Source organism: Onthophagus taurus, chromosome 10, assembly GCF_036711975.1.
Source record: "Onthophagus taurus isolate NC chromosome 10, IU_Otau_3.0, whole genome shotgun sequence".
NCBI classification, from domain to species: Eukaryota; Metazoa; Arthropoda; class Insecta; order Coleoptera; family Scarabaeidae; genus Onthophagus; species Onthophagus taurus.
This window is the reverse complement of record NC_091975.1, coordinates 7,434,576-8,357,645: the sequence shown is the minus strand read 5'-3', so window position 1 is coordinate 8,357,645 and position 923,070 is coordinate 7,434,576. Positions and strand designations below refer to the sequence as shown.

The 923,070-nt window shown below is 30.0% G+C and overlaps 6 protein-coding genes and 5 long non-coding RNA genes across 40 annotated transcripts; 8 read left to right on the top strand and 3 right to left on the bottom strand.

Annotated features, from left to right (window-relative positions):
• The first annotated feature begins 8,809 nt into the window (after positions 1–8,809).
• On the top strand, positions 8,810–535,032 carry LOC111419106 (homeotic protein ultrabithorax-like). Of its 12 annotated transcripts, XR_011641566.1 has the most exons (8): positions 8,810–9,101; positions 38,761–39,007; positions 90,743–90,785; positions 165,457–165,479; positions 234,445–234,526; positions 337,038–337,339; positions 427,184–427,198; positions 495,607–495,675. XR_011641566.1 is itself a non-coding variant. In XM_023051867.2 (4 exons), exons 1-3 carry the CDS (start codon positions 359,862–359,864, stop codon positions 495,903–495,905), a joined length of 963 nt encoding a protein of 320 aa, XP_022907635.1. In that variant the 5' UTR covers positions 359,417–359,861; the 3' UTR covers positions 495,906–495,967; positions 533,464–535,032. The 12 variants fall into 12 exon arrangements, 3 of the variants coding, with proteins under 3 accessions (XP_022907635.1, XP_022907634.1, XP_022907637.1); XR_011641569.1 differs by lacking the exon at positions 337,038–337,339 and having other exon boundaries at positions 495,607–495,650; XR_011641561.1 differs by lacking the exon at positions 427,184–427,198 and having other exon boundaries at positions 8,811–9,101; positions 495,607–495,684.
• Positions 58,951–85,237, bottom strand: LOC111419114 (uncharacterized). 3 transcript variants are annotated; one of them, XR_011641572.1, is made up of 6 exons: positions 81,244–85,237; positions 81,088–81,185; positions 71,372–71,545; positions 66,928–67,100; positions 59,457–59,677; positions 58,951–59,335 (listed from the first exon to the last, which is right to left on the bottom strand). It is a non-coding gene; the product is annotated as an uncharacterized lncRNA (long non-coding RNA). The 3 variants fall into 3 exon arrangements; XR_011641570.1 differs by having other exon boundaries at positions 81,088–85,237; XR_011641571.1 differs by having other exon boundaries at positions 59,496–59,677; positions 81,088–85,237.
• On the top strand, positions 170,825–194,632 carry LOC111419116 (homeobox protein abdominal-A homolog). 4 transcript variants are annotated; one of them, XM_071199329.1, is made up of 3 exons: positions 170,825–171,871; positions 172,677–172,716; positions 193,517–194,632. In XM_071199329.1, exons 1-3 carry the CDS (start codon positions 171,206–171,208, stop codon positions 193,906–193,908), a joined length of 1,098 nt encoding a protein of 365 aa, XP_071055430.1. In that variant the 5' UTR covers positions 170,825–171,205; the 3' UTR covers positions 193,909–194,632. The 4 variants fall into 4 exon arrangements, with proteins under 4 accessions (XP_071055430.1, XP_071055429.1, XP_022907651.1 ...); XM_071199328.1 differs by having other exon boundaries at positions 170,828–171,871; positions 172,677–172,728; XM_023051883.2 differs by having other exon boundaries at positions 170,829–171,869; positions 172,684–172,716.
• Positions 350,062–578,851, bottom strand: LOC111419107 (uncharacterized). 3 transcript variants are annotated; one of them, XR_011641573.1, is made up of 9 exons: positions 578,787–578,851; positions 578,246–578,384; positions 578,127–578,193; positions 574,700–574,805; positions 564,069–564,110; positions 406,119–406,315; positions 351,149–351,328; positions 350,602–351,081; positions 350,062–350,543 (listed from the first exon to the last, which is right to left on the bottom strand). It is a non-coding gene; the product is annotated as an uncharacterized lncRNA (long non-coding RNA). The 3 variants fall into 3 exon arrangements; XR_011641574.1 differs by having other exon boundaries at positions 350,678–351,081; XR_002706897.2 differs by lacking the exons at positions 564,069–564,110; positions 574,700–574,805; positions 578,127–578,193; positions 578,246–578,384; positions 578,787–578,851 and adding an exon at positions 446,194–446,312.
• Positions 578,852–580,323: 1,472 nt separating this feature from the next.
• LOC111419112 (homeotic protein antennapedia) lies at positions 580,324–747,079 on the top strand. 10 transcript variants are annotated; one of them, XM_071199181.1, is made up of 5 exons: positions 580,324–580,688; positions 666,831–666,882; positions 693,710–693,881; positions 738,986–740,036; positions 746,415–747,079. In XM_071199181.1, exons 4-5 carry the CDS (start codon positions 739,289–739,291, stop codon positions 746,663–746,665), a joined length of 999 nt encoding a protein of 332 aa, XP_071055282.1. In that variant the 5' UTR covers positions 580,324–580,688; positions 666,831–666,882; positions 693,710–693,881; positions 738,986–739,288; the 3' UTR covers positions 746,666–747,079. The 10 variants fall into 10 exon arrangements, with proteins under 10 accessions (XP_071055282.1, XP_022907641.1, XP_071055281.1 ...); XM_071199180.1 differs by lacking the exon at positions 580,324–580,688 and adding an exon at positions 595,759–596,558; XM_071199177.1 differs by lacking the exon at positions 580,324–580,688 and adding an exon at positions 633,549–633,727.
• LOC111419110 (retinoid-inducible serine carboxypeptidase-like) lies at positions 660,460–662,110 on the bottom strand. Its single transcript, XM_023051872.2, has 4 exons — positions 662,019–662,110; positions 661,391–661,962; positions 660,966–661,329; positions 660,460–660,814 (listed from the first exon to the last, which is right to left on the bottom strand). The coding sequence occupies exons 1-4, from the start codon at positions 662,074–662,076 to the stop codon at positions 660,498–660,500; spliced, it is 1,311 nt and encodes a 436-aa protein (XP_022907640.2). The 5' UTR covers positions 662,077–662,110; the 3' UTR covers positions 660,460–660,497.
• Positions 747,080–751,472: 4,393 nt separating the features above from the next.
• LOC139431541 (uncharacterized) lies at positions 751,473–753,653 on the top strand. The gene is made up of 3 exons (XR_011641621.1): positions 751,473–752,089; positions 752,148–752,231; positions 752,486–753,653. It is a non-coding gene; the product is annotated as an uncharacterized lncRNA (long non-coding RNA).
• A 7,406-nt stretch (positions 753,654–761,059) lies between these two features.
• On the top strand, positions 761,060–762,196 carry LOC139431547 (uncharacterized). The gene is made up of 2 exons (XR_011641629.1): positions 761,060–761,846; positions 761,922–762,196. It is a non-coding gene; the product is annotated as an uncharacterized lncRNA (long non-coding RNA).
• Positions 762,197–824,923: 62,727 nt separating this feature from the next.
• LOC111419118 (uncharacterized) lies at positions 824,924–840,573 on the top strand. The gene is made up of 3 exons (XR_002706902.2): positions 824,924–825,098; positions 825,151–825,203; positions 840,091–840,573. It is a non-coding gene; the product is annotated as an uncharacterized lncRNA (long non-coding RNA).
• A 24,456-nt stretch (positions 840,574–865,029) lies between these two features.
• LOC111419113 (homeobox protein Hox-C9-like) lies at positions 865,030–865,662 on the top strand. The gene has a single exon (XM_023051879.2). The coding sequence runs from the start codon at positions 865,030–865,032 to the stop codon at positions 865,660–865,662; it is 633 nt and encodes a 210-aa protein (XP_022907647.1).
• Positions 865,663–882,573: 16,911 nt separating this feature from the next.
• Positions 882,574–922,634, top strand: LOC111419103 (Sex combs reduced). Of its 3 annotated transcripts, none has more exons than XM_023051860.2 (3): positions 882,574–883,575; positions 920,210–920,422; positions 921,151–922,634. In XM_023051860.2, exons 1-3 carry the CDS (start codon positions 882,888–882,890, stop codon positions 921,264–921,266), a joined length of 1,017 nt encoding a protein of 338 aa, XP_022907628.1. In that variant the 5' UTR covers positions 882,574–882,887; the 3' UTR covers positions 921,267–922,634. The 3 variants fall into 3 exon arrangements, with proteins under 3 accessions (XP_022907628.1, XP_022907629.1, XP_022907631.1); XM_023051861.2 differs by having other exon boundaries at positions 920,210–920,559; positions 921,151–921,239; XM_023051863.2 differs by lacking the exon at positions 921,151–922,634 and adding an exon at positions 920,642–921,144 and having other exon boundaries at positions 920,210–920,559.
• Positions 922,635–923,070: the final 436 nt, after the last annotated feature.

Sequence of the window (923,070 nt, the reverse complement as noted above, 5' to 3'; positions counted from 1 at the left end):
GAGAAATATCAAATTAAAACTTAATGTTTAAACATTCATGCCAGCCATATTTATTGGAAATAAGCAACGATTTATATATCATATTAAAGTTTAAAGTCTACTTTTTAATTTGGTATAAGGATTATTTCATAGTTCTTATAAATTCAAAAATTACAACTTTTTAACGTTACATTGATTTACAAGAGAAATTTTACCCATAACTTTAAAAATCTATACAAACTGTATTTGTTGGAAATAAGAAACAATTTACATATCATATTAAAGTTTAAAGTCTCCTTTTTAATTTGGTATAAGAATTATTTCATAATTCATATAAATTCAAAAGTTACAACTTTTTAAAGTTTCATTGATTTTTCAGAGAAATATCAAATTAAAACTTAATGTTTAAACATTCGTGCCAGCCGTATTTATTGGAAATAAGCAACGATTTATATATCATATTAAAGTTTAAAGTCTACTTTTTAATTTGGTATAAGGATTATTTCATAGTTCTTATAAATTCAAAAATTACAACTTTTTAACGTTACATTGATTTACAAGAGAAATTTCAAATTCACCCTTAACTTTAAAAATCTATACAAACTGTATTTGTTGGAAATAAGAAACAATTTATATATCATATTAAAGTTTAAAGTCTCCTTTTTAATTTGGTATAAAAATTATTTCATAGTTCATATAAATTCAAAAGTTACAACTTTTTAAAGTTTCATTGATTTTTCAGAGAAATATCAAATTAAAACTTAATGTTTAAACATTCGTGCCAGCCGTATTTATTGGAATTAAGAAACGATTTATATATCATATTAAAGTTTAAAGTCTACTTTTTAATTTGGAATAAGAATTATTTCATAGTTCATATAAATTCAAAAGTTACAACTTTTTAAAGTTTCATTGATTTTTCAGAGAAATATCAAATTAAAACTTAATGTTTAAACATTTGTGTCAGCCGTATTTATTGAAAATAAGAAATGATTTATATATCATATTAAAGTTTAAAGTCTCCTTTTTAATTTGGTATAAAAATTATTTCATAGTTCATATAAATTCAAAAGTTACAACTTTTTAACTTTACATTGATTTACAAGGGAAATTTCCAATTTCACCCTTAACTTTAAAAATCTATACAAACTGTATTTGCTGGAATTAAGAAACGATTTATATATCATATTAAAGTTTAAAGTCTCCTTTTTAATTTGGTATAAGAATTATTGCATATTTCATATAAATTCAAAAGTTACAACTTTTTAAAGTTTCATTGATTTTTCAGAGAAATATCAAATTAAAACTTAATGTTTAAACATTTGTGCCAGCCGTATTTATTGAAAATAGGAAATGATTTATATATCATATTAAAGTTTAAAGTATCCTTTTTAATTTGGTATAAGAATTATTTCATAGTTCATATACATTCAAAAGTTATAACTTTTTAACGTTACATTGATTTACAAGGGAAATTTCAACTTTCACCCTTAACTTTAAAAATCTGTACAAACTGTATTTGTTGGAATTAAGAAACGATTTATACATCATATTAAAGTTTAAAGTCTCCTTTTTAATTTGGTGTAAGAATTACTTCATAGTTTATATAAAGTCAAAAGTTACAACATTTTAAAGTTACATTGATTCTCAAGAGAAATATCAAATTAAAATTCAAAGTTTAAAAATCCATACAAGTGGTATTTAGTGGAATTAAGAAACGATTTGTATATCATATTAAAGTTTAAAGTCTACTTTTTAATTTGGTATAAGAATTATTTCATAATTCTTATAAATTCCAAAGTTACAACTTTTTAACGTTACATTGATTTACAAGAGAAATTTCAAATTTCACCCTTAACTTTAAAAATCTATACAAACTGTATTTGTTGAAATTAAGAAACGATTTATATATCATATTAAAGTTTAAAGTCTCCTTTTTAATTTGGTATAAGAATTATTTCATAGTTTATATAAATTCTAAAGTTACAACTTTTTAAAGTTGCATTGATTTTTAAAAGAAATATCAAATTTCACTATTAACTTTAAAAATGTGTACTAGCTGTATTTTTTGGAAATAAGAAACAATTTATATATGATATTAAAGTTTAAAGTCTCCTTTCTAATTTGTTATAAGTATTATTTAATAGTTCATATAAATTCATGAGTTACAATCTTTTAAAGATTATATTGATTTTCAAGAGAAATATCAAATTTTAACCCAAACTTTAAAAATGTGTACAAGTCGTGTTTGTTGGAAATAAGAAACGATTTATGTACCACATTAATGTATAAAGCCCCTTTCTTAATTGATTATAACAGTCGTTTCATAAAATTTTATGAATAATATTTAAAGTTCTCATCAATTTTCGTCAACAAATTGTGGATGACGCTTTTAATGAATTTAATGCACTTTACATGTTATAAGATAGCTGCGCCATCTCTTAATCGTAGAGCTAACTATCAAGTGCTTGTAATATATTTGTGAATATTCTTGAATTTTGCTTTAATCAGTTATTTTGAATTATGGTGAGTTTTTTAATTTGTTACATGTCAACATTGATACAAAAATATTTTTTGGTGTTTATCAAAATAGCTTCATCTTACTTTCCAGAGATAAGAAAAATTAATAAAATTAAAAGGGGCAATTGCCAAAATATTCAACAACTTTGGAATATGAGATATATATGAGAATTGAGTCACAAGAGAATTGACCGATAAACTGTTATGTGAAAGAGTTTAGGCATAATGATCCTGGGAAATATGAGAGGTTATCTAAAGACTTGATATTTAGGAACTATTTAGGAACCGGTTTCGATCTATTACAATCATCCTCAGGAGTTAAGATAAAAATTTTTTGAAACAAATATTTATATATTATAAAATAATTATTTTAAGAAACATATTTTCTTCTAAAAATATTTTGCTGTGTTAAAAGAAATCTTGATACACCCAAAAAAATAAAAATTACTATTTTGGTTTACGCACAATGTGCCTTTACGATCGACGTTTTTCGCCTATCTTTTCTTATTTGTCATACCTCATCCTTTCCACCCTCTAAAAAAAAAAACATCACCACCCCCGCGATACGAAATCTTCTTCTGCGCCGAGTTTCGCGTCGGCAACGTGCTCTGCAATACTTTTTCCAGATGAAATAAAACAAATGGGGCATAATACGGAGCCAGAGATACGCGAAACCGGGATTTTCCCGGAATGAATGGGGGCGGGGGAGGTTGGAGAGGGTTCTAAGGAAAGCTTGTACGCTGGATAATCCGTTTAGGTTGTTATGTTTTTCAAAGAGGGGTGAAAACTCCACCCAAGTAATTTTTTTTGTTTATTATTAATAAGAAAATGTATGAATAATTTATAAGAAATTAAGGGGGAAATAAAATGGTATTATATCGATGAGGGTTATTACAAGAAATAGTAACATTGTAAAAGTAAAAGATTGCGTCTATAAATAAATGTGTGTCACAAATCGAGAAAGAAAATTAACGAAAATTATCATATTAACGCGGAAAAAGAAGAATTTGTCACGGTAAATGCATGTAACCCGCAATTATTAGCAATAACATCAGTTTTAAATGTACGACACACGCGAGTTTGTTTAAATTTACGACACAATTAGCGGTGTATAAAAATATTCGTTAACACATCGATATTATAATTATTTTTTTGATGTAATCAAAATCTCCGACAAGAACAAACTTAATTTAACGAGTTGTAAAGTAAATAAATTCTTCGGTAAAAATAGATACTTCAACGTAAGCATTTGCTAAAAGCCCACTTTGGTTGATTGGGTTTTGTCTGGAGATTCAAATAAAATCAAATAAATTTAAGGTGTTCCCCAATTTCTTTAAGTTGTACTTGCAAAGAATTAAATCCATTTCATTTCTTATTTTTATCGTTGAAAGAGACCACTCGAAATTTTCATCATTAATCTCCAATCATATTTATATATATATATATATACAGGGTGTCTCACGTAACTGGTTCGTTAGAACTTTTTAAGGTTCCACTATTCGTAGTGGTTTGAAATTTTGGTAGCATGGGTTGTTCATTCTAAACTTTCGATCTAAAATATTTTCAAGATGGCCACCCCTTCCGGTCTACCGGAAGTAGACCACAAGTAACAACAACAATAACACAAATATGGAACAAAACCTGTCAAAATTCCATGGCCTTCTAATAAAAAATCAAACGTTTTCCCGCATTCCGTGCATGCTTTGATTAATTTCCCAATATCAGGGAAACTACAATAAATAGGTATACTAATCTTTATAGATAATTTGTAGAGAATTAAATTCCCTTTCTGATAGGCTAAAAAAATACGGGGCATTCCATTTAAAATTTTCGACTTTCTAGCCATTGAATATGGAGAAACGGTAATTCAATTTTTGACCAACCTGTATAAGATACTCTGATACAAGAAATGACAATCTATTTGACAACATCTGAAGAGTAATCGTGCCAATTTAGAGGTTTTTTTAATGAACGTTAACTGAGATATGGGCTTTTAAAGAGCATGGTGAAATTTGCCAAAAAAAGCTTCAAATCAAAATAACTTGAAAACAAAAAATGCTAGGTACCAACAACTTTTATCAAAGTCAACATATTTTTTTACGTATAACTGAAAGGTGTAATAAAAACTATAGCATTCCATTTAAAATAACGAAGTTGTGGTCTACTTCCGGTAGATCGGAAGTGGTGGCCATCTTGAAAATATTTTAGATTGAAAGTTTAGAATGAACAACCCATACTACCAAAATTTCAAACCTCTACGAATAGTGGAACCTAAAAAAGTTCTAACGAACCAGTTACGTGAGACACCCTGTATATAAATATAAATAATCCTATATTTTTATTGGATTATTGAATAAACAAAAAAAAAGTTGTAATTATGAATTTATTTATATAGAACACATATTCATTGATCATAGTAGGTCGGGTATGTTTGTGACAGTAGAAATTTAAACCACCTTTATACAGGATGTCTCAGCGACACCGGTCATTAGACGTTTCTGGGGTTTTGGCTACACAAAAAATTTTAGAATGCAGACTTAAGTATTATCAATTACGTTCTCATCTAAAATATTTTTAGATTTCTAGCACTTCCGGTTATACCGGAAGTCGCCACCTACTTTATTTTTTTGAATGGAACACCCTGTATATTTTTACATATTTGGATTTGTCTGTTTTGAAGGTTTATAAATAACTTTACTTTTTGCAATTTGAACCAGCAATTCTCGAGTTATTCGAATTTTTCTAGAAAAATTTGCTCCAGCGGACATTTGTTCAAAAAATCATAGAACACTCAATTTTTGAGACATCAAGTTAGGATTGAGAACATGCTTAAACAACATGATGGAGTATGTTTTGGTGCGGAGAACGGCTGTCTAGATCGTTTGGTCACTTTACTATGACACGTTAACTTTTCGAAATTTGGAAGCACCATAACTTCATTTTTTTAAATGGCACCCCCCATATTTTATTACTTAGTCGTCTTCGGCGTCTCATTTTACATCTTTTATATTCCATATGTCCTATGCCTAACATTAATAGTTTGAGAAATAATTAGGGTTTTTTGAAAAATGCTCACATATCATATCGATATTAACTTAGTGTGCCATGAAAAACAAGCCTTCTCAATGAGTTCTTGTCAAAGACTCACTTGTTTACGTCACTTGATGCATGTGAGCTAATAATTATCTGTTATGTCCAGTACTGAAACGAGTTAAAATCGATAACAATAACGAAAGTAATATTTACACAAAAGCGCATAAAATAATACTTATTTTATGCTTAATTGACAATACTTAAGTTTGAATTCTCAAATTTTTATTTTCGCCAGAACCCCAGAAACGTCTAATGACCGGTCTCGCTGAGACACCCTGTATATTCTCCGCCAAGTATAAAAATTGAAAAAAATCATGTCAGAAAATATACGAAATTAAGCAACGAGCAGCGATTTACAATATCTGCTGAAGAACGTAAGCAATGAAAAGCTGAAACAAGCAGTGCAGCACCAAATTCAACGTTTGTACGCGGACAATAAACTCTTGTACAGCTAACGTCGTCCCAAAGAAAAAAGGAAATTCTGGAAGGAAACGTAAAGACAGAGAAGGTATAAAAAAGAAAATCTCGGAAGTTTTAACCATCCGCAGTCTTTGTAACAATATTAACGAGTCATTGGCAACAGTGCACAGAATTTTGAAGCGTCGATTAGAATTTGCACTTTGTATGTTACAAGAACCTAGCCTATATTTTCAAGAAATGTTAGAGTTTGTTCATATTGATGAAAAATAGGTTTTATCTACGACTGCTTGGATAAGTCATCATTACCGCACTCATTTGAGGTAATTTGAGTTACGTAATGAAGTTCATTACCGCACTGGTTTCATTACGTAACGCATTTTTAGCATAATCAGAACAGACTTAATTTATTGAAACGAGCAACAAAGAAAAGAAAAAGTGCTATCTACTTACAGAGAAACAATACTATTTATTATAAACATTAATTGTTATGTTTTTTACATTTCTAAACACTTATTCCTGATGAGTAAACATGTTGAAACTGACAATTCAAAATTGTCAACAAACATTGTCAAATAGACTTTTTTAAAGAAATTGATTTTTTAGTAATTTTTAGCAGTCGTAGATAAAATGCTGTATATCACACGTGGGCTAGAGCATAATTGCAGTATTTCGTAGTACCTCGTCGTGCAATTCTCCACACTCGTACAGTAATTATGTTTCTAGCCCACTTGTAATATAAATAACTATTACATAACCAAAACTAACAATAAGACAAACTACTTCTTCCCGAAGAAGAAACACCTCATCGAACATGTAAGAGTAAAAGATTCTTAACAAAACTCATGTTTCTAGCTGCAATGGCTCGTCCAAGATATGATTACAACAAAAAGTCTGAATTTAATGGTAAAATAGGCTTTTTGTAACTTAAGAACCAGCAAATCGAAATTCTAAAAATCGTGTACGTGGGACATTAGTGACAACACCTGTTGAAGTTACTCGCCAAATTTATGTGGACATGATTACCAAAAAAGTTATTCCAGCTATAAAAGGGTAGCAAAAAGATACCCATCAAAATTCAACAAGATAATGCCCGACCACATTGTAGTATAGATGATGGTGAAGTAATTCGGGCCGGAACAGCAGATGCCCTGACTTTAATGTTCGTGATTTAGGCATTTTTAATGCAATTCAGTCTATACAGCATAAAAGCTCGATGCATAATATAGATGAATTAATTGCTGCTGTTTTGAAGGCATGGGATGATACACTTGCATATAAATTAGACAATGTTTTTATGACACTGCAGAAATGTATGCTGCAGAAAGGAGGTAACAATTACCAAATTCCTCACACAGAGAAAGAAAAATTACCGTCTACTGGACAATTACAAAGAAATGTAATTTGTTCAAAAGAAGCTGTTGAAACTGCACGGATGGCATTAAATAGTTTGTCCACGACTACCTTATAATATATACCTTATGAATGAGTTTTCTAAAACAAAATGGTAGTCATTTTTCACGGAGTGAATAATAGCGGTGAATAATAATCATTATTCACGGGCATTCACGGGTAGCCAACTTGACAGACTAATAAATATGATTTGAAACGTTAAAATTTCAAAAAACGTCAATTTAATTCAATTTTTTAGGAGTTTCTAAAGGTTTGACATTAAAAAAACCTAAACAAATTCCTACTACTCAGGTTAATTATGCCACTCGCTACGCTCGTGACATAAACTTAACCTTCGTGAATAATAGCTCTCATTATATGCTCATATAATAATATACTATTATAATTTTTATTTAAATTATGCTATAAAAAAAAATTGGTTCAATTATAATTTAATACAGTTCTGTTAATAAATTAAAATATAGTATAGTTCATTTTTTTTCTATAATACCTGTCAAATTGTTGTAAAGTTAGCAAAATTAACAGGGAGTTTTGTTATAACATGTTTTTAAAATTAATATGTCACAATGACGTTTGAGCTTTCGTTATTCAAAAAGAAAACGTGCATAAAAAATGTTATGGTGTGTTTATTTGCCATTTATTTACCTAGAAAACGTATTTTGTTCTATTTAATTACTTTGTAGCACTCTTTTACAACAAATATGTACTTCGTTAAAATCGTATTTATCTAAAAATTTATTAGTGTTTTAACTTGAACTATTTAGTTACTGAAAATGTTACTAAAAATCAGGAAAACAACATAAATTTTATAAGGGTCCTAGATAATACCAACAGAAACCCTAAAAAATTTACATTGACAAGTATTATAGAAAAAAAGCGAAGTATACGTACTTATATTTCTTTTTTTAAAAGTTGACACTTATTTTGGAACAGAGGTAGTATCATTTTTTACGTCACTTTTTTATAACTAGTGATGTAATGATTTCATTATATCCCTAGTGATGTAATGAATGGAGTTCCTAACTACAAATTGACATCTGTCACTAAAAAATTGCTTCTTTTTCAATGGAATTATATAAAATTTTGTACTTAACACTTTATGAAAGTGCTAATTTTGTCTTTTCATAACTGTCACATATATATATATATATATATATATATATATATATATATATAAATGTGAATAAGTTGAATAAGAGACGAAGAGGAGGAATGGGGGGAAGTTAGGGGTTCGAGGTTTTCGGGGACGTTGGGGGGTTTGGCGGGACGAAGTCCTAAAACTTTTACAATCGAGGGCGGCCGGTACACCGGCGACGCCGGCTCGCTTGATGGCCCATCTTCCAATGTGAGTTCCCATGGCATAACGCTAAGATGTATACGGCTGCGCTACCAATCCCCCTTCATCCCGCACCACGTCCCTGTGCTCTCCCCGCGGTACGGACGACGCCTGTCGAACGCCCCGGTTCCTATGCAATCCCGCTATCGCATACTCCATACCTCCATATACCTTCTCTTAAGGTAAACGTAAATGGGGAAAAAGTGTCTATGAAGAGAAGAGAAAAGAAGATAATTTTTGTGACAAAAAGAATTGAGTTGATTAGAAAGATAAGATTTTAAAACCAAGGGGTGCTCCATAACCAGTTGAAAATTGAAGATTTAAGAATTACAATTGAATGAAGGTAAGTTAAAAAATTTAATTATTTCCTTATTTATTTAATTCATTTCAATTTTAAAACAAATTTTGTTACATATATATTAATATAATATTTTTTTAAAAATTTAATTTAAAAAATGTAACTCAACATTGTTTAATTGTTATTCATGGACATTGTAAAACGTGGAGACTACATTCGTGTCTGGGTAAAGAGAGATCAAGATGTCTGGGTGTGGGTGTCGACCTCGGTTATGAATTATGTATGTTTGGGTGGCCCCGCTTCTCCTCGTACTTGTACTCGGTTTGGGGGGAAACGTTCCAGGGGGGAAACCGTCTAGAAGGGGTCTTTAAATCACTGTTAAGGACTTCGAATTTAGGTTACTAAGAAACTTTTCGAAACTCCTATTCTTCGTTTATCATTAAAATTAATTTAATAAAAAATATTATTAATACATTTATAAGTAATTATTATATTAATGTACTACCGGTTTCGGATTTTTCTATCATCAGGAGAATCAATAATTTTTTTAAATATTTTGGTTAAATTTTTTAAACCAAAATGTTAATGTTAATAAAAAACCAGAGTTTAATATTCAATTTAATCAAAAAATCGCTTCTTTATTTCTAAAAATAAAGTTAGGACGATTTTTTTTTAATTTTAACCATTTTTGTTAATTCTAATCAAAAAACACACTTCAACATTTTTAACGTTTTCGATCAAAATTTCTTAAGGAGTATATTGATTATTATATACCACCTTAAAATATAGACTTTTAGCTTCAATTTAATCCAAAAATCGTTTCTTTATTCCTACAAATAAAGTCAAAATGATTGTTTGAACTTTAAGAATTTTTTTAATGTTGTCAAAAATAAAGACTTAAATATCATTAAGGATTTGAGATGGAATTTAAATGATGTTAACGGTATGTATATAGCATCTTAAAATATGGACTTTTAGCTTCAATTTAATTCAAAAATCGCTTCTTTATTCCTAAAAATAAAGTAAGGACGATTTTTTCAAATTTTAACTATTTTTGTTAATTCTAATCAAAAAACAGACGTCAACATTTTTGGAGTTTTCGATCAAAATGTCATAATTAATATACAAATTATTATATACCATTTTAAAATATAGACATTTAGCTTCAGTTTAATCCAAAAATCGTTTCTTTATTCCTAAAAATAAAGATAATACGATTTTTTTTAATTTTTACCATTTTTGTCAATTCTAACCAAAAAACATACTTTAATATTTTCAGGATTTTCGATCAAAATTTCATAATTAATATATAGATTATTATATACCATTTAAAAATATAGACTTTTAGCTTCAATTTAATCCAAAAATCGTTTCTTTATTCCTATAAATAAAGATAATACGATTTTTTAAAATTTTTACAATTTGTGTTAATTCTAACCAAAAAACAGACTTCAATATTTTTGGGGTTTTCGATCAAAATTTCATAATTAATATATAGATTATTATATACCATTTTAAAATATAGACTTTTAGCTTCAATTTAAACCAAAAATCGTTTCTTTATTCCTAAAAATAAAGATAATACGAATTTTTTAAATTTTAACCATTTTTGTTAATTCAACCAAAAAACAGACCTCAATATTTATGGGGTTTTCGATCAAAATTTCATAATTAATATATAGATTATTATATACCATTTTAAAATATAGACTTTTAACTTCAATTTAAACCAAAAATCGTTTCTTTATCCCTAAAAATAAAGTTAAGACGATTTTTTTTTTAATTTTAATCATTTTGTTAATTCTAACCAAAAAACAGACTTCAATATTTTTGGGGTTTTCGATCAAAATTTCATAATTAATATATAGATTATTATATACCATTTTAAAATATAGACTTTTAGCTTCAATTTAATCCAAAAATCGTTTCTTTATTCCTAAAAATAAAGATAATACGATTTTTTTTAATTATTACCATTTTTGTTAATTCTAACCAAAAAACAGACTTCAATATTTTTGGGGTTTTCGATCAAAATTTCATAATTAATATATAGATTCTTATATACCATTTTAAAATATAGACCCTTAGCTTCAATTTGAACCAAAAATCGTTTCTTTATTCCTAAAAATAAAGATAATACGATTTTTTAAAATTTTTACCATTTTTGTTAATTCTAACCAAAAAACAGACTTCAATATTTTCAGGATTTTCGATCAAAATTTCATAATTAATGTATAGATTTTTATATACCATTTTAAAATATAGGCTTTTAGCTTCAATTTAATCTAAAAATCATTTCTTTATTCCTAAAAATAAAGTTAGGGTGATTTTTTTTAATTTTTACATTTTTTGTTAATTCTAACCAAAAAATAGACTTTAATATTTTTAGGGTTTTCGATCAAAATTTCATAATTAATATATAGATTATTATATACCATTTTAAAATATAGACTTTTAGCTTCAATTTAATCCAAAAATCGTTTCTTTATTCCTAAAAATGAAGATAATACGATTTTTTTAAATTTTTACATTTTTGTTAATTCTAACCAAAAAAGATACTTCAATATTTTCAGGATTTTCGATCAAAATTTCATAATTAATATATAGATTATTATATATAATTTTAAAATATAGACTTTTAGCTTCAATTTAATCCAAAAATCGCTTCTTTATTTCTAAAAATAAAGTAAGGACGTTTTTTTTTTAATTTTAACCATTTTTGTTAATTCTAACCAAAAAACATACTTCAATATTTTTAGGATTTTCGATCAAAATTTCATAATTAATATATAGATTATTATATACCATTTTAAAATATAGACTTTTAGCTTCAATTTAATCCAAAAATCGTTTCTCTATTCCTAAAAATAAAGATAATACGAATTTTTTTAATTTTAACCATTTTTGTTAATTCAACCAAAAAACATACTTCAATATTTTTAGGATTTTCGATCAAAATTTCATAATTAATATATAGATTATTATATACCATTTTAAAATATAGACTTTTAGCTTCAATTTAATCCAAAAATCGTTTCTTTATTCCTAAAAATAAAGATAATACGATTTTTTTTAATTTTTACCATTTTTGTTAATTCTAACCAAAAAACACACTTCAATATTTTTAGGATTTTTGATCAAAATTTCATAATTAATATATAGATTATTATATACCATTTTAAAATATAGACTTTTAGCTTCAATTTAAACCAAAAATAATTTCTTTATTCCTAAAAATAAAGTTAAGACGATTTTTTAAAATTTTTACAATTTGTGTTAATTCTAACCAAAAAACAGACTTCAACATTTTTGGGGTTTTCGATCAAAATTTCATAATTAATATATAAATTATTATATACCATTTTAAAATATAGACTTTTAGCTTCAATTTAATCCAAAAATAGTTTCTTAATTCTTAAAAATAAAGTGAAGATAGACTCTTAGCTTTGATTTAACAAAAAAGTTATTTTTATCTTACTGTAAATAATGTCGGTGGACCATAAATTTGTCAAAGGAAAATAAAAGCAACCCTTTTATCTCCACCGGAAAATCAATGAAGACTTAATTTTCCGCCCGTTTTCCCGATAACGAAACGAACCCCCTTCCCCCTCCCAAAGGGATCCATAACTATTAGCTTGTTGCTCCCCTTCAACAACCTAATTGCTATTCGAAATCAAATTCCTTTTTATTTAATTATTATTAATTTATTTTTCAACACGGTTAAGTTAAAAAAACTCTTACAACGGTGAAGATCGATGACCAACCCCCTTCTTTCGTCGTCGTAATACAGAACGAGACATCACACTCGCACTCCTTTTACTCCCCTCACCCAGAGTTTCTCTGGATCTGAAATCAACCCTCCCACCCTGAAAACCGTGTACAGGCGGCCATCTTGATGTTATATGTGAAACCCGGATGAGGGGATGAAATTTTTAGAGGGTGTGGGTAATTGTTGGTTAAAGAGACTTTTTTATGAATGGGGGAAAGATCATTAATTATTTTTAATTATTTTTTTATTATAAGGTTACAAACTTGATTAGGTGATAAAATCGATAATAAATAATAATTAAATAAGACCTTATTGAATACTTTACCATCATTAATTTTCGTTTCTTTTGATTTTCCACTTTCGATATTTATTTTGATCAAGACACGACACTCAATTTAATTAACAAAAATTTCGAAACCGCAAAAACCTCTCGATTTAACCGCGAAAATCGTTACCGGCGGTTCAGATTGGATTTAATAGAGACGAACAAGTTAAAGGTGGTTTGGGAAACCGAACCTAACTTCGCCCCGAACCATGACCTACTGAATAAATTCCCGTTTAACAAAACGGGTCGCCCCCACGATTCCCGCAGTAATACTCTCTCTCTACGAGCCCTTCATTCTCCACAACCGTTTCTGAACAACCATTTCTTTTTTTTTTTTCGATGTGGTTGGGTTGTTAGAAAGTTTTACCCCGGGAGCAAAAAAAAGGAGAAAGCTGAAAGGGGTTGTTTGCATAATAAGATTCAAAGATAACCTGAAAAGGGACAACTTTCACAATTTTTTTTTTTCTTGAGGTTTGTTTTGTGACAAAAAGTTGGGGAAGATAACGGGAGATTTAGTAACGGCAAAAATACTAAATCTTTTTTTATTTTTGATATATTAGTACTACAGATTGTCATCAGATGCCGAAGAGAAACTTGCTATGGTTTGATGACCAATGAAGACGCTAAATAGATCTAAGAGAATTATTAAACTTATTGGCAGTATCTCAGAGTTTCTGTTCTTTATCAAAGAGTCTTCCAACTTGTTGGCAGCATGAGCTACTACATCTAAAAAGTTATAACTTCTCTTATAGGCTGTCAACTTATTGGCAGCATGAGCTATTGCATCTCAGAGTTTTTGTTCTCTATCGAAGAGTCTACCAACTTGTTGGCGGCATGAGCTACTACATCTAGATGGTTGTAACTTCCCTTATAGACTGCCAAATTGTTAGCAGCATGAGCTATTGCATCTCTGAGTTTTTGTTCTCTATCGAAGAGTCTACCAACTTGTTGGCGGCATGAGCTACTACATCTAGATGGTTGTAAATTCCCTTATAGACTGCCAAATTGTTGGCAGCATGAGCTATTGCATCTCAGAGTTTTTGTTCTCTATCGAAGAGTCTACCAACTTGTTGGCGGCATGAGCTACTACATCTAGATGGTTGTAAATTCCCTTATAGACTGCCAAATTGTTGGCAGCATGAGCTATTGCATCTCAGAGTTTTTATTCTCTATCGAAGAGTCTACCAACTTGTTGGCGGCATGAGCTACTACATCTAGATGGTTGTAAATTCCCTTATAGACTGCCAAATTGTTGGCAGCATGAGCTATTGCATCTCAGAGTTTTTGTTCTCTATCGAAGAGTCTACCAACTTGTTGGCGGCATGAGCTACTACATTTAGATGGTTGTAACTTCCCTTATAGACTGCCAAATTGTTGGCAGCATGAGCTATTGCATCTCTGAGTTTCTATTCTACAGGTGTCCGTAAATGACGTGCATAAAAAGTTGCTTAGTAAAAATTCAGGATGAATCAAAGATTTTTCAATGAAAAAGACAAGAAAGCAGTTGGTTCCAAAAATTTCGACAGGAAATGTTTCAACCTGATGAGATCATCTTCAAAAGTGTGATGATCTCATAATCTTAGAGGTGTTGAGAAAAAAAATGAAAGAATTTTTGTAGGTAATAGATCTTAATAGATGGCGCTACTAAAACCAAAAGAATTAAGTAACGATTTTCATTTTATTTAAAACTAATGAGTTTGAAATGTTTATCTTGTTAAGAATAAAGTTAATTTTTTTTGTTAAATCTTGAAACCGGTAGTTTTAAAAACGAAAAGGTGTAAAATAAATGCATAAATGCAAATTTGTTGTTTTCGAATACGAAAATGCAAAGAATAACAGCAGCGGTTTAAGAGGCGGTTCCAAAAACCTCGAAAGCAATTAAAATCGAGGGTCTTCCCTCCGCGTGAAACCGTGGAGGGGTGGTTTATGGTTTTTCTTCGTCCTAAAACCCACCATATTTCAAACGAATCAGTAAATGTGTGATCGCTAAATAGAAACGGTTCGTTTCTCTTTAACATTTTTCTTTGAAAATCCTTAATTTGAATTTCTTTTTGAACGTTTTATGTAATCAATGTAAATTGGTGAAATCCACTTCTAAATTAACGTATTTTTAATGAGTTGTAACGCGTGTTGGTTTGCAAAAGTGCATATGATTATGATAAAAGGTGAATTCTTGCGGTAATCATGAAAAATGGTTTTCGAATTGATGGAGGTATGTTAATTGGGTTGGGAATGATAATTTTAAAACGCAACTTACAACTAAAGCGTGTTTGTCGTGTATATTTTTAGATATCGTGTTTGTTTAAGTACGTAAAAAAATAAATAATAATCAGGAATTTTTATTAGATAACTTTTAAATTTTTCTTTAAGTGGAACGTGATATTTATGAGTATTTAAAAAAATTTTTCTTTACAAGGTTGAAATAAACCGTAAATTCGAAATGTTCTTTTTATATTTATAAAGCAGAAAAATTTGTGTACGTACAAGAAAACGTTTCCCGGATAGTTTCTTTTCCTTTTCAATGCCTTATCGTGTAAAACAATGTAACCTCCTTCGTTTTATTACAAAGACTACACATTTCCATTACTGCAACAATATAAAGTGGAAATTTTTGACATTTTATTTTTACACCAAAGTATTTTTACGGAACTAAGTAAGTAACTTGAAATGATACAATTTATAACAAAAACCCAAAGTTGGGTTGGTACCTTGACTTTATACCATCTCATTTAAATAATAATAAGAGCGCATCTACACTACATATAATAATTATGGAGAGAAGAAGTATTTATGTCAGAAATTTTCATTCAAAATCATTTTCAAGAATTTATACATATCTCAAAAACTAAAAGATATTTTTAAAATCGATTGGGTGCACTCAAAAGTAGATTCTTTTGTTTATATGCTACATAAATTCGAAACCATTTCTCCATGAAATCAATTTTCCATGAATTTTTAAGTAAGATTGTACAAAATAAAACTAATAGTCACATTTCGGTCCATTTCAAAAATTCTTATCTCATAAACCAAGAAAGATTGTTAGAATCTGGTTGTTTTTCTAAAAAGTAGATACTTTACTTTATATTTTATGGAAATTTCGGACAAATTTTCCATGAAATCTTCGTCTTAGTAATTTTTAAGTACAGTTGGAGAAAATTTGTTACATTAAAAAAATGGTACAAATTTCGGTCAACTTCAAAAATTCATATCTAAATAACCAAGATAGATTTTTTGAATCGGTTTATTGCACTAAAAAGAAAATTCTTTTCTTTATATGCTGTGTAAATTTTAGAGAAATTGTCCAAGAGGTCAATTTTTTAGAAATTTTTATATAAAATTGGACAAAATTGGATTGATTCAAAAATCGACGAATTTCAAAACTTTATATCTAAATAATCAAGATAGATTTTTGGAATCCGTTTATTGCATTAAAAAGGACATTCTTTTCTTTATATGCTATGTAAATTTTAGAGAAATTGTCCAAGAGGTCGATTTTTTAGAAATTTTTATATAAAGTTTGACAAAATTGGATTGATTCAAAAATCGACCAATTTCAAAAATTTATGTCTCAATAACCAAGATAGATTTTTTGAATTGGTCTATTGCACTAAAAAGCACATACTTTTCTTTATATGCTTTGTAAATTTCAGAGATATTGCCAATGAGATCGATTTGTCAGACACTTTTAAATAAAGTATGACAAAATTGTTTACTTTAGTAATTTCGACCAATTTCAAAAATTATGAAGTATTTCTAGAATCGGGTTGCTCTTCTGGAAAGAAGATACTTTTCTTTATATTCTATGAAAGTTTTTGATAAATTTTCCATGAAATCTATTTATGTCAGAAATAAATAAAGTTTGACAAAATAGATCTAAAATCATTTTCAAGAATTTATACATATCTCAAAAACTAAAAGATATTTTTAAAATCGATTGGGTGCACTCAAAAGTAGATTCTTTTGTTTATATGCTACATAAATTCGAAACCATTTCTCCATGAAATCGATTTTCCATGAATTTTTAAGTAAGATTGTACAAAATAAAAATAATGGTCAAATTTCGGTCCATTTCAAAAATTCTTATCTCATAAACCAAAAAAGATTGTTAGAATCTGGTTGATTTTCTAAAAAGTAGATACTTTACTCTATATTTTATGGAAATTTCGGACAAATTTTCCATGAAATCTTCGTCTTAGTAATTTTTAACTACAGTTGGAGAAAATTTGTTACATTAAAAAAATGGTACAAATTTCGGTCAACTTCAAAAATTCATATCTAAATAAGCAAGATAGATTTTTTGAAATGGTCTATTGCACTAAAAAGGACATTCTTTTCATTATATGCTAGGTAAATTTCAGAGAAATTGTCCAAGAGGTCGATTTTTTAGAAATTTTTATATAAAGTTTGACAAAATTGGCTATTTAAGGATTGATTCTAAAATCGACCAATTTCAAAACATTATATCTAAATAACCAAGATAGTTTTTTTGAATCGGTTTGTTGCACTAAAACGGACATTCTTTTCTTTATATGCTATATAAATTTCAGAGGAATTGTTCATGAGGTCGATTTTTTAGAAATTTTTATATAAAGTTAGACAAAATTGGATTAATTAAAAAATCGACCAAATTCAATAATTTATATCTCAATAACCAAGATAGATTTTTTGAATTGGTCTATTGCACTAAAAAGGACATTCTTTTCTTTGTATGCTAGGTAAATTTCAGAGAAATTGTCCAAGAGGTCGATTTTTTAGAAATTTTTATATAAAGTTTGACAAAATTGGACTATTTAAGGATTGATTCTAAAATCGACCAATTTCAAAACATGATATCTAAATAACCAAGATAGCTTTTTTGAATCGGTTTGTTGCACTAAAACGGACATTCTTTTCTCTATATGCTATATAAATTTCAGAGGAATTATTCAAACGGTTGATTTTTTAGAAATTTGTATATAAAGTTAGACAAAATTAGATTAATTAAAAAATCGACCAAATTCAAATGTTTATATCTCAATAACCAAGATAGATTTTTTGAAATGGTCTATTGCACTAAAAAGGACATTCTTTTCTTTATATGCTAGGTAAATTTCAGAGAAATTGTTCAAGAGGTCGATTTTTTAGAAATTTTTATATAAAGTTTGACAAAATTGGCTATTTAAGGATTGATTGTAAAATCGACCAATTTCAAAACATTATATCTAAATAACCAAGATAGATTTTTTGAATCGGTTTATTGCACTAAAACGGACATTCTTTTCTTTATATGCTAGGTAAATTTCAGAGAAATTGTCCAAGAGGTCGATTTTTTAGAAATTTTTATATAAAGTTAGACAAAATTGGATTAATTAAAAAATCGACCAAATTCAAAAATTTATATCTCAATAACCAAGATAGATTTTTTGAAATGGTCTATTGCACTAAAAAGGACATTCTTTTCTTTATATGCTAGGTAAATTTCAGAGAAATTGTCCAAGAGGTCGATTTTTTAGAAATTTTTATATAAAGTTTGACAAAATTGGACTATTTAAGGATTAATTAAAAAATCGACCAAATTCAAAAATTTATATCTCAATAACCAAGATAGCTTTTTTGAATCGGTTTATTGCACTAAAAAGGACATTCTTTTCTTTATATGCTATGCAAATGTTAGAGAAATTGTCCAAGAGGTCGATTTTTTAGAAATTTTTATATAAAGTTAGACAAAATTGGATTGATTAAAAAATCGACCAATTTCAAAAATTTATATCTCAATAACCAAGATAGATTTTTTGAATTGGTCTATTGCACTAAAAAGGACATTCTTTTCTTTATATGCTAGGGAAATTTCAGAGAAATTGTCCAAGAGGTCGATTTTTTAGAAATTTTTGTATAAAGTTTGACAAAATTGGACTATTTAAGGATTGATTCTAAAATCGACCAAATTCAAAAATTTATATCTTAATAACCAAGATAGATTTTTTGAAATGGTCTATTGTACTAAAAAGTACATACTTTTCTTTATATGCTTTGTAAATTTCAGAGATATTGCCGATATGATCGATTTGTCAGACACTTTTAAGCAAAGTTTGACAAAATTGTTATTCCGATATCTTTTGGTAACTTAATAAAATTGAAAACGACTCACCGAATGATAAATTAATTTATTGTGACAAAAAAAATAAATTAATACGATACCTTTTAACATCCATAAAATAGCAATCCGATGATCTCAACTATATCACATCACTAATATCACTTAACACTAAATATTGCACTACGCGTATTGCAATACACATACTGTGATATTGGTTGCATACTTTCAATGATGACGTCGGGTACGATAATTAATTAACACACTGTATATAGAAAACAACATCATTTGATTGTTGAGTTTCAGATCATTTCAAGATTTGATCTTGAAATGCACTAACTTGGTTGAGGGACAATGTAAAGATTATTTTCTATAAACTATTCTTTTTAAATAAGTAAATATATCATGAAAACATATGCAAAAGATTAAATTGAAATACCACATAATTTGGCAGTAAAAAAATCCCAAAGATATCATTTAATTTAATACAGAAAAGGAGACTCCCCCCCTTAAAAAGCTTGAATTAGATTATACTAGTATTATTTGGAGTGGTTTACACTCAATTTCAAATTATTTCATGTTTTGATAATAATAATTAAAGCTTTATAATTTTTTAAGCACAAATCCCATAAGACGGTTTTTATCTGGCAACATTAAACCGTTCAAATCGCGAATTATTCCGATATGTTTTGGTAAATTAATAAAATTGAAAACGACTCACCGAATGGATGTTGCTTCCCTTGGATTGTATTTCGAAGCTCAGCTGGAAAGAAAAGATAAATTAATTTATTGTGACATAAAAAGTGAATCAATACGATACCTTTTAACATCCATAACATAGCAATCCGATGATCTCAACTATATCACATCACTAATATCACCTATTTATCACATAATTGAAGTAATAAGTTTTATTTTTGAAAACTATTTTATCACTTTTAAATGCCCGCACATCAACTAAAATGGGTTCTTAGCGAATCAACTTCCTTAGATTTTACTTTGAAGGTCAGCTGGAAAGAAAAGATAAATTAATTTATTGTGACAAAAAAAAAATGAATAAATACGATACTTTTTAACATCTATAAAATAGTAATCCGATGATCCCAACTATATCACATCACTAATATCACCTAACACTTGGCGTAAATATAGCACGTATTTATCACTTAATTCACGTAGTAAGTTTTATTTTTCAAAACTACTTTATCACCCTTAAATGTCCGCACATCAACTAAAATGCGTTCTTAGCGAATCAACTTCCAAACATCCCCTCCTTAATTTATTGTGTCAAGAAGGAATACTGGAGGTGAATAAACAAAAAATGTAAAGACGACGGGGCGAAGCGGTTTTCAATAAAAAAATTACTCGTTTTCTCGAAACATTTCAACTAAAACTTACGTCATTTTCCTAAAATAAAACGCACTAATCCAATTTCAATGTTTAATATTTCCTGCAAAAGAATCAGCCCAACAAATAATTAAAACGAAGCAGCCAAGACGTTGGATTATGCATCATCCCTTATTTTTTGTGTCATGAAATATAAATTTAAAAAATAATCATATCTCAAAAACGAATTGAGATACCATCATGAAATATAATAAAAGATAGACATATTAAAACCAAAAAATAATATTATTCACCGTGGATCATACTTTCAATGGATATGTTGACGACTAAAATTGGTCAATTAATAAAGGAGATAATTAACTTATTTGATTAAGTAGTTTTTTGTGTTCTAATCCAAATCCTTATATATATATCGAATCGGGCATTTCGACATAATTATTCAGCCAAACGCAAGCTTTCGTTTGAGATATAAAACATTAAAATCGGTCAAACTGTTCTTTAGTTATAGCGAATTTAATCAAAATTAATTTTTTCTTATTAGATACAAAATATAAAAAAAAATATAAAACTGTTTCATAAATCTATATCTCATAAATTAAGAAAGATTTTTAAAATCGGTTGGGTGCACTCAAAAGTAGATACTTTGGTTTAGATGCTACATAAATTCATTTCTCCATGAAATCGATTTTCCATGAAATATTTAAGTAAGATTGTACAAAATGAAAATATTGGTCAAATTTCGGTCCATTTCAAAAATTCTTATCTCATAAACCAAGAAAGATTTTTAGAATCTGATTGTTTTTCTAAAAAGTAGATACTTTACTTTATATTTTATGAAAATTTTGGACAAATTTTCCATGAAATCTTCTTCTTAGTAATTTTTAACTACAGTTGGAGAAAATTGGTTACATTAAAAAAATGGTACAAATTTCCATTAACTTCAAAAATTTATATCTAAATAACCAAGATAGATTTTTTGAATCGGTTTATTGCACTAAAAAGGGCATTCTTTTCTTTATATCCTAGGTAAATTTCAGAGAAATTGTCGAAAAGGTCAATTTTTTAGAAATTTTTATATAAAGTTTGACAAAATTGGTCTATTTAAGGATGGATTCTAAAATCAACCAATTTCAAAACTTTATATCTAAATAACCAAGATGGTTTTTTTGAATCGGTTTATTGCACTAAAAAGGACATTCTTTTCTTTATATGCTATGCAAATTTTAGGGAAATTGTCCAAGAGGTCGATTTTTTAGAAATTTTTATATAAAGTTAGACAAAATTGGATTGATTAAAAAATCGACCAATTTCAAAAATTTATATCTAAATAACCAAGATAGATTTTTTGAATCGGTTTATTGCACTAAAAAGGACATTCTTTTCTTTATATGCTAGGTAAATTTTAAAGAAATTGTCCAAGTGGTCGATTTTTTAGAAATTTTTATATAAAGTTAGACAAAATTGCATTGATTCAAAAAACGACCAATTTCAAAACTTTTTATCTAAATAACCAAGATAGATTTTTTGAATCGGTTTATTGCACTAAAAAGGGCATTCTTTTCTTTATATCCTAGGTAAATTTCAGAGAAATTATCGAAAAGGTCGATTTTTTAGAAATTTTTATATAAAGTTTGACAAAATTGGTCTATTTAAGGATGGATTCTAAAATCAGCCAATTTCAAAACTTTATATCTAAATAACCAACATAGATTTTTTGAATCGGTTTATTGCACTAAAAAGGACATTCTTTTCTTTATATGCTATGTAAATTTTAGAGAAATTGTCCAAGAGGTCGATTTTTTAGAAATTTTTATATAAAGTTAGGCAAAATTGGATTGATTAAAAAATCGACCAATTTCAAAAATTTATATCTAAATAACCAACATAGATTTTTTGAATCGGCTTATTGTACTAAAAAGGACATTCTTTTCTTTATATGCTAGGTAAATTTCAGAGAAATTGTCCAAGAGGTCGATTTTTTAGAAATTTTTATATAAAGTTTGACAATATTGGACTATTTAAGGATTAATTCTAAAATCCACCAATTTCAAAACTTTATATCTAAATAACCAAGATAGATTTTTTGAATCGGTTTATTGCACTAAAAAGGACATTCTTTTCTTTATATGCTATGCAAATTTTAGAGAAATTGTCCAAGAGGTCGATTTTTTTAGAAATTTTTATATAAAGTTAGACAAAATTGGATTGATTCAAAAATCGACCAATTTCAAAAATTTATATCTAAATAACCAAGATAGGTTTTTTGAATCGGTTTATTGCACTAAAAAGGACTTCTTTTCTTTATATGCTGTGTAAATTTCAAAGAAATTACCGATGAGATCGATTTGTCAGAAACTTTTATTTACATTTTTGAAATTGGTCGAAAGTTCAGACCAATTTCAAAAATTTATATCTCAAAATCTATGAAATATTTCTAGAATCGGGTTGCTCTTCTGGAAAGAAGATACTTTTCTTTATATTCTGTGAAAGTTTTTGATAAATTTTCCATGAAATCTATTTATATCAGAAATTTTTAGATAAAGTTTGACAAAATTGAATCAAAATCATTTTCAAGAATTTATACATACCTCAAAATCTAAAAGATATTTTTAAACTCCGTTTGTTCTACTAAAAAATAAACACTTTCCATGAAATAGATTCCATACATTGATGATAAAAACATATATTGACTTAAACCACGATTTTAACACTAAAGATAATTTAACAAACAAAATAAGAGCTTCAAAAATAACTATATTAGAACGTTATTAAATTTCAATAGGATTTTAATTTGTCGTTATTAATCGTTCTCGAAGGATCATGCGCATTGATGGGGGTGTCTGGATAAAAACCTGTTATACTCCTCAAACGAGTTCTTCTTTTGTTTTACATTATGCGCAGTTTGATTTAACGTGTTTTAAGATGTGTTTGGTGCATTTTAGTGCTAACTTAATTTCATTTTTAAATTAAAAAGAGGTAGTTTTAGTGTTAAATAATGGAGTTGAATACGTTTGATGTCTTAATTTTTAAAAGTAAGTATTCTTGATTACTTTAAAAATTGTTTCATATCTCATAAATTAAGAAATATCTTAAAAATCGGTTGGGTGCACTCAAAAGTAGATACTTTTCCCCCATGAAATCGATTTTCCATGAATTTTTAAGTAAGGTTGTACAAAATTGTTTATTTTAATTAAATTCTAACTAAATAGGGTTTTCATTTACCTTATTGTTCTCGAATATTCATGCGCGTCGAATCGAGTCTCTGGGCAAAAACCTGTTTTACCCCTCAAACGAGTTCTTCTTTTGTTTTGCAATATACGCAGTTTGATTTAACGTGTTTTAAGACGTGTTTGGTACATTTTAATGTTAAATTAATCTAATTTTTAAATTAAAAGAGTCAGTTTTAGTGTTAAATAATGGAGTTGAATACGTTTGATATGTTAGTTTTTAAAAGTAAGTATTTTTGATTATTTTAAAAATTGTTTCATCTATCTACAGGGTGTATCTGAATGACTGCAACAAACTTCAAGGGGTGATTCTTTAGTGAATTTTAAGGGTACTTTGATATATGAACAAGTACAAATAGGGTCAAAACGTGCCCTATTATGAGTTAAACATATTCCCAAAATTTCATTTTCCTAGCGTATATGGTTTTTGAGAAAAAAAATTAAACCAAAATTTTCCGCCATTTTTAGAGGGATGTAGGGGAGCCGAAGTCGCCCATGGTCATTCAGATACACCTGTATATCTCATAAATTAAGAATGATTTTTAAAATCGGTTGGGTGCACTCAAAAGTAGATACTTTTCTTTATATGCTACATAAATTCATTTCTCCATGAAATCGATTTTCCATGAATATTTAAGTAAGATTGTACAAAATGAAAATAATGGTCAAATTTCGGTCTATTTCAAAAATTCTTATCTCATAAATCAAGAAAGATTGTTAGAATCTAGTTGTTTTTCTAAAAAGTAGATACTTTACTTTATATTTTACGGAAATTTCGGATAAATTTTCCATGAAATCTTCTTCTTAGTAATTTTTAACTACAGTTGGAGAAAATTTGTTACATTAAAAAAAATGGTGTAAATTTCGGTCAACTTCAAAAATTTATATCTAAATAACCAAGATAGCTTTTTTGAATCGGTTTATTGCACTAAAAAGGACATTCTTTTCTTTATATGCTATGTAAATTTCAAAGAAGTTGTCCAAGAGGTCGATTTTTTAGAAATTTTTATATAAAGTTATACAAAATTGGATTGATTCAAAAAAACGACCAATTTCAAAACTTTTTGTCTAAATAACCAAGATAGATTATTTAAATCGGTTTATTGCACTAAAAAGGACATTCTTTTCTTTATATGCTAGGTAAATTTCAGAGAAATTGTCCAAGAGGTCGATTTTTTAGAAATTTTTATATAAAGTTTGACAATATTGGGCTATTTAAGGATTGATTCTAACATCGACCAATTTCAAAACTTTATATCTAAATAACCAAGATAGATTTTTTTGAATCGGTTTATTGCACTAAAAAGGACTTACTTTTCTTTATATGCTATGTAAATTTTAAAGAAATTGTCCAATAGGTCAATTTTTGAAAAATTTTTATATAAAGTTTGACAAAATTGGTCTATTTAAGGATTGATTCTAAAATCGACCAATTTCAAAACTATATATCTAAATAACCAAGATAGATTTTTTGAATCGGTTTGTTGCACTAAAAAGGACATTCTTTTCTTTATATGCTATATAAATTTCAGAGAAATTGTTCAAGAGGTCGATTTTTTAGAAATTTTTATATAAAGTTAGACAAAATTGGATTAATTAAAAAATCGACCAAATTCAAAACTTCATATCTAAATAACCAAGATAGATTTTTTGAATCGGTTTATTGCACTAAAAAGGACTTACTTTTCTTTATATGCTATGTAAATTTTAAAGAAATTGTCCAATAGGTCGATTTTTTAGAAATTTTTATATAAAGTTTGACAATATTGGATTGATTAAAAAATCGACCAATTTCAAAAATTTATATCTAAATAACCAAGACAGATTTTTTGAATCGGTTTGTTGCACTAAAAAGGACATTCTTTTCTTTATATACTATGTAAATTTTAAAGAAATTGTCCAATAGGTCAATTTTTTAAAAATGTTTATATAAAGTTTGACAAAATTGGTCTATTTAAGGATTGATTCTAATATCGACCAAATTCAAAACTTTATATCTAAATAACCAAGATAGATTTTTTGAATCGGTTTATTGCACTAAAAAGGACTTACTTTTCTTTATATGCTATGTAAATTTTAAAGAAATTGTCCAATAGGTCAATTTTTGAAAAATTTTTATATAAAGTTTGACAAAATTGGTCTATTTAAGGATTGATTCTAAAATCGACCAATTTCAAAACTATATATCTAAATAACCAAGATAGATTTTTTGAATCGGTTTGTTGCACTAAAAAGGACATTCTTTTCTTTATATGCTATATAAATTTCAGAGAAATTGTTCAAGAGGTCGATTTTTTAGAAATTTTTATATAAAGTTAGACAAAATTGGATTAATTAAAAAATCGACCAAATTCAAAACTTCATATCTAAATAACCAAGATAGATTTTTTGAATCGGTTTATTGCACTAAAAAGGACTTACTTTTCTTTATATGCTATGTAAATTTTAAAGAAATTGTCCAATAGGTCGATTTTTTAGAAATTTTTATATAAAGTTTGACAATATTGGATTGATTAAAAAATCGACCAATTTCAAAAATTTATATCTAAATAACCAAGACAGATTTTTTGAATCGGTTTGTTGCACTAAAAAGGACATTCTTTTCTTTATATACTATGTAAATTTTAAAGAAATTGTCCAATACATCAATTTTTTAAAAATGTTTATATAAAGTTTGACAAAATTGGTCTATTTAAGGATTGATTCTAATATCGACCAAATTCAAAACTTTATATCTAAATAACCAAGATAGATTTTTTGAATCGGTTTATTGCACTAAAAAGGACTTACTTTTCTTTATATGCTATGTAAATTTTAAAGAAATTGTCCAATAGGTCAATTTTTGAAAAATTTTTATATAAAGTTTGACAAAATTGGTCTATTTAAGAATTGATTCTAAAATCGACCAATTTCAAAACTTTATATCTAAATAACCAAGATAGATTTTTTGAATCGGTTTATTGCACTAAAAAGGACATTCTTTTCTTTATATGCTAGGTAAATTTCAGAGAAATTGTCGAAAAGGTCGATTTTTTAGAAATTTTTATATAAAGTTTGACAAAATTGGTCTATTTAAGGATTGATTCTTAAATCGACCAATTTCAAAACTTTATATCTAAATAACCAAGATAGATTTTTTGAATCGGTTTATTGCACTAAAAAGGACATTCTTTTCTTTATATGTTATGTAAATTTTAGAGAAATTGTCCAAGAGGTCGATTTTTTAGAAATTTTTGTATAAAGTTAGACAAAATAGAATTGATTTAAAAATCGATCAATTTCAAAAATTTATATCTCAATAACCAAGATAGAGTTTTTGAATTGGTCTTTTGCACTAAAAAGCACATACTTTTCTTTTTATGCTGTGTAAATTTCAGAGAAATTGCCGATGAGATCGATTTATCAGAAACTTTGAAATAAAGTTTGACGAAATTGATTAAAATTTCGACCAATTTAAAAAATTTATATCTCAAAAATTATGAAATATTCCTAGAATCGGGTTGCTCTTCTGGACAGAAGATACTTTTCTTTATATTTTATGAAAATTTCAAATAAATGTTTCATGAAATTTACAAAAATTGTGCAAATCTCGGTCAACTTCAAAAATTTATATCTCAACAACCAAGATAAATTTTTTGAATCGGTTTGTTGCACTAAAAAGCACATACTTTTCTTTTTATGCTATGTAAATTTCAGAGAAACTGCTGATGAGATCGATTTGTCAGAAACTTTTAAGTAAATTTTATAAAAAATTTATATTTCAAAAGATGTGAAATATTTTTAGAATCGAGTTGCTCGTCTGGAAAGAAGATACTTTTCTTTATATTCCGTAAAAATTTCTGATTAATTATCCATGAAATCTATTTTCCATGAATTTTTAAATACAAATGGGCTAAATTGATTGAAATGAAAGTTCCAGCTTTTCCAATTATTACAAGCCTCTACAGCCAGAACTAATATTTATGAGCATTTTTCATTGTTGACATGAATCCATTAATTCATTTAAAAGGGTAAAAAAACCATACCATAAGATGTTTAAGAATTGAACTTGATTAAGTAAATTTCTTAAATGTTATAAATAAAAGCAAAATACATACTTTTAGACTTTATTAAAAATCTAATATCCCCAAAAAACATCCCTTCAGCTACATCTATTAACAATCCAACGAACTAGAAATCATACATCCCAACAAAAAACACTAAAAACCGGTTCTACAATCTCTTCGATATTTGCATCTCGCTTTTCTCCATTCATTGTACTCCTTTTCTCTGTCTTTAGTGGGCGTGTCGATGCGGTTGCCATGACTGCACGTTCACAACACGTAAAGCTATTGGTTGAAAGTGTCACGTGACGTGCTCGTTACTATACTGTGCATCATGGCAGGCGTCGACTATAGCATCCGTCACGGTTCTGTTACAAGAAAAGACGTACTTTTCGATAGGTTATCTTTGTCTTATTCTGTAATGTAGTTGTTTAGTGTTTGGGATGTGCGAAAGAGATGGAATGTGTACGGACGTAGCGGCGATGCGCGATACGGAAACTGAGTGAATGCTTTCGCCGGCGCCGCGGTTGATCGAAGAAGGTTTTGACAATCGAAATCCTAACCTCTCCAATCGCGGGGGGCCGTTATAAAATGTTGGTTGGCCGGATGATCATTAAAAACAATATTACCCGTTCGCATAAAGCGCGGGCCTAATGGTCATGTATAATAAAAAAAAAGTTACGGCGGAATGAAATTGGGGACGGATTCTATAGACAGTCTATCTCCGGGAGCCGAATACAAAACTCAAACCTTTTTAACCTCTCCTACCGAAAGTGTTGTTAGAGAAAATAAAAACATCCAGATGTAGAAATATTAAAGGTGCGTTGCGTTGTTTATTTAAAAAACTAAGTAGTAAATTAAACGATTGATTTTTTTATTTGGCAAAAGTGATTTTGTGAAAAACATAGTGTTATTAAAAAAAAGCATAACCTATAATATTGTTGGTGGAGTTTTGATGTCTCCAACCAACCACTCAGAGCCACCTATGTAATTTCAAACCAACTATTAACGTTTCTCCTCGTCGTATATACGTAGTTCAAAGATTCGCCGTTATTCTTTGTCGGGGGCGCCACTCACCAATCGATAAGCCCCAACGCATGCGATGTCGTCTTTCCAGCTTCAGGTATTTTTCCTTTTATTTCATTCCCATCTTTACCCTTTAAGAGGTACATTATGTTTTAATTGTAATTTTTTTGTAAGGTTATGTTTGCGTTATGTTGATCTCAAATAAAAACAAAACTTATCTACATTCCAAGTAATACTCAGTTGATTATTTAGGTGCTTTCGGAGAGGAAGTGTGAAATGATACAACAAGTAAAAAAAGATTTTTATTTCCTTTGAATAACTTTTACTACTACTTTATAAAGTACATTGTTATTTTTGTGATGCAGTTATTTCTGTAAATCGTCAGATATTTTAGCCATGGCCTACTAAAGACGTTGTTACTTCGCCACGAGATCTTCTTCGATTAAAATAAATAAAGCCCGAAACGGCTGGTGCTCGTAAATTCTCGACAGCTCAAAAGGCGAAAGAGGCTGCCAAATATTTGTTCGACCCGGATTAAATCTAAAAAGGAATAAAGAAATGTTTTAAGAAATTAAATTTAATAACAATATTGATAACGTAGGTCATTCTTCGTGTATCTTTGGCACCTACAACAAAAAAAATATTTTAATTATTTGTTTATACAGAATCTGTTATTCTAGAATTAATCCATAAAGATGTACTAAAAGTGTAACAACAAAATCAATTTGAACTTTCTGTATAGAAAAATGAAGCTTTTAGGCAAATACAATGAAGAGCAAAAGAGTTCAGAGTCTGAACTGGGATGATGAACTTCAACTTTCTTATCACCTCTTTGGGGGACATCTGGTTCCATATAGTTTTCCCACTCTCGCAATTTTTAACGTTCTGTCTTGCATTTCCCGTCAAGATCTATTTATTTTCTCCGTTTGCCGCTCGTCCATCTGACTATAGCCTTATTTTTTGGTTATAAGCATTTGTTCTTCCATATTACATCTAGTAGACACCTCAACAAAATCGTTATTTTTGTAATTTGTGTTTTGACTCTTTCTGATTCCATTCTAGTCATCAATTTGTAGGACGTTGTTAGTCACCACGTCTGCTTGAGGAGTTTCTGTGTTTTTCTGCCATCTTTTTGAAACGCCATTAAGTTATATTGCTCCGTTTATTATACAGGGTGTACTATATTGAAAGACTACTGGATTGATATAACATCCTATATTAGATCTAATATCCTGTATATATACATAGTTTTCTTAATTATGAGGTTGGGTTGGATTTAGAAGTTGACTTTGGAAGTCAGTCTCACTAGAGGACTCAAAATGAATGTAAATGCATGCAGATTAGTGGTAGCAATTATGGTGGTAAGAACTTCAATTACATGCATGTTTCTGAATATATCCTAAATAAGCAAGAATTAGGAAATCCATAAAGACCATAAAAATACCCATAATGAAAAAAAAGTTTAGGGGGTTTGGTTCCATGTAGTCTTGCATTTTTCGACAAGATGTACCCAACCCATTTGACTATGTTCTACACCGCACATTTTTCATTGATGTTTTTTCTTATGCAATTGCTCGAAGAATTTTTATCTATGTGGTTGGGAGAAATCTTACTTTTTGGTTGTAAGCATTTGTTCTTCCATTTTATATCTCGTAGGCACCCCAATAAAATCGTTATTTTTGTGGTTTGACTTCTTCTGATTCCATTCTAGTCATCAATTTGTGGATAGAACTCAAAATTCTAATTCCCCTTCTTGAAGATTGATATCAATAAGCTGCACTAGCATTGAGATTAAGTATTCTTTTGACAATTATGTTAAATAGGTAGTGTATTTCATATTTCAAAAGATGACCATTAGTCACCACGTCTGCTTGAGGAGTTTCTATGTTTTTCTGCCATGTTTTTGAAACGCCATTAAGTTATATTGCTCCGTTTATTATACAGGGTGTTCAAAATTGTAATTACCGTTTTATCAAATTTAATTGCAAAAAACTCAAAAATTTTAAATATAACATCCTATATTTGATTAGGTTATTAGATGCAGGATTTTATTCTCTACAAATTTATACTATACGTTCTTCTAATTATCTATTGAACTTTTTGAGATATTCTGGAGTTTGTCAAAATAGTCCATTATTAGTTAAATGGTGGTCTAAAGTTGTTTATCAACAAATAAACACCGTATTCAAAGACTACTGGGTTGATATAACATCCTACATTAGATCTAATATCCTGTATACATACATAGCTTTCTTAATTATGAGATTGGGTTGGATTTAGAAGTTGACTTTGGAAGTCAGTCTCACTAGAGGACTCAAAATGAATGTAAATGCATGCAGATTAGTGGTAGCAATTATGGTGGTAAGAACTTCCATTACATGTATGTTTCTGAATATATCCTAAATAAGCAAGAATTAGGAAATCCATAAAAACCATAGAGATACCCATAATGAAAAAAAAAGTTTAGGGGGTCTGGTTCCATGTAGTCTTGCATTTTTCGACAAGATGTACCCAACCCATTTGACTATGTTCTACACCGCACATTTTTCATTGATGTTTTTGCTTCTTATGCAATTGCTCGAAGAATTTTTATCTATGTGGTTGGGAGAAATCTTACTTTTTGGTTGTAAGCATTTGTTCTTCCATTTTATATCTCGTAGGCACCCCAATAAAATCGTTATTTTTATGGTTTGACTTCTTCTGATTACATTCGTCATCAATTTGTGGATAGAACTCAAAATTCTAATTCCCCTTCTTGATATCAATATGCTGCACTAGCATTGAGATTAAGTATCCTTTTGACAATTATGTTAAACAGGTAGTGTATTTCATATTTCAAAAGATGACCATTAGTCACCACGTCTGCTTGAGGAGTTTCTGTGTTTTTCTGCCATCTTTTTGAAACGCCATTAAGTTATATTGCTCCGTTTATTATACAGGGTGTTCAATTTTTTTTTATCATATTTAATTGTAAAAAGCTCAAAAATTTTAAATATAACATCCTATATTTGATTAGGTTATTAGATGCAGGATTTTATTCTCTACAAATTTATACTATACGTTCTTTTACTTATCTATTGAACTTTTTGAGATATTCGGGAGTTTGTCAAAATAGTCCGTTATTAGTTAAATGGTGGTCTAAAGTGTCTAAAGTTGTTTATCAATAAATAAACACTATATTCAAAGATTACTGGGTTGATATAACACCCTATATTAGATTTAATATCCTGTATATATACATAGTTTTCTTAATTATGAGGTTGGTAGCAATTATGGTGGTAAGACAGGAGAACTTCCATTACATATATGATTTTGGCTATTTCCCAAATAAGCAAGAATTAGGAAATCCATAAAGACCATAAAGATACCCATAATGAAAAGAAGTTTATTAAGTTCTCATTTAATCCGAACATAAATAAACTACACACTAAAATGAAATTCCTTTCATTTTTCTTAAATTTGTAACTAATTTCTGTGGGAACCTTAAAAACTGAATGAAGCAGAACTAATTTAAAAATTCCAAAACTGGAAAAAAACATAAATTTAAAAACTTTATGGGTTCGATATTTTTTGTTCCCCTTCTATTGGAATTGGGTCGCGTAAACGAGGGTTTTTCTTGAAGTGTTTTTTGCGCGGTCGTCCGTCGGAACCGAAAGTACGACGAAAGTTTAAAGGCGTCGCGACGCCCTCGCCATATACACCTATGGCTGTGTCGTCGGCGCCCATTTCCAGGGTTACTGCCGTTCCGGATAGGGTCCTAAAAGCAACGTCCCGGGTTCCTAGCCCACCGCCTCTGCCTCTACACACATTGACGCTAAACTGTTGTAAAATGAACGCGCCAGTATAAAGCGACGGCCTCCGACTGTCTATCAGACAGACGTACACCGTTCGTAACATCCAAAACACGTACAAACAAGTTCCTCAACATCCAACCGATATCAAATATCAAATCGTTAAGTTTTACGAAAATAACAAAACTAAAAAGTAAAATAAAGCTGCTAGAATATGGTATGAACTACAATAAGAATTTTATTTTGTAATTCGCATGCCAATGTTTGCATGGATTGTGATTTTATTTCATTCTTTCTTGTTTTTATAAATAATATACAGGATGGTCCGTTTTTCTCAATAGTAATGGACCACCCTGTATATATAAATTTATATTTATATATATAAGTATAAAATAAAATTATTTTTGACATTAATAATCAATAAATAATACATAAATACAACTTTATTTCAATTATAATAGTATTTTTAGTTACGATCGTACTTTATTCTTGTTTAAAACAAGTTGCGGCAAGTTTATGTCGTCATCAATTAACCCCCCCTCCAAAAAGTTTGCAGTAGTGTACTGAAATTGCTTGGATCTTTTAATATACGGGCCTGATTAATAAATAAATTAGTCTCGTATGTTTCCGTCGGACTTTCGTCCACTACGTTTTATGTTGATCCATAAAAGTTCAACTGAGTTAATTTTCACCGAACGAACCCCAACGCGGTTCTACGAAATTCACGAATGACTTCATTTTAGTTTTAGCAACTTCAAGTTGTACTCATTTAATTGACTTAAATTGGGTCAAATTTTGAATTAAAGTTGAAATTTATTATAAAGCTATAAGAAACATTCTCGTGTGCGTATCTTTATGGTTTTTCTTAAATCGAGTTTTACCATATGGCACGCGGGGACGATGATGACGGTGAAGATTATGTTGAAGAGATAAAGTTGGGCGGGGAGTTAATTTAACCATACTCGAAGTCGCCAAGATCGTAAAACGTAAAATTGCAAGAAGCAAAACGAAGACGTCGAAAAATCTGGTTTTCAATTATTCGGTCGTTAATTAATACTTCTTAAAATAGAGGATGAAGAATTTATTTTTAAAAAAATTGATAAACGTTATCCAATTTTCCCAAGGAACATAAACCGAGGAAAACGGGGAATAGTAAAAAAATCCATATCCTCACTATACCAGTGAGATTTTACTCTTGGTCGGGTGGAAAACCCCGTTTCAACGTCATCGAACGAAAAGCGAACACGTCTTTATTGAATTTCTAGCTGTAAAATATTTATTGTGATAAAAAAATTTCGTTAAAAAACCAGATGGCGTTTACAATTAATTAATTAATGTTATAATTAAGAAAACCGAATTGATTGAGTCCTACGGCTTTATTGGGTGCATTAAAACGCAATTAACTTCATCGATTGGAAAAAAGCACAAAAGAATGTCAATTAGAGGGACTATAAAATAATTTGTGGCAATTACTCAAACGCGTAAAGTTATCGTATGGATTTATATATCGATAAAATTAATTTTCCAACGGGTTTAAAGTGACTAGTAACGATTTATACACACTTTTAATTGCTTGGAAATAATTAAAAATTAGTATTTTTTTTAAAATGCATTTTTATAAACGGTCTTTTTTATTGAAAAGCTTACTGTTTATTTTATAATTAAGGATAATTTCATAAAGATATCTTAAGAAAATAATTTTTTACGATTTTTTTAAAAACATAGAAGAAAATTATTTATTTGATAAAACTGGTAAATTTCAACAATTATTTTCTTAAGAACTAAAATGAATTCTTACAAACGGAGTTTTTCATTGAAAAGCTCATTGTTTATTTTATAATTGAGGATTATTTCATAACGATATCTTAAGAAACCAATTTTTTATGATTTTTTTAAAAATATAGAAGAAAATTATTTAGTTGATAAAATTGGTAAATTTCAAAAATTATTTTCTCAAGAACTAAAATGAATTCTTACAAACGGGTTTTTTCATTGAAAAGCTCATTGTTTATTGTATAATTAAGGATAATTACATAACGATATTTTAAGAAACTAATTTTTTATGATTTTTTTTAAATATAGAAGAAAATTATATATTTGATAAAATTGATAAATTTCAACAATTATTTTCTCAAGAACTAACATGAATTCTTATAAGCGGCGTTTTTCATTGAAAAGCTCATTGTTTATTTTATAATTGACGATAATTGCATAACGATATCTTAAGAAACTAATTTTTTATGATTTTTTTTTAAATATAGAAGAAAATTATATATTTGATAAAATTAATAAATTTCAACAATTAGTTTCTTAAGAACTAAAATGAATTCTTATAAACGGAGTTGTTCATTAGAAAGCTCATTGTTTATTTTATAATTAAGTATAATTTCATAACGATATCTTAAAAAACAAATTTACTATGATTTTTTTAAAAATATAAAAGAAAATTATATATTTAATAAAACTGGTAAATTTGAAAAAATATTTTCTCAAGAGTTAAAATGAATTCTTGGAAACGGTTTTTTTCATTGAAAAGCTCATTGTTTATTGTATAATTAAGGATAATTTCATAACGATATCTTAAGAAACTACTTTTTTATGATTTTTTTGAAAATATAGAAGAAAATTATTTATTTGATAAAACTGGTAAATTTCAAAAATTATTTTCTCAAGAACTAAATAAAATTTTTAGTAACGGCGTTTTTCATTGAAAAGCTCATTGTTTATTTTATAATTAAGGATAATTTTATAAAGATATCTTAAGAAATTAATTTTATACGATTTTTTTAAGAACATAGAAGAAAATTATTTATTTGATAAAACTGATAAATTTCAACAATTATTTTCTCAAGAACTAAATAAAATTTTTAGGAACGGTCTTTTTCATTGAAAAGCTCATTGTTTATTTTATAATTAAGGATAATTTCATAAAGGTATCTTAAGAAATTAATTTTTTATGATTTTTTTAAAAACATAGAAGAAAATTATTTATTTGATAAAACTGATAAATTTCAACAATTATTTTCTCAAGAACTAAATAAAATTTTTAGAAACGGCGTTTTTCATTGAAAAGCTCATCGTTTATTTTATAATTAAGGATAATTTTATAAAGATATCTTAAGAAATTAATTTTTTATGATTTTTTTAAAAATATAGAAGAAAATTATTTATTTGATAAAACTGATAAATTTCAACAATTATTTTCTCAAGAACTTACTAAAATTTTTAGTAACGGCGTTTTTCATTGAAAAGCTCATTGTTTATTTTATAATTAAGGATAATTTTATAAAGATATCTTAAGAAATTAATTTTTTATGATTTTTTTAAGAACATAGAAGAAAACTACTTATTTGATAAAACTGATAAATTTAAAAAATTATTTTCTCAAGAACTAAAATGAATTCTTATAAACGAAGTTTTTCATTGAAAAGCTCATTGTTTATTTTATAATTAAGGATAATTTCATAACGATATCTTAAGAAATTAATTTTTTATGATTTTTTTAAGAACATAGAAGAAAATTATTTATTTGATAAAACTGATAAATTTCAACAATTATTTTCTCAAGAACTAAATAAAATTTTTAGAAACGGCGTTTTTCATTGAAAAGCTCATTGTTTATTATATAATTAAGGATAATTTCATAACGATATCTTAAGAAACTAATTTTTTATGATTTTTTGAAAAACAGGAGGAAATTACTTATTTGTTAAAACTGGTAAATTTAAAAAACTATTTTCTCAAGAACTAAAACGAATTTATAAAAACGGTTTTCTTCATCAAATTATATATATATTTATATATATTTATATATATATTTATATACAGGGTGTCTCAGCGAGACCGGTCATTAGACGTTTCTAGGGTTCTGGCCAAACAAAAAATTTGAGAATGCAGACTTAAGTATTATCAATTACGTTCTCTTCATCTAAAATATTTTCAGATTTCTAGCAGTTCCGGTTATACCGGAAGTCGCCACCTACTTTATTTTTTTAAATGGAACACCCTGTATATTTTTACATATTTGGATTTGTCTGTTTTGAAGGTTTATAAATAACTTTACTTTTTGCAATTTGAACCAGCAATTCTCGAGTTATTCGAATTTTTCTAGAAAAATTTGCTCCAGCGGACATTTGTTCAAAAAATCATAGAACACTCAATTTTTAAGATATCAAGTTAGGATTGAGAAGTATGTTTTGGTGCCGAGAACGGCTGTCTAGATCGTTTGGTCACTTTACTATGATACGTTAACTTTTCGAAATTTGGAAGCACCATAACTTCATTTTTTTAAATGGTAACCCCCATATTTTATTACTTAGTCGTCTTCGGCGTCTCATTTTACAACTTTTATATTCCATATGTCCTATGCCTAACATTAATAGTTTGAGAAATAATTAGGGTTTTTTGAAAAATGCTCACATATCATATGGATATTAACCTAGTGTGCCATGGAAAACAAATGTTTAATGACTTATTGATAAACGTCAAAGTCTAATTTAGGTTGTTTGATGCTTGTGGGTCTAAAACCAGTTAAAATGGATATTAATAACGCAAATAATGTTAATACTTAAGTTTGAATTCTCAAATTTTTATTTTCGCCAAAACCCCAGAAACGTCTAATGACCGGTCTCGCTGAGACACCCTGTATATTTATATATATTTATATATATTTTTATATATTTTTATATATTTTTATATATTTATATATATTTATATATATTTATATATATTTATATATATTTATATATATTTATATATATATTTACATATATTTATATAGGGTAAACCTACCAGTTGTTGGACACCTGCGAGCTATTGGACATCCCAATTATTTCAGCTGAAAATAAGAATTCTGTATTCAGTAGTTTGCTTAGTTTTGTTGAGATGGTCCCATTGTACTATTAGTATCGATATTGACATAAAAATAATTACCTATCATGTGATAGCTGCAAGAAAAGAATTCACCGACGATGTGTTCCGAAAAAATATAATGAACATGTTCCTGAAGAAGGTGATGAGGATTTATTCTTGTGTCAGATGTGTTTCAATGAGGAAAGTGATGATGATGATATTTCAGAAATAGAAAGTGAAGGAGGAATCAAAACAGACGATCAAATAAAACCTGACAGCAAAATGTGTGAGGAACCAAAAATGGGAAGTGAAGAAGATTCGGAAGACTATGGAACAGAACATGACGACTTGGAAGTCGAAGAACTAAAGTTTTGAACACTGATTTCAATTTTTTATTTGTTTTTAATCATTACTTTGCCAGTGTCCAATAACTGAAAATATTGTGTCTAGTAATTGAATTTTTTGTCCAATAACTAACTTTTTGGAACCCTTTCAAGTTTTTTAAAATTTTCTGAAAGAACTGTAATATTAGAAATATTTAAAACCCGTTAGCTTAAAATAGGATATATGTACTAAGATCTGGCATAGGCAGAATAATATCCGTTGAAAAATAATCCAGTGGTAGCGACCTGAAATTGAAAAAAAGCTTAACTGTCCAATAACTGGTATGTTTACCCTATATATTTTCTCAAGAACTAAAACGAATTTCTAAAAATGGTCTTTTCGATCGATATATTTATTTTGTAATTAGGATTTAATTGTATAAAGATATCTCGAGAATTTTCAAGGTGAAAAACAAATTGTTAAAAAATCATCAAATGGATAATAATTCAAGAATTAAAATCTCTGGAGAACAACTTTATGTATAAAAATTATTCATAATGACTCAAAAATTTATAATTTATAACCTATATAAACCTGCTTGTCACCATTTTTTTCGAATCATGGGAAAAATCCCAGAAAAGTCAAAATGAATGATTATTCTAAAAATCTCAATAACTCAAAAATTAAAACATGTGGAGAAAAACTTCGTTAATAAAAATTGTGCATAATAAATCGAGACATGTAGTTAATAATTAAATGTACCTTAATTATTTGCGATTTCTTCGGGATGGATTCAAAAGTCAAGGTGATCTAAAAATGGCAACTTTAGTTATAAAAATTGATTCAAATTAACATCTAATTGTAAATTTTACGCATAAATGTTTCATTATATTGTTTATAATGTTAATGATTCTATTTTTTGTTACAGGTGCTGATTTTTTTGTTGGTAGTTTCGTTCGTACGCAAAGTGTTTCGAGTTTTTTTAGTGCCGTAGCTCGAGTTCCGTTCCGTTTCGTTGCTTCTCAGTGTGCCGTGTGTGACTCGCGTCGCGACGCCTTCGGAGCGCAGTGCGTCGGGCGCGCTTCCATAGCAACGACGCCGTCGTCGCGACGCCGTTTTTGTATAAACCGGGAGAAGTAGGAGATGGAGGAGAACCCCCGGAACAAACAGCTCAGGTACGTTGTCCCATTTTTAAACACAAATTTTGCGCAAGCGCCAAATAATTCCTCAAAAAATTCATTATCATTATATATATAAATTATATGTAAAAAAGTTTTATCTTAACTTTAAAATTACGTAATGATCTCATTCGGAGCTATTACAATGTAAAAAGCTGTTTGGTTAAGTTTATTATCATACTTTTTTAACACCAAGATAACAAGATGTTATGATGACGTGTGAAATCGTTTCGCCGAGCTTACATCTTTTTAAATTTGATATGTATCTCAATTTTTCAAAATGTTATATACAAAGTATTAATCTTAAAATGAAAACAAAGAATTCCTTTTCGAATTAAAACCATTCATTTTATTACCGACTCCTACAATTTTGTTTGCTTTTAAATGCAGACGGTGTTGTTGTTAGGGCTTTTATAAAGCTCCCCGGTAATAATCTAGCCCCGCGGTATTAAACTACTACAAACAAGCTTCGTGGAGTTTTAGAAGCCACCGCCCCAGAAATTCAATTCTAGTCGGATTGCACTGCACCCAGCCTTGAGGCGATTGCACTCCCTTATTGAGACGACTACTACGACGTCGACGGGACTGCTAGATAAGAAAAGCTCGTAAAAGCTCGCACCAATTCCGCGACCTAATAAATAAAAATTACGTTACGTTAGGTAGACGTACGTATTACAGTGGGAATAGAGTAAAATTGTTTACTTAAACTTCTTGAATAAAGAAAATATTTCTTTTCGCTTCAAAAATAGGAGATTAATCTTGGCCAACAACCGACATCGATCTCATTTTCTCAATGGCGATAATCCGACAGAGCTTTCAAACCAACTTTCTTTATCGTTCGTAATCAACTTTACCAGAAGGACTTAAGAATCTAAAACTTTTTCATTTAATAGAAAACTTCGTCAAAATACATTCAGAGTATTTGACGGTTTATGTATATAAATCGTTTTATTAAAAGTCATATATGCTATATAACTAGAGAAGTAACGAAATCTAACAAAAAAGCTTGTTGTTATATGCTGTCGATTGTAGCCCCTCGGCCGAAAAATACCTTGGCTTAAACATAAAGTTTCTTGTCCTTGAGATATAAATAATCCCGTTTCATCTTTATGGTGTGAATTCTAAAGTTGAAATTTTTCAGTTTATGTATAACCCGTTGATTATAAGGATAAATAAATAAATTTGTAGGAACGAAGAAACAATTTTGAATTCATGAAATATTAATTAAATTTGCTTTAATTAAAATGAGATTTATTTCATGATGATATCTCAATCCGTTCTTGAGATACAACTTTTAAATTACTTAATTCAAAGTTATATTAAAAAAATCGTTTCACCGGGATAAATAGATTAAATTAATTAAATAGATAAAACTAGATTAAATTTGCTATAAAATGGTTTTTACATCGTAATGATATCTCATTTTTTTTTGAGATATGATTTTTTCAAAATAAGTAGTTATAAAGTTGTCATAAACTAAAATTGTTTATAACTCAAAAATAAAAAGTTGTGGATGAGAATGATATTAATAAAAATTGTTCATAATGAATCACGAAAACATAATCCATAAACGATTTTTTTGTAATTGTTAAAATTTTTTAGATATTCACCGTAAAATCCAAAAATGTTTAAATTGACGTTTTTGGACGAAAAAGTTTAATATAGCTCAAAATCCAGAAATGGTAGGAGAAAATTTTTTGGATGAAAATTATTTGTAATGAACCAAAAAATTGGTATCAACAAGAGATTATAACCTAAGTTTGCTTATTACCAACCTAACGGATTTAAAACACTAAAGATATCGAGGTTGACGCTTTTAACAACGAAATAATCTTTAACTCAAAAATTAAAAGTTGTGGATGAGAATGATATTAATAAAAATTGTTCATAATAAATCACAAAAACATAATCCATAAACGATTTTTTTGTAATTGTTACGAATTTTTAGTTCTTGACTGTAAAATACAAAAATGTTTAAATCGACGTTTTTGGACAAAAAATGTGATATAATTCAAAAACCAGAAATGGTAGGAGAAAATTATTTGGATGAAAATTATTTGTAATGAATCAAAAAATTGGTATCCACAAGAGATTACAACCTAAGTTTGCTTATTACCAACTTAACGGATTTAAAATACCAAACATATCGAATTTGGCGCATTTAACAACAAAATAATCTTTAACTCAAAAATGAAAAGTTGTGGATGAGAATGATATTAATAAAAATTGTTCATAATAAATCACAAAAACATAATCCATAAACGATTTTTTTGTAATTGTTACAAATTTGTAGTTCTTGACTGTAAAATACAAAAATGTTTAAATCGACGTTTTTGGACAAAAAATGTGATATAATTCAAAAACCAGAAATGGTAGGAGAAAATTATTTGGATGAAAATTATTTGTAATGAACCAAATAATTGGTGTCCACAAGAGATTATAACCTAAGTTTGCTTATTACCAACCTAACGGGTTTAAAACACTAAAGATATCGAGTTTGATGCTTTTAACAACGAAATAATATTTAAATCAAAAATTAAAAGTTGTGGATGAGAATGATATTAATAAAAATTAATCATAATAAATCACAAAAACATAATCCATAAACGATTTTTTTGTAATTGTTACAAATTTTTAGTTCTTGAGTGTAAAATCCAAAAATGTTTAAATTAACGATTTTGGACAAAAAAATGTGATATAATTCAAAAACCAGAAATGGTAGGAGAAAATTTTTTAGATGAAAATTATTTGTAATGAACCAAAAAATTGGTATCCACAAGAGATTATAACCTAAGTTTGCTTATTACCAAGCTAACGGGTTTAAAACACTAAAGATATCGAGTTTGACGCTTTTAACAACGAAATAATATTTAAATCAAAAATTAAAAGTTGTGGATGAGAAAGACATTAATAAAAATTGTTCGTAATAAATCACAAAAACATAATCCATAAACGATCTTTTTGTAATTGTTACAAATTTTTAGTTCTTGAGTGTAAAATCCAAAAATGTTTAAATTAACGATTTTGGACAAAAAATGTGATATAATTCAAAAACCAGAAACGGTAGGAGAAAATTTTTTGGATGAAAATTATTTGTAATGATCCAAAAAGATGGTATCCACAAGAGATTATAACCTAAGTTTGCTTATTACCAACCTAACGGGTTTAAAACACTAAAGATATCGAGTTTGATGCTTTTAACAACGAAATAATATTTAAATCAAAAATTAAAAGTTGTGGATGAGAAAGACAGTAATAAAAATTGTTCGTAATAAATCACAAAAACATAATCCATAAACGATTTTTTTGTAATTGTTACAAATTTTTAGTTCTTGAGTGTAAAATCCAAAAATGTTTAAATTAACGATTTTGGACAAAAAAATGTGATATAATTCAAAAACCAGAAACGGTAGGAGACAATCTTTTGGATGAAAATTATTTGTAATGAACCAAAAAATTGGTATCTACAAGAGATTACAACCTAAGTATGCTTATTACCAACTTAACGGACTTAAAACATTAAAGATGTCGAGTATGACGCTTTTAACAACAAAATAATCTTTAACTCAATAATTAAAAGTTGTGGATGAGAATGATATTAATAAAAATTGTTCGTAATAAATCACAAAAACATAATCCATAAATGATTTTTTTGTAATTGTTACAAATTTTTAGTTCTTGACTTTAAAATCCAAAAATGTTTAAATCGACGTTTTTGCACAAAAAAATGTGATATAATTCAAAAACCAGAAACGGTAGGAGAAAATTTTTTGGATGAAAATTATTTGTAATGATCCAAAAAGATGGTATCCACAAGAGATTATAACCTAAGTTTGCTTATTACCAACCTAACGGGTTTAAAACACTAAAGATATCGAGTTTGATGCTTTTAACAACGAAATAATATTTAAATCAAAAATTAAAAGTTGTGGATGAGAAAGGCAGTAATAAAAATTGTTCGTAATAAATCACAAAAACATAATCCATAAACGATTTTTTTGTAATTGTTACAAATTTTTAGTTCTTGAGTGTAAAATCCAAAAATGTTTAAATTAACGATTTTGGACAAAAAAATGTGATATAATTCAAAAACCAGAAATGGTAGGACAAAATTTTTTGGATGAAAATTATTTGTAATGATCCAAAAAGATGGTATCCACAAGTGATTATAACCTAAGTTTGCTTATTACCAACCTAACGGGTTTAAAACACTAAAGATATCGAGTTTGACGCTTTTAACAACGAAATAATATTTAAATCAAAAATTAAAAGTTGTGGATGAGAATGATATTAATAAAAATTGTTCATAATAAATCACAAAAACATAATCCATACACGATTTTTTTGTAATTGTTACAAATTTTTAGTTCTTGACTGTAAAATCCAAAAATATTTAAATTGACGTTTTTGGACAAAAAATGTGATATAATTCAAAAACCAGAAATGGTAGGACAAAATTTTTTGGATGAAAATTATTTGTAATGATCCAAAAAAATGGTATCCGCAAGAGATTGTAACCTAAATTTGCTTATTACCAACCTAACGGTTTTAAAACACTAAAAATATCGAATTTGGCGCATTTAATAACGAAATAATATTTAAATCAAAAATTAAAAGTTGTGGATGAGAATGATATTAATAAAAATTGTTCATAATAAATCACAAAAACATAATCCATAAACGATTTTTTTGTAATTGTTACAAATTTTTAGTTCTTGACTGTAAAATCCAAAAATGTATAAATTGACGTTTTTGAACAAAAAAATGTGATATAATTCAAAAACCAGAAATGGTAGGAGAAAATTATTTGGATGAAAATTATTTGTAATGAACCAAAAAATTGGTATCTACAAGAGATTATAATCTAAGTTTGCTTATTACCAATCTAACGGGTTTAAAACACTAAAGATATCGAATTTGGCGCATTTAACAACGAAATAATATTTAAATCAAAAATTAAAAGTTGTGGATGAGAATGATATTAATAAAAATTGTTCATAATAAATCACAAAAACATAATCCATAAACATTTTTTTTGTAATTGTTACAAATTTTTAGTTCTTGACTTTAAAATCCAAAAATGTTTAAATCGACGTTTTTGGACAAAAAATGTGATATAATTCAAAAACCAGAAACGATAGGAGACAATCTTTTGGATGAAAATTATTTGTAATGAACCAAAAAATTGGTATTTACAAGAGATTACAACCTAAGTATGCTTATTACCAACCTAACGGCTAATACATGCCATTCAACCAATGAAGGATTGAAGTCTAACAACAGAGCTAGTTGTTTTATTAAAAAATATTCATCAAAGACTTGTATGATTGAGCTCGTTTATCTTTGACGGTTCGTGTTGTAATGCTTCGGTTGCAAGCGACCTTGATATAAAGTTACATTAAAAAATATATGCATCCCATGTTATCTATCTCGTATTATAGTTTAATGTTCAGATTTGAATAAGAATTTAAGATTAGAACAAAGAAATCTAAAATTTACTTAATGCATCATCTCATAACAAGATATAACTTGCTTTTCTTACACCAACAACGTACAACCATCGTAAACTTCGACCTTATTTGTCGAATCACGTCCCTTTTTCTCTCTTCGTCCCCATGTTGTCCCATTCTCTTCCTAGCAAACACATGAAAGATTAAACGTACATATACCGGGGGGTGAATTCCCGTAACCCCACCCCCTAAAAGTCTTCTGGTTTCACGTGCCGAAGTCTTGTAAGAATTTATACGTTTTCTCCGAGTATGACACGAGACTACAAAGAATGTTGTTTTCTGCGACGACAAAAAAAAAGGGAAAAAAAGTGTTGGAGGAAAATGGTGCGAGAAAAAAGCTCGTTATTAGACGATCGTAAGGGAAACGAAATCCCTGTTTACAGTTCCCGATGGTCGTGTTCGTTTTGGGATCGGAATTAAGGGGGGGAAAGTACGTCTAGAAAAATTAGGGCACTACAAGACATTTTTTTTCTTTTACATCTCTTTTTCGTTTATACCTTTTTTACCCTTTTTTCGTTTTCTTTCGGGGAGGATGAAAGTATAAAGAGGTTTTTACGAATTCACGATAAGGGTAGGTGTAAAAATTGTGCGTGATCCGAATTTAATGAATCAAAATCTTTACCGAAAAAAAATTTTTTGGTGAAGAAAAAAGAAAGAAAATAGGAAGAGTTTATTTACAATAAATTTGGGTTTGATTATATTTCGGGTAACTCCCAAAGCGTTTGGGGAAAACGCTTTTTTTTCTTAACTAAACGAAACCGGGGAGTTATTACCAAAACATTTTAGAACAAGATGACGGATTTATATGGCTGTTGGCCCCCATCGAGGCAGGTAAACGTTTATAAACTAGCGAAAAAAATAACAAGACGTCTGCTTTCTTTTCCTGCTGGTCATATCGAAAATTTGTTTATAAGAAAAAACTTGGAGGATGACGCAAAACGAAAATAAAACGAATAACTGAATAAATTTGTAAAAATGGATTAAGATCCAATCGAATTTTTTATTCGAGAAAACTCAATCCAATCCAACCAGATTCCTTCTTCTCCTATCTCTCTCTCTCACTCCGAGTAAATTGGCGATATATATGCGGGTCAAGACCCTAAGTCTATTTACCCTTTGCGTTTGGTCATTTGTACACTTAGTTTCGACCCTCCCCACCTTATCTCCGAAGTGGTTTCTCCATTTTCTAGAGAACCTTGTGGATATATAAAGACGTTTTTTTCCATCCTACTCGTTCGGACGAACCGGCCGTCATTTGCATCTAAATAAACCTTTTAATTCCGCTTATCTACTCGGGCATTGTCCCCGAAGTGGGGATTTGTTTTCTTTCCCTGCCTCCGCCAACGTTTTTCCCCGCTTCACAAGCCACACACGTTAATGGAATCCGTCGATAAACATTTCCAACTTAAAATGAACGACTATGAAATGAAAGGAGTTTAAGAAAACGACTCTTTTTTTTCATAAAAGAGTATTTGTTAAAAGATTGAACAGCTGCGTTTTAATTTTTATAAATCATTGAAGAGTTTCAAGTATGATTAAGGAACACTTTTTCTGGTCACTCTATTTTATGTCTAACCGGTTTCAACTTGCGCCATCATCAGGGACTCATCTAATTATAAATCTTTGACCTCACTAACTTTACGAAATCGACGAAGACAAGGAGGATGACGACGTTGCGGCTTGGGGTGTGGCAACATCCCCTAGATTAGGTTTGCCCCGAGCTAGGAGTTTACGAGAGGATCGAAACTCTCTGCTGGCGAACCGACGTCGGCGATTCACCATCTTGAATAATAAAAAACTTTGATTAAGTTTTCAAAACTAGAAGAACCCCGTTTTTTAATGATTATTACCATTGGGTTCTAAGTTTTAACGTTTCTATTCCACCTATCAGAAAAAAGGGTCAAAAAAAGTTTAATAGAAATTAATCATGAAATCGAAATTGAAGTTTAATGAAAAAATAAAAGGGGACGATTACTGTTGTTACTCCCCGATTTACAAGGGTTTGGAATCACACAAACCCAACCCAATTCCCATAAAGTTTCGCAACGAGAAGAGGATTGATTTGAACTAAACGGAATTGGATCTATTTGGATTAGTTTTAATCAAAAAACTTTCTAATTTGATTTTTTTCCCATGCTTTTGAATTAACATTCACCTCACCTTCGAGATTGATTGTGTGGAATTTCTAATTCCGTGATTCGACTTTTGTAACCATCTGGTTACGATTAAAAAAGTTAAAGCTTGTTAGGAAATGTAATGATGCAGAAACTTCGATTGAGGGGGTGAAACGGTGGGAATAGAGAGCGTGGCGAGGGGGGACAGTTAAATTTTTACGCCAAAATATCCCCGGTTCGACTGTAAAAACGAACGTAAAGTTTTGCTCGCTATACACATTTTGTCTAGACTGTAAAAAAGACCGTAACCCGTTGACTATCTATAAGGACAAAACTAGTTTTTGTTGATTTTCAAAAAAAGAATATTTTATAGGAATGAAAGAATTATTTTTGACATACTAAAACTAATCAACTTAATAGTTATAAACTTCACTTGTAGGGATAAAAAAAATCATAACGACGAAATTTGCTTTAAAATGAAATTTATTTCATGGTGATATCTCAATTCGTTCTTGAGATACAACTTTTTAAGTTACTTATATTAAAGCGATGTCTATAATTACACGGAGTTAAATAAAAAAAATCGTTTCACTAGGATAAATAGAAATGGAAGAATTACGTTTTGTGTGATAAAACTAGATTAAATTTGCTATAAAATGGTTTTTACGTCGTATTGATATCTCATTTATTTTTTGAGATATGATTTTTTCAAAATAAGTAACTATAAAGTTGTCATAAATTAAAATTGTTTATCACTCAAAAATTAAATGTTGTGGATGAGAATGATGTTAATAAAAATTGCTCATAATAAATCACAAAAACATAATCCATAAACGATTTTTTTGTAATTGTTACGATTTTTTAGTTCTTGACTGTAAAATCCAAAAATGTTTAAATTGATGTTTTTGGGCAAAAAAATGTGATATAATTCAAAAACCAAAAATGGTAGGGGGAAATTTTTTGGATAAAAATTATTTGTAATGAACCAACAAAATGGTATTTACAAGAGATTATAACCTAAGTATGCTTATTACCAACCTAACGGGTTTAAAATACTTAACATATCGAGTTTGACGCTTTTAACAACAAAATAATCTTTAACTCAAAAATTTAAAGTTGTGGATGAGAATGATATTAATAAAAATTGTTCATAATAAATCACAAAAACATAATGCATAAACGATTTTTTTGTAGTTATTATGAATTTTTTGTTCTTGACTGTAAAATCCAAAAATGTTTAAATTGACGTTTTTGGACAAAGAATGTGATATAATTCAAAAACCAGAAATGGTAGGAGAAAATTTTTTGGATGAAAATTATTTGTAATGAACCAAAAAATGGGTATCCACAAGAGATTACAACCTAAGTATGCTTATTACCAACCTAACTGATTTAAAATACCAAACATATCGAATTTGGCGCATTTAACAACGAAATAATATTTAACTCAAAAATTTTAAGTTGTGGTTGAGAATGATATTAATAAAAATTGTTTATAATTAATCACAAAAACATAATCCATAAACGATTCTTTTGTAATTGTTACGAATTTTTAGTTATTAACCGTAAAATCAAAAAATGTTTAAATTGACGTTTTTAAACGAAAAATTGTGATATACATAACTCAAAAACTAGAAAAGGTAGGGGAAATTTTTTGGATGTAAATTATTGGTAATGAACCAACAAAATGGTATTTACCAAAGATTATAACCTACGCATGCTTATTACTTATTACCAACCTAACGGATTTAAAATACAAAACATATCGAATTTGGTGCGTTTAACAATGAAATAATCTTTAACTCAGAAATTAAAAGTTGTGGATGAGAATGGTATTAATAAAAATTGTTCATAATAAATCACAAAAACATAATCCATAAACGATTTTTTTGTAATTGTTACGAATTTTTAGTTCTTGACTGTAAAATCTAAAAATGTTTAAATTGATGTTTTTGGACAAAAAAATGTGATATAATTCAAAAACCAAAAATGGTAGGGGAAAATTTTTTGGATAAAAATTATTTGTAATGAACCAACAAAATGGTATTTACAAGAGATTATAACCTAAGTATGCTTATTACCAACCTAACGGGTTTAAAATACTTAACATATCGTGTTTGACGCTTTAAACAACAAAATAATCTTTAACTCAAAAATTAAAAGTTGTGCATGAGATTTATATTAATAAAAATTGTTCATAATAAATCACAAAAACATAATCCATAAGCGATTTTTTTGTAATTGTTACGAATTTTTTGTTCTTGACTGTAAAATCCAAAAATGTTTAAATTGATGTTTTTGGACAAAAAAATGTGATATAATTCAAAAACCAAAAATGGTAGGGGAAAATTTTTTGGATAAAAATTATTTGTAATGAACCAACAAAATGGTATTTACAAGAGATTATAACCTAAGTATGCTTATTACCAACCTAACGGGTTTAAAATACTTAACATATCGAGTTTGACGCTTTTAACAACAAAATAATCTTTAACTCAAAAATTAATAGTTGTGCATGAGATTTATATTAATAAAAATTGTTCATAATAAATCACAAAAACGTAATACATAAACGATTTTTTCGTAGTTATTATGAATTTTTTGTTCTTGACTGTAAAATCCAAAAATGTTTAAATTGATGTTTTTGGACAAAAAAATGTGATATAATTCAAAAACCAAAAATGGTAGCAGAAAATTTTTTGGTTATAAATTATTTGTAATGAACCAACAAAATGGTATTTACAAGAGATTATAACCTAAGTATGCTTATTACCAACCTAACGGGTTTAAAATACTTAACATATCGAGTTTGACGCTTTTAACAACAAAATAATCTTTAACTCAAAAATTAAAAGTTGTGCATGAGATTTATATTAATAAAAATTGTTCATAATAAATCACAAAAACATAATCCATAAACGATTTTTTTGTAATTGTTACGAATTTTTTGTTCTTGACTGTAAAATCCAAAAATGTTTAAATTGACATTTTTGGACAAAAAATGTGATATAATTCAAAAACCAGAAATGGTAGGAGAAAATTTTTTGGATGAAAATTATTTGTAATGAACCAAAAAATGGGTATCCACAAGAGATTACAACCTAAGTATGCTTATTACCAACCTAACGGATTTAAAATACTTAACATATCGAGTTTGACGCTTTTAACAACAAAATAATCTTTAACTCAAAAATTAAAAGTTGTGCATGAGATTTATATTAATAAAAATTGTTCATAATAAATCACAAAAACATAATCCATAAACGATTTTTTTGTAATTGTTACGAATTTTTTGTTCTTGACTGTAAAATCCAAAAATGTTTAAATTGATGTTTTTGGACAAAAAAATGTGATATAATTCAAAAACCAAAAATGGTAGCAGAAAATTTTTTGGTTATAAATTATTTGTAATGAACCAACAAAATGGTATTTACAAGAGATTATAACCTAAGTATGCTTATTACCAACCTAACGGGTTTAAAATACTTAACATATCGAGTTTGACGCTTTTAACAACAAAATAATCTTTAACTCAAAAATTAAAAGTTGTGCATGAGATTTATATTAATAAAAATTGTTCATAATAAATCACAAAAACATAATCCATAAACGATTTTTTTGTAATTGTTACGAATTTTTTGTTCTTGACTGTAAAATCCAAAAATGTTTAAATTGACGTTTTTGGACAAAAAATGTGATATAATTCAAAAACCAGAAATGGTAGGAGAAAATTTTTTGGTTATAAATTATTTGTAATGAACCAACAAAATGGTATTTACAAAAGATTATAACCTAAGTATGCTTATTACCAACCTAACGGATTTAAAATACCAAACATATCGAATTTGGCGCTTTTAACAACGAAATAATATTTAAATCAAAAATTAAAAGTTGTAGATGAGAATGGTATTGATAAAAATTGTTCATAATAAATCACAAAAACATAATCCATAAACTATTTTTTTGTAATTGTTACGAATTTTTAGTTCTTGACTGTAAAATCCAAAAATGTTTAAATCGACGTTTTTGAACGAAAAATTGTGATATAACTCAAAAACTAGAAAAGGTAGGAGAAAATTTTTTGGATGAAAATTATTTTTAATGAACCAAAAAATGGGTATCCACAAGAGATTACAACCTAAGTATGCTTATTACCAACCTAACTGATTTAAAATACCAAACATATCGAATTTGGCGCTTTTAACAACAAAATAATTTTTAACTTAAAGATTAAAAGTTGTAGATGAGAATGGTATTAATAAAAATTGTTTATAATAAATCACAAAAACATAATCCATAAACGATTTTTTTGTAATTGTTACGAATTTTTAATTCTTGACTGTAATATCCAAAAATGTTTAAATCGACGTTTTTGGACAAAAAATGTGATATAATTCAAAAACCAGAAACGGTAGGAGAATTTTTTTTGGATGAAAATTATTTGTAATGAACCAAAAAATGGGTATCCACAAGAGATTACAACCTAAGTATGCTTATTAGCAACCTAACTGATTTAAAACACCAAACATATCGAATTTGGCGCTTTTAACAACAAAATAATTTTTAACTCAAAGATTAAAAGTTGTAGATGAGAATGGTATTAATAAAAATTGTTTATAATAAATCACAAAAACATAATCCATAAACGATTTTTTTGTAATTGTTACGAATTTTTAGTTCTTGACTGTAAAATCCAAAAATGTTTAAATCGACGTTTTTGGACAAAAAAATGTGATATAATTCAAAAACTAGAAATGGTAGGAGAAAACTTTTTGGATAAAAATTATTTATAATGAAGCAACAAAATGGTATCCACAAGATATTATAACTTAAATATGCTTATTACCGAATTTAAAATACCAAACATATCGAATTAGACGCATTTAACAACGAAATAATATTTAACTCAAAAATTTTAAGTTGTGGTTGAGAATGATATTAATAAAAATTGTTCATAATAAAGCACAAAAACATAATCCATAAACGATTTCTTTCCAATTGTTTCGAATTTTTAGATATACACTTATACATCACTCAAATCGAATTGGTCTTTGTGTCAAATTTTGAATAATAATTTTTAATTTTTTATAGTTGCTATTGGGTGGTCTAAACCAGGTTTCATTTTAGCATAATTCCCGGTGAATTTCTTCGGTTAACCAAAGATAAATTCCGGAGTTAATTACAGAGAGAGAGAGATATTATCATATGTATCTCTTGGGGTCGAGTGCATCGCTCCTTTTACTCTTAACCTCGAGTAAAATGTAATTTATTTCAACCGATTTGACCTTCTTTATTTATTCTTTTTTAATTAACTTTAAAAAACAGTCTCTTGTTTTTGTATTTTTTCAATTAGTTATCTTTGTATTCGTATTTTTCCCTTTATTTGTACCCATAAAAGACGGAAAATTAATTTAACTTCTCATAACGTATTATGCAGTTACTTCATTATTACGACTTTACTTTATTGTGGGTTATTTCCCGAAATAAACTAAATTAACCAGAAAAGTTAATTTAACCAATTTCGAAAAACACTCTTTCCATTTTCTACCCCACCTTTTAAGCTTTAAACAAAACATTCTCCATCTCCCTAATACTCCCAACCATTTAGGTTTTATTTACCTTGTTAATACGTCTCGATGTTTATTCAAACCCAACCCCTCCAAAAATACATAAAACTAAAAATACATAAAACGAAAAATACATAATATTACTTACGTTTTTCTTATTATTCCACTTAATTACTCAAATAACTTAGTTTTTTTTGAAATTTTTAATACTAAGCTTGATTATTTTAACTGTTACTTGGGGTGGTGATAGTTGAAAACTGAAGTCGAAGAGAGTGGCGGGGTCAAAAGCGGCGCGTAAACGGTCATAACGGGGCCCATAACGTGCCATTGTAGAGCGCGTAACGACTTACAAAAGCAAACCCTTTATTGCTTCGGTTTATTGCCTCTTCTTTCTCTGTTTCACTTTACGACTGGTTCGTTCATGCAAAAGGCAAAAAAAAACCTAACTCAAACGCCTTGAAAACTGTTACGTCAACCTGTGCAACCCAAAAAAATCAGAAAAAAAATAAACTAAAGAAATAGGAAAAAAATATAGACCTTGAAGTGTCGCTTGAAAACGTAACGGAACTTTTAGCTTTTAAAATCTTCAACTCTTTTTTTTCCCTATTCTTAAAACTTTTTTTTTGGTCGAAGCGTAGGCGATAATTCTGTTTGTAAATAGTAGTTAAAGAGATGGTTTGGGGTGGAGGCGTGTTAAAAAAATTTCTTACAGAACGAATAGGAACATGGAATGCTTCTTAGAAAAGTTTTAAGCTTCGTGGGGACTTTTTGACATTAGTTTAACTTTGATCGTGGTTGGTATGGTTTCTTTTGTAGTTGCCTCCTGAATAGATGTTGAAATTGTAATGAAAATTGATTTGATGAGGTATGTATTAAAAAAAAAACAGTATGATGAATTCTTAGGAATTGAATGATAATTATTGTATTAACTTAAAGCTTATAGTCTAAAATTTAAAAGTATTGAAAAATATTCATGTGTAAATTATGAAATATTGGATTATTTTCTTAATCTAAAGTTAAAGCTAAAAGTCTAAAGTTTAAGAATGTTGAAAAATATTTATATGTAAATTATAAAATTTTGGAGATAATTCCAGAAAGGTTAAGACTAATTTTGTTATAAATTGACGTTTAAGGTTAAATGATAATTTTCAAAAAATCATCTTGGGCTTAATTATAGGAATTAAATGATTATTTTTGTATCAAATTAAAGCTAAAAGTCTATATTTTACGAATATTAACGATATCAATTTGTTGAATGATAAAATTTTTAAGATAATTCTTGAAATGAAGTACTACTTTTTTTTAATCTAAGATTTAGAGAAAAATAAAAAAAATTTTTTTAACCTTATTCGTATGGATTTAATGATAATTTTTATATCAACTTAAAGCTAAAAGTCTAAAGTTTAAGAATATTGAAAAATATTCATATGTAAATTAGCAAATTTTGGAAAAAATTCCATAAAGTTTAAGACTAATTTTGTTATAAATTGACGTTTAAGGTTGAATGATAATTTAAAAAAAATCATCTTGGGCTTAATTATAGGAATTTAATGATTATTTTTGTATCAAATTAAAGCTAAAAGTCTATATTTTACGAATATTAAAGAAATTAATTTGTTGAATGATAAAATTTTTGAGATAATTCCGGAAATTAAGTACTACTTTTTTTCTTAATCTAAGATTTAGAGAAAAATAAAAAAAAAATTTTAACCTTATTCGTATGGATTTAATGATAATTTTTATATCAACTTAAAGCTAAAAGTCTAAAATTTAAGAATATTGAAAAATATTCATATGTAAATTAGCAAATTTTGGAAAAAATTCCAGAAAGTTTAAGACTAATTTTGTTATAAATTGACGTTTAAGGTTGAATGATAATTTTCAAAAAATCATCTTGGGCTTAATTATAGGAATTAAATGATTATTTTTGTATCAAATTAAAGCTAAAAGTCTATATTTTACGAATATTAAAGATATCAATTTGTTGAATGATAAAATTTTTGAGATAATTCCGGAAATTAAGTACTACTTTTTTTCTTAATCTGATTTAGAGAAAAATAAAAAAAAATTTTTTAACCTTATTCTTAGGGATTTAATGATAATTTTTATATCAACTTAAAGCTAAAAGTTTAAAGTTTAAGAATATTGAAAAATATTCATATGTAAATTAGCAAATTTTGGAAAAAATTCCATAAAGTTAAAGACTAATTTTGTTATAAATTGACGTTTAAGGTTGAATGATAATTTTCAAAAAATCATCTTGGGCTTAATTATAGGAATTAAATGATTATTTTTGTATCAAATTAAAGCTAAAAGTCTATATTTTACGAATATTAAAGCAATTAATTTGTTGAATGATAAAATTATTGAGATAATTCCTGAAATTAAGTACTACTTTTTTTCTTAATCTAAGATTTAGAGAAAAATAAAAAATTTTTTTTTAACCTTATTCGTATGGATTTAATGATAATTTTTATATCAACTTAAAGCTAAAAGTCTAAAGTTTAAGACTATTGAAAAATATTCATATGTAAATTATAAAATTTTGGAGAAAATTCCAAAAAGGTTAAGACTAATTTTGTTATAAATTGACGTTTAAGGTTGAATAATAATTTTCAAAAAATCATCTTGGGCTTAATTATAGGAATTAAATGATTATTTTTGTATCAAATTAAAGCTAAAAGTCTATACTTTACGAATATTAAAGATATCAATTTGTTGAATGATAAAATTTTTGAGATAATTCCTGAAATTAAGTACTACTTTTTTTTAATCTAAGATTTAGAGAAAAATTTAAAAAAAATTTTTAACCTTATTCTTAGAGATTTAATGATAATTTTTATATCAACTTAAAGCTAAAAGTCTAAAGTTTAAGAATATTGAAAAATATTTATATGTAAATTAGCAAATTTTTGAGAAAATTCCATAAAGTTTAAGACTAATTATGTCATAAATTGATGTTTAAGGTTGAATGATAATTTTCAAAAAATCATCGTGGGCTTAATTATAGGAATTATATGATAATTTTTGTATCAAATTAAAGCTAAAAGTCTATATTTTACGAATATTAAAGATATCAATTTGTTGAATGATAAAATTTTTGAGATAATTCCTGAAATTAAGTACTACTTTTTTTTTAATCTAAGATTAGAGAAAAATAAAAAATTTTTTTTTAACCTTATTCATAGGAATTTAATGATAATTTTTATATCAACTTAAAGCTAAAAGTCTAAAGTTTAAGAATATTGAAAAATATTTATATGTAAATTAGCAAATTTTTGAGAAAATTCCAGAAAGGTTACGACTAATTTTGTTATAAATTGACGTTTAAGGTTGAGTGATAATTTTCAAAAAATCATCGTGGCCTTAATTATAAGAATTTAATGATTATTTTTGTATCAAATTAAAGCTAAAAGTCTATATTTTAGGAATATTAAAGATATCAATTTGTTGAATGATAAAATTTTTGAGATAATTCCAGAAATTAAGTACTACTTTTTTTCTTAATCTAAGATTTAGAGAAAAATTAAAAAAAATTTTTTAACTTTATTCATAGGAATTTAATGATAATTTTTATATCAACTTAAAGGTAAAAGTCTAAAGTTTAAGAATATTGACAAATATTTATATGTAAATTAGCAAATTTTGGAGAAAATTCCATAAAATTTAAGACTAATTTTGTTATAAATTGACGTTTAAGGTTGAATGATAATTTTCAAAAAATCATCTTGGGCTTAATTATAGGAATTAGATGATTATTTTTGTATCAAATTAAAGCTAAAAGTCTATATTTTACGAATATTAAAGATATCAATTTGTTGAATGATAAAATTTTTGAGATAATTCCTGAAATTAAGTACTACTTTTTTTTTAATCTAAGATTAGAGAAAAATAAAAAATTTTTTTTTAACCTTATTCATAGGAATTTAATGATAATTTTTATATCAACTTAAAGCTAAAAGTCTAAAGTTTAAGAATATTGAAAAATATTTATATGTAAATTAGCAAATTTTTGAGAAAATTCCATAAAGTTTAAGACTAATTATGTCATAAATTGACGTTTAAGGTTGAATGATAATTTTCAAAAAATCATCTTGGACTTAATTATAGGAATTAAATGAATATTTTTGTATCAAATTAAAGCTAAAAGTCTATATTTTACGAATATTAAAGATATCAATTTGTTGAATGATAAAATTTTTGAGATAATTCCAGAAATTAAGTACTACTTTTTTTCTTAATCTAAGATTTAGAGAAAAATAAAAAATTTTTTTTTAACCTTATTCATAGGAATTTAATGATAATTTTTATATCAACTTAAAGCTAAAAGTCTAAAGTTTAAGAATATTGAAAAATATTTATATGTAAATTATAAAATTTTGGAGAAAATTCGAGAAAGGTTAAGACTAATTTTGTTATAAATTGACGTTTAAGGTTAGTAATAATTTTCAAAAAATCATCTTGGACTTAATTATAGGTATTTAATGATAATTTTTGTATCAAATTAAAGCTAAAAGTCTATATTTTACGAATATTAAAGATATCAATTTGTTGAATGATAAAATTTTTGAAATAATTCCTGAAATTAAATACTACTTTTTTTTTAATCTAAGATTTAGAGAAAAATAAAAAATTTTTTTTTTAACCTTATTCGTATGGATTTAATGATAATTTTTATATGAAATTAAAGCTAAAAGTCTAAAGTTTAAGAATATTGAAAAATATTTATATGTAAATCATAAAATTTTGGAGAAAATTCCAGAAAGGTTAAGACTAATTTTGTTATAAATTGACGTTTAAGGTTGAGTGATAATTTTCAAAAAATCATCTTGGACTTAATAATAGAAATTAAATGATTATTTTTGTATCAAATTAAAGCTAAAAGTCTATATTTTACGAATATTAAAGAAATTAATTTGTTGAATTATAAAATTTTTGAGATAATTCCAAAAATTAAGTACTACTTTTTTTTTAATCTAAGATTTAGAGTAAAATAAAAAAAAATTTTTTTAACCTTATTCATAGGAATTTAATGATAATTTTTATATGAAATTAAAGCTAAAAGTCTAAACTTTAAGAATATTGAAAAATATTTATATGTAAATTATAAAATTTTGGAGAAAATTCGAGAAAGGTTAAGACTAATTTTGTTATAAATTGACGTTTAAGTTAAATTTTCAAAAAATCATCCTGGGCTTAATTATTGAAATTAAATGATAATTCTTATATCAAATTAAAGCTAAAAGTCTAAAGTTTAAGAATATTGAAAAATATTTATATGTAAATTATAACATTTTTTAAATTAAAGACAACTTTTTGTCTTAACTTAACATTTAGAAAAAAATCAAAAAATCATTCATTCCTTATTCATGGGAATTAAAGAATTATTTTTATATCAAATTAAAGCTAACAGTCTGCAACAAATGTAGTTGAACAGAATTTCTGATCAATTTAGTTTAATCTGCATTGTATTTTTCAATATTTGTGAAATAGAAAATATGGGAAAAAATGTTTTTGCCATTTATAATTCGTTTCTGTAATCTTATTGATATTATTTTGGTTTTCTCTGTCATCTTTCGCACAACTATTTCATATCTCAGGATACAAAACATTTATGAATATATCTATTCCAAGCCCATACAACGTTAAATCCAACAATAAGTTAATTACAAATAAAATATTTTAACACTTTTATAATTTAGCTTAGTAACATTTCTTAGTCATTCGACACAATCAAACTAATTCATATTCAAAGAACGTGATTGCACATAAGTATTCATATTAGCTCCTTGAAAACTCCCAACGTTTTCCTCGAGTATCCCAAGTAGCAATTTGCAATTTGCATACATATTGCGTTAATTAATTAATTCATTTAACAAATGGATTTTTTTATTATCATAATTTTCTTATGTAATAACTTAAAATAAAAAACGAAACCCAGAACGAATTTTTGTAAAGAAATTGTTTCTTTCTATCATTTTTCTGTATCGATCGTCTGAATGCGTAGTTCATCGTCTCTCCGCTCCAGGCGAGAACGTCGCCACCTACCAAGACTCCTCTTTCTTTTTAAAATCTCACAAAAAGAAATTGATTTTAAACGATTCCTGTGGGATAATCCCAAATCGGTCCAACCCAAAGCAAAGATGGCTTTACGATAACCTTCATTTCTGATTGGTCGAAATGTCGTAGTTAATTACCTGGTTTTAAATTCTACCTGATAATGGGACCGCGAATGACAGAAACAGGTATATATATATATTGTTATCCTTTTTTGCTTTAAAAGAAACCAGTAGCAAAAGAACTTACCTTAATTAGTAAATTTGTATTAAAAAAAAATGGTTAAAAAAGAAATGAGTTTAAATGAGAAAACAAGAGTAATAAAAGTGTTAAACGTGTCTCTAAATAGAGTGTTACAATAACAATAAACGGTAATTAATCGTCGGTAAAAACGGTTAATTTGTTAAAACGGAATATTGTTAATCGTCATTGTGTTCGCGCGCGAGACAATGAAGTGTTATTTTACGGGCTGGCGGTTTTTACGGTGGGTTATAAAAATTAATTATCATCTATGGGATAAGATTTTTCGTTATAAAATAGCCACCGATTGCGTTTCAGCTTTATTTGCAGTAACGATGTCAAAAAATTTGCACAGAAATCGATTTCTCAAGATAAAAGTGAGTTTATTATATTGGTGAGTAAGATTTTTTAACTTTTAACATATATATTAATAAGAAATAATACAACGAAAATAAAAAACTCATCTTTATTACTTTTAATTTACATAATTAATTTTTTCTTATTTTCGATAACAAAATTAAATAAAATTCCATCTGGTAGATGGAACAGCGTCATTTTCAACTCTAATTTATTCAAATTCCGTACCATATCCGCCCGTATAGGTCGAAAATACTTTCTTTATCTTCATTTTCTCTTCATCGTTATATCTTCGACTTATTCTACGTGTTCGTTTTCACGTTCTGCTTCGAGTTCTTCTTTGAGTTCTTCTTCGATTTCTTCTGAGATTATCGAAATTAAGATGTGAATTTCATTAAAAGGAGAAAACTCGTCCCGCTTAAAATCCCATGTTTATCGTTTCTCTCTTCTCCTTGATGGTCTCCGAGTTTAAATGAAATCCTAAAAGGAAAAATATACAAAAAAGAAAGTTAAAGTTTTAGTTAAAGTATACATATTTTTTTTAAGTTTGATTTTTTTGTCTATAACAAATTTATATCCCGTAGTTTCGGGGGTGTATTACCTACAGTGATCTTTGAGGGGGAGTCTGAATCCTGATTACCTTTCATCCCCGAATACCTTTTCCCCCTTAAATCGGATAAAGGTGGGAAAGGTGTCTCTGGAAAATCCCTGCTCGAGAGAAAAAGAGAGAGAACTTGGAATCAAAGGGATTGATTTACGGGTTGACCGAACCCGGTGTCACGTCTCGGGCTAACACATCTCTGATTAACCTTGTTACAACCCCTGGAAAAAAAAAACACAAAAAAGTGTTAAATTTTTTTGTAATAATAATATTTTTCTATATTTCTCGATAAATTTTTTTATATTATTCATCTCCATGAAAATACCTTTAAAATGAGCCCAAACTCGATATATCCAAGTATTACAACACACGAGATATTCGTATTTTTATAAAATCTAGATGGCCGACATTGAAACTATTCTAGCGCCATCTGTAATTATAAATTTTTATGATCTATATGTAGTGTGGTACATCAAATTAGGTTAAAATTTTCTGATTTTTACAAAACTTTTAAATTTTATGATGTTTTATGTATATTTTATATATATATATATATATATTTATTTTATATATATATATATTTATTTTATATATATATTGTATTTTGTATAAATATATAATATATAAAAGTTAAAATGTAATAATTAATGATTTTCGTTATAAAAGTTCATCATAACTTGAAAACTGAACAAGATGGAGAAAAATGTTTCAAATATAAATTGTTTATAATGTATCAAAAAGACATAATTTTTAACCAGATCTAGTTCAAAATTTGTTGTATTTTGGTTAGAAAGTGAAAATTCCCAAAATGCCAAAATTGTTGATTTTTGTTATTAAACCCGATTATATCTCGAAAATTAAAAATGATGGAGGAAAATATCTTGTATAGAAATTGTTTATAATAAACCAAAAAGACTTTATGCATAACCAGAATTAGCTCAAATATTATTGTATTCTGGTTAGAAAGTGAAAATCCCCAAAATTGTTGATTTTTGTTATTAAACCCGATCATATCTCAAAAATTAAAAATGATGGAGGAAAATATCTTGTATAGAAATTGTTTATAATGAACCAAAATGACATAATCCATAACCAGATATTATTTAATTATAACCATGTTGTAGAGAGAAAGTGAAAATCTCCACAACGTCAAAATTGTTGATTTTTGTGATTAAATTCGATTATATCTCGAAAATTAAAAATGATGGAGGAAAATATCTTATATAGAAATTGTTTATAATGAATCAAAATGACATAATCCATAACCAGATATTATTTAATTACAACCATGTTATAGAGAGAAAGTGAAAATTTCCAAAATGTCAAAAATTAATGGTTTTGGCCATTAAAGTTCATCATAACTCAAAAATTAAAAAAGATAGAGAAAAATGTTTTAAATACAAATTGTTTATAATAAACCAGTAAAAGATAATCCATAAAGAAATCTTTCTCAAATATGGCTACGTTCCGATAAGGTAGTAAAAATCACCAAACTGGAAAAATTGTTGATTTTTGTGATTAAACCCGATGATATCTCAAAAATTAAAAATGATGGAGGAAAATATCTTGTATAGAAATTGTTTATAATGAACCAAAATGACATAATCCATAACCAGATATTATTTAATTATAACCATATTGTAGAAAGAAAGTAAAAATTTTCAAAATGTCAAAATTGATGGTTTTAGCCATTAAAGTTCATCATAACTCAAAAATTAAAAAGGATGGAGAAAAATGTTTTAGATACAAATTGTTTATAATAAACCAGTAAAACATAATCCATAAAGAAATCTTTCTCAAATGTGACTACGTTCCGGTAAGGTAGGAAAAATCACCAAACTGTCAAAATTGTTGATTTTTGTGATTAAACCCGATCATATCTCAAAAATTAAAAATGATGGAAGAAAATATCTTATATAGAAATTGTTTATAATCAACCAAAATGACATAATCCATAACCAGATATTATTTAATTATAACCATGTTGTAGAGAGAAAGTGAAAATTTCCAAAATGTCTAAAATTGATGGTTTTGGCCATTAAAGTTCATCATAACTCAAAAATTAAAAGAGGTGGAGAAAAATGTTTTAGATACAAATTGTTTATAATAAACCAGTAAAACATAATCCATAAAGAAATCTTTCTCAAACATGACTACGTTCCGGTAAGGTAGGAAAAATCTCCGAAATGTCAAAATTGTTGATTTTTGTGATTAAACTCGATCATATCTCGAAAATTAAAAATGATGGAGGAAAATGTCTTATATAGAAATTGTTTATAATGAACCAAAATGACATAATCCATAACCAGATATTATTTAATTATAACCATGTTGTAGAGAGAAAGTGAAAATTTACAAAATGTCCAAAATTGATGGTTTTGGCCATTAAAGTTCATCATAACTCAAAAATTAAAAGAGATGGAGAAAAATGTTTTAGATACAAATTGTTTATAATAAACCAGAAAAACATAATCCATAAAGAAATCTTTCTCAAATATGACTACGTTCCGGTAAGATAGGAAAAGTCTCCAAACTGGCAAAATTGTTGATTTTTGTGGTTAAACCCGATGATATCTCAAAAATTAAACATGATGGAGGAACATATCTTGTATAGAAATTGTTTATAATGAACCAAAATGACATAATCCATAACCAGATATTATTTAATTACAACCATGTTATAGAGAGAAAGTGAAAATTTCCAAAATGTCAAAAATTAATGGTTTTGGCCATTAAAGTTTATCATAACTCAAAAATTAAAAAAGATAGAGAAAAATGTTTTAAATACAAATTGTTTATAATAAACCAGTAAAAGATAATCCATAAAGAAATCTTTCTCAAATATGGCTACGTTCCGATAAGGTAGTAAAAATCACCAAACTGGAAAAATTGTTGATTTTTGTGATTAAACCCGATGATATCTCAAAAATTAAAAATGATGGAGGAAAATATCTTGTATAGAAATTGTTTATAATGAACCAAAATGAAATAATCCATAACCAGATATTATTTAATTATAACCATATTGTAGAAAGAAAGTAAAAATTTTCAAAATGTCAAAATTGATGGTTTTAGCCATTAAAGTTCATCATAACTCAAAAATTAAAAAGGATGGAGAAAAATGTTTTAGATACAAATTGTTTATAATAAACCAGTAAAACATAATCCATAAAGAAATCTTTCTCAAATGTGACTACGTTCCGGTAAGGTAGGAAAAATCACCAAACTGTCAAAATTGTTGATTTTTGTGATTAAACCCGATCATATCTCAAAAATTAAAAATGATGGAAGAAAATATCTTATATAGAAATTGTTTATAATCAACCAAAATGACATAATCCATAACCAAATATTATTTAATTATAACCATGTTGTAGAGAGAAAGTGAAAATTTCCAAAATGTCTAAAATTGATGGTTTTGGCCATTAAAGTTCATCATAACTCAAAAATTAAAAGAGGTGGAGAAAAATGTTTTAGATACAAATTGTTTATAATAAACCAGTAAAACATAATCCATAAAGAAATCTTTCTCAAACATGACTACGTTCCGGTAAGGTAGGAAAAATCTCCGAAATGTCAAAATTGTTGATTTTTGTGATTAAACTCGATCATATCTCGAAAATTAAAAATGATGGAGGAAAATGTCTTATATAGAAATTGTTTATAATGAACCAAAATGACATAATCCATAACCAGATATTATTTAATTATAACCATGTTGTAGAGAGAAAGTGAAAATTTACAAAATGTCCAAAATTGATGGTTTTGGCCATTAAAGTTCATCATAACTCAAAAATTAAAAGAGATGGAGAAAAATGTTTTAGATACAAATTGTTTATAATAAACCAGAAAAACATAATCCATAAAGAAATCTTTCTCAAATATGACTACGTTCCGGTAAGATAGGAAAAGTCTCCAAACTGGCAAAATTGTTGATTTTTGTGGTTAAACCCGATGATATCTCAAAAATTAAACATGATGGAGGAACATATCTTGTATAGAAATTGTTTATAATGAACCAAAATGACATAATCCATAACCAGATATTATTTAATTACAACCATGTTATAGAGAGAAAGTGAAAATTTCCAAAATGTCAAAAATTAATGGTTTTGGCCATTAAAGTTTATCATAACTCAAAAATTAAAAAAGATAGAGAAAAATGTTTTAAATACAAATTGTTTATAATAAACCAGTAAAAGATAATCCATAAAGAAATCTTTCTCAAATATGGCTACGTTCCGATAAGGTAGTAAAAATCACCAAACTGGAAAAATTGTTGATTTTTGTGATTAAACCCGATCATATCTCGAAAATTAAAAATGATGGAGGAAAATATCTTATATAGAAATTGTTTATAATGAACCAAAATGATATAATCCATAACCAAATATTATTTAATTATAACCATGTTGTAGAGAGAAAGTGAAAATTTCCAAAATCTCCAAAATTGATGGTTTTGGCTATTAAACTTCATCATAACTCAAAAATTAAAAAAGATGGAGAAAAATGTTTTAAATACAAATTGTTTATAATAAACCAGTAAAACATAATCCATAAAGAAATCTTTCTCAAATATGACTACGTTCCGGTAAGATAGGAAAAATCTCCAAAATGTCAAAATTGTTGATTTTTGTGGTTAAACTTGATGATATCTCAAAAATTAAAAATGATGGAGGAAAATGTCTTATATAGAAATTGTTTATAATGAACCAAAATGACATAATCCATAACCAGATATTATTTAATTATAATCATGTTGTAGAGAGAAAGTAAAAATTTCCAAAATCTCCAAAATTGATGGTTTTGGCAATTAAAGTTCATCATAACTCAAAAATTAAAAAAGATGGAGAAAAATGTTTTACATACAAATTGTTCATAATTAACCAGTAAAACATAATCCATTAAGAAATCTTTCTCAAATATGACTACGTTCCGGTAAGATAGGAAAAATCTCCAAAATGTCAAAATTGTTGATTTTTGTGATTAAACTCGATCATATCTCAAAAATTAAAAATGATGGAGGAAAATGTCTTATATAGAAATTGTTTATAATGAACCAAAATGGCATAATCCATAACCAAATATTATTTAATTATAACCATGTTGTAGAGAGAAAGTGAAAATTTCCAAAATCTCCAAAATTGATGGTTTTTGCAATTAAAATTCATCATAACTCAAAAATTAAAAAAGATGGAGAAAAATGTTTTGTATACAAATTGTTTATAATAAACCAGTAAAACATAATCCATAAAGAAATCTTTCTCAAACATGACTACGTTCCTGTAAGATAGGAAAAATTCGAAAAAAATCAAAATTCACGATTTTCTTTATTAAAATTGGAGATGGAGTGAAATTTTTTGTTTATAATGATATAAAAAAAGATATATTACATAATTAGTTTCAGATACATACAATTTTTCTGTTATATGATAATCATTTATTTAAATTTTAGGGCATTATTTAATCTTTCTTTATACAATCTATAATTCTTTCTTTTTATATACTTAGTACTTTACTTTACATTACTAACAGTTTTTAATTTTACAAAATGTGCTAATTAAAATTTTTGAAAAAGAATTTATATATATCATAATTAAAATAGTTGAAATATCTAGATTAAAACTATAACACAAAGAATTTATTTACATTTTAGCTTATTCATCGTGAAACGTATACATTTTAAACGTTTTTTATATTTCATTTTAATTTTGTATCGACCCGGCTTCGTTCTAACTATAAAAATGCCACGCTTTCAGCGTGCTCCGCGTCCTTTAGAATAAATAACCACTTAGCGACTCGGTTGGTGGTCCAAATGCGTCCTACTTGGCACAAAAAAGAATCGCGCGATTATCATTAACAACGATCGGGTTTTAATTTTCATTCGAAATGTCACAGAAAATAAGCGAACGTTGCAACAACAAACTAAAACTTCAATTACACTAAAAGATGCTGTGAGCTTTCAAGTTTCCTCCTCCGCGTTCTCTCCATTTTCGCGATATGCACTTTATATAGGACCCGGTTTGCTGATTATACTAAAAGCTTTTGAATATCAGTGATGTAGAAAAAATTATTTTGAGGATTTAAGAATAAGAATGAGTTGAGTTAATTAACTTTTTCTTGTTAGCAAAAACGACGCAACGTTGCACGTTTCTTGAATTTACAAATAAGACGAGAAAGCGAGGTTAAAAGAAAGAAAACGCATTTCCTTGGTACACGTTGGAAAATCTCGTATTCAAAAGGGAGTGATGCAGAGAGTACGAAATAAAACTTTACAATCCACGGAAGCGAGTTGAAAATAAATTTAATTAAACTAACAGATAGCGAACGTGGAATTACAACTAGTTTCGTGGTGGTGTTGTGATATCGTTTTAGTTTTCATTTTAGTTTTTGAACACGAAAACTAAAATCGTATAGATAAGATTCATACATATATATATATAACCGGAAATACGACCGAAATCACCGAGCGGAGTCAATTTCTCCACGAAATTAGTCGTCCGACTTCCGGAATACTGGACGTGAAATTGCTGATTTCGTGTCCCTTGGTCGTACGAACTGCACGTATCTTCCTTGCTATATAAATTCGCTTTTAACCTCAGGTATACAACTCCTTTTAAACCTTGCTATTTTCAGAGGTTTTATTTTTTTAAATTATTTATTTGGATAAGAAGTAAGAAAGGGGTTTCAAGAAAATAATTGGATTATATTTAAGTCTTTTCAATTTCCACATGCCATTAATTTCTTGAAACGCAACGTTATCGGGTCGTTTATGTTATACGATTAAGTCAAGGGGCGATTATCACCTTGTAACGATCGTAAAATCGATGTATAATATTTTCAATTCGAACGATAACATTATAATCGAGAGTTCGCCTATTGTTTCAACACTCAATTTATTTTCGATACATTGTTCTCTTGTTACTTTTAATTTTCTTACACCAACGTAATCTTAGATTTCTTTATTTTTTTTTTAGTTATAAAAGAGATGTTGAATTTAGACAAAGTTAAAGTTTGCTGAGTACGCGGAGAATATTTTAATAACACCCGAAGCTAAAGGAAAAGAAAGTTGGTCGTCTTCTGGCAGGATTTTGAGTAATCCTCCGATTTTATCCCTTAATCTTGGAAGTTACTGCAAAAACTTTCGAGAGATTGCCGAATTAAATTAGATTAAGTTCCGTCGCTTCTTCTCGATATGAAAATCAGCGTCCTTTTTATCCCCGAAATGGCTCGGGGATCAATACTTTAAAGGAATTTATTAAAACTCCTAATTCATCATAAAAAAAATAATAATAAAAAGCTTTAACTCTTAAGTTATTATTAAAACGTGTCTTGATCCGAATCTTTTCACATCAAATATAAAATTAATGAAATTTTAAAAAAAGTATCCGATTTCAACCAAAAAATAATTAATTTTAACATCATGCATTTTCTACTCATTATTGTTATTTAAATTATTTAATTTATTTACCTAGTTCGATATCTTCTTCTTGATATGTTGTTGATGTTATGGCGTAGAGTTCTATGGCAATTAACTTGTATTATCTACTAAGATGGCGCTCTGTTATTGTCAGAGGCTAGTATGGATTGCTTCTTAAGCGCATGCGTTTCAAATTCACGCAGGCGTTTTCACACAAATATCCCCTAAAAAAACTTATATATAAGATACACCCTTTAAAAAAAATTATATAAATTTAAAAAAAAACAATTTATATATATATATATATTTTATATATTTTTGCCGTAAAAAATTGTATTTCCTTGTTTACCTTGGTAGGGGTAAGTTTTATATTCTTGTTTTTTTATTCTTTTATTAGCCTCCGCAAACAAGATTTTTTCGTTTTGCTTTTTGCCCCAATATTTTAAATTATTTTTACATCTTCAATAACAAAAATTGACACAAAAACGGAAAAAATAACACAGAAAAAAAATGGATCTCCTTCGAAAACATCTTTGATATTTTACGTCTCGACAGTAAATTTCCAATATAGATAATGCATCTGGACGATCAAAAATTGATCCAGTAATTTTATTGTAAAGGTACACATACAGGGCGACTCGTAAAAACGTGGAGATATTTTATTAATATTACCAATATATATATATTTCGTTTCTTCGTGTTTAATCACCACTTTTAATCATTTCAATCACAACCTCAATGTATGGCTGCAACACAAAAGCTCCAACTTCTATTCTTGCATTATATTTCATCTCATTTTCATGTTTTTTAAAGTATTGAAAGAGAAATGACTTCATTCCATGAAAGTTAATGTTGTCCAGAAAATTCAATGTCGTCAAAATCTAATTGGTGTTAATTAAAATGATTCTGATCGACTAAAAGCATCTCTAGCATTTCAGAAGTAATTTCTTTAAAAATATTAATTATAACTTTGGTATGCAAATAACTATTTAAGTTTGTGATAATTTGAAGTCATGGCTTCATCAAGTTGTCTCATAATATTAAAAACATCATTTTTTTCTGCTTAATATTAAGCCCAAAAACATTGATATAAAGATATTTCTATAAAACCTTAATTAATTGATGGACTTTAAAAATTGATATCTCAAAAATTAAAAGACATTTTTGCTGGGAATTTTTTCTATAATTTCTAATAGTTGTGCAACAATATCTTAAGAAACCGATTTTTTTAAACCGGCGGAAGATTTATTTAACTTATGAAGCAAAAAGAAATTGATTGATTAATATCTCAAAAACTAAAAGAGATTTTTAGAAGCGGTCTTTTTCATTTAAAAGTATATTAAAATTCGCTTTAAAAAGCTTCGTATTTTGTCATTACATCTCAATTAGTTCTTGAGATACGATTTTTTAAATTTGTATTCTTAAAATCTATAACCAGCAAATACGCAGAGTTAGGTTTAAAAAATCGTAATGACGAAGTTTATGGAAATTAAAGAATTATTTATGGCATACTAAAACTATATTAAATTAGCTTTAAATTGTTTCTTATTTTATTATTATATCTCAATTCGTTCTCGAGATACGATTTTTTAAGTTTCTACTTAAAATAAATATAAATTAAATCAGGGTTGAATCGTAACGAGGAAATTTATGAAAATCCAAAAATTATTTATGCTACACCAAATCTATATTAAATTTGCTATAAATTGTTTCTTACTTCATTATTATATCTCAATTCGTTCTCGAGATACGATTTTTTTAGTTTTTATTTACAAAAATATATACATTAAAACATGATTGATTTTAAAAAATCGTAACAACGAAGTTTATGATAATCAAAAAATTATTTATGGCATACCAAATCTATACTAAATTAGCTATAAATTGTTTCTTATTTCATTATTATATCTCAATTCGTTTTCGAGATACGAGTTTTTAAGTTTCTACTAAAATAAATATAAATTAAATCAGGGTTGAGTTTAAAAAATCATAACAACGAAGTTTAGGGAAATCAAAAAATTATTTATGGCATACCAAATCTACATTAAATTATCTTTAAATTGTTTCTTATTTCATTATTACATCTCAATTCGTTTTCGAGATATCATTTATTAAGTTTTTACTTAAAAAAGATATATACAGTAAAACATGATTGATTTTAAAAAATCGTAACAACGAAGTTTATTATAATCAAAAAATTATTTATGGCATACCAAATCTATACTAAATTAGCTATAAATTGTTTCTTATTTTATTCTTATATCTCAATTCGTTCTCGAGATACGATTTTTTAAGTTTTTACTTACAAAAATATATATATTAAAATAGGATTGAGTTTAAAAAATCGTAACAACGAAGTTTAAGGAAATCAAAAAATTATTTATAGCATACCAAATCTACATTTAATTAGCTTTAAAATGTTTCTTATTTCATTATTACATCTCAATTCGTTCTCGAGATACGATTTGTTAAGTTTTTACTTAAAAAAATATATACATTAAAACATGATTGATTTTAAAAAATCGTAACGAGGAAGTTTATGATAATCAAAAAATTATTTATGGCATACCAAATCTATACTAAATTAGCTATAAATTGCTTCTTATTTTATTATTACATCTCAATTCGTTTTCGAGATACGATTTTTTAAGTTTTTACTTGCAAAAATATATATATTAAAACAGGATTGAGTTTAAAAAATCGTAACTACGAAGTTTATGGAAATCAAAAAATTATTTATGGCATACCAAATCTATATTAAATTAGCTTTAAAATGTTTTTTTATTTCATTATTACATCTCAATTCGTTCTCGAGATACAATTTTTTAAGTTTTTACTTACAAAAACATATATATTAAAACATGATTTAGTTTAAAAAATCGTAACGAGCAAATTTATGAAAATCAAAAAATTATTTATGCTACATCAAATCTATATTAAATTTGCTATAAATTGTTTCTTATTTCATTATTACATCTCAATTCGTTTTCGAGATATCATTTATTAAGTTTTTACTTAAAAAAGATATATACAGTAAAACATAATTGATTTTAAAAAATCGTGACAACGAAGTTTATGATAATCAAAAAATTATTTATGGCATACCGAATCTATATTAAATTTGCTATAAATTGTTTCTTATTTCATTATTACATCTCAATTCGTTCTCGAGATACGATTTGTTAAGTTTTTACTTAAAAAAATATATACATTAAAACATGATTGATTTTAAAAAATCGTAACAACGAAGTTTATGATAATCAAAAAATTATTTATGGCATACTAAAACTATATTATATTTGCTATAAATTGTTTCTTATTTCATTATTACATCTCAATTCGTTTTCGAGATACGATTTGTTAAGTTTTTACTTACAAAAATATATACATTAAAACATGATCGATTTTAAAAAATCGTAACAACGAAGTTTATGATAATCAAAAAATTATTTATGGTATACCAAATCTATATTAAATTTGCTATAAATTGTTTCTTATTTCATTATTATATCTCAATTCGTTTTCGAGATACGATTTTTTAAGTTTTTACTTACAAAAATATATACATTAAAACAGAATTGAGGTTAAAAAATCGTAACTACGAAGTTTATGGAAATCAAAAAATTATTTATGGTATACCAAATCTATATTAAATTAGCTTTAAAATGTTTTTTATTTCATTATTACATCTCACTTCGTTATGGAGATACGATTTTTTAAGTTTTTACTTAAAAAAATATATACATTAAAACATGATTGATTTTAAAAATCGTAACAACGAAGTTTATGATAATCAAAAAATTATTTATGGTATACCAAATCTATATTATATTAGCTTTAAAATGTTTTTTATTTCATTATTACATCTCAATTCGTTTTCGAGATACGATTTTTTAAGTTTTTACTTGAAAAAATATATATTATATTAAAACATGATTTAGTTTAAAAAATCGTAACGAGGAAATTTATGAAAATCAAAAAATTATTTATGCTACACCAAATCTATATTAATTTTGCTATAAATTGTTTCTTACTTCATTATTACATCTCAATTCGTTCTCGAGATACGATTTTTTAAGTTTTTATTTACAAAAATATATATATTAAAACATGATTTAGTTTAAAAAATCGTAACGAGGAAATTTATGAAAATCAAAAAATTATTTATGCTACACCAAATCTATATTAAATTTGCTATAAATTATTTCTTATTTCATTATTACATCTCAATTCGTTTTCGAGATACGATTTTTTAAGTTTTTACTTACAAAAATATATATATTAAAACAGGATTGAGGTTAAAAAATCATAACTACGAAATTTATAGAAATGAAAAAATTATTTATGGCATACCGAATCTATATTAAATTTCCTTTAAAATGCTTGTTATTTTATCACGATATCTCAATTCGTTCTTGAGATATAAACTTTTAGTTTAATTTGATTTTTTTAAGATATTGTTGTGGACATTTTTTTATATATTTTTACGACTCACCTTGTATACATAGAGACATATGTAATGTTAGAGGTGAATCATAAATTTTGATGTACGCGATTTTCCCCCCAAAGTATTCGTGACGTTTGGAGAGCACTTTGGGAACCGTCCAGACGAAAAGGCCTAAGTAATTCAGTGAATTCACGTAGTTTTCTTGCATTTCTTGTTCTCTAACTAAAAAAGAAAAAAGAAATACGTTTTAGTTAAGAGGAGTTCCAAAATGTTATTATTTGTCGAAACTTTTTATACTTTCAGATAATAAATTTGTTATTTAGGTCAGGCTCTTACGTTCGGGTCGAATTCGTCAATTTTGCTTGATGGATCGCGAAACTAGAACGCGGGGCTTGTTTAATTCAGTTTAATTCAACTGAAATGGCGTACAAGGAGTTTTTATATTTTTCGGTATAAAATTTATTTTGAAACACTTGGTTCTAATTAAAACCGTTCAATATTCTTGTGTATTTAAATGTTGTATTTAAGGCCTCTACTAATTAGCGAGAGGTTATGTTCGCCAGACGCTCGCTGGTTTTAAAAGCTCCAGCAGCAGCTTGTGACCACCGAAGCGTGTACTTTAAGTAAAGCCGTTCATTAAGTCGAAAAGAACCCGAGGAGAATTGATGAGATGAGCTTTCTTGTTTCGTTCGGAGCGAGATAAAACCAACGAAGATATACTTATTACACGTTTTAAAGATTTTTTTTTGGCTTTAAATTGAAAACGGAAACTTTCCATTTTTTTTCAACCATTTTTTTTTTTGGTTAGCTTTCTAAAACGAGATAAAGGATTTGTTTTACACAAAGAAACTTCAATACAAAAGATTTGGCTTGAATGGGAAGAGAAATTTGTTCTTCTTCCTTATTGGTGTTTAACATCTTTTGGTTTTTGCCGCCATCTTCAGGGATTTTGGAGATGTTTTCAATCTCATTATTTCGAGAACTATTTCGTTGCAAAAAAACTCCCCATCCAATTATGAGAACTATTCCGTTTTCCCGGGAAAATAACGAAAGTTGGAGAACTTCCTCGGGGTGGTTTCGCCAGAAAAAGGAAACTTTGCTACTAGAAAGGAAAGGAGGAATATTGGCCCCCGGAGAGGGTGCTCCCGGAAAAATGGGGATGAGAACATCCCACCAACCTCCATTTGTTACGTGTGCACGTGGGGTTGTACTTGAGCTTACGTGATATATGTACCCCCTAAAGTTTTTCTACCTGTAAGGTATACCTTTATTTTTTATATAAGTGTATGTATTTGACATTTAAATTTTTATTTATCTTAATATCATTATAAATAAATTTAAAAATATATATGTATTATATCATGTTGATATTAATATATTGATCAAGTTAGTTTTGATACATGTGTCGCCATCTATGGTTGCGATGCCAAACTAAAATTTAAAAGATTGTTCGTAAGGGAGCGCGCAAACTCAAATCTTAACGTTGTTATGTGTTCTTTACATAAAGTTGATTTTCGTTTAAATAGGATAAAAAGAGAAAAATGCAAAAGCTAATCGCAGCGGGACATTTGTTTACGGAAAGATCGTTTCGAAAATGTTATTTTCGGTGTTTTAAACTTTGTTTATCTGAAAACCTGGTCTATCTAGGCGCAGGTTTATTATTAGACGTTGAGGTTTTTGTTTCTTTGTAAACAAACTCGAAACGAAGAAAAATTAAAATGATAAAAATAAAGATGTGTTATTGATTGGTCATCCCCCCTTGGGAAATATGCCTCTCTCAGCAAAGACAAGCAACAGCATTCCCCTTTTACTCGAAGAGATGTATTTTCTTCCCTTTTGTAGAGTCCCAGTTGAATTATTCAGTTGCGAATACACACACACGCGAAACGTTCATATTTCATCCCTTTTTGTGCTTGGGTGGGGAAAAACTCCCCTCAGTTTTCTGGGGGGAGCAGATGTCCGGAAAACTTTCCGAAAAGAGAAACAAAAACCCAAAGTTTTAGAAAAAGGAACGCTTCTTTTCCTTGGACGGGGTTTTAAACTTCGATGAAATGAGATTGGGGAGCTCGGAGGAAATATCTCGAGCAAATTGGAAGCGATTTGGGGGTGGTGGGTCGTGAGGAAGGGCAAATGGGGGGTGGTGGAGACGAGGTTGGTGCTTAGCACGCGAGTTTTCGAGAACCTTTTGATTGGGCACTTAATTTTTTTAACTTGGAATTAAGTGGCGGGTGAGAAGAAAATTGTAAAAAGGGGAGGATGGAAATTAAGTGGAAATTGATCTTGTTTGTAATAAAAACAAAAAAAAAATCGAGTGGGGTTGTTTATTGATTATAGTTTAACAACCCATTAATAGATGGCGACACTTTTTTAAATTAACTTAAACATTATTTATTTTTTTTATAAAAAGAAAGTTATAAAATGGAAGAAAAAAATTTAAGCCTGCAGGGGAAAGTTTACATAATAATTTAAGGTAGTGGGCGTCTCTTGTCAATTGACGGTAACCATATGGCGGACGCCACTGGGTTCATCTCATAGGCTTCACGATTCGATTTTAAAAATATTTTCGTGCAACGAACAAACAAATACGGAAGCTCCGATTTTATAAACAGAATCAGTTGAAATTCCTGCAATTATTAATATTTACTGGACCATAAAATCACGGTTAAGTGGAATACGTAAAGTTTTATTAACGTTCTAGTGTAAATAATGTTTTATACAGACACACGATCACAGAAAACTGTCAGGCATTAAAATATAGAGATCTAAAGATTTCAACCGACGTTTATAGACCAAACTTTTAATATTTACAACTTTATTCCTTGTTATCTTTGAAATTTATTTAATGTTATAAAATTCTTTTTTGCTTAAATGTGTCGATCATCGTCGAATTATTAAATTTGTCCGGATCTCGTCGACGACGTTTTCCCGCCCATTAAAACGGCGTAAAACGAACTGGCAACAATTCTCGGGATTAATTAAACCCAACCTAACCCCGACTACATCCCTAAAAACACATCTCATTTTGTTGTGTTTATTGAATTAATTTCTTTTTATTAAATTAATTTTAGTTTTCTTAAAAATGTTTCTTGTCGCAAAGAAATAAGGCTAACAAATTTAATAGGGTCATTTTATTTTCGCGAACCGAGAGCTTCTAGATTACACCGACAGATGGAGCGCATTGTCGCTGAACGTCGCCTCTTGCAATTTATTTTAGTCGCTGCTGTTGCTGCACCAACCCCGAATGTTATTTATTTTTTGTAATTTCGTAAAAATTAGAAAATAGAATTTTTCCTGAATGCATTCAAGCTTTTCCGGTAAATACATGAACGTGTATGTATACTTTAAGGTAAAATTCCCGCGGGATACGTTCTTTCAACCCTATCCTGGACTAGGATGGGATAACTCGAGGCAAATCCCATGAGTATCGCGTATACACGAACCTTTTTCCGACGTCCGCTTTTCCTGTTTTCGTGATCTTCAATATTAAAAAGGTCGGAAAACATATTTTTCTCGAGCTACCAACGGACCCGTCGGTCCACAAGGACCTATTATCCTTTATTTATGTCCCGAGACGGATATATTTTCAAAAGGCACAATCCCAGTTTGCGTGCAAAAAAATATTCAAAACAAGAATTTCTCGGAATCATTCATTTTCTTTTCCTTTTTATTCAACTTGAATTTAAATCCGAGTTATTTTTACTGTCATGGTGCGTTGTCACGCGAAATAATAAATAAAAACCAAAATTGATGATATTTTAAGACAAACTTAAATAAACTCTAATAACATACCCGAACTGATTTCTGTGTCATATGATTTTGATTAATAATTTTTCTCATTAAATCTTCTTTTACCGATATTTTAGGTTAGGAACATGATATCGAGACGATTTTTTTATATAAAAAAAAAGTAATATTAATAGATTTAACTTTTCTAAAAAAACTCACTATTTCTATTGTGTTATCGAAAATGCCCTCTAGTGGCAACATATCAAATTACAATCAATACAAGTAAGGTAGAATTTGTAGTCCAAGAAATGCTCTTTTCAACGTTACCAAACTTATTAAATTCCGTTCAGCCATTCTGAAATTATTGGCATTTGTTTACAAACATTTTCGAACCCCACTTCTTTGTTATGTTAATTCAGCATAATTCCAAGAAAAACAACATTTTTTAATTCAAGATGGCGGTTTAGAAACTTGAAAATAATTTCCAGGATTTTCTCTTAGCCACTTTAGTCGTTAAATTTTTTATCGCAAGTCTTTAGAAGTAGTTTCCGAGATACACCTTGCACGCTTATTTGGCCACCCTGTACATAGATATACAGGGTGATTCACATAAGAACCGACAGAGAGCAGGAACATGTAGAGGACAATAAATTAAGATGATTTAACGCAACTTATCTCTATACCAAGTTGTATCCCTGAAGAGTTATAGGCCTTCAAAGTTTAGTGTTAAATTTTTAAAACATTCAATATCTTCGTAATACAGTAAGCTAGAAATACCAAATTTGGTATACGTTATGAGTGTACCAAGGGTATTAATTGGTAGCAAGTTGAGATCAATTGAGGCATTTCAAAGGGTTGATTATGGGTGATGGTACCCTAAATTTTGACAGATCTTTTTAGCCTTTTAACGGATTTAATACATTATTACCTCATTTCGTGTGGAATTTAATTCTAAAACTTTTCTTACTCTTATTATTTTTTAAAAAACTTTGTCGTTTTCATAAAAAACTTAAATAACTAAAGACACTTATTTTGTAATGTTACTTAAAATAAACGAAAATTCAGTAGTCGGCTATGAAATTATACGTCAAACTTGACAAATAGGTTATAAAATTATTTGACAACAAGGTTTTATAACCTATTTGTCAAGTTTGACGTACAATTTCACAGCCGACTACTGAATTTTCGATGATTTTAAGTAGCATTAACGATATACGTGTCTTTAGTTATTTGAATTTTTTATGAAAACGACAAAGTTTTTTAAAAAATAATAAAAGTAAAAAAAGTTTTAGAATTAAATTCCACATGAAATGACGTAATAATGTATTAAATCCACCAAAAGGTTAAAAAAATCTGTCAACATTTAGGGGACATCTTAAATCATCTTAATTTATTGTTCTCTACATGTCCCTGCTCTGTGCCGGTTCTTATGTGAATCACCCTGTATAGCACCGACTTAATATTTTCAAAAATGCTAGTCGGATCAACATGAAATTTGAATTTGATTAAAGAAAAAGTTGTTCTTTTTTCAATTCTTAACAAGTTTTATTAGAAAAATATTTTGATACAAACAATAATTAGGAAGATAATCTTGAATTTGATTTTTGTACTGTTCACAGGGAAATTAAAAAATTGATAATATTAAAAAATGGTGCGAATAAAAGTTGTTCCTTGTTTCATTCTTAACAAGTTTTATTAGAAGAATATTTTGATACAAACAAAAATTAGGAAAATATTCATGAATTCGATTTTTGTACTGTTCACAGGGAAATTAAAAAATTGATAATTTTAAAAAATGGTGCTAATGAAAGTTGTTGCTTATTTAATTCTTAACAAGTTTTATTAAAAAAATATTTTGATACAAAGAAAAATTAGGAAGATATTCTTGAATTCGATTTCTATACTGTTCACAGGGAAATTAAAAAATTGATAATTTAAAAAAATGTTGCTAATAAAAGTTGTTCCTTGTTGCATTCTTAACAAGTTTTATTAAAAAAATATTTTGATACGAAGAAAAATTAGGAAGATATTCTTGAATTCGATTTTTATACTGTTCACAGGGAAATTAAAAAATTGATAATTTTAAAAAATGGTGCCAATAAAAGTTGTTCCTTGTTTAATTCTTAACAAGTTTTATTTGAAAAATATTTTGATACAAACAAAAATTAATAAGATAATCTTCAATTACATTACTATACTATTCACAGGGAAAATAAAAAATTGATAATTTTAAAAAATGGTGCCAATAAAAGTTGTTTCTTGTTTAATTCTTAACAAGTTTTATTAGAAGAATATTTTGATACAAACAAAAATTGGGAAGATATTCTTGAATTCGATTTCTATACTGTTCACAGGGAAATTAAAAAATTGATAATTTTAAAAAATGGTGCCAATAAAAGTTGTTCCTTGTTTAATTCTTAACAAGTCTTATTAGAAAAATATTTTGATGTAAACAAAAATTAGGAAGATATTCTTGAATTCGATTTCTATACTGTTCACAGGGAAATTAAAAAATTGATAATTTTAAAAAATGGTGCCAATAAAAGTTGTTCCTTGTTTAATTCTTAACAAGTCTTATTAGAAAAATATTTTGATGTAAACAAAAATTAGGAAGATATTCTTGAATTCGATTTCTATACTGTTCACAGGGAAATTAAAAAATTGATAATTTTAAAAAATGGTGCCAATAAAAGTTGTTCCTTGTTTAATTCTTAACAAGTCTTATTAGAAAAATATTTTGATGTAAACAAAAATTAGGAAGATATTCTTGAATTCGATTTTTGTACTCTTCACAGGGAAATTAAAAAATTGATAATTTTAAAAAATGGTGCGAATAAAAGTTGCTCCTTGTTTCATTCTTAACAAGTTTTATTTGAAAAATATTTTCATACAAACAAGAATTATGAAGATATTCTTGAATTCGATTTTTATATTGTTCACAGGGAAATTAAAAAATTGATAATTTTAAAAAATGGTGCCAATAAATGTTGTTCCTTGTTTAATTCTTAACAAGTTTTGTATGAAAAATATTTTGATACAAACTACAATTAGGAAGATAATCTTGAATTTAATTTTTATACTATTCACAGGGAAATTAAAAAATTGATAATTTTAAAAAATGTTGCCAATAAAAGTTGTTCCTTTTTTAATTCTCAACAGGTTTTATTTGAAAAATATTTTGATACAAACAATAATTAGGAAGATAATTTTGAATTTAATTTCTGTACTATTCACAGGGAAATTAAAAAATTGATAATTTTAAAAAATAGTGTCAATAAAAGTTGTTCATTGTTTAATTCTTAACAAGTTTTATTTGAAAAATATTTTGATACAAGTAATAATTAGGAAGATAATCTTCAATAACATTACTATACTATTCACAGGGAAATTCAAAAATTGATAATTTAAAAAAATGGTGTCAATAAAAATTGTTCCTTGTTTAATTCTTAACAAGTTTTATTTGAAAAATATTTTGATGCAAACAATAATTAGGAAGATAATCTTCAATTACATTACTATACTATTCACAGGGAAATTAAAAAATTGATAATTTTAAAAAATGTTGCCAATAAAAGTTGTTCCTTTTTTAATTCTGAACAGGTTTTATTTGAAAAATATTTTGATACAAACAATAATTAGGAAGATAATTTTGAATTTAATTTCTATACTATTCACAGGGAAATTAAAAAATTGATAATTTAAAAAAATCGTACTAATAAAAGTTGTTCCTTGTTTAATTCTTAACAAGTTTTATTTGAAAAATATTTTGATACAAGTAATAATTAGGAAGATAATCTTCAATAACATTACTATACTATTCACAGGGAAATTCAAAAATTGATAATTTAAAAAAATGGTGCCAATAAAAATTGTTCCTTGTTTAATTCTTAACAAGTTTTATTTGAAAAATATTTTGATGCAAACAATAATTAGGAAGATAATCTTGAATTTAATTTTTATACTATTCACAGGGAAATTAAAAAATTGATAATTTTAAAAAATGTTGCCAATAAAAGTTGTTCCTTTTTTAATTCTGAACAGGTTTTATTTGAAAAATATTTTGATACAAACAATAATTAGGAAGATAATTTTGAATTTAATTTCTATACTATTCACAGGGGAATTAAAAAAATGATAATTTTAAAAAATAGTGCCAATAAAAGTTGTTCATTGTTTAATTCTTAACAGGGTTTGTATGAAAAATATTTTGATACAAACAATAATTAATAAGATAATCTTCAATTACATTACTATACTATTCACAGGGAAATTCAAAAATTGGTAATTTTCAAAAATGGTGCCAATAAAATTTATTCCTTATTTAATTCTTAACAAGTTTTATTTGAAAAATATTTTGATACAAACAATAATTAGGAAGATAGGTCGGTTCCATACTTAATGAACACCTTGTAAATATTTCAATCATAATGTAGAACCTCGGCCGCAAGCGACCTCGGCTTTGTCATAAACTTAGCCAAAATCGCTTGTGACTTAATTAGTTGAAGTTTCTTTAAACAAAAAAATAGAATCTAAAAATGTAGAATGTATAAATATATATATATATATATATATATATATATATATATATTATATATAGAATATAAATATATACTAAAAATGTATAATCTCGGCCGCAAACGACCTTGGCTCTATATCGCTGAATAAGATATTGTATATATAAAATCAAGTATATATAAATTCAATTAGATTACATTTAAAATTTGATTCCTTTTCACGTTTAGCCATATGAGAAAATAAACTTGAAAATCGTAGTCGTTCAAGGAGACGAGCGCGTTAATTGTATGCAAATTTTGGTTCTGCACCGCATTGACAACGTTCCCATCTTTAGAGCGGCGACGAAACCGTAAGCAGCACACGTCTCGTGTATACGGCCACTTGAAATTTAATTTCCTGTCTGGTGCATTTTGACGTGTTCGTCTCGATCTAACCACCTCCGAGGGGAGGAAAACGACGAAAGTTTGCATAGAACGCGAACGAGGTTTACATGGAAATGATATGTTAAATTAGATTTAGTCAATTTGGTATTTTTTTGAAATGTCTACATTTTCTTGCTCGAATCAAGTTGGGATGGTGAAAATATGAAGTGCGATTCGTAAATTTTCGCTTGATTACTTTCGAAGGGAGTCACGTTTCGTCGGGGGGCGGCGAAACAGACGTGACCTGTGTTTTTCCAGGCAATTTTCTCGCCCACTCCCCATTTTCCTCATATAGATATAGAAAACTTATCAACTCAACAAATATTTATGTTCAATACAATTCTTAGATTGTATTCAACTCAAAAAATGTAACATTTTTTTTATTTTAAATTAAAAAAAATTTTTAGTTTATGCAAAACTTGTCTTGTTTCCGTCGGGAAATTTTCCTACTGGTCGGGTAACTTTCGGGGTTGGTTTTCCCGGGGGAAAATTGAACGGGGTTTTAGGGTGCGATTAGGGCGAAGTGCAGCGATGCCGGCGACGCCCGGAAACGTTCTAGTTGAGCGCCGCGCCACCCGATGGCGTTCCGAGCACGCGAATTGACCCGTTTCGCGAAATTGCGCTTTGCATAACTACTGTTGTTACCGCCTCGCTTCCGGTTCTGCTTCTACGAAAGCCGAAACTCTGTGGGTAGATAGAATGGGAAAACCGGAGAGCGCAGATAAAACGGGTTGATTTTGGGTTGTTTAATTAAATTGTTTGCTTTTGAATTTAAATTTAAAAAGGATAATTGTACTCATAAATCTTTGGGTATTCATTTTAAACTGCTTTCTTGACACATCGAACCCGTTTCTTATCAAAGCGCGACCTTTAACCGTTTAAATATTAAAAAAAATAAAAAAATTAAAAATAAGTGCTGCGTTTTATTGCAGCAAAGTTCAAAGTGTTTACATTATTCACGTTGTTATTAAACATCTCGCGTGTTTTTACAAGAAAAAAATTCACATAAACATTTTTGCGAGAACTACGTTAAGAACGAGTTTTGGTCTTGATTCCCAAAAATTGATAACGAATTTTTTTTCTGAGAAACTTTTTATTTACCTTTTTGGTCATTAATCCTTCCTTTTAACCTTGCACATCACTCGCACTTTTTTCTTGAATAATACCTTGACCTCCACTCGCGGTTTTCTGGTTCGTGACTGAAAAGGGTTGGACCTTGAAGTTAAAACTTACATCATCTCGTTACCTGTATTTTACCTTCTTTTCTTCTTGTTCAAAGAACTTTCGCTTTTTTTAGGGGGTTAATTTTTATGTCTTTTATCGGATGAGTTTAGGAGGTGGGTTTAGGTATGGGGTAGTTAAGTTTTTTTTTTTTTCGGTAGACACCCCATTGTGAAGTTCCCCGAGTGTAGTTTTAACTCAGTATGGTTCCGGACGTAATCCATTTCGAGTTGATGCTTTAGTGAAGTTTATAAATATTTGCCGGAGGATATTTTTTGAATAATTAAGGTAAAAATTATTTTTATTTCTAAGTAAAACACAACTTTTTATGTAAATATATTCTCGAAGGATTAAGGATTACCTCCTTGGTTTATGTAAATGGCGCCACAACCTCGGTTTTCTTTGCCTCCTCCTTCACCTCCTTCTCCGACATTCGATGGCGACTCCTGCGCTAAGGACGTGTTTACTCTGCATACAAATTACCCCGGTCTACGAAAACTGGAGTCTTTACGTTCCCATTTACTTGGGGGGAACGAGAGAGGGGAAGTGATCCCCGCGAGAGCAGAACAACGATGGCCTCAAATTACGTTTTCCGGTGGGTTTGGATTTTTTCTCCGGGTGAGGAAAAAGAATCGAGAAAGACATCTGAGTTTAGAGTGTGGATCTATGTTAATTTTTTTCCTCTTTTTTTCCTTATTTTATTTTTCGATATGGTGACCACTCTCTTTTCCGTGCTCTCTTGCATTATTCATGATGCTCTTTAACAAATCTCTTTAGAGATGGAGAACTTTTAAACATTTCTTTAACATTCTTTTACTTTTAGTTTTATTGCAATTGAGGTTCATTAGAAAATTATATATAAATATATATATCTTTTTTATTTTCAAATATTATCGGTGATGCACTGATTAAAAATGAGTTGCTTTCTAGAAATAAATCTAACAAGTATTACGGATTTGACTTGCTTTTGTTATATTCTGAAATGTTTCGCTGAAAAAGTAACATTATTTAAATTTTATTAATATGTACTCGGGACTAGTTTCGGATTAAAATCTATCTTCAGCCGAAACATATTTATTATAATTAATAAAAAAGATAGAATGCACAACGAGATGTAGCTCAGATATAATCATATTCTAGTTAGAATGTGAAAATCCCCAAAATGTCTAAAATTGTTGATTTTTGTTATTAAAGCGGATCATATCTCGAAAATTAAAAATGATGGAGGAAAATATTTTATATAAAAATTGTTTATAATGAACCAAAAAGTCAAAATTTATTACCAGATCTAGTTCAAATATTGCTATATTCTAGTTAGATTGTGAAAATCCCCAAAATGTCGAAATTCTTGATTTTTGTTATTAAATCGGATGATATCTCGAAAATGAAAAATGGTGGAATAAAATATTGCGTATATAAATTGTTTATAATGAACGAAAGAAACATAATTTATAACCAGATTTAATTCAAATGTTATTATGTTCTAGTTAGAAAGTGAAAATGCCCGAAACCTCAAAATTGTTGATTTTGTTTATTAAATCTGATCATATCTTGTAAATTAAAAATGATGGAGGAAAATATTTTGGATTGAAATTGTTTATAATGAACCAAAAAGATAAATTTCATAACCAAATATGATTCAAATATGGTTATATTGTAGTTAGATAGTGAAAATCATCAAAATGACGAAATTATTGGTTTTTGTTATTAAAGCAGATGATATTTCGAAAATGAAAAATGATGCAATAAAATATTGTGTATAGAAATTGTTTATAATGAACGAAAGAAACATAATTTATAACCAGATTTAATTCAAATGTTATTATGTTTTAGTTAGAAAGTGAAAATCCCCAAAATGCCAAAATTGTTAATTTTTGTGATTAAACCCGATTATATCTCGAAAATTAAAAATGATGGAGGAAAATATTTTATATAAAAATTGTTTATAATGAACTAAAAAGTCTAAATTTATTACCAGATCTAATTCAAATATTGTTATATTCTAGTTAGAATGTGAAAATCCCCAAAATGTCTAAAATTGTTGATTTTTGTTATTAAAGCGGATAATATCTCGAAAATAAAAAATGGTGGAATAAAATATTGCGTATATAAATTGTTTATAATGAACGAAAGAAACATAATTTATAACCAGATTTAGCTCAAATGTTATTATGTTCTAGTTAGAAAGTGAAAATCCCCGAAACCTCAAAATTGTTGATTTTGTTTATTAAATCTGATCATATCTCGTAAATTAAAAATGATGGAGGGAAATATTTTGGATTTAAATTGTTTATAATGAACCAAAAAGATACATTTCATAACCAAATATGACTCAAATATGGTTATATTGTAGTTAGATAGTGAAAATCATCAAAATGTCGAAATTATTGGTTTTTGTTGTTAAAACGGATGATATCTCGAAAATGAAAAATGGTTGAATAAAATATTGCGTATATAAATTGTTTATAATGAACGAAACAAACATAATTTATAACCAGATTTAACTCAAATGTTATTATGTTTTAGTTAGAAAGTGAAAATCCCCAAAATGCCAAAATTGTTAATTTTTGTGATTAAACCCGATTATATCTCGAAAATTAAAAATGATGGAGGAAAATATTTTACATAGAAATTGTTTATAATGAACCAAAATGACATAATCCATAACCAGATATTATTCAATTATAACCATGTTGTAGAGAGAAAGTGAAAATCCCCGAAATGTCAAAATTGTTGATTTTGTTGATTAAACCTGAACATATCTCGTCAATTTAAAATGATGGAGGGAAATATTTTACATTGAAATTGTTTATAATTAACCAAAAAGATAAAATTCATAACTAGATCTATCTCAAGTATTATTATATTCTAGTTAGATACTGAAAATCCTCAAAATGTCGAAATTGTCGATGTTTGTTGTTATATCCGAATATATCTCGAAAATGAAAAATGATGGAGTGAAATATTTTGTATAGAAATTGTTTATAATGAACGAAAGAAACATAATTAACAACCAGATTTAGCTTAAATGTTATTATGTTTTAGTTAGAAAGTGAAAATCCCCAAAATGCCAAAATTGTTAATTTTTGTGATTAAACCCGATTATATCTCGAAAATTAAAAATGATGGAGGAAAATATTTTACATAGAAATTGTTTATAATGAACCAAAATGACATAATCCATAACCAGATATTATTTAATTATAACCATGTTGTAGAGAGAAAGTGAAAATCCCCGAAATGTCAAAATTGTTGATTTTGTTGATTAAACCTGATCATATCTCGTCAATTTAAAATGATGGAGGGAAATATTTTACATTGAAATTGTTTATAATTAACCAAAAAAATAAAATTCATAACTAGATCTATCTCAAGTATTATTATATTGTAGTTAGATAATGAAAATCCTCAAAATGTCGAAATTGTCGATGTTTGTTGTTATATCCGAATATATCTCGAAAATGAAAAATGATGGAGTGAAATATTTTGTATAGAAATTGTTTATAATGAACGAAAGAAACATAATTAACAACCAGATTTAGCTTAAATGTTATTATGTTTTAGTTAGAAAGTGAAAATCCTCGAAATGTCAAAATTGTTGATTTTGTTTATTAAACCTGATCATATCTCGTCAATTTAAAATGATGGAGGTAAATATTTTACATTGAAATTGTTTATAATGAAACAAAAAGACAAAATTCATAACCAGATCTAACTCAAATATTATTATATCGTAGTTAGATAGCGAAAATCTTTAAAATGTCGAAATTGTTGATTTTTTTTGTTAAATCTTAATATATCTCGAAAATGAAAATGATGGAGTGAAATATTTTCTATAGAAATTGTTTATAATGAACGAAAGAAACATAATTAACAACCAGATTTAGTTTAAATGTTATTATGTTCTAGTTAGAAAGTGAAAATCCCCAAAATGCCAAAATTGTTAATTTTTGTGATTAAACCCGATTATATCTCGAAAATATTGTAGGTTGAAATTGTTCATAATAAACCAAAAAGACAAAATTCATAACCAGATATACTTCAAAGATTATTAATATTGGAGTTAGATAATGAAAATTCTCAAAATGTCGAAATTATTGACTTTTGATGTTAAATACGAATATATCTCGAAAATGAAAAATGATGGAATAAAATATTTTATATAGAAATTGTTTATAATGAACGAAATAAACATAATTTATAATCAGATTTAGCTCAAATGTTATTATGTTCTAATTAGAAAGTGAAAATCCCCGAAATGTCAAAATTATTGATTTTGATTATTAAATCTGATCATATCTTGTAAATTTAAAATGATGGAGGAAAATATTTTGGATTAAAATTGTTTGTAATTAACGAAAAAGACTACATTTATAACCAGATCTAGCTCAAACATTGTTATATACTAGCTAGAAAACGAAAATCTCCAAAATATCAAAATTGTTGATTTTGTTTAAACCCGACTAAGTATATTTTGTAAATTAAAAATGATGGAGGAAAATATTTTACATAAAAATTGTTTATAATGAACCAAAAAGAAAAAATTCATAATCAGATCTACCTTAAATATTATTATATTCTAGTTAGAAAATGATAATTTCCAAAATATCAAAATTGTGGATTTTTTATTAAAGTCAATCATAACTTGAAAACTAAAATTGTTAGAGCGTATTAATTTACATATAATTTGTTTATGATGAACCAAATCGACATAATTTATAATCAGATCTAGCTTTGATATAACCATATTTTAGTTAGAAAGCGAAAACCCCAAATACATCGAAATTGCAGATTTTCGTTGTTAAAGTCGATCATAACTCAAAAACTTTAAACGATGGATGAAAATATATTGCATAGAAATTGTATATATATATAATATATATAATATAATAATATAATAATATAATATATATATAATAATATAATATATATATATAATATAATATATATATATAATATATATATATATATATATATATATATATATATATATAATATATATATATATATATATATATATATATATATAATATAATATATATATATATATATATATATATTATATTATATATGTATATTATATATATAAATAACTAAATAATTTATATATATATATATATATATTATATATATAAATAACTAAATACTTTATATATATATATATATATTATAAAATATAGCGATATATATGAAGTTTTTAAATTATAAAAATTAGATGAAACTTGTATTAAAATTGAATTTTCCAACATCAAATTGTAGTTCAAATCCTCGGAGTTGCATCGTCCAGTGCAATACCCTTTTTTACCCCTCTACGTCACACCATCCCTTTCCATTGGTTTTTGGGGTGGTAATATGCGCACGCAGCTCATCAATACTGCATCCCCTGGCAAGGACATCCCCGGTTTTCCGGTCGCAAGGAGGTTGTTGCATTTCAGAGCCCCACCCTTCCATCTTACTCTATCACGTTTGAAAGATGATGGAGAACGAAGAAAAGTATTTTTTTTTCGAAGGGCGCGTGAAAATTCGCTAAAGTTTTGTCGAGACGACGACGACGACGTCACTATATGGGTCATGGCAGTAAAACGCGTGACGTAAGGAGGCCATAAAGCATGATTTTATGGTCGTGGACGTTAGAGGCTTGTTTATGTCTCTGTTTTTACCCCTGCAACACTACTACCGTTTGATGATGCAAGCCAAGGTCGTTCATTGACAATGAAAATTCACGTCGTCAACAAAAATTCTTTAAAATTTTGATTTTATTTTTTATTCCACCCTCTCCCTCCTTCTAAAAAAAGCTTTCTCTTTTCTGTTCCAAAATGTTCATAATTCACAATTCATCGTGAAAACAACATTCACGATTTTTGAGAGGAGAGAAAGGTTGAGCTGTAAAAAAGAAAAAATTGTTAAGTATATTTTCAAGTTGAGATATTGCAGCCTAGATATAATTAGGGGGTTTATAAGCTGGCAGTCCCGCGAAGTGGCGCAGTGGCGTGCCCGTAAATGGACGCCGTTAATTACCGGGTTTTATAGACGCTCCTTTTGCAGGTGACGTTTCGCAACAGTAATTAAAAGAATTAAAAGAAAACGTGTGGTGCGTGACTGCATTAGCTTTGGCTCGAGTACCGGGTGTAATAAAGTTATGAAAATATTTCTCGTAATGACGTTTTAAAAACGAAAAATAAGTTAATTGGATTTTAGAATTTTAAGAAAAAAAAATTTTAACCATAAAAAATTTAAAACAATAAGAACAATAAGATGAATAGGAAACCAAAAAAAATAAAAAAAAGGGTTTCACCCCCGTTGTGTTATTGCATAACCCTAACACAATTCTTTTTTATTCTTGTAACTCTTTTTGTTAATACCACTTTTTGTACTTTTCCTTTCTTTTTTTTCTGTAGGTTTCTTTTCGTCCTTGTAACTTCTAACTTTGCGTAACTTTATTTATGACCGCGTCCTAAAAATAACCGGACTACTCCTGTATTGGATTTCTTGGAAAGTTGGACTCGACCCAGAAGGATTATATACGAAAAAAAAAAAACGTAACTAGATAGTATACGAAAAAAGACCACCTCAGTCTTGAATCTAACATGTCACGTTTTTCATTAGTCCTTAATTCCTTCGGACTTAGTTTCTCGTTATAATATATTTCTCGTACGTGAGAAACGTTTTGATTACAAGATTTTTTGATTATAACCAGGTATTAAAAAAAATCATCTCAAACTATTTAGGATTTAAATAACATGCGATTTAAGGTAACAAAATAAACGTACATTTCTCCTCAATAATTTATCGAGTTTACGAGCAAAACGTTTTGGGTCATGTCCTCCTGTTTGCTCTTCTTTTCCTGTGGGGGAAAACGTTATTAGATCGATTTCTCGGGGTTCTTTGACGCTCTAACATACATCGGCGCAAGGTAAATAATCTTTGAGAACTCGTATGTATAAAGGAAACGCAAAGATAAATAGACTAAAGATGTGATTGGTGTGGTCTAGAAATAAAATGAGAATAGACGAGAAAAATTAAATTAACTTATTTTCGTTTTAAAAGAATTTTCACCTAAAATAATAATTAATGATTAGATACTGAGTTCTGGTGTGCAGAACAGAAGACTACATCTTATTGGTTGATGCCTCACAGTAATCAGATATGGGTATATATTCGTTATACATGGGTTGGATTGGCTTGGGTTGGGGAGATACTGCCCAACATATCCAGGAATTTGTTAATGGGAGACAAAATTCTTCATATAAAAGACTAGATACTGCTCTTTAAGAACTAGCCACTACTTATATAGCCTGATTATAGAAGAGCTGATACTTTTAGCGGAAAACTAGATTACTAAAGACTCGATACTACTAATGGAAGGCTAGATATCCTTTATAGAAGACTAGATACTGCTTGGTGATGAATAGATATTGCCCAAACAGACTAACTACTACTTATGGAAAACTAAATAATCTATATAGAAGAATAGATACTGCTAACTTATGACTAAGTGAATTAATACGTCCTCGAGACCCATGTAGCTGTTATATTTGCTAAAAATTTACTGTTTATTTCTAAACCGAGCTCTAATAGTAACTGATAGTAGCTTCAATATCATACGCGGATCCAGAAACACCAGCTAAAGACTTTCACTCGCTTTTCTCCTTGGATTATGATGTAATTTGGACTGCACTTATTACATTTAGAAGACATTGAATACTAATTATTAATATTGAGGTACTATCGTCTGTTGTAATATTATATCGAGTGATTCCACATCTACAAGGTGTGAACAGTATAAAAATCGAATTCAAGATTATCTTCTTAATTATTGTTTGTATCGAAATATTTTTCATACAAAACTTGTTAAGAATTAAATAAGGAACAACTTTTATTGGCACCATTTTTTAAAATTCTCAATTTTTTAATTTCCCTATGAATAGTATAAAAATCGAATTCAAGAATATCTTCCTAATTTTTGTTTGTATCAAAATATTTTTCAAATAAAACTTGTTAAGAATTAAACAAGGAACAACTTTTATTCGCACCATTTTTAAAAATTCTCAATTTTTTAATTTCCCTCTGAACAGTATAAAAATCGAATTCAAGCATATCTTCTTAATTTTTGTTTGTATCAAAATATTTTTCTAATAAAACTTGTTAAGAATTAAATAAGGAACAACTTTTATTCGCACCATTTTTAAAAATTCTCAATTTTTTAATTTCCCTCTGAACAGTATAAAAATTGAATTCAAGCATATCTTCCTAATTTTTGTTTGTATCAAAATATTTTTCTAATGAAACTTGTTAAGAATTAAACAAGGAACAACTTTTATTCGCACCATTTTTAAAAATTCTCAATTTTTTAATTTCCCTCTGAATAGTATAAAAATCGAATTCAAGAATATCTTCCTAATTTTTGTTTGTATCAAAATATTTTTCTAATAAAACTTGTTAAGAATTAAACAAGGAACAACTTTTATTAGCACCATTTTTTTAAATTATCAATTTTTTAATTTCCCACTGAATAGTATAAAAATCGAATTCAAGAATATTTTCCTAATTTTTGTTTATATCCAAATATTTTTCTAATAAAACTTGTTAAGAATTAAACAAGGAACAACTTTTATTCGCACCATTTTTAAAAATTCTCAATTTTTTAATTTCCCTCTGAACAGTATAAAAATTGAATTCAAGCATATCTTCCTAATTTTTGTTTGTATCAAAATATTTTTCTAATGAAACTTGTTAAGAATTAAACAAGGAACAACTTTTATTCGCACCATTTTTAAAAATTCTCAATTTTTTAATTTCCCTCTGAACAGTATAAAAATCGAATTCAAGCATATCTTCTTAATTTTTGTTTGTATCAAAATATTTTTCTAATATAATTTGTTAAGAATTAAACAAGGAACAACTTTTATTGACACCATTTTTTAAAATTAAGAATTTTTTAATTTCCCTGTGAACAGTACAAAAATCGAATTCAAAAATATCTTCTTAATTTTTGTTTGTATCAAAATATTTTTCTAATAAAACTTGTTAAGAATTAAACAAGGAACAACTTTTATTGGCACCAATTTTTAAAATTATCAATTTTTTTAATTTCCCTGTGAACACTATAAAAATAGAATTCAATATTGTTCTTAATTATTGTTTGTATCAAAATATTTCTCTCTCTTTGTTAAGAATTCAAAAAAGAACAACTTTTCTCAATATTGCATGCTAGATGAATCGATTTTAAGAAAACTGCCATACAAAATCTTTAAAATAACTTTAAAGTATTTTCTATTTTAATTTAATTCATTTTTCATCTTATATGTATATAAAGTCATGCATAATTTAAACTGTATTTTAATATTTGTTAGCTTCTGTTTATTTGTAAATAAGCAAAACCGGTGTTCGCATCCGGTTATTTTATAAGCTGGAGCCGCCACTATTTATACTTGTTTATACATTAAGTTAAAGTAGAGATTTCAAGTTTTAATTTGATTAATAGGTAGAGTTTTTTATCAAAAATTTTTAATATATTTTTCTAATTTCTCCCCAGGTTTATGGATTATCCAAGTAGTCATTCAACCCAAGGGAAAAAGGTAAGATTTTCTTAATCCATTTGATTCATCTTTCTGATCATGATTCAATAGATTCTTGTAAACAAAAAAAAACGTCTAAATTGGTCGTTTCTTTTTACGCGTCCGGAAGCCAGTAAAAAGGCAATAAACGCGAGTAAAACGGTTTGCGGCAGGTCATGGTGTCATAAAACGACGTCGAGCACCACCACCACCACCACCGACGTCGTCGTCGTCGGTTTTCTTCTTACTACGTATACTAAACGCACGTTTTCCTAAACGCGAAGTACGCCAATGAAGGAAAGTGACAAAAACGCACACCAACAACGTCCTTGAACTCAGAATACAGTCATAAAACCTCGTCGGAGATGTTTATGGCTCACTAATCGACCCACTCTTTTCATGTAAACACAATTTTTTTATTATTACTAAAATTCGGACAAGATTTTGTGTCAAAATCAAATATTATTGCATAAAAACAACGCAATAACAAATTATTTTAAAATTAAATTATTAAAATGTGTTACATAAGAAGTTTTTACCTTAAAATTTTTTTTTTAAAGAATTTTTAGAAATTCTAATCCCACTAGCGCCATCTCTCGACAACTCATCCAACTCTACACTTATATATAAAATTCTTTTTACTTCTTATAACAAGTTAAGCTATACACTATGCAGTATTGTATTGAATTTTTTTCTTTTTCAATTTATTTTCTTAGTAAGTTCCGATATCGCGCCGACAAAGCGCTTTATTGTTTCCATTTTTATCTCGTAGCGGCGTAAATAAGATTACGAAGACGTAGAAAAAGAAGAAAAAGAAATGAGCTAGTAATACAGGAAAACTTTTCTAATCTTAGTTCTTATTTATTTATTATTATTATTACTTTTTTTTGAGTGTGAGGAAACTGGGTCGAAGTTCTTTGCTTATATATAGATTTTAACTTAATATTCTATGTATATATAGAATAGAAAAAATATATAAATATAAATAATAATATATATAAAATAATACATATAATAATAATACATAAAATATAAAGATAGAAAAAAATGTATATATTTATAGTATATATTTAGTATATGTATATAGTAGTATATACAGTAAAACCTCGAAAACTAGAACTATCACTAGACCTAGAACTAGAAAGTTTCTAATAGATTAGGTCCTTCTTACATAAAACTAGATACTGCTTGGTGATGAATAGATATTGCCCAAACAGACTAATTACTACTAATGGAAAACTAAATACTCTATATCGAAGACTAGATATTAGTAGCTGAAGAATAGATACTGCTAATTTATGACTAAGTTATATTTGCTAAAAATTTACCGTTTATTTCTAAACCAAGTTGTAATAGTAACTGTATCAATTTTGAACAACTTTTATTGACACTATTTTTTAAAATTATCAATTTTTTAATTTCCCTGTGAATCGAATTCAAGAATATCTTCCTAATTTTTGTTTGTATCAAAATATTTTTATATATAATTATATATATAGAATTGAAAAAAATATATAAATATAAATAATAATATATATAATATAATTAATAATATATATAATATAATACATATAATAATAATATATATAAATATAAATAATATATAAAATATAAAGATAGAAATATATATATATATATATATAGTATATATTATACAGTAGTATATACAGTAAAACCTCGACAATTAAAACTAGAACTATCACTAGACCTAGAACTAGAAAGTTTCGGGTTTAGCGTCTGAAGACGCACGGCTATACCCGAATGTTTCTAGTTCTAGGTCTAGTGATAGTTCTAGTTTTACACTATCATTAGAACTAACACTAGACCTAGAACTAGAATCATTCGGGGTTAGCCGTCTTAAGAGACGTACGGCTAATCCCAAATGATTCTAGTTCGAGGTTTAGTGTTAGTTCTAGTGATAGTGTAAAACTAGAACTATCATCGTCTTAAGAGACGTACGGCTAATCCCAAATGATTCTAGTTCGAGGTTTAGTGGTAGTTCTAGTGATAGTGTAAAACTAGAACTATCACTACACCTACAACTAGAATCATTCGGGGTTAGCCATCTTAAGAGACGTACGGCTAATCCCAAATGATTCTAGTTCGAGGTTTAGTGTTAGTTCTAGTGATAGTGTAAAACTAGAACAATCACTAGACCTACAACTAGAATTATTCGGGGTTAGCCGTCTTAAGAGACGTACGGCTAATCCCGAATGATTCTAGTTCGAGGTTTAGTGTTAGTTCTAGTGATAGTGTAAAACTAGAACTATCACTAGACATAGAACTAGAATCATTCGGGGTTAGCCGTCTTAAGAGACGTACGGCTAATCCCGAATGATTCTAGTTCGAGGTTTAGTGTTAGTTTAATAAAAATATACAACTAGAACTAGAAACTAGAATTACCGCCCTTGATTTTTACATCATATAGACAATTCGAGGAATACCCCGAGTTTATCTATGAGAAATGGGGTTGGATATAATATATTTTGTCTATCTTATATATATATACGTTTTTTTTTACATTTTTTTTTCTATCTTAATCGTAAGTGAACTCACACACACACACGGTTCGTTAAATTCTATTCCCGGTGCCCACTTTATCTGTCCTGTTTAGGAGCTGAGTTATTTCGGCCTTAATGAGACGAGTTCTTCCTCTCTCTTTCTTTCTTTATTCTTATTCTTCTTTAAAACATTCTCTTTCTTTTTATTTTATTTCTTTTTTTGGTGTGTTATGTATGGGTCGGGGTCTAATAGGTCCCGGTTGGGGCGCTATTTTGATTAAGTAAATCGTAACCTATGTTAATTATGATACAATGATGAAGACGTTTTTAGATTTCCTTAAAATCTAAATTTCTATGTTAATTCCTTTTTCCTCTTTGAGTAATGCTTATTATTATATATATATATATATATATATATCGAAAAATTTTGTTGATATTAATTGTAATTTTTTGGGGTTTAGCATTGTTGAACATATTTTCAATTTTTAAAAAACAAATAAGTTGACAGTGAAAGAAAAACTTTTTTTGTGGCAGGTAAAGTACCTTTTTTGTTTACAGTACGTGAAAGTGTTACTAAGAACTTTTGTTCAGAATGAAAAATTATGGCCATATGCAAATTTTCGGAATGATCGGCCTACTTTGATAAAAATCAATATCAACAATTTTATTTCTAAAAAGACTGCCATGGAAAAACAAAATTGCTTTCATGTCAATGTTAATCTGCCAAATTGTAATTTAGTAAACTTAAGGTGTTTTTTAAATACAATGTTAACATTAGAGGAAAAAGTTTACGATAAATATGGCTATTTTCAAATACTGGCATTAAAAGAAGTACTTGTTGGCGTATATATATATATATATATATATATATATAATGCTTCGTTATTTGAAATAGAAATTTTTTTTTATACTTTGGAATCTATCTGTTATTATAAATATAGTTAATGACGTAATGATAGTTGCAGCCAAACGCTCTACGTGACTTATAGCACGAATTACTTTATGTAATAATAAACTTTACTGAGTCGTACTTAATTATTTTTTATTATTATTTTTTTTTTATTTTATGGTCATTTACAGTTGTAACATCAATTATTTAACGGTTGTAACTCATACTGTTAGTAGTCGCGTGTGCGCCACCTTTTAACGACCCTGGTTATCAACAACCTGTTAAAGCACGGTTTTAAACGTGGTGGAGTCACCCGCGAAACGGCTCTTAAAACTTTACCGCCCATAAAAGAAACCGTTTACGGCCCCACAAAACCTCCAGTAGTAGAACAATCAATCCAAATCACTACTTTGAATAAAACCACTTCATCAATCAAATTAATTCATTAATTTTGTTTTAATTTTGTTTATAAACATTTTTAATTTCATTTATTTTTTTTTTTGTTTCGATTCAATTTTTTAATTTTAATTTTAATTAAAAAAAATTTTTTTTGGGGCGTAACAGGGCGTTTTTCACCCCGCCTAAATCGCTATGGAGTCACCTAAAGTTCCCCTTTATTCCGCCTCTTTAAGCGAACCATTGGAGCCCTACCCCATAAGGGGGCGCAACCGTTCGGTCTTAAATTACCAGGGCCGCAATGGCCGTAGCAAAGCTCACCAATCGCCGTGCGCCCTTTCAATCTCGTCGGCCATTACGGCCTTAGTTCGAAAAAGTTCCGCTACCCCCCAATAGATGACACTACGCGATTATTCAAATTTATCAAAAAAAAAACTTTTTTCCTTTAATATTCTTATAATAATTCTTAATTTTACTCACCTTAATTACTTATTATTAACTTTTTAATAAATATTTTTTGATCACAAATGATTTTGACCGTTTCGTAGAACATTTCAACACATAATGATCATAACGCGAAGTGTTTGTGAACGAATGTGTAAGGTTTTTTCCTCTCTCCAATTTTTTTTTGTTTTAATTTTATGTAGGTCGTGCCCGCGGTTCTTTGTTTACGCAATAAAACGTTGGCGTAATGCGTTATACGTTCACGTTTTACGGCCCTCAATTGCCGACAAGGTCGTCAAATTTGATTTATGGGAAATGAACGTGACTGAAATGTACGATTTCGTTTTTTTTTTTGGCAATAAAACAAAACGCAAAATTATAATTAATTTTATTGTCAAATTGTGAATTAAATTATAACAAAAAATGGAATTTTTAAAGGGGATTAAAAGTTTCTTTTTCTTGATCTTTCCTCCGTCGGTGTCGGTTTCGGTCGAGTTTCGTTATTTACGCGCATGTCGGCTGTAAACCGTTTATGTTTATTGAATTACGCCATTACGGCCCTGCCAAGCCCGTATCTCTTCCATAAATCGAACGTTTTATCGTCGACTAACGTCCGCCGCAATTAGCGTTAAGTTCCCGAGTCCGTCCCTGGGTTTCAAAACGCGCGCTTTTAACCCCGGATAACGAGACCGACTTTGTAAGATTTGTAGTTTTTATTCTGTTCTGTGTTCGATTTTTTTACCATTGAAATAATCCTTTTTTTTAACCTGCAACAAAATAAAAATTATCTTATGAATTACTACTCTTGTGTAGGAGTGTTTGTTTGCTCTGGAATATATTCCAGTAAGTTTTTGTCGAACAACTCATAGAAAAAGTTAACTGATGTTTGTACACTAAATTTTGCAGGCAAAATGGATGGGTTTAATTTCCTCACTGCAAATGCAAACCATCACCTACTGCCACTTCAAACATTTTCTGCACCAAATTTATGCAAAATTGTAAGAGTATATATATTGCAATATATAGATATAGAGTCAATAGAGAGGTTAAAAAATTGTGGAAACTCGAATTCGTGGAGTATTATTATAAATTTTTCAAGACTCTGAAAAAATCTAGATTATTTTGGGAGATATAAATGAAGAAAAGTTTTTCTGCCTAAAGCTAGTTTATGCATTAAATTAGATTTTGCCAAATATCTCAAAATTTTTTATATTCAATCAATACTTATCCATTGTAGATTTCAAACTACACAGGTTTAGCTTTAATTTGATCCATACCTCATCTTTTAACTCCTCCTAACAAAATCAGAATCATTTTTTGAATCACCAAAATTTCTGCCTAAAGCTACTTTATGCAAAAAAAGCATTAAATTAGATTTTGACGAATATCTCAAAATTTTTTATATTCAATCTGTGATTATCTATTATAGAGTTCAAACTATACACTTTTAGCTTTAATTTGATCCAAACCTCAACTTCCAACTCCTTTAAATGAAGTCAGGATGATTGTTTAAAGTTCCATAATTTTTTCATAAAACTTGGTTATGTCAAAAAATAACTATCTCGATTTTTACAATTATCTCAAATTTTTTTACATCATACTTATTATTAATTATTATAGATTTCAAACTACATACTTTTAGCTTTAATTTGATTCATAAATCATCTCTTAACTCCTCCAAACAAAATCAGAATGATTTTTTGAATCACCAAAATTTCTCCTTAAAGCTACTTTATGCAAAAAAAGCATTAAATTAGATTTTGACGAATATCTCAAAATTTTTTATATTCAATCTATGATTATCTATAATAGAGTTCAAACTGTACACTTTTAGCTTTAATTTGATCCATACCTCATCTTCCAACTCCTTTAAATGAAGTCAGAATGATTGTTTAAAGTTCCATAATTTTTTCATCAAACTTGGTTATGTCAAAAAATAACTATCTCGATTTTTACAATTATCTCAAAATTTTTTACATCATACCTATCATTAATTATTATAGATTTCAAACTATATACTTTTAGCTTTAATTTGATTCATAAATCATCTCTTAACTCCTCCTAATAAAACCAGAATCATTTTTTGAATCACCAAAGTTCTGCCTAAAGCTACTTTATGCAAAAAAGCATTAAATTAGATTTTGACGAATATCTCAAAATTTTTTATATTCAATCTATGATTATCTATTATAGAGTTCAAACTATACACTTTTAGCTTTAATTTGATCCAAACCTCAACTTCCAACTCCTTTAAATGAAGTCAGGATGATTGTTTAAAGTTCCATAATTTTTTCATAAAACTTGGTTATGTCAAAAAATAACTATCTCGATTTTTACAATTATCTCAAAATTTTTTACATCATACCTATCATTAATTTTTATAGATTTCAAACTATATACTTTTAGCTTTAATTTGATCCATAAATCATTTCTTAACTCCTCCAAACAAAATCAGAAAGATTTTTTTAAATCACCTAAATTTCTCCTTAAAGCTACTTTATGCAAAAAAAAGCATTAAATTAGATTTTGACGAATATCTCAAAATTTTTTATATTCAATCTATGATTATCTATTATAGAGTTCAAACTATACAGGTTTAGGTTTAATTTGATCCAAACCTCATTTTCCAACTCCTTTAAATGAAGTCAGAATGATTGTTAAAGTTCCATAATTTTTTCATAAAACTTGGTTATGTCAAAAAATAACTATCTCGATTTTTACAATTATCTCAAAATTTTTTACATCATACCTATCATTAATTATTATAGATTTTAAACTATATACTTTTAGCTTTAATTTGATTCATAAATCATCTCTTAACTCCTCCTAATAAAATCAGAATCATTTTTTGAATCACCAAAGTTCTGCCTAAAGCTAGTTTATGTAAAAAAAGCATTAAATTAGATTTTGCTAAATATCTCAAAATTTTTTATATTCAATCAATACTTATCCATTGTAGATTTCAAACTATACAGGTTTAGGTTTAATTTGACCCAAACCTCATCTTCCAACTCCTTTAAATGAAGTCAGAATGATTGTTTAAAGTTCCATAATTTTTTCATAAAACTTCGTTATGTCAAAAAATAACTATCTCGATTTTTACAATTATCTCAAAATTTTCTACATCATACTTATCATTAATTATTATAGATTTCAAACTATATACTTTTAACTTTAATTTGATTCATAAATCATCTCTTAACTCCTCCAAACAAAATCAGAATGATTTTTTGAATCACCGAAGTTCTGCCTAAAGCTAGTTTATGCAAAAAAAGCATTAAATTAGATTTTGCCAAATATCTCAAAATTTTTTATATTCAATCAATGATTATCCATTGTAGATTTCAAACTATACAGGTTTAGGTTTAATTTGATCCAAACCTCATTTTCCAACTCCTTTAAATGAAGTCAGGATGATTGTTTAAAGTTCCATAATTTTTTCATAAAACTTGGTTATGTCAAAAAATAACTATCTCGATTTTTACAATTATCTCAAAATTTTTTACATCATACCTATCATTAATTATTATAGATTTCAAACTATATACTTTTAGCTTTAATTTGATTCATAAATCATCTCTTAACTCCTCCAAACAAAATCAGAATGATTTTTTGAATCACCAAAGTTCTGCGTAAGGCTAGTTTATGAAAAAAAAAAGCATTAAAGTAGATTTTGCCAGATATCTCAAAAAATTTTATACTAAATCTATGATTATCTATTATAGAGTTCAAACTATACACTTTTAGCTTTAATTTGATCCAAACCTCAACTTCCAACTCCTTTAAATGAAGTCAGGATGATTGTTTAAAGTTCCATAATTTTTTCATAAAACTTGGTTATGTCAAAAAATAACTATCTCAATTATTACAATTATCTCAAAATTTTTTACATCATACCTATCATTAATTATAATAGATTTTAAACTATATACTTTTAGCTTTAATTTGATTCATAAATCATCTCTTAACTCCTCCTAACAAAATCAGAATGATTTTTTGAATCACCAAAGTTCTGCTTAAAGCTACTTTATGCAAAAAAAGCATTATATTAGATTTTGACGAATATCTCAAACTTTTTTATATTCAATCTATGATTATCTATAATAGAGTTCAAACTATACACTTTTAGCTTTAATTTGATCCATACCTCATTTTCCAACTCCTTTAAATGAAGTCAGAATGATTGTTTAAAGTTCCATAATTTTTTCATAAAACTTGGTTATATCAAAAAAACAACAATCTCGATTTTCACAATTATCTCAAAATTTTCTACATCATACCTATCATTAATTATTATTAATTTGTAACTACACAGTTTTAGCTTTAATTTGATTCATAAATCATCTCTTAACTCCTCCTAACAAGAATGATTTTTTGAAGCTACTTTAAAAGCTACTTTATGCAAAAAATCATTAAATTAGATTTTGGCAAATATCTCAAATTTTTGCATATTTAATCTATGATTATCCATTATAGATTTCAAACTATACACTTTTAGCTTTAATTTGAATCATCTCTTAACTCCTTGAAATGAAATCAAAATGATTTTTTGAATCACCAAAATTTCTCCTTAAAACTAGTTTTATGCAAAAAACGCATTAAATGAGATTTTGGCAAAAATCTCAAAATTTTTTATATTCAATCTGTCATTATCTATTATAGATTTTAGAACTATAAACTTTTAACTTTAATTTGATCCATACATCATCTTCTAACTCCTTTAAATAAAGTTAGCATGATTGTTTAAAGTTTCCTAATTTTTTCTTAAAACTTGGCTCCTTTCAAATCCACCTTTATGGATGAGCGACTAAACCAATGTTGCTGGTCTTTCAGTTTTGGCGTCCTTCCACACATCTTTTTTGCATGGTGGGCTGAGTGTCCAGCTTTCTGATCCATACTATAATATTGAAAATATTTAACATCTCTGTACACAGATTCGTAGCTTTAGATTACGATTTTTGGATCATTCGGATCAGGCTTGTTTGGCTTTATTTTGCTTTGGCTTCGTCAAGTACTCTTTTGCAGTAGATGTTGAACAGGAGAGGGCACAGGAAGCATCGCTGTCTTGCTCCCTTGAGGATTCTAATTGGGTCAGTTGTTCTGCCATCTAATCGAACCTCGGCTGTTAGGTTCTAATATAGATTTTCTATGGTCTGTAGATTTTGATTTTCGTGTTCATGGTTCTCGTTTTTTGTGTTAGCTTTTACACCATCTTTTTCAGCTATGAATTTTAAAGTTTTTGCATGAATTTCATCTTAATGGCATGCCACACTTCGTCTTTGGTAATCTTAGGACTTGACTAGTGTGGAAAGTTGTGGTAGTCTCCATAGATCGATTGGACACTTGTTTTTGGGCAAATTCTGCTTGATAGATGGTTTTTAAATAAACTGTACTTAGGAATTGTTTTCAGTGTCAATTTATTTACTTGATTCTTTAAAATTTTAAGATTAATTTTTTTTTTAACTTTGATCGTTTGTAGTTTACGAAATTTTCTTGAATTTGTTTATAAGTTTAAAACTTTCAAAAACTTCGTTTCGCCATCTATTCCTTCGCACCTCATTCTATAACATGGAGGTTCCGTGTAATAATAATATTTGAACTTTTTTTTCGTTCGATTTTTTCCTCATCCGTGAAACGTTTAGATTTCAAACGAGATGGGCGAAAAACGTTTTAAAGGTGGATCTATGCGCGTTGTGTGTATTTTGTGTCGGAAAGTTTGTTTTTCTTTATAACGTTTCGAATTCGAGCCAGCGAGGAGAGAAGAATATGGGCGGAGTCGACGGGCGCGAAGGATGACGGTAATAATGGTAATAAATTGTTGGGTTTATTATCGTCGGGACGATGCGCGATGGTCGGCGGAAAGACGTCGACCGGTTTCTCTCCATCGGAAAACCAATTTCGCTAATAACACACCAAGGACCAACAGTAAAATCGACGAGTTTAAGAGTTTAAGGGGAATCAGACGGTTGCTAAAGCTCGATTTTTATCCTTTTTTTTATTTTTTCGGGTTTAAAATCGATTTTAAAGGCAATTTTTAAGGTTTAAAGTTGAGTTTAGACTTTGGATTGGTTCAAAAATGGAACATCACGATGCGCTTTGATGTGGGTTTAATTTGTTGTTAAAAAAATGTTTCTTTTTACATTTAAATCGCTTCTTTTCTACGAAACAGCACACGTGGCGAATTGATGTCCCAGATCATGTTTAGAAATGTCTCTCGATCCTTTATTTACATGTAATTTGTATTTATTGAGTTTCACCTCTTGGGAATAGCACGAAAAAAAGAAAAAGGCAGAAAAAGTATCCTTGATTTTTAAATTAAACCATTTCCTCTGCAGACAACAACAAAGTCTGCGTGGCGGATCATAAATTTCTTACTAAAAAACATTGGGGAATAAGAAAAAAGTGAGAGTGGATTTATGACTTCTATTGTACAACTTTTTTGTTGACCACCTTAACTTATCTTGTTGTTTTCTTTTTTTTTTTTGTACTTAAAGGGAAAAGGCAAAAAGTAAAGGGTTAAAAAACTTTCACTAACAACGGGGGTGTAAAAATGAGATGAAATAATTGAAAAAGCAAAACTTGACTTATTCTATTAGTGACAGATGTCAATTTATCAATTTGTAGTTAAATAATGGAATTCATTACATCACTAGTGATGTAATGAAATCATTACATCACTAGTTCTAAAAAAGTGACTTTACATAACGTCAAAAAGACTTAATTTTCATAATGAAATTAGGTAAATAAGAATTAAATAAAAAAAGAAATTGAGAAAGAAGAAGGAAACAAGAAAAAGAGGTTCAAGTTCCTTGATTTGACATTTACGATCTCCTCGGGGTAATCTCCACGATTTGGTAGAGTTTATTTACGATATCGTTGAACCTAAAGCAAGAGCTTACAACGTACAGTATCTTCTGGGTATTGAAGAAAATCCCGTTTACATCCCACCAAAAAAGGAGATAGAAAAGAAATTCTTATTAGTCTTCTTTATGCATTCCGTAATCTTTTTAAATTTTTTTTCGATTTCAAAACTATTCTAGTAATCTAAAATCTAAACTTTTTTTTAAGTGGAGAAAAAAGTAAAATTGTGAAAAGAGGTAAAGTGAGTAATTTATAGCTTCCATATAGATAAGGTATCAATCGATGTGGGTAATATATTATTTTTCCTAACGGGGTAATCCAAATATTTTTCGGGAAGCGGTCGACGTTTTACGGGCGCCGGTTTGGTCGATGGACGGCGACTTCTGCTCCCGAAATATAGACGCCCACATAAAATCGAGTGAATTATTGTAAATAATCGGATCGTCTGGTATCGGTTGTAATTAATAGGGGAACGGGTAACGTTCTGAAAGCGTCGATTGATGGACGGCTTAAATAAACATTCGATGTGATAAAGGGGAAAACTTTAACTCTCCTCTTCTCCACATCCCGTTTTTTTCTCATCTTCAACTTTTCGTCGTCGTCGTTTTCTATAAATATAAACGTGTTATGAAATATATCACATTCGATTATAAAAAAAAATTAAACAACATTTTTTTGGATTCATAACTTTTTTCTTACCTCCTACTGGTAATGGAAAAATCTTCTTTAATCAAATTCTGCCACAAGATCTCCCATTTTCTCTATATACCAACATTTTGTATGATATTGCGACTCTTGTATTCCTTGTATTGATTATCCACTGCTAACTGTTTTTCATTATTTACACCAGTCATAGACAGAGCTCCGCCTGTTACAACGAAACACAGTTTTGACAAATCTAAATTGTACTTTTGAAGTCCATAAACGGCATTATAAATATCCTTCCCAGTTGTTGTATCATGCAATGTAACGAATTCCAGTAATTTTTCATAAACGTTGGTATCTTTAGCAACAGCACGAAGAAAAACAGCGAGTTGCGCCACACCACACACATATGTACTGATTTTGTTTTTATCTCATCACTTATATTGGTAGCCAACTCTTTCAGAAACAGTATTCTGGGACAAGACTATATTTTGCTCCCGAGACTTACAATTTCTGAGACATTTAGCTTTAATTTGATGCATAAATCATCTCTTAATTCCTCCAAACAAAATCGGAATGATTTTTTGAATCACTTCAATGCTAATTTATGCAAAAAAAAAGCATTAAATAAGATTTTGGCAAATATCTCAAAATTTTTTATATCCAATCAATGATTATCCATTATAAATTTCAACCAATACACTTTTAGCTTTAATTTGATCCATACATCATCTTCTAACTCCTTTAAATAAAGTCAGGATGATTGTTTAAAATTCACCAATTTTTCCTCAAAAAAACAACCATCTCGATTTTCCTAATTATCTCAATATTTTTTACATCATACCTATAGCTAATTATTATTTATTTTAAACTACACACTTTTAGCTTTAATTTGATGCATAAATCATCTCTTAATTCCTTCAAATACAATCAGAACGATTTTTTGAATCACCTCAATGCTAGTTTATGCAAAAAAAAGCATTAAATAAGATTTTGACAAATATCTCAAAATTTTTTATATCCAATCAATGATTATCCATTATATATTTCAAACTACACACTTTTAACTTCAATTTGATCCATATATCATCTTCTAACTCCTTTAAATAAAGTGAGGATTATTGTTTAAAATTCCCCAATTTTTCCTCAAAAAAACAACGATCTCGATTTTCCTAATTATCTCAATATTTTTTACATCATACCTATAGCTAATTATTATTTATTTTAAACTACACACTTTTAGCTTTAATTTGATGCATAAAACATCTCTTAATTCCTTCAAATAAAATTAGAACGATTTTTTGAATCACCTCAATGCTAGTTTATGCAAATAGCATTAAATTAGATTTTGACAAATAACTCAAAATTTTTTATATCCAATCAATGATTATCCATTATAAATTTCAACCAATACACTTTTAGCTTTAATTTGATCCATACATCATCTTCCAACTGCTTTAAATAAAGTTAGGATGATTGTTTAAAATTCACCAATTTTTCCTCAAAAAATCAACAATCTCGATTTTCCTAATTATCTCAATATTTTTTACAGCATACCTATAGCTAATTATTATTTATTTTAAACAACACACTTTTAGCTTTCATTTGATGCATAAAATATCTCTTAATTCCTCAAAATAAAACTAGAACGATTTTTTGAATCACCTCAATGCTAGTTTATGCAAATAGCATTAAATAAGATTTTGGCAAATATCTCAAAATTTTTTATATCCAATCAATGATTATCCATTATAAATTTCAACCAATACACTTTTAGCTTTAATTTGATCCATACATCATCTTCTAATTCCTTTAAATAAAGTCAGAATTATTGTTTAAAATTCCCCAATTTTTCCTCAAAAAAACAACGATCTCGATTTTCCTAATTATCTCAATATTTTTTACATCATACCTATAGCTAATTATTATTTATTTTAAACTACACACTTTTAGCTTTAATTTGATGCATAAAACATCTCTTAATTCCTTCAAATAAAATTAGAACGATTTTTTGAATCACCTCAATGCTAGTTTATGCAAAAAAAGCATTAAATAAGATTTTGCCAAATAACTCATTTTTTTTTATATCCAATCAATGATTATCCATTATAAATTTCAACCAATACACTTTTAGCTTTAATTTGATCCATACATCATCTTCTAACTTCTTTAAATAAAGTAAGGATGATTGTTTAAAATTCCCCAATTTTTCCTTAAAAAAACAACGATCTCGATTTTCCTAATTATCTCAATATTTTTTACATCATACCTATAGCTAATTATTATTTATTTTAAACTACACACTTTTAGCTTTAATTTGATGCATAAAACATCTCTTAATTCCTTCAAATAAAATCAGAACGATTTTTTGAATCACCTCAATGCTAATTTATGCAAAAAAAGCATTAAATAAGATTTTGGCAAATATCTCAAAATTTTTTATATCCAATCAATGATTATCCATTATAAATTTCACCCAATACACTTTTAGCTTTAATTTGATCCATACATCATCTTCTAATTCCTTTAAATAAAGTCAGAATTATTGTTTAAAATTCCCCAATTTTTCCTAAAAAAATCAACGATCTCGATTTTCCTAATTATCTCAATATTTTTTACATCATACCTATAGCTAATTATTATTTATTTTAAACTACACACTTTTAGCTTTAATTTGATGCATAAATCATCTCTTAATTCCTTCAAATAAAATCAGAACGATTTTTTGAATGACCTCAATGCTAGTTTATGCAAATAGCATTAAATAAGATTTTGGCAAATATCTCAAAATTTTTTATATCCAATCAATGATTATCCATTATAAATTTCAACCAATACACTTTTAGCTTTAATTTGATCCATACATCATCTTCTAACTCCTTTAAATAAAGTCAGGATTATTGTTTAAAATTCCCCAATTTTTCCTCAAAAAAACAACAATTTCGATTTTCCTAATTATCTCAAAAATGTTTACATCATACCTATAACTAATTATTATTTATTTTAAACTACACACTTTTAGCTTTAATTTGATGCATAAATCATCTCTTAATTCCTTCAAATAAAATCAGAACGATTTTTTGAATCACCTCAATGCTAATTTATGCAAATAGCATTAAATTAGATTTTGGCAAATATCTCAAAATTTTTTATAACCAATCAATGATTATGCATTATAAATTTCAACCAATACACTTTTAGCTTTAATTTGATCCATACATCATCTTCTAATTCCTTTAAATAAAGTTAGGATGATCGTTTAAAATTCCCCAATTTTTCCTCAAAAAAACAACGATCTCGATTTTCCTAATTATCTCAATATTTTTTACATCATACCTATAACTAATTATTATTTATTTTAAACTACACACTTTTAGCTTTAATTTGATGCATAAAATATCTCTTAATTCCTCCAAATAAAATCAGAACGATTTTTTGAATCACCTCAATGCTAATTTATGCAAAAAAAAATTAAATAAGATTTTTGCAAATAACTCAAAATTTTTTATATTCAATCTATGACTATCCATTATAGATTTCAAACTACACACTTTTAACTTTAATTTGATCCATACATCATCTTCTAACTCCTTTAAATAAAGTTAGGATGATTGTTTAAAATTCCCCAATTTTTCCTCAAAAAAACAACGATCTCGATTTTCCTAATTATCTCAATATTTTTTACATCATACCTATAGCTAATTATTATTTATTTTCAACAACACACTTTTAGCTTTAATTTGATGCATAAAACATCTCTTAATTCCTTCAAATAAAATCAGAACGATTTTTTGAATCACCTCTTGAGCTGGTTTATGCAAATAGCATTAAATTAGATTTTGGAAAATAACTCATAATTTTTTATATTCAATCTATGATTATCCATTATAAATTTCAACCAATACACTTTTAGCTTTAATTTGATCCATACATCATCTTCTAATTCCTTTAAATAAAGTTAGGATGATCGTTTAAAATTCCCCAATTTTTCCTCAAAAAAACAACGATCTCGATTTTCCTAATTATCTCAATATTTTTTACATCATACCTATAGCTAATTATTATTTATTTTAAACTACACACTTTTAGCTTTAATTTGATGCATAAATCATCTCTTAATTCCTCCAAATAAAACCAGAACGATTTTTTGAATCACCTCAATGCTAGTTTATGCAAAAAAAGCATTAAATAAGATTTTGGCAAATATCTCAAAATTTTTTATATTCAATCAATGATTATCCATTATAGATTTCAAATTACACACTTTTAGCTTTAATTTGATCCATACATCATCTTCTAACTCCTTTAAATAAAGTCAGGATTATTGTTTAAAATTCCCCAATTTTTCCTCAAAAAAACAACGATCTCGATTTTCCTAATTATCTCAATATTTTTTACATCATACCTATAGCTAATTATTATTTATTTTAAACTACACACTTTTAGCTTTAATTTGATGCATAAATCATCTCTTAATTCCTCCAAATAAAATCAGAATGATTTTTTGAATCACCTCAATGCTAATTTATGCAAAAAAAGCATTAAATAAGATTTTGGCAAATATCTCAAAATTTTTTATATCCAATCAATGATTATCCATTATAAATTTCAACCAATACACTTTTAGCTTTAATTTGATCCATACATCATCTTCTAATTCCTTTAAATAAAGTCAGAATTATTGTTTAAAATTCCCCAATTTTTCCTAAAAAAATCAACGATCTCGATTTTCCTAATTATCTCAATATTTTTTAGATCATACCTATAGCTAATTATTATTTATTTTAAACTACACACTTTTAGCTTTAACTTGATGCATAAATCATCTCTTAATTCCTCCAAATAAAATCAGAATGATTTTTTGAATCACCTCAATGCTAATTTATGCAAAAAAAGCATTAAATAAGATTTTGGCAAATATCTCAAAATTTTTTATATTCAATCTATGATTATTTATTATAGATTTCAAACTATACACTTTTAGCTTTAATTTGATCATCTCTTAAGTCGTTAAAATGAAATAAGAAAAACATTTCTTTTCATTTAAAATTAATTTTTCTCATATAAAATGAATGCGATTACTAAAACTAAAATAAACACAGTAGTGAAAAATTTTACACGTGGAGAGGTGTCCATGAGACACAAGTTTTAGTGTTCCCTTCGTGTTTTCAACCCTTGGGAGAAGCAGTCCCAGTTAACCAGAACGCCAAAGGTACTATACTCGGAAATTTGTAGCATTTCTCCACCCTCCACTTTCATCCCTTTCGACTTCCTTACTTTTTTTTTTTTTCTTTTTTTAACATCTCCGCCCTTTTTTTCATCTTTGTCAGGTTCTCTCCACCGGATTCGCTAAGAGTAAAAAACCGGTCTTATCTTAAGACATCCTTACCGAAGAAAAAAATTTGTTTGTGGTTGTTTTTCGTCAACCTGTTCTTTTTTCCTAAATGTTACCTAAATTTATAAGGTCAGAAGATTTTTTTTTGGGACCAGTTCAGACGTGACTTTTTTCTAGATCGTAATTTTAATTTTTGTTGGTGTGATTTTTTTTGTGTGTTAAAAATGCGCGTAAAAAACGATTGTTATTAGCGTTGCGTCTGGTTTTATGCATCCTCTTATCGCCCATCTTTACATACGTACTCCATTTTACGGTCTTCAAGATGCCCGAAGAAATTGAACGACCCGGTGCTAAAGTGTGCGATTTTAAACGGTTTAAACCTAAATAATGATTCATTTAATTTTTTCTTATTCTTGAATAAGTTTTGAGTGGGAATTTAAATTTTTGTAAGTATTTTTTTATCTATTTTTTTTTATTTAACGTCTTTTTTCAATAATCATAAATAAAATTAATCTTTTTAATTTCAAAATCGACTCAAAAAAAATTATCACTTCCAGTTAATTTGAGTTCTTAATTCTAAATCATAATAAAACTGATAAAAACCAAAACAAATATTCCTAAGAAGTCAAAGTCGAATTGCTTTTAGATAAAAATAATAAGAAACTTTTGGACTTCTTAAAGATATCAATCCCACGATAATTTAGTGGATTTAGAAAAAGAAACTTTTTAAGAGATGGTTTATCTTGAATAAATTTCGATAAGGTAATTGATGAAGCTACGAATAAGAGTTGGGCTTAATGGTAAAAGAAAAATGGACGAAAACAATTTCCCCCCCTAATCAAATTCACGTGGGATAACAATACCTATTGGTCCCTTGGAATTACCACAATTACCCAACAATCAACGTTGAAACGCATCCTGTTAATTCTTTCGTGCAGGAACGAAAATTACCCTCTATTTTCCTTGTCTTGTATTCGAATAATTTATGGGAGAAGGAGCAAATTGCTTTTCGAACTAAGTTTGGAGGCTTTTATTTATTTTTTTCGTTTTCTTTTGGATTGATATTGATCCTCGATTTTATCTAGATTGGGTTTCTGAGTAAACTTCGTTAATTTCGAAAATAAGCCGAGATCTAATTAAGATAAAGTTAATTCGGATTTGGTATTTAGAAAATGACTGTTTAAAAAGAAACTTATTCCGTTTAGAATCGTCTCCATAAACTCCATAGACTTTAAGAGAATAATGGCTTTCGTGACGTCACAGACTATTTCGGCCATGCGACGTGATTCACGAGACGCTTCTGTCAACCAAAGGCGTTTTGAGATAGGTCATGCACGTCATAACGTCTCTCCCCAGGTTACATTATGACAAAATCAACATTCCCCCCTTTTAGAACCACCGCAATAAAGTTTCTCTTCGAATTGCCTTTAATGGTTAGTTACTCAAACCTTTTTACGTTGTTTTGTAACTGCAAGAAAAACGCAAAGAGGAAGACAAAAACAGATTGCGAAGTGGAGATTTATTTTTTTTTGAGAGAGAGCAATTTTGGAGGGTTTCCAAGAGAGATTCCGGGGGACGAACGGTTGCGTATTGATCCGGTTGCTGGTAACCAGCAGAGGTGGTTTTGTAGCAAGTCTACGTCAGCTGAGTCTGTAATTGCCATGGCAACCGAGTCTCCTGTCTGGATGGCAAACGAATTTATGGGGCAACTTTTATCCAAGTTCCAATCCAGTTGGCCGTTCTCGACCGAAAAGAAAAAATCAACACAAAACAAAAGAAATAAAAAAAAATGAAGTAAAAAAACAAATATTGCATTGAAAAACCCGTCAAATATTTAAATATCCTTCCTGTTCTAACCGGAGATATTTATTCGTCTCGAATATCCATACATCCATACAAATTCAAGTCGCGTGACGCGAATAATTCAACACAATTCATGGCATCCACACCGCCTCCGTGTATTCGTGTAAATCGGGTCGTAAATTCCAAACGAGTTGGTGTAAATTGTCTTTTTTTGGTCATGACGAAGATTCCTATTTTGATGATTTAACATAAACAAGTTTAAGAAATCGCTGAAGGGTTATTTTTGAAACTTAAAACGTTTTCTTATCATCAAATGAAAGATGAAGATTTCACCTTTAAAACGGTGTATAACACGTATTGGGTTGTATTATAAAAATTTTTAGAAAAAAAGTTACCAATAATTTGTGAAAATATTGAAATGACGTATAAAAGTTAAAAAATCCTGCAAGGTTTATTAATGAGAATTAAGAAGTGATTTTAGTGTTAAATTGAAGCTCAAACTCCTTTTTTATAATAATGTATAAAACATGTTGGGGTTGGTTCATAAAAAATTTCTCTTTACGTTTTTATCTAAATCTCAAATTATCAGAACGCAATCCGAAACTTAAAAAATCGCTGAAGGGTTATTTTTGAAACTTAAAACGTTTTTTTATCATCAAATGAAAGCTGAAGATGTCTTCTTTAAAACGGTGTATCACACGAATTGGGTTGTATTAATAAAATTTTTAGAAAAAGAAGCACGAATAAATTGTCTTTTTTTTAAATTTTGAAATGAATTATAAAATTTAAAAAATCGTGTTAGGTTTATTAATGGGAATTAAGAAGTGATTTTGGTGTTAAATTGAAGCTCAAACTCCCTTTTTATAATAATGTATAAAACATGTTGGGGTTGGTTCATAAAAATTTCTCTTTACGTTTTTATCTAAATCACAAATTAATATAACGCAATACGAAACTTAAAAAATCGCTGAAGGGTTATTTTTGAAACTTAAAACGTCTTCTTATCATCAAATGAAAGCTGAAGATGTCTTCTTTAAAACGGTGTATAACACGAATTGGGTTGTATTAATAAAATTTTTAGAAAAAGAAGCACGAATAAATTGTCTTTTTTTTTAATTTTGAAATGAAGTATAAAATTTAAAAAATCGTGCAAGGTTTATTAATGGGAGTTAAGAAGTGATCTTGATCTTAAATTGAAGCTCAAACTTCTTTTTTATAATAATGTATAAAACATGTTGAGGTTGGTTCATAAAAAATTTCTCTTACGTTTTTATCTAAATCTCAAATTAATATAATGCAATCCGAAACTTAAAAAATCGCTGAAGGGTTATTTTTGAAACTTAAAACGTCTTCTTACCATCAAATGAAAGCTGAAGATGTCTTCTTTAAAACGGTGTATAACACGAATTGGGTTGTATTAATAAAATTTTTAGAAAAAGGAACACGAATAAATTGTCTTTTTTGAAAATATTGAAATGAAGTATAAAATTTAAAAAATCGTGCAAGGTTTATTAATGGGAATTAAGAAGTGATTTGGGTCTTAAATTGAAGCTAAAAACTCCTTTTTTATAATAATGTATAAAACATGTTGAGGTTGGTTCGTAAAAAATTTCTCTTTACGTTTTTATCTAAATCACAAATTAATAAAACGCAATACGAAACTTAAAAAATCGCTGAAGGGTTATTTTTGAAACTTAAAACGTTTTTTTATCATCAAATGAAAGCTGAAGATGTCTTCTTTAAAACGGTGTATAACACGAATTGGGTTGTATTAATAAAATTTTTAGAAAAAGAAGCACGAATAAATTGTCTTTTTTGAAAATATTGAAATGAAGTATAAAATTAAAAAAATCGTGTTAGGTTTATTAATGGGAGTTAAGAAGTGATTTTGGTCTTAAATTGAAGCTAAAAACTCCTTTTTTATAATAATGTATAAAGCATGTTGGGTTGCTCCATAAAAAATTTAGAAAAATAATCGCGAATTTCTTTTTACTTTTTTATTTAAATCTCAAATTAATATAACGCAATCTGAAACTTAAAAAATCGCTGAAGGGTTATTTTTGAAACTTAAAACGTTTTTTTATCATCAAATGAAAGCTGAAGATGTCTTCTTTAAAACGGTGTATAACACGAATTGGGTTGTATTAATAAAATTTTTAGAAAAAGAAGCACAAATAAATTGTCTTTTTTGAAAATATTGAAATGAAGTATAAAATTAAAAAAATCGTGTTAGGTTTATTAATTTGAATTAAGAAGTGATTTTGGTCTTAAATTGAAGCTAAAAACTCCTTTTTTATAATAATGTATAAAACACGTTGCGGTTGGTTCATAAAAAATTTCTCTTTACGTTTTTATCTAAATCACAAATTAATATAACGCAATGCGAAACTTAAAAAATCGTTGAAGGGTTATTTTTGAAACTTAAAACGTTTTCTTATCATCAAATGAAAGCTAAAGATGTCTTCTTTAAAACGGTGTATAACACAAATTGGGTTGTATTAATAAAATTTTTAGAAAAAAAAGCACGAATAAATTGTCTTTTTTTTAAATTTTGAAATGAAGTATAAAATTTAAAAAATCGTGCAAGGTTTATTAATGGGAATTAAGAAGTGATTTTGGTCTTAAATTGAAGCTAAAAACTCCTTTTTTATAATAATGTATAAAACATGTTGAGGTTGGTTCATAAAAAATTTCTCTTACGTTTTTATCTAAATATCAAATTAATATAACCCAATCCGAAACTTAAAAAATCGCTGAAGGATTATTTTTGAAACTTAAAACGTTTTTTTATCATCAAATGAAAGCTGAAGATGTCTTCTTTAAAACGGTGTATAACACGAATTGGGTTGTATTAATAAAATTTTTAGAAAAAGAAGCACGAATAAATTGTCTTTTTTTAAAATTTTGAAATGAAGTATAAAATTTAAAAAATCGTGCATGGTTTATTAATGGGAATTAAGAGGTGATTTTGGTCTTAAATTGAAGCTAAAAACTCCTTTTTTATAATAATGTATAAAACATGTTGGGGTTGGTTCATAAAAAATTTCTCTTTACGTTTTTATCTAAATCTCAAATTAATATAACGCAATGCGAAACTTAAAAAATCGCTGAAGGGTTATTTTTGAAACTTAAAACGTTTTTTTATCATCAAATGAAAGCTGAAGATGTCTTCTTTAAAACGGTGTATAACACGAATTGGGTTGTATTAATAAAATTTTTAGAAAAAGAAGCACGAATAAATTGTCTTTTTTGAAAATATTGAAATGACGTATAAAATTAAAAAAATCGTGTTAGGTTTATTAATGGGAATTAAGAAGTGATTTTGGTCTTAAATTGAAGCTAAAAACTCCTATTTTATAATAATGTATAAAACATGTTGAGGTTGGTCCATAAAAAATTTCTCTTTACGTTTTTATCTAAATCTCAAATTATCAGAACTCAATCCGAAACTTAAAAAATCGCTGAAGGGTTATTTTTGAAACTTAAAACGTTTTCTTATCATCAAATGAAAGCTGAAAATGTCTTCTTTAAAACGGTGTATAACACGAATTGGGTTGTATTAATAAAATTTTTAGAAAAAGTAGCACGAATAAATTGTCTTTTTTGAAAATGTTGAAATGAAGTATAAAATTAAAAAAATCGTGTTAGGTTTATTAATGGGAGTTAAGAAGTGATTTTGGTCTTAAATTGAAGCTAAAAACTCCTTTTTTATAATAATGTATAAAACATGTTGGGGTTGGTTCATAAAAAATTTCTCTTTACGTTTTTATCTAAATCACAAATTAATATAACGCAATGTGAAACTTAAAAAATCGCTGAAGGGTTATTTTTGAAACTTAAAACGTTTTCTTATCATCAAATGAAAGCTGAAGATGTCTTCTTTAAAACAGTATACAACACGAATTGGGTTGTATTAATAAAATTTTTAGAAAAAGAAGCACGAATAAATTGTTTTTTTTGAAAATATTGAAATGAAGTATAAAATTAAAAAAATCGTGTTAGGTTTATTAATTTGAATTAAGAAATGATTTTGGTGTTAAATTGAAGCTCAAACTCCTTTTTTATAATAATGTGTAAAACATGTTGAGGTTGGTTCATAAAAAATTTCTCTTACGTTTTTATCTAAATCTCAAATTAATATAACGCAATCCGAAACTTAAAAAATCGCTGAAGGGTTATTTTTGAAACTTAAAACGTTTTCTTATCATCAAATGAAAGCTGAAGATGTCTTCTTTAAAACGGTGTATAACACGTATTGAGTTGTATTAATAAAATTTTTAGATAAAGAATCACGAATAAATTGTCTTTTTTGAAAATATTGAAATGAAGTATAAAATTAAAAGAATCGTGTTAGGTTTATTAATGGGAATTAAGAAATGATTTTGGTCTTAAATTGAAGCTAAAAACTCCTTTTTTATAATAATGTATAAAACATGTTGGGGTTGGTTCATAAAAAATTTCTCTTTACGTTTTTATCTAAATCTCAAAAATTATCAGAACGCAATCCGAAACTTAAAAAATCGCTGAAGGGTTATTTTTGAAACTTAAAACGTTTTCTTATCATCAAATTAAAGCTGAAGATGTCTTCTTTAAAACGGCGTATAACACATATGGAGTTATATGATAAAAATTTTTAGAAAAACCGTTACGAATAAATCCCTTTTTGTGAAAATATTGCAATGACGTATAAAAGTTAAAAAATCCTGCAAGGTTTATTAATGGGAATTAAGAAATGATTTTAGTCTTAAATTGAAGCTAAAAACTCCTATTTTATAATAATGTATAAAACATGTTGGGGTTGGTTCATAAAAAATTTAGAAACATTTCTATTTATGTTACCTACTAAATTTCAAGTATTCAAAACGCTGTTCATCGAGAAACTTAATATTTAGTAAAATCTAATCACAAACATTCTTTTATAACCCCAAAAAGTATCTTTTATGAATGAGAACCGTTTATTTTTCCTTAATTTTAATATCAAAATGCGTGTAATTTAAACCGAGAATATACATGGCGAAGAGAATATACATGGCGAGAATATATATATGACGTTGGAAAAAATTTATTTGTAACATAAATCATAGTATTTATAAAACCATTTCATTTGATACCTGGGTCATGAAAATCGGAATGTAAATAACAGAGTTACAGGTTGGGACGTTTTTTGTGTAACACCCTGTATATAATTTTTTATAAAAAAACTGTTTAATCTGGAAACTTTAAATTTGGTGCAACCGAACCTCAAATACTCTTTTATAACCCCAAAATGGTTTTACATTTTAATTCTAATCCATTTCAGAGAAAAGTGTTTTTCTTTAATCATGCTTTAAATCAATGATTTATTAAACTTTTTTATAAAAAATTTATTGATTCAAATAAATTAATATTTGGTACAATCTAACCTCAAACGTTATTTACAATTTGTGTTTACTTTAACGATGAAAAAGTTTATTTATGTTTCTCAGTTCCTACCGGTTTCGGCATGATAATGCCATCCTCAGGAAACCACGTTATACGATTTCTTCTTCTAAAAGTTTCAAAAACAAATTTTTTTTAAATATATTTAAGAACGGTACGATTTTAATGTAATTTTCTATTTACTATAATCTTTATGTAATCACCGATTAAGATAAGATGTGTTTAAAATAAATTGGCGGTGTGTTTCTCTTTGCTAATGGAACTTAACGATTTAAGTTTTTATAAAAAATGTAAACGCTCTTTAAAGAACTTCAAGTTCCCCTTTATCTATAATAGCAAAACATTAAATGCCTACATTCCGTTAAACAGTTTTTTATTTCTAAATTTACTAAACCAAAAAAAAAAAAGAATCACTTTATTTATTTATATTATTTCTGTTGCTACAATTTTTTCTTGTAAAGAACACATGCACGGTTTTTATTTAGAAATTTCACATTTTGTTTGGTTTACCCTCATTGAAACCGACCTAATTGTATTCAAGGAGCGATTTGTTTGTTTATTGTGTTCATAAAAACGAAACGTTTTTTTTAAAGCTACCGAAATCATCTTACTTCTGTTTCATTTGTGGTCAGATTTCAGGTTGTAAACGAATAATTTTATTACCAATGGGCGATAAAACGATAATAAAATGTGTCGTAAACACGCCATTAAATCACCTTCGCGTTTCTACTATAGTCAAGTCAAGTCTCTTCAAGAATCTCTTCAGAAATTAAAACTTTTTTGTTTGTTTTTATTTTAAATGGTTTTTAAGTTTTTAACGTTTTTAAGGTGGTGCCATATTTCTTTGCATCGTTTCGAAAAGAGAAGAGTTTTGGGACCCCACCCAAAAGTTCTCGGTACAAAGCTCGTCGCCATGACGACCGACGGCTCCAATCCAAGCGGAGCTTTCAGGTTTCCCCCGAAAGCTAGCGTCCGTCGATGGCTTCCACATTTTCTTTCTCTCTCACACTAACACTTTGGTTGCTCGCTAAGGGTTTTATGCACGTCGAAATATGCACATGCGTTCTTCCGACGGGATCCCAGTTTGCGGTAATAAGAAATCAATAATGCTAAATTCCAGGTCTGCACATCGCTTCTATTATAACGGAGAGGTCATCGGCATTTGCGTTCAAATCAAAAAACGGATAAGTTCTATTCAAAGTTATGACTTCATTGACTTCAGCGAGAATGATAAAGTTAAGGGTTGAGTTACCTTTTTTTTTGATGGTTGAAATGTAGGAAACTTCATTGGAGGTTGAAAACTTAGCTGAAGTAATCTTAATTCATTTGGTTTGAAACTAAACTTTTCATATTTATAACACTAATAAAATTTAATTTAACACTGATTATATTTGTTCTTAGCTTTTGATTTAATATTTTTTGAGTTAACGTTTGGATATCTTGGTGGTTAAAATGGAACTGACGCTGAAATTTTTTAAGGGTAAATGTTACGTTAAAACTGAAATAGAAAGTGACTACCTTAAAAAAAAGAATAATAGAAAAAAAAAACTTTTTGAAGGATCGATTTCTCTTATGGAATCTATTGTTGTTCATGTTTTAGGTAAAAACTTTCTCTTTTAAACATGACTCCACCCTAAATGGTCTCTGAACACTATTTAAGATAAATTTGGTCTTAAATAACTCGAATATCAATTAGAAATTAATTAAAAATAATCGCATTTTTTAAACATATGGTTTATTATAAACAATTTGCAAAAAATCGTAAAGAAAATGAAAAATCCTTTAATTTGATACCCAACAACATATATTTTTGGTGAAATAATAAATCATAACCTCTAAAAATGACAGTTGACATCCGCCATCTTTAATTTATTTTGCGTAAAAATGTTTGCTCAATATTTTGTATTCATATAATGATCGTTTTAATACATTCAGCTTAATATACAATGTTAAATTAAGTAATTTTGAACATTTCAAGAATTTTGGAATTGCTGAGTAGGATACTTGATGTTTTCTTTTGATGTTTTGATAAGATTTGGGTGAGCTATGTAGCCTCTGGGCTGTATTTATTATTTTTGTTCTATCATTAACCCAGGTTGGGTCAGATTTTATGAGGTATTTTAATCAAAGTCGTAACTTTGAGATGTTTTTGACATATTCAAAACCAAGTTAGAACCGAAAAGCTTTAATATATTCGAGTTAGCATACAATGTCAAATTCAGTGATTTTGAACAATTCAAGAATTTAGGTTGAGGTATATTCTGGACTCTTGTTTGATACTTGATTGTATGGTATGAAGTGTAATTGGGAGTGTAATTTGGTTAAGTTTGTAGCCTCTGGGTTGTATTTATTATTTCTGCTCAACCGAGGTTGCGTCAGATTTTATGAGGTAATCCTTCTGCTAACTGATTATTAAACTAAAACTTACATTTAGACACTTGATTGGTTTCCAAACCCTTTTGGAACTGAGTTCCAAATATTTTTCCAAAATAAAAATAAATTTCTTTGCAATCAGATATTGAACCTCAGATTTTTTAATCTTTCTGCAAATTGATTTTCAAGTCAAAACTTAAAATTTGATGCTTTTAGACACTTGAGCTACTCTTAAAACTTATTTTATTATGTGCTTGACTTGTTCTGCTAACTGGTTTCGATACTTTTCTCTAAACTACAACAACTTAACAACTTAAATGTGTTTATAATTGTGTACCATGTTCCCAAATTCATCTCAGTATGGCCTTGTGGATTCTAAGTTTATCTCATCTGCAATATTTTCATCCATATATTTGCTGTATATGGTTCAAATATAATCATAAGTATCTGAAATGAGAGATCATAGATGGATTTATCCCTCGATGGATTATTGACAAATATCTTCCATGTCGACCAGATGGTACTGAAGATATTGGGTAGTCATTAATAACAATGTAATTAGACACTTGGATCATCATCCAAAATGATTCTCAAAATTTTTCTGCAGATTAATTTTTAAACTGAAACCTAAATTTTTATGCATTTAGAATGTTGAAATACTCTTCAAACTAATTTCTAGACATTCTTTTCAAAGAAAACTTACATCTCTTTGGATCTATTTGCCAAAATTGTAGCTTAAAGTATTGGTGAGAATATTTGAATGAAATAGTTGTAGTTGCAAAAGTTTTATTTTATCATATTTGTGTACCATGTTCCCAGATTCACCTCAGTATGGCATTGTCGATTCTAAGTTTATCCCATCTGCAATTTTTTCATCCATATACTTGACATGTGAGACGATGATTTGAGTAGCCAATTTTAATTCTTTCCATAAAAATAATTTTATGAGTTTCTTCAATTCTTTCTTGTTGGTTATCGCCAATTCTTAGCTTTCTATAATTTGTACCAGACAAATTTTCATCGTAATATTACAGAATAACCAGACAGTGGCAAAAATGACGCCATATTATCGCGAGTTACTAAGGTATGTTGCTATTTGTGATAAAGATTTAGCTGCACTAGTGTCACGTCTGGTTCACGTTGGCTAAACACAAATAATTCTAGTTCTACTATATAATCTAAAATACGTACTTTTCTAATACGTATATTTAATCTTTCAATAAACTTCAATAAAAATATACAACAATCTAGCGCTTAATAACAATTAAAACTAGAATTAACACTAGATCTAGAACTAGAATCATTTGGGTTTAGCCACACGTCTCTAAAGACGGCTAAACCCGAATGATTCTAGCTCTAGGTCTAGTGTTAATTCCAGTTTTACATTTGCACTGTCGCTAGAACTAACAGTAGATCTAGAACTAGAAACATTTGGGTTTAGCCACACGTCTCTTAAGACGGCTAAACCCGAATGATTCTAGTTCTAGATCTAGTGTTAGTTCTAATTTTACACTAGCACTGTTACTATGTAGAATTAACACTAGACCTAGAACTAGAATCATTTGGGTTTAGCCACACGTCTCTACCCAAATGATTCTAGTTCTAGGTCTAGTGTTAGTTCTACATAGTAACAGTGCTAGTATAAAATTAGAACTAACACTAGATCTAGAACTAGAATCATTCGGGTTTTACACTTGCACTGTCACTAGAGGTAACATTAGATCTAGAACTAGAAACATTTGGGTTTAGCCGTACGTCTCTTAAGACAGCTAAACCCTAATGATTCTTGTTCTAGATCTGGCACTGCATAACAATTAAAACTACAACTAACACTAGACCTAGAACTAGAATCATTTGGGTTTAGCCACACGTCTCTAAAGATGGCTAAACCCGAATAATTCTAGTTCTAGGTATAGTGTTAGTTCTAGTTTTATACTTGCACTGTCACTAGAACTAACATTAGACCTAGAACTAGAAATATTTGGGTTTAGCCGTACGTCTCTTAAGACGGCTAAACCCAAATGATTCTAGTTCTAGGTCTAGTGTTAGTTGTAGTTTTAATTGTTATACAGTGTTAGACCTAGAACTAGAATCATTCCGGTTTAGCCATCTTTAGAGACGTGTGGCTAAACCCAAATGATTCTAGTTCTAGGTCTAGTGTTAGTTGTAGTTTTAATTGTTATGCAGTGTTAGACCTAGAACTAGAAACATTTGGATTTAGCCGTACGTCTCTTAAGACAGCAAAACCCGAATGATTCTAGTTCTAGGTCTACCACTGCATAACAATTAAAACTAGAACTAACACTAGACTTAGAACTAGAAACATTCGGGTTTAGCCGCACGTCTCTAAAGACGGCTAAACCCGAATGATTCTAGTTCTAGGTATAGTGTTAGTTCTAGTTTTATACTTGCACTGTCCCTAGAACTAACATTAGACCTAGAACTAGAAACATTCGGGTTTAGCCGTACGTCTCTTAAGACGGCTAAACCCGAATGATTCTAGTTCTAGGTCTAGTGTTAGTTCTAGTTTTACACTAGCACTGTTACTATGTAGAATTAGCACTATACCTAGAACTAGAATCATTTGGGTTTAGCCTCACGTCTCTAAAGACGGCTAAACCCAAATGATTCTAGTTCTAAGTATAGTGTTAATTCTAGTTTTACACTAGTACGATCACTAAAAGTAACACTATACCTAGAACTAGAATTGCACGTCTCTAAACACGGATACATTCATAACAACAGCGTTCATAGGGAGTTGGATAACTTTATACAGTATATTTACTCAATGAACCTTGATTCTGTGCTTTTGGTAACTCGTGATAAGATGGCGGATTTTAAATCGAGGTCACAAGTGTCATTTCTGGTTATTCTGTGGTAATACTGAGCCTATTCGAGTTGTGGAGTTTTCGCAAATTACAAACTTGAGTTTTGATAAATCGATTGGAAGTTATCTTCATGGCATCTTTATCATCGCATAACTTAAAGTTAAATAATTTCAAGACTAATTCAATTTAAGATAGGCAACCAACTTTAAATGTTTTATTTTATACTTTAATAATAAGCAAACAATAATATAAAATTTTTTATTAAATCTTGTATATCATACAGCATATTGTACCTAAGGGCTAACAACTTCCTTATAAAATACTACATTAAATCGACACTAATAATAATCTTTAAAAAAACAATAACATACAATAAAAAGTCTTTATCTTTTCATTGTAACAAATCGTAAATCTGTCAGTGCGGAAGACTCGTAAAGCAATTTGATTTACAACCACGATAAGTGTCGGAAGCTCATAAAACTCCGATAAAAACCGACAGATAAATAGTTTATAAAATCGTTTCCTTTTTTTTCTTTTATTATGACCACTTTTTTTATTATGATTTGTTGTTATTAAAAAATAATATAATTTTTGTTATAATTGTATTTAATGATAAATAAAAATAACATTAAATAATAACATCTTTTTGTAGTAAAATCCATTGATGACACACTTCGAGGTGAAGAATCTCTTGGTATTAATGGATGGGTCAGTTGAAAATGTTGCCTCCTGTTACGTATACTGAAGGTATACCGGACAGAATACACTCAGGATACATTCAGTATACGTACAGGGGGTTGTCATTCCAGCAACAATCGAAGAATAATTCCAAGGAGAAGAAATCCGGCGGTTTTGAAACAATAAATAAAAATTAAAAATTAGAAAAAATCGAGTTAAAACCTTACCTTGAGCAAATCCCTTTCAGTCTCCACACCCCTTCATATTTTTGTATCAACGATTAAAGTGAGTACACACTTGATGTGACTTCTTTATTTATTAGTTTTGGTTGTTGGTGTCGATGATGTGATGGAGAAGACTTCTTTGGATGTCGTCTTTCCGGTGGTGGTCGACTGGTTCGCACAACGGCAGGTTCGAATATGCTACTTGAAGCGTCGCGGCGTTGAACACGTCGAGGAGGACGATATCGACGCCGACGCGTAGGGGAGGTTGCCCCACTCGACTCGAAAACGACGTCGCAACTCCGACTGTGACTCAAACTTGACTTGGTTTACTCGAACGATCACAGTCTAAACAAGATAGGGGTGCTTTGACGGTGTGGGAGGGACCTGTATTCATTTGTATAAAAAAAGGCGTGGCCAAAAACTTTTCTGTGTATACAGTCTGTCTCATAGCTTTGGATATGATGGTATGTCGGTGATTGTTTCGGAATTAGTTTGATGATGTTCCACTAGAGGGATGATTTTTTTGCAGAATCTAAAATTTAAAAATATAATTTATTTCTATAAATAAATCGTTTCGAATAAATAATGGTTTTTGTAGGGGGTCGTTAATCGACTCAAATTTTCCAAGAGGGCATTAGAACGGGTACTTATCAGATCCGGGCTCTTATAAATATTTTATTTATCGCCCGGTTTCTAAAAGCATATGGTAATTATAACGCGGCATAATTTTACGATTAACACGAACACCCGGATTTTTTTTATTTTTATTATAATTATAATGTTGACAGGATTAAATCATTAATTTATAAAATAATTAAATAAATCTTTCCTCGAATTAAATTTATTCCAAATTTATCCAAATTAAAAAAGCTTCCTTCTTTATAATCATAAAGAAGATTAATAAACATAAACTTACCAAAAAAAAACAAAAAAAAAATCAAAGTTGGCGGCCATTATTGATTTAAAAACTTCGAGGTTGTCCCGATAGATGGCTCCGCTAGCATCTTCCACAATTTTTGGACTCATCCTTTCTATCGTACAATTAATCCACAAAAATTAACTCACCCAAACGATTATTTAAGCAATTTAACCAATTTCATAAAAAAAATGATTTTATCAAAAAAAAATTTTTAATATTTAAAAATTTTCCGTCGGAACTTGAAACACAACCATCTTGATTCCGGGCCACTCAACGAATACTGTCACCGAAAAAATAAATCCCCTTCTTCCTCAACTCCTTTGTGCATGACTTGAAAACAAAATCAAAACAAAATTAAAACAAAACGAGACACGTTTAACGCAACTAGCTTCGAAACTATCTGAGATGGGACTGAAAAGGGAGAGTTTTACGACCCCTATTTTTGTGAAATAAAAAAGCTCCCTTTTTTATTCTCTATATGGTGATTGGTTGAGACCGTTCTATTTTATATTCGCAATTTTTTTATTTAATTTCGTTATTCCTTTCTAATTAAGGAGTTGAACCTAAAAGAAAGAAGATAAAACTTCTTCAAACCATAGAATAGCGTTAAAAGCGTTTTTAAGGAAAAAAAAATAGTAATCTTAAGTGTCTCTTTTTTTTCTTTGCCGCTTTTTCTTATTCGTTATCTGTTATTTATTGGAATTGCTTTTTTCCTTCGTTTTATCTCTAATCTGGATTTCATTAATCCGGGCTTCGTTGTCGTCACGTTGAAAACGAACAACTATTTTCGAAAAAAAGAACCAAACGGTTCTTTAATATCTATATTTCCTTTTCGTTTAAAGCTTATTCTCGTAACGCTATCTTTGTCTGATAAACGTGGTCTGGCTTTGAACATTTTCGGAGGGGTATGATGGCCGCCTTTGATTCTGTACCCGCCCTAATTTCAAGGTCAACATCGTTCTGCATCACGACAAAAGGCCAAACCAGACGACGACTACTAAAAGTTGTTGCTTATTACGGTTGTAATTCAGCGACGTCTCGTATTTTTATTTAATTTATTACAGCACTTAATGACGATTGAATTATTTTTTAAATAATTACGTCTACTTATACTTAGCCACTACAACTTTCGTTAAGTCTCAGTTCTCAATGTTATATCGGAGCTAATATGGTATAATTGCATCTTGCGTCGGGAAGTAAGTGGAGTTCAATATAATACTCTTTGAATACTCTCTGGTTAGGCATGTTTCATTAAATGTTTTATGTTTCACCCAATTCTCGGATCATTACTGTTCCTTTATCAACGACATCACTGAAATTTTGGAGTTAATGCAGCAAATTCTTTAAAATCACCTATTTATTGCAGATACCGCTTGGATGAGCTGTACTTGATTTCCCACCCTGACAGTTTGCTTACTTAACTTTTGGATTTACAACTTGGATGAGATAGACTGTTATTTATGTTTTTAGACCGCTGTTACAATTGTACAAAATTACAAAGACTTCATCGAACTGGACCTCAAATATTCCTTTACAACCTCAATAAGTTTCAATTCTGAAATCTTAACAATTATGGAGAAACCAATTTTTTTCGTTAATCTTATTTTTAACAAATGTCAAATTGAATAGGTGACTTTTAAAAAATTATATAAAATGAATCGATTACCGTGGAATTTTAAAATTTGGTATAACTTGACCTCAAACGTTCCTTTATAACCTCAAGAAGTTTCATTTCTTAATTCCTAACAGTTTTGGAGAAAACTATTTTTTTCTTTAACCTATTTTCGCCAAATGAAATGGCTGGTTTTTAAAAATTAATATAAAATAACTCGATGACTGTAGAAACTTAAAATTTGGTATAACCCAACCTCAAACATTTCTTTACAACCTCAATAAGTTACAATTCTGAAATGTTAACAGTTATGGAGAAACTAGTTATTATGGCGTGAACCTCATTTTTAATAAACGTCAAATTGAATGGGTGATTTTAAAAAATTTATATAAAATGAATCGATTTCCGCGGAAACTTAAAATTTGGTATAATCCAACCTCAATCACTTCTTTACAACCTCAATAAGTTACAATTCTGAAATCTTAGCAGTTATGGAGAAACTAGTTATTATGTCATTAATCTCATTTTTAACAGCCGTCAAATTGAATAGGTGATTTTTAATAATTTATATAAAATGAATTGATTTCCGCGGAAACTTAAAATTTGGTATAACCTGACCTCAAACGTTCCTTTATGACCTCAAGAAGTTTCATTTCTTAATTCCTAACAGTTTTAGAGAAAACTATTTTTTTCTTTAACCTATCTTTTAAAAATCGCCAAATGAAATGGCTGGTTTTTAAAAATTAATATAAAATAACTCGATGACTGTAGAAACTTAAAATTTGGTATAACCCAACCTCAAACATTCCTTTACAACCTCAATAAGTTACAATTCTGAAATCTTTGAAGTTATGGAGAAATCAGTTATTATGTCATTAACCTCATTTTTAACAGACGTCAAATTGAATAGGTGAATTTTAATAATTTATATAAAATGAATTGATTTCCGCGGAAACTTAAAATTTGGTAAAACATAACCTCAAACGTTCCTTTATAACCTCAAGAAGTTTCATTTCTTAATTCCTAACAGTTTTAGAGAAAACTATTTTTTTCTTTAAACTATTTTTAAAAATCGCCAAATGAAATGGCTGGTCTTTAAAAATTAATATAAAATAACTCGATTACTGCGGAAACTTAAAATTTGGTATAACCCAACCTCAAACATTCCTTTACAACCTCAATAAGTTACAATTCTGAAATGTTAACAGTTATGGAGAAACTAGTTATTATGTCGTGAACCTCATTTTTAATAAACGTCAAATTGAATGGGTGATTTTAAAGAATTTATATAAAATGAATCGATTACCACGGAAACTTAAAATTTGGTATAACCCAACCTCAATCACTTCTTTACAACCTCAATAAATTACAATTCTGAAATCTTAGCAGTTATGGAGAAATCAGTTATTATGTCATTAACCTCATTTTTAAAAGACGTCAAATTGAATAGGTGATTTTTAATAATTTATATAAAATGAATCGATTACCGCGGAAAGTTAAAATTTGGTACAACCTAACCTCAAACGTTCCTTTATAACCTCAAGAAGTTTCATTTCTTAATTTCTAACAGTTTTAGAGAAAACTATTTTTTTCTTTAACCTATCTTTTAAAAATCGCCAAATGAAATGGCTGGTTTTTAAAAATTAATATAAAATAACTCGATTACTGTAGAAACTTAAAATTTGGTATAACCCAACCTCAAACATTCCTTTACAACCTCAATAAGTTACAATTCTGAAATCTTAGCAGTTATGGAGAAATCAGTTATTATGTCATTAACCTCATTTTTAATAAACGTCAAATTGAATGGGTGATTTTCAAAAATTTATATGAAATGAATCGATTACCGCGGAAAGTTAAAATTTGGTATAACCTAACCTGAAACGTTCCTTTATAACCTTAAGAAGTTTCATTTCTTAATTCCTAACAGTTTTGGAGAAAACAATTTTTTTCTTTAATCTCTCTTTTAAAAATCGCCAAATGAAATGGCTGATTTTTAAAAATTAATATAAAATAACTCGATTATTGTAGAAACTTAAAATTTGGTATAACCCAACCTCAAATATTCCTTTACAACCTCAATAAGTTTCAATTCTGAAATCTTAACAATTATGGAGAAACCAATTTATTTCGTTAATCTTATTTTTAACAAATGTCAAATTGAATAGTTGATTTTTAAAAAATTATATAAAATGAATCGATTTCAGCGGAAACTTAAAATTTGGTATAACCCAACCTCAAACATTCCTTTACAACCTCAATAAGTTACAATTCTGAAATGTTAACAGTTATGGAGAAACTAATTATTATGCCGTGAACCTCATTTTTAATAAACGTCAAATTGAATGGGTGATTTTTAAAAATTTATATAAAATGAATCGATTTCCGCGGAAAGTTAAAATTTGGTATAACCTGACCTCAAACGTTCCTTTATGACCTCACGAAGTTTCATTTCTTAACTCCTAACAGTTTTAGAGAAAACTATTGTTTTCTTTAATCTATCTTTTAAAAATCGCCAAATGAAATGGCTGGTTTTTAAAATTAATATAAAATAAATCGATTACTGTAGAAACTTAAAATTTGGTATAACCCAACCTCAAACATTCCTTTACAACCTCAATAAGTTTCAATTCTGAAATCTTAACAATTATGGAAAAACCAATTTTTTTCATTAATCTCAATTTCAACAAATGTCAAATTGAATAGGTGATTTTAAAAAAATTATATAAAATGAATCGATTACTGCAGAAACTTAAAATTTGGTATAACCCAACCTCAAACATTCCTTTACAACCTCAATAAGTTACTATTCTGAAATGTTAACATTTATGGAGAAACTAGTTATTATGTCATGAATCTCATTTTTAATAAACGTCAAATTGAATAGGTGATTTTTAAAAATTTATATAAAATGAATCGATTATTGTGGAAACTTAAAATTTGGTATAACCCAACCTCAAACATTCCTTTACAACCTCAATAAGTTTCAATTCTGAAATCTTAACAATTATGGAAAAACCAATTTTTTTTCATTAATCTCATTTTCAACAAATGTCACATTGAATAGATGATTTTTAAAAAATTATATAAAATAAATCGATTACTGTAGAAACTTAAAATTTGGTATAACCTAACCTCAAATGTTCCTTTATAACCTCAAAAAGTTTCATTTCTTAATTCCTAACAGTTTTAGAGAAATCAATTTTTTTCTTTAACCTCTCTTTTAAAAATCGTCAAATGAAATAGGTGATTTTTAAAAATTTATATGAAATGAATCGATTATTGTGGAAACTTAAAATTTGGTATAACCCAACCTCAAACATTCCCTTACAACCTCAATAAGTTTCAATTCTGAAATCTTAACAATTATGGAAAAACCAATTTTTTTCGTTAATCTCATTTTCAACAAATGTCAAATTGAATAGGTGAGTTTTAAAAATTAATATAAACTAAATCGATTACTGTAAAAACTTAAAATTTGGTATAACCCAACCTCAAACATTCTTCTACAACCTCAATAAGTTACAATTCTGAAATCTCAACAGTTTTGAAGAAATTAGTTATTATGTCATTAACCTCATTTTTAACACACGTCAAATGCAATAGGTGATTTTAAAGAATTTGTATAAAATGAATTGATTATTGTGGAAATTTAAAATTTGGTATAACCTAACCTGAAACGTTCCTTTATAACCTAAAGAAGTTTCATTTATTAATTCCTAACAGTTTTGGAGAAAACAATTTTTTTCTTTAACCTTTCTTTTAAAAATAGTCAAATGAAATAGGTTATTTTCAAAAATTTGTATAAAATGAATCGATTACTGCAGAAACTTAAAATTTGGTATAACCCAACCTCAAACATTCCTTTACAACCTCAATAAGTTTCAATTCTGAAATCTTAACAATTATGGAAAAACCTATTTTTGTCATTAATCTCAATTTCAACAAATGTCAAATTGAATAGGTGATTTAAAAAAAAATTATATAAAATAAATCGATTACTGTAGAAACTTAAAATTTGGTGTAACCTAACCTCAAATGTTCCTTTATAACCTCAAAAAGTTTCATTTCTTAATTCCTAACAGTTTTTGAGAAAACAATTTTTTCTTTAACCTCTCTTTTAAAAATCGTCAAATGAAATAGGTGATTTTTAAAAATTTATATAAAATGAATCGATTACTGTAGAAACTTAAAATTTGGTATAACCCAACCTCAAACATTCCTTTACAACCTCAATAAGTTTCAATTCTGAAATCTTAACAATTATGGAAAAACCAATTTTTTTCATTAATCTCAATTTCAACAAATCTCAAATTGAATAGGTGATTTTAAAAAATTTATATAAAATGAATCGATTACTGCAGAAACTTAAAATTTGGTATAACCCAACCTCAAACATCCCTTTACAACCTCAATAAGTTACAATTCTGAAATGTTAACATTTATGGAGAAACTAACTATTATGTCATGAACCTCATTTTTAATAAACGTCAAATTGAATAGGTGATTTTTAAAAATTTATATAAAATGAATCGATTATTATGGAAACTTAAAATTTGGTATAACCTAACCTTAAATGTTCCTTTATAACCTCAAAAAGTTTCATTTATTAATTCCTAACAGTTTTGGAGAAAACAATTTTTCCTTTAATCTCTCTTTTAAAAATCGTCGAATGAAATAGGTGATCTTTAAAAATTTATATAAAATGAATCGATTATTGCAGAAACTTAAAATTTGGTATAACCCAACAACCTCAAACATTCCTTTACAACCTCAATAAGTTTCAATTCTGAAATCTTAACAATTATGGAAAAACCAATTTTTTTCATTAATCTCAATTTCAACAAATGTCAAATTGAATAGGTGATTTTAAAAAATTTATATAAAATGAATCGATTACTGTAGGAACTTAAAATTTGGTATAACCCAACCTCAAACGTTCTTTTATAACCTCAAATAGTCATATTTATTAAATCTTAATCATTTTAGAAAAAACAACAAATATTAAGTTAAAACTTTACTTTTAAAATTTTATTTATTTAAAATAAAGCAAGCAGTCCAACTGTGATACTTATAACTCGGTATAAATTAACCGCAAACTTTCCTTTATAACCTCAAATAGTTTTATTTCTTAATTTCTGCTTAGAAGAAAAGATTTATTTCATCAAATTTCTTAGTGAATAATTAATGATGTTTTTAATTTAATTTTTCCTAATAACTTGTAAGACTAAATTGCTCTATTTTTCTATGAAACTTTTTTACGAGCCAATCGTTTCTGAATTACTATATAGAAAAGAGGAAAACTAACGGAGATTTGGAACCTAATTTCTACGAGGTCGTAAAACTGCCGTAAAAACGGTTCTTTCCGACAGTTTTTATTGCCCGTCTTAGTCTTTTCCGTCTCCTCTACTCTCACGCACTCAATTCCGCGACATCAAAAATCGACTATAATTCTTATAAATGAGGCAAAAAAAGTGTTGTTTAAAATTTTTCCGCATTGCATATGTAATGCAATCGAGTTTAGGCAAGTTTAGCTTAGGTTGGGCGAAGCTTGAACTTTTCGTAGACGTTGAGGGGGTGTTGAGATCCCTCCTTTATCCCCCTACTTTAATTAAGAACTTACGGAAACCTGGTTGGAGATGCAATAAAAGTTCAAAAGCCACCCTTCTCCGTCGAGCTGAAAACTCTCCCGAAAGTTGGAAGCCGAGCACTTTTGCGAGTTTTAAATTGATCCCACGCCCCTTTCTTTAAAAAGGGGGAAAACTCTTTTTGAAAATGGATGTAATTGTAACAAGAGGAAGAAGAAAAAAAATGTTTTTGTAAGATCTCTTTGGAGGTTTCATCCTTTCGGCCATTTTTATGTACGAAGAACGGTCGAAGGCGTACGTTCCGAGTCTTTAGTGGTTCCGTGGGCCGGTTGTTTGGCACGCCGCGGCCGAAGAGATGCGATTTGAATATCTCACGGCGGTTTACAGTGCGATAAACTCCAGGAATTTATCGTGAGGGAGTGAGAGCGACCTTTACAAGAGTGCTTTTGCAGGCCTCGAAACATCTCAAAGCCATAAAAATTTTCTAATTAGTAAAACCACTTAATGATTTACCTCAAGAAAAAAAAAAATATTCAAAAGTTAATATTTTTAATAAATTTAAGTCTTTAATTACAACAAAAAATTTTTTAGAGCAAAATGAGTACGATTTTGAATCACCCTGTATATCGCCTTGAACGAAAAAAGAGGTCGGGCAAAGTGCAGACGTGTCGAATTTATTCTTAATTAAGATAATAATGTGAAACTTGCATCGAGACGATGTTCAATCCGAAAGAGGGACCACCCAGTGTTCCACGAAGAATTTAATTTTGAAATAGTTATATCGTCGAGTTTACGAGAGATTATTTCGTTTTAATTTCAACTCTGCATCGGATTTAGTTTAATCAAGACTTAAATTATATTTAATATTTTCCAATTATTTTCTTCGTTCGTTAATCACCTCGTTTTGCAAGCAAAATACCCTTGGATATTCGCAGAAATACAACCGAGTTATACAGAAACTTCCCTTATTGCATCGTTATGTGCTGAAACGTGTTGAAATTTCACAATGCGCGAAACTTAACGGGTATTTTATTCAAATAATATGCAACAGACTGTCAATTTTTGTATTTTAAAAAATCGCCCAAAAAATATCTTTGAAAGCTTAGAAATGATTTTTGCGCTAAATTAATTCTTCTTCTTTTAGGAAATATAAAAGTTATTATTTTAGGATTAAAAAGGATTTTGTAAAAAAAATTTAAAGGAAATATGTATTTTTTGGCTTTGAAAATTATCAAAGAAAAGTGATAAATTTCAAAAAATCGTGGAAGCTTTATTCTTGAAAATTAAAAAATTATTTTTATATCAAATTGAAGCTTGAACTTTCATCTTTAAGAAGATATATGATTCGTTGTTTTAACTTGAAAAATATTTTAGTTAACAACTTTTAAAGATAACCATGTCAATTTGGGTTGAACCCGAAATAATTACAAAATGATAAATTCGAAAAATTAAAGTTAAAAAGCTTTAAAATTAAGTAATATAGTAAATTAAGATTTTATATTAAAAATTTGTTTAAAAATTTGATTATTGATGTATATTTAAGATTAAAATACAGAAAAAAAGTCCCAATTTTAAAAAATCATCCAAGTCATCTTTTTGAAATCTAAGAAATGATTTTTGCGCAAAATTAAAGCTTAATTCTTCTTCTTTTAAGAAATATAAAAGTTATTATTTCAGGATTAAAAAGGATTTTATAAAAAAATGTTAAAGGAAACATGTATTTTTTGGCTTTGAAAATCACCAAAGAAAAATGATAAATTTCAAAAAATCGTGGAATCTTTATTTTTGAAAATTAAAAAATCATTTTTGTATCAAATTGAAGCTTGAACTTTCATCTTTAAGAAAATATATAATTCGTTGTTTCAATTTTAAACATATTTTATCCAACAAATTTTAAAGACAACCATGTAAATTTGGGTTGAACCCAAAATAACTAAAAAATGATAAATTCGAAAAAAGAAGTTTTTGGAAACTTAGAAACGATAAATTAAAGTTAAAATTTCTTTTTTTAAATAAATATGAAAGATTTTATATTAAAAATTTATTTAAAAATATGATTATTGATACATATTTAAGATTAAAATACAGAAAAAAGTCTCAGTTTAAAAAAATCGTCCAAGTTATATTATTGAAAGCTAAGAAATGATTTTTACGTCAAATTAAAGCTTAATTCTTCTTCTTTTAGGAAATATAAAGGTCATTTTTGTAGGATTAAAAAGGATTTTGTAAAAAAGTGTTAAAGGAAACATGTATTTTTTGGCTTTGAAAATCACCAAAGAAAAGTGATAAATTTCAAAAAATCGTGGATGCTTTATTTTTGAAAATTAAAAAAATATTTTTATGTCAAATTGAAGCTTGAACTTTCCTCTTTAAGAAAATATATAATTCGTTGTTTCAATTTTAAACATATTTTATCCAACAAATTTTAAAGACAACCATGTAAATTTGGGTTGAACCCAAAATAACTAAAAAATGATAAATTCGAAAAAAGAAGTTTTTGGAAACTTAGAAACGATAAATTAAAGTTAAAATTTCTTTTTTTAAATAAATATGAAAGATTTTATATTAATAATTTATTTAAAAATATGATTATTGATACATATTTAAGATTAAAATACAGAAAAAAGTCTCAGTTTAAAAAAATCGTCCAAGTTATATTATTGAAAGCTAAGAAATGATTTTTACGTCAAATTAAAGCTTAATTCTTCTTCTTTTAGGAAATATAAAGGTCATTTTTGTAGGATTAAAAAGGATTTTGTAAAAAAGTGTTAAAGGAAACATGTATTTTTTGGCTTTGAAAATCACCAAAGAAAAGTGATAAATTTCAAAAAATCGTAGATGCTTTATTTTTGAAAATTAAAAAATTATTTTTATATCAAATTGAAGCTTGACCTTTCATCTTTAAGAAAATATATAATTCGTTGTTTCAATTTCGAACATATTTTATCCAACAAATTTTAAAGACAACCATGTAAATTTGGGTTGAACCCAAAATAACTAAAAAATGATAAATTCGAAAAAAGAAGTTTTTGGAAACTTAGAAACGATAAATTAAGGTTAAAATTTCTTTTTTTTTATAAATATGAAAGATTTTATATTAAAAATTTATTTAAAAATATGATTATTGATGCATATTTAAAATTAAAATACAGAAAAAAAGTCCCAATTTTAAAAAATCATCCAAGTCATATCTTTGAAATCTAAGAAATGATTTTTGCGCAAAATTAAAGCTTAATTCTTTTTATTTTAAGAAATATAAAAGTTATTATTTTAGGATTAAAATGGATTTTGTAAAGAAAGCATGTATTTTTTGGCTTTGAATATCACCAAAAAAAAGTGATAAATTTCAAAAAATCGTGGAAGCTTTATTTTTGAAAATTAAAAAATTATTTTTATATCAAATTGAAGCTTGACCTTTCATCTTTAAGAAAATATATAATTCGTTGTTACAATTTTAAACATATTTTATCCAAAACATTTTAAAAACAACCATGTAAATTTGGGTTAGTTTAAATTATATAACTTTACTTCTATTTAATTCAAACAACATGCAACAGACTGTCAATTTTCGTAGAAAGGGAGAAAATAAACTTAAATAAACGAGAGTTAAATGTTTAAAAGGAATTAGACACCCTTGAAATGAATTGGAACAAGAAAATGAAAGAAGAAAACAGGAGCTAATCTCTATTTATATTATGCATCAGGAATTCGCATCACAAGGGTTGCTTTTAGGGGAATTGTTTTTGTTTTTGTCAGCGAACGATAAGGGTTCAAGCTGATAAATGAGCATCTATTAAAGGAAACGAGTCCTGAAACACCTGACACCTTTTAACTAAAGAGAAAAGTGAGTTTAGTTTTAGATTAGTTTTCGAAATAAATTAACGAGAGAAGTTGTTAAAGACATTTCTGAAATGTCATCATCGTTAATAATGAAATCGTCAGTGTTCGTAGAAGGTCGCATATTAATGCGTAATATGCTTTGTTTTACTGCCATATCCGTAAAAGATTATGGGGCAAGCGATGATAATAGCCGTTACGGTCCTGTTATTAAACCGGGTCGTTTAACTTTATATGCGTTAGTTAGATTAAGGGACAAGATGATGTTTAAAAAAAGTTAACACCTCAAGATCATCTATTTTTATCTCTAGGTCAAAAACAGTAATAAATTTTTAAATTTGATGGTTGAATTGCCCACAGAAATCAAAGGCTTCCAACTTCAAATACAATTTGAACTCCACCCATATTTTTTAGAACTCTCTCTTCACACTAAACAACTCCACCTCTTCCCTTTCTCGGTGAAAATATTATTGCGCAATCCGGTAAACATGTCGCCCATCGATGGGGTCATAAGAAACCATTAACGCCACTTTAGAGCTCAATAAAAAAGGCGGCTGCCCAACGAAAAAAAAAGAAAAAAATCTCGATCGAAAGATACCAAGTTTGTTTAATTTCTGGGCGTGGGGCTGTTTATTTTTCCCGCCGCCTTCGGATACGTTCCATGCGCTGTTACACCCAGCCACCTCTTTGATCTTTCCACTCTTGATCGTAAATTCTTGTTTCCGGGAATTTTTTTTTTCTTTTTTTGTCCAAGCAAAAAGAAAAACTGATAAAATGTGGAAGACACAAAAAGAGGAGTAATTTAAAAGTTTTGTACGGCACCGTTTATGTTTTGGGGGCGCAGCAGAACGACACCTGAGGGCGTTTTTCCGACGCCAAGTGTGAAAACCCCGGTCTCTTAAAAGATTGCTTTGGGATTAAATAAGAAACTCCTTCGTTTCTTTCCCCTACTATAGAATTTGTCTTTCATAAAGCTTGATTTTTCATGCATTTATATTTATTATGTATATTTTTTAGTGCAACAATTAAAACTAGAACTAACACTAGACTTAGAACTAGAAACATTCGGGTTTAGCCGCACGTCTCTTAAGACGGCTAAACCCGAATGATTCTAGTTCTAGGTCTTGTATTAGTTCTAGTGGTAGTGCTAGTGTAAAACTAAAACTAACTCAAGACCTAGAACTAGAAGCATTCGGGTTTAGCCGCACGTCTTTTAAGACGGCTAAACCCGAATGATTCTAGTTCTAGGTTTTGTGTTAGTTCTAGTGAGAGTGCTAGTGTAAAACTAGAACTATCACTAGAACTATCAGTTCTAGTGAAAGTGCTAGTGTAAAACTAGAACTATCACTAGAACTAGAACTAGAAGCATTCGGGTTTAGCCTCACGTCTTTTAAGACGGCTAAACCTGAATGATTCTAGTTCTAGGTTTTGTGTTAGTTCTAGTGAGAGTGCTAGTGTAAAACTAGAACTAACACAAAACCTAGAACTAGAATCATTTGGGTTTAGCCGTCTTAAGAGACGTGCGGCTAAACCCGAATGCTTCTAGTTCTAGGTTTTGTGTTAGTTCTAGTGAGAGTGCTAGTGTAAAACTAGAACTATCACTAGAACTATCAGTTCTAGTGAAAGTGCTAGTGTAAAACTAAAACTATCACAAGACCTAGAACTAGAAGCATTCGGGTTTAGCCGCACGTCTTTTAAGACGGCTAAACCCGAATGATTCTAGTTCTAGGTTTTGTGTTAGTTCTAGTGAGAGTGCTAGTGTAAAACTAGAACTAACACAAGACCTAGAACTAGAAGCATTCGGGTTTAGCCGCACGTCTCTTAAGACGGCTAAACCCAAATGATTCTAGTTCTAGGTTTTGTGTTAGTTCTAGTGAGAGTGCTAGTGTAAAACTAGAACTATCACTAGAACTATCAGTTCTAGTGAAAGTGCTAGTGTAAAACTAGAACTATCACTAGACCTAGAACTAGAAACATTCTAGTTCTAGGTCTAGTGATAGTTCTAGTTTTAATTATTATTCAGTGCTATCCCCGTATTAATCCATATATATAATATATTATATATATATATATATATATATATATATATATATATAAAATACTTAATATTCTGTGTATATATATATATATATAAAATACTTTTTATTCTTATAATATATATACAATATATATATATATATATACAGAATATTAAGTATTATATATATATATATATATAATATATTATATATATGGATTAATACGGGGATAGCACTGAATAATAATTAAAACTAGAACGAACTATCACTAGACCTAGAATGTTATATATATATATATATATATATAAAATACTTTTTATTCTTATATTATAATACATAATATAAATACTTATGTTATATATATTATATATACACTATATATATATATATATATATATATATATATATATATATAAAATACTTAATATTCTTATATTATAATACATAATATAAATACTTATGTTATATATAATATATATATATATACAGAATATTAAGTTAAAATAAAAAAAAAAATAGGAAGAAATAAACTAAACAAACACAATGTAACCTTTCTGAAATTCTGTCTGCATTCTAACGAGTTAAAACGACTTCTTAAAAAAAAACTTACAATGTATAATCTATACTAAGTTCGTTTCAAGAATATAAATTAATAAACCAGTAATCGTGTTCAAGAAAAATAAATGTTTTTTATCGATTTCACAAATTTTACAACCAATTTGAATCATAACTCAGATTGGATTCTCGTTCCACTATCGTAATGGTTGAAAAACGTTCTGAGGCTTTTACTTCTCTGTCTCGTTTCTTTTTTGGTTTATTTTTTAAGGGATGAAAAATAGAAATCGACGAATCGGCTCGGTTCTTTCCTCTACCTGCGTGACTTGTTACCATATCTATCGGCCTCTTAACTTATCACCCCTTAACAACCTCTAAATCAAGCGTTTTACTGCTTAGAACTCGGCCGAAGAAGAGCGTATAGAGCGGCCATATTGTACGGAAGGGACCCTGGCGTGTCTTTCGCGAGGATACCAACGATAAAATCGCGAATTATATTGCATAAGCTCCGTATACAAGGATTACCGGTTCTTTTCGAAACGATAATCCACCTCGTTCTGCTGCATTTTTCCCTCTTTCTTTTATTAAATATCTTTCTATATATAAAATTCCAAACCTTCCCCTCTTTTATTTATAACTTAGTTTTGTTTTCTTTCTATTTATAGAAAAAAGTACTTAAACTAAAAGGAATTTATTTATTTAATTTCTTTTTTCGTGTTCAACACAAATGGCAATAATGTTTTTGTCCTTGTATTAAAAAAAACGATCTGCACCATAGTTGAACGTCCCATTCGAATAAATCAAGCCTTCAAATGCTTCATTTAACCGTCTGATATTATACATTGTACAGTGGGATAATAATAGCTCACGTTTGAACGTGACCACACTCAAATTGCAGGGTTGGATGCGCAACAAAGAAAATAGTTTAAAATATGTTAATAAATAATCAAAAAAAATTGTTGATAAAATTAGTTATATATTTTCTTAAAGATGAGCTTTAATTTGATATAAAAATAATTTTTTAATTTTCAAAATTAAGCTTCCACGATTTTTTTAAATTTATTATTTTCTTTGCTGATTTTCAAAGCCAACAAATAAACATTTTTTTACAAAATCCATTTTAATCCTAAAATAATAACTTTTATATTTCCTAAAAGAATTAATTTAATTTGGCGCAAAAATCGTTTATGGGCTTTCAAAAATACGACTTGGATGATTTTTTAAAATTGTGACTTTTTTGTATTTTAATCTTAAATATGCATCAATAATCAAATTTTTTAAACATTTTTAATATAAAACCTTTTATATTTATTAAAAAAAGAAATTTTAACTTTAATTTATCGTTTCTAAGTTTCCAAAAACTTCTTTTTTCGAATTTATCATTTTTTAGTTATTTTGGGTTCAACCCAAATTTACATGGTTGTCTTTAAAATTTGTAGGATAAAATATGTTTAAAATTGAAAGAACGAATTATATATTTTCTTAAAGATGAAAGTTCAAGCTTCAATTTGATACAAAAATATTTTTTTAATTTTCAAAAATAAAGCATCCACGATTTTTTGAAATTTATCACTTTTCTTTGGTGATTTTCAAAGCCAAAAAATACATGTTTCCTTTAACATTTTTTTACAAAATCCATTTTAATCCTAAAATAATAACATTTATATTTCTTAAAAGAAGAAGAATTAAGCTTTAATTTTGCGCAAAAATCATTTCTTAGATTTCAAGAATATGACTTGGATGATTTTTTAAAATTAGGACTTTTTTCTGTATTTTAATCTTAAATATGCATCAATAATCATATTTTTAAATAAATTTTTAATATAAAATCTTTTATATTTATTTAAAAAAAGAAATTTTAACTTTAATTTATCGTTTCTAAATTTCCAAAAACTTCTTTTTTCAAATTTATCATTTTTTAGTAATTTCGGGTTCAACCCAAATTTACACGATTGTCTTTAAAATTTGTTGGAAAAAATATGTTTAAAATTGAAACAACGAATTATATATTTTCTTAAAGAGGAAGGTTCAAGCTTTAATTTGTTATAAAAATAATTTATTAATTTTCAAAAATAAGGATTCTACGATTTTTTGAAATTTTACATCATTCTTTGGTGATTTTCAAATCCAAAAAATACATGTTTCCTTTAATATTTTTTTACAAAATCCTTTTTAATGCTAAAATAATAACTTTTATATTTCTTAAAAGAAGAAGAATTAAGCTTTAATTTTGCGCAAAAATCATTTCTTAGATTTCAAGAATATGACTTGGATGATTTTTTAAAATTGTTACTTTTTTGTATTTTAATCTTAAATATGCATCAATAATCAAATTTTTAAATACATTTTTAATATAAAATCTTTTATATTTATTAAAGAAAGAAATTTTAACTTTAATTTATCGTTTCTAAGTTTCCAAAAACTTCTTTTTTCGAATTTATCATTTTTTAGCCATTTCGGGTTCAACCCAAATTTACATGGTTGTTTTTAAAAGTTTTTGGAGAAAATATGTTTAAAATTGAAACAATGAATTATATATTTTCTTAAAGAGGAAAGTTCAAGCTTTAATTTGATACAAAAATATTTTTTTAATTTTCAAAAATAAAGCATCCACGATTTTTTGAAATTTATCACTTTTCTTTGGTGATTTTCAAAGCCAAAAAATACATGTTTCCTTTAAAATTTTTTTACAAAATACATTTTAATCCTAAAATAATAACTTTTATATTTCTTAAAAGAAGAAGAATTAAGCTTTAATTTTGCGCAAAAATCATTTCTTAGATTTCAAAAATATGACGTGGATGATTTTTTAAAAGTAGGACTTTTTTCTGTATTTTAGTCTTAAATATACATCAATAATCAAATTTTTAAATATAAAATCTTTTATATTTATTTAAAAAAAGAAATTTTAAGTTTAATTTATCGTTTCTAAATTTCCAAAAACTTCATTTTTCGAATTTATCGTTTTTTAATTATTTCGGGTTCAACCCAAATTTACAAGGTTGTCTTAAAAAATTTTTGGATAAAATATGTTTAAAATTGAAACAACGAATTATATATTTTCTTAAAGAAGAAGGTTCAAGCTTCAATTTGATATAAAAATAATTTCTTAATTTTCAAAAATAAGACTTTTACGATTTTTTTACATTTATCATTTTTTTTTGTTGATTTTCAAATCCAAAAAATACACGTTATCTTTAACATTTTTTTACAAAATCCTTTTTAATGCTAAAATAATAACTTTTATATTTACTAAAAGAAGAAGATTTAAGCTTTAATTACTTAACTTTAAGGAAAATACTAAAGAGACAAAAAACTACCACTAAAGAATGAGCTTTACATCTCATATTTTTTTATGTTAATATTCCATAGCGTTAAAAAGTTTTTATAAAAAAAATTAAGGGGGTTTTGAATTTTATCTCCTTAGAGAACTTTAAAATAAGGTTCAATACAATACAAAATTATTAATTTCAAACTGAACCACCCTGTATATAAATTGTTAAATATATTTTTAATTTTTACTGTAAAACTTTTTAACGATAACTTGAACGATTAAAATAAACTTAAACAAAATACTTCTGTCGGGGACGATTATGTTTAATGTTAAAAGCTTGAGGTGCTCATAATACGACCAGGTAATTACCCCTATGGAAGAGTTAGCAGTGTTTTCGTACTATAAACAGAGGTTTGTAATGGCCAAGTTAGCACCAATAACAATTTCAAACTAAAATTGTCGTCGTAATTTATATTTTAAACTTCAAATAGGCGTTATAACCGTTTGTATTCATTCCTGCGTACAAAAATCATAAATTATTGTGTTTTATCGCTTCGTTTTATTTATTTTTTTGTTTGTTATTTCCTTCCCTATTTATTTTCGTCGCAGTTTTCCCCTTGGTTTTGAAACACAACCCGGAGCTCGCAAAATTACTTTTTGCTACGTGCATTCAGGGCTCTTTACCCAGACGGGAATTATCCCGATAAGCGTGCGGCTTTCCCGAGGGATACGAAAATTTTAAAACCCCACCCTCACTTCACCATCATCCTCCCAGTTTCATGTAAATGAAAACCATCCAGGTAAAAAAAATAAAATAAAATGAAAAGGTGCAAAAGTTTCTATTCATTATTTACGTATCAAAATTGGGTATCTAATATCGCATTATCCAAGGGGATTTGCTGAAAATGACCCCAAAATTTGTACCTCATTTGTTACTTTGTTATTAGGGGGAATGTGGGATTAAATGTATTTAGAGATGTAATTTAGATGTCGTTTATGATTATTGTTGTGTTAACAATAAAAGCATTAAAAATACTAAAAAAAACGAGGTTAAAAGAAATTATATTATATAAAAATTAGAAACGGGCCGTCTAGTTCAATTCGAATACCTCGTAAATCCATTTAATAATAAAACTAGCTAAGTTTAAGAATTCGAGGAGTCATAAAACGGGTGATAAACGTCAGATTTTTCGCGGTTTACGGCGACTTTCCCGACACCTAAATGTTTCAACACGCCACTGATTGCAACAATAAATTCCTGTTGGTTTTAAACGACTTGTGGTGTTATATTTTACAATTACTCTTATACATGGAAATAATTTATTAGGTAAGTAAGATAAATTTAATTTGAACCCCCAGGTAGGAATAATCATGAAAAACCCCTCATAATTCCATCTACATTCCCTTTGGATCAATCCCTTTGGATCCTACACAATATCGTACAATACGATCCCATTTATCCCCGATATGAATATGATGGCCAGTGAATCATAAAAGCATTCGCTGGACGATGAGGACTTATTGTTATGGCCGCCGTTAGATGTGTCCCAGGGGTGGTGCTGCTGTTGGTGGTGGTGGTTGTTAGAAAAGGACCGTTGAGAGTAGGAACGTACTCCTGCAGGAGCGCCGGGACGCTGTATTGATTGGATTAGAGAGGCGGCTTTTGGAGAGGAGAAAGGTTTGATGCTGCTGCTGCTGTGGACCTCGTCAGTATGCATGCATTCGAATATCCCCATTTCATCCTACTCTTTAGTTCTTTTTTTCCACTTGATTCTTTTTCTTTTCATTTCGTTGCTTTCAAAAAAGGAGGAGAGGCGTTGTGTGGAAAAAGAAGAGACCATCGACCGGTTTTTTTTGAGTCTATTTCGTTTTGTTCGGGCGTGTGTGCACGTGCCCGGGGCAAAACCGGTCACCGACGCCAACCACCGCAGCCTTAGATTGGATGGTCTTTGGAATTTCGCCCTGGGAATATATTCGAAATCATGACCTCTTCGATCGACGAACAAAAAACCCAAAACGATCTAAACGATCATAACGTTTATTTATTTATTTATTTCGAAAACTTTTCTTTTAGGCCCACTTTTACCACCTCTTGATAAATTTAACCGATAGATAATTACCATGGTTACAGCGGTTTTAAGCGTTGTCATTGGCTAAGAATTTATCTATCGGATAAATTTATCAAGAGGTGGTAAAAGTGGGCCTTAATCTTTTAATATTAAAAATTCTTATAGAACAAGAAAAGTCTTGAGTAATATAGACGTCTAAATCGCCCAGGTTTAAGCTCACTTCATCCCCCTTTCTTTAGATAAGGGCTCGAATTATGCGCGTATCGATTTGCAACACCAACAAAAAAAAATTAAAAAATTCGTATTAGGGTAAAATTTAAAACTCTTCGTTCGTCGCCGGGTGTTGGAAATGTCTAGGCACGTTCAGTTTCTGTTGAAATTCCGTTTAATAAGCTCGTGATATATTCTGGGCAACAGCTGTGCTCGTTTAAGTAAAGGGTCTCTATTTACGGGCTTCGATTCGATTAATTAATTCATTAATTTAACTAAAACTTAAATAAATCTTCTTTACTATTCTATAAATACATTTAACACAAAAACGAAACGCATAAAATCTTTTTTATCTCAACAAGTTCTAACGCAGAATACCTTTTTTATATAAAATACTGCGAGGAATTCAAAAACGTACCCAAAGTTATAATTTAGCCACTATCTTGAAAGTTAGAGGGTTCAAATTAAAGAAATAACACATTTTTAGGGATCTTAGTATTTGTTAATACAAAATTTTGTTTATCTCAAAAACGGTTGGCGATACAACTTTTAACAATGAGTACCTTTTTTGTTTAAAATACTCCAAAGAATTCAAAAATGTACTCAAAATTAAAATTTTGTCTCTATTATCGATTTTATAGGGTGCAGAACTACGATATCTTCAATGTTACATTTTTAACAAAAAAACCTTCATATTTTTGGAACGGTTACGGTTAAAATTTTTGATAAAGAGTACTTTTTAGCCAAAAATACTTGGAGGAATTCGAAAACGTATTCAAAGTTATAATTTATCCACCATCTTGAAAATTAGAGGGCGCAAATTAAAATATATTTAATTTTTGGGGTTCTTAGTGTTTGTTAACACAAAATCTGTTTTATCTCAAGAACGATTGACGATATAACTTTTAACAAAGAGTACCTTTTTTGTTTAAAATACTCCAAAGAATTCAAAAATGTACTCAAAATTATAATTTTATCTCTATTATCGATTGTATAGGGTGCAGAGAACTACGATATCTTCAATGTTACATTTTTAACAAAAAATCCTTCATATCTTTGGAACGGTTAGGGTTAAAATTTTTGATAAAGAGTACTTTTTAGCCAAAAATACTTGGAGGAATTCAAAAACGTACTCATTATTATAATTCATTCAATATCTTGAAAGTTAGAGGGCGCAAATTAAAGATATATTAAATTTTTGTGGTTTTTAGTGTTTGTTAACACAAAATCTGTTTTATCTCAAAAACGATTAACGATATAACTTGTAACAAAGAGTACCTTTTTTGTTTAAAATACTCCAAAGAATTCAAAAATGTACTCAAAATTATAATTTTGTCTCTATTATCGATTTTATAGGGTGCAGAACTACGATATCTTTAATATTACATTTTTACCAAAAAATCCTTCACATCTTTGGAACGGTTAGAGTTAGAATTTTTATTAAAGAGTACTTTTTAGCTTAAAATACTTGGAGGATCTCAAAAATGTACTCAAAATTATAATTTATTCGGTATCTTGAAAGTTAGAGGGTGCAAATTAAAATATATTAAATTTTTGGGGTTCTTAGTGTTTGTTAACACAAAATTTTGTTTATCTCAAAAACGGTTGGCGATACAACTTTTAACAATGAGTACCTTTTTTGTTTAAAATACTCCAAAGAATTCAAAAATGTACTCAAAATTATAATTTTGTCTCTATTATCGATTTTATAGGGTGCAGAACTACGATATCTTCAATGTTACATTTTTAACAAAAAATCCTTCACATCTTTGGAACGGTTAGAGTTACAATTTTTAATAGAGAGTACTTTCTAGCTTAAAATACTTGGAGGAATTCGAAAACGTACTCAAAGTTATAATTTATTCACCATCTTGAAAATTAGAGGGCGCAAATTAAAGATATATTAAATTTTTGGGGTTCTTAGTGTTTGTAAACACAAAATCTGTTTTATTTCAAAAACGATTGACGATATAACTTTTAACAAAGAGTACCTTTTTTGTTTAAAATACTCCAAAGAATTCAAAAATGTACTCAAAACTATAATTTGATTACTGTGGTCGATGTTACAGGGTGTAGAAGTACGATATCTTCAATGTTGCATTTTTAAACAAAAAATCCTTCACATCTTACATCTTTGGAACGGTTGGTTAAAATGTACTCTTTATAAAAAATTCGAACCCCAATCGTTCCAAAGATGTGCCATTTTCAATGAACAAGTCCATTTTGAAATATTTCTCTTTGTTCTTAAGATATTACGTATTGAAGGTAATATAAGTATTTTTGAGTAACAAATTTCTAAAAAATCGAGTTCTTGGAAAATATTTATAAAATTTTCACCAATTATTGCACCCCCTTTCCAATGATCAAGTCTATTTTGAAATATGTTTGATAGTTCTTAAGATATTAAGTGTTTAAGTTAATATAAACATTTACGTTTCTCGTTAAATTCCTGAAAAATCGACTTCTTAGAAAATTGTTATGAAATTTTCACCAATTGTTAATTAAATCATCCCCTTTCTAATGATTAAGTTTGCTTTGAAATATCTCTCTTAGATCTTAAGATATTAAGTGTTGAAGTTAATATAAATATAGACGTTTTTTGAGTAATTTTAAAAAATCCTGAAAAATCGACTTCTTGGAAAATTGTTATAAAATTTTCACCAATCATTAATTAAAGCATCTACTTTGCAATGAACAAGTCTATTTTGAAATATCTCTCTTAGTTCTTAAGATATTGGGTATTGAAGTTGATATAAATATTTATGTTTTTTGAGTAACTTTAAAAAATCCTGAAAAATCAATTTCTTAGAAAATTGTTTTGAAATTTTCATCAATTATTAATTAAAGCATCTGCTTTCTAATGAGCAAGTCCGTTTTGAAATATCTGTCTTAGTTCTTAAGATATTAACTATTTAAGTTAATATAAATATTTATGTTTTTTGAGTATCTTTAAAAAATCCTGAAAAATCAATTTCTTAGAAAATTGTTTTGTAATTTTCATCAATTATTAATTAAAGCATCTACTTTCTAATGATCAAGTCCGTTTTGAAATATCTCTCTTAGATCTTAAGATACTAAGTGTTGAAGTTAATATAAATATTGACGTTTTTTGAGTAATTTTAAAAAATCCTGAAAAATCGACTTCTTGGAAAATTGTTATAAAATTTTCACCAATCATTAATTAAAGCATCTACTTTGCAATGAACAAGTCTATTTTGAAATATCTCTCTTAGTTCTTAAGATATTGGGTATTGAAGTTGATATAAATATTTATGTTTTTTGAGTAACTTTAAAAAATCCTGAAAAATCAATTTCTTAGAAAATTGTTTTGAAATTTTCATCAATTATTAATTAAAGCATCTGCTTTCTAATGATCAAGTCCGTTTTGAAATATCTATCTTAGTTCTTAAGATATTAACTATTTAAGTTAATATAAATTTTTATTTTTTTTGAGTAACTTTAAAAAATCGTGAAAAATCGATTTCTTAGAAAATTGTTTTGAAATCTTCACCAATTATTAATTAAAGCATCTACTTTGCAATGAACAAGTCTATTTTGAAATATCTCTCTTAATTCTTAAGATATTGGGTATTGAAGTTGATATAAATATTGATGTTTTTTGAGTAACTTTAAAAAATCCTGAAAAATCAATTTCTTAGAAAATTATTATGAAATTTTCATAAATTATTAATTAAAGCATCTGCTTTCCAATGATCAAGTCCGTTTTGAAATATCTATCTTAGTTGTTAAGATATTAACTATTTAAGTTAATATAAATTTTTATGTTTTTTGAGTAACTTTAAAAAATCCTGAAAAATCAATTTCTTAGAAAATTGTTATGAAATTTTCATCAATTATTAATTAAAGCATCTGCTTTCTAATGATCAAGTCCGTTTTGAAATATCTATCTTAGTTCTTAAGATATTAACTATTTAAGTTAATATAAATTTTTATTTTTTTTGAGTAACTTTAAAAAATCGTCAAAAACCGATTTCTTAGAAAATTGTTATGAAATTTTCACTAATTATTAATTAAAGCACCCTCTTGTCAATGAATAAGTCCGTTTTGAAATATTTCTCTTAGTTCTTGAGATATTAAGTATTGAAGTTAATATCAATATTTACGTATTATTAGTAACATTAAAAAATTCCCCAAAAATCAATTTTTTTCGGAAAATTTTTATGAAATTTTCACCAATCATTAATTAAAGCATCCCCTTTCCAATGATCAAGTGCGTTTTGAAATACCTCGCTTAGTTCTTAAGATATTAAGTATTGAAGCTAATATAAATATTTGCGTTTTTAAGTAACTTTAAAAATTCGTGAAAAATCGGTTGCTTGTAAAATTGTTATGAAATCTTCACTAATTATTAATTAAAGCATCCCCTTGTCAATGAAAAAGTTGTGAAATATTTCTCTTAGTTCTTGAGATATTAAGTATTGAAGTTAATATCAATATTTACGTTTTTTTGAGTAACATTAAATAATTCCCCAAAAATCGATACTTTAGGAATTCAAAAACAAGATTCCACTTTTAACAAAGAGTATCTTTTTTATTTAAAACACTTCAAAATATTCATAAATGTACTCAAAATTATAATTAAATCACCGATTTGGATGTTACAGGATTAAGAATTACGATATCATTTTTTTTAAGTAAACAAATATTTTAAATAAAATAAATATTCTATAAATTTACCATTATGATCTTGGATTTAACACATACACCTAAACGAACTTAACAGTTTGCTAGCACGAAATGCACTAAAAACTTTAAGTTTACTTTTTTCATTTACCTTTTTTTAACAAGGTCACCGTGTTTTATTCTTTTTTAACAAAATTTACAACCCTTTTTCTGTTTTTTCTTCGTAGAAGCAATAATCTAATGGGTTTACGGACAGAAACATAGGAAAGGGTTGTAAAGTCCAGGCAGTGACCTCGCATTTTCAATAGACACCCCTTTTTTATTTTTATTTTATTTTCCTCTTCAAAGAAAAAAGTGTCCCGCATTCTTTTTTTAACCCTTGCCCGAACCTTGAAGGTCGTTTTTGGTCGTAAATGACACATAAAAATCCGCAATAACCATCTGTATGTTTCGTTTACTTCCTAAAAAGATAAAAAAGGATCTTTCCTTCCTTTTTCTGTTTGGTGTTTTTGGGGTTTTTGGTTAGTTTCTTACGCGGTTTGCTCCGGGGTGTTTTGCGTTTTCTGCTCTTTATTTTTTTGGCTTTCTATTTTCGTTAAGAGCAGGGGTGTTTTTGCGAAAACCGTTCTCGTTACGCCCCTCTTGATGGAAAGCACATGGTGCTTGCGGAAACGGATCGTGTAAATATTGCGGCTTCGAAGCAAAAGAAAAGAGGAAGTTATTGCGGCTTTATTTATGTATGGTACGTGGCCTCTTTGAATTTTTATTGGGATTTAAAAATAGAAAGTTTTTTTTTGCGTGAATTGAATTTTGAACAACGAAAAAACGAGATCTTATTAAGATTGAATTTATTTTTATTATTTAAAATAAGTTGGTGCAATCGGAAAATGTATATCTTATTCAACCATTTCCCAACAAACATATCGCCATAGTGTTAAACACCACGACTATTCCCATTCGGCGCGGTTTATTTTTCGAGGCAGAGGCGGTCGATCGGCCCAAAAAATCGTAAACATATCAAACCCAGTTCATAATGAGCACGTTTTATCTCCTCGGCTAGCCTTTATCCGACCGTAACTCTACCATTGTTTTAGCGATCTACCAAAGGACGTTATTTACCGATTTACGTCCATCCATCCGATAAATATTTACTCTCAGGAAACGATATTTTATGATGTGCCAAACGTTAGATATCAGGTTTTTTTTCGATTTCTTCTGATGATGCTTTTGTGATTCATCAAACGTCGATTGGTGTCGTTTTTCCGGTTATAATCGTGATCGTCACGCGAAATAATTTACAAACGAGCTGAGCATCGCGAGAATGTTAACTGTCAATTAAACATTATCGCGAGCCTTATACCACGGGTGCGCTTATCTTGGGCGTTAATACGCATAAATTAGCGGTCCCGGAGGCTCCGGTAATGGCCCCGGATCGGGTACAAAATGGTCGGCTGGAACGATCGCCGAGAACCGTTCTTCCTTTTCAAGACTATCTCGACATGTTACTCCACTCTAAACTGACCGATACGCATCCTACCATTCAAATAAATTAGTAGTTACAAAAGAAATGTTATTAGTAGGATTAATAAAAATGTTTTTTCTTCATAATTTAATAAATTTTATAACTTAAAGTGGTGTATAACAATAGAAATGTCTATTATAATTGTTAATAAATTGGCGTAAAAACATTTTCATTTATTCATTATTAGTGTTTGTTAACACAAAAGTCTTTTTATCTCAAGAACGGTCGGTGATACAACTTTTAACAAAGAGTACCTTTTTTGTTTAAAATACTCCAAAGAATTCAAAAATGTACTCCAAATTTTAATTTGATCACTGTGGTGGATGTTACAGGATACAGAACTATGATATCTTCAATTTTTGCATTTTTGACAAAAAATCCTTCACATCTTTGAAACGATTTGGGTTAGAATTTTTAATAAAGAGTACTTTTTGGCTTAAAATACTTGGAGGATCTCAAAAATGTACTCAAAATTATAATTTATTCGGTATCTTCAAAATTAGAGGGCGCTAATTAAAAATATGTTAATTTTTTGGGGTTCTTAGTGTTTGTTCTCACAAAAGCTTCTTTATCTCAAGAATTATTAGTGATACAACTTTTAATAAAGAGTACCTTTTTTGTTTAAAACACTCCAAAGAATTCAAAAATGTTCTCAAAATTATAATTTGATCACTGTGGTAGATGTTACATGGTGTAGAATTACCATATCTTCAATTTTTGCATTTTTAACAAAAAATCCTTCTCATCTTTGAAACGGTTGGGGTTAGAGTTTTTAATAAAGAGTACTTTTTAGTTTAAAATACTTGGAGGATTTCAAAAATGTACTCAAAATTATAATTTATTCACTATCTTCAAAATTAGAGGGAGCTAATTAAAAATATGTTAATTTTTTGGGGTTCTTAGTGTTTATTAACACAAAAGCTTCTTTATCTCAAGAACGGTCGGTGATACAACTTTTAACAAAGAGTACCTTTTTTGTTTAAAATACTCCAAAGAATTCAAAAATGTACTCCAAATTTTAATTTGATCACTGTGGTGGATGTTACAGGGTACAGAACTACGATATCTTCAATTTTTGCATTTTTGATAAAAAATCCTTCACATCTTTGAAACGATTGGGGTTAGAATTTTTAGTAAAGAGTACTTTTTAGCTTAAAATACTTGGAGGATTTCAAAAATGTACTCAAAATTATAATTTATTCACTATCTTCAAAATTAGAGGGAGCTAATTAAAAATATGTTAATTTTTTGGGGTTCTTAGTGTTTGTAAACACAAAATCTTTTTTATCTCAAGAATGATCAGTGATACAACTTTTAACAAAGAGTACTTTTTTTGTTTAAAATACTCCAAAGAATTCAAAAATGTACTCCAAATTTTAATTTGATCACTGTGGTGGATGTTACAGGGTACAGAACTACGATATCTTCAATTTTTGCATTTTTCATAAAAGATCCTTCACATCTTTGAAACGATTTGGGTTAGAATTTTTAATAAAGAGTACTTTTTGGCTTAAAATACTTGGAGGATCTCAAAAATGTACTCAAAATTATAATTTATTCGGTACCTTCAAAATTAGAGGGCGCTAATTAAAAATATATTAATTTTTTAGGGTTCTTAGTGCTTGTTAACACAAAATGTGTTTTATCTCAAGAACGATCAGTGATACAACTTTTAACAATAAGTACCTTTTTTGTTTAAAATACTCCAAAGAATTCAAAAATGTACTCAAAATTATAATTTGATCACTGTAGTAGATGTTACATAGTGTAGAATTACCATATCTTCAATTTTTGCATTTTTAACAAAAAATCCTTCTCATCTTTGAAACGGTTGGGGTTAGAGTTTTTAATAAAGAGTACTTTTTAGTTTAAAATACTTGGAGGATTTCAAAAATGTACTCAAAATTATAATTTATTCACTATCTTCAAAATTAGAGGGAGCTAATTAAAAATATGTTAATTTTTTGGGGTTCTTAGTGTTTGTTAACACAAAATCTTTTTTATCTCAAGAATGATCAGTGATACAACTTTTAACAAAGAGTACCTTTTTTGTTTAAAATACTCCAAAGAATTCAAAAATGTTCTCAAAATTATAATTTGATCACTGTGGTAGATGTTACATGGTGTAGAATTACCATATCTTCAATTTTTGCATTTTTAACAAAAAATCCTTCTCATCTTTGAAACGGTTGGGGTTAGAGTTTTTAATAAAGAGTACTTTTTAGTTTAAAATACTTGGAGGATTTCAAAAATGTACTCAAAATTATAATTTATTCACTATCTTCAAAATTAGAGGGAGCTAATTAAAAATATGTTAATTTTTTGGGGTTCTTAGTGTTTGTTCTCACAAAAGCTTCTTTATCTCAAGAATTATTAGTGATACAACTTTTAATAAAGAGTACCTTTTTTGTTTAAAATACTCCAAAGAATTCAAAAATGTTCTCAAAATTATAATTTGATCACTGTGGTAGATGTTACATGGTGTAGAATTACCATATCTTCAATTTTTGCATTTTTAACAAAAAATTCTTCACATCTTTGAAACGATAGGGGTTAGAATTTTTAATAAAGAGTACTTTTTAGCTTAAAATACTTGGAGGATCTCACAAATGTTTTGATTTAGTTTTTTTTAGTTCTTTGGAGTATTTTTTAAAATACTCCAAAGACTTCAAAGATATATTCAAAATTATAATTTGATCACTGTGGTAGATGTTACAAGGTGCAGAACTACGATATCTTCAATTTTTGCATTTTTGACAAAAAATCCTTCACATCTTTGAAACGATTGAGGTTACAATTTTTAATAAAGAGTACTTTTTAGCTTAAAATACTTGGAGGATTTCAAAAATGTACTCAAAATTATAATTTATTCGGTATCTTGAAAGTTAGAGGCCGCAAATTGAAATATATTAAATTTTTGGGGTTCTTAGTGTTTGTTAACGCAAAATGTGTTTTATCTCAAGAACGATCACTGATACAACTTTTAACAAAGAGTACCTTTTTGTTTAAAATACTCCAAAGAATTCAAAAATGTACTCAAAATTATAATTCGATTATTGTGATAAATGTTACAAGGTGCAGAACTACGATATCGTCAATTTTTACATTTTTGCCAAAAAATCCTTCTCATCTTTGAAACGGTTGGGGTTAGAATTTTTAATAAAGAGTACTTTTCAGTTTAAAATACTTGGAGGATCTCAAAAATGTACTCAAAATTATAATTTATTCGGTATCTTGAAAGTTAGAGGGCGCAAATCAAAATATATTAAATTTTTAGGGTTCTTAGTGTTTGTAAACACAAAATCTGTTTTATCTCCAAAACGATTAACGATATAACTTTTAACAAAGAGTACCTTTTTTGTTTAAAATACTCCAAAGAATTCAAAAATGTACTCAAATTTATAATTTGATCACTGTGGTAGATGTTACATGGTGTAGAATTACCATATCTTCAATTTTTACATTTTTAACAAAAATTCCTTCTCATCTTTGAAACGATTGAGGTTACAATTTTTAATAAAGAGTACTTTTCAGCTTAAAATACTTCGAGGATTTCAAAAATGTACTCAAAATTATGATTTATTCACTATCTTCAAAGTTAGAGGGCGCTAATTAAAAATATATTAATTTTTTAGGGTTCTTAGTGTTTGTTAGCACAAAATGTGTTTTATCTCAAGAACGGTTTGTGAAGAATTCTCACTGTGGTAGATGTTATAGAAGTTTTTAACAAAAAATAGTTAGAATTTTTAATTATTGATTTAAAATTTCATAAATATATTAAAAATTTGATTTGAATTTCTAAGATAATCTATTTTTATTTATAATTTTTTGAACCCTTCTCTAACAAGTTTATGACTTTCCACCACATGGATTCCTGATGAGAGGTTCTTGGCCTGTTCTTCTCAACGAGCCGCCTAATTTTAGCGGTTTAATGCTCAAGGTGATTCTCCTAATAAATTCTAATTTCTTCACTGACTTAATCGTATTGTTAATTCGGTATTTGTCTGATTTTTTTTTGTTTATGACAGCTAATTATTTCTTCTCCACTTCTCATATAAAACGTAGTCCAAGCAGTAAAAACGTTTATGTTCGGCAGGCGGTGTGATAACGACGCCATAAAGTTAACTATAAAATTAATCTCGCCTCACGTCCGTCATTGATTTATCGTTCCCAAATTATCATCATCGGCGAAAGAGATTTTCTCCTTATCTTTTCGACAATGTTTTAAAGCGAAATATTGTAACGTTGCGTTTATAGAAATAACTATTATGACTCTCGTTCGTGGAAAAACGTTTAAAACGGCACCTATTCGCAAAGTTATTTTCTACTGGTGAAATAACCGTTAGTGGTTACAATGTAGTTTTAGAACCTTCTGGAGATCACAGAAATTTGAGTCTCTGTCTTTGGTGTCATAAAATAAAATACATCCGCAATAGATGACGATGTCATGGTTAAAGTGCGCATGTTCGAACATGTTAAGTCAAGTGGCCGACGCAGTTTTGGTAGTAAAACGTAACGCGGAAATTTACGGTGTCGTAAAACGACTGGATTATATTACAATTAAGATGGCGGATTTACTTTCGGGAGGTGATTTTTTTATTCGGAATTGTTATTTAAAATTATTCATAAATAAGTTAAAGTTAAAGTTACTGAAAAGGTGGGTAGATATTTGTGTTTTCGTTTGCTTTGAGTGTTACTAAAGTAGTTTTGGATATTCTTGGTGTCACATAAATTTTAAACCAACTCACTGTTATGTAAAAGCTCTTTTCGTTTGAGGAGTGGGAGCAGGTTCAAAGACTTCATCTTGACAGATAAAAGCTTCGATAAATTTCATGTTAATTCATAAATTTTCTTACGAGCAATAAAAATGATATTGTCTCAAAATGTAGACAATTTCATCTCTTAATTTATTTATGAAATGTGTCGTTTTACAATCGCCGAGTGAATACTAAAGCATGTATTAAAATTTCAGGAAGCAAACTTACAAATCAGATTTAAAGTGTAATTTAGACTTTTATTGTTTATATCGACTCGAATAATAATTTATTTGAAATGTTAATGTTGCGGTTAAAATTTTTAATAAAGAGCACTTGAGGGAATTCAAAAACGTACTCAAAATTATAATTTATTCAGTATTTTAAAAGTTAGAGGGCACAAACTAAAGATATATTAAATTTTTGGGATTCTTAGTGTTTGTTAGCACAAAATCTTTTTTATCTCAAGAACGATCGGTGATACAACTTTTAACAATGAGTACCTTTTTTGTTTAAAATGCTTCAAAGAATTCAAAAATGCACTCAAAATTATAATTTGATCACTGTGGTAGATGTTACAGGGTGTAGAACTACGATATCTCCAATTTTTGCATTTTTAACAAAAAATCCTTCACATCTTTGAAACGGTTGAGGTTAGAATTTTTAATAAGGAGTACTTTTTAGCTTAAAATACTTGGAGGATTTCAAAAATGTACTCAAAATTATAATTTATGCACTATCTTGAAAGTTAGAGGGCGCAAATTAACGATATATTAAATGTTTGGGGTTGTCATTGTTTGTTAACACAAAATCTTTTTTATCTCAAGAATGGTTGGTGATACAACATTTAACAATGACTACCTTTTTTGTTTAAAATACTCCAAGGAATTCAAAAATGTACTCAAAATTATAATTTGATCACTGTGATAGATGTTACAGGGTGTGAACTACGACATCTTCAATTTTGGTATTTTTAACAAAAATCCTTCACATCTTTGAAACGCTTGGGGTTAGAATTTTTAATAAGGAGTACTTTTTAGCTTAAAATACTTGGAGGATTTCAAAAATGTACTCAAGATTATAATTTATTCACTATCTTGAAAGTTAGAGTGCGCAAACTAAAGATATCTTAAATTTTTGGGTTCTTAGTGTTTGTTAACAGAAAATCTTTTCTATCTCCAAAACGGTTGGTGATACAACTTTTAACAATGAGTACCTCTTTTGTTTAAAATACTCCAAGGAATTCAAAAATGTACTCAAAATTATAATTTGATCACTGTGATAGATGTTACAGGGTGTAGAACTGCGATATCTCCAATTTTTGCAGTTTTAACAAAAAATCCTTCATATCTTTGAAACGGTTGAGGTTAGAATTTTTAATAAAGAGTACTTTTTAGCTTAAAATACTTGGGGGATTTAAAAAATGTACTCAAGATTATAATTTATTCACTATCTTGAAAGTTAGAGGGCGCAAATTAACGATATATTAAATTTTTGGGGTTCTTAGTGTTTGTTAACACAAAATCTTTTTTATCTCAAGAACGGTCGGTGATACAACTTTTAACAATGAGTACCTTTTTTGTTTAAAATACTCCAAGGAATTCAAAAATGTACTCAAAATTATAATTTGATCACTGTAATAGATGTTACAGGGTGTAGAACTACGATATCTTCAATTTTTGCATTTTTAACAAAAAATCCTTCATATCTTTGAATCGGTTGGGGTTAGAATTTTTAATAAAAAGTACTTTTTAGCTTAAAATACTTGGAGGATTTCAAAAATGTACTCAAGATTATAATTTATTCACTATCTTGAAAGTTAGAGTGCGCAAACTAAAGATGTATTAAATTTTTGGATTCTTAGTGTTTGTTAGCACAAAATCTTTTTTATCTCCAAAACGGTTGGTGATACAACTTTTAACAATGAGTACCTTTTTTGTTTAAAATACTCCAAAGAATTCAAAAATGTACTCAAAATTATAATTTGATCACTGTGGTAGATGTTACAGTGTGTAGAACTACGATATCTTCAATTTTTGCATTTTTAACAAAAAATCCTTCATATCTTTGGAACGGTTGAGGTTAAAATTTTTAATAAAGAGTACTTTTTAGCTTAAAATACTTGGAGGATTTCAAAAATGTACTCAAAATTATAATTTATTCACTATCTTGAAAATTAGAGGGCGCAAATTAACGATATATTAAATTTTTGGGGTTCTTAGTGTTTGTTAGCACAAAATCTTTTTTATCTCAAGAACGGTCGGTGATACAACTTTTAACAATGAGTACCTTTTTTGTTTAAAATACTCCAAAGAATTCAAAAATGTACTCAAAATTATAATTTGATCACTGTGGTAGATGTTACAGGGTGTAGAACTACGATATCTCCAATTTTTGCAGTTTTAACAAAAATCCTTCACATCTTTGAAACGCTTGGGGTTAGAATTTTTAATAAGGAGTACTTTTTAGCTTAAAATACTTGGAGTATTTCAAAAATGTACTCAAAATTAGAATTTATTCGTTATCTTGAAAATTAGAGGGCGCAAATTAAAATATATTAAATTTTTGGAGTTCTTACTGTTTGTTAACAGAAAATCTTTTTTATTTCAAAAACGGTTGGTGATACAACTTTTAACAATGAGTACCTTTTTTGTTTAAAATACTCCAAGGAATTCAAAAATGTACTCAAAATTATAATTTGATCACTGTGGTAGATGTTACAGGGTGTAGAACTACGATATCTTCAATTTTTGCATTTTTAACAAAAAATCCTTCATATCTTTGGAACGGTTGAGGTTAAAATTTTTAATAAAGAGTACTTTTTAGCTTAACACACTTGAGGGAATTCAAAAACGTACTCAAAATTATAATTTATTCAGTATTTTAAAAGTTAGAGGGCGCAAACTAAAGATGTATTAAATTTTTGGATTCTTAGTGTTTGTTAGCACAAAATCTTTTTTATCTCAAGAATGGTTGGTGATACAACTTTTAACAAGGAGTATCTTTTTTGTTTAAAATACGCCAAAGAATTCAAAAATGCACTCAAAATTATAATTTGATCACTGTGATAGATGTTACAGGGTGTAGAATTACCATATCTTCAATTTTTGCATTTTTAACAAAAAATCCTTCACATCTTTGAAACGATTGAGGTTACAATTTTTAATAAAGAGTACTTTTTAGCTTAAAATACTTGGAGGATTTCAAAAATGTACTCAAAATTATAATTTATGCACTATCTTGAAAGTTAGAGGGCGCAAATTAACGATATATTAAATTTTTGGGATTCTTAGTGTTTGTTAACACAAAATCTTTTTTATCTCAAGAATGGTTGGTGATACAACTTTTAACAATGAGTACCTTTTTTGTTTAAAATGCTTCAAAGAATTCAAAAATGCACTCAAAATTATAATTTGATCACTGTGATAGATGTTACAGGGTGTAGAATTACCATATCTTCAATTTTTGCATTTTTAACAAAAAATCCTTCACATCTTTGAAACGATTGAGGTTACAATTTTTAATAAAGAGTACTTTTTAGCTTAAAATACTTGGAGGATTTCAAAAATGTACTCAAAATTATAATTTATGCACTATCTTGAAAGTTAGAGGGCGCAAATTAACGATATATTAAATTTTTGGGATTCTTAGTGTTTGTTAACACAAAATCTTTTTTATCTCAAGAACGGTCGGTGATACAACTTTTAACAATGAGTACCTTTTTTGGTTAAAATACTCCAAGGAATTCAAAAATGTACTCAAAATTATAATTTGATCACTGTGATAGATGATACAAGGTGTAGAACTATGATATCTCCAATTTTTACATTTTTAAGAAAAAATCCTTCACATTTTTAAAACGGTTGGGGTTAAAATTTTTAATAAAGAGTACTTTTGAGCTTAAAATACTTGGAGGATTTCAAAAATGTACTCAAAATTATAATTTATGCACTATCTTGAAAGTTAGAGGGCGCAAATTAACGATATATTAAATTTTTGGGATTCTTAGTGTTTGTTAACACAAAATCTTTTTTATCTCAAGAATGGTTGGTGATACAACTTTTAACAATGAGTACCTTTTTTGTTTAAAATGCTTCAAAGAATTCAAAAATGCACTCAAAATTATAATTTGATCACTGTGATAGATGTTACAGGGTGTAGAATTACCATATCTTCAATTTTTGCATTTTTAACAAAAAATCCTTCACATCTTTGAAACGATTGAGGTTACAATTTTTAATAAAGAGTACTTTTTAGCTTAAAATACTTGGAGGATTTCAAAAATGTACTCAAAATTATAATTTATGCACTATCTTGAAAGTTAGAGGGCGCAAATTAACGATATATTAAATTTTTGGGATTCTTAGTGTTTGTTAACACAAAATCTTTTTTATCTCAAGAACGGTCGGTGATACAACTTTTAACAATGAGTACCTTTTTTGGTTAAAATACTCCAAGGAATTCAAAAATGTACTCAAAATTATAATTTGATCACTGTGATAGATGATACAAGGTGTAGAACTATGATATCTCCAATTTTTACATTTTTAAGAAAAAATCCTTCACATTTTTAAAACGGTTGGGGTTAAAATTTTTAATAAAGAGTACTTTTGAGCTTAAAATACTTGGAGGATTTCAAAAATGTACTCAAAATTATAATTTATGCACTATCTTGAAAGTTAGAGGGCGCAAATTAACGATATATTAAATTTTTGGGATTCTTAGTGTTTGTTAACACAAAATCTTTTTTATCTCAAGAATGGTTGGTGATACAACTTTTAACAATGAGTACCTTTTTTGTTTAAAATACTCCAAAGAATTCAAAAATGTACTCAAAATTATCATTTAATCACTGTGGTAGATGTTGCAGGGTGTAGAACTACGATATCTTAAATTTTTGCATTTTTAACAAAAAATCCTTCACATCTTTGAATCGGTTGAGGTTAAAAATTTTAATAAAGAGTACTTTTTAGCTTAAAATACTTGGAGGATTTCAAAAATGTACTCAAAATTATAATTTATGCACTATCTTGAAAGTTAGAGGGCGCAAATTAACGATATATTAAATTTTTGGGATTCTTAGTGTTTGTTAACACAAAATCTTTTTTATCTCAAGAATGGTTGGTGATACAACTTTTAACAATGAGTACCTTTTTTGTTTAAAATGCTTCAAAGAATTCAAAAATGTACTAAAAATTATAATTTGATCATTGTGGTAGATGTTACAGGGTGTAGAACTACGATATCTCCAATTTTTGCATTTTTAACAAAAATCCTTCACATCTTTGAAACGCTTGGGGTTAGAATTTTTAATAAGGAGTACTTTTTAGCTTAAAATACTTGGAAGATTTAAAAAATGTACCCAAAATTATAATTTGTTCAGTAAATCAGATTTAAAGTGTTATTTAAGCTATATATTGACTCGAATAATAATTTATTAGAAATGTTAATGTTGGTGTTGAAATTTGGAATTAAAATTTTAAGTTTGTTCTTGTGTTGTTGGGGTTGGGGTTGGGGATGGCGTTATACGTGAGGACGTCGTCGTCGGGGAACGTCAGTTGTAAAAAGGATAGGGCGTCGGCGTCGTCTCTAACGTCGTAAAACCGAACATTGGCCGTGCCGCCGCAGTAAGAAGGGGTAATCGCTCTCTAAATATTTGAGCGGACTAACGCCGGATGAATTTTACAGCGTGGCAAAAGCTCGACCGAGCCGAGCTTCCGACCGAAAGCAAAAAAGAAAAAATATCTAGAGCTCGAACAGCACCGGATCAATAATCTCGCGCAGTACTAAAAATCCAGCGTCGACAAAATAAATATTACAACAAGAACGAATATCATCCTCCTCCTCCCTCATCCATTTCAAAAACGATCCACACACACAAATTTTACTCACCTCATTCTTTAAAACATAAAAGTAAAATTAATACACCACCTTATTAAAAAAAATATGTATACTATATAATTTATTTCATTAATTTATTAAAATCACCTTCACCTCTTCTTCACTTCTCTGCCATCTTTGAAAACTGTTAACGCAACAGCAGCCATGTTTTTCGAGATATCGACCCGCTTCAGCTTAACAGAAGGGATACGCCCTTTTGGCCATTGTTCGGGTTTGCCCCTCTTGAAAGCCGTCATCGAAAAGAGCGGGATGTGCATTGTTAGAGCAGAATGCAGGATGCATCCAAGTTCAAAACGACCGATTTGGGTCCTCGATTTTGCACCCTCCCAACCGTTGGATAGTGTTAGGGTAGGTTTTGTCGATTTCAAAACCCTTCTCGTATAAATAAGCGATCTATTTTTAACGAAAAGAAAATATGTTCTTCATATATATTTATTTATATATAAATTATATATATTAAATTAATTAATTAAATTATAATTATATAATTAAATAGATATCTGTAATTTTTGAAAATAAACCCACCCTTAATTTAGTATAGTCAAACGGTCAACAGATGGAAGCATTGTCCCTTAAACATCTTACCCCGATCCGTATTGACCTTATTTCGTTTCTCTTCGTCGTCGTCGTAGCCGGTTGCAGTTTCTTTTACGTTCCTGGTTTTACGATCCATTTTTACCCATTATTCGTAGTCGTAAAAATGAACGACCTAACAAGTATTCTCGGCAAGGAACGAAATGCAACAACGACAAGTTTCATTCTTTAATTTTTTTTTTTAAATATCGTTTTAAAATAATCAATGATATTTTTGATTGCGATTTTTTTGTTTGTTTTGATTCAAAAAAGACTGAATAGGCAACCACTTTTACATTTTGAGGTTGTTGATGGTAAAAAAGGTGCTCAAAAATGATTTTTCAAGGTTATCGAGAGAGGGCGTCGAGATTGTCGAAGGTTTCTAGTGGAATCCCTTTTCAAGGGCTGCCCGGAGGGTTGTTTTAACGAACCGTCCTTCCGGTGGGGTTGGGAATTACCACCAGAAATGCAACTATTGCATAAAAGGTGGCACTGCAGTTGTTGGGATTCGTTCTCGAAAGTTTCGTTGAGCTTTTTTTTATAGTTATTGGTTTCGTGCTATTTTTTATGGTTCTTTGTAAAATAAATCTTGGCGACTCCGCGTCTGAGTAATTTTGAATGAAAATAACGTAATGTTATATATAAAATAAGGGGTGAAAAAGGTGATATTTCCATAACTGTTTAGTCAGCGATTTTTCGATGAAAACTTGTGTTCGGTCGAAAAATCCCGATGTATTAATATTAAATTTTACCCCGCAGTAAAAATTTTACGACTTTGAAAAATGACGGGTTGGATTTTTACGGATTTATTATTTATCACCCACGAATTGAGTCGGGTTTATAAAAATATGTTCCCAACAAATTATTTTATACAAACTTCTCATAAAAACACCTCTACAATTATTATTTATTTACATAATCTCTCAATTAATTTTTAATTAAGTCACTTTTTCTGCCATAAAAATATTTAATTAAGTGAGAAACTTTAATTTTATTACTTACTCAACTTATTCTTATACTTATAACGATAATAATCGTAATAACCCTTTCTAAAATGTTATATATAAAATCTTTAATAGGATTTTTGTTGGTTCTGGTGGCAAATCGTGTGAAACGACCGTAAACGCTGCTTTCAATTACCTCGGGGCTCCGCAAAGGACCCCTAAAAAGCGCGGCCACGGCACTTATAAAGCAATAAAGAGCCGATAAAGCGCCGCTTTGGACGCCTAAATACACAAATTAACATGTGTAGAGAAGTAAAAGAGGACTTCCGTCACTTTCAAAAAAAACTAAAACTTTTATCGTCGATCGTAAATTTTTTATTGACTCGTAGAAGAGGCGGTTCATGACCGCCCCTAACTTTTAAATCCAAAACTTAGCTATTTTTAAACCAACTCAGTTTTTTCAATAAATCATCTCGTTTATTTATAAGGTTAAGAAGTCTTTATGTTTTTGTATAAGTTAACTTCCTTGGGTGGTTTTTTTAAGTTTCTTTATTTTCTGACATGTTTAGCATTGAATAAAACTCTCAATGGTTTAAAGATAGAAAAGGTTAAATTTTTAAAGAACTTGATTATTTGGAATATAAACACAAGACGGTAATAATCCAGAAAGGATAAGTCGAGAAAATGCAAAAATGTCAGAAGAAAACAAAAAAAGGATTCAAAATAATGTCTCTAATAATCATCATTTCAAAGAGTACTCGTTGCAGGATTTTTTAGCACTTTAGAATAGGACATAACATTTTGGCCAAGCTCCTCGAGCTGACATAACCCCTCGTGCAGAGTGACTTCAATAACGATTTTGAGATGACTTCATCATATCAGCTTCTTATAAGTTTTTATAACACTGGAGTGTTTGACCTGGTGCTCTAGATAAGTGTTAACACCATTTTCTCGAAAGATGATTCGATCACCTTGGACCATTCAATTTAGGAACCAAGTAATCAAGTTCAATGTTCATCTGATGACCCTCCAAGTCATCAGGGAAATCAACAAACAATCTGATTATGTCACTATTTTTCCGATTTTTAGAATTACCTGGAAGGCAACTCATCCCTAGCGACGTTGAAATTAATTGTGTGATGAAAAAGTCGATTAGATGGTAATTTTCCCTTTTGACTTCGGTATCAAAGTCTACGTGGTTCTTGAATAGCCCACGATGTTCTTGATTGGGATTAAAGCTAGAATAATGTGTGTGGTGTTTTATTGGTCATTCTTTTTAATTAACAGTTCCTTAATTCTGGCCACCAATTTCTTGTCTTCTTCTTAGTTTAGGATTTCTGTTCTTTTGGCTGTTCTATTAGATCTGCGGGACTTTATCTCTCCCGTTCTTAGTTTTTGCTTTGTTCTCTGTACGTCTGCGAACATCGCCTTGTATATTATGACTTTACTCTCTACTAGTGATGGAACGGATAGTGATTTTGCGAAAATCCGGATATCGGATATTCGGCATCCCCTTCGGCCGGATATCCGGTTATCTGGCATATCTATCCAGCCATTATGGTTATAATTTCTGGTGCATTTCTGAAGTGATACCCTATATTGCCACATTATTGCGATATTTGAATAAAAATGAAATTAATAAGAAAGCTTATTTGGATCCAAGATACAAAATAAACTTTTTTGATGCTGATTTAACTAACCAAGCAACTCTAAAAAAAGGATACTTTAATTAATAATTGGCGATATTGCCATAAGGATCCTAATTTTATAGCGAATTTTGAAAATTAGCGATGAAAATTGCAACATTGAAAATTTTATCAGAACTTCATTTGTTTTCTTAAAAACTAAAAGTTATTTTTCAAAACGGGTTGGTTCATTGGAAAGAGGACACTTTAATTAACACTTTGGGGAATTTTCATACTCATATTCCAAGAAATCGATTTTATACGAATTTTTAAAACTTAATCTGCGAAAAATGCAAAATTCGAAAAAATTGTCGATTATTTCAAAAATTTATTTCTCAAGAACTAAAAGAGATTTTTCAAAACGGCTTTTTGCATTAAAAAGAGGATACTTTAATTAATAATTGGTAATGTTTCCACAAGGATCCTTCAAGAAATTAATTTTATGCCGAATTTTGAACATTATCGATGAAAATTGCAACATCGAAAATTTTATCAAAACTTCAAATATTGTTTTCTCAAAAACTAAAAGTTATTTTTCAAAACGGGTTGGTTCATTGCAAAGGGGACACTTTTATTAACACTTTGGGAAATTTTCATACTCATATTCCAAGAAATCGATTTTGTACGAATTTTTAAAACTTAATCGGCGAAAAAAGCAAAATTCGAAAAAATTGTCGATTATTTCAAAAATTTATTTCTCAAGAACTAAAAGCGATTTTTCAAAACGGCTTGTTGCATTAAAAAGAGGACACTTTAATTAATAATTGGTGATATTTCCACAAGGATCCTTCAATAAATTAATTTTATAGCGAATTTTGAAAGTTATCGATGAAAATTGCAACATAAAACTTCAATTATTGTTTTCTCAAAAACTAAAAGTTATTGTTCCAAACGGGTTGGTTCATTGAAAAGAGGACACTTTAATTACCACTTTGGGAAATTTTCATACTCATATTCCTAGAAATCGATTTTATACGAATTTTTAAAACTTAATCTGCGAAAAATGCAAAATTCGAAAAAATTGTCGATTATTTCAAACATTTTTTCTCAAGAACTAAAAGTGATTTTCCAAAACGGCTTTTTGCATTAAAAAGAGGATACTTTAATTAATAATTGATAATATTTCCACAAGGATCTTTCAAGAAATTAATTTTATAGCGAATTTTGAAAATTATCGATGAAAATTGCAACATCAAAAATTTTATCAAAACTTCAAATATTGTTTTTTCAAAAACTAAAAGTTATTTTTCAAAACGGGTTGGTTCATTGGAAAGGGGACACTTTAATTAACACTTTGGGGAATTTTTATACTCATATTCCAAGAAATCGATTTTATACGAATTTTTAAAACTTAATCTGCGAAAATTACAAAATTCGCAAAAATTGTCGATTATTTCAAAAATTTATTTCTCAAGAACTATAAGTGATTTTTCAAAACGGCTCGTTGCATTAAAAAGAGGATACTTTAATTAATATTAATTGGTGATATTTCCACAAGGATCCTTCAATAAATTAATTTTATAGCGAATTTTGAAAATTATCGATGAAAATTGCAACATCGAAAATTTTATCAAAACTTCAAATATTGTTTTCTCAAAAACTAAAAGTTATTTTTCAAAACGGGTTGGTTCATTGGAAAGAGGACACTTTAATTAACACTTTGGGGAATTTTCATACTCATATTCCCAGAAATCGATTTTATACGAATTATTAAAATTTGATGTGCGAAAAATGCAAAATTCGAAAAAATTGTCGATTATTTCAACAATTTATTTCTTAAGAACTAAAAATGATTATTCAAAACGGCTTTTTGCATTAAAAAGAAGATACTTTGATTAATAATTGGTGATATTTCCACAAAGATCCTTCAAGAAATTAATTTTATTGCGAATTTTGAAAATAATCGATGAAAATTGCAACATCTAAAATTTTATCAAAACTTCAAATATTGTTTTTTCAAAAACTAAATGTTATTTTTCAAAACGGGTTGGTTCATTGGAAAGAGGACACTTTAATTAACACTTTGGGGAATTTTCATACTCATATTCCAAGAAATCGATTTTATACGAATTTTTAAAACTTAATCTGCGAAAATTACAAAATTCGCAAAAATTGTCGATTATTTCAAAAATTTATTTCTCAAGAACTAAAAGAGATTTTCCAAAACAGCTTGTTGCATTAAAAAGAGGATACTTTCATTAATAATTGGTGATATTTCCACAAGGATCCTTCAAGAAATTAATTTTATAGCGATTTTAAAAGTTATCGATGAAAATTGCAACATCGAAAATTTTATCAAAACTTTAAATATTGTTTTCTCAAAAACTAAAAGTTGTTTTTCAAAACGGGTTGGTTCATTGGAAAGAGGACACTTTAATTAACACTTTGGGAAATTTTCATACTCATATTCCAAGAAATCGATTTTATAGGAATTTTTAAAACTTAATCGGCGAAAAATGCAAAATCGATTATTTCAAAAATTTATTTCTGAAGAACTAAAAGTGATTTTTCGAAACGGTTTTGTGCATTAAAAAGAGGATACTTTAATTAATAATTGATAATATTTCCACAAGAATCCTTCAAGAAATTAATTTTATAGCGAATTTTGAAAATTATCGATGAAAATTGCAACATCTAAAATTTTATCAAAACTTCAAATATTGTTTTCTCAAAAACTAAAAGTTATTTTTCAAAACGGGTTGGTTCATTGGAAAGAGGACACTTTCATTAACACTTTGGGAAATTTAGATACTTTAATTAATAATCGAAAGTGATAACAGCGACAGTTCTGTTAGTAATGAATGTGATGATGAACAAGCGAAGAGAAGAAAATTAGACGAAACTGCAACAAGAGATTTTATATATCGTATTGGGATTGTTACAATGAGGTTGCTAATGATAATAAAGTTGTATTAAATGAAAAAAGTCCTATTTGAGTTGAACTTGATTGTTATCTATAGTGTCCAATACCTAGAAGAGATACTACTTCTCTTCTTTCTCATCTTTAATACTTGTATTGTTACCAGGTAGTTGAAGATTTTGCCAACTCCAGCTTGCATCTTAGACTCCCTAGATGTCACTAATGTTCTGATCATTTCTGTTAAATCCTCATATTGTATTGTTTTGATGTTTCGCAAAATTTTTGAAGGAGTCTTTTGAAACTATCTTCGTTTTCTGATGCAAATCTACTTACTAGAGTGTTACTTATCATTAACAAGATCACAATGACTTCATTATATAGATTAAAAGTTCTTGGCCTTGAATATATGTTATAGATATACATAGAATATATGCCTTTTTAATTTTTTGCTAAATAAATTTGAAAAGTTGATTGTTTATTTATTTTCTTAATAGTTTTCAAGTAGTATTCTGTTTCTTGTTGAGAGTCCAAAGATCCCAGACGTCCGCAAAGTGACCTAATGATCAGCTTAACGAGGTACAAACCGACTAGACATGCCGTAAATTGGCTTTTTCCTTGAGCATCTCAGACCGCCTCGAACATATAACTAGTAAGAGACACACCCCGGGTTTTTTCGTCTCTGTGCCGACGACGACGACGTCTTAAAACGGTGCTTTCCCTTTGTGCCCCCTTTTGTAACACGAGGGTGTGTCGTAAAAATGGTTGACGGACGGGAAACGATGGGCGGGTAAAAGCAAGGGTAAAAGAATCAGAAACTTACTGTGTGCAGGTGAAATAGATTTATTTCGTTTTCACTTTGGGATTCCTAAGATTTTTTTTTTCATGCCGCTTTTGAACCACTTTTTTTAACCTTTAAGCAGTTTTTATTTAAGTTGTTGAGATGATTCATCTATGCCGTTAACCTATCGATACCTATCGTGTTGTTCTGCTTGTTTCAATCTTTTATTGGGTCACTTCGCGAACGTTCCGTTTCTAATTTACACCGTATACTTGGTCGTAAAGATCGGGTTTGCAAGTGACGTGTAAATAAACGGAAAACCACGTCTAAGTGGTATCTAAATAAATTCAGTTGAGGCGATTGTTAACGAAAACATGGATCAGATTTTCAAATGTTATAAATAGGTAAAGGAAGAAATTAAATATAATTAAGAAAAAAAAATAGAATCGATAAATTATCTGGCGAATATTAAAGTTTTGGGTTCAGAGTCGTAAAGATATCTCAGAATTTACGATTTTAATTTCGATAATTTATACGGTTTTTTTTTGTTTCAGAGTTTCCCGGAGGTTTCGTCTCGGTAAGTCACTTGCTTCTTTAGAGATGAGGCCCCTCATGGGCTCTCCTATACAAAGTTTATGATGATAAATAGAAAAAATCGTAAAAAACTATGCGAACAGGTTTTTCTAATAGGTTTAAACGTTGCGATTTTATTGGATTTTTATTGATATTTTTATACTAGATAATCGACGATAATTGTCCAAATCAATTTATTTGTTTTTATTTCCGAAAAGTTACTTTTTAAATTTATTAATGAAAACAAATTTATTACATTTTTATTTTTATTATGTTTCATTAAAATATTCATTGTGCTTGTTATACTAACAGTTAGTATTTAAATTGAAAAACCACAAGAAACTAATTATGGATTATACTTTTATGGCTCATTAACAACAATTTTCATATAATATTAATAATTTTTATATATTATTTATTTTTTTATATGATACTTTAAAAATTAAAATCATTCATTTCGATTTTATCGAGATTTATATCTTTAAAATCATCACATCTAAGAAGGATATTCTTATGGATTATGTCTTCTTGGTTCATTATAAACAATTTATATTTAACATATTTTTCTCTATCATCTTTAATCTTTGAGTTAAATTAATTTTAATAATGAAAATCGACAAATTTCATATCTTGAGATTTCTCAACTGCTAACTAACTTATGGATGTAATTAAACAAGATATGATTACGAATTATGCATTTTTGGTTCATTTTAAACAATTTATTTCAAATACATATTTCTCTATCATTTTTAGTTTTTGAGTTATAAATGATTTTACAATCAAATATGTAACAATTTTGATATTTTAGACCTTTCACTTCTCAGCTTGAATAGAATAATAATTTCACAAGATCTGGTTATGGATTATGTCTTCTTGGTTCATAATAAACAATTTATATTTAACATATTTTTCTCCATCATCTTTAATCTTTGAGTTAAATTGTCTTTTATAGTGAAAATCGACATATTTCATATCTTGAGATTTCTCACCTTCTAACTAACTTATGGATGTAATTAAACAATTTCTGATTATGGATAATGTATTTCCGATTCATTCTAAACAATTTATTTCTAATACATTTTTCTCCATCATTTTTAGTTTTTGAGTTATGAACGTTTTAATCCACGAATATGTAAAAATTTTGATATTTTGAGACTTCCTATATTTTAGCTTCTAACTAACTTATGGATGTAATTAAACAAGATATGATTATGAATTATGTATTTTTGGTTCATTCTAATCAATTTATTTCAAATACATTTTTCCCCATCATTTTTAGTTTTTGAGTTATAAATGATTTTACAATCAAATATGTAACAATTTTGATATTTTAAGACCTTTCACTTCTTAGCTTGCATATAATATTAATTTAACAAGATCTGGTTATGGATTATGTCCTTGTGGTTCATAATAAACAATTTATATTCAACATATTTTTCTCCATCATCTTCAATCTTTGAGTTATAATCTTTAATCTGTTATAGTGAAAATCGACATATTTCATATCTTGAGATTTCCCACTTTCTAACTAACTTATGGATGTAATTAAACAAGATCTAATTATGGATAATGTATTTTCGATTCATTTTAAACAATTTATCTCTAACACATTTTTCTCCATCATTTTTAGTTTTTGAGTTATGAACGATTTCATCAAAAAATGTGTAAAAATTTGGATATTTTGAGACCTTTCACTTCTCAGCTTGCATATAATATTAATTTAACAATATCTGGTTATGGATTATGTCCTTATGGTTCATAATAAACAATTTATGATTAACATATTTTTCTCCATCATCTTAAATCTTTGAGTTAAACTTACTTTTATGGTGAAAATCAACATATTTCATATTTTGAGATTTCTCACCTTCTAACTAACTTATGGATGTAATTAAACAAGATATGATTATGGATTATGTATTTTTGGTTCATTTTAAACAATTTATTTCATATACATTTTTCTCTATAATTTTTAGTTTTTGAATTAATAACGATTTCATAAATGAATATGTAACAATTTTGATATTTTGAGACTTTCCACTTTTTATCTTAAATATGGTAATAGTTGAGCAAGATCTGGTTATGGATTATGTTTTTTTGATTAATAATAAACAATTTATGATTAATATATTTTTCTCCATCATCTTTAATCTTTGAGTTAAACTTACTTTTATAGTGAAAATCAACGTATTTCATATTTTGAGATTTCCCACCTTCCAACTGACTTATGGATATAATTAAACAAGATCTGATTATGGATAATGTATTTTCGATTCATTTTAAACAATTTATCTCTAACACATTTTCCTCCATCATTTTTAATTTTTGAGTTATGAACGATTTCATCAAAGAATGTGTAAAAATTTTGATATTTTGAGACCTTTCACTTCTCAGCTTGCATATAATATTAATTTAACAAGATGTTGTTATGGATTATGTCCTTGTGGTTCATAATAAACAATTTATGGTTAACATATTTTTCTCCATCATCTTAAATTTTTGAGTTAAACTTACTTTTATAGTGAAAATCAACATATTTCATATTTTGAGATTTCTCACCTTCTAACTGACTTATGGATGTAATTAAATAAGATATGATTATGGATTATGTATTTTCGATTCATTTTAAACAATTTATCTCTAACACATTTTTCTCCATCATTTTTAGTTTTTGAGTTATGAACGATTTCATCAAAGAATGTGTAAAAATTTTGATATTTTGAGACCTTTCACTTCTCAGCTTGCATATAATATTCATTTAACAAGATGTTGTTATGGATTATGTCCTTGTGGTTCATAATAAACAATTTATGATTAACATATTTTTCTCCATCATCTTTAATCTTTGAGTTAAACTTACTTTTATAGTGAAAATCGACATATTTCATATCTTGAGATTTCTCACCTTCTAACTAACTTATGGATGTAATTAAACAAGATCTGATTAGGGATAATGTATTTTTAATTCATTTTAAACAATTTATCTCTAATACATTTTTCTCCATCATTTTTAATTTTTGAGTTATGAACGATTTCATCAAAGAATGTGTTAAAATTTTGATATTTTGAGACCTTTCACTTCTCCGCTTGCATATAATATTAATTTAACAAGATGTTGTTATGGATTATGTCCTTGTGGTTCATAATAAACAATTTATGATTAACATATTTTTCTCCATCATCTTTAATCTTTGAGTTAAACTTACTTTTATAGTGAAAATCAACATATTTCATATTTTGAGATTTCTCACCTTCTAACTAACTTATGGATGTAATTAAACAAGATCTGAGTATGGATAATGTATTTTTAATTCATTTTAAACAATTTATCTCTAATACATTTTTCTCCATCATTTTTAATTTTTGAGTTATGAACGATTTCATCAAAGAATGTGTTAAAATTTTGATATTTTGAGACCTTTCACTTCTCCGCTTGCATATAATATTAATTTAACAAGATGTTGTTATGGATTATGTCCTTGTGGTTCATAATAAACAATTTATGATTAACATATTTTTCTCCATCATCTTTAATCTTTGAGTTAAACTTACTTTTGTGGTGAAAATCAACGTATTTCATGTTTTGAGATTTCTCACCTTCTAACTAACTTTTGGATGTAACTAAATAAGATATGATTATGGATTATGTATTTTCGGTTCATTTTAAACAATTTATTTTATATACATTTTTCTCCATCATTTTTAGTTTTTGAATTAATAACGATTTCATAAATGAATATGTAACAATTTTGATATTTTGAGACTTTCCACTTTTTATCTTAAATATGGTAATAGTTGAGCAAGATCTGGTTATGGATTATGTTTTTTTGATTCATAATAAACAATTTATATTTAACATATTTTTCTCTATCATCTTTAATCTTTGAGTTAAATTGGATTTTATAATGAAAATCGACATATTTCATATCTTGAGGTTTCTCACCTTCTAACTAACTTATGGATGTAATTAAATCAGATCTGATTATGGATAATGTATTTTCGATTCATTTTAAACAATTTATTTCTAATACATTTTTCCCCATCATTTTTAGTTTTTGAGTTATGAACAATTTCGTCAACGAATATGTACAAATTTTGATATTTTGAGACTTTCTACATTTTAACTTCTAACTAACTTATGGATGTAATTAAACAAGATATTATTATGGATTATGTTTTTTTGATTCATAATAAACAATTTATATTCAACATATTTTTCTCCATCATCTTTGAGTTATAATCTTTTAAAGTGAAAATCGACATATTTCATATCTTGAGATTTCTAACTAACTTATGGATGTAATTAAACAAGATATGATTATGGATTATGTATTTTTGGTTCATTTTAAACAATTTATTATTAATACATTTTCCCCCATCGCTTTTAGTTTTTGAATTATGAATGATTATATAATCAAATAATTTTGATACTTTGAGACTTTTCACTTCTCAACTTGAATATGACAATTATTTAACAAAATCTGATTATGGATTACGTTTTTCTGTTTCATAATAAACAATTTACATCTAACACATTTTTATCCATCATTTTTAGTTTTTGAGTTATGAATGATTTCATGTGTAACAATTTTGTAATTTTGAGAGGTCATAATAAACAAATTAGGTCAAATTATTCCCAACTAATCCATTATTTCTCAAAAATGTTGAGTTTAAGCAACTCCAATTAGATTAAATTTGCTTTAGGATGTATTTTAGCTCATTCAGATATCTCAATTACTTTTTGAGATGTAACCTATCATATATCAAAAATTTGTTTAGGTTGGGTTGATTTCATATCACAAAAATCAAAAACACCGTGCTTCAAGGTTGGAAACTCGATTGGGATAGAGAAAGATGAGAAATGAAAGATAACCGGTTTCGGTGCTAAACCATCTTCAGACGTGTATTTTTGAATTTTTTAATTAAAAAATTAAATTATTTTTGATAAATATTAAGTGATACAAATTATAGTTGGTGCATTACTAAATGTTTATTGAATCAAAAAAGAATTGTACACAAACTTGTATGTTTATGAAGGTCACGGTGTGCACTTTTAGTTTTGATTACGAGATGGCGCCACGCTGTCCACCACGGCCTTTTATGATTGAATCATCGCACTTCGTTTATGGTTGTTTCCCCAAATTCAGGAGTAATTTCAGTATTAACCTGAAACGGTTATTTTGAAGGCGTTTGATGATGGTTTTGTTGGTTTATGATGTTAGAGGTATTTTTTTTGAAGTTTTTTATTTTCCGACAACGTCGACGTCCGCGGTGTCGGCGTTTTCGGATCGAAAGTCGAGAAGCGTCGCGTGGCAGACGCTGAAACCGTCGCTTTGCGATTGGTCGGTTCGGCACCTGCTCGGATTGGCGGGACCGTGGTGGGGCGCCATAACCGCTTCTAGTGTCGCGGATAAGGCATAGAGGGCCATAGACTGCACATACATGGGTCATAAAGGATTCGAAGAAGTGGCTGTGCTCGGACCGGTACCATCGGAACGATCCTCCCGGGCCTAGAATCAAAAGAACGAATAATAAAAGGGAGTTCCGAGAATAAAGGGGTTGCGCGACACGTTTCCGTTTTTTTCGGGGTTTCAAATCTCGCCGGATACCAGTAGTAGTTTTTTTTGTTTAAATTAATTTTCGATCGAAAGATCTAATTATGACGCGGCGGTGTGCGGTGCAGTGAAAAAAGAGACCCCAAAGGGTGAGAGCATCAAGACCGCTGGGACTATGAGTTCCAAGTTTATCATCGATAGCATGCTCCCGAAGTACCATCAACAGTTCCAGCACCATAATCAACTTTTCCACAGTCCAACAACTACAACGGTTTCGTCGTTAGAAGCCGGATTAGCATCCGTCGTTAATTATTCTTCCTCAACTTCACCGAGTGGATCTTCACCACAACACAGCAACTCTTCGGCGTCTTCAACATCCCCAGCCTCAAGAATGTATCCGTATGTTTCAGCGGCTACGGCCGCTGCCCACCATCATCATCAACAACAAGCCGTTGCTGCAGCAGCTTTTGGCGCTGCAGCTACCGGAACGATGGTTCCGGGAGCTTTTTCTTCATCGGCAAGTACCGCAGCTTTAGCAGCCGCCGTAGATGCTGCAACTGCGGATAAATCCTGCAGGTATACAACTGGATTAACGGGAAACGTTGGCGCAACGGATTCTATGGTAAATTATGCTCTTGGACACCATCACCAGAATGGTGTTTCAGTATCCGCTGCGAGTTCAGTATCAGCCGCTTCAGCTTCTATGGCTGCTGCTGCACAGTTTTATCATCAAGCAGCTAGTGCTGTTGTTGATCCATTAGGAACATCTTGTGCACAACCATCAGCTGGTGGTCAACCAATACCAGATATACCCAGATATCCATGGATGTCAATAACTGGTAAGTGTTGAGATTTGCCATTTATTTATTTAATTACTTTTTTTTAATTAAATCGTTAAAACTTACATAAAAATAATAATAATTGTTTTTATTGGCCTATTTTTAATTATTATTAATAATTATAATAATCGTTAATGACCCGTAATAAACAATAATCGTATCGTTAATTTAATCGATCAATTAATTACAGTTAATTAACGATAAAATTAAATTTTATTTATTTAAAATACAAATAAATAAATTAAATTAAAATAAATTCTTATTTCCATGGAGATTTTTGATTATTGCCGACGGAAACGCGTGCCAAAGCGATACAAAATGGGTCTCCAAAGAGAGATTGCTGCCGATAGATTTTTAATGGCGTGTGTTTTTATTGCGGTCGTAACAATAAAAGCTGGCCGTAAAAACAACAATGAACATAAGGTCGAGTTTTTTTTTCAACAACTACCGAAAAGGCTCCCTTTTTAAATAATCAACAAAACAAATTTATTGTAACAAAATCAACATTAATACAATTACCTAATGATTTCTCGGATTAACTTTTTTGTTTTGATTAATTCATTTCTTTGTAACGACCTGTATATGGAAATTAAATGGATTTTAATTCATAATGGAAAATTAAAAAGGTTATTTTCTTTTACGTAAACGTCCAATAAAAAACATTAAGTGAAATGTAAATGTTTAATGTTAATTAAAGTGATATAAACAAGTAAAATCTATTAAACACTTTTTTTTTTTTAATTTTTTTTAATTTATAGGATTCTTTGTGTGAACATACATGATTATTTTTTAATTTCTCTCACTGGTTTTGCAGATTGGATGAGCCCTTTCGACCGTGTGGTATGCGGTGAGTACAATGGTACATATTAATTTTTATTTTATTTATTTACCACTTAAGTTTCTTAATTTTACCAATTAAAGAAATAATGTGGATTATAGAAATCACCCCATTTAAAAAATTAACTTAAGAAAACGATTTCTCTTCGGAGAAATCTCCAACCCTTTTATATTTATCTCGAATTGTGAAAGTTTTTTTGCAAACCCACCTTTTCTAACCCTTTCAAAAAACCTTTTTTCGCAATTTTTTACGCTTTTATTTCTTAAAAGCACTTTAAAAAAGGGGAAAAATAAATAAAAGCTCGTTTTTAGAAAGTTACCATCTCGATGTGGGTCTCTCTTTTTCACTACCCACGGCGATGAGAAGAGTTCAGCGACACTTCTTCTCTTTCTGAATGCATTTTATGTAGGCTCAAGGTCGTCTTTATTATTAGTACCCAACCCAATGAAAATGTTAGATGAAACAGAGTTAAATTCTTTTATATTATACAGCAAGAATTAGTAACAAAATCAGAGAGTATGTATAGATCAAATTTTTTATTGAATTTGCCGATTATAAATCGGATTTGAGACATTTTTCGATTAAATCAAAAATTTGTTTTAACGTACTATTCACAGGGAAATTCTTGTATAAGAGTGTACAGCGCTTCATATCGAGAATTATAAAAAATTATTTTAACAAAAATTATTGCTGATTTAATTCTAAATAAATATTATTCGAAAAATTTTTCGATACAAAACATAATTGTTGAGATAACCTCAAAAATTTAATTTTCTATATCAGTATGGAGCGCCACCTAGTGAATATATCAATTTTTTTGTTGGATTTTTTGATTATAAATCGGATTTTAAGAAGATATTATACGAAACATTTTTCGATTAAATCAAAAATGCTTTTAACGTACTATTCACAGGGAAATTCTTTTATAAGAGTATACAGCGCCCCCTATCGAGAATAACAAAAAATTGTTTTAACAAAAATTATTGCTGATTTAATTTTAAATAAATATTATTCGAAAAACTTTTCGATACTAAGCATAATTATTAAGATAACCTCAAAAATTTAATTTTTTATACCAGTATGGAGCGCCACCTAGTGAATATATCAAATTTTTTATTGAATTTATCGATTATAAATGTGATTTTAAGGAAATATTTTACGAAACATTTTTCGATTAAATCAAAAATTGCTTTTAACGTACTATTCACAGGGAAATTCTTGTATAAGAGTACACAGCGCCTCCTATCGAGAATTATAAAAAACTGTTTTAACAAAAATTATTGCTGATTTAATTCTAAATAAATATTATTCGAAAAACTTTTCGATACAAAACATAATTGTTAAGATAACCTCAAAAATTTCATTTTTTATATCAGTATGGAGCGCCACCTAGTGAATATATCAAAATTTTTATTGAATTTATAGATTATAAATGTGATTTTAAGAAAGTATTGTACGAAACATTTTTCGATTAAATCAAAAATTGCTTTTAACGTACTATTCACAGGGAAATTCTTTTATAGGAGTATACAGCGCCTCCTATCGAGAATAACAAAAAATTGTTTTAACAAAAATTATTGCTGATTTAATTTTAAATAAATATTATTCGAAAAACTTTTCGATACTAAGCATAATTATTAAGATAACCTCAAAAATTTAATTTTTTATACCAGTATGGAGCGCCACCTAGTGAATATATCAATTTTTTTATTAAAATTATCGATTATAAATGTGATTTTAAGAAAGTGTTGTACGAAACATTTTTCCATTAAATCAAAAATTGCTTTTAACGTACTATTCACAGGGAAATTCTTGTATAAGAGTACACAGCGCCTCCTATCGAGAATTACAAAAAAATGTTTTAACAAAAATTATTGTTGATTTAATTTTAAATAAATATTATTCGAAAAACTTTTCGATACAAAACACAATTATTAAGTTAACCTCAAAAATTTAATTTTTTATATCAGTATGGAGCGCCACCTAGTAACTATATCAAAATTTGTATTGAATTTATCGATTATAAATGAGATTTTAAGAAAGTATTGTACGAAACATTTTTCGATTAAATCAAAAATGCTTTTAGCGTACTATTCACAGGGAAATTCTTGTATAAGAGTACACAGCTCCTCCTATCGAGAATTATAAAAAATTGTTTTAACAAAAATTATTGCTGATTTAATTCTAAATAAATATTATTCGAAAAATTTTTCGATACTAAACATAATTGTTAAGATAACCTCAAAAATTTAATTTTTTATATCAATATGGAGCGTCACCTAGTAAATATATCAAAATTTTTATTGAATTTATCGATTATAAATGTGATTTTAAGAAAGTATTGTACGAAACATTTTTCGATTAACTCAAAAATTGCTTTTAACGTACTATTCAGAGGGAAATTCTTTTATAAGAGTATACAGCGCCTCCTATCGAGAATTATAAAAAATTGTTTTAACAAAAATTATTGCTGATTTAATTCTAAATAAATATTATTCGAAAAATTTTTCGATACTAAACATAATTGTTAAGATAACCTCAAAAATTTAATTTTTTATATCAATATGGAGCGTCACCTAGTAAATATATCAAAATTTTTATTGAATTTATCGATTATAAATGTGATTTTAAGAAAGTATTGTACGAAACATTTTTCGATTAAATCAAAAATTGCTTTTAACGTACTATTCAGAGGGAAATTCTTTTATAAGAGTATACAGCGCCTCCTATCGAGAATTATAAAAAATTGTTTTAACAAAAATTATTGTTGATTCAATTTTAAATAAATATTATTCGAAAAACTTTTCGATACAAAACATAATTGTTAAGATAACCTCAAAAATTTAATTTTTTATATCAGTATGGAGCGCCACCTAGTGAATATATCAAATTTTTTATTAAAATTATCGATTATAAATGTGATTTTAAGAAAGTATTGTACGAAACATTTTTCGATTAAATCAAAAATTGCTTTTAACGTACTATTCACAGGGAAATTCTTTTATAAGAGTATACAGCGCCTCCTATCGAGAATTATAAAAAATTGTTTTAACAAAAATTATTGCTGATTTAATTTTAAATAAATATTATTCGAAAAATTTTTCGATACAAAACATAATTGTTAAGATAACCTCAAAAATTAAATTTTTTATATCAGTATAGAGCGCCACCTAGTAAATATATCAAATTTTTTATTAAAATTATCGATTATAAATGTGATTTTAAGAAAGTGTTGTACGAAACATTTTTCGATTAAATCAAAAATTGCTTTTAACGTACTATTCACAGGGAAATTCTTTTATAAGAGTATACAGCGCCTCCTATCGAGAATTATAAAAAGTTGTTTTAACAAAAATTATTGCTGATTTAATTTTAAATAAATATTATTCGAAAAATTTTTCGATACTAAACATAATTGTTAAGATAACCTCAAAAATTTAATTTTTTATATCAGTATGGAGCGCCACCTAGCAAATATATCAACATTTTTATTAAAATTATCGGTAATAAAACATATTTTAAGTAAAAATCATACCAAACATTTTTTGATTAAACCAATAATTCTTTGATTGAGTTGTACTATTCATAGGGAAATTAAAATGATTTAACATATTTAGTTATTACCCACTACTGAGGTTTCTATTTTCAATATATATATCATGTAAACTAAAACCAAGTTATATATTAGCAGCTCGTAGTCACATGGCGTAGTTCTGGAGAAATAAACTCTAAAAACTTTTTAATTTCTACCACTTCTTTGCCTCATTTAATAAACTGTAGAGATAAAAGAAATTTACTACCACACTTTTTGCTGCTTCATTAACTTGGTCTTAATTTACAATTTTTCTGCCACTTCATTTTTATTTTCTGGATTATGCTGGTTTGAAAAGATATTCTTCAAGAATCAGGCTAAAATTACTTCTTAACTATTACATCAGCTCATATTTGGTGTTTTCCCAACCAATGCTTTGATGATACTTTTGATGCTTTAGATATCATTGAATATTCATCGAGGTCATCTGCGTTTGCAAAATTTAAACAAATTAAATAAGTTGTTGTTTAAGCCAAGAAATGTATCAACGAGAAGTAGCAATTTTTGAGAAGGCGAGAAATTTAAAATTATAATTGGAAATTTCCAGAATTTGTCTAAACTTATTTGGTATCAAAAAGTAAACTAAAAACTTCCAGGTTTTGAACTGCATTGATTTCTGATTCATTGAGGATGGTATAAATTGATGATTAAATTACAAAGATCTTTATACTTGCCATAACCTGTGTTTCCAAGAGTTGGTTTCTGAAATTGTTATTTCCAGCTTAAATAAGTAGATGAGAAAACTTAACAAATCATGGAATGATTTCAACATGAGTAAGCTAAGTCTCTACAACTACCATGTCTTCAAATTCTATGTGTTGTTGCAGTTAAACCAACTTAAGATATTTGAAATTTCTGGAATTTATATGTTATGTATGCAATAATTTTGGAATCGGTCTTAGAAAACACCAAAAATGATATGGCACAAAATTGTGCCATAAAAACATATATTTCCAAATTACATCCATGTTCTTTTTTTTTGTAAAAAATTTAATTTATTGTTTCTTCGATAACCGCTTCCATTATAAGTAATATACGAGAGTTGTTCCATTTAGTTGGAGCCCCCGTTATGGTTATTCAATCGGTCCCATTAACGTTCAAGATCTCGTTATCTCCACGTTTGGAATTCACATTACTTTACGGTTTCTTATATCGAGTTCTTGTTATTAAGTTGATTTACCGAAAGCAATTATTGTAATTTATTTTCTTTAATTTATTAATTTTATCAATCTTTGCCATTTAAACCCGATTTATAAACACACAACGTTTTATTTAATGGACGTTGAAAAGCGGTGTTTGAAATAATTGCTTATTTTCTTTGTTATCCGAAAGGTCAAATCGGTTCGACCTTTTTGAGAGGGAATTAAAAAGAATAAGAAAAAGAAAATGTTGTGAAAGAAAAATAAAAAGTGGATGGAATAAAAAATGGAGAGCTTGAGTTGAGTCTCGATCGGACATAAATTTGGCACCCCCGCAGTTTTCCCTCCCGGGGCCCGGTCGCCCCCCTTTTCGCTCTTTGCCCTTCCCAGAGGCCCCAACGCTTGATTCATTCCCGGGAACCTGCCATGTTTCACGTCTATCTAAATTGGGATTTGTATCTACCTTCGCGTCCGTCTGTAATTTATACGAATCCCCGGAGTTTTTTTTTATTCTTCTCCTCCTCCAGAAGAAAGAGGATATCTTCCTTCCTTTTACTTGATTCTTTTTTGAAGTTTTAACCGTGCGCCATTCGAGATGGTTTATCCTTATTTTTTCTCTTTTATTAGTTGTTTACTGGCTTGGGGTATAATAAATCGAGATGAATCATTTTTTCGAATTATATTATGTTAAATTTGTTACTTTAATTAACAAAGTAACAATTTAAAGCGGAATTCTCGTACACAACATGGATATTTGTTGGTTTACGAGATCCTGTTTTCAATATCAACAATCGTCTCGTTCATAACATTTTAACAAGTAACTCTTGTTAAAATTTATTTTGATTGAGCTTTTATTAGTAAGTTAACGTTTATATATAAAATTCTTATTTATTATATCCTTGTAATTTATAAAATTAAACTGCTTTTTAGGTTGTAAATTTAACTCGCGGAATTGTTAATAATAAAAATAATAGGGGGCGGGAAAGAAAATAATGACCCCATAACTAACATTTAAGATCCTCGCAGTTTTCGTCGTTGCGGAGGTCGTGCAAACATTGTAAATTTGAAGTCCTGAAAATGGGCGAGATTACGCCAGCGCCGTCGACGTCGTCTTTTCCGACGGCAACGTCTCGAACTGCGCAATTTTCGTTATCGCGAAAAGCTTCTTTCGATCTTGAAAAAAATCAAACTAAAAAAAATTCGATGCAACTTTCTGTCGACTGTAATAAAAGCTCTTCGCCATGGCTTTTCGAAATGGATGGTTTTGGTTCTATCTATTATATATTATTAATATTATATGGCACATTTTTCGATTAAATCAAAAATTGCTTTTAACGTACTATTCACAGGGAAATTCTTGTATAAGAGTATACAGCGCCCCCTAATTATAAAAAAATGTTTTAACAAAAATTATTGCTGATTCAATTTTAAATAAATATTATTCGAAAAATTTTTCGATACAAAACATAATTGTTAAGATAACCTCAAAAATTTAATTTTTTATATCAGTATGGAGCGCCACCTAGTGAATATATCAAAATTTTGATTGAATTTATCGATTATAAATGTGATTTTAAGAAAGTATTGTACGAAACATTTTTCGATTAAATCAAAAATTGCTTTTAACGTACTATTCACAGGGAAATTCTGCTATAAGAGTATACAGCGCCCCCTATCGAGAATTGTAAAAAATTGTTTTAACAAAAATTGTTGCTGATTTAATTTTAAATAAATATTATTCGAAAAATTTTTCGGTACAAACCATAATTGTTAAGATAACCTCAAAAATTTAATTTTTTATATCAGTAGAGAGCGCCACCTAGTGAATATATCAAATTTTTTATTGAATTTATCGATTATAAATGTGATTTTAAGAAATTATTGTACGAAACATTTTTCGATTAAATCAAAAATTGCTTTTAACGTACTATTCACAGGGAAATTCATGTATAAGAGTATACAGCGCCCCCTATCGAGAATTATAAAAAATTGTTTTAACAAAAATTATTGCTGATTTAATTTTAAATAAATATTATTCGAAAAACTTTTCGATACAAAATATAATTGTTAAGATAACTTCAAAAATTAAATTTTTTATATCAGTATGGAGCGCCACCTAGTGAATATATCAAATTTTTTATTGAATTTATCGATTATAAATCGGATTTTAAGAAAATATTGTACGAAACATTTATCGATTAAATCAAAAATTGCTTTTAACGTACTATTCACAGGGAAATTCTTGTATAAGAGTATACAGCGCCCCCTATCGAGAATTATAAAAAATTGTTTTAACAAAAATTATTACTGATTTAATTTTAAATAAATATTATTCGAAAAATTTTTCGATACAAGACATAATTATTAAGATAACCTCAAAAATTTAATTTTTTATATCTGTATGGAGCGCCACCTAGTAACTATATCAAAATTTTGATTGAATTTATCGATTATAAATGTGATTTTAAGAAAGTATTGTACGAAACATTTTTCGATTAAATTAAAAATTGCTTTTAACGTACTATTCACAGGGAAATTCTTTTATAAGAGTATACAGCGCCTCCTATCGAGAATTATAAAAAATTGTTTTAACAAAAATTGTTGCTGATTTAATTTTAAATAAATATTATTCGAAAAACTTTTCGATACTAAACATAATTATTAAGATAACCTCAAAAATTTAATTTTTTATATCAGTATGGAGCTCCACCTAGTAAACATATCAAAATTTTTATTGAATTTATCGATTATAAATGTGATTTTAAGAAAGTATTGTACGAAACATTTTTCGATTAAATCAAAAATTGCTTTTAACGTACTATTCACAGGGAAATTCTTGTATAAGAGTATACAGCGCCTCCTATCGAGAATTATAAAAAATTGTTTTAACAAAAATTATTGCTGATTTAATTCTAAATAAATATTATTCGAAAAATTTTTCGATACAAAACATAATTATTAAGTTAACGTCAAAAATTTAATTTTTTATATCAGTATGGAGCGCCACCTAGTTAATATATCAAAATTTTTATTGAATTTATCGATTATAAATGTGATTTTAAGAAAGTATTGTACGAAACATTTTTCGATTAAATCAAAAATTGCTTTTAACGTACTATTCACAGGGAAATTCTTGTATAAGAGTATACAGCGCCCCCTATCGAGAATAACACAAAATTGTTTTAACAAAAATTATTGCTGATTTAATTCTAAATAAATATTATTCGAAAAACTTTTTGATACAAAACACAATTATTAAGATAACTTCAAAAATTTGATTTTTTATATCAATATGGAGCGCCACCTAGTAAATATATCAAAATTTTTATTGAATTTATCGATTATAAATGTGATTTTAAGAAAGTATTGTACGAAACATTTTTCGATTAAATCAAAAATTGCTTTTAACGTACTATTCACAGGGAAATTCTTTTATAGGAGTATACAGCGCCTCCTATCGAGAATTATAAAAAATTGTTTTAACAAAAATTATTGCTGATTTAATTCTAAATAAATATTATTCGAAAAATTTTTCGATACAAAACATAATTGTTAAGATAACCGCAAAAATTTAATTTTTTATATCAGTATGGAGCGCCACCTAGTAAATATATCAAAATTTTTATTGAATTTATCGATTATAAATGTGATTATAAGAAAGTATTGTACGAAACATTTTTCGATTAAATCAAAAATTGCTTTTAACGTACTATTCACAGGGAAATTCTTGTATAAGAGTATACAGCGCCTCCTATCGAGAATTATAAAAAATTGTTTTAACAAAAATTATTGCTGATTTAATTTTAAATAAATATTATTCGAAAAACTTTTCGATACAAAACATAATTATTAAGATAACCTCAAAAATTAAATTTTTTATATCAATATGGAGCGCCACCCAGTATATATATCAAAATTTTTATTGAAATGATCGATTATAAAACATATTTTAATTAAAAATTATACGAAATGATTTTTGATTAAATCAGTAATTCTTTGATTGAATTATACTGTTCGTAGGGAAATTAAAATGAGTTAACATATTATATAATATACCATATACAGTGTGTTAATTAATTATCGTACCCGAGTTAAATATCGCGATTTGCGTGTTGCAATACCAATACTGTGACATTGGTTGCATACTTGCAATGGTGACGTCGGGTACGATAATTAATTAACACACTGTATGTCGTGAAAATTAAAACCAAGTTAAATATAAGCAGCTCGTCTTTTCGATCTTTTCTCTGGTAGAAGCTTTGACTTCACATGGCGTACTTCTGGAGAAATAATCTTGTTAATTTCTACCACATCCTTGTCGTTATCGCGAAAAAAGCTTCTTTTCGATCTTGAAAAAGATCGAACTAAAAAAAAAAATTGATGTAAGTTTCTGTCGACTATGTAATAAAAGCTCTTCGCGATGGCTTTTCGAAATGGATGGTTTGGAGAGTTTTCGAAAAGCGTATCGCGATGACGTATAAGTCCTAAAGGGTACCTAAACCATTTCGAGGAGGTCGTTGACTCGTTTTCGTGCGACGACGAAAAAGACGTGAAACGTGCGTCTTGAAAACGAAACGTATGGGGAGGATTATTTTCGATGAGAAGGATTTTTCGGTATCTCGAAAACATCCAAAGCGATGATGTATTTAGAACGGTACAAGCCGTAAACAATTGGGGAGCTCTCGCGTAAATATATAATCGGCTTGTTTGGAAAAGAAAAAGAACAAAAAAATCTAAAAGAATAAAGAGAATTTTCTTCTAACTAAAAATAAACAATAATAGATTTGTAAAAATGTTGCAACTAGGAAATGAGGGTGAAAAGTATCTAAAGTTGTTATTCGAGATATAAAAAGACCTAGGGGTCGTTTTCATGGCGGACTTGAACGTTTACCTCGTCGATAAAAGCGGATTCTGGCTGTTTGTGTATGCGCGCGATGTTACTTTCCAAACTTAAATCCAAAAAGAAATGTTAAAAAAATCTTTTTACCTATTATTTCATGTAAAACTTAAAAGCAATTTATCTTAAAAGCTAAGACAAAGAATAAATAATTTACGACGGTAATAATTTAAACGTGTTAAACAATTCTTATCGCTTTTTAAACAATACCGAAAATATTAAAAAAAGAAACGTGACTAAAATTAAATTACGAAAATTTTTTAATATATTATGCACTTTGAAGACTCTGAAGATGCACGGATTAATCCGAAACTTTCTAGTTCTAATTTGTCTTTGATTAATACATCGTATCACAACTCGAGAAATACCCCGAATATATAAAAATGTTTCATAATCATGGATGTCCCAAAGGAAATCTACACCTCACATTTTTTCGATGAAAGTCATTTTCGGTGATCATTTTTATCGTTTTGTTGAATTCCCGAATAGAACCAGAAGGGTCGCGGACCTTCCTCTTTCTCTTTCTATTTCTATTTCGCCCCCCTTCTAGTTTTCTCGTTTAGCCGCTCCATAACCGTTCCCAAAATTAATTTCGAACCCCTTCAGAGCCATACGCAGATGAGTAATGGCCGACGGTTTAAGCAATTAGAGGGTTGTATTGGAAGGGGTTGTAATTAGAAATGAAGTCGGATACGTTTAAAGGAACCGCCTAAAAATATGGGATTATTTTTGGATGTAATTAAAAAGAAATGTTTTTGCTTAATTTAGTTCAAGCTTTATTTATGCAACCTCATTATCATTCCGATGTTTAAAAGAACTTAACAAGATTATACATTTATTTATTTAGCTAAGGATATCTTATTCGACGTATATAGTTGCTTTTTTGATGTATTTGGGCTAATATTTTTGTTACAAGACTTTTTAGATACTTCGAGCCAATATTATTGATGTTGCGTCAATGGGAAGTGTTAGGTTTAATAAAGATAGGAGGTTCTAGGTTTGATTTGGGCATGGTTTAATTCAGCTTTACTAGAGTGTGGAAAGATTGGGGTTGACATGCTTGTGGGTAAGTTAGCTTTATGCTGAATTTGAGTTTAGTTTGAGTGTGAAGACTCAGAATTAAGAATTATTACTTCAATGCGGTTTCAGTTGGATTGGGTTGTAGTAGTAGAAAAGTTATGATGTAGTTGTTTATGAGTTAGGTGACTTTTTCTCGTTGAAGGAATTTTAAGTATACTCCTCTGAGGGATGAAGTTTGAGATGTGGCCGACGGTAAAGTGCCGCGTCTTCGACATCCATCGTCCGTGTTTGTTAAACAGCCACGATCCGCCTTCATTTCAGGGAGGGTGGAAATAAGAGAGTGCTAACGCGTATTCAGTCCAAGATTATTCAAATCTTTATAGTAGATGTGTGATAACGATAACCAGAGGTGGGTGAGACGCAACGTGCTTTCTCTATTGTATATACTCATTTCCTATCTAATCTCTTGCAATGAATTACCTATATAAATATATAAATATTGTTTTGGTACGATTGTTAGAACTAGGTCTTATAGCACCAGGAATATGATACCACGATAAGCTATCTTATATATAAAATGAACATTGTCGCCTGATTATGACTTTGCCCACGAAACCGGTGTTTAATAATTCCTTTTAGACGATCATAATGACCTTGTCGTGAGTTTCGCAACAATATGATGAGTACTTTAAAATTTTTTGATTTTATATGATGTTCATCTTTCAATCTGAAATACTTTCAAGATGGCCGCCACTTCCGGTCTATAAATCGTTAATTGAAATGGAATATTGTTAAATTTATAAATCAAAAATAACGCAATTTTCAAAAAATCATATCGGCTGTATTTTTAATAATTTTGATATGATATGTATGTTAAATTGTTGTTTATATATTGTAGTTTATGATATGATATAAAAATTATATGATGATATTATTGAAATATCCAGGAAAAAATTATTAAAGACGAAATTGTCAAATTTATAAATCAAATGTTATATGAAATTTTCTAAAAATCATATCAACCGTATTTTTAAGAATTTTGATATGATATGTATGTTATATTGAAGCCTAAAGATTCTAGTTTATGATATGATATAAAAATTATATAATGATATTATTGAAATTTCCAGAAAAAAATGATTAAAGAAGTAATTGTCAAATTTATAAATCAAAAATTATATATAATTTTCAAAAAATCATATCGGCCGTATTTTTAAGAATTTTGATATGATATGTATGTTATATTGAAGCTTAAAGATTCTAGTTTATGATATGATATAAAAATTATATGATGATATTATTGAAATATCCAGGAAAAAATTATTATAGAAGAAATTGTCAAATTAAAAAATATCTAAAGTAATGCAAAATTTTCAAAAAATGTTATCTGCCGTGTTTTTAAGAATTTTGATATGATATCCATGTTATATTGAAGCTTAAAGATTTTAGTTTATGATATGATATAAAAACTATAAGACAATATTATTGAAATTTCCAGGAAAAAGTGATTAAAGAAGAAATTGTCAAATTTATAATTCAAAAATAATCAGAAAATTTCAAAAAATCATATCTACCGTATTTTTAAGAATTTTGATATGATATCTATGTTATATTGATGCTTAAAGATTCTAGTTTATAATATGATATAAAAATTATATGATGATATTATTGAAATTCCCAGGAAAAAATTATTAAAGAAGAAATTATCAAATTAAAAAATATCTAAAGTAATGCCAAATTTTCAAAAAATGTTATCTGCCGTGGTTTTAAGAATTTTGATATGATTTGTATATTAAATTGAAGCTTAAAGATTCTAGTTTATGATATGATATAAAAACTATAAGACTATAAGACTAACTATAAGATTATTGAAATTTCCAGGAAAAAGTGATTAAAGAAGAAATTGTCAAATTTATAAATCAAAAATGATCAGAAAATTTCAAAAAATCATATCTACCGTATTTTTCAGAATTTTGATATGATATCTATGTTATATTGATGCTTAAAGATTCTAGTTTATGATATGACATAAAAATTATATGATGATATTATTAAAATATCCGGGAAAAAAAAATTAAAGAAGAAATTGTCAAATTAAAAAACATCTAAAATAATGCAAAATTTTCAAAAAATATTATCTGCCGTGTTTTTAAGAATTTTGATATGATTTGTATGTTAAATTGAAGCTTAAAGATTCTAGTTTATGATATGATATAAAAACTATAAGACAATATTATTGAAATTTCCAGAAAAAAGTGATTAAAGAAGAAATTGTTAAATTTATAATTCAAAAATAATCAGAAAATTTAAAAAATCATATCTACCGTATTTTTAAGAATTTTGATATGATATCTATGTTATATTGAAGCTTAAAGATTCTAGTTTATGATATGATATAAAAACTATAAGACAATATTATTGAAATTTCCAGGAAAAAATGATTAAAGAAGTAATTGTCAAATTTATAAATCAAAAATGATATATAATTTTCAAAAAATCATGTCGGCCATATTTTTGAGAATTTTGATATGATCTGTATGTTAAATTGAAGCTTAAAGGTTCCAGTTTATGATATGATATAAAAACTATAAGACAATATTATTGAAATTTCCAGGAAAAAGTGATTAAAGAAGAAATTGTCAAATTTATAATTCAAAAATAATCAGAAAATTTCAAAAAATCATATCTACCGTATTTTTAAGAATTTTGATATGATATCTATGTTACATTGATGCTTAAAGATTCTAGTTTATGATATGATATAAAAATTATATGATGACATTATTGAAATATCCAGGAAAAAATTATTAAAGAAGGAATTGTCAAATTAAAAAATATCTAAAATAATGCAAAATTTTCTAAAAATCATCGATCGTATTTTTAAGAATTTTGATATGCTATGTATGTTACATTGAAGCTTAAACGTTCTAATTTATGATATGATATAAAAATTATATGATGTTATTATTGAAATTCCCAGGAAAAAATTATTAAAGAAGAAATCGTCAAATTTATAAATCAAAAATAACGACATTTTTAAAAAATCATATCAACCGTATTTTTAATAATTTTGATATGATATGTGTGTTAAATTGAAGCTTAAAGATTCTAGTTTATGATATGATATAAAAACTATAAGACAATATTATGGAAATTTCCAGGAAAAAGTGATTAAAGAAGAAATTGTCAAATTTATAAATCAAAAATAATATGAAATTTTCAAAAAATCATATCGACAGTATTTTTAAGAATTTTGATATGATATACATATTAAATTGTAGCTTAAAGGTTCTAATTTATGAGATCATATAAAAATTATATGATAATATTATTGAAATTCTCAGGAAAAAATTATTAAAGAAGAAATAGTCAAATTTATAAATCAAAAATAACGAAATTTTTAAAAAATCATATCAACCGTATTTTTAAGAATTTTGATATGATATGTATGTTAAATTGAAGCTTAAAGATTCTAGTTTATGATATGATACAAAAACTATAAGACAATATTATTAAAATTTCTAGGAAAAAATGATTAAATAAGAAATTGTCAAATTTATAAATCATAAAGAATATGGAATTTTCAAACAATTATATTGGCTGTATTTTTAAGGATAATAGATAATGATATAGTATATTTCTTAAATTGAAGGTTAAAGGTTCTTGTTTATGATATGATATGAAAACTATAAAGTAATATTATTAAAAATTTAAAAAAATTTTAAAATTTAAAAATAAAAATTAATAAATTTAAAAATTTAACATTTAAAATAACGATTTTGTGGTCTACTTCCGGTGGACTTGAAAGATCAGAAATACATTCCTATATAAACAAAATGATATATTTTTAAATGACTTCACTTTGTATAATAATTTTTTTGATTAATATTACATAGCTATTATCTATATGTATAATTATGAAATTATTAATGGCTCATTATTAGAAAAAAACAAGGAAAAATTTTTTTAAACACATTGTAGGGACATTCTATATGGTATACGTTTGTATACGCGTGCGTTTTAATAGGGTACTAACCCGGGTCGTAAAGCAGAGTAATGTGGTAGTAAAAACGCACGAACAGTCATGGAGTTAAGCGGAATATGTGTTAATCGCGTAACGTTACCGTTTTGTTGCGAATAGAAAATTTGGGTTATGAACGAATTGTACTTAAATGATTAATAATTTTCTTTAGCAAAAATTTTCTGTTGTTAAAGATAGCGTGTTCAAAACGATTTCATTCCCGTCCACACATTATTATGCAAATCAACCATCATCTGAGTTCAACTCATTCCAATATTATGCTTTGTTTACGTGCGTGCATTTTAACTAACGACCGTTTTCAAAAGAAAAAGAAAAGAATCGACCCCTGTAAAAACAGTCGTCAGTTCGTAAATCAACCACTTTTATTTTATTTTTAAAGTGGATTAAAAACCACGCAATAATGTAACTACCCTTATACACAATCAAAAAAAAAATTTAATTATATAAATAAAATTCCACATTTAAATCGTGAATATCTCTAAAACGATCTTAGGAGAAAACGTTGGAATATATTTACTTTGCGTGCGTGGGTAGACAAGAAGAGAAGAGATAGAGTGAAGAAAATCCGGGAGACATGAGCCATACACGCATGTGTGTGTGTCCCTGGGTAATATATGAAAACGTCGGCCATAAAATTAACAACATAATCGCGGGGGCCGTTGGCATTTTTGCGAAAAGAAAAACGTTCGTTTTGTTTACTTTGGGCATTCGAGAGCGTAAAAAACGCGTTTATTTGGTATAGATGGGCCACGTTTTTCATCTGAATTGTTCACAAGAAATATTTATATATATTTTAAACTTTTAATTAATAATTTTTTTCCTATTAACGTAAAAAAACACCAGATGACGGTTCAAAAGAGAATCGTTCCCCTTTATTTTGGTTATGCGTAGAGGGTAATTCCTGGGTAGTAAAAGGGTGCGTAGAAGATAGCGAACGCAATTAAGAGACGAGATGACGACCGCAAACGCTCGTGTCCCCTTTGTTTTAAACTCCCCCCACGCTCCGATCGTTAGATAATTTTGGGGATGTGTGTCGTATACACCACCTCCCATCACCGTTATAAACCCCAATTTATGTACCCAATTACAATTTACTTTTACAACCCATTCGAATAAATAATTCTTTTTTAATTTTTTAAATTAAAAAACACTTTTATTTAACAAACGTTTTCATCGTAAAGTTCACAATTCGTTTACCATCCCCCCAACCCACCAAAAATCCTCCCCAAAAGGGATATTGCAACGTCGGCTCGTTGTACTATACGCGAACGTTATCTTCATTTGCGCATACCGCACCCCAGTAGAGTGTGACTGTTTTTGGGGGGAAAGGGGGTTGCCTATGTAACGTGGGGGAAACCGAACGAGGACGCAAAACAGAGGTCCTGAATCCTGGGAACTAAAATGAGACTGAAACTGGTTGAAAAGGGGTAGATGGTGGGTTGAAAATGGCGGGGAGCTTAAAGGGGTTGGTGGAAAAGGGGGCGGCACTGCACATGTCGACCCATTACGTTACCGGCGGTGTGCAATCCCCCAGTCCGGCCCTGCAGGTCCGAACGGCAATTATGGCAGCAACTGCCGCAACAGCGCCCCCTATTAATTGCACTACCCCTGATTAAAACCGGTAAATTACATTTTGGAGGAACGTTTGGGGAGGAGGGGGATTGAACTAACCACCGAGGTGGTGGTTGGGGAGGGAGGCACGTTGACGAGAGATGTGAGCTGTGCATTTTCAGGTTACATTTTAAATGAGACCATTTTTTTTTTAATTTTTTGACACAACGCATTTTGACTTACAAAAAAAATTATGAAACATATTCAATGGTGGTGAAGTTTTAAACCGAGCTTTTTATTATTTCTAACAAACCCAACTTCTCATACCTCAACACATCTTACCATCGATGTGTTGAGGTTTTTTTTGCATTAATTGTACTTGGAAGACAGAAAATTATCTTTTATCGTTTATGCCATCAAGTAACTGTACATCAAGCAAAGTGTGATAGAAAAAAACAAGGTCTTGCTGCTATTCTGCCAAATACATATATTCCTTCATTGGTCATGTATTTGATCATCGGCGAAACAAAATGTTTTAGATGAAATGTTTTAATACTTGCTTTAGATATATTTTGAACAAAATCCTGGATAAGCAACACCACTTCTTGAGTGAATTAGTGATGTGGAAGCCATTCGAAACTCCATCCTATCGTGATTTTAGCTGTTGCTTGTTGGCATAAATTTTTCTGCCTTTATTATGGTCGCCCTGATGTTAGTTCGTTTTTAGGTCTATAAACATTAAATGAGATTCTTGATTACATACTACTCCTTATAATGCATCTCTATAATTTAGGTCTCTTTTGTTGGCCGGGATCTCACCACATGCTTTATATAACGTGTTTTATAATATCGTTTTTTTAATAACGCAGTTCTAGAATAGTGTCTCAGCTCCACATTTTATAAGCAACCCAACTCGACCTACTCCAACCCAAATCAAGTCAACCCAAAGGCGAACCTTCTCATTACAAAATATAGCTATGAAATAATAAATTTTGTTGATTGCTGAATTATAGAGTTGATTATAAGAGTTGTCAAACACCGCATTGCTGGAAGATAATGTAGAGTCTTCCGACGATCTTGAAGACCTCTAGAGTTCTTTTTGCCTTCATCTATATCCAAATTAAACTTACCGACGCATCATCGAAGTATTCTATTGGCTGTGATGCTAATTTTGATTCGTCTTTGGGTGAAAATCGTGCTTAATCATTGTCCAGCTTGATTTTGATCTGTTATAAATGTCACTGAGTGTCTTCTGAGTCAAGTATATTTTAAAAATCTTGTATTTCCTAACTAATTGTATCATTATTAATTAGACATCGATGACTTTCTCGTAGTTGAATTTTTCCTCAACTTTAGGTACAGAATTGTTAGATGATTTTGTGTTGGCCTTAGCAGTAACATTTTCTTGCTATCTCGATCTTTGAGATCTTTATTTTGGGCACCATGATACCAAGTTGGTGAGTTTTCGTTAAAACTGCATTACCGAACTTGATGCTTAGTCATCATGTTCGCTATGTTGGCTGATGATTTGTTACGCAGATCACTTGGGCAAGTTTTTGAGATAGCTGAGTGCTATCTTAAATTCTGACATTGTGATATCAAATTTCCTGCAAATGGTGATTTTGCAAAAATTTTGTTCCTTGATTCCTTGAATATCAGAAATGATTAACAAAACCTCAATCTTTTTAATGAAAATAACCGTTTTTTAATATTACACTTATGTTAGTTTTTGAGAAAATTATTTGTGAGGTTGGGAAAAATTTTTGTTGATTTTTATTTATACCACTTTGAAATTCTACAAAAGATCTATTTGTATGACTATTTTTATAACTATTTCAAATATTATTAACAAAACCATAATCTTTTTAATGAAAGTAACCGTTTTTCAAAATTGCTTTTAGTTTTTGAGAAAAAAATGTTTGAATTTGAGTGAAATTTTTGCTAATTTTTAAACTACTACTTTCATTAAAAATTTGTGAAAAATTAGTGTTTCTGAATATTTTTATGGAAGTATCAGAAATGATAAACAAACCCTCAATCTTTTTAATAAAAGTAACCATTTTTTAAAATTACACTTCGTTTTTGAGAAAATAATTTGTGAGGTTGAGAAAAATTTTTGTTGATTTTTAAGGATTACATTTTATACCATTTACTTTGAAATTGTACGAAAAATCTATTTGTATGAATATTTTTATAACTATTTCAGATATTATTAACAAAACCATAATCTTTTTAATGAAAGTAACCGTTTTTCAAAATTGCTTTTAGTTTTTGAGAAAAAAATGTTTGAATTTGAGTGAAATTTTTGCTGATTTTTAAACTACTACTTTCTTTAAAAATTTGTGAAAAATTGATGTTTCTGAATATTTTTATGAAAATATCAGAAATGATAAACAAAGCCTCAATCTTTTTAATAAAAGTAACCATTTTTTAAAATCACACTGCGTTTTTGAGAAAATAATTTGTGAGGTTGAGAAAAATTTGTGTTGATTTTTAAGGATTACATTTTATACCATTTACTTTGAAATTGTACGAAAAATCTATTTGTATGAATATTTTTATAACTATTTCAAATATTATTAACAAATCCGTAATCTTTTTAATGAAAGTAACCGTTTTTCAAAATTGCTTTTAGTTTTTGAGAAAAAAATGTTTGAATTTGAGTGAAATTTTTGCTGATTTTTAAACTACTACTTTCTTTAAAAATTTGTGAAAAATTGGTGTTTCTAAATATTTTTATGAAAATATCAGAAATGATAAACAAACCCTCAATCTTTTTAATAAAAGTAACGATTTTTTAAAATCACACTGCGTTTTTGAGAAAACAATTTGTGAGGTTGTGAAAAATTTTTGTTGATTTTTAAAGATTACAATTTTATACCACTTACTTTGAAATTCTACAAAAGATCTATTTCTATGACTATTTTTATGGCTATTTCAAATATTATTAACAAAACCATAATCTTTTTAATGAAAGTAACCGTTTTTTGAAATTGCTTTTAGTTTTTGAGAAAAAAATGTTTGAATTTGAGTGAAATTTTTGCTGATTTTTATATTCTTTAAAAATTTGTGAAAAATTTGTGTGTTTAAATATTTTTATGAAAATATTAGAAATGGTAAACAAACCCTCAATCTTTTTAATAAAAATAACCATTTTTTAAAATCACACTGCGTTTTTGAGAAAATAATTTGTGAGTTTGACCAAAATTGTTGTTGATTTTAAAAAATTACAATTTTATACAACTTTCTTTAAAAATCTAGGAAAAATCGATTGGTATGAATATTTTTATGACTACTTCAAATATTATTAACAAAACCATAATCTTTTTAATGAAAGAAACCGATTTTTGAAATTGCTTTTAGTTTTTGAGGAAAAACATTTTGTAAATTTTGGACAGAGCATTTTGCGTTGGAACATTTTCTTGCTATCTCGAACTTCGAGATCTTTATTTTGGGTTGGGTTGGGTTTCACTTGGGCAAGTTTTTGAGATTGCTGAGTCCAAGTTTTTGAGTTTCTGACATTCTGATATCAAATTTCATGCAAATGGTGATTTTTCCAAAAAGATTTTGTTCCTTGATTCGTCCTACATCAACTAATAATAGAGCTTATTGTTGATTATATATGTATATAATATATATAGTATTATTTTCAAATTAGTTTTTGGATTATAAGAGGGAAGTTAATTTGGGTTGTTTTGGAGGGGTGTTGTACTTGATATTTTTATCCCCGGTTTTCCGTCGCATTTGGGAACGATGGAATAAAATATAAGTTACGGGTTTTAATCTGGAGTCGGTAGGGCGAACGCCCTTTAATATCATAAACAAAAAGTGGGGTTAACGAAAAAGGGGGACGAGGTTAAAATAAAGGTGGAAAAAAAATTTTATTTTGTATCTTCTAGATTCTCAACATCCGTAATAATAAAGATTTCATTTAGTAAAACATATGCAAATGGAAATCACCTCGATCCGTATTTATGGTAGACGCAAAACGGTTCAAAGCGGCCATATCACCACTTAAAACCATTCCCATTTCCATTATTTAAATAATTTGCAACTGCGATTATTTAAATAATCACCTGGTTTTCAGGTTTCGAGCACTCCGAATTGAATTGCGCAACCTAATACGTTCGTTAAAACTTTATAAATTATAAAAAAAACTCCATAACGTTTGTGTGGGCCCATTTTTTGTTACCCACAGTCATTACAACACTTTAAAAGTAATTTAACCCAGATATTTTCAATTCGAACGAGCTTTCCATTCTCGGACAACATTTATAACGAGAAAATCTTGATATTAAGTTTCGAAACGATTTCCAACTTTCAATTTAATTTTTATAATAAATCTTTCTCTTTCTAGCACAAAAGACTTCTTCCTCCGTTCCGTTTGATTTACGACCACCCTCTGTATAGGGGAGAACCTCCACTTCCCTTTACCCCCTTTGTCGTCATGACAACGGCCCTTTTTGCGGCCATGTTGAAACTTCATCTAAAAAAAGAAAAGAAAATCCACATTATTTTTTTAAAAATTATTTGTGAAAGTAATTATTGTGATTAAAACATTATTTTAGGTCCAAATGGTTGTCCAAGACGAAGAGGTCGACAAACGTACACGCGTTTTCAAACGTTGGAATTGGAGAAAGAGTTTCATTTTAATCATTACTTAACCAGGCGAAGACGAATCGAAATAGCACACGCTCTTTGTTTAACGGAAAGACAGATAAAGATTTGGTTTCAAAATCGACGGATGAAATTAAAAAAGGAGTTGAGAGCGGTGAAAGAAATAAACGAGCAGGCCCGTCGCGAACGCGAAGAACAAGAACGACAAAAACAACAACAACAAGAAAAACAACAAGCAAAGCTCGACCAACAGAGTCATTCGTCGATACACCATCACGATCCAATGAAGATGTCTTTGGATAAATCTGGATCGTCGGATCTGCTCAAACCGAAAATAACATAAATTAATCGTTGAAGAAATCGACGAGGAATATTTTTTTGGGTTTAAGTTTTTTTAAAGTATGATAAGAATTAATAAGAATAAATAGTCCTGGTGTTACATTTAAAAAGAAAATAATAAATGAGAGTGTGGTGACTCAGTTTTTGGAAAAGTGAAAAATAAAGCAAAGTGTTGTATCCATTAGTTTTTATATGTCTCTTAAAAAAAAGTGTCGTAGGACAAAAAGTTTTGAATGAAACGAGCTTTTTTGAATTTTTTGAACCGAGAAGAACTTATTAGTGTTTTAGTTGTTAAAAGGACTCTTAAAATGGTTTTTAAAAATTATTTTTTATTAATTATTATTATTATTATTAATTATTTTTGTTCCGTGTAAATATTGTTTATTTCTTTTTTTATTATTTCGATTGTGTTCAAATTTGTCGTCTCGTGTACTACTTAAAAAAAAATTAAGAAGATAAAAATTTTATTGACTATTGATATTATTAATTAATTAATTATATTAAGTTTTCGGACTTGTTGTGATCTTCCCTATATTTTTTTTTTTTTTCTTGAAAACGTTTGAGTTTTATTTTTGTTGTTTCGATGATGTGTATTGTGCCAACCGATTTCGTTTTTAGTTTTTTTTTTTAATGATCTTTAATAAGATAAACCGCCCCAAATCGATTTTTAAAAAATCGATGGAGACAAAAAAATACCCAACCCAAAACAGCAAAGTAAATTTAGTAGATTGTAACAAAAAAGAATACCGATATTCACCTTAAATAGTTCATATATACGTAATTTTGGTGTCAGGGTAGAACAAAATAACAAGATTAAAAAAACGATAAACAGCCGACGTCTTATAAACGTTTTAAGAAAGAAAAACCAAAAAGTATTTTAGAAACAAACAGAAAAAAATTAAATTAAAAAAATGTTCATTTTTAATAATTAAAATGATCAAACTCTCTTAATCTTTCTTCCGTATTAAAGGCGAAAATTTAATAGATTCGATGTCGTACTGTCACGTAGATTATATTTAAAATAAATAAAAAAAAAGAGAAATTAGTAAGATTTTTTTAAAAAAGGAATATGAGGAAGGACCGGATCGATAAAAATTTTAAACATCATCAGATTTGGAAAATTACGTCTAGTTTTTGAGATAAAATTTGTTCAATTTGAGCGAAATTTTTGTGTTTCTAAATATTATTAGAAATGACAAACAAAGCCATAATCTTTTTAATGTTTTTTAAAATCACACTTCGTTTTTGATAAAAAAATTGTGAGTTGACTAAAATTTTTGTTGATTTTTAAAAATTACAATTTTATACCACGAAAAATAGATTTGTTTGAATATTTCTATGGCTACTTCAAATATTATTAACAAAACCATAATCTTTTTAATGAAAGTAACCGATTTTTAAAATTGCTTTTAGTTTTTGAGAAAAAAATGTTTGAATTTGAGCCAAATTTGGGTTGCTTTTTAACCTACTACTTTCTTTAAAAATTTGTGAAAAATTGGTGTTTCTGAATATTTTTATGAAAATATCAGAAATGATAAACAAAGCCTCAATCTTTTTAATGAAAATAACCGTTTTTTAAAATTACTCTTAGTTTTTGAGAAAATAATTTGAGAAGTTCAGCAAAATTTTTGTTGATTTTTGAAGATTACAATTTTATACAACTTTCTTTAAAAATCTAGAAAATATCGGTTTGTTTAAATATTTTTATGGCTACTTCAAATGTTATTAACAAAACCTTAACCTTTATAATGAAAGTAACCGATTTTTAAAATTGCTTTTAGTTTTTGAGAAAAAAATGTTTGAATTTGAGCCAAATTTGGGTTGCTTTTTAACCTACTACTTTCTTTAAAAATTTGTGAAAAATTGGTGTTTCTGAATATTTTTATGAAAATATCAGAAATGATAAACAAAGCGTCAATCTTTTTAATGAAAATTACCGTTTTTTAAAATTACTCTTAGTTTTTGAGAAAATTATTTGTGAGGTTGAGACAAATTTTTGTTGATTTTTAAAAATTACAATATTATACAACTTTCTTTAAAAATGTTAGGAAAAATCGATTTTTGTGAATATTTTTATGGCTACTTCAAATGTTATTAACAAAACCTTAATCTTTTAAATGAGAGTAACCGATTTTTGAAAGTGCTTTTAGTTTTTGAGACAAATACGTTTGAATTTGTACGAAATTTTTGTTGATTTTTAACCTACTACTTTCTTTGAAAATTTGTGAAAAATTGGTGTTTCTGAATATTTTTATGAAAATATCACAAATGATTAACAAAACCTCAATCTTTTTAATGGAAGTAACCGTTTTTTAAAATTACTCTTAGTTTTTGAGAAAATCATCTGTGAGGTTGAAAAAAACATTTCTTGATTTTTAGAATTACAATTTTATGCAATTCTATTTAAAATTCTACGAAAACTCGATTTGTTTGAATATTTTTATGGCTACTTCAAATATTATTAACAAAACCATAACCTTTATAATGAAAGTAACCGATTTTTAAAATTGCTTTTAGTTTTTGAGAAAAAAATTTTCAAATTTGAGCCAAATTTGTGTTGATTTTTAACCTACTACTTTCTTTAAAAATTTGTGAAAAATTGGTGTTTCTGAATATTTTTATGAAAATATCAGAAATGATAAACAAAGCCTCAATCTTTTTAATAAAAATAACCGTTTTTTAAAATTACTCTTAGTTTTTGAGAAAATAATTTGTTAGGTTGAGAAAAATTTCTGTGGATTTTTAAAAATTACAACCTTCTTTAAAAATTTTAGGAAAAATCAATTTTTGTGAATATTTTTATGGCTACTTCAAATGTTATTAACAAAACCTTACTCTTTTAAATGAGAGTAACCGATTTTTGAAATTGCTATTAGTTTTTGAGACAAATACGTTTGAATTTGTACGAAATTTTTGTTGATTTTTAAACTACTACTTTCTTTAAAAACTTTTAAGAAATTAGTGTTTTTAAATATTTTTGTGAAAATATCAGAAATGATAAACAAAACCTCGATCTTTTTGATGAAAATAACCGTTTTTTAAAATTACTCTTAGTTTTTGAGAAAATCATCTGTGAGGTTGAAAAAAACTTTTCTTGATTTTTAGAATTACAATTTTATGCAATTCTATTTAAAATTCTACGAAAAATCGATTTGTTTGAATATTTTTATGGCTACTTCAAATATTATTAACAAAACCTTACTCTTTTAAATGAGAGTAACCGATTTTTGAAATTGGTATTAGTTTTTGAGACAAATACGTTTGAATTTGTATGAAATTTTTGTTGATTTTTAAACTACTACTTTCTTTAAAAAATTTTAAAAAATTGGTGTATTTAAATATTTTTGTGAAAATATCAGAAATGATTAACAAAACCTCAATCTTTTTAATGAAAGTAACCATTTTTTAAAATTACTCTTAGTTTTTGAGAAAATAATTTGTGAGGTTGAGCAAAATTTTTGTTGATTTTTAAAGATTACAATTTTATACAACTTTCTTTAAAAATCTAGGAAATATCGATTGGTTTGAATATTTTTATGGCTACTTCAAATATTATTAACAAAACTTTAATCTTTTAAATGAGAGTAACCGATTTTTGAAATTTCTTTTAGTTTTTGAGACAAATACGTTTGAATTTGTACGAAATTTTTGTTGATTTTTAAACTACTACTTTCTTTAAAAAATTTTAAAAAATTGGTGTATTTAAATATTTTTGTGAAAATATCAGAAATGATTAACAAAACCTCAATCTTTTTAATAAAAATAACCGTTTTTTAAAATTACTCTTAGTTTTTGAGAAAATAATTTGTGAGGTTGAGAAAAATTTTTGTTGATTTTTAAGAATTACAATATTATACAACTTTCTTTAAAAATGTTAGGAAAAATCGATTTTTCTGAATATTTTTATGGCTACTTCAAATATTATTAACAAAACCTTAATCTTTTAAATGAGAGTAACCGATTTTTGAAATTGCTTTTAGTTTTTGAGACAAATACGTTTGAATTGATACGAAATTTTTGTTGATTTTTAAACTACTACTTTCTTTAAACATTTTTAAAAAATTGGTGTTTTTAAATATTTTTGTGAAAATATCAGAAATAATTAACAAAACCTCAATCTTTTTGATGAAAGTAACCGTTTTTTAAAATTACTCATAGTTTTTGAGAAAATAATTTGTGAGGTTGAAAAAAATTTTTGTTGATTTTTAAGAATTACAATTTTATGCAAATTTATTTAAAATTCTACGAAAAATAGATTTGTTTGAATATTTTTATGGCTACTTCAAATATTATTAATAAAACCATAATCTTTTAATGAAAGTAACCGATTTTGAAAATTGCTTTTAGTTTTTGAGAAAAAAATTTTTAAATTTGAGCCAAATTTGTGTTGATTTTTAACCTACTACTTTCTTTAAAAATTTGTGAAAAATTGGTGTTTCTGAATATTTTTACGAAAATATCAGAAATGATAAACAAAGCCTCAATCTTTTTAATGAAAATAACCGTTTTTTAAAATTGCTCATAGTTTTTGAGAAAATAATTTGTGAGGTTGAGAAAAATTTTTGTTGATTTTTAAAAATTACAATTTTATGCAATTCTATTTAAAATTCTACGAAAAATCGATTTGTTTGAATATTTTTATGGCTACTTCAAATATTATTAACAAAACCATAATCTTTTTAATGAAAGTAACCGATTTTTAAAATTGCTTTTAGTTTTTGAGAAAAAAATTTTTAAATTTGAGCCAAATTTGTGTTGATTTTTAACCTACTACTTTCTTTAAAAATTTGTGAAAAATTGGTGTTTCTGAATATTTTTATGAAAATATCAGAAATGATAAACAAAGCCTCAATCTTTTTAATAAAAATAACCGTTTTTTAAAATTACTCTTAGTTTTTGAGAAAATAATTTGTGAGGTTGAGAAAAATTTCTGTGGATTTTTAAAAATTACAATATTATACAACTTTCTTTAGAAATGTTAGGAAAAATCGATTTTTGTGAATATTTTTATGGCTACTTCAAATATTATTAACAAAACCTTAATCTTTTAAATGAGAGTAACCGATTTTTGAAATTTCTTTTAGTTTTTGAGACAAATACGTTTGAATTTGTACGAAATTTTTGTTGATTTTTAAACTACTACTTTCTTTAAAAATGTTTAAAAAATTGGTGTTTTTAAATATTTTTGTGAAAATATCAGAAATGATTAACAAAACCTCAATCTTTTTAATGAAAGTAACCATTTTTTAAAATTACTCTTAGTTTTTGAGAAAATAATTTGTGAGGTTGAGCAAAATTTTTGTTGATTTTTAAAAATTACAATTTTATTCAATTTTCTTTAAAAATTTTAGGAAAAATCGATTTTTGTGAATATTTTTATGGCTACTTCAAATATTATTAACAAAACCATAATCTTTTAAATGACAGTAACCGATTTTTGAAATTTCTTTTAGTTTTTGAGACAAATACGTTTGAATTTGTACAAAATTTTGGTTGATTTTTAAACTACTACTTTCTTTAAAAATGTTTAAAAAATTGGTGTTTTTAAATATTTTTATGATAATATCAGAAATGATAAACAAAACCTCAATCTTTTTGATGAAAGTAACCGTTTTTTAAAATTACTCTTAGTTTTTGAGAAAATAATTTGTGAGGTTGAGAAAAATTTTTGTTGATTTTAAGAATTACAATTTTATGCAATTCTATTTAAAATTCTACGAAAAATCGATTTGTTTGAATATTTTTATGGCTACTTCAAAAATTATTAACAAAACCATAATCTTTTTAATGAAAGTAACCGATTTTTAAAATTACTTTTAGTTTTTGAGAAAATAATGTTTGAATTTGAACCAAATTTGTGTTGCTTTTTAAAGTACTACTTTCTTTAAAAATTTGTGAAAAATTGGTGTTTCTGAATATTTTTATGAAAATATCAGAAATGATTAACAAAACCTCAATCTTTTTGATGAAAGTAACCGTTTTTTAAAATTACTCTTAGTTTTTGAGAAAATAATTTGTGAGGTTGAGAAAAATTTTTGTTGATTTTTAAAAATTACAATATTATACAACTTTCTTTAAAAATTTTAGTAAAAATCGATTTTTGTGAATATTTTTATGGCTACTTCAAATGTTATTAACAAAACCTTAATCTTTTAAATGAGAGTAACCGATTTTTGAAATTGCTTTTAGTTTTTGAGATAAATACGTTTGAATTTGTACGAAATTTTTGTTGATTTTGAAACTACTACTTTCTTTAAAAACTTTTAAAAAATTGGTGTTCTTAAATATTTTTGTGAAAAGATCAGAAATGATAAACAAAACCTCAATCTTTTTAATGAAAGTAACCGTTTTTTAGAATTACTCTTAGTTTTTGAGAAAATCATCTGTGAGGTTGAAAAAAACTTTTTTTGATTTTTAGAATTACAATTTTATGCAATTCTATTTAAAATTCTACGAAAAATCGATTTGTTTGAATATTTTTATGGCTACTTCAAATATTATTAACAAAACCTTAATCTTTTAAATGAGAGTAACCGATTTTTAAAATTTCTTTTAGTTTTTGAGACAAATACGTTTGAATTTGTACGAAATTTTTGTTGATTTTTAAACTACTACTTTCTTTAAAAATGTTTAAAAAATTGGTGTTTTTAAATATTTTTATGATGATATCAGAAATGATAAACAAAACCTCAATCTTTTTAATAAAAATAACCGTTTTTTAAAATCACACTTCGTTATTGAGAAAAAAAATGCGCAGTTGAGCAAATTTTTTTTGATTTTTTAAAATTACAATTTTATTCAACTTTCTTTAAAAATTCTAGGAAAAATCGATTTCTGTGAATATTTTTATGGCTACTTCAAATATTATTAACAAAACCATAATCTTTTTAATGAAAGTAACCGATTTTTAAAATTGGTTTTAGTTTTTGAGAAAAAAGTTTGTGATGTTGAGCAAAATTTTTGTTAATTTTTAAACATTACGATTTTCTTCAAAAATCTGTGAAAAATCGACTTCAATGGATATATTTATGGCTATTTCAGAAATTATTAACAAAACCATAATCTTTTTAATAAAAATAGCCTCTTATTAAAGTTACTTTTAGTTATAAAGAAAAACATTTTTGTATTATTAATGATTAAATGATCCGGTCCTGATAAGATGATAAAATTACTAAAAAAATTTCAGTATGAAAGAGAATGATGCTTTAAAAAGAAAAAAAAATAATAAAAAATAAAATAACCAACACGAAAACCAACAATGAATTAAAATACGTAAATTGTACAATATTTGCTGGAATTCAAAAAAAAAAAAATGAAAATAAAATAACTCCGACATGATGTATGTGTGGAAATTTTGTATACGCTATATATTTCTATAATGAAACTTTGATTTTCGCCCCCTACAATTTTTGATAATTAGAACAAAATCATTTTTAGTAACAGTGAAAAAAAGTTAAATCAAACATAATTTTCGGTGTAAAAGTGTGATGAGTGGAAAACCAATAAATTAATCTCACAAAAAATTTTTTGTTTTACCCATAAAATCTTAAAAATAAACGTATTTATTTAAAACAAAAAAGTATTGTACATGGACCCCTTTGTACATAATATTTAACCCCCAGCCGTTCTTAAGCTTAACCTAGTATATTTAGGGTAAATGTTGTTTTTTTTTTAAATTCCTTGACTGAAAACTAAGAATTGCTTCGCATTTTCAGATTAGCTGAAACATTAATCGTATCATTTTGACTTGCCTTACTATAATTATTACGTTTTATTTTTTTAGTTTTTATTTTTCTATAACAAGAACTATTCTTAATCAAATCGAAAATAAAGATTTGATAAAGAGTGATTCTAAAAAATCTCCGCCCAATCCCTTTATTTTAAATCGTTGTCGAATGAGAAAAAAGAAAAAAAAACCTGATACGTAATTATTGTGTATTTTATTTTTTCAGTTATTACTTTTTTTGTCAATTAAAAAATTATTTATTAACAACCTGTGATAGAGTTAGTTTCTTTTCGGTCCCGAATGTCTAAATAGTTTACATTGATCGCCAGTGCAATACAATAAAATTAAGATGTTGTTAACTCTTGTTTAAAAAAATTTAAAACAAATCCTTTTTTTTATTTTGATAAATTTGGGAACCCGGTGCAATTTTCCCCACATTTTTAAATAAAATAAAAAAGTGTTTTGGGACAGAGCATGAATTGGTACAACTTTTTATCCCTCTCTTGTTATTAAAAAATTATTAGATTAGAGTTCAATGTAAACTAAGAACCCCCAACATCTTATATTAAATTAAAATAAATTAAAACCTCCTTTTATTTTTTTTCGTGTAAAAAAATTATTTTCTAAAGACGTGCTTACTTGCGAATGAAGAAAAAAAAGAGAGGATTAAAAAAATTTAATATTAAGAGCGAATGGTTAATTTATATTTAAACAAAAAAAGGAATTAAATAGTATGTAAAAGATACATAGTGGTATAAGTGTAACTTTTTTTTGTTGAAAAATCTTTGTTAAACCATTTCGGGAGAATTGTAAAAAAATTAAATCCCGATTGGAAATCTCTCAAACCGAATTAATGTATTATATTTAAAAAAAGGAGAAATTTAAAGGTAATTAAAAAAATAATAAGTAGATTGAAAAAGAAAATTAAAACGTTGAAACATTTTAAAACAAAAAAATACTTTTTAATTACTTAAAAAATAAAAATAATCTCATTTTTTACCATATTTTCTCTTTATACCACGTCTCAAACATATAAACTACCGTATAACTCTATCTTAGGTAACGTAATATTATTATTACTGTATGTACAGATGTGAACTGAAATAAATATTTCTTTGAAGAATAATTATATTGTTTGAATTATTGTTATTAAACATCCAATTCCTTTTCCAGTTTTCCAATCTTTATTTTTAAATCATTCTTTTGGAATTATGAGGAGTTATTAAGTAAAGTATCATCTTTCCATTAAAACAAACCATTTTTTAAGTTAGTTGAGATTTCGAAACAAATCTAAAATTGACTTTTCTTTAAAAATCTGTGAAAAATTGAATACTTTTATGATGTTTCTGAAATTCATAGAGATAATTAAATGAAATGTCTTCTTTCCAATAAAATAAACCGTTTTTCAAAATCTTTTCTACTTTGGGAGATATTCATTTTTGAACTTGATCGAAATTACTTGCTATCTTCAAAATTAATGGATCAACTTCAAAAATGTCTATAAAATCGATGTCTGCAACAATTGTTAAATGAAGTATCGTCTTTCCATCAATATAAACCGTTTTGAAAAATCACTTCTCGTTTTTGAGATACACATTTTTTAAGTTGGTTGAAATTTCTTTACAAATCTAAAATTGACAATTTTTTAAAAATCTTTGAAAAATCGAATACTTTTACGATGTTTTTGAAATTCATAGAGATAATTAAATAAAATCTCTTCTTTCCAATAAAATAAACCGCTTTGCAAAATCTTTTCTACTTTCGGAGATATTTATTGTTGAACTGGATCGATATTATTTGCAATCTTCATAATTAATAATTGGCATTCAAAAATTGGTGTAAAATCGATATCTAAAACAATTTTTCTGAAATTTTGAGGAACTATTATATGAAGTACCGTCTTTCCACTAAAACAAACCGTTTTGAAAAATCACTTTTTGTTTTTGAGATATATATATTTTAAGTTAGTTGAAATTTCGAAACAAATCTAAAATTGACTTTTTTTTTAAATCTGTGAAAAATTGAATACTTTTATGATGTTTCTGAAATTCATAGAGATAATTAAATAAAATGTCTTCTTTCCAATAAAATAAACCGTTTTTCAAAATCTTTTCTACTTTGGGAGATATTCATTTTTGAACTTGATCGAAATTACTTGCTATCTTCAAAATTAATGGATCAATTTCAAAAATGTCTGTAAAATCGATCTCTGAAACAATTGTTCCGAAATTTTGAGCAACTGTTAAATGAAGTATCGTCTTTCCATCAATATAAACCGTTTTGAAAAATCACTTCTCGTTTTTGAGACACACATTTTTTAAGTTGGTTGAAATTTCGAAACAAATCTAAAATTGACTTTTTTTTTTAAATCTGCGAAAAATCGAATACTTTTACGATGTTTCTGAAATTCATAGAGATGATTAAATAAAATCTCTTCTTTTCAATAAAATAAACCGCTTTGCAAAATCTTTTCTACTTTCGGAGATATTCATTTTTGAACTGGATCGAAATTATTTGCAATCTTCATAATTAATAATTGGCATTCAAAAATCTGTGTAAAATTGATATCTAAAACAATTTTTCTGAAATTTTGAGCAACTATTATATGAAGTATCGTCTTTCTTTCAAAACAAACCGTTTTGAGAAATCACTTTTTGTTTCCGAGATACCTATTTTTTAAGTTGGTTGAAATTTCTAAACATTTCTAAAATTGACTTTTTTTCAAAAATCTGTAAAAAATCAATTTCTTTTACAATATTTCTGAAATTCATACTGATAATTAAATAAAATGTCTTCTTTCCAACAAAATAAACCGTTTTGCAAAATCATTTCTACTTTCGGAGATATTCATTTTTGAACTTGATCGAAATTATTTGCAATCTTCGTAATTAATAATTGGCATTCAAAAATCTGTGTAAAATCGATATCTAAAACAATTTTTCTGAAATTTTGAGGAACTATTATATGAAGTACCGTCTTTCCACTAAAACAAACCGTTTTGAAAAATCACTTTTTGTTTTTGAGATATATATATTTTAAGTTAGTTGAGATTTCGAAACAAATCTAAAATTGACTTTTCTTTAAAAATCTGTGAAAAATTGAATACTTTTATGATGTTTCTGAAATTCATAGAGATAATTAAATGAAATGTCTTCTTTCCAATAAAATAAACCGTTTTTCAAAATCTTTTCTACTTTGGGAGATATTCATTTTTGAACTTGATCGAAATTACTTGCTATCTTCAAAATTAATGGATCAACTTCAAAAATGTCTATAAAATCGATGTCTGAAACAATTGTTCCGAAATTTTGAGCAACTGTTAAATGAAGCATCGTCTTTCCATCAATATAAACCGTTTTCAAAAATCACTTCTCGTTTTTGAGATACACCTTTTTTAGTTGGTTAAAATTTTTATACAAATCTGAAATTGACAATTTTTTAAAAATCGGCGAAAATTCGATTTCTTTTAAAATTTTTCTGAAATTCACAGGAATCATTAAATGAAATGTGTTCTTTCCAATAAAATAAACCGCTTTATAAAATCTTTTATAGTTTCGGAGATATTCGTTGTTGAACTTGATCAAAATTATTTGCAATCTTCATAATTAATAATTGGCATTCAAAAACCTGTGTAAAATCGATATCTAAAACAATTTTTCTGAAATTTTGAGCAACTATTATATGGAATATCGTCTTTCCATCAATATAAACCGTTTTGAAAAATCACTTCTCGTTTTTGAGATACACATTTTTTAAGTTAGTTGAAATTTCTATACAAATCTAAAATTGACAATTTTTTAAAAATCTGCGAAAAATCGATTTCTTTCACAATTTTTCTGAAATTTACTGGAATAATTAAATAAAATGTCTTCTTTCCAATAAAATAAACCGTTTTGCAAAATCATTTCTACTTTCGGAAATATTCGTTTTTGAACTTGATCGAAATTATTTGCAATTTTAAAATTAATAGCTAACATGGATCAACTTCAAAAATCTGTGTAAAATCGATATCTAAAGCAATTTTTCTGAAATTTTGAGGAACTATTATATGAAGTACCGTCTTTCCATTAAAATAAACCGTTTTGAAAAATCACTTTTTGTTTTTGAGATATATATATTTTAAGTTAGTTGAAATTTCGAAACAAATCTAAAATTGACTTTTCTTTAAAAATCTGTGAAAAATTGAATACTTTTATGACGTTTCTGAAATTCATAGAGATAATTAAATGAAATGTCTTCTTTCCAATAAAATAAACCGTTTTTCAAAATCTTTTCTACTTTGGGAGATATTCATTTTTGAACTTGATCGAAATTACTTGCTATCTTCAAAATTACTGGATCAACTTCAAAAACGTCTGTAAAATCGATGTCTGAAACAATTGTTCCGAAATTTTGAGCAACTGTTAAATGAAGTATCGTCTTTCCATCAATATAAACCGTTTTGAAAAATCACTTCTCGTTTTTAAGATACACATTTTTTAAGTTGGTTGAAATTTCGAAACAAATCTAAAATTGACTTTTTTTTAAAAATCTGCGAAAAATCGAATACTTTTACGATGTTTCTGAAATTCATAGAGATGATTAAATAAAATCTCTTCTTTCCAATAAAATAAACCGCTTTGGAAAATCTTTTCTACTTTCGGAGATATCTATTGTTGAACTGGATCGAAATTATTTGCAATCTTCATAATTAATAATTGGCATTCAAAAATTGGTGTAAAATCGATATCTAAAACAATTTTTCTGAAATTTTGAGGAACTATATTATATGAAGTACCGTCTTTCCATTAAAACAAACCGTTTTGAAAAATCACTTTTTGTTTTTGAGATATATATATTTTAAGTTAGTTAAAATTTCTAAACAAATCTAAAATTGACTTTTTTTTTTAAATCTGTGAAAAATTGAATACTTTTATGATGTTTCTGAAATTCATAGAGATAATTAAATAAAATGTCTTCTTTCCAATAAAATAAACCGCTTTGCAAAATCTTTTCTACTTTGGGAAATATTCATTTTTGAACTTGATCGAAATTACTTGCTATCTTCAAAATTAATGGATCAATTTCAAAAATGTCTGTAAAATCGATATCTGAAACAATTGTTCCGAAATTTTGAGCAACTGTTAAATGAAGTATCGTCTTTCTATCAAAACAAACCGTTTTGAAAAATCACTTCTCGTTTTTGAGATACACATTTTTTAAGTTGGTTGAAATTTCTATACAAATCTAAAATTGCCAATTTTTTAAAAATCTGCTAAAAATCGATTTCTTTCACAATTTTTCTGAAATTTACAGGAATCATTAGATGAAATGTCTTCTTTCCAATAAAATAAACCGTTTTGTAAAATTTTTTCTACTTTCGGAAATATTCGTTTTTGAACTTGATCGAAATTATTTGCAATCTTAAAATTAATAGATAACATGGAACAACTTCAAAAATCTGTGTAAAATCGATATCTAAAGCAATTTTTCTGAAATTTTTAGGAACTATTATATGAAGTACCGTCTTTCCATTAAAATAAACCGTTTTGAAAAATCACTTTTTGTTTTTGAAATATATATATTTTAAGTTAGTTGAAATTTCGAAACAAATCTAAAATTGACAATTTTTTAAAAATCTGCGAAAAATCTATTTCTTTCACAATTTTTCTGAAATGTACAGGAATAATTAAATAAAATGTCTTCTTTCCAATGAAATAAACCATTTTGTAAAATCTTTTCTACATTCGGAAATATTCGTTTTTGAACTTGATCGAAATTATTTGCAATCTTAAAATTAATAATTAACATGGATCAACTTCAAAAATCTGTGTAAAATCGATATCTAAAGCAATTTTTCTGAAATTTTGAGCAACTGTTAAATGAAGTATCGTCTTTCCATCAATATAAACCGTTTTGAAAAATCACTTCTCGTTTTTGAGATACACACTTTTTAAGTTAATTGAAATTTCTATACAAATCTAAAATTGCCAATTTTTTAAAAATCTACTAAAAATCGATTTCTTTCACAATTTTTCTGAAATTTACAGGAATCATTAGATGAAATGTCTTCTTTCTTTGTAAAATCTTTTCTACTTTCGGAAATATTCGTTTTTGAACTTGATCGAAATTATTTGCAATCTTAAAATTAATAGTTAACATGGATCAACTTCAAAAATCTGTATAAAATCGATATCTAAAGCAATTTTTCTGAAATTTTGAGGAACTATTATAAGAAGTACCGTCTTTCCATTAAAACAAACCGTTTTGAAAAATCACTTCTCGTTTTTGAGATACACATTTTTTAAGTTAGTTGAAATTTGTATACAAATCTAAAATTGACAATTTTTTAAAAATCTGCGAAAAATCTATTTCTTTCACAATTTTTCTGAAATTTACAGGAATAATTAAATAAAATGTCTTCTTTCCAATAAAATAAACCGTTTTGTAAAATCTTTTCTACTTTCGGAAATATTCGTTTTTGAACTTGATCGAAATTAATTGCAATCTTAAAATTAATAGTTAACATGCAACAACTTCAAAAATCTGTGTAAAATCGATACCTAAAGCAATTTTTCTGAAATTTTGAGGAACTATTATATGAAGTACCGTCTTTCCACTAAAATAAACCGATTTGAAAAATCACTTTTTGTTTTTGAGATATATATATTTTAAGTTAGTTGAAATTTCGAAACAAATCTAAAATTGACTTTTTTTTAAAAATCTGTGATAAATTGAATATTTTTATGATGTTTCTGAAATTCACAGAGACAATTAAATAAAATCTCTTCTTTTCAATAAAATAAACCGCTTTGCAAAATCTTCTCTACTTTCGGAGATATTCATTTTTGAACTTGATCGAGATTATGTGCAATCTTCATAATTAATAATTGGCATTCAAAAATCTGTGTAAAATCGATATCTAAAACAATTTTTCTGAAATTTTGAGCAACTGTTATATGAAATATCGTCTTTCCATCAATATAAACCGTTTTGAAAAATCACTTCTCGTTTTTGAGATACACATTTTTTAAGATGCTTGAAATTTCTTTACAAATCTAAAATTGACAATTCTTTAAAAATCTTTGAAAAATCGAATACTTTTACGATGTTTCTGAAATTCATAGAGATAATTAAATAAAATGTCTTCTTTCCAATAAAATAAACCGCTTTGCAAAATCTTTTCTACTTTCGGAGATATTCATTTTTGAACTTGATCGAAATTATTTGCAATCTTCATAATTAATAATTGGCATTCAAAAATTGGTGTAAAATCCTTATCTAAAACAATTTTTCTGAAATTTTGAGCAACTGTTATATGAAATATCGTCTTTCCATCAATATAAACCGTTTTGAAAAATCACTTCTCGTTTTTGAGATACACATTTTTTAAGTTGGTTGAAATTTCTTTACAAATCTAAAATTGACAATTCTTTAAAAATCTTTGAAAAATCGAATACTTTTACCATGTTTCTGAAATTCATAGAGATAATTAAATAAAATCTCTTCTTTCCAATAAAATAAACCGCTTTGCAAAATCTTTTCTACTTTCGGAGATATTCATTTTTGAACTGGATCGAAATTATTTGCAATCTTCATAATTAATAATTGGCATTCAAAAATCTGTGTAAAATCCTTATCTAAAACAATTTTTCTGAAATTTTGAGCAACCATTATATGGAATATTGCCTTTCCATTAATATAAACCGTTTTGAAAAATCACTTCTCGTTTTTTTTAACTTGGAATATGGATCTATCTTGGTTTTAAATACATTGGTATCTTAGGTTGTCTTCTGGCAGCAATACCCAATCTTCTGCTAGCAATATCCAGCCTTTAGTAGTTTTCTGCAAGTTGTCGCATCTGATCATCACATTTTTGCATCTCATCTGTACGTCTCATCTAGTCGTCATTTTCCAGTATTTTATCTTCCTTTAGGAGTATCTGGTTTGTTGCCAGTAGTAACAAGAATTGATGAAGAACATAGAGTCAAGCCGTTCTGCAGCTTCTAGATGTATTAAAAAGTATATCACTTGGGTTGGTAGCTATAAAAGAACATGAAATACACTGAAAAATAGAAAATGGATCCTCCTTAGAGAACTTGTCACTGTTGGCAGAATGTTAGATGCTAAAAAGAAAGATTGCAGAAGACTTCTATTAAAATTTTTCAAATTCATTTATACAAGATTACCAAAAATTTGTTGTTTCATTTTGATTGAGGATGGTCGACGAATTTTTTTTTTGTAATATGGTAAATAGGGGCCCCCCTAAAGCGTCGGAATGGGGCATCGGAGGCGAAACGAGCGTCACCACGGGGGGGCGTCGTTCCGCATCGGAATTATGCACCTAGAAGGGCCATAACAATTTGGAAACACGGGCCGAAACGCGATTATTCGAACCCCGGCCATTCGAGGGAGGAGAAAGCTCGCGCCCCCTTTCGTCGACTACAACTTACGTTGACGGAGTTGATGGTCTTCGGGGGCGACAATCCCATTTTCACGCCGATCTACCCCCCAGACACAACATCACGTTATACAATTTTACAGACGAATTATTTTTATGCGAAAAAGAAAAAGATTTCTTTAATCTACTTATAACGGTTTTGTTATTTTTGGGATACAATTTTCTTTTTTTATATTTTTGGTAAAATGAAAATATGATGTTGAGAGTGAGTTTAATTTTTTACGAATGTTTACGAGGTCGTTTCTCAAATTATAACGACGTCGTTGACGGTTTTGATGCGTTTTATGTGAGATTTTTAGTATCTATTGCATGACATGAAAGCATTTCATTCAAAAACGAAAAATAATTTAGTAAAATTCGTTTCTTAGAAAATACGTGCTTTCTATACCTATATTATAATAGTCCGTTAAGACTTTGTAATATTTCTAATTTTAATAATGAATTGAATTATTATTGGGTTATTTAATATTTAATAAACTCGGAGCGAGCGAATGGTTTCCATTTTGTTAAAAGTTTATAGAAAACAACACGTAACTGGTTCGCGAACGGTAACAAAGCAATTAACCAGGGACGTAATTGGCTATTATAAGCAGAATTGTTCCTCGATTCGAACGTCGTCTTGAGTGTGATTTAAAGCGATCATAAATCGCTCAAACTCGCCGATTGTTTGAAAATGAAAACTAATATAGAAAAGAAATAATAAGAACTAGTGGGGTTATATTAATATAATAGATGTGTAAAATTTAAGGCGAAATTGTTGGGTTGAGTATAAAGGTAGACTTGTAAGGGGGTTGTTCTGAGGGGGTTTCTAAATTGATCAATTCAATAACCGCAACGGCCCACTAAGTTTCGGCCTACGCGACCCGGTTATGTTTATAAGACGCCGGATGGTGGCGTTTCGGTCGCGGTTATAGCAACCCCCGGCGGCGAGGAAATGTATAAGAAGGCGACAATTGCTTATTCCCCGGTCGGGGGGTCAATTTCCGGGGGCGCCTGTTTCATCGGGCATGAACACAACCCCAAAACGATCTTACCCCATCTATTTGATCTTAACTCAAATGTTGACTTCGATTTTTATAAATGTCTAAGATAATAATAGTTCCATCAAGTGAAACATATACTTGTCTAAGATCCATTACTACCATCTTTTAGTTAAATTTATCTTATAGATAAACCCATCTACTAGCCAATCAGAGCGCGTGAAATAGCCGTAACCGTGGTAATAATCCCTTAGATAGCTTAGCCAGAAGATGGTAGTAACGAGCCTTAGGCCCACTTTTACCATCCTCCTGATAAACTATCTAGAGGATAGTTGCCATGGTTACGGCGGTTTTAAGCGCTCTCATTGGCTAAGGTTACTGCCATTTTCTGGTTAAGCTATCTAAGGGATTATTACTATGGTTACGGCTATTTCATTAGATGGGTTTATCTATAAGATAAATTTAACTAAAAGATGGTAGTAATGGACCTAAAAGCAGGATTTATCTATCGGATAAATTTATCAAGATGTGGTAAAAGTACACCTTTTAAATTCTGATGTCATCAGTGACATTTCATTCATCGTCCTACGTCTGGTAATATTATTATATTGCATGAATTAAATTATAGATAGAGTTATAATATACTGTTTCCTTCTGGTGAATGGCCTTGTGTCAATTCAATACATATTTACAGTTATCTTTCTTTCCTCTGGTTTGTTTTTCCGATTGTTGTATATATCTGAAGCAAAAAGTGATATTCCAAAACTGCAATCTTAAAATTAATAATTAACAAGGATCAACCTCAAAAAATCTGTGCAAAATCGATATCTAAAACAATTTTTCTGAAATTTTGATCAAATATTATATGAATATTATCGTCTTTCTATCAAAACAAACCGTTTTGAAAAATCACCTTTCGTTTCCGAGCTATACATTTTTTAAGTTGCTTGAAATTTCTAAACAATTCTAAAATTGACTTTTTTTCAAAAATCTGTAAAAAATCGATTTCTTTTACAATATTTCTGAAATTCGTAGGAATCATTAAATAAAATGTCTTCTTTCCAATAAAATAAACCGTTTTGCAAAATCATTTCTACTTTCGGAGATATTCATTTTTGAACTTGATCGAAATTATTTGCAATCTTAAAATTAATAGTTAGCATGAATCAACTTTAAAAATCTGTGTAAAATCGATACCTGAAACAATTTTTCTGAAATTTTGATCAACTATTATATGAAGTATCGTCTTTCTTTCAAAACAAACCGTTTTGAGAAATCACTTTTTGTTTCCGAGATACCTATTTTTTAAGTTGGTTGAAATTTCTAAACATTTCTAAAATTGACTTTTTTTCAAAAATCTGTAAAAAATCGATTTCTTTTACAATATTTCTGAAATTCATAGTAATAATTAAATAAAATGTCTTCTTTCCAACAAAATAAACCGTTTTGCAAAATCATTTCTACTTTCGGAGATATTCATTTTTGAACTTGATCGAAATTATTTGCAATCTTAAAATTAATAGTTAGCATGAATCAACTTTAAAAATCTGTGTAAAATCGATACCTGAAACAATTTTTCTGAAATTTTGATCAACTATTATATGAAGTATCGTCTTTCTTTCAAAACAAACCGTTTTGAGAAATCACTTTTTGTTTCCGAGATACCTATTTTTTAAGTTGGTTGAAATTTCTAAACATTTCTAAAATTGACTTTTTTTCAAAAATCTGTAAAAAATCGATTTCTTTTACAATATTTCTGAAATTCATAGTAATAATTAAATAAAATGTCTTCTTTCCAACAAAATAAACCGTTTTGCAAAATCATTTCTACTTTCGGAGATATTCATTTTTGAACTTGATCGAAATTATTTGCAATCTCAAAATTAATAGTTAGCATGGATCAACTTCAAAAATCTGTGTAAAATCGATATCTAAAACAATTTTTCTGAAATTTTAAGCAACTGTTATCTGAAGGATCGTCTTTCCATTAAAACAAACCGTTTTGAAAAATCACCTTTCGTTTCCGAGATATACACTTTTTAATTTGCTTGAAATTTCTAAACAATTCTAAAATTGCCTTTTTTTCAAAAATCTGTAAAAAATCGATTTCTTTTACAATATTTCTGAAATTCTCAGGAACCATTAAATAAAATGTCTTTTTTCCAACAAAATAAACCGTTTTGCAAAATCATTTCTACTTTCGGAGATATTCATTTTTGAACTTGATCGAAATTATTTGCAATCTACAAAATTAATAGTTAGCATGGATCAAATTCAAAAATCTGTATAAAATCGATATCTAAAACAATTTTTCTGAAATTTTAAGCAACTGTTATCTGAAGGATCGTCTTTCCATTAAAACAAACCGTTTTGAAAAATCACCTTTCGTTTCCGAGATATACACTTTTTAATTTGCTTGAAATTTCTAAACAATTCTAAAATTGCCTTTTTTTCAAAAATCTGTAAAAAATCGATTTCTTTTACAATATTTCTGAAATTCTCAGGAACCATTAAATAAAATGTCTTTTTTCCAACAAAATAAACCGTTTTGCAAAATCATTTCTACTTTCGGAGATATTCATTTTTGAACTTGATCGAAATTATTTGCAATCTACAAAATTAATAGTTAGCATGGATCAAATTCAAAAATCTGTATAAAATCGATATCTAAAACAATTTTTCTGAAATTTTAAGCAACTGTTATCTGAAGGATCGTCTTTCCATTAAAACAAACCGTTTTGAAAAATCACCTTTCGTTTCCGAGATATACACTTTTTAATTTGCTTGAAATTTCTAAACAATTCTAAAATTGCCTTTTTTTCAAAAATCTGTAAAAAATCGATTTCTTTTACAATATTTCTGAAATTCTCAGGAACCATTAAATAAAATGTCTTTTTTCTAACAAAATAAACCGTTTTGCAAAATCATTTCTACTTTCGGAGATATTCATTTTTGAACTTGATCGAAATTATTTGCAATCTACAAAATTAATAGTTAGCATGGATCAAATTCAAAAATCTGTATAAAATCGATATCTAAAACAATTTTTCTGAAATTTTAAGCAACTATTATATGAAGTATCGTCTTTCTTTCAAAACAAACCGTTTTGAGAAATCACTTTTTGTTTCCGAGATACCTATTTTTTAAGTTGGTTGAAATTTCTAAACATTTCTAAAATTGACTTTTTTTCAAAAATCTGTAAAAAATCGATTTCTTTTACTATATTTCTGAAATTTATAGTAATAATTAAATAAAATGTCTTCTTTCCAACAAAATAAACCGTTTTGCAAAATCATTTCTACTTTCGGAGATATTCATTTTTGAACTTGATCGAAATTATTTGCAATCTACAAAATTAATAGTTAGCATGGATCAAATTCAAAAATCTGTATAAAATCGATATCTAAAACAATTTTTCTGAAATTTTAAGCAACTGTTATCTGAAGTATCGTCTTTCCATTAAAACAAACCGTTTTGAAAAATCACCTTTCGTTTCCGAGATATACATTTTTTAAATTAGTTGAAATTTCTAAACAATTCTAAAATTGACTTTTTTTCAAAAATCTGTAAAAAATCGATTTCTTTTACAATATTTCTGAAATTTATAGTAATAATTAAATAAAATGTCTTCTTTCCAACAAAATAAACCGTTTTGCAAAATCATTTCTACTTTCGGAGATATTCATTTTTGAACTTGATCGAAATTATTTGCAATCTTCAAAATTAATAGTTAGCATGGATCAACTTCAAAAATCTGTGTAAAATCGATATCTAAAACAATTTTTCTGAAATGTTGAGCAACTATTATATAAAGTATCGTCTTTCCATCAAAATAAACCGTTTTGAGAAATCACTTTTTGTTTCCGAGATACCCATTTTGTAAGTTGGTTGAAATTTCTAAACATTTCTAAAATTGACTTTTTTTCAAAAATCTGTAAAAAATCGATTTCTTTTACAATATTTCTGCAATTCTCAGGAATCATTAAATAAAATGTCTTCTTTCCAACAAAATAAACCGTTTTGCAAAATCATTTCTACTTTCGGAGATATTCATTTTTGAACTTGATCGAAATTATTTGCAGTCTTCGTAATTAATAATTGGCATTCAAAAATCTGTGTAAAATTGATATCTAAAACAATTTTTCCGAAATTTTGAGCAAATATTATATGAAGTATCGTCTTTCCATCGAAATAAACGATTTTGAAAAATCTCTTCTTGTTTTTGAGTTTTCGTCGGAAGACAAGATACCAATATAAGCATAGCCGAAGGTGCATGTAATGGAGGCGCAGCATTATGGTGCTATTAATTAAAGACTGCCCCTCATCCTTATATAGAACTTATCACTGCTGGCAGAAACCTAGATACTGATGGCAGAGGATTAGATACGTATCTAGAAATGGATGATGAATACGATGTTGTTACTGTTGAGAGAAAACTATAACTAGACACCACTAAAAAGTATTACATACTGCTTGCAAAAGATGCAAAAGCCTAAATACGGCTTGCAGAAAACTGCTTTGATTACTAGATGGTCAAAACACCTCAAAACAGAAAATAATATGTCAAAACAAATATTGAGCAATTAAAAAGTTATAAACCAATTTAAGTCATAAATTGTCAAAAAGGGGTTTTCCTGAATATGCTTCCTTGAATATTAATGTTATCCGCAACGTTGTACCTAATTCTTTTTAACATAATAAGAATGAAATTTTTTTTAATTTCACTGTAGTACAAGAATACAACTTGTATATATGACTCATAACACATATAAAAGATTAGTATTGTACATTTATTAGCAAGAACGGAAACTGCTGTCAGCTTCAAGGTTTTTCGAACAACTTCATTTTCTTGTCAAGTACATCATCCGAATTTAGATATATTATTTTAAAATGTCTTTTTTGCTACCGTCCTGAAAATCATAAAAACTCGAAACTGATCGCCCGTCAACGATCAATTAAGCTCCATTTGGAAGACGATTTAATTAGCGCATTTGTAGTCAGTTGCGGGACCCGTGCTGTACAACTCGAAATATTGAAAATGCAAATGAAACAAAACTGCCGTCGGGCAGATGCAAGATGCGATAAGTTTTAATTAACGTTTTCCTCCTCTTCCCCGTTTATCTTCTCGTTATTTTATCCCCACCCAGTTATTCCTCTATATATACATAGCATACACGTTAGAAATTACAAAAGGGCTTAATTAGATTTAAGAAAAATCGAATTCGAAAAAAAAAATTCAAGGTTGAAATATTCGTAATGGTCAAAATACGATATAGTTAGGTACAATAGTTAAGTCCCCCCGTGTTTTTTGTACGTGCTTAAAGTGTAAACAACCGGATACGCTTGAGTTGTGACGTTCTGTACAATCTTTCATTCCGAGCTGCTGCTACTTGCTGCTGCAGTTGCTGTTACTGGTGTTGAAGAGTGCCAAGAAAAAAATTATTACATAAAAAAAGGTGCGCGCGTCACTTTTCTTACTTAGAATATGAATGAAACGGAGGGGATACTATATTATATATATATATATATATATATATATATATATATATATATGTGTGTAGAGCAAATTTTAGGTTGGTAAAGAAAGTAGATGGAATTCCTCATGATAGAGATAGATGCAGATTTAACGTTGGATAAATACCCAAAGCTTGTTCAACACGCCCTTCTTAGAAAGGTAAATAAGCGAGGTTGATTTTCCTTTTTTTAAAATTCTTGTGAAAACTTAAAAATAAAATTTAATATAAACGTAAGTCTTTTTTGCGAAATTGTTTGTTTTGAGATTTTTTTGGATTAAGAAAAGATTGTTGTTGATGCTTAGTGATCTGCTTAAACATATACGGGCTAAACAAGAAGAAGAAACAGGGAAATGCAATTTTAACGCCCGTAGGCACAGCGCCGGCCAATTCAATTATTTACCAGGACCGGACCCCCGCGAAGGCCCTGTTAATTAAAGGACCTCGATCGATACTGTTCCCCGGGCGGCAAAACGGCCATGCCACACACAGACTATCGCCGTCTCTCTTTTCACGTTTTACGAATCACTAAAATTCTGTGCGATTCGCAAATAACTTTAAACGTTTTGGATTATTCAAAAAAGATTTAACTTAATAGATAGCTTTGGTTTAAAAAACAATTTATTTATATACAAGGTGTCCCGAAACTCAACGTCAAGCGGGCACAGAGTGAGAGGCCAACCCATACCTGTTCTGGTAAAAATGAGAAAAAAAATCCATGTCTCTTAGTTAAGTGGTAATAGACATATTTTTGAAAACATTAAAAATCTTTTTAATAATGTATTCCTTGTGAACCATACTACTGTAGAAGTCACAAATCAAACAATAAAAATCGTTAATTTTGCAAAAAGATATTAATTTGATTGAGTTAAGGTTGAAAGAATTTATGTCTATCAAGTTTGACACACGATTTCTAAAAAAAGGAGTAATACAACACCCTTGGCAAGTAATTTTAAAAGATGGCCTGTTTAGTCAAGTTTCCAAAATGGTACAACACTTGCCATTTTTTTTGTCATAAAAGTTTTTCTACAAAAAACACATTATTTAAAAAATTCATACTTTTGTATGTTATTTGTATTTACTTTTTATTTCCTCTTAACTTTGTTAGAAGATGTGCCAGTCAACATCTACGAACTACAAAATGTGGTTTGAATAAGATGGTTGCCCTTATGTCTTGCAAAAAAAACTCTTTCAAATAAGATTAACCTAAAGACAAAATTAAACAAACATATTTATTTATTATTAATTTTATAGCATTATTTTCTTAAAACTAAGGCAAATGCTCTAATTATTTATTGTTTGCACTAATACAAGCTCTGCATCGTCACAGAAAAGATCTTTTTACTAGATCTCTTTGCATTTATTTCTTCTGCTGCTGTATAAATATTATGGCACTGTTCGGCAAGATTTTCAATCAGTTTTTAATACACTGTTTCTTTAATTCTTAATCGAACCACGACGCCCAATCCATCTTTGTGGGTATTCTGTATACAATCCCGTACAGGACAAGCATAATGAGCTGGGCAACCATCTTGTTGAAACCACATTTTGTCTGTAGATATTGAGTGGCACATCTTCTAACAAAGTTGTTAAATCATTTTGGAGGAAATACAAATAACATATGAAAGAATGAATTTTTTAAATAACTCGTTTTTGGCAAAAAAAAGAAAAGAAAAATGGTAAGTGTTATACCATTTTGGAATCTTAACTAAACAGGTCATCTTTTAAAATAACTTGCCAAGGGTGTTGTACTAGTCCTTTGTTTAGAAATCGTGTGTCAAACTTAATAGACATAAATTCTTTCAACCTTAACTCAATCTAACAAATACTTTTTCTTGCAAAAATCGTTAGTTTTGCTAACTAAGAGACATGGAATTTTTTTCTCATTTTTACCAGAACAGGTATGGGTTGGCGTCTCACCCGGTACCCGCTTGACGTTGAGTTTCGGGACACGCTGTATATAAATAACAATTTATATATTTTACTTTTTCTGAAGGCAAAATTTAGTCTTTTCCAAGCATTACTCTTCTGCAAGCCGTATTTAGGATTCTATAATGAAAATCTGTTTTTTTGCTAGCAATATATACTTTTCTTCGAGCAATATGTAGTTTTCATCAAGTGTCAAAAACTATTCAGTAGTCTTAAATTTATCTCTAGTCTTTCTAAAAGTAGTATCTATTTTTTTGCTATCAATATCTAGTCTTTTGCAATCATTATTTATTTATTTATTCATTTATTTAGTCTTCTTGATGCAGAGTTTATGTCATTACATTGAAAATCTGGTCTTCTGCAAGCACTCCTCTAATAGCAATATCTAGTTTTGCAAAATCATTTCTACTTTCGGATATATTCATTTTTGAACTCGATCAAAATTATTTGCAATTTTAAAATTAATAGTTAGCATGAATCAACTTCAAAAATCTGTGTAAAATCGATACCTGAAACAATTTTTCTGAAATTTTGAGCAACTATTATATGAAGTGTGGTCTTTCCATTAAAACAAACCGTTTTGAAAAATCACCTTTTATTTCCGAGATATACGTCTTTTAAGATCGATGAAATTTTTAAACAATTCTAAAATTGACAATTTTTCAAAAATCTGTAAAAAAGCGATTTCTTTTACAATATTTCTGAAATTCATAGTGATAATTAAATAAAATGTCTTCTTTCCAACAAAATAAACCGTTTTGCAAAATCATTTGTACTTTCGGAGATATTCATTTTTGAACTCGATTGAAATTATTTGCAATCTTAAAATTAATAATTAGCATAAATCAACTTTAAAAATCTGTGTAAAATCGATATCTAAAACAATTTTTCAGAAATTTTGAGCAACTGTTATATGAAGTGTCGTCTTTCCATTAAAACAAACCGTTTTGAAAAACTACTTTTTGTTTCTGAGATATACATTTTTTAAGTTTAATGACATTTCTAAACAACTCTAAAATTGACAATTTTTTAAAAATCTGCGAAAAATTGATTTCTTTTACAATTTTTCTGAAATTCACAGGAATCATTAAATAAAATGTCTTCTTTCCAATAAAATAAATCGTTTTGCAAAATCATTTCTACTTTCGGAGATATTCATTTTTGAACTTGATCGAAATTATTTGCAATCTTAAAATTAATAGATAACATGGATCAAAATCAAAAATCTGTGTAAAATCGATATCTAAAACAATTTTTCTGAAATTTTGAGCAACTATTATATGAAGTATCGTCTTTCCATTAAAATAAACCGTTTTGAAAAATCATTTTTTATTTCCGAGATATACATTTTTTAAATTCGATGAAATTTCTAAATAATTCTAAAATTGACTTTTTTTCAAAAATCTGTAAAAAATCGATTTCTTTTACAATATTTCTGAAATTCATAGTGATGATTAAATAAAATGTCTTCTTTCCAACAAAATAAACCGTTTTGCAAAATCATTTCTACTTTCGGAGATATTCATTTTTAAACTTGATCGAAATTATTTGCAATCTTAAAATTAATAGTTAGCGTGGAGCAACTTCAAAAATCTGTGTAAAATCGATATCTAAAACAATTTTTCTGAAATTTTTAGCAAGTGTTATATGAAGTATCGTCTTTCCATTAAAACAAACCGTTTTGAAAAATCGCTTTTTATTTCCGAGATATACGTCTTTTAAGTTCGATGAAATTTCTAAACAATTTTAAAATTGACAATTTTTTAAAAATCTGCGAAAAATTGATTTCTTTTACAATATTTCTGAAATTCATAGTGGTAATTAAATAAAATGTCTTCTTTCCAATAAAATAAACCGTTTTGCAAAGTCATTTCTACTTTCGGAGATATTCATTTTTGAACTTGATCGAAATTATTTGCAATCTTAAAATTAATAGTTAGCATGAATCAACTTCAAAAATCTGTGTAAAATCGATACCTGAAACAATTTTTCTGAAATTTTGAGCAACTATTATATGAAGTGTCGTCTTTCCATTAAAACAAACCGTTTTGAAAAATTACTTTTTATTTCCGAGATATACATTTTTTAAGTTCGATGAAATTTCTAAACAATTTCAAAATTGACTTTTTTTCAAAAATCTGTAAAAAATCGATTTCTTTTACAATTTTTCTGAAATTCATAGGAATCATTAAATAAAGTGTCTTCTTTCCAATAAAATAAATCGTTTTGCAAAATCATTTCTACTTCCGGAGATATTCATTTTTGAACTCGATTGAAATTATTTGCAATCTTAAAATTAATAATTAGCCTAAATCAACTTTAAAAATCTGTGTAAAATCGATATCTAAAACAATTTTTCAGAAATTTTGAGCAACTGTTATATGAAGTGTCGTCTTTCCATTAAAACAAACCGTTTTGAAAAATCACTTTTTGTTTCCGAGATATACATTTTTTAAGTTCGATGAAATTTTTAAACAATTCTAAAATTGACAATTTTTTAAAAATCTGCAAAAAATCGATTTCTTTTACAATTTTTCTGAAATTCACGAGAATCATTAAATAAAATGTCTTCTTTCCAATAAAATAAACCGCTTTGCAAAATCATTTCTACTTTCGGAGATATTCATTTTTGAACTCGATCGAAATTATTTGCAATCTTCAAAATTAATAATTAGCATGGATTAACTTCAAAAATCTGTATAAAATCGATATCAAAAACAATTTTTCTGAAATTTTGAGCACATATTATATGAAGTATCGTCTTTCTATCAAAACAAACCGTTTTGAAAAGTCACCTTTCGTTTCCGAGATATACATTTTTTAAGTTGCTTGAAATTTCTAAACAATTCTAAAATTGACTTTTTTTCAAAAATCTGTAAAAAATCGATTTCTTTTACAATATTTCTGAAATTCATACTGATAATTAAGTAAAATGTCTTCTTTCCAACAAAATAAACCGTTTTGCAAAATCATTTCTACTTTCGGAGATATTCATTTTTGAACTTAATCGAAATTATTTGCAATCTACAAAATTAATAGATAACATGGATCAAAATCAAAAATCTGTGTAAAATCGATATCTAAAACAATTTTTCTGAAATTTTGAGCAAGTATTATATGAAGTATCGTCTTTCCATTAAAACAAACCATTTTGAAAAATCGCTTTTTATTTCCGAGATATACATTTTTTAAGTTCGATGAAATTTCTAAACAATTCTAAAATTGACAATTTTTTAAAAATTTGCGAAAAATCGATTTCTTTTACAATTTTTCTGAAATTTACAGGAACCATTAAATAAAATGTCTCCTTTCCAATAAAATAAACCGTTTTGCAAAATCATTTCTACTTTGGGAGATCTTAAAATTAATAGAACCTTAGAAATATTTAAATAGATTTATATGGACATAAATTTAGTTTTGTAATTCTAATAATGTTAATGAAAATGAATTGGAGAATAAGTTTCGTGGAGGTAAAATGTTTGAAGTCTGAGTTGAGCTGAATTTTGGGGTTGGGTTGTAGCGGTAGAGAAAACGTTCGGGGAAGGAGAGGAGAGGAACCGGATCGATAGCAGTTTCCGGGAAAGAGATGGCCCGGAGCCCGAATCGGCATACCTCACAGGAAATTCGCGATAAAACGTCCGTGGCGCATGTGAGATATGATCGAAAGTGGTCGCAGATGGAATCCGAATCGGTGGATTACCAACGACGACGCCCAAAAAAGGAAATGGTTTCATCTATTTTTTTTTCTAAGAAATCGTTTTCTTATAAATCTGGACACTCAATGTCCAAAAAAAGAATTTAATCAAATCCGTTTCAAAAAATCCCATATAGAATCAACTGGCACTTATAAGAAAAATAAAAAGTGATTCTTAAAGTAGCCAACGAGGGTAACGTTGAGAACCGAACCAGTTTTTGAAATGAAAAAAGAAACCCCAACACACAGTGGATGTGTCTCGAATAGCATAACCGTCGCTTTGTTTTCGTTTATAAATATTTCAGTTTCGACCGCCGACAAAACATAAACATTTCTTATGATCACATTACAATAACATATTAATCAAAATAACATTATTAACGAATCAATATTTCTTAATCAGGATTAAAATGATAATTAAAAAATCAATGTTGATTAAAAGAACCAAAAAATAAATAAATAAAATAAATTTTTCGTTTATCAAAAATAATAAAAATGATAAAACGACGTAATTTATGTAAAACGTACATTCGCAAAATCGTTGTCGGTAATAGTATTATCATTTGGACAGCGATTTCAGTGCGGCAATTGCGAGGAAATAATCGAAATATAAAAAGTACACGCAAAGCTCGAGTTGCGCGCACGCGAGATTTTCTTGGGAGAGTCTAGAAAGAGAGGACGATGCGAGTCGAAACAAGCGGTTAACTTAACGTTTCCATTCGGCTTATCAGCGCTCCTTTATCGGCACGCTTATAACCGTAAATAAATTAGGAAGGTCCGCGTCACCAGGACAAGTAACCGGCCGTAAAGTCCGCGACTTTACCGTGTACGAACCTTTCGGAGAGAACTTGTACACTGTGTCTTGTAATTTTTTTTTCTTTTGGGTATCCCAATCTTCACACCTTTTAACCAAAAAAAAATTGTTCTACAATGTTAGGTGTTATTATTAGGCAATTTATAAACAACTTTATCAATATTTGGTGTTATGCCAATAGTAAGTAGTCTTTTGCAATCAATATTTAATCTTTTGAAATAGGTATCATGTCCAAATATGTTGCAAGTAATATTTAATCTTCTTGATGCAGAGTTTATGTCATTACAATGAGAATCTGATCTTCTGCCAGCAGAATTTAGTCTTCTACAAGTAGTATTTAGGCTTCTATAATGAAAATCTAGTCGTTTGCTAGCATTTCGTCTTTATCATTCACTATCTAATCTTTCTAGAAGTAATATCTAACGTTTTGACAGTAGTATCTAACTTTTTGTTATCAATATTTTGTCTTTTGCAACCAGTATCTAGTTTTTTGAAATTGATACAAGTAATATTTATTCTTGTTGATGCAAAGTTTATGTCACTACAATGAGAATCAGGTCATCTGCAAGCAAAATCTAGTCTTCTCACTATTCTTAATCACTAAGGGAGCGGAAGAAAACTTCGAGTTATGGAGAATTCGACTTAGAGAAAAATTAGTAGAATTTCAGCTCTAAAGATTAATAATAAGTATTTCATTTTCAAGATTATCATCACCCTCATCTGATTCTGAAACAATAAGAACAATAGGTTTGTTTTGGTTCAAGAGCCTGTAGTTTCTAAGCCAGAGTCTATGTGGTTTTGATTCTGTAGTCAAAATTACTTACACAGCGTTTTCGAATATTTTATTCTTTGGTAAATTCGAGTTACAGAGAAATTCGAGTTAGGGAAATTCGACTTAGAGAGATAAAAACACATTTGAAACCTAGTCAAACGCTTGAGCTTACGAAAATTATTCGACTTAGAGGATAATTCGAGATAGAGAAGTTCGAGTTAGGGGAATTTCACTGTATCTAGATTTCTGAAGGCAAAATTTAGTATTTAGGCTTCTATAATGAAAATCTAGTCTTTTGCTAGCAATATATACTTTGCTTCAAACAATATGTGATCTTCATCATGTGTCAAAAACTATTCAGTAGTCTTAAATTTATATCTAGTCTTTTTAGACGTAGTATCTAACTTTTTGACAGTAGTGGTTAGTTTTTTGCAATCAATATCTAGTGTTTTTAAATAAGTATTTGTTGCAAGTAATATTTAGTCTTCTGGATGTAGAGTTTATGTCAGTACAATGAGAATCTAGTTTTTTGCAAGCAAAATCTGGTCTTCTAATAGCAATATCTAGCTATCTAAAGGCAGAATTTAGTCTTTTCCAAGCATTACTCTTCTGCATTATCTGCATTTAGTCTTCTACAAGCAGTATTTAAGCTTCTATAATGAAAATGTGGTCTTTTACTAGCAATATATACGTTTCTTCAAGCAATATGTGGTCCTTATTATGTGTAAAAAATGATTTAATAGTCTTAAATTTATATCTAATCTTTCTAGAAATAATATCTAACTTTTTGACAGAAACATCTACCTATTTGTTATCAATATCTTGTCTTTTGCAACCAGTATCTAGTTTTTTGAAATAAGTATTTATGGCAAGTAATATTTAATCTTCTGAATGCAGAGTTTATGCCATTACAATGAAAATCTAGTCATCTGCAAGCAAAATCTAATCTTCTAATAGTAATATCTAGCTTTCTGAAGGCAAAATTTAGTCTTTTTCAAACATTACTCTTTTTCAACTAATATCTACTCTATTACAAGCAGTATTTAGACTTCTATAATGAAAATCTGGTCTTTCGCTAGCAATATATACTTTTCTTCAAACAATATGTGATCTTCATCATGTGTCAAAAACTATTCAGTAGTCTTAAAGTTATATCTAGTCTTTTTAGACGTAGTATCTAACTTTTTGACAGTAGTGCTTAGTCTTTTGCAATCAATATCTGGTGTTTTTAAATAAGTATTTCTTGCAAGTAATATTTAGTCTTCTGGATGTAGAGTTTATGTCAGTACAATAAGAATCTAGTTTTTTGCAAGCAAAATCTGGTCTTCTAATAGCAATATCTAGCTATCTAAAGGCAGAATTTAGTCTTTTCCAAGCATTACTCTTCTGCATTAGCTGCATTTAGTCTTCTACAAGCAGTATTTAAGCTTCTATAATGAAAATGTGGTCTTTTACTAGCAATATATACGTTTCTTCAAGCAATATGTGGTCCTTATTATGTGTAAAAAATGATTTAATAGTCTTAAATTTATATCTAATCTTTCTAGAAATAATATCTAACTTTTTGACAGAAACATCTACCTATTTGTTATCAATATCTTGTCTTTTGCAACCAGTATCTAGTTTTTTGAAATAAGTATTTATGGCAAGTAATATTTAATCTTCTGGATGCAGAGTTTATGTCATTACAATGAAAATCTAGTCATCTGCAAGCAAAATCTTGTCTTCTAATAGTAATATCTAGCTTTCTGAAGGCCAAATTTAGCCTTTTTCAAACATTACTCTTTTTCAACCAATACCTACTCTATTACAAGCAGTATTTAGACTTCTATAATGAAAATCTGGTCTTTTGCTAGCAATATATACTTTTCTTCAAACAATATGTGATCTTCATCATGTGTCAAAAACTATTCAGTAGTCTTAAATTTATATCTAGTCTTTTTAGACGTAGTATCTAACTTTTTGACTGTAATGCTTAATCTTTTGCAATCAATATCTAGTGTTTTTAAATAAGTATTTGTTGCAAGTAATATTTAATCTTCTGGATGTAGAGTTTATGTCAGTACAACGAGAATCTAGTTTTTTGCAAGCAAAATCTGGTCTTCTATTAGCAATATCTAGCTATCTAAAGGCAGAATTTAGTCTTTTCCAAACATTGCTCTTCTTCAACCAATATCTGCTTTATTACAAGCAGTATTTAGGCTTCTATATTGAATGCTAACAATATATACTTTTCTTCAAGCAATATGTGGTCTTTATCATATGTAAAAAACGATTGAGTAGTCTTAAATTTATATCTAGTCTTTCTAGAAGTAATATTAAGTAATACTATATGGCCCTTGTATTGATAATATTCACAAGGTAAGAATTCAAAAAGTTCAGAAAGCGTGCTTACGTTTTATTTATGGCATTAGGAAATATGTCCACCATATTTATACAGCAAAATTTAATTTCGAACAGACGTTCATAATATTAATATTAGGCACAGACATACGTTAACAATACCCCAGAACCGACTGGAAATTTTTAAAAGATCTTTCACGTATTGTCTGCCTAATTTGTTAAATAACTGTCCACTTTTGGTCTTGCAGGAAACAGAGCAGGTTTTCAGGGTGATGTATAGGTCTAAGTTGTTGAATGAACAGAATTGTGATGACTGATTTTTTTCTTTCTTTTATTGTCTTTTCGTGTTTCTTCTCCTTTCTTGTCTTAGCTCTTCTTAATTACTAGATGGCTTGTCTTACTGATATGTATAATTACTATTAGTTTTAAGTTTTTGGTAACTTTCTATTTCCGTCTGCCGTCAAGAAGTTTTAGTTTATATATACAAAATGTAGAAAAAGGACCAATGAAAAACAGCTGACCCACTGGGAATGCTGACTTGGTCCTTTTTAACTCATGGAAATCAAATTTTTGTTTTATTTTAGTTTTTAAATGGGTTAATAAACATTATTATTATTATATCTAACTTTTTGACAGTAGTATCTACCTTTTTGTTGTCAATGTCTTGTCTTTTGCAACCTGTATCTACTTTTTTGAAATAAATATTTATTGCAAGTAATATTTAGTCTTGTTGATGCAGAGTTTATGTCATTACAATGAAAATCTGATCTTCTGCAAGCAGAATCTAGTCTTCTCACAGGAATATTTAGGCAAAATTTAGTTTTTTTTTCAAATATTACTCTTCTTCAACCAATATGTACTCTATTACAAGCTGTATTTAGGCTTCTATAATGAAAATATGGTTTTTTGCTAACAATATATACTTTTTTTCAAGCAATATGTGCTGTTTATCATGTGATAGAATGTGAAAGACGATTCAGTAGTCTTAAATTTATATCTAGTCTTTCTAGAGATTGTATCTAATTTTTTGACAGTAATATCTAGTTTTTTGCTATCAATATCTAGTCCGGTATCTAGTTTTTTTAAATAAGTTTTTGTTGTAAGTAATATTTAGTCTTCTTAATGCAGAATTTATGTCATTGCAATGAAAATTTGGTCTTCTGCAAGCAGAATCTAGTCCTCTAATAGCAATATCTAGCTTTCTGTAGGCAGAATTTAGTCTTTTCCAATCATAACTCTTCTGCAACCAATATCTACTCTTCTCCAAACAGTATTTAGGCTTCTATAATGAAAATCTGGTCTTTTGCTAGCAATATACACTTTTCTTCAAACAATATGTGATCTTCATCATGTGTCAAAAACTATTCAGTAGTCTTAAATTTATATCTACTCTTTGCAGAACTAATATCTAACTTTTTGACAGTAGCATCTACCGTTTTGTTATCAATATCTTGTGTTTTGCAACCAATATCTCGTTTTTTGAAATAAGTATTTGTTGCAAGTAATAGTTCGTCTTCTTGATGCAGAGTTTATATCATTACAATGAGAATCTGGTCTTCTGCAAGCAGAATCTAATCTTCTAACAGTAATATCTAGCTTTCTGAAGGCAAAATTTAGTTTTTTTCAAACATTACTCTTCTTCAACCAATATCTATTCTATTACAAGCAATATTTAGGCTTCTATAATGAAAATCTGGTTTTTTGCTAACAATATACACTTTTTTTCAAGCTAAGTGTGGTCTTTATCATGTGTAAAAAACAATTCAGTAGTCTTAAATTTATATCTAATCTTTCTAGAAGTAATTTCTAACTTTTTGACAGTAACATCTACCTTCTTGTTATCAATATCTTATCTTTTGCAACCAGTATCTAGTTTTTTGAAATAAGTATTTATTTCAAGTAATATTTAATCTTCTTTATGCGGAATTTATGTCATTACAATGAAAATCTGGTCTTCTGCAAGCAAAATATAGCCTTCTAATACGAATATCTTGCTTTCTGAAGGCAAAATTTAGTCTTTTCCGAACATTACTCTTCTTCAACCAATATCTACTCTCAAATAACAATTTAAAGAAGACAATTACGAAGGCAGAAACATTATTAGTCACGAAAATGATCAGATGTAACATGGTATGCAGAATTACAACAGGAACTATTGTCTAAGGTTGGTTTTGCACACCATTTCCAGGCAAAGAATGATGGGCAAGGTAACACAACATTGAGTACATTGGAAATTATTAAGAGTCAAAAACTATTCAGTAGTCTTAAATTTATATCTAGTCTTTCTAGAGGTTGTATCTAACTTTTTGACAGTACTATCTAGACTTTTGCAACCAGTATCTAGTTTTTTGAAATAAGTATTTGTTGCAAGTAATATTTAGTCTTCTTGATGCAGAATTTATGTCATTGCAATGAAAATTTGGTCTTCTGCAAGCAGAATCTAGTCCTCTAATAGCAATATCTAGCTTTCTGTAGGCAGAATTTAGTCTTTTCCAAACATAACTCTTCTGCAGCCAATATCTACTCTCCTCCAAGCAGTATTTAGGCTTCTATAATGAAAATCTTGTCTTTTACTAGTAGTATATACTTTTTTTCAAGCAATATGTGGTCTTTCTTTTATTAACAATACCTCATTGTAAAACATAAATTAATTAAAACCACCTCTTTTGGCAGTAAATTTGTATACATTAATTAATTTTGATAAACGCTGAAGTGAACAGAATTAGGACAAATTACTGAAGAATTTCAACACATTTCTTAAAAATTTAGATATCAAGAGGTTGTTATTGTTTGATTTGTTAAAAAATCGGCACGTTTTGAGTTTGTAGATTTGTCGATTTAAAATGCAACCGACCAAACCTCTTGCCGATTTCGAATTCAAGTCGTCCTCTTTTCACATCCCTTCTTCTTCGTATTTTACATATTTCCAATTTCTCACCGTGTCTTCTTCTTCTTCGTTTAGAGGTAGGGTCGGTGCCGTCGCCACAAAGCGCTCGTAAAAACAATGAATTTACGACCGCCCCGGAGGAGTCCCCCTTCGTCCCTCGTCGACCCCTTCGCCCTCCTCAGGACACACGAACCATTCGTCGTCGTTCCTCTTCGACGCCATCAGAAGGGGCTTCCCGAAGAACGGGCGTCCTTATTTTGCGGTTTTTCCTATAAAGGAGTTTCGCACCCCATATCGTTCCATAAGATGACCCCACAACGTCCATTCTCTATAATTTCTTTTTCCCCTTCTTGTTTTTTAAGAGAATAAAAGGGATGATGACCAGTTTTAGATCTTTTTATTTTGTGTTACTTATTTTTTTGTTCTTTAGGAAGGGTGTGATAAAATAAAATAAAACTATTGGGGTCGTATTAAGGTCGTTTTAAATTATAAATAATTCTTTATGATTTATAGGTCATGTAACGGAATTTTAACAACAAAACATAAATCTAGTCCCTAAAAAAAATCTCATTGTGATAGCAAATTCCCTCGAGTGCCATAAACGCCGATTAAATATCGATAATTCAATATTTCCATTTCAATATTTCCCTTCAGGCAATTTTTCACACACCACTCATCCGTTTTGAGTTGAAAATTTCGATGTCGCCGACCGATGAAAGAAGGGAGAAATCGTTCGAAAACTTGGGTTCGAACCCACCCCGAACTTATTGCTTAATACATATTCCCCGGAGGCATCCCCTTTATTGGACCGTATATTTTTCCTTCTTCGTCCCCGAACCCGTCCGAGGGGGTGCGCGGAACGAAAGGGGGGAAAACAAAAAGATGAAGAACACCCCGCTCGCTGCATCTGACGTAAACGTTCTCGCAAATCGTAATTTGCGAAGCGCCCCCTTCCGAGAAGGGGGATCCCGTACCTGCCCTGACGCCTCGAGTTTGATTAGAAGTTATTTTTTATTACATTTTTGTAATTTATTTGCATAAAAAGTATAATTTTTCGAAAATTTATAATAAATTTTAAATTGAAGTGAGTTGTAATAAATATTCTTGGGACTCCTCCCTCGAAACGACGTAGTCGTCGACTGGATGGGTTGAGGGGGCCGGGGGAAGACACCGTGTCGGTCCTAATTTCATGCTCCAACACCGACCCCCTCTTTCCCAATTCCCGAACCCCCGTGTCTAATTACAGTATTTTACCTCTCCTCCTACGCGCCATTCCGAAACGAATCTAACCAATCTTTATCTTTGTATTTTTCTTACATCTTTATGTCTCTCTATACTTTAATGCCTTGAAATTAATTGTTGGGCGAAACTGCAGAAAAATAACACAAAGAGGCAATGCCAAAAAAGACGTTAATCTCAAATAACAATTTAAACAAGACAATTACGAAGGCAGAAAAGAAAATTGTTCTACAATATTAGGTATTAGATTATATAGGCAATTTATAAACAACTTTATCAATATTTGGTGTTATGTCACAGTATCTAGTTTTCTGCCAATAGCCAATATTTAATCTTTTGAAATAGGTATCATTTCCAAGCATGTTGCAAGTATTATTTAGTCTTCTAGATGCAGAGTTTATGTCATTACAATGAGAATCTGGTCATTGCAAGCAAAATCTAATCTTCTAATAGCAATAACTAGTTTTCTGAAGGCAAAATTTAGTCTTTTTCAAACATTACTCTTCTTCAACCTCTATTACAAGCAGTATTTAGGCTTCTATAATAAAAATCTGCTTTTTTTTCTAACAATATATACTTTTTTCAAGCAAAATGTGGTCTTTAACATGTGTAAAAAACGATTCAGTAGTCTTAAATTTATATCTAATCTTTCTAGAAGTAATATCTACCTTTTTGACAGTAGTATCTAGTCTTTTGCTATCAATATCTAGTCCGTTATCTAGTTTTTTGAAATAAGTATTTGTTGCAATATTTAGTCTTCTTGATGCAGAATTTATGTCATTGCAATGAAAATTTGGTCTTCTGCAAGCAGAATCTAGTTCTCTAATAGCAATATCTAGCTTTCTGTAGGCAGAATTTAGTCTTTTTCAAACATAACTCTTCTGCAGCCAATATCTACTCTTCTCCAAGCAGTATTTAGGCTTCTATAATGAAAATCTTGTCTTTTACTTGTAGTATATACTTTGTTTCAAGCAATATGTGGTCTTTATCAAGTGTCAAAAACTATTCAGTAGTGTTAAATTTGTATCTAGTCTTCTAATAGTAATATCTAGCTTTCTGAAGGCAGAATTTAGTTTTTTCATTACTCTTCTTCAACCAATATCTGTTCTTCTATAAGTAATATTTCGGCTTCTATAATGAAAATACGATTTTTTGGTAATCTTTATCATGTGTAAAAAACTATTCAGTAGTCTTAAATCATATCTATTCTTTGTGATAGTATATTAAAAAACAAGTTTCGTAAGACACGCTTGAAATGCACGAATTCAAGTTGAATGAGTGCTTTGAAACGTGTTTTTTATGCAATTTTTTGTAATTCGCGTTTTTATCCTTTTTTTTTAACAAAAATAAAATAAATTTTGACAATGTAGGGAAATAGGTATGCAGCAGTTGGTAACACCAACTTGACCCAATGTCACCAACTTGAACTGGTTCCATAAAATGTTACTAAAATCTCATTACAGCATCGGATGCTGTAAGGAGTCTCATTACAGCACTTTTTTTGGTACTTTTTTGCTATCAATAAGTATTTGTTGCAAGTAATATTTAGTCTTCTGGATGCAAAGTTTATGTTATTACAATGAGAATCTAGTCTTCTAATACGAATATCTTGCTTTCTGGAGGTAAAATTTAGTCTTCTTCAACCAATATCTACTCTCAAATAACAATTTAAAGAAGACGATTACGAACGCAGAAACATTATTAGCCACGAAAATGAACAGATGTAGCATTGTACGCAGAATTACAACAGGAACTATTGTCTAAGATTGGTTTTGTACATTATTTCCAGGCAAAGAATTATGGGCAAGGTAACACAACATGGAGTACATTGGAAAAGACCAGTTAAATTTACCTGCTAAGGATTATTGCATCTAGGTTAGGACGTTGTGCAACCTCAAAAACATTGGGAAAGATCAGTTGTGTATGATAAGGGCCATCAACTTGTTGGGAATGTTGAGTAAGGTTAATTTTGTTTACGAACCTCAATCAAGTTGGAAAAGAATGTTGAATAAGAGTACGTGGACTACCAAATGAATGCTTTACACGCAAGAACTACGTTATGAATGATAGAATGCACCATTTAATTTTTGAGGAATCGTGTTTCGTTCAAAAAATATGGAGGATTCAGATTATCAAGTGTCAAAATACAAGTTAGGCCGCTCTTAGACGAAACTTTCGAAAATTTTGTTTCTGACTTGATTTTCAGCTTGTTCAATGTTGAATACATAGTAATTTAAAGTCAAGAAACCTGAAAGCAACCTTAGGTCTACTAATTACCTGTTTTAGGTGACGTTTTTGGTGTCCATATCCAGGTTGTAGTCACCATACAGTAACTTCATTGCCCTTGGCAGGTTTTTTTAGGTAGTTTTTTGACAAGTGCGGATTTACACGTGTAGATCTGAATTGGCTTTAACCCAAGTATCCATAAAGATATTTATCGATGCCCTTTTTCATCCCTTTTCAAGATTCAAAACAGTGCAGAAGTTTATGGCAAGAACTTTAGCTTGAGAAATGGTGTTTATAGCCTTTGGGGTATAACTGTATGATTATAAAGACGAAGTTTTTAAAATTGAAAATTATTTTCAGAGATTGAAACAAATTTTTAAGCCTTTTTGATAAAAATTAATAAAATAACCTTCTAATATAAGAAATACAAGTCTTTATGTATAAATGCCTTTTTTGAGTTTTGATGAGACGTCATGGGCGGTCTAAGATTTGCAAATGTTTCTCGTAAATTAATCAGTAAAGGATAAGTATCAATACTACTATATGATTTGCTAAAAAAATCACCTGTGAGTCGTAATGGTTGACCAAAAACTTCTTTTAAACAAGATCTGAGTGCAAGAGTAAATAACATATAGCTTCCTCTAGCAATAAGTGCGATTTTCAAAGTTCTGTGGATCCTTTCCAAAATACCATTGCTTTCCGGATGGTATGAATTTGTATGGCAAGTGATTTAGACATGGGATTTCGAGATGTTTTCTGAGGTTGGGTTGGATTGAACAAATCCTCAGTATTAAGGCACTTAAAACTTACTTTTCTATATAGGACTTTAAAAGTATCCGTCGGCTAGCTGCTGGATTTGTGTCAGAAGACATTGCATAAAACAACAAAGTCGATTTTGTTTTTTAACACTGAGTTTGAGTTACATTTGGCACTAAAAATGATCTCGACATACAATTTTAGAAACTAATTTTCTAAAAAAAAAGTTGTTAATTTAAATCCAGATAAAATCCTTTCTCGTTGATATTTATTGAGGTGAACAGACGTTGATTACCCCAAAAAAAGCTTAAAGATAAGATAACCCGGGAGAAATCTGATATGTTAGACATTGTCGAGGGAAAACGAAAACTCAAACTGAAGGGGGAAAAAAGAAAGTGTAAACGTTAATTGATGACGGTTTTATTTTAAAGTTTGAAAAAAGAGTTGCTTTTTTATTCACAATTTCTTTCACAACGACGATGATTAAAGGAAATTTTAAACAGGATTTTTTTAAAGCCAATCGACGTACGTTACAGACACTCACGCCCATAGAGAGTTTTCGAAAGGGTTCCCTTTTACGCAGTAACAACTTTTACGACCTACACCATAACTCAAACGATCGTAAATCTGTCAGACTTTACCAGCCATTAATCAACATTGTTTCTCTGTGAGCACGCAACGCGATGTCTTTTTGCAAAAGCAGCTCCCTCTTAAACACTTATAACTAACTTCATTGTATTTTAAAAGAAAATTATTTTAAAATTAAATAATAACATCTTTAATAGGTAATAAAGTTGGAATAATGATGTTTATTACATTTTTTGCATGGTGGTATCTATTTTAATTTTATGACCCTTATGTTGTTATAAACGATTGGGTCATAACAATCGCAATTACATCAACATTACATTGTAATATTTTTGTCATTTATGTAACACGTTTGTTGATGTAATCACCATGTATGCGTGACTTTAATAATTTTTATCTACAACTGCTTGGATAAGTCATCATTACCGCACTCTTTTGAGGTGATTTGAGTTACGTAATGAAGTTCATTACCGCACTGGTTTCATTACGTAACGCATTTTTAGCAGTCGTAGATAAAATGCTGTATATCACACACGTGGGCTAGAGCATAATTACAGTACTCGTGTGATTATGCTTCTAGCCCACTTGTAATATAAATAACTATTATTTCATAAAGGTATCTTTTTGTTTCAGATGGATTTCAAGCGGAGATTATAGTGATTTAGTGTTGTTTTAATAAAATAAAGTTATCTAAGAAGAGGATTACAAAAATAAGGTAAGAATGTTGATTTTTTTTTGTTGAATAATCTAATAATGTTAGCGAAAATGTTAGTTTTATCATCTCTTTTACACGAAGCGAGGTAAAATATCGTTTTTAATTTTACTAAAGTGTAAGCTCGGTTTTAGCATAGCACGTGAATTCCAACGGTAATTGATTAAATTCTCAGACTGACCTTTGTGTCTCTTAACTGTTTCTATTTCACTCATTCAACTTAAACAAAAAGTTTAAAAAAAATTTTATCTTACTAACAATTTTAATAAAAAAAAAATAATTATACGCCAGGTCCGTATTCGGGATAATCAAAAAAATATATTTAAAAACAAAAGAATTGCGATGTGCGCAAGGGTGGGGCGAAAGGTTAGTGACGTCACACGTTACGCCGCCTGCCGGGCGAAATGGGCGGGAAGTTACGACAATTTACGAGGTGCCGTTTAGCCTGGTATCCTGGCTATGGAGTAGGGAGAACGTGGCCATTACCGTTACGCTATTGGCTGACGAAGATCAAGCTCGAACATAACCTAAAAGTTTCTATCCTTTTCTAACCCGTTAAACGATTAGCTTTTAACGGTTACGACGTCGCGTCTTTGATTGATACACACAGTCTCGAAACCTTCTAAAATCAATCTTGGTAGCATACTTTACCAAAAAAAAGCTTCGTACCTTTATATCATTTAAAAAAAAGTTTTTTAGCACAATTTTGTTTATTTAGTTTGATAAAATTAAAATGTTATGCATTTTAATATCATAAAAATGGAATTATATAATATAAATTTGTGGGATTACCCCATCTATTAACGAGATTTCAAACTAAACATAAATATGTATTATAGCGACCTATTTAAAAAAAAACATTATTATTTAATTTTTTAATTTTCGTTTTGATTTATTCATTTTTGGTCCAAAACGATATCATTTTTGATCGAAAAGTATTTTTATTCCGATGAAAACGACATCTGGTGGAGTAGCGTTTTACGAGCGAGTTTAAGCAATCGCCGATAGATGACGACGGTTTAGCGTAGTCGTAAAACTTTTTACTGTGGCCGTTAGGTGTCAGTTTTATGTAGATTTCTTTGAGCTTTACAGATTCCCGTGATAATAATATAATAAAAAAATATAGCATTTTTTATTATTACCTTTTTTTTTACACTTTTTCATCACTTTTTAATTATTTTAATCACTTGTATTATTAGTATTTTTTTATTTGTTTACTTTTTTACTATTTACACAAAGTTTTTTCAGAGATAAACGTTTTGCTAAACGTTTGGAAGCAGACTAACTTTTTAGACAAATTTTAGAAAGTTGTAGTTTCACCACCAACCCTTTTTTACAATCTCTAAAACTCTTTTTTTCGAAGAATTACGTGTAAACTTTCTTTTTTATTGTCCACCGTTCAGACTTCGAAGATTTTATTGCTTTCAGGTTGCTACTGACTCCTTTTTCTTTAGGGGGTAATAAAATACAAGTCCATTGAAAGAATATTGTCATTCCCATACAATTTTAGACTCTTTTACAACTCTTTGAATATTTCTGCTTCAATTACAAAATAGTATTGAGTTATTTTATAACTATTAAGTTTATTAGCTTTAAAATAATTTGTGGGCAATGTTATAAAATTACATCAAGAACGTGTAGAAATCTTTTGATCAAACTTGGCATTAACCCAATCATTAAAATGATGGGTTTATTACACATTCCAGTCTTTTTGTGGCATCTATTCCAGAAAATGGTCGATTTCATCTTGAGTTCTTCGCAACCTGTAATTCAAACTCCAGAGTCTGCCGGGGATGCAACAAGATCATTAATATCTCCTCCCTATAATGTCCCAAACATGCTTGATGGGGAGCATGTTGAAATAGGAATAGGAATACCTGTTCACCTCAGATACCTAGCAATAGAAAATTCTGCCATATGATAATTTATGAACAAACCCAACCCAACCCAAAATAAACCCAACCTGATGTTGGTGTTAAGTGTTTTGTGGTAACACAAAATTGCAAGCCAAAAGCTCTGCTTCTGTTTTAAACCATTAGAAGGCTCTCAAAATGAACTTTGTTACTATTGATCACCAATTAATCTACTATTGGAATGAACGAAACTTTGGATGGTTCATAAAGTTTCGTTTAACAACTTAATGAAGTTTGAATAAAACATTACACTACAAAAATTGCTTAAGAATATACTTGAATTTGCTTTTGTAGTACTTCTTTAGCTGTTTTCGCATTGCTGGATAAAATGTAATTACTCGGGATGGACTTATCGACTTGATTTCTATCACTACTTGTGGCTCCATCATCCTGTTTTCACCTTTTGTGCCTACCATAACAACCAAAATATTACGATTTGTACTCATACATCTTTTTATGTTATTAATTTTCAACTTGCTCTTTCCAAATATGGAAAAGATGGCACGTCACTATAGTTTTGCAAAGATTTTCTGCCAAATTTTATCTACACTGATGGTTCTTTCTGACGTTGAGTTGGGTTGCGTTTGGTCGGAATGGTTTTAGTGTGTAAATAATTACTTCATAATGTCGATGGTGATCATGAAGTGTTTTTCCAAAAAATTGTTTAATTGCCAAATAATTAAAATAAAAGTTGGGTTAGGTTAGGTTCGTTTCTACTGAGCAAATAATTACTATATCGAGTCCTAGGTATTCTGGCTTTGACTTGGGTTGGGTCAGAATGGTTTTACTATTTAAATAAAAAAAATTGTTGAGTTTATTTTTTAATAGCAAAATAATTAAAATAAGAGTTAGGTTGGGTTGGGTTCCAGTTTAGTGGGCAAATAACCTTAACCTCAAGTACATGGTGCCCATAAAATGTTATCTCCAATAAAAAGAAAGAGCTGGCTTCAGCTGGCTTGTATTTATTAAGTAAGTTTAAGTCAAAAAAAACTGTTAGGTACATAAATAATTAATATAATAGTTGATAGATACACACTGAGATACTCAGATAGTTTTAACATCTTAATCCACAGTGAAGATACCAGTAGTTCTAAAATCAATTTTTTCTAAATTTATCTTTCACTTCAAAGCACTTACACTTCCAGAAAGATACTTGGGTATCTTTCACAGATATCTCTGGCAATTAGGTTACTTATCTACGCAGCTCTATAGAGATACTTGGAAAGCTCTGATATCTGTCAAAAATCATAAGCGCACTTCTAGGTTCATACAAATACGCAAGACACTTCATAGAGAATCTTTGACAACTCTCTAAAGAGGATTTTTAGTGTTAAAACACTTCTAAACATCCATAGAGATACTATGCAAATTCTAATTTATATCTTTTTGTTATTCATATTTAGTCTAAAAGTATCTTCAGCTCTTTTATACTGATACTTGGGTTTAGTCTCAAAACATCTTCTATATATCATTGTGATGCTATATATATCATAGATGCTTTGTTACTTTAGATACTCTCTGTAGATTCATCTGACACCTCTCTATGGAGTGTGTTTGAACAACAACAATTTAGCGATGAACGACAATTAAAAGTTTGAATTAAACGTCTGAAGACGCACGGCTTAACCCGAAACTTTCTAGTTCTAGGTCTAGTGTTAGTTCTAATTTTACACCAGCGTTATTACTAGAACTAACTCTAGTTCTAGGTCTAGTGTTAGTTCTAGTTTTACACCAGAATTGTTACTAGAACTAACTCTAGACCTGGAACTAGAAACATTCGGGTTTAGCCGTCTTGAGAGACGTGCGGCTAAACCCGTATGTGTCTAGTTCTAGGTCTAATGTTAGTTCTAGTAACAATTCTGGTGTAAAGCTAGAACTAACTCTAGACCTGGAACTAGAAACATTCGGGTTTAGCCGTCTTGAGAGACGTGCGGCTAAACCCGTATGTGTCTAGTTCTAGGTCTAGTGTTAGTTCTAGTAACAATTCTTGTGTAAAGCTAGAACTAACTCTAGACCTGGAACTAGAAACATTCGGGTTTAGCCGTCTTGAGAGACGTGCGGCTAAACCCGTATGTGTCTAGTTCTAGGTGTTGTGTTTGTTCTAGTAACAATGCTAGTGTAAAGCTAGAACTGACTCTAGACCTGGAACTAGAAACATTCGGGTTTAGCCGTCTTGAGAGACGTGCGGCTAAACCCGTATGTGTCTAGTTCTAGGTCTTGTGTTTGTTCTAGTAACAATGCTAGTGTAAAGCTAGAACTGACTCTAGAGCTGGAACTAGAAACATTCGGGTTTAGCCGTCTTGAGAGACGTGCGGCTAAACCCGTATGTTTCTAGTTCTAGGTCTAATGTTAGTTCTAGTAACAATTCTGGTGTAAAGCTAGAACTAACTCTAGACCTGGAACTAGAAACATTCGGGTTTAGCCGTCTTGAGAGACGTGCGGCTAAACCCGTATGTGTCTAGTTCTAGGTGTTGTGTTTGTTCTAGTAACAATGCTAGTGTAAAGCTAGAACTGACTCTAGACCTGGAACTAGAAACATTCGCGTTTAGCCGTCTTGAGAGACGTGCGGCTAAACCCGTATGTGTCTAGTTCTAGGTCTTGTGTTTGTTCTAGTAACAATGCTAGTGTAAAGCTAGAACTGACTCTAGAGCTGGAACTAGAAACATTCGGGTTTAGCCGTCTTGAGAGACGTGCGGCTAAACCCGTATGTTTCTAGTTCTAGGTCTAATGTTAGTTCTAGTAACAATTCTGGTGTAAAGCTAGAACTAACTCTAGACCTGGAACTAGAAACATTCGGGTTTAGCCGTCTTGAGAGACGTGCGGCTAAACCCGTATGTGTCTAGTTCTAGGTCTAGTGTTAGTTCTAGTAACAATTCTTGTGTAAAGCTAGAACTAACTCTAGACCTGGAACTAGAAACATTCGGGTTTAGCCGTCTTGAGAGACGTGCGGCTAAACCCGTATGTGTGTAGTTCTAGGTCTAGTGTTAGTTCTAGTAACAATGCTAGTGTAAAGCTAGAACTAACTCTAGCTTAGGAACTAGAAACATTCGGGTTTAGCCGTCTTGAGAGACGTGCGGCTAAACCCGTATGTGTCTAGTTCTAGGTCTTGTGTTTGTTCTAGTAACAATGCTAGTGTAAAGCTAGAACTGACTCTAGACCTGGAACTAGAAACATTCGGGTTTAGCCGTCTTGAGAGACGTGCGGCTAAACCCGTATGTTTCTAGTTCTAGGTCTAGTGTTAGTTCTAGTTTTACACTAACATTGTTACTAGAACTAACTCTAGACCTGGAACTAGAAACATTCGGGTTTTAGCCGTCTTGAGAGACGTGTGGCTGAACCCGTATGTGTCTAGCTCTAGTGTTAATTCTAGTTTTACACTAGCATTGTTACTGGAACTAGAATTAGAACTAACACTAGAGCTAGAACTAGAAAGTTTCGAGTTTAGCGTGTATTTTTAAAGTAAATTTCTTTAATGAATTAAAATAATTTCTATGAATTTGATTTTTATTTATACAATTTTTGTTTAAAATACAAGGTTTTGCATGGTAAGTGGTCGTCCAGTAAACGTTTCCCAGGCGATGAAGATAGCGTTTACCTTGCGTTGGACGCGAATAAATAAACCCTTATCTCGGGTTTGATGTCGCCTCGGGGAGAGTTGCATTAAAAGAGGAATGCACTCGGTGTTATTTACGCTGTCGGCACATCGTCAGCTCAGGCAGTAGCAATTACCATTAATTAAAATGTTTACGTCCTTCTGAGGATTTCGTAAGATTTAAATAAATTCGAATTAATTCAAATAAATTTATTTTTGTTTTTTACATCGAATTTTTAGGTCAACAAAGTATATCTCAACAAATCAACAAATAATAGTTATTTATATTACAAGTGGGCTAGAAACATAATCACACGAGTACTGTAATTATGCTTTAGCCCACGTGTGATATACAACATTTTATCTACGACTGCTAGAAATTACTTAAAAATATTATAAAATATAATATATTGTTGCTCGTTTTACTAAATTCTGATTGGGCTAAAAATGCGTTACGTAATAAAACCAGTGCGGTAATGAACTTCATTACGTAATTCAAATGAGTGTGGTAATAACGACTTATCCAAGCAGGCATAGATAAAGTGTTTTAATTAACTAACAAAGAAATAACTTAATCTAACAACACAACTCTCGATTGCCTTCTGTTCGTTTTTCGGTTATTTTCTTTTACGGGTTTCGCCGCCGAGGACGATTCTTCAACATTTCAACGACATTTTTATCGTCTTTAATTACCAGGGCCAAAAGAATTATCTCTACGGTGGTCTTTATTTCTTCTTGTTTTTTTTTGTGTTTCTTGTTCTCTTCACGGTCATCTTCTAAACCATCAAAAACGGTTTTGTAAATCAGCCAATTGGGAATTCGATAACGAAGGAGGTGGAGTCCTTTTAAATTCCAAAAGCGGTACCCTCTTTCTACCTGAAACCAGCAAAAAAGAAGACGTCTTAAGGTATGGTTCTTTTTTTTTGGAGGGGTAATAAAATTTTATTACAACGATAAAGACGATTTAAGCACGTATTTAAGTATGTACGAAACGGTCGTTTAAGGTGATTAAGTTGATTTGTTGATTTTAACTTCGTTGGGATAAAAATCTTAATTAGTTGTTTCTTAATAATCAATTTTAACCGGCTCCTCCACCAATTAATTAATTAATTTATATTTAAATAAAATTCTTTTATAAAATATGTTTTCTTGTATATTTTCTTTTGGGTTTCTCAAGGTGGTAATGAATCAGTTGAACTGCGAACGGCCCCCGCGTTTTCGTATCCATGGGAACGGCCAATGGCTGGTGCTCGGTGGGCGGAATCGAGAGGCTTCGGAGCCGCCGCCGAAGAACCCAGCCCTCCAAGAATGTGTCCCTCGGGGGCCATTCGCGGCCCCCCAACGTTGCTTTATGTAGGTCACATCCGGGGGAAAAGCGCGAAACGATTTCGATTAATCACCAAAATTGAAAAATTAATTAATATAGATATATATATAGTGTGTTAATTAATTATTGTACCCCACGTCATCATTGCAAGTATGCAACCAATATTACAGTATTGGTATTGCAATACGCGATTTGCAATATTGGTTGCATACTTCCAATGATGGCGTCGGGTACGATAATTAATTAACACACTGTATATATATATATATATATATATATATTAGTTAATTATTTCTTCGGGTTTAGCCGTCTTAACAGACGTTTTAAAAAAGACATTTCAACCTTTAATTTATGATATATATCGTTTCTTAATTCCCAAAAATACACGAGATATTAATTTTTTTAACCGATGTTTATGATTTTATTTATTTTTTGCAACTTTAGCTTAAATCATTGTTTTCTTCCAAAATGTTATTATTAACATATTAATTGTTATACATCATTTTAAAGAAGACATTTCAACCTTTAACTTAAGATATATATCATTTCTCATTTCCCAAAAATAAATGAGATATAATTTTTTTTAAAATCGATGATTATGATTTTATTTATTTTTTGCAATTTTAGCTTAAAACATGGTTTTCTTCCAAAATTTTATTATTAACATATTAATTGTTATACATCATTTTAAAGAAGAGATTTCAATCTTTAATTTGAGATATAAATCATTTCTCAATTCCCAAAAATAAATGAGATATGATTTTTTTGTAAATCGATGTTTATGATATTATTTTTTTTTTGCTTAATAACCCTTTTTCTCCAAAAATGTTATCATTAACGTATTAATTATTCAACACCATTTTAAAGAATACATTTTAGCCTTTAACTTAAGATATATATCATTTCTTCATTCCTAAAAGTAAATAAGATATGATTTTTTTTTAAATCGATATTTATGATTTTATTTATTTTTTGCAATTTTAGCTTAAAACATGGTTTTCTTCCAAAATCTTTTTATTAACATATTAATTATTATACATCATTTTAAAGAAGACATTTCAACCTTTAATTTGGGATATAAATCATTTCTCATTTCCCAAAAATAAATGAGATATGATTTTTTTTAAAATCGATGATTATGATTTTATTTATTTTTTGCAATTTTAGATTAAAACACTGTTTTCTTCCAAAATGTTATTATTAACATATTAATTGTTACACATCATTTTAAAGAAGACATTTCAATCTTTAATTTGAGATATAAATCATTTCTCAATTCCCAAAAATAAATGAGACATGATTTTTTTTTAAATCGATGTTTATGATATTATTTTTTTTTGCATAAAAAACCTTTTTTCACCAAAAATGTTATCATTAACGTATTAATTATTATACACCATTTTAAAGAATACATTTTAGCCTTTAACTTAAGATATATATCATTTCTTCATTCCTAAAAGTAAATAAAATATGATTTTTTTTAAATCGATATTTATGATTTTATTTATTTTTTGCAATTTTAGCTTAAAACACTGTTTTCTTCCAAAATATTATTATTAACATATTAATTGTTATATATCATTTTAAAGAAGACATTTCCACCTTTAATTTAAGATATATATCATTTCTCAATTCCCAAAAATAAATGAGATATGATTTTTTTTAAAATCGATGTTTATGATTTTATTTATTTTTTGCAATTTTAGCTTAAAACATTGGTTTCTTCCAAAATGTTATTATTAACATATTAATTGTTATACGTCATTTTAAAGAAGACATTTCAACCTTTAATTTGAGATATATATCATTTCTTTATTCCTAAAAATAAAAGAGATATGATTGTTTTAAAATCGATGTTTATGATTTTATTTTTGTTTAGCTTAAAAAACTTTTTTCTCAAAAAATATTATCATTAACGTATTAATTATTATACATCATTTTAAAGAATACATTTTAACCTTTAATTTAAGATATAAATCATATCTTCATTCCAAAAAATAAATAAGATATGATTTTTTTTAAAATCGATGTTTATCATTTTATTTATTTTTGCAATTTTAGCTTAAAACACTGTTTTCTTTCAAAATGTTACTATTAACATATTAATTGTTATACATCATTTCAAAGAAGACATTTCAACCTTTAATTTGAGATATAAATCATTTCTCAATTCCCAAAAATAAATGAGATATGATTTTGTTTTTTAAATCGATGTTTATGATATTATTTTCTTTTTGCTTAAAAAACCTTTTTTCTCCAAAAATGTTATCATTAACGTATTAATTATTATACATCATTTTAAAGAATACATTTTAACCTTTAATTTGAGATATAAATCATATCTTCATTCCCAAAAGTAAATAAGATATAATTTTTTTTTAAATCGATGTTTATGACTTTATTTATTTTTTGCAATTTTAGCTTAAGACATTGTTTTCTTCCAAAATGTTATTATTAACATATTAATTGTTATACATCATTTCAAAGAAGACATTTCAATCTTTAATTTGAGATATAAATCATTTCTCAATTCCCAAAAATAAATGAGATATGATTTTTTTTTTAAATCGATGTTTATGATTTTATTTTTTTTTAGCTTAAAAATCTTTTTTCTCCAAAAATGTTATCATTAACGAATTAATTATTATACATCATTTTAAAGAACACATTTTAACCGTTAATTTAAGATCTAAATCATATCTTCATTCCAAAAAATAAATGAGTTATGATTTTTTTTAAAATCGATGTTTATAATTTTATTTATTTTTTGCAATTAGCTTAAAACATTGTTTTCTTCCAAAATGTTATTATTAACATATTAATTGCTATACATCATTTTAAAGAAGACATTTCAACCTTTAACTTAAGATATATATCATTTCTTCATTCCCATAAATAAACGAGATATTACTTTTTAAAATCGATCTTTATAATTTTAATATTTTTTTGCAATTGTTGTATACTTTTAAAGTCCTTCTCCATCAGTTTTAATACTTACGTAATAGATGATTTTATTATATATATATATATATATATCCTTGACCTCTTCATTTGTAGGAAGAAGAGAAGGGTTTCTAAAACGTTAAAATCTTTTGAATCTAGAAGTGATGTAAAATCCAAAGGGGACTTTGAATTCTAAAGTTAGGACAAAGAGATTGAGATATCCTCTTTTGGACGTCTTAAAAGAAACCGGTTGGAGATTTTTTTCTTTTTGGGATTAATGAGCATACGTGAAAAATGGGTCTGGTTCGTTTGTGTTAAGAAGATTTTAAGCATTCTTTAAGAAACCGACTAAAATTAAAAAAATAATTTAAAATTTTTTTTATATATATTTAATATGATTCAAAACATACAATCAATTATAATACAATATAAAAGAGGAAGTTTTTACGAGTTGGCACGTCGTTAAACCGTCCGGCGAATGAATTGTTGTAAAATAAACACTTAACCTAATCACTTACAAGCCGCCAGGGCGATTCGGTGGCGCAGTAAAAGCTCTTTTTACGATCGCATCAAAACATCTCCGGCTGATTTAACGGCCCCCCGAACTTTGGTTCCGTTACGGGAATAAAAAGCGAACAGGCTCGTGGCTAGCAAGCCACTTTAAGTGGCGGCCGTAGGTACAAAAGCCACCCCAACGATTTTACTGCCAGTAAACTCGCTCGTAAATGTTAATAACTATTGCCCCGTTAAACTGATAGCCGCGTGTTTGTACACTTCGAGACGAGAGCCTCCTACTTGTTTACACTTTTTTTTATTACAAACGGATTAGCAATAAAAAAATTTATTGCTGTCGTAAATTAAATTTGTCTTTGAATTAAAAATAAAATTTTAATTTATGGACTGTTTTATTATTATAATATCTTTAAACATACTAAACTTGTACAATTAAACTATAATAATGTTTTAAACTATCCACTTTAAGCTTTAATTTAATATAAAAGTCGCTTGTTAACTCTTATAAATACAAAAGATACGATTATTTGAAGTTTTACTTTCAGTTTAGTGCAATATATGAAATAATCTATTACTCCTCAAAAACTACAAATGATACAGCACCATGGTTTATATGAAAATGGTTCGTATTGAACCCAAATAGCATAATCTATAAGCAATTGTATACTAGTTATTACTATTTAGTAAAAATTAAGTGGAAATCACTAAAAGCTCCAATATGCATGGTATATATTAAATAATCTATCACTTCTCAAAAACTATAAATGATACAGTACCATGGTTTATATGAAAATTGTTCGTACTAAACCAAAATAGCATAATCCATAGGCAATTGTATACTAGTTTTTACCATTTAGTAAAAATTAAGTGGAAATCACCAAACGCTCCAATATGCATGGTATATATTAAATAATCTATCACATCTCAAAAACTACAAATGATACAGTATCATGATTTATATAGAAATGGTTCGTATTGAACCCAAATGGCACAATCCATAAGCAATTGTATACTAGTTGTTACCATTTAGTAAAAATTAAGTGGAAATCACCAAAAGCTCCAATATGCATGGTATATATTAAATAATCTATCACATCTCAAAAACTACAAATGATACAGTACCATGGTTTATATGAAAATGGTTCGTATTGAACCTAAATAGCATAATCCATAAGCAATTGTATACTAGTTATTACCATTTAGTAAAAATTAAGTGGAAATCACCAAAAGCTCCCATATGCATGATATATATTAAATAATCTATCACATCTCAAAAACTACAAATGATACAGTACCATGGTTTATATGAAAATTGTTCGTATTGAACCAAAATTGCATAATCCATAAGCAGTTGTATAGTAGTAATTACTATTTAGTAGAAATAAGTCAGAAATCAGCATAACCTCCAATATGCTAAATATATACCTATAAAATTATCTTCAACTTATCAAAAACTATAAATGATAGAGTGCCATAGTTTATATGAAAATTGTGCATATTGAACCAAATAAGGATAATCCATAACCAGTTGTAGGTTAGATATCACCATTTAGTAGAAATGAGGCGGAAATCACCAAAACCTCCAATATGCCAGGTATATATTGAATAATCCATCACATCTCAAAAACTACAAATGATACAGTACCATGGTTTGTATGAAAATGGTTCGTATTGAACCAAAATAGCATAATCTATAAGCAATTGTATACTAGTTATTACCATTTAGTAAAAATTAAGTGGAAATCATCAAAAGCTCCCATATGCATGATATATATTAAAGAATCTATCACATCTCAAAAACTACAAATGATACAGTACCATGGTTTATATGAAAATGGTCAAAATTGCATAATCCATAAGCAGTTGTATACTAATAATTACTATTTAGTAGAAATAAGGCAGAAATCAGCATAACCTCCAATATGCTAAATATACACCTATAAAATTATCTTCAACTTATCAAAAACTATAAATGATAGAGTGCCATAGTTTATATGAAAATTGTTCATATTGAACCAAATAAGGATAATCCATAACCAGTTGTAGGTTAGATATCACCATTTAGTAGAAATGAGGCGAAAATCACCAAAACCTCCAATATGCCTGGTATATGTATATTAAATAATCTATCACATCTCAAAAACTACAAATGATACAGTATCATGGTTTATATGAAAATGGTTCGTATTGAACCCAAATAGCATAATCCATAAGCAATTGTATACTAGTTATTACCAGTTAGTAAAAATTAAATGGAAATCACCAAATGCTCCAATATGTATGATATATATTAAATAATCTATCACTTCTCAAAAACTACAAATGATACAGTACCATGGTTTATATGAAAATGGTTCGTATTGAACCAAAATTGCATAATCCATAAGCAGTTGTATACTAGTAATTACTATTTAGTAGAAATAAGGCAGAAATCAGCATAACCTCCAATATGCTAAATATATATCTATAAAATTATCTTCAACTTATCAAAAACTATAAATGATAGAGTGCCATAGTTTATATGAAAATTGTTCATATTGAACCAAATAAGGATAATCCACAACCAGTTGTAGGTTAGATATCACCATTTAGTAGAAATGAGGCGGAAATCGCCAAAATCTCCAATATGCCAGGTATATATTAAATAATCTATCACATCTCAAAAACTACAAATGATACAGTATCATGATTTATATGAAAATGGTTCGTATTGAACCCAAATGGCATAATCCATAAGCAATTGTATACTAGTTATTACTATTTAGTAAAAATTAAGTGAAAATCACCAAAAACTCCAATATGCATGATATATATTAAATAATCTATCACTTCTCAAAAACTATAAATGATACAGTACCATGGTTTATATGAAAATGGTTCGTATTGAACCAAAATTGCATAATCCATAAGCAGTTGTATACTAGTAATTACTATTTAGTAGAAATAAGGCAGAAATCAGCATAACCTCCAATATGCTAAATATATACCTATAAAATTATCTTCAACTTATCAAAAACTATAAATGATAGAGTGACATAGTTTATATGAAAATTGTTCATATTGAACCAAATAAGGATAATCCATAACCAGTTGTAGGTTAGATATCACCATTTAGTAGAAATGAGGCGGAAATCACCAAAACCTCCAATATGCCAGGTATATGTTAAATATCTATTAATTCTCAAAAACTACAAATGATAGAGTATCATTGCTTATATGAAAATTGTTCGTATTGAACCAAATAAGCATAATCCATAATCAGTTGCAGACTATAATTAACATTATGTGAATTATCAATCCATATAATTGGCAGTTTTATTTGATTGCTTAAGTGCCTATTTTTTTCACCGATATTTCTTTTAAGTAATTTAAATCTGAAATCCTCACACCAAAAAAGTAATTTTGAAAGTTCGTTATTAAATTTCCAATCCCCCCTCCTCTTAGCGTCGTCCCCTTTCGTCTCGTCTTCTCCTGAAGAGAATCTAATCCGTCCGACGGTTGGTAATATCCGCCAGACGCGCGCAACGCCGCAATAACAATAGACCTAATTTAAAAAGGGGCCGTAAAAGTTAAGAACGAGGCTTTCGGCGCGCCGCCGTCTTCGTAAAGGAACGGGATGGGGGGAAACCCGGAGAGAATTTTCCATTAAAATCGGAAATTTAGTGGCCGAGATAAAGCGAAAAGAAACGCCCCGAGTCGCGCGTATAACTGTCCGGCGAAATGAGATTCTAAACCTTCCCCCCCAACAGTTTTAAAGTTTTTCTGTAAAAAGTAGATTGGTTTTTTTTTAAACTTTATATGTCTCATTGTCGGAGTGAAGTGAAGTCCGATAAATTGGGCCCTCCACGTACTCACCCTGTAAATTAAAATTCAAATTGGGGACGCTCCGTAATCCGGCGTCCAATCTTCGACGATATACGATTATGCCCCAGGTTCCGGTCGGGACTTCCCACCCCGATTCGCGCTCTCTATCCCCCGGGGCACCCCTTTATGTGCCGACATATCCGTCCATCAGCCTTTATCGCGTGTACAAATACGGACCTGGGTCGGATGTGTTCCTCTTCCCTCGGGCGGCGGTTTCAACCCCCTTTCACTACCACCCCCCTTTTTGGACTCAACGAACGCCTCTGGTCATTGTAATATTCCACTCTCTTCTTTGTATTAGAAATTTATCTCGATGAATGTTGTTTTGATGTTTCTCCATTTCTTAGAGAAAAAAATTTAAATTGGTTAAAAAATTTAGATTCCTTTTTTGGTTATAAATAAAGATAAGGTCTCGACGGAAATACTAACCCGACCATAAACAGTAATTCGCGTGGACATAAATGTCCCGATTTGCATTTAATTTCGAGTCGGGTGGAATTAATGAAATATAATGAAAATTAATGGAAATCACCTAACACCATTAATTTTTTTTTTTTTAGCTAAGCGTAGAGGAGTTTTTGCGAAACGAAAACGTAGATAGTGGCTTTGTACAAGCGCCATATTTTCTGGTAAATTTACACGGACAGCTTCAACACAATTTAGTGGCGGCTTCGCAATCGGACTCGTTGTAAATCACCGCGATACATAATGAATTTCGGTTTTGCATAATGGACCCAGATACATTTATCAAAATTACAATTCAAACCGAATTGAATTTAACCAAAAATAAGAAATTTCAGATAAACCTCATGCGAAACGGTTATAATGGTAAGAACAAATATTACAAGTCGCCCTCGTGAGTTGAGTTCCTTACGTGAGCGGAATGGGGTTGCGGGGGGGTGGTGGGTGCAAGATGGAAAGCGCAATTCCGCCGGGCCATTAACCTAACTCCAAGCCTGGCATAGCTGAGCAGACTAGTTTTCTTCCGGAGATCCGGAGGCGGAGGAAAACTGCCGGAGAAGGCGGTGCCAACCCCCTTAAAAGATTCGATTTTCTTATTTCAAACCTCCCTCCTAAAGAAAAACTTTTCCAAAAAAAAAAATAATTAAAAAAACCGTTTTTTTCGTTCAAACCCAATTCATTTGATGTATTAAAATTCTTGAAAATTGCGAATTCTAGTCTTGCAATCCGGGGATTTCGGAACCCCTTTTCACCCTTCCCCGAAACCCTCCGCCGTTAAATCCGTGGACGTAACAGACAATACCGTGCAATAAGAAAGATCATCACGTAATACAGTAACGTGCTGGAATTGCGTCATTTGCATTTTCCTCCCCGAGCTGAATGCATAAATATTTAATCCTGCCCCGGCGAACACTTTTTCCCCACCCTTTCTCGCCTTTCTTCTTAACATAGTCTCGTTCTTTTCTCCCTTTTCCTTTTTTTTACGCCAACCTTCCTCTCTTGCTGAGATTTAAACGATAATAAAGGGTGCAATTTAAATGATATTGCTTCTATAAATTTCAAAGTTATAAATTAAAAACGATTCTGATTTAAAAAAAAATCTAAAAGTAATCAACAAAAGATGTTTCTCCCCTTTAAGATTTCTTCTAACATATGTTACATAAACCACCCCTCTTTATTTATATTTTATTATTTAATTTTTAAACCAACAAGAATTAATTTTGAGAACTATAACGACTTATGCTATTGTTACCATTGGGGTACATCTTATTTTAGTTTTTATATATTTATATTTAATTATTATGTTATGTATACTATATTATATTATTATACTATATATTATGTATTATTATAATACATGATACTATATATTATATATATACTGTATATACTATAATTATCGTACCTCACGTCATTATTGCGAGTATGCAACCAAATACACAAATCGTGTATTGCAATACCAATACTGTGATATTGGTTGCATACATTTTAAAGAAAACTTTTGATTTTTTTTTTAAATCGATGTTATGATATTATTTTTTTTTTGCTTAAAAAATTTTTTTCTCTAAAAATGTTATCATTAACGTATTAATTATTATACATCATTTTAAAGAAGACATTTCAACTTTTAATTTGAGATATAAATCATTTCTCAATTCTCAAAATTAAATGAGATATGATTTTTCTTTAAATCAATGTTTCTGATATTATTTTTGTTTAGCTTAAAAAACTTTTTTCCTTATAAATGTTATCATTAACGTATTAATTATTATACATCATTTTAAAGAACACATTTTCACCTTTAATTTAAGATATAAATCATATCTTCATTCCGAAAAATAAATGAGATATGATTTTTTTTAAAATCGATGTTTATGATTTTATTTATTTTTTGCAATTTTAGCTAAAACATTGTTTTCTTCCAAAATGTTGTTATTAACATATTAATTGTTATACATCATTTTAAAGAAGACGTTTCAACCTTTAATTTGAGATATAAATCATTTCTCAATTCCCAAAAATAAATGAGATATGATTTTTTAAAAATCGATGGTTATGATTTTATTTTTTTTAGCTTAAAAAACTTTTTCTCCAAAAATGTTATCATTAACGTATTAATTATTATACATCATTTTAAAGAATACATTTCAACCTTTAATTTAAGATATATATCATTTCTTCATTCCCAAAAATAAAAGAGATATGATTGTTTTAAAATCGATGTTTATGATTTTATTTTTTTTAGCTTAAAAAACTTTTTCTCCAAAAATTTTTTCATTAACGTATTAATTATGATACATCATTTTAAAGAATACATTTTCACCTTTTATTTAAGATATAAATCATATCTTCATTCCGAAAAATAAATGAGATATGATATTTTTTAAAATCGATGTTTATGATTTTATTCATTTTTTGGAATTTTAGCTTAAAACATTGTTTTCTTCCAAAATGTTGTTATTAACATATTAATTGTTATACATCATTTTAAAGAAGACATTTCAACCTTTAATTTACGATATATATCATTTCTTCATTCCCAAAAATAAATGAGATATGATTTTTTTAAAATCGATGTTTATGATTTTATTTTTTTTAGCTTAAAAAATTTTTCTCTCCAAAAATGTTATCATTAACGTATTAATTATTATACATCATTTTAAAGAATACATTTTAATCTTTAATTCAAGATATAAATCATATCTTCATTCCGAAAAATAAATGAGATATGATTTTTTTTAAAATCGATGTTTATGATTTTATTTATTTTTTGCAATTTTAGCTTAAAACATTGTTTTCTTCCAAAATGTTGTCATTAACATATTATCATTTTACATATCATTTTAAAGAAGACATTTCAACCTTTAATTTGAGATATAAATTATTTCTCAATTCCCAACAATTAATGAGATATGATTTTTTTTAAATCGATATTTATGATTTTATTTTTTTTAGCTTAAAAAACTTTTTTCTCCAAAAATGTTATCATTAACGTATTAATTATTATACATCATATTAAAGAATACATTTTTACCTTTAATTTAAGATATAAATCATATCTTCATTCCAAAAAATAAATAAGATATGATTTTTTTTAATCGATGTTTATCATTTTATTTATTTTTTGCAATTTTAGCTTAAAACATTGTTTTCTTCCAAAATGTTGTTATTAACATACTAATTGTTATACATCATTTTAAAGAAGACATTTCAACCTTTAATTTACGATATATATCATTTCTTCATTCCCAAAAATAAATGATATATGATTTTTTTAAAATCGATGTTTATGATTTTATTTTTTTTTAGCTTAAAAAACTTTTTTCTCCAAAAATGTTATCATTAACGTATTAATTATTATACATCATTTTAAAGAATATGTTTTCACCTTTAATTTAAGATATAAATCATATCTTCATTCCGAAAAATAAATGAGATATGATTTTTTTTAAAATCGATGTTTATGATTTTATTTATTTATTAGCAATTTTAGCTTAAAACATTGTTTTCTTCCAAAATGTTGTTATTTACATATTAATTGTTATACATCATTTTAAAGAAGACATTTCAACCTTTAATTTGAGATATAAATTATTTCTCAATTCTCAAAATTAAATGAGATATGATTTTTTTTTAAATCGATGTTTCTGATATTATTTTTTTTTAGCTTAAAAACCTTTTTTCTCCAAAAATGTTATCATTAACGTATTAATTATTATACATCATTTTAAAGAACACATTTTCACCTATAATTTAAGATATAAATCATATCTTCATTCCGAAAAATAAATGAGATATGATTTTTTTTAAAATCGATGTTTATGATTTTATTTATTTTTTACAATTTTAGCTTAAAACATTGTTTTCTTCCAAAATGTTATTATTAACATATTAATTGTTATACATCATTTTAAAGAAGACATTTCAATCTTTAACTTAAGATATATATCATTTCTTCATTCCCAAAAATAAAAGAGATATGATTTTTTTTAAATCGATATTTATGATTTTATTTTTTTTTAGCTTAAAATACTTTTTTCTCCAAAAATGTTATCATTAACGTATTAATTATTATACATCATTTTAAAGAATACATTTTCACCTTTAATTTAAGATATAAATCATATCTTCATTCCGAAAAATAAATAAGATATGATTTTTTTTAAAGTCGATGTTTATGATTTTATTTATTTATTAGCAATTTTAGCTTTAAACATTGTTTTCTTCCAAAATGTTATTATTAACATATTAATTGTTATACATCATTTTAAAGAAGACATTTCTGTCTTTAATTTAAGATATATATCATTTCTTCATTCCCAAAAATAAATGAGATATGATTGTTTTAAAATCGATGTTTATGATTTTATTTTTTTGGCTTAAAAAAACTTTTTTCTCCAAAAATGTTATCATTAACGTATTAATTATTATACATCATTTTAAAGAATACATTTTCACCTTTAATTTAAGATATAAATCATATCTTCATTCCGAAAAATAAATGAGATATGATTTTTTTTTAAAATCGATGTTTATGATTTTATTTATTTATTAGCAATTTTAGCTTAAAACATTGTTTTCTTCCAAAATGTTATTATTAACATATTAATTGTTATACATCATTTTAAAGAAGACATTTCAACCTTTAATTTGAGATATAAATTATTTCTCAATTCCCAAAAATAAATGAGATATGATTTTTTTTAAAATCGATGTTTATGATATTATTTTTTTTAGATTAAAAAACTTTTTCTCCAAAAATGTTATCATTAACGTATTAATTATTATACATCATTTTAAAGAATACATTTTCACCTTTAATTTAAGATATAAATCATATCTTCATTCCGAAAAATAAATGAGATATGATATTTTTTAAAATCGATGTTTATGATTTTATTCATTTTTTGGAATTTTAGCTTAAAACATTGTTTTCTTCCAAAATGTTGTTATTAACATATTAATTGTTATACATCATTTTAAAGAAGACATTTCAACCTTTAATTTGAGATATATATCATTTCTTCATTCCCAAAAATAAAGGAGATATGATTTTTTTTAAATTGATGTTTATAATTTTAATTTTTTCTTTTACTTTTAACATCTTTCTCCATCAGTGTTAATACTTACCTATATAATATATCTATATATTACATTTTATTATTTAATTTTTAAACCAAGAAGGATTAATTTCTAGAACTATAACGACTTAGGCAATTGTAACCATTGCGGTACATCTTATACGAGATACCCATCCCCATGGCTAGAAATTCAAAAGGGCGGGTTAGAAGCACCACCATCCAACTTTGCAACCGCCTTTGCACCCCCGAGGGTGGAATTTACATTTAGAGTAGGTACAAAGTTTCGCCGAGCAACAAATACTGAAGTTCTTGTGGCCGTAAATCACCCCCCGCCACCATAGAACAGAATCCCACCGCCAACCCCATCCCCCCAGGACGTAACGGGCGTAATGAATTTAATTAAAACACCCCCGCGTCTCCCGTTTTAAACTCCCCGCCCCCGGAAAAGGGTAGATAAGTCGGACGGTTTAATTAATTTTGTTTCTCGCCGGAGATGGTTTCAAGTTTTTTTAAGGAAAAAAAAGGAACGTTGGAAATGGGTGCTTAAAATGGGTGCTTAAAATAGGTGTTAGATTAGAAAGAAGAGAGGTGTTCAGGATGGGAGTTATGACGTGTTAATCCCCGGGTTGTTTTGGAGGGGCGTTTTCGAAACTATAAATTTTGGGATTCGCGTAAGCCTTAGTGGGTTCTCCTAAGCCTCGAAATGCCGGCCAGAATTTCCATATTATCACCCGGTTAATGGCCATGAAGAGATTATCCTTCCATATATACATAAACGTGCGGGGATATTTAACTCTTATAAGATATGAAAATTATATTCAAATTATTAATCGTTGTATTTAAAACTTTCTTTTTTACTATTCCTTCTGCAATTAATATTTAATTTTAAATGTTATAATACCAACATGCTTAAGCTGTAAGATAAAATCATGTTATTCTTGTACATTCATACTCATGTACTAAACTCTTATTCTGAACATGGAAAAATATTGCTATTTAGTACTACCTGCTATTTAGTTCAGAAGATGAAGCTTTGGAACACTTAATTCAAAGAGTGATACTTGATCAAAAGAAAAAAGTTGTAATAATTTAGTTCTGCTTTTTTTTGGCAATGGTTTTCCAGGTTGGACTCGATCGTCTTTGATAGTAGGCCATCTTTCCAGAAGGAGTTGCAAAAGTCTTTTAGACATCAAATAGGTTCTCAGTAATTTAGAATCTTTTCTTCTGGGCAAGATTCAACTCAAATTGATTCTTTCTGCGTAAGTTTCCATAAACCCATCAGTGAACAAATGAGTACCTTGTTTCTGGATTTTAGTATATTTTTTTCTACTTTTGAAATTTTTAGCACCATCGTTTTTTCCATCATTCTGCATTCCCTGCAGAATTTTTCCTTCAGAACCAGTCTTCAATGTAGTCAAGTTCTAATATTGAGACTTTATTGCCTTTGATATCTAAAATTAAATCTTTTTAATTAAATGTCTATACATAACATTAAAATTGTTCTAAATTTTCATTTGGATGCCATAAAAATCTAAACTAAAAGTTTTCAAACTAAAGGAATTGAAGGATCAGGTGTACAACTCCGATAAAATCCAACATTTTACCCTCCCGACGACGCACAGTTTATACACAGAGAACCTACCCATATATTTCCAAGGTCGTAAAGATGACATTTACGAACGTCTCGGTCGTAGAAATGTCACCGAAGCGGTCCGATACCGAAACTCGAGGAGAACGTCTTTATTTAGGAACTTCCACTCATCCTCCTTTTTTTTTTATTTGAAAAACCATTACAGTGTATTAGATTTCTACCCTTTTCTGTGTTATTCTTTTTGTGTAAACAACAAGAACGCTTTTGGTTTTCGGTTTTCGTTTTTCTCTCGCGTTATCTTATCTCGTTCATTTTGATTTCGAGATAATTTCCTTCGGTTTTGGGGTGGCGAAATTCTCACACGCATTTCAGGGGATGCTGCGTGACTATTGCCTTTTGAAGCCATCTGTTCCACCCTTGCAAGGTGGGCAGGAAGGTCGTTAGGGGAGGTCGTTATCTGTGTTAAATGAAGTGTACGCGGTGATACGATTCCACAAATGTGGAAAGCTTTTTTTGCTTTTATATACCGGGTGTCCAATTAGTGCGATATCGGACTATATCTCCTTACAGGGTGTCGCTAGAAGAAAATGTTTATATATAAAGTTGTTTGGTGCTCGAAGGTGCATAACCTAAACATATTTTTGTTTATACAGGCTGTTCCAAAAACAAAGTACAAGGTACTACTTCGTACATTTAAATAGACCATCCCATATTTTATTATATTTTTGAATTACCCTTAAAATTCGACATACTTTTTGTTAAGTGTTTAATATTCAACATTTTGTGAAAAAATCTCCGTCTGCACGTGTCTATAAAAGAAAGCATACCCAATTTATTTAAGACCCTACAAAGCAAATCTGTTGTAGATTATTAATGCATAGTTACAGTAACTTCATGCCCCTATAAAAATCTGGTAACGTTCTACAGGGTGTTCGTAATATTGTACTCAATACCAGAAACTTGAAATAGCCATATCTCATTTTTTTTAAATGGAATGCCTCATATTTTTTTATCTTAAATTAATCACCAAGTAATAAGGTTTCTTTTTTATAAAGCATGTCCTATACCTATTTGCAATAGTTACCAAGTTATTTATAGGACAATAGGTACGAAGTTGCGAATATTACGAAGTTCTACCTTGTACTTTGTTTTTGCAACACCCTGTATAAATAACTTTATATATAAACATTTTATTCTAGCGACACCCTGTAAGGAAATATCGTCCGATATCGCACTAATTGGACACCCTGTATATATACAGGGTGTCTCACGTAACTGGTTCGTTAGAACTTTTTCTACTATTCGTAGAGCTTTAAAATTTTGGTAGCATGGGTTGTTCATTCGGAACTTTCGATCTAAAATATTTTCAAGATGGCCGCCACTTCCGGTCTACCGGAAGTAGACCATAACTTCGCTATTTTAAATGGAATGTTATAGTTTTTATTACACAATTTAATTGTACGTAAAAAAATAGGTTGACTTTGATAAATGTTATTGGTACCTAGCGTTTTTCGTTTTCGAGTTATTTTGGTTTTAAACTTTTTTTGGTAAATTTCAACATGCTCTTTAAAACCTTATATCCCAGCCAACGTTTATTCAAAAAAGCTCTAAATTGGCACGATTACTCTTCAGATGCTCTCAAATAAATTGTCATATATTGTATCAGAGTATCTTATACAGGATGGTCAAAAATTGAATTACCGTTTCTTCATATTCAATGGGGAGAAAGTCGAAAATTTTAAATGGAACGCCCCATATTTTATTAGCCTACACGAAAGGGAATTTAATTCTCTACAATTTATCTATATAGATATTTATGATTTTATTTTTTTTTAGCTTAAAAAACTTTTTTCTCCAAAAATGTTATCATTAACATATTAATTATTATACATCATTTTAAAGAATACATTTTAACCTTTAATTTAAGATATAAATCATATCTTCATTCCGAAAAATAAATGAGATATGATTTTTTTTAAATCGATGTTTATGATTTTATTTATTTTTTGGAATTTTAGCTTAAAACATTGTTTTCTTCCAAAATGATAGTATTAACATATTAATTGTTATACATCATTTTAAAGAAGACATTTCAACCTTTAATTTGAGATATAAATCATTTCTCAATTCTCAAAATTAAATGAGATATGATTTTTTTTTAAATTGATGTTTCTGATATTATTTTTTTTTAGCTTAAAAAATTTTTTTCTCCAAAAATGTTATCATTAACGTATTAATTATTATACATCATTTTAAAGAATACATTTTCACCTTTAATTTAAGATATAAATCATATCTTCATTCCGAAAAATAAATGAGATATGATTTTTTTAAAAATCGATGTTTATGATTTTATTTATTTATTAGCAATTTTAGCTTAAAACATTGTTTTCTTCCAAAATGTTGTTATTAACATATTAATTGTTATACATCATTTTAAAGAAGTCATTTCAACCTTTAATTTGAGATATAAATTATTTCTCAATTCCCAAAAATAAATGAGATATGATTTTTTAAATATCGATGGTTATGATTTTATTTTTTTAGCTTAAAAAACTTGTTTCTCCAAAAATGTTATCATTAACGTATTAATTATTATACATCATTTTAAAGAATACATTTTAACCTTTAATTTAAGATATAAATCATATCTTCATTCCGAAAAATAAATGAGACATGATTTTTTTTAAATCGATGTTTATGATTTTATTTATTTTTTGGAATTTTAGCTTAAAACATTGTTTTCTTCCAAAATGATATTATTAACATATTAATTGTTATACATCGTTTTAAAGAAGACATTTCAACCTTTAATTTGAGATATATATCATTTCTACAATAAATAAATATAGGAATGTTTATAGATAAATTGTAGAGAATTAAATTCCCTTTCTAATAAAATATGTAATTTTTGACCATCCTGTATAAGATACTCTGATACAATATATGACAATTTATTTGAGAGCATGTGAAGAGTAATCGTGCCAATTTAGAGCTTTTTTGAATGAACGTTGGCTGGGATATAAGGTTTTAAAGAGCATGGTGAAATTTGCCAAAAAAACCTTAAAATCAAAATAACTCGAAAACGAAAAACGATAGGTACCAATAACTTTTATGAAAGTCAACATATTTTTTTACGTACAATTAAAAGGTGCAATAAAAACTATAGCATTCCGTTTAAAATAATGAAGTTATGGTCTATTTCCGGTAGACCGGAAGTGGCAGCCATCTTGAAAATATTTTAGATCGAAAGTTCCGACTGAACAACCCATACTACCAAAATTTCAAAACTGTACGAATACTGGAACCTAAAAAAGTTCTAACGAACCAGTTACGTGAGACACCCTGTATATATCCAGTATATAGTAATATCCAGAGCTCATTTTTTTTTTAAGATATTTTCAAGTACCCATTTTTTGTTATACAGATAATATACACTTTAAGGCGTGTGTGAAGCATTTTTAATCTTGGTCTGTTCTATATCTTCGTAAGTTCTGGCGATGAAGGTCGTTTTCGTTTGAAATACAACGGTCATAATTGGTATTTATGTGGAAAGGAACGAACTAATATTAACTGAGTACGTGAAAACGAGTCGAGCACGTTCCAAACCTCCATTCAATAATTTCCGGGATCTTTCTTCTTCATTTTTCACTTTACCGACCCCATTATCGACGAACGTGAGCTGGGTGTGTTTTTGTCCAATTGAAAAATAATCAATTTTTTTTATATAATTTTTTGCTTAAACATTTCTTTTATTCTGCAAGTTGAGTTATGCGCGTTTTTCACACCGTTACCTGGGTTTCTTTAAATGGTAATTTAGATTACGAATAATGGTCGTAATCGGCCATTTCGTAAAGGAACTCGGTTCCCCTTTTTTTGTTCTCTCTCTCTTTCAACCATGTTCGTTGCGGGACCTTCCAAGAAGGGAACTAACTCGTAAACTAAAACGCGAGCCGCACGCCCGGAGTTTCATGTGAATAAGCCATTAATATACAGGGATATCTTTATATACGGCCGTCCCCATAGTAAACATGTCCAGAACCCTATTCTCTATCACATTTTTGTTTTTTACGGGACATTTCGTTTTTATCTTTCTTTGTACAAATGCTTCTTTTAAGAGAACAAATTAATTTCGATAATTAATTAAAAACTTTTTTTTGGTTTTTTATGAAACCCTTTTTTGGGGGTCTCGAACAAAAGACGCTGTAGAGATGAAAATGGCGAAACGCGACCCTCGAGGGTCGTTCTAGAGGAACGACAATGCGTCTTTGGAACGACTTCCCGACGTTCCGGAGTCCATGAATACATTTTCTTTGTCCGCTCGCCCCCTCAGCTGCTTTAAATGCATTGAGTTCCGTATAATTTGAATACTATCTTTCAGCTCAAACACAAAAAAATAATAATTTCATATTTTTTTGATACAAAAACCCTGTTTCTACATCCAAGACGACAACCTAAGTTATGTATGATCCATTTACCAAGATCAATTTCTCAAAAACTAAAAAAGATTTTCTAAAACAGGTTTGTTTATTTTAAAGAGCACACTTTAATTGATAATTGGTGAATATTTCATAAAAATTTTCGAAGAAATCGATTTTTCACTATTTTTTTTACGTTCTAAAAAATTTCCAATAAGAACAAAAACGTTAGATAGAGTTATAAAACTTATACCTCAAAAAGTAAACGTGATACTCCAAAACGGGTTTGTTTATTAGAAAGAGCATACATTCATTGATAATTGGTGGAATTTCCATTAAAATATACCAAGAAATCGATTTTTTAAGTTTTTAATGATTTTCAATAAGAAGAAAAAATTTCAATTAAGTTAAAAAATGTATACCTCAAGAACTAAAAGAGATACTTCAAAACGGGTTTGTTTATCGGAAAGAGCATACATTCAGTGATAATTAGTGATAATTTCATAAACATTTTCCAAGAAATCGATTTTTCACGATTTTTTATGTTTCAAAGAATATCCAGTAAAAACAAAAAAGTTGGATGGGATTATAAAACTTATATCTCAAAAACTAAAAGGGATACTCCAAAACGGGTTTGTTTATTGGAAAGAACACACTTTCATTAATAACTAGTGATAATTTTATAAACATTTACCAAGAAATCGATTTTTTACGATTTTTTTAAGATTCAAAGCATCCCCAATAAGAAAGAAAAGTTTGGTTGAGTTAAAAAGGTTATATCTCAAAAACTAACTGTGATACTCAAAAACGGGTTTGTTTATTGGAAAGAATATACTTTCATTAATAACTAATAATAATAAACATTTTCCAAGAAAACAATTTTTCACGATTTTTGTTATGTTTCAAAACATCCTCAATAAGAAAAAGAAGTTCGGTTGAGTTAAAAAGCTTATATCTCAAAAACTAAAAGAGATACTCCAAAACGGATTTGTTCATTGGAAAGAACATACTTTCATTAATAATTAGTGGTAATTTCATAAACATTTTCTAAGAAATCAATTTTTCACGATTTTTTTATGTTTTAAAGGATAAAAAAAAGTTCGGTTGAGTTAAAAAGTTTGTATCTCAAAAACTAAAACTGATACTCTAAAACGGGTTTGTTTATTGGAAAGAACATACTTTCATTAATAAGTAGTGGTAATTTCATAAACATTTTCCAAGAAATCAATTTTTTATGATTTTTTATGTTTCAAAGAATAAGAAAAAAAAGTTCGGTTGAGTTAAAAAGTTTATATCTCAAAAACTAAAGGTGATACTCCAAAAAGGATTTGTTCATTGAAAAGAACACACTTTCATTAATAATTAGTGATAATTTTATAAACATTATCCAGGGAATCAATTTTTCACGAATTTTTAATGTTTCTAAGGATCCCCAATAAGAAAAAAAGTTCGGTTGAGTTAAAAAGTTTATATCTCAAAAACTAAAAGTAATACTCCAAAAAGGATTTGTTTATTGGAAAGAACATACTTTCATTAATAATTAGTGATAATTTTATAAACATTTACCAAGAAATCGATTTTTCACGATTTTTTTATATTTCAAGGAATAAGAAAAAAAAAGTTCGGTTGAGTTAAAAAGTTTATATCTCAAAAACTAAAAGTGATACTCCAAAAAGGATTTGTTTATTGAAAAGAACATACTTTCATTAATGAGTAGTGGTAATTTGATAAACATTTTCCAAGAAATCAATTTTTCACGATTTTTTTATGTTTCAAAGAATAAGAAAAAAAGGTTCGGTTGAGTTAAAAAGTTTATATCTCAAAAACTAAAGGTGATACTCCAAAAAGGATTTGTTCATTGAAAAGAACACACTTTCATTAATAATTAGTGATAATTTTATAAACATTATCCAGGGAATCAATTTTTCACGAATTTTTAATGTTTCTAAGGATCCCCAATAAGAAAAAAAGTTCGGTTGAGTTAAAAAGTTTATATCTCAAAAACTAAAAGTAATACTCCAAAAAGGATTTGTTTATTGGAAAGAACACACTTTCATTAATAATTAGTGATAATTTTATAAACATTTACCAAGAAATCGATTTTTCACGATTTTTTTATATTTCAAAGAATAAGAAAAAAAAGTTCGGTTGAGTTAAAAAGTTTATATCTCAAAAACTAAAAGTGATACTCCAAAAAGGATTTGTTTATTGAAAAGAACATATTTTCATTAATGAGTAGTGGTAATTTGATAAACATTTTCCAAGAAATCAATTTTTCACGATTTTTTTATATTTCAAAGAATAAGAAAAGAGAGTTCGGTTGAGTTAAAAAGTTTATATCTCAAAAACTAAAAGTGATAATCCAAAACGGATTTGTTTATTGGAAAGAACACACTTTCATTAATAATTAGTGATAATTTTATAAACATTATCCAGGGAATCAATTTTTCACGAATTTTTAATGTTTTTAAGGATCCCCAATAAGAAAAAAAGTTCGGTTGAGTTAAAAAGTTTATATCTCAAAAACTAAAAGTAATACTCCAAAAAGGATTTGTTTATTGGAAAGAACACACTTTCATTAATAATTAGTGATAATTTTATAAACATTTACCAAGAAATCGATTTTTCACGATTTTTTTATATTTCAAAGAATAGGAAAAAAAAAGTTCGGTTGAGTTAAAAAGTTTATATCTCAAAAACTAAAAGTGATAATTCAAAACGGATTTGTTTATTGGAAAGAACATACTTTCATTAATAATTAGTGATAATTTTATAAACATTATCCAGGGAATCAATTTTTCACGAATTTTTAATGTTTTTAAGGATCCCCAATAAGAAAAAAAGTTCGGTTGAGTTAAAAAGTTTATATCTCAAAAACTAAAAGTAATACTCCAAAAAGGATTTGTTTATTGGAAAGAACACACTTTCATTAATAATTAGTGATAATTTTATAAACATTTACCAAGAAATCGATTTTTCACGATTTTTTTATATTTCAAAGAATAAGAAAAAAAAAGTTCGGTTGAGTTAAAAAGTTTATATCTTAAAAACTAAAAGTGATAATTCAAAACGGATTTGTTTATTGGAAAGAACATACTTTCATTAATAAGTAGTGGTAATTTGATAAACATTTTCCAAGAAATCAATTTTTCACGATTTTATTATGTTTCAAAGAATAAGAAAAAAAAGTTCGGTTGAGTTAAAAAGTTTATATCTCAAAAACTAAAAGTGATAATCCAAAACGGATTTGTTTATTGAAAAGAACACACTTTCATTAATAATTAGTGATAATTTTATAAACATTATCCAGGAAATCAATTTTTCACGATTTTTTAATGTTTCTAAGGATCCCCAATAAGAAAAAAAGTTCGGTTGAGTTAAAAAGTTTATATCTCAAAAACTAAAAGTGATACTCCAAAAAGGATTTGTGTATGGGAAAGAACACACTTTCATTAATAATTAGTAATAATTTTATAAACATTTACCAAGAAATCGTTTTTTTTTGTATTTCAAAGAATAAGAAAAAAATTTCGGTTGAGTTAAAAAGTTTATATCTCAAAAACTAAAAGTGATAACCCAAAACGGATTTGTTTATTGGAAAGAACATACTTTCATTAATAAGTAGTGGTAATTTCATAAACATTTTCCAAGAAATCAATTTTTTATGATTTTTTATGTTTCAAAGAATAAGAAAAAAAAGTTCGGTTGAGTTAAAAAGTTTATATCTCGAAAACTAAAAGTGATACTCGAAAAAGAATTTGTTTATTGAAAAGAACATACTTTCATTAATGAGTAGTGGTAATTTGATAAACATTTTCCAAGAAATCAATTTTTCACGATTTTATTATGTTTCAAAGAATAAGAAAAAAAAGTTCCGTTGAGCTAAAACGTTTATATCTCAAAAACTAAAAGTGATAATCCAAAACGGATTTGTTTATTGGAAAGAACACACTTTCATTAACAATTAGTGATAATTTTATAAACATTATCCAGGAAATCAATTTTTCACGATTTTTTTATGTTTCTAAGGATCCCCAATAAGAAAAAAAGTTCGGTTGAGTTAAAAAGTTTATATCTCAAAAACTAAAAGTGATACTCCAAAAAGGATTTGTTTATTGGAAAAAACACACTTTCATTAATAATTAGTGATAATTTGATAAACATTTTCCAAGAAATCGATTTTTCACGATTTTGTTAAGTTTAAAAGAATTCTCGAATGACAAAAAAAATCGATTAAGTTAAAAAATTTACTAAATGTGACATTCCCAATTAGATTTATTTATTTATAACAATATATAAAACCTCTTTAATATTTTAATAGTTCCTCTAATAACTCTCTTTTTTTCTAATAATAATTTTTTTGTCCGCCTTCTTCCACCCAGACGACAGCCAAAGCAGTTATCCACGGTCCATTTACCAAGAGCAATTCTGCAAGGATCGTAAATACGACGACGAAGGCGCCCCCAAAAACTGGGGGAACCAAGAGAAAGGGGGAATTCGGGGGGAACGAAGGGGAGAGTTGTTCTTTTCGTTTCTCAACCCTCCCTCCTATCCCGAAGGCGATTTTTCCCGGGAAACGGACCGAAAAGATACCGGCGAAACGGCGGAAGTGAAACAAGTTAATGGACGGGAAAGGACCGTTGGATAGTTGGTTTTTGGGAGGCTCCGACGGCCCCCGATCGATCGCCCCTTTATAAAGGGGGGACTTAATGAGGACCAGAACGATCCTGATGGACATTTGAAATGAGCGGGTCGCTATAAACTCTCTCGGTAAATGGTCTAGGCCCATAGGGTTGTTATTTCACCCCATCTTTTCCAAAAAAAAGGGTGTAAATCTTTCGTTAAGTCTTCATGAAAATAGGGATTCGACTTTTTTATTCATTTATTTTATTCTTAAGTTAAAAAAAATTTTAAGGAAAAAATTTTCCCTCAAGATTTTTTTTTTATTATATCACCCTTATATGCGAAATAGCGCATGAGCACATCATCGAGACCATTTCAGATCTCCCTGGAAAAACTCATCCCGTTCTTTTCCCCGGAGTATTTGTATTCGGCGTTCAAAAAAAGATCGAATCTTCCGACGTGGGGTCCGTTTAAGCTTGGACCAGAAAACGGTTTTATTGATTTCAGTAGCGCATAACAGTGAAAGCGCTCAGGACGTGATCTCTTCGAAGCCCCAAACGACCTAAAACGATCACATTCTAACGGTTGAAATGGCCGACCGGAATGGAGCGGTAGCGTGGGGCAAAGTTGGGTTGGGTAAAGTGTGTCTGATGGAGAGAAGGTTGAATAGAGAGAAAATGAAAATAAGGGAGAGAGAAGAGGATGGGGTATTCGCTTCCATTTACCGACGACGACGATGACGTTTAGAAGCTTCTTCGAGAAGGAGAAGATGCTGGGGGAGACAAAGAGGTGGGTTTGAGAAGTAGGAGGAGGTTTTTGGAATGTTCCTCCGGACGACCGAGACAGTTTAATTTAGAGATCTCAAGCGGCTTCTTTAATTTAAACGGTAATTGGTAGCCGGAGTACGTCATTCGATGGATGGAAATTAAATTCTAAAGGCGACACTAACGATTTGACGATCTTTCGGGTATTCCCCGGAACAAAAGCGACTCTCTCGTTTTAATTTAAAGAAAAAGTTCAATCCAAATCCTTTTTATTCTTAGCATGACGTCGGAAATCATCTGTTAACACCACTTTCAGTAAACACACCATCGTCCAAGTGTCGCATTTGGTGTTTGTCACAGTCGAGGGTACTAAAACCAGCATACAGGGGTTATTGTATACACATACATCCACTGTAAACGCACGTCGGCAGTCATCTAAACGTCGCCGGGTAATTTGTGCCCTATTTAATTAACATTGCAATCACGTGTTGACGCCCCGGAACTGTTAAATGCCGTTAAACCAACCCACCCTCTTACTCCACTACACTTCTCTACACTTGCGGTTTACGGTTTGTTTCACAGCACGTGCTTTTGTAAATCATATATATCAATAAAATCGTAAACGAAGTCGTAAACTAAATTTGTTAATCAAACTTGAAAATCAAACAGATATTTTATTTAAATCTACCGGAAAGGGTAAATTAGTTTCCGATTCAAATTTAAATTGTTTGCAATCATTTATTTGATTTTAATCATTTGATTGCGTTTCCGGGTAGATTTATTTTTACTAAAATTGTGGGTCGTTAAATGTAAATGTGGGGTATAAAATTTTTGGATAAATTTTAAGTTTAAACTTTTATTAAAAATTTTATCGTTAAAAAATGTTTTATTAGATTGGTTGATCTCGATAAAATCATTTTGCCTCTGTTTCATTTCATTTTGGAATTTATTTCTCGAAAACCAAATGTGATATTACAAAACAAATTTGGTTATTAGAAAGAACATACTTTTATTGATAATTAAGGAGTGTTTCATGGACATTCTCCTAGAATTCAAATTTTTAAAACGATTTTTTTAAAAACATATCTATAAAAAAATCATATCTCAAAAACTAAAAGAGATTTTCCAAAACCGCTTTGTTTATTAGAAAGAGCATGCATTCATTAATAATCGGCGAAAATTTTATAAGTATTTTCTAAGAAGTCCATTTTTCACGATTTTTTCAGTTTCAACAAATTTTTAATAAGGATAAAAAATTCGATGGAGTTAAAAACTTAATATCTCAAAAACTATAAGAGATTTTATAAAACGGTTTAGTTTATTGGAAAGAGCATACTTCAATTGATAATTGGTGAAAATTTCATAAAGATTTTCCAAGAAATCAATTTTTTTATGATTTTTTAAGTTTCAAGGAATGTTTAATAGTGCGATAAAAATCGATTGAGTTCAAAACTTAATATCTCAAAAACTAAAAAAAATTTTCTAAAATTGTTTTGTTTATTGGAAAGAGCATACTTTAGTGAATAATTGGTGAACATTTCATAAAGATTTTCCAAGAAATCGATTTTTCACGATTTTTTAAGTTCCAAAGAATTTTTAATAATGATAAAAAATTCGACGGACCTAAAATCATAATATCTCAAAAACCAAAAGACATTTTCTAAAACGGTTTAGTTTATTGGAAAGAGCATACATTAATTGATATATGGTGAGAATTTCATAAAGATTTTCCAGGAACTCAATTTTTCATGATTTTTTAAGTTCCAACGAATTTTTAATAGTGCAATAAAAATCGATTGAGTTAAAAACTTAATATCTCAAAAACTAAAAGAGGTTTTCTAAAACGGTTTTGTTTATTGGAAAGAGCATACTTTAATAAATAATTGGTGCATATTTCATAAATATATTCCAAGAAATCAATTTTTCATGATTTTTTAAGTTCCAACGTATTTGTAATAGTGCGATAAAAATCGATTGAGTTAAAAACTTAATATCTCAAAAACTAAAAGTGATTTTCTAAAACGGTTTTGTTTATTGGAAAGAGCATACTTTAATAAATAATTGGTGAATATTTCATAAATATATTCCAAGAAATCAATTGTTCATGATTCCTTAAGTTCCAATGAATTTTTAATAGTGCGACAAAAATCGATTGAGGTAAAAACTTAATATCTCAAAAACTAAAAGAAATTTTCTAAAACCGTTAGATTTATTGAAAAAAGCATACATTAATTGATAAATGGTGAAAATTTCATAAAGATTTTCCAAGAAATCGATTTTTCACGATTTTTTAAGTTCCAAAGAATTGTTAATAATGATAAAAAATTCGATGGACTTAAAACCTTAATATCTCAAAAACTAAAAGAGATTTTTTAAAACAGTTTATTTTATTGGAAAGACCATACATTAATTGATAAATGGTAAAAATTTCATAAAGATTTTCCTAGAAATTAATTTTTCACGATTTTTTAAGTTCCAACGTATTTTTAATAGTGCGATGAAACCGACGTAGTTAAAAACTTAATATCTCAAGAACTAAAAGAGATTTTCTAAAACGGTTTTGTTTATTGGAAAGAGCATACTTTAATAAATAATTGGTGAATATTTCATAAAGATTTTCCAGGAAATCAATTTTTCATGATTTTTTAAGTTCCAACGTATTTTTAATAGTGCGATAAAAATCGATTGAGTTAAAAACTTAATATCTCAAAAACTAAAAGAGATTTTCTAAAACGGTTTAGTTTATTGGAAAGAGCATACTTTAATAAATAATTGGTGAATGTTTCATAAATATATTCCAAGAAATCAATTTTTCATGATTTTTTAAGTTCCAACGTATTTTTAATAGTGCGATAAAAATCGATTGAGTTAAAAACTTAATATCTCAAAAACTAAAAGAGATTTTCTAAAACGGTTTAGTTTATTGGAGAGAGCATACATTAGTTGATAAATGGTAAAAATTTCATAAAGATTTTCGTAGAAATCAATTTTTCATGATTTTTTTAAGTTCCAACGTATTTTTAATAGTGCGATAAAAATCGATTGAGTTAAAAACTTAATATCTCAAAAACTAAAAGAGATTTTCTAAAACGGTTTAGTTTAATGGAGAGAGCATACTTTAATTGATAATTGGTGAAAATTTCATAAATATTTTCCAAGAAATCGATTTTTGACAATTTTTTAAGTTTCAACGAATTTTTAATAACGATAAAAAATTCGATGGAGTTAAAATCTTAATATCTCAAAAACTAAAAGACATTTTCCAAAACGGTTTAGTTTATTGGAAAGAGCATACATTAGTTGATATATGGTGAAAATTTCATAAAGATTTTCCTATAAATGAATTTTTCACGATTTTTTAAGTTTCAACCAATTTTTAATAAAGATAAAAAATTCGATGGACTTAAAACCTTAATATCTCAAAATCTAAAAGACATTTTCTAAAATGGTTTAGTTTATTGGAAAGAGCATACACTAGTTGATAATTTCATAAATATTTTCTAAGAAATCATTTAAACATGTGATTATTATGATTTTATAATAAAATATCAAAATCCGTCGGGATTTGAAAGCAGTGCTTAAAGTATTTATTATTTACAATATTTTTCTCATCTAAATTTTATAACCACCACAAATACTCGAAATATCCATTATACACCGAATGAACTCGAGGATAATCTTAAAATTACAACCCCTCCATCCATGGGTTAAAACGTAGATCTCGTATTTCGAGTCGACGACGCCCCATAGAGTTAACTGCCGTTACAACCACTCTGGAACCTCTCTAAATTAAGCGGTTCAGAACACAAAACCGGGCCGACCAATCCACCACTTAAATCATCGTCCATTCTTGAGACTTAAATTAAGTTTTCATACTGCGCCAGGTATAATTATAACCCTCGAAAAAAGGGACAAAAAAATTTTAACCTATCCTTGACTCTCACTTTGAAATTGAATAAAAGAACCGCAACGTCCCTCTTTCTATACTTTGAGACGTGAGAAGATTTTCGCAAGGGTGGTGTGGAAAGAAGGAACCTCCTTCTCTTTCTCATTATACAGAAACATCATCTTTTTTTTCGTTCAAGTTGAAGCGGTTCTTTGTTCGGTCAGATTTACGACCATCATGGCATGAATCTCTTCTCGTCGTTATAATGGCTGTTTATTCGCGAGTCACATTCCTTTACGAGTGTCGAATGAATACCGAAACTCTTAAATTATTTTTTTTTCTCGTTCCTTTGCTGCTGCTGCAATTTAAAATGGGAGATTGCGGATGGTTAATGGTGGTTTTATGCAGATTGACTTAATAAAGAGGGAATGATTTTCATTTTGAGTGGAGTGAAATTAGGATATCTACCATTAGATTAAATAAAACTAAAATTCTGTCTCAAATCTCTACTTTATGATGATGTAATAGTTATGTGTGACCAGTTATGAAAAGACTCAAAATTAATCGTTTCATAAGGTGTTAAGTATAAAATTTTATCTAATTCCATTGAAAAATCAATTTTGTTTAAAACTTAACTTATTCTTTAGTGAGAGGTGTCAATTTATCGATTTGGAGTTAGATAATGGAGTTTATTATATCACTAGTGGTGTAATGAAATTATTATTATGTAATGATTTCATTACATCACTAGTTATAAAAAAAGTGACTTTACATAACGTAAAAAAGACATAATAATGGAATTAGGTAAAAAATTTTAATCCGAATTATTTTTCTCTGTAAATATTTGCTTTAAGGTGATTTTAAAAGCAATAAAAGGGAGAGATCCCCCTAAGATTTATTTTTTTATTTACATAATCACTTTAACGAGATTATTGTTAAATTTATGGTTATTTTCTGTTAGAATAAAGGAGAAACTCATCAGAAAAAGTGGTCACAAGTAAAATGGGTCAGAAAAATAGGGAAAACTGAAAAAATACTTTCTAGTGAAACTAACAAGATAAATATTCGATAGAAAAGTTTTAAAAACTCTTGTTCAAGTTAACATAAAGAAGAAGTAGAAGCACACTCGGCAGCCAGTTCGTTTTAGTGTTATAACCCACGGAAACGGGAGATATGAAAAGACAAAGAACGAGACTTGCTCAACCGTAATTCACTCTTTACGCCCTGTTTGTGTATCCGCGCGATTTTATATCGTCGAAACGGAGCGTCGCGACGCCTCCATCTCGACCCCGGTGCACCGTACGAGACGTACGCCTCTTGCGAAATTAGACTCCTACATCTTCCGGAATTGGCCAAGTTTAACGTCGGGATGGCTTTCGCCTATCTTACGACCGACTCGCGATCTGAATAATAAAAAGGCCAAACGACCTCTTTCCTCTTGTATATCGCCCACGGAGGCGGTGTTTATTTTAAAGTTTTCTTATAAAACCGTTGTTGCTATTTATACTTGTAAATAAGAAAAAAGACTAATTATAATTAGTAATAAAGAACGTTTCAGCTTTAAGCACAGTTTAATTATCGTAAATGTTTCATCGAGATCGAACCAGTTTCCGGCCAAATCGCTATTTTACGACACCGATAGTTCATATATAATCCGATCCGGGGGGCAGTTACACTAAATCCGGACCGAATCCGGTGGCTATTGGCCTGAGGCCGTTACTGCAGATCGATATTGTGTGCGGACACGCGCGCTCTTGACGTTGGGCCCCCGAAATGGCAATTGGACCCGTGGGGGTCTCTCGTTGATATTTTGCCCCCTTGTTATGGCGTCGAATAATCACAACTTCCCCCCGGGAATTCTATTCCTTACTTCTCTTTAATTTTTTCAAGAACCCCATCTACGGTGGTAAATCTTAGGTTTTACTAGTAAATCTTAAGATTCACCAACATGAGTTGGTAAATGTGAATATTTTTTAAACAAGAGATAATTTGTTTTGGTTTTTACCAATACAGTTTGGTACATGCTACGTTTTACTAATAACTAGTGATTAAACGGATAGTGATTTTGCGAAAAGCCGAATACCGGATATCCGGCATATCAATCCGGCCATTATGCACTGAGAGAAATGTATTGTACTATGCACTAAAAATATACTATAAGGTATAATACTTTTCTACGAAAAGTGACAGCGAGACGAGATTGTATCCAGTACAATAAATATAACCAATATAGTACAATGAATTGTTGCATGTATAATATTTTTTTTATAATACGATTCGTACAATCTATTTCTTTCAGTGTGGTTATAATTTCTGGTGCATTTCTGAAGTGATTCCCTATATTGTCACATTATTGCGATATTTAAATAAAAATGAAATTAATAAGAAAGTTGATAAGATTATTTGGATCCAAGATACAAAATGAACTTTTTTGATACTGATTTAACTAACGAAACAACTCTAAAAAGAGGATACTTTAATTAATAATTGGTGATATTCCACAAGGATCCTTCAAGAAATGAATTTTATAGCGCATTTTGTAAGTTATCGAAAATTTTATCAAAACCTCAAATATTGTTTTCTCAAAAACTAAAAGTTATTTTTCAAAACGGGTTGGTTCATTGGAAAGAGGACACTTTTATTGCCAGTTTGGGAAATTTTCATACTCATATTCCAAGAAATGGATTTTATACGAATTTTTAAAACTTAATCGGTGGAAATTGCAAAATTCGATAAAATTGTCGATCACTTCAAAAATTTATTTCTCAAGAACTAAAAGTGATTTTTCAAAACGGCTTGTTGCATTAAAAAGAGGATACTTTAATTCATAATTGGTGATATTTCCACAAGGATTTTTCAAGAGATTAATTTTATAGCGAATTTTGAAAATTATCGATGAAAATTACAACATCGAAAATTTTATCAAAACTTCAAATATTGTTTTTTCAAAAACTAAAAGTTATTTTTCAAAACGGGTTGGTTCATTGGAAAGAGGACACTTTTATTAACACTTTGGGAAATTTTCGTACTCATATTCCAAGAAATGGATTTTATACGAATTTTTAAAACTTAATCGGTGAAAGTTGCAAATTTCGATAAAATTGTCGATTATTTCAAAAATTTTTTTCTCAAGAACTAAAAGTAATTTTTTAATATGGCTTTTTGCATTAAAAAGGGGATACTTTAATTCATAATTGGTGATATTTCCACAAGGATCCTTCAAGAAATTAATTTTATAGCGAATTTTGAAAATTATCGATGAAAATTGCAACATCGAAAATTTTATCAAAACTTCAAATATTGTTTTCTCAAAAACTAAAAGTTATTTTTCAAAACGGGTTGGTTCATTGGAAAGAGGACACTTTTATTAACACTTTTGGAAATTTTCATACTCATATTCCAAGAAATGGATTTTATACGAATTTTTAAAACTTAATCGGTGGAAATTGAAAAATTCGAAAAAATTGTCAATCATTTCAAAAATTTATTTCTCAAGCACTAAAAACGATTTTTCAAAACGGCTTTTTGCATTAAAAAGAGGATACTTTAATTCATAATTGATGATGTTTCCACAAGGATCCTTAAAGAAATTAATTTTATAGCGAATTTTGAATGTTATCGATGAAAATTACAAGATCGAAAATTTGATCAAAACTTCAAATATTGTTTTCTCAAAAACTAAAAGTTATTTTTCAAAACCGGGTGGTTCATGGGAAAGAGGACACTTTTATTAACACTTTGGGAAATTTTCATACTCATATTCCAAGAAATGGATTTTATACGAATTTTTAAAACTTAATCGGTGAAAGTTGCAAATTTCGATAAAATTGTCGATTATTTCAAAAATTTTTTTCTCAAGAACTAAAAGTGATTTTTCAATATGGCTTGTTGCATTAAAAAGAGGATACTTTAATTAATAATTGATGATATTTCCACAAGGATTCTTCAAGAGATTAATTTTATAGCGAATTTTGAAAATTATCGATGAAAATTACAACATCGAAAATTTTTTCAAAACTTCAAATATTGTTTTCTCGAAAACTAAAAGTTATTTTTCAAAACGGGTTGGTTCATTGGAAAGAGGACACTTTTATTGCCAGTTTGGGAAATTTTCATACTCATATTCCAAGAAATGGATTTTATACGAATTTTTAAAACTTAATCGGTGGAAATTGCAAAATTCGATAAAATTGTCGATCACTTCAAAAATTTATTTCTCAAGAACTAAAAGTGATTTTTCAAAACGGCTTGTTGCATTAAAAAGAGGATACTTTAATTCATAATTGGTGATATTTCCACAAGGATCCTTGAAGAAATGAATTTTATAGCGAATTTTGAAAATTATCGATGAAAATGGCAACATCGAAAATTTTATCAAAACTTCAAATATTGTTTTCTCAAAAACTAAAAGTTATTTTGTAAAACGTGTAAGTTCATTGGAAAGAGGACACTTTTATTAACACTTTTGGAAATTTTCATACTCATATTCCAAGAAATGGATTTTATACGAATTTTTAAAACTTAATCGGGGAAAATTAAAAAGGGGATACTTTAATTCATAATTGGTAATATTTACACAAGGATCCTTCAAGAAATTAGTTTTATAGCGAATTTTGCAAATATCCAACAGCAACAGGCAATACTTCAAGAATGTTGAGTAAGTCGTCGTAACAAACGTAATACTTGATTTCTTTGAGGTGAATTTCTTTGAACACGCCTATACGTGTCTATTCTGCAATATTTACCGTGTCTCTGCGGTAAAACCTAAGATTTACCAAGTGAATCGTGGTAAAAGATCGAAATGAACGATAATCACAGAACATTTCGGACTTTTACCGTTCAGAGTTGGTAAATGTTAGGCTTCACTGGATATATATATATATTGAGCTAGCTACAACTAAGCGTAGTCTACAAGGATATGGGTGGCCATCCTTTGGAATGAAACCATTCTAATCATCACTGATCATCTTTTGGCAAAATTAACATATGTCTGGTTCTGAATAAGTAAATATCACGTCTATCTATCGTTCGGGGCAAGATTCAGACTTCTGTCTTGATTTTGTCGGGAGTTATACGTTATAATATGTTCAGTGTCTTGTTATTGCGCAGTATGCCGTATATTTTATCGTTCGGTGTAAGAACAAGACATTTGGCTTGCCCAGGTTGTGATTCTAAAACATGAACATGTCACAGTTAAGTGATGCTACTAAATCCGATCCATACGCGACTGATACCGATAGTAATGATGATCCAAATGATAGTGAACGTGTAGAAGAAAGTGCTTCTTCAAGTGAGGGTAAATCGTGCAAAAATCTTCAAGATTCTTATTTGGCTGGACTTATTACAACAGTACCAGTAAAACGTAAGAAAGTCAATCAGGCAGCCGTGGAAGTAGTAAACCAAAGATTGCAAATTTCGGATACGTGGTTAGTTTTTAATTTCATTTAGGCAGAAATTTAACCCACTGATTTATTCATTAAACACATAGGTAAGAGATGGTGGCGCAATACTTTCAATGTTTGTAAACGTGGTTTTATGTCCATCCATTGCATTACCAAAAATCGTGTGGAACGTATTGCCAATCACTTAAAAACACATTCTGCTGCACCCCTGGATCAACGTGGGAAACATTCAACAATAAAATTGATACCCACATTAGGAGGTTTCCAAAATACCAAAGACGAAAACAAACACATGTCAAACTTGCGAAGAATATGACGTAAAAATTGACACTGCTGATATAAAAACACAGTTAGAGACAGAAAAGAAATTACATCTCCTTAAAGCTGGACCATTTTATAAAGACATAAAAGAAAAAACTGCACTTGCTATTGATTAAAACAATTTCAATGGATTTTCAACAAAATTTTCTACTGCCTTCTCTGGCAGCTGGTGATGTTTTCTATAAGCGATAGTTATGTGTGCATAATTTCTGCCAGCTTAAATACAAGCTTTTGTTATTTGTATGACGAGTTGACTGGTTTAAAGGGTCAGAATCTACAACATTTGATTTAGTTTGCTAAATCATTTTATTGCAACTAAACTAGATGCAAAAGTCACAGAGTTGTAACGAGATTTAAATTGTAAGATTTAAAGTAATAATTCACAGACTACCGGAGCCAGGCCACTGTTTTCTCCCCTATGATCGAGCTTTTGGGAGGATAACGCAAGAAAAGAAAAAACATGAGAAAATTTATTTGCCCCAAAAATCATTAACTTGGCCTCGAGTAATTTTCAAACTATTACTGTCGATCAAGAAATGTTACTAGACTATAAAAGTCATTTTATTCATAAGTTTAAAAAAACGACTACATCACGTGGAGATAAATTCACAATTTCTAAATATCGCCTCTTTCGATGCGATAGACAAAAGATTCCGGTGATTCAAGCGTTAGTGTCAGCTCTCTCATATTTTTAGATTATATTCTTGAAAAACCTAACCAACAAGCGACATTGCCAAATCCTGATCAGAAACTGTATAAGGAAAAACGTAATGTAATATAATGTTTTGGTGTGTTTTTTAAATTTAAGCAATAAATAATGTCTAAAATCTATGGTATTAATTTTTTGTGCAAGAACGAGATACCTGAAAATTTGGTGCAAAAACCTCTTCTTGTTGAAAAACTGTTTTTTTTTTAATACAAATCATCATCTGCCTCTTCTAAAGTTTAAAGCATGAAAAGTATAAGGCTGTGACATACAAATTTAGAAAAGTTTTGTATGCAGACAAAAAATAAAAAATAATTAGTAATTAAAATTTATCTAAAACAAACATCTATATGCCTATCGACTATGGAGATATCACAAAAACTGTCAAAATCATAATAAAAAAGAATAAACAGTTTTTCCAACACTTTTAGTCTGGTTTTTGCACTGGAGTGTTCAATTTTATTCCCTATATCCGCTTTTAATTTATTTTGCAGAATTTTTCCAAAAAGTCTACTTATTCTGCTTATTATACTAAGACCTCTATAGTTATTAGTAGAATGTATTAGTAGAATATATGAGTTGTCTGGTTTCAATATCCCCTAAATCCATTTTTGGGCAAAAATGAGATATATACGCCATCTGTTAGAAAAAGTTGTTTTCTATAAAATACTCAATGATTTGTATTAAAAAACGCAAATATTAAAGAGAGCTACTTTCGATTTATTTTTAATACTTCCTTCAACATCGGCTTTGGATCTCCTAGCACCGATGTTTGCTCTAAGTATCTTGAACTCCGGGAAAAAATTAAAAATGAAAAGGTTGCATCTATTAAAACAGTGCTAACTACAGAATACCGAATACATAAGCTCAGGGCCAAAGCATTTTTTGAACAGCTAAAAGAGAAACGGGACGGCCTTCTGACAATTTCTTTTGATTGTCAGAAAAACTTGGTATTGCCCAAAATACCAGATCAAAGTACCTATTATAGTAGACAACTGTACATTTACAACTTCACTACTGTAGTGGGGCACTCACATGCTCCGTTAACAAAAGATAATGTTAAAATTTTCACGTGGACTGAACATGAACATGCCAAGGGCGCCAACGAAATCGCAAGCTGCGTCTTTTACACTTTAAACAATAGTAACTTAGAGGGAATAGATACACTTCGATTGGTCGCCGATGGATGCGGCGGCCAAAATAAAAATACCATTATGATATGTATGTTGTTCAAATGGCTAAGCAGTATAAGCAGTTCTATTAGAACAATCGAGCTGGTATTCCCAGTGGTTGGGCACTCCTATATTCCACCTGACAGGGTTTTGCTACTATCGAAAAAAAAAAAATAAGAAAGAAAGAAGAAATTGTAATGCCAGAAAAATACATAAATATTTTTCAAGAACATGCTACTGTTTTTAAACTTGGAAAAGATGTTCCCGATAGTGATTGGAAAGGTGCTGGTCAAAAAATCCTCAAGCCAGTGTCGCAATGGCATTTTAAATTTAACCAATGTAAGAGATATATTATACGACGTGGCAACAAAAACGCCATCACCATTCGAGGTGAGTTATCTTACCGTTCAGACACCGGAACATTCAAAGGAGTTTTTAGAAAAAACCAAACCGCCATGAATATCCAGCCAAAAGAAATTCCTACCGGAGTGAAACCAAAAGATCTGAAAATGAAAGATGTAAATAACTTATTAAGCAAACATTATGCCAAAATCATCCCAAAATACTTTTTTGCCGTTTTCTCAAAATCGAAAAATTTGGACTTAAGGGTATTTGAAACCAAACAACTCATATGTAGTATATGTACTTGTCGCAAACTACAGCAGTAATTCATTAAGGCCCACTTTTACCACCTCTTGATAAATTTATCCGATAGATAAATCCAGCTCTTAACCAATGAGAGTGCTTAAAACCGCCGTAACCATGGCAACTATCCTCTAGAAGTCTAGATAGTTTATCAGGAGGATGGTAAAAGTGGGCCTAATTGCGTCAATCTATTGATGTGAATCTTAATGTGATTATTTAAAAAAAAATCTTGTATAGAAACGAAATGGTTAAACGTTAAATGTAAGAGCGAGAGGAGATGAGAAGAGAGAACGGGCTTAAATCGCAATTACAGTTGCAACTTTTAATCTACATAAGTCTCGGTAATGGCGTCGTAAAAGTCTGGCGAGCGGGAATGGCGTCGGCGGAGAAGGGGGGGGGTTCGGCACGGACTCCGGAACGGAAGGGGGCAAAAGGAAAAAGTGCGACTATACCGTTCTCGGATCTGAATACGGGGCGGTAATGGAATTTGGGAAAATGTAAAATAGGTGAATTTCTTTTTCGCCGATCGTTAAAAAGAAAGACGCCTTCTTCTTGGAGAAAAAGAAAACCTTCCGCGATTTATATTAATAGAAAATTTGAATAGAATTTAAAAAAAAGCTCAAGTATGGATAAAACTTTTTTTTGTTCATAAAAAGCAAAGCGCAATACCCGACAAGCCGTTTATATCTCGTAGGATACGCGTTCCGCATAGTAGATAGAGGGGGGTTCAGGTCCGGCTTTGGGGGGTGTTTCGGGGTTAGCCAATTTCGAGGTCCGGGGATCCGACAGTTATCTCTTGAGTTACAACACGGCGTCGACGGCCAGAATCGCCATCATGAATCCGAGTTGGATTACCTATTGTTTCGCAGCGAGCAGTTATCGGGATTAGTGCCGTCCCGTTTCGGCGTCACCCCCATTAATGACTTTTTAAACGACACACAGGACCGGAGTTACGGTTATTAATAAACTGGTCCAGGTTGTATTGTGTGTTGTCCTATACGAACCGCGCAGCCACCGGTTTTCGGAGAGTTGAAACCGAAAATTACGTTCATGACCAAACGTAAATCTCGATTGCTATCAGGTTTCAGTGTATATCGAGAACCATAAAAGTTTATATAACCGGCGTTATTTAGATTTAGATTTTTAGTTTTTTTTATTTATTATGTTTTTTAATTCGATTAAAACTCGTTTAAAACGTAAAATACCCACAGTTCAGCAACAAGTTGACATAAAAATCCTCACCGACCCTAATTACGCCAATCACTATCGAATGAAACGAGCGGGCTCTTTCTCTTTATGATCAACTCATAACATAATCCTGAAAGTGGCAGTTGAGCGCCCTTCTAGTGCCTCTCAGCGCCGAACTCGGCCTCACCGGCTTCGCCCCCGGGAAACGAAACCACCCCCACACCCCTAATTATATCTCTCCCGCGGGACGCTTCCGCCTAAAGAAAATACCCACCCAAACCCCTCGCGGTTTTGTATTTTTTAACAACTATTACCAACAAGTATACCAGAAAGTATACCGACTTTTTATTGACATTTACCTTCTTTTTCTCACATTTTCTCCCTCTTTTTTAGGTTCATTTCGCCTTATTTTTGTATCAGTATCAACCCTCGCATCAAACCAAACGATTTTTACGATTATTTTTCTTTAAACTGCTATAAAACTATTTACAACAATGTTCCAACTTTCTCAATAGGTGATTTTAATACTAAATTTGACTACTAGAATTTGGTAAAAAAGTTCATATCATAATATTATGGTTTTTATCCTAAAAGTATATAATTTAAGATTATTTAAAAATATTTATATATTAATATGATGGTTTTTGAGAAAATATCAAAAATTAAAAAAATTACTTTTTGGGTCAACAAGAAATTGTAAAGGAATTAAAAAATTTTACAAAAATGTCATGACTTTATTTTTACGAATTAGGAGATAATTTTTTTATCAAATTGATCCTCAAAGTGTGTAATTTAAGAATATTGTAAAATATCCATATGGCAATATTATGGTTTTTGAGAAAATGTTAAAAATTGAAAAGTCTATTTTTTGGTTAAAAATGAAATTGCTATAAAATAGTAAAATTTTAATAAAATATAATGACGATAAAGAATGCTTTTATATCAAATTAATCCTAAAAGTGTGTAATTTAAGATTATTGAAAAATATTTATATATTAATATGATGGTTTTTGAGAAAATATCAAAAATGAAAAAGATTACTTTTTGGGTAAACATGAAATAGCGAAGAAATTGAAAAATTTTACAAAAATGTTGTGGCTTTATCTTTATGAATTAGGAGATATTTTTTTTATCAAATTGATCCTCAAAGTGTGTAATTTAATAATATTGTAAAATATCCATATGTCAATATTAGGGTTTTTGAGAAAATGTTAAAAATTGAAAAGTCTATTTCTTGGTTAAAAATGAAATTGCTATAAAATAGTAAAATTTTAATAAAATGTCCTGATTTTATTTTAAGGAGTTAAAGAATAATTTTTATATCAAATTAATCCTAAAAGTATGTAATTTAAGATTATTTAAAAATATTTATATATTAATATGATGGTTTTTGAGAAAATATCAAAAATGGAAAAATATTACTTTTTGGGTAAACAAGAAATTGCAAAGAAATTGAAAAATTTTACAAAAATATCATTACTTTATTTTTACGAATTAGGAGATAATTTTTTTATCAAATTGATCCTCAAAGTGTGTAACTTAAGAATTTTATAAAATATCCATATGTCAATATCATGGTTTTTGAGAAAATGTTAAAAATTGCAAAGTCTATTTCTTGGTTAAAAATGAAATTGCTATAAAATAGTAAAATTTTAATAAAATGTCCTGATTTTATTTTAAGGAGTTAAAGAATAATTTTTATATCAAATTAATCCTAAAAGTGTGTAATTTAAGATTATTTAAAAATATTTATATATTAATATCATGGTTTTTGAGAAAATATCAAAAATGGAAAAGATTACTTTTTGGGTAAACATGAAATTGCAAAGAAATTGAAAAATTTTACAAAAATGTCATGACTTTATTTTTTTGAATTAGGAGATAATTTTTTTATCAAATTGATCCTCAAAGTGTGTAATTTAAGAATTTTATAAAATATCCATATGTCAATATTATGGTTTTTGAGAAAATGTTAAAAATTGAAAAATCTATTTCTTGGTTAAAAATGAAATTGCTATAAAATAGTAAAATTTTAATAAAACGTCCTGATTTTATTTTAAGGAGTTAAAGAATAATTTTTATATCAAATTAATCCTAAAAGTGTGTAATTTAAGATTATTTAAAAATATTTATATATTAATATCATGGTTTTTGAGAAAATATCAAAAATGGAAAAGATTACTTTTTGGGTAAACATGAAATTGCAAAGAAATTGAAAAATTTTACAAAAATGTCATGACTTTATTTTTTTGAATTAGGAGATAATTTTTTTATCAAATTGATCCTCAAAGTGTGTAATTTAAGAATTTTATAAAATATTCATATGTCAATATCATGGTTTTTGAGAAAATGCTAAAAATTGCAGTCTATTTTTTGGTTAAAAATGAAATTGCTATAAAATAGTAAAATTTTAATAAAATGTCCTGACTTTATTTTAAGGAGTTAAAAAACGATTTTTATATCAAATTAATCCTAAAAGTGTGTAATTTAAGACTATTTAAAAATATTTATATATTAATTTGATGGTTTTTGAGAAAATGTTAAACATATTATATATGAAGGTCTTTTTATTAAAAAGAATTATTATGAAGTGATTTTTCTTCTTTTAATTCTTTTTCTTTTCCAGTAAGTTAGCTATAATATGTTAAGATTAAGGGTTGTAGGTTATATTTCGTGACTGTCGCCCATTATTTCTTATACACCACGGTGAAGACTTACGGTTTGAAACCGAAGGCATACACAGCGGGGTCGTGGACCATTAAGTAAATTACACGGAGGAGGAGAGCCGAGAAGCGCAGGAACCGAAAGAACCGAAGAAAAACAGCTTGGGTACGGCGGCGGAGGAGGTGAAGTAGAAGAAGAAAAGGGGGAGCTGTTGGAAATTGATGACTGGTCTCAGGTGCGCGGCAGAAGTTCGGAAACAAGTCGCCGCTCCGGGTGGAAGATGTATGGAGATTGGAACCGCCCCTTGTACGGCACCTCTGCCCCCGGGGAGGCCGTTCCTTTTTTTTAATGGCTTCATATACGGCCATCGTATACAACACCCTTGTCTTGTCTTCGGACAGTTTTAGATCTCCTTTTGTTTCAACCAAACGAGACCGAAAAAGAAAAATCTTGATGGATCACTTAATTTATACATCACGTTTTCCTCTTTATCTCTATATCGAAGAGATATTGAACATTCTTTATCGTTATGTGGATCGTTCGGAATCTCTTAACGAATCCGCAGTCCATAAACGAGGTCGTATTTCCGGAAACGTCCTTCGGAAAATACACGCGGTCACATACTCACCCCCATCTAGTTCATTATTGCGCAATAACTTGCCTCGGAATGTCCTTGCAGAGTCCACCGCAACGGACCTTGCGGCACATTCCACCCCCGGTTCGGGGTTTAATAAACTATGTCTCGTGGGGAATTTTAAAACTAAACTGTCCCTCAAGAGGAATGAGCACAAACTGACTTTAGGAAACAAGTAGAAAAAATAAAATAATAAAACGGGGCTAAAAAAGGATTCAAGGTAGTTTAAAAAAAGGGATTCTTCTCCAAAGAATGATTTTTCTAAGAACTTATTCCCTAGCAACCACCTTGAATAACACCAAAGAAAAGAAGGGGTTGTAAAAAACCTTTTTGTTTCCTTAAAAAAGGACTCAAGGTTGAATTTGTGGATTTTTTAGTTTACGTGGATATTTGTGCATAGTCAAAGTCGAAAAATTGTGGTGAATCGAAGCTAACGTTTTTAGGGGGTGGTTTTAACTACGTCGGTGGTATATAGTGCCGTCAGTGGTTGTTTCGAAAAAAAATAAACATACGTTTTTATCGTTATTAGGGGTCGTAGGTTTTTACTGGCTTTATGGTGTGTTTTGTGCGTTCCACTACCCCCAATCACCCATCATAGAGCAAATTATTATTGAGTGTGCACCAGAAAAACAAATTTTCATGTATGAGGTAAATTCTTTTATTTTGTTCTGTTTTTGTAACGTTTCTATTAGTGTTAGAAATATTTATTGTTAAAAGTTAATGAATTCGACTTTTATACTGTTCACAGGGAAATTAAAAAATTGATAATTTTAAAAAATGGTGCTAAGAAAAGTTGTTCCTTGTTTAATTCTTAACAAGTTTTATTAGAAAAATATTTTGATACAAATAAAAATTAGTAAGATATTCTTTTATTCCTATACTATTCACAGGAAAATCAAAAAATTGATAATTTATATTATTATATCATAATATATATAAATTTTTATATATTATATGTAAATTTATATATTATATATAAAGTTGTGTATATTATGTCATAATATGTATAAATTTTTATATATTATATGTAAATTTATATATTATACATAAATTTGTGTATATTGCATCATAATATATATAAATTTTTATATATTGTATGTAAATTTATATGTTATACATAAATTTGTGTACATTATATCATAATATATATAAATTTTTATATATTATATGTAAATTTACATATATTATATATAAATTTATATATATTATATCATAATATATATAAATTTGTGTATATTACATCATGATATATACATTTTTATATATTATATATAAATTTGTGTATATTTTATCATAATATATATAAGTTTTTATATATTATATGTAAATTTATATATTATATATAAATTTGTGTATATTATATCATACTATATATAAAATTTTTATATATTATATGTAAATTTATATATTATATATAAATTTGTGTATATTACATCATAATATATATAAATTTTTATATGTTATATGTAAATTTATATATTACACATAAATTTACAAATAAAAATTAGTAAGATATTCTTTCATTCCTATACTATTCACAGGAAAATCAAAAAATTGATCATTTTAAAAAATTGTGCCAATAAACGTTGTTCCTTATTTAATTCTTAACAAGTTTTATTAGAAAAATGTTTTGATACAAACAAAAATTAGTAAGATATTCTTAAATTTAATTCCTATACTATTCACAGGGAAATTAAAAAATTGATAATTTTCAAAAATTACTTAATTACATAATTTTGATTAGTGGTACTATCTAAAGAACATCAAGTTGACGCTGCATCTTCAAAAATTTGAAGTACCACCTTGTAGTTTAATCCCAAGGTCGCTTGCAGCCGAGGCGCTACAACTTTTACCTTTGATGATAAACAATGACTGAGATGCATTATTACTGATACCGAAAGATTAAAGTCTTTCAATTTATCTTTCAACAATTTCATTTCTTCTGCGTGCAATTCCGTTTATTGCTGAAATTGTCCTTTAACTTTTCTTACATTCTCTCAATTCGAATCCAACTCAACTCTTTCGAATCGAAACAAGCCATCGTATCGTATCGTATCGTTCGTCCATTGCTGCCGTTCGTTCGGTGCGCGACTATATAAATGGCACATTCGGTTTTATAACGTTCGTAAACCAACGGTTAACGTTACCGGGGAGGGTGGGCGACGGCGGAAAGAGTAAGGGCGAAACGTCGCGCGTTCTCGGTTCCCGCGAGGTTCCGAAACGTTAATAAACAACTCCCGGTACTCGTTGTTGTATCAGTAGCAGGGGCGGTAGTAACCGGACCGAGTAAGCCATAAAGATCGATTTGTTTCTGTTTTAATCGTCCGCGGACGCCGCCCCGACGACAACGTGCTCGAACCCGTTTTATCTCACTAAAACCAGATTTATCGTTGCGATAACTGCACGTGGGCAAATTTACCCTGCGTATATTTTCAAATAGTCTATGCAAACAATTAGTTTTCCAAATTTTTATTGCTTCGGTTATCTTAGTTGGAAAGGGGTTAAACGAGATGGCAGGGTGAGGGGTTTTAATGATCGTCGACAAATCACGCAGAACGTTCAAGTTAGATTCTCCCAACTTTCCTGCGCCAAATTAACAAACTTCGGCGAGAACCGCGCTTTGCCTCGGGACAGAAACTCTTGGGGCATTAAGGGATGAACGGATTATCAGTGGAATATCGTCCGGAATTACGCAGATAATGCTCGTAATCCTGATTTAAAACTAACTTCTTGGTATAAAATTTATATATATGTATATATAAATAAAAATATATAATAAATTTTTATATATTATGTATAAATTTATGTATATTATGACATAATATGTATAAATTTTTATATATGTAAATTTATATATTATATATAAATTTGTGTATATTACATCATAATATATATAAATTTTTATATATTATATGTAAATTTATATATTATACATAAATTTGTGTATATTATATCATAATATATATAAATTTTTATATATTATATGTAAATTTATGTATATTATATATAAATTTATATATATTATATCATAATATATATATTTATTAATTATTATTATATCATAATATATATAAATTTGTGTATATTACATCATAATATATATAAATTTTTATATATTATATGTAAATTTATATATTATACATAAATTTGTGTATATTATATCATAATATATATAAATTTTTATCTATTATATGTAAATTTATGTATATTATATATAAATTTATATATATTATATCATAATATATATAAATTTTTATATATTATATGTAAATTTATATATTATATATAAATTTGTGCATATTATATCATAATATATATAAATTTTTATATATTATATGTAAATTTATATATTATATATAAATTTGTGTATATTATGTCATAATATATATAAATTTTTATATATTATATGTAAATTTATGTATATTATATATAAATTTATATATATTATATCATAATATATATAAATTTGTGTATATTACATCATAATATATATAAATTTTTATATATTATATGTAAATTTATATATTATATATAAATTTGTGCATATTATATCATAATATATATAAATTTTTATATATTATATGTAAATTTATATATTATACATAAATTTGTGTATATTATATCATAATATATATAAATTTTTATCTATTATATGTAAATTTATGTATATTATATATAAATTTATATATATTATATCATAATATATATAAATTTGTGTATATTACATCATAATATATATAAATTTTTATATATTATATGTAAATTTATATATTATATATAAATTTGTGCATATTATATCATAATATATATAAATTTTTATATATTATATGTAAATTTATATATTATATATAAATTTGTGTATATTATGTCATAATATATATAAATTTTTATATATTATATGTAAATTTATGTATATTATATATAAATTTATATATATTATATCATAATATATATAAATTTGTGTATATTACATCATAATATATATAAATTTTTATATATTATATGTAAATTTATATATTATATATAAATTTGTGTATATTATATCATGATATATATAAATTTTTATATATTATATATAAATTTATATATTATATATAAATTTGTGTATATTATATCATAATATATATAAATTTTTATATATTACATGTAAATTTATATATTATATATAAATTTGTGTATATTATATCATAATATATATAAATTTTTATATATTATATATAAATTTATATATATTATTTATAAATTTATATATATTATATATATATAGTTAATAATTAATTATGAAAGTTAAACCGCAGGTGTTCTGAAAACATTTGGTTTCATTATAGCACCTCGTTTTTATTAAATATCTATCCCCCGGTTACGAACTGAACGCGTTTGCGGATAAACTGGGAGTAATGGATATTGGAATGCATAATAGTGCTGATTATGATTCCATTTGCTAATTGGGGGAGAGCGCATTTATTGCTTTCAGCAAATGCGCAAACTGTGTATCTAGGTACTTTATGGTTATGAGCCACTCGATTTTGAAAATGAGTGTAGACTTTAATTACTTTACAATGTCGAAACGACTGAAAAATATTATTTATTCGATGTGTATAGACTCAAAATGCGCCTTTAAAAAAATAATCTTCTCACACAAAAGAATGATAAATCACACGATCTTCTAAGCACCTTCGCTTTGTGTATTTAGAAGGAAAAAAATTCTCTGGGTTCAGTGGGTTTTTAGATTTACGGCCTCGACGAGCGATTTACAACTGCGGAGTGTTTAAAATCGTTCACGTCCGAGTTTCCTATCGCTTCATAACACACGAAGAGTGTGTTATAAAAGAAAAATATATCTAAAAAAATTTTTTTTTATTAAATTTTTTAAATGTAGTTACAAATGAAATAGTTTTTGAAATTGGACGAGCGAGTCAGAGATGGCGCATCAAGGTAAAGCAAAAGCTACCTTTTGGTACCTGTTCAATCGATACTTTCAACTTCTACCGCTAGAGTTCAGCTCAAGTTTCACATTAATTTATTAAAAAGAAAATTATTATTAGGTTTAAAAATATAAATTTTTATGGTGATCTCAAGAGATTTGACCAACCCTAGTTGTAGGTTTGGGGACACCCTGATTAACGCACGAGAGTTAAATGGGATTATGTTATAACTCAGAATATTTTTTGCGCTGCCACGTAGTTTCATGGAAGGGTTACACCCTTTTGTGTCCCTCCGGTATATAATTGGACCATCTCGTTTTGGACTGGACGAGATCATAACTCTCGTCTAGAAGGGGTGTAAATGAGAAGAGAGCATTTTCACCCCTCTTGTGTAAAATTTCTTATAAACTAAAAATATTATTACAAATTTATTTTTAATTTTATCTTAATCCTCTTATTATAATTTAGTATACAACCCCATTCGTATTTTGCTGATAATGACCAATCCCATCCCACCCCTTAGGGTTGGTCCAAATAATCCCTAGCGGCGGCCATCGAAAATCGGCTTACTACTATAATTGTAACGACTTTATCTTCCCCCCATAGTCTTCTCTACATAAACGGTGGTTTCTGTAAAGATCTTTGGAAAAGGGAGGAATATAAACCGAAGATGCAAGCTGCATTTTCAGTGGATACCCGTTATTTTTAACGGCTCCTGGCGGCCGCTCACTGTAAATAATACCCGTTTGTATGGAAAGGATATCGCCGTTTTCAGAGAGAGAGAAGATCCTTCGGCGCCGTATTTGTCGTTTGCGCTTTGCAATTCTAATGTGGCTTTCGAATGCGGATGCGTATGAAACGAAAATGTTGTCTCTATACGTATATGATAAGAAAGCAAAAAATAAATGATGCCGAAAATATAGCTGATATCGCAAGATATCGTCTTATATCGTTTCACCGGAAGTCTTGTTTATTTTAACTAATAAAAAGTGTTCGTTGTGTATTTTCTGTTTCGGTTTGCGTAGCACGTTTTGATCGTACATTGTTGCTTTCGCGTTAGTATGTGTATTTTGGATACAAAATGTGATTAATTCGCAAGAAAGATGTGTAACATTTCAAAGTTGCTTACGTGGAGAAGTAACCGACAATAAATTATTTAAAATTTGAACAAAAATTCGTATCCTTTTTAAAAACGGAGTTGGAATTACGAAATTTCTAAGAAATTTGAAATTGATTTGAAATTTGATTTGAATTTGAGACTAATAAGGTGTTGATTTTTTTGAAGTTTCCCCAAGGAGGATACTCAAATTCTGCAAATATATTAAGGTTGCAGATTTGTACTGCAATTGTCTAAACAGTTATTTGAAAAAAATTTCTCCCAGATTCTGGTCATCCTAGATTCTGTTCCCACTTAACATCCACATGTTGAAGAAATTGGCAACATTCGCGTTATGTTTTATACAGTATGCATTTTTAACAAGATTTTTCAAAACGGATTGTTTTATTAGGACACATTTAACAACTTGTATCTCAAGAACTAAACAAGATTTTTCAAAGCGGACAGTTTTATTAAAAAGATCACACTTTTATTGACAATATATATAAATTTTTATATATTATATGTAAATTTATATATTATATATAAATTTGTGTATATTATGTCATAATATATATAAATTTTTATATATTATATGTAAATTTATATATTATATATAAATTTGTGCATATTATATCATAATATATATAAATTTTTATATACTATATGTAAATTTATATATTATACTTAAATTTGTGTACATTATATCATAATATATATAAATTTTTATATATTATATGTAAATTTATGTATATTATATATAAATTTATATATATTATATCATAATATATATAAATTTGTGTATATTACATCATAATATATATAAATTTTTATATATTATATGTAAATTTATATATTATATATAAATTTGTGCATATTATATCATAATATATATACATTTTTATATACTATATGTAAATTTATATATTATACATAAATTTGTGTATATTATATCATAATATATATAAATTTTTATATATTCTATATAAATTTATGTATATTATATATAAATTTATATATATTATATCATAATATATATAAATTTGTGTATATTACATCATAATAGATATAAATATTTATATATTATATGTAAATTTATATATTATATATAAATTTGTGCATATTATATCATAATATATATAAATTTTTATATATTATATGTAAATTTATATACTACATATAAATTTGTGCATATTATATCATAATATATATAAATTTTTATATATTATATGTAAATTTATATATTATATATAAATTTGTCTATATTATATTTTAATATATATAAATTTTTATATATTACATGTAAATTTATAAAAATTCGTATCCTTTTTAAAAACGGAGTTGGAATTACGAAATTTCTAAGAAATTTGAAATTGATTTGAAATTTGATTTGAATTTGAGACTAATAAGGTGTTGATTTTTTTGAAGTTTCCCCAAGGAGGATACTCAAATTCTGCAAATATATAAAGGTTGCAGATTTGTACTGCAGTTGTCTAAACAGTTATTTGAAAAAAATTTCTCCCAGATTCTGGTCATCCTAGATTCTGTTCCCACTTAACATCCACATGTTGAAGAAATTGGCTTTTAACAAGATTTTTCAAAACGGATTGTTTTATTAGGACACATTTAACAACTTGTATCTCAAGAACTAAACAAGATTTTTCAAAGCGGACAGTTTTATTGAAAAGATCACACTTTTATTGACAATGTGGATACATTCCACAAAATTTTTTACTGCAGTTGTCTAAACGGTTATTTGAACAGAATTTTTCATTGATGGAGGTGTTATTGGTTCTAGATCTCTTCTGATTTTGTGGGCCAAATCCACATATTTCCTCATCTAAACTACATCAAAGTGGTTTACTGCGATATCGGTTAAGCCTACAGCTAAACTTGATAGCTTATCTCAATATATAAGTATGGTCTTTTAATAATTTCATGTTTCGCTCTACACTGATCTTGTTCATTAATAATTGATACGGAAGAATAGAAATTTTTCTCAGGAAGGGAATATTTAGGTATTTATTCCGCGAAAAATATCTTTTAGAACGTAGACGGTCTCCGGACTTGAAACATCAATAATGCAACAGCCTCCGGAATGCCCGGACTCCTGCTTCGTCCTCGTCCACGTCTTCCCCCTCGTGGTACGGGGGTCGCAGGAGGGCAGGTTTAAACCAGTTTTCACGGCCCGTTTTTGTCCGCAAAAGCGAACTTTGCCGCCGCCGCCGGACCCAGATAGGGACGTCCCTCGTAAATACCTGTTTATGTTTTATTTACCATCGCCAACCGCAACTCTCCACTTTTTTAGTTGTTCTTTTTTGGTTTTCAGTAAAAGATAGAAAAAAACATCACAAAAAAAGGAGATATATATATAAAAGTAAAGAAAGAAAATGGAGAATAAAAGATGGTTTATTTTTATCCGTAATGGTAACCGGAAGAAGGGTGAAGTTCGTGTCTATAAAAGGGAGGGCAAAAATATTTTCTATTATTTATTCATATCCTGTGACGATTTTTGGATGATCACCGAGCTGGAAACGGGAAATAAAAGCTCATCCAACCGCGGAAATCAAATAGATATGGGAATGATGAGGGGTTGATCACGTCATTTTCGTCGATTTATTTACTTCACATGAATATAACATCCCTTTCCTCCCCATAAAATTAATTTTTTCAACATATATTTTTAAAAAAATGATTCGTGCAAATTCTTGTACGGTATATTTTAACGGAACGTTAAAGAAGTTGAATTTGGTGTTGGATGGTGGAGATGAAGAGGAGGAGGAGATCTTCTTCGTTAAACTTCTCTTTGGTTCGCGATCCGGTTCGTAAACCATTCGAGGCACGTACAGGGCATAAGTAACCCGGCGAAGTGACTTCGGCAATAAATATCTATTATAAAGCAGTAAATACCGTACTTATGACGCTTACAAGGAACCCGATTCCGATTTACCGTCGATCCGCGTCGTATTTTAGCAATTAATAAAGTGGAAAACGTTTCTCTAAAATTAAACGTTTTCTCTTCTACGAAAAGTTATAAGGTAATGCAAAAAATAGAGTTTAAAAAGAACTTTGATAACTTGTATCTCAAAAAGTAAACGAGATTTTTCAAAATAGATTATTTTCCGTAAAAGATCACACTTTTATTTATAATCAGGATAAATTTCATAAATACTTTCCAAAAAACTGATTTTTCACGATTTTTTAAACATAATCAAAGCAAAATGAACTATCTGAAAAATTGTGACAAATTTGATAACTTATATCTCAAAAACGAAACGAGATTTTTCAAAGCAGATTATTTATCGGAAAAAATCACACTTTTATTGATAATATGGACAAATTTCATAAATATTTTCCAAAAAACTGATTTTTCACGATTTTTTAAAGATAATCAATGAAAAATGAAAAATTTTATAAATTGTGACAACTTTGATAACTTGTATCTCAAAAACGAAACGAGATTTTTCAAAACAGATTGTTTTCCTGAAAAGATCAGACATTTATTGATAATATAGAAAAATTTCATAAATATTTTCCAAAAAACTGATTTTTCACGATTTTTTGAACATAATCAAACCAAAATGAACAATGTGAAAAATTGTGACCACTTTGATAACTTATATCTCAAAAACGAAACGAGATTTTGTAAAGCAGATTGTTTTCCTGAAAAGATCATACTTTTATTGATAATATGGATAAATTTCATAAATATTTTCCATAAAACTGATTTTTTACAATTTTTTAAAAACAATCAAAGCAAAATGAAAAATCTTAAAAATTGTGACAACTTTAACAAGTTGTATCTTCAAAACTACACGAGATTTTTCAAAACAGATTGTTTCCCTGAAAAGATCAGACATTTATTGATAATATAGAAAAATTTCATAAATATTTTCCAAAAAACTGATTTTTCACGATTTTTTGAACATAATCAAAGCAAAATGAACAATCTGAAAACTTGTGACAACTTTAATAACTTATATCTCAAAAACGAAACGAGATTTTTCAAAGCAGATTATTTATCTGAAGAGATCGCACTTTTATTGATAATATGGACAAATTTCATAAATATTTTCCAAAAAACTGATTTTTCACGATTTTTTGATCATAATCAAAACAAAATGAACAATCTGAAAAATTGTGACAATTTTGACAAGTTATATCTAAAAAACTATACGAGATTTTTCAAAGCTGATTGTTTCCCTGAAAACATCAGACATTTATTGATAATATAGATAAATTTTATAAATATTTCTCAAGAAACTGTTTTTTTACAATTTTTTTAAATATGATCAAAACGAAATGAAAAATTTAAAAAATTGTGGCAACTTTAATAACTTGTATTTCAAAATCTAAACGAGATTTATCAAAGCAGATTGTTTTCCTGAAAAGATCACTGTGGGTATATATTGTCGACAATATAAATAAATAAATATATTTCAATAAATTAATAATATTTTAATAAATAATAAAATGAACCGTATACTTTCGTTGGATGAAATATAATATAATAATTTGAATGACTTGTATATAATAATAATTGATTTTGTTTAGCAATCGATCAGCTGTAGCATGCTGATTCATATAGCACTAATCCACTAATATTTTACAATTAAATATTATTAATATTATTATATTAAATATTACAATTTTACCACTAATTCATAACTTGTATCTAAAAAACGAAAAGATATATATATTCTTCAAACCAGACTCTTTTCCTGAAATGATCACACTTTTATTGGTAATAATTTCATAAATATTTTCCAAAAAACTGATTTTTCACGATTTTTTAAAGATTATCAATGCAAAGTGAAAAATCTTAAAAATTATGACAACTTTGATAACTTGTATCTCAAAAACTAAAGGAGATTTTTCAAGGCAGATTGTTTCCCTGAAAAGATCACACTTTTCTTGATAATATGGATAAATTACATAAATATTTTCCAAAAAACTGATTTTTTACAATTTTTTAAAAACAATCAAAGCAAAATGAAAAATCTTAAAAATTGTGATAACTTTGACAAGTTGTATCTAAAAAACTACACGAGATTTTTCAAAACAGATTGTTTTCCTGAAAAGATCAGACATTTATTGATAATATAGAAAAATTTCATAAATATTTTCCAAAAAACTGGTTTTTCACGATTTTTTAAAGATTATCAATACAAAGTGAAACATCTTAAAAATTATGACAACTTTGATAACTTGTATCTAAAAAACTAAAGGAGATTTTGCAAAGCAGATTGTTTCCCTGAAAAGATCACACCTTTCTTGATAATATGGATAAATTACATAAATATTTTCCAAAAAACTGATTTTTTACAATTTTTTAAAAACAATCAAAGCAAAATGAAAAATCTTAAAAATTGTGATAACTTTGACAAGTTGTATCTAAAAAACTACACGAGATTTTTCAAAACAGATTGTTTTCCTGAAAAGATCAGACATTTATTGATAATATAGAAAAATTTCATAAATATTTTCCAAAAAACTGGTTTTTCACGATTTTTTAAAGATTATCAATACAAAGTGAAACATCTTAAAAATTATGACAACTTTGATAACTTGTATCTAAAAAACTAAAGGAGATTTTGCAAAGCAGATTGTTTCCCTGAAAAGATCACACCTTTCTTGATAATATGGATAAATTACATAAATATTTTCCAAAAAACTGATTTTTTACAATTTTTTAAAAACAATCAAAGCAAAATGAAAAATCTTAAAAATTGTGACAACTTTGACAAGTTGTATCTAAAAAACTACACGAGATTTTTCAAAAGAGATTGCTTTCCTGAAAAGATCAGACATTTGTTGATAATTTAGATAAATTTCATAAATATTTTCCAAAAAACTGATTTTTCACGATTTTTTAAAGATTATCAATGCAAAGTGAAAAATGTTAAAAATTATGACAACTTTGATAACTTGTATCTCAAAAACTAAAGGAGATTTTTCAAAGCAGATTGTTTCCCTGAAAAGATCACACTTTTCTTGATAATATGGATAAATTACATAAATATTTTCCAAAAAACTGATTTTTTACAATTTTTTAAAAACAATCACAGCAAAATGAAAAATCTTAAAAATTGTGACAACTTTAACAAGTTGTATCTAAAAAACTACACGAGATTTTTCAAAACAGATTGTTTTCCTGAAAAGATCAGACATTTATTGATAATATGGATAAATTTCATAAATATTTTCAAAAAAACTGATTTTTCACGATTTTTTAAAGATTATCAATGCAAAGTGAAAAATCTTAAAAATTATGACAACTTTGATAACTTGTATCTAAAAAACTAAACGAGATTTTTCAAAGCAGATTGTTTCCCTGAAAAGATCACACTTTTCTTGATAATATGGATAAATTACATAAATATTTTTCAAAAAACTGATTTTTTACAATTTTTTAAAAACAATCAAAGCAAAATGAAAAATCTTAAAAATTGTGACAACTTTAACAAGTTGTATCTAAAAAACTACACGAGATTTTCCAAAACAGATTGTATTCCTGAAAAGATCAGACATTTATTGATAATTTAGAAAAATTTCATAAATATTTTCCAAAAAACTGATTTTTCACGATTTTTTAAAGATTATCAATGGAAAGTGAAATATCTTAAAAATTGTGACAATTTTGATAACTTGTATCTCAAAAACTAAAGGAGATTTCTCAAAGCAGATTGTTTCCCTGAAAAGATCACACTTTTCTTGATAATATGGATAAATTACATAAATATTTTCCAAAAAACTGATTTTTTACAATTTTTTAAAAACAATCACAGCAAAATGAAAAATCTTAAAAATTGTGACAACTTTAACAAGTTGTATCTAAAAAACTACACGAGATTTTTCAAAACAGATTGTTTTCCTGAAAAAATCAGACATTTATTGATAATATAGAAAAATTTCATAAATATTTTCCAAAAAACTGATTTTTCACGATTTTTTAAAGATTATCAATGCAAAGTGAAAAATCTTAAAAATTATGACAACTTTGATAACTTGTATCTCAAAATCTAAAGGAGATTTTTCAAAGCAGATTATTTCCCTGAAAAGATCACACTTTCTTGATAATATGGATAAATAACATAAATATTTTCCAAAAAACTGATTTTTCACGATTTTTTAAAGATTATCAATGCAAAGTGAAAAATTTTAAAAATTATGACAACTTTGATAACTTGTATCTCAAAAACTAAAGGAGATTTTTCAAAGCAGATTGTTTCCCTGAAAAGATCACACTTTTCTTGATAATATGGATAAATTACATAAATATATTCCAAAAAACCGATTTTTTACAATTTTTTAAAAACAATCAAAGCAAAGTGAAAAATCTTAAAAATTGTGACAACTTTGACAAGTTGTATCTAAAAAACTAAACGAGATTTTTCAAAACAGATTGTTTACCTGGAAAGATCAGACATTTATTGATAATAAAGAAAAATTTCATAAATATTTTCCAAAAAACTGATTTTTTACGATTTTTTAAAGATTATCAATGCAAAGTGAAAAATCTTAAAAATTATGACAACTTTGATAACTTGTATCTAAAAAACGAAACGAGATTTTTCAAAGGAAATTGTTTTTCTAAAAAGATAACACTTTTATTTATAATATGGATAAATTTTATAACTATTTTCCAAGAAACTGATTGCACGCAATTTTTTTAAGTTAATGAAACGTTTTCTCCTCAACGATAAAAGAACAAAATAAAGAGTTTAAAAAGAATGCAACTGGTTCTTTGGCAAAAAAGGACAATAACTCGTCTCGTGTAAAAGAAATATTGAGAACCGCAGGCATATTTCACAACGCGCAGTCCAGAGGCGTCCGTAAAAATGGTCGCTGTTTCGTTCGACAGACAGCAAGGGTTCTCTTGGTGGGAATCGGGGGGCTTGGAATTTCAGCGAGGACCAAGCCCATTAATGCTTTTAAAGACTTCTTAACACGCGATCTATTTTCTTGAGTAACGAAGAAAGAAAAAAAATTATCTTATATTATATTGAAATAATTTGATTTCTGTTAAAGACAGCATCCCATAAATTTTCTTAAACTCCCTAAGACCATTAAACCGAACAAAAGATCGCTTCCCTAAAAACTAGCTGAGAAAGAAAATTTTCGCCGCAGGAAATCGTCCGGAAAAAACGCATGAACCCCGCAGGGTTCGTAGCACTGTAATTTACAATAAATTCTTGAACGTTTTTTTCGTCAAACGCACCCTTTTCGGTTCTTTGCTCTTTGGTGTTAAACCCGTCTGTGGGTGGGTGTCTTTGGCGTTAAATAAAAATCCGTATTCCAATTGTACCGTGATGAGTTACGGCTTCGGGGTGCGGCCAAAGCAAAACTGCGAGGACGACGTACAACTCCAACAAGAGAAACGCTAAGTAGTTTATATTTACTGGTCTCTTGTATATTGTCGCGACACCTCCGCTTGCGGCCGCAAGAAGTACAACGGGCCATAAAGCAGTTCTGGTCGTTCGTGTACAAAAAAGAAATAAAACCTGATTTGTTGACCACACGCAATGGTAATCAGAAAAAGTGAGTTAGATCTCTTCTTGGATGATAAAAATTAATCCAATTATAACACCGATGGAGCAATTAGCTTAGTTGGTTGTATAAAGGGCGAAACACCTGAGGGACTCGTTTGGCGAAGCAGCATCTAATTGAAAGGAATCGTGGAATGCAAACCGACGAGGAGATGGCGGCCGCTGGAGGGCGCTGCACTCTCTCTCCTCCATGTTTTATGTAAAGGAGCCGGGCGAATCCAGCCGGATTTTAAATCATGTTCAACCGTGGAACCTCGCTTGCGCCTTGTAGAACCTGCCCAAGGTAACACAGTATAAACCAAAACTATCCTTTCCTTTTTCTTCAGAACCTTTATTTTCATTTCAAAAAAATTGACAACTTTTTATCATAAAATAGCACAAGATAATACAAGATAAAGGTCCGATCTTAGGGGCGTTACAAACCAGCGCAATAAAGCTACCGTCTGGTTTATCGTGCAGTTATATCGGTGTTTACGGCTTCCAGACGTCATCTCGGTCGAACGATAGCTTATTAAGCAACGTCACACCGAGAGAAGAAGAACGTTGGTTCTTGCTTTCTTCAATCTTAGTCTTGGCGGTGCGAAAAAGCTCGTTTTAAAAGAGAAGAACAGAGACGGTAAGAGTAAAACGAAATTAAATGCAAATGATCGACGGTTTTAAAGAAGCTCGGTTGAAAATTAATAAGAAAACCGGATCAAGAGACGATCAGTTTTCGTTTACTGAACCGTTTCAGGTTTATGGCCCTTGATTTCTATGCTTCACGCGTTATTTACTTCGAAACGATGTAATGAGGTTGTTATAAAAATTATATTACAGAATAAAAGGGAGGGTTTCAAATGAGTACAAGCTTTTTAAAAGTTTTATGTATCAAAATGAGATACATCAAATCTCAAATACTTAATGATATCTCACTTTTATTGACAATGCCTAAAAATTCCATAAATATTTTCCAAGAAACGGATTTTTGGCAATTTTTTTAAATTAATCAAAACTAATTGAAAATCTAAACAATTAGGACCACTTTAACAACTTGTATCTCAAGAACTATATAAGATTTTTCAAAGCGGATAGCTTTACTGAAAAGATTACACTTTTATTGTCAATGTGGATAAACTTCATAAAAATTTTCCAAGAAACTGATTTTTCATAATTTTTTACAAATTATCGAAACCCATTGAAAATCTTTAAAATTACGATATCTTTAACAAGTTGTATCTCAAAAACTATCCGAGATTTTTCAAAGCGGATAGTTTTACTGAAAAGATCACACTTTCGTTGATAATGTCTATAAATTTCGTAAATATTTTCCAAGAAACTGATTTTTGGCAATTTTTTTTAAATTAATCAAAACTAATTGAAAATCTAAACAATTAGGACTACTTTAACAACTTGTATCTCAAGAACTATATAAGATTTTTCAAAGCGGATAGTTTTCCTGAAAAGATTACACTTTTATTGTCAATGTGGATAAATTTCATAAAAATTTTCCAAGAAACTGATTTTTCATAATTTTTTAAAAATTATCGAAACCCATTGAAAATCTTTAAAATTACGATATCTTTAACAAGTTGTATCTCAAAAACTAACCGAGATTTTTCAAAGCGGGTAGTTTTACTGAAAAGAGTACATTTTCATTAATAATGTCTATAAATTTCGTAAATATTTTCCAAGAAACTGATTTTTGGCAATTTTTTTAAATTAATCAAAACTAATTGAAAATCTAAACATTTAGGACCACTTTATCAACTTGTATCTCAAGAACTATACAAGATTTTTCAAAGCGGACAGTTTTACTGAAAAGACCACACTTTTATTGTCAAGAAACTGATTTTTCATAACTTTTTAAAAATTATCGAAACCCATTGAAAATCTTTAAAATTACGATATCTTTAACAAGTTGTATCTCAAAAACTAACCGAGATTTTTCAAATCGGATAGTTTTACTGAAAAGATCACACTTTCATTGATAATGTCTATAAATTCCAAAAATATTTTCCACGAAACTGATTGTTGGCAATTTTTTAAACACAATCAATACCCACTGAAAATCTTTAAAATTATGATATCTTTAACAAGTTGTATCTCAAAAACTAAACGAGATTTTTCAAAGCGGATAGTTTTACTGAAAAGATCATACTTTTTTTGATAATATCTATAAATTCCAAAAATATTTTTCACGAAATTGATTTTTGGCAATTTTTTTAAATTAATCAAAACTGATTGAAAATCTAAACAATTAGGATAACTTCAACAACTTGTATCTCAAGAACTAAACAAGATTTTTCAAAGCAGACAGTTTTACTGAAAGGATCACACTTTTAATGTCAATGTGGATAAATTTCATAAAAATGTTCCAAGAAACACAATATTTTAAAAATAATCAAAACCCACTGAAAATCTTGAAAATCATAAAAACTTTAACAAGTTGTATCTCAAGAAGTAAACGAGATTTTTCAAAGCGGATGGTTTTACTGAAAAGACTACAGTTTCATTAATAATGTCTATAAATTTCATAAATATTTTTCAAGAAACTGATTTCTGGCAATTTTTTTAAATTAATCAAAACTAATTGAAAATCTAAACAATTAGGATAACTTCAACAACTGGTATCTCAAGAACTAAACAAGATTTTTCAAAGCGGACAGTTTTACTGAAAAGATCACACTTTTAATGTTAATGTAGATACATTTTCATAAAAATGTTCCAAGAAATTCACAATATTTTAAAAATAATCAAAAGCCACTGAAAATCTTGAAAATCATAAAAACTTTAACAAGTTGTATCTCAAAAACTAAACGAGATTTTTCAAAGCGGATAGTTTTACTGAAAAGATCATACTTTCATTGATAATGAATATAAATTCCAAAAATATTTTCCACGAAACTGATGGTTGGCAATTGTTTTACATTAATCAAAACTAATTGAAAATCTAAACAATTAGGATAACTTCAACAATTTGTATCTCAAGAACTAAACAAGATTTTTCAAAGCGGACAGTTTTACTGAAAAGATCATACTTTTAATGTTAATGTGGATAAATTTCATAAAAATTTTCCAAGAAACTGATTTTTCATAATTTTTTAAAAATTATCGAAACCCATTGAAAATCTTTAAAATTACGATATCTTTAACAAGTTGTATCTCAAAAACTAACCGAGATTTTTCAAAGCGGATAGTTTTACTGAAAAGATCACACTTTTAATGTTAATGTGGATAAATTTCATAAAAATGTTACAAGAAATTCACAATATTTTAAAAATAATCAAGACCCACTAAAATTCTTGAAAATCATAAAAACTTTAACAAGTTGTATCTCAAGAACTAAACGAGATTTTTCAAAGCGGATGGTTTTACTGAAAAGACTACAGTTTCATTAATAATGTCTATAAATTTCATAAATATTTTTCAAGAAACTGATTTCTGGCAATTTTTTTAAATTAATCAAAACTAATTGAAAATCTAAACAATTAGGATAACTTCAACAACTTGTATCTCAAGAACTAAACAAGATTTTTCAAAGCGGACAGTTTTACTGAAAAGATCACACTTTTAATGTCAATGTGGATAAATTTCATAAAAATGTTCCAAGAAACACAATATTTTAAAAATAATCAAAACCCACTGAAAATCTTGAAAATCATAAAAACTTTAACAAGTTGTATCTCAAGAACTAAACAAGATTTTTTAAAGCGGACAGTTTTACTGAAAAGATCACACTTTTAATGTTAATGTGGATAAATTTCATAAAAATTTTCCAAGAAACTGATTTTTCATAATTTTTTAAAAATTATCGAATCGCATTGAAAATCTTTAAAATTACGATATCTTTAACAAGTTGTATCTCAAAAACTAACCGAGATTTTTCAAAGTGGATAGTTTCACTGAAAAGATCACACTTTTAATGTTAATGTGGATAAATTTCATAAAAATGTTCCAAGAAATTCACAATATTTTAAAAATAATCAAGACCCACTGAAATTCTTGAAAATCATAAAAACTTTAACAAGTTGTATCTCAAGAATTAAAAGAGGTTTTTCAGAGCGGATAGTTTTATTGAAATGATCACACTTTTATTGATAATAAGGATAAATTCCATAAATATTTTCCAAAAAAGTAACATTTGGCAATTCTTTTAAAATTAATCAAATTTAATTGAAAATCTAAGCAATTAGAACAACTTTAACAACTTGTATCTCAAGAACTGAACAAGATTTTTCAAAGCGGACAGTTTTGCTGCAAAGATCACACTTTTATTATGTGGTGTCAATGTGGATAAATGTTAATTCATTAAAGAAACTGATTTCTCACAGTTCTTTAAAAATAATCCGAACTTAACGAAAAATTTAAAAATTGTATAAACTTTGGTAAGTTGTATATCAAAAACGAAAAGAGATTTTTGAAAATAGATTATTTTCCTGAAAAGATCACACTTTTATTGATAATGTAGATAAATTTCATAAATATTTTCCAAAAAACTAATTTTTCACAATTTTTTAAAGATAATTATAGCAAAATGAAAGCATTTAAAAATTGTAACAACTTTGGTAAGTTGTATCTCAAAAACGAAACGAGATTTTTCAAAATAGATTATTTTCCTGAAAAGATCACACTTTTATTAATAATGAGGATAAATTTCATAAATATTTCTGAAGAAACTGATTTTTTACAATTTTTTAAAGATAATTATAGAAAATAAAAAATTTTAAAATTGTAACAACTTTGGTAAGTTGTATCTCATAAATTAAACGAGATTTTTCAAAATAGATTATTTTCCTGAAAAGATCACACTTTTATTAATAATGTGGATAAATTTCATAAATATTTTTCAAAAAACTGATTTTTCACAATTTTTTAAAGATAAATATAGCAAATTAGTAACATCTTTGATAACTTATATCTCAAAAACTAATTGAGATTTTTCAAAGCAGACAGTTTTGTTGAAAAGATCACACTTTTATTGATAATATCAATGCATTTCAAAAATATTTTCCAAGAAACTGATTTTTCAAGCTAAAAACCTTGAAAAATGATTAATGATTTAAATTTTGCTGGTTTCGGCGAGTGCCTATCATCAGGATATACTTCAGTAATTGATATAATTATATAATTACTACTTACTAACATATTATTACTATATTATATATCATATATATGGATAATATTAAATGTGAAAATATCGGAAAGGTGTGTACGGTTGACAAGTTTCAAATGATACCGATAAAATGTTGAAAATGGGCTACAAAGTGGTAACGGTGCGGAAGATAGTGTCTATGGTAAAAAGAGCGAACGATGATCATCCAGAATCGTGTTCCCGATCCGGTGGTGAATCCCGCCCCAAAATATACATCACCGGTAATGCGACCCTAGGACGGGCAAATACCATGTAAATGAACCGGAAGTTTTCCGCTGGCTTGCGTTGCCTATTCCAACAACGTATCATAAACGTAACTTTAGATTTGCGTTCAATAAAGTTTTCAATAAATTTTTGAAAAACGAATAAAAGATTTCTTTTAATATCAAAAGTTTCAACTTTCCTCCCCTTTTTTTCGAGTAATTTTTTAATATAAAACCGTTCCCTTCCCCATTACTTCCCAAGCGACGATTTATAACACCACTACCACGACCAATAAATCTTCCAAGATTGCAATCTAACCATTCCCCGCCATTGTAACGTTGTATATAACACCTCGAGTTGCTCCCGAACGAAAATCAACGAAGGTTTTACATTAAAAATAATTAATAAATTAAATGGAGAATTCTTTTTCAAGTGAAATACGTTTATAACCAACCACGAGCTGCGCCACACTAAATTCTCGTTGCTGCAATATTGCTGCGGTTTACACTACGTTACGTGCACCCGGATTGTGTGTAAATCTAGGAGGTAGTTTCGGGGGGGTTGGTTGTGGAAATCGAACAAGGCCTATGTACCGGATGTTATGCCGCATTGCATACAATACCCAACACAATTTCACGACTATTCTCACCAAATTAATTATTAAAGCAAAAAATCAAGTTTAATTTTTAGATTAAATTGAGGGATTCTTCATACTTCTTTTCGATGCAAATTCAACGCTCGCCTCCGAAGACCGCCAATGGATTTACGAGCAAGATGGCGCTGAGCTACGACCTATTGTTGGGTGGGTCGGGCCCCGTGCTCGCGACCCACGGGTTACTTTACAAACAACTACACCAAATTTGGCCACTCCGTAAATCGCACTCCGTCCGAATGGCTTCATTTCGTCGACACGAATTTGAAGAGGTCTTCAGAAATGACGTGAAAGAGACGCGAATAAAATTCTTTTTTTTTAAGGAGAAAATGTAAAAGGAGTGAAAAAATGGTTGCTGGGGTTCAAGAAACGCGGCTTCGAGGCACTTTACGTGTCTCGCGAAGTCTTAAATCACTCGCACGTTATCTCCCGTGGCCCACGATTGGACGTGGAGATGGGAAAGGAGACTTGGTGTATGGGTGCATGGAAAGATTTTATGTGTACACTCGATGGTAAAAGAATTACTAACTTTCAATTAAGTCTAAAATTAACATTAAAAGGTTTAAACGTAAACTTTCAATTCCATTTTGGTTTCGTTTGATGATTTTTAACATCTCCCAATTTACATAACACGCCATTATCGTGCCAAGTTCCATGTCTTTTGCCCACATCTGTACAGAAAGACAACAAGGGGGCACTGAGGAGGAGCAGCGTTCAGCGCGCCATACACGAAGACGTGGGTTAGATACCGTGGTCGAGGGATCTGTAGGCCACATCTCAACCAGGGTTTATCTGGCTCCATAATTCAGTCGAGGAGACGTCCCCGTAGAAGTGGGGACCACGCGGGGGGTTCCGCGCAAGGTACCATGGGGTACCGCGTGCAAACGAAAAACATTTAATATCAAAACACGTTGGCAATGTAGCGATGCGCCAGTAAAACACCTACTACGCTAGTCTCCGACTCACTTAATTTATTATTATTAACCGACTTGTAAACCTTATGGCACCGTACTCTTCGTGATTCTTACTCCCCTCACATTAATTTATTTATATATTATAAAGTTGTGACCTCAACAAACGAAAAACAAGAATTATTCTTTTTTATGCAATTTCAGTGTTTACTCCGGAGGGTAACGCCATCCTTCTGCGGAATGGAGCCGCCTTAGAATTGCGTCAGTAAATTCGGCTAAAGTCTCCCCGATGTCCCACAACACATTTCATACCTTATCTATCTCTCTTTCGCTCGTTTCCCCGGACGCGAAGCTTTCCTGGAAACGCCCGCCTCCATGGTGGCGGCGACGTTACTTTAACTGCACTGCGCTACTACTTTTCGATTTTCTTGTTCTATATACCAAGAACCAGTTGGGTTCTTGAAAGACCCTCAACAACGTTTTACAATCTTTGTTGTACTACAAACAAATTTTTATATTTAATTAAATCGATGTTTGTATCTCAAAAATTATAAAAGATATTTCAAAGCGGATATTTTTACCGAAAAGATCACACTTTTATTGATTATATGGATAAATTTCATACATATTTTCCAAAAAACTGATTTTTCACAATTTTTTAAAGATAGTTAAAGCAAAATGAAAAATTTTAAAATTGTAACAACTTTAGTAAGTTGTATCTCAAAAACTAAACGAAATTTTTCAAAACAGATTATTTTCCTGACAAGAGCACACTTTTATTGATAATGTAGATAAATTTCAGAAATATTTTCTAAAAAACTGATTTTTCACAATTTTTTAAAGATAGTTAAAGCAAAATGAAAAATCTTAAAAATTGTGGCAACTTTGACAACTTGTATATCAAAAACTAATTGAGATTTCTGAAAGCAGATTGTTTTCCTGAATAGATCACACTTTTATTGATACTAGGGATAAATTTCATAAACATTTTACAAAAATTTGATTTTTCACAATTTTTTAAAGATAATCAATGCAAAATGAAAAATCTTAAAAATTGTGACCACTTTAATAACTTGTATCTCAAAAACTAAACAAGATTTTTCAAAGCAGATTGTTTTCCCGAAAAGATCACACTTTTATTGATTATATGGATAAATTTCATACATATTTTCCAAAAAACCGATTTCTCACAATTTTTTAAAGATGGGTAAAGCAAAATGAAAATTTTCGAAATTGTAACAATTTTAGTAAGTAGTATTACAAAAACTAAACGAAATTTTTCAAAACAGATTCTTTTCCTGGCAAGAGCACACTCTTATTGATAATGTAGATAAATTTCAGAAATATTTTCCAAAAAACTGATTTTTCACAATTTTTTAAAGATTGTTAAAGCAAAATGAAAAATCTTAAAAATTGTGGCAACTTTGACAACTTGTATATCAAAAACTAATTGAGATTTCTGAAAACAGATTGTTTTCCTGAATAGATCACACTTTTATTGATACTAGGGATAAATTTCATAAACATTTGACAAAAATCTGATTTTTCACAATTTTTTAAAGTTAATTATAGCAAAATGAAAACATTTAAAAATTGTAACAACTTTGATAAGTTATAGCTCAAAAACTAAACGAGATTTTTCAAAACAGATTGTTTTCCTGAAAAGATCACGCTTTTATTGGTAATATGGATAAATTTCATAAATATTTTTCATAAAACTGATTTTTCACAATTTTTTAAAGATTATCAAAACAAAATGAAAAAACCTTAAAAATTGTGACAACTTTGATAACTTGTATCTAAAGAACTAAACGAGATTTTTCAAAGCAGTTTGGTTCCCTGAAAAGATCAGACATTTATTGATAATATAGATAAATTTTATAAATATTTCTCAAGAAACTGATTTTTTACAATTTTTTTAAATATGATCAAAACGAAATATAAACATTTAAAAATTGTAACAACTTTGATAAGTTATAGCTCAAAAACTAAACGCGATTTTTCAAAACAGATTGTTTTCCTGAATAGATCACACTTTTATTGATACTAGGGATAAATTTCATGAACATTTTACAAAAATCTGATTTTTCGTAATTTTTTAAGATTATCAAAACAAAATGAAAAAACCTTAAAAATTGGGACAACTTTGATAACTTATATCTAAAGAACTAAACGAGATTTTTCAAAGCATATCGGTTCCCTGAAAAGATCAGACATTTATTGATAATATAGATAAATTTTATAAATATTTCTCAAGAAACTGATTTTTTACAATTTTTTTAAATATGATTAAAACGAAATATAAACATTTAAAAATTGTAACAACTTTGATAAGTTATAGCTCAAAAACTAAACGAGATTTTTCAAAACAGATTGTTTTCCTGAACAGATCACACTTTTATTGATACTAGGGATAAATTTCATGAACATTTTACAAAAATCTGATTTTTCGCAATTTTTAAAGATAATCAATGCAAAATGAAAAATCTTAAAAATTGTGATCACTTTAATAACTTGTATCTCAAAAACTAAACAAGATTTTTCAAAGCAGATTGTTTTCCCGAAAAGATCACACTTTTATTGATTATATGGAAAAATTTCATATATATTTTCCAAAAAACCGATTTCTCACAATTTTTTAAAGATGGGTAAAGCAAAATAAAAATTTTCGAAATTGTAACAATTTTAGTAAGTAGTATTTCAAAAACTAAACGAAATTTTTCAAAACAGATTATTTTCCTGGCAAGAACACACTTTTATTGATAATGTAGATAAATTTCAGAAATATTTTCCAAAAACTGATTTTTCACAATTTTTTAAAGGTAGTTAAAGCAAAATGAAAAATCTTAAAAATTGTGGCAACTTTGACAACTTGTATATCAAAAACTAATTGAGATTTCTGAAAGCAGATTGTTTTCCTGAATAGATCACACTTTTATTGATACTAGGGATAAATTTCATAAACATTTTACAAAAATCTGATTTTTCACAATTTTTTAAAGATAATCAATGCAAAATGAAAAATCTTAAAAATTGTGACCACTTTAATAACTTGTATCTCAAAAACTAAACAAGATTTTTCAAAGCAGATTGTTTTCCCGAAAAGATCACACTTTTATTGATTATATGGATAAATTTCATACATATTTTCCAAAAAACCGATTTCTCACAATTTTTTAAAGATGGGTAAAGCAAAATGAAAATTTTCGAAATTGTAACAATTTTAGTAAGTAGTATTACAAAAACCAAACGAAATTTTTCAAAACAGATTCTTTTCCTGGCAAGTGCACACTTTTATTGATAATGTAGATAAATTTCAGAAATATTTTCCAAAAAACTGATTTTTCACAATTTTTTAAAGATTGTTAAAGCAAAATGAAAAATCTTAAAAATTGTGGCAACTTTGACAACTTGTATATCAAAAACTAATTGAGATTTCTGAAAGCAGATTGTTTTCCTGAATAGATCACACTTTTATTGATACTAGGGATAAATTTCATAAACATTTGACAAAAATCTGATTTTTCACAATTTTTTAAAGTTAATTATAGCAAAATGAAAACATTTAAAAATTGTAACAACTTTGATAAGTTATAGCTCAAAAACTAAACGAGATTTTTCAAAACAGATTGTTTTCCTGAAAAGATCACGCTTTTATTGGTAATATGGATAAATTTCATAAATATTTTTCATAAAACTGATTTTTCACAATTTTTTAAAGATTATCAAAACAAAATGAAAAAACCTTAAAAATTGTGACAACTTTGATAACTTGTATCTAAAAAACTAAACGAGATTTTTCAAAGCAGATTGGTTCCCTGAAAAGATCAGACATTTATTGATAATATAGATAAATTTTATAAATATTTCGCAAGAAACTGATTTTTTACAATTCTTTTAAATATGATCAAAACGAAATATAAACATTTAAAAATTGTAACAACTTTGATAAGTTATAGCTCAAAAACTAAACGCGATTTTTCAAAACAGATTGTTTTCCTGAATAGATCACACTTTTATTGATACTAGGGATAAATTTCATGAACATTTTACAAAAATCTGATTTTTCGCAATTTTTTAAGATTATCAAAACAAAATGAAAAAACCTTAAAAATTGTGACAACTTTGATAACTTGTATCTAAAAAACTAAACGAGATTTTTCAAAGCAGATTGGTTCCCTGAAAAGATCAGACATTTATTGATAATATAGATAAATTTTATAAATATTTCTCAAGAAACTGATTTTTTACAATTTTTTTAAATACGATTAAAACGAAATATAAACATTTAAAAATTGTAACAACTTTGATAAGTTATAGCTCAAAAACTAAACGAGATTTTTCAAAACAGATTGTTTTCCTGAATAGATCACACTTTTATTGATACTAGGGATAAATTTCATGAACATTTTACAAAAATCTGATTTTTCGCAATTTTTAAAGATAATCAATGCAAAATGAAAAATCTTAAAAATTGTGACCACTTTAATAACTTGTATCTCAAAAACTAAACAAGATTTTTCAAAGCAGATTGTTTTCCCGAAAAGATCACACTTTTATTGATTATATGGATAAATTTCATATATATTTTCCAAAAAACCGATTTCTCACAATTTTTTAAAGATGGGTAAAGCAAAATGAAAATTTTCGAAATTGTAACAATTTTAATAAGTAGTATTTCAAAAACTAAACGAAATTTTTCAAAACGGATTATTTTCCTGGCAAGAGCACACTTTTATTGATAATGTAGATAAATTTCAGAAATATTTTCCAAAAAACTGATTTTTCACAATTTTTTAAAGATAGTTAAAGCAAAATGAAAAATCTTAAAAATTGTGGCAACTTTGACAACTTGTATATCAAAAACTAATTGAGATTTCTGAAAGCAGATTGTTTTCCTGAATAGATCACACTTTTATTGATACTAGGGATAAATTTCATAAACATTTTACAAAAATCTGATTTTTCACAATTTTTTAAAGTTAATTATAGCAAAATGAAAACATTTAAAAATTGTAACAACTTTGATAAGTTATAGCTCAAAAACTAAACGCGATTTTTCAAAACAGATTGTTTTCCTGAATAGATCACACTTTTATTGATACTAGGGATAAATTTCATGAACATTTTACAAAAATCTGATTTTTCGCAATTTTTTAAGATTATCAAAACAAAATGAAAAAACCTTAAAAATTGTGACAACTTTGATAACTTATATCTAAAGAACTAAACGAGATTTTTCAAAGCAGATCGGTTCCCTCAAAAGATCAGACATTTATTGATAATATAGATAAATTTTATAAATATTTCTCAAGAAACTGATTTTTTACAATTTTTTTAAATATGATTAAAACGAAATATAAACATTTAAAAATTGTAACAACTTTGATAAGTTATAGCTCAAAAACTAAACGAGATTTTTCAAAACAGATTATTTTCCTGAATAGATCACACTTTTATTGATACTAGGGATAAATTTCATAAACATTTTACAAAAATCTGATTTTTCACAATTTTTTAAAGATAATCAATGCAAAATGAAAAATCTTAAAAATTGTGACCACTTTAATAACTTGTATCTCAAAAACTAAACAAGATTTTTCAAAACAGATTGTTTTCGTGAAAAGATGACACTTTTATTGATAATGTGGATAAATTTCATAAACATTTGCCAAAAAACTGATTTTTCACAATTTTTTAAAGATAGTTAGAGCAAAATGAAAAATTTCAAAATTGTAACTAAACCAAATTTTTCAAAACAGATTGTTTTCTTGAAAAGATCACACTTTTATTGATAATGTGGATAAATATCATAAATAGAAGAGAGAAATAAATCTTTATTACAGCTATCGACCTAATGGTCTTTCCGCTGGCTATAATTACAACAAAGAATTTAACAATGTTATTATTAATTATCAGATAAGTATTTATGAAAAAAGTTCGAATATTGTTTTCCTCTGATCAACTTCCATATGTGCAGCTTTTCTCTTTAAACATAATTTATGTATTTTTTCATAATTGTTTCTGTTGTTAAAAATTTCTTCCGTAGTCTGTCTAGTCTTAGTCTTATAGGTTTAATACCAGTCATTTTGTATAAGGTCTTGTTTCTTACTCATGTTTAATTTGGAATCGATGTTCATTCCTAATTACTTAACGTTCTGTAATGGTTTTATGTTAACCGTATCCATCTTAATAATTGAAGATATTTGAACTAATCTGTGATGTGGAATAAATAATTAAAATTTAGTTGGGTTATCATAATATTACACATATTTTGGAGCTTGTTGATCGTTTTCTCTAGGTTTTTGTCGTGTAATACTAGGATAGTGTCATCGGCAAACTGTAGTATGTATTGATCTAGTACTATTTCTCTATCGGCTGGACCATGGATATCTGCACAATAGATGTTATACATTAAAGGTGAGATTGGCGAACCTTGTGGAACACCTTGTAATGGAGTAACGATCCTAACTCTAGTTTGCCTGTGAATCAAAAAGTTTTCTACTATTCTTATTAAATGTAAGGGAGCACGCATTTCATGTAATTTATAGATTAATTCCTGATGCTATACTGAATCAAGGGCTTTGTTGATATTCAATAACAGTGCTGCAAGTCGGTTCTTTGTCAAGTGTGATATTTGTATATTGTTTATGAAAATTAATAGAGGGTGTATAGTAGAATTTTTAGCTTTAAACCCAAATTAAAATCGAGGAATATTACTACCTATTACTTTATTAAGTCGATCTTTAAAAATGTCTTCTAAAATCTTAACCAGTACCGGTTAAGTTTTTGGGTTGGCAGTGTTCTAAACCTAAAATGAAAAATCTTAAAAATTGTGACTACTTTAATAACTTGTATCTCAAAAACTAAACAAGATTTTTCAAAACAGATTATTTTTCTGAAAAGATCACACTTTTATTGATAATGTGGATAAATTTCATAAACATTTTCCATGAAACTGATTTTTTACAATTTTTTAAATATGATCAGAAGGATATGAAAAATTTTAAAAATTGTGGCAACTTTAATAAGTTGTGTCTCAAAAACTAAACTAGATTTTTCAAAGCAGATTGTTTTCCTGAAAAGGTCACACGTTTATTGATAATGTGGATAAATTTCATAAACATTTTCCATTAAACTAATTTTTCACAATTTTTTAAAGATAATTAATGCAAAATGAAAAATCTTAAAAATTGTGGCAACTTTGATAACACGTATCTCAAAGACTAAAGGAAATTTTTCAAAACAGATTATTTTTCTGAACAGATCACTCTTTTATTGATAATGTGGATAAATTTCATAAACATTTTCCATGAAACTGATTTTTTACAATTTTTTAAATATGATAAGAAGGATATGAAAAATTTTAAAAATTGTGGCAATTTTAATAAGTTGTGTCTCAAAAACTAAACGAGATTTTTCAAAGCAGATTGTTTTCCTGAAAAGGTCACACGTTTATTGATAATGTGGATAAATTTCATAAACATTTTCCATGAAACTAATTTTTCACAATTTTTTAAAGATAATTAATGCAAAATGAAAAATCTTAAAAATTGTGGCAACTTTGATAACTTGTATCTCAAAGCCTAAACGAGATTTTTCAAAGCAGATTGTTTTCCTGAAAAGGTCACACTTTTATTGATAATGTGGATAAATTTCATAAGCATTTTCCATGAAACTAATTTTTCACAATTTTTTAAAGTTAATTAATGCAAAATGAAAAGTCTTAAAAATTGTGGCAACTTTGATAACATGTATCTCAAAGACTACAGGAGATTTTTTAAAACAGATTATTTTTCTGAAAAGATCACACTTTTATTGATAATGTGGATAAATTTCATAAACATTTTCCATGAAACTGATTTTTTACAATTTTTTAAATATGATCAGAAGGATATGAAAAATTTTAAAAATTGTGGCAACTTTAATAAGTTGTGTCTCAAAAACTAAACTAGATTTTTCAAAGCAGATTGTTTTCCTGAAAAGGTCACACGTTTATTGATAATGTGGATAAATTTCATAAACATTTTCCATGAAACTAATTTTTCACAATTTTTTAAAGATAATTAATGCAAAATGAAAAGTCTTAAAAATTGTGGCAACTTTGATAACATGTATCTCAAAGACTAAAGGAGATTTTTCAAAACAGATTATTTTTCTGAACAGATCACACTTTTATTGATAATGTGGATAAATTTCATAAACATTTTCCATGAAACTGATTTTTTACAATTTTTTAAATATGATCAGAAGGATATGAAAAATTTTAAAAATTGTGGCAACTTTAATAAGTTGTGTCTCAAAAACTAAACTAGATTTTTCAAAACAGATTGTTTTTCTGAAAAGGTCATACGTTTATTGATAATGTGGATAAATTTCATAAACATTTTCCATGAAACTAATTTTTCACAATTTTTTAAAGTTAATTAATGCAAAATGAAAAGTCTTAAAAATTGTGGCAACTTTGATAACATGTATCTCAAAGACTAAAGGAGATTTTTCAAAACAGATTCTTTTTCTGAAAAGATCACACTTTCATTGATAATGTGGATAAATTTCATAAACATTTTCCATGAAACTGATTTTTTACAATTTTTTAAATATGATCAGAAGGATATGAAAAATTTTAAAAATTGTGGCAACTTTAATAAGTTGTGTCTCAAAAACTAAACTAGATTTTTCAAAGCAGATTGTTTTCCTGAAAAGATCACACGTTTATTGATAGTATGGATAAATTTCATAAACATTTTCCATTAAACTAATTTTTCACAATTTTTTAAAGATAATTAATACAAAATGAAAAGTCTTAAAAATTGTGGCAACTTTGATAACATGTATCTCAAAGACTAAAGGAGATTTTTCAAAACAGATTATTTTTCTGAACAGATCACACTTTTATTGATAATGTGGATAAATTTCATAAACATTTTCCATGAAACTAATTTTTTACAATTTTTTAAATATGATCAGAAGGATATGAAAAATTTTAAAAATTGTGGCAAGTTTAATAAGTTGTGTCTCAAAAACTAAACTAGATTTTTCAAAGCAGATTGTTTTCCTGAAAAGGTCACACGTTTATTGATAATGTGGATAAATTTCATAAACATTTTCCATGAAACTACTTTTTCACAATTTTTTAAAGATAATTAATGCAAAATGAAAAGTCTTAAAAATTGTGGCAACTTTAATAACATGTATCTCAAAGACTAAAGGAGATTTTTCAAAACAGATTATTTTTCTGAAAAGATCACACTTTTATTGATAATGTGGATAAATTTCATAAACATTTTCCATGAAACTAATTTTTTACAATTTTTTAAATATGATCAGAAGGATATGAAAAATTTTAAAAATTGTGGCAAGTTTAATAAGTTGTGTCTCAAAAACTAAACTAGATTTTTCAAAGCAGATTGTTTTCCTGAAAAGGTCACACGTTTATTGATAATGTGGATAAATTTCATAAACATTTTCCATGAAACTAATTTTTCACAATTTTTTAAAGATAATTAATGCAAAATGAAAAGTCTTAAAAATTGTGGCAATTTTGATAACTTGTATCTCAAAGACTAAAGGAGATTGTTTTCTTGAAAAGATCATACTTTTATTAATAATTTCACTCACAAATTATTTTTTTAATAATTTTTCACATTTTTTTAAAACATATTTTTTGTTTAATTTTTATATTTAACTGGCAATTTCTTTGAAACTTTGAGTTTAAACATATGGTGAGTGATGTCACCCTTTTCGAGAAGAAACCGAGAGAGAGAAGTTTTTAAAAAACCACAGACGACGACGACAAGATTAAAACATTCCGTAGATAACCGCATAAGAACCGTGGGTCTCTGTAAAGTTAAGGGGCTTTGGAGGGCAAAGGGCTCACCAAGAAGATCGTTAATTGTGCTCCCCGTCGGTAGAAACTTAATCTTTCACTTAAAAGAGCTCTTCGTTTCTCTCTTCTTCGTTTCTTTCTTAATCCTTTTTTTCTCCTGCACCTCCTACTCTTTCACCGTGTACACTTCAAAGACGCGAAAATATCGTTTCTCGCGGTCGTAAGTTCCAGCGACTTCTCTTCGCCTTTGATGCCGAACCGAGAGGCGATTTACTTATACGATTAGTTTTCTTCGTGTAAAATGTACGTGGGTGGGTAACTTTTTTTAACTTCCTTTTGTTAAACCAATTTTAAAAACGTATCATAACCGTTAGAATTTTTCGAGAAAACGGTTTGTTTAGAAAAGGGGGAGGGAACGTTTAAAGCGATAAAACGGCTTGAAATTTGCCTCCGAAAAATTCGGCCCTTTTCGCGTGTAGAGAGGCGGAGAAGAAAGATTGAGAAAAAAAGGAAAGGTTGAGGTTTAATATTAAGCCTCGGCGGGGAGTGACTGAGTTTTAATGGTTAATAAGCGTTATGGCGAAGTTGCCGTAAAGATTGCGATCTTTACGGTAAGTGGCGGCCGTATCAATTTAATGCGGGCTGCCGCTTTCGGCTATGCGCATTATCGGCGTAATTTCACCTCTTGGCGTCGCGACGCAAAATGTTTTCAACAAATTTTTTTCTGTACTATGGAAAATTGCATAAATATCCCTAGAGTATCCAACCTAGATATCCCTAGCTCACTAAATACCTCAAAGAAGTCTTTGGAAAAGCTCAAAAATTATTTTGGCAGTATTTAGACATCCCTAAATACTCTTAGAATCCTTAGAGCATCAATCTAGATGTTCCTAGATCATGAAATATTACGAGGAAATTTTTGGACAAAGTCATAAACTCCTCTGGAAATATTTGCAAGTACTTAGTTATCTCTAAACATGCTTTGGCATTCCTAACTATTCTTGGAATGCCTAAATATGCTTAAAAATATCCTTAGAAACCGTAATAAAGATGAAATTTTTGATAATCCCTAAGTATTGCATAAATATCCCTTAAACATCAAAAATTGACATCCCTAGATCATTAAATACTTTAAAGAAGTCTGTGGAAAAGCTCAGAAATTACTTTTACGTAGTCAGAATTACTTAGTTATCTCTAAAAATGTTTAGACATTCCTAAATACTCTTAGAATCCCTAGAGCATCAATCTAGATGTTCCTAGATCATGAAATATTTCGAGGAAATTTTTGGAAAAGGTCATAAACTCCTCTGGAAACATTTGCAAGTACTTAGTTATCTCTAAACATGCTTTAACATTCCTAACTATTCTTGGAATGCCTAAATCTGCTTAAAAATATCCTTAGAAACCTTTATAAAGATGAAATTTTTGATAATCCCTAAGTATTGCATAAATATCCCTTAAACATCAAAAATTGACATCCCTAGATCATTAAATACTTTAAAGAAGTCTGTGGAAAAGCTCAGAAATTACTTTTACGTAGTCAGAATTACTTAGTTATCTCTAAAAATGTTTAGACATTCCTAAATACTCTTAGAATCCCTAGAGCATCAATCTAGATGTTCCTAGATTATGAAATATTACGAGGAAATTTTTGGACAAAGTCATAAACTCTTCTAGTAATAGTTGCAAGTACTTAGTTATCTCTAAACATGCTTTGGCATTCCTAACTATTCTTAGAGTACCTAAATATGCTTAAAAATATCCTAGAAACCTTTATAAAGATGAAATTTTTGATAATCCCTAAGTATTGCATAAATATCCCTTAAACATCAAAAATTGACATCCCTAGATCATTAAATACTTTAAAGAAATCTGTGGAAAAGCTCAGAAATTACTTTTACGTAGTCAGAATTACTTAGTTATCTCTAAAAATGTTTAGACATTCCTAAATACTCTTAGAATCCCTGGAGCTTCAATCTAGATGTTCCTAGATCATGAAATATTACGAGGAAACTTTTGGACAAAGTCATAAACTCCTCTGGAAATATTTGCAAGTACTTAGTTATCTCTAAACATGCTTTGGCATTCCTAACTATTCATGGAATGCCTAAATATGCTTAAAAATATCCTTAGAAACCTTTATAAAGATGAAATTTTTGATATTCCCTAAGTATTGCATAAATATCCTTTAAACGTCAAAAATTGACATCCCTAGGTCATTAAATACTTTAAAGAAGTCTGTGGAAAAGCTCAGAAATTACTTTTACGTAGTCAGAATTACTTAGTTATCTCTAAAAATGTTTAGACATTCCTAAATACTCTTAGAATCCCTAGAGCATCAATCTAGATGTTCCTAGATCATGAAATATTTCGAGGAAATTTTTGGAAAAGGTAAAATAAAATATTTGCAAGTACTTAGTTATCTCTAAACATGCTTTGGCATTCCTAACTATTCTTGGAATGCCTAAATATGTTTAAAAATATCCTTAGAAACCTTTATAAAGATGAAATTTTTGATAATCCCTAAGTATTGCACAAATATCCTTTAAACATCAAAAATTGACATCCCTAGGTCATTAAATACTTTAAAGAAGTCTATGGAAAAGCTCAGAAATTACTTTTACGTAGTCAGAATTACTTAGTTATCTCTAAAAATGTTTAGACATTCCTAAATACTCTTAGAATCCCTAGAGCATCAATCTAGATGTTCCTAGATCATGAAATATTTCGAGGAAATTTTTGGAAAACGTAAAATAAAATATTTGCAAGTACTTAGTTATCTCTAAACATGCTTTGGCATTCCTAACTATTCTTGGAATGCCTAAATATGCTTAAAAATATCCTTAGAAACCTTTATAAAGATGAAATTTTTGATATTCCCTAAGTATTGCATAAATATCCTTTAAACGTCAAAAATTGACATCCCTAGGTCATTAAATACTTTAAAGAAGTCTGTGGAAAAGCTCAGAAATTACTTTTACGTAGTCAGAATTACTTAGTTATCTCTAAAAATGTTTAGACATTCCTAAATACTCTTAGAATCCCTAGAGCATCAATCTAGATGTTCCTAGATCATGAAATATTGCGAGGAAATTTTTGGACAAAGTCATAAACTCCTCTGGAAATATTTGCAAGTACTTAGTTATCTCTAAACATGCTTTGGCATTCCTAACTATTCTTGGAATGCCTAAATATGTTTAAAAATATCCTTAGAAACCTTTATAAAGATGAAATTTTTGATAATCCCTAAGTATTGCATAAATATCCCTTAAACATCAAAAATTGACATCCCTAGATCATTAAATACTTTAAAGAAGTCTGTGGAAAAGCTCAGAAATTACTTTTACGTAGTCAGAATTACTTAGTTATCTCTAAAAATGTTTAGACATTCCTATATACTCTTAGAAACCCTAGAGCATCAATCTAGATGTTCCTAGATCATGAAATATTTCGAGGAAATTTTTGGAAAAGGTAAAATAAAATATTTGCAAGTACTTATTTATCTCTACACATGCTTTGGCATTCCTAACTATTCTTGGAATGCCTAAATATGTTTAAAAATATCCTTAGAAACCTTTATAAAGATGAAATTTTTGATAATCCCTAAGTATTGCATAAATATCCCTTAAACATCAAAAATTGACATCCCTAGATCATTAAATACTTTAAAGAAGTCTGTGGAAAAGCTCAGAAATTACTTTTACGTAGTCAGAATTACTTAGTTATCTCTAAAAATGTTTAGACATTCCTATATACTCTTAGAAACCCTAGAGCATCAATCTAGATGTTCCTAGATCATGAAATATTTCGAGGAAATTTTTGGAAAAGGTAAAATAAAATATTTGCAAGTACTTAATTATCTCTAAACATGCTTTGGCATTCCTAACTATTCTTAGAATACCTAAATATGCTTAAAAATATCCTTAGAAACCTTTATAAAGATGAAATTTTTGATAATCCCTAAGTATTGCATAAATATCCCTTAAACATCAAAAATTGACATCCCTAGATCATTAAATACTTTAAAGCAGTCTGTGGAAAAGCTCAGAAATTACTTTTACGTAGTCAGAATTACTTAGTTATCTCTAAAAATGTTTAGACATTCCTAAATACTCTTAGAATCCCTAGAGCATCAATCTAGATGTTCCTAGATCATGAAATATTTCGAGGAAATTTTTGGAAAAGGTAAAATTAAATATTTGCAAGTACTTAGTTATCTCTAAACATGCTTTGGCATTCCTAACTATTCTTGGAATGCCTAAATATGCTTAAAAATATCCTTAGAAACCTTAATAAAGATGAAATTTTTGATAATCCCTAAGTATTGCATAAATATCCCTTAAACATCAAAAATTGACATCCCTAGATCTTTAAATACTTTAAAGAAGTCTGTGGAAAAGCTCAGAAATTACTTTTACGTAGTCAGAATTACTTAGTTATCTCTAAAAATGTTTAGACATTCCTAAATACTCTTAGAATCCCTAGAGCATCAATCTAGATGTTCCTAGATCATGAAATATTTCGAGGAAATTTTTGGAAAATTTAAAATAAAATATTTGCAAGTACTTAGTTATCTCTAAACATGCTTTGGCATTCCTAACTATTCTTGGAATGCCTAAATATGCTTAAAAATATCCTTAGAAACCTTAATAAAGATGAAATTTTTGATAATCCCTAAGTATTGCATAAATATCCCTTAAACATCAAAAATTGACATCCCTAGATCATTAAATACTTTAAAGAAGTCTGTGGAAAAGCTCAGAAATTACTTTTACGCAGTCAGAATTACTTAGTTATCTCTAAAAATGTTTAGACATTCCTAAATACTCTTAGAATCCCTAGAGCATCAATCTAGATGTTCCTAGATCATGAAATATTTCGAGGAAATTTTTGGAAAAGGTAAAATAAAATATTTGCAAGTACTTAGTTATCTCTAAACATGCTTTGGCATTCCTAACTATTCTTGGAATGCCAAAATATGCTTAAAAATATCCTTAGAAACCTTAATAAAGATGAAATCTTTGATAATCCCTAAGTATTGCATAAATATCCCGTAAACATCAAAAATTGACATCCCTAGATCATTAAATACTTTAAAACAGTCTGTGGAAAAGCTCAGAAATTACTTTTACGTAGTCAGAATTACTTAGTTATCTCTAAAAATATTTAGACATTCCTAAATACTCTTAGAATCCCTAGAGCATCAATCTAGATGTTCCTAAATCATGAAATATTTCGAGGAAATTTTTGGAAAAGGTAAAATAAAATATTTGCAAGTACTTAATTATCTCTAAACATGCTTTGGCATTCCTAACTATTCTTAGAATACCTAAATATGCTTAAAAATATCCTTAGAAACTTTTATAAAGATGAAATTTTTGATAATCCCTAAGTATTGCATAAATATCCCTTAAACATCAAAAATTGACATCCCTAGATCATTAAATACTTTAAAGCAGTCTGTGGAAAAGCTCAGAAATTACTTTTACGTAGTCAGAATTACTTAGTTATCTCTAAAAATGTTTAGACATTCCTAAATACTCTTAGAATCCCTAGAGCATCAATCTAGATGTTCCTAGATCATGAAATATTTCGAGGAAATTTTTGGAAAAGGTAAAATTAAATATTTGCAAGTACTTAGTTATCTCTAAACATGCTTTGGCATTCCTAACTATTCTTGGAATGCCTAAATATGCTTAAAAATATCCTTAGAAACCTTTATAAAGATGAAATTTTTGATAATCCCTAAGTATTGCATAAATATCCCTTAAACATCAAAAATTGACATCCCTAGATCATTAAATACTTTAAAGCAGTCTGTGGAAAAGCTCAGAAATTACTTTTACGTAGTCAGAATTACTTAGTTATCTCTAAAAATGTTTAGACATTCCTAAATACTCTTAGAATCCCTAGAGCATCAATCTAGATGTTCCTAGATCATGAAATATTTCGAGGAAATTTTTGGAAAAGGTAAAATTAAATATTTGCAAGTACTTAGTTATCTCTAAACATGCTTTGGCATTCCTAACTATTCTTGGAATGCCTAAATATGCTTAAAAATATCCTTAGAAACCTTAATAAAGATGAAATTTTTGATAATCCCTAAGTATTGCATAAATATCCCTTAAACATCAAAAATTGACATCCCTAGATCATTAAATACTTTAAAGAAGTCTGTGGAAAAGCTCAGAAATTACTTTTACGTAGTCAGAATTACTTATTTATCTTTAAAAATATTTAGACATTCCTAAATACTCTTAGAATCATCCCTAAATGCTTAGCTATACATTTTTTTTTCTATATTTTTTTTTAATTGAGACGTCTTTCTTTTCTGGTTTCCGAACCGATTCGAAACCGTCCCCTCCGTGTCATAAAAATAATTCAGGTCCGCCAACGTAACCTTATTTATCTCGTCCCTTTTCCAGTATGGACGTTGTCCCCATGTTTAACATTCGCTCCGATGGCCGGTTAAAACCATTAACAGGTCGCCGTTTTTGGTGTACTTCTTCGCGGATGGAGAACGGAATCTCTCTCGTGACCAGTACGATATAAACGCGTTGTGCGGCAGAGAAAGATAGAGGAGAAATCCGTTTTAGAGAAATTCTAGACTAAACGGTGCCTCGAATCAACGTTATGAAATATTCAGGGAGTCACGACTCCGGTGGGCAACTGTGGTTATTAGGAGATAACGACCTGGAGGATGAAGTTCAAACGTCAGCCTTGACCTTAGTTGCTTGATTACTTGATGAAATATTAAATTGTATTGGTCCACAAATTAGAAATGAAACATTTAAAACATTTAGTAGATTTTATTACCCGTATAATTGGGATCGTAAATTACTCTTTTATAGGGTATTAAACGCCCTTTAAAAACAATTTAAGATTTAAAACAAAGCTTGTGCGAAGATTTATGGTTTTACGACACTTTTTATTAAAGAATCTCGTCCACTTTTAGACTCTTTTCTGGATGACTTCAAAAGAGTTTACCTTTTTTTGCGAAATAAGAACACTAATGGCTCGTAATGACAGCTTTTAACGTGTTTGAAAACACCTTTACAAAGGTGCGTCGACCTTGGGCCAGATAAAAAGTTTAAAAAAACCTTTTTTTCAAAGAGGATATAAAAGAAATTACCTGGGATACTTATTTTTATTTGAAATTTTAACTTTTTTAAAGTCAGCAGATTTTTGCAATTTTATTCTTAACAATACATTCTTTTACACTTTTGCTCTCAGATGCAGAAAAATACGAAAATTTGATGAATTGGATCATATTACCAAAAAACTTTAACAACAAAGGTTGTAGCAAATTTTATTCATAACAATATTGCTCTCTTACACTTTTGCTCTCATAAAATTTGATGAATTTCGTTCTTTTATTAGTAGTCAATGGTAATACTTGGGAATCGGAACATGTTATAAAAAAACTTTTAGAAGAAAAGTTGTAGCAAATTTTAATCTTAACAATATTGCTCTCTTACACTTTTGCTGTCAGATGGATAAATATTTAATGAAAAATACGAAAATATGAGAATTTGATGAATTTCGTTGTTTTACTAGTTATCAATGATAACACTTGGAAATCCGAGTCTATTACAAAAAAACTTTTGGATCGAAAAGTATAACAAATTTTGTTTGTAACAATATTGCACTCTTACACGTTTGCTCTCATATGGATAAAAATCAAGAAAAACAAGAAAATATGAAAATTTTATGAATTTCGCCCTTTTACTAGTAGTCAATGGTAATACTTGGGAATCCGAACATGTTATAAAAAAACTTTTAGAACAAAAGTTATAGCAAATTTTATTCTTAACAATATTGCTCTCTTGCAGTTTTGCTCTCAGATAGATAAATATCATGAAAAATACGAAAATATGAAAATTTAATAAATTTCGTTGTTTTACTAGTTATCAATGGTGACACTTGGGAATCCGAGCCTATTACAAAAAAACTTTTGAAACGAAAGATGTAACAAATTTTGTTCGTAACAATATTGCTCTGTTGCACTTTTGCTCTCAGATGGATAGATATCAAGAAAAACAAGAAAATATGAAAATTTTATGAATTTCGCCCTTTTACTAGTAGTCAATGGTAATACTTGGGAATCCGAACATGTTATAAAAAAACTTTTAGAACAAAAGTTATAGCAAATTTTATTCTTAACAATATTGCTCTCTTGCACTTTTGCTCTCAGATAGATAAATATCATGAAAAATACGAAAATATGAAAATTTTATAAATTTCGTTGTTTTACTAGTTATCAATGGTGACACTTGGGAATCCGAGCCTATTACAAAAAAACTTTTGGAACGAAAGATGTAACAAATTTTGTTCGTAACAATATTGCTCTGTTGCACTTTTGCTCTCAGATGGATAGATATCAAGAAAAATACGAAAATATGAAAATTTGATTAATTTCGCTCTTTTACTAGCAGTCAATGGTAATACTTGGGAATCGGAACATGTTATAAAAAAACTTTTAGAAGAAAAGTTGTAGCAAATTTTATTCTTAACAATATTGCTCTCTTGCACTTTTGCTCTCAGATTGATAGATATCAAGAAAAATACGAAAATATGAAAATTTGATTAATTTCGCTCTTTTACTAGCAGTCAATGGTAATACTTGGGAATCGGAACATGTTATAAAAAAACTTTTAGAAGAAAAGTTGTAGCAAATTTTATTCTTAACAATATTCCTCTCTTGCACTTTTGCTCTCAGATTGATAGATATCAAGAAAAATACGAAAATATGAAAATTTGATTAATTTCGCTCTTTTACTAGCAGTCAATGGTAATACTTGGGAATCGGAACATGTTATAAAAAAACATTTAGAAGAAATGTTGTAGCAAATTTTATTCTTAACAATATTGCTCTCTTGCACTTTTGCTCTCAAATTGATAGATATCAAGAAAAATACGAAAATATGAAAATTTGATTAATTTCGCTCTTTTACTAGCAGTCAATGGTAATACTTGGGAATCGGAACATGTTATAAAAAAACTTTTAGGACAAAAGTTGTCGCATATTTTATTCTTAACAATATTGCTCTTTTGCATTTTTGCTGTACGATGGATATATATCGAGCGAAATACGAAACTATGAAAATTTCATGAATTTATTGCTTTGTCAAATTATTAATGGTAACACTCGGAAATCAAAGTATTTTACAAAAAAGCTGATGGAACAAAGCAGATTGTTTTTCTGAAAAGATCATACTTTTATTGATAATATGGATAAATTTCATAAATATTTTCCAAAAAACTGATTTTTCACAATTTTTTATAAATAATCAAAGCAAAATGAAAGATCTTAAAAATTGTGACAACTTTGACAACTTGTATCTAAAAAACTAAACTAGATTTTTCAAAGCAGATTGTTTTCCCGAAAATATCACACTTTTATTGATAAGCTGGATAAATTTCATAAATATTTTTCAAGAAACTAATTTTTTACAATTTTTTAAATATGATCAAAACGAAATGAAAAATTTTAGAAATTGTTGCATCTTTAATTACTTATATCTCAAAAACTAAACGAGATATTTCAAAGCAGATTGTTTCCCTGAAAAGATCACACTTTTATTAATAATATGGATAAATTTGAAAAATATTTTCCAAAAAACTGATTTTTCACAATTTTTTAAAGATAATTATAGCAAAATGACAACTTTTGGAATATTTTACAATATATGTGACTTTTTAAAGATTTATATATTTATACATTTTGTAAAATATTCCAAAAAAAAACCGCCGTTTCTAATCGAAACCAAACTACAAGAATCTTAAACAATAAGAAAAAAAGGTTTAGAAAGGGTGACAGGACCAATAAAACAGTCAAAAGAGTATTGTTTTGCGAGTTTTTTCTTTTACAGCCGGTCATAAAAAACCCGAACCGACCTTGTATCTTCAAAGAAACCCTTTCTTAAAAAAAATCTTTTTTCTTAAACAACTAAAAGGATTCCGATTTTTGTTTTTGGGGGGTTGAAGGAAAATCCGCGTTTAGTCTTCTTTTAACCTTTAAACGTTGAACGTTTCTTCGTCGGAAACGCGAAGAGATCAAAAGAAATTGTAAATCGAAGATCAAAGAAATCCTTCCTCCGGACGCGCGATCGATAGATTTCGTTACGTCACGCCGCAAAAGGAGAGGAATGTGCGGGAAATTAACAATCATTATTGATTAGTTAGTTAATGGTGGAAAAGAATCAATAAATTTTTTTGTCACGGTGAGTTTATAGAAAATAATTAATGTTTAAGATAAATTAAATAGTCATTGATTTTGCGTATAATAATTGATAAATTTGCATTTCGAAACGAACAGCTAGATTTTAGAGCCTCGGGTTTAGTCTACGTAAGCGTGATTTGTTGCTGTTGAGGCCTGAAGATTGCTGCTTCAGGTTTAAATCAGCACTTCTAACAAGCGGAATTTATTTATGGGATGTGTTAAGAACGTGTAGGATGGCGTTAAAAGAAACAATCCCAAAACTATTTACTTTGTAATCGTATGTTTGAAAAAAACGGTCTTTTATCAGTCGTAAAATGAAAATAAATAATAATCGTGAGGAAGGAGAAATCGATTTATTACACGTAACGAGTTCGTGTACGAGGACGCAGGTCCGGGGTAAGGTGATAAGAAACGCCGTCGAAATAAAAACAATAAAGGTAAAAAAATAACGAGAAAGAGTGGTTTAAAAAACGACGCACTCCGGCGCGACGGATAAGACAAAAAGAGCACAAAAGGCGAAAGTCCGAACGGCAAAAAGTCCAAGTGGAGTAGAGAGAAAAGAGGAACGGCTGATGTTTTATGTCCGCCGAGGGCCCCGCCGTACAAGATAACTGGTTCTCGGAGCAATTTCATGGCGGCCTTTTGGTTTTTCAGACCGGTTCCTCTGAAATACGCGCCCCGTTTTAATTAAAACGGTTAATTATTACAATTAAACGGCGGCGATCGGCCGCGTATTGTTTTTCAAAAACTATTGAGATGTCGCGATTTTATTTCCTCTGCGGTGGTTGTTTCGAGATTATAAGAATACGAAACTTCTTCGAACCGGTGCCGGTGGTGGTGGTGCTTGAGAGAGATCATTTTATGCCGTTGTTGGCCGTTTCGCAACGCTAAGTCCGGAATATTAACGACCGCCGTTGCTCTATTAAGTGCGCAAGTTATTGCATGGCGTGCAATACGGTCTCCGGTCGTAACTTGCGGTTTCGTTTTTTAAACGGCGCTAAAAATTACCATTTACACGATTCCCGTGTTAATATAAATCCAACTTTTATCCAAACCTTTCTTAACATTAATACACTCGTGTACAAAAAATTATATAGTTATACAACTATCTAATTAATTAACACAGCTTTTATTAAATTAAAAATGTTCTTACTTATTTATATATTTACAAGAAACAAGTTTCGGTAGTTATAAGTACATCTTCAGGACATTTCTGGGCTACCATTACTATATTTTATTATTTTGACAATGATGGTAAAAAACCGTAGTTTTTGAGTTATTTTACTTTGAAAGATTTTTACGACAATCACTACATTCATTAAATGTGCATTTCTTAAATATTGATCAAGATGGAATAACAAAAATTGGTACAATGAAATGTCATTCATAAATAGTTTATAAATTTAATTAAAGTTTTACTATACTCAACTGCTCCTAAGTCTCAAAATTGACGTTTTTTGCTAAAATTCTTATGATAACTTATCTCAAAAATTAAAAACTTTGGGTAAGAATAATCTTATTAAAAATTGTTCATAATAAACCACAAAAACATAATCCATAATCAATTTTATTCCAACCATCTCATATTTGTAGTTATAAACCATTAAATCCTCAAATCTTTAAATTGACGTTTTTGAATAAGTGTTCTTTATAACTCGAAAATTAAAAATGCTAAGAGAAAATGTTAAGGATAAATATTATTCGTAATAAGTCAACATAATATTATCCACAAGCGATTATAACTTAATTAGTTTTGTTACCAACCTAACTAATTTAAAATCCGAAAAATTAGCAATTTGTGGCATTAACAACAAATTTGGTTTTAACTTTAAAATTAAAAAGTGTAGAAGGGAGTGATATTAATAAAAATTGTTCATAACAAATCACAAAAAGTTAATCTAACAACAATTTTATTCCAACTATTTCGCATTTCTATTTATAAACGATTAAAATCCTAAATCTCAAAATTGACGTTTTGGGGTGAAATTCTTGTAATAACTGTATCTCAAAAATTAAAAACTTTGGATGAAAATAATCTTATTAAAAATTGTTCATAATAAACCACAAAAACATAATCCATAATCAATTTTATTCCAACCATCTCACATCTGTAGTTATAAACAATTAAATCCTCAAATGTTTAAATTGACGTGTTTGAAAAAGTGTTCTTTATAACTCGAAAATTAAAAATGCTACAAGAAAATGTTAAGGATGAAAATTATTCGCAATAAATCAATATAATATTATCCGCAAGCGATTATAACCTAACTAGTCTTATTACCAACCTAACTAATTTAAAATCCCAAAAATTATCAATTTGTGGCATTTAACAACAAATTTGGTTTTAACTTCAAAATTAAAAAGTGTAGAAGGGAGTGATATTAATAAAAATTGTTCATAACAAATCACAAAAAGTTAATCTAACAACAATTTTATTCCAACTATTTCGCATTTCTATTTATAAACGATTAAAATCCTAAATCTCAAAATTGACGTTTTGGGGTGAAATTCTTGTAATAACTGTATCTCAAAAATTAAAAACTTTGGATGAAAATAATCTTATTAAAAATTGTTCATAATAAACCACAAAAACATAATCCATAATCAATTTTATTCCAACCATCTCACATCTGTAGTTATAAACAATTAAATCCTCAAATGTTTAAATTGACGTGTTTGAAAAAGTGTTCTTTATAACTCGAAAATTAAAAATGCTACAAGAAAATGTTAAGGATGAAAATTATTCGCAATAAATCAATATAATATTATCCGCAAGCGATTATAACCTAACTAGTCTTATTACCAACCTAACTAATTTAAAATCCCAAAAATTATCAATTTGTGGCATTTAACAACAAATTTGGTTTTAACTTCAAAATTAAAAAGTTTAGAAGAGAGTGATATTAATAAAAATTGTTCATAATAAATCACAAAAAGTTAATCTAACAACAATTTTATTCCAACCATTTCGCATTTTGTATTTATAAACTATGAACATCCTTAATCTCAAAATTGACTTTTTTTGCTAAAATTCTTATGATAACTCATTATCTCAAAAATTAAAAACTTTGGTAAGAATAATATTATTAAAAATTGTTTATAATAAATCACAAAAACAATATCCATAATTAATTTTATTCCAACCATCTCATATTTGTAGTTATAAACAATTAAATCCTCAAATCTTTAAATTGGCGTTTTTGAATAAGTGTTCTTTATAACTCGAAAATTAAAAGTGCTAAGAAAAATGTTAAGGATGAAAATTATTCGCAATAAATCAATATAGTATTATTCGCAAGCGATTATAACCTAACTAGTTTTATTACCAACCTAACTAATTTAAAATCCGAAAAATTATCAATTTGTGGCATTTAACAACAAATTTGATTTTAACTCCAAAATTAAAAACTGTAGAAGGGAGTGATATTAACAAAAATTGTTTATAATAAATCACAAAAAGTTAATCTAACAACAATTTTATTCCAACCATTTCACATTTCTATTTATAAACGATGAACATCCTAAATCTCAAAATTGACGTTTTTTGCTAAAATTCTTATGATAACTTATTATCTCAAAAATTAAAAACTTTGGGTAAGAATAATATTATTAAAAATTGTTCACAATGAATCACAAAAACATAGTCCATAATCAATTTTATCCCAACTATCTCATATTTGTAGTTATAAACAATTAAATCCTCAAATCTTTAAATTAACGTTTTTGAGTAATTGTTCTTTATAACTCGAAAATTAAAAATACTAAGAGAAATTGTTAAGGATAAATATTATTCGTAATAAGTCAACATAATATTATCCACAAGCGATTATAACTTAACTAGTTTTATTACCAACCTAACTAATTTAAAATCTATAAAGTTAGCAATTTGTGGCATTTAACAACAAATTTGATTTTAACTCCAAAATTAAAAACTGTAGAAGGGAGTGATATTAACAAAAATTGTTTATAATAAATCACAAAAAGTTAATCTAACAACAATTTTATTCCAACCATTTCGCATTTCTATTTATAAACTATGAACATCCTTAATCTCAAAATTGACGTTTTTTTGCTAAAATTCTTATTATCTCAAAAATTAAAAACTTTTGGTAAGAATAATATTATTAAAAATTGTTTATAATAGACCACAAAAACAATATCCATAATTAATTTTATTCCAACCATCTCACATCTGTAGTTATAAACAATTAAATCCTCAAATCTTTAAATTAACGTTTTTGACTAAGTGTTCTTTATAACTCGAAAATTAAAAATGCTACAAGAAAATGTTAAGGATGAAAATTATTCGTAATAAATCAACATAATATTATCCGCAAACAATTATTACCTAACTAGTCTTATTACCAACCTAACTAATTTAAAATCCAATAAATTATCGATTTGTGGCATTTAACAACAAATTTGATTTTAACTTCAAAATTAAAAAGTGTAGAAGGGAGTGATATTAACAAAAATTGTTCATAATAAATCACAAAAAGTTAATCTATCATCAATTTTATTCCAACTATTTCGCATTTCTATTTATAAACGATGAACATCCTAAATCTCAAAATTGACGTTTTTTGCTAAAATTCTTATGATAACTCATTATCTCAAAAATTAAAAACTTTTGGTAAGAATAATATTATTAAAAATTGTTTATAATAGACCACAAAAACAATTTCCATAATTAATTTTATTCTAACTATCTCACATCTGTAGTTATAAACAATTAAATCCTCAAATCTTTAAATTGGCGTTTTTGAATAAGTGTTCTTTATAATTCGAAAACTAAAAATGTTAAGAGAAAATGTTAAGGATAAAAATTATTCGTAATAAATCAAAATAATATTATCCGCAAGCTATTATTACCTAACTAGTTTTATTACCAACCTAACTAATTTAAAATCCAAAAAATTATCGATTTGTGGAATTTAACAACAAATTTGATTTTAACTTCAAAATTAAAAACTGTAGACGGGAGTGATATTAACAAAAATTGTTCATAACAAATTACAAAAAGTTAATCTAACAACAATTTCATTCCAACTATTTCACATTTCTAGATATAAAGGATGAACATCTTAAACCTCAAAATTGACGTTTTTTGCTAAAATTCCTATGATAACTTATTATCTCAAAAATTAATAACTTTGGGTAAGAATAATATTATTAAAAATTGTTTATAATAAATCACAAAAACATAATTCATAATCAATTTTATTCCAACCATCTCACATCTGTAGTTATAAATTATTAAATCTTCAAATCTTTAAATTGACGTTTTTGAGTAAGTGTTCTTTATAACTCGAAAATTAAAAATGCTAAGAGAAAATGTTAAGGATAAAAATTATTCGTAATAAATCAAAATAATATTATCCGCAATCTATTATTACCTAACTAGTTTTATTACCAACCTAACTAATTTAAAATCTATAAAGTTATCAATTTGTGGTATTTAACAACAAATTTGATTTTAACTTTAAAACTAAATAGTGTAGAAGAGAGTGATATTAATAAAAATTGTTCATAACAAATGACAAAAACTTAATCTATCATCAATTTCATTCCAATCTATCATTATTTCACATTTCTAGTTATCAACGATGAACTATCTCAAAATTGACGTTTTGGGGTAAACTCATTGTTTCAAAAATTAAAAACTTGGGTTGAGAATAATATTATTAAAAATTGTTTATAATATAATAATTCCAACCATCTCGCATGTTTAGTTATAAATCATAAAATTCCGAAATATCTAAATTGACCAATTTGGATAAAAAACTTCGTTATAACGCGAGAAGTAATTAATTTTATATAATTATATAATCATTTATATAATTATTAACTTATTCATAATAATAATTAAATAGGGTCCAAACGATATTTTCAAATTTTTATTCAGAATTTATTTGATATACACAACTTCTCTTTTCGTGTCGAGGTGTATAGTAAATTTTCATCAACCTCGCTCCGTTTTAGCCCCCGAGTTTTCGCCCCCTCTACCCCGTGTCGATGTATTTCCCGGGAATCCGCTTCCACCTTGAATACTTTACGCCTCAGTTTACCGTCGCGTTTTCCCGGTCCAGAACTGCGCAATAATAATCCCGGGGATGGAAACTGCGCCCTTTGCGCATCGCACGGGTTTATAAACGCCCCATTCGGGCGCCCGTAAAGGGGGTCGATACCCCCCGACTCTACTACGAACGCCACTGTTCCGTGCCTACGCGGTCGGGGTCTCGTTGCAGCCCCAGACTACGACAACAAAGAAACTCCAACCTTTTTTTTTTTTTGAAACGAGGACAAAAGATTGAATAGACAAAAGAAAAGGAGACGGAAAGATGTTGCTTCTTTCTTTATTTCTTTGGGATTTAGAGGACATTTTTTTATTATTTTTCAAGATGGGGAATGAGTTTTAAGAGGATCAATTGGGTTTATGAAATCGTCGTTTTGAAGAGGATTGAATTGAAAAATATTACTTTTATAATAGCCATAATTTTCAATTTAACCAATTTTAAAGCAACTTATTTTCTTTTAAAGTGGTTTATTAACACCCCCGCATACAATTTATTTCGAATATTATATTAGGTACTACATTAGCGATTCGAATTTAAAAAAAAATGGCTTTCTCGCGGTAGTTCTGCGCCATTGTTCCGGGGGGAACCGTTCTTGTACTACAAGGTACTTGGAGGGATCGTGAACCACCGCGTTTCCGCGTTATTTCGTGACCGTGGTTCAATTATCTGGGATACGGGAACCATATAAGGTACGACCCTGTCGTGGCCCTCGATAAATCGTTTAATAATCGTGAGTGTGCCCCGCTGGGGGGCTGCTGACCCTCTTGGCCCCCGTTTAACTACAAATGGGATACGAATAGTTTCACCAAAGAAAATGCTTTAAGTAGATTCTTAAAATATTTTCTTTTTAACTTTTTCAATATACTAAATTGAGGTGAATAAAATAGAGCAACGATCGTATAACATCGACCACCAGGAGGAAGATCAAAAAGAAACAGCTCGTTAATTTACAATTTTCGCAGCGGGATAAAATGGTTTCGGAAAAATTTTCTAAAAGAAAAAAAAGTCTTGTTTACTCCGGTTCGTAAACGATTTCAAACGGTTATTTATGTTACCGCCGGTACACTTCATTAAAAACACGCTTTTTCGGTACATAGACTTCGTTCAACCAAAAAAAAATAAAAAGAGAAACGAAAAAATAGCTTGGTCAAGTGTTAATGACGCAACAAACTATCGCCAGATGGCCGTTCGCTATTTTAGAACAATTTAAATACTTGGTGGTGCTTGTAAACGAGCTTTTTCGGAAATCTCGACGCTATCGGAACCTCCTACCAAACAAACCATAAGTCAAACGGTCCCAAAGAAAACCCTTTGTAGTCGATTGATCAACGATCCTCTTTGGATAAATAATTACATTACGTTTTTGTTTTGATCTGAATGCTTTATAACAACGAACTTTTGATTAATCATGTTTAGATAGTTTAAGCTTACAAAAAAAATTCGATTCATTCAATAATTTTTTTTAAATTGTGACGCCATTGCAAGAGACAAAATGACTTCTTCGTCGGATATTTCTGGCTCTCTGCCGAGTAGGGTAAAAATACTTACAGAGGAGAAACCCCGCCGTCGCTGAGTACGTCCGGCCCCCCTCGGCCCCCCAAAGATGCACGCGCGGACTCTTCCTTGCTCGTATATCGTCTGATGGGTGACAGCGACCAGAAATACCCCGGTGAATAACAACGAGAGAGACTCAAAAACGAACGACCGAAACCGCTAAAGGGACTCTAACGTAAGAATAAATAAATATTCGTTTAAAATTTATTATTTTTGAAAAAATTCGGATTTGATGATGAAAAAATGTCACGTAGAAGTGAAGTTTTTTGTTGTGAATCATGGCGTGTGGAAAGATTCGAAGGAAAAGTACGAAGATTAGGATCTTCTTATAAATTATTAAATAGGCGGGATTATCATGGTGTTAGTAATACCTAATAAATTCGTTTCGAAACTATTTAAAAAAGTTTTCTTTTGAAAAAAACTTGGTTCTATCAAGCATCATTTTAACATCAAACATTCAAAATTTGAAATATAAAAAATATATTTGTTATCAAATCATAAACTTATTCAGTCATTTTGTGACTAAACTGTGACTACTTCGTTCTAATAGTTATTTATGTATTTAATGTTGTTAATTTAGTGCGTGTTCAGTTTTTGTGGTGAAATATTTAATGGAAAAACTCTAGAAAGTGGAAATAACAGAGGTATTTTCTGTTGACGACGAAGGAGAAGTAGCCAAAAAGATCTTCCTCCATCCAAATTGTGGGACAAATATGAAAAAGAATACAGAAATTTTATGCACTGGCCTCAAACTAAGAAAATCACAGGCAAGTGTTCCGAAGATGTTCTCCTTGCCTATTTTTTGAAAAACCCAAAAGTATTCAGCAGCTTCTCTGTGGTCATTTTACTCAACGTTGAAAAGTATCCTTGTAATTAAAAATGACATTGATACAGAAATAGAAACCTAAGAAATCGAATGTTTTGTCAAGATGCACTAGATGAAATGTATTTAATGATTAACATAAAGTATTAAATAGCAAATATTTTCCTTCTAACATTTTTAAATATTCAGTTGATTCTCATCGTAGGAATTGCTGGAACATGTCGACGTCAAGAACTTACATTCCCAAAAGTGAACGATGTTAAAGATTTGAATTCGGCAATACTTATTAAATTGAACGAGACTAACACAGAATCATCAGGAATATTTACAACTAGATTATCAACTCTTGGAGTTTTACCATCAAGAATTGCGATTTCTTTAGGACTTCCAAATGCTTCATCGTATACTGGCCATTGTTACCGCAGGTCCTCCACAACACTTTTGGCAAATCATAGAGGCAAGATACTAGATGTTAAGCGCCATAGGGTGGCTTAAAGTTACATTGAAGATTCCGTCCACACCAAAATAGAAACCGCTAAGAAGATTCTTGGAAATAGTTAGAATAAAAATCAGATGCCATTAACATCTACAGCAAGTATGGTCAATAAAGGAAGTAGCAGATTCTTGTTTTGCTGCCAACCTCGTCTTCCAACAACAACAAGAAATTGTAACCAGAAATCTTCTTATTTTGATGTTCAAAAAGATTCTAGCGGCAATAAACTGAATTATGCCCTAAAAATTAGTCTATAAGTAGGCAAAAATCCCCCGAGCCGACATAATAGTATATTAAAAAACAAGTTTCGTAAGACACGTTTAAAATGCACGAATTCAAATTGAAAAACGAGTGGCGAAGCCACGAACTTTTAATGAATGAGTGCTTTAAGTCTTATGAAACGTGTTTTTTATGCTATATTTTGTAATTCGCGTTTTTATCCTTTTTTTTCTCAAAAATAAAATAAATTTTGACAATGTAGGGAAATAGGTATGTAGCAGTTGGTAACACTTGAAAATAGAAATTTGAATTGACAATTAGAAACTGTCAAAACACAAAATGTATTCACCTGACAAAAATGTTTCATGTACACCTCCCAAAATAAGAGAAATTGCTCAGAGTTCAATGTCCTCATCATTGTGGAACTTGTATTCGATGCTAAGAACATGTTTAAACATCCATAGACAAACATTGTCACATTGACAATTAGAGAAATTAATGACCCAATGTCACCAACTTGAACTGATTCCATAAAATGTTACTAAAATCTCATTACAGCATCCGATGGTTTAATGAGTACTGTAATAGCTTTCATTACCATCGCGAATTACAAAAAGTCATTTACCTAACTAGGCTTGTTACCAACCTAACTAATTTAAAATACGAAAAATTATCAATTTGTGGCATTTAACAACAAATTTGACTTTAACTTCAAAATTAAAAAGTTTAGAAAAAAACGATATTAACAAAAATTGTTCATAACAAATCACAAGAAGTTAATATATCATCAATTTCACTCCAACTATTTCAGATTTCTATTTATAAACGATTAAAATCCTAAATCTCAAAATTGACGTTATGAGCTACATTTTTTATGATAACTCATTATCTCAAAAATTAGAAACTTGGGATGAAAATAATATTATTAAAAATTGTTCATAATAAATCACAAAAACATAATCCATAATCAATTTTATTCAAACTCTTTCACATCTGTAGTTATAAACAATTAAATCCTCAAATGTTTAAATTGACGTTTTTGAATAAGTGTTCTTTATAACTCGAAAACTAAAAATGCTACAAGAAAATGTTATTGATGAAAATTATTCGTAATGAATCAATATAATGTTATCCAAAAGCGATTATAACCTAACTAGATTTATTACCAACCTAACTAATTTAAAATCCGAAAAATTATCAATTTGTGGCATTTAATAACAAATTTGATTTTAACTTCAAAATTAAAAACTGTAGAAGGGAGTGATATTAAAAAAAATTGTTCATAATAAATCACAAAAAGTTAATCTATCAACAATTTCATTCCAACAATTTCGGATTTCTATTTATAAATGATTAAAATCCTAAATCTCAAAATTGACGTTTTGAGGTGAAATTCTTGTAATAACTGTATCTGAAAAATTAAAAACTTGGGATGAAAATAATATTATTAAAAATTGTTCATAATAAATCGCAAAAACATAATCCATAATCAATTTTATTCCAACTATTTCACATCTGTAGTTATAAACAATTAAATCCTCAAATGTTTAAATTGACGTTTTTGAATAAGTGTGCTTTATAACTTGAAAACTAAAAATGCTACAAGAAAATGTTAATGATGAAAATTATTCGTAATAAATCAACATAATATTATCCGCAAGCTATTATAACCTAACTAGGTTTATTACCAACCTAACTAATTTAATTAAATCCGAAAAATTATCAATTTGTGGGATTTAACAACAAATTTGACTTTAACTTCAAAATTAAAAAGTGTAGAAAAAAACGATTTTAACAAAAATTGTTCATAACAAATCACAAAAAGTTAATCTATCAACAATTTCATTCCAACTATTTCGGATTGCTATTTATAAACAATAAACATCCTAAATCTCAAGATTGACGTTTTGGGGTGAAATTTTTATAATAAGTGTATTTCAAAAATTAAAAACATTGGATGAAAATAATATTATTAAAAATTGTTCTTAATAAATCACAAAATCATAATCCATAATCAATTTTATTCCAACCATCTCACATCTGTAGTTATAAACAATTAAATCCTCAAATATTTAAATTGACGTTTTTGAATAAGTGTGCTTTATAACTTGAAAACTAAAAATGCTACAAGAAAATGTTATTGATGAAAATTATTCGTAATAAATCAACATAATATTATCCGCAAGCGATTATAACCTAACTAGGTTTATTACCAACCTAACAAATTTAAAATCCGTAAAGTTATCAATTTGTGGGATTTAACAACAAATTTGATTTTAGTTTCAAAATTAAAAAGTGTAGAAGAAAACGATATTAATAAAAATTGTTCATAACATATCACAAAAAGTTAATTTATCATCAATTTCATTCCAACTATTTCGCATTTCTAGTTATAAACGATTAAAGTCCTAAATCTCAAAATTGACGTTTTGGGGTGAAATTCTTATAATAACTGTATCTCAAAAATTAAAAACTTTGGATGAAAATAATATTATTAAAAAATGTTTATAATAAATCACAAAAACATAATCCATAATCAATTTTATTTCAACTATTTCATATCTGTAGTTATAAACAATTAAATCCTCAAATGTTTAAATCGACGTTTTTGAATAAGTGTTCTTTATAACTCGAAAACTAAAAATGCTACAAGAAAATGTTATTGATGAAAATTATTCGTAATAAATCAACATATAAAAATTGTTCATAACAAATCACAATAAGTTAATATGTCATTCCAACTATTTCGCTTTTCTAGTTATAAATTCTTATAATAACAGATTATCTCAAAAATTAAAAACTTTAGATGAGAATAATATTATTAAAAATTGTTCATTCATCTCGCATATGTAATTATAAACCATTAAATATAAAATTAAAGTCACCTTATACATATGACATATTTTTTTTTTTACTTATCTTTTAAAACACCATATAAAAACTCTCATAAAACTCATTATTAAACTACCTGTGGTCTTAAGAACCTGGAACCCTTCCACATTTCCTTGATTTTACTGCTCGTTTTCGGCACGGTTAAAATTCTCTTTTCGTTTACGATTTGTTTATATTATTATTATGCCGGTTTGAGACCACGCCGCCGACCTACGCCAATGACATCCGCCTGAAATCATCAACGTCGTTTTTATCGATCGTTCGATGGCCCGTTTATTATCCACGGATGAAAATCGTTTTATTACGACACCGTAAACACGAGCTTCGTTTAAAATTATCTTTTTATAGCACCTAACTCATTTATTACTGTTTTAATGAATATATTATTTAAAATTTATTATTATCGTTGAAATTGTTGTGAGTGAAAAGAGGAAATCTTAAACTTTCTTGAAATAAATATTCGAGCGTCCTAAAATGGGTTCTGCGGCCATCAGCTCCGAATGAATCAAAGTCGTTGTTGTTTCGGAGAGCTAACCCCGAAGATGCTAACGTATGCGTGGGTTAAGAGTGGCATTAAAGATTGGAGAGTAGCCAAGACGGGAATACAACATCCTAAAGAAAAATTATTATGATCCTCGAAAAGGTTGACGTTGGTGTAATTTTTTCCAACCACAAATACTAATTCCCATAAATTAATTTCTTTTACTTTTAGTAAAATTGAGGAGTATTAAATTTTATTAGAAACGATTTTTGTGAATTTTTCGATTAAAAAACATTCTTTATCGCCGCTAAACGTACCAAATTCGCCCGAAATTACACCTTAAACCCAACCCGAAGTTTTACTTGAACATGAACTTGCACTTTAAAGGTTTTTACTTATTTTGGTGATATTATAGGGTGTATAGAAATGATTGTTTTATACCACAAGACATTATTTATAGTTATATAGGCTTAAATCACAAGGATTAAAAAGATAAATTAACCAAAAAAAGTATCCTTCCCGCATTTAGCACAAGAAAACAACAATAAACTTGAAAGCTTTTAACCTAAAAGCCCACCATTAGACGCAATTGTTTTCAACGGCGAATAAAAAAAGTTAAAGAATTAAGATCATCTATTTTTAAATATTAATTACTCAATCCATGCATAATATATCTACAATACAAATTATTTCAGTTAATTTTCAACACTTACCATAAAAATTCTATTTAAGTATTCTTTTTTTCAGGGAAAAAATAATGAAATAATCCAAAATTAAGAAAACGAAGTGTAAGTTTTTCTTAAAAAACGGACATAAACAAAATAAAACAATCGAAGGACGCCGGATTCGACTGTTTTTAGTTGTAGAGTGGGGGCAACGAAACCCGTCAAAACGGCATCATGGCTGACGCGTCGCGACGTTTGCCGTGTTTTTTCCATAGTTTTCTCGGTTATTTTAAATCGAAATGGTTAAATTTCCGCGTGTGCCTGTTCCGGAAAGACATTGACAACGATTTTCCGGCGAAAATCGATCCGAATCAGCGAAAATCGGTGAGTAACAATCATTATTTTTTTTGTTGAACTTGTAACTCGCCGCTTCGGGATAACCCGCTTTGAGGTTAGAACCTCTTTTGCCCCGCCCATGGCCTACTGCGAAAGGCACGCGTTGCGCTGCCAGCGGCCATTAAACCCAAAACTCACATTGCATTCTGGGTAATCGGCCGAAGGACATGGACGGACACAAAATTAAAAATATTAATTAATTCATTTTCACATTTTCCTTCTAAAAGCATCATCTTTGGGAGAAAATACAAAAAAAATTTATATCTGTATTAATGTTATCGTTAATTAGTGATTTATGACTTTGAGATAAAATTTATTGGATAAACGGGCGGAATTATAAAAGGATAAAAGGAAAAAATGAATGGTGAATTGTTTAGTGTCGGTGGCCTGAAAGATAGGGTTAATTAATCGCGTTCAATTAAATTGTTGCGTGCTTGTTTATGGCGGCGAGGAATTTGTTTTATGTAACTTGAAGTCGTTAGAATAACAAATCTTGTAGCCTGGGTGGTTTTACAACCACTATTTAGTTTATTTAATACAAAGAGACTTTTTTGTGTACGTTGAGCTATTTCGCTTAGTTTAGAAAGTGACAAAATAATTTGAGTCTTTGAATTAATTTCAGACTTTTTCATGAAATTTAGAATCTTTAATTTATTTGACTACTTGATATTGCAGTCAAGGCAACATAGATTACTGAAAAATTTAAAAATTTTAAACTATCTCAACAAATTAATCTCTTTTTATATTCAAGTTTTGAGTTAAACAATCATTTAGATGTTTAAATTGAAAATGATTTCAGTTCCAAAATCTCAGGTTTTTATATGAAACATTTTCTCCCATCATATTTGGTTTTTGAGATAAAAATTTATTTTATTGCCGAAAATGAGAAATCTTTCAATTATACAATTTCGGGTTTGCGCAATTGTCTGGATCAAAGATGGGTTATAAACCTTGATGATAAATTATGTTTAAGTTAATTTTGAATGTTTTTTATATGAAACGTTTTCTCCCATCACATTTGGTTTTTGAAATATACCTTTATTTTAATGCTGAAACTTAGTAATCTTGCAATTCTAAGATTTTAGGTTTGCTTATTTGTATGTATCAAAGATGGGTTATAATCGGTTATGACAAATTATTTTTGAGTTCATTTAGAACATTTTTTATATGAAACATTTTCTCCCATCATGTTTAGTTTCTGAGATAAAAAGCTACTAAATGGGCGAAAATGAGAAATCTTTTAATACTACTATTTCGGGTTTGCCAAGTTTCTGGGCCAAAGATGGGTTATAAACCTTGATGATAAATTATGTTTAAGTTAATTTAGCACGTTTTTTGTATGAAACATTTTCTCCCATCACGTTTAGTTTTTGAGATATACATTTATTTTAATGCTGAAAATGAGTCATCTTGCAAATCTAAGATTTAAAGTTTGCTTATTTGTATGGATCAAAGATGGGTTATAATGGGTTATGAAAAATTATTTTTGAGTTCATTTAGAACATTTTTTATATGAAACATTTTTTCCCATCATGTTTAGTTTTTGAGATAAAAAGCTACAAAATGGGCGAAAATGAGAAATCTTGTAATTCTACTATTTCGGGTTTGCGCAGTTTCTGGATCAAAGATGGGTTATAAACCTTGATGATAAATTATGTTTAAGTTAATTTTGAATGTTTTTTGTATGAAACATTTTCCCCCATCACATTTAGTTTTTGAGATATACATTTATTTTAATGCTGAAAATGAGTAATCTTGCAATTCTAAGATTTTTGATTTGCTTATTTGTATGGATCAAAGATGGGTTATAATCGGTTATGACAAATTATGTTTGAGTTTATTTAGAACGTTTTTTATATGAAACTTTTTCTCCTATCATATTTAGTTTTTGAGATAAAAAGTTGCTATATGACCAAAAATGAGAAATCTTGTAATACTACTATTTCGGGTTTGCGCAGTTTCTGGATCAAAGATGGGTTATAAACCTTGATGATAAATTATGTTTAAGTTAATTTTGAATGTTTTTTGTATGAAACATTTTCCCCCATCACATTTAGTTTTTGAGATATACATTTACTTTAATGCTGAAAATGAGTAATCTTGCAATTCTAAGATTTTTGATTTGCTTATTTGTATGGATCAAAGATGGGTTATAATCGGTTATGACAAATTATGTTTGAGTTTATTTAGAACGTTTTTTATATGAAACTTTTTCTCCTATCATATTTAGTTTTTGAGATAAAAAGTTGCTATATGATCAAAAATGAGAAATCTTGTAATACTACTATTTCGGGTTTGCGCAGTTTCTGGATAAAAGATGGGTTATAAACCTTAATGATAAATTCTGTTTAAGTTAATTTTGAATGTTTTTTGTATGAAACATTTTCCCCCATCACATTTAGATTTTGAAATATACCTTTATTTTAATGCTGAAACTTAGTAATCTTGCAATTCTAAAGTTTCAGGTTTGCTTATTTGTATGTATCAAAGATGGGTTATAATGGGTTATGAAAAATTATTTTTGAGTTCATTTAGAACATTTTTTATATGAAACATTTTTTCCCATCATGTTTAGTTTTTGAGATAAAAAGCTACAAAATGGGCGAAAATGAGAAATCTTGTAATTGTACTATTTCGGGTTTGCGCAGTTGTATGGGTCAATGATGGATTATAAAACATGATGATAAATTGTTTTTAAGTTAATTTTGAATGTTTTTTGTATGAAACATTTTCCCCCATCACATTTAGTTTTTGAGATATACATTTATTTTAATGCTGAAAATGAGTAATCTTGCAATTCTAAGATTTTAGGTTTGCTTATTTGTATGTGTCAAAGATGGGTTATAAACCTTGATGATAAATTATGTTTAAGTTAATTTAGAACGTTTTTTATATGAAACATTTTCTCCCATCATGTTTAGTTTCTGAGATAAAAAGCTACTAAATGGGCGAAAATGAGAAATTTTGTAATTCTACTATTTCGGGTTTGCGCAGTTTCTGGATCAAAGATGGGTTATAAACCTTAATGATAAATTATGTTTAAGTTAATTTAGAATGTTTTTTATATGAAACATTTTCTCCCATCATGTTTAGTTTTTAACATAAAAAGCTACTAAATGGGCGAAAATGAGAAATCTTGTAATTCTACTATTTCGGGTTTGCGCAATTGTATGGGTCAATGATGGGTTATAAACCTTAATGATAAATTATCTTTAAGTTAATTTTGAATGTTTTTTGTATGAAACATTTTCTCCCATCACATTTAGATTTTGAAATATACCTTTATTTTAATGCAGAAACTTAGTAATCTTGCAATTCTAAAATTTCAGGTTTGCTTATTTGTATGTATCAAAGATGGGTTATAATCGGTTATGACAAATTATTTTTGAGTTCATTTAGAACATTTTTTATATGAAACATTTTTTCCCATCATGTTTAGTTTCTGAGATAAAAAGCTACTAAATGGGCGAAAATGAGAAATCTTGTAATTCTACTATTTCGGGTTTGCGCAATTGTATGGGTCAATGATGGGTTATAAACCTTAATGATAAATTATCTTTAAGTTAATTTTGAATGTTTTTTGTATGAAACATTTTCCTCCATCACATTTAGTTTTTGAAATATACCTTTATTTTAATGCTGAAACTTAGTCTTATCTTGCAATTCTAAGATTTTAGGTTTGCTTATTTGTATGGATCAAAGATGAGTTATAATCGGTTATGACAAATTATTTTTGAGTTCATTTAGAACATTTTTTATATGAAACATTTTCTCCCATCATGTTTACTTTTTGAGATAAAAAGCTACTATATGACCGAAAATGAGAAATCTTGTAATACTACTATTTCGGGTTTGCGCAGTTTCTGGATCAAAGATGGGTTATAAACCTTGATGAAAAATTACGTTTAAGTTAATTTTGAATGTTTTTTGTATGAAACATTTTCTCCCATCACATTTGGTTTTTGAGTTATCACCTACTCCAAATTTTAGAAAAACCTGAATTTGAAGAATTTTAGTTATCAGGTTAGGTTTGGGTTAATAAATTATATATATTCACAATATACAAGGTGTATCAGGTATGAGTAGAAAAAATTTGATTAGTTATAGGTCCCCTTTTTGTGAATAAAAAATTCTTATAACACAATGTCCCATTCTTTGTCCTTCTTAAGATATGATACGATAAAGTTAAGGGTTCACAAGTTTGAGTACTACTGGTTAATGAATTATACTGATAAATAAACTTAAATAAAAATAAACTTGTTCTAATTAAAAACAACAAAATTACAAAACTAGACAAATAACAAATTACAAATTTTGTTCAAAATGTATCCCTTCATTTCTACTAAAATATGACGGGGCGCCATCATGCATAAAGATGAAATTCCTTCTGTATTGCAAAGGTACAACATCTGGTATAATATCTTGTAGGTGTTGTAAATATGCATCTCCATTTAAACGGTTTGCTACAAAATACGGACCCAACAAAACGTCACCAATAATAGCTTCCCAAACATTTACAGAAAACTGATGTTGAAACTGCTGTTGTTGTATAGATGTCGATTTTCATCACTCCTTGGCGACTGAAACACGCCTCATCGATCCACATAATTTTATTAATGAGCTGATTATCGACGATATTTTGATCAGTTAACCATTCACAAAACTCAACTCTTGGATTTAAGGTTTTGCTGATTTGCCGGATACTCACAGGATTGTTTTCAATACGTTCCAAAATTTCATCTTCATGAGTGATATCTTTTTGAGAACCGCGATCTTCTATTTTGGGTTGTAACTAACCAATTTCTCGAAGTCTTTGAACTACATTACTAAACGCTTGTACATTTGGCAACCGGCGGTTAGGAAATTGCACAGAATATTGTAATCTTGCAGCATTAGCGCTGAAATCGCATTAACCATACAATGAGGGTGATAATGGACTCAGCATTGTCTTGGCGGTGTCAAATTCAGTCTGTCTGTAGGAAGGTCTATTTTTGTTTTTATTCCTTGCGTAAACTTGGTTGTTTCCTTCCCTTTGCTGTCCGTCGTAATCTTTGTTACTCATTAATACTGCCCCACATAGATTATGCTGATGCGGTGTATCCCGACCTAGCAATTGCCCTCCGTAACAAATTGGAAAGATTGCAGAACAATTGCCTACGCTTTATTTTTGACCTGGGTTGACCTATCGAAATCACCTTCGTATGTTGACTGTCGAAAAGCGCAGATCCTTCCGTATACTGACTACATTATATAAAATACTTTCTTCTCGGACCCCAGTATACTTGTACACGAACTTTCAATTCATGTCGTCTCGTGGTCTGGCTACTAGAGCACAGTCTGATACCTTACTCATATTTCGTATTCATCGCACCGAGAGATATCATCGATCTTTCACGATAAAGCTTTGGAATAGTTTACCCATGAAAATACGCAACACTCGGAGTTTTCTAACATTTAAGGTCTGCTTAAGGGATTATCTATTAACACTGCAATTATCTGAATCTAACTCTTGATGTCACCTGCTTCTCTTCTCTTTTCCTTTTTTTTTTTCTTTTCTCTTTTTTTTCCTCCTCTCTATCAACTGTACTCGTTTTTCCTTTTCCTCTTTTCCTCAACCATTGCTGGTTGGGTCTTTTGGAAGACATCGCTCTTGGCGATCAACTGACCTTTTGTCAACATATACTATTAATTAATTCATTTATGTATACACATGTATTATTGTTCTCCTGTATAAGCTATGTGGCAATAAACTTATTATTATTATTACCATACAGCAGGACCATATCAATGTATTCATTGTTAGTATACAACATTATTAAGAGATAAAATTGTGAATAATTCAATAGTTTTTCAGATTAACGTTTATGTGTCAAATTAAAGCAATACATAAGCACAGCCTGCTTAGTATAATTTATTAACCAGTAGTACTCAAACTTGTGAACCCTTAACTTCATCGTATCATATCTTGAGAAGGACAAAGAATGGGACATTGTGTTATAAGAATTTTTTATTCAGAAGGATGAGACCTATAATCCTTCAAATTTTTTCTACTCATACCCTGTATATCAAAATAAAAAAGTATCGATCACGTTGTCTCTTAATGAAAAGATTAAAATTTGTCATATACCCTGTATATACAGGGTGTCCGCTGAGGTATCCGAGAAACTTCGTATATGAATTGTATGATCAATTTTAAGCATAAATGATTCTAATCACTTTTCTCGAATTCCAAACGGTTGTTGAGATATCGAGATTTGAAGTTACCACATCGTATGGATAGATACTAAACAGTAAATAACATATTGCTAGGTAATTGAATAATTAGCCATTTAATTGATATTAGAATAAAATTGTTGACATTCAGGTCATTAATTGTCATCATTGCTATCAATTGTGCTAAAATCATGCCGAAGAAAAAATGCTACAGAAGTGCTTGAGGCTGTTGAAAATGATGATGGTACTAGTACGAGAAGAATTTCTGTACTTACTGGACAATAAGATAATAGATAGGGACTGCATCCCTATCATTACCAACCAGTACAACAACTTCTTCCCGAGGATCTTCCCCAAAGAGTTCGCCTTTGTGAATGGTGGAGAAATCATCTGGATACTCTTTCAAGAACTCTTTTTTGTGACGAAGCTACATTTACTAGAGATGGAATCAACAATTTTCATAACGAACATGTGTGAAGATTCGAAAACCCTCATACTGTTCGAGAAACCCATTTCCAGAGTAGATTCTCCGTAAACGTTTGGGCTGGAATAATTAATAATGTTGTTATTGGACCGCATTTTTTCGACGGAAATTTGAACAGCGAAATATTCCAGGAGGTTTTTTAGAACTTCTGCAAGCACTTCTGCAGCATTTTTTCTTCGGCATGATTTTAGCACAATTGATAATAATGATACTTGGGAATTCGAGAAAAGTGAATAGAATCATTTGTGCTTAAAATTAATTATAGAATTAATATACAAAGTTTCTCGGATACCTCAGCGGACACCTGTATAATAGAAAAATTCGTTTTTTCAGAATAAAGCAAAAAGAGAAATTTGAATGTTTTCAAATCCTCCATAAATCTCCAACACAAACTCAATCTGTTCGGTAATTTCTTCGTTACGGTCGGTATTTGAAGGCACAAAAACAAAAAAAAAACTTGCAATTAGCCGTAGCAGAGTTGGTTGGTTGCGAGCAGCAGAGAGCAGAGCGTTGATAGCGTCCATAACTCGGAGGGCGTCGCGTTGTTGCGGCACCGCGCCGGGATTAGTTATTCATGGGAAGAGTGCCCGTTCGTTCGCCATAAACTCTCTCCTCTGGCACACTATTTACGATCCGGACCGGCGAACCGGCATTAATCCGCTGCCGCCGCGAGCTCACGTGAAATATTTACCCGTCAGCATCCTGCTTTTTTTCCCTCTTATTTCTTGAGCTTCTCTCCCCATGCCATGATACTAAACTTCTTCATTTTTTTTTGCCAACCAAATAAATTTGCAAAAAAGATCATTTTTTCAATACTACTTAAAGTTAAATTGGTACTTAACGCGTGCTTAGCTAAACTGGTTAGAAAACAACAATCGTTTTGTCACAGTTGGTGTGTTGCCTTTCAAACAAGTTCTTTTTTTGCAAACTTCTTCCGTGCTTTACCCGGTTTAACACGGCATATGTTGGATAAAAAAAGAAACGTGTGCGATTCCTACATGGGACTCTCTTGGTCGATTTGAAATTTTAATCGACCGGACACTCCGTCGTGAAAGCACACCCTGGCGACGTGTAAGGGCCTAATACGGCGTCCTACCATTTGCACCTACCCGATGCTCGACACGTACTTCAGCCTGTTGCAGAGCTTTTTTCCGTAGAACTCTTTGCAATTAGTCCGTAAGGACCTCTTTCTCCTTCGTCGACAGCTTTTCAGAAACGTCGTGAAAACGACTTTATTGCCACCGAGGCGACTCTTAAACAATTCTTTAGAACATTTTAAAAAATAATCTTTTTGTAAATAAACCAAAGAAATCTAAACGACGTATTTATAACGGTTTAAGTGCATCTTTCATCAAGTTAGTTCATATAAACTTAGCCTTATATAGAACAGATGGCGCCTCTTTAGGTTTCGAAAAAAAAGCACAAAAAACTTCTATTCGTGAAATAAAAAAATTAAAAATACCTTTATTATTAAGATGTTCCTTTTACAAAAAGGTACGTTTTAATTATTTTTTTTAAATAATCTTTTATTAAAACGATCTTATTTATATCGATAATAAGAAGTTGTTGAAAAGTGAGGTCGTTAGAGAAATCTAAATTACCGACTCCGGTGAAAAGCTCCTCGATCCCAATTAATAAATGCTCAAACAGGCGGCTGGGTAAACAGTGTGTTAAAAGAGGCAATTGAACCTCGCAATGTTGCTGTGGAGTCGTCGTCGTCGTCGAGGGCGATAAAACGGGCGTTTTAAGGCCTCTTCGTGGCGGCTTATCGAGGCTACTCGTACTACAGGTCGTTCTCCAAGCTCGAAACGGCTCCTTATTGACCATAAAAACCCCCATTGTATTGATTGTAAATGTGCTCGTGCGCGCTTTCGCTCAACACTTTCTGCCGTTGCCTTTCAATTCGGTACGGCTACCGTGCGTTAGGTGGCGCCGTAGGTCGTTTTCCATAACCTACTATACACACAGTGTACCTTTTCAAGTAGCTCAATAAGATCTTTCTTTTGATTACAAATTTAAAGTCAATAAATTTTTTTTTGTATTAAAAAATATTTTTTTGAAACTATTTGATTAAAAATTATAATAAAGAAGGATTAAGATAATGAATATTATTTAATGATAACATTAAAAAATCACTTGATACCAAGAGTTTAAAGTCGAGGTCGTTTGCGGCCGAGATGCTACAACTGAGACATTGAAAGATAAACTATAAAGTATAACTGAGATTTTATTGATACTAAAAATTGATAATTTTAAAAAATGGTGCCAATAAAAGTTGTTCCTTTTTTAATTCTTAACAAGTTTTATTTGAAAAATATTTTGATACAAACAAAAATTAGGAAAATATTCTTAAATTCAGTTTTTATACTATTCACAGGGAAATTAAAAAATTGATAATTTTAAAAAATGGTGCCAATAAAAGTTGTTCCTTGTTTAATTCTTAACAAGTTTTATTAGAAAAATATTTTGATACAAACAAAAATTAGGAAAATATTCTTAAATTCGGTTTTTATACTGTTCAGAGGGAAATTAAAAAATTAATTATTTTAAAAAATGGTGCCAATAAAAGTTGTTGCTTGTTTAATTCTTAACAAGTTTTATTAGAAAAATATTTTGGTACAAACAAAAATTAGGAAGATATTCTTGAATTCCACTACTATAGGTACTATTCACAGGGAAATTAAAAAATTGATAATTTTAAAAAATGGTGCCAATAAAAGTTGTTCCTTGTTTAATTCTTAACAAGTTTTATTAGAATAATATTTTGATACAAACAAAAATTAGGAAGATATTCTTAAATTTAATTTCTATACTATTCATAGGGAAATTAAAAAATTGATAATTTTCAAAAATTGTGCAAATAAAAGTTGTTCCTTGTTTAATTCTTAACAAGTTTTATTAGAAAAATATTTTGATACAAACAAAAATTAGGAAGATATTCTTGAATTCCACTACTATACTATTCACAGGGAAATTAAAAAATTGATAATTTTAAAAAATGGTGCCAATAAAAGTGGTTCCTTGTTTAATTCTTAACAAATTTTATTTAAAAAATATTTTGATACAAACAAAAATTAGGAAGATATTCTTGAATTCCACTACTATACTATTCACAGGGAAATTAAAAAGTTGATAATTTTAAAAAATGGTGTCAATAAAAGTTGTTGCTTGTTTAATTCTTAACAAATTTTATTAGAATAATATTTGGATACAAACAAAAATTAGGAAAATATTCTTGAATTTGATTTTTATACTGTTCACAGGGAAATTAAAAAATTGATAATTTTAAAAAATGGTGCCAATAAAAGTTGTTCCTTGTTTAATTCTCAACAAGTTTTATTAGAAAAATATTTTGATACAAACAAAAATTAGGAAAATATTCTTAAATTCGGTTTTTATACTGTTCAGAGGGAAATTAAAAAAATGATAATTTTAAAAAATGGTGGCAATAAAAGTTGTTCCTTGTTTAATTCTTAACAAGTTTTATTAAAAAAATATTTTGATACAAACAAAAATTAGGAAGATATTCTTGAATTCGATTTTTATACTGTTCAGAGGGAAATTAAAAAATTGATAATTTTAAAAAATGGTGCCAATAAAAGTTGTTCCTTTTTTAATTCTTAACAAGTTTTATTAGAAACATATTTTGATACAAACAAAAATTAGGAAGATATTCTTAAATTCGGTTTTTATACTGTTCAGAGGGAAATTAAAAAATTGATAATTTTAAAAAATGGTGCAAATAAAAGTTGTTCTTTGTTTAATTCTTAACAAGTTTTATTAGAAAAATATTTTGATACAAACAAAAATTAGGAAGATATTCTTAAATTTAATTTCTATACTATTCACAGGGAAATTAAAAAATTGATAATTTTAAAAAATGGTGCCAATAAAAGTTGTTTCTTGTTTAATTCTTAACAAGTTTTATTAGAAAAATATTTTGATACAAATAAAAATTAGGAAGATATTTTTGAATTCGATTTTTATACTGTTCAGAGGGAAATTAAAAAATTGATAATTTTAAAAAATGGTGCCAATAAAAGTTGTTCCTTGTTTAATTCTTAACAAGTTTTATTAGAAAAATATTTTGATACAAACAAAAATTAGGAAAATATTTTTAAATTCGGTTTTTATACTGTTCAGAGGGAAATTAAAAAATTAATTATTTTAAAAAATGGTGCCTACAAAAGTTGTTCCTTGTTTAATTCTTAACAAGTTTTATTAGAAAAATATTTTGATACAAACAAAAATTAGGAAGATATTCTTGAATTCCACTACTATAGGTACTATTCACAGGGAAATTAAAAAATTGGTAATTTTAAAAAATGGCGCCAATAAAAGTTGTTCCTTGTTTAATTCTTAACAAGTTTTATTAGAAAAATATTTTGATACAAATAAAAATTAGGAAGATATTCTTGAATTCGATTTTTATACTGTTCAGAGGGAAATTAAAAAATTGATAATTTTAAAAAATGGTGCCAATAAAAGTTGTTCCTTGTTTAATTCTTAACAAGTTTTATTAGAAAAATATTTTGATACAAACAAAAATTAGGAAAATATTCTTAAATTCGGTTTTTATACTGTTCAGAGGGAAATTAAAAAATTGATAATTTTAAAAAATGGTGCCAATAAAAGTTGTTCCTTGTTTAATTCTTAACAAGTTTTATTAGAAAAATATTTTGATACAAACAAACATTAGGAAGATATTCTTGAATTCGGTTTTTATACTATTCACAGGGAAATTAAAAAATTGATAATTTTAAAAAATGGTGCCAATAAAAGTTGTTCCTTGTTTAATTCTTAACAAGTTTTATTAGAAACAGATTTTAATACGAACAAAAATTAGGAAAATATTCTTGAATTCGATTTTTATACTGTTCAGAGGGAAATTAAAAAATTGATAATTTTAAAAAATGGTGCCAATAAAAGTTGTTCCTTGTTTAATTCTTAACAAGTTTTATTAGAAAAATATTTTGATACAAACAAAAATTAGGAAAATATTCTTAAATTCGGTTTTTATACTGTTCAGAGGGAAATTAAAAAATTAACTATTTTAAAAAATGGTACCTACAAAAGTTGTTCCTTGTTTAATTCTTAACAAGTTTTATTAGAAAAATATTTTGATACAAACAAAACTTAGGAAGATATTCTTGAATTCCACTACTATACTATTCACAGGGAAATTAAAAAATTGATAATTTTAAAAAATGGTGTCAATAAAAGTTGTTGCTTGTTTAATTCTTAACAAATTTTATTAGAATAATATTTGGATACAAACAAAAATTAGGAAAATATTCTTAAATTCGGTTTTTATACTGTTCAGAGGGAAATTAAAAAAATGATAATTTTAAAAAATGGTGGCAATAAAAGTTGTTCCTTTTTTAATTCTTAACAAGTTTTATTAGAAAAATATTTTGATACAAACAAAAATGAGGAAGATATTCTTGAATTCCACTACTATACTATTCACAGGGAAATTAAAAAATTGATAATTTTAAAAAATGGTGCCAATAAAAGTTGTTCCTTGTTTAATTTTTAACAAGTTTTATTAGAAAAATAATTTGATACAAACAAAAATTAGGAAGATATTCTTGAATTCGATTTTTATAGTATTCACAGGGAAATTAAAAAATTGATAATTTTAAAAAATGGCGCCTACAAAAGTTGTTCCTTGTTTAATTCTTAACAAGTTTTATTTAAAAAATATTTTGATACAAACAATAATTTGGAAAATAATCTCGAATTTCATTTCTATACTGTTCACAGGGAAATTAAAGAATTGGTAATTGTCAAAAATGTTTATATATTATATATAGAAATTTTTGTTTTACCGAGATTCAAATATTTCAATCATATATATAAAACACCTATTCTCAGTAGTAAATTGTTTTATTTTTTATACAATTCGTTTCGAGCTTTTAATGCTCATTATCAAGAATTAGTATCATCTTAGCGCAATCTTACATTGTAAAATCTATTCTAACGATAGCACGTGTCACGATAGCAATTTTTTTATATATTTTATTATAAAATTTTTTTCATATTAATTGGTTAATTACATAGGATTAAAAATATTAATGATCATATAGATTTATCGCTGGATTTATACGGTTTAATTAATTAATTAATAACCAGTAATGTTATGGCAATAAATAATATTGAATTTATTAATTTGTGATGACGATTTGGAAAATAATACTTCCCGGGGGCGTTGTTGTTCACGAATAATATCGTTTGTAGTAACTCAGTTCCGGTTCGAAAGTTTATATTTACGGTAATGTTGGATTATTTGTATCTATTTATTTTGTTCCCGTTCAGGTTATTTTAAAAGCTATAAATTAACAATGATCGTAATTTAATACCACGTCGTTAAAAAATTTCATTAAAAATCTTCTTTTTCCAACTTTCTCTCTTAAGATACAGATTCGTTCGCCAAAGGAGCTTTCTAAACTTCATCGCCCGGTGCATAGATGTCGCTCTAACCCGTTCTCGATTCTGCAAGAAAAAAAAATTCGACAATAAATTATTCATAAGGCAATCGTCGACTGCATACGAGCGCTTAATGGCCACCATTTCGATGTTAATCCCTCCCATAAAGTCCACAATTACAATTATATTTAATAACTTACGGATGCCAACTCAGTTTTACGTCGTATTTCTCATTTTTTTGAATATTCATCAACAAATATTTGCAGAAAATTTTTTTCCTTCTTAGATTTTTTATGCAGTTAAATAATCAGCATTGATGATAAATCGTTTTAGTATTCAACTCCGCCTCCCTGTCTCGTTTATTGTAATTCCAATCGTCGAACGGTGTCGTTAATGTCTGGATGAAGCGATAGTGAGAACACATATAAATTAGCTATCGTCTGCCTTCATGTTATTCGTTGCTGCATCATGTGGAGACGTTATGGTTTTGTAAGCGTGCCAATTTGCGTTATGGTCTCGTACTGTCGCCACTCCATCATTATATCCAACTGATGACGATCCGTGCATGTTAATTTGTTAGTTTGTAGTCGATTCAAACGGATTTCTTTTTATAAAAAGACCACCAACAAATACTTAAACACGTTTCAATTAAAAAATATTATATATCTTACCATTAAGAATTCCCTCTTTGGAATGTAATATGATATGGAGAATCTATAAATAGACTTTGGGGGTAAGAATATATCGACCCTTTTTGTTGCCTCTCCTCCTCTTTTCGGTGATAGGTTCAAGCTCGTTCCATCAAAAACATGTGTCTCTCTTCCCAAATGGATTTAGAAATACTTTCCAATCTAAAAAAGAAAAAAAAATAAAAAATCAGTTTAGTTTAAAATAAAATCTTATTGTTGTATCACGAAATGAATTTATTACACGATTTTTCTATAAATTCTTTCTATTTTGCGTTTAATTAACCACAGGAATTGTTTACTTAGATGGTCAAATAAAAAACGAGATTCTTCATCATTCTTAACATTACCATTTCAAAGACATAGCATGTGCGTAAATAGTCATTGTTTTTTTTATTATTAAACATTACTAGTCCCCCCTCATCGTGGGTGTGAAACACGACGTGACATAAATCGGATCGTAAAATTCAAATACGAACAATTTATCAGCTTTTTGTCCCTCTATTATTTATTATTTATGTTCATTTATTTCGAACCGCAATTGTAAAACGACCTCGAATTCGAATTTCATTTAATATCGATTCTAAGGTGACTCCTTTTAAATATAGATTAAAAATTTCCTAATCCCATGAGTTATAATTAAAGCGATAAATCTGATTTTTTCATTTTTATTCGTTTGAAAAGCACGTCTCGTTCGGGAAAACTTTTTTCCACGGTATTTTTTGACATTTTCCAGTTTTTTTGCTAATTTTTTTTTGCAAGGGTCGACAAGACCGCGGGGTTTGCGTGCGATGTTGCGGCCGTGGAATCGATGCATCAAACGTGTTTTACGATGGCCGACATTTTATGGAAAAGCTCGTTGCCAAAAAAAATTCAACACAGTTAAAAAAAGTTTTCTGTAAACTTTTTATTATATTTCTCCATTTTTATTTTCGTTTAACCTTAGGGGGCAGATTTAGATATAGAAGAAATCCAGCCCTTGTTCGGTTTTGTTTACTTTCACGGTAGAGTTAACACCTTTTTTCGAGTGCCATTTGACGTTATTTCACAATAGAATAGTTTTACTTTCAGCTTCCTCAAAAGTACGTCTATTTTTGTTTGTGTATATATAAAGGAATTAAAGGGGAGGGTTTTATTACACACTCAAATGGTTTTGTAACAATACATTATACGTTAAATCGTATTTCAAATTTTGTATATCTTAAAAAAATCGATTTTGAAGTTATTTTTTTCTCAAAAACTAAAAGTTCTATTTAAAAACGGTGTTCTTCATGAAAAAGTACACACTTTCTTCTATAAATCTTGAATATTTCATCGAGATATCTTAAGAATCCAATTTTTTACGATTTTTTTAAAAAACAGAAACAATTTGTGAAATCAAAAAACTCGATTTAATAAAACATTATTATTTCAGGAACGGGTAGGGATTTTCAAGTACGGTTTTGTTCATGAAAAAGTTCACACTTTCTTCTATGAATCGTGAATATTTCATCAAGATATCTTAAGAATTCATTTTTTTACGATTTTTTAAAAAGGATGGAAAAAATCGTTACGATTATGAAGTTATAAAAATTAGGGTTGACTTAAAAAATTATTATCTCAAGAACGGGTGGAGATATTCAAGTACGGGTTTGTTTATGAAAAAGTACTCACTTTCTTCTATAAATCGTGAATATTTCATCAAGATATCTTAAGAATTCATTTTTTTACGATTTTTTAAAAAAGATGAAACAATTCATGAAATCAAAAAATTCTAGTTAATAAAACCTTACTATCTCAAGAACGAGTAGAGATATTCAAGTACGGTTTTGTTCATGAAAAAGTACTCACTTTCTTCTATAAATCGTGAATATTTCATCAAGATATCTTAAGAATCTGATTTTTCACGATTTCTTAAAGATGATGGAAACAATTTATGAATTCAAAAAATTCTAGTTAATAAAACATTATTATCTTAAGAACGAGTAGAGATATTCAAGTACGGTTTTGTTCATGAAAAAGTACACACTTTCCTCTATAAATCGTGAATATTTCATCAAAATATCTTAAGAATCCAATTTTTTAATAAAGATGGAAACAATTCATGAAATCAAAAACTTCAAGTTAACAAAACATTATTATCTCAAGAACGAGTAGAGATTTTCAAGTACGGTTTTGTTCATAAAAAAAGTATTCACTTTCTTCCATAAATCGTGAATATTTCATCAAGATATCTTAAGAATTCAATTTTTTATGATTTTTTAAAAAAGATAGAAACAGTTTATAAAACCAAAAAACTCGAGTTGTTATCTCAAGAACGGGTAATGATTTTCAAATACGGTTTTGTTCATGAAAAAGTACTCACTTTCTTCTATAAATCGTGAATATTTCATCGAGATATCTTAAGAATCCAATTTTTTACGACTTTTTAAAAAAGATAGAAATCATTTATGAAATAAAAAAACTCGATTTAATAAAACATTATTATCTCAAGAACGAGTAGAGATTTTCAAGTACGGTTTTGTTTATAAAAAAGTACTCACTTTCTTCTATAAATCGTGAATATTTTATCTAGATATCTTAAGAATTCAATTTTTTACGATTTTTTAAAAAAGATGCAAAAGAACATAAAAATTAGGGTTGGGTTAAAAAATTATTATCTCAAGAACGGGTAGAGATATTCAAGTACGGTTTTCTTCATGAAAAAGTACTCACTTTCTGCTATAAATCGTGAATATTTCGTCAAAATATCTTAAGAATCCAATTTTTTAAAAAAGATGGAAACAATTTATGAAATCAAAAAATTCTAGTTAATAAAACCTTATTATCTCAAGAACGGGCAGAAATTTTCAAGTACGGTTTTGTTCATGAAAAAGTACTCACTTTCTTCTATAAATCGTGAATATTTCATCAAGATATCTTAAGAATTCAATTTTTTACGATTTTTTAAAAAAGATAGAAACAGTTTATAAAACCAAAAAACTCGAGTTGTTATCTCAAGAACGGGTAATGATTTTCAAATACGGTTTTGTTCATGAAAAAGTATTCACTTTCTTCTATAAATCGTGAATATTTCATCAAGATATCTTAAGAATAAAATCTTTTACGACTTTTTAAAAAGATGGAAAAAAATCATTACGTTTATGAATATAAAAACTAGGGTTGGGTTAAAAAATTATTATCTCAAGAACGGGTAGAGATATTCAAGTACGGTTTTGTTCATGAAAAAGTACTCACTTTCTTCTATAAATCGTGAATATTTCATCAAGATATCTTAAGAATTCAATTTTTTATGATTTTTTAAAAAAGATAGAAACAGTTTATAAAACCAAAAAACTCGAGTTGTTATCTTAAGAACGGGTAATGATTTTCAAATACGGTTTTGTTCATGAAAAAGTACCCATTTTCTTCTATAAATCGTGAATATTTCATCAAGATATCTTAAGAATCCAATTTTTTTACGACTTTTTAAAAAAGAAAGAAACAATTTATGAAATCAAAAAGTTCGAGTTAATAAAACATTATTATCTCAAGAACGAGTAGAGATTTTGAAGTATAGTTTTGTTCATGAAAAAGTACTCACTTTTTTGTATAAATCGTGAATATTTCATCAAGATATCTTAAGAATCCCAATTTTTACGATTTTTTAAAAAAGATAGAGACAATTTATGAAATCAAAAAATTTGAGTTAATAAAACATTATTATCTCAAGAACGGGTAAAGATTTTTACGTACGGTTTTGTTCATGAAAAAGTACTCACTTTCTTCTATAAATCGTGAATATTTCATCAAAATATCTTAAGAATCTGATTTTTCGCGATTTTTTGACAAAGACGGAAACAATTTATGAAATCAAAAAGTTCGAGTTAATAAAATATTATTATCTCAAGAACGAGTAGAGGTATTCAAGTACGGTTTTGTTCATGAAAAAGTACACACTTTCTTCTATAAATCGTGAATATTTCATCAAGATATCTCAAGAATCCAATTTTTTACAATTTTTTAAAAAGGATAGAAACAATTTATGACATCAAAAAATTCTAGTTAATAAAACCTTATTATCTCAAGAACGGGTAGAAATTTTCAAGTACGGTTTTGTTCATGAAAAAGTACATACTTTTTTCTATAAATCGTGAATATTTTATCAAGATATCTTAAGAATTCAATTTTTTATGATTTTTTAAAAAAGATAGAAACTATTTATGAAATCAAAAAGTTCGAGTTAATAAAACATTATTATCTCAAGAACGAGTAGAGATTTTCAAGTACGGTTTTGTTTATAAAAAAGTACTCACTTTCTTCTATAAATCGTGAATATTTTATCTAGATATCTTAAGAATTCAATTTTTTACGATTTTTTAAAAAAGATGCAAAAAAATCATTACGTTTATGAATATAAAAATTAGGGTTGGGTTAAAAAATTATTATCTCAAGAACGGGTAGAGATATTCAAGTACGGTTTTCTTCATGAAAAAGTACTCACTTTCTTCTATAAATCGTGAATATTTCATCAAAATATCTTAAGAATCTGATTTTTCGCGATTTTTTGACAAAGACGGAAACAATTTATGAAATCAAAAAGTTCGAGTTAATAAAATATTATTATCTTAAGAACGAGTAGAGGTATTCAAGTACGGTTTTGTTCATGAAAAAGTACACACTTTCTTCTATAAATCGTGAATATTACATCAAGATATCTCAAGAATCCAATTTTTTACAAGTTTTTAAAAAGGATAGAAACAATTTATGAAATCAAAAAATTCTAGTTAATAAAACCTTATTATCTCAAGAACGGGTAAAGATTTTCAAGTACGGTTTTGTTCATGAAAAAGTACTCACTTTCTTCTATAAATCGTGAATATTTCATCAAGATATCTTAAGAATTCAATTCTTTATGATTTTTAAAAAAAGATAGAAACTATTTATGAAATCAAAAAGTTCGAGTTAATAAAACATTATTATCTCAAGAACGAGTAGAGATTTTCAAGTACGGTTTTGTTCATGAAAAAGTACTCATTTTCTTCTATAAATCGTGAATATTTCATCAAAATATCTTAAGAATCTGATTTTTCACGATTTTTTGACAAAGACGGAAACAATTTATGAAATCAAAAAGTTCGAGTTAATAAAATATTATTATCTCAAGAACGAGTAGAGATATTCAAGTACGGTTTTGTTCATGAAAAAGTACACACTTTCTTCTATAAATCGTGAATATTTCATCAAGATATCTCAAGAATCCAATTTTTTACAATTTTTTAAAAAGGATAGAAACAATTTATGAAATCAAAAAATTCTAGTTAATAAAACCTTATTATCTCAAGAACGAGTAGAGATTTCCAAGTAAGGTTTTGTTCATGAAAAAGTACTCACTTTCTTCTATAAATCGTGAATATTTCATCAAGATATCTTAAGAATTACATTTTTTATGATTTTTAAAAAAAGATAGAAACTATTTATGAAATCAAAAAGTTCGAGTTAATAAAACCTTATTATCTCAAGAACGAGTAGAGATTTCCAAGTATGGTTTTGTTCATGAAAAAGTACTCACTTTCTTCTATAAATCGTGAATATTTCATCAAGATATCTTAAGAATTCAATTTTTTACTAGTTTTTAAAAAAGATAGAAACAATTTATGAAATCAAAAAGTTCGAGTTAATAAAACATTATTATCTCAAAAATGAGTAGAAATTTTCAAGTACGGTTTTGATCACGAAAAAGTACTCACTTTCTTCTATAAATCGTGAATATTTTATGTAGATATCTTATGAATTCATTTTTCTAAAAAAGATAGAAACAATTTATGAAAACAAAAAGTTCGAGTTAATAAAACATTATCTCAAGAACGGGTAGAAATTTTCAAGTATGGTTTTGTTCATGAAAAAGTACTCACTTTCTTCTATAAATCGTGAATATTTCATCAAGATATCTTAAGAATTCATTTTTTTACGATTTTTTAAAAAAGATCAAACAATTTATGAAATCAAAAAATTCTAGTTAATAAAACCTTATTATCTCAAGAACGGGTAGAAATTTTCAAGTACGGTTGTGTTCATGAAAAAGTACTCACTTTCTTCTATAAATCGTGAATATTTCATCAAAATATCTTAAGAATCTGATTTTTCACGATTTTTTAAAGATGATGGAAACAATTTATGAATTCAAAAAATTCGAGTTAATAAAATATTATTATCTTAAGAACGAGTAGAGGTATTCAAGTACGGTTTTGTTCATGAAAAAGTACACACTTTCTTCTATAAATTGTGAATATTTCATCAAGATATCTCAAGAATCTAATTTTTTACAATTTTTTAAAAAGGATAGAAACAATTTATGAAATCAAAAAATTCTAGTTAATAAAACCTTATTATCTCAAGAACGGGTAAAGATTTTCAAGTACGGTTTTGTTCATGAAAAAGTACACACTTTCTTCTATAAATCGTGAATATTTCATCAAGATATCTTAAGAATTACATTTTTTATGATTTTTAAAAAAAGATAGAAACTATTTATGAAATCAAAAAGTTCGAGTTAATAAAACCTTATTATCTCAAGAACGAGTAGAGATTTCCAAGTATGGTTTTGTTCATGAAAGAGTACTCACTTTCTTCTATAAATCGTGAATATTTCATCAAAGTCACAAGTCAAGTCATCAAGTCACAACTCACTTTCTTCTATAAATCGTGAATATTTCATCAAAATATCTTAAGAATCTGATTTTTCACGATTTTTTAAAGATGATGGAAACAATTTATGAATTAAAAAAATTCGAATTAATAAAAAATTATTATGTCAAGAACGGATAAAGATATTCAGGTACAACTCTTTTTATAACAAAGTACATACTTTCCTTTATAAATAGCGAATAAACAACGTGATTAGATTTTTTACAATTTTTTAAATAGAATAGAAAAAGAATTGTAAGTATATAAAGTCATAAGATGTCAGTGAAATGGTGTCGAAATCGGTGAAATAAAATGAAAAGTAAAATAAATATCCATAATTATCTTTAAGAGTCTTAAAAGTTGTTAAAGCCATTAAGATTCTTGAATCTCTTTGTAGGTGTTAACTGATTAGGTCGTAAAACTTTAAAATGGTTTTGTAAACGAGTGGAAGTAGTAGGTGATGGGTCCGGTCGTAAAACTAACCACCGATTGACGTCGTCTTAAGAGGACGTCGGTCTTTGGACGGTTTTAGACAGCACTAAAAGAGCGTTAAATTTATGCCCCCGGACGAGCCGAAAACCTCCGGGCCTGTCGTCCCCGGATCGTAAAAACGCTAACGGTTTGTTTTGGTTGTAAATCGCACGAGGTGGCGGCGGACGGCAAGCGCAAGACTCTTCTTCGTCTGCTACTACCACTACTACACACTCTACGGGTCATAATCGGCGACGTTTACGACAATTTTACTGCCCGTAAAACGGCCATACCGGTAAATTATCGGCGCTTCTATAGTCAAATCGTCACGGTCGTAAAAACTATAAAAAGGTGTCATAAAATCATAAAAATTTTAAATAACACTTAATAACAATAAAAGATAACTTAATTTTAACGTACTAACAAAAAGAAAGTTGGCGCGTGTCGAACAATTTAAAATCGTCGTTGCGGGTCCTACGGCCGCGCCGCCTCTGGTTTGAAACGTTCGCCGCTTCCGCGATCGCCCGGACGAGGGAGCCACCGCTCTCATTTTCAGACAAGGAGCGACGCCATTGGGTGGGGGACTTCAGACCGCACCTCGTTTCAGCTGCGCATTACCTCGAGTGGGCATGACTTCTATTGCCATTGGCGTAGCTATTATACCCCCTACCTATATTGCCCCCTTTTGTTATAGTCTGAAACGTCATCGTTTTCTTTCTCTTTTCAACTGAGCTTACTTGATTTTAAGTTTCATCCCTTTTTAAATTGACGTAATGATCATTAGTTTTTGATTGCACTATACATATTCTTTTATTACATCACTTTGGGTATCAATCTTTCAAAGTACCATGATGATTTTTTTTTTTGAAAATTTAAAATTGAAATTTTTTTTTTGTGAATAAAGTGTGATGTGATGTGATGTTAATTGGGTTGGTCAAATCGATTGGATTGATTTGAGGGGATTAAGGGATTATAGTGATTGAAATGATTCAAATGATTGAAATGATTAAAGTGAGAGAGTTTTTGGGTTTGGAAAATGTATGGAGAATGTTGGTGGAGGGGATGGAGCGCGTGCTGAACGAAGGAGTGAAACAGACGATGGGATGCGTATAGCGTGTGGGTTTGTAGCAGACAGGCTCCAAAGGAGTCAGTGCGGTTCAGAGGCCGCTATTGAAATAGTCGTGGCATTCCCAACTGGGCTACCGCGCTGCGTTGTCGCATCATCTCGATCGTTTTCCCGACCAATATACACACGAGAACCACGACGACCACTTTTACGATTACTACAACTAGCTCTCCCCTTGATAATACAAAAATTTTACGGTTATTACCTTAACGATGCAATAAAAATAATCGCGCGCGAACGTGTATCTTAATAATAAAAGAATTTGTTTAAAAATTTTTTGATAACATACTTATTTAGATTTAGTGTGATTTAAATAATAAAAATTTTTGTGTGTTTTGAGTGTTTTCTAAAAGAAAAATAATCGCGGACTAAGAATTAACTTTTTTAATAACATTAAAAAAGTTTGTGTTTAAACATATTTTTTTAGTTAAGTGTTTTTTTACTTGTTAAAACCCCATGATGAACTCATATTTTGAGCCAAACACCTTTTACGGACACCCTCATCAAAGTGGCTCGGTGACCGGAAGTCACCACCACGATCAAAATAGCGCGTACAGACCGTTTCCGATCGCGCTCGGCATGTCACCTTATGCCTCGAGTCAACACCACCATCATCACTCGCTGCACCAGGCCAGGCCGCCCCAGGACTCACCTTACGACGCCTCAATAACCTCCGCCTGCAAATTATATTCATCATCAACCGAATCCCAACAGAACTCAGTCAATTACAGTTCAAACACGAAACCGGATTGTTCCAAAGGGAATTCAGATCAAAACGGTTACGCTTCCGTCGTAGCCGCCCAAGTTAAAGATGTTTGGCAAAGCACCACTTCTGGTGGAGGAGCTAATTTGAGTAGTTCTTTGGGCGGCCCCGTTAGGCCTTCGGCGTGCACCCCGGACTCAAGGGTCGGCGGTTATGGTTCTTCCGTTGGACTCGTCGGTGGTGATCCCGCTTCGAGTCCGGGGGCGGCAAGTGGCGGTAGAACGAACGCCCTTAGTGCGTGGAATAATCCGTGCTCCCTGAACACATCGACGTCGCAACCTGTAGGAACACAGCTGCACCAGCAATCAAACCATACGTTTTACCCCTGGATGGCCATAGCAGGTTAGTCTTTCTCACTCTAACATCCATGTTAATACGTTTTGTTTCCCTCTCATTCTCTCACCGCCCGCCGGTTAAACGAGGGGTCCCTTTTCTGACCCACTGTTATACTACTCATCAGCTGATTTTCATTTCATTCCATTCCAAATCGTTTTATATATATATATAGATATTTCTTGCCATTAACTTCTTTTTTACCTCTAAAGAGCAATAATAAAATTATATTAATCGACATAATTTATCAATTTATCAACTTTTTTAATATTCTATTTGCCATAATAAGACAGCATTCAATTGTTCTTATTTCAAAAAACAAATGAGCAACGAATAACACTTGAAGTTTTTAAATGGCAATGTACCCTTTTGTTAGGCTCATTTGATAGAGATTTTTTTCTCTTTACTATGACGTAAAATTTTAGTACTCTTATATCAGAAAATTTTAAAAAAAATATATAAAAATTGTTTATTAAGAAAATTTAACTAATAACATTAATCTAAATATCCGAGATCGTCAAGTACCTCGAATTATTGGAGATTTTCTGATATAAGGATACAAAAATTTTACGCCATCGTAAAGAGAAAAGTAATCTCTTTCAAATGAGCCTAAAGAAAGAATACATTGCCATTTAAAAAAATTTAAGTTAATTACTCATTTGTTTTCTGAATTAAAAACAATTGAATGTAGTCTTATTATGGCAAATAAAATATTAAACAAGTTTTGTATAAAACGTTTTTTTTATAAAGTTGACACCACCAAGATATATACTATATTCCATACATAATGGACACCCTGTATATATATATATATATATATATATATTTATATATATAATAATTATTAGCAAGAATGTTTTTGTTGTTACACCACTTATTAATACGAAAACCGGATGCTATTAAGCGCGTTAAATACGGCATTAGATGTAATAATAAATTTAGCAAAACAAACTAATCGAAAGCTAAAAAAAATAATCGATATGATTACATATTAATGTGGTTTTAATTTTAGGTCATGATAAATTTTATTCAATAATTTAAATAATTACTTAATTTATTACATATATATATATCCCGTATATTATAAAAATTAGAAAGAATACGAAACTAAAAGAAAAAAAATAAACACTACCAGTAATAAATCGTTTGTTGATGTATGCAAAGATTGTGCTTTAAATCTCGTCCCCGTCAATTGAATATTTAATGTACGATCAACTCGATTCGATTGCGTAATGTTATTCGAGTTGTGTAACGAAAAAATGTATCAACATATGTACGCCTACCGTTCGTATGAATACAATACAAAAAAGGGTTAGGATATAAATTAAAAAAAATATATATATATATAAGTTATATATAAATTATATATATAACTTCATACTTAATTTTTGATTTAATTTTACTCAAAATTGATTCAATAATATACAGTGTGCGTCAAAATGATTAATAACACATAATTTTGCCGCACACTGTATAACATGATAATAAAAATTACTTTTTAAAATAAAATTTGGCCTAATTTTGGAAAATTCTTCCTTGACAATGACCTGAATACGATTGTGTAGAAAATGTAGGGGGTTAAAAGTATAACTTCCAACACCCCCTGTTGGAAGTAGACGTTGGGGTCGGTCGTAAATAGTAAAAGCCCGCGAAAAGTGGACGAAAACGGGGTCCGGGACCGCCCTCGCACGGACTTTCAACTCGGCCCGGACTTAGTCCGGATGAGCGATGACGTATCGCCCGGAGTAGCTTTGTATTTAGTACCGTTTGCGGAACGGCGTTTACGGCTCGTCCTGAAAATATCCGGTCGTAAATTTCAGTTCACCCGGTACACGCTGAAAAAAGTACTAACAAATCGTAAATTTTTTTTTAATATATCGCAACCGAAATTTAGTTATAAAGTTATTAAACGGGTTAGTAATTTTCAATTAGGTCCGTAAAGAAGACAATGTGACGACACCCACGTAAACTTCTACTGGGGGCCTTCTTTACTCAATGGATAAAGAGGAGCAGAGAGATTAAGATCTCGTCTCCTTATAAGAGGAGGAGTTGACTGCGAATAATTAATTTATTAACAGTTAAATTCTTATTTTTGAACGATAAGAAGGAAGCAACTTTTTTTTATATTATACTAATAAAATAATTACTTTTCTAATTAATTGAATAATTAGGTAACATAATAATAATTAAGCAACACCTCCGTGGTGTGCAAATAATAAATAACGAGAGCGTCTCGTTCTCATGAAAATAACTTTCCTTTATCCACACTTTTTAAAAGTTAATGAATCATTTTTATTTAATATATTCACATAAATTGTATACTAATTCGTATCATTTTTATCATTAAGAAATGATTTTTATGTCAAATTAAAGCTAAATTCTTTATTTTTAAGAAATTTGCTTAAAATAATAATATTTCATAATGTGCTTTTTGTGTGACTGCTTTTTCGTCCATTTAATTAAAATAGCATTGTTTTAAAAAAATCGTATTTTCAAAATTATAGGTGTTTTTGAATTAATGTTTATCACATGTATTCTATGAAGATTAAGTTTTAAAATAAATCTTATTTCACCTTTTAATCATAATTAGAACCAGAGATATGAATTTTTAAAAATTGTAACAATTAATTCAAACTAAAAAAAATGATTAACTTCGAAAAATTGTTGAGACGTTATTTTTGAAGATTAAGAAATGATTTTTATGTTAAATTAAAGCTAAATTTTTTATCTTTAAGAAATTGTCTTAAAATTATGACATTTCATAATTAAATTGTTGAGATATTCTGAGATATCTAAAACTCTGCTTTTTCGTTCATTTAATTAAAATAGCATTGTTTTAAAAAAGCCGTATTTTGAAAATTATAGGTGTTTTTAAATCAATGTTTATCACATGTATTCTATGAAGATTAAGCTTTAAAATAAATCTTATTTCACCTTTTAATCATAATTAGAACCAGAGATATGAATTTTTAAAAATTGTAACAATTAATTCAAACTAAAAAAAATGATTAAATTCGAAAAATTGTTGAGGCGTTATTTTTGATGATTAAGAAATGATTTTTATGTTAAATTAAAGCTAAATTCTTTATCTTTAAGAAAATACCATAAAATAATAATATTTCATGATTAAATTCTTGAGATATTCTGAGATATCAAAAGCTCTGCTTTTTCGTTCATTTTATTGAAATAGCATTGTTTTAAAATAAATCGTATTTTCAAAATTATAGGTGTTTTTAAATTAATGTTTATCACATGTATTCTATGAAGATTAAGCTTTAAAATAAATCTTCTTTCACCTTTTAATCATAATTAGAACCAGAGATATGATTTTTTGAAAATTGTAAAAATTAATTCAAACTAAAAAAAATGATTAAATTCGAAAAATTGTTGAGACGTTATTTTTGAAGATTAAGAAATGATTTTTATGTTAAATTAAAGCTAAATTCTTAATCTTTAAGAAAATGCCATAAAATAATAATATTTCATAATTAAATTCTTGAGATATTCCGAGATATCAAAAACTCTGCTTTTTCGTTCATTTAATTAAAATAGCATTGTTTTAAAAAAATCGTATTTTCAAAATTATAGGTGTTTTTTAAATTAATGTTTATCACATGTATTCTATGAAGATTAAGCTTTAAAATAAATCTTATTTCACCTTTTAATCATAATTAGAACCAGAGATATGAATTTTTAAAAATTGTAACAATTCAAACTACAAAAAAATGATTAAATTCGAAAAATTGGTGAGACGTTATTTTTGAAGATTAAGAAATGATTTTTATGTTAAATTAAAGCTAAATTCTTAATCTTTAAGAAATTGTCTTAAAATTATGACATTTCATAATTAAATTGTTGAGATATTCTGAGATATCTAAAACTCTGCTTTTTTCTTCATTTAATTAAAATAGCATTGTTTTAAAAAAGCCGTATTTTGAAAATTATAGGTGTTTTTAAATTAATGTTTATCACATGTATTCTATGAAGATTAAGCTTTAAAATAAATCTTCTTTCAGCCTTTAATCATAATTAGAATCAGAGATATGAATTTTTAAAAATTGTAACAATTAATTCAAACTACAAAAAAATGATTAAATTCAAAAAATTGTTAAGACGTTATTTTTGATGATTAAGAAATGATTTTTATGTTAAATTAAAGCTAAATTCTTTATCTTTAAGAAAATGACTTAAAATTATAATATTTCATAATTAAATTCTTGAGATATTCTGAGATATCTAAAACTCTGCTTTTTTCTTCATTTAATTAAGATAGCATTGTTTTAAAAAAGCCGTGTTTTGAAAATTATAAGTGCTTTTAAATTAATGTTTATCACATGTATTCTATGAAGATTAAGCTTTAAAATAAATCTTCTTTCACCTTTTAATCATAATTAGAACCAGAGATATGAATTTTTAAAAATTGTAACAATTCAAACTACAAAAAAATGATTAAATTCGAAAAATTGGTGAGACGTTATTTTTGAAGATTAAGAAATGATTTTTATGTTAAATTAAAGCTAAATTCTTAATCTTTAAGAAAATGCCATAAAATAATAATATTTCATAATTAAATTCTTGAGATATTCCGAGATATCAAAAACTCTGCTTTTTTCTTCATTTAATTAAAATAGCATTGTTTTAAAAAAGCCGTATTTTGAAAATTATAGGTGTTTTTAAATTAATGTTTATCACATGTATTCTATGAAGATTAAGCTTTAAAATAAATCTTATTTCACCTTTTAATCATAATTAGAACCAGAGATATGATTTTTTGAAAATTGTAAAAATTAATTCAAACTAAAAAAAATGATTAAATTCGAAAAATTGGTGAGACGTTATTTTCGGAGATTAAGAAATGATTTTTATGTTAAATTAAAGCTAAATTCTTTATCTTTAAGAAAATGCCATAAAATAATAATATTTCATAATTAAATTCTTGAGATATTCTGAGATATCTAAAACTCTGCTTTTTTCTTCATTTAATTAAAATAGCATTGTTTTAAAAAAGCCGTATTTTGAAAATTATAGGTGTTTTTTAAATTAATGTTTATCACATGTATTCTATGAAGATTAAGCTTTAAAATAAATCTTATTTCACCTTTTAATCATAATTAGAAGCAGAGATATGAATTTTTGAAAATTGCGTTTTTCATCGTAAAAATTAATTCAAACTAAAAATATGATTATAAGTTCGAAAACTTGCTGAGACGCTATTTTTGGAGATTAAGAAATAATTTTTATGTTAAATTAAATCTAAATTCTTTATCTTTGAGAAAATGCCATAAAATAATGATATTTCATAATTAAATTCTTGAGATATTCCGAGATATCAAAAACTCGGTTTTTTCTGATTAAAAAATAGCATAATTAATTTATTTTTGAATATTTAGAAATAATTTTTATACCAAAATTGAAACTTAAAGCATCCTCTTTAAAGTGATATATATTATATATCACTTAACTATTTCGTAATAGTATTAGTTAAAAATAAATAACCTTCTTTATGTTTTAACGAGACTCTTTCAACAAAACAATAACTTATAGAATGGTCGGTTTGTTTCCCAAGAAAATACCGAAAATTCTTGAACCGTTTCGTCGTTCGACGACGACGACAGCTTTTTCCGCGACAACTTGTGAGTGATCCGCGAACGCGCGAGGACCTTTAAGGATTTATTACGAATGCGCAAACTATCTTCAGGATTCAGGATAATTGAGCCATAAATCGCCGCATACCGGGGTTGTGCGCCGCTTGATTTACGCCCAAACATAAATTACACTTTCAATTTCCTTTTCGGGGGGGTTAAGATTTTCATTTAAAAATTAAGATTTTTATTCCAACCGATTTTTTGTTTTGAAAATTAAGATTTTTAAGCATTTTTCTAAATAGAGATATCAAAAACGGTTCTGGTTGGGGTCAGTCGTAAATCAACGGTGGAAAGAAGAAGTTAAGGTATAGACGAAGAAGAAGAAGCATTACCTGTGGGTCCTTTTACCTTGATGGGTTTTTTAAACCTCTCTATTGTTTCTATCACGCCGGGATTCTATTTTTTTTTTTTTTACTTTTTTAAACGCGATCATCACCCCCCCAGCTGAACCGAATTCGGTTGACCGAAACCGGGGCGAAGGGGATAAAGGTAATAATAATAGGGGTCCTTTTTAATGGCCGTCCCCTTCTGAACAACGAACAATAGCAGACCATCTTTGTGTGTGTGCTTTTACCACTTCTCGTCTCTTCTGAGTTTAGTTTCGTTTTGTTGCTCGTCTAGAACACACGTTCTTATTATCTGGTTTTTTTAATTTCCAAAAAATGTGTCTAAACAGTTTTGGTGCGAAGTGAAAGTGTTAAATTTAGATTTAGTGTTGTTATAAACATCTATTAGTTTTGAGTTAATAATTTGTTATTTCTCTTGAGTAAATTTGCCAAAATTTAATTCCCCCCTCTATCTGAAAATTTAATAAACGCAATAACGTAAGGAGAGTGTACATAAGGACGCTCGGTGTGTTTATATAAATTAAATGGCGTCGTATCTCATGAAAACGGCGCCGCCGAGCGAACTCGGAGAGCTTTCGTGAGATAGGCACGAACCGGATTATGAAAGCTCAAAGTGATGTACAGGTCGTTTTAAAGTGTTTATGTGGCGGGGTGTATCATTTTTCGGTTTTAGAAATTCGAATAAAAAATAAAATAACGAATCCGTTTAAGTTATAATTTATTAATCTAATTTGATTTTTATTGAGCGTTTTATTTTATAGCTTTTTTATTGCTCCATCAAATCAAAAGATCAAAAGCACTAATATCCATAATAAATCTTTACACAATTTTAATTTCTAAATAAAATCTTTTTCAATTTCCTTTTAAAAAGTAAAAATAAAAAATCGTACTTGTTAAAAAACCAGGTTATAAATCTCGGTTGAATTAACGACCGCTTTTATAACCATTTTATTACTGTTATCAATTCGAAATATAAAAACATTAATAAATTTTACGGCTCGCGTTTTGTTGTTCGAGAGATTGTCACCTATTTTTTCAAAAAAAATTCCCTTGTTCATTGAAGCCTGTAATTTCCCGATTGATATCGTCAAAACATCAGCAAAACAATCAGTTTCATAAATCATCATTACGTTTATCTGCAAAAAAATCGGGAAAACCTAAAATAAATCCAAGGGTAGAAAAAAAAACGGCGATTTTAATCCAATCCGTTCGCGTGTTTATCCATAATAAAATAATTTTTTTAATATAATAAAATAAAAAAATTATAAAATTTAAAAAATCACCGAGGCGTTATTTTTTATGATTAAGAAATCATTTTTATATTAAATTAAAGCTAAATTCTTTATCTTTAAGAAATAATCTTAAAATAATAATATTTTATAATTAAATTCTTGAGATATTCTGAGATATCTAAAACTCTGCTTTTTCGTTCATTTAATTAAAATAGCAATGTTTTAAAAAGTCGTATTTTCAAAATTATAGGTGTTTTTAAATTAATGTTTATCACATGTATTCTATGAAGATTAAGCTTTAAAATAAATCTTATTTCATTTTTTAATCATGATTAGAACCAGAGATATGAATTTTTGAAAATTGTGAAAATTAATTCAAACTAAAATAATGATTAAATTCGAAAAATTGCTAAGACGTTATTTTTGATGATTAAGAAATGATTTTTATGTTAAATTAAAGCTAAATTCTTTATCTTTAAGAAAATGTCTTAAAATTATGACATTTCATAATTAAATTGTTGAGATATTCTGAGATATCTAAAACTCTGCTTTTTTCTTCATTTAATTAAAATAGCGTTGTTTTAAAAAAGCCGTATTTTGAAAATTATAGGTGTTTTTAAATTAATGTTTATCACATGTATTCTATGAAGATTAAGCTTTAAAATAAATCTTATTTCATCCTTTAATCATAATTATAACCAGAGATATGAATTTTTGAAAATTGTAAAAATTAATTCAAACTAAAATAATGATTAAATTCGAAAAATTGCTAAGACGTTATTTTTGATGATTAAGAAATGATTTTTATGTTAAATTAAAGCTAAATTCTTTATCTTTAAGAAATTGTCTTAAAATAATAATATTTCATAATTAAATTTTTGAGATATTTTGAGATATCTAAAACTCTGCTTTTATCTTCATTTAATTAAAATAGCATTGTTTTAAAAATGCCGTATTTTGAAAATTATAGGTGTTTTTAAATTAATGTTTATCACATGTATTCTATGAAGATTAAGCTTTAAAATAAATGTTATTTCATCCTTTAATCATGATTAGAACAAGAGATATGAATTTTTGAAAATTGTGAAAATAATTCAAACTAAAATAATGATTAAATTCTAAAAATTGCTAAGACGTTATTTTTGATGATTAAGAAATGATTTTTATGTTAAATTAAAGCTAAATTCTTTATCTTTAAGAAATTATCTTAAAATAATAATATTTTATAATTAAATTCTTGAGATATTCTGAGATATCTAAAACTCTGCTTTTTTTTTCATTTAATTAAAATAGCATTGTTTTAAAAAAGCCGTATTTTGAAAATTATAGGTGTTTTTAAATTAATGTTTATCACATGTATTCTATGGAGATTAAGCTTTAAAATAAATCTTATTTCATCCTTTAATCATAATTAGAACCAGAGATATGAATTTTTGAAAATTGTGAAAATTAATTCAAACTAAAATAATGATTAAATTCGAAAAATTGCTAAGACGTTATTTTTGAAGATAAAGAAATGATTTTTATGTTAAATTAAAGCTAAATTCTTTATCTTTAAGAAATTATCTTAAAATAATAATATTTTATAATTAAATTCTTGAGATATTCTAAGATATCTAAAACTCTGCTTTTTTTCTTCATTTAATTAAAATAGCATTGTTTTAAAAAAGCCGTATTTTGAAAATTATAGGTGTTTTTAAATTAATGTTTATCACATATATTCTATGGAGATTAAGCTTTAAAATAAATCTTATTTCATCCTTTAATCATAATTAGAAGCAAAGATATGAATTTTTAAAAAGATCGTAAAAATGAATTCAAACTAAAAAAATGATTAAATTCGAAAAATTATTCAGACATTATTTTTGAAGATTAAGAAATGATTTTTATGTTAAATTAAAGCTAAATTCTTTATCTTTAAGAAAATGCCTTAAAATAATAATATTTCATAATTAAATTATTGAGATATTCTGAGATATCTAAAACTCTGCTTTTTGCTTCATTTAATTAAAATAGCAATGTTTTAAAAAGTCGTATTTTCAAAATTATAGGTGTTTTTGAATTAATGTTTATCATATGTATTCTATGAAGATTAAGCTTTAAAATAAATCTTATTTCATTCTTTAATCATAATTAGAACCAGAGATATGAATTTTTGAAAATTGTGAAAATTAATTCAAACTAAAATAATGATTAAATTCGAAAAATTGCTAAGACGTTATTTTTGATGATTAAGAAATGATTTTTATGTTAAATTAAAGCAAAATTCTTCATCTTTAAGAAAATGTCTCAAAATTATGATATTTCATAATTAAATTATTGAGATATTCTGAGATATCTAAAACTCTGCTTTTTTCTTTATTTAATTAAAATAGCATTGTTTTAAAAAAGCCGTATTTTGAAAATTATAGGTGTTTTTAAATTAATGTTTATCACATGTATTCTATGAAGATTAAGCTTTAAAATAAATCTTATTTCATCCTTTAATCATGATTAGAACCAGAGATATGAATTTTTGAAAATTGTGAAAATTAAGTCAAACTAAAATAATGATTAAATTCGAAAAATTGCTAAAACGTTATTTTTGATGATTAAGAAATAATTTTTATGTTAAATTAAAGCTAAATTCTTTATCTTTAAGAAAATGCCCTAAAATAATAATATTTCATAATTAAATTCTTGAGATATTCTGAGATATCTAAAACTCTGCTTTTTTCTTCATTTAATTAAAATAACATTGTTTTAAAAAAGCCGTATTTTCAAAATTATAGATGTTTTTTAAATTAATGTTTATCACATGTATTGTATGAAGATTAAGCTTTAAAATAAATCTTATTTCATTCTTTAATCATAATTAGAAGCAAAGATATGAATTCTTGAAAAGATCGTAAAAATGAATTTAAACTAAAAAAATGATTAAATTCGAAAAATTATTCAGACGTTATTTTTGATGATTAAGAAATGATTTTTATGTTAAATTAAAGCTAAATTCTTTATCTTTAAGAAATTATCTTAAAATAATAATATATTATAATTAAATTTTTGAGATATTTTAAGATATCTAAAACTCTGCTTTTTTTCTTCATTTAATTAAAATAGTATTGTTTCAAAAAAGTCGTATTTTGAAAATTATAGGTGTTTTTAAATTAATGTTTATCACATATATTCTATGAAGATTAAGCTTTAAAATAAATCGTATTTCATCCTTTAATCATAATTAGAACAAGAGATATGAATTTTTGAAAAATGTAAAAATTAAGTCAAACCAAAAAAAATGATTAAGCTCGAAAAATTACTGAAACGTTATTTTTGATGATTAATAAATAATTTTTATGTTAAATTAAAGCTAAATTCTTCATCTTTAAGAAAATGCCCTAAAATTATAATATTTGATAACTAAATTCTCGAGATATTTTAAGATATTAAAAACTCGTGCATTTATCATATTTTATTTTGACTCATAATTAGAATATATAGACAAAAAAATAAATCTTATACATATATTTTCGATAACATTAATAGAACGAATTAAGAAGTACATTTTTATTACATCCCTTAAATTTCAACCTTAAATCTGTCGGATTTAGCGTATTTACGAATGGGTTTAAAGTTCTAAATCGTTTGAAACTCGGCGTTTTCGGTTAATCAATTAAAAACAGATGTTCTTAAGCTTGAGGGTTCGTTCGGAAAATCGAGGGAAGAAGTACTTCTCTAAATCTTCGAGTCTATTTTGCGGGTAACAATCTATTAGAGAACCTCATTTTATTTATTTTTTTTTGTTGCATTACCGTTGTTTTAATTCGCAAAACGGGAAGTGTAACGATAACATCATCACGTAATAAATGTCGTTTAGAAAACAACAGGATCGAGATTTAAATGTCAATAGTGGAATAATGAAAAGTGAAAGGGGGTAAAATTTTTTGTGGTTTTTGTCGTTTATTTTGTCTGGTTGATAAGGAACTCGTTTTCGGAGTGTAACTTAACTTAAAAGCATTTCCCCTTGACATAACTTTAAAACAGGTGGAATTTATGCGTTTCCTTGGTCGATTTTATAGGTAGACCCGAATACTAACTGTTAATTACTAGTTGAGGAGCTTTAAAAATCGAATTTTATGTGACACTCACTATTATTTATGTAACTTTTTAAATTAAAAAGAAAAAAAATCAGAAATAATTTGTAATCGACTCATCACACAAAAAAAAACGTAGTCACAGAAAAAAGCTCGTTTCCTTTTTGGGAAACAATTACAGTAATCATTACGGCTTCTTTTCCTATAGTGTCTTCTTTAAAATTACCCAACAACGACTTCTTGAATTGGTTACGCAACCAGTTCTCAATCTTGAAGTTCATTTTCTTCCATCAAGTTCAATTTAACAACAAAAAAATTCTTTTTCTCTTTTAACCATTAGGTTGGTCGTTCACTAATTGCATCGGTTTTCGTCGGAGAGAGGGTTGTTAGAGAATGGTAAAGGGGGTGGAGACGAGACGAATTTCGGTTAATGGCCGACGGTTTTCGGAGACCCCGAAAAGTGGGGACGACAACTCTCTCTCTTGGAGATGATTTGAATTATGTGGTGACCCCGTTGCCACATGTATATCTTCATTAGATTCTCGAAAAAAAGAGAGACCGAAAACGCCTCTGAAAACTTCATTAAAACGCTCAGCTCGAACAAAAAAAATACTACATACAACCTAGCGACCAACAAAAAAATAAAAAGCAAAAAAAGCGATGGAGAGTCGCGAATTAACAATCCGTGTTGTTGGCGAGAGTAACGCGATTTTTTTTGGGGGGTGGTGGTGGCTGTTTTGTGGGGTTGGGGTAAAAAATTACCGGAAACGAGGTTTACAAAAAAAAAAAACAAAAAGGTGGTTTTCGACTGATTTTTAAGTAAATATTATATACCAATCTATAAAATGAACCCCGGTTTTAATGGCTTCAATGCTATGTGGTGACCCATAAACAATCTCTATTAATAGTGAGTAAGAAAATCAAAAAAAAAATTAAAGATCATTATCAGAAACTTTCACTAATAACGAGACAATAATTAGATACACCTTGAAAAGAACGTTAACCCTATGTGTAACGGTAAAATTTATTTTATAGAATAAAATTATTTCTAATTTTTTTTTTTTCACTTTGGAGGTTGATGACAATAAAAAAAATTAGTAAGAGAAGCTATAGCGTTTAATTACAAGCGGATAATAACGCGGTGGAATGAATAGAGTGCGACGGTTGGAAAATTAATAATAATTAAGAGCGTAATTTAGCGGAGTATCTGCGATCGGTCGCAGGACGACGGGAGAAATAAAGTTCATCTGGACACACTGGGGAATGGCGTATCTCGGTTATCGAGACCGTTGTAAATTTGTAAGCTGTCTTATCGGAACGGGCCTCGTTACTAGATTGATTTAGATTGGTTTTGCGCTCTGGCCACGGAACTTTAATTCAAACCATCGAGTACTTTGAATTAAAAGTTTTTTACAAAAATTTTTTTCATATATTTTGTGTTCTAAACTATTAAAATTATATATATATCGATGTCTTTATATATATATATATATATATATATATATATATATATATATATATATGATGTCTTTATATATATATATATATAAAGATAAATAATGTAATAATAAAAAACATTCTTCAGTAAGTATCTATCTTACTTCAGAAGATAATCGACCGTTTCCGTACATATCAGCCACCCTGTATATATAAATCAATAAGGAAATCTGTTTTTAAATGTCACTTTTAATTTTCTTCGATTTAGTACAAAAATTTCGAAAATCGATGTCTTTATATATATATATATATATATATATCAATGTCTTTATATATATATATATATATATACATATCGATGTCTTTATATATATATATATATATATATATATATATATATATATCGATGTCTTTATATATATATATATAAAGATAAATAATGTAATAATAAAAAACATTCTTCAGTATCTATCTTACTTCAGAAGATAATCGACCGTTTCCGTACATATCAGCCACCCTGTATATATAAATCAATAAGGAAATCTGTTTTTAAATGTCACTTTTAATTTTCTTCGATTTAGTACAAAAATTTGTATAAAATCAAAAAATTAATTATGAAAATTTCCTAAATTTTTGTCTAATAAGGTATCACTTTTACTTTATGAGAAAAAAATTTGTGAGGTAACTTAAATATTTTAAAATTTTTTGTGTAAAATTCATTTTATGGAAAAATGAATATAATAATTTCTTAAATTATCAAGGAAGGTGTCTATTTTTCATTAAACGAATCAGTTTTTAAATATCACTTTTACTTTATAAGAAAAAAGTTTGTGAGGTAACTTTAAATTTTTTTTAATTTTCTTTATTTAGTACAAAAATTTGTGTAAAATTCATTTTATGGAAAAATGATTATAATAATTTCTTAAATTATCAAGGAAGGTGTCTATTTTTCATTAACGAATCAGTTTTTAAATATCATTTTTAGTTTTTGAGAAAAAAGTGTTGAAGCAATTTTTAAGTTTTGTTGAATTATGCATTAAATTATATATAAAATCCATTATTTGGAATATTTCTTTGGAAAGATCACAAATTATACTTTTGAATAAGCAACCTCGTTTTTAAATATCACATCAAATTTTTGAGATAAAAATTTTTTAATTTATACAATTTTTCCAAATTTTTGAACTTTGCATAAAATTATATATAAAATCAATTATTTGAAAAATTTCCCGAAAAGTGTCATAAATTATTAATTAATGTATCTACTTTTCAATAAACGAACCCAATTTTAAATATCACTTAAAATTTTTGAGATACAATGTTTTTAATTAATTCAATTTTCACTGTTTTTTCAATTTTACATAAAATTCTATATAAAATCCATTACTTGGAAAATTTCTATTTTTTTCTTTTTTATATCATAAATTAATAAATTAAAGTATCTACTTTTTAATGAACCAATCGGTTTTCAAATATCACTTCAAATTTTTAAGATACAAATTATTTTAATTTATGCAATTTTTACGAATTTTTAAATTTTGCATAAAATTATATATTTGGAAAATTTCCCTAAAAATATCATAAATTATTAATTAAAGTGTCTACTATTCAATAAACGAACCCATTTTTAAATATAACTAAATTTTTTAGATACAAATTTTTTTAATTCATTCAATTTCACTCTTTTTTACAATTTTACATAAAATTATATATAAAATCCATTATTTGGAAAATTTCCCTAAAAATATCATAAATTATTAATTAAAGTATCTACTTTTGAAAAAGCTAACCCACTTTTAAATATTACGTCAAATTTTTGAGATACAATTCTTTTTAAATTCATTTAATTCTTATAATTTTCATAATATTATATACAGTCTGTCCCAGGATAGATGTTACAATGACTTAAAACTTTTTGATTTTTATTTTAAGGCTGAGGAATTAAGCGCTTTTTAGTGTAGAGAGCATTTTACATGTATTTTCATATTTTAAAAATCAAGGCCTTGATAGTGAAGCGCAAACTATTTTTAGTTCAGATAAAGTAAGCTTTTTGTTTATAATACGGCAAAATGTCATTAAAGAAAATTGTTCAGAATGAAAAATTATGGCACTATGCAAAATTTTTACAAAGATTGATATTTTTTACATATTTTAGATTAGATAAGAGTGAAGAAAAAAAAAATTCAAAAATTTTTAAGTCATATAGCTCTTGTAACATCTATCCTGTGATTTTATAAAGTCAATTAGAAACCACGTTATACGATTCTTTTCTTCTAATCTCTATACTGTTGTTTTAATGTTCAATTCATGTTGATATGATAAAAAAACATAAAATCGTATAACGTGGTTTCCCGAGGATGGCATTAACACGCCGAAACCGGTAAAAACTGAAAAACATAAATAAACTTTTTCATTTACACATTGCTTAACACACACAATGATAAAAAGGAATCAAAACACAAATAACATTCAAGAAATTTCTTTTAAATTTCTTCATTTTCATTTTGATTCGTTATGCATATATTCGATTTTAATCTCTAATCCGACCCGTAAAGATGTCAGAAACGGTTCCACATGACGGTAAGGTTGGGTTGTAAAGTTTTATATACGTCCATAAGATGGAGTAAGGTAAAAACAAAGCGGGGGAATATTTTTTCAAGCGCGTTTCGTCGCGTTATCGCGTTTCCGTTCGCAATTGAAAAAAATTTTCGCGACTCGAACCCAAACGTTTTAGACGTTTTTAGACCTCGCCGGTCTATAAACAGCGAAAATGCAAATATATATCGCTCCCCTCAACGTCCAAACGGATGAATTATACATCTTTTCAAACTTCCGGTCGCCCTTTGCACGTTTTGATTATTACCCCTATGTATTCAAACGTTCGTTTCATTAGATTTTTAAACGAGTTTTTAATGTGTTGTTGGAATACTAAAAATTTTTTAACGTTCATTTCCATTAACCATCCTAAATAACCCGAGGAGGTCGTTTTATAATTTAATTTTTTTAAATTAATTAAATAACGATATGAAAAATAATATATTTAAATTTAAAATAATTTCATTTAAAATCTTTTGACCGATTTTATAACTGCAGTTAGAGTGGGGTGGGTTTTAGCCCAAAACTTACCCTTAGGTTTGGGTAACACGAAGGTGTTCGAAATCGATGTGGTCTCTCTACAAAAGCCAAATCCTCGCTAACGGAAATTCGAGGTCTTCCCGTTACTCCCCTCGATCCCCGAATAATAAGGGGACAGGGGGAGGATCGATAGGCGTTAATCTGACTCCGGTAATTAATATGGGGGAGACCCCAAAACGTATGCACTCTCCCCAAAATTGAATCTAAGATCATTTCTAATTGTAAGTGTTGTTTTTTAAAATTCTGCTATTTTGAAAGGAAACAAAGCAAAAAGAAGTAAGAAGAAGGGGCTAAGTGAACGTGCACACGGCCTCTTTTATGCTAATTCCCGTTCGAGCAACGGCGGCGAAGGAAAATGCCCGAGAGATGGCCCGTCCGATCACGGCGTGGTATTATTAAATTTGTTTATACCATGGGAGGCCGATGGGTAATCACTATAATGAGCGAACGGGTTGCTCTCCGCGACCCGAACTTACCATAATAAATAAGTTCGAACCGCGCGCCATGAGTGTTACAACCAGTTCCGGTTTTTCATTCGACAACTTCGTTTAACCTCGAGGGCAACAAAAAAAATTCGAACAGTTACAAGCATCATCATACTTTCTAAAAAAAAATCAAAAATTACTCAAAAAATTAATATATATATATAATTAAATAAAAATCGCAATTAAATAAGGCCAAAAACTGAAGAAATAGGAAAAAAGTAAGTCTGAAATTACAACGACCATCACATAGCAAAAAAAAACCATTTCACACTCACTCTAACCAGAGTTGAAACTTCAAATTTTATTCCAAGCTCTATTCCAAACTTTAAAGGAAAGACCATTGCATTGATGGATACTTGATTGTAAAATTAAGTCAGAAATGACAATGACCAGATACAACAAAAATAAATATTTGGAATTATTTTGATCAGGTTCGAAATTTGGTCAAAATTGCAAAAAGAAACGAAAAATATACTTACCCTAATCAGCCACAAAAATTTAAAAACAAGTTTGGGGTAACAAAACCAAACAGTACAGAAAACGTAAAATTTTTGGCATTACTCTCTAAAAGTGTTCAAAATAAACCTCTTCGCTCATTATCATTATTAGATTTAGACCCAAACACAAAATTCTTCTCACAGATCGATTCTTTCACTGCAATGATGATTTTGAGAGTATCCACTACTCTTGCAGAACCTTTTAATTTCTTATTTTCCATACTGATATTATGACTTAGATGTCTCTATGTTATCATAAGACAGACTCTGTTAGTTTTAATTTGAGATATATCTGGTTATATAACTTTAAAGAATACGAATGAGGAGATTTTTAAAATTTTATTTAAGATTTTTTTTTATGATAAACTTTATTCCTTTTTATATGTTATCATAAAATAGAGTCTATTAGCTTCAATTTGAGATATATCTCATTGTTTTACTCTTAAAAATATGATTGAGATTAGTTTTTTTGAATTTTTTTAAAATAACCTAATTTTATAACATTTCAGTAAACATTTTTTTCTGGAAATTTTTATAATAAATCCTATTCCTTCTTATATGTTGTTGTTAAATAGAGAGTATTAGCATTAATTTGAGATATATCTCGTTGTTTAACTCTTAAAAATGCATACAGGGGGATTTTTTAAAATTTTTTGAAATATTTTTTATTTTACAGCAATTTATTAAAATTTCTTTTTCGTGAAATTTTTATTATAAATCCTATTCGTTTTTATATGTTATCATAAAATAGAGTTTATTATCTTCAATTTGAGATATATCTCATTGTTTTACTCTTAAAAATATGATTGAGATTAGATTTTTTGAATTTTTTTAAAATAACCTAATTTTATAACATTGCAGTAAACATTTTTTTCTGGAAATTTTTATAATAAATCTTATTCCTTCTTATATGTTCTTGTTAAATAAAGAGTGTTAGCATTAATTTGAGATATATCTCGTTGTTTAACTCTTAAAAATGCATACAGGGTGACTTTTTTAAAATTTTTTGAAATATTGTATTTTACAGCAATTTATTAAAATTTCTTTTTCGGGAAATTTTTATTATAAATCCTATTCGTTTTTATATGTTATCATAAAATAGAGTTTATTAGCTTCAATTTGAGATATATCTCATTGTTTTACTCTTAAAAATATGATTTGAGATTAGTTTTTTTAAATTTTTTTAAAATAACCTAATTTTATAACATTTCAGTAAACATTTTTTTCTGGAAATTTTTATAATAAATCCTATTCCTTCTTATATGTTGTTGTTAAATAGAGAGTATTAGCATTAATTTGAGATATATCTCGTTGTTTAACTCTTAAAAATGCATACAGGTGACTTTTTAAAATTTTTTGAAATATTATATTTTACAGCAATTTATTAAAATTTCTTTTTCAGGAAATTTTTATTATAAATCCTATTCGTTTTTATATGTTATCATAAAATAGAATCTATCAGCTTCAATTTGAGATATATCTCATTGTTTTACTCTTAAAAATATGATTGAGATTAGTTTTTTTGAATTTTTTAAAATAACCTAATTTTATAACATTTCAGTAAACATTTTTTTCTGGAAATTTTTATAATAAATCCTATTCCTTCTTATATGTTCTTGTTAAATAAAGAGTATTAGCATTAAATTGAGATATATCTCGTTGTTTAACTCTTAAAAATGCATACAGGGGGATTTTTTAAAATTTTTTGAAATATTTTTATATTTTACAGCAATTTATTAAAATTTCTTTTTCGGGAAATTTTTATTATAAATCCTATTCGTTTTTATATGTTATCATAAAATAGAGTTTATTAGCTTCAATTTGAGATATACCTCATTGTTTTACTCTTAAAAATATGATTGAGATTAGTTTTTTTGGATTTTTTTAAAATAACCTAATTTTATAACATTTCAGTAAACATTTTTTTCTGGAAATTTTTATAATAAATCCTATTCCTTCTTATATGTTCTTGTTAAATAGAGAGTATTAGCATTAATTTGAGATATATCTCGTTGTTTAACTCTTAAAAATGCATACAGGTGACTTTTTAAAATTTTTTGAAATATTATTATATTTTACAGCAATTTATTAAAATTTCTTTTTCGGGAAATTTTTATTATAAATCCTATTCGTTTTTATATGTTATCATAAAATAGAGTTTATTAGCTTCAATTTGAGATATATCTCATTGTTTTACTCTTAAAAATATGATTGAGATTAGATTTTTTGAATTTTTTTAAAATAACCTAATTTTATAACATTTCAGTAAACATTTTTTTCTGGAAATTTTTATAACAAATCCTATTCCTTCTTATATGTTCTTGTTAAATAGAGTGTATTAGCTTTAATTTGAGATATATCTCGTTGTTTAACTCTTAAAAATGCATACAGGGGGATTTTTTAAAATTTTTTGAAATATTTTTATATTTTACAGCAATTTATTAAAATTTCTTTTTCGGGAAATTTTTATTATAAATCCTATTCGTTTTTATATGTTATCATAAAATAGAGTTTATTAGCTTCAATTTGAGATATATCTCATTGTTTTACTCTTAAAAATATGATTTGAGATTAGTTTTTTTGAATTTTTTTAAAATAACCTAATTTTATAACATTTCAGTAAACATTTTTTTCTGGAAATTTTTATAATAAATCTTATTCCTTCTTATATGTTCTTGTTAAATAGAGAGTATTAGCATTAATTTGAGATATATCTCGTTGTTTAACTCTTAAAAATGCATACAGGGGGATTTTTTAAAATTTTTTGAAATATTTTTATATTTTACAGCAATTTATTAAAATTTCTTTTTCGTGAAATTTTTATTATAAATCCTATTCGTTTTTATATGTTATCATAAAATAGAGTTTATTAGCTTCAATTTGAGATATATCTCATTGTTTTACTCTTAAAAATATGATTGAGATTAGATTTTTTTGAATTTTTTTAAAATAACCTAATTTTATAACATTTCAGTAAACATTTTTTTCTGGAAATTTTTATAACAAATCCTATTCCTTCTTATATGTTCTTGTTAAATAGAGAACATTAGCATTAATTTGAGATATATCTCGTTGTTTAATTCTTAAAAATGCATACAGGGTGACTTTTTAAAATTTTTTGAAATATTATTTTATTTTACAGCAATTTATTAAAATTTCTTTTTCGGGAAATTTTTATTATAAATCCTATTCGTTTTTATATGTTATCATAAAATAGAGTCTATTAGCTTCAATTTGAGATATACCTCTTAAAAATATGGTTTAGGTTATTTTTTTATTCGTAAAAATTTTTTTACATGTTCTTATCAAATAAAGAGTGATAACACTATCATAAGTAAGAATGTGTTATGATAGGGAAGATCTTTGATAAAAAAATATAATTTAAGATAACTTACTGTTGTAATTAAGCTTTTTTCATAGAAATAAACCTCGATTTATAACTCAAAAAAGCAACCCAACCTCCCATTTTTTTTAAATTTTCTCTTTTCAACGCGTTACGATTTTATGAAAACCTAGATTTTAGCACCGCTTTGTTTTGGTCGCTTCTATAAATCATTTGCGCGTGTCGTAAACGCCACGAAAGAACACCGCCAACCAGAAATCATCGACTGGTTTGTATTCGTTGCAGGAGCTATTCATTTCAAACGAACTAAATTCACCTCTCTTTTCTATTTCCTATAATTTTTTTCTTTTCGAATTGTAATAAAAAGTGATTAAAATCTTAACGAATTCGGTTATCGTTTTGATCACGCTGATTATGTAACTAAGGAAAGCTTCGTTAAGCTTCTAAAAAGCTTAACGGGGAGTATCTTCTGTTTCGTTGTAAGCTTTGAAAATAAAATTAAGAAAAGAGTAAACGAGAAGAGAAAAAAACGTAAATCTAACGGTACAAAGGGGACCTCACGGCGCTTTTCCGGAATTGTGTCATTCAAAGGCGCGCTCCGCTTTTTATGACTTTTAAGTCTTTAAGACAGGTAAAAAAAATCAACGTTAGAAAACGTTAAAAAAACACGTAAAAGAATGACAACGTAAACTCTATACACGGCTACAAGGTTGGTGATTGTTACAAGATTGCGGATGTTAACTTCTTACAATTCTTTAAACATAAATTTATTAGTTTTTTTTGGTTTTAAATTTTGTTGTAGAAAATAATAAAGAGTAAAATGTAGATTACCTTGAAGTTAAAAAATTCTCATATTCATAAATAATTATTTAATAAATAATTTCCGAAAATTTTCTTTTTTGATTGATGAAGTGAGAGACTATAAACTTAATGTCTTCGAGGTACTTCATTCGTCGAGGTCAAAAGTCCGGGGTCTCCTCTTGTTAGAAGAAAACATGGGCCGCCATGTCGAGAACCAGTTTATCATAATTATTACTTACGGCCTCTTCTCTCTCTCTCGGTCGTTTTAAAAGATCGCGCCGAACCGGACGAAGGAGGGTTTTCAAAGAGGAACGCGCCCTTCCTAGGAAAAAGACGTCTATCTTGAAAAAAAAAACTCCCTCTCGGTCTCCTCGACCCCGAAAAGAAGCATTGTACCCGATTTGGTTCTATTTATTTATTTTTTAAAATTCGCGTTCGAAAAGACTTGAAACCGTTCGTTGCTCGGGGAGTCGATAATTAATTTTCAATTATCCTACCGTGGAAAAGGGCCGGACGGCGGGTCGACGACGCCGTGGGTCGCACGAACCCGCCGATTTTACACTCCGCTAAAATGCTTATTTATTACACTCGTGAATTAATTTCTAAGGAAGGGTTAAGTTTTGGTTTAAGATAAGAAGTAATCTTTCCAGGGATAGATAGCTACTTCATTTATATATTTAATTGATCTAATTTTTGTCATCAAACAATTATTTGGATTTGCATAATTTAAGTAAAACCTTGAAATTTTACTAAGTGATTTAACAAAACAACGTTGTTTATTAAAAGATAAACATTTAAGTTGATAATTTATGCAATTTTTATAACAATTCTTTGCAAAATTGGTTTTATATATATTTTTAAACTTAATCGATGAAAGCTGTTAACCTCGAAAATTGATAAAAATTTTAGAAAATTATTTGTTGCACGTAATATTAGAATGTGTATGTAATTTAATTTAGAATAACATTATTGTAAGAAAACAAATTCATAATATAAAGGGTTTTAAAGTAGAAAAAACTAAAAATTACAAAAATAATAATAATAAATATAATTTAATTAACAATTTATGTATATAATATGTATATAATTTTATACAAAATTATAAAAATTGAATTGTATCTCAAAAATTTGACGTGATATTTAAAGATTGATTAACTTATTCAAAAGTAGATACTTTAATTTATTAATTTATGATATATCTAAAGAAATATTTCAAGTAATGAATTTTATATATAATTTTATGTAAAATTGAAAAAACTTTTATCTTAAAAATTTAAAGTTATATTTAAAAATGGGTTCGTTTATTGAAAAGTAGATACTTTAATTAATAATTTATGATATTTTTGGGGAAATTGTCTAAATAATGGATTTTATATATAATTTTAAGAAAAATTATTAAAATTGAATGAATTTATAACAAAAAATTGTATCTCATAAATTTGACGTGATATTTAAAAATGGGTTAGCTTATTCAAAAGTAGATACTTCAATTAATAATTTATGATATTTTTAGGGAAATTTTCCAAATAATGGGTTTTATATATAATTTCATGCGAAATTGAAAAATTCGTAAAAAATTGCATACAATAAAATAATTTGTATCTTAAAAATTTGAAGTGATTTTTGAAAACCGATTGGTTCATTAAAAAGTAGATACTTTAATTTATGATATATCGAAAGAAATTTTCCAAGTAATGGATTTTATATATAATTTTATGCAAAACTATAAAAACAGTGAAAATTGAACGAATTAAAAAACTTTTTATCTCAAAAATTTGACGTGATATTAAAAAATGGGTTCATTTATTGAAAAGTAGATACTTTAATTAATAATGTATGATATTTTTAGGGAAATTTTCCAAATAATGGATTTTATATATAAATTTATGCAAAGTTGAAAAATTTTTTTAAATTTTATAAATTAAAATAATTTGTATCTTAAAAATTTGAAGTGGTATTTGAAAACCAATTGGCTCATTAAAAAGTAGATACTTTAATTTATTAATTTATGATATACCCAAAGAAATTTTCCATGTAATGGATTTTATATATGTTTTTATGTATAATTGAATAAACAGTGAAAATTGAATGTATTAAAAAAATTTGTATCTCATAAATTTGACATGATATTCAAAAATGGGTTAGCTTATTCAAAAGTACATACTTTAATTAATAATTTATGATATTTTTAGGGAAATTTTCCAAATAATGGATTTTATATATAATTTTATGAGAAATTAAAAAATTCGTAAAAATGGTATAAATTAAAATAATTTGTATCTTAAAAATTTGAAGTGATATTTGAAAACCGATTGGCTCATTAAAAAGTAGATACTTTAATTTATTAATTTATGATATATCCAAAGAAATTTTCCAAGTAATGGATTTTATATATAATTTTATGCAAAACTATAAAAACAGTGAAAATTGAATGAATTAAAAAATATTTTATCTTAAAAATTGGATGTGATATTTAAAAACGGGATAGTTTATTGAAAAATAGATACTTTAATTAATAATGTATGATATTTTTAGGGAAATTTTCCAAATAACGGATTTTATATATAATTTTATGCAAAGATGAAACATTTTTAAAAATTGGCTAAATTAAAATAATTTGTATCTTAAAAATTTGAAGTGATATTTGAAAACCAATTGGCTCATTAAAAAGTAGATACTTTAATTTATTAAGTTATGATATACCCAAAGAAATTTTCCATGTAATGGATTTTATATATATTTTTATGTATAATTGAATAAACAGTGAAAATTGATGAATTAAAAAATATTTTATCTCAAAAATTGGATGTGATATTTAAAAACGGAATAGCTTATTGTCCAAGTAATGGATATAATATATAATTTTATGAAAAATTATAAAAATTGAATGAATTTAAAAAAAAACTTATTCAAAAGTAGATACTTTAATTAATAATTTATGATATTTTTAGGAAAACTTTCCAAATAATGGATTTTATATATGCGAAATTAAAAAATTCGTAAAAAATGGTATAAATTAAAATAATTTGTATCTCAAAAATTTGAAGTGATACTTGAAAACCGATTGGTTCATTAAAAAATAGTTACTTTAATTTATTAATTTATGATGTATCCAAAAAAATTTTCCCAAGTAATCGATTTTATATATAATTTTATGTAAAATTGAAAAAATACATTGTATCTCAAAAATTTTAAGTAATTTATGATATTTTTGGGGAAATTGTCTAAATAATGGATTTTATATATTATAATTTTATGAAAAATTCTCAAAACCATAAAAATTAAATGAATTTAAAAAAAAATGCATCTCAAAAATTTGAAGTGATATTTAAAAACAGATTAATTTATTGGAAAGTAAATACTTTAATTAATAATTAGTGATGAACATTGAGTTGAACATTGAACCAATAAAATAGAGATTAGAAGAAAAGAAAATAAAATATTATGATAAAAAGGATGGATTTCCTGAGGATGGCATTAACACGCCGAAACCGGTAGAAACATTTCATCCATTTTTGAATGTTGTTGTAAAGTATTGATTTAAAAAAAAAGTTGGTTGTAAAGCGTGTATAATCCTAATTTGAACCCCATTTAAAATGATTACCGGCCATGTCAAGGGAAAGTTAAAACGAGTTATAAGTGGGGTTGAAGGATAAGAACGAAAAGGATGGAAAACGAGGGAAGAAAGAGGAGGTGGTGTATAGATTTTTTTCTCTTTGTTTCTCCTTCGTCGGCAACACTTCAATTTGTCGTTATCGTGCCTTCGATTAATTGAATCGATGGCGGGTTCTGCGCAGAAAAAGGAAGGAAGGGGTAACGAGACGTTGTATTGCGGGTTGTGTTGTGTTGTGTTGTGTGTTGTTGTACGGGTCCAGTCACGAACCTGGCAAATGATACCCTTTTGGCAAAGTGGTGTTTGCGCTTGGTGCGCTATTGAAAAAGCAGCCGCGGTTAGTTGCTCGAATTGAATCGCGTGAACCTTAAAGGTAGCAATTTTGAGAGTTGGGCGCGCAAATCGGGGTTAAAGCCACGTGCAAATTCGCGATCATATCTCCTCTCGAATTTCCCGCGGCCACTTCTTCTTCTGCAGCCCTCTTCTCTTTGGAATTATCTATAACGATCTCTCTCTCGCGAAGACACCTCCTCGGTGGATGTGTTCTTGGGTGCGCAACTGAGAGAAGGCGAATTAAGAAGAAGGACGACGCGACGCGGTTGACGTGCGAATTTTTGATTTAAACGACGATCGTATCGCAAACGGCGAGTCCTTCGGCCCTCTCTCGCCCCTCTTAATAGAATACCGGTCGACGTTGGTGGTCTTCGCGACGGCCTCCGCGGCCGAAGGCCTATTATATTTAATAACACTCGGGAGTTTATTAAAAATGCATTAACCGACGGTTTATTTATCGACTCAAAGACGGTAGGTGGACGGGGTCGCGAGAATTTTAGCGTTATTTATTGGACCCCAAGCACTTCGTGTATATCCCCCTCTTCCAAAACATCGACCTCCCACCAATAACAGGGTTCGCAAATCGCGCATACTTTACGACCTGGCGAATGTTCTTCAACACCATATTACACCCTATTAAAAAAAAACGATTTTTTTTCTTCAAAAATTTATGCATAACAAATAGCCATAATTCAAATAGATTTCTGTATATGAAGTTTAGAGTTGATGATGTACCATTGTGACCCGCGAGATTTTCCCTGAGTCGACAGAACGAGAGAGAAGCCATTACCATCATCCAATGGCTCGTGTAAATATCGCGCTTAATAACTCGCATTAACGGCACCGAGTTGGCACGTTAATTTATTCGACGCCCAGATAAATCGTCCGCAAACTGGAAAATCCGCGAGCGGATCGAAGAGAGATCGCTATCCCGAAAGAGACGAAAAAATCCAAAACGATAATTTGGAGCCTCCTCGGCAGACCGGAGGATCAACTGAGGGTAGCAATTTTTGCTCCGGCTTTACCCACCTCTATAATAACGCTAAATTAGCATAGGCTTCTTTTCTTTCTCGAGATAGCTCGTTTTTCGAAATATGGCCGCGGGATATACTTTTTTGAAATTCTTCGACTAAATTACAAGTAAGAAAGAAAAAGAACATAAAATTGAGCAAATTGAGTAACTTCATTTTTATGGTCACCCTAAAATCCATTAACTCGTCAATAAAATCACTTCCAATTTGGTGTTGGAACGAATTCAACCTCACAAATCGTTAGATCGCATGACATTTCGCAGCAGTTCTTCTGCCGAGCTTCAATCCAACGAATCCAACGACCCTTAACGTTTGCATCGGCAGCAATAAACGGCGGCCTGACATTATGTCGAATTCATTGTCCCCGGACGTTTTTCCATTTATTTCAACACCCTTTCTACTTTTCTAATATACCTTACATTTCGAACCGTTTTAGTATAGGTCTCTCACTACCCGTCCTTCGAAATGATTTATAACGATCGCAAAGAAGTAAAAATAAAAAACGTTTAAAAGAATATCGAGGAACTAATACGTATATAGAGAAGGTTTGGTTGAGCGATGGGGCGGACAACGTTCTGATAGTCTTGACGCAAAGTGCCGGTTACAGGTGGCGTAAATCAGCGCGAAAAACGCGAAATTGCGAGCACAAATTGCGAACCCGTACCCGCCGAGACCAAGGAAGGCCTTATGCAATACAATCTCGCTCCCATGATTTACACGGGTCTCCGGCGATCGTAAATCTATCAAAAGAGTCAGAATCGAGTCGAGCTGCTTTTGCACCAAACCGAACGTTAAACGACTCAAAAGAACAACATAAAGAAAAAAAAAATTAAATCATATCAGATTAATAACTAAAAAGTAACAGATAAAAAGTTAGAAATAAAAAGATACGGAAGAGGAAGAAGAAAAAAAGTTTTATTAAAGGAGCAGGTGGAATTCGAATTGGTTTGAACTGGTTCTCCAATGAAAAAAATTATTTTCAGGAGATTAGTAGTTATCCTAATTGATGACCTCGAGAAGAAACCGTTTTAGAAAGAAGACGAAGAAGAAAAAAGTGGTTGAAACGGACAATCACGAAGAGTTTATTGGATGTGTGTCCTTGGTTGTTGGTGAATGTCTATTGGGTCGAGTCGACTTGAAATGGACACTTTCTCAGCACGTTAGATTTGCGAAATAATTAATTTACAACCAAGTAGAGCTTGTCTCATCAATTTGAGGAAGTAAAACCGATTATGTTTTTATATAAAATTATACAAAATCTTAGTACATTTTCACACAAACTTTAAATATTTATGTACCTACTAGACCACAACAGCATTTATATTGACTTACTTGAATAGATATATTTATTAAATTGAGATATAATTGAAGTATTTATTTCGAAGAAAATTTGTTTTTGACACAAAATGCACTTTTAAAGTGGATTAAAATTGCTGGTAATTATTAAATATTTCTTTGTGAATTTTAAAAATTTATTTCTTTGAAAGTACTTGCGAAATTGTTAATTAAAGTGTCTACTTTCCAATGAAAAAGTCCGTTTTGGAAAATAACTTTTAGTTTTTGAGATATTAAGTTTTAAATACAAACAAAACTTTTTGCTTTTTTTGGATAAACTTTGATAAGTTCTGAAAAATTGATTTCTTGGCAAATTTTCACGAAATTTTTAATAATTGTTAATTAAAGTATTTACTTTCCAATGAAAAAGTCCGTTTTGAAAAATCACTTTTAATTTTTGAGATACAAAGTTTTAAAATGAATCGAAATTTTTAAGCTTTAACGAATAATTTTTGAAATGTTCTAAGAAATTGATTTTACAGAAAATGTTTACTAAATTTTCATCAATTATCAATTAAAGTATTTACTTTTCAATGAAAAAGTCCGTTTTCAAAAATCGCTTTTAATTTTTGAGATACATCGTTTTAATCTCGATCGAATTTTTTCGAATTTTAGATACATTTTAACAATCTCTGGGAAACTGATTATACGGAAATTGTTTACTAAATTTTCGTCAATTATTAATTAAAGCATCTACTTTTTAATAAAGAAATCCATTTTGGAAAATAACTCCTAGTTTTTGAGATATTAAGTTTTAAATGCAATCTAAACTTTTTGTAATTTTTTAGATTTCCTGGATGAACTTTGATAATTCCTGAAAAATTGATTGCTTGACAAATTTTCACGAATTTTTCATTAATTGTTAATTAAAGCATGTACTTTACAAAGAAGAAGTCCGTTTTAAAAAATTACATTTAGTTTTTGAGATACAACGTTTTAATCTCGATCGAATTTTTAACGTTTTTTTTTTATATTTTAAACATTTTTGAAAAATTGATTTTTCTGAAATTATTTACAAAATTTTCATCAATTAGCAATTAAAGCATTTACTTTTCAATGAAGAAATCCATTTTGGAAAATAACTTTTAGATTTTGAGATAAAAAATTTTAAATACAAACAAAATTTTTTGCTTTTTTTTGGATTTCTTAGATAAACTTTGATAAGTTCTGAAAAATTGATTTCTTGGCAAATTTTCATGAAATTTTCAATAATTGTTAATTAAAGTATTTACTTTCCAATGAAGAAGTCCGTTTTGAAAAATCACTTTTAATTTTTGAGATACAAAGTTTTAAAGTGAATCGAAATTTTTAAGCTTTAACGAATAATTTTTGGAAATTTCTAAGAAATTGATTTTACAGAAAATGTTTACTAAATTTTCATCAATTATCAATTAAAGTATTTACTTTTCAATGAAAAAGTCCGTTTTCAAAAATTTTTGAGATACATCGTTTTAATCTTGATCGAATTTTAGATACATTTTAACAATCTCTGGGAAACTGATTATACGGAAATTGATTACTAAATTTTCGTCAATTATTAATTAAAGCATCTACTTTTTAATGAAGAAATCCATTTTGGAAAATAACTCTTAATTTTTGAGATATTAAGTTTTAAATGCAATCTAAACTTTTTGTAATTTTTTAGATTTTTTGGATGAACTTTGATAATTCCTGGAAAATTGATTGCTTGACAAATTTTCACGAATTTTTCATTAATTGTTAATTAAAGCATGTACTTTACAAAGAAGAAGTCCGTTTTAAAAAATTGCATTTAGTTTTTGAGATACAACGTTTTAATCTTTATCGAATTTTTAACGTTTTTTGTTTACATTTTAAAGATTTCTGAGATTTTGATTTTTCTGAAATCTTTTACAAAATTTTGATTAATTAGCAATTAAAGCATCTACTTTTCAATGAAGAAATTCATTTTGGAAAATAACATTTATTTTTTGAGATATAAAGATTTAAATACAATTAATATTTTTTGGAATTTAGATTAAACTGTGATAATTTCCGAAAAATTGATTACTTGTCAAATTTTTCATTAATTATTTATTAATTAAAGCATGTACTTTACAAAAAAGACGTCCGTTTTAAAAAATTACAATTTGCAACAAATCGCAATTTATGATCTTTCTAAGTTAAAGAAGTCGAAGAATAGGTCATCAGATTTCAACATCAATATGAGCAAACCCATATAGATACGCAAATGTCTTATGAATCCACATTTGGCGAGGTTGCTTCTAGGTTTCCATCAACAATGATGAGATTTATCACCATTACGTTCTTGCCCTCCGCATCTTAGCTCTATATATCAATGCAAGCATCAAAATTCGACTTCTTCACCTCCCAACATACACCTCACTCTTTGCTTATTAGCTCATATTCGTACAGTCTTAAGCTCTCTAGATATCCTGATTAAATCGTATCTCACTCTACACAGTATTCTACCACAGCGATCTCTTAGAGATTTATTCTGCTGCTTATGATCTTAAATAATGAAGGCTAACATGCAGAGAAAGACTTTATCAGAGGCAAGTTAGCAACAAAGTCAAGCAGAAATGGACTTGGACATTAAAACATTGCAACGTCTACTTTAAAATCCAAGACGAGATGGAGAAAATAGATTTGAGATATGATTTTAAAATTTTAATGTTATGTTAAATGGTAGAAGAAAAAAAAAGTTAACCTCTGAATCGTGATCGAAAGAAGTACAAAGTCAGTAATTTGCACTGGCGTCATTTCCGTTTAATTTTCAATTTCGCGCAGTTCGAAGCCGACGGCGGCGGCGTGACGTGGTGGCCAAAGCACCAGAGTACCACCGCCGTAGAGAGGAGGCGATTATAAAGCTCTCTTCTCTGCCCGTATTGATTTACGCGCGTATAATTATATTACCGCTCTGAAAGAACAACGCGCGTCTCGTAAATTGCAGGCCAGCCTTTCCGTAATAGCGATTTGCATATCGATCAACCGGGATAATAAGCGCGATATTTTCGGGTTCAAGTACCTCGAGACTTCATCCATTTCATTCTGGTCGAGTTATTCTTAGTAAATATAAAGTGGGATACAAATTATTTTTTTATGGCATTATAATCTCATATTTTTCCTATTTGAGTCTAAAAGCGAATGCGTAGTAGTCGGGGGCAGGTAACAAATCACAATGATGATGGCTGGATGCGGACGAAAAATCAAAATATTGTTTTCACGGCGCGGAGTCGCTGCAGACAGGTATCAACGCCCGGTGAACACGAATAAACGAACTTTTTGATTTATGCGGATAGTTTGATCAATAGTCCGTGCCTCGGACGACTTATTATGGCCTCCAAACCCCGTTGCTTGCTTCCCTCTCTCTTTTCTCATCGTTCACGAACGGGCACCGAGACCCTCTTAAAAATTCTTCGGAACGGATCTACGACGGAAACATGGTCCGGAGGTCGAGGACGAGGAAGGGTTCCATTACGACAACGTATATTCCGGTGACGGGACATGAATCAACTTGTCCTACACCAGTTTATATAGATGTTTCCGTTAATATTCATGTTGCTCTAATAATTAGGTCAAATTCAGGTTAATTAGATGAAGAGAATCGTTTTGAATACCTTGCGATTGGATTAGTGTGTTGTATCGTTGTATGTAGTGTATTTCTTTGGTTCGATCGGAATGCCAGGTAGATACGACTTAATACCTATTACTTTTATTTTGGATATCAACGGTGAAGAAGAAGAAGAAGCTTGGGTTGGTGCCATAGGAAGGAGGTTTGTGTATTATGAATTTTGGTCCACTCGGCGATCTTGTATCGGAGGCGCTCAACGGTAAATTACCGCTAATGATCGGACCACCCGGATTTTCTTGTACCGACGACGACTGGTGGTTGCTGCGTCTTTCGGTTGAGGGTAACAAATCATCTCGGCTCTTCTTTTCTCTGTGACTCATCGCGGCGGAACAACTCGTAAAGTTGTTTATCTGGTCCTCAAATCGATCTTGGAAAAATTTACAAAAAAATTAAGTGATTTTTTCCGAACATTCTTTCTTTTTTTGGCAAATTCAATATGGCAATATGAGTCGTTTTCTCCTCTTGAAAATAACTTTCAGTTTTTGATATATATAAAGTTTTAAATGCTATATAAATTCATCAATTAAAGCATCTACTTTTCAATGAAGAAATCCATTTTGGAAAATAACTTTTAGTTTTTGAGATATAAAGCTTTAAATGCAATCTAAACGTTTTGTAATTTTTCAAGATAAACTTTGATAATTCCTGAAAAATTGATTACTTGGAAAATTTTCACGAATTTTTCATTAATGGTTGATTAAAGCATGTACTTTACAAAGAAGAAGTCCGTTTTAAAAAATTACAGTTCGTTTTTGAGATATAACATTTTAATTTCGATCGAATTTTTTCGAATTCGTTAATTTTAAAAATTTCTGAGAAATTAAGTATTTGGAAATTTTTATAAAATTTTCATCAATTAAAGCATCCACTTTGCAATGAAGAAATCCATTTTGAAAAATAACTTTTAATTTTTGAGATATTAAGCTTTAAATGCAATCTAAACGTTTTGTAATTTTTTAGATTTTCAGGATAAACTTTGATAATTCCTGAAAAATTGATTTCTTGGCAAATTTTCGCGAATTTTTCATTAATTATTAATTAAAGCATGTACTTTACAAAGAAGAAGTCCGTTTTAAAAAATTACATTTCGTTTTTGAGATATAACATTTTAATTTCGATCGAATTTTTTCGAATTCGTTAATTTTAAAAATTTCTGAGAAATTGAGTATTTGGAAATTTTTATAAAATTTTCATCAATTAAAGCATCTACTTTTCAATGAAGAAATCCATTTTGAAAAATAACTTTTAATTTTTGAGATATAAAGCTTTAAATGCAATCTAAACGTTTTGTAATTTTTTAGATTTTCAGGATAAACTTTGATAATTCCTAAAAAATTGATTTCTTGGCAAATTTTCGCCAATTTTTCATTAATTGTTAATTAAAGCATGTACTTTACAAAGAAGAAGTTCGTTTTAAAAAATTACATTTCGTTTTTGAGATACAACGTTTTAATTTCGATCGAATTTTTTCGAATTCGTTAATTTTAAAAATTTCTGAGAAATTGAGTATTTTGAAATTTTTATAAAATTTTCATCAATTAAAGCATCCACTTTGCAATGAAGAAATCCATTTTGAAAAATAACTTTTAATTTTTGAGATATTAAGCTTTAAATGCAATCTAAACGTTTTGTAATTTTTTAGATTTTCAGGATAAACTTTGATAATTCCTAAAAAATTGATTTCTTGGCAAATTTTCGCCAATTTTTCATTAATTGTTAATTAAAGCATGTACTTTACAAAGAAGAAGTCCGTTTTAAAAAATTACATTTCGTTTTTGAGATACAACGTTTTAATTTCGATCGAATTTTTTCGAATTCGTTAATTTTAAAAATTTCTGAGAAATTGAGTATTTTGAAATTTTTATAAAATTTTCATCAATTAAAGCATCCACTTTGCAATGAAGAAATCCATTTTGAAAAATAACTTTTAATTTTTGAGATATTAAGCTTTAAATGCAATCTAAACGTTTTGTAATTTTTTAGATTTTCAGGATAAACTTTGATAATTCCTGAAAAATTGATTTCTTGGCAAATTTTCGCGAATTTTTCATTAATTATTAATTAAAGCATGTACTTTACAAAGAAGAAGTCCGTTTTAAAAAATTACATTTCGTTTTTGAGATATAACATTTTAATTTCGATCGAATTTTTTCGAATTCGTTAATTTTAAAAATTTCTGAGAAATTGAGTATTTGGAAATTTTTATAAAATTTTCATCAATTAAAGCATCTACTTTTCAATGAAGAAATCCATTTTGAAAAATAACTTTTAATTTTTGAGATATAAAGCTTTAAATGCAATCTAAACGTTTTGTAATTTTTTAGATTTTCAGGATAAACTTTGATAATTCCTAAAAAATTGATTTCTTGGCAAATTTTCGCCAATTTTTCATTAATTGTTAATTAAAGCATGTACTTTACAAAGAAGAAGTCCGTTTTAAAAAATTACATTTCGTTTTTGAGATACAACGTTTTAATTTCGATCGAATTTTTTCGAATTCGTTAATTTAAAAAATTTCTGAGAAATTGAGTATTTGGAAAGTTTTATAAAATTTTCATCAATTAAAGCATCTACTTTTCAAGGAAGAAATCCATTTTGGAAAATAACTTTTAATTTTTGAGATATAAAGCTTTAAATGCAATCTAAACGTTTTGTAATTTTTTAGATTTTCAGGATAAACTTTGATAATTCCTAAAAAATTGATTTCTTGGCAAATTTTCACGAATTTTTCATTAATTGTTAATTAAAGCATGTACTTTACAAAGAAGAAGTCCGTTTTAAAAAATTACATTTCGTTTTTGAGATATAACATTTTAATTTCGATCGAATTTCTTCGAATTCTTTAATTTTAAAAATTTCTGAGAAATTGAGTATTTGGAAATTTGTATAAAATTTTCATCAATTAAAGCATCCACTTTTCAATGAAGAAATCCATTTTGGAAAATAACTTTTAGTTTTTGAGATATAAAGCTTTAAATGCAATCTAAACTTTTTAATAAACTTTGATAATTCCTGAAAAATTGATTTCTTGGAAAATTTTCACGAATTTTTCATTAATTGTTAATTAAAGCATGTACTATACAAAGAAAGAGTCCGTTTTAAATAATTGTGTTTTTCGGTTAAGTCATAAGTTAACTCATAAAGTTGTTTATCTGGTCCTGAAATCGATCTTGGAAAAATGTACAAAATAAGAAAAAAAAAGTGATTTTCTCCGAACATTCTCTCTTTTTTTGGTAAATTCACTATGGGAATATGAGTGAAGGAACGTCGTTTTCTCCTCTTGGATTTTTTTGCCACCCACGCCGCTCAAGACATTACGATCGCGCGTGCTGCAATTTTCGCCGTCGCGGAATCCGTGGGAAATCTCTTGTAGATACCGGGAAAGGAAGAAAAATGCCATCGAGTTGCGACGCGATTATTTCTCTAATCGCGTCGCAAAAGAGAACGCTTTCGGACCCGCAACGCGAATGAGATGACAGAGGGGGGTTTTCTGGTTCGTTTTTGGAAGTAAAGTTACACACAGGCGGTCGTCCGGGTACGATTTACGACGTAGTTTTTAGTTCGCCGACAATTAGTGCCCTTAATCAAATTTCCTATTTTTCCGCTCCCCATTCAACAAAACCCATTCGTGATTAATCTTTTCTTTTTTGGCACGAGAAATTTTATCACCAAAAAAATATTTTGTAATTATGATATTTAACGATGAGAGCGTAACCACTTGGTTCTAATATCCATGAAAATTCGCCTATTGAATAGAATTTTCACCCTCCTATATGGCGATCATCATGAATAGGGGATGTTGATGTGGTGTAACCCCGCGATTCTTTGGATCCTCCTCGGTATCTCAGTAAAACACACGCAGCGCGTATTTCACAAGTCCCAACTTGACGTTTATGCCGTTTTTATTAGCAGTTAACCGACACAAGATCATCTGTTAGCGCCCGGTTTTACGCACGCATTATCACCGGATTACGATAATTTAACGACCTTCTTTTACGACCCGAAATGAAATACTTTGTTTGCTTCCGAATCGACACCTAAAAACGAAACCCCGCAGGCGGTAAATTGTTAAAACAACGTTGAGGAGTCTTTCAAATAAACATAAACGTCTTCGGAATAAATGTCGTACTCGGTATACACGAATAGGTTATGAATGTCGTAAGGGCGTCGAAAGATTGACGACCACTTACTTTTCTTTAACGCAACTGAAAATTTACAGATGTGCCTCTTCGTCTTCCAATTATACCCCCTCTCTTGGTGTGTAGGTCAGTTGCCTGGAAGCGGTTTAGGTTCGCGAAGAGTGTATGTTTATGAGCGCTCAGTCATTGTATGCAAATGCCGGCGGCGCGGCGGTCGTTTTGAGGGGGACTCCCTCTTAATCCGGCCTACGATAAGGCGCCATAATGAATGACCGAACCGAGATACCCATCTTCAGCTAATAATTATCGCGATTGACGTGACTGCAAACCCAGCGCGTGTAAACCCGGCTTAACGCACCTGGTTTTTAGTTGATAAAGTGTATGCTGGAAATACGGCTTCATATACATCATCCGCACGACACAAAAAAAATTAATGATTATTATTCATTATTCATCTATGAATTATTCATGCGTTAATTAGAGGAATATAATTCATTATGGAACACTAAACTAAAAACGAATCAAATTTTTCTTTCATAATTTTGTAATAATAAGAGAAAAGGTAATCCACGTGTCTACATATACAGTGTGCGTCAAAACTATGGAATTCTTCTATTTTGGTTTTTCAAAACACACATTTTTAGCATCATCTTTTACATCATTGTACGCATAAAGAAATATTCTTTTATATTCTTTGGTAAAATTATCATATGATGTCATTAAATTGTTGATGACGTCATAACTTAAAAACAAATGACTATCGGGAACTATCTCAGTAGTACTCAGTTATCAATAAACTTTCACGAATTCAACGAGTAGCTGGATTGGTAATCTCTGGTGTGATAAGCACAACGCCAACTCTAGTAAGCTTAAAAATGTTAATATATCTTCTTATTGGTTGCCCTATTACTACGTCACACTATTTGCCACGCCCAATTAACTGTCAATTTTTAGAGGTATCTTTAGAGGCATTTTTCTCAAATTCTTTTTATATATAATTTTTAAACAACATACAGATTTCGAAAGAAGACACCTTCAGCTTCAATTTGAGGCATAAATCGCTTCTTCATTATCATAAATAAAAAAGTTAAGTTTTTTTGAAAATTAACTATTTAAATCAAATTATCTAAGAAAGCTTTTTTCTCAAAATTTTTTTATATAAAGTTTTTAAACAACATACAGATTTCGAAAGAAGACATCTTCAGCTTCAATTTGAGCCATAAATCGCTTCTTCATTATCATAAATAAAAAAGTTATGATTTTTTGAAAATTAACTATTTAAATCAAATTATCTAAGAAAGCTTTTTTCTCAAAATTTTTTTATATAAAGTTTTTAAGCAACATACAGATTTCGAAAGAAGACATCTTCAGCTTCAATTTGAGCCATAAATCGCTTCTTCATTATCATAAATAAAAAAGTTATGATTTTTTGAAAATTAACTATTTAAATCAAATTATCTAAGAAAGCTTTTTTCTCAAATTCTTTTTATATATAATTTTTAAACAACATACAGATTTCGAAAGAAGACACCTTCAGCTTCAATTTGAGGCATAAATCGCTTCTTCATTATCATAAATAAAAAAGTTAAGTTTTTTTGAAAATTAACTATTTAAATCAAATTATCTAAGAAAGCTTTTTTCTCAAAATTTTTTTATATAAAGTTTTTAAACAACATACAGATTTCGAAAGAAGACATCTTCAGCTTCAATTTGAGCCATAAATCGCTTCTTCATTATCATAAATAAAAAAGTTATGATTTTTTGAAAATTAACTATTTAAATCAAATTATCTAAGAAAGCTTTTTTCTCAAAATTTTTTTATATAAAGTTTTTAAGCAACATACAGATTTCGAAAGAAGACATCTTCAGCTTCAATTTGAGCCATAAATCGCTTCTTCATTATCATAAATAAAAAAGTTATGATTTTTTGAAAATTAACTATTTAAATCAAATTATCTAAGAAAGCTTTTTTCTCAAAATTTTTTTATATAAAATTTTTAAACGACATACAGATTTCGAAAGAAGACATCTTCAGCTTCAATTTGAGCCATAAATCGCTTCTTCATTATCATAAATAAAAAAGTTAAGTTTTTTTGAAAATTAACTATTTAAATCAAATTATCTAAGAAAGCTTTTTTCTCAAAATTTTTTTATATAAACTTTTTAAACAACATACAGATTTCGAAAGGAGACGTCTTCAGCTTCAATTTGAGCCATAAATTGCTTCTTCATTATCATAAATAAAAAGGTTATGATTTTTTGAAAATTAACTATTTAAATCAAATTATCTAAGAAAGCTTTTTTCTCAAAATTTTTTTATATAAAATTTTTAAACGACATACAGATTTCGAAAGAAGACATCTTCAGCTTCAATTTGAGGCATAAATCGCTTCTTCATTATCATAAATAAAAAGGTTATGATTTTTTGAAAATTAACTATTTAAATCAAATTATCTAAGAAAGCTTTTTTCTCAAAATTTTTTTATATAAAGTTTTTAAACAACATACAGATTTCGAAAGAAGACACCTTCAGCTTCAATTTGAGGCATAAATCGCTTCTTCATTATCATAAATAAAAAAGTTATGATTTTTTGAAAATTAACTATTTAAATCAAATTATCTAAGAAAACTTTTTTCTCAAAATTTTTTTATATAAACTTTTTAAACAACATACAGATTTCGAAAGGAGACGTCTTCAGCTTCAATTTGAGCCATAAATCGCTTCTTCATTATCATAAATAAAAAAGTTATGATTTTTTGAAAATTAACTATTTAAATCAAATTATCTAAGAAAACTTTTTTCTCAAAATTTTTTTATATAAACTTTTTAAACAACATACAGATTTCGAAAGGAGACGTCTTCAGCTTCAATTTGAGCCATAAATCGCTTCTTCATTATCATAAATAAAAAAGTTATGATTTTTTGAAAATTAACTATTTAAATCAAATTATCTAAGAAAGCTTTTCTCTCAGTAGCAATGGAGGTTCTGCTTGGCCTATCTCCTCTGCATTTGCATATAGAGAAAGTAGCTAGAACAACCATTTACAGATTTAAGTATATGCTCAAAACTGTTCTGACATGTCCTACCAATGCCGACAGATTTGGCGTCACAGAGCTTGAGCGGCAGTCCTGGATCGAAAATGAAAATTCTCTGGTTCAGGCAGACATTTGCTTGTACATAGATGGATCAAAAACTCCTGAAGGATTGCAGGAATATACTGCCAAACACCTCAAATTAAGCAAGCTTACAGCCTGGGTACGTACTGCACTGTATTCCAGGCGGAAGTATTTGCTATTGACATGGGTGCAAAAATCCTTCTTGAAAAAGGGGGAAGAACCAAACAGTACGAATTTTCTCAGACAGTCAAATCGCTCTTCAGGCGCTGGTTAATGATTGTAAGAGAACATTAAACACACTGAGTTGTGATAACAGAGTTTCTCTAATCTGGATCTTGGGTCACTCTGGGGTTGCTGGCAATGAAGCGGCAGATAAGCTAGCACGAGATGGCAACGCTGAAGCGTTTGTGGGGCCGGAACCAGCATTGGTGTATCATTTGCGATGGCCAAATATAGAATTGGACTGTGGGCTGAAGAGAGATTTCGCCTACTGTGGGCCAGTTCTCCTGGAACTCGTCCGGGCACTGCCGATTAAAAGCACACCTCAACTTGTTGGGTTTAGCCGACGATGTTGAATGCCGACTATGTGCGGAAGAAACAGAGACGGTTGAGCATGTTTTATACCACTGATTGATTGATGATTGATTTACTTTCACTAAGAAATTGTTTTCTTGAGAATCAAGAATATTTGTATACTTGCTTTGAGAATATGTGGTTTTTCTTCACTTAACACAATGATCTTCTTGTGGATATACAAGAATATAAAAAGTTTATGTAATAATCTTCGTTCAAGAATATATTTCCCTCAGTGTACGAGTTTAAACTCGCTAAAGTCATTAGATTGTAGGTAGCGAGTTTTTTCCTGAATCAGTTTTTTCTAGTGTTTTGATTCAGACTTGGGCACAGTGCAACAGAATCTTTTATAAAACTTTAGCAGGCCTACGGAGACACTGTTTTGTCAAGGGCCCAGGATTTTCAGTGGTTTAAGACATTTTCAGCAAAATGACGGTTGATTGAAGATGAACCTCGAAGTGGAGGATCTTCATCTTCAAGAACCGCTGAAAATGTCTACATAATCTGCGCAAAAATGATTCAAAAAAACCTAGGAAAGGTACCTTGACTTTTAGAATCGATTGAAAATGATCCAAATCATTACTGGAGACGAGTCTTGGGTGTTTGAGTACGACCCGAAAACCAAGCGCCAGAGCATGAAGTGCCACATTTCAACCTCTTCAAGGCTGAAGAAACCAAGAATGAGCAAATCGAAGATCAAATGCATGCTGATTTGTTTTTTGGATATCCAAGGAATCGTCCACAAACAGTTTGTGCCTTAAGGCCAAACGTTCAATCAACACTTTTACCGAGAGGTTCTAGCAAAATTTTGAAAAAGAGTGATTCGTGTGAGACTATACATCAAGAACAACTCGGTTGCATCACGATAATGTCAATAATTTCAATAAACGAGTTTTTGGCCAGTAAAAACATTCCTGTGGCTCTTTAGCCTTCTTATTCGCCTGGCTTGAGGTTTTGTGATTTTTTCCGAGATTGATAAATTACTTCAAGGGAGCTCATTATAGGACACTCGAAAACATTCAAACGGTTGTAAATGACCAGCTGAAGGTTATTCTAGTATCGGAGTTTCAGCACTGCTATGAGGATTTGAAGACCCGTCACCAGCGCTGTGTGGCTTCAGAAGGAAGTTATTTGGAAATAGACAATATTGTCCTAACCCAACCGTCTCCAGCGCTGTGTGGCTTCAAAAAGAAGTTATTTGGAAGGAGACAATATTGAAGTGTACATCTAATCAAATAAAAAATTGAAAAAAATTACTTAATTTACACACCTCGTATCCGTTTTATTGAATTTATTCCATAATTTTGTCGCACACTGTATATACGCAAATTACATTTATACAGGGTGATTTTCAACATATACGCATAAAGTTGGAGATTTATTCCTCATGTAAAATAATACTTTCAAATCAAAAATACATAATATATAAGATTTTAAAATGACATCAAAGAAGTGTTCCAAGTTGTTTCCAATATTTTCTATACCCAATTGGGCTAAACCACGTTGTTGGCGGATCATTTATATCTGATTTCGCAATACTTGTTGAGTACTAACTTCCTCAGTATTCATTTCATCAGCTGCATTATTAAATGGCTCTGTTTAACACATCCATACATCATTTGTGTAGAAATCTTGCAATCAAAATTTGATTGAGCAAACGATACACTTAAATGTATGCAAATGTCAGTTTTGAACAGATGAGACTGTTTGGTGTTGCTGTGTAAGTTGATTTCTGTAAGCAAAGGTGATATGATAGCGCTGCCTAAACCAGAGTGTTGGCGGATTATCTCAGTAACAGTTTGTATCTGATTTTGCAATCCTTGCTCAGTATTAACTTCGGTGAATAAAAAGACGATTGAGGTTGGGCTTTACTTTGACTGTATTGACCTTATTTAGAAACTATTGAGGAATAAATTCCCAAGTTTATGCGTATAGATTGAGAATCACCCTGTATTTATATATATTTCTTATTATTTTTTTTTAAATTAATAAAAATGATAATGATCAAGAAATGAGAAAATTTTAAAGCTGTTAATTACATAACGAGATATGTGGTTGCGTGCGTTAGATTAGTTTTGGTTCATTAAATCCTCGTGTAAATTGCATCGCTAACACTAAGTCGGCTTGAGCTTTTGAGATAATCTAAAAAGCTTCGGTTATGCTCCGTTACATATCGCCCTGAGTGCGTGTTACTCATTTCATAAATAATACAAAAGTTGTAATAGAAATGTTCGTTTACACGTGGATACACAAAATAAATTTTAAAACAAAAAAAATTGTATAAATCCTCTTATGTATATATATATATAGAGATATACATAGAGTAGAGAGAAATCCATTATTTGGTTGCGTTTCGGAGGCTTTTGCTCTGAAAACCATTTGGAGGCGCCCCTTCGCGACACACTTTTTAATATATAAACCGTAATTTACGGCGTTCGTAAATCATGACGGCGCAGAACCCCGTTCGCCATGGCGCCGTTTCATTTGTCAGGTGCGTCCGTTTTGGCGCCGGTACGCGTGACGTACGTCCATTGTTTTCGCGCCAGTTTTCAAATCCGATCGATAGCCTTCTTCACCAAAACGGGATTTATGACGTTCGATTCTCCACCCCGTTCTCTTCATTCCTACACCCCATTAAACGAATCCATTTCGCCTCGTAATAAAACGGTGTGTTTACGAAAAGACTACTCGCGCGATAAACCCTAATTAATTAATCGACATAAAAATTAACCTCTTATCGTCACCAACGCATATTTAACGGAAACCTTATCTTTGTTTACGTTTAACTGGAAATGAGGATAGATAACGTATATATGGTTGGTTATGACTTATATTTTTTCATTTTACGATTATTTTAACCAATCGTAACACATTTCGGAATTTGTGCAATTTCCTCCGATTATCATTTTTTTATTTAAATTTCGATTTTAAATCGTTAATGGGATCATTGTTATTTTTAGAACTGTAATTGAATAATTAGCGATTGCTTCTAATACTTGATTTACTTATCAGTAGTAAACAAGTCGTAAAATAGTGTTATCATATTTATTTTTTTTTGAAATGAACTGAAATAAGTGAAAAACCGACAAATTAAACTCATTAATAAATATCTTCGTTTATTAACTCAAAATAATACTTTATTGATAGATATTTAAATAAAAACTTTAAATTAATTAAATTTTGTATATATTTTTTGACTGATGATGGTAATAAATTCCCGAAACTAGTCTAATATATAACTATATTATTTCTTATAAAGCTGCGTTAACTCAGATTTAAAAACTCGAAATGGACTGAAAAAGATTCCAATTTAGAATTAGGACAAACCTTCTCTTTTTCCCATCTCAATTTGTTCGTAAGTCCAAAAATATTTGCAAATCCTTATTATGTCTTAATCATACACAAATTGGGTGTCAAAATCATCAAAGACTTCATAATCTTTTCAAAATCTTAGAGAGAACTTAATTTTCTTAGTGAACCTCAAAACAGAAGAATAGAATTTGATACAGAAACATAAAATGCATAAACTGTCGAGACGAGATTTTTGCAAAATAATGTTTATATCCGTTTTATTGAATTTATTCCATAATTTTGCTGCACACTGTAGACTGTACTTGGAATGGAGCAACTTATACGACGTCTTGGTGGTCATCAAAAATCGTACTCGTTTCAATTTCTCCTCTTCATCTTGAATATCGCTGCTTCTACAATGATTCATTGCTAAGTATTATTTTACTTCTACGGTTTTTTTTTGATATCGTTTTAAATTTATTACCTACAATCTTAAATGCCTGTGTTGACCACTGTAGGCCATCTTCAGTATTAGGCAAGAGGATGGCATCATCTGTATAGCACTCAATCTTGATTTTGTAATTTTGTACAGGGTGTCCAAATGGAGCTACTTTTTTTCATAGCCTCAATAGCCTCATCGCCTCATCACTGCTTCTACAATGATTCATTGCTAATTATTATTTTACTTCTACGAGGTTCTTTTGATATCGTCACAATTTATTACCTACAATTTTAAATGCCTGTGTTAACCACTGTAGGTCACCTTCAGTATTAAGCAAGAGGATGGCATCATCTGTATAGCACTCAACCTTGATTTTGTAATTTTGTACAGGGTGTCCAAATTGAGCTACTTTTTTGTGGAGACTTACAATGGCACAAACCAAATTTTCATAGCCCTTTTCGTTTTTGATATACAGGGAGTGTTTGAAATTTACGATTTTCTGACACCTCCTGTATCTCGGCTATCCGGAAACTTAGTAAAAAAGTAAAAACGGTTTCTAATAGATTTTTTCACGTGGAATCCAATGGTGCACGTAGAATTTTTCTAATCATTACGGTTTTTGAGTTATAAACACAACTCAAATACTGAATACTCAACTTCTAAAATACTTAATTCCAGCGAAATTTGGACACCCTGTACAATGCTACAAATGTTATACCTCCATAAAATAATGGATTATATCGGGTTGAGTTGAGGTTGGGTTGGGTTGGATTTGGGTTGAGTTGGGGTTGGTAGAACAAAAGTATGGAATATAGCTAGTAAATACGTCATTTGTGATTTAAATGAAAAATGGAAAATTATGGCGCATATTCTGGCTATATTTGTTTGAAAATAACTACTAAAATAAAATAACTAAATAAAAATTTAGAAGGGGTAGATAAAAATATTCTTCGGTAAAATGGACGAAATACAAGTTGGCAAAAAACTAGATACTGCTTACAAAAGATGAGATACTACCAATGGAAGACTAAATATCGTTAGCAAAAAAATTAATTTCACTTGCAGAAGACCTCATACTGCTGGCAGAAATTAAATGCTACTTGTAGATGAGATAATATACGAGGAAAAACATCACATACTGCTAGTAGCGAATTAAGTACTGATAATGGGAGACTAAACAATGCTGGCAGAAGACATAATATTACTTCCAAATGACTATTTACTACTTATAGATTACCTAATACTGCCGATAATAAACTGGATAATGTATGCAGAAGACTTCATACTGCTTGTAGATGACATGATGAACTAAGTACTAATAATAGAAGACTAAACAGTGCTGGCAGAAGACTAGGTATCGCTTCCTAATGACAAGTAGTAAATTCCCTAATACTGCCGGAAAGACATTAAATGGCAAAAACCTAAATAATGCATGCAGCAGATTACATACCGTAGCTTCGCAACTTTCTATCTTTCATAATAACTGAGATACCCAGCCAACCCATCGAAATTTGGACACCCTGTACATACTTTGCAGAAAATGAAATAAGTTTTTGTTGCTGTGCAGGATGATTTTTGGAAGCAAAGTTTGTACATTTCTCAACACTGCTTTGGCTTCCTTCACTATTATTTTTGATATCGACAAATATAATTCCTAATGCAACATTATCTCCGTTGAAATCTCTTTGAATCAAGCAAAATCAGCGAGATACGAGTTTTTTTCTAATTTAATCCCTGACCAGCAACAAGTTGATGAAGAATTGCTTGTTACACTAGCGTAATCGGGATTGCATTGGGTTATATAATAATTAAAATGTTTTTCTGGTCATTTTTCTATTAGGCATTTTAAAACTTCCTTCCCCCAAATATGTTCAGAAGATATAAATACCATATATATTAATTTGGCAATACTTGCACATTAATTGGAAATACTTTTGATTAATATATTTGATGCCCATCGTCTTATATTCCTTATTACATTATGTAAGACTCTAAATTTATCTGTAATATAGCAATAATACTTAACCCAACCTAATTTCCATTCCATATTCTCGGCTCAACAACCTTTGATACAAACATACAAGTATGAAACTGATTTGATTTTTGACGTATAAATTGTGCTTTAAGTAATATTAGAAAAAAAGATAAGATTAACAAAAAAAATTATTGCATTGTAATTAAATGTTATAACTTAATTAGTAACGAAGAAAAAAATAAATGACTTAAAAATTAATAAATTTCTTTTTGTTTTTATTTTCTCTTTTCACATCCTTCATTATAACCTCGATTATAATTTTAAATGGTAGTTTGGGAAGAATACAAGAGATGGCGAATATTGTATGGTCAATAAAGAATGAGAGAATACAAGATGCATATATGGTGGTTTGGGTGGCAAATTAATAATTTACCTTGCTAATCACTTACCGAGCTACGGCAACCGGCCATCTAAGATTTAATTAAAGCCCGTAAATTACGGATCGCATCGCAAACGCAACGTGCGAAACAGAGAGGGCAAGAAGAGATTTTTTTGATAGATACCCATTTAATGAGTTATTACCGGCCGTACACGTTCGATTATTACCCTTCCCCCTTGCCCTTCGTTCGTCGCGGGCTTTTATTTTTTAATGACCACAAAAATAACCTCGGCGTCGTCGTCGCTATCTCCCCATCAAGAAATTGTAGAGAGCGACGCTAATATCTGTAATGGATATCGGAATAAATGCTCTAAATTGTTCGCTGCTTATAGTGTAGGTAGTATTTTTGAAACGCCCGTCAGCGCCGCGCTCGGTAAACGTCGGAACTAAGCGGTGGTTCGGTTTTTGTAAGCTCGCTCCATCTATCGGTGCGCGCCCAAAGTTTCAAAGCCCCGAATCTGGTGGGGGGCGATTTGTAGGGGAATATCAAAAGAAAAGAGACAAGAACGAACAGAGACGAATGATCAGGGGCGGAGCTAAACGGGGCCCCCATAACACTCCTGAATAACGCATTACGGGCCTGGCTACTATATAGTAAAATACCACGCCTACTATCCGAAAAAAAAGGCACGCGTAATGGTATTTCGCGGTTCGTTAAAATCCTCCTAATCGCAGCATTAAAAAAAATTTTTTATTTTGGTATTATCTAAAATTCGATCTCACCTCGTAAATAATTGTCACAGGTAACCTGGAGGGGTTTTTCGAGTGCTTTTAGGGAGGGGTCTCTAACACCCTGAGCTTCCACTTCTACCATAAATCTCTTTTGGTGCTATGTCTACCTAATTCTCCAGTGGTTACACCACGGGATATCTTCTCCGTGGGTGGTGAACCGACATTTTTTTTTTGGATTGAACAACATGCTGCAAAAAAGAAACAAAATCAAATTTAAAAATACTTCTTAAACATTCATCAAAACCCACAGGGAAGGGGGGAGCTTCCCTAAAAATAACCCGAACTATTTCGAAACTCGCACCAAAATAGCAAAGACTCAACAAGATTCTGAAAGTCTTAAGATTCCTAAAGTAAAATGTCGCCTCTTAAAGACTTAAGCCTTTTTTGTAACTCAAAATTTAAAGAAAAATGTATATATAGTTTTGAACAAAAGTACTCAACAAAAACCTTTGAAAAAGGATAAAATAAGAAGATACTTTAATTAGGCGACATTCCGGGCTACTCATTCCCACGTAGCGAAATAAAAGCAACGAAGAACTCGCGAGAGAGGCGGCAAAAAGAAGGTCCGAAGGACTGAAAACCCGGTCCGGTCGAGACGGCTGGACGAAAAAATGGAACGTCGCCGATATATAAATTATTAATGGCCGGTGCTGCCATCTAAGGCGGGTCTGCTCCCTCTCTTTTTTATATTAAATATAGTTATGGAAACTCGAAACCCCCACCAGCGCTTCTTTACTCAATGTGCCCTTATCAAGAATTGATTCTTTTTAGTATAACTTTTTGAAAAAGTCTTGGGTGGTACTTAATTACCTATTTTCTGATTGAGAAAAAAATGTTGAATGATCTAAAAGAGAACAAACATCATGGCCATAGAAGAGAAGTAGAAGACCTACCTCACAGCGGATTGCAGGAATGCTTCAGATTCTGCGGAAGGCACCAGACGTGCCTTACCGTTAGCGACCGGCGTAATCAGCCTGAATCTTAATTAGCGCGGCCACCCGTGAGAGTGGCAACCAAACCGACCAACAACCCCCCGATTTCCCCTCGTGATTCTTTGTGGCACGAGCTCAGCCACAACGACGACGATCGCGAAGGCTATTTTTAGCGATTTGACCAAATTCGGTTCTTCTGTCGTGGTTGATGGAGTGAAAAGGAAAAAAGAAGCGGCGACAATTAGTCGGTAACGGTTCCGGCGGGATTCGGAACCGTCGTAGTCCATTTCAGGGGGGATGGTGATTTGTATCGCACCATTGTTTTATCCTAATGCGTTCGCTAAGAGGAGATGTCACACATCGCTAATTGGGATCGAAGGAATTTTTAAAGTCTTACTTCTCCTTATGGATTAAACCCAAGGAAACTAATTAATTGTTTACTTATTTGTAATTAAAGTCATTTAAGTTTTATCTCAAGTAATTTTAGAAATAAACGTCTAATTAAATTTGTTTTCAAAACGTTTTAAATAAAATCCTACTTATATGGGGCGGTGATGTGACCTATGTGAAGTTAGCCCCCAATTAGATGTATAGTATTTTGATTATAACAAGAGAACCACTCAACCGATTTCGATAAAAATCAATCCTTGGCCAATACGAAAAATTACCTTTTTTTAAGTGGTGATAACTCGTAAACGATGTACCCGATGATCAAGATCTATACGTCATTCGATTCGTCATAATTTCTTCTATCGAAACCACATAATGCCCGATTTCAATTCTTTCCCATCAACCTTGTACACCCCTCGGAATGACACCGTGTTCGGCTCGTTGTTTATATAAAAATATTAATTTAAACTAAATCGACTATAATTAGTAAGGCACGGAACTTTTGTAACAAAACGATACGATTTCCCCCCTCCAGTCGTTCTCAGCAAAAAAATTCATACAAAAGTTGTTCTAAATTAAATTCTAAAACTATTTTCTCAATAAAAAAAATATATATCAAATTTTTTTTGAGATTATGTTCTTAATTATTGATCTAATCAAAAATTTTTATTAACAAAATTTGTTTAGAATTACTTCAGGAACAGTGTTTGTTAATAAAATTTTTTGCTAACTTGAAATTTTAATTTCCCTCTGAATAGTATGCTATCAAAATTAATTATCTCAACAATTATTGTTTTTATTAAAAAATGTTTTAAATAAAATTTGTTTCAATTTCGATTTTGAATCAATTATCTTAATAAAAAAAATTTACATCTTTATTAATTAAGCATCTAAGTATAATTATATATAAAAACGGAAAAATTATTATTTTGAGTTTATCTCCTTAATTATTGATTAAATCAAAAAAAAATGTTGACAAAGTTTGTTTAGAATTGTTTAAGGAACAATTTTTGTTAACATAATTTTTTTCTAACTTGAAATTTTAATTTCCCACTGAATAGTATGCTACAAAAATTAATATTTTTGAGGTTGTATCCTTATTGTTGATTTATTCACAAAATGTTGTCAACAAAATTTGTTTAGAATTACTTCAGGAACAGTGTTTGTTAATACAATTTTTTTCTAACTTGAAATTTTAATTTCCCTCTGAATAGTACGCTATCAAAAGTAATTATCTCAACAATTATTGTTTTTATTAAAAAATGTTTTAAATAAAATTTGTTTCAATTTCGATTTTGAATCAATTATCTTAATAAAAAAAATTTACATCTTTATTAATTAAGCAGCTAAGTATAATTATGTATAAAAACGGAAAAATTATTATTTTGAGGTTATCTCCTTAATTATTGATTAAATCAAAAAAAAATGTTGACAAAGTTTGTTTAGAATTGTTTCAGGAACAATTTTTGTTAACACAATTTTTTTCTAACTTGAAATTTTAATTTCCCACTGAATAGTATGCTACAAAAATTAATATTTTTGAGGTTATGTCCTTATTGTTGATTTAATCAAAAAATGTTGTTAACAAAATTTGTTTAGAATTACTTCAGGAATAGTGTTTGTTAATACAATTTTTTTCTAACTCTAAATTTTAATTTCCCTCTGAATAGTATGCTATCAAAATTGATTATCTCAACAATTATTGTTGTTATTAAAAAATGTTTTAAATAAAATTTGTTTCAATTTCGATTTTGAATCAATTATCTTAATAAAAAAAATTTACATCTTTATTAATTAAGCATCTAAGTATAATTATGTATAAAAACGGAAAAATTATTATTTCGAGGTTATCTCCTTAATTATTGATTAAATCAAAAAAAAAATGTTGACAAAGTTTGTTTAGAATTATTTCAGGAACAATTTTTGTTAACACAATTTTTTTGTAACTTGAAATTTTAATTTCCCACTGAATAGTATGTTACAAAAATTAATATTTTTGAGGTTATGTCCTTATTGTTGATTTAATCAAAAAATGTTGTCAACAAAATTTGTTTAGAATTACTTCAGGAACAGTGTTTGTTAATACAATTTTTTTCTAACTTGAAATTTTAATTTCCCTCTGAATAGTACGCTATCAAAATTAATTATCTCAACAATTATTGTTTTTATTAAAAAATGTTTTAAATAAAATTTGTTTCAATTTCGATTTTGAATCAATTATCTTAATAAAAAAAATTTACATCTTTATTAATTAAGCATCTAAGTATAATTACGTATAAAAACGGAAAAATAATTATTTTGAGGTTATCTCCTTAATTATTGATTAAATCAAAAAAAAATGTTGACAAAGTTTGTTTAGAATTGTTTCAGGAACAATGTTTGTTAACATAATTTTTTTTTAACTTGAAATTTTAATTTCCCACTGAATAGTATGTTACAAAAATTAATATTTTTGAGGTTATATCCTTATTGTTGATTTAATCAAAAAATGTTGTCAACAAAATTTGTTTAGAATTACTTCAGGAACAGTGTTTGTTAATACAATTTTTTTCTAACTTGAAATTTTAATTTCCCTCTGAATAGTACGCTATCAAAATTAATTATCTCAACAATTATTGTTTTTATTAAAAAATGTTTTAAATAAAATTTGTTTCAATTTCGATTTTGAATCAATTATCTTAATAAAAAAAATTTACATCTTTATTAATTAAGCAGCTAAGTATAATTATGTATAAAAACGGAAAAATTATTATTTTGAGGTTATCTCCTTAATTATTGATTAAATCAAAAAAAAATGTTGACAAAATTTGTTTAGAATTGTTTCAGGAACAATTTTTGTTAACACAATTTTTTTCTAACTTGAAATTTTAATTTCCCACTGAATAGTATGTTACAAAAATTAATATTTTTGAGGTTATATCCTTATTGTTGATTTAATCAAAAAATGTTGTCAACAAAATTTGTTTAGAATTACTTCAGGAACAGTGTTTGTTAATACAATTTTTTTCTAAAAATGTTTCTAAATTTTTCTAAAAAATGTTTTAAATAAAATTTGTTTCAATTTCGGTTTTGAATCAATTATCTTAATAAACAATTTTTACATCTCCATTAATTAAGCATCTAAGTATAATTATGTATAAAAACGGAAAAATTATTATTTTGAGATTCTTTTAATCAAAATTTTTTGAGAACGAGTGGGGGGGGGGAATCGTATCGTTTTGTTACAAAAGTTTCGTGCCCTGATAATTACAGAACGGTTTGACGGATTTTAATGTTTTATATCTCAATCGACAGCTTTCGCCTGGCTGAATGCGCTTGTTGATTAAAACACAAAAAATTTATTAATCAAATGTGTTTTATTCAAAATCCTTAAATATTTCGAATCGGGCATTTTGACATATGCATTCAGGTTTCATTTGAGATACTTCCTCTGTCCGAAAATGTAGAAAAGATGTAGAAAGCAAAACCATATTACTTATTTCAATTGAAAATACAAAAAAACAATAACTTAAACTATTTATTTGTAATACTTAATTACTTCTATTATTTAAATATTCTTGAGCCATTTTAATAGCATTTTCATCGCATTTAATAGACAATAAAGTCGAATTAGAGTGATTGCGTCTTAATTTCATTTTGTTTAGTTGTTTCACTGCTTCAATTAATTCATCGATATTTCTTTGTGGTAGTTGATGCTGAACTGATTGAATAGAATTGAGAAAACCTAAATCCAACACATTCAAATCGGGACTGTTGGGTGGTTGCGGTTTTAATTGAATATCCCAACCGTCTTCAGTGAATGCTTGCGTTAGTGAAGAATCGTTACTGTTTAAATGTGGCTTTGCATTATCTTGTTGAATGTATATTGTGTTTTTCTTAGAACCAACAGGTCACTTGTCCCGTATTGCAAGAATTAAATTATAAAGAATCATTTTCTTTATTTCTTCTTTGTTAACAACTTCCACAGCTTTGGTTACGAAAGTTCCCTTTGGTCGATTTTTGCTGTTTTTCTTAGCTAGAGAAGAAGATGCAAATGGCCTAATTCCTAACTTACCATCAAAATACACTTTTGAAAATCCCAACGTGGACGAGCAACTGTCGCCATAAACATTACCTTGGTAATAAGGCTGTTCTTCTTCGGGAGTTATATAAAAGCTTCTTTTAGCTTTGGTTATATAGAACCATTTTTCGTCAATATGTATATAATTCAGCAAATCTTCGTCAAACATTCAATTCGTCACTTTTTATTTTTTTCAGTTTAACAATGGTTTAACAAAAGTAGTGATTCTTTTTATTTCCTTTCCTTTCTTTAATCTGTCATGCAGAGAGAATTGAAATCTTTTCTAGCGTTTGGTGATTTCGATAGAAGAAACTATGACGAATCGAATGACGCATAGATTTTGATAATCGGGTACATCGTTTATGAGTTATCACCACTTGAAAAAGGTCATTTTTCTGTTATTTTCGTGTACCTTCGCATTATTTTGGTGTTTTACCGGAATTCGAGCATTTCCACAAATCAATTGACTGGTTCTCTTGTTATAATTAAAATACTATATATGTAAAATCGTATCTAATTGGGGGCTAGAAAAATTGGGGGCTAACTTCGCATAGGTGGTGATGTGAGTGTTTGAGTGTTAGTTAAGGGAATAGGGGGGAAGTTGAATAAACGCGCGTATGTGTTGGGAAAGTTTACATGGGGTTCTCATGTAACGGAGTAACCGTGGATAGTATTCATAATCACGTTTCACGTGGTGGTCCGCAGTAATAAGCAACGGAACGCGCTTGCCGCCACCGTTGGTCTACTTGCGTCGGGGGTGTTTGCCGTGTTCACGAAATGAGAAACGGCAACCAACACCGCAGGGTCGTAATTTGGCGTCGTGGGGGAGTATATCAAAGCCGCCCCGCAACGCCGCGCCCGGCTACCACCAGCAGCAGCCGCCCCCACTGAAATACGACCGGCAAACGTTGTGTTTATTTAATCCGGCCGGAAAATTAATCCCGCGCCGCTGGATTTCCGGCGCAAAAATAATACGAAAAAAACGGAATAAAAAAGGAGCCCGAAAGAAAATTGTTTATGGTCGAAAAAGCGGATCAGGCATTAATATAGAATGCGTGTATATCTCGTTGCGGCCGGCGAGAGTAAATCATGCGGAGGCCTGCGCCGCATCGCAATGATATGTATATAGGCTTTGTCCGGCGAGTTATACGCGCGGCATCGCTGCCGCCGCCGCCGCCGCCGGTTCATTCCGCAGCCGTGCACGATGTATGGCTTTATTAAATGCAGATTTATGTACTCCGTTTCTCTAATCAACTTCGTTTTGCTCGTCGCGTCTTGTTCGGACCCGGAGGAGTCCAAGACCCAGGGAACCCGCAGAGAGCAAAACCGCACCGCTCGAAGATCTTCTCTTCACGCGAACCAACCCAACCACAAACAACAACTACTCATAATCCAATAATCAAAAACAAAATAATCATAAAAAACAAAGAACTTAATTCATCAAAAGTATAATCAATCATAAAATGTGTCATTTAATTCATTTTTATCTACCTGTATAATTACGTACTTTATATTTAACGTATAAACGGTATAGTGGCACAACACGGTATTAAAACCTACGTGAAACAACAACATTTAAATTAAAGACGGGTTATAAATACGTTTCGTACCACCTTTTCCCACTAAAACATCCTTATCCTGCTTAAAATAATTTATAATATTCAATGTGATCGGGGTAAAATGCGGGTTTGTTACAAGAAATTCGTTGCAAGTTGAAATCTCACCATATCATATATCTCCTTGATAGTCCGAGCTATTTTTCAAAACTAAATACGTAATCTAATGAGATTTTGAATTTTTGAGTTAAAGAGTTGATTTTAAATGATTTTATAAATAAATATTATATGAAACATTTTTCGGTAAAATCGATGTGCTTCGATGTGCAATGAATTGCTTTGAGTTGCATATACCATACTCTTCAGTGGGAAATTAAAATGTTGGAATTTTGAAAAATTGTAGCTTTCGTAATTCTAAATTAAATTTCCCTAAAGAATTTTTTGGTCAAATTAATAATTATGGAGATAATCTCAAAAATATTACTTTCTATATCAGTGTGCAACCCCATTTAATAGAAATTTTTAATTTTTAAGTTAACAAATTGATTTTAAGTGATTTTATAAATAAATTTTATATGAAACATTTTTCGATAAAATCGATGTGCAATGAGTTGCATTGAGTTGCATACACCAGGGGGTGGCTAAGCTCCTTGATAGTCCGAGCCTTTATTTCAAAAATCATATCTCTAATAATGAAAATATTGAAGAAATGAAATTCACCATAAATATTCTATAAAGAATAATCTTTAATTTGCGCCCAAATTGGTTATTCCATCTTAATTAGAAAGGAAGTTATCAAGTTTTAAAGAATTAGTTGATTTTAACAATCTTAACAAAATCAGATTTATTTAAAAAATCATCTCTCTGGTGATGCAAATATTGAAGAACTGAAATTCACCATAAATATTCTATAAAGAATGATCTTTAATTTGCGCCCAAATTGATTATTCCATCTTAATTAGAAAAGAAGTTATTAACTTTTGAAGAATTAGTTGATTTTAACAATCTTAACAAAATCTGATTTATTTAAAAAGTCATCTTTCTGGTGTTGCAAATATTGAAGAAACAAAATTCACCATAAATATTCTATAAAGAATGATCTTTAATTTGCGCCCAAATTGATTATTCCATCTTGATTAGAAAAGAAGTTATCAACTTTTAAAGAATTAGTTGATTTTAACAATCTTAACCAAATCAGATTTATTTAAAAAATCATCTTTCTGGTGATGCAAATATTAAAGAAATGAAATTCACCATAAATATTCTATAAAGAATGATCTTTAATTTGCGCCCAAATTGATTATTCCATCTTGATTAGAAAAGAAGTTATCAACTTTTAAAGAATTAGTTAATTTTATCAATCTTAACAAAACCAGATTTATTTAAAAAATCATCTTTCTGGTGAAGCAAATATTAAAGAAATGAAATTCACCATAAATATTCTATAAAGAATGATCTTTAATTTGCGCCCAAATTGATTATTCCATCTTGATTAGAAAAGAAGTTATTAACTTTTAAAGAATTAGTTGATTTTAACAATCTTAATAAAATCAGATTTATTTAAAAAATCATCTTTCTGGTGATGCAAATATTAAAGAAATGAAATTCACCATAAATATTCTATAAAGAATGATCTTTAATTTGCGCCCAAATTGATTATTCCATCTTGATTAGAAAAGGAGTTATTAACTTTTAAAGAATTAGTTGATTTTAACAATCTTAACAAAATCAGATTTATTTAAAAAATCATCTTTCTGGTGATGCAAATATTAAAGAAATGAAATTCACCATAAATATTCTATAAAGAATGATCTTTAATTTGCGCCCAAATTGATTACTCCATCTTGATTAGAAAAGAAGTTATTAACTTTTAAAGAATTAGTTGATTTTAACAATCTTAACAAAATCAGATTTATTTAAAAAATCATCTTTCTGGTGATGCAAATATTAAAGAAATGAAATTCACCATAAATATTCTATAAAGAATGATCTTTAATTTGCGCCCAAATTGATTATTCCATCTTGATTAGAAAAGAAGTTATCAACTTTTAAAGAATTAGTTGATTTTAACAATCTTAACAAAATCTGATTTATTTAAAAAGTCATCTTTCTGGTGTTGCAAATATTGAAGAAACAAAATTCACCATAAATATTCTATAAAGAATGATCTTTAATTTGCGCCCAAATTGATTATTCCATCTTGATTAGAAAAGAAGTTATCAACTTTTAAAGAATTAGTTGATTTTAACAATCTTAACCAAATCAGATTTATTTAAAAAATCATCTTTCTGGTGATGCAAATATTAAAGAAATGAAATTCACCATAAATATTCTATAAAGAATGATCTTTAATTTGCGCCCAAATTGATTATTCCATCTTGATTAGAAAAGAAGTTATCAACTTTTAAAGAATTAGTTAATTTTATCAATCTTAACAAAACCAGATTTATTTAAAAAATCATCTTTCTGGTGAAGCAAATATTAAAGAAATGAAATTCACCATAAATATTCTATAAAGAATGATCTTTAATTTGCGCCCAAATTGATTATTCCATCTTGATTAGAAAAGAAGTTATTAACTTTTAAAGAATTAGTTGATTTTAACAATCTTAATAAAATCAGATTTATTTAAAAAATCATCTTTCTGGTGATGCAAATATTAAAGAAATGAAATTCACCATAAATATTCTATAAAGAATGATCTTTAATTTGCGCCCAAATTGATTATTCCATCTTGATTAGAAAAGGAGTTATTAACTTTTAAAGAATTAGTTGATTTTAACAATCTTAACAAAATCAGATTTATTTAAAAAATCATCTTTCTGGTGATGCAAATATTAAAGAAATGAAATTCACCATAAATATTCTATAAAGAATGATCTTTAATTTGCGCCCAAATTGATTACTCCATCTTGATTAGAAAAGAAGTTATTAACTTTTAAAGAATTAGTTGATTTTAACAATCTTAACAAAATCAGATTTATTTAAAAAATCATCTTTCTGGTGATGCAAATATTAAAGAAATGAAATTCACCATAAATATTCTATAAAGAATGATCTTTAATTTGCGCCCAAATTGATTATTCCATCTTGATTAGAAAAGAAGTTATCAACTTTTAAAGAATTAGTTGATTTTAACAATCTTAACAAAATCAGATTTATTTAAAAAATCATCTTTCTGGTGATGCAAATAGTAAAGAAATGAAATTCACCATAAATATTCTATAAAGGATGATCTTTAATTTGCGCCCAAATTGATTATTCCATCTTGATTAGAAAAGAAGTTATCAACTTTTAAAGAATTAGTTGATTTTAACAATCTTAACAAAATCAGATTTATTTAAAAAATCATCTTTCTGGTGATGCAAATAGTAAAGAAATGAAATTCACCATAAATATTCTATAAAGAATCATCTTTAATTTGCGCCCAAATTGATTATTCCATCTTGATTAGAAAAGAAGTTATCAACTTTTAAAGAATTAGTTGATTTTAGCAATCTTAACAAAATCAGATTGGGTTGCCTTTATTTAAAAAATCATCTTTCTGGTGATGCAAATATTAAAGAAATGAAATTGAACTGAACAAAATATCACGAACTAACCTAATGCTGCTCTAAGACAGCTTCAAACTTCAAAATTTATCATAAGCTCAATTCCCATTAAGAATCAAACTGAAAATTTCATAATCCTCAAAGGTTAATCGCTATGTTAGACTTGGGTGTCCAACTACAAATTTTTGATTTGTCCAGTTTTGGCATAAACTTTCTGCTGTTTTAGCTTGGACGTCAGGAAGTTCCATTTTTTGCCAAGAAAAATGCATTTTTTATAGCTCATCAACACATAGCGTTGGATGTTTTGGATCACAACCTAAATGATTTTTTGAAAAATTTTTTATGACTTGAATATCGAAAAGTTTTCAAAATTTATTGCACTCAATAAATTGTCAAGTATATATGAACTCTTTAAAAAGAAAACAGTCTTAATAGAATTTTCTAAACATAAAAAACAACCCTCTATTTCAATTGAATCCTTGTGGAAAGGTTATTTTAATCAGATCCCCGTATTATCTTGTGGAACCCTTCTTTCTCAATTCCTCCCCATCGCTAGTTTATGGTCCATTTCGAAATTTCGTTTTCTTTTATCCCCCTTTTTGTGTTCTGTTTTTTTTCCTCATCGATTTTAACTGTTTACTTTGATTGGAAAAAGGGATGAGATTGTTTTTTTCAACTTTCAAGATTTAGATAATAATAATAATAGTTGTTATGGAGTTCAACTTTAACCTTCCCCATCCCGTTGCAATTTCCGAGCGTAAATAGATAACTTTGAGTTTCCGGGTTATAAACAAAGCGGACGGAAGATGAAGCGAATAAAGATGAAAAAGAATAAATGGAATGAAAAGAAAAAGAAACCAATAAAGATCATATAAATCGCCAACCACGCCCCCATTACGTTATTTAGCTCTTGCCTCTCATCATCATACCTAATGCTATTAAAGCTCCTAAAATTATGAGTTATGGCGAACATAAATCCGGCGGCGGTATCGCCCGACGTGGCGGTGGGGGCAGCACTTTGTCATCATTAGGATTGCGGGGTGGGCGAGCGCGGGGAGGCGAGGAACCGGTCCGCGGAGATAAAGCCCGGCATTTGTTTCCCCCATTTGTTTTTGCCGTTATTGGTTCGCGAAACTTTACTACAATAACTAAGATTTACGCTTAACAACAATTTACTTATTTATTATCATTATTAATGTTTATTTTTTATTTGCAGGTAAGCGATCAACATCATTCCTCTTAAATTTTACTTCGAGTTGTAAGTAAAAAAAATTTTGTATTAATTAATCCATAGACGTGTTATTTATTATACGGTGTAGTTTGGAAAGTTGGTTTGAATTTTCGAATAAGTAATAGTATATTATTCAACAAGCGTATAATGGTGGCTGTTACCCACGAAGAAGAAGTTAATCTGAGTGGGTAACATCCATTATACGCATACTTTATCTACAACTATTTAATTTTGAAAAAAAAATCAAAAAAAAAGCTCTCTTTTCTGTTAATATTTTATTTTTTGATTAGTAGGCCGTGTCAGAAGTGTGGAATAATGGCTTCATTATTCAACACTTTGTCAGTCATGCGTGTCATTACCTGTCAAAAATCAGTTGCATAACGAATAGATAATTCAATAGTTGTAGATAAAAATATTTTTTGTGATAATAATCCCAATCGTGTCGTTTGTTAACCTCCCAATCTATAAATGCAAACTTTTCGAATCGCAATCCATCGTGTCGCTTATCTCCGCGCCACCGTGTGTATCGCCTCGGGGGTGGCGTCGCATTTGAAATTCTCTTCCATCCAAACAAAAGGAACTGCAATTTCCATCTTAGAAAGAGGATTTTATCTCGCGCAGACCAGATTAGGAGCCTTAATTGTGCGAAATCCAGGCGGTGGCGGCGTCGTCGTCGTCGTCGTCCAGAGGCGGAGGCGATAGGGCGTCCGGGGGCTGATTTAGGGGCCGCGGCGACTCGGTCGGGTTCGGTTAGGTAACATCTGAGGGGCCGCGGATGGGGGGCGCGGAGAAACTGCTCCTTCGAAATTATGTACGAGGCTCTGGGAGCAATATATCTGGAAAGGACGTGCCAGACGGAGTGTGGTGGGCATTATACGGGGGAGGGTCCCGGGGGCGGCGGCGGCGGCAGCGCGGGACTCGAGCTCTCCCCGGGCGGTCGTGCCGTGCTCTCTCTGTACCCCTCCTCTTCGTCCCCATCCAACACCGGAAACCGATATTAACCAATAATAATCGATGTTTACTACAATTAAAGTGTTCGGAGAAGTTTATTATTGACTTTCATACAACTTAGGGTTATCTAAAATTTAAAGTAGGTTTAGAAATTTATTTATATATAAATTAGATTGAATGTACAGGGTGGGTTATTATAGGCTATCTCAGAAACTATAAGAGATACGAAAAAAGTAGGTGCCCTCTTTTTTCGAGACTAACCCAATCCCGCAAACACCAAACCTCTATCTTTTTTTGTTTTTAAGTTATAGCCAAAAAATCAAATTTTTGTGATTTCAAAATATTTCGTTTATTTTTGAAATTAGAGAAATGGGGTTGATACGTTCTTAACACACTTTTTTAAGTAGAATATACTGCCGTTGAAAAATTTTAAAAATATTTGATGATTTTTGAGATACAACCCAAAGTTGTATTTTTTTAAATACAAACTACAAGGGGTGCCCATTATGTATGTATTCGTTGCTCGTTTATTTTCCGAAACAAAAACAATTCAATGCTTTCTTATTATGGCAAATAAAATATTAAACAACTTTTATATAAAATGTTTTTTTATGAAGTTGATATTTACCACTATATTCCATACATAATGAGCACCCTGTACAGTAGATTATGGTGTTACTAAAAAGAGCAATTTTTAGCTTTCCAATGATGTATTGTATGGTGTATTTGGGGAAAATAAATTTTTAATTATAAAATATTAAAGATTAATATTCAAAATTATAATTATAGTAGGCGAGGAAAACGTTAAATGTCACTTAGTTACTATGGTAACGTGAGTTTAATTGTTTCTTTTGTGTCTAGCGCTACTTGATATTTGGACAAAAATAACATCGATTGTAAAACATTCATGCGCTACTAGATTAAAATGTTAGGTTGATTTTTGATGGGGAAAGAAATGAATTTTTAAGAAAAACAAAATACTGTCGTAAAAAGAATGTTTTTAGGATCTCAATAATAAAAAAAAATGTTGGCATTCCATTTAAAAAAAAAAGTTGACAGTCGCCATTTTGAAATAATTCGTCCAATTGAAAATCTATTATCACCATCGTGTAGAGAATGTCCTAAAACATATTACTCAAAAATATTTTGAAAGTAGTATCTATAGTGTGGCTAGAAAAAAATAAGGCGCTTACTATGAATCAGGCTGTATATGATGATCACTTTTTAGTTTAATTGATAAATAGAACACAATAGTACATACATACATACATATGACGGGCATGAACAGCCAATGTGTTCTTAGAATTTAATTTTTAATCTAATTTTACCTTTTATATGTTATTTATTCTTTTACAAAAATTGAACAAAATTAATTTTACAAACATATTTATAATAAAGTTTGTGATATCTTCTTTATGGCAAAGAAATGTGAAGTTAACATTATGACATATGACACTGACGTCGATTTCTGGTATACATATTAGTTATTTATATTACAAGTGGGCTAGAAACATAATTACTGTACGAGTACTGTAATTATGCTCTAGCCCACGTGTGATATACAGCATTTTATCTACGACTGCTAAAAATTACTAAAAATCAATTTCTTTAAAAAAGTCTATTTGACATTTATAAAAATGTTTACTCATCTGGAATAAGTGTTTTGAAATGTAAAAACATAACAATTAACGTTTATAATAAATAGTATTGTTTCTCTGTAAGTAGATAACACTTTTTCTTTTGTATTTTTGCTCGTTTCAATAAATTAAGTCTGATTAGGCTAAAAATGCGTTACGTAATGAAACCAGTGCGGTAATGAACTTCATTACGTAACTCAAATCACCTCAAATGAATGCGGTAATGATGACTTATCCAAGCAGTCGTAGATAAAAATAATAACATTTCAAATTGTGTATGGCAGCGCCATCTAATGAATTGTTATAGTAAATAAAATTCCGTCTTTATTTAATACCTATCAAGAAATCATACCTTGCTGATCATTTCATTCATGAATTTTTCTAAACGAATTTCCCGCTTAAAAATTCCTCATTATCTTTAAATACATAAAGCGATAAAATTAAAAAATGATTCTTTAAAAATGATAGATAAGTCCGCTGCCCAGTTTATGATCCCTAATCTTCCTCTATCTCACCCAATTTCAAAAAGGTAACTAATATGAAAAAAATTCAAAATCTCGTGATTGGGGAAAACTGGGAAGATAACTAAAGATAACTATTCAAAGTTTTTATTCGTTGGTACAAAACCAACTTTATCCTGCATAATGGTACAAGACCAACTTTCTGTCATATTCGTGCAAAACCATATAGCAATTATTGCTGCAATCATTATTTCTTTCCATTTTATTTAGAATCAAGTAATAGCATATTATTCAACAAGCGTATAATGGCGGCTGTTACCCACGAAGATGAAGTGTAATCTGAGTGGGTAACATCCATTATACGCAAGTTGAATATTATACTTTATCTACAACTATTTAATTTTGACAAAAAAAATCAAAAAAAGGAAAAAAATAAACTTTGTCCACGACTACCTTATAATATATACCTTATGAATGAGTTTTCTAAAACAAAATGGTAGTCATTTTTCACGGAGTGAATAATAATCATTATTCACGAGTAGCCATCTTGACCAGACCAATAATAATTATTTGAAACGTTAAAAGTTCAAAAAACGTCAATTTAGTTCAATTTTTTAGGAGTTTCTAAATGTTTGACATTAAAAAAACCTAAACAAATTCGTTTTTTTCTGTTTTAAGCCTAAATTAATTAATTTTCGTAAAGAAAACGACGTTTTATAAAACTGACACTTAATTTTGACTTAACTTTTTAATTTATTTAAAAAATAAATTTATGGAATCAATTTCAATAGTCGTGGACAAAGTATAGTATTCTACTCGCATATAATGAACTATTATTCACTCAGGTTAATTATGCCACTCGCAGAAACTTAACCTTCGTGAATAATAGCCCTCATTATATGCTCATATAATAATATACTATTATAGACATTTCAGACATAACCTCAATATAAGAAAGCTGTCATTTCTGTTAATATTTTATTTTTTGATTGGTAGGCCGTGTCAAAACTGTGGAATAATGGCTTCATTATTCAACACTTTGTCAGTCATGAGTAATGCGTGTCATTACCCGTCAAAAATCAAATGTATAATGAATAGATAATTCAATAGTCTATTAAAATTTTATCATAATTCCATCTTGTTCGTTAGTTTAGACTCGATACGCATTTCTAATATTAATAATAACATAGACACTTTTCAATAAAGCGCTTTATAGAGATTTCAAGATGCAAATTGTTACGAGAGCTTTAAAATTGGATTGACGTAATTCGAAAGTTCCTGAAGATGGTTCTATAAAAGGACCGAAACCGGTAGAATTTATAACATTACATCCATTTTAATAAAAGTACAGAAAGATTAAAGTATTTTACTTGATATAGCAATTACTGTCCGCCTACTATAATCAAAATTTTGAATTTAAACTATTTTCGAATTGAAAACGCTTATTTGCCGCAAATACACCATACATGCGATACATCATTGGAAAGCTAAAAATATGCTCTTTTTATTAACATCATAATCAAGTATAGTTTGTATTTAAAAAAATACAACTTCAAATAAAATAAATCAAATATTTTTAAAATTTTTCAACGGCAGTATATTCTACTTAAAAAAGTGTCTTAATAACCCTATTTCTCTAATTTCAAAAATAAACGAAATATTTTGAAATCACGAAAATTTGACTTTTTGGCTATAACTTAAAAACAAAAGAAGACAGAGGTTTGGTAGGTTTTGGTAGAGATTTGGCTTTTTTCGTATCTTTTATAGTTTCTGAGATAGCCTATAATAACACCCACTCACAGTGTGTTAATTAATTATCCTACCCGACGTCAACATTGCAAGTATGCAACCAATATCACAATATTGGTATTGCAATACGCAAATCACGTATTATAAAATAAATACTGTAATATTGGTTGCATACTTGCAATGATAACGTCCCCGACGATTAATTAACACACTGTAAGTACGAAGGCTCTTACAGCCGGTGTTGATTAAACTAAAAGCAGAACTAACACTAGCACTATTACTAGAACTAACACTAGACCTAGAATTAGAAACTTGTAGCTTAACCTGAAAGTTTTTAGTTCTAGATCTAGTTTTAGTTTAATTTATTAGATTTATTGCAAAGTAGAAAATTAGAGGAGTTTTAAATGGTATTTTTGGTTGTACTAGTAACAAACCGCGATTCTCGCATTTCCCACAGGTCGGTTTCGATCGATAAGAGCGCCGGTAACCGAAGTTATCGGCCCCCGCTATCGGATTACCGACTCCAATTACGCGAGCCGCATAAGGTGAATGAAATCCTGGTCAGATATTCGTAGTCGGCCCTTGTCGACGTACAAGAGATTCAGATGGTCGATAGGTTCGCGTAATTACCAGCGTCTATATATACATATATCGTGCGTGTTTGAGAGGGCAAACTGTGTTGTGCGTAAGTAGCTCTCCACCACACAGCTTCAACCAATTTGCCTTCACGTCCGACCTCCCTCTTACCTCTTCTCTGAATACTACTTGTTTCTGTGCTCCTTTTCATTTGGCTAATGGCTGAAGTGAGGTCGCCCGGAGGCCGGATAATTGAATCGAGGTCCATTTTTATTCCGCCGAGGCGGCTTTAATTGTTATTACCCTAATGGGATGTTGCTGCTCCCGGTATAAGGCGAAAATAAGACCTCATCTGTTAATGAACCCAACGTTTCGAAAATAAAAAAAAATTTAATTTATTTTTCTTCTTCATCTTCTTCAATGTTTATCGCCTTAATCCGTCATATCGCGAGTCCGGGGTTCCGTGGGCGAGAGGTTGGTTTTGGGGGGAACTGTGGGGAGCTCGGAATCCGGTCCTTTGCGATGGTCGGACATCGATCATCCTTGTGTAGTGGTGAGAAGAACGGGTTTTCGACTGGGTCGACCGCCGTTTTGGCTTTTTACCCGATCGTGCCGGGATAGAGACGTCTACGGACCGGAGGAGAAAACCGGAGGAGTGCGTTGACCAATGCGCTGCGCGGTCGCCTTAAATCTCGCGCGCATTCCCCATCTTCTCCCCCCGCGAGCACGAGCCACCAAGTGATTTAATATTTCCAGTCGCCAACCGGGGCCTCTTTCGTCCGTGCTTCTTCTTCTTCGAACCCGGCGAATTCCCCGGTAATTTCATCAATGAATACCGAATAAGCGGTAAAAACTGCACCGCGATTTGCCATTCCAAAAACGACCTTTCGGTCCCAATTAAAAAACCCTTCTGGCGCATTCCCCTCATTGTTCTTTTCTTCTTTCAACTTGACAAAAAAAATTTTTCAAATTTTAAAACCCTTTATATTCTTTCCCCCCTCTTCATCATTTTCAAGGTCGAATCAATTCTTCTCTTTCATATACAGGGTGAGTTATTAAATCGTTTGGAAAACAAAAAAATATTTTATACAAAAGTTCTTTGACTCATCACTTTCTATTACGTAAAATTATTTTCACGATATTAGATACACTATGGCTTTATCTTAAGTTTTTTATACGGAACACCCTGTATGTTGTGTACTATTTGAATTGCTCATCAAGTGCCCTTTAATTAATGATAAGTATGTCATATATCTAACTTTAATAATTTTCCTGATATTTAGAATTTAAAGAAAAATGTGTAATAACATGGTCATTATTGTACTTAAAAAAGTGAAAGAATGTAATAAATTCTGTCACTTTTTGTTGTTTTCTCTTTTTTGTTTGTTTGTCATTTGTAAATCCGTAAACTATAAACAATTACTAAACGTTGCTCAACAAGTAGGTATTAATTTAATTAATATTTAGAAGTTGTTCAAAATGCCGCCCATTTTCTATATCTTTTTAAAACTCATAAAGTACCAAGTCGCATTAAAATCGGAGCAAAATTATTTTCCATTATAAAATATTAATCAAATAATAAAAGGAAGAACAAGAAACTGATAAAAATAGATAGAATATAATATTAAGTACAATAACGCATATTTTATTACACGTTATTCTTTAAATTCTAAATACCAGGAAAACCACTAAAGTTTGATATATCACATACTTATCATTAATTAAAGGTAACTGGATGGGCAATAGAACCAGCACACAATATACAGGATGTTCCATTTAAAAAACTTATGAAAAAGCCATTTGAAAAAACATCAAATGTAACTAAGCTTTATGAATACGCTGTATAATAATATCTTTGGATACTATCATTTATATACTGGCTTTGACTATTATCTGACATAGTATCAAAATTGGAAAAATTTCGTTTTTACATCGTTTTTACAAAAATCCCACAAATTGGAAAAACAATTGAATATCTCAGGAACTATGAATGCTATAAGTTAGTAACATATATGGTTGTATAAACAAATTTAATGCTATTCATTATATGATAAAATATATAGGTGTTCCATTTTACAAAATCTCCATACTTTCCGTTACGCCTAAATGGAACACCCTGTATAAGTAAAAATAATTTTACTTAATAAAAAATGGTGAGTCAAACAACTTTTGTATAAAACATTTTTTTCTTTCTCAAACGGTTTAGCAACTATCGTCCGTCAGGCTACTAATAACTCACCCTGTATATACAGGGTGTGTCAAATGTCTGGAATATTGTCAATAATTTCGCCATGTATGATTTTAAAGAAAAATGTTCCAAATAAAAAAGTCTTTATTAATTGTGGCGCATTTTTTGGCGATATCTGCTTGTTTACATTGTTTTTAGTTTCGTTGCTATGGCAACCATTATTATTATTTTAAATGGGATGTATATGTTTTTTTTGCATATTTTGATAGAGGATAAATCCCTCTACGCGATGAACATATCAAATCATATGGTTGTATAAGAAAAAAATCGAGAAAAAATGCGTTCTCTAAAAACATGTGCATCCCATTTAAAATAACAATATTGGTTACCATAGCAACGAAACAAAAAACAATGTAAACAAGTAAATATCGCCAAAAAATGCGTCACGATTAATAAAGAAACTTGTATTTGAAAGATTTTTCTTTAATGGCGATTTTGACATATATATACAGGGTGTATCTAAATTGATGCGAAAGATTTTAATGCGGGCTGATTTTTCAGCGAAAATTAAGTTACAGCCCTCTAAAATTAGGGGAAAAGAATTGTTTTTCTTTAATAAATCCACTATGGAGGAATTTGGAAGGATGAAATTTGGCAGATAACTATTATTAATAAGGTGACACCTTTTGACGATTTTCTAACCATAAAATGTTGTTACAAGGGGCTGAAAAAATCAACCCCTATAATACTTTGCATCAGAACTTTTTAATGCATCTACGTTTTTCTATTTAAAAACTTGATTAGAGATAAATAGATGGATTCAATACGCAAGTTTTTTGTCTCTTGGCATTTTCTCCTAAAATTGTTAGTTTGATCACAAAAAAAATAAAATCATACACAGGCTCAAGTGAATTAATTTAGAGATTAGTTAAAGAATTGATCTTACCATTATTTTATTTTTTGTGATCAAATTAACAATTTGTTAGTTGTAAAATGTCAAGAAATAAGAAAATTTTTTCCCTTAACTTTAGAGGGCTATGACTTTCGCATTAATTTAGATACACCCTGTATATATATAGTTGATTCCTCTTAATTGGGACACCGATTAATGATATATCCGCTTATTTGGGACGATTAAGTAGAATATAAATAAATTTTTATATATAAATGTATTTAGTAATACAATTTAATTTGAAAATCTCCCAATTTCGATATATTGTTCTTAAGCATTGGATGTAGGTGTTTGGTGGCGGTGGTAGAAGCAACGGCTTCAAGTTCCTAACCGCGAAATCCCCTTTGTTTAGAGTGCCCGGGGTCCTCCCCGCAATCTAATGAGGTAGTAATGTGTCAGGCGTTTATATTGCGCCATACATTGCGGCCCCCGGGCCGGATTGCGCTAATCTGATAGAATTACACACGCCGTAACTCGACGGCGGCGACCCGTAAGCCCCCCGAAAATCCCGCCCCCATTGTCTCTTCGCGAACGTGCACTATTTTCCCCCGACGTTAATCTCTGGCGTTTTTTCCACCGCGGGATTTTGTCCGTTTAGAAAAATTTTTTGGTGTTTGTTTATTTTTTAGTTTTGGTTTTATAAATTTTTTTCCCCACTGCCGAGGAATTAGGTTTATAAAAATTTATTAAAGTAGAAGTAAATGGTTTGAAGAAATTTGTAGAAACTTTGTAGAAATTTTAAATGTATTATTTGGGGTGCTGCGTGCTGCGTGAAAAAAATTTTAAAATTTGGTTCGCTTTGAGATAGTTTTTTGTTCGCAGGAGGCGTGTACGGAGGTAAGAAGATGTCAGGGCCGGGGGTTCGGTCTGGTTTCCGGGGCTCGGGGGGAACAGAGGGGGCGGCACGCAGCCACAGAACATATAGAAAATACTCTTCTTGGGCCGCAGAGGACGACTCCACGCCTTTCGTCCTTTGACCGCACGTTCATAAATCACGACTTTTTCTTTTACTTCGTCTCCGGTAATTCGAGGTGGCCATATATCACCCGACTCCGGGAACGTCTTCAAATTCTAATGCGCGTAAACACAACGAGATTCTTCGAAAGAATAGCGCGATATATCATTTCATTTCTTTTTAATCTAAATTTTAAATTTCTTAACATGAAATTTAATGTTATATGATTTAGATAATGTTTGTTGTGCTCGAGTTGATGCTTAAGTCGTAGAGAAGCCATTTTTGCACATAATTAGGTCCTCGCGTCCAATGTAAATGCATCCCAACCTGTTATTGGCTCCAAACGGTTGCCGCCTTAATTTGAATTTTGCACGCTTATTTCCACCAATAACACGTTTGGAAAACTTCAACGATATAAATGCATCCGACTTTTAACAGCTTCAACAAGGTATTCATCACCTCTTCCTGTTATCATTCCGTTAAATCCTTATTAGAATAAAATCTCACTTTTGATATCCATTCGGGAAGTCGCTTTCTGAGTTATTGCTATACCTGGCGGGGGTCGGTTCTTATACGTTGAGGAATATTCGACCCTAATGTATGCTAACTGCGCAACTTTGGGACCATCCGGCTCCCGTTCTTGCACTTTTAGATATAGAGGGGGGGAACATATCTCCTTTTCCTACTTCGCCGTTGCGTCTCGTCTCCTAGTTGGGAAAGTCGTTCGGTCCATCTGACTCCTACGGAAGGGCTTAAGGACCCCTAAAAAGAAACGACGAAAATACAATATTTATTCCGGACTTCACGCAAATACCGCAGTAAATCACCCCCACCACGCGGATTCTTGTAGTTGTGGTGGGGTGTTTTGATCAATATCTTTTATTATAGCCTAAAAAAATTTTCTCCTTGTTTTAAATTTTAATCATTTGATGTTGTTGTATATCATTAAGAGGATATAACGTTTAGTTGTTGCGTAACCGAGGTTTTCCACATGTGATGGATGACCGTGGCGAGTCTCGGAGCATCCTGGGAACAAGAGATCGCTGCGCTGATAGTTGTTCCTATCGCGATTCTGAGTCTTATACCCGCTTTTTGCATCGCGCACGCGGGAAAAAGCAGGGCTACGACATCATCAGACGAAGACCCCGTATAAACCCTGGTATCAGCGTATTGAATCGCCTCGCTTCTTCTTTGCTCTTTACTTTCATCTTCTTTACTCTTCTTCTTTCTTCATCTCTTAGCCACCGAACGACGACGACGTCGAGTTAACAAGCGCGGAAGAAAACGGAGAAGTTGCCAGATCCAGGCGTTTAATGGAGACGTTATCTTTAGCGACGTGTGAGTCGATTTGGAATCGGTCGGTTTTCCCGTAAAATCCCCAAAGAGAGTTGATTAAGTAACTTTTTTGCTTGGAAAGGTTAATTATTAAGAAATTAATTATTCCAATAAATCTTAAAAGAATAATTTCACACACTTGAGTTAATTGGAAATAATTATAGGTTTAATTAATTATTAACATTAATTAAAATTAATTTAATAAGGAAAGAAGTTTTTTTTGAAAAGTGCCTACTTCACGAGGAGTGGTTCGCTTCGTTCTGGTAGCTTATAGGACGTGCGCAAGACATGCGCAGTTCGGTTTTTGCTCGAAGCGGAGATAATTTATGAAAGAATCGCGCACATCGACTAATACGCATTCGCAATAACAATAATAAATATAAAATAGTAAATGACGAAAAAAGAAATGTAACGTCGGCGTAAATCATATAAAAATCTAAGACAAAGGCGACGTCCGCGAGAACGATTTACGATACAGGTTGAGAGGTCCGGGCGTTTTATTGTTGCCGATGTTAACAGGTAATTTATGTGTAGATGCCATTAAAAAGTAGGAGCGCGAGGCCCCGGCAGTCGCCTAGATGTCGGTATTAATAATGCATTAAATGCGCTCGCTTTGCAGGCCACTTAAATTAATTAACGATAAAATATAACGAGGTCCAAGCGGCGGCCGTACGACACGCCGCGGGAAAAAACGACCAGCGAAACGGACACGACTCAACAAAATAAAAAAATACAGCGAAAAATGCGTCGGTGCCGGTGGAAAAACGCACTCTTTATTTAATTAACTTAATGAGATCGAAAACTTATGTAATTTTACTTCACTCGTTTATAATCCACTATCATAAATTTCATTTCAATATTTTTTCTATACAGGGTGTCCCAGCATAGATGTTACAAATGACCAAAAATTTTTGAATTTTATTTTAAGAATGGGAAATTAAGCTCTGCTTGATGTGGAGAGAATTAAGTATATTTTCATATGTTGAAAACAGTGTCGGCCTTGACAGTGACTTTTTGTTCATGATACGGCAAAATTGCATTAAGAAAAGTTGTTAAGACCACCACATTTTAGATTATATCAGAGTAAAGAAAAATAACAATGAAAAATGCCATAAAAAATATATTATCCCTCAGTTTTAGCTCACATTTCAATTACTCTTGCATTATGTTAACATTAAAACAGAAAATTTACGTCGTGCCGTGTTAAGGGCTGCACTAAGAGCAATGGTGCAGCGAGGAGATTTCCTAATACCAATCTTACACGTATGACTGTTATGCGAATAGTTAAGAAATTTCTTACTTCGGGAAGCGTTGTTAACGTTAAGGAAGAGAAAAAAATATAACGACAATAAAAAATTAGGTTTAGAGAATTTAGGCATTGTATAGAAAAGTATGCAACAAAAGATGGATGTTATGTTGAATAAACGACAGTTTTGTTTACGTTAGATTTTTTATAAATAAAATAAAATTATACAATATTTTTTTATGCTATTTAAACTAAAATGTGATAATTCAACCAAAGTAGGTAGATCCTTCTAAAATTTTGTATAGGACCATAATTTCTCATTTTGAACAACTTTTTTTAATAAAATTTTTCCGTATAATGAACAAAAAGGTTACTTAACCTGAACTAAAAACAGTTTTTGATTCACTGTCAAGGCCGACTCTGTTTTCAAAATAAAAAAAGTCATTATACCTCTTGTTACATCTATCCTGGGACATACTGTATATAATATATATGTATAAAATCTATATATTAAGAAAAAAGAACATGAAATTTTGAATACTCTGTATTATATCAGAGATGAAAAAATAATTTTCGGAATTATCCTATAAAAATATCAATAATAAGGAGATAAAAGAATCCTCTTTAATATACAGTATTTCCAAAAAGTAACGCATAAATTCCCACTCCTAATAGCAGTTGCAATGCGTAACCATGACAACCGATTGTTTCAGATATAATAAATCAATTATATATATATGTTATGGCTAAAGGTCGAATTCCAGCTAAACCTAAGTTTAACCGGTTAAAGTTGGGAATTACCCGGGTCTTACGGTTAAAGTCCGAAGAGTTTTCAGCGCTTCGAACTTTAACCGGCTAAACCTAGGTGTAACCAATGGCAGTCGGTTAAGTTACTTTAAGTAAGCTTGTAGAACAATAAATTTTTAGGTAATAAATAAATGAAATCCATAATTAAGAACATTAATTTATTATCTATTTAAAAATAACCATTAACTAGTATATTTCATATTAAACTAACGTAAAGAAATTTTGAAATAGATGCACACTTTCATTTTAAAGAAAAAAAATTAGTGTTTTTTTATTTGTTATTGCAAGATAAACTGGAATGGCACTTAGAGTTGCATAAAACATTTGCAGCTTTGCAAAGGCATTTTTTTGTTCCGCATTTTGTTTTACAATGGCATTTCTTAAATCCTTGACCACCAGAGGTTGACTGATTTGATTTAGAAATGGTCTCTCTCTTCTAAGCTCGAGATAGGGCCGAGACAGGCGGCAGCGAATGTGTTAACCAACTGCCATTGGTTACAACCAGGTTTAGCCGGTTAAAGTTGAAAGCGTTGAAAACTATTTGGACTTTAGCCGTAAGACTTTAATGGGTGATTCTCAACATTAACCGGTTAAACTTAGGTTTACCCGCAATTCGAGCTCTAGCCGTAACATATATATCAAAAAAATTACAAGTTTGTGTCATAACTCAAAAATTATCGCTTAAATAAAAAAATCAGTTAGACTGTTTTATGAAACATGTAATACCCTACAAATTTTTCCTTTACACATTTTTCCTTAAATCAATAATAGCGGAGCCATACGTATTTAACGATATAACAAAAAAAACTGTTTTTTCGAGATATCTAGTTAGCCATGCATTTTATCGAAAAAACAAAAAGCTCATTAAATTGAGTTCATGAAACTGCAATTCTTTCCCTATTTAATCGTCTCTCTATCTCTGCTAGTTTTCAAGATCTCTATACTAAACATGGAAAAAAACCACCCTGTATATATAATCTATATATTAAGAAAAAAATACATCAAATTTTGAATACTCTGTATTATATCAGAGATGAAATGATAACTTACGGAATTATTCTATAAAAATATTAATAATAAGGAGATAAAAGAATCCTCTCTAATGTACAGGGTTTCCCAAAAGTAATAGTAGTTGCAATGTGTAACCATGGCAACCATTTGTTTGTTGTAATAAATTAATTATTGTCTTCAATAAAATATCTGAACCATTTGGTTGCCATGGTTACGCATGGCTATTTTTCTATCTCAACGGAATGTATGCGTTATTTTTGGCAAACACTGTATAATTGAAGAAATCATCCTTATATTTCAAGATAAAAAATTTTAAACTTATCTACTTACTCTATTAAATCCTATAAATTCGTCCAAATACAATTTTTTGAATAATATGTCGTTTTCTAATGTCAGCAAAAACATCAAATTTTAATGAGAATTTTAAAAAATCTTCTAATAAATCGCATTTGTTTATATCAAATTAAAGTTTGAAATTTCTTTTACGTCTTAACATTATATTTTAATTTGATATAGAAAAAAGGGGAAATTTATAGGATATAAAAAACAAGTTATATACCAAATTAAAAAGGATACTTTATACTTTAATTTAATATGTAGGGTCATCCACGACGACCGTCCATTAGAATTATACAGGGTTCTGACCAAAATTTGATTTATGATTTCATACGTACTTTATTTGTTTAAATGGAACACCCTGTATATTATTACATATTTGGATTTGTTTGTTTTCAAGGTTTATGAATAACTTAATTTTTTGCAATTTGATTGGGCCGTTCACGAGTTATTCGAATTTTTCTAGAAAAATCTGATCCAGCAGACATTTGTTCAAAAAATCAGAGAACACTCGATAGTTGGGAGATAATTATATATCATTAAATATCATATAATGATATTTAATCTAGTGTGTCATGAATTAAGTGCCTAGTGTGGCCTAGTAAATAACCAAATGAAGTGGGAGTTTGAAAATTTGCAGACTTGTGATGTTTGATGCCAGCTTTTTAACTAAAATATTTTCAGGCTCCGGGTACTTGTGGTTACACCGGAAGAGGTGACAATTTTCTTATTTCAAATGGAACACCCTGTATTTTATTACAAATTTTTGTTCAATACACTCCTTAAGTCTGACGTCACAGAGATGGGCGGAGCTTATACTGACTCCAAACAATTTTGTTGCTAATGATAAATCGCCAAATCCAAATATGTAAAAATATACAGGATGGTCCATTTACAAAAAAAAGTGACATTCCACAATAAGTTACAATTTTAATTTAATGAATTTATAATTATAAACAAACGAGTTATATACTAAATTAAAAAGAAAATTTATCGTTTAATTTGGTTCATAATTCCATTAAACATTAATCTTTGGCAAAACGTAGAAAGTGACCAATAAAATCTTGTTCTGTGAATGGAGTGGCCGAGAAAATATACGGTTCAACCTCTCTTCTATTCGAAAAGGATGGAAGTTGAAAAGGACAGCGGAAAAAATGGAGGGTAAAAAGGATAACAGACCATAAAAATCATGGCGGTTTGTATTTTGTAAAACGGTCTCGCTAAAAACCCCTTTTTTATTTTCGCTTAAACTCCGACTTTTTTAGAGCAATTTTTTTAGTGGCAATTTAAAACGCGTCACAACTGAATACTTTTTAATTACAACTTTTTTAATTCAAAAAATAGAAATAATCATCTTATCAGGGTAATTATTCTTCTTTATTTATTTCCTTTTTTCGTTTGATTGTAAATCGAGCAGAAAGTCGTGAGCGATAACCCTGCGGGGTTCAGCGACTATTTTACAAAGACCCCGATTGAGACAGATTGAGAGTGATTCATGTAAACAGAAACGATTTTTTAATTCCCGTCGGACGAAGAAAAAAGGCATCTGTAACACTCTTAAGTACGCTTTTTATTTTATTTCTCAAGTGGTTTAAGTGAACTCGAAAAATTATCAAAAATTCTCCTCTAAGCAATAATTGATTAATCTCATAATACATTCTATATAATGAAGAAACGCCCATTTGTATCTTTTGTTAAGATACAATTTAATTTTGCGTTTACCCCGAAGGTGTTATTTTTTTCCCAAGAAACCATATACTTAAAGTCCTTAGAGACTCGTTGTTGATTGGAGGTTAAAGATTTTGTACTCAATAAGAAAAAAAATCGAAAATTACGGTTTACACCGAAAGTAATAGTTTTTTGAGGAACGACGAGAAGAATCGCACGTTTTTTTGAGTAAGATCGGTCGGGCCGGTTGAGATGGTAAAAGGTACACAACCAAAACGAAACGACGAAGACGCCGTGGAAAAAAGGAATTTCGTTCTCACACAGATTGAAACGGCTCGGCCTACATGCAACGCGTCAGACTCGCCGAGGAGATCGTAAATAACCGGCCGACGAGCATAAATCAAAGAACGAGTTAATCATTCGGTTGGGAGAAAATAATTACAAGGCCACGGCGAGTTGGATCCAACACAGAGGAACAGCAGAAACTCCACAACAGAAAGCAAATGGTGAGGTCACGAGTATACTATGTAGTAGTCGACTACTTTTTCAATAAAATAAAATTGTTAAAGAGATATCATTTTCAGTCACAACCTTAAATTATACCAAAATAAAGTCTTCTAGCTGCAAATTTGTTATGGTCATTGAATCATGATATGCACCAACAAATTTAAATCGAACTTTGACACAAAAGATTAGTATTTAAAAATATAGTATTTCTAATAAGAATTTTTTAAGTATGTGTACAGGGTGTTATTATATGCTATCTCAGAAACTATAAGAGATACGAAAATAGTATATTAAAAAACAAGTTTCGTAAGACACGCTTGAAATGCACGAATTCAAGTTGAAAAACGAGTGGCGAAGCCACGATTTTTTAATGAATGAGTGCTTTAAGTCTTATGAAACGTGTTTTTTATGCTATTTTTTGTAATTCGCGTTTTTATACTTTTTTTTAACAAAAATAAAGTAAATTTTGGCAATGTAGGGAAATAGGTATGTAGCAGTTGGTAACACCGGAACACTTGAGAGAGAAACTGTCAAAACACAAAATATATTCACCTGAAAAAATGTTTGATGTACACCTCCCAAAATAAGAGAAATTGCTCAGAGTCAATATCCTCATCATTGTGGACTTTGTATTCGATGCTAAGAACGTGTATAGACAAAAATTGTCACATTGACAACTAGAAAAATTAATGACCCAATGTCACCAACTTGAAATGGTTCCATAAAATGTTACTAAAATCTCATTACAGCATAGGATGCTGTAAAGAGTCTCATTACAGCACCCGTTTGAGTACTGGTAAAGCTTTCATTACCGGCGCGAATTACAAAAAAGTATCTAATCTACTCTATATTCATTTGTTTTTAGGTTTTAGCCAAAAAGGCAAATTTTAGTGATTTCAAAAAATGCTCATATTTCGTTTATTTTTGAAATTAAAGAAATTCGACGCTTTTTAGACACTTTTTTAAGTAGAATATACTGTCGTTGAAAAATTTTAAAGCTAGATAAGATTTTTAAGATATAAAATAAATTTATATTTTTTTAAATACTATATTTTTAGCTTTCTAATGATGTATCGTATACAGCGTGTCCCGTATCTTCCGCATCAGAGCATTATACGGTTGTAGAATACATTATTCTGAAGCGATCTTTCTAATAAATTTTTTTCGAAATGTTTATAATAACCGCACGGGAACTGTTTAACAACGACCAATAACGGACGACTTTGATTCACCGAAAAAGTTTATTTCTCTTTCCGTGACGACTCTATTGGTGAGTACACGTGGGAAACGAGTTATCATCGGCGTAGCGGACCGGCCGAAGGAGGCACCGACTACCTGAGGCTGATTTCCGATCTGCTGATTGGACGAAAAACAGTTCGTTTAAACAGTTCCCGTGCGGTTATTATAAACATTTCGAAAAAATTTTATTAGAAAGATCGCTTCAGAATAATGTATCGTACAATCCTATAATGCTCTGATGCGGAAGATACGGGACACGCTGTATATGGTGTATTTATGGGGATCAAAAAAAGTTAGTTAATAAATAATTTGATATACAGGCTGTACAAAAAGTACACAAATTTTCTACAAATAGCGGCGTCATAGATATCTAACGATATAACAAAAAAACGGTTTTTTCGAGATATCTAGTTAGCCATGCATTTTATCCAAAAAACAAAAAGCTCATTAAATTGAGTTCATGAAACTGCAATTCTTTCCCTATTTAATCGTCTCTCTATCTCTGCTAGTTTTCAAGATCTCTATACTAAACATGGAAAAAAGCTCACCCTGTATATTCTATAATATATATATATAATCCATATATTAAGAAAAAAAGTACATCAAATTTTGAATACTCTGTATTATATCAGAGATGAACTTACGGAATTATTCTATCCTCTCTAATGTACAGTGTTTCCCAAAAATAATAGCAAAATAGCAATTGCAATGTGTAACCATGGCAACCAATTGTTTATTGTAATAAATTAATTATTGTCTTCAATAAAATATCTGTAACAATTGGTTGCCATGGTTACGCATGGCTACTGCTATTTTTCTATCTCAACGGAATGTATGCGTTACTTTTGGCAAACACTGTATAATTGAAGAAATCATCCTTATGTTGATGAAAGTAATAGTTTTTTGAGGAACGACGAGAAGAATCGCACGTTTCAACTTATATTAAAAAAAGTTTTAAATAAATGTAACTTGAAACTAATTTCGGCATATTTTGGCGTAGAAATAAAATAAAAATGATGACGGCAGTCTGAGTTGCGACATGGTGAGTGTGTTTTTTAAATGAAACACCCTGTATATTTTAAGGTTTTTGGATTCCTTTTGACAAGGCGAAATGCCATAAGGTTTTAATGCTTTAAACTTCATAATTTTCGAAATATTGAAACTTTTATTTGAAAAGATTTGACGTAGCGACAACTAAATTATGGAATAGACAACCTAAGCCTTGATGTCACAGGGATGGGCGGAGCTTATATCGACTCCAAACATCTTCGTTGCTAACGAAAAATCCCCATATGCAATTTTTCAATTAGTGTTATAATAAAATAAACTAAGTGACATTTTAAATGACATTTTTATAGCGATTTATCGTTAGCAACGAAAATGTTTACAGTTGGTATAAGCTCCGCCCACCTCTGTGATGTCAGACTTAGGCAGTCTATTGTTATGTGTGTTACTATGGTAACGGAGACAGTTTTCGCTCGAATAGACTGCCTAAGTCTGACGTCACAGAGGTGGGCGGAGCTTATACTGACTCCAAACAATAGACAACCTAAGCCTTGACGTCACAAAGATGGGCGGAGCTTATACCGACTCCAAACATCACCGGTAAATCACCATATGCAATTTTTCATTAGAGTTAAAATAAAATAAACTAAGTGATGACATTTCAAATGACAGTTTTTGGCAATTTATCGTTAGCAACGAAATTGTTTGGAGTCGATATAAGCTCCACCCATCCCTGTGACGTCAAGGCTTAGGTTGTCTATTCCATAATGACACCATAATAGACTGCCTAAGTCACTTAGTTTATTTTATTTAAACACTAATGAAAAATTGCATAGTCGGTATAAGCTCCGCCCATTTCTATGACGTCAAGGCTTTGGTTGTCGCTATGTCAAATCTTTTTAAATAAAAGTTTCAATATCTCGAAAACTATGCAGTTTAAAGCATTAAAACCTTATGGCATTTTGTAACACCTTGTCAAAAAGAATCCAAAAACCTTAAAATATACAGGTGTTCCATTTAAAAAACACACTCACCATGTCGTAACTCAGACTGCCGTCATTATTTTAATTTTATTTCTACGCCAAAATATGCTGAAAATCGTTTCAAGTAACTTTTGTTTAAAACTTTTTTTATATATGTTGAAGTGTTCCATTCTTTTTGTACACCCTGTATATAACTCGTGTCTTAATTCTTATAAATTCGTCAGATATACTTTTTTTTATAAAACACTAACTTTCTAAGTTTTGGTAAAGATTAAAATGAACCGAATTAAACAATAAATTTCTTCTTTTAATCTTATCTAAACGGCGGTAATAAAACTTGACATATCTTAAAGTTTGGGTTTAAGAAGAAAATTAGTTTATGAGAGTCATATCACGGTTATGAACTATGTTCTCGCGGCCTCGGTAATGAATGGTGACTTGTTAATAGCATGTAATAAATAATTTTTATTGCTTCATTACCGCTTATTTACATTACATAATTTATTGGGCGTTTATGAAAATGATTGAATTATTTATTAGGCCGTTTCAAGATTAATTAAAAAGTTTTGATTTTGTTTTATAATTTTAAATATTCTTGTTAAAACTATAAATAAGTTAGCTACGAGGATAAACATAAATTTCGCTTTGCTTGACAGATTTCAAGTTGTACATGAAAATATCAAGGAATTGTTTTGTGTAATACGTCTTTCAGGAATGTTAATGAAGATATAAATTGTGTTATTATTTTGAAGTAAAATCGTGTTTTATTATTCATTTGGGGATTTGTAATTACGAATCGGATAAAAAAATGTCCACAATCCATTTCGCATTTATTACTCATTTAAAACAGGAACTGGCGCGTCGAATTTTGCAACGATAACGGATTATCATTTCCCTCGCGTAAAACAACACGCGTTGGGTTATTTGAATAATTTATTATCTTAAACAAATTCGAACGAAATCGCGGTTTTAATGCATTTTTTATAAACCCGGTTCGAATGTTTTTCGAATTTTGTATACACACACAATCGAGTTTTTGCGTTTTTCGATTTAAATATGATATAAAATTGCTGATATTTTCACCAAAATAAAACTTAAAATTCAAAATAAAGTTTTATTTATTGTTATTACATATTTATAAATGTATATTTTCGATAAAATGATGCAAACGTAATCAAAAATATATCATAGACGAGTTGTTATTTTTTTATTAAATAATAAATTTAATAAAAAGCGAGTTTAAATATAAAAAAAATTTAAATAATAAATAAATAAATAAAATGAAGATAAGAATTTTTTATAAATTACCATTAAACTCGTATTTAGAGCGTTGAGGTTCGTGGTTAATTGGGCTTGTGGCCCCGAAAATTATCCTCGAATCGATGAACCTGCCAAACCGAACCGATCCTTTCACACGTAGCCACCAATAAAACGGATGTAAAGTAAATTTATGCAAATTTGCGGCTAATTATAATTTACGAGACGGGAACAAATTAAAACTCAATTACGCTCACCTTGGAAAATTGACCGATTTTCATATTTATTAAATTATTTATAAATTAACACTTTTTTTCTAAACCCACAATCATACTTTCAAAGTGCAAACCGACAAACTGACTTAAAAAATTCTCTCCGCGTCACGAAGAGGAGGAATCAGGTAGCACTTTCTAATTCTTTTAAAAAAGTTTCTAAAAAAACGGCAACAAAAGGGCTAAAAAAGGGCGATTTCTAATTTTGTTTTGTTGTAGTAAAGAAAGTTGGAGAGTTTCTAAAAAAATTAATATGACTCAACTTAATTGTATTATTAGATTCAACTTTAAAAGTGTACTCCTCCGAAATTAAGCACTTTAGAGGATAATTTTGGGAAAAACTCTGCTATCATTTCATTGATATTTGGGGAGTGCTGCTAGAGCTAGCTAGTTTTGCCAAACTAAGAGTGACTGCCCCTAATCGACTACAACTAAGTGCAATAATGCCATGATAATCATCAACGATATCGCCCCAACATGAATTTTGTGTCCATTTTTCTTTTCGCTTTAATTCAGGAGCAAATTTGGAAAGTTCTGCAACTTGTGTTCAGAAGAGAACTTTTCCAAGTCTGAAAATGCGCAACTCTGGGACGTTAGAGAATGGTTTTGAAATTGATGCCTATTATAATTGAACCTTAATTAATTTGTCCACACTAAACTTCTTTCTGACAGCCCTCAAGGAGAATATTTATTTTCCTATTCTATTCCAATGACCTTGCACAACTCCCAAGACTTTGTGGATGTTGCAGAATTTTAAATGATTGCGATATTTGACTTCCTAATCAAATGATTTGCATGTTTTGAAGCAATTTTCTAAAAAAAATAATTACTAATAAGTTGTTGAATCATTTCGATTTGTCAAGAATATTAAAAATGCTTTAAAATGAGTCTAAACTCGATGGGATTATCTTAAAAATACAATTTTTGGCGATTATACTTGATTTAACCTAACTTTAAAAGTTGGTGTAATGTATAGTTATGAGAATTCTTAGTTCTTATAAACTCAAAGTGACAGTTTTTTAGATTTTTATAGCCTAACTTTAAAAAGTTATGTACTCCGTAATAATGGGAATTCAAAAAAGGTGAATACATCAAATTAAAGCTTAAAGTTTTCTTATTAATTTCGTACCTAAATAGTTTCTTAGCTTCAAGTAATTCATGAGTTACACATTTTTGAAATTAAGCTATTTTTTTCGAAAAACATTAAAATTAATCCCAACTTTAAAACGTCCTCCCATCCAAATTTATTGAGATTAAAAAACGAGTTTTATATGAAATTAAAGTTTGAAATTTCCTTTATTATTTTTCATATATCTCAATTTTTAATCTTTAAGAATTAATTGGTTACAATTTTTTTAAGATTAACTCAAAATCTGATTTGATTAAAAACGTTAGTTTTTAAGCCTAACTTTAAATTTTTGTGTACTCCGTAATGATGGGAGTTCAAAAAAGATTAATACATCAAATTAAAGCTTAAAGTTTTCTTATTAATTTCGTACCTAAATAGTTTCTTAGTTTCAAGTAATTAATGAGTTACACATTTTTGAAATTAAGCTATTTTTTTGAAAAACATTAAAATTAATCCCAACTTTAAAACGTCCTCCCATCCAAATTTATTGAGATTAAAAAACGAGTTTTATATGAAATTAAAGTTTGAAATTTCCTTTATTATTTTTCATATATCTCAATTTTTAATCTTTAAGAATTAATTGGTTACAATTTTTTTAAGATTAACTCAAAATCTGATTTGATTAAAAACGTTAGTTTTTAAGCCTAACTTTAAATTTTTGTGTACTCTGTAATGATGGGAGTTCAAAAATGATGAATACATCAAATTAAAGCTTAAAGTTTTCTTATTAATTTCGTACCAAAATAATTTCTTAGTTTCAAGTAATTCATGAGTTACACATTTTTGAAATTAAGCTATTTTTTTCGAAAAACATTAAAATTAATCCCAACTTTAAAACTTCCTTCCATCCAAATTTATAGAGATTAAAAAACGATTTTTATATGAAATTAAAGTTTGAAATTTCCTTTATTATTTTTCATATATCTCAATTTTTAATCTTTAAGAATTAATTGGTTACAATTTTTTTAAGATTATCTCAAAATCTGATTTGATTAAAAACGTTAGTTTTTAAGCCTAATTTTAAATTTTTGTGTACTCCGTAATGATGGGAGTTCAAAAAAGGTGAATACATCAAATTAAAGCTTAAAGTTTTCTTATTAATTTCGTACCAAAATAGTTTCTTAGTTTCTACAAATTTAAGAGTTACACATTTTTGAAATTAAGCTATTTTTTTTGAAAAATATTAAAATTAATCCCAACTTTAAAACTTCCTCCCATCCAAATTTATTGAGATTAAAAAACGAGTTTAATATGAAATTAAAGTTTGAAATTTCCTTTATTATTTTTCATATATCTCAATTTTTAATCTTTAAGAATTAATTGGTTACAATTTTTTTAAGATTAACTCAAAATCTGATTTGATTAAAAATGTTAGTTTTTAAGCCTAACTTTAAATTATTGTGTACTCCGTAATGATGGGAGTTCAAAAATGATGAATACATCAAATTAAAGCTTAAAGTTTTCTTATTAATTTCGTACCTAAATAGTTTCTTAGTTTCAAGTAATCCATGAGTTACACATTTTTGAAATTAAGCTATTTTTTTCGAAAAACATTAAAATTAATCCCAACTTTAAAACTTCCTCCCATCCAAATTTATAGAGATTAAAAAACGATTTTTATATGAAATTAAAGTTTGGAATTTCCTTTATTATTTTTAATATATCTCATTTTTTAATCTTTAAGAATTACTTGGTTATAATTTTTTTAAGATTAACTCAAAATCTGATTTGATTAAAAATGTTAGTTTTTAAGCCTAACTTTAAATTTTTGTGTACTCCGTAATGATGGGAGTTCAAAAATGATGAATACATCAAATTAAAGCTTAAAGTTTTCTTATTAATTTCGTACCTAAAGAGTTTCTTAGTTTCAAGTAATTTATGAATTACACATTTTTGAAATTAAGCTATTTTTTTCGAAAAACATTAAAATTAATCCCAACTTTAAAATTTCCTCCCATCCAAATTTATAGAGATTAAAAAACGATTTTTATATGAAATTAAAGTTTGAAATTTCCTTTATTATTTTTCATATATCTCAATTTTTAATCTTTAAGAATTAATTGGTTACAATTTTTTTAAGATTATCTCAAAACTTGATTTGATTAAAAATGTTAGTTTTTAAGCCTAACTTTAAATTTTTGTGTACTCCGTAATGATGGGAGTTCAAAAAAGGTGAATACATCAAATTAAAGCTTAAAGTTTTCTTATTAATTTGGTACCAAAATAGTTTCTTAGTTTCAAGTAATTCATGAGTTACACATTTTTGAAATTAAGCTATTTTTTTCGAAAAACATTAAAATTAATCCCAACTTTAAAACTTCCTCCTATCTAAATTTATAGAGATTAAAAAACGATTTTTATATGATATTAAAGTTTGAAATTTCCTTTATTATTTTTAATATATCTCAATTTTTAATCTTTAAGAATTAATTGGTTACAATTTTTTTAAGATTATCTCAAAACTTGATTTGATTAAAAATGTTAGTTTTTAAGCCTAACTTTAAATTCTTGTGTACTCCGTAATGATGGGAGTTCAAAAAAGGTGAATACATCAAATTAAAGCTTAAAGTTTTCTTATTAATTTCGTACCGAAATAGTTTCTTAATTTCAAGTAATTCATGAGTTACACATTTTTGAAATTAAGCTATTTTTTTCGAAAAACATTAAAATTAATCCCAACTTTAAAACTTCCTCCCATCCAAATTTATAGAGATTAAAAAACGATTTTTATATGAAATTAAAGTTTGAAATTTCCTTTATTATTTTTAATATATCTCAATTTTTAATCTTTAAGAATTAATTGGTTACAATTTTTTTAAGATTAACTCAAAATCTGATTTGATTAAAAATGTTAGTTTTTAAGCCTAACTTTAAATTTTTGTGTACTCCGTAATGATGGGAGTTCAAAAATGATGAATACATCAAATTAAAGCTTAAAGTTTTCTTATTAATTTGGTACCAAAATAGTTTCTTAGTTTCAAGTAATTCATGAGTTACACATTTTTGAAATTAAGCTATTTTTTTCGAAAAACATTAAAATTAATCCCAACTTTAAAACTTCCTCCCATCCAAATTTATAGAGATTAAAAAACGATTTTTATATGAAATTAAAGTTTGAAATTTCCTTTATTATTTTTAATATATCTCAATTTTTAATCTTTAAGAATTAATTGGTTACAATTTTTTTAAGATTAACTCAAAATCTGATTTGATTAAAAATGTTAGTTTTTAAGCCTAACTTTAAATTTTTGTGTACTCCGTAATGATGGGAGTTCAAAAATGATGAATACATCAAATTAAAGCTTAAAGTTTTCTTATTAATTTGGTACCAAAATAGTTTCTTAGTTTCAAGTAATTCATGAGTTACACATTTTTGAAATTAAGCTATTTTTTTCGAAAAACATTAAAATTAATCCCAACTTTAAAACTTCCTCCCATCCAAATTTATAGAGATTAAAAAACGATTTTTATATGAAATTAAAGTTTGAAATTTCCTTTATTATTTTTAATATATCTCAATTTTTAATCTTTAAGAATTAATTGGTTACAATTTTTTTAAGATTAACTCAAAATCTGATTTGATTAAAAACGTTAGTTTTTAAGCCTAACTTTAAATTTTTGTGTACTCCGTAATGATAGGAGTTCAAAAAAGGTGAATACATCAAATTAAAGCTTAAAGTTTTCTTATTAATTTCGTACCTAAATAGTTTCTTAGTTTCAAGTAAATAATGAGTTACACATTTTTGAAATTAAGCTATTTTTTTCGAAAAACATTAAAATTAATCCCAACTTTAAAACTTCCTCCCATCCAAATTTATAGAGATTAAAAAACGATTTTTATATGAAATTAAAGTTTGAAATTTCCTTTATTATTTTTCATATATCTCAATTTTTAATCTTTAAGAATTAATTAGTTAAAATTTTTTTAAGATTAACTCAAAATCTGATTTGATTAAAAACGTTAGTTTTTAAGCCTAACTTTAAATTTTTGTGTACTCCGTAATGATGGGAGTTCAAAAAAGATTAATACATCAAATTAAAGCTTAAAGTTTTCTTATTAATTTCGTACCTAAATAGTTTCTTAGTTTCAAGTAATTAATGAGTTACACATTTTTGAAATTAAGCTATTTTTTTGAAAAACATTAAAATTAATCCCAACTTTAAAACTTCCTCCCATCCAAATTTATAGAGATTAAAAAACGATTTTTATATGAAATTAAAGTTTGAAATTTCCTTTATTATTTTTGATATATCTCAATTTTTAATCTTTAAGAATTAATTGGTTACAATTTTTTTAAGATTAACTCAAAATCTGATTTTATTAAAAATGTTAGTTTTTAATTATAACTTTAAATTTTTGTGTACTCCGTAATGATGGGAGTTCAAAAATGATGAATACATCAAATTAAAGCTTAAAGTTTTCTTATTAATTTCGTACCTAAATAATTTCTTAGGTTCAAGTAATCCATGAGTTACACATTTTTGAAATTAAGCTATTTTTTTCGAAAAACATTAAAATTTATCTCAACTTTAAAACGTCCTCCCATCCAAATTTATAGAGATTAAAAAACGATTTTTATATGAAATTAAAGTTTGAAATTTCCTTTATTATTTTTCATATATCTCAATTTTTAATCTTTAAGAATTAATTGGTTACAATTTTTTTAAGATTAACTCAAAATCTGATTTGATTAAAAATGTTACTTTTTAAACCTAACTTTAAATTCTTGTGTACTCCGTATTGATGGGAGTTCAAAAAAGGTGATTACATCAAATTAAAGCTTAAAGTTTTCTTATTAATTTGGTACCAAAATAGTTTCTTAGTTTCAAGTAATTCATGAGTTACACATTTTTGAAATTAAGCTATTTTTTTCGAAAAACATTAAAATTAATCCCAACTTTAAAACTTCCTCCCATCCAAATTTATAGAGATTAAAAAACGATTTTTATATGAAATTAAAGTTTGAAATTTCCTTTATTATTTTTCATATATCTCAATTTTTAATCTTTAAGAATTAATTGGTTACAATTTTTTTAAGATTAACTCAAAATCTGATTTTATTAAAAATGTTAGTTTTTAATTATAGCTTTAAATTTTTGTGTACTCCGTAATGATGGGAGTTCAAAAATGATAAATACATCAAATTAAAGCTTAAAGTTTTCTTATTAATTTCGTACCAAAATAGTTTCTTAGTTTCAACAAATCCATAATTTATCTCAACTTTAAAGTTTCCTCCCAATAACTTGTATTTTATCTTATAACTTTAAAGAATTTTAATAATGTGAACTATTTAGATGGCTATTAGCCGAAACTAGTAAGACTCATGTTTTTGTTTAGTTAAAGACATATTATTTTTCTTTTTTGTTTGTAACAAAAAAGGCAATATTCTTTGTATTTCGTCAAAAAGGAAGGTAATAAATTTAGCGTTTGGATTCTCTACCCCTTCGCGTAAGATCGAATCTAGAGGAACGTTTGCATGTAAATATAACGCGAGATAAGTTTAAAGTTATTGCTCCGAACCGGGCGTAACGTATTATGACAAGTTTATTTGAGACAAAGGAAACGTATACGGGTGTACGGTGCCTGATATTTTACTATATCTCCGACTTGGATCGCCTGAGACTGGTGTTAGAATAAATATTATATAAGAGATAGAGGGGGAGAGAGAACAAATACAAACATAAATTGTAATAAATCATATTTAAAAAAAAATCGTGTGCAAAATAATTTATTAAGTAACTCCAAAAATAGAGTAGGAACCATAAAATCATAAAACCATCAACGTCCGGTCGATTTTCACGATCTAAACACGTCGTCGTCGACGAGATTTTCAAACAAACATTTCACGTAGCCCTTAAATCTCGAACCCAACTTTAATAATACAAAAAATTTTATCGTTATTTTCATCTTTTTAACGAATTAATTTTTATTTTGACATAAAAATATCGCAGTTAACTAAGTTTATCGCGTGGCAGCCATGATGTTGAGCGGCGCTTCGTCGGTCGGCAGCGTCGCGACGCTTTTTTCGCGGTTAGTGCGTCGCGAAAACCTTCAAAATCGGTTTCCGGACGTCGTACATACCTCTGGGTAAGTGAAGATTGCGTTTTTCCTGTTCGATTTTGCGAAATTTCCTCTTAAATTTTCGATTTTTTCCTCACTTAACGATCAATCTCGGACGGTAGGGAGCAGCACAGTCGACGGAAACAAACATGGCCGCTCCCACTACCGCCCGATCGAAGAAGGCCCCGATAGCTTTTAAAGAGTGGGGGATAAAAATTCTGCGCATGACTTTAAAATTAAAGTTTTATTATTATTAAAAATTAAATTATAATTAAAAACTTTATTATTATTGTTTATATTTTTAATAATTTTATATATATATATAAAATATATATATAATCATATATTTTATTTTATAGCAGTACAATTTAACTAAATTCTATTATTTTTTGTGATATCTTGGTGTGATTTTCGATTTATTTATTTATTTATTTTTCTTTTGATTGTCGTCGTCTTCGTGGTTGTCGTCTTCTTCGGTAACCGTTATGGTCCGCCGGTCTCGTTATCGCATGGCCGTCGGGGTTCTGGAGGAGAGCGTCGTCGTTCGATTGGTTGGGCTTTTAATAAGGACCGGTTCCCGTATATGGAACCCCTTCTGGACGGGGGCCTCCGGGCCCCGTTCACTGTCACCGGCATTTCCTTGCTAATGAGATGGAATCGACGGAATACTGGGGTCCGGTCCCGAGCTCCCGTGTTATTCCAACCGGTGGGTGACATGCAGGAGAAGAAAAAAGACGCCGCCACAGTGCCGAAGAGACCCATGGAGATAATAGCCGATTCGAAAACTAACGAGGAGTCACAAGTTCAATACTCCAAATTGTTGGTACTCAAAACTACATTTTTTATATTTTATTAAATTGTGGGAAGTAGTCGTATATTTTCTTGTAGAATAAGGAGTGGACAAATCGCCGAACCCAATTAATCTTCTCCAATTCTAACAGGGTCCGACGTGGAGTGTTTACGATCCGGACAAATGTTGTAAATACGACGTCGTTTGAAGACCTCCGTTTTCTTCGTTGCGACAGCCCACGTTAATGCTTCTTTTTGCTGTTCTCCTCGTTAATGGCCCTCCAATTTATAAAATTCCCCTCGGAGGAAAATCGATTTCAACTTAATAATCCCCTCTCTTAATATCAAACATTTTTCTCATTTTCTCACTTCTTTTCTATATTTATATCATAGTTGAAACAGATTGTATGTGGAGTGGTATAGAAGATATGGAGATATCATACCGTCGAATGGCAGTGACAACTGCGGACGTACGGTTGCGATCTAAATCAAACGCCGAGCTCACCTGTCACCAGAAACAAGAATGCCCGACCGCCACGACTGACTCGTCCCCCCATGTATATGTATATATGTAAATATGGGGGCTCGAAGCCTGCCGCATGCCCTCTGCAGAGAACGGGAGACTCAACGAAACGAAGAGGTAAATGCACGCCGCCGCCCGGTACTGCAGTTTTATTAAGAAGTTATTGTCGCTAATGTTATTATCTTTAAACAAAACATCATCGTAGAAATTTTATCTTAAAACAACGTGTAATTTTCTTTATCTCACCGATTTCGATTTGTAGAGATCATCTTCAGGGGAAACTAATAATTTTTTCTAACTATTAATTAATCATAATCATTAAAACGTTATATTTACCGTTATAATCAAGTCAACTATAACTATAACAACTATAAAACTCAATATAACGGTATTTTTATTCTCAATTCAAAATCGTATTATAACTAAGAAGAATTTTTAAGAACGGTTTCTCTAATTAGAAAGACGACACTTTTTTTGTGTAATTTTTGGCAATTGCAAACAAATATCTTAAGAAATTAATTTGAACCTCAAAACAGTGATAAGAAATTGAGTGACTTTAAAACGTGGTATCTCAAAAACTATAAGATATTTTCAAAAACGATTTTTTTTATTGGAAAATTAAGACTTTTTATTGTAATCTTTAAGAGTTGCAAAACTATATCTTAAAAAATCGATTTTTTACAAATTTTTTAAGTACAGGACTAAATTGTTTACTTTAAAAAACATTAATCTTTTTAAAAATGTTTATCTTAAAAACTAATAGGTATTTCCAAAAACGGTTTGTTTTAATAAAAAGCTAGCACTTTTTTATACAACCTCTGAGAGTTTCAGAGCTATATCTCAAAAAATCTAATTTCTACGATTTTTTTAATTACAATGTATTATTTACCATAAAAATGGTGGAACATCATTAGTCCTATTAAGATTTTTATTCTAAAAAACTAAAAGGAGTTTCTTTTATTGGAAAGTCGAGACTTTTTAGTATAATCTCTGAGAATTGCAAAACTATATCTTAAGAAATCGATTTGTTACGATTTTTTTAAGTATAAAGCAAAATGTTTACTCTAGAAAAACATTATTCCTTTTAAAAATTTTTTTCTTAAAAACGAATAGGAATTATTAAAAACGGCTTCTTTTATTGGAAAGCTGGTACTTTTTTGTATAATCGCTAAAAGTTGCAGAGCTATATCTCAAGACATCAATTTTTTACGATTTTTTAAAGTACAGGACTAAATTGTTTATCTTAAAAAACATTAATCTTTTTAAAAATGTTTATCTTAAAAACTAATAGGTATTTTCAAAAACGGTTTGTTTTAATAAAAAGCTAGCACTTTTTTATACAACCTCTGAGAGTTTCAGAGCTATATCTTAAGAAATCTATTTTTTACGATTTTTTAAATTACAGTGTATTGTTTACCCTAAAAATGGTGGAACATCATTAGTCCTATTAAGATTTTTATTCTAAAAAACTAAAAGGAGTTTCTTTTATTGGAAAGTCGAGACTTTTTAGTATAATCTCTGAGAATTGCAAAACTATATCTTAAGAAATCGATTTGTTACGATTTTTTTAAGTATAAATCTATAGAAAAACATTAGTCCATTTAAAAAATTTTTTTCTTAAAAACTAATAGGAATTTTTAAAAACGGGTTCTTTTATTGGAAAGCTGGTACTTTTTTGTATAATCGCTAAAAGTTGCAGAGCTATATCTCAAGACATCAATTTTTTACGATTTTTTAAAGTACAGGGTAAAATTGTTTACCCCAAAAATGGTGGAGCATCATTATTCTCTTTAACATTTGGTTTCTAAAAAAATAAAAGGAATTTTCAAAAACGGTTTTTTTTATTAGAAAGTTGAGACTTTTTAGTGTAATCTCTAAGAGTTGCAAAATTATATGTTAAGAAATCGATTTTTTACGATTTTTTAAAGTACACGACTAAATTGTTTATCTTAAAAAACATTAATCGTTTTAAAAATGTTTATCTTAAAAACTAATAGGTATTTTCAAAAACGGTTTGTTTTAATAAAAAGCTAGCACTTTTTTTATACAACCTCTGAGAGTTTCAGAGCTATATCTTAAGAAATCTATTTTTTACGATTTTTTTAAATACAACCCTAAAAATGGTGGAACATCATTAGTCTTATTAATATTTTTGTTCTAAAAAACTAAAAGGAGTTTTCAAAAACAGTTTCTTTTGTTGGAAAGTCGAGGCTTTTTAGTATAATCTCTGAGAATTGCAAAACTATATCTTAAGAAATCGATTTGTTACGATTTTTTTAAGTATAAATCTCTAGAAAAACATTATTCCATTTAAAAAATTTTTTTCTTAAAAACTAATAGGAATTTTTAAAAACGGTTTCTTTTATTGGAAAGCTGGTACTTTTTTGTATAATCGCTAAAAGTTGCAGAGCTATATCTCAAGAAATCAATTTTTTACGATTTTTTAAAGTACAGGGTAAAATTGTTTACCCCAAAAATGGTGGAGCATCATTATTCTCTTTAACATTTGGTTTCTAAAAAAATAAAAGGAATTTTCAAAAACGGTTTTTTTTATTAGAAAGTTGAGACTTTTTAGTGTAATCTCTAAGAGTTGCAAAACTATATGTTAAGAAATCGATTTTTTACGATTTTTTAAAGTACACGACTAAATTGTTTATCTTAAAAAACATTAATCTTTTTAAAAATGTTTATCTTAAAAACTAATAGGTATTTTCAAAAACGGTTTGTTTTAATAAAAAGCTAGCACTTTTTTATACAACCTTTGAGAGTTTCAGAGCTATATCTTAAGAAATCTATTTTTTACGATTTTTTTAAATACAACCCTAAAAATGGTGGAACATCATTAGTCTTATTAATATTTTTGTTCTAAAAAACTAAAAGGAGTTTTCAAAAACAGTTTCTTTTGTTGGAAAGTCGAGACTTTTTAGTATAATCTCTGAGAATTGCAAAACTATATCTTAAAAAATCGATTTGTTACCATTTTTTTAACTATAGGGGAAAATATTTAGTCCAGAAAAACATTATTCCTTTTAAAAATTTTTTTCTTAAAAACTAATAGGAATTTTTAAAAACGGTTTCTTTTATTGGAAAGCTGGTACTTTTTTGTATAATCGCTAAAAGTTGCAGAGCTATATCTCAAGACATCAAATTTTTACGATTTTTTAAAGTACAGGGTAAAATTGTTTACGCCATAAATGGTGGAGCATCATTATTCTCTTTAACATTTGGTTTCTAAAAAAAAAAAAGGAATTTTCAAAAACGGTTTTTTTTATTAGAAAGTTGAGACTTTTTAGTGTAATCTCTAAGAGTTGCAAAACTATATGTTAAGAAATCGATTTTTTACGATTTTTTAAAGTACACGACTAAATTGTTTATCTTAAAAAACATTAATCTTTTTAAAAATGTTTATCTTAAAAACTAATAGGTATTTTCAAAAACGGTTTGTTTTAATAAAAAGCTAGCACTTTTTTATACAACCTTTGAGAGTTTCAGAGCTATATCTTAAGAAATCTATTTTTTACGATTTTTTGAAATACAACCCTAAAAATGGTGGAACATCATTAGTCTTATTAATATTTTTGTTCTAAAAAACTAAAAGGAGTTTTCAAAAACAGTTTCTTTTGTTGGAAAGTCGAGACTTTTTAGTATAATCTCTGAGAATTGCAAAACTATATCTTAAGAAATCGATTTGTTACGATTTTTTTAAATATAAATCTCTAGAAAAACATTATTCCATTTAAAAAATGTTTTTCTTAAAAACTAATAGGAATTTTTAAAAACGGTTTCTTTTATTGGAAAGTTGGTATTTTTTTGTATAATCGCTAAAAGTTGCAGAGCTATATCTCAAGACATCAATTTTTTACGATTTTTTAAAGTACAGGGTAAAATTGTTTACCCCAAAAATGGTGGAGCATCATTATTCTCTTTAACATTTGGTTTCTAAAAAAATAAAAGGAATTTTCAAAAACGGTTTTTTTTATTAGAAAGTTGAGACTTTTTAGTGTAATCTCTAAGAGTTGCAAAATTATATGTTAAGAAATCGATTTTTTACGATTTTTTAAAGTACACGACTAAATTGTTTATCTTAAAAAAACATTAATCTTTTTAAAAATGTTTATCTTAAAAACTAATAGGTATTTTCAAAAACGGTTTGTTTTAATAAAAAGCTAGCACTTTTTTTATACAACCTCTGAGAGTTTCAGAGCTATATCTTAAGAAATCTATTTTTTACGATTTTTTTAAATACAACCCTAAAAATGGTGGAACATCATTAGTCTTATTAATATTTTTGTTCTAAAAAACTAAAAGGAGTTTTCAAAAACAGTTTCTTTTGTTGGAAGGTCGAGACTTTTTAGTATAATCTCTGAGAATTGCAAAACTATATCTTAAGAAATCGATTTGTTACGATTTTTTTAAGTATAAATCTCTAGAAAAACGTTATTCCATTTAAAAAATGTTTTTCTTAAAAACTAATAGGAATTTTTAAAAACGGTTTCTTTTATTGGAAAGCTGGTACTTTTTTGTATAATCGCTAAAAGTTGCAGAGCTATATCTCAAGACATCAATTTTTTACGATTTTTTAAAGTACAGGGTAAAATTGTTTACCCCAAAAATGGTGGAGCATCATTATTCTCTTTAACATTTGGTTTCTAAAAAAATAAAAAGAATTTTCAAAAACGTTTTTTTTTATTAGAAAGTAGAGACTTTTTAGTATAATCTCTAAGAGTTGCAAAACTATATCTTAAGAAATCGATTTTTTACGATTTTTTAAAGTACAGGACTAAATTGTTTATCTTAAAAAACATTAATCTTTTTAAAAATGTTTATCTTAAAAACTAATAGGTATTTTCAAAAACAATTTCTTTTGTTAGAAAGTCGAGACTTTTTAGTATAATCTCTGAGAATTGCAAAACTATATCTTAAAAAATCGATTTGTTACCATTTTTTTAAGTATAGGGGAAAATATTTACTCTAAAAAAACATTTTTCCTTTTAAAATTTTTTTTCTTAAAAACGAATAGGAATTATTAAAAACGGTTGCAGAGCTATATCTCAAGACATCAATTTTTTACGATTTTTTAAAGTACAGGTCTAAATTGTTGATCCTAAAACACATTAATCTATTCAATACCTTTTTCTTGAAAACTGATCGGTATTTTCAAAAACGGATTCTTCTATTAGAAAGTTGAGACTTTATTGTATAATCACTGAATATTGCAAAGCTATATCTTAAGAAATCAATTTTTTACGATTTTTTAATAAAATTGTTTATCCTAAAAATCTCGAATGTCTTTAAAAATATTTTTCTTAAAAACTAATAAGTATTTTCAAAAACGGTCTCTTTTATTAGAAAGCTGGCAATTTTTTATATAATCTCTGAGAGTTACAGAGCTATATCTTAAGAAATCAATTTTTTACGATTTTTTTAAAGTACAGGACTAAATTGCTTATTCTAAAAAACATTAATCTCTTTAAAAAATGTTTTCTTAAAAACTAATAGGTATTTTCAAAAACGGTCTCTTTTATTAGAAAGCTGGTAATTTTTTGTATAATCTCTGAGAGTTGCAGAGCTATATCTTAAGAAATCAATTTTTTACGATTTTTTTAAAGTTCAGGTCAAAATTGTTTATCCTAAAAAACATTAATCTCTTTCAAAAATGTTTTCTTAAAAACTAATAGGTATTTTCAAAAACGGTCTCTTTTATTAGAAAGCTGGTAATTTTTTGTATAATCTCTGAGAGTTGCAGAGCTATATCTGAAGAAATCAATTTTTTACGATTTTTTTTAAAGTACAGGACAAAATTGTTTATCCTAAAAAACATTATTTTTTTTTTGAATTTTCAAAAACGGATTTGAACCTTGTTCATTGAAAATCTTATTATTTTATATAAAAATGATTATAATTTCATAACGATTTATTACGAATTTTGAAAATGACCAAAGAAATATATACAGGGTTTCCCAAAAGTAACGAATAAATTCGTTAAAACAATTAAGAACAGTTTAAGCTGAAACTGGTCTAAAGATTAAAATTTTTTGCAATTGTTAGGTTTTAAATTTATTTTTAAACGAGTAATGACGTCATCGATATTTTTTTCAAATAGCAATAGCGCATTTCTATTACGAAATAGCAAATATTTCTGAATCTAGTACAGTCAATATTAATATTGGTTACATAAGAAAATTTTTAGAGTTTCATGATTTTCCATTCAATTGAGATAGCAAAATAGCAGTAACTATGCGTAGCCATGGCAACCAACTGTTTCAGATATCAAAAATTAATCATTGTCTTAGGTTGCCATGGTTACGTATGGCTACTGCTATTTTTCTACTTCAAATGAATGGAAAATCATGAAACTTTAAAGCTCATCTATTTGAAAAAATTATATATATATATATATATATATATAATAAATAATAGCACATTTATAATCCCAATGAAAAATCCTTTGAAACGCGTCCAAACTCAATCTAGTTATCTTTGAAAACAATAAATATGTCATTTTTGACGTTTTGATTTTCAACTGTTTTTACGTTAGCTTTTTGTTTCAAACTTTTTCATTTGTATTGATAATTTAGGAGTGTTCTAAGTTCTTAGACATTTCTATTTAATTTGGTTGTGAAAAATTAGTGCTTATTGTAGTTTCGTAAGAGATTCTAAATAAACTCTACAAGTTCTTCCATTCAGAAGGAAATTCGTTCGCTCGCGGGGTTCGCCCGTGTGATTAACAACGTGCCAACGCGAATTTATACCCCAATAATTGTCGTAACGCGATAGGGTCCGGCTTAATTTACGAGCAGCGCGCGCTTTTGTTTCTGTATTCAAATTAACCATTACTTATAAGTTATAAGGCGTCGCGCGCGGTCCGACTAAAAACTCAACGCACACACACGCCTCCTTTGTGCAAGAGGTGTCTTCCTCTTTTTCTGGCACGTTCAATTTTAACATCGGAGCAAGCGAAATGGAACGATTCTTCGACTCCCAGAAGAGAGCGCGTCGACGCATACAAAGCGCGCGGCATAGCGAGATTTAGTAACCGTTTGTTTATGTTCGGCGGTGAGGTTTGTTTGAACCGGAGCTGTGGCTCGCATAATATACCCGTTACAATTTAATCTCGAGAGAATTGTACTTTGGCAAAAAGAACCCACTCTCAACAATAGATCTCAAAAAATAAAATCATACAGAAACTTTGAATGAGGATCATATGGGATGTTTCCTTTTTTTCTCTTAATCTGGTTGCTTTTCTGTCAGCCTCCTAAATAACTATCGAGAGCCTGAAAACGCTCCCATGGAAACGTCGTCGTGCATGTCTGCTCAGGAAACAGATAACACCAATTCTCGCCTCGGCCGAACCGCACGGAAACGTCCAGATATACGTTTACACGTTGTGTGCCGCGGTAGTAAAAGTTCCCCGTCGAGACCGGCCCATTATTGCGCCTGTAACTTATAACACGACATACGATGAGGATCAAAATCATTCCCAACAATGTTTCAAAAAAAATTTTTTACTAAATTATTAACTACCCTGTATAACTAATATTGCTAAAATTACTTTTTGACATGTTTTGACACATTTGCAGTTTTGGCAAAAAAATAGAAATAAACAAGCTACTCATCTAAGATCAAAACCCAACCAAACCCAACCCAACCAATTTACATCCAATACTTTTATCAACAACAACCTTAAATATAGCATAGCATTTAATACTACGTACTTAGAGATTCAGTTTTTGAGATATGATTTTTTCACTTTTGACATATGGACCGTTTATTTTGAAAGTGGTGTAATATATCTGTAAATTAAAAAATTTAGGCAAATTATATCAAGTTTGGCAATATTTCTACTGTTTTATGAATATATAATTTGATAACCTGATGATAGTTTTACGAAAACGAAACGTCGGAGAAAATTTCTAGTTGTGTCATGACATTTTTCATAAAAAGTTGCCTTAAGATTGTTTTTTCAGATTCACGAAAAAACGAAAAATAAAGAAGTTATAGGCAAAAAACGAAAAAGTAATTTTTTTGTTTTTCGGCCATATTTTAAAAACTAAAAGGGATAGATCCAACAACTTAGTTGAAAAATGATGGACTCTAAGATACGCAACTTTGCCCCCATTTAGCCATTTCTGTATCTCTTATGGTTTTTGAGATCCCAATGGTGGGGGTCGAATTTGAATTACCCTGTATAACTAATATTACTAAAATTACTTTTTGACATGTTTTGACACATTTGCAGTTTTGGCAGAAAAATAGAAATAAACAATATCATTCCTATCAAGTTGCCTCTTGCAAGATTTGTAGCTACTCATCTAAGATCAAAACCCAACCAATTTACATCCAATACTTTTATCAACAACAACCTCAAATTGAGTAACTAAGGATTGCATACGTTATTATCCATAGCATTTAGTACTACGTACTTAGAGATTCAGTTTTTGAGATATGATTTTTTCAATTTTGACATATGGACCGTTTATTTTGAAAGTGGTGTAATATATCTGTAAATTAAAAAATTTATGCAAATTATATCAAGTTTGGCAATATTTCTACTGTTTTATGAATATATAATTTGATAACCTGATGATAGTTTTACGAAAACGAAACGTCGGAGAAAATTTCTAGTTGTGTCATGACATTTTTCATAAAAAGTTGCCTTAAGATTGTTTTTTCAGATTCACGAAAAAACGAAAAATAAAGAAGTTATAGGCAAAAAACGAAAAAGTAATTTTTTTGTTTTCGGCCATATTTTAAAAACTAAAAGGGATAGATCCAACAACTTAGTTGAAAAATGATGGACTCTAAGATACGCAACTTTGCCCCCATTTAGCCATTTCTGTATCTCTTATGGTTTCTAAGATCCCAATGATGGGGGTCGAATTTGAATTACCCTGTATAACTAATATTACTAAAATTACTTTTTGACATGTTTTGACACATTTGCAGTTTTGGCAAAAAACAGAAATAAACAATATCATTCCTATCAAGTTGCCTCTTGCAAGATTTGTAGCTACTCATCTAAGATCAAAACCCAACCAATTTACATCCAATACTTTTATCAACAACAACCTCAAATTGAGTAACTAAGGATTGCATACGTTATTATCCATAGCATTTAGTACTACGTACTTAGAGATTCAGTTTTTGAGATATGATTTTTTCAATTTTGACATATGGACCGTTTATTTTGAAAGTGGTGTAATATATCCATAAATTAAAAAATTTAGGCAAATATATCAAGTTTGGCAATATTTCTACTGTTTTATGAATATATAATTTGATAACCTGATGATAGTTTTACGAAAACGAAACACCGGAAAAAATTTCTAGTTGTCATGACATTTTTCATAAAAAGTTGCCTTAAGAATGTTTTTTCAGATTCACGAAAAAACGGAAAATAAAGAAGTTATAGGTAAAAAACGAAAAAGTAATTTTTTTGTTTTTCGGCCATATTTTAAAAACTAAAAGAGATAGATCCAACAACTTAGTTGAAAAATGATGGACTCTAAGATACGCAACTTTGCCCCCATTTAGCCATTTCTGTATCTCTTATGGTTTTTGAGATCCCAATGGTGGGGGTCGAATTTGAATTACTCTGTATAACTAATATTACTAAAATTACTTTTCGACATGTTTTGACACATTTGCAGTTTTGGCAGATAAATAGAAATAAACAATATCATTCTTATACCTCTTGCAAGATTTGTAGCTACTCATCTATCATAGCATTACTACTTAGAGATTGAGTTGATCTCAATCAGTTTTTGAGATATGATTTTTTCAATTTTAACATACAGGGTGTTTCATTTAAAATGACATATTTGCTTATATCTCGAAAACCAAAACTCGAATCGAAAAAAGTTTCAAGTAAACTATACTATATATGCTTTTAATATACTTTTTTTCTTTCAACGTCTTGAACAACTTGACAAACTAAGTATTTTTTGCTTAATCACCTTAGAACATTGATTAAAATTTATAAAGTTACCTTTATACATCGATTAAATGCTCAAAATGATGACCATGCACTTCTAAACATTTCTGAATTCTCATTGAAAACGTTCTCTGCTCATTACCAAGCATTTGTTCAGGTATTGATTCGCAAGCTGCTCTGATACGGTTTTCCATATCGTTTGGTGTTGCTGGAACCTGGTTGTAAACTTTCTCTTTGAGGTAACCCCAAAGAAAGAAATCAGGTGATCTAGCTGGCCAATTCACCGGTCCATTACGTCTTATCCATTTTTTAGGAAACATTTCGTCTAAAACTTCTCTTTCGGTTAGAGCATAATGAGATGGCCATAGCGCAAGTCTTCGTTCCAGAGTTGTTAAATCGTTCAACAAAAAATCCTGATACTTTACTGGTCCAATTATTAGTGACCAAGATTTTTGATGATCAACTTGTCTTGGCCAACGAAGATTTTCATGTGAGCAGTAGTGCATGTTATGACGATTTACTTGGCCGTGATTGGTGAAAGAGGATTCGTTGGAAAATAGTACATTGAAGAAAAAATTTTCATTCAATCTTAATTTTTCCATAGCCCAAGTAGAAAATTGCACACGATTTTCGAAATCATCGCCATGTAATTGTTGGTGTAGAGAGACATGATACGGATGAAACTTATTAAGTTTCAACGAAATGCCTGAATCTTTTGACAACTGGCGGCAATTTACATGAGGATTAACATCTACAGCTGCTAAAACAGCTATTTGATTCTGATCATTCGTAACTGATCTTGCACGTGTTCGTTTTTTTTCCTCCATGGAATGTAGTAAATTCCAGAAATGTTGTAACTATTCGATATAAAGTTTTAGGACAAGGCGCTCTTTCTCCAGGAAATTTTCGAACATAAATGCGATGGGCCTCAGCGAAATTTTCACGACTTTCACCGTAAGCTAACACCATCTGAATTTTCTTTGGAGTAGAGAAGTGTTCCATTTTTGCTTTGATCACAATGATTTTTTCGCTTGAAATTTTTAACCCACGTTCAAGGTAGCGCACATCCAAACAAGGTTTAGAACAGGATTTGCTCGATTTATAAACATTAAAAAAAAATTTGTAATCAATTTTCAATTTGCAAAAAATAATCAAGTTGTTTAAAACTGAAAGAAAAAGTATATGTGCCATTTGAAAAAATAAAAATGACGTAAGATGGGCCTTTAGGCAACCCTGAAAAATATTCTGTTCATGTGTACAAATGTTTACTTGAAACTTTTTTCAATTTGAGTTTTTGTTTTTGAGATATAAGCATATGTCATTTTAAATGAAACACCCGGTATATAAACCTAATTTGTCATAAATGCAGAGATGAATAAACTAAAAAAATTATTATGACTAAATTTGCATAGATGTAAAGAAAAAAACTTCTGCAAATAGATGTTATGTATGGAAATGAATTTTGTGCAGTTAGAATTTATCAAACTCAAACACGCCATTAGAATGGCTATATATAACTTTTTTATGGCAACATTTCCCAGTGATTTTTTTTGCTGATACATCTTTAGATCTTTATCTTGGAATACTCTTAAGTAATTTTGACACCGATTTCTAAACTTTCTAAAATCCCCTAAATCACTCAAACCTAAAAAAACTTTCAACTTTTGTTTCTCTCAAGAAAAAAGGAATCTACAACCCCTGACTGAGTACTTTTTTTATGATCCTTTAGGTCGTTGTTTCAAAAGGGGAATTCTATAACCCCTTTTTGTCCTTGACGTCGTCGTTGTTTCTCGCCTCCAAGAACGTTAGTAAATTTCTCTCCGAAATTCCTAACGTGAAAGTAGTCGCCCGGTTTTCAGGGGGGTATATTACAGGGCGCGTATGGTTGGAAAGGGGGTGACATTGTTTCGACCCCCGGTTTCGTTCTCTCGAAGAAGAAAAGCGTAGGGGTTGTAGACATTATTAAAGGGGGCAGTTACTCACGGCGCCGCGGTCAGAAGAGTAAGTGGGGCGGTGGCGCGGGGCGGAACGCGTTGGCGCAAGTTTCAAGAGAGAGATGGAGCGGTAAAAGAAAAGAACGGAAAAAAGGCGAAACATCCTCGCTCGTAATTAACTCATAATTCACGGGATGGAAAGAGGACGAAGCGAATTCCGTTTCCGAGAATATCGTCTCTTCAAAAAAACAGTTGAGCTATGCGTCGCCGGTATTCGCTTCATAGGCTGTAATTGGGTGTAATTTTTCTCTTTTTTTGTCGTTGAGATTACCTCCGATGTGTGTAGTACGACAAGATGGCCGAACGCGGAACGATTTGTGTCTTTTTTTATTATTTTCATTTTTGTACGGAAGTTTGGTCGTCCACAATCCCCTGAAGATGGGTGGGGTTGAACCAAGTCCGGAGTCCAGGTGTTGCACACGAACTTCCTTGCTACTCCCAGAGAGTTATAAATCTCCAGTCCAATCCTAATTCCTCTTTGATGGCTACCAGCGTTCTACTTTTTAAGAAAAAAGTAAAAACCCGGGAAAACGGTGAATGATTAATAACGCATCATTTTAAATTTTCTCATAAATTCGTCAAGCCAGCGTACTTAAGTATGGTTTAAATTTTAAAAACCGAGCGAGCGTGAAAAAGAGAAAAAAAGATCTCGTAGACATCCAATAAATCAACGTTAAGCTGTGCGTAAACTGAGAATAACTTTGCTTTCACGTGTGACGACAATTCTAATCACTATTGTTGGCATTCTCAACAGGAAAATCAGATTCTTAAAGGACGAACTTGTGTCGAATACTAAGTTATAAAAACTTTTTAAAAATTCTATAAATATTTCTAAATCTTATTAAATGATGTATTGATGATGACCGTTTGAGCCGAAACCGGTTGAGCTAAAATTATATATAAGATGTTCTCGATGTGGCTTACTAATTGATGGTACTCTCAATTGACTCACAATGTTGTTTAAGTCTCTAAGATCCAAGGCTTCTTTATTGCTACTCATATCCATACATTTGCTTCCATTTTTATACATTGCCACATTATTGCGATATTTGAATAAAAATTAAATTAATAAGAAAGCTGATAAAATATGTCAACTTATTTAGATCCAAGATACAAATGAGCTACTTTAATTAATAATTGGTGATTTTCACAACGATTCAAGAAATTAATTTTATAGCAAAAATTGCAATATCAAAAATTTTATCAAAGCTTCAAATATTGTTTTCTCAAAAACTAAAAGTGATTTTTCAAAACGGCTTTTTGCATTAAAAAGGGGACACTTTAATTAATAATTGGTGATATTTCCACAAAAATCCTTCAAGAAATTAATTTAATAGCGAATTTTGAAAATTATCGATTAAAATTGCATTTAATCAAAACTTCAAATATTGTTTTTTCAAAAACTAAAAATTATTTTTCAAAACGGGTTGGTTCATTGGAAAGAGGACACTTTTATTAACACTTTGAGAAATTTTCAAACTCATATTCCAAGAAATGGATTTTATACGAATTTTTAAAACTTAATCGGCGAAATTGCAAAATTCTCGATCACTTCAAAAATTTATTTCTCAAGAACTAAAAGTGATTTTTCAAAACGGCTTTTTGCATTAAAAAGAGGACACTTTAATTAATAATTGGTGATATTTCCACAAAAATCCTTCAAGAAATTAATTTTATAGCGAATTTTGAAAATTATCGATTAAAATTGCATTTAATCAAAACTTCAAATATTGTTTTTTCAAAAACTAAAAGTTATTTTTCAAAATGGGTTGGTTCATTGGAAAGAGGACACTTTTATTAACACTTTGGGAAATTTTCAACCTCATATTCCAAGAAATGGATTTTATACGAATTTTTAAAACTTAAATTGCAAAATTCTCGATCATTTCAAAAATTTATTTCTCAAGAACTAAAAGTGATTTTTCAAAACGGCTTTTTGCATTAAAAAGGGGATACTTTAATTAATAATTGGTGATATTTCCACAAAAATCCTTCAAGAAATTAATTTAATAGCGAATTTTGAAAATTATCGATTAAAATTGCATTTAATCAAAACTTCAAATGTTGTTTTTTCAAAAACTAAAAGTTATTTTTCAAAACGGGTTGGTTCATTGGAAAGAAGACACTTTTATTAACACTTTGGGGAATTTTCAACCTCATATTCCAAGAAATGGATTTTATACGAATTTTTAAAACTTAATCGACGAAATTGCAAAATTCTCGATCATTTCAAAAATTTATTTCTCAAGAACTAAAAGTGATTTTTCAAAACGGCTTTTTGCATTAAAAAGAGGACACTTTAATTAATAATTGGTGATATTTCCACAAATATCCTTCAAGAAATTAATTTAATGGCGAATTTTGAAAATTATCGATTAAAATTGCATTTAATCAAAACTTCAAATATTGTTTTTTCAAAAACTAAAAGTTATTTTTCAAAATAGGTTGGTTCATTGGAAAGAGGACACTTTTATTAACACTTTGGGAAATTTTCAACCTCATATTCCAAGAAATGGATTTTATACGAATTTTTAAAACTTAAATTGCAAAATTCTCGATCATTTCAAAAATTTATTTCTCAAGAACTAAAAGTGATTTTTCAAAACGGCTTTTTGCATTAAAAAGAGGACACTTTAATTAATAATTGGTGATATTTCCACAAAAATCCTTCAAGAAATTAATTTAATAGCGAATTTTGAAAATTATCGATTAAAATTGCATTTAATCAAAACTTCAAATATTGTTTTTTCAAAAACTAAAAGTTTTTTTTCAAAACGGGTTGGTTCATTGGAAAGAGGACACTTTTATTAACACTTTGGGAAAATTTCAACCTCATATTCCAAGAAATGGATTTTATACGAATTTTTAAAACTTAATCGGCGAAATTGCAAGATTCTCGATCATTTCAAAAATTTATTTCTCAAGAACTAAAAGTGATTTTTCAAAACGGCTGTTTGCATTAAAAAGAGGATACTTTAATTAATAATTGGTGATATTTCCACAAAAATCCTTTAAGAAATTAATTCAATAGCGAATTTTGAAAATTATCGATTAAAATTGCATTTAATCAAAACTTCAAATATTGTTTTTTCAAAAACTAAAAGTTATTTTTCAAAACGGGTTAGTTCATTGGAAAGAAGACACTTTTATTAACACTTTGGGAAATTTTCAACCTCATATTCCAAGAAATGGATTTTATACGAATTTTTAAAACTTAATCGGCGAAAATTGCAAAATTCGAAAAATCATTTCAAAAATTTATTTCTCAAAAACTAAAAGTTATTTTTCAAAACGGGTTGGTTCATTGGAAAGAAGACACTTTTATTAACACTTTGGGAAATTTTCAACCTCATATTCCAAGAAATGGATTTTATACGAATTTTTAAAACTTAAATTGCAAAATTCTCGATCATTTCAAAAATTTATTTCTCAAGAACTAAAAGTGATTTTTCAAAACGGCTTTTTGCATTAAAAAGAGGACACTTTAATTAATAATTGGTGATATTTCCACAAAAATCCTTCAAGAAATTAATTTAATAGCGAATTTTGAAAATTATCGATTAAAATTGCATTTAATCAAAACTTCAAATATTGTTTTTTCAAGAACTAAAAGTGATTTTTCAAAACGGCTTTTTGCATTTAATTAATCATCGAAAGTGATTAATGATGATGAATTACAAGTGAAGATCTTATAATGAGGTTGCTATTGGGGTTGAACTTGATTATTATCTGCAGTGTCCAACACCTAAAAGAGATACTAATTCTTGTGATTGGTGGAGTACTAAGTAATAGATTTACTAGTATCAATATAATAAGTATATATATCTTTTTGGAAATCCAGGTAATACAATTTTTTGGCAACCTCGAACTTTCTTTTCTATTTTTCTTTGCGGTTTGACCCATTTATATTTTTTTAGCAAAATAGGTAGCTCAAACGTTTTTTAAAGGTAAATTTATGAACCCAACTTTCTAAACCCTAAAACTTTCTAAAAAAACTGCCTCTTTGTTCCGTTCTTTTTTTTATAACCTTTCTTGACCATTATCGTTTTTTTTGCCAGTTGTGTTTTTGACTTCGCCCAATAACACTAAACCTTCCCTTCTCATATTTCGTATTTGACCGGTAATTTCGCCACTATACCTCAATTAACCCTCAGGACAGATTGCATGAACGTATAACGTGTGTGTGCCCGGGTGTGCCATTGTAAATTCACGCGAATATTTAGCAGTACGTCACGGATTTGCCATAGTTTATCATCACGGTGTAGTGCAGAAGCTATGCGCCACAACACACAGGTGCATATCAGGTACGATCTCCATCTCTCACTCGCTTTCTCATCGTTTCTCTCTCTTTCTATACGGTCGTTTTCGATACACACCACTTGTGTCTCGCTCGGCAGCTCGCCTCTTTTGTCTCTTTGATACCTATAGCTGTGACGTAATTTTGGGGGCGAAACAACAAAGCTTTTTATCTAGGAACAGTAAACTATGTAGATAACGCCACGTGGATTACAATTTATGCTACAACCACTATTTTAGGTATCAACCTATTTCGCTTAAAGGGACGAGTAAAACTAATTTTTTTCATTCGTTTTTCGTCTCTCTCTATCTCACTTGTTTCAGGTAAGTCCCCCGAGGTCGGCAGTTAATCAGCCCTCGTGTACACCGGGAGGTTAATTATACGCTAATTAAGCAGGACAATACGCCGCGTTGGGTGAGTGCATTAGGTATTATCCGCAGTTTGTGTATATCAAAGGTAAATACTGGACAGAATCGATCAGAGGATCGGGTGGGGTTGAAACCACCTCCCACAAAGTTAGGGTTGTATTTGAGGGTGGTATGAAATGAACGTTTTGTGGTGAATAATGGCTTCTTTTTGATGTTTTAATTTTTTTAAACGACACCCTTGGGAATTCCCTTCGAAATACCGTTTGGTTATGTGGCATAATTAGATTTTTAATTTTTAAATCAACAATTTAGTGTTATCCTCCATTTTGATCCTTTCATTTTTGGTATCACAAAAAGGAGAAAAATTTACAAGAACCTAATCGGTACCCGAATACCTAATGGGGACCGCATGCACTCCGCTTCTTTATTATTCATAAGATTCGGTGGTGATGTTGTAAATTCGGCCCAAGTAATTGAACGGGGGCCCTACCCATCCGGCTCGAGGTGGAAAGGGATGAGGAAGAGACGAGGGGGAACTCGTATCGGCCATGTACGAAATTAAAGAAGATTACAGACGCCCAAGAAAATTACCTTTTCCCCTCCCTTCTCGTGCGCAGTGCTGCGGGGGTCCACACTCCACGTTCGGTAGCCCTAGAGAACATAAAAATGACGTAGAGACGCGATGTGCATAAGTAATAAGTTTAGAGGGGCGAAAAAATTATTTATATAAAAGAAAAAATTTTTGTTCTAAATTGAGTGCAGGAAGTTTGGCCCCCATTTTTTGATTTTTAAATTTTTCATTGTTCTAGATTGTTCTAGAGTTGTTCTAGATTGTTCTAGAGTTGTTCTACATTGTTCCAAACTGATTGCTGATTCAAATTGTACTAGATGTGTTTTACGTTTAAAGAAAAAAAATTTTTTTTCTACACGGATATTAATTTTGCAAAATCATATCTTCTTAAAAATACAGCAAAATACAGACCTAACAAGAAAAATAATAAATCAACAAATGAATACTATACATACAGGGTGATTTATAACATACGAAGCAGACTAAAAGGGTAGGTACTAGGAGCCAAATTGAAGATATTTTTCTAATAAAATTTTGACCACAACTTAATAATCACAAAGATATAGAACGTTAAAGTTGAAGTAATGGCCGAGCATTTCTTACCATATACGGTATTACACTACGCTTAAATTCAAACTGCGAATATTTCGGGGTTACTTAAACAATGCATAATTAATAAAAATAATAAAATTTTTATAACATAGCAGTTACGGCTATTTAAAAATTTGTTAAAACGCTCAAACAGTGGTGTTTGTTTATTGAGAACCGCTGATACCATGTTTTTATTGCTGCCAATCCAGTTGATTTGGTTACTTAGCAACGGACAAGTATTTTAATTATTCTTTACTGAATATCAGCGGTTCTCAAAAATGGACGTTAAATTATTTAAAAAATTAACATGCGATATCTATATAACTATTAAGTTTTTAACAAAACATTATTAAGAAAATCTCTTTCAGTACCTACTCTTTTAGTCTGCTCCGTATGTTATAAATCACCCTGTATATTTATTATACAGGGTGAGTCAGAAAGAATGGGAAATCCGAATACCGGAGATACTAGACACCAAAATATGATGATTTAATGTAACATCTCTTATACAAATGTCAGTGGTTTTCGATGCATAGGGTTGGGTTGGGTTAATTTTGAAGGTTTTTGTACTATTAACATAAAATTTGGTAGTTTTACGTTTTCGAGCATGAGAAATACGTAGAGGGCACTAGATACACGCTGCTCGTTTGATAAATCAAATCATAAGTTTTTTGGCTCAACAGCTACGACCAATAAGAGCTACAAATCACAAAGAGCATTCAATTTTACATAAAAAAGGTACTCTTATTGAAATTGTCTAAGTCTATCGGTTTTCGAATTATTTACTTTTAAATGTTTAAATGTATTTTTTCTTCTAAAATGTTTATTTTTTAAAATAAGCAAGCTTGGGTTATTTTTCCGCTTATATATATTACTGTGTGTTATTGATTTTAAATGTTAACCTTAAAATTACTTTGAAATAATTAAAAGCAGATAACTTCTAAACCAGTAGACTTAGGCAATGTAAGCAAGAGTACCTTTTTTGTGCAGAATTGAAAACTCCTTCAGATTTCTGGTGCTAATTCACCATACCTCAACTGACAAAATAGTCATGACTTGATATCTCAAACGTACAGTGTGTATCTAGCGCCCTCTACGAGTAATCACAAAACAAATATCAAATTCGTATTTCTCTTGCTCGAAAACATCTAACTACCAAATTTTATGTTAATAGTACAAAAACGTTCTAAATTATCAAGAAATTTCGAAATAAAAATTTAACTTTCAACGGTTAAGTCGTCATATTTTGGTGTCTAGTGTCTTCGGTATTCGAATTTCCCATTCTTTCTGACTCACCCTGTATATTTATATACCCTGCTCAAAAAAATTAGGGGAACACTTTTCGAAATCTGTAACTTTTTAAATAATATTTCTAGACAAATCAAATTTGGTTTACTTCAACTGTATATATTTAACTAAAGAAAATTACAAAAACAATATTACAACTCTTAGTTACTTCTAAGTTACACTTAAAAATGTAAATTAATAACGCAAAACAAAGTGGAAAAATGTCAAGTATGCTTTGAATTCGCGAATTAAAGCCTACTAAAGATGACAGTTGGCAATTTTCGTTGATTAGAAGCGTCATGAGGTATCTTAGTAAAGTGCAAGTTGCTCCCTTATTGTTCAACGTTTATGGAATCGGCTTCAGGAGACTGGCCAACATGTTAGAAGAGCTGGACAAGGTCGAAATCGAAAAACTACTCAAAATCAAGACCGATTTCTTGTCATTTCCTGTCTACGTACGCGTACTGCCACAGCACGAGACCTCTTAAACGACCTAAGACGAGCACATGGAATAAAAATTTCTGGTCAAATTGTTAGAAACAAATTAAAAGAAGCTAATTTGAAACCTAGAAGACTTGTCCGCGCACCACGCCTTACGCAGCATTACAAAGCAGCGCGAATGAGGTTTGTACTGGATTACAGAAATTAGCAACTTCGTCACTGGACTCCTGTTTATATACTAGTCCAGATTTCGGTCGAGTACGTGTATATAGACGTCCTGATGAACGCTACGCAGCCGTTACTGTACAGGAAGTGGATAGATTTGGTCGGGAATCTGTTATGGTTTGGGCTGGAATCAGTATAGACAACAGAACTGATCTTGTTATTGTTCCTGGTAGACTAAATGTGGCTTCATATGGGGTTGGTCAAAATTTGCAGGACAATGCAAAGCCACATATCATCGGTATCACCAGTAACTTTTTGCAAGAATGTGGAATTCAGGTCATGGAATGATCGGCGTTAAGTCCTGACCTGAATCGTATTGAACACGACCTATTCAATTGAGATAGCAAAATAGCAGTAGCTAACCATGGCAACCAACAGTTTCCGATATCAAAAATTAATCATTGTCTTAATAAAATATCTGAAACAACTCGTTGCCATGGTTACGTATGGCTACTGCTATTTTTCTACCTCAAATGAATGGAAAATCATGCTATATAATAACTAATTATACAATAACCTTTTAATGAATGATATTAACTAACCCATATAGACAATTCATCGAATATATTTAATTTTTCAAATTACACATTCAACGCATGCACAATTTCAGTTTAATAATATAGTAATCTCGTAATTCAGTCTCCCAAAGTTGATAATACAAAATAGATCACTCAGTTTTCAATTTTAATAAGTCTGTAGATTCAGTAAGTTACAATAATCACAAAATAATCATAAAGTTAGACAAAAAAATGGGATTAATTAAAAAATCGACCAAATTCAAAAATTAATATCTAAATAACCAAGATAGATTTTTTGAATTGGTTTATTGCACTAAAAAGGACCTACTTTTCTTTATATGTTAGGTAAATTTCAGAGAAATTGTCCAATTGATCAATTTTTTAGAAATTTTTATATAAAGATAAATTTACAGTTTTTCATCTTCTTTTACAGATAAATTCTTAATTTAATTCAATAAACCATATTTTTACGTTAAAACCAATAAATCAACTTTTACATTACTTATAAGACACGTGCTCTAATTCCATTTCCTTAGCTTTTCAGAATTTTATTTATCAAGATATAACAAATTATTTTAAATATGACATGCTCTTCAAACCATAAATAACTATTCTCACATTTTTTCACATTTAAGAAATTTCAAATTTGTTCAGAGGATAAATTCCTAAACATATACGCCTAAATTATTGATGAACGTAGAAATGAATTTTAGTTATAAAAAGGATCTTTAGTTAATTTGTTAAATCAATTTGATAATGTCATGGTATTTTCAGTCGTGCTTGAAGAAGGAAAGATATTCCGAAACATATGTAGCACTGAAAAACAAATAAATTTGCTGCATCGTTAAACATAGTTTAATTATTAAATTAAATTTGCGATGAACACCGAATCTACTAGATCTAAACTGTTTAAAAATGGCGAAAAAATTTAAATTCTTAGATTTTCAGTTATTTTTTCATAAACTTGTTGTTTTAACGAATTTATCCGTTAATTTTGGGAAACCCTGTATAATTCTTCATCCGAATTTTAATATTTTATTTTATTAATATATGGGGACAAATATAGTATATATAAATATATCTCTGTGTATCTCATTTGTTGATTTATTATTTTTCTTTTTAGGTCTGCATTTTGCTGTATTTTTAGGATAATTTTGCAAAATTAATGTCCGTGTAACCAAAAAACCCTTTTTTCCCTAATTTAAACGTAAAACACACCTAGAACAATTTGAATCAGTAAAGTTTGAGTTATTTTGGATCGTTATATGTTTTTTAATTGTTATTGTGTAATTTAAAACCACTGACTGAAACTTACAAAAACTTTAACCCTTTGTGTCCCAAGAAGTAAAAAATTTTGAAACTTTGTGACAGAATTAAAACGCTATCAAAATACAACTGAGTAAAGGCCTTTGGAATCAATTTTAGCAAAATATGCAATCTCCCTATTTTCGCATAATTCAAAAATTTCTGGAAGCCGTGTCTATTGCAATTAAGAAATGAAACTTATTTTAAATTGAAGCTTAAAGCTTTCTGTTTACATCGATGTATAATAATCGTTGGGTTAAATTAGAAAAATATTGAGAAAAAGAGTATTGAGTTAAAACTAACATTTTCGTATAACCTAAAAGTGTTAAAAAAGATGCTAATTTAAAGATTCCTGGAAGCCGTATTAATTGAAATTAAGGAATGAAATTTATTCTAAATTAAAGCTCAAAGCTTTCTCTTTAGAATGATATATAATAATCGTCGGGTTGGATTGGAAAAATATTGAGAAAAAAAAAGTTGAAATAAAACTTACATTTTCGTATAACCTAAAAGTGTCAAAAAAGATACTAATTTAAAAATTCCTGGAAGCCGTATTGATTGAAATTAAGGAATAAGACTTATTCTAAATTAAAGCTTAAAGTTTTCTCTTTAAAATGATGTATAATAATTGTTGGGTTGGATTAGAAAAATATTGATAAAAAAAATTTTGAAACAAAACGTACATTTTCGTATAACCTAAAAGTGTCAAAAAAGATGCTAATTTAAAAATTTCTGGAAGCCGTATTGATTGAAATTAAGGAATGAGACTTATTTTAAATTAAAGCTCAAAGCTTTCCTTTTATAATGATGCATAATAATTGTTGGGTTGGATTGGAAAAATATTGACAAAAAAAAAGTTAAAACAAAGCTAAGATTCTCATATAACCTAAAAGTGTCAAAAAAGATGCTAATTTAAAAGTTTCTGGAAGCCGTATTTATTGAAATTAAGGAATGAGACTTATTCTAAATTAAAGCTCAAAGCTTTCCTTTTAAAATGATGTATAATAATTGATGGGTTGGATTGGAAAAATATTAAGAAAAAAAATGTTGAAACATAACTTACATTCTCATATAACTCAAAAGTGTCAAAAAAGATGCTAATTTAAAAATTCCTGGAAGCCGTATTGATTGAAATTAAGGACTGAGACTTATTTTAAATTAAAGCTCAAAGCTTTCCTTTTAAAATGATGTATAATAATTGATGGGTTGAACTGGAAAAATAGTAAGAAAAAAAATGTTGAAATAAAACTTACATTTTCGTATAACCTAAAAGTGTAAAAAAAAGATGCTAATTTAATAGTTCCTGGAAGCCGTATTTATTGAAATTAAGGAATGAGACTTATTCTAAATTAAAGTTCAAAGCTTTCTCTTTAAAATGATGTATAATAATTGTTGGGTTAGATTGGAAAAATATAGAGAAAGAAAATGTTGAAATAAAACTTACATTTTCGTATAACTTAAAAGTGTCAAAAAAGATGCTAATTTAAAAATTTTACAGTTTAAAATGAGTGTTTAAAACTACCGGTACTTTAAAGTACCGTCGGGACACAAAGGGTTAACTTTCAAAGAGTAAAGTGTCCTTTATAGAGTTGTTCTACTGAAAATAAGAGCTGTTCCAGATTGCTTTAAGTATAATAAGTATATATTTGTAATATGGAATTAAAAATAGAAAAACTATGGTCACAGCAATCAACTAGACATTTTGGCAGCCAAACCTATTTTTTAAATAAATTAAAAAACAGCACTTGAACGATGACATTTATTGTAAAAAGCTTAGTTTTCTACCGGTTTCGACTGTGCAACAGTCATCCTCAGGAAAACGACCGGTATAAAACAAGGATTACATTAATATCTTTAAGTGATATATTTGTGGGGTATCTGTGTCTTGTGAATTTGGGTTTCAGATCTTCTTCTAGGCAGGTTCTTAGGAAATTAATGTGTTGAAATTCTTATTGTAGTCTGAGGTCATGTTTTTTATATTCGAAAAGGGTGTGGGCCGTACTAGCCGTGTTATAGTTGGAGTTGTGTATTTTTGAAAAAAAGTACAATTCACACGATGATAAGAAAAGTACACTAAGCCTATTTTTAGTTATAACTTCGTAATGATGTATCCCATAATTTTGATTTTCTGGAACAATAACTAGAACAATCCAGAACAACTAAGAAAATCAGATTTTTCCAAACATGGAGTGCCAGTCAAAAAACAATGTAGAACAACTCTAGAACAACAATGAAAAATTTCAAAATCGAGAAATGGGGGGCACTCTTCTAAATTTCCCAAGCAATTTCATCCTCCCCAAGAAATTAAAAGCCACACGTCGCCGCTTGAAGTTAAATTCGAGGGATTTGGGGATTCGCCACCAGAATCCAAACTTTCGAGGTTAAATCCCTTCTTCTCTCTCTATCCCTTCAAAGTTTAAAGTCCACCGTCTCAATAATCCCCAAAAAAATAAACTACCCCCTCAAAGCTCAATATTTCCCATAGTTTAAAGTTAGTTTAGATTCATGTGACCCCTTCTTTGACCTCCTCTTCTTTCACGAGCATCTGTGCTGCATATTCATTAATACGACTCGACGACCGACTCGTGTTGTTGTTGTGTTGTTGCCCCTGATGATATCATAATACGGGTTTGCATTCGCGATGCGAACGCGCCGCAGTAAATCGCATCGGACGGACGCCGGTTTTTGCAGCAGGCGTCGCGACGCTCCGGGACGACGCGCGTCCCCGACGGGTTCCGGTTCTCTATCAACCGACTTCCGCCTCGCCGAGGCCAAATGACTGCTACAATTGCGACATTAGTTATCTTTTAGGCGATCTAAACCAACCCCACCGAATGAATAATGGAAACTTTATCCCTTTTATGAGACGTTCCCCAACTTTCAAGGAATTTCTCCTTATATTCGCGAAAATCGACGTTTCAAAACTTTTCTTTTATTTTTATGATCTTATTTTGATTTCAGTTTTCATTCTTCCTTCTCTTAGGCCCACTTTTATCACCTCTTGATAAATTTATCTGATAGATAAATCCTACTCTTAGGTCCATTACTACCATCTTTTAGTTAAATTTATCTAATAGATAAACCCATCTACTAGCCAATGAGAGCGCGTAAAATAACCGTAACCATGGTAACTATCCTCTAGGTAGTTTATCAGGAGGATGGTAAAAGTGGGCCTTAGTTATAAGAATAATAATAAAAATAATTCGCCATCTGTTTCGGTTTCTCATAACACAATGGACGAGCGAAAGCGAAGGTATTCGCTCCCTTTCGCTAAAAGAGGGAGAATTGTAAGGGTGATTTATACCCTATCGCGTATTCCAAAAAGGAAGAGGGCATCTGTCCCATTGGAGATAGTCAATAACCAATCATCTATCCGTTATGCGTAATACCAACTATAACTGAGGTGAGTCACGCCTCAGTTGATCCTTTTGCTGGGTCGAAATCAAATGTCATATTGCACAGGGGGGAATCGTAAATTCGATTCGAACGCGACAGGAGTCGAGTGGATTGTTCGAACGCACCCACCCGTGTAAGTATTCCCGGTAAAAACGGGACAACTTTTTGATTTATACCGTGCGGTCACGAAACCTGGCACCAGGACACCTTTTGTACCGCTGGATGATTAAAGAGTCGTGGTAATTTAAGTTTGGATTTTTTTATTTACTGCAAAATGAACGACTCATTTGTAAATGAGTTAATAAATTTTAATTCAAAATTTCGATTAAAATACCATGTTTATGAACATCTTAAAATATAAATAAAAACGCAGAGTAGAGTTTAAAAAAATCATAACATCGATGTTTATGAAAAATAAGAAACTGTTCGTGGCATATTAAATTTGCTTTAAAATGGTTTTTATTTCGTCGTTATATCTCAATTCGTTCCTGAGATACGATGATTTAAATTTAAACTTTCATTTTAATATAAAAATTAAGAGTTGAATTTAAAAAATCTTTAAAATTATTTATGGCACATAAAAACTAGATCAAATTTGTTTGAAATTACTTTTTACCAAATTGTTATATCTCAATTCGTTCTTGAGATACGATATTCTAAACTTCGATCTTAAAATAAAAATAAAAAAGCAGAGTTGGGTTTAAAATATCATAACAACGATGTTTATAGAAACCAAGAAATTATTTATGGCGTATTGAATCTGTATTAAATTTGCTTTTTATTTCATGGTTATATCTCAATTCGTTTTTGAGATATAATTTTTTATTCTTTTAATTTATAGCAATCAAACATGTTGAGTTGACTTTAAAGAATCATAACAATGACGTTTATGGATTATAAAGCAATATTTATGGCACATCAAATCTTTATTAAATTTCCTGTAAAATGTTTTTTATTTCATCGTTACATCTCAATTCGTTCTTGAGATACAATTTCTTAAATTTCTATTCAGTAATAAGCGTTGCCAACTTATGCCGGCCAAATATCGGTAGAATAAATCGGTTAGGGTTACATATAAAGTAAGTAGTTTCTGCTCTTAAATGCATAGATATTGAGAAATATACGAAAATATGAGAATTTGTTGCTATTTCAGTGGCAACATTTAGGAATCGGAGAATGCTATAAAAAAACTTTTAGAACAAAAGTTGTAACAAATTTTATTCTTGGCAGTATTGTTCTCTTGCATTTTTGCTCTCAAATGCATAGCTATTGAGATAAATATTAAAATATGAGAATTTAACGAATTTGTTGCTTTTTCAAGTTATTAATGGTAACATTTGGAAATCGAAGAATGTTATAAAAAAACTTGTATAACAAAAGTTGTAGCAAATTTTATTCTTAACAATATTGCTTTCTTGCGTTTTTGCTCTTAAATGCATAGATATTGAGAAAAATACGAAAATATGAGAATTTAATGAATTTGTTGCTTTTTCAAGTTATTAATGGTAACATTTGAAAATCGAAGAATGTTATAAAAAAACTTTTATAACAAAAGTTGTAGCAAATTTTATTCTTAACAATATTGCTTTCTTGCGTTTTTGCTCTTAAATGCATAGATATTGAGAAAAATACGAAAATATGAGAATTTAATGAATTTGTTCCTTTTTCAAGTTATTAATGGTAACATTTGGAAATCGAAGAATGTTATAAAAAAACTTTTATAACAAAAGTTGTAGCAAATTTTATTCTTAACAATATTGCTTTCTTGCGTTTTTGCTCTTAAATGCATAGATATTGAGAAAAATACGAAAATATGAGAATTTAATGAATTTGTTCCTTTTTCAAGTTATTAATGGTAACATTTGGAAATCGAAGAATGTTATAAAAAAACTTTTATAACAAAAGTTGTAGCAAATTTTATTCTTAACAATATCACTCTCTTGCACCTTTGCTATTAGATGCATACATATTGAGAAAAATACGAAAATATGAGAATTTGTTGCTTTTTCAAGTAATATTTCGTCGCGTGCTTTTAACGGATTCTGGTCTTTTAAGAAATGGGAAATAACTTATTTTATTTATTTGGAATCGATTGAACTTATATCAACATTAAGTTTCTAAATCTTAATCAATTCTTAACCTTACGTTAATCAAATACTAACTCTGGCTTATGGTTGATTAACTTTTTAATTTTGTGTAGGTATTTGGAGATATATCGAAGTTTGAACTTGATATAAAATAACAAAACGTTTTATTCTTAACAATATTGTTTTCTTGCGTTTTTACTCTTAAATGCATAGATATTGAGAAAAATACGAAAATATGAGAATTTGATGAATTTGTTGCTTTTTCAAAATATTAGTGGTAACATTTGAGAATTGGAGAATGTTATAAAAGAACTTTTACAACCTAAGTTGTAGCAAATTTTATTCTTAACAATATTGTTCTATTGCACTTTTGCTGTCAGATGTATAGAAATTGAGAAAAATACGAAAATATGAGAATTTGATGAATTTGTTGCTTTTTCAAGATATTAGTGGTAACATTTAGGAATTGGAGAATGTTATAAAAAAACTTTTAGAACAAAAGTTGTAACAAATTTTATTCTTGGCAGTATTGTTCTCTTGCATTTTTGCTCTTAAATGCATAGATATTGAGATAAATATTAAAATATGAGAATTTAACGAATTTGTTGCTTTTTCAAGTTATTAATGGTAACATTTGGAAATCGAAGAATGTTATAAAAAAACTTTTATAACAAAAGTTGTAGCAAACTTTATTCTTAACAATATTGTTCTATTGCACTTTTGCTGTCAGATGTATAGAAATTGAGAAAAATACGAAAATATGAGAATTTGATGAATTTGTTGCTTTTTCAAGATATTAGTGGTAACATTTAGGAATTGGAGAATGTTATAAAAAAACTTTTAGAACAAAAGTTGTAACAAATTTTATTCTTGGCAGTATTGTTCTCTTGCATTTTTGCTCTTAAATGCATAGATATTGAGATAAATATTAAAATATGAGAATTTAACGAATTTGTTGCTTTTTCAAGTTATTAATGGTAACATTTGGAAATCGAAGAATGTTATAAAAAAACTTTTATAACAAAAGTTGTAGCAAACTTTATTCTTAACAATATTGTTCTATTGCACTTTTGCTGTCAGATGTATAGATATTGAGATAAATATTAAAATATGAGAATTTAACGAATTTGTTGCTTTTTCAAGTTATTAATGGTAACATTTGGGAATTGGAGAATGTTATAAAAAAACTTTTAAAACAAAAGTTGTAACAAATTTTATGCTTAACAATATTGTTCTGTTGCACTTTTGTTCTCAGATGCATAGATATTCAGAAAAATACAAGAATATGAGAATTTGATGAATTTGTTGCTTTTTCAAGATATTAGTGGTAACATTTGGGAATTGGAGAATGTTATAAAAAAACTTTTATAACAAAAGTTGTAGCAAATTTTATTCTTAACAATATTGCTTTCTTGCGTTTTTGCTCTTAAATGCATAGATATTGAGAAAAATACGAAAATATGAGAATTTGGTGAATTTGTTGCTTTTTTAAGATATTAATGGTAACGTTTGGGAATCGGAGAATGTTATAAAAAAACTTTTAGAACAAAAGTTGTAACAAATTTTATTCTTAACAATATTGCTCTATTGCAATTTTGCTGTCAGATGCATACATATTGAGAGAAATACGAAAATATGAGAAATTGATGAATTTGTTGCTTTTTCAAGATATTAGTGGTAACATTTGGTAGTCGGAGCATGTTATAAAAAAACTCTTATAACAGAAGTTGTAATAAATTGTATTTATAACAATACTGCTTTCTTGCGTTTTTGCTCTCAGATACATAGATATTGAGAAAAATATGAGAATTTGATGAATTTGTTGCTTTTTCAAGATATTAATAGTAACATTTGGAGAAATCGAAGAATGTTATAAAAAAACTTTTATAACAAAAGTTGTAGCAAATTTTATTCTTAACAATATTGCTTTATTGCGTTTTTGCTCTTAAATGCATAGATATTGAGAAAAATACGAAAATATGAGAATTTGATGAATTTGTTGCTTTTTTAAGATATTAATGGTAACGTTTGGGAATCGGAGCATGTTATAAAAAAACTTTTAGAACAAAAGTTGTAACAAATTTTATTCTTAACAATATTGTTCTCTTGCATTTTTGCTCTGAGATGCATAGATATTGAGAAAAATACGAAAATATGAGAATTTGTTGCTTTTCCAAGTAATATTTCGTCACGTGCTTTTAACCTGGATTCTGGTCTTTTAAGAAATGGGAAATAACTTATTTTATTTATTTGGAATCGATTGAACTTATTTCAACATTAAGTTTCTAAATCTTAATCAATTCTTAACCTTACGTTAATCAAATACTAACTCTGAGTTATGGTTAATCAACACTTTTATTTTGTGTATTTGGAGATATATCGAAGTTTGAACTTGATATAAAATAACAAAACGTTATAAGAAAATTTTTCTTATCAAACCACATTAATGTTTAAAAAAATCTTATAAAATATGGAACCTCTTCTGTTATTATAATAATGACAGTTTAAAAAGTGGTCAAGTCTCGGCGAAATATCCGCGAGACGTATCCACGTATAATGGCGGCGACGAGCGGTCGCCCCCTTTTTTTTCGTTCTTCAAGAGACTACCTACGTTCCAGGCGACTAAAAAATCCGCACTAATTAAATAATGCGGCCATTGCACAAACGTTGCTGCCGGTCCGTCGTGGACCAGCTGAAGAACTTGCACCTGTCTCCCGTCGACGACGATGCCGGGCTCGATCAGGACCGGGTCCGGTTCATGATGATCTACCGCGGAGATTGATCTTTAATGGACGGGCAATTTTGTTCGCAAAACGCGCAACTTCTTCAAGAAGAACTTTTTGCGTTTGTCCTCATGAATTTATGGAAATTGTAAACGACCCGGCAAGTGCCATTATCGTCGCGTCTGCGTTTCATTTCAAAGGATCATTTTTAAAAATGGCCCGCATAAGAAATGAAATATTTTACATAAACTATCATTTTGAATAATGAAGGAAATTGTTAGTGTTATTGCATTAATGGATCAAAATCAATCAATAAATTATGCGAATACTTTTTTCTAAGTACGGATCTGATTTTAACTAACAATAAGTATGAAGGAGTTGATGGTTTTGTATGTTTGTTGGGGTGTATTTTTTTTTTTTATTTGAAAGTCGACGAAGTTCGAATCCTTGGTTGGGTTCTTCGTTCGGATCTTTCGTCGTGCAGATATTTTAATAATATTAAATAATTCCGAAGAGTCGCCGAGTAGAAGTCCTTCTTCTTCTTCTACTCTACCACGGGGTCGGTCCAGTATGATAAATCGCGCCGGCGACGGCGACGTGCCCGGACTGCCGTCCGAAGAGGTAAAAGGGGAGGACGCGGCGCGGCGGCCACCGCTCCCAATTAAAATTTTCTCGTGTTCGATGGCGCTGCCGCCGGACCCAATTACGGGGGCCCGCGGCCGTGTGCGTGTCCGTGTGTGTTTCTTCGGCGGCGAAGACACGGCCCGAGCGCCAATTTGTGAAAAACTGGTCGTCACCCGCCCTTCACCCCTTCCCTTCCCTTCCTCTTTCGTTTCTGTTCGTTCCCTTCCTTCGCGTCCGTAAGCGTTTTTCTTTTCTCCCATTGTGATCGGGAAGGACACCGAATTCGAATTAAGATTCCGGACCGCACGATTTTGCAATTCAAATCCGCGGCGTTATCGTCGCAACTCGAAGACGATTCGAAACCCACCCTCTTCAAATCGATAAAAAAATTCTTATCTTTGCGCCGAAACGGACGTTTTAGACAGCACCACCTGTCAAACGCGCGTGGTCACGTCAAAAACTCTTTCTTTCTCAACAGGAGAACATTCTCCGTATGTTGTCATCGAAAATTCAGATGCACAACAGGTGAGAGGAAACTCTTCTTTGTTATTCCGATCAGATTCTATCTTGTAAAAAGTTAAATCTAAATAACTGTTGTAAAAAAAGTCAAAATTACTAATCCATTTCTTTGGTGCTTTAACACAACAATAATTATCTTAGTATTAAGAGGAATTCACACTGTTTGATTATTCATCGTTGCCAGAAATTTTTAGGATATTATTGATATTTTGGCAAATATTGCTATGTAAAGTGTTACTATTCAATCTCTTTTTCATCAAAAATACGAAATTTATGAGAATTTGATAAATTTGCTTTTTCAACATATTAATAGTCACATTCGGGAATCGGAGCATGCAATAAACATTTGTAGAGCAAAAGTTGTAGGAAATTTTGCAAAAAAAATGCAAAAATTAAAAAATTTTGTGATTTTGTAGCTTTTTCAAGCTATTAATGATGATACTCGGAAATCGAAGCATGTTATAAGAACACTTTTAGAACAATAATTGTAGCAAATTCTATTCTTAACAATATTGCTCTCTTGCACCTTTGTTCTTATAAATGCATAGATATCAAGAAAAATGCGGAAATTAGAAAATTTGATGAATTTGTTGTCTTTTCATGTTATTAATGGTAACACTGGGGAATCGGAGCAAGCTATAAAACAACTTTTAGAACAAAAGTTGTATCAAATTTTATTCTTAACAATATCACTCTCTTACACCTTTGCTGTTAGATGCATACATATTGAGAAAAATACGAAAATTTAAAAATTTGATGAATTTCCTTGTTTTGCTATCAGCTAATGGTACTATTTGGAAATTGGAGCGTGTTATCAAAAAACTTTTAGAACAAAAGTTGTAGCAAATTTTATTCTTAACAATATTGTTTTCTTGTACTTTTGCTCTCAGATGCACAGATATTGAGAAAAATACGAAAATATAAGAATTAAATAAATTTGTTGGTTTTTCAAAATATTAATGGTAACATTCAGGATCTGAGCATGCTATTAAAAAAATTTTTAGAACAAAAGTTGTAGCAAATTTTATTCTTAACAATATTGCTCTCTTGCACCTTTGTGCTTAAATGCATAGATATCAAGAAAAATGCGGAAATTAGAAAATTTGATGAATTTGTTGTCTTTTCAAGTTATTAATGGTGACACTGGGAAATCGGAGCATGTCATAAAAAAACTTATAGAACAAAAGTTGTAGCAAATTTTATTCTTAACAATATTGCTCTCTTGCACTTTTGCTCATAGCTGCGTCAATATTGAGAAGGATATGAAAATTGAAAATTTGATAAATTTGTTGCTAATGGTAACACTGGGGAATCGGAGCAAGTTATAAAACAACTTTTAGAACAAAAGTTGTTGCAAATTTTATTCTTAACAATATCACTCTCTTGCACCTTTGCTGTTAGATGCATACATATTGAGAAAAATACGAAAATTTAAAAATTTGATTAATTTCCTTGTTTTGCTATTAGCTAATGGTACTATTTGGAAATTGGAGTATGTTATCAAAAAACTTTTAGAACAAAAGTTGTTGCAAATTTTGTTATTAACAATATTGTTTTCTTGTACTTTTGCTCTCAGGTGCACAGATATTGAGAAAAATACGAAAATATAAGAATTTAATAAATTTGTTGGTTTTTCAAAATATTGATGGTAACATTCAGGATCTAAGCATGCTATAAAAAATTTTTAGAACAAAAGTTGTAGCAAATTTGATTCTTAACAATATTGCTCTCTTGCACCTTTGTGCTTAAATGCATAGATATCAAGAAAAATGCGAAAATTAGAAAATTTGATGAAATTGGTGCTTCTTCAACTTATTAATGATGACACTCGGAAATCGGAGCATGTTATAAACAAACTTTTAGAACAATAGTTGTAGAAAATTGTATTCTTAATAATATTGCTTTCTTACATTTTTGCTCTTAGATGCGTCATTATCGAGGAGAATATGAAAATATGAAAATTTGATGAATTTGTTGCTTTTTCAAGTTATTAATGATGACAGTCGAAAATCGGATTATGTTATAAAAAAACTTTTACAACCTAAGTTGTAGCAAATTTTATTCTTAACAATATTGTTCTCTTGCACTTTTGCTCTCAGATGCATAGATATTGAGAAAAATACGAAAGTATGAGAATTTGATGACTTTGTTTCTTTTTCAAGATATTGATGGTAACAATCTGGAATCAGAGCATGCTATAAAAAAACTTTTAAAACAAAAGTTGTAGCAAATTTTATTCTTAACAATATTGCTCTCTTGCACTTTTGCTGTTAGATGCATACATATTGAGAAAAATACGAAAATATGAGAATTTGTTGCTTTTTCAAGTTATTAGTGGTAACATTTGGAAATTGGAGAATGTTATAAAAAAATTTTTAGAACAAAAGTTGTAACCAATTGTATTCTTAACAATATTGCTCTCTTACATTTTTGTTCTTAAATGCATCAATATCGAGAAAAATATGAAAATATGAAAATTTAATAAATTTGTTGCTAATGGTAACATTTGGAAATCGCAGCATGCTATAAAAAAACTTTTAGAACAAAAGTGGTAGCAAATTTTATTCTTAACAATATTACTCTCTTGCACCTCTGCTCTGAAATGCATAGATATCAAGAAAAATTAGAAAATTTGATGTAATTGGTGCTTTTTCAAGTTATTAATGATGACACTCGGAAATCGGAGCATGTTATAAACAAACTTTTATAACAATAGTTGTAGAAAATTGTATTCTTAACAATATTGCTTTCTTACATTTTTGCTCTTAGATGCGTCATTATCGAGGAGAATCTGAAAATATGAAAATTTGACGAATTTGTTGCTTTTTCAAATTATTAATGATGACACTTGGAAGTCGGAGTATGTTATAAAAAAACTTTTGCAACCTAAGTTGTAGCAAATTTTATTCTTAACAATATTGCTCTCTTGTACTTTTGCTGTTAGATGCATACATATTGAGAAAAATACGAAAATATGAGAGTTTGATGAATTTGTTGCTTTTTCAAGTTATTAGTGGTAACATTTGGAAATTGGAGAATGTTATAAAAAAATTTTTAGAACAAAAGTTGTAACCAATTTTATTCTTAACAATATTGCTCTCTTGCATTTTTGTTCTTAAATGCATCAATATCGAGAAAAATATGAAAATATGAAAATTTAATAAATTTGTTGCTAATGGTAACATTTGGAAATCGCAGCATGCTATAAAAGAACTTTTAGAACAATAGTTGTAGAAAATTTTATTGTTAACAATATTGCTCTCTTACATTTTTGCTCTTAAATGCATAGATATCGAAAAAAATACGAAAATATGCACATTTTATGTATTTGTTGCTGTTGCAGAATAATGACAGAAAATAAAAATGTTGCTTCTATGTTCACTACAAATAGCATATTTGCAGAATATGATGGTCCTACTTGAGCAGTAGAAACAAATTTTTCGTTTTTTATATTATCACATTCTTCATTGTTGACAGAAATCTTTAGAATATTATTTATATTTTGGCAAATATTGCTACTTAAAGGTTACTATTCAATTTTATCCAGATAGCGACTCAAATCAATCATGTTTCATCATCAGATTCACTCAATTTTGATTCTATGTTATCTACCTCTCAGCCACTATCAAAAGGTTTGGACCACTCTCTTTGTAATTCAATGTTTTTTTGAAAGACATTTTTATGGACACTACGTAAATACTGGTTTAGGAGTCTATTAATGTACTCCTAGTGACCTTTGAGAATGAGAATTTAATTTAACTAAAAATAATAATGAAAAATGGGTGATAAAATAACGAGACATAAATGTATTCGAGAGATTTGGCAAAGAGTAGATCTCGTTTGTTGGTGCCAAGTTGGTTATTACGCGTTTATTTAGTGGTAGATAAGAATGAAAAGGGGGTAGTTTAGCGGGGATCGTCGTTATAAGAGATATTTCTCGAAATAATTCTCTCGTCGAACTGGTTTCACGCTAAGCGCCTCTCTCTCGAGGATCACGTGGTCGGAATGGCAGCGTTCCGCCCCTCATTGTCTCTAATTGCAGGTTCGGCGAGTCGTACTCGGTTTAATCGCACGCAATTACGCTACCGTAAATTATTTCTAATCGTCCTCGCGATTTTCCCATCAGCAGCGCCGCGAAATGGTTCTTCCCCTTCCAATTCGATGACCACACGCGGGGAATTTTCGTTATAAAATTTGGTTCGAAAAAGAAAATACGTCTTCGAGCTAATTGTTTCTTCTCGGGCTTTGATTGGAGGTCGAGTGGTAGAGTTATTCGACCGGATCCTTAAAAGACCGATGGCGGGACCTCCCAAGTTGCGATCCGGTTCGACCGATTTGCACGCGGAGCAATCAGGACGACCTAAATCATCGTTCCCTCGCGGATGAAATTGAAAAATAATCGCGGTCCGCCAATGAAGTCGTTCGTCCACAAAACAAAATCAAAATAAAGAATAAGAGAACCGTGCTGAAGAAGAGAACAAGAAGGAGGAGGAGGAGGAGGAGGAGAAGAAGAAGCGTCGTCGTGTGGGTGTACAGTATGCAAACGGGGCACCGCAAATTGTGTGCAAAACCTCTCCTACTCTTTCGACGACAATTACAATGCCGAGTGGTGGCGAGGCGAGCGCCCGCCGGTGTTTTTTGATTAAAATTGCATGTAAACCCGGCCGCCGCTTGTTTTACATTCCATTGTTTTCAGTGCCGAACAAAGGGAAGCCTCCAACCCTCCTCTGTCCCCGGTCGCGACTCGCCCGGATTTTTACCCGAAACGCCTTGTCCATAATTCCTAAGCAGCTTGACGACTCACTTTGCATCCGCGAAGTGCGAACCCGCTATCCTGAAAACAATCGGTTTCTCAGGATTCTCCGCGATACTTTTCAGCGTTTTTTGAATAACGCCTCGACCGTAGAGGAATTTTTCCAACGTTTACTGCATTCTAATAGATCCTAAAAAGACGCCAACGACCGCGATGCGATTGATTTATAACGAAACAAATAAATAATTCTTCGGTTTCTTTCCTCTTTTTCTTTTTGTTCCTCCTTCTCCTTTTTTTTGTCTTTCGTTTTTTTTATTCCGCTACAACGTATATCCTTGACGTCTCGCCGATAGACACAGCAACTCCGCACCGGCCGTAATAAATCTCAATGTACTTGAAAAGGAGGAAGTATGCGTGCCCGGTATCCGAGAATGCTCGCCACCGCTGCACCACCCCTCTAGTTTCTCTCTCACTCTCGCCCGATATTGATTTAATGGCCGACCTGGGCTTTTCGTTGGAAAACTTTTCCCGTTTCGTTCCCATTCTCCGGTAACGTCACGACGTCGGACGTCGACGTGACTACGTCACTACATCTACCCTCATAAATAATTCACGTAGTCTCGCTTCGCATTCATTCCTATTAATCCCATTTACTTCATGACCAGAAAAGTATTAACATTCTATCTTGATGAATCATCATTTCAAAAAGATGGTATGTCTCATCATAATATGTAATATCGCTTTCTATGCGAAAGAATGTTGGAACTTTCCTTTTTAGGCATTGTGGCAAAATTTTCTCAAAAATCTAAAAAACCATAAAAAAGAGCACATTTTTCTAGTCTCTCTCTTTGCTTGATTGAGAGATGAACTGGTTATCTCTCCTTCTTCAATCTATCCATCTAAGGTATGATGACGTTTGCTTGATGCCGTTTTCATCTACTGCCATTATTTTTTCCTTGGCACTATCCTTTGTATATTATGATGATTTAGTACTTACTTTTGTTTGAGAACAAACCAACTTCCTGGTTGCGGCTTGATTTCTTGTGATTGTTCTTATTGTAGCTTTATGTAGACGAAAATGTTTTCCCACAGAAAAAATTTCTTTCGTCACATTTTCCCTGGTTTTGCCAATACTTTTGTCCATTAAACGTGAAGACCATCCCAATTCTGTACTTTTTAAATTTGTAAAATTTTTAAGTTGACAAATTGTTTAGGATAAAACATATCTATATCGGGAATTAGAGCATATTATAAAAAAACTTTTAGAACAAAAGATGTAACAAATTTTATTCTTGACTTTTAATATTGCTTTATTGCAATTTTGCTGTCAGATGTATAGATATTGAGAAAAATACGAAAATATGAGAATTTGTTGCTTTTTCAAAATATTAGTGGTAACATTTGGGAATTGGAGAATGTTATAAAAAAACTTTTACAACAAAAGTTGTAACAAATTTTATTCTTAACAATATTGTTCTATTGCACTTTTGCTGTCAGATGTATAGATATTAAGAAAAATACGAAAATATGAGAATTTGATGAATTTGTTGCTTGTTCAAGATATTAGTGGTAACATTTGGGAATTGGAGAATGTTATAAAAAAACTTTGACAACAAAAGTTGTAACAAATTTTATTCTTAACAATATTGTTCTCTTGCACTTTTGCTCTCAGATGTATAGATATTGAGAAAAATACGAAAATATGAGAATTTGATGAATTTGTTGCTTTTTCAAAATATTAGTGGTAACATTTGAGAATTAGAGAATGTTATAAAAAGACTTTTAGAACAAAAGTTGTAACAAATTTTATTCTTGACAGTATTGTTCTATTGCACTTTTGCTGTCAGATGCATAGATATTCAGAAAAATACGAAAATATGAGAATTTGATGAATTTGTTGCTTTTTCAAAATATTCGTGGTAACATTTGAGAATTGGAGAATGTTATAAAAGAACTTTTACAACCTAAGTTGTAGCAACTTTTATTCTTAACAATATTGTTCTATTGCACTTTTGCTCTCAGATGCATAGATATTCAGAAAAATACGAAAATATGAGAATTTGATGAATTTGTTGCTTTTTCAAGATATTTGTGGTAACATTTGGGAATTAGAGAATGTCATAAAAAAACTTTTAAAACAAAAGTTGTAACAAATTGTATGCTTAACAATATTGTTCTCTTGCACTTTTGCTCTCAGATGCATAGATGTTGAGAAAAATATGAAAATATGAGAATTTGATAAATTTGTTGCTTTTTCAAGATATTAGTGGTAACATTTGAGAATTGGAGAATGTTATAAAAGAACTTTTACAACCTAAGTTGTAGCAAATTTTATTCTTAACAATATTGTTCTATTGCACTTTTGCTGTCAGATCTGTAGAAATGGATAAAAATACGAAAATATGAGAATTTGATGAATTTTTTGCTTTTTCAAGATATTTGTGGTAACATTTGGGAATTGGAGAATGTTATAAAAAAACTTTTAGAACAAAAGTTGTAACAAATTTTATTCTTGACAGTATTGTTCTGTTGCACTTTTGCTCTCAGATGCATAGATATTCAGAAAAATACGAAAATATGAGAATTTGATGAATTTGTTGCTTTTTCAAAATATTAGTAGTAACATTTGAGAATTGGAGAATGTTATAAAAGATCTTTTACAACCTAAGTTGTAGCAAATTTTATTCTTAACAATATTGTTCTCTTGCACTTTTGCTCTCAGATGTATAGATATTGAGAAAAATACGAAAATATGAGAATTTGATGAATTTGTTGCTTTTTCAAAATATTAGTGGTAACATTTGAGAATTGGAGAATGTTATAAAACAACTTTTACAACCTAAGTTGTAGCAAATTCTAAGCTTAACAATATTGTTCTCTTGCACTTTTGCTCTCAGATGTATAGATATTCAGAAAAATACGAAAATATGAGAATTTGATGAATTTGTTGCTATTTCAAGATATTAGTGGTAACATTTGGAAATTAGAGATTGTTATAAAAAAACTTTTAGAACAAATGTTATAACAAATTTTATTCTTGACAGTATTGTTCTATTGCACTTTTGCTCTCAGATGCCTAGATATTGAGAGAAATACTAAAATGTGAGAATTTGATAAGTTTGTTGCTTTTTGAAATTATTAACGATAACACTCAGAAACTCGCGAATCAGAGCATGTTATAAAAAAACTTTTAGAACAAAAGTTGTAACAAATTTTATGCTTAACAATATTGTTCTCTTGCACTTTTGCTCTCAGATGTATAGATATTCAGAAAAATACAAAAATATGAGAATTTGATGAATTTGTTGCTTTTTCAAGATATTTGTGGTAACATTTGGCAATTAGAGAATGTTATAAAAAAACTGTTAAAACAAAATTTGTTACAAATTTTATTATTAACAATATTGCTCTTTTATATTTTTGCTCTAAAATGCATAGATATTAAAAAAAAACGAAAATATGTAAATTTTATGAATTTGTTGCTGTTACAAGCCATTTCTTCGATAGCATTAAGAGATATTCACCTTGTACAAATATTGCCTCTGTGCTTACTACAAATAGCATGCTTGCTCTTTTTGCAGTATCGTGGTCCTATTTGGGCAGTAGAAACAAATTGGGCAAAGAAATTTATAAGATATTATTTATATTTTGGCGAATATTGCTACGTAAAGTGATAGCGACTTTGCTTTTTACGCAAATTTTCTCAAAAACTTAATGATAATTTCAAAAATTGATCAACCCATAAAAAAGCACATTTTTGTATCATACAATCTGCACTTTCAGAAAATTTTGTTTCTTTAGTTGATTGAGAGATGAACTGGTTATATTATGATGATCAAGGTTGTGTCTTGATTTCTTTTGATGGTTTTTATGACAGCTTCATGTAGTGCATTAAACGTGAAAACTATAAATCTAGAAGGGAAAACATCAATTTTTTTGCATTATCTCAATATATATATAGTTGATAAATTGTTTAGGATAAAACATATCTATATCTATTTTATTTATTTTTTCGTATCTGCAAGTGTATTGCTATCAGAAAGTAGCAGGTACGGAAGCCGTAAAGTAGAGGGCGCCCTGTAAAGGTGGCTCGGATATAACTCATTGCGGCCGTGCGGACATATTTATTCCTAGCTTTGATATCGGATATGGCGATGTTGGGAAAGCGTTTCGGATCGTAAATAAGTCGGCTCCCGTTGGTGCCGCGGCGTGAAACAAAACGGGCCGACGACGCCGCCGCCACCGCCACCGCGAAACGCCCCCTTTTGGGCGTTTCTAACAAACTCAAGCTGGCCTGCTCGATGCGACTAATTCGGGATAAAAAATTTTTTTTTGGACAATAATCAATTTACAAGGATAACTTGTTGTGGTTATGTTTCGATAGAAATAAATTTTACGGATTTGGACGTTAGTTGCTCAATTTCAAGGCGAGTACACACCGGTTGCGCAATTAACATAGCGGTTGGAGACGTTTCGCAAGTCTTCGTTGGTTGTGAGCGAGAGGTAAAGAGAGGCCAAAACCTTCGACTGTTTGCCGTAGATGGCGGTCGGATAGTGTCGCGGAGAAGGACGGAGAACCGGCAAACGCCGGCCGAGATGTATTTCGCAGATACCATTACGGACGCCTTGTTCGTTAAACCATAATCTGATGGTATATTATAATTAAGGGGCGATTTATGATGCTGGCTGCGCGAAGCCGCGTTTCGCGCGTTCGATTGATAAGTCGGATACGAAGCCCTTCGTGAGATTAGTTCTGCTCAAATTGAATTAAATTGCTCCTGCAGGCGAACGTTGTTGTGGCTAATCATTTTTTTTTGTTGCTAACTTTTAATGATTTGTTTAATTTTAATTTTATTCTTCTTTACGTCTCTTTTTTCCTCCTTCCTCTAAACATGGCAGTTAAAATATGTAAACTGTTATTGTCGCCGTAGACTTTTCCTGCGAATCGTTGGATGGCGTGACGGTGAGCCGCGCATACCCGACAATAAAACGGCCCGTAATTAGGCCCATTTCGTAATTAATAACCGGGAAACAATGGAATCGCCGGAATTTTTCGAATATTCGCTATCGACATGAAAACTAAGAAATTTTTATAACTCGCTAACGGATCTAAAACTACTTTTTTCCTCTCCCATGATCCAATTACTTCACAACACGACTTTAAAAACAACTTTTTTTTATTCGTTATCAATCCCAAGTCGTAATTTTAATTGCTCTTGAATTCCTTCAGTAGGGTTGGTGGGAACGACGCGTTAAATTACTACTAAAAATTAAAGTAACCCCTTTCTTATTTCGAAAGGGTTTTTGTGATTTATGTTAAGCATTAAGGGGCACTTGTCGCAGAGACATTTTAGATAACCTCAAACGTTCGTAAACGTAATTCCGTTCGGTAAAACCTAAAAGAAACGACGACTCCGGGGATAAAAGGTGGTTCGACACGAAATTCCTGAAAAGCGGAATCGAATTTCCAACTAACTTGTCGGCGATAAATCATCCCTTCCAGTTTTCCAAGCCGCTCCTGGAAGAGTGCCTCTAATTACCTCTCCCTCCCGAAGAAAACTAATTAATCGCGCTAATTAAACCCGGAGATTTACCGAGCACCGCCCTGGGATATAATGAAAGCCAAATGCTACTTTACGGTGGGCTGTATATTTACGTGTCGCGAATAATAACTTTACAAGTTCTCCCTAAGTCCTCCCCTGGTTGTAAATACACCCTCCCTGCTATGAAATTACCGATGAGACACCTACTTCTAAGAGATACGATAATAGCACCCACGATGAACTTTTTTCTTTTCGAATTAAATGAATATCGTGTAAAAATGGCAGTTATAGGAAGTAAAATGATTGATGGAGTTGGGGTTGATACCATTAACAAAGTTATTTGGTAAAAATTAGGAGCAGATGCTTCTGTGGTTAATTAGCCACCCCGACACGGGCATCGATCGGAATGCCGAAGGGCATTGAATTATTGCGCTTTGGAGTAGGCGCGTTGGCGGTAGAGACCCGTGCTTCTGTACTCCTGGTGATATACTACCCACATGTGTTGTGCACTCCCGTGCTCGTCTATATTTACTGTGGTGCTTTAAAATAACCAACGGCTGTTGCAATGTCGGCAAAACCCGAGGCGTTAAAGTTAAAATTCGTCAAAAGTTTCTACGAAATGGCCGAAAAGATACTGAGGCGGAGAAAGTTACTCCCTCTACTGGTGCTAATAAATCAAGTGCAAGTCTCACGGTTTAAGGCGCTTTAGGATAGTATAGTGATGGATGTGCTGTCGCTGGTGATCTGTGGGGGTTGTAATTTTAGATTTTCCCGTCGAGATAAATCCTGAAACGGTGGAAAAGCGCGATAGGGGTTGGGATCACGTATTCAACCCGCTACACTACTGCTGCTGCTGCTGCAACAGACCGGACGCGTTGAATCGCCCCGGGGTCCGGGTTTAGCGCTAATGCCGTTATGGCGCAATTATATTTTTCGTTAATTTATAACAGCAGATACATGTGTAATTAAACACCGCTCGTGCGGCCGGAGCCCCGCCATCCAAACCCCGGGGCTATCACCCACCACCCCCTCGCCGGTTTATTTATAATCGCGGCAGCTTCCATGTAAACACGGCCAATAAACAGACAATGCGGATATATGGCTCTTCCCGGCGGACGCATTGATTCTGTAATTGTGTTTACATCAACCCCGTCCGAAACGTCCGTGACGGGGCTGTAACTTACTTCGGGTCGTAAACAGAATTACCAGTCAATTATCTTAACCGGAACTTCGGGGTTTCGACCCGGATTCGATTAAGGGGGATTATATTTTCCCAACAATGTAATTGCTACCAAAGTTAGCCGCACATCTTTTAAGATGGCTAAACCAGAATAATTCTAGTTCTAGATCTTGTATTAGTTCTAGTGATACTGTAAAACTAGAACTAACACTATACCTAGAACTAGAATCATTTGGGTTTAGCCGCACGTCTCTAAAGACGGCTAAAGCCGAATGATTCTAGTTCTAGATATAGTGTTAGTTCTAGTTTTACACTAGCACTGTTACTATGTAGAACTAACACTATACCTAGAACTAGAATCATTTGGGTTTAGCCGTCTTTAGAGACGTGCGGCTAAACCCAAATGATTCTAGTTCTAGGTATAGTGTTAGTTCTAGTTTTACAGTATCACTAGAACTAATACAAGATCTAGAACTAGAATTATTCTGGTTTAGCCATCTTGAAAGATGTGCGGCTAACTTTGGTAGCAATTACATTGTTGAGATCTAGTTTTACACTAGCACTGTTACTATGTAGAACTAACACTATACCTAGAACTAGAATCATTCGGCTTTAGCCGTCTTTAGAGACGTGCGGCTAAACCCGAATGTTTCTAGTTCTAGGTATAGTGTTAGTTCTAGTTTTACACTTGCACTGTCACTAGAACTAACACTATACCTAGAACTAGAATCATTCGGGTTTAGCCTCACGTCTCTCAAGACGACTAAACCTGAATGATTCTAGGTCTAGTGTTAGTTCCTGTTTTATACTATCACTATTATTAGAACTATTCTAGTTCTACGTCTTGTGTTACCATCTATAATAATTCTTCAATTAGCAATGTTTGTAAAAATCAATTATACTTTTTTTTCAAAATATGAACAGCAACATGTTTATGGCCCAAGGGGTATGGAAAATTATTATTTACTGCCACCAAAAACTCAGTATGACAAAGTGCAAAAAAGTACTTTTAATTTTTGTGTTAAAGTATACAACCACATACCTAATAGTATAAAAATTAAATCGGCTATGTGTTTGAAAAAAACTCTGTACACAGTTAACGCATTTTTTGCTGCAAATATACCAATGATGTAATATTGTAAATTTTCCTTTTTGACGTTTTCTATGCTTTCTTGTATTTATAGAAATAAAGTTTATTATTATTATTAATGGCAAGATTCTGTTTGGTCGACAAGACTACCATATCAACCTCGGCGGCTTATATACGCCACAGCTTCTTTGAGGTTCGCTATCTTCGCCAACCCAACTTGATTTTGACCATTACATCGTCATTCGATTCAAATATCACATAAATATCCAGATTTACAGTTTTCGTGTAGAAGTAAAATGTGTCCAGCAGTTCTTTAAACAACTTTACAACTTATAGTTGATGTTATATAGCGATTATTTGCTTATGCACTTAGTACAACAATTTGCAAAAACTTTTTTCTTGCTTGGGTTGTGATCCAAGTTTGTCTCAATACTGTCATAAATGAAATGTGGTCATATCGCACCATAAATCAGTCATACAGTTGTCCCAAAACACATAAAAATGCACTCCAACGCATCGTTACACTTACAGTTGACTTTGTATAGCGATTAATTGCTTCTGCACTTAGCATAACGATTTGCAAAAACTTTTTTCTTGCTTGGGTTGGCATCCAAGTTTGTCTAATCATTGTCGTAAATGAAATGTGGTTATATCGCATCATAAAGCAGTAATATAGTTGTCCCAAAACAGTAGATGTACATAAAAATGCACTCCAACGCATCGTTACACTTACAGTTGACTTTGTATAGCGATTAATTATTTCTGCGATTTGCAAAAACTTTTTTCTTGCTTGGGTTGTGATCCAAATTTGTCTCATCACCGCAACATAAAGCTAAGTAGTAAGTTTTATACTTTTCCTCACTCATGATTATTTTTGAATGATACCCAAAGTTATTTAACGACTTATAAATTATCTTTGTGTAAGAAAATTTTAGTCTTTTCCCCTCGGTAAAAATGTTTTGGGACGATTTAAGGGCGACATCTTGGATACGCGGGGGCGGGATGATTTGTCACCCCATTTTTTCGCTCCTCCGACTAACGTATGGCGCCCGAAGGAGAACGCGACAGACTTCCCAATTAAACTGCGCCAGTAAATTCGGGGTGAGTTACGTTCCCCCCGCCCTCGCCCGTCCAGGTCTTATATAAACTTCCTTTTCCCCTAACTCTACCCGGTTTTTGCTTAATAGTAATACTCGGGTTAAGAGAGAGAAAGAGAGTTCAATGCGGCGTGAATATTTATAATATTGAGGGAAAATTGAAGTAGAAGAAAGGGGTGGAACTCAAATAAATCGGTCGAATAAAAATAAGTTTTTGCGGGAGGGATGGAACGCCCAAGTTGGGGTAGCTACTTTGTTTGATTGGAATTGTACCCGCGGGATTCGGGGGGAAGTTCGAAGAATTGGATAGCCGCCAATAAATCTTTTTGACCCGACTAAGGGAAATTGTAAAACTCTCTTTTAAGATTTTAGCTTTCTTATTTCTTTTTTTATCTAGGTGTAGACACGACATTGTGATGTATCGATTGGTTATCTTAAAAGATATCGCCGATGGTTATTGATAGGTTCTCCTCGGGGTGCAAATCCCCCTTTCCGTTCTGCGCTCCATGCTATCATCTTCATTACCTCGCGCGCCATTTTACATATCTAGATGCACGCAGATTGCTGAGGACGGGCCATGGGGCTCCCTTAATGCGCCACACTCATGCTATTAACGAAATATGCGCGGACGTCGGTCGTAAAATGGGCGGCGGCGGACCAGCGGCCGACGCCGGTTCGCACACGCTCGCTCCCGACGAGTGTATCTCAATCAGGGCAAGGGAAACAGGCACGCAATTATGCCGTTGCTCGTAAATACCAGATCAGCCTTTTTTATCCCCAAGCGGCTATGCTCTCCGTCCAAGAGCGTGTACGAACAAGTGTAAACTTATTAATAACCTTTTACAGTATTGCTTCAAGCTTAAGCTTGAGTCAAGATGATTGTATGTCTTGTAGGGGGAATTGTAGTGGAAATTTCCTTACTTCCTGTGTTAAAATCTCACCGGAGCAGTTTTCAAAACTCAAAGAAGCCGGGAAATTAAAAGTGTGGACTTGCGACAACTGTAAGGAAAATGACCTAACCTTAAATCCACAAATGAAGTTGAACTCTATGGATGATATTGCCGATTTAATCTCACTAAAATTGGAGGCTACAATGGTAAAAGTAGTGTCTGAAATAACAAGTAATTTGAAATTGAATCGTTGAAAGGATTTCTTAAGTTAAAGAATTTTTCTAATAACCCAACGGCAACACCGTTAGATGTCAGCTCTAACCAATTCACAGAGAATATGAGAGATAATCGAGATAATGACTTAGAACAAAATAATTTTGTAGAAGTTAAATATACCAAAGATTCGATTAAAAATTAATTAAATTCTACTGATGATGACTATAAAAAAATAATGGCAAAACGCACTTCCAATACAATAATGGGAGCTGCAATTAATACAACTCTAAAGGTTGCCCAAAAATATCATCATTTCCATGTCTACCGTTTATATCCCAATACAACTTCAGAAGATGTAAGAAATGATTTCAAAACCCAAAGCTGTATGTCGTAGCATAAAATGTGAAAAATGAATGCTAAATACCCTGAGGAGTATGCTTCATTTAAAGTATCTGTATTAGAGGAACAATATGAAAAGATTGAAAATGCTACGACGTGGCCAAGTGGAGTTCGAGTGAACCGGTTTTTATTCCGAGTTCGGATGAATCAAAAACAGACTACTTAATTAACCACTTATACACAACAATATTCAAAGCTTAACAAATAATTGTTGATCTTTTGATCCTTGTTGACAGTCTAGAAGGTGAGGTCAATGCAATTTTACTCTCCGAACATTGGTTAAAATCAACTGAACCTGTATTTATAGATGGTTTCCATGTTGCATCCTTATTTACTAGAACTAAGAAATCCCATGGTGGTTCCTGTATTTTATTGCGGAGGGGAATATAGTATGTTGAGTTACTTCACCTAAAACAAAAAAGTATCGAGCAAGTATCTGCAATTAGAGAGTGTAGTGCAGTAAAATTGAGCAAAATTGAAATGATTGTGATTAACATTTATTCTCCTCCGAACAAATCTAGAACGGAGTTGGATCTATTCTTTCAGTCACTGGAGTCTATTTTGGATTGATTTGAAGAAAACCAGCAAAGAGTCTAAACAGATGTTAGATATATTCAAAGCACACAATCTTGAGGGCACTGTAAATGATCCTACCAGAGTTACTAAAATGACCAGTACACTGATAGATAATGTTTTTACTAATGTACTTTCATGTGGAAGTGACACTAATCATTCAAACTTATCGGATCATTACACTCAAAGAGTAATCATAGAAACCCATACTGCAATAAATGATTCGTAATATATTAAAAAAAGAATATTTACGAAACATAAGCTAGATTTAATAAATCAACATCTGGAAGATTGATTCCACGAAATGTCACAATTTATTTGTTGGGAAACTTAATTTCATAATTCATCAGATTGTGAAAGTAAAAAAGATAAATGTTAGTGAAAATCAAAGTAAGTGGATTACTCAAGAAATAAAAACACTATCAGCAATAAAAGGACAAATGTACGAAAGCCTCAAGAATAAAAAAATTGATAAAGAGTGAAATTGAAACTACTAAAAAACAGTTGAATACAGATTACATTATTAATTCTAATAATAAAATAAGAGCGTCTTGGCAACTAATAAACCGCCTTCAAGGTAAAGCTACCACAAGTGGTATAAAGCCAGCAGATTTTGAACCAATCATATTGATTTCCTTGCTGGCAAGATCACTCATTTCTCCTATGCCATTCGGATTATTTCCAGATCAGCTGGCATTGAGGCAGCATTAAGTGCCTATTATGCATATGTCCATTCCTTGCTAAGATATGGAGTTGTCTTTTGATAAGGTGTTGGTATAGACAGAATCTTCATACTACAGAAGAGGTGTGTAAGAGCAATCTTTGGTCTAAAAAATACTAATAGCTGTAGAAGTTACTTTAAAGACTATAAAATATCTACCTTGTATGGAATTTATGTACTGGAATGTGCCGTATTGGTTAGAATTACTTTGAATTTTTCTGAAAGCTATTATCACGGAAAATCCGATGTATACCATTGACAATGTGTATTATATTACAATGTAATTATTGTTAAATTGACGTACTGTACGCTTTTTTGGTAAAATGGGGGGAATAAAGTATTATATTATTATTATTATTAAGATGAAATTTTTGTTGGTACTTTTTGCAAAATGTGGTGTGGAGGGTTCGAGATAAATACCTCCATAAATAAAAAGCGCCACAGCCAAAACACTTGATTAATTGCCGCTTCTGCCACGGACCATTTTAAAATCCTCCGTGTCCGGAGCCATGACTTACGACCGTCCGGGGACTTACTACCTGGACCCCTCACCTTTATCTCTTATGGCCGATCTCGCGTTTCCATCTTAGAGAAACGCTGCGGGAATCGTCGCCCGAGGACCAATCGCGAATGGGGCACTGCCCTTCCCATCTGGGCCCCATTCGATGGTTCCCTAGACTCAGTCTCGACTTCGACTTGAAACCATCAACCCCCATCTATTCTTATAGAACCATCTTTTTTTTTTTTGCTGCGTGACTAATTCGTTTTAATTCTTTTTAGGCGCAAATGGACTCCGCAGACGAGGAAGACAAACGTACACCAGGTACCAAACGTTGGAATTGGAGAAGGAGTTCCACACGAATCATTACCTGACGAGGAGGCGGCGTATAGAAATGGCACACGCGCTTTGCCTAACGGAACGACAAATCAAAATTTGGTTCCAAAACCGAAGGATGAAATTAAAGAAAGAAATTCAAGCGATCAAAGAACTTAACGAACAAGAAAAACAGGCACAAGCCCAAAAAGCTGCGGCGGCGGCGGCGGCTGCGGCGGCAGCAGCCCAAGTGGACCAGAACTAGTGGAGCGGATATACTTAGACGATCTCGGCGATTGGCTAGCAGTTGCACTTGTAAAAATTAAGGTAAGAATTTTTATTTTTATTTATAAATGTTTTCATTTATCAATTGATACTTAAAAAGAAATAAACAAACGGATACCACAAACCGTATATTATTAACGGTAGCCCCCGTTTCTCGTTCTTCGAAACGATCGTCGGCAATTAGGGCCCTTATAAGTCGGACCGTGGATGAAGTCACGTGCGTGCGTTTTTCGAAATTGCATATCACGACCGCGCGGAGCTGATGTCTTTCTTAAGTCTCCACCGAAGACCGGTCCGTTGCGGTTGACCTCGTAAATAGCACCTTAAATATGCAGCCGACGACGACCGCGAAGAAAAAGGAAAGAACACCAGCCCCGGTTCGGTTTACAGAGAGAGGATCGTTTCGTTCCCCAGACGTAATTAAGAATTTTAGTTAGTGTTGTGGTGTTCCATTTAGTTTCCTCTTCGGCAACATCCAAAACAGGTCCACCGTTTGCTTTTATTGGTCAATCAAATTGGGGATAATTCCCTAGACAACCTTCCGGATAATCCACACACAAGATTTATCCCACCCGAAAAAGGTCTCCTCCCTCTATTCCAAGGGGGAAAACTTGACTCAGGTTAATTACTTTAGGATTTGTTATTTGTTGAGTCAACCAAAACTAGATTAAACCTAAACCATAAAAGAGAAACAATATTATACAGAAAACAATTTTATTCTTTTATGGTGGTCCTGAGGATATTAATTTCTTTACGAGATACCGAGACTCTCGTGTAAATTACAGGGCGGTAATCGACCATAAATCCCCGGGCCAATTGCCGGCCGACGATAATTTTTAAGAACTCGCGGCGGTCTGCGCGCGAAAGATCGGATCTAATTATAATTCAATCAGAAATAATTGCGGAATTATCGCAGGCGCAAAGGAAGGGCGGCAAAATCCCGCCCCTACAACAAAACCCACTCGCAAAGAACTAAAGTGGGGTTACTTTAAATTATTTTGTTTTATCTCAAACCTAATTACAATAAAAAATGTACAGATAGTAGAAGAGTATCTAGTGAAGAGAGTTTTAAAAATAGGGGTTAACTTTAGAGATAACAAAGAAACTTTTTAAGTGGGGTCATAAATCTTCACAACTTAACCTGCTTGGTGGTTATTTTTAGTTATTTAGTTATAATTAGATTAATTTGTGTTGAAAAATTTAAATCTAACATTAATGTTATATATTATACATCGCATTCTATTAGACATATTAAGATTAACCTGTGGAGAAGACAAGGAGAATGTAATTTCCTACGGCGTGATATATTCTCCCATTTGACCCAACTCAGCTTATGAGAATTTCACTTTATCTTTATTATATTGCATAAACAAATATTTTGTGATTAACTATCATTATAATAAACATGGAACAAAATTGTTTATGGATTAAGTTTTAAATTTTTGAATTTGAAATGTTTAGAATTTTAAATTTACTAGATTGGTACTAATCACAGTTGGGTTATATTGTTTATGGATAACGTTTTGATGCTTTATTATGAACAATTTTTATCTAAAATCGTATATTTAGAAATTTCTGGATTTTATGGTTTATAACTAAAATTTCGAAGTAATTGGAATAAAATTATTGATGGATTAAGTTTTTATATTGCATTATGAACAATTTTTATGATAATCATTCTCATTTATAGTCATTAATTTTTGAGTTAAACATTATTATGTTATTAATTATTTGATATGTTTGAGATTTCAAACTTGCTAGGTTGGTACTAATCATAGCTGGGTTATAATTGTTTATGGATAATGTTTTGATGTTTTATTATCAACAATTTTTATTAAAAACGTTTCCTCCTAACATTTTTATTTTTCAAGATACAAAAGCATTTTTATCTAAAATCGTAAATTTAGAAATTTCGATTTTTGTGGTAATAACTAAAATTTCGAAGTAGTTGGAATAAAATTATTGATGGATTAAGTTTTTACATTGTATTATTAACAATTTTTATGATAATCATTCTCATTTACAGTCATTAATTTTTGAATTAAACATTATTTTGTTATTAAGTGCCTCAAATTTGATATGCTTGGAATTTTAAATTTTCTAGGTTGGTACTAATTGTTTATGGATAACGTTTTGATGCTTTATTATGATCAATTTTTATTAAAAACGTTTTCTCCTAATATTGTTATTTTTCAAGTTACAAAAGCATTTTTATCTAAAATCGTAAATTTAGAAATTTCTGGATTTTATGATATATAACTAAAATTTCGAAGTAGTTGGAATAAAATTATTGATGGATTAAGTTTTTATATTGCATTATGAACAATTTTTATGATAATCATTCTCATTTATAGTCATTAATTTTTGAATTAAACATTATTTTGTTATTAAGTGCCTCAAATTTGATATGCTTGGAATTTTAAATTTTCTAGGTTGGTACTAATTACAGTTGGGTTATAATTGTTTATGGATAACGTTTTGATGCTTTATTATGAACAATTTTTATTAAAAACGTTTTCTCCTAACATTTTTATTTTTCAAGTTACAAAAGCATTTTTATCTAAAATCGTAAATTTAGAAATTTCGATTTTTGTGGTAATAACTAAAATTTCGAAGTAGTTGGAATAAAATTATTGATGGATTAAGTTTTTACATTGTATTATGAACAATTTTTATAATAATCATTCTCATCTATAGTCATTAATTTTTGAATTAAACATTATTTTGTTATTAAGTGCCTCAAATTTGATATGCTTGGAATTTTAAATTTTCTAGGTTGGTACTAATTACAGTTGGGTTATAATTGTTTATGGATAACGTTTTGATGCTTTATTAGCAACATTTTTTATTAAAAACGTTTTTTCCTAAAATTTTTATTTTTCAAGTTACAAAAGCAAAATCATAAATTTAGAAATTTCGATTTTTGTGGTAATAACTAAAATTTCGAAGTAGTTGGAATAAAATTATTGATGGATTAAGTTTTTATATTGTATTATGAACAATTTTTATGATAATCATTTTCATCTATAATCATTAATTTTTGAGTTAAACATTATTTTGTTATTAAATACCTCAAATTTGATATGTTTGGGATTTTAAAGTTGCTAGATTGGTACTAATTACAGTTGGGTTATATTTGTTTATGGATAACGTTTTGATGTTTTATTATCAACATTTTTTATTAAAAACGTTTTCTCCTAACATTTTTATTTTTCAAGTTACAAAAGAATTTTTATCTGAAATCGCCAATTTAGAAATTTCAAGATTTTGTGGTAATAACTAAAATTACAAAGTACTTGGAATAAAATTATTGATGGATTAATTTTTTACATTGTATTATGAGCAATTTTTATGATAATCATTCTCATTTATCGTCATTAATTTTTGAATTAAACATGATTATGTTATTAATTATTAAATACCTCAAATTTGATATGTTTGAGATTTCAAACTTGCTAGGTTGGTACTAATCACAGTTGAGTTATAATTGTTTATGGATAACGTTTTGATGCTTTATTATCAACAATTTTTATTAAAAACGTTTTCTCCTAACATTTTTATTTTTCAAGTTACAAAAGCATTTTTATCTAAAATCGTAAATTTAGGATTTTATGGTTTATAACTAAAATTTCGATCTAAAACCATAAATTTCGTTTTTATGGTTTATTATAAACTATTTTTATTACTATTATTCTCATCCATGATTTTTAATTTTTAACTTAAAATCATTTATGTTGTTAAACACCGCAAGTCTGAAATATATACGATTTTAAATTCGTTAGGTTGGTAATAATTATAGTTTGTTTATAATTGTTCTCGGATAATGTTTTTTTGCTTTATTACAAAGAAATTTCATTTACAAACTTTTCTCCCAACAGTTATAATAAAACATTTATCCAAAACCATCACAAAAAACCTAAAATATTCAATAAAATGGGTTTAAACTCAAATTTAAGACTTACTGAGGGGGTAATTGATTTATATTTGGTACGAAAATGTGCAGAATGATGTACTGAATACAATGAGTGTACACAATCCAAATTTGGCAATGGAATAAAAAAGTTACCACTAATTTACATATCTTATTAAAGAAAAATAAGGAATAAATCGTGTTTAATAATATTTTTCATCAACCTGACTTGAAACTAAGTTCTTCATCATTGTGTATTGCAGCAACAGCAATGACAATGTCACCTTCATAGCTGGAAAATCCTATATAAACACATTTTTTGTCTTCATCATCTTCATCATATGCATGATGTCACCAGTTTAAAAAAAAACCTGATAATCAAATCTATTAATGCAAAAAGTTTTATATTTTCAATTACGATTAGCAAAAAAGTTGTTCCATAAAAGAAAATTTTAATATTCTTAAAGTGTAAAACATTAGGTAATAAAATGTAATGTTTGTTGTTAATAACTAATTGCTCGTTCAATTAGTTTAAAGGAGGTGTAAGAATTGCTGCGGGCGTGTCCTTCTTTGACGTGTTTAAACCGGTTTTTGCATATCCGCCGCATTATGGCCGTTTATATCTCGTCGGTTAGATCTCTTCGTCGGCAAGGTTCGCATGTAAATCGTCTGGAGGGGTAATTTTAAATCATTTACGCGCCTCGGTCTTCGCGTTGGCAGCAGTCATCAAAACCCCGTTTTATACCGTCATCCGCATCGCGACTGCCGCGTTACGCCAAACGATTATTGCTCGTAATGTGACGTTTTATGAATCTCGATTAAAACTAATCGACACTTTCGAAAATAATCGCGAACGTAAATTAAATTCAATTGAAATCGATTACTTTTATAATTATATTATTAACTTAAAAAGCGTTTCCTGATGATGATTTTTTTATGTTGAAATCGGCGCCAACATTGCGCGTCGCATTAAAATGTCATTATCCCAAAAATATCCGCTATAAATAACACTCCGGGTTATTTCTCTTTTTCGGCTTCTTTCTGTCTCTTTTTTTAGAATCTTTCCTTCTTCGGGTAAATGTAAGGGGATAAAATATTCAGTCGGACAGGGCACGTTCCGTAGCCACTTACGGTGATTTTATTGCCCTCTCGTTGCGTTAGCCCGAACTATAAACATCAATCGCCATCAAACCGTCCCTTAATCCCATTAATTCCCGCTAGATGGCGACGGAGAACCGCACCCGGAGGTTCGAAAACGCGCTAAGCGCCCATTCCACATGGTTTATAGTGTAGCCGCTCTCTGCTAGGTGGCGGATCGACGATGACCTTGGGTTACCCCCTCCATATACAAAGCGATCCGGCCCGCTCCGGGAGAGACCACTTTGCCGACGACGAGTCGATTGGCTTTTGTGTTAAAATGGGTCGGTAATAACGGTCGCTATTTTATGTTTACGGTTTGTTTTGATGGCCTTTGGGATTTCCCCTTCGTTTCTCTCTCTTTTTAAGTCGTTCGGTTTCGTTTATTGCCTTTATTTTTAGTTTGGAAATTTTATTATTATTTTTTTATTTTTTATTGCTAAACTTTGATTTGAAATTAAAGTGTGATTAAAGTTTATGATTTTATTTTAGTGTTTCTTCTTAGTTGTAGATGGCGCGTTAACTTGCTAATAAAAATTTTATTTGAAACGACCAAACCCTGTTTATATTCCAGGTCATTCATCTGTATATTGATTTTTCTTGGCTATATATATATGGAATTATTTCCATTTCCGATTTTAATGGATATATATTTCTTCAATATAATTCTTAAAATTTATCTTATCTATCGGGGAAAAATGGCCGCTTCGACTTTTTAAAGTTTTTAACTGACATTTTCTTGTGATTTGGGTTGGGTTTCCTACCTGGGGATGATTCCACTTCTATTTTTTGTTAATGTTGAGGAATGTTGTTTCTTTATAATGAGAGTACCTCAAAAAATCCTTTTTAATAAGAATTTTTTTAATACTGACAAATTAAGGAAATCCCCGAAAATAATCCCTCGAAGCGAAATAAATCAACGGTTATTATTTCCTCTCGCTTTTTTCTTTCTTTTCTCGCGTCAGAAACACCTCCTACGGTGTTTTTGGTAGGGTCTAGATAAAAAAACGTTAAGAAATGGTTGGAGCGTATAGAAAAAATCCGACTTCTTCTTCTTCTTCTTCGTCTCGTTCTTTCAAGTTCTCGTCGACAAACAAATTTGACAAAATAAAAGCTGGCCGTAACTCACCTGTGCCGGCCATAAATATTGGCGCTCCAGCCCCGGACATGACTGACCAATAAAGGAGACCTTTGTTCGTATGATAAACGCGTTACGATACTGAAATATGACCGCTGCGCCACGGTCAGGACCGGCGTGTTAAGAAAAAAATCCGAGCAAAGAAGATCGTATCACGATGTTTTTTATAGTGTTTCTTCGAAAAGATGAAAAGAAACGAACGCAAAGATGGCTACTATTTTTAAACGCTTTTTTCTTATTAGAATAGTATAATTGTGGTTTACCGAAAAGGACCCAGGAGAAGAGACAATGGCTGGTACAAACCCAGGAAGTCGTTGAAACACCGAAATGCGGCGTCCGTTTGTCTCCCCGTTTACTTTGCACCCCCTTTCGCCCTTCTCTGTGTATGCAATTTCGGTTGCAGCGGCGGAGGTTCGTCGGATACAAAACCAACCGTTCATAAATCCGCTGGTTTGCCCGCGGCCTCATAAATTAAGAGACTCAGGTCTCTTACCCCTCCCTAAGTCATGGATATAATATACTTGATTCTCAAAATGGTGTTTAAAAAAAATTCTTATATTAAGAATATATAAGTAAAAAGTACTTCATTACGAAGTTCCGAGATTTTAATCGTTTTTAACAAATCGTGGAAATTCGAACTCTTAAGAGTATCTTGATGAAACTTTCATGATTAATAGAGAAATCTATGCATTTATTTATGCTCTAAAACTCTAAACTATACTTGAAAATCTCTATTCGTTTCTGAGATAATAAAGTTTGAACTCATCTCCAATTTATAACTACATTAATTTAATAATTGAAAAAAAAATAGCGAAAATTCGAATTCTTAAGATATTTTGTTGAAACTTTTCCGATATATAGAGGAAAGTATGTACTTTTTCATGAACGAAACCGCATTTAAAAATCTCTATTCGTTTCTGAGATATTAAAGTTTGAACTCAATTCCAATTTTTAACTACGTTAATGTAATTATTAAAAAAAATAGCGAAAATTCGAATTCTTAAGATATTTTGTTGAAACATTCCTAACATATATAGAAAAGTATGTACTTTATTATGGACGAAACCGTACTTAAAAATCTTTATTCGTTTCTGAGATAATAGTGTTTGGAGTCAACCCCAATTTTTAATTATATAAGTTTAAAAACTTTTTTAAAAAATACAAAAATTCGAATTGTTAAGATATTTTGTTGAAACACTCCCATTATATAGAGGAAAGTATGTGCTTTTTCATGAACGAAGCCGCACTTAAAAATTTTTATTCGTTTCTGAGATATTAAAGTTTGAACTCAATTCCAATTTTTAACTAACTTAATTTAACAATTAAAAAAAATCGCGAAAATTCGAATTCTTAAGATATTTTGTTGAAACATATACAGAAAAGTATGTCCTTTATTATGGACGAAACCGTACTTAAAAATCCCTATTCGTTTCTGAGATAATAGTGTTTGGACTCAACCTCAATTTTTAATTATATAAGTTTAAAAACTTTTTTAAAAAACACAAAAATTCGAATTCTTAAGATATTTTGTTGAAACACTCCCATTATATAGAGGAAAGTATATGCTTTTTCATGAACGAAACCACACTTAAAAATCTCTATTCGTTTCTGAGATATTAAAGTTTGAATTCAACTCCAATTTATAACTACATTAATTTAATAATTTAAAAATATCGCGAAAATTCGAATTCTTAAGATATTTTGTTGAAACACTCCCATTATATAGAGGAAAGTAGATGCTTTTTCATGAACGAAACCGCACATAAAAATCTCTATTCGTTTCTGAGATATTAAAGTTTGAACTCAATTCCAATTTTTAACTAACTTAATTTAACAATTAAAAAAAATCGCGAAAATTCGAATTCTTAAGATATTTTGTTGACACACTCTCAATATACAGAGGAAAGTATGTACTTTTTCATGAACGTAACCGCACTTAAAAATCTCTATTCGTTTCTGAGATATTAAAGTTTGAACTCAACTTCAATTTTTAACTACATTAATTTAATAATAAAAAAAAAATCGCGAAAATTCGAATTTTTAAGATATTTTGTTGAAACATTCTCAATATACAGAGGAAAGTATGTGCTTTTTCATGAACAATACCGCATTTAAAAATCTCTATTCGTTTCTGAGATATTAAAGTTTGAACTCCAATTTTTAACTACATTAATTTAGTAATTAAAAAAAATCGGGAAAATTCGAATTCTTAAGATATTTTTTTGAAACATTCTCAATATACAGAGAAAAGTATGTACTTTTTCATGAACGAAACCGCTCTTAACAATCTTTATTCGTTTATGAGATATTAAAGTTTGAACTCAACTCCAATTTATAACCACATTAATTTAATAATTTAAAAAAATCGCGAAAATTTGAATTCTTAAGATATTTTGTTGAAACATTCCTAATATATAGAGGAAAGCATGTGCTTTTTCATGAACGAAACCGCACTTAAAAATCTCTATTCGTTTCTGAGATATTAAAGTTTGAACTCAACTCCAATTTTTAACCACATTAATTTAATAATTTAAAAAAATCGCGAAAATTCAAATTCTTAAGATATTTTGTTGAAACATTCCTAAAATATAGAGGAAAGTATGTACTTTTTCATGAACGAAACCGCATTTAAAAATCTCTATTCGTTTCTAAGATATTAATGTTAGAACTCAACTCCAATTTTCAACCACATTAATTTATTTAATAATTAAAAAAAATGGCGATATTTCGAATTCTTAAGATATCTTGTTGAAACATTCCCAACATATAGAAGAAAGTATGTACTTTTTCATGGACGATACTGCTCTTAAAAATCTCTATTCGTTTCTAAGATAACAATGTTTGAACTTAATCCAAATTTTTAACTATATAAATTTAACGATTTTTGTTTTAAATCGCGAAAAATTAAATTCTTAAGATATTCTAATGAAACATATGTGACTTATAGGGGAAAACATGCGCTTTTTTTATGAGCGATACCGCATTCAAATATCTCTATTCGTTTCTGAGATAACAATGTTTGAAGTCAACCCGAATTTTTAACTACATTTTTTTTTTTTAACTACATAAATTTAACAATTTTATTAAAAAATCGCGAAAATTCGAATTCTTAAGATATTTTGTTGAAACATTCCCAATATATAGAAGAAAGTATGTACTTTTTCATGGACGATACTGCTCTTAAAAATCTCTATTCGTTTCTGAGATAACAATGTTTGAACTTAATCAAAATTTTTAACTTTATAAATTTAACGATTTTTTTTTTATCGCGAAAAGCTAAATTCTTAAGATATTCTAATGAAACATATGTGACTTATAGGGGAAAACATGCACTTTTTTTATGAGCGATACCGCATTCAAATATCTCTATTCGTTTCTGAGATAACAATGTTTGAAGTCAACCCGAATTTTTAACTACATAAATTTAACAATTTTATTTAAAAAAATCGCGAAAATTCGAATTCTTAAGATATATTGTTGAAACATTCCCAATATATAGAAGAAAGTATATACTTTTTCATGGACGATACTGCTCTTAAAAATCTCTATTCGTTTCTGAGATAACAATGTTTAAACTCAACCCAAATTTTTAACTATATAAATTTAACGATTTTTTTTTAAATCGTGAAAAATTAAATTCTTAAGATATTCTAATGAAACATATGTGACTTATAGGAAAAAACATGCACTTTTTTTATGAGCGATACCGCATTCAAATATCTCTATTCGTTTCTGAGATAACAATGTTTGAAGTCAACCCGAATTTTTAACTACATAAATTTAACAATTTTATTTAAAAATCGCGAAAATTCGAATTCTTAAGATATTTTGTTGAAACATTCCCAATATATAGAAGAAAGTATGTACTTTTTCATGGACGATACTGCTCTTAAAAATCTCTATTCGTTTCTGAGAAAACAATGTTTGAACTTAATCCAAATTTTTAACTATATAAATTTAACGATTTTTGTTTTAAATCGCGAAAAATTAAATTCTTAAGATATTCTAATGAAAACTATGTGACTTATAGGAAAAAACATGCACTTTTTTTATGAGCCATACCGCATTCAAATATCTCTATTCGTTTCTGAGATAACAATGTTTGAACTCAACCCAAATTTTTAACTATATAAATTTAACGATTTTTTTTTTAATAGCGAAAAGCTAAATTCTTAAGATATTCTAATGAAACATATGTGACTTATAGGGGAAAACATGCGCTTTTTTATGAGCGATACCGCATTCAAATATCTCTATTCGTTTCTGAGATAATAATGTTTGAACTGTACCCGAATTTTTAACTACATAAATTTAACAATTTTATTTAAAAATCGCGAAAATTCGAATTCTTAAGATATTTTGTTGAAACATTCCCAATATATAGAAGAAAGTATGTACTTTTTCATGGATGATACTGCTCTTAAAAATCTCTATTCGTTTCTGAGATAACAATGTTTGAACTCAACCCAAATTTTTAACTATATAAAAATTTAATAATTTTTTTTTAAATCACGAAAATTTAAATTTTTAAGATATTCTAATGAAACATATAGATAATAATGGGTTATATTAGAGATAATAATGTTTGCCTCTACTCGAATTTTTAACTACATAAGTGTAACAACTTTTTAAAAAATTACGAAAATTCGAATTCTTAAGATATTTTGTTGAAACATTCTGAACAAATTTTAACTCTTTGTAATTGAGATAGTTGCGAGAAATTTATAATTTTATTTCTTTAAAATATAACTTTTTATTTATTTCTTGAGTGTTAGTCCGTTTACAATAAGATTTTCAAGAAAATCTCCGGTGTTTGAAGTAAAGATTACGATTCCACCAGGGGTCGCATAATAAAGCAGATTTCCTTTTATTGCGCCGGAGGGCGCGTCGCAGCTTATTCCGGATTTTCCGCTGAGATATTGCGGATTCCATTTGATTTAAGGTTCCGTTAAATTTTAACATTTCCAGTTTGTATCTCTTGAATGTTGTCGTTATCTAGCTAAAATATTTTTCGTTTTGATTTTTTTTCTAAATTGGCTAAATTAAAACTGGCTGGGTTTAGAGACGTGAAAACCGGGTAAAGTAAAAGAGGGAAGGGTGTAGATCTTGCAGAAGCATTGTGCCGTGGCAACTGTGCGCCATCTGTAAGGGCCGATTTATGTCGGTTCGAGTTTTAAAACGCGCACTTCTTCTTCTCCGCCCTTCTTATCTGCGGCGGTCTCATTTCCCGCTCGGGTGGGTGCGATCGAGTATCTTTTTAAGTTTCTGGAAACTATTGTGTCAAGTTAATCTGATGGGGCGTGGTGCCGATTTATCGTCGTCCCACCAACATTTTTTTTAACAAAACTATTTTTTAACGAAAATTTATTTCTTTGTCTCTCCCCCGCACACCCTGCTATTATTTTAGCGGCTGTTGCGGAAGGTATCAAATTGAAAGCGACCACCCACCTTAGAGTACCGCAATAAAAATGTAAAACAAACCCATATTTCAAAATAACGCTCGGCCCATTTGCGAAGATTAGCATTTTAAAATGCGCCACCACCTCTAACATAGAAAAAAAAACAACCCAGTTGTTTCCGGTGACGAAACTTCTTCCTTTTTCGTATTTTCCATCTCAACAACTATTTGCAAAGAACCCCTCTTACATACACAAAGACACGTTGGTGTGCAGCAGTGTTTTTCATTTTCTTTATATTACCCCCGTCGATCGTAAAGGCATTTGCCGTGACCAAAACTTCTCGACGAACGAGGGGCTTAGATTGTAACTTTCCCATAGGAGTCCTCAATCCGTTACAGTCACCTTCTAAGGAACCATCCACTTCGGGAAAGCCTACATATATCTTTTGAGGCGTTTAGTTTCGATTGTTTCTTCTTCTTCTTCTCTTCGCGTGTCTGTGTCGTCCGATTGCTTTGGGGAATTTGAGAATTCTATAGATCGAGTTGAATTTTTATTATTAATCCATCAACTTGTGCACAAAAAAATTTAATTTCTAAAAAATACTCTTTTCTTATTGTTCCAGGTGACCGTGAAGGGTGTACAACGAGAACCTGTTTTTTTTTTAATTAAATTTTCCCCCCAATTTTTGTTATTATTATAATTTATTTAGATCAAATTCCCAAAAACAAAAATGTATACGAATATTTATTTTCAACGAATTATTAAGATAAAAATAGATTTGTTATTTTTGTAAATAATAAAACATTTTTTTTTTTAATTATTTTTATTTTTTATCTTTCACCTCGTTTTACACCCTTACTTAATCATCGTTAAACCTAGCTAATACATCATCAATTAGGGGGCATTTTGGGTTTCGACCGTTTAAAAACCTCGGTACCGGAAACCGTCCTCGCAAATTAATTTATAACAAAGTGCACTTCATGGACGACCGTAACGGCGATTTGTTTAATTATGCGGGCTTCGATAACCCCCTTTTCGAAAACCCACACCACGCAGTCAACAGCGACCCAAAAACCAACACCATCCCTTCCGAAACACGTGCTCCAGTCGTGCGCTTTTAATTAACGATATTTTACGCGCAAATTGTAATTTGTTGTCCACGCGACACGCGCGAATTCGAATTGATTTTCTAAACTTGAAAATTTTCGCATTATAAAATTTGAAACACTATTACGATTTATATCTAGTAGGATGCTCGGTTTGTTATTGAAATTAAAATAATCAGAAAGAAATATTGAATGGCTGAAGTATTTGTTATTTATTCCAAAAAAAACTGGGTTTTCAAAGGTATAGGAAGTAGCAAAAGTAGTTATTACCATATTTTAGAACAAATTAAATTGATCAGAAATTCTGCTCAACTTAAAATTTGCAAAAATTCAAGGAAAACTGGGTTTATAAAGAAACATGGAGTACAATTTTCCACATTTGCTTTTTTGACATGATGCAGCACAAATTAGATTCATCAGAAATTCTGCTCAACTCAAAATTTGCAAAAATTCAATTAAAACTGAAATTTTAAAGTACAAATGGGAAATGGCTAAAATACTTTTTTATATTTTCTATTTCTTACATGATGAGGAATACGATGCATACCAACTAAAATTTGTAAAAATTCCAAAAAAAACTGGGTTTTCAAAGGTATAGAAAGTAGCAAAAGTAGTTATTACCATATTTTAGAAGAAATTAAATTGATCAAAAATTCTGCTCAACTTAAAATTTACAAAAATTCAAGGATAACTGGGTTTATAAAGAAACATGGAGCACAAATTTCCACATTTACTTTTTTGAGATGATGCAGCACAAATTAGATTCATCAGAAATTGTGCTCAACTCATAATTTGCAAAAATTTTATGAAAACTGAAATTTTAAAGTAAATGGCTAAAATACGTTTTTTATATTTTCTATTTCTTACATGATGAGGAATACGATGCATACCAATAGAATTGACAAGAAACTCTGCTCAACCTTAAATTTACAAAAATTCGAAGAAAACTGGGTTCATACTGAAGCATGGAGCACATTTTTCCATGTGGAATCCGACGCAGCACCAAAGATCTGGCAACGTCGCTCACTTCGCTCCTCTCGGTATAGGCCATAACGTGTTAAATAGTGTCCTATTGATACATACCGAATGTTTGTAAATGTGCTAAACTATTAAATTGTGCTAAAACTAATGAATAAGTAGATAAAGTTATTATTTTGAATTGTGGTTACTTCGTACACGTAAACATAAACACGTCAGAGTTTACAAACATTGTACAAATGAGGAAGGAGGGGGTCGGGGATTACTGTATATGTCTGAGACAAACAGATGTATATAAATGTATAGCGATGGCCTATCCAGAGAGAAACGTAGCGAGTGACATTACCAGATTTGCAAAAATTCAAGGAAAAATGGGTTTATAAAGAAACATAAAGTAGCAAGAGCACATTTTTCCACTTATTCTATGTTTGAGATGATGAGGAATTTGATGCAGAACAAATTAAATTGTTCAGAAATTCTGCTCAACCTAAAATTTCCAAAAATTGTAAGAAAACTGGGTTTGCAAAGAAACAAGGACTAGCAGAGCACAATTTTTCACATATTCTATATTTGAGATGATGAAGAATCTGATACAGAACAAATTAAATTGATCAAAAATTGTGCTCAACTCGAAATTTATAAAAATTAATATTATAATATTTTATATTATCGACATGATGAGGAATCCGATGCATAGTAAATTAAATTGATCAGAAATTCTACTCAACCTAAAATTTGCAAAAGTCCAAGGAAAACTGGGTTTATAAAGAAACATTGAGTACATTTTTCCACTTATTCTATGTTTGAGATGATGAGGAATTTGATGCAGAACAAATTAAATTGTTCAGAAATTCTGCTCAACCTAAAATTTCCAAAAATTCTAAGAAAACTGGGTTTATAAAGAAACATGGACTGGTAGAGCACATTTTTCCTTATATTTTATATTTGAGATGATGAGGAATCCGATGATTCAGATACAGAGCAAATTAAATTGACCAGAAATTGTGCTCAATTCAAAATTTGTAAAAATTCAATAAAAACTGGAATTTTAAAGTAATGGAGAATGGCGCAGATACTTTTTTCATATTTTATATTATTGACATGATGAGGAATCGGATGCATAGTAAATTAAATTGATCAGAACTTGTACTCAACCTAAAATTTGCAAAAGTTCAAGGAAAACTGGGTTTATAAAGAAACATTGAGTACATTTTTCCACTTAATCTATGTTTGAGATGATGAGGAATCTGATGCAGAACAAATTAAATTGTTCAGAAATTCTGCTCAACCTAAAATTTCCAAAAATTCTAAGAAAACTGGGTTTACAAAGAAACATAGACTAGTAGAGCACATTTTTCCTCATATTTTATATTTGAGATGATGAGGAATCCGATGATGCAGATACAGAGCAAATTAAATTGATCAGAAATTGTGCTCAACTCGAAATTTGTAAAAATTCAATGAAAACTGGAATTTTAAAGTAATGGAGAATGGCGCAGATACTTTTTTCATATTTTATATTATTGACATGATGAGAAATCCGATGCATAGTAAATTAAAATGATCAGAAATTCTGCTCAACCTAAAATTTGCAAAAGTTCAAGGAAATCTGGGTTTATAAAGAAACATAGAATACATTTTACCACTTATTCTATATTTAAGATGATGAGGAATTTGATGCAGAACAAATTAAATTGTTCAGAAATTCTGCTCAACCTAAAATTTCCAAAAGTTCAATGAAAACTGGGTTTATAAAGAAACATTGACTAGTAGAGCACATTTTTCCTCATATTTTATATTTGAGATGATGAGGAATCCGATGATGCAGATACAGAGCAAATTAAATTGATCAGAAATTGTGCTAAAATCGAAATTTGTAAAAATTCAATGAAAACTGGAATTTTAAAGTAATGGGGAATGACGCAAATGCTTTTTTAATATTTTATATTATTGACATGATGAGAAATCCGATGCAAAGCAAATTAAATTGATCAGAAATTCTACTCAACCTAAAATTTGCAAAAGTCCAAGGAAAACTGGGTTTATAAAGAAACATTGAGTACATTTTTCCACTTATTCTATGTTTGAGATGATGAGGAATCTGATGCAGAACAAATTAAATTGTTCAGAAATTCTGCTCAACCTAAAATTTCCAAAAATTCAAAGAAAACTGAGGTTACAAAGAAACATGGACTAGTAGACAACATTTTTCCTCATATTTTATATTTGAGATGATGAGGAATCCGATGATTCAGATACAGAGCAAATCAAATTGATCAGAAATTGTGCTCAATTCAAAATTTGTAAAAATTCAATAAAAACTGGAATTTTAAAATAATGGGGAATGGCGCATATGCTTTTTTCATATTTTTTATTATTGACATGATGAGAAATCCGATGCAAAGCAAATTAAATTGATCGGAAATTCTACTCAACCTAAAATTTGCAAAAGTTCAAGGAAAACTGGGTTTATAAAGAAACATAGAGTACATTTTTCCACTTATTCTATGTTTGAGATGATGAGGAATCTGATGCAGAACAAATTAAATTGTTCAGAAATTCTGCTCAAACTAAAATTTTCGAAAATTCCAAGAAAACTGAGGTTACAAAGAAACATGGACTAGCAGAGCACATTTTTCCACATATTTTATATTTGAAATAATAAGGAAATTGTGCTAAAATGGTAATTTGTGAAAATTCAATGAAAACTAAAATCTTAAAGTAATGGGGAATGACGCAAATGCTTTTTTAATATTTTATATTATTGCCATGATGAGGAATCCGATGCATAGTAAATTAAATTGATCAGAAATTCTACTCAACCTAAAATTTGCAAAAGTTCAAGGAAATCTAGGTTTATAAAGGAAAAGAATACATTTTACCACTTATTCTACGTTTAAGATGATGAGGAATTTGATGCAGAACAAATTAAATTGTTCAGAAATTCTGCTCAACCTAAAATTTCAAAAAGTTCTAAGAAAATTGGGTTTACAAAGAAACATGGACTAGTAGAGCACATTTTTCCTCATATTTTATATTTGAGATGATGAGGAATCCGATGATTCAGATACAGAGCAAATTAAATTGATCAGAAATTGTGCTCAACTCGAAATTTGTAACAATTCAATGAAAACAGGAATTTTAAAGTAATGGGGAATGGCGCAAATGCTTTTTTCATATTTTTTATTATTGACATGATGAGGAATCCGATGCATAGTAAATTAAATTGATCAGAAATTGTACACAACCTAAAATTTGCAAAAGTTCAAAGAAAACTGGGTTTATTTATTTATTTATTTTACTTCCGAAATTACAGGGTTGCCCCTAATTACAAATTTCAGAACTTAAGTCTACTAGTACATAATATAACCAACAAAAATAACAAAACAACCAAGATCAAGCATAAATGTTAATTAACCCATCACAGAACGCGCGGAGGATATATTGAACCAAAACTTTAAAAAATGAATAGAATTACATCACAAATTACAGAATTCAATGACAAAAATCAAGTTTGGCTACTGGGTGGCTGCAGCACTTATCAAAGGTGTCAAATGTTGTTTAAACGATCTAATACCAACGCCAAACAGAGGTATGAAGGAAGAAGCCGACAGTGTGTTGTACAGTGAAAGGATTCTAATAAAAGGAGAATTTCGTCTCAGTTCAGTTGAAAACCGAGGAATATAGAAAAGATTCTTTAGCCTACCACAATATGCAGGCGCATAGAAAGCAATATTTTCTAATATTAATGGAGCATTTATACTATTATTCAACATTTTATACAGAAAACAGAGTGATATAATTTTTCTTCTGAGAGACAACCTGGTGTTCTTAAATAATTTGCGTGCAAATTCGTACAATCTAAAACCAATGAAAACACGGAATTTTTTGTAGTAGAGATACCTAATGAATTTATTTTGAATAGTTTCTATTAAATTAGAATAAAGAATTGACCCGGGATACCATATTATTACCGCATATTCCAGCTTAGATCGCACTAAAAAATTGAACAGTAATTGCAGCGTCTGTAAGTTTGAGAAACTGTACCCATTTCTAATGACAAATCCTAAGAGACGCAAAGCTGTGGTTGCTGTGGCTTTAATATGTTCAGCAAAGCATAAACCAGGCGAAAACAACACACCCAAGTCTCTCTTTTTAACTTTATAAAGAAACATAGAGTACATGTTTCCACTTATTTTATGTTTGAGATGATGAGGAATCTGATGAAGAACAAATTAAATTGTTCAGAAATTCTGCTCAACCTAAAATTTCAAAAAATTCTAAGAAAACTGGGTTTACAAAGAAACATGGACTAGCAGAGCACATTTTTCCCCATATTCTATGTTCAGTTAATTGTTCAGAAATTCTGCTCAACCTAAAATTTTCAAACATTCTAGGGAAACTGGGTTTACAAAGAAACAAGGAGTAACAAGAGCACATTAAGAACAAATTAAGTTGATCATAAATTCTGCCAAGCTCGAAATTTTCAAAATTTAATAACAACTGACTTTTTAATGTAATGGGGAATGGCAAAAATACTTGTTCTCATATTTTCTGTATGTGCGATGATGAGGATCATGTGTTAATGATGTCTTTATTATTATATTTAATTTTTTTATTAGAGTGAAATATCAAGGTGGTTCAATATTAAGGGACTATAATTAACGTAACTAATACTGCAGGGAAGAGATTAATATGCAATAATTTACGGGCTCTGAGGTGGTTGGCTTTGGCTTAACTGTGGGTTTCACTACCTAAAACGAAATACGCTTTGTCTGCAGTAGTGAGGGTTCTCTCTCTCTGTCTCTATTTTCAAGCGTGATTAACCGGCTTCATTTCGGCTCGGACGGTCCGTTCGTTTCCACCAAAATGCAAATTTAATAAGTCGGGGCCGCGCGCTTGCAGGATTATTTTTATTTATACGGACGGATGGCGCGGCACCGGCGATAAACACATTATATCATAAACTATAATGCATTGTTCTCCGTGACGCCTGCCCGTGTAGGATCGCGCCGGGCAAAAGGTCATAAGTCCTTTTCTCTCTTCGCGCCGTGTGTTAAAACCGAGTTTCTCGCGTAGTACTTGCGAGGCCGATGTCTTCATACGCGACGCGATGCTCACAGACCTCGTATTTCTTGTATCAGCTTATACTAGGAAACACCCTGCTGTTATGCTGGAGTTATATATGGTCTTCGTAACGATAGGTGGTTCGTTCTTTACGCTATCGTCCTGGGATCTCAGGTGTTTCGGGCCTACATCTCTTCTCCGTCCCTTTCCCCCGCTAGCGTTGTTGGGAACCGGATACTTCTTGCTTAATTCCCATTCCCTAATTGAAACTTCCTCTCCTCCTTCCCACCACCACCACCACTGCGCCACACCAGAAAAGGCAACATCTGCTTTTTTTTTTCGTTCGGCGTAATTCAAAAGGGCGGATTTCAATTAGGGGATGTCCGCACTCCCGAACGATTATGGCTTTAGGGCACGCTACTATCCGGATTAAAATTAAGTGGGTGATGAAAAGAATTTTTTTGAAATAAATTTTTTGATTCTTACTGCATTTGTATTCAAATCCATGGTCGATTTTTACGACCAAGAAAACATATTGAAATATATGTAGCGTATTTATCCGATTTCACTGGAGCGAGAAAAGAAAACTCCGGGAATTTTCCCCATACCCCCCCTCTTCCTCGCGATCCTCCCCACGGTCCACGTCGAGAACGCCCTGCAGTTTCCTATTTATTGAGTTTGAACAGAGATAAGGCACAAGGAGCCCTCCACGTCCGTATATATCTTTCTATCTCGTGTTTGTCTGGGGGATCTTTTCGGGGGATATTTCGGAGGATATTTTGTAGGATGAGAAGAAGGGGGAAGGAAGCGTCGGGACGCCCGACAGCACGGCGACCAACGTCACATTGCTCATTCGAGGCGCACTCAGCACATTTTAAAATGTATCAGTCCCACATAAAATTACAATACGTTTCATTCCCAATTTTTCACTTTTTTAAGTTATTTTCGAAAAACTAAAACGATTTGTTAAATAAGGATGTCAAGTTGTGACAGTTCTTAAAGGAAGTAATTGCTAATTTGTATCGAAGAGATGCAGAATAAACTAAATTGATCAGAAATTCTGCTCAACCTAAAATTTGCAAAAATTCAATGAAAACTGGGGTTTTAATGTAATGGGAAATGGCAAAAAATACTTTCTTCATATTTTCTATTTTTGAGATGAAGAGAATTCCGATGCATACCAAATTAAATTGATCAGAAATTTTGCTCAACCTAAAATTTGCTAATTTCATATTTTGTTATAATAAATGTTGGAAGTTTTGTCCATTTTGATCTAAACATAAGTTCACTCTTCGTTTCATATTGTTGAACACATTTTGCAATGTTTCTGGAGTTGGAACCTTGAACGGCTTCTGTAATTGCTTCACGTAATTCATCTAAATTATGTAATCGATTACAGGATACTTTAGTTTTTAAGTATCCAAACATAAAATAATCACCAATGTCCAATGTCCTTCCTGCAGTATGTGCAGTTGCTCCATCTTGTTGGAAGTAACCCTGCTGCAATTCATCATCGTGAAGTTGCTAAATGGATTTAGAATTATTTCTCGATAATTTGTTGATAATAGGGCAAATAATTCTTCTTCTAGACATTGCCAACCAAACACCAACTTTTTGAGGATGTAAAGGACTTTCAACGAACACATGTGGATTTTCTGCAGCCCATATTCGACAATTTTACATAACCACTCAAGTGAAACCATGCTTCGTCACTGAAAAATGTGAGGTCTAACATGTTATCATTATTTAAAACTTCGTTAAACCAATGACAGTACTGCATGCGACGAGGAAAATCAGGAAGCTGCAGCTGACACTTTTTGCACTTTTTTACAAGCCTTTTGACATGAACCAAGAGATAAATTTGTTTGTGCTGATAAGCATCGTAAAGATTTCTTGGGGCTTGTTTCCATTCTTTCACCAACATCTTCAACGATATCTTCTGTTAGAATTGTGGGCCGGCCAGTAGATTTTCCTTTACAAACTGATGACGTTTCTGTAAATTTTTTAATTATACGGCGCACATGTTGAATAAAGGAATCAGAAATAACGTTGCCTTCAGGAAACTCCTCTTGAAATTGCTGATGGCAGTTTTGGTACGAATACTTCCAAATTCCTTCTTCATTGCGTATTCCCGTGCGGAAATAAGCATCAATAATAAATCGATTGTGTAAATCGGTGAAAGCCATTTCTAACCTATTGTTTACCTATCACAAATACGCGTAATTCAGGTGGTAACAAAAAAAAGCCTTTTATGATAATAAATATCCAATTATAAGAGAAAAATATGAAATGGTGAAACACCTACCACTGGTTGTCAAAAATACGATGCAATACGTCGAAAACACCAGCCGGTACCAACGTTATTTGTCAAATGTTACTAAAAGACAAGCGCGCCAAATTCAAACACCTTACAATCATTGTTGAACGCTCTGTATTAGTGACATGATGAGGAATCTGATGCATCGTAAATTAAATTGATCAGAAATTCTACTCAACCTAAAATTTGCAAATGTTCAAGGAAAACTGGGTTTATAAAGAAACATTGAGTACATTTTTCCACTTATTCTATGTTTGAGATGATGAGGAATCTGATGCAGAACAAATTTAATTGTTCAGAAATTTTGCTCAACCTAAAATTTTCAAACCTTCTAGGGAAACTGGGTATACAAAGAAACATGGAGTAACAAGAGCACATTAAGAACAAATTAAGTTGATCATAAATTCTGCCAAGCTCGAAATTTTCAAAATTTAATAAAAACTGGGTTTTTAATAAATGGCAAAAATACTTGTTCTCATATTTTCTGTATGTGCGATGATGAGGATTGATGTCTTTATTATTATATTTAGTATTATATTTAATTTTTTTATTAAAGTGAAATATCAAGGTGGTTCAATATTAAGTTCAATATTAAATCTGGGTTTATAAAGAAACATAGAGTAGCAAGAGCACATTTTTCCACTTATTCTATGTTTGAGATGATGAGGAATTCGATGCGTACTAAATTAAATTGATCAGAAATTCTGCTCAACCTCAAATTTCACAAAATTCTAAGAAAACTGGGTTTACAAAGACACAAGGACTAGCAGAGCACAACTTTTCACATATTCTATATTTGAGATGATGAGAAATCCGATAATTCAGATACAAAGCAAATTAAATTGATCAGAAATTGTGGTCAAATCGAAATTTGTAAAAATTCAATGAAAACTCTAGTTTTAAAGTAATGGGGAATGGCGGAGATGCTTTTTTTCATATTTTATATTATTGACATCATGAGGAATCTGATGCATGGTAAATTAAATTGATCAGAAATTCTACTCAACCTAAAATTTGGAAAAGTTCAAGGAAAACTGGGTTTACAAAGAAACATAGAGTATCAAGAGCACATTTTTCCATTTATTCTATGTTTGATACGATGAGGAATCCGATGCAGAACAAATTAAATAGATCAGAAATTATGCTCAACCTAAAATTTCCAAAAACTGTAAGAAAACTGAGTTTACAAAGAAACAAAAACTAGCAGAGCACAATTTTCCACATACTCTATATTTGAGATGATGAGGAATCTGATGCAGAACAAATTAAATTGATCAGAAAATGTGCTCAACTCGAAATTTATAAAAATTCAATGAAAACTGGAATTGTAAAGTAATGGGGAATGGACGCAAATGCTTTTTTAATATTTTATATTATTGACATGATGAGGAATCCGATGCATAGTAAATTAAATTGATCAGAAATTGTACTCATCCTAAAATTTACAATAGTTCAATTAAAACTGAGTTTATAAAGAAACATAGAGTACATTTTTCCACTTATTCTATGTTTGAGATGATGAGGAATCTGATGCAGAACAAATTAAATTGTTCAGAAATTTTACTCAACCTAAAATTTCCAAATATTCTAAGAAAACTGGGTTTACAAAGGAACAAGGACTAGCGAGCACAATTTTCCACATATTCTATATTTGAGATGATGAGGAATCCGATGATTCAGATACAGAGCAAATTAAATTGATCAGAAAGTATGGTCAAATCGAAATTTATAAAGAAAACCGGAATTTTAAAGTAATGGGGAATGGCGCAGATGCTTTTTTCGTATTTTATATTATTGACATGATGAGGAATCTGATGCATAGTAAATTAAATTGATCAGAAATACTACTCAACCTAAAATTTGCAAAAATTCAAGGAAAACTGGGTTTATAAAGAAACATAGAGTACATTTTTCCACTTATTCTATGTTTGAGATGTTGAGGAATCTGATGCAGAACAAATTAAATTGATCAGAAATTCTGCTCAACCTAAAATTTCCAAAAATTCTAAAAAAACTGGGTTTGCAAAGAAACAAGGACTAGCAGAGCACAATTTTCCACATATTCTATATTTGAGATGATGAGGAATCTGATACAGAACAAATTAAATTGATCAGGAATTGTGCTCAACTCGAAATTTATAAAAATTTAATGAAAACTGAAATTTTAAAGTAATGGGGAATGGCGCAGATTTCATATTTTATATTATTGACATGATGAAGAATCCGATGCATAGTAAATTAAATTGATCAGAAATTCTGCTCAACCTAAAATTTGCAAAAGTTCAAGAAGAATTGGAATGAGGAATATTTTCGAAAATCTAAAACGATTTGTTAAATAAGGATGTCAAGTTGTGACGGTTCTTAAAGGAAGTAATTGCAAATTTGTACGTGTTTGGGGTCGGGTTCGAAGAGCCGTATGGTACCGTGGGGGCCGCGGGGCGGGTTCCATAGCGGGATTTATGGGCGTCCACCGGCTTGCTTTATGGCTATTTTGCGGAACGGGTTCCGCGCCGGCCGCAAGATGTCTCTATCGTCGCGCGGATAGCTTTATGGCCATTCTGCGGCAATTAGATTACTCGCTTGTAATTCGAGTTTTTGCTTTGGCCGGATGCTCCGACAGATGGCGCGTTTGACTTATTGGCCAACTCGATTTTCCCCGTTTTCTTCAGTAAAGTTCTTTTTTTATGTTACTAAGAAAACTACATGTTGTTAAAAAAGAATCTAATCAATCATTAATTTTTTTTTTTAATTTAAATCGAAAAGTTTTCTAAAATCAACCCCTTGGTCATAAATTAGTCTAGTTTTCGGGATTGTGTATGCATTTTTCGTTGGCTCACGTTCTTATATTTAGACGGTGAATTATTTTGGATATAATAATGGTCTTTGGTCACAGTCTGATCGCAACGGAAGTTCGAGTCTGAGGCGGTCGGGTAAAAGGACGATGGCAGCGCCGCCGCCGCCTCTACCGCCGCCAAAGGGGTGGGAAGGGAAGCAAATATCGCGATTTAGTACGATATTCCGCTTCGCAAACAACTATATAATAATAACGTTATTTATAATGGAGGATTTACAATGAAAAGGGAAGAAATTCGCCAGACAATGTAACAACTTAATTCTTAATAACGATTTTTTTTTAATCCGGCGCTTCCACCAATTATTTAATAAAAAAAATCTTATCTAAACATTTTTAACTAAACTGGCTTTATTTATAAGCAACTTAATTAATGTCTTTTCCATTGAATTAAGATAAACCTCCTTAACGTCTTTATTCGCCGTAAAACCATCGTCAAAGAAGAAGAATCGAAAATCAAGTAAAAAAAGGGAATGAACGGCGGTGACAAGTTGACGTGACCACACTGGCAAAGATCTGGGCTCATTCAATTCAGACCTCGAGATTCCTATCAATGCTAATTCGCCTACATTTTTTTCTTTTAAGATGCAAACAAACAATTTTTTTGTAAATAATTAACGAACTACATAAAAAAAGATGTTGATGTTGAGGAAAATCTTCGTAGTAGCTCTTAGGTCAACAATTTAGTTAATGGTGCGACAAATTCATATGACTAGACAGAGGATAATGTATCTGTAGTCGTGGAAGGACGAGATAGAGAAGGATTTCATGGAGTCTTGAAAAAGGGTGTGAGAGCGAATGCGAGCGATGCGCTTCGACCGAAAGAAGAGGAACGACGGATAAATTTATGACCGGTTGATTTATGACCGGCGGTATTGTCTGCAACGCGGATAATATACTGAACGCTTTTGCCCTCAAAAATTTTAAACCAGAAATATCTATCTGCAGAATTTGTTTTAAACAAAAACTTTTTTTTATTCGTTGACAGAAGCAAATGTAAGGGTTGACGTGGCTAAGCGAAAAGCACTTTATGAAATTTTTAACTGTATGAAGATAAACGGGAAGGGACGTGGCGAAAGATAAACCATAATTAGCGCGGTGTCATTTACACTTGTTTAAATTTAAAGTGGCCGTATTTTTTCGCCCCGAGAGCCCGCCACGCAGGGGAGGGTGCGAGATATACATCTGCAATTTTTACCCTCTCTTCCCCCCGGGCGGCCGCACGAGCTGTTGTACAAAAATAGATTGCTCCCCATTATTCTCCCCAACACCCCTACTCTTCTCTTTCTTTGTCTCTCTCTTTATCCCCAACATTCTAACAGGGTATTCTCATTACCGTCCAAGCAAATTACGTCTACTTATGTCTGCTTAATTATTTTCAAAAAAAATAACATTGAAGATTTATTTATATATGTATACCGAGTAATTATCTCAAAAATAAGGTTAACCAAATTAATTTTCAAAAAATTATAATGAATCGATATCTTAAGATATCGAAATGAAACTTTCGCTAAATTATAGAGTAAAGTATCCGCTTTATAATAAAAAATAAAGTTTTGTTGTATCTCGATTACTTTTTGAGATAAAAATTTTTCAGTTGAATCGTGTTTTTTAACTTTTTAATATTTTTGAGTAAATTTCAAAAAATCGTAACAAATCGACTTTTTAAGATATCGAAATAAAATTCTCACTAAATTATAGAGTAAAGTATCCGCTTTATAATAAAAAATAAAGTTTTGTTGTATCTCGATTACTTTTTGAGATAATAACTTTTCAGTTGAATTGTGTTTTTTAACTTTTTAATATTTTTGAGTTATTTTCAAAAGATCGTAACAAATCGATTTTTTTAGATATCGAAATTAACTTCTCACTAAATTATAGAGTAAAGTATCCGCTTTATAATAAAAAATAAAGTTTTGTTGTATCTCGATTCCTTTTTGAGATAATAACTTTTCAGTTGAATCGTGTTTTTTAACTTTTTAATATTTTTGAGTAATTTTCAAAAAATCGTAACAAATCGATTTTTTAAGATATCGAAATGAAATTCTCACTAAATTATAGAGTAAAGTATCCGCTTTATAATAAAAAATAAAGTTTTGGTGTATCTCGATTACTTTTTGAGATAATAACTTTTCAGTTGAATCGTGTTTTTTAACTTTTTAATATTTTTGTGTAATTTTCAAAAAATCGTAATAAATCGATTTTTTAAGATATCGAAATGAAATTTTCACTAAATTATAAAGTAAAGTATCCGCTTTAGAATAAAAAATAAAGTTTTGTTGTATCTCGATTACTTTTTGAGATAATAACTTTTCAGTTGAATCGTGTTTTTTAACTTTTTAATATTTTTGAGTTATTTTCAAAAAATCGTAACAAATCGATTTTTTAAGATATCGAAATGAAATTCTCACTAAATTATAGAGTAAAGTATCCGCTTTATAATAAAAAATAAAGTTTTGTTGTATCTCGATTACTTTTTGAGATAATAACTTTTCAGTTGAATCGTGTTTTTCAACTTTTTAATATTATTGAGTAATTTTCAAAAAATCGTAACAAATCGATTTTTTAAGATATCGAAATTAAATTCTCACTAAATTATAGAGTAAAGTATCCGCTTTAGAATAAAAAATAAAGTTTTGGTGTATCTCGATTACTTTTTGAGATAATAACTTTTCAGTTGAATCGTGTTTTTTAACTTTTTAATATTTTTGAGTAATTTTCAAAAAATCGTAACAAATCGATTTTTTAAGATATCGAAATTAAATTCTCACTAGATTATAGAGTAAAGTATCCGCTTTATAATAAAAAATAAAGTTTTGTTGTATCTCGATTACTTTTTGAGATAATAACTTTTCAGTTGAATCGTGTTTTTTAACTTTTTAATATTTTTGAGTAAATTTCAAAAAATCGTAACAAATCGATTTTTTAAGATATCGAAATTAAATTCACACTAAATTGTAGAGTAAAGTATCCGCTTTATAATAAAAAATAAAGTTTTGTTGTTTCTCGATTACTTTTTGAGATAATAACTTTTCAGTTGAATCGTGTTTTTTAACTTTTTAATAATTTTGAGTAATTTTCAAAAAATCGTAACAAATCGATTTTTTAAGATATCGAAATAAAATTCTCACTAAATTATAGAGTAAAGTATCCGCTTTATAATAAAAAATAAAGTTTTATTGTATCTCAATTATTTTTTGAGATAATAACTTTTTTTTAATTTCAAAAATCATAACAAATCGATATCTTAAGATATCGAAATTAAATTTTCACTAAATTATAGAGTAAAGTATCCGCTTTAGAATAAAAAATAAAGTTTTGGTGTATCTCGATTACTTTTTGAGATAATAACTTTTCAGTTGAATCGTGCTTTTTAACTTTTTAATATTTTTGAGTTATTTTCAAAAAATCGTAACAAATCGATTTTTTAAGATATCGAAATGAAATTGTCACTAAATTATAGAGTAAAGTATCCGCTTTAGAATAAAAAATAAAGTTTTGGTGTATCTCGATTACTTTTTGAGATAATAACTTTTCACTTGTATCGTGTTATTAACTTTTTAATATTATTGAGTAAATTTCAAAAAATCATAACAAATCGATATCTTAAGATATCGAAATGAAATTTTCACTAAATTATAGAGTAAAGTATCCGCTTTATAATAAAAAATAAAGTTTTGTTGTATCTCGATTACTTTTTGAGATAATAACTTTTCAGTTGAATCGTGTTTTTTAACTTTTTAACATTTTTGAGTAATTTTCAAAAAATCGTAACAAATCGATTTTTTAAGATATCGAAATTAAATTCACACTAAATTATAGAGTAAAGTATCCGCTTTAGAATAAAAAATAAAGTTTTGTTGTATCTCGATTACTTTTTGAGATAATAACTTTTCAGTTGAATCGTGTTTTTTTACTTTTTAATATTTTTGAGTAATTTTCAAAAAATCATAACACATCGATTTTTTAAGATATCGAAATGAAATTCTCACTAAATTATAGAGTAAAGTATCCGCTTTAGAATAAAAAATAAAGTTTTGTTGTAGCTCGATTACTTTTTGAGATAATAACTTTTCAGTTGAATCGTGTTTTTTAACTTTTTAATATTTTTGAGTAAATTTCAAAAAATCGTACAAAATCGATTTTTTAAGATATCGAAATGATATTTTCACTAAATTATAGAGTAAAGTATCCGCTTTATAATAAAAAATAAAGTTTTGGTGTATCTCGATTACTTTTTGAGATAATAACTTTTTAGTTGAATCGTGTTTTTTAACTTTTTAATATTTTTGAGTAAATTTCAAAAAATCGTAACACATCGATTTTTTAAGATATCGAAATGAAATTTTCACTAAATTATAGAGTAAAGTATCCGCTTTATAATAAAAAATAAAGTTTTGTTGTATCTCGATTACTTTTTGAGATAATAACTTTTCAGTTGAATCGTGTTTTTTAACTTTTTAGTATTTTTGGGTAATTTTCAAAAAATCGTAACAAATCGATTTTTTAAGATATCGAAATGAAATTTTCACTAAATTATAGAGTAAAGTATCCGCTTTAGAATAAAAAATAAAGTTTTGTTGTACCTCGATTACTTTTTGAGATAATAACTTTTCAGTTGAATCGTGTTTTTTAACTTTTTAATATTTTTGAGTAATTTTCAAAAAATCGTAATAAATCGATTATTTAAGATATCGAAATTAAATTCTCACTAAATTATAGAGTAAAGTATCCGCTTTATAATAAAAAATAAAGTTTTGTTGTATCTCGATTACTTTTTGAGATAATAACTTTTCAGTTGAATCGTGTTTTTTAACTTTTTAATATTTTTGAGTAATTTTCAAAAAATCGTAACAAATCGATTTTTTAAGATATCGAAATTAAATTCACACTAAATTATAGAGTAAAGTATCCGCTTTATAATAAAAAATAAAGTTTTGTTGTATCTCGATTACTTTTTGAGATAATAACTTTTCAGTTGAATCGTGTTTTTTAACTTTTTAATATTTTTGAGTAATTTTCAAAAAATCGTAACAAATCGATTTTTTAAGATATCGAAATTAAATTCACACTAAATTATAGAGTAAAGTATCCGCTTTATAATAAAAAATAAAGTTTTGTTGTATCTCGATTACTTTTTGAGATAATAACTTTTCAGTTGAATCGTGTTTTTTAACTTTTTAATATTTTTGAGTAAATTTCAAAAAATTGTAACAAATCGATTTTTTAAGATATCGAAATTAAATTCTCACTAAATTATAGAGTAAAGTATCCGCTTTATAATAAAAAATAAAGTTTTGGTGTATCTCGATTACTTTTTGAGATAATAACTTTTCAGTTGAATCGTGTTTTTTAACTTTTTAATATTATTGAGTAATTTTCAAAAAATCGTAACAAATCGATTTTTTAAGATATCGAAATAAAATTCTCACTAAATTATAGAGTAAAGTATCTGCTTTATAATAAAAAATAAAGTTTTGTTGTATCTCGATTACTTTTTGAGATAATAACTTTTCAGTTGAATTGTGTTTTTTAACTTTTTAATATTTTTAAGTAATTTTCAAAAAATCGTAACAAATCGATTTTTTAAGATATCGAAATTAACTTCTCACTAAATTATAGAGTAAAGTATCCGCTTTATAATAAAAAATAAAGTTTTGTTGTATTTCGATTACTTTTTGAGATAATAACTTTTCAGTTGAATCGTGTTTTTTAACTTTGTAATATTTTTGTGTAAATTTCAAAAAATCCTAACAAATCGATTTTTTAAGATATCGAAATAAAATTCTCACTAAATTATAGAGTAAAGTATCCGCTTTAGAATAAAAAATAAAGTTTTGTTGTAACTCGATTACTTTTTGAGATAATAACTTTTCAGTTGAATCGTGTTTTTTAACTTTTTAATATTTTTGAGTAATTTTCAAAAAATCATAACAAATCGATTTTTTAAGATATCGAAATTAAATTCTCACTAAATTATAGAGTAAAGTATCCGCTTTAGAATAAAAAAATAAAGTTTTGGTGTATCTCGATTACTTTTTGAGATAATAACTTTTCAGTTGAATCGTGTTTTTTAACTTTTTAATATTTTTGAGTAAAATTCAAAAAATTATAATAAATCGATATCTTAAGATATTGAAATGAAACTTTTACTAGATTAATCTCTTATATATTATTATAATGGTGATTTTTTCTTAAGTTGTCTCATTTTAAACATTAACGAGATTTCTAGCCTTGTAGAAAATATAAAAAGAAGAATATAAATAATATTGCAAAGTGTTTTAGGAAAAAGTTCTCAAGTTAAGTACCTTAATGATATTGTAGATTTGATTTAATGTACTCTACTTAGAATAACCAGTTTTTAATGATCTTATTCTTGAGTAATACCTTGCGTGTATTAATGTTGTTTACGTAGATTTGCTCTCAAACATTGAAACGGGTGGCTCGTCGACCGTTGAAACGGACGTACGCTTAGAAGGGCAGACGCTAATAATTCATCAACCGGTCCGTAAATCATGACCGAGTATGACGGGCACCTTAATGTATCAAATCACGGCATAATTGATTTATCGGTGAGCCCGGTAGTCACAAGCAATTGATTTGCATTAACATTATGTAAACGGGACGCGGTCGCTCGTATTTCTTCCGATTTGCTTCGCGTGGTCGTCGTCCGGAATATTTTCCTTAAGATTTATTCTACCATTACGACCAATTAATATCCGATACGCTATACTTTATATTCGACTTATAATCCATCGATGTCCTCTTTACCCGTTTCTTATTGTTTGTTAAGAACTGCTTTTTTTGTATTTAATGATCTAATAAACATTCCGATTCGTGTTGGAGTTTGAGATTAGCATGCTTACGCATGTTTTCCGCTCGACGAGGCGATAGAATGGAGTCGACATCCGGTGTGTTGTTGATGAGATCCCAATTGCGAAACAAAATTAGTAATCATGTCGTTTATCAATTGCCACCCAAATAGATAGAACGTGTTATTTTTAGCAAGTTATGTCACGGTTATTTTTACATCTTACAATAATTTGTAAGGTAATTGACAAAACCGACCTGAAATTAGATTAAAGGGTCGAGAGAGAAACGAAAATGGGGGTTTGGTTGGTGTTGGTGGAAGCCCTATTAGAAACAGGGTATGATGGAAGATTTATTTCCATAGCAACGAGAAGGGCGTCAGGTCGTGATAGATTGCCGGTTGCATGGCTGCCTGGGGGTTGTTCAAGCGAGCCAAAAACCCCCGGCTGGAAGAGGCACTGACGAAGAGAAGGGACGAAAGGAAACTGAAGAGGAACGAAGATAAACAAAAAGGAACGAAGAAGAGGGAAGAGGGATAAAGGGAGAGTCTTTCCTGCGCCAGCCGAGACCCGGAATATAGATTACCTTTCGATAAGGGCACTTTAAATTTGGGAAAAGTGCTCGCGACAGAGATTTGTTAGCGTTTTTTTTCCTGTTGCCTGATAAAAAACGTCGCGGTTTTCCCCTAAAAAACGATGGAGGATCCCTAACTAGGTTTTAATGCGTTTCGTCTCGATAAAAACCATAAAACATCTTCTAAAGTAGGTTCTATTTTAAACAATTTTTATATATCTATTCAATAACAGATCATTTTTGAGGTTGCTTATAAATTAGCGTCGCAATCAATTCGAAATCAAAGAGTTTACTATAGTTTTAAAGTTCCTTGGTGATGATAGAGCAAGTTAGAAAACTTAAAAAAATTGATTTTGGTGTCTTTTGAATGCATTTCAAAGTTGGCAGAAAATTGTTTGCAATTTCTTGTATTTTATTACCTTCTTCGTATATTCTGCAACCAATATTTAGTGTTGTTCCATAAGTACCTAGTGTTCTGTCAGCAATATTTCGTCTTGTGCCAACAGCATCTTATCTCTGCAAGCGTTTATTCTTCTATCTACGCAATACCTAGTATTCTGGTAGCAAAATAGCAAAAATCCAATAGTATCCACCCTTCTGCAAAGAATATCTAGCACTCTTATGAGTCTTGTGATTAACAGTACCCATTGTTCTTAAAAATATTGATTTTGGTTTTTTTTGCATACATTTCAAAGTTACCAGAAAGTGGAAAAAGGTGATTGATGTGTGTCAAAATGGCTCAAATAGCTTGATATACTTTTAAGGTTCCTTGGTAATAATACAAGATGTTAGAAACTTAATGTAATGTTTTTCAAAAAAATCAAATTATTTAAAATATGGAAAAAGTTAATTGATGTAAATCAAAACGATTCTAATCAATTAAAAGTGACTCCATGATATATAATAAGGATGATTATATCAAAAAAATTGATTTTGGTGACTTTTGAATGCATTTCAAAGTTGGCAGAAAATTGAAAAAGATGATTGCGATGTGTCAAAATGGCTCAAATAGCTTTTGTTTGTAATTCCTTGTATTTTATTACCTTCTTCGTATCTTCTGCAACTAATATTTAGTGTTGTTCCATCAGTACCTAGTCTTCTGTCAGCAATATCTCGTGTTCTGCGGACAGCATCTCGTCTCTGCTAGCACTTACTCTTCTATCTACGCAATACCTAATATTCTAGTAGCAAAATAACAAAAATCCAATAGTATCCATCCTTCTGCAAGGAATATCTAGCACTCTTATGAGTCTTGTGATTAACAGTATCCATTCTTCTTAAAAAAATTGATTTTGGTTTCTTTTGCATGCACTTCAAAGTTACCAGAAAATTGAAAAAGGTGATTGAGGTGTGTCAAAATGGCTTGATATACTTTTAAGGTTCCTTGGTAATAATACATGATGTTAGAAACTTAATGTAGATGTTTTTCAAAAAAATCAAGTTATTTAAAATATGGAAAAAGTTAATTGGTGTAAATCAAAACGATTCTAATCAATTAAAAGTGACTCCATGATACATAATAAGGATGATTATATCAAAAAAATTGATTTTGGTGTCTTTTGAATACATTTCAAAGTTGGCAGAAAATTGAAAAAGATGATTGGGGTGTGTCAAAATGGCTCAAATAGCTTTTGTTTGCAATTCCTTGTATTTTATTACCTTCTTCGTATCTTCTGCAACCAATATTTAGTATTGTTCCATCAGTACCTAGTGTTCTGTCAGCAATATCTCGTGTTCTGCGGACAGCATCTCGTCTCTGCTAGCACTTACTCTTCTATCTACGCAATACCTAATATTCTAGTAGCAAAATAACAAAAATCCAATAGTATCCATCCTTCTGCAAGGAATATCTAGCACTCTTATGAGTCTTGTGATTAACAGTATCCATTCTTCTTAAAAAAATTGATTTTGGTTTCTTTTGCATGCACTTCAAAGTTACCAGAAAATTGAAAAAGGTGATTGAGGTGTGTCAAAATAGCTTGATATACTTTTAAGGTTCCTTGGTAATAATACATGATGTTAGAAACTTAATGTAGATGTTTTTCAAAAAAATCAAGTTATTTAAAATATAGAAAAAGTTAATTGGTGTAAATCAAAACGATTCTAATCAATTAAAAGTGACTCCATGATACATAATAAGGATGATTATATCAAAAAAATTGATTTTGGTGTCTTTTGAATGCATTTCAAGTGTCAGAATGGCTCAAATAACTTGGAAAAGATGGTTAGAACCTTAATAGAGATGTTTTTCAAAAAATCCAATCTTTCCTGCAAAATCCTAACTAGGTATTTGTGTATTTTAAACAAATTTTTTATATATCTACTCAACAACAGATGATTTTTGTGTCTAATCAAAAGTAAATTGGCCTGGGAGGTTGTTCATAAATCAGCGTCGCGGAAAAAGCAATCAATTCGAAATCGGGAGCCTCAGCGCGATTCCGAATTACAATCCGAAATGCATGAGTTAATTTAGTCGCGGACCGGGGCTCCGATTTATCGACTGATTCGGTGGTGCGAGGGGGGCGTTTCCACCCCCGTTTAGAAATATTAAATGAGTCGAATCCCGGGTTCGAATAACCACGCCATACAGAGCATCCTGTCCGATTGATTCCTGAGTTATGAGCACGACGCCGACGCCACCGACGCCGGTGCAATACCGAATCCGTCATCGGATTACGTTAAATATTGCATAACAATCGATGAACCAAACGAGGAGGATATATTTATGATCAACCCCTTTATACTGAGAAATGACAATGCTTAACCACAGGAAACTAACAATTTAACAACCAAATTTTTTCAAGATTTATGTCTCAAAACACTTTGAATAGAGTTCACTTCACGCAAAATCATGACTCAGGTAAGACTTTGTTTCTTATTTGTAAATTTCATAATCCCTATTTTTAGTAAAAGAAAGGTAAAATGTCTTCTCAGGTGATCTATAACAGTTTCGTCCTTGTTAAAAAAAATCCGGCAAAGAAAGAAAAAAAAAGCAAACTTTAAAATTGGAGCGTAACGAATCCTCTTTTTTTACGGCTTATCTATTATCTTCCGCCGTTTTCATTGTCTTGCGTCCGCATCAACATCACGCCGTGAAGTAGGAAGGGGGAGGATCAGGAAGAGGAGGAGGAGAAAGAGGGTTCTTTTTCTCAGAAACTCCAAGTCCCATCTACACGCGATAAATTTCCCTATCCTTGCAGATTCGCTCGTATATATGCGAGCCGTTTGTCGACTTCCGTTTTTCCGGTTCGCTGCCGGGAGAAGAACGCTTTCGTTTCGCCAATACCCAACTTTTTTTTTACAGTTTTCTTTCTTTCCAGTTCGGATCTCCTAGAAATACAACCTGCATAGTTCAGCGAATGTCTCTTGACATCAAACATGAAAAAAAGTCTGACTCAGAAATGAATTAATTTAATGTAAATAAAACCAGTAGTGAGACACCATCTCGTCTTTTGCAAGCATTTATTCTTCTATTAGCCTTATTCACTCTATCATTATCAGTGTCTAGTCTTTTTTTTTGCGACTCCTAGTGTTTTATTAGCAGTATTTAGCCTTCTGCCATGGTATCTAATCTTCTGCAAGTAATATTTAATGTTGTGCCATCAGTACATAGTGTTCTGTCAGCAATATCTCGTGTTCTGCCAATAACATCTCGTCTCTACAAGCATCTATTCTTCTATCTAATATTCTAATAGCAAAAATCCAATACTATCTATCCTTCTGCAAGCAATATCTAGCACTCTTGTGAGTCTTGTGGTTAATAGTACCTATTGTTCTTAAAAAAAAATTATTTTGGTGTCTTTGCATTTATTTAAAAGTTGGCAGAACATTGAATGCATTTTTTTACATTTCTGAAGTGATACCCTATATTGCCACATTACTGATTTAAGAACAGGAGCAACCCTAAAACCAGGATACTTTAATTAATAATTAGTGATATTTCCACAAGGATCCATCAAGAAATTAATTTTATGCCGAATTTTGAAAATTATCGGTGAAAATTGCAACATCGAAAATTTTATCAAAACTTCAAACATTGTTTTCTCAAAAACTAAAAGTTATTTTTCAAAACGGGTTGGTTCATTGGAAAGAGGACACTATTATTAACACTTTGGGAAATTTGCATACTCATACTCCATGAACTGGATTTTATACGAATTTTTAAAACTTCATCGACGAAAATTGCAAAATTAGAAAAAAATTTCGATTATTTCAAAAATTTGTTTCTCAAGATCTAAAAGTGATTTTTCGAAACGGCTTTTTGCATTAAAAAGAGGATACTTTAATTATTAATTGGTGATATTTCCACAAGGGTCCTTCAAAAAATTAATTTTATGCCGAATTTTAAAAATTATCGATGAAAATTGCAACATCGAAAATTTTATCAAAACTTCAAACATTGTTTTCTCAAAAACTAAAAGTTATTTTTCAAAACGGGTTGGTTCATTGGAAAGAGGACACTTTTATTAACACTTTGGGAAATTTTCATACTCATATTCCAAAAAATGGATTTTATACGAATTTTTAAAACTTAATCTCGACGAAAATTGCAAAACTAGAAAAAATTTTCGATTATTTCAAAAATTTATTTCTCAAGATCTAAAAGTGATTTTTCGAAACGGCTTTTTGCATTAAAAAGAGGATACTTTAATTAATAATTGGTGATATTTCCACAAGGATCCTTCAAGAAATTAATTTTATACCGAATTTTGAAAATTATCGATGAAAATTGCAACATCGAAAATTTTATCAAAACTTCAAACATTGTTTTCTCAAAAACTAAAAGTTATTTTTCAAAAAGGGTTGGTTCATTGGAAAGAGGACACTTTTATTAACACTTTGGGAAATTTTCATACTCATATTCCAAAAAATGGATTTTATACGAATTTTTAAAACTTAATCTCGACGAAAATTGCAAAACTAGAAAAAATTTTCGATTATTTCAAAAATTTATTTCTCAAGATCTAAATGTAATTTTTCGAAACGGCTTTTTGCATTAAAAAGAGGATACTTTTATTATTAATTGGTAATATTTCCACAAGGATCCTTCAAGAAATTAATTTTATAGCGAATTTTGAAAATTATCGATAAAAATTGTAACATCGAAAATTTTATCAAAACTTCAAACATTGTTTTCTCAAAAACTAAAAGTTATTTTTCAAAAAGGGTTGGTTCATTTTAAAGAGGACACTTTTATTAACACTTTGGGAAATTTTCATACTCATATTCCAAAAAATGGATTTTATATGAATTTTTAAAACTTAATTTTGACGAAAATTGCAAAATTAGAAAAAATTTTCGATTTTTTCAAAAATTTATTTCTCAAGATCTAAAAGTGATTTTTCGAAACGGCTTTTTGCATTAAAAAGAGGATACTTTAATTAATAATCAAAAGTGATAACAGCGATAGTTCTGTTAGTAATGAATATGATGATGAATTACAAGCGAAGAGAAGAAAACTAAACGAAATTGTAGCAAAAGATTTTATATAATAATAATAATAATAATCCAACACCTAAAAGAGATACTAATTCCTGTGAATGATTCCACCACTAGTTTTAAGGTTCCTTGGTAATGATAGAAGAAGAATTCAAGTCATTTAGAATATGCAAAAAGCTGATTGGTGTGAACCAAAATGATTCTTATCAATTATATTATATTAATTATATTTAAAAATTGATTTTAGTGTCTTTTGAACGCATTTCAAAGTTGGCAGAAAATTAAAAAAGGTGATTGGTGTGTGTCAAAATGGTTAAAATCAATTGATAATGTATTAAGGATACTTGGTTAAAATGAAAGAAATATTTTTATGCTACATTAATTAATAGTATATATTTTTTTAAATTTAAAGTCTCAAAATGAATTATAATAAATAATTTTGATTTTATGAATAGCGTCGGGGTAAAATCGTTCTAGGTCAAAGGTCGCATGTGGTTTTGAACGTCGCGATATCTGATTATGTTAAATGTTTTATGATCGCTTTGTTTTACGTTCATAAATAACGTGGCGAACGTTACATTATCCGCTTTGCACTATGCACATCCCTTCCATTGTTAGTTTTGGGACCAATTCAAACCCGAAAATAGATTTTTTTTCCGATTTATCGACGAAACAAGAATCATCCCGCGAAATTGAAATAAAAAAAGTAATAAACATTTAACGGAAGCTTGAGGCCACACGAAATAAAGATTTTTAGTTTAATTTAGTGGTTAATTTTAGTTTTAAAAATTAATTTCTCTTCGTCACTTGCAGAACCGATCCGGACCTCACGCTTCCGGTGAATGCAACCGTTTTTGGACCCATTTCGGCCTTTCGCTCGGACCATCTAAGTGTATCAACGCCTCACAGAATACCATGAACAAATTTGGAACAAGGAACCAGATGCACTGATAAATACGTACTGAACACCCTCCAAAATTAATAAATCAAATTTATTAATCAAACGAGAACTATATAATTATTAAATCGAATAATCGAATAAAAAGTTCTTTTGAATGAACAAAACTGTGTATACTATAGCATGTAAGTGTAAAAAAGAAAATTATTATATTCTAGTGTAAGTAATAATTATACGTAATATTAAAGTATAATTACGTCAAATGCCAGACAAAAAGTTAGTACTATTTTTCGATCGAAGAAAATCGATTTTAGGCGACTTCTTTGTGTGCCATAATCACGGTGATGTTAAATAACGTAATACGTAAATGAACACTCCATTTTTGTTGTTTTATTTTTATTATTATTTCCTTTCACACCGGTTATAAAAGCTTCTCTTCTATCCTATTAGAAATTAGAAAATTTAGTCATATAAACAGAAAAAGATTTAGATATCTATGTAAATGTTTAAACGTGTAAATAGTTTGCAGAAATCTCTCGCCTAAAGAATTTATACGTAAATGTGTGAATAAAACTATTAACAAAAAAAATGATAGTGTGTAACGTCTTAGAATTAGATTGGTATTAAAAATGTAGGATTTTCTTTTGGTCCCATTTTTAAGTTAGTTAATTTTATTTAAGGACTGAACGATAGTACAACTCAACACGTATACGGTTTTTCTACTTAATTAAAAGTTAAAATTAAAAATTAACAAAGATTTCAATAAATTGAATTGTAAAAAAGGTCGGAACTTGTACCTTGCAATATTAAGTGTAGTATTTTTTTAATAAATGTAATTAATTAATATAAAAAAACCCGGTGTGATAAGGAACGATTATTTTTTTTATATGCAGCACCTAACTGTGTATAAATTTTATTTTAATTTTTATAATGTTTAAAGTTTAAAAAAATTGTACATAGATTTGTAAAAAAAATTAAAATTAAATCTCTTTTTCCAATAGCTTTTAAGTATAGCTTATATATTATAAATATTATACATAAACGATATACATAGTAATTATTATTTTTTAAATTAATCTTGTTTTATTATGTTTATATTTTTGTTTTTGAAATGTTTTTTTTTAATGTATAAATCAAAAAAAAAGTATAAATTATATTTTATATCGAACGAAGAAAAATGGAAAGAACAAATTTTATTATTACTCATTAATTTCTACCTATTATTATTAATACAAAAATATGATCGGAATAATATTCGTTGCTTGTTGCTCAAAAAAGTAATAAAAAACTTAGGAAGACGAAAATAAAAAAAAAATCAATTGTGTAAATATAGTGTACTATCTTTCTCGCTCTCATCCCGCATAACTTTGTATTTTTCGCCTGTTCCGTCTTTCCTTCTTCCTCTTAATCTAAAAAAACAACAAGTTCTACGTCTTGTACATGTGTGACTGTAATTTATTTTAATAAAAAGGTATTGTTCACTATTTACAATGAGTTTTGCATTTATTACCCCGCAACAAAAATCCCGAACTAAAATTTTATTTATTTATAAAATTAATATTTCGCGCGAAAATAATTCTCGTCCCCTTTCCGCACGATAAATTTGATATTTGTCGATTATATTTACGCTTAACAATCCATTTACTAAACAAAACTCATTTTTTGATTTATTAAATAAAAACGAATACGAAAAGTTTTATAAACGGGAATTTCATGGATTAGATTCATTAAACATTTAAAAATTCGTAAAAAAATCAGTTTCTTAGATAATTCTTTTGAAAGTTTTATTATTAATAAAGAAAAGTGATATCTTTTTAATGTTGAAATCCGATTTTGGAAACATCATTTAGTTTTTGAAAAATTAATGTTTGAATTTAACCGAAAATTGTAACATTTTCTATGATTATTATAAAAATTCGTAAAAAATCGATTTCTTCAACCATCAGCCCGAAACTTACACAATTTATAAAAAGACATGTGCTCTTTTTGATGATGAAATCCGTTTTTGAAAATATCATTTAGTTTTTGAGAAAATAATTTTTAAACTGAATCGAAAATTGTAACATTTTCTATGATTGTTATAAAAATTCGTAAAAATTCGAATTATTATGTCATCGATATGAAACATACACAATGTATAAAGAAAAATGTGCTCTTTTTAATGGTGAAATCCGTTTTTGAAAATATCATTTAGTTTTTGAGAAAATATTTTTTAACCCGAATACAAGGTTTTAGCACTTTGTATAGTTATAAAAATTCCTAAAAAATTGATTTGTTATTAAATTGTTATGAAACTACCACGATGCATAAATAAAAATGTGCTCTTTTTGATGGTAAAATCCGTTTTTGAAAACATCATTTAGTTTTTGAGAAAATAATGTTTGAACTGAATCGAAAATTGTAACATTTTCTATTATTATTATAAAAATTCGTAAAAAAATCGATTTATTAGGTCATTGCTATGAAACATACACAATGTATAAAGAAAAATGTGCTCTTTTTAATGGTGAAATCCGTTTTTGAAAATATCATTTAGTTTTTGAGAAAATATTTTTTAACCCGAATACAAGGTTTTAGCACTTTGTATAGTTATAAAAATTCCTAAAAAATTGATTTGTTATTAAATTGTTATGAAACTACCACGATGCATAAATAAAAATGTGCTCTTTTTGATGGTAAAATCCGTTTTTGAAAACATCATTTAGTTTTTGAGAAAATAATGTTTGAACTGAATCGAAAATTGTAACATTTTCTATTATTATTATAAAAATTCGTAAAAAAATCGATTTATTAGGTCATTGCTATGAAACATACACAATGTATAAAGAAAAATGTGCTCTTTTTAATGGTGAAATCCGTTTTTGAAAATATCATTTAGTTTTTGAGAATATATTTTTTAACCCGAATAGAAGGTTTTAGCACTTTGTATAGTTATAAAAATTCCTAAAAAATAGATTTGTTATTAAATTGTTATGAAACTACCACGATGTATAAATAAAAATGTGCTCTTTTTGATGGTAAAATCCGTTTTTGAAAACATCATTTAGTTTTTGAGAAAATAATGTTTGAACTGAATCGAAAATTGTAACATTTTCTATGATTATTATAAAAATTCGTAAAAAAATCGATTTATTAGGCCATCGATATGAAACTTACACAATTTATAAAAAGAAATGTGCTCTTTTTGATGATGAAATCCGTTTTTGAAAATATCATTTAGTTTTTGAGAAAATAATTTTTAACCTGAATCGAAGGTTTTAGCACTTTCTATTGTTATAAAAATTCCTAAAAAATTGATTTGTTATTAAATTGTTATGAAACTACCACGATGTATAAATAAAAATGTGCTCTTTTTGATGGTAAAATCCGTTTTTGAAAACATCATTTAGTTTTTGAGAAAATAATATTTGAACTGAATCGAAAATTGTAACATTTTCTATAATTATTATAAAAATTCGTAAAAAATCGATTTATTAGGCCATCGCTATGAAACTTACACAATTTATAAAGAAAAATGAGTTCTTTTTAATGTTGAAATCCGTTTTTGAAAATATCATTTAGTTTTTGAGAAAATCATTTTTAAACTGAATCCAAGGTTTTAACACTTTGCATAGTTATAAAAATTCCTAAAAAATTGATTTGTTATTAAATTGTTATGAAACTACCACGATGTATAAATAAAAATGTGCTCTTTTTGATGGTAAAATCCGTTTTTGAAAACATCATTTAGTTTTTGAGAAAATAATGTTTGAACTGAATCGAAAATTGTAACATTTTCTATGATTATTATAAAAATTCATAAAAAATCGATTTATTAGGTCATCGCTATGAAACTTACACAAGGTATAAAGAAAAATGAGTTCTTTTTAATGGTGAAATCCGTTTTTGATAATATCATTTAGTTTTTGAGAAAATCATTTTTAAACTGAATCGAAGGTTTTAGCACATTGTATAGTTATAAAAATTCCTAAAAAATTGATTTGTTATTAAATTGTTATGAAACTACCACGATGTATAAATAAAAATGTGCTCTTTTTGATGGTAAAATCTGTTTTTGAAAACATCATTTAGTTTTTGAGAAAATAATGTTTGAACTGAATCGAAAATTGTAACATTTTCTATAATTATTATATAAATTCGTAAAAAATCGATTTATTAGGCCATCGCTATGAAACTTAAACAATTTATAAAGAAAAATGAGTTCTTTTTAGTGTTGAAATCCGTTTTTGAAAATATCGTTTAGTTTTTGAGAAAATATTTTTTAACCTGAATCGAAGGTTTTAACACTTTGTATAGTTATAAAAATTCCTAAAAAACTGATTTGTTATTAAATTGTTATGAAACTACCACGATGTATAAATAAAAATGTGCTCTTTTTGATGGTAAAATCCGTTTTAGAAAACATCATTTAGTTTTTGAGAAAATAATGTTTGAACTGAATCGAAAATTGTAACATTTTCTATGATTGTTATAAAAATTCGTAAAAATTCGAATTATTATGTCATCGATATGAAACATACACAATGTATAAAGAAAAATGAGTTCTTTTTAATGGTGAAATCTGTTTTTGAAAATATCATTTAGTTTTTGAGAAAATAATTTTTAAACTGAATTGAAGGTTTTAACACTTTGTATAGTTATAAAAATTCCTAAAAAATTGATTTGTTATTAAATTGTTATGAAACTACCACGATGTATAAATAAAAATGTGCTCTTTTTGATGGTAAACTCCGTTTTAGAAAACATCATTTAGTTTTTGAGAAAATAATGTTTGAACTGAATCGAAAATTGTAACATTTTCTATGATTGTTATAAAAATTCGTAAAAATTCGAATTATTATGTCATCGATATGAAACATACACAATGTATAAAGAAAAATGAGTTCTTTTTAATGGTGAAATCCGTTTTTGAAAATATCATTTAGTTTTTGAGAAAATAATTTTTAAACTGAATCGAAGGTTTTAGCACTTTCTATAGTTATAAAATTCGTAAAAAATCGATTTGTTATAAAATTGTTATGAAACTACCACCATGTATAACCAAAAATGTGCTCTTCTTAATAGTGAAAACCGATTTTGAATATATCCTTTAGTTTTTGAGAAAATAAGGTTTGAACTGAATCGAAAATTGTAACATTTTCTATGATTATTATAAAAATTCGTAAAAAATTGATTTATTAGGCCATCAATCTAAAACTTACACAATTTATAAAGAAAAATGTGTTCTTTTTAATGTTGAAATCCGTTTTTGGATATATCATTTAGTTTTTGAGAAAATAAATTATTGTAAGATATAACATTACATAAAATAAATTGTTATGGAACTATCACGATGTATAAACTACAAAAATATTATACATATACAGTAATGTCTCGATAATCCGTATGAGTGGTAATTCGAAGTACTCTGTAATCCGTACCAAAACTCGATACTCGATGATCTGAATATGAGTATCCTACAATCCTCTTCTATGTATTAGAAGATATTTAGAAAGAAGTGCTATCATGGTCCTTGTAATAGAGAAACATTGCATACAGGAGAACTTCAAAAAAAAATGGAAAATGCATTGTATTCATGATTTAAAAAAAAGATTTCGTCTTTGGATTAATTTCTATGAATGTTTGGCTAAGCAAACTAGGGTTGGGTTGGGTTGGGTTACTTTTATGCTTGTGCTTGCTGGATGGCAAAATTTAGAAACAGATATCGCTTGTGAAATTTGATTTGATTTTGCTGGTGAGAATAATTTTCAAGCAATTGCACCGCTTAAAAAAGTTGGCTCAACACATTAGAAAAGAAAACTAAAGCCCTAATTTACTATACAACACAGCCGAGTCAGCTTTATTTTATAAAACTCTTCCAGATAAAACTTTGGTGGGATCTAACAAAAAAATAATATCAGGGTGTAAAAGAATTGATCAGAATACAACCCGCTTAATAAAACTATTTTACCTAAAGACTCTTAGAAGATAAATTTGTACCATGCGGTATGTCTTTCTGCTTCATGAAAAAAATGACATCTTCGTTAATTATGAAATGTTGGAAAAACTTGTACAGCAATGAAGAATTGATGCCAAACAAAACATAATTGCGGCATGATTATCCAAAAAGTCAACAGCCAAAAAAGAATAAGAAAAAAATTTTTAATTAACATTAAATTAGAATTTATTTTAATTATTTATACATAGTTGCATAAATTTGTCAATATTGATAGATTTCCGTCAATTTGAATTTGCATCAATTAATTGCATTTTCTTTTATTTCCCCAAATAAAAAGAATGTTTCCAGTAATCCGAAATATCGTTTAATCCGAATTGCCCTTGTTTTAATTGATTCGGATTATCGAGTCATCACTGTATTATAAAAGTATTGTATCTTGTTGTTAATGAAGTGAAGACCGGTTATAACGAACACGTGATATAACGAGCATGCCTTCAGCTCCCGTCAAAAGTCCTTACAATGTTAAAAATGTCGAGAATCGGCTATAACGAACTAATTTTGTATATTTTATACCACTTATATTGAGCGTATGAGATAAAGTAATTCATAAACTGTAGAACTATATCTACGGAGAAAATCTTTCCAGTTGAACAGAAAAAAATGACCACAAACCACAAACTTACAGTATACAAAAAAAGAGAAAATGAATCTCAAGCACTAAATAGGTCTACGGAGGTCTCAAGGAATTCCCGTATAGAATAGAATCCCTTCTTTAGCAAGAATGTTTTTAACTTCCCAAGCAACTCGTCCGCTGGAAGAGCTCTCACACTATGTGGCAGGTGATTATACAATTTTTGTCCCATGTATATAGGACCTGATTGTGTCTTGCATAACCGCGCAAAGTCTGGGTAGAAGTCTTCTCTCCCACGCGTTTCATACGGGTGAATATCACCGTGCATCCTTAAGGAGTTCATGCTCTCCAAGATGTATCCCACGCAGCGAAGGATGTACAGAGATGGAATGGTGAGTATAGACTGCGCAATAAAAGCATTTCTGCAATCATCACGATAACCTAAACCCGTTACTATTCTTACCGCCCTGCGCTGCAGCCCGAACATGTGAGCAGCTTCAGGGGCTGCTCCCCATGCTAGTGTAGAGTAAAACAGTATGGAATGAACAAATGCAAAATAAGCAAACAGTTACTGCAAGCCGCCTTAGGAGAAATATATTAAGGTTAACTTTTTTGCCCATCTCCACACTATGTTCGTGAAAACGCAACGCAGGAGCGGCGATGTAGAGGCCCAAAAACTTGGTTACATCGGGACAAGGAGCGTCAATCTGCCTCAATGTGAACGGAAGTGTGACAGTTTTATTTTCATTAAGACAAAGCTCGTTCGCAAGGCCCTCGACAGAGCCAACTCAGCCCCACTAGCAGTATCATCCCGATTTCTACCTCTTATTAAGACTGTAGCATCATCAGCATATAGGATGCAATCAGTTATCAAGACCTGCTTTTATGTAATAAGCAAAATCATTGAAGAACAACAGAAATAAGAGAGGGCCCAAGATTGATCCTTGTGGTACCCCTCTCACTATCGGCAAGGAGTCAGATGTAGAGTTATTAACTCTTGTCACCTGCGTCCTCCCGTTTAGATATGAGTGAATGAGACTGATAGAAAGATCATCAAAGTGATATATATTTATTAATTTATGTATTAGAATAGTATGCGATACACAGTGAAAGGCACGAGACAGGTCCAAGAACAAAAAAATACAATACTCGCCATTCTCGAAAGTATCCATGCAAACATTCGTTAACTTTATTATTGCATCCTCCGCACATTTACCCCCCTGAATCCCTGAAATCCAAATTGGTTATCATACAATATATTATATTTTTTTTCGTGAGGCATTATTCGATTATAGATTGCTCGCTCATACACCTTGGAGAACACGGGAAGGATGCTAATCGGTCTATAATTAGTGACCACTTTTAAACACCGGTACAACAGAGGCTTTCTTCAGGCTGTCAGGGAATATTCCCTCCTTAAATGCAGTATTAATTAATGTACATAAAGGAAGAACATAATAAGCTTATGTTATTTTTTATGAAGATATCTCTAGATGGACTATTTTTTAGGCCGCGAAAAATTTCGCGAACCTCATTGTGTGTTACTGCCTGCAAGCTAAACATATTAAAATTACTCGGAATAGTGTAAACACTGATATGATCATTTCGTACTCCAGTTAAGTTTCGAATAGTGATGTAAAGTTTAGTTACTTTTTAGTATTTGTAACTATCAGTTACTTTCAGAAAAAGAATTCGTTACTTTGTACTCGTTACAAGTAATCGTTTACGCTTGAGGTTCCAGTACTAGTTTGAGCTCGAGGTTCGATTACTCGTTTGCGATAGAGTACTCGTTTTAGTTGGACTACATACTTATATGAATTTATTTTGTCCACGACTACCTTATAATATACCTTATGAATGAGTTTTCTAAAACAAAATGGTAGTCATCTTTCACGGAGTGAATAATAGCGGTGAATATTAATCATTATCCACGGGTAGCCATCTTGACCAGACTAATAATAATTATTTGAAACGTTAAAAGTTCAAAAAACGTCAATTTAATTCAATTTTTTAGGAGTTTCTAAATGTTTGACATTAAAAAAACCTAAACAAATTCCTTTTTCTCTCAGGTTAATTATGCTACTCGCTACGCTCGTGACATAAACTTAATCTTCGTGAATAATAGCCCTCATTATATGCTCATATAATAATATACTATTATACTACACTTATTTTTGAAAACATATTATATTGTGTTTGTTACGCTATTATGCACTGTACACTAATATCAAAAAATAGAGTGTAGGTTATGGGATTTACTTTTTCACCGCATATTGAATATAACGAAGAATTTTTCTTAATTATTATTATTTAATTATTAATAACTTACGTTTCACTTATTATAGGTATAACAAAAATATTTGAAAGTAGTAACACATTAACAATGGAAAACAAAACTTATGCTATAAAACAAGCAATAATAAAATAAAATAAAGATATTAAAACAACAATAAAAGATATTACAGCTTATTATTGCAATGTAAAAATAAATTTTGTTGCACATTTCGACTTTTAAGTCGATTACGCCTATCCAACAATACTTGGCCTTTGGAAAAAGTAACTGTTAGATCCAAAGTAACTGGTATCGATGTGATACGGTAACAGTTACTTCGGATCTCGCGGAGTAACGAGTACTCGTGTAACGAATTGTTACTTTTTTTACATCACTAGTTTCGAACAATAGTTACAGGCATGTTCACAAAATAGTATATTAAAAAACAAGTTTCGTAAGACACGCTTGAAATGCACGAATTCAAGTTGAAAACGAGTGGCGAAGCCACGAGTTTTTTAATGAATGAGTGCTTCAAGTCTTATGAAACGTGCTTTTTATGCTATTTTTTGTAATTCGCGTTTTTACACTTTTTTTTAACAAAAATAAAGTAAATTTTGGCAATGTAGGGAAATAGGTATGTAGCAGTTGGTAACACAGGAACACTTGAAAATAGAAACTTTGAATTGACAAAACACAAAATATATTCACCTGAAAAAAATGTTTGATGTACACCTCCCAAAATAAGAGAAATTGCTCAGATTCAATGTCCTCATCATTGTCGACTTTGTATTCGATGCTAAGAACGTGTTTAAACATCCATAGACAAAAATTGTCACATTGACAACTAGAAAAATTAATGACCCAATGTCACCAACTTGAACTGGTTCCATAAAATGTTACTAAAATCTCATTACAACATCGGATGCTGTAAGGAGTCTCATTACAGCACCCGTTTGAGTACCGTTATAGCTTCCATTACCGTAGCGAATTACAAAATAATTATTTACTTCATCTGGATTCAGATCCAAGCACCGACTCTCTCTGTCCCTCCGCTGAGCATTAATCAGTTTCCAAGATTTGTTACTTGAATTTTCGATAAAAGAGCTAGTCGCGTTAATTTTCGCTTCGGATATAGCTTTCCGATAGATAGCTCTTGTACTGTTTCGTAAATGAAGTAAGTTATTTGTTTTATAACGACTATACAATTCACAAAGTAGGTTGTACCTAGCCCTCAAGTCTGATAATGGCTGGTTAAACCATTTTACACTGCCATCAGTGGACCTTGACACTTGACTGCATATGTTGGAAAAACAATTCATATTTATCATTAGCCGAAAGGCGATCATTGGATGGTCGTTATAACCGATTAATAAATTTCTTGGATTAATTATATAAATATTAATTTTATTTGATAACATGTTTATTGTATATATGGTTACTAAAGGGATATAGAGAATGGTTGTTGTTGTGCCTCGTTTCGTAATACGCGTCACTCTGTTTGAACTGTTCGGACGTGCATCAACCGTTGTTTCGAGCCGTTTCACCAAACGGATAGATCCGTACATATTAGTTAAGAAGACACGTACGCAGTCGCGGCATAAATCACCGAAATAAATTACAAATGCACAGTGCAGATCGGGGCCGTGTATTCATTTGTCCGGATTGAGTAATGATATACGTACGTAGCGAGTACGTGGAACGGTTGCATTTTAAGATCTATGTGTCGACCTATAACACACAACGTCCCTACATGTTATATGTAACATATGAGATCCCTGCATATAGCATGCAACAAACAAAGTTTGAAATAAAATTTGAAAACGATTAAAGAAATATTTTATTTGTTGAAATGTAATTTTGCTTAGGTTAGTTCTATTGGATTTAGTGTAGAAAAGCGTTTTCGCCAGGTAAAACGATGGTCGTGTATTTTTCAACGGGATTTATGCTTGCAAAAGGCCTGGCTTCATGAATTTTCAGATTAACGTTTGCAGTTTCGCGCTCCGCCGACTGTGGATTTTTTATTGTTTTTTTTTTGTTCATCTCTCTGCACCGGTTTTTCGCGCGCAACAAAAGGGTTGACAGAGTTTGTATTTTTTTTTGCTGGCGGGTTGGTTACGTGATAAAGCGGGTCCAAAGTTCCAGAAACTTGGAGGATATTTATATAATATGGAGCGAGACGGAGATAGGGGTGGTTTGGTCGGGGGTTTTTGGGAGGTGGTTGGTAGCCGGGGGCTCACTTCATTGGTATGCATTGAGGATTTATACAGGCATGAAGCCAAAAACATTCATCAAGGTGGATTTAACTGAAACTCTGATTCATTGCTAGCTCTAATATATGTTCAGGCTCCAGCGCTAGCGTTCTCGCCTCGGCGATCCCGCCCTTCGTACTACCACCCCCTCGTCCAAAAACCACCCCCACCGAAAACCGTTTCGGCTTCTCGTTGAAAATTATTATTTACTGAAGCTGATTAACGCGTTGAAATAATAAACGCCAAAACTTGGAAAAATCTAAACTTCGAAACTGATAATTTTTTTTTGTTTTTTCGTTGGGGGTTGGAAACGAACTCGACCACCGGAAAATTTATTAAATAAGTTACGGTAAAAACGTGTAATGGAATTAGTTGGGCCCGGACTTTTTTTCGAGCACCCGCGGAAAAAAATATCGGTGTTTTTGGCTGTCCATTCGAATTGTCCGGCTGAATTATGTTCGGGTTTAATAAATCTGGGCTGAAAGCTAAGATTTATCGAGCGAATTTCCACTGTTTTCCCCGAATTTTCCAAGTCATAATTTCAGTTTTATTTGCGCTGTTTTCGATTCAGTCGGAAAATAAAATTCTTTCGCGATAATAGAAACTACGAGTTTGGACACTACTTTATAACAATTCATCTAGCTACTTTTTGAACATTTAGATAATTTACTTCATAGTTCATCCCCAGCATACATTATCAAACATTATTAAAATCACAAAGCTGAAATTTCAAATCTAGAAGTTATAAATCTTCAGGAATTACCCCCACCAAAAAAAAAACGACAAATTCCTTCAAAATCCTCCACCCTCCGCATTGCAGAGTAAGGCCATCCTTAGGTATTAAGTATTCAAACGGAACCCTCCAAATCGTACATCACCGTTTGCGAACCCGACGAGCGCCTCCACCATTTCTCTTCATCAACGTCTCCAAGGTTTCCTGGACGCATTTCCTCTCTATTGGTTTATACCGTCGTTTTATACAAAGACAAACGTCCGAAAAACAGTTCTTAGATTAAGATGACATCTTTCTCGATCAAAATTTGCTTAGAAAGGTTAAAATCCAAGTTTATTTGAAATTCCCAAGAGGTATTTGGGAATAACGTTATTTGGGCTTTAAGGGTTATCTCTGTAGTGGTTGTTTCGGACCCTCGGGTTACCTTTGGAGATTTACTGGTCTGGTCGGCGATCCCATCACGTAAAATCGTCGTTTTACCACTTCTAAGTAAATACATAAAATGAGCTTTTATATACAACAAAATTAAAGAGTTGTGTAGAAGATATCTGAGTTTAATTCCCCATAAATTTATCGTGGATTGTTTCAAACCGCAAATTCACCCCATTTTGAAACTGAAATTCTCCCCTTGTATTGGCTTACTCCCCATAGGGCTCAAGGTTGTCCCTATTAGGCATGCTAATCTTACCGTATTGCGCTTAGATTGCAGATTTCTAAGTAAATTTTCGAAGAGATTACTTTCTTAAATCCAATCGAATTGTTTATAATAATTGATTGTGAAATATTTGAGAAATTACCATGAATAAGATAGGGCTTCACATCTTAATATTTTTCTGTAATAATTCACAAATTAGAAACTTAATCAAAAATATTGTCTCCATTTCTTTAAAAATTGTTTTGAAATTTTTAAGATGTATAAAATTGTGCTTTCTTTGATAGTGTAACCCGTTTTTAAAAACATCCTTTAGTTTTTGAGAGAATGATGTTTGAACTGAATCGAAAATTGTAACATTTTCTATGATTACTATAAAAATTCGTAAAAAATCGATTTCTTAGGCCATCGATCTGAAACTTACATAACTTATAAAAAAAAATGTGCTCTTTTTAATGTTGAACCCCGTTTTTGAAAATACCATTTAGTTTTTGAGAAAATAATATTTAAACTGAATCGAAGGTTTTAGCACTTTCTATAGTTATAAAAATTCGTAATAAATTGATTTGTTATTAGATTGTTATGAAACTACCACGATGTATAAACAAAAATGTGTTCTTCTTAATGCTGAAATCCGCTTTTGTAAACATCATTTAGTTTTTGAGAAAATAATGTTTGAATTGAAACGAAAATTGTAACATTTTCAATGATTATTATAAAAAATCGATTTCTTCAACCATCGGCAAGAAACTTGCAAAATTAATAAAGAAAAATGTGCTCTTTCTAATGTTGAAGTCCGTTTTTGAAAATATCATTTAGTTTTTGAGAAAATAATTTTTAAACTGAATCGAAGGTTTTAGCACTTTCTATAATTATAAAAATTCCTAAGAAATCGATTTGTTGTAAAATTGTTATGAAACTATCACTATGTGTACACAAAAATGTGCTCTTCTTAATGGTGAAATCCGTTTTTGAAAACATCACTTAGTTTTTGAGAAATTAATGTTTGAATTCAACCGAAAATTGTAACATTTTCTATGATTATTATAAAAAATCGTAAAAAATCGATTTCTTCAACCATCAGCCCGAAACTTGCACAATTTATAAAGAAAAATGTGCTCTTTCTAATGTTGAAGTTCGTTTTTGAAAATATCATTTAGTTTTCGAGGAAATAATTTTTAAACCTAATCGAAGGTTTTAGCACTTTCTATAATTATAAAAATTCCTAAGAAATCGATTTGTTGTAAAATTGTTATGAAACTATCACTATGTGTACACAAAAATGTGCTCTTCTTAATGGTGAAATCCGTTTTTGAAAACATTACTTAGTTTTTGAGAAATTAATGTTTGAATTCAACCGAAAATTGTAACATTTTCTATGATTATTATAAAAAATCGTAAAAAATCGATTTCTTCAACCATGAGCCCGAAACTTGCAAAATTAATAAAGAAAAATGTGCTCTTTCTAATGTTGAAGTTCGTTTTTGAAAATATCATTTAGTTTTTGAGAAAATAATTTTTAAACGGAATCGAAGGTTTTAGAACATCCTTTAGTTATAAAAATTCGTAAAAAAATCGATTTGTTATAAAATTGTTATTAAACTATCATTATGTATAAACAAAAATGTGCTCTTCTTAATGGTGAAAAGCGTTTTTGAAAACATCATTTAGTTTTTGAGAAAATAATTTTTAAATTGAATCAATCATTTTAAAAACCATTATATAATTTTTTTTATCTACGACTGCTTGGATAAGTCATCATTACTGCACTCATTTGAGGTGATTTGAGTTACGTAATGAAGTTCATTACCGCACTGGTTTCATTACGTAACGCATTTTTAGCCTAATCAGAACAGACTTAATTTATTGACACGAGCAACAATACAAAAGAAAAAGTGCTATCTACTTACAGAGAAACAATATTATTTATTATAAACATTAATTGTTATGTTTTTACATTTCAAAACACTTATTCCAGATGAGTAAACATGTTGTTGAAACTGACAATTCAAAATTGTCAACAATCATTTTAAAATATTTTTATAAATGTCAAATAGACTTTGTTAAAGAAATGGTTTTTTTAGTAATTTTTATCAGTCGTAGATAAAATGCTGTATATCACACGTGGGCTAGAGCATAATTACAGTACTCGTGTGATTGCACGACTCGGTCTATGACCTCGTCGTGCAATTCTTCACACTCGTACAGTAATTATGTTTCTAACCCACTTGTAATATAAATAACTATTATCTACGACTGCTTGGATAAGTCATCATTACCGCACTCAATTGAGGTGATTTGAGTTACGTAATGAAGTTCATTACCGCACTGGTTGCATTACGTAACGCATTTTTAGCCTAATCAGAACAGATTTAATTTATTGAAACGAGCAACAATATAAAAGAAAAAGTGCTATCTACGTACAGAGAAACAATACTATTTATTATAAACATTAATTGTTATGTTTTTACATTTCAAAACACTTATTCCAGATGAGTAAACATGTTGTTGAAACTGACAATCAATTCAAAATTGTCAACAATCATTTCAAAATATTTTTATAAATGTCAAATAGACTTTTCTAAAGAAATTGATCTTTTAGTAATTTTTAGCAGTCGTAGATAAAATGCTGTATATCACACGTGGGCTAGAGCATAATTACAGTACTCGTGTGATTACACGACTCGGTCTACGACCTCGTCGTGCAATTCTCCACACTCGTACTGTAATTATGTTTCTAGCCCACTTGTAATATAAATAACTATTAATTGTTGTAGGAATCCATGTTGCAAGCTTATTATATATGTAAAAGAAAATATTTAATAAAAAACTTTTTACTGGCTTGTAAAATAATTATTACCGGTTTCGACTATTATTAGTCATCATCAGCCATATTGTCAGAAAAAGAAAATGTTCATCTCATTAATCAAATTAAAACATTAATAAATATTATTAAAACGACGAGACGAGCACTTCATACAAAAATGGAAGACTTTAACCTTAAGATATTAACCCAATTATATAAATGTTTAATGTGGTAAAATTTGTTATAAACTATATATGTAATATGAACTATGTTTTGAAAATTATAACCTTGAGATAATACAGTAAACACCTTTAATAACTCTGAACCCCTTTTTGGAAAATGTCGGGTAAAATTTATGATAGGTATATAAGGGATCCCCTAATACGGTGCCCCCCATTAATGAAGAACAAATTGACATTTTTCGGGGTGCGTGCTGGTTCCGTATGCAAAGTCACGCGCCGGAGTTTCACCCCAAGCTGCGATGAGACCCACCCCCGGAAGTATAACTGCGAAGGTGGGGGGAAAAAAACTTATCATCATTAAAAAAAATAAATAAAAATGTTCGTTTTTAAATTTTTTGTATAAAAAAATCTTTTTTAAAAGAATTTTTTTGAAAATAATAAATGTATATTGTGTTGTGTGGAATTGTTTCGAAAAGTTTTTTGATGGTAATTGCGGAAACGCGACGCTATAATGTTGTCTAGTTTCTTGGAGCGTGTCGGACGAAGACACAGGAATGCGTTCAGGCATCCCCGTTGTGAAATGTTCGTCCGTTCTCCTTCCAGGAATTTACTATATCACTTCGGGCCGGAAGCGGGAATTGTCGGGAGACGAGTGGCAGGAAAGATAGGTGGCGAAATTACTCTAACTTGCGCCAGTTAGTTCTCTTCGCCTAAAGAAAACTCGGGCAGGAATCGTGCGGCTAGACTCACGAAAGAGGAAGTACTTTATATCGTCACAGTTATATAAGTTATAATAAAGTTATAATAAAAAACGAGTTAAACTGATATCGACAAGACAATTACACCGTCGGAAAGTAATTAACAGCCCTCCATCCGTCATCCCCTTATAATTCCGACCGCCCCTAGGTCCAATAAAAAGCTAATCTAGGGCGCGACGCCGGTGGCGGCGGGCGTCGTCCATCCCCCCTTTGGGGGGTAGAGTAGCGCGCAAGAAGGCGGCCGTAGAGAAGGCAGGGAGTGCGGGAAGGAGCCGGCGGAGTCCAATTCTGTTCTCTTGGAGATATTGCACCGGGGCCAGAAATAAATTTCCAGCCAGACTTCATTTCGGGCGGGAGCGGGCCCGTTTATCTTGCGCACAATAACTCACCGGCCGTCCGTTCCTACGTTTTTCCCTTTTTTCCACCGCCTCGGACGCCGCCACCAACCCCCCAGCCTTTCGTCTCACGCGTTTTTCGCGACGACGACCCTCTTCTTATCTCCACTTAAGAAACACCCGCATCTCCGAAAGTTAACCAGGAGGAAAACAACAAGGGATGAAAAATAAAAAGGGTGGAAAAACCAAAAAGAGAAGAAAAAATATGTATTAATTTTTTTTTTATTTTGGTTAGAAAACGTATATTCGTGGCAAGTGTCGACAACGACCATATATCCAGATACACGCGAATGTGTCAATGGCAGCGGTGGTTCGTAAGGGTCATAAATTAAAGGGTGGTGCGAGGGTGTACTTCCTCGAAAAAATGCCGCCCCCGCCCCGATAAAAATGGCGAAGTGAACGGAAATACTTATAATTTATTCACGGTTAGATACGGTGATATCGGTTTGCAGTCTATTTTCGCGACGATAATAGTTATTTATATTACAAGTGGGCTAGAAACATAATCACACCGGTACCAGCGTCGTTTTCTAGATGTTAGTATAAAATTAAAAATTTGTCTTTTATTTTATATAGAATTTAAGTCTAACTAGTTTCGGCCCTTAGTCCATTTTACAAACGACAGCGGTAAGTCAGCTGTAATAATAATTTATTCGTGGTTTTCATACATTATGTATTAAGTTATTATTATATTCGTAATCTTCATTAAAAAACCTTTAAAATGAGTCCAAACTCGACATATTTAACTTTAATATTAATGGAAATACAATCACTTCCGGTTTGAAACGTCAATTTTGACATATTTGTCATCTTCATTAAAAAACCTTTAAAATGAGTCCAAAGATGACGCACTTATCACAAAAAACAAAAAAGTTAGAATAAAAAACATTAAACCCGAAGTTAGCAACAATGAAGATAGCAATTTAATTTTTAAATATTAGTACCAACCTTAATTTTTGATTTTTTCTTATTACACTTTTGTTTTTATGACAAATATTAAGACATTAGGCGTGAAAAAGCTTTCAGTTATCAATGCCAACTTTAATTTTATTATTATATACGTAATCTTCATAAAATAACCTTTAAGGTGAGTCCAAACATGACGCAATTATCTCAAAAAACAAAAAAGTTTGAATAAAAACCATTAAACCCGAAGTTAGCAACAACGAAGATAGCAACTTAATTTTTAAATATTAATACCAACCTTAATTTTTGATTTTTTCTTATTAAATTTTTGTTTTTGTGACAAATTTTAACACATTTTATAAAAATTAAAAATATATCAAAATGACATTGACATTTCAAACCGGAAGTTGCTTATATCTCGAGTAAAATTGGAAATAAACATGTTTGGACTCATTTTAAAAGATTTTTCACGACGATTACAAATATGTTAAAATTGACTTTGACATTCTTAACCGGAAGTTGACCATAACTTCGTTAATATTGAAGATAAATATGTCGTGTTTGTACTCGTTTTAAAGGATTTTTAATGAAGAATAGAAATATGTCAAAATTGAGGTTGACATTTTAAATCTGAAGTTAGTTATCATATAACAGACAACTTCATGGTGTTCTTTCATGATGTATCGTTATTAAAAAACCAAAAAATTCGAACTTTCAACTTCTAATTTTGACATATTTGTTAACTTCATAAAAAATCCTTTAAAATGAGTCCAAACATCACGTATTTATCTCAAAAAACAAAAAAGTTGAAATAAAAACGTTAAACCCGAAGTTAGCAACTAATTTAATTTTGAAATATTAATACCAACCTTAATTTTTGATTTTTTTTATTATATTTCTGTTTTTGTGACAAATTTTAACACATTTTATAAAAATTTAGAATATGTCAAAATGACATTGACATTTCAAATCGGAAGTTGCTTATATCTCGAGTAAAATTGGAATTAAACGTATCATGTTTGGATTCATTTAAAAGGATTTTTCACGACGATTACAAATATGTCAAAATTGACGTTGACATTCTTAACCGGAAGTTGACCATAACTTCATTAACATTGAAGATAAATATGTCGTGTTTGTACTCATTTTAAAGGATTTTTAATGAAGATTATAAATATGTCAAAATTGAGGTTGACATTTTAAACTTGAAGTTAGTTGTCATATAATAGACGTTTTATAACTGAAGTTATAAGAAGTATTGCTCGTTTCAATAAATTAAGTCTGTTAATGTTAAGTAATGAAACTAGTGCGGTAATGAACTTCATTACGTAACTCAAATCGATAAGATAAAAATTTGTACATTTAAACTGAAATTATCACCATCACAGAAAATTTAGAGAAAAAACTTTACTTTTATTGACCCTCATCTGATTTTGTTTCGGGGATAAATATACGATTCCAATGACCGACACGTTATCCCTTTATTGTCTAGAAAAAAAGGGAAGAAATATCCCAAGTAATCTTTTCAATGGACGATTTATTTGATAGATTAGATCCTCGCGTCTTCCGTTAAACGATTTAGGAACACTTTTCTTTTTCTTTTTTTTATTTATTTTCGTACACCCCAGAGACTTTTTTCACCAATCACAAATTTTATTATTTTTCAACTAAAATGTCGCAGTAATGTTATTTTATGTTAGTTTTGCGTGTAAAGAAAATATCTCCGCCAAAAATGGGGCAGTTAATATGAGCAGTACGTCGTTGGTAATACATCCTGAAAGTATATAACACCACCCCATATATATATCTAGTACACACACGCCGAAAATATCGGCGAGAGAAAATGTACCTTAGATAAGAACAAAAAAAGGAGGAGAAAATAGAAAATGTTAGGGATGGAAGCAAGAGGGGGGGACTCTCACCGCGTATAACGTTCGAAAACGCGACACTAGCATGCGATCTGCGCTTTCTATACATCACACCAAGGGCGTATAATACGTCCTCGTATACTTACAGCCCCAGGGCGCCAACGTTAAGATATGAAATATACGTTTTTCCACGAGATACGAATTTCTCTTATTTCGTCCCAAACTCCTCGAACCACCACCCCACCCCTCCCTTACTCTTTTTTTTGCCCGTATTACGACTCCGCCACTGCCGAGATATTGGTTTTCTTGTCCTTCGTCCTTTCTCGCCCTCCTTAGTCCTTTTTTTGTGCTCACCAAGCTGGTGCCATCTGAGCCACAAACTGCCGTGATTCATCTAGACTTTGCAAAAAAAAAACCGATTTTGCTTGCTGCTTAAGCAAAAAGTTTCTTTTTTCTTTCTTTTCTTATTGAGTCAAATTAAGAAATATATATATATATATGCTATAATATATATATATAGTGTTTGAATTTTGAATATTTCGTAGAATCTTTGTTAGTAGAGTTGTTTTGTACTTAAAGAGGATGTTTTGATTAATTAAAATGATGATGGTGTCTTATGAAAGTGTGCCAAAGAATAGAAATAGCTTATTGGTGTGTGTCAAAATAGTTCAAATCAACTAAAAATATTTTATTATTACTTGAAAATGAGGAATAACTTAAAGGAGTTGAAGAGATAACTTTCCAGAAAAATTCCAAAAATTTTGAATATTGACAAAACTGAATGGTGGGAATAAAAATGATTCTAATGAAGTACAAACAGCTCAAAAATACTTAATTACGATGATTGGATTAAATAAAATGAAAAATTTTCAATAATAACTCATCTAAACTCTCATCCTCACACACACAGACGAATACACATATAAAAATACACATATGGAATAAATTCCCGAAAATACACAGTACGGAAAATGCGTCCTTAAAAATTTCAAACAGGGTCTCCCCATTTGTCTTCTGTACCGTAAGAAATAGGAGCGCAGCAATTTCTCATATCCTTGGATATCCCTTACTATTCCCCTCTTCCCCGCCTAGAAAGCGACCCCCAAGTCCCCTTTTGGTACATTTGGGGATTCCGCCCACGCCTCATCCTTTTCGTCGTCCCATTTTATCCTTATTTTTCGTCTCTTTTTATCCTTTTTTTTAATTGCAACTTTTTCTTGTCCCAAATTTCTTTTTTACGCTGTTTAATTAATTCCCAACGCATATTTCTCCAACGCCTTTCCCCTTAACATCATCCGTCAGAACAGTGCATTAAGGAGCAATAAAAATTACTTAATTCTCTTCGCGACTCCGAGTGAATTACGGCATTGTACCGATTAATAAACGTGCCCCAACGTTCTTAGTGAATAAAAGAAAAAGAAAAAAAGAATCGAAGGACGAACGACAAAGGGGGAATTGGAAGGGGACGAACAAGGAAGAACACCGTCTTTAATGGGTAATTCACACGGTGCTGGACATTTGTAAGACTTACCGCTTAATCGATGGCTTGGGAAAGTTTATTTTTGGTTTAAATGACGTGATGAGAATTAACTTTTTTGGTTAATGTGGAAATTTTTTTGGTCTGCACATAGCGAACACTCGTTACATTACACCACCGTTTTATAACAACTATATTCGTATCCTATATACACCTCCCTGTGTATTAATAACTGCGCGCGGTCGATATTTCACTTTTAATTAAAGATATAAAATTTATGGCGAGTGCGAATTGTGTTGCGAACGGGTCCGATGATAGATTAGATCGAATCGTCGGATGGGATGACCAAAAAAAAACAGCCACGCGACAAAAACAGCTATAATAATAAATCGATTTGTAATTTTTTTTCTATTACCTCCATCGGAATTTACAATTTACAATTTACAATTTTTAATCGCAACTTTTTTAAATACAAAAAAATTTATATAGAAAAAATAATTAGAAACCCGCTTTTTTTTGAAAAGTATATTCAAAATTCATTTTACCAGTAGTATTTGTAAATAATTGGGAGAAATGATATGTAGAACTTTTTTGCACTTTCGAAACTGGTCTATAATCAAATAAAAACATGAACCTTACTAGTGTAGGCTAATAGCCATCTTCAAAGACTAGTTTTCAAGATTCAATAAATTAAAAGATCAAATGTCAAGTTCACATTATTAAAATTCAACCGAAAATTGTAACATTTTCTATGATTGAGTTAATTGAACTAAAATTATAACTAAAATTAGAACTAAAACTAGAACTAACACTAGAAACTTTCGTGTTTTGTCGTGCGTCTTTTAAAACAAGGTTTGACGTTTCGGATGCCATGTTGCAACCTTCTTCAGAAACTGGTTCGAAGTGTTAGTTCTAGTTTTAGTTCTGATTTTAGTTCAATTTTCTATGGTTATTATAAAAAAATCGATTTCTCCAACAATCGGCGCTAAACTTGCACAAATTATAAAGAAAAATGTTCTCTTCTTAATGGTGAAATCCGTTTTTGGAAACATCATTTAGTTTTTGAGAAAATTATGTTTAAACTGAATTGAAGGTTTTAGAACTTCCTATAGTTATAAAAATTCATAAAAAATCGATTCGTTACAAAATTGTTATGAAACTATCACTATGTATAAACAAAAATGTGCTTTTCTTAGTGGTGAAATCTGTTTTTGAAAACATTATGTACTTTTTGAGAAAATAGTGTTTGAATTCAACCGAAAATTGTAACATTTTCTATAATTATTATAAAAATTCGTAAAAAATCGATTTCTTAAGCCATCGATCTAAAACTTACACAATTTATAAAGAAAAATGTGTTCTTTTTAATGTTGAAGTCCGTTTTTGAAAATATTATTTAGTTTTTGAGAAAATAATGTTTGAATTTAACCGAAAATTGAAACATTTTCTATGCTTATTATAAAAATTCGTAAAAAATCGATTTCTTAAGCCATCGATCTAAAACTTGCACAATTTATAAAGAAAAATGTGTTCTTTTTAATGTTGAAGTCCGTTTTTGAAAATATTATTTAGTTTTTGAGAAAATAATTTTTAACCTGAATCGAAGGTTTTAGAACTTCCTATAGTTATAAAAATTCGTAAAAAATCGATTTGTTATAAAATTGTTATGAAACCCCCACGATGTATAAACAAAAATGTGCTCTTCTTAATGGTGAAATCCGTTTTTGAAAACATCATTTAGTTTTTGAGAAAATAATGTTTGAATTCAACCGAAAATTGCAACATTTTCTATGATTATTATAAAAATTCGTAAAAAATCGATTTCTTAAGCCATCAATCTAAAACTTACACAATATATGAAGAAAAATGTGTTCCTTTTAATGGTGAAATCCGTTTTTAAAAATATCATTTACTTTTTGAGAAAATTATCTTTAATCTGAATCGAAGGTTTTAGAACTTCCTATAGTTATAAAAATTCGTAAAAAATCGATTTGTTATAAACTTGTTATGAAACTACCACGATGTATAAACAAAAATGTACTCTTCTTAATGGTGAAATCCGTTTTTGAAAACATCATTTAGTTTTTGAGAAAGTAATGTTTGAATTCAACCGAAAATTGAAACATTTTCTATGCTTATTATAAAAATTCGTAAAAAATCGATTTCTTAAGCCATCGATCTAAAACTTGCACAATTTATAAAGAAAAATGTGTCCCTTTTAATGATGAAATCCGTTTTAAAAAATATCATTTACTTTTTGAGAAAATAATTTTTAAACTAAATCGAAAGTTTCAGAACTTCCTATAGTTATAAAAATTCGTAAAAAATCGATTTGTTATAAAATTGTTATGAAACTACCACGATGTATAAACAGAGATGTGCTCTTCTTAATGGTGAAATCCGTTTTTGAAAACATCATTTAGTTTTTGAGAAAATAATGTTTGAATTCAACCGAAAATTGAAACATTTTCTATGATTATTATAAAAATTCGTAAAAAATCGATTTCTTAAGCCATCGATCTAAAACTTGCACAATTTATAAAGAAAAATGTGTTCTTTTTAATGTTGAAGTCCGTTTTTGAAAATATTATTTAGTTTTTGAGAAAATAATTTTTAACCTGAATCGAAGGTTTTAGAACTTCCTATAGTTATAAAAATTCGTAAAAAACCGATTTGTTATAAAATTGTTATGACACTACCACGATGTATAAATAAAAATGTGCTCTTCTTAATGGTGAAATCCGTTTTTGAAAACATCATTTAGTTTTTGAGAAAATAATGTTTGAATTCAACCGAAAATTGCAACATTTTCTATGATTATTATAAAAATTCGTAAAAAATCGATTTCTTAAGGCATCGGTCTAAAACTTGCACAATTTATAAAGAAAAATGTGTCCCTTTTAATGATGAAATCCGTTTTTGAAAATATCATTTACTTTTTGAGAAAATTATTTTTAAACTGAATCGAAGGTTTTAGAACTTCCTATAGTTATAAAAATTCGCAAAAAATCGATTTGTTATAAAATTGTTATGAAACTACCACGATGTATAAACAAAAATGTGCTCTTCTTAATGGTGAAATCCGTTTTTGAAAACATCATGTAGTTTTTGGGAAAATAATGTTTGAATTCAACCGAAAATTGTAACATTTTCTATAATTATTATAAAAATTCGTAAAAAATCGATTTCTTAAGCCATCGATCTAAAACTTGCACAATTTATAAAGAAAAATGTGTCCCTTTTAATGATGAAATCCGTTTTAAAAAATATCATTTACTTTTTGAGAAAATTATCTTTAAACTGAATCGAAAGTTTCAGAACTTCCTATAGTTATAAAAATTCGTAAAAAATCGATTTATTATAAAATTGTTATGAAACTACCACGATGTATAAACAAAAATGTGCTCTTCTTAATGGTGAAATCCGTTTTTGAAATCATCATGTAGTTTTTGGGAAAATAATGTTTGAATTCAACCGAAAATTGTAACATTTTCTATGGTTATTATAAAAATTCGTAAAAAATCGATTTCTTAAGCCATCGATCTAAAACTTGCACAATTTATAAAGAAAAATGTGTCCCTTTTAATGATGAAATCCGTTTTTGAAAATATCATTTAGTTTTTGAGAAAATTATGTTTAAACTGAATCGAAGGTTTTAGAACTTCCTACAGTTATAAAAATTCGTAAAAAATCGATTTGTTATAAAATTGTTATGAAACCACCACGATGTATAAACAAAAATGTGCTCTTCTTAATGGTGAAATCCGTTTTTGAAAACACTATTTAGTTTTTGAGAAAATAATGTTTGAATTCATCCGAAAATTGTAATATTTTCTATGATTATTATAAAAAATCGTAAAAAATTGATTTCTTCAGTCTTCTCAAGACATTTGCACGAGTCACGCATGCTCTTGCGTTTCTCGGCTTTAGCGTGTTTAATAGCAGTGATTTAATTAAATTTTAATTTACTACCTACGTGAACAATTTTCCTATATTTGGGGGTGTGATCACAACTATGGAAACGCAAGGTTCGGGGGCTTCGGCCTCGGAATCCGACCAGGACCCGGACGGTGAGTTCGGACTCCCTAATAAAAAACGCGGCCGCCCGAAAAAATACACACACACGGATCGTCCTCACAAAAAACAAAACACTAGCGGCAGTGATTCCGCATTTAAAGTTCCGCATCCACCTAAAAATAAAAATTCTTATCCACCGCAAACACCAACAATTTTTCGAACTCCACGTGCTCCAGCCGCTAACCGGTTCTCTGATCGCCCGCTTACGTACCAACAACAGACAAAAATCTACAACTCGGTGTTCTTCATAAAAACAAGTCTTCCGCTAAGCAGGATTCAGTTGTCCGAAATTTGGACGAAACACTCACTTAATCCACGCGACATTATAATAAAAACAAAGGAGGGCTTTATTATTAAATCGGAAAACTCCAAACCACAACAAACCATCAATTTAAATCTACTAAAAAATCAAAATATTATCTCAGAGTTTTCTGAATCAAGAAATTTTACACCATCTATTAAAAAAATTCCATCGGCCTCATACTCTGCAGTTATTGCTTCCGTTGATCTTGAAATTACAGATCAAGAAATTAGCGAACATCTGAACTCGCTTAATATATCACACAGATACTGTAAAAGAATTATCTCAAAAGCCACAGATAAGCCCACCTATAAAATTAGGATAATTTCCGGGTGTGTCGACTCCTATCAAAAGCTTCTGCAAGCGGGAGTATTCTTCAAAAACAACCACTTTCCAGTGTTTGAAAGCCGCGCTCCACCGCCAATGCCGATCCCGTGTAGTAGATGCGACGAATTTTCCCATACCTCAGACAAATGCACTGCCACAGTGCAGTGCTCAAAATGCCTCGGCCCACATAGTACCACTAAATGCACCTCACAGCTACCGGAGAAATGCAAATCCTGCGGCCTGGAGGGACACAGTGCCTGGTCACTAAAATGCAAGAACCGCCCCACAGCTCCCATACGAGGAGTCCCTAACGTTCGAATAAAATCGGCTAATAAAAAATCTGACCAAATTTCTACAAAAACAAAAGAAACACGCATACATAAACCAATCACCATTCACGACCACATTATTGATACCTACCTCTCAAAAATTAACTCACCCAAACCACGCGATCGTCAAGAGCTTATCAATTCCCTCAAACGGAAATTTGTAGAAAACTACCAAATCGATACGATTGTCGCATTCTCTGGAAGTTACATGTACGTTATCATGATTGATCTCCAGGACACCTCTAAGCCATCTCCTACAGAACCTATCCACGGCTACCAATCCTCGATTCCGCAAGATCAACAATGACCAGCATAAAATTATTGTACGCAAACATCAACAGCTACCACCCGAAATCACACCTGATCGGAAACTACATCATTGAGAATCACATCCGTTGCGCAATGTTTGTGGAAACAAAATCGAAGTCTTCCATCACATTTAGAAACTGGACGTCAATCCAAAACCACGGCAATGTTATAAATAGAGGAGTCAGAGGAGGAGCGGTGGCTATGGGCCACCCCACGATACAATTGGGAAAATCCAACCCCCCCGCAATCAACTCTCCATTAAATAATGCACTTCATTTTTGCATCACTATCGGGACAGACTTAATACATGTTTTCTTAATTTATATCCACCCGTTTAGTAAAATTGAAGAATCCATATTTAACATGGCCTCACTGCACGACAAATGTCTCATAATTGGTGACTTCAATCCGAATCCAACCAAAAGGAAACACATAAGACATTTCCTGAATATGTCCAATTTCGTACAAATCACGACTCCTCCCACGTACGTTATGGAAAACAATCCGAACTCTACTCCTGATCTACTGTTCTGCACAAGAAACATCCGCGGTCTAATTACACAGGTAGAAGTTGTTCCGGATTTATGCTCCGATCACTTGGGCATTTTAGTTTATGTCAACGTCACAACCAACGTACCTAAACCTGTTCCGACTTTAATTAAAAACTATAAGCTTTGCGACATGGAGACAGTTAACTCAATAATGAAAGACTTCATAGAAGCACATCAGACAATCACAGTTGACACGATCTCAAGGTTTAACAAATGTCTTAAGGAGTCAATAGACAAAGCGAGCCCATCCAGAACCACCAAACACTACAGTTTTCCGCTACCTCCATTTATTATCAGACTCATCAAGGAGAAAAGACGCCTATATCGAGACTTCAGGGTATATGAAGTGCCTGAGTTGAAAAAGAAGTTTAATGAGTTCAACAAAAAGATACAGAAACTAATTCAGCAATACAGAACGGAAAAGTACATGGAAGCCTGTGACAAAATAAAAATGTGTAAAGGAAGAAACTATTGGCACGAAATTCGAAAACTATCAAGATACCAAAAGACACCTGGAACGGAGGAGCTCATTGATCCTACCGATGGCGGTGTGCACTCCAACCCTGAAGAGATTGTCAACATACACGCTGACTATCTAGAAGGTGTATTCACCTTTACCGAGGATGTTTCGTTTTGTTCCCACAATAAAAGCATTATAGATAATTGGTACGAATCCGCATTTTTGACACCGTTCGAGACACCCGAAGATGCTCTCATGTTGGAAGACGAATATTTTACTCTTCTTGGACAGGGAAAAGATACCGCTCCCGGCTATGATAACATCACAAGGAAACTGCTTAGAAGTCTAGATCTTAACATCCATGGCTTTATCAGAAAAATAATTAACTTTTGCCTTACGACTCAGCATTTCCCGCGCGACTGGAAGACGTCAATTATTACGTGTATTCCCAAGAAGGATTCTTCTCTATCTGATCCAGCCAACTATCGCCCCATTTCACTGCTCCCCGTAATTGGAAAACTCTTCGAGACGCACTTGAAGAACAAGCTCCTGGTTGCGGTATCAAAGAAAATTCCGCCTTACCAATTTGGCTTCCAATCCGGCAAATCAACGTCCCAGCCACTAACTATTCTGGTTTCCAACTTCCAGGCGGCACGTTTTGTAAAACTGAAATCTGCAGCAGTGTTTCTGGACGTCCGAAAGGCCTTTGACTCCGTGTGGCACAAAGGATTGCTGTTTAAACTGGATAAGCTAAAAACGCCATACTATCTTCTAACCCTGATAAACCAATTCCTGTCGAATCGCTCCTCCATCGTGAAGTTGAAAAATCACTCCTCCCACAGCTTCTCCGCTCAGCAAGGCCTTCCTCAGGGTTCGCCTATCTCTCCCTCTCTATACAATCTATTCTGCCACGATCTTTACAACGACAACCCTGACGCCTTTAACCTCACTGCATACGCACTACTTTATGCCGATGACACAGCATTGGTCTCGCACAGTAAGGATATCACTTCCTCCGTCCGTAAGCTGCAGACGCTCATAAACGAAACGGAAAATTGGTTCCGAAAATGGCGCATCCTACTCAATCCCACAAAAACACAATTTTTTGTCCCATTCCTTTCACCCCGCGCTCCCTCTCCCACAATTACAATACAATCAACGGCAATCTCTGTCTCACCAACCTGCAAGTATCTTGGCATAACACTTGACAGAACGCTTAAGTTTTCCACTCATGCAACCAAGGTGAAGATGAAAGTAAAGACACGCGCCAAACACTTTAAATCCCTCTCGTTCAGAGGTCGTGGAATCTCTACCTCATGTGCCTCGCACATCTACAAGACCATATGCAGGCCCATCATAGAATATGGATCAATACTGTTAAGCGACGCACCAAGAAAAACGAAGTACCACCTGGAAGTAGCGGAAAGATCTGCACTGAGATCCATCACCCGAATTAGGAACCCCCGTAATCCCCTCTTTAACCCTAGCAATGATCTGCTATACCAACTTACCGATATCCCCCCTATCCATACCCGCCTTCAATCTTTGTCCGATAAATCCATCCTAAATTTTCCTACCAACGCCTTGCAACACACGCTTATATCGCCTCGATTACTCCACCCTCGCAACAATCCACCTCTTCTCTTCCAAAAACTCCTGGCCGTCAGAGAAGACTGAAACAAGCCGCCGACTACAAAAATCACGGGCAGAAAGACCCTGGTCGGTAGCCCTATTCTCACCCCTTCACTTTTTTATTTTTGTTATATACACATATTATAGATATTTATATTGTTATTCTTATTTTTTTTTATGTAGTGGGTACTGAATAAAATTTGTTTTTCTTCTTGATTTCTTCAACTATCGGCCCGAAACTTACACAATTTATACCTAGTTAGCCCTCATTTTTCTAGCCCCCAATTAGATAGAATTTTACATGTATAGTATTTTGATATTAACAAGAGAACCACTCAATCGATTTTGATAAACAATGTCTCATTCGAAAGCTGAATCCTTATTTAGCCAAAAAGTGGAAATGCCCGATTCGAAATCCGCTAAAACTCCAAAATATTGCGAAGGTACACGAAAATAACACAAAAATGACTTTCTCTAAGTAGTCATAACTCGTAAACAATGTACTCGATTATCAAGATACATAGGTCATTCGATTCGCCATAGTTTCTTCTATAGAAATCACCAAATATGCCCGATCTCAATTCTCTCTCCTTAACCTTGTACAGCCTTCGGAATGACACCGTGTTCGTCTCGTTGTTTATGCAAGTATAGACGACCAAAAGTCTAGCCTCCAATAAGAAAAAATTAATTTCTATTGAATTGATTATAACTAAAGAACGGTTTGACGGATTTTAATGTTTTATATCTCAAACGTAAGCTTGCGCTTGGCTAAATGCAGTTGTTGAAATGCCCGATTCGACATATTTAAGGATTTTGATTAAAACACAAAAAACTAACTAATCAAACACATCTCCTTAATTAATTGATTAATTTTAGCCGTCAATGTTTCGATTGAAAGTATGATCCACAATGAATGCGAAGGCGGAAATTCCCGATTTCAAAATTTACTAATTACCTACGTACGGTCATTTAAATGCCTCCACGTATCTAATAAGAAAAAATTAATTTTGATTAAATTTGCTATAACTAAAGAACGGTTTGATCTTAAAATCGATCATGTTATATATCTCAAATGAAAGCTTGCGTCTGGCTGAATGTAGAAGTTATAAAGGTTAAATTAACGCATAACATTGTAGTATATGAAAGTGTAAGTGCATTTTTCTCGAAACATCCTTTTTACATCTGGTTAACACGATTCCTAAAAAACTACTCATTCGATTGACTTGAAATTTGAAATGCACTTTCAAATAGCATCTTTCTATCATATGACTTACAGAGAGAAACTGTTCCGATATATACTTTTTGCAATAAACTGTTTTTTTTTGCTTAGTTCTAATTCAAACGATAATCACAAATATATAGAAAAAAATATCATTTGATTTTTGAGTTTCAGATCATTTCAAGGATAGATATTGTTTCAACCAGCAACTTAGTTTCAACTTAGTTTTAACTCAATTTCAAATTATTTTATGTTTTGACAATGTTAATAATTAAAGCTTTATAATTTTTCAAGCACAAAACGCAAAAATTGATTGAATGATACCGTTTCTCAAGCACAAATCCTATTAGTAGAGTGCAAACGGTTTTTATCTAGCAACATTACACCGTTCAAATCGCGAATTATCCCGATATGTTTTGATAAATTAATAAAATTGAAAACGACTCACCGAATGGATGTTGCTTTCCTTGGATTTTACTTCGAAGCTCAGCTGGAAAGAAAAGATAAATTAATTTATTGTGACATAAAAAGTGAATTAATACCATCCCTTTTAACATCCATAAAATAGCTAATATTGATCTCAACATCACTAATATTGCATCTTAGAAACTAGTCTCTGAAGATGGCTATTAGCCGAAACTAGTAAAACTGATTTTTTTGTCTAATTAAAGACCAGTTTTGAAAGTACATATTATTTCTCCTAACTTTTTTTTAGTTGAACTCAATTCTTCATTAAAACCCGGAGGTGAGGGGATAGGAAGTATCGCTACGAGCAAAACGAGAACGGACGTGTTTTAATTTCGCAAAAGTTTTGAAGTGGAGTTAGTACGAGGTCTCATACTTTATAAAAAAGTGTTATAGCATCAATTTATATATATGTATATATCATAAAAAAATATTTGCTTCGTAGTTAATTAAACACCGAATTGTAGAAAATTTATGTGTCTCTAAGGGATGTAATAAATCGTAAGATGAAGCGCGACCCCGTCCAAATATTGTTATTCATAGTCTGAAGTTTTGATATAAATGTATGACCCAAACCATAACACAGATTCATCTTTATTAAATGATCGAAATTTCTGAATTGAGAGAATTAAGAGTTGAGATGAAGGTTTTAATTCAATATAGGGGAGAGAGGAAAACGTAGGTCCTCTTGTAGGACTTGATTTGTGGTGGTTCGAAGGTCAACCGACACTGATCCTGGTTTCGACACCACTAAAGGCGTGAATTGGTCGCTAATTTACAGTTATTGCCCTAAAATTAATTCGTCTCCGGCACCCTTTTGCGAAGAAATAAAACATGGACACGCCCACATGGGACCGAAGATTTTCTGGTCCGAGGATGAACGACTCTCCTTGCCAACGAATGAACAATTCAATTGATCTCGTGCCAAGTGCCTAAATAATTTTAATCTTATCGATTTCCATGAATGTATAGATAAACCTAGCTGGAAAGAATTAAAGATGTTATAACTCTTGGTGAATCGAACGCATCCTGATTAATTCCCGTGTTTACTTCCGGTAAAAATGCCGTTGGCGGTTTGGAAGCAAACTGAGGGCGGCGGATTTCCGGCGGGACGACCGCCGCCGGTGGAAGGAAGGAAGTTATTTCCAATAATCCTCTTCCCGTTGAATTTATCGGCGGATTTATTGCGGGATATCTAACAAAGTAATTGAACTACTTTCCGGCGCGGGGGCGGCGGACCGACAACGACGGGTCGGGTGGAGGACGCGGCCCCCGCGGGCCACATAGAAAAATAAATTAGATCGATGCCCCCCGAGCTTTCGGTCTATGAAATACGGCGAGGCCGGTGATTCACGGCCGAGAACCGTTCCTCGGCCCGGCCGACGACGCGCGCCGATATTTATGACCGCCTTAAATTTCGAACCATGCCCCCCCTTTTACATCCCCCCTAAAGACGAGAATTATCGACGGCGCATAATTAAGCTGTGTGAACGAAAACAGCTTCAAACTGAATTCAACGAAATTATACAAAAATACCTTTCTCAAGAAGAGAGGACAACTAACTTTTCTTCTCATATATGCGATGATAAAATCGCGCGTTAAGGTCACAAAGTTCCCTTCTCCTTAAAAAATCTCAATTCTTAACATACCAAGTCGACGTCCAGGTATTCAGTCATTTCTTACTTAGATGACAATCTGGATAGACGGCGAGGATTAATTACGCAAACATGCGGCAGCGCGTAAAGCAACGCGTACGATGTACGCCGATAGCGGCGCCCTCTATGTTGTCTCTCTCTCGCGGAAATGCACAATTGTTTTAGATCGTGAGCGTGGATTCGGCACGTGCGCCGCATATCGCGATTAGCCTTCCACTTGATTCCGTAACGCAGAACCGTATTATGCGCAATCTGTCCCCAACGTTCGCAAACGTTTTACCGCAAACGACCTAAACCGGCCCTGTATCAGTCTTTGATGATTTAAACATTGCGGTGATCGAATTCTAATTAGAATCTTGTAATTAGTGAGAATAATCAATTATCAACAACTAAAATTTATGGATTTTTCATCAATTCCAGAATCTTACAACAAATTGAACCCATGTTTTATAACCTATTCTAAATTAGATACTGTAGGTAGAACACAAAGGCTACTAATTGAAGGTGAGTCAATAGAAAACTATAACCTGTAACCAGTCGTAGAAGACTAGATACTGCTGGATACAGAAGGTTAAATACTCATTGTAGAACACTAGGATTATTAGATATCAGCTAGATACTACCGGCAGAAAATTAGATACCTACTACTAGTGGAGCACAAGCTGCTGTTAATAAAAAACGCTCTTAGAACACTTTTTACTGCTGTAAGAGACTAGATACCGTTGATAAAAGATTAGAGATTGTTGGCAGAAGTCCAAATAGTGTTAACAAAAAACAAACTGCCTTTAGAAGACTACTTACTACTTGCAGAAATTACTTATTGCTTACAGAAGAACTTTGCGATTTTTTTCTCGAAAACTATCGTAATGGTGCGTCCCAGACAGGACGTCGCGCCTTATTTCTTTATGTAGGTAAGATAAAGGCGCGACGTCCTGTCTGGGACGCACCATCTGTTCCGATTGGACGGAACCCTCCTCTCCCCGCATAACTTATTTCTGTTTCTCTTTAATTTGTAATTCTATTAAATCGCTCTTAAAAAATTAGGGAGCCTAATTTTGAAAAATTGATAACGGAATCCGCAACCGACATTATTTGACATATCTTACAATAAACTTTACCGCAATTTTTTCCATCGAGCGGTTACGAAGATATCGATCTTGACTTTTTGCACGGATAGTAGACCTAGTGATACTACTGACAGAAAAAAACTGTCCTTGTAAGATTACTTACTGCTGTAAATGACTATACAGGGTGATTTATTAGCTCATTATCAAACTTTGACATATGATAGCTAATCCAATTACCAAAAAAAAATGTTAATGAACTTCAAAGTTTTAATTTTTATATCATAATTAACTGCTAAATTTTTTAAAACACATAAACATTACAAATATTGTTCAAAATAGCCTCCTTCTGCTAGAATACATGCCTCACAACGAGGAATTAAAGAGTTCTTCAGCCGAATTAAAATGTCTGATTGATTTCTTATTTCAGTAGCAGCCATTTGTATTCTGTTTAATAACTGTTCTCGTGTGTTAAGTAGAAATCCAATGGATTAAGGTCGAGGGATCTAGGTGGTCAAGCAAATGGACCATTCCGCGATGAGATGGGGCACCATCGTACCACATATTTTGAATTACGTTAAAAGGTATATCTTCAAGTAAAACAAAAAGTGTATTGTTCAAAAAAAAAATCTGTAATTTACAGCGTTCAAACGTCCATAAAGTACATGCAAACCTAGTAAATTGTTGTTAAATATTCCACCCCAAACGTTGATGCAGAAACGTTGTTGAAATTTCCTTGGTCTAATCGCATGCGGATTTTGTAATGCCGAGATATGTTCATTATGGTAATTATTTATGCCATCTCGTGTAAAACATGAGTCATCTGTCCAGAGAACATTTGAAATGAAGTCATTATTTTGGGCATGTTGTCTCCTGGCTGTAGAGCTTGAACATTCTGTTTACAATACGAATGAAGGACTTCGCGATTCAATACGCGCCATGCAAAATTTTGACTTACAGCATTAATTATAGCTTCTTCGTCCTCTACATTAACTACACGCAGTCGAATAGCTTTGCTGGAGGAGGATTACCTGTATCTGGAAGTCTTCTGAAAGAATCGCTAGAAACTGAATAATATGGCAAATGACGCTGTGGAAATCTTTCTTATATTCTCGTACTGATTGTCGAACATTTCTATTGCAAAAAGCATACACGAAAATTATATCAGCATACTCTTCAGTGCTATTTTTGAGTTTCTTCTTGTATGTAATAATTAAATCTTACAGCAAACTGACATATTACAATGACAACTTTGTTTGATTTTACTGACTATTAATAAATTTGTTGCAGAAAACTTTAAAGTGTTATAATTTCGTAAATAATTGACATAGAACATATGTTCATTAACATTTTTTTTTGGGGTAATTGGATTAACATCATATGTCAAAGTTTGATGGTGAGCTAATAAATAGTGTATTGCTGACAGAAGACAAAAAATTCTCTTGGAAGACTATTTATTATTGGCAGAAGACTAAATACTACTAGCAAATGACTAGATAGATTAAATATTGCTGAGAAAATACTAAATACTTCCAAAGCCTATTATAAGAAGACATTTGTCCTCAAATAGCCGACGATTTTCCAAAGTTGGCGATTTTGTGTTGATTTTTACACGATAACTAATTTTATTTGTTGAGATTAAAATTGGAATGATTTAATTAGTAACGGTTTATACTAAAAAGAATTTGTTTTTACAACCCTTAAGTTGGAATACAAAAGAAAAAAGAAGAAAGCTTTTTTGTGCCTGGATTTAGGGTGTGTTTAAAAAAGTTTTTTACTTTTCTAGGTCACTAAAAAAATACAACAATAAAATAAGGACAGTTGTGTTGAGTCGTTCAAACGTTCCACTTGTGTCGTTTCTTAAAAATTTGTTGTACGAATCCAAGAAAAATGTGAAAAAATTACAAATGTAAGTAACTTAATGATTAATTTAGTGGATATCAAATTTCGTTGAATCTTTTTGAAAGAGAAAATTTTTTTGGGTAGTAACATTATTCGCAGCCAATTTATCCGACAGTAGAAATATTTCTTTCCTAACCTGACGTAAGAGAGAACCGTCCTTCATGGTCATTTAGTATGTACGCGACACCGCGAGGACTCAAAGAAAAAGGCCGGTCGCCTCATTTGTTATTCGCGGAGTTAAAGCGCTGTCATAAAAGCAACCTCGAGAGGAGGAAAAAAAAGGAGGCGAGAAGGCAACAACTAAAAAAAAGTTCCAAAATGAAACGACAAAAAAAAATTGTGCGCGAGTCGCTGGAAGACAAATCTTAATGTCCTCCAGTCCGCGAGGACTTGATCTGGTACATGCATATTTCTTAATCTCGCCGCTTGTTTTCCCACTCTCAGAGCGCCAGCCTTTCTCGCGAACCATTTTTTTAAAACTTATTCTTCGTCTTTTCTTGTTGGTTGTTGTTTAGTTGTACGGCGGCGCGGCGCGCGATGGTGAACTTTTATTTGTTCCAAGTTACACCACCTAGTCAAAAAAATGGATAACAACTAAAAAGTAGAGGTTCTCAAACTAATAACTAAAAAAATGATCTATCCTAAATTATAATCATTAAAATGAAAATGAAAATGGTGTTTCATTTAATTTTAATTCTTTTTATTAAGAAAAAAAATTTTTGGGTTAAATTTAAACTATTTAAGTAATAAGAAGTAATTGTAATTTGGGGTAAAACCCATTGAGAACCGCTGACGTTCTCTCGTTGAGAGGGTGCTGCAGCCCCCCGACGGAGGCGGTGGCACTAGCAGCAGCAGCAGCTTTGGCGGCGGTGGTTGCGGCCGCAACGGATGAGAGAAAGAGCGCGCCGCGCCCGCTGACAGAGACGAATGGATTTCATTTCACGCCGGGCCGTACCCGCCCCGCGAGCCCCGCCACCACCCTTCAAACCCCTCGGCCCGTTCCCCCCGCATGATTTACCGGGCTACAATGTGGTAACCCATGATTTATGGCCGCCGAATGGCGGACTCGCGGCCTGTGCTCAGCTCACTTCGCCTCTTCCTCTCTCTCCTCTATAACCCACCAGTCGAGAACCCCCCTTTCTCATACCCAACTTTCCCCCCCTTTTCAAGTACCAAGAAACCCTCTTAGTTCCTGGGCTACCGCCCTTTCACAACTCCTACAATTATTATCATAATATTTTTATTTCAAAAAATTCATTCATTTTTGAACTCTCCCATAATCCCATCAAAGTATCTAAGTAATTCAATTTCAGGTCGATACTTGGGGGGGTAAATCCAACAAAGATTTTACTATCGCATAAAAGTGTTCTCGCCGAAATTATGTTTATAGTAACGGTTACGTTTAAGGGCACACTTGTTGTGCCCGGGGCGAACATCGGGGCGGTTAGGGGGCGATTCGCCCCGTCTTTTTCTACCGTTCGAATCGTAGTTGTGGTTCCATCCTTGTCGGTGCCATCGAGCGCTCAGGAGTCGGCCGCTTTAGTACTTCATAAAGTACGAGGTGTAGGCGGCAGCACGCGAGCCCCAGAGGTCTTATGGCACAGTAAACGCCGGCGATTTGATTTTATGTCTTTCTGTTAAATATCACTTTGTGCCGCGATCGCTATGTGTTAAGTGTCGACGCGCCTTTAAAAGAAATCGTTGTATTAAGCTTTATAAATGGGAAAAAGGGGTTACTTTCGTGAGTTATTTTTCGAAGAAGACGGTTTCGGTTTCCAATCTGATTTTATTGCAATAATTATTTAGTAATAAATTCACCATTCGAAAGGATCTTAATTGTACTACTGTTGAATATACGATGTAATAAATTTACGATTTACAATTAATGCAGAACCCATCGTATGTATAAATAAATTTCATAAACACAAGATACTCCAAAAGCTTTTTGTTATGTTTTTATACCTCTAAACAATTTAAGATAGCTCTTGGAAATGTATTTTTGATTATTGCCATGCATTTGAGATAATGTTACATAAAGCTCCTCAAACTTGAATTTCTCAAAACAGCTGCTAAAACACTAGATAGTGTTACATGAAGCTTAAATACTAGATACTGCTTACAAAAGACTAGATACTGTTTGGAGAAGACCAGATACTGCTTGCAGATAACTATAAATTGTTTGCAGAAGACTAGGTGGTGTCGGAGGAAGACTAGATAATGTTGCAAGAAGACTAGATACTGTTTGCAGAAGAGTAGATAGTACTAGAAAAAGATTAGATACCACTTCCAGAAGACTAAATATAGATAACAACCTCAGCGAGATATTCAACCTCGGCGAATTGAAGCAAAATTGTTTCTTATACATCTTGGTGAAGATATAAAGTCTCTTATAAAAAGACATTTTCCTTCACACCGCCGAGGTCGCTTGCGGGCGAGGCGCTAGAATCAGCTACCAAAACACTAGGTAGTGATTGCAAAAGACTAGATGGTGCCGGAAGAAGAGTGGATAATGCTTCCAGAAGGCTAAGTACTGGTTGTAAAAGACTTGATAATGCTGTTAAAAGAGTAGATACCACTTGCAGATAACTATAAATTGCTTGCAGAAGACTAGGTGGTGTCGGAGGAAGACTAGATAATGCGGCAAGAAGACTAGATAATGTTTGCAGAAGAGTAGATAATACTAGAAAAAGGTTAGATACCATTTCCAGAAGACTAAATATAGATATATCAAATCCAACGCCTCGCAGGCAAGCAACCTCGGCGAATTGAAGCAAAATCGTTTCTTATACATCTTGGTGAAGATATAAAGTCTCTTATAAAAAGACATTTTCCTTCAAACCGCCGAGGTCGCTTGCGGGCGAAGCGCTAGAATCAGCTGCTAAAACACTAGGTAGTGATTGCAAAAGACTAGATGGTGCCGGAAGAAGAGTGGATAATGCTTCCAGAAGGCTAAGTACTGGTTGTAGAAGACTTGATAATACTGTTAAAAGAGTAGATACTACTTGCAGAAGACCAAATACTGCTTGCAGATAACTAGGTGGTGTCGAAAAAAGACTAGATACTGTTTGCAGAAGAGTAGATAGTACTAAAAGATTAGATACCACTTCCAGAAGACTAAATATTGCTGAAATCCTCCAAAATTGACAATTTCGTGTTGATATATGAAATCCAGCACCTCGTCCACCAGCGACTTCGGTGATTTGAAGCGAAATTGTTCCTCATATGTATATCCTGGTAAAGATAATAAGTCTCTTATAAGACATTTTACCTCAAACCTCCGAGGTCGCTTGCGGGCGAGTCGCTAGAATCCTCCAATATTGACGATTTCGTATAGATATATCAACTCCAGCGCCTCGCCCGCAAGCGACCTCGGCGATTTGTTTAAATAAATTTTATAAACACAATTTACTCTGGAAGTTTTTTGTTCTATTAGTCGTACTATGCTCTATTACTTCAAAAAAGAAAGTTAAATTTGAATACAGAGATTTATAGAAGAGGATAAAGAAGTCGCATGGTACATTAATTGCCATGTATTTGAGATAATGTTGCATAAAGGTTCATAAACTTAAATTTGTGAAAACAACTGCCAAAACACTAGATAGTGATTGCAAAAGACTAAATGGTGCCGGAAGAAGACTGGATAATGCTGCCAGAAGGCTAAGTACCGGTTGTAGAAGACTTGATAATACTGTTAAAAGAGTACATACTACTTGCAGAAGACCAAATACTGTTTGCAGATAAGTATAGATTGCTTGCAGAAAACTAGGTGGTGTCGGAAAAAGACTAGATAATGCTGCAAGAAGACTAGATACTGCTTGCAAAAGAGTAGATAGTACTAGAAGAAGAGTATATACTACTTCTAGAAGACTAAATATTGCTGGAATCCTCCAAAATTGACGATTTCGTGTTGATATATGAAATCCAGCGACCTCGGCGATTTGAAGCAAAATCGTTTCTTATACATCTTGGTGAAGATATAAAGTCTCTTATAAAAAGACATTTTCCTTTAAACCGCCGAGGTCGCTTGCGGGCGAGGCGCTAGAATTCTCCAATGTTGACGATTCCGAATAGATGCATCAAATTCAGCTTTTTGTTCTGTTAGTCCTACAAAAATTAAATTTGAATACAGAAACTTATAGAAGAGGACAAAGAATTTGAATGGTACATTAATTGCCATACATTTAGAATAATGTTGCATAAAGGTTCATAAACTTAAATTTGTGAAAATAGCTGCCAAAACACTAGGTAGTGATTGCAAAAGACTAGATGGTGCCGGAAGAAGACTGGATAATGCTGCCAGAAAGCTAAGTACTGGTTGTAGAAGACTTGATAATGCTATTAAAAGAGTAGATATTACTTGCAGATGACCAAATACTGGTTATAGATGACTATATATAGCTTACAGAAGATTAAATGGTGCCGGAAGAAGAATAGATAATGCTGCAAGAAGACTAGATACTACTTGCAGAAGAGTAGATAGTACTAGAAGAAGATTATATACTACTTCTAGAAGACTAAATATTACTGGAATCTTCCAAAATTGACGATTTCTGTTAATGCAGAAGATCAAATACTGCTCGTAGATGACTATATATTGCTTGCAGAAGACTAGATGTTACCGGAAAAAGAATGGATGACTAGATACTGCTTGCAGAAGACTAGATAGTGCGACAAGAAGATTAGACACCACTTCCAGAACACTAAATATTGCTAGAAGAATACTGGATACTGCTTTCAGAATACTTATTACTAGATACTGCAGAGAGAAAACTGCAAATTAAAGAACGGAAACTATGATTGCACAAAATAAACTTTGAATTTCTAGTAATCTTGATTTATAGTGTAAATTCTCTTAGAACAAAAATGTTCATTCGCCTTTCTTTGAGAGAAAGGTAATCTTGAGTTTGGATCCCTTAACTCGGCGTTAAGTTATCGTCGATAAACGTGTAAAAGTCGTAAGTTCTTGTAGCCGGCGTTCGGCGTCCGACGCTTTTCCCGGACATAAATTAGCGAGATATCGCCGGTTGTGGTGGTTGGGAGGCCCGAACGCTACCGGTGGCGGCGCCCTCACTCCGGGACCATCGTAAACTCCGACGACGTCAACCGGTTGCAACACGCCACTCAACCGGTCGGCGCGGGCGAGCGTGCAAATTGAGATATCTACCCGTTTTCATGTTCCTGAAACGAACGAACCGAACAAACGAGTACTGTACAATAAAAAAAACATACAAAACGAGAAAAAAGAGAGGAAAATCGATCGTTCGTCAAACTGCGTTCACGTTTGACAGGAGTCAATCGATTGGTTCCGACGTCGATTTATTTCATAGCAAATAGTTCTCTCTCTGGGATTTACTGATTTACCGATTTACTTTAGTTTCGCTAAAGAATCCAGTGGTAAAAAAGTAAATTTAAAAAATTGTGACTTTAAAAAATTTCTATTATAGAATAGAAACGAAAAAGTCGTTAATCAAGAATGTCGAGTTATGCACGGGTTCGATAATAAATAATTAGGAAACATCTACGCGAAGATCGTAAATCAAGTGCGCGTCTTATAAAACGAATAAAAAAATGAATGAAATTGTTCCGCAATAAATTATTAATAATTAAGCCTTTAAGTTCTCGGCGCCCGTAATCCTAAAAGGACCTCAAACGGAGAGCAGCGTTCAGAAAACGAGCCGTAGAAAAAGCGACGCTTACAAAAAAATACAAAAAATCTCAATTTTTGATATTTATCGTTCACCGGTTAATCCACGTAATATATCTTTATTAAGACCCTTTTGCCAAACGAACGTATGCCGACGAAATTTTTACTGCCCGTATTGATTCAAAAAAACGTGAAAAGATGATCGCGGAGAAATGCCGTCAGTTGGAAATGGGATACTTTTATTTGCGACGGTTCCGTGGTCGTTTTCTTGAAAATACGCGCTATCTAGATTTGAGTTATGCTTGCCACTCACGGCCGTACGTCTTTTCTTAGATTACGACGTGCCTACCTAGAAATTGGAGAGACTTTCCTCCGGACCATTCTTCTTTCTTTTTTATACGACCTCTTTTACTTTATACCAAATCCTTTAGGGACATCTTTAAGAAAGACGACGTCTGTAAAAAAAAACATTTTTACTACTTCTTGTTAAATTATAAATTTATTAAATAACAAAAAAGTTTAAAAAATTAACTTCTTTTTCAGTTCAGAAACACTTTATACAGGTGTCCAAAAAAAAGTAATAATTAAGTTGAATTTGGTTGTGTTCGTGGAGAAAATGTTGAAGGATCTTGGAAATTATGTATCACCGATAATGCTGAGAGGTACAAGAAATATGCTGATAGATGATATCAATAATGATTTTACCGACTTATAGGGAAATGTTGATGGTGTAGATGACAGCAACCATGTATAAGGATGTTAAGAATGATGCTAATAGGTAATAAGAAAGACGTAGGCCAGGATAGGGTTAAGATATGTCACGAGATATATTGTAGGTGCTCAACATTTTCGAGTTGGGTTAGATTGGGTTGATATCAGAGATGATGTTGAAAAATGTTATTGATGATGTTTAGAGATATCAAGGAGGATGTTGATAAATGATGAAGAATACTTTCAAGATCAGGACAATGTTGAGAGATGTTGGAGAGACGATATTAAGAAACAATAGAATTGATATTTGGTGGTGTCAAGACAATCTTGATTGATGATAACGTTGAAAAATGTAGTAAAGTTTAAGGATATCATCAATAATGTTGAGGAAGATGTATTAGGTTGTAAATCATTGCAAAGATGAACCCGGATATAATTGCTGATTGTACTCTGCAATTTTATGCATAATCAAATATACAGGAGTTTTTGTAAGTCGTGACATAATTTTAATCACAAATACCAGAGTCAAGATGATGACGATTAATGTAAAAATATTTGGTCTAAACCCATAAATAGCTAAGATATGGGCCATCAAAGTTAAGAAATTTTTAAACATTATCTTCTGTTTGTATTAAGGATTAAGATTGGTGATATTCAGGATGATATTGTTAATTGATAAAGAAGATGTTAAAAGATAACATTATCTTGGAAATTATGTTGAGAGAATCATGGATGGTGTTGGGAAATCGGCGATTTTGATGAGAGGTACAAGAAATGTGTTGATAGATGATGATTTTACCGTCTAATAGAGAAATGTTGAGAAATGGCAGCAACCATATTTAAGGATGTTAAGAATGATGACAATAGGTGATAGGAAAGACGTAGGCCAGGATAGGGTTGAGAGATGTCACGAGATATGTTATAGGTACTCAACATTTATGAGTTGGGTTAGGTTGAGTTGAGTTGAGTTGTTTGCATTTTCTATTACGCTGATATCAGAGATGATGTTGAAAAATCAAGAAAGATGTTGAAAGACGATATTCAGAAACAATAGAATTGATATTTGGAGGTGTCAAGACAATGTTGATTGATGATAACGTTGAAAAATGTAGTAAAATTTAAGGATATCATCAATAATGTTGAGGAAGATGTATTAGGTTGTAAATCATTGCAAAGATGAACCCGGATATCATTGATGATTGTACTCTGCAATTTTATGCAATTTTATGATTTTAGCGTCTAATAGAGAAATGTTGAGAAATGGCAGCAACCATATTTAAGGATGTTAAGAATGATGACAATAGGTGATAGGAAAGACGTAGGCCAGGATAGGGTTGAGAGATGTCACGAGATATGTTATAGGTACTCAACATTTATGAGTTGGGTTAGGTTGAGTTGAGTTGAGTTGAGTTGTTTGCATTTTCTATTACGCTGATATCAGAGATGATGTTGAAAAATCAAGAAAGATGTTGGAGAGACGATATTAAGAAACAATAGGGTTGATATTTGGAGGGATAATGTTGAGAGATGTTGAAAGACGATATTAAGAAACAATAGAATTGATATTTGGAGGTGTCAAGACAATGTTGATTGATGATAACGTTGAAAAATGTAGTAAAATTTAAGAATATCATCAATAATGTTGAGGAAGATGTATTAGGTTGTAAATCATTGCAAAGATGAACCCGGATATCATTGCTGATTGATTTATGATTTTACCGTCTAATAGAGAAATGTTGAGAAATGGCAGCAACCATATTTAAGGATGTTAAGAATGATGGTAATAGGTGATAGGAAAGACGTAGGCCAGGATAGGGTTGAGAGATGTCACGAGATATGTTATAGGTACTCAACATTTATGAGTTGGGTTAGGTTGGGTTGGGTTGAGTTGGGTTGGGTTGTTTGCATTTTCTATTACGCTGATATCAGAGATGATGTTGAAAAATGTTATTGATGATGTTTAGAGATATCAAAGAGGATGTTGATAAATGATGAAGAATATTTTCAAGATCAGGACAATGTTGAAAGATGTTGGAGAGACGATATTAAGAAAGGATAATGTTGAGAAATGGCGAAGTTGAAGGATATCATCAATAATGTTGAAGAAGATGTATTACGTTGTAAATCATAGGCAAAGATGGACAAGACACTATTGAGAGATGTTATTAATTATCTGATTTTGATCCTAAATTCGAAAATATCAGAGTAATATTTCAGGATATTAAAGCTGATGTTGAAATATATCATGTTTAGAGGTGTTAAGGAGAATGTTAACAGGTGAGAAAGACGTCTGATATGATAATTGATGATGATGGAGAGGATGTTGATGAAGTTCATGATAATCCAATAACCCGGAGATTATGTATAATCCAATATACAGGTCTTTCTGTAAGTCATGGCATAATTTTAATCACAAATACCAGAGTCAAAACGATCACGATTCCTGTAAAAATTTTTGGACTAAACCCATAAATGGCTAAGATATGGGTTAAGGAATTTTTAAATATTATCTTCAATATTTTCAATATGGTTTGTCTTAAAAAAATAAAATTTGGCAAATAGTGCAATGTTATCATGAGAAATCGTTTAAGATCACTTTTAAAAATATGCAAACACGGGATCAATGCTATACAGGGTGTTATTTCCTTAAAACTTTTTTATTATGTCATAAACCATTAAATTTTCCAACTGATTCGAAAAAGCCTATTTTATTGTTTATACACCCTGTATATTCATATTGTTTTGTGGAATTTAATTGTATAACTTTCTTTTGGAAAACGACAATGTTTATTAAATTTTAATATATATTATTTATTTAAAATAATAAGAGTAAAGAAAGTTTTACAATTAAATTCCACATGAAATGAGGTAATAATGTATTAAATCCACCAAAAGGTTTTTTCACCCTTAATCAACCCTTTGAAATGCCTCAATTGAGTTTAATTTGCTACCAATTAATACCCTTGGTACACTCATAACGTATAACAAATTTGGTTTTTCCAGCTTAATGTATTATGAAGATATTGAACTCTTTAGGTGTATAACTTAGTATAAAGGTAACTTACGTAAAATTATCTTAATTTGTTGTCCTCTACATGTTCCTGGTCTGTGTCGGTTCTTATGTGAATCACCCTGTATATATATTATATATAAGTGGTTAATATAATAAAAATAATATACTTACAAAAAAATTAAAGCAGAAATAATAGAGCAGAACGCGGAAATTGCTTTACTAGTTGACTGACTATTAATCAGTTGAACGAACCGAATGGCCAGATAAAAGATGGCTTCAGGCGATGGTTGTAACCATAATTATGTAACACCTGTATAAGGTACAAGAGAATATAATTTAAAAAAATTTATAAACCTTGCAAAACAGTTAATTATGAGAAATGATACATTCATTTGAGTCGAATAAGAAAAGAATACAAATTTTGAACCACCCTAAAGATAAAAAAATAAAAATAAATAAATAAAAGTAAGTATTAACCTTTAGCGGGCCGGGATTTCAGGTAACATATTGTCTGTAGAAAATCGATACAAAATGTACTTCATATGATATATTTATCATATACATACAAAGTACAGATAATATAGAGGTCCTCTAAAGGTTAAAAGAGTCACAATATACTATGTGGGTGATAATAGTGATGTAGGTATATGTTACAGTAAATTAAACAGAATACACTAAACTAAATGAATAGCATGAATAAAAGACAACTTACGTTATGTTAAAATCGTAAAACGAACATTAAAATTTAACGAACACTCAGTGACAACCAATTGTTGTAATTGACGTTAGGAACGTTCACCAAGTGGGTAAAGTAGAATACTACGTGAAACTAAATCGACAATTGAGCCGACTTAAAACTAAATTTAAGTTATCTAATGTAAATTATAAAACGATAAACAATAACGACGGGAAACGAGAAAATTGAGCTTGGAGGCGGCTCAATTTTGCACCATTTGCACTCTATGCCCCAAACGTCACCACAAAAACCAGTTTTGTTAAGTTGCCAGGTTATTGATTAATTTGTAATATGTTGATTTTGTAAGAGAATTCGTCCTGTAATAACCGTTTATCGTTTTATAATTTATATTACATAATGTGAATTTAGTTTTAAGTCGGATTAATTTTCGATTTAGTTTCACGTAGTATTCTACTTTACCCACTTGGTAAACATTCCTAACCTCCATTACAACAATTATACCGCCAGTACAACAATGTGGTTGTCGCGAGTGTTCGTTAAAGTTTATATCTGTTTTACGATTTTAACCTGACGTAAGTTGTCTTTTATTCATGCTGTTCGTTTAGTTTAGTGTATTCTGTTTAATTTGCTGCAACATATACCCATAAAAGATTCGTACGTTTGTTTCTACTAAGAAAGGGCATTGCCCTAAACCGGTTTAGACTCTTTTAATGCTTATCATTACATGGTGAAAATGGACACAACCACACACAATAAATAAATAAAAGTTAGTTCATGTTTAGAAAACATTAACCCCACAAATTAACACCAATTAGCTCATTGCGATTTGTCTTTACCGTTAAAATTAATTACCAGCGAATCAATCACCGCGCTTAACACCCTATTATTCATCTTAATTGCTACTAATTAGTCTATAAAAAAAGTAGTAAGGGGAAAATTATTCATAAAAAGCAATAATTAATAATCTCAAATCAAAACGAAACTAAAACATATAATTAAAATCATAAAAATGAATTAATTATTGGTTCAATGAGTAATCGATTGATTTATGCGTCTAATTTAGATATCAAAACAATCGGAGAATAAATGAATACAAAATAAAAACAAAAATAAGAACAAATCAAAACAAAAAAAAAACAATCGAAACAATTCCAAGTGCAGCCACAACGCGATATAGTCGTAAACCGTTCGGATTCCGTTGTTCGTATCAAGTTGGCGCCTAAAATTAGGATTGGGTGTCGGCCGTGGTCACGTGGGCATCGGTGACGTAACGTGGTCGTTCGCCGAGCGAGAAGCTCGCCTCGTAAATTGCCAGGGTCAGGAGAGAGACGCACATAAAGCATTTAGCGGGGAGCGTCAACCATTATCTGTGTACCCCTCTCTCGCCCTCGCTACCCGTCTCTTTTCAGCTGAAAGATCGTTTTCAGTTAGAAGGAAAGAGACGGGGTATATCGCTCGCGCCGCCCATAAAGTTGTGCGCGACAGGCCGGGGTTCCCCCCGCAAACGGGCGGAGCCTCGACACACTTCGGCCGTAAAGCATACGGGAACACTTTAACTCACGTTTAGGTATCGGACAAGACCACGCCGATTGTGTGTGATTGTCGTCCGCCGTTTTGTTGCAACAATAACGTATTTTCAACTACGTCAAACGTCAGCATTGAAATAGACAAAGTTAAACGAAAACAATCTAAACAAATCGATTCAAATAAAACGAACGTAAAAGCAGACATTTAAAGTACTTCATAAATTTCGAGAGAACTGTTTTATCGGTGGTAAAAAAGCAGAGACAGAGTTTTCTTTGGTGTCACATCTTCAGGGTTCAGAGTTCATCATGGCCAATCCGATGACAGCGACGGATCGTCGAGCTGCCTGGATCTAAGAAGGCGAATCCGTTCATTTTTAAACCCCGGATAAAGGTCAGTGTCGTACCGTTTCTGTCATTTTTTAATACACTGTATCCGACGTGTTGCGCGCCGACGCTCGATCCTTTCCCGAAATGTCATTCTAACTTATTATTTTCAAATGGGTGAGGAAAATGTCAAAGTTTTATGACCCCGATTTTATTACAGTTTTACTCAATATTTATAACATTTAGTTTTTATGACAAGTTTATATATTTAATCAATTGATATAGTCACTCAAAAACACCCTGTATATATAAATGCAAGCGTGATTTCTTATGAATTATTTTTTCCTTTATTTTCTGTTTTTGTTATGTTTTATGATTCAAAATATTTCTAATTATCTCTATTATTCTATTACTCAATATTGCCAACTTAACAAATTTGCCAATTTTACGGTTTCTTAGCTAAGAATGGGTTATAACTCAATAATTAAAGCGCAGGGAAGATAAACTTTATGATAAAAAAGTTTTTTATATAAACCAAAAACATTTCAAGTATACGATTTTATCCTGCTTATCATTATAACCAACCTAACGTAGCTAAAATCGAAATGTACTAAATTTAGAGCTTTTCATTTTAAAATAGGTTATGACCCAAGAAATACAAGTACAAGAAATGCTTGAAACTAATCCTAATAAGTCTTTGATAAAACATTTTACTCTAAAAGCTGTTATTACCAACTTAACCAATCGAAAATCTTAAATTTGACTCAAAATAGACTATAGCTCACAAATGAAGAGATATGGATGGAAGTAATTTGTATATAAAGCATATCTAATTAACCCAAAATACTTTGTGATTACAAATTTTTATTCTGACAGATACCAACCTAACAAGGTACCAACCTAACTAATCAGAAAGTTTAAGCCATAAAATCTTTCTACATAAAATAGATTATAAATCAAAAATTGAAAGAGATGGAAAAAAATGATTCGAACACAAAACATTCCTAATTAATCTAAAAACTTGTCAGAAAACATTTTAATTTAATTGATCATTGTTACCACCTTAACCCACCCAATAACTTTAAAGTATTAAATTTATCGTTTTTGAATTATAACGCATGAATTAATAATGATGGAGAAAAATTTTTTATTCAAAAATTGATCTTAATCATCCAAAAAAATATTTCTCATCAACAATTTTATTCCATCAATAATTGGTACCAACTTAATCAACTGGAAAGATTAAATGTTCAAATTTCTTATTTTTTCTCCATAAAATAGGATAGAAATCAAAAATTGAAAGAGATGGAAGGAAACGTTGCGGACAGAAAAGATACCTAATTAACCTAAAAACTTGCCAAAAAACATTTTAATTTCTAGAATCATTGTTGCCACCTTAACCCGCCTAATAACTTATAAGCACTAAATTAAACACTTTTTAGACATTAAAATGAGTCTAAGTAACGATGGAAAATAATTTTTGGTACAAAAATTGATCTTAACCCTTTAAAAAAATATGTCCCATTAAAAATTTTATTCCATCAATCATTGGTACCAACTTAATCAACTGGAAAGATAAAATTTTCAAATTTCTTATTTTTTCTCCATAAAATAGGATAGAAATAAAAAATTAAAAGAGATGGAAGGAAACATTTCGCACACAAAGCATTCCTAATTAACCTAAAAACTTGCCAAAAAACATTTTAATTTCTAGAATCATTGTTACCACCTTAACCCACCTAATAACTTTTAAGCACTAAATTAAACACTTTTTAGACATTAAAATGAGTATAAATAACGATGGAAAATAATTTCTGGTACAAAAATTGATCTTAACCCTTTAAAAAAATATTTCCCATCAATCACTGGTACCAACTTAATCAACTGGAAAGATAAAATTTTCAGATTTCTTATTTTTTCTCTATAAAATGAGATAGAAATAAAAAATTAAAAGAGATGGAAGGAAACGTTTCGGACAGAAAAGATACCTAATTAACCTAAAAACTTTCCAGAAAAGATTTTAATTTCTAAAATCATTGGTACCACCTTAACCCACCTAATAACTTTTAAGTACTAAATTTAACACTTTTTAGACATTAAAATGAGTCTAAATAACGATGGAAAATAATTTTTGGTACAAAAATTGATCTTAACCCTTTAAAAAAATATTTCCCATCAACAATTTTATTCCATCAATCATTGGTACCAACTTAATCAACTGGAAAGATAAAATTTTCAAATTTTTTATTTTTTCTACATAAAATAGGATAGAAATCAAAAATTAAAAGAGATGGAAAGAAACATTTCGCACACAAAGCATTCCTAATTAACCTAAAAACTTGCCAAAAAACATTTTAATTTCTAGAATCATTGTTACCACCTTAACCCACCTAATAACTTTTAAGCACTAAATTAAACACTTTTTAGACATTAAAATGAGTATAAATAACGATGGAAAATAATTTCTGGTACAAAAATTGATCTTAACCCTTTAAAAAAATATTTCCCATCAATCACTGGTACCAACTTAATCAACTGGAAAGATAAAATTTTCAAATTTCTTATTTTTTCTCTATAAAATGAGATAGAAATAAAAAATTAAAAGAGATGGAAGGAAACGTTTCGGACAGAAAAGATACCTAATTAACCTAAAAACTTTCCAGAAAAGATTTTAATTTCTAAAATCATTGGTACCACCTTAACCCACCTAATAACTTTTAAGTACTAAATTTAACACTTTTTATACATTAAAATGAGTTTAAATAACGATGGAAAATAATTTCTGGTACAAAAATTGATTTTAATCCTTTAAAAAAATGTGTCCCATTAACATTTTTATTCCATCAATCACTGGTACCAACTTAATCAACTGGAAAGATTAAAGTTTCAAATTTCTTATTTTTTCTACATAAAATAGGATGTAAATCAAAAATTAAAAGAGATGGAAGGAAACATTTCGCACACAAAGCATTCCTAATTAACCCAAAAACTTGCCAAAAAACATTTTAATTTCTAGAATCATTGTTACCACCTTAACCCGCCTAATAACTTTTAAGCACTGAATTAAACACTTTTTAGACATTAAAATGAGTATAAATAACGATGGAAAATAATTTCTGGTACAAAAATTGATCTTAACCCTTTAAAAAAATATTTCCCATCAACAATTTTATTCCATCAATCATTGGTACCAACTTAATCAACTGGAAAGATAAAATTTTCAAATTTCTTATTTTTTCTCCATAAAATGAGATAGAAATAAACAATTAAAAGAGATGGAAGGAAACGTTTCGGACAGAAAAGATACCTAATTAACCTAAAAACTTTCCAGAAAAGATTTTAATTTCTAAAATCATTGGTACCACCTTAACCCGCCTAATAACTTTTAAGTACTAAATTTAACACTTTTTATACATTAAAATGAGTTTAAATAACGATCGAAAATAATTTTTTATACAAAAATTGATCTTAATCACCCAAAAATGTAATTCCAATCAACAATTTTATTCCATAAATAACTGGTACCAACTTAGTCAACTAAAAACCCTAAATGATTAAATTTTTCGTTTAATCTTTATAAAATAGATTATAACTCAAAAAATTTATAACAACAAATCCTATCTGAGAGGAAAAAATTGTTTTGTTAAAATTTGCAACTTATTAATTGATTGAATTAATTAATATTTAAATGAAAATTAAAACCTGAACCATCTCGTAAAAAACGCATTTTTCATGACACATAAATCTTTAGATAAGACCGTTAAAAGAAATACGTTGATAAACAATTAGACAAAAAGTTAAGTGGTTATACTGATAACCAATAAAAAAGATAACTTAAAAAGAAAAAAGAACGTTATTGTTGTTTAAGTCGCTTAATTTGGGCGTTTTTATCACTGATGTAAAAAGGTTCCATGTAATCGTTTATAAAAAGAAAACAATTAAAACGTTGTTTTATAAGTAATGAATGTTATTTTAAAGAAAGATTAAATAAGGTTATGATTTATTATTGTTTATTTATTGTTTTTTGAAATGAAAATAATGTTTAGTGTTAAAATGATTAAGAACGATTATGTGTGGGTTCTAAAATTTATAATCCACGTTGTTTATTTATAAATAATCTCGAACGTGTATTTATTTAAATAACAATATACGAATGATTTATAATCGAGAAATGTCCAAGGATAACCATACAACATAGCGGACATTCTACATATGAATAGAATACCATATTTACAAACGGTAAATGTCAACTCTTTGGTACAAAATAAGACGATTTCTAAAACTTTTTACCACTCATTATTATTATTATCAAACCGACCCCGTAATTACAATGCAAGTCATAAATATCGTCGGCGTACAACGAAGGAGGGGTGTTAACTCCTCTTCGGAATGGCTTCATTTTCGATACCAAGTCTCGATACTGAGCACGGTTCGAAAATTAGCAGGATACTCTCAAGAGGCCTGTGGTTAAAGACCGCAACCGAGAAAAGATCGCGTTCGATGGGTCTTCTTTTTTGTTGCTTTGCAACAAAAGGTTCAAAAGAAACCAAAAATAAAGGAATAATGTTTTTTTTGCAAACGAGATTATTAAAAAGCCAAAAAAAGTATACAATAACAATCGCAAAATGTACCATGACGGTTTTAAAATAGGAAAAATGAATGTATTCGCGACAGTGGATAAATTCACGGATACCAAATTGGAACAGGAAACCCCGGGAAGTTGTAATTTATTAATTCAATTTAAACAATAATTCCAATATGATAATAACGTAGCAATTGGCAAACGCGTGCGGGCGGCAACGAACCCGGATCGCGCCGCCACCGAAAATATTTGTCACACGGAAAATGAATATTCAATTGCGTATTTTCGGTGCAATTTTCGACAATTTAATTGTCAACGGAAGGTCCGGGCCGTGAGTTACACCTTAAAAATAATTTTAACCTACCCCGAAACTACCGGAAAACATATCCAAATTATTACCGAAATCAATTATTATTACATGTAAACCGAAAATTAAAAATAAAGTTAAAAATGATATTTTCAATTTTTTACTTATAACAAAGTTATAATAATAAAGTTATTATAAAGTTATAATAAACGTAAAATTGGTAAAAACGAAGATTTTTTTATTATTAATCTTTAAGCTTAAAACAGCTCCGATCACAATTAAGATTAAAATGTAATTAATCGGTTCGCGTGAGGAATACGAAGTTATTAAAACGGTAAAATCGATGGGATTAGGTGAAATGCTTTCAAGATTATTGCAAAATAGAAAAAATTTACTTTTTTCTTCGGTTAAATATAAAACTGAATTGGACGTTCTAAAATCTTTATAAACTATTCATCTTCATCATCATGGCACAAAGATCCGAGATGGAAGAAGATGGGATATTGTTGCCAGAAGAGTATTTAATACTTGAGTACTGCTGGCAGAAGACTTGATTCTGCTATGGAATAGCAGAAGGAGGAATTTTTACTGGTTTCTTGCTTACAAAACACTAAGACTAGATATGGCTTAAAAAAAATTAGATACAGCTTGCTGAAGATTAAACACTTACTTCTTGCAAAAAAAACAATAATATATAATAAAAAATATTAGTTGCAATATAAAACTTAATGGATAACCGATAAATAAGGGTTGGAAAAAAATCTGGATACTACATATTGAGGTTCCAAATTATTACTTTAGAAATGTAATATTGGTCCCATTGCAGAGACCTCAAAAAGTTTCATTTCTCAATTCTTTGCCATATTGGAGAAAAATAAAATTTCTTTTGAAGGATTCGTTGATCCTTAATGATAATAGAAGATTGTGTTGTGTAGAAGAAATATTTGAAATTAATCCTAAAGACGTCTTTGATAAAAGATTTTATTCTAAAAGTTGTTATTAGCAACTTAACCAATCGAAAAGCTTAAATTATTAAATTTGACGCAAAATAGACTTGTGAGCTATATGGATGGATGAAATTTGCATACAAAACATACCTAATTAACCCAAAAGACTTTGTGATTAAAAATTTTTATTCTGGCAGATCATTGTTGCCACCTTAAGATATCCAATAACTTTAAAGTACTACATTTGTCGTTTTTGAATAATAAAATGAATTATTACGCAAGAAGTAATAACGATGGAAAAAATGTTTTATACAAAAATTGATGTTAATCGTCCAAAAAAATATTTCCCATTAAAAATTTTATTCCATCAATCAGTGGTACCAACTTAATCAACTGGAAAGATTAAATTTTCAAATTTTTTATTTTTTCTACTTAAAATAGGATAGAAATCAAAAATTGAAAGAGATGGAATGAAATATTTCGCACACAAAGCATTCCTAATTAACCTAAAAACTTGTCAGAAAGCATTTTAATTTCTAGAATCATTGTTACCAACTTAACTCGCCTAATAACTTTTAATTACTAAATTTAACACTTTTTAGACATTAAAATGAGTCTAAATAACGATGGAAAATAATTTCTGGTACAAAAATTGATCTTTATCCTTTAAAAAAATATTTCCCATTAACATTTTTATTCCATCAATCACTGGTACCAACTTAATCATCTGGAAAGATTAAATTTTTAATTTTCTTATTTCTTCTACATAAAATCGGATAGAAATTAAAAATTGAAAGAGATGGAATGAAACAATTCGCACACAAAGCATTCCTAATTAACCTAAAAACTTGCCAAAAAACATTTTAATTTCTAGAATCATTGTTACCACCTTAATCCGCCTAATAACTTTTAAGTAGTAAATTTAACACTTTTAGACATTAAAATGAGTCTAAATAACGATGGAAAGTAATTTTTGGTACAAAAATTGATCTTAATCATCCAAAAAAATATTTCCCATTAACAATTTTATTCCATCAATCAGTGGTACCAACTTAATCAACTGGAAAGATTAAATTTTCAAATTGCTTATTTTTTCTACATAAAATAGGATAGAAATCAAAAATTGAAAGAGATGGAATGAAACAATTCGCACACAAAGCATTCCTAATTAACCTAAAAACTTGCCAGAAAACATTTTAATTTTTAGAATCATTGTTACCACCCTAATAACTTTTAAGTACTAAATTTAACACTTTTTAGACATTAAAATGACTTTAAATAACGATGGAAAATAATTTTTGGTACAAAAATTGATCTTAACCATCCAAAAAAATATTTCCCATTAACAATTTTATTCCATCAATCATAGTACCAACTTAATCAACTGGAAAGATTAAATTTTTAATTTTCTTATTTCTTCTACAAAAATAGGATAAAAATCAAAAATTGAAAGAGATGGAATGAAACATTTCGCACACAAAGCATTCCTAATTAACCTAAAAACTTGCGAGGAAACATTTTAATCTCTAGAAACATTGTTACTACCTTAACCCACCTAATAACTTTTAAGTATTAAATTTAACACTTTTTATACATTAAAATGAGTCTAAATAACGATGGAAAATAATTTCTGGTACAAAATTTGATCTTAACCCTTTAAAAAAATATTTCCCATTAACAATTTTATTCCATCAATCACTGGTACCAACTTAATCATCTGGAAAGATAAAATTTTCAAATTTCTTATTTTTTCTACTTAAAATAGGATAGAAATCAAAAATTGAAAGAGATGGAATGAAACAATTCGCACACAAAGCATTCCTAATTAACCTAAAAACTTGACAGAAAACATTTTAATTTCTAGAATCATTGTTACCACCTTAACCCGCCTAATAACTTTTAAGTAGTAAATTTAATACTTTTTAGACATTAAAATGAGTCTAAATAACGATGGAAAATAATTTTTGATACAAAAATTGATCTTGGTCAGCCAAAAAAATATTTCCCATTAACAATTTTATTCCATCAATCAGTGGTACCAACTTAATCAACTGGAAAGATTAAATTTTTAATTTTCTTATTTTTTCTACTTAAAATAGGATAGAAATCAAAAATTGAAAGAGATGGAATGAAACATTTCGCACACAAAGCATTCCTAATTAACCTAATAACTTGCCAGAAAACATTTTAATTTCTAGAATCATTGTTACCACCTTAACACGCCTAATAACTTTTAAGTACTAAATTTAACACTCCTTAGACATTAAAATGAGTGTAAATAACGATGGAAAGTAATTTTTGGTACAAAAATTGATCTTAATCATCCAAAAAAATATTTCCCATTAACAATTTTATTCCATCAATCAGTGGTACCAACTTAATCAACTGGAAAGATTACATTTTCAAATTGCTTATTTTTTCTACATAAAATAGGATAGAAATCAAAAATTGAAAGAGATGGAATGAAACATTTCGCATACAAAGCTTTCCTAATTAACCTAAAAACTTACTAGAAAACATTTTAATTTTTAGAATCATTGTTACCACCCTAATAACTTTTAAGTACTAAATTTAACACTTTTTAGACATTAAAATGACTTTAATTAATGATGGAAAATAATTTTTGGTACAAAAATTGATCTTAATCATCCAAAAAAATATTTCCCATTAACAATTTTATTCCATCAATCAGTGGTACCAACTTAATCAACTGGAAGGATTCAAATTTCTTATTTTTTCTACATAAAATAGGATGGAAGTAAAAATTGAAAGAGATGAAACATTTCGCACACAAAGCATTCCTAATTAACCCAAAAACTAGCCAGAAAACATTGTTACCACCTTAACCCTCCTAATAACTTTTAAGTACCAAATTTAACACCTTTTAGACATTAAAACGAGTCTAAATAACGATGGAAAATAATTTTTGATACAAAAATTGATCTTAATCATCTACAAAAGCAACTCCAATCAAGAATTTTATTGTACCAATTCTCTAAATGCGAGCGTTTCTAGTTATAGTGTTAGTTCTAGTGCTCTAATTAGCTCTAATTTTTTAAAGAATCCAATGATTACAAATGATGTAATTGAAATCAAAATCATTTTATTAATTGAAATAAATGTAGTAACAGGAGCCATAGAAAAGAGATTTTTAACGATTATGTCAGCGGCGGCAGGTGAACTCTCCTCGGGAAGTTGAGTCGTAAAGAAATCACGGCAACATCAAGATGTCGTAAAGTTCCTCGGGTGAAGTAATAGCGTATTTACCCCTCGTAAAATCAACCGGGAAGTGTGTAATACACCGGGTGTCACATAAACTTCTTCGTTTCAAGAAGGAATCTTCTTCGCATCTTATTCTCTGAGAAATTTTAATGCAAAATTTTTTATTCTCGCGATAATTATTTGAAAGAGGATTGTCGCAGAAACTGGGCTCTTGGGGAGTGCTCAGAGAGAGGCAATTGGTCGGTAATAGACTGTTTACCAGCAACTCGGCGCGCTCGTAATTTGAACTCATTTGTGTAGAAACGGTCGCGTTATTATTATGGTTATGGTTATTGGCCACCTGTTCGAGACTCCACCGACGACCCGTTCTCTGGCACAAACGCTTCCGTTCCTGTTCCAACAACTACGTTTAAAAATTACGCTCAATCAATTGATTTCTACTAACAAAAAAAATCTGCTTTGGGGATGTTTTTTTTTTTTTGTGTATTTCTAGGAAATTCTTTCTCTTGGTAACTGTAAATACAGTAAAAGAACGGGTCCGATCGCGAGGACAAAAACTCTGTGGCCTTCGACTTATTTCGTCGTGGTCGACTAAAAAAATCACAGACAATCACGGACGCGCACACAAACGCACACGCGACGGGAAGGAGGAGGTCGAAGAGAGGCCGTAGACTCAAAAGAATGTAGCCTAAACATAGCGAAGAAGTCTCCTCGGGTCCGGTATTCAGGAGAAGCTTTTGTCTTTACTCTTTTATATAGAGAACGAAACGAAGTTTTTTTACGTTTTATTTTCGATTTAGTAAAAATTTCCGAAAAGATTCGGGTTAAATTTAAATTTTTAGCACCGCGTATAATGGAGTTTCCGTGTTCTTTATTCGTTTAATTATACACATATGTATTTAAATTAATTCAAATTTAGATTAGGAAATATATTTATGAAATAAGTGGTTTTTTGGAAATTTCTGCTTAATATTATTGCGACTCAATTACAATTCAATGTATTCAAGGTATTGTTTTGAGCACACCTTCATTGAAATGATTATCAATTCACTAAGTGGGAGTGTAACAAGATATTATCTGTCATCGACTCGTTTAAACTTAAAATTATACAATTGTAGATACTCGACGTCTCATTTATTATCTTGTAAAAGTGCCTTATTTTCTGCCAAAATTGCACCGATTTGGCAGTAAATATCCCATCAAGTTTTAACATAAATTTAGAAAAGTTCAAACTAATATGCGTTCCTAATAAATCTTAATAATCTCTTCCCCTTTCAGTTATTTATAAAGCGTTGAAGAAATAACTCTTTCTTCTTGACGATCAATATCTGCGTGTTAATTCTTTGGTCCAAAAAAAAGATAAAAGTGGCCTGGTTTAGAGATGTTATTAACGGGTGCAAAGGAAGATTTAAAAACCGCGATGTTCGCAAATATTCGACCAGCTCGACTATAAATCTCATTTTCGAACATCCGGGCTCTCGGAGAAGGACGGCGAGCCGCGGGATCAGCCCCCAAATGAACACTTCCACCGAAAAATACGAGCATCGCCGCCATCAAAGAACCAGATAAATCTCAGGTGCGAAATCCAAAAATTTACGAGCCGCTTTCAAGTTAAATTTAGTCGGCAGTCTGTCACCCTGTATTTACTTTCGTCTTTTCCTTACCCCCTCTCTTATCTCCGAAAACTTTTGCTCTCTTTTTAGTAGTAGGTAAAGCCCTCCACGAAGTTATTTTCGTAAATATTATTAATTGTTCGGAACGTTTGCCAGGACCGAAGTCGGCCAAACCGAGTTTGTTGCTTTTGGCGGTAAAATTAAAATGAAATTAGATTTTGTTCTATAAATAAGGAGAAAAGAATGCTTAAAATTACTTATGTGCGGTTATAAATCATACAAGAAGAGAGAGCGTTGCAAAGAATACCACTTTGAATTTCTTATCGAGATCTAAGCGCTCGCCTCGGGACTTCTTAACGGTCTAGAAATACTTTGGTAAGAAGCCTTCCTTCTACAGCGGTAGGTGTGAAAAATTATCCTTGCCAGGGATTTACATACAAGATTAACAACGTCCAATAGCTATGCAGAAGGTTAGACTATAATTATCTGAGTATAACCAATGAATAAACTAAGCTCTTTTAGGTTTAGAATGTTATGAAAAAATGAATTAAAACTGTCTATCAGTTTAAAATCGATTACAAAAAAAATTTGATTTATTTACTTTCTATTTAAAAATTTAGCCTTCATTGATCCTCTAAGTTAGCATATGTAATTTAAGTTCTTATACTAGTTTTAATTTTAATTATGAAGCAACTCCATCCAGAACATCAAATATTTTATTTTCACATGTCTGCTCATACAACATTTTTGCTAGCTCTGGAAAATGTTCTGCAAAATCATTGCGAGAAGGCAATGACTTAAGAAAAGTTAATTTTTTTCATGATTATCTGCCGAAATATAGTTGACATTCGTAGTAGGTGTATCCAGAGTGTCTTGTAAAGTGGTGAATTTCCCATTAATTTTGTCACCTTTGGGTTATCCTTTCTCGTATTATCGTGGCGTTTCGAGTCACATGGATAAATTATTAACACATTGTAGGTACAAAGTACTGTCTTGGGCAGAGAAAAAATGAACAAGTCTAAAAATCAAGTAAACTTTTTTCTATAAGATTTGGCTGCTTCAATTTGACTTTACATTAGGAAAAAATAGTCGTATTTTTTCTGTACAAGACAATACTAAAACTTCAGATTATAAGAGACCTTCAATCATATTTGTTACAACATAAGAAATAAAAAACGAATTTGTATATTGCAGAATCGACCAAGTCTGCAAGTATGTTATAGAATATAGTAGATTCATTAACTTACAAGTATATCGTTCCTTATTAATTTTCAAACCTACAAGAGTAACCTTTTTATGAAGGCCGCACTAGAATCTAATGGAGGCCGCAGGTTCCTCACCACTTGCACAGAATAACCAGAAATGACACTGGCAGTATCCCGCCATATTATAGCGAGTTGCCAAGGTATGCTGCTATTGGTAGTAAAGACACAGAATAACCAGAAGTGACAGTAGCAGTATCCCGCCAAATCTGACGCCATATTATAGCGAGTTACCAAGGTATGTTGCTATTGGTGGTAATGATTTGGCGGGATACCGCTAGTGTTACTTCTGGTTCACGTCTCTTAAGACGACTAAACCCAAATGATTCCAGTTCTACTATATAATCTAATATATTTACTTTTCTAATACGTATATTTAACCTTTCAACTACTTCAATAAAAATATACAACAATCTAGCGCTTAATAACAATTAAAACTAGAATTAACACTAGATCTAGAACTAGAATCATTTGGGTTTAACCACACGTCTCTAAAGACGGCTAAACCTGAATGATTCTAGTTCTAGATCTAGTGTTAGTTCTAATTTTACACTAGCACTGTTACTATGTAGAATTAACACTAGACCTAGAACTAGAATCATTTGGGTTTAGCCACACGTCTCTAAAGACGGCTAAAGTTCTACATAGTAACAGTACTAGTATAAAATTAGAACTAACACTAGATCTAGAACTAGAATCATTTGGGTTTTACACTTGCACTGTCACTAGAGCTAACATTAGATCTAGAACTAGAAACATTTGGGTTTAGCCGTACGTCTCTTAAGACAGCTAAACTCTAATGATTCTAGTTCTAGATCTGGCACTGCATAACAATTAAAACTACAACTAACACTAGACCTAGAACTAGAATCATTTGGGTTTAGCCACACGTCTCTAAAGACGGCTAAACTCAAATGATTCTAGTTCTAGGTCTAGTGTTAGTTCTACATAGTAACAGTGCTAGTATAAAATTAGAACTAACACTAGATCTAGAACTAGAATCATTCGGGTTTTACACTTGCACTCTCACTAGAGGTAACATTAGGTCTAGAACTAGAAAAATTTGGGTTTAGCCGTACGTCTCTTAAGGCGGCTAAACTCAAATGATTCTAGTTCTAGGTCTAGCACTGCATAACAATTAAAACTAGAAGTAACACTAGACCTAGCACCCAAAACTTTCTAGTTCTAGGTCTAGTGTTAGTTCTAGTTTTACACTAGCACTGTTACTATGCAGAATTAACACTATACCTAGATCTAGAATCATTTGGGTTTAGCCGCACGTCTCTAAAGACGGCTAAACCTGAATGTTTCTAGTTCTAACTATAGTGTTAGTTCTAGTTTTACACTAGTACTATTACTGAAAGTGACACTATACTTAGAACTGGAATTGCACGTCTCTATAGACGGATACGTTCATAAAAAGTTGGATAACCTTATACAGTATGTTTACTCAATAGACCTTGATTCTGTGCCTTTGGTAACTCGCGATAAGATGGCGGATTTTAAATCTCAAAACCACGTGCCACCAACATCAAACGAATCGACGTCAGTTCTGGTTAATCTCTCGTATAACCTAACCTCAACTATTCCTCTATAACCTCAAAAAGTTTTATTTCTCAGCTTCAAACACTTTAAAAAAAAATTTATGACACTCATTTTAGAAAAGAACGTTAAAATCAAATTCAACCCAAGTTATAATTGATTTGAAAAAATCGTTCATTCTGGAAACTTAAAATTTATTATAACCTAACCTCAATTATTCCTCTATAACCTCAAAAATTTTCATTTCTTAGTTTCAAACCGTTTTGTAGAAAAGTAATTTTCCTATACTCGTTTTCAAAAACGTTGAATTCGTACTGGTGACTTCAATTTTTTTTTTGTGAAGAAAAAAGAAGCTTAAGATTTGGTATAACTTAAAAATCAATGAATACATAAAAGTCTTTTAAGTTTAGAATGTTATAGACATATACAGGGTGTGTCAAATGTCTGGAATATAGCCAATAACTTCGCCATTTGTGGTTTTAATGAAAAATATTTCAAATAAAAGTTTCTTTATTAATCGTGGCGCATTTTTTTGCGATATTTGCTTGTTTATATTGTTTTTGTTTCGTTGCTATGGCAACCAACATTGTTATTTTAAATGGGATGCATATATGAAATCATATGGTTGTATAAGAAAAAACCAGACATTTGACACACCCTGTATATCAAATCTAGTTGGGTTGTATGAAGATATTGAATTTCACAAAATCTTCACGCATTGTTCCAAGTTAATTTTCTTATAGACAAATGTAAAATTTACGAATTAAGACAAAAATTGCCAAAACTTTAGAGTGAGTAGATCAAAATGACGACAGCAATGCTCAATATTGATATAGTACTGCAGATACAGCGGAAACAAAAAGATGGAGCTTATAAATGAAATTGTGAAACAAACTTCGGGAAGAAGCAAGGAAATTCGTACACTCTGAAACGTGCACATTTCATCAAACGTTTTCATATGAGTCATCTTATCCAAGTATTTGGCATCTTCTGCTTCTGATAGTTGACATTTGTTGATGGTCATAGGATGACAATTTGAGAGTGGTACTTGTCGTATCTGACGTTACAATAGATGCATGATCAGGCTGAGACTACCTTGAGGCACTCATGATAGCAAGGAGTATAAATTAGAATATTCGCAAGAAAGTGCCTCTCTGGTAGATATGATTTCAGTATCTAGTTGATAACGTTCATGAGGAAGGAGCCTTTTTAGTTTGACTAAAGACTCTGAGAGCATGCTTATTGGTGTATATTAGATGATCCCTTCTGGTTTTTTTCTGCTTCTTGAATCAAAATGATTTGAATACCTTTTCAGGGTTTGTAACATTTTTCAGAATGTTTTCAGTAGTTGTGAAGTTGTGGTGAGGCTAAATAGGATTAAATAGTATACAATTAAAGTTCAATTACATAATTATTTAATATTTAGTATGTGTTTAATAATTAAATAAATAATCTTAGTTCATCCTTAACCTTTATAACCAACAAAATGATTAAAAACTCTCCAACTTTTCAGCATTCAAATGCCGTTGTATTCGTATAATTCGCGTGCGTTCCTGGTATATATAGCTATATAAAATATATGTGTGTGTCGTTAGCGTGTGCCGATCAAAATGAAAACAGTTCGCGGTTTATATATGTGAGTCAGTCGGTGCAACCGCTCGGGTTCCTGCGGACGTTTTACTGTTTTACGGTGTTTGGCTGTCCGCGATACGTAAAAAAAATCTAAAGAAATTGTTTAAATAAAAAAAGTGTTTGGTTGAGTGTAAAAAAAAAGGTAAACTAAAGCGAAGTTAAGAAAAACGTTGGGGTTGGATTTTAATTTTTTTATTTATGTTGAATGTTTTTTTGAGGGGGATGATATCCAGGTGTTGTTTTCCGTTTCGCAAATAAAACGGTCGTAAATAACGAAACACCTCGGACGCGCGTTGCTATTAGAACCCCCTCTAACGATATTTTTCACTTAGATAAATTCCGGCGGCTACCTAAATCTCCCGCAATAAATTCGGCAGTTAGTAAAATCTCCAATAACGAATGTGCCCGGCCGAATAATAATCGAAGGTGGTCCGGTGGTCCCATGTGTTACTACGATCCGAGACCCCCTTTACACGATATTTACCGACGGCAAAACATTTTTTACCTTCCTTCTTTTATTTCTGCGTTTTTAAACAAGATTTTTTAAAAAATTATTCCAAATTAGTAACTATCAATGAAAATTTATTCCCTGATGATGGACGATTAAGTGAAAATCGGTAAAATTAAAAAAAAAACTTATTGATCAATAATATTTTTCGTTCCACATATTAACCAAAAACACAAATAAAGAGTCCAAAAAAGAGTAAAATAGTTTTACGTGTTTTCTTGGTGATTTATAAGCGACAACATGGCGTCGGGCCGCGATCCGAGTTACCTCTGGAAGTTGGGAGTCCATAAATTACATCGCGTAGGCTATGCCAGGGCCCTCGGTAAGTAATTGAAGTCAGGTTATTTGAATCAACATATTCATTGTTGTTCTACGCGCGGTCTCTCTCCGGAATTTATGAAACCAGTCGCCGATTGTTTAATGCCTTCGTCGTCGGGTATAAACAAACGCCTGCCTTGCTGAATTCGATTAATTATGATAGATCGCGTTCGCCGTGCTCCCTTTGAATTATTATTGGCCAGCCACTAAACATTTGTCTATAAATTCAACGACTTTACAGATGTTTTATGTTTTAACTACGAAAATTTATAATAATCCAAATTTTTTTAGTCGTCTTTGAAGATGGCTGCGATACCGAAACTAGTATTCATTAAATTTTTAAATCTCATTAATAGAAATATGTTTTTGGTGAATAGTTAAGTGTTGACGTCTGCCAGTGTGGTAACCATTTTAATACATATTATTCAACGGCACTGCGGGATAAGGTGGTGGCTCTTTTTGGACTCTCCCCCTCCGGTTGCTTTACAGCTGGAGTTCGTTTGTCACAAAGCCTGTATTTTACTCCCAGTAACCCACTATGAAATTTTTAAAGCACCAAAATTCGAACAAAGGTTTTTTGTGGCAAGTGTTGATTCATCACAATCATCAAAAATCAACTTTTTAATATATCCTTATGCAATAGCTTTTATACAGAAAGATCTACATTAGCACGATTACTCTCCAGATGCTGTCAAATAGATTGTTGTATTTTGTTGTATCGGAGTATCTTATACAGGCTGGTCAAAAATTTGAATTACTGTTTCTCCATATGCATGTTTTGATAAATTTCCCAATATGAGAGAAACTACAATAAATAGGTATAGGAATGTTTATAGATAAATTGTAGAGAATTAAATTACCTTCCATTTACAATTTTCGATTTTCTTGTGGTTAAATGTGGAGAAACAGTAATTCAATTTTTGACCACCCTGTATAAGATACTCTGCTACATCAAATGACAGTCTATTTGACAGCATCTCAACAGTAATCATGCCAATTTAAAGCTTTGTTGAATGAACGCTGGATGAGATATGGGGTTGGGTTGGGATTCGAAAACGAAAAATGCTAGGTACCAATAACTTTTATCAAAGTCAACATATATTTTTACATACAATTAAAAGGTGTAATAAAAACTATAGCATTCCATTTAAAATAACGAAGTTATGGTTCCGATAGACTGCAAGTGGCAGCCATCTTGAAATTATTTTAGATTGAAAGATCCGAATGACCAACCCATGCTATCAAAATTTCTAAAGTTCTAACGAACCAGTTACGTGAAACACCCTGTATATAAAACCGTTTTTATGCGTTTTAATTTCAATCAATTGTGTATCTCATTGTTAAATTTATATAGAATGAAATTTTAAGAATCGTATCTCAATAACTAATTCAGATATCGATATGAAATAAGAAGTGTTTTGAGGCAAATTTTGTGCAGAATCAACACACCCAAAATAATTCTTAGGAATCTATAGATTGTGTTGTAATCATTTTTTTAATTTCACCCTGCATTGTTAAAGTGAATTAAAAATAGTCAACTTTTTAAAATCGTATCTCAAAAACTAATTGAGATATCGGGGTGAAGTAAATTTTGATGTTTTGGGTCTTTTCAATTTGTAACTAAAATATGGTTACGATTAAATTGAATCTGGTGACGGATAATGAATTTTTGATTCATTATAAACAATTTATATATAAACTATTTTTATCTATCGCTTTTAGTTTTTGAGTTATGATCGATTCTAATAATCAAGGTCATAATATTATATACAGGGTGAGTTTTTTTCCACGTTTAGTATAGAGATCTTGAAAACTAGCGGAGATAGAGAGACGATTAAATAGGGAAAGAATTGCAGTTTCGTGAACTCAATTTAATGAGCTTTTTGTTTTTTGGATAAAATGCATGGCTAACTAGATATCTCGAAAAAACCGTTTTTTTTTTGTTATATCGTTAGATACCTATGGCTCCGCTATTATTGATTTTAGGAAAAATGTGTAAAGGAAAAATTTGTAGGGTATTACATGTTTAATAAAGAAGTCTAACTGATTTTTTTATTTAAGCAATCATTTTTGAGTTATGACACAAACTTGTAATTTTTCTAATGGAAACCATAGTTGGTCATGACTTTATAAAAAAGGCCTTTTCTCAACGATTCTAATGATATACCACTTGATATGGATATTTTTATTAATAAATAAATTATAGCCGTTTATTCTTTTAATTTGCAAACTGTTCACGTAGTATGCTATGAAAACAATTGATAGATACGTTTGGTTATGACAGCTTAAGGCAAACTATGTTTCGTTTAGTTTCTAATTAACGCTGATTGAGGTTTTGCAAATTATAATCAATATGAATTTTTCTAGTCAATAAAAGCGTGATATCATTAAGTGTTACATTTTATGCTATAAAAATGCAATACAAGTACATCTCACCCTGTATATATTTTTTAATATGTTGAAAATTTTCACTTTCTGCCTAAAATTTCAACTTTGAATTCTTTTGCAAACCCAAGATTTTAAATGGTAGCCAAGGTCGCTTACGGCCGAGACGCTACATTTGAAACGTGCTACAAAATTTTGAGATAAATTTTTTTTTTAAATTACATCCTTTTAGAAAAGTATGTTGTATTAAATGAAGCCATATTCTTAAGCTCTTAGGAACAACGTCATTTTACACTGGGAGTGAACGGGGTCCGCCTTCCGAGACAGATTAAAAATTAATGGTCACATAAACAACGGGTTGCATTGTCGCCCCGTTTATTAGCCGTAAAGTTTATGAATTTCTTTATCGTCGTCGTCGTTGCCTCTCCATATTTTAGCTCTACGTTAGTTTTAATGAACTCGTTACGGTTAATTGTATATTAGATGATTATAAGTTTTAAGACAATTTTAAATTTTTTTAAAACACATAAAGTATTAAAAAAAAAGTCTTAACCTTTGGATTAAATTCGAAGTTGTGCCGCTTCCGTTTTCGTCGTGTTTATGTGGTAGCCGTAAAGAAAGATCATAGGCATAAATGTCGGTTTTTATTGCAGCTTGTTTACAAAATACCGTAACCGTAAAAGTCAACGGGGTGATAACTTACGATTCTTCGAGTTACGACTCGAGATTTTTCCTCTGCTTTTACCGACGGAATCGTAAATGTCAAAAAACGTGTTAAAACGTCTAATCTAAAATTAACGCGGTTATCTTCAACGAATTTTATAATGTAATAATTTCCTAATTAAAAACGACATTGATTAACTTTAAAAAAGTGAATTATTTTCATTCCCGCATTCATTATTATCCCTCATAGACAATTTTAATGCGAATAAAAAACTTAATAATCCTAATTTATGGCAGAAAAAGAAAGTAAATCTGCCCGTATTGATTACCTTAAACATTTAAACAACGACAAATTAAAAAAAAAATTTAATAAAATAAATGTTTAAATAAGATTTACAACGTATCATTAAAGATTGAGTGCACCTTAATGACCCATATAATTCACAAATTATTTTAGAATGTTATTTTAACCGCCTTCGAAGACACTTTTCGATTACCGAAGGTGATTTTACAGTTCTAATTATCGAATTCCAATCGTGCATTCGTTATCGGTGGAATGTTAAAATGATTTTTAAATATTTAAAAATTAATACAATAAATTAATACAAAATATACAATTTTGAACGATATATATACTATTTAAGCCGAGGTCGCTTGCGGCCGAGGCAGTAGGATGTCAAATTATCGATACAAAACTGCACAGTTTTCTAAGATGTAAGAATTCTAGGAACCTAGGTTCTACATCGAAACCATATTAATATAAAATATACAATTTTGAATGATATATATATTAATTAAGCCGAGGTCGCTTGCGGCCGAGGCACTAAGATGTCAAATTATCGACACAAAACTGCACAGTTTTTTAAGATGCAGGAATTCTAGAAATCTGGGTTCTACATCAAAACCATATTAATATAAAATATACAAGTTTGAATGATATATTTAGTAATTAAGCCGAGGTCGCTTGCGGCCGAGGCAATAGGATGTCACCTTATCGATACAAAACTGCACAATTTTCTAAGATGTAGGAATTCTAGGAACCTAGGTTCTACATCGAAACCATATTAATATAAAATATACAATTTTGAATGATATATTTAGTAATTAAGCCGAGGTCGCTTGCGGCCGAGACACTAGGATGTTACCTTATCGGTATAAAACTGCACAGTTTTCTAAGATGTAGGAATTCTAGGAACCTAGGTTCTACATCAAAACCATATAAATATAAAATATACAATTTTGAATGATATATTTAGTAATTAAGCCGAGGTCGCTTGCGGCCGAGGCACTAGGATGTTACCTTATCGGTATAAAACTGCACAGTTTTCTAAGATGTAGGTATTCTAGGAACCTAGGTTCTACATCGAAACCATATTAATATAAAATATACAATTTTGAATAATATATTTAGTAATTAAGCCGAGGTCGCTTGCGGCCGAGGCACTAGGATGTTACCTTATCGGTATAAAACTGCACAGTTTTCTAAGATGTAGGTATTCTAGGAACCTAGGTTCTACATCGAAACCATATTAATATAAAATATACAATTTTGAATAATATATTTAGTAATTAAGCCGAGGTCGCTTGCGGCCGAGGCACTAGGATGTTACCTTATCGGTATAAAACTGCACAGTTTTCTAAGATGTAGGTATTCTAGGAACCTAGGTTCTACATCGAAACCATATTAATATAAAATATACAATTTTGAATGATATATATATTAATTAAGCCGAAGTCGCTTGCGGCCGAGGCACTAAGATGTCAAATTATCGATACAAAACTGCACAGAAACCATATTAATACAAAATATATAGTTTTGAACGATATACATATATTAATTAAGCCGAGGTCGCTTGCGGCCGAGGCACTAGGACGTTACCTTATTGATAAGATGTAGGAATTTTAGGAACCTAGGTTCTACATCAAAACCATATTAATACAAAATATACAGTTTTGAACGATATACATATACTAATTAAGCCGAGGTCGCTTGCGGCCGAGGCACTAGAACGTTACCTTATTGATACAAAACTGTACAGTTTTCTAAGATGTAGAAATTTTAGCAACCTCGGTTCTACATCGGAACCATATTAATATAAAATATACAATTTTGAATGATATATATATTAATTAAGCCGAGGTCGCTTGCGGCCGAGGCACTAGGATGTCAAATTATCGACACAATACTGCACAGTTTTTTAAGATGCAGGAATTCTAGGAACCTATGTTCTACATCAAAACCATATTAATATAAAATATACAATTTTGAATGATATATTTAGTAATTAAGCCGAGGTCGCTTGCGGCCGAGGCACTAGGATGTTACCTTATCGGTATAAAACTGCACAGTTTTCTAAGATGTAGGAATTCTAGGAACCTAGGTTCTACATCGAAACCATATTAATATAAAATATACAATTTTGAATGATATATTTAGTAATTAAGCCGAGGTTGCTTGCGGCCGAGGCACTATGATGTTACCTTATCGATATAAAACTGCACAGTTTTCTAAGATGTAGGAATTCTAGGAACCTAGGTTCTACATCAAAACCATATTAATATAAAATATACAATTTTGAATGATATATTTAGTAATTAAGCCGAGGTCGCTTGCGGCCGAGGCACTAGGATGTTACCTTATCGGTATAAAACTGCACAGTTTTCTAAGATGTAGGAATTCTAGGAACCTAGGTTCTACATCAAAACCATATAAATATAAAATATACAATTTTGAATGATATATTTAGTAATTAAGCCGAGGTCGCTTGCGGCCGAGGCACTAGGATGTCAAATTATCGATACAAAACTGCACAGTTTTTTAAGATGCAGGAATTTTAGGAACCTAGGTTCTACATCGAAACCATATTAATATAAAATATACAATTTTGAATGATATATTTAGTAATTAAGCCGAGGTCGCTTGAGGCCGAGGCACTATGACGTCACCTTTTCGATATAAAACTGCAGAGTTTTCTAAGATGTAGGAATTCTAACAACTTAGGTTCTACATCGAAACCATATAAATATAAAATATACAATTTTGAATGATATATTTAGTAATTAAGCCGAGGTCGCTTGCGGCCGAGGCACTAGGATGTTACCTTATCGGTATAAAACTGCACAGTTTTCTAAGATATAGGAATTCTAGGAACCTAGGTTCTACATCGAAACCATATAAATATAAAATATACAATTTTGAATGATATATTTAGTAATTAAGCCGAGGTCGCTTGCGGCCGAGGCACTAGGATGTCAAATTATCGACACAATACTGCACAGTTTTTTAAGATGCAGGAATTCTAGGAACCTAGGTTCTACATCTAAACCATATTAATATAAAATATACAATTTTGAATGATATATTTAGTAATTAAGCCGAGGTCGCTTGAGGCCGAGGCACTATGACGTCACCTTTTCGATATAAAACTGCAGAGTTTTCTAAGATGTAGGAATTCTAACAACTTAGGTTCTACATCGAAACCATATAAATATAAAATATACCATTTTGAATGATATATTTAGTAATTAACCCGAGGTCGCTTGCGGCCGAGGCACTAGGATGTTACCTTATCGATATAAAACTGCACAGTTTTCTAAGATGTAGGAATTCTAGGAACCTAGGTTCTACATCGAAACCATATTAATATAAAATATACAATTTTGAATGATATATTTAGTAATTAAGCCGAGGTCGCTTGCGGCCGAGGCACTAGGATGTCAAATTATCGACACAATACTGCACAGTTTTTTAAGATGCAGGAATTCTAGGAACCTAGGTTCTACATCTAAACCATATTAATATAAAATATACAATTTTGAATGATATATATACTAATTAAGCCGAGGTCGCTTGCGGCCGAGGCACTAGGATGTTACCTTCTCGGTATAAAACTGCACAGTTTTCTAAGATGTAGGAATTCTAGGAACCTAGGTTCTACATCTAAACCATATTAATATAAAATATACAATTTTGAATGATATATTTAGTAATTAAGCCGAGGTCGTTTGCGGCCGAGGCACTAGGATGTCAAATTATCGACACAAAACTGCACAGTTTTTTAAGATGCAGGAATTCTAGGAACCTAGGTTCTACATCAAAACCATATTAATATAAAATATACAATTTTGAATGATATATATACTAATTAAGCCGAGGTCGCTTGTCGCCGAGGCAATAGGATGTCACCTTATCGATACAAAACTGCACAGTTTTCTAAGATGTAGGAATTCTAGCAACCTAGGTTCTACATCGAAACCATATTAATATAAAATATACAATTTTGAATGATATATATACTAATTAAGCCGAGGTCGCTTGCGGCCGAGGCACTAGGATGTTACCTTATCGATACAAAACTGCACAGTTTTCTAAGATTTAGGAATTCTAGGAACCTAGGTTCTACATCGAAACCGTATTAATACAAAATAAACAATTTTCAAGGAGTTGCATTAAGCCGAGGTCGCTTGCGGCTGAGGCGCTAGGTCATTACCATATCGATACAAAAATGTATAGTTTTCGAATATGTATATGTGGGAGTTCGGTACTATATGAACCCAAAACTATACAGTTTTTTAAGAACATAGGAGTGTATTAAACCAAGGTCGCTTGCGACCGATGCTATAGTTCCATAGGATATGGATACAAAACAACGTGCTTTTTAAAATGCATGAGTTTATCAAGCCGAAGCATCCATCGAACTGTCGCCTCGGCCGCAAGCGACCTCGGCTTAATACATTTAAAACTGCATAGTTTTGTGTTCATACGGTGCATTATGCGGTTTTGCACATTTTACCATAGAAACGTTATTGTTAATAATAATGTTTTCGGAAAAGTCAATTTACAAATTATTTAAAGTCGCTTACGCTTAAACACTTATTAGTTATTAGTAATGATGCCAAAATTTACTAATCAAGAGTATGTGGAGTTTATTTTTGTTTATTGTTTTTGCAATGAGACACGAGTGATCAATTACCCTGTTATATAATAAAATCGTGTTTTCAAATTAAAATTAAATATGGAAATTTATAAATTGGTGGACGATACCACAAAAACATTAAGGAAAATAGTGCGTCAATATATTTAATTGTTTCAATTACCGGTAATTTACCGCAAAAGCAATCAAGTAAAATTATAAAAAAATAAATCAATTAAACGGTGTAATTAAAGAAAAGAGGACGAGTGCTGTAGGTATGTTAAAAATTTAATTAGACGTGATAAATAATTCTAAAAATATACTTATTCTAAGATAATTATTAGAAATAATCGAAAAAAAAAGTCTAAAATTACCGATTCATCGAGCGTAGAAAATAAATTATTTCTCGAATCTTAATGCGCATGATTTTGTTGTTATTCAAAGCGTGTTTTGACGGACGATCGCCAAAGAAAACTTAAAGTATAAAATTTAAAAAAATTGTACACGAGCAGGTTTATCTCGTCACTTGATCTGATTGCTGATTGAGCCATTACCCGAGCAATTAACTATTAATTACGGTACATGTGAAGTGAATAATCTTGCCGTTAATTTATGCCGTGACAGAAATCCATTTATTAACCACTTTACCAGGTTTTACACGGGTGTATAGAAATTTTTCTAACAAACAAACATAAAAAAAATCTTATTTTATAAGGTCATTTTAATTTATAGATCACGTTTTGTAACACAACATTACATCGTTGTTACTTTTTTATAAAATCATTGTTTAATTTAAAACCACCGCAAAGATTTTCTCATCGCATAATAAATCATCTGTATAATGATAAATGGTGGTTAAAAGTGGTTGTTTTGCGGTTACATTGTTTGTATAATAAAGAAAAGAAGGGACCTCAAAGTTCTTGTTGTGTTGTGTGGAAGTTGTGAGAGGATCGTATGTAGGATCTAGTCTTGAGATAGTGTCTACAGGGTCGTTGTTGCTGTCGCGTGTGAGTTTGGGCTAATTGCTCGTATCAGGACACCATATTTATGGGTCGCAATTATGCGAAGGCGCGCTGCTTCTCTCCGCAACAGGGTTTTAGATGAGAGTCGTCTGGTTACCGGCAACACAACACCGCAACCAACCCAACGATACAACAACGGCACCAACGTTATAAGGAGAACGGGCGGTGGCGTATTTAGTAACTTCCCCCTTATAACTTATTGTATCTTGGCCGTCATATAGGTATTTCATTACGGCGCTTGATTTATGGCGAAGCGAGAGCCCGAGGGCCGACCAGCACTGAGAGGCAAACCATGCGAAATTTACACAATTTCCACAGAGTCACGTACGCTTCATTTCGTTATTTATTACGGACTACCGGGAGCGCTAATTTATACGACTAATAAAGCGATCGGACGACCTAATCCTCAAATTGAACGGCTATGCTAAAGTTTTATATCCAAAGACTTCAATATCTCACTCAGTTTAACCATCTTAAATGCAACATTTTTATCAATAAATAAATATAGAACACATTTTTTGATCTTGCAGTTACAAAAAAAGAGTGTCCAAAACAAAAGTCTATGGAACACCTCAATGCATTAGATTTTGCAATATCTTGGTTAATGTTGAAGGCAGTTTTTTACATTTTTAGTGTGCTCAAGAGGTATTCTTGGAGCTCTTAGTACTTTGTGACCAACATCTTTAGTAGCCTGGTACAGCTTTCCAGTATCATATCAGCTGAAAATTTGGTTTAGCCACTCCTGAAACTTCTTTTCCTTATTAAGTGTTAGTAAGATAAGCAGCCAAGTATACATTCCTATCTCATGCAGTCGATTTCTCATAAAATAATGCAGATGGGAAAACTTGAAGACTTAAAAACTTGCTGATTTTGGTTTGGCTTTGACTAGGTGATGTCAAAAATTTGTTTTTGTCTTTGCATAATAAATTTGATATAAACTTTTTTCTGTCATAATAAAAAGCGATAAATTCTTACAAGAAAATACCACGGAGACGACGTAGACGTGAAATATTATATTCTAGACAGTGTATAGAGAGAGAGAGTTTACAAGACGTGCAACGAAAATCGTTTATTTATGTGAGAAGTTACGGTACGCATAAAACGCTAACAAAACCAACAACATCTGCGACGCTCCACCTACGCGATTACGTCCATGTCGGGATTCCTTTACGAAATCTGTCTCTTATTCGTTTTCAACAAAACGGACAGAAAACACGGTATTCTCTAGACACGTGCCAACGCAAACTAAAATTTAAACCAAAAACTTAAACTTTTAATCCAAGGGGAATTTGGAATTTTATTTTTCTTTGTTCCTATGTTTATAACGTTGCCCAATTTCTCATTAACCCAACCCAAATTCTTTTTATGTAAACCAAACCATGTACGACGCGCCTCCTGTGGGATAGTCAAAGCAATTAGTGGTTCGATTAGGTGTAACACGAAATATTTACACAACCTAAATGATCGTCATCAGTCAAATGGGTTAAAATTAACTATAGAAGTAAAGATTTGAGAAATTTATTTCATGTAAACTCAAGGGATCATTTTGAAAAAAAATCGGATTAAAAAGATGTTATAAACTGAGAATGAATGGTCCATTGAGACGACCTCATCGCTTGAACAATATATCTAAGTGCGCTTGAGTTATTGAGACCTTAACCCGATCAATCGGTTCTTCCCCTCTTCCGTCTGCTCCTCTCTTTTTCCATCTTCCCTTATTCACTATCTTTCTTTATCTCTATTGAAGAAGAGATTCGTTCTTCGTTCGAAACGTTTTCTTTTTCTCGCTGATCTCAAAACCGGTCTTCGTACCTCTTACCGAGGCGAAGAAGAAGAAGACGAAGAACCGTTTCTGGTTGCGTGCGTATCGGTTCTTCGTTTGTATCCGTGGGCTTCGTTCCAGACCTGCTTATATAACGCACACCGTTCGAAATGATCATTATTAATAAATACATCACCCGGCTTCGAATTACGACCGAACCGGGTTGCTGTTAATTAATTATTAAAATGGATAAGAAGAAAATTGGATAAGAAAGAGGTCATCAAACTTAGTTTCTTAGAATATCAAAAAGTTTCGGTGTTTTAAAATTTTAATTAATACAAAGAAATTAAGATTGTAGTCACGGTGGATAGATACTTGATTGCTGGTTATCTTTAAGTGTCTCGATTGTAGCCTCTCGGCAGCTAGCAACCTTAGCTTCATTCTTTGATGAACATCAAAAATTTGATGAATTTCGTTGTTTTATAAATTGTTAATGGTGGCACTGAAGAATCGGAGTATATTACAAGAAAACTTTTGCAATAAAAGTTGTAGCAAATTTTATTCTTAACAATATTGCTTTCTTGCACTTTTGCTCTAAGATGGATGGATATTGTTAAAAATACGAAAATATGAAAATTTGATGAATCTCGTTGTGTTACAAAGTGATAATGGTGGCACTCAAGAATCGGAGTATATTACAAGAAAATTTTTGCAATAAAAGTTGTAGCAAATTTTATTCTTAACAAAATTGCTCTGTTGCACTTTTGCTCTCTGACTCATAGATATCGAGAAAGATAGGAGAATATGAAAATTTGATGAATTTCGTTGTGTTACAAAGTATTAATGGTGGCACCCAGGAATCGGAATATATTACAAGAAAACTTTTATAATAAAAGTTGTAGCAAATTTTATTCTTAACAAAATTGCTCTGTTGCACTTTTGCTCTCTGACTCATAGATATCGAGAAAGATAGGAGAATATGAAAATTTGATGAATTTCGTTGTGTTACAAAGTGTTAATGGTGGCACCCAGGAATCGGGGTATATTACAAGAAAACTTTTATAATAAAAGTTGTAGCAAATTTTATTCTTAACAATATTGCTCTCTTGCACTTTTGCTCTAAGATAGATAGATATTGATAAAAATGCAAAAATATGAAAATTTGATGAATCTCGTTGTGTTACAAACTGTTAATGGTGGCACTCAGGAATCGGAGTATATTACAAGAAAACTTTTGGAATAAAAGTTGTAGCAAATTTTATTCTTAACAATATTACTCTCTTGCACTTTTGCTCTAAGATGGATAGATATTGATGAAAATACGAAAATATGAAAATTTGATGAATCTCGTTGTGTTACAAACTGTTAATGGTGGCACTCAGGAATCGGAGTATATTACAAGAAAACTTTTGTAATAAAAGTTGTAGCAAATTTTATTCTTAACAAAATTGCTCTCTTTCACTTTTGCTCTAAGATGTATAGATATCGATAAAAATGCAAAAATATGAAAATTTGATGAATTTCGTTGTGTTACAAAGTGTTAATGGTGGCACTCAGGAATCGGAGTATATTACAAGAAAATTTTTGCAATAAAAGTTGTAGCAAAATTTATTTTTACCAATACTGCTCTCTTACACTTTTGCTCTAAAATGGATAGATATCGATAAAAATGCAAAAATATGAAAATTTGATGAATTTCGTTGTATTACAAAGTGTTAATGGTGGCACTCAGGAATCGGAGCGTATGATAAGAAAACTTTTGCAATAAAAGTTGTAGCAAATTTTATTCTTAACAATATTGCTCTCTTGCACTTTTGTTCTAAGATGGATAGATATCGATAAAAATGCAAAAATATGAAAATTTGATAAATTTCGTTGTGTTACAAAGTGTTAATGGTGGCACTCAAGAATCGGAGTGTATTACAAGAAAACTTTTGCAATGAAAGTTGTAGCAAATTTTATTCTTAACAATATTGCTCTTTTGTACTTTTGCTCTAAGATGGATAGATATTGATAAAAATGCAAAAATATGAAAATTTGATGAATCTCGTTGTGTTACAAACTGTTAATGGTGGCACTCAAGAATCGGAGTATATTACAAGAAAACTTTTGTAATAAAAGTTGTAGCAAATTTTATTCTTAACAATATTGCTCTCTTGCACTTTTGCTCTAAGATGGATAGATATTGATAAAAATACGAAAATATGAAAATTTGATGAATCTCGTTGTGTTACAAAGTGTTAATGGTGGCACTCAAGAATTGGAGTATATTACAAGAAAATTTTTGCAATAAAAGTTGTAGCAAATTTTATTCTTAATAATATTGCTCTCTTTCACTTTTGCTCTCTGACTCATAAATATCGAGAAAAATACGAACATATGAAAATTTGATGAATTTCGTTGTGTTACAAACTGTTAATGGTGGCACTCAGGAATCGGAGCGTATGATAAGAAAACTTTTGCAATAAAAGTTGTAGCAAATTTTATTCTTAACAATATTGCTTTCTTGCACTTTTGCTCTAATATGGATAGATATTGTTAAAAATACGAAAATATGAAAATTTGATGAATCTCGTTGTGTTACAAAGTGTTAATGGTGGCACTCAAGAATCGGAGTATATTACAAGAAAACTTTTGCTATAAAAGTTGTAGCAAATTTTATTCTTAACAACATTGCTCTCTTGCACTTTTGCTCTAAGATGGATAGATATTGATAAAAAATGCAAAAATATGAAAATTTGATGAATTTCGTTGTGTTACAAAATATTAATGGTGGCACTCAGGAATCGGAGTATATTACAAGAAAACTTTTGCAATAAAAGTTGTAGCAAATTTTATTCTTAACAATATTGTTCTCTTGTACTTTTGCTCTAAGATGTATAGATATCGATAAAAATGCAAAAATATGAAAATTTGATGAATTTCGTTGTGTTACAAAGTGTTAATGGTGGCACTCAGGAATCGGAGTACATTACAAGAAAACTTTTGTAATAAAAGTTGTAGCAAATTTTATTCTTAACAATATTGCTCTCTTGTACTTTTGCTCTAAGATGTATAGATATCGATAAAAATGCAAAAATATGAAAATTTGATGAATTTCGTTGTGTTACAAAGTGTTAATGGTGGCACTCAGAAATCGGAGTATATTACAGGAAAATTTTTGTAATAAAAGTTGTAGCAAAATTTATTCTTAACAATATTGCTCTCTTTCACTTTTTCTCTCTGACTCATAGATATCGAGAAAGATAGGAGAATATGAAAATTTGATGATTTTCGTTATATCTTGCAAGTTATGCAAGTAAATATTTACAGCTTTGGCATAATTCGACTTCGTTATAGAAACATCTATTGTGTAATAAGACAATGATTTTTGCTGATTATGAAAGAATCACATTTTGAAGTGACCTTGAAATAATAGGAGGTAGCGCCTCGGCCTTTGCTCCGATTTTTCAATTTGTTAAGTTAAAGCATCATAACTTTGTTATATAATAAATATCAAATGAATACAGTAACCTTTTTGTCTATAAAGATGTAATTAGGGTAACTTTGTTATTTTGATAATGGTGATTTTGTATAATATGTTTGAGTGTTTCAAGATTTAAATGTTTTAAAACATTTTGTAACTGTTCTCAGCCATAACATGGTGAAGATTTAGTATGGCGTCTTTTAGAGAGAAAGAGACCTTGGCGTCAGATCATAAATTAACAAGGCAACGAGTCGTATCGAAGAGTTGCTCTCGGAGCCGCTATAACTGTAATTAATAAGCGAGTTATCGCGTTTCCCGTCGTCGTTTTCTCCTATGCAAATGTGTCGGCGTCGTCCTCCCCGGCTCATTTCTTTCGACGATTTCATCGGAAATACACCGTAAACGAATTTATTAATAAGTTTTTGTACTTGTTGCCAATGTTAGAACATCAACTTTAATACCGTGCTTAATACAGTTTGGTGTCAATTGTATGTTGGGAGAGTGTAACCGCCGATACAGTACAGTTTCCAGTCGAATCGGATCGCCAGTCCATAAATCTTGGAAGGGCATGTTCAGATTAGTCGGTACATTGATTACGGGTAGCGCCTACTGTATATATATATATAGAGAGAGAGAAACGAAAGCCACCACGGAAAGCATTCTCGGTGCTGGTTCGCTTCGGATCGTAATTTATTATAATTTAATTTTGTCGCGAAGTGTGTCCTGATACACGCAGCCTCTCTAAATTTCAAACACAATTCCCAACGACTAAATTGATTTTATCAGCGAAGTATCGAAACTGAATATACAGGGTGTTGAAAAAATAATTTTAATCTTTCATTTCGTAAGGGGCATAATTGACCGTTTGTCTCTCATAAATTATGAATAACCCGACGGTGTTCCACGCTAAAATTACTTAATCGGCCGATGAATAATTTTGCATTGGATCAATCCCCGCCTAAAAATAAAACGAAACAGGTAGAAAAACTTGATCTAAAGTTGCCGACGACGACGACGGGGGAACAACGATGGCGTAAAAGAAATTACCATGTCACGGTACGCCCAACGATATTTTGCACGCTAACCCTTTATAGAAATTATCGATTGGTCGTGGTTGACACATACATACACATTGAACGGGAGAACCGGGCAAATGGCAGTTTTCTAATTTTATGTCTTCATCGACACTCCGAGTAGGACGGCCTTTTATCGTGTACAAGCGGAATGTAACCTATGACCTATCAACTTTGACTTTTCAAATCAGTTTTACAATTATGATTAGATAAAAAAATGATATTTTTAATACTGTAAGTAATATATAATATAAACACTAACACTAGACGAAACTTTTAAGTTAATAACGTTTCGGCAACCTTCTTCTGAAGAAACGCTACGTATTAACATATACAGTGTGTTAATTAATTATCGTACTCGACGTCATCATTGCAAGTATGCAACCACTATCACAGTATTGGTATTGCAATACGCGATTTGCGTATTTGGTTGCATACTTGCATATAAATAATAAATTGAAACAAATTTGATTTAGTTTATAGTAATAAATCAATCTAAAGGGTAGGTATTTAGACATCTTGAACGTTTCAGAACAATTGAGCCGTTTAGTACATTCAAATTCAGATGGCGCACGCGTAACACGATTTAGGGGGGTATATTATAGAATTTGCAGTCGCCGCATGATGATGTATGGAGTTCAATTATACGAGGACATGGCTTTGTTTTGGGATGGAGTGACAGCGAACATTGATTGATGCGAAAGTCGGATTGCGATTTTTCTCTGCGGGATCGTCGCGGTGGCGCTGATGCCGCGCCGCCATCCTCTGCCTTCTCTCGGGCACGGTCCACTTTTTATCACGGTATACCTTTGTCGGACGAGATTCGATTCGCCCCCTTTTTAGAGACGAGATCCGCCGACAAATGAATACGTCCGATCCGGGCCGTTTTTGCGCGGACTTTCAAATTCGAATTCAGAATTTCAGATCTGTTCAGTCGCGGCCGGCAATAATTCCGTCACGGAACGATAATTTCCGTCGCGAAATCTTGACGTAAAAACGATTTTATTCCTTTTATCTTTCGTGTTTCATAAAAATTTCATAACATCATAACTTCATGTTGTGTTTACGATTGAATCGGACTCGCTCAATAAATAATTTATTATTTGATTACAAATTTCCTGATTAATTCTAATCTGACCCATAAATGGAACCGAACACATTAGATGACACACGCACTTCTTAACTCATTGCGATGCATCCGATGATGCGACTACGATGCGTGGGCGCCAAACAAGGAAGTTCTGGCAGACGTTTTACAGCCTCTATGCGACGTGCAAGCTTATAGACTGGAGGTTTTTCCATACTACAGTCTACCCGTATCTCATTAGGGTGCAGAAAACGTACTCAAATTGCCGTAAAAACGCCCAGTTATCTCTAAGGGGGGGATATCTTGACGCGATCGGAACACATCGTTTTCTAGGAGGTGATTGATTGTCTTTTATCATGAATATTCAATCAATGTCAAACACACCGGCATTATAAATCTTCTCCTTTATTTGTTTACAGAATAAATCATTGAGAACTAAACCAAAAAAGTAATCGAACATTAAAAAATTTATTTTATTCCTGGAGATATCATAATGGATGAAACCGGTTGGGTTGTTTTTATACCATATTAAAGCAAGTAGTAAGCTTCTCATAACCATGTGTGAAAAGTTTAAGCATTTTGAACAAGCCAAAAATTTAAGATTACATTATTGGTGAAAACGTCAAAAATTAAACAGCGATTTTATCTCTTAATTTGAAAACAATTAACTATAAATTAGAATCGATGTTAGAATATGGTTTGGGGAATATTTACGAACATTTCTTAATAACAAAACTTTTTTCTATGTGTTTTAGATTTTGAGATATAACCTACTTTAATAGCCAAATTGATAAAATAGTGATTTTTGAGACTATAATTGATTCGATTGAAAATAATTAGATGTAGGTAAAAAATATTAATGGAAAATGTTTTTGGGCATATTTTTATTCATCAAACTGTTTACCCTCATTAATAGATCCAGAGTTATAACCTATAGCATTAGTGCTGAAACGTCAAAAATGAAACAGCGATTTCTATCTCTTAATTTGGAAACAATTAACTATAAATTAGAATCGATGTTAGAACATGATTTGGGGAATATTTACGAACATTTCTTAATAACAAAACTTTTTTCTATATGTTGTAGATTTTGAGATATAACCTACCTTAATAACCAAGTGATAAAATAATAATTTTTGAGACTATAATTGATTCGATAGAAAATAATTAGATGTAGGTAAAAAATATTAGTGGAAAATGTTTTTGGGCATATTTTTCAAAGTTTTTTATTAATCAAACTTTTTACCCCCATTAATAGATCCTAACTTACAGCATTAGTGCTGAAACGTCAAAAATGAAACAGCGATTTTTATCTCTTAATTTGAAAACAATTAACTATAAATTAGAATCGATGTTAGAATATGGTTTGGGGAATATTTACGAACATTTCTTAATAACAAAACTTTTTTCTATGTGTTTTAGATTTTGAGATATAACCTACCTTAATAGCCAAATTGATAAAATAGTGATTTTTGAGACTATAATTGATTCGGTAGAAAATAATTAGGTGTAGGTAAAAAATATTAATGGAAAATGTTTTTGGGGATATTTTTCAAAGTTTTTTATTAATCAAACTTTTTACCACCATTAATAGATCCTAACTTATAGCATTAGTGCTGAAACGTCAAAAATGAAACAGCGATTTTTATCTCTTAATTTGAAAACAATTAACTATAAATTAGAATCGATGTTAGAATATGGTTTGGGGAATATTTACGAATATTTCTTTATAAGAAAACTTTTTTCTATGTGTTTTAGATTTTGAGATATAACCTAACTTAATAGCCAAATTGACAAAATAGTGATTTTTGAGACTATAATTGATTCGATTGAAAATAATTAGATGTAGGTAAAAAATATTAATGGAAAATGTTTTTGGGGATATTTTTCAAAGTTTTTTATTTATCAAACTTTTTACCCCCATTAATAGATCCTGAGTTATAACCTATAGCATTAGTGCTGAAACGTCAAAAATGAAACATAGCGATTTCTATCTCTTAATTTGGAAACAATTAACTATAAATTAGAATCGATGTTAGAATATGGTTTGGGGAATATTTACGAACATTTCTTAATAACAAAACTTTTTTCTATGTGTTTTAGATTTTGAGATATAACCTAACTTAATAGCCAAATTGACAAAATAGTGATTTTTGAGACTATAATTGATTCGATTGAAAATAATTAGATGTAGGTAAAAAATATTAATGGAAAATGTTTTTGGGGATATTTTTCAAAGTTTTTTATTTATCAAACTTTTTACCCCCATTAATAGATCCTGAGTTATAACCTATAGCATTAGTGCTGAAAACGTCAAAAATGAAACATAGCGATTTTTATCTCTTAATTTGAAAACAATTAACTATAAATTAGAATCGATGTTAGAATATGGTTTGGGGAATATTTACGAACATTTCTTAATAACAAAACTTTTTTCTATGTGTGTTAGATTTTGAGATATAACCTACCTTAATAGCCAAATTGATAAAATAGTGATTTTTGAGACTATAATTGATTCGGTAGAAAATAATTAGGTGTAGGTAAAAAATATTAATGGAAAATGTTTTTGGGCATATTTTTCAAAGTTTTTTATTCATCAAACTTTTTACCCCCATTAATAGATCCTGAGTTATAACCTATTATAGCATTAGTGCTGAAACGTCAAAAATGAAACATAGCGATTTCTATCTCATAGGTTGGAAACAATTAACGATGCATTAGAGGTAATGATAAAAGATGATTTGGGGAATATTACTTAATAACAAAACTTTTTTCCCTGCGGTTTCAATTTTTAGTTATAACCAACCTTAATGTTCAAAATAATGGTTAATTTTGAACTTATCCGATTGGAAATAAATAGTGACAATTTAAAAATATTAATTAAAATGTTTCTGTGGATACTTTTTATTGATCAAAGTTTTTGCCTCAAGTAATAGTAATAGTTGTAAGCTATTGTATTGAAATCAAAAATGTCAAAAACAGATATATATAGAAATTTCTGTTATTATTATTATTTATATATTTTCTTAGCATTCGATTTTCTACAATTTTTAAAGTAAACCAACATAAATTTAAGATCTTAGTATTAATTAAAAAATTCGATTAACTTCATAAATTTATATCTCAAAAACTAAAAAAGATTTTTCAAAACGGATGTTTTTATACATTTCTATTGGTGATTTGTCAAAATTTCAAAAACAGTATTCAAGGATACGATTTTCCACAATTTTTCCAAAATCAAATATATTAATATATAATTTTTGTTAAAAAGCTTATTATATATTTTCTTAGCATTCGATTTTCTGCAAATTTTTAAACAAAAACCAACATATATTTAAGATCTTAGTATTAGTTAAAAAATTCGATTAATTTCAAAAATTTATATCTCAAAAACTAAAAGAGATTTTTCAAAACGTATGTTTTTATACATTTCTATTGGTGATTTGTCAAAATTTCAAAAACAGTATTCAAGGATGCGATTTTCCACAATTTTTCCAAAATCAAATATATTAATATATAATTTTTGTTAAAAAGCTTATTACATATTTTCTTAGCATTCGATATTTTGCAAATTTTTAAACAAAAACCAACATAAATTTAAGATCTTAGTATTAGTTAAAAAGTTTGATTAATTTCATAAATTTATATCTCAAAAACTAAAAGAGATTTTTCAAAACGGATGTTTTTATTGAATAGCTTTCATTTTTATTGGTGATTTGTCAAAATTTCAAAAACACTATTCAAGGATGCGATTTTCCACAATTTTTCCAAAATCAAATATATTAATATATAATTTTTGTTAAAAAGCTTATTATATATTTTCTTAGCATTCGATTTTCTGCAAATTTTTAAACAAAAACCAACATATATTTAAGATCTTAGTATTAGTTAAAAAATTCGATTAATTTCAAAAATTTATATCTCAAAAACTAAAAGAAATTTTTGAAAACGGATGTTTTTATTGAATAGCTTACACCTTTATTGGTAATTTGTCAAAATCTCATAAACAGTATTCCAGGATGCGATTTTCCAGAATTTTTTCAAAATCAAATATATTAATATTATACAGGGTGTCCCGAAACTCAACGCCAAGCGAGCACCGGGTGAGAGGCCAACCCATACGTGTTCTGGTAAAAATGAGAAAAAAATTCCATGTCTCTTAGCTAAGTGGTAATAGACATATTTTTGAAAACGTTAAAAATCGGTTCTGTACATCATATAGAGAAGTAGAAGTCACAAATCAAACAACAAAAATCATTAGTTTTGCAAAAAAATATATTAATTTTATTGAGTTAAGGTTGAAAGAATTTATGCCTATCAAGTTTGACACACGATTTCTAAAAAAAGGAGTAGTACAATACCCTTGTAATTTTAAAAGATGGCCTGTTTAGTCAAGTTTCCAAAATGGTACAACATTTGCCATTTTTCTTGTCATAAAAAATATTATTGCCTGTTTTTCTGCAACAAACACGTTATTTAAAAAATTCATACTTTCATAAATTTATATCTCAAAAACTAAATAAGATTTTTCAAAACCGATGTTTTTATTGAATAGCTTACATCTTTATTGGTGATTTGTCAAAATTTCAAAAACAGTATTCAAGGATGCGATTTTCCACAATTTTTCCAAAATCAAATATATTAATATATAATTTTTGTTAAAAAGCTTATTATATATTTTCTTAACATTCGATTTTTTGCAAATTTTTAAAATTAATATAAACTCAAGTTAGAATAAAGTTTTTGGCACCCATAAACTTTCGTTTAAGATAATTCCATTTAATTTGAGTAAATTTCGTTTGTTTTACACAAATTTTGATTTTATTTTTTTAGTTAATTCATTGGTATTTTTATTTGAATATGTCGTGGGGGATGGTGTGGGTGCGTTGAAACGTCGGTCGGTAAATCAGCGATGTTTGATTATAAAATTTAATTTAGCGTTAATTTAATTTATGGCTTTTGTTTCGCATAGTACACACATTGTTCATTATGTACGCGAGTACGATTTCGAGCGCTTATAAATACGCGGCCAGAGTGGCCAAAGGGGTGGGTTTCGGAGGGTGGCGTCGACGGCGCGCACTAAATTCGTTGCGCACCAACACACACACCTGAAAATCCGGCGTTTTCGCGCTGTAATTCAATAAGCGACGCGCGTGCGAATTGACTTGGAACGGCGGCGCATCGATAATTATCCAAAATTAGGATGGATTTTCGAACTCGCGGTTCGTTTACGCAAAATCTAATCACCAAATCGGGTATTATTTATTTCATTCGAAATTACACCACACTACTAATAAATTACTACTAATACTTACTACTAATGCCTAAATTAAGAAATAACGATTGTTTTCTTTTTGTTTTAGGTAAGAACTTCATCTACTAAGCGTTAAGGGTAATTATTTTTTGGATTTTAGTTCTTAATTACGGTTTTTGAGGGATTTTTTGATTTGTTCGTGTCTTAACGTTGCGACCCTGATTTACGGAGCGTGGAGGGCGCGCGGTAATGGTGCTCCATCGATTTTGCATTAGGGCTTTCTTTGTACCGGGGGTTGTACTTTATACAATCTAAAGTTCGCTGCGAGCTCTCGGTATGCAGCCCTATCCCGGCCACAAAGAGTTATTGCAGTTGGGTGGAGGCAGCAATGGAGTTAGTGCACCCAAAAAAAAAACATTAAAAACAATAAAATATAATTCTTAACTCCATTTTCATATCGTCATATCTCGAACGATCCTATGATATCGAAAGAGAGACATTTATATTTTCGGCTACGAAAAGACGAATTCCAAGGGGGTTTTATCTTATTTTTCCGAGGGTGGAGCACCCCCACCACCACCACCGTCGTCCCAACAAAGATAGATTACCCCGCCATTCTTGCAATTTCGCTGTCGTATCTAGGGTCGTAAATCTTCGGTGATATATGGGCCGGTCGTCGGCACCGGGGGGTGGGTGGGGACAAGAAGGGAGGGTGAGTTTCGGGAGCAGTTGCTACGCTCCCTTAGGAGCTCCCGGACGAGACGATGTCCCTATACTACTCCCTATATCGTATACTTCTTTTTTAATTTTTTTACGATTCATTAGGTATTTGTGATACATTTTTGTTGTTACCTTTTTGTTGTTACCTTTTGATATCTTCTGACACATCCGATTAGTTTCGCCCTAAAAACACGGATGGCGGACGCCATTGTGCCCTCCACAATACACGCGACATGCATAATGTGTAAGCAATCAGAACGTTGGGTTGGGTTCCAACTCCAGGGGTGGGTTCGCAAAAGGGTTATATTCCCCGTTTCGTAGGGGTGCGTTCAACCCTCTTGCAACATCTGCGTGCCGTTGTAATATGCGACGTTCCTAAATTACCGATTGTTTTATTTAAAAGATCTTGTCTCTCAAAATGGTTAGTTTCATAGTCATGGGATTTCCATGATGAGATTTTTGGCATTGATCGTAGGAGAACTTTAATAACATCAAACGGCCTTAATATCACGGTCGTTTGTGACCACCGGATGTTGGTAATCTTGGAAAGGTGCCTTCTCGACAAATACTCTTAGACGCCGAGCGACAAGGAAATTTACTGCTCTTCTCCTGGGTTATTTGCGGGGTACCGAAGAAAATGTCACGTAATCGAGAGGGGGTGATGTAATTGGAAAACAGGGAAGCACGCAAGTTCTTATATTAAATTTCATTTCTCCCCATCCATTTTCTTGGATTAATAACGTGCCGATATCGTAATATCCAAATTTATATTGCGTATTTGTGTATTAAGTGTATAAGTATTAAGTCAATTCGTATACGGTCACAAAACGAATGGATTTCCAACGACTCACTTCGAGCAGACCTTGACCAGTTTTCGCGCGCGACATCCGCATTTAATCGAAAAGAGCTCCGACCGGTTGGTCGGTTTCTCGTGGAGCATGTGCCACCGTTTCGCAAGGTCACAACACTCACGCAGCAGGCTCTCAACTTTGTATCCTTTTCTAAACTTAACATTTTCACTATTTTTATCAAAATATATTCCATTGATTTTATCAATAACATATTTTAATTAACTAAATTTATTTATTTATGAAATTAAAATTGAATTTTTGTCTTCTTGAACTTTCTTGGAGGTCGTGGTTTGTTGTCGTGGTAGTAGAGAAAGAAGAGGAGGAGGAGGTTACGTCGACCACGATCAGGCCAACTGCCGCAATCAGCCGGTTGACACAGTGAGCGGCAGCAGGAGATATAAATCAAGTCGCTTAATTGTGCCGTAGCCGGGTAACAATGGCCTATCGGGTCGCATTCCTTTGTTACCGACGTCGCGGCGCCCCGCGCCGTTTCTCGACCACACGTTTCCTACCAAGAAACGTTATGTAATAGACGTCGTGTTTCTCCTCTTAAACAGCCTTCTCTCCCAGCTTTCAAAGAAATTCAACTTCTTAAGGTGACAACCTTCACACGTGGTAAAGATATCGCAATACAACATCTATTTATATAATATCTCATTGAGATTTCATTTGAAAAATCGTAAAAACCTCAATATAACGGACCTTGTTAAAAATGACATATTTAAGCATTTTAAGATTCAGAGCAGTTTAAATTGCCATTAATCCATAATGACCTGAAACAATTTATGAATTATATTTTCTGGGTTAATAAGCAATATTTTTTGTTAATAACAAATTCTTTCATTGTTTCCGATTTCAGAATTATAATCATATTTGATGATGAAAACGTCATATTTAAGTATTTTTAGATTCAGAGTGGTTTAAATTGTCATTAATCCATAATAAAGTGAAATAATTTATGAATTATTGTTTCTGGGTTAATAAACAATATTTTTTGTTAATAACAAATTCTTCCATTGTTTCCCATTTCAGAGTTATAATCGTTTTTAATGATGGAAACGTCATATTTAAGCATTTTAAGATTCAGAGTGGTTTAAATTTCAATTCATACATAGTGAATTGAAACAATTTATGAATTATATTTTCTGGGTTAATAAGCAATATTTTTTGTTAATAACAAATTCTTTCATTGTTTCCGATTTCAGAATTATAATCATATTTGATGATGAAAACGTCATATTTAAGCATTTTAAGATTCAGAGTGGTTTAAATTTCAATTCATACATAGTGGATTGAAACAATTTATGAATTATATTTTCTGGGTTAATAAGCAATATTTTTTGTTAATAACAAATTCTTCTATTGTTTCCGATTTCAGAATTATAATCGTTTTTAATGATGAAAACGTCATATTTAAGCATTCTAAGATTCAGAGTGGTTTAAATTGCTATTAATCCATAATGACCTGAAACAATTTATGAATTATGTTTTCTGGGTTAATAAACAATATTTTTTGTTAATAACAAATTCTTCTATTGTTTCCGATTTCAGAATTATAATCATATTTGATGATGAAAACGTCATATTTAAGCATTTTAAGATTTAGAGCGGTTTAAATTGCCATTAATCCATAATGACCTGAAACACTTTATGAATTATACTTGCTGGGTTAATAAGCAATATTTTTTGTTAATAACAAATTCTTCTATTGTTTCCGATTTCAGAATTATAATCATATTTGATGATGAAAACGTCATATTTAAGTATTTTTAGATTCAGAGTGGTTTAAATTGTCATTAATCCATAATAAAGTGAAATAATTTATGAATTATAGTTTCTGGGTTAATAAACAATATTTTTTGTTAATAACAAATTCTTCTATTGTTTCCGATTTCAGAATTATAATCATATTTGATGATGAAAACGTCATATTTAAGCATTTTAAGATTCAGAGTGGCTTAAATTTCAATTCATACATAGTGGATTGAAACAATTTATGAATTATATTTTCTGGGTTAATAATCAATATTTTTTGTTAATAACAAATTCTTTCATTGTTTCCGATTTCAGAATTATAATCATATTTGATGATGAAAACGTCATATTTAAGCATTTTAAGATTCAGAGTGGCTTAAATTTCAATTCATACATAGTGGATTGAAACAATTTATGAATTATATTTTCTGGGTTAATAATCAATATTTTTTGTTAATAACAAATTCTTTCATTGTTTCCCATTTCAGAATTATAATCATATTTGATGATGAAAACGTCATATTTAAGCATTTTAAGATTCAGAGTGGTTTAAATTTCAATTCATACATAGTGGTTTGAAACAATTTATGAATTATATTTTCTGGGTTAATAATCAATATTTTTTGTTAATAACAAATTCTTTCATTGTTTCCCATTTCAGAATTATAATCATATTTGATGATGAAAACGTCATATTTAAGCATTTTAAGATTCAGAGTGGTTTAAATTTCAATTCATACATAGTGGATTGAAACAATTTATGAATTATATTTTCTGGGTTAATAATCAATATTTTTTGTTAATAACAAATTCTTTCATTGTTTCCCATTTCAGAATTATAATCATATTTGATGATGAAAACGTCATATTTAAGCATTTTAAGATTCAGAGTGGTTTAAATTTCAATTCATACATAGTGGATTGAAACAATTTATGAATTATATTTTCTGGGTTAATAATCAATATTTTTTGTTAATAACAAATTCTTTCATTGTTTCCAATTTCAGAATTATAATCATATTTAATGATGAAAACGTCATATTTAAGCATTTTAAGATTCAGAGTGGTTTAAATTTCCATTAATACATAGTGGATTGAAACAGTTTATGAATTATACATGCTGGATCAATAAACATTATTTTTTGTTAATAACAAATTCTTCTATTGTTTCCGATTTCAGAATTATAATCATATTTGATGATGAAAACGTCATATTTAAGCATTTTAAGATTCAGAGTGGTTTAAATTTCAATTCATACATAGTGGATTGAAACAATTTATGAATTATATTTTCTGGGTTAATAAGCAATATTTTTTGTTAATAACAAATTCTTCTATTGTTTCCGATTTCAGAATTATAATCGTTTTTAATGATGAAAACGTCATATTTAAGCATTCTAAGATTCAGAGTGGTTTAAATTGCTATTAATCCATAATGACCTGAAACAATTTATGAATTATGTTTTCTGGGTTAATAAACAATATTTTTTGTTAATAACAAATTCTTCTATTGTTTCCGATTTCAGAATTATAATCATATTTGATGATGAAAACGTCATATTTAAGCATTTTAAGATTTAGAGCGGTTTAAATTGCCATTAATCCATAATAAAGTGAAATAATTTATGAATTATAGTTTCTGGGTTAATAAACAATATTTTTTGTTAATAACAAATTCTTCCATTGTTTCCGATTTCAGAGTTATAATCGTTTTTAATGATGAAAACGTCATATTTAAGCATTTTAAGATTCAGAGTGGTTTAAATTTCAATTCATACATAGTGGATTGAAACAATTTATGAATTATATTTTCTGGGTTAATAAGCAATATTTTTTGTTAATAACAAATTCTTCTATTGTTTCCGATTTCAGAATTGTAATCATATTTGAAGATGAAAACATCATATTTAAGCATTTTTTGATTCAGAGCGGTTTAAATTGCCATTAATCCATAATGACCTGAAACAATTTATGAATTATGTTTTCTGGGTTAATAAGCAATATTTTTTGTTAATAACAAATTCTTCTATTGTTTCCGATTTCAGAATTATAATCATATTTGATGATGAAAACGTCATATTTAAGCATTTTAAGATTTAGAGCGGTTTAAATTGCCATTAATCCATAATAAAGTGAAATAATTTATGAATTATAGTTTCTGGGTTAATAAACAATATTTTTTGTTAATAACAAATTCTTCCATTGTTTCCGATTTCAGAGTTATAATCGTTTTTAATGATGAAAACGTCATATTTAAGCATTTTAAGATTCAGAGTGGTTTAAATTTCAATTCATACATAGTGGATTGAAACAATTTATGAATTATATTTTCTGGGTTAATAAGCAATATTTTTTGTTAATAACAAATTCTTCTATTGTTTCCGATTTCAGAATTGTAATCATATTTGAAGATGAAAACATCATATTTAAGCATTTTTTGATTCAGAGCGGTTTAAATTGCCATTAATCCATAATGACCTGAAACAATTTATGAATTATGTTTTCTGGGTTAATAAGCAATATTTTTTGTTAATAACAAATTCTTCTATTGTTTCCGATTTCAGAATTATAATCATATTTGATGATGAAAACGTCATATTTCAGCATTTTAAGATTCAAAGTGGTTTAACTTGGCATTAATTCATTGTGGATTGAAACAGTTTATGAATTATACTTGGTGGATCAATAAACATTATTTTTTGTTAATAACAAATTCTTCCATTGTTTCCGATTTCAGAGTTATAATCGTTTTTAATGATGAAAATGTCATATTTAAGCATTCTAAGATTCAGAGGGGTTTAAATTGCCATTAATCCATAATGACCTGAAACAATTTATGAATTATATTTTCTGGGTTAATAAACAATATTTTTTGTTAATAACAAATTCTTCTATTGTTTCCGATTTCAGAGTTATAATCGTTTTTAATGATGAAAACGTCATATTTAAGCATTTTAAGTTTCAGAGAGGTTTAAATTTGCATTAATACATAGTGGATTGAAACAGTTTATGAATTATACATGCTGGATCAATAAACATTATTTTTTGTTAATAACAAATTCTTCCATTGTTTCCGATTTCAGAATTATAATCGTTTTTAATGATGAAAACGTCATATTTAAGCATTCTAAGATTCAGAGTGGTTTAAATTGCTATTAATCCATAATGACCTGAAACAATTTATGAATTATGTTTTCTGGGTTAATAAACAATATTTTTTGTTAATAACAAATTCTTCTATTGTTTCCGAATTCAGAATTATAATCATATTTGATGATGAAAACGTCATATTTAAGCATTTTAAGATTCAGAGCGGTTTAAATTGCCATTAATCCATAATGACCTGAAACACTTTATGAATTATACTTGCTGGGTTAATAAGCAATATTTTTTGTTAATAACAAATTCTTCTATTGTTTCCGATTTCAGAATTATAATCATATTTGATGATGAATACATCATATTTAAGCATTTTTTGATTCAGAGCGGTTTAAATTGCCATTAATCCATAATGACCTGAAACAATTTATGAATTATATTTTCTGGGTTAATAAGCAATATTTTTTGTTAATAACAAATTCTTCTATTGTTTCCGATTTCAGAATTATAATCATATTTGATGATGAAAACGTCATATTTAAGCATTTTAAGTTTCAGAGAGGTTTAAATTGTCATTAATCTATAATGGATTGAAACCGTTTATCAATTATACTTGCTGGGTTAATAAACAATGTTTTTTATTAAAAACAAATTCTTGTATTGTTTTCGATTTCAGAGTTATAATCGTTTTTGATGATGAAAATGTCATATTTAAGCATTTTAAGATTCAGAGTGGTTTAGGTTGCCATTAATTCATAATGGATTGAAACCGTTTATGAATTATACTTGCTGGGTTAATAAACAATGTTTTTTATTATCAACAAATTCATCCATTGTTTCCGATTTCAGAATTGTAAGTATTTGATGATGAAAACCTCATATTTAAGCATTTTATGATTCAGAGTGGTTTAGGTTGCCATTAATCCATAATGGATTGAAACAGTTTATGAATTATACATGCTGGGTCAATAAACAATATTTTTTGTTAATAACAAATTCTTCCATTGTTTCCGATTTCAGAGTTATAATCGTTTTTGGTGATGAAAACGTCGACTTTAATCTAGGTTGCCAATATAACATAATGTCTTTATACAATCTACGAATTATATTTGTTGGGTTATATTGTTGGTCATTTTTTCTAGTTTCCTAGTTACAACACTATTCTTTGTTAAATTTAATAATTTTGGGAATGCACTAGCTATTTCAAAGTGTTGAATCTTCGTTGAAGCATGTGTGCAAATTAAAAAATGTTCTGTATTTGGAATTGTTTGTTGTGGTTTGAACAAAAAATAAATAAGGTGATATATCAAGCTTTGGAGATTGTTGGGGGTTGGGGGAGTTTGAGGGGCGCCTTTTCCAGGAATAAATCATCGATGTTTAATTCAGGTGGATGCAGGAAGTGTAGCCTCGGAACGCCTTCTGCTCCGCCATAAATTCCTGCGACGTCGGACGGCGCCTAGGCCCTGGCTAAAACTTTCAGATTTATCGCTGCTGAAAATTTGACGATATTTTATCTAGCGATTTATTGTCCTTTTTACACTGTGTAGTCACGTCCCGGCTAGCTACCGAAAAAATAACCCCCTATAAATCTATAATAATCGCCTTCGAACTATAAGCAGGGACGATCCATCCGCGACACTGATTTAAGAAGACTAAGAATAAGATTTTTTTTTTATTATCGTGAAATTGTACGGGAAGATCGATTCATCTTGGCGAGGTAATCAACTCAGAGCGATAAATTTCTATTAGGTGAGAAGTGCAATTCTCCCCACGGAATTCAGCCCCGAACCAGGACGATTTATGGCTATTCCACATTTATGGTAATTAACAAACTACCCCGGCGTAAAATTTTCCTATCGATTCAACCACAATTTGTTTTAGCCCAACTCAATATCAATATTGATTAAATCGATTTATTTAAGAATCCTTAATAATCAAATCAAATTGGTGTAAATGAACCGCTTAAAATTGCATACTATACAGGTCCGTACTCGGCGTGGCTATTATTACGACAGATTGATTTCTCAATCAGGCTGGAGTGTTTTCCGGTAATTACGGGCGGTCCGAGGGCAGGTTGCAATTTCCCAACCCCCACGAACCGCCCTCGCTCAAGAGTTATTTTCCCGCGGCGTATCATGCGAGCATTTGCATAACGACCTACCGAGCCCGTCGAGGTGAATACGGCTCTGGATATCGCGAAAAGCGACCAAATAAAAAAGAACCAGCCCCGCATAATACGGGCATTTACGGCGGCTGCGACACGATTTTAAACGGATAATAACGCGAAAAGAATTCGAAAACGGCTTCCTCACCGAACTTGACTTAATGTTTACCAAAAAAAGCTAATTTATGATTTTCCTAGATCACTTGAGTACATAGTTTGTCTTAATTTTAAAGATGTTTGCAGTAAAATAAGTAAGGGGAAGAAATGTGGTCATATATCCAGTTGGTGTAACGCGTTTCAGTCGGTTTCAGCGGAGCTTCGTGTAGTTTACTGGGCATGTATTCAAATCAGAATGAATTGTTACCGCAAATTGTGCCGGCGCACATCTCAAAATTCCCCTACTTAATTATTGCGGCCCGTAAACTTGGCGCACACGCTCTCGTTCCACAGAAACTATTCGTGTAAGTCACCAGGAAGTTTTCGCTTCCTAATGTCAGCAGTGGGAGAAGAGGTCTCACACGGTTTAATTTGGAAATCTAGTATAGTTTTATTAATACCATGTTTCTAAACTTTCTCAACTTTTCTTCATTTATTAAATTTAATTAAATTAATTAATTATTAAAAGAATTTTAAAGTTATAATCAAAATAATAATTTCAAAATGCCAAGAAAAAGCCTGAAGATTACCTAAGATGGCTCGATGAGAAATAAATCTGCTATATATCATATCGCCATCACCTCAATCAAAACTTTCTTGGTGCCTGAAAACTTACAGGAAGCAATACTTCATAAAGAAATTAGTAATACAAAAGCATTTGCAAATATTAAGAACACATTAAAAAAATGTATCAAATCAGAGACATATATTTCTGATTCATTTGATGAAGCGGAACATATGGTTTTTGAAAATCAATATTTAGAAGGAACAAATCAAGAAGAAGAACCTCTTGCTGCAAATACAACTAATTTAGAAGATCCTGCACTGAAAGAAATAGATTGTACAAATCGTATTATAGAAAAAATATTATACATGCAGCAATTCATTGTATACATGCAGGAATTGCTGCATGTATACATAATACTGCTAATGTTGTATTATATTCATTATATTTTTAGTGCATAGTACAATCCATTTCTCTCAGTGTGTTATAAAAATTTTAGAAAAATTGATTGAGCAAAATGAAAAGAAAAATGAAAAACAAAATATAAGAAAATTGGCTGAAAGATTTGTATTACAGAAGTGTGATGGAAAAAAATATAAATGCTTATCAATGAACGGAAATTTTTGAAAAAAAAATGTGAAAGATGTGAAATATTCAGACTATTTCTTGAAAAATCTTATCTAGATTGGTATAAATCCATGATGATTAAATTTACTTTGCAATCGGAATAGCCAAAGTGGAAACAAAATTTCTGAGATGCAAACAAAGGTTGGTCTGCTAGTAGATATGCACTGTCATTCAAATACCAAGCAAGTTCCTTGCTGGAATATGCTATAAAGAAGGAAAACTTTTACTTGATATGAAAAAAACAATGGATTCAAGTACCTTAGTTGAAATTTTTGCAGCTGTTTTTACCAAACGTTATAACTAATAAAATAAATAAAGAAGAAGTACTAGAGACAAGATCTTACGATGAAGTCTTCAATGATTTTTTTCATCAACGACTGTGAAAGATCTTCCGAGAACTGGTAGACCGAAATCTGCAACAACTCTAGAAAAAACCGAAGAAGTGTTACTGTTTTTTATTGAAGAACCTTCAAGTTCCTTATTAAAAGGGTCTCAGGTACATGAAATTGGTAAAAGTTCAGTCCACAGAATTTTGAAAAGATATAACTATTTCCCCTATTAGTTCAGGAATTGCACGAAGGTGATTTCAAAATATGGTTGGAATTCTGTGAAATTGTACTGGAAAAATGTGATGTTAACAGAAATTTTCTTTTGAATGTTGTTTTCTCTGATGAAGCTACTTGTTACTTGCATGTTAAGGTTAATAGGCACAATTGTTGGTATTGGAGTGACGAAAATCTACTTTTAATAAGAGAAGATCATACTCAGAGACTGCAGAAAATTAATGTATGGGCTTGTGTTATGGGAGAGAATGTAATTGGTCCATTTTTTATTAATGGAAATTTGGAAGGAGACAGATAATTGCAACTGTTATAAAATCAAGTAGTTTCAAGTGTATGTGCCGTATGCCCTGATGGTATTGACAATAAGTGGTTCCAACAAGATGGTGCTCCTCTTTCCAAACCGTTGGATTGGTAGAAGAGGTGAAATTGAGTGGGGTTTCTAAAAAGTAGAGTGTATGCAACAAAACCAGAATCAATAAATGATTTGGAAAATCGCATACTTGAAGAAACCACCAATATCACTAGGTATATGCTCCTGATGGTTCAAAATTCCATTTATGCGCGTTTGGGTCATTGCGAGATCGAAGAATGTCGACAATTTGAACATTTGTTACAAAAATCGTAATAAACGTGCGAAAAAACATGAAAACATTTTATTTTCCCATTTGGTAGTCAATCCCTCATAATCCTTGAAAGAATTAAGATAGGTTTTGGTTTATGGGGTTGTTTCTTTTTTCATTACCTTTAAAATAAGATAAAACTTTTTATTTAAAAATGTATCATGGACGTTCTAAACTATTTAATAATGTAGTTTTTATGACTCTTGAGTGATTCCCAAATTTTCAAATTTTTTTCTTCACTCGTTCAAAACTTATAGCTCCGTCCCGGGAGTGTTGGGAAGCCCTGTATATGGTAAATAAACAAAAATGTTGAAAATGTTGATCATCCAGAATCATCATGCTGTATTATCTATTAGGTGGGAGAAGGAGAAATTGGGTTTTGAAAAATTTCTGTGGATTCAGCGCCTGTAATCTTTGGACCGTGGATACGTATAAATCCAGATCAAAGATATCTGAATTTGGATTGTAGATATCGTAGCTAAACAAGTTGCAGAGTATCGGGGAGAATTTGCTGGAGAAGTATTTTTTTAATCTTATTACTCAGGAATTGGGGAAAGGAATTGGTTAAGTAGGTTAAGGTGTGATATTCAATTGCTTTATGCTTTATGGATATCCAGGAACACTGCCGCAGAATAGCGTTTTTGGAAGCGTGTCACTTGGAAGTTGGAAATCAGCATTACCAGAGCGTGGAAGTTATTTCCGTTGAAGGATTCGGTATTTTGTTAAAGACAGCTTCCAAAAGCTTTTTTTTGATGTGACTTTCCAAGATCTTGCCAATTACAGGAAGATAGTGATAATTCTTTCTTGGGAATGCAAATTATAACGGATGATTTTTAATCTTCGGAGAAGTGTTGGTTGATGAGGCAGAAGTTTAGACATGAGTGGGAGAATTTAGCCTTCTTTTTGTAACATGGGTAAGACCTAGGATCAGAGAATTTTCAGGAGTGATGAAAATTTATATATATATATATAAAGGAATAATTTATACAGGGTGTCTCACGTAACTGGTTCGTTAGAACTTTTTTAGGTTCCACTATTTGTAGAGGTTTGAAATTTTGGTAGTATGGGTTGTTCATTCTAAACTTTCAATCTAAAATATTTTCAAGATGGCCACCACTTCCGGTCTACCGGAAGTAGACCACAACTTCGTTATTTTAAATGGAATGCTATAGTTTTTATTACACCTTTCAATTATGCATAAAAAAATATGTTGACTTTGATAAAAGTTGTTGGTACCTAGCATTTTTTGTTTTCAAGTTATTTTGATTTTAAGCTTTTTTTGGCAAATTTCACCATGCTCTTTAAAAGCCCATATCTCAGTTAACGTTCATTAAAAAAAACCTCTAAATTGGCACGATTACCCTTCAGATGTTGTCAAATAGATTGTCATTTCTTGTATCAGAGTATCTTATACAGGGTGGTCAAAAATTGAATTACCGTTTCTCCATATTCAATGGCTAGAAATCGAAAATTTTAAATGGAATGCCCCGTATTTTTTTACCCTATCAGAAAGGGAATTTAATTCTCTACAAATTATCTATAAACATTCCTATACCTATTTATTGTAGTTTCCCTGATATTGGGAAATTAATCAAAGCATGCACGGAATGCGGGAAATCGTTTGATTTTTTTATTAGAAGGCCATGGAATTTTGACAGTTTTTGGTCCATATTTGTGTTATTGTTGTTGTTACTTACTTTTGATCACGAGTGAAAGTCATTGTATATCATGGCAAATTATTCCAACGCCGATATTTTAAATTTGTTTTATATTCATGGCAATGGCCTCCACGATCTCCAGATTTAATACCATTGGATTTTTATTTGTGGGGTTATATTCTTTTAGAATTTTAAGTTTCTGTTTTTTTATATGTTATTCATTCTAATTTCTGTTATTAAATTGTTGTTTTTCATTGTTTCATTTATTCGTTTTTCTGTTGGTTATTTTTGATAAATAAAAGCGAGCAAGCTAAAGGTTATTCAACCATAGTTAATTGTAGAAATAATACCAATAATAATTTAAATGAATTAAACGATGAACTGTCAAAATGTCTTGGCCTGCTAACAAAAACACAAACGGGCTTTGGGATTCTATGTCTGATTTTGATTAATTTTCCAATATCAGGGAAACTACACTAAATAGGTATAGGAATGTTTATAGATAATTTGTAGAGAATTAAATTCCCTTTCTGATAGGGTAAAGAAATATGGGGTGTTCCATTTAAAATTTTCGACTTTTTCGCAATTGAATATTGAGAAACGATAATTCAATTTCTGACCATCCTGTATAAGATTTTCTGATACAACAAATGACAATCTATTTGGCAGCACCTGTAGAGTAGTCGTGCCAATGCAGAGCTTTTTTGAATGATCGTTAGCTGAGATATGGGCTTTTAAAGACCATGGCGAAATTTGTCAAAAACACTTAAAATCAAAATAACTCGAAAACAAAAAACGCTAGGTACCAACAACTTTTATCAAAGTCAACATATTTTTTTACGTATAATTGAAAGGTGTAATAAAAACTATAGCATTCCGTTTAAAATAACGAAGTTGTGGTCTACTTCCGGTAGACCATCTTGAAAATATTTTAGATCGAAAGTTTAGAAAGAACAACCCATGCTACCAAAATTTCGAACAACTTTGAATAGTGGAACCTTAAAAAGTTCTAACGAACCAGTTACGTGAGACACCTGTATAATTTAAGTAGTACGTATTGAGATAATTATAAATATTTAGATAATAATCGATATAACATTGAAAAAGTTTTTTTGACTTTAATTGGATGAAATCTTCGAAATGCCTAAAATAGTCTGAGATTAATAGGGGGCAAGTCTCACCAGAGGCCCAGATGCCATAAATCTCTCCGAGTCCCATAACATACACCTAATTATTTTCTGGAACCAGATCAAAACCGCTCCTTCTATTCGTTAGTTGGGTGATGCACGATCGATCAAGGAACGCGCTGATCGCCGGGCAGAACGCGTTTGTTTTTGTTTGTTAGTCACGGTTTGTTGTTACACCGGGAAAAGCTCTCCGTTCTAAATTAAAATATCTTAAACGTTAAAAAAGGACGAGCATCTTTTTTATCTTAGTTATTTACTTTCTTCGCCAATCTAATACTAGTACCCCGAATAAGAAGGAAAAATTCATGAGCCCCAAAGGAACCATATCCAACTATCGGAATAGCTCGCGAATGCTTAAATAGCCACTTGTCGCCGATGCAATCAGCCTTATTGCCGCTGGGGGTTCCACTTATACCGATGGAGTTATTTCTTTTCCTCTTAATGCACGCCGAACGTAAATCAAGGGTAGCATTTGCAATTATTTCCTATTCGTTACTACGAGGGTAGTGTTTTCATTAACCACCCCATTTTTATTTACTTCTTTTTTGTCTTTCTCATCCAACCCTCGAAAAAAATTTTTTCCTTATCACGAAATTAATGTTCTCGAAATAACTTAATCAAAAAACTAAACATCGCATGTTACCACGACTTTAATAACGTTAAAGTACTTCCATCCAATTTTAAATTTACCACGCTCACACTGAAAGATGCTATTATAGTAATTTTGAAAATATAGAAGTAAGAAGAGACTAATCAAAATTAGGGTGCGTGTGAATTTAAGTTGTGATTTTTAAAAAGGGTTTTACGGGAAAGACGCTAAGAGAAGAACGGTGCTGCGTCAGTGATTCCGCGATTTGCATCACAAAAAGTTTAATAAACCGCTTCGAAACCACTCGAGGCTCAGCGGGCAATAAATCTTCCATGGGCCGAAGCATGACACCGACCCTTATCAAACCGCTGAGAGCACGTCTGTATTTCGCGAAAGCGCCCTCAGTCTCTTTTATTTCTCAGACGATGTTATTTCTTAAAGCATGTTTGGGATAGATACACAATTATTATTCATTATATATTTAACATTTCAAAAAAAAATTTTTTTTGACTTAATTATGTCAACAAAAATATTTGATGATGTGTTAACATTGCATAAAAAAAGATTTAAAGTTCAAATTGTCTAAAGTGTTTTTGGAGGGGGAAAAAAGCTCAAGGGTAGAAAGATACGGAAGCCATCATGATTTACGAGGATCCCCATTTCAAAGGACCCCGCGATTAGCGTCCACAAAAGTTTCCAAAATCCCTTCACTGATTGGTCGATGCCGCTGGTTTTCCCCTTCCTCCTTTGTTTGGCCCTCTCGGACTGTCTCCCCTCTCTCCCTCTTAAATCGTTCGGGCTTAGAGGAGAGAAACAAAACTCGAACGGTTTCGAATTACTTACTAGTTTGTTAGTGTGGATACAAACACTCCGAGAAACAAAAAGCAATTCCCCGGGCGACTTTGAAAAAAGTTATACGCGTTATTGTGAAGCGTGCCTGAAAGTTTTTTTTTTTTATATTACAAAGTTTGGTGATTAGTGCATTATTTTGTGATGTTTTTGTTCGTTTATTTTGATTGTTTAAAAAAATTATTACGTTTAAAAGGATTAAAATGTAAGTTAATTTTTTAAATTTATAATTAAAGCGCACAACGTATCCGCGCGTAACGGAGCGCGCGCGACACTTATTTATTAATCCCATCTAGTCGGGGGTTTTACCAGAACATTACGAATAATAACACACCGTCCTTAATAACTTATGATGATGGATACTAAAAGCAAAGTTTTAAACGCAATCTCGTGAGAGTTACAAAGTTTTTTTTTAAATTAGATAAAAAATAATTTTGTATCTTAATAACTTAATTTTGTGAGTTAATTTGGTAGAGCGGCATAAATCGTTTCTTATGAGCGTGGAGGGAAAACATAAATTATTTCCTTTTTGGGTGAAATTTACGCGGCGACCGCTCACCTTCCCGAAAAGTCAATTTAAATATTAAATTCCGCTTCGCTCTGCTGATTACGCGAGCAGCAGGTGCGTGGTTCGGAGTTGATAAAAATTTAATTTAAAAACTGTCACCGTTGTCTCCAAACTATTAAAACGAGGTGGGGAGAATATAATTTATATTTTCAAACAGGAAATTATTACTTTCTCTTATTCGTTATTTACCATCCTTTAATATTCTATTTATTACATATTTATTTATCTCGTTTATAAATTACCACATTTTTTCCGTGGTTTAAATCTAAATCCACCTAAATCTAAATAGTTTGCTTTGACGACTACTGAAAAGAACTCGTGTAAATCAGTTCGAGCTCGCTTAGAAGTGGTCATAAATAAAGCTCGAGGAACCCAAAAAAAAAGAGCAATTAGGAGAGAGCGTTGGCATCCAGAGAAGTTTTCTGAATGCCGAACTTTGTTGTTAAAGGAAATACCGTTCTTCGCCGACCGTTTTTTTTTCTTCTTTAGAATCTTTTTTTTACCGAACAATAGTTTTTTTTAAAACCCACAAAAAAAATGTTACCGAAACAAAGCGTAACTAAAACTTTTCTATTCAATACAAAAAAATCATAAATCTTTAAAGTTAAAGTTAACTATAATTTTGAGTTTTTTTTTTCGTGATTGAGCTCGAAAGTGTATTAAAAAACACGAAAAACTGGCGCGAATTTGGTTGGGTGTTCACGTCGCGATTTATGAGGGGGTAGTTTTTAATCCCCCCGGTAGGGCCGCGAGCCCGGCGTGTGCGTCCGGTAGATAAAATTGAACTTATGATTAATCTCCGTAAATTATTGCCAGGGATATTGGGGTCGAAGCACCACCCCGTTCGGCTTCGGCCTGCTTAATTGCCGTCCGATTAATGGACGATGCTGGTCAACTACCCTTCCTCGTTTTATTGGTGAGAGGGTCGTTTAAGACACCATTTAATATCCCATTTGTAAACACATCAAAAAAAAACGATCGCTTTTATCTCAACTTTAAAATTTTTAAAAATATATTATTAACAAAAGGGGTTGGAACTGAAATGGATATAAAACTTAAATGGTTTTTATTTACGTTGGGTCATATATCGGACTTAATTACCTGTCTACACATACGCGTAGGCGAGGTTGGACGTAGTACGGCTTAATTAGAAATTTGTTGCGAGGAATTTTATATAAATGGGGAGCGTTATTTTCAAAACGGGGTTGGTTCTAGGAGATTTACTCGACGAAAACTTGCGTAATTCATACTCTATATGTAACGAGAATGAATTATGACGAGAATTACTTTAAGCTTTATTTCTTTTTTTTCTATAGGGATAAGAAAAAAATCTATTTTGATCTTCTTATCAGATATATGACGATATTTATGCTTGACCTCGAACTATTTGTCATAATTTTATCGATTGTTGATTTTAAAAGATTATTGAAGCATATCATATTACCAACATGATATGATTAATGAATTAATGAATAATAAATTGCTGTACTATTCAGTGGGAATGGAAAAATATGCTCTTATACCAATGTACAGCATAAACTAAACAAAATTTTGAAAAATGTTTCCAACAAAAGTTATTACTGACTTAATTCTAAACAAGTATCATTTCAACCTTTTTTTAATTCATCCAATAATTATTGAGATAACCTCAAAAATATGATTCTTATACCAGTATGTAGCGCCATCTAGTAAAGATATTGAAATTTATTGTTATAAAATTAATTTGAAATCATATTTCATATAAGTTTTGTATGAAACATTTTTTGATAAAAAAATATGCTATGATATTAATTGAAATACTATTTATAACATACGGAGCAGACTAAAGAGGTGGGTACTAGAGGTCAAATTGAAGAGATTTTCTTAATAATATTTTGTTAAAAACTTAATAATTACATAGATATATATTATAACGTTCTATATCTTTGTGATTATTAAGTTCTGGTTAAAACATTAAAAAAATATCTTCAATTTGGCTCCTAGTATGTTATAAATCACCCTGTATGTTGTATAATAGTACTATTCAGTGGAATATAGCATACAGCGTAAACTAAACAAGATCATGAAAAATGTTTCAAACAAAAGTTCTTGCTGATTGAGTTTTAAACAAATTTTGTTTAAATTATTTTTTAATTCAACCAATAATTATTGAGATAACCTCAAAAATATGATTCTTATACCAGTATGTAGCGCCATCTAGTAAAGATATTGAAATTTATTGTTATAAAATTAATTTAAAATCATATTTCATATAAGTTTTGTATGAAACATTTTTTGATAAAAAAAAATATGCTATGATATTAATTGAAATACTATTTATAACATACGGAGCAGACTAAAGAGGTGGGTACTAGAGGTCAAATTGAAGAGATTTTCTTAATAATGTTTTGTTAAAAACTTAATAATTACATAGATATATATTATAACGTTCTATATCTTTGTGATTATTAAGTTCTGGTTAAAACATTAAAAAAATATCTTCAATTTGGCTCCTAGTATGTTATAAACCACCCTGTATATTGTATAATAGTACTATTCAGTGGAATATAGCATACAGCGTAAACTAAACAAGATCATGAAAAATGTTTCAAACAAAAGTTCTTGCTGATTGAGTTTTAAACAAATTTTGTTTAAATTATTTTTTAATTTAACCAATAATTATTGAGATAACCTCAAAAATATGATTTTTATACCACTATACAGTGTCACCTAGCAAATATATCGAAATTAATCATTATAAAATCAACTTGAAACCATATTTTATCAAAGTTTTGTATGAAACATTTTTCAATAAAAATAATATATCATGAATTGTAATAAGTAGAAATTAAATTTACAGTTTCCTGTAAATTATAACCAAAAATTAAAAAAACATATTTCTGATATTTGAAACAAATACATTTGTTGAACTATTTAATTTATATTTATTTTGCACAAAAATTGGAATAGATTGCATTATTTCACATTTTTTATTAATATTTAACATTATTATTAAATGACTTAATAAATTATTAATAGATGGCGATAATATATTTATTAAAATTCAAATAAACATAGCAAACAAAATTTTTCTGAAGTGTCAAATTAAAAATCTTGTTTTTAAGATGGATTACAAAAATTACGAAAAGTTTTACATGTTAGAATGTTATATATTAGAAAATAAAGTAAAATTTATATAAATTTTTAGTAGAATAATTTTTAATTATAGTACCGTAATTTACAGGAAACTGTAAATTTAATTTCTTTGACGACACTAAAAAAAATTTTATTTTTATCTTTATTCTAAAACAATAAGAAATAAACCTATATAACCTCATATTTTTATAATCAGTTGTAATCAGCGGCAATCAGTGGTTGTTTCCATTTAAAAAAACGAAAATTGTCATAATATCTAGAAATCTAATATCGAAAAAATTTTTTTGGCTACCTCATCAAATTCTCTGTAAAAAAGTGTCTATATAATGTCTTACAATTAGTTATAATACTCCACCTATAATAATAACCAAGATAATTGCACTTGCTGGTTTTACGATATTTTAAATTTTGGCCTCTAGGGGAAAAACAAAAGACGATAGCGCTTTGAGGTTTTTGACATTAGCAGTTTCTCGAAAAACGAGATCATGACATGTAAGCTACTTTTTTTCTAACTCTTATAGTTTCGGACATCAAATTTGAACCACCCTGTACAGCGTAAACCAAAAACGAGTTTGAAAAATGTTTCCAACAAAAGTTCTTGCTTATTGAGTTTTAAACAAATTTCATTTAAATTATTTCTTAATTTAACGCATAATTATTGAGATAACCTCAAAAATATGATTTTTATACCAATATACAGCGCCACCTAGCAAATATAACGAAATTAATCATTATAAAATCAACTTAAATCCATATTTTATATAAGTTTTGTTTGAAACATTTTTCGCTAAGAACAATATGCCATGATATGAATTGAAATGGATTGTAGTACTGTTCAGTGGGAATAGAGAAATAGTTTTTATTCTAGCATATAGTCTAAACTAAACAATATTTTGAAAAATGTTTCAAACAAAAGTTATTACTGACTTAATTTTGAACAAATATCATTTGAACTTGTTTTTAATTTAAGCTGTAATTATTGAGATAACCTCAAAAATATGATTTTTATACCAATATACAGCGCCACCTAGCAAATATAACGAAATTAATCATTATAAAATCAACTTGAAACCATATTTTATATAAGTTTTGTTTGAAACATTTTTCGCTAAGAACAATATGCCATGATATGAATTGAAATGTATTGTAGTACTGTTCAGTGGGAGTAGAAAAATAGTTTTTATTCTAGCATATAGTCTAAACTAAACAATATTTTGAAAAATGTTTCTAACAAAAGTTATTACTGACTTAATTCCGAACAAATATCATTTGAACTTGTTTTTAATTTAAGCGATAATTATTGAGATAACCTCAAAAATATGATTTTTATACCAATATACAGCGCCACCTAGCAAATATATCGAAATTAATCATTATAAAATCAACTTGAAACCATATTTTATATAAGTTTTGTTTGAAACATTTTTCGCTAAGAACAATATGCCATGATATGAATTGAAATGCATTGTAGTACTGTTCAGTGGGAATAGAGATATAGTTTTTATTCTAGCATATAGTCTAAACTAAACAATATTTTGAAAAATGTTTCAAACAAAAGTTATTACTGACTCAATTCTGAACAAATATCATTTGAACTTGTTTTTAATTTAAGCGATAATTATTGAGATAACCTCAAAAATATGATTTTTATACCAATATACAGCGCCACCTAGCATATATATCGAAATTAATCATTATAAAATCAACTTGAAACCATATTTTATATAAGTTTTGTTTGAAACATTTTTCGCTAAGAACAATATGCCATGATATGAATTGAAATGTATTGTAGTACTGTTCAGTGGGAATAGAGAAATAGTTTTTATTCTAACATATAGTCTAAACTAAACAATATTTTGAAAAATGTTTCAAACAAAAGTTATTACTGACTTAATTCCGAACAAATATCATTTGAACTTGTTTTTGATTTAAGCTGTAATTATTGAGATAACTTCAACAATATAATTTTTATACCAGTATTGTTATAAAATCCAATTCAAATCAAATTTTATACAAGCTGTCACAGAATAACTATTCCTAATCTTGAATGAGTTGCTATACAATTCCCACAGAATATTGTTGCAACTCGTTGCAAATCAATGCATACTACTTTTTTTTCAATACTATTTTCACTGAATATTACTGCAAATTAGTGCAACTCATTGCACATCAGTGCATACTACTTTTTTTCAATACTATTCCCACTGAATATTATTGCAACCTATGGCAACTCATTGCAAATCAATGCATACTACTTTTTTCTCAATACTATTTTCATTGAATATTACTGCAAATTATGGCAACTCATTGCACATCAATGCATACTACTTTTTTTCAATACTATTGCTACTGAATATTATTGCAACCTATGGCAACTCATTGCAAATCAATGCATACTACTTTTTTTCAATACTATTTTCATTGAATATTACTGCAAATTATGGCAACTCATTGCACATCAATGCATACTACTTTTTTTTCAATACTAATCCCACTGAATATTATTACAACCTATGACAACTCATTGCAAATTAATAATCAACTATTATATTATTATAAATTTTATGATAACAATGTTTTTATCCAAATATATCTCCTTTTCATTTCCCTCATTTTTTGAATCCCCCATCATCAAGTCGCCATTTACCCTCCCAAAACCCAACCCATTCTCGATCCGTCCCTGGCCATATTCCATCGAACCCACAAATCATACGGATGCTAGAGTCGGCCATAATAAACGTTCGGAGGCCATCGTTGTGAAGAGGCAGCGGCCTTCAAAAAAAAAGAAAGGCCCCACATCCAGTGACCCTTTTCTTCATGGTAGCAAGTTCTTGGTTAATTTTTCTAATTTTTATTCTCCTTACTTTTATCTTTATTTATTTTTGTGTTGTCAGTTTCGTTCGTAGTAAATCCGTCTAAAACGGATCCTAGCCACAACCGCGCTCGCGCTTATAAATCGAGCAAATCAAGCCTGATTTAGGGGCCGATCTAAAAATAATCCGCGCACAGCACATACGCTGAATTACGACCGGAGGTGATATACGCGCAGCTGAAAAGTGGACGCGATAATAATATCCTCGGAGGCGTGAGCACGCGGATCCCGACGAGGCGGCACCAGCGTGAATTGAAACATCCTGCCCCAGGACGAGGGATGTGGATTTATGGATTCTTACGTATTCGGTTCTCACCCAACTTCTTAAAAAGAATAATCCTTTTAAACCTGACGAGGAAAAGATTCATTTCCTAGATAATTCGTCAATTTAACACCTGTCTATAAAAAAGATCCATCAGATTGTTTCACGGACACGATTGAGACGTTAATAAAGAAAACCACCTCTCAAAGGGAGTGCCTCAATAAGAAAAAAGAATCAAGCACGTCTCACGTCTCATCAGATAGAACTTTAAGATTTCAAGTCCTGATTATTATTAAAAGAATAATTATGTTATAAACTTAATAATAAATAAATTTTCGTGATTTATGAAGAAATTGAAGAGACGGTGTAAAAGTAGGATTCCAAGATGGTTTTTAAAAAGATGAAAAGAGGTGGTTGGTGCAAGAAGAGAGAGAAAGTCAATAAATAACTTGGGGAGTATCTGTCCGATACAAGCCTGTGTGTGTAACCAGCTGGCGAGCTGTCAGGCTGCAAGATTAGGGTCAGCCTCGTCGAGTGTTTCGTTGGGTATCGTCGTCGTCGTTTGGATGGGAAGGGAGAGAAAGGGGGGACCGAAAGGGTCTGTCACATCCAGCCGAGCCCCCGGAGATTCGTTTCGGCTTAAAACCTATTCGCCTAAAGTTTAATCCGTTATGGCAGCAACGTGAACCAAAATGGATGGAAGAAAAAAGCTTTTCCTACCCCCATTGAAAACAAGATTAAAAAAAGAAAGAAATTTTAGTGTATATCCTGAAACTTAAATTTCATACATAATATGGAAGAATTAATTCTTTGAGAAAATTACATTAAATATCTGTTGATTAGAAAAAAAAATTTAATAATTTGTTTACATTCTTTTTTTAACACCCTGTATATCTCAGTACTGAATAAAAAATAATACCCGCATATCGCGTAAACTAAACAAGATTTTGAAAAATGTTTCAAACAAAAGTTTTTACTGATTGAGTTTTAAACAAATTTTATTTAAACTATTTTTTAATTTAACCAATAATTATTGAGATAACCTCAAAAATATGATTTTTATATCAGTATACAGCGCCACCTAGTAAATATATCGAAATTTGTTGTTATATTATCAATTTGAAATGATATTTTATATAAGTTTTGTATGAAACATTTTTTGATAAAAGCAATATGCCATGAATTGCATTACATATATCTCAGTACTATTCAGTGGGAATAAAAAAAATAATACCAGCATATCGCGTAAACCAAACAAGATTTTGAAAAATGTTTCAAACAAAAGTTCTTACTGATTGAGTTTTAAACAAATTTCATTTGAATAATTTGTTAATTTAACCTATAATTATTGAGATAACCTCAAAAATATGATTTTTATACCACTATACAGCGCCACCAAGTAAATATATCAAAATTTGTTATATAATCAATTTGAAATTCTATTTTATATAAGTTTTGTATGAAACATTTTTTGATAAAAACAATATGCCATGAATTGCGTTACATATATCTTAGTACTATTCAGTGGGAATAAAAAAAATAATACCAGCATATCGCGTAAACTAAACAAAATTTTGAAAAATGTTTTAAACAAAAGTTCTTACTGATTGAGTTCTAAACAAATTTCATTTAAATTATTTTTTAATTTAACCTATAATTATTGAGATAACCTCAAAAATATGATTTTTATACCACTATACAGCGCCACCAAGTAAATATATCAAAATTTGTTATATAATCAATTTGAAATTCTATTTTATATAAGTTTTGTATGAAACATTTTTTGATAAAAACAATATGCCATGAATTGCAGTACATATATCTCAGTACTATTCAGTGGGAATAAAAAAAATAATATCTGCATATCGCGTAAACTAAACAAGATTTTGAAAAATGTTTCAAACAAAAGTTTTTACTGATTGAGTTTTAAACAAATTTTATTTAAACTATTTTTTAATTTAACCAATAATTATTGAGATAACCTCAAAAATATGATTTTTATACCACTATACAGCGCCACCTAGCAAATATATAAAAATTTGTTATATAATCAATTTGAAATTCTATTTTATATAAGTTTTGTATGAAACATTTTTTGATAAAAACAATATGCCATGAATTGCATTACATATATCTCAGTACTATTCAGTGGGAAAAAAAATAATACCAGCATATCGCTTAAACTAAACAAGATTTTGAAAAATGTTTCAGACAAAAGTTCTTACTGATTGAGTTTTAAACAAATTTCATTTGAATAATTTGTTAATTTAACCTATAATTATTGAGATAACCTCAAAAATATGATTTTTATACCACTATACAGCGCCACCTAGTAAATATATCGAAATTTGTTATTATCTAATCAATTTGAAATTATATTTTATATAAGTTTTGTATGAAACATTTTTTGATAAAAACAATATGCCATGAATTGCAGTACATTTATCTCTGTACTATTCAGTGGGAATAAAAAAAATAATACCAGCATATCGCGTAAACTAAGCAAGATTTTGAAAAATGTTTCAAACAAAAGTTTTTACTGATTGAGTTTTAAACAAATTTTATTTAAACTATTTTTTAATTTAACCAATAATTATTGAGATAACCTCAAAAATCTGATTTTTATACCAGTATACAGCGCCACCTAGCAAATATATCGAAATTTGCTATTATATAATCAATTTGAAATTATATTTTATATAAGTTTTGTATGAAACATTTTTTAATAAAGACAATATGCCATGAATTGCAGTACATATATCTCAGTACTATTCAGTGGGAAAAAAAATAATACCAGCATATCGCTTAAACTAAACAAGATTTTGAAAAATGTTTCAGACAAAAGTTCTTACTGATTGAGTTTTAAACAAATTTCATTTGAATAATTTGTTAATTTAACCTATAATTATTGAGATAACCTCAAAAATATGATTTTTATACCACTATACAGCGCCACCTAGTAAATATATCGAAATTTGTTATTATCTAATCAATTTGAAATTATATTTTATATAAGTTTTGTATGAAACATTTTTTGATAAAAACAATATGCCATGAATTGCAGTACATTTATCTCTGTACTATTCAGTGGGAATAAAAAAAATAATACCAGCATATCGCGTAAACTAAGCAAGATTTTGAAAAATGTTTCAAACAAAAGTTCTTACTGATTGAGTTTTAAACAAATTTTATTTAAATCATTTTTTAATTTAACGCATAATTATTGAGATAACCTCAAAAATATGATTTTTATACCACTATACAGCACCACCTAGCCAATATATCGAAATTTGTTACTATATAATCAATTTTAAATTATATTTTATATAGGTTTTGTATGAAACATTTTTTGATAAAAACAATATGCCATGAATTGCATTACATATATCTTAGTACTATTCAGTGGGAATAAAAAAAATAATACCAGCATATCGCTTAAACTAAGCAAGATTTTGAAAAATGTTTCGTTTGAAACAAAATTTCTTACTGATTGAGTTTTAAACAAATTTTATTCAAACTATTTTTTAATTTAACCAATAATTATTGAGATAACCTCAAAAATATGATTTTTATACCAGTATACAGCGCCATCTAGCAAATATATCGAAATTTGTGATTACAAAATCAATTTGAAATCATATTTTATATAAGTTTTGTATGAAACATTTTTTGATAAAAACAATATGCCATGAATTGCAGTAAATATATTTCAGTACTATTCAGTGGGAATAAAAAAAATAATACCAGCATATCACGTAAACTAAACAAGATTTTGAAAAATGTTTCAAACAAAATTTCTTACTGATTGAGTTTTAAACAAATTTCATTTGAATAATTTGTTAATTTAACCTATAATTATTGAGATAACCTCAAAAATATGATTTTTATACCACTATACAGCGCCACCTAACAAATATATCGAAATTTGTTATTATATAATCAATTTTAAATTATATTTTATATAGATTTTGTATGAAACATTTTTTGATAAAAACAATGTGCCATGAATTGCATTACATATATCTTGGTACTATTCAGAGGGAATAAAAAGAATAATAACAGTATATCACGTAAACTAAACATGATTTTGAAAAATGTTTCAAACAAAAGTTCTTACTGATTGAGTTTTAAACAAATTTCATTTAAATTATTTTTTAATTTAACCAATAATTATTGAGATAACCTCAAAAATGTGATTTTTATACCAGTAAGAAAGTAAAGATATCAAAATTTAATGATATAAAATCAATTTTAAATATGTTTTATATGAAACATTTTTCGACTAAAACAATGATATGTCATCAATTGTATTATATTTTAGTAATGTTCAGTGGGAATAGAAAAATATGTTTTTCTACGACATAAATTAAATAAGATATTGAAAAATGTTAAAGATAACCTTAAAATGAACATATTGAAAAATTATTAAAAAAATCAATTTCAAATTATATTTTAACAAAATTATATTGGAAACATTTCTCAATGAAAGTAATAACGGGTTAAATAATTTCCTAACTTGTTTAGATAAAAAAAAATCGTTTAAAAATAAATATATAAATCATGAAGATGAATGTAGAAGGGAACTTTTTGAACATGATGATCTCAAAAAATTGTTCAAAAGCAAAACCTGAATAAATAAACGAGATGAAGGTAGAAAGAGCTTTTTATATACAAACAGGAGGCGTTACACGTGTCAGATAACGATCTGTTTTATGACCGGATAAATGCTTAGCCAAATTAAAGGGTTATACGTTATTCGAGCTTCCCCAACATTCGTATTAATCATCAAAAAAAAAGTATTTGCTGTTTTTTTTTATTTCAACTTGACCTAGACCAAACGAAAAAAAAAAAGGATGCCAAATCAAATTAAAGTAGTAAACAAAGTTTGTTTATATAGAGTTTGAAAAATTCGTGTCAATAGAGCACATATCAGTAAAATATGGTCGTGGTGTCAATAGAGAAAAGCTTTTCGAACGTTCGCGGTCAAGCAAATGTCAAAATTAGAGGACACAATAGGCAATCTGTTCGGAGTGCGTTCGGTTTTTACGAGCTGACGTTTTGTGAGTGGAATAGGAATGGGCCGATTTGACTACACACCACACTATACTCTTCACTATTTTCGCTTGCGGGGTCCTGTTCGCCTTTTTTTTTCTATCGCCACCACACGTAGTGGTAGAGAGACGGGCAGTGGCGGCATTTTCTGTGTGTATATGGTCGTCGCGTTTAGAATCGCGTATGCAAACTACGTACTCGCATAGCTGACAGCTTGTTAGGTGGCCCTAGGCGTCACATCGCAAAATGCTAAATCAACGATGTTGGTGGTCTTCCAAAGAGGTGTTAATAAAAATTCGATTTTTAGTTAATAAATCATTTTTATCCCAAATTATTTTTTATATATCAATTCCTTAATAATTACTTTAGTAAGTAATCCATTAAATCGAATCTTGTAAACAATTTATCAAACGATTCTATAATCGAATGTAAATGTATAGATCTTATCGGGTTCTCCGATAATTCGAAACGAATTAAAATTAAAAACGTACACATCTAATAAAACGACACCGAATACGTATTTGGTATGCGTTGACAGGTTAAAATCTTTATGGAATACTAATTAGAAATGTTAATTTAGTTTTAAATTATAATTTACTTTTAAAATCTTATTAATAAATTAGTTTTTTGCAGATTCCAATCTTTTTACCCCTTGTATAGTTTAGCTATCGCCCGCTAGGGGTTGCAACGCAAGCGCTACATCCCCCTTGTGGCGATTACGACGAACTACACACTTAAAGGGCTTACTAAAAATCAATAAGTTAAACGTAATCGTTTTAATTCTATTTTTTTTTTAATTTCTTTGTTTGAAGTTACTTAATTAAGTAGGTTTAATAAAAAAAAATAGGGAGCTTTTGGGTGATTGTTGCGAATCGGAAAATTAACTCAACTTTTGCCTGGTAGGTGCCGCTTTTTCGCGGGGTTTCAATTTCTATTCCTTCCTTAATTTCTATTTTGAAATTCCTCCGCGATTTTTTGTGTCGATGAATTTTCCATCACTTGTCCATAGGAAACGTTTCACCGTTGTATTTTACGATGTAATAAAGCTCGGGGTACGTGCCTAAGCTATTAATCGAAATGCACGACGATGCATTAGTGGTTAGTCATGCGTTTGTTTCTTTTTTTGTTTTATTTAAGTGATTATTTTTTTGAACATTTTTAAGACTATTATAAACTTACGGTATATGATTTTTTTCTTCAACCAGGAGTGGGTCATCCAATCAGGTTCTGAGGTTTGCCGCTCGCGTGCGGTGGCGGCGCTCGCGTTCACGTTGAAAACACTTCTTTGAATCCGTTTTATTATTACCGGAGTCCGGCATAGTTTATCCGTAGTTACTCGTCGAAATGGTTGTCGCGAAAATTCGTGTCCGCGTTTTTCGCGAATCAAATTAACACAATCGGTGTTTCCCCGTTTTTTATGTTTATTTGTTATTTTCAGTTCGGAAGTTTTTGTTGTTGTCTGTGGTGCCATCTCTGTTTTGAGAGAGAGTGAATATATTTAATTCCATTAAGGTAAACCTCTCGAAATTTTTTAAATACCTAACATCGCCTAATTACGAATTTAACCTGCTAAATTCGTAATTAATCATCGATTAAACTATTTTTATATCCATATTAAAAATTAACACAGCGTAATAATTGTTAAAGAAGAAACGTATATAAAGCTTAGATTCGTATAAATACTGTTTTACGATGCGTGTCAAGATGTTAGATTACCGGATGATGTATTAGGGTGGTTGGAGCTAATTGTTTTTTTTAAAATGCTTACATTTACGATTATAAGGATTTTTAATTCTTATTACATATCGAATTTAAAATAGATTTTTTTAGTAACCTTAAAACTATGCATATAAACAAAAAAGAAAGCCGGTTCTATTAAAATTAAACGTAGATCTTTGAACATATTCGTATGAGACGAAAATGCTAATTTTTATGGCTATTTGTTGCAAAAACATATTCAAGGCTAATCACAGATTTGTCATCGATCAAAAAACATTACTTTCATTGTTATATATTTTGTAATAACTTTACATAATTACAAGTTTAAAGTATGATATATATCTTACTATATATTAAGAAGAAATTTTAGAAGATATAGTAAACTTTAAAACACAATATTAAACTTATTTGTGGATATATAAAAATGGTTCATATATCAAATTAAAGCTTAAAGCTTCCTTTTTAAAATGATATATCCCTTATTATTCATTAAAAAGAAAGTTTGGAGATATATTTAAAAATTGGATGTCGAAAATTTAACATTCTTGATAAAAACACTTAAACATTAAAACACAATATTGATCTTATTTGTAGATATATAAAAATGGTTCATATATCAAATTAAAGCTTAAAGCTTCCTTTTCAAAATGATATATATCATATTATGTATTAAGAACAATTTTCGGAGATTAGCTTATAAATAGGAAGAATTCATGAAATCAACAAAATCGAATCTCAATTTAAACACACAATTTTGAAAGTATTTGATGATATAGAAACATGGCTCATATCTTAAATTAAAGCTTAAAGTTTCCTTTTTAAAATGATATATCACTTATTATTCATTACGAAGAAAGTTTGGAGATATATTTAAAAATTGGTAGTCGAAAGTTTAACTTTCTTGATAAAACTTTAAAACACAATATTGATCTTATTTGTAGATATATAAAAATGGTTCATATCTCAAATTAAAGCTTCCTTTTTAAAATGATATATATCATATTATGTATTAAGAAAAATTTTCGGAGATTAGCTTATAAATAGGAAGAATTCATCAAATCAACAAAATTGAATCTCAACTTCTACACATAATCTTGAAAGTATTTGATGATATAGAAACATGGTTCATATCTTAAATTAAAGCTTAAAGTTTCCTTTTTAAAATGATATATCACTTATTATTCATTACGAAGAAAGTTTGGAGATATATTTAAAAATTGATAGTCGAAAGTTTAACTTTCTTGATAAAACTTTAAAACACAATATTGATCTTATTTGTAGATATATAAAAATGGTTCATATCTCAAATTAAAGCTTCCTTTTTAAAATGATATATATCTTATTATGTATTAAGTAAAATTTTCTGAGATTAGCTTATAAATAGGAAGAATTCATGAAATCAACAAAATTCAATCTCAATTTCTACACAAAATCTTGAAAGTATTTGATGATATAGAAACATGGTTTATATCTTAAATTAAAGCTTAAAGTTTCCTTTTTAAAATGATATATCACTTATTATTCATTACGAAGAAAGTTTGGAAATATATTTAAAAATTGGTAGTCGAAAGTTTAACTTTCTTGATAAAACTTTAAAACACAATATTGATCTTATTTGTAGATATATAAAAATGGTTCATATATCAAATTAAAGCTTAAAGCTTCCTTTTTAAAATGATATATATCTTATTATGTATTAAAAAAAATTTTCGGAGATTAGCTTATAAATAGGAAGAATTCATCAAATCAACAAAATTGAATCTCAACTTCTACACATAATCTTGAAAGTATTTGATGATATAGAAACATGGTTTATATCTTAAATTAAAGCTTAAAGTTTCCTTTTTAAAATGACATATCACTTATTATACATCACGAAGAAAGTTTGGAGATATATTTAAAAATTGGTAGTCGAAAGATTAACTTTCTTGATAAAACTTTAAAACACAATATTGATCTTATTTGTAGATATATAAAAATGGTTCATATATCAAATTAAAGCTTAAAGCTTCCTTTTTAAAATGATATATATCTTATTATGTATTAAGAAAAATTTTCGGAGATTAGCTTATAAATAGCAAGAATTCATGAAATCAACAAAATCGAATCTCAATTTCTACACACAATCTTGAACGTATTTGTAGACATACAAACATGGTTCATACCTTAAATTAAAGCTTAAAGTTTCCTTTTTAAAATGATATATCCCTTATTATACATCACGAAGAAAGTTTGGAGATATATTTAAAAATTGATAGTCGAAAGTTTAACTTTCTTGATAAAACTTTCAAACACAATATTGATCTTATTTGTAGATATATAAAAATGGTTCATATATCAAATTAAAGCTTAAAGCTTCCTTTTTAAAATGATATATATCATATTATGTATTAAGAAAAATTTTCGGAGATTAGCTTATCAATAGGAAGAATTCATCAAATCAACAAAATTGAATCTCAACTTCTACACATAATCTTGAAAGTATTTGATGATATAGAAACATGGTTTATATCTTAAATTAAAGCTTAAAGTTTCCTTTTTAAAATGATATATCACTTATTATACATCACGAAGAAAGTTTGGAGATATATTTAAAAATTGATAGTCGAAAGTTTAACTTTCTTGATAAAACTTTAAAACACAATATTGATCTTATTTGTAGATAAATAAAAATGGTTTATATCTCAAATTAAAGTTTAAAACTTCCTTTTTAAAATGATATATATCTTATTATGTATTAAGAAAAATTTTCGGAGATTAGCTTATAAATAGGAAGAATTCATCAAATCAACAAAATTGAATCTCAACTTCTACACACAATCTTGAAAGTATTTGATGACATAGAAACATGGCTCATATCTTAAATTAAAGCTTAAAGTTTCCATTTTAAAATGATATATCACTTATTATACATCACGAAGAAAGTTTGGAGATATATTTAAAAATTGGTACTCGAAAGTTTAACTTTCTTGATAAAACTTTAAAACACAATATTGATCTTATTTGTAGATATATAAAAATGTTTTATATCTCAAATTAAAGCTTAAAGCTTCCTTTTTAAAATGATATATATCTTATTATGTATTAAGAAAAAATTTCGGAAATAAGTTTAAAAATAACAAGTCGAAATTTTAACTTTGTTCATAAAATCAACTTCTACACACAATCCTGAACGTATTTGATGATATAGAAACATGGTTTATATCTTAAATTAAAGCTTAAAGTTTCCTTTTTAAAATGATATATCACTTATTATTTACTAAGAAACAAGTTTGGAAATATAGTTAAAAAATTCGATGTCGAAATTCGACTAAAATATATTTTTAGATATATAAAAATAGTTCATAACTTAAAATAAAGTTTAAAATAAAAAAAAACTTTATCAAATTACATGAATCATTATGGACTGACTATTTAGTGTGTTAATCATTTCTGGGTGGTTATTGCTACAATCGCAATGCTTCGGCCACTCAGCTTAATAAAATGAAGTCATGGACTCTCTATTCTAAGATTAGGTAAAATTGCTTGTTTCTGGTCAACTTGTTATAGCACCTCCACCTGTAAGCTTAGTAAAGGTCATTGGTGGCCAAGGATGTACAAATAATATTATATCATTTAGTCAATTAGTCGCAAGCAACCTCAGTTTATTAAGGCAGTAGATTCTCTGTTCTAAGATAAATGTAATGAGGCGTTTACAAGTTTTGAGTGATTATGGCAAAATCACAGCCTCACTCTTTTTCCTAAGATTAGCAGAAGTTGCTTATTACCAAGGCTTCACAATTATACAACATACTCGAATATAGTCTACACAGTTCCTTAATATTATACTAAACACCTTAACATCGTTCTGGACATCCATCAATATCATTTCTAGCATATCTCGACATTGTTCCGATCACTATTCAACATTTATCAACATACTCAACATTTTCGTAATCAAACCAATATAACAATTGCTAGCAGCAAGAGTAATTACTTCAATTGTTATTCATTGATTTTGCAAGAAAAAGTAATTGCTAAATTTTTATTCATTAGGGCCATTGTCCCTGATAGCTTTGAAAGTCATTCTCCATCTCCTTCAATCAAAGATTCCTCTCAATTTCAGACATCTCAAAATCGTACCTAACATTTTCAATACTTACATATACTCATAACGATGGTATTTAAATTTTTTGCAGAATTAAGACAAAATTAAGAATGTTTCTTTTTAACTTTTTAAATCTCGCAAATGTAGCAGAATTAATCTGGAGATGTAACGCCTCCTTCAAAAGCTGTTTTAATCAGAATAAAATACAAATACGGTAATAAGCAATATCAAACTGCCTGTAATTATAATAATTATAAAATCAAGACCCAATAGGTACTTATTATGGAGGAATTTCGTATTAACTATTTAAAATAAATTGCTAACTAAGTGTACATAAGGTTTTTTATGTGATTTGTGTAATGAATATTCAATCTAAATCCAACTTTCTATTATGCAAATTTGCATTACACTTTTTCTGCCATTGCCAAATTTGAATTGTGTGCACTCATCTTGTTTTCTAAATAATTCTGTACATTTTAAGAACAAAAAAGTTAAAAAAATATGTATTTTAACATTCGAAACTAAGTTCTTGGAGATAAAAGAATTTTCAAAGATGTCTAATTATTTTTTATCATTGCCAAATTATAATATTGTGTACTAATCTTGTTTTGGAAGTCATTCTGGACATTTTAACAACAAAAAAGTTAAAAAAATATGTATTACGATATTCGAAGCTAAATTCTTGGAGATAAAAGAATTTTCAAACATGTTTAATTATTTTTTATCATTGCCAAATTAAAATATTGTGTATTAATCTTGTTTTGGAAGTCATTATGTACATTTTAAGATCAAAAATGTTAAGAAAAAATATGTATTACGACATTTGAAGCTAAGTTCTTGGAGACAAAAGAATTTTGAAAGGTGTCTAATTATTTTTTATCATTGCCAAATTATAATATTGTGTACTAATCTTGTTTTGGAAGTCATTATGTACATTTTAAGATCAAAAATGTTAAGAAAAAGTATATATTACGACATTCGGAGTTAAGTTCTTGGAGATAAAAGAATTTTCAAAGATGTCTAATTATTTTTTATCATTGCCAAATTATAATATTGTGTACTAATCTTGTTTTGGAAGTCATTATGTACATTTTAAGAACAAAAAGGTTAAAAAAATGTGTATTTTGATATTCGAAGCTAAGTTCTTGGAGATAAAAGAATTTTCAAAGATGTCTAATTATTTTTTATCATTGCCAAAGTAAAATGTTGTGTACTAATTTTGTTTTGTAAGTCATTATGTACATTTTAAGAACAAAAAAGTTAAAAAAATGTGTATTTTGATATTCGAAGCTAAGTTCTTGGAGATAAAAGAATTTTTAAAGATGTCTAATTATTTTTTATCATTGCCAAATTAGAATATTGTGTACTAATCTTGTTTTGGAAGCCATTCTGGACATTTTAACAACAAAAAAGTTAAAAAAATATGTATTACGATATTCGAAGCTAAATTCTTGCAGATAAAAGAATTTTCAAAGATGTCTAATTATTTTTTATCATTGCCAAATTAGAATATTGTGTACTAATCTTGTTTTGGAAGCCATTCTGGACATTTTAACAACAAAAAAGTTAAAAAAATATGTATTACGATATTCGAAGCTAAATTCTTGCAGATAAAAGAATTTTCAAAGATGTTTAATTATTTTTTATCATTGCCAAATTATAATATTGTGTAGTAATCTTGTTTTGGAAGTCATTATGTCATTATGTATTTTAAGATCAAAAATGTTAAGAAAAAGTATATATTACGACATTTGAAGCTAAGTTCTTGGTGTCAAAAGAATTTTCAAAGATGTCTAATTATTTTTTATCATTGCCAAATTATAATATTGTGTACTAATCTTGTTTTGGGAGTCATTATGTACATTTTAAGATCAAAAATGTTAAGAAAAAGTATATATTACGACATTTGAAGCTAAGTTCTTGGTGACAAAAGAATTTTGAAAGATGTCTAATTATTTTTTATCATTGCCAAAGTAAAATGTTGTGTACTAATCTTGTTCTGTAAGTCATTATGTACATTTTAAGAACAAAAAAGTTAAAAAAATGTGTATTTTGATATTCGAAGCTAAGTTCTTGGAGATAAAAGAATTTTCAAAGATGTCTAATTATTTTTTATCATTGCCAAATTATAATATTATGTAGTAATCTTGTTTTGGAAGCCATTCTGGACATTTTAACAACAAAATAGTTAAAAAAATATGTATTACGATATTCGAAGCTAAGTTCTTGGAGATAAAAAAATTTGGAAAAATGTCTAATTATTTTTTATCATTGCCAAATTATAATATTGTGTACTAATCTTGTTTTGGAAGTCATTATGTACATTTTAAGATCAAAAATGTTAAGAAAAAGTATATATTACGACATTCGAAGCTAAGTTCTTGGAGATAAAAGAATTTTCAAAGATGTCTAATTATTTTTTATCACTGCCAAAGTAAAATGTTGTGTACTAATCTTGTTTTGGAAGTCATTATGTACATTTTAAGATCAAAAATGTTAAGAGAAAGTATATATTACGACATTCGGAGTTAAGTTCTTGGAGATAAAAGAATTTTCAAAGATGTCTAATTATGTTTTATCATTGCCAAAGTAAAATATTGTGTACCAATTTTGTTTTGCAAGTGATTATGTACATTTTAAGAACAAAAAAGTTTTATTTATTGTGTTCCATACATGATTTAGATATTTAAATAACATTTTTAATTTTTTTACAAATTTTAGCCAAAACATAACTTCCTCATTTTACAAATTATATTTACTTCAAAGTTTTCGGTCATGTAACTCCTCCTATAAGGCGTGAACGAGATTTGTTTTATAAACATCATTTATCTAAGTCTATTTTAAAACCGATTTCAAGTCCGGTTTAGAAGTTTTGATTTAACCTCTTAATTCGTAAGTTCTTTTTTATTGTATTTTTTTCTTGATTCGATATATAATAACAAAATGGTTTGTTACGAGTTGTTCCCCCCGTGGGGGTCAAATAAAACCTAAGCATTTCCGAACGGGCTCAACAATTTATCAAAACGTCTTCTCGACGAAGACCATGAACGGCCATTATTCTTCGTAAGGCCTCACGCAGACGTGCTGATTGCCCGGGAGAAAACTATGTGGGAACGTCGTGTGCTGCGGGGGGAAAGAAGAAAAATTGTTTTTTTATTTGGTGGACGTCGCGACGCCTATGTCAATGATGATGGGATCGCCACCCACGTTGAAATCGCGACAATTAAAAGAGGTTTGGTATTGAGGAGTATTGTTTTCTTCTTCTTTATACACATGGTCGCCATGAGTCCCGCGGGAGTGAAGTGAGGTCCGTGTACAAAAAGAGGTCGACCGGGTAGCGGAGAAGATAAATCAGTCAAAGTGGTGGCCGGATCGCCCGCCTTATGATTTATGACCGCATCCTGCCATTCTCGCATGTGATTATTATTATAATAACAACGCGTCGCTCTTTCTCTGCCCAAGGAACCTTCTTTTCTCCGTCTATTTCATGTTCGTTCGGGATCTTTTTGGTTTCTTTTTTGAGAAAAAAAATTTTTTTTTACTTATATATCGGACCCAATCGACTTGACTACCTCCGGGCAAACTAATACCTTGTCGGCTCATTTCCAGTCTATGTGTAATTATTTTTTTAAAAAACGAATACCAACCAACCCAAGATCTATATCGAGAATTCATTTATTTCTTGTTTCGAAATATTTCTCAATTAGAAAATAAAATAACCCGAAATTAACACTTAATAAAAGGATAATTTTAAGGTTTAACGTTTACCCATAAAAGTGGAAGCAACAGAGTCATAAAAGTGGGGAACAAAGTGAAATGAACGTTGGTGGTGGAGACGAAGAAAGAGACAAAGTATTCAACACGAAGTATTCTACGTGAAGTGTAGAACACGAGTTCGAGTTGTCATTTTACGAGATTTTAAGTGGCCAATGAACATAACCAGAAAAGCGTCGAGGTTGAAACGCGGGGGAGACAAAGACAGAACCAACGATAGTAGATGGAGGTTTACGGGGAGCTGCGAGAGCGCGCGGGCTCGTATCGGCACATGCGCTCGTTCGGCTTATTTATATACCCATAAAATTCACCCAGTGACTGTTATGTTCACTAAACAGATCGTAAAAGTCACTGGCGATATCATAATCGCCTGCCCCTGCAAATTGAAATATACGACCGGAGCCGGCTTTTTCTTTTTCGGCTTTTAAAAACGACACTAGCACGTGTTGCTCTATAGCTCCACTTAAAACCCCTAATAAAATTAACCAATTAACCACACTCAATTACCAAAAAAAATCTTGTACACATATTTTTTTCTAAACGGAAAACTTGTTATTGTGTTCCAATTTCAGATGTTTCTCGCAGTTGATCTATGTGTCGTTAAACCAAATTGAAATTTATCTATCTGTCCAGTTAAATTTAACCGCAAGAATCAAAACATAAAAGCGACCGCGTTTCGCGAGTTGTTTTCGTACTACGCCGAGTGATTCTTGTTTCTCTTTGGTTTTGTGTGCTTTTTAGACACTCCCATTCCATTCATTAGGTTACTATTTAAAAGTTATATCAAAACATTGCTCTAACAAGTCGATCATTCAAAAACTATATATATATAATCAGCTAGATATATGAAATTTGACTACAAAATGCTTTAGAAAAGTGTCAGAAAATGTTTTGCGCAATGACAATTTTAAAAAGTGATATCTCAAGAAATAATTGAGACATTAGAAAACTGATTATATCTTTAAAACCGCTAAACATTTACCTACTTTGTTTCTATGGCACATATTATTTTAACTATCTTTAACTATCTTCTAAAAACATTGGTGTGTATCGAATAATAATAAGCGGAATATCCTGAAAACGTTCGTTTTTGCTTAAAAATGTACCGAGAATAAGAATTTTTGTTCAAAAAGCCAAAAAGTATACTGTCAGAAAAGTTATTGTTATTTTAATCCGTGAAGAATACGTTACGGAGCGCCCTCTACCGGCTATAGTAAAACGGACTCCATAATCGTCTTTCTCATGCCAAAAAACCTCCGTATACCAAATTTGAATACAATCAGTTGAAATACACGTGTAATATTAAATAAAAATTAATTACAAAATTTAACATTTTAAAACACCCTGTATCTTCAAAACAAAGCGTTTCTCGACCTATCTTTATATGAAGTTTTTGTGCTAATTTTAAAATATCTATTGACTGTTAAAGTCCTGCTACAAAAACCTGAAACACCCTGTATATCAAATAAAATGTAACACTTTTTAAGGTTAACTTTAAATAATGATATCTCAAGAACTAATTGAGATATCAAAGAGCGGATTGTTTTAATAAAATCGTTGAGCAATTCTCAGTAAATTTTAATTAACATAAAAATCGAAAAAAACGTTTTTAAACTTGTTATAAACAAATATGTCAAATAAAATGTGAGACTTCACCGATAACTTTAAGGGCTGATATCTCAAGAATTAATTGAGATATTAAAAAACGGATTATATCTTTAAAATCGCTAAACAACCCTAAATAAATATTAATTGTTATAAATAATTGAAGAAAACAGTTTTGAATTCAAAGTGCACAAATATATCAAATGAAATATTACACTTTTTAAGGTTATCTTTAAAGACTGATATCTCAAGAACTAATTGAGATATCAAAGAACCGATTGTTTTTATAAAATCGTTAAGTAATTTTAAGTAAATATTAATTAGCATTAAAATCGAAGAAAACGTGTTTAAACTTGCTGTGCATAAATATGTCAAGTAAAGTGTGAGACACTTCAACGATAACTTTAAGGACTGATATCTCAAGAACTAATTGAGATATTAAAAAACGGATTATATCTTTAAAATCGTTAAATAATCCCAAATAAATTTTATTTGTTATAAATATTCGAAAAAAAAAATTTTGAACACAAAATGCACGAATACATCAAATAGAATGTAACACTTTTTAAGGTTAACTTTAAATAATGATATCTCAAGAACTAATTCAGATATTAAAAAACGGATTATATCTTTAAAATCGCTAAACAACCCTAAATAAATATTAATTGTTATAAATAATTGAAGAAAACAGTTTTGAATTCAAAGTGCACAAATATATCAAATGAAATATTACACTTTTTAAGGTTATCTTTAAAGACTGATATCTCAAGAACTAATTGAGATATCAAAGAACCGATTGTTTTTATAAAATCGTTAAGTAATTTTAAGTAAATATTAATTAGCATTAAAATCGAAGAAAACGTGTTTAAACTTGCTGTGCATAAATATGTCAAATAAAGTGTGAGACACTTCAACGATAACTTTAAGCACTGATATCTCAAGAACTAATTGAGATATTAAAAAACGGATTATATCTTTAAAATCGTTAAATAATCCCAAATAAATTTTATTTGTTATAAATATTCGAAGAAAAAAATTTTGAATACAAAATGCACGAATACATCAAATAGAATGTAACACTTTTTAAGGTTAACTTTAAATAAGTATATCTCAAGAACTAATTGAGATATCAAAGAGCGGATTGTTTTTCTAAAATCGTTAAGCAATTCTAAGTAAATTTTAATTATCATAAAAATCGAAGAAATCGTTTTTAAACTTTTTCATGCACCAATATATCAATTAAAATGTGAGACTTTAACGATAACTTTAACGACTGATATCTCAAGAATTAATTGAGATATTAAAAAACGGATTATATCTTTGAAATCGTTAAACAACCCTAAATAAATATTAATTGTTATAAATAATTGAAGAAAACAGTTTTGAATTCAAAGTGCACAAATATATCAAATGAAATATTACACTTTTTAAGGTTATCTTTAAGGACTGATATCTCAAGAACTAATCGAGATATCAAAGAACCGATTGTTTTTATAAAATCGTTAAGTAATTTTAAGTAAATATTAATTAGCATTAAAATCGAAGAAAACGTGTTTAAACTTGCTGTGCATAAATATGTCAAATAAAGTGTGAGACAGTTCAACGATAACTTTAAGCACTGATATCTCAAGAACTAATTGAGATATTAAAAAACGGATTATATCTTTAAAATCGTTAAATAATCCCAAATAAATTTTATTTGTTATAAATATTCGAAGAAAAAAATTTTGATCACAACATGCACGAATACATCAAATAGAATGTAACACTTTTTAAGGTTAACTTTAAATAAGTATATCTCAAGAACTAATTGAGATATCAAAGAGCGGATTGTTTTTCTAAAATCGTTAAGCAATTCTAAGTAAATTTTAATTATCATAAAAATCGAAGAAATCGTTTTTAAACTTTTTCATGCACCAATATATCAATTAAAATGTGAGACTTTAACGACAACTTTAAGGACTGATATCTCAAGAATTAATTGAGATATTAAAAAACGGATTATATCTTTAAAATCGTTAAACAACCCTAAATAAATATTAATTGTTATAAATAATTGAAGAAAACAGTTTTGAGTTCAAAGTGCACAAATATATCAAATGAAATGTTACACTTTTTAAGGTTATCTTTAAGGACTGATATCTCAAGAACTAATTGAGATATCAAAGAACCGATTGTTTTTATAAAATCGTTAAGTAATTTTAAGTAAATATTAATTAGCATTAAAATCGAAGAAAACGTGTTTAAACTTGCTGTGCATAAATATGTCAAATAAAGTGTGAGACACTTCAACGATAACTTTAAGCACTGATATCTCAAGAACTAATTGAGATATTAAAAAACGGATTATATCTTTAAAATCGTTAAACAATCTTAAATATTAATTGTTATAAATAATCAAAGAAAAAAATTTTGAATTCAAACTGCACAAATATATCAAATGAAACATTTCACTTTTTAAGGTTAACTTTAAGGGCTGATATCTCAAGAACTAATTGAGATATCAAAGAACGGATTGTTTTTATAAAATTGTTAAGTAATTCTAAGTAAATTTTAATTAGCATAAAAATTGAAGAAATCGTTTTTAAACTTGTCATGCACAAATATGTCAAATCCAATGTAAGACTTTTTAACGATAACTTTAAGGACTGATATCTCAAGAACTAATTGAGCTATTAAAAAACGGATTATATCTTTAAAATCGTTAAACAACCCTAAATAAATATTAATTGTTATAAATATTCGAAGAAAAAAATTTTGAACACAAATATATCAAATAAAATGTGACACTTTTTAAGGTTAACTTTAAATAATGATATCTCAAGAACTAATTGAGATATCAAAGAACGAATTGTTTTAATAAAATCGTTGAGTAATTCTAAGTAAATTTTAATTAGCATAAAAATCGAAGAAAACGTGTTTAAACTTGTTATGCAGAAATATGTCAATGATGTGTAAGTAATAAGATAATGCTTAAAAATTGATTTGGAAAAGCCTCAGATTGTTGTAGCTAATTAAAATGTGTGAAAATTCAGTGTTTTTGTGCGTTTACATAGAAAAAATAGTTATGATCATCGCCTAAATGGAAAATTGTAAAGACGAAAATTCAAGAAAATAAAATTAAAAGATTGCTGATTACTAATTATTAAATTATTTCTTTAAAAATTAACTTATTACAAATAAAAAATGTGATTTTTCCAATTTACATCGTTCAATTTGTGCTCGTTAACCAATAAATTTATCCTCTACGTCCCCGTATTATGATAATCTCGAAGACTCCGACATGCGAGGTGTACTGCAATCGGGCGTATCTTGCATCGGTACCATAGAACTGTCACTCCATTGTCCTGATCCTTGACAGGACGGCGCTGAATTCTTGACGTTTAGTCGCACCACGATTGCCACTTTAACCCTTTCAACAACAACTCCTACTCTTTATCCTCAACGGTTCAGAATTGAACGATAACCGATTAGAAATACCACATCACAGATCAATAAAAACAAAAAAAAAACAAATTTATGAAAATTAAATGAAAAGAAGTTTTGTTGAAACAATGGTATGGGTGGTGGTAAAAGGGAGCCGACGACGACGGGTTGCGAAATGCAGATCTCAAGGGGCGATTTGAAAAGAGGGAACCTTCTTCTGAGAGGGTCTTCCCGATGGGTTTGCGGACAATCAGATACTAAACGTGAGGGCATACAGGGTGTCGTTAGAACACCGCGGAGGCTATTGTCCTGTCGGACAACATCTGGATGGTATCCGATGATAACACGCGGTGGATACGCAAATAAAAGGATTCGCTCTTCTTTGCATGGTGGACTACGATGCCTGTTTCGTTCAAATTCAAACAATAAAAAAAAAATTAATTATACAATTTTATTTCAAAAAAGATATTTCTTTTTATGCTCTTTTTACATTTCCATCATAATCGTTGGTTAATTTTCTTAATATATAATCCATAGCAGCTGGATTATCAGATGGCACCATATGACCAGCTCTATTTACCCAGTACATAGCTAAATTTCCGGCATGTTTTTCAAAACCTTCGTAATAACCGTTAACGGCGAAAGGCGGTCTTGGTGCGGATAACCATTCAGAAGTTTTGCTCCATTGGAGGCTATCCAACCAAAGAACGATGCCCGGAGTGCAAACGATCAAGTCTAATTGGCCGTTAAAAACAGCTACTTTAACATCGGTGTTATCCAAAACATATTCAGCTAAAAAAAATTAAAATTAAAACCTTGTTATGATAAATTTAAGATTAAAACATAGATAAAATTAATATTTTTTTGATTACCAATCTTTTATGGGTTATCTCGAAGCACTCAAAAGATAACGGTTTCAAAACAAATTACTTGCTTTACTTACTGACTTGTGTGACGGGTTTCATAAAATCTTCAGATAGAGTACTAAAAACAGCGTTACTTTGAACACCCCATTGTGCCTCTAAACCTAAAGCTTCTCGAACTTGAGCCATAATCCTTTCTAAAATTTCGTCTTCTTCATCTCTTGTCGCCCCTTCAGGTTTGGCGAGCGGACGATACCATTTACCTCTAGCTCTGATTGGGGTTAAAATGTTATAAAAATCGATATTGGCAGCTTCATCCCAAATAACGTATTCTGTCGTTCCCCATTGATTTGTTGACTCAACATATCGTCCTTGCTCAAAAAGTTCTTTCGTTAAATCAGCCGCTGCTTGAACGTTATCACGTCCTCTTTGATCAACAGCACCCTAAATATAATTAATTTAATTTAATAATAATATCTTTATGTAATAAAAAAAAATAACTTACAACACTCCATAAATAAGGTGCCCATTGTTGCACAATTGTAACAGGTTCTAACCAAGAATCGCCCAAACCAACTCCAATAAAATTCGATTCAATACTTCCCCCTTTAATCGCGGTATCAAGAACCGAAGCGATTTCAATGGTCATTTTACCACCATACGATTCAGAAACTATATAAAACGGAACGGTTTTAAACTCAGGATATTTTTCATAAAATCCTCTTAATAACTCGACGAAATCATCCGCGATTTCTTTATTAGTGGTGGTTAATTGAGTTGAAGATTCAACGTAACTGAACCCGGTTCCAACTGGATTATCAACGAAGATGACGTTTGCGTCTTTAACCCATGTGTGCTCTCGCGGTTCTAAATTGAGATCTAAAGGTCCCAATTCGGCGAAGTTGCCGTAACCGGTGGATGAAGCACCTGGTCCTCCTTGGAGCCAAACTATTAAGGGTTTTTCAGTGTAATGCGCTACATCTGCTGTGGTGAAAAAAAGCCACCAAAACATATGGGCTCCTTCCCGAACTGTTACATAGCCCCAATCTTGGTCCCCCGGGCCAAAACCTTCGCGGGCTAAAACAATATCAAATAAGAATTAATTAATTTAAAAAAAATTAAATGGAAATTACCTTGCGTTCCAGCTAAAACGCACAAAATCAACGATACAATCAGTTTCATGTTGTACATTGAGTAATATTACATCAGGTACCGTTCTTTTTATACTTTTGGCCGATCATCCGACTCAAGTGGTACTTGAAGATAAAATGTAGTACAACGTTCGTAAAATAAATAAAAAGTTATTCGAAACTTCACTTTTTTGTTTTGGTTTAAATTTAAATGTAAAAGAATTCGACAATTTCAATACATTTCCTATATATTTGAAAGTAAAATAGTTCGAATTATTTAAATAAACTTACTTTTATCTATGTAATGTTGATAAGAACATTTCTGTAAAAACCCGACGTTGAAAGGTTTATTTAGGACAGCTGTAGATAAAATTGATTTATGTGACAGCGAGTTATTTTTTTATTAAAGAGATTATTACAATTAGCTAAATTATTTTTTCTGTAAAAAACCGGGTATATATATATATGTATAAACATATCGATTTAATTTTGATTGTAATCGAGGTGAGTAACCTATTTTAATAGGTTATCTATAAATACCAGGACGTTGTTTTGATAATCCATACACTTTCAAAGAAATTAGAAGAGAGTTATAAACATTATTTCTAAGAATTAAGAGACAAACAATTTTATTTATGACGTTATTTATAGCAAGTTAAAATGTTAAGTTAAAAAAACATCTTTTAAGGTTTATTTATGGGAATTAAGAAACGAATTATATCTCAAATTAAAGCTATAACGATCTATTTTATTATAAAACTGAGTTATGTAGGGACATTATGTATAAAATTTTCAAGGAAACATTTTTAGGTTAGTGCAAAATATTGAAATCTTAAAAAAATCGTTTTATCTTAATTTGTGGGAATTAAGATATGAATTATATCTCAAATTGAAGCTAAACCCATCTATTTGATTGTGAAACTAAGTTATGTAGGGGGATTATGTATAAAATTTGCTAGGAAACATCGTTAATGTCAATACATCATTTTTAGATGAGTTACAAAAAGTAGAAATCTTTACAAAATCGTTCAAGCTTTATTTCTGAGAATTAAGATACGAGTTTTATCTCAAATTAAAGCTAAAATCGTCTCTTTTATTATGAAACTAAGTTATGTAGGTGGACTATGTATAAAATTTGCCAGGAAAAATTTTTTAAGAAAATACTTCATTTTTAGGTTAGCTATAAAAGTAGAAATCTTTAAAAAATCGTTCAACCTTTATTTGTGGGAATTAAGAAAGAAGTTATATTTCAAATTAAAGCTAAAATTGTATATTTTATTATAAAATTAAATTATGTAGGAGTATTATGTATACATTTTTCCAGGAAACATCGTTAATGTCAATACATCATTTTTAGATGAGTTACAAAAAGTAGAAATCTTTAAAAAAACATTCAAGCTTTATTTCTGGGAATTAAGATACGAATTATATCTCAAATTAAAGCTAAACTTATCTATTTTATTATAAAACTGAATTTTGTTGGGGGATTATGTATAAAATTTGCCAGAAAAATTTTTTAAAGAAAATACTTCATTTTTAGGTTAGCTATAAAAGTAGAAATCTTTAAAAAATCGTTCAACCTTTATTTGAGGGAATTAAGAAACAAGTTATATCTCAAATTAAAGCTAAAATTGTATATTTTATTATAAAATTGAATTATGTAGGAGGATTATGTATAAAATTTTCCAGGAAACATTGTTAATGTCAATACATCATTTTTAGATGAGTTACAAAAAGTAGAAATCTTTAAAAAATCGTTCAAGCTTTATTTCTGAGAATTAAAATAGGAGTTATATCTCAAATTAAAGCTAAAATCGTCTATTTTATTATGAAACTAAGTTATGTAGGTGGATTATGTATAAAATTTGCCAGGAAAATTTTTTTAAGAAAATACTTCATTTTGAGGTTAGCTATAGAAGTAAAAATCTTTAAAAAATCGTTCAACCTTTATTTGTGGGAATTAAAAAACAAGTTATATCTCAAATTAAAGCTAAAATTGTATATTTTATTATAAAATTGAATTATGTAGGAGGATTATGTATAAAATTTTCCAGGAAACATCGTTAATGTCAATACATCATTTTTAGATGAGTTACAAAAAGTAGAAATATTTAAAAAATCGTTCAAGCTTTATTTCTGGGAATTAAGATACGAGTTATATCTCAAATTAAAGCTAAAATCGTCTATTTTATTATAAAACTGAGTTATGTAGGTGGACTATGTATAAAATTTGCTAGGAAAAATTTTTAAAGAAAATACTTCATTTTTAGGTTAGCTATAAAAGTAGAAATCTTTAAAAAATCGTTCAACCTTTATTTGTGGGCATTAAGAAACAAGTTATATCTCAAATTAAAGCTAAAATTGTATATTTTATCATAAAATTGAATTATGTAGGAGGATTATGTATAAAATTTTCCAGGAAACATCGTTAATGACAATACATCATTTTTAGAAGAGTTAAAAAAAGTAGAAATATTTAAAAAATCGTTCAAGCTTTATTTCTGGGAATTAAGATACGAGTTATATCTCAAATTAAAGCTAAAATCGTCTATTTTATTATAAAACTAAGTTATGTAGGTGGACTATGTATAAAATTTGCCAGGAAAAATGTTTAAAGAAAATACTTCATTTTTAGGTTAGCTATAAAAGTAGAAATCTTTAAAAAATCGTTCAAGCTGTATTTCTGGGAATTAAGAAAGAAGTTATATCTCAAATTAAAGCTAAAATTGTATATTTTATTATAAAACTCAATTATGTTGGGGGATTATGTATAAAATTTGCCACGAAACATCGTTAATGACAATACATCATTTCTAGAAGAGTTAAAAAAAGTAGAAATATTTAAAAAATCGTTCAAGCTTTATTTCTGGGAATTAAAATACGAGTTATATCTCAAATTAAAGCTAAAATCGTCTATTTTATTATGAAACTAAGTTATGTAGGTGGATTATGTATAAAATTTGCAAGGAAAAATTTTTTAAGAAAATACTTCATTTTTAGGTTAGCTATAAAAGTAGAAATCTTTAAAAAATCGTTCAAGCTGTATTTCTGGGAATTAAGAAAGAAGTTATATCTCAAATTAAAGCTAAAATTGTCTATTTTATTATAAAACTGAATTATGTTAGGGTATTATGTATGAAAGAACATCGTTAAAAACAATACATCATTTTTAGGTGAGTTACAAAAAGTAGAAATCTTTAAAAAAACATTCAAGCTTTATTTCTGGGAATTAAGAAACAAGTTATATCTCAAATTAAAGCTAAAATCGTCTATTTTATTATAAAACTGAATTATGTAGATGGATTATGTATAAAATTTGCTAGAAAACATCTTTAAAGACTATAATCATTTTTAAGTGTGTTACAAAAAGTAGAAATCTTTAAAAAATCATTCAAGCTTTATTTCTGTGAATTAAAATACGAGTTATATCTCAAATTAAAGCTAAAATCATCTAATAAAAGGTAATTTTTAAATAATGACTTAAAATTTGATTTGAAGAAAAGTTGAAGTAATTTAAAAAAAATGTTGTACCATTTACGAGGTAATTTGAAACAATCTTTTCTAATTTTCTAATTTCCTCGCAGTAAAAACAAAAAATATCGTAAAAATATATACTTAATAAGATCCCAAAGATTTATGACCATTCGTTTTCTCGTCAATTACCGTTTTGTTCCCTTTCCGCCTTCAATTTCCTTCCAATTCCGACGCATTTTTTTCTAGAAAAACCGATCCCTTCATCGTTCCCTTAAACATCACGATAATGATATATTATCGGAAAATTTATGGTTCTTTTCCACGCCCACAAGGAAACTATGGATGGTAACAAAAAAAAAAAAAATAAAGGATTATCACTAAGTTTCACAATTTCAAGATAAAATTCGTAATAATTTAATAAGAGTGGATTAGTAACGTTACACACCTACACAAAAGTCAAGATAAAAACGTTTATTCTCCTACGTATAAACAAAGAATAAAAAAAAAACAATCTATGGTTTTCGACTTTACTGGAACGAAACCCACACGCGTTGGTTCATCTTTCAAATTACGGATGATTTACGGCCGTTCATGTTTCAATCGTGGGTTCTCACAACTTCCAAAAATGTCGGCTCTTGTACCCAAATGAGCTAGATGTTTATCTTGTCGTGGTAGTTTTTTTTTTTGAAGAAAACCATTTTCAAGTACCACTAAAAACGTTGAAACTTTTTGTTTACAGGCACGCCCACTACTTTAAATATTGAAATATCGACCTACATATTTCAAGAAATATTTCAAAATTGCATTTTAGTTTAAAATTTAAGTTTACAGTGTAAAAGTAGAAAGAGCGCCATCGCGCGGTAAGCTCTCGAAGTTTTAGAGAGTAGGTGAAGTTGCCGAGTTCGAAGCTTCGTCGTTAGGTGGCGTTACACCAAGGGATGTTCTTTCTAAACTCTAAACTATATATTATAAATATATTATTGAATTAGTTTCGATTTTCGCTTTCGAAAGAGAAATTTTAACATATTTATGTATAAATTATTAATGATTAGGCGTGTGATAGCGGCTTAGCAGATACTTAACTCTGCCTTTCATGAATAATTCAAGAACTATCCCGTGTATAAAGACTAAGCTCCCGCGGCGTGTTTGTGGATTTTTAATTTCACTTAATATATGGCAAACCATTAAGCCATCAATGCTAAGCGCACAATTATGGAAATTCTCATTGGTAAACGTGTGTTTGTCGGATAATTTTTTATTTTTTATAATGAGACTATTTTTTTAACACATTATTTTTGGTTAAACAAATTCTTTTTTAACTTTTATTCATAATTTTTTTAGGTAATACTCCGGAGTCGGATTCTTGCTGTGATATATCTTTTTGAAGGAGGGGGTGAGTGGAAAACTTTTGCATTTGGGTAATGAGTCGTGAAAATTTTCGGTTTACCCTCCAGAGATTTTCTCTCCATTCCACTAATGGAATTTAGGCCTACGCATTGTATTATCTAATTAAACCCTTAAAGTACTTTGTTTATTGTTTCGGAAAATTTAAGATCTGTTCCTGCAAAATAATTCTTTTTTTCTTTTGGGATTCCAATTGACTTTCACTCTCCCCCTTCTTAACTTCTTCTTAACCCCCGAGAAATCAGTGAAATTGCGCAAGCGAAAAGATATCTACAAACGATAAACATTCCCGTAATTAATTCTAACGGCACAAGAATGAAATAAAAAAAAATCGTGGGGCACGATTCGATCTTGACTATTAGATACTTTTTCTCGTAAAATTATAGACTCATTTGGCTTAATTATTAGTGTGGAAACTACACGGGCGCCGGTTACGATGTCTATGTTCCCGATTATTTCTTTTTTTCTCTTTCGTTTTAATCCATGCCTCGTTCAATCTTTTACGAAATCTAATGGAGAGCACTTTCACAAAACCTTGATTTATGAGCGCGTCAGCAGAAAAAAGCGAAAGATAGAAAGAGAGATTCGGTTTTACGAAATTACGCTCTTTTAGTGAGAAATGAGGTGCGGGGTGGTCAGGGGGAGCTTTTCGAAAGTTTGACACGAAAGGGGAGGGGCGATGCATGTTTCGGCCCCTGTTAGACAGGGGTTGTTATACATCATTAACTAATGGGGGAAAAATGAAATTTCTTTCATCCCCTTGCGTTAAAAATTTCATGGCTGAAATTACAAGACTTATATTTACAACTTTTAAACGTTAAAATTCATCAATTTTATTTTATAAATAGTTTTTGAACTCTATAAATAGATTTTACTACATTTTACGATTTTTCTAAGCCAAGAATCATAGTTTTTAATGTTAGGGATTATTTCAAAAATGTTATTATTAACATATCGATATCTATGGATATTCTTAAATTATACCCTTTTAGCTTTAATTTGATGTATAAATCATGTCTTAATTCCAGCATTTAAAGTCAGAACGATTTTTTGAAATTTATGTTTTCTTATCTGAAATTTGAATCGAAGCTTTCAACGTATCTCAAAAATGTTATCATTAACATATGGATATCTATAGATATTCTTAAATTACACTCTTTTAGCTTTAATGTGATGTATAAAGTAGCTTTTAATTCCATCATATAAGGTCGGAACGATTTTTTGAAATTTATGTTTTGTTATCAGAAATTTGAATTGAGTCGTAGCTTTCAACGTATGGGATTATCTCAAAAATGCTGTTATTAACATATGGATATCTATAGATATTCTTAAATTACACTCTTTGAGCTTTAATTTGATATATAAATCATCCCTTAATTCCATCACTTAAAACCAGCACGATATTTTGAAATTTATGTTATTTTTTCTGAAATTTGAATTAAATCGTAGCTTTCAACGTATGGGATTATCTTAAAAATGTTGTTATTAACATACTATGGATATTCTTAAATTACACCCTTTTAGCTTTAATTTGATGTATAAAGCATCCCTTAATTCCATCAAATAAAGTCAGAACGATTTTTTGAAATATATTGTTTTTTTTCTTTCAATTAAGTTGAAGTTTTCAACGTTTGGAATTATCTCAAAAATGTTATTATTAACATATTGATATCTATGGATATTCTTAAATTACACCCTTTTAGCTTTAATATGATATATAAATTATCCCTTAATTCCATTATATGTATAAAGTGAAAACGATTTTTTGAAATGTATGTTTCTTTTTGTGAAATTTGAATTAAAGCTACGACTTTGAATGAATGGGATTATCTCAAAATTGTTATTATTAACATATCGATATCTATGGGTATTCTTAAATTACACCTTTTTAGCTTTAATTTGACATATAAATCATCCCTTAATTCCATCATTTAAAGCCAGAACGATTTTTTGAAATTTATGTTTTCTTTTCTGAAATTTGAATTAAGTCGTAGCTTTCAACGTATGAGATTATCTCAAAAATGCTATCATTAACATATCTATATCTATGGATATTCTTAAATTACACCCTTTTAGCTTTAATTTGATGTATAAAGCATCCCTTAATTCCATCAATTAAAGTCAGAACGATTTTTTTAAATATATTGCTTTTTTTTCTTTCAATTAAGTTGAAAATTTCAACGTTTGGGATTATCTCAAAAATATTAATATTAACATATCGATATCTTTGGATATTCTTAAATTACACCCTTTTAGCTTTAATTTGATATATAAATCATCCCTTAATTCCATTATATAAAGTGAAAACGATTTTTTGAAATTTATGTTTCCTTTTGCGAAATTTGAATTAAAGCTACGACTTTGAACGAATGGGATTATCTCAAAAATGTTATTATTAACATATTGATATCTATGGATATTCTTAAATTACACCCTTTTAGCTTTAATTTGACATATAAATCATCCCTTAATTCCATCATTTAAAACCAGAACGATTTTTTGAAATTTATGTTTTCTTTTCTGAAATTTGAATTAAATCGTAGCTTTCAACGTGTGGGATTATCTCAAGAATGTTGTTATTAACATATCGATATCTATGGATATTCTTAAATTACACCCTTTTAGCTTTAATTTGATGTATAAATCATTCCCTAATTCCATCAAATAAAGTCAGAACGATTTTTTGAAATATATTGTTTTTTTTCTTTCAATTAAGTTGAAGATTTCTACGTTTGGGATTATCTCAAAAATGTTATTATTAACATATTGATATCTATGGATATTCTTAAACTGCACCCTTTTAGCTTTAATTTGATGTAAAAATCATATCTTAATTCCATTATTTAAAGCTAGACCGATTTTTTGAAATTTATGTTTTCTTTTCTGAAATTTGAATTAACTCGTAGCTTTCAACGTATGAGATTATCTCAAAAATGCTATCATTAACATATCGATATCTATGGATATTCTTAAATTACACCCTTTTAGCTTTAATTTGATGTATAATTCATCCCTTAATTCCATCAAATAAAGTCAGAACGGTTTTTTAAAATATATTGTCTTTTTTTTCAATTAAGTTGAAGATTTCAACGTTTGGAATTATCTCAAAAATGTTATTATTAACATATTGATATCTATGGATATTCTTAAATTACACTCTTTTAGCTTTAATTTGACATATAAATCACCCCTTAATTCCATCATTTAAAACCAGCACGATATTTTGAAATTTATGTTATTTTTTCTGAAATTTGAATTAAATCGTAGCTTTCACCTTATGGGATTATCTCAGAAATGTTATTATTAACATACAAATATCTATGGATATTCTTAAATTACACCCTTTTAGCTTTAATTTGATGTATAAAGCATCCCTTAACTCCATCATATAAAGTCAGAACGATTTTTTGAAATTTGTGTTTTTTTTTAATTTGGATTAAGTCGTAGCTTTCAACGTATGGGATTATCTCAAAAATGGTGTTATTAACATATGGATATCTATGGATATTCTTAAATTACACCCGTTTAGCTTTAATTTGACATATAAATCATCCCTTAATTCCATCATTTAAAACCAGAACGATTTTTTGAAATTTATGTTTTGTTTCCTGAAATTTGAATTAAATCGTAGTTTTCAACGTGTGGGATTATCTCAAAAATGTTATTATTAACATATCGATATCTATGGATGTTCTTAAATTACACCCTTTTAGCTTTAATTTGATGTATAAATCATCCCCTAATTCCATCAAATAAAGTCAGAACGATTTTTTGAAATATATTTTTTTTTTCTGTCCAATAAGTTGAAAATTTCAACGTTTGGGATTATCTCAAAAATGTTATTATTAAACATATCGATAGCTATGGATATTCTTAAAATACACACTTTTAGCTTTAATTTGATGTATAAATCATCCCTTAATTCCATCATTTAAAACCAGCACGATATTTTGAAATTTATGTTATTTTTTCTGAAATTTGAATTAAGTCGTAGCTTTCAACGTAAGGGCTTATCTCAAAAATGTTATTATTAACATATCGATCTTTATGGATATTCTTAAATTACACCCTTTTAGCTTTAATTTGATCTATAAATTATCCCTCAATTCCATCAAATAAAGTCAGAACGATTTTTTGAAATATATTATTTTTTTTCTTTCAATTAAGTTGAAAATTTCAACGTTTGGGATTATCTCAAAAATGTTATTATTAACATATCGATATCTATTGATATTCTTAAATTACACCCTTTTAGCTTTAATTTGACATATAAATCATCCCTTAATTCCATCATTTAAAACCAGCACGATATTTTGAAATTTATGTTATTTTTTCTGAAATTTGAATTAAATCGTAGCTTTCAACGTATGGGATTATCTCAAAAATGTTGTTATTAACATACGGATATCTATGGATATTCTTAAATTACACCCTTTTAGCTTTAATTTGATGTATAAATCATCCCTTAACTCCATCATATAAAGTCAGAACGATTTTTTGAAATTTGTGTTTTTTTAAAATTTGGATTAACTCGTAGCTTTCAACGTATGAGATTATCTCAAAAATGTTATTATTAACATATCGATATCTATGGATATTCTTAAATTACACCCTTTTAGCTTTAATTGGATGTATAAATCATCCCCTAATTCCATCAAATAAAGTCAGAACGATTTTTTGAAATATATTACTTTTTTTCTGTCAATTAAGTTGAAAATTTCAACGTTTGGGATTATCTCAAAAATGTTATTATCAACATATTGATAGTTATGGATGTTCTTAAATTACACCCTTTTAGCTTTAATTTGATGTAGAAATCATATATTAATTCCATCATATAAAGTCAGTACGATTTTTTTTAATTGGGTGTGGATTAATTTGACGTGGTATTTATTTGTTGAGCAATGGGATTCTTAATCCGCTTTACTCGTAACGTTGTTTGGGTTTCTATATGTAAGTAAATTATTTTTTTAAGAATGCATCATTATGGTATTGAGAGATTCAGAAAATACCTGGAATATTGGAAGTATTTTGAGGTTGCATTTTTTATTTTATCTTTCTGCCACTCATTTTGCCTTATGCACCTATGTAAGAATAGTTATGGATCAATGTTCAGAACCAACAAAACACATAGAAGCAGCGTCTCAAACTGAAATTAATTTGACATATAAAGTTGCAGAAGGAAATTCTGTTTTTCTCATTATTTATTTAAACATGATTCAAAAAATCTAACTTTTCCACACCTTTTAATACTGGTTTTTACGATAATTGATGTGTTTGTAATTTTTTTTTGTTTTAAATTAAGTCAATCGAATATACTAATAAAGTTCCTTGATGAAATAATTTCTTAATCAAATAGTAGGTGGTAAAACATTGGCAATAATCGCTAATGGAAACAAGTGTGTAATTTTCTCCGATGTAGCTTTTATGGGAGCACCATTTATCGTGAATCGTGTAAATTCGAACGGTTGCCGCCGCCGTTAAGAAGGCACGAGGCTGATAAATTTCAGCGGCAGGTCGCCCAATCAAAAGGCAATGAATGCGATAGTTGTCTCGTCGTTAAGTTAATGTTCGCCACCAGAGGGCCGGCCTCCTTGATTAAGTGCAACACGTAGTCGTATGCAGATTCCATCGGATGCAGACTACCGACGCTGAATAAGAAATTAATTGGACTCGTGAACTTTAAAGTAAACTTAATCTATATTTGTATTAAAAGTTAGTTTTTTGTAATGAAATTTTTTGGTTACTTCATTTTCATATCAAGTTTGAAATGTCAGCGTAAACTTTCAGTAAAAGGGTCCGAAATTCCGGAGGGCAATGTTAGGGAGAGAGAGGCACACCTTCGCCGTCGCCTTTAGAAAGGAGCCCTACTGTGTCCACTAAGGGCAGGGTAGGGCCGTGATTTACTCGGATCCGGTCCCTAAGTCCGGCACAGCCCACTGGCCAAGCACAAAGGATTATCTATCAACGTTCTTTCCCTTTTGACCTTCGCAGGGACGGCCCCTGCCCTACGCCAATGCCCCGATCCCACCCTTTTATTGTTTGATTCAGCGATCACTACGAAGGGACGAATTTTTTATTTCATTTCTTTTCCTTCAAATTAAAACTCACTTTGAATTAACCGCAGTGACTTGTCGCATTTAAAAAAATCATTTTGATAGTGGTTTCGTGTTCGTCGGCCATTAATGCCGCCTCCAGAAAGCTTTCTCGTTTTTCCAACAACGGAATGGAGACAACACCCCTTGGTACCGCGAATCCACGTGACGCGGAACACGTGTTTCCGGGCCAACTCGGTTATTTCGGCGGCACGCCATCCATCTTCCCTTATAATACCGAATGCGGATCTGATTTCGCCTCGTTAAATCGAAAAAGAAAACTGTGTTACATCCCCCGAGTAGAAAATCGAAGAAAAACTTATTGGATACATGAGAATTTCTTTTTTTTTTCTTTTTTTGCCAAAATGATGTACTACCGATATTCATGGATGATTCACCCCCCTAAAGTGGAAGCCACCCCCGAGAGATGACGCACGGGTCACTGAGCGAATTGATTGGAAACTGTCTACCGGAAATGGGAGGGGACCGGATGGACGAAAATGGCAATTGCCTTCCTTCACGCTATCGTTTGTGAAAATCGACTGGTTTTCAAGGAAATTGGTTAATTTTCATCAATAATCGTTAATTCATGATCTATTCTAAATCAACAAAGTAACTAAAAGAAAATATTTATAGCCGTATTTCCTACTGAGTACCGAATCGAACAGAAACCGCCCCAAGGGTCTCTCTTAAAGCATATAGGGGAGCTGATTCGAGGGAGGCAGAACAGTCTCGTGGACAAGGGTAGTTAGTTTTAATTGGCGATTTTACTTCAACCAGCACTAACGTATCAATTAGTGCCTCGACGAACGATTTATGACTCTAAAGTGGACCTCAGCTAAAGACGAGGACTTTGCAGCAACCAGTTACAAGGGTGCCAAAAGCTACATTTACATACCTCATCAACTTTATTATTACAAATTCTAATAACATATCCAGCTGTCGATTAATACAAAATGAAATTAAATGTAAAGACTGTAATAATTATGTGATCGAATCAAAAACACGAAGAATTCGATGTGGGACCCGCATTGTCCGTTTCTCAAGATTAAAAGCCTCAAATGTGCCACTATCCAGTCTCATAAACTAACTCGGTGTCTCATTAAAAAAACAAGAGAAATGTTTAAAACAGCTGGCGAGTGTTTAAAAAAAATTTAATTCGTTTTCAAAAAATATTAAAACGAATATGACAGAACAAAGATGTAAAATGTTTGTATGGAATTGAGCCAAAGTTGTCGGCGAGTTCTTTCGGTGAAAACGTTTCACCGTGTTACAAATAAAGAGAAAGAGGTTCGAGGAAGCGAGACGGATATAGGGACGTCGGACATCAAAACTCGGGAAAGAGGGGTCGGATGGTCCAGGGAGAGGATCTGCAAACATCCAAACTCGGGGTTGAACTGGAGGCTCCCATTATTCATCCTGGCTGACGGCCCTTCGAGACCCGCTGGTGCTACTGCTGCTGCTGTGTCTCCGCTCTGAAAAGGAATAAGTGACGTGGAAGGATCAAAATGGTGCCGGTAATGATTTCGAGATCAAAAAATACAATCAACTCAACCTAAAAATTATTTATTTCTTTAGCAAAAAAGTTAAGAAAATAACTTAAATTTAAGATATTTATATATTTTAGATATTCCCTATAGTTTCGCGAAAAATCGTTTGTGTCCTAAGAAGTCAAAAATTTTGAAACTTTGTTACAAAAAAAACAGATCTTTCTTTCATTAGAACATAAATAAACATTGTACATTTTGAGTGGGGTCTAGCTGTGGCAGAACAATTTTCACAACTTCCTCTTTCTTTTGAACTTGTGCTACGACATTTTCGTGAATATTTATTTATTAGACCTGTAGCTACAGAACGACAATAAGTCTGATAGAATATTGTAAAAGATGTAAGTGTCAAAAAGATGCTAATTCAAAAACTCCTGGAAGTCGTGTTTATTGAAATTAAGGAATGAAACTTATTTTAAATTGAACCTGAAAGCTTTCTCTTTAAAACGATGTATAATAATTGTTGGGTTGGATTGGAAAAATATTGAGAAAAAAAAGTTGAAACAAAACTTACATTTTCGTATAACCTAAATGTGTCAAAAAAGAGGCTAATTTAAAAATTCCTGGAAGCCGTGTTTATTGAAATTAAGGAATGAAACTTATTCTAAATTAAAGCTCAAAGCTTTCTCTTTAAAATGATGTATAATAATTGTTGGGTTGGATTGCAAAAATATTGAGAAAAAAAATGTTGAAATAAAACTAACATTTTCGTATAACCTAAAAGTGTCAAAAAAAGATGCTAATTTAAAAATTCCTGGAAGCCGTATTTATTGAAATTAAGGAATGAGGCTTATTCTATATTAAAGTTCAAAGCTTTCTCTTTAAAATGATGTATAACAATTGTTGGGTTGGATTGGAAAAATATTGAGAAAAAAAATGTTGAAATAAAACTTACATTTTTGTATAACCTAAAAATATCAAAAAAAGATGCTAATTTAAAAATTCTTGGAAGCTGTGTTTATTGAAATTAAGGAATGAAACTTATTCTAAATTAAAGCTCAAAGCTTTCTCTTTAAAATGATGTATAATAATTGTTGGGTTGGATTGGAAAAATATTGAGAAAAAAAATGTTGAAACAAAACTTACATTTTCGTATAACCTAAATGTGTCAAAAAAGAGGCTAATTTAAAAATTCCTGGAAGCCGTGTTTATTGAAATTAAGGAATGAGACTTATTCTAAATTAAAGCTCAAAGCTTTCTCTTTAAAATGATGTATAATAATTGTTGGGTTGGATTGGAAAAATATTGAGAAAAAAATTGTTAAAATAAAACTTACATTTTTGTACAACCTAAAAATGTAAAAAATGATGCTAATTTAAAAATTCCTGGAAGCCGTATTTATTGAAATTAAGGAATGAGACTTATTCTAAATTAAAGCTCAAAGCTTTCTCTTTAAAATGATGTATAATAATTGTTGGGTTGGATCGGAAAAATATTGAGAGAAAAAATGTTGAAATAAAACTTACATTTTTGTATAATCTAAAAATATCAAAAAAAGATGCTAATTTAAAAATTCTTGGAAGCTGTGTTTATTGAAATTAAGGAATGAAACTTATTCTAAATTAAAGCTCAAAGCTTTCTCTTTAAAATGATGTATAATAATTGTTGGGTTGGATTGCAAAAATATTGAGAAAAAAAATGTTGAAATAAAACTAACATTTTCGTATAACCTAAAAGTGTCAAAAAAAGATGCTAATTTAAAAATTCCTGGAAGCCGTATTTATTGAAATTAAGGAATGAGACTTATTTTAAATTAAACCTTAAAGCTTTCTCTTTAAAATGATGTATAATAATTGTTGGGTTGGATTGGAAAAATATTGAGAAAAAAAATGTTGAAATAAAACCCACATTTTCGTATAACCTGAAAGTGTCAAAAAAGAAGCTAATTTAAAAATTCCTGGAAGCCGTATTTATTGAAATTAAGGAATGAAACTTATTCTAAATTAAACCTCAAAGCTTTCTCTTTAAAATGATGTATAATAATTGTTGGGTTGGATTGGAAAAATATTGAGAAAAAAAGTTGAAACAAAACTTACATTTTCGTATAACCTAAATGTGTCAAAAAAGATGCTAATTTAAAAATTCCTGGAAGCCGTATTTATTGAAATTAACGAATGAGACTTATTCTAAATTAAAGCTCAAAGCTTTCTCTTTAAAATGATGTATAATAATTGTTGGGTTGGATTGGAAAAATATTGAGAAAAAAAATGTTGAAATAAAACTTACATTTTCGTACAACCTGAATGTGTCAAAAAAGAAGCTAATTTAAAAATTCCTGGAAGCCGTGTTTATTGAAATTAACAAATGAGACTTATTTTAAATTAAAGTTCAATGCTTTCCTTTTAAAATGATTATAATGTGTGTTTAAAACTACCGTCGGGACACACAGGGTTAATCAAAATATGTCAAACAATTGCATTTGTCGAATCCCGTTATTTGTTTATCAAAGTTATATCTCTCTAATTTTTTTAGAGCAATTTACACGAATTATAAATTAAAAAGAACCAGTGCGTTCCAGACAGGACGTCGCGCCTTTATTTTACCTATATAAAGAAATAAAGGCGCGACATCATTAAGTCAAAATCACGTGTGGCCGAGGCGCTATAATTTTTACCTCATAATCTATAAATATCGGAAGTAAGCAACCTCGGCTTAACTTAAAGTGAGGAATTTTTGAGTTATTTCATTTTAAATTAAATTTACGAATAATATAGTTTAATAATTTTGAATTTAAATTTATTTTTTTCTATTAAGTTGATTTAATGTACACATAAAAAAACATAAAAATTTAAACTGTCCAGGTTAATAGGTGTCGTGGTGTTTCCCACGGTTCTGTCAGAAGAAGAACGACTCAACACACACCATAATTGCCGACTCAAAAAAAAAGTGTTACTTACGCAATAAAAGTCGGCGCCGTTCAAGAAACACAAAGAGTGAAGAGTAACGGACGAAAGAAATGATGAGTAATAAATTTTGATAACGAACGTAGAGAAAAAGGAGCACATAATTAATTGTGTGCTTCCATTCATTGTTTTAATAAGACGTGTGAATTTAGTTTGGAAAAAAAAGTTTGAAGATAATTTTTAGTAAGTTTTATATTTTTAAGGGAAAATGAACGGGATGGCGAAAACGTTGGAGTTTGCAATTCACTTCGGAGTTGGGGTTTTCCAACCAACCACCTCCCTTCCCGTCAGTTCACTACAGTTAATCTGAAAGAGATGAATTAATCCAAACTGGAGGTGTCAGCCGACCGAACTCTGTCTGATTTACGGCCGAAGGTCCGCAGAATTTTGGCAGCGTTTTATCTAAATTTAAAATCTGGGAAGCAGCTACTTCTACGGCGGAAACTGCTCCCGGTCCGGTTCTGAACTAACACAAGTGCTGACTTCAGCACTTTTCGACCTGTTATTCACGTCATAAGAAAGTATAAAGACATAATTTTGCCGATGGCGAAGAAATAACAGTTTCGAAAACTCTTTCACCTGAGAAACGTCCCATTTTCATGGGCAATTAAATTTCAGGAAATTATTTTAATCGTTCCATGCTCCGTAAGTTCGTAGAGAATTTTTTTAAAACGTGTCGATAAGCACCTTTAGGACCGTTTCCGTACCATCTATTTTTATTATTTTTTCCTCGTTTTTTTTAAACGGTTTTAATTGCCTATATCCTACTGTGCACCAGTTCCAATTTAATTGGAACCGTTTGAACCGGCGAAACAAATTTATTGGTTGTTCTTTATGTTCTTTTAATGGTTTCCTCTAAGCCTAATGAGGGGAACTAACCAGGTGTGATGTTTTTGGTCACTTCACTTTCAAGTTTAAAACGGAAAGGTGGTTCATAAAAGTTTAGAAATTGCTTCATTACCAACTCCGTTGAATGGTAACAAATTAGTTAGTTGCCAAATACGTCACTATTGTAAGAATTAAAAAAAATTCTTAGTTTTTGAAAGATGAGTTTGAACTAAAACGGCTGCCGTAACCGCCCACGACACAGCAATGTAGGCGAGAAGGGCGAAAAGGGGGTAGAAAAGGGGCGAAACAGCGCGGGTAAGGGGGTAAAAGGGGGCACCCCCGGTATTGATTTAGTAGCTGCTGGCCGTTCTAAGGCTTTGGTAGCGGATAGACAGGCGAGAGTGACGCATTATATATGGCGCTCCAGACGAACGACCCGCACAAAGAGAGAAACACCAAATCGTTTCAATAAGAAAAAACGAGATGGCATGAACGAAATGAGACGAGAATAAGAAGAAGAGACGACCTCACCGGAGAGTTTTTCATGGGAAGCGGACGTTTTCGGGATCGTTTTGATGGGAAAGAGACAGCTGCGGGTCGTCCGCCGCCTTCCGGAGGGTTTCGGGGATTCAACGGGGGAAGAAAACACCCATCAGACTCTAAGGTCTACTCTCGGGGGAACTCTACGAGGGAGCCGATCGTTTTGTTTTGATCGGTTTGTCTTTGCGAGCAACGAAAATAGATTTGAACCAGCTCGGTGTTGTTGTTGTTGTTCAGGAAAATTTCGATTAAATTTCTTTTTTCTTTGAGCAAAAACCAAAGTTACTGAAAGGTGACAAAAACAATCTATCAAAAAACATCAGTCTCAGTTTCTTGTAGATAAAATTATATGTCTATTATCTATGCGTCTCTAAAAAAGATCTCTATCTAATCTTATCACCAGGGAAAATTTTGAAAACTTCTTGAAATTGAAGTTTTTGAAACCTTAGAAAACTAAATTCTATAATAATTTTTAACAATGTTCTAAAAGCTTTGAAGACCCAGAAACTTTTCATGTAATGTCAGGAAAATTTAAAAAGTACCCTCAAATATACTTAAAAATCAGCGGAAAAATCACCGAAAATCCATAAACTGTCCATGAAGCCATAAGATGTTGTAAAAATTTTGATACATCACCAAAAATTCTTTAAAATGATTGTGTGTACAATACTTGGAAATCTTGTATACTAATAATCTGGAAATCTTGTTACGTCTCAAGATATTGTTTGAAATCTAAGATATATTTGGAAAAAATTACCAAAAATCGATTAATAATTAGTAATCCTTTTCAAAACTTTGAAAATGCTCTGAAATTCTTGAAATTTTTTTAAATTGTTATTATTTATATTAAAAATTATCCTAACATTTTTGAAAATACTTTAAAAATCTTGGTGCTTCCAAAGATGTATTTTGAAATACTTCGAAATCCTTGAATATTGTTGAAATCATCAAAAATCCATGAATATGTATTAGTAATCCTTTTCAAATCTTTGTAAATGCTCTGAAAGTATTGTTGCATCTATTAAAATTGATTGAATTGATGATACATATTTGGAAGTGCTTGAAAATCTTGGAAAAGTAATCAAGAATCGATGAATTTCTTCAGAACTCGCTGGTAATCGTTCTAAAATTCTTGGAAATACTCAAAAAATCTTGATGCTTCCAAAGATGTATTTTGAAATACTTCGAAATCCTTGAAAATTTGTTGAAATCATCAAAAATCCATGAATAACTTGAATATGTATCCAGTAATCATTTTCAAATCTTTGTAAATGCTCTGAATGTGTTGTTGCATCCAATAATTTTTTTTGAATTGATGATACATATTTGGAAGTGCTTGAAAATGTTGGAAAAGTAATCAAGAATCGATGAATTTCTTGAGAACTCGCTGCTAATCGTTCTAAAGTTCTTGGAAATACTCAAAAAATCTTGATGCTTCCAAAGAAGCACTTTGAAATACTTCAGAATCATTGAAAATTGTTGAAAAATCCATGAATAACTTGAATATGTATTAGTAATCCTTTTGAAATCTTTGTAAATGCTCTGAAAGTATTGTTGCATCTAATAATATTGATTGAATTGATGATACATATTTGGAAGTGCTTGAAAACCTTGGAAAAGTAATCAAGAATCGATGAATTTCTTGGAAACTCGCTGGTAATCGTTCTAAAATTCTTAGAAATACTCAAAAAATTTGATGCTGCCACTTTGAAATACTTCGGAATCCTTGAAAATTGTTGAAATTATCAAAAATCCATGAATAACTTGAATATGTATTAGTAATCCTTTTGAAATCTTTGTAAATGCTCTGAAAATGTTGTTGCATCCAATAAATTTTTTTGAATTGATGATACATATTTGGAAGTGCTTGAAAACCTTGGAAAAGTAATCAAGAATCGACGAATTTTTGGAAACTTGCTGGTAATCGTTCTAAAATTCTTGGAAATACTCAAAAAATCTTGATGCTTCCAAAGATGTATTTTGAAATACTTCAGAATCATTGAAAATTGTTGAAAAATCCATGAACAACTTGAATATGTATCAGTAATCCTTTTGAAATCATTGTAAATGCTCTGAAAGTGTTGTTGCATCTAATAATATTGTTTGAATTGATGATACATATTTGGATGTGCTTGAAAACTTTGGAAAAGTAATCAAGAATCGACGAATTTTTGGAAACTTGCTGGTAATCGTTCTAAAATTCTTGGAAATACTCAAAAAATCTTGATGCTTCCAAAGATGTATTTTGAAATACTTCAGAATCATTGAAAATTGTTGAAAAATCCATGAATAACTTGAATATGTATCAGTAATCCTTTTGAAATCATTGTAAATGCTCTGAAAGTGTTGTTGCATCTAATAATATTGTTTGAATTGATGATACATATTTGGAAGTGCTTGAAAACCTTGGAAAAGTAATCAAGAATCGATGCATTTCTTGGAAACTCGCTGGTAATCGTTTTAAAATTCTTGGAAATACTCAAAAAATTTAATGCTGCCAAAGAAGTACTTTGAAATACTTCGGAATCCTTGAAAATTGTTGAAATCATCAAAAATCCATGAATAACTTAAATATGTATTAGTAATCCTTTTGAAATCTTTGTAAATGCTCTGAAAATGTTGTTGCATTCAATAATTTTTTTTGAATTGATGATACATATTTGGAAGTGCTTGAAAACTTTGGAAAAGTAATCAAGAATCGACGAATTTTTGGAAACTTGCTGGTAATCGTTCTAAAATTCTTGGAAATACTCAAAAAATCTTGATGCTTCCAAAGAAGCATTTTGAAATACCTCAGAATCATTGAAAATTGTTGAAAAATCCATGAATAACTTGAATATGTATCAGTAATCCTTCTGAAATCATTGTAAATGCTCTGAAAGTGTTGTTGCATCTAATAATATTGATTGAATTGATGATACATATTTGGAAGTGCTTGAAAACCTTGGAAAAGTAATCAAGAATCGATGAATTTCTTGGGAACTTGCTGATAATCGTTCTAAAGTTCTTGGAAATACTCAAAAAATCTTGACGCTTCCAAAGAAGCACTTTGAAATACTTCAGAATCATTGGAAATTGTTGAAAAATCCATGAATAACTTGAATATGTATCAGTAATCCTTCTGAAATCATTGTAAATGCTCTGGAAGTGTTGTTGCATCTAATAATATTGTTTGAAATTTTTTGAATTGTTGATACATATTTGGAAGTGCTTGAAAATGTTGGAAAAGTAATCAAGAATCGATGAATTTCTTGGGAATCGTTCTAAAATTCTTGGAAATACTTGCTTCCAAAGAAGTACTTTAAAATATTTCGGAATTGTTGTAAATTGTTGAAATCATCAAAAATCCATGAATAACTTGAATATGTATTAGTAATCCTTTTAAAATCTTTGTAAATGCTCTGAAAGTGTTGTTGCATCCAATAAAATTTTTTGTATGGATGAACATATTTGGAAATTCTTGAAAATCTAGGATAAGACATCAAGGATTCTTGGAAATACTCGAAAAATCTTGATGTTTCAGAGAAAGTACTTTGAAATAGTAGGAAACAACTGAAAATCTTTTTAAAAATCTTGGAAATATTTTGAAATCAAATTGTATCTAATTAAATTGCAGGAATTCTTAAATAACTCTGAAAATTTTTTGAAATTTATGGTTATTCTAAAAAATCGTTTGCAAATATATGGAAATTTACTGTAGATCTGCTACAAATTATTAATAATAAGAAAAACACATCACAGATAAATTCCTTAAACATTTCTGCAAACCTGAAAACCATTTATCATTTGTAGAATCTCCGAAAGTTATTTTAAATCCAGATTCGTTTCAAATAAGTTTCAAAAACCCTTCTAAGCTGTTCTTGGATGTATTTAAAATAATTTAAATTCTTAAAAATTTCTCAAAACACCAAGAACTGCTTGAAAAGGTACAAAAACTAGTCTAAAAATTCTTGGAAACATATTGACTGTAAATTTTTGAAAATCTATATTTAGAAAGTTCTATGATTTGCACAAAATGATATAAAATTCTATGCAGAATTGAATACTAAATATTAAGTATCTATTGAAAATACTCATGAAGCTTTTATTCAGCCAATAGAACTTACGAAAGGGTTAACTGTTAAACGAACTATCATACTGCGCTCATTTTTTGATAGTTATGATCGATAGATTAACAATTCGCACAACTTATAGACGACTTCGTGATTTGAATGGCGCACATAATCGTCCATCTGAGCAAGCCATCCGTCAAACTGTATATAGATTTCATACCACATACTCTCTAAATGATGCAATAACACCAACACGTCGAAGGAATGTTGATGAAAATCTCGCCGCTATAAACGAAAGTGTGAAAGAAAATCTAAATTTATCGATTCGTCGTCAATCGCAAGAATTAGGGCTCTGTCCGTCCACTACGTGGAAAATTTGGCGCAAAAATCTTGAACTACACCCGTTTAAGATCCAGCTGGTGCAGGAATTAAAGCCATGAGACCATCACATGTATCGTTCTTTCGCCGATTGGGCTCTAGAGCAGTTAGAAATTTATCCGATGTTTTATTGCAAAATTGTGTTCAGCGATGAGGTTCATTTTGCCTCAAATTGCCGCATATGGAGTGAAACCAATCCATAACAGACCTTACAGACTCCATTACATCCAGAAAAATGCACCGTTTGGTGTGGTTTGCACGCTGGTGGCATCATTGGACCTTAATTCTTCAAAAATGAAGCCGGAGCTCGCGTTACGGTCAATGGAGATCATTACCGCACCATAATCAATGATTTTTGTTTGAAAATATGGATGACATTGATCTGGGCGAGATGTGGTTTCAAAAGGACGGCACTAGACTAGATTCGAGAAATGGATCTGTCAATTGGCCTCCAAGGTCGTGCGAAGTCATTGGTTTATGCTGATAAATCAGCAACAATTGACGCTTTGGAGGCCTGTTATTTCGTGCCAGAAATGTGATCCAAAATTGAACGTCCAGAATGCGCTTCGTCAAGAACAGCTGCGGTGCCAATATGCCCGAAATCATTTTCAAATGTTAATGTCATTTCGAACAAAAACATTTTTTGGATTAAAATGTAATTTTTTGTGTTATTTTTTTCAATTTAAAGTTCTATCGGGTTTAAAAAAACACCCAGTATTAAACAAAGATATGGATTTGAAACAGAAATGTAAAATAAAAACTCACCCAAATTTCTAAACATGTTACACAACTTTGATGGAACAAACCAGGTTATCTTATACAGGGTGAGAGCAAAAATGATGACGATTCGTGAAAAAAAATTATTATAAAAGTCTTCAAATGGCTAAGATATGGGCCATCAAAGTTCAGAAATTTTAACACATTTTTCTAAATATTTTCTATACCATTTATGGCAATTTTGACTTTGATCGGGCGGCGGCAACCATGCTATACAGGCTGTCCCTAAAATTTGTTTGCTCAGAACTTTTTTGTTCGCTCGTAACGCTACCTTTATTTTTGTACTTTTTAATAGAAAATTTATTTTAGAAACTATTATCACTCTTTGAAAATTTTGATAATATTTACCGTTTTCGCGTTATACGCGAAAATGTTAAGCTTTGATTTCAATCGTACCAACCAAAAAAAGTAAATCTACAGACGTAAGATCCGGCGATCGGGGGGGCAACTTATCGGTGCACCTACTCCTAGTCCAATCCACCGTCCCGGAAAACGTTCCCTCAGAAATTCTTGGACAGCTTGTGTGCTATGCGCAGGAGCACCATTATGCATATACCACAAAAATCATCTAATTCCTCTAAATGTCGCCTGTATGTATGTCCATCCAGCCTTGATGGCAAGAAAACGGGTCCAATAATTACATCGCTCACAATGCCAGCCCAAACGTTAAGAGAAAATCTCCAGTGTGATTTCCAAGTTTTCTTAAATCTTGGATTTTCGTCCGCCCAACTATGTAAATTTCTCAAATTGAAGATTCCATCTTTAGAAAAAGTGGATTCATCTGTAAAAAGCACTTTTTCTTAAAACTGATCATCAATTTGGATTTTGTGCTGCATTATTTGGCAATATTGCAGTCGCAGTGGGTAATCAGCCAGTCGAACTTCCTGAACTTTGTAACTGTGAAATGGATAAAGCTGTTGCTCGTGAAGAACACTGCAGACAGTTGTTTTTCAAGTTAAAAAGTGCCTCGCCATATCCAAAGTACCAGCTGTAGTATTTTCCTCTACGTAGTCTAGAATATCTTCTTCTAGTTCGGGTGTTCGGACTGATCGTACGTTACCGTTGTTAGTAAATTTCGGCATAAACGTCCCATTTTCCCTTAAACGGGTTTCAATTCTTAAAAATGTTTTTCGATTGGGCGCTCTGCGATTCGGAAATTTCTCCCGATAACGGTTAGCGGCTGCTACGGCGTTTCCATGACATTCCAAAATGTCAAAATCATGTCAGTTTGTTCACTAAATGTGTAACTCTCCATTTTGAACACTTAAAATTAATAAAAACTTAACTAACAAAAAACTATCATTTGTGTCAAATTTTCTATTAAAAAGTACAAAAATAAATGTAGGGTTACGAGCGAACAAAAAAGTTCTGAGCAAACAAATTTTAGGGACAGCCTGTATAGCATGCTTGCCGCCGCCCGATCAAAGTCAAAATTGGTTCAATGATTTTGCTTGATATTTGTTTACCCGGTAGCAAATTTCAACGCTCTACCATAAATGGTATTGAAAATATTTAGAAAAATGTATTAAAACTTCTGAACTTTGATGGCCCATATGTTGACCATTTGAAGACTTTTATAATAATTTTTTTTCACGAATCGTCATCATTTTTGCTCTAGTATATGAGGTTAATTTTATGCCCCGAGTCACCGGAACACCCTGTATTTATCTATTAATTTAAGAGCTATGTTAAAACGGCGACTTTCAATAAGTTTCGGATTAACTCGATTACATTTACCGATTTCGAATATTTTATACTCATCATCAGGCGAATAGTTAAAATTTCTTAACATCCAAGTTATTTTCACCATTCGTACATCCAATTCATCTTTCTCTTTCCACCCTCATCGTTTTCTTTTTAATTTTTTTTTATTCCTGTTGTTTCTTTTCGCATCCTGCTGTCCGTTCCGCTACGCCAAGCGGGGCAACTCGGGCTCACAGACAGTGAAATTAGCATTCTATTCAGGCCGGCCAAGTCCTCCAGATTGCGCCTCGACGACGACGACGACTACGAGGTCCTTTTCCTTAGCAAAGGATCGCGCACGGGCACGATCCTCTCGCGGTGGTCATGAATTAAACAACGGGGCGGTCTTCGGATGGCGGCGTATCGGACCGCGCGATTCACTTCTTATTGATTTCTCAATTAGGGCCGTTATTGAATTAAACGACAATTTGCCCGGTGACACCGGCGGCGGTCGCCACAGGACGTAAATCATCCCGAACCCAAAGTCACATCGCTTTTTTTTATCTTGTTATTTTACTTATGATCAAGTGTTAGTTGTTTCTTTTAAGAAAATTATATAGTTAATTGAGCGTCGAAGTTATAACCAAAAAGAAATTTATTCCAATCCAGAAAAGAACCTCTTCACGCTTATATAAGAAGGTGGATGCAGTAAGCACCTAAAACTGTCAGCGTGCATCGTAAACCTTTCAGTCGGGAGCTCGCTTCAGGATTCAGCCGTACTGAAAGCGGCTCGATAAAGAGCCATCTTCGATACGAACGGCGTTCATGAATTTTTTACGGTCGCCCCCGAAAAATCGGAGCTTTTATTTAAAACCACAAACTGAAAAGTCTGAAAAAAAAGCGAGTTTTTTTTCGTGCACGAATTTGAAATTCCGATCTCGTTCTTCAGGAGGCTCTAAATTTTCCGGGAGACGTCAGCTTCTTCGGCAGTGACAGGACTCCAGATATCCTGAGGGAGCACAAACGCCTCCAATATCCCTAATGCCTTTGTTGTCCTTCGTGGAGAGCGCGAAAGGGAGAAAACGAAAGACGCATGAGCGGACGCACAGAGCGGCGTCGCGACGCCACACAAGTGCCGGATTAGTGGCGTCGGTCCACGACTACATCCAGCCTCATTCCTGCCGAAGTTCTTCGCGCGTTCGCTCGTTTCCTCGAAACGTTAAGCACGTTTTCGGATTTCGCAAACTGTTTACGCGGTATAAAATTAAAAAAGACTTGATAAGAAATTTAAAAAAATTAGTTATTAAAAGAATTTCGTGGAATATAATAAAAAAGGTGCGATTAAATTAAATCAAATTAAATTAAATATAACATAAAAGTTTTCCTTGACAAATCGTATTAAAAGATGGAAAGTGCGGAATCGCGTAATTATTGTTATGCCTTAATTTCATCCTGTTGAAAGTGCGCTCCTCTCAATGAGGAGCCTCCTCGTCGATTTGTTCAGTTGGACGCTGGGAAATCGGTGATGATGTCCACTTAACTGTTGATGGTGTTGACGAAACGGTTTCCCTTAGTTTATTTTAGTTCCCTTCTTTCGTACAGAATGCTGAACGATCGCGAAAGGTGAATCATTTTTTGATTACAGTGCTCTTTTCAGTGCTTCTATTTCTTCGTAACCTTATTCTTCTTCGGCAAAACTAAACGGTGAGTGTTGGGAAAATTTTTTTATTATTTCTGGGCCTCCAATCGATTTTTACGGTGTGCGTTGAACGCAGAGGGTCGTCCCGGCTACTATAAATCACTGAATCCGTCGCCGAACCGTTCTCTACGGATTTTAATTAAATATTCGGGACCCGGAGAGCTCGATTGATGAATTACCCGGCGGCGTTTTGACACAATATAAAACTTTAATTGGCCGGTCCTCGGAATTCAGCTTGTTTCGCGTTTTAGCACGATTTGCATAAAATAATTGCCTGCCTCGCTAGTTGCGCTCACTTCATGACACGTCTGCGATATCTACTTGCGGCGGTGACAATGGGAAATGAACAGGAAATAAACCCTGAATACAACTACCTTTCAAAGTTCTTGCAATTTTCACCAAAAAATAAATTTACACCAACTGCAGAAACACACTGAATGTTAGTAATCAACTGAATAATACACCCCCGAATTTCTCTTTTAACTAAAATACCTGAGAACACCTTTTTTTTATTCTTGCACAACACCACCGCCGGAACAAATTTTAGAAAGCTTAGGTTTTGTTTAGATTTAGAAAGTTTTTCTGTTATAAATAAAATTTATAGTCTCTTTTGATGTATTTTGCATGATGATGATTATGGGGTTCGAACATCATAATTTTCGCGTTTACAAACTCCCGATTATTTAGCAATTTGTAACCCAACTTTAAAGCATGCAATTTTTTTCAATTAGGACACCTAATCAATTCTAAACATTTCTTTTCTTACCAAAAAAATAAATAAAAAATTTTCGAAGCATCCATTTTCTGCTTCCTCCTCATCCTTAAAGTTGGTACATAAACTTACGTAATAAGAAACGATCTCGAACGCGGCAAAGTTCGCAAAGTTTCGGGATGAGAGAGCGCGAAACTAAAGAGAAAGTGAAGATACCAACCGCCCTGGAATCCGGGGCGGTTCGAAATTCCTGGAACAGCCAGCCGAGTTCTCGCCCTCCTCTCCAGAATTAATATGGATAACCGCTCGCAACTCGTAGATAATAATTCCGGCTCGATGTTAACGAGATTCAGTTTACCAGGGAGAACGGTTTCCGCTTTTACTCCTGGTCCCACCCTTAAATCATCATTGTTGTTTTCGTTACCCCGAAAATATCGCAACAAAAATTAAACCAAAAAAAATGATTAAATGAGATATTCTTAAAATCTCTGATGATGGCATAAACCGAAACCGGTTAGATGAGTTAAGAAATAAATTACTATTTTTTTGTTGAAATCGGTGAGAATTAGGAGAAGATTGATAGTCCAAGGGCGCTATACAGTTCGGTGTAAACGTCGTATAACATGTTCAACATGGCGTTCTCACGTAATCAACGGTAAATAACACCGCCGGCTACCGCCTATAGAGGTCTCTGGAGTAGTGTGGGCTTAACAATAGGGCTAAGGAATGCCTCCGACGGCGCAAGCAATAAATAACGTTCTTATTAATAACGTATCCGTTCACTCAGAATACGTTTTCCTTTAGTTTTCACGGTTGCAAAATTTCCATTATTGAATAAATCTTTTTCAAAATAAAACAATGCGTTGTATAATTTAACTTTAATTAAGGTGCAAAACTTATTTTTTAATTTTTATTGGAACAACTTCATTTCTACTACATGTATTAATAGTATAGTGAATTTCATTTAAAATGCAATATACCTACTTACTTCGTCCCACATAAAATACAACAATGGTATTACAATGTATGGATATTTTTGTCGGTGAGATTATCGACAGGATAACTTATCGGGTACTCAACGGTGCCGATAAGACAGTTATCCGACAGATATTTATGGTTACCAAAGTTTTATATACAAAATCTTAGTATAGTTACTGCATAAGTTAGCTTATAACATTAATCGCTAACTCTATACGTATGTTGTGTCAGTTGTCTGTCGTGAAACATTTCTTTAAATAATTGCTATTGTCAAAATCATAATTAAAACTTCAAAGAAAGACGTTACCATTACCAACCTACGACACAAATCACTAGATATAGGAAAAAACTACTACCAGCCGAGTCTTATTTCGCCGATAGCAATCCTACCGACAAAAAAAGTTTGCACAACAGCGAATATCTTTATCCTCGCGTTAAGTTTATCGGCCGGATAGTTATCAGGTACATTTGCGGCATATTGTACAAAACCATTCTAACACAAAACCTACAACTAGAATCATTCGGATTTAACCGTCTTGAAAGATTAATATCACTATAGATATCATTATATTGCATATTTTTATTGGACTAAAACTAGAACTAACACAAAACCTAGAATTAGAATCGTTCGGGTTTAGCCGTCTTGAAAGACGTGCGGCTAAATCCGAATGATTCTAGTTCTAGGTTTTGTGTTAGTTCTAGTATAACAGTCTTGAGAGATTAATATCACTATAGATATCACTATGTTGCATATTTTTATTGAACTAAAACTAGAACAAACACTAGACCTAGAACTACAAAGTATCTAGTCTAACTAGAATGTTTCTAATTCTAGGTCTAGTGTTAGTTCTAGTTTTACACTATCAAATTAACACAAAACCTAGAACTAGAATCATTCGGGTTTAGCCGTCTTGAGAGACGTGCGGCTAAAAAGCACAAAAAAAAGTTTGTACAACAGCGAATATCTTTATCCGCCGGTTAAGTTTATCGGTCGGATAGTTATCAGGTAGATTTGCGGCATATTGTACAACTTGTCTAGTGCTAGTTCTTGTTTTACACTAGCACGATAACTACAACTAACACAAAACCTAGAACTAGAATCATTCGGATTTAACCGTCTTGAAAGATTAATATCACTATAAATATCACTATGTTGCATATTTTTATTGGACTAAAACTAGAACTAACACAAAACCTAGAACTAGAATCGTTCGGGTTTAGCCGTCTTGAAAGACGTGCGGCTAAATCCGAATGATTCTAGTTCTAGGTTTTGTGTTAGTTCTAGTTATAGTGCTAGTGTTTTACACTAGCAGTATAATAGTCTTGAGAGATTAATATCACTATAGATATCACTATGTTGCATATTTTTATTGAACTAAAACTAGAACAAACACTAGACCTAGAACTACAAAGTATCTAGTCTAACTAAAATTTTTCTAGTTCTAGGTCTAGTGTTAGTTCTAGTTTTACACTATCAAACTAACACAAAACCTAGAACTAGAATCATTCGGGTTTAGCCGTCTTGAAAGACGTGCGGCTAAACCCGAATGTTTTTAGTTCTAGGTCTAGTGCTAGTTCTAGTTTTACACTAGCACTATAACTAAAACTAACACAAAACCTAGAAGTAGAATCATTCGGATTTAGCCGTCTTGAGAGATTAATATCACTATAAAAATCACTATGTTGCATATTTTTATTGAACTAAAACTAGAACAAACACCAGACCTAGAACTACAAAGTATCTAGTCTAACTAGAATGTTTCTAGTTCTACGTCTAGTGTTAGTTCTAGTTTTACACTATCAAACTAACACAAAACCTAGAACTAGAATCATTCGGGTTTAGCCGTCTTGAAAGACGTGCGGCTAAATCCGAATGATTCTAGTTCTAGGTTTTGTGTTAGTTCTAGTTATAATGCTAGTGTTTTATACTAGCAGTATAACAGTCTTAAGAGATTAATATCACTATAGATATCACTATGTTGCATATTTTTATTGAACTAAAACTAGAACAAACACTAGACCTAGAACTACAAAGTATCTAGTCTAACTAGAATGTTTCTAGTTCTAGGTCTAGTGTTAGTTCTAGTTTTACACTATCACTAGAACTAACATAAAACCTAGAACTAGAATCATTCGGGTTTAGCCGTCTTGAAAGACGTGAGGCTAAACCCGAATGTTTTTAATTCTAGGTCTAGTGCTAGTTCTAGTTTTACACTAGCACTATAACTAAAACTAACACAAAACCTAGAACTAGAATCATTCGGATTTAGCCGTCTTGAGAGATTAATATCACTATGTTGCATATTTTTATTGAACTAAAACTAGAACAAACACTAGAACTAGAACTACAAAGTATCTAGTCTAACTAGAATGTTTCTAGTTCTAGGTCTAGTGTTAGTTCTAGTTTTACACTATCAAACTAACAAAACCTAGAACTAGAATCATTCTGGTTTAGCCGTCTTGAGAGACGTGCGGCTAAACCCGAATGTTTCTAGTTCTAAGTCTAGTGTTAGTTATAGTTTTAATTGTTATTCAGCGCTAGATTGTGGGACGGCCGAAAACTCAGGTTTGTCATAAGTAAAACTTTTCCTTTGCAAAATTACTCAATGTCTGTACTATTAAGCTATGTTGTATTTAAATTTTGAATGTTATATTACCTCGTTGACCACCAACCTCATTAAAGAAATGAGGAGAATGTATCGTGCAAACTCCGCCTACCAAAAAAAAAATGTCGTTGCTAACTTTCTCGCCTTGGCAATGTCGCCCAGCTTTAAATCGTCCAACGACAAAAAAGTTTAAAGATTTTTTCCACTTACTAGATTAGGTCTTGTGAAATTCTTTGATGAAATCGGATCATTCTGTCAATTGTAGAACTAATCTTAAAACAGAACAAACCAAATGTTTATAAACCGGGCCTACAATTTTTTTCGAACATTTCATCAAGCGACATTTGAGGTTGAAATCATGTATATACAATCTTGCTTAACTTCGATTATTGTTGATTGGTGAGCTTCACGCTTATTCACACTACTTGGAGTATGACTTGAGATGAACTGGAGTTTTCTTAATGAGATGTCTTAATGATTTTAGGATTCCATTCAATTATTCCATTAACTTGATGACTTGCAATCTGGGAGAGTACAGTGTTGACTACGTGTTAAATACTTTAACGCAGCGTTCTCTTATTGTCCAACTAGATTTCCAAATTGACTTGAATACTATTTTTTTACGTTCTCACTTTGTCCAGCACTTTCTAACTGCTTATTTTCTGCACTAGCTTTCTTAACCATTCTTATATATAGCATGATTATTGCAACGAGTTGTATTGCTAAGTTGTTAGTAGTAGTTAACTTTGAATATCAGCCATATCTAACTGAAAGGATTCATGTTCTATTTATTAACATTTTTCTTAATCTTTTTTGATTTCGTTGAACGTTTGAAACTGTAACAATTGTCCGTCGAAATCAATGTACTTTTTGCAGCCATTAATTCCACTATTGAATAGTATTAAAAGGGGTGGCTCGATACCGTCGATAAATCATCGCTGGTGGCGATAGGCAGATGCGGCGCCATCTACCGGCCTGTGCCGTCGGCCACGTGCGATTGGACCCCGACGATACACACGCGGCGGAACAGGAGAGAGCGCGGTGTGCGGAGTGTAGCCCTCTTCGGGGCGCAAAAATATGGCCCGGTTGATAGCCGAACCGATCGATCGGTGATTTATCGGCCAGGCCGGAAGTGCCGCTTTATTATTTTCACGACGCAACCGAATAATAATAATAATAATAATAACAATAACACATTTATCGCAGCATTCAAGTACTAATAATAATCTAAGTCAGTAAAGATGATACATATAAAGTGAGAATAAAAAAAATTATCTATTATCTGTTATGATTATCCACATTCGAATCGTGCATAATAGAATTTAACGTTTCGATTGGTATGATTTGATTTATTATTTTTTTTTTTAGCGAGGAGAATTTTTTCGACCGATTTAAATTTTTGGCATGATTTATTGAATTCCGATTAGCTTCACCCTTTTGTATCTATATGTATATTACAAAAAAAAGCATTATTATTCATCACATTGATAACCGCAGATTTTTTTCCTTTTATGTTCACACCTTCTCCCATTATGATCCGAATGATTTTTCGATTTATATTTTTTGTAATTCTTTAGGTTTGACCTTCTCACGTAGTTCTTCTTCTTTTCCAATTTATTTTTCGCCCCGTAGTCCTAATAGTCGGTTTCGGTCGTATCTGCCAGTCTCCTCTGCTCTTCATTTCTCGCATTTTCCATGGTCGTAAATCAAGGGACAGGAGACAGGCAGGAGCGGAGTGAGCAGAGAGCACTCCGTTGCCATGGTACCACGGATTCCCGACAGATCGGCTAGGGGGGAGTGTTCGCTACGGGGGCGGCCTAATCCCCTGGGCCCTTCAGGGGGGTATAGCGCGGGGTACAGGGGGAGTTAATAAGAGTTCTGCGGGGATTAAAAATAATCCCCGTGTTTTGCAATATTGCCTACCGTGAAATAAGACCACCGTGGTAGATGGCCAAGAAATGTTTTTGTTTGTAACTTTCTTTTTTTATTATTATTATTTTCTTTTTTCTTTGTTACAGGTAAGGATTTGACGACGACCCCTCAAGAGACTGTTTAAACCGAACCCATAAAACTCAACACACACGTACGGTGCTTAAAATACCTTCCCCCTTCTTCATCAGCTTAAACTTTTTCAGTTTTAACCTCTTGGTCGTTAACTGAAACTAGGTTTTTCTTCGCTTCTGTGATCAAGTAGGTAAAGTAAGGATTCCTTCTTATTTTTCTTTATTTACTAACGCAAAAACGCGACAAACTGTTAGTTCTCGACCGAGATAAACAGCTATAACTATTAGAGGTGTCCCAAGACAAACAGATGGTAGTCCATCTGGCTGGCCATTATCTTCAAGATGGATCTGACGATTTCACTGGGACCGTTAGAGAAGCACAGCATTTTTTTACCGAGTTGTTGCCTTTCTTAGAGGTCGTTACCACCTGTTAGCAGGGTATCGCTTTTTTCTTTTAGTTAATGGCTTTATTAGGATAAAACGATGTATATTTATTTATTTATTCAACTTATTTATTTATTATTTCACTTTTTATTCTACTTATTTCTTTGATTTATTTATTAAAATTAACTTCGGATACATTTTCCGGTTGATTTAGTTTTTGATCGATCGATTCCGTTTTTTTGCTTCATATTATATTAAAGGAAAACAGTCATCAGTCAAGATAATTCGCGACGATAACGTTGTAAATTGAAAAATGAGTGTAATCAATTTACACGCGACCTTAAACAATAATTACAAATTGACCGTTCTGCATTTATTTTCTTTTTATATGAAGTCAGCTTTCACTTGATTCTTTATTTTATGTTTTTCATGATTATTTATATATTAAACAACCTATATTTATTTAGAAATGGTCATTGAATTTGAGGACACATTCCAGTTTTTGATATCGCGATTAATTTTTAAGATATCATTTCTTAAAGTTAATATAAATAACATTGAAAATTATTTGATATATTTATGCATGAAAAATTTAGAATTACTTAACGATTTTAGAAAAATAATCCTCTCTTTGATATCTCAATTAGTTTTTGAGATATCATGCATTAAAGTTAATCTTAAAAAGTGTCACATTTTATATTTTGATATATTTGAGTATGTTGAGTTCAAAATTTGTTTCTGCGAATATTTATAATAATTAAAATTTATGTAGGATCGTTTAACGATTTTAAAGATATAATCCGTTTTTTAATATCTCAATTAGTTCTTGAGATATCAGTCCTTAAAGTTATCGTTAAAAAGTCTGAAATTTTATTTGATATATTTGTGCATGAAAAATTTAAAAACGATTTTATCAATTTTTATGATAATTAAAATTCACTTAGAATTACTTAACGATTTTAGAAAAATAATCCTCTCTTTGATATCTCAATTAGTTTTTGAGATATCATTACTTAAAGTTAATCTTAAAAAGTATCACATTTTATTTGATATATTTGAGTATGTTGAGTTCCAAATTTTTTTCTTCGATTATTTGTAACAATTAAGATTTATTTAGAATTATTTAATGATTTTAAAGATATAATTCGTTTTTTCAATTAGTTCTTGAGATATCAGTCCTTAAAGTTATCGTTGAAAAGTCTCAAATTTTATTTGATATATTTGTGCATGAAAAATTTAAAAACGATTTTATCGATTTTTGTGATAATTAAAATTTATTTAGAATTACTTAACGATTTTAGAAAAATAATCCTTTCTTTGATATCTCAATTAGTTTTTGAGATATCATTAATTAAAGTTAATCTTAAAAAGTGTCACATTTTATATTTTGATATATTTGAGTATGTTGAGTTCAAAATTTGTTTCTGCGAATATTTATAATAATTAAAATTTATGTAGGATCGCTTAACGATTTTAAAGACATAATCCGTTTTTTAATATCTCAATTAGTTCTTGAGATATCAGTCCTTAAAGTTATCGTTAAAAAGTCTCAAATTTTATTTGATATATTTGTGCATTAAAAATTTAAAAACGATTTTTTCGATTTTTATGATAATTAAAATTTATTTAGAATTGTTTAACAATTTTAAAAAAACAATTGGTTCTTTGATATCTCAATTAGTTCTTGAGATATCAATATTTAAAGCTAACCTTAAAAAGTGTACCATTTTATTTCATGTATTTGTGAATGTAGAGTGCAAAATTTTTTTCTTCGATTATTTATAACAATTAAAATGAATTTAAGGTTGTTTAACGATTTTAAAGATATTATCCGTTTTTTAATATCTCAATTAGTTCTTGAGATATCAGTCCTTAAAGTTATCGTTAAAAAGTCTCAAATTTTATTTGATATATTTGTGCATTAAAAATTTAAAAACGATTTTTTCGATTTTTATGATAATTAAAATTTATTTAGAATTGTTTAACAATTTTAAAAAAACAATTGGTTCTTTGATATCTCAATTAGTTCTTGAGATATCAATATTTAAAGCTAACCTTAAAAAGTGTACCATTTTATTTCATGTATTTGTGAATGTAGAGTGCAAAATTTTTTTCTTCGATTATTTATAACAATTAAAATGAATTTAAGGTTGTTTAACGATTTTAAAGATATTATCCGTTTTTTAATATCTCAATTAGTTCTTGAGATATCAGTCCTTAAAGTTATCGTTAAAAAGTCTCAAATGTTATTTGATATATTTGTGCATGAAAAATTTAAAATCGATTTTTTCGATTTTTATAATAATTAAAATTTATTTAGAATTGTTTAGCAATTTTAAAAAAACAATTCGTTCTTTGATATCTCAATTAGTTCTTGAGATATCAATATTTAAAGTTAACCTTAAAAAGTATCACATTTTATTTGATATATTTGAGTATGTTCAGTTCAAATTTTTTTTCTTCGAATATTTATAATAATTAAAATTGATTTAGGATTGTTTAACGATTTTAAAGATATAATCCGTTTTTTAATATCTCAATTAGTTCTTGAGATATCAGTCCTTAAAGTTATCGTTAAAAAGTCTCAAATGTTATTTGATATATTTGTGCATGAAAAATTTAAAATCGATTTTTTCGATTTTTATGATAATTAAAATTTATTTAGAATTGTTTAGCAATTTTAAAAAAACAATTCGTTCTTTGATATCTCAATTAGTTCTTGAGATATCAATATTTAAAGTTAACCTTAAAAAGTATCACATTTTATTTGATATATTTGAGTATGTTCAGTTCAAATTTTTTTTCTTCGAATATTTATAATAATTAAAATTGATTTAGGATCATTTAACGATTTTAAAGATATAATCCGTTTTTTAATATCTCAATTAGTTCTTGAGATATCAGTCCTTAAAGTTATCGTTAAAAAGTCTCAAATGTTATTTGATATATTTGTGCATGAAAAATTTAAAAACGATTTTTTTTTATTGTTATGATAATTAAAATTTACTTAGAATTGTTTAACGATTTTAGAAAAACAATTTACTCTTTGATATCTCAATTAGTTTTTGAGATATCATTACTTAAAGTTAACCTTAAAAAGTATCACATTTTATTTGATATATTTGAGTATGTTGAGTTCAACATTTTTTTCTTCGAATATTTATAACAATTAAAATTTATTTGGGGCTGTTTAACGATTTTAAAGATATAATCCGTTTTTTAATATCTCAATTACTTCTTGAGATATCAGTCCTTAAAGTTATCGTTAAAAAGTCTGAAATTTTATTTGATATATTTGTGCATGAAAAATTTAAAAACGATTTTATCAATTTTTATGATAACTAAAACTTGCTTAGAATTCCTCAACGATTTTATAGAAACAATCCGTTCTTTGATACCTCAATTAATTCTTGAGATATCATTAATTAAAGTTAACCTTAAGAAGTGTCACATTTTATTTGATATATTTATGCATGTCGATTTCAAAATTTTTTTCTTCGATTATTTAAAAAATTAAAACTGATTTAGGATTGTTTAATGATTTTAAAGATATAATCCGTTTTTTAATATCTCAAGTACTTTATGAGATATCACTCGTTAAAGTTAAACATTAAATTAATAATTTTATTTGATATATTATTAATGAATATTAAGAAACCAAATTTCGTACGTTAATTCCATTATTCAATCCACTTTTCGATATCTCGATTAATTTATGAGACATTATTTTTCAAAATTAATATAAACAATCTCGAAATATTATTTTACGATTATTAATTGATTAATTATTTCGATTTTTTATGGTAATTACAATTCGTTTAGGATTACTTAATGATTTTAAATATTTAAATTTTATCACCTCTTAAAGTTATCATTAAAAACACCATTATTTTATTTATGAATAAGAAATTAAATTTTGTACGTTAATTTTTGAAATGTTAATATTTAAGTAAGTCAAGGGCATAATTTTTTAATTAACCTTCCTATTATGTATATAGATTCAAGTCGAGTTTACACGGTTACCTTTTTTCTGTTAATTTGTTACACCATAACACATTTTTTTTTAATCGTAACATATTTTTGTTTTAATTGTAACGCTTCCTGGGAATTCACACGACTTTTACTAAAGAAAATGAACCACACGCAATAATCGTGCCCCGGAATCTAATAACGTCACTGAAAACAATGCGTTTTTATATTGTGGAAAAATGTAATATGCATTAGTCAGCGGAGACGAAGGGGAGCTTCGATTTTTCCAGTAAAAGGCCAGAGGGAAATGAAACAATAGCGATTTGCGTACGTTAGATGCGTGTGAGATATCTCGGAATATGCGTAGACGGTTGTTTAGTAAACGAGTTACGTTCTCTTTTTTTTTGAGATTTGCATATACCGGGTTTTAATAAAAAAGGAATGTTTGGTAAAAAATATTTCGACGAAAAGAAATCGTCTAATTGTATCGCGTTTTATCTTAATGGATCCTGTATTTGCATAACGACCTTTTGGATACTTTCAAAACAATTGGCATAACTCGGTATTTCGACATGGTAGATAAATTTTTAGTGGCTCAAAAAATTCCTCACTAATTTTATGAATTAATTGAAATAAATCAATTCAAGTCCTCTCTTTCTCTCCTAATATCCGGAGTGTTCGCGATCTTGAGTTTCACATTGTGTATGCCGCCAGAGAATTAGCACATTAATCACCCCGGTCATTGTATCAACTATCAAAGCGGGGCGAAGTCTCGCTACAATGGCGTTTCGGGGGAGCACAACCCTGCTCCCCCTCCCCTACGCTTCCCTTGCCTTACCCTTTCTCCGTTTCAATCGGAGAATGCCAGAAACAATCAGAAACATTTCAGGAACTGGGTTCGTAGTAGTCGGGGGGAGCGTTTGGTGGAGCTCGGAACGCTGTTATGATCGATATATCTGGGGATAAATCATTTCGGGGGGGTTGGTTGAAATCGTGGGTGGTTGAAACGGTGAGTTTTCGAAACGTTAGAGAGAGGGGGCTCGGTTTCGGCGATTTGCATTATTCCACCCCGGTGAATTTTAATTGAAAATGTGTTTGGATTCGAAAAGGGGGGTTAGGTTACGCCTATTTCTAATCAAATATTCTTCGCGACATCGATTCAAGATTTACTATTTACCAGTTATGGTGCGAACGTATTTGCAATAAATCTCAAGGGTTTAAAGGAGAAACTTTTAATCCTATTAGGCCTGCTTGTTCACTTTACAAATTCTAAACTACCCTTAACGCGTCTTTTGGGTGTCAACCCCAAAACTGCGCCCCTTAGCTTGTATATAGTTTTGCACCAACAAATTTCTTCGCTTGATAACAATGTCTTCGTTTCCCGGAGGACAATAAAGTTCTAACCGCAGTTTAAAAGAACTAAAAAAGTAACCAGTTAAATACTTGATTTATAACCCACGACCTTTGACAGGCCAGGATAATATGTGTTTAGCAATAGAACCATCTGCTATATGTTCGCCGACGGGGATCCTGACCGGAAATACATATTATAGCACGTATATAGTAGGTATACCCGGCGTATGCAACGTTGTATTATAGGTAGATGTCACCATCTCCAAGCTTAACAGCTGTGGGAGATTCGAAATAATAACGGCATTTTGGCTATATGTTACTCTTAATTAATTCGATAGGTGATAGGTCGCCTAATTTACGAGATCTTGATATTAGAACTAATACTATTCACACAAACATTCGATCTCATTACCCAAAAAAAGTTTTGTCTCTTTTTTTTGTGTCCAAAGATAATGGTTAAAATAGTCGTAGGTTTGGCTACTACCTACTCTAACATACTTAGCAGAGAGATAACGCGATTGGTCCGCTTCGACGTTCCTCATCAGTCAACGTCGTCGTCCGTTCCGGGAAATCTACTCAATTTGTAACTCTGGATCCATCCCGACTACCACACCATCATCTAAACCGCCCAAATGACGGCCATCCGTTTTTGGGGAACATAATAGACTCATTACTGCCGTTATGAGTAGATATTTTTCTTGGGAGTCGAAACGAAAATATTTGAAAACCGGTTCAAAAAAATCAAATTTTTTGTCTTCTTTGTTGTCGTCCATTGCCGAAAAACACAATCGTAGTTCCACCCCTCTTGGTCCGTGACTCGCTCGTACCTCTCCGGAGGGTTTTGGGGGCCTCGGTTATTAATTGAGTTTTTCGAACGGATGTCAGCCATTTCTGATTTATGTTCCGCCCCTGACAAGGTCCGTAGCGGACGACCGTGGCGAAGGAAAACCGAACGAGGAATATCTTAATTATAAATAATTAAAGCGTAAGAAAACCGGAGATGAGTAGGGTTCCTCATTAATATGTATTAAAAACACCCTTATAGTCTATTCTATAGTATAAGAGGATCGTAGTTCAAATTAAAAAGAGTAAATAAACAAGTTGAGAAGGTTAATTTATAAGAAAACGTGAGAAATTATTTTTTATGTTGATAATTACATTTAATAAATTCTTAAATAATTTTAATTAAAAAATTTATACATAATTAGTTTCTAATTAAACGAGAATATTTCTTTTAATTTTTACCTTTTTTATGTAACGGGTTGAAAAGTGGCTGAAATTGAATGCGATGCCCGCGGCCGCGAACTTTTCAGTTAAACTTTCACGAAGCGGGGCTCGGGAATAGTGGGATTAGGGCCGTTTTGCTCGAGGACTACCGGGAGATCCGGAAATGGGGAAATTACTCCCCTCGGTCGAAACCGGATTTTCACGAACAAAATTTCCCTTTTAAAATTATTGTACATCCACACCCCCGAAAAGGTTAACTCCTACAAACTTCTAAAACTAATTTATTTTATATATTTTAACTATTTTTTGCAATGAAAATCTTTAACAACCTGGAAAGTAGCAAATTAGTTTAATTCTTCAAAATTCAACCACAGAGCAAGCCAATTCAGCCAGAAAATAACCGCATAAAAACAAAAAAGTTTAATCGCAAAGCACATCAAATCAATTCGTAAACAACGCAGCTCAAAAGCTTCCAAATTCTTCCCAAAAAAATCCAACCAGAAAGCAACTGAACCACAAAGCAAGTTAACCCAACCCCGAAGCATCAAAATTTGAAAAAAATCCAACCCCACAATAACTCGACTTGAAAGTAAGTCAACCCAGTGCAGGAAGTAATAACAAAGTAGTATCACAAAGTAATTATGGTAAGAAATTAAGTCCCAAAAGCAAATAAATGCAAGCCGAAAATAAAATAATACAAAGTTATACATAATTATCATAATTATTCAAACCAGGTCAAGCTAATTTGTGAACAACCCAATCCCCAAGCAAAAAATCCAACCTGAGAAGAAACCATCTAGAAAGTAATAACAAAATAGTAACACAAAATACTTATAGCACTAATAGCAAGTCAACCCAAACTGAAACTAAATTTTCAAAGTAAATTATTACAACTCAAATATCTCAAACCGAAGGCAATAAAACTCAATTCCAAGCAAGTTGATTTTACTTGAATAGGAACCCACCCCGTAAGTAAGCCAATTCAAAAGGAATCTAACCCCAAAGTAATGCAACCTCATAAGAAGCCAACTCATTGCAATTCACAACTACTCAATATAATCTTGAAACAATCCAACTCAAATTCCAAATATTTTTAAAGAATTTTCAATATAGATATCGTTTATCCAACGATTTATAGAGTTTATGTAGATTTATCCAACCCGAAAGAAATCCAATACCAAAATAACCAAACTGCAAGCAAATCTACTCAACCCTAAAGCAAACCAACCTGAAAGCTACTCAACTATAAAGCAAACCAGCTCGATAGTAAATTATTACAACTCGAATACAACCCTATCTGAAAGTATCTCAAACCGAAAGCAACTCAACTCTAAGCAAGTTGATTTTACTTGAATAGCAATTAAAGTAAGTAAGCTAATTCAACAGGAATTTAACTCCAAAGTAATGCAATCTCATAAGAAGCCAACTCATTGCAACTCGCTACTCAATATAATCCTAAAGCAATCCAACTCTAAAATAATTCATTCGAATCGGAAAGGAGTCTAACTCAAATTGCAAATATTTCTAAAGAATTTGCCATATAAGGGATATCTAAGGTCTTTTAAGGCTATATGTCGATTTATCCATTTATGTGGACAAGTTTTAATTTTTTCTATAAGCTATATTTTTTTGCTAATTGTTAAGAGCTGTCATCTCGAGCAGAAAATATTTCCTTCAATATTAAGGATTTATAAGCTCCATGTATATTTATTCTTTGGACAAGTTCTTATCTTTTCTATAAAATATATATTTTTGCTAATTGTTGCGATATAGAAGATTTGTTTAGACTTGATTGCACCATTTCTGTCATTTCTAGCAGACACTTTTTCCTTGAGCTTAAAATCTTTATGGGCTCAATAATATATATTTTTATTAATTGTTAAACTATAGAATTTGCTTAGACTTAATCGCGCTATTTCAAACCATTTTAGTCATCTCAAGCAGAAACTTTTTCCTTGAGCTTAAAGGATTTATGGGCTCCATGTTGATTTATCTTTTGGGCAAGTTCTCATCTTTTCTATAAAATATATATTTTTGCTAATTGTTGAGCTATAGACGATTTGTTTAGATTTGATCGCACCATTTTAAACCATTTTAGTCATTTCGATTTTTGCTCGAAATGACTAAAATGGTTTTTATCTTGGAACTCTGAGGATTTATAGGGTCCATGCAGATTTATTGTTTTTTTTGCGAATTGTCAAGCCATAGAATTTGCTTAGACTTAATCGCGCCATTTCAAACCATTTTAGTCATCTCAAGCAGAAACATTTTCCTTGAGCTTAAAGGATTTATGGGCTCCATGTTGATTTATCTTTTGGGCAAGTTCTCATCTTTTCTATAAAATATATATTTTTGCTAATTATTGAGCTATAGAAGATTTGTTTAGACTTTATCGCACCATTTCAAACCATTTTTGTCATCTCGAGCAGAAGCTTTTTCCTTGAGCTTAAAGTATTTATAGGATTCATGTAGATTTATCCATTGGACAAGTTTTCATCTTTTCTATAAAATATATTTTTTTTCTAATTGTTAAGCTATAAAGTTTGCTTAGACTTGATCACTCCATTTCAAACCATTTCTGCTACATCCATTGTTGTGACAATCTGCCCGCAAACTACGTCACACCATTTTCCATGCCCAGCTGTTCTTATGGTCTATGCATTTTGCTGTGTATTTTTAGAGGTTATATCGTATATCGTGGATGTATTCATATTATTTTTGAAGTTTTATGTTTTTAGACATATTAATGTCTATCATATAACCTCTAAAAACACAGACAGTTACCAGGCGTGGTAAATAGTGTAACGTAGAGTGCGGGCAACCAACCCGTAGTGGACTATCCTGTTAGATTCTACTGTTCTTGGGTTCCATGTAGATTTATCGATGGGACAAATTCTCATCTTTTCTATAAAACATATATTTTTTCTAACTGTTGAGCTGTAGAGGATTTGTTTAGACTTGATCGCACCATTTCTGTCATCTCGAGTAGAAACTTTTTCCTTGAGCTGAATAGATTTATAGGTTTCATGTAGATTTATCCAGAGAAAAATAAATCTTTATTACAGCTATCGACCTAATGGTTTTTCCGCTGGCTATAATTACAACAAAGAATTTAACAATATAAATATTTAGGAAAAAGTTCGAATATTGTCTTCCTCTGATCAACTTCCATCTGTGCAGCTTGTCTCTTTAAACATAATTTATGTATTTTTTCATAATTGTTTCTGTTGTCTAAAAATTTCTTCCGTAGTCTGTCTAGTCTTAGTCTTATAGGTAGATTTATCCATTAAACAAGTTCTCATCTTTTCTATAAAATATATACAGGGTGTATCAGATATGAGTAGAAGAAATTTGAGGGGATATAGTTCTCCTCTTTCTGAATAAAAAATTTTTATAACACTATGTCCCATTCTTTGCCATTCTTAAGATATGATACGATAAAGTTGAGCTTTTGAAAGTTTAAGTGCTGCTGTATAAATAATTATATTAAACAAGCTTTGCTTTGACACATAAAATTAATTTTTGAGATATTTTTTTAGAGGTTGTTTACTTTATACGAATAAATTTATCACTTCTCTTTTATCACTCTTTAATGTGAAAATTTACAAAAATTTAGGTTTTAATAAATAAACTTGCTTATTGTAGCAAAAACAACAAAATTACAAAACTAGAAACAAATTACAAATTGGAAAGCAACGCCTGCTTAGTACAATTTATTAACCAGTAGTACTCAAACTTGTGAACCCTTAACTTTATCGTATCATATCTTAAGAAGGACAAAGAATGGGACATTGTGTTATAAGAATTTTTTATTTATATAACCCCTCAAATTTTTTTTACACATATCTGATACACCCTGTATTTTTGCTAATTCTTGAGCTGTTGAAGATTTGTTTAGACTTGATCGTACCATTTCTGTCATCTCGAGCAGAAACTTTTTCCTTGAGCTTAATGGATTATAGGTTCCATGTAGATTTATCCATTAAACAAGTTCTCATCTTTTCTATAAAATATATATTTTTGCTAATTGTTGAGCTATACAAGATTTGTTTAGACTTGATCGCACCATTTCTGTCATTTCTAGCAGAAACTTTTTCCTTGAGGATTTATATGTTCCATGTAGATTTATCCATTAAACAAATTCTCATCTTTTCTATAAAATATATATTTTTGCTAATTGTTGAGCTATACAAGATTTGTTTAGACTTGATCGCACCATTTCTGTCATCTCGAGCAGAAACTTTTTCCTTGAGGATTTATATGTTCCATGTAGATTTATCCATTAAACAAATTCTCATCTTTTCTATAAAATATATATTTTTGTTAATTGTTGAGTTATACAAGATTTGTTTAGACTTGATCGCACCATTTCTGTCATCTCGAGCAGAAACTTTTTCCTTGAGGATTTATATGTTCCATGTAGATTTATCCATTAAACAAGTTCTCATCTTTTCTATAAAATATATAGTTTTGCTAATTGTTGAGCTATACAAGATTTGTTTAGACTTGATCGCACCATTTCTGTCATCTCTAGCAGAAACTTTTTCCTTGAGGATTTATATGTTCCATGTAGATTTATCCATTAAACAAGTTCTCATCTGTTCTATAAAATATATATTTTTGCTAATTGTTGAGCTATACAAGATTTGTTTAGACTTGATCGCACCATTTCTGTCATCTCTAGCAGAAACTTTTTCCTTGAGGATTTATATGTTCCATGTAGATTTATCCATTAAACAAATTCTCATCTTTTCTATAAAATATATATTTTTGTTAATTGTTGAGCTATACAAGATTTGTTTAGACTTGATCGCACCATTCTCGAGCAGAAACTTTTTGCTTGAGCTTTCTCAATCTGCTTTCCATCAATTTATGAATATGACCAAGACATCCAAGCTTTCTTATGTCTAAATCTTGCGACCATATGCTGATGGTCAGAAATGTTATATGTCAAATGTCTTGATTAATCTGAGCTAACTCATCCAATAGATAAATAAAATAAGTTTTGTTAATTTTTATTAAGTTTATTTAATTTTGAGTATTAATTAAACATAACAAAATGATTTCAAACAACAACATACGTTTTTGTATCCGAAAACGGAAGTCCCCCTCTTTCAATATAGTAAACCGATGGATCTGCCAGGGGGGGTTTCTGTGTATATGGATAGAGTGAGGTAGGGGGAGGTGTGCGTGCGCCCGACCGCAGCCGCCTCCGTTTTGAAACGCTGACAGCCGCGGACGGCGGCGTCCGCTTTTACGGCCCCCTTTCGACCAATGGCGTGTCGTCGGGCCGTGTGCGAACCGAACCGTTCGTTCGTCGTCTAACGACGGACGGACACACACCAAACGAGAGAGACTCTATAGAGGCCGCTTCACGCGAACAGACAGACACACTACGAGAAACTTTAAACGCACACACGTACACTAAACACGCGTTTAACGCGACACAGAGACCTCTACAACCCAAGTTTAAGTCAGTTTTAATCATTTTAAAATTTCATTTTTTGACATACGCAATAGAAACGTCAAATGAGACAGTTGAAGACGCGTCGACAATCGCGAGCGCGAATTAAATGAAACGCGACCAACGAACGTCACTGACTACTGTATATAACAACAATATAACCGATCGAGTGAGTGTTTGAAAAAAAAGCAAAAGCAACAAATGAAGGCCGTTTTAAGTGTGCGCTTTTGTTTGAGTTCCGATGGTATTCTGATTATTGTAATACGACGACGACGTGAATTTGTTGTTTGTTTTCGTTTGTTACGCTTGTTATGTGGTGTTGTTGGTTAATCTTCGGAAACTGTTTCGTTGTATTATTATTTATCGTGTTACAAGATAACCGGGTTAATAAGGTAAGATTAAAGATAAAAAAATATATTAAAAAAAAAGTCAAACGAAATTCCTCCACGACTGCTTCGATTTGTTTACGTAAACATTGAACTATTTTTAACTTCAACCGGGGTTTAAGATTGACACTGAGCGATCACTTTTATATAGAGACTTTACTACAACTAACTGCTCTACTCTACCACTTTTCTACCACTTCAATTTTATTCGTAACATTAGGCGAGTTCATCATCTTTAAGAACGAAAAGTTTACAATAAAAATGTTCTTTGAAATGATTAAAATGTTCCCGGTTCGAAAGCGTGTAAAAAGTTCGTCGAGTAGCGTGACGAATTCGCTCGACCCCTGCATGAATATTTAACTCGCTCATTTATTACGTTTAAACTCGTTGACGGAGCGACTCTTTTCACCACACCACGATGCTTGCAGATGATGATGCCTCTTAAGTCTTAAAAACTTAAAATCAACTTCCTTTTTATTCGCTATATTAATTATAAAAGGAACTTGGAAAAGTTATTTTAATTGAAAACAACGTAAATTATAACTTATTACAAGTTCATAGAAAATTTCGAAACGCCTTCAACGCGATGTGTAAAATGTTAAATATCTATTAAGAATTTATTATTTATACCAATAATGAAATAATTAAATTTATTTTAACTTTTCAATTAACTATTAAAATACACCGAATGCTATTGACACCAGCGTTCAATTAATAATTTATGCATACGATTTGACGATGAATTATTCAACGCGTTTTCAAACAGTTATTCATAAAAAAATTATCCATGTTTATTCATACATTTCATTGATTTTCGTTTTTTCAAAATAATAACAAATCGATCCAAATATTTAGATTTTTATTTGTTTTATCTAAAATAATAATAATAATAATAAAACAAAACGGCCGTTGTTTCGTTTCATTCAGTTCGGTTAACACTCGACGGGTTTTTAATCAAGATCCACGTGATCCTCTCGCTTAAATATATTGGCTACATGCAATCTACGGTACGTTACAAGGGGGCCCTGTTTACATTATGTCAACCCGTGTAGCGATACCACTGAAAGTCGAGCTGCTGTGACATTGCGTTTAATCACACCCCGTACATTTGTTACAGTTTTAAATTTAACGCCGTGTTGAAAGATTCTAAGTGTTATTGTTTGTTTTCAAATTGTTTTTGAAATTAATTGTTGGATTAAGAAAACGACCCAACCTTGTTCTTCAAATAAGTATCATATTAATGCTTCAAAAACTGTTTGTAACCAAATTTGGTTTAAATATCTACATGACGAATTTTCAAGGTTAACTTTAAGAATTTATTTCTCATAAACTAATAAAGATATCAAAAAACGGTTTTTATCATTAAAATCGTTGAAGAATTCTAACCAAGTGTGCCTAATTTTATTTCTTCAGTTTAAAAATCAACATAAAAATGATAGAAATAAATAATTGTATCAATTCGAAATTGATGAAATTTCAAGGTTAACTTTAAGAAGTTATTTCTTATAAACTAAAAGAGACATCAAAAAGCCGTTTATATATTTAAAATCATTGAAGAATTTTGAACAAGTGTGCCTAATTTGGTTTCTTTAATTAAAAAATCACCGGAAAAAACGATATAGATATGAATTATAGAATTGTATCAATATTTTCGAGGTTAACTTTAAGAATTTATTTCTCATAAACTAATAAAGATATCAAAAAACGGTTTTTATCATTAAAATCATTGAAGAATTCTGAACAAGTGTGCCTAATTTTATTTCTTCAGTTTAAAAATCAACATAAAAATGATAGAAATAAATAATTGTATCAATTCGAAATTGATGAAATTTCAAGGTTAACTTTAAGAAGTTATTTCTTATAAACTAAAAGAGACATCAAAAAGCCGTTTATATATTTAAAATCATTGAAGAATTTTGAACAAGTGTGCCTAATTTGGTTTCTTTAATTAAAAAATCACCGGAAAAAACGATATAGATATGAATTATAGAATTGTATCAATATTTTCGAGGTTAACTTTAAGATTATATTTTTCATAAACTAACAGAGATATCAAAAAATTGTTGATGTCTTTATAATCATTAAAAAATTCTGAACAAGTGTGCCTTATTTGGTTTCTTCAATTTAAAAATTAACACAAAAAATATATAGATATGAAGAATTGTATCAATTCGAAATCGACGAATTTTCGAGGTTAACTTTAAATATTTATTTCTCATCAACTAATAAAGATATCAAAAAACTGTTTTTATCATTAAAATCGTTGAAGAATTCTACACAAGTGTGCCTAATTTTATTTCTTCAATTTAAAAATTAACATAAAAATGATAGAAATAAAGAATTGTATCAATTCGAAATTGACGAAATTTCAAGGTTAACTTTAAGAAGTTATTTCTTATAAACTAAAAGAGACATCAAAAAGCCGTTTATATATTTAAAATTATTGAAGAATTTTGAACAAGTGTGCGTAATTTGGTTTCTTTAATTAAAAAATCACCGGAAAAAACGATATAGATATGAATTATAGAATTGTATCAATATTTTCGAGGTTAACCTTAAGATTATATTTCTCATAAACTAACAGAGATATCAAAAAATTGTTGATGTCTTTATAATCATTGAAAAATTCGGAACAAGTGTGCCTTATTTAGTGTCTTCAATTTAAAAATTAATACAAAAAATATATAGATATGAAGAATTGTATCAATTCGAAATCAACGAATTTTCGAGGTTAACTTTAAATATTTATTTCTCATCAACTAATAAAGATATCAAAAAACTGTTTATATCATTAAAATCGTTGAAGAATTCTAAACAAGTGGGCCTAATTTTATTTCTTCAATTTAAAAATCAACATAAAAATGATAGAAATAAATAATTGTATCAATTCGAAATTGACGCAATTTCAAGGTTAACTTTAAGAAGTTATTTCTTATAAACTAAAAGAGACATCAAAAAGCCGTTTATATATTTAAAATCATTGAAGAATTTTGAACAAGTGTGCCTAATTTGGTTTCTTTAATTAAAAAATCACCGGAAAAAACGATATAGATATGAATTATAGAATTGTATCAATATTTTCGAGGTTAACTTTAAGATTATATTTTTCATAAACTAACAGAGATATCAAAAAATTGTTGATGTCTTTATAATCGTTGAAAAATTCGGAACAAGTGTGCCTTATTTGGTTTCTTCAATTTAAAAATTAACACAAAAAATATATAGATATGAAGAATTATATCAATTCGAAATCGACGAATTTTTGAGGTTAACTTTAAATATTTATTTCTCATCAACTAGTAAAGGTATCAAAAAACGGTTTTTATCATTAAAATCATTGAAGAATTCTAAACAAGTGTGCTTAATTTTATTTCTTCAATTTAAAAATCAACATAAAAATGATAGAAATAAAGAATTGTATCAATTCGAAATTGACGAAACTTCAAGGTTAACTTTAAGAAGTTATTTCTTATAAACTAAAAGAGACATCAAAAAGCCGTTTATATATTTAAAATCATTGAAGAATTTTGAACAAGTGTGCCTAATTTGGTTTCTTTAATTAAAAAATCACCGGAAAAAACGATATAGATATGAATTATAGAATTGTATCAATATTTTCGAGGTTAACTTTAAGATTATATTTCTCATAAACTAATAGAGATATCAAAAAATTGTTGATGTCTTTATAATCATTGAAAAATTCTGAACAAGTGTGCCTTATTTGGTGTCTTCAATTTAAAAATTAACACAAAAAATATATAGATATGAACAATTGTATCAATTCAAAATTGACCAATTTTTGAGGTTAACTTTAAAAATTTATCTCTCATCAACTAATAAAGATATCAAAAAACTGTTTATATAATTAAAATTACTGAAGAATTCTGAACATGTTTGACTAATTTGGTTTCTTCAATTTAAAAATCAACAGAAAAATTATAGATATGATGAATTGTATCAATTCGAAATCGACGAATTTTCGAGGTTAATTTTAAGAATTTATTTCTCATAAACTAATAGAGATATCAAAAAAATTTTTATATCATTAAAATCATTGAAGAATTCTGAACAAGTATACCTAATTTTGTTTCTTCAATTTAAAAATTAACAGAAAAAATATGTAGATATGAAGAATTGTATCAATTCAAAATTGACGAATTTTCAAGGTTAACTTATGAATTTATTTCTCATAAACTAATAGAGATATCAAAAAATCGTTTATATCATTAAAATCATTGAAGAATTCTGAACAAGTGTGCCTAATTTGGTTTTTTCAATTTAAAAATTAACAGAAAAAATATGTAGATGTGAAGAATTGTATCAATTCAAAATTCATGAATTTTCAAACTTTAAAAATGTATTTCTCATAAACTAATAGAGATATCAAAAAATCATTTATATCTTTAAAATCACTGAAGAATTCTGAACAAGTGTGCCTAATTTTGTTTCTTCAATTTAAAAAGTAACAGAAAAAATATGTAGATATGAAGAATTGTATCATTTCGAAATTGACGAATTTTCAAGGTTAACTTATGAATTTATTTCTCATAAACTAATAGAGATATCAAAAAACTGTTTATATCTTTAAAATCATTGAAGAATTCTGAACAAGTCTATCTAGTTTTGTTTCTTCAATTTGAAAATCAACAAAGAAATGATAGAAATAAAGAATTGTATCAATTCGAAATTGACGAATTTTCGAGGTTAACTTTAAGAATTTATTTCTCATAAACTAATAGAGATATCAAAAAACGGGTTTTATCTTTAAAATCAATGAAGAATTCTGAACAAGTCTACCTAATTTTGTTTCTTCAGTTTAAAAATTAACAGAAAAAATATGTAGATATGAAGAATTGTATCAATTGGAAATTGACGAATTTTCAAGGTTAGGTTTAAGAATTTATTTCTCATAAACTAATAGAGATATCAAAAAATCGTTTATATCTTTAAAATCATTGAAGAATTCTGAACAAATGTGCCTGATTTTATTTCTTCAATTTGAAAATCAACATAAAAATTATAGAAATAAACAATTCAAAATTGATGAATTTTCAAACTTTAAAAATGTATTTCTCATAAACTAATAGAGATATCAAAAAACTATTTATACTTTTAAAATCGTTGAAGGATTCTGAACAAATGTACCTAATTTGGTTTCTTCAATTTAAAAATCAACAGAAAAATGTTAGTATCAATTCGAAATCGACGAATTTTCGAGATTAACTTTAAGAATTTATTTCTCATAAACTAATAGAGATATCAAAAAACCGATTATATCTTTACAATCACTGAAGAATTCTGAACAAGTGTGCCTAATTTGGTTTCTTCAATTTAAAAATTAGCAGAAAAATATACAGATATGAAAAATTGTATCGATTGGAAATTGACGAATTTTCAAGGTTAGGTTTAAAATTTATTTCTCATAAACTAATAGTCATATCAAAAAACCGATTATATCTTTAAAATCGTTGAGGAATTCTGAACAAGTGTGCCTAATTTGGTTTCTTCAATTTAAAAATTAACAGAAACATATATAGTTATGAAGAATTGTATCAATTCGGATTTTCAAGGTTAACTTTAAGAATTTATTCCTCATAAACTAATAGAGATATCAAAAAACTGTTTATACTTTTAAAATCATTGAAGAATTCTGAACAAGTGTGCCTAATTTGGTTTCTTCAATTTAAAAATCAACAGAAAAATGATAGAAATAAAGAATTGTATCAATTCGAAATTGACGAATTTTCGAGGTTAACTTTAAGAATTTATTTCTCATAAACTAATAGAGATATCAAAAAACCGATTATATCTTTAAAATCGTTGAGGAATTCTGCACAAGTGTGCCTAATTTGGTTTCTTCAATTTAAAAATTAGCAGAAAGATATATAGATATGAAGAATTGTATCAATTAGAAATTGACGAATTTTCTAGGTTAGGTTTAAGAATTTATTTCTCATAAACTAATAGAGATATCAAAAAACCGATTATATCTTTAAAATCGTTGAGGAATTCTGAAAAAGTGTGCCTAATTTGGTTTCTTCAATTTAAAAATCAACAAAGAAATGATACAAATAAAGAATTGTATCAATTCGAAATTGACGAATTTTCAAGGTTCACTTAAAACATTCATTTCTCATCAACTAATAGAGATATCAAAAAGCCGTTTATATCATTAAAATCACTGAAGAATTTTGAACAAGTGTGCCTAATTTGGTTTCTTTAATTTAAAAATCAAGGGAAAAAATTATATAAATGAAAAACTATATCAATTCAAAATTGACGACTTTAAAAGTTTCTTTCTCATAAACTAACAGAGATATCAAAACGCGGTTTGTTTCTTTGAAATTGTTGGAAAATTCTAAATTAATGTACCAAATTTGACTCCTAAGGTTTTAATAGTTATTTAAATCTGTTAATTTTGAGGGGGATATAAAAATTAACAACTCCAGCTGTCAATTAATTTGGTAAATTTGACTCGGATTCGAGTTGCCGTAATATTGAACGACCGCCACCGTCGCCGTCGCCGTGACAGTTGGTCGCCACCAGGTATCGTTTTAGCGGTAAAACCAATAAAATCCTGCAGCTGCCCTTCGATGTTAATTGGACGCGTGATATTCCCGAGGAAGAATAAATAAACTCGGTTATATTAACGTCCGGTAAATTCTCTCTGTTTATAATGGGATTTAAAAACCGTTTAAAAAAGTTTCTTTTCCGTAACTTTTCTAAAGCACTAATTGAACATGTATGAATTATTTAATTGGATAGGTTTTACGGAAATAACTGTGGTCGGTTCGCGTTTTGCTCAGTAACTGCACCTAATTATGACTGATTACCATGTAAGTAGTGTTATACGAGAGGGAGATTAATTCAAAGAAGTTTTAATTCTAGTATTAAACTTTCTAATTTGTTTCCTATTTATTTATTTTTAACAATAGAGAAAGTTTAAATATATTTATTTTAGAATTTTTGAAATTCTTTTTTTGTATGAAAAAGGAGTGCTTTTCGTTTTATCCCTACCGAAGATCTTTTCCGCGTTAATTGCTTTTAAACACGCAAAGCTCTACGTCACTTCTGCGTGCTACTACCAACTCACACAAAATAAAAGCCCTTATCCCGAGATCTTAATTCCATTGTTACGTAATTTGTTATATTTGTACCCTACAAGAAAATAATGTAGGTCTCTTCATGTTTTCATAATGTAATAATAAGGATAGATTATTTTTTGTTAAATGAGTCGCATTTTTTTTCTCCTTTGATTTAAACTTATTTATCGAACTCGAAACCTGTCGACCTTCTAAACGTATTAAAATCGCAGAGAAAATATTTTTAAAATTTTAAAGTTACGTTTTAAACCCACCTTCTTGGCAATCTAGGCATACCTCCATTTTTAATTCTGCATTTTTTTTGTATCAAAAGGCTAAGTGGAATTTTTAAAACCTTGTAAAGCCGACTTTAGAGCGGTACCTTTGAAGTTTTCTCCGTTATAATTGACTTTAATTTTACAGTTTGTATTTTATTTGTCGTAAACAGACTAATTAAAGGAAAGTATTAATCAAGTTTTTTAAACGAACGTGTTTCCAATAATCAAATTATCTAAATAAGCAAAAATCAATTTAAATCAAGGAAATTTAAATTGTTTATTTGATTTATTGTTAATTTTATCATTAGTTGTTTTTAAGTTTTTTTTGGATTGAGTTATTTCTTGAGCATTTGTGGAAAATCTATATACAATTTTCTTCAATTACTAATAAAATGCACTTTTCAATAAAAAAGTCCATTTTGAAAAATCCCGTTTAGTTTTTGAGATATACACTTTTAAACCCAGTCGAAAATTGTGGTAATTTTTAAGTATTCTTGGGTTAAGCTGAAAAATTCGCAGTAAATTTATTTTTCGGAAAATCATTTCGAAATTTTCATCAGTTATTAACAAAAGTGTGCACTTTTCAATAAAAAGATCTATTCTGAAAAATCTCGTTTAGTTCTTGAGATATACAGTTTTAAACTCACTCTGAAATTATGGTAATTTATAAGTTTTGTAGTTTAAGCTGAAAAATATGTGGAAAATTCATTTCTTGGAAAATCTTAATAAAATTTTCATCCATTATTAATAAAAGTGTGCACTTTTCAATAAAAAAGTCCATTTTGAAAAATCCCGTTTAGTTTTTGAGATATACACTTTTAAACTCAGTCGAAAATTGTGGTAATTTTTAAGTTTTCTTGGGTTAAGCTGAAAAATTCGCAGTAAATTTATTTTTCGGAAAATCATTTCGAAATTTTCATCAGTTATTAATAAAAGTGTACACTTTTCAATAAAAAAGTCCATTTTGAAAAATTCCGTTTAGTTTTTGAGATATACACTTTTAAACTCAGTCGAAAATTGTGGTAATTTTTAAGTTTTCTTGGGTTAAGCTAAAAAATTCGCAGTAAATTTATTTTTCGGAAAATCATTTCGAAATTTTCATCGATTATTAATAAAAGTATACACTTTTCAATAAAAAGATCTATTCTGAAAAATCTCGTTTAGTTCTTGAGATATACAGTTTTAAACTCACTCGAAAATTATGGTAATTTATAAGTTTTGTAGTTTAAGCTGAAAAATATGTGGAAAATTCATTTTTTGGAAAATCTTTATAAATTTTTCATCAATTATTAAGAAAAGTGTGCACTTTTCAATAAAAAAGTCCATTTTGAAAAATCCCGTTTAGTTTTTGAGATATACACTTTTAAACTCAGTCGAAAATGGTGGTAATTTTTAAGCTTTCTTGGGTTAAGCTAAAAAATTCGCAGTAAATTTATTTTTCGGAAAATCATTTTGAAATTTTCATCAGTTATAAATAAAAGTGTGCACTTTTCAATAAAAAGGTCTATTCTGAAAAATCTCGTTTAGTTCTTGAGATATACAGTTTTAAACTCACTCAAAAATTATGGTAATTTATAAGTTTTATAGTTTAAGCTAAAAAACTTGTGGAAAATTCATTTTTTGGAAAATCTTTATAAAATTTTCATCAATTATTAATAAAAGTGTGCACTTTTGAATAAAAAAGTCCATTTTGAAAAATCCCGTTTAGTTCTTGAGATATACACTTTTAAACTCAGTCGAAAATTGTGGTAATTTTTAAGTTTTCTTGGGTTAAGCTAAAAAAATTCGCAGTAAATTTATTTTTCGGAAAATCATTTCGAAATTTTCATCAGTTATTAATAAAAGTGTACACTTTTCAATAAAAAAGTCCATTTTGAAAAATCCCGTTTAGTTCTTGAGATATACACTTTTAAACTCAGTCGAAAATTGTGGTAATTTTTAAGTTTTCTTGGGTTAAGCTAAAAAATTCGCAGTAAATTTATTTTTCGGAAAATCATTTCGAAATTTTCATCAGTTATTAATAAAAGTATGCACTTTTCAATAAAAAGATCTATTCTCAAAAATCTTGTTTAGTTCTTGAGATATACAGTTTTAAACTCACTCTGAAATTATGGTAATTTATAAGTTTTGTAGTTTAAGCTAAAAAACTTGTGGGAAATTCATTTCTTGGAAAATCTTAATACAATTTTCATCGATTATTAATAAAAGTGTGCGCTTTACAATAAAAAAGACCATTTTGAAAAATCCCGTTTAGTTTTTGAGATATACACTATTAAACTCAGTCGAAAATTGTTGTAATTTTTAAATTTTCTTGGGTTAAGCTAAAAAATTCGCAGTAAATTTATTTTTCGGAAAATCATTTCGAAATTTTCATCAGTTATTAATAAAAGTGTGCACTTTTCAATAAAAAAGCTCAATTTGAAAAATATCGTTTAGTTCTTGAGATATACTCTTTTAAACTCACTCGAAAACTGTAGTAATTTATAAGTTTTTTTGTAGTTTAAGCTGAAAAATATGTGGAAAATGCATTTCTTGGAAAATCTTAATAAAATTTTCATCGATTATTAATAAAAGTGTGCACTTTTCAATAAAAAAGTCCATTTTGAAAAATCCCGTTTAGTTCTTGAGATATACACTTTTAAACTCAGTCGAAAATGGTGGTTATTTTTAAGCTTTCTTGGGTTAAGCTAAAAAATTCGCAGTAAATTTATTTTTCGGAAAATCATTTTGAAATTTTCATCAGTTATAAATAAAAGTGTGCACTTTTCAATAAAAAAGTCCATTCTGAAAAATCTCGTTTAGTTCTTGAGATATACAGTTTTAAACTCACTCGAAAACTACCGTAATTTATAAGTTTTGTAGTTTAAGCTGAAAAATATGTGGAAAATTCATTTTTTTGATAATCTTTATAAAATTTTCATCAATTATTAATAAAAGTGTACACTTTTCAATAAAAAAGTCCATTTTGAAAAATCCCGTTTAGTTCTTGAGATATACACTTTTAAACTCAGTTGAAAATGGTGGTAATTTTTAGGCTTTCTTGGGTTAAGCTAAAAAATTCGCAGTAAATTTATTTTTCTTAAAATCATTTTGAAATTTTCATCAGTTATAAATAAAGGTGTGCACTTTTCAATAAAAAGATCTATTCTGAAAAATCTTGTTTAGTTCTTGAGATATACGGTTTTAAACTCACTCGAAAATTATAGTAATTTATAAGTTTTGTAGTTTAAGCTGAAAAATATGTGGAAAATGCATTTCTTGGAAAATCTTAATAAAATGTTCATTGATTATTAATAAAAGTGTACACTTTTCAATAAAAAAGTCCATTTTGAAAAATCCCGTTTAGTTTTTGAGATATACACTTTTAAACTCGGTCGAAAATTGTGGTAATTTTTAAGTTTTCTTGGGTTAAGCTAAAAAATTCGCAGTAAATTTATTTCTCGGAAAATCATTTCGAAATTTTCATCAGTTATTAATAAAAGTGTGCACTTTTCAATAAAAAGATCTATTCTGAAGAATCTCGTTTAATTCTTGAGATATACCGTTTTAAACTCACTCGAAAATTATGGTAATTTATAAGTTTTATAGTTTAAGCTAAAAAACTTGTGGGAAATTCATTTCTTGGAAAATCTTAATACAATTTTCATCGATTATTAATAAAAGTGTGCACTTTTCAATAAAAAAGTCCATTTTGAAAAATCCCGTTTAGTTTTTGAGATATACACTTTTAAACTTAGTCGAAAATTGTGGTAATTTTTAAGTTTTCTTGGGTTAAGCTAAAAAATTCGCAGTAAATTTATTTTTCGGAAAATCATTTTGAAATTTTCATCAGTTATAAATAAAAGTGAGCACTTTTCAATAAAAAGATCTATTCTGAAAAATCTTGTTTAGTTCTTGAGATATACGGTTTTAAACTCACTCGAAAATTATAGTAATTTATAAGTTTTGTAGTTTAAGCTGAAAAATATGTGGAAAATGCATTCTTTGAAAAATTTTTATGGATTTTTCACCAATTATCAATAAAGGTATTCTCTATTCAATGAAAAAGTCTATTTTGGATATCTCGTTTAATTTTTGAGATATTAATTTTTTAACATAAACGAAATTTCTGGTAAATTTTACATTTTTCAGGATTAACTTTAAAAATTGTTAAAAAAACCATTTATTGACAAGTGATTATAAAATATCTTCTTTTTAACATAGTCATCCATTTTGAGATATCTCCCTTAGATTTTGAGATATGCACTCAAATTCAATTGAAATTTCTGGTAAACACCAAAATTACTGAAAATCATGCTCGTAGATCTTTCTGAACATTTGGTTTCAAGGCGTTAGTTGTGATTAAGATTGGCCAAAAATGTACAAACTATGATAGGCGTTGTTGCAAAAACTACCTTCGTCGCGTTTTTTCTTTCAAGGTCTAGTTTATAGCACATCGTACTTAAGTGACCTTGGCTAAAATCTTTCAGAATTTAGCAACATATTTGAATAGATTTAATACACCCCCGGTATAAAGAAAATAATCTTTTGTACAAATTTTCGTTAAAGCATGAAAAAAAATTTTTTTTTGAATACACACACATGTTTCAACTTATTATTTTACCAAAAGAGTGTTCAGTGATGTTTTGAAAACACATCCTGCGCTTTCTAAACGTCACCGACCCGTCCTAAAAATGATATTTACGACCTTCCAGGATCGCAACGGGACGCACTCCGAAAAAGTTCCTTTCATTCATTCCAAAGAACGGTTTCGCAAAAGTTGTGCAAGCTCCGAGCTTTCTCTTTTTTTTTTACTTTTCTACGACGATGGTCACCTGCGTTTTGCCCTAATTTTTCTATACAATGAACGTTTTTTTTTCCGGTACGATTAGAAAGTGGACCACCCGAAAATCAGGTAACCAAAAAAATTCTTCAAATAGTATTTTTTCTTTCTGGCATAAGTTTAGACGTTCGTGGTTTATTCTTAGAAAATAGGTGTTAGATGTAGTGAGATTTTTCAAGTTATTTTCGTTTGAAATTTTTGTGTGACGTCCAAAATTTACGATTTAAATTTTTTCTAATTTGATCAAAAAGGAACAAAACGAAAAAAACAAAACAAAAAGTATTAACAAATGAAGACATTCATTTTTATGACCTGGAACAATAGGCACCTACTAATGACGGTCATTTGTCGGCCGGGTTCTAGCTGTCAAAAAGGCTGAACGCTTATTGGTCGTTTCGGTCGTGGACATAAACAGCTTCATCTCCGGCCTCTCTCTAGACCCTTCCATTAATCTCCGTTGCCAAACCAAGAGGAAAAAGAAAAACTCTTCTCTCTCATTTCAACAACGACGACGTCCATTACTAGACTAGATAGGAAATATAGAACAAAAATATCTACTTAAACTAAAAAGACTACGAGATATATTAAATCCAAGACAATTCAAGCAGTTGTTTTAATTTAACATTTTTTAACCGTTTGATGTTCGTGGAAACTGTTCAGATTAATTACTTAGATACGAGTACATACCTGCATCTGCTCTTATAGTTAGTGTCGCGCAAATGTTCGGGTCGACGAGATATTATTTATAGAGCGGTTAACTTAGGTGTACATTAAGTGTAGTATATGTGCAGGTTCATACATATATTTTTCTTTACGTAATTCTTTCTCAGAAACGAGTCGTCATTTCATTTCTTGTTTGAGGTTTTCTTTGTAACGACTCACTTCATGGAAGTAAGCAATAATTGTTTCTGATGATTTTATCTATCAAGATTTTGTTTTAAGATGCGTTCCAAGAAAATTTCAATGTTTTAATGTACCCTTTATATTAAGGTGTTGTAATTTTTCAAGCTGCTACATAATCCCCCAAAAAAAATTAAAACGAGAAACTGGATAAAAACCGTTTGCAAAAAATAAAAATACTGAAGAGTGTATTGTATTGTTTTCAACATATAAAAGAGGGCGTTTTTTTTTTATTATTCGCCAACCCGGATGGCGTAAATCATTTTTGGGACACAATGAAAAGCTTTTTATATTTCGCGTGCGCTTCTGTCGTCATGATCGCTTTTTGTTTTCCCCGCCATGTCGTCGGCGCCCGCTCTGTTTGTACGCTTTTCTGTTTCGCGTTTTGTCCCGGACGCTTTTTCCGTCGACGTTTTTCGCCCAACCGTTTTTTTTTTTTTTAATTTTTTTTATTCGACCGTTTTGTTTTGTTTTGTTTTGCGTGTGTGTATTTTTTATTTTTCGTTTTTTTTTTGTTTCCCGCAATTCCCCACCCCGCTGACTGCACATGACAGTAAAACCAAAAAGGCTCGAGCTGCGTTTGAAAAATTGACTGATAACCGTGGATATATTTATATTTTTCCGCACCCTGACACATACATAGAATGAGAGAGAGAGAGAGAAATGTGACCGTCCGAAACAGTGCCGAGTTTTATTTATTTCTGTCCGGGTAAATTTATTGTTCCCGGGCTTGGATAAAATGAAAAATAATAAACGGCCTGCGAATCCATATTTGCCGGGCGCTAATAATCTACTCGAATAGGCTTAATTAAAAACAATACGAGAAGCGTTACATGTTTGTGTCAAAATTAATTTAAAAGCCTTTCTATTTACTTACAACTATATAACTATGCACCAACAACCCAACATAATCTTTTAATACATTCAATTATTTTAGTTATCCATCGTACAAATATTAAGTATTTACCATTTCACATTAATTTACAATTCAATATATGTTGTATATCGTTCGCGGAATTAATTAAAAAAAAACTTTATCTTCGTATAAATGTCAACGTTTTATTCATTTCGACATCCATTAATTTATAAATGCCACTTGATAAACTTAAAATACAGGGTATATCAAAAGAAATTTAAAATAATTTACCGTACTATTCAGTGGGATTTATTATATTCATTGAATTTAAGAGATTTTGGTTGAAAATGAACTTATGTTTTGCTTAAGTTGACATAATAAGCATTACTCAGTGGGAAAGAAACTAAAAGTGTTTAAATTGATACTCTAATTATGAGAAATTTTTATGCGTTTTAGTTTTTGAATTATAATGCCATAATTGGCTATTTTGAAGCTATTCGCTTTATATCTATATCGTAGGCAAATGGTTATTTCAGGTAGATAGCTTTTTTCTAGTTAGATACTATCGTCTGCCTAGACAAAAGTAGTTCGTTACAATTTTCTCATTAAATGTCTAGGCAAATACTATTAGACAAGACAAATAGTATCTGTCTAAGCTTGCTTTAGGCAAATACCATTTTTTCGATACAACAATGTAATATAAAGTATATCTCTATATTATTGAGTCAAATTAGTTGCGTATTATTTTCAAAAAAATGCACAACAGTTTCATATACTTTTATTAAGTTTAATAAAATACAAATAAACGATTCATTTCTTGAAAATTTTAATACTAAATACAAAAATTTACTTGTATTGAATTCATGCTTAAAGAGCTATTTGCCTGAAAATATTTTAGCCATATGCTAATTGCCTAGGAAAGTAGAATTTAGACTGAAATAAATGGAATAAAACTATTTGCATAGGCAGATAGTATCTGACTAGGAAAAAGATATTTACCTGAAACAACCTAAAACTATGCCAGTTAGGTTGTCATTGATTAGGGATAATATTTTTCTTTGATTCATAACGAACATTTTTTGTATACAACTTTTACTTCTCTATTTTAACATTTTGTGGATTTTTAGTTCATCTCTAAAAATGGCTTAAAACTGGACAAGAAATGTTTGTTAATTATCTTATTTTGAATCATTATTAATAATTTTCTTGCTTAACATTTTTCTCTATGGAGTCTAATTTTTGGGTCATTTTTATAAGAAAAACCATCTATTTTGGTATTTTGGAGCTTTTCACTTTATCTATATAAAAAAAAATGAAAATTGGACAAGAAATGTTTATAGATTATGTTATATTGAGTCATTATCTGCAATTTTCGTATATTGTATTTTTCTCCATCAACCTTACTTTTTGAATCATGATGGGTTTTACCAAAAACCATCTATTTGGGCATTTTGGAGAGATTTGGTTAATATCTAGAAAATAATGACAATTAAGGCATTAATTAGGAATTAAATTTTTTTTCGGGTTGTTATGAACAATTTTGCTATATATCAATTTCTTCCATCGCTGTTAGTTTTTGAGTTATGATGGTTTTGTTTATTGAAAACCATTTATTTTGACATTTTGGAACTTTTCACTTTACCGGTGAAAAAATATTGAACACGGAATGGAACTGATTATGGACCATATTATTTTGAATCATTCTCAACAATTTTTTTGCTTATCATTTTTCTCTATCGGGTTTAATTTTTGAGCCATAACGCGTTTTTATGATTAAAAACCATCTATTTTGGCATTTTAGAGATATTCGCTTAATATTTAGAAAATAATGACAATTAAGCTGGCATTAATTAGGAATCAAATTTTTTCTTGATTCATTATGTACAATTTTGGTACATATCATTTTCTTCCATCACCATCAGTTGTTGAGTTATGATAATTTTATTTTGGTTGAAAACCATTTATTTTGACATTATGGAACTTTTCATTTTACCGTTGAAAGAATATTGAACATGGAATGGATCTGATGATGGATCATATCATTTTGAATCATTCTCAACAATTTTCTTGCTTATCATTTTTCTCCATCAGGTTTAATTTTTGAGCCATAACGCGTTTTTATGATTAAAAACCATCTATTTTGGCATTTTAGAGATATTCGCTTAATATTTAGAAAATAATGACCATTAAGCTGGCATTAATTAGGAATCAAATTTTTTCTTGATTCATTATGTACAATTTTGGTACATATCTTTTTCTTCCATCACCATTAGTTGTTGAGTTATGATAATTTTATTTTGGTTGAAAACCATTTATTTTGACATTATGGAACTTTGCACTTTACCGTTGAAAAAATATTGAACATGGAATGGAACTGATTATGGATCATATTATTTTGAATCATTATCAACAATTTTCCTGCTTAACATATCTCTCTATCGAATTTAGTTTTTGATTCATGATGCGTTTTCATACTAAAAACCATCTATTTTGACATTTTCGAAGTTTTTTACTTTACCGTTCAAAAAATATTGAACATGGAATGGAACTGATTATGGATCATATTATTTTGAATCATTATCAACAATTTTCCTGCTTAACATTTTTCTCTATCGAGTTTAGTTTTTGATTCATGACGCGTTTTCATACTAAAAACCATCTATTTTGACATTTTAGAGATATTCGCTTAATATCTAGAAAATAATGACCATTAAGTTGGCATTAATTAGGAATCAAATTTTTTCTTGGTTCATTATCTACAATTTTGGTACATACCATTTTCTTCCATCACTGTTAGTTTTTGAGTTATGATAATTTTTTTTTATTGAAAACTATTTATTTTAACAGTTTGGAAACCTTTCACTTTACCGTTGAAAAAATATTGAACATGGAATGAAACTGATTATGGATCATATTATTTTGAATCATTCTCAACAATTTTCTTGCTTAACATTTCTCCCTATCGAGTTTAGTTTTTGATTCATGATGCGTTTTCATACTAAAAACCATCTATTTTGACATTTTCAAAGTTTTTTACTTTACCGTTGAAAAAATATTGAACATGGAATGAAACTGATTATGGATCATATTATTTTAAATCATTATCAACAATTTTCCTGCTTAACAGTTCTCTCTATCGAGTTTAGTTTTTCATTTATGATGCGTTTTCATACTAAAAACCATCTATTTTGACATTTTCGAAGTTTTTTACTTTACCGTTGAAAAAATATTGAACATGGAATGGAACTGATTATGGATCATATTATTTTGAATCATTATCAACAATTTTCCTGCTTAACATTTCTCTCTATCGAGTTTAGTTTTTGATTCATGATGCGTTTTCATACTAAAAACCATTTATTTTGACATTTTCGAAGTTTTTTACTTTACCGTTCAAAAAATATTGAACATGGAATGGGACTGATTATGGATCATATTATTTTGAATCATTATCAACAATTTTCCTGCTTAACATTTCTCTCTATCGAGTTTAGTTTTTGATTCATGATGCGTTTTCATACTAAAAACCATCTATTTTGACATTTTCGAAGTTTTTTACTTTACCGTTGAAAAAATATTGAACATGGAATGGAACTGATTATGGATCATATTGTTTTGAATCATTATCAACAATTTTCCTGCTTAACATTTCTCTCTATCGAGTTTAGTTTTTGATTCATGATGCGTTTTCATACTAAAAACCATCTATTTTGACATTTTCGAAGTTTTTTACTTTACCGTTCAAAAAATATTGAACATGGAATGGAACTGATTATGGATCATATTATTTTGAATCATTATCAACAATTTTCCTGCTTAACATTTCTCTCTATCGAGTTTAGTTTTTGATTCATGATGCGTTTTCATACTAAAAACCATTTATTTTGACATTTTCGAAGTTTTTTACTTTACCGTTGAAAAAATATTGAACATGAAATGGAACTGATTATGGATCATATTATTTTGAATCATTATCAACAATTTTCCTGCTTAACATTTCTCTCTATCGAATTTAGTTTTTGATTCATGATGCGTTTTCATACTAAAAACCATCTATTTTGACATTTTCGAAGTTTTTTACTTTACCGTTGAAAAAATATTGAACATGGAATGGAACTGATTATGGATCATATTATTTTGAATCATTATCAACAATTTTCCTGCTTAACATTTCCCTCTATCGAGTTTAGCTTTTGATTCATGATGCGTTTTCATATTAAAAACCATCTATTTTGACATTTTCGAAGTTTTTTGCTTTACCGTTCAAAAAATATTAAACATGGAATGGAACTGATTATGGATCATATTATTTTGAATCATTATGAACAATTTTCCTGCTTAACATTTCTCTCTATCGAGTTTAGTTTTTGATTCATGATGCGTTTTCATACTAAAAACCATCTATTTTGACATTTTCGAAATTTTTTACTTTACCGTTGAAAAAATATTGAACATGGAATGGAACTGATTATGGATCATATTATTTTGAATCATCATCAACAATTTTCCTGCTTAACATTTCTCTCTATCGAGTTTAGTTTTTGATTCATGATGCGTTTTCATACTAAAAACCATTTATTTTGACATTTTCGAAGTTTTTTACTTTACCGTTCAAAAAATATTGAACATGGAATAGAACTGATTATGGATCATATTATTTTGAATCATTATCAACAATTTTCCTGCTTAACATATCTCTCTATCGAGTTTAGTTTTTGATTTATGATGCGTTTTCATACTAAAAACCATCTATTTTGACATTTTCGAAGTTTTTTGCTTTACCGTTGAAAAAATATTGAACATGGAATGGAACTGATTATGGATCATATTATTTTGAATCATTATCAACAATTTTCCTGCTTAACATTTCTCTCTATCGAGTTTAGTTTTTGATTCATGATGCGTTTTCATACTAAAAACCATCTATTTTGACATTTTCGAAGTTTTTTGCTTTACCGTTCAAAAAATATTGAACATGGAATGAAACTGATTATGGATCATATTATTTTGAATCATTATCAACAATTTTCCTGCTTAACATTTCTCTCTATCGAGTTTAGTTTTTGATTCATGATGCGTTTTCATACTAAAAACCATCTATTTTGACATTTTCGAAGATTTTTACTTTACCGTTCAAAAAATATTGAACATGGAATGGAACTGATTATGGATCATATTATTTTGAATCATTATCAACAATTTTCCTGCTTAACATTTCTCTCTATCGAGTTTAGTTTTTGATTCATGACGCGTTTTCATACTAAAAACCATCTATTTTGACATTTTCGAAGTTTTTTACTTTACCGTTCAAAAAATATTGAACATGGAATGGAACTGATTATGGATCATATTATTTTGAATCATTATCAACAATTTTCCTGCTTAACATTTCTCTCTATCGAGTTTAGTTTTTGATTCATGATGCGTTTTCATACTAAAAACCATTTATTTTGACATTTTCGAAGTTTTTTACTTTATCGTTGAAAAAATATTGAACATGGAATGGAACTGATTATGGATCATATTATTTTGAATCATTATCAACAATTTTCCTGCTTAACATTTCTCTCTATCGAGTTTAGTTTTTGATTCATGATGCGTTTTCATACTAAAAGCCATCTATTTTGACATTTTCGAAGTTTTTTACTTTATCGTTGAAAAAATATTGAACATGGAATGGAACTGATTATGGATCATATTATTTTGAATCATTATCAACAATTTTCCTGCTTAACATTTCTCTCTATCGAGTTTAGTTTTTGATTCATGATGCGTTTTCATACTAAAAACCATCTATTTTGACATTTTCGAAGTTTTTTACTTTACCGTTGAAAAAATATTGAACATGGAATGGAACTGATTATGGATCATATTGTTTTGAATCATTATCAACAATTTTCCTGCTTAACATTTCTCTCTATCGAGTTTAGTTTTTGATTCATGATGCGTTTTCATACTAAAAACCATCTATTTTGACATTTTCGAAGTTTTTTACTTTACCGTTGAAAAAATATTGAACATGGAATGGAACTGATTATGGATCATATTGTTTTGAATCATTATCAACAATTTTCCTGCTTAACATTTCTCTCTATCGAATTTAGTTTTTGATTCATGATGCGTTTTCATACTAAAAACCATCTATTTTGACATTTTCGAAGTTTTTTACTTTACCGTTGAAAAAATATTGAACATGGAATGGAACTGATTATGGATCATATTATTTTGAATCATTATCAACAATTTTCCTGCTTAACATTTCTCTCTATCGAGTTTAGTTTTTGATTCATGATGCGTTTTCATACTAAAAGCCATCTATTTTGACATTTTCGAAGTTTTTTACTTTATCGTTGAAAAAATATTGAACATGGAATGGAACTGATTATGGATCATATTATTTTGAATCATTATCAACAATTTTCCTGCTTAACATTTCTCTCTATCGAGTTTACTTTTTGATTCATGATGCGTTTTCATACTAAAAACCATTTATTTTGACATTTTCGAAGTTTTTTACTTTACCGTTCAAAAAATATTGAACATGGAATGGAACTGATTATGGATCATATTATTTTGAATCATTATCAACAATTTTCCTGCTTAACATTTCTCTCTATCGAGTTTAGTTTTTGATTCATGATGCGTTTTCATACTAAAAACCATCTATTTTGACATTTTAGAAGTTTTTTGCTCTACCGTTCAAAAAATATTGAACATGGAATGGAACTGATTATGGATCATATTATTTTGAATCATTATCAACAATTTTCCTGCTTAACATTTCTCTCTATCGAGTTTAGTTTTTGATTCATGATGCGTTTTCATACTAAAAATCATCTATTTTGACATTTTCGAAGTTTTTTACTTTATCATTCAAAAAATATTGAACATGGAATGGAACTGATTATGGACCATATTATTTTGAATCATTATCAACAATTTTCCTGCTTAACATTTTTCTCTATCGGCTTTAATTTTTAATTCAGGCCTCCTTTTTATGTCAAAAACCATCTATTTAAGCATTTTGAAAATATTCGCTTAATATTTAGCAAATTATGACAATTAAGCTGGTATTAATTAGCAATTATATTATTCCTTAGTTCATAATGAACGTTTTTAATATATAACTTTTTGCTCCATCGCTTTTAATTCGTCAATTGTGATGTTTTTGTTAAGTGAAAACTATTTATTTGGACATTTCGGAGTTTTTTCCTTAATTTATGCAAAATGCTCAAAGCTGGACAGAAAATGTTAATGGATTATGTTGTTTTGAACAATTATCAACAAATTTCATCCATGGTGTTTTTCTTTATCTGCTTTATTTACTAAAATACCCTCCTTTGAAAGCAGTTTTGGTTTTAATTAACGAAAAAGTTGTTTAATTGGGAATAAATTTTTAGTGAGTTTGAAAAAAAATCTCAAAATCGAAGGTTGACTAGAAAATTGATTAAAACAACTTTTGAAACACCTTGTATAAAAAAGTAAAAATGTCAACCGGTTAAATTCATTTCACTACATATATTTTTTTCAATCAACGCCATTTATACATCGATTAACACACTCTGAATCACTCAAAATTAAAATATGCCACTTGAGACGCTTGAATATAAACATATTGGCACAAAAACAACATTGTACCATAATGATAAATGTCAAGATTATGTATATCAGCACTCAAGTCAGAAATGGAGCGTTATAAAACTCGGTTTCGGGACGAAACTTAAAACATGTACACGCGATTTGACGATAAATCATTTTTTAGATCATTCCGGAAATTGTATTGTAAGTCATTAAATCGATGAGAAATAAAAAAGTAAATAAACAAAAATTCTCCCGCTTGGATTATAATTTCTATTTTTATGACCCGTTAAAATATGTATTTATAAACGTCTCCTCTCGGTCGAAAGAGTCCATTGAAAAATGGGAGGCACTCGCGCGATTTCAGCGATGGTTGTAAACGTCCTCTATAAACGCATTCTACATCAATTTGCTCGCCTTTATTTATGTCCCAGTCATTTGCGTTACGGTAAACGCCTGTTTTAACTGGACCTCCAACAAACCAAAATTTTTTCATAAATTAAAAATAAAAAGTTTCTTAAAAACCACCCTTAATCTAAAAATTGTGTAACAAGTTTAGTTGTTGAAATGTTTTGTTATTTTTCATGTTTCAGTTTTTTTATGGTTCATTTTTTTTTCTTTCAGTTTGTTTCAGCCATTTTGATGAATGGCAGCCATCATTGCTCCGCGAACGGTCGCTTTAGGGGTTAACTCCACCCTGCTTTCAATCACATGAAATTGTGAGCACACCCCGGCTCCTCCCAAATGCGATGGTCCCCCAGACGACGACAGCGCCACCTCGTGCTGCCATCTCTCCTTTATTTGTAGCGTTTCTTGACCTCGATATCCCTACTGGTGCCTGTTGAACTTGACCGAGTCTCGTTGAATAGTTTATCACTTTACTCATAGAGGGATCTGTGGAGGTTTGGCTTTTTTTTGAAACTTTTCATTACCTTAATAGAAAATAATTAATTAATAATAACCCCTTAAAATAAATTTAAAAAAGGGATGATTTTAATAAAATTTGGTTGGAAAATTGAATGAAAAGATTAAAATGATTTGTTTAAACTGTGATGGTAGAACGAGTTGTAACCGCGTTCGGAGATAATGTAATTCAATTAAAAACGGTTTCGAAACGGCACAGTGGCGGTGGCGGGGATTTTGGACGCGGTGTATTACCTCCGGTGACGTTAATATGTTAATAGGTAATTAATGGGGGGTAATTAATAATTAAAATTGACAGTAAATTGCAGTTTAGCGTCGCTATTGTATCGATTGTTGAAATATTACGTTTCTAGTGGCGGAGATAATAATTTTCATCGGCGCCAGGGCATAAATTTCGCTTCCACGCGGAATACGGTGGCGGTCGGCGGCGGCGGTTTTTCGGTTTCGCACGCTATTTACGACCGATCTAGTAGGCGTGAAAATTAAATCGCCCCCATCCATCAAGAGTCGCTTGATTAATTTTTCGATTATGTCAACGCCGACCAGCTCCGACACCAGCATCGCGGACACGCGGGGGCGGTTTAATCGAATTTTCATGGATTCATGCCAACATTCTCTATCTTTACATTATCTTTTGTAAACGTTTTAGAAATTTACTTTGAAATTATATCAAAACTTCTCAAAAATCGTTCACTTTTCAAATGTGATCTAATTAATTCTATCAAATTTAAAATATTAACCGATTTCGATCTATTATCATCATCTTCAGGCTCCTCAAAATACGTATTAATAACCTATTACTTAGTACTCCACCATTCACAGGAATTAGTATCTCTTGTAGGTGTTGGACACTGTAGATAACAATCAAATTCAACCCCAATAAGACTTTCTTCATTCAATACAACTTTATTTATATCAGGTTTGTCATTAGCAACCTCACTGTTGCATTCATTACTAACAGAACTGTCTCTGTTATTACTTTCGATTATTAATTAAAGTATCCTCTTTTTAATGTTTTGAAAAATTACTTTTAGTTCTTGAGAAATAAATTTTTGAAATGATCGACAATTTTTTCGAATTTTTCAATTTTCACCGATTAAGTTTTAAAAATTTGTATTAAATCCATTTCTTGGAATATGAGTATGAAAATCTCCCAAAGTGTTAATAAAAGTGTCCTCTTTCCAATGAACCAACCCGTTTTGAAAAATAACTTTTAGTTTTTGAGAAAACAATGTTTGAAGTTTTGATAAAATTTTCGATGTTGCAATTTTCATCGATAATTTTCAAAATTTGCCATAAAATTCATTTCTTGAAGGATCCTTGTGGAAATATCACCAAGTATGAATTAAAGTATCCTCTTTTTAATGCAACAAGCCGTTTTGAAAAATCACTTTTTGTTCTTGAGAAATAACTTTTTGAAATGATCGACAATTTTTTCGAATTTTTCAATTTTCACCGATTAAGATTTAAAAATTCGTATTAAATCCACTTCTTGGAATATGAGTATGAAACTTTCCCAAAGTGTTAATAAAAGTATCCTCTTTCCAATGAACCAACCCGTTTTGAAAAATAACTTTTAGTTTTTGAGAAAACAATGTTTGAAGTTTTGAAAAAATTTTCGATGTTGCAATTTTCATTGATAACTTTCAAAATTCGCTATAAAATTCATTTCTTGAAGAATCCTTGTGGAAATATCACCAACTATGAATTAAAGTATCCTCTTTTTAATGCAACAAGCCGTTTTGAAAAATCACTTTTAGTTCTTGAGAAATAACTTTTTGAAATGATCGACAATTTTTTCGAATTTTTCAATTTTCACCGATTAAGATTTAAAAATTCGTATTAAATCCAATTCTTGGAATATGAATATGAAAATTTCCCAAAGTGTTAATAAAAGTGTCCTCTTTCCAATGAACCAACCCGTTTTGAAAAATAACTTTTAGTTTTCGAGAAAACAATGTTTTAAGTTTTGATAAAATTTTCGATGTTGCAATTTTCATCGATAATTTTCAAAATTTGCCATAAAATTAATTTCTTGAAGGATCCTTGTGGAAATATCACTAAGTATAAATTAAAGTATCCTCTTTTTAATGCAAAAAGCCGTTTTCAAAAATCACTTTTAGTTCTTGAGAAATAAATTTTTGAAATAAGCGATAATTGTTTCAATTTTCACCAATTAAGTTTTAAAAATTCGTATTAAATCCACTTCTTGGAATATGAGTATGAAAATTTCCCAAAGTGTTAATAAAAGTGTCCTCTTTCTAATGAACCAACCCGTTTTGAAAAATAACTTTTAGTTTTTGAGAAAACAATGTTTGAAGTTTTGATGCAATTTTCATAGATAACTTACTAATTATTAATTAAAGTATCCTCTTTTTAGTGTTGCTTCGTTAGTTAAATCAGCATCAAAAAAGTTCATTTTGTATCTTGGATCCAAATAATCTTATCAGCTTTCTAATTAATTTCATTTTTATTTAAATATCGCAATAATTGGACATTCCTCTTGAAAGAGGAAGTCCAAATAGAACTCCTGTAGTAACTGAGGTGAGCTCATTCTTCTTCTTGAGACTGTTGAGCCAGAGTACCGCTTGGTGATTGTTTTTGAGATATAGGGGATTCTTTATACCCTTTTTTTTGAATTTCCACGAATTAGACCTTTACAAGATATGGTGATGACGTTATTGGAGTGTGATACTAGTAGGTGTTATCTGGTAACACAGATAATCGAGAAAGTCAGCACCAAATACTATTGTGACTCTTTTTTGCTATGGCTTATCATCAGCAAGGTGGCATATCTACATTATCTACATTCTATAGACCATTTTAGTGGCCCATGGTGAGCCAACATTACAGATATATCCAAACGTAGTTGAAGACGTTCTAAGTCTTGGTGCAGCTAGTCTAGGTATTGAGATGTAGATACAAAAACCTGGGTAATCATTTGCTGAAAGGTATGAGAATGTTTTCCAAATTAAACAACATCGCACAGAGTTGTCGTGATTCCATAGGAGGCTTCAGATTCCTTGGAACCATTTCCAAATTGAAATTACTCCAACATTTTCAGGGTAAGCAACATTTTTCGCTGAAAAATCTCTTGATACAGGTTATAAGGTTGATTCTTAGTCCATGAACGCCAAAATTGTTTTCTGTATATTCCAATTGAAACTATACTCGCAAGAGTTGCTTAATCTGCGTTTTCTAACAGATTTTTATGTATATGTTACCGTCAATCTGTATAATTCAGGTGCTCTATACAATGCCTAGGTAATGTATAAAATACCTGGGGTGTCTAGGCAATGTATGAAATATTATGAAGATTATTGTCCCTTAGATACTTTACCTAGGTAATGTATATAATTCTTAGGGATTACATACAGTACCTGTTGGTCGACCGGCAATGTCTAAAATAAATAGATTTTGGTCTGTATTTATCAATTTTTACCCATAATAAACTTTTTTATAATCTATAAGTTATTGTACAAAATCAAGTAATAAGTATTAAAAACTTAAGATTCTGTAAAAACAAGACAGACATTATTTTTACATGAGGAACTATTGTGACATTTTGAAGTACATAAAATCTTAGTATTGCGATATGAACACTTTTTAGTATCACAGTGTTTTTTGCAAGTACGTTTAATAAATCCCTGACATGTCCCCGTAGATTGCAGGTTCGTTATTTTTTCAGTAGTTCTTGACGACAAAGTGTAAACTGCTGTCTTAAATACAAATTCTTCATAACACCTTGCTTTGTTCCTATTTTATAAAGTTCGTCATTTCTTGTAAGACTACAGCTAGTATATTGCGAACATCACCACAACTTCTGTCGACTTCCGGAACACAGATTTTTACAGTGGTACCCAATGGCATATGAGGACATTTTTTCCAGAAGTGTTAAGCATTTTCTGAGCTTGCTCTGTTAAATTATCATTGGAACTACAGCTAAAGCGTTTTTTAAGCGTAATGGGCAAACAACTTTAGAAGACCATAGTCTTCTGACATATCTTTCTCCTTCCCTGTTCTCGTCTTTTACACACATTGCCGGCTTCGCATTCGGTATTTTATAGAATACCTAGCCAAAGTATAAAATTAATAATATTTCATATATTACCTAAACGTTTTAGGTATTCTATAAGTTGCCTAGGTATTGTATAGAATACCGGATTATACAGATTGCCGGTAACATATATAAAAGTTACTGAAGTAGACGTGATAAACGGTCTGAAAGGAGCTAATTAAAGTAAGAATTATTAATAACCCAATAATATATATGACAAAGTTGTTAGTAACAAAAATGTTTCAATTAAATCACAAATTGATTTATTTTCGTTTATTTATTTTAGAAACGAAACTTCGTTCGAAGCGAACCTATGAATGAAAGTAGAAAGTACTATCGAACTTTTTTACCACCACCTTTAACTTTGAAAGTTTCGAAAGAAAAGTTTCTACTTTATCGGCATTTTTAAAGATATCTTCTTCGCCATCTAAATTTCGATTTTTTCTTTACTCATTTTTTTTTTTTGGTTGAAATTCTTTTTCTTATTTTATTTTTAAACGGTCCTCGTTCCATTTATTTTTAAAATGCAAAATCGATTTCGTCGACGTTACCACACCGCACCGGACTCTCTCCGTTGCGCCGGAAACCGGAAACCGGAGTCGAAAAAAAAGGCCTCGTCTATCGGACTCACTCCCGGGCTACAAACGTTACGGCTACAGTTGATACTGGCCGGTGATTTATGGCGGTGCGGATATCATCGGTCGGGACCATTGAAAAGGCAATTGAAATCGCCTGGCATAATCGGTCATGATGAAAACAATTCATCAATGCCGTCCTACGAGGGACGAAAGGGGGGGTGGGAACGTGAATTTCCCTTCAATATCGATTCAATGCGCTAAATTTCCTATTTAAAGGGAAAATTTCTTTGTGTGGAGAATTTTTGAATGACTAAAAAAAAATGTTAAGGATATTTTAGCTATTATAAAAGAGATGGCGCTTTAAAATTTTTTACAAAAATAATTTGTGGCTATAAAATTAAAAGTTTTAATTAATTTCGTTAAAAAACTGAAAACTAACTATAAATTGTAATGTATATCATGGTTTTGAGTTTTAGGGGGTTTTGTGCAACTGCGGAAAGGGGGTTAAAGCGTGAACGGGGGGATGGCTCTAACCTGTCCCCCGCTTAACGCCAATTAATATTCACAAGCGTTGTATTGTTCCCCGGTCCCGTGATGCCATAATAGGATCGCGGGTCCCGAGCGACGAAGGGTCGCCATAAATTATTCACGGAGTTGTCGCCGCCGAGGTCATATTAAAAAACGAGATGGCGACGGGGGTTCCCACCCCCGCATCGTCGACCATCCCCCTTCACCCACTGTTTGCTCCTGGGGATACGAATCCCATTGAGGGACAAAGGGGGGAGGGATCACGTAATTTAATTACAGGGTTTCCTTTAATCAATTCTCGTTTAAGACTTATTTTAAATTATTTATATATATATATATTCTAGAACTTACTAGACTTAGAACTAGAGGGCTTATTTTTTAGCTTAAGATGGCTAAACCCTAATATTTCTAGTTCTAGTGTTAGTTTTAGTGCTAGTATTAGTTCTAGTTATAGTTGTTATTACTATACAATACAATATGATATGGTTACATTTGGGAATCTGAGCATACCACAAAAAAACTTTTAGAATAAAAGTTGTAGCAAATTTTATTCTTAACAATATTGCTCTTTTATACTTTTGCTCTCAGACGCATAGATATCAAAAAAAATACGAAAATATGATAATTTGACGAATTTGTTGTTTTTTCGAGTCGTTGGTTACATTGAGGAATCTAAACATATCACAAAAATCGAATTGTATGTTAATGTCCATTCAAATCAACTCATAAAGGTACTAAAATTCAAAAATTATTATCTCAACCATTAAAGATTAAAAATAATTACTAAAATTAATGAAATGCCTAAAAGCTGGGTAAAATTGGATAAGGAAATAAGCGTTTGAATAAAACTGGAAAACAGACAAAGAAATAAAAAAGGATAGGATTAGCCTCGGGGAACCCAATATCTGCGACATCTAAATGAGGCTGATTATAGAAGTCCTCGGTATATTGGGGAATGGATTAGAAAGGGATTTATAAATCGGATTGTTAGAGTAGCAGACCTGACCGTTCAAACATTCTACCTTATTTATGTTATGTTTAAATCTATCAATTTCGTAATTCTGAAGCAATTTAACGTTTTTATCTATGTAGAATTTATGGTTATATGTTGAGATGTGTATACCAAAGTTAGATTCTTCTCTTTGATTATGTTCTCTAATCCTGGTTTTCAAAAACCAGGATTAGTTAAACCAGTAAAAGTTGAATATTAATCCTTGGAATTTATATCACAAAAAAGCTTTTAGAACAAAAGTTATAGTAAATTTCAATCTTAACAATATCATTCTCTTGTACTTTTACTCTTAGACGCATAGATATTAAGAGAAATACGAAAATATGATAATTTGACGAATTTGTTTTTTATTCGAGTTATTGATGGTTACATTAGGGAATCTCAGCATATCACAAAAGAACTTTTAGAATAAAAGTTATAGCAAATTTCATTCTTAACAATATCATTCTCTTACACTTTTGCTCTCAGACGCATAGATATTAAGAGAAATACGAAAATATGATAATTTGACGAATTTGTTGTTTTTTCGGGTTGATGGTTACATTACGAAATCTGAGTATATCACAAAAAAACTTTTAGAACAAAAGTAGTAGCAAATTTTATTCTTAACAATATTGCTCTTTTACACTTTTGCTCTCAGATGTATAGATATCTAGAAAATTACGAAAATATGATAATTTGACGAAATTCTTGTTTTTTCGAGTTGTTGATGGTTACATTTGGGAATCTAAGCATATCACAAAAAAACTTTTAGAATAAAAGTTGTAGCAAATTTCATTTTTAACAATATCATTCTCTTATACTTTTGCTCTCAGACGCATAGATATTAAGAGAAATACGAAAATATGATAATTTGATGAATTTGTTGTTTTTTCGGATTGATGGTTATATTGGGGAATCTGAACATATCACAAAAAAACTTTTAGAACAAAAGTAGTAGCAAATTTTACTCTTAACAATATTGCTCTTTTATACTTTTGCTCTCAGATGCATATATATCAAGAAAAATACGAAAATATGGTAATTTGACGATTTTTTTGTTTTTTCGAGTTGATGGTTTCATTTGGAAATCTGAGCATATCACAAAAAAACTTTTAGGATAAAAGTTGTAGCAAATTTCATTCTTAACAATATCATTCTCTTACACCTTTGCTCTCAGATGCATAGATATTAAGAGAAATACGAAAATATGATAATTTGACAAATTTGTTGTCTTTTTGGGTTGATGGTTACATTTGGGAACCTGAGCATATCACAAAAAAACTTTTAGAACAAAAGTTGAAGCAAATTTCATTCTTAGCAATATCATTCTCTTACACTTTTGCTCTCAGACGCATAGATATCAAGAGAAATAAGAAAATATGATAATTTGACGAATTTATTGTTTTTTCGGGTTAATGGTTTAATTTTGGAATCTGAGCATATCACAAAAAAACTTTTAGGATAAAAGTTGTAGCAAATTTCATTCTTAACAATATCATTCTCTTACACCTTTGCTCTCAGACGCATAGATATTAAGAGAAATACGAAAATATGATAATTTGACGAATTTGTTGTCTTTTTGGGTTGATGGTTACATTTGGGAACCTGAGCATATCACAAAAAAACTTTTAGAACAAAAGTTGTAGCAAATTTCATTCTTAACAATATCATTCTTTTATACTTTTGCTCTCAGACGCATAGATATCAAGATAAATACGAAAATATGATAATTTGACGAATTTGTTGTTTTTTCGGGTTAATGGTTTAATTTGGGAATCTGAGCATATCACAAAAAAACTTTTGGAATAAAAGTTGTAGCAAATTTCATTCTTAACAATATCATTCTCTTACATTTTTGCTCTCAGACGCATAGATATTAAGAGAAATACGAAAATATGATAATTTGACGAATTTGTTGTCTTTTTGGGTTGATGGTTACATTTGGGAACCTGAGCATATCACAAAAAAACTTTTAGAACAAAAGTTGTAGCAAATTTCATTCTTAGCAATATCATTCTCTTACACTTTTGCTCTCAGACGCATAGATATCAAGAGAAATAAGAAAATATGATAATTTGACGAATTTATTGTTTTTTCGGGTTAATGGTTTAATTTTGGAATCTGAGCATATCACAAAAAAACTTTTAGAATAAAAGTTATAGCAAATTTTATTCTTAACAATATTACTCTTTTACACTTTTACTCTCAGACGCATAGATATCGAGAAAAATACGAAAATATGAAAATTTGTTTTCTCAAGTTGTTTATTAGATTGTTGTATGTTTTTGTTGTACTAAAAGTAGAACTAACACTGGACCTAGAACTGGATAGATTAGGTAAAAATATGAAATTAAAGAAATCAAATTTAAAGATGATGTATATTATTTAATTTTCAAATCGGTGCTACACTTGTATCGGTTTAATCAATAAATTTAGATGAGTAGCAAAAAAAATGACATTTTTTTAATAATGAAATAAAGATATTAACATAATACATAATAATATAAAGATGAACCTGGAGAAAAATATCGCTAAGTAGATAGATTAGGGTTGAATGTGTCTAGTTCTACATCTAGTGTTAGTTCTAGTTTTAATTGTTATTCAGCGCTGACGTCACGAACGTTCCCGGGATGTAACACTCCTCTTAGATTCTACCATCTATGTATATTATATATATATATATATTGGTTTTTTAAATATTTTTATAAGTTTATTTTAAATAATCCATCATAATAATGATGATGATGATGATCTAAAGGCCGACGATTCCTGAAAATGTTATTTCAGAAGGTTATTTCCGTCGGCCGCCCTCCGTAATAGAAAATCGTGGACGTTTACTAATTGCGTTATGGTCGCCGGGACGACACGTTATTTATCTGGGGACGTGAGAAGTTCCGCACACATGCAATTCGTTAAAGGAAGAAGTAGTACTGCGAGAGAGACAAGGGGGAAACGTTTTCCCCACCGTCTCCATGCCAGCCAAGTAGTCGCCTTTGCTTTTTCGCGGTCTACGATTTCTTTTTTGAATTTTTTTTTGGAGTCGCGCAATGTTTTGATGTTGAGGTTGACTTTTTTCGACTGGTGAGAGAAACCCCGGGATCTCGCTAACGTGGATTTATGGGAAAGCCCCAACGGCCCCCGCAACTCCGCGGGGGAACTCCTTTCGAAAACGACTGGGACAACGGTTTACACTCCACTTACCAGTAAACATTCAATTCTTCATTCTTACTGAAAATTTTTGTTATTATTATTTTGATAATTTATTTTAAATCGATCTTGAGTGCAAATTATTATCTCAACAACTTAAAAAATCATAATCATCCGATGAAAGAGACCACCGGTTTTCTAAAAACCACTTCAAAAATACATCACGTCCTTGTTTTCGGTCTTTCATTTTAGAAGGGAACAAAAAAGTTCCGACCGCATTTCTCGGTTGTGGTTTTAAAAACCCCGAAAAGATTCTCGACTATTTTTAAGAAAAATACTTCTTCGTATCCGTCTCTCGGGCGAATATCCAAGTCTCGAAGAGCGACTTCCACTTTGTCATCTGCCAGATCTGACCGTCAGAAGCGACGGAACCGATTTGTCAGAGGTTTGCTCGCGTCAAATCTATAAGAATTTAATTGGGAAGAAAAAAGCGAAAAGGAAATAAGATAATCGAGATTTAAAATTATATCAAAATTTTATTAGGAGTAATTTTTTTGTGGTTTTAAATTTCAAAAAAAGAAATGGGGGATTTGAAACTAATGAAGGTCAACCACCAGATGCAAACGCATATCTTGTATATATGAAGCGTAGTAACACTAATGAGGCTCCTCTCTTACACATGTCACTCAGTGGCGTCACCACCAATGAGAAGAACTTTAAAGATTTCTGCCAAAAATCGTTCTGATGTTTCGTCTTTTTTCCAGGGCCATTTCACCGGATCCTTGGATCAGCTTAGAAAGAAGAGGAGCCCGGCCGCAGTTACCTTCTTGTTCTTCTTCGAGTGCTCCTTGTACATACGAGAAAAATGATCATCACCACTATAAGTGTTGAAGTGTGAAAGTGACGAGTGCCCGAGGAGAAAAATTAAGTGTTTTCGAGCAAAATTTAAATCTCTAAGTATCTTTTTAGCGAAAAAGTAAATAAATAAATAATAAAGTATCTGTGATCTCAGTTCCAAATACCGTAAAGGAAAAAGTGCGCGAGAATTTCCATTTGCGGCCTTCCAAATGGAAATGAGCTCGTATTTCGCCAACTCTTATATGCCTGATATGCGGAATGGCGGAGTGGTTCCTGCGGAGCACCCGCACCAGCACCAACATTATGGTGCCGCTGTGCAGGTGCCCCACAGTGGCACCGGGGTTCAAGATCCTAATTCCTGCGGCGGCGACCCTTCCGTCGTAGGACTTCGCCAAGGGATACCACCACACCATTACGGGGGCCCACCGGCCGCCGGACAACCACCTCAGGGGATGCCGTACCCACGATTTCCACCGTACGACCGCATGGATATTCGGAACGCAGGATATTACGGAACCCAACAGCCTCAAATGGACGGCAATCAAGGATACAGACCCGATAGTCCTACTAACAATATCCATATGGGTGGCAACGGGGCCCCCAATGGACACCAAACACCCGTAGTCTACGCTAGTTGTAAGTTGCAAGCGGCCGCGGTCACCCAAGGTGGAGTTTTAGGACCGACGGGGAGTCCACCGTTGGACACGTCTCAGGGTATGAATAACCACCATATGGGTCATCACATGCAAGAGCAACAGCACCCACATGTCCAGCAGCAACACCACCAGCAACAACAACACATGATGTATCCTGGCCAACAAGGTAGCAATATGCATCAACAACCGGCCCATCAGCAGGGAAATATGCAACAGGGTCAACAACCCAATCAACAACAACCAAATAGTAATGCGGCAGCGTTACCAAGTCCGCTTTATCCTTGGATGCGAAGTCAGTTTGGTAAGTTATATTATATATATTCAAATCATTTTACCTGCATCCATTGAAATTATTACATAATACCATATAACAGTAGCCGAAAAACTCAAATTCAGGTATAAACGTCAAGATAACAATTACCAATTGTCCTTCTTTGAAAATTCCCCACGTCTTGAAAAGGAGACACAAAAAGTGCTACCTCATTGAGACACCATTCAAAATTGCGCAAGCATTGTTCCTTTTAACAGTTGATTTTGCACAGTTTTCGTTTACCTAAAACGTTTTAATTCCTACCCTATTTTATTTTATTTTTTTCTAATATTTCGTCGAGATGATTTCAATTAAAACTTGGTTCACGGAGACGATGATAGAACGTGACACTTTCCGACGTCAATTAAAGTAATCGTCCTCTTCCCGTCAACCGTGTTTGAGAACGGAGGATGAAAAAAAGCAAGAAAAAAAATTGAAATAATAATAAGGAGATAGCACAACTGAGAAACGACGATGATGAGAAATAATTGAACACAATTTTGAAATTGGTGTCTAATTTTTTTTCTTTCTCTTCGGGTTATTATCTTTAACAATCCTGTAAATTTGTGTGGTGGGTTTAAAGGGTCCAAAGACCATGTAATCCTGGTCGGTTAGTGGAGCTCCCCAAAAGGTACCAGAAGTCGGTACATAACAATGTGCAACCTCAGGCCGATCTCTGTATAGGCAACTTGTTGAGTCCGGACGATTTATGAACGCACGGAGCTGCGAAGCCGCCGCCACCAGCGCCGCTTCGCGTCCAACTACGGAGCCTCAACCACCGCCTCTGGTGCGATACCATTAAATAAGCATTTTGCAGTGATGGATGTGACACGGGCAGATTTGATAGTACCAACCCCTCCCGTTAAATTGTTAACCCTTTTTAAGAACCGATTAACACCTCACTAACAACCCCAATCTTATCTTTTCAATTATTTCATTTAACTTTATTATTACATTTCGTATATATTATTACATCTTAGTCTTTCTGCTTTTATTATTGATCTTTCTATTTAAAATTCCAACCACGAATGGAGTGCCTTTCCTGGCCAAAGTAGGAGTAGGGGCATATAGGGGGCGGTAGAAAAGGGGCGCTGCAACGTCAGTCGTGACGAAGACGAATGGCGGTCTCGAGGAGAACATGCCAAAAAACTAACGCGAGGGCGAAACACGCTTCTACTAACGTCTCTCTTTCTCTATACTCTTCATCGCCCTTCGTCAACCCGGATACCACACACACACATGTACCGACAAAAGAATTGAGAAAATGAAAGCGAGATATCGCGTCAAGCCAAAAAAATAAGCGGCTTAGAAAAAAATGTTGGTTATCAAACATCTTTTCTCGATACATCGGTTAAAACGCAAATTGCGCCGTTGAAAAATCGGTTTTCATGAATAAATTAAAACCGGACGGCGTCAATTAATCAGAGAATTCTCGCAGGACATAGGATTCGCTATCATCCTGTTTTTTTTTCCTTTTTTTTGTTGATTGGAGATGAGAGGCGGATGGATTGGTAGATAAATGTTAAAAGTAACACATTTTTATGATATACAGGAAAGTAATTCATTGTTAACCAATTCTTGCATATCTAACGATATTTAAATTTTAACCGGAGAAGCTCAAAGATTCATAAAAACCATAATTCATAAAATTACCAAAGTATTAAAAACAACTCATTAGCAGAGTAAACGAAGAAAATCGATGAACAATCAGAGACAATCGAAGCTCATGATTTATCGTACTATTATAAGACCAAGAATGTCGACCGGAGATGAAAACAAATCAAGAGACTTTGAAAACCAGTTCTTAATAAGAAGGAACTGTGTATTGGATCATGAATGGTGCAAATGCAGTGTGACACATAAAAGCACAGAAAATAGCATTGCCAGGAACCATCATTTCGAAACCATGCACGGAGACATAGGAGTGTGGAGAATTTGGGAGTGACAAATAGTACTAAGTTCAAAGAAACGATGAAATTGTGTGAAAAATTATTGGTCTAATCTTATTGTTATCATATTAGTGTTGCTGTAACGGTACTATCTAGTCTTTTGTTAGTTATTTGGTCTTTTGACAATATTATCCTTTCTTCTGGTCTTGTTCTAGCAGCATCTAGTCGTCTCTCAGTAGTATCTAGTCTTTTTATAATTTTCTACTAGCAGAATCTAGTCCTTTAACAACGTTATTTAGTCTTGTTCCTGCAGTATGTAGTCTTCTGCCAGCATTAGGTAACCTTTTTAACCCTGGACTAAAACTTGTCGAAATTGTCAAAAGTCGGACTAGAAAGGTTGATGATTATATTGATGATGATTATACTAAACAAATGAAAAATCCTAGAAAAAGAAAGATTTACGCCATTTGTCCCTCCTCTAATTGACGAATGACGAAATCATTCTGTGCATAATGTCATAAAAGTCTGTGTGGTGAGCACAAAATAGAACTTTGCCCCTCTTGCATATACTGTAATTAGATTTTCATGAGGATGTGTTTACTTTTAAGTTAATACATTACTTTACAACATAAAAATATATTTAAATGATTATAGTTACCTTAAGTTGCTTTTTTCTAGCACTTTAGTGATTTTCTGAAGTAAATATTATTAAAAATTTATCGGTTTTTGTTTTTCTTCGAGTTAAATAAACTTCTGCCAGCAGTATTTTGTCTTCTGCCAGCATTAGGCAACCTTTTTAAGTAATATTTAATCTTCTACCAGCTGTATCTAATCCTTTAACAACATTATTTTGTCGTCTTCCAGCAATATCTTGTCTCCTGCCAGCATTAGGTAACCTTTTTATGTAGTATTTAGTCTTCTACCAGCAGTATCTAATCCGTTATTTATATATATATTCTATTATATATTCTAATACTTTATTTAGTCTTCTTGCAGCAGTATCTTGTCTCCTGCCAGCATTAGGTAACCTTTTTAAGTAGTATTTAGTCTTCTACCAGCAGTATCTAATCCTTTAACAACATTATTTTGCCTCCTTCCGGCAGTATCTTGTTTCCTACCAGCATTAGGTAACCTTTTTAAGTAGTGTTTAGTCTTCTACCAGCAGTATCTAATCCGTTATTTACATATATATTCTATTATATACTCTAATACGTTATTTAGTCTTATTCCAGCAGTATCTTGTCTTGTGCCAGCATTAGGTAACCTTTTTAAGTAGTATTTAGTCTTCTACCAGTAGTATCTAATCCTTTAACAACATTATTTTGCCTTCTTCCAGCAGTATCTTGTCTCCTGCCAGCATTAGATGATCTTTTTAAGTAGTGTTCAGTCTTCTACCAGCAGTATCTAATCCGTTATTTATATATATATTCTATTATATTCTCTAATACGTTATTTAGTCTTATTCCAGCAGTATTTTGTCTTGTGCCAGCATTAGGTAACCTTTTAAGTAGTATTTAGTCTTCTACCAGCAGTATATAATCCTTTAACAACATTATTTTGTCTTCTTCCAGCAGTATCTTGTCTCCTGCCAGCATTAGGCAACCTTTTTAAGTAGTATTTAGTCTTCCACTGGCAGTATCTAATCCGTTATTTATATATATATTCTATTATATACTCTAACACGTTATTTAGTCTTATTCCAGCAGTATCTTGTCTTCTGCCAGCATTAGGTAACCTTTTTAAGTAGTATTTAGTCTTCTACCAGTAGTATCTAATCCTTTAACAACATTATTTTGTCTTCTTCCAGCAATATCTTGTCTCCTGCCAGCATTAGGTAACCTTTTTAAGTAGTGTTTAGTCTTCCACTAGCAGTATCTAATCCGTTATTTATATATATATATTCTATTATATACTCTAATACATTATTTAGTCTTATCCCAGCAGTATGTTGTCTCCTGTCAGCATTAGGCAACCTTTTTAAGTAGTATTTAGTCTTCTACTAGCAGTATCTAATCCGTTATTTATATATATATATATTCTATTATATACTTTAATACGTTATTTAGTCTTATTCCAGCAGTATCTTGTCTTCTGCCAGCATTAGGTAACCTTTTTAAGTAGTATTTAGTCTTCTACCAGCAGTATCTAATCCTTTAACAACATTATTTTGTCTTCTTCCAGCAGTATCTTGTTTCCTGCCAGCATTAGGCAACCTTTTTAAGTAGTATTTAGTCTTCCACTAGCAGTATCTAATCCGTTATTTATATATATATTCTATTATATACTCTAATACGTTATTTAGTCTTATTCCAGCAGTATCTTGTCTTCTGCCAGCATTAGGTAACCTTTTTAAGTAGTATTTAGTCTTCTACCAGCAGTATCTAATCCTTTAACAACATTATTTTGCCTCCTTCCGGCAGTATCTTGTTTCCTGCCAGCATTAGGTAACCTTTTTAAGTAGTGTTTAGTCTTCTACCAGCAGTATCTAATCCGTTATTTATATATATATTCTATTATATATTCTAATACGTTATTTAGTCTTCTTCCAGCAGTATCTTGTTTCCTGCCAGCATTAGGCAACCTTTTTAAGTAGTATTTAGTCTTCCACTAGCAGTATATAATCCGTTATTTATATATATATTCTATTATATACTCTAATACGTTATTTAGTCTTATTCCAGCAGTATCTTGTCTTCTGCCAGCATTAGGTAACCTTTTTAAGTAGTATTTAGTCTTCCACTAGCAGTATCTAATCCGTTATTTATATATATATTCTATTATATACTTTAATAAGTTATTTAGTCTTATTCCAGCAGTATCTTGTCTTCTGCCAGTATTAGGTAACCTTTTTAAGTAGTATTTAGTCTTCTACCAGCAGTATCTAATCCTTTCACAACATTATTTTGCCTCCTTCCGGCAGTATCTTGTTTCCTGCCAGCATTAGGTAACCTTTTTAAGTAGTATTTAGTCTTCTACCAGCACTATCTTGTTTCCTGCCAGCATCAGGCAACGTTTTTAAGTAGTATTTAGTCTTCTACTAGCAGTATCTAATCCGTTATTTATATATATATTCTATTATATACTCTAATACGTTATTTAGTCTTATTCCAGCAGTATCTTGTCTTCTGCCAGCATTAGGTAACCTTTTTAAGTAGTATTTAATCTTCTATTAGCAGTATCTAATCCTTTAACAACATTATTTTGTCTTCTTCCAGCAGTATCTAGTTTTCTGCCAGCAGTAGGTAATCTTTTCCAAGCAGTATTTAGTCTTCTACTAGCAGTATATAATCCTTTAACAGCATAATCTAGTGTTTCGGTGTTTTTTTACAAACCCCTTTGATGTACCAACTTTCTAGTATTGCGTTTTTGCTTCCCACTTATTTCTTCTTTATGCCTACTTGCAATAAATGTATTATTAAGCAAAAAACTCCTAAGAGATATTACATGTAATAAACAACCTGTGAATTATATATAAAACCTAAAGACGGATCTGTTTTTGAAATCTTCCGACAAAGAAAAGGAAAACTAAAAAAATACTTTTGGAAAAAGGTCTAAAAAGGTACCCTTAATTAAAGAAGCATCGAACTAATCAGAGCTCATGTCCGTGTAGGTATAAATCAAACTTGGGACGTAGCCGGGTTGAAATAATTACACGTCTTGTCCCGGTCGGTGTAACGTTCATCAGAGGCGCCCCCCGTCCCGGTTCTTCTCTCTTTCTCTTTCCTTCCCGCCCAGCTTCCCCCAAACCCCGTGCTCCCTTCTTTTCGTTCTCTTTCTCGGCGACGATCCTCCATCTTTCCCAAGACTTCACAGTGGATCTAATATCCTTAATTAGATAACCTCCGAGATAAAAGGAAAACGAGGTTTCAATCGAACAAGAATAAAATAAATATGAAAAGACGAGACGTTGTTGTCAGATTTTTGGAGATGGTTCCAAGTGGGTTTTAAATAATGCGATGAGAATTGATATATTAATATATAAATTTGTTTGCAATTACGAATTGTTACTTGGTTCCAATTTATGAATTTTGAATCGTGCCAAGTTGGTCAATTTATTTATATTTCAAATCCACCCACATCATAACAATTCCCACGAGTAACTTTGTTTCCAGATAAAATTAATGTTTACTATAATTTTGATAAAAGCTCTTGGTCATTTCATATTAAAAATTTAAAAGTAATATTTCTTTTTATGGTTATCCATGTATTTAGAAAATTGTTATCCATCCCGAAAATGATCCATTACCGTTAATGTCTTTCGTCTGCCTGGTGGTAAGTTATTTATTATCGACAGGCAGAGAGAGGCCTTACGTGTGTTACGACATATCGCGTGCGGTTGGCCAGACTGAGACGTTTATTTTCCGATTTATATTTAGCCAATCGCACGCGGTAACCGACGAAACTTGCGTCCGATGCCAAATATAAAACCCAACACCATGTTTATTTTATGATTAATAAAAAATTAAATTCTTTTCTGCAGAAAGAAAAAGAGGCAGACAGACGTACACGAGGTATCAAACGCTTGAATTGGAAAAAGAGTTCCACTTCAACAGGTACTTGACCAGGCGAAGAAGAATCGAGATAGCACACGCGCTATGTCTTACAGAAAGACAAATAAAAATTTGGTTTCAAAATAGAAGGATGAAGTGGAAGAAAGAAAATAAAACCAAAGGAGAAGGAGGAAGTGAAGGAGCTGGCGATGATATCAGCCCGCAAGGATCGCCACAGTGAATGTAATCAGAAATAGCACTAACAGCAGCAGGAGTAGGATAAGAAATGATTTTTTTTTTGTGAGAGTGTTGAAGGCGATTGACACACACACACACAAAAGAATAAAAAAATACAAGGAAAACCTATGTACCTAAAGAAATACGTCATAGTCATTTGCATTTATTAAGAAAAAAACTGGCTTTGCTCTGTCCAAAGCTCTTCTCTACGGTATTTAAATGATTTTTTTTCGAAAAGGATTTTTGGTTTCATTTAAATATTGTTTATTTCTTTTTTGGAAGTAAATTAAACAAAATTAACTAAAATTAAAAAAAAAACTAAACGCGACAACCGCAATGACCTCTGAATAATTAATTAAAAATAATTTTTAATTAATTAAATTTTTATTATAATTAATATAACACGTTGTAAAAAGTCTCTTTATTTGTTTTTTTTTTTTTTAAATATTTTTTTTAATATTTTTCTTTAAATATTTTTTTTGTAATAAATTAATTAACGAACTAAAAAGAGAGAAAGGTAAATTATTTATATGTAGATAATTATATATTATTAACTATTATTACGAATCTATTTAAGTAAATCGATATAAAAAGGACAATTGATTAAGAAAAAAGAGAAAAGTGTATTATATCTAGTGGCCAGTGTGAAGTGTGCAATTGTTCTTTTTTTTATTTGTTTCAACACCCAGAGCGAGAGAATACGAGAGAGAATGAAGACAACAGATAGGACTGATGAGTGTGAATGCGCCCTTATTTCAAGGTCAGTGCAAAAAAGACAATTTTCCTTCTTAGCACCTTGGAAATAAAATTACAAATAAATCGAAAATTTTAAATATCCCTCCCAAAAAATATTCGGGTATTTGAAATTTTTTTGTGTAGATATTATTAAAAATTTAATTATTATTAAACATAAACAAACTCGAATATTTTTTTTTGTACATATATTAACTCGTTTTGACATCAAAAAAAAGGATATTGAAATATACGACTACGAATATTGTATAATAACAGTGAAAAAAAGAATAATAATAATAAAAATAAAGATTATGCGTAATGCCAAAGGTAGAAAGACGATGATAAAGAAGAAAACGAAGAAACAAAACAAAAACGATCCATGTAGGGGTACTTTGAAATCGACGAAAAAATGTGTATTGATTCTAATTAATTTTAGAATTTAATTAAAAATTCTATAAACTCAATTGAGTTTGCTTTCCGTAACGAAAGTCAAGGATATTTTGTAATAACTAGCAAAATATCAAATATTTTGTATACCAAAATTTTGATGTTCTTTCTTTTTACGGGTTTAAATAAATAACGAAGTAATATAAAACAGCTAAACCTTTCAGAGCAAGGTTAAAATGGCGTTAAAACAACACAAAAAATGATATACGTAACGATGAAAACTGTGCTACAAAATCCTGTATACGTAATTTTTCAAAAAAAAAATACTTTTTCGAACAAAAACTTTTTTCAAGGTATGTAAACTGGTCGACGAAATAACTTTGTAACTCTATCGATTTAATTAATAAAAAAATATAAATAAATACGTACTTAGTAAACAAAAATATTTTGATTTTTCTATTTTTGGAATTTATGCAATTTATTGTGTATAGATAAGATGTTTAAAATATAAAATAAAAGATATTATAATTCGACCAGCGTACATATTTTCTTAGAGTTAATGGAAATAACGCAGTGGCATATACTGTATATTTGTACCTATATGGATTAAAAATTAATGAAGAAAAATATACAGAAATAGCGATAGTTTATTGTGCTGTGGTGTATTAATTTAATATATGAATAAATAGAGTAACAGTTTGAAAAAAACTTTTTTTTTTCTTTATTTCGATATCATTCATTCTATCAATAAATTAATTCATTTGATTTTTGTTATAAATGTTTGAGTATTTCTAATTTTTTATCATTCGTTTACTCCACGAATTTTTTACTCCATTCTTTCTTATATTCTTGCATTTAGTTGCATAAATATAAGTCGTACAAAGAAAATATACATAGATAATTTGTAGGAAATTTTATTCTCTATAACATTACTCTCTTATAGTTTTTCTCCGAGATGCATAAAAATCGAGATTTTGGCTAAAAATAAAACTAATATCTAATTGAACAAGGGTATGCGATGTTTTTTTTAATTTCAATTTTTATTATGAGCGACCGGTTAATATATTACTATATATTATTATAGATTTAGGTAGAGAAAAGATCAAGCTTTGTAATGCTGTATTTGGTTTTTTCATATCTCTAAAAATAATGGAGATATTAGCCAAAAAAGAAGAAACAGTATTTTTCTTCATACATTGTTAAATTCCCGCATGGGGTTCGATAAATATAAGTTATACAAAAAAATCGTGCATACATAATTTGTAGAAAATTTTATTCTTTACAACATTACTCTCTTATACTTTTTCTCCCAGATACATAGAAATCGAGATTTTGGCTAATAATAAAGCTTTCTTCTAAATATATCTAATCGAACAAGGGTATTCGTACTTTTTTTAACGTTCAATTTTTATTTTGAGCGACCGGATAATATATTACTATATATTATTCTAGATTTAGGTAGAGAAAAGATCAAGCTTTGTAATGCTGTATTTGGTTTTTTCATATCTCTAAAAATAATGGAGATATTAGCCAAAAAAGAGGGAACAGTATTTTGCTTCGCACATTGTTAAATTCCCGCATGGGGTTCGATAAATATAAGTTATACAAAAAAATCGAACATACATAATTTGTAGGAAATTTTATTCTCTATAATATTACTTCTTTATAGTTTTTCTCCCAGATGCATAGAAATCGAAATTTTGGCTAAAAATAAAGTTTTCTTCTAAATATATCTAATTGAACGAGTATTCGTTCTTTTTTTAACTTTCAACTTTTATTATTAAAGACGCTTAATGCGTTATTATATATTATTATAGATTTAGATAGAGAAAAGATCAAGCTTTGTAATGCTGTATTTGGTTTTTTGATATCTCTAAAAATAATGGAGATATTAGCCAAAAAAGAGGAAACAGTATTTTGCTTCATACATTGTTAAATTCCCGCATGGGGTTCGATAAATATAAGTTACAAAAAAAAATCATACATACATAATTTGTAGGAAATTTTATTCTCTATAATTTTACTCTCTTATAGTTTTTCTCCCAGATGCATAGAAATCGAGATTTTCGCTAAAAATAAAGTTTTCTTCTAAATATATCTAATTGAACAAGGGTATTCGTTCTTTTTTCAACTTTCAATTTTTATTATGAGCGACCGGATAATATATTACTATATATTATTCTAGATTTAGGTAGAGAAAAGATCAAGCTTTGTAATGCTGTATTTGGTTTTTTTATATCTCTAAAAATAATGAAGATATTAGCCAAAAAAGAGGGAACAGTTTTTTGCTTCACACATTGTTAAATTCCCGCATGGGGTTCGATAAATATAAGTTATACAAAAAAATTATACATACATAATTTGTAGGAAATTTTATTCTCTATAATATTACTCTCTGATAGTTTTTCTCCCAGATGCATAGAAATCAAGATTTTGGCTAAAAACAAAACTTTCTTCGAAATATATCTAATTGAACAAGGGTACTCGATCTTTTTTTAACTTTCAATTTTTATTATGAAAGACCGGTTAATATATTACTATATATTATTATAGATTTAGATAGAGAAAAGATCAAGCTTTGTTGTGCCGTATTTGGTTTTTTCATATCTCTAAAAATAATGGAGATATTAGCCAAAAAAGAGGGACCAGTATTTTGCTTCACACATTGTTAAATTCCCGCATGGGGTTCAATAAATATAAGTTACAAAAAAAAATCGTACATACATAATTTGTAGGAAATTTTATTCTTTACAACATTACTCTCTTATACTTTTTCTCCCAGAGGCATAGAAATCGAGATTTTGGCTAAAAATAAAACTTTCTTCTAAATATATCTAATTGAACAAGGGTATTCGTTCTTTTTTTAACTTTCAATTTTTATTATGAGCGACCGGATAATATATTACTATATATTATTATAGATTTAGATAGAGAAAAGATCAAGCTTTGTAATGCTGTATTTGGTTTTTAATCTCTAAAAATAATGGAGATATTAGCCAAAAAAGAGGAAACAGTATTTTGCTTCACACATTGTTAAATTCTCGCATGGGGTTCGATAAATATAAGTCATAAAGAAGAATCATATATACATAATTTGTAGAAAATTTTATTTTCTATAATATTACTCTCTTATAGTTTTTCTCCCAGATGCATAGAAATCGAGATTTTGGCTAAAAATAAAACTTTCTTCTAAATATATTTAATGGAGCTCGATCTTTTCTTAATTTTTATTACTAATGTCGGTTGAATATATTCTGACATTATGGTAATAACTTCTGTATCAGTATTAGTGGTTTTATGGTTGTGCAGAAAATCTTTGTACAGAAATCTCAGAGTTTTTGTTCTTTTCTTGCTTCTAACATTTTTGCCAACATCAATATTCTCATCTTTCTGCATAAAGTTTTATGTCAGTGTTGGTGTTCATGTCTTTTTGCAGAAATTTTTGTGTCAGTGTTTTTGCAGAAATTTTCTTGTTAGTGGTTTTTGTTCTGCTCTATTAATAAACATTTTGCCAACGTTATTATAAATCGTTAGTAACTTGATCAGTGTTTTTGACCTATTTTGCCAAAATTTCTGTAATTGTTTATGCATTACTAAGTGAAATAAAAAACCCTTATGGTAGAAATAAAACTTAATTTAAATTAGAGATACTCGACATTTTGAACAAATTCTGTAATCAATTAATTCATTTGAAAATCATTTTAATGGCATCCTCTTTTTACCAAAAAATAGTTTGACAAGATGGCCCCACGGCGTACACTTTATTATTGGTTAACATGCCCGAGTGTAGCCACGCCTTAGTTTCCACTTTTGACACGTTGATTTATCGATTCCGCGCTCGACGTCCGTCCGATGGGGCCCTCTTTATCCCCCTTGAAAAACCCCCGGCACTAATAATCCAAATGGATCGACGTCCGATACAAAACAACCAGAAAAAGCAAATTCCACAAAAAAAAATTTTTCATCCCCTATTACTAAATTCAAAACATAATAATTCTTTAAGCACCTTGTAAACACGGTGGTTAAACGGTCGAAAAAGAAGAGACCTTTAAATCACCGTTGTGTTCACATCTCTTGACGACGACGAAGATGCGTTTACCACCTTTTTCGCCTTCTCTTTCATTTCGTACTTTTCGCCCCCCTTTGAAAAGAATGGGTGCGACAAAGAGAAACGCTGATTCCCCTCCCTCCCCTCAGGTTCGGAGGATGATTTACTGGGAGATTACTTTAAGAGGCCACTTGTTATTGCCCATAACTCCTGATTCAAGTAGTTGATACAACGCGAGTTCAACCACCATAGACACAAGTGAGTTAAGATTATGGCATTGATCAAAAATTTATTTTTTTTTATTTTTTCTTTTTAGGTTAACATTATGAGATCTTTTAGTATAAGAAAGAAAAGGGGACTCGAGCAGGAATTGACTCAAAATAGGACCAGGAGAAGGAAGGTGAATATGTTTCGAACTATTTTCATAAACGATCTGGACTAAGTCGCGAGATTTAATTTTAGAAACGTTCCGATTTTTGTTGGCAAACCTTTCGAAAGGTGTCCGTTAACAGAGAAACGCATAAATTACACTATTTTCCATCCGTAACACCCTCATTGTTGTATAATAATACAATGTTAAGCTTTCAATCATATATAAACTCAAAAATTTTATATGTTATATAACAATTATATTTTTTTTTTTTTAATTTTTAGTGTTATTGAAACTACAAATAAAAAATACATAAAGAAAACTCATGAATATAGGGACTATTCTGTGTATTCTATGTTGCCAGAAGATTAAATGCTGGATATTGCTAATAGAAGACTAGATACTGCATATAGAAGACTAGATACTGCATATAGAAGACTAAATCCTGATGGAGGACTAGGTGTTGCTAATAGCAGAGTAGATGCAGCTTGCAAAAGATAACTTATTGATTTAGAAGACTACATATTCTGTGTATTTTATGTTGCCAGAAGATTAAATGCTGGATATTGCTAATAGAAGACTAGATACTGCATATAGAAGACTAGATATTGCATATAGAAGACTAAATCCTGATGGAGGACTAGATGTTGCTAATAGCAGAGTAGATGCAGCTTGCAAAAGATAACTTATTGATTTAGAAGACTACATATTCTGTGTATTCTATGTTGCCAGAAGATTAAATGCTGGATATTGCTAATAGAAGACTAGATACTGCATATAGAAGACTAGATATTGCATATAGAAGACTAAATCCTGATGGAGGACTAGATGTTGCTAATAGCAGAGTAGATGCAGCTTGCAAAAGATAACTTATTGATTTAGAAGACTACATATTCTGTGTATTCTATGTTGCCAGAAGATTAAATGCTGGATATTGCTAATAGAAGACTAGATACTGCATATAGAAGACTAGATATTGCATATAGAAGACTAAATCCTGATGGAGGACTAGATGTTGCTAATAGCAGAGTAGATGCAGCTTGCAAAAGATAACTTATTGATTTAGAAGACTACATATTGCTACAGAAGACTGGATAATGCTTGCTGAAGCCTACCTATAGTTTGCAAAACACGAGATACTACTGCCAGAAGACTTTAAGAATTTATTTTATTTATGGACCTAATTTATATAGAAAAAATAAGAGAAACAATAAAAGTGGACAAAATAATTGAGGACAATCAAAATTTTATACATATACAACAATTTTATATATATATTTTTTTAATTTTTAGTGTTATTGAAACTACAAATAAAAAATACATAAAGAAAACTCATGAATATAGGGAATATTCTGTGTATTCTATGTTGCCAGAAGATTAAATGCTGGATATTGCTAATAGAAGACTAGATATTGCATATAGAAGACTAGATATTGCATATAGAAGACTAGATACTGCATATAGAAGACTAGATACTGCATATAGAAGACTAGATACTGCATATAGAAGACTAGATACTGCATATAGAAGACTAGATACTGCATATAGAAGACTAGATACTGCATATAGAAGACTAAATCCTCATGGAGGACTAGATGTTGCTAATAGCAGAGTAGATGCAGCTTGCAAAAGATAACTTATTGATTTAGAAGACTACATATTGCTACAGAAGACTGGATAATGCTTGCTGAAGCCTACCTATAGTTTGCAAAACACGAGATACTACTGCCAGAAGACTAGATATTATTTGCAGAAGACTACTTTTGCTACCAAGAGACTAAATACTGCTTACAGAAGACTACTTATTGTTTGCAAAATACTTGGTACTGCAAATAGAAGAATTTATTTTATTTATGGGCCTAATTTATATAGAAAAAATAAGAGAAACAATAAAAGTGGACAAAATAATTGAGGACAATCAAAATTTTATACATATACAACAATTTTATATATATATTTTTTTAATTTTTAGTGTTATTGAAACTACAAATAAAAAATACATAAAGAAAACTCATGAATATAGGGAATATTCTGTGTATTCTATGTTGCCAGAAGATTAAATGCTGGATATTGCTAATAGAAGACTAGATATTGCATATAGAAGACTAGATACTGCATATAGAAGACTAGATACTGCATATAGAAGACTAGATACTGCATATAGAAGACTAGATACTGCATATAGAAGACTAGATACTGCATATAGAAGACTAAATCCTCATGGAGGACTAGATGTTGCTAATAGCAGAGTAGATGCAGCTTGCAAAAGATAACTTATTGATTTAGAAGACTACATATTGCTACAGAAGACTGGATAATGCTTGTTGAAGCCTACCTATAGTTTGCAAAATACGAGATACTACTGCCAGAAGACTAGATATTATTTGCAGAAGACTACTTTTGCTACCAAGAGACTAAATACTGCTTACAGAAGACTACTTATTGTTTGCAAAATACTTGGTACTGCAAATAGAAGAATTTATTTTATTTATGGGCCTAATTTATATAGAAAAAATAAGAGAAACAATAAAAGTGGACAAAATAATTGAGGACAATCAAAATTTTATACATATACAATAATTTTATATATATATTTTTTTAATTTTTAGTGTTATTGAAACTACAAATAAAAAATACATAAAGAAAACTCATGAATATAGGGAATATTCTGTGTATTCTATGTTGCCAGAAGATTAAATGCTGGATATTGCTAATAGAAGACTAGATATTGCATATGGAAGACTAGATACTGCATATAGAAGACTAGATACTGCATATAGAAGACTAGATACTGCATATAGAAGACTAGATACTACATATAGAAGACTAAATCCTGATGGAGGACTAGATGTTGCTAATAGCAGAGTAGATGCAGCTTGCAAAAGATAACTTATTGATTTAGAAGACTACATATTGCTACAGAAGACTGGATAATGCTTGCTGAAGCCTACCTATAGTTTGCAAAACACGAGATACTACTGCCAGAAGACTAGATATTATTTGCAGAAGACTACTTTTGCTACTAAGAGACTAAATACTGCTTACAGAAGACTACTTATTGTTTGCAAAATACTTGGTACTGCAAATAGAAGAATTTATTTTATTTTTATACCTAACTTTTATAAAGAAAATAAGAAAAACAATAAAAGTGGACAAAATAATTGAGGACAATCAAAATTTTATACATATACAACAATTTTATATATATATTTTTTTAATTTTTAGTGTTATTGAAACTACAAATAAAAAATACATAAAGAAAACTCATGAATATAGGGAATATTCTGTGTATTCTATGTTGCCAGAAGATTAAATGTTGGATATTGCTAATAGAAGACTAGATACTGCATATAGAAGACTAGATACTGCATATGGAAGACTAGATACTGCATATAGAAGACTTGATACTGCATATAGAAGACTTGATACTGCATATAGAAGACTAGATACTACATATAGAAGACTAAATCCTGATGGAGGACTAGGTGTTGCTAATAGCAGAGTAGATGCAGCTTGCAAAAGATAACTTATTGATTTAGAAGACTACATATTGCTACAGAAGACTGGATAATGCTTGCTGAAGCCTACCTATAGTTTGCAAAACACGAAATACTACTGCCAGAAGACTAGATATTATTTGCAGAAGACTACTTTTGCTACCAAGAGACTAAATACTGCTTATAGAAGACTACTTATTGTTTTCAAAATACTTGGTACTGCAAATAGAAGAATTTATTCTATTTATAGACCTAATTTATATAGAAAAAATAAGAGAAACAATAAAAGTGGACAAAATAATTGAGGACAATCAAAATTTTATACATATACAACAATTTTATATATATATTTTTTTAATTTTTAGTGTTATTGAAACTACAAATTTAATAAAAAGTACATAAAGAAAATCCATGAAATGAAGATTTTATATATATGTATATATAAAGAATATTCCATGAAAATAGGATAGATGGCGCGCGTGTTGGAATAATAAGGACGAAGAGACGACGCGACGCCGTGAGCGTCGCAAGTTATATTATTGATTTATGTCGGGGATTCCCCCCTCATCGTCTCACCACCCTTCACCAACCCTTGAAAGCTGTTTGTGGTCTCAACAATCCGGGCGGCGAAAGCTCGAACGCAAGGAAAAGCTTCGCGTTAGAATATATGGACGAATAAGTGTTTAGTATGAACACCTACCATCATCCAGGAAGATCGCATTTCACTTTGGACTTTCTCTTTTCTCCCCAGTTCTTGAAATTGGATCGAGGGGAAATAAAATAAAAGGAAATGATGACGATTTTTGGAACAAGTATTGAAAATAATGCGGCCCTAATGATTATTTGATGACTGGTTGTTATAACTAAATAGATGCATATCGCTCGGTGTAATACCCATAAAAAAAATAACCCATCGCAATTATAATATCGTCCGAATCCACTTAGATCGAAATTACCACAACAAACCTAAAATTATTTTCATGCGAAGTGGTTTAAAAATAATTTTTTAATTCTTTAAAAATAAAATTTAAGTTTTAAGAAACGTTTATGAAAAATTTTACAATCAGGTTTTCCATCGAGTCAATTTTAAATTTGGCGCTTTTCGGGTGCCATTCGATTTTGGGCCGGGCGACGGTAGCGCCTCCTCTATCGCTTTGTACCTGTCAAGAAACTGTCAAAGATGTCCGGCCCACGAATTTGTCAAAGGCGCTAGCACCGCCCTGGCCCCCAAACCAACGGAGGCGATTGGTCGCTTTAACGCGACTTTCGCTGTATGATTAGTGGGGTTCCCCGAGGTACACGTGGGGATAATGACGCTCCTTCTTCGCCGGATGGTAGCGACGCTCACGGCCGTTTCTATGAACTAATCAATGTGTACCTGAACCTTTGAACTGATCACGTCGTCCTTAAAAAACTTAATTTTAACTTAACTAAATATATAAAATTATTTTTAAACAACTTCATTTAGCTTTTAAAATATAAATCTAACAGACACCAAGCGCAAGCTGCTGTAATTATTCATTCATTCATTCATTCACAACATTTTAGGGTGTTTATTTTTAGAACATTTTTTGAACATCTGGAAAAATCCTATAAATAAAATTTTGTTGCTATGGTAATTCAAAAATTCGTCGTTTTACGATTTCAATTAATTACAAAGATGATTTTGTAACACGAAAACAGACGTCTCCTTTGTTCTGCAACGTTCCTTTTAATGTTCTATAAAGTTCTTTAAAGGCGAGTTTGAATCTCTTAGTTAATTGAATACACCCAGACTCCCAACAGTCAACATGTCAGTCTTCGTTGCGTTGTTACAAGACTCCTATCTTATCTAGATCGTTTTCATTTCGGCTCCAGGATGATTTATTGGTGTCGCAGTTTCATTAATGTAATTAACAATTCGAGTTGAGAGGGTCAGATTGAGATCCGTTTTAAACGATAAGCGTGAAGAACAAAACCGGGGGGGCACTGGAAGGTGCCGAAAACACGGGGGTGGATTCAGGTTAATTAATTTTTGAGAATAGAATATTGACGCCTCGCGCACGGTAGTCTCTTTTCTCATCGGATTTTCGCACCCGGTCACTAACGATGATTAATGATCGATCTTCGTGTTTTCGTTCGTATTCTCATTAATTACCATTTGTCTGTTGTCTAGTTGACGCTTGAATTGAGGGGGCCTCTTTCAAATTGGGGTTTTAGGGCGTGGATTATAATTGGATTTCTTTTTTAGGTGAAAACGAAATTTCTCCTTTCAAAAAATTAATTAATTTTTGAATTTAGACAAGATATAACCACGAACTATTACAAAAAATCAAACTACATTAACATCCAGACATTATAATCGGCAGAGAAGTGGTGAAACACAACTTGTTGCTTCCATAAAACTAGATAATGTTGCCAGAAGACTAAATTCTGATGGAGGACTAGGTATTGCTAATACAAGAGTAGATACTGCTTGCTGAAGCCTACCTATAGCTTGCAAAAGACTAGATACTACTGCCAGAAGACTAAATACTGCTTGCAGAAGACTATTTATTGTTTGCAAAATACTTAGAATTGAAAGTAAAAGAATTTATATGTTTATTTCATTCATTAAATTTATTATGTGACATATTTTAGCAAATTTAAGTGAATTGAAAAACTTGAGATAGAACTTTATACAACCAAACTCTACTTTATTAACCCTTTGTGTCCCGACGGTACTTTAAAGTACCGGTAATTTTAAACACTCATTTTAAAATGTATTTATCTATTCGGCGCATTTAGAACTGTCTGTACTTTCTACTATACAAGTGTATACAAGAAATAATCTGTATAAAAAAGTGGTGCTGTTGAATTTTGTTGTTCAAGAAGGTATTTCTTTGATAAATGGTTATTAGGTGTGATTATTACAGATTATTTTAAAAAGAAAACATTGAGCTTAAATTTAAAATAAGTCTCATTCCTTAATTTCAATAAAGATGGTTTCTAAGAATTTTTAAATTAGCATCTTTTTTGACTCTTTTAAATGTAAGTGTTGTTTCAACATTTTTTTCTTAATATTTTTCCAATTCAACCCAACAATTATTATACATCATTTTAAAGAGAAAACTTTGAGCTTTAATTTAAAATAAGTTTCATTCCTTAACTTCAATAAATACGGCTTCCAGGAATTTTTAAAATAGCATCTTTTTTGATACTCTTAGGTTATACGAAAATGTAAGTTTTATTTCAACTTCTTTTTTCTCTATATTTTTCCAATCCAACCCAACAATTATTATACATCATTTTAAAGAGAAAGCTTTGAGCTTTAATTTAAAATAAGTTTCATTCCTTAATTTTAATAAATACGGCTTACAGGAATTTTTAAATTAGCATCTTTTTTCGCATTCTTAGGTTATACGAAAATGTAAGTTTTGTTTCAACATGTTTTTTGTCAATATTTTTTCAATCCAACCCAACAATTATTATACATCATTTTAAAGAGAAAACTTTGAGCTTTAATTTAAAATAAGTTTCATTCCTTAACTTCAATAAATACAGTTTCCAGGAATTTTTAAAATAGCATCTTTTTTGATACTCTTAGGTTATACGAAAATGTAAGTTTTATTTCAACTTCTTTTTTCTCTATATTTTTCCAATCCAACCCAACAATTATTATACATCATTTTAAAGAGAAAGCTTTGAGCTTTAATTTAAAATAAGTTTCATTCCTTAATTTTAATAAATACGGCTTACAGGAATTTTTAAATTAGCATATTTTTAACATTTTTAGGTTATTCGAAAATGTAAGTTTTGTTTAAAAATTTTTTTTCTCTATATTTTTCCAATCCAACCCAACAATTATTATACATTAAAGGGAAAGCTTTGTGCTTTAATTTAGAATAAGTCTCATTCCTAAATTTCAATAAATACGGCTTCCAGAAATTTTTAAATTTGCATCTTTTTTGGCATTCTTAGGTTATACGAAAATGTAAGTTTTGTTTCAACATGTTTTTTGTCAATATTTTTTCAATCCAACCCAACAATTATTATACATCATTTTAAAGAGAAAACTTTGAGCTTTAATTTAAAATAAGTTTCATTCCTTAACTTCAATAAATACAGTTTCCAGGAATTTTTAAAATAGCATCTTTTTTGATACTCTTAGGTTATACGAAAATGTAAGTTTTATTTCAACTTTTTTTTTCTCTATATTTTTCCAATCCAACCCAACAATTATTATACATCATTTTAAAGAGAAAGCTTTGAGCTTTAATTTAAAATAAGTTTCATTCCTTAATTTTAATAAACACGGCTTACAGGAATTTTTAAATTAGCATCTTTTTAACATTTTTAGGTTATTCGAAAATGTAAGTTTTGTCTCAAAATTTTTTTTCTCTATATTTTTCCAATCCAACCCAACAATTATTATACATTAAAGAGAAAGCTTTGAGCTTTAATATAGAATAAGTCTCATTCCTAAATTTCAATAAATACGGCTTCCAGAAATTTTTAAATTTGCATCTTTTTTGGCATTCTTAGGTTATACGAAAATGTAAGTTTTGTTTCAACATGTTTTTTGTCAATATTTTTTCAATCCAACCCAACAATTATTATACATCATTTTAAAGAGAAAACTTTGAGCTTTAATTTAAAATAAGTTTCATTTCTTAACTTCAATAAATACAGCTCCAGGAATTTTTAAAATAGCATCTTTTTTGATACTCTTAGGTTATACGAAAATGTAAGTTTTATTTAAACTTTTTTTTTCTCTATATTTTTCCAATCCAACCCAACAATTATTATACATCATTTTAAAGAGAAAGCTTTGAGCTTTAATTTAAAATAAGTTTCATTCCTTAATTTTAATAAATATGGCTTACAGGAATTTTTAAATTAGCATCTTTTTAACATTTTTAGGTTATTCGAAAATGTAAGTTTTGTTTCAAAATTTTTTTTCTCTATATTTTTCCAATCCAACCCAACAATTATTATACATTAAAGAGAAAGCTTTGAGCTTTAATATAGAATAAGTCTCATTCCTAAATGTCAATAAGTACGGCTTCCAGAAATTTTTAAATTTGCATCTTTTTTGGCATTCTTAGGTTATACGAAAATGTAAGTTTTGTTTCAACATGTTTTTTGTCAATATTTTTTCAATCCAACCCAACAATTATTATACATCATTTTAAAGAGAAAACTTTGAGCTTTAATTTAAAATAAGTTTCATTCCTTAACTTCAATAAATACAGCTTCCAGGAATTTTTAAAATAGCATCTTTTTTGATACACTTAGGTTATACGAAAATGTAAGTTTTATTTCAACTTCTTTTTTCTCTATATTTTTCCAATCCAACCCAACAATTATTATACATCATTTTAACGAGAAAACTTTGAGCTTTAATTTAAAATAAGTTTCATTCCTCAATTTCAATAAATACGGCTTCCAGGAATTTTTAAATTAGCATCTTTTTTGACACTTTTAGGTTATTCGAAAATGTTAGTTTTAACTCAATACTCTTTTTCTCAATATTTTTTAATTCAACCCATCGATTGTTATACATCGATTTAAACAGAAAGCTTCAAGCTTCAATTTAAAATAAGTTTTATTTCATAATTTCAATAAACACGATTTCCAGGAATTTTTGAATTAGCATCTTTTTTGACACTTAGACTATGCGAAAATAGGGGGATTGCATATTTTGCTAAAATTTTATTCCAAAGGCCTTTACTGAGTGTATTTTGATAGCGTTTTAATTCTGTCACAAAGTTTCAAAATGTTTGACTTCTTGGGACACAAAGGGTTAAGCCTCGCATGAATATTCATCATAACTTGAAAGAAAAAAATGCTCGTCCTCGCGTTTTTAGACTTAATAATTTAATCTGGGCGACGTCGCTCCGAGAGACTCTTTTTTTGAAAACTTTACGATTATAACCGAATTGTTCTCATCTTTCTAATTCTTGTTCTTCTTATTATTCTCTCACGTTTTTACGGTTTATTGTCAAACGTTTTCTGGTTATATACAAAAGGGCGACCTCCCTGTTTGAATCATTTGAATACCTTTCAGGTTGGAAGAATAGAAATGGGCAAAGACTGTTGACGTGGAATAATTACATAGCTTTGTAGCAACAGAAAGGGATGATAATGTGTTTGTTAAATATTTTAAGGGAAGAAAGTTTTCTTAAAGGTAATTCTTAAGTATTTTTTTTTTGATACTCTCGTTTTTCTTTGTCAATTATTTACTGTTTTTTTTGCTTAACAGGTTTAAAAAAGAGAAAAATCTATGGAACACTGCTCACTGCTGGCGGTAATATTTATGGGTCCGATAATTTATTTCCAGCGGAGGTCCTTCCGCACTCATTCGAGAAGCTCTCAAGACCACGGGACTCTTTTATTTATCCCCCTCCGGTTTATTATTTCTCTTATTTCGCGTTTTTCCGTCTTACGTCTTATTTTTCTTTGCCAGAAAAGTTCAAAACATAAAAAAGGAAACTTTCTTTACCCATTATGACGATAAATAAAGAGTTACAAAACTGACTTATTTTTTTTTCATTTGATAATTTTTCAGTGAACATTTTTAAGGTAGGTGGAAAATATTAATATTAATATTTATAAAAAATTAACAATGACGTTACTATACGGTTAAAGGAGAGAACATTAAAGGTACGCATTATAATTAAATTAAGACCGGAAAAGTAACTAATACAAATGACTTTGCGAGAGAGGGGATACAACCCCCGGACTTGTTTTAACCGGTATTAATGATCGCGCCAATTAGAGCTTTGCGTGCATCGGCAGGCTTGTACAAGCTCGGTTTCCACCTTTCCATTTTTCTTTAAATAAAAAGAAATTAATTCATTCTTGAATTAAAAATTTAAATTTCATCAAAAAGTTTTATGTAAAACGACTCAAGTTTGTTTACTTAGCTTTTACTAATAATTTGTTTATATTACGAGCACAGGCGATCGTGCGTGTTTAAATGTAAATTATAACTTGAAGCTTAGAAAGTGTTTGTGTATGAGCAAGATCTATTCAGGAAATTACTGTATCATCAAAGTATCTAGATATTGCGTTGTGTAAAGTAAATTATAGGGGAATGTAAATGGGCTATTTTATGTAATCGTCTAAAGTTTAATGTTAAAATGATAATTAAATACTGTTATAATTAATTATATAAAGATATTTTAAAAATTATATTCGACTGTATCTCAAGTAGGAATTTATATTTTCCAAGGCTGGAAAGAATACAGATTTCTCTATAATCTAGGATCTCAAGAATGGAATAAGATTTTTCAAAAAGCTTTTCACCATCATAAAGAACATAGTTTTTTTTATATATTTGAGTAATTTCAAGAAAATGTGTTTATAAATAGATTTTTTATAGATTTTTAAAGTTCATGAAAGAAACCTTGATTTTTTTAAATTGTTAAAAATTTTAATTGACTTAAAAACATTCTATCTCAAGAATGGAACAAGATTTTTCAAAATTGATTTTACCATCACAAAGAACATAGTTCTCTTTATATGTCTGGGTAATTTCAAGATAATTGGATTACAAATAGATTTATCACAGATTTTTAAATTTCATGAAAGAACCTTGATTTTTTAAAATTATTAAAAATTTTAATTGACTTAAAAATATTCTATCTCAAGAATGGAACAAGATTTTTTAAAACTGATTTTACCATCACAAAGAACATAGTTTTCTTTATATATTTGAGTAATTTCAAGAAAATGTGTTTATAAATAGATTTTTTATAGATTTTTAAAGTTCATGAAAGAAACCTTGATTTTTTTAAAATAGTTAAAAATTTTAATTGACTTAAAAACATTCTATCTCAAGAATGGAACAAGATTTTTCAAAACTGATTTTACCATTACAAAGAACATAGTTCTCTTTATATGTCTAGGTAATTTCAAGATAATTGGATTACAAATAGATTTATCACAGATTTTTAAATTTCATGAAAGAACCTTGATTTTTTCTAAATTATTAAAAATTTCGATTGAATTAAAAAAATTGTATCTCAAGAATGGAACAAGATTTTTCAAAACTAATTTTACCATCACAAAGAACATAGTTTTCTTTATATATTTGAGTAATTTCAAGAAAATGTGTTTATAAATAGATTTATCACAGATTTTTAAAGTTCATGAAAAAAACCTTGATTTTTTTTAAATTGTTAAAAATTTTAATTGACTTAAAAACATTCTATCTCAAGAATGGAACAAGATTTTTCAGAACTGATTTTACCATCACAAAGAACATAGTTCTCTTTATATGTCTAGGTAATTTCAAGATAATTGGATTACAAATAGATTTATCACAGATTTTAAAATTTCATGAAAGAACCTTGATTTTTTAAAAATTGTTAAAAATTTCGATTGAATTAAAAAATTTTATCTCAAGAATGGAACAAGATTTTTCAAAACTGATTTTACCATCACAAAGAACATAGTTTTCTTTATATATTTGAGTAATTTCAAGAAAATGTGTTTATAAATAGATTTTTTATAGATTTTTAAAGTTCATGAAAGAAACGTTGATTTTTTTAAAATATTAAAATTTTAATTGACTTAAAAACATTCTATCTCAAAAATGGAACAAGATTTTTCAAAACTGATTTTACCATCACAAAGAACATAGTTTTCTTTATATATTTGAGTAATTTCAACAAAATGTGTTTATAAATAGACTTTTTATAGATTTTTAAAGTTCATGAAAGAAACCTTGATTTTTTTAAAATTGTTAAAAATTTTAATTGATTTAAAAACATTCTATCTCAAGAATGGAACAAGATTTTTCAAAACTGATTTTACCATCACAAAGAACATAGCTTTTTTTACATATTGGGGTAATTTGAAGAAAATTGGGTTACAAATAGATTTATCACAGATTTTTAAATTTTATGAAAGAACCTTGATTTTTTTTTAAATTATTAAAAATTGCGATTGAATTAAAAAAATTGTATCTCAAGAATAGAACAAGATTTTTCAAAACTGATTTCACCATCACAAAGAACATAGTTTTTTTTTATATATTTGAGTAATTTCAAGAGTGATTTACAAATAGATTTATCACAGATTTTTAAAGTTCATGAAACAAACCTTGATTTTTTTAAAATTGTTAAAAATTTTAATTGAATTAAAAAAGTTCTATCTCAAGAATGGAACAAGATTTTTCAAAACTGTTTTTACCACCACAAAGAACATAGTTTTCTTTATGTATGTTGGTAATTTCAAGATAATTGAATTACAAATAGATTTATCACAGATTTTTTAAATTCATCTAAGAAACCTTGATTTTTTTAATTTTTAAGAATCGAATTAAAACAATTTTATCTCAAGAATGAAACAAGATTTTTCAAAACGGATTTCACCATCACAAAGAACATAGTTTTCTCTACATATTAAGCTAACTTGAAGAAAATTGGGTTACAAATAGATTTATTACAGATTTTTAAAGTTCATGAAAGAAACCTTGATTTTTTAAAAATTGTTAAAAATTTTAATTGAATTAAAAACATTCTATCTCAAGAATGGAACAAGATTTTTCAAAACTGATTTTACCATCACAAAGAACATAGTTTTCTTTATATATTTGAGTAATTTCAAGAGAATTGGTTTACAAATAGATTTATCACAGATTTTTAAAGTTCATGAAAGAAACCTTGATTTTTTTTAAATTGTTAAAAATTTGAATTGAATTAAAAAAGTTCTATCTCCAGAATAGAACAAGATTTTTCAAAACTGTTTTTACCATCACAAAGAACATAGTTTTCTTTACATATTAGGCTAATTTGAAGAAAATTGAATTACAAATAGATTTATTACAGATTTTTTAAATTCATCTAAGAAACCTTAATTTTTTTTAAATTTTTAAGAATCGAATTAAAACAATTTTATCTCAAGAATGAAACAAGATTTTTCAAAACGGATTTCACAATCACAAAGAACATAGTTTTCTTTATATATTTAAGTAATTTCAAAAAAATTTATTTATAAATAGATTTTTTATAGATTTTTAAAGTTAATCAAAGAAACCTTATTATTTTCCCCTTATATTAATTCTATTTCTTATTATTTTTTTCCCCTTGTTAACTTTTTCTTTGTTACCTTTTCACATTTACCGATGTAATTTAGCTCGGACAGGATCTTCGTGTAATTTTCAAGTGGGTCGCTTGTTATAATGCATCAACCAGGCGTAGATCAGCGTGGGGTTCCATTGTTAAATCACAGAATATGATACCGGATGGGTTACGTTTTTCGGGGTATGACAAATTACAACTGTTATAATCCAAGGTATGCAACGTATAAAATGTAATTGTGTCTGATTTTTAACTTGAAAATTGTATTTTGTTTAATACTATCATATTTATATGGTGATTAGAAAGTGGTTGGATTCGAATTGAATGAATAATTCATTTGAATTAGAATTGAAAGAATTTTTTTTGTATTCTTATACTACAGAGATTATAGTTGAAATTTTAATTTCGATTCGTTATAAGATGTAAATAATTGCAAATAAGGATTCGAAAATAAGTATACGCCGACACGTTCGATTCAATTTACATAAGTTTGCATGCGCGAGTCTCTCCATTGAGGACCGTACGAAAAGTGACTTATTTACTTAGCGGTACCCTCTGCCTCCACTAACCATAAATCAAACGTCAAATTGACGCAGAGATTTATTGCTTATTACTCCGTCCAATAAGCTTCTTTTTTCAATGAACATTTTTCACTTTTTCTCCTCGTTATCATCCTCATTTTCTTAAACTTTCACAAATATTTTTGAAAAAATGTATAATAAAAATAATAGAAAATTAAAAAAAATCCCTTTTGGAAGTGAGGGTATTTTCGGGGGTTGAGAGGTTCCCCTCTAGATATCATATTGACGTGACAGGACCTTAATGATAGTTCTCCCCGTTCGTCGCATCGCGCAGACTGTGACCGTTTTGAAAACGGGGAAGGGAGGTTGAGGGCGCAGTCTGAGCGGGATCGGATGCTGTTTTGTCCCACATGACACGGGGCTCCACCAACTGTGCCCGAGACACTAACAAATGACGAACTGTCACTGGGAAGGAAGACTGATATCCTGCGACGGCGCTCCTTGCGCCTCTGTGTGTGTGTACGTGTATACGAGAGGGCCCCACGAGGAGGGCTACGACAAAACTCGCAATGGAAGCTGCCGAGGCCATTTTCAAAAGTAAAAAATGCGAAATTTCTGGTGTATGTGAGAAAATGTAGAGGGAAAAAGTAAATGGATTTTTTTTGTTTGGGGTTCTTTTTTTTTGTTGAAACAGATAATAATTACCGTAAGGGTATGTAACACCAGGTGTAATCTATTTCAATCTCATCCCTTTGTTCTTTTTCATGATTAAGTCGTACTTACAAATTTTATATACAATTCACTACAACGTTTCTGAAATCATTAATTAATACAGAAATTACACATTTAATTACTGATCTGAAATACACGAACCACTGCCTCGGATTCTAATTGTATTATTGTATTATCCATCATTACTGAAGAAATATCTTGATTCTGCAATACACGAGCCATTGCCTCGGTAACAAAGTTGCCTCGGATTCTAGTTACACATTACTACTGAAGAGAAAGCTATACTTATTACTTAGTATCATTTAAGCTGGTGCCTCAACAACGAAGCTGTCCAGACTTCTAGTAATAAATTGATATTAAAGTTATTCCTTTAATTATTGCTCGGCAATACGCGAGCTTACACCGAATTACACCGTTGGTTACTCTTCAATATAGGAGCCACTGATTCGGTAGCAAAGCTGCCTCGGATTCTAGTTATACATTACTATTGAAGAGAAACCTATACTTATTACTTAGTAACATTGAAGCTGTTGCCTCAGCAACGAATCTGTCTAGACTTCTACTTACAAATTGATATTAAAGTTATTCCTTTAATTATTGCTCGGCAATATACGAACCACTGCCTCGGCAGCAAAGCTGCCTCGGATGCTAATTATACATTACTACTGAAGAGAAACCTATATTTATTACTTAGTAACATTTAAACTACTGTTTTAATGATAAATTAATACTGAAATTACATCTTTACTAACTATTCTACAATATACGAGCAATAGCTTCGGCAACAAAGCTGCCTCGGCTTCTAATTATCCATCATTACTGAAGAGCAACCTTAATTACTGCTCTACAAATCAAAAACTACTGCCTCGGCAGCGAAGCAGCCTCGGATTCTAGTTATACATTACTACTGAAGAGAAACCTATACTTATTACTTAATAACATTTAAGCTACTGCCTCAGCAGCGAAGCTGCTTCGGCTTTTAATGATAAATTAATACTGAAATTACATCTTTAGTTACTGTTCTACAATATACGAGCCACCGATTCGCAACAAAGCTGCCTCGACTTCTAATTATCCATCATTACTGAAGAGAAACCTTAATTACTGCTCTACAAATCAAAATCTACTGCCTCGGCAGCAAAGCTGCCTCGGATTCTAGTTATACATTACTAATGAAAAGAAACCTATACTTATTACTTAATAACATTTAAGCTACTGCCTCAGCAGCGAAGCTGCTTCGGCTTTTAACGATAAATTAATACTGAAATTACATCTTTAGTTACTGTTCTACAATATACGAGCCACCGATTCGCAACAAAGCTGCCTCGACTTCTAATTATCCATCATTACTGAAGAGGAACCTTAATTACTGCTCTACAAATCAAAAACTACTGCCTCGGCAGCAAAGCTGCCTCGGATTCTAGTTATACAACTCTAATGAAAAGAACCTTATACTTATTACTTAGTATGATTTAAGCTGTTGCCTCAGCAACGAAGCTGTCCAGACTTCTAATGATAAATTGATATTAAAGTTATTCCTTTAATTATTGCTCGGCAATACGCGAGCCACTGCCTCGGCAGCAAAGCTGCCTCGGATTCTAGTTATACATTACTACTGAAGAGAAACCTATACTTATTACTTAGTAATATTTAAGCTATTGCCTCAGCAGCGAAGCTGCTTCGGATTCTAGTTATACATTACTACTGAAGAGAAACCTATACCTGTTACTTAGTAATATTTAAGCTATTGCCTCAGCAGCGAAGCTGCTTCGGCTTTCAATGATAAATTAATACTGAAATTACATCTTTAGTTACTGTTCTACAATATACGAGCCACCGATTTGCAACAAAGGTGCCTCGACTTCTAATTATCCATCATTACTGAAGAGGAACCTTAATAACTGCTCTGCAAATTAAAAACTACTGCCTCGGCAGCAAAGCTGCCTCGGATTCTAGTTATACATTACTACTGAAGAGAAACCTATACTTATTACTAAGTAATATTTAAGCTATTGCCTCAGCAGCGAAGCTGCTTCGGATTTCAATGATAAATTAATGCTGAAATTACATCTTTAGTTACTGTTCTACAATATACGAGCCACCGACTCGCAACAAAGCTGCCTCGACTTCTAATTATCCATCATTACTGAAGAGGAACCTTAATAACTGCTCTGCAAATTAAAAACTACTGCCTCGGCAGCGAAGCTGCCTCGGATTCTAGTTATACATTACTAATGAAAAGGAACCTATACTTATTACTTAGTATTATTTAAGCTGTTGCCTCAGCAACGAAGTTGTCTAGACTTCTACTGATAAATTGATATTAAAGTTATTCTTTTAATTCTTACTCGACAATACGCGAGCCAATGCCTCGGCAGCAAAGCTGCCTCGGATTTTAGTTATACATTACTACTGAAGTGAAACCTATACTTATTACTTAGTAATATTTAAGCTATTGCCTCAGCAGCAAAGCTGCTTCGGCTTTTAATGATAAGTTAATACTGAAATTACATCTTTAGTAACTGTTCTACAATATACGAGCAATCGCTTCGGCAACAAAGCTCCCTCAGCTTTTAAGTATCCATCATTACTGAAGAGGAACCTTAATTACTGCTCTACAAATCAAAAACTACTGCCTCGGCAGCAAAGCTGCCTGGGATTCTAGTTATACATTACTACTGAAAAGAAACCTATACTTATTACTTAGTAACATTAAAGCTACATATATTAATACTGATATTACATCTTTAGTTATTATTCTACAATATATGAGCAACTGCTTCGGCAACAAAGCAGCCTCGATTTCTAATTATCCATCATTACTGAAAAAAAAACCTTAATTACTGTTCTGCAAATGAAGAACCACTGCCTCGGCAGCAAAGCTGCCTCGGGTTCTAATAATACATTACTACTGAAGAGAAACCAATACGTATTACTCAGTAACATTTTAACTACTGCCTCAGCAGCGAACCTGCCTCGGCTTATAATGATAAATTAATACTGAAATTTGTCATATAAAACTGTCATCTTAAGTAATTCATCTTCACAAACGATATGAAGTTTTCTCTCATCCATGGACAGCGATGGAGAGTAAAGCTTTTCAAACAGCTTTAATAATTTTGTAGTCAATGTAGTGGATAAACATTAAGTTATAGCAATATATAAAGAAAATGGGCAAGATATGGAGATTGACTTGTGAAGTGCAAAGACAGTGTTACCTGAGAAATTGATTTGGAGTTAGTCCAGCGCCTGATGAGTGACATATGTAGAAATTTACATGTGATAGAGAATAATATGTCACGTCATTTAATATAATAATACAATTTAGTTAAATTTTAGATACTTTAATAAAGTTTTAGATCATAAATTATATTAATGGAGACAATAAATGTTTACCAAGTTGGCAACGATATTAATAACTTCTAACAATTTCAAAATTAGATGGAAAGATTTATTTTTTATGCCATAAATAAAAATGTATCAACTGACACTGATAAGATAATGAATGGTTTCAAAAATAAAAACGGACATAAATCAGAAGAAAGACAAAAAATGTTCAAAGAATACTTAAAGAAGTTGCATATGGTTAGAATATTTAAATGGTTATGCAAAAAAGGTTTTTGGGTCACATCTTTTAGAAATTGAACAAAAGGGATTTTTGCGCAATATTAGCTTCCGTGCTTTCACTTTTTCTTAAAAGAAAACAAAGCCCTCCATTGTTCAAGTGGGGGTTCGTTGCGGTTTTTTGAAGTTTGACCTAATTTCGATTAGTCTTGGTTTGTGGATCAGTGTGGTCGAAGAAAAATTTAGTTGTGTTTAATAGGTAAGCGGATATTTTCTTAATCTAATCTAAGAACTTGTTGTTCCTAAATTTGAACAAGAGGGGATTTTCAAATAAATATTTGTCGACCGCACTAACACGACTCGATTAAACGTTTATTTTATTATACAACGTTTACTCCGACCTGTCGTCTTGTATATTTATCTTACGCGTTCCTCCGTCTTTGCCCCTTTTCACCCGACCAATCCCAACGAAAATCGAAAATCACACTGTCATTGTCACTATTTTCTTAAATCTTTTCTCTCTTTACCGATATATGTCGGTTTTGCGTCTATTCGCGAGACATTGTCAAACAATTGTTTGAGATCAACCGTTCAAGATTTTCGTTTCCAACTATCGTCCGTCCGTCGTTCTGTTTACGAACATAAAGTTCTCAACACAAGGTTTGAGATTCTTTAAAGCTAACCGAGACGTTTTCCAGGTTCCCCACCCATTTTTTATTTTTATTTTTTTTGCTTTAAATAAGAAAAGACCAGGTTCCACCATCAACTTTTCAATCTATTCTCATTTTTAATTCTTTAAAAAAAAATCTTATTTAAATCAAGTTTTCAAATATTTTCCATTTCCGGAAATAAATCTTTGACCTTCCGACGTAGTAGATCTTCGCGGTTTCCCCCCCGACATGCAAAATTGAAATCACACCCTCCGATTTTAGGGTGAAATTTGCAGTCAATTATCTCAGGACCGTACTCGAAACGATTACAATCGTATATCACTGTCTCTTACCCTTCATGAACTTTATTTGTTTATATATAAAAAAATTTAAACAAAAAGGTTAATACAAAACAAGCGAAGATAATAAGTTGAAAGCTACCTGAGAAATTTTAACTTGACAATGAGATTTTTGCACAATGTTACATGGGCGGTGGTGGTGGTTAAAAGAAAGTTAAAAGTTAAATGTCAGTAGTTCTTTTAACTTCGTGCGGGTTTGAAACTTTAAAACTTTAAAAACGGTTTAAAGTGAAAGTGAAAAAATTTTTAATTAAAAGTGACTCAAAAATTGATTCTTTCGTCCTTTTCCGGGACATTTAAAACGGGTCGTTGTGTCGCGACGACGAAATAACGATAAATAATGATAATACTAACGATGACTGACGCGTACAACAATGGCCCGTATCGCAGTCATATCGTGTGTATGTTACGGCGGCAGCGACGGCTAATATAATATTTACAATGGGGCCGCCGCCGCCACCGATGCCGCCGCCGTATACTCTTCGCTTGCAACACGGCACGGTTATTAGTTTTGACAAGAGCGCCCCATCCGCCTCGCTGTTCGACTTAATGGACGTCCCATCAATCAATATGCGGTTTAAAAGAGTGTCCTTGGTTACACTCAACAACACAAACTTTAAACCAACTAAATCGAGTGGCCTATACTCAATTTTTTCGCATCAAAGAACAAAATTATTAAAAAAAAGAATGATATAAATATTTGTATGCGAAGTTGTTAGACGCAACATAATTAAAACCGTTAAAGAAAATATCAGGGTAAGCTACCACCAAATGTCTTTCTGTCATCTTAAATATATATCGCCCGAGGCGCTACATTCGAGAGTGTCAAACATAAAACTCGTTTAAAATAGATACCAAATACTTTGATACCTTAATATCATCAAAACATACTCAAATATATATTAACGAAGGTTGCTTAAAACATTAAAACACTTTTATAAATCAAGAAAAAAGAAGTTTCATCAATTCATAATTGTTGAAACTGTAATTTTTTTGACAAAAAAATTAAAAAGAACAATATTTGTTGCCATAGCAACGAAACAAAAAACAATGTAAACAAGCAAACATCGCCAAAAAATGCGCCACAATTAATAAAGAAACTTTCATTTGAAACATTTTTCTTTAAAACCACAAATGGTGAAGTTATTCCAGACATTTGACACACCCTGTATATTAACCGAGGTTGGTTGTGGCCGAGGCGCTACAATCGAGAGTGTCGAACTTAAAATACATACCGAATAATTAAAACACTTTCATAAATTAAGAAAAAAGAAGTTTCATCAATTCATAATTGTAGAAACTGTAATTTTTTGACAAAAAAATTAAAAAGAACAACATTTGTTGCCATAGCAACGAAACAAAAAACAATATAAACAAGCAAATATCGCCAAAAAATGCACCACAATTCATAAAGAAACTTTAATTTGAAACATTTTTCTTTAAAACCACAAATGGCGAAGTTATTCCAGACATTTGACACACCCTGTATATTAACCGAGGTTGGTTATGGCCGATTCGCTACAATCGGGAATGTCAAACATAAAACTCATTTAAAATACATACCAAACACTTTGTTTAATTGATTTAAGATACAATCAAACACTTTGATACATTAATATCATCAAACCATACTTAAATATATATTAAGCGAGGTTGCTTGTGGCCGAGGCGCTACAATCGAAAATTTAAAACATAAAATTCGTTTAAAATACATACCAAATACTTTAATTAATTGATTTAAGATACAATCAACCATTTTGATACCTTAATATCACCAAAAAATAGTCAAATATATATTAACCGAGGTTGCTTGTGGCCGAGGCGCTACAATCGAGAGTGTCGAACTTAAAATACATACCAAATAATTAAAACACTTTCATAAATCAAGAAAAGAGAAGTTTCATCAATTCATAATTGTTGAAACTGTAATTTTTTTGACTTTTTTGACAAAAAAATTAAAAAGAACAATATTTGTTGCCATAGCAACGAAACAAAAAACAATATAAACAAGCCAATATCGCCAAAAAATGCGCCACAATTCATAAAAAAACTTTTATTTGAAACATTTTTCTTTAAAACCACAAATGGCGAAGTTATTCCAGACATTTGACACACCCTGTATATTAACCAAGGTTGGTTGTGGCCGATTCGCTACAATCGGGAATGTCAAACATAAAACTCATTTAAAACACCTACCAAACACTTTGTGTAATTGATTTAAGATACAATCAAACTCTTTGATACACTAATATCATCAAACTATACTTAAATATATATTAAGCGAGGTTGCTTGTGGCCGAGGCGCTACAATCGAAAATTTAAAACATAAAATTCGTTTAAAATACATACCAAATACTTTAATTAATTGATTTAAGATACAATCAACCATTTTGATACCTTAATATCATCAAAAAATAGTCAAATATATATTAACCGAGGTTGCTTGTGGCCGAGGCGCTACAATCGAGAGTGTCGAATTTAAAATACATACCAAATAATTAAAACACTTTCATAAATCAAGAAAAAAGAAGTTTCATCAATTCATAATTGTTGAAACTGTAATTTTTTGACAAAAAAATTAAAAAGAACAATATTTGTTGCCATAGCAACGAAACAAAAAACAATATAAACAAGCAAACATCGCCAAAAAATGCGCCACAATTAATAAAGAAACTTTCATTTGAAACATTTTTCTTTAAAACCACAAATGGTGAAGTTATTCCAGACATTTGACACACCCTGTATATTAACCGAGGTTGGTTGTGGCCGATTCGCTACAATCGGGAATGTCAAACATAAAACTCATTTAAAATACATACCAAACACTTTGTTTAAGTGATTTAAGATACAATCAAACTCTTTGATACATTAATATCATCAAACCATACTTAAATATATATTAAGCGAGGTTGCTTGTGGCCGAGGCGCTACAATCGAAAATTTAAAACATAAAATTCGTTTAAAATACATACCAAATACTTTAATTAATTGATTTAAGATACAATCAACCATTTTGATACCTTAATATCATCAAAAAATAGTCAAATATATATTAACCGAGGTTGCTTGTGGCCGAGGCGCTACAATCGAGAGTGTCGAATTTAAAATACATACCAAATAATTAAAACACTTTCATAAATCAAGAAAAGAGAAGTTTCATCAATTCATAATTGTTGAAACTGTAATTTTTTGACAAAAAAATTAAAAAGAACAATATTTGTTGCCATAGCAACGAAACAAAAAACAACGTAAACAAGCAAATATCGCCAAAAAATGCGCCACAATTCATAAAAAAACTTTTATTTGAAACATTTTTCTTTAAAACCACAAATGGCGAAGTTATTCCAAACATTTGACACACCCTGTATATTAACCGAGGTTGGTTGTGGCCGAGGCGCTACAATCGAGAATGTCAATTATTATTTAATTGATTTATTAATTGATAAAATACAATCAACCATTTTGATACCTTAATATCATAAAAAAATAGTCAAATATATATTTGTCGAGGTCGCTTAATGCCGAGGAGCTACAATCGAGAGTGTCAAACATAAAACTCGTTTAAAATACATATCAAATAATTTGGTTTAAGATAGAATCAAATACTTTGATTCCTTAATATCATCAAAATATAGTCAAATATATATCCGCCTTTGAATGCGGAAAAAGGTAATTCACTTTTTGACCATCCTGTACAAGATACTGTGATACAGCAAATGACAATGTATTTGACACCATTTGAAGAGTAATCGTGCCAATTTGGAGTTTTCTTGAATGAACATTTGCTGAGATATGGAGTTTTAAGAGTATGGTGAAAATTGCCAAGAAAAATTTGAAATCAAAATATCTCGAAAACGATCTTTTATCAAAGTCAACTTATTTTTTCGCATATAATTAAAAGGTGTAATAAAAATTATAGCATTCCATTTAAAATAACGAAGTTGTGGTCTACTTCCGGGGGACCGGAAGTGGCCATCGTTTTGAAAATACTTTAGATCGAAAGGTCGGTGTGAACCTCCCACATAAACTAAATTTCAAAAATGTAGATGTAATGGAAGAGAAATAAAAGGGTGTTGCTGACTTTTTGGCGAACACTGTATATTTGTCGAGGTCGCTTAAGGCCGAGGAGCTACAATCGAGAGTATCAAACATAAAACTCGTTTAAAATACATACCAAATACTTTAGTTAATTGATTTAAGATATACTTTGATACCTTAATATCCTCAAAACATAGTCAAATATATATTTGTCGAGGTCGCTTGAGGCCGAGGAGCTACAATCGAAAACGTCACACATAAAACTCGTTTAAAATATATACCAAATACTTTAGTTAATTGATTTAAGATACCATCAAGTACTTTGATACTTTAATATTCTCAAAACATAGTTAAATATATTTTAACCGAGGTTGGTTGTGGCCGAGGCGCTACAATCGAGAGTATCAAACATAAAACTCGTTTAAAGTACATATCAAATAATTTGGTTTAAGATACAATGAAACACTTTGATTCCTTAATATCATCAAAACATAGTCAAATATATTTTAACCGAGGTTGGTTGTGGCCGAGGCGCTACAATCGAGAATGTCAAACATAAATCTCGTTTAAAATATATGTACCTTGCATTCTTTAATTCCGAATAGATCCCTAAATATTACCCATATAGGTGAACCATCATCGTTGAGTAGCTCTTAATTACAACGATTTTTACATTACGAAGTTTTATTTAAAGCATTCTGCAATTTAATGTTAGGGCGTTTCGATTTTAATGCCTTCTTCTTTATAATTGTTATCCTAAACAAATACATGCCGAAGTCGCAAAGTTAGGACAATCCGGATTCACATTAAATGATGGCAAGTTTGACCATTAATGTGTGTTATGTATGTTAGAAATGCTATCTCGAGTATGCAGTATATGGAGCATGATATCCCTTTGATGCTTTACAGTTTTCATCTAGTACAGACTGTATATGGAGTGCCATTGCCTCAGTCCATAGTTACTATTTCTATTCAAAACTGGTGTCTAGATAACCAAGACGGTACAAATTAGCAATATTTAGCTCAAGCAACTAAAACAGCAAATTTTAATTTCTTACAAGCATAAAGATAGCATGGCAACGCATTTTTTGCCGGTCACAACTTCCATCCAAAGGCGTCAAAATCATAATTGAAAGAGTTTATTATAACCCCATACAATTTATGAAATGCAAAGTACCCACACTGACCCATCAGCAACTGATCATTAAGCACATTACAACTAAGTCTGTGAAGTTACACAATGTGGGTGGAAAATTCAATTCAATCTAGCAGATATTAAATTATTTTTTAACGTAAAGTTCTGCGTAATGTTTTTTATTCGTTTGCAAGAAATTAAATTATTTATTTTGATGAGTCTTATTCATAACACATGTTCAATAATTTTGTTGCGTACTGTACAAATTATATCATTTTAATAAAAATCTTCGCCGAAATAATTTATATCGCAATTTGTTGGTATAGAAAAAAGTTCATAGTTAATTCAAACATAATCATCACGATAACTAACCCGTCACGTGATACACTTGATTCAAATTGGCGTCGGTCAAAAGGCTTTGAAATTAAGTTTTCGTGTCGCACAAGTTGTAGTGAAACACGCGTAAACTTGCGGTCATTTCTAAATAGGTGGTCGTGTGCGTGTTCCGAAGCCAATTTGTCCAACCAACGCCATTAAGTTACCTAAAGTTAGAAGAAAAAACTGAACGTTTTAGAAGAACGATTTTTTTTTAATATTGTTCGTTGAGAAGAAGAGTTTACAATCGGAGGCGTGCATGACCAAGAAGCAATTTGTCCAACCGACGCCATTACCGCCGGTGCCCAGAGCTTTAGCCTCCGGTCTAAAAGATCAAGATGGCGAACGTAAGATTAGGTCGAACGTGTTGCTCTTGCGAGGTCTCCCAGCACCAGCAGCAAGAGCTTTAACCTGAGGTGAAGGGAAAAGAGGGAACTTGTACCGGTTACCGAAGAAAATTGCTTTATTAAGACGATTAAAGGAGACTCTCGAGACACAAACTTTTTAAAAGAAATATTTTCTCAAAAAAAAAAAACGTTTCTTTTTAACTTTAACATCAATAATATGAAAATTGCGGCTTGCCAAAGGGGTATTAAAAGAAGTGGGAGTGAATCGTTCCCTCTTCGAAACCACTTACATTACAATTTTCGCCGTCGACTAAGAGAAGACTCGCTTTTTCGAAGCCGATAATTTCGTTTCTGATGTGGCCTTTTCATAGGTTGGCTACCCGAGGCCATGATCGAGGTGTGGTATTAGTTTAAACACAGAGATTTTCGTTCGTGGTGCCGTACGCGAAAAATGGTCTCGAGTACACGACCGTAGATGACCGATAACGTGCGGTTTACTCGGAATAATAACACAAAAAGAGTTCGATGTAACTACATCGTGTGTATAACACCTTAAAATTAAAGAAAATTTTGTGGTTTTTGAATCAGAAAGTTTCATAACTACGATTTAAAAGCTCGTTTTCGTACTTTGTTGTAAAATGTGGATGTTATTTTGTTGAGTATTTTTCTGATAGGACTCTAAAAAAAATCTTTTTTAAGAAAGTATTGGGAATTAACGAATAAAACTTTTTGGGGTTTTAAAGGAAGGATTAAGTTATAATTTGGTTCTATTTTTAAATTTCTAGCATTATTGCTTTCTTAGAAAAAAATTCTTAAAATCAACCTAACCCAAAATCGATTTAATTAAAATACGTCTATTATAAAAAATCTTTTCTAAGAAAGTATTGGGAATTAACGAATAAAACTTTTTGAGATTTTAAAGGAAGGATTAAGTTATAATTTGGTTCTATTTTTAAATTTCTAGCATTATTGGTTTCTTAGAAAAAAATTCTTAAAATCAACTTAACCCAAAATCGATTTAATTAAAATACGTCTACTATAAAAAATTATTTCTAAGAAATTATTAGGAATTAACGAATAAAACTTTTTTGTGTTATAAAAGAAGAAATAAACTTGATTTTGGTGATATTTTCAATTTTGTAGGATTTTTGGTTTTTATGAAAACAATTTTCTAAAATTTCTTGTCATAAAAGTGATTTAATTTTAACATGGTTATTAAAAAAAATCTTTTCTAAGAAAGTATTGGGAATTAACGAATAAAACTTTTTGAGATTTTAAAGGAAGGATTAAGTTATAATTTGGTACTATTTTCAAATTTCTAGCATTATTCGTTTCGTAGAAAAAAAATTCTTAAACTCAACATAACCCAAAATCGATTTAATTAAAATATCTCTATTATAAAAAATCATTTTTAAAAAAATATTAGGAATTAACGAATAAAACTTTTTTGTGTTATAAAAGAAGAAATAAACTTGATTTTGGTGATATTTTCAATTTTGTAGGATTTTTGGTTTTTATGAAAAAAAGGTCTTGTCATAAAAATGATTTAATTTTAACATGGTTATTAAAAAAAATCTTTTCTAAGAAAGTATTGATAATTAACGAATAAAACTTTTTGGGGTTTTAAAGGAAGGATTAAGTTATAATTTGGTTCTATTTTCAAGTTTCTAGCATTATTCGTTTCTTAGAAAAAAAATCTTAAACTCAACCTAACCCAAAATCGATTTAATTAAAATACGTCTATTATAAAAAATCATTTTTAAGAAATTATTAGGAATTAACGAATAAAACTTTTTTGTGTTATAAAAGAAGAAATGAGCTTGATTTTGGTGATATTTTCAATTTTGTAGGATTTTTGGTTTTTATGAAAAAAATGTCTTGTCATAAAAATGATTTAATTTTAACATGGTTATTAAAAAAAATCTTTTCTAAGAAAGTATTGGGAATTAACGAATAAAACTTTTTGAGATTTTAAAGGAAGGATTAAGTTATAATTTGGTTCTATTTTCAAGTTTCTAGCATTATTGGTTTCTTAGAAAAGAATTCTTAAAATCAACCTAACCCAAAATCGATTTAATTAAAATACGTCTACTATAAAAAATCATTTCTAAGAAATTATTAGGAATTAACGAATAAAACTTTTTTGTGTTATAAAAGAAGAAATGAGCTTGATTTTGGTGATATTTTCATTTTTGTAGGATTTTTGGTTTTTATGAAAACAATTTTTAAAAATTTCTTCTCATAAAAGTTATTTAATTTTAACATGGTTATTAAAAAAAAACTTTTATAAGAAAGTATTGGGAATTAACGAATAAAACTTTTTGAGATTTTAATGGAAGGATTAAGTTATAATTTGGTTCTATTTTTAAATTTCTAGCATTATTGCTTTCTTAGAAAAAAATTCTTAATATCAACCTAACCCAAAATCGATTTAATTAAAATACGTCTATTATAAAAAATCATTTTTAAGAAATTATTAGTAATTAACGAATAAAACTTTTTTGTGTTATAAAAGAAGAAATGAGCTTGATTTTGGTGATATTTTCAATTTTGTAGGATTTTTGGTTTTTATGAAAAAAATGTCTTGTCATAAAAATGATTTAATTTTAACATGGTTATTAAAAAAAATCTTTTCTAAGAAAGTATTGGGAATTAACGAATAAAACTTTTTGAGATTTTAAAGGAAGGATTAAGTTATAATTTGGTTCTATTTTCAAGTTTCTAGCATTATTGGTTTCTTAGAAAAGAATTCTTAAAATCAACCTAACCCAAAATCGATTTAATTAAAATACGTCTACTATAAAAAATCATTTCTAAGAAATTATTAGGAATTAACGAATAAAACTTTTTTGTGTTATAAAAGAAGAAATAAGCTTGATTTTGGTGATATTTTCAATTTTGTAGGATTTTTGGTTTTTATGAAAAAAATGTCTTGTCATAAAAATGATTTAATTTTAACATGGTTATTAAAAAAAAACTTTTCTAAGAAAGTATTGGGAATTAACGAATAAAACTTTTTGAGATTTTAAAGGAAGGATTAAGTTATAATCTGGTTCTATTTTCAAGTTTCTAGCATTATTGGTTTCTTAGAAAAAAATTCTTAAACTCAACCTAACCCAAAATCGATTTAATTAAAATACGTCTATTATAAAAAATCATTTTTAAGAAATTATTAGGAATTAGCGAATAAAACTTTTTTGTGTTATAAAAGAAGAAATAAACTTGATTTTGGTGATATTTTCAATTTTGTAGGATTTTTGGTTTTTATGAAAAAATGTTTTGTCATAAAAATGATTTAATTTTAACATGGTTATTAAAAAAAATCTTTTCTAAGAAAGTATTGGGAATTAACGAATAAAACTTTTTGAGATTTTAAAGGAAGGATTAAGTTATAATTTGGTTCTATTTTCAAGTTTCTAGCATTATTGGTTTCTTAGAAAAAAAATCTTAAAATCAACCTAACCCAAAATCGATTTAATTAAAATACGTCTATTATAAAAAATCATTTTTAATAAAATATTAGGAATTAACGAATAAAACATTTTTGTGTTATTAAAGAAGAAATAAACTTGATTTTGGTGATATTTTCAATTTTGTAGGATTTTTAGTTTTTATGAAAAAAATTTCTTATCATAAAAATGATTTAATTTTAACATGGTTATTAAAAAAAATCTTTTCTAAGAAAGTATTGGGAATTAACGAATAAAACTTTTTGAGATTTTAAAGGAAGGATTAAGTTATAATTTGGTTCTATTTTCAAGTTTCTAGCATTATTCGTATCGTAGAAAAAGAATTCTTAAACTCAACCTAACCCAAAATCGATTTAATTAAAATACGTCTATTATAAAAAATCATTTCTAAGAAATTATTAGGAATTAACGAATAAAACTTTTTTGTGTTATAAAAGAAGAAATAAGCTTGATTTTGGTGATATTTTCAATTTTGTAGGATTTTTGGTTTTTATGAAAAAAATGTCTTGTCATAAAAATGATTTAATTTTAACATGGTTATTAAAAAAAAACTTTTCTAAGAAAGTATTGGGAATTAACGAATAAAACTTTTTGAGATTTTAAAGGAAGGATTAAGTTATAATTTGGTTCTATTTTCAAGTTTCTAGCATTATTCGTATCGTAGAAAAAGAATTCTTAAACTCAACCTAACCCAAAATCGATTTAATTAAAATACGTCTATTATAAAAAATCATTTCTAAGAAATTATTAGGAATTAACGAATAAAACTTTTTTGTGTTATAAAAGAAGAAATAAGCTTGATTTTGGTGATATTTTCAATTTTGTAGGATTTTTGGTTTTTATGAAAAAAATGTCTTGTCATAAAAATGATTTAATTTTAACATGGTTATTAAAAAAAAACTTTTCTAAGAAAGTATTGGGAATTAACGAATAAAACTTTTTGAGATTTTAAAGGAAGGATTAAGTTATAATTTGGTTCTATTTTCAAGTTTCTAGCATTATTGGTTTCTTAGAAAAAAAATCTTAAACTCAACCCAACCCAAAATCGATTTAATTAAAATACGTCTACTATAAAAAATCATTTCTAAGAAATTATTAGGAATTAACGAATAAAACTTTTTTGTGTTATAAAAGAAGAAATGAGCTTGATTTTGGTGATATTTTCATTTTTGTAGGATTTTTGGTTTTTATGAAAACAATTTTTAAAAATTTCTTCTCATAAAAGTTATTTAATTTTAACATGGTTATTAAAAAAAAACTTTTATAAGAAAGTATTGGGAATTAACGAATAAAACTTTTTGAGATTTTAAAGGAAGGATTAAGTTATAATTTGGTTCTATTTTCAAGTTTCTAGCATTATTGGTTTCTTAGAAAAAAAATCTTAAACTCAACCCAACCCAAAATCGATTTAATTAAAATACGTCTACTATAAAAAATCATTTCTAAGAAATTATTAGGAATTAACGAATAAAACTTTTTTGTGTTATAAAAGAAGAAATGAGCTTGATTTTGGTGATATTTTCATTTTTGTAGGATTTTTGGTTTTTATGAAAAAAATGTCTTGTCATAAAAATGATTTAATTTTAACATGGTTATTAAAAAAAATCTTTTCTAAGAAAGTATTGGGAATTAACGAATAAAACTTGTTGAGATTTTAAAGGAAGGATTAAGTTATAATTTGGTTCTATTTTCAAGTTTCTAGCATTATTGGTTTCTTAGAAAAAAAATCTTAAACTCAACCCAACCCAAAATCGATTTAATTAAAATACGTCTACTATAAAAAATCATTTCTAAGAAATTATTAGGAATTAACGAATAAAACTTTTTTGTGTTATAAAAGAAGAAATAAACTTGATTTTGGTGATATTTTCAATTTTGTAGGATTTTTGGTTTTTATGAAAACAATTTTTAAAAATTTCTTGTCATAAAAGTGATTTAATTTTAACATGGTTATTAAAAAAAAATCTTTCCTAAGAAAGTATTGGGAATTAACGAATAAAACTTTTTGAGATTTTAAAGGAAGGATTAAGTTACAATTTGGTTCTATTTTCAAGTTTCTAGCATTATTGGTTTCTTAGAAAAAAATTCTTAAACTTAACCTAACCCAAAATCGATTTAATTAAAATACGTCTATTATAAAAAATCATTTTTAAGAAATTATTAGGAGTTAACGAATAAAACTTTTTTGTGTTATAAAAGAAGAAATAAACTTGATTTTGGTGATATTTTCAATTTTGTAGGATTTTTGGTTTTTATGAAAACAATTTTTAAAAATTTCTTGTCATAAAAGTGATTTAATTTTAACATGGTTATTAAAAAAAAATCTTTCCTAAGAAAGTATTGGGAATTAACGAATAAAACTTTTTGAGATTTTAAAGGAAGGATTAAGTTATAATTTGGTTCTATTTTTAAATTTCTAGCATTATTGCTTTCTTAGAAAAAAATTCTTAAAATCAATCTAACCCAAAATCGATTTAATTAAAATACGTCTACTATAAAAAATTATTTCTAAAAAAATATTAGGAATTAGCGAATAAAACTTTTTTGTGTTATAAAAGAAGAAATAAACTTGATTTTGGTGATATTTTCAATTTTGTAGGATTTTTGGTTTTTATGAAAAAGATGTCTTGTCATAAAAATGATTTAATTTTAACATGGTTATTAAAAAAAATCTTTTCTAAGAAAGTATTGGGAATTAACGAATAAAACTTTTTGAGATTTTAAAGGAAGGATTAAGTTATAATTTGGTTCTATTTTCAAGTTTCTAGCATTATTCATTTCGTAGAAAAAAAATTCTTAAACTCAACCTAACCCAAAATCGATTTAATTAAAATACGTCTATTATAAAAAATCAGTTTTAATAAAATATTAGGAGTTAGCGAATAAAACTTTTTTGTGTTATAAAAGAAGAAATAAACTTGATTTTGGTGATATTTTCAATTTTGTAGGATTTTTGGTTTTTATGAAAACAATTTTTAAAAATTTCTTGTCATAAAAGTGATTTAATTTTAACATGGTTATTAAAAAAAAATCTTTCCTAAGAAAGTATTGGGAATTAACGAATAAAACTTTTTTGTGTTATAAAAGAAGAAATAAACTTGATTTTGGTGATATTTTCAATTTTGTAGGATTTTTGGTTTTTATGAAAACAATTTTTAAAAATTTCTTGTCATAAAAGTGATTTAATTTTAACATGGTTATTAAAAAAAAATCTTTCCTAAGAAAGTATTGGGAATTAACGAATAAAACTTTTTGAGATTTTAAAGGAAGGATTAAGTTATAATTTGGTTCTATTTTTAAATTTCTAGCATTATTGCTTTCTTAGAAAAAAATTCTTAAAATCAATCTAACCCAAAATCGATTTAATTAAAATACGTCTACTATAAAAAATTATTTCTAAAAAAATATTAGGAATTAGCGAATAAAACTTTTTTGTGTTATAAAAGAAGAAATAAACTTGATTTTGGTGATATTTTCAATTTTGTAGGATTTTTGGTTTTTATGAAAAAGATGTCTTGTCATAAAAATGATTTAATTTTAACATGGTTATTAAAAAAAATCTTTTCTAAGAAAGTATTGGGAATTAACGAATAAAACTTTTTGAGATTTTAAAGGAAGGATTAAGTTATAATTTGGTTCTATTTTCAAGTTTCTAGCATTATTCATTTCGTAGAAAAAAAATTCTTAAACTCAACCTAACCCAAAATCGATTTAATTAAAATACGTCTATTATAAAAAATCAGTTTTAATAAAATATTAGGAGTTAGCGAATAAAACTTTTTTGTGTTATAAAAGAAGAAATAAACTTGATTTTGGTGATATTTTCAATTTTGTAGGATTTTTGGTTTTTATGAAAAAGATGTCTTGTCATAAAAATGATTTAATTTTAACATGGTTATTAAAAAAAATCTTTTCTAAGAAAGTATTGGGAATTAACGAATAAAACTTTTTGAGATTTTAAAGGAAGGATTAAGTTATAATTTGGTTCTATTTTCAAGTTTCTAGCATTATTGATTTCTTAGAAAAAAAATCTTAAACTCAACCTAACCCAAAATCGATTTAATTAAAATACGTCTATTATAAAAAATCATTTTTAATAAATTATTAGGGATTAACGAATAAAACTTTTTTGTGTTATAAAAGAAGAAATAAACTTGATTTTGGTGATATTTTCAATTTTGTAGGATTTTTGGTTTTTATGAGAAAAATGTCTTGTCATAAAAATGATTTAATTTTAACATGGTTATTAAAAAAAATCTTTTCTAAGAAAGTATTGGGAATTAACGAGTAAAACTTTTTGAGATTTTAAAGGAAGGATTAAGTTATAATTTGGTTCTATTTTCAAGTTTCTAGCATTATTCGTTTCGTAGAAAAAAATTCTTAATCTCAACCTAACCCAAAATCGATTTAATTAAAATACGTCTATTATAAAAAATCATTTTTAAAAAATTATTAGGAATTAACGAATAAAACTTTTTTGTGTTATAAAAGAAGAAATGAGCTTGATTTTGGTGATATTTTCAATTTTGTAGGATTTTTGGTTTTTATGAAAAAAATTTCTTGTCATAAAAATGATTTAATTTTAACAAGGTTATTAAAAAAAATCTTTTCTAAGAAAGTATTGGGAATTAATGAATAAAACTTTTTGAGATTTTAAAGGAAGGATTAAGTTATAATTTGGTACTATTTTCAAGTTTCTAGCATTATTCGTTTCGTAGAAAAAAAATCTTAAACTCAACCTAACCCAAAATCGATTTAATTAAAGTACGTCTATTATAAAAAATTATTTCTAAGAAATTATTAGGAATTAACGAATAAAACTTTTTTGTGTTATAAAAGAAGAAATAAACTTGATTTTGGTGATATTTTCAATTTTGTAGGATTTTTGGTTTTTATGAAAAAAATTTTCAAAAATTTCTTGTCATAATAGTGATTTAATTTTAACATGGTTATTAAAAAAAATCTTTTCTAAGAAAGTATTGGGAATTAACGAATAAAACTTTTTGAGATTTTAAAGGAAGGATTAAGTTATAATTTGGTTCTATTTTCAAGTTTGTAGCATTATTCGTTTCGTAGAAAAAGAATTTTAAAATCAACCTAACCCAAAATCGATTTAATTAAAATACGTCTATTATAAAAAATCATTTTTAAAAAAATATTAGGAATTAACGAATAAAACTTTTTTGTGTTATAAAAGAAGAAATAAACTTGATTTTGGTGATATTTTCAAATTTGTAGGATTTTTGGTTTTTATGAAAAAAATGTCTTGTCATAAAAATGATTTAATTCTAAAAAAAAGTATCGGGAATTAACGAATGAAGATTTTAAAGGAAGGATTAAGTTATAATTTGGTTCTATTTTCAAGTTTTTAGCATTATCCGTTTCTTAGCAAAAAAATTCTTAAAATCAACCTAGCTCAAAATCGTTTTAATTATAATCCAGTTGATTGATCCAGTTATTAGCATATCTCTTGATGCCATCAGTCCATTCCAACAGCTTTTTCGTGCACCTTTCATCTGTCCTTCGAGCTACGTGTTGCCCAGTTTTATTTGAGTCTGGCGATGCGAGAAATGTTTCTAACATTTTTAACGTGATCTCTTAGCGATACTCAGAGCATTGATCTTTCCATTTTTTTATCCTGTGTTGTTGTAAGATTTTGGCAGATGTTATGGTCAAAGTCAGTGTTTTGCACTCTAAAAATCTCTAAGTTTCTAAGTTTACCATATGCTGCCTATGAGAGGATTATTCTCCTCCTTAGTTCGCAGGGTTGGTTGTCTTTTGTGATTTTACCACAATGTATTCGTTGGGAACCAAGTTCGTCATAAATTTTGTTTTAGAGATATTAATTTCTGGACCAACTGATGCACATACTCTTTATGCCTGTTTATGCATATTCCAGGGTTGTCATAAATAGCTTAGGAGACAGCTTGCAGAATATATTTTAACACTACTTAAATAGTCTTTGTGATTCTCACGGGTTTTTGGATAATCTTCATGATCATCATATAACAGCCGCCTTATGACCAGTCCCTAAACGGTTCGATTACTTTCGCCGATCGACCCTGTATAATAAAGTTGTTATTTTAATAAAATCGCCGAGGTTCGAGCAGGGCCAATTGCGCTTCATGCCGTCGTGATGATAGGCTGTGGTGAGCTGGGTTTCGATCTTCGGCCCGATCCCGGACCAGTTTCGAGGTCTGTAATTTGTGGCGATTCGCGAGCCCCTCGTCCCGTCCATGTAAATAAATATTATTACGTGTAAGGGGCCGTTAAAAACGACGATGGCTTTATTAGCGAGAGAAGAACGTATACGAAATTGCTAATTGTGATACCGCAGGACTCGAAGGCGTGCTTATTAATATTGAAATCGTTACGTTTATCCGCAATTTAAGATGAAAAGGGATAGCCTCCGGGTGATCGATCGAACGATTATCGTTCGATTTTTGGTGTGAGACTTTTTCATCGGTTCATTGTGAATGAATAATTTAGCTTGTTTTTGTGTATTTCTTTTTTATTAAAAATGTTTTTGAGTTTTCTCAGTTTTGTTCTTGTTCCCCGTTGAATTAACATTCAGAGCTGGCAACCTTACTCCTTCAGGCGGTACCCTGACGCCTCGTTGAAATATGACTCGATCACGCTCTGGGATAAGATGAACCAAATCCATCATTTTGATGTCTTCGTTCGGCGGCGGCTCCGAAAAAGTCTCGGGAGGCCGTAGAAACGCGGAAATCCAACCATGCGACCTGAATGCCCTCGTCGAATCAATCAAACGTCCCAGGACTTAATGGGGTATTTTTCTCTTCCCCCCGAGTCCAACAGCGACGAGAAAATGTTTCCCTCTTCTTTTTTTTCTAGTCTAAACCGGATCATTTTTTATGCATCTGCTTTTAAAAAAAACACCTTTGAAGGTAACAGCTGAATATAAAAAAAATTTTCTTAAATCTAATCATTTCAGCTGCTCGATTTTACTTCGAATTTAACTAAGCGACCATTCTTCAGAATTCTTTCTGCGGTCGGACCAAAAAATAAGATAAAACAATCGAGACAAAGACCGAAAACACTCTCCCTAATGGGTGTGCTGACGTGTCGGCCATCTTGGCTGACCGATTGGTTTCGAGTCAACTACCTGAATCCTGGGATCTTGGGACGGCTCAATTCGACGACCTGAAGAAGCCTGCGAATCGAAAAGAGCAGGTTCTCCTCGTTCCTCCTGGTGTTATTTACGAAGAGGAAAAACAAAGATAACAAACCAAGAATTGGGGACACGAGAAATACTTTAGCAGGGGTTTATGAGGAGAAAAAAAAAATAAAATGTAAATGGTACGTCCGGTTTTTTGGTCTATATCGTTGAGACATTTTTCTTTCGCGAGAGGATTTTGCAGATAATTACGAGGGGAGGACTGAAAGATTTTTTTCAACGACCACACATCGCCTCCTGTTTATACATATTAATGAGAGGTTCGGGGAAATTCCGAATGGAAGCGATATGGAACCTGTTCCTTGGATGTGTATCTCTTCTTTCTTAATGGGTTACCGATCAGACACCGCAGAGACTCTTTTTTTTGAACTTATAGACTAAGAAAGATCTTACTTTGAATTCTTTACAAAATCGTTATAACTAAATCAATCAATTTAATAACCGGTGTGGTTGAAGAAGGAAAACAAAGCGAAAGTAATGCGGTCGAATAAAAGTGAAAAATTATCAGTAGCAACACGTCATTTATCAGGGGCGATGCGACGCGACGCGAGAAAAAAAGGCGCCCGGTCCTTCGTAACATATTTTAAATATGGTGCAATATTAATAATGTTATAACCTCGCAGCCGCGTCGGTCGGTCGCTTTCGGATGCTGTCACGGGAAAGAGAAAAATTAAGACCATTTACGGACGGAACTGCGCTCGACTCGAAAGAGAGAGGGCCCTGAAAAAATATTATGTGTGTATAGGGCTCTCATCGACTTCTGTTGATTAACCAAAGTGAGCAAATTAATCATAACTTTTACTTATAAACCACAATTATTATTAATATTATTATTTGTTTATATTTACGTTATTCAACACAAAAAACTTTACCACGTTTATCATAGAAAGAGACAAAACAAGCAAAAAGGAGATGATACCAACACATTAATCAGTTTGGACCCCTCAAAGCACTTAGTAGAATGATAACAGTCATCAATATTCCATTGTGAGGTGCTATTATTTTCCAGATATCCACCAGAAACTTCCCCACGTTTTCCTCTTTACACCTCATCTTTCCAAAAACTCATATATTTCATCACTTTACTCCACTTTTTTTTTGTATAATTATCAGAATTTTTAGAAATACTTTTCTTTGATTCTTCGAATTTACAAATGTTTCTGTTAACATTTTATATTCCCCAATTAAAAATTTTCCTAAATATAATCATTATTGATCACATGCAATAATGTAGGTTGTACTAAAAAAAGTCTGCGTAGAACATCTTATCATCTCAACCTAAATCACATGGAAGCATTAGTTTCTGCATACAACCCATCACAAAAATTGCTATTAGATAACAAGCTATGAGAAAATGGAATCGCCAGAAAGTACCTGAAATAGTCTGGTAAAGCATGGCTTACTACACCAAATGAGATTTCGACGCTTTTTAAATTGGGCTTCTATAACCAAAAGATCAACCAACCCAGAACATTGTCCTGTAGACCCTTTTGCATCTCTCATTGCAAATAACTCCGATCCTAACGCAGTAATTGATACTGTCTATTAATTGGAAAATCATTTTGAAGACCAACTACATATCTCTCCATATCTTGAAGATGCTAAGTATTAAATACACAAGTAGTTTCGAAACTAGTTATTATAAATGTTTGGTTTGTAGCTCAACCCAAGTTTATGTTTGACACACTCAAATATAGCACCTCGGTCGCAAGCGATCTCAACTATTAGAAACTCCCTCTATATTTTGGTGATGTTAAGTAAGTTTGCAAGTCAACCCAGTTTTATGTTTGGCTGTCTTCAATGTAGCCTCTAATTTCCCTTTAACTTGAGATAGAAAAATAGCAGTAGCTATGCATAATAGTTTCAGATATCAAAAATTAATCATTGTCTTAAAAAAATATCTTGACTCTATATATACAGACGTTTTTAAGTTCTTTCATGGATATTAGTGATGGAACGAATAGTGATTTTGCGGAAAGCCGGATATCCGGTTATTCGGCATATCTATCCGGCCATTATGGTTATAATTTCTGGTGCATTTCTGAAGTGATACCCTACATTGCCACATTATTGCGATATTTGAATAAAAATGAAATTAATAAGAAAGCTGATAAGATATGATCCAAGATACAAAATGAACAAAACGGCTTTTTGCATTAAAAAAAGGATACTTTAACCAATAATTGGTGCTATTTCCACAACGATTCTTCAAGAAATTAATTTTATAGCGAATTTTGAAAGTTATCGATGAAAATTGCAACATCGAAATTTTTATCAATCTTCAAACATTGTTTTCTCAAAAACTAAAAGTTATTTTTCAAAATGGGTTGGTTCATTGGAAAGAGGACACTTTTATTAACACTTTGGGAAATTTTCATACTCATATTCCAAGAACTGGATTTTATACGAATTTTTAAAACTTAATCGGCGAAAATTGCTAAATTCGAAAAAATTTTCCATCATTTCAAAAATTTATTTTTCAAGAACTAAAAGTGATTTTTCAAAACGGCTTTTTGCATTAAAAAGAGGATACTTTAATTAATAATTGGTGATATTTCCACAAGGATTCTTCAAGAAATTAATTTTATAGCGAATTTTGAAAATTATCGATGAAAATTACAACATCGAAAATTTTATCAAAACTTCAAACATTGTTTTCTCAAAAACTAAAAGTTATTTTTCAAAACGGGTTGGTTCATTGGAAAGAGGATACTTTTATTAACACTTTGGGAAATTTTCATAGTCATATTCCAAGAGCTGGATTTTATACGAATTTTTAAAACTTAATCGGCGAAAATTGCTAAATTCGAAAAAAATTTCCATCATTTCAAAAATTTATTTTGCAAGAACTAAAAGTGATTCTTCAAAACGGCTTTTTGCATTAAAAAGAGGATACTTTAATTAATAATTGGTGATATTTCCACAAGGATCCTTCAAGAAATTAATTTTATAGCGAATTTTGAAAGTTATCGATGAATATTGCAACGTCGAAATTTTTATCAAATATTCAAATATTATTTTCTCAAAAACTAAAAGTTATTTTTCAAAACGGGTTGGTTCATTGGAAAGAGGACACTTTTATGAACACTTTGGGAAATTTTCATAGTCATATTCCAAGAACTGGATTTTATACGAATTTTTAAAACTTAATCTTTAACTTTTTAAACTTAACCCTTACTATTAAACTTGTGAGCGGGGTTGGAGGTTTGTTGCTAGCTTGTTAGGAACTGATAAAGGGTGTGCTCAACAGGAGTTAGGTTGGTGACCAATTTGAAGATAAATTTGGAGCTACATCGTTGTGTTGGTTAGTGATGACGTTGTGTTTTAGGTTGCACTAAGATAACCATAGGACTAGATTGTCGTAGCAATATTGGAAACATCTATCTCTCAGTTAATTGAGAGCCAGATTAATTTCGTTGGTGCAGATACCAGCGGGGTTAATTAATATGCAATTAATTGCAAGATGGATATTGACAGTTCAAACCCATGGCCAAAATATCAATTTTCTTGTGGGCGATGAATATTTAGGGTTACTCCCAAAAAACGGAGTAAGAACGTAATGATTTTCAACGAATATCTATTTTGGCATTTAACAACCACCATCATCTGTGGGCTAATAATGCATTAGAGATGGAAAATTACTAAAATTACAACTGGTTGGATAAATTCTATTTACTATGTACTATGTGTGTAGCATTTAAGCAATTCCATTAGCAATATTAGGATTCTTCAAATTCATGGTTTTGTTGTATTTCATTTTGATAGAAGATAACAAATGTTATCTTGATACAACCAGAATGTAGTTGTTATTATGTTAACAAATATAAAGGTGCAAGAAATTGATAGCGATCAAAAGAGTAATTCCAAAGATCCGATAACATAGCTACTGAAAATGTTAAATAATTCATTGATAATAATTAAAAACAAAATTAAAATTGATTATTAAAAAAAAATATTTTGTTTTGCTTAATAAATTAATGTAATGAAATAATTATAGTGTTTTAAAACAAATGGTAACAAAACCTTAAAAACGTGGCAGTGCGTCGAACGTAAGCCCGATGGAGATAAATTATCATTAGCGGCACGCTAAGAGAATAGAACGTCTTCATTCGATGAAGCAGCAACCATTTTTCAAGTCTGCCTTCTGCGTTGGAAGAGGAGAGTGGTCGTCTGGAGCAAATGAACCGGCTTTACCTTGTAAAGGGGTTGTATTATTAACACAAATCTTATAAATCTTAACAAAACCCAATAAATATAAAAAAAAAATCAAACAAATCTATATTAAGAAATATAATTCAATTATAATAATATATAGTTCATTTTTTTTCTATAATACCTGTCAAATTGTTGTAAAGTTGGCAAAATTAACAGGGAGTTTTGTTTTATCATGTTTTGAACTGACGTTTGAGTTTTGGTTATTCAAAAAGAAAAGGTGCATAAAAAATGTTTGTTTTTATTTGCCATTTATTTACCTAGACCTACTTTGTAGCACGTTTTTACAATAAATATGTACTTATATGTACTCAACTATTTTTGATAATGTTACTAAAAATCAGGAAAACAACATAAATTATAAATGTCCTAGATAATACCAACAGAAACCCTAAAAAATTTACATTGACAAGTATTATAGAAAAAAAACGCACTATATTTATTTATTAATATAACATCTAATTATAAAGTTGGCAACGTGTACATTTAGTTACTTTAAAATTGGCGCGATTTGACGTACATAACCTCAATTGTGATAAATCTATGATGTGTATGTATGTTTTAGACCCGTTACTACCAAACCAATGCTATCTGTCAGTTAAGCTATCTATAAGATACAATTTATCTCATAGATAACAGGGTCGTGCGTACTACCACCTCCATTTATCTCATAGTTAAGAAATCCTTGAGATAAGCAAGGAATATAGGGATTTTTTGGTCTATTATGTTAAATTGATGTGGTCAAAAGACCTACTATTAGGTATTTTGACGATATTCTAACCTGTTCTAACCTTAAAATTAAAGTTTGGAAATGAAGACTGAGGAAAGGTGACGAACCACCCATTTCATCAAAGAAGAATCTTCTTGAATTTGTTATCAAACATAAAAACGTAATAGAAAACAAAAAAAGTGATGCAGTTACATGACAAGGAAAGCAAAAATTATGTATATCTCGTATTATTGTATGTTAAAATATGATGGTAAACAATAATGGCACAACTAACATGATGAACGACTGAAGATACCAATTGTACCTACAAAATCTGCTATGGATAGCAACATGTTACCTATTGCATGAAACCGAAAAGTCAGCAACAAACGGTTTGAAGGAGGTACAGCATTATTACTAAAATTTTGATGAATTTTACATTAAATAATAGCAATCAACAAATTACTTACGTCATGGATGGAGGTTATATTACATCTTGTATTTGATTCAAAAGGTGATGAAAACTTTTTTCGAGAGACGAAATCTCGTCATAAATTCAACATCTGAATGAATATTTAAATGGTCAACTCTACTCCTTATTATCCTTTCGCTTCTTATAGGAAATAATTCATTGATTTCTTCAAAAATTTGTTCTTCATCTCCAATATCGAAGACAGAGACGGCGCTACTGGGGGGTGCCGGCGCCTTTTTTAATATTTTCTCCTGTCAGCAATATTTAGTCTCCACAAAGCAATTTTAGTCTTTAGTAGGCAGTATTTAGTGTTCCAGACGCTGTATTTAGACCTGTCGGAAGTAACTAGTCTTCAGAAAGCAATATTTAGTCTTCTAGAAGCAGTATCTAGTCTTCTGCCAAAGTTATGTATGTTTTCTCCAAAATATTTTATCTTTCTTTTGCAGTATTTAGACCTGTTAGCAGTATCTAGTCTTCAGAAAGCAGTATTTAGTCTCCACAAAGCAATTTTAGTCTTTAGTAGGCAGTATTTAGTGTTCCAGACGCTGTATTTAGACCAGTCGGAAGTATCTAGTCTTCAGAAAACAGTATTTAGTCTTCTAGAAGCAATATCTAGTCTTCTGCCAACATTATGTATGTTTTCTCCAACAATATCTTATCTTTCTTTTGCGGTACTTAGACCTGTCAGCAGTATTTAGTCGCCACAAAGCAATTTTAGTCTTTAGAAAGCAGTATTTAATATTCCAGACGCTGTAGTTAGACCTGTCTTCAGTATCTAGTCTTCAGAAAGCAATATTTAGTCTTCTAGAAGCAGTATCTAGTCTTCTGCTAAAGTTATGTATGTTTTCTCCAAAATATTTTATCTTTTTTTTGCAGTATTTAGACCTGTTAGCAGTATCTAGTCTTCAGAAAGCAGTATCTAGTCTCCACAAAGCAATTTTAGTCTTTAGTAGGCAGTATTTAGTGTTCCAGACGCTGTATTTAGACCTGTCGGAAGTATCTAGTCTTCAGAAAGCAGTATTTAGTCTTCTAGAAGCAATATCTAGTCTTCTGTCAACATTATGTATGTTTTCTCCAACAATATCTTATCTTTCTTTTGCGGTACTTAGACCTGTCAGCAATATCTAGTCTTCAGAAAGCTGTATTTAGTCTCCACAAAGCAATTTTAGTCTTTAGAAAGTAGTATTTATTGTTCCAGATGCTGTATTTAGACCTATCGGCAGTATCTAGTGTTCAGAAAGCAGTATTTAATCTTCCAGAGCAGTATCTACTCTTCAGAAAGCAGTATTTAGTTTTTTAGAAGCATTAGATCTTGTTGGGAGCCTCTTGTTATCTATACGGATCTTGTATCACCCGGTACCTCATTTCTGCAACTATTACTTTGCTTTTGTGCTTATCCTGTATTGGCAAAGTTTCCGTATTGGTGATTTCCTGTCCTGTGCAATAACAAGACAAGTCTATTGGTTTATTGTTCATATTCTTCGCATTCTTTTATTGAACACATAAGTATTGCCATGAAAAATGTGGACTTTGAACAATGTAATTCCTGTTTTTTGCTGAAGTCTAGTTTATAACTATTGCAATTTCAGACTTTTCCTTGCAAATTAATCTTCTGACCAGAGTATTTCCGACTATTCCTTTAAGTTTGGTTTTTCACCAGTATAATTCTTAAATTTTTGCTGAAGTATGGATTGTGATTATTCCAGTCTTTTTTAAGTTTATTTATATTTCTTTGATTATATATGTATATTATGCATTTTTTATTTTTTTTTAGGTTAAAATGATTTTATCTAATGTTAATTATTAATAGTTTTTTATTTAAGTTTATATTACTTTTCTTATTTTAATTGAAATAGTAAAACGCTCGAATTTTATACGTCAGTATAAATTCTATTTGAGGTTAGGTATCCGCAGTTATCTCTTAGATAGCAACTTATCCGACACCCAATCCACGGGTTACAGATATTTCAAAAGTTATCCGTTGGATAGCGGTATCTATAAGATAAATACAGTGGAAGTAACCAATTTTTAAGCTATCCGATAGATAACGCTATCAGAGACTTTAACTATGAGTGGTAATAGTAGGCCTAAGTGGTAGTAGTGGGGTTACAACTTTATCTTATTGTCAAACTATATCATAAGTTTTGTCAAAACTTATTTAAGTATTCGATACAACCCTAAGTTTATTTTTAACATTTATTTCAACTTGTTAAGGAAAAGATTGTAATTAATTTACTTTGTATTTTGATATAGAAAGCGTCCTGAAGATGCCGAATATGCGAAACCGGTAAAATCTGATCAGGTAAACAATTAATTTAAATCAACCGGAAATAAGAAATTTAGTAAAACTCTTTAAACCTTACTAAGCAGACAACGTAACACTTTCAACGTAAATCCCTAAATAAACACCTAGGCCGTCCCGAGACGTTTATTATTACAAGAGGCCGCCTGGAATTTCGTAATCCTCGTATATGTACACGAAAACGTTACCCCCTCGTTCGTCACCACCGTTAACTGAGAGTAAAGTCCTCTTTTCGATTCTTTTTTTTGCTCTTCTCTCGTTAACCGCGTAACGGAATGCGTCCGGTTCGACGTGGTTGTTGTTTTTCTTTTTTCGAAAACAAGAAGATGAAGAAGGAGAATATAAAGAGGAGATCGAGAAGTGGAAGAAGAAGAAGAAGAAGACGAAAGAGGCTTTGTAGCCGAACCGTACGCGGCATGAATCAAAATATATTCTCCTCTCCGCGTCTTAGCCGGCGCTGCTCGGATCGAAGCGTTTAATCAAAGTCGCCGTGTGTCGCCTCCTGGGGTGAGCACGCCACCGAGTGCTCCAAGCCGCCCCCACCGCCCCTCGCAACCGTCTTCGGAATCGAAAAGGGAACTCGGCACACCATGTTTTATGTATGAGAGGAGGCTGGGTAATGCCCACCACTCGGCCGTTTTGGTTTGTTTCTTTTTTTTTTATTCTTAGGCATGATTCTTGGGCTTTGATGGTGGTGGCGTGTTTCTGTATAAGTTTTCTTTTAGATGCGATTTCTTTTCTGATCGGAATTTGATGTGTAGCAATAAAAAAATTACGTCTTTTCTAATCATTTATATTTTTGTATATGATAAGATGGATTACACCCCCTTCTCCCTCGTGGATCAACGGAGGGGTTTTCGTTCGCAGAAAACAGGAGCACGACGTCGACCGTGATACGAGTCCGATCATTAATTACAGAAACGGATCCGGAGGGGTGGCCATAAATAAAATTCGACGTTCCATTTGGCAACGTCGCGGCCGGGTTTGGGGGCGATGGCGCTCGGGGGTGGCCACGGGGGCGGATGTGACGCGATGATGGAACGAACCTCCGAGAAAAATGATCGCGTCAGTCGGTGGAGCGCCCGGGGACCGACCGACCGGCGACCCGGAATCCATTGGCCAAACAGAGAGAGAGAGAGGCAGAAAGAGAGGGTGTGCTCCCCCTTTTTCCACCACCGGGGACTTCCGTAAGGGAGAAGAAGAACCCCGCGGTCTCTTTCGTTTTTCGCGCGCCGTCGGTGATGGATACAGAGTTAGGGGCTCTGAACCGAAAACCAACCCAGTATACAGGATGATGGGGTTGAAAAAAAAAATACAAAATAAAAGATGGGAGACGAGCTAAACGGAAAAATACAAAAAGAGAAAACGGAAATGCAAAGATTGTTTTAAATTAGATGTTTGTGAAACTGGGGGATGAGTATTGAGGAAGATTTATGTAAGAAATTGGGTTGGAAAACCACTGACAAGAAAACAGGGTTACAAACAACCAGTAATAAATTCTAATCGATTCTTAATGGGCCCAGGGTTGGGACGATTCGTTACAGTCGTGAAACAAAAGCTTTTCCCCGCGAAGAAAGCTTTTTCCGGGTCGTCGATAAAACCCCGAAATGGAGCTTTCCTTTCAAAAAAAAATATAATTGATGTCCACAACTAGTGGACCTAACTAAGATGGTGTTTTTTATATAATCATAAATTTTTACATAATTCCATTATGAAAATTAAATTTCCTTTCTGACGTTATAATGTCACTTTTTATAACTAGTGATGTAATGAATTCCATTACCTAACTAATAACTATATAATTACTAATAATTCCATGTTAATATATAAACCATCCATTCGTTTTAGTGATCATTTCGTACAGGGGGCTTCTATGTCAAGTAAAGGGCGCGACCGCAAATGAAAAATGCCACCAGGGGGGTGGCAGATTTTTCGCAAAAGCCCCGGGCAGTCAGCTACAAAAGTGCAAAAAGCTCTGCGTCCCGGATCAGAACTCAAACTTCCGCGGCCGCCCTTTTCACCATCGCATCGCCGGGAGAGAGAGACTTTTGGGCGGTTGGGGACTCGGGGAGGTTGGAGCAGCATTGATACGCGCCCTCGTGATTGATGCCCGCGATAATGCCCCCTCGTCAATCCGCGTCCACAGCACCGGCCCGAACAATACCGCGCGTCCCGAATCGACGCCGCCACCGCCGCTTTTCGGTAATTCACCCACCCCCAAAGCTACCCCCTCACCAAACGTTACTACCCCGGGACTTAGGGGGTTTTATCCCCGCCACCCTTCTATCTCTCTATTCATTCGGACCAAAAGAAATAAAGTGTATGTTTTTGTGTTTGCTTTGAATTAAAAAAAAATAAATTCATTTAATGTTTGATTTTGGAAGACATTTCATATTGGAATCACATTAGTTGACTCTAAAATGAGCTTTTTTCTATTAACTTCTGTATTACTGCCTTAATTTTTGAAGAATTTTGCATAAAAAGGTGCTCTTAGTTAAATCTCCTAAAAGTAACAGTTTTTGAGATAGGAGAGATTTTGTGTCCAAAAAGCAACAATATTGGCATAAACATTAAACAGGATTTTTGGGTTCTACTTCTTTTAGCTTCTATGCTACTGACCCAATTTTTAATTAGAATACATTTTTGAAAACCTTGAAGAATTTTGCATAAAAAAGTACTGTTAATTAAGTCTTCTAAAAGCAACTCTTTTTAAGATAGAAGAGATTTTGTGTTCGAAAACCAAGAAAATTGCATATACATTAAAAAATGGATTTTTGGCTTCTGGACCTATTAACTTCTACGCCGCTGACTCAATTTTTAATTAGAAGATATTTTTGAAAACCTTGAAGAGTTTTGCATAAAAAGTACTGTTAATTAACATTTCTAAAAGCAAAGGTTTTTGAGATAGAAGAGATTTTGTGTTCGAAAACTAGAAAAATTGCATAAACATCAAAAAATGGATTTTTGGCTTCTGGACCTATTAACTTCTACGCCGCTGACCCAATTTTTAATTAGAAGTTATTTTTGAAAACCTTGAAGAATTTTGCATAAAAAAGTACTGTTAATTAAGTCTTCTAAAAGCAACTGTTTTTAAGATAGAAGACATTTTGTGTTCGAAAACCAAGAAAATTGCATATACATTAAAAAATGGATTTTTGGCTTCTGGACCTATTAACTTCTACGCCGCTGACCCAATTTTTAATTAGAAGTTATTTTTGAAAACCTTGAAGAATTTTGCATAAAAAAGTACTGTTAATTAACTCTTCTAAAAGCAACGGTTTTTGAGATAGAAGAGATTTTGTGTTCGAAAACTAGGAAAATTGCATAAACATTAAAAAATGGATTTTTGGCTTCTAGACCTATTAACTTCTACGCCGCTGACCCAATTTTTAATTAGAAGATATTTTTGAAAATCTCGACGAATTTTACATCAAAGAAATATCTTCTAATATTTGAAATTCGAAATATTTGAAAATTATTAAAAAGGCTCAAATCGAATTTGAATTTTTCTGTATTTTGGCCCTCGTAATTTCTTTATTATTGCCTTAATTTTGGGTTTGAGAATATTTTTGTTGATTTAAAGTGCCAATTATCCAAGGTAATTTTTCTGCCATACTTAGTATAAAGAAATTTTTAAAGTGTTCAGCACAAGAGGTTAAATCGATACTATAGATACGTTCTTCACCGTATACAACTTAATTATTCAATATCTGTTTTAGAAACACTATGGTGTTTTCAAAATCGATTATCTTTAGGATCTTAATAGCTGTTTGGAAGAATTTAATGTCAAATGCAACTGAGTTCTACAAAACACCCTCATTTTTATATTGTACAAGATGTCGACATCCCGAGATATTGTGTTCTACCCCCAAAAAACAGTTTTGCTCGATAACTCGGCGAACAGCAAAAAATATAAGAAATACGTTGGATGAAATTTATGGATTCTAACCCCTATAGATAAATGTAGATTTGTATCCATAGTAATCATCTGATGATGTGCTAACCCCGAAATCAGTAAATAAAAATAAACACTATATTTTCTAAATTAATATATAGAGTCAAGATTAAGAAAAGATTTATGTCTTGAATTAAAACATTTTTGATTATTTTAACAATTTTTATTCCCAGCTTTAATAATTACCGGTTGCATCGTTGACAAGTTTTATGAAAAATGTTCCCGTCCCGGTTTAAATAGGATAGAGACGCAATCACGAACCGTGATGCCTGTTATTATTTAGCAATTTCTTTTTTGGAAAGAGTATCCTGTTTGTTTTTGTCGGCATTCTTATTAAAAATCAGATAAAAAATAATTTTGATTTTTCAGATAATCTCATTACTGATGAGTACTTTTGTGTTACTATATAAAATTGGTAGGTTAAAAAAAGTTGCTGTATAGTATATGTAAACGAGGTCTGATTAAAAGAGTGTCAGTATAAAAGGAAGAGCAAAAGACATCGGACGTTGCGATTTTTCAACACCGCTTGCGCCATCGCGTCCCGTACGCTAAGTACATGTTTATGTATATGCGGCCGGCATTAGCATAATCTAGATGCATTAATACGGAGTCATCAGATCTGGTCCTGCGGAACCGGGCCCGCGCCAAACGAGACTTTAACAGCAGTCCTGCGGCGCTGCAGGACACGATTTACTGCGGCCCATTCTTCATTTTTTTACCTCCTATTTTTTCCGAGGCCTTACCAAGGAAGGCGCAAGATGGAGGAATAGCCGTTAGCACACTCAAATTCTCTCTCTTTGTCCCTCTCGTTTCTATACCTTTATTCGTCGTCCTCGATTTAACTCTCTATATCTCTAAGCACACGGCTTATTACGGTTTCAGTGAAAGTGGTTAGCTTTAAACTTACTTATACTCGTTCGTTGAGAAACTTGACCTGATCGTCGATCATTCCGGTTGTGTAACCGGCTGACAATCAGTTAATGAGAAACGGTTTGTCAAAACGCTGTGGTATCACAATGATTGATTATATTCATTGCAATTTTTTTTTGTTAAGCTACTTAAATAAAAATAAATTTCGGTTATAACAATAATCGAATTTTACCAAGAATAAAAACCCATCTTTTCCCCACCGAATATCGGCGTCATATTGTGTCAAGGCGCAGCAGTCGCGTCGTTGTCCGGGAAACACGGCATTAGATTAATGGTGGTTGTCACTTCGTTATTGCGGATCGATTTCGGTTATTAATATTGAGTGACAGCGCGGCGCGAGGCGATACGTCAACCTCCGGTGCGACACGTTGCGTTCACATATGTTTCACGCTTCAAAATATTATTTCAACCAACTATGATCAAATCATACCAAAACTAACATTTATAAAATAAAATTATCATTATTATTTGCAAATTATAACAAAAACTCGATATATAATTATATGAAAAATTTGTAATTTGCACTTTCTTCAATATTCATATTTTCGGATTTTTCTCGATATTGACGCATCTGAGAGCAAATGTGCAACAGTGCTATATTGTTAAGAATAAAATTTGCTACAACTTTTACTGTAAAAGTTTTTTTGTAATGTGCTCTGAATCCCGAGTGCTACCATATCTTGTAAAATAACAAAATTCACAACATTTTCATATTTTCTTATTTTTCTCGATTTTGACGCATCTGAGAGTTGAAGTGAAAAAGAACAATATTGCTGAGAATGAAATTAGCTACAACTTTCGATCCAAAAGTTTTTTTGTAATATGCTCCGTTTGATAAGTGTTACCATTATCAACTTAAAAAAGTAATAAATTCATCCAATTTTCATATTTTCGTATTTTTCTCGATATTAACGCATCTGACAGCAAAAGTGTAAGAGGGCAATATTGCTGAGAATAAAATTAGCTACAACTTCTCTTCCAAAAGTTTTTTTGTAATATGTTCCGTTTCCCGAATGCTACCATAAACAATTTGTTGAACAACGAAATTTATCAAATTTTCATATTTTCGGATTTTTCTCGATATTGACGCATCTGAGAGCAAATGTGCAACAGAGCTATATTGTTAAGAATAAAATTTGCTACAACTTTTACTGTAAAAGTTTTTTTGTAATGTGCTCTGAATCCCGGGTGTTACCATAACTTGTAAAATAACAAAATTCACAAAATTTTCTTATTTTTCTCGATTTTGACGCATCTGAGAACAAAAGTGCAAGAGAGCAATATTGTTGAGAATAAAATTAGCTATAATTTCTCTTCCAAAAGTTTTTTTTGTAATATGCTCCGTTTTCTATGTGGTACCATAAACAATTTGTTGAACAATGAAATTTATCAAATTTTCATATTTTCGTATTTTTCTCCATATTGACGCACCTGAGAGTAAAAGTGCAATAGAGCTATATTGTTAAGAATAAAATTTGCTACAACTTTTACTGTAAAATTTTTTTTGTAATATGCTCTGAATCTCGGGTGTTACCATAACTTGGAAAATAACAAAATTCACAAAATTTTCATATTTTCTTATTTTACTCGATTTTGACGCATCTGAGAGCAAAAGTGCAAGAGAGCAATATTGTTGGGAATAAAATTATCTACAACTTTCGATGCAAAAGTTTTTTTGTAACATGCTCCGTTTGATAAGTGTTACCATTATCAAGTTGAAAAGTAATAAATTTATCCAATTTTCATATTTTCGTATTTTTCTCCATATTGACGCATCTGAGAGCAAAAGTGCAAGAGAGCAATATTGTTGAGAATAAAATTAGCTACAACTTCTCTTCCAAAAGTTTTTTTGTAATATGTTCCGTTTCCCGAATGCTACCATAAACAATTTGTTGAACAACGAAATTTATCAAATTTTCATATTTTCGGATTTTTCTCGATATTGACGCATCTGAGAGCAAATGTGCAACAGAGCTATATTGTTAAGAATAAAATTTGCTACAACTTTTACTGTAAAAGTTTTTTTGTAATGTGCTCTGAATCCCGGGTGTTACCATAACTTGTAAAATAACAAAATTCACAAAATTTTCTTATTTTTCTCGATTTTGACGCATCTGAGAACAAAAGTGCAAGAGAGCAATATTGTTGAGAATAAAATTAGCTATAATTTCTCTTCCAAAAGTTTTTTTTGTAATATGCTCCGTTTTCTATGTGGTACCATAAACAATTTGTTGAACAATGAAATTTATCAAATTTTCATATTTTCGTATTTTTCTCCATATTGACGCATCTGAGAGCAAAAGTGCAAGAGAGCAATATTGTTGAGAATAAAATTAGCTACAACTTTCGATCCAAAAGTTTTTTTGTAACATGCTCCGTTTGATAAGTGTTACCATTATCAAGTTGAAAAAGTAATAAATTTATCCAATTTTAATATTTTCGTATTTTTCTCCATATTGACGCACCTGAGAGTAAAAGTGCAATAGAGCTATATTGTTAAGAATAAAATTTGCTACAACTTTTACTGTAAAAATTTTTTTGTAATATGCTCTGAATCTCGGGTGTCACCATAACTTGGAAAATAACAAAATTCACAGAATTTTCATATTTTCTTATTTTTCTCGATTTTGACACATCTGAGAGCAAAAGTGCAAGAGAGCAATATTGCTGAGAATAAAATTAGCTACAACTTTCGATCCAAAAGTTGTTTTGTAACATGCTCCGTTTGATAAGTGTTACCATTATCAAGTTGAAAACTAATAAATTTATCCAATTTTCATATTTTCGTATTTTTCTCCATATTGACGCATCTGAGAGCAAAAGTGCAAGAGAGCAATATTGCTGAGAATGAAATTAGCTACAACTTCTCTTCCAAAAGTTTTTTTGTAGTGTGATCCGTTTCCCAAGTGCTACCATAAACCGTTTGTTGAACAACAAAATTTATAAAATTTTCATATTTTCGTATTTTTCTCGATTTTGACGCATCTGAGAGCAAAAGTGCAAGAGAGCAATATTGCTGAGAATGAAATTAGCTACAACTTTCGATCCAAAAGTTTTTTTGTAACATGCTCCGTTTGATAAGTGTTACCATTATCAAGTTGAAAAGTAATAAATTTATCCAATTTTCATATTTTCGTATTTTTCTCCATATTGACGCATCTGAGAGCAAAAGTGCAAGAGAGCAATATTGTTGAGAATAAAATTAGCTATAACTTCTCTTGTAAAAGTTTTTTTCTAATATGCGCCATTTTCCAAGTGCTACCATAAACAATTTGTTGAACAACGAAATTTATTAAATTTTCATATTTTCGTATTTTTCTCGATATTGACACATCTGAGAGCAAGAGTACATCAGAGCAATATTGTTGAGAATAAAATTAGCTACAACTTTCATTCCAAATGTTTTTATGTAATATGCCCCGTTTCCTGATTGTTATCATTAACAACTTGAAAAAGCAATAAATTCATCCAACTTTCATATTTTTAATATTTCATACTTTCATATAACAACTAACACTAGACTTAGAAATAGAAAGTTTCGGGTTTAGCCGTGCGTCTTCAGGCGCACTTGAGCAAGTTGCGGAATAACCCGAGTTGAATTCAATCTATGATATTATCTGAATAGATAATACAAATGGTTTTAGTGTGTTATTATTCCCCAGTTTGCGTATATGTAATGTTTATGTAGTGTCGTTAATTGCATCGTTTCGATGCCGGTGAACGTTCTGTTAACGAGGTGTTGTCGACATTACACAGAAAAATTTCACTTCAATATTCGGTCACAGGTAAACTCGAAAAATTAGTTACACGTTCAACATCGAACCCTCATTAGTCTACTTCAACCCGGATGAATGCTCGAAATAAGCTAATATAGAAAACTACGGAAATTGTGGGGTATCCGTGAAAAAATTCGCGACCTTCGGGTTTTACCTGAAGGCTTTTGCCAATCAGTCAAAGTCTACGTTAGTAAAAGGTTACGTTTCTTACAGAATTCTTCGAGAAGAGCGGTAATTATCCCGGTGACCTTAGATGACGCTTTGTTGCGACACACAGTTTTACGCCGAGTTAAAGGTTTTCTCCGAGAAAGAATTTGTTAAAGAAAATTAATGGACTTTCGAAAGAAAACGTTAAATAAGTGTTGTGAATAGGTGTGTTCAAACAATCATGATTAGTCCGAAAGAAAATTAATGGAAACGCTAACTTTGTGGGGTTTCATCCCGGAAAGATGAAAAATTCGGTGCATGCCTCTCCATAAAACCAATATCTCTAATGGATCCATAAATCAATCTTGGTGTTTAATATTTTATAACCCCTAAAATTTATCGATTTGGATATCTAAATTTTTTTAAAAACATTTTTGGTGTATTCTTAATATAGGATACACACCACGTTTCTATTGTATTTTCTCGACACCGTGGCCCCGATTAATCATAGGGGCGTCGGGGAGGCGGCGTCACGACGCCGGAACAAAGCGCGACTACTAATCTCGGGTGCCTCGTCCAGATAAATGCCCAAAAAGGGGACGCGAAATGAATAGAAGCGGCCATGGAAAGTCGAAAACAAGAGAAGAACGCTTCATCGAGTCGCGGGTCTCGCTACCCGACGTTGGATGGCGCAACAACGGCAGCCGCCGGAACGTTACAAAGATGAATTAGCGATAAGTGAATCGCAATTATGTTTTATTGTTTCGGTGAAACGGCGCATCGGGCTTGAATAAAGGGGACACTTTGTCATTTCAAAGCTCGCCGTTGAGGGCGCGGCATCGTTTCATTTAAATTTTTTTCGAAATAAAAACATATTTATTATTAACAATTCGTTTGGAGTAAAAAAAGATAAATGTTAGTCACCCTTTTCCTTTTTATTTCTCTCAAAAGGGAATGAAAGAAAGAAAATGAAAGAGAAATAGGGGTTGTATAAAAGGGGGAGGGGGGGTTAGAAGAGATGTTTTCAAAGCAGAAACATCATTTTTCTCATTCCTGCGAACAAGCAAGTGTACTTAGTCATCGTCTGTGTAGGGTAGTTCGAAAAAAAGGGAGGGTCGTGGCAAAAATAATTGTTATAATGGTGGTGAATCGAACCCACTCTTTCTCTTTCTCCTCCATCTTCGCCCCTTGTTACAAATCTCCCCCCATTACCGCTAAATGTGTATGTGAAGTTCGGGTTAATGTTGCTCCCACTATTTCAAACTTTCATAAGATTTTGGGTGGTCTAAAACTTTAACTATAAAATACCATCACCTATAACATCTCAACTAACACACAAACATACTCATGTTGAGAATCAGTATAAATGCCTGCACGGGACGAAATCTACATCTTCATTCATTGCACTCCTCGAAGCACCGCGAAAGACGGCGCAGGGAAATAAGATCATAAATTACGCGCGTGATTGATGCCGGATCTCTTGAAGGACTCCGGTGGATCTTGACTACCGAGTTAGACGCCCGTGGATAAGCACGACTTCGGACGACTTCATACTGTGACATAATAGATAGTCATTATGCGTGGGTTAAATATGTTTTGGCGGAACGTGTTCATATACAAAGTTTATATTAAACTTTCTTGATAAATTTACCGCGTAGGTATTTCAACATGTTTAAGAATTTAACATAAAATTTTAAAATAAACTTTATTTTGTTATATATTGCGCTTTACCGGTTTCATTATTTACCTCATCTTCAGGAGCAATTAAGTTATTTTTACATATTACTCAATCATCATATTTACATCCATCTATTTTCCATCCAACCTAACACTCTATGTATTTACTTCGAGTTCGACGATGCAAAATGCATGATTTCCTCTCATTTAGCCGATGTTGCTTGCCGTCGAGTACATAACTATTTGCTTAATAATTTCGCGATGTTGCACCTTCAAACCAAGGTTGCTGGCATCAATAAAAATTGCTCCAAATGAACCATAAAGATATAATTGATAATCTATTTTAATTAGATTTTGTCAATTTTAGCAAAATAGGCGTATTTGTTATTAATGTAGGGTAGTAACTTTAAATCTTGAAACGGTTGAGGTTAGAGTTATGAATAAAACTTGTTCATAATGGACTACAAAACTATAATACATAAGCTATTTTAATCCAATTATATAAATTTTTTAGTTACAACCTTATAAAGCTGAAATCTCGAAATATAAGTAGTTGTTCTTAATGTAGGGTAATAACTCCAAAACTAAAAACAATCGAACATAGAGTTATGAATAAAAATTTGTCTAAATAAACCATAAAGACGTAATTGATAATTTATTTTAACTTGATTCCATCAATTTTTTAGTTAGAGCCCTATAATTGTTAATATCTCAAAATAGGCGTTTTTGCTATTAATGTAGGGTAATAACTTTAAATCTTGAAACGGTTGAGGTTAGAGTTATGAATAAAAATTGTTCATAATCGACTACAAAACTACAATACATAAGCTATTTTAATCCAGCTATATATATTTTTTAGTTACAACCTTATAAAAGCTGAAATCTCGAAATATAAGTAGTTGTTCTTAATGTAGGGTAATAACTCCAAAACTAAAAACAATCGAACTTAGAGTTATGAATAAAAATTTTTCTAAATAAATCATAAAGACGTAATTGATAATTTATTTTAACTTGATTGTATCAATTTTTTAGTTAGAGCCCTATAATTGTTAATATCTCAAAATAGGCGTTTTTGCTATTAATGTAGGGTAATAACTTTAAATCTTGAAACAGTTGAGGTTAGAGTTATGAATAAAAATTGGTCATAATCGACTACAAAACTATAATACGTAAGCTATGTTAATCCAATTATATACAGCTTTTAGTTACAACCTTATAAAAGCTGAAATCTCAAAATATAAGTAGTTGTTCTTAATGTATGATAATAACTCTAAAATTAAAAACAATCGAACTTAGAGTTATGAATAAAAATTTCTCCAAATAAATCATAAAGACATAATTGATCATTTATTTTAACTTGATTCTATCAATTTTTTAGTTAGAGCCCTATAATTGTTAATATCTCAAAATATTCCTTTTGTCTTATTAATGTAGGGTAATAACTTTAAATCTTGAAACGGTTGAGGTTAGAGTTATGAATAAAAATTGTTCATAATGGACTACAAAACTATAATACATAAGCTATTTTAATCCAACTATATACATTTTTTAGTTACAACCTTATAGAAGCTGAAATCTCAAAATATAAGTAATTGTTCTTAATGCATGGTAATAACTCCAAAACTAAAAACAATCGAACTTAGAGTTATGAATAAAAATTTTTCTAAATAAACCATAAAGACGTAATTGATAATTTATTTTAACTTGATTCTATTAATTTTTTAGTTAGAGCCCTCTAATTGTTAATATCTCAAAATAGGCGTTTTCGTTATTAATGTAGGGTAATAACTTTAAATCTTGAAACGATTGAGGTTAGAGTTATGAATAAAAATTGTTCATAATGGACTACAAAACTATAATACATAAGCTATTTTAATCCAACTGTATACATTTTTTAGTTACAACCTTATAAAAGCTGAAATCTCAAAATATAAGTAGTTGTTTTTAATGTAGGGTAATAACTTTAAAACTAAAAACAATGGAACTTAGAGTTATGAATAAAAATTTCTCCAAATTAACCATAAAGACATAATTGATAATTTATTTTAACTTGATTGTATCAATTTTTTAGTTAGAGCCCTATAATTGTTAATATCTCAAAATAAGCGTTTTTGTTATTAATGTAGGGTAATAAATTTAAATCTTGAAACAGTTGAGGTTAGAGTTATGAATAAAAATTGGTCATAATCGACTACAAAACTATAATACGTAAGCTATTTTAATCCAACTATATACATTTTTTAGTTACAACCTTATAAAAGCTGAAATCTCAAAATATAAGTAGTTGTTCTTAATGTATGATAATAACTCCAAAACTAAAAACAATCGAACTTAGAGTTATGAATAAAAATTTCTCCAAATTAACCATAAAGACATAATTGATAATTTATTTTAACTTGATTGTATCAATTTTTTAGTTAGAGCCCTATAATTGTTAATATCTCAAAATAGGCGTTTTTGCTATTAATGTAAGGTAATAACTTTAAATCTTGAAACAGTTGAGGTTAAAGTTATGAATAAAAATTGGTTATAATCGACTACAAAACTACAATACATAAGCTATTTTAATCCAACTATATATATTTTTTAGTTACAACCTTATAAAAGCTGAAATCTCAAAATATAAGAAGTTGTTCTTAATGTAGGGTAATAACTCCAAAACTAAAAACAATGGAACTTAGAGTTATGAATAAAAATTTCTCCCAATTAACCATAAAGACATAATTAATAATTTATTTTAACTTGATTCTATCACTTTTTTAGTTAGAGCCCTATAATTGTTAATATCTCAAAATAGGCGTTTTTGTTATTAATGTAGGGTAATAACTTTAAATCTTGAAACAGTTGAGGTTAGAGTTATAAATAAAAATTGGTCATAATCGACTACAAAACTATAATACGTAAGCTATTTTAATCCAACTATATATATTTTTTAGTTACAACCTTATAAAGCCGAAATCTCAAAATATAAGTAGTTGTTTTTAATGTAGGGTAATAACTTTAAAACTAAAAACAATGGAACTTAGAGTTATGAATAAAAATTTCTCCCAATTAACCATAAAGACATAATTAATAATTTATTTTAACTTGATTCTATCACTTTTTTAGTTAGAGCCCTATAATTGTTAATATCTCAAAATAGGCGTTTTTGCTATTAATGTAGGGTAATAACTTTAAATCTTGAAACGGTTGAGGTTAGAGTTATAAATAAAAATTGTTCATAACGGACTACAAAACAATAATACATAAGCTATTTTAATCCAACTATATACATTTTTTAGTTACAACCTTATAAAAGCTGAAATCTCAAAATATAAGTAGTTGTTTTTAATGTAGGGTAATAACTCTAAAACTAAAAACAATGGAACTTAGAGTTATGAATAAAAATTTCTCACAATTAACCATAAAGTCATAATTGATAATTTATTTTAACTTGATTCTATCAATTTTTTAGTTAGAGCCCTATAATTGTTAACATCTCAAAATATTCCTTTTTTCTTATTAATGTAGGGTAATAACTTTAAATCTTGAAACGGTTGAGGTTAGAGTTATGAATAAAAATTGTTCATAATAGACTACAAAACTATAATACATAAGCTATTTTAATCCAATTATATACAGTTTTTAGTTACAACCTTATAAAAGCTGAAATCTCAAAATATAAGTAGTTGTTTTTAATGTAGGGTAATAACTATAAAACTAAAAACAATAGAACTTAGAGTTATGAATAAAAATTTCCCCAAATGAACCATAAAGACATAATTGATAATTTATTTTAACTTGATTCTATCAATTTTTTAGTTAGACCCCCTATAATTGTTAATATCTTAAAATAGGCGTTTTTGTTATTAATGTAAGGTAATAACTTTAAATCTTGAAACGGTTGAGGTTAGAGTTATGAATAAAAATTGGTCATAATCGACTACAAAACTATAATACGTAAGCTATTTTAATCCAACTATATACATTTTTTAGGTACAACCTTATAAAAGCTGAAATCTCAAAATAGCATAAGTAGTTGTTCTTAATGTTCATAACTTTACACAACATTACTTACTTCATTGTTGTTTTTAAACAAAATTGACCTCACCCAACATTCTTTCCTGAGTTGATTGACATTTGTAAACAAAACTAACTTTGCTCAACAGTTTTTAATGAGTCATTGACCTTAATAAACAAAACTAAACTTACTCAATATTCCTTACTTAAGTGCCAATGACTTTGTTAAACAATACCAAATTCACGAAGAAATTGACTTCTTCAACTTCATCAACAGCGATATAAAAGTACGAAACATAACATTATTCGAAGTGCACAGTAGATAAGGTCGTATTTGGAGAATTCTGACCCAAAGAGATATAAATGCCAAAAAGTTACAGTATTATTTATTATCCTTATTTTAATCATATTGTTAATATTTTTAGTAGTAAAAATTTGTAGTTCAAGGTACATGAATAAATAAATCATATTTTACGCGTTCACGACCCGCTAACCGCTGGGAAGGAACATGGATAATAAATTAGTTCTTAGCCTTGAATGCGCTGCCATCTCGATAAGGTCGAAATTTGTAGATGTTCGTCGCAAGATAAGCCTCCCGTCCGTTTTTAAAAGTGTTAATTTTAATGGTGCGTTTAACGCTTCGGGCTGTGTCGCCTGTTATTCAATGCCACACGTTTTAAAAGCAATCGATCTTATTAAGGTCAAAGTTGAAGCGAACAAAAAAATAATTAAAACTTTTCTAATAATATATATATATAATATATTTTCACGTCTCCTCTATACCACGACAATAATCTATCGTACGTTTCAACATCTCAACCCACGGTTTGTGTTGAGTGCCGACTTTGATATCTCTCTTATTCCGGGCAGTCAATCAACGCCACAACCGGAGACAATCTCCAAATGGATCCTTTCTGTTCGTACAAGTCTCCAAAGGACGCCGATGCACCAACACCATCTATGTAACGGATTAGATGTCGAAGAAACGACGTGCTGCTTTGTCACCTTGTTCTCCCCATCTTCAACGGTTCCAAAAACTCCTACGTTTATTCTTACTTAATTAGCGACGGGCGTGAGCCGTTAGATTCCATTTTGAATATCTTTCTCTATCGACGGAAGATTAGGTGTAGATAAAGGGAAACGAGTACGATATACCAGGTTAGAGGCTAACAGCTGCCGAGAACGAAGAGTCGTATATCAACGTCATTGTGGTACGAATGGAACTTGACAGGTTGGGTGACCACCTTTCTTTATTTTTTTGGGGGTTATTTTTTTTATATAATTGAAGGGTTTTTTTGGGGTTGCGTGATTGGTTTGTGGCAACCATTTTGAAAAGTTTAGTTTATGGTAATAATCCCTTTTATGATGATAGTAATCCTAGCACATTTATTTTTGTCACCGCACAACTATTTAACAGAAGATATCCAACGACAAACAGGAAAATCCTTCGGACTTAGTAGTTAGAGAGAAGAAACCGACCTAACCCTTTTGGACATCTTCTCATATAGTTAATGATCCCGCCTCGGTGTAAACAAGAGGTACAAGAGGCTCGTACGTACCTCGATGACGTCTTCATTTAATTGCGTATGCAAATCACCCGGTGATAAATTCGGTTTCGTTGGACACCGCGTGTAAGTTTTCAGACTCTGTTGCCGGTTCCATTTTCTTTCATCACATATACTACACCCACTCGGAGGACCGTCGGCGCCAAGTACATCTTTGTTTAACGGGCGTCATCCTAATGTAAAGGAAAAGGATGGTTGTCGACGTCGACGTCGGTTTCAAGGGCCGCCATAAGACCTCGGGCATGCCACAATATTAATAGTGCGTCAGCGTGGAACAAGCCCGTGATATACTGCTTACGAATCAAGTCGAACCTCTCTTTGGAATTGCGTGGCGATGAAGATGTTTTAGGAAAGAGTCAGAAGGTACCGGGTGGTACTTTTACGTGGAGTATTGATTTAAAGATTTTCCAAAAAAATTAAAAGATTTTGATTAGGACAAAAATAGTTAAGATAAATACCCTTAATTTGTGAATAATTGCGTCTCAAATGATCGTATCAATTAAGCTTATTTAAATTAAGCGAGCAATTAAAGCTAATTATAAACGATATAATTCTTTTTCTTTACGATTATTTCAGTTCTACATTTTCGTTGTATACTCAAAATTGATTGTTTTTCGTTAAGGAATGTACAACGTCCGTGGCGGCATTGCATTTGCCATTATACAAGAAGTGAGGTAGGTAGATCATAATTACAGATTGTCCGGTAGGTTTATTTATGGCCGCGGCGGTTAGGTGTCGGTTATTAAAAGATGGCAAACATCTTCCCGATGCCGATGTCTCAATTTAGCCCTGGTTACCGGGGCGAGAGACGAAGGCCCCAAGACACACCAAAGAAGAAAAAGGTTTAAAGGAAAAGAAGCAAAAAAATATGTAGTAGAGAAGAAAAGGACCGTGCAAAAGGTTTTAATGGAAGCCCGTACCCGCAAAAGGTACCCACTGCGCCGTATAATATTGATAATCTGAAATAAAATTAAAACGGATCGCAGAAAGAGGTAAGATGAAGAGAGACGAAAAAGAAGAGAGACGATCGAGGTGGAAGAGGTGAAGTGGTCAGTGACTTCTACCATCGAGATGGGTTTCTTGACCTTCAATAATTTCTTTAATAAAGAAATTTCTATTCTTTCATTTCTTGAATAAAATTCTCTTTATGTATCTCATTTGGTGTATTTTTCCATCAACTCATCAATCGTTTGGAGCGCTCCCATTTTTTCATTCTCGTACACGAAGCTTCCATTAAAACAAATCGCCCTCGCATAAAATAAACTGCCTACGCATTAAGGGGCCAATCCAGATGAGGACAAATTAGCCGTTTCGAGAGACTCAAGGTGCCGCCTTTGCTTATGGACGAACCCGAAGGGAGCCCTCATCATTTCTTCCAACGATTGCGTATGACTCGTTGAGTGTAGCGCATCTCTATACATAAGTCCATCCTTAATAGGTACCTCTATTAAAAACACATCACCGTCGCTCTGGGGCGTCCATTAGAACCCCACAAAGAAGAACACGATATAATAGAATAAGAATAACACACCGAAAGAGTTACACTTTTGGTTAGAAAATATTTTTTTAATAAAAATTTCCTTTAATGACAACGGGGGGTCCCCCAAAAAACAGAAAAAAGGCGTCCCCATGATAAATAGCCGGTTGGAGCGAAACCGCCTCCCCCCGAAAAAAAAATCCTTTTATATATAAAGACGGGGCGGTACACCCCCGCAAAAGCGAGACGTACGAGGAAGAAAAATCGCATTTGTTTTGAGGCGGCGGCAGAGGCTTTGATTAAGCGGCTCCCCGGGTGAGCCGCCCCCTTAAACCTTCCAACCACCACCCTCCAGCTCATCTCCTACGCTTCATTTAACATACGGATGGATGGAAAATTCGTTTATTCATCGCCGGGCGTCGGATTTAGGGTACATGCAGATGAGGAGATTTTCGTTTTCAATAGAAACGATCCCACCGAGTGGAAGGGTAGATTGGGTTGGATTTGACGATTTCAAAACGTACGTGTCTTTAAAAAAAAAAAAATTATAATAATAATAATAATGTTTTTTACCTCAAAAACAAATATTTACATAAATATGTACTGATGCTACCAAAAAAGTAATACTAAATGATATGCTAATAAAACTGAGTGAATGAGCATATTTGAATTATGTAACGGATCGACAGTTAGTTACTACAAGGAAAGAAATAGACACAAAAAGTGCAGCAAAAGATAGATGAAAGGCAGACTAGAGAAGAAAACAAACACGTGTAGGTCTAGAAGAAAGACACAACGCAATCGACTGCACTGTAAAAGATCTGTGGTAGATTTCAGTACTGTAGACTGGAAAAATGAGTGTAGAGTTCGCATTGATCGAGTGGGCAAGTCTAAAAAGTGAAAGGCATCAGACAAATAAGCAGGAGTGCGGGTATGGACAATTTTGTATAACATAGTAAGCATACGAAATGATCTATGACTCTGGCAAGTCATCATCTGCAAGTTGCTACGATATGGAGTAATGTGCTGAAACTTTCCTAAATCAAAAATGTACCGTATACAATTGTTCTGAAGTTTTTCCAATTTTTCCGGAGAGAATAACACAGATTACGACGTACAACAGGAGGAAGGTAGACAGACTCTTACAGACTCCCTGAACTTGTGGCCACCAAGACATCGCCGAATCCACTACCACACCAAGATTTTTGACCAAATGTAATGGTTTTCGTTTTATCTGGATTCAGGTTAAGTCCATGACGTCTAGACCAGTCAAGTACGATAGAGATATCGTTGTTAAGATGCAATACAAACGATAGTTACACCATCACTAATACTATTTATGAAAATTGAGAAGAGCACACTGCCCTGGGGAACTCCACATTTGATGCCAACAAATATATAGAAAGGTAGATAAGAAAGGTAGGACTGGTTCCAAGATACACAAGAAAAGGTAAAACCAATAGCAGAAAACCTAGTTAACAGGAGGGCATGGTCCACAGAATCAAAAGCCTTACTAAAATTAAGCAAGGTAACACAACGCTTATTACAAGCAGATCTAACATCATCAAAGCTCTAGTAGTACCATGCCCTTTACGAAAACCAGACTGGAACTTGTTAATCAGATTAAACTTCTCAAGATATTTCTGAATCTGTAAATAAGCTAAACGTTCAAAGCTTTTGACAACGTATATAGAATAGAAATGGGTCGAAAGTCACCAACATGGGACGGAGATTTAATTTTTGGGATAGGAATAATCAGATTGACGGAAATATGGACTGTTCAGAAGAACAGTTGAAAATATGTGTTAGGGGAGTAATTACTATATTCAGAATGGGTAAAAGGAATCTAAATCAAATACCATCTGCTCCGACACTAGTGGACTTGGAGTAAGTTAAAGCATCCCGGAGATCAGCATCCATAACCAAGCTGAATGAAAAAGAAAGCACGTTGGTAGATGCCAGAATTTCATTAATACATAGGATTCTGCTTAGTTATGTTACCAACCACCACAGGAGGATCCGCAAAATACCCCGCTAGAGCAGCAGCATCAAAAGTGGGTTGATCTGTGGGAGACTATCACACCAACTGATCGCATTGTATTCCAAAATGTCTTATGAGTGCTCCAGACAACCTCTGACAGTAGTGCAATCTTTTTGCGTTTTTGCATCGATGATTACAACGGTTGAGCAGCACTCAATAACGTTTGAACAATAACTCAGCACGATTGGTCTCCCGCATGAGAGACCTAATCTCATGATTTAGCCAAGGTGCAGGCATGTGTCTAACTCTCCGCCGCCTCTCCGGAGCATGCCTGTCATCAGTGTTGTTAAATACCCGGGTATTTATTTTCAAGGGTAAATATCCTGGATATATACCCAGGGGTATTTACCCAAGATGGGTATTTTGACGTATTTATAAATTTAATTTAAATTGAGTTGATGGCAGTTTTGCAAGGACTTCAAGAACGCAGAGTCGCTTATCGACATACCAAACTTATTTATAACATCTACAAGAATGCTACAATGACGGTAAAATTGCATGAAAGTACTGAAGAGAGTAAAAGTAGTAAAGTACTGATTGTGACTAAAACAAGGCGGGACACTGTTGAACTCAAATTGTTCATCACAGTCCTCAGAGTGCATTTAAACAACTGGATTGGACCCAAAAAGGCATAAACATTGATTGCAAATGCTTAAATAATTTGCGCTACGCGGACGATACAGTTCTTATATCGGATAGCCTTGGAGAGATTAAACTAATGATGAACGACTTAAAGGAGGTGTGTGCAAGAGTCGTGCTAAATATCAACAAAGAGAAATCAAAATTTATAATAAATCTTGTTCCCAGCTCTAACATCAACATTGGGGATAATGAGATTGAGAGGGTTCACAGCTATGTATATCTTGGCTATGAGGTTCGTGTATCGAGAGATAATCAAACAAGCGAACTAAACAGAAGGATTTCAAAGGCTTTCAATCAATGCGTGTTTCCGGTTATGACATAAGGCTCCGATACTTTAACATTAACGGTAACCACTGCCAGGAGGGTCCAAGTAGCGCAAAGATAGATGGGGAGGTCGATCCTGGGTCTAACTCTGAGGGACTACATACGAAATGAAGACCTATGAAGAAGAACTGGCGTAAATGATGTGGTCAACATTGTGGTAAAGCTTAAGTGGAACTGGACGGGTCATGTCGTGCGAATGAAGAATGAGCAGTGGACAAAACGGTTGCTTGAGTGAAGACCGCGAGCGAACAGACGAAGTAGACGTCAAAAGAATGACCAACCATTGGACTCAAACAGCACAGAATAGGGAAGGTCTATGTCCAACAATGGACGCAGAGGGCTGCTTGGTGATAATAATCATAATAATTTGATCTAATCTAAATTACGACAGATTGTCTAATGATAATACGTCTTTGATTGTTGACAATTCCTCGTCTTCCTCTTCATTTTTATTGGAATCGATATATTTTTACTGGTATCATTTTTATACCCACTGTTTGGGTATTTACCCTGGGCCGGGGTAAATACCCGGATAAATACCCATTTTAGAAATACCTACCCGCTGGGTATTTACCCAGCGCCCATCACTGCCTGTCATAGATTAGCATTATACATCTACTAGTATTATACATATACATCAAAATTCGACTACAATTAAATTCGAAAATTTATATTGTTAAAAAGTTGAGTGTAGACCACTACCAGACCAACCATATTGATCTATCAGTGCTATATAAAAATTCGAGTTGAATGTAGACCACTACAGTTAACTTGAATCTTTTTGATTATAGGTGATTATAGTCTCTTAAGACGGCAAAACCTGATTGTTTCTAGTTCTAGGTCTAGTGTTAGGTCTAATGCTACTGTAAGATCTAGTTTTAGTTCTTATTCAGCGGTAGATTGTTGTATATTTGTTATTAAACTAAAACTAGAACTAATACTAGACCGAAAACTAGAAACATTCGGATTTAGCCGAAAATCTCTTAAGACGGCTAAACCCGAATGATTCTAGTTATTGGTCTTGTGTTAGTTCTAGTGACAGTGTAAAACTAGAACTAACACTAGATCTAGAACTAGAAACATTCAGGTTTAGCCGTGCGTCTGAATACTGCATTTTAAGTAAAATTCACTGCATACTTGTCATTAAACTAAAACTAGAACTAACACTAGACGTATAAATAGAAAGTTTCGGGTTTAGCCGTGCGTCTTCAGACGATACCCCAAACCGAAAGAAAACAATATTGTTTAGAATAAAACTTACTACATCTTTTCTTCTAAAAGTTTTTCCATTAACAGATAGTAAATGTATCTAATTTTTATATTTTCGCATTTTTCTCGAAATCTCTCCATCTGAGAGTAAAAGTGATACAGAATAATATTGTTTAGAATAAAATTTGCAACATTTTTTGTTCTGAAAGTTTTTCAATAATATGTCAGAATGAGGAGTTCTGGCATTAACAACTAGTAATTTTTTCATTGAACTAACACTAAAGATAAAAGCAGAAAGTTTCGGGCATAACTGTGCGTCTTCAGACGCGCGGCACAAATATATATAGAAACATTCTCTTTGCCATATTAATCCATTATATCGAGCTTTTACGTTATTGAATGGAATGAAGTAAATAATTATTATAAAATTAGTAGTAATAAGATATAGGCTGGAGTTAAATTAAGTAGATTTCTGGTCGAGAAATTCGATTGTGGTCCAATGCGGAGAAGGTGGCCCCAATGGAAGCCCGGTCAGATTGGTAATTATTCGCAAAGATCTATCTTCATTTGTCTCTGGCGGTCCGAGAGACGGTTCGTAATCATCTATTTCATTGGTTTACTGAATGGGTAATGAATGCGGCGGCGTCAGACGCGGATTCCGTCACCTACCGCCCCCAGAGAAACGTACAAAGGGGACATTTGTACGCGTCCGTGCCGAGTTTATGTAATTTCCTATAGAGTTCGTCCCGTCCCGTTCCCCCCGCCGCGCCGTTCCTCTGGGGCGAAGCTCAGAACGTGACCGTTCGCAGACGTTTAAACCGGGGATTCGTTCACCGTCTGAGCGAAACCGATATTACAAAGCTTTCTGTGAGTCTGCATCGCATCCAATTCCGAGCGGGCCTGTGGCCTGGCAGTGACGGATTGAAGGGTATTTGTCATCGGGCCGGGTCGGCCACAGTGCTATCTGAGGCCCCCCTCGACTACCCACCCCCTTTCCTCGTACCCGTTTCCCACCCCCCGACCCACCATTGGATTTCCAAACGATAAAACCCTGCGAGCAAACACGGAATTTTTCCGATACCAACCAATTAAGGTCAAAAGCTATCCGATACCAACGAACCTACACCATTTTTTTTGAGCACAACATTTTCCAAGCTTAAAATGAATTTGATGTTTTTAGAAAACTTAGTTTATTTTGCTTTTCTTTCCGGAGAGATAGTGTTAAAAGAGAGCAGTGAATGCTAAATACGGTTTAAGAAAAAAGAGAGAACGCGGATTTTTCAACTTGGCTTATCTTCGGCTCCGGACGGACTCCGGTGCCGGAGGCGGCGGCGGTGCGCTTTCGGCTTCTTTAATCTCCCGTTTAATATTTCATGTTTTTGCCGCTATGTTGAAAAACACGATAATTGCCACGGACTAATGTACGCCGGCCGCCGCGGCATTTATATAGAAGCCCGGTAAAAATGCCGTACAAATGACGTCGCATTAATCGTAACCTTTTCCCCTTCACCCCTTTCTTACCTTTTTCTGATGTCAAAATTTCTTTTTTTTTCGATCTTAAAATAAAACATTCAAATTAATACAAATCTTATAAAACTTTTTTCCTCTCTCCTTATTTATATTTAAAATAACTGATGTATTATTCAAATCACGTTACCGACGAGATTATAAACCAACCCCTTAGCTGGTAGAACGTATTAATTGGCTTGGTGGCTCGTCGAGAATTAATTATAACACGATCGAAGTTATTAAAACCGGTTATTAAAACTCAATTCATAAGAAGAGCAAAGGAAATTTGCACCTATGAAGAACTAACGGGCTGCAGTTTCAGGTCGTATCGTTCTTGTACGTGCATGCGCATTTCGTTGTCTGCAGTATCTTAATTTCTCGTAATTACGCTTGGCGTTCCCCATTAAAATATGCATAGGGCGGACGATTTATTAGCTGTTTAATTGCGGTCGATGTAACTAAAACACGCACATACATTTTTCTAAAAAAAAATCTCTGTGTAATGCAATTGCCCAGAAAATATTTGCATGTTTGATTTCAAATTTTATAAACTTACTCATTATATAGTATAACATTTATGACATACTACATGAATTTTGTTTAGAATTTCGTTTTATGTTTCGTCATAACTTTTTGACTCACCCTGTATACAAAATTTTAAAAGAAATGGAAATTTCTTAATATTTTTTGATACTTATCTTAATTTAGGAGATAACAGACCATATATGAAAAAAGAAAGAAAAAAATCAACATAACGTAATAGAAAAACATTCTATTACGTAAAATTATTTTGATTTATACTGGGTGTTCCATTTAGGCGTAAAGAAGAGAATGTAGATTCTTTTAAGTGGAACACCCTGTATATTTTATCATGTTATGAATAGAATTACATTTGTTTATACAACCGTATATGTTACTAATTCATAGCGTTCATGGTTCCTGAGATATTCAGTATCCAAAAATATTAGATACGCTATACAGGGTGTTTATAAAATTTTGTTACTTTTGATGTTTTTCAAATGGCTTTTTCATAAGTTTTTTAAATGGAACACCCTGTGTGTTGTGTGCTGGTTGAATTGCCCATCAAGTTACCTTTAATTAATGATAAGTTTGTCATATATCTAACTTTAGTGGTTTTCCTGATATTTAAAATTTAAAGAATAATGTGTAATAAAATATGCATTATTGTACTTAATATTATATTCTGTCTATTTTTATCAGTTATTTTGTTCTTCCTTTTATTGTTTGATTAATATTTTATAATGTAAAATAATTTTGCTGTCATATACCAGATTTTAATGCGACTTGGTACTTTATGAGATTTAAAAAGATGTAAGTAATAAAATATTCAATTGTTCTGCCATATAATTTACGACTTTAGAGAAAATAAGATGTATATATTAAGAGACACCTCAAGATCTTTTATACAGCGCATTAATACTTGTAGTAAAACTTAAACTTGTTACTTACTTGTTGTAATTATATTAACATTATTAAAGTATTAAAGTTTGTATTAAAAAATTGCCGTTTAATTGTATTTTTTGTATTTTTGTCACGTTTTGATTATTTATTTATTAAAGTTTTTTTTTAATTGTATTTTAATATTATATTACGAATTTACAAATTACAAACATACAAAAAGTGACAAAAAAAGGACAGAATATACAGGCTGTCCCGTTAAGCGTACATTTTGTTTTATAATTCGAGAATGGATGGAGATATCGAGATGCGGTTTTCACTAATATTTGGCAAATTTTATGGTGATTAACGGTCTGTCAAGTAAATAATACCGTTTCATTTAACTTTTTTTTTTAAATCACAAAAATATGTAACCCCTGCAGATAACGCCCTCTAGCTTATTTGTTTTAAACCAAGCGGTCTTACTGAAAATATCTTTTAAAAGAGCATAAAATGCTCTTTCAAACAAGACCAAAAATATTCAAATCGGTTGAATGGTCCAGGAGATATTCAAATGTAAACATTTAAAAACGCATTGGCCTCCCCCTCTCTTATTATGACAGATATGAGAAATATCGCAAAACAAAAGCGATGCGGTATTATCCAAACTACTAAATGATGTTGTCAAAGTTATAACTCATCGTCTAACTTTCTGAGATAGCGGGAATTTTATGTTTCTCTATGGCAGTTACGCCCCATAGCGGTCGAATTACGAACTTCAAAATAATTTCCAGCTAATTCTCTTGGTCACTTTGCTTATAAGGATTTTTGTCCCAAACCTCTAGGCCTTACCGTTCTAGAGATACAGCCGCTCCGTACGCTTAACGGGACACCCTGTATTATATTCTGTCACTTTTTTAAGTACAATAATGACATTTCATTACACATTTTTCTTTAAATTCTAAATATCAGGAAAACTATTAAAGTTCGACATATGCAAATCAACTAGCGCACAATATACAGGATGTTTCATTTAAAAAACTTAAGAAAAAGCCATTTGAAAAACATCAAAAGTAACTAAGCTTTATAAACACGCTGTATAGTGTATCTAATATCTTTCAATACTATCATCTACCTACTAGCTTTGAGTATTGTCTGTTTGTTGTATAAACAAGTTTAGTTGTATCCATAATATTATAAAATATATATATTAAAATTTTGTATACAGAGTCAGTCAAAAAGTTATGACGAAACAACGTTACGTTTTCTGTAACGAAACACCCTGTATATATATATATGTATTTCCTGTATTTTCAAAATTTAATATCTCGAAAACGGTTAAGTTTAGGTTTAGGAATATCAATTTTGTTTAGAATTTCGAGATGAACTAAAACATAGTGTAATATACAGGATGTTCCATTAATTCATCATTACTTTTTGACTAACACTATATATTTAATATATACTTATTGTAATAAATAGATTATAAAAAGCACTACAACATTTTTCGCTAGTTATTTAAATTTGTATATAAATTTATATATACAAATTTGAAAATAAACGATTAAATTGACCACACCCATTTGAATCCTGTTTAAGCAAGTTAGTGAGGTTCATTCGCGGATTCCATGGCGACGAGGACGTAGAACGGACTAATTAATAAAAGGTATACATCCCTTTCCCCCCATTTCGGGACCTGAAGGCTGTGTAGCGAGGTAGCGCATATTATTATGATGCAGGTATTCGTCAAGTCGCTACTTGTTACTTCATTAGCGCTGGCGCTGCCCGCTTGATGCAAAGGGTATCGGGACGAAGACGACATGGAGTAATGGGGATCCACTCTGCGGACTCTCTCTTTAAAGGTATACGGAATAAGATGAAGAAAGAGAACGTGGAGAAAGACGGGAGGAGTGCAGATGGTTGAAAAGATGTAGGAAAGAAGGTTGGAGGGGAAAAGAGGTAATTGGATTTCTGTAATGAGTGTACATTCAGATACAGTTAGAGTAGAAAAGTATTTGTACTTAAAAAAAATTATATTTTTGACAGTTAAAAATATTTTTTAACCCGGCCGGGCAATTAGACTCGTCCAAAAACCAATCCCCACGGATCAAGTCCCAGTCCGGGGCAATCTCGCAATTAGACACGGCGCTTAATCAGCAGACCGTTTCCCCGAGAGGCGGGCATTTAAAAAAACGTTAAGGCACAGAGAGAGAGAACTATTTTGAGCAATCCGGGGCCGGGGCGGACTTTCCCGAGAAAAATCACCAGAAATTTATCAACGTTGGTCGCGAGGAGATTGAAAAGGGGGCCCATGGCCCCCGGGGGCGGCCACCTCACCCTCCCCCCGACACTTCCATCAGCTGATGCGATTTTAGTTATACCTACTACACTCCTCATTAGAGCAACGAGTTATGGCGTAGCACCAAAAATATTTTTTCCAAGATAATTGGAAGATAATTGGTTTCGAAAAACGTTCGGGGTGGAGCACCTTGATGATAATCATACCGAGTCGAACACCAAAAATTTACATTTTACGCGAAATTCACCACGTAAATTCTTCATCTTATATTCAAGCTTCGATTAACGTAAAGTAGGGTACTCGGTGATGATAATCGCACCCACCATCTGTCGTATCAAATCGCATGAAAAGAGAACGACTCGAACACCTGGTAATAATAATAATTATTATCCTAAACTCTCTAAGATCTTAGAGTTTATACACAGCAAATCGCGCGAGTTAGAAGATTAGAAAGACAACAAGAACCTGGAAGAGAGAATGGATCTGTTGGTTATTGTTGTATTGTTGGAGGTAACACTTAAATAATTGTTGAGTGAGAGGGAGCATTAAATGACATTAATTACCTACACTATTACGAAGGTAATCTAGTCATAACGCTTCCCATGGGAGTTAATTAATAATGTTATTTTTATAACAAAAGTAGTTACCTCGATTATACCTTTGTAAATGGGATTAGAACGTGATTATGAAATCATCTCATTACACAAGCTTAATTTGAATCATCAAATAATTTTATTTAAATATTAATTATATTATTTTTATAAACGTTTGAGGCGCCACCTGAGACAAACCATCACATTAGCATTAATTGCCAAGGTGACGCCTCGTTTTTCGCCTTCTTCTCCTACTCTACAAGGCAATGTCAGGTGGAAAGATACATTCGGACGACGAGCGCCACCGCGAAGCAGACCAGGTATTATTTATGGCAGCCATAAGTACAAATAATTATTCCTCATTACCGGGTAATGGTCCCACTTATAAGAAGTGACGCTGCGCCAGCTCCGACCGCCGCCTTATGGAAATTAGTGGATATTTAAATTGGAAATTTCTCCAACGGCAAGATGATACCAACACATAAGATATCACGAAAAGGGATACAGAAAAAAATGCCATTAATTTTAATAACTTGACGAAATTTTAAACGATGCTATTTCAAGTTCTAAGATTTCTCAAAGTTCCACAGGAAACTGCAGAAAGAGGTTTGCAATGTGGGGGTGGTTTTGCAGCCGCGAACTAATCGCCCAATCTTTCCACTGATGGTTGCTGACGACTTTTCGTCCATTTAAGAAAATCGCGCGCCATTAGGAAACTCAAAATCCACCACCCAAAATGACAATCTTCTTGTTCTCTCCCCCTTACAATCTTAATCTGTTCTTTAATTGGTGGTGTGATTTGGCGTTATTAAATATTTTCCTGTTTGAGTTTAGGGAAAGAGAAGATTAATTTATTTTGGTGGGTTGGGTTAAGTTTGCTTTTAGGGGTTGGTAATTAATAATTCGGAGATTAAGATGAATATATTTAAGATTTCCATAAATTACAATTTAATGCAAACTCAATTTATAATAAATTTTTTCGCAAACCTCCTCCTTCTACATGGTGTGTCGCAGTCACGTAGGTTTTTAATCTGTCAAAAATGAGTGATACGAGACACTGTCGGATAGAGGCGCGGTCCAATTTCTGTGTGTGTGTCGTAGATCCGTATCCGTCTGTTTAATGCCACGAATTACTTACATACTACTCGGTCTCAGGAAATTTTATAAATGGAAATTGGATTGGGCGACATCGCATAGTGGGCCACACGACGTACAAATGGCCGCCGGCCTTAGAAGGATACGTTTGTTTATGCCTAGAATACCGAGGGAATTCTGGGGGGAACACGTTTCTGTATGCAAAAGTTGCCCTTTCCGACGAACGTTCGCTACACGTTTCTCGTCTTCTTTCACGAAATATAAACGTGAAAGAACTGATGGGTGACATTTCTCATGTTCATGCTCTAAAAACTATATTAAGATTCATCTTTTCACTACTTGTCTTCCTATTGGAAAATGGAAAAGACTCGTTTTGGTTGTCATCTGTAATAAATGAAGAGATTTCCTTATAATTTCATCGTATTATAGTATTAAAATTTTAATAATCTATAATTAATTTAAGGATAATGGTTCAGATCAAGATGATTGTAGCCTATCTCTCTATTTAACTACATTTTCAATTGAGGAATAAGCAAGAAGTGGAGAAATTCCTAATTTTGTGCAGAAAATAACCCGTGAATTACGTTCCATTCCCAGTGAAGAGGTTCCAAAGCTGCTACAATAATCAGTTGTAATTAATTTTCTGCTTATTAGAATTAATATCAATGTTTTCCTGATTTCAGAGTACATAGACCGTGAAAGTAATGCCACGCAGAAACTGATAATATAATCTAAGGTAAGAAAGTAATTTATTAAGTATATCCATAAAAATGATGTTGAGTCTAATGCTTTGGAAGTAAAAATTTAATTGCTGGATCGACAACAATGGCAAAGATAATTCTCTCTTTGTTACTTTATTCTCTTTGTTAAAAATATCACTGCTTTGAGTCCTCCTTCAAAACATTGTTTGCGATGGCTTAAAAATAAAATCATTAAAGCTAAAATTTAGATTCCAATAGGAATTTTTGCCCAACACTGTCAGTTGATTCATCTCAATACATTGATGGGATGATGGTAACCCTCGACATACTGTTTAAGCCAGGCATCGGCAATGATCTCCCTCAACATCTGGTTTGGCATGATTCTTTTCCTTTCAATAATTTCATTTCAAAATTGTCAATTTTGACTTCAAAAATGTTCTGTAACTGGAAATCTAAACATGATGGAGAAATAATGTTAGGTAACAAATTGTGCTCAATAAATCATAAAAACGTAATCTATAAAGAATGTTGTTCCAATCATATCATTTTTTGGATTCATCTCAAAACTTCATAAATTTTGGATTTTGTAAAGAGAATTCTTTTATAATTGGAAATTAAAGCCGATGGAGAAATGACATTATTGATATAAATTATTCTTAAAGAATCATAAAATCATAATCCATCAAGAATTTTAATTCAACTATTATCATTTTTTAGTTCTAACCCAAAAATTGTCAAATATTCAAAATTGTCGATTTTGACTTCAAAAATGTTCTGTAACTGGAAATCTAAACATGATGGAGAAATAATGTTAGGTAACAAATTGTACTCAATGAATCATAAAAACGTAATCTATAAAGAATGTTGTTCCAATCATATCCATTTTTTGGATTCATCTCAAAACTTCATAAATTTTGGATTTTGTAAAGAGAATTCTTTTATAATTGGAAATTAAAGCCGATGGAGAAATGACATTATTGATATAAATTATTCTTAAAGAATCATAAAATTATAATCCATCAAGAATTTTATTTCAACTATTACCATTTTTTAGTTCTAACCCAAAAATTGTCAAATATTCAAAATTGTCGATTTTGACTTCAAAAATGTTCTGTAACTGGAAATCTAAACATGATGGAGAAATAATGTTAGGTAACAAATTGTACTCAATGAATCATAAAAATGTTATCTATAAAGAATGTTGTTCCAATCATAACCATTTTTTGCATTCATCTCAAAACATCTCAAAACTTTATAAATTTTAGATTTTGTAAAGAGAATTCTTTTATAATTGGAAATTAAAGCCGATGTAGAAATGACATTATTGATATAAATTATTCTTAAAGAATCATAAAATCATAATCCATCAAGAATTTTATTTCAATTATTACCATTTTTTAGTTCTAACCCAAAAATTCTCAAATATTCAAAATTGTCGATTTTGACTTCAAAAATGTTCTGTAATTGGAAATTTAAACATGATGGAGAAATAATGTTAGGTAACAAATTGTGCTCAATAAATCATAAAAACGTAATCTATAAAGAATATTGTTCCAATCATATCCATTTTTTGCATAAATCTCAAAACATCTCAAAACTTCATAAATTTTGGATTTTGTAAAGAGAATTCTTTTATAATTGGAAATTAAAGCCGATGGAGAAATGACATTATTGATATAAATTATTCTTAAAGAATCATAAAATCATAATCCATCAAGAATTTTATTTCAATTATTACCATTTTTTAGTTCTAACCCAAAAATTGTCAAATATTCAAAATTGTCGATTTTGACTTCAAAAATGTTCTGTAACTGGAAATCTAAACATGATGGAGAAATAATGTTAGGTAACAAATTGTGCTCAATAAATCATAAAAACGTAATCTATAAAGAATGTTGTTCCAATCATATCCATTTTTGCATTAATCTCAAAACATCTCAAAACTTCATAAATTTTGCATTTTGTAAAGAGAATTCTTTTATAATTGGAAATTAAAGCCGATATAGAAATAACATTATTGATATAAATTATTCTTAAAGAATCATAAAATCATAATCCATCAAGAATTTTAATTCAACTATTATCATTTTTTAGTTCTAATCCAAAAATTGTCAAATATTCAAAATTGTCGATTTTGACTTCAAAAATGTTCTGTAACAGGAAATTTAAACATGATGGAGAAATAATGTTAGGTAACAAATTGTGCTCAATAAATCATAAAAACGTAATCTATAAAGAATGTTGTTCCAATCATATCCATTTTTTGGATTCATCTCAAAACATCTCAAAACTTCATAAATTTTGGATTTTGTGAAGAGAATTCTTTTATAATTGGAAATTAAAGCCGATGGAGAAATAACATTATTGATATAAATTGTTCTTAAAGAATCATAAAATTATAATCCATCAAGAATTTTATTTCAATTATTACCATTTTTTAGTTCTAACCCAAAAATTGTCAAATATTAAAAATTGTCGATTTTGACTTCAAAAATGTTCTGTAACTGGAAATTTAAACATGATGGAGAAATAATGTTAGGTAACAAATTGTGCTCAATAAATCATAAAAACGTAATCTATAAAGAATGTTGTTCCAATCATATCCATTTTTTGCATTAATCTCAAAACATCTCAAAACTTCATAAATTTTGGATTTTGTAAAGAGAATTCTTTTATAATTGGAAATTAAAGCCGATATAGAAATAACATTATTGATATAAATTATTCTTAAAGAATCATAAAATCATAATCCATCAAGAATTTTATTTCAACTATTACCATTTTTTAGTTCTAATCCAAAAATTGTCAAATATTCAAAATTGTCGATTTTGACTTCAAAAATGTTCTGTAACTGGAAATCTAAACATGATGGAGAAATAATGTTAGGTAACAAATTGTACTCAATGAATCATAAAAATGTTATCTATAAAGAATGTTGTTCCAATCATAACCATTTTTTGCATTCATCTCAAAACATCTCAAAACGTCATAAATTTTGGATTTTGTAAAGAGAATTCTTTTATAATTGGAAATTAAAGCCGATGTAGAAATGACATTATTGATATAAATTATTCTTAAAGAATCATAAAATCATAATCCATCAAGAATTTTATTTCAATTATTACCATTTTTTAGTTCTAACCCAAAAATTGTCAAATATTCAAAATTGTCGATTTTGACTTCAAAAATGTTCTGTAACTGGAAATCTAAACATGATGGAGAAATAATGTTAGGTAACAAATTGTGCTCAATAAACCATAAAAACGTAATCTATAAAGAATGTTGTTCCAATCATAACGATTTTTTGCATTCATCTCAAAACATCTCAAAACTTCATAAATTTTGGATTTTGTAAAGAGAATTCTTTTATAATTGGAAATTAAAGCCGATGGAGAAATGACATTATTGATATAAATTATTCTTAAAGAATCATAAAATCATAATCCATCAAGAATTTTAATTCAACTATTATCATTTTTTAGTTCTAATCCAAAAATTGTCAAATATTCAAAATTGTCGATTTTGACTTCAAAAATGTTCTGTAACTGGAAATTTAAACATGATGGAGAAATAATGTTAGGTAACAAATTGTGCTCAATAAATCATAAAAACGTAATCTATAAAGAATGTTGTTCCAATCATATCCATTTTTTGGATTCATCTCAAAACATCTCAAAACTTCATAAATTTTGGATTTTGTAAAGAGAATTCTTTTATAATTGAAAATTAAAGCCGATGGAGAAATAACATTATTGATATAAATTGTTCTTAAGGAATCATAATCCATCAAGAATTTTATTTCAACTATTACCATTTTTTAGTTCTAACCCAAAAATTCTCAAATATTCAAAATTGTCGATTTTGACTTCAAAAATGTTCTGTAACTGGAAATCTAAACATGATGGAGAAATTATCTTAGGTTACTAATTGTACTCAAGTAATCAAGAAAACGTAATTTATAAAGAATGTTGTTCCAATCATATCCATTTTTTGGATTCATCTCAAAACATCTCAGAACATCATGAATTTTGGATTTTATAAAGAGAAATCTTTTATAATTTGAAATCCAAAGCCGATGCAGAAATAACATTGTTGATATAAATTGTTCTTAAAGAATCATAAAACCATAATGCATCAAGATTTTTATTTCAACTATTACCATTTTTTAGTTCTAACCCAAAAATTCTCAAATATTCAAAATTATCGATTTTAACTACAAAAATGTTCTATAGCGGGAAATCTAAACATGATAGAGAAATAATGTTAGGTTACAAATTGTACTCATTGAATCATAAAAACGTAATCTATAAAGAATGTTGTTCCAATCATAACGATTTTTGCATTCATCTCAAAACATCCCAAAACATCATGAATTTTGGATTTTGTAAAGAGAAATCTTTTATAATTTGAAATCCAAAGCCGATGCAGAAATAACATGGTTGATATAAATTGTTCTTAAAGAATCATAAAACCATAATGCATCAACAATTTTATTTCAACTATTACCATTTTTTAGTTCTAACCCAAAAATTGTCAAATATTCAAAATTGTCGATTTTGACTTCAAAAATGTTCTGTAACTGGAAATTTAAACATGATGGAGAAATAATGTTAGGTAACAAATTGTGCTCAATAAATCATAAAAACGTAATCTATAAAGAATGTTGTTCCAATCATATCCATTTTTTGCATTAATCTCAAAACATCTCTAAACTTCATAAATTTTGGATTTTGTAAAGAGAATTCTTTTATAATTGGAAATTAAAGCCGATGGAGAAATGACATTATTAATATAAATTGTTCTTAAAGAATCATAAAATCATAATCCATCAAGAATTTTATTTCAACTATTACCATTTTTAGTTCTAACCCAAAAATTCTCAAATATTTAAAATTATCGATTTTAACTACAAAAATGTTTTATAGCTGGAAATCTAAATATGATGGAGAAGCAATGTTAGGTTACAAATTGTACTCAAAGAATCATAAAAACATAATCTGTAAAGTATGTTGTTCCAATCATAACCATTTTTTGCATTCATCTCAAAACATCTCAAAACTTCATAAATTTTGGATTTTGTAAAGAGAATTCTTTTATAATTGAAAATTAAAGCCGATGGAGAAATAACATTATTGATATAAATTGTTCTTAAGGAATCATAAAATCATAATCCATCAAGAATTTTATTTCAACTATTACCATTTTTTAGTTCTAACCCAAAAATTCTCAAATATTCAAAATTGTCGATTTTGACTTCAAAAATGTTCTGTAACTGGAAATCTAAACATGATGGAGAAATAATGTTAGGTAACAAATTGTGCTCAATAAATCATAAAAACGTAATCTATAAAAAATGTTGTTGCAATCATATCCATTTTTTGGATTCATCTCAAAACTTCATAAATTTTGGATTTTGTAAAGAGAATTTTTTTATAATTGGAAATTAAAGCCGATATAGAAATAACATTATTGATATAAATTATTCTTAAAGAATCATAAAATTATAATCCATCAAGAATTTTATTTCAACTATTACCATTTTTTAGTTCTAACCCAAAAATTGTCAAATATTCAAAATTGTCGATTTTGACTTCAAAAATGTTCTGTAACTGGAAATCTAAACATGATGGAGAAATAATGTTAGGTAACAAATTGTGCTCAATAAACCATAAAAACGTAATCTATAAAGAATGTTGTTCCAATCATAACGGTTTTTTGCATTCATCTCAAAACATCTCAAAACTTCATAAATTTTGGATTTTGTAAAGAGAATTCTTTTATAATTGGAAATTAAAGCCGATGGAGAAATGACATTATTTATATAAATTATTCTTAAAGAATCATAAAATCATAATCCATCAAGAATTTTATTTCAACTATTACCATTTTTTAGTTCTAACCCAAAAATTGTCAAATATTCAAAATTGTCGATTTTGACTTCAAAAATGTTCTGTAACTGGAAATTTAAACATGATGGAGAAATAACGTTAGGTAACAAATTGTACTCAATGAATCATAAAAATGTTATCTATAAAGAATGTTGTTTCAATCATATCCATTTTTTAGATTCATCTCAAAACATCTCAAAACGTCATAAATTTTGGATTTTGTAAAGAGAATTCTTTTATAATTGGAAATTAAAGCCGATGGAGAAATAACATTATTGATATAAATTGTTCTTAAAGAATCATAAAATCATAATCCATCAAGAATTTTATTTCAACTATTACCATTTTTAGTTCTAACCTAAATATTCTCAAATATTCAAAATTGTCGATTTTGACTTCAAAAATGTTCTGTAACTGGAAATTTAAACATGATGGAGAAATAATGTTAGGTAACAAATTGTGCTCAATAAATCATAAAAATGTAATCTATAAAGAATGTTGTTCCAATCATATCCATTTTTTGGATTCATCTCAAAACATCTCAAAACTTCATAAATTTTGGATTTTGTAAAGAGAATTCTTTTATAATTGAAAATTAAAGCCGATGGAGAAATAACATTATTGATATAAATTGTTCTTAAAGAATTATAAAATCATAATCCATCAAGAATTTTATTTCAACTATTACCATTTTTTAGTTCTAACCCAAAAATTGTCAAATATTCAAAATTGTCGATTTTGACTTCAAAAATGTTCTGTAACTGGAAATCTAAACATGATGGAGAAATAATGTTAGGTAACAAATTGTACTCAATGAATCATAAAAACGTAATCTATAAAGAATGTTGTTCTAATCATAACGATTTTTTGCATTCATCTCAAAACATTCCAAATCTTCATGAATTTTGGATTTTATGAAGAAAATTCTTTCATAATTTGAAATCCAAAGCCGACGCAGAAATAACATTGTTGATATAAATTGTTCTTAAAGAATCATAAAACGATAATGCATCAACAATTTTATTTCAACTTTTACCATTTTTTAGTTCTAATCCAAAAATTGTCAAATATTCAAAATTGTCGATTTTGACTTCAAAAATGTTCTATAACTGGAAATCTAAACATGATGGAGAAATAATCTTAGGTTACTAATTGTACTCAAGTGATCAAGAAAACGTAATTTGTAAAGAATGTTGTTCTAATCATAACCATTTTTTTGCATCATCTCAAAACATCCTAAAACTTGAGAAAGAGAATTCGTTTAAAATTTGAAATCTAAAGCCGATGCAGAAATAACATTGTTGATGTAGACTGTTCTTAAAGATTCTCAAAAATTCAAAATTATCGATTTTAATTACAAAAATGTTCTATATCTGGAAATCTAAACATGATGGAGAAATACTTGCTACTTGAAATACTACTATTACTCCTAACTTTACTTTTTCATCATTTGAGATACATTGTTGGTTGATTTAATGCATTTCATGGATTTGTATAAAAATCCAGAATAAATTCCATAAATTCAATTTTCAGTTATCTGCTTTATCATACTTGGTGTTCAAAATAAGCCAATAATTATAGGATTATTGAAGGTTGTGACACCCACCACGAATCGTTTATCACTTCCACTCATGATCTTAAGACTTAAATATTAGAATAATTATTTTTTGTATACTTGTATATTGCAGGTAATCATACTTAAAATTGTAAAAGTCAGCTGCTGGGGAATTTGGATTTGAGAATACTTTGTTGGTGAATGAAAATTTCGATTAATTTAAGCTCTTAATATTGGAATCCAATTAACAAGAATATTGTAGAATTCCGGTTGTAGAAGACCGACTCCGGAGTCGAGTCCGGTCAGTGGTTGGTTGGCGTAAATGATGCCCGCGCCCCGCCTACCGCTCATTACAGGTAGGGAGCTACCATCAATTTAAAAACCAATCAGAATTCGCGCTCGTCAGCCGCACGTACTCGCCACCACCGCCGCAGTTGCTCCACCACCGACCCGGTGCTAATGACCAAGTAATCCGGGCCAGCCGCAGGAAAAACAAAAGGAACCACCCCATCTAATACCACCAGGGAAAAGAAAAAGCGAACCAAAAGAACGTTTTTCAAGAGGAAACAAGTGAAGTGAAGACTTGAATTTTTTTTGCCACCACGCCAAAAGGGATGATGTGAGGTCATTACGCGAATGTCCGGGGATTTTCGGACCTAGACGAGCAAAAGAAAAAGCGAACTTTTCCAGAAATTACCACAAAAAAATATATAACTTGATCTACATTCTCTTTTTTTCATTCGTTTTTTTAATAATTTAAAACGTCCATTGTCGTTATCGGACTTTATTGCACATTTATTCGACGAACACAAACAACTCCCCCCAATAAAGTTCTTCCCCATTAGTAATGGGGCTAATGCGCGGCTATTTATATAAACCAAAAATATTAGAAACTCATTAGGGCCCCGACTCGGGACATCCACATTTAATGTTCCAACGTTAATGTTGAAATCGCGTGACGATTCCCATACACGCTTGAAGTCTTTTTCCCAAAAAAGGAACTCGAAACAGAAAATATCCCAGATTGAACCACGAGTTAAAAACAAAATTCGTGTTGGTCTTATTAACTTATAAGGGGGATTCAAATCATTTTCTTTTGTAGTATGTAAATTTATATTTAAGTGACATGAAAATTTCGAGAATAAACACTAGACTTAGAACTAGAATGTTTCGGATTTAGCCATTTAGTATGTGTGTGTTGAAATAGTTATTTATATTACAAGTGGGCTAGAAACATAATTACTGTACGAGTACTGTAATTATGCTCTAGCCCACGTGTGATATACAGCATTTTATCTACGACTGCTAAAAATTACTAAAAAATCAATTTCTTTAAAAAAGTCTATTTGACATTTATAAAAATATTTTGAAATGATTGTCAATTTTGAATTGTCAGTTTCAACATGTTTACTCATCTGGAATAAGTGTTTTAAAATGTAAAAACATAACAATTAATATTTATAATAAATAGTATTGTTTCTCTGTAAGTGGATAGCACTTTTTCTTTTGTATTGTTGCTCGTTTCAATAAATTATGTCTGTTCTGATTAGGCTAAAAATGCGTTACGTAATGAAACCAGTGCGGTAATGAACTTCATTACGTAACTCAAATCACCTCAAATGAGTGCGGTAATGATGACTTATCCAAGCAGTCGTAGATAATAGTTATTTATATTACAAGTGGGCTAGAAACATAATTACAGTATGAGTGTGGAGAATTGCACGACGAGGTCGTACACCGAGTCGTGTAATCACACGAGTACTGTAATTATGCTCTAGCACACGTGTGATATACAGCATTTTATCTACGACTGCTAAAAATTACTAAAAAATCAATTTCTTTAAAAAAGTCTATTTGACATTTATAAAAATATTTTGAAATGATTGTTGATAATTTTGAAATGTCAGTTTGAACAACTACTCATCTGGAATAAATGTTTCGAAATGTAAAAACATAACAATTAATGTTTATAATAAATAGTATTGTTTCTCTGTAAGTGGATAGCACTTTTTCTTTTGTATTGTTGCTCGTTTCAATAAATTATGTCTGTTCTGGTTAGGCTAAAAATGCGATACGTAATGAAACCAGTGCGATAATGAACTTCATTACGTAACTCAAATCACCTCAAATGAGTACGGTAATGATGACTTATCCAAGCAGTCGTAGATAATAGTTATTTATATTACAAGTGGGCTAGAAACATAATTACAGTATGAGTGTGGAGAATTGCACGACGAGGTCGTAGACCGAGTCGTGTAATCACACGAGTAATGTAATTATGCTCTAGCCCACGTGTGATATACAGCATTTTATCTACGATTGCTAAAAATTACTAAAAAATCAATTTCTTTAAAAAAGTCTATTTGACATTTATAAAAATATTTTGAAATGATTGTTATCAATTTTGAATTGTCAGTTTCAACATGTTTACTCATCTGGAATAAGTGTTTTAAAATGTAAAAACATAACAATTAATGTTTATAATAAATAGTATTGTTTCTCTGTAAGTGGATAGCACTTTTTCTTTTGTATTGTTGCTCGTTTCAATAAATTCTGATCTGATTAGGCTAAAAATGCGTTACGTAATGAAACCAGTGCGGTAATGAACTTCATTACGTAACTCAAATGAGTGCGGTAATGATGACTTATCCAAGCAGTCGTAGATAAAATATTTTTAAAATGTATTTTGAGTGTAAAATGGTGGTGAAATCAGTTCCATGAAATAAATCGTTGAAACCGTCTTGGTCTTCTGTGGAAAAGAAGGAAAATAAGAGAAGTTCGCACCGCGGACGTGGATACATTACGAGTCCAGGGGCCCTCCTTCATAGTAAATTCAATTTGTATCCGGCTACCGCTGCGGGTTTTTGCCGGACCGGGTCGCATTAGCGGAATAACATGTTATCTTTTATTCCATTGTCAGACTATCAAAAGTTCCGGCTTGATTTATAAACGCGCGATATTTCATGGACATCATCCGGGGTCGTCATCAATTATTCCTTTTTCTCGCTGTACTTCCTTGTTTTCTCAACGTGGTGAATTTTTTTGTGGTAAATGAAATTTTAAAAGCAATTTGAAATTTTCCCCAATCAAACTTCCCCACACATATCCCGCAGTGGTGTGGAAGTCGGATCCCTAAGGAATAAATTAATGGGATTCGATTCGAAGTTTGCTTAGAGGGCCCCCTAGGCAACTGTCTCCTAATCTGCGATCTCCTGCTAATCACCACCTTAGCCCAAGGTACTACCCCCTCAAACACACACGGATTCTAATGGATTTATAATCCCAGCCGTCCTCCATGTTTGGAGAGAGGGTGGAAATACGGGATAGTAACTAAACCTCCGGACTGGGCGACATTTGTCATTTCGAGGCTCATTACCAAAAGGAAATTCCATTGGGGATGTAAAATTATTGATCATCTTTACCTAATCCCACGACATTTTTATAAAAATCAAAAAAGGCGAAGTTTTCTTTTGAAGTCCGAGGGAGGTAATTTGTAAGGCTCAATCAAAAAACCCCGCGACCGATTCGTCAAAGTCACCCGTGAGATAAGCAACATAATAAAGATCTCAGTGTGCCATCAGGCTCACAGCTTGCCAATCAGTCCATGCCAACTGGATCCGTTCGTTATTTATTTTTCTTTCTCCACTAAAAACTCCTAGACCAAAAAGATCTCCAACACTAAAAACCTGTCTAGTTGTTCCTTCAATAGGTTTAACTAATGGATGTCGACGAAAAAAAAAGATGGAAAAAGAAAGGGGGATGAAGCCGTTTCGCCCCCTTGACTGACGATCGCTCCGTTCAAAATGCACCCTGTTGATGCTTAAATTTGAAATGGCGACGTCGAAAAATTACCAGATTCGCTTCTCCATTAACTTTCAACAGACACAAAACCGACAATAAGAAGAAGAAGGTTATTAAAATTATACGATCATTCATTTTTTTTTGTTATTATTCATCTACGTTACTTTTTACGTTACCTTTAAGTTCGTTAGGTATGATGGGAATCGGTTTCTTGTGAAGAGTTTTTGTCGCGACCCAAACGCTAATAACGATAATCAACGAAATAAAATAGGTTTTGATTTCTTTTTTAATTTTTGTTGATGATTCTTTAATGATGGATATTCATTTTAATGAAAAGGATAAAAATTTTTTGTGTAATTGTGGTTGTAGTCTTTTTATTAAATTTAAAAAAGGTTGCAACGACGACGACGACGACGCCAGAAAGCAGCTGGTTTTTGCCACTTCGTTTGGTCGCCGCATCGGGGTTAATAAAGTTATCAATTTCAAAATCGATTCCGCGCTCGAGGCAGGCAATTAATAAAATCGAACCATTAATAAGACCATCCGTAGCCTGCTCGACCAGTAGTCGACTGGTTATTGACTCTACTCCACTAACACTATATAATATGCGTCCTACAAGCTTATGATGAATATGCAGAGCTTAGTGCGGAAACAATCTGTTACCATGATGCTTCTTTCACGTAATCTGTATGGAGATTACTTTTTGTTTTCGTCATTTTTTTATTTTTGCTTTAATCGCAAAGAAAATTCATTTTTATTTCATCTTGATACTTTTTATGAGTTAATTAAGACAAATTGAAGATTCAAAAATTAATAACGTAGTTTGTATAATTAATGGTTTCATTTTGAAACTAATTTTCAGCTTAATCCTTGATAAAAATTAAGTTGTGATATCATAAAATTTCTGGAACAAAATCCATGATGTAATTGGGCTCTGAGTTAATGTTAGAGAGTGAGATTATTTATGAATATTAAGGAACGAGTTTTATACCAAATTAAAGCTGAAACATTTCTCTTTAAAATAGTGTATAATAAAGGGTATGTTAGATCAAAGAAATTTTAAGAAAAATCGAAAAGGAAACCTTGATTTTTCTAACGAACCTAAAAATGTTGAAATAATTAAAATTTTAAAAATTCTTAGTGAGATTATTTATCAATATTAAGAAACGAGATTTATGCCAAATTCAAGCTGAAACATTTCTCTTTAAAATAGTGTATAATAAAGGGTATGTTAGATGAGAGAAATTTTAAGAAAAAGGTTCGAAAAGAAAACTTTGATTTTTCTAACGAATTTAAAAATTTTTAAATAATTAAAATTTTAATAACTCCTGGTGAGATTATTTATTAATATTATGAAACGAGATTTATACCAAATTAAAGCTGAAACATTTCTCTTTAAACCGGTGTATAATAAAGGGTATGTTAGATCAGAGAAATTTTAAGAAAAAAAATCGGAACGAAAACCTTGATTTTGGTAACGAAACTAAAAATGATAAATTAATTAAAACTTTAATAACTCCTGGTGAGTTTATTTATTAATATTAAGAAACGAATTTTATACCAAATTCAAGCTGAAACATTTCTCTTTAAAACAGTCTATAATAAAAGGTATGTTAGATCAAAGAAATTTTAAGAAAAAGGTTCGAAAAGAAAACCTTGATTTTTCTAACGAATCTAAAAATGTTAAAATAATTAAAATTTTAATAATTCCTGGTGAGATTATTTATGAATATTAAGAAACGAGTTTTATACCAAATTAAAGCTGAAACATTTCTCTTTAAAACAGTGTATAATAAAGGGTATGTTAGATGAGAAAAATTTTAAGAAAAAAGTTGGGAAAGAAAACCTTGATTTTTCTAACGAACCTAAAAATGTTAAAATAATTAAAATTTTAATACTTCCTGGTGAGATTATTTATGAATATTAAGAAACGAGATTTATACCAAATTAAAGCTGAAACATTTCTCTTTAAAATAGTGTATAAGAAAGGGTATGTTAGATCTAAGAAATTTTAAGAAAAAGGTTCGAAAAGAAAACCTTGATTTTTCTAACGAATCTAAAAATGTCAAAATAATCAAAACTTTAATAATTCCTAGTGAGATTATTTATGAATATTAAGAAACGAATTTTATACCAAATTAAAGCTGAAACATTTCTGTTTAAAACAGTGTATAATAAAGGATATGTTAGATGAGAGAAATTTTAAGAAAAAGGTTCGAAACGAAAACCATGATTTTTCTAACGAACCTAAAAATGTTAAAATAATTAAATTTTTAAAAATTCCTGGCGAGATTATTTATTAATACTAAGAAACGAATTTTGTACCAAATTAAAGCTGAAACATTTCTCTTTAAAACAGTGTATAATAAAGGGTATGTTAGATCAAAGAAATTTTAAGAAAAAGGTTCGAAAAGAAAACTTTGATTTTTCTAACGAACCTAAAAATGTTGAAATAATTAAAATTTTAAAAATTCTTAATGAGATTATTTATTAATATTATGAAACGAGATTTATGCCAAAATCAAGTTGAAACATTTCTCTTTAAAATAGTGTATAATAAAGGGTATGTTAGATCAGAGAAATTTTAAGAAAAAAAATCGGATAGAAAACTTTGGTTTTTGTAACGAACCTAAAAATGTTAAAATAATTGAAACTTTAATAATTCGTGGTGAGATTATTTATTAATATTAAGAAACGAGATTTATACCAAATTAAAGCTGAAACATTTCTCTTTAAAACGGTGTATAATAAAGAACATGTTAGATCAGAGAAATTTTAAGAAAAAAGTTCGAAAAGAAAACCTTGATTTTGCTAACGAACCTAAAAATGTTAAAATAATCAAAACTTTAATAATTCCTGGTGAGATTATTTATTAATATTAAGAAACGAGTTTTATACCAAATTAAAGCTGGAACATTTCTCTTTAAAACGGTGTATACTAAAGGGTATGTTAGATGAGAAAAATTTTAAGAAAAAAGTTCGAAAAGAAAAGCTTGATTTTTCTAACGAATCTAAAAATGTTAAAATAATCAAAACTTTAATAACTCCTGGTAAGATTATTTATTAATATTAAGAAACGCATTTTATACCAAATTAAAGCTGAAACATTTCTCTTTAAAACAGTGTATAATAAAGGATATGTTAGATGAGAGAAATTTTAAGAAAAAAGTTCGAAAAGAAAAGCTTAATTTTTCTAAGGAACCTAAAAATGTTAAAATAATTAAAACTTTAACAATTCCTAGTGAGATTATTTATGAATATTAAAAAACGAATTTTATACCAAATTAAAGCTGAAACATTTCTCTTTAAAACAGTGTTTATATTAGTTTGCTGAAATTTATGTTTCAGATTTCAAATAACTAGACCGAAATCCATATGCAGTTGACAAACTATTCTAAATACCCAAGTACCCCTTGTCTGCAATTCCACGAATATAAAACCTATTATAATTCCTTATTATAATTCCTAAATATAAACTTGTATTATTTTTTTTTAATTTAACCAATTTATTGTTTTTATTTATCAAAAGAAGCGATTACAATCTTTTTTTTTCATCTCGATAATCATTAGACTTAATTAAAATTAATTAATCCTTTTTTCTTGCGTTTCAGAATAAAGCTTAATTACTCTTGACTACTAGTAAATATATATTTTTAATTTACACTTTTTACTTTTTAGAGAAACGAATGAGACCAAGTGTAGGATTCTCTACTAAACAAAGGAACGACAAAACGAACCAGTAAACCTGGTACCGACCATTTAATTAATCGGCCATGGAATCATGATAAATTGGTCGCAAAGTCGAGGGACCTCTTCGCGAGACGGTTCGGACCCCGTTTGGTCGCTCACTATCTCAATGGAATCCAATAATTGCTCGGGGCAACTTTTAAAAATCCCGCCACTTTCGCAGCAGCCGGCTCCGATCATTAAAATTCTGAACGTCGTCGGGAAAGGACTAAGAGGAAAATATGCCATAATCGGCTATTAGCAGTAGTTACTGGTAATTGGTCGCATTAGTCATAAGCCTCTGTGTGTGCACCCTCAGACCGCGCGAGTATTAAATTTATTTTCCAAAAGAAGATTCACCACCCAACTTTAAAAACATAATTTAACTTAATTTTCGTCGATTTCACAGCTATTTGTAATACTATTTATTATCGAGATGGGGTAATAAAGATAAATTAACACAAGATCTTATCGACCGATTTTTTCAACCCTTAAACCATCATTCTTACTCATCTCTCATAGATGTCGCTTCATTTTTTCTCTTTTAACCACCCTTATTTTTGTAATTTCAAACAACATTTATTACTTTTTAATTTTTCTTTTTAAATATAATTATCGTAACGCGAATGTTATGCAGTTGTTGTACATCATTTTAAAGGTACAAGTTTAAATTATGGGTTGATTTTTTTTGATTAAATCTTAAGGGTGATTTTCGCTTAGATTCGACTGTTACAAATCGACATGTCGATACCGTTTCGAACAACCACCTATCATGTTACTTCGGGATTCCGTTACTAGATGGTAGCCTCGAGCTTTCCTACTTCTCCTCGATCCGCAACTAAGTACGAGGGTTTACCGAAGGGTGTCGCTACTGGCGATAATTGTATATCGCATGTATTAATTATTAATTATTACATTTCATTTTTTACTATAATATGATATAATGATTTTTTTAAACATATTATTTACAACGATTTTTATGGTTCATTCAAATTGTTTAGAAAATTCTTCATTTATGTATTAACCATCGGATTGATGTATAATTCCACGAGGACTCTTAAGGGGTTGTTTTTGTGTACGCCAGAAACGGAAACCAAGAGGCGGCGGCGGAAAGAAAATTCAATTGATCTACTCCGGGCGATCCATCTTCGTCAGTAGTCGCGACCGGAACAGTTCCGCCGGAAAGTGGCGGCGAGATGCTCACCCTCTATTGAGACCTTATGAATTTATTATATCTAAAAGCGGGTTCGGAATTGTAAATAATATTTTTATCCCAAAACTTTCAAAACCAACAATAATAATCGTTTCGAAATCATTAATCCATCAAAATCACAAAAAAATGTTATAAACGAGTTTATGTGCACAGTTGATTTTTTTCTGGACCAAAATGTGTAAAATCAAATTATTCATAACTAGCTTTATAACTAGTAATAGGAATAGCATTCGCCTATAGAACAGTGTTGATGGCAGCAATAGAGATTGTAACTGGAATTGATCTATTAGTAGAACAGAGACTGCATACACATAGAGGAGGAAGACAATGCAGAACAAAATTTCGAATCAAATTGATGTTGAAAAATGAGTATCGAGATACACCTCGTCCCAATTTCTTTCTGGCACAGATTTTAGTATGTACGAGATATTTGGGACTTGCACGGCTTGGTTAAAACCGGATAACATGGTAGGTTGGCAAGAAAATGATGAACGAGATAATAATACAGGAAGAATATGTAAGGCAGGGAATAAAAGAAGTGTGGAGGCAGCTATTCGGTGTGGAGGAGCGATGTGTTCTAATCGCTCATCCCAAGAATCCATTGGGATGTGCCATCCCAAGAAAGAAGTAAATCCGACAGCATCCAGCCGCATGATAGCAAAGGTTCAATCTTCAAGCAAAGTTCTAAATGCTGAAAATGCTGAAACCACGATAGAACAGCAGCAACGAAGGTCGTTGAAGATCTAGTTTGATGCCCCCAATATGACTTGCTTGCATGAAACCAGAAATGCTATCATGGGGCTACTAATAGAAATATTGAACATTAAGGAGCGAGATGAGAGAGAGTTATAAACATCCTCTAATAGAGATAAATCAAAGAATAACAGCTTTTTTCATAAGTAGCCTGCAGTAATGCAATAGCAACCTCAGGATTCTTAAATTCTAGAAAAGAAAGAAATGGGGAAGAGTTTTTAGCTTTTGATTCACGGCGCTATATCATACTAATTTCTCATCTCCAGCGCAAAAACAGGTTGGGTTGGGTTGAGTTGTGTGGTGTAGGTTGGGTTGAGTTACTGTGGATTGAGTTGGGTTGGGTTGGGTTGGGTTGAGCAGCCATTTGTATCACCTCTGCGTACAGAACGGAAACTACGGAAGCCGTTAAGTATATCCTAGATTGACTCAGTTGCAGATCACACGAACCTAACTCATAGACCTCACAACTATCCAATTCTCTGCTTTGTGATTTGAAAACACCATGTTTTAGAACACAATGTGTGATAAATTTCTGCTCATCAATTCAGTCCGATTCGAGTCTAGTATTTGAGAAGTTACCCGCAGAAGAGATATTATCTTTCTGTTGCGTGGCCAAAATGTGCAAACCAAATTATTCATAACCAGCTATCAACCCACCATCAAGTATTTAAGATTCTAAGACATGTCATGGAGAAGGCCTCGTTAATGATATACATTTTAACAAAAAGGAGAATTTTGTATGCTTCATCAACATGGTTTCGAGCATTATATGTTAGCTAGCATCGATGAGAGACTAGTAATAAGAATAGCATACGCTTATAGAGCAGTGTTGATAACAGCAATAAAGGTTATAACCGGAATGGATCTATTAGTAGAACAGAGACCGCATATATATAGAAGAGGGAGACAATGTAGAACAAAATTTCGAACAGGGTAATTCAAATTCGACCCCCACCATTGGGATCTCAGAAACCATAAGAGATACAGAAATGGTTAAATAGGGGCAAAGTTTCGTATCTTAGAGCTAATCATTTTTCAACAAAGTTTTTGGATCTAGTCGTTTTAGTTTTTAAAATATGTCCGAAAAACATAAAAATGACTTTTTCGTTTTTTGCCTATAAATTCTTTATTTTTCGTTTTTTCGTGAATCTGAAAAAACATTTTTAAGGCAACTTTTTATGAAAAATGTCAAAACGAATATCTTATTAGTAGGCTGTAACTTGTGCGCTAAGTGTTTCCATAGAAACCAACAAACAATACTTATGAAGAATACTTCGAAATAAAAGAATAATGTCACTATTCTTTGTCATTAGAATTAAAATAGTAGACTAATACTGATTTAAGATGGTTTTTACAAACTTTGGTGGGGGTTAAATTTGAATTACCCTGTATATAGGAGAGGAGAAGAATGCAGAACAAAAATTCGAAATGAGGAAGAGTTTATTTTCTCATCTCCAAAATAAGGTGTTGGGTTGAGTTGGGTTGGATTGAGTTGGAATTGGTTGGGTTGGGTTGAGCAGCTATTTGTGTCACCTCTGCGTACAGAACGGTAGCTACGGAATCCTTTAAGTTAGGTTTTGTAATTCCAGTGTCCTAGATTGACTTAGTTGCAGATCACACGAACCTAACTCATAGACCTCATAGCTATCCAATTTTCTGCTTTGTGATTTGAGAACACCATGTTTTAGAACGTAATGTGTGATGAATTTCTGCTCATCAGTTCAGTCCGATTCGAGTATCGTATTTGAGGAGTTACCCGCTGAAGAGATATTATCTTTCTGTTGCGTGGCCAAAATGTGTAAAACCAAATTGTTCATAACCAGCTCCGATACAATCAAGTATTTAAGATTCTAAGACATGTCTTGGAGAAGGCCTCGTTAATGATAAATGTTTTAACAAAAATGATGTTAAATGTCAGAGATTCATTGTCTCGGAGAATTTTGTATGTTTCATCAACATGGTTTCGAGCATTATATGTTAGCTAGCATCGATGAGAGATTAGTAATAAGAATAGCATACGCTTATAAAGCAGTGTTGATAACAGCGATAAAGGTTATAACCGGAATGGATCTATTAGTAGAACAGAGACCGTATATACAGGGTGATTCAAATTCGACCCCCACCATTGAGATCTCAGAAACCATAAGAGATACAGAAATGGTTAAATGGGGGCAAAGTTGCGTATCTTAGAGCACATCATTTTTCAACAAAGTTTTTGGATCTAGTCGTTTGAATTATATTAATGGGGGTCGAATTTGAATTACCTTGTATATAGGAGAGGAGAAGAATGCAGAACAAAAATTCGAAATGAGGAAGAGTTTATTTTCTCATCTCCAAAATAAGGTGTTAGGTTGGGTTGGGTTGGGTTGGGTTGGGTTGAGTTGGGTTGAGTTGGGAAATGCTGAGGGAAATCATGAAGATCAAGGAGAGGGATGAATACAAATGGGAGGCAACACGAGAGGGGGGACACAATCCCCCCTCATCCGGGTAGGTACAGAATTAATAGTATTTCAAAAAGTAACATTTTGTATGTACTGGAGAACAACCTGACAAGAAGGAGGAAGGAGGGAAAGCGTCATCCGGGAGATAGACCGGAGAGAGAGAGGAAGGAGGAACAAGAGAGTAGAGAGGAATAGAGAGAGAGGTGTTCCCATTTCCGGGAGGAAGAGGGGGAGCATCCCCCCATCCGGGTAAGAATAAAAACTTTAACATTTCAAAAAGTAAGATCATTTATGTCCCCCAACGGACGATGAGAGACCACGGAAGAAGTGGAAGGGAGAAGAAGAGGAAGTTTGAACGGGGGAGTAGTAAATGCAGAAGCGTGCTTCCATTTCCGGGAGGAAGAAGGGGAGCAATCCCCTCCAACCGGGTAAGAGTAAAAACTTTAATATTTCAAAAAGTAAGATCTTTTATGTTTCCCAACGAACGATGAGAGACCAGGGAAGAGGTGGAAGGAAGAGGAAGAAGAAGGAGTTTGAGTGGAGGAGTAGGAGGTAGAGAGACGTGTTTCCATTTCCGGGAGGAAGAAGGGGAGCAATCCCCTCCATCCGGGTAAGAGTAAAATTTTTAACTTTTCAAAAAGTAAGACCTCTTATGTGTCCAAACGGGGGGAGAGAAATCGTGGAAGAAGCGGAAGGAAGTATTGACTGATTGACCAGTCGAGGAGATAGAGGAGGAAAAGGGGGGAGATGAAGGGATCTTCAACGAGAGGAAGAATTCTGATGCTTTAAGAAAGGTATGAGGGAGACAAAGAGATAGAGAGGAGAAAAAAAAGGGTTGAGTTGGGTTGAGTTGGGTTGAATTGAGTTGGGTTGAATTGAGTTGGAATTGGTTGGGTTGGGTTGAGCAGCTATTTGTATTACCTCTGCGTACAGAATGATAGCTACGGAAGCCTTTAAGTTAGGTTTTGTAATTCCTGTATCCTAGATTGATTCAGTTGCAGATCACACGAACCTAACTCATAGACCTCATAGCTATCCAATTTTCTGCTTTCTGATTTGAGAACACCATGTTTTAGAACATAATGTGTGATGAATTTCTGCTCATCAATTAAGTCCGATTCGAGTCTAGTATTTGAGGAGTTACCCGCAGAAGAGGCATTATCTTGCTGTCGCGTGGCCAAAAAGTTTTTGCACTTGGTTAATATCTGTGTGTCATGTAATAAATCATTGGAATTAGCCGAATAAAGACTTGCTTAAGTATTCAAAAGTCAGATAACTATATCTATATGATTAGCATTATGTATTTAGCATCATTCATGTTTTGATATGACCAAATCATTATGTCCTTGATAGATTAGTGTCATAAAAGTGTCATCAAAGTTTTTGCACTTGGTTAATATCTGTGTGTCATGTAATAAATCATTGGAATTAGCCGAATAAAGGCTTGCTTAAGTATTCAAAGGTCAGATAACTATATCTATATGATTAGCATTATGTATTTAGCATCATTCATGTTTTAATATGACCAAATCATTATGCCCTTGATAGATTAGTGTCATAAAAGTGTCATCAAAGTTTTTGCACTTGGTTAATATCTGTGTGTCATATAATAAATCATTGGAATTAGCCGAATAAAGGCTTGCTTAAGTATTCAAAGGTCAGATAACTATATCTATATGATTAGCATTATGTATTTAGCATCATTCATGATTTGATATGACCAAATCATTATGCCCTTGATAGATTAGTGTCATAAAAGTGTCATCAAAGTTTTTGCACTTGGTTAATATCTGTGTGTCATGTAGTAAATCATTGGAATTAGCCGAATAAAGGCTTGCTTAAGTATTCAAAAGTCAGATAACTATATCTATATGATTAGCATTATGTATTTAGCATCATTCATGTTTTGATATGACCAAATCATTATGTCCTTGATAGATTAGTGTCATAAAAGTGTCATCAAAGTTTTTGCACTTGGTTAATATCTGTGTGTCATGTAGTAAATCATTGGAATTAGCCGAATAAAGGCTTGCTTAAGTATTCAAAAGTCAGATAACTATATCTATATGATTAGCATTATGTATTTAGCATCATTCATGTTTTGATATGACCAAATCATTATGTCCTTGATAGATTAGTGTCATAAAAGTGTCATCAAAGTTTTTGCACTTGGTTAATATCTGTGTGTCATGTAATAAATCATTGGAATTAGCCGAATAAAGGCTTGCTTAAGTATTCAAAGGTCAGATAACTATATCTATATGATTAGCATTATGTATTTAGCATCATTCATGTTTTAATATGACCAAATCATTATGCCCTTGATAGATTAGTGTCATAAAAGTGTCATCAAAGTTTTTGCACTTGGTTAATATCTGTGTGTCATATAATAAATCATTGGAATTAGCCGAATAAAGGCTTGCTTAAGTATTCAAAGGTCAGATAACTATATCTATATGATTAGCATTATGTATTTAGCATCATTCATGATTTGATATGACCAAATCATTATGCCCTTGATAGATTAGTGTCATAAAAGTGTCATCAAAGTTTTTGCACTTGGTTAATATCTGTGTGTCATGTAGTAAATCATTGGAATTAGCCGAATAAAGGCTTGCTTAAGTATTCAAAAGTCAGATAACTATATCTATATGATTAGCATTATGTATTTAGCATCATTCATGTTTTGATATGACCAAATCATTATGCCCTTGATAGATTAGTGTCATAAAAGTGTCATCAAAGTTTTTGCACTTGGTTAATATCTGTGTGTCATGTAGTAAATCATTGGAATTAGCCGAATAAAGGCTTGCTTAAGTATTCAAAAGTCAGATAACTATATCTATATGATTAGCATTATGTATTTAGCATCATTCATGTTTTGATATGACCAAATCATTATGCCCTTGATAGATTAGTGTCATAAAAGTGTCATCAAAGTTTTTGCACTTGGTTAATATCTGTGTGTCATATAATAAATCATTGGAATTAGCCGAATAAAGGCTTGCTTAAGTATTCAAAAGTCAGATAACTATATCTATATGATTAGCATTATGTATTTAGCATCATTCATGTTTTGATATGACCAAATCATTATGCCCTTGATAGATTAGTGTCATAAAAGTGTCATCAAAGTTTTTGCACTTGGTTAATATCTGTGTGTCATATAATAAATCATTGGAATTAGCCGAATAAAGGCTTGCTTAAGTATTCAAAAGTCAGATAACTATATCTATATGATTAGCATTATGTATTTAGCATCATTCATGTTTTGATATGACCAAATCATTATGGCCTTGATAAATTAGTGTCATAAAAGTGTCATCAAAGTTTTTGCACTTGGTTAATATCTGTGTGTCATATAATAAATCATTGGAATTAGCCGAATAAAGGCTTGCTTAAGTATTCAAAAGTCAGATAACTATATCTATATGATTAGCATTATGTATTTAGCATCATTCATGTTTTGATATGACCAAATCATTATGCCCTTGATAGATTAGTGTCATAAAAGTGTCATCAAAGTTTTTGCACTTTGTTAATATCTGTGTGTCATGTAATAAATCATTGGAATTAGCCGAATAAAGACTTGCTTAAGTATTCAAAAGTCAGATAACTATATCTATATGATTAGCATTATGTATTTAGCATCATTCATGTTTTGATATGACCAAATCATTATGTCCTTGATAGATTGGTGTCAAAAATCAAGTAATAATAGTTCGATGTCAAGGTAGATAAGCAATTGATAAAATAAATATGGTTCATTGAAAACTTATTTCTACTAAACGGAGATTGTATTTCTTTTTAGGGGTTGTACGTGACGAGTTACAGTTCGGAACGGATAAACGTAGAAATTTTCAGCTTTTCGAAGAGAGTACAGAGCTTCTCCACGGTTCGTTCGTTCTTGTTCCTACTAAAAGTACGGCAGGAAACTTCCGAGGCGATGAGTGACAGCCGGCAGGCATCACGAAAATTGAATTCGTGACGCACCGGAGCGTAGTCGGCATTTGAGAGGTCGGTTCTGCTTGTTCTGAACCGGGCTTTAATAAATGGTCCAACGCGAAACGTGTATTACCACCCCAAAAGAAAAATAAACGGGAACAACTTTTATTTTTCGATTCCAAAAAAGAATTCTTTTTAACCAATTTAAATCTTCTTGTTAAGAGAGCGTTTGAATGCGAACTTGATCATCGCTGATTGACGGCTGAATTGCAAACGAAAAGGAATACCAAAAGAATTGAAATATGGTTATTTTTAATATAAAGTAAAATAAAGATTTTTTAACTTCTTCAATAGTAAACGAGTCTCAAAACCGAATGTTATCGAAAGGTGATCTCGCGGCGCGGCTCCTCATTAATATTAAAGTCGATCCGTCGGCGATAAGACGTAATTGCTTCACGCGCTCACGATTTGCATGCGCCTTAAATGGGGAGGTGTAAAAATGGCGTACGAGCCTTGGAAAAATCGGCCCAATTTGTAATTAAGGGTTATTTTCCCTTACGATAACCACGTTTTTATCGCGTTTAGAACACGATTACTTCTTTAATATTTTTTTATATCCTCTTAAAATTATTGTGATATAATTTAAATTTTAATTTACATGTTAAATATAACTAGAACCAAATTAGTTGGTTACTTTAGCCGACGTGAAATTAATCAAATATCCAATCATAAACGAAATCAAAGGGGTTTTGCCGGGATATATTAGAGTCACCCACGTCGAGACGCTTATTTATCAGTCGTTTGCAGCGGAACCGTCCATCTGTTTAAAGTTGTTTATTTATTTTTATTTCTTTTTAAACGACGCCGTCTCCTTCTTCTTCTCTCGTGCCAATTTTATAATGACCGTGCGTAAACGTGAGGCGGTTGCCGACACACGTCTCAGTGATATTGTCAAATGTCCATACATTTATCCCGTTTCGGGATGAAACCAAATGGAAGAAAACGAAATACAGAGGACAGGTGAGAATGATTTCTTCTCCCGAAGAGAGTGCCTTTTCGCCTCTCTTCTTGATATTACACCCAATTCTATTTTCATTTTATTTTAGTCCTTTTCAAAAGCGAGACACTCGAATAGATGGGATGAGGAGTTTAAAAATTTTTCGCTGGCGCTAGCCTCGAAACTCTCGGTGTGTGTTTGGCCGTTATTATTAGCACGGTGAATTAATTTCAGGCAGTTTGTAGCTTTCGGCCAGGAATCTAATGTACGAAAACAATAGATAAGTCATCGTTTGGACGAATAAATACGATCGCGTTCGTTTTTGGACGAGCTTAAATTAATTTCAGGTCGTTTTATTATTATTGCACCTACATGTTATTTTGAAAACGGATGATGTTTTGTGTCAGCAGCAGTTCTGTTATGTTTTAAATAATTATTTCCAACTAGAATTTACATTTAAGTTTTTATTTAGCTTTCGTCAATTTCCCTTGACAACCAAAAGCATCCACTCAAAGCCAAAGCCAAGGCATTATTATATATATTACTCATTTCCTCCTTCTCAGAGTCAAAAGACGAGGTTGGGTTAGATTGAGTTAAGTTAGGTTGGGTTGGGTTGTATTACTTGATCAATATATATGTCAACCCAACCCAACCCAACCCAACTTAACTAAACCCAAAAAATCATATCGACTACATTTTTAAGAATCAAAATATGATATGTATGTTAAATTGAAGCTTAAAGATTCTAGTTTATGATGTGATATAAAAACTATAAGGTATTATTATTGAAATTTTCAGGAAAAAAGTATTAAAGAAGAAATTGCAAAATTTATAAATCAGAAATATCGAAAATTTCAAAAAATCATATCTACTGCAATTTTAAGAATCAAGATATGATATATATGTTAAATTGAAGCTTAAATATTTTAGTTTATGATATGATATAAAAACTATAAGGTGTTATTATTGAAACTTTCAGGAAAAAAGTATTAAAGAAGAAATTGTTAAATTTATAATTCAGAAATATCGAAAATTTCAAAAAATCATATCTGCTGCAATCTTCAAAATCAAGATATGATATGTATGTTAAATTGAAGCTTAAAGATTCTAGTTTATGATATGATATAAAAACTGTAAGGTATTATTATTGCAATTTTCAGGAAAAAAGTAATACAAAAGAAATTGTCAAATTTAAAAATCAGAAATATAGAAATTTTCAAAAAATGATATCTACTGCATTCGTAAGAATCAAGGTATGATATGTATGTTAAATTGAAGCTTAATGAATCTAATTTATGATATGATATAAAAACTATAAGGTAATATTATTGAAATTTCCAGGAAAAAAGTATTAAAGATTAAATTGTTAAATTTAAAAATCAGAAATATCAAAATTTTCAAAAAATGATATCTACTGCATTCTTAAGAATTAAGATATGATATGTATGTTAAATTGAAGCTTAAAGATTCTAGTTTATGAAATAATATAAGAACCATAAGGTAATATTATTGAAATTTTCAGAAAAAAAGTATTAAAGACGAAATTGTTAAATTTAAAAATCAGAAATATCGAAATTTTCAAAAAATCATATCTACTGCATTCTTAAGAATCAAGTTATGATATGTATGTTAAATTGAAGCTTAAAGTTTCTAGTTTATGAAATGATATAAAAACCATAAGGTAATATTATTGAAATTTTCAGGGAAAAAATATTAAAGAAAAAATTGTAAAATTTAAAAATCAGAAATATCGAAATTTTCAAAAAATTATATCTACTGCATTCTTAAGAATCAAGATATGATATGTATGTTAAATTGAAGCTTAATGAATCTAATTTATGATATGATATAAAAACTATAAGGTAATATTATTGAAATTTCCAGGAAAAAAGTATTAAAGATTAAATTGTTAAATTTAAAAATCAGAAATATCGAAATTTTCAAAAAATCATATCTACTGCATTCTTAAGAATCAAGTTATGATATGTATGTAAAATTGAAGCTTAAAGATTCTAGTTTATGAAATGATATAAAAACCATAAGGTAATATTATTGAAATTTTCAGAAAAAAAGTATTAAAGACAAAATTGTTAAATTTAAAAATCAGAAATATCGAAATTTTCAAAAAATCATATCTACTGCATTCTTAAGAATCAAGTTATGATATGTATGTTAAATTGAAGCTTAAAGATTCTAGTTTATGAAATGATATAAAAACCATAAGGTAATATTATTGAAATTTTCAGGAAAAAAGGAATACAAAAGAAATTGTCAAATTTAAAAATCAGAAATATAGTAATTTTCAAAAAATGATATCTCCTGCAATCTTAAGAATCCAAATATGATATGTATGTTAAATGGAAGCTTAAAGACTCTAGTTTATGATATGATATAAAAACTATAAGATAATATTATTGAAATTTCCAGGAAAAAAGTATTAAAGATTAAATTGTCACATTTAAAAATGAGAAATATCGAAATTTTCAAAATATCATATCCACTTCATTCTTAAGAATCAAGATATGATATGTATGTTAAATTGAAGCTTAATGAATCTAATTTATGATATGATATAAAAACTATAAGGTAATATTATTGAAATTTCCAGGAAAAAAGTAATAAAGATTAAATTGTTAAATTTAAAAATCAGAAATATCGAAATTTTCAAAAAATTATATCTACTGCATTCTTAAGAGTCAAGATATGATATGTATGTTAAATTGAAGTTTAAAGATTCTAGTTTATGAAATAATATAAGAACCATAAGGTAATATTATTGAAATTTTCAGAAAAAAAGTATTAAAGACAAAATTGTTAAATTTAAAAATCAGAAATATCGAAATTTTCAAAAAATCATATTTACTGCATTCTTAAGAATCAAGTTATGATATGTATGTTAAATTGAAGCTTAAAGATTCTAGTTTATGAAATGATATAAAAACCATAAGGTAATATTATTGAAATTTTCAGGAAAAAAGTAATACAAAAGAAATTGTCAAATTTAAAAATCAGAAATATAGTAATTTTCAAAAAATGATATCTATTGCAATCTTAAGAATCCAAATATCATATGTATGTTAAATGGAAGCTTAAAGACTCTAGTTTATGATATGATATAAAAACTATAAGATAATATTATTGAAATTTCCAGGAAAAAAGTATTAAAGATTAAATTGTCAAATTTAAAAATCAGAAATATCGAAATTTTCAAAATATCATATCCACTTCATTCTTAAGAATCAAGATATGATATGTATGTTAAATTGAAGCTTAATGAATCTAATTTATGATATGATATAAAAACTATAAAGTAATATTATTGAAATTTCCAGGAAAAAAGTATTAAAGATTAAATTGTTAAATTTAAAAATCAGAAATATCGAAATTTTCAAAAAATGATATCTACTGCATTCTTAAGAATTAAGATATGATATGTATGTTAAATTGAAGCTTAAAGATTCTAGTTTATGAAATAATATAAGAACCATAAGGTAATATTATTGAAATTTTCAGAAAAAAAGTATTAAAGACAAAATTGTTAAATTTAAAAATCAGAAATACCGAAATTTTCAAGAAATCATATTTACTGCATTCTTAAGAATCAAGATATGATATGTATGTTAAATTGAAGCTTAAAGATTCTAGTTTATGAAATGATATAAAAACCATAAGGTAATATTATTGAAATTTTCAGGAAAAAAGTAATACAAAAGAAATTGTCAAATTTAAAAATCAGAAATATAGTAATTTTCAAAAAATGATATCTATTGCAATCTTAAGAATCCAAATATGATATGTATGTTAAATGGAAGCTTAAAGACTCTAGTTTATGATATGATATAAAAACTATAAGATAATATTATTGAAATTTCCAGGAAAAAAGTATTAAAGATTAAATTGTCAAATTTAAAAATCAGAAATATCGAAATTTTCAAAATATCATATCCACTTCATTCTTAAGAATCAAGATATGATATGTATGTTAAATTGAAGCTTAATGAATCTAATTTATGATATGATATAAAAACTATAAAGTAATATTATTGAAATTTCCAGGAAAAAAGTATTAAAGATTAAATTGTTAAATTTAAAAATCAGAAATATCGAAATTTTCAAAAAATGATATCTACTGCATTCTTAAGAATTAAGATATGATATGTATGTTAAATTGAAGCTTAAAGATTCTAGTTTATGAAATAATATAAGAACCATAAGGTAATATTATTGAAATTTTCAGAAAAAAAGTATTAAAGACAAAATTGTTAAATTTAAAAATCAGAAATACCGAAATTTTCAAGAAATCATATTTACTGCATTCTTAAGAATCAAGATATGATATGTATGTTAAATTGAAGCTTAAAGATTCTAGTTTATGATATGATATAAAAACTATAAGGTAATATTATTAGAATTTCCAGAAAACGGTATTAAAGAAGAAACTGTCAAATGTATAATAATTCATAAATATCGAAATTTTCAAAGAATCATATCTACTGCATTCTTAAGAATCAAGATATGATATGTATGTTAAATTAAAGCTTAAAGATTCTAGTTTATGAAATGATATAAAAACCATAAGGTAATATTATTGAAATATTAAGGAAAAAAGTATTAAAGAAGAACATAAGGGAGTGTCTCTGCTTTATTACTGGGTTTCCAGATTTTCCTACCCTTTTTCCTTCCGGAATAGTTCAGGTTTTTTCTTACGTAATTTTTGAATGATTTCTGCGTTTTTCTGCGACTCATTTAGTTAGCCATATTGGCTAACTTTATGTCATTGATTTGCACTGCTTTGATTGAAATTCTTTGATTTTGGCTTTTTGTTTCCCTTCCTTGTAAATTTGTTTTCCTCTTCTTTTTAACTTTTCTAGGATGTTCTAGATTCCCGCCAAAAATTCTACATACAATCACAAGTTATCACATTTCCAAGGAATTATTATTAATCTTTCAGTAATGAGAATTTATTCCTTTATAGGACTTAATAAATTGCTTTTTGCATAGCTACGCATTTTCTTAGTTGATATTGCAAAATAAACAAAGACCTTAGAAACAAAATAAAGCTTTCACTCTTTGTTGAGCGCCAGTGATGGCTGGGTGTAAAATAAGAAGCTGGGAAAGCAATAACCAACAAATTATGACATCAAGTGAATTAATTTCAGTTTTGTTATGTTTTAAATAATTATTTCCAATTAGAATTTACATTTAAGTTTTTATTAAGCTTTCGTCAATTTCCCTTGACAACCAAAAGCATCCACTCAAAGCCAAAGCTTTATTGCTTCCGCGAAGTTATCCGAAATATTCGCAACTTGCAAAGCGAAGGGGTTGGTTGGGAAAAGGGGGGAAAGTTGCAATTTAGGTTGGGTAGACCGATGTCGACGTCGCGATGCCTTCAAACTCAACGTCGCTCAACGAAACTGGCTTAATGAGTTAAATGTTATTATTAAAAAAAAATAATTTAAATAAATCCACAGGTTGAGAATCACCATATATACAAGGAAAGGGAGGCGGAGAGAGTAGCAGTGGCTCGAGCTGTGTTAGATTTATGGGCAGCAGGGGTTGAAGGGCTGTAAAGGGATGTTTAGAGGTGTTCGCAGACCGCATAAATCGTTCTTTACGAGTCTGTTGATGTACATTACATCGGCGTTAACCAGTTATCGAGAACCGGTCTCTGCAACCCCCAATACACTAACCCCATAAATTGGCTACTAATGTCCACTTTTCAATTTCACACATTTAAAATTAATTACAATTGAGTAATTTAAATAATCCTTCTAAGAAACACAACCAGGTAAAAATCCCCAAGATGACAAATTTCATTCATCTCGATTCCAAGAAACCGACATAAAATTTAAACTAGATCCTTTTTAATTTTTTATAAGAAAAAGTAAATCTTAAATACGAGCGGATAAAGAAAAGTTTTCTTTTAATAGAGAACGCGTTCTCGATTTCTGGTGCATGCTCCGTTGGTCAGGCTAGTTTTTGTCAGGAAACTCTGTTCCTGAAACTAATTAAAAGTCACCGATTGAGTCCGGACCATCGCTCAAGTCAGCAGCAACCCTCGTCTGGCGAAGAAGTGGAAGAGGTGGCGCGGGGCGAAGACGACAAGGACGTCGTAAAAAATCGATTCAATTCGAAACTAAGCCTCAAAATACTACTATTCGACTAAACCAAGTACGATAATTTTAGCGATTAAAAACGATCATCATCATTTTTGCGTGGGACTCAAAACGTCTGTTAATTTATTTTACTTATTTATATAGGAGGGGTTGAAATAGAATAGAAGGTTACTAATGATTATTTTGCGTGTGATTTTAGAAAACGTGATGGGGAAGAATTTTATTTTTAAATTCATCTTACAAAGTTGTGCTATCTATATATTTTTTTTATTTTTTAGATTCAAATCTACTTGCAGATTGCTCACATAGTTGATTTTGACACAAAATTGCAAAATTTGCAAAATTTTATTTGTTCTGTAGCAAATTGATAAGCAAGGTAGATGGGCTTGATGAATTGAATTTCTTCTTGCTTATGAGGATAGTCTTTTGTACATTTCACGGGACTTGCAAGGACATATGTTGCATATAGGAGTATGTTTCTGCTTTATTACTGCGTTTTTTATCTTTCTTTCTTCCAGAAAAGTTCACGTCTTTTGTTGCCTAGTTTTTGAATGATTTCTGCGTTTCTGGCAGAAATCATAGCCGCCATAACCTTGGTACGCAATAAGCAATTGTTCAAGTAGCTCACGAAGTATTGTTATTAGGAAGGAAGAGATTTTAAGAAAGGTCTTTAACATTATGTCCAGAAGATAACAAATTATTGTCTTGGATGATACGTCTCGACCACAAACGGTTTTCCCATTATTATATAAATTACTCATTTTCTCCACCTCAGAGTCAAAAGATGAGGTTGGGTTGGATTGAGTTAGGTTAGGTTGGATAGGTTGGTTAAATCATATCTTGATTCTTAAATATGTAGTCGATATGATTTTTTGGCTTAAGTTAAGTTGGGTTGGGTTCGTTTCATTTTCTCCTCCTCAGAGTCAAAAGATGAGGTTAGATTGGATTGGTTGGGTTGGGTTATATTACTTCATCAATATTATATTGGTATTTACATATAGTATATTGGACAAGTAATACAACCCAATCCAACCTAACCTAACTCAATCCAACCCAACCTCATCTTTTGACTCTGAGGAGTAGAAAATGAAACCAACCCAACCCAACTTAACTTAACCCAAAAAATCATATCGACTACATTTTTAAGAATCAAGATATGATATATATGTTAAATTGAAGCTTAAAGATCCTAGTTTATGATATGATATAAAAACTATAAGATAATATCATTGAAATTTCCAGGAAAAAATTATTAAAGAAGAAATTGTTAAATTTATAAATCAAAAATAAAAAGATTTTCAAAAAATGATATCGACTGTATTTTTAAGAATTAAGATATGATATGTATGTTAAATTGAAGCTTAAAGATTCTAGTTTATGATATGATATAAAAGCTATAAAGCAATATTATTAAAATTTCCGAGAAAAAACATATTAAAGAAGAAATTGTCAAATTTATAGATCAAAAATAGCACGAATTTTTCAAAAAATTATATCAACTGTATTTTTAGGAATTTTGATATGATGTATATGTTAAATTGTAGCCTAAAGATTCTAATTTAGGATATGATATAAAAATTATAAGATAATATTATTGAAATTTTCAGAAAAAAATTATTAAAGAAGGAAGTGTTAAATTTATAAATCAAAAATAACAAAATTTTCAAAAAATCATATCGACTGTATTTTTAAGAATCAAGATATGATATATATGTTAAATTGAAGCTTAAAGATTCTAGTTTATGATATGATATAAAAACTATAAGATAATATCATTGAAATTTCCAGGAAAAAATCATTAAAGAAGAAATTGAATCAAAAATAACAAGATTTTCAAAAAATGATATCGACTGTATTTTTAAGAATCAAGATATGATATGTATGTTAAATTGAAGCTTAAAAATTCTAGTTTATGATATGATATAAAAGCTATAAAGCAATATTATAAAAATTTCCAAGAAAAAAATATTAAAGAAGAAATTGTCAAATTTATAGATCAAAAATAGCACGAATTTTTCAAAAAATCATATCAACTGTATTTTTAGGAATTTTGATATGATGTATATGTTAAATTGTAGCCTAAAGATTCTAATTTAGGATATGATATAAAAATTATAAGATAATATTATTGAAATTTTCAGAAAAAAATTATTAAAGTAGGAAGTGTTAAATTTATAAATCAAAAATAAGAAAATTTTCAAAAAATCATATCGACTGTATTTTTAAGAATCAAGATATGATATGTATGTTAAATTGAAGCTTAAAGATTCTAGTTTATGATATGATATAAAAACTATAAGATAATATCATTGAAATTTCCAGGAAAAAATTATTAAAGAAGAAATTGTTAAATTTATAAATCAAAAATAACAAGATTTTCAAAAAATGATATCGACTGTATTTTTAAGAATCAAGATATGATATGTATGTTAAATTGAAGCTTAAAAATTCTAGTTTATGATATGATATAAAAGCTATAAAGCAATATTATAAAAATCTCCAAGAAAAAAATATTAAAGAAGAAATTGTCAAATTTATAGATCAAAAATAGCGCGAATTTTTCAAAAAAATGATATCAACTGAATTTTTAGGAATTATGATATGATATATATGTTAAATTGTACCCTAAAGATTCTAATTTAGGATATGATATAAAAATTATAAGATAATATTATTAAAATTTTCAGAAAAAAAGTATTAAAGAAGAAATTGTCAAATTTATAAATCAAAAATAACAAAATTTTCAAAAAATCATATCGACTGTATTTTTAAGAATCAAGATATGATATGTATGTTAAATTGAAGCTTAAAGATTCTAGTTTATGATATGATATAAAAATTATAAGATAATATTATTGAAGGCTTATGTCGCATATAAAGGTATGTTTCTGCTTTATTATTGCGTTTATAGTCTTTTCTATCTTTTTTCCTTCCGGAGTTGTTCAAGGTTTTTCTTGTCTAGTTTTTGAATGATTTCTGAGCTTCGTGAACTCATTTCTTAACGTCTTGTTTTTTAACTCTATGTCATTGATTTTTGCACTGCCTTCAGATTCTTTGATTTTGGCATTTTGTTTCCCTTTCTTGTAAATTCTTTTTAGCTTTTCTGGCATCTTCTAGATCCAGGTTTATTTCTATTCCTAAACTTTCCTGGCAAAAATTTTTAAACTGGTGACATAGAATCACGAGTTATCACATTTGCAAGGAATTATGAGAAATCTTTAAGAACTTATTCCTTTGTAGGAGTTGATAAATTGCCTTTTGGAAGCAATAACCAACCAATTATGACATCAAGAACTCAACTATGAGAGACACCCCAACCTTTAAAATATACTTAAGCTTATTTCTGCTTCTAGAGCGAGTGTGGGAACGATACGCAAGTATTTCTACGAATGTCTTGCTGTTCTTCTAGATACATCACCAGTGATCAAAGGAATCTCGTCGATAGTGTCAAAATTTGCTAATTTCTGAATGTGTCAACTTGGAAATTTGACGTCTACAATGGACAAGGAGATATTACCACGACATAAAATTCCACTGGAGTCATGGCTACTTCAAAATCTAGGTATATTTAGAATTCTAGAAGCAAAGAAAAGATTGTGTATCTATTTTCTCCTTCGCTATTAAACTGCAAAGCCAAACTCGAAAAATACATGTATTATTTTTTTTTTATATCAAATTGTTTCCAAGATATCGGAGCAATTTGCATAATTTTTCATAATGCAAGTCTCCTCACTTTGGGGATCGAAATCTTGATGAATTTAACATAAAATTTTAAAACGTGAATATTTCTGTAGAACCACTTCTTTTCCTAATTCTTCGTAACAGCTGTTAAAGTACTTTTTTTGTTAGAACCATTCAAGCTTGACCCACACGGTCAGTTCAAGGTCTCTTTTTGATCACCACCACCGACCTTGTTGTCGGGTTTTGCGCAACGTTGCCCCCTTAAAAGACGAACTTCGCATCACCAATATCTTCGTCCTTTTTCTTTTCGTTTTCACTTTACGTGTGTCGATAGGAATTCGAGCTAATTTCACGGATACTTCTTTTCTTGTAACGTGGGGTTGAAGGAAAAAGAGGAAACAGTCATTTAACAAATATGTAAGGTCATTAATAACGAAATTTAAACGAAAAATTTGATCGTTAATAATAATGTTTTAATTATTAAATTTTTTTATGTTATATTTAACCAAAAACCGCTACTGTCGATTTGAAATTAACACATCATACTACATTTCACACACACTGGGAAAAATCAATCGCCAGCTCGACCGGTTCCCAATAATAAATGACAAAAATCGTCCATCCATACACGCGGGGGTTGTTTTGGGGGGGTGAACGAAGGGTGAAAGGGGGGTAGGGTTCGGCAGAGAGAGAGAGAAAACAACCCGACTGTTGACGTTGATGGATGGCGTTTCGTACAAATGCCAAATTGTGAAAAGAAGAGCAGAGGAAAGCACGCGGAGAGTACCCCGCCGGTCGTCCCCGGTTCCCTTTGACGAAGAAGAGAACGAAGGGTGCGAAGTACGCATACCGGAACGTTGTAGACAAGAGTTTTCTCCTTTTCGCGGAGGGTTTTCCGATCAATTATCCAAAAAGTAAATTTTAAAATTAATGTTTTAACGAAAATAAAAATGGCTAAGACTTTTAGGGTTGGGTTTCGGATTTTACCAAAATAGGGGAGGGTAAAATCTGCAAGTAATTCAATATCCACAAACTCCATGTTGGATCTGTCAATCAAATTTTATTTTTGATATCTACCATTTGCTTCTGAAGTATTTTGAAAAAGAGAATTTTAATTTATAAAAAATTATCATGATGGACGTCCCTTTTTTTTAATTGCACATGAAGACCACACAAAGCAATCACCCTTCAGTCATCAAAACAAGAGAATCACGTTCGTAACAAGAGACAGTCGAAGTCGCCGATATTCCGATAGAGCTGTCGATCTCGATCTCAGATAGAGATTTCTATGACGGCTCGGTTTAAGGAAGGCATCTTAAGTCATTCCAACGTCGATATTTCTTCTCTTATTCATTTCCGTGATGTTTAAACCTTTGTTTAAAACAACCTATTCTTTTTTTAATTTTTTTTTATTCATTTCACGTTCACATCTGTAAATAAACAGAAACAGAACGTAAAAAACCATTTTGGGTGTAGAAAAAAATCCGTTGTAATGGTACATAAATTGTAATGGTTGAGTCGCAGTAAAAGACGAGTCAACGGCACATAAGTCATTCTTGTGGTCTTGTTCTAGCCCTTAAATACGTGGGTGATACGCGTCCGGCTTGGTTGTGCCCATTAGAATTTTGTACGAAGCCCCGAAGCGGCTCCTACAACGGCGGCTCAACTGATGTTGAAAGACTCGGACCGGCGTTACGGCCCATAAAATCGCACTTATGTTTCTATTAACAGCGTGAGGAGTTCTTTTTTAGCGCCCCCGGACCAGATTCTACTTTAAAAACGAACCTAGAGCCAATATAAACATTAAAATGTATATGTATGTAATATATAATTATAGTTATGTTCATCGAAAATTAAAATTTTTTGAAATATCTAAACTATACTAAATTCGTCAGCTTTCTCCCAGCTTGATTATGAGTTAAACTCGAATTATCTCCTGGTGGTTTCCCCTCGTACTGCACATCTATGGTCTTGACAGTTGTATGATATTATTACTATGTCCAGATAGCAAGTTACTGATTAAATTGCTGCACCTTGGTTGCCATAACCTTGTTGATCTTAAAGTATTGTTATCAGGAAGGAAGAGGTTAAAGTCGAGGTACAACAACTGATGCTCGACCGAAAACGATTTCGGCATTATTATATATGTATATTACGCATTTTCTCCTCCTTAGAGTCAAAAGACGAGGTTGGGTTGGATTGAGTTAGATTGGGTTAGGTTAGGTTGTATTATTTGACCATGTATGACCATGATGTAAATGCCAACATAATATATAATATAATATAAGCTAACCCAACCTAACCTAACCCAATCGAACTCAACCCAACCCAACCTAATCTAACTCAAAAAATCATATCGACTGCATTTTTAAGAATTAAGGTATGATATGTATGTTAAATTGAAGCTTAAAGATTCTAATTTATGATATGATATAAAAACTATAATATCATATTATTGAAATTTCCAGAAAAACATGATTAAAGAAGAAATGGTCAAACTTATTAATCAAAAATATTGCGAAATTTTCAAAAAATCATATCGACCGTATTTTTAAGAATTTCGATATGATATGTATGTTAAATTGAAGCTTAAAGATTCTAATTTATGACATGATATAAAAACTATAATATCATATTATTGAAATTTCCAGAAAAACATGATTAAAGAAGATATTGTCAAATTTATGAATCAAAAAGAACAAAATTTTGAAAAAATCATATAGACTGTATTTTTAAGGACCAAGATATGATATGTATGTTAAATTGAAGCTTAAAGATTCTAGTTTATGATATGATATAAAAACTATAAGACAATATTATGGAAATTTCCAGGAAAAAAATATTAAAGAAGATATTGTCAAATTTATAGATCAAAAATATAGCGAAATTTTCAAAAAATCATATCGTCCGTATTTTTAGGAATTTTGATATGATATATACGGTAAATTGTAGCCTAATGATTCTAGTCTATGATATGATATAAAAACAATAAGGTAATATTATTGAAATTTCCAGGACGAAATTATTAAAGAAGAAATTGTCAAATTTATAAATCAGAAATATCGAAATTTTCAAAAAATCATATATACTGTATTCTTAACAATTAAGATATGATATGTATGTTAAATTCAAGCTTAAAGATTTTAGTTTATGATATAAAAACTATAAGACAATATTATGGAAATTTCCAGGAAAAAAATATTAAAGAAGATATTGTCAAATTTATAGATCAAAAATATAGCGAAATTTTCAAAAAATCATATCGTCCGTATTTTTAGAAATTTTGATATGATATATATGTTAAATTGTAGCCTAAAGATTCTAGTCTATGATATGATATAAAAACAATAAGGTAATATTATTGAAATTTCCAGGACGAAAGTATTAAAGAAGAAATTGTCAAATTTATAAATCAGAAATATCGAAATTTTCAAAAAATCATATATACTGTATTCTTAAGAATTAAGATATGATATGTATGTTAAATTGAAGCTTAAAGATTCTAATTTATGATATGATATAAAAACTATAAGGCAATATTATGGAAATTTCCAGAAAAAAAATATTAAAGAAGAAATTGTCAAATTTATAAGTCAGAAATATCAATATTTTCAAAAAATCATATCTACTGTATTCTTAAGAATCAAAATATGATATGTATGTTAAATTGAAGCTTTAAGATTTTAGTTTATGATATGATATAAAAAGTGTAAGACAATATTATGGAAATTTCCAGGAAAAAAATATTAAAGAAGATATTGTCAAATTTATAGATCAAAAATATTGCCAAATTTTCAAAAAATCGTATCGTCCTAATTTTTAGGAATTTTGATATGACATATATGTTAAATTGTAGCCTAAAGATTCTAGTTTATGATATGATATAAAAACAATAAGGTAATATTATTGAAATTTCCAGGAAAAGAGCATTAAAGAAGAAATTGTCAAATTTATAGATCAAAAATATCGCAAAATTTTCAAAAAATCATATCAACCGTATTTTTAGGAATTTTGATATGATATATATGGTAAATTGTAGCCTAATGATTCTAGTCTATGATATGATATAAAAACAATAAGGTAATATTATTGAAATTCCCAGGACGAAATTATTAAAGAAGAAATTGTCAAATTTATAAGTCAGAAATATCAAAACTTTTAAAAAATCATATCTACTGTATTCTTAAGAATCAAAATATGATATGTATGTTAAATTGAAGCTTAAAGCTTTAGTTTATGATATGATATAAAAACTATAACCCAACCCAACCTAACCCAATCGAACTTAACCCAATCCAACCTAACCTAACCCAAAAAATCATATCGACTGCATTTTTAAGAATTAAGATATGATATGTATGTTAAATTGAAGCTTAAAGATTCTAGTTTATGATATGATATAAAAACTATAAGGTAATATTACTAAAATTTCCAGAAAAAAAAATATTAAAGAAGAAATTGTCAAATTTATAAATCAGAAGTATCGAAATTTTCAAAAAATCATATCTACTGTATTCTTAAGAATCAAAATATGATATGTATGTTAAATTGAAGCTTAAAGATTTTAGTTTATGATATGATATAAAAACTATAAGACAATATTATTGAAATTTCCAGGAAAAAATTATTAAAGAAGATATTGTCAAATTTATAGATCAAAAATATTAGGAAATTTTCAAAAAATCATATCGTCCATATTTTTGGGAATTTTGATATGATATATATGTTAAATTGTAGCCTAAAGATTCTAGTTTATGATATGATATAAAAACAATAAGGTAATATTATTGAAATTTCCAGGAAGAAAGTGTTAAAGAAGAAATTGTCAAATTTATAAATCGGAAATATCGAAATTTTTAAAAAATCATATCTACTGTATTCTTAAGAATTAAGATATGAGATGTATGTTAAATTGAAGCTTAAAGATTCTAGTTAATGATATGATATAAAAACTATAACACAATATTATTGAAATTTCCAGGAAAATAATATTAAAGATGAAATAGTCAAATTTATAGATCAAAAATAACGACATTTTCAGAAAATCTTATCATCAAGTAAAGTATCCTGATATACTACTATGAGAAAAGATAGAGTATCAAAAAATTTAATGCAATCAATAATGTGATGATCATTGATACGATTAAGTATATTAATATTGATGTTAAATGTAGCATAGAATAAAATTACCCAAATTCCCCACAACGAACCCTCAAACTAAAATTGATTATTCACCGTAAAATATTTTCAGAATACAATAATTATTTATCGATCACACCCCTTAAATTCCAACCACAATTTACCGATATTTTGATGAAGCTACCCCCGAAAATAAAATTTGACGATTATAATAAAAATTTAAAGACCCTTTTTATTTATTTAATTTAATTTTTTCAAATCAATTTTGTATGGGTAATAGTAAAGATTGACTTTGGCACCCCTGGTTGTAATCCACCCCCCACCAATCCCAGGGTAAAACCTTGAAAAGAGCTCAAACAATCGCAAAAATATACAAAAGAGCAAAAATCCGGGGGCTTCCGAAACGGAGGTGGGTGTGCAGATGTGAAACTCTCATTGAATGGACCCAGACGGGATCAGGGGGTGATTTTACCCTCCCACCACGCGAACACGATCCCCTATGATATGTGATGTCGATATGTGACAAAAATGTAGTAGTTCACCACTGGCCTTAATAGAAATCACAGTTTAGTGTTGAAAAGTTTGGTTAATTGAAGTGTTAAAATTATGACAACTCACCAAGAAAGTTCTTTTCAATATCCGCAATTTAATAACAACGTTTACGGGCAACCACAACATCAACAACCAGTTTTTAATCAAGAAAGTTACAACTATCAAAATAATTTTGGGGAAAATTGGAATTCTTGTTACTATGAGTCATCGAATTACAATCAATACAACCATCAACAACCAGAAAATTTTGAACCAAAACTTTATCCAAGATCTTATCAGAATCAAAATCAAATCAGACAATTTTCACCATCCAGTTCAGAACATCCCGAAATAATTAAATCACCAAGTCCGAGTACTGAAAACAATTTTAATTTATCTCCAGAAGCTATGGTTAGTAATTGGAATGGAAGGTGTCATAAAGGTCCGAAAAGAACGCGACAAACGTATACGAAAGCTCAAAGTTTTGAATTAGAAAAAGAGTATTTATGGCAAAAATATCTAACGAAAGCGCGCAGGATGGAATTGGCTAAAATTACAAATTTAGATGAGAAACAAATTAAAGTATGGTTTCAAAATCGACGGATGAAAGATAAAAAATTAAAAATCAACGATAGGATACACGAAGAACAATCACTTTCACCGATTAAATTAGAGAACAAAAATGAGAATTTATTAAATAAGTTTTAAATTAAAAAGCGACATTTTTATCAAGTTCCTCTTAGATTTTAGGTTAAAACTTTAAGTTAAATTAAGATTGAGATTTAAATAAAAATGAGTCATATCAAAATAAAATTGTAAATAATTATATTTAATTAAAAGAAAATAATTTATTATAAAAAAAAAATAAATACAAATTTTTGTGTCATCACCGAATCATATTTTTTCTTTAACCAAAAATATTTTGACAACCCGTCATAAAACATTTCCAGTGGTAGGTAAACTTTAAAACCCCGCCAAAGAAGCGTTAACAGCTTTAAAATCCCAACGGATTCATTTTTAAAAATGGGTTAAAAGAAACAATTTGCAAAGCGTAAAATTTTCATTTTTAACTTATTTTTCTACACCTCTAAAAGTCACCACCGCTTCTTTTCAAACGGTACGTTCAGGCCAAAAAGAACCCGGTGGTCGAAGAGGGTGAAAGTTGGACGGTTTTTAGGGGTTGTGTGCGCTTGCGTTGCTAAAATGGCCGAATTTGAGATGTTGTGTTTACAAACGTGATTTCTTTTTTTGGTAAAAAACGTGGTTTTAATTGGTTTGGAAATTAGCTTTTATTTGTATTTAATTGTTTTAAAACGTTTGGGGTGATTTCAACAAGATTTTTGGTTGTAAGGTAAGTCATTTTAGTTATTTGAACAAATTCTCCCGAAAGGTAGATTCACTAAAGATGACCTTCTCAATGCGAAAAATTAAAATCTCAGAAAATTGAAGCCACCATTATGATAGTCTTTTATTGCATGGTATTCGGGAGGAGAAGAATGATAATTCGATGAATAATTAGAAAAATATAGAAAGATATTATTAATTTGGGAAAATTATAACGAAGTATATGCAAAAACTAATTTGGATCTTTTGATCTATTCTGAATCGAAAGATTATACGGGAGGAAGAAATGGTAAGAAAATATTTAACAGAATTATTTAATAGGATAAGATATGGAGGTATATATAGGCTTACTAATCTTCTGACAATAAGATTAGCCATTAGGTTTCACAAATTACGTTCCCTACATGTATATTTATGACACACAATTTATCCTTTCATATGGACCAACATCAGATTTGATTGTCTTTGATACTAAACAAGCTAGGAGCTTTTATACCATTATGGTCATCTTTGGCTATCCTTGGTAGCTTTGAGACATCCACACGTTCAACCCCAAATCATCAATTGCAATAGAATGGGCAAAAATTCTCCAAAAGAGAGATTAGACAAAAACCAGCGACTGTTTTGCCAACATTAAAAAAGGCAGCTTTATCAAACAAGAGTAAGAACCAATTTTTTTAAAGTAGAACATTTTGCCACAACCAAGAGATTCAGAAGGGATCAGAATTAAACAGCAGGCATATTTTCAAACACTTGGAAAGCAGGAACCGTTTTTCCAAAATCAGAAATGCTTCTTTATGAATCCAGAAATGAACAGCGACTATTTTAACTTAAACCAGAAGAGAGTACAATTATCTTTTACAACTAAGAAGAGAGTTGGGATCGTTTTGATAAAACCATAACAGAGAAGTGTGCAAGATCGTTGTTTCAAAATCAGATCTAGATTCAGAATTTTGCCAAAACTCTGGACGCAGAACACCCGAAAGATTTCTTAATTGTTACATATCATTTTGAACAGCAACGTTATCTGTAATTTGGTATAAGAATCATATCTTTATACCAAAAAATAAAACTTGCAGGATTTTTTGAAATCAAGATAAATATTAATTGTTTATCAGTTTCTTCGTTATAATTTATTTCAAGCCGACCACTTGATCTTGTAGCATATTATTATGCATAATTTTAAAAAGCAAGATTTTATCTTTCATTTGGTGTAAGAATCATATCTTTATCCCTAAAAATACAGCTTGCAGGATGTTTTGAAATCAAGGGATTTCTTAATAGTATTAGTTATTGATCAGTATCTTCGTTATAATTTATTTCAAGCCAATGTTGTAGCAAATTATTATATGCCATTTTAAAGAGCAAGGTTTTATCTTTAATTTGGTGTAAGAATCATATATTTATCCCTAAAAATACAGCTTACAGGATTTTTTGAAATAAAGGGATTTCTTAATAGTATTAATTATTGATCAGTGTCTTCGTTATAATTTATTTCAAGCCAGTGTTGTAGCAAATTATTATATGCCATTTTAAAGAGCAAGGTTTTATCTTTAATTTAGTGTAAGAATCATATCTTTATCCCTAAAAATACAGCCTACAGGATTTTTTGAAATAAAGCAATTTCTTAAAAATTTGAGTTATTAATCAGTATCTTCGTTATAATTTATTTCAGCCTGACCAGTCAAGTTTGTAGCAAATTATTATATACCATTTTAAAGAGCAAGATTTTATCTTTAATTTGGTGTAAGAATCATATATTTATCCCTAAAAATACAGCCTACAGGATTTTTTGAAATAAAGGAATTTCTTAAAAATTTTAATTATTAATCAGTATTTTCGTTATAATTTATTTCAACATGACCAGTCAAGTTTGTAGCAAATTATTATATGCCATTTTAAAGAGTAAGGTTTTATCTTTAATTTGGTGTAAGAATCATATATTTATCCCTAAAAATACAGCTCGCAGGATTTTTTGAAATAAAGGGATTTATTGAAAATTTTAATTATTAATCAGTATTTTCGTTATAATTTATTTCAGCCTGACCAGTCAAGTTTGTAGCAAATTATTATATACCATTTTAAAGAGCAAGGTTTTATTTTTAATTTGGTGTAAGAATCATATCTTTATCCCTAAAAATACAGCCTACAGGATTTTTTGAAATAAACGAATTTCTTGAAAATTTTAATTATTAATCAATATTTTCGTTATAATTTATTTCAAGCCAATGTTGTAGCAAATTATTATACGCCATTTTAAAGAGCAAGATTTTATCTTTAATTTGGTGTAAGAATCATATCTTTATCCCTAAAAATACAGCCTACAGGATTTTTTGAAATAAAGGAATTTCTTAAAAATTTTAATTATTAATCAGTATCTTCGTTATAATTTATTTCAACCTGACCAGTCAAGTTTGTAGCAAATTATTATATGCCATTTTAAAGAGCAAGGTTTTATCTTTAATTTGGTGTAAGAATCATATCTTTATCCCTTAAAATACAGCTTGTAAGATTTTTTGAAATAAAGGGATTTCTTAATAGTATTAATTATTGATTAGTATCTTCGTTATAATTTATTTCAAGCCAATGATGTAGCAAATTATTATATGCCATTTTAAAGAGCAAGGTTTTATCTTTAATTTAGTGTCAGAATCATATCTTTATCCCTTAAAATACAGCTTGCAGGATTTTTTGAAATAAACGAATTTCTTGAAAATTTTAATTATTAATCAATATTTTCGTTATAATTTATTTCAAGCCAATGTTGTAGCAAATTATTATACGCCATTTTAAAGAGCAAGATTTTATCTTTAATTTGGTGTAAGAATCATATATTTATACCTAAAAATAAATCCTACAGGATTTTTTGAAATAAAGGAATTTCTTAAAAATTTTAATTATTTACTGATTAATAATCTTCGTTATAATTTATTTCAATCTGACCAGTCAAGTTTGTAGCAAATTATTATATGTCATTTTAAAGAGCAAGGTTTTATCTTTAATTTGGTGTACGAATCACATCTTTATCCCTAAATATACAGCTTGCAGGATTTTTTGAAATAAACGAATTTCTTGAAAATTTTAATTATTAATCAATATTTTCGTTATAATTTATTTCAAGCCAATGTTGTAGCAAATTATTATACGCCATTTTAAAGAGCAAGATTTTATCTTTAATTTGGTGTAAGAATCATATATTTATCCCTAAAAATACAGCCTACAGGATTTTTTGAAATAAAGGAATTTCTTAAAAATTTTAATTCTTAATCAGTATCTTCGTTATAATTTATTTCAACCTGACCAGTCAAGTTTGTAGCAAATTATTATATGCCATTTTAAAGAGCAAGGTTTTATCTTTAATTTGGTGTAAGAATCACATCTTTATCCCTAAATATACAGCTTGTAGGATTTTTTGAAATTAAGTTTGGGTTGATACAGTATTAATTACAACGCCTCGCAGATTCTCTGGTCCAAGTTTAACCAAGTTTGTTTGCAAAAGAGATGTTGCAAAGTGTTTCCAGGATGTAATTTGGTATAGAGAGTATATCCAGCAATACGATTTTTTTCTTATTTCGATATTTTACAATTCCTTGCAAAAGGTGCTCTTGGCAGAAAGATGGCATAAACTGAAAATCCACAATATGGTAACTTCACGGAGACATGATATGTTTCAAGATATGTTATGCTTTGATATCTTCTAGTTGACGATGAAACATCAAGTACTTAAATTCTTATTATATTTATTTATGAAAGTAAAAAACTGTAAAAAAGTACAAGAACAAAAGGATAATTAAAAAAGTGTTTTAAATGAGCGGAACAAGACAAACAAAAAAAGTTTTGCAAACGCAAAAAAGCTTGAAGAGAGAACGAAAACGCGGAGCATCAGATATCAGTGCGGACATGTCATACTCTTGTATTTAATCTGGTATCGCACGGCAGCCATAAATTATGGCTGACAGACTTCAGTGTGGCACGACCGGATCTATAGTGACCAAGAGGAAGGGGGGGTTTCGGGTCCATTCAATTTCAAACGATCTCTCTGCTGCTACGAGTACAAAAAGAGAAAGAAAGAAAACGTTATATAGATATCTCGGTCTGATGGAAACAATACAATTACTTACGTTATTAACATCATTGGGGTTGGTTAAGATAATTTAAAGCGAACAAAAAAATGTTGTAAAATTTTTTGCTAATTCAAGGATGGGAAAACACCGTATCCATATATTATGTATAATAGATATATGTAGATCTAATAGTATGGAAAATTACCCTTGGGTTGCAAAGTATTCACACCAGGTGCCCGAAAATTACATCGAGCGTCGGGTTGAAACAAAAAAAAAATTAACAATCTTGTCCTAATTAGTAATTTCCGTTCTCGACAAGCCGAGAAAGGAGTATTCAGATTATCGATTCCAACGACCGTAATTACTTAAACGGCTTCCTGCACTCATTTTTAATAATAATCAGCTTATTTCTTCAGTTTTGCAAGATAAAAAGTTAGCTTAAAATATTCGAAAAACACTTTGTATTAAAGTATAGTTTGTAAAAAGGGGAAAAGAATCGTAAGATAGATACTCTTTTAAATCCATTAAGACTTCGTAGGATGATAAATTGATCATCGGACAATGGACGCCATTAGGTGGTTCAATAATGGTGATTAAGAATTCGGTCGAGTGCATCCGGCCTTATCACCGCGTAAGTATCGGAGAATCCCCTAAACTCGTTTTATCATCCCTTATCATATTATCATTAATTTTTGATATAACACTAAATGTAATAATAAAGATAGTTATTTTAATATTTATTTTTTTTTTTGATTTCTTTTATTTTTATTTTTCAGATGACTGAAAATTTCAAAGAGTAAGAGTTCGAAAATGGCAGATCCATCTTGCGTTTGACAGGGTGGCCGTGGTAATCCATCAGCCTCCACCTCCTTCTCTTTTGGTTCCCCCCCGAAATCCTCACCAGTAACAACCCCCGCCACCTCGTCTCCATCCCTTTTCGCTCTTTTCGCGACCCGGGTTTTGTCCGACCCGCGACCCTCGACCCTCCTGTCAGGGGGTTAGTGGAACACGTCACTGAACCTATTATGTTCCAATACAGGCCCCGCCACTCCAGAGCTGCATATTCACCGTTCCGAACGGCACATCTGGTCTAATGGAAGTGCGCTGTTTCCCAATAACGTGCGAAAACTCGTTTTACTCCCCAAAAACTTTAACCCTCTGACGAGAAGGGAAATTTTCAAATATTACAATTTCTACTTAAATTCAATTACAAATTTTATTGTGTATATAATCTAGTAATAATGTTAACTTTTCCTGAAGATGTACTACTAAATCGAAACTTTCTAGTTATACGTCTAGTTTTAATTGTTATTCAATGTTAGATTGTTGTATGGTTTTATTTAACGATTGTTGTATATTTGTCACTGAACTAAAACTAGAACTAACACTAGACCTAGAACTAGAATCATTTGGGTTTAGCCGTCTTTAGAGACGTGCGGCTAAACCCAAATGATTCTAGTTCTAGGTATAGTGTTAGTTCTAGTTTTACACTTACACTGTCACTAGAACTAACACTATACCTAGAACTAGAATCATTTGGGTTTAGCCGTCTTTAGAGATGTGCGGCTAAACTCAAATGATTCTAGTTCTAGGTATAGTGTTAGTTCTAGTTTTACACTTACACTGTCATTAGAACTAACACTATACCTAGAACTAGAATCATTTGGGTTTAGCCGTCTTTAGAGACGTGCGGCTAAACCCAAATGATTCTAGTACTAGGTATAGTGTTAGTTCTAGTGACATTGTAAGTGTAAAAGTAGTGACAGTGTAAGTGTAAAACTAGAACTAACACTATAACTAAAACTAGAATCATTTGGGTTTAGCCGCACGTCTCTAAAGACGGCTAAACCCAAATGATTCTAGTTTTAGGTATAGTGTTAGTTCTAGTGACATTGTAAGTGTAAAACTAGTGACAGTGTAGGTGTAAAACTAGAACTAGCCGTCTTTAGAGACGTGCGGCTAAACCCAAATGATTCTAGTTTTAGGTATAGGGTTAGTTCTAGTGACATTGTAAGTGTAAAACTAGTGACAGTGTAAGTATAAAACTAGAACTAACACTACACCTAGAACTAGAATCATTTGGGTTTAGCCGTCTTTAGAGACGTGCGGCTAAACCTAAATGATTCTAGTTCTAGGTATAGTGTTAGTTCTACATACTAATAGTGCTAGTGTTAAACTAGAAGTCACACTATACCTAGAACTAGAATCATTTGGGTTTAGCCGCACGTCTCTAAAGACGGCTAAACCCAAATGATTCTAGTTCTAGGTATAGTGTTAATTCTATATACTAATAGTGCTAGTGTTAAACTAGAAGTTACACTATACCTAGAACTAGAATCATTTGGGTTTAGCCGTCTTTAAAGACGGCTAAACCCAAATGATTCTAGTTCAATTTAGCCGTCTTTAAAGACGGCTAAACCCAAATGATTCTAGTTCTAGGTATAGTGTTAGTTCTAGTGACAGTGTAAGTGTAAAACTAGAACTAACACTATACCCAAAACTAGAATCATTTGGGTTTAGCCGCACGTCTCTAAAGACGGCTTTCATTTTCACTCACTTTCAAAAAATCATAAAAAATCAGGATTTTAATCCATGATTATGAAATTATCTGCACTAATTATGCAAATTATAGGCTTTCCAATAAAAAAGGCCGATTTTCAATGTATCTTTTAATTATTGAGATATTACTTATGAAACAAAACTCCTTTTTCGGGTTAAGCAACCATTTTCACTCATTTTAAAAAAATCATAAAAAATCAGGAATTCAATCGATAATTATGAAATTATTTACACTAATTATACCAATTATAGGCTTTCCAATGAAAGAGACCGATTTTGAAAATATCTTTTAGTTTTTGAGATATTCATTTCTAACCATAACTCATTTTTGAGATTAAGCAATAATCTTTGTTCATTTTCTAAAAATCGTAACAAATCAGAATTTCACTGAATTGCTATGAAATTATCTGCGCTTATTAAACAAAATATAAGCTTTCCAACGAATGAACCAACCTAATGCCAGTTCTAGTGACAGTGTAAGTGTAAAACTAGAACTAACACTATACCTAAAACTAGAATCATTTGGGTTTAGCCGCACGACTCTAAAGACGGCTAAACCCAAATGATTCTAGTTCTAGGTATAGTGTTAGTTCTAGTGACAGTGCAAGTGTAAAACTAGAACTAACACTATACCTATAACTAGAAAGTTTCGGGTTTAGGTGCGTCTTCAGACGCTATACCATATTATTTAAGTAATTTTATTTTTAATTATATCTTGTTTAAAAGCGTTGAAAAGTATAGAAACACTAAGATAAGATAACAAGGTAATTGCAAGGGTTTGGGCGGAGCGAAACTATTTAATCGCCGGTTTTAATCGCTAATTTCATAGTCTGGAACCCACCGAACTAATTACTTCCACACTTTTCCGGGCGGTTTCCCTTTTTAATCTTTTTTTTTAAGTTTTTTTTTAAGCAAGAAGAAACCGCGGACGTAGAAGGTAGAGGGCAAACGGAAAATGCAAAATTAAGATCCCTTCGTACATTTAGAGTGGGCATTACCCTTGGTCAGCGTCGATGCATCTGCATGTAAATTGGTTTGAAACTTTAAGCGGATTAACTTTGGCTTAAATGTTAGAATTACAATCAATCTTGACGATGCAAATTTAAATTGTAATATTTAATTGTCGATATTTTGTTTTTTTAATAAAAAGATTTTGTTTTGACACTTAATTATTGTGTATTACTTGACATACCCTTATTTTGTTTACTAAAAATAAACGAAAAGTCCGCGCAAGAGAGTACATCGCGTCAGAATGTAAACGAAACGTCTGTCAAAAATGTGCTGGATGAAGCTGGAAAACAATCGTCCATAGGCAAAGTGTTGAACGAAGTGTGTTTATCGTTCGTACAAATATTATGATCGACGCCAGACGAAACCGGGCCAAAACGTTCGTTGTTGTATTCAAGCCTTCAGAATCGGCGAAGTGTAATCAGTGTCAGGACACTTTAAAGTAGAAAGCTTAACGAGACGACAACATCAATGATGTTTTTTTAGAGTATTAATTCAAAACATTACACACAAAAAATAATAAAAAAGGAAACTTTTTTGGATTGATTTGATTAATAAGGAAATATTTTTTTCATTGGTCATTAAAAAATGATTAATTTGTTTTTTTTATTGCTAAAGTTCTACTAATAAGAAGTTTAAAAACCAAAAAAATTAATATTACAAAATTCAAATTAATTTATAGTTTGATTTTTCAATGATTAGGTGTGAAAATTTAAACGATCCAATCGATTTAATAATAAAATTTGTTATGAATTTGTCAAAAAAAAATTACACAAAGATTACAAAAGATCAAGCTGTTGAGTTTTTATATCTCGTTGGAATTCTGACCGAACCTCATCTTGGCATAATATAATATAATATATAACTTTTAACGGAGATATGATCAAGTGATTTTTCCAGACAAATTTGCAAAAAGTCTCAAAATTTATCTTGTCTCCTCAGCTAAAGCTCTCCATGCAGAGTGATGAGGAGTTATCGAATAAATACGATGACTTATAAAATCTATGGAGCTAATAATTTTTCACTAGTAATCAAAATCACAAAGACTATCAGCCAGAAATAATAAGTTGCATGTTAAAGTTATTATCATAAAGTTTGTATCCAGAAAGATAAGTCAGATTAGATCGATTTTATAAGGATTGCTCAATATTTTTGTCCGTTTTATCAGATATATACAGTGAAGACCGGTTATAACGAGCAGTCAAGGGATCGAAAAAATTGCTCGCTATAGACGGTACCTCGTTATAACCAAGGTTGTCGTAATATGTAACATACATTTTAATACTTGTGCAAAAAGTAGTAACCAGCAATTTTAAAAACGAATAAAAAAAATCTTTTTGTTTTTGCACTTTTACAATGAAATTTTTGTTAATTCACTATCAGAAATTAATCACTATGAGAAATTTTGTTTGCTTTAAAAGTATACGATTAAAAAGGTAAAAACAAAAAAATAAATTGTCATGTTTTTGTCATTTTTCATAACTTTATTGTTTAAGACAGATACAACTACCTAATAGACTAAAACTAATTAACTAAACATCTATACTATTATACATCTAAAATTAATTTTTATTGAAATATTCTCGGATGTTTTTCTGTTTTATGCTTTTATGTAATAATTCCTGGCCAATATTTTTGTTGGTTGCATAGTTGGTTGCAATGTAATGTGTCACCCTAGAAAATGTTTCTAAAAATTCATTTTTTGATATGTTTCGTTCTACCTCGTCATCTGATTCACCGTCAGATTCATTATCTTTATTCAACACGTTAGACATTATTTCAGTGACAGATAGAATGGAACCAGTAGTAACATCGTCATCGATAGTGGCAAATAAATTTAAATCGATACCGTCTATTTCCAAACCGTTTTTCTCTGCCCAACTAGAAAGATTTTCTTACACAGAGATACGCGTAATTAATTTCATCTTCCTCGCTAAAACTCTCTGCAAGATTGCCGAATGCATGACGAAAGCAATTCATTATTGTTTCTTTTTTAACATTTATCCATGCGCTGTTTAGCATTATTATGGCATCTAAAATATCGATTTTTAATTTTTCGTTCAGATCCATAGCTTCTACTAACTTGAACAATAACTTTTGTCGGTAAAACGTTTTCATTGATTTAATTATGCCTTGGTCCATCGGTTGTAAGACGGAAGTTGAATTTGGCGGAAAGTACGCAAGTTCAATACATTCTAAGTTGTTAATATGAGGATGCCCAGAAAAATTGTCTACCAATAATAAAATTTTTCTTTTTTGACGTTTTAAATCACGGCCCCAATCAAAAAGAATTTTTTTAAAGATTTCACTTGTCATCCAAGCTTTGGAATTGTTAAAATAATTTTTGGCATGTTTTGAACGTTCTTAAAACAACGAGGTGACTTTGGCTTTCCTATGACACATAACTTTGATTTTTCAGATCCGTCTATGTTAGCGCAAACGATGATGTCAACCGTTCCTCCGATAACTTGCCTCCTACACACTTTTCACCTTTAAATTTTAATGTCTTGTCCGGTGTAAGTTTATAAAAAAGAGCAGTTTCGTCCCCATTAAATATATCACAGTCTTTGTATCTTCGATGGAGCGAAGGCCAAACGTTCTCTTTCCAATTATTTGTAATTTCCATATTTACAGATGCAGCTTCTCCGTGGATTTTCCCTAATCGAATGTTATATCGGTTCTTCAATCTATCGATCCAACCTTTGGAACATATAAAATCACCGCGACTTGTAGACGGTTGATCGCAAATGGATTCACCGATTTTATTAAGTTTATTTGCTTTGTTTTGTAAAATCATTGTAGAAGTTGTAGAGTTCTATTTGTCTATATTGTCGACACCGTTGAACTACTTAATTTATACTCGCGACATATATGTACATTTTTGCATCCCTGTTCGAGTTTTTCTATTATATTTATTTTATCTTTTAATGGAAGAGGTTTTCGACGTTGTTTTTCCATTTTTGTAACGACGTCTAGATACAAGTTCACGTAAATCTAGCGATAAACTGAACTACCGATGCTGCCTGTACATGGTGCCTAAATGGCGCGTCACGACGTCGCCAGATTTTTACGTCATTCGCTCGTTATAGACGGTACAAAACACGCAAAACTACAACCGAGCTCTCGTTATAACCGAACTCTCGTTATAACCGAGCACACGTTATAACCGAGATTTTTTACATTGTAAGGATAAGATTTTTCACGGAACTTGGAAGCTTCCTCGTTATATAGCAGATGCTCGTTATAGAGCACACTCGTTATAACCGGTCTTTACTGTATATATATAATATTATTATTAGCTCATTAAAGGTATCGATTTTTGAAAGAAAATTGTAACCATTACATAAAAGATGATTTTGACGGATCAAACTTTTTGCCATTTTCTGCCATCGATTACCCTACTCCAGAGAATAAGTAAAACTATCCCGATACATCACTCCAGAAGAAATTTTGTTTTTCCTCAAAGCCGTTTTAACAATCATATAGCAAAGGAAAATCTGCAATTTCACAACACTGCGTTGATCATATAAGTATATAAACTCGTTCACATGTATAGTATACGGGTTTTATGGTGTATGAGTTATCATTGGTTATCATTTTCTGTCTTGAGCCTACGTATTTAATTCCATGTTCTTCCCATATCCACCAACAATCCCTTTATTATGTCATCTCACGTTTGTTTAGGTCTCCCTCTCTCTTTATTCTTTCCATCTCTTGCCTCCCATATTTGTCTAGTTTATATTGTGTTTGCCTTTCTCTGTAGATGACCCTACCATACGAATTGCCCTTCTTCTCCAAACTATAATATTAATGTCATTTCTAGGTCCTTTCGTTCTTGCTGCCTCTATCTTATTTTTTTGTGTATTACTCAATATCCACGTTTCGTAATCGTATGGTGAGTATTGGTCGATATATTTCATTATATACACTAAGTTTTGGCTTCCACAATATTTCCCTTTTATTAATAAACTTGTTGTTAACACCTAGTTTTGAGGGTATATGATGTTTTATATCATCTCGGCGTTTTATGTATATATAAAGCTTTATTATGGTGTTAACCATCTTTATATCATATAGTACTCGATAGCAAGCAACCTCGGCGTTTTGAGTACTAATAATAATTAATTAAAATTTTAACCGCCTTCATATCAAGAAAATATTTTAGGTACAAATACTGTTTATGGATTAAACAGATTCAGCTTACTTATAAGCAAATTCCAGTTAGAAAGTAGAAATCCCTGAAATAACAGAATTGGAAGATTAACCACGACGGAGAATAATATTTGAAATAAAAAAATATGAGAAATTAAAGAACTTTCAGGAAGTTCAAGTCTTCTAAAACAATACGGGTATTTCTAGAACAAAAGGTGTCCTTTAACTTTAAAAGTGTCAGCATTGAAGGAAAAAACCACTATGTAACGACGCATATGGTCGTGAAAACATAAAGATCTTTTTTGCATATACTTGTTATATTCGCTTTTTTCTTCTTCTAAGAATTTTAGACAAAAACCGTTTTTACGGCTTTTGCCCTCTCTCCTTTTTTCCAATAATAACGAAGCTTGTTCCGGTTTTATGCAAATCTGAACCCCATAACGTTTTTACGTTTTTACAGTTACCCTTTTTTCTTTTGGGGGTCCAGGTAAAGACAGGTAGTGTTTCGGCGAGCGGCCTTGTACTTTTTGAGCTCATGTCACTGACAAATCGACTCTCATTAGTTTACATTACTGGTCCGAATTCTGGCTTTCTGTGCTACAGACACCGCCATGAGAACCGCTCACCCCTTAGAAGAATCTTCACGGACAGATACAAATATTTGCGACCAAATTTTCACACACATATACACTTTATATATTTTTTTTAAGTCATTAATCACTATCTAATTAAACAGAAATATAAAATTGAAGAAAAATACTCATCTACATCTTAATAATAACACATAAATTTCAAAGACTCCGAAGTTTACGGTTAATTTCCTCGGAATAATGCGAAATCAAACCCTGGCAAATTGACCGATAACCCGATCACGCGCTGTTGCTATTGGTAATAAACGTCCAAGAGAAGGGCTTACGAAGGTGGATGTTGCCAAAGATCAGGTAGCTTTTACGAGATCTCCGGTTGCTTCGGCTCTGTTTCCAATCTGCAGGTCTCCGTAAAATTATTTATTGCTTTACACCGTATTAAACCAATAATAAGCAAACGTGTATTGCAGTTATTGACCGGTTTTGAACTACACTAGAACTCAACGAGATTATTTAACTTTTTTTTCTTGACGATTTTGTTTGATCGAAACCGCTTTTAAGGTGTAACGAATGATAAAGCAGAAAAAGAATGATACAATCAGTAACGCTACAACCAGAAGGACTATAAGAAAAGAAAGAGTATAGTACCTAGTTATCAGATGATTTATAACCGAATTCGGTTGGTTTTACGATGAGGAACCCGCGTTTCGGATCGTTTAAAGTTTCACACCTAATCATCGAATAATAAATTTAATCGAAAATAAATTGATTTTGTGATTCTTTTTTTATAATATAATATATTTCAGAATAAAATATTTCAACATTCTTGAACCATCCATCTATCATAAACCCAAATGATTCTAGTACTAGGTATAGTGTTAGTTCTACATAGTAATAGTGCTTCTGTTCAACTAGAAGTAACACTATATCTAGAACTAGAATCATTTAGGTTTAGCCGCACGTCTCTAAAGACGGCTAAACCCAAATGATTCTAGTTCTAGGTATAGTGTTAATTCTATATACTAATAGTGCTAGTGTTAAACTAGAAATCACACTATACCTAGAACTAGAATCATTTGGATTTAGCCGTACGTCTCTAAAGACGGCTAAACCCAAATGATTCTAGTTCTAGGTATAGTGTTAGTTCTACATACTAATAGTGCTAGTGTTAAACTAGAAGTCACACTGTACCTAGAACTAGAATCATTTGGGTTTAGCCGCACGTCACTAAAGACGGCTAAACCCAAATGATTCTAGTTCTAGGTATAGTGTTAATTCTACATACTAATAGTGCTATTGTTAAACTATAAGTCACACTATACCAAGAACTAGAATCATTTGGGTTTAGTCGCACGTCTCTAAAGACGGCTAAACCCAAATGATTCTAGTTCTAGGTATAGTGTTAGTTCTACATACTAATAGTGCTAGTGTTAAACTAGAAGTCACACTATACCTAGAACTAGAATCATTTGGGTTTAGCCGCACGTCTCTAAAGACGGCTAAACCCAAATGATTCTAGTTCTAGGTATAGTGTTAGTTCTACATACTAATAGTGCTAGTGTTAAACTAGAAGTCACACTATACCTAGAACTAGAATCATTAGGGTTTAGCCGCACGTCTCTAAAGACGGCCAAACCCAAATGATTCTAGTTCTAGGTATAGTGTTAGTTCTACATACTAATAGTGCTAGTGTTAAACTAGAAGTAACACTATACCTAGAACTAGAATCATTTGGGTTTAGCCGCACGTCTCTAAAGACGGCTAAACCCAAATGATTCTAGTTCTAGGTATAGTGTTAGTTCTACATACTAATAATAGTGCTAGTGTTAAACTAGAAGTCACACTATACCTAGAACTAGAATCATTTGGGTTTAGCCGCACGTCTCTAAAGACGGCTAAACCCAAATGGTTCTAGTTCTAGGTATAGTGTTAGTTGTACATACTAATAGTGCTAGTGTTAAACTAGAAGTCACACTATACCTAGAACTAGAATCATTTGGGTTTAGCCGCACGTCTCTAAAGACGGCTAAACCCAAATGATTCTAGTTCTAGGTATAGTGTTAGTTCTACATACTAATGGTGCTAGTGTTAAACTAGAAGTAACACTATACCTAGAACTAGAATCATTTGGGTTTAGCCGCACGTCTCTAAAAACGGCTAAACCCAAATGATTCTAGTTCTAGGTATAGTGTTAGTTCTACATACTAATAATAGTGCTAGTGTTAAACTAGAAGTCACACTATACCTAGAACTAGAATCATTTGGGTTTAGCCGCACGTCTCTAAAGACGGCTAAATCCAAATGGTTCTAGTTCTAGGTATAGTGTTAGTTCTACATACTAATAGTGCTAGTGTTAAACTAGAAGTCACACTATACCTAGAACTAGAATCATTTGGGTTTAGCCGCACGTCTCTAAAGACGGCTAACCCCACATGATTCTAGTTGTAGGTATAGTGTTAGTTCTACATACTAATAGTGCTAGTGTTAAACTAGAAGTCACACTATACCTAGAACTAGAATCATTTGGATTTAGCCGCACGTCTCTAAAGATGGCTAAACCCAAATGATTCTAGTTCTAGGTATAGTGTTAATTCTACATACTAATAGTACTAGTGTTAAACTATAAGTCACACTATACCTAGAACTAGAATCATTTGGGTTTAGCCGCACGTCTCTAAAGACGGCTAAACCCAAATGATTCTAGTTCTAGGTATAGTGTTAATTCTACATACTAATAGTGCTACTGTAAAACTAGAACTAACACTAGACTAAGAACCAGAAAGTTTTGGGTTTAGCCATACGTCTTCAGTTTTAATTGTTATTCAACGTCAGATTGTTAACTTTGATTGTTTTACTCTAATTGCCTTTGAATTAAAATTTTGTGATTCTTTTTTTATATAATACATTTCAGAATAAAATATTTCAACATTCTTGAACCATCAATCCATCCACCATAAACTATGCCAACTGACAAAACGCCAAATAGGCAACATAAATTCAAACGTGCGTCTTCACTTGAAACTTTTTTCTGTTTTTGGCAACAAATTTTTTTATCACATAATACGAGATTTGGTGTTGACACAAAAAGAAAAGATCTTACTAGAAGATTGAAAAAAAAAGGGGAAGCCTCCTGGTTTTCATAATAGACAGCCGCCACTGGACTGTCATAATAATAGCGCCGCTCAAAAATTTACGACGCCATAAATATGGTCACGGCGCTCGAGCCGTGTGCCCTCAGGTTGGTGCCCCTGTTGGCACCTGTGCTAATTTGAAGGAGAAAACCAGAGGAACGATACTTATTCTACTACAACACACTACAAGAGAGAGAAAGATGAAAGGAGGAATGAAAAAGAATGGTTTTGTTGTTGTATAATATAGGGGAAGGTTGGAATGTTAAAGTGTGTGCTCCCGAGTGTGTGTTAATTGATCATAAAAGGAGTTGAATGTTTTAAGATAGATGATGGAAAAAAAATATATATGTAAATTTATAAAACTCTTTTTAAATTGAAAAACTTGTTGATTTCAGTGTGGTTTCTGCACCCTGCATTCAACGTTCCTGAAAACCCCTGAAAACAATAATCTTGTACGTTTCAGTGGTTTGAGTCGATTTGGAAACGTTTAAACGGTTAAAACAGTGGCGAAGATGACTGTTAACGGTGGTAGCTTCATTCCGGGAGCAAAAATTCTTAAACAATCCACAACAAATTATCAATTTTCAGAGGCCAAGTCGTGGCCACACCTCCGGTTACAGCCTTTTGCTCCGCCTAGCGCGTGCGCTTGGTATGAATCGAGACTGTAACGAAAACTCCTCCCCACTATTATTGCCATCTTTTTCAGGCTAAAGTAACGGAGGGATTGGTTATCTCCGTTTAATACGGTTACTACACTATGCTGAGTTTCAGAGAGCTCAAACTCAGTCGTATCGCAGCCGAACGAACGACTTCCCTTTAAAAACACTTAGATATAAACATCCACGTGACCCGTCGAGACGCCAGTCGTCGCTGGTTGCGTCGTCCTTTCAGTATTCCAAATCGCGTCATGCGTTTCAGTTGTTCGAATAGTTTCAGTCGTTCGAATAGTTTCCGTCGCGATAGTGATCGGATGTGAACAAACAACTATAAAGTAATAAATAAATAAAATAAAACATAAAGTGTTGTAGTAAAATTATCAAAAATTTTCATTGTGATGGTTTAACCAAGAAAATAGGACTTGTACAAAAATGAGTTCGTATCAATTCGTTAACTCTTTAGCCCAGTGTTATGGCCAACAGGCCCGATCTGGTGATCAAGCTTCAAGTCCTGGAGCTGATTATTATAATCCTAACGCTGCATCAGCGGCTGGTTACCCACCGGCTTGTTATTCACCCCCTCAAGTTGGTCCGCAATATCCACAACATCCATATGCAACCCCCGCGCCAGGACATGGTCTTCAACCGACCATGGGTGATTACACTCAACTTCAACCCCAAAGATTAGGGAATCCCCATCTTCATCATACATCACCGGGCGCGCAAAGTCCCGGTATGCTCAATCCATCAGCAAGTTGCAAATACGCGGATTCAACTTCTTCAACGGGAGTTGCATCCCCGCAAGATTTAAGCACCACCGGCCCACCAACTAGAAGTACACCGCCTCTTGCCACTCAAACATCCAATAATAGTGGTAGTAGTGTAACCATTACGTCGAAATCCACGGGACTTACGTCTCCGTTATCGGTGAATACATCACCATCAGTTAAACCTAGTTCTTCAGCAACCGTTTCGCAAAATTTATCATCACCAGCATCGAGCACTAGCTCGACGTCCAGTAATGAAAAATCCGGTGGCAACAATAATAATAGCAAGAGCGGTGGAAATCCGAATCCACCACAAATCTATCCGTGGATGAAGAGGGTACATCTTGGCCAAAGTAAGTAGAATCATTAATTTTAATCGAAAATGACGATGATGATGACATGATTAATGAATGTGTTAAAAAAAATAATAAAATAGGACACCCTCTATATATTGTATATAATTTTATTTCACGCGATGATCTAAGAGGGAAAAAAATTAATGTAATTTCGATTTAAAACATTTTAAAGAGGCATTTCACACCATAACTATACTCATGATAGATTATCGTTTGTGTAAAACATTTCTAAGGCCTTAATATGACGCGTCGAGTGTTATTCACGATATATTTTTTCACGGAAAGAAAAAAAGTAAATCTGATGACAAATGATCCTTCCTTGTTATTGTGAATAATCAACATTTTTAACTCGCAGTTTCAACATATTCACGGTCTTTGATAAATTAAAATGACACTAAATAATTTCTAAAATAACTAAAAAAATTTATTATTCTTGTAAGCCGAATCTTTTTGGTTTCTACCTCGGGGTTACACGACGTGTTATTATCTGTAAACGGGGATCATAATTGCATCTCTTGGTCGAGACGTCTTCATGATTATAATAAGCGTAATTTTTGCCGGCGCGGGCTGGATTTCATCGTTTTTTACTTTTTCTATTCGGTTCTTTTATTTATTTTGCCCAGTGAAGTTACTGGACCCTCTGGAGAGAGAGTTGCGCGAGCTGTTACGAGATGCTGGGCCCCCGGTTTGATTTATAGAGGGGCCTCAGAGCCGCAAAGGTAACCGACGAACAGCCCCCCTGCTATTCCTACAGGAACCCCTCGTTCTCTTCCTACGGACGATAATTTTCAATTTTTCCCTCTTTTACTCGCTGTACACGCGATTATAATATTTTTATTACCGTCAATAAAATAGATTGGAGTGCACAAATACCATTTTTTTCGACTCAAAACCTTTTAAAACAAATCAAAAACAACAAAGTTGCAATTTAGTTATTTTCTTAATCTTCGTCTAAAATGCTTTAAAACGAACCCAAACACGACGATGTTATCTCAAAAACAACCGAGATATGACATTTTTACAAACAACGATCGTCGATTGTTTTAAATTAATTTTTTTGTTTTTTAATCGTATCTCGCTTATTTTTTAAAATAAATTAGTGGTGTTTGGGCTCATTTTAAACGTTTCTTTATTTCGTATAAGATGGTTTAATAAAAATCCGATTAAAAAATTAAATAATTTATATATAATAGAAAATTGAGCTAATTTTTTTTAATTAATTATATAATTAATGGTGTCGTATTTAATTAATTTCACATCAATTCTATTTTATTAATTGATAGATAAATTATCCTTGAATGTGCTAATTGTTACAACATGCTCATTATTCATAATTTGAATATATATTTGAATCAAAATTAATTTTTATAAACTACATTTTTTATAAAAGAAATAAGATAACCACGTTTATTAGGACGAATCAAATTTATATCATGTCAAAAGTGTATCTCATTTCGTTGAGATAACGTATCAAAAATTATGCAAATAGCGGCTAATGATGGGAAAAAAGGCGGCCAACGACAAATGGACCGTGTAAGAAAGGAAAAAATGATTAATCATAAATCATTTTAACATGAATTTGCGTTTTACAACAACAGAAATTTCTTTCAAAGTGTCTACTTAGAATTGTTTTTCTTTTTCGTCCTCGGTAATCTGGGTTTGGTAATTGGAGAGAAATTATCGTTGAGATTCACGATGCGAAAAGGTAGAATAAGAAGCCGATAAATTCACGAGAAAATATCGCTTATTGCCGATCGAAGCAATACGTATCACGATCTTCGAGAAACTTCTTTGGTCCACCATCGAGTTCTGAAGTTGCGAACTAAGGAGATGGGCGTGCCCAAGCAATAGCCGACCAACGCTTACCGACTTAATTAAGATGTTAAATGCAAATTTCGCCCAGGGAACATGGTCGGCAACTGAGCAGTCCGCCAAGTCGAGAATCGCCCGGTTATTATATAAATTATACAGTATTAAGGTGGAGTCGAGGCCCCAGAGGATGGCTTCATCCTTCCTTTTACCCCCGTCGTCTATATACGCCATCGACGAGTCGCGTTAAAATGATCAAAAAGATTTAAAAAAAAACTATCTTGCGCTATAAATCTACTCATCGACAGCTTAACCAACCAACTCAATATCTTCTTTTGTACCGTAGTACTTTTATTACTTATAAAAAGGGGTTTGCCACTTTTCTTTTTTTATAAAAAGTTAATTCAAAAAAAAAATAGTCAAAGAATAAGTTTCCACTCGACTGAGTAATCTAACACCCCGTTAATGTCGGTAAGAAACATCCTTTGTTGGATGTTGTGGCGTGTTTATCCAGTGTGTTAAGGTAGTCCCTTTTGTAAAAGGGATCGAGGAGATACAATGAAGAGGTGGGATTTTGGGGATTCAAAATGATCCTTCCTCAGCCACGCGTGTCGTTCTTGATTTATTTTATTTCATATTTAGGAAATCAAACGGTTTTTAACAAACTACTAATAAAATTTTTTTAATAATTTCTTTTTTCCATAGTTCAGTTTTAACAATAAGTCAGTAATCACACAATCTATAATGCTTTCTGATAGCCAAGAATTGTGAGAATATAAAATATACAATTTTGTCATAACTTAAAAACAAATGACTATCGGGATTGGAATATGAGGTCAAAACGTTTGTTTTGAAAAGCCAAAATAGAATAAATTTTGGCGCAAATACAGTGTATTTGTTTGTTTATGACAAAACTAGAAAAATTGAAAAACACTATATACTCTTATTAAAGAATCGACAAGCTTAGGGTCCAAATCTGCACATACTTGTCTAACGTTAATTGTTTTGAGACTTAATTTTGTTGTACTGTTGGTACAACAAACTCAATGAAATATTGGACTTATAAAAGTTAAATATATGTTGTGTATTGAACAATAACTTTTGCAGTTTGAATTTCTAATATTAGATCTATTGCCTTAGAAACCAAGTACATAATGCAGCTATAGCTTTGATAAATAAGTTTTAACAAATTGATTTTCAACCTTTTAGCCACTGCCTTAGCAAAGCTATTAACTCCCAACGCTTCGGCAGTAGAGCTCTAAATAATATGTTCGTTATTGCAGAGTAAACATTGTAGCCCATTTTTGGCGTATCTATCCTCCTACCTTGGCTAACTTCGGCTTAAAAGTCATTAATTCGTATTGAAAAGAAAGCTTTTCGAATATTTGAACTATTGCCTCAGCAACTGTGCTGCTTCAACTTAAAAAATAAGGTTTCAAGTCTTTCAGAACGTAATCTTATAGTCAAGGAAACTGTAATTAGTACAGATTTATTGAAAAGTAAGCTTTTCAGTCGGGTTTTCAACTATTTCAGCTACTATCTTAGCAACGGGGCTGCCTCGGCATACAAATAAACATCTGAATTGAAAATTAAGCTTTCTAGTACAGTTTCCAAACATATGCACTAATTCGGCATCATAGTTAAATAATAGGAACGGATATGCAAATATCCGGTATCCGGCCTATCCAGCCATTTTGTAATATCCGGCCAAAGTCGAGAAAGAGTTCTTGAGATATAAATTTTTGAAATGATCGACTATTTTTTTGCCGATTAAGTTTTAAAAATTCGTATAAAATCCATTTATGGGAATATGAGTATGAAAATTTCCCAAAATGTTAATAAAAGTGTGCTCTTTCCAATGAACCAACTCGTTTTGAAAAATTACTTTTAGTTTTTGAGATAACTACATTTGAAGTTTTGATAAAATTTTCGATGTTGCAATTTGCATCGATAATTTTCAAAATTCGCTATAAAATTAATTTCTTGAAGGATCCTTGTGGAAATATCACCAATTATTAATTAAAGTATCCTCTTTTTAATGCAAAAAGCCGTTTTGTAAAATCACTTTTAGTTCTTCAGAAATACATATTTGAAATAATCGACAATTTTTTCAAATTTTGCAATTTTCGCCGATTAAGTTTTAAAAATTCGTATAAAATCCATTTCTTGGAATACGAGTTTGAAAATTTCCCAAAATGTTAATAAAAGCGTGCTCTTTCCAATGAACCAACCCGTTTTGAAAAATTACTTTTAGTTTTTGAGATAACAATATTTGAAGTTTTAATACAATTTTTGATGTTGCAATTTGCATCAATAATTTTCAAAATTCGCTATAAAATTAATTTCTTGAAGGATCTTTGTGGAAATATCACCAATTATTAATTAAAGTATCCTCTTTTTAATGCAAAAAGCCGTTTTGTAAAATCACTTTTAGTTCTTGAGAAATACATTTTTGAAAAAATCGACAATTTTTTCGATTTATGCAATTTCCACCGATTAAGTTTTAAAAATTCGTATAAAATCCATTTCTTGGAATATGAGTTTGAAAATTTCCCAAAGTGTTAATAAAAGTGTCCTCTTTCTAATGAACCAACCCATTTTGAAAAATAACGTTTAGTTTTTGAAAAAACAATATTTGAAGTATTGATAAAATTTTAGATGTTGCAATTTGTATCGATAATTTTCAAAATTCGCTATAAAATTAATTTCTTGAAGGATCCTTGTGGAAATATCACCAATTATTAATTAAAGTATCCTCTTTTTAATGCAAAAAGCCGTTTTGTAAAATCACTTTTAGTTCTTCAGATATACATATTTGAAATAATCGACAATTTTTTCGAATTATGCAATTTCCATCGATTAAGTTTTAAAAATTCGTATCAAATCCAGTTCTTGGAATATGAGTTTGAAAATTACCCAAAGTGTTAATAAAAGTGTCCTCTTTCCAATGAACCAACCCGTTTTGAAAAATAACATTTAGTTTTTGAAAAAACAATATTTGAAGTTTGATAAAATTTTTGATGTTCCAATTTGCATCGATAATTTTCAAAATTCGCTATAAAATTAATTTCTTGAAGTATCCTTGTGGAAATATCACCAATTATTAATTAAAGTATCCTCTTTTTAATGCAAAAAGCCGTTTTGAAAAATCACTTTTAGTTCTTGAGAAATACATTTTTGAAATAATCGAAAATTTTTTTCGAATTTTGCAATTTTCGCTGATTAAGTTTTAAAAATTCGTATAAAATCCATTTCTTGGAATATGAGTTTGAAAATTTCCCAAAGTGTTAATAAAAGTGTCCTCTTTCCAATGAACCAACCCGTTTTGAAAAATAACTTTTAGTTTTTGAGAAAACAATGTTTGAGGTTTTGATAAAATTTTCGATGTTGTAATTTTCATCGATAACTTTCAAAATTCGCTATAAAATTAATTTCTTGAAAGATCCTTGTAGAAATATCACCAATTATTAATTATAGTATCCTCTTTTTAATGCAAAAAGCCGTTTTGAAAAATCACTTTTAGTTCTTGAGAAATACATTTTTGAAATAATCGACAATTTTTTCGAATTTTGCAATTTTTGCCGATTAAGTTTTAAAAATTCGTATAAAATCCATTTATGGGAATATGAGTATGAAAATTTCCCAAAATGTTAATAAAAGTGTGCTCTTTCCAATGAACCAACTCGTTTTGAAAAATTACTTTTAGTTTTTGAGATAACTACATTTGAAGTTTTGATAAAATTTTCGATGTTGCAATTTGCATCAATAATTTTCAAAATTCGCTATAAAATTAATTTCTTGAAGGATCCTTGTGGAAATAGCACCAATTATTAATTAAAGTATCCTCTTTTTAATGCAAAAAGCCGTTTTGAAAAATCACTTTTAGTTCTTCAGAAATACATATTTGAAATAATCGAAAATTTTTTCGAATTTTGCAATTTTCGCCGATTAAGTTTTAAAAATTCGTATCAAATCCAATTCTTGGAATATGAGTTTGAAAATTTCCCAAAGTGTTAATAAAAGTGTCCTCTTTCCAATGAACCAACTCGTTTTGAAAAATAACTTTTAGTTTTTGAGATAACAACATTTGAAGTTTTGATAAAATTAAAGTATCCTCTTTTTAGAGTTGCTTCGTTAATCAAATCAACATCAAAAAACTTAATAAGTTGACATATCTTATCAGCTTTCTTATTAATTTCATTTTTATTCAAATATTGCAATAATGTGGCAATATAGGGTATCACTTCAGAAATGCACCAGAAATTATAACCATAATAGCCGGATAGATATGCCGGATAATTGGATATCTGGCTTTTCGCAAAATCACTATCCGTTCCATCACTACTTTCCAATATGATTTTCAAATATTTGCGATAGTACCTCTTATTACTTATTAGTAGTAATGCATTCTTATTGAGAAGTAAGCTTTCCAAGAGGTTTTTTGAGGTTTTTAGTACATTCGTATTGAGCCTTAGAACATGTTTTACAAATATTTGTGCTACTGCCTCGGCTTGTAACAACTACATTAGTATTGAAAAGTAAGCTTTCCAATATGTGTTTCAAATATTTACGCTACTGCCTCAGTAGCAGAGCTGCTTCGGCTTATTACCAATGCATTCGTATTGAAAAATAAGCTTACCAGTAGTACAAATAGTACATTGGTATTGAAAAGTAAGCTTTGCAATAGGCTTTTCAAGTATTTGCGCTACTCTCTTAGTAGTGGAGGTGCCTCAGCTTATAAATTATACATTCGTGTTGAAAAGTAAGCTTTTCAGTCCGTTTTTCAAGTATTTGTGCTAACTCCTCAAGATAAACACCTTGAATTGTCTTCAATAAATTCCACGACCTAATAATGTCAAGTATGCTTAGTTAAAAATTGTCATGCCTAATAAGAACTAATAGACTATAAATAATAGTGTAGTACAAAAAAGTGTTGTACAATTAAATATAACTTTTTATAAATTTATTGGTCATAAATTTTCTTTTAAAAGTAAGTCACCCGTTTCCTTCGTGTTAGAAAGCAACAGTCGTGACTTCAACAGGTGTATATATTTCGCAGAGACCTTTCTGAACAATCGAATATAAACCCAGTTGGGTAATAATGCGGGCAGAAGCAATGGCTTGTGACCCCCCGGGCCATAAATATACCCTGCCCTCGTTCAGTGCTCGTATACTCGTAGTGGAGCACATCCTTAAACCTATCCAGCAGCACATGTTTTGGAGAAGAACACGTCTTAATTTCCCCACCCCAAAAAGAGAAAAAAAGCTCGCACTCCATCTCTATCTTCGTTTCCCTATAAAAACGTCGTCGTTTAATCTAATGGCCACTATTATAGACCAATTATGACCAATTTAATTTGCCCCCGCACGAATCAATCCTTTTTACCCGCCGCTAACGATATTTTAATAACGCAGGACTTTATACTAAACCCGGGGGTGAAATCAACCCCTAAACGTTTAATTACGCATTGTTTACATATCGTAGAAAGAGATTAATTTTATTTAATTTTTAGTTTTCAATTCAAATAGAAAACTTATTTCGATCTGTTTGCGAGGTGTTCATGACGATTACTAATGACTTTTCGAGGTGCTTGACGGGCGATGAGTGGGAAAACCTCAACTGTAAGACGCGTTTCTTAATGGCGTTGAAGGTTCGGGGTTATAAAGGCGATTGACTCAAAATGGTTTCGTGGATAGATTCTTTGAGTTAGAGATGCTGTGAAAATTTCTTCGACTTCCTTTATAATCCCCCGTAGTACTATTTTTAGTGGTATTAGGTCGTCGTTTTCAATGTCCTCTTTCTCGTTTCGACGTTGTCGTCGTCGTCTTCGTAGTCGTCGTTCTCGTCGTCTTTCTTGACATCGCCTCACCACCCGTTCTTAGACAATCGAATCTCATTTATCAACGATACGTTTGATTGATAGATCTTTGCCGTTTAATGTTGTTCTTCGAGACGCCTGTATGTCGTTGCGTGCGGTCCCGAAATTCATTCATTTTACGTTTTTAAAACTCCTCACGATACTCTTTTCACGGTATTAATTTAATATTAAATGATTTTTATTTTCTTATTATAAGTGAAACAAATTTTTGCTGCTTAGTTTTGGTAGATTACCCGGAACGTATTCTATTTTCGACCGTATAAATCAAAAATTCTCCGGTATTTATGTGGACAAGTGCGCATACCCGTTAGATTTATGTATTTACACTAGCCCACAATTTTTTTTTTCATCCAACATGTTCCATCGCGTTTTGATTTCGCCACCATAATTTTCCCCGGCGTTAATCGTCTATGGTACATAATGTCTTGTTAATGTTTGCTTTGGCCCGACCCATCGCGATTACAACTTAAATTCAAAATTAAATTCAAAACAATTATAAACGACCCGATTTTTGATGTATTTAAATGTAGGTGTTGTGATATTCGAATTAAACTCGGATCTTTGCCAAGATTTTGTCACCAAATTTTGTTGTTTTTTGTTTTGGATTCCAACTCGATTTAAAATGGGTTGTGATTTCCACTGTTTTAGAAAATTTGTCGACTAAAAGAACAATTTATTTTAAAATAAATTTTAAATTAAATCGTATCATTCAAGTATTACGTTGTAAACGTTAACATGTCCATAAATCTATCAATATACACATTAGCAGCGGTTAAATAGGGTTAATAAAGCCCACAAAACCTCGGCCATAAATTTTCTACCAACCACACCCCTAATAACCTCATAAACCGCGACAAATGTCTAACACCACCACGTGCCACTAAAATACTTTCGCGCACACACTCACACATAAATTTGTTTTCTAATTATCCTAGCGTTGTAGTTTTCACGAACATTTTAACTTTATTATAAACCTTACCGCTTCTATAATATTTATAAAGAGGCGGTTTAACATCGCCCAGTTTTTTTTTAAAGACCCATATGTTAACCATCTGTGCATTTCATTTTTCCCCTTTAATATTGTAATGAGACAAGTTATTAGTTAGGGTGGAAAAATTTATAACATATTTAAATAAAAATTATTTAAAACGATAAAATATATATAACCTAATTCTTCTCTTTTTAAGATGATGATAATGAATGTTAGATTAGAGGACTGTATTCTACTATAAATAATCTTTTGTTTGAATGTTACACGATGATAAATGTGAGAGAATGATATTATTTAATTCAGCCAAGGTCGCTTGTAGCCGAGGTTTTACAATTAATATAATGTCAACCTCAAACTGATCACGATCTTGGCTAAATTTAGTAATATACCAAGAAATATATATAAACTATCTTGTTCTGTATCAACGTGATATTAAGCTACAGCCTCTTGGAAAATAAATCTCGGGCGACTTCGAAGACGTAATATTTTGGTAATAATATAATATAATATATACAGTGCTTACCAAAAGTAACGGATAAATTCGTTAAATTAAAAAGTTTTTATCTGATACATTATTTATTTCTGAATTTGGTACAGTCAAAATTAATGTTAGCTACATCGAAAAGAATTACCTTAAAGTTTCATAATTTTCCATTCATTGAGATAGAAAAATAGCAGTTGCCATGCGTAACTATGGTAACCAATTGTTTGTGTTTGATTATCTTAATAATTATTGATCGTATCGAAATACTTTATAAACAATATTTGTTGAGAATTCCATGACAAACAACTTTTATTAATGACATTTTTTAGAATAACTTAATTTTAATTTCCCTGTGAATAGTATGGTACGTTGATTTCGCGACAAATTCAAACCAAATTATTGATTTTATCGAAAAATGTTTCCTACAATATTTGTTTAAAATTTAATTTGCAATCGATTAGTTTAATACAAGTTTTTTATATTTCCGCCAGGTGGCTCTGTATACTAGTATAAATGTCAATATTTCTGAGAATATCCTTATAATTATTGATCGTATCGAAATACTTTATAAACAATATTTGTTGAGAATTCCATTACAAACAACTTTTATTAATAATATTTTTTTAAATAACTTAATTTTAATTTCCCTGTGAATAGTACGGCACGTTGATTTCGCGGCAAATCGGGAATTTCAAACCAAATTATTGACTTTATCGAAAAATGTTTCCTACAATATTTGTTTAAAATTTAATTTGCAATCGATTAGTTTAATACAAGTTTTTTATATTTCCACCAGGTGGCTCTGTATACTAGTATAAATGTCAATATTTCCGAGATTATCCTTATAATATTATTGATAGTATCGAATTATTTTATAAACAATATTTGTTGAGAATTCCATTACAAACAACTTTTATTAATAATATTTTTTAAAATAACGTAATTTTAATTTCCCTGTGAATAGTACGGCACGTTGATTTCGCGGCAAATCGGGAATTTCAAACCAAATTATTGATCTTATCGAAAAATGTTTCCTACAATATTTGTTTAAAATTTAATTTGCAATCGATTAGCTTAATACAAGTTTTTAATATTTCCACCAGGTGGCTCTGTATGCTAGTATAAATATCAATATTTTCGAGATTATCCTTATAATTATTGATAGTATCGAATTATTTTATAAACAATATTTGTTGAGAATTCCATTACAAACAACTTTTATTAATAATATTTTTTAAAATAACGTAATTTTAATTTCCCTGTGAATAGTATGGTACGTTGATTTCGCGACAAATTCAAACCAAATTATTGATTTTATCGAAAAATGTTTCCTACAATATTTGTTTAAAATTTAATTTGCAATCGATTAGCTTAATACAAGTTTTTAATATTTCCACCAGGTGGCTCTGTATACTAGTATAACTGTCAATATTTTTGAGATTATCCTTATAATTATTGATCGTATCGAATTATTTTATAAACAATATTTGTTGAGAATTCCATTACAAACAACTTTTATTAACAATATTTTTTTAAATAACTTAATTTTAATTTCCCTGTGAATAGTACGGTTTTGATTTCGTGGCAAATCGGGAATTTCAAACCAAATTATTGATTTTATCGAAAAATGTTTCGTACAATATTTGTTTAAAATTTAATTTTCAATCGATTAACTTAATACAAGTTTTTAATGTCTCCACCAGGTGGCTCTGTATGCTAGTATAAATATCAATATTTTCGAGATTATCCTTATAATTATTGATAGTATCGAATTATTTTATAAACAATATTTGTTGAGAATTCCATTACAAACAACTTTTATTAATAATATTTTTTAAAATAACGTAATTTTAATTTCCCTGTGAATAGTACGGCACGTTGATTTCGCGGCAAATCGGGAATTTCAAACCAAATTATTGATCTTATCGAAAAATGTTTCCTACAATATTTGTTTAAAATTTAATTTGCAATCGATTAGCTTAATACAAGTTTTTAATATTTCCACCAGGTGGCTCTGTACTAATGTAAATGTCAATATTTTTGAGATTATCCTAATATAGTATATAGTTACAAAATGGAACAGTTTCAGAAATATTTAGCATTTATTTGACAGTATTGTATTATAACTAATCTTTCCTTAGATTGTTTAATGTTGATTTCGTGGACTAATACCCGAAATGAATGATATTGTTTACTTTCCAAGGTCACTTGTGCCCGAGGCGCTACTTCAATACCATATTGATAATAAAATAATGACAGTTTCTAGAATTTTTGACACTAAATTAACACTATTCTAATATATTTTTCGTTAGAATGTTAAATGTTTAATTCGCGGACTAGGAACTAAAGAGTATGATATTATTGAATTAAGCCGAGGTCGCTTATGGCCGAGGCTCTACTACTTTTAATCGGACGTAAACGACATCCGCTAAACTCAGAAAACGAAACATACGAAAATGCTGAATACAGGACATAGGAAGTTAGACTCTCGGATAAACATGTAAAATTAATGGAAGACGACAGACTCGTTGACAACGCCAAATTGAATAATTAAGTAACAAAAAGAACACAGGGAAGAACACCAAAAGAATGCTAGATCTCATCTTACGGAGACGATGTTTTGGCAATGAAGGGATAGCTGTACCAATATTGATATCCATATTAGAAAGCTAACTAACTAACTCCTCGGCAAGCAACCTCGGCTAAACTTAGAACAGAAGATCATTAAATTCATTTTATTAAGTTGATGCTGTACAATTCATATCAACCCAAAACTGGTAGACACTAACATATAGATACAATATTAGGCAGTATCAGATGTCTATCAGCTGTCTATCATTTATCTGATTATGTTTAAGGTGTTCTAATCTAAATGATCTTTCATTATAATGTTGCATGTTAACAACCGGAGCAAAAATGTAAAATGTAGTCCACTTCTCCATAACTTATCTCAATCTAAATCTCTGAATCATCATCAAATACATTTATATATTTTGATCAAAAATGCTGCTCTAAATCGATTAAACGTCAAAATTGTTGATTTTCGAAAATTAACTCAATCATAACTCATAAAATAAAAGCGATGGGGAAATATTTTTTATACATAAAACCTTAGTATTGGACCATAAAGACTAGATCCATAACAAGATTGAACCCAATTATTACCATTTTTTATTTATAAGCTCTAAATCGATTAAACATCAAAATTGTTGATTTTCGAAAATTAACTCAATCATAACTCATAAAATAAAAGCGATGGGGAAATATTTTTTATACAAAACTGGTAGACACTAACATATAGATACAATATTAGGCAGTATCAGATGTCTATCAGCTGTCTATCATTTATCTGATTATGTTTAAGGTGTTCTAATCTAAATGATCTTTCATTATAATGTTGCATGTTAACAACCGGAGCAAAAATGTAAAATGTAGTCCACTTCTCCATAACTTATCTCAATCTAAATCTCTGAATCATCATCAAAATGCAGTTATTTAAATTTAATTAGTGAAGTAGCGAGATAATCAGCCAGGAAAATTAGACGAAGGTGGCGAAAACCAAATGAGTACCACATATACATTCGGTCAAAATCTTTGAACGTTTAATAAAGAAGGACTAAACAGTACATCGTAAGATGAATTTGGTCCATTTTAGCTGGGACGCTTATCTTACCTCAGACTCTTTTCCAGAGTCTTGTATAATGAAGAGCTGTTTTTTCGAAGAGACTAACTAAATGGAATTGAAGACTTGTCTTGGGCAAGACAAAGTATTGGCTATTATCTTGCTCTTAATCAGATAATCCATTTTTGATTTTGACGTTTAGTTACCTCGATTAAGAAAAATGATGAGATGCATTATTTATTAACTTAGTTAGTAATTTTAGCCATATATCATATACTGTTTCTTTGTATTAATTTTGCTATGGGTCTTTAGTTTCAATACAAGGTTTGACTTCTTATCAATATTTATGATCATTTCTGAGTGTAATTAATTAAAATGGGAAATAATACTAAGAGTGGGCCAAGAGTGGACAGATGCTACTTTTTCGTCGTTGGGCCATTATTACACTTTTTGGATTTATTACTTATTTTCTTTATTATCTTTTTATGTTGATAAGAAATAATTTGAATACAAAGAAACTAAAAATATTGTTCATCTTTGAGTTCATTGAATTACTCTGACGTCATTTTGTTTCAAAAAATCTTCAATCAAATGCAACTCTGCATTCTCCATGTCACTTGTCAATTTCAACGATGACCTAAAGAAGTCCGCGGTCGTTCCTTTGTATTCCTACAAAACGATATAGAAATCGTTTTTATCTTATTCTCGTCTCGCGTTATTAATGACTCGTCTATATTAATTACCGCGAGTTTAGGTGAGACGAGAGGAGGGGTTGAAAAACGTCGCGACATTCTTATGCACGCAAACATCTGTGCTTTAAGCCGCACAAGAGGTCTCGTAGTTATTGTAACAATAACGCAATAACAATAATCTACGTACCGCTTCGAGATAGTATTAAAGCGCAATTCGTTTTGATAAATGCCGCGCATAAATCAATGTTCCAGATAAAACGGGGCATTGCGTGCGAGGAATAGTATTTTATGGTTTTTATAGAAAAAAAAATTAATTAAAAAAGATTGTGTAAACTAGACTTGCAACAAGTTCGATCTAGTTATAAAGTCCTTTTTACACGGTTTCTAATAGATTTTTTTTTACTAAACGTAAAAAGGATCGATTAATCAAGTGTTCGGGTGGTGTTTTTGATCTCGCCTTTGGTAATTGAATAAAAATACCCTTCCACGGACGGCGGGCTGTATTCTGCTCGTTAGTCGTTTCGTATTTCCCGCTGCTTCGTTCGTATACTGTATATATACTATATATACGTGTGCATTGTTTCAAGTTCGTCGAGGCAAGGTGATTGATGATAAGCGTCCGAACGAACGACCCGTGGGTCGCCTGTCGGTAAATCAGGCAACGACGTTCTTAAATTATTGTTCCGCACGTCTCTCTCTTTTCTGGTTCTGCTACAATTAAACCTGGAAATGTTACGAAAACTGACAGATTCTACCCCAGTTCTAACAAGAAAAAAAAACCCAAACTCGTTATAATCTCATTTGTTATTATCAACCTCAATTGATTAATTATCATCAGATTAATGAATTAATCAACAACTTTCAAAATTGATACGTCAAAGTATTCTTATAAAATCTAAGAAAATTACAATTTTCTTTAATGTTAATGATGATCGATATATTTGCGGAACGTAAATGCGTAGAAAATACGTTGGTATTTCGGTAAGAAGGTCCGTGAAAGGCCTCGGACCATTAGCACTCGATAAATCATATTTTTATACTACTGGCAAAAGCGGGACCGCCGCTCCGTTGCCGAATCGGGCAAGTTTCACAACAGCACAAGTGCAACAAGCTTTTATAATATACGTAAAGGTGGTAGTAGGTATCCAGAAACTGACCGTTTATAATTTATTGTTTCGTAATACGGGCATAAATTACCGTTTAAAGAAATCGGTTAGCGTCTGAAAGCGGATTTGCGGTGGTCACACGGTCGAAAATCGCGAATTTATTACCACATCGTTCGAAGATTACTCGCGTGTAGAGTGGATAACAATTTTTCTTTTGCTTTATTTAATTAGGTACGTTACATAGCAGTGGTGTCCATAACGTCGATCGCAAAGCAGTTTTGATGAATCTGAAATATCTGTATCTGGGAGTCAGAGCAAAAAAAAGGAAGGTTACTTTAAACCCTTTGGTAGATCTTGGCTATACATTTATATATTTTGATCAAAAATGCTGCTCTAAATCGATTAAACGTCAAAATTGTTGATTTTCGAAAATTAACTCAATCATAACTCATAAAATAAAAGCGATGGGGAAATATTTTTTATACATAAAACCTTAGTATTGGACCATAAAGACTAGATCCATAACAAGATTGAACCCAATTATTACCATTTTTTATTTATAAGCTCTAAATCGATTAAACATCAAAATTGTTGATTTTCGAAAATTAACTCAATCATAACTCATAAAATAAAAGCGATGCAGAAAAACTTTTTATACATAAAACCTTAGTATTGGACCATAAATACTAAATCCATAACAAGATTGAACCCAATTATTACCATTTTTTATTTATAAGCTCTAAATCGATTAAACATCAAAATTGTTGATTTTCGAAAATTAACTCAATCATAACTCATGAAATAAAAGCGATGGAGAAAAACTTTTTATACATAAAACCTTAGTATTGGACCATAAATACTAAATCCATAACAAGATTGAACCCAATTATTACCATTTTTTATTTATAAGCTCTAAATCGATTAAACATCAAAATTGTTGATTTTCGAAAGTTAACTCAATCATAACTCATAAAATAAAAGCGATGGGGAAATATTTTTTATACATAAAACCTTAGTATTGGACCATAAAAACTAGATCCATAACAAGATTGAACCCAATTATTATCATTTTTTATTTATAAGCTCTAAATCGATTAAACATCAAAATTGTTGATTTTCGAAAATTAACTCAATCATAACTCAAAAACTAAAAGCGATGAAGAAAAACTTTTTATACATAAAACCTTACAGATGGGCGATCAAGACTAGATCCATAACAAGATTGAACCCAATTATTACCATTTTTTATTTATAAGCTCTAAATCGATTAAACATCAAAATTGTTGATTTTCGAAAATTAACTCAATCATAACTCATGAAATAAAAGCGATGGGGAAATATTTTTTATACATAAAACCTTAGTATTGGACCATAAAGACTAGATCCATAAAAAGATTGAACCCAATTATTACCATTTTTTATTTATAAGCTCTAAATCGATTAAACATCAAAATTGTTGATTTTCGAAAATTAACTCAATCATAACTCATGAAATAAAAGCGATGGAGAAAAACTTTTTATACATAAAACCTTAGTATTGGACCATAAATACTAAATCCATAACAAGATTGAACCCAATTATTACCATTTTTTATTTATAAGCTCTAAATCGATTAAACATCAAAATTGTTGATTTTCGAAAATTAACTCAATCATAACTCATAAAATAAAACCGATGGGGAAAAACTTTTTATACATAAAAGCTTAGTAATGGGCGATAAAGACTAGATCCATAATAAGATTAAACCCAATTATTACCATTTTTTATTTATAAGCTCTAAATCGATTAAACATCAAAATTGTTGATTTTCGAAAATTAACTCAATCATAACTCAAAAACTAAAAGCGATGGAGAAAAACTTTTTATACATAAAACCTTACTGATGGGCGATAAAGACTAGATCCATAAAAAGATTGAACCCAATTATTACCATTTTTTATTTATAAGCTCTAAATCAAATATCAAAATTATTGATTTTCGAAAATTAACTCAATCATAATTCATAAAATAAAAGCGAAGGAGAAAAACTTTTTATACATAAAACCTTAGTATTGGACCATAAAGACTAGATCCATAAAAAGATTGAACTCAATTATTACCATTTTTTATTTATAAGCTCTAAATCGATTAAACATCAAAATTGTTGATTTTCGAAAATTAACTCAATCATAACTCATAAAATAAAAACGATGGGGAAATATTTTTTATACATAAAACCTTAGTATTGAACCATAAAGACTAGATCCATAAAAAGATTGAACCCAATTATTACCATTTTTTATTTATAAGCTCTAAATCGATTAATCATCAAAATTGTTGATTTTCGAAAATTAACTCAATCATAACTCATAAAATAAAAGCGATGGGGAAATATTTTTTATACATGAAACCTTAGTATTGGACCATAAATACTAAATCCATAACAAGATTGAACCCAATTATTACCATTTTTTATTTATAAGCTCTAAATCGATTAAACATCAAAATTGTTGATTTTCGAAAATTAACTCAAGCATAACTCATAAAATAAAGGCGATGGGGAAATATTTTTTATACATAAAACCTTAGTAGTGGACCATAAAGACTAGATCCATAAAAAGATTGAACCCAATTATTACCATTTTTTATTTATAAGCTCTAGATCGATTAATCATCAAAATTGTTGATTTTCGAAAATTAACTCAATTATAACTCATAAAATAAAAGCGATGGGGAAATATTTTTTATACATAAAACCTTAGTAATGGGCCATAAAGACTAAATCCATAAAAAGATTGAACCCAGTTATTACCATTTTTTATTTATAAGCTCTAAATCGATTAAACATCAAAATTGTTGATTTTCGAAAATTAACTCAATCATAACTCATAAAATAAAAGCGTTGGAGACAAACTTTTTATACATAAAACCTTAGTATTGGACCATAAAGACTAGATCCATAAAAAGATTGAAGCCAATTACTACCATTTTTTATTTATAAGCTCTAAATCGATTAAACATCAAAATTGTTGATTTTCGAAAATTAACTCAATCATAACTCATAACATAAAAGCGATGGAGAAAAACTTTTTATACATAAAACCTTACTGATGGGCGATAAAGACTAGATCCATAACAAAATTGAACTCAATTATTACTATTTTTTATTTATAAGCTCTAAATCGATTAAACATCAAAATTCTTGATTTTCGAAAATTAAGTCAATCATAACTCAAAAACTAAAAGCGATGGAGAAAAACTTTTTATACATAAAACCTTAGTATTGGGCGATAAAGACTAGATCCATAAAAAGATTGAACCCAATTATTACCATTTTTTATTTATAAACTCTAAATCGATTAAACATCAAAATTGTTGATTTTCGAAAATTAACTCAATCATAACTCAAAAACTAAAAGCGATGGAGAAAAACTTTTTATATATAAAACCTTAGTATTGGACCATAAAGACTAGATCCATAAAAAAATTGAACCCAATTACTACCATTTTTTATTTATAAGCTCTAAATCGATTAAACATCAAAATTGTTGATTTTCGAAAATTAACTTAATCATAACTCATAAAATAAAAGCGATGGAGAAAAACTTTTTATACATAAAACCTTAGTATTGGACCATAAAGACTAGATCCATAAAAAAATTGAACCCAATTATTACTATTTTTTATTTATAAGCTCTAAATCGATTAAACATCAAAATAGTTGATTTTCGAAAATTAACTCAATCATAACTCATAAAATAAAAGATATGGAGAAAAATTTTTTGTACATAAAACCTTAGTATTGGACCGTAAAGACTAGATCCATAACAAGATTGAACCCAATTATCACCATTTTTTATTTATAAGCTCTAAATCGATTAAACATCAAAATTGTTGATTTTCGAAAATTAACTCAATCATAACTCAAAAACTAAAAGCGATGGGGAAATACTTTTTATACATAAGACCTTAGTATTGGACCATAAAGACTAGATCCATAAAAAGATTGAACCCAATTATTACCATTTTTTATTTATAAGCTCTAAATCGATTAAACATCAAAATTGTTGATTTTCGAAAATTAACTCAATCATAACTCAAAAACTAAAAGCGATGAAGAGAAACTTTTTATACATAAAACCTTACTGATGGACGATAAAGACTAGATCCATAACAAGATTGAACCCAATTATTACCATTTTTTATTTATAAGCTCTAAATCGATTAAACATCAAAATTGTTGATTTTCGAAAATTAACTCAATCATAACTCAAAAACTAAAAGCGATGAAGAGAAACTTTTTATACATAAAACCTTACTGATGGACGATAAAGACTAGATCCATAACAAGATTGAACCCAATTATTACCATTTTTTATTTATAAGCTCTAAATCGATTAAACATCAAAATTGTTGATTTTCGAAAATTAACTCAATCATAACTCATAAAATAAAAGCGATGGGGAAAAACTTTTTATACATAAAACCTTACTATTGGACCATAAAGACTAGATCCATAAAAAGATTGAACCCAATTATTACCATTTTTTATTTATAAGCTCTAAATCGATTAAACATCAAAATTTTGTTGATTTTCGAAAATTAATACCAATAGAAATGATGTATTGGTGTGCATAAAAATGATTCTAATCGATTAAAAATATCTCAATAATGGTTAAAAAGGTCGATAGAATTAATAAAAATAATTCCATAAAAATTTAATACTAATTTAATAATGACAGATAATTATTCAATTACATAATACTTTACACAGAAATAGCACAAAAACGTGCCCACTGATCTAACAAATCATTAAGTAATTTACATAAACAATAAATCATCCGTAATTTAAATTTAAAATTGAAATAATTTTTTTTTTATTTAGAAAGGTAATCGTAAATAGAATGGGTATTCTTGAAACTAAACCACTTTATACTAGGAAGATGTTATCACATTTTACAACTCCAGAAAATAATTGAATTTAAAACGGAAACTTGGGCGAGGAAATCGGCAACTTTTCGACGATTTCCTAACGGGGTGCTTGTTATGTCAGTTCTGACAACTTAACAACGCGAACGATGACGCGGCTTTATACTCATGGTAAAGTTTTATTGCCCGGTTGCACGAAAGGCGCACATCGATTGACTTTGCGTACGGTTTTAACGATCAATCATTACGGCCGAAGCCTGCCAAACTTGTTTTACTAATTAATATTTATTATATTACGTGGGAAACGGGTGTATTAATAATGTTTTTAGCGGTATAAGACTGAAATTAATTCCGAACGATCTTTTCTAATGATCGCGCTGTCATCGGAAGCGATTTTCTCGTCTCGGTTAATTACCATCGAAGTAATTCCATCAATTACCCGACAATAATTTACGATTTAAACAAGGGCAAACTTTGTAATTGCAAAATTTGATCATAATGACCTGTTATTTGTACCTACATAACTACAACCCAATGCGGACTGTTATTAGTTTTAATACTTTATCCGCAATGTAATTGGATATAATTGAATATAAAGTAATAAACGTTCGTGTAATGATGGTAATTGCTTCTAAATATTATTATTAGTGTGAGTTTATTGCCGAAAATATATTTTTAAGCTCACGTTAAGTCGATTAAATCAAAACAGATTTGGAAATTTACAAGTAGGGTATTGCCATATAGCTATTAATCCACCCCTAAGTTACCCTTGAATTTAAATTTGAGGGTCGATTCTACACCCTTCACAAATCATTTGAATTAAAAATATTATCGAAGGTAAACAAAGAATTCTTATCGTGATTTCAATTTAACTTCCAAAATCTTTCAAAAATTCTTCTTAAACTAGACGATTTAAGCTTTAATTTGTATTAATGTTCATTTCTTTACAGAAATACAGAAATGTTTTCTTAAACTAGAAAGTTCAAGCTTTAATTTTTACTAAAGATCATTTCTTTCGTACCATAAATAAAGCTTACACGATTTTTTGAAAATTGAGATGTTTTTGTAAAAATCAAAATGAGTTTACTAACATCATCTTTAGTTTTAATTTATTTTTTGCCAAAATAACGAAGTATCAAAAGTTTCAATGGTGTCTTCTTAAACTAGAAGATTTAAGCTTTAATTTGTATTGAGGTTCATTTCTTTATTGTTGTAAATATAGCTTCTACGATTTTTTGAAAATCGTGATGTTTTAGTAAAAGATAATAATTGTTTAAAAATGTTATGTTTGAATTTAATTTTTTTCTGAAAGATTAAAAAGTATTAAATAAATACAGAGATATTTTTTTAAACTAGAAAGTTGAAGCTTTAATTTTCACTAAGAATCATTTCTTTAGTGCCATAAATAAAGCTTACACAATTTTTTGAAAATTATGATGTTTTTTGTAAAAATCAAAATGAGTTTACTAATATCATCTTTAGTTTTGATTAATTTTTTTGCCAAAATAAGAAAATATCAAAACTTTCAATGGTGTCTTCTTAAACTAGAAGCTTTAAGCTTTAATTTGTATTGAGGTTCATTTCTTTAGTGTTGTAAATATAGCTTCTACGATTTTTTGAAAATCGTAATGTTTGAGTAAAAGATAATAATTGTTTAAAAATGTCATCTTTGAATTTAATTTTTTTCTGAAAGATTAAAAAGTATTAAATAAATACAGAGATATTTTCTTAAACTAGAAAGTTCAAGCCTTAATTTTCACTAAGAATCATTTCTTTAGTGCCATAAATAAAGCTTACACGATTTTTTGAAAATTACCATGTTTTCGTAAAAATCAAAATGAGTTTACTAACATCATCTTTAGTTTTGATTTATTCTTTTGCCAAAATAAGAATATATCAAAACTTTCAATGGTGTCTTCTTAAACTTGAAGATTTAAGCTTTAATTTGAATTGAGGTTCATTTCTTTACTGTTGTAAATATAGCTTTTACGATTTTTTGAAAATCGTGATGTTTGAGTAAAAGATAATAATTGTTTAAAAATGTCATCTTTGAATTTAATTTTTTTCTGAAAGATTAAAAAGTATTAAATAAATACAGAGATATTTTTTTAAACTAGAAAGTTGAAGCTTTAATTTTCACTAAGAATCATTTCTTTAATGCCATAAATAAAGCTTACACGATTTTTTGAAAATTACGATGTTTTCGTAAAAATCAAAATGAGCTTACTAACATCATCTTTAGTTTTGATTTATTTTTTTGCCAAAATAAGAAAATATCAAAACTTTCAATGGTGTCTTCTTAAACTAGAAGCTTTAAGCTTTAATTTGTATTGAGGTTCACTTCTTTACTGTTGTAAATATAGCTTTTACGATTTTTTGAAAATCGTGATGTTTTAGTAAAAGATAATAATTGTTTAAAAATGTCATGTTTGAAATTAATTTTTTTCTGAAAGATTAAAAAGTATTAAATAAATACAGAGATATTTTCTTAAACTAGAAAGTTGAAGCTTTAATTTTCACTAAGAATCATTTCTTTAATGCCATAAATAAAGCTTACATGATTTTTTGAAAATTGTGATGTTTTCGTAAAAATCAAAATGAGTTTACTAATATCATCTTTAGTTTTGATTAATTTTTTTGTCAAAATAAGAAAATATCAAAACTTTCAATGGTGTCTTCTTAAACTAGAAGCTTTAAGCTTTAATTTGTATTGAGGTTCATTTCTTTACTGTTGTAAATATAGCTTTTACGATTTTTTGAAAATCGTGATGTTTGAGTAAAAGATAATAATTGTTTAAAAATGTCATGTTTGAATTTAATTTTTTTCTGAAAGATTAGAAAAGTATCAAATAAATACAATGATGTTTTCTTAAACTGGAAGCTTCAAGCCTTAATTTTTACTAAGGATCATTTCTTTAGTGCCATAAATAAAGCTTACACGATTTTTTGAAAATTGTGATGTTTTCGTAAAAATCAAAATGAGTTTACTAACATCATCTTTAGTTTTAATTTATTTTTTGCCAAAATAAGAAAATATCAAAACTTTCAATGGTGTCTTCTTAAACTAGAAGCTTTAAGCTTTAATTTGTATTGAGGTTCATTTCTTTCCTGTTGTAAATATAGCTTCTACGATTTTTTGAAAATCGTGATGTTTTAGTAAAAGATAATAATTGTTTAAAAATGTCATCTTTGAATTTAATTTTTTTCTGAAAGATTAGAAAAGTATCAAATAAATACAGTGATGTTTTCTTAAACTGGAAGCTTCAAGCCTTAATTTTTACTAAGGATCATTTCTTTAGTGCCATAAATAAAGCTTACACGATTTTTTGAAAATTGTGATGTTTTCGTAAAAATCAAAATGAGTTTACTAACATCATCTTTAGTTTTAATTTATTTTTTGCCAAAATAAGAAAATATCAAAACTTTCAATGGTGTCTTCTTAAACTAGAAGCTTTAAGCTTTAATTTGTATTGAGGTTCATTTCTTTCCTGTTGTAAATATAGCTTCTACGATTTTTTGAAAATCGTGATGTTTTAGTAAAAGATAATAATTGTTTAAAAATGTCATCTTTGAATTTAATTTTTTTCTGAAAGATTAGAAAAGTATCAAATAAATACAGTGATGTTTTCTTAAACTGGAAGCTTCAAGCCTTAATTTTTACTAAGGATCATTTCTTTAGTGCCATAAATAAAGCTTACACGATTTTTTGAAAATTGTGATGTTTTCGTAAAAATCAAAATGAGTTTACTAACATCATCTTTAGTTTTAATTTATTTTTTGCCAAAATAAGAAAATATCAAAACTTTCAATGGTGTCTTCTTAAACTAGAAGCTTTAAGCTTTAATTTGTATTGAAGTTCATTTCTTTACTGTTGTAAATATAGCTTCTACGATTTTTTGAAAATCGTGTTTTAGTAAAAGATAATAATTGTTTAAAAATGTCATGTTTGAAATTAATTTTTTTCTGAAAGATTAAAAAGTATTAAATAAATACAGAGATATTTTCTTAAACTAGAAAGTTGAAGCTTTAATTTTCACTAAGAATCATTTCTTTAATGCCATAAATAAAGCTTACATGATTTTTTGAAAATTGTGATGTTTTCGTAAAAATCAAAATGAGTTTACTAACATCATCTTTAGTTTTGATTTATTCTTTTGCCAAAATAAGAAAATATCAAAACTTTCAATGGTGTCTTCTTAAACTAGAAGATTTAAGCTTTAATTTGTATTAAGGTTCATTTCTTTACTCTTGTCAATAGAGCTTCCAAGATTTTTTTGAAAATCATGCTATTTCAATAAATTTTAATATATTATATAATTTTTCGATTTAATTTTTTTCTGAAATAATGAGTAGGTATGAAATAGATCGGAAGATCTTCTCGTAAACTAGAAGCTTTAAGCTTTAATTTGTATTAAGGTTCATTTCTTTAATGTTGCAAATAGAGCTTCCACGATTTTTTGAAAATCATGATATTTCAATAAATTTTAGTGTATATTTAAGAACATCATTTTCCGATTTAACTTTTTTCTGACAGAATGGTAAGGTATGAAATAGATCCAAAGATGTTCTCGTAAACTCGAAGCTTTAATTTGTATTAAGGTTCATTTCTTTAGTGTTGCAAATAGAGCTTCCACGATTTTTTGAAAATCATGATATTTCAATAAATTTTAGTGTATATTTAAGAACATCATTTTCCGATTTAACTTTTTTCTGACAGAATGGTAAGGTATGAAATAGATCCAAAGATGTTCTCGTAAACTCGAAGCTTTAATTTGTATTAAGGTTCATTTCTTTAGTGTTGCAAATAGAGCTTCCACGACTTTTTGAAAATCATGTTATTTCAATAAATTTTAATATATATTTAAGAACATTATTTTTCGATTTAATTTTTTTCTGAAATAATGAGAAGGTATGAAATAAATCGGAAGATCTTCTCGTAAACTAGAAGCTTTAAGCTTTAATTTGTATTAAGGTTCATTTCTTTACTGTTGTCAATAGAGTTTCCAAAATTTTTTGAAAATCATGCTATTTCAATAAATTTTAATATATTATATAATTTTTCGATTTAATTTTTTTCTGAAATAATGGTAAGGTATGAAATAAATCCAAAGATGTTCTCGTAAACTAGAAGCTTTAAGCTTTAATTTGTATTAAGGTTCATTTCTTTAACGATGTAAATAGAGCTTTCACGACTTTTTGAAAATCATGCTGTTTCAATACATATTAATATATATTTCAAAATATCATTTTCCGATTTATTTTTTTTCTGACAGAATGAGATGGTATGAAATAGATACAAAGATGTTCTCGCAATCTAGAAACTTTGAGCTTCAACTTGTATTAAGGTTCATTTCTTTACTATTGTAAATAGAGCTTCCAAATTTTTTTAAAATCATGATATTTCAATAAATTTTAATGTATATTTAAGAACATCATTTTTCGATTTAATTTTTTTCTAACCAAATGAGAAGGTATGAAATAGATCCAAAGATGTTCTCGTAAACTAGAAGCTTTAAGCTTTAATTTACAATAAAGATAATTTCTTTAGTTTCAAATTTTAATTTAGTTAGATGTTATTTTTTCACAAATAATTTTTATTCATAGTTTATCGTATTAATTTAAACAACTTTCAAGTTTTTCCCACCTATACAGTAAGAAACCTCACCGTATAATATAAGTAAATTGAACAATTTGTCTTCGTTAGTTGAACAGCTTAATTTGTGTAAAAAATCATCGCGAGAAAAACCTTAATTGCGGCCGTTTCCAGTTCCGTTTATGATCCCCGTCGCCTTAACTCTTTGATCTGATGGCTCCAAAGAAGCATTTGTTTGGCACGGTGGCGATTTACGACCAGGCGCAAGATCGATAAGATGCTAATGATCGGCTTTTGGACTATTTGTGGTTCTAGTGTCCATAAATCTATCATTTTCCGGTTGGATTAATAAGTCTACTTCAACGTAAATCGATGCGCCTCCATCTTTCACGGGGGCGCTCCAAAGAGAAAACGCTCGCCTCCGGAATGTTTATGTTTACCGCGAACGTCAGAACATACTAATTTCTTGCCGCTGAAAATTGGTGAAGAATTTGTTAAAATATATTTTTAAATTTTCAACGTTAAATCTTTCCACTTTCGTCATTTATAATCATTTCTTTTCTTTTTTTTAACTAAATCGGTTTAAATCAATAAAACTGTCCAATTTACCTAATTTTTTGTTTTTTTATTTTTATTAGAAAGATTTTTTTTTATTTTAATGTCTTTTTAAGTGCATGTAAGATAACGGGGTTAGGGTAGTTTATCAAAAACGTTACGTTTTCGACATGGTCGGCGCCTTTTGGGGGGCCTCTTGGATCTTGTTCTGAGGATTAATTCCGTATGGCGGGTTTACAAGGAACTTGGTGAGCGTCCGGGTGACAAACCGGTGTGAATTATGACTTGGACTCAGTACATATAAAATTTCGTATAAAATTTACAAAAAAAATTTAATTAAATAAATTTTATATATACAGGGTGAGTTATTAGTAGCCCCTAAATGGAGCACCCTGTACCATACAATGTACCATGCATATTAATGACATACTTATCATTAATTAAAAGGCACTTGATGAGCAAATCAATTAGCACCGAATATACAGGATGTTCCATTTAAAAAACTTAAGAAAAAGCCATTTGAAAAACATCAAAAGTAACTAAGCTTTATAAACACGCTGTATAGTGTAAAAGTAGTTTTTAAAAAGATCCTGCAATGGACACATTTTGGAAATACAACTGAATATCTCAGGAACTATGAACGCTATGAGTTGGTAACATATACGGTTGTATAAACAAATTTAATTCTATTCATAATAATAAAATATATAGAGTGTTCCATTTAACAAAATCTACATACTCTCCGTTACGCCTAAATGGAACACCATGAATAAGTAGAAATAATTGTACGTAATAAAAAATGGTGAGTCAAACAACTTTTGTATGAAACATTTTTTTCCTTCTCAAACGGTTTAGCAATTATCGTCCGCTGGGCTACTAAAAACTCACCCTGTATATTAATAATATATATATTAATTATTAATGGTCTAATTAGCGCTATAAACAGAAAAAAAAAATTAAAAAAAAAGATAAAGTGTTGAAGTTTATAAACAGGCTTATAATGTTTAATTATTATTACTTCGTCGTTGAATTTATCATAAATACGACGATAAATTAACCTCGGGTTATATTTATAGAACAGAATAATATAAAAGGGACGATTTTGCAACAATCTCGATTTCTATTCGGCTTATTGGTTAATTGCCAGAGTTTTTTTTTGTGTAATTATGACCAACCGGATAATTTCTTAAAGGCTTTATCTTTAATCTTTACAAAAAAAATAAGGCACTCGATACAAGTAGTTGGCAAAACTGTATCAATTATATCGGGCAATTAAAATAATTAGCTACGAACTATGCCGTAATCAATATGTTTGCACAATTCTAATTTTAATTTTATTTTTTCTTTAATAAAAAGATTTTTGAGAAATAAAGGTAGAGTTTTTCGTAGGCGTCTAATAAAAAGTACGCTTAATTTCACACCATTGTTATTCGTGTCGTATTGTTGTACCGATCGATTTTGTATTTTAATTGGTATTACAATTCGCGATAATAATGATTTTTTTTTCTGTTCTTTTTGCAGTCTGAACTGTAACAAAACAGAAAAAAAAACTCCCTTCTCTCGGTCGGCCTCTATACAAACATTGACGGGCGGACAAGAAACGTTACGATAATTTTTCTAACCATTTATAACTGTCCGTCTATTTCCCTTCCGATGGGCGCCCCCGACCGACGTCGACGGCGGGCGTCGCGGCGCACATTCACCCCTCACAATTCCACGAAACCTCTCCGTGAAAGTGAACGACGAAAAGAAATAAAATTTTAGTTATAGTTTTCGATCGAAAAATAACCGAATTTTTATTCATCTCTTTGTTCCTTTTATTTTTCTTTTACTCGAAGAACGCGGCACGTCATTTCACGTTAACTCTATTTGACACGTGTTCTTCTGTGGTCGTCTCTCGTTCGAGGAGACTCCCATGGAAGAGTATCCGCATACGAGACGGCGTCTCCGCTCATCCGACCGTTTCCACTCAGGCGTCGTGACGCTGATTGGCATTTTGTTCGACGATACAACGTCGAAACGACGGACGAGAAATGTTATGGCCGCCCTCAGAACTCTGCGATGAGCACAAACCAAAAGTGTCTCCTTCGAACATTTCGTTCATTTCTAAAATTAAATCTCTTTAAGTTTTAATTAGCATTAACAGAGTTAAATTAGAATCGTGTCGCCTTTTATGATGAAAGATCGGTAATTAACTCGTGCAAATTGCGAATTAATATGTTTTTAGACATGAAAACCTTTTTGGGAATGAGCCAAAACTTTGATTTGGTAATAAATACAAATATATAGTGATGTAATAAATAAAAGTAAAGATAAAAAAGAATAAAAAATATAATCCAATTTGATGTATCACACTCAATTATAAAAACTTTTATTACCGATATAAATAAATTCATCAAAAACACTACGATTTTCGTAAAATCCAGAAAATTTTAACCTAATTTGATGCATCACATCCTATATCTATCATAACATCACTTCTAAAAGTATAGATAGCGCAATTTTTTAGTGTTTTGTTTTCGGCTATTTTTTTATAAAAATAAAGATTTCTTGGGTGTTATGTCAAGTTTGGACTCATTTTTAATATTTTTAATACTCTAACGAAATGTTTAGGAGCCAATTGTTTTCGGATCCATTTAGAATTTTCTAAAAAATCAAAATAAATAAGATTTTCGTAGAAATCAGAAAATTCTAACCTAATTTGATGTATTACACCCTATATCAATCATAAAATTCACTTTTAAAAGTATAGATGGCACTGCTTTTTGGTGTTTTGTTTTCGGCCATCTTGATTTTATAAAAATAATGATATATTGGGTGTTATAAGACTTAGATATGTCGAGTTTGGACTCATTTTTCATTTTTTTTAATACTCTAACGAAATATTTAGGAGCCAATTGTTTTCGGATTCATTTTGAATTTTCTAAAAAATTAAAATAATTAAGATTTTAGTAAAGATCAGAAAATTCTAACCTAATTTGATGTATTATACCCTATATCAATCAGAAAACTCACTTTTAAAAGTATAGATGGCACCGCTTTTTGGTGTTTTGTTTTCGGCCATATTGATTTTTAAAAACAATGATATCTTGGGTGTTATAAGACTTAGATATGTCGAGTTTGGACTCATTTTTAATTTTTTTTAATACTCTAACAAAATATTTAGGAGCCAATTGTTTTCGGATCCATTTCGAATTTTCTAAAAAATTAAAATAATTAAGATTTTCGTAAAGATCAGAAAATTCTAACCTAATTTGATGTATTACACCCTATATCAATCATAAAATTCACTTTTAAAAGTATAGAAGGCACCGCTTTTTGGTGTTTTGTCTTCGGCCATATTGATTTTTAAAAACAATGATATCTTGGGTGTTATAACACTTAGATATGTCGAGTTTGGACTCATTTTTCATTTTTTTTAATACTCTAACGAAATATTTAGGAGCCAATTTCAATTTCGAATTTTATAAAAAATTAAAATAAATAAGATTTTCGTAAAGATCAGAAAATTCTAACCTAATTTGATGTATTACACCCTATATCAATCATAAAACTCACTTTTAAAAGTATAGAAGGCACCGCTTTTTGGTGTTTTGTTTTCGGCCATATTGATTTTTAAAAACAATGATATCTTGGGTGTTATAAGACTTAAATATGTGGAGTTTGGACTCATTTTTCATTTTTTTTTAATACTCTAACGAAATATTTAGAAGCTAATTGTTTTCGAATCCATTTCGAATTTTCTAAAAAATCAAAGTAAATAAGATTTTCGTAAAGATCAGAAAATTCTAACCTAATTTGATGTGTTACACCCTATATCAATCATAAAATTTACTTTTAAAAGTATAGAAGGCACCGCTTTTTGGTGTTTTGTTTTCGGCCATATTGATTTTTAAAAACAATGATATCTTGGGTGTTATAAGACTTAGATATGTCGAGTTTGGATTCATTTTTTTAATACTCTAACGAAATATTTAGGAGCCAATTTCAATTTCGAATTTCATAAAAAATTAAAATAAATAAGATTTTCGTAAAGATCAGAAAATTCTAACCTAATTTGATGTATTACACCCTATATCAATCAGAAAATTCACTTTTAAAAGTATAGAAGGCACCGCTTTTTGGTGTTTTGTTTTCGGCCATATTGATTTTTAAAAACAATGATATCTTGGGTGTTATAACACTTAGATATGTCGAGTTTGGACTCATTTTTCATTGTTTTTAATACTCTAACGAAATATTTAGGAGCTAATTGTTTTGGAATCCATTTCGAATTTTTAAAAAAATCAAAATAAATAAGATTTTTGCAACGATAAGAAATTCTAGAAGGCACCGCTTTTTGGTGTTTTGTTTTCGACCACATTGATTTTTAAAAACAATGATATCTTGGGTGTTATAACACTTAGATATATCGAGTTTGGACTCATTTTTCATTTTTTTTAAGACTCTAACGAAATATTTAGGAGCCAATTTCAATTTCGAATTTTATAAAAAATTAAAATAAATAAGATTTTCGTAAAGATCAGAAAATTCCAACCTAATTTGATGTATTACACCCTATATCAATCAGAAAACTCACTTTTAAAAGTATAGATGGCACCGCTTTTTGGTGTTTTGTTTTCGACCATATTGATTTTTAAAAACAATGATATCTTGGGTGTTATAAGACTTAGATATGTCGAGTTTGGACTCATTTTTAATTTTTTTTAATACTCTAACGAAATATTTAGGAGCCAATTTCAATTTCGAATTTTATAAAAAATTAAAATAAATAAAATTGTCGTAAAGATCTGAAAATTCTAACCTAATTTGATGTATTACACCCTACATCAATCATAAAATTCACTTTTAAAAGTATAGAAGGCACCGCTTTTTTGTGTTTTGTTTTCGGCCATATTGATTTTTAAAAACAATGATATCTTGGGTGTTATAAGACTTAGATATGTCGAGTTTGGATTAATTTTTTTCAATACTCTACCGAAATATTTAGGAGCCAATTTCAATTTCGAATTTTATAAAAAATTAAAATAAATAAGATTTTCGTAAAGATCAGAAAATTCCAACCTAATTTGATGTATTACACCCTATATCAATCAGAAAATTTACTTTTTAAAGTATAGATGGCACCGCTTTTTGGTGTTTTGTTTTCGGCCATTTTGATTTTATAAAAATAATGATATCTTGGGTGTTATAAGACTTAGATATGTCGAGTTTGGGCTCATATTTCATATTTTTTAATTTTCTAACTGAATATTTACGAATCAATCGTTTTGGGATTAATTTTGGATTTTGTCAGAAATAAAAAATCAAATTATCGCGAATATTTTATGTTTATATGTTTTCTGTTTAAGGAAATGAAAAATTTTAATTTGTTGTTGAATTGAGTGTTGCAATAGGAATTGATTGCGGGCAAAGATGGGGTTATTATAATAAATTCGCTCATCGACATAAATAACTTTATCAAACGGTCGTTTGGTGCCATTTTATCACTGATTGGTGTCAGTGTTTTGTAAACATTTAGGCTATTTGTAATGTTTTTAGGTACGATTTGTCGTCTGTAAAATTGTTTTATCAATATTTGTGAGATCATCTTTACTTAAAGCTAAGAACTTGAAAAGAATTTTTCCCATGGTAATTTGTTATCGTTTTATTACAAATTAGAATGAAATGAAACTTGATATAAATGAATATTTTGAATGGTGATTGTGTTAAAATTTTAAAGCTATGTTTTTTTGATTGGATTTATAAGATTCTTCCATGCAATTTTCTCGTTTCATTTGCATTTAACATCAATTTAAATTTTATTCGTTAATTTATTAGAAAAAGAAAAATTCTTATGATAACCATAAAAAATATTTCCAGTAGTCTTTAAACGGGTAGATCTTCGTGTCTGATAAAGGTTTCTTGTCGGCTAATAATTCTCCCTAACCTCTCGTGTATATTCTTTACGATGTGCCGGACTTTTACCGTGGACGCTTCGGTTGCCTCCATAAATAAATATCAAAGACCGTCGAAAAAAATACCACGGATTCCGTTCCTAAACGAAAAATAATCTTACGGCCGCCGTTCACGATTTACGATCAACTGTCGCACAATTAGAAACTGATTAATTTTTACGTTTCTGCAAGAGGCTATCTTTCGAACCACCCGGACTACTCCGGGTATACTGGTGTATTAGAAAACGCTTTTTATTAAATTCCAAGAGACTTTAAGTCCGGTGCTATCGGACCCGACGTCGTCTCCATCGTCGTCGTCTCCGGGCAGCTCGCGGGGCCCCAGTTATTTATAATCCGGAATATTTAACTACAACTGTTAGTAATTTACGAGGTCAACGCGAGATTTATGGCACCGGATTCTTACGCGATACGGATTAAACATGAGCTCGTAGCCAGAAGAGAGAAAAAAGCTGATCCTTTTTTTATTCTTAAAAAATTTTTTCATTTTCTTTTCTACTTAAGTATATTACTCAAATTTTATTTGAAAATAATTATAAAATAAGTTTCGTTTTGGATAAAATCCAAAGGAGTTAATTTATTGGGTGAAACGTCATTCGGAAGACCACCACAACCGTTAAGTTACACCCAGAAGCGTCGTTTGAACGTGCGCGGCGTCGCGACGCCAGATCGTCGTATCCGCACGTCTGCGCACGAATCGGCCGTTTATAATTGGGTTTTGCACCTAGTACAGACTGAAAATAAACATAGAGCGTGGGTGTTCCCTAGATTATTTATCATCTACTACGAAAGATTCGCGCACGTTCATATTAGCTAAAATATACCGATTTCGGCCTTAACCACCATCTTCAGACGCATTATTTACATACTAATTTAAACGAAATGAGTAAAACCAACATAGTTCGTTATCTTCGATACAATCTAGCACACCTGAAGTAGAGAAATGATTAACATTACTAAGTACTGGGTCGTTTATTAGCTTTATTTATCGTTCGAAGGAAATGCCACGTTCTATAATCCATATTACGTAAATAAATGGTTACGATGTTAAAAGAAGGGAAAAAGTAAAGTTGCCTTATAAGAAGGAATGTTTGTTATTTCTAAAGGAAGAAATAGGGGTTTAAATGTTTCTTGAAGCGTAACAAATCCTGTTTAATAAGCTTTTGCACAATTTTAAACTTAATCAGTCACGCTTCCGAAATCATTGTTAACCAATTACTTAAACAAATACTTTATGGGAAGAATAGGATTTTCAAAGAAAACGAAATTCCTCTTACGCAACGGGTCGCCTTCTGAAGAAAACTGGCTTCTGATTAATGGGTGAGGTCCGAAAAGGATTCGGAGTCATGCTCGCAGTCATTGTCAATTAGAAGGCGGCAGAGTGCGATCCGCGGGTGCCCCCCCGGACTATATGACCCAAATCGGGGGGCTCCTCAGCTAACTCTCTTATTTTCACCTGTTGGCGCGGATGACAAATAGCTACGTTAAGAACAGATGTATAAATACCGAACGCGGCCCATAAATTAGCCGTGGCGAGCGCGCCGACTACGAGGAGCCTCTCTTCTTCCTGGGGGCACTCTGAGCTTTCTGTTATTCTCTCTTCTACATGCCGCAAAGATCTTGATACTGGAAAACGTGGGCGGCAGATTTATTCATACTCGCTTAAGAATCGTGTAGATATGTCTGGTGATTAGTAAAAGTAGATCGCAAAAATAAATGACAGCAAAAATTTTTCAAACTAAGTTTCGCAAAACTTGGTGTCTCGTTAAGTGTTTTTCAAGGAAATGTGAGATAGGGATTAGAGAACGACGTTTTTGATCAAGGAAGAACACGACGGAAATCTTTCTAACTGTTAAATTAACTGTATATTCTTGGTTGATACGCATTAACTTTTTTCCCTATGGGTAATAATACATTCTTTACAATGGTCTATTAATATGCTATAAGTATAGAGACGTAAAAAAAACATTCCAAGTTTGTTTATAAATATATTAATGGATTATGAAAATATGAAGTTTTAGCTTCAATTTGAGATATAATTCATTTCTGAATTCCTATAAATAAAGCTGTAAGAATTATTTGAAATTTTAGCTAATTTATTAGTCCTATTTAAAAAAAATCATTCCAGCTTAATTTATAAAAATACCTTCATGGACTATAAAAACATGAAGTTTTAGCTTTAATTTGAGATATAGCTCGTTTCTGAATTCATATAAATAAAGCTGTAGGAATTATTTGAAATTTTAGCTAATTTATTGTAATTTTGAAATCAAGGGAAAAGTAATCGCATTAAAAAAAAATCATTCCAACTTAAATTATAAAAATACCTCATGGACTATAAAAATATGAAGTTTTAGCTTCAATTTGAGATATAGCTCGTTTCTGAATTCCTGTAAATAAAGCTGTAGGAATTAATTGAAATTTTAGCTAATTTATTGAAATTTTGAAATGAAGGAAAAAGTAGTCCTATTTAAAAAAATCATTTCAGTTTAATTTATAAAAATACCTTCATGAACTATAAAAACATGACGTTTTAGGTTTAATTTGAGATATAGCTCGTTTCTGAATTCTTGTAAATAAAGCTGTAGGAATTATTTGAAATTTTAGCTAATTTATTGTAATTTTGAAATCAAGGAAAAAGTAATCGCATTAAAAAGAATCATTCTATCTAAATTTATAAAAATTAACTAATACCTTCATGGGCTATAAAAACATGAAGTTTTAGGTTTAATTTGAGATATAGTTTATTTCTGAATTCCTGGAAATAAAGCTGTAGGAATTAATTAAAATTTAAGCTAATTTATTGAACTTTTGAAATCAAGGGAAAAGTAATCGCATTTTAAAAAAAATCGTTCCAACTTAATTTATAAAAATTCCTCCATGGACTATAAAAATATGAAGTTTTAGCTTCAATTTGAGATATAGCTCGTTTCTGAATTCCTGTAAATAAAGCTGTAAGAATTAATTGAAATTTTAGCTAATTTATTGACATTTTGAAATGAAGGAAAAAGTAGTCCTATTTAAAAAAATCATTCCAGCTTAATTTATAAAAATACCTTCATGGACTATAAAAACATGACGTTTTAGCTTTAATTTGAGATATAGCTCGTTTCTGAATTCTTATAAATAAAGCTGTAGGAATTATTTGATATTTTAGCTAATTTATTGTAATTTTGAAACCAAGGAAAAAGTAATCGCATTTAAAAAAATCATTCTAACTAAATTTATAAAAATTAACTAATACCTTCATGGACTATAAAAACATGAAGTTTTAGGTTTAATTTGAGATATAGTTTCTTTCTGAATTCCTATAAATAAAGCTGTAGGAATTATTTGAAATTTTAGCTAATTTATTGTAATTTTGAAATCAAGGAAAAAGTAATCGCATTTAAAAAAAAATCATTCTAACTTAATTTATAAAAATACCTCCATGGACTATAAAAATATGAAGTTTTAGCTTCAATTTGAGATATAGCTCGTTTCTGAATTCCTGTAAATAAAGCTGTAAGAATTAATTGAAATTTTAGCTAATTTATTGAAATTTTGAAATGAAGGAAAAAGTAGTCCTATTTAAAAAAATTATTCCAGCTTAATTTATAAAAATATCTTCATGGACTATAAAAACATGAATTTTAGGTTTAATTTGAGGTATAACTCGTTTCTGAATTCTTATAAGTAAAGCTGTAGGAATTATTTGAAATTTTAGCTAATTTATTGTAATTTTGAAATCAAGGAAAAAGTAATCGCATTAAAAAAAATCATTCAATCTAAATTTATAAAAATTAACTAATACCTTCGTGGGCTACAAAAACATGAAGTTTTAGGTTTAATTTGAGATATAGTGTATTTCTGAATTCCTGTAAATAAAGCTGTAGGAATTAATTAAAATTTAAGCTAATTTATTGAACTTTTGAAATCAAGGGAAAAGTAATCGCATTTAAAAAAAAATCGTTCCAGCTTAATTTATAAAAATACCTCTATGGACTATAAAAATATGAAGTTTTAGCTTCAATTTGAGATATAGCTCGTTTCTGAATTCCTGTAAATAAAGCTGTAGGAATTAATTGAAATTTTAGCTAATTTATTGAAATTTTGAAATGAACGAAAAAGTAGTCCTATTTAAAAAAAATCATTCCAGCTTAATTTATAAAAATACCTTCATGGACTATAAAAATATGAAGTTTTAGCTTCAATTTGAAATATAGCTCGTTTCTGAATTCCTGTAAATAAAGCTGTAGGAATTATTTGAAATTTTAGCTAATTTATTGTAATTTTGAAATCAAGGAAAAAGTAATCGCATTTAAAAAAAACATTCTATCTAAATTTATAAAAATTAACTAAAACCTTCTTGGACTATAAAAACAAGAAGTTTTAGGTTTAATTTGAGATACAGTTTGTTTCTGAATTCCTATGAATAAAGCTGTAGGAATTATTTGAAATTTTAGCTAATTTATTGTAATTTTTAAATCAAGGAAAAAATAATCGCATTTAAAAAAAATCATTCCAACTTAATTTATAAAAATACCTCCATGGACTATAAAAATATGAAGTTTTAGCTTCAATTTGAGATATAGCTCGTTTCTGAATTCCTGTAAATAAAGCTGTAAGAATTATTTGAAATTTTAGCTAATTTATTGTAATTTTGAAATCAAGGAGAAAGTAATCGCATTTAAAGAAAAATCGTTCCAACTTAATTTATAAAAATACCTCCATGGACTATAAAAATATGAAGTTTTAGCTTCAATTTGAGATATAGCTCGTTTTTGAATTCCTGTAAATAAAGCTGTAGGAATTAATTAAAATTTAAGCTAATTTATTGTAATTTTAAAATCAATCATTCTAACTAAATTTATAAAAATTAACTAATACCTTCATGGACTATAAAAATATGAAGTTTTATCTTCAATCTGAGATAAAAATCGTTTCTAAATATCTGTAAATAAAGCTGTAGGAATTATTTGAAATTTTATCTAATGTTTTAAAAAATTATTTTTATTTGTATAATATTTTTGAATTAATTCATGATTAATTTTTTAGGTACCGTGAATGCAAATGGAGAGACAAAGAGACAAAGAACATCATATACCAGGTACCAAACATTGGAATTGGAGAAAGAGTTTCATTTCAATAGATACTTGACCAGAAGACGAAGAATTGAAATAGCCCACGCACTGTGTCTTACCGAGAGGCAGATAAAGATTTGGTTCCAAAACAGGAGGATGAAGTGGAAGAAGGAACATAAGATGGCCAGTATGAATATCGTTCCATACCATATGTCCCCGTACGGGCATCCCTATCAGTTCGATTTGCATCCTAGCCAGTTTGCTCATCTTGCCACTTAACTAGAGTGGAACATTTAAAATGATAGCGATGTGTATATAATATAGGTATTTTATTTATTTTTTTATTTATTTCTTTTTTTTTTGATTTTATATATATTTTTTGTTAACTTTTTGTTTTCCTTTTAAGTCCTGCAAAATACAAATTCGGAATTATACAGGGATCAATTACTTCTTAGGAATCATAGTTTTAGATGTTTGCGCAAAAAGAATCTTCTGGAAAAGTGTATTGTTGTATTCAAAAATTTGTCGGTTGCCAAAAAGACGTAACGTTGGGATCGTTTCCAACGATCTGTTAAGTAAGTGCCGGTAGGACCTGGTCCATTTCTCACGTTATGTACTCGCCTCTTTGTTTGACAGGCGCGGGGTAAATGCGATTTGTTATACAGACGCTCCAGGTAAATGATTTGGAGCAAGATGGTACCTATTAATATTATTTTTCGCGACGCCGGGGACTTGCTTAATACCCAAATGGCCACAAGCCAAAACGGAAGAATTTAAGATTTAGAATAATATTCACTTTTCCAAGTTAATTTCTTTTAATCATTAAAACATACCTCTCATCCCCCAAATATTAATCATCTAATCAGCTAAAAAAGAAGCTGACAATTATTGATAAAACTTCTATTGGTTTTGCAGATTTCCATTTGGCATCACTGCAAGATGAAGGTTACGCCTTCCATCAAGCCATGGGGATGGGAGGTATGGGACCCATGCAACGTGGTCTCTACGCTTGCGGAAGTCCGTACAGTTAGCCATGGGCCACCTATAACGGAGACTGCGGACCATCGTAGGGTCACAATCGGATCAACACGCAGTCTTCGGCCTGTGATAACACAAGATGGATCGAAAATTTCGAAGAAAATCGACCCACTTTGTGACTTACCACAGGTTTTATTACTACGAAGAAAAAAGTTAAATCAATTATTAAACCAAAAGTGACCAGAAATTATATTTTCAATAAATTTCTTTAATGGGACGCTTCAAAAAACTAAAAAGTTAAATTAAACGAAGAAAGACCAATAAGTTTTTAGTGTTCTGTGATTTTTGTCTGTTTTTTTTTATTTTGAGGGGCACTGATTTTGATTAAAAAGTAATAATAAAAGCGTGAAGTGCAATAATTAAAAAGAAAAACGCTGTTTTTAAAACTTTCTACTTATTAAATGATTACTACTTGTTACTTTTATTTTTTTGCGAAAAAAATGTTTTTGTTTCTTAATTTATTGTTATTAAAACGAAAAAAAAATAAAACTTAGAGAGATGGACTATTATACTGAGAACAAAGTGTGATTTAAACGAAAAGAAAAATTAAAATTAAAAATATAGATTATACCTGGTATATAAATACTATAAATACTATAAATAGATAGTGTTGTACATAATTGAAAGCGAAAAAATATAATAATAGTTAGATTATTAATGAAAATAATTATACAGTTTCACGACAGCCACTATTATTACTGATTAATTAAATTAAAAATGTAAGAAATAAATATTAATATAATAAAGAAATAATTTTTGTAAATAAACACCTTAATAAAGTTATTTAAAAAAAAATCTTTCAAACTTGTAATTGTAAAATGGTATTTGTAAAGAAAAAATGATTCAAAAAAAAATTAGTTATACGAAAATTATGACAAAAAAAATCTTTTTGGCACGATGCGTGGTTTTTATTCAATAAAAAAGAACCGATTTTGTGTCACATCCCCCTATATATATATATAATATATATAATAAAAAATATATCGTAATACCGTACTGATGATCATGATGATGATATTCAATGTAATAACTTGTAATATATTGTGTATAAACGTTGTACGAAAAAACAACTTTAATTATTAATTAATTAAAACGAGATAGCTCAAATATCGTTCATTCGACATTCTGATTATTAATTATTATTATTATTAATATTATTTGTTCTTTTTTTTTCGATTTTTATTTATGTCTTTGTACCGTGAGTGTGTATAAAAAAATTAAAAACGAGCGCGTATGTCAATAAGAGAATGAAAGAGAGTTTAGATGAGTAGAAGAAATTTCGTGATCGAAATTAATTCGAATGCGATCCCTTAATATTACTGTTGTAATTTGTCCATACAGAATAAAAATATTAAAAATTACATCTAGTTATATTTATTCCTATTTTCCACTATCCCTGTTTTGTTCTGACTTTGAATTATTGTATATGATTTTACTTCATCGTTTTCGTCCTCTGAATAAATAAGTACTTTTGAAGTTTCTCTACATCTTTGTTGTTATATAAGTTATATTGTTACCATTACAATACCTAATTTTAGAAAAAAATAAATAATAAATAAGAAATTATAAAAATTGCTAAAATATTCGAGAACGCAATGACTTAGTGTATACCAAATAAGGATGCAGAGTAAACTATTTGATGAAAAATATGTATAATATGAGCGAAAATGTACAGGGTGTCCAAATTTCGATGGGTTTGCAAGGTATCTCAGTTATTATGAAAGATAGAAAGTTGCGGCTTTCGCGAACCTGAGCTACTTTTTTGTGAAACTTACACTGGCGCAAACCAAATTTTCA

Bases quoted from the DNA above. Each gene is read 5' to 3' on its own strand.
- LOC111419116 (XM_071199328.1), top strand. From the start codon at position 171,206: ATGAGTTCCAAGTTTATCATCGATAGCATGCTCCCGAAGTACCATCAA. The intron at 171,872-172,676 runs AAGTGTTGAGAT...TCTCTCACTGGT, and splicing joins CATGGATGTCAATAACTGGT to TTTGCAGATTGGATGAGCCC. The intron at 172,729-193,516 runs GTACATATTAAT...ACATTATTTTAG, and splicing joins GGTATGCGGTGAGTACAATG to GTCCAAATGGTTGTCCAAGA.
- LOC111419106 (XM_023051867.2), top strand. From the start codon at position 359,862: ATGATGAACTCATATTTTGAGCCAAACACCTTTTACGGACACCCTCAT.
- LOC111419110 (XM_023051872.2), bottom strand. From the start codon at position 662,076: ATGTACAACATGAAACTGATTGTATCGTTGATTTTGTGCGTTTTAGCT. The intron at 661,963-662,018 runs GTAATTTCCATT...ATATTGTTTTAG, and splicing joins CGTTTTAGCTGGAACGCAAG to CCCGCGAAGGTTTTGGCCCG. The intron at 661,330-661,390 runs GTAAGTTATTTT...AATTATATTTAG, and splicing joins CACCTTATTTATGGAGTGTT to GGTGCTGTTGATCAAAGAGG.
- LOC111419112 (XM_023051873.2), top strand. From the start codon at position 739,289: ATGGAAATGAGCTCGTATTTCGCCAACTCTTATATGCCTGATATGCGG. The intron at 740,037-746,414 runs GTAAGTTATATT...TCTTTTCTGCAG, and splicing joins TTGGATGCGAAGTCAGTTTG to AAAGAAAAAGAGGCAGACAG.
- LOC111419113 (XM_023051879.2), top strand. From the start codon at position 865,030: ATGACAACTCACCAAGAAAGTTCTTTTCAATATCCGCAATTTAATAAC.
- LOC111419103 (XM_023051860.2), top strand. From the start codon at position 882,888: ATGAGTTCGTATCAATTCGTTAACTCTTTAGCCCAGTGTTATGGCCAA. The intron at 883,576-920,209 runs GTAAGTAGAATC...TTAATTTTTTAG, and splicing joins GAGGGTACATCTTGGCCAAA to GTACCGTGAATGCAAATGGA. The intron at 920,423-921,150 runs GTATGAATATCG...TTGGTTTTGCAG, and splicing joins GAAGGAACATAAGATGGCCA to ATTTCCATTTGGCATCACTG.